We start from the raw sequence: 1133970 nt of genomic DNA on the forward strand, positions 1-1133970 counted from the left end.
CAACTAGCCAAAGACCCAAAAACTAACAGCAAATTTTTTAAAGTACATCAGAAGCAGGAAGCCTGCTAAACAATCAGTGAGGCCACTGGATGATAGAGGTGCCCAAGGAAGATAAGGCCATTGCGGAGAAGCTAAATGAATTCTTTGCATCAGTCTTCATTGCAGGATGTGACAGAGATTTCCACATCTGAGCCATTCTTTTTAGGTGACAAATCTGGGGAACTGTCGAAGATTGAGGTGTCAGTAGAGGAGGTTTTGGAACAAATTGATAAATTAAACAGTAATAAGTCACTCCAAGAGTTCTGAAGGAACTCCAATATTAAATTGCAGAACTACTAACTGATATGTAACCTATTATTTAAATCAGCTTCTGTAGCAGATGACTGGATGATAGCTAATGTGATGACAATTTATTTTAAAAGCAGCAAAGAATCCTGTGGCACCTTATAGACTAACAGAGGTTTTGGAGCATGAGCTTTCGTGGGTGAATACCCACTTCCTCAGATGCATGCAATTTATTTTAAAAGGCTGCAGAAGCAATAATACCAAATACAGGCCAGTAAGCCTAACTTTAGTACCAGGCAAAGTGGTTGAAACTATAATAAAGAACAGAACTATCAGACACATAGATGAACACAATTTATTGGGGAGGAGTCAAAATATGGCTTTTGTAAGGGGAAATCATATTTCACCAATCTATTAAAATACTTTGAAGGGGGTCATGTGGATTAGGGTGATCAAGTGGATATAGTGTACTTAGACTTTCAGGAAGCCTTTGACAAGGTCACTCACCAAAGGCTCTTAAGCAAAGTAAGCAGTCTTGGGATAAGAGGGAAGGTCCTCTCCTGGATCCGTAACTGGTTAGAAGATAGGAAACAAAGGGTAGGAATAAATGGTCATTTTTCAGAATGGAGAGAGATTAATAGTGGTGTCCCCCAGGGGTCTATAGTGGGACCAGTACTGTTCAACATATTCATCAATGATCTGGAAAAAGGGGTAAACAGTGAGGTGGCAAAATTTGCAGATGGTACAAAGTTACTTGACTGTTAAGTCCAAAACAGACTATGAAGAGCTACAAAGGGATCTCACAAAACTGGCTGACTGGGCAACAAAATGGCAGATGAAATTCAATGCTGATAAATGCAAAGTAATGCACATTGGAAAACATAATTCCAACTATACATACAAAATGATGGAATCTAAATTAGCTGTTACCACTCAAGAAAGAGATCTTGGAATCACTGTGGATAGTTCTCTGAAAAAATCCACTCAATGTTCAGCTGCAGACAAAAAAAACTAACAGAATGTTGGGAATTATTAGGAGAGTGATAGATAATAGAACAGAAAATATCATAATGCCTCTATATAAATCCATGGTACACCCATATCTTGAATACTGCATGCGGATTTGGTCATCCCACTTCAAAAAAGACATATTAGAATTGGGAAAGGTACAAAGAAGGGCAACAAAAATGAGTAGGGGTATGGAACAGCTTCCATATGAGGAGAGATTAAAAAGACTGGGACTTTTCATCTTGGAAAAAAGCCGACTAAAAGGGATATGATAGAGATTTATAAAATCTTGACTGGTGCATAGACAGTGAATAAGGAAATTATTTATTCCTTCACATAACACAAGAACTAGGGGTCACCAAATGAAATTAATAAGCAGCATGCTTAAAACAAACAAAAAGAAGTACTTCTTCACACAACACACAGTCAACCTGTGGAATTCACTGCCAGGGGATGTTGTGAAGGCTAAAACTATAACAGGGTTAAAAAAAGAATTAGATAAGTTCCTGGAGGATAGGTCCATCAATGGCTATTAGCCAGGATGGTCAGGTATGCAACCACATGCTCTGAACGTCCCTAGCCTCTGTTTACTAGAAACTGGGAATGGATGACAGGGGATTAATCATTCAGTGATGACCTGTTCTGTTCATTCCCTTTGAAGCACCTGGCTTTGGTCATTGTTGGAAGACAGAATACTGGGCTAGCTGGACCATTGGTCTGATTCAGTATGGCCATTCTTATGTTATGTAAGCATAACTTCCAGTCCATTATCCGAGTCATTAATGAAAATATTGAATGATACTGGAGCCAGGACTGACTCTACTGTGATCTCATGAGATATGCCCTCCCACTGATAACTATTGTGAGTATGACCTTTCAATCAACTGTGCACATACCTTATAGTATTTCATCTAGATACCATTTCCCTAGTTTGCTTATGAGAATGTCATGTGGGACTGTGTCAAAAGCCTCACTAAAATCAAGGTATATCATGTCTACAGCTTCCCCCCATCCACTAAGGCAGTAACCCTCTGAAAGAAGGAAATTAGGTTGGTTTGGCATGAGTTGTTCTTGACAAACCCATGCTGGCTATTCCTTATAACCCTGTTATCCACTAGGTGCTTACAAATTGATTGTTTAACCATTTGTTTCATTATCTTTAAAGGTATTGAAGTTAGGAGGACAAGTCTGTCATTCCCCAGGTCCTCTTTGTTCTTCTTTTAAAGATGGGCTCCCAATCCTGCAAAGACTTAAGGCTGTGCTCTACTTTTCCTGCATGCCAGTTGTTTGCTAATGCTTGCCTTTTTTCAGTGTCACCATATGTCTACTGGATGCTGCTGGCAGACATGGTGCTGCAGCGCTACACAGAAGCATCTCCTTTCCTTCTCTTGCCTTACAGACAGCAGAGGGTACAGTATGACTGATATCTGTCATTGTTGTCCCGTGAGTGCTCCTGGCTGGCCTTGGTGAGGTCGGCCAGGGGCGCCTCGGCAAAAATGGGAATGACTCCCAGGTCATCTTCTTCTTTAAGCTTTATCTAATGGAGATTCACTCCTGCCTGGAATATCATAGCAGCTGGAGGCTGCCCTCCCCTCCCCACTTTGATCTCTGCTTGCAGAGGCAATAAAGTCAGTGTTGTTTTAAATTCATGCATTCTTCATTACTTCATCACACAAATGGGGGGATAACTGCCACGGTAGCCCAGGAGGGGTTGGGGAGGAGGAAAGCAATGGGTGGTGTTGTTGCAGGGGCACCCCTAGAATGGCATGCAGCTTATCATTTCTGTGGGATGTCTGGGGCTCTGACCTGGAGCAGCCGTTTGCCTCTCTGGTTCTTTAGTAGGCTTGCCTCATAGTCTAGGCAGGACTGACTCTCTCTTTAGACAAAACTTAAAGAAAGGAATGACCTGGGGAGTCATTCTCATTTTTGTCCATGCGCCCCCAGCCGACCTCACCGAGGCCAGCCAGGAGCATCTATGACAGCAGCAGACGGTACAGTATAACTAGTAACGGTCACTGTCAACTTGCAAAGCAGCAGACGGTACAGTATGGCTGTTAACCATCTTTGCTAACTCGCAAAAGGCAAGGGGATGCTGCTGTGTAGTGCTGCAGTACCATGTCTGTTAGCAACATCCAGTAGACACACGGTGACAGTGAAAAAAGGCTGAACAGGCTCCAGGGTTGCCATGCTATGGCGTCTGCCCAGGCAATCCAGGGAAAAGGGCGCGAAATGATTGTCTGCCATTGCATTCATGGAGGGAGGATTGAGTGACGACATTTACTCAGAATCACCCACGACACTCTTTTTGCCCCATCATGCATTGGGATCTCAACCCAGAATTCCAAAGGGCAGGGGAGACTGCGGGAACTCTGGGGTAGCTATGGGATAGCTACCCACAGTGCAACGCTCCGGAAATCGACACTAGCCTCAGTACATGGACACACACCACCAAATTAATGTGCTTAGTGTGGCTGCGGGCACTCGACTTTATACAATCTGTTTCCAAAAACCAGTTTCTGTAAAATCAGAATAATCCTGTAGTGTAGACATACCGTAAGTGGTCTCAGTGCCTCTAGATGGGACAGAACACCACACTCAGGAGGTGTGTGGGTTACACTAACCTGAGTTGCCACTTCACTGCTATTTGAACTTGAGTTAGGAAATGTGAGTTAAGAACTCACCTTTTTTTCAATGTGGACATATCCTAAATGAGAATCAGACCCTTTTGCTTAAAGCACCTGTCTCATATTATGATTTTACATCATTTCCATTCCAACCTTTCACTAAGCCTTTTTAAAAACTGCAACTTTCCAAAGTAAATTTAAAAAATGCCCTGAATGAACTTTGCCCTGGTGGTGAGCAGAGAAAGTCAGAACCCATTAATGAACATAAGAACGGCCATACTGGATCAGACCAAAGGTCCACTTAGCTAAGTATCCTGTCTTCCGACAGTGGCCAATGCCAGGTGCCCCAGAGGGAATGAACAGAACAGGTAATGAACAAGTGATCCATCCTCGTTGCCCATTCCCAGTTCCTGGAAAACAGAGGCCAGGGACACCATCCCTGCCCATCCTGGCTAATAGCCATTGATGGACCCATCCTCCATGAATTTATCTAGTTTTTTTTTAACCCTGTTATAGTCCTGGCCTTCACAACATCCTATGGCAAGGAGTTCCACAGGTCGACTGCGTGTTGTGTGACAAAATAATTCCTTTTGTTTGTTTTAAACCCGCTGCCTATTAATTTTGTTTGGTGACCCCTAGTTCTTGTGTTATGAGAAGGAGTAAATAGCACTTTTTTATTTACTTTCTTCACACCAGTCATGATTTTATAGACCTCTATCATAACCCCCTTAATTATCTCTTTTCCAAGCTGAAAAGTGCCAGTCTTATTAATTGCTCCTCATATGGAAGCTGTTCCATACCCCTAATCATTTTTGTTGCCCTTTTCTGAATCTTTTCCAATTCCAATATATCTTTTTTGAGATGCAGTGGCCATGTCTCCATGAAATATTCAAGATTTATATAGAGGCAATATGATATTTTCTGTCTTATTATCTATTCCTTTCTTAATGATTCCCAACATTCTGTTCACTTTTTTGACTGCTGCTGCACATTGAGTGGATGTTTTCAGAGAACTATCCACAATGACTCCAGATCTCTTTCTTGAGTGGTAACAGCTAATTTAGACCCCATCATTTTATATATATAGTTGGGATTATGTTTTCCAATGTGCATTACTTTGCATTTATCAACACTGAATTTCATCTGCCATTGTGTGAAAAAATACTTCCTCTTGATTGTTTTAAACCTGCTGCCTATTCATTTCATTTGATGGTCCCTAGTTTTTGTGTTATGAGAAGGAGTAGATAACACTTCCTTATTTACTTCCTCTACACCAGTCATGATTTTATAGACCTCTATCATATCCCCCCCTTAGTCGTCTCTTTTCCAAACTGAAAAGTCCCAGTCTTATTAATCTCTTCTTATATAGCAGCCTTTCCTTACCTCAATCATTTTTGTTGCCCTGTTCTGAACCTTTTCCAATTCCAATATATCTTTTTTGAGACGGGGTGCCCACATCTGCACACAGTATTCGAGATGTGGGCCTACTGTGGGTTTATATAGAGGCAATATGATACTATCTATCCCTTTCTTAATGATTCCCAGCATTCTGTTCGCTTTGACAGCTGCTGCACATTGAATGGATGAGTTCGGAGAACTATCCACAATGACTCCAAGATCTCTTTCTTGACTGGTAACAGCTAATTTAGACCCCATCATTACAGTGTCATAGCCTGAATGAGGGGCAAAGGAAGAGCAGACCACACCACAGCAGCATTAATATCTGAAAGGGATAGAAGAAGGCCCCATGTCCATTCAAGCAACGCTCCCCTGAGATGCTTCTTAGCCCACGTCCAGACTAACCCGCAGCATCGGCGGGTTAAAATCGATTGCTCGGGGATCGATATGTCGCGTCTAGTCTGGACGCGATGTATCGATCCCCGAGCGCGCTTACATCGATTCCGGAACTCCATCAACCCGAACGGAGTTCCGGAATCGACACGGAGAGCCGCGGACATCGATGCCGCGCAGTCTGGACGGGTGAGTACCTCGATTTTAGAAATTCGATTTCAGCTACGTTATTCACGTAGCTGAAGTTGCGTATCTAAAATCGATTTTAATACCCTAGTCTGGACGTGGCCTTAGAGGCCCTCTAGTTATCCATGTCTGCAGACAATGCTCAGTTACTGACCTAGGTAAATTACACACACATCTGTTGAGCCAGGACTAGCACCTTGTTCCTCCAGCTCCAAAAACACGGGCTTCTCCCATAACTTCTCTAGCTAGCAGGTCCCATACCCTCACAGTGGGCAGCCCTAGCCCTTAGAGGGCATAAACACTCTCCTAGTCTGCCACGGCCCTTCTGCACTTTGTGACAATCCTCTCCCACTTGACTATACTCCTCTCATCACAGCAAAGGATGAGAGGACAGCCAGATATCTGTTGTACCTAAGACAGCATCATACTCCACCCAGCAGTGAGCTTACACTGTTGCTAGCCCTGTTTCCCTTTCATCACAGTTTGGCACTCACAGCTGTCCTTCTGCCAGGGAGTGTCACACAACCTGGTGCACACCCTGAGACGAGCTTTGGCGGTGTGTCTCAGATGGGTCCAGACATCTGGGATCGTATTCCAGTAGGAACAGATTATTGCTGACCACTCTTCCACAAGCCTTACCAGGGGCCTATTCGTGATCACCACCTGGCTCCACCAGGAAGTGAGCCCAGAACTCAAAGTGGTGTTGTCTGCCACTCAGCTACAACACAAATGGCTGCATCCTGCTCTTATTCTGCTGCTATGTTTGTGCTATCAGCCTCATCCAAGGAGCATTAAAGTCAATGAGAATCTTTCCATTGACTTGATCAGGCTTTGCCTCAGGCCATATACCATGATCTGACCTCATGTATGTGAACGAAACTCTACAACCGTGTTTAAAAATGATTATGCCCCCAAAACAACAGATGTGTTACAATATTTTTTTTTGGCTTTCTTGCCATTTCTGGGCAGAAAAACATGTTGTATCCATATGTTAGACTAGGAACCAATTACTATTTGTATAATTGTAGCACTAAGAGGCTCCAAGAGGTACAACAGAAGAGGAAGAGACAGTTCCTGTTACAAAGGTCTTACAGTTGAAATAGACAAGTCACATAAAAATGATTATCCCCACAATGGGGGAACGGAGGCACAGAGAGAGATGAAGTGATTTGCCCAAGGTCACCCAGAATTTGCGTGGTAGAGCCAGAAACAGAACTAGATCTTCTGAGTCACAGTCCAGTGCCCTAACAAGATCATCTCCCAGACTAAGTATCTCCTGCTATTGCCTATGAGTCATGCTGGACAAAACTGATGATGCTATTGTGTGGGCAGTTCTATGTGTATACTATATGAGGTTCTATGTATATACTATATTTTATTAGTATTATCCATTTGTAAAAGTATCCAGAGCACAAGGGCACATACGATAAATTCAAAGTAATCAACAAATGAAAATACATAATACAACAAATTCAGATGTGCTTTCCTAACACACACTAGATCTCTGCCTCTTGTGGAAGACCTGTGGGAAGGGGCTAAAGAGGAGAAATATAGTAGGAGGGACCTCTCTGGTGGACAGGGTTCAGGGCCTGCAACTTTGAGTGGCAGGGCGCCTTCCCAAGCCTGTGAATCTCAGGCGTCCATGGGGAAGGGCAAACTTTTTCATGCAGAGCCTGGAACCATCCCACAGGGGCCACTGAAGCTACAGTGGCTAGGTCCCTCTGTGGTATACCCAGAGGAAGGTAAAACAGGACCAAGCTCTGCTGTCTCCTAAGGGAAGAACAGGGGAACAACGCAGCAAAGAATGGTGCCTCTTGTGCTCTAGCCCATCCTGCCCCTAGAAACCACAGAGACACTTCCAGAGGGAGTACTGTGTGAGGTGGGGAAGGAGATCAGTGTTACTGCAGGGGTGGCCTACATGTGGTGGGGGCCTTTTCCAGGTGCCATATCCAGGAGATGATCTGGGCCATGGACAGAATTATTTTTTTTCTGCTAACACAAGCAAGAATATGATCAGGTCACAAGCTTATTTTCAGCAGTGTTTAAATGGGGGGTGGGGGTGTGGGAATGGGGCATCCTAAACTGGTGTAAAGGGACACAGCTCCACTGATTTCACTAAAGCTGTGCCCATTTACACCAGCAGAGGATCTGGTCTGGTCATTTTTGTAGTGTTAACGAATCCTAACTGAACATAGCAATTGCCATTCTGAATCAGAGCAATGGTTCACCTAGTCCACTATACTGCCTCCTACAGATGTGGGATAGTCCGTCACCCAGGATGGTCTTGTCCTAAACCTCAATAGTTAGAAATTGATTTAAGCCTTGAAGTAAAAGGTTTTAAATGCATGTATATGCATTTAATACCCACGTCTGTGTAGCTGAAACTCTCCATACTTAGCTAGTGACCCACAAAGGGAAAGCCCCTGAAAATGGCTGCTCTGCTACATCCAGTCAAAACGCAATCCGCTTCATAATTTTTTTGGGAGAAAAAAAACTAGCAAAAGTCCCCTGAGTTTTCAAGTTCATGTGTCATTTTGGCTTTGGCAAAAGTAAAATTCATGTGGAAATCAAGGGCTACAATATAGCTCAAACTGAAAAAAGGGAAAAGAAGCATTTCCACGTTCACACAGCAATGACTATTATCCCCTTTTTACAGCTGAGAAAACTGAGGGACAGACTGAGGTGACTTAGCTGCGGTCACACAGCAAGACAGATGCAGAGACAGAAAAAGAACCCATCCCCCCTAACTTTTACTCCTTTCTCTTCCCTCAGTCCTCTGCTACCCTCCAGAATTATTCCACGTTTGCTTCAGCAGCCCTGAAATGCACCCCACTAGCTGGTGTTCTAATCAGGAAGCAAGATGCAGAAACAGGTTTACATAATAAATATTAGTGACCTTGACAGACAAGTGACCTCCGATTATATCAAGAGAGTTATGGGATTAAGAAGATGGGAACCATGATTTAGGAAATGAGGATGGTGACAATTTGTAATTAGGGGGCAGTGGTGTCCAGGGCCTGGAGCAGGAGACTGCTAGTCAGAAGACTAAGGACCAGATTGTCAAAAGAGTTCAACTCCCCGTTGGGCACCTAAGTGAAGTTGTTGGGAGTTTAGCACTTATAAAATTCCGGCCACTTCATTTAGGTGCCTAAATGGAAGCTGTTGAGTGCTTGTGAAGATCTGGTCCCAGGCTCTGATCTTGCAAAGAGCTCTGTGTGGGCAGACCCGTGCGGAGGTTATTGGACGATCAGGGTCCTAGTTTTTGGTTCCCCCTTTGCCATATAATTTGCTGTCACTTAACCTTTCTGTACCTCAGTTTCCTCATTGGTATAATGGGCATATTGTTATTTGCCTTTCTTTGTGAAGTACTGAGGAACCACTGGATGAAAGATGCTTAGAAAATAAAGGTTTTCCCTACAACATATGTCAACATGCCGATAACAAATGATTTTGAGAGGATTGGCATTTCCCCAGCAATAACTGAGGGAAAGAGATGGATCTGTTAAAATGAAAACAGGAGGAGGGTCATTAGCTGTCAGTCTCTATAAGTAAATACCTATTTGATGTGGTTCTTTAAAGTGAATAATTCGGAAAGCAACAATGTAGGTTTCTTTTAAATGCATCCTCTAAATATTTACACTACAAAACTGGACTTAAATGGGAAGAATGGACTTAAAAATCCCCGGAACTTTTGTCAGAGAAACAGATTGTGAAATGCCTAGAGGGAATAGAAGATTTATTTGGGGAAGGGGGGCGAGAGGTAGGAATTTTCCATGCTATTGTAAAACATCAGCTCAAATTATATGATCCCCACAGCCAGTGAATTGCAAAGCTTCAATCAGCTGCCTTTTTTTTTTCTTTTCTGTAAAGAGAGAGAGAGAGGGAGACAGAACTGTTTCACCAACTTCTGTTGACTGTTCCTTTTTTCTCCTGATTGAAATGTGTTGTTAAACAAGATCCCACATAATCTCAGAAGAGGGTTTCTCTCTCGTTCTCTCCCCTTCTGGGAAACCGCGATCAGTGCCATCGGTATTTGATTATTTGCAAACTCCCTTTGCTTTTTTTTTCTCCCTCTCTGTCTCTGTCTCTGTCTCGCTCTCGCTCTCGTCTCCAATGCAACTTTTGCAGAAACCCCCAACACACACAGACATGTTGAGCTGAGAGCTAGGGGGATCGGCCGAGTCCCCCTTCCCCGACCCCAAAGTCCCAAATCTGGGGGGGCCTCTAACCACCCCTCCCCTCACCCTTGACCTGTCCACTGTGCATCGACCCTCCCCACACCTCTTCCACTCCCTGCTCCTTTTTTTGTGGTGTTTTTGTTAGATGGACAGGATCAAGGTTGGATTTTTCTGTCTCTCCCCGATGAAGTGAGGCGGTGATGCAGGAGGCTGGCAGCTTCGACTATACGGAGCGACACAGGCTCAAGATGGCAGATTTGTATTGAGTTTGGGGGGCTGAGATCTCGCTTCATTTTTTAAATGTTTTAAGATTATTTTTTTTTGCCATGAATAACACATTCTTGCACCGATGGCCCCTATGTACGAAGGTAAGGCAGTTCTGGGTCTTTTATTTCCTTCCACCCCTCCCCATCCCTGTCCTTTGGCCATCTCTTGGCACCAGGCACCCCTCACCTCCCACCAAAGAAAGAGAAAGAAAATGACCACAGATCTGAAATCAACATTATAGCACAGCTCATTGTCGCAGCTGTGAGGTTAAATGTATGGCTCTGCCTTTTACAAAAATTAGTATTCTTAGTATTTGAATGGAGGTTGGTTTTAATTTGCTCTCCATTTCTTCCTCCCCTCCACCTATGATTGTCTGTAAAATTCCTCACCCCTCTTTATTTTATTTTATTTTGATCATTTTGGTCCGTAGTCACGAAGGGAATGGATGGAAAAGTCCATTTCAGTGCCGAGCCGAACAATGAAATTGACTAAGATTTCCCTGTAATTGCTGTGTGTGTATGTGTGTGCGTATGTATGAAATGTAGTTTAAATTCAAGGGCTGAACACCCTATTCCTTTAGCCTGTATTCCAGAAAGCATTTGCTCTGGGGTTTTGCTGATCAACTGTATTTTTAGGTTAAAAAATAGCATATCTAGGCACATATGTCAGGAAAAAATTCTAGCAGCAGACCGTCTGTTCTTTCAGTTTCTACTTAAATCCAACCGGGGATTGCAGTGAAAATTGAAAGTGAACTTAGTTTTTCCCAGTTTTTAAATCTCTCTCTTTCTCTCTCTCTCTCTTCCTCTCTCTCCCTCTATTTAGGACTAGCGTTTAAAAATAAATCCGGCTTAATTTAAATCACCTAGAGTTGCATTTATGTCCTTCCTTTCCACTCCCCCTCCCCTTTTTTTTTCTGGTTGAGAATTGGTTAGAGAGCATTTATATAAACTGGATAGAAATCCCCAGTTTATTTTATTTTATACAGAAATGTCTTGACGATCGATTTATAGCTAGGGAGATTTTAATGTCTGGCCGGGGAAGAGGCATGCGGGAAGCAATACTTTATCTGTAGTGTGTCTGATAAAACTTATCTGGGAAGAAAATCTAGTATTAGTTGGAGTGTTCTAAATCAACCAGCTTTCCTGACGGTGTAAAGTTACCGATGTGCTTATTGATGGCTGGGACGCTTCAAGGTGGTTTAAAATTGTATGGTCTGTAAATAGTTTGAACTCCAAAAGAAACAAAGGGGATTGTTTGTAGGCAACAAAAATAAGTATTATTCCAGTCCTTTCTTCCCTGATCCTGAAGAGCATAGGTTTAATGTAGCCATTATTTTTTCCTGCAGTTTGAGCTAATGAAAGGCAAATGCAACAGATCTGCTGAAAAAAGAGAGTTCGCAAAGCAATGAGGGACGTTTATTATTACACTGTATCTGTAAAAAGGGGCTACAGTCAGGGCTGGAACTGTCTGGGGTGTTGAAATGAAATGAAATAATGTTTCTCTTTAAACAAATCCTGAACTCGCCCTCTGCTGGACGTTTAAGGTCTGTTTTAGAAAAGAAACTTGCTACTGAATGAAGAGCTGTTAGGAGCTGGCTTTGCCCTTCCATGGGAAAAGAAGTGTCCCTATTTGGAAAGTCTTTCTTTTGAAATGCCCATGTTCATGGTTGGATGATGTGAGGCTTGTGGCAGCGAGATGCTAACAGAAATTGGTAGAGGCAAGTAGGTGTCCACCCTGCTGTGGCATTTCACTTCCATCCTGACCTGCGTGATTCCCTGCTGTTCCTGTCCTGGGCTCCATACTTCCCAGCTGTGTAAGGGTGTCAAATCTGTACCTGTCTCACTTCCCTGCTAATCTAGATCTGGGATCCCACAGATGGTAGCACGGCCAGTGCATTTTAATCCTGACCAAATCAATTCCCTGCTGTTCCAGCGCTGGACCCCTTACACAGCTAGTCCAATGCACCTTAGGCCTGTCTTGCATCACAGTGCCTGCTGTCCCTGTCCTGAGCCTCTCTGCAACAGAGTCCACTAATCAGGTTGGATTATGCAGTGATTTTGTGATGTGGACTAAAATCCACTGTGGGATAGGATGAATCTACCAAGATCATTTATGATGTTCCCCAGGTCTCCAGAAGAGGGACATTTAGTTTACTGTCCCACTCACCCTCTTGATCTGAGGATAGAATAATGAACAGTGTTCATAGGGTAGAGTGAACATGATTTTTACTTTATCTCCTTTGTGGAAGACTGTGCTTATTTCTGTAAATGTTTCATTAAGCATTCTTTCTGCGAAGGTACATGACACCATCCCCAATTGTGAAATATTATAGGAAGAACGAGTCTAATGGACATCAGCCTGGTGGGAGCCAGCATATGGGATTATTCTCTAGATCTGTGGTGACGCATTGAGGCTTTTAGCTGGAGTTTAGCAGTTACTGCACTCTCACTTCAGCTGCTTCAGGGCACTTGGGTGATTGAAAAAAACCCAACAACCTATAAAGAAGGCCTGTTTGGAGCCATGTATAACAGTCTTGCGCCAGGGAAGGTCCCACAGCAAAACTTTGCAGCCTATTAAGACATCCCAGTCCTTAAAGCTGGCAAATCTGCAACATCCCAACTCTCAGGAGTCAACATAAGGTACAAAGGGGGTTGAATTTTGCATTAAAATAGGTTTGTGGGTTGGACCGTTTTTGCAGGTGAGAGGGTTTAATTGATATTCTGTTCTCCCTAATAGTCATGAAAGTTTTCCAGAGTTCTTGACACATTATAAGGCATGGATGGAAACTTGTATTTACTTGCATGTGGAATGTGAATCTACTCTTAAAAGGAGAGTGTGTGGTTCTGGTCTTCCCTTTCAGAAATGATAGTCTGCATATCACAGGCTCTCTCAGAGCCTTCCTCCGGAGCATCAGGTATATTTAGGCCACTGATGGAAGCACAATAGCAGAGGTGTTGGATCAATGCTGTAGTATGTAACAGCTCCTCTGTTCCTATTGTTTGACTCTTGCGCTATCAACGGATCACTATTATAACACACATACCCTCCCACACCCACCACCACCACCAAAACAGAGGATGGATATGTGGTAAGTTATCTTTCCCAACAGTGTGGGTTTGAAAGCACAGGCTCTTTTACAAAAACATGTTGTTAGAAAATGTGACACCCTAAAGGATTTATTAAACGGTTCCAATACGTCTCTGTTTAAGTGAGTTATGTACAAAGACCTTTCTGAATTCTTCGGTGAGTGCTGTGCATGACAGTACTAAACTGCTAGCCCAAGTAGCAGCTCTTGTGAGCCATACAGTGCATAATAAGTAAATACATAGGATGAAATCCTGGCCCCCGTGACATCGAGGAGAGTTTTGTCATTGACTTCAGTAGGGCCAGGATTTCACCTGCCACATTCCTGTTCTCCAGCCTTTCCTGTTCTTTTTCTATTTTAGAACTGAAAGGGTCAAATGAAGGAAATAAAATAGATTGAGCAGAATAAAAATAAAAAGGCAAGTAAAACTAACGTTCAACATCTGGGTTGGTTTTGAGTTGCTTTAATCTTAATGGAGATTGGAGAACATATTGAGCTAAATGCAGGAGTCACTGGGTGAGGTTCTGTGGCAGGTTCTGTGTGGTTCTGTGGCAGGAGGTCAGGCTAGATGAGCATAACGGTCCTCTCTGGCATTAAAAATCAGTTGTCCAGTTTCAGAGTTGGTGTTAACTGATGTAGTTCCCCTGGCTTCAGCAGAGCTATCCTGAGTCACACCAGTGAAGCATCTGGCCCCATGACTCAGAGATGATGGCATCTCACCCTATATTGACATTACTGCTCAAATCAGTTGTGATATTCTTGGTGGGTGAAATTCTGCCCTGTGCAGAGGTAAAGCACAAAGCCTATGCACCACTGAAGTTCCACTCAAGCCCTATTTTAAGGGTGCATGAGATGGACTTAAGTGGTGCACAGGCTATGTGCAGCCTTCTGCATAGAATTGAATTTCACCTGCCCTTTCCTGGGTGGCTCACCAGCACCTGAGATTGGCAGCCTTCAGAGCACAGCATAAAGGAGTGTTAATTCGCTTTAACCTTTATTTTTAGAATGATTATTGCCTCCTGTTTTGGTGTTATGCTGTTTTGCTTTGCTTATTACTTATCTGTGAAAACTTTGTTGCAATTTGCAGTGTATTAATAGCAGCAATGTCAGTAGTTTTATGTGTGGGTGGCTTATAGAATTAATATCTGTATTTTCTGTAAATTCTACCTAGCCACTACAGGGACATTGATGGAGCTTCATGCTGGCAGAAAGTCTGCCCACAGGGAGCTCCTTACAGGATCAGGTCATTGGAGGCATGAAATTCTGACCCTGAACATGTCTAAGGTCAGATCCTATTTAATTGGCTAGTGTTTTCCCAGAGCTTCTGGGACAGGCACTTTACAGAGGCAACATGTGATCATTTTAAATGGATTAATCGCTGGCACTTTGTGAAGGGCTTTGCCCCAAAAATCTGTGCGCCGAGATAATAACTGAACGGCGCTTCCTGTTTATGAGGTAATAACCATCACCTGAGCTAAATCAGTGCTGGGACCAAAGTCACAGGTTTTTATTAGCTCAAGACATGGTTGTTTCCAAGATAACAGAAACCCCCTCCCCTCCAGTTATAATTATTGTTTTTATCATACTGAAATGTCAATGATTAAATATTATTGAGATCTAATGGGTGAGAGATGCTGTTTTATTTTCTGAAATGGATGAAACCCTGTAAAGGCTAGGATAGTGCAGGCCGATAGACAATGCGTTCTGAGGGGAACAGCCACTCAGAATGCAGGAATGTGCACACTGGCCACACTTCACACTTAGGCCTGGGCTACACTGGAAGGAAAGGGGGGAGGGTTGAATTAAGATACTCAACTTCAGCTACGCTATTTGCGTAGCTGAAGTCGAAGTATCTTAGTTCGACTTACCTGGCCGTCCTCACGGCGAAGAGTCGACTGCTGCGGCTCCCCTGTCGACGCTGCTTACTCTTCCTGCCGAGGAGGAGTACAGGTATCGAGTCGGGGTTCGATTTATCGAATCTAGACGAGACGCGATAAATCGATCCCTGATACATCGAACACTACCCGCCGATGTGGCGGGTAGTATAGATGTACCCTTAGGTTGGCTCCTGCGTGGGCTTATGCATCGGCTTAAGTTAACACAAGTGACAAACCACATTGGCTTCAGGTGGATTCCTAACCTTGCATGTACAGAGTTAAGCACATCCATAAGTGTGTGCAGCATCAGGCCCAAATTTGAAAATCATGGTGAGTTTGCAGAATAGGGGCTTAGGTGCCTAAAGGTCGACCTTGGGCAAGTCACCATCCCTCCCAGTGCCTCAGTTTCCACATCTTTAAAATGGGGATAAAGATAGTGATCTCCTTTGTAAAGCTTTTTGAGATCATGGATAAAACAATACTATATAAGATCTAGGTAGTATTGTTATTCATTATTTTAGGCATCTCAATGATTGCCCTGATTTTCAGAGGTAGTGAGTATCCACAACCCTAATTAACTTCCATGGGTATTTTGAACGCTCATCCCCTCTGCAAATTAGGCCACTTACTTGGAGATTAGGCTTGGATCTAGGTGCCTACTTTTAGTTACCCAAGTTTATAAGTTTGGGCCACCGCACAGCATTGGTTTTCAACCTTTGGCATATGGTAGCTGTGGAAAACCTCTCTGGTGGTCTCCAGAGTGAAGGTTTTTGAGAGCCAAGCCATTGGACGATTGGGGTGTTGGGAGTGGAGGTGAGTCCTTGTGAGAGTCTCTGTGTCTCATGAAGTGGTCCCCCCCATGAGAAAGTTATAGAGCCCCCCGCTCTATGATTACTGAAAACTGTAGTTCAGATGTGAGTACAGCATCCCTGTGTTCAGACCGACAAAGACTATTCCACTTCAGGATGAGGTAGCATGGACCAGTGGTAAGATCAAGTGTCTGGGGAGCTGGTTTGGTGTGTGACCTTGGAGTAGGATTTTCCAAAAGCATTTGGTGTTGGCTTTACTCAGCTCCCATTGAAATCAATAGGTTTCTATGCAGTAGAGTTAGGCCAGGACTGTGTGTTTTGAAAATTAATCTATGGCATTAATTCAGGAAAGTACTTACATATGTGTCTAACTTTAAACACAAGAGCAGTCCCATTGACCTAGGCTCTGTGCCTTAGTTAGTCCATTTGTAAATGGACCCACTCACCTTTACTAAGGAATTTGTATACTGTAAGTTCAGTGTATTACAGTTATTATTGCTGTCTCTTATTTGTTGCTCTAGTGGAAGATTTGTTTACTTTATCCACCTCTTTATTAAGGACCAGTCCAGCTACAAACATTCCTGCATAACAAAAAGAGAGAAGTAAACCCTAATTAGAAAAAAGGGTCTCTTACCTATTTATATAACTAAATATGGATTTAGGAGCCTAACTTTAGGCATCCTCTTTTGAAACTGTTGGCCTAAAAATTATAGAAATTATTTCAGTTTTTTAACCTTTCTAAAAATCTATATTCAGACCCAAATGATAACTTTCCTCCAAGTCAGCAGCTGCTCAGTTTGTGTGTATATAGCGTAGAAAAAGCAAAGGCACTTTATTTCGTGTGAGCATTTACAGCTGACCAGTGGGGAAAATGGGCCTGATTCTCCTCTCACACCAGGGTAAGGCCCCGATTCATGAAAGCTCTTGAGCATGGGTTTAAGCGCCTTTCTGGAATATGGATGCTTTTCTGAATTGGGACCTGAACTAAGAGTCATTCCATTAAGACTAGTGGAGTCACACTGAAGTAAATGAACTCCCTTTGTTCCGACAGCATGGTATGAGGTACATTTCTGGATCCACACTTATAACCTTAGAGAATCAAAAGTCCGGGTTAAAAAGAATAAATAAACCCTACTGTTTATTGGTATAATAATAATAAGTTCCCACTGTGCACTTGTGTAGTTCTTTACATGTTCAAAGTATTTCATAAACTGGCCGATGACTCCAGGTGAATTTCAAGCTAGTGGAGGAATGTCAGCCCTGGAGAATGAAGTCCTCTACTTACCTACAATGTGGGTACAAAAAGGGCAGCAGCACTATGAACTTCCCCACGCCCAAGCCTCTCTAGCCATTTCTGGGCTTGATTCTGATCTCACTGATACCAGGTGTAAATCAGCAGTAATGTTACTGAAACCAATGGAGTCACACAGGTATAACACTGGTGTAAGTGAGTTTAGAATCAGGCCCCATAGACTGAATTCTGAAGTCAGTGGGAGTTTTGCTGAGTTGAGGACTACAGAATTTAGCCCTTTATTTTTAAGGTCTCCCCAGCAGTTTGATAATGTAGCAGTGTCTGTCAACTTCCAATGAATAGGTCATTTGATTAGAAAAGTGGAGTGCTGCTTTGAATCATGCCTCTTTCTCTTCCCTGGTTGGCTTCCAGTGTCTGCATTGACATCTGCCTCGAGAAGGAGAATGGGTAAAGAGATCACTTAAGGCTGCCACATTCAAAATGTGATAAAATAGTCACAGGACAATGTGATGATGTTCTGTCAGACCCAATGATATTCCAGGATGCTTGGCAATCCCAGGAAACTCAAGAGGGCAGCAGTGTTTCCTGTTCATTACAGTCTTTACATTTAAGGGGATTAGCAAGGTTTGATCATCTGGAATAACATTTCCACAATGCAGAGCTCCTCACTGAACTCCTCTAAAGACTGACAGCTTCATCGGGACATAGTGGCTGTGCTTAAAGGGACATGCCCAAATTTCACCCCCCATCAGAATATCAGCTTTGTTTCCCACTGTGCTCTCCTGATTCTGGAAAACTAGGGAAAGGCAAACAGGTTCATGTAAACTAGGAGCCAAACCTGGGTCCAAAACTTGAACAAAGTTAATTTAGCAACTTCCCTGTCCTTTTGTTTTTAATTTTTGTCCTTCCTGGCTCCAGCTGGGAATGGAAGCAAAAGGAATGCTATTGCATGAGAAATTCCATTCCCGGGAGATTCCCAGTTCAGTTCCACATGATCAAGAAATTCATATAATCTGGGTAAACTTTGGTGAAGTATTAACATTTTTGGAGGTTTAATTGCTCTGATTCCTAATACTAAAATTCCCCCATTACTACTATCAGCCACTCCAAATCAAGGGCTCAAACACAGAAGCAATGCAAATAGACCCACTGGAAGACCCCTACAATCTCTGAGGGTTGAATTTTTTTGCAATCTTATGTCCACACATAATGCGGCAAAGGCATGTATGGCTGTCATATAATCTCTCCTTTCCATCTGTCTGCTCCATTCTCAGGCCGGGTGATTGAAATGTATAAAAATCTAGAGGTGCATCCAGTGTATGTGTGTGTGTGTGTGTGTGTGTGAGAGAGAGAGAGAGAGAGTTAGTAAATAGGTGTGTGTGGCATGAAAGCTGGATAGCTTTAGATAGCATTGGTCCCAACATTCTCTTTTCTCTAACATCAGGTCAGCTGTACCAATGTATTTGCCATTGTATCAATGAGGCTCTGCTTTTATCGTTGCCTAGGAGGACAAGAAAGAGTCTTTCTTGCTTATCGTTTTAGGTTAGTGAGTGTATTGCTTTTGGATGTAATCTAATTGTTTTTTTCATAGATTCCAATGCTGGAAGTAACCACTCTGTTCATCTAGTATGATTTCCTGTAAAACACAGGCCACAGAACTCCCCCCAAATAATTCCTGGAGCAGATCTTTTAGAAAAACATCCAATCCTGGTTTAAAAATTGTCAGTGATGGAGAGTCCACCGCATCCCTTGGTAAATTGTTCCAATGCCTAATTACTCTCATTGTTAAAAACGTATGCCTTATTTCCAGTCTGAATTTGTCTAGATTCAACTTCCAGCCATTGGATCACATTACACCTTTTTCTATTAGATTGAAGAGCTCATTATTAAATATTTGTTCCCCGTGTAGATACTTATAGACTGTAATCAAGTCATCCCTTAACCTCTTCTTTGCTAAACTAACTAAATTGAGCTCCTGGAGTATATCATTCTGAGGCATGTTTTCTAATCCTTTAATCCAGTGATACTCAGAGTGAGGCTTACAAGCCATCAGTGGCTCTTTAATGTGTCCCCTGCGGCTCTTTGCAGCACATGATATTAAAACACTGTGTGATTTAATTATTAACCAGTCTAAGTTATTAACCAATCAGATGCTTTTACTATGTTATTAACCAATTGCAGTTGATACACTAATAATACTTGGCCAGTCATTTTGCTGTGAGAATAATATATTTCCCCATCATACTGTTCACATATGAATATGTAGTACTATAGTGAATGAAACAATGCATTCACACTACTGTGGCTCTTTTGTATAATGTTGATTGCTAATTTGGCTTCTGAACCACTGAAGTCTGAGTATCACTGCTTTAATCATTCTTGTGGCTCTTCTCTGAACTGTCTCCAATTTCTCAACATCCTTCTTGAATTGTGGGAGCCAGAACTAGACATTGTATTCCAGCAATGGTTGCACCAGTGCCAACTATAGAGGTGAAATAGCCCCTGTACTTTTATTCAAGATTCTCCTGTTTATATATCCAAGAATTGCATTCACCCTTTTGGCGATCACACTGGGAGCTCATGCTCAGATTATTGTCCCCTGTGATCCCCAGATCTTTTTCAGAGTCACAGCGTCCCAGGATAGAGCCCTCATATCCTTTAAGTATGTCTTACATTCTTTATTCCTCGATATACACATTTATATTTGGCCATAGTAAAATACAGATTGTTAGATTGCATCCAGCTTGCTCCTAGCAATTCAGATTGCTCTGTATCAGTGCCCAGTCATCTTCATTATTTATCACTCCCTCAATTTTTGTGTCATCTGTAAACTTTATCAGTGATGATTTTATGTTTTCTTCCTGGTCATTAATAAAAATGTTAAGTAGCATAGGGTCAAGAACTGATCCCTGCCGCACCCCACTAAAAACACACCCATTTGATGGTGATTACTTATTTACAATTACATTTTGAGACCAATCATTTAGCCAGCTTTTAATCCATGTAATGTGATCCATGTTAATTTTATATCTTTCTAACTTTTCAGTCAAAATGTCATGTGGTACGAAGTCAAATGCCTTACAGACATCTAAGTATATTACATCAACACTATACCATTATCAATCAAACTTGTAATCTCATTAAAAAAAAAAAAGATATCAAGTTAGTTTGACAAGATCTATTTTCCATAAACCCATGTTGATTTGCATTAATTATATTACCCCCCTTTAATTCTTTATTAATCAAGTCTCAGATCAGCCGCTCCATTATCTGGCCCAGGATCAATGTCAGACTGACAGGTCTATAATTATCTGGTCCGTTCTATATTCCCTTTTTAAATATTGGCACAATGTTAGCTTTCATCCAGGCTTCTGGAACTTCCCTGGTGCTTCAAGACTTATTGAAAATCAACGTTAATGATCCAGCGAGCTCCTCAAACATCTTTTTAAAAACAATTTATCTGGACCTGCTGACTTAAAAATGTCTATCTTTAGTAGTTGCTGTTTAAAATCCTCCTGAGATATTAGTGGACTGGAAAGAGTGTTAGCATATATGAGTACATCACTTGTTTCCCGCCCCCAATACAGAACATAAATATTTATTGAACCCTTGCCTTTTTGGTATTATTATTGATAATTCTGCCATTTCTGTACAGTAGAGGACCAATGCCACTGTTAGGATTATTTTTGTTCCTAGTATATTTTTTAAATTCCTTATTGTCCTTAACACTGCTGGATATAGATTTATTCGTGTATCCTTTTGCTTCCTTTATAAATTTTCTGTAATTCCTAGCATTTATACATATATATATATATTTTACAGCTGCCTTCACTTGCTCACTACACCATGTTGATTTTTTAACCAATATGGCTTTCTTCCTCAATTATGGGACTGTGGCTTTTGGGGCATCTAGTAAAGTGAATTTCTTAAACAATTCTCGATTATCATTTACATTTTTTTTCTTTTAAAATTATTCCTCCCAGATGATTGGCTCATCGTTGTTTTCGGCTGAGTGAAATTGACCCTTTTAAAGCACCAAGGATATATATCCCTGGTCTGGACTACATTCTGCTTGCACAAGTCAAGATCACTAGTTGGTTTGAACTAGAGTAAACGGTGGGTTCTCTGGAATTTGAAGTCTTTAAATCAAGATTTGAGGACTCCAGTAACTCAACAAAAGGTTATGGGCCTACTACAGGGGTGGGTGGTTGGATGAAGTTCTGTGACCTGCAATGTGCAGAAGGTCAGACTAGATTATCATGATGGTCCCTTCTTGTCTTAAGTCTATGAGTCACTTTTACCTAAGTTACTATTAATTTCTAGTTCTGTGATCAGTTCCTCTTTATCTGTCAAGACAGGGTCTAGTATAGAATTCCTCTGCGTTGGCTGCAACACTTTTTGAGTAAGGAAATTCTCATCTATAATGTTCAGAAAGGATGTTTTAGTACTGGGTGCATGAGATCTCCAGGATATGTCACTCATATTGAAGTCCCTCAGGACAGAACGTTTTTTCCTACACATTATAGATAGGTGTCAAAGGAGCCGGTCATCCTGTTCCTAGTGTGATTTAGCAGTTGGTAGCAGACACCAATTAATACCCCACCTTGTGCTTTATCTGTTAGGACATTGACCCATAAGTATTCAGGAGCATTTTCTTCTGAGTTATCAGTGTCTTTGAAACAGGTTCGGAGCATCTCTATTTATTTCTGATTAAAGATCAAAAGGACCCATAAGATGGCAGCCAACCAACAAGATCCCTGCCGATCAGTCATATTGTTATAGGGGTATGATGCCAGCACTTTTGATGGGAGTTCTGGAACACACACAGTGTAGTGATGTGAGAGAGACCAAGCCTGAATCAGTCAGGCTGAGAGAATATCCTGCACAAGGAAACTTGCAAAGCATTTCTGAGAAAAACTAGTTTTTGAAAATGCTTAAACAGCTTTGCACAGATGCTTTTTGCTTCTTGGGGCAAAAACTGTAAACACATTTTTATTTTGAAAATGATTGGCCAAATTCTATTCCCAGTTACAGAGACATCAGTGCCACTGGTTTGTTTATTTTCCATTTCACAGTTGTAGTTCCTGGAATGTCTCCTGCTCAGCAGCTGTTTGTAGGCGTCTTTTTCTCTCCCATCATAATGTACCTTTTCTTCCTGTTCAGGGCATCCATAATCCTCTCTTTGTGACATCATAGTTGTTTCCGTAGCAACAGATTATGATACTAGAACAGAGGATAATGTCAAACAGGAGGAGGAAGAGATAAATTATGGTGTGTGTGTAAGAGAGAGAGAGAAAGAGAGAGAGAGAGAAAGAGAGGGAGACAGAGAGTGCATGATTATATATTCCTACATATATTCCAAGGATGCTGTCTGTCTGATTTCTTTTCTGTCTTACTTTCCTTTGAAAGGTAGAACACCTCCCCCCCCACACACACACATACAGTGGATAGCACAATATGTGCACATGTTATGGGTCAGCTCAGGTCTGGTTTGCTGTGCTTTATTCTTGATATCAGCGATAGCCTCTCCTGTGTGTCTCCTGAAGGTGCATCTACACTAGGAAAAATTGGAAGTATAATTCACCACCGATGCAGCTTCACAATCATTATTACTATTTGTTATGTGTATTACAATAGCAGCTAAGAACGTAAATCAAAAGTAATTGTGCTAGGTAATGTACACAAATAAGGCAAGTATCTTTCCCAAATAGCTCACAATCTCATGTCAGAAAGGACACAACAGGTGGCCACATCAGACACACAGACTGTGTGTGGTTGGGAGGATAAGGCAACAGAATGAACAGTCATAGCAGAAATACAGACATCTCACCAGTAGTAGAAATGGTGGATGTTTCAGTGTAGACAGGGCTCAGACCTTGGTACCACCAGCACTTCTGGTCTAACCCACTAGGGCCACAACAGTGGTAAAAATGTCAGAGATCTGTCTATACTTTACTTTCGCCAGAACTATTGTTGGTGGCATTGCACTGGTGGTGAAGTAGGTACCTGATTTTTGGCAGTATTGATGCACTTTTGGTGGCTCAAGAACATTACCTCAGACATCTGCTGGCTTTGCCCACAATGTGATTGAAACTGCTGTAGTAACGTCTGTAGTGTTCTCTATTTCCATGGATAGAAGGGATGATCATGTGTTTAAGGCTTGACGCTGGGAGTGAAGGGCATTTAGCCAGGTACATTATGGACTTTTTTTTTAACTTCCTGTGAGGCATTTTGCACTGATGGATTCCAAATACAGAATGCTGGCAGAGAAGGTCTTAATATTTTTAAGCAGACCTGCAAAATGTTCTCACTTCTCCCTCCAACCGCAGTCAACTGATAGCCACCATTATCAACCTCACTATGCAAAGGACTGGCCTCAGAAGGTGGGGGAAAAGTTGGTAAGAAGCTTCTTGGGACATGTCCCTAGCTTATTGGATACATTTTACATTGAAAGTGTGTGTGAAAGTAGTGAAAGGGGGGATATGATAGAGGTATATAAAATCATGAGTGGTGTGGAGAAAGTGAAAAAGGAAAAGTTATTTACTTGTATACAGAACATAATATAAGAACTAGGGGCCACCAAATGAAATTAATGGGCAGCAGGTTTAAAACGAATAAAAGGAAGTTCTTCTTCACACAGTGCACAGTCAACTTGTGGAACTCCTTGCCTGAGGAGGTTGTGAAGGATAGGACTATAACAGGGTTTAAAAGAGAACTAGATAAAATCATGGAGGTTAAGTCCATTAATGGCTATTAGCCAGGATGAGTAAGGAATGGTGTCCATAGCCTCTGTTTGTCAGAGGAGGGAGATGGATGGCAGGAGAGATATCGCTTGATCATTACCTGTTAGATTCACTCCATCTGGGGCAGTTGGCATTGGTCACTGTCAGAAGACAGGATACTGGGCTGGAAGGACCTTTGGTCTGATCCAGTATGGCCATTCTTATGTTCTTATGTTATGATGTGATCTTTAGATTCCCCTCCTCTCAGTCTAACAGCCACCTCTGAGTACTGAAATAGCCAGACCAGTGGTCTGATTGGACATGGCAAGCCCTGTGTGACACTTTCATTGTCCAAGCAATGGTGTATAGCAGGCATGGCCAAACTGTGGCCAGCAAGCCACATGTGGCTGTTTTACCATTAAAGCGTGGCTCGCAAGCGCCCCCTCCTCCCGCCTCCCCATTCTCCATCTACCAGACCTAGGGGAGGGGATGGGGAGCTCGGTCCCTCTGCCTTGCAGTGGGGTGTGGAGGGGAATAGGAGCTTCTGTCCAGTGGAGAGGGGAGCTTGGGGGTTCAGCCCTGTAGGGCGCACCTGCCAGGGCTCAGGGCTTCAACGGGAGTGGGGCTGAAGCCTCAAGTCCCGGCTCCCGGCAGGTGTTCTCTGGCTCTCGAACTTCTGAGTAAGTTCTGAATAAGTGTGGCCAGCTCTGGTGTATAGGCTCTGTAGGCCAACATGCAGGCACTCAGATACCACAGCGATCAGTGTAAAATAAGAACCTGAATAGGATAGAATGTGGCGACCACTGCTGAATAACCATTCTTAATCTCTCTCATGTAAACTGAATCATTTGGGAGGAAATGGAATTCTTTTCATCTTCAGGCTCTCTGTGTCCACCTCAGGAGCATGATGGTGAGACAATTTACTCAATATTTCAGTCGCCTTTTACAAGCCATAATTAATCCTCACAACACCCTGATGAGGTAGGTCCGTGGGTGGTGGTATTATTTCTATTTTACAGAGACTTTAAATGTTGTTCCCAAGGCCTCATAGAAAGACAGTGGCAGTGCTGGGTTTAGAATTCTGGGATGCCTGGTTCTCAGACTTCTGCTCACTCTACTAGACTACAACATATCTCTGTGACTTCTGAACTTTAGGTCAGGGATCTGGGATGCCCATAACATCTGGGAAGGACAGATTTTGCTACATGTCAAATGGTGGGTTTTACTGAGCTGTTAGGGTGGAGAGGACAGACTGGGAATTGAAGTGTCTCAGTTTGTGTGAAGTGTAGTCAGGGGTTAAAGTAGTTTGGAGTGTACCTGAGTATAGAGCACCTGGCTGGGAATTAGTGGGGAGGACAGCTGGATGGGTCACAGAGAACACAGGTTTACATTGCCAAGTCCTGAAACTTTGACACCCCGCATTTGTAGGCTTCTCCTCATGAGTGGTATTTTAGACCAGCAGGGCCAGTGCTGAATGACTGTGGAGACTGATTTTATTTCAGTCCAATTTTGATGAAAGCACGTAAACAAATTGGCCTAGTGGTGTCAGAGGGCATCATTACGTGGGGTTCAAATTTGGGGATGAAACATGGTCCTTTCTTTCCTGGTGAAGAAGACCAGGCGGGGAATGTGGTGGAAACAGCATGTCATGTCGCTCTCAGGCAGCCTTCTCTGATTGAGGTTGCTGATGAGAGCCCTGGAGGGAGCTCTGTTTCTGTAAATTTCTATTGAAGCACTTCCTATGCTACAAGTGCCTATCCCATAGATTTAAATATGCAATACAATATAATGTGAAGGGCTGCCCATGAATAAATCAGTAACTGCCACACCCAGTCCCTAACCTCGAAGCCCAAGAAAAACCACAGCCTTTTCTTCATGCCTAGTAGGTTAGGAAGACCAGGCTCTGGCAGACCAAGAGGGGAGTTCCAAGCTCCAGGATCCCTCATGGAGAACCCCCCTCCATTTATAGTGAGAGAGTTCTGGCTGGAGCCCCTGTACTGGACTTATTTCAGCTGTGTCAGTAGGACCAGGTCCTATGCAATATTGATTAAACATGTTGAATTCTACTTATTGCTTATTGACCCAGCATACTACCGTAATTTAATGGGCTCCCCCGTGTGCAACCCCATTTAATAAGCAGACTTTGTCGTGCTGCAGTAACCTAAGTGTCTCGGTAGTCTCAAGATGTGGTCGCCTGTAGAATGCATGACATCAATCAAATCTCAAGGCAAATAAGGCAGGTGACAACTGTGGCAACATCTTTGCATAGCAGGAAAGGTTGCACCTTTCTCGCCAGACTTAGCCGAAAACGAGCGCTTTTGGCCACAACCACTACATAGACATCCAGGAGCAGCCCAGGATCTAACAATACACCAGAGTCATGTATCGTGTGAAAAATGGGCCATTGAGCTCACTGAAGCAGGGGTGAAAATCTATGTTCCATCCACTTTCTGGCTGCTTCACCAACCCACCAGAAACCTGCATCCCCATAAAACTCCCTCTCTGTGAACATCAGACTGTGTTTGTGCTCTGCAAAGGGGATGCAGTCGTTTTATACACCTGGTGTAAAGTAGCTGTGCAACATGATGGAGAAGTTTGTAACCCAGACCTGAGATGATCCCATGGTGGTGACCATTTGTTTTCTTGCACTGTCATTTTCTCATTGACTGGAAAGTGAGTTCCTGGAGAATGAAAGCTGGCAGTTTCTTATAGCTTGAATGCTGGAGCAATTGGAAAGCACATGTGAGTATGAAAAGGAAGGAGAGGATGCTCTGTGTGTGTGCAAACACAAGTGACAGTACATATGTAAGGCCATGGCAGGGGCTGCGGGGCACAGGGCATGGAGGGTTCTGTCAGCTATGTATAGGGAGGGCAATGTATGTAATTCTCATTAGGACCTCTTTATACTGCATTGTCAGTAAACTAAATTTGAATCCACATTAAAAAATGCTAAAAAAGGAAGTGCCAGAATGCAGGGCACTGGGAGGCCCAGCATGGGAGCAGGGGGAGCTGAGAAGAAGATAGGGCCAGTGGGGGCACTGGCAGAGGCCCCAGGGAGAAGAGGCTGACTCCTCACAGAGCCTGTCCTTGCTACCTTCTCATTATCTGTGCCTGTCTCCTGCTCTCCATGGGGGAGCTCTGCTATCCAGGCAGCCCTGCTACCTGACTCCAGCTCTGCCCTATCCCAGGCTCCTAGTGGCTCCAGCTCCTATATTCCCCTCTACAATTCCGCCTGCAGCATCCCCAGCTCCTTCCTCGCTCAGCCACCACTGAGGGATGCCCCCGGGTCCAGCACCGTCACCTGCTGGCTCAGGAGACGCTCTGCAGCTGGGGAGGGAAAAGAGCCGCCTAGCCCTGGCCCAGCAAAAGTACTGGAACACTGTTCTGGCCGCCCAAAAAGGTATCGTCATGGCATTCCTGAGCGTTCCAGCATGACTCGAGCACTCACGTGAAGGCCCCCTTAGGCTGTCAGCATGGTGCAAAGAAGCCTCAGTGTGTGTATGTGAGACTCTGTCAGGATGGGAATTTGTGCCCAGAGGATCCTGCGTCAGTGTGTTTGGTGACTTTATAGATGTGTGTACCGGATGTGTGAGGTTGCTTCAGCATTTCTGTGCGTTGGGAACGAGGTCAGTGTGTTTCTGTAGAGGGATGTTGTGACAGCGTGTGTGAGGATAGCTGAGTGTGTCTTACCAGTGAGAGCCTTCTTCAGGAGTGATCTGTAACTCTGGATCTGCCAGTTCACCTGGCCTGCAACTTCAACAGCCATAGGACCACGCCCACTGCTCTGCTGATGCATATCAGCCTTCACCATTGGCATTGCTGTGTTTCCAGTTTTGGGGTTCTTCTACAGCTCTGCTAATGTACCCTTCACGATTTCAGTCCCAGACCAAATCATGCCAGTCACCTGAGTGCAAAAATAGTTCAGCAATATAGACAAATGCAGTATCAGGGGATCAGTATCTATCTATCCACCCATGCCATGCCATACCAATACCAGTCACCATGGTAGCTGAGGTAAACCCATTTCAATAGAGGAGCTGAGTCTTTTCCAGAACACTCCTTAGGCCTCTGAGCCATCGTTATGTTCCAGTTCCAATGTGGATGGTTGCATTGCATGGACAGTGTGTCCTGTCTCTGGAGTTGCCCCCTTTAGGATTGGGTTTGGTCTTATATTCAATCCGATTTAAAAGTTTTTCCTTTTCTTCTGAAATCATTCCAGTTTCCCAGAGGAGCACACGACTCATCATCAAGTTCTACATTTCCTCTCAGCCAATGTTTCCCAAACTTGGGACACCGCTTGTGTAGGGAAAGCCCCTGGTGGGCTGGGACGGGTTGTTTACCTGCCCCGTCTGCAGGTCCAGCCGATCGCGGCTCCCACTGGCCGCGGTTCGCTGTTCTGGGCCAATGGGAGCTGCTGGAAGCGGCATGGGCTGACGGACATACTGGCCATCGCTTCCAGCAGCTCCCATTGTCCTGGAGCAGCGAACTGCGGCCAGTGGGAGCTGCGAGCTGGACCTGCGGATGCGGCAGGTAAACAAACCGGCCCGGCCCGCCAGGGGCTTCCCCTGCACAAGCGGTGTCTCAAGTTTGGGAAACACTGCTCTAAGCTATGAAATACTGAAGAGATTTCAGGCAAAGGATGCTTTACGAGGGGATGTCTGCCTTTTTCCTGCTGTTCTCCATCACACACACAGCCTGGGCTGTCCTTGCCAAAGAGGATCTGAACTTTGAAAATAGTATGGGGAGAGCAAGGGAGGAGACGATGCAGTATGAGTGAACTGCAGGGTAGGGCAAGTTTTCAGGTGAGATCCCTGTGACTTTTGATACCGAGAGTAATAAAACAGATGTTTGTGGTTGCAGTGGGGGTGAGTGGGGAAAATGTGCGTATGTCATTTGGCATTGCTGGAACAAGTCGCAGGTCATCGATTTTCAGTTGCGTTTAATTATGTCCCCGCAGCAGCTGTCAACAGCTGGAAAGTTCTCTTGAATGCTTTGCAGATGCAGTCAGTAGTCCTGGCCGCCTCACTCTCTGTTATTGCATGTGTTTGCAAAGTGGCCTGATCTTTTACTTTCCTTTATTCCCATCATATGTTTTGCAACATTTCTGTGGCTCATTATCACAATATTCTCACTCTCTCTCTTAGGGTATGTTTATGATGCTATAAAAAACCTGTGGCACCGAGTCTCAGAACCCAGTCAGCTGACTCAGGCTTGTGAGTTCAGGCTGCGGGGTTGAAAATTGCCATGTAGACTGGCCTATGTCAGCTGACTCAGGCTTGCAGGGCTTGGGCTGCTGGGCTGTAAAATTGTAGTGTAGACATTTGGGCTCAGACTGGGGACCTCACAATGGTCAGGAGCCCAGACCCTGGGCTTCAGTCCAAGTCTGAATGTCTAAACTGCAATTTTGCAGCCCCATAACCCGAGACTCATGAGTCCTAGTCAGCTAACACATGCCAGCCACAGGTGTTTAATTGCAGTGTAGACATACCCTCAGGCATGGGCTGGAGCCTGGTCTCTGAAAGCCTTCCCTTTTGCAGGCTCTCAGACCTTGGGCTCCTGCCCAAGCCCGAACAGCTACCCTGCAATTTTATAGTCCTTCAGCCTGGGCCCTGCGAACCCCATTCAGCTGACCTGGGCCATTCTCAGCCATGCCATGGGTCTTTTAGTGCAGTGTAGACATAGCTTTTCTCTGCTAGCTTGGTTGAATGCCACTGGCAGCCAGTCACTGTAAAATACATCAGGTGGTGGGAGGAGACAGGAGGAAAGGGGAAGCCTTGTGTCTAGAGATAAGGGAGTGTTAGTAAGTGACATTCTTGTTCCCGGGTGCACTAGCCATTAAAGCAATAGCTGAGAGTCGCCCTGTGCTCAGCATATTTGTGAATTTGTAGGTATGGTACATTGCACAGCAGCTCAGGTGGGGAAGGTCTGCCAGTGCCTTCTCTGTTACTAAACCCCAACTCAAACAGGCCTTTTCAAGTCCGAGCCTGGAAGACACCATTTTAAAAAAGTTGCTGAAACTAAAGTAGCCCATTATTATTATTTATTGTGATTTTATTTATTTATTAAATCGTAGCAAAATAGGCACTCTCAACCAATTCTCCTCCTCCAACTCCACATTCAGCCATTCATGACCGCTGCTCTTCAGGTGCACCCTGTGACAGTTTCTGTAGCACTGTATAACTGGCACAATGCTTATGAAGTGTTTCTGGCATTTGTGGCTGGTAGATGGTAGATGGCTGAGCAAATCTACCCCAGCAGAAGACTCGACACAGAGGAAGCAAACAAGCTTCCAACCCCCAAGGATAGCCAACTGGTAGATGTAAGAGCCACCCCATTCTGCCCCATTGCTCCAGCAGCCACTAGGATTACTGGGGTTTATTTATGGTTTTATTTGATTGCAGAACCAGGGTTTTGCAGATAGAAACCATCTCATCCCTGCCATAAGGGAGTTTTAATGTAAGTGATAAGGACATTGCCAAAGCATTTTAACACATCAAGAGAGAGCTTCTAAAATCCAGGCATAGATTTCTAGCCCATCCAGGGTTTTCATGGCAATGAACCGTGGATAGCATTTGCCAAGGGACATAAAAGACTCAGGCTTTCTAAATCTATTGATGTTCAATGGGAGTTGGGCACCCAGCTCCCATGGGCTCCTGAAAAAAATTCAGCCTGTATGTATAGAATTGAGTGTGTGTGTGTGTGTGTGTATGTGTAAAAACATTCCTGTGAAATAAAGACAGTAATACTGGAAGACTCTAAAGCTACAGGGTTCATGTGAGAGCCTGGGAATGTAATCACTTGGTAAATTTGGCACAAGCAAACAATATGTATTTTAATGTGGCTAAATGTAAATATTTATATCTAGGAACAAAGAATTCAGGGTGACCAGCTGTCCTGATTTGATAGGGACAATATCAATATTCAGGGCTTTTTCTTATATAGGTGTCTATTACCCCCTGTCCCTGGTCCCAATTTTTCACCATGCTATCTGGTCACCCTAGCCATACTTACAGGACAGGGGACCCTATCCTGGGTAGCCATGAAAAGATTTGGAGTTATTGGTGGATAACCAGCTGAACAGGAGTTCCCAGTGTGAAGCTGTGGCCAAAAGGGCTAATGTAATCCTTGCATACATAAACAGAGGAATCTTGAGTAGGAGCAGAGAGCTTATTTTAGCTCTGTATCTGGCATTGATGTGACCATTGCTGAAATACGGTGTGTAGTGCCCACAAATTCAAGCAGGATGTTGATAAATTGGAGAGGGTTCAGAGAAGAGCCAGGAGAATGATTAAAGGATTAGAAAACATGCCTTATAGTGATAAATGCAAGGAGCTCAATTATTTAGCTCAGCAAAGGAAAGGTTAAGGGGTGACTTGATCACAGTCTGTAAGTACCTACACAGGGAACTAATATTTAGTAATGGGCTCTTCAATCTAGCAGAGAAAGGTATAACATGATCCAATGAATGGAAGTTGAAGCTAGACAAATTCAGACTGGTGTAAGTGTTTATCAGTGAGTGTAATTAACTGCTGGACCAACTTAACAAAGGGCTTGGTGGATTCTACATAACTGACAATTTTTAAATCAAGGTCTGTTATGAAGAGGACTGTACTCATTTGTTCTCCATGTCCTCTGAAGGAAGGACAAGAAATAATGGGTTTAATCTGCCGGAAGGGATATTAAGGTCAGATTTTAGGAAATTCTTTCTGTCAGGGTAGTTAAGCTCTGGAATAGGCTTCCAAGGGAGGTTGTGAAACAGGTTGGACAAAGCCCTGTCAGGGATGGTCTTGGTTTATTTGGTTCTGGCTCACTGCAGGGGGCTGGATTTGATGACCTCTCAAGGTCCCTTCCAGACCAACATTTCTATGATTCTATGACTAGCCAATTAGATTGCTCCTATTATCCAGCACATCTGCACAGATTTAGCTATGTATGTTACTATATTTATCGTCACAGTGAACCCTTCTCTCTCTCTCTCTCTCCCTCTCTCCCCGCCCCCCATCCCAATTGCTTCTCTCTTAGCAATGGGCACAGCTAGTTGCTGGTAGCAAATAACACCCCCACAGATTCCCTCCCTGCAAGGAAGCCAGCCTTCTACAGGCAGCTTTGCTGTTGCAAGGGGGCTCAGACAGAAACAGCCCCTCTCTCCCCTCTCAAGCCCACCTCCCCTTCCCTCCCCTCTTCACCCACAGCTGCTCGTTACACAGTCACCCCGTTCATCTGGCACCCGTGCAGTCACAGCTCCTGACCCTGGCCGTGGTGCCAGGGGCTGGAGTTGCTTGTCTGTGAGAATACAAGGCTCGGCCCGTTGCTGGCACCAAGCGCTCTTCAGCTTGTTGATAATCACCCCGGGCTTGGGCTGGTAACTTGTCTCTTTTCATTCTTATTTATTTATTTATTTATTTATTTATTTATTATGACTGTTCTTTGAATTTTTCAGCAAAGGACTTTTATAGACAGCAAAGAAATAACCTTGCTGCAGCATTTAGGCCACATCCTCAGGTCTGGGCCCCAGTGAGCTCTGCACCTTTTTCCACTGGCTGAGGGTCTGGCTCCTCCTGTTCATCTAATTTCCGAGGACTTTTGGGGCCTGTAACAGTCCATTTATTTTACTTTAAAGGCTCTTCACTTAGAGACACTTGTGCTGTTGCTTTAGGAGGAACACATGGAAGAGAAACAAGGCAGGCCTAGTTTTAGAGAATGGAGGCAGGAGGTGTGCTGAATTACTGCTGAGTTGCTTTGGAGGCTGACTTGTAGTTTTAGTAGGGTGACTAAACAGCAAATGTGAAAAATAGGGACAGAGGGTGGGGGGTAATAAGAGCCTATATAAGAAAAAGACCCAAAAATCGGGACTGTCCCTATAAAATCGGGACATCTGGTCACCCTAAGTTTTAGGAATGTGTGTGATGTGGGAGTGCATGTATACATGCCTGTGTATATTTGGACAGGTGTGTACACATGTAGGGGGAGGAGCCTGTAGGCTGCTGAGAGCCTCTTGTGACATCCTGAATCCCCTCAAATCTCATCAAAGTCTGTGAGAATTGAGAGCCGTAAGCATTTTCACAGGATTTTGTACTATGTGTCTAGAACTGGAGAAGGGATCATAGGTGACTGTTGACCTTTGTAGAAAGACAGATGGTTTATTAACCAAGGCTAAGAGAAAAACACAAACTGAAGGCTAGGAGATGGATGTAAATCCTGAATCCTGTTTGCATAAGTGCATTTTGTTCCAGTGTTAAGGAGATTTCTCCTTCCCCCAACTATGCACTGACTTCATAAAAGTGAGAATTTAGTTTGGACTCATTTTGATATAATTTTGCAGTTTGGTCGAGGGAGGCTTTCAGTTTCTATTTTGCACATTATTTTGGGAGTGAAGATGAAGACTTTGGAACCTCCCGGAACTAGAGATCTATGGATTTTTTGTCTTTTATATGTTATCAGAAGAAAAAAGCAGAGGGGATTAGCTGTATCAGGGCCTGAGAATATGGAGTCTAGGTCTACAATTCAAATTCATCCCAGCCTGGGAGTAACCAAAAATTATTACCATTTTGTGGCCTCACCCACAAGCTGGTGGGCAGGAGCCTGCATCACAAGAATCAAGAATACAGTTGGCACTTTTATTGACAATCCCTGCAGAGATGTCTAGGACTGAAGATCCTTTTCACTTCTGAAAGGAGTCCCTCCAGAATGTAACTGCAATGCATTGGCCATGGGGTGTGGAGGAAACTTGCACTGCCCCTGCCTATGCTGTATTTGTTTTGGGAGAAGAGGACTTTCTCTCCAGGGCTGTGAATCATGAATCTTTTGTCTGCACTGATTCACTTGAAAATATTACAACTTAAAAACCAGGGCGAAATCCCATTTGTTATTTTTCATCTCGTTGTCCCAGCATCACACCCCTCCCCTAGATGCTGCTGTACGAAGGGGTGCAGTGTGGGGGAGGAAAAGTTATGTGGTAGATTTATCTCAGCTCCAGTTCTGCAGCCAATGTGCTTGTGATGATTGGGTCTGTGACTTCCTGCCATGCTCTCTTGCCACACTGGTGACTTTCCTGACACCACTTTTAGCACCTGAGGCTGGGTGTGAAGAGATGAGAGGAGGGAGGAGATGGTATCCATTGATACAAGACCCAGTGGGAGGCAGTGACAGCCAGTGTTATTTCAATAGGTTGAGTCAAAACTTCCTCTCTCTGGCTCAGTCTGTCTCTCTTCAAATTGCGTCTTAGTGTCACTAGCATTGGAAAAGAGGAATTTGGGAGCTGTTGTTCATCATCCAATCACTGGTAATGAATATGCTGTTCGGTGCCATAGTCCATAGCCCAGCCACAAAGTGATTCACTCAGTATTTGCAGGGATGACCTGGATGCCGTAAGAATTCTACTGTTAGCATTAGTCAAGCATTAGAGAGAGGATATGAAAATAAATGGTGAGTTGTAGTTTTTTATGATTCATTCCAGGTGTATCGTGCCTTTGCCTATTTTTTTCCCATTGGGGAAGGAGGGGCCTCTACATTCCTTTCACTTTCACAGCCCTTAGATTTCTTTTACTTTCAGCCCCACACCAATGTACAACTGTCATCCTCCCACAGCCTCCATATCTCACACCTTGACCACCAGCTTCCTGGCTGAAGAGGATTGGCTGAAGCCCTCTCAAGGCTGCTCTTTCAGTGGCTGCAGGTCATTGCTGAGTGACATGGTGCCAGAGCTGGCCTGAGCCATTTGTGGTGGGCCTACAAAATAATTTTTTGTCCCCATCCTCACAAAAAGTAACCAGCTCCTGTGAACCGTGATCTTACCACTAGGCACAGGGTCAGCAAGGTGATTCTTTGGGGCACTTCTGAACTTTCAGTGATTCGTGTCACATAAGAAGGGGAGATGGATATTCAGACCACTACCAGTCTTGTGCTGCAGGAGCGAAGCTGAGCTGCTCATGCTTGGGCCTGTTCATAGTTGCCAACATTACAAAAAACTTTTTCAAGAGGTTCTGCAGGCCACTAGGTCCATAGCTGCTAGAGTAGGGTGACCAGGTGTCTGGTTTTTGACTGGTTTTTGACCTGGGAGCTGACCATTGACAGAGCTGACCATTGACTGTCCGGTTGGCAGGCTCCCTGCTAGCCTCCGCTCCACGCTACTCCCAGGAAGCAGCCAGCATGTCTCCCCTCCAGCTCCTACGTGTAGGGCAGGTGTGGGGAACCTAGGGCACACGGGCCGGATAAGGCCCCATGGTTAATTTTATCCAGCCTGTGGCATCACCCCACGGGGCAGGAGCAGCAAGCACTGGCTCGCCCTGTTGCGAGGAGGGGTCTTGGCACCCCCCCCCCAAGGGGCTGGAGCTGGTTTTGTGTATATGCTAGTGGGCTTTTATTAGCACTTCTGTAGAACTTTATACATGTGAACAAGTTAATTATTATAGTGAACAAGGTGGTTAAGTATTATTATCCGTATTTGTTTAGATAGGTAGGGTGACCATTCCTCTTGTTTTGGCCGAGACAGTCCTTTTTTTAGGCCCTGTCCCAGCCATCCTGACTTTTTTGACAAAACTGGGCACTCGCCCCATTTGTTCTTGCCAACTGATCATCAGTTGGGGGAGAGGGGGAGGAGTTGTGATAATGCCAGCCCTGTGCTGAAGGGAGGGCTAGGGAGAGCAGCTCAGGCCAGCTGGCATACCGTGTATGCAGGGGGGTGAGGGTGACCTTAGGTAGCCCCATGCACTAGAGAGGGTGTGGGCGGCTAGGGCTGGCCCCAAGCACCTGGGAGAGAGGGGGACCTCAGCCCAGCTTCACGCAGCAGGAGGCAGGGAGGACTTGGGCCAGCCCCGTGCCGGGGGGAGACGGGTTCTTGGGAAAATATGGACATTCTAAGGGAGAATGATTAAGACCAGCATTTTCAAAAATAACACTGCTCTACAGCCAAAATGCTTCTGAAATAAATGTAGTCCAACTTTACTAATTCTGGGTCACTGAGAATGAAAATGATGCTTCAAATTGTTGATTGGCTCTAGTTTTCAAGATATGCTATTGGGTCAGTATATACGGCCCTTGACTTGGGAATGGTGGAGGATAAGTGAGTTATAAAGAGAAGGGATCTCAATTTAAACCAGAAATGACTAAAATACATCTTTGACTGGATCTATGAATAAATATATGACTGGGTTTGGACAGTACTTGCTTTTTAGGCAGAACAATGAATGATGCAATCTGAAGCTGGTATTGCATCATACATGATATGAATCGCATCATGTTATTCCTAGAAGTCATGGACTATGCAATCATAACGAAGCTTACATCACTCTGCTGAACAAATTGCCCTATATCAGCTCTAGAAATCATACAGTGTCGTGCTCTCTTATTTGTCAGTGTTTGATTTTGCAAAGGGACACATTTCTGTTTAGCCAAAGTGAGCAGAGATGCCTCGTACTTGTGTGAACAGTGCAGATAACTTCTGCTACGTTTGTGGTGAAGTGACTTTTGCATCACAAAAGCGCAGTATAACCACTATGGTTAAGAAAGCCTATCACCTTTCTTTTGGCTGCAAAATTGGAGATCAGGACAAGAGGTGGGCCCCACACATATGCTGCAACACTTGTGCAACAGATCTTCGCCAGTGGTTGAACAGGAAAAGGAAATCTTTGCCTTTTGCAGTGCCAATGATTTGGAGAGAGCCAACAGATCATACCAACAATTGTTACTTCTGCATGGTGCCTCCAGTTGGGAAAGGTGTGTCAAAGAAGAAAAAGTGGACTGTGCATTATTCAAACATTCCATCAGCTATACGCCCAGTACCCCACGGAGAAGGACTGCCGGTTCCTGATGCACCAGAATCATTCTCACTTGAGTCAGATGAGGAAGAGGAAGAGGATGAAACTTCTGGTCCTGAACCATCAATGTCACTGGACCCACATTTTCTTCCATCCTCCTCCTCTGAACCACACCTCATAACACAAGGTGAACTGAATGAGCTTGTCAGGGATTTGGAACTACCCAAGAGTAAGGCAGAGCTGTTGGGCTCCACACTACAGCAGGGGAATCTCCTGGCAGGCTATCAGGGCAAATGGAGCCCATCAATGCTTGCAGATTATTGCTGGACAGTAACAAGAGATGCTCCATTTAATGAATACAAGAGACAAGCCAAAAAGCGCCGAGTAGACACTGAATAGGATTAAACTATGTACATAATAGTTTTTTGCTTTTTGTTTCATAATAAATTTTATTTATATAACTCTTTTGCTGATTTTTAAAGTGTTACATAAACAGGACAGGTGAAATATTATCATGTAAAGCCACCATAAACACATGAAAAGACCTAGGTTTACAATTTATGATTAAAACTCGACACAATATCTACACAATATACATAGACATAAAATGTAAAAACTTAAATATCTTAGAAACAGTAGCCAATCAGTTGTTTTAATTGTCATATTTGAATTCAGCACATCAACATACATAATAAATATCACATTTTATCTCTGAAGCAGACGACTTCTCAAAAATTGTAGACCAGTGTAATCACTGGTTCTGGAAGCCTCAGTGCTTGTGGGGAGACATACAAAAACCCTCAACCTCAAAAACAGTGGTTGCTTCTGAAAACTTTGGTCTAAGGGACTACATTAAATCCAGGAACAGAGCCAGTATCAACACTGGGATTATAACACAGGAGCCCCTTGCTCTTTGTCCCATGCTTAGTCCACTAAACCACAGTTTTTCAACCGATGGGCCATGACCCAGTACTGGGTCACCAGAATATTTCAAAGGGTCGCATGGCAGCTCCAGTCCCGTGGCGCTGGCTGAGCTCAGTTGCCTGCTCTGGGCGTTGTGACCTGGTGTGCAGGATCATAGCACTGGTCAGGTTTGGCCCAGCTGCCCCTCCATCATGACAATTGCAGGGCTGGCCAGGCCAATTTGAGTGAGTGGCGCTGTGACCTTGTGTCAGGTCACAAATTTGGCCCAGATGGTCCCAGATCAGGGGGCCTGGGCCAAACTTGAGCATTGCTGCAACCCCAGAGGTCACAATGCCTGGAGTGAGGAGATTATCCCAGTCAGCCCCGTAGGAGCACAGCTGCAGCAGCTGCTGCTGTGGAGAGGGTTCAGCAAACTCCTACCGCAGGACCCACTCCCCTGGGGCAAGACCCAACCCTCCAGAGGGCCTCCCCCACGTGGGGACAAGGCCCAATTCCCTCAGCCTGATTACTGGACTGTCACGGGTCTTCCCACTGAGAGGGGCTGAACCCGACCACTAGAGCCCTGCAAATCCATGAGTATCCACTTTATGTCCGTGGACCATTTCTGCAGATAGCAGCACAGATGCGGATAAAAATTTTGTATCCACGCAGGGCTCTGATGGTACGAGCCCTGGGCAGAGGGCCTGGCAGGCAGGGACAAGGGTTGACGGTTGTTTGGGCCCCATGCCCAGGGCAGGAGGAGGGTCCTCCGCGGCTCCACACAGCTGCCTGCCCAGCTCTTATCATGGCTGGGCTGCGGCTCTGAGCCACCCTCCTCCCTGGGGAGAGCCGCGCTGGCAGCTGTGGGGAGCCTGCATCACTCCACCTGCCCTGGGTGGGGGGCTGGGACACTGGGCAGGGGGCTACTTGGGCCCCCAGCCGAAGGCAGGTGGAGGGCCCACCGCGGCTCCGCACAGCTGCCAGTGCCTCTCTCCCCTACCGGGCTCCAGAGGGGGCGTGCCTTGGAGCCTCAGTCCAGGCCCCAGTGTAGAGCCTTGCAAATCCGCAGATAATTTTTGTGGCTCGCGAATCGGATGTGGATACATATTTGTGTACCTGAACAGGGCTCTACAACCATCCTCTAAAGCCCCCAACCCCTCTGGGGGCAGGACACGACCCCTTCTCCTCTCTCCTATTTAATGGGTCATGACAGGCCATCAACATTTACAAATGCGTCCGTCCAGAGCCCCAAAAGGTTGAGAACTACTGCACCAGACCAGTCTGTTTCTCATGCTGTTGAGCTGTCCCCTGAGTCCTCCATCCCTTGTAACTATAGGCCACGCTGACTGCTCAGCAGAAGAGTTGGCTCAGCAGCTGTTGATGGCTGGGAAGCAGCTTCTGGTGACCCTGCTGCCATTAAAGACACACTTCTCCTCAGCACTGCAGATTGGTCTGAGGTCCCCTTAAACATCAAGAAACCCATTTCCAAACTCCCACAGGCCAGCCCTGGGTGATTGTAATAGGAGTCATGAATACCCCAATATCTGAAGGGAAAAGGCATGGTGACAGACTTTGGAACGCTAGCCACTAATTATACTCTAAAGGTTCTCTTTGTGGAAGAAGCAGCTGTGGCCTTTGTGGGCCCAGAAAATCAGCTATGCATGAGACGCCCATCCTGGAGGGGCTGTGTGAAGACCATTCCTTTTTTTCCACTGTTTTCCTTGTTCCTTACCCCAAATGGGGATTTATCTAAAATGTCTGTAGGAAAAAGAAGCTTTCTTATTTTTCAGTTCGTTGACCTTGTGAAATCAAAAGGCTCTGGATTCCACCACCTCCCCCAATGTGTGTGCTATGTGACCCTCTCCACACAGCAGGACTAATGCACCTCAGTGGGGAATGACCTATAGCATTTCCTGCCTTTCTAAGTCTGTCCCCGCTCCAGTTCTACCTGTGTGGTTCAGTCCTAACTTGATCCGCAGCACTCCCTGCTATTCTAGTGCTGATCACATAACCAGCCCTCATCAATACACATCAGCGATGCCCTGCAACTCCCAGTGCCGCTCTAGGAAATGGGAACCTTATGTCGCTCTGCCAAAGCACTTCAGTCCTGAGATGCAGCCCTAGTCCTAGCTGGGCTTTCAGGCCCGGGCATCTCTTGAGCCACCGACTGATGGCTGGCTGCTGTGGGTTGTGCTGTGGTTTTGCAAAGTGCACAAATGGGGAATGACACCATCCAGCTCAATTTCTCTTGTGATTCAAGATGGGTTTTTAATTCAGACCTCAAAGGGCAAGCTGTATGATTTACCGTGATGTTACCAGCAGAGGCATATGACGTCATGATATGAATAAGCAAGAGGAATTAGCAAGAGGGAAGTAAGCATCTACTGTACATAAATGTCCACAGAACAAATCACTTAACAGAGGATTTAGCAGTCTGTGTAAAAGAAAGCTGGAAAAAGTGACTGACTTACTCCTTTATCTTACTTTTCTTCTTCCAGTTGATTCCAATTGTTCACTTTTGATCCAGGTTTCCCTCCATCTTGCCATGGCTCTATCTGGTCTTTCAGGGAGAGAGAGGGAAGGAGAGAGAGGGAGGACTCAGCCGTGTAAGAGTTAATGGGATACTCAGTGGGGATTATAAAACAGCCAGGCACTGGGAGATGTTTAAGAAAAGAGAAGGGGCTCTGCCAGGAGGGAGTGTGGAAGTAGAACTGGTGTTTTCTTTTTATGTCTCCCTACCTAGTGCTGCAGAAGGTTCTCCTAGAATGGGCAACAAAGTGAGTAACTAAGAGGGAATGGGGCAGATGGGATTATGGGGGGCTTTAAAAGTGGAATGAGGAATGGACTTCTCAGTATTCCTGCACCCTTTCAACAAAAGTCTCACTGATCCCTTTAGTCTCTCTGGATGTGTGTCATTCCCATCAGCAATTCTAGGAATTAGGGCCCACAGTGAGAGGGGATACTTGTATCCTGAGGATGAGAAATATACTTGTGTATTCGATACAAGAGGCAGGGCAGTGTCCCACTGGTGTCACTAAGCTGTGTTTTGGAAAGGTGTGTGTAGTGAACTCAGTGCTTGTGAGAGTACAGAATGGGTAGCAGTGGCTTATGCCAGGCAAAATGCAGGCAGGTCCATGGAACCTGAGAAAGGGTTATATCATGAGCAGTGAGTGGTGCTAGTGGTTGTCTTTTGTGAGGCCACGTCCAGACTAGGGTATTAAAATCGATTTTAGATACGCAACTTCAGCTACGTGAATAACGTAGCTGAAGTCGAATTTCTAAAATCGAGGTACTCACCTGTCTGGACGGCGCGGCATCGATGTCCGCGGCTCTCCGTGTCGATTCCGGAACTCTGTTCGGGTTGATGGAGTTCCGGAATCGATGTAAGCGCGCTCGGGGATCGATACATCGCGTCCAGACTAGACGCGATATATCGATCCCCGAGCAATCGATTTTAACCCGCCGATGCCGCGGGTTAGTCTGGACGTGGGCTGAGTCTGCCTGGTTGCAGAAATGTTCCAGCATGACCTAATGACATTGTCACATGCTGCTATGACATTGCACTGATTCACATAGTTATTATTTTTATTTATATTACATTAGTGCCTAGATACCCCAACTGAGATTGGGGTCCTGCTACCTTAGGCACTAAACACGGACATAGTGAGAGACAGTCTCTGCCCTGAACAGCTTGCTGTGTAAAGAGACAAGACAGACAAAGGGTGGAGGGGGTAACACAAACTCACAGAGGTGAAGTGCCTTGCTCAAGGTCACAGAGCAGGTCAGTTGCAGAGCCAAGCATAGAATCCAGGTCTCCTGAGTCCCAGTGTGGTGCACTATCCACAGGCTTATGCTGTTGGTGACATTTCACTGCTTCCAAATGTAGTGGCACAATCTTGTGACATAATGCCATGCCTGAACTCTGCTCAGGTGCTTTAATATCCTAAAAGCAAGTCATATGGCTTGCACTGTGATAAGCGGGGCTACCCCCATGAAATCTAGGCTCAGCCTTCACCCTGTTCTTCACCCCTACCACACTGTCACAGACCTTGAACATTGCACTGGTATCATGGAATGACTGGATGCCCAATGTACATCCAGCTGTGCTCTGCTTGTATGTAGCTGGAGTGCATGTCTGCAATCATCCATCTATTGCAAACAGAATCATTTTCCGCAGAGGTAAATCAGATGTAGTGTGAAGGGAGGTGGGTCAGTCACTTTACAAGTGTCAGGGATTCTGAGGAAACAGCAGAAATTTACTGGCTAACATCTGTAACTTAGTCCAACATACCATGGGACCGTGAAAGATAAATACACATGTAAAACTCCTTCTTTGGTTTCTCAATTAAAACAAAATATTAAGCAGAGAAAGGAAGGGGTGTGGAGTCACTAATCAGGCCCCCCCACCCCCAATCTTTGTCCCACAGCCGGGTCATTCCTCGTGAGCCAGCATCCCTAAATTAAATGTTAATATGAAAGAGTGGCCTCTCACCTCTAGGTTACCAGCTCACGCTTGTATGACTCTAAGGGCTGGTCTACACTACGGAGGAAAATCGATCTTAGATACACAACTTCAGCTACGTGAATAACGTAGCTGAAGTCGAAGTATCTAAGATCGAATTACTGTCCTCACGGCGCGGGATCGATGTCCGCAGCTCCCCCTGTCGATTCCGTAACTCCGTTCTGGTTGGTGGAGTTACGGAATCGATATAAGCGCGTTCAGGGATTGATTGCTACCCGCCGATACGGCAGGTAGTGAAGATGTACCCTAAGCTAATACCAGCTGATGACTATTTGGTGGCCTACAGTATGTGCAGTGAATTGTGGTGTGTCTTCAGTCCAGTTTCCTATGGACAGGTAGCCACACAAGCAGTACTAGCTAGTACCTTTCAAGCCAAGAGGGCAAAGGCTGAGTTCTAGGCTGAGGCACACGGGCAGGGCAGCGTGGAGGAAGCTTGCACAGCTATTACAATGCTGTACTTGTTCTGGAGGAAATATATTACTATAACTTGTATTACAGTAGGGCCGCCTAGCCCCCAACCAGGCTGTGGGTTGTGCTAGGGACCCCTGCAACCTGACCCAAAATCTAAGTCATTCAGCTAATGTGCTACATTCATAGTTTTTGTTAGATAAAATGGCAGAGTGAGTCTCCAGCTGTAGCCACTGATACCTTCGTACAGCTCCCAGCTCTTCTCAGTGCCTGCACTCACCCCCACCATAGACCTCCAAATAACCCCATTGCTGCAGCCCCAACCCTCCCCTCCCACAGCTCTCACCTCCTCCCTTCAACCCTCCTCACAACCCCACCCCCAAACCCTCCCCTGCTCACCCTTCCCCCAAACGCCAATCCCCAATAAACGCACTTCTTAAAACCTCCCCTACTCCCCCATTCCCACCTTCACCAAACCACTTCTCTCCCCACAGCCTCTCTCTACCAGGGCCGGCTCCAGGCACCAGTGAAGGAAGCAGGTGCTTGGGGCGGCCAATGGAAAGGGGCGGCACGTCCAGGTCTTTGGCTGCAATTGGCGGCAGGTCCCTCAGTCCCTCTCTTCCTTTCTGAGCTGCCACCAAAGTGCTGCCGAAGAGGAAGAGAGGGAGCGAACGACCTGCCGCTGAATTGCCGCCAAAGAATGAACCGGTGCGACTGAGCTGCCGCCAAAGTGCCACTGATTGGCTTTATCTTTTTTTTTTTCGCTTTGCCGCTTGGGATGGCAAAAAAGCTGGAGCCGGCCCTGCTCTCTACACCCCTGCTCCCTGCCATTCCACCACTCCCAGGATCTTTCTGCTGACCCCAACTCTCAAGTCCATCTACCCTACAGATCAGCCCAAAGGCCCCTAACTCCTGGCTCCCTTCTTCAATTACTGTACTCCAGTCCCTTCTGGCTCACCCACGAACCCCCCACAGGGCCCCTCACTCTTTTAGCCCTGACGTCAGCATCCTAGCTTCAATTTGGAGTGTTTTGCATGGCTGGTGACCTTTCCCCCCCTTCTCTCGTCCCCTATTGCTCCTTGTCTTCTTGGAGTGATCAGATGGCTAGCCCCACCTCATTTAGAGGAGCCCGCTACAGCAATTCTGCAAGTGGCAAGAGCCAACGAGCCAGAGTAGGGAACTGGGCCTAGGCCCAGCCCACGGGCCAAGAGCCATCGCTGTGGGGTGAGTGTGGAGCAGGATCTTTCTCTAGCCTACTCTCCAAGGCCTGTCCTTTGCACCAGGCCAGGACAGAGACAGTGACCCCGCCCTCCCTCCACCCACCCACCCACCCACCCACACACACACACACACACACACACACACACACACACTGGAGAGCGAGGCCTGACAAGTTTATTCAGTCCCCTCCCCGCCAAGAATATTTCCTGTGCCAATGAAGGAGCTGATCCTTGAGATTCCAACAGCTGTATATGGGGGGCGGGGGAAGGGAGGTGGGACTTAGCACTCAAGGGACCATGTTTAGTGCAGCTGGATAATATTTATCAGTTTCCTCCCCTCTTCTTTTTTTATGGGGAGAGAGAATATTTATTTTAATGGACTGGCTACTGACCTGCTATGTGACTTGGGTAAGCCTTTTTATGTCGCTGTACCTCAGTTTCTGCATCTGTAAAATGGGTATAATGAGACTTACCTTTCTTTGAAAAGAGATTTGAGATTTCTGGATAAAAAAATCCTAGATACAAGCTCAGGCTTAAATGTGACTAGTGATTTGGAGTGCCTTAATTTTGGGTGCCCAACTTGAAACCCTTTGAAAGGACCCAATTCCCAGAGAATGTCATGCTCAGCTCTTTCTGAAAATCAGGTTCCTCTAAAGTGTCTCAAGTTGGGTACCCAAAAATTGAGGCAGACAATATCACGCAACACTTTTGAAAATTTAGGCCTAAATATATTATGTAACCTGCTCTATGATCCTTCAAAGCCTGGCTCCCTGACCAGTTTACCAGGAGAACTCAAGTACCACATTCTTCCATCATAAATACATTCCACAAACCTGAACGGGACAGAAGCTGGAGGGAACAGGCTCTCTCATCATGGGCTGATGCTTTCCCAATATTAGCATGTCTCATGCGGCTTGAAAAACTAGGTTATATAGCAGCTTTGATAGGGCTTTTTCCAGACACTGATTGACCTGATTCCTCAGACCAGCTGTTTTATGCATTAAGCAAAACAGGAAAAAAAGCATTTGTCTCTTACAGAAATTTGCTTTATGGGTTTGGATTGCTATTTTTTAATTGATGTACATATCTTACTTTGTGGAGATATTAATTTATACTCTAGGAATGGGGAAGATTTGCATCTTGGTTTAAGTCCATTTCTAGAGAGAGATTTATCTAATGTGCAGTGTTACTTGTGTAATAGGCAACTCTGTATGTAGTGGATACCAAGATCCAGTAGAAACAGCGGGTATAATAAAAGAGAGCATTGTAGTGCACTGCTCTAAATCCCTCTGTAATTAAAAATAATACATTAGTCTATGTTAGTGGAGCCAGGAGACTTAACTGTAGCTGTGAGGCAGGAATATGGAGTGAGGTCTCAGAACAGGAGACAGAAACTAAGCATGTGTTCATCTAGGGTGTGTGTGTGTGTGTGTGTTACAAGTGGTTGGGGTGGCGGAGCAGCGCATAACGTCATTCACCAGGAATATAACTTGGGTGGCAAGAGGAATCATCAGGAATTATTCAAGGGATAGACCTTGCTTATTCATGAAGTGAATTGGCTCCTCTGCCAATTCCCTTGCTAGCACTCTTATCATCTCACTCCATCTCCGAGTCTCGCGCATACTTGATGGACAGTTGCAAGGCTGAATTTTATGCTTCTAATAAAGTAGTACTAAAAGTAATTCATTGTTCTGAAGAATCTCGGATCTTTCTTTCTTTCTTTTCTTTCTTTCTTTCTTTCTTCTTTCTTTCTTTCTTTCTTTCTTTCTTCCTCATCACCATGGCATCCAAAATGCTTTTTATTTAACTTCCTTTCTCTTACAAACAGAACAGGAGGTTAGACAGAGTTAAGACTGTAAGCATAAGCTGCTGTTCAGAAGTGAGTAACAAGACTTTGTTACTGTGTATTAAGATTAGAAATAAATGATTCCTGTTTATCTGAACAGAACCAGGAAATAAAATAGAGCTTTATCTGCAATTTGCATCTCAGTTGGGCTTCATTGTGTCTGTGTAACATCTGGCGTATGTGGTTTCTTCTGTAACTGGATAACACAGTATATGAAGGAAACTTTTACATGTCTATTTATATTATTTATAGGCAGGGCTGGTAATGCTACTTTTTATTAAGGCTGCCCAACACTTCCTATTAAAAGACCTTGTTTTCAGATGCTTATAGCTTTGCCAAACTGTAATCATTTGGGCTCAAATTTTACATGCCGAGTGTCTGCTGCAGGTTGATTTTTCTGGGGAGAGTTCAACGAAAATAATTCAACTGTTTCAGAGAACGAGGCTAGAGAAAAATAAGTTTTCCTCTCATTTAAAAAAATTCTGGCAACCTTTTCTCTGAGAAACTCTAGTGCCTCCATACTTTGGAGCAGGGACATGAAATATGGCAAGAGGGTAGTTTTTATGCCAGGGATTTTCCTTTTGCAGTCCCCATGAAAATCCACCCAAATTTAGCCAAGTTATAAGCCTTAAAATTTTTTGCAGATTGAGTATGCTCAATAGAGACAGCTTAAACTTTAGCAGCTAAATTCCCCCAAAGATTCCATCCTCACAGAGCATGCTCCAGCTAAGGGTGGAGCCAGACTTTCCCTGCAGTTGCAGTTCTGGGCTGCTGCTTACCATGCTGGGTCTGGATCCAGGCACCTGAACTGGAAGAAGCAGGCCTGTCTGTTTTGTTCCCTCAGTGATCCTCCTGCTGGCATCCAGGCAGTATGGAGGAATCTGTCGTCTTCAAATGCAGAGGGGACAAGAGCCAGACCTGCAAGGGTGGTAAGGAAAGTAGATTGGGACAAGAAGTCAGGTGAGGAAAAGAGCCTGTGACTGGAGGTAGGTGGGGGTGGGAGATGGAGACTGGGTAACTGGGCCTGGAAAACTGAGTAGGGAGGAGACTGGGACTGGTTAGGCAAGGAGACTGGGAGTCTGGGGTACTGTGATTAGCTGGACAAAGAGACTAGGTTTGGGAGCCAGGAAGGGAAATAAGGCGGGGGGTGGGGAGGGGTAATGAGATCAGATGAGGACCCGGGGGAAGACTGGGACTGGCTGGACAAGAAAACTGGAACTGAGAACCTGTAGGGCAGGGGGAAGTCGATGAGGGGGGATAGGCGACAGATCTGAGAAGGAGCCAGGGTGCAGAGGGAGAACTGGGACTGGCTGGGCAAAGAGACTGAGACAAGGAGCTGGGGAGGCAGACACTGAATTTGGCCAAGGAATCTGGGGAAGAAGGAGCTGGTGGGAGATGGTACTGGAGGCCAGGGTAGAGGAGAGAAACAGATTGGCTGAGAATACTGGGGGTACTGGGACTGCATAGGTAAGGAGACAAGAGAAAAGGAGCTGGGAGGTTGGGAGGAGAACTGGAAATAGCGGGAAGGAGACTGGGACTGGGGAGGACAGGCACAGGGATGGGGAGTTGAGAGGGTGAGACTCGGACTTGCTGGACAAGGAGACTAGAACTGGGATGAGAAGTCTGAGGAGTGGAGACTGGGACTGGCTAGGGGAGGAGAATGGTGCTGGGATGAGGAGCCACAGGTGGGGAAGAGACAGGATCAGGGCAGGAACACGTTGCAGGGGATGGGGCAGAATAGGACAAGTTTGCTAGGAATGGGAAGAAGAGTCTGTGCCCACTACAGCACACTCCCCTCCAGAGGCTGGAAAGGAAGCCAAGATTCCTGAGTCTCATCATTCCTCTGCTGTCAGCCAATGTCTTTCAAACCCCACTGACAAAATGTCCCATCCCCCTCTATTGCTTGTCCACACAGAGTATAACAACTTTAGATAATGTTTTCACCCCTCAGCCATGAGGCAGAGAATTACTTCATTAACTCAAGTGGCAGAGGTCTCTGTCATTGAACTAAAAGTTCCAACAGTGCTGACAACCTATGTGGGTGTCAGTATGATGCCACTTGTTTTTTTTAATTCGCTTTTTTAAAATTCAAGGAAGTTACACACAAAAATGACATTAAAAGAACCTTATTAGGGTTGCAAAGTCAAGCACTCATATGTCAGGAAATGCCAGAATTAAGGTTGTCTGCGCAGTCACCAATTATTTTTTCCATAGTTCCTCTACCTTATTCAGTGCGTAACATGGACCTGTTCTGTGGATGAATCAGGGTGTAGTGAAGGAAACTGTTGTCTGTAGGACCTATGACTCATTTGTTGCAGAATTTGGAGGGTATGTAGAGAATACAGGGGACTGCAGGGGACTGCAGGAAGAGAAAGGAGATTCTCATGTGATCATGTCATTAAAGACTGTATCATAATACATATGCACAAGGGACTGAATTAAGGTTAGACAGGACATCTTAATTCTGGCATTTCCTAACACGTGAGTGCTTGACTTTCAATCTTAATAAAATTCCTTTAATGTAATTTTTGTGTGTAATAAATGTATATGTAACATGTACAGAAGAATGAGTAAACAGGTGTCACTTTTCGATCAGGAAACAAAAGGGCTATGCTAGGGCCTTCAGCCTCTAGAGCAAAATATTCTTGCTGAAGCTCTGCACCAGGAGATTAAGATTTTGAACACAGGTGCGCCAAAAAATGGGGCAAATTAAAGGATGGAATAAAAAAATGGGATGCTTTTTTTAATTATGGGGACTATTTAGTTTCTGTTGGCTTTCCAAAACTATTCAATAGCATTATACAGTAATGGCTCGGATCACCACATTTGATCATTATTTTAAATCAGGATAAGATCAGAAATGTAACTATTTGGTATGGTTGTTATAGGAATGAAATCTTGAGTTTTATCCAGGGAGTACAGAATTCTGGTTTCTTCCCTCAGCTCCTGCCCTCTTGGGGGCCTGAATGGCACATGAATTAGTGTACTAGACTCTAAACCCTAGAGGTTTTAGCTCAAATTATGATCATGTCACTAATGAAAAGTTAGATGGCTTGATCATACTCTTTTGGAGATGTTTGCCCAGGTCACAGATGCACCACAAAGGCTGGTAAATTTGACTGTGTCTTCTTTGTTGGCTCGGTACTGGAGTAGCAGGTCATTATAAAACTCCGTGCTAGACTAGTAATGGAAGAGCATGGAATGCTACAAGTCAAGATTTAGATGCGTTGCTACAGTTGTACGGATACCCACGCCTTCAAGTGCTGCAGTTCAAGACCAAGGTGCATTGTAGACCTGTATGTGTACAAGAAGGTTGCATAACCTCTTCCTATGTTATGAGTCAAACTGGGATTTATTAGTTCCTCACTTCCATAATCCCTAAAATGCATTCACAGTTTAAAAACTAAACTCAAATAACTACCAGGGCCTCTTCTGATTGTAGTCATTTGGTTATGCCACAGTCACTTTTTCCCATAGAGTTTCTGCATAAACTACATACCTGTTTACTTGTTACCACTGCAGTTTTCAGAAAGCAAAATCACTCAAACTTCATTCTTTTTTAGAAGAAAACACCATCCAGGTAATTTGTATATTTTTCTCTCTCTCTTGTTTGTATTACCAGCTTGTAAATGAAATCCGTTTCCCTACAGAAACCTTTCCTTTTTCCTTTCCATGTGAATTTGCACATAGTTTTGTCATGGCGGTTGTGAGGCTGCAAACAATGGTTTCTTATTGTAGAGATACTTATGAGTATTAGGCTACTGGCTTGGATTTTGCCCTTCAGCCAACAATACCAGTATTTTTTAATGGGAACCCCTTTGCACATCCCCACCCTCACACCCACTAAAAGAATGATATGGAATTTGCAAACATCTAAGGGGATAAAAGCAGGTATAGTTTTGCTAATTGACCGTGAGAATGTCCCATTGTGGCTTCTGAATGTCACTTGATATGTAAGCTTGTTCTGGCAATTGGAAGGAAGGCCCTTTACTAGTGGAATAACAGACTACGGACCCTGCTTTTTACAGGCCTCTCAGTGTACTGGAAACTTCCCATTGGTCTGGATATTTAGAGAGAACACCAAGACACCGCATCACAGTACCTCACTCCCCCTTCAGGGCCTATCACTGAGCCACGTGCATCCCTTGGCAGTCAGTGGACTACTTTACTTCATGGTTTCAGCCTGTGGCCAGAGTGGAAGTCAGGATGCAGCACAATGGTGTTTGGTCCCACCAAGAAATGGTATGGGAAGGACTATGTGGTAGTGGAAACTTGTTGTCTAGTGTCCCACTTCAAGAGAACTCTGGTTGTTCTTCTCTAACAGTGCCCCATCCTTCCCCAACCTTTTGGCTTACAGAAGAGATCTGGGACCGTTTCTCAGCATCGTACAACCACTGGAGATAATGAAAAGGGGAGGAGATAATGAAAAGGGGAGGAGATGTCTGTTGGAATCTTTCTTTCCAGAGAAAGGGTTGACCATAGGTCAGCTCCATGACAAGAGATAGTGAGTGGGCTTGTGTGTATGTGTACTGCTGCCCTCTGCTGGAATGAAATTAGCTTCAGTATCTATCACTTCCTTTGACCACCTAAAGTAGCGAACCACTTCTTTAGCTCACCAGCTGGAAGCTCAGGTTTTTTTACTGTTGAAAGGTGGTGAATTCTACTCCCCATGCTTCAGGTATGTAGTTGGTTGGTGACTCTTATGTGAATGAATCACTCTAAATGCCTGATCTCTATTTGTCTGGGGAGAGGGAAACCCACGGTCATTCTTAAACCTGTTCCTGTTGCAGAGTTAAAGATGCAACGCCATGCTGTATTTTTGGGTTAGGCTGCTGAAGGGACTGGCCTCCTCTGGGGGAAGGGCCAACAGCAAGCCCATCAGCCTGAAGAACTCAGATTTAGAAACAGAGGCCCGCCCAGAACCTCAAAGGTGTTTAGGCATTCAACTCTCATTGATTTAAATTGGAATTAATCTTCTAAACTCCTTTGTGGGTCAGAGTCTATAACAGCAGCCTCTGGAGTCAGTAGGGTATTATCTGTCCTTTGTTGTAACACTCCTGTGTATCACACCATTACTACAGGTCACCATTAGCTTATTGTAAAAATCCTAAGGGATGTTGGGCATCATAAGTGCAGAGGGTGTTTTCCTCCTTTCCTGTTTCCCTCTGAAGAGCTAATAAAATTCCAGAGGCTGAAGACTGAAGTTGGAAGGCAGGGAGAGAGCTTGTTCCCTTTGAAGATCCAAGTCCTAATGCTATATGTTACCTGTCTAGGACTTGGCCTTATGTAGGAGATATCATTTCATTACTGCCTCTTTGAAAATGTCTTGTGAACATCCACTCTCACCTATCTCAGCGTGCTAGTCAGGTGCATTGTCTCTCAGGTCAGAGCTCATGGCTAGGGCTGCAATGTATCTGCTTCCTGTCCTTTTCATAAACATCCAGCAGGCTGGCACCAGTACTTCTTTGGTTTAATTCTGCTTCTGGTTATGATTATAACCTCTGTTTTTCAGTACGTGTCTGGAAGGGGGTTGAGATGGAGGGGGTTGGGTTTTTAAAAAAAGATACATTTAATAAGTGACTTAAATGAAAAAAATCTTGCAGAAACATGGGCAACATTGCCAGCTGCTTATAGATTTATGAAGCATTTGGAAACACACGCTATGTTATTTCCTGAGAGCTGTTTCTTTTGCACAGCAACAGTGTTTGCTCACTCTGGGACAAGGACAAGACACAGAGGTCTTAAAAACCTAATGAAAAAAGGGTAGTAAATATATATTCCAAAGGCTGATGAAGCCAGTTTGCTTTCTTAACACAGTGGAAACAAAATGAAAGATCCTTCCTTGTCTGCTGTAGAACTTCAAAAAACATTCTGTGTAACAAAAAGCGAAAACTCTGTGTATTTTCTGTATTTCTCTTCACATGACTTTTATTTTTGGTTGGTGTTTTTTTGCTACTGTGAGGGTTATTTACATCAAAACAGTATCTTTGTTTCTGAAGAGTTCATCTGGTCCTGCTGCTTATTTTCCAGTTGAAGTCACAATGGTTTGTCTGTGACGTCACAATTGGCTGCAGTGGAAACTATGTGTCATAAAGAGAGGATTTTGACTCCAGGTGGGGAATATGCGGCAGGAGTAGATGAACTTTTCAGAAATCCAAGACCGTGTTTTATACACATTGCTAATGATAAAGAATGAGGGGAGGGAAAAATAATGTCAGAAGATTTATTTTTTACTCAGGAAAAACTACCTGCTGAGTCATTGGGAGTTTTGCCTGAGTAACAAGTGCAGAATTTGCAGCATTTCTATAGACAAAGCATTTCAAAGTTTTCCTGAATAAAGCAATGGCTCTTTAACAGCTTTAGCGGGTCACGTGTTTTACTGTGCATACATAGTCTCTTTCCTCTGTTCCTTAAAGAGGACATTTATCAACTTGAAAACTATTCAATTTCAAAAAGGGAGTTAAAGTTGTTTCAAGTGCTACTCCTGTCCCTGAGCCCCACCTGCCAATTTTTGTGGTAAATGTTTTTCTCTCTCCTGTTGCTGTGTGAAAGACCCACGCACACAACAGGGGAAGCTGACTAATGCTCTGATCCTGCAAATTCTTATGCATGTGGTTAACTCAGCGCGAGTCGTCCTATTGAAGTCAGTAAGACAACTCATGTGCTTAAAGTTAAACACATGTGTAAATGTTTGCAGTATCAGAGTCTGTCTGACTATACAGGGGGAAGAGTCAAACTTAGGATATACAAAATCCTGTCAAATACAAGCACAGTCCCTGACCTGCAGCATTTGCTGTCTAAGGCCCCAGTCCGGCAAATACTTATCCTTTCCCCTTACCCTTGGTCTGTTGGTTTGTTTAATTTCCTACAATTACTGCAATACTGTGCCGTACTGCTACGCATGTCTGTGAGTGTTTGCAGGATGTGGCCTATGAGATTTTGCAAAGTTTTAAAAGAGAAATATACAACTGTCTCCAGTTGCCTCTCCAGCTGGCTATTATTACTTGACTAATTTCTTGTAGGCATCATCACAGAAGTGGATCTTCTGGAGGGATCTGTGCGTGGATAGGGTGGCGGAACAGCTTAAAAAGGGTTTGGGGGACAGCATGGAAACCATTTAAACTGCTATTGTCACGCTGGCTGGCTCAGCTTCACAGCTGCATGAGCAAGTGTAGGAACATGATTAGGAAAAGGTCAGTGCTGCTTCTGCAGTGCTGTTTTCCTGCCTCAGCCTCCACAAATTCAGCAGGAAGAGCAGCACTGGGCAGATACCTCTTAAAGCAGCTAAATAAGCTCCAAGATGTGTTCCGTAGAAACCCCAAGCAATCCCATGATCATCTGTGACAAACAAGTAGCCTGAGACATGAGTGTTCCATCTCTCACAAGCTCCTATGCTGCTCAGGTTTTAACTTGGCAGGTCTTAACATTTTCAGTGGGATGAGTTCAGCTGTTACCCTTACCCCACTCAGCCACTTGTAAAAGTATCCAAGTATCAAAAGTGTCAAAAGTGAGGGATATATATAAAACACATCATTGATAAAACATCTGACTCCTGTGATAGCTGTGGTCAGGGCCACCCAGGGAGGTGGGGGGCAAGTGGGGCAATTTGCCCCAGGCCTTGGGCCTCGCAGGGGCCCCACGAGCCACTCTGGGTTTTCAGTGGCACTTCAGCGGCGGGCCCTTCAGTGCAGCAGAAGACTTGGAGTGAGTGAAGGACCCGCTGCTGAAGTGCTGCTGAAGCCTCGGAGTGCTGCCCGGTGAGTACAAGTGCCGCAAGTGGCAGGGGAAAAAAAAAAGCCGCGATTGGCGTCGCTTAGGTTGCTCTACCTCCGCCGCTTCATTCTTTGGCGGCAGGTCTCTCCCTCCGAGAGGGACCCGCCGCTGAATTGCTGCCGAAGACCTGGCCCTGCCCCAGGCCCCCTGAATCCTCTGGGCGGCCCTGGCTGTGGCAAAAACACAGCCCATGATAAGTTTGTTGTGACAGGGCTGGCCGGGAGCGTGAGGTTGCACATGCTGGTTTGTTGTTGCAGCAATAACATGAGTTAGAGGTTGTACAGTCTGTTATGCTATTGTAACGTTGCTTTTGAGCAGTGAGCTGCATGCTCTGGTTTGCTATTGTAGTTATGATAAGCAAACTCTATGGTCCGGCTTGTGTTATTGTAGGGTTGCTTATGAGAGCTGGGACCTGGATATTGATTCGTGGTAGGGCTGCTATAAAAATGAGATGCCAGCATTGACTTTTTAAAATAGAAAGTGCTTTGAAGCATAGGTTTAAAATTTTTTTTAAAATAACAAAGAATGATATGGACCTTGGAATGGATGGACAAAAGAAAGAAACCACCAATTTTGGGGCCTATTGATCTTGCCAGGCTCCATTTCATATTTATTTACAATGTAGAGGAATACAGTATAAAAAGGGTCAGGCTACTTTCCCTGTCAGGTTTTCACCTCCAGTGTCTGACTTTGAAACATTGTGTTTGGTGGCAGGATGGAGGTGGTATTTGTCACTACAGGTACCAGAAGGATATTGTTATTTCATGTTAACAACTTAAAGACTTTCCTCCACCAAGCCTTTAAAAGTCTAGCTGTCCAGTCACACCTGCTCCTTTTTGATATCTAACTTCCCTAAGGCTTAAACACTATCCTGACAGTTTGGGTCCTTTGGTCACTGAGATGTCTGTGTTTCTTTCTCTCAGAGATCTTTCTTCTTGTAAATAAAACGAGTTTGTCAGGGCATCAGGGAACAAGACAGTACAATGCAGCACATCCTGATTCTTTCCGCTGATGCAGAGAGAGCAGATTGCAGATGGTTGGGCACAGAGAGACGGTGAGAGGGCTGCATCACAGTTCAACTGAAATCTGGAGGTGGGCTGGAGAGACGGACCCACTGAAGTTCCAAAGGGAAGCTGTCATGGAACTAATGACTGGTAAATATGGGGGGATTTGTTAGTGTGGAATATCATTGAGTCCATCATATATTGGGGGGGGCTGTTTTAAAAGAGATAAATGATCTTTTGTTTCAGATTTAAGACTGTCACATGTGGAGGTCAGAAAGGGACTCCACCTGGTCCCTTCATGTGTAGCTGGCCAGTTGCATTATGGGGCACTATGTTTCAAGTATAGTCCACTACAGGATGCAGAATACCAATCTATACTTAATAAACTACTGGTCTGGCCTGGCATGGGAGATTCTTTATTCCTCCTTTCCTAAACTGGGAAGTGGCAACAGTTTTCAGAAAAGACTGTGAAAAGAAGAGATTTTAAATCCCTCAGATCAATCAATGCCACATACAGCAAAGACCCTAGGAATGAAACAGTTATATTAATAGAGACTGTTAGAATCACCAAAAGGGTAAACTGCACACTTGAAGCAATAGATATGCTTGGGACTGAGAGGCAGAACAGTTTAGTGCTCTGAAGACAGATGAGAAATTTCACTTTCACAAGTGAAAATGTCTTTGGAGAGCAGGACTTGCCATAACAGATCTGATCAGTTCTCCTAGCTCAGTATCCTGTCTCTGACAGTGGCCAACACTAGATGCTTCACAGGAAGAAACCCTGCAGTGGGCAGTTATGGGTTAAACTTATCCCCATGGACTGTGTCTTGCTAACCCTCAACAGTTTGATGTTAGCTTATGTCATGAAGTTTGAGGGTTTATATCACTTTCAAAACTTGTTTATTTTTTAATATTTATTATAATATGGGATATTCCCTTATCCATATAAAATCCACTCCTTTTTTGAAATCTGCTGAGCTCTTGGCCTCAATGATATTTTGTGGCAATGAGTTCCACAGGCCAATTGTGTGTTATATGAAAAAGTATTTCCTTTTATTAGTTTTGAATTTTTCTTCAACGAATATCCCCTAATTTTTTTGTTATGACACAGAGAGAACAGACATTCTCTAGAGAGCTACCCTCTCTAAGCATCCATTATTTTATATAGTTTCAGCTTGTCCCCTGTTATTTGCCTCCTCTTTAAGGTAAACAATCGCAATCATTTCAGTCTCTTCATATGAGAGCTTATCCATGGCTCTAAATCATTCTCATCACCTATCTCTGAGTCCCCTTTATTTTTGCTATAAATTCCATGAAGGTAAGGAGTCCTTTACCAAACATGAACAAAGACAAGATCTGTGTCCTGAGGAGCTAACTGTCTAAACCCCAGATTCTGCAAGCACTTATATATGTTTTTCACTTTGCACAGATACGTAAAGATAAGCATGTGAATAAGTGTTTGCAGGATCAAGGCCTAACCCAAATCAATACAATATTTTCATCTTAGTCTATTCAAACCTATTTTAGAATTTGTCATATAGTGTGTCATGATGGGCAGCCTCTGCTCCTAAGGGTGGTGTAGCAGGTCATGATCACGGTATTGTGTTCAGAACTGAAGTGCATTGTTAGACGTATGTGTGGCGTGAATAGAAGCTTGCACAGAATCTGCTCCCAACTTGTCTAGCTCAGGCCAGTTCTAGCCGTCACCCTTTTTCATGAGCACTACACTTGCTTACAAAACTTTTATAATAATCATAAAAGAGTCTGTAAGACAAATACATCTTCTGTGCACAAAAGTAATTGTTCCTGCTCACTTTTGTTCTGAAAACAATAGACTTCTAAATTAAACACAGACCTGTGCTTTCAAAAAGGTGACAATTATCTGTACTCAGAGAGGTTGTATTTTGAACTTGAAACAGGTTTCGTAAAGATTTGATGGCAGTCTGGATAAATGGAATGAATCGGTGCTTTGTCTGTAAAAGTGTGAAGAAAGTGTTAGCAGTTTCCAGAGATCTGGTGGACAGAAGAGGAGACCATTTCCGGAGTGGGGAGCTGTTCTGACTGGTGTGGGGAGACTAGGTGGAAAAGGGCCTTTTGTCAGCTGCAGACCAGGTGGCCAGTGCTTGTTATCTATTCTGTTGGTTTCATCTGAACTCACAGAGTCATAGAGTTTAAGAACAGAAGGGACCACAAGATCAGGTCCTAACTCAGCAGGATGAGGTAATGGCTAGTAGTGATGCCAACCTTCAGCTCCTCCTGGTTAATGTGTGACTGGTTGCTAGGAAGACTGACATCATCCACATTCTAATCGTGCGGATATTTCCAAGCCTTGGCTGGATGACTCAGATAGTCCTGTCATGATTCATCTCAGTCCAGCATGAACCCAGGATAGGTTGAAGAAAGAGTGTGGCTGTTCTACCCAAACCCAAGGAGTGTGTCTGTCCTGGAATAAAATGAATTTGGGATTTTAACCGTGTGCAGACCCTCAGCTCAGTGGAATGTCTTCCTAATTTTCTGAGTTCTGGTTGGACCTGGTTGCTTAGTTCATCTTGATCTGTGTCCACCTGGATTGTCACATTTGGGGAGAGATTTTCAAAAGCACCCATGGCTTTTGACTGCACAAATCTTGTTGAAAGTCAATGGGACTTTAGCTCCCAAATCCCTAAGGGCTCTTTTGAAAATCTCTTCCTTTGTGCATTTACTTGGGTTCTCATGATCACTGTAGCAACAAATATGGGACTACCCCTGATGGTTTCTCTCTCGTGTCATTCTTGTGGTAGGCAAAGGTAGGATGTCCAAGATTCTATTAGATCTGTCAGTATCTTCTGATATATGAAGTGTTGTTAACTTGTCTGTAGGATTTTGTGGAAGTGGACGATGTGGCTTTTCAGTGGGTTTGTTCTTCTCTGTCAGAAAAATCCCACAGAGTGGTGCTGGGTAATGGCTGGTTCTCCCAAAAGGCTTCCCAAAGATGGGAGTGGGGTTCTACGAGGTTCAGTCTTGCCACCCTTCCTGTTTAATGTTTATATGAAGCCATTGTGTGAGACTGTGGGACAGTTTGGGTGCAATGTCACTAATATGCTGATTATATTTAGCTCTCTGTCTGTTCAACAAGCCTAGATACTACAATTTCATTCTTTCAATGTCTGAAAGGGGGATAACTGCCACTCAAGTAGGATAATACTGAAGTGATGCTTGTTGGCAGGGATAACCATTAGAGGAATGGATGGTAGTAAGTGTCTGCCCCATCTACGGATGGTGTATGCCCACCTGTTGTTTAAAAGGGTCACGTTGGATCCATCACCGCTCCTGGTTTCTTAGATGAGAGTGGTGACTTGTTCTGCGTTTCATCATCTATAGCTGGCCTGGGGACTATGGCTAATCCTTTCTAATGTGGATTTTGCAGTGGTCGGTCATCCATGCTTTTATTATAGCTTATGTTGTTAAGGAGGCCAGACTAGATGATCACAGTGGTCCCTTCTGGGCTTATAACCTATGAATCTCTAGGCTTGAGTGCTGTACTTGTGCTCTATCCATGAATACCACACAGAAACTATTAAAGAATGCAGTTGCCCATTGCTTGAGTAGTGCGTAGGTCTCTGCACTGGCTTCTTGTTCCATTCTGAGTGCAGTTTGAGGTGTTGGTGTTGAAGCCCTGATTTATGGGGCCTGTTTATTTGAGAGGTGGTCTCTCACCCTACACCCCATTGAGGCAGTTAAAACGCTTGCAATTGGTCCATAAAGTGTGAATACCCCATGTCTGCCAGCAGGTCTTTCTCAGATGAGGCCTTGCTTTTTGGAATTCACTCCCCTTGGTAGCCCATCAGCGCCTGAGTATTGTAACCTTCAAGGCAAGCTGCAGAAGGTCAGTATTTTGCATAGCACTTGATTTTCTGCTTTTGCTTTCTTCCTTTTCTTTTGTGTAATAGTTTCTTTAATGGAAGTGGTCTAGCTGCCATGGCATTAAGCAGAACAGAAACGAGGAAATAAATATGTCAATAAATATAACTTGCATGAAAGAGAAACCTGGTGTGCAGATTGATGGCACTCAGAGAGTTCAGCTGATCCAGGTGGAGGATTTTACTATTTTCTTTCTCTTAACAACTTCCCTTCCTCTGCTTTCTTTTCCTTCAGAGGTTTGAGTGGTAGTACTTACTAGTCTCCCTGAACAACTTTTACTCAGCTGCTTCGTCACACTCGAGGGTCTTATATCCTTTCTCCTCAAGTCAGTTATCCTTTCTTGATCTTCTGGATGTTTCCTCTTCAGAGCCCTGAAATCCATCCTGTAGTTCATCCCCAGCCCCAACTTGGGTTTTCTTTTAGGGCTAGAAAGAGCTTCCTGGATCATCTAGTTCATCCCCCTCAGTTAGACAGGATCGTCCTCCACACCGAACCCTAAGTGACCGATGTCCTACAGTATCTTATTTCAAACAGAGCAGTGGTGGAGATATTTGGAAACCCATCAGTACATACCAAAGGACTCAGGTCCAGTTTCACTAGGAGTTTACAAGTCGGATGGGGATAGGGGGCTTATATTGGCATGTGACTAGAAGTTAATCTAATTGCTCTGTTTGGCTGAAGAGTCTGACACTTCTTTCTGGAAAAGAGATGTCACTGCATGCAGTGGCACATCCCATGGCCCTGCAAGTATATGGGGAAGAGAGAGAGAGAGCACTTACATTACCTAAAAGAAAATAAACAATTGGGAAGTTCTGTATTACACATTAATAGGGGAACCCAAAGATATTCTCTTTGCCTGTAGCAGTGTGTAATGTTCTCGCGTAGAATGTTTCACCTCACCATCCTTTCAGTCGCCCTTAAACTGCTCAACACACTCTGGTGGGAGAAGGAATTTTGGGGATCGTTTAGTTAAGTGGAATCTTATAGTAGGGCCTTCTTTTCAGCTGCTGCCTCTTAAATGAACAGCTGATTCCATTTTTGTATTTTAAGGAGAAAAGGACCCAAATCAAAATCCTAGTTCATAGGCCCCCAGAATGTTAGGGATGTTTGGATCGGGACTGACTGAATTTTGTTGTTCAGCTCCAGCTCTAGTTCTGAGTTCTCCAGGCCCTCTCCCTTCTCATCTCCAAACCTTTTGGGCCTAACAGTCTTGCAACAGTCACCTAAAAGACAAATCAAAACAAAGAAGATTGCTGAGGGTTTGGTCATAATTTTTAATTGCACAGATTGATTGATTGATTGATTGATTGATTTTGGTAGGATAAAGGCTAAGGAGATAGAAAGAGAGGGAGAAAATCACAGTTTAGACAGGTGTTTCCCTGCGGAGCCAAAGGGCTATCTTGTGTGTGTGTGCATTTATAACATTCTTTTTTTATTACTTAAAATGAAAGCAAGTTGACTAACCTGATGAGTTCTCATCCTTAGCTTCCCAAAGTATCCTGTATTTAGCAGGAGATTCTTTGTGAGGGATTGTAGTAAGCTTTGTATTTAGCAGCACTTATTTAGCCCTGAGGTGTTGATACAGTTAACCCTGATCATGTGACAGTTAAAAGTCTCTCTCTCCCTCTCTCTCAGAATTATCTGAGGTATGCATAGCAGGCTTGAAGTTCTCTTTTCCTCCTGCAGAGTAATCCATGCCCATGTAGCTAGGTTCCTGTTTATCATACTAACCTTACCCAGAGGCTTGTCTCTCTCCACCAGGTCTATTTCCCGATGGAAACAAACTGAAGGGAGGGACTCGCAAATAGGCAGACTGACCTTTTCAGCCCGGCTAGTGGCTGGTATGAGTTTCAGATCTCATAAACAAAATGAAATGCTGAATGTCACGCAATGGCCTCTTTGCAAATGAAACACTTAAAACTCCTGAGCATAAGAGGCTCAGACAGGGACTGCAGAAAACTGCCCACATCTTGCTTTAGAAAGGGTTCCTGCTGGTGACAGTGGCACAGGGGAGGTGCTGTGGTTTCACTACTGTTAGGGGAGGGCTTTATGGGTGGAAAGTCACCAGGTGAGGAGGCTGTGTTGGGGGAAAGTAGCCACAACATCCCTTCCAGTGAGGACTCCAGAAGCACAAAAATGTGTCAGTGCTAGGCAGGGGAGGGGGCATGAATAGGACAGAAGAGGGATGCACTGATGCAGTTCATCCCCTCTGTAGCCTTTGCTGGAGCTCCTGATGGAAACCAAAGGCACTCTTTCCTCCAGATCAATCCCTGCTCACGGGCAAAGAGGGGGACCAGCTGGTGCAGTTTGTATAAATCTAGGCCATAAAATAATTAAGGATCTTAACCTTCCAGTGAGATAGGTTAGTACCGATAATCCTGTTTTGAAGATGGGAAACTGAGGCAGACAGGTTAAGTGACTTGTCCAAGGCTACCTGGAAAGCCAGTGCTATGCAAGGATTCTTCTGTAGGGAATATTGAGCTCCCAACCTATGTACAGGACATATCTCATCTTCAGGATATCAGCAGATTAAATCTGCCAGTCCATCCCCCAGCTGGGTAATGTTTAAACTCCCATGTTCTGCCTTGCCTTTTCATTATGAAACTGAAAGCTGAAACTCTTGAACAAAACACCCTCATTGAGACTTTTTTCAGCACATGCCAATAGATATGACAATAAAGCTTCAAAACAGAGTTTCTGTCTGTCACAATTAAGAGTCTACTTGGATTGGCAATATTCCCCCTTCCCACGCTATCTGTGTTAAACGGAGTCTCTCGTCTCCCTCTTAGGACCTTGCAAATCTCAATGTTTGGTGGCAGCACTGGTTCCTGACTTCACTGAGATATGCTTTTCTAAAATGTCTTTGCACTATGCTGTTTGCTTGGGACTCTCCACACCCTTTTGTAGATCTCAGTTGCTTTCTGCTGCTGTTGTTCCGTCATTCTTTACCATGCTTCATCTTCACCTGATCCTGGGATTCTGCTAAGTGCCTCGCTCCAGAGGTCATCACAAGAGCCGGAGGCTTCCTACCCTGGCTGTAGAGGTTTTTACTTAGCAAGATAAATATGGCAAGACTTTGTCATTGTTAAGTCATCAAGACCCGCCTCAGGCACAACGGACTCCCAGATATCCTCTATTTGTCTGAAGAGCACTTTGACGGCTTGGTGGATTTCCACGATTTTCACAGAGGCGATGGTCTTGCTGCCATTCTTGACAGGTCTGCTGAAGAGGATTAGCTTGCCAGAGTCTAGCTCCATTTTGTCAATGGCATAACCTATCTGATTTATGCACCTGCCGCCATCCTTTACTTCCCTTTCAATAATATTTGAGGCAGACTGAGGAAAGGAAGGTGAGATGGCTTCTTATAAGTTTCCATTATCCACACTGCCCACCTCCTGTCCCTAAGACGGTAGCTTAATAGTTAAGGGATGTCCACAGATCCTGGGAGTGCATCTCTGAATGTTGGGCCCTTGTCAGTTTCCCCTCACCAAGACCTAGAAGTCTCTGGCAGTCAAATGAGGAGAGTCTGCAGAGAAGTAATTAGGTAGCAGAGACTCTAGTGAGGTATATTTTAACCTGCATCCTCAGGTGTTACATTAATAATTAAATAACATGTGAAACAAAAACATAGCCCCATGATTTACTTAAGAAATAGATAAGATCTGTTTCCATTGTGACAATTCAAATATGAAGCGGGGAAACCCCCAAGGAATTCTCAAAACACAATCCTTTGCTAAGTTATACTTAAGCTTCCAAATATAAATATATTGATCTGCCCCTGGGATTCTTTGTTAAGTGGCTAGATCAAGAGGATGTCAAAAAAGCCTGGGGCTTAATACTTTGGATCTTGGGTACCTAGACCACAAGAGGAGGAATACAAATAGTGATATTTCTAGTGTATATAGAGAGTAGATAGGATAGTTTGGGCTTTGTGGCTTATACTGTATTGTTTGTGAATTGTAATTAGATGATAGGATGTGACAGTGTGGTCTCTTGACTCCAGTGGAAAGGTTTGATATGGTAGGGACAGATCTTTGGCATATGTATGGAAAGAAAAATGTGAAACGGTGTAGATGGGACAAAGAAAGGGTGAACTGGAGGAGAGTCTGTGGTTGGGTGGGTGGCTCATAATTAGTAGTTACATGTAAGTATTTAGCAGTAGTTACACCTAAAAGTGGAGGTTTCGTACAGTAGTAAGTCGAGTGTGAGACAGTTTCGGGGTATATATTGCTCATACTGTAAATGCAGGAGAAGTCTGGTGTGTGGCTGTAAGTATGTCACTGATATACAGGTATAGGTCACAGATACTAGGAAGCAGGAAGGGTTACCGTTGTTTTTGGAATCATAAGAGCATTTCCTGACTTTCCTAACTGCAATATCTTAATGAGATTATTTTTGTTCTGGTACAGTGTGTGTGATATATTCATGTCATCAGGGCCTGTTGAAATTCATCCTAGGTACTCTGAAGCAATCTCAGATGCCATAACGATTATCTTTAAGAACTCATGGAGAACAAGTGAGGTCCCTGAGGACTGGAGAAGGGAAAACATAGTACCTATCTTTAGAAAAGGAAACAAAGAGGACCTAGGAAATTATAGACCAATCAGCTGTACTTCAATACCTGGAAAGGTACTGGAACAATCTGTTACTGCACAATCATTTTGTAAGCACTAGAGGATAACAGGATAATAAACAATAGCCAACATGGATTTATCAAGATCGACAAACTAACCTAATTTCCTTCTTTGACAGGGTTACTGGCCTAATGAATGAAGGGAAGCTGTATATGTGATATAGCTTGATATCAGTAAGGCTTCTGACACAGTCCCACATGACATTCTCATAAGCAAACTCGGGAAATGTGGTCTAGATGAAATTACTGTGAGGTGGATGCAAATTACTATAAATAGGGCCCTACCAAATTCCCAGCTGTGAAAAATGTGTCATCTGCTTTTTCGTGTGCTTTTACCCTATACTATACAGATTTCATGGGGGAGACCAGCATTTCTCAAACTGGGGGTCCCAACCCAAAAGCTGGTGGTGGTGGTGGGGGATTGTAAGGTTATTGTAGGAGGGATACAGATTTGCTGCCCTGCTTCTGCGCTGCCTTCAGAGCTGGGGGGCTGGAGAGCTGCGGCTGCTTGCTGGGTGCATAGCTCTGAAGGCAGCACTTCCACCAGCAGCAGTGCAGAAGTAAGGGTGGCAATACTGTGACCCCCCTTCAATAACCTTGTGTCCCCCCACACATCCTCCTTTTGGGTCAGAATCCCTATAGTTACAACCCTGTGAAATTTCAGATTTAAATATCTGAAATCATGAAATTTAGGATTTTTAAAATCCTAAGACAGTGAAATTGACCAAAATGGACCGTGAATTTGGTAGGGCCCTAAATATAAGGTGGGCACGACTGGCTGAAAAACATTCTCAAAGAGTAGTTAGCAACGCTTCACTGTCAAACTGGGGGGCTGTATTTAGTGGGGTCCTGCCAGGGTCTGTCCTGGGTCCAGAACTATTCATATTTTCATTAATGATTTGATAATGGAGTATAGAGTGTGCTTATAAAATTTTCAGAGGACACCAGGCTGTGATGGGGTGTGAGAACTTTGGAGGACAGGATTAGAATTCAAATGACCTTGACAAATTGGAGATTTGTTCTGAAATCAATAAGATGGAAGTCAATAAAGACAAGTGCAAAGTACTACACCTAGCAAGGAAAAATCAAATGCAACTACAAAATGGGTAATAATTGGCTAAGCAGCAGAACTGCTGAAAAGAATCTGCGGGTTACAGTGGATCACAAACTGAATATGAGTCAACAATTCAATGCAGTTGCCAAAAAGGCTGATATTATTCTGGGGTGTATTAACAGGAGTGTCAGAGGGAAGACATGGGGGGTAATTGTACTGCTCTACTCAGTACCGGAAACATGTGTGGACAAATTGGAGAGAGGTCAGAGGAGAGCAATAAAAATGATAAAAGGTTTAGAAAACCTGACCTATGAGGAAAGGTTAAAAAAACCTGGGCATATTTAGTTTTGAGAAAAGAAGACTGTGGGGGAATCTGATAACAATCTTCAGTGATGTGAAGGGCTGTCATAAAGAGGTTGTTGATCAATTGTTTTCCATGTCTACTAAAGGTAGGACAAGAAGTAAAGGGCTTAATTTGCAGCAAGTCAGATTTAGGTTAAATATTAGGAAAAACTTTCTCACTATCAGGGTAGTTCAGCTCTGGAACAGGCTTCCCAGGGAGGTTTTGGAATCCAGTCATCGTAGGTTTTTAAGAACAGGTTGGACAAATGCCCTGTCAGGGATGGTCTATGTTTACTTGGTCTTGCCTCAGTGCAGGGGGCTGGACTGTATGACCTCTCAAGGTCCCTTCCAGCCCTACCTCTTTATGATTCATGAGTCTATATAACTATTTCTGGGTCTGTAAGGTCTAGATCAGACACACAATCCTAAAACTGTGCAACAGCTCATCTGGGAATAGAACTGTGATGGTGCAGCTTATAGACTCTATAGGGTAAATAAACTCTTCTAAAAACTATCTAAACACTAAGAAAACTACCAACACTGTTGCTAACTATTACTGATGACACAGGAAAGCATGATCTAAAAAACCAAATGAAGGATGTGGACATGGAGTGGGGGTCCTGACACCCTCAGCTAGCCAGGGAAAAGGAGCTGAGGCAGCTGAGAACCACACTGCCCTTTGTGTTTGGCTCCAAACATTCCTTGCTTAAGGGCAGGGCGCTCATAGATTCATAGACTCATAGACTTTAAGGTCAGAAGGGACCATTATGATCATCTAGTCTGAGCTCCTGCAAAACGCAGGCCACAGAATCTCACCCACCCACTCCTGTAACAAACCCCTAACCTATGTCTGAGTTCATTGAAGTCCCCAAATTGTGGTTTAAAGACCTCAAGTTGCAGAGAATCCTCCAGCAAGTGACCTGTGCCCCATGCTGCAGAGAAAGGCAAAAAACCTCCAGGGCCTCTGCCAATCTGCCTTGGAGGAAAATTCCTTTCCGAAATAAAAAACTTAGTGATCAGTTAAGCCCTGAGCATGTGGGCAAGACTCACCAGCCAGCACCCAGGAGAGAATTCTCTATAGTAACTCAGATCCCCACCCCATCTAACATCCCATCACAGACCATTGGGCATATTCACCTGCTAATAATCAAAGATCAATTAATTGCCAAAATTAGGCTATCCCATCATACCATCCCCTCCATAAGCTTATCAAGCTTAGTCTTGAAACCAGATATGTCTTTTGTCTCCACTACTCCCCTTGGCAGACAGTTCCAGAACTTCACTCCTCTAATGGTTAGAAACCTTCATCTAATTTCAAGTCTAAACTTCCTAATGTCCAGTTTATATCCATTTGTTCTTGTGTCCACATTGGTAATAAGCTTAAATAATTCCTCTCCCTCCCTGATATTTATCTTTCTGATATATTTTATAAAAAGCAAATATATCTCCCCTCAGCCTTCTTTTGGTTAGGCTAAACAAGCCAAGCTCTTTCAGTCTCCTTTCATATGACAGGTTTTCCATTCCTCGGATCATACTAGTAGCCCTTCTCTGTACCTGTTCCAGTTTGAATTCATCTTTCTTAAACATGGGAGACCAGAACTTTACATAATATTCCAGATGAGGTCTCACCAGTGCCTTGTATAACGGTACTAACACCTCCTTATCTTTACTGGAAATACCTTGCCTGATGCATCCCAAGACCGCATTAGCTTTTTTTAACGGTCATATCACATTGGCAGCTCATAGTCATCCTGTGATCAACCAATATGCCGAGGTCCTTCTCCTCCTCTGTTACTTCCAACTGATGTGTCCCCAGCTTATAACCAAAATTCTTGTTATTAATCCCTAAATGCATGACCTTGCACTTTTCACTATTAAATTTCATCCTCTTCCTATTATTCCAATTTACAAGGTCATCCGGATCTTCTTGTATGATGTCCCGGTCTTTCTCTGTATTAGCAATAGCTCTCAGCTTTGTGTCATCCGTAAACTTTATTAACACATTCCCATTTTTTGTGCCAAGGTCAGTAATAAAAAGATTAAATAAGATTGGTCCCAAAACCGATCCCTGAGGAACTCCACTAGTAACCTCCTTCCAGCCTGACAGTTCACCTTTCAGTATGACCCATTGTAGTCTCCCCTTTAACCAGTTCCTTACCCACCTTTCAGTTTTCACATTGAGCCCCATATTTTCCAATTTAGCTAATATTTCCCCATGTGGAACCGTATCAAATGCCTTACTTAAATCGAGGTAAATTAGATCCACTGCGTTTCCTTTGTCTAAAAAATCTGTTACGTTCTCAAAGAAGGAGATCAGATTGGTTTGGCATGATCTACCTTTTGTAAAAGCATGTTGTATTTTGTCCCAACTGCCATTGACCTCAATGTCCTTAACTACTTTCTCCTTCAAAATTTTTTCCAAGGCCTTGCATAATACAGATGTCAAACTGACAGGCCTATAGTACTTGGATCACTTTTTTTTCCTTTCTTAAAAATAGGAACTGTGTTAGCAATTCTCCAGTTGTATGGTGTAACCCCTGAGTTTACTGATTCATTAAAAATTCTTGCTAATGGGCTTGCAATTTCATGTGCCAGTTCCTTTAATATTCTTGGATGAAGATTATCTGGGCCCCCTGATTTAGTCCCAATAAGTTGTTTGAGTTTGGCTTCTACCTCAGATGTGGTAATATGTACCTCCATATCCTCATTCCCATTTGTCATCCTACCATTATCCCTAAGCTCCTCATTAGCCTCATTAAAGACTGAGGCAAAGTATTTGTTTAAATATTGGGCCAGGCCTAGATTATCCTTAACCTCCACTCCATCCTCAGTGTTTAGCGGTCCCACTTCTTCTTTGTTTTCTTCTTATTTATATGGCTATATAATCTTTTACTGTTAGTTTTAATTCCCTTTGCAAGGTCCAACTCTACATGGCTTTTGGCCTTTCTCACTTTGTCCCTACATGTTTTGACCTCAATAAGGTAGCTTTCCTTGCTAATCCCTCCCATCCTCCACTCCTTGTAGGCTTTCTGCTTTTTCTTAATCACCTGTCTGAGATGCTTGCTCATCCAGGTTGGTCTACAACTCCTGCCTATGAATTTTTCCCTTTCTTGGGATGCAGGCTTCTGATAGTTTCTGCAACTTTGACTTGAAGTAATTCCAGGCCTCCTCTGCCTTTAGATCCACAAGGTCTTCAGTCCAATCTACTTCCCTAACTAATTTCCTTAATTCTTTAAAGTTAGCCCTTTTGAAATAAAAAAACCCTAGTCTCAGATCTATTTTTGTTTATCCTTCCATCTCATGTGAACTGAATTAGCTCATGATCACTCGAACCAAGGCTGTCCCCTACAACTATGTCTTCTATGAGGTCCTCACTACTCACCAAAACCAAATCTAAAATGGCATCCCCCTTGTTGGTTCTTCAACTATTTGGTGAAGAAATCCATCCAGGAAAATCTGAGCCCTATTATTCTTACTAGCACTTGTCCTGCAGTCTATGTCTGGGAAGTTAAAGTCTCCCATGATCACACAATTCCCATTAGTCTTTACTTCATTAAAAACATTAAGAGGTCTCTATCCATATCCAAATCAGATCCCAGCAGTCTGTAGCACACCCCAAGCACTGTCTCAGGGGAGGTTCTACTAACTTTCTTTCCCAATGTGATTTTTTGCCCAGACAGACTCTGTCTTATCTATTCCATCACTTCTTATTTCTTTACAGTCTACTTCATCATTGATACACAATGCTACTCTACCACCTTTGCCTTTATTTCTGTCTTTCCTAAACATCACATAGCCTTCAATACCTGTACTCCAGTCATGACTACTAGTCCACCATGTTTCTGTTATCCCTATAATATTCGGTTTCACTTCCTGCACCAGTAGCTCTAGTTCCTCCATTTTGTTACCTAGGCTCCTCGCATTGGTATACAGACATCTTAATTTTTGCCGTTTGGTTTCACTGACATTCTTTACCCGTTAGGCATAGACATTCTACCACCAGTATCACCAATTAGATTGGTATCTACACTACCCTTCCTCCTTATGTCCATTCTCATGCCTATAGCTGTATCCTTTCTTATTTCGTTTTCTTCCCTCTCAATGTTAAATTCCGGCATGGAGATTACCTGGACATCTCCCAACCCTCTCCCCCAAATTCCTAGTTTAAAGTTCTCTTAATCAGTTGTGCCATCCTAGAAGCCTATTTCCCTCCTTACTCAGGTGAAGTCCACCCCGAGAGAACAGTCCTCTGTCCATGAATGCCTCCCAGTGGCCATACATCCAAAAGCCCTCCTTATAGCACCACTGCCTGAGCCATCTGTGATCGCCATAATCTTGTCACACCTTTGTTGCCCTTCTCTAGGAATAGGCAGAATCCCACTGAAGATCTTCTGAGCCTCAATTTTCTTAAGCATCTTCCCCAGCCTGGCATAGTCTCCCTTGATACATTCCAGTGAGAATCTAGCTGTATCATTTGTTCCCACATGAAGTACAATCTGCAGATTCTTTCCTGCTCCCGTTAGGATCCTCTTCAGCCTCAGGTCCACATCCTGTATCTTAGCACCTGGCAGACAGCACACCCTTCTGTTCTCTGGATCAGCTCTGGTTACAGGCCTGTCTGTTCTTCTCAGTAAGGAGTCCCCAGTCACGTAGACCTGCCTTTTCCTGGTGATGATGCGATTCTCCGGTCTAAGCCCTGTTCCCTCTGGCTGCAAGTCCTCTTGATTTCTATTGTCCCTTGCAATTCTCCGCAACCCATCCCATCTCCTCCTGGGGCTCATATTTGGTGTTTTCTCCATTGACTCTTCCCCTCTTCCTGTAGGACTAGCTGCTCTTCTCTTCTTCCTTGCCCTCTCACCCTCAGCGACCACCTGCTGTGCCCCTTCTTCATTTTCCAACTCCGCAAACCTGTTCCTGAGTTCTATTTCTCCTTCACTGGCCCGTCTTTTCCTCTGCCTGGTTCTCTTAGTCACATGCTTCCACCGTCCACTTTCCTCACCCAGCAGTCTCCGCTCAGAATTCTTTGATCCTGCTTCCATCTGCAAGTCTGAGCTTTTCCCTTCAGCCTCCTCATGTCTTTGCTCCATCATCTACTTTAACCCCCTTCTAAACTCAACCAGAGTTTCCACCTGCATCTCCAATCCTTGGATCTTTTCTTCCATCAGCTCTATCAGGTGGCACTTCTTGCAGATGAAACCCTTATCAGGTACCCCCTCCAGGATCATGTACATGCCGCAGCTTCCACATCCAGTCATCTTCATTGTATCTTCCACTGCTGCCTCTGTATCGGTCATAGCCTTCCCACCTAAAACCTGTTAGTCCAGGAAACACAAACCAAACCACCACCACCCACAGCAAAACAAACCGCCAATGGGCACCAGAACACCACCCACTCCCTTCACTAGTCTGTCTTTTCCTCTGCCTAGCTCTCTTAGTCACCCCCGCAAACTCCCCTTGCAAACTCCCACTGAAACTCCCCTGTTTACAGCTCTGTTTGCTGGCTCCTGTGCTGCTGCAGCTGTCTCATGTGGTCTCATTATGCATAGGTGCTTTTCAAAGCTTAGCAGCACCAGGAGACATATCTCACAAATTAGACCATTCAGAGGCGGGCCACCTTAAAGAAGAACACAGCAGATTCTCCATACCCTGCAGTTCTTTCCTTCTCTGCCTTCTTAACTGAGGCACAGAAAGGAATATTTTAGCTCCTGCTTCCCCTGGGAAACTGGAAGATATTTATTTTCAAGTGTGTCTTGGGTGCATCAGTTATATGCTATACATAAGCCATGCACTTTCTACAGTTTCAGAGTGGTCCACCTTAATTGATTAGTCTCATTAGAGTTGGTATGGCAACACCCATTTTTTCATGTTCTCTGTGTATATATCAGAGGGGTAGCCCTGTTAGTCTGGATCTATAAAAAGCAGCAAAGAGTCCTGTGGCACCTTAAAGACTAACAGATGTATTGGAGCATGAGCTTTCGTGGGTGAATGCCCGCATGTCTCTGACGAAGTGGGTATTCACCCACGAAAGCTTATGCTCCAATACATCTGTTAGTCTTTAAGGTGCCACAGGACTCTCTGTGTATATATATATCTTTCTACTGTATTTTCCACTTCATGCATCGGATGAAGTGGGTTTTAGCCCATGAAAGCTTATGCCCAAATAAATGTGTTAGTCTCTAAGGTGCCACAAGTACTCCTAGTTCTTTTTCTTTCTACAGTATTATTCAAATAGCCACTGTTGTTCTCTCTGCAGTCAGCAGCCTCTGGTTTCAGTGAGTCAACAGCTCTGCAGGTATTGCAGAAAGTCTTATTGCCTGGTTAATACAGGGCAGGGTCTTACTCTCCTGCCACTCCAAAGGACCTGGTTATACATAAGCAGTCAGTGCAACAAATAGAGAGGAAAAACAGCAGTGTCTTTCAAATCATTCCTTGTTTAGCTACCATCTTTAGTTCTTTCAATCTGGGGAGAGGTTTGGGGAGAAGGAGCTGTGATCTTTCCCATGTTTGCTTCTCTGGAACCTATTGGATTTGATATGAACTATTCAGAGGCAGATCTATGATTTGTGTACACATGAAGGAAAATGCTGTCTGAATTAGAAATTACTAGTTAGTGAAGGCTGGGTAAGAAAGGGTGATTGAGACTCAAATCTTTCAACGGAAGCCCTTCAATTAGTTTTAGAATTGTTCCCTTAGTGCACTCTACAAACGTTAACTCCTGTTAATGCTAGGGGGAGTTACACAACTCATATCAAGGACAGAGCAGTCCCCATTAAATCCAGTTACTATCTGTTGTGTGAGAGCCTTAAATGACTACACTAAAACTCATTATTAAAGGAAAGAACTATCAGATTTATTTAATACATCCTATCTGACCCTATTTCTGCATAGGAATAACTAAAACTCTCACAGTCATGACCCAATGTGCACGGGTCTTATGTAAAACCAGATATTGATTTTCCAGGGGTTGTTTTGATATTCCAAACAGGGGCGGCTCTAGGCATTTTGCCGCCCCAAGCACGGCAGGCAGGCTGCCTTTGGCGGCTTGCCTGCGGAGGGTCCACTGGTCCCGCGGCTTCAGCGGACCTCCCGCAGGCGTGCCTGCTGGAGGTCCTCCGAAGCTGCGGGACCAGTGGACCCTCCGCAGGCACGCCTGCGGGAGGTCTGCTGAAGCCACAGGACCAGTGGACCCTCCACAGGCAAGCTGCTGAGGGCAGCCTGCGTGCCGCCCTCGCGGCGCTGGCAGAGCGCCCCCCGCGGCTTGCCGCCCCAAGCACACATTTAGCGTGCTGGGGCCTGGAGCCGCCCCTGATTCCAGAGTCCTGGTTACCTCTTGACCATCTAAATGGAGTGACAGGGAGTTACCCTGCATCTATGCTTGGGAAAAGGCCACGTTTAGGTCAGGCTTAGTTTGTATGTGTTAGGTAAGCCCAACCTAAAGGCGATCACTTTTCCTAGTCAAGACAAAGCCTCTGAGAACTTAGGTGGAGCTCCGGAGGCTAACTTCACGGTAGCCAGAAAGCCCTGTAAACATAGCTGCCAATTCTGTGCTGCGAGAGAATAAGTCTGCTTCTTAACTCTTCCCTTTCCTGTTCCTGACTGGAAAGTGTGAGAAAGGATGCAGCTGGGGACCAGCCTAAGTCCCCTTCAGCAATGAGAGGTGGCACCATATTGGCAGGATCCTTGGCTGAAATGAATTTAGAGGGGAGAGACAAAGGCAGTTCTAGTGGTGCAGCTACTCCCAGGAAGTCTTTGTAGGTCTATAGGCCGCAGTTTTAGAACTCATGTTCTATGAAGTATAATACCCTATTTCCACAATTTTTAGCCTTTCAGTCTCTTGAAGACCCATGGAATGATGGTATTTTTTCAGCAGCTGTATGGGATGTTCAGAGCACATCAATGTCATATCTAGATTGACCGAGTTGGGTCATCACATAGCAGCATAGGTTTGTTGCTTCCTTTACATCCTTGTTGACCCAAGGAACTAATAAGAGGTTAGAACTGTGAATCATAATCAGGTCTCTAACATGGAACTGGAGAGCAATAACGACAGGGCCTGCCCCTATTCATGTTTTGTATTTTTAATATTATAATTGAGCAGAGATCTTAAGGAAAAACCCACCATCATCTCCACAATCATCCTCCAAATACTTTGGGTTTGTGTTTCTCTCAAATTAGACATGCAGACAGCATTACAATAAACATTACTTTTGCTGCAGAAACTCTCTTTCCCACCCCTGGGCTGTCAGTCAGATTATAATTTCTTGGCACAAACTACATTGAGCTGCTAGCCACGCCATTCTCCTATGCCATGTGTCCCCAAAATATCAGCTGTGAAAAAATCATCTCAGCAAAGGGAGGGAGATTTAATATTTCTTTTAAAAGAAAAACTCTTCTAGTGCAGTGGTTCTCAATCAGGGGTATGCATACCCCTGGGGGTATGCAAAGGTCTTCCAGGAGATACAGCAACTCATCGAGATATTTGCCTAGTTTTACAACAAGCTGCATAAAAGCACTAGTGAAGTCAGTACAAACTAAAATTTCATATAATGGCTTGTTCGTACTGCTCTATATACTATACACTGAAATGTGAGTACAATATTTGTATTTCAATTGATTTATTTAATAATTATATGGTAAAACTGAGAAAGTAAGCAATTTGTCAGTAATAGTGTGCTGTGACACTTCTGTATTTTTATATCTGATTTTGCAAGCAAGTAGTTATTAAGTGAGGTGAAACTTGGGAATATGTAACACAAATCAGACTCCTGAAGGGGATACAGTAGTCTCTCAAGCCACTGTTCTAGTGAATGCTGTGCCTCATGGAGAGTGAAAGGTGCTGGACTGACAATGCTAGAGCTCAGAGCCCTCTATTTAGCCAGAAGTCAAGTACAGTGTAGGCAGCCACAGTTCTTTGTCCATAGCCCTTATCTGAGGGATGTGTTCTTGTGGTGACAGAGTAGTTCAGTTTTTATGCTCATTCTGTGTTTGTTCTCTCTGTAGAGATTACCAAGAAGGGTGTCTGGTGCAGAGGGATTTTTAAATGTGGCTCTGTCTCCAGAGAAATGGGACAGAGACCACCAACTTATTTCACTAAGGGGCATATACAGCGATCTGACATCAGCAATTTTTCAGTAACCGCTTACCCTGGTTGGTATCAGGACAGATCCTCAAAGGATGTAAACTGGCATATGCCAATTTACACTAACTGAGGATCTGGCCCTTAATGATGGCTATTAATTACTGTAGCACCTAGATCAGAGTTTTTAACCCCTGGGTCACGACCCAGAATTGGCTCACCAGAATTTGTCAAAGGGTTGCATGAGAGTCCTGGGGATGGGGTATCGGGTCCTGCCCTGGGAGACGGGAGGCCCACGGGCCTTATAGAACACACCCCACACTACTGCAGTGGCGTTCCTGCAGCTCTGGTCTCATGGGGCTCAGCTCCCTGCTTCAGGCGTTGCAACCTGGTGCATGAGATCACAGTGCTGCTCAGGTTTGGTCCAGCTGTCCCTCCATCATGATGATGTGGGGTGGAAGTCCAAATTGGAGAGCAGCTCTGTGACCCCATGTGGCAAGGCAGGTCACAGGACCACTCAGATAAATTTGGCCTGTGACCCCCCATCCACCAGGCCAAACCTGAGTGGCACTGTGACCCTAGTGGTTGCAACGTTTGGAGCAGGAAGCTGAGTCCAGCCAGCCCTGCAGAATAGGGACAGGAGATGCAGGAGATGCCACTTTGGTACACATGGTGTGCTTATTTAGCACTTATTACATCAATGTGTATATTATTTATTGTGGGTAAGAAATATTTAGTAAGCAAATTTTTTTTTTGCACTGAAGTTATTTACTGGGTTATGAGAGGCCATCGAAGTTTACAAATGGTTCCTGAGCCCGAAAAGGTTGAGAACCACTAACCTAGATAATTACAGCTGATGCGTTTTGTATCGGTGGCTTTAATTTTGGGGTGACTAGATCATTTAAAGTTATTTTTAGGGATATCTCTTGTGGCTCTCTCCGCTTTTTTGTGTCAGGTTTTTTAACCTTAGGGATGGTGAGCAAGCAGACTGGAATGAAAGCCATAAAGCTATAAGTTACACCTTTACTAGATCCACAATATGTTACCAATTACCTCTGCTTTATTATTCATGTCCCAGGGGAAAACATGCATGCAACCACCCTACTACCCCTGAAAGGTCAGTACTGGAATGAACACTGTGACTCTTTGTAATTAGTGGGAAAACAAACATTGCCCTTGCCTTACATGTGATATTGGTGTACAGGATGACAAGTTGAGTAATTCTGCTGCACTTCTCTGAGCTCGCTGTGTACCACATCCTAAGTCATTCATAACAACATTGTCACCCTGTGGAAAGTAGGGAGGAAAGCTGGCGCTGTGGGAGAAGGGTTGAAAGAGCCCAGGAGACTGAGTAACAGGGACCTTGAAGGTTTTTTGTTTTTTGTTTATACAAGTGTCAGCAAACAGTGTAGAAAATCACATTAAAGCTAGGGGTCACATCGGTAGATGAGAGCCATGTGTACTGCTTCATCGCTAGAGGTTACAGGAGCTTTACACAGCAGGTTTTGGTGTTGGGGTGGGTGTTCTCCTTGTCCTGATTACATGTTTCTTCGACTTTGCTCTATTTTTAAAAGCTGCTTGGGGCACCAGGGCTGAATATAGGGATTCTGGAGCAAAGTGGAGTGCTCAGCATGCTGGCAGGGGTGAAAGTTACTTAAACGTCTTACCAGTACTGGGGCTTGGCTCTGGGCCCTGGAAAGGATGGGGCTGTGGATCAGCTTCCCCCAGCCAGCCCTTCAGTGCTGCCCAGTCCGTGCTGCCTGAAGCTCCAGCGGTGATTTAAAGGGCCTGGGACTCTGGTTGTGGCAGCAGTGGCCGCCAGACCCTTTTAAATCGTCGGGCCCCGGCCCTCTCGGTGGTCCTGAGGGGGCAAAAGGGGCCGTGACGTTAAAGCATTGCCACGGCAGCACTTTAACGTCAGATGTGTACGAGCCCGTACCAGCGGCCACTTCTTAAAGGTACGCCGTACCGCCCACTTTCACCTCTGCGTGCTGGTCATTTACATGCAATTATACCGAATGCACTTTCAGCTCACCTCAGCTATTTCATAAGAGGTTCCTGGTTTCTGCCTCCTGGGAATTAACTGAAAGATTTGTGTATGTGTTTGCTTAACTGAGTTCTTTTCTCTTTGCTAATCAGCTTTGAAACTAGGAAGTAACTATATATATATATATATATATACACACACACACACACACACACACACACACACACACACACACAAACATAAAAGGATTTTAGAATGTAGCAACACACCCGGGAATGGGCTAGAAGAGAGCTGATTTTTCTCAGCAATTATGAGGAAAAAAAGCTGAGCATTGTGCCCTCTCAATTCCCCTCACCTGGAAGGATGTTTCAGGTCATCTGCGTTTTTGTTGTATTTTTGTTAGTGAAACATTCACCCTTCAAATATTTTCTTTTTAAATTGAAAACAAGTCAAGGTATGTTTGCTCTTAAAAATTCAGTGATGGTGAAAGATCAGCATAGTTTTTTTCCCCTCCCTTGTCATTCTTGGGGTTTATTACAAAACAAAGATTTGCAACACTTGATGAGAAGGGGTTGAGGAGGGGTATGGCTTTCTGCTTTAACTCACTCATAGTGTCGGCTTCTTAAATACATATCCACACTCAGCTTTGTGCAATTCACTAATTCTTCTTGCCAGCCCTATAGTCTCCACACTGGGAGGAGAAACCTGGGAGAAGTTCTGTACTTGGTCTTCCACCTTCTATGGATCTCCGGGGGGTTCCCACATTTGTGCCTTTCTAATCACAAGGTTTAGGTTGTTGTTTTTTTTTAAAGTACCTGGGTAATTAGTTCTGTTACGTTGTTTTTATAAATATCTACAGAATGTTAACATTTTTAGATTCAAAGAAAAAGATTGCAGGAAAATAGATTTATATCTTTTTTTTTTTAATTTTGTGTTAATTTAGAGCTAGATTCTGCTGCTCTCTTATTCATAGCAAATGTTACCTTATTCCAAGAATAGTCCTTTCAACTTTCAGCAGGATCTATTTTCCAGCTATGGTACTACTCATTGTGAATATGAATGGAAAAAATGTGGCCCATTGTTATTTATGAAACCAAGGGAACTGATGGCAGGAGCTAAGGCTAATCTTTGCATAATACCTGTTTTCACTATCCATAAATGCTGAGAAGCATTATGCAAGATTCCCACATACAGTTCTGGCAAGGGACTTCAGTTATGACTTGAAACGTCACCAGCTATTCCAGTCCTGGGTCCACAAACTTCTCTGTCAGCACACCTCAATTCTGACTTTCAACACCTCTTCCTATTCCCATCCTGGACTTCTACTGAGCAGAAAACATGAACTGTGCAGTGGTTTTATGTGTACAGAAAGAGGACTTGAGTGAGACGCCTCCCCCCCGTCCCAAAAAACTATGTCATGTATGACATACATCAGGGGTTGAACTTTGCTCCACAGAAGTAAAAGACTATTTCAGTACCCCACTACACTGTCTCTCTATCAATGCCAAGGCCTTGCCTGCAGTACAGAGGGAGTTCGATCTAAGTTACGCAACTTCAGCGACATGAATAACGTAGCTGAAGTCAGCGTACTTAGATCTTCTTACCACGGGGTCCACACTACGCTATGTCGACAGGAGACACTCTCACGTCGACTCCCCTTTTGCTTCTCGTTCAGGTGGAGTACAGGAGTCGATGGAAGAACAATCTGCGATCAATTTAGTGAGTCTTCACTAGACCCCCTAAATTGACTGCTGATGCATCGATTGCTGCATGTCAATCCCCCGGTAAGTGTAGAAAAGCCCTAAGTTGTTGCTGGAGACAATGGGACGAGAAGGATGCTTAGTCGCAAAAGGTAAACCTAATCCTTAGGTTGTTGTTATTAAAAAAGGAGAGAGAGAGAGACTAATGGTCGCTATTAATATGTATGATTGAGTTAGTACTGACCCTTTGTTTTACTGTACTGCACTTTATTTGCAATGGATACGTCTCCCGGTTTGTAAGAGCCTGATCATTTTCTAGCTGTTGCTGAGGTTTCCCTCCCCATCATCCCATTTTCCCGTATTGAAAGTGAAATGAATAAAAAGCTAGGGAAGGAATCTTGACGTTGTTTCTTTAAATGTTATGTTGCAGGTATGGCCTCGCATGTGCAGGTTTTCTCCCCTCACACCCTTCAGTCAAGTGCCTTCTGTAGTGTGAAGAAACTGAAAGTGGAACCGAGTTCTAACTGGGATATGACTGGGTACGGCACACATAGCAAAGTCTACAGCCAGACCAAGAACGTGCAGTCCTCTCAAGCTGCAGCAGCAGCAGTCAACGCCTCCCTCCAGATTCCCAACCCAAGTATCCCTTACGAACAGACCATCATCTTTCCAGCAAGCACGGGGCACATCGTGGTGACATCTGCCAGCAGCACTTCCGGTGTCGTTGCAGTGTCTGGGCAAGCATTGGGCGGACCTCACAACCTGATGCGTCGAAGCACTGTGAGTCTTTTGGACACCTACCAAAAATGTGGACTTAAGCGCAAGAGCGAGGAAATTGAGAACACAAGCAGTGTGCAGATAATTGAAGAGCATCCACCAATGATTCAGAACAATGCCAGTGGGGCCACGGTAGCCACTGCCACCACATCCACTGCCACATCCAAAAACAGTGGCTCCAACAGTGAAGGGGATTACCAGCTGGTACAACATGAAGTGCTGTGTTCCATGACCAACACGTATGAAGTATTAGAATTTCTTGGCCGGGGAACCTTTGGACAAGTGGTCAAATGCTGGAAACGTGGCACTAACGAGATTGTAGCTATCAAGATCCTTAAGAACCATCCTTCTTATGCCCGACAAGGTCAGATTGAAGTGAGCATCCTGGCCCGGTTGAGTACAGAAAGTGCAGATGACTACAACTTTGTCCGAGCCTATGAGTGCTTCCAGCACAAAAATCACACTTGCTTGGTCTTTGAAATGTTGGAGCAGAACCTCTATGATTTTCTAAAGCAAAATAAATTCAGCCCTTTGCCCCTTAAGTATATCCGGCCAATCCTCCAGCAGGTAGCAACAGCCCTAATGAAGCTGAAAAGCTTGGGACTGATTCATGCAGATCTCAAGCCAGAGAATATCATGTTGGTAGACCCATCCCGACAACCATACAGGGTCAAGGTCATAGACTTTGGTTCAGCTAGCCACGTGTCTAAGGCTGTGTGTTCAACCTACCTTCAATCCAGATATTACAGGTAAGAGAGTTGTGTCAAATAATGTTAAGGAAGATGTTTTTTTTCTGGAAGGTCCTATAAAAACCTCTATGGTCAGCTGTTTTTTCTTGCCATCTTTTGGGTATGTACTGAATGCTGAATTGTGATGGCTGGGCTCTCATGATGAGCTGTATGTTCATTGCCAAAATGAAAGAAAAGTAATTTAACATCTTAGGGTGATGTGGATAAAAACCATTGTTAATTTGCAAATAACTTTCAAAAACTGACTGATTAGAAAAGGAGTTTGTCAGTTAAAACTGACAATATAATTTAGAAAAGCATCCCCCTCACCGCCAATACTCCTGTGTCTGATTCCACAGTGTGAGCCAGATCCTCAGGGTTGTTGAGTTGGTGCATTTCCCTGCAAAGTCAATGCAAGCTACAGCGATTTGGTTTTAGAAAGCTTTTTTTTTAACCCTAAACAATGAATTAGCATTTTAAATATAAATAACCAGATTTACAGGCTTCTTTGTATGGCTGAAATGATGGACTTTATAAAAATGATGTGCAACCATATAAAGAAGTTGTCCAAATCCAACAGTTGCCTTGAAATAGTAGTTTTCCAGGCTGTGGGCCCCATGCAAAGCCCATTGGAGTCCACAGTCAGAGTCTCATCGACTGCAGTGGGCTGTGGGTCAGGCCATACTGGAACACATTTTAGTATATAACTTTGTTTTAGTGGTAATTTATTTTCAGTGTTTGAAATTTACTCAGTGTGATAGTCTGTAGTCTTATGTTCACCCCTTTTACAAGACTATGATAAATTTTGTACAGACTATGCCTTGTTAGGTATCATTTGACAACTCATAATTTGCTGATCATTATTGTCCTGATAAAATATTTGTGGCAACATTGTATGTAAAATTATAAAATTCTACTATATAACATTACTGCGATGTTCCAATTTTGGAAAAGCAGGCACAAACCAGTTATTCAAAGACAAAAGGCAAACTGATGCCTCAGCCAGGTGTCGACAAAATCAAATGGACTATCACCCGATTAAGAGGAAAAGAAACTGCTGGAAGTTCTCATCCCCACAGACTTTCTCTCTCTTGAACTACAGGCTGGAGAACTGAGGGGACACAGCAGTTCATCTATCCAGATTCTACCCTGGGTAATGTCAAAGCCATTAAGAAGGATGAATGAGTATTGTCCATATTTCTGGGTGGGGTTGGGACTGGCGTCCTGGCTAAGGTTTATTCATCTTCATTCATTGTGCTTTTTACCCTTTAACCACAGGCAGGTGCTGTCTTAGGGTGAAATTCAGAATTGTGCAGAGGGCACACACAAGGCATATGTGCCATTTAAGTTCTACTTAAGTCTGTAATATAGGGCTTTCTTAGTACCTAATCCTTGTGCATAGAGAGGAAAGAGGGTTAGGACACTAGCCTTGCACTTTAGAGACCTGGATTCAATTCCCTATTCCAGAACAGACTGCCTGTTTGCCCTTTAGCCTTTTTGTCCCTCAGTTCCCCATCTGTAAAAATGTAGGATAATAGTGTTTCCCTACCTGACAAGGGGGTTAGGAGGATAAAGATTGCTAAAGATTGTGAAGTGCTGTGAGATATACTGATGAAAAGTGCTACATAAGAGTTAGGTATTATTTGTGCAGCCCCACTGGGGTGAATTTTATCCTTGGAGTGTGTCTTAACTCAAGGAAGCAAACCTTCCTGTGCAGATATTCTCTCTCAAGAACCTTCCTGTTGTCCCAGCCGCTTAGACCCAGAGCATTCCAAGGCTTTAGAACTGTGGTGCCTCTGTTATATACAGAGAGAGAATTAGTTTACAGATGACAGCTTCATTTAGACATTTTCAGGAATTCTCTCTGTTGTCATAAGTCTCTGAAGTAGCAGTGAACAGTGATATGGTGACTTCTTGAAATGATGATGACTTCCGTGAAATGATAACTTGATGACTGATTTGATCAAAATCTGGCATGGCAGCATGCCTGGCTCATGAGTTAGATACAATAGCTGTTTCTTATGTAAAAGCAGATCAGTTGCTCCACTTCTAAAGAGGATGTTCATCTTTTATAACAAGAGGACTTTTCAACCCCCTTCTCCCCAAATAACTCAGCTTTCAGACAGTACAGGCAAAACCCAGCAGAGCTGGGAGGTGGGGAAGAGTTAATTTTCCCAGTAACAGGAATTTTGACAGCTGTAGAACTGCAGCAGCTGATTTTTATCTGTTTGTCCTTTCCTCTGAAGGAGGCCAAAAAAAGAGAAGAAAAGCCAGTTTATACCTCAGAAGAGGCTTACTAAATGAAATATTGCACCTGATGACAGTCCCATCTTCCAGGGGAGACATGTTTCTGCTATAAATATGCAAAAGCTTTTGGGGTTGCAATTACCTTGCTGGGTTGAAGAAGAAAAAATATAATGCTAATATGGGCATTTTGTTGTTGAGTTATCTGCATGGGCGGCCCAGGTCCTCAGCTGAAAGACAGAAGGGACAGCTGTAATGAAACGTGAGATAGAAAATAGAAATGAAAGCGAAAAATGGTTAGTTCTCAGTGACAGTCACAACGTGTTTTTGTTATAGTCTCTGGGGAAGAAAAAGCTTAATAACATTCTCTTATTATCCTTTGAAATTTTATTTTATTCAACTAATTCCTCTCCTGCTTTCCATTCCTGATGCGAGGGGGAAAGGACAGTAGTTCATCAAAAAAAGTAATTGAGATGAATTACATCGGCAGGGGGCTTCTGCTGAAGCTAAATTCAAATAATGGACAAAATTCATATGCTTCTTATTTTCTTATTGAGGGTGTGTGTGGGGGGGGAATAGCAGAAAATAAAGGCCTGCTGTATTCCAAAGAGATGCATTTTCATGCTGGGGTAAACATCTTGAATAATAAATCCATTTAATTTACGCTTGATTTTCTTGCGAGGGCTATAAAGAAGTGATGGTATGACAACCCAGGTGCTTGGCTGGCTGGTTCTTGCTCACATACTTATGGCCTAACTGTTTGCCCTAAGAAAGGAATTCTCCCCCGGGACAGATTGGCAGTGACTCAAGGGTTTTCCACCTTCCTCTGCAGCATGTGGGTGTGGGACTCTTGCCAAGATTTTCTGGGTATCTCTCACTTAATCATTTCCTTGCCATTGTGAGGGCCTTGAGCATTGGTGCATCTTGGTCCCCCCTATTCTCTGCTAGGGTTGCCAGGTGTTCGATTTTCGACTGGAATGCCCAGTTGAAAAGGGACCCCGGCAGCTCTGGTTGGCACTGCCAACTGGGCCGTTAAAAATCCAGTCGGCAGCGCAGTGGGGGCCTGGGGCTAAGGCAGGCTCCCTGCCTGCCCTGGCTCCTCATAGTTCCCCAAAGTGGCCACCTGTGAGTGCGAGGGCAGTGCACAGAACCTCTCTGGCCGCCCATGCGCCTAGGGGCTGTAGGGACCTGGTGGCCACTTCCTGGGAGCCTGGTAAGCACTCCCAACCTGGAATCCCCTCCCGCACCCAAACTTCCTCCTGGATCACACACCCTCATACACACCCCAAACTCCTGCCTCAGCTCTGAGCCCCTTCCTGCACTCCAAACTCCTCATCCCTGGCCCCACACCAGAGCCCACATCCCCTGCCAGAGCTCTCACCCCCTCCCGCACCCAACCCCCCTGCCCCAGCTTGGAACTCCCTCCTGCACTCTAAACCCCGCTTCCCCGGCCCCACCCCAGAGCCCACACCTGCAGCTAGAGCCCTCATCCCCCTCCCGCACCCCAACCCCCTGCCCCAGCCTGGTGAAAGTGAGTGAGGGAGGGGGAATGGAATGAGCAGGGGGCGGGGCCCCAGAGAAGGGGTGAGGCAGGAGCAGGGCAGGAGGCGGGAAAGGAGTGTTCGGTTTTGTGCGATTAGAAAGTTGGCAACCCTATTCTCTGCCTGTAGCACATATTAATCTAGTCTCCTGTGGGCTGTGATACTTTGGTCTCATTTTGGTTGTTGGGTTTAGTGAGCGGGTGCTGGCTGGTGTGGTGGCCTGTGATATACAGGAGGTCACACTAGATGATCTGGTGGTGCCTTCTGGCCTTAAACTCTATGACATTAAGAATTGGGAAGTATAAGTTGAGTGTCAAGAAAACGAAAAAACCCGTTAGACTAAGAATAGCATTTCCAGGGAAGTGACAGAAGTCCCCTTGCCTGAAACATTTAAAACCAGGCTAGAAAAAGCACTAGAGAATAGACTGCAGAGGGCACTCCTGAAGTGGCAGGAGGAAGGACTCAGTGACCTAATAGGTATAATTGGGCCCTAAAGACAGTATAAGCAGTTGAGGGACGAGCACCCCAGTGTGAGAATGATCATCTGATGGTGTAGAGCTGACACAGGGGTTCTTACATCATTCTCTCTCCCTGTTGCAGGTGTAGCCATGGAAAAGGGGCATGGCTGGAGGAGAGCAGGTGTGTCCAGGAAGCCCCTAGGCTACTCTGATACTCAGCTGTTTTTTTGGCCCCCTCAGGCTACTGTAGCACAGCACAGGGGAACTGAACTGTGTAGACCTGCACCAGGATCAGGGGGATGAAAAGACGGGCTTTTTAAAACCAGTTTAGCACATCCCAGAATCTGGCCCTTACTGTCCCGATCTTCAGCAACAATAGCTCTGACTGAAGTCGGTGATTGCTGCCTGCTTTGAAAATCAGGCCATATGGCTGTAATGTTTCTGATTTGTGTCAAGTATCAGGGAGTAGCCATGTTCGTCTGTATCCACAAAAACAACAAGGAGTCTGGTAACACCTTAAAGACTAACAGATTTATTTGGGCATAAGCTTTCGTGGGTAAAAAAAACTGACTTCAAATATATCTGTTAGTCTTTAAGTGCCACCGGACTCTTTATTGTTTCTGATTTGTGTGTTACACTACCTCCTTTGGACCTCATTTTCTCTTCTTTTCTGTGGCTTCTTTTATAGTCACCTGGGGTCTCCAAGTTCCCCCTCATCTCACATTTTAACAACTTTTTCCCTTTTCCACTTCACTGTGGTATAACTGTGATTTTCTTTCCATCTGAGGGGAGTTCCTTGGGACTCTGTTAGCTAAGGACAGTCACAGCTAGTGTTGCCAGTGTCTGGTTTTCAACCAGAACACCTGGTTGAAAAGGGATCCTGGTGGCGCTGGTCAACACAACTGACCAGACCGCAAACAATCCGGTTGGCTGCAGCACCAGCAGGGCAGGCAGGCTCCGTGCCCAGCTCTGCATGGCTCCTAGGAAGCAGCCAGCATGGCCCTCCAGCTCCTAGGTGTAGGGGCTGCCAGGGGGACTCTGCGCGCTGCCCCTGTCTGCAGGCACCTCCCCAAGCGCTGACTCTGCAGCTCCCATTGGCTGGGAACCATGGCCAATGGGAGCTGCAAGGGGGGGTGCCTGCAGACTGGGGCAGCATGTGAAGCACCGTGGCCACCCCTCTGCCTAGGAGCCAGAGGGACATGACACTGTTTACTGTGAGCCACTTGAGGTCAGCGCAGCCCGGAACCCGCACCCCAATCGCCCTCCCATGCCCCAACCCCCTGCCCCAGCTCAGAACCCCCTCCCGCACCCAAATTCCTTCCCAGAGCCTGCACCCCACACCCGTTCTGCACCCCAATCTTCTGCCCCAGCTATAAGCCCCGTCCCGCACCCAAACTCCCTCCCATAGCCCATACCCCACACACCTTCCCTCACCCCAACCCCTAGCTCAGAGCCCCTTCCATACTCTGAACTCCTTGGCCCCACCCCCGAGGCCCTTCCTGTACCCCATACCACTCATCCCTGGCCCCAGACCAGAGTCTGCACCCCCAGCTGGAACTCTCAGCCCTCCCATATCTCAATCCTGTGCCCCAGCCTGGTGAAAATGAGCATGTGAGCAAGGGTGGGGGAGAGCGAGTGATGGAGGGAGTAGAGATGGAGTAAATGGGAGTGGGGCCTCAGAGAAGGGGTGCGGAGGGGAGAGGTCTGAGGGGAGGGGTGGGGCAAGTGTGTTGAGTTTTCTGCAGTTAGAAAGTTGGCAATCCTAGTCACTGCTCAGAAACATAAGACACTCTCTACTCCCAGAGACTAAGGGCCTGATTCTGTGTTTCTGTGGCACATGCAAGAAAGGGAAGGGTGGGGCAAAGGTGACATTAAACCTTTGTGCTCTGGGTATTATTAGGCTGTCCAAGGCCTGTCTAGCCCTTAGCGTAAGTTTAAGCAGCCTCAGGGCTGCTATGGCTTGTATTCAGTGGCCCCCTATGGTCTGTATGGCATGGCTGCAGTGTAAAATATTGACCTTGCCTCCTCTCACCCCGGCACATCCTTACAACACGGGCTGCAGGGGGAATCTTTGTAGGCACAAGCTGCTCAAGGTAATCTGCTGCTCTAGGCAAAACTTCAGTATGCCGCCCTCCTCCTATCCTCTTGTCTGCATGGTGCCGCAGACCGGTCTTCGAGAGTGTGAACTGCAGAGTGCTCTAATGTGTAGCGCTCTAACTGCCCCATGCAGACCCTGCCGGCATGAGCTAAAAGGGACCTAATGCACGCTAACGTAGAGTTTGAAACACGGCTACATCAGTGGAAATTGTTAGTTTGTGCCAGCAGGAATTGTTACACTCAGCACACTAGTTCATAGTGCCCCCTTAATTCACACCCCTATAGACTGGTCTGCAGTGCTGTGTAGACAAGCCCCAAAAGCTGCCTCTCCCAGAAATCTGCCATCCTAGGCAGCTGCCTAGTTTGTCTATAGCTAGAGCACCTGCTACGTGTGGGGCTGTTGTGGCACCCCTCAGTGATTTCTCTCCTTTTCTGTCATTCAAGTGGTATTAAGGTGCCAGAGTGCAGCCTCTAGGAATGCAGCGCTGTCTAGCCCTTGCTGTCCCAAATCTGTGTTTCAGTTGCCTGACAGTGCCAGTGTAAAAGTGTGAATGCTGGGAAGTCATCTTGCCTATGTATTGACTCACATCTAAGCAATGGGAAAGCCCCAGTTCCACTGATACCCCTGAGTTTGCTCCAAGTGAAGACTCTAGCAGAATGACCTTTACTGGGAACAAACTCAGATCTTGAATGAAAAGTGAGGGCTCCTGGCTTGGTTGCTCTTTCAAATCTTAAGGGTTGGGTTTAAATATTTGGTTGTGGCTGCTTCCGAAAGAAAGAAAGAAACCACAGGCAAGATGTCCCCTGTCTTTCCCACCCCCAGCCTGTGTGTGGGAAGCTGTATCCAAGCTGCTAACACTACCAGTTCATCAGTGTAAGCCCAGACACCTGATGGTTTCATCACCAAGGAGCAATTACACTTGCATACTTTTTTTCTCTAACTCATTGATCAGCCATTCAGGGACAATCCCACTTAGTTCTAATTTAGTTGTAAGCCTTTAGCCTTTTCACCCCAGGCAGAGATTTTGTCAGTGTTGTGGTCAGAGATGTCGGTGAAAAGGGGAGTGCGGTGTGGTGAGGAGAAGCCTTTTTTCTCCCCCACTTCTTCACTGCGATATAAATCATCCCAGTTTCAATCAGACCAATATGCATCTTATATCACTCTTCTACCCTGCCTGATGCCTAAATGGTAGATAAAATGATACCCGTGCATATGGCTTGGTGCTGCTTTAACTTTCTAGTAGAAATGGTTCCTAACCTGCATCCCAATAACCAGGGGCTCTGTTCTTGCCAAGTATCACAAGCTAAGGCGGTTTGGGTCTGACCAATGAACCTTCAAAGAGAAGGTTAAGTGGTGACTTGATCACAATCTATAAGTACCTACCCTGGGAACAGAAATATGACCAGAGAAAGCTCAGTAGTCTAGCCGACAAAGATATAACAAGACCCAATGGCTGAAAGCTGAAGCTAGCCAAGTTCATACTAGAAATAAGGTGCAAATTTTTAGCAGTAAGGGTCATTGATCATTGGAACAACTTTTCAAGGGATGTGGTGGATCCTCCATCACTGGACATTTTAAAATCAGGATCTGATGGGTTTCTAAAAGATCTGCTCTAGCTCAAACAGGAATTAGTTCAGGGAAGCCCCATGGCCTATGTTATGCAAGAAGTCAGACTAGCTAATCACCACAGTCCCTCCTGACTTCATAATTTATGAATCTATAAACAGGATACTTTCTAGGAAAACAGATTTTTTGTGGAGAGTGGTGACTGTGGTTCAGTAGGTGTCACTGCTCCATCTGAGTCAGCAATTACTCATTGGTGTTAGGGGTCACTGTACTCTTACAAGTACAATCTTTCGGATTACACATAAAACTGAGGTCTTGATTCCAGGCAGTCATTAAAGGTCCCATATCACTTTTCTTATGAATAGAGATGTTCACGCCAGTCAAATTCCAGCTTGGGGAATTACATTCTGTATGCCTAAATTCCCCTGCAGTTTCAACTGGATATATTCTTCTCCATTTCTTGTCTGCCAAATGGTATTGCTGTGCCTTGCTAAAACAGCTGCTGTGTTTCACTGCAGAGGTTGCTATATTTCACTTGTGGGGAAATAATCACTTTATGAAATGTGTGTATATATATATATATATATAATACAACACGTAACATGCTTTGCAATCATTTAGGAGGCAGAATACTACAAATGTAAGATTATGATTATCACCTCTGCCCTATAAACAAAAATAATTGGAATGCTTTGTTTTAAAAGCATTTGGAATGTAGTATAAGTGGCCAGGGCTTTGGATACTTATGCTGAAGGTAAGTGGGAAATACTGAAATATCCAGGCTGTTGAGAATAATATTTGTGAGCAGCTTGGAAAGATTATTTCATTGTTGCCACTATTTCAGATGCTGTAGGGAAATGTATAGATATTGTGTGCAAAGCTTTCCTGCCGTGTCTGGAAATACTAGCCATATGATACTACACACTTATTGGCTGACAAATTTCTAGACTATTTTAGTGAGTAAATGGCTTTCTGGCTATTTTACAAGTTTCTTTTGCCTGAATTTGTTAGATTAGCCAGGTAAACGTTGGTATTTGTGATGGCAAGAACTGGACATAGTATTTCCTGACCCTTAGCTCTGTCAAAACCCCTTATTCCTGTCTTGCCACACCCAGTGCACTCTCCCAGTGCGCTTTAGTCCTTCTCTGCTTTGCCTGTCCTGTGTGTCTCTGAGGTCCAGACGGTCAATTTTGCAAGACTACCTGATGGTTTTGAGAGGTTGTTCCTTCTCTCGACTAGAATGAAACCACCAAGCTCATCACTGGTAATCTAAGGTCACAAAGCCTCCCTGAACTGAACTGAATGCAAAGTGCACAAACTCACTACCTACAGGGCACTTCCTGCTCCTCCACTAAGCTGCCCCTCTCACTGCTGCATCATTGAATTTTCTTTGTGAGTCTTTATTTTCAGGTCCTCACTTTAAAAAGTGAGAAGCCTGAAGAGCTGTTTATCCAGCTCTGAAGGAATTAGGAAGGCCATGCATTCTGCACCCGTTGGCTAACTCCATTGGCTCATTTCAGAGCCGGCCAGCCTGCTTTCCTGCTTTTCAGAGCTGGACAGCCTGGACTTCTTAATTTTTGTTGAACTTGTGAGTATGAAGTGAAGGTCAGTCTAAGTTCTTCCATGAAAAGCATTTCCATAATCCCCTTTACCAGCATCTTATTGCAAGCTGATGGGCACATTAGCCTGCAGATGTGCTCCTAGGTACAAGAGTGTGAACATCTTCCTTTCCCATCTGTATTGACATGAGAGGTCCCCTCATCTTTCCATACTGGTCTCTCACACTCCCTTGTCTCCGTCCCAGTGGGTTGACTGTGATATAAAGGTACTTTGGACTATAGTCTATAGCAGAGACGATACAGACCAATACTGGATTTTATAAGGGGCAGTGACTGGAGTTCCTATTCGCAGTTGGTAAAGTCTGGTCTATTTAATTTCTCCTCCCATTTCAGGGATGCAAAAATTTCAGGTTTCATGCAGTGACTTTTGGCTGCCACAGTGTTGCAGAGTGGCGAGTACATTTTAGAAGGCTTGTGGGGTGGAGAGAAAACAAATATCCCATTTAAAACAATTCTGCATCTATACCAGACATGTACCAAGGAGGCTGGAGTTTGGATTTGCTTTTGCAGAACAAAAGCTAAGTTGACGAAGTTTTGCAAAACCAATGCTGGGGTTAGCTGACTCTTGGTTTCATTTTATCTAAACCACCAAAGTTGGGAGGGAAATTGAGGTTCCAGCTTGAAAGCTTTTGGCTTTCTCACAGCTCTTGATGGCCAAGCCAGTATGGCTTTGGTTTTGCAAAACCAAAACAGGAGTGGTTCTCAACCAGGTTCCATTTTATCTAAATGACCACAGAATGGGGATGAAAAGCCAGTGGAGCTCCCACCCTGCTCTGAACAGAGGTTATGCACTCTGTATATTCTAAATTTACCCTCTTCTTGGGATTCGGTTTTATTGAGAATAACAAAACTTAGACCTCACCCTAAGCTTTCTCTTCAAGCCTGGCTGACCTTAGGGTTTTCCCTGCAAAACCTCCTCTGTTACACCCCTAGTTCCCGCCACTGAGAGAGAGACATTCCAGCTCCTCTTTTGTCCTGTTGGAGTTAACAAGTAACCCCTTTCTCTATCACTGAGCAGTAATTACACTGCATCTCTCAACCTGGGGCAGGCACCTGACATCAGGATAACTCAAAAAAAGGAGCCTGGTATCCGTCCCTATGCAGACCATTAAAGGCTGCTGTTCTGTTCCAGGGAGGCTCAAGAAAGGATTGTTTATGTATTTATTAATTAAATGTATAAAATATGTCCAGTTATGCATATCACAAGATACACAATAATAATAATAATAATAATAAAACACATTATTTGTGTAGAAGAAAATAGAGGGACACTTCCCAGAACATTGCTGATCTGAACAGAGACACTTCTCATCCAAACATCCCCAACCCAAGCCCCTAAAGCCTGAGGAAAGAGAGCGGTCTTGTGCTTTGCTCTAAAGGTTAATCCATGCTTCTGCCTGAGCCGAAGAATAAATGAATTCCAGAACTGAGGGCTCTCTACTTAGAATGCTGTATCTAATGGTCCCTAAGGCAATGGATACACAGAGGTCTTCCAAGGGATACATCAACTCATCTAGATATTTGCCTTGTTTTACAATAGATGGCATAAAAAGCACTAGCGAAGTCAGTACAAACTAAAATTTCATAACAATGACTTGTTTATACTGCTTTGTATACTATACACTGGAATGGAAGTACAATATTTATATTACAAATGATGTATATTCTAATTATATGGTCAAAATGAGAAAGTAAGCGCTTTTTCAGTAATAGTCTGCTGTGACACTTCTGTATTTTTATGTCTGATTTTGTAAGCAGGTAGTTTTTAAGTGAAGTGAAACATGGGTGTAGGCAAGACAAATCAGACTCCTGAAAGGATACAGTAGTCTGTAAAGGTTGAGAGCCACTACTCTAGGTGACTAAGTCTAGGGCCTCTGAGATAAAACACCCCAGCCCATCTCAGCTTCCTGGCAGCTCATGGAGAGAGAGCCAGGCCCCAGACCAGTTACTCTGTAGAGTTTGCTCTATAGAGCAAAGTTAAAAGCTTGAATTGTACCAAGAAGCAAACAAGAAGACAGCATAGTGGTTAGAAGACAGGTCTAATATGTTCCCAATGGCTAACACTGCTGTTCAGGTGAGCCGGCTCATTCTACAGTGGCTGTAGATTCCGAACATTGCAATAATCCAACGAGACACAAAGGCATGGTTCCCAGATCCGAGAGGAAAGGTTGCAGACATCCCATTGCACATACAGGTGAAAAAAGATTTTTGCCCCCAAAGTCACCGTTAAATGGAGGAGCAACCAGAGACCCAAAAGCACTGTACAGTCTGGGCTTTAGCCCATCTGTTATCTATATCCTGTATTTTCTGTATTTCTTTCCCATTGTTCTTTGCTGCTAGGGTTATTTGCATTAAAAAGGATGTTTGTTTCTGAACAGTTGATAATTTCCAGCTGCTTATCTCCCTGACCTGAAGTCACAATCCCTGCACATTAGGGGCATCACAATTGGTTAATGTGGAAATGGACAGAATTTCAAGAATGACAGAGGTGGATTAAGACTTCAGGTGTGGAAATAAGCAGCAGGAGAAGAGGAATTTCTAAGCAAAGATCCTGTTTTTATGCAAATGGCCATTGTTCAAAAGAACAAGAGAAATGCAGAAAATAAGAGAAATGCAAATTTGTTTCTACAAAAAAAAGAATGTTTTCCTAAAGCATCAGCAGCTCTTCAAGTGTGTCAGTGATTCGCCATCATAGCAGGTGTAAAACTCTAAAACAGACAGTGCCTTCTGAAATATACCTTGCCACAGCTTTCAGATGTATCTGTGTATGTCTCCTTTAAATGGTCAGATGTTTTTGTGGTTCAGGCAGTGGACTGGTACTGAGAGTTCAATTCCCAGCTCTGACACAGACTGCCTGTGGGACCTTGGACAAGTCACTTCATCTCTCTATGCCACAGACCCGCAATTGTAAAATGTTGGATAATAACATTTCTATTCTCCCACCCTTTGTCTTGTCTACTTAGATTTTAAACTCTCTGTGCAGGAACTTTCTCTTTCTGTGTGTTTGTACAGTGCCTAGCACAATGGGGCCCCAACCCTGGGCAGGACACTACCATTACACAAATAAATGTAGGGATTATTGGGTGATAAAGAGAGATTCTGTGCCTGGATCAGGGTGACTAATGCAGCAGCCTCTGGTAGTGGTATCATTTCAGCACAGAGGCACTTATCCTGGCAAAGCTACAGGGCCATCTTTGTATTCAGTGGAGTTGCAGAGCCCCAAAATAATTACAGAGTAACATCTTGCCATTATGTTATTACATCTGCATCACTGTGATATAGCGCCATATTCTGAGCCAGTGTCAGGAGACATATACAGATACATTTGACAGCTGGCAAGGTATATTTCACACACATTGCAACGTAACATCAGGATGTAGCATCACAATTGTTTTGTGCATTGGCCTGAGGCAGGGTGAGGATCCACCCTTGTGAATGCCATCTTTGCTGACCTCGAGAACTGGGCAAACACTATAAACAAAAAACCCCATGCATCCCTGTTTTGAAACAAAGGTGCTTCGGCAGTGTCTGTACACCTCTGGTATCCACTGTCCACCGATATCCTAGCGAATGAAGGAATGATTCCAGATTTTAAGGGCTGTTGAGGAGGAACCACGGAAAGCAAGCGTTGACTATGTAGACAATTTTGCATTGGAAGCTTGATTGTAAATTACACTTACCCAGTCAGGGAATAGGACTGTACTGTAGGGTGTCACATCAAATCTAAGCAAGAGCTGACATTTCAAATACCTGCAAGTATTATTCACCAAACCTCAGTGGTGAATAATGTCAAACACCACATAATTCGAGGAAAATTGTGATCTGATCAGTACACTTGTGAACAGAAAAGAAGACAACAGTCAAATAAGCTTTGTTAGCGGTTTGCATAGCTCCATTTACAGTAACCCAGGAGCCAGAGCACTAAGTGAATTACTCAGTGAATCATTCAGCCAGAGTTGCATCGTAGCGTAATACCTATCATCCCTGCTTTTGCTGGAAAACTAGTTTTGGTAAAGCTGTGAGGAATGATCAGGATTTCAAGGTTACATTCCCCATACATTAGACTGAGTCACATTCTTTTCTGATATTCTGTCTCTGATATTACCACAAGAACGAGCAAGTCACGGGATTTCCTGCCTTCTGTTTTCTTTTTTCAAGTTCTATAAGCACAACAAGTCTCTTCCTGGGTTGCAGCCTGATAAGGTGATATAAAATTCAAGGTCACTGTGCTATTTACTGTACCAGGGCAGGCCCTGAAATGGCTGTAAAGAGTTTGTTTTATTTAGCAGCAGAAATCCAAAGCATCCTGTTTCAGCCCTTGGCTGGGGTACTTTAGGGAATGTCTGCACTACATTGTAAACAGACTCGGACTTGTGGAGTTGGTATTTCCAAACCCATGCTCAAGCATTCATATTGCATTGTAAACCTGGACTTACAGTTGCTAGACCAGGTCTCACAGCTGTGCTAACGTGTCCATACTGCACTACTTAGGCCTTCTGACTTGGATCTGTGGCTTGAGCTGCATCCCCATTGCAAAATGACAGGGCTTGGATCTGAGTCAAAGCAGGACTTAGGCTCTGATCCATGCCCCTAGAAAGGTCCTAGGACCCAGGTTCTGAGTTCTTGCTGATCCAAGTCAGACTGATTTGTATATGGACAGAAGGGAGCCGTGGGCTCAGACCTGAGTCAGAGCTTGGCTTAGTATGCAGTGTAGACATACCCTTATATTAGAGTTGCCAACTTCCTGATTGCAGAAAACAGAACACCCTTGTCCCACCCCCCTACCACGTGGCTCTGCCCTGCTCCATCCCTTCTGTGAGGCCCCCCCCCCTTGTCACTCCAGGATCCCTCCCTCCATCGCTCACTGTCCCCCACTCTTGCTCATTCACTGATTTTCATTGGGCTGGCATAGGGGGTTGGGATGTGGGAAGGGGTACAGGCTCTGGGCTGGGGTTTCAGACTCCGAAATGGGGCCAGAAATGTGGGGTTCAGGGTGTGGGAGGGGGGCTCTGGCTGGGGCAGGGTATTGGGGTTTGGGAGGAGGTGCAGGGTGAAGGCTTCGGGAGGGAGTTTGGTGCGGGAGGGGGCTCAGGGTTAGGGCCAGGGTGTTAGGATGCAGGAGGGAGTTCTGGGTGCAGGTTGTGGGCGGCTTCTGGAAGCAACCAGCACGTCTCTGCAGCTCCTAGGCAGAGGCACAGACAGGTGGCTCTATGTGCTGCCCCCATCCACAGGCACTGCCCCTGCAGCTTCCATTGGCTGTGGTTCCCGGCCAATTGAAGCTGCAGAGCCGTTGCTCGAGGTGGAGGCAACATACGGAGCCTCCGTTGCTGCTGCTGTGCCTAGGAGCTGGAGGGACATGTCAGCTACTTCCAGGAAACACGGCTACTTCCAGGAGCTGAGTAGGGAGTCTGCCAGCCCCATGCCAACCAGATTTTTAATGACATGGAGCTGCCAGGGTCCCTTTTTGACTGGGCATTCCGGTCGAAAACTGGACACCTGGCAACACTACCTTAGATTGCTGGTCCCTACTGGTGAGAGGTGTACTGCATGGTAGTAAATATACCCATAATCCTCTGGTGGGAAGGAACACATTAAAATACACTGTGAGGTACTTTCCTATTCATTGTCATTTCCAAGTCACAGCACAATTAGCAGGGCCTAAAGAGGAGCTGAGGTAGGAGTTAGCTCTAAACTGACGTGAGAGAACTTGAGTTTGATTTTCTCTCTTGTTCCCTCAGGCCCAGACCCTGAACAGTATTTAGGTGCCTAACTCTCATTGAAATCAGTGGGAATTAGAGACCTAAATACCTTTCCAGTGCAGTTTTCCATCTCCTCCCTGTCAGGTCACTCCTTAAGCATGAAAAAGGGGGAGAAGGAAGAAAGAACTCATTTTCTCAGGCATTGTAACAGGACGGTGGCAGCTGTTCTTTAGGAACAGCAGAGCATGGCAACCCACAAGCACTGCTCCAGCAAGAGGTGGCTGATGAAGGAGAAAGTGCCAAAATAACATGTCATTTTGTGTGTCATTTGCCACTTATTTCAACACTTGTGCCAGGTCACTGTGCTCGCTAGCGAATGGCCACCGAGAACCGCAATGAGCTGACGAACCATTGGCACTAGATCAGCACCCCAAGTGTGAAAATAAGATTAGTTACTAGGGAGATTTGTCATCCATGCCTACTGAATAAAAAGGCAGCACTAAGGACACCATTTACACAGGACTTCAATGGATGTTTTGCCCAAATTGGGATTTGGTACCAAATGTTTAAATACATCAGCCTGTACCTTAAGTGCCCCCTCTTCCAGCAACATTGCTCTTAGTAATCAAGAGCTGCATGTGTTACACAGAGGCAGGTGTATTAGACAATTCAGTTCTTTGATGAGGTCAATGTGAACTACTCCCCAGTACAGTGCATTCGGGAAACTAAATTACACTAGCCTTATAATATATGGAGATATACCTATCTCATAGAGCTGGAAGGGACCCTGAAAGGTCATCAAGTCCAGCCCCCTGCCTTCACTAGCAGGACCAAGTACTGATTTTGCCCCAGATGGCCCCCTCAGGGATTGAGCTCACAACCCTAAGTTTAGCAGGCTAATACTCAACCCACTGAGCTATCCCTAGAGCATGATGGAGTTGGGGATAGTATCTCCCACCCTATTGCTTAATAGGGGTGTTGCTAGGTAAGTGATTGGAGTTGGTTTATAAAAGGATGCATCAGAACAAGTGGAGGTAAATTACCTGAAGAGACCTTGGTGTGTGTGTGTGTGTGTATATATATATATATATATATATATATATATATATATATATATATATATATATATATATATATATATATATAACAGAGGGTTAGAGAATCACACCCTTCAGACTCCATCCAGACTGACTTTAGTGCCTGAAGTTTCTGCCTCCGTGCCTGCAGACTATTGCTGCACCTGTGATGCTTTAAATTAGTCCCAGCTGGAGGTAAAGGCAGCTGATTGTCAGGAAGTACCTAACACCTGCAGTATCTTTCTCCAGGTCAAACTGGAGGAAAAGAACATTTTCTATCAGGTGAGAGTTTCTGCCTTGTCTGGGTAATACTTGTCTCTCTGCCTCACTTTTAACTGAGCTGTAGCTACTTAGTTAATTGTTTAAATAGGGAAATAAAGACAAAAAGTTTGCTGTGCCCTTTGAGGAAGGGTTGTGAAGAGTGAACTCTGGGGTGCTGTAAAAGAAAAAGGACACACAGGTACCCTATGACAAACATTTGGTGCAAAGAGGGAATTAGAAATCAAAGAGGAATGTCTCTAGGGTCCTGGAGGGGGGAGACACTTGGCAAGCAATTTTCCCCCTAGTTTGTGGGTTCCTGAGAGTCTATCTTCCCTGGGTAAAAAAAAGGTGTGGGGAGGAATGTAAAGCTAGATTTTACCACTCTTATTTACTGTGAGTGGTTCCTCACTCTGTGAATCGTTTCATTGATTTCAGCGGACCTGCTTGTGGATTTACCATAACTCCTGAGTAAAGGACGGTGTATAGTTGTGCTGCCCCAGGAGCAGATCAGGAACAACTTGAGATGAGAGCTAGGCAAAATGTTTCTAAGTAAATGGTAAATTTGCTTTAAAAAAAGCAATTTGTGGACACTGAAACTATTCATGAATTTGGGTTGAATTTGGCTAATAGTTTTGCTGCTCCCTACACTCCCCCCCACCAGAATTTGAAAGCACTGAAATGTTTTGTTTAAACATTTTCAACACAAACTTTCAATATTTCATTTTGAATCAATATTTGAAGCATTTTGTTTGGCTGGCATAACATTTTTTTTTTCCATCTTGGTGAAGCCCCCCTGTAAAAAATCAGTTTCTGTTTGAAACTGACTATTATTTTTTCAGATTTTTTTATTTTTTTTTGGACATCAAAATGAAAAATCAGCTATTCACTCAGCTCTGGTTGGGACTCTGTCACAAATTGGTCCTTGGTCCAGTGACTCTAGGGCAGAAGTAATCTGCATCAGACCCTTACTTGGCACAGCTTTCTGACCCTTTCATGCCAGCTTGGCTATCCTGGCTGGTGTGTTGAGGGTTGAAGTCAATGTTCTGCCACTTCCCATCCCTGTGTGCCCTCCCACCCTCCATCCATTTCCAGGGGAGGGGAAGTAAAAGCTTTCTATGCATTGCTCTGTCCCATAAAACCCTTTACACACCTCAGAGCTGTTTCTCAAAGCAATTTTGTGAGGAGGATAGGAGTGGTCTTGATCTATGAGTATTTACCGTAATCTTACCGAAGCAAACCTGAACCAAAAATTGTATAGTTCACAGAGTCAGGTTAGTTCTTTCTCCTTATTCCTCCTTTTCACATATCTCTGCAGTTCCTAGTTCTGAGTGGAAGCAGAAGTTCCAAAGTACAAGAGAGAATTTTTTGTGCTGCTTCAAGCCTGGAGATCAGAGTTCTCAACAGGTTCAGATGAATTTCACAGGCATATCCAAAATTTGGAGTGCTTATCAGAACCCAGACTCAGGCAGTTGGCTCACAAGGCAGTTTTTACCCTGCCTAAGTATTTAGAAAATAGAGAGAGAGCTGTGTATGCTCCTGTAATTGATTGTAATGACAGTGCAGGTTTTGAGAACAAAAATCAGTAATGTTCCAGCTAAGTCTGATGGTGGTATTGTAATGAGCTGTCTGCTTGCATTTTTACGCTTAATCATTATGCTTAATCTGTTGACAGGTTTTCTCTTCTTGATATATAAGGTGTGGTTCTGTTAATAACATTTCCACTTCTCTCTCACACACATGATTTTTTAAACTTGAGAAACTGTGATGGACTAGGATTGCCAAATTTGTAATATTTAAAAACTGGACACTCCACCATGAATACCAGAACCTCCCCTTCCCTGCTCCTTCCCTCTGAGGGCCTGGTCCTTGTTTGCCCCTTCCCTGCTGAGGCCCCGCGTGGGTCAGGAGGGACTCACCTGCAGAGCCTGGGCTGGGAGCTGCAGCCGCCTGATGCAGGTAGGACGTGGCCCTGGATGAGTATGGGCTCATGCCTTGTAATGACTCAGTGCCTCCCTGCCTTCCCCACCCACAGTAACTGGACTTTGGGTATCTGGTCACTAGATCTGACCAGACACCATCAGGTCCCGCTTTCGACTGGACTTTCTGGTTGAAAACCAGACACCTGGCAGCCCGATGATAGACAAGTGAGGGTGGCCTCTCTTCATTTAGAGGAGAGCAATCAAGGGACTGTCACAGCTATTTATAAACTGTTGCTCCATAAGGAAAAATTACATCTCTGTGTCTCTTCCGCTTGACACAACAATAAACAACATGAAGAAAACACATGTATAGTTGGGTTCTAAATAACTGTGTTTATTAAATATACTATATACAAACATGGCAGGCCTAGCTGCGCACACATTCTGCTCTGACTGGTTTCTAGCATCTTGTAAATACAGAACACAAAGAGTACCATCAGAGTGCTCACAAACTATTTAAAGGGAGTTTACCCTGTTCCTATTTGCTACAATCTTAGGTCTGGTCTACACTGGGCGGAACGATCTAAGTTACGCAACTTCAGTTACATGAATAACGTAGCTGAAGTTGACATACTTAGATCGACTTACCGCGGTGTCTTCACTATGGTGAGTTGACTGCTACCGCTCCCCCCTTGACTCTGCCAGTGCCTCTTGCTGAGCTGGAGTACAGGAGTCAACGGGAGAGCGCTCAAGGGTCAACTAGACGCAATAAATCGATCCCCACTGGCTTGATCACTGCTCGCAGAAGGCATACCCTTAGAGAAAGTTTATCTGAGTTGAGGTTCTGTGTCTGGGGGGTGAATAGGACTGGAGTGGAGTTGTGTGAATGTATCTGGGGGTGATTATGTATGTGATTGTGAGGACTGGTGTGTACTTCTCTGTGTGAAAACTGTTACGAATGGTCTTTTAATCATGTTTAACAGGGTAAGCATTCAGATTTAAACTGGTTGCTGCTGTTTACAACACTGAAGGCTATGGACACAGAGGAAACTTCTGGTGGAAAAGGGGAGTATTTGGTCTCTTAGACATAATAAATTAAACTTCTTAAGAATAGTATTTTGACTGCCGCTGGGGGATTAAAAAACATGGAATCCTCAGTCAAGAGGAAAATGGAGTGTTTCATTTTGAGTGTCACAAATGCTATTAAGAAAGACAGCTGAAATCTAAAAGGTAAACAGATACAGCAGAGATTGGCTGATTTTTCCAAGCTACTACACTAAGATGTGGATGATGAAATATTACAAGTTGATTTCAGCAGGCAAGAGGCTAGGGGGCGAACTCCTCTATTAAAAATAAAAATATTAGCCATGAGATACAGTCCCCCAAGTTACCAAAATATAGCAGTTGTTGTTAGTATTGTAAATCAGTGGACCAGATTCATGAGATTGCCTGAGTACAAACAAACGCAGAATCTGGCCATATAGCAGTTTTACAAAGGTCTCCTGGAGACTCATTTGATACCCTATCTCTTCTGCGCAGATGCAGGAACATGGGTCAGACAGTAATCTCAGTTACACTGACGTACCTCTGGTGAATCTCACTGAAGTCAGTAGAGTTACTCCCAATTTACACCTCTGTCAATGAGGTCAGAAGCTGGCCTCATGTATAATATAATGAAGGAAGACGAAGAAAGGCACTGTTATCTGGGCTGAAAGATAATAAAACTGCATTCAGGAGACATAATGTTATTAGTGCTGATGTCATTTTCAGCAAACAATTATGCTATAATTACAGGAATCTTCTTCCCTGCCTCCCCCCCGCCTTTTGTTTAACTCTTGTTCTCAGTTTTGTTATGGCCGCAAAGGGACATAATACATATCAGTGGTTTTCAAACCGTGAGATGGAATGGAAGGGACTGGGTTGCGGCCGCTCTAGTCAGTGCTGCCGACCGGGCTGTTAAAAGTCCCGTTGGTGGTGCTGCCTGGTTAAGGCAAGCTAGTCCCTACCTGCTCCATGACACCTCACTGTGCCCCGGAAGCAGCCAGCAGCAGGTCCGGCTCCTAGGTGTGGGGGGGCCTACAGGTCTCCACACACTGCCCCTGCCCTGAGCACCAGCTCCGCACTCCCATTGGCTGGTTCCTGGGCAATGGGAGCTAGGGGAGCAGTGCGTGTGGGTGAGAGCTGCATGGAGCTGCTTGTGTGCCTCTGCCTAGGAGCCAGACCTGCTGCTGGCGCTTTCAGGGGACAGCACGATCTGCGGTGCCAGGACAGGTGGGAAGTCAGTCACCGCGCTGCTGATAGGATCCGCCGGAGGTAAGCCTGCACCCCAACCCTGCACCCCAATCTCCTGACCCCCCCAACCCGTCATCCCCACCCCAGAGCCTGCACCCCCAGCCTAGAGCCCTGACTCCTCCTGCACCCCAGCCCCCTGTTGTAGCTCTGAACTCCTCATTCTCAGCCCCACCTCAGAGCCCTCACATCCGCATCCCAACCCTCTGCCCCAGCCCTGAGGCCCTCCCAAACCCCTCATCCCCAGCTCCGCTGAGTCGCGGGCATCAACAATTTTCTTCAGCTGCATCTCCAGAAAAAGAGTTTGAAAACCACTGATATATTTGGACGAGCATCAAATTAGGTTTGCTGTATCATTTAGAAAAAGGTTTGTAGCCCTGTTTTTGGCCCTTGGCAAAATTATAAGGGCTGTTCTTGAGAGTCTAAAAACAAAAAAACCAAAACCCAAAAGAAAACACAGCTTTTTTGACTGGCATAATCAGTAATCCTTCGAGTCTGATCTGTGGTGTTGGAAGTAAGGAGACGCAATATAGATACTAGAAAAGCCATAAAATGTCTGTGTGCATTTTTCTGCAAAGTAATAAAAATCTTTCACTTATTTTGATGTATATATTGATATTCATATAAATACACAATGGGTACGCTTAAAAAGTAATTCTGGTTTTAAAGCATTCCTGGTTCCTGCAATCTTACAAGGCCTTTAAAGGCCCCGATTCAGTGCAGCATTTACACACGTGCTTAACTTTAAGCATGTGAGTAACCCCTTTGGCTTCGAGAGCTGTGAATTAATATTAAACTATGTGTTTAAGTGCTATGTTGGATGGGGGCCAAAATGAGGAATCCTGGTAATACATCTGAAATGTGTTCACTGTACGTACGTATACTGGATGTGCATATCTGCGTACATATAGCTGGGTATTATCTTAAATAAAATTGTTTATTATGTTGTTTTTGCCAGCTGGTGCCCAGACAGTGCACAGTCTTCCTGTCTGCTGCACACACATCTTGCATGTACTGCAGCAGAGACTAGAACCTGCCTAGCGCTTGGAAGCCCCTCTGACAAGGGAACTGACAGCGAGCTTTGCCCTGATTCAGCTGACAGAAGCCATGCGAAGCTGGTCCCAGCTATAAATTGCATTTTGGACATGTTCCTGTTTTTCAACATGATTTTCGTAGAGAAACTGCTTTCTGGGAGATCTGACATGTTGGTCAGGCTTCGAAGGGCAGATTTTAACCTTAAATCAAAACAGAAGTTTGAGAGAGAAGCAGCAGCAGTACAGTGGGGAAGTGATAGAGAGCAGAGGGAAACTATAGAATAGCATGCCCAGGGTTGCTGCGGGGCTGCTGATACGCCTACCAGGAATGGAGTATTCACAGCCCAGGTCTATGGGGTTGTCTTTTATATGGGTTTCTGGAGAGGGTCACATCCAGTTTAAGGGGTGTGCTATTTAACAATCCTGGAGCTCTAGCATGTAGAGACATCTACAGCATTTACATTAGCCTGCGGCTACTGAAACTAGCATTCCCAGAAATGGATCACTGACATAGACATGGGTATTTTAAGTTGTGTAAGGACCCTAAACACTGAAAATAATTGTAATCTTTAATTCTGTGAAGGACGACAGTCTGGCAGTTGGATGGGAGGGGGAGACTGAAGAGGGAGCTGCTTATTTTACTGCAGAAACACGATCTGATTTTCTCTGTTTGCCTCACTCAGGCTGATCAAAATAAATGGCTAGCAGGGGCTGAGTAGCATTGAGTGGTGGCTGGCTTGGGTCTTCTTGCCTGTGGGGGCCATTTGTCATTCCGAGGTGACTTTTCTGGATGCCCACTTCTATTTCATTTCCCCTACTCCCCTTTCAGATCCAGGCAGGTGTCGTGTGTCCCTGCGAATGGATCAGTATTGTCATGCATTCCTTCATCACTTTCAGAGTAATATGTGTTTTATTATCCTGTTGATTTATATGGATTTAAGCCTGTGCAGGACATACAGGCTCATTATACTTTTGTTCCAGCTCTTCTCCCAACAGCCGACAAACTTTTTTTGATGGTATGGCTGGGCTGGGATTATATCACTTGCTGCTTTGTAATGGCTAAAAGCCCTTATTACCAACAAGAAAAACAGGTGCATGTGTCTATGGCGTGTGTACGTTCCTCCCAGGTGAGCCATAGCTTCTGTTGGCTGACCTGTAGGGCAGCAGGGACGTCAGCAGCTAGATTGCCTTAACGAAGGACTGCGCAGACAGCAGGACGTGGGAGAAGAACCGCGTTGGAGTGGAAAGGCCAGGGCAGGGTTTGCTGTGGCTTTACAAGGGACAGCTAGATACATTGGGAATAATGGTGGCACAACGATTGCTGGAAAGGTGATGACACTGGGTCTGATCCTGCTGTCAGTGAAGTCAGCGGGAGTTTTACCGTTAGTTTTGGTGGGAGCAGGATTAGGCCCTTACCCTGTAAATAACGTCTTGTTTATCCTGCAGGCCAGTGGCGCTTTATAAACAACAACAGTGATAAAGACATTCATTATGGATCAGGGAATATTTGACAGAATCTGGGGGGCAGGGAAGACCTCTAATGTAGTTGTTCAGTCACAATAAGTATCTGAAATACTGTGTTGGAACCTGATTATAAAATCCTTACTCATATTGGTATGCTGTTCATACCTAAATAGTCCCATAGAATTCAGTGAGACAACTTGTGAGAGTGATTGCTCTGCAGTGCATGTACAAGTTCACAATCTGACCATCGCATTTAACTGAGATGCAATAACTGCTGTATCAAATGTTATGTGTGTATCTTGTATGCCTAATCTGCCAGGGTCCATGATAAAATGTTGCTTTAATTAAAAATGTCCCCATGAATTGTTAGCTAATATATGAAGATTTTGTGTGTATATAAAACAACTAACATAACATAAACCAAAAGATCAAATGGTACTGCCTGAAAGAAAAAACTCAGAATTGTTGTCCAAAAGCAATTGTTGTCTAATGCAGCCATGAGAGAATAATAATTTTTGTTTGCAGTGCAGCTGCGTCTGCAGATGCAGAAGGAAAGATCTCAGTGATCTGTGCAATGGCTCAGTTTGTTTAATTTGCTAAAACTAAGAGCTGAAAAGCAGACAGGGTCTTTGCAAATAGTCAGAATGATTCTCTCTTTGCTTGTGTTGGGGTCTCTCTGCCTGCCTGCATGTGTACATGCTTCAAATGCAACTAATCTTAATTAAATGCTCTTGAATGCCTTCCGTTCCGCATCTCCTGTCTAAATGCTGGAGCACTCCCCCATCATTGAGTTACTGTTTGGATCTGGAAAATAAAACCAGTAATTTAAAGTCAAACAGCTACATTTTTATAGTGAATTTTTTTAGCTTTCCGTCCTTCGTAACAAGCTCTTAGTAGCTTGAAAATGGCATTACTTTTCTTAGTGACCTTAGTGTTTTTCTATCTACTTAGCAAATATTGCAGAAGCCAATGTCACTTTTAAAAATTGGATTCTCTGTGTCTGCACAAGAAAATCAATGGTGTTATCTGGCATGTGCACAGAGCTGTGAATAGTCCAGAGCCAGCAGGGGTTGCTTTCACACAGGAGTGTGGGGAAAGTCAAACCAAAATGATTGCTTTTTATTTTTACATGTAGTGACAAACTAGAGAGCATCTTGCTGCTTTTAAATTTAAGGTTCAGGAAGCATTCTTCATCTGGATATAAATATTTTTAAACTGGTTAAACTTTGGGCCTACAAATGGGCTAAACTCAGAGCCATTTATCCTGCCACCCTGAACTTTGGGGATTCAAATAAATTGGGATCTGAACCATCCTCTGGCTTTGTATAACTCTGAAATAATAGTGTTTGCCCCACCTTACCCCATTCTCATTGTGGGCCCCTTAAAAGACATAGAAATAGGTATCAGATATAGGCACAGCAGCTGGTAAAAGGATTCCTACTCTGAGAAAGCTGAGTGTTTGTATGCAAACAAGTGAGCTGTGAACTTATCTGCCTGTGTTTATCTTTTGTGGGGGAGTGAACTTACTACTGCAGAACCATCATGAGAAATTATACTACAGCAATTATTCTGTGGCATGGGTGGGGAAAAAACACCTTGTCGAGTGTTTCAGCATTAATCTATAGCTCTGGGGAGAACAGAATTTTATTGAATGGGGTGGGAGGAATTGATTCTTTCAGCATATTTTCTTCAAGACATCAGGATAGTTATTTAATTAAGTGAATGCTGGTGCTGGCCTGACAGCACTAGAGACTGGTCTCCTCTATTTATCCTCGAAGCAGGTCCACCACATGCAGTGCTGCTTTCCCTGCTTCACTGCCAACATGGCCTCGGCTGTTCTGGGGGACCAACTCTAATGCTGCAAAGGACGTTCAGCATTCATTCCATTCTGTCCTTGGCCTGTCCACTAAGAGCTAAACTGAGACGTCTGTCTCAGGCCATCAAACAACCCTCAGTTTACAACCACTTTCAGTCACTACCTGTCGATCAGATTCAAACCAGTGTCATTATTCCATATGAAAGATTCCATAGCTAGAGCTGTGCAAAGAACTGATTTTTTTCAGTCCGGTGGCAATTTCAATAACTGTGGACCCAAGAATCACTGAATTTTTTTTAAAGTGAATTGAAAAAGCAAACTAATTTGGGATCAAACTAAATACTTTGTTCAAATTTCCAGCATTTTAAATCATTGTTTAATGTTTTAAAATTAAAACCAGAGGAAATTTCAAAACAAAAAGTCGTTTTGATCAAAACTTTGAAAAATTTCATTTAAAATATCAAACAAAATGTTAAGATTTTTTTTGGATTTTGTTACGTTTTTCCCCCCAATGTAAACAATTAGGCAAAATGATCAAGAATTTGCAAAATGTTTCTATGCTGCCAAATCTGCATTTTCCTCTGAGAACAGTTTTGGACAAAATTATTTTGCTCAGCTCTATCCAATCTACTTGGCTATTCAGTCACCTTACACAAACACATGTGCCACTGCTGGTTTTAATCATATGATTGTGGGAAGGACATGAAATCAACATTCTGAATGAGAACAGTCATCTCTGACTGTGAAACAGGGAAAGTTTTCAACTTTCCTGCTAACCTGCAGACAACAACCATGCCTTGAGGAGCAGGAATGTCATGAAATGATGGCCTTTGTCCAACAATATTTTTCACAAAATGATGTACTTCTGCTTTGTGGTGTTCCTCTGGTGTTGGTCAAGTGACTTAGTGCCAATTTTCAAAAATGTCTTCTAATTTTCGTTTTCAGTGTCCACCTTTTGACACCCAGGTTCTGATTTTCAGAGATGCTAGCACCCATATCTGCCACTGACTTCAGATGGCGCCGTGGATCCTTGGTCCCTCTGAAAATAAGGCCCTAAAATGGGCATCCAAAGACTGAGACGCCCAAAATTAGAGGCCACTTTCAAAATGTGGGCCTTAATCTCTCTGCCTTGTCAATAAACTAGGAATTTTGAGCCCTGCTGTCAGCTACTGTAATTGGGCAAAGCTCCAAAGACTGGGTCATAATATGTACCTGTTTCACAGGGGCATAATGAGGATTAGTTAGTTCATATTTGTAAAATGCTTTGACTAAGAAGACCTAAGTGTTACTAGTGGTAGTTAAGTCTGCAAAACTGCTTCCATTATAATCCTGTTTTCACTTGTGCACAGCTTTTTATAAATTTAATGCATTTGACTGAAATTTTCCTTGCCTGATCTCTGCCCCCAAGGTGAATTTATGTATTGACTGTTAAAGTTTTGAGTAGAGATCTTTTGGCTGTTTTTTTTCTATTGGGTGATGGTGATTGTTGTGCCCAAAATGGTGTTTAGCAGAATCTAACAGTGTCAAATGTATAGACAAACACACTAATGTAAGTTTACTCTGTAGCATGTACAGTACCTATAAATGATACTGTGTAGGCAAAATTCATCTACATGCTGACAGTTTAAAATAGTATAAATATTTTTTTTGTTCTGTCCATTCAAAAAGCCCATGTAATCAAGTGCATTTCAGTAGGGACTGAACAATGTGTCTTCATTCTTCCCCTCCACACCACACACAAAGAATTTACTTATTAATTGCTTTCCGATGTTGGCGCTGTGGGTTTTTCTGGTATTTACAATTCACATGTAAGAAGCTGCTTTTCGTACAAATGTGTCCAGTTAAGGGCTCACCTAACAGCAGTTTTCATAACCACTTAATTTTCATGTGCAATGCAGTTTTTACTCAATTTAGTGCTGTTTGAAATGTGCCAGAGTGACAGCCTTGGAGACTTATGTGCTGCAAAGAACAGGTACATAATGGACAGGCGCAGTGTAGGCTTCCCTCAAACTGCTTTAATAAGTTCCTAAGATGGATCAGTCATTTCCTGGGGAGACCTCCTTTAAGGATGGTGACAGAAAAGTTTCCATGCTGCTGTGATATTAAGTCTCTGTGCACAGGCTGTCAACAAGCTGGTCTATTGTGAATGCTGGCTTGTGAGGTGTTCAACAGGAGCAAGAATGAAAAGCTTCCAGCTCTTTAAATAGTAGTATTGTGTGTTTAAAAAAAAATCACAAGTCAAGCCCCCCAAAATCATGAGACTGGCTTAAAAATTATGAGAGTTTAAAAATAATAAACAATGGGTTCTTTGTATTTGCCTTCTGTTTTCTCAGCCTTTAAAGTTCATGTTTTCAAGATCTTTGTCATAGCCACAAAGTCTAGAAGCTAGCTTTACATAAGCATTACATTTTTGAAAATCACATGACTCCAGGAGCTGAGGTTTTAAGAAACACTTGATAAAATCAGGAAAGCTGGCAATACAGAAACAGACATCAGATGTTTTGGGGGCTTACTGACCTTTACTAGATGCAGATTAGTGACCTAGAGGTCAAAGATTCCATTTAGAGCTAGTTGGGAAATGACTTTTCCCAAAATTTTGCCCCCGCCCCAATTTTTTTTTATCATTTTTGTTAATTTGTCACCAAAACTTTAGATTTTCATGGAAAAAATGAAAACTGAAAAGTTGTTGGAAAATTGACTTTTTCTGGTTTGGGGGTTTTCAGTGAAAACATTTTATCAAAAATGATGAAATCCCATTTTTGAGGGGGGAAAAAAGCTTTTTGTTTTAAAAAAAAAAAAAAAGAGAGAGAGAGAGAGAGAATTCAACCAGTTCTGATTCCATATCCTATTACCAAAGTCAGCTCCTTCACTCCCCTCCCCATTTGTTAATGAAATAGACGTAAGGGTGAAACTTGGGATACAATCGGATCACTTTTCAGCTTTCCAAAACAGTGAAGGAAAAAATAAGGAGATTTAAAAATCAGCCACTTAGTTGTCTCAGGATATGCAAAACTGTCCTTATTTCAGCAAAAACTGGATTGCAGCATTATAAAAACAGACTGGGAACCAGGTTTACAGTAAGAGAAACAGAATTCATACCAAGCAAAGGATGTGGGAAATCAGTATCACTGTGATGACTGCAAAACCAACCAAACAAAACCCAAACAGATTAAGTAGGGGTTTTCCACCATGCAGAGTAATTACTGAAAATGACTAAAATCCATTTGTTCTGGAACCATGTAGTCTATCAAAAGGTTAAAAGCTTGGGAAACAGCAGATGCAGAGCAAAGACCCTGCCACACTGATAAAGACTCAGTTATCCAGAGTGCAGCAATGCTTGCTTATTACATTTGCAAGAAAATTGAAAGAAAGCAAATTAGCTGGGAGCTTTTCAGAACTCTTCCTCCTTTTGCTGATGTTAATGAGATTTCCCCCCCTACCAAAGCAGCCCTAATAACTTCCACCAAGTAGCTTCTGAAAGCCAATGCTCACAAAATGAAACAAACTTGGTGTGACAGCACCTAAGTGAATGCCAAGGGGGAGGGGTAGAAAAAACAAGGGGGAGGAGAGAGAGCGAAAGAATCATTGGAGTATTTTGCAGTAGGATCTTACTTACAAACTCACATGCTAGGCAAACAGAAGCACACTCATGTGAAGATACATGTGCAAATTATCTGTGTTTGCATTACATGACATAGTCCTTTCATACACATAACACTCCCCTAACATTGTATACTCCGTGCAGGCTTTGATTGGGATGATTCAGGAGGTAAAAGGTTTGCACACAACTGAAAAAACTATCACAAACTATTCCCAAGCTTGGATTCAGCCGTGACGCAGTGGAGACTTCCAGGAAGATGAATTTCCTAAACTGGGGTGGAGGTTGGATCGGAGGGGAAAAAGGAAAGGCCTGCATGAACTGGGCTTCCTTAACAAGAATTCCTACATTAAGCAAGAATCTAATGCTTTCCAGGAAACCGAGCCTTTCAACATCCACTCAAGCGGAAGCAATCCTTCAGAGAAAGGGGAGGAGGGCATAGGAGTGAAATGATCCATGCCTTGGGAGGCCTCACGGTGGGGAAACACAGAGTTGCCAGGTCACTATGAGCAAAAGCAAGGGGATATATGGACTTCTCTGGACTGCCACAGATGGGAATGGCCAAAGCTCCTGTGCTGAAGGTGTCTCTTTAGAACATAAGAACTGCTGTACCAGGTCAGACCAAAGGTCCATCTAGCCCAGTATCTGTCTACTGACAGTGGCCAATGCCAGGTGCCCCAGAGGGAGTGAACCTAACAGGCAATGATCAAGTGATCTCTCTCTCCTGCCATCCACCTCCATCCTCTGACGAACAGAGGCTAGGGACACCATTCTTTACCCATCCTGGCTAATAGCCATTTATGGACTTAACCACCATGAATTTATCCAGTTCTCTTTTAAACCTTGTTAGTCCCAGCCTTCACAACCTCTTCAGGTAAGGAGTTCCACAAGTTGACTGTGCGCTGTGTGAAGAAGAACTTCCTTTTATTTGTTTTAAACTTGCTGCCTATTAATTTCATTTGGTGACTCCTAGTTCTTGTATTATGGGAATAAGTAAATAACTTTTCCTTATCCACTTTCTCCACATCACTCATGATTTTATATACCTCTGTCATATTCCCCCTTAGTCTCCTCTTTTCCAAGCTGAAGAGTCTTAGCCTCTTTGGTATATCTCCAATTATAAGTTTAATCTCCTAGAACTGGAAGGGACCTTGAAAGTCATTGAGTCCAGCCCCCTACCTTCACTAGCAGGACCAATTTTTGCCCCAGATCCCTAAGTGGCTCCCCTTAAGGATTGGGCTCACAACCCTGGGTTTAGCAAGCTAATGCTCAAACCACTGAGCTATCCCTCCCCCCTAAGTTACTCATCTGGTCACCCTAAGTGATTAGGGTGACCAGATGTCCTCATTTTATAGGGAAAGTCCCAATTTTGGGGTCTTTTTCTTATATAGGCTCCTATTACCCCATACCCCCATCCTGATTTTTCATCCGTGTTGTCTGGTCATCCTAGAAGTGATGCACTTGAAAATCTATATGGGTTTGGATTCCAGAGTGCTGCTGCAAAGGTGGTTGAGCAAAAGCTATTGGAATTCCAAGACATTATCGCTTGCTTCATTGTTAGTGTAATAATTCCTCTGAATAGATGGACATATTTGTGCCTGACTGAGAATGGGGAAAAAAAGAAACCTTTGCTTCCCTTAACAGGAGTGCGCTAAAATGTGTGCAGTGGGCATTTATACAGCATCTATAGCTATATATACACAAATACAACATGCTGTGTGGTAATATTAAATTTGAATTTCTGAGGCCGGTGTCCATGAAGTTCTATAAAATATAACTGAAAGCAAAATCACCATGACCTAATAAACAATAGTAGTTTGTGTCTCTACTATATAACAGAATTTCTGTGTATCTTGCACTTCCTGGTAATTATTGCAAGTTACATTTCATGTTAATACTCTTACACTAAGAGTTCTTGGTTAAATTTCACTGAATTCAGAACATTGTTCTAAAATAATTTTTAAAACTAATGGCACAATGCACAAATATAGCAAAGCTATAGAGCAATTACAACTGATTTCCTAGTAAACAATACCTATAGGTGCAGTGACAATGGGGCTGTTTCCCTCAGCTGTTTTTTCTTGGCAAAGAAACCTCCCTTCTGTTGTTCTAATGGTGATATCACAACTTCCAAATTATTAAAAGTTGAGTAGGATTCAGAACATTCTATTCCAACAAATTCTGAACGCTCTCTCTAAATATTTCATGCATGTCATCTAAAGCAGTTTCAGCTCTTCAAAACAGCAGGAGGAAAAAAATATGCATTGTATATGTATAATACATGATGGCTGATCTCGTCTGACATTTATCTTCATTCTAGAGGAGAGACAGGATAACTCTAGTGGCTATGAAGATAAATGTCATACCAAGATCCCATTATATATTCTATTTATTAACCCCTTGGATTATTTTTCAAACCAATTACATTGGTTTAACAAGTGGTCATGTGACCAAAATTATATTTGCATTATTGTCCTCCCAGCTGGAGGCATAAGATTCTTGCTAGGGATCAGGACAGAAATGTGCAGCCGCCATAGCATTGATGTCAAACACTGAGGCTGCTGAAAGATGGGTGAAAATACCAAGTTACCCATGCAGGAAACCAGGACCCCCCTCACTGAGGTCAGATACAGTGTTGCCAGCTCTTGTGATTTTTATCATGAATCTCATATTTAGTGGAATTTTTTTCCTTAAAGTCTCAGCTCCTGGAGTTCTGGGATTATGGGGGAATCTCATATTCCACTTTTTAAACAGAAAAATACATTTCTAGCCCTGTGATTATGGAGAAAAACTTGAAACCATGACTTCTGAGGGCTGAAAAAAAAAAGATGATCAATTAAGACCCCAAATGTATAAAGATTTTTCAGATGTCAGGAGTTTTGGGGGCTTGACTAATGGTTATTGAATAGTTAGGGTTTTGCAATATTGGAAGAGGATATGCCTAGCCAGGTGACTTGTCCACAGATTGTCCTTGCCCTCATCCTCCTCAAAAAGCCTGATTACTTATTGTGATTCTGCCATTCTTGTTCACTGTTCTGAGTGGAAAAGACTGGCATTCCCTCCCCCTCCCCCAGTCTTGATAGATTTGAGAAGAGAGAGCTTTGACTTTCCCTTCTGCTTTCTAACTTTCCCTACAGAAACTCTCTCAGAGGTAGGACACCATCAGAAGAAAGTATTAATTAATACCATAATATAAAAATAATCCATTCAAGCCTCAAAACACAGATCAACATGTTGTCCCCCTGCAGTCTTTAGGTGTTTTGATCCAGTGGTTTCCCTCAGCCCATTATAAGGATAAAAGCCATTTGCAAAGTCCAAATGTGGATCAGGGGAACACCTGCAAAGTTTTTTAGCTAGGGCCAGCCTAGTCCAGGGTTTTGATTTGGACCTTTCTCTATTAACAATGTAATTTATTAAGTGCCTCCTTGCTTAGGGATGTGGACGTACAACATACCATGGATAAAGTACAATGCAACCTAGTAAACCAGCCACATTTTTAAAAAACCAAACAAAGTCAGTGAGGAATTGAGGAAATGGATGGCCAAATATAAGATACCAGCTCAGATCATCCTGTCCCATGGGAAAACCTGTGGGAGGGGATTCTGGGGGAGGAAATATCTGGAAGGCTGTCTGACATTGTTAGACTCAGCCCTGATTCTCCCCTCAGCTAAAACAGTGCAGCTCCATTGACTTCCATGGAGTTGGTCCTGATTTACACTGGTGTAAGTGCAAAGAGGTCTAACTCATAGAGATCTTGGTCCTCCAGTTCCCAGATAGGATCAGGTTGTGTTGACTCCCCCACACCCCTAGACACACACATTATTAATATAGAAAGGGATTTTCAGATTGGAGCTCCTTTGCAGTTATCTGAAAAAGCACATGGATATATTTCTGTTCACAAAGCAATCCCCTCATGGAGATCCCCTTCATGCATTATTGCCTTGTATGTGATAGGAGGGTAGGGCAGTGTTTGTCCCCCATGAAGAAGCCCAGGGGACCCACGCCAAACCTGGGAATCTCAAGTATCTACAGGAGACCAGAATTATACTCTGAAGTCCCGGTGTCTCTGCACTGCGCTCTGGCAGGGTCTAACTCCCTGGCAGTGCAGCTAGGGTTGCCAGCTTTCCACTCACACAAAACCGAACACTCTTGCCCCGCCTCTTGCCCCTTCTCCTAGGCCTCGCCCCTGCTCACTCCATCTGCCACTTCCTTTGTTGCTTGGTCTCCCCACTCTCACTCACTTGCTCATTTTCACTGGGCTGGCTCAAAGGGGTGGGGTGCAGGAGGTGGTGAGGGCTCTGGCTGGGGTGGGACCGAGGATGAGGGATTTGGGGTGTGAGAGGGGGCTTCGGGCTGGGTGGTGGAGCTGAGGGGTTTGGAGTATGGAAGGGAGCTGAGGCAGAGGGTTGAGGTGTGGGACAGGGAATGGGCTCTGGGCCAGGAGTGTGGGCTCTGGACTGGGGCCCGGAATGAGGGGTTTGGAATGAAGGAGGGGGCTCCAGGCTGGGGTGGAGCTGAAGGGTTCAGAATATGGGAGGGGCTCTGGGCTGGGGCAGGGGGTGACTGTTCGGGGTGAGGGTGCAGATTCTGGAATGGGGCTGGGGTTGAGGAGTTTGGGGTGAAGGAGGGTGCTCCGGGCTGAGATCAAGGGGTTTGGAGGGCAGGATGGGGATCAGAGCTGGGGCAAGGGGTTGGGGCACAGGAGAGGGTCAGGGGTGCAGGCTCTAGGCAGCGCTTACCTCAGTGAGCTCCCAGAAGCAGCGGCATGTTCCCCCTCCGGCTCCTACATAGATGCTTGGATGAACGGCTCTGTGCACCGCCCAGTCCACTGGTGCTGGCCCCACAGCTCCCGTCGGTTGCAGTTCCTGGCCAATGGGAGCTGCAGAGCCAGCACTTGTGGCAGGGACAGCGTGCAGAGTGTCCTGGCTGCCTGTACACGTTGGAGCTGGAGGGGGGACATGCTGCTGCCTTTGGGAGCCATGTGGATCCATGGCAGGGAGGGAGCCTGTTTTAGCCCTGCTGCGCCACAAACCAGACTTTTAATGGCCTGGTCAGTGGTGCTGACCTGAGCTGCCAGGGTCTATTTTTGACTGGGTATTGTGGTAGAAACTGGACACTTGCAACTCTTAAGTGCAGCTCCACTGGAGCTATGCCACCATGGCCTTCCCCAGCCATGCTGGCCCCTACTCTTCCTGGTGGGGCTGTATGGAAAGCCTGGGCTGTTTTTATCTTTTTTGGGGGGCTGATTTCCACAGGCCGACCCCCTCCTCCCCAGGCTAACCCAGTCTCTACCTCTTTCCTCAGCACAGGCACTGTGTGGTACAGAGAGGTCTCCATGAGGGATGCCATGGATGTGGCTTTAGCCCTTAGAACTTCCCCCTCAGAGGCAGGGAAATCTGCACATGGATGGTCCTCTCCATGCACAGATCCAGGCAGCACTTTCTGGCCCCTTAAGGTTAGGAACAAACTTTCCAGGAAGTAAACCAATGAAGAAACAAAGGGAGAATGTAATAGTCATGGAGGCGTTACTGGCAAAGTGGCCAAGGGTCAATGCAAAAAGGAGGTGAGGATCAGGAAGGAAGGGAATATATGGCCATTAGATTTGAAAACGAGGAGAATAGATTTGAAAACGAGGAGAATAGAAAGTAAGTCCAACAAAAGGCCACTACATGCTTTGTTGTTTTGTTAGAAATATTTTTATAGGGAAAGAATGTGTAAAAGATCAAAGCCAGAAAATCCAGAACTTGTCAATAACCACTGAGAGGGGCAGAGATGGAGGAGCGCTGATAGTCAGCGAGCCCGACTAAAAGGAAGGATTTTGACAAAGTCCAGCTTTATTTCTTCGCCAACCTGGCCGGTGTCAGGCAATAAATCATTTAAAACTGAGAGGAGAAACACATAATATGATGTAACATCAATGTTACCTTCAATGTAAGGTTAAAATATCAAACTAATCAATAATCAAACTAATCAATAGTCAAATTTTATGAAGGTTTTTCTAGTGGTTACAGGAGATCTGGAATTGGGATCTATTCTCTACCTTCCCTATGAAATGATTACATCTGGCAGCCATCTACCGGCTTATTAAGGCTTTCTAAAACTGCATGTTCTGGGCTGAAGCTTCTCAAACATCTCTACATACATTTTTAAAAGGGTACTGGTGGTGGTTTAAACCCAGAATGCATGTCACCTTATAACTCTTATTGGCTAGTTTACATCCTTCAGATTTTAAATATATATTGGTTTTTTTAAAAAATCCACTCCTTTACATCTTTAGAGGATTTGTTTTTTAAAAATGTAATACTTCATTTAGGACTTAAACAAAAATCTTGTTTTATCCTCTTGGTTTCCTATGTGATGGCAGTTAAATAATAAATAGTGTTTTCACAGAGCTGTTAAAGAAAGAAATGAAAAAGCCGTGTTAATTTCAAACTTCAGTAGAAGAGGGAGGAATTAATGTTTGCCAAATGAAGAAGGGCTGAGTTGGTAGGAAGAGAAATTTTATTTTCAGGATTTTGAGAGGGTGTTACAGAAAATGAAGGGTGAGGAGAGGTGTTTAAATCACAGTAGATTTGTACCCAACAGCAGGTAAATTTTGCACTGATTTATGTTCATGCAATCCCACTGAAATCAATGGAATTTCATGAGGCATAAATCAGTGCAGAATTTGAACCAGTGATCTTATGGATATAGGGACATTTCTGCTCTCAATTATACCATTGCAAATCTGAAGTCACTCCAATGTAGTCAACTGAGTTATGGTGTAACTGACAGAAGAATTTGTCCCACACTACTTATCGTTGTGACTTCTCAGTTCACATTCCTGATTCAGTCAGGAGGAATTCTCAGTACTCAGTTAGTTCATCAGCTGTCTGACCAGATGTCCACATCAACCAAGAGAGAAATGCAGACTGGCCTATGTGATCCATGTGCTTTGAGAGAGATTTCAACACAAACCGATTGATGATGCAGGGCATAGTAAACTGGCCCCACTGAATATATGTCTCATAGCCAGTTCTTTCATTTTAGTCTTTAATATATATATTATACTTGACATGATTTGAAGCCCCAAGGGCCAATCCTGGAGTCCTAACACAGGCAGAACTCAAATTGGAGTTAACTGAAGTTCTGCTGGTGCTAGGAGTGCAGGATCAGGCACCTGGAGACTTTTTGCAGTAGGCTAGGTAGTCTGAGGTGATCCCTGAGGAGTCATGATCATGTCTGGAGGTTTTGCAACCACCTTGCTTTTCTTTATGGTAAGATGGTATGAGGTCCCAAAACTTTTCTCTGTTAAAATATGTTGTTACAGTATGAAAAATATTGAAACCCAAAGATCTAGAGCTGTAAGAACCCTTCTCACCATGGGTATAACTGATAGCATGTGGGTATTTGCTTCCCCGTGCTTATTTAGCCCTGGTCTCTCACTCTAAATTAGCCTACCAGTGGCAATTCTTCATCCCTCCAAGCCCTGGAAGCACCGAGGAGGATGTCAATCTGGAAGGTGCCCTGCCTTGGTTTGCAATAGCTCCCTCATTAGCTGGATGGGCTTTCTACCCCTCGGTGGACAGGCCGTTCAGTGTTCAACCTCAACTTCTCATATGACACTGCCATTGAGTGCAAGGGAAATGTAAGCCCAGCGTCAGTATCATCAGACTTAGTGGATCTACACTGAATGAGGAAGACAAAGTGAGCTCTATTTCTAGGGCAAGGTTTGGAAATCACCTTTTTGCTCACCATTGACATTCGGTGATGGCCAGCAATACAGGGAGGCTTCGCTTTGGTGCTAGGTTTGAGCTCTTAAAGAGAGGAGAGCAATTTATCACCCTCTATCACTGGACTTTGTGGTGCTCACTGAGCAGAGAACACCAAACTTGTTTCACATGGTGCTGAGGGAGGTGAGGAGAGGATGGAGAAACGAGTGAATACTGCATGAAATAATCCAACTATATATTGGACTATGGAAGGATGTACTGAAATCTGCCCCTGACTTTTATCCATTAGAGGAAAGAGGGGAATAAAGCCGGCACTGCAATTACAAAAGGTAATGGAGTCTGATTTACATTTCAGAATGTGTTAGCTCATTTTTAAATGGGAAATAATTTGAATTGCAAGTGAAATAATTAGATTAAAGAAAGCCACTCAGCAATTTACGGCTTGTATTCCCCAGAACTGGACTCCAGATTCATTGAGTAATTGTTAATAGTTTGTCAGCTGTGCCTAAGTCTCCCCTACTCCCTTTGCCCGGTTTCCCAAACGAATTGCTTTCTAGAGGTAAAGGCACGTCTTCATTAACAACTGTATTCTGAATCAGGGCTTCCAGGGGAAGTAGGGGTGAAGTAGGGGTCATAAACGACTGTTTGGCAGTTAATTTTTTTTTTTGAGCTATGAAATTCATGAGAACTTGTCAGGGAGAGTTTGGGGTAGGTGTAGTGGATTTCTCCGAGCCATTAAATCTGTTCCAGAGCTATACTGTAGAAGGGAAAAAATGTTCACGTCGGCCTTGGCATTTGGTCTTGGCAAGCAGTCAGCGGGATTCCAGGGTTGTTGAAAGGAGGGAAAATCTGACCTAGGGTCTTAATAAAAAGAAAAGGAAATAAAGGACCAGATTGACCAAATGGAGGAGGAGATGCCCAGTAGCCCACTGATTAGGACATTACTTGGGATATTTGAGCCCCACTCTGGAACAAGGATTTGAGTCCAAGTCTCCCTGCCCCCCTTGATAAGCACCCTAACCCCCAGGCTATAGGCTGTTTTGGACCGGGTCCCGATCTTGCAATAGTGGGCCATTGGCGGTGCAAGAGAATGTGTGTGTTTGTGAGTGACTCTTCAACCAGGTGTTAGGGCACGCACCTGGGAGGGAGTGCAACTGGGTTTTAGTTTCTGCTCCACTTAATATTTAATTAAGTGGAGCAGTTTCAACAGAAGAGACTGAGAGCAACCCATCCCAGAACAGCCTATAGCCTGGAGGTTAGAGTGCTTATTGAGGAGGAGAGTGACCTAGAGTCAAGTCCTTGCTCTAGAACAGGGATTCAAACCTGGGCCTCCCACAACCCAGTATGTCCTAACCACCGGGCTATTAGTGGGGTGGGATGTGGCACCAGCATCACCCTCACCCTTGGTTTTGTGAATGGTGCTTAAGGCTCCATGTGAATGTAGCCCAAAAAATTGAAATGGCTCATTGCTGATTTATTTGTTTGATCGATACAGTTCACCAAAATTGACATGAGTTTGCTAAATGTTCCAGTCCACACAACTTTGCATTTTTTGGCCAAAAAAAAAAAAGTTTCAATCGAAAAATTTCACCCACCTCTGTTTGTAGGGTCAGATCCTAGCTACCAGTCCTTCATTTTACCTCCCACACTTTCTCTCTCATTATATGTATATAATATAGAAGAGATTCTTTCTGATTTGGGAAGTTACCTAGCAGTGCTCAGGGTTATTAATGTTATAAATCACTGTTTACTGGTTCATAAAAACAATCTATCATAAATTATAGATCTCAAAAAGACAGTAGCTTACAGTGCTCATCCAGAAAGCAATCCATTTACTGTTTACTGATTTCTTTCTCATTGAGGTAGTAGGCTGCTGATTATTTTTCGATTACTTCTCCATTGTATACCATCAGCATGTGGCCATACTGGGTCCCATGACCTCTTTGCCCCCACTCAGACAGGAATCCACTATTGCTCAGAAGAGTAACTGAAAATTGAATCCACTGTTCTTTGGCTTGAAGAGTAACCAGGTGGCATTTTGAAAAATAATCTATTACTGTAATCCATCATATTAGCCACACTAGCAGCAGAGAGTGACCCCTCACCTTTTTAAGTCAGAGTAGAGTTTGCTGATCTTCGATAACAAATATGGCTATTTTTCCCATATAAAGGCCCCTTTTTCATATCGCCTCTTTTCCAGCTTCCTCAGGTTTCCTTAATGACTGAAGCAAAAGCAGATATTGTTAGATATGAAACTATAAATGATTCTGACAGCTTTGTATAAAAGCATGTGATAAATTCTGAGGCAGGTGATTTGTGCCAGGGTAGTCATTACAGCCAAAATTTTGGTGCCAAACTAAAGGGGAAAAGCGTATTCCAGAAACTCATAAGAGAATTACCACTTGAGGCACTGGTTCCCAGCCTTAACCCGGTGGGGCTCCCCCTTGTGGGTGCTAGTGAACACAAACCCATCCTATGTACCCTAGTCTAGTGGTTCTCAACCAGGGGTCCAGGGCCCCTAAGGAGCCACAAGCAGATTTCAGGGGGTCCTTCAAGCAAGATCAGCGTTAGACTCACTAGGGCCCAGGGTAGAAAGCCAAAGCCCCACCATGCAGGACTGCAGTCCGGGGCCCCGAGCCCTATCACCTGGGGCCGAAGCCTGAGCAACTTTGCTTTGTGAGGTCCCCTGTGATGTAAGGCCCCAGACAATTACCCTGCTTGCTACTGCCTAATGTTGGCCCTGGCTTTTATATGCAGAAAAAACAGTTGTTGTGGTACAGCTGGGCCATGGAGTTTTTATAGCATGTTGGCAGGGGGAGCTCAGAAAGAAAAAAGTTGAGAACCTCTACCCTAGTCCATGCCCTGGCATATTTGCCAGCATCATTTTCTGTCGATTTGCTTCTCTCCTGTCATTTTATGCTTCTGTTCTCTCTGTACATTCCTTCTCATTTTTCCCTTTTCTCTGTACTTTTCCCTTTTTGCACCTTGGAGTCCTGATCCTGCAGCTGAATCCATATAAGCTCGCCCTTGTAGGAAGCCCAATTGGCTTTGTCAGTGAGTGCAAAGGTCTGCCCACCTTCAGGATTGGGGGCCTTGGTTTGTGCTTCCTGACTTAGCATAAGACAACATGCCACTTGGTGCGGGCTAGATTGAGCTCAGAGATGTGGGAGCAGAGAGTAGAAGCATGAGCAGCCAGTTGCTGCCTGAGCTTGTGGCTTCATATGTGGGAACTGCTCCTGTGGCTGGCTGTGCTAGGGACCATCACAGGAATAGGGTGGGAAGGCTTCTAACGAGGCACCTGCTGCTCTATACACAGCTGCAGGTTCACATTTGCATTGCTGTGGGCAGATGCAGGGTCCTACAACTTCCTTCACACCCTCTGGTTTCCCCGTCCTATCCCTACCCCCAACAATAAGATATGCTGACTTGGGGGAATCTTTAGCACCGGTTAATTAGTGCATTAGCCCTTCAAATCTGGTGACCTTTGTTCAACTCCTATTTAACCTTACACATGAAGGCAAGTTACATGGTTAAATGTTGATTCCTGTGTGATCTTCACTAAACTAATGACAAGACTTTGATCAGGCAAATCCAGGGTTGGCACAGCAGAGACTGTTGTCGGTTAGAACTGAGGTGCGTTGACAGTGCTGGATAGGGGCCCAGACCTGGAATAAGAAGGGATGTGACAAGTGGCTAGGACTAGGGACCATTGGCAGAGCTGAAGTGAGGGCTGAGAATAGTTTGTACAGTACTTGCCCAAGCAGATGTCTCCCAGTAGTCAGTAATATTAGTCCCCAAATTCACAAACTTCAGATTCCTTCATTTTAAAGAAAAATGATTTGTTTTGTAAGTCTGATATTTATTTTTTCAAATCATGTCATCCCACTTAAAATTGAGACCAAGTGGATGGGACCCTAGTAAAGGAACCCCATCTATGGGGACATTCTATCTGTTAGTTCCAAATGATGTTATCTTTTATTTTTAGATGGAAACATTTGAAAGGCACATGGTGATGAGCTAACCATGTAAGTAATTCGGCTGGGAGTGTAAGCAGAGGGGGCCATCCGCACTCATTATTTAAGAGCCAGCTTCCTTATTTTTGCTGCTTGGATGCTTAGCTTAGCATTGATGACATTTAAAGGGACTCTGCTTTGTAGACTAGAAATGCCTGGCCAGGTTCCTTTCAGAAGGGAGTGCAGAGATTGGACATGATTCTCAGGAAAATGAAAATATAATATTTTGCGTTTACCTAGCACTTTTCCGTGTGAAAGATCCCAAAGGATTTACAAACCACACAGTCTATACAGGAATCCCTTCACCTGCCACTAAAATGCATCCACCTCGGGGGTCAAATATGAAAGTTGCTTAACAGTACATGGTAATTTACCCTGATATTTTAGGGCAGGAAATGAAGAATACTATATCTGTCTGAAACTACAAGGCCCAAAGGAGCTCGATTTTGCAAGGCACTATAAAAACTGCGCACACACAGTCCCTGCCCTGAAGAGCTGACAACCTAATGACTGTGTTTGATTTAAGTATTAACCATGTCTGACCCTGCTCAGCTCTTAGATGTGACGTGATCACAGTCTAAGGTGGACCAAAATATATTGGCTGTCCCTGCTTTTCTTCTTTATGCCTAGGATTATATTTTTTGGTGCACTGTTAGGACTTATACCGATATTCTAAAATGAGTAACCATATTACTGTATCGCAGTTCCCTTGTGCTTCCTAGCCACATTCTCTTCCTTACTGTGTATCACCCTCCCCTGCTGCCTTCTGTGTACACTTTGGCTCTGGCCCTGAAAGCAGCTCTGTGTGGGCAGACCCTTACACTTGCATGGAGCCCCACTGGAATGAGTGGGGAAGCACACAGGCTCAGGGATGTGCCTGCACACTGCAATTTGAAGGCTCAGGGCCTCAGATCATGAACCGTTGGGGACAGGCGTGCCTGGCATGCTTCTAGGCATTGTATAATAAAAATTAATAATCCTGTCTGGTCTCCATTTCTGAGCATTGGTGCTATTTTATTGGAGCCCTTCTCCTGCCATCTAAAATTATCCAGAAAAATTAAAAGGCTCAGCAGCCACCTTGTTGTGGGAGACCAGTTGGTTCTTCAACAAATGACAGTGAATTAACTAAACCATACGTATCTCCAGGCTGCAGCTGAAATGGTCTCACCTTATATGTTCTTTGTTTCCTGGCTATGCTGGCCTTTAGAGCAAACTTGTGCTGAGCTCAGGAGAATTGATTGCTGCAGCTGCCACCCTTGCGTGCAGTGCTGCTTTGTTGCCATGTCAACTGTGCATGTCATTTGTTTACATTTGATTTGGCAGAACATTCCATGATAAGAACCAAGGCCTCCAGTGACTTTGAACTGGGGGGTGGTTAGCAGGGGATCTGAAGGATGGGGAAGGAGGAAGAGGGTACGTGTCTTCTGCTCCTAAGTTTCGTTCTGTGGCTACTTGGCCCTTAACTCACTAGCTCATTTCCTGGGAGGTAGGAGTGTGGGAAACAAACACTAATGCAACATGGTTAACCCAAGAGATAAAGTTTTTCATGGTTGACCCCAGAGGCTATAAGGCCTGTTTTATCTTCAGTTTCCATACCTGTTTATTCCAATTTTTTCCCCAAGTCCTCATCGTTTTCAGCATCAAACCTAGTTAGGTGGGAATTTTTTAAGTGTACTATTGTAACTGGAGCAGCTAAAGATAGTGGGTCAAATTCTGAGGTCATAGCTCCGACCGGCCGCGGCGAGAACTGGACCTGAGTAAGAAGAATATTAGGATTTGACCCAATAACAGAGAGTGGGAAAATTAATTTTTAAAGAAAACATGGGAATGGGAAAACATCATTTTTAAAGAAAACAAAAAAACTCCTAACAGATGTGATGGTCTTGTTATGGGAAGTTGGGGCAAAAAGATTTTCAAAACTGCTGCTGAATTGTTTCTTGCAAGCCTTGTTTCTAAACGGGGAGCCAGCTGAGAAAAGGTGGGTAAGAGGTAAGAAAATACTCCAACGTCCTCTTAGCTGTTTGACAGAGACTTTTTTTTTTTATATATATGCACTGTCCCACTGGGGGTAATAATATCTCCATTTGCTTTTCCATGCTGTTCCCTACCATCCTGACCCTATATGCTGTACTTCTAGAGTCTGTTGGAAATCTGTGCAAAACTCAAATGCAAGGGGAATGAGAGAAGTGGTGATTTCCCCTCCATTCCTTGAAATCAAAGAGATGAATGTAACATATGTTGATAAGGGGAGGGGGGTCCCATAGTAAATGCTCCCTATTCACACCCTGAGTATGGTGTATATGTACATGTTCCTATAAGAGGAGCATCCCTTTGTCAGCCCTTCATCTGAGTGTTGAGTGAGGCCTAGCAAAGACATTGGAGGTTTTTTTAGTATTAGTGAAAATACCCTTCCTGTGTGATTAATAGCCAAAACGGTGAGTACCAGTTAGAAGCTAAGGCTAAGGGAAGGTGGGGGAGAGGGGAGAGAGTTTCTGGGTGGCAACATCTGCCAGTTGGATCTTGGTCTCTCTATTCATTGCATAGTGTGGCTTTAAATATTTACCTTTGACAGCTTGACCCTGTGTTCACTGGGTCAGATTCAGTTATGTGACACCTATGTGAGTCTTGGAGTTTAAGGCCAGATAGGGCCATCAAGGCATCTGGTCTGACCTCTGGTATATATTGCAGGCCACTAACCCCACCCATCTTAGGAGATGTACACCATGGTACTCAATTCTAAGATTGTGCTTTCCTTAGATGTAGGATCTCCTGCTTACCTCAACGGCAGTTTGGCACATGCTGGAGAGCCGGGTACAGAAGATGGGTATTATACTGTGAAGTTCTGATGAGAGAATTTTGCCCGTTATTCATATGTGGGTGAAGTTTCCTTTGTACTTTTCAGTTTTTCATGACCTGGACAGACCACATCTCTAGTTGGAGTGTATCAATCTCCTGACCTATTCAGTTTTTAAGCTCTCTAAGGCTGTCAGAAATGGTGCTAGTTTCTACCAAATGTATTTACTGCTGTAATGCACCTGTCTCCCGGAGGCTGAATTGTAACCATCAATGTATTTCACATAGGTTACCAAACAGCCATTAGAGAGAAACAACTTTCACATACTGTACTACAGACTGGGTAGGATTTAAACTGGCAATCTAAAAGTGAAAGGTTCCATAGTCCATTAATAATCCATCTGGTATTATCTAGTTCCTCCTTGTCAAAATTCCACTTAATGGAAAAGTTAGGTGCTTTCCTAAGGATGTAAGATTTTTTTTTCCAGACTTTGGGTTTGCCAGATCTGCTTTGGGAACTAGGCGTCCTCCATGTTTTTTGGAAAGTTCTTTCATTCTTCTGCATTGGAAATCAGATCTTCTTTTCTATGTGGAAGCCCTTTGCATTTTGCAGGGCTCAGGTGGAGTAGAGAGAGATGGGAAAGAGGGGAGAAAAAGAGGGGGTGACGCTTAAAAACAAAATGGCTAAGAAAGCTGCTTGAGCATCAGAAGAGGATGTGTGAGGGTGGGTAACCCCCACAGTGCCACATAGAAACGACTGTAGGTATATGTTTCCCAGATAAACAAGACGTTGCCAGTGAACAGACATGGACCTATAGAGCTGGCTGCAATAATAATAATAATAAACAGCCTCTCAGATAATGGTGCAGTATGTGATTCACAGAAAAGCAGTGCATCTTGGGCCTGATCCAAAGCTCATTGACGTCAATGGCAGTTGCTCCATTGATTGAGCAGCCTTTGGTTCAGACTCCTTATAAAAACATCAACTGTGCAAGGACTTCAGTTGTTCTCTTGTTTCCCAGGACCCTTTTTTAAAGATATATTTGAATAAAGCTTCAAACACAATGGGTGGAGGAAGCACATCAAGGTCGCCTGTTTGGCCCAGCAGTCCTCTAGAAGGACAGAGAGAAGTTCTTTATATTCATTTTTCCATGGCTGCTTTGTTCTGAAGGATACTTATTTGCTTCCATTTCTGTGCTTGAGTCTCTGCGTAACATCCTCCACCATCCTTCCATCTGACAGGTGGTGCCCCTTTGAAGTCTTGCCAACCCTGCTGCTTAATCCTCTAGAAGTGTCACTGCTGAGTGACGCAAGGTGCATCTTCTCTCCTAAGGGCTTGAATTCTCTCTTATAATCCAGCTCTCTGGAGGTGTGTAGTACCTAACGCAGTAGCAGGGACACTTTGCTTTTGTGTTTTATTGTAGGGTTCCCAACTTTCTAATTCTTGAAAACCGGACCCCCTGCTCCGCCTTTCCCCCCACGTCCCTGCTCCCCATTCACTCCTTTCCCATCCCACTTCCCGTTGCTTCCTGCTCTCCCCCATCCCTTTCCTTTTTGCTCAATCCTCTGCTCCAGGGCTGGGATGGGAGCTGCAGCCTGATGCAGTGCCTGCTGTCTGCCTGCCCACGTGATGCAGACAGGAGGCAGCCCTGACTGAGCAGGGACTGGCATGGGTTAATGACCTGGTGCTTCCCCCGCCCACAGTAACTGGACTTTTGGTGTCGAGTTAGTACATCTGACTGGACACTATCAAGTCCCCTTTTCAACCGCGCTTTCTGGTGGAAAACCGGACACCTGGCAACTCTACTTTATTGGTCCAGGCACATGCCCTAATTCCCTTGTCACTTTCAGCAGGTGAGCTTTCTAGGCGGGAACCTGGCTTCCAAACGGTTCTTCACCAAAGGTGACACATCTTAAACTGTTTGTTCTCAGGAAGTATTCGATATAACCTTACAAATTGCAGTCTCTCTTTAAAGTATCATATTTCTGAATGTGATGTTACAAAATGCAATGATAGCTATTATTAATAAAACTTAGCTCTTTTATATAGGGGTGGTCTTGGGGTTGAGGCACAAGGCTGGGAATCAGGAGATCTGGATTCTATTCTTGTCTGTGTCATACATTTCCTGGGTGACCTTGAGTAAGTCATTTAATCTATACATTCCTAACTTTCGCATCTATACATCAGGGATAATATTTACCTACCTCACATGGCTGTTGCCAGCTTACATTTGTTAATGTTTATAAAGAGCTTCAACTTTATGGATGGAAGATGCTATAGAAATGTAAAACATTAGTATCTTCATAGTGCTTCTCAAACATTAACCCATCCTCACAACACATATCTAAACAAAGCCAATTAATGAAAGTAGTTGGCTGCAACCATAATCAGTATATTTAGCAAACACCCACAGTCAACTTCTGCCCTGGTTTATACCCGATGCAATGCTATCGACTTCAAAGGGGCTGTGCAGAGTGCAAGTCAGGGCAGAATTTGAGCTCTGTTAGCTATCTTTGGATATGCCTAGCTAGATACTTATCTGGTCCTCTTCGCTTTCATGTCTAAGCACACTTGCAACCACACTGATGACCAGTAGCATAAGTGTGGGTAGAATTTGGCCTGCAGAGTCTTTATTACTGGTGATGATGCATGAGAAGAAAAGAAACTGGTTGGCTCTCAGATCCCTGGTTGTATTTGCAGGACTAACTAGCATGTGGGAAAAAGCAAAACAAAGACATATAACCTTTTATCTGGAAACTGATAAAATCTGATATGGAATCAGTGAGACAGTATAAACATAGGATCCCATGATTCCACTTTTACGGAGTCACTTTGCAGAACAGAACCATTTCAGTAAGTTTCACAAGACAGAGCCTTACAGAGGCAAACTCAGGGTGCAGTTCTCACACAGCAGTGTTGCAACCTGTAATTTAAAAGGATTAACTGTTACGTCTTTCGATCACAGCACTTTCCACGATACAATGTATTGCCTCATTGTGATGCCAAAAACCTCCCTCTTTCCTAGTGAAATTCAGTACCTTCGTCCCTAGTGCATGCAGGCGGGTGTGTGCATACGCACACACACATTTCTCCCTATAACCTGAAGCTCTTCAAGACATATTTTCTCCCTCACCCATAGGATTTTTCCTTTAGCTGTTCCCCTGGAATTGCACTAATGTGCTAAAATAAGATCTACTGTCTTTGCTCTGAGCCTTATTTGCATATTTGTTTATGCCCAGTGTACATTATTAAATGGAGAAGGTGGAAGGAGGGAGTGGCATGTTAGGATTTCAGTGCTGTCTAAGCACGGAAATGCAAATATATTTCTTTTTAAGTAAAAATGAATAGGCAATGTCTTAACTGTCCTCAGACTGTCATTTTGCTTGCCCCAGAATGTCAGGATTGTGCAGTACCTCCTGGTTTATTTTTCATGTAACATTACATACAATAGAGCCTGCCCTCTTTACACCTTGCGCCACGTTATTAACAACCGTGCACTGCCAAAATTGTGCCTGACAACTATTTTCCAGCTCTCTTGTTGCTAATATGGTTGTAGCACAGCTTCCCTGTAGACAAGGATTTTTTTGAATAACCATAGAATGTGGGTGAGGTAATCATGAGGCTACGTTCCCAACTTGCCGTGAAGACAGTGGGAGCTGCGTAGCTGCAAGTACAAGAGCATCTGTCCCCATGATGAATGTGGGCACACATCATGCTACAGCTATATGTCCAGCTGTAACTGTGTCTGGAAACCATTTCAGCTCTGATGACAGGTCAGAGCATGGAAAAGGATCGGAGGGAGACAAAGGAGTCAAAAAATCCCCAAAGAAAACTGAGGAAAAAGATAAGGGGAAGAACACAAGCTCTCTACACAAGCCACACCCCTCAACTTGGACCTGAACTGTGCTTATCTGAAAGAACGCATTCAGTGAGCACTAAGCACCCCTAGGGAATGTCAGGCTAAAGAGTGCTGTTACCTACCTTAATTCAGAGTGGCAGGGGTGGTTAAAATTCAGATCATTGGTTATCCTAGGCATTAGCCCGCCTGGTGCATCTGTTTTGTGTTGTGTGTAGAATTCAGTGGCAGCATATGCTAATCAAGCTAATGTTGTTATCACATTATCTTAGGCAGCTATCTGGGGGCTTATCTAATAAATCTGTGACTTTGGGAGTTGGTGGCGAGGGAGGCAGGGTGATAGATTGGTCGCTCGGCAGGTGCATTACAGAAGGCTGGGAGATAGGCAGGAGTGGCGACTTTGGAGTAAGAATGGGGTGGGGATGGGAGGACCTTCCAGAAGGAGGCTCACCATCTTGCACGTAGTTAGCTGTTAGCAACTGTAATCTGATTACTAGACCCTAGGAGCTGAAATACTATGGTTATTGTGGTGGAAGCTGATTATCATGACCCTGGGAAATGGATTGTCTTTACTCTAAGGAATAAATCAGCCACTCCTGAATTCATCCTGAGAACAGGTGGCTGGTCCATGTGCACAGGGCTAAGTGCCAATGGCAGGTTAACTGGCAGAAAGGAGAACTTTTGTAACTTGCTCACCTGCTCTCCATTAAAGGCAGCGCTGAAATGGCTGAGAAAGGAGAGGGAGCTCCTTGCATTTACTTACTGGGTTGTTCTACCACTGATATTAGAGGGAAGAAGGGAGAGAGAATCCCTTCATTAGGAAAACTGTGTGATTTATCCTTTGGAATGTTTGCATTGAGCCATCATTGTGAACACTTTACTTTCACTGTTGTCTTACTGGAGGGCCAGAAATCAATCGAGCTTCTTCTCCCCATTCACGCAAATGGCTCTTGTACTAACTTTGAGGCCTCAACTTTCCCCCGAGTGCTGCATAGATGAACTGAACTCCTCTTTGCGAAGTCTCTGTTTGCACAAGTGCTTTCACCCACCAGGAAAGAACAGGCATGTGGTATCTAATATCTAGTCTGCGTTCTAGGCTTGGCCATGTAAGGGTCTTGGTTAGAACATGATAATCCCAGAACATGGCTAAAAACCGGTTTGGTCTCACACTGTGGATGGGACCAAGTTATATGTGAACCATGTTCCTGATCTGTGTGGCAGCATCATTTGGCAACACAGTTGTTATAACATGGTTTGCTTTTGTCTGCACTGCAAGACTGAACTATTTTACCCAGGTGGTGGGGCTACAGTGGTTGAACTGAGTGCTCCTACCCTTTCCCTGTATAGTTGAATTTATAGACTGGGCAGAACCTAGCAGCTGTGGAGTTCCAGTGCTGCGTTGACAGCATGTGAGGTGAAACAAAGCTCATAGATCAAAGGCCCAGTGTAGAAACCACTAGCCCTAGTCAGTGGGGAGGTGTGTCTGAAGTTGGGCATTCATTATTACTGGTAATACAAATAAAATATTTAGGTTACAGTAGCACCCAACAGTTCAACTTGGACCTAATGTGCTGTAACTTTACCAAAAAAAAAAAAAAAAAAAAAGTGAGTGAACATTGTTGTAAAAATGTGATAAAAGCACTGTTGTGAGGAAGGTATAATGTAGCAGACACCAGGCAAACTTCCTGCCCTTTTCCTCCACAGCCAACATGCTTCAGTCCTAACCTGTGACTGCCCCCCTCCTATTCCTGTCCAAAGCCCCAAACATAGCTCTGCTAATACATTTCAATCCTGATCTGTCTTCCTTTGCAGTCCAGTCCTTTTAGGGCAGGGTCATGCCCGGCACATAAAGGATCCACTTGTAAACTTTGTTTTTTTCCATTGAAGTTGCCAAAGAATTATTGTGCGGCAGTGTAATAGCACAGGTATCTTTTTGTGTTATGTATGGCCTGTTAGAGTGGAACTCCAGTGCAGCATTCAGCCACTCCTGTGACAGAGTGCATGGGAGGTAAACCAAGACTGTGTAACTAAAAGGAATATACTGAAATATCAGCAATTAGATGCCAAGTGTGTAAAAAAGCCCACTTCTGTAATTTCCCACATGCATGGGAAAGCCATCCTCTGCCTCTGAAGAATTCAGAGCTCCACATTCATATTAAAACTGCTTTTTAAAACAAATAGGGGTTTTGCTCTTGACTTGATTGAGGAACTTGAAAATAAAAATAATATTTAGCACTTTCCATCTTCCAAGGGCTCTACAAACATTAACTAATTACTCCACCTTGTAGAGGGGCGCTAGATGATGTGAGCAATGTCAAAGCAGGGATTTCTTAAAAGTAAGTAAAATGAGTTCCCAAATGGCCTATCTGAAAACTGAGCACGGTGCCTCTCGTGCTTTTACCCACATCACACAGCTTTGTACGGTTTGGTTATTTTGTTCTTGCTTTGGGGCGACGGGGGAGTTAAAAAAGAAAAAAAAAAGATTTATAGTTTAGAAAATTAAGATACTTCCTTCCCCCAGCGCACACTTTGCAGCTTAAAGGGACACTGTAAACTTGATTTTTGTTTAAGCTGACTAATTAGACAATACATTCTTAGACAAAAGAATTCAAAAAAATCTTCGGGGGTTACTGGTAACAGCAGTAGGTATAACATTTTCAGATGGAAATTTGGGGGCCAACTCCTCTGCAGGTGCCAATAGAAGTTGCTCCATTGACTTTAATTGAGCTACAGTTGTTTACACCAGCTGGGGATATGGACTGTGATTTGAGGGTACAGTCCTTTAGCATATAGCAAAGCTCAGTACCCTTGACACCATTTTTAGCTGTCAAGAACCACCCCAACAAAGGAGGGGCATGTGATAATGTCAACAAAAAAGGTCAGGCTCAAGAAAGAGTTGTGCAGGGTTTTCTTTTTTTAAAAAAAATGGAAACAAATCCAAATCAGAGCCCCTAGAAGGCTTTGCTTTTGATCTTGGCTGGTTGGCAGACCTGACAGACATATGAGGATCACCTTTAATCAGCAGTGGTCTCTCTAGAACAAATAGAAGTTTTAACAATGGGATCCTCCACTGAGTAAAGCAGGGAGCTACAAAGGTTGTGTGGGGAGGGTCTGATATGGAGATGCCCCTGGTAAGTACTTTATTGCCGCAGTTAGCATGAAAAACGAGAGGTAGCTCTTGTACCTACTCCTGCAGTTCTTACATCTTTAATGCATTTTCAGCTAAAGGCAATCTTCCCTCTTTGTATGTTTCATGTGAATACTGTAGAACTGTACATGCAGTTATAAAAAAAAAAAAGCCTAGGAAAGGAAGGAATTTGGTCAATGAAGGCTTAGGATTTTTCAAGAGGTTGGGAAGGGGAAGATTTTTCAAATTTCCTGAATTGATTTAGGAACCCAAGCCCTGTTGATTTCTAGTGGGACTTGTGCTCTTAAATCCCTTAGGCACATTTGAAATGCTGTCCCCAGACAGACTTCTTGGACAATTTGCTGCCAAAGCTTAACAAAACAAAGCAATACAATAATGCCCCAGTACACTTTAGGCATGCAGTCATACCAGCTACTACTGGGGAGTTTGGGAGGAGAGGCTGAAGATATTTGGATTACAGAATCCTAGCAATTAGAACTGGGGGAAAGCTATGTTTATTCCCATGCCAGTGCAGGACTGTTTCCTGCTCTACACTCTCTAGTGCTTTATTTAGACTAGTGTTACATTTTTCCAGGGATGGGGTTCCAGGGCTTTGTGTGGGAAGTTGTTCCACAATTCAGAGGATCAAGACAGTTTTCCTGACATTCAGTCTATTTTTTTTTCTCTTTTCGTAATGACGCTATTAGTCTTGGTAACATGGTATCCATGCCAGACGGTTCCATGCTGTCCATGGGGGTTACACCCTTTAAGTATTTGTAGGCAGTTCCATCTCCCATCATTTATGCGAAGGCTCAGATATTTAGATCTTTTAATCTTTCATTATAAGTCAGTCCTTCCAGGCCATTAATCATTTCTGTTTGCTGTGTTCTGAATTCCCTCCAATTGCTCTTCATCTTTCTGGAATGGCGCAGTGCTTTAAATTAAGTGTGTGATTACAGGGATTACACACATTTGAAGCTTCCTAGGCAAAGAAAGGAAAATGGGGAAGGGAGAATGGGCATAGAATGGGAGTGGTAACAAATATATCTTAAAGAGGAGAGAGAATATAATATATAGGAAAGGTCAGTTGTGCATAGTAAACTCTCTTTATCTCAAATCTAAAGGATGGAAGGTTGTCTATAAAGAGAGAATGCAGTACTTGGGAAAGGTTGTTTCATTTTCTTGTGTGTTTTTGGTTCACTTATACTTTTCATAATGATTTTCCACAAGCATCACCTTTTTATAGCTTAATGTATGGGAGTGTATGAGTGATATGCCACTTGCCGTGCTTTCCATGTTAAACCTCTACAGGCACTGGTTTTAGAAGAGGAATCACTGTAGTTTGAAAGCAGGGTAATCCCGTCTGGTGCCAAAGAGGCTGTCTGATTAGACTATGTACATGGGAAGATTTATGTACTATGTACTATTGTAAGTTTCCCCTTTTTCTGTTCCCTTAGATGCAAATTTGTGGCATTTTGTATTCCTGCATGTTGTGTATTATCATGGGATTCACTTCACTCAACCACTGGGGCACCTCCTTGCAGTTCATGTGAGGATTAGCTCACTACTGGTTTGATGCCCCCTCTCGTGGTTTCTCAGCCCCTTGTCCTAATCTCTCACTGTGCAGCCTCTCATGCCCCACGAGCTGCAGTGCTTCTTTGGGGCTTGGCCCTCTGGCCAACTCGTTACAGTTTCCATGCCACTTTTGGAGTATCAAAGGAACTGCCTCAGGCAGCCTTCAAAGTCCACTGCCCTGTACATGCCACTCCTCCAGTGGCTGGTAGGGGAACCCAGGCCTGCTCTTTACACTAGGAGCCAGTCTAGGGACCCTACAATCAGCAGCTAAGGTCCATGCCATCTCACCCTTACTGCTGCTTTCCTTAGACGTCTTCCTACTCCTTTCTCTCAACCTGTGAGTGATTGCTGACTCTCTCCCCCCAGCAGTCCTTTCTGCATACCTCTCTCTGACATAAGAATGTAAGAACGGCCATACTGGGTCATACCAATGGTCCATCTAGCCCAATATCCTGTCTTCTGACAGTGGCCAATGCCAGATGCTTCAGAGGGAATGAACAGAACAGGCCATTATTGAGTGATCCATTCTCTGTTGTCCACTCCCAGTTTCTGGCAAACAGAGGCTAGGGACACAAAAAGCATGAGGCTGCATGCCTGCCCAGCTTGACTGACTTCATGCAAGCCCCTCCTCTTCCTGCCCAGCTGGGCTTCAGTTTCAGTTAGGGCTGTATATCCAGCCTACACCTCACCACGTGCAGCACATCCAGTGAAGTAGTTCCTTCTGAGCCATTTTAACCCCTTTGGGGGTGGTGTAGGGTGAACACCACATTATAGTGGTCATGTAATGAAAGATGCTGTTGTAACACATGTAAGGAAAGGGGCAGAGCTAAGGTTACATTTGGAATCGTAATTCTGATTTTCTTGACTTTTTGTGCAATTAAAATTTTTAAGTTTAACTTTGCATTAATGCAGGATTTGCTTCATAAATGTGTTTATTAAAATTAGAACATAATCATGATCCTACATTTAACACTGTTGGAGAACTAATTGAATGCTTTTTTTTCTTCTAATGGGGTAGAAGAAAGAGCAGGTGAGGAAAATACTTTCAGGGTGGTAGAGTGCATACCAGTGTTTCTGTGCATAAGCTTATTTTAAAGATAGAGGGGCTTGAAGTATCTTTGTGTCACTGCTGCACAAGGAAGTTCTCTTATTTTAGATACAAATTTACCTCTGTCCCACTACAGGGAATGTTGGATCCAGAAATATTGCATCATATAGATAAGAATAGAGTATAGATTCTTAAAATAGGTTATTGTGAGCCTTTCCAAAGCAATGGGAAAATTCTTAGGCTGCTTATATCAGAAACACTGAACCATACTTCGAAACAGAAATTTACTGAGTCTCCTCCATCATTGTCATTGAATTATGCCTTGAGTTTCACTTGTCTATAGCCATATAACACTATGTTGCACAGGACTGAGAACATAATTTAGCCTGAATAAAGTTTATTCTTAGTTGAGAATGTGTGAGAAGAAATGAGCCCAGCTTGATTTCAGAGCCCAAGTTGAGTTTGCAGGACTGGCACTGAGAAAAATCATATTTTTCTTTGTAATCTGATTACATCTGTTCAGGCACTAGTGAGGGACATGGTACCATTTTCAGGTGGGCGTTGTTCAGAGTCAAAGTGTACTTTAAGAAGCTGCTGTATGTTCAGCAGTGGTCCCAGTGATTTCATCTTGATGAAAATCTATAGATAACTCTCAAACTTCCAGGAAGGAATTGTCTTTGCCTCACACATCTTGGTTTGCCTTTTTACATTGCATTACAAACATCAAACCCCGTTCTCATGCCTTCTGTATCCCATATATTCCCACGCTGACCTTTCTGAGTGTTTTGAACCTCCAGTGTTGCATGCTGGGGGTGGGTGGGGAGAATCAGACCGCTTTCCACATGTCCCTCTGGAATTAGCAGGAGTTGTGCTGTTTAATCCTTCAGCCACTGGGCCATGCTGCAGGGCAGTAGCAGCAAGTGTAAACAAAATGCATAATTAATAAACCAGTGGTGGGTTGTATTCAATACTTGGCAAGCGGTAGGATGTTGGGGAGAGGAGGGCGGGATGAGACTGTGAGGTAATTATAGATTTGAAAAATGAGTTTGGAACTCACAGTAACCTTTCTAGGTTAGCCGTCTCTGTGATCGATGGCCTGCATTGTTTTCTCTCTGACCTTTTCATGAACTTCCCTTTAGACTGACAGGGGAAATATAGTTATTCCCTTCCTAGTATTGTTTTTCAGTAATGCGCTCAGGTACAGCCTTATTCTTGTGTTCTGAACACTGCTGTTTGTGGGTAGCAAATCATATTGCAGGGAAATAGAAATTATGCCTTTTGAAGAGTCCTTATAGTCATTTCTCCCCCCATGCAAGGAAACAGTTTATTATACTAGAGATTGTTTGCCCATTCAGGTAATAATTGCCAACTCTGCTGAAAATGATATTGACCTGGCAGGGTTGCTGTTAAACCAAATGGAACAATCTGTAGAACTGAAATAGACACAGGTGGGGGGATTTTAACAGAAATGGAGTCGTGTGTTATAGAGTGAGAGAGGTGATGACACCTAAACTGTGCACTAAGATTAGTGGTTCAGGACAGTGGAGTTGCCTAAGCTAAGATGCAGAGGTGACTAACGTATGTGCCTAAGATTTGTGTCATGGGCCTAGAAAAAGATATTGTCATGCGGAAATGGTGCTCCAGTTGTTTCACCTGCTGCTTGACTTTCTCACTATTTGACCTTCCCAGTCTACAGTGTGTCACTTTCTCTGTCTGTCTAACTGATTTGAACCACAGCCCTCAAACAATCCGCCTGGTGAGGATCACCACGGTGTTTTTAAACTCTGAACTCTTTGTAACGACATGGATGCTTCAAATCAGTATACCCAGGATAAAAACAGTGAGTTTGGTTCAGGCACATTAGAGTCAGAAGTTTGTGACTTTCAAACAAAGCTTCCAACATGCCAGAAATTTTGAAGCATGCCTTTGGTAATTCTCCAAATACACAGTGGGTTTGGAAGAAGGGTGTGCAGATACTTGTCTGACATGCAGTCATAGTAATTGCATGACCCAAATGCACACACAAGTGGGTCTCTATCTTATAGAAAGGATGGGCCTTTGTTTCCATGTCCTGGAAACTTCCTTTGATTGTGGCATTTGTATCCCTAAAGTAACTGTGGAATTCCCATCAGCCAAAAGAATTTCTGTTAAAAAGGGAATTTCTTCATCATTTACAAGCACTGTATTGGCTATTTGAAAAACAGTCAAATTTTAAAAATGACATCCTTATTGCAGCGAGAGCCAAAGACAGAAGTTAAAGTAAGTCAGATGGGAATCTTTCCAAACTCTACCATTGTCTGGTTAAGAAAAAGAAAAATTTAACTTGAAAAAAAAACTACTAAGTTTCATATCTCCAGTGATTCTGTATCCTAGTCACCTAAGATTTTAACATGCAGGACATGTTCATATTTTTTACATCAAAGTAAGTTAAAAAATGTGCGTTGGCAAGAAAAAAGGCACCTGGAAAAGGAGACACTTGAAGAGTCCCAGAAACTAATATATGACTATGTGTTGACATGTTATGAAGGTGTTGGTAGCAACTCCATAGTTAAGATTGTGTTAAAATTTGCACTTACAGCAGGACTTAAATCCCTCTGTTTCACACTTGAATGATTGAATTTAACCTCCAGATTTGGCACAGTATCTTTTTGGAGGACAACTGAATTTTCTGTGTATTATTGTGCTTAAAATATTAGCTAACTTTTTCAGAGGAAACATTTAAGAATGTTTTCTTTTTGAAATTTTGCCTGGTTTCTCTCACATTTCTTTGGGTTTTTCATGAAAAGCAGCCAGCGGCCCAACAAACTATATGCACGCAAACTGTTTTTGAACTTACAAAGGTGGTTCTTGAACTTTAGAAATTAAATACATTCCCCTTTTTCCTCACAACCAACTTTACCCCCAAGCCAATAGAACAGCTCTGATCCATCTGCTATGTCTGTTCTTAACAAAAAAAGTGAGAATTTTCAAAAACGTTATTGTCTGACAAAGTGTAGAGAAAATGGGTGGGGGGGAGCTCATGAAGAATATTGTTCTTATTGATAATATTCCACCTGCACTATCTCTGACTTCCCAGCTGTGCTCTGCACACACTGGGGAGTGAGGGAGGCAGGCTGGGCACTGGAAGATATTAGGATGATCTCTAGGGGAGACTGTAAGCAGATGAGCAGTGATGTGGAAGGGGGTAAGCAGCGTGAACAGGGACATGAGGAGTAAAGCAGGGCTTTAGAGAGATGATGTTAGCTGGGATTTGTGGTGGAGTGAAGGGGGAGGACTTTGGTGCAAGGGACCTGATGGAGGATGGGCAGTAGTTATGCACAGGGTCTGCAGTGGAAAGAGGGAGCCCCACATCTCTGCATTTGAGGCTTTGGCTCTTTGAGGGCTCCCCCAGCACCTCACCTCTCCAGTGTCATGGGTGCTCTTAAGCACTGATGCCTAGTTCAGAAAAGATGGTAGATGATAGTTGGTTTCCATATTTTATTGCAAGTTCCAAACACCAGATTCTAAACTGTCTTATTCTGGGCAGCTGTGTGAGCTGAGATTCCAGAGAGGATCCTTGATCTCTTCTGGAGATTTGTCTACCCTTGATTTTGTTATTTGTGTTAATAAGACCTATTTGGGACTATTCAGTGGGTCATAAAGTTACGAATTGCAGCGTATTTGTAGGATCCAGGCCTTAGATTGTAAGATCATTAGGGCAGGGATTGCATCTGCTATGTGTTGTGTAGTCTGACTACATAGTCAGTGCTTAGCAAATAATACTACTTGGTACAGGTAGGTTCCATTTACCCAAGTGAGTGGGATTCTATAATTAGACTGTAAGCTCTTGACTGCAGGGATTGTCTTTTTCCTATGTATTTCTACAGCACGTAGCACAATAGGACCCAGATGGGGGGTTGTAGGTTCTACTGCAGTGCAAATAAACAATAATAATGAAATAAAGAGGTGATTCATAATTAATGTGTTCATTTAATTCGGTAAAGGAGAATAATTTTTCTCAGCACTGTGCCCAGTCATTTGTACTGAGAGCTTTCATCTCTGTTACGTATTCTGCTTTGTGGTATAATTTCATCCTAGTTGGGTATGATTGGAGTTAAGGATATTTAAGTGTTTATTGATGCTATTATTAAAATTTAAAGTTTAAAGAAAAATCCTGTTAGCTAGGTCTTAGTGTTTGTAGACCATCATAAATGGGAGGGGAAATGGTCTAGTGTGAACACAGTAGAGACCATGCCCCACCTTCTTTGTGTTTGTTGTAGTTTACTCCCTCCTACCCCCGGCACCCAGCCAGCAGTCGCCACTCTCCAGCCACCTAGCTCTGGAGGCAGAGCAGAGAGCAGCAGCTGCTGGCCAATCAACCAGCTCTGAAGAGAGTGCTGTTGCTAGCAGCAGCGCAGAAGTAAGGGTGGCATGGTCTGGTATTGCCGCCCTTACTTCTGTGCTGCTGCTGGCAGAGGCGCTGCCTTCAGAGCTGGGTGCCTGGCCAGCAGCTCTCGCTAGCTGGCCACCCAACTCTAAATGTGTACAGTAAAGTTTTTTTTCCCCTAAAGCTTCTCATGCCCCAGTCCCCAGAATAATCCCACTTGCCCCCCAGTTTGAGAACCTCTGGGGTAGAGGACTGGAAGTCAGGAAACCTGGATTCTGTTCTTGGCTTTGCCACTGACCTGCTGTGTGATCTTTGGCAAATCCCTTCACCTCTCTGTGCCTTTGTTTCACCTCCTGCCATATGTCTATTTAGAATGTAAACCCTTCGGGGCAGAGGCTGTCTCTCTCTGTGTGTTGGTTCAGTACCTGGTGCAATGGGGCTGTAATCTTAGTTGGGGTCTGGGTGTGTCACAATAATATAGATAACATTAATATTAAATATGCACAGCTTTCAACAAACAAATACGTAATGGCAAGGTCCCTGCTCCGAAGTGCTTGTAGTATAAATATTTTACTTTCAAAAACAAGCACACATAGATACACCTCTACCCCGATATAATGCAACCCGATATAACACGAATTCAGATATAACGCGGTAAAGCAGTGCTCCAGGGGGGCGGGTCTGCGTGCTCTGGTGGATCAAAGCAAGTTCAATATAACCCGGTTTCACCTGTAACACAGTAAGATTTTTTTGGCTCCTGAGGACAGCGTTATATCGGGGTAGAGGTGTAAATGAAAAAATTAGAAAAACCTGAAATAATTTGACATTTTTAGGTCCACATCCTGCCAACTGGCTTTACTTGGGCACCGGGGTCTGCCGGCGTTAGGTGAGTCACAGGATCGTGGCCTGAATCAGCTTTTTATAAATGTTTCCAAAGTCGAAAGCCTCTGGATTCTCTTTCTATTGGCGATCACCTTGAGAGTCAGTGTAATCCCAGGTTGCCCAGGTCATAAAGCCACCACAGCCTGGTGTGTCTGGCAGTGTCTGCTCTGGATGGGAACAGCATTAAGAGCTACAAGTCCGAGCTGCGAATGTTTGTTGGGCTGATCAGGGTAGGGGCCCAGGACTGGAATAACAAGGGCTGGAGCTAGCTGCCTTTGCAGAGCTGGGAATGGAAGATAGGGAGGGTGTAAGCAACAAGATGTCAGCTCCAGTGACTGAATCTGTTTGTTTGTTTTTTTTAATTTCCCGTCTAAAGAAAAAAAAAGTCTTAAATATTTAACAGTGAAAACAATAGATGAAAAAGAGGGCGGGTGGAGTTAGATCCAAAGCTTGGCACTGGTGGGTGTTTGGCTCTGAGAGAAGCGAGAGTGGCTCAGATTAGCATAAATTGCATAGTGAGGGTCAGAAAGTGGAATCAGAATTGTGCTTTCTTTGCTGTGGCATGAATGGAAGCACATAATTGACATTCTTTCCCTTCTGATCAGATGTCTCCTCCAGGGGAGCTCACCACCCAGTACATTGTCTCTCATCCATTCAGGGCCAGCCTTGGATAGGGCTTTTGTTTTCAAATTATTATTTTTCTATTATGTGATTTCTTCTATCACCTGGGAAAAACCCTGGCATGGCCCGTTCCGCTACTCTGTGCCCCCACCCTTTGTGTCACACAACAAAAGATCACATCGTATTGAATATAGCTGCTGTTTCCCACCTTTCTAAATTTCTGGATCCTCATGCAGCTGAACATGCATTACGGGTAACAACAGTGGTGCTTTCCATTGTGTGTATCCTCATGATCAACTGGGTAAGGCTTTCCTGAGAGATGCACAGGGAAACTCCCAGCTGAGATAAGCTTAGCACAGTTACTGGCTCAGCCAAGGCACAGTTTCCTTTTGGCTCACCTGAGAGAATTGCTTCTTGTGCATCACAAGTTTTGCAGTTCAAGCGTGAGTAGGACATGCCCATAGACTCCAATTCAGAAAGCTTAACTTTTAACCATGTACTTAAATCCTAATGGGACGTAAGTGCTTGCTTATAGGTAAGCACGTACTGAAGTGCTTTGCTGAATCAGGGCCATAGCCAGTCCAGATAGGAATATTCCTAAGGACCGGTCTACATAGGGTGACCAGATGTCCTGATTTTATAGGAATAGTCCCAATATTTGGGGCTTTTTTTTATATAGGCTCCTATTACCCCCCACCCCCGTCACGATTTTTCACACTTGCTATCTGGTCAGCCTAGGTCTACACTACTACTGTAATGCATCAGGGAGGAAGTAAGCAGAGCTGGTGGGCATGGCACAGAGCCAAAACTTGCGTCGAAGGGGGAACAAAGCAGAGGCCGGGACTGGGAGCCAGAGGGACTCCATGCACTGGGTCACAGAGCCACTCAATGGCCCAACCACCTGTCTATCGCTCATACAGGTCTGGGTGCATGTCTGCCAATGGGAAGGCAGTACCTACGGCTGGGTGCTGTAATGGCAGAGCACCTTCCCTGCTGGCAGAGGGAGGTGGCTGGGCCAAATTTGTGTGGCATTGCAACCTGGCACACAGAGTCCTGCTGCTTCTAGTCTCTGCCTCTGCTTTGCTCTGCTCCCCCATAGACACAGGCTTCGCAGAGCCCAGGACTGGGAGCAGGAGCCCATGCGCCAGGTTACAGTGCCCGTGAAATTTAGTCCGGCTGCCCCTCCATCATGCCAATAGGGAAGGGCTCTGCTGTTACGCCACCCAGCCCTGGTTACTGCCTGTCCACTGGCAGAGATGTGCCAGAACCTGCCCATGGTTGGCCACAATCAGATATGCAGTAACATATTATTATATGTAACATAAATGATTTGCTGTGATGTCAGACCTTTGGTCATTGCTTGTCCACCATAAGCTGGGGCCCACCCAGATTTCCACTCCTAGCTATGCCACAGGCCACCAGGCAATAGGCTTGCATCCTTTCAGTTCTGGATATCAGATTTTCCTCCAACCCCCACTTTCAGCCACGTGGGGCCTGTTACCAATCACAATACTTTCTCCCCATTTAAAAAGGGGTGTGTATTGTCTCACTCTATATGTCCAGCCACTGGAATTGCATCAGAACCCTTTGCGGTTCCTGATCTCCTCAGATAACAAGTGTATTGCACCTACAGTGCAACTGAACTATGCTTTGCCATGTGGGAATGGCCAGGGGGAATCTGTGGCCACTAATGCTGAGCCCATCATTCACTATATCTATAGAGGCTCACTTAACTCTGTGGCCCCCTGAAGATCAGGAAGATCAGTGATGATTTTCATAATCACAGGAGTCGCTTTGAGCTTCCAGAGTCTTGGTCTTTCCATAACACCACTCCCGCCCCGCCCCCCCCCCCCCCCCACACACACTGTAAGTTGCTGGAGAGGTCTCTCATTTCCAAGGCACAGGGGAAAATCAGAGTGATGTTTATGAAGTATAAACCAGGTGAATTTTGATTTTCCCCTCTGGCTGTAGAGGGGAGCAGCTGGTGGAGAGTGGATAAAATATGCTTTATCTGCTGTATTTTGGTTACCAGGAGTTGAGTGATAGGTTTAATAATTGATAAAGCAATTTAGCAGTGGTCCATAATCCTGAAAGAAGCCCTTGCTCCCCTCCCTCCAAGACTGACGAGCTGCTATCCGTGGCTTTGCCTGCAAAATTTCAGTCCTTGGTTTCAGTAAACAACATGACAAGGGGAGGGTGGGAGGGAAGCAACTGTTCTGAACCTTTTGTCTTGTTTTTGTGAGCAGCTGTGCTGTTTTCTCCAGCTCAAAGCTTCCACTGTTTGTTTGCATGCTCTTTCTCCGTCTCTTGTTTGAAGTGAGCAGGAGGTTTCCTTTCAGACCCTGTCTCTATTAAAGGCAATTCCCACTGGTGTACGCATGGATGTAGGTCTCCCTGTAAAACCCCTAATGGAGATGTGCAACACGGGCCAAAAACAGGACTTACACCCCTGCAGCTTGCTTGGATAAGTTACAGGATTAACTAGTGCCAATTTCCTTAATGTGAAGAGGCCCTCTTTTAACTCTGGTTCAGCTGTTTTCAGACCGTGAGGATCCCAGTGTAGGTCATATTTTCAGTCAGCTCCTGACTTGTGTGTCCGCTTGTGGTGCTTGTAAATGACTGCATCTGCAAAAGTGGATGTGTATAATCTGCACTTGCGCAGCCCACTGCTTTAGTAGCACATCTATGGTTCTACTTGTACACACATTTTTCTGCATGCATAGGATGATGTACACCCACGTTATGTGTTTAGGGATTAATATTTCCTAGCCATATGTGTTTAAGAGGATGAAAGCATGGGGGTTGCGGGAGGGGAGGAGGGTTAGAGAGTTTGGAGGGAGAAGACATCGAGGAGGAGGTAGAGAACATAATGCAGGAAAAGAGAGAGAGAAAGTGAGGTAAAGAGGTAGAAGAAGAAAGATAAGTTAACGAAGAAACAATCACTGAAGACCAACAGGAAAAGAGTTGTCATTCTCTTTTATAAGGAAAGGAAAAAAAAAAGTGGAGTGAAGCCAAGTAGGGAAAATGAATACAAACAAAGGCATAATAGTAAGTTACACTTTTTCACATGTATTATATAGATATTGGATTGACAATATGTCGCAAGTAAGCACAATATGCAATACTCGGCTGTTTTATTCCATTTAATTGCAGAGGGCTGCGCCTTTGGGGATGAGGCAAGGCAGGTATTTTTCCCCTTACCTATCAGCATGCTGCTAGGTCATTAATAGTCAGTCTCAGACGGAAGTTGTTTTAGTCCCTGATTCTAAGATGTATTTGTTGTTAAATACCCTATAGTAACTACAGGTTCCTGAAGCTTACTTGGTAATTACCCATACTGGGTCCAAAAGTAATTCCCATGTAACATGCCCTCTGTTCTTAAGACAGATTTAACTGTGCATGCACTTGGTAAATACACAGTAAGATCTGCCCCACCCTTCCCTCCAGCACTCCCAGTTGCATGCTACTTAGCACAGAAATATAGGGATTACTGTAACCTTGTCATTGGTGAGTATACATATTCTGCCCATTATATTTATGTGCTGTAACATAAACCCTTACCGAATGCTGACTTGATACAACAGTGGTCCCCAACGCGGTGCCCGTGGGCGCCATGGCATCTATGTGCACCCGCTCGCTGTCCGGCGGATGAGCATCTGCCGAAATGCCACCGAGAAGCAGTGTGATCCAGAGGTGTCATCGCCAAAATGCCACTGATTTTCAGCAGCAACGTCTCTGGATGACGCTGCTTCTTGGCAGCATTTCAGCGGCGACGCCTATTGATGTTACCGGTTCTCGGCGGCATTTTGGCGGATGCTCGTCCGCCGGCCACAGTCCTCGGTGTCTCGTCATCCGGTACCCGCCAGAAGAAAAAGGTTGGGGACCACTGTGATACAACCTTCATTCCTCTTAGTTCATACAGAGTTTGAAGAGCTGAATGTCTGCCTTTTTTTGGGGGAGGGAAGGAATGTCCTGGAAACTAATCTTGTGGGATTCATCATGATGATAGGTGTGTGCATACTATTATGAGTGCTCTCTAGTGATGGATATGATGACAATACTGCGTAACACAGGAAATGATTGCTGGGCTACACCCAGAATCCTTAGCAGGAAGTTGGGTGTGTCTGTATTTGAAGAGTGAAAAATAAAACATGGTGGATTGTTAGTGGTGCCCATCAGAGGCTCTGTCCTCTGTTACAAGCATAAACAAATTAAACATTTTAATGGGTGCCCAATACACTATGTATCTGATAGAATTGGTGGCATCCCTTTCTTGTGTCCTTCTCTGCCACTTCACTGTCCTCTGGCCCAGCTGAAAGCTGTCTATGACTATTGATCATTATAAAAATGCAACATTTTTCTGGCCTAGTGCTTGTGGTAATGCTCTATTGTGCTGTGTGAGAGACTCTGGTCCATAGCAGATCTCTTGTGACTGGAGCTGGGCAACTACAGGGATAGGGTGCTAACTAGAGCTAGGCGCTAATACTGTTTTTTGGTGAAAAATGTCGATTCAGTGGCACTGAATTCGTATTGGTTTTGTCAGATTGTTTCACCTAAACGAAACAAAAAAAATCCCTGAAAAAAATTGAACTCTTTCATTTCAATGTTTTCAACATGAAACATTTTAATTTTTAATTAAAAATTTCTTTCAATTTTAGTAAAAAAACCCAAAACACTTCAGAAACATTACATGCTCAAAACTGAAATGAAATGTTTCGTTCAACTTGCATGCTATTTTTTTTTAAATGTTCATTACAAGTTGAAAAAAATCCATTATTCACCTAGCTGGTGTTAAGCCCTGTTAGGTCTTGAGGAATTTCTGCTTTTTTATAGGAATTCCTCTGGCTGGGTAAGAAGCTGCTTAGACAGACTCTGAATCCAGCCCTCCAGTGCTCACTTCAGTGAGTCCATATCTTGAGAGGGGGCATTTCACCGGTTAAATGGTTATTCCTCAGACTCTACAGCTTCCACTCCGAACTACAGTTCACTTTGCTGTGACCTGAAAAATCTCATAGTGGAAGCTTGGACAAAGAAACAGAGTTATCTGGCTAGTAAATAATTAAAACAATTGCCAACTCACCGAAGAGAATGTTTACTGCCTTTGATGTGCAGGCTGTGAATAGCTGTTGTGTTTCATAGTTTGCCTTTTCTAGAGGACACTGAAAGATATGAGATGCATAGCCCTGGATACCGAAATACTTTATTCATCTACAGAATGGGAAACATCAGTGAAAATTTCCCCTTGCTTCTCACAACCTTCTGGTAGAATGGCCCCCATTGGGGGTGAGAGGGTAGCATAGTCTAGTGAGGGAGCCAGTCAGTGCCAAGGGTGTGGTGATGGCTTTTTGTGATGTGGGTAGTTGTCCGCTAGGAATTGGACTGAGACAACCAATTTCGTGTTCATGTAGGCCACCAAGAGAGGTAAATAATGTCCACCGGGTTTGGCAAGTGTGGGCTGAGCTATGTGATGGGTTGTTAGTAAGTTCCACCTTCAGTTCTGTCTATTCGCTGGTAATTTTGCACGTTATCACGCCTATGTATTATGACTCCCACCGCCTCTTGCCCAGATCTGGTATAAAGGTGTATGGGACCTAGACAGCACCCACCTTTCAAAGGGGGCGTCCCAGGCAAACAAGAATGACTCTCTGAGTCTTCTGATGCCCCGCCCCCCAAGGTCAATTTCCCTTTCCGGGTAACAGAGCAGCAAATATATCAGCATGTTCCTCTGTACACAGGCTTCCCTGGAAGGACCCTCACTGGGATCCCCTGCCCTGAGGAGCCAGCTGCCATGCCTAGCCCTGCATTAGGGACATATTTACTGAGACTTGCAACATCGGCTCCATCTGTCTCCTTCCCTCCATCCCACTTGGGATCTGCCTGATGTCAATCTGAAGGGCACCCTAGAGTGCAGGAGGAGCTGCCCCAGACCAGAGGGGATATTCCTGACATGAAGTGGGAGGAAGAGGAGGGACATACCATATGTGTGTGGAACAATGTTGGGGATAATACAGGTGGGCTGGAGACTAGACACAGGGTGGGGATGGAGGTCAGGACATGTGGGACAGACGGGGTGGGGTCCAGGATTCAGTGGGGAACAAATAGGATGGCAGGGACTACATGCAGGGTAGGTGGTTGTGCGGGAGGCTAGGAAGATGAAACAGATTACAGGGCAGATGGGGTGAGGGGATGGGATACAGAGGCAGGTGGGGCAGGATGCTAGAAAAGGGAGCTGATGGCATGGGTGCAGGACCCTGCTGGGTAGGAAGACTGGAAATGGGGCAGGCCCTTGGGAGCCGAGGGGCAGATGTTGGGGCAGGACGCTGGGTGGCAGATGGGCTAGGACACAGAGGAGTGAAGCGGAGGTGGGGGGTTAGGAAACAGTAGGAAATGGAGGGCAGGCGGGTGGGGGTAGGATGCAGGGGGCAGGGCAGGACCCCAGGGGCAGCTGAGATGGGAGAGGACGTGGGGAGATGGGGGCAGAGGTGGCCACTGCACATCCTAGTCCCTGCCATCCCATTTGTTCTTCTGGTTCCCACCTGCCCTGGGAACCACTTCTGCTCGAGCTCGTCCAGGGAGAGACTGCTGTGGGCCCCCCCCAGGCTGGACTTGATCCATGCAGTGACCTCTATGGGTATGTTAATGATGATGTCCCGTTGCAGAGAGGACTAAATCAAAGCTTGTTAAGAAACCATTAATACAAGTCAGGGTGCACATAGTTAGTCCACACCGCAGCAAGCTCGAGGGATAGAGCACATCCCAGCTTCCTGCAAATCTGCTGCCCTAGCCAGCTGCCAAGCTTGCCTATGCCTAAAGCATCTCTGTGCATAATGTGCTTGAAAAGGTACCACACATGACACCTACAAGTGTGGTCACCCCTCCTCAGGTCCCTGTTAGCTCCACCACTGATCTGAGGGTGGGCACCCTATAGGGCAGTTTTAAAATTCAGGAGGAGTCCAGCTGTCAGAATCCAACTCTGTGGAAACAAAACTCCTTGGCGGTCGCTTTCGACGTCCGGTGATAGGTGGATGAAAAAGCCAGCGAACGAGACTGGTAATTAATTTTCCTGACAGAAACACCAGACAATGAAATTACCCTGCTGCAGAGCAGGGTCACTGAAGTAAATATTCTGCCAGAGGCAGGCCTAAAAGCTGCCACGTGACCCTATGCTGGAGCGAGCAAACAAAAGAAGCCGCATTTCCTCATTTGGAAAATTGTGGGCATCACAAGCAGGTTTAGGATGCTGGCATCCCTGTTGAGTGAACAGAGAGAGGGCCGAGTTCCCATGCCAGCTAAAACCGCTGTCTAGTTCAGCTCCAAGAGAAGGGAGGGAATGGAAGGAGGCAGCACCGAGTTCCCACTAACATTACAGACACTTTAATGCAGCTCACCTGGTGCAGTAATTAAGTTGGGAAGAGAGGTGAGAGTGCCAAGAGGTGGGGGCAAGGCTGGCTGCTGTTATTTCAGAGGCTTAAACCCTTTTTTGACCTCCTCCAGGTTGGCTGCAGAAAGCTTTTACTTTCTATCCCCTAGTCACACTACTCAGATTTTGTGTTCTTTAAACCCAGTTCATTCCTGTGGGTGGGGAGCGGAGGGAGGTGTCTTGTTGGAAAGATGTTTGAGGAGGTGTGTGGAAGAGGAGGGCAGGGAGTGTTTTTTCCCACGTAGCTAATGACTAATGCTGGAGCCACAGACTGTACTGCAGCAGGGCTTTAAATACACAGTCGTGCATTGCCAGGGCAGAGATTATAAACTTGGGACATTCCTGCACATGGTGGGGTGTCCAGTGAGCTCTACTGCCCGTTCCTGAAGAGTGGGATGCTATTGGCAATAAAAGCTTGAAGCTAGTTTTGGTTTTGCTTATCCAAAATACAAAGTTTACTTTTTTCTCTTTTTCCCTTCCCCCCACTCCTGGCCCCTTAGGGCCTGGGATAGAAAATTGTGAGTCATCCAGACCAGGTTTTGTGCTTTTAGACACGGATAGTAGAGAGAGGTGGGAGGGGATGGAGGGGATTAGGGCTGGAGTGTGTGGAGAGGGGTGTGGGAGGGTGAAGTGGGGGAGGAGTAGGGATGGATGTGGAAGGTGCATTTGTATAATCCTGAAAATGAGGAGCTCCAGTTAACCTCACTGCACAGGTGGCTTCAGAAACTCTGCTGGCTGCTTTTGATATGTGATTTGCTACCCATTATCTTCTGCTTGTCTCTGCTGGGCCTTCCTGTGGTATTGAAGAACCTTCCCCATTTCCTCACAAACTCCTGACCTTGGGAGGAGGTTGAACTACTCCGTCAGCAGAGGTTCTAGGTCCTCATTGCCTTAGGCAGGCTGGGAGATACTTCTCCTCACAACGTTTTCCAGCATTGGCAAGCCTAGAGCAGCAGTCACTGCTTAGGAAGTCAGGGAGTCACAGTCCTGTTGGAGCGCAGCATCCACCACGCACACAGCAGGTACCACATGAACCTTACACTGCTGCACTAGCCTGCGCGAGGTCCCCCTGCAACACTGGGTCAACACAACCTCAGCCAGACTTACTTTGAGCAGATTGAATTAACTCTGTGCTTAAAATGGCTGGTAATAGCATGACCAGACAGCAAGTATGAAAAATTGGGACAGAGGATGGGGAATAATAGGAGCCCATATAAAAAAAAAAAAAAGTCCCAAATATCGAGACTGTCCCTATAAAATCAGGACATCTGGTCACCCTACATGGTAGAGCCATGCATGCAAGGGCTCCTAATGTTGCTAGACGCTGGTGCAGCTGACGTGGTGCTTAAGATATGACAAACTTTTCCTTCCTTTGGAATAAAATTATGTCACTCTTTGAGTATCTGAACCAAATTTTAATGATCTAAGAATAGAAGGATAAACAAAGGGCTGACTCACGTTCTCATACTAGAACCAGAATTTATTACATATATTTACTCATCATCTGAAAAAATAGGGAACCGTGGGGTGCTAAAATTTGCAGATGCCACAGAATTATGTAGGTGAGTCAAGACTACCAAAAACAATGAAGAACTTCTCAGGCACCGAACCAGGGAATAGGCAGAATGGTGGCAGATGAAATTCAGTATTAACAAATATAAGGTAGTGCACGCTGAAAGGCGAAAAAAATGGAACTACTCTTAGATACTGTTGAGTTTTAAATTAATTGTAACTGGGGGGAAGGATAGCTCAGTGGTTTGAGCATTGCCCTGCTAAATCTAGGGTTGTGAGTTCAATCCTTGAAGGGGCCATTTAGGGAACTGGGGTAAAAATCTGGGGATTGGTCCTGCTTTGAGCAGGGGGTTAGACTAGATGATCTCCTGAGGTCCTTCCAACCTTGATATTCTGTGATTCTAACCACTCAGGAGAAAGACCTGTGTGGTGGTATACAGGCTAAACATCTGCTGAAATGCAGTGTCAGTCCAAAGCAAACAAAATGCTAGGATCAGAATGGGATGTAAAATAATTTTGCAACTGTTACAATACCATTATGTAAATTGATAATATGCCCCCACTTTGAGTACTATATTCACTTCTGATCACTCTATCTCTAAAAAGTTATAGTAAAAATAGAAGGAATTTAGAATCAGGCACAAAACATGATTGGATGCATGGAAGGACATTCTCGTGACGGAAACTGAAGAAGACTGGAACTGTTTAGTTGAGAGAGACCCACAAATAAGAGGGAAATGAGAGAGGTATAAAAATAATGAATGGCATAGGAGAAGATGAAACCAGTGCTCCCTTTTAACCTTTTGCCCAATATAGTAACAAGGGAACGTGACGTGAAAGGCAACAAACTTATCCTATAAAACCAAATACACTTTCACACAACACATAGCCTATGAAACTCATTGCCACAGTTTATCACTGAGGTCAACGGCTTAGTAAGAATTAAAAAAATGATTATGCCCCTATAGATGGAAAAGAAGAGTATCCCTTGTTAGATTAGATTATATAAAAATTCATAAAGCAAACATATGCCCATACTTCAAGACATAAACCAACGTCTAACAGACAATGGTTAGGAAAAAATTTCTATGGGCAGGTTATTCCTTTACAAGGTTTCTGGCCCCCTCCTCTGAAATACTTGACCAGATGGACCAAGACCTGATCCAGTTTGGCAATTCCTATGCTCCCAAAAATAGATATGAATTTTAGCCCTGTAAAACACAAAGGAGGTATCCAATGGCAGATAATCTGGAAGCACATGTGGAAGCTTGTTCTTTGGGGAAACAGAGGACTGCAGTGTCCAGGGATGTCATTGTATGGTCGAGATGAGGAAGTTGTTGTGGGTAGTGGAAGGGTGATACCTGTGTATGGCAGCAGTGGAGATGATTTTTCATGGGTGGAAAGGCTTCTGGGAAACATTCTATCTCCTGCCTGACGCAGGAAGTTAGTGGATGGGATTTCAAGTTCAGACAGTGCACGATTGAACTCTCATTAGTGACCAGGGAGGCTTCATTCATAACATGCAGGCAGACAGGGAGAGGCAGATGGCTTTGAATGCAGGATTTACATAGTAATGAGATTCAGGTCATTCTAGCTGTCTTCTTTCTCTTTCTGCATTTTCATCTGAGTGTCATACAGTGTGGAAGGAATGAAGAAGCGGACAAGGAAGGGAGGGGAATATAGATGATAGATCTGGAAATTAACCCTTTGCCATTCTCCTGACTGGCGCTGTAATATTGGAATAAAAAGTTGGCAGTGACAGGCATGCTAATGCAAAGGAATGTTGAGAATAAAAGCTTATAGCAATCACAAAAGAAATTAGGAGCACTGATGAGGGATGATTGGTTTTTTTAACTCAGACTTATAGTATACTCTGTGTAGGGATGGCAGAATCAGTCCAGGCTTAAGGTGCCTTAATTTTCAGATTCTGGATTCCTGGGTTTGGAGCCAAGCCCAAACCCCTGTTTTCATCGCTGCAAGTCAGCTCAGTGTTGAAGAGGGTTTTGTGCTGAGATTGGGGTATGGGATCTCATTGCTGTGTCTTTGCTTGATTCTTAAATAAAGAAAACCTCCCCCATTTTCACAGCTCCTCTCTGAAGTTATGTCTCTTCATGAGTAAGCAATGGCGTTTGCTGGAAAACAATATATTTTCAACTGCAATTAGCAGGTCTGAATCTCCTGCTGCTATCTCGATGGAAAATAACATACTTCAGGAGACAGTATAGTGGTTGGAGAAGGGGTTTGGGAGCCAGGACTCCTGGGTTCTAATTCTCACTCTAATATCGACTGAGGCATTTGATCAATATTGCCAACCCAAAGCATTTGAAAACCTTGAGTCACACACACAGACACCCTTCATGAGATTAGTTTAAAAATCATGATACTTTAAAAATAATACATTTGGAGAACTTTATTTTTCTGATGGTGTTTGAGTTTTTAGGGTTCATGTTTTTAAGCTTTTGTCTGCAGGAAAGGGAAGTTGAGAATCTAATATAATCACCTGACTCCAGAAGCTGGGGCTTTAAGGAAACATCAAGTAGTGTGATACTCAGGATAAAATTTTGAGACTCACAATAAAAATCACAAGAGTTGACAACACTATGTCCCCATCTGTAAATGGGGATAATTATACTTATCTACTTCACAAGGGTATTGAGGCATCATAGGGGTGTTGAGTTTTCATTGTTTATAAAGTGCTTTGAAGCTCTTGGACTAAAGTTGCTAGGAAAATGAAAGTATTTTTGGGACACTAGTGGTTTGCGGAAGCATAATGTAAGTTTTTTAAATGGTCTCAATTTTACTGCTGGAGTCTGTGTTTTAAAAACGGAAGAAAAGCATTTCGCCTGTTGCATGGGTGTCTCTGCTTGTGCTGACCTGAATGGACCAAAGCTTTGATGATAGTAGATGGCTTTTGCTCTTAAGCACTTAATTAAGTTAATCATTAAATACAGTATCAAACAGCCTCAGGAGTAAGAGACTTTAGTGCCTTCTTTACATTTCCTAAGCAGAGCTAATGTTAAAATGTGCTGCGCAGAAGTCTGCTTTGCTTCAGTTGGCATCTGTTGGAACAAACGTAGTGTCATATTTGGAGAGACAGATAAGGGGACCCTAAATATCCCTTTTCTCCCTTCTGTAGCTGAAAGCAGATGGAAAATGTGGCCTGTGCCTTCAACACAACCTTGAGAGCCAGGACTCCTGGGTTCTTTTCCTGGCATTGCCCATAACTCCATGTACTGTTCTACAGTACATTCATCTGTAAAATGAAAGCAACAATGCTTTTGTACCTTACAGGACTGTTGTAAAACTTAATTAGTGTATGAATATTTGTAAATCACTTTGAGTTTTGTACATGAACTTCCTTATGTAAAAGAGAATCAGGGTTATGCCATGACTAGGGCACTGGGCAGAGCATCGGGATACGTGGGTGCTATTCCCAGCTGCAGCACTTTGAGCAAGTCACTTCAACACTGTGCCTCAATGTCCCATCTGTAAAATGGGGATAGTGACACTTATCTCTATTGTTAAGGAAATTCAAATCTTTGGATGAAAAGTGAAATATTAGCGCTCAGTATATGGTGTTATAGGAAAAAGAACAGGAGTACTTGTGGCACCTTAGAGACTAGCAAATTTATTTCAGCATGAGCTTTCGTGAGCTACAGCTCACTTCTTCGGATGCTGTAGCTCACGAAAGCTCATGCTGAAATAAATTTGTTAGTCTCTAAGGTGCCACAAGTACTCCTGTTCTTTTTGCGGATACAGACTAACATGACTGCTACTCTGAAACCTGATATTATAGGAGTGTCCTATAAAGGTGATGTCTGTATGTGTGTTAGTAGTTGGTTAACAGATTAGATGCCAGAAGACAGAACTCTGGAATATATACCATGGTTCCTGGGCTTTGTGGGACCAATTCAACTTCTTGTTCTCTGCAGATAGCTTCTTGAGGGTTGCTGATTACATGGAATTCGGAACAAATGCCTATGTGTGTTTTACAATGGTTAATGCTTCCTCATCTGTTCTTCTGCAGAGCCCCTGAAATCATCCTTGGTTTACCATTCTGTGAAGCAATCGACATGTGGTCCCTGGGATGTGTTATTGCAGAGCTGTTCTTGGGTTGGCCTTTATACCCGGGAGCTTCAGAGTACGATCAGGTTGGTATGGATGCTGCACTTGCTTTTAACAAAAACACAGAAACTTTTTTCCTTCTTGTGTCAGAAGGGTCGGATTTTTAACATTCTAGTCTTTGCGAATGGAAGAGGTGTGTGTTTGATTTTTAATATCCTAAGACTACTTTTGCATCCACCTGTAGTGGTCTAGGTAACCAGTAAGATATTTAGTACTGTGCCTTTAAGAACTGACTGCCTAAGTGAACTGTCAATCAAGAGTATAAGTTCCTATTGACTAGAAAGCTCTGTAGATGATCTCTAATCACTGAACAGAGCTGCCATCCTTACTCCACTTAACAGCAAGTATTAAATGAAGATTTATTTGTTATAATATAAGGAATTGTATGAACTCAGCTGCTTTTTATAATCCCCTAATGAGGACGTATATTAAAATCAATGAAAAGAAAGAGAATGGTCTTTGGGGCAGATCCTCAGCTGGTGTCAACTGTGATAGCTCCATTGAATTCAACTGAGCTGTGATAATTAAAGCTAACTGAAGATCAGCCCCATAGACTTTAATGTTCCTGAGCTATCTCTATAACAGGAGATGCAGCAACCTCTACAGTTCAGGTTAGATAGCAGTTTCTGTTCTAACCATCTCTTTTCAGTTGCTCATTCCTTTCTGAAACTGTGGGCTTGGGCTCTGTCTGAAAGTGATCTTTCTGGGGAAAGCCTAAGGGAAAAGAAGAGTGACGAACCGAAATATACTATACTTTTCCCATTATGAAGAATTCCTGAGAGTTTTCTTTTTTTAATAGTATTTCAGCCATGGCTTTAAAAGTGAAATCTGGCATGGAAATAACTCTCACTGAGATTCAGTGCCTTTAGCTGTTCCAGAGGAAATCGGTTGTGTGCCTTTGAAAATCACATACAGAGCATGAGCAGTAGACTCCCCTCCAGAGATAAACTGACAAAGTATATGGTTGAGAAAGGACTCATCACACGCATGTATGCGGTTGACTTATAGTAGTGCAAAGTCTGCTCTAATCAAATATATTGATGGCTCTAGTGGGGCTTGTGAAATGGGCCTATATGGATTTGTAAAGTTGGGAGTGGGCTGAAGAGGGGCTACTGAAGTTTGTAAAGTGCGCAGGAGGGAGCCTTGCTTGGATGTACCTAAGGAGCTCCACAGCAGGAGTGTGCACTTTGTATGGGCGAGGGCCAGCAGCGTTTTGAAGTCCTCAGGACTGCAGCTGCTGCATATGATTTTTTTCTTTTCTTTCCATCTTTTTTCTTTTAAAAATACCTAGTGTTTTGTCTGTGGCATTTCCTGCATTAGAAGAATATTAAGTTTTCAAAGTGAAGCAATCAAGAAGTCAGGAAATGCTGAAGTTAAGGTTTCATATGTCAACATTATGTCAGCCTTTAATTACATGCTCACATACTTTTTCTCTACTAAATGAAAAAAGAATTCTCCACTCTTAGACATATATGCATAACATCCCATGGTTCTGTGTATGCCAGCTAGGCAGAGTCCATGAAAGCCATTGACATGACAAATTCCGTAAGCTATATAAACACTGCGGATTTAGTACATGATACAGAATGCGGATGTAAATTTGCTTCAATACATAGGCCGCTTCAGTTCACCAATATTGGCTTCATCTGCTTTATTGTCTGAGTTGCTCCGAAGAAAATAAAAGAAGTACCAAATTATTTAAATGACATACCTTATAGAGACGAAAACTTACCATGAAAAGCTCTAAGTCAATAAAAACACACCATTAAAATGTGTGGGCATTCTCTTTCACCTTTAAAGTCTGAAGATAAAGGGAGAAATTCCCACAGACTTTAGAAGCTAAAGGAAGAACGTTTTATAGACTTTCAGGGTAAATGTCTTGAGACATTAAAAATAAAGATAGAAATGCCATTAAAGTCTATGGGAATTCTCTTTCTTTCATTCCTTTTAGTATATCCTTGATAAAGCCCAACTTGACATCACCCTTTTCTCTCTTTCCTTGTTCCATTGTTTTAAATGTCTCCTGCCCTCCTGAAATGAAGACCATCACAGATCTTCACAGGATGAACAGTGACCTCTCATCCTTCTCTTACAGATTCGCTATATTTCACAGACACAGGGCTTACCAGCAGAGTATTTGTTAAGTTCAGGGACAAAGACAACAAGATTTTTCAACAGGGATACAGACTCACCGTATCCATTGTGGAGGCTAAAGGTAGGAAGATATTTCCTTGTTTCCTTCATCTTGCAATAGGAGACTGGAAGTAAGACGACATTCTGTTAAGTCGGAGCATGGGTCTTGTCTCTTCGCAATGCATTGAGATGCTTCCAAAAACTGAGATGCTGGGATGGATATGAGCTGAGGTAAAGCTGTTGTAACAAAATTATGCAGCCCTTGGCTGGCCAATGGCTTTGCAATTAGTGCCTGGCACTGCATTGTAGAAGCTTTAAGTTCAAAGTGAACCTTAAAATCTCTCCAATCAGGAGCTGCCCAGACTGGGGATATTGCAGACGGGATTATTTTAGTTTAACTAAGGGCATATCTGCATTGCCAAGTAAAACCCCTGGCAGCAAGTCTCAGATAATGGGTCCACTGACTTGGGCTTGTGTTCCGGTGCTAAAAATACCAGTGTAGATGTTCCCATTTGGACTGGAGACCAGGCTCTGAAACCCGGTGAAGGGTCTCAGAATCTGGGTACACAAGTGCAAACATTTACTCTGCTAGTTTTAGCCCTGTTGCGCAAGCCCCATGCTTCCAAATCAGCTAACCCCAGGCTCTGAGACTCACTGCCACAGGTAGGTTTTTTTGCAGTGTAGACATACCCTTAGAGAGAGAAGTACTATCCCATCAATTTCAGGTTGTTGTTTATGTCTTCCCTATCTGTGGCTGATAGTTGTAGGTGATGAAGTGATGTTTAATTTCACCTGCCCCTGGGTGGAATTTGTTTTTAATACCTGTCTAGTTGAGACACATGTTTCCATTTTAACAATTAAAATAGATAATAGTACAAAAAATGGTTACCAGATCAGTGATAGCAACATGTTCTGCTGCTCTGTGTCTGGTGTTCTCAACACCCTCTAGCTTAGAATGATTGTGACCATCTTAGTCAGTAAAGCACTTTGGGATTCTTTAGGCTATATGAGAGGTGCTATATAAATGTATTCAGCTACTATTCTGGTTATTAGTTCAGGGAAGAGACAAGCGGCTTTGTCCATGGTGCAGTTTTGGGAGGTAGGGCATGGGGAGTGTTGCCCCCCAAACTGCAAGCCTTGGATAGGCGTGGAATTTCCCCCCCATGTGCAGCCCCATTGGCCCAACTGGAGCTCCCCCCACCCCAAATATAAGAGTCAAATGTTGCCTATGGCTTTGTATAGAGGTGGGCTTTGAGGTATCCATCTGAGCTGGCATATCACCCTACATAGATGCAAGGGCAGCCCAGGTAACTGCCTTTCCCCTGTCTTGAGCAGACACCAGATGATCATGAGGCAGAGACGGGGATTAAGTCGAAGGAAGCAAGGAAGTACATTTTCAACTGTTTGGATGATATGGCACAGGTAAGAATGTTGGTGAGTAACTAGCGAGATCTCTCCTAGTGCTTCTGTGCAAGGCAAAGAAATGGAGCACGACATCATTTCTGCATATATGCTGCTTTGGGCAAATCCTGAGAAACACCAGGTCTACACCAATCCAGCCAACTCCCAGTTGTCATGTGTTGCATTGGATCCCTCCAGAAAAGACCAGATATATAAGTGACATAAAGCAGCATGGTTGAGTAACTAGGAGTTTCACAAGTGCTAGGTTCTCTTCCTAGCTCTGCCACTAACTTCCTATGTGACCTCGGATGAGCCACTTAACTTCTCTAGGCCTCAGGTTCCCCAGCCTGTAAAATAAGGAGGATGTTTACCCACTTTGTAAAGCGCTTTGCTACCTGTAAAGGAAAAGTGTTTATTATTATTATCTATTTGTTTTGTTGTTGTAACAGAGGACTTGGTATGGGGTTATTAAAGTTAATGCCAACAAAATGACCCAGGGTATTTTTGGTCCAGAGTTTGTATAAGATAACTCTCGATATTTTAGCTTCATTAGCTAAAATGTAGAAAGCGAGGCTTGGGATCAGGAAAGATTTTAATATAAAGGCTTTTCCTGGCACGTGATATATAAATAGCGATGTTCCCCATAAACTTACTGAGATCTTTTTTTGTTTGTGGTTTTTTTGTTGTTGTCATCGTTGCAGGACACATAATTAAGTAGTCTAATTGTATGGTGCTTTATGTGATACATAATGATTGTCAGAGCTTGTCTATTACCACACAGAAGCTGTTCAAAAGCTGGAAAGGGTGACTAAGATCTTCAGCAGCCATTGACCCAAATGAGCTAGATACTTAACAGCCTGTGTAGAGATTTGTCTTGCACTAGCCTGATGGTGATTTGATTTGCCAGCTCAGATTCTTCCTTGTGACCTCAGCAGCTGTTCTTCCAGAGACAGAAACCTGGTGGAGTCAGGAGAGAGAAAATGATCTGCTGGAGACCTGACTATCTGCATCTCCCGTCTAACTGTTTGTTGTCCCTTCTTTTCCAGGTGAATATGACAACGGATTTAGAAGGAAGCGATATGTTGGTGGAAAAGGCAGACCGGCGGGAGTTTATAGATCTGTTAAAGAAGATGTTGACTATAGATGCGGATAAGCGGATAACTCCGATTGAAACTCTGAACCACCCCTTTGTCACCATGACGCACTTGCTTGATTTCCCCCATAGCACACAGTACGCTTCCTCCTCTCTGCCTTGGGCTGGGTTTTCAGAGAGAAAAAGCAGATCAAGAGGGTGGGAGAGGAGACTGGGCTGTAGGGTGGACATCTGGGTTGATAAAAGGGCCTAGCAACAGTATTTTAAAGGGACACCATTAAGGAGTTTAGGCCCAGAGATTTAATTGTTTAAAAAAAACCCCAAACCTGATATTGAATAAGAAATGTGTTGCTGATGCACAGCATTCAAAAGACTGCAGAAAATATTACATTCATTGTGTAAATGTTTAATAATTACACACATTCATATTAAAATACAGAAAAAATATATGCGTATGATATAGTATCTACTCGACTTATGCATGTGGCAGAGGAAGCATAGTCCAGGGGCTGGTGCTGTGGTTCTCAACATTATCCACAGTGGAATCCACCCTCTCCTCCCAGAAACCCTTTCCCCTCTAGCTGGAGTCCGGTCAGGACCATTCTCTGTTTAACAGTCTGGAGAGAGGGCAGAGTGGTTGTAACCCCAATGCTTGTTTGCAGCCCTCTTGTTAAAAATTCCTGATTTAGAGCAAGAAACTGGAAATAAGAAATCTCAGTTCCATGGCCAGCTCTCTCTCACACTTGCTATGTGACCCTGAACAAGTCACTTGAACCTCAGTTTCCATATCTGTAGAATGGAGAAATACTCTCTTGCCCGACAGGGATGTTATAAGGCATGGTTCATTAGGGCCTGATTCTCATTTATAAGAAGGCCTGAACAGCATTATACACTAGCCTGGGACTTTGGAGACCTGGGTGCAGTTCCCTCACCACTATGGACTTCCTATGTGACCCTGGGCAAGTCACTTAGGGCCAAATTTTTAGAGATATGTAGATGAAGATGGGTGTGCAGTGGGATTTTTAAAAGTGTCTAGCTGCCTAACTCATTGATTTCAAAGTGACCTAGGCACCTGGTTTTGAAATCCCAGTAGGTGCATATCTGCGTCAGTACGTACCTACAAACCTTTAATAATCTAGCCCTTAGACCAGGGATCAGCAACCTTTCAGAAGTGGTGTGCCGAGTTTTCATTTATGCACTCTAATTCAAGGTTCCGCATGCCAGTAATACATTTTAATGTTTTTAGAAGGTCTCTTTCTACAAGTCTATAATACACAACTAAACTATTGTTATATGTAAAGTAAATAAGGTTTTTAAAATGTTTAAGAAGCTTCATTTAAAATTAAATTGAAATGCAGAGCCCCCTGGACTGGTGGCCAGGATCCGAACAGGGTGAGTGCCACTGAAAATCAGCTCGCGTACCACCTATGTGCCATAGGTTGCCTACTCCTGCCTTAGACTGTCTGAGCCTCAGCTCCTTGTCTGTGATTCGGGGATAATAGCGTTGCCGTAACTCACAGGGCTGGTGTGAGAACGAATACGTTGCAAATTGTGAGGTGCTCAGACCCTGTGGACCATATAACTGCATAGATAGATAAATAGATACTGAGGTGATGAATGCAGTATGAACACAGGATAATTGTTATAAACAGAGAGAAAATAAACTCTACTTTCATTCAAAGCTGTTCATAAATAAGTCAGTGTTTTATGAAAATATTGAAATAATATACAAAAATCTACTTTTATATTTGCAATCACATGCTCTCATTTGCAACAGTCCTTTCTACCTGTGCAGTAACTGCTTAAAATTTTAAAGGCTCAGGGCCCAGTCCATTGCCATTCAGAATCGTTCCATGGATCAGGGCCTCATTTCTGAAGTTCTTACCCTTGCCCTTCTTGGGCGAAACTCCTAACAGCTCTTATTCAGGAATAACTCAGTGGACATTTTTGTATGAGTTAGACCTTCAGGATCAGGTCTCTAGATGCTAAACATCCCACCAGCTCAGTGTGTAACCTCATTCTTCCTCCGTTGGAAATGCTGATTGGTCAGAACTGCAACAAGCTCTAAACAATGTGGGTTAGCTGATTTTGAAGTCAGGCCTGTGATTGTCCTGAGAATAGGAACTTCAAAGCCTCCAGGAATGCTGGGGACTGTAATCTATCTTGAAAGTAAATCAGGAAACAGATGCAAATGTAGAGAAGACATAGTTGCTGGAAGCAGTTTTTACTGTGACATGCTTCAGAGAGAGACTACAAGTCCCAAGAACCCTTGAGGTTTTGTACTTGTTAGTCCCAAAGCAGCAGCAAAGTGAGTCCAGTGTCTAGCTTTGCATTTCTGATTGCATGGATATTAAATTGTGGGAAAGGCCAGTCTTTCTGACCTGTTTGGTTGCCTTTCCATGCATGTTTTTGCATACACAGTATATTATTGCACTAACTTACAGGGAACAGGTTATATTTTATAGTACAGATGCCCCCTGACTTACACAATTGTTCCATTCCGGAAAGCCTTGCATAACTCAAATTTTGCATAAATCAGAAACGCATACGCGTACATGGCACAAAAATTTCCGCAACTTGAAAATCCTATTTCTGGCTTATGGAACTTTTTCCGTAAGTGTGAATTTGTGTAACTCTGGTCTTGCATAACCCGGGGAGCATCTGTACTCTTTTTTGTAACGTGCAATGGTAGTATCTTATGAAATATAAGTATGCTGTTTTCAGTGTTTTGCGATAAAGTTTTTTGAAAAATAGTTGTTAATTGCTCAAACTTACAACAACAACAAAATCTATGTAATAGCATTCTACATTTGTCACGTAGATTTTTTACTTTTACACAGATTTCTAAATACTTTACAGATTACTTGTCTTTCATAGATTTAAAAAGTATGTACATAATGAAAGTATATACATCTTCTCTTACATCTAATTCAACATTGAGTAATTATTGAACAGATATAATCATAACCAAATAGCTATTGAGCTTTTGAGAGGAAGCATAGTCTCTTCATTAAGGGACAGGACTGGGTGGTCAAGGGATCTGGATTCTGTTCCTTACCATTCTATAGTCAGGGGCACGTTTCTTTAAATGGACACTATCATCTTAAAAATAAAGTATCATAAGTAAACACTCGGCTTTACTTATATTACTGATAACAGCTGAGATTATTAAAAGTGAAATAATTTTATAAATTCAAACCTGATGCACATTACTTATTTTAAAAAATTTCTCTCAGTTTAGCAAATGAAAATCAAGGAAATCAATTGCATTTTTGTTTTCTTTATAGTCAGTTTCACTGTCAGTTCTTAGTTTCAAGTTTGGGTATCACACTCCGGGAGAAATATTGGATGGAAAATAACCATTTGAATTGGATTTTAAAACCATTGAAAAGTACCTGATTGTGGACAGTGTTCAGCTGGTTGGTAAAGGTCCTGGTCAGGCAGTAGATTTTGCCCATACTTAAATTGATAGTGTCCCTTTAACCTCTCTGTGCCTCAGTTTCCCCAGCTGTAGCAGTGAAATAATAATAGTACTTACCTACCTCACAAGGACTGTATTGTAGTAGGGCAGCCATGTTTTATATACAATATATTGCACTGTCGGTATATTGCTGGATTCTGAGGATGAAAAATATTTTTCAATACTTCCACTGCCATATAATATATATGTGTGTGTATTTAATAAGTAGGGGGTTTTTTTGGTAGTGTGGAAGGATTCTAGGGGAGGGAATTTAAACATTCCCCCACTGTTGGCTCTCAGGTTAGGACAACCTCAAGGCCCGATCATGCAAGGTGTTGAGCATTCTAGCCCTGATTCAGCAAAACCCTTAAGCCATATAACTTCAAAAGGACTACTAATATGCTTAAAGTTAAGCAAATGCTTAAGTACCATGCTGGAGTGGGGCCAATGTGTTGAGTATCTTGCAGGATTGAGCTCAAATGACCAACTTTTTTTAAAGTGCTGAGCAAGATTTCAGATATCTCATTGACCACACACAGCAAAATCTTCCTCCTAAGAGGGAAATACTTTGAAAACTGCCTTAAAAAGAATCCCAAATGAGCCAAGACTAGCCGGCCCTTCTCCCCACCTCACCATTCTCTGTCAGGTTACAAAAGAAGACCCGCTATTTCTTGGTTTGATTTTTCTTCCCATCCTACCTGACTGCTGACAGCTTTGGTTGCTGGCTATGACTTATGCTGCAGGACTGAGGCTGGATGGGACACTCAAGAATCCTAAGCCAAAGCCGTCTTCTATTCACTGCCAGCTAGTTCCCTTTCATTACAAACAGTATGAACCTGGGCTGTGGGGAGAAGGGGACATTCAAACACTGATTAATCTAGCAAGTGCCAAGCATGGCCTGATCTCTTGTCTCGGCCATCAAAGAAATGCTGACCTGAAGCTAGGCTTCTATAGCCGACTGTTAACTATGCTCACTGGGTTTTTTTCCCCTCTCTTTCTCACCCTCTCATCCCTTTTTCTAAACAGTGTCAAGTCCTGTTTCCAGAACATGGAGATTTGCAAGCGGCGGGTGAATATGTATGACACAGTAAACCAGAGCAAGACACCATTCATCACTCATGTGGCCCCGAGCACATCGACCAACCTGACCATGACCTTTAACAACCAGCTGAACAGTGTCCACAACCAGGTATGGGAATTGGCAGCAGCTGGGGCCTGAAAGCTAGGGAGCCCTAGGAACTGGAGAGCAGACCTAGTGCTCCTCTCAGCACACACTCGATAAGATGGTTCCTTTCTGCCTTGTGACTAGAACATGCCACCCTCCTCCTTGAGTCCTGTCTAGTAGCGTGGTATTTGATACAGGAGAACTAATTCCATGGCACTTGTGTGACTGTGAAATATTCTTAGTCTATCTTGTTGAAGATGATTTGCCCTGCCTCCCTGGAAAGTTGGTATGAAAAAAAAAATCTGGTGGTATCCCTTTATGCAACAAGTAGGATTGCGCTCAGCGATAATCAGGCAGACACGAGTGATTTCTTCATATTACTGCTGAGGTAAAACTAAATCCTCGTATCACAGACACAATACTCTGCAGCATCAGCAAAATGAAGTGCTCTCACTTCTTGTCTTAGCATTGGGTGGTGGTATTTCTCCTTGTGTATTATTTGTCTTTACAGTAGTGCCTGCAGGCCCTCATTGCGATGGGGATCCCATTGTGCTAGGCACTGTGTGTACACACAATGAGATACAGTCCCGACCCCGAAGGGCTTGCAGTCAAAGTTAGTAGATTCAGGTCTACTGTCTGCACTTTGATCTCCTGTATCATCATAGGAGAGTTTTTAAAGATTTTAAGAGGGTGCGTGTGCACGAGAGTGGGACCATCACGCGATCTTGATATGTACAATGTTGGCGTATTTTAAACAAACAGTAGCTTAAATTGTTCCCCTTGGAATTGTGTTATAGTAACTAAAGGGAAGGGGAGGTATTCATGGAAAGGACAGTAAAAGACTGAAGCGTGGTGAGCCTGTCATCCTTAGGGTTTTGTAGAGCTCTTTAGTGTGGGAGCCGCCTTGTTTTGATGTTATAACAAGAAGATTTAAGGGTGATGAACATAACTGTAGCATGAGGGACTGGTGCCACAGAAATAGAAGCTCCAAAAGAGTCCATCCAGGTTTGCAAAGTGATCCCATGTATCTTAGAAATCTAGATTTCATGCTGGCTCAGTTTTTTGTCACTTATGGTGAGAAAAGGCCTCTTTACATTATTTATAAAGCAGTGGGCACCACAGTTGTACACAATGATGGGTCATTAGTGTGTCATGGTTAAATGTGGTGGGTTATCAGTTTAAAAATACAGGTATCCATGCTTGCTTTTGGAACTCAGACTGGAGAGTAAGACTGCTTACAAACTCCCCAAATTCCTGCTGCTTAACCTCTTCCAAGCACCAATTGGCAGCATTTACTATAAGCAGATACCATCATCACTACTGGAAGGGCCAGACTCTGTCACCTTTACTCACACTGAGTAGTTCCTTACTCCACCAAAAGTTCCTTCCAATGAGACTGTTAGCACTGCTTAGCTTGAATATGGGTGGAAGAATCTGTCCCTGCGTGTCAAACAGTAGCAAAGATTTGGGTGAGGCTCTGCCAGTATCAGGAAGTTCCAACATTCTTACTGTAAGTCAAAAGCCAGACCTATGGGCCATTTTTCCTATTTCATCTGCCATCCCTAGGTTAGGTTTCCAATCATCTAACGCCTGTGTGTGGGGGGGGTGTTTTGTTGTTGTTATTTGAAGGGGGGAGAGAGAAGAGCTGCCTTGGGTTCTCTTAGCAAAAGAAATGTGTATTTGTGATGGGAGGAAATATTGTGTGGGCATTTCAAATTCTCCTAAAGGGTTTGTGTGGGGGGCAGAACTGATCTTGCCAAGTTTCCCACAGGAAGTGCCAGAAGCATTTACAGGGCAGCCTGACTTTGTGTGACCGGTTCCTTTTGAGCCCCTTTCTCTTCCTGTCTCCTCCCTATTCTCCCAAATCAAACCCATCCTCAGGAGACGTGCTCCATTCTGGAGACTCCTTGGACAACAAACTGGGATGTGGGGTGGTTGGAAGCAGCCCCAGTTGATAGAAGGCCTCACTGATCATGCTCAGTGTGCTCCTTTTGCCCATGTCACCCACCCTTACCTCTGCACTCCTCAATTTCCTGTTTTGCTCCTCCTTTATTTTTTGTTTGCTGGTTTTATTTAGATTCATTTATTTTTAGATTTGCTTCTTCCAACATACCATCTCCCTCATTTTTTTTTGTTTTGTTTTTTGTTTAATTCCCATCATTCCTTTAGGCCACCAACCTGGCTCCCACCTCCACCAGTGCCACTATTTCCTTAGCCAACCCTGAAGTCTCCATACTAAACTACCAATCTGCACTCTACCAGCCTTCAGCAGCATCCATGGCTGCAATGGCCCAGCGGAGCATGCCCCTGCAGACGGGAACGGCGCAGATCTGTGCCCGGCCTGACCCCTTCCAGCAAGCCCTCATTGTATGCCCTCCAGGTTTCCAAGGTAAGAAACAGGCCTTCCCCCTTGCAACCAGCCCTTCTGCTGTTTGATTGGGTTCTCATTTGAAAACTCTCTCCAGTAAATCTTTCTGAAGGAAGAAAATCAGGAAGTGAGGAGAACCTCTGGAGCAGTTGGGTTGCGGCTGATGACTCTGGGGTGGAGGGAGGGAGGTATGATTGTGATGCTCATTGTTCATTGCTCTGATCAGGGTATTTTGAAGAACCTCCACCTAGTTTTGGCAAACATGACAAGAACGGAATATTTTACTGACCAGTCGCGAGGTTGTTTAGTGATCCAGTTTCCACAGAGTGACTCAGCAGGTTAATGAGCTGGAGAATAAGATGTCCAGCCTGGAAATTTGCCCCAGTCAGTGGCCAGTCATCAGTACAGCTGCACCACTGCAACTAGTGTAGACAGGCATAGCTGCTGTTTGCCCCAGTGGACAGTACTCCTGCTTGAAACCAGGGTAAGTACTGCACTGGGGCACATAGCAGCTTTGCCTGTCTATGATGGGGGCTGCTCCTGCATAGTTACACCAATAGCTATATCAGAGGCAAATCCCCAGGCTAGACAAGACTTGAGATTTGGTCCTGGTAGGGCAGGATCTATCAACAATAATCCTTGGCAATACTCTAACCCCTTTTATACCAGGATCTTTCACACCAGTTGAAGCCTAGAGTCCCCCAAAGTAGACAGGGCATTAATGACACCATAGTTTTGGAATGTGTTGACTAATGTGTTCTGATGATATGCCTTTAAATCCTAGTCAAGTCTAGAGTTACAAAGTGAGTTGCTGCAGAGTGGAGTGTAGAACCCTGTATTCTTGATTCCCAATCTCCCACTTTCATCAGCAGGCAGCACTCTCACCCTGCAGTGTATTTTCCTAGCCATCTATGGTGGTTGTCTCTAGCCAGACTGGAGAATAACAAGCTTAATTCGAAAACAAACCATTAACTTCTGCCTTCTTGTAGAATTGCCTCCAAATGTAGGTTACATTATGATGTCTCTGCTAAGTTTAAGACATTCCAAAAGCATGCACAAGGTTTAAAGAGGGGTAATCTCCTGGTGTCCTTGGAAATGTCTTGTCTGCAGCCTCGTGTGTGTCATGTCTGTCAAAATCTGATAGATCTCCTGGGCTGGGATGTAATAAATTTGGCTGGATGTAATAAGTGGCAATTGAGGGCCTGATTTTTCAGAGGTGCTGAGCACCTGCAGTTCCCATTGACTTCAGTTAGAGTAGTGGCAGTAGAACAACCTCTGAAAATCAAGCCCCTCTTCTGGGCGGTGCTGAAGATGATTAACTTTGTCCCTCTCTGTTCACGGAACAGGGTTACAAGCCTCCCCTTCAAAGCATGCTGGGTATTCTGTACGGATGGAGAATGCTGTTCCCATTGTCACTCAGGCTCCCGGGGCCCAGCCTCTGCAGATCCAGCCAGGTCTCCTCGCACAGGTAATTTCCTTAGTCTGGGTAAATGGATTGGGCAAGTACAGATGACACTTGAATAGTCCTATGCAGAGCAAGTCTTTTTCATTTACTTTAACTACGTGGAGTGGGGGCAAGGGTGAAGGGTTTTTTTCCCAGTCCCTCTGTGCCTCAGTTTTAGAGTGGGACACCCAAGTGAGCATCTCCAACTTTCCATGGAGCATCTGTCTTTCCTCAATCTCCCTTTCATCTTGCAGGCCAATTTTAATTTCTGAAAGGCTCTAACAATATAACAGTTACCGGCTTCATTCTCTTTCTCAGTCCTCCTCTTCACAAGGCCTGATGCAACTCCAATTGCAATCAATGGGAGATGGCGATGGGAGTTGTCAGGCCGATGGTGAGAATTAATCATTAATACTTTTCTGAATCCTATTAAGCTCTTGGCCCTATGGCATCTTGTGGCAACGAGTTCCACTGGTAAATTGTGCACTGTTTAAAAAATGTTTTGCTTATTTTAGTTTTAAATTGGTTTCCTTTCAGTTTTATTGAATGTTGCCTTGTTTTTGAGTAGTGGGAAAAGGTGAATAGGCAGAAGGGAGGGCCAGGGCAGCTGAGTCAGGGAATCTCTGAAGCAGCCTCTATTGGCGCAGTGCTTGAGGGGACCCTAGTGGGAGATGCAACTTGTACCTCCTTGTGCCAGCTTCAGTGAATCTGGCCAACTTTTGCTTTATTAAATGGTCTGAGACTTATTTGTTCCGTTGGTATGAGGAATGTCTTTGATGGAGAACAAATATACTTAACATAAGGCACATAGAGCATCACAATACCTCCTGGAAAAGGTGGTCCAGAGGTAAAGTACATGCCTACTGTGCACTCATTCATGCCAGAATGTTCATTTGCATTCAGATCTCAACAGACTTTAAAATCATGCCCGAGCATTGGATTCCCTGGGTTACATGTGCCGTCGAGTGTTGTTGTGATTACTTTCCTTTGCCAGCTGCCAACTGAGCTTATCTGGTGAAGACAGAAAGAAACACAACCTAAAGCCTGTGTGTTTTTACTAGCTATGTGCCCCGCCCATTCCCAATAAAAGAGTCTTTGTTACAGAGCTGACTCTTGGCGTAAGTCTGCCGCAAAATGGAATCCATCTTTGCTGATGACTGTCATAACCTTCAGCACGGCAAGGCTGGGCCTTGTATCCCATTCAGTACAAAGCAGGTATCTGAGAAGCAGAACAGTGGAAACGGAAAGGACAGATTTTCAAAGTTAGGAGCAGGAAGATGTGCAAACTGAAATTAGGTGCATGCAATTGCATTTGCACAAATGCCTGCCCCCTGCAAGAACCTTTCCTTGATGCAGTGACAGTCTCCAGCAGTGGGGAACTGCCAGGCCCTTTCCCCACTGCATCCCACCTGCTAGAGCCTTTCATAGCTGCAGGGAGCTACGCACCATAGTGACAAGTGTGAACGCAGCCTGCCTTCACTGCAGCATGTAGCACATGCAATTGTGGTTGCACAAATGCCTCCCCCTGCCAGAACCTTTCATGGTAATGGGGAACTGCTAGATCCTTTTCTTGCTGCCTCTTCACTGCCAGAGCCATTCACAGCTGCAGAGAGCTACACGCTGCTGTGAGAAGTGTGAATGCAGCCTGCTTTCACTGCATCATGTAGCTACACATGTACTGCCTGTATTCTACATGCTGCTGTGAGTGTGGACAATGCATCCGTCTGGGAGCAGCCATTGGTGCTCATCGCCGCTTCAATATACCCCAGCACTGGTAGTGGCTGAGAGCCAAAATTGGACCCTTCACCACTTATTCTCTATATACTTTCAAATCCAGGAAGCAGGGCCCTGCAAATGACTGCAAGTCCCTCACCCTGAGGCCCTTGGATAAGCTCTGCCGTCACGTCTGGTGATGGATAGTAGTGTATTTTATATATTGTCTCTGTAAGCTGGTTCTTGCAGAAATGAAAAGTTAGACTAAACCACTGACTGCAATCTGCAAAGCAGGTGTTGAAAATAACCCTTACACCCTACCTTACCAGATCCATTTTCACCCACATGAGCAAGTATACCTGCTTGCAGCGGGGAGGCAGGTGAAAGGATGCTCTGATTCCAGTCTTTAACAGTTTGGCAGCTTCACATTTTAAAGGGGCAGGGCACCATGTATTTCAGGGGTGTCTTTGTCCAGCCTGAGACTGATGTTGTCACACACTGAAAAGCCTGATCCAGTGCTTGTCCCTTCCTTCCCTTCTCCCTCAGGAGTGTTCTGCATCCCGCATTTTCTCACTTTCACTCCTTCCCAACAGCACTCCTAGGCAGGAAACCCTGCTCGACTGCCACCAGCCCCTTCCAGGTAAATAGGCCACCTCCATTCGTGCTATGCTCTGATGCAGCTGAAAGGGCTCACTCCCACTTTCCTCATCTGGCCCTAGGATCGAGACACCAGGGGCCAAAGTATGCTCTGTTACACCCGGGCAGTCTTACTCGAAGCAGTGGACATGGCAGCACTGTCCCAATGGACCAGCCCAAGCAATCTTTTCCTGCCGAGGAAATGATTCTGTGGTCCTTACCTGATACGTAGAGAGTTTGTGCCTGGGCCCTGACACTGAATCTAGATTCATGCACTAAAAGAGGTGGAGATCTGAACAAATCCAGGCTACCTCCCCAAGGAGGGAGGAAGTGGCTTTAGCATGTAAACTCCGGTAATCTCTGGCAGGGGAGCAGCAACAGTTTAGTTACCTTTTTTAAACCAAAGCTGTAAAAACAAAAATGTCCCCACCCCCTCATCCACCTGCCTGCCAGTGCTAGTCCTTTGTCATAGCAGAGTGTTGTGAACAGCTCTCCAGGGCCCTGTGACTGAGTACCCTTTCCAGCCCTGGTTCTGCAGCCCACCATAGCAGCCCTTTCATCTGACTCAGCAAGGCAAAAAATTCCAAGGCAATCAACATTTGGAGCTGGGCTGGAAAGCATGTTTTTGGTGTGGTTTTTTTTTTTTTTGGTGGTGGTGGTGGGAACGGGACGGGGGCTGGAGGGGCTACAGGGTGGGGAGAGATTTAGAGTTTTTGTGTTAATCAATCTCTGAATCTGGCTTAGGAAGGAACAAGGTGAAATACCTTCAAGCAGAGACTCTATTTATAGTGTAGCCCCCTCAGTGCTCTGTAGCTACACAATGTGGACCCAGCCAGTGGCACCAATATGACCCTAGAGAGGGATGTCGCTGATGCCCTTGAATTCCATGGCTCAGTCTCTAAGCACGCACGCTCTGTAGGGCAGCATTCGAGAGATTAAGCTGCCTTGCTCTCACGTTGGTGGCATCTGAATGAGACCAGGTTGTAAAAGATTATATAATTCCTAAATTGAGTCATCAGAGCAAGATGACCCTGGGAAATATCTGTAATAGTGTGCCTGGACTGATGCGTATGCAGGGATGTGATTGCTGAGCTTGCAGGGGAGAGAGTTTAGCTCTGGCACTAAAGGGTACCAGTTTAGAAAATACCAGAGAGGGTACGGAGAGGACAAATGTAATTCACAGACTTGTTTGCTAGACTGAAATACTCCTATCTTCTGTTCATATGGAATGGATTTTGGTGTTAAGCAGTGTCTGTCACGCTGCAGCCATTCCCAAAGCAGTGACGTGGGATGCTGTGCCGGGCAGTGACTAGGGCAGGGGTATGCAGACTATGGCACATGTGCCAAAGGCAGCACGCAAGCTGATTTTCAGTGGCACTCACACTGCCCAGGTCCTGGCCACTGGTCTGGGGGGCTCTGCATTTTAATTTAATTTTAAATGAAGCTTCTTAAACATTTTAAAAAACTTATTTACTTTATATACAACAATAGTTTAGTTTTATATTATAGACTTATAGAAAGAGATCTTCTAAAAACATTAAAATGTATTACTGGCATGCAAAATCTTAAATTCGAGTGAGTAAATGAAGACTCGGCACATCGCTTCTGAAAGGTTGCCGACCCCTGTGCTAGGGGCAAGCGCACGAGCCACTTGGCCTGATTCTGCCTTTAGATGCATGCGTGCAACTCTCACATTGAAATTGGTGGGAGATCTGCATATATATATTTGAGGGCAGAATCTAACCCATTATGCTTTAAATACAGCTTTGGACACTAAGGCTGGATTTTCAAAGGAGCCCAACAGAGAATTAGAATAGGATAGTCTAATAGTATAGAATGGAAGGGAATTTCTGTGGGATTTGGACATCTAACTCCCCTAAGGCTCCTTTAAAAATCCCAGTCAAAAACTTGGCTGATTAAGAGGAGGAGTCTGAGGTAGGAAAAATGGCAGGGATTGGTTCACTTGCAGCTCACCTTTAGATTCTCCTCTGAAGTGCTGATCAGAAATGGAGACAGAAGGAGGCAGCACAGAAGAAGAAAACAGCACAATCAGCTGCGCAGTAAATGCCCCACGTGGAAGACCTCCAGCCTCCTGCTATGGAAATTGTCTCCTTGGGTACTGGATGGTTGAGCTAATTGGTAATTGGCAGGGGAACATTTTTATCCTTGTCCCTGTCTTGAATTCAGGCCAAGTAAGTAATCGCTGAAAGTTTGTTCCTACTGGGAGCTGTTAAATGATCTATGTGAAATGGGATAACAGTCTCAGTCCAGTTCCCAGCAGTCAAATGTTCATGTCACAGAAACCAGCATCCCAAGAGACATCAGCTGCCAGCCTTTAGAGGCCTCAACAAAGAAGTTAAGGAAGGAAGGTTTCAAAGACATCCCTTGGGGTGATGGCTCCAGGTCCAGCTGGAGGGAACGTTGGAGGGTCAGGGTGGAGGAAGCTTGTAGTGGCACTGCCTGTGCTACACAGTACCTGTTGTGTGGCTAACCAGAGGAGTTCGCTCCCCAGGGAGGTCAGTCCAACACTAAATTCACTTGATGTTTTGTAAAGGTTATTCGAGGAGGTAAGGAGTGATTTTGTCTGTTTGCAAACCCTTGCCCCTATCATTTCATCTGCCATTTGTTCTCACTTGGTGCCCAGTAGGTCTTGATTTCAAAATATAGGGTTGTTCGGACAGGGCAGGCTCATAATGGACTGAAAGCCCCATTCATGTAGGGATAGGTGATTAAAGAATAAGACTGATAGGGCTCCAAGGCTCTGGTATACAGTGCACCATTGGCTAAGGCTGTTCTCTGTAAAAGTGCTTGTGACTCGTGTGCATCTTTAAGAAGGAAGGATGAACATTAAAGGGGGCACAAGCAGAAACTGTTAGGTTTTAACAAATAAATGATATTCCTTTTATGCGCTATAAAACCACTTTTGTATGTTAATGACTCGCACTAGTGATAATGGCCAATTTCCTCTGCTTATAGAAAGCAGCCCTTCATGAATACCAAGCAGCTACCACTGTCACCTCTGTTCATCAGCCATAGGAATTCTGTGATTATCAATAAAAATTGAAATTAGAAATAAATTTGGAACAGGAAGACAATTACACCAAGAAGCTATTGTGTGCTGTGATCTCACTGAGATCTCACAAGCTAAGCAGGGTTGGATTGGGCCACTGTGGATACATCTACATGGCAGTCAGGGCCGGTGCAACCATTTAGGTGACCTAGGCAGTTGCCTAGGGCACTGAGATTTGGGGGGCGCCATTTTCTTCGGCAGCAATTGCGGCGGCCCGAACTTCAGCCGCCCCGATCGCCGCCGGCATTTAGGCAGAGGGAGCTGGGGCAGGGAATCACGGGGAGGGCCACCTGCAGGAAGTAAAGGGGTGGGGCGGCATGCAGGGGAACTCCCCACCCCAGCTCACCCCTGCCCTGCCTCCTCCCCAAGCACACCATGGCTGTTTCACTTCTCCCACCTCCCAGGCTTGCGGCACCTAATCTGATTGGGGGATGGGGAGCTGCTGCAAGGGGGAGGCCTCAAGGTGGAGGGAGGGAGCTGTCGCGGGGGGAAGGGCGGGTGGGGGCGCCTCAGGGCAGGGGCACGGGGGCACAAGGTGGAAGTTTCGCCTAGGGCGTGAAACATCCTTGCACTGGCCCTGACTGCAGTTAAACACTGCAGCTGCTCTGTATCAGATAACTTGGGCTTGTGGGACTGTAAAATTGCTGTGTAGATATTTGGGCTCAGGCTCCACCCCGAGCTCCAGAAGTCCACGAGGAGGGAGGGGCTCCGACTCCAGCACGAGCCTGAATGTTTGCACTGCAGTTTTACAGCCCCACAGCCTGAGCCCTGTGAGCCCAAGTCAGCTGACACAGGTCAGCTGCAGTGTTTAATTGCAGTGTAGACATAGTGTGGATGGGAGTCCCAAGTGCTGAAGAAAATGGATGTTGGTGATCTGTTAGATGGTATTTTTCCCTCTGAGTTAATGTTGAAACAGGGTTGGAGGGACACTGATTCTGCAGGTGTCACCCTTCAGATGAATTAAAACCAAGATCTTGACCACTTCCAGGCCTTAAAGGTTTTAGAGAACTTTTTAAAGAAAAGATTTGTTAATGCATTTGCTCTGGCAAATATTAACTTAGTGACTCTCACTGAATAATACTTTACCCCACAAATATTCCCCTTGGTTTCAGTGGAACTGCTTGTGGAGTAAAATACAAATATGCAGGAATAGGGATGACAGAATACACCTCTGAGCAACTTGCATTTCGACTCCCTCGGATTCTCTTTGCAGTTTCACGTAGACACAGTATTCTCCTTCGCTTCCTCTCCTGAATTGTTGGGAAATGTTGCTATGTGCTGTTAAACTGCTTCTGTGTTTCACCCCACTGGTGAATGAGCTAATCTTTGTGTATTGTTTGAAAGATGCTACATCAATGTAAATTGCTATTACTAACAACATCTCTTCCTGTTATCCCTTTTCATGGAGTAATCAAGAGCTGATGTGAAATAGTCTTTTGCCAAAGATAAACTATTTGGCCCTGTCAACTCTAGAGCTTGTAACTATGTTTGAAGCCATTTTCAAACACAGTTATAGTTGCAACATGTTTGTGTGTGTTTTGTAACTCAACACAATTACCAAGCGTAGTCCAACCACTTTAAAGAAACTTGCCTGAACTCTGCTAGTGGGCGTAATTTATGCACACTTCTGGCTAGCACTTTTCTCGGAAAAAAATAACCTAGGTGTATCCACGCTGGAGCTGTAATTTCCAGCTCAAGCAGACAAACCTGCACTAGCTCTAATTGAGCTAGCAGGAGGGGCTAGCCACCCAGATTATGTGCCTAGGCTTCCAGATGCGATCATACTTGGAGCAGCTAGCCTGTCCCAGTACTCAGGCGGCTGCCTTTCTAGTTTTAGTGCACTAGCTTGATTAGAGCTAGCATGGGTATGTCTGCTTGAACTGGAAATTGCCCCCCACACCAGCTCCGGGCTGACACTATCTGTCCAGATTGGAGCACCAAAGCCTGCTGGCTGGCAGAACTGTGCTTCCAAACAATTTTCCAGCAAGGTGGCGACTCTCGTGCTTTGTATTCCAGCACAGACAGGGTCCTAGCATATTTCTCATTCCCAAATCCCTCAACTCTCCTTTACTGTCTGAGCAAGTCAGTGAAAATGGGCATTAGTGCTTAGAATCCACTGTTTTGCAATCAGTGTGAAAACATGATGCTCACACCTTTCATGCACCAGAAATTGTTATTTGTATAAAGTAACCAGCTGCTTTACACCTGAGTGACTTGCACATACTAAAGCTCCTTTAGCTGAAGTGAATTCAGGTCAGATTTTGATACTTTTACTCAGGCTGAATAGCACTTTCCTCTGTGGAAAATCCAATTGATGTCAACGAGACAGTTTGGAGAATAAAGTATTACCCATGTCAGTAAGGGGAGCACAATCTGGCCCTTAGTCATCATAAATGTGTTAGGATTAGGGATAAGGGAACTGACTCTTTTTTGCCTCTGGTAATCTATGTTTGAATTTAGTTTTTAAATCTCACATTTTTCCATGTGAACTAACTGGAATTAGTGAAGTAAATTTTGTGTGGATATGCCTAGCTGAATCTCATGAAGTATCTATTTTTTTACCTGACCTGTTCCACATCACATCCTTCATATTCTCTCTCTCCAGTTCAACTAGATCCTTCCTTCATTCTTCTTTGATCTCATCCTCCCATTCCCCTGACTCTCAGTTCCTTCCCTCCAACTATCCCTTTTCTTTCTCTCTGCTTCTCTATTGCAAGAGTCCTAATACATAACTCCCTCTTTGACCCTTAAATCCCTCTTGCTTCTCCCACCAATCCTCCTAGCCCATCCTTTCCCTTTCCTGATCCTCTTGAGTCTCTATATTCTGTTCAGTTCTCTTTGGGGTGGCAAGAAAGAAGATATTTCTGATTTAGCACACTATCTGTTGGCCTTTAGCCAGCTGTTTTGTTTCAGTTTTAGTAGACTAGGATGTCCCTAGCTCAGAGATGACCCAGGTTTTATTGACCAACTCTTAGGAAGCCCTGGAACTAATGAGATTTGAAGACAGCAACCAGCCCAGGAAAATATTCCAGGCCTGCTGAGACCCCAAGATGCATTTCCACAAAGGCAGAGGTCCCAATAGGGGGAGAGGGAGGGAGGGAGTGTGATGGGGCCTCTAAGCCAAACTTATCTGAAAAACAGAAATAAAAAATTCTGGTTCTAGTTGAAGTTTGGGTTGAGATTCGGGTCAGTTCTAATTTTCCTATCCCTAACTGTGACCCAGCTGCAGCCTTGGAATACATTAGCAGGGATTTCTCTACTCATTTGTGTGCTCTGTACTGAAAACTATTTTACTGTAGTTTCCTGAAGGCATTAAAACCTCCCCGCCAGGATGGGCTGACACCAAAGCAATGAATGATGATTCTTTTTAATCACCAGCTTCTCTTCTGTTCAACAGCAGGCCTGGCCTAGTGGGACCCAGCAGATCCTGCTTCCTCCAGCCTGGCAGCAACTGACTGGAGTAGCCACCCACACCTCAGTCCAGCATGCAACTGTCATACCAGAGACCATGGCAGGGACCCAGCCGCTGGCAGAATGGAGGTAAACCTGAACTATTGTGTGTATATCTGTGAGACACCCACTATATGTGAATGTCTGTCTGACAGCCTCTGTGTCTGAGTAGTTTCTAATATCCCAGGCTGTGTGTCTGGGCTAATGCTGAGTGCACAGAGGGTGCAGTCTTTGCCCATTGGACTCCCAGAATCTGACTTGGTCTGTAAGGTGCTTTCAGATATTTTGAGTATGAAGGGAACCATCCATCATAAAACCAAATGCAGGTCTAGTCTCTCTTAAGCTGCTCCATATAGCTCTGTCCTTGTGACAGGATAACATCTTACAAGAAAAAAGACACACGTTCCATTCTTGATCCCAGCATCTTCTCCCACATCCACCTTGGCTTGTTTAAAAAGCTGAATAGCCCTATTGTTTTGTTCCGTGTTGTATCCCAGATTTGGTTTGCAGCACTTTTTGCGCTGGTGAAAACTTCCTGAGAGACGGGATAATTCTGTGAGGGGGCGACATCTGTGAAGAGTTATGCAGGAGAGCTTTGGCCCTTTGCAGTCTCGGTGTGGGCATGGATAGTGGGTCTTTGGCGTTTTCAGGCAGAGTGGGAATGGCATACTGGCAGGTTCCTGTCTGCGCTGCAGCTGTTTGTGAAATCCTGACCCTTGTCAAAGGATTAGGGATGGGGAGGCACTTCTGAGGCCAATTACTTTGAACCCTTTTATCACAGTAGACCCTTCCCGAAATCATTCCATTAGTGGTTTATTTCATCTCTCCTGGAACAAGGGATGTAAAAGGTTAACTGGTAAGCATTAGGTTTACCCTTAACCGTTAACCCTGTACCAGTCGGAGGGACACCAGCCCAGGCAGCCACGCCTGCTGGGGAAGGGGCTCTGGCTGGGCACAGCCGGGCCTGTGGGACTTTAACCGATATTTACATCCCTACCTGGCACGTCTCCAATGATGCTGTCTTGACTGTCTGCCTTTGATAGTCTTTCCACTATCAAGTTGCTCTTACTTCTTCAAAGGGTCAGTGCGAGTAGGCACTGAAAGGAGGCAGTAGTGAGGATGGGAGCAGAAATGCAAGGCCTTGAAAGTAAGAGGATTAAAGTGGCGGGTAAATGGGGAGTCCCTCGAGGCTCTTGTAAGGCCAAATCCTTTACCCCTGAAGCAAATGCATATGAGATGTCAGATTGGCAAGTCCCCGTGTCATTTTCACCCTTTGTACTCTATAAAAACAGGCACCAAAGAGATGGTAACTCTGCTATTGTAGTCTCCAAGACAGTCAGTCACAAGCACAGCATAGTTAAGGAGTTTGAAATCTGTGCGTCATTGTCCATCCCCAAAGGAACCTGGTCAGATTGTCACTTGCTCCATTGCTGTGGTTTATTCCAGAAAATAAAGACATTACTACTGCGTGAAAACATCAGTTTCTTTCCCGGAGGGTTTCTCGGTGAACAGTTGGTGGGTGGAAGATTTTGTTTCAGCAGGCTGTCTCCGCTCCTTTTGCCTGGGGGCTGTGCATATCGTCTCTACTTTGAAACTTAGTTGGAAGAGTGGGCCTGATGATCTAGGTTATATGCCATACCCAGGTGGTCCACAGAACAGCACTGGTGGGAGATTGATACTCCACTGTGAGTTGGCACCTCACTCCAAAGTCCTTGTTCTACTGGGACCTTAGGGAGTGTCGGTTATCGTTGGGACTCAGAAACTTCTTCTGGCTTCCCTGATAGCCTGATGTGACATCTGAGTTGTGGGGAATTGCTTTTGTTAGTCACACCTGAAGGAGCTGGAGGAGGTCTTCCTGAAGGACAGAGGGGGGGTTGGAGCGTGAAGGTGGATACTGTGGGCAGAACAACAAGCGATATAGAAAAAGATACCCAAGTGGTCAAAGTAGGAATATGTTTGTTTGTGTGTTGTTTTTAAGCCTTATCCACAAGCATACTGTTATAGTCTGATGACAGGGCTTATACTGCCACATAGATGGTTTGGTTTGATACTGAGCTGAGTCCTTTGTTCCTCAGGCAGAGGGGAGATAGGAGAACTGCAGAGGCAGTGAGTTCAGCACTAGCGGAAAGGGCAATATGCATCACTCTCAACTGCCCTCTTCTGCCAGCTCAGCCAATGGCCCTGAGTGGCTCCAGTGGGATATGTGTCCTGAATATAAACCTAGGGCATGCTTCCCCCACCCCTGCGAGAGAATGAAGCAAAGGCCTCTGAAAAACAAAGGGAAGCAGCCCTTCATGAGAAAAACACCAACCCAAGCTTGATGCCAGGACTGGCATGCCCAAGGTCACCTTTAACTGGGGGCATTTCTGAGGCTAATGGAAGCCTTTTGAAGAACTGATACACATTTAAAATGCATTTATCTCCAATTTCTCTCCTCTTGCAGAAACACACATGCACACGGCAGCCATTATAATCCCATCATGCAACAGCCTGCGCTTTTAGCTAGTCACGTGACTCTTCCCGCAGCTCAGCCCTTGAATGTGGGTGTGGCTCATGTCATGAGGCAACAGCCAACCAGCACCACTTCCTCCAGGAAGAACAAGCAGCACCAGTCATCTACGAGGTAAGTGGCAAGGAGCATAATGGCAGCCTAAGGACTCCGAGGGCCAAATTCACTGCTGAAGTTGACGGAGCTGCATGCACTTAGGCTAATGGCAATTTTGGTGGAAACTGTATAAAGAGAGGGGAGGAAATCCTTTTTTCCCAACATATGGCCTGATTCTTCTTTCATGTGTACCATGTGTAAATCAGGAGGAACTAGGTGGACTTGAACTAGTTGTAAGTGAGAGGAGGATCAGGCCCATAGTATTCTGATTCTGTGTGTGTGTGTGTGTGTGTGTGTGTGTACACACATATATCCTGTAGTAGGGTTCTGCTCAGCTTTCCATGAGAGAGGCGAAGTCACTCAAACAGAAGGCCATGCAATCGTGCCTGTTTAAATCCATTAAATTGATGTCTTGGCAGAATTAGTGGATATTGAACCACTTAAAAGCCCCGTTGCTTCAACTTCAGTGAATATATATAGAACAGAGTAGGTATAAATATAGACTGTATGATGAAGTGAGGTGGCATACAATTTTAATGCCCTGTGTTTGGGATGACCACCACACTGTGAGTGGGAGAGCCACAAGTCAGTTGTACAGGTCTCCACAAATTAACGCCAATCAAAATTCTTATTACCTCCCTCCCTCCCCCCACAAAAAACTATCTGTGTTCTGTTTATGCAATTCAAATGTACTGATTCAGTGTGCCCCAATCCCAACATATCCACAGACAAAAAGTGTGACTATCTCCCTCTATCTGATCTCAATGACACTCCTAAAAATGGCCACATTTCCTCAACATTGTCATCCCCCCAGAAGGCCAGGGCCGCTGGGGGAGGGAGCGGTGAGCAAGTGGGGCAATTTGCCCTGGGCCCCGCAGGGGACCCGCGAGCCCTGGCCCGGCAGTGGTCTGGGCCTTTGATGGCATTTCGGTGGCAGGGAGCCCTTCAGTGCTGCCAAAGACGTGGAGCGACTGAAGGGCCCCCCGTCACCGCAATGCCACCAAAGACCCAGACCGCCACCAGGTGAGTACAAGTGCCGCAGCTCCCCTGCTTTGCCCCAGGGCCCCTGAATCCTCTGGGCAGCCCTGCAAAGGGCCACATTTTCAGAAACAATGGATGTTAGGTGTGCACCTAGAATATATCCATTCAAGAGCAAATGGGTGATTGCATATATGCAGGGATAGATCCACTGGTCCAACTGTGATGCACTCAACACAAAGTGAAGGGCAAAGATATCCCTAAGCTACCTGTACTCTTCCCTCATTCTAGATGTGTCCCTGGCATACATTAGAGCAATCTTCTGGCTGCCCTAGCTTATGCTCATCTACAGTAGTCCCAGGGGAATCATAGGGGCATAAGGACATCTCCTGTGCCAAGGTCTGGGAGGGGAAGTGGCATAGAGGACACTATGAGAGTTTTGTGCCACCCAAGGATTCTCCTACACGGGAATTTTTGGGGGCTGGATCCATCAGTTTTATGATTGTTTTGTCCTCAGGAGTGGGGCCAGGTTCTGGCCCATAGTATGCAGTTGCATGAACAAAATGCAGGAATGCATGTGCAATAACCCTCCTCACTCCTGTGGTAATCCCTGTGGGTGGGGCACACTGGCAGGGTGGGTATGTAAGTATACTTAGCTGTTGCTTGTGCTGTACCTGGGCTGTGGACAGAGAGCTGAGGTCTTTAGGGCTGTTAAACCAGCACCTTTAGTGAGCACTGAATTTTCCTAAGAAAAGGAAGAGCAAGAGAGAGAGAGATTCAGAAATGGGCCACTCTTACAGAGTAAGTCTACACAGCAAAAAAACACCCGCGACAGCCAGTTTCAGTGCCCGCGTCAACTGACTCAGACTCATGCTACTTGGCTAAAAATAGCAGTGTAAAACGTTCGAGCTCAGGCAGGACCCTGGGCTCTGAAACCCTGGGATGGGGGAGGGTCTCAGATCCCAGGCTCTAGTCCGATCAGGAACATCTAAACTGCTATTTTTAGCCCCATAGCACAAGCCTTGTGAAACCAAGTTAGTTGATCTGGGCTCTGAGACTTGCTGCTGCAGGGTAGCTGGACCTACGGAAGGGGAAAAACAGAGGAGCTCACAGCTCTTAGGTGACCAGATTGGGGCCAAAGAAACTGTACTGAATTCACAACCAGTTCCACTGTATTTAAGATGCCAGTGTTGAAATCCTTCCCGTTTGTCTGCTCTCTAATGTGTAATGTTTCATTTACTTTGGGAGGATTCCAGCCGTCTTACCTCATTTGTAATATAGAACAGAGCCAGTTAAGACCCAACAAGCCAGTAAAACAGGGAATAAATCACAATACATCTGGACATACAAAGTGTCTCCCCCGCCCCCAGTAATCTGCCACCGGGGCACAAGGGCGTCTGCATCAGGAAGGAGTCCGACACTTTCAGAGCAGCTGCTTTCCACAGTCCTCTATTTTACGTTATTTGTGATGCTTTTGTATCCAAATGAGGGATATGCTCCTTTTGAGTAGAGGATATTCCATGTTTCTCTTTGGTATTCAAAAGGCACTGCAAATGCTACTGTGCAGTCATTTGTTATGCAGAGGACCCTGTGTAAGTCAGTGCAGTGTGATATGTCCATAATTTCTTCCCTTTGATACATGCCACCTGTTCCTTTTGTTAGCTTTCGGGCCAAACCAAAAACAGTTAAAACCTGCCTGTAAAATGGAACCAGAACCAGAACTTTGCTGCTTCTTCGAGTGCTTGCTCATGTCCGTGCCGTATTAGCTGTGTGTGCTTGCCACATGCACCGATGCAGGAAGTTTTTCCCTCAGCAGTGTCCGTAGGGGACCAGCTCTGGCGCCCTCTGGAATGGTGCCGCATGGCGTGGTTTTAGGGGCGCTGCCGGCTCCCCACTCCCTCAGTTCCTTGTTGCTGCCAGTGATGGTGCTGGAACGTCTGCTGCTTTGACTAGCATTGATTCCCTCTCTGTTCTTGCAAACTTTGAAATCCTATAAAATGGGTTCCCTGGCTTCTATCATCCCCTCTCTGGATCTGGGAGATTAGTATGCCGCCCTCAACTTGAAGGACGCATACTTCCACATAGCGCCTTTTCAAGGGCACAAACACTTCCTCTAGTTTACAGTGAGACCCCACCGCTACCAGTTTGCGGTTCTCTCATTTGGCCTGGCGACAGCACCGTGATTGTTTAACAAGTGCATGTCAGTGGTAGCGGCTTACCTCAGGCACCAGGGTATTCAGATGTATCCATACCTAGACAACTGGCTCGTCAAGGACAGCTCCAGCTCTCAAGTCCAACGGGATGTTGTGGTGCTTCAGGCCATTTGCCGCTCTCTGAGCCTGCTGGTAAATGACAAAATCTCGACATTAGTGCTAGTGCAGAGGAAGAGTTCATCTGAGCGGTCCTCGACTCGACCTACGCCAGAGTGTTCCTGCTGCTGGAAAGATTCCACACGTTGATGAACCTCATTGCAGAAGTCTCCACATTCCTTCTGACTACAGCCAGGGTCTGTCTGCACCTCCTGGGTCACATGGCAGCATTCACCTACGTGGTCCGCCATACCAGGCATCGGAAGGGGCCCCTGCAACAATGTCTGGGGGTGGTCTATTCCCAGGCCAGAGGGAAAGATCATTACCATTCCCCAGGCGATACTTACCTTGCTGCAATGGTGGACCTACCGCAGAACAGTCCTGGAAGGGGTTCCGTTTGACAACCCCCGTCACTCCATTGAGTTGGTGTCAGATGCCTCAGACCTTGGCTGGGATGTGCATCTTGACAACCTCCAGACACAGTGGATGTGGTCTCCAGAGGAGGCGCAGTTGCACATAACGTCAAAGAGCTCCAAGCAGTCAAACTGGCATGCGGAGTCTTCCTGCCCCAGCTGTCGGGCAAGGTGGTATGAGTCCTGATGGACAACACAGCCTCGATGTTCTACATCAACAGGCAAAGGAGAGCATGCTCATCAGCTCTCTGTCAAGAGGCACTCCGTGTATGGGCCTTCTGCATCAGCCACAAAATCCACCTGGAAGCTTGTCACCTTCCTGGCGTCAAGAATACACTGGCAGATCAGCTTAGCAGGGACTTCTTCTCTCACCGCAAGTGGTTGCTCCATTCAGAGGTAGCCTGCATGATCTTCCAAAGGTGGGGAACTCCCCAAGTGGACCTGTTCGCCACCAGACAGAACAGGAAATGCCACCGATTTTGCTCTCAGCAAGGTCTGAGCAAAGGTTCCCTCTCCGATGCCTTCCTCCTGTCATGGTCAGGGGGCCTGATGTACACGTTCCCTCCAATTCCACTCATCAGCAGGATCCTGGCAAAGATCAAGAGAGACAAAACACAGCTTGTCGTGGTTGCCCTGGCGTGGCCTCACCAACATTGGTTTGGCATGCTCATGAGCTTGTCAGCGGCCCCTCCCTGGCCCCTGTTCAACTGTCCGGACCTGCTGTCACAGGATCACAGCCGGCTCTTACACCCCAACTTCATGTCCCTCCACCTCTCGGTGTGGATACTGCGTGCCTGAACCTGGAGGAGTGGACCTGTTCAAAAGAAGTCCAACAGGTCCTCCTGAGGAGTAGGAAGCCTTCAACTAGACTGACTTATCTGGCCAAGTGGACAAGGTTTTCCCACTAGGCGTCTTGAGCATGGCATCTTTCCCTTGCGTGCTTCCATACAGGCTGTCCTGGACTACCTGCTCCATTTGAGGAGCCGAAGTATGGCACACTCTTCCATTAGAATGCATCTAGCAGCCATCTCTGCTTTTCATCCACCGATCCAAAGACAGGTGGTGTTTTCCCATGACATGATGGTCAGATTGTTGAGAGCGCTCGAGAGACTCTTCCTGCAGGTACAGACTCCTGTCCTGCAGTGGCATTTTAACTTGGTCCTCTCTAGGCTCACCGGCCTACCCTTTGAGCTGCTGGGTTCCTGCTCCCTTTCCCACCTGTCATGGAAGGTCACGTTCCTGGTTGCGGTGACATTGGCAAGTCGGGTCTCTGAAATTAAAGCCATGACCTCAGAACCTCCATACACGGACTTCTACAAAGATAAGATTCAGTTGTGGCCCCACCCGGCCTTCCTGCCAAAGGTGGTCTCCACCTTATGAACCAAGACATCTTCCTCCCAGTGTTCTGTCCCAAACCACACAAGACCAGTGAGGAGAGGTATCTTCGCGCCCTAGACATCCAGAGGGCCTTGGCTTTCTACTTAGAACATACCAAGCCTTTCCGAAAATCGACTCAACTCTTCATCGCTACAGTGGATAGGATGAAGGGTCACCCGGTATCCTCGCAGAGGATTTCCAGTTGGATAACCTCATGCATAAGGACCTGTTACAACCTGGTGGGGGTTCCGCTGCTGCTGATTGTCAGAGCCCACTCAACGAGAGTGCAGGCGTCTTCGGCGGCTTTCCTGGTGCACATCCCTATCCAGGACATCTGTAGAACCGCAATGTGGGCCTTTGTTCATATGTTTACTGCTCATTATGCCATCACTCAGCAGGCCAGGGACGACATTGGGTTTGGCAGAGCTGGGTTCCAATAGACACGTCCATTAACTCCTACCCACCTCCAGGGTTACTGCTTTAGAGTCACCTAATACAGAGTGGACATGAGCAGGCACTCGAAGAAGAAAAGACAGTTACCTTTTCCATATCTGGTGTTCTTCGAGATGTGTTGCTCATGTCCATTTCATGACCCGCCTTCCTTCCTCACTGTCAGAGTTTCCGGCAAGAAGGAACTGAAGTGGGGGGAACTGGTAGCGCCCCTTATACCGCGCCATGCAGATGTCATTACAGAGGGTGCCAAAGCCGGTCCCCTAAGGATACGGCTAATGGAAAAACTTCTGGCACCAGTGCATGTGGCAATCACACACACCTAACATGGAATGGACATGAACAACACATCTCGAAGAACACCTGTTATAGAAAAGGTAACTGTCTTTTTTCCTTTGACTCTGAAAATGTTCTGCTAGGGGGGAGGGAAAAAAGGCTTTTTAGAGAATAATCATGTGAATACTAGAGAATCCTTCTTCAGTCAGGGCTTTTTGTTGCCTCTACCCTCTGATGGGCAGGCACTGTGTTTAGGGTCCTGATGCAAATAAACCCTCATTTTCCTTATTTACTTTTAGTGCCGGGGATTGAACTAGGAAGATAGAAAGGAGGGAGTCGAGAATATTTCTCCTCTAGTGAAGAAAAACCTCTTTACTTCTTCTACCCTGCATCCATTGCCTTTGCCACCTCACATCAGAGCTAAATGAAACTGAGTCTCTCCCCCTCTGGAACATCTCAGTGTTGCTCCGCAATGCTGTTGAGATAAGGAAGGCTGGGCAAAATTTTTCTGTCAAAACTTTTTTGCGTGTGTGTGGTGGGGGAGTGACAGGAAATTGGATTTTTGACTAAACAGGTTTTTTTTTGTTTTTTTTTTTAATGAAAAATGTCTGCTTTCCATGGAAAACTTCAATTGGGGTGGGGGGTAGTGTTAAAAAACTGAAATATTTTGGGTGAAAAACCAAATATTTTGATTTGGAAATGCAGCAGTCGTGCCTCATGGGAGTTGCGGTGCTTCATGCTCCCATTCTCTTCAATATGGTGAGCTGCTTGGCTGGACTACATCTTCCAGAATGCACCATGGCCAGGCATTCCCATGAGGCAGCATTTCCAAATTGAACTATTTTGGTTTTCAGACCGATTTTTATTTTTTGCCAAAAAAATCTAAATTTTCCACAGGAAAGAAACCCAAACGTTTTTCAGCCAGCTCTAGTGATGAGTGATGTGAGGCACTCCCTTCCTCCCTCCCTTGAAGAAGCAAATACACCAGTTTTGTAGTGTGCCCAGCCCTCACCAACAAAGAATGCGAGAGAGGTTGATGCCAGGACTCAAAAGCCAGTAATATCTGAGCAATCCGAGTTTTAACCAACTGATTGTTTTTGTCATTTTCAGAAACGTGTCTACATATGAGGTTTCATCCTCTCAGGCCATCAGCTCCCCTCAGCGATCGAAACGCGTGAAGGAGAATACCCCCCCTCGCTGTGCCATGGTGCACAACAGCCCTGCCTGCAGCACTTCTGTCACATGTGGGTGGGGAGACATGGCTTCCAGCACCACGCGGGAGCGGCAGCGGCAGACGATAATCATTCCCGACACACCCAGCCCTGCAGTCAGTGTCATAACTATCAGCAGTGACACAGATGAAGAAGAAGAACAGAAACATGCACCCACCAGGTGAGCAGTGATTCTGTACTCGGTTGGGGTGCGGGAAACTCCATAGAGTCTTAGGAAATAGGTTGGAACTCAAAGACCACCTAGACAATCTAGTCCATTGGTACATAATCTATGCTGTATGGGCCAACAGTGGCATGGAAAACAATTCCTGCGGTTGCCCTAAAGAAAGTTGGCATGGTTCAGTGATGAGAGTGCTAACCTGGGGCTCAGGAGAGCTGGATTCAGTTCCCTGCTCTACCACAGACTTCCTGTGTGACCATGGGCAATTTACTTGATCTCTTTGTGCCTCAGTTACTCCATCTATAAAATGGACATAATATTTCCTCACCTCACAGGGATGTTGTGAGAAGAAATATATTAAAGATTGTGAGGTGCTCAGATATTAAGGTAATAGGGGCTATATAAATGCCTAAGATAGCTACACAGAACAAAGCAGTGAGGAATTGGGGTTGGGAGAGCAGATAGTTCAGGATCAGATCTCTCTTTCTAGGTGATCCATAGAATGAAAAGGTTGGAGAATATCTTATCTAGTCCAATCCTCAGCCTCTGTGAAGAAGGCTACCACACTATTATGTCCATATACAGTGCTTCTCCTAACTTATTCTTGAAAAACTCTAATGATTGTGTGTCATGAATACCTCATTAGGTGAAATAAATTGTGAGGAGTATCTGTCCAGTTCTCATTGGTGGTCATATCACAAAAAATATCACTACTTTTGGAACTAATTGGCACCCCATTGGTTGCCTCAGCAGGGAGGCAAAAAACAAGTGGACCATGAAGACTGAACATCCCTCTTCTCATAGAATTGATCCACCCAGTCACAGTAGATACAGTGGTACAGGGAAGCTGCCTTTGCTGTTCTTGGTCCATGAATAAAGCGAGGACTTCTTATTCCAAAGCTCTCATTTCAGCACCTTTCCTCACATGCGCACAGTCAAAGCCTGAGTACTCCAGGTTTCCCCATCCTACACCAGTCACAAAATGTCAGTCTGTTTTAGGAGTTGCAGAGAAGCAGCCTTACAAATAGCTGAAGAATTACAGAATCTTTGCGCTACTAACTCAGCTGGGTATTTTCTAACCCTGTCCCTTCGATAATAAAAGATAAAATTAAAGCATCTTTATTTAGAACCTGTTCCACAGCAGATTGGCCTTCAATCATCTGAGATATCTATATCTCTGAATCTCAGTGCTGTGATGATTATTAGTGATGCACCAAAAATGTGTACAGAACAGACGAGATGGTGCCTGCCTCAGTGATCTTACAACCTTGTAGAGAGAAACTAGGAACCACAGGGCTTTATTTTCAGAGGTGCTGAGCACTCCTATGATTTCAGTTGGATTGGTAGAAGCTCAGCGCCTCTCAAAATCAGGCCTGTCATGTACCAGAGGACCGGAAAGATGGAGAGATCAAAGCAGCGCAGGATATTTTACACTTTTTTTGTTGTAAATAATTATTATAACACTTCTTTGGTCGCTTGGTTTCACAGACAAAGTGTATTTCAAGAAAGGATTTGGAAGAGAGGGTGGAAGCCAGGTGCAGTAAGAGAAAGGTATTCTAACTATTGGTGATATCATGGGAGAAGGTATAAAGATGAGGATGGCAGAGGGATACAAAGGGAAGCTGAGAGGCCTGGCTGGGGAAAGAGAGGAAATCAGAGAGGTAAAGAGGTGTGGATTTCTGCAGGGCCTAGAAGTTTAGAACAAAAAGCCCGTGAAAGGATGGTTAAGAGGACAACGATCCACAAAATGAAAAATCTGAGAGAACCCCTCACTTAGTCCAGTCCACAGCATCTATCTAGAAGAATGCTACGGTCTTCCAGGATTATTAGAATGGCAGAGCAGAAAGATTATCTGGATTGGAAGGGAACAAGTTGGAAGCTGGAGGATGAGGGGGAGAGGTGGTTGCAATAGTCAAGGTGAGAGATGACCAAGGCGTGGACAAGGAGTGGAAAGGAAAGGATGGATTTTAGAGATAGTGCTAGGTTTTTTTTGTTTTGTTTTGTTTTGTTTTTTTGGAGGGGGGGTGTTTGCAACAGCTAGTATTGGGAGGACAAGGAAAGAGAAAAGTTGAAAACTAACATTGTGAGGCTTGGTGAACGGGAGGATGGTGGGATCGTCAAGGATGGAAAATGGGGAGCTCAGGAGAAAAAACAGGGATTGAGTTTTCATCATGTTACATTTTGAACTGGAAGCACAGTATCCATTCTAACGTGTGAGGGAGACAGAGGAGAGGCTGGATGAAGAAATCAGAGGTCAGAGGAGGAGAGGTAGTGTTAGAATATGTCAGCATGGAAGAGTGTAGGAAGTTTCCAAGGGATAACTTGTAAAATGAAGATAGGAGTGGGCTGAGGACAGAAGCCTGAAGGGCATTGGCCAGAGAACAGGTAGAGGAGAAGCTCCAAACTAGGGCTAGTTGAATCATCAATTTTTCTGTTTGGCCATTGGAACCCCCACCCCCACCCCCAAAAGTTTTGGATTGGACTGCAACATTTTTTGTTTTTCTCTATTAAAATGAAAAATTGGAAAAAGAACATTTCAGATCAAACTAAACATTTTGTTCAACCCCAAGTTTATTTTTGTTTCATTTTGGTTTTAGAGTTTTAAATTTTTTTTTAATCTTTTTTAATTAAATTAAGGAAAATTCTGAAACAAAATGTCTTTCTCAAATGAAAAATCAAAACATTTTATTTTGGAAATGCTGAAACAAAATATATGGATGCTTCTGATTCAGCCTGAATCTGCATTTTTTGTTGAAAAAACTATTCACGTAAAAAAATTCACCAGCTTTGCTCGGAGCAGAATGACTGGAGAAGCAGAGAAGGGCCAGAGTCTCAGAAGCAGAGGGAGAAGAGAGTACAGGATGAGGGAGTTATCTTTGGTGAAAGCATCAGAGAAATTGAAGTCAGGTTGCTTGGGACCCTTGACATGGCCAAATCGAGGATCTAATCTGTAGTGTCCTATCTGAAGTTTGCTACCTTTAGCTAAGTTTCTCCTCATCATCCTTCTTGTGCCTCTCAAAGAAAGATGGGAATTCAGATTAAGGATATGTGTTTGATGGGAGAGAATGGCCAACTATACAGGACTGTACAACAGGGGCTGCAAATGAGCCTAAAATAAAATTAACAGACGTTTTGGAGCATAAGCTTTCGTGGGTGAATACCCACTTCGTCGGATGCATGAAGTGGAAATTTCCAGAGGCAGGTATAAATATGCAGGCAAGAATCAGTCTAGAGGTAACTAGTTAGTTCAATCAGAGAGGATGAGGCCCTCGTTTAGCAGTTGAGATGTGAACACCAAGGGAGGAGAAACTGCTTTTGTAGTTGGCCACAGGTGATGGTGTCAAATTTGACACCATCAGCCCAGGATTAAACAAAGACTGTGAATGGCTAGCCAACTACAAAAGCAGTTTCTCCTCCCTTGGTGTTCACACCTCAACTGCTAGAAGAGGGCCTCATCCTCCCTGATTGAACTAAGTTCATTTTCTCTAGACTGATTCTTGCCTGCATATTTATACCTGCCTCTGGAAATTTCCACTACATGCCTCCGACGAAGTGCGTATTAACCCACGAAAGTTTATGCTCCAATACGTCTGTTAGTCCATAAGGTACCACAGGACTCTTTGTCGCTTTTTACAGATTCAGACTAACTCAGCTAGCCCTCTGATACTTAAAATAAAATTGTAACATTTGGAAATCATGCAAAGGCTTTACTGGACTCATACGTATTTGTGGAAATTTTAGCCTGTTCAGCAACGATGAGTGCTGGTAGCGTGAAAACCATGGGGGTAACTTGGCACATATTATTTATCAATGTCCTAATATTAGACACTTTTGATCAAATGTTACAGAATTAGTATGGAATTGTAATTTGCTGAGTCAGAACTAACAGTCTGTCCCAAAGCTCACTGATGTCAGTGGAGTCTTTCCACTGTCTTCCCTGATTTTGGATTAAGCCCTAAATTTATTACATGATTTTCCTTGAGTCCCTGGGACTAGAAAGTCGTCTTCCCCCAAATAAATAAATAAAGTACATTTGCAGTTGGCCATGGTTATGCAGAGATTGATCCTTAGCAGATAAAAATATTCTTATGTCGCACTTCCAGTTTTAAAAGACCGGTAATATTGACATGGACAAAATTGTCCCACTTGCATATATTGGGCCTGATTCTCAGTTATGCTAAAGCCCCTTTACAGTGCTCTGGAAGAATAAGCCTTAAAGTGAGAGTTTACTCCTACATTAAGGCGCTTCTGCAATGCCAGGGCAGTACAAAGTGGCTTTCTAATAAAGGAGGGTCAGACCCTTTATCTGTAAGAATAAGGAGAATTCCACATGCTATGGGAAGAATTTCTTTCCTATCTAATGGAAAATACAGGTGTGCACGTGAAAGTTTTGAGAAGTTGCCAAGGTGGTGTAACAGGCAGTCCAGGACTTTGTTTAATTCTTCTGTGTATTTTACATTGTTGATATGTATAGCTTCCTATAACTATTTTAAAATCAACAGATATTTTTAAAAATTGCGAGTCCCCCGTTCTCAGAAGCAGCAGGAAGCTATAAAGTTTCCATGGGAAGTCCTATGGGTCTTTGGAAGCATGTAGTTTCCAATGTAGTATTACAAAAGAGTGCCACCTACTGGAGACTGGTATTATCGTCCTTGCCATAGATTGCAAAGGGGAGAAGAGTAAGGCTTGTACGATGACTTTACCACCAAGAGATCTTTAGACGGCATTCTCAGTTCACTGTCTTTTCCAAAGAAACTCCCCTGAGCTCAGCATCCTTCGGTCAAAAAAAGATGGTTTCTGCTATGCTGAAGAACAACAGTTCTGTGAGTTATTTCTCTGGGGAGAGAAGTTTAGGTCCCACTGGTTTCCCTGGAGGCGTGAGGAAATTCAAAACAAAATTTAGATTTTACAGATTTCTTATAAATTGAGAGACTTGGCATTTTTGTAAGTTTCTGTACTAAAGTCCTCCAATACTATGGCAATGGGAGCCAGCCAGCCAGACTGATTGCTAGCATTCTTCACTCATAGTCGCCTGAGCTATGTAGCCCTTCCATAACTTTTCATTTTGTAGGTTCTTTTTTTAGGTGTACATACTCAGCTGATTAAATACTTCTGAAGTTAACAGGAGAAAAATAAAACAGCTTAAATATAGAACAGAAGCACAAGTGCATCTTGGGATGAATAAATTATGGATATAAGCGAGTGAGAGAATGCGTATGCTGCTCATGAATGAATGACATACAGGACTAGGCTAGTGGTAATAGCAGCAGGAGATATAATTTCACATGCCGCTAACTCTAGCATAGCAGAGCATGGCAGGAAGCAGTGATTGAAAGGAGGGCAGTGAGGAGGTGCCCTTCGTGACTTTATAACAATAAAAACAACAACCCCCACAACAATTTTCTAAAAAGAAAACACTGATGATTCCTTGGCTTAGGAGGAGACTTTTAAAAGAGAAAAGAAGCAGCGGTTGTACCCACAAGGAAGCATGAGATCTTTCACCTCCCAGTTATCATCTATAGCCATGTTGGTGCCCTAAAGCAGTGTGTCCCAAGGTGGGTTTTAACCCACCAGTGGGTTGTGAGAAGGTTGTAGTTGGGTTGTGGGCCCAGTGTGGAGGGGAGGTGGGTTGGAGAGTGAGCCCACCCCAAAATAGTGGCTTCTGTCCTGTGGGGCTCTGCCTGGCTTCCTGTTCCAGGTGATGTGACCTGGTGCACAGAATTGCAGAGCCACTCAGGTTTGACCCAGCTGCCCCTCCATGGCCAAACAATTCTATGCGCCAGGTCCCAACACCTGGAGCGGGGCCCAGACCCATGGGACAGGAGGGACCGTTGCAGAGTGAGGGGCAGGCTCACTCTCCAACCCCTCTTTCCCTGGGGCCTCTCCTTAAAAGTGGGTGGGATTAGGGTTGTGGTGCAAGGATGGAGGAGCTGCTGTGGGTGGTTGGTGCCCCCTCAGTGGGGTGAGGAGGAGGCAGAAGACAAGGAGAAGACACTGGGCTGTGATTTTGGGCCCTCCCTCATGAATTTGGACTCTGAGAGGGTCCCAAAAAAGACAAAATGCAGCTGGTGGGTTGCCTTACTAAAAAGTTTGGACACCACTGCCTTAAGGATCACCCCTCTCCATTTCCTGTTTCTACCTCTCAGACTAAAGGCTCCATACAGGAGCCATTATCCTGCTAGGCGAGGCAGGCAGAGTGTAACCGTGCTCTATAGACCTGTCAGGCATTGGCACACTTCACTATCACAAAATTCACCTGTAGCTTAAAAAAGAACTATATGAGAGCTATCATTTATACAACTGATTATGAGGAGATTAATTTGTTATTCATACTTACTATATTACATGTGTTGGACCAGATTCTTGCTCCTCACACTGCAAAGGCAACGAGCATTTCCTTAGAAGGGCAGCTGGGTTTTCTTCTTACATGGGGGGGGAGTCCTTGGGTGGCATAAATTCAGTGTAACTGAGGATCTACAGCATGGTTTCTTTGTGTGTGTATATGTGTATGCTTGCAGTGCAGTAATGTTCAAAGAGCCCAGTCAGGATCAGGGCCCATTGTGTTGTTTACAAACACGCAGGAAGCATAGAGCATAGTGTATAAAGCAGGGATCGGCAACCTCTGGCACGCGGCCCATCAGGGAAATCCGCTGGCGGGCCAGGCTGGTTTGTTTACCTGCCATGTCCACAGGTTCACCGCTCCCAGCCAATGAGGGCTGTGGGAAGCGGCGCGGGCCAAGGGATGTTGCCGATCCTGGAATAAAGCAAAAAAAGTATTGTCTAATTTATATACACATAAGCACTTGGGATGAAATCATGTCCCCATTAAAGTCAAGGGCAAAACTCGTGTTGACTTTAATGGGGATATGATTTCACCCTTGGTATTTAATATATAATGGCATTATTATTAATGTTCTACATAGCCATCACATTGACTAATCACAGTCATCAGAGAACAAAGTTAGAATTCCTATCCTTTCTCTAAAACAAGTAAACAAATAAACTACCCCAGGCAGCTAGTGCTTGGAATAACAGACAGCAGAAGCTCTCCCACCAGGCCTGCAGTAGCAGAACCGTTAGAAACTGCTAAATGCTTTAGCATGTCTGACTCCCTCCAGTAGAGGACAGTGATGAACACTCATACAGCTCATTCTGTATCAAGTTCAAGTTCCGGGCTGGGTCTCAGACAAGTGAAAACAGATCCAGTGGGCTCAATATAGTTTCTAATGAATATTTCTCATTTTCACAAGCACTGACTGTACAGTTCTGTGTGATGCACAAAGAGAGGTGAAATGAGAATAGTAGGACATGTCAGAGGTCAGGTGAGGAGGTGGAATGGCAAAGATACGTAAGGTCCCAGTACTGAAATAAGTGGCAAGTCATGTTTCAGTGTTAGGGGATTTCAGCCTTCACATGGGATTTCCTTAGTTTTTATGGGTTTATGTGAGTAAACTTTCTTTGCATAGAGTTTATTGTGGTTCATTCTGAAGTGGCAACAATTCAAAAAGCTGCAAGTTATTGGGCCTTGAAAGCCATAGAAGAGAGTGTTATAGGGTTAACCCTGTTCTGTGCTTTGGGCCATGTCAGAATGCACTATGATGTGGTTTCTAGAGAGGTGGTATGGTGTAAATGCCTGTGAACCAAAAGGTCTGTTTGTGAAATGGCTGCCATTTTTGTCAGCCCTGGGACCTGAACCAGGGAGCCTCCGCAGCTGGAAGCATGAGTCGCCACAGTTTGAGCTAAGCAGGCAGACTCTCAAGCTGAGAGCTGTAACAGGCCCTGACACATACTGACCAGTGTGTTACCTTCGCATCTTCTAGGACTTGATATTTTCAGTTAGGAAAAGAAGATCCTGGTCATGAAAAACTGTCAGTCCTAAAAGACTTAGGGCCCAATCAGTGGTGAGCTGGAGCCGGTTCGCGCAAACCGGTTGTTAAATTTTGAAGCAGTTTTAGAACCGCTTATTAACCCGCTTCCCTGCGAGAAGGGGGCACTGCAGCTTTGATGGGCTCTGGCCAGGAAGTGTGTAATTCCTCCTCCGGCCGCTGGGGGCGCTGCACTGCAGGAGCCATGTGGGCTGCTGCCTGGCCCTGGGGCTCCCACTGCTGCCTGGTGGGTCCCCGGCTGCTCTGCTGGGCTTGGGCTGCGTGCTGCTGCTCGGGCTGCTCCGATAAGCTCTCCCCGTGAGTACCCAGCACTTTCTGCCCGCAGCCAGCCCCTCCCGCACCCCATTCCCTGCCTGCAGCCAGCCCCTTCCGTACTCCCTGCCTTGCCCACAGCCAGCCCCTGCTACAGCCCCTGCCTTGCCCACAGCCAGCCCCTGCTACACCCCCTGCCCTGTCCGCAGCCAGCCCCACACCCCCTGCCCTGCCCGCACCAGCCCCGCACCCCCTGCCCTGCCCGCACCAGCCTCACACCTCCTGCCCTGCCCACAGCCAGCCCCTGCCGCACACCCTCCCCTGTCTCCAGCCAACCCCTGCCGCACCTTTCTGCCTAAGCCAGCCAGTCCCGCACTCCTCTGTCTCCAGCCCTGCCAACCCCTGCTGCACCGCCCTGTGGCTCTGCCCGAAGCCAGCCAACCCAACACCCTCTTGCCTCCAGTCAACCACGCACCCTCCTGTCTCCAGCCAGCCCCATGCCCCTGTCTGCAGCCAGCCCCACGTCCACTGGTGCCCTGCAGTTCCCACGGCAGTAACCCTGCCCACCTGCTTCAATGAGGGGGGCAGGGAGCAGCTGGGACCCACACATGTGCACATCCTCCAGGGAGTGGCGGGAACCCACACATGTGAAACAGAACTAATTTCTAATTCAGGCCACGCTTTTTAAAAAAGAACTTTAGAACTTTAAAAATTCCTCCCAGGAAAATACGGACGTGTGGTAACCCTATTGGTACAAAAAATACGTACTGAGGCACATCCCTTCAATCAGAACGTTTATAGGGAACCGGTTGTTAAGATTTTGGCAGCTCATCACAGGGCCCAATCGTCAGTGGGTAGAACTCCGCTTCTATAGAGCGATGTCGATTTACAAAGGCTGCAGTGCCAGACCTTAGTACAGTGTTCCCCAAACTGGGGGCACGCCCCCCTAGGGGGGAGTGGAGGAACATTCAGAGGGGTGCACAGCAGGGCCAGGGAGAGCCTCCATGGGGGATTGGGAGGGAGTGCCACACTTCCAGCCCCGCTCCACCCCCAGACCAGCTCCAACCCCGGCCTCACTCCTCCCCCAACCCCATTCAGTCCCCAGTCCTGCTCTGTTTCCAGTCCAGTGCCAGCCCCCATGGTGGGGCAGGTAGGGAGCACCATGCTTCCAGCCCTGTGCCCCTCTGCCTCAGATCAGCTCCACCCCCAAACCCATTCAGCCCGCAATCCTGCACTGCCTCCAAGCCTGCTCTGCTCCCCAACCCCGCTCTGCCACAACTCCACTCTGCCCCCTGCTCCACCTTCATTCCCTCTCCACCTCCAGCATATCCCAGCTTCACCTGTAGCCCCAGCTCCTTTCTCCTTCATCCCCAGTTCTGCCCCCAGCTCCACCTTCAGCCCAGGTTCCACTGTTGAAGAAGTCATGGCAGTGCAGTAATGGAGAGGGGGAGGTGCAGACAGATTCTGTTACTTGTAAGGGGGTGCACAATTGGAAAAGTTTGCACATCACTGCCCCAGGGCCAGATCACAACACCATTTGGACAGACCGCCCCTCCGTCTGCTTCATACCTTCTCCCATTGCACCAAGCGTCTTCCCTTTCCTCCTTCAAATCCCTTCTGAAACACCACGGGCCTTGCTATGCTGATCTCCTCTTGGAAAAGGGGCCCAGTTCTTTCTCTCAGCTGCACCTAGGCCATTTTGATGGAAATCACCGGAAGCGGTCTGTGCATGTTTGAGAGCACGGACATGCTCAGTGCCTCTATACCTCTTGGACGTGAACTGTTCTGTGGTCTGAGTTTGATCTCAAGCTCAGTAGGGCAGGGCACTTTTCTTTCTATGTACCTGGTAAAAACACTAGGCATACATATAGGGATTTATAATTAATAAAGAATAGTCATCTTAAAAGACATTTTTTGCTGATGCTACTTTAAGAGCAACATAACAGTGCATCTTGGAGTCCTGGCTGTAGAATGGATACTTTGTTATCTGTGAGTGTGGACTGCCTCCCCTCTCGAGACTGCTTGCATGGGCTACTATGACTGCAGCTGGGAGAGCTGCTGTCCAGGCAGCAGCTGTGAATATACGCAGGTGTAATAAGAAGGGTGCAGACCACATCAGTATTTTTAACTATGTGTCTGAATAACCTGAAACTTCCACAGAAAGCTATAGCTGTGCTATAGAAATACAGAAAGCCTGCATAGAAGGCTACCTTAGTGCCGTGTGACAGGATGCAGAGGACCTCTGATTTTCAGTGAGCCGGGAATTAACACCCCTCCCCAGATTCACATAGGTCTGCCAGGCCTAGTACTGTAACACAGCAGGCAATGGACTGAATGCCCATATCAGACTCTCATGGGAAATCAGAAGGGAGAATAACCATTTGCTACTTGGAAGGCTTTGAGAAGGGAAAGCTCCTGTATGGCTTGGTTTCAGGGTGGGATTTTCAAAAGGTCCGTTGAAGTAGATGCCTGACTTTAAGCCCAAGAATAGTCCCACTGAAATCAATTTATTTGCAGTGCAAGCTGAGCAACTAATTCACTTAGATGCTTTTGAAAATCCCATCCTGAATCTCTTTGGCCCCACTTCAGAAAGGTACTTAAGCAGGTACCTAGTTGTAAATATATGAGTTGTCCTATTTGGCTTCTCTGTTCTCTAGGGAGAGATATATGGGTTCCAAAAGTGATTATAGTTATTAACTTTTATAAAGAAAATCAACTTGGATTTTTGGTGGAACTACTCTTTTTCTTAAAGTTAGGCACCATGGTTAGGCCATGATCCTGCAAACGTTTACGTATGTGCTTAACATTACTACCTGGAGTTGGCCCATTAAATACATTGGCACTACTTGTAGTGGAAAAGTTAAGCAGATGCATAAGTGTTGGCAGGATTGGAGCTTTAGTCTCGCTCAGTTCCCCGTCTGTAAAATGAAGATCATAATACTCTTCCCTCTCTTTAGAGGGCTGGGGTTTTGTTCATTTTATATGTTTGATTTCTAGTGCTCTTGCTTTTCTTATTGTAACCAATGCACCTTGAGGAGGAAAACTTTGCTGATGGAAGCACAGTTCTTTCCTTGATGATGCCAGTTTACCTCCTGTAGCAAAAGAAAATAACTAAACATTGTCGTTGTTGTTATTTGTAATAGGAAAAGGCTGGTGGCTCCAGCCCTGTTCTACTAGGCAACGTCCAAACATCTAACAACAAGATGACCCTGCCTTCAAGATCTCTCAATCACAATGGCATAAAATATGAAAAGTCTAGAATAATAAAACACCCAGATTTCATGTCTAGGAAAAAGTGCTCTTCCACTCCCACAGCTGAGCCCTTTGCATACCAAGTATCAGCCAGGAACAAATGTTTACAGCTCAGCCTCTGAGCCCTGTATGTAAGGAAGGGGCTATAAAAGAAATGCAGTCAGATCCTTATCAGTTGTCAGAACACAGTTCAGTAACTTGATTTTTCTTTATTAAAGGTAATAACGCTCAGTGTTAGAGAACATACGTCTCTCCTTCTCAGGCAGCAGAGGGCAGTTGCAAAGGGCAAATATTACAGATACTCGTAAATGTGAAATTACGGCATTTCTATTAGACAAATGGAATATTGATAAGAGTCATTTTTATCAGCTTAACGTTCTTTCTTGCAGCACCATATCAAAACTGTTACATCTTCCTTTGAATAAGGCAGTTGTCATTCTAAGACATGCCATTATTCTCTCCATTTCAAACACAGCACCCTGTCCATCTCTTGATGGAGGAGGGGATTAAATTGAAGAATAGAACAGTCTGTTATTGCAACCCTTTTAAAAGAAGTCCTTTACTCATGGGAGGAGTGGATTCAATTCTGTGCTCTACTCCAGGCTTCCTCTGTGATCACTTAATCTCGCTGCTCCTCAGTTCCCCATCTGTACAATGGAGTCACCATTCCTCCCACCATTTATCTGGCTTGTCTATTTAAATTGTAAGTGCAGAACAGGGACTGTCACTATGTATTTTGTACAGTGCCTAGAACACTGAGGCTCTAATCTAGGTCTGGGCTTCCTATGTGCTCCTGTAATAATCATAAAGCCTTTGAAATCTGTGGAGCTCCTGGAGTAAGGATTACTCGCCTGAGAAAGCATTGCAGAATCAGGCACTGGAGAAGTTGGTTTTTAAAGCAGAACGTTAGTGGACGTTTCATGTGAAGGACAAAAAATTAAATAAAAGCTTTTCAAACCCCAGAAGCAAGGGGAAGCTGGACAGTTGCCACCAAGGAAGGCTGCTGGAAAGACTCTTTATCAGAGAAATGTGAAATCAATAATGCTGCTAAAGAGGTGTAGCTCACTTTTTCTTGCACTGTAAAAATAAATAAACAAATGCACAAATAAATAAAAATTGCTTGTAGTGCAAGCTGGTCTGGAGGTCTGCAACATTTGCCTACATTAACTTGGATAGTTAGTAATGCTGAGCCGAGGACAAAATGCCCACCAGTGGCTGAATCCAGAATAATCAGATCCTCTCTTGAGTTAACAACATGTCGGAGGGAAGGAATTGAACTGAGCCTCAATGGGGAAGGGAATAAAAGGGAAAAAAAAGAGTGGCACTCAAGAGGTTAAGAGATGTGCTGTTATTTCTATATGGTGTTTTTGTTCCTGTTGGGACTGTTTCCACTACTGAGTCTAATTACTTAGCTCTTTATGCGCTATCCATTTCTTTTCATCATTTTAAAAACTTCAGTTGCCATAACAACATAATGCAATCAGTGAAACATAGCAGCTATTTTCTGTAGTCAAGGTCTGCACGCTGTCAAGGATATGAGCCATTTAAGCAAATCTTCCCCCTGTCTCCCATCCCCCACCTCTCTCTCTTTTTTCTCTAAACAAGCTCATAATGGGAAGGATAAACCATCAGGAATAATTAGACACAGTAGTGGAGCGAATCCCAACAGCGCGGGTACAGTCTAGCCTAATGAACTTCTAGCAATAATCTGGAAATGTTGATGTTGATGTTCCTTTTTAATCACTTCTTTGATGCCATAGATAGATTAGGTGCAGCAAGACCTCAGTAATTCACATTAATGTCAGGAGACCTGTTGCGAATTACTGAATGTTGCAAATTAACAAGAGAATAAAACCCAAGGATTCGGCATAGCAAATATACATTGTTGATTTTCTTCAGCTGTCCTTTCATTTCAAGTATTTATGAATATATATGCTCTATAGTGCATTAGTAAATATATTTTGTAAAAATGGAATTTTAATCATATGAAACCTCACTGTAACATCTATTATTAAATCTTTGCTGGGCGAGGGGGGAGATGCTGCATTTTTGTGTGAGTGGTAAGAAATGCAACTTAGTGTAGTGTGCTCTGCTGAGCTTCTCCTGCCAAGAGATAGTAAATAGCTTGGAAATAAGTCTAGCAGTCAGTCTGAGCGCTATTCTAAGCTGTGCATGTAAGGTCAATTATAAGATCCCTGCTCGGGATTTTACTCAGTCCTTGCTCAGACAAAACTCACGTGACTTCAATGAGGGTTTGCCTGAATAGTAAGAAGTGAGTTTAGGAGCACAAAATTTGGCTTGGGTGGCCCTGATCTGGCAAAGCACTGAAGCACATGCTTAACTTTAATCCTGCGAGCACCCCCATTGTTAAGGAGTAGGCTGAGGATGGAATGGAATGTTGGTATTCAGACAGTTCTTGCCTATTCACTATCTTCCATGTTGTTTGATTTTCAGCACCCTGTCCAAGCAAAGAAAAAACGTCATCAGCTGTGTCACAGTGCACGATTCGCCCTACTCTGATTCCTCCAGCAACAACAGCCCCTATTCAGTGCAACACCGTGGGCCACACAATAATGGGAACACCTATGATACAAAAGGGGTACCAGAGACCCACTGCAGCGGGAACCCCCGAACTATAATCGTGCCACCACTGAAAACCCAAGCCAGTGAGGTGTTGGTAGAATGCGATAGCCTGGTACCAGGTAAATTGCACTTCTTCCCTCAAGAAAATAATCATAAGAAATAAACAGCAATCTTGGAAGAATCTCACTCTTCGGGTTCTCTAAAAAATAGATGGTGTGCACCTTCTCTCTCCCAGCACACTTTGCACAGCTGTTCTTGGGAGGCGTAGTGCATTATTAACATGTTGCACAGAGGCACTTCAGTGTAGCTGGGAGTCATAAGGGCTAAGTTTTTTCTCAGTTACATCAGTGATCACCCGAGAGCAGAATTTGGCCCCTACTGCAGACATTGATATCAGGGTCCTTACACCAGTTTGAGCTGCCGTGTAAGGTTATATATTTACTTTGAAATGGGCAAGAGTTACTTAGATTGAAAGCCCTGTTTTTAATCCAAACCTGCTAACGTTTCTAGGGAACAGGCTCCCCTGGACTGGGTGTGTCAGGTTTGCTCACCCACCTTCAGAGCCTCTGCTGTTCTGGAAAACACACCGGATCAAAAAGGGCCCTCTTCTGCAGTTCCCACCTGCAGCGCTGGGTTCTGAGCTGTGTGATTGTCCTTTTGGGTCATACATTGCAGTTGCGAGATTGTGCACCAAGGCTCAGAGCGTGGGCTCTCCCTTGTTCTCCCTCCCTATTCACAGTGAGGTTGGCCAAGCTAAGGGCTTTTCTTGCTCTGCATTCCAGGCCTCTATCTTTTCCTTTCTCTCCTTAGCATCTGCCCACTAGCTTCCTGCCGTTCCCCAAGCAGGACACTTTCTGGCACTTCTGAGGGTTCTGTAAACCAGCCTCCAGACCCAGTTAGCGATTCACATAGTGGAGTTTGTATTGTTGCCTTGGGGGCAACTGGCAGGTCCATATTTGTGAGCTCCCAGAGGTACTGTTAGGTAAGTACCTTCCTATAGCTAGGAGGAGCCATTTCCAATGCACCTTTTCTTATATATCTCCTTCCACAAGCCACCCAGAGGCAATTCAGTGAGGGAAGGGTTGTTTAGATGATGTAAGACATTATTTAAGAACACATGTGTTTTCTTTCCCGTCACAGTCACCACCAGTCATCACTCATCCTCCTACAAGTCCAAGTCCTCCAACATCGTGACCTCCACCAGTGGTCACTCTTCAGGGAGCTCGTCTGGAGCCATTGCCTATAGGCAGCAGCGGCCAGGACCACACTTCCAGCAGCAGCAGCCTCTTAATCTCAGCCAGGTAAGCAACCTGGGAAGGAGGCAGCAAGTAGGTCCCACAAAAATGTGTCATCTAAGGTGTATTTTGACATAGCATCTTCCTTATGTAACCCAAACCCACTCAATGTAGTACTCTCTTGCCCTCTAGTGGTGTGTGGGACAGTTGCAACTTTCAGCACAGAGAAGAGGGGCTCATGCTTTTAGAACTAGAAGTCCCCAGTTCAATTCCCATTGCTAACAAACCATGCAGGGTTGCACGTACATTGCATGTACAAAGTATCTGAATAGTTAAAATGTTTAACCTTGAGAGAAAAGAGAAGTAACTTAGACAGACAGGTCTGTGTGCTGATTATAGGGGAGAATGGAGGGGGAGGGTATAAGAGAGGGGTGGGGATTCATCTCAATGATAGTCAAATGTCAAGACAATGCCTTTCGAGTGAGGTTTGAAGGGAGGGTGTGGCTGGCTGTCGGGGTGGAAGACATTTCCAGTCAGAGGTGACAAGTGGAGTGGGCATACAAATTGTGCCCTGCCAGAGATGTAGTGTAGTCAGAAGTCCATTTCAAGATTGCTTAATCTGGGCCAAGACTTAGCAACCCCAGTTGGGTGACAGCAGGCTGCACCAGATGTGTTTCTGAGTCAGAGCCAGAGAAGCCCAGTTCTGCCCAACAGTTTCAATAAGAATATTCTTTGTGTTTATTTCATCTGAGACCCATCTCTTCTCTATTGTGAGTTAATGGCCTTCAGGAGGGGCCAGCAAAGATGCCAAGATTTCAGGAGTGGGAAGCTCTGAGAACTCAGAGGGCAGTGTTGACTTTGATACAGCTCTGAATAAAAGAGAAGCTGTTCAAAAACTAACAACATTTTCTGGCAAAACCCATGTTTCAAAATTTAACTGAAAATTTGAAAAAAAATTAACCATCTCTAAATTAAAAGTGAGGGAATAAAAGTGAGTGAAACTGGTGAAAGGTGGAGATGATGGGATCCTGCTTCCAAGAATGAGAGTGTAGCTGGTCTGCAACTTTCTGGACCTTAAAGATTACAGGGGGAGGATTTAGGAAAATGATAAAGGGGAGTTGGAAAATAGAAGTAAGAAAAATGGAGCAGTGTCATTCTTGTTTGGTAATTGTTTTCTAGCTCCTGTTTTCTTGGTTATTTAATACTTTGACTATCAGATTGCACAGTAGTCGTAACTGACTGAGGAAACACTTTGGCACCATCATGCAATGTAAGGAACCAGCTTAGAAAATCCCTAGTGTTTGGGAAGAACATATCTTCTCTCTTAAGGCAAGAACAGAAGTTACCTTTGTTCAAGAAGTTACAGCTCTTTACATGAGAGTTCTGAGAGAGGACAGTGTTCAGGATCTGTTGGGGCCTGGGGTTGCTGGGGGAGTATGTTAGGCTTCCAACCTAGGAAGTAAGAGCAGCAAAGACCACCATTATTAAATCAATACAACTGCCTCTGCCCATGTTGGACACCAGGGCTTTCAGTTCAGCAGTTTTCATCAGTGTTAAATTCACTGTCAAATTTTAAAAAGGCTTGTCTGAAACTAGCTGTGGATCTCACAGCAGAAACTCTTACTGCATCACTGCGATGCAAGGTAGTGAGAGTCCTCATGTTAGCTGCCCTTCCAGGCAATGAGTGTAATCTTGTAATGTTCTCTAGAGAGCTGCTGTGGTGGACCCATGGAACATAGGTTTTTGAGGGACCCTGTGCAGCCCCGCTGCTTCCAAGAGACGTTTACTGTGACATTGAGGATTTGAGGAGGAGGGGAAAAACACATGGGAAATTGTGACCCCAAAACCTCTCAGAATCTCCTGATTCAGGTGTGTCCATTCTGGTTTACCAAGGAATGTCATGAGAGATCTTAAAAGAAAGCCAGGATCATGATGGTCATTAATATTGTTGTGAAATGTATGTACAGACACTGTATAAGGGTTATGTCCATATACTGGAAATACGTTCTGAAGTCTGTATCAAGGCAGAGTTGACAGACAGGTTTTCTATCAGACAAAAGATATTTATTGACTTATCTCTCTGCATGTAAATTAAGCATTGTACGCCAACACAAAGGAAGCCCTATTTACATATGAAATCAGTGGGGTGACGGACTGGAGAATAAGTCACATGGGTTTATCTTGCCTTTGGGTAAAGACAATAAACTTTGTGAGGCATTAGGAGAAGGCTAGAAAGGCAGCCCTTTATCTGCACCTAGGAAATAATTGGGCAGTGTGATTGCATTTCTGAAAATGGGATCACAACTAAACTTGATTGGTTGAAAGGCTGCAAAGGTCGTGTGAGGGGAGGTTACATTCTTTAGACAGAAGGTTAGCTTGTTAAGTATAATCTCTAGAAATCTGGTAGCCCGTTTGTTTCCATTAGCCTTACTGTCTCTCGCTCTTGAATCTTTGATGATAACCTTACTGTTGTTTTCTATAAACATATCTCAGTGCTGTGGTATTATACAAGGAGCTGATCCTTAGTTTATGGTTCAAAAAGAACTAGCTAAGTTCATGGAGCATAGGTCGATCAATGGCTAGTAGCCAGGATGGCAGGGATGGTGTCCCTAGCCTCGGTTTTGCCAGAAGCTGGGAATGGGCGACAGGGGATTGATTGCTTGATGATTCCCTGTTCTGTTCATTCCGTCTGAAGAACCTGGCATTGGCCACTGTCGGAAGACAGGATACTGGGCTAGATGGACCTTTGGTCTAACCCAGTGTGGCTGTTCTTATGAGTTGAATCAGTCAAGCTGGTGTGCACTCTGTTCTTTTGGGGACAGCAGACCTGGTATTTCTGTAAGTGTTCAGTGAAGAAGGGGCTGGACTCTACAGGGGAATGCTTCAATGGGGCTCAGAGACTGGGGCACCCTTATTGTTAATCTTCAAGGCAAAGGAAAGGCTGGCATAGCTCAGAGGAGAGTGCATGGATAGTGAACAGGCTGGAGGTGTCAGGGAGCAGAGTCCCACTCGAGCATAAGAAGGTCTCTCCCCTGGAGGCAGGGGGTTAAAAAGGTGACTCATACACCTTGGTGCCCCAAGAACCATCACAGAAATCACCTTGGCTCTGGAAGGAGCTCACTCCAGGAGCTAGAGGAAAAGAAAAACCTATTGTCTTCTAACTGTCCTGTATTGTGCTCTCTTTGTGCAGGCCCAGCAGCACATCACGACTGATCGCACAGGGAGTCACCGGCGACAGCAAGCCTACATCACTCCAACAATAGCTCAGGCTCCGTACTCCTTCCCACACAATAGTCCCAGCCATGGTACGGTCCACCCCCACCTGGCTGCGGCAGCAGCGGCTCACCTCCCCACCCAGCCCCACCTCTACACATACACCGCTCCCGCTGCTCTGGGCTCCACAGGCACCGTTGCTCACCTGGTGGCCTCCCAAGGGTCTGCTCGTCATGCTGTGCAACACACCACATACCCGGCCAGCATTGTCCACCAGGTTCCTGTCAGCATGGGCCCTCGGGTTCTGCCATCACCCACCATCCACCCAAGTCAGTACCAGGCTCAGTTTGCCCATCAGACCTATATCAGTGCTTCACCCGCTTCCACAGTCTACACTGGATACCCGCTGAGCCCCGCCAAGGTCAACCAGTACCCGTACATCTAAACACTGGAATGAGAGAGAGAGAGAGACCTGCAAAGAGGGAGTGAGGTGGCTGTTTTTATATTGAAGAACATGACAAACAATGCAATGGGAGGCTCACCTGAAACTTGAACGAAGGAGATTTTAAGAGAGAAATGAGAAAGGAAAGAAGGAAAGAACTAATTCTACACTTTTTATTTAAAAAAAAAAAGAAAAAAGAAAAAAAAAGTGAGAAAAATAAAACACAAAATACAAAATCATTCTGCACCAAACTGGGGCGGGGGCGGGGGGAACAGATGGACCCAAAGTGGGTCCTGTTTTTGGAGTACTTCACCAATAGACTTTTAAAGATTATTTTAATCTGATAATGAGCTACATTTAGGAATTTGTTGTCCAGAACACCTAAAACAAAATCCATTAGGTTTTTAACCCAGTAAATCTACAGATTAGGGATTTATCCAGAAATTTCAAAGGGATCATGCCCCATTTTTGCACTGGTCTCTGTAACCCAAAGGTGTATGAGGTGTTTTCCATGGGGGAAGGTAAAAGGAGGGGAGCAGACAGGGCTGGAGGAGGGGAAGAGAAGGAATTTTTTCCATCACTCTAAACTTCAGACCTAGCACTGATATGCTTAAAATGTGTACACACAAACAAGAATACGCACCATTTGTCAAGATCAGATGCATTTGGGGCTATTTTTCCCTTTCTGTGAGCACCCTGGATAAATCCCTGAGAAATGTTATTCTTAAAAAATTCTTTAATAGTGTATGTTGGATTTCAGTTTCTTTATTTTGTTTTATTTGGAAATTTTCTTTTTAACCCCCAGCTCTTTTAGTGTAGTAGTAGAAAATTTCTCTGGCCCCTTGGTAGAATGTAGCACTATACAGTACATACACCCTTTTTACTATATTGTGTTGAACTTCAATGATACCAATAGACTATTCCTCAATGTGATTGCACAAAAACAAAAACAAAAAAGAAAAAAAAAAGATATAACATAGGCATGTAACAAATGTGATTGTCCAGGTATGTATGTATATGTGTGTGTGTGTATGTGTGTGTGCGTGCACGCGTGCAGATGCTGCCTTCTCTCTGTGGTGTGTTCCTCAGCACAGCCATTACAACTGTCACAGTCTTAGTTTTACATCATTCCCTCGTAGTGCCTTACCGAACTACAGATGCGGTTTAAGGGTTTACTTCCACTGGTACTCCTAAAAACTGACTGAGGCTAGTCAGAATTTCATCTGAGCTCTTCTTCTTTTGCGGTGGTGTTGATTTTGTGGTGGTGTTGATTTTCTTCTTCTAGATTAATTTTCCACCCCTGTTGTTGCTTTGTAGTCATTTGCCAACATGCAGGTGTCAGGAAGCCTTGTGGGGGCTGGAAGGACATACCCCCAGATATCTGTTTAATAATATACAGGCTAGAAGTGACCAGATTGTCATGAGACCAACATGTAGCTTCCCAAAGGGTCAAAGGTTGTGGGACTGTTTTTTTTTCCTCTTTGGGAATAAAAAATTTCCCCATCAGATGTTTAATTCTCATTCTGCTGTTTGCTAACATTCTTAGAGGATTAGAAGGACAGATTCCTCCTATCCTTGCTTTACAAACATCTAGAGCGTTACATTGTCAGAGTACTATGTCAGAGAGAAGGGAGAGTGGGGATTTGATCCATCAGAAGGGGAATGCTTAAGAACACTTCTAGTAGAATTCCAAAGATGGGGGGAAAAGAAAGCAAGAGAATGAGAGAATTCAGTCTAGAGAGTCAAACTCAGGTTTCCTGAGTGAAAAGAGAAAATTTTGAGACATCAAGGCCCTACCTGTTGTAATGTAGTTATGACCGTGTTCTCCCCCACACATCCCATTTGTATAAAAGCTGTATTAGAATGCTGTTTGAACTTGGTGAAAAAATTCTTGCTCTGGGTCCTCAGCTCCAAAGGAACTCTAAACGGTCTTGTTTTCGGGTAGTTTCCAAAGAGAGATTTTCTTACAGCTGAGAGGGTTAAGAGGGAAAAGGCAATAAAAATAGGTGCACCATCGCATCAATACTTAGAATTTCCTATGTACTTGGGTGTGAGGGGAGAAGAGCCCAATAAAAAAAAGGTTTGGTGGCGTGTGCCCATCAAAGATTAGGTCTGCATGGCCATTCAGTGCCACTATAGCAAGGAGTGTTTCAAGGTTTACTGCAAGATGCTAGAAAATGGCAGGTCAATTGGCAGAGTGAAGAGGGATGGATTCCATGGATGGAGTTAAGGAAAAGGTTGAGAGAGAGAGAGAGAGAGAGAGAGAGAAACTGGCAAGAGACAAGCACGGCTGTAATATCTGATCATGAGCATTTCTCCAGCCTTGAAGAAGGAAGGGATCTCAATGTGCATAGATTGGGCAAGATTATTTTATTTTGGTAAACCATCAAGTATCCCTCATGTTTGCCATTTCAGATTCATGGGCTATCCTTGAACTGTTTTATTTTCCCATCTCTCCCTCGCTCCTACTAAATATAATGTAAATCAGGATCTGATCTCTCAGCAGTCCATGCACCTTACATTCTTCCTTTAGAAAGACCACACTTTCCCATTTATCAAAGCCAGGAAATTCCCTATTCTCCGTGTACATTTCTGTTGCATTCCTCTCATGTCCTATTTGTTCAGGTATGAAAGCGTCTTGCTGCTTGTGTCATTAAAAGGAATAATATTGTTATTTTACTGTATGATTGTTCTGATTATTATTATTTTATTATATTTTACTCTGGGTTTTAATTGCACATGCATTCCTGCATCTTTGTGTTATTTTTCGCTTAGTATTATTATTGATGTTGTTTTGTTAATTTTATTATAAATAGTTTCTCTTCATCAGTGGCATCAGATGGGTCATTGTGTCTGTGAGAACTGCAGGAAGAGAGGAAGAGAGTTTTGTTCTGAGAAGACAAACTGCAGAAAGCTAGAGGGAGCAGGGAAGGGACATGCCGTGAGGACGTGTCCTTTAGGGGTGGACCATTATCCCCGATGGCACCCCTGCATTTCAGCACAATGCCAGAAACTTTCCCTTGGAGGCAGAGAGCAAACAGCAACCTACATCATTTTCTAGCAGCAGGGCTGGATTAAAAGAGCATGAGGGCCTGGGTCCATAAGGTCCGACTCACCATCACATTGTAGCATGTTTGGTGAGGCACTTGTATGAGACCAAGACCAGGCCACGTCCCCGTAAGCCCTTTAATTAACCCAAGCTGGGGCTAAGTATTAGATCTCAGTTTCTCAGAGGGGAAAACAAATGGTTGGCTCCTCAAAAGGTGCCCTATCTACCCTCCACGCTCTGAATGAGAGAATCCGAATGGAGGAAAGAATGTGACTTCCCAGTCCAGTCACTGGATAAACAACACTGGCAGACACTGAAGATATTAGCTTATTAAAACCGAGCAGCAGGAATAGCAAGATACCTGTCCTGTTCTACCATTTCTGAAGACTAAAGGTGTGTCCATATGGCCAAGGTATTTGGCTTGTGTTTCTTCCTTCTTGATATAGCTGGTCTTTTAATTATTACTTATGAAATTTTATTAAGCTTTTTTGTTGTATGGAATTATGTTTTCTGTTACATCTTCTTAGTAAAGCTGTGGGTGTAGAGTCTGTTTAAAGGCCCTAATTCAGCGGCACATTTAATCACATGCTTGAGTGCTTTGCTGAATAAGAATGGACTGTAAGCACATGCTTAAAGTCAAAATATTTGCTTAAGTGCATCACTATCTTGGTGCCAATAAAGCAGGGAAGAGAGGAAGGGTTGGTTTTAATCTCACTTACCAGAATGTTTCATTTATTTATTGTGTTTTGCCTGTACATGGGTCTGTTTCGTTCCTCCACCTCGCACAAATCTGATTTCTGTGGCAATAGGGTGACAGAGCTTACGACGGTGCATTCTGTGGTGCGAAGGAATGCATTGCAAAGTGGAAGGGGCAGTTATTTGTCCTGTTTGTGCTGAGCAGAGCCAAGCTAGCAATGGTTCTGATCCCAGTGCTGTCAGAGTCAGTGTTGCTAGAAGGGGTTGTAATAAGGATTAACAATGTATCCGTAGTTTTGAACTGTGTTTATGTTGCAATGCTAACTGAGGACTGAGTTTTGTGCTCGGTAGGGGGATGCAAAAAAATGCCTTTCCCTCCTTCTCTCTCTCTGAAAATACAGTATGGTAAGTGCAGTACTGTTAGCCACATAGGAGGGCAGATAATGTTAGTAGAGGAGCTAAATTCTTGGCAGGCACACTGTTGGTGCTACACAAGTAATAATAGCTGAATTATTTAGCTTGCAGAGACCTTTGGAGTAGGAAACTGGATTGATGTGTTTTGGAATGAGCTTGGGGTTCTTTGTGTGTGTGGAGCAAACTGCTTGGAAACTTGAGGTAGGAAGTGAATGGTTCAGTACTGGAAGTATTACCAGTGGTTCCTGGTTGGCACAGTATAGAAGGGACCCCTTTCCCCGGCACAGTGTCTTGCTTTCGTCTGATGCTGGAAACGGGAGAGGTGAACAGACATTGCTTCTCTTAGAGCTGGACATTCAAAGTGCTGCTATGAAACCAGCATATACAAAGAGGTGGAAGGACTGGTTACCTTAAGCAGAATGAAACAGCATAAATGGACAAGCTAGAACTTTTCTCAGTGTAAACTGGGCCAAATCCAGCTGTTTGAAGAAGCAACTGCAATTGCATTCCCCTCAGTGGAGTTGCACCTGCTTATACCAGGGTTGCATTTGACCCTCTGGGGAGATTATTACTCCCTCTCTCTCCGTAATAGTTCTGTCAAGAAACATTCCAGGAAAGGGAAGCTTCTGTTTCTGTCATACTTCTTTTTTATATTCTCAAGGGATTATCCCTCCGAATTTGAATTGAAAGAAATTCCATTACCAAACCTGAAAGGAAGATAAAAACCCATGTCTTTCTTTAACCAAAGAAGCTTAATAAATACATTTAAATAAAGAGAGAAAGAGACCCTACCCATTACAGATACAGGATAAAGTCACAGGCCCTGACTGTCAGGCAATAATGACACGCCATGGAATTCTTTCTTTCTTTCTTTTCCTTTTTCTTTTCTCTCTATTTCTGTCACTTGTTTATGTTTATTTAGCTAGCTTATTGAGTGGAGAAATTCAGTCACACTAAAATATTGCTGCTATCCTAAACTTTAGGGGACATCAAAAATGTTATGCTTCTTTCACTGTTGTTGTTGTTTGTTATTATTTATTATTATTCATAGTAATTGCCATGTATATTATCACTGGCAACAAGGCAGTGTTGAAATTGTAAACTGAGTAATGGGAATAAGCTTCCGTAAGTGCCCCGTGCTTCTGTAGCATTTAACTCTCCTGCTTTAGGACTCTGTTTGCAATCTGTGTGTGTCAATGCAATGCTGTAACTCCTGTAAGGACAAAACCTCTGCAAAGTTGGGCAAATGCAGAATTATTGTTTGTGGAAGTTTGAGCAGGTTTGCCATGGGTTGGCAGTCAGCCCAGCAAAGGGGTGTGTAGGGCTGCTTACGGGCCAAATCCAGCTATGAGTGCAGGGTTTGACTAAATATTCTTTGTTTGGGGAGTTCTGCAGGCATTGGGGGAAATAATCCTCTCCTTCCCTGCCAGAGTGCAAAGCACCAGTGTGATCCAGGCCATGAGCTGCAGTAGCATCTGTGCCCACTGTGTTCCCCTTCCCCTGTGTGGATGTTTAGGTCAGTGGATCTGCAGTTGTGGACACTCTGGCCATACCCCTGCTGATCCCCAAATCTCCTCTGCACTACTATAGAGACAGCCTGTGAAGATAACTACTTTGCAATGTGCATGATGTGTGGAGTCCTCCAAATTCTCTCTCTGGAGTCTGGTCCTGTGCACTGGGATCACTTTAGTTCCTCTGCATTTAAGGCCTCAGTTCTTAGAGAAAGGAAAATGGGCCTGAGCCCTGGGCATCCAGTCCTCGAGTCCATATGCTGTCATACTCTGGCAGAGCTCCCTTTGAAGCCAATGGGAATTTTGCCTGAGTGAAGACCAAGTCAAGACTATCAGTCGCGTTGAGCAAATACCCTTTATACACACTCTTTTACAGCAAAGGTCGCCAATGTTGCAGTCACACTACTGTAAGCTATAGTGTCTTGGCTCATTGCTGTAGAATTGTTTTTAAGAAGAGGCATAGCCCATGCTGCCTGCCCTGGGTTCCAGGTACATAGTATGTCACCACGAGATGCCAGCCCTTCAAAGTACACCATTGTGTTCCGATGCCACCCAGCGGCTGCAGCATAGCCCAGTCCTGAGGCTGCTTAATTGCATTAGGCAATGTCACTGCAGGGTTAAGAGTTCAGACCAGATGACTAATTTGGAACTCAGTCCTGCAGGTGCTTATGCCCTTGAATAACTTTACTCCACTTCGGTCCCAGCGTGTTCCTGGACCCACTCATGTGTGTAAAGTTGCTCAAGTATGCAAATGTTTGCAGTATCCAGCGCTAGATAAGCAGACCAAAACTGATCTCAGAAACACAAGATGCTCTCACTGGAGAAGGAAGCACCACATATTGCATCAAGTGTGAAATTTGAATGGGAAATTAGCTTGACTTTACAGGAGTCTTATGAAGCATACTATGAGGCTTTGCTTTCTGCATCTCTAGAATGAGATTGAAATTTACATTTCTCACGTACGGGTTAGCTTGTCCTTCCAGTTTTAGCAGTGCTGCTATAACAGACTCTTCATGTGTGTATGAAGATAAAGTTTTTGTTTTTAATCTTTTGCTTGTCATAGTTAATCCAAGAAAGGCAATACTAAAGGTATATTTTTTCCAAAAATGATATTTTTACTGCACTGATAAATATTGTGACATCTCTGATCTTAACTCTTTAGCTGTAGGGGGAATTATGTGCAGATTCACATAGATCTTGTAAATACTTGTGTGGGTCTGACAGCCAGGGATTTTTTTTTTCTTTCTTAAAAAAAAATTAAAAATAAAAATGGAACCGTTTCCTCTTTGCAATGGACAGCAATGCTGAGAGCAAAAGAAAAGCTTATCCCACTTTCAGAACATAGCCAAGGAGCTTTTGCAGTACTGGCATGGAGTTGATAATGCAGATGTGTTTTGATTTTTTTTTTTCCAGCGAATTGACTGGAAAGGAGAAAGTAAGTTAGAAAAGCTTTGGTCTGGAATTCTGATCAGAAATGTTGTTCATCAGCCAGATGGCGCCTCTTAGGGTTTTGTTATATTTTGTTTCTTAATTCATCTTTATTGACTGGTTAGAGGCTTGTTTGCCTGGGTTCTAGGTTGGCCTATATGTGTTCTACCATTCTAGAACTCATTGACTCCATTGGAAGCAAACCCATCTGATCAGGATTCTGGTTTCTGATTGGTTTAAAGGGTATTCTGGAGCTATAGTGGAATACCTTCCGTTTTTTAAAGAAGGATTTAGATACACTTATATTACACAAACTGTGACCTAATGGCAATAATTACCTCAAATGTGGGCATTCATCCTGGTTTTAGCCTTTTTTGAAAACATGTAGCCAGCTTGAACTTGAGTTTCAAAGACTATAAACTCTGTATGGGCGGAATAATGATAAATGCCCACCCTGGTCATTGTTGCTTGAGTGAATTCTGAAGACCGTGATTCTTTAAAACAAAAACAAAAGAAACCAAGGAATAGATTACACTTTTATGTATTGTAATCAATTGTTAAAATGCACATGTAAGTATATATGTTTATAGCTACTGTAAAATGCTTTGGCCTTCTAGAAGATATTTAATGAGTCACATTTCAAACCAATATGAACTGAATAATAGACTGTGGCTACTTAAACAGTTTTCTGGCTACATTTTATAGTTATTGCAGTGTTTTATAGTTTACATTTAAACTGGTACTTTTTAAGGGAAATTTCTGTTTGTAAATGACACCTTCAAAAACTCAATACAGCTGCCTCTTTTTTAATTTTGCCCTTTTAAAACAGAAAAGTACAGGTGTGTCTTTATTACATATATTCTGTTTTGAGATATAACATAGTATTGGAAAGTGAGTTCAGATGAAAGAATCCATCTTATTCCAAAGTATGGTTAAGAAACCGCTCCACGCCTACTGAAGTATAGTCCAACACATGAGCTATTTATTTTTTAATAACAAACTTTAATGAAAGTCCTTGGGTTGAAGCATGGAGTACAATACGTCCAAATCAACTATCCTCTGTAGGACCATAACCTGGATGAAGATACCTGTATAATGAGAAAGAAGGATATTCAAAGGAAGGGATGTACTGTTTTGTTCATAACTCATTAGCTGAACTATTGATTCCTGAACTAACGAATCTCTATTTTGTTTTGGAATTGTTGTGGGGTTTTTTTGTGTGACAGCCACTCAGAGAGGCAATGCTGTAATTTGGCTTTCATTCTGTTCATCCCTTTATACAAGTGGCTAGAAACATTTTGAACCAGTGAACTAAATACAAAGTCCATTGACCATTTCTCTGTAAATTTTATTAGTGAATGGTGGTACCGTTTGGTGCTGTTTCATTGTTATGGGTTGTCGTATATTTTGCATTTTGATGTAACCTCTTTTTTTCAGTCTCACTACACCATGAGTATTGTCTAGTTTTGTCTTTGTTTTCTTTCAGTTGAGTAAGCAATGAACACAGTGTAAATGTCTTGCTGGGCAAAGTGGTAATTTTAGATAGTAAAAGTACATGAATTGGCATTTTAAAAAAATCTGTCTGAAGTACTGAGCTTCAGTTGTGGAGCTCAGGTAATCTCAACAAAGCTCCTTGCATCTTTCAGTGAGGCCTGACGCAGCTACACTGTTGATCTTGGCAGTTGAATGAAGTTACTAGAAAACAACAGTGACACTTTACAGTTAGACCCCTGTGCTGCTGCTGGTAAAATCAGTGTCAGAACTCCCCATTGACTTCAATGGGAGCAGAATTAGTCCCGAGCCCCTCCAGTAACTGCATTCAGTGCTAGGTACCCTCACTGTAACTCACATTACCAAAGCGATAACTTATCATGACTGAGGTTGCCATTTGGTGAACTAAATAGAGAACTGTTAGCAGCCCTTGGGCAAACTGGAAAATGTCCACCCCCTAACTGGCCACAGTCACAGAATCAACAGCCACTAACCATTTTACTGCCCTCAGCAACAGCCTGTTCTGCCTCTTTATGGCACGAGCCAGTCCTGGAAATACCAGCTCACTTGGCTGACGTTGCTGCAGAGCTTTTTAAATACTTGGAACTTGTAAAGCAAGAAGGGGTTTCTAATACTGGCAATGCACATCCCTTACAATCTGAATGGTTACATATAGCACTTCTGTCCTCCAAAAGGAAATACAATATTCTTCAATGCTTCCACATTTGGTGGTTACATACAACACTTCTGGGGTTTTTTTTGTTTTGTTTTGTTTTTGCTTTATTCCTTATTTGTTTAGTTTTGGTTTTCGTATTCTTAAAATGATACTTCCATGGATATTCCAGGGCACAGCCATTTCAGATGTAGAAAGTATCTGCTCATCCCATGTGTTTTACCAACAAAGTAAACAAGGCATTTTGGGGGTATCGGATTCTACTTGGACAGAATTAGAATGTAGCTTGTATATTCTATACCAAACCAAATTTCTGAAAGGAGAGGAAGTGTAATGAATAGCTTTATTAAAAGGAGAGAGAGAGAGAGAGAAAGAAAGGGGCACCTTGGAAGTTGAAGAGTCTAGACTAGGGTAGCTAACTAAAACTAAGAGGTGAAACAGTTTTTCTAAATAGTGAATCCGCTTATAAAAGGGGGAAAGTAAGAAAATGTTTTATATCTTTTGACTGTCCACAAACCCAATGTACTCTAGATGGAAAGTGGAAGTTAGCATACACTGTGCCAGAATTGTAAAGAGGAAGAGAGGAAAAAAAACCATGAAAATATCAAAAATGCAAGGGAAAAGATGCCCTCTGGCCCCCTCCCAGTATCTTGGATGGTTCTTTCTCTACAGTGTCATCTCAGCCCACTAACCCATGAAAGCCCTGATCTGTTGTGTTCCTCCACTGTATGGTTTCTGTAATATGAGTGTTAATCTTTGTGAAAATTGTATGCAACGGTATTTTCTTGTGTACTGCTTTTTTCCTATGTGAATTGTCTCTCTTTTTTTCTTTTTCCTTTTTGTCTTTTTCTTCCCCCACCCCACCCTTTTTTTTGGTAAATATATATTTCTTCTTTTTAAAAAAAACAAACAAACTGATGTGTTGTAGACCTATATGTAACCTATTCCTTAGGCTCATATTATAGGAATGTTATAAGAATGGATATTTTACTTGGCTTTAGAATGTTTTACAAGAAAACTAATTCTTAACCAATCAAGTTCTTGCTACTAAAAAAAAAAAGCTTGTGTTTTTCATCATGACGTTGTGTGCTTCTAATTAATAATCATTTTCGTTGTAGAAAAATGGAGTGAATTTATATTAGTCTTGGAAACTAATAATAGCATTGTAAATTTATGAGATGATTTTAACAGAAAATACATTATAGAAGAATATAGTTATTTTAATTGTAATATTACTAACCGTAGGGTGAGAAAGGAGGTCCCGTTGTGGTGAACTATGTTATAGCTTGTTATTCACGGTTTCTTTTTGATCATTTTTTCGGTCTCTGAGGTGAAACGAGTTATTAATCAGAATTTGTAAACTCACATATGCATATTGTATATGTGTAGAAATGTAATCACACTTTGTCTTGGAATTACATTAAACTGTTTTAAGTCACTGCAAAGTCCATGTCTGTCTGCCTGTCTTCCCACTGACTAGGATTTGGTGTGAATATTCTAGGGGCGGCGGGGGGTGTTGGTAGGTTGGTTGTTTTTTAACAGCCCATGGAAGTCTTCGGAAAAGACTAACTACAAAGGGAATTTTTTTTTAAGTTTTAGAGTTCTAAAGTTTTTAGATTTGCACGACAAGTTTAGATAAATATGATCTTCAGTAGCAGTGCACTGAGCTCAAGCTTCAGTGTACAGATCTAAGCTTCACCAAAATGTGAGGGGATGGTCACGTCTGAGGTTTGGATTCAAATCCTTCTTTAATTCCCAGGCACTTTATATTATTCTTATTGGTCTGTGTTGGTTAGAATTAGTTACAATTTTGTTTGTTCTCTTTGTTGCCTATGAACTGCACATTATTCCTCTCCCCTCTCTAGGGAGTTCCAGCTTCACATTAAAGAGATCTTCCAGACCATACAATGTTTGCATGATCACCTCTCTCCTAAAGCTGCTTTCCACCAATATCTGACATTTGCGCTGGGTCGGATTTCATCTCTAGCTTCTCTAAGGAACAGCCTGGTGCCAAGATTTATTCCGTAAAAAGTCTTCTATTGCAAAACATCATCCTGGTGGCGATCAATCAGTGTCCCCTCAACAACTTGTTATAGTACAAAATCCATCTGTCGGGGTTGATGCCATTTCCTTGATACAGGGGTTGATTTTTGGAGGCTATTGGTTTCCTTGCCTCTAAATTTGTTTTGTTTTGTCAGGCTACATATTCTAGCTAGTGGCTTCTCTATTTAAATGTTAATGTTGTATATTCTGGCCTCTCCTGAGGGGTGCTTATCTGCCTTGCCATATGCATCTGATCAATGGGTTTAACAAATAATGTCCCTGGAATTGTACAACACCAAAGGTCAGTGGTCTTGAGCTCCTAAATAAATCCTGAGGTGACACAAAAGGTGTTTATCCACAATAAATGTTTTGGGGAAAAGCCAAGACTCATTTTTATGGCTGACCCTGGGACAACATTCTGTCCCAGAGATTTTATTTCTAGAGCACCAAATGAGTGGTGTAGCTTTTGTTATCTTATTGGTAGCTGTTGGAGCAGGTCAGAGACCGGAGCTCACAACAACATTCTACCAGCTGCCTTTTACCTGGTGTAGATTCTCATAGACTCATAGACTTTAAGGTCAGAAGGGACCATTATGATCATCTAGTCTGACCTCCTGCACAATGCAGGCCACACAATCTCACCCACCCACTCCTGTAACAAATCCCTAACCTATGTCTAAGTTACTGAAGTCCTCAAATCGTGGTTTAAAGACTTCAAGGTGCAGAGAATCCTCCAGCAAGTGCCCCATGCTGCAGAGGAAGGCGAAAAACCTCCAGGGCCTCTGCTAATCTGCCTTGGAGGAAAATTCCTTCCCGACCCCAAATATGGTGATCAGTTAAACCCTGAGTATGTGGGCAAGACTCACCAAGCAGCATCCAGGAAAGAATTCTCTGTAGTAACTCAGATCCCATCCCATCACAGACCAGTGGGCATATGTACCTGCTAATAATCAAAGATCAATTGATTGCCAAAATTAGGCTATCCCATCATACCATCCCCTCCATGAACTTATCAAGCTTAGCCCACGTCCACACTACAGGTTAAAATCGATGTTATTAAAATCGATTTTATAAAGCAGACTTTATAAAATCGATTTTGTGCGTCCACACTAGGGCTACTTACATCGATTTTGAGCGTCCATGTTCCCTGGCGTCCATCTTTTCCCTGAGTGTTGCATTCTGGGTACCTATCCCACAGTTCCTGCATGGGTCCCTGGCCTTTGGAATTATGGGATACTACCCCAGTGCATGATGGGGCCAAAATCCCCGTCGTGGGTGGTTCTGGGTACAGCCTCACCCCCCCCCTTCCTGTCAGCGGAACACAGTCACTTCGCGCGGTTTTTACTGGCTGCAGTGAGAAAACGCCATTTTGCAGCAAGCATGGATCCAGGTCTGCTCTTATCCTTGATCGCGAATGCTGTAAATAGTTCACGCATTATCGTGCTATCCATGCTGAACCATGAGTCAGAAATGCAAGAGAGAATGCTTGACTGCGGGGACGACAGTGATGAGGACTTGGAGAACGAGTTTTCCGACACCCCGGGCCCCTGCACTTTGGAGCTCCTGACGGTTATGGGGGAGGTTCTACCCGTTCCGCGCCGCTTTTGGGCACGGGAAACAAGCACTGACTGGTGGGACCGCATAGTCCTGCAGGTGTGGGACGATTCGCAGTGGCTGCGGAACTTTCGCATGCGTAAGAGCACTTTCTTTGAACTTTGTGACTCGCTTTCTCCTGTCCTGAAACGGCATAATACCAGGATGAGACAAGCCCTCACAGTGAAAAAGTGAGTGGCAATAGCCATCTGGAAGCTTGCAATGCCAGACAGCTACCGGTCAGTCGGTAATCAATTTGGAGTGGGAAAATCTACTGTGGGGGCTGCTGTGCTGGAAGTATCCAAAGCAATCATTAAGCTGCTGCTTCGAAAGGTTGTGACTCTGGGAAACGTGCAGGCCATTGTGGATGGCTTTGCTGCAATGGGATTCCCTAACTGTGGGGGGGCCATAGATGGAACCCATATCCCTATCTTGGCACCGGAGCACCAGGGCGCCCAGTACATAAACCGCAAGGGGTACTTTTCGATGGTGCTGCAAGCCCTGGTGGATCACAAGGGACGTTTCACCAACATCCACGTGGGATGGCCAGGAAGGGTTCATGACGCACGTGTCTTCAGAAGCACTACACTGTTTAAACGGCTGCAGCAAGGGACCTACTTCCCTGACCAGAGAATAACAGTTGGTGATGTTGAAATGCCTATAGTTATCCTTGGGGACCCAGCCTACCCCTTGATGCCCTGGCTAATGAAGCCATACACAGGCAGCCTTGACAGTGCTCAGGAGTTGTTTAATTACAGGCTGAGCAAGTGCAGAATGGTGGTAGAATGTGCATTTGGCAGATTGAAGGGAAGATGGTGAACCCTTCTTACTCGCTCAGATCTTAGCCAAACCAATATCCCCTTTGTCATTGCGGCTTGTTGTGTGCTCCACAATCTCTGTGAGAGTAAGGGGGAGACCTTTATAGCGGGGTGGGAGGCCGAGGCAAACCACCTGGCCGCTGATTATGCGCAGCCAGACACCAGGGCAATTAGAAGATCACACCAGGATGCTGTGCGCATCAGAGAAGCCCTGAAAAGTAGCTTCCTCATGGGCCAGGGGACAGTTTGAATGCTGAGTTTCTTTTCCATTGATTACCACCCTCCCCATGTATTCAGTCCTGCTGCTGCAAGCTGCCTTCCCTGCACCCTTCCACAACTGCTTGCTTATGGTAATTAAAATAGCTGTCTGTGTATGTGGAAAACAGTGAATTCTTTATTAAAAGACAGTCACTGTAAGCAGCGCACCCTCCCTCTTGCATTTAGAAGCCTGCGAATAGAATTACATTAATAGGGTTTTTTTGGGAGGAATATAGTAAATGGCTAGGGTTAGGGATGGATGTAGGACGGAAAGACAAAGTCAGTTAAGGGAGCCCAGAAGTGGCTTCATGGACCAGGGAACGGTGTGATTGGTATGTTTATTTCCCTGTTATTACCTACCTCCCCATGTCTTGACTCTGGCTGCTGCAAACGAGCTTCCCTGCACCCTTCCTTAACTGCTTGCTTATTGAAAATAAAGTTTCTGTTGTTTGTTAAAGAAATTGAGTTCTTTATTAAAAATCAGACCCTTTCAGCAATCAATCATCATGCTTGCTGTTACAATCCTGTGCATGAAATTTGATAACTCGGGGTTCTCCGGGGAAGGGAGTGAGGGAGGTTTGGAGGAAGGGGGAGGGAGGTTGGTAAGAAGAAGGCGCATCAGAGAAGACATAACAAGATTTATCATGGACCATGGTACGGTATGACTGCTTTGTTCATTTTCCCTGTATTACCCACCTCCCCATGTGTTAACTCCTGATGCTGCAAACTAGCTTCCCTGAAGCTTTGCAAAGCTGCATGCTTTATTTCTTTAACAACCCACCCTCACACTGACTTTGAATAGCATGTCCTGAGAGTACAGTAAGTAAATGGTGCCAAGGGAGAGGTTTGGGAGGAGTACAGGAGGGAAGAAACATAACAGTAAGGGGTTTTCAATGTAATGACAGCCTTCTGGTTGGACTGTCCACAGGGGTGTAGTTGGCTGGTGCAGATACCCTTCCCCCACGCGTTCTTACACGCCTGGTTCTGGAAGGTGTGGGACAGGGTGAGTACTGAGGGAGGTTATACACGGGCTGCAGAGGCAACCTGAGACCACGCAGCTCTTCCAGCATATCGCGGAGTATGTCAGTCTGATCACGAAGAAGATCCAGCGTTGCTGCCCGCCAGCGCTGATCTTCCTGCCACCTGAAATCATTTTTAGCATCCCTCCTGTCTTCGCGTTGACTGGCAGCCTCCCTGTACTTTGCGACCAATTGTTTCCAGTCCCCCTGCTGAGCTCTCTCAGTACGGGTTACTGCCATAATTTCTGTGAACATCTCCTCACGCGTCCTCTTTTTTCTTAGCCTTCTTATGTGACCTCCCCGTCGGACAGGAGAAGGGAGAGGGAGGCTGGAGAAATGTGCAGCTGTGTGTGTGTGGGGGGGGGGGTGGAAAGAGTGATAGAAGAATCATAAGAGACATATTTCACAGAACAATGGATACAGTCTTTCTGAACTGCGCTATTCACCGTACCTTGAACATGTAACTTTACCACAAGGTCGCCTTAGGATTCTTTTAATACTTATTGCTTGTGGCTGAGGACTGAGATTTCAGCTCAGACGCAGGTCAGGGGAGCACACAGACCGTGTCCAGAGACAATGGTAAGTTATTTGGTAGTGAACCGTGCAGTGGCTTGTAGTACCCAGCACCCCCTGCTATTATCAGGTAGCATGAACAGTATTGAGGCAAAGTGCTTTAAGGAACAACACTGGTTTCTTTTCTTAAGCCATGGAAAAGTGCAGCACAGGGAAATACAAGTTCCCTCCCACAATCATCTGGGCTGCACTTTGGAGTTAGCTGTAATGCCATCTACCTAACCCCATCCCCCCTCTGCCATAGCAATTAATAGGGATGATTCATGCTGGCCAAGTGCTAGGGGACACAGCCCCGTAGGAATGAATAGCTTTCTAACAACCACCACCTGGGTCATTGTTTTAGGAAAGGTTTTTCATTTACTGGCTCAGCACAGAAGAAAGGAATGAATGGTCATCTCTGTTTCCTTACTAAAAGTACATTACTTTCTAACAGGAGACCATGAACGATATCACTCTCCTGAGGATAACAGACAGAGAAAAAGAAATTATGCTTCTTGAATGCCAGCAGTCGCCAGGTCTATTTGCTGCTAGGATTTGTCATGCAATGATACCTGATTACGTGCTGCAGGCATGGCGTGGTAAAGTTTCGTTTTATGGCGGACGGAATAAGGCCGCCCTGCCCAGAAACCTTCTGCAGAGGCTTTTGGGGTACCTCCAGGAGTGCTTCATAGAGATGTCCCTGGAGGATTTTCGCTCCATCCCCAGACATGTTAACAGACTGTTCCAGTAACTTTAATTCCAGCTACTGCATGCAAGCACTCATGAATATCACTCACTAAAAAAGGCTTGCATTTATTCAGCCTACGCTTTTAATAAAAAAAAGTGCACTCACCAGAGGACGATTCCACAGCATCATTTTCTGTGCTACTGGCTTGAGAGGGCTGGCAGGGTACTTCTGTAAGGTTTAGGAAAAGATCCTGGCTGTTAGTGGGAATTGGATGCTCTGTGCTCTCTGCTGTTTCGTCCTCCTCTTGGTCCTCTTGGTCCTCATCGTGATCTTCGCCGTCCTCTAAATCTTCGGCAGGGGCAGAGATCACTACCCCCACCTCTGAATCCACAGACAAGGGGGGGTTGTCGTTGCACAGTTCCCCAATATTGCGTTCAGCTCCTCGTAGAAGCGGCATGTTTTGGGGCCAGATCCTGACCTGCCCTTTGCTGCTTTGGTCTTCTGATATGCCTGTCTGAGCTCCTTCACTTTCACCCTGCACTGCAACAGTCTCTACTGTGTCCTCTCTGCCTCATGGCATTAGAAATCTTTTCAAAGGTTTTCTCATTTCTTCTGCTGGACCTCAGTTCTGAAAGCACTGACTCTTCTCCCCATACAGCTATCAGATCCTGTAACTCCTGTGTGTTCCATGCTGGAGCTCTTTTCCTATTCTCAGGAGATTGCATTGTTATCTCTGCTGCTGAGAGCTCCACGCTGGGCAAACAGGAACTGAAATTTCAAAGTTCCCGGGGCTTTTCCTGTTTACCTGGCCAGCAGTAGAGTTCCTTTCCCTGTGCAGAGCGGCCACTGGTGCACTATGGGATACCTCCCGGAGGCCATTAACTTCTGTTTCCGTCCACACTAGCATAAAATCGATTTTATAAAATCGATTTTAGGGTTACTCCGCTCATTTAGGTGGAGTACAGAAATCGATTTTAGGGACCCTTAAAATCGATTTACTGTACTCTGTAGTGTGGACGGTTACAGCTTTAAATCGATTTAAAGCTGTTTAAATCGATTTAAAGCTCTAGTCTGGACCTGCCCTTAGTCTTGATAAGATGTGTTTTTGCTCCCACTACTCCCCTTGGAAGGCTGTTCCAGAACTTCACTCTTCAAATGGTTAGAAACCTTCGTCTAATTTCAAGTCTAAACTTCCTAATGTCCAGTTTATATCCATTTGTTCTTGTGTCCACATTGGTACTAAGCTTAAATAATTCCTCCCCCTCCCTAATATTGATCCCTCTGATATATTTATAGAGAGCAATCATATCTCCCCTTAGCCTCCTTTTGGTTAAGCTAAACAAGCCAAGCTCTATCAGTCTCCTTTCATATGACAGGTTTTCCATTCCTCAGATCATCTTAGTAGCCCTGTACCTGTTCCAGATAAAAATGGGAGACCAGAACTGCACACTATTCCAGATGAGGTCTCACCAGTGCCTTGTAGAACGGTACTAACATCTCCTTATCTTTACTGGAAATACTTCGCTTGATGCATCCCAAGACTGTATTAGCTTTTTTAACGGCCATATCACATTGGCAGCTCATAGACATCCTGTGATCAACCAATACTCTGAGGTCCTTCTCCTCCTCTGTTACTTCCAACTGATGTGTCCCCAATTTATAACCAAAATTCTTGTTATTAATCCCTAAATGCATGACCTTGCACTTTTCACTATTAAATTTCATCCTCTTACTATTACTCCAGTTTACAAGGTCATCCAGATCTTCCTTATGATATCCCAGTCCTTCTCTGTATTAGTAATACCTCCCAGCTTTGTGTCATCCGCAAAGTTTATTAGCACATTTCAACTTCTTGTGCCAAGGTCAGTAATAAAAAGATGAAATAAGATTAGTCCCAAAACCGATCCCTGAGGAACTCCACTAGTAACCTCCCTCCAACCTGACAGTTCACCTTTCAGTATGACCCGTTGTAGTTTCCCCTTTAACCAGTTCCTTATCCACCTTTCAATTTTCATATTGATCCCCATCTTTTCCAATTTTGCTAATAATTCCCCACGTGGAACCGTATCAAATGCCTTACTGAAATCAAGGTAAATTAGATCCACTGCGTTTCCTTTGTCTAAAAAATCTGTTACCTTCTCAAAGAAGGAGATCAGGTTGGTTTGGCATGATCTACCTTTTGTAAAACCATGTATTTTGTCCCAATTACCATTGACCTCAATGTCCTTAACTACTTTCTCCTTCAAAATTTTTTCCAAGGCCTTGCATACTACAGATGTCAAACTAACAGGCCTATAGTTACTCGGATCACTTTTTTTTCCCTTTCTTAAAAATAGGAACTATGTTAACAATTCTCCAGTTATACAGTACAACCCCCTGAGTTTACTGATTCATTACAAATTCTTGCTAATGGGCAGCTCACCACTGCCTTTGCCTTTATTTCTGTCTTTCCTAAACAGCACATAGCCTTCAGTACCTGTACTCCAGTCATGACTACTATTCCACCATGTTTCTGTTATCCCTATAATATCCGGTTTCACTTCCTGCATCAGCAGCTCTAGTTCCTCCATTTTTTACCTAGGCTCCTCGCATTAGTGTACAAACATCTTCATTTTTGCCATTTGGCTTCACTGACATTCTTTACCCGATTTGGCACAGACATTCTACCACCAGCATCACCTGTTAGACTGGTATCTACACTCCCCTTCCTCCTTATGTCTATTCTCCTACCCACACCTGTATCCTTTCTTACTTCGTTTTCTTCCCTCTCAATGTTAAATTCCAGCCTGGAGATTACCTGGACATCTCGCAACCCTCTCCCCCAAATTCCTAGTTTAAAGCTCTCTTAATCAGTTGTGCCAGCCTCCATCCTAAAAGTCTATTTCCCTCCTTACTCAGGTGAAGTCCATCCCAAGAGAACAGTCCTCTGTCATGAATGCCTCCCAGTGGCCATACATCCCAAAGCCCTCCTTATCACACCACTGCCTGAACCAACTGTTGATCGCCATAATCTTGTCACACCTTTGTTGCCCTTTTCTAGGAACAGGCAAAATCCCACTGAAGATCACCTGAGCCTCAATTTCCTTAAACGTCTTCCCCAGCCTGGCATAGTCTCCCTTGATACATTCCAGCGAGAATCTAGCTGTATCATTTGTTCCCATATGAAGGACAATCTGCAGATTTTTCCCGCTCCCATTAGGATCCGTTTCAGTCTCAGTTCCACATCCCATATCTTAGCACCCAGCAGACAGCACACCCTTCTGTTCTCCGGATCAGCTCTAGTTAGAGGCCTGTCTATCCTTCTCAGTAAGGAGTCCCCAGTCACGTAGACCTGCCTTTTCCTGGTGATGGTACGATTCTCCGGTCTATCCCTTGTTCCCTCTGACTGCAAGTGCTCTCGATTTCTATTGTCCCTTGTAATCCTCCGCAACCCATCCTGTATCCTTGTGGGGCTCATATTTGGTGTTATCTCCATTGACTCTTCCCCTCTTCCTATAGGACTAGTTGCTCTTCTCTTCTTCCTTGCCCTCTCACCTTCAGCGACCACCTGCTGTGCCCCTTCTTCATTTTCCAACTCCACAAACCTGTTCCTGAGCTCTATTTCTCCTTCACTAGCCCGTCTTTTCCTCTGCCTGGTTCTCTTAGTCACATGCTTCCACCGTCCACTTTCCTCACCCAGCAGTCTCCGCTCAGAATTCTTTGATCCTGCTTCCATCTGCAAGTCTGAGCTTTTCCCTTCAGCCTCCTCATGTCTTTGCTCAATCATCTGCTCAAACCCCCTTCTAAACTCAACCAGAGTTTCCACCTGCATCTCCAATCCTCAGATCTTTTCTTCCATCAGCTCTATCAGGCGGCACTTCATGCAGACGAAACTCTTTTCAGGTACCCCCTCCAGGATCACGTACATGCCGCAGCTTCCACATCCAGTCATCCTCATTGTGTCTTTCACTGCTGCCTCTGTATCGGTCATAGCCTTCCCACCTAAAACCTGTTAGTCCAGGAAACAAAACAAAACCACCACCCCCCACAGCAAAACAAACCCCCAACAGGCACCAGAACACCACCCACTCCCTTTACTAGCCTATCTATTCCTCTGCCTAGGTCTCTTAGTCTCCCCCACAAACTCCCACTGAAACTCCCCTGTTTACAGTTCTGTTCACTGGCTCCTGTGCTGCTGGCTGGCTACCTTTATAGGACCCCTAAGCAGAGAAGCCTCGCACCCTAATCAGGGCTCAGCTTCTCTCCCAGCACACTGCCCCTACCAGTGCCCCCTGTTGCAGCAAAGCAATTAAAGCAAGTCTATCTCTACTCCCTTACCTTGAAGCATGTGCTTAAGTCCCATTAAAATCAATGGATTTAAAAGCATGTACTTAAAGTTAAGCATGTACCTAAATGCTTTGTGAATGGGGATGGTTTACTGGATTGGAGTCTTAAAGAAGTGATTTACCGGGGCAGATTCTGATCTCAGTTACATGGGTGTAAATCCAGAGTAACTACATTAACTAACATAAAGTTGCTCCACATTTACATTCATATAACTTTAATATTTGTTTTAATAAAACAGACTTGTGTAATTTCAAAAAATATTTAATTTCATTGTTGGAAACAAATAGTATTAAAATGCATTTGAGTCTAGGTTTCCCTTTGTGTGTGTGTGTCTCTCTCTCTCTCACACACACACACATGGTCTTTCACACTTACCTGCCAACACATACTCGTGGTGGCAGTGTTGTTGTTGTTACTTCTTGATACTTCTTTCAAAGTGTGTTGGTTTAGTTTTTTAACTGGTCTATGCATTTCATAATTTTTATTTCTCTCTTACACTTAAATTTAATTCTTTGAGTAGTGAGTTCTAAAATGCCTAACCTGTCCTGGCTGGAATAATTATCCCTATGGTAACTTTTAAAAAATATATATTATATCTGATTTTTGTTTCTACGGGTGGTGCACATCTGCACATTACTTCAATATGGTGCACATAACAAAATTCATTCCACACATGGATGGAAAAAATTAGAGGGAACACTGGACAAGTCCCTCGACTCCTAGGTATAGGGGTGACCAGGGGGCCTCCACATGCTGCTCCCACCCCATTAGCTGGGAACTACAGCCCATGAGAGCTGTGGGGGTGGTGCCTGCAGCTGGAGGCAGCGTGCAGAGCCCCCTGGCCACTCCTCCACCTTAGGAGCTGGAGGGACATGCCAGTTGCTTCCGGGGAGCCACCCAAGGTAAGTGCTGCCTGGAGCCTGCACCCCACACCCCTTTCTGCACTCCAAACTCCTCAGCCCCAGCCCAGAGGCCCCTCCTGTACCACAAGCCCCTCATCCCCACCCATAGCCAGAGCCCTCACCCCCCCTTGCGTTGCAACCCCCTACCCCAGCTCAGAGCTCCCTCCTGCACCCCAAACCCCTCATTCTGGCCCCACTCTGGAACCCGCACCCCCCAACCAGAGCTCTCACCCTCTCCCGCTCTCCAACCCCCAAGCCAGCCTGGTGAAAATGAATGAGTGAGAGTGGGGGAGAGTGAGCAACGGAGTGGGTGGAGTGAGCGGGGCCTCAGAGAAGGGGTGGAGTAGGGGGCGGGACAAGGATGTTTGGTGTGATTAGAAAGTTGGTAACCCTAGGCCACGTGCACACACACACACGCACACATGAAAGTGACAAAGATTAGCATGAAATGATGCTTTAAAGACAGAAGCCAACATTTTTAAACCTGGGTGTCTAAAGTTAGGCTCCTAAATTCATCTCAATAGAAGTGACCTGATTTTCGTAAGAGCTGAGCACTCTCAGCTCCTACTGGCTTCAAGTGACATTGTAGATCCTCAACACCTTTGAAAACCAGGCTCCTTCCCTTTAGGTTTCCAGTTATGGAGTTAGGAACATCGCTTCAGACACTGAGTTAAAAAACTTTTAAACTCTAATCCCTTGTTTTCTGATTGTACAGCTAGATCTGGGAAGGGCCAAACAGTCTGGCTCTCACCCCCATCTGCTGCCTCCCACTTCCTGCCCCCTGACTGCCCCCCTCAGAACCCTCAACCCATTCAAACCCCCTCCCCGTCCCCTGACAGCCCTCCAGACCCCTATCCACATCCTTGCCCCCTGACAGGCCCCCTGGGACTCCCACTCCCAACCCTCCCTGTTCTCTATCCCCTGACTGCCCCCCCCCGAAACTCCACCCCATCCAACTGCCCCTCCTCCCTGACTGTCCCCCAGAACCCCCCGCTCCCTTACCCAACCCCCACCCCGAATCCCCTTACCAGCAGCAGGAGCTCTCAGCTGCAACACCTGTCCAGAGCCAGCTGCGCTCCCCATGCTGCCCAACGGGAGTGGCGGGCCAGAGCATGGCTGCGGGGTAGGAGGGACAGCAGGGGAGGAGCCAGGGACTAGGCTCCCCAGCCAAGAGCTATGGGGCCAAGCAGGATGGCCCCTTGGGCTGGATGTGGCCCGCGGGCCATAGTTAGCCACGTCTGAGCTAGATCCAGCTTATTATTCTAGTCAGCCCAGGGCCAGTATGCCTAGGTCAGTGTTTTTCTGTAATGCAGCTTGTTTTTCTGTTTTCTGCTGTGAGGTTATTGTATAAATAACATGCAATAACTCTAGAATTTAAGAGCTCCCTGACTGCACTGTACATCAGGGTCTGTGCTATCAGTGCCTGAAACCTTCCTGTGTCAATCCAGTTCAGGAAGTGGGGACCATTCCAAAGCAGTGTCACCCCATTGCCTGCAAATGTCAAGCTGAGTCATGAAGACTACTACAGATCTGGACACCATATTCTTTACTAGTGTGAATTACTAGCCTGACTGCATGTCATGTATTAGTCCAGGAACAAGGCCTAGTAATAATAAATGCCAGATGTTTTAAACATGCTTAACATCAGCTTGTTTTGAAAACAGACATTTGGAACTTACTCAGACACGTACATCCCTGATGCAATCCAGGTCTACCAGACAGTTGTGCAGGGACTATATCCTTCAGTTCCATTAAAACAAGCACAGTTATGCTGCTTTGTGAGCTTGTTAAACACAGAAGGGTCATTTTCTTTTTCCCTTTTATTTACAAGTTTGCAGAAATTACAAAGTGTAATGTCACAGAAAAAATAGAGTTGTAAAAAGCAAACCACTCCCGCAATGTGTATTTCAAAAACACACTGATGAGGCCTTGTCATAAAAATGCAAATCCCCTTTAGACACACCGGACAACTTAAAAACATTGGGAGAGAATTCATAAACAAACAGAAAATAAAACTTCAGTAAGAAAAAGTTAAAAGTGGAAATAGCCCAGCTGACACCAGGAACAACATCCCTGTCTCTTTAGAGGCTCTGGCCTGGGCCTAAGGAATCCTGGATTCTATTCCCAGCTCTGCCACTGACCTTCTGGGTGACCCTGGGACTCCCACTCCCAACCCTCCCTGTTCCCCATCCCTTGACTGCCCCCCCCCACAGAACCTCCACCCTATCCAACCGTCCCCTCCTCCCTGACTGCCCCCCAGAACCCCCCGCTCCCTTACCCAACCCCCCCCATCACCTTACCAGCAGCAGGAGTTCCAACTTCACCACTCTGTGTCTGTGTGACCCCTTCTGCCCTTTGACTGGCCTATCTATTTCAGTTATAAACTCTTCAGGATAGGGTCTGTGTGTGTACAGACCCCATAAGTTCTGGAACTGGGGGGGCTAGTGTGCTGCTGCACCTCCTGGCAGGAAGTGGATTCCATTTTATACAGGGTTTACAGTTTGGTTCAATGGCTCTCAGCACCCTCACTATACAAATTGTTCCAGCACCCTGACAGAACCTGTCATCTTGGTGGTGGCCTCTAGTAGCTACCATAATACAGATGCTCTGAAATGCCTCCAGTTCCACATGCAAGGCTGGTTAGATAAGCAAAACTGTGGGGTCTCAATGTGTGGATGAGACAATGGTGTAGGGAAGAGGGGTTTAGATTTATTAGGAACTGGGGAAACTTTTGGAAAAGGGGAAGCCTATACAGGAAGGATGGGGTCCATCTAAACCAAAATAGAACCAGATTGCTGGCACCTAAAATTAAAAAGGTCGGAGAGCAGTTTTTAAACTAAGGGCTGATGGAAAACTGACAGGTGCAGAGGAGCAGGTGGTTTGGACAGAGACTTCCCTTAGGAAAGAATTTTCTAATGGAGATTCTCTATGTCCTAGTAAGGAGGAGAGGGTGGAAGATGATAAAATATGTGTAAGGGGACTGTTTCCCCCTTACTAACATTCAGTGGAGGTGTTTTGGTTGGCTAGCTCCCAGCACTAAAAGGGAAGGGGTCAATGGGAAATCAGGATCCTGAGACTGACAGTCCCCAGGAGCAATGGGGAGAGGTCAATGCTCCAGGTCAGCCTGACTGACAGGGCAGGCAGGCTAATCAGGGAGACAGGAGGCCAGGGTGGGTCCCGTCTTCCATGTGAGTTGGAATTGCCTGGGTCAGACAGAGTGGGGCGGAGCTAAGGAGAGAGCAGGGGCCCAAGCTGAGCTGGGGAGCAGAGCTGCAGTCACCAGAGTCAGACAAGCAGCCCAGAACTGGGAGCAGAGTCACAGAAGCAGCCCACAGAGCATATCCTGTGTTGGGAGCAAAGTTGCAGTCACAGAGCCCGAGACACAGCCCAGAGAGAGCATATCCTGTGCTGGGAGCAGAGCTGCAGCAACCAGAGCCAGAGAGGCCAGAGAAGCAGCCCAGGGAGCTGAAGGCAGAGCAGCAGCAGCAGTGCTGAGGCAGTCTGGAGCTGGGGCTGGAGCAGTCCGGAGCCAGGTGCGGTGAGCAGCTGGGGAGAGTGAATGGGACCCTGGGCAGTGGGACCAGCACAGGGAAATGCCTCAGCCAAGAGGCCCTGCAGGCCAAACCTAGAGGGGGATCATAACCCTGACAGGGTGGGGGCGATGCTGAGAAGAAGGGTCCTGCCACCTAGAGCCTGAGAGCGTGTGGCCACCGCCAGAGCAAGGGTCCAACCTGCAGTGTCCCTGCAGCACAGCCAGGGCCTGGGCAGGAGGCCTGGGACCTACAGGGAACAGACTGTGAACTGCCTTGATGTCCAGAGACACTCTTTGTAATGTTCCCTGCCACAGAGCAGGGTGATATATTTTCCTTTAACCTTTCCCATTTTTCCTTATTTTTTTTAATTAATTGTTAATTAAACAACTTGTATTTGCTTTAAATTGTATGATGTGATCAGTGGGTCAGGGAGGTCCCCAGTGCAGAGAGTACCCTGGAGTGGGGACACCCTAGCCCCTGTCCCAGTTGACCACAGCAGGGTTAGGGGTCGAGTCCCCCCAGGAATCCTGGGCCCAGCCTTGTTGGGGTTATGAGGACTCTGCCAGACAGGAGAGTGGAAGGGGAGTCCTCAAGGGCAGGGAGGCCTCTGAGTAAAGGAAGTGGGAGTGAGGACTCAGATCCTTTCACTAGCCCACTTCACCAGGGTAGTGCAGAAGCCAGGAAAGTTCCCCAGAACAGCAGAACCATTCCTCTGCTTACATATGGGTAGGATCTGAGGAGAAACAGTTAAATGAAAAAGAGTCCCATTCAATTACATCATGTAATGGCAGACAGCTAAAAAGTAACAAGTATTTAAAGGGCTTGTATACAAATGCTAGAAGTCTAAATAATAACATGGGTGAACTGAAATGCCTCGTATTAAATGAGGATATTGATATAATAGGCATCACAGAAACTTGGAATGAGGATACTCAATGGGACACAGTAATACCAGGGTACAAAATATATCAAAAGGACAGAACAGGTCGTGCTGGTGGGAGAGTGGCACTATATGTGAAAGAAAGCGTAGAGTCAAATGAAGTAAAAATCTTAAATGAACCAAACTGTACCATAGAATCTCTATGGATAGTAATTCCATGCTCTAATAATAAGAATATAGCAGTAGAGAAGATGGTGATAGTGACTGTGAAATGCTCAGGGAGATTAGAGAGGCTATAAAAATAAAAAAAACTCAATACAGACGCTCCCTGACTTACGCAAGCTTTCCGCTCCAGAACACCTTGCCTAAGTCGAATTTTGCGTATGTCGGGAACGTATATACAACAATCACATGCCAAAAAAAAAAGCTTATGGAACTTACAGAACTTTTTCCGTAAGTGCAGATTTGCATAAGTCGGGTTTGCGTAACCCGGGGAGCATCTGTAATAATAATGGGAGATTTCAACTATCCCCATATTGACTGGGTACATATCACCTCAGGACAGGGATGCAGCAATAAAGTTTCTTGACACCTTAAATGATTGCTGTTTGGAGTAGCTAGTCCTGGAACCCACGAGCGGAGAGGTAATTCTTGATTTAGGCCTAAGTGCAGCACAGGATCTGATCCAAGAGGTGACTATAGCTGGACCACTTAGTGACCATAATATAATTAAATTTAACATCTCCGTGGTAGGGAAAACATCACAGCAGCCCAACACTGTAGCATTTAATTTCAGAAATGGGAATGACACAAAAATGAGGAAGTTAGTTAAACAGAAATTAAAAGGTACAGTAACAAAAGTGAAATCTCGGCAAGCTGCTTGGAAAGGTTTAAAAGACACCATAATAGGGGATCAACTTAAATGTGTACCCCAAATTAAAAAATATAGTACGAGAACCAAAAAAGTGCCACCCTGGCTAAACAACCAAGTTAAAAGAAGCAGTGAGACAAAAAGGCATCCTTTAAAAAGTGGAAGTTAGGGCCTAGTGAGGAAAATAGAAAGGAGCATAAACTCTGGCAAACGAAGTGTAAAAATGTAATTAGGAAGGCCAAAAAAGAATTTGAAGAACAGCTAGCCAAAGATTCAAAAAGTCATAGTAAAAAAAAAAAAATTTAAGTACATCAGAAGCAGGAAGCCTGCTAAACAACCAGTGCAGCCACTGGACGATCAAGATGCTAAAGGAGCACTTAAGGATAACAAGGCCATTGCAGAGAAACTAAATGAATTCTTTGTATCGGTCTTCATGGATGAGGATGGGAGGGAAGTTCCCAAACCTGAGCTATTTTTTTTAGGTGACAGATCTGAGAAACTGTAGCAGATTGATGTGTCATTCGAAGAGGTTTTGGAACAAACTGATAAACTAAACAGTAATAAGTCATCAGGAGCAGATGGTATTCACCCAAGAGTTCTGAAGGAACTCAAATGTGAAATTGCAGAACTACTAGCTGTGGTATGTAACCTACCATTTAAATCATCTTCTGTACCAAATGAATGGAGGATAGCTAATGTGATAACCATTTTTTAAAAGGGTTCCAGAGGTGATCCTGGCAATTACAGGCTGGTAAGTGTGACTTCAGTACCGGACAAACTGGTAGAAACTATAGAAAAGAACAAAATTGTCAGACACATAGATGAACATAATTTGTTTGGGAAGAGTCAACATGTAAAGGGAAATCATGACTTGCCAGTTCTTTGAGGGGGTCTACAAGCATGTGGACAAGGGGGATCCAGTGGATATAGTGTACTTAGACTTTCAGAAAGCCTTTGACAAGGTCCCTGTAGCGGGGTGGCCACCTGCTCCTGCCCTGAAGGGCTTAAAACAGCCCTAGGAGAGGGCTGCAGTAGGGGAAAACCTGGGCTGATTGGGGAAATAGCCACAGCTGGGCCACACCCCAATCAGGCCGCAGCTGGCCCTATAAAGAGGCTGTGGGCCGGGAGAACAGGCAGTCTCTCTCTAGGCGCAGAGAGAGAAGGGCCTGGCTGCCTGGGACTTGAATAAAGTACCAGAGTAGAGCAGTGCTGGGGAATAGGGCAAGGGAGCCAGGGAGCTTCTGCCTGGAAAACTCCCAGGCTGCAGGCCTAGCCGAAGGCCTGAAAAGGAACTGGGATTGCAGAGGTGCAGCCTGGGGGCAGGTGGAGGCAGCAGGTTCAAACTCCGCCTTGCCAATGATGAGTCATATGGACTGCACTCTGCCCCAGAGTATGGAGGCTAGATCAGGACTGGTAGTAAACACTGAGGCAAGGTGGGGATAGAGGGTGGGAATTCCCCTGAGAGGGGAGCCCAGAGAGTGGGGGCACTGCCAGGGGGCAGCACCCAAGGGAGAGGGGCACTGGGGTCTGGGAGGGACATGGGGCCAGCAACAGTGGGACTTTGGCCTGCAGAGGGTGCTCCAAGGCTGTACAGCTAATTCCCATGCTGGACCAGCAGGAGGTGCCTCAGGGGTGATTTGCACATTGCTACAGTCCCTCACCAAAGGCTCTTAAGCAAAGTAAGCTATCATGAGATAAGAGGGAAGGCGCTCTCATGGATCAGTAACTAGTTAAAAGACAGGAAACAGAGGATAGAAATAAATGTCCATTTTCAAAATTGAGAGAAAGAAATAGTGGTGTCCCTCAAGGGTCTGTACAGCACCCAGTCCTGTTCAATATATTCATAAATAATCTGGAAAAAGGTGTAAACAGTGAGGTGGCAGAATTTGCAGTTGATACAAAACTACGCAAGATAGTTAAGTCCAAAGCAGACTGCGAAGAGTTACAAAAGGATCTCACAAAACTGGGTGACTTGGCAACAAAATGGCAGATGAAATTCAGTGTTGATAAATGCAAAGCAGTGCACTTTGGAAAACGTAAACCCAACTATACATATAAAACAATGGACTCTAAATTAGCTGTTACTACTCAAGAAAGAGATCTTGGTGTCATTGTGGATAGTTCTCTGAAAACATCCGCTCAATGTGCAGCAGCAGTCAAAAAAGCAAACAGAATGTTGGGAATCATTAAGAAAGGAATAGATAATGAGACAGAAAATATCATGTTGCCTCTATAAAAATCTTGAATATTGCATGGAGAAATGGCTGTCGCATCTCAAAAAAGATATATTGGAATTGGAAAAGATTCAGAAAAGAGCACCAAAGATGATATGGGGTATGGAACAGCTTCCATACGAGGAGCAATTAATAAGACTGGGACTTTTCAGCTTGGAAAAGAGACGACCAAAAGTCCCTACCTCTGTTTGCCAGAAACTGGGAATGGGCGACACGGGGTGGATCACTTGATTACCATAAGAACATAAAAATGGCCATACTGGGTCAGACCAAGGATCCATCCAGCCCAGCATCCTGTCTGCCGACAGTGGCCAATACCAGGTGCCCCAGAGGGAGTGAATCTAACAGACAATGATCAAGTGATCTCTCTCCTGCCATCCGTCTCTAACCTCTGACAAACAGAGGCTATGGACACCATTCCTTACCCATCCTCGCTTATAGCCATGGGTGGACTTAACCTCCATGAATTTATCTAGTTCTCTTTTAAACCCTGTTAGTCCTAGCCTTCACAGCCTCCTTAGGCAAGGAGTTCCACAGGTTGACTGTGCACTGTGTGAAGAACTTCCTTTTATTTGTTTTAAACCTGCTGCCCATTAATTTCATTTGGTGGTCCCTAGTTCTTATATTATGGGAACAAGTAAATGACTTTTCCTTATTCACTTTCTCCACACCACTCATGATTTTATATACCTCTATCATATCTCCTCTTAGTCTTCTCTTTTCCAAGCTGAAAAGTCCTAGCCTCTTTAATCTTTCCTCATATGGGACCTTCTCCAAACCCCTAATCATTTTAGTTGCCCTTCTCTGAACCTTTTCTAAAGCCAGTATATCTTTTTTGAGATGAGATCACATCTGTATGCAGTATTCAAGATGTGGGCGTATCATGGATTTATATAAGAACAATAAGATATTCTCCATCTTATTCTCTATTACATTTTTAATGATTCCTAACATCCTGCTTTCTTTTTTGACTGCCGCTGCACACTACATGGACGTCTTCAAAGAACTATCCGCGATGACTCCAAGATCTCTTTCCTGATTAGCTGTAGCTAAATTATCCCCCATCATGTTGTATGTATAGTTGGGGTTATTTTTCCCAATGTGCATTACTTTACATTTATCCACATTAAATTTCATTTGCCATTTTGTTGCCCAATCACTTAGTTTTGTGAGATCTTTACAGTTCTTCACAGTCTGCTTTGGTCTTAACTATCTTGAGCAGTTTAGTATTGTCTGCAAACTTTGCCACTTCACTGTTTACCCCTTTCTCCAGATCATTTATGAATAAATTGAATAGGACTGGTCCTAGGACTGACCCTTGGGGAACGCCACTAGTTACCCCTCTCCATTCTGAGAATTTACCATTTATTCCTACCCTTTGTTCCCTGTCTTTTAACCAGTTCTCAGTCCATGAAAGGACCTTCCCTCTTATCCCATGACAACTTAATTTATGTAAGAGCCTTTGGTGAGGGACCTTATCAAAGGCTTTCTGGAAATCTAAGTGCACTATGTCCACTGGATCCCCCTGTGCTACCTGTTCTGTTCATTCCCTCTGGGGCTTCTGGCATTGGCCACAATCAGAAGACAGGATACTGGGCTAGACGGACCTGTGTTCTGACCCAGTGTGGCTGTTCTTATGTAAAAAATTTACAAGGGGCCAAGAAAAGTAGAGAGGGGACACTTGAGACAGAGGAAGCAGGTGAAAAGGAAAGAGAAATGCTTGGGAAACAGGCACTGAGTGAATGACAAGTAGACACAGAACAAAACAATGCAGTGAAGGAAGACAGAACCAGAGAGGCAGATTTTCCAAGGGGCTCAGCACCTCCAACGCCAGTTGAAGTGGATTGGTAGCAGTGACCAGGCAGCACCTCAAAAAACCAGGTCCTGGCTGGGCCAAATTTTTCCAACCTGCCTCTAGCTTCACTTGTACCAGTGGCAATACCGGATTTACAATGGCACCACTGGCACCAGGCCCACGGTTGAAAGGGGCCCGGGCCTGGCCCGCTCTCCTCCGCCTCGCGCTCTCTCCTGTGGGGTCAGAGAAGCTTGATGCTGCCGGCAGCAGCCTGGCTCCTCCCTCGCCTCTTTCCCCAGCATGCTACCTTCACTCCCCCCTCCCTGCTGCTAATCAGCTGCTTGCCGGCAGAACGGAGGAGAAGGAGACAGCCGCAGCACGCCGCTCCGGGGAGGAAGAGGAGAAGGTGCAAGGATGAGGCCTTGGGGAAGGGGCATACCTCCTCCTGCCCCCTGTGTGAGCACCCCCATGACTCCAGCCCCCCTGCCCACCCTGACCACTGCATCCCCTCACACACCCCAAACCCTGTGCCCTGACTCCTGCGCCCCCCCAACACATCCAGCCCCCTGCCCTGACCCCTGAACCCCCACACACCCAGCCCTCTGCCCTGACTCCAGCCCCCCCACACCCTCAGCCCCCTGACCACCCTGACCATTGCACCCACACACACACCCAGCCCCCTGCACCACCCACACACATCCAGCCCCTTGTCCTGACCCCTGCAACCCCACACCTCCCCAGACCCATCCTGAGAACCAAACAGGAGCTGCCCCACGTAAGCGCTCCTGCATCCCCTCCTCACACACACACAGCCCCTGCCCTGACTCCTGCACCCCCCCACATCTGCACCCCCATCCTGAGAACCAAACAGGAGCTGCCCCACGTAAGTGTTCCACACCCTACCCTCCTGCCCCAAGCCTGAGCCCCCTCTCTCGCCCTAGTTCCTAGCTAGACCTCGCATCTGTCATAAACAGATAGCTAAGGGTTAATGTCTCTTTCACCTGAAGCACCTGACCAGAGGACCAATCAGGAAACCGGATTTTTTCAACTCTGGGTGGAGGGAAGTTTGTGTCTGGGTCTTTGTTGTCTGTCTGCCTGTTTTTCTCTGAGCTTTGGAGAAGTAGTTTCTGCTTTCTAATCTTCTGTTTCTAAGTGTAAGGACAAAGAGATCAGATAGTAAGTTATATGGTTTCTTTTCTTTGGTATTTGCATGAATATAAGTGCTGGAGTGCTTTGATTTGTATTCTTTTTGAATAAGGCTGTTTATTCAATATTCTTTTAAGCAATTGACCCTGTATTTTGTCACTTTAATACAGAGAGACCATTTGTATGTATTTTTTCTTTCTTTTTTATATAAAGCTTTCTTTTAAGACCTGTTGGAGTTTTCTTTTCTGGGAAATTTCAGGGAAATTGAGTCTGTACTCACCAGGGAATTGGTGGGAGGAAGAAATCAGGGGGAGATCTGTGTGTGTTGGATTTGCTAGCCTGATTTTGCATTCTCTCTGGGTGAAGAGGAAAGTGCTTTTGTTTCCAGGACTGGGAACGGAGAGGGGGAGTCACTCTGTTTGGATTCACAGAGCTTGTGTCTGTGTATCTCTCCAGGAGCACCTGGAGGGGGGAAGGGAAAAAGGATTATTTCCCTTTGTTGTGAGACTCAAGGGATTTGGGTCTTGGGGTCCCCAGGGAAGGTTTTTCAGGGGGACCAGAGTGCCCCAAAACACTCTAATTTTTTGGGTGGTGGCAGCAAGTACCAGGTCCAAGCTGGTAACTAAGCTTGGAGGTTTTCATGCTAACCCCCATATTTTGGACGCTAAGGTCCAAATCTGGGACTAAGGTTTGACAGCATCCGAACACTTTTTTTACAATATTTGGAAAGATCATTAAGTGGTCCATCGAGACCCTCCGTGATTTTCAAGTAGTCTATCGAAAAATAAGTTAGACTACAAGAACAATCAAGGTCCCTCACTTTATTTTCATTTACTTGCTATTACTTATAGGAGAAGGATGAAGACAAAAAGAATGAAAAATGGGGGCAGGGGAAGATAAGAGAGAATGTTCTTTTTCTGACTGGGTCCCAAGAAGGAACCCCAAAAATGAAACTGAGCACAGGGCTGGGGGGCCCCACTAACTCTAAATCCACCACTAGCTGTCACATCACCTGGGCTGGAGATACTGTCAGGGCCAGTATAACCACTAGGTGAACTAGGCGACCTCCTAGGGTGCCAAGATTTAGGGGTGCCAAAAAGTGGTGTCCAAAAAAATTTTTTTACGTTACAGTGGAGTCACAGCTTACATGGGGGTTAGGTTCTAAAGTCACCGCATAAGAGGAAAATCGCATATAGTGAAAATTACTATAAAGTACAGTACACACTAGAACAGGAATCCTCAACCTACGGCATGTATGCCAGAGGTGGCATGCAAGCCAATTTTTTTTTTTAATGGCAGGCTGTGGATCCCAGCTGCTGCTGAGCCTGCTACCGACCTGGAGTTCTGTTCATTCAACTGGCAGTGGGCTGAGCAGGGCCAGCATGGGCCGGCTTCTGCCAGCCAGGGTCCCGGCCACTGGCCCTGCTCAGCCCACTGATAATCTGGGGTTCTGGCTGCAGGCCCCTTGCCAGCCAGGGTCTTGGCCACTGGCCCTGCTCAGCCTCTTGCCGGCCTCAGTGAACAGCAGGAGGCTGAGCGGAGGCGCCAGTTGAGACCCCGGCTGGCAGCTGAGTGAACGGAATCCCAGGCTAGCAGTAGGCTCAGCGGGGGCTGGGATCTGCAGCCTGCCATTAAAAAAAGTAATCAGCTCACGTTGCCACCCTTGGCACATGTGCCGTAGGTTGAGGACCCCTGTTCTAGTGTATACAGTGTATACTATGTATACTGTAGTTTATGGTAATTTCCACTGTATGTGATTTTCCTCTTACGCGCTGATCTTAGAACCTAACCCCCGCCTAAGATGTGACTCCACTGTATTCATTTTTGAAAACTTATAATAAGTGACGCTCTGGGGAAGGGGGGGTGGCGCAAGGTGGAAGTTTTACCTAGGGTGCAAAATATCCTTGCACCGGCCCTGTACGCTGTGTCAGCTGATCCCCACAGTCTCCAACCAGTAGCGTAGCTAGCGGGGTTCAGTGGAAGCAGCCATTTCCCCTCAGGGCGGCAGATGCGGAAGCGGCGCCTGCCAGCTGGCGCTGCCAGCAATTCCTGCTGGCCCAGGAGAGCCCCGACAGTGCGGCCGCAAAGCAGAGGCAGCGGCAGAGCCCGTGCATGGAGAAGGAGCAGACGCCGCGGTTCTGCACTGCTCATGGCAGCCACACCAGGCAGACCCCCGGCCGGTCACTCCCAGCAGGAGCCTTGGTGGAATAAAACTTGCCAGAGACGGCGACTCGCCCACCGTGGCGACTCGCCCACACCCAGGCTCTGCCAGCAGACCCGGGCAGGACAGCGCCCCCCGGCTGAGCAGGTGAGCCGGGCTGCAGCTCGCTCAGACTGCGCCTGGCGAGGCTCGCTGCCTTCTTTCCCCACCCCACAAGGGGTAGGGCTAGCGCTGAGCCTGGGCTGGTGCTGCACACGGCGAGCCCCTCCCTGCTCTCCCGGTCCCGGGGGCAGTTCCAGCCCCCTCTGCACAGAGAGCCCCAGGGACCCCAGCCCACTCCCATCCCTGGTAACCCCTCCCCAAACTCCATACCCCGTGTACCCCTCCCATGTACCCCGTGCCCCTGCCTTTCCCTCCCCTTCACCTCCCCTCATACCTCCATCCTCTGCCAGTCTCCCTGTACAGCCATGAGGGAGGTGGGGGTGGTGTGGCCGGGGGGTGCGCAGCATGGCCACAGTGTGGCCAGAGGAGCCAGCCAAGGGGGGGAGGGGGCACAGCATGGCTGGAGGAGCCGGGAGGCGTGGCCAAAGGAGGAGCCAAGGGGGGGCGCCTTTTTTATGTTTGCTTGCTCCCCCTGCTGGTCAAACCTGGCTACGCCACTGTCTCCAACCTACCTGGGCAGTACAGCACACATGGCCCTGCCCACTAGCTCCTCTCCACTCCCTAGCCCACCCACCACTTCCCCCTCCCCCTTAAGGCTTAGCCCTCTTACTTTTAAAAATGATTGCTTGTCCCTCTTCTCGCCCTCAGGCTTTTCTGGCAGCCCTGTTGCCAGGTATCCAGTTTTAGACTATAAACTCCAGTAGAAAACGGGACCTGAGTGTCCGGTTAGCAGTGCGGACTGGAAAATAAATGTCCAGTTATAGGAGTAACCACATTAGCCTCCGCTCCTCCCACTCCCAACACCCACCCCAGAGGGCTGGAAGAGAACCTGTCCTGCTGCTGCAGGAGGAGGGGCAGCTAAGTGCAGAGAGAGACAAAGAGAATGGGCTAGAACCAGGTAGGTACCTGCTCTATGTGAGCAGGGGTGAGGGGCAGGGCCGGCTTTAGGCCTCTTCCACCAATTCCCCTGAATCGGGCCCTGCACCTAAGAAGGCCCCATGCCCAGTGACAATCCCTTCCCTGGCTAGAGGCTCCTTTTTAATTTTTACTCACCAATTTGGCTTTTCAGCGGCACTTCAGCGGCGGGTCCTTCACTCTCTCCGGAGCTTCGACGGCACTTCAGCGGCGGGTCCTTCACTCTCTCCGGATCTTCGACGGCACTTCAGCGGCGCGTCCTTCGCTTACTGTGAGTCTTCAGCAACACTTCGGCAGCGGGTCCTTCAGTGCTGCTGAAGATCTGGAGCAAGTGAAGGACCCACCACCAGAGTGCCACCAAAGACTCAGAGCACCGCCCGGTGAATACAAGCCCCATGTGTTTTTTTACATATGTTTTTTTTTTAACGTCATCCATGCCAGGGCCCCGTCGAAACTGTTTGAATTGGGCCCCACACTTCCTAACAAACCCTACGAACCCTAACCCTAGGGTGGGAAGCCCTACCCATAGGAACCCTAACCATAGATCAAAGTGCCCTACCCTTAGGAACTCTAACCCTAGCACAAAGCACCCTACCCTTAAGAACCCTAACCCTTAGGGCGAGAAGCCCTACCCATAGTAACCCGAACCCTGGCTCCAAGTGCCCTATCCTTAGGAACCCTGACCCTAAGGGGGGAAGCCCTAGGAATAGGAACCCTAACTCTAAATCCAAGTGCCTTAACAATAGGAACCCTAACCCTAGGGCGGGGTGCCCTACCCATAGAAACCCTAACCATACCACAAAGTGCCCTACCCTTAAGAACCCTAACCCTTAGGGCGAGAAGCCCTACCCATAGTAATCTGAACTCTAGATCCAAGTGCCCAACCCATAGGAACCCTAACACTAGCTCCAAGTGCCCAAACCTTAGGAACCTTAACCCCAGGGCGGGGTGCCCTACCCACAGGAAACCTAACCCTAGCTCCAAGTGCCCTAACCATAGGAACCTAACCTGAGGGACGGAAACCCTACCCATAGGAAGTCTAACTCTAGCTCCAAGTGCCCTATCCATTGGAACACTAACCCTAGCTCCAATTGCCCTACTCTGACGAACCCTAACCCTAGGGATGGAAGCCCTACCCATAGGAACTCTAACTCTAGCTCCAAGTGCCCTACCTTTAGGAACCCTAACCCTAGGGCATGAATCCCTACCCATAGGAACCCTAACCGTAGGGTTGGGCACTCATAGGAACCCTACCCCTAGTTGTAAGTACCGTACCCTTAGGAACCCTAACCCTAGGGTGGGAAGCCCTTCCCATAGGAACTCTAACCCCAGCTCCAAGTGCAATAGCCATAGAAACCATAACCCTAGGGTGGCATGCCCTACCCATAGGAACCCTAACCCTAGCTCCAAGTGCCCAACCTATAGGAATTGTAACCCTAGGGTGAGGCACCCTACTCATAGGAACCCTAGCTCCAAATGCCCTACTCATAGCAACCCTAACCCTAGGGCCAGAAGCCTTATCCATAGAAACCCTAACCATAGCTCCAAGTGCTCTACCGTTAGGAACCCTAACCCTAGGGCGCGATGAACTACTCATAGGAACCCTAACCCTAGCTCCAAGTGCCCTACCCTTAGGAACCCTAACCCTAGGGTGGGGCGCCCTACCCATAGGAACCCTAACTCTAGCTCCAAGTGCCCTACCCATAGGAACCGTAACCCTAGAGTGGGGCACCCTACCCATAGGAATCCTAACTCCAGCTCCAAGTGCCCTACCCATAGGAATCCTAATTCCAGCTCCAAGTGCCCTACTCTTAGGAACTCTAACCCTAGGGCGGGAATTCCTAACCATAGGAACCCTAACCCTAGCTCCATGTGCCCTAGCCTTAGAAACCCTAACACTAAGCGGGAAGCCCTACCCATAGGAACCCTAACCCAGTTCCAAATGTCCGACCCATAGGAACCCTAACCTGAGTTCCAAGTGCCCTGTTCATTGGAACTCTAATCCTAACTCCAAGTGTCCTACTCTTCAGAACCCTAACACTAGGGCTGGAATCCCTAACCATAGGAACCCTAACTCTGGCTCCAATTGCCCTACCTTTAGGCAGGGCCAGCTTTAGGCTTATACCGCCAATTCCCCCATATTTGGCCCCATGCCTAAGAGGTCCCCTCACCCAGTGAGAATCCCTTCCCTGGCTAGAGGCACCTTTTTAATTTTTCTCACCTGGCCGCGCTTTGGGTCTTCAGCGGCACTTCAGTGGTGGATCCTTCACTCTCTCCAGTTCTTCGATGGCACTTCAGCAGCGTGTCCGTCTCAGACTCTGGATCTTCTGTGACACTTTGGCAGCGGATCCTTCAGTGCTGCTGAAGACCTGGAGTGAGTGATGGACCCACCGCTGAAGTGCCGCCAAAGCCTCAGAGCACCGCCCGGTGACTACAAGCCCCATGTGTTTTTTTTCAAGTGTTTTTTTTTAAGTCATCCCTGCCAGGGCCCCGTCGAAACTCTTTGAATTGCGCCCCGCTCTTCCTAAAGCTGGCCCTTGCGGGAGTGATCCTGTTTACCCCCTCCTCAGCTCTGCTGCACTTGCAGTTCATCCCTGACCCCTCCCTTGCTCCAGAGACCAACTCTAGCTCCTGCTCCACTGTGCTTTTACCCTCGGCCCCTTTTACAATCATTCCCCAGGGGGACCCACAAATATGTTTGGCGACAGGCCCACAAAAAGTTAATCCGGCCTTTACTAGTGGATGTTGGGGGGGAGGGGAGGGGAGGCAGGCTAAGGGTTTTGTTTTTATACCTTTCACTAGTGCTAATATTTGGATGAACAGTGACCTTGATACTATGGCCTTTGTGAATGAGCTCCTTACAATTCTTATTGTTCATTGGGGCTGGTAATTTTAATTAGGTTTAAAAAAAAGAGAGAGAGACTTAGATACTTATTTGAATGAGAATAGTATCTGTACTTGCACCAGCTTGGATAAAATTGCAAGGGCTACCAATCTGCATGATTCAGAGTACAAGATAATCACCAGGTGGCAGTAAAAAAGAAATAATTTGCATGCATGACTGTTGTATTTTTAATGTACGATTGACCAGGTGCATTCACTATATGCAGATATATATATAGATATAGATATAGATAGATATATGCACACTGATCTACTCTAGAAGAGCCAGTGACCTGTTCCAGCAAGTCACGTTGCTCAGTTAAAAAAACAAAAACTAAATATCTTCTGATAGAGAATGTTGATTTTGCATAGGGTAAAATGTAAGAGTACATTCTGCCCCTATTTCCACTGTTGTGCACAAGCATACTTCAGGTAGTGGTGTCACTGATGAATGCTGCACACGCTCAGAATAAAGCCTACAGGCACAAAGGATTCCTACACACACAAATAGTGCCCCTTTAACTATACCAGTATAACAAAAGAGGTACAACCCCTGTACTATGGACCTCTCTCTGGGAACCTACTTGGCCCTCAGCACTGCAGTTTTTGAGCTCCTATGGTTGTTGCGTTGAAACACTCGTAGGCCTGGTCTCCACACAGATTTTGTACCAGTGTAACTATTCTGGGTATGTGTGTGTGATTTTCCCCTCCCAACCACTCCCAAAACAGTTGTATAAGTAGAACTCCTTATTGTGGATGCAGTTAGTACAAGGAAGCTTATGCTGCTTGATAGTAAAATACATCATGGTGTGTCTGCCCTCTGGTTGTATGTATTTTAAAGTAAACATTTAAAGGGTTGTTATCAAACCCACTACAAAAGAGCTACTATCAGAGTGGAAAAACAGACAAAGATGTAGTGTGGGATCAAAATCCTGAAGCAGCTGTGTTAAATGTATGTTCGCTCTTTGCGCTGCAATCTCTTCCAATGTCCAGCAGAGGGCTCCCAACTTCTACGTCTTGAAGCAAGGATGAAAGATTGCTATACTGAGATTATTTATTATTCATACACATGCTCACTTTTATTTATCAAACCTTTACTGATGGTGGTATTTTTATTTAAATATCACCTCTCCTCCCTACTTCCTTCAATACACTTCAGGATGCTGTATAAAAAGTGCAGTATCACAGAACCATAACAAAATCCCTACTGCTTAAAAAGATGAGCTCATCAAAACATGAGGTCAGATTTTAAAAAAAGGATTTAAAGGGAAGATAGTAAATATAATCTTTATATTAGCGTTTATGAGTGGTGAGGGAAAGCTCCGAGACTGGAACTGGGTTAGACTTCAAGAGGGAGTGAATAGGTGATGGGAGGTTAATGAGCTAGCCAATTATCTTTAGTTTTCTAATATAATAAAAAATAATTGCCTTCATTGTATTTTATTTATTATCTGTAACCCAGTAGCACGTAAAGACTGCAACTCAGATTTTAGGTGGTAAGTAAACTACACACACAACAAAATACAATCTTCCCCCCTCCGCAAAGAACTTACAATCTAAATATCTGAGATAAGTTTAACTATCATAATAATAGATTAAGACTGATTTGTTATCTTTTCAATCACGAAGATAAGGCAGGAGAATGACAGTGAAATACCACATCCCTTCATTGCCATGTACAATGCAATTTTTGAAACTCAAGCCACTATATATTGGCTTAATCCGCAGTAAAGGAGGTTGAGGTTAATTATTAGGGAAAATTTTCTAATTGTAAGTATAGTTAAGCACTGGAATAAGTTACCAATGAAAATTGTGGAACCCCCATCATTGGTAGTTTTTAAGCACAGGTTAGACAAACACCTTTTAGGGATGATCTAGGTAAACACTGTCCAGTCTGTGTGGGGAGGCTGGACTAGATGACCTCTTGAGGTCCCTTCCAGGTACCCTGTTAGTGATGGAATGGTTAACAGTCTCTTGATTGTAATGTTGTAGCTGTGGGTGTGAACCAATGATTACAGGAAGCAAATGCAGCTGAGGCAGGTATAAATTAGCAGTGTGACCAAAGGGCAGGACACAGCATACAATAGACATTCTCAGGCATTGCCTGCAGAAGATCTGTAAAGGAGAAGCTGAGCGTCTGGACCCTGAACTGTTAGAACAAATGAAGAGTATATTGGTGAAATTCTTTGCATGAGGTTAGGGTGACCAGACAGCAAATGTGAAAAATCAGGATGGGGGTGGGAGATAATAGGAGCCTATATAAGAAAAAGACCCCAAAATCAGAACTGTCCCTATAAAATAGGGAAATCTGGTCACCCTACATAAAGTGGACAAAAAGAATGAAGTGGAAACTTACCAAGGACATATGCCACAGATCACCAGGACTGGCAGAGAGCAAGAATAGGAAGTTCCCAGACCAACTCTAAAATGTGCCCTAAACTGCATGACGTGGTAATCAAGAAGGATTTCAACAATCCAAATTACATTTGTTGTGCAACACCTTTCAAACATACATCACTAAAGAGGTTCCTACATTTGGTAGGTGACAGAAAGCAGAGACTCCAATCAGAGGAAAAGCCATCTTTGCTCATCTTACCTACTGCGCTAATAAATTACTGAAAATTTGAAAGGACATGCTATGAAAAATTAAAACCAGAGATCATGAGTTACCTGAATTTAGCATATGAAAGAATAAATTCAAGAATACAAGAGCATTAGATTTCAGGACAGAAAATTTGAGGCATCACAAAATCTATTATTTGTCTTATGGTAGCACCTAGGAGCCTAAGTCGTGGACCAGGATCTCAGTGTGCCAGACAAACACAAAACAGAAAAACAGCCTCTGCACCAAAGAGCTTACAATCTAAGTGCAGATGCCAGTGAGCTTCAGTAGTGTAGTAGGCAAAGTATAGTGAATTACTACCATCCAAAATATTTGAAGGGAAATACAAAGAGTTTTTACAAATATTCAAGGAAAAAATAAAGAATAGTTAAGGCTGGAAGGATGTTCAGTTCTCTCTCCACAACAATCCCAACAAAAGAACCTTTTAAAAAAAGAACATATGTGGTTCAAAACTTTGACTGTAAAGCTTTTTTTCAGTGGTGTGTGTGTGTGTGTGTGTGTGTGTGTGTGTGTGTGAGAGAGAGAGAGAGAGAGAGAGAGAGAGAGAGAGAGAGAGAGGATTCTTGCCCTTGCTAATTTATACCTAAAGAAATCAACAATCTGACCCCAATGGGCTATGTTAAGAGGAATGAGTTGGAACTCTGGTTGGGACTTTTTTTTTGAGAGAGAGAGAGAGAGAGAGAGAGAGAGAGCTGTCAGAGACTTCCTGCCTAATTCCTAACCCTAGCAAGTTCTAGCCTGCCAATTTCTTCTCTCACTGAGAACAAAGGAATAATTTCTGAGTGCTAAAAAGAAAATTACAATCAAATATGATGTTAAGATTCAGAGTTCATCGGCAAAGTTAGTCCTGAGCCAGAGAAATCCCGGATGGTGCACTGTTGCAGCTCAACAAGACTGGAGACCTGACACCTGAAGTGATTCATGATATTATTTCCAATCAGCCCACAATTAGACTGACATTCAAAATTCTGTGCAGTTAAGTTTTTCCTGTGAGCCTTGTCATTAGATCAACTCATCTCCAGTGTGAATTTGCTTTATAATGAGATCAGAGCTGAGGTTTGTGTGATGTTGCACTTCATAATGTTTTATGGAAATATGCTTATGAGTGTGGATATAATGTAACTGGAATATGCTTTATGCAAAAGGTCTCATGTAAGGTATCATTACAAAGCTTATAATCTACTTAGTGTGTTCATCCTATTTGTATGAATGTATCATTATTGTATCTGAAACTAGGAATATGAAGCGTTACTCTGAGGTCCTATTGTAATTATGCAAAGTGTAGGCCATTAATGGTGGTTTGGAATGGCTCCCATTGACTAGGACAATTGATTGTAAATGGTCTGTTTACTTGAAAATCTTCCTGGGTTCGTGCAGACCACCTTTGGAAGAATGGAAGCTGAGGTCTCACAGGACATGTGACCATGTCACCTGATACTGGAATGCATCTTAAACCTGGTGCTTTTCCATTTAGAAGGAGAGCTGGGGACCCAGAGAGAAAAAAGCTCCCTGCCTTGTGCCAAAGGTATAAAAGCGGGTGGAACAAAGGAGGCTGCCAGTGATTAAAACACACCCGCTTTCCACCTAAGATGCCTGCTGGAACTAACAAGGACTGTACCAGGGGAAACGATTGGGCCCAGACTAGGAAGGTGTCTAATCTGTGAAAGAAGTTTACTGGAACATGTCAGAGGGTGAGATTTAACTGTAATCAATTTCTTAATGTATTAGGTTTAGATTTGCATATTTTGTTTTATTTTGCTTGGTAACTTACTTTGTTCTGTCTGTTATTACTTGGAACCACTTAAATCCTACTTTTTATACTTAATAAAATCACTTTTTTTTATTGATAAACCCGGAGTAAGTAAGTAATACCTGGGGGAACAAACAGCTGTGTATATCTCTCTGTCAGTGTTATAGAAGGTGAACAATTTATAAGTTTATCCTGTATAAGTTTTATACAGAGTAAAATGAATTTATTTGGGGTTTAGATCCCATTGGGAGCTGGGTATCTGGGTGCTGGAGATAGGTGACCTGCTGAGCAGTTTTTGGTTAAATTCTGCAGCTTTGGGAGCATAGACCAGACCTGGGTCTGTGTTGCAGCAGACTACCATGTCTGTCTCAACAAGGCAGGGTTCTGGAGTCCCAACCTGGCAGGAAAAACGGGCTCAGAGGTAAATCAGCACATCAGGTGACAGTCCCAAAGAGGTCTCTGTGACCGAACCCATCACAGTTTGCATCCACTGAAACTGCACATGCTGCAGCTCAGTTGCATCTGCAGCCTCCTAAACATAAGGTGTCCTTTTTAGAGAGAGAGCAGGGAAGAGGATGCAGGAAGCAGAAGTCTGAAACTCAGGCTATGGCTACAGGAGGAGCTGGAGTTGTGATTCCCAGCTCAAGTAGACACACTTGCGCTAGCTCTCAGTGAACTAGAACTCTAAAAATAGCAGTGTAGCATGGGCAGTAGCAAGTGACAGCACGGGCTAGCCACCCCAAGTACAAACCTTCTGGGACCCCATTAGTACATCACTGAGGCAGCTAGCCTGTGCTGCTGCTCATCGCTGCCCATGCTATGTGGACTGGTCTATACAAGTGTTTTTATGGTGCTGGGTCAATGAGAGCTAGTCCAAATATGTCTACACGAGATGGGACTCACACTTCCAGCTCCAAGGGTAGATGTAGCATCAAATTGGTTGGGTTTCCTGAACTTGTGATCCTCTGGCATTTTCTTCTACCTGGATTCCCCAAATACTCAACCTTGGGAAAAGGGAAGGGAAAGAGAAAAAGAAAGGGAAAAATCAAGAAGACTCACAAGGCCCCTACTACCAGCTCTTGACCTAAACCTATAATCAATAGGTTTCATAAATCCATCGACTTCCAGAGCATCTTGGCTGTGGCCTAAAGCTGAAGACTATCACCTATCGGGGGAGAAAAACTGTTTTTCTTTCAAGACTTTTCAAGGCAGCACACAGGTTGCACCTCACAAGGATGAACCTGAGAGGAAAAAAGACCTTCATTTTGACTCTCCAGTCTGACACCCTCAAAGTTTTCAAAGGCAGTAAGGTCTTCACTTTTAAAGACTTAGAAGTGTTGAAATATGCCCAGAGTTTTGAGAGTGGAAGATTTAACCAGGACTACTGCAGGACTAGAGTAACAGTTAACTAAACTCTATGCTTTCCCCTTTCTGGTTTACATAACATCACGATGTTTGAGCCTTTTCATAATGCTGTGTTACTACTTATAATTAGTGCAAGCTCTGAAGACACTTTCCTGTCATCAGTTTTGTCTTTTATGACCTTGCTCTCCTGCCAAGGTTCTAGCTGAAGGGTTTAAAAACTAACTTTTTAGCTGGGCATGTCTTTTCTTGCCATCTAATAAGATCCCGGCAGGGTCATAGTCTTCCATTTGGCAACACCCACATTAGCTCTGCTTTCCATGATTTCCCTCTCTTCTCACTTCTTCCTCCTCTTTTCTTGATCTTTCTTTCTTTTTTCCACCATCATAGTCTTCCAGCTTATATCTGAGCAAGGATAGTAATGGGCTTAATTGGTCTGTGATGACCTCTGTGTTACTTGAGATACACAATTTTCTAGCCTAGGACACTGAATTTACTTTCTCTACTGTGAAGCAGTTGTTTCCTTATCTTTAGCTTATTGCAGCCTCTGTCTCCTTTTACTAATTGGACTCCTCAGCAAAGGGCACAAAGTATGTTATTTAATACAACAGAGACCGTTTGAAACCAGCCCTGCTGTAACACAGTACAACTTGTGTTTCTCTCTACTCGATGTGGCCCGGTGTATGCTCACTGCACAGACTCATACAGTAGGCTACCATCTGTGGTGGACACCCTAGCACTAAAACATCACAGTTTTGATTTGCTTGCTTTCCTGGTAAATTAACACTGATTTCTTTCATGACCTGAAGGAGAATCGCTTTTAATTCCCTGGGCACTACTGCATAAATAGTCTCTCCAACATGCTGCTGAGCAGCACAACCAGTCACTGTGAAATTCTATACATGGAATGTCAAGAGGTTCCATAAAATGTAAAAGAAAATGTAACCCATCTGAACAAAAGGACTTCCTGATACAACTGTCCTACAGGGGAGACATTGGATCACACTGAGTACTCCAAGTTACCAAGAGAATGAATGTATGCTTCTTTACATCTCCTGGGAAGTGCAATCTTAGGATCTGCTCTGAAGCCCACTGGAGTTAGTGGAAAGATTCCCATTGACTCCAGAGCACTTTGGATCAGGCCCATAGTGCACAAAACCTATCCATCCTACTGGAGACATCAATAACTGACCTGGATGTCCATTGTGTGTTCTTCTCAGAGACTGTGCATGTACTTGCACCCAAAGTTCCTAAATGTGGAGGAGATTTATGGTCCTCTGATGTTCATTTTTAATACATCTTGAATACTGGGGAAATTCTGGAGGAGTGCTAATGTTGTGCCAATATTTAGACAGGTCAAGTGGGGTAGCACGAGGACCTATAAGCTAGTTAGCCTGACATCAGTCCAGCTCGAAATAATGGCAAAGCTGATACAAGAGTCAATTGATAAGTAATTAAAGATAGGAATATAATTTAAGTGACAGTCAGCATAGGCCTTGTCAAACTAGCTGGATTTCTTTCCTTAGTGAGATGACAGGTCTGATTGATAAAAGTACCTGTGCAAATGTAGGTTTTTGTAAGGTGTTTGTATAATGCTATTTTTTTAAATCCAATATCAAAAAGCACATGTTCAAGGAATAAAGAACTGGCTAATTGACAGTTCTCAAAAAGTAGTTGTCCTGGGGGAATCCAGTGTTTCCAGTAAGGTTCTGCAAAGAACTAGCCCTGATGCTACTCGACATTTTCATGAATGATCTGGAAGTAAATATAAAATCACAGTAGATAAACTTTGTGGATGGATGGACAGAAAGATTGGCAGAGTGGCTAAATAATTATGAGGACAGGGCAGTCATACACAATGATCTCAATCACTTGGTAAGCTGGACCCATTCAAACAAGATGTTTTTTAATACAGCCAAATGCACAGTTATACATCTAGGAACAAGGAATGCAAGTCATGCCTGCGGAATGGGGGGCTGTATCCTGGAAAGCAGTGACTTTGAAAAGGATTTAGGGATCGTAGTGGACAAGCAACTGAAGATGAGCTCCCAGAGCAATGCTCTGCCTTAAAGGGCTAATGCAATTTTGGATGTAAAAACAGGGTAATAGTGAGTACATGTAGGGAGGTGATTTTACCTCTGTATATGGCATTGGTGGGATTGATACTGGAATACTGCACCCAGTTCTGGTGCCCACATTTTAAAAAGAATGTTGAAAAACTGGAGTGGGTGTGGACAAGAGCCACATAAATCATGCAAAGGCTGAAGAAAATGCCTCAGCGAGAAACTTTAAGAGCTCAATCTGTTTAGTTTATCAAAAAGAAGATTGAAAGGTTTGACATGATTACCGTGCAAGTACGTTCCTGCGGAGAAAATACCAAGTACTAAAGGGCTCTTTGATCTACCAGAGAAAGCCATAACAAGCACCAAATGGCTGGAAGCTGAAGTCAGACAAATTCAAATTGGAAATTAGGCACACATTTTTAATAATGAGGTTGAATAACCATTGGAAAAACTACCAAGGGAAGTGGTGGATTCTTCATCTCTTGAACTTTTCAAATCAAGACCAGGTACCTTTCAGGAAGAGAAGCTTTAGAGAAATACAAGTTGTTGGGTCAATATGGGGGCAAATGGGGGAAATTTAAGGGCCTGTTTATACCAGAGGTCAGTCTAGATAATCTAATAGTCCTTTCTGCACTTAAACTCTGTGAATCTATAACTCAGATATGAGTTTGGCCGTCTCTAATGAGACATTGCAGTTTTGGCCTGAGAAATATCCCCACTTGACAGAGAGTGATTTTTTTAAGTTGTGTGGGTATTTTAATACAGTGTCTGACTTCCTGTTTGACATGTGCCCCAACCTCTGTATACAACAAGCTCATATCCATGCAGTTGAACATGGACCAAGTCCACAAGCTGGGGGTGACCTGGAGTCTTCTGTGCCCCCAGAAGGACTTTCTGTTCTAAAGTTCAGCAAGGCCCTTTCTGAGAAAGAGAAGATTGTTATGAAACCAAAATAACCATTGAATTGTTTGGGATCTAATGTGAGAGCTTATTCTACATCCAACCACTGTAACCGATATTGCAACCACATGCAATGTTGTTGGAGACTGTTATATTAACTTAATTATCATGATAAAAGCTACTAAATTTCCTGGCACATCCTTGCAGTACACTTACTGCTCATTGCTTCAGAACATGCCAGAATTCTCCTTGGAGCAAGAAGATCCTCATTTGACCAGAGGGTGGAGACTGGAGAATGCAAAAGATAAATGACACATTGACATGTTGGGCTCAGCTGAAATAAGTTTCTACATGAGAGACTTCTAGATATTTCTCCAGACTAGAGGTTTGCTATGCCCTATAAGCAATTGACATACTTTTCTTGGGATCAGACCACTTGGAAGAATCCTTGCAGTAATGGCCAGAATCTAAGCATTTCTCAGCCAGGTTATATAACATACTTCTTACCAAACTCTCTCAGATCTCCTCTCTCACGGTGACCATTGCACCTGGGATTTTAGTATTACATTAGATCCTGTTGGCTGTCAAGAATCTCTCAAATATTCTTTTTCAGTCTTGATCTGCCACACATATAAATAAATGTTGCACTACATAGTGCGCAGGCTGTATTATTCTCCTGCTATTTTAAATAAAATCCACCTATTAAAATGTGTGTTGCCTTAAATGTGGCCATAGCTCAGCCTCTGTGACATATCACAGTTGAAGTTGCAGACAATTCCAGGCTGTAGTCATCCATACACCACTGAATAAGCAACAAACTGACTGAACTCCAGCCTAAACCCAGCTACAAGCTGAACCAGACCTAAAAAAAAAAGTTATTCATCCAGAATACCACTTCTTTTGTTGGCAAAAAGTTTACTGTAAACCTATATACTACTATAGTGTTCCTGCTAAGAATTTGGGATTTGAGTTTAAAGCCAATCTTCATTTTGCCCACTGTACACACATTATATTGAATAATGTTTGTAAAATCCTGGGTTCTTTACATCATCACTCTTGAACTGGTCTGAGAGATCCCCTTTACAACAGGCTCCACGTTTCTCCCCATCCCCGTATTTACTTTTGAGATTCCATAGCTAATGAGATTTCAGCCATTTGCAAGATTACTTTACTTATGCCACCATAAAGCTAATTTCACTTTAAATTTTAAATACAGGCACAGTCACCATTACACTATTGTTAGCTATTTCTCTGAGGCTGTGGCATTCCCTGTATATAAGTTTGCTGATGACACAATTTCACTACCTCACCATGGCCTTGCTGTGAAATGCACTGTCTCCATGTCATGTTACATGGTTCCTTGTAGCTCTCTGGCTGACAGCCAATGCAAATAAGTTATTCTAAAAAGAAAAAGGCTTAGTTAAAATGTTATATATAAACACCCTCCCCCAAAATAGGGTATTCAGAGTCAAGGTGAAGAGCAGGTGAACTCTGAGCATCTGAATGACTTGGAGAGGTATCCAAAATATTCAGAGAATCAGAGGTTTGGCTAAGTGAAGTTTGGTTTTTATTTGGGGAGACATAAACAAATTTCATGTCATTGGGATTTATCCATAGTCTTATTTCAATAGGGCTTAAGAACGAGGCATAATTAGCATATGAGCTACAAAACTTAGTAGCAACTGCTTTTTGTCCTCAGGTCCCACAGATGAAAAAGCATCCTTCTCTCTATAACTGACATTTTCAGCATAGTAAGTGACAGGGGTTTTGCTGTACAACAGCCACTGACATCAATTCTATGCTATGAATAGGAGAGGGGTGGGACTGTAGTGAAAGCCCCAGGCAAAGCATTGAATATATAGCTCTTTTGATTCTGCCTTCCAGTTTTGGTTGCTGGATTAATACTCTTACATCTGCTGTAAGTAAAGACTGCATCATTTCTGCACTGAGTGGGATCACTCTGCCACTGCAAACCAAAATGCAATTCCTTACAATAAGCATTGTGCACATGGGCAGAAGCAGTGTAGCAGTTGCCAGGCAACCACTCTGAGCAACCAGAGGAATGAAGAAATACACAGGTCAAGTGACAGTATCACTTTCAGGTTTACCTGATCTTTTCTGAGGGAGCTGCTTTTCTTCTATAGGAAGTAATGAGCTCTCACATTTATATAGCACTTCTGATGCTGTGAATCATAGACATTAGTGATGGAGAAGATCTGTTAGGCCATCTTGTTCATATCCCTGCCAAAGAAGGATTTCTTCCTATAGTGTATTCTGCAGGGCTCTGTAGTCCATCAAAAAATGGGAGACAATTCAAAAGTCCTATAGATCTCACTACTAGGAATTATTTCTTGGTATTCAAGCTAAGTTTTCCTTTGCCCAGTTTCACATGAACAGGTTTAGTGGTAAATTAGACCCCTTTTAGTTCCTCTTGAGTGTACTCTCTGGTGACAAGCTTCACTATCTTCACTGCTCGCTGGGTGAAACCATGTGGTCCTACCAATCTTAGACTGGGTCTCTGTAGAGCCCCACTGTTTACTAACGGTGTTAACCTGAGAGGCCCAACTGTGTTTGACATCTGTAAGCCCTTTTCATTTGGGAGCCTGGAACAGTGGCTGATTAAAGTGACTCAAAACAGCTTCTTCAAAACAAACCATTATTTATTCACCTAAACATACACAGCACACAGAGCAAAGGGATAAAACAACAAAAGGCCTATACACGTAGGGCTTACCTAAGCTTTATTTTTACATTGCAAGTTTTGGGTCTTTTCCACTCAGCCCAGTCATCCCAACTGGTGGCCTGGGACAGAAAGACAGCCCCTGCTGCATTCTCTCAGTGTAGTCCTGGCATAGACTCATTGCCAGCCACCACTGCCTCCTCTTCCTCGCAAGGCTGGGGTCTTTAACAGGTTAGTGCCACTTTTGTTCCTAGGCTCATATCTGGGAAAAATTAACCAGTTGGCTTGATACAAGCCAGGTAGGTGGACATTCCCCAATTAACAGCTGCCTGTTGTTTCCTTAAGGAACCATGATGTTCTTCCTGATGTTATCTTATCTCTGTCCTGCTTTTGTTGCCCCCTATGTGATTTAATTCCATGCAGTCAGGTAGGATGCCTTGAACAGGTAAACTGAGGTGCATATGATATTAAAAAAGAACACAGATATCTCCCTCATTCTCCACACATTGTCCCATTGCATTACTTCTGATTACCTGGACCTGGACCACCCCAAACCCTCAGCTAAATGAACTCAATAGGAGTAATGAGGATCTGGAGATACCTAAAGCATGCAGGACTACCCTTCGGTGTGACACAGTAAAGAGAGAGAGAGAGACTAAAAGCTAACAGGTATAATGGTCAGATTTGGCAAAGCTCAAAGTGGACTGGGCCACACTCTCAACCAAAAAATCCAGAGAGTTCTATGGTGAATCTCAGGAGGTCAGTCACTGGTCAGTAGAGGAAGAAGGAAATGGATCTGAGGTAGCATTCCCTAACTTGGAAACAGGGTTTGCACCATTAATTATCCTCCACCTTATTTCTCTACCCAAGGCCTGGTCTACACTATGCATTTATACCAAGCTTAGCAGCGTTAAACCGAATTAACCCTACACCCATCCACACAACGAAGCCCTTTATATTGATATAAAGGGCTCTTAATACCAGTATCTGTGGGTATGTCTACACTACGAGATTATTCCAATTTTACATAAACTGGTTTTGTAAAACAGATTGTATAAAGTTGAGTGCACACGGCCACACTAAGCACATTAATTCGGCAGTGTGCGTCCATGTACCGAGGCTAGCGATCTCGTAGCTATCCCATAGTTCCGCAGTCTCCCCCGCCCATTGGAATTCTGGGTTGAGATCCCAATGTAAACACAGTGTCGTGGGTGATTCTGGGTAAATGTTGTCACTCAATCCTTCCTCCATGAAAGCAACGGCAGACAATCATTTCGCACCCTTTTCCCCTAGATTGCCCTGGCAGACACCATAGCTTGGTAACCATGGAGCCAGTTTTGCCTTTTGTCTCTGTCACCGTATGTGTACTGGATGCTGCTGACAGACGCGGTACTGCAGTGCTACACAGCAGCATTCATTTGCCTTTGCAAGGTAGCAGAGATGGTTACCATCCCTATTGCACCGTCTGCCATGCCATTGTAAATTGGCGATGAGATGACAGTTATCAGTCGTTCTGTACGGTCTGCTGCTGTCATGGGTGCTCCTGGCTGGCCTTGGTGAGGTCAGCCAGGGGCGCATGGACACAAATGGGAATGACTCCCTGGGTCACTCCCTTCTTTATGTTTTGTCTAAAAATAGAGTCAGTCCTGCCTAGAATATGGGGCAAGTGTACTAGAGAACCAGAGAGCACAGCTGCTCCATGTCAGACCCCCAGAGATCCCGCAGAAATGATGAGTTGCATGCCTTTCTAGGGTGTGCCCCTGCAACAACCCAACCCGTTGCTTCCCTCCTCCCCCAACCCTCCTGGACTACCATGGCAGTGTCCCCCCATTTGTGTGATGAAGTAATAAAGAATATAGGAATAAGAAACACCGAGTTTTTAGTGAGATAAAATGAGGGGGAGGAAGCCTTCAGCTGCTATGATAGTCCAGGCAGGACATTAAAGGGTGGCGGGGGGAGAGGAGCCCAGCCTCCTGCTGCTATGATAGTCCAGGCAGTACAGAATCTTTTCTTTAGACATGAAAGGGGGGTGGGGCTGATGGAGCTCAGCCTCCAGTTGCTATGATGAAGATGGTTACCAGCCGTTCTGTACCATCTGCCGGGAATGACCGGGAGTCATTCCCATTTTTACCCAGGAGCACTCAGGGGCTGATGATGACAATGGATAGCAGTCATATTGAACCATCTGCCGCCGGGAAGGGGATGCCGGTGTTCAGAGCTGCAGCACCCCGTCTACCAGCAGCATGCAGTAGACATAGGGTGACATTGAAAAAAGGCAAGAGAGGTTTTTTTTCCCCTTTCTTTTCGGGGGGGAAGGATGTAAATTGACGACATATACCCTGAAACACCCAGGAAAATGTTTTTGACCCTTCAGGCATTGGGAGCTCAGCCAAGAATGCAAATGCTTTTCGGAGACTGCAGGTACTGTGGGATAGCTCGAGTCCTCAGTACCCCCTCCCTCCCTCCATGAGCATCCATTTAATTCTTTGGCTTTCCGTTACGCTTATCACACAGCACTGTGCTGTGGCCTCTGTCTGTCATAGCCTGGAGATTTTTTTCAAATGCTTTGTCATTTCGTCTTCATAATGGAGCTCTGATAGAACAGATTTGTCTCCCCATACAGCGATCAGATCCAGTATCTCCCCTACGATCCATGCTGGAGCTCTTTTTGGATTTGGGACTGCATTGCCACATGTGCTGATCAGAGCTCCACGCTGGGCAAACAGGAAATGAAATTCAAAAGTTCATGGAGCTTTTCCTGTCTACCTGGCCAATGCATCCGAGTTCAGATTGCTTTCCGGAGCAGTCACAATGGTGCACTGTGGGATACCGCCCGGAGGCCAATACCGTCGATTCGCGGCCACACTAACCCTAATCCGACATGGCAATACCGATTTCAGCACTACTCCTCTTGTCGGGGAAGAGTACAGAAATCGGTTTAAAGAGCTCTTTATATTGATATAAAGGGCCTCGTTGTGTGGATGGATGCAGGGTTAAATTGGTTTAACGCTGCTAAATTCGATTTAAACGCGTAGTGTAGACCAGGGCTGTAATCCTCCCAGACGAGGGGAGTAGCGCTGAAATCGGTATTGCCATGTCGGATTAGGGTTATTGTGGCCGCAATTCAATGGTATTGGCCTCCGGGTGCTATCCCACAGTGCACCATTGTGACCGCTCTGGACAGCAATCTGAACTCAGATGCACTGGCCAGGTAAACAGGAAAAGCTCCGTGAACTTTTGAATTTCATTTCCTGTTTGCCCAGCATGAAGCGCCTATCAGCACGGGTGAACATGCAGTCCCAGAATCCAAAAAGAACTCCAGCATGGAGCATAGGGGAGATACTGGATCTGATCGCTGTATGGGGAGACAAATCTGTTCTATCAGAGCTCTGTTGCAGAAGATGAAATGACAAAGCATTTGAAAAAAATCTCCAAGGCTGTTATAGACAGAGGCCACAGCAGGGACTCAGCACAGTGCTGCTTAACAAGTGTAATGTAAAGCCAAGAATCAAATGGACGCTCATGGAGGAAGGGAGGGGGGACTGAGGACCCGAGCTATCCCACAGTTCCTGCAGTCACCAAAATCTATTTGCATTCTTGGCTGAGCTCCCAGTGCCTGAAGGGTCAAAAACATTGTCGTGGGTATATGTCGTCAATTTCTCTGCCCTCCCTGTCCCGTGAAAGAAAAGGGACAAAAAATTGTTTCTCACCTTTTTTCAATGTCACCATATGTCTACTGGATGCTGCTGGTAGACGGGGTGCTCCAGCGCTAAACAACAGCTTCCCCTCCCCTCCCCAATGGCAGAAAGTGCAATAGGAATGATAACCATTGTCATCAGCCCGTGAGTGCTCCTGGCTGGCCTCAGTGAGATCGGCTGGGGGCGCCTGAGCAAAAATGGGAATGACTCTCAGTCATTCCCTTCTTTAAGCTTTGTCTCCTGGAGATTCAGTCCTGCCTGGAATATCATAGCAGCTGGAGGCTGCGCTCCCCTCCCCCCTTTGATCTCTGCTTGCAGAGGCAATAAAGTCAGTGCTGTTTCAAATTCATGCATTCTTTATTACTTCATCACACAAATGGGGGGATAACTGCCACGGTAGCCCAGGAGGGTTGGGGGAGGAGGGAAGCAATGGGTGGGGTTGTTGCAGGGGTACCCCTTAGAATGGCATGCAGCTCATCATTTCTGTGGGATGTCTGGGGCTCTGACCCAGAGCGTCTGTCCTCTCTAGTTCTTTAGTAGGCTTGCATAATCCAAGGAGCATCTTACCTGCCAGAGGCTGTGCGTGAACAGTCTGGGAATGGGGATACTCACAGCAGAGCAGGGTAAGGCTGGCTCCCAGAGAAGGGCTACTAGGAAGATCTGAGGAATGGAAAACCTGTCATATGAAAGGAGACTCAAAGAGCTTGGTTTGTTTAGCCTAACCAAAAGAAGGCTGAGGGGAGATATGATTGCTCTCTATAAATATATTAGAGGGATAAATATTAGGGAGGGAGAGGAATTATTTAAGCTTAGAGCCAATGTGGACACAAGAACAAATGGATATAAACTGTACACTAGGAAGTTTAAACTTGAAATTAGACAAAGGTTTCTAACCATTAGAGGAGTGAAGTTCTGGAACAGTCTTCCAAGGGGAGTAGTGGGGAGCAAAAGACATATCTGGCTTCAAGACTAAACTTGGTAAGTTTATGGAGGGGATGGTGTGATGGAATAGCCTAATTTTGGCAATTAATTCATCTTTGATTATTAGCGGTAAATATACCCAATGGCCTGTGATGGGATGTTAGATGGGGTGGGATCTGAGTTACGACAGAGAATTCTTTCCTGGGTGTCTGGCTGGGGAGTCTTGCCCACATGCTCAGGGTTTAGCTGATCGCCTTATTTCGGGTCGGGAAGGAATCTTCCTCCAGAGCAGATTGGCAGAGGCCCTGGGAGCATTTTCGCCTTCCTCTGCAGTGTGGGATACAGGTCACTTGCTGAAGGATTCTCTGCACCTTGCTCTAGTTTATATTTTCTCAACCAGGAGTTTATGAACAGGTTCAGGGTGTCTTAACAACTCTCCTTTTTTTTTTGGCTGGAAATGAAGGTATCCTTAAATCTCTGGGAGGGGAGTCCTGATACTTGTTTGCGTTCCAACCTGGGGCTGCTGTTTGGAAAAGGGGGTTGTCCTATGGAAAAGATTGATAGCCATGGCTCTAACTCAAACACAAGTCATTGCGCTTGAAGCAGGAATCACTGGGTAAGGTCCTATGGCCAGCGTTATGCAGGAAGTCAGACTAGATGATCATAATGATCCCTTCTGACCTTACAATCTATGATGTTAAAAGATTATGGGCCAAATCCTCAGGTACTGCCATAATGCACAGAGCACAAGTCAGAGACTGATGTGCAAAGGTAGCTTCAAGCTCTCATTTATGTTGCCCCAATCCTAGGACTGCTTTTTGCACACTGTTCCCCCTGTTCAGTGTTAGGACAGCATTTAACAGCTACAGGGGGCTGAAAATGCAATATTAGACAGATGCAACACAAATGATTCACTAATGACACCCTCTTTTCTATAGCCATGCCTCTTTCCCCCACTATGCCAGGACATAATCAGTCTATCTAAGATCCTTATAATGGTCTCCATTATCATATTATCTAAGTGATTCACAGTCTTTACTCTTGTAAGGTAGGAAAGTAGTAGTATTTTGGCGATGGGAACTGAGCGCCAACTGAGTGTCTTGCACAAGGTTATAGAGGAAGTCTGTTGCAGACTAGGGGACTGGACCCAGATCTCTCACATCTCAAGCTAATGCTCTAACCACTGGATCATCCTTTCTCCCCAGAAGGAACATTTTTCTTGCAGATTGTTTAAAAAAAAAATACGAGGCTCTCTGAAACTGTTCAGGGGTTTGGATATGTGGATTAGTGAGCCGAGGGAAGCTGAAGATTTCAAAGTTTAATGAATGCAATTTATCTGCCCCATTGTTCTTCAATATATGGATATGAGCACCACAAACAGACCCTCCCAATCCTTCACAGGGATCTGCTAGCACAAATCCCATGCCTTATGCAAAGTACCACTGAAGTTAAAGGTTCTCTGTATGAGCCCAGGGTTTCTCTCTATTGGATTTAAATGCAGGATCATGATCATATATATAATTTTTCATATTGTAAAAAAATTCCTAGTCACAAAGCTTGGTTGTAGATCTTTCAAATGCACATAATTAAATGTGATATATAGTCTATGATTTTTAAGGACATTAAGAATGTGTTTTTCTTAATTTTTAATTCACTGTTCAGTGTTTATATAATTCCTTGGAAGCACAAAACTGAAATCTGCTTACTTTCTAAAGCTTTTCTTTCCTTTGTTTTTTTCCTCTCTGTATCCTGCTTTGTTACTGAAGGACTGCTAGGCTGAGAATTCTGGTTTGTTGTCACAGGGTTGGTCTTAAGAAGCTGTTGGTATTGATTTCTGTTCTAAAAATAAAATAATGAAGTATTTGTGTATACATATGCATGATGCGTGTGCGTGCACACACACACACACACACACACACACACACACACACACACGAACTTGGCAAAGGTGAGATAAGAATTAGGACTAATAATCACGACAGTTTCCATTTAAACTTCACTATAACTTTGTGAGGAAATAGATAGATTAAATAAATGGCATTTGATTAGAGCTTACTGCTTTTTGTTGTGTAGTAAGTTAGTCAGGTGGCCTGAAAGGGATCCCAAAACAAGATGCTTTGCATTCCTATTAATACAGTGGAAACCAGAGAGTTTAACAGAGTTCCCAGACTGTAATGTGAGAAAGAAATGCTGCAGCATCAGGACAGCCAACCTGTTTGTTTCTGTCTGATCTTGGTGTTAAATAATTGCTGTGGCCGGTGTGACAATCAGTTAGAGTCTCAGAGCAGTTTTATGACAACCAGCACCACAAATTATCCCCTGAATGACTAAAGGGAAGTATGTAAAAGTTTGTTTCTGGTCCTCAGAAAGAGGTTTGTGGCAGTGTTATAAAGCACTATGGATAAAGGAGGGTTGCAAAAAGAGGAAAATGGAGCAGGATGAACAGTTCCTTGAGTGTAGGCTTCAAGGACCTGCTGAAGAGACCTTCTTCAAATATTGTTTGTTTACTCTGTCTTTTCATTTGCAGTAGTCTGGTACCTTTTATCGCTCTGTGATGGGAGGCTGTAGGAGTCTAATGGTCATCACAATGTCACAGTGCAAGTTTTATGAGCATTGGTGATAAAGATTTACACTCTTTGTGTTCATCTACACTGCAGTTAGACACTCACAGCTGGCCCATGCCAGCTGACTCAGGCTAAGGGGCTGTTTAATTGCGGTGTAGATGTTCAGGTGGCAGTTGCAGCCGGCATTCTGGGACCGTCCCACCTTTCAGAGTTCTAAAGCCCATGCTCCTGTCCAAGCCTGAACATCTACACCGCAATTAAAACAGCCCCTTAGCCCAAGCCCCATGAGCCCGAGTCAGCTGGGGAAGGCCAGCCACGGGTTTTTAACTGTAGTGTAGACACACCCACAAAAACCCATGTCCTGTACTAACAGTAAGTATCCATTACAAAGATATAGCATGCAAGAAAATCACCAATATGAGTATTATCTCCAGTGATGTAAGAAAGAACCACAATAGGCGCACACTCAACAAACTGAGATAGAAGAATTCTACCTTTTTGTCTAAAGTCAGCCTTCAAAGTCACCAGTTGCTGATGCTGTAGAGAAAACATGATTAAGATATATTATTACCATGCTGAAGGTGAAATGCAAAGCAAACACACAGAAGTGAGCTCTCTTTTTTTCCATAGAAAATTTCCATTTTTTAGCAAAAATTCCAGTACTTAAATATTTTGGCCCCAAACTGAAATATTTAGATTCAAAAATACTTCTGTGGTGCCTCTTGAGAGTTGTAGTTCAGGTGTCTCACAGGTGTCCTCATTCTCTTTTCTGAGCTGCCCAGCCAGACTCCATCTGCCATGATGTGCCTTGGCAAGGGATTCCTATGGTGCATTATCTCTGCTCTCCAAGAAGGGAGACCATGCTGCATCACAGGACATATGGTCTGACTAGGGAGCCCAGCCTATAGAGGAAATGGGAGCATGAGGACCCAAACTACAACCTTAGTGGCATTTCTGAAACAAACTATTTCAATTTTTGGCCAAACTATTTTGGTACTCAAATTTTTACCCCCCAAATTGAAATTTTCTACAGAAAAACCCCTCATTTTCTTACCAGCTCTAGGGATTAAGTTTAGTTCTTCTGAGGTCTTCTTCAGAGATACATAATACATTCCTGTCAGCATAATAAAACACAACAGTCCCATTGTTTGTACAGATCATGAGATACGTACAGTTCTTAACTGAAACTCCACAATAGGTAAGGACTTTATCAGGCTCAGCCTGAAGTCAACAGCAAGACTCCCATTAACTTCAACAGGATCTGACTCAGGTCCTTGGGCATCTGAAATCCCAAATGCAGAAGAATTCATCACAGGATGTGTTTGGGAGACTGACTCCTAGATGAGTGATGATTCCTTTGGAACAGCATTCTGATTAGAGATGGGCTGAATCTGAAAAATTTAGATCTGGATTTCAACGCCCTCCTTCTGCAAAGTTTGGGCTTGTTCATGCCTTGGGTTCTTGTGCAGCCATTATCCCTATTCTAAAACTTTAATCCAGGTTTGGATTACAATCACCACTTTGCCCCCAAACAGAGTTTGAGCATACAGCTCCAGGGTTCTGGTTCAGGGTCATCTCTAATTCTGAGTGATGACTCCTGCATTTGTTTAACGTATAGATTCAAGAATTAACCTGTATGAATGGTGCACTTGTGTTTGCACCATGACTATACAGATGAAGAGTGGAGGCTTTCAGACATTAAATATAAAACTGATGGGAAAAATACATGGTTGAGGTCATGCTTGGTATGGTAAACTAGCTTGGCTCAGTAATGTAGAGGTGGCAGGAGGGAGGGATTCTCATAGCTCTTGGAGGATCTTGCCCCACCCAGACTGAAAAGTCACACTCTTCAAAGAATCCTACATGGACTCCTGTAAGCATACATGGGCTAGAAGACCAAAACAGCATTCAAATGGCACACATGGGAAGTCAAATAATAGCTATGTAGGCTATGACAAACAGTTGTAACTAAAGGATTGTGCCCATGGTGGCTGGACTGTCCCTTTCAAGCCCAGCCATGCACTGGGGAAGGGGTGCAGACACAGATGTACTGCAGCGGGAATCAGCCAGGAATCCTCCTGGGGCATCAGGAAAGTGCACATTTTCCCTACCCTTTCAAAAGGCAGCACATATGCCAGGTTGGGACTGCTTCCTCACTTTATTTGGAGGGAAACTAGCACAGTGCTGCCATCTCTCGTGAGTTTTGTGATATTTGCTGTTTTTCTGGAAGTCCCAGATCCTAGAATCATTTGACTCTGAGAGAAGCTGAGCTTTCATTTAAGAAAAATTAAGTTTTTAGCCCTCATGGATTTGGAGAAAAGCTGAAAAACATGAACATTAAAGGCTCAAAAACCAGATGGTAAATGAAAAAGAACCCACGTTTATTATTTTTAAGCACTTCTCAACATTTTTTAAGACTTGGGATTGGAAATACTGCTGGCATCACCACAGTGCTAGCCTTGTGCATCGCTGGCACTCCAAAGCCACACTGGATATGTCTACACTGCAAGGTACACTGTGTCCCAGCACGGTAAACAGACTTGTGCTAGCTCAGCTTCATCTAGCATGCTAAAAATCGCAGGATGGATGCTGCAGCATGGGCGGGGGCTAAGGCTAGCCATCCGAGTACAAGCCTGCCTGACATCCTGGGTCCAAGTTCGGGCAGTTAGCCTGAGTGTGGCAGTGCTATGCTGCAGCTTAGCCATAGCCATTGTCGCTGGCCCCTGCACAGGAGCATAAAAGTGGGGAAATGCTCCCTCTGCCTTTTCTCCTCCCTCCCCTTGTGAACCCATGCAGGGCCAGCCACACTTTGGTCTTACATATGCAGGACAAGAGACATTTATAGATGCAATTATGGTGCAAATGGATTTGGGTCATTACCACAATAATACAACAGAAAGCCTATCTAAAATATATGCACTGCAGGCCTATGATGCTAAATTGGATTTCTTCAGTGTGCCTCTGGCTGCAGACAATAAAAACAGTTTGTATAGTGAAAGATGGTGGAAAAATAACTGGGAAAGAGGTTTCATATTACAACAACAGCATTTTCTCTGATGTGCAGACTTTAGATTATAATCTGAAAGTGAGGCAGCCCAGAGAATTAGGATGTAGGTAATGGGGATTCAATTTAACGTTTTGTATTAGTATAATTACATAAAATTGGGCTATTAGTGTAATTTTTTCAAATTGTAACACCACAAAATGAAGTAAAATACAGTGAATATATTTAAAAGGATGCAGAGTTGGTCTAAGTTTTGAGACCTCTAAACACTAGTTGCATGGAGAACATTTATTACAAATATGGAACTGTGTCCATAGACCATTTTGAGAAATTCTGAACCTCATTGGTGACTCAAATGGAATTTAAAAGTGAAACTTTTTCAGAAACAATAACCATGTGGAATTTAGTGTCTAAAATGTAGTTTTCCTGAGAGGGACATTAATTAACATGCCCTTTACCTGACCTTAATTGTATGTTGTGTAAAATATCACTGAAAAGAATCAGAGGAGGAAAGCTTTTGTGTTCAGAGAATGCAGCTGCTCATTTCAGTAAACTTTCTAGCTGTGACTTTGAATGTCAGCGGAAGTTGCACCTGGTGCCTTCTTAACTATTCATGTGGGACAGGCTTAGTCTCTTTGTGACTCCCCAATGGCCCATCTGAAAAATTGTAATTAGAGACTATACCAGCCCCTCCCTTGCTACCTTGCAGTTGCAAATGTGGCTCAGCAGACTACTCCAGGCAACTCAGAAACAGCAGTTGAAAATATAGATCCCTACTGGATGAGAATTTTAGAGCGGGCCTGTGTGCACACCATTCTAACTTTTAAAACAGATAAGTCTCAAGAGCTTATATCCGCTTACATTAGCTATTAACATGCTTAGGCCCTGATCCTGCAAATGCCTATTTGTGTTGTCCCACACAATCAGGATTGAGAATAGATGCACTTTGTCATGCTTTCATCTTTATTTTAACACTTTAATATAATCAAATGCTCAGGAGGCTATGCCAGACAAATGCTTTACAAAATTGCTTAGGAGAATATGTATGACAGTAGTGTCTCTGAAGGGTTAAATCAATCTTCAGTTTGCTTTTCTCTACTCTCCTATTTTAAGGAAAGAAATTTATTTCCATTATTTCTGTTCCTTTCAGTTTATATACACACAAAGAGAATACTACAATACCTGAATACATATTTCATTTATCTGCAGTCAGTAGTTCTATTCATATACTAATATCCATCAACATAAAATCTATAGGAGAGTAATGATGAAACCACCGTGTCGGTAGCATATTTCAAATGCTTATATAGTTCACAATCTGGTTGTAGATGAGAGGTGATTTAATAACACTATAGGTTTTGGCTCATTTTTATAACTGAGTCATTCACGTTAGAGAGGAAAACCATCTTTAGGTCATCTAGTCTTGCTCCCTATGACACATTTTCTAGTGTTCTATCCAATCTAGTATTAAATGTCCCAAGAGACGACTTTACCATCACTTTCCTTGAGAAAGCTATTCCATTGCTGAATATATCTCACTGAGATTCCCGATATTCAGACTGTATTTTCCATTTCATAGTTTCATTCCATTACTACTTGTTATGCCCCCATGGACTGCTCTAAATAACCCTTCTCCTTCTTCACAATTGACACTTTTCAAATATTTTCTTTATACTGTTACCATGTTTGCTTGTAATGGTGTGTGTGCTGGTCCTTTAAAGATTACTTAGCTTGTAAATTCTTTGAGATAGGGCTGTCTTTTTGTTCTGTGTTTGTACAGAACATAGCACAATGGGGTTCTGCTCCATGACTAGTGCTCCTAGGTGCTACCACAATACAAATAAACAAAAGAAAGAAAGAAACAAGGCTACCTCCAGTCCCAGGTTCAGCCCTGAATAAGGGTATTCTGGGGGATGTTGTTTGGAGGGACTAATAGGAAGGATAATGCAAGAACCATGTGACTGGGCTGGGAAAGACTAGGCTATATAAAGCAAGTTTCTTGCTTAGTCTAGAGAGATGGGGTATAATGTAAGACATGGAGTAGGGCTCTCCGTCAAGAATGCTGGGGAAACAACCCAGGGAGAACCTGTGAGGGAGAGCTTGTAAGGAGATCTAGAGATAAGAAGGATGGAAAGACTCTGGAGAGGGGGAAGTGAGTGATCATGGGCAATGGGAGCATAGATGGTTTGAGATGGGAACTGAGTGCTAATATCTTGTTTTGGGGCACATGGATGGAGCTTCTGGAACACATGGGAGGAAGGGATAGGTCAGTGGTTTGAGCATGGGCCTGCTAAACCTAGGGTTATGAGCTCAATCCTTGAGGGGACCATTGGGGGATTGGTTCTGCTTTGAGCAGGGGGTTGGACTAGATGATCTCCTGAGGTCCCTTTCAACTCTAATAATTTATGATTAAGTCCCACTTGACCAGGATAGACTCTGGAGAAGGCCAAACTACTAATAGTATTGTGCAGCCCTGTGCCAACAGAACTAAAGGTGAAAATTATAGGCCAGATTTTCAAAAGTGCTCTGCTACCAGTGTCTCATATTGAAAGTCTGGCCATAAATATAGTGATTAGATGTGGGCTTTTTTAATTCTAACCTTGAATGCTGGTAGAGAGAAGCCACTGATCCAAGGACCTCCCAGATCTATTGCTTTATCCAGTGAATTATGTGAGTTAACATGGTGTTTGATTAATCTTTGATGTATGCTTTATTTAGGGGAAATCTTGTCTTTTTGTATGAAGTTAAAGTGGATTCAGGAATGGATGATGTACATTGGATTCTGTCATTAAGATTGGAAACAGATGTGAGGAAGGATTCTGCAAGGTTTGGATATTTGCTGCCAATATTTATTGACTTTGAAAAGGCATATAATGTGGCAGGAAGGTTTGTTTACTAAATGTTTTGGGAAGGAGATTAAAGGCAGCATGTATGAATGGCTACAGCACTTTCTCAATGAGCAATCTATCTAGATGAGGATTGAAGGAATTTTTTTTTAGTAAACATGTACCTAAAGCTGATTCCTCTTAAGGGTCACATTCATTATAAACTAGGTCTGGTGGTTTTGCATAAGCTTCCATAGCGCAGGAATTGATTCTAATTCTTATTGAAATCGACTCTCCAGTAGTTTAATCTCTACTCTTTTCCATATAATAGTTGTGACTTCGCTAAATATGTATAGAATTATTTTCAGTTTCTCAGTATACATGGATGATAGGGCAACTTCATGTCCTATAATAATGTATGAATATTATATGTTCTTTCTGTCTACTTGACTGTTGTAAAGGAGGTACTCTATGGATACAAGGCATTAATTCAAGCAAAGGTTGGTTGTATATTGGAAAAAGGACAGTAGCTTCAGATAGCCACCCGTTTACCTACAGCGGAGGGGCAATGCTAGCATTCATTTTAATGTCCTGCTTCTGACCCCCATTGAGCTCAATGGAGCAGTTTGTAAATAAAGAACCAAAGAGCTGGAAACCTAAGACAAAGGTCTGGGGACTAGGGTGAGGGATAAAAGTGACATTCTTGAAGGAGAGGGATTGTGTGGAGTTGCTGGTGAGAAGTGGGTGGAGGGAATTATCATTTCCCAAGTATCAGAGGGTAGCCGTGTTAGTCTGGATCTGTAAAAGCAGCAAAGAATTCTGTGGCACCTTATAGACTAACAGACGTTTTGGAGCATGAGCTTTCGTGGGTGAATACCCACTTCCTCAGATGCATGTAATGGAAATATCCAGGGGCAGGTATATATATGTGTGCTAGCAAGCAAGCTAGAGATAACGAGGTCAGTTCAATCAGGGAGGATGAGGCCCTGTTCTAGCAGTTGAGGTGTGAAAACCAAGAGAGGAGAAACTGGTTCTGTAATTGGCAAGCCATTCACAGTCTTTGTTCAATCCTGAGCTGATGGTGTCAAATTTGCAGATGAACTGAAGCTCAGCAGTTTCTCTTTGAAGTCTGGTCCTGAAGTTTTTTTGCTGCAGGATGGCCACCTTAAGGTCTGCTATAGTGTGGCCAGGGAGGTTGAAGTGCTCTCCTACAGGTTTTTGTATATTGCCATTCCTAATGTCTGATTTGTGTCCATTTATCCTTTTCCGTAGAGACTGTCCAGTTTGGCCGATGTACATAGCAGAGGGGCATTGCTGGCATATGATGGCGTATATTACATTGGTGGATGTGCAGGTGAATGAACCAGTGATGGTGTGGCTGATCTGGTTAGGTCCTGTGATGGTGTCGCTGGTGTAGATATGTGGGCAGAGTTGGCATCGAGGTTTGTTGCATGGATTGGTTCCTGAGCTAGAGTTATTATGGTGTGGTGTGCAGTTACTGGTGAGAATATGTTTCAGGTTGGCAGGTTGTCTGTGGGCAAGGATTGGCCTGCCACCCAAGGCCTGTGAAAGTGTGGGATCATTGTCCAGGATGGGTTGTAGATCCTTGATGATGCGTTGGAGGGGTTTTAGCTGGGGGCTGTATGTGGTGGCCAGTGGAGTCCTGTTGGTTTCTCTCTTGGGTTTGTCTTGCAGTAGGAGGCTTCTGGGTACACGTCTGGCTCTGTTGATCTGTTTCCTTATTTCCTCGTGTGGGTATTGTAGTTTTGAGAATGCTTGGTGGAGATTTTGTAGGTGTTGGTCTCTGTCTGAGGGGTCAGAGCAGATGCGGTTGTACCTCAGTGCTTGGCTGTAGACAATGGATCGTGTGATGTGCCCGGGATGGAAGCTGGAGGCATGAAGGTAGGCATAGCGGTCGGTGGGTTTTCGATATAGGGTGGTGTTAATGTGACCATCACTTATTTGCACCGTGGTGTCAAGAAAGTGGACCTCCCGTGTAGATTGATCCAGGCTGAGGTTGATGGTGGGGTGGAAGCTGTTGAAATCATGGTGGAATTTTTCCAGAGTCTCCTTCCCATGGGTCCAGATGATGAAGATGTCATCAATGTAGCGTAGATAGAGAAGGGGTGTGAGTGGACGAGAGCTGAGGAAGCGTTGTTCCAGGTCGGCCATGAAGATATTGGCATATTGTGGGGCCATGCAGGTGCCCATAGCAGTGCCACTGATCTGGAGATATATATTGTCATCAAATTTGAAATAGTTGTGTGTAAGTATAAAGGCACAGAGCTCAGCAGCCAGTTGTGCTGTGGCATCATCAGGGATAGTGTTCCTGACAGCTTGTATTCCATCTGTGTGTGGGATGTTTGTGTAGAGAGCCTCTACATCCATGGTGGCTAGGATGGTGTTTTCTGGGAGGTCACCAATGCATTGTAGTTTCCTCAGGAAATCAGTGGTGTCGCGGAGATAGCTGGGAGTGCTGGTGGCATAGGGTCTGAGTAGAGAGTCCATATATCCAGACAGTCCTTCAGTGAGAGTGCCAATGCCCGAGATGATGGGGCGTCCAGGATTGCCGGGTTTGTGGATCTTGGGTAGTAGATAGAATAACCCTGGTCGGGGCTCTAGGGGTATGTTGATTTCTTCTGGTGTTAGTGTAGGGAGTGTCCTGAGTAGATGCTGTAGTTTCTTAGTGTATTCCTCAGTGGGATCTGAGGGAAGTGGCCTGTAGAATTTGGTATTGGAGAGTTGTCTGGCTGCCTCCTTTTGATAGTCAGACCTGTTCATGATGACAACGGCACCTCCTTTATCAGCCTCTTTGATGATAATGTCAGGGTGGTTTCTGAGGCTGTGGATGGCATTGTGTTCTGCACGACTTAGGTTGTGAGGCAAGCGATGTTGTTGTTCCACGATTTCTGCCTGTGCACGCCGGCGGAAGCATTCAATGTATAGGTCCAGGCTGTCATTTCGACCCTCAGGAGGAGTCCATGTGGAGTTCTTTTTCTTGTGCTGTTGGTGGGAGGGCACCCGTGTATCAGTGCACTGTTCAGTGTTGTCCTGGAAGTATTCTTTGAGTCGGAGACGGCGAAAGTAGGCTTCCAGATCGCCACAGAACTGTATCATGTTGGTGGGGGTGGCAGGGCAGAAAGTGATAGAGAAAATATACTGCCTGAGAGTATGGCAGTATGTTTCTCTATCACTGAATTCTGGGTGTTTACCCCAAATTCTGAGTTTCCAGGCTTCAAGTGTCTTTGCGGCAGTACCACTTGGGAAATTTCTACCCAAACAGTGTCAACTATTAGAAAATAACATTAGGAAATCCCCCGATATGTTGTTAACCTGTTTAATTGTGGCTGTGCAGCTGGAAACAAGGCGAGGCAGCTTAGTGTTCCAATGTGACCCCTTTCAGCCAGCTGCATTTGCTCCATGACTGTACTGAGTATTGTTGGACTCCTGTTATCAGAAGCTGTGGTGAAATGGCCTTTTTAATTTTGTTAGCGAGGGTAAGATACTTTGTTCTTTGGAGTTCCTTGTGGTTTTCCTTCAGGTTTTGCTTACAAGGGCAGAGTTAAGGTTGTGTGGGTGTCCTGTCAGATAAATGTAACCTTAAAGATGCCCAGTCAGTCTGTGGAACTCCTTGCCAGAGGATGTTGTGAAGGCCAAGACTATTACAGGGTTCAAAAAAGAGCTAGATAAATTCATGGAGGATAGGTCCATAAATGGCTATTAGCCAGGAAGGGAAGGGATGGTGTCCCTAGCCTCTGCCAGAAGCTGGGAATGAGCAACAGGAAATGGATCACTTGATGATAACCTGTTCTGTTCGTTCCCTCTGGGGCACCTGGCACTGGCCACTGTCTGAAGACAGGTTACTGAGCTAGATGAACCTTTGGTCTGACCCAGTATGGCCATGCTTATGATGGTTTTTTTTCTCATGTTTGATGTTTATAATTTCAATTCTAAAACTCTGTACGGGATGTAGATGTGGATGTACATGGCAGTAGAGTGACTTTCATTCAACATTACCTGCTTTTTAACATTTGGGTTGAGGGATTTTAAGCTCTCACTTCTAGGAATAGTATGATGCCTACAAGACATGGTTGTGGGACTGCAATTACTAATTCCACCACCATAAAGTATTTTGTGTTTTCTGAATATGAATCCTTCTGGTGCTGTCAGCCACCATTTAAGGGATGAACAAGGCTTCGCCATTCCTGTCTATCCCACTGTTTCTTGGAATGACTACGGCCACATCTATGCTACAGCTACAACAGTGGCACAACTTTGGTGCTGCAGCTGTGTGGCGCTTTAGTGCAGATGCTTTCTAAATAGACTCATAGACTTTAAGGCCAGAAGGAACCAGCATGATCACCTAATCTGCACGCTGTGGGCAACAGAAACTCACCCACCCACTCCCTAACCTCTGGCTGAGTTACTGAAGTCCTCAAATCATGATTCAAAGACATCAGTGGAGGGCATTCTTCCATCAAGGTCACTGATCCACCTCTCTGAGAGGCAACCGCTAGATTGATGGAAAAACTCTTCCACTGACCTAGCCGTGCCTACACCGGTGGTTTAGGTCACCTAACCACCCCTCAGTAATGCTGTAGCCATAAGTATTTGCATCTGAAGAAGAAGTGGGGGTTTTGCCCACAAAAGCTTACACCCAAATACACTGGTTAGTCAAGGGCCCACTGGACTCCTCGCTGTTTTTGTAGTAGCCAGAGCAACCGAAGTTTCTGGCACAGACCAGCCCCCCTTGTCATGTTTCTGGAAGTTAACTTTTTCTTACGATGACAGGTTGGCAACCCAGCAGCCCACCCCACCCTCGCCTGGAGGGCAGGACGGCTGCTTCTCACCTCCCACCCCTTGGAGCCGGGTGCGAGCTCCACGGGGCCACTGGGGCCACCTGCCTCCTCCCCGCGAAGGGGCAGCAGCGCCCATGCGCTCCCTGCGCAGCGCCCGAACAATTCCAAGGGCTGCAGCAGCCGGAGAGGGAGCCTGGTGACGTCACAGGCCCCTCCCCTGCATCCCCCAGTGTGGGCCTTGCCCCGCCCCCTGCGCGCGCCAAGCTGCCGCGGCCGGCGGTGCGCGGCGTCCCCGCCTGGCTCTGGGTTGTGCCCGCGCGCCGGGCCCGGTGCAGAAAGTGGGCACGCGCGCGCTCCTCCGCTTCCCTTTCACACGCTCACGCAGGTGCCGGGCCGCTCCGCTCCCCGCCGCCGGGATCTCAGCGCGTCTGCGGGAGGAGCTGGGGCCCGCCGCGGCGACGGGGATAGAGCAGCCGCAGCCGCAGCCGCAGCCGCGCCGCCCCGACCCACGTGAGGAGCCGAGACGGGCCATAAGCAGCAGAAGCCAGGCGCCTCCTGCAGCTGCTGGCACCGGGAGCTACGGCCGGCAGGAGGAGCCCCTCTGCCCCCGGGGCTATTGCTGCTCCAGTGCTCGCTGCCTGCGCCCGGGGCTGCAGTGCTACCCCCCTTCTCTCTCGCCGTGTGAGACTCCCCCTTCCCTCCCCCCGCCCCGCCCCTGCGCCCTTCGGTGGGCAGCTGCCCTGGTTATCTTGGGGGGGCTGGGGGCGCTGCAGCCCCCGCCCTATGCACGGGAGCCCTGCGGGGTGGATGTGCGGAGGAGGAGTCGCCGAGCCAGCCCAGCCTTGGCTTGCGGGGGATGCCCAGCGGGGCAGCGATGACTTGAGGCTGCGCTTTGCTATGGATGGGATGACATGCTCCATGGTTGCTTTGGTGACGCTGGTGTTCTGGTGCCCGGGTCAGCCTGGGTGCATCGCCCGCCGCCCGGCCCTGCGAACGGGTCTCCCGGTGCTGCTGCCTCTGCTGCTGTCCGTGCCGGCCTTCCTGGGCTCCCCGATGGCAGGTAAGGAAACAAAAGGGAGCCGAGGCCCCATCCGTGGGCTCCTCTGCCTTGCACAGAGCAATGCTGTGGCAGGTTGCCCTGCCCAGGGTTGCAGGTATGGTCCCTATGGGGAGTGAGGTACTGAGGCTTCTTTGTCCTGAGGACTCATGGCAAAAATATGCCAGGACTCTAATTTGTTCTGTGCCATGTACCAAAGGCCTCTATGAGGTTGTGTTCTAGGCTATTTTGTGACTGATATTTCACTTAAAAAAAACAACACTACCTTATAGAATTATTGCAAGCGCTTTTGGGATACAGGTTTGTCCCCCTCTCCCAGAGATGACAGTGTTTATATTAAAGGTATAAGAGGGGACAGAAACAGTATCTAACTACACTTGAATATCGTCATTCCTGCTCTTCTGTACCAAAACCCTTCTGCTTTGTGTACTGAGAAGACTGAAAGCAAGTCATTGTAACAAATCTCTGCACAGGGAATTTAAAAATATTTTTTGGAGATTTAAAAAGAGAATGTGTGCCCCAAAAGTTTTTTTTGGAAAACATTTTTTTTTTTTAATTTTAAGGCATAATTTTTTAAAATGAGCAGACAGCCTTATATAAAGCAAGGTAGCTGAATGTCTGCCTATTAGCATAGAGTTAAGGATGTAATTCATGTGGAGTGGTGTCAATTTCCCCCCATCCTTCTAAATCTGTCTGGTAATCAGGTGTTTCGGTCTTCTATGATGTCATCTGAAAGCTGATGTGCTCTTGGAGTCCATGCAGCGAATATATTTCCCACAACTTGCATGCTTCTGGAGGGATTGTTGGACAGTCTATGCATGCATGGTGTGGTGTTTATTTTTTTTTTTCACACGAAAGATAACTTGGATATCCTGAATAGCATTGATATTTGGAAATGTCACAACATCAATCTGGAATAGCATTTGCAGGATTCTAGATATATTGTCTTCTGTGTGAAACCACAAAGTGATAAAATTAGAAAACCTTGCCTAGTATGCAACTATTTTAAAAGCAAAGAAAAAATGTAAACATAGCAGTGAGACAACAATTGTCTGAAACTGATTACTTTATATGGAAAGTTAATATTTTGTCAATGCTTAATTTGCCAAGGACTTGAGTTTTTAATCCATTTTTGGCTTTAGCGGTTTAAATGAAACTGTAATGTAGTTAAATTATATTACAAAGATGCGTCATACAAACAAACTCCTTATTGTATCACTTTTATCAGTAGAAACTTGTGCCTGCTTAAATCAAGAGATGACATTTCATAAAACAGACCCCTTGTGTTGATGTATATTTTTGTTGAAATCCAAGTTAAGATTTTTATTTAAACACCTTCTTAAGTGATAATGATAACATAATAAACAGTAAGACTTGCCTTAACCAACCACCCAATGGACCAGCCTAAGCTTGACGTCTAGGAAAGGCTGATTTTCTTTTCATTAAGGGTAAGCAAAATTGAAGTGGCAATGACTGATGTATTTGTAAGTGTTGGATATATTTAAAAAAACTTCTTTACAGATGGGACGGTTACCCATTTTTGGTGATTCTCTGTGCATTTATACAGTGTATATGTTCATTTTATTAATACTTTATCTTCATCTTTGATATTAGTTCTTATTGTGGTATTGCATGTTTAAGGTATGATCCAACTCCTTTTGCAGCTGGTGTGGGATTTTCCACTTATTTTAAACAGTTGGATTGGACTCCTATGAAGGTTAAAAACCTCCAGTGAATTTCAAAGATGCTGTATGTAGAATAGAGTTTAGGTATGATATCTTTAGGGAGGTGTCAAGGCTGTCTTTTTCTAGAGGATAGTAAAAATATTTTTAGCTCCTTATGACTAGACAGTAAGTGGACTGTGACTTTTTGGTTTTAATTAGCAGCCTTTAATTGCAATGTCTCAGGGCCTCTGGACATATTTGTGGTGCTGTTTTTATAATTAAACCAGTGTCTAGCCAGCGGAAGCTAATACTCAGAGGAAATATGGCTCATTCACTGTGATGATTTTAGTGTTAAAAGGGTTGGGGAGTATTCTAAGAACACTGCAATAACAAAAATAAAGTTAGTCTGAAGTGCTTTATATAAGACCAATACAGGAATCTGTCAGTGACGACTTATCCTTGTTCCCTATCCTGATCTTTGCTTTTGGTTTCACTAAAGAAAACAAGAGAGGTGGTCATATGCCCTATTAATAAGCAGTAAACCTTGAGTATTCTCTTAGGATTGCCTGACAGATAACACTGCTTCAGCATCTCTTATTGGCTACAAATTCTTCTAATTGTCAGTGGCATTCATTCTTTAATAGCTGAAGAGTCACTGAAGCAAATGTACCACATAAACTGTACAAGGAGCTTATTACAAGATAATGAAATAACTGTTCTTTACAGCAGTTTACTTCAACTGTAAGCATCAAAGTGTAGATTAATTTTTCTTAATTTACATTCTGAAAACCTCTGACTTTCAGGAAATAGTGTTATGGTAAATGCCCACCCAACCTTAACTCTGCCCTCTTTGAGCAATACCCTATAACGTGCATACTCTCTCTGCCTTTTCACTACAACACACAGATGCTACCTGCACCTGGCTTACGCTCAACCTGTTCCCCCTGACAGAATACCACACTTATAAAAATTAAACTGCCACTTCACACTTTTACAACCCCATCACAACTGCACATAGGATACCACTTAAACCAGTATCATTCTCTAGCTATCATTTAAACCACAAACTGCTTTCAAATCCCACCCAACTAATGACAATATCCATGGCAAGGAAATCCCAGGGCCCTTCTGTTGACCCAGAGTGTACAATTCTGTGTTGACATGATGCAGACTGAAACCTCAAAATACACATGCACCTCTTTTCTTTGATTCCCACACTTTGGGGTCCGCAGACCCAGATCTCTTCATATCACAGTCATAATTTGGCAATCTTCCTCAAATTAATCCCCAGATTTCCTCATATCACAAATGCACTTCCACCAACCTTCCCCAGCTATTACTTCCACCATTCAGTTCAGCTACATTTAACACCCTGAATGCAGCTGGGGGTACGTCTACACTAAGGGATTATTCCGATTTTACATAAACCGGTTTTGTAAAACAGATTGTATAAAGTCGAGTGCACGCGGCCACACTAAGCACATTAATTCGGTGGTGTGCGTCCATGGTCCGAGGCTAGCGTCGATTTCCGGAGCATTGCACTGTGGGTAGCTATTCCGTAGCTATCCCATAGTTCCCACAGTCTCCCCCACCCCTTGGAATTTTGGGTTGAGAGCCAAGTGCCTGATGGGGCAAAAATCATTGTCGCGAGTGGTTCTGAGTAAATGTTGTCAGTCATTCCTTCCTCCGGGAAAGCAACGGCAGACAATCATTTCATGCCCTTTTTCCCTGGATTGCCCTGGCAGATGCCATAGCACGGCAACCATGGAGCCTGTTCAGCTTTTTTTTTTTTTTTTTACTGTCACCGTGTGTCTACTTGATGCTGCTGACAGAGGCGATACTGCAGCGCTACACAGCACCATTCACTTGCTTTTGCATGATAGCAGAGACGGTTATCAGTCGTTCTGTACCGTCTGCTGCCATTGTAAATTGGCAATGAGATGACGGTTATCTGTCGTTCTGTACTGTCTGCTGCTATCATGAGTGCCCCTGAGGTCAGCCGGGGGCGCAAAGGCAAAAATGGGAATGACTCCCCGAGTCAATCCCTCCTTTATGGTATCTAAAAATGGAGTCAGTCCTGCCTAGAATATGGGACAAGTGTACTAGAGAACCAGTGTATCAGAGAGCACAGCTGCTCCATGTCAGATCCTGCAGAAATGACGAGCTGCATGCCATTCACGGGGGTTGCCCCTGCAACAACCCCACCCATTGCTTCCCTCCTCCCCCAACCTTCCTGGGCTACTGTGGCAGTGTCCCCCCCATTTGTGTCATGAAATTATAAAGAATGCAGGAATAAGAAACACTGACTTGTTAGTGAGATAAAATGAGGGAGAGGCAGCCTCCCGCTGCTATGACAGTCCAGGCAGAACATTAAGCGGTGCGGGGGAGAGGAGCCCAGCATCCCGCTGCTATGATAGTCCAGGCAGTACAGAATCTTTTCTTTACACATGAAAGGGAGGGGGCTGATGGAGCTCAGCCCTCAGTTGCTATGATGAGGACGGTTACCAGCTGTTCTGTACCATCTACTGGGAATGACCAGGAATCATTCCTATTTTTACCCAGGCGCCCCTGGCCAGCCTCACCTGAGACCAGCCAGGAGCACTCATGGGCTGATGGTGACGACGGATAGCAGTCATATTGTACCATCTGCCACCAGGGAGGGGAGGGGAGAGGATGCTGCTCTTCACTGCTGCAGCATCGCGTCTACCACCAGCATTCAGTAGACATAGGGTGACATTGAAGAAAGTGAAGAAATGATTTCTTTCCCTTTTCTTTCACGTGGTTGGGGGGGGGGAGTAAATTGACGAGCTATACCCTGAACTACGCTGGACAATGTGTTTGACCTACAGGCACTGGGAGCTCAGCCAAGAATGCAAATAGTTTTCGGAGACTGCTGTGGACTGTGGGATAGCTGGAGTCCTCAGTACCCCCTCCCTCCCTCCGTGAGCGTCCATTTGATTCTTTGGCTTTCCGTTACACTTGTCACGAAGCACTGTGTAGCCTGGAGATTTTTTTCAAACGCTTTGGCATTTCGTCTTCTGTAACGGAGCTCTGATAGAACAGATTTGTCTCCCCATACAGCGATCAGATCCAGTATCTCCTGTACGGTCCATGCTGGAGCTCTTTTTGGATTTGGGACTGCATTGCCACCAATGCTGATCAGAGCTCCACGCTGGGCAAACAGGAAATGTAATTCAAAAGTTCGTGGGGCTTTTCCTGTTTACCTGGCCACTGCATCCGAGTTCAGATTGCTTTCCAGAGCGCTCACAGTGATGCACTGTGGGATACTGCCCGGAGGCCAATACCGTCGATTTGCGGCCACGCTAACCCTAATCTGATACGCTAATACCGATTTTAGCGCTACTCCTCTCGTTGGGGAGGAGTACAGAAACCGATTTAAAGAGCCCTTTATATCAATATAAAGGGCCTCGTAGTGTGGACGGGTGCGCCGTTAAATAGGTTTAACGCTGCTAAAATCGGTTTAAACGTGTAGTGTAGACCAGGCCTGGAGTGCATGCAGGTAATTCCCAGTGGCTATTGCCAGCTCCAGGGGACAGAGTTAATGTGGTTATGTGTACCATAACTCTTCATTTCCAGGTTTTCAGAAGTTTGAGTTTTGCTGAATCAATGTTCTGGAGGGCACGAGCTATCAGTAAGAACCCTTAATTCTGTGTTTTAGTGAGGGTTTTTTGCCATTTAATTATTACAAAAGTTAGAGATTAACTTTTCTCCATGAAGTGGGGAGAAGTCCTAAGGGGTCCTGTGCACTCAGGTAGCAGATTAGCAAAGAAGGAAACTTAGACCGAAACTTTAGTCATCTGTATTTCAGACTTCATTTTCTCTGGAGGCTCCAATATATTTGAGGTGCTAAACAGCAGAAATTGGGACACTTGAATGAAACGTGTTTGAATGCTCACTTTGATTAAAAAAAAAAAAAGGGAGCGAGAGAGAGAAATGAGGGGTCAAGAGGGTCCAAGTTAAGTTTAAAGCTGTCTGGTGCCTATTAACGTACACATGAAAATAATATAAACATGTGCAGGTCATCTCATAGAAGGGCATATTTTAGAAATAATGACACTTTCTATTGCTCATGCTCAGTATGCTGCAATTTTCAAATGCTTCGAGCTTTTTAGAAATCAGACTTTCATGGATGGTGCTCTTGATTGAGGACTGCTTGCTTGCTGAATTAAAAAGGTAAGCTGTTGAGGGGGTGTGTGTTTTGTAGCAGAAAAAGGAGTGGTCCCCCCCCCCCCACAGAAAAGCCTGAAGATAGTTGAGCATTTCAAAACAAACATTTTTTGTATTTTGTAGAACAGCAGACTTAACTTACAGTATAGTAAGTTCTGATCTTACAGTTTAGCACGATGACGTTTTTGGCCTCTATTTACTGGGATGTAAATGTTTCCAAGGAGAATGGGGTGGTTGAAACACTCTCCTTTTGTGTTTCTGACTATGGCTTAAACTTCGATTGTAAATTAAATGAGTTTCATGTGTGCAGCTTCCCATGGGCAGCACTCTAAATCACACAACCATCGCACATGGTTTGGCACAACTTGGCAGTGTCTGGAGACCAAAATTGAGCATTTATTGAGGAGGTCCGTATAGGCTTGAAATAAGAATATTGGTGGGGCAAAAAGGGAAGCTTGTATGTCAGCTGCCCCGTGCTCATACTCATTTTAAATCTGGAATTAATGTTGCATCAGGGAAGCTCATGTTATAGCTGGGATAGAAGTCATGTTGCACAAGAAGATGTAAAAATCCTGATCCATGTCAGAAGTCTGGTTTGAAGATGTTTTCAATTAAAAGCTGACAGTGACCTTATATCCTGTCCTTATGCTGAAAGATGAAACAGATTTGGGCTGCCAGCCATGGACTTCCAATTCTGCAAAGACGTAATATCTTCCATTCTTAAAGAACAAAAAAAAAAGTTTCCTTTGTCTTTCCAGCATGCATGTGCTTTTTATAGTAACACAGTAAAAACTTATTTAAAGGCATATAAACTTAATTGCATTTCTATCAGAAAATGTTTTACCTAAGATGATTATAACTGAAAGAGGCTAGAGAATATTGTGTTTGAAGTTGTCACTGGTCGTAGAGAGGTAATATTCAGTCCTAGGTCATGGGCAATGTGGCTTTTGGGGTGAGGGAGGTGGAGAGTGGAGAAACTCATATGGAGTGAAAGAAGGAAAACATACGAGGATTTCTTTTTAAAACGGCAGTTGTTCAAAGTCTTCTGTGAGTTTGGACTAAATCCTGGTGAAACTCGATTAGTGGACAAAGGGCAGGTGAAAGAAAATCAGAGGTGCCTGTTAAACACAGTTTCTCACACAATCATCAACCACCACAAAAGTGGTGTACATATATTTTAAAATGTTTTTAGCAACCCTATAGTTGTGAACTACTACATTTGTCTGATGGGAGGAAATAAAATTAAGGTAAGGAGCTTCACCTACTAGCTTTTAAGAGATTATAAATGGCTAAAAAATCCAAGAGTTTTGAAGGAACTCCAATGTGAAATTGCTGAACTATTAACTGTGGTATGTAACCTATCTTTTAAATCAGCTACAGTACGTGATGACTGGATGATACTTAATGTGACAACAATTTTTAAAAAAGTCTCCAAAGGTGATCCCGGTAACTACAGGCTGGTGAGCCTAACTTCAGTATAAGGTTGCCAGGTGTCTGGTTTTTGACTAGAATGCTTGGTCGAAAAGGGACCCTGGTGGCTCTGGTCAGCACTGGTGACTGGGCTGTTAAAAGTCCGGTTGGTGGCGCAGCGGGGATAAGGCAAGCTCCTTGCCTGTCGTGGCTCCGTGCGGCTCCCAGAAGCAGTGGCATGTCCTAGGCATAGGGGCAGCCAGGGGGCTTCACGCCCTGCCCCCGCCCCAAGCATCAACGCTGCAGTTCCCATTGCCTGGGAACTGCAGCCAGTGGGAACTGCAGGGGCGGCACCTGTGGATGAGACAACATGCAGAGCTGCCTGGCTGTGCATCCCTGCAGGAGCTAGAGGAGGGACATGCTGCTTCCGGGAGCTGCCTGAGGTAAGTGCTGCCCGGATCCTGCACCCCTGATCCCCCTCCCATGCCCCAACCCCCTTCTCCAGCCCTTATCCCCCTCCCGCCCTCTGAATCCCACAGCTCCAGCCCAGAGCACCCTCCTACACCCTATATCCCCAATCTCCTCATACGCACCCTACCCCAGAGCCCTCATCCCTAGCTGGAGAACTCTCACATCCCCTGCACCCAACCCCCCTGCCACAGCCCCAAACCCTGGTCTCAGCCCTGATCCCCCTTCTGCCCTCCTACACCCCAAACCCCTCATTGCCAGCCTCACCCCAGAGCCTGCACCCCCAGCTGGAGCCCTCCCACACACCAACCCCCTTCCTCAGCCCAGGGCCCCCCTCCCATACTCTGAACCTCTTGGCTTCACTCCCTGGCATGGAGCCCCCTCCTGCAGCCCAAACCCCTCATCCCTGGCCCCACCCCAGAGCCTGCACCCCCAATTGGACCCATCACCCCCTCCTGTACCCCAGCCCCCTTAGCCAGCTGGTGAAAATGAGTGAGGGTGGGGAGAGTGAGCAGTGGGGTGGGATGGAGTGAGAAGGAGTGGGACCTCAGCGAAGGGGTGGGGTAGAGGGCAGGGCAAGGGTGTTTTGGTTTTGTGCGAGTAGAAAGTTGGCAACCCTACTTCAGTACCAGGGCAAATTGGTTGAAACTACAGTAAAGAACAGAATTATCAGACACGGAAATGAACGTGAATTGTTGGGGAAGAGTCAGCATGGTTTTTGTAAAGGGAAATCACACCTCACAGTTTTACTGGAATTCTTTGAAGGGAGTCCACAAGCATGTGGACATACGTGTACTTAGATTTTCAGAAAACCTTTGACAGGATCCCTCACCAAAGGTTCTTAAGCAAAGTAAGCTGTCATGGGATAAGAGGGAAGGTCCTCTCTTGGATTGGTAACGTTAAAAGATAGGAAACAAAGGGTAGGAATTGGCCTAAAATTCTTGTGCGTGGTGCCAACCAGGATTTAGATCCTGCCCTCTCATATGGTGGTATAATTCCAGGTTGCCCTAGGTGGAGACCTTTCTTGGGCTTTAGAGGAGCACAAAATGTTATGTGGTGAGGGAGAAGACGATGTACCGGGGAGGCATGGGGATAGTGGAAGGGATACTTCTGATAAACTCTGCTATGTGGGGAGTGTATTAAAAATGTTCTTATGAGATTAGGAAGAGCAAACACCACTTTTGGAAGGCTGAACAATATTTGGTCAAACAGGTCTCCATACCAAACAAAAGGTCAGGTTATTCCATGTGATTGTACTGAGCATGCTACTATATGGAGAAGAGACCTGGCCAGTGACCAGGGCTCTGGAGCTGCTCTGCGTTCCAGCTCTGGGCTCTGCTGCAAAGCCCTGCCAGTGACAATGGCTAACAAAGAGGTTGGAGGCTTTCCATCATAGATGGCTGAGGATGACATGGAAAGACAAAATAACAAATGGGAGAGTCAGGAACTGACAGAATTGGACTTTTTAGAAAATATGATCCAAGTAAGGCGGCTCAGGTCGCTGAGACATGTACACCAAATAGAAGATGGGAGCCATGTTAAGCAAGCATTATGGGAGAAAAGTGAAAATGAGACAGGCCGAGGAAGAACTTCCAGAAGATCGTGACAGATGATATTGAATGTGTTGTCATCAGCTGGGAAGAACTACTAGAACTAGTGAGTGACCATAATCAGTGGAGGAACTGGACTGATCAATGCATCGGCTGCACAGGCAGAACTAAGGTCTAAGGTAAGGTGTGGGGTGGGAAACCTTCCAGTCAGAGCCATGATTAAAGGAAGAGACACCTACACTTTTCTGAATAATTAAGATATTACCTCAGATTTCTCAGTCCTAGTAAACATCAAGGTAGCTTTGGTGGAGCCTCTGTGACCTGGCATCTCCTACAACAGTAGGTTTGGCAACATCTGAATCAGCCCAGAAAACTTAAAGAATAAACATAGTTTTAAAACTTTTTTTTTAAAAGGTGTAAGGGTGGAATCCTGGTTTTATCGAAGTCAATGGCAAAACCCTCATGACTTTAATGGGGCTATGCAAGAGAGTTTATAGTCCATGTTCACCATCCTCTACCTTCTACTGAAAACATTGGAAAGTTTATTAAAATAAACTTTAGAATAGAAATATCAGTTCAGATTTTAGCACTTATTGATGGTAGTTGTTTCTGGCAAAGGAATATCCAGTACCAGTAAATCCAATGAGGCTGGGTGTGTCTCAGAGTAATAAGTTCATGTATTTTATTTTGTGTGCATTGTGTGATTCATAGTTCCTGTTCACAAGTTTTATTTTGGGAAAGAAACATTTTTGTGATAAGCATGCAGGGATTTTTTTTTAGCATTATTTATATGCAAGTAGAGCAAACGAAACAGTAGTTACCAGATTTTTCATAAAGTGTTTGTTTTCAGTGATTGTTTTAGGTTCAGTGGTAATTCTAGTTTGCCTAGTGTAACCCCCTCTTGTAATGATGTAAGCTCAAATAGTGTTACTTGATAGAAAACAGACTATTCATGTAACTTGCATCATTTTTCTTTTTTAAAAACAAACTCTTCGCACAGTATTCCTTATTGATTTATATTCTGGATAACATATTTTAAGTAAAACTCAGGTCTCTGTATAGCTGGCTCTTAAAAGCAAACAAAGTGGTTACTTCAAACAAGTAAATACTAGAGTTTTGTGTGTGTGCATATTACAGAATGTATTGTTTTCTGACTTAAAAAATGCATGGTATTGGATTTAAAGTTGATATTTTAAGCTCAGTCTCCCTCAAATCAGCGCTTCACACTTTTATTTCTCTGGAGAGTGTGGAATATTAAAATATCTCTACATGTGTGCATATTCAGACATAGGGGAAGATCTAACAAACACAACCTCCACAAACATTGTTTCTCAGCTGTCAGTCTGTGACCTATAATGTAGGAGTAAATTTCTGCTTTGTGTTTCCTCTCCATCTATTTTCTTCCTTTCTATCTTGTGCGTTTTTTTAACGTTTTCATCTCTCTTCCTTCTTTTGTGTGTCTCCTCTGCTCCCCTTTCCTTTCCTTTCTTACATGCTGTTCTCCCCTCTGTCAATCTTCAGCTGCTACACTGGAGTGAAACTGACAGGAGCCTGGTCAATTTCATGCTTCGTCTTCCTGGATCACAGAAAAGCTATGTACACAGGAGGATCGGATTCCAGTTTTGTCAGTTTTACACAATTCACAGCTTTTCCAGGCCTTACATAATAAGAATGAAACTGTCTAGCCTCGGGTCAGTTTCTTTGGGAATACTGTGGTCCCACAGGGGAATTTTTAAAAAGGAGAGGAAGAGCAAATGCAGGATATCTGCAGTCCTTTGCCAAACTTAAACTTTTCCCCTTCTCATCATTAACTGCAAGTTAGTTTAAGGAAAAACTACATATAAATTTGTCTAAATAACCTTTGCTATTGGTAAATTTTATATGAGCAAAACTTATACTGACACTGTATGAAATGACAGTTCTGTGACATCTGATTAACTAAATTGGGTTGTAAAGTAGCCTGTATCAGGTAGTATGAAATGATATTTTGAGTAGTTTTCTGTGACATCTAAAAGATGTTGCCATCCAAACTACGTTTTTTTTGGCACTAAATGGAAATTGAAAGCACTCAGTAACATGTTTGACCTACAGTATCTGGTTGACTGGTTGAAAAATACATTTGTCAGTACTGGGGATGAAATTTTCTCTAGTGAGCAGAGCGCCTAAGCCATCAACTTCTGCAAAATGTAAGATTTCATTTAAAAAGAACTACCACCACCAAACTTTTGGTAACCTTCTATGACACTGAAATAAACCTAAATGTGAAGTTGGTCTATAAAGCTGCTTGTACTTTTGCCATCAGCCAAAGAGTGAAACTGACAATGCTGTCATCTGTTTCATTGTTGTGATTCCAAACCCAGTGGGCACCAACTAAAACTCCAGTGCATTATCAAGCATCTACAACCTATCCTGAAGGATGATCCATCACTCTCACAGATCTTGGGAGACAGGCCAGTCCTTGCTTACAGACAGCCCCCCAACCTGAAGCAAATACTCACCAGCAACCACAGACCACACAACAAAAACCTGTCCTTGCAACAAAGCCCGTTGCCAACTCTGTCCACATATCTATTCAGGGGACACCATCATAGCGCCTAATCACATCAGCCACAACATCAGAGGCTCGTTCACCTGCACATCTACCAATGTGATATATGCCATCATGTGCCAGCAAAGTCCCTCTGCCATGTACATTGGCCAAACTAGATAGTCTGTATGTAAAAGAATAAATGGACACAAATCAGACGTCAAGAATTATAACATTCAAAAACCAGTTGGAGAACACTTCAGTCTCCCTGGCCACTCGATTACAGACCTAAAAGTTGCAATATTACAACAAAAAAACTTCAAAAACAGACTCCAGTGAGAGACTGCTGAATTGGAATTAATTTGCAAACTGAACACCATTAAATTAGGCTTGAATAAAGACTGGGAGTGGATGGGTTATTACACAAAATAAAACTATTTCCCCATGTTTATTTCCCCCCCTCCGTTCCTCACAACTTCTTGTCAACTGCTGCAAATGGACCATTCTGATTACCACTACAAACAGTTTTTTTTTCCCCCTCTTTTGCTGGTAATAGCTCACCTTAACTGATCACTCTCGTTAGAGTGTGTATGGTAACACCCATTGTTTCATGATGTGTGTATATATATAAAAATCTTCCTACTGTATCTTCCACTGTATGCATCTGACGAAGTGAGCTGTAGCCCATGAAAGCTTATGCTCGAAAAAATTTGTTCGTCTCTAAGATGCCACAAAGTACTCCTGTTGTTTTTGCGGATACAGACTAACACGGCTGCTACTCTGAAACCTGACAAATTAGAAACTGCTGAGGTGAATTAACCTGTGATTAGGAAAGCAGAACGGAAGCAGGCAATGGGCTTACTCACCGTGGAGAAAATGTAGGTTTTTCTCAGATTTGATTCCTGTCTGTATGGCTGCCTACAGTAAAGAGTACTATTTTAGTAGGGGGGAAAAGGTGAACAGCTATGTCTCTGTTCATAGAAGGCACAGATCTGTGAAATAAGCAGGTACTATTCTTATGCAGTAACTTCTTGGAGTAGAATGGCACTTACCTCACAGGAGTGCTGGGAATTAGATAAATCTTCTTACCCTATTACTTTAGCTTCGGAAGAATCAGATGGGGAGAGGTAGTCTCCAAAAAAGAGAGAGAGAAACTGCAGAGAGCATGCCAGAAATCCTGAGCTGTGGTAGGTTATGAGACAGTGCACTGTGAACAGTTCCAATTATTATAAGTTGATACAATACTAAGATGCAAAAATAATTCAACAGGTAAGACTTCCCATTTTGTTTGTTCACTCTAATATGACTCTAATTAGACCTCAAATTTGAGAAGCAAAGCCACCCACTCTGAGAAGTAATTCAGTCTCTGGGCTCAGGCCATAGTTTTCTCTTTAAACAAAGATTGTCAAACAGTAATGAATTATGATATGAATATGATGTTGTGTTTATATATATATGGCATTGTTCTACCAAAATCATACTACAGTTGAGTCTTGTTTAAAACTACATAGTAAACTGGGGGAAAATATTCCACTACAGTTCATAGCATCTATCAAGGTGGAACAGTCTCCTTTGTGACTGCTCTAATTATGATTGGACTATCACATGAGTCTAAGACATGTGCTAGTAACATTACCAATTCTAAAGCAACTCTGGGAGTCAGTACAAAAAAAGTGAAGACAATGTCAGTATTGCCAGATTCAGCAGTAGAATACTTACAAGGAAAGAAGAGACCTTGCCAAAACAGGCTTTCACTGAAATGCATGGTCCATCTGTCATGTTTCTTTACTCTGGTTTAAATGAGTCAGGCCACTGCTTTGTGTTTTGGATCATTAACTGATTATTGAGGATTTGTACTGTCATTAACCATATAAACAGGAAAATCTCCAGCAAGTGTGCGCTTCAGTATATAACCTTAGTCATATGTTCCCTTCAAGTTTGGGGTTTTATCCACACCGATATGAGATTAATTAATATCTGTTTTATTAGATATTGAGTTGAAGGTTAATTATTTGTTTGTTACTTTTCTCTCTGGGCTGCTGTTTAGTCATGCAGAGGTGCTAACATAGGGGTTTCGGTGAGGTACTATGATAAGTGATCATGCAAAGATCTTGCCTCACACTGACTTTTTACTCTAATTATGGATGGTTTATGTAAAGCACTTTTGGAGCTGACTGGTCAGGCTTTTAATGCTCTTGTTTCTGTCATTTTAAATGCAGAATCTCTTGTGTTCAAAAAAATAGTGGCTCGACTTTTATTTAAATACAGCACCGTATAAATCTAAACTTGCCGATATACAGAAAATCTGCAAGTTTGGGAAAGCAGCAGTTTTTGGTAGATTTTTTTTATCGTGTATATTTTTTGGCGATCTTATCAGTGTCACTACTGGCAAGAGTAAATTGGTCTCTGTTGTTCATATCTTACTATTAATGTTTTTTCTGAAATCCCTTAAATTTCAAATAATTGTCTAGACATATGTGGAGTGTTACTTAATTTTTATCAGGTATGAATCATGTAAAGGGTTTGAAACCCAACTCCATTAGCCTGAAAATTTATGGAAGTCAGCCATGGGTGGGAGGCAAATATATAGATCATGGTAGCAAGGTCTTGTCTGAGAGGAAAGGGTATAATCAGCTGGCATGCTTGAGGTGGTTGTGACGAGTCCCCCTCCCTGGGTGCAGCCTGGAACTGGGTACCACTGAGCCCTCTGACACACCAGCCTGGTTTTCCTCTCTCACTGTGCTGCTGTGACAAACTGCAGACGGCTCCTGGTCCTATACTTCCCCCAGCATTCACACAGGCAGGGACACATCCAGCTGCAGTTACTGAATGAACCACCAGTAGAGAGGCTACAGCCAAAATACCCCCAGTTCTCCCATCCCAGGACCTCAGAGCTGTACCTCTCTACTCGGGTCAAAAACCTGACGAGTATGAATCATTACCGAGTTTGCCCCCTGCCCCCTGATATGGAGAGGAATATGCACAACAAATTTGTGTTAACTAAGCTGAGATTTTCCCAAACACACTACTCAAATACACATGGGTTAAGATAAAGCATAAAACAAGTTTAACTACAGAAAGATGGATTTTAAGTGATAGTAAACAGATCAAAGCAGATTACCTAGTAAATAAACAAAAACGTAAATTAAGCCTAATATACTAGGTAGAATGGTAGAATACCAGAATTGGAAGGGACCTGAGGAGATCATTTAGTCCAACCCCCTGCTTAGAGCAGGATCAGTCTCCAGTTAAATCATCCAATATATTTTTGCCCCATATCCCTAAATGACCCCCCGCAAGGATTGACTTTACAACCCTGAGTTTAGCAGGGCAATGCTCAAACCACTGAGCTAGATAGGATCTGAATTAGCAATATCTCACCCTGACTGACTGATACAAGCAGGCTTACAGATTCTTGAGGTACAAGCTTCATCTGCTTCGCAGCCTGGGTCCCCCTCCCCTGTTCCAAGTCCTTTGTTTTCCAGAGGTTCTTTCAGGTATTGAGTTTTTGGGGAGTGAAGACAAAGCATGATGTCACTCCCCAACTTATATAGTTTCTCCCTATGGTGGGAACCCTTTGTTCCAAGCTAAGTTCCCAGCCTAGTTTGTAGAAAAATACAGGTACCAAAATGGAGTTCACTGTCACATGGTCTGGTCACATGCCCTTGCATGACTTGCTGAGTCATAGCAGCCATTATTCATAGGCTGGCTGAAGCGCTCTCAGATGAGGACAAACCTATTCCATGGTGGTCCATTGTCTTTGCTGATGGGCCATTAGCACGGTCTAGCTCAGGGGCAGGCAAACTGTTTGGCCTGAGGGTTTCGGAAATTGTATGGAGGGCCGGTTAGGGGAGGGGGTCGTGCCCCAGCCCCCACCCCCTATCTGCTCCCCTCCCCTGGGACACCTGCCCCCTCTCATCCCCCCTGTTCCCTGACGGCCCCCCAGGACTCCAGCCCCATCCACGCTCCACTCCCTGTCCCCTGACTGCCCCCCAGAACCTCCGCCTCTGCCTTCCCCTCCCAACCCCCCTTCTCATTCCTGATCACCACCCCGAACTCCCCTGCCCTCTATCCAACCCCATGCTCCCTGCCCCCTTACTGTGCTGCCTGGAGCACTGGTGGCTGGCGGCACTACAGCTGTGCTGCTCGGCTGGAGCCAGCCATGCCATCGCCACTGCACAGCACAGAGACCAGATCAGACTGGGCTCTGCAGCTGTGCTGCTCCAGAAGCTCGCAGCCCACCGCCCAGAGCATTGCGCCGTCAGCAGTGCGAGCTGAGGCTGCAGGGGAGGGGGAACAGCAGGGAAGGGGCTGGGAGCTAGCCTCCCGGGCCAGGAGCTCAAGGTCTGGTCGGGAGGGTCCCGCAGGCCATAGTTTGCCCAGCTCTGATCTAGCTTCTTCATTGTTGTACCTGAAAGGCTAGTTGTGGGTGTTTCCAACTTTAACATCTTTCAGTAACACATACATAGCAAAACTTTATAACTTCACATACAATTATAGCACCTACAATCCAATGAGATATTAATGATTAGCAGATCAAAACTTTTAGAATGATACATCACCAGGCATACTTTGTACAACCCATATCATAATTATATGACAGTGGTGAATATGGGGGTGCCAGGGTGTTGCTTTGTGGCACAGAGTGTCACAGTGATAAGACTTCTTTCTTGCTATTGGTGCTTCCTGAGAAGCAAGGGACAGGAATGAATTACAAACAGCTGTTATGGCTGGTCTAGGTATACTTGGGCTGCAAGGGACCTCAAAAGATCACCTAATCTAGCCCCCTGCACTGAGGCAGGACCAACACTTCTGTGATTCTGTGAACCTGAAGTAGTACCAGGCCAGGTGTTCTCAACCTGTTTCTCTCTGAGGCCTCCTTCGGCATGCTATAAAAACTCCAGGGGCCAGTATTGGGGAGGCCTTCAGGGCACGGGCCTTGGGCATAGGCGTAGTTTGATTTCTATTTGGCGGGGCAGGGCTCAAGCCACCTCTGCATTGTGAGGTCCAGGGAGAGAGTGCCACCTTCACCCCTTGGCTCACCTCAACAGGCCACCCAGCCTGTGTGGGTTGGGGGCCGGGTGCAACCCAAAACTATAACTCAAACTTGGGGGGCGTAGCTCAGAAAGTTTGAAAACAGCGTAGGATACAGGGAGGGGGTAGCTCAGGGTGCAGGGATGGGGGTGGCTAGGGACTGTGTGTAGGCATAGGGATAGTTCAGGGTGCAGGCAGGGGTTGCTCGTGGTTGTGTGCAGGCAGGGGGTAGCTCAGAGTGTAGGGAGAGGGATATTCGGTGCTGTGTGCTGGTAGGACTCCCCTGTGGTCCCTGTTCCCGGTGGGATCTGCCAGCCATGGAGCCGGGTCTCCCCACCAAGTGGCTCTTACCTGCTGCCTCTGTGGGAGCAATTGGGGCTGGGAGCTGAGGACCAGTTTCCACCTGGAGCACCAGTAGGAGCGGAAGGAATGCTGCCTGCTCCATAGCACCAGCCAGAGCAGCAGCTGCCTCGCACTGCGTGGCTCCGGCTTTCTGCCTCTGACCTGGTCCGGGGTTGGAGAGAAGAGATGGGGAGGGGACTCGGGTGTGTGTGTGGAGATGCTCTCAGGACTGTTATGATCTTGTGGTGCAGTTTGGGGGAGGATAGTGCCCTCCATCATGGGCAACTCTGCTGATGGGCTCAGGGCTTCTGCCCTACAGCGAGCATCAGGGCTCCGACATTCAGCCCCGCACCTCCTGGTTTCAGCCCTGCAGGGGGCCAAGGAACCCTGGTTATGAACCCTGTACCAGATGACAGCATTGTCTTGATAACTGGCAGGCAGATGCCTTTGATGAAGGTTGGGGTCAGTGCCAGGGCTGGCTTCTTGAAGTGTTTGCTCCTTCCTAATAGCATCTCTTCCCTCCTGAATTAAGTCTGAGCCATGTATGTTTTATCTAGGTGCTGGTCTTTCAGGTAGAGTGATATCTATAATTACTGCATTTGGTTATGACATTTAAGGCTAAATGTTGTCATATTGGTGGGATTTGAGCTTGAGGCATCTCATGACTGCTTGTAGAAGCTTAATTTACAAGGGATGTGAATGATACCTGGTTAAATGCATGGATCTAACTCCTATTTACAATACATTTCAGTTCATTATATTAATACTCCAACAAAACAATGTACTACTTGAGTGTTTAAAATCATGCAGACTTAAATGTTTTGCTTTAGCGCACCTTACAAAGTATGCAAGAATTTTGTTCTCCATAGGTGTAAAGACGGAGTGAATTTAGAAAAAAATCTGTTTTCTTATTATTTTTATATGTATCTCTTCTGTCATTTCTTAGAATTACAAACGTAATTTGACTGAGGAACAAAACAAGATACTTTTTTATCAACTTGGATTAGAACTGATTAAATCAGGAGGAAAAAATATCAACCTTAAAATACTAGACTGGCTTAACGTACTAGAAAGTTAGAGGACCACGGTTTTAATCTTGGCATTGTAGCTGGATAAAGAATTGCAAGCATATTTAGTGGTGAGTATTGAGATTTTAACTGTATAATAGCTAGACAAAGGAGTTGTTTTGTAAAATTGCTTCTTGTGAAAGGACAGAAATGGTGATTAATTTACATGAGTTGATAGAGCAAAACTATTTGTGATGATCAGCACTAAAAATCAGTAATGTTTGAGGCTTCAGTATTGGGGTATTTAAATATTAATCTGTTAAATAGTAATTTTTGATAAAAGCCAAATTTTAAAAAAGCAAGCCATGAAATGATTTGCTTGATAAACTTTTTTGAAACAAAATTTTTTGTTGAAAAATGATCTTGTTAAAATAACATGCGTCCGACGAAGTGGATATTCACCCACGAAAGCTCATGCTCCAATACGTCTGTTAGTCTATAAGGTGCCACAGGACACTCTGCTGCTTTTACAGATCCAGACTAACAGGGCTATCCCTCTGATAATTAAAATAACAATTTGTCAAGAAAAACTAACATTATCAAAACTTCTTGTTTTTAATGGAAAAATTGTGACATTTATCGCAATTGTTATAAAAGCTATCAAGGGACTTTTTTTTTTTCCTCTCATTTACTAGAATCTAAGTTTTTATGGAGGAAAAAGCTTGGATTATAAAAAAAAAAAGGCAAAAAACCAAACAGGTTCTGCTTTGAATTCTGAAAAGTGAAAACAACTTCAAATTATTTCATAAAACTGAATTTTCTACCAGTTCTGGAAACCAGCTATTTAATACTTGATGTAAACTATTTTTAATCCTAAAATGATATTAATAGTAGCTTTGAGATATGTAAATGTCCTAGAATACTTTCTTTTGTAAATAAAAATCAATGCAATGAAGCAAACTACATTTTTTTGATAATTTAGCAATACTATGTATGTTCTTGTACTAGTTTTAGTATTTCATAGGTATTTAGTATCTCATATTTTGCGATATACTCTCTGCAGCTTTTGCCATATTAGATGATGCAATAACTTTTTTGTCATAGAATATTTCAATTCACATAGTATATTGCAGGGTACAGTTCGGGGAATTGAAGTGTGCTTCTGAAATTCAAGATGTACTAAATGTGTCACAGATGTTGTTTTGCCTGGCCTTGCAAGTGAGACTTGAACTGACTTTCTCAGCTGCAGGGACATCACTGGGAGTTGGTTACAGTGTGTTTTTATGGGAGCCAAATCATTGAAAGAATACTCTAACAAGGCGCATGCTGTGATTAAGCGTTCACTTTAGATTTAAAAAAAACCAACCCAAACCCTAATTAGACTCAATTAAAAAATTGTATCTCAGTGTAGCCACTAGTACAGCATGCCTGCTCTTTATTTATTCACTAATATGCATAAACAAAGAAGCCAAACATCAGGTTACGTAACTTCTGGATGGTTATCAATAATAGTTACTTGTTAGGAAGCACCAATTAAAAAAAATCAATCATTTGATCCATAGTTGTCTGAAGTTTCCCAAACTGAAATACATGAACTGGGTAAGATACAGCTATCTCCCTGACTCTTATAAAAAAAAATAATAAATATGTTAATATATAGCAGCCTATGGAACTCCTGCCTGGAGGCTGTAGGAAAATGATGACCCAGAATCTAATAATAATGCTCTTTTTGGAACAACCGCTATGCTTCTCTTGAAATAAATGGCAAAACCTCCACTGACTCAAATGGAAGCAGGATTGAGCCCTCTGTCTCTCCTTTTGGCTTGGGAGATTACATATAAATAAAGAGTTTTAGTGATGGAGAATGGTGGTCTGTGTGCTGGCTGGCTTGGAGATAACTTGTGGAAAAATAAATCAAGATAGTAGTTGTTTCTCTATCTCTGCAAAAAGCCACCATGTGGAGTATGACAACTGGAAGAGTAACATCCAGTCTAATAAATCAAGCTTTTGGTTGACATCTCACACTCTTGTAATGTAGTTTTGAGACCTCTGGCTGTGTAGATTTCTGTGGGTGGGAGGGGAAGGCATTATCACTTGCATAAAGGCAGCCTGTCTGAAAGGCAGTTAGGTCTAGTTTAAAACATGAATTTCTGCAGTGGTGAAAACTTTCTAATCAATCAATGTAGTCTGGTATGAATATTAATATATTAGAGATTTAATCCTAACATGTTTCATAAATTTCCGTGCCATGTTTGCCATTTACCAGAACCATTTATGTTCTAAACCTGAGATGAGCTGGGAGGGAACAAATCTCTCAGTAGTTCTGTTAACTCTATTCTGAAATATAATATTTTGATTCTCTGTATTTTGTCAAGTGAAATAATGATGGCACCATCACAAGAAGAGAATCATACTAACATTGTTCTTTCTGTGGTTACATCAACTAAACTACACGTCCATTTTCTTCACGGCTGCAGTTTTCCAGGAGGTGCAGGGATGACTGTGAAAAAACCTGATGGATAGGTAGAGAAGGCCCGCATTAGTGGCAGAGCAAAGTGGATTGTGAATAAGAAGTGAGAGGTCACATAGCAATGAGAAGACCTGAGAAAGACTTGAAGGTGAAGACAAACTTGAATCTGAGCCTGTGGAACAATTCAAAGAGGGGAGGGAGGGATGGCCTATTTCTGGGGCCTTGAATGACCAGCGTTCCACCCCTGACACCAGGTGCAAGTTTTGTCCCAGCATCCCCAGGTTTAAAACAAATAAAAGGACGTTCTTCTTCACACAGCACACAGTCAACTTGTGGAACTCCTTGCCTGAGGAGGTTGTGAAGGCTAGGACTATAAGAGCGTTTAAAAGAGAACTGGATAAATTCATGGAGGTTAAGTCCATTAATGGCTTATTAGCCAGGATGGGTAAGGAATGGTGTCTCTAGCCTCTGTTTGTTTGTCAGAGGGTGGGGATGGATGGCAAGAGAGAGATCACTTGATCATTACCTGTTAGGTTCAATCCCTCTGAGGCACCTGGCATTGTCCACTGTCAGTAGTCAGGATACTGGGCTAGATGGACCTTTGATCTGACCCTGTACGGCTATTCTTATGTTCTTATGTTATGTTCTCATAAGTTGACATTATCTTGGGCAGTTTTACTCTCCATTTTCAATGCTCCAGCTGACAATTCAGCAAACACAAATGGTAGGGAATACCTGTACAGGTGGTTAAATGTAGATGAGATCCTGAATGAAACTAACTGATTCACTGAATTATGAAGAGATCCGTGAGTATTTTCTAAGGTGCTCACAACATATAGGATGCCTTTATGGTTTAATCATGTGAGTCTTCCTTGCTGCTGACATATGACCAACGAGTTGTATTTGCTAACTTTTACTCTCATGGAAAGTGAGGATTTCTCACCAAACATCATTTACAAAAATGATGGATTAGGCAAAATCCTAGGTTTTGGAGACCTAATCACGTAAAACCATAGTGAATTAGGAATGGAATTGAACATCTACAACAGTTTGAATGAAGGCACTGCTGTGTTCCAGTTAGTGCTCTTGACTTGTCCAACTAAATTGTGTTTTGAATAATTAAGTTTCTGACCATTGTCCTTCTGCACAAATAAGTTTTGCTGGTACCCAGACAAAGATTTTTAGTACAATGACCCAAGAGCCTATTTTTCTACCAACCTGGAAGCATATGGGGAGCACTCTTTTCTTTGTGATTCTATTCCTTAGATTTGCAAGATAAGGAGATGGCTTACACTGGGTGTTTTTGCTAAAGGCACCAGTCAATTAAAGTGTATATATTTAGTCGCCTATCTACTGATGTTGTTGTTGTTGTTGTAATATTTAGTTTCTTGATTATCTTGTAATTAAAGTTAGAATGACACAGTTTCATTTTTATTTTTTTAAGAAAGCTGTGACATTTTATAACAAGGCAATAAAATTACAGGTAGAACAGCATGCTCTGAAATAGTTACGTAGTAGACTAACTTCGAGTTCACCTTGCTATAATAGCGAATGTTGACGCTTCGCTAGAAGTCTCTCAAGGGAAGCTTCTAAGTAAATAACTACAAAAACTACTGGGTTGTTTTGTGCCAAAGTCTGCTTGACTACTATGAAGAATGGTCATTTTTATTGAACAGCTGCAGTGTTTATGAGCAGTGCAGGATTTCAGTCCTTCAGCGTTTTGCTATCCTGGTGTTCTAGGATCAGATCAGTTCAACATAAGTAGTCTTGGAGGAAAATATCTCTGTGAAAGCACAATTTTATTTCAGTCTCGATGGAAATTAAAGCAATTGGCTGATGGGGACTGAATGAAAATAATCTTAGCTAAACTAGATGTTATCTTTCAGATTTGGCAGTTATTGTTTTTTAAGTGCCAGACCATAGTTCAAGTGCTAAACCGTCTTTTACATGGTGTTGAACTGCTAAGTCAGAACCTGAGAGCGTACACTTGGAGATTTTGTATCTCAACTAACTACTGCAACTGCAAATTTGCTCAACTGAACAAAATTTTTTGCACAGTAGAAATTTTATAACTTTTAAGATTTTATCAGTTGCGTAAAAACTTTAATTTGATTCATCGAGCTTTTAAAGGTAAAGACAAGTATTTACAAAGGTATTTTTAAAAAATATTTATTTTGTTTAGGTGTGTACTGAAAATTTATAACACTTTTTTAAAAAAGCATTATTTGGCTGATCCTCTCCGTAGCTAAGTGGCAGGGTCCTTCTGCTAGCAGCTGTTGGAAACAGTAATTTAATAGTAATTTAAAAGTAATCAGTAAACCAGCTTACGGGACATGTGAGTAGCTTTTCAGGCAGAGGGAAATGTGTCTGGGACAGAAGCCTCTGCAGGGAAACCCTTGGATCAGCAGAGAGCGCTCAGGCTGAAGTTCACATTTTTGTTTTGAGTTATCAGTAAAGCCAAACCCCAGGAAGGGTGTAAGTTTGCACTAAACCTAGTGTGTGCAGATGTTTATTAAGTGTTACGCCAAGAAATTTGCCATTTTGCTCCTTGAAAAATGGCTGCTTTGATTTGGGAGTGGAGGGGGGAAGTGGTATTCGGCCTTAGTTGCTACTTCAGCTTTGTTTAGGACTAGCAGCCATGTACAGGATCCAAGTGTGGCTTAGTGGATTTTGAACAAGTTCATGGAACAAACTGTTGATTTTTTCAGCAATCTGGAGTCAATTGCACCACTATATTATGTCTGGCTGAAAGGCATTGTTTTTATTCCCTGCACTACATGGAAAAAGTAAGGAAGCCATCACATTTAAGTTTCTTGTTCCCAGTGGGGTGAGTGGCATATTAAGGGATTTAGAAAGCAGCTGAAAACTTAAAAGAAAAAATTAATTGAATCTTATTAAGGTAACACTAAGGCCATGTCGACACTCCTGCCTATGTCAGCAAAACTTACGCTGCTCAAGGGTGTGAATATTCCACCCTCCGAGTGACATAAGTTACACCAACATAAGAGCTAGTGTACACAATGCTATGTTGGTGGGAGAACTTCTCCCACCGACACAGCTTATGCAACTAGTGGGGTGTTTTTTTGTATGCCAACGGGAGAAGTCTCTCCTGTCAGCATATAGCATCTTCAGTACACACAGTGCAGTGGCAGAGCTTTAGCACTGTAAGTGTACACAGGGCCTAATTTCAGACGCAGTCTCTCTATTCCTGAAAATAGTATGTTCTTTAATTGTTTTTTGTGTTGCTCACTCATAATATAAATATATGTATTACAAAATTTGTGAATTGCACAGAAATAAATAGCTCAGTGCATTTTTCTCATACTATTCTTAAGCTGAATATCTCTTGGAAATTGTTGGTGTCCTAGTGTGTGACATTGAAGACAAGGGAGAGGATAAGGCATCCATCAATTAGAACCATGTTTTGAGACCTATGAATGCAAAATCCCACAGAATGAAAAGCTGTCTACTGAAAACTCATTAATTTTAGACATATCCTGACTTCACAGCTTTAAATGAAACTCATAGCATGGTCTGCTTAATATTCCCCATCTCCCTCTCTGCCCTGCTAACCCAGTGCTATTGATCACCTTTTTCTAAAATTGTTGGATATTGGAGTGGGATCATTTCTCTGAAGATAATTTTTGAACATTTTCTGCAGTTGCCAAGTGGAACCCTAGATGTAGGAAAATGTTTAACTATGGCTTGTACAATACGTACATAACCTACAAAAACTCACTAAGTGAAGGTGTAGATCGATAGTTTAAACTTTTTTTTATGGAAAGTGTCTTGAAGGAGTTAAGTCATGATTCTATGCATATTACAGGATTTTGTTTCATTTTTGTAACAATATTGCAACATATTGTAGCATAAATTTTGTGCTATACAGGAATGTCTTATGGCATTGCTGGCTTATTAATGCATAGGGTGAAATAAGATGTGGCAAAAGCTGTGAGGAGATTAGTTTATCATTTTTAAAAGTGCTAATGTTATTTTATCTGAAATTGCTTAATTCTCTGAGAAAGCCAGAAGGCTTGTTGATTAAGGGGGTGAACAGACTTCTTGACTTCAACACCGCTCTTATTTAGGGCTTGGCTACACTGGAAAGTTGCAGCGCTGGTGGTGGGTTTACAGTGCTGCAACTTAGTAACTGTCCACACCTGCAAGGCACATCCAGCGCTGCAACTCCCTGGCTGCAGCGCTGGCTGTACACCTGGTCTGCTTGGGGTGTAACGATTGCAGCGCTGGTGATGCAGCGCTGCTCATCAAGTGTGGCCACCAAAAGCGCTTTTATTGGCCTCCAGGGTATTAAGAGGTATCCCAGAATTCCTATCCACAACAAACTGGAAGAATGGCTGAACTCCGAGCTCCCCGGAGCAACTTATCTAAAAAACAAACACAGCTGCTCTTTGCTCCAGCGAGCAACAAGCGGAGGCAGGGGAATTGCTTTGGAATGTTCACAGCTGTTTGCTTGAGGAGAGAGGGGAGTCCATGTTGAGTAGCTGCTTATGTGGTCTGATGGCTATTTAGGAGTGCATAATTTGCATTTAGTGAATAAGAGAGGGGTGCGGGAAGGGGTCAAAACTTTTAAAATGATTGAAGGTAGGTGCTGTGTATCTTCTAGTCCTTAGAACTTGCAAGGCAGGGAACTGAGAACAGTGTCAGCTCCAAAAATCCACTCTCTCTGACAGGGAGCGTGGGGGAGACACACTCCACCCCACCCCCCTCTTTTGAAAAGCACATTGCAGCCACTTGAACGCTGGGATAGCTGCCCATAATGCACCACTCCCAACAGCGCTGCAAATGCTGCAAATGTGGCCATACTGCAGCGCTTTCCCTACACAGCTGTACGAAGACACAGCTGTACAGTGCTGGGAGTTACAGCTAAGTGTAGCCATACCCCCAGTGGTCCCTTTCTTCTGTTATTATTCACTAGCAGAAAGGCAGTAAGAGTAGTAGCAATCCCATCCCTTCTGCCTCCACCACCCTGTCCAGATTCCCCAGAGAAGGAACCTGTAATTTCCTTTTGACACACACAAAACATCTCTACCAAAGTCACCAAGACTTACAGTAGGCTGATAAGCCATGCAGCTGGCTCACAGAAGGCTTGTATTTTAGTCAGAGCTCTTAAATTATGTCTGACCACGTGATTTGTGGGTTGATACTGCCTAGTGAGCTAAAAATGGGGATCTGTTGTCTTTTTTTAGAGGGACATTTCAAACTGGAAAGCTATCTCTTGCTGTGTTTAATTGACTGACTTCTTTCAGTGTTGTCTAACAGTGGATCTCCCTAAATAGGCCATATTCCCTTCCTCTTGATTTCCCAAACTTCACTCATAGTGTTGAGATGTGACACTACCTGAGAGTTCAAGACTGTAATTGTTAGAGTCAAGGAGCAACTGTATCAAGATGAAAAGAGCTACTTTTGAAATAAATGTCTGAATAGCAAAGGGGACATGTATTTTTTGGAAATATAGTTAATGTTTCACATTATTTTTCCTGCAAGGTGCTAGTTTTCTAAACATTTGCCCTCTGAAAATCAGGCCCATTTAAGTTGTTCCAAGTTGTGATTTTGGGTGCCCTAGTCACTTTTGAAAAGTTCACGTCTTGGTCTTGTGTTGTGATAGAATTCACAGGAACTATCATTTTGGCTGCTGGTGTACAGACTTCTGAAAAATTTGGGCAACCTTCTTTTGTATCATTGCAATATTCATTCAAAGCATGTAACAAATGGAAAGTTTTCACTTGAAATCAATGGCTCTTTTGAGTAAGGAACCCATTCATGGCCACAGCTGACTGTGTGAGACATGCTTTATTTCATGATTTGTATGCTGCACATAGAATCTTATGAGATTTGTAGAGAGCAGCACCAACTGGGAAATGTCCTTTCTTTAAAGGAAAAAAAAAATAGTATCTATCAAGGATTTAGGTAAGTCCTCCATTGAAATGTATTGTGCCTAAATTAAACTGTATATAAGAACTTTTTGTCTCAATGTATTCCAGTTTTGAAAGTGCACACGGACACGAACTGAAGCAGTGACTCTCAGTATCTGTTACATTGTGCATATAGTCTATCCATAGAGTGAGGTTTCCTGGTTTAAGTGGGTAGAAGATTATTTACTATTGTGGGAATTCTGTGCCACTGCGCAGTGCAGAATTTGTGCAGAAATTAATGTTCTGCACAGGATTTCCTTTCTCCCACATATATGGGCTGCAGAACTGCTCGCTGGCAGAGCCCAGCTTGCAAACAGAGGACACTGCCAGTGGGAGGGGGAAGGGAGATGGAGGTTTCCAGCCAGCAGTAGTTCTCAGCTCAACCTGCAGGAAACTCCACACATGCAGGAAATGCCACATAAGCCCCGGATCTAGTATTAGTCTGTTTTTTCCCTATGGATCCCTGGGTTCTGGGGGGGAAGGGGTGCAGATGTATAGGCTGGGGGGTGCCCTGTGGCTGAGCTCTGGGAGGGAGTGGGGTGTGCGTTTCTGGGTTGGTGGAGAGCTGCAGTTGGACTCTGGAGGGCGGGGTAGAAGGTGCGAGTGTCTGTGCTGGCGGGGTGCCTCACAACCAGGCCTGGATTAACCTTTTGTGAGCGCCCATGTGGGCAATGAAGCATGGTGTAGGAAGGTTGGTATCTGGAATGAGGGGCCAGCCAGGGGCAATGGGGCCCTGCCCAGCCCAGTGCAAGGCACTGTTTATGCACTGGCAGTTGCCAGATGCCCACCCAGCCCTGCGCTACCAGCCTACCCCTTCCCCTCTGGGGTGGGCCCATGCCGCGCCACACAGCCGCTCTGCCCAACACCCCTTAACTCCCTATACCCAGTGTCCCGCCCCACAAATGCACAGCACCCTGCACACACCATCCCTGCCCAATGCCCCTGCACCCACAGCCCCACCACAACTGCCCAGCACCTCACACAGTCCCCCCAGTGACCCCAACACGCACAGATCTCCCCCTGCCGTCCACTACCCAGTGCCCTTCCTCACAGCCCCACCACCACAACTACACCACTCCATACTGTCCCCCCACTGCCCAGCACCCTAACACACACAAGTCTTTCCCCAGCACCCCCCAACAACCTGCTCCCTGCTGCCTAGCACTCAAACACACAAACTTCCCGCATAGCCCTGCCCCTGGCCACACTCACCAGCCCTGCTGAACCAGCGCAGAACAGGGATCTCCCCCCTACCCCCCAGCACAGTGCTACAGGGCAGAATAGCTGAAGCTTGGGAGCACAGAGCGGCCCCATCCCCCAGAGTCCCACTCAACCTACCTACTTGACGCTGGTGCCCATAGTGGAAAAGAGGTATTTCCTTGCAGGGATGGGGCAGCCACTGACTTCCCTAGCCTGCCACTTCTGCAGAGCAGCAGGGAGAAGTAGGCCTTGCCCCCAGCGAGCCTGACAGACAGTCACTGGCCTGGAGCGGCAGAGTCTGAGGGCTTCTCTCTACTCTCAGCTGGCTGGCCACCAGCTGACTCAGAGAGGAGTGAGCAGTGGGTGGAGGGAGAGTCCAGGGATGGGAAGCAGCCAGCCGGAAGGCTGTGAGTGCGGAGAGAAGCCCTGGGCTGCCGGCTGGCCGAGAGGAGCAAGCGTGGTGGAGAGGGGCTAGCGTCTCTGGGCACAGCACAAGTGGAGTGGGCTGGGCCGGGCCCCTTTTTGAGCATGGGCGTGACACCACTGGCTCAATTGTAAACCCAGTACGGCCCACGGCTAGGCTCTGGGGGCAGAGGGTGTGGGTGTCTGGCCCCCGGGTGGTGTGGCGGTGGGAGGGAAGGAGAAGAGCAGAGAAACAGGATCTGGGCTATCTGTAAGGCAGTGTTTTTCAAACCTTTTTTTCTGGTGACCCAGTTAAAGAAAATTGTTGATGCCCATGACCCAATGGAGCTGGGGATGAGGAGTGTGGGAGTGGCTCAGGGTTGGGGCAGGGAATTGGGGCATGGGGTAGGGGCACGAGCTTACCTAGGGCAGCTCCTGGTCAGTGGTGCAGCAGGGGCCTAAGGCAGGCTTCCTGCCTATCCTGGCACCGTGGACCACGCTGTGCCCCAGAAGCGGCCAGCAGCAGGTCCAGCTCCTAGGCGGAAGCGCGCAAGCAACTTCGTGTAGCGACTCCATGTGGCTCTTGCCCTCAGGCACCGCCCCTGGCAATGGGAGTGGGGAGTTGGTGCTTGAGGTGGGGGCAGCACGCAGAGACCTTTGCTCCTTCCTCCCCTCCCCCCCGGCCTAGGAGCCAGACCTGCTGCTGTCCACTTCCGGGGTGCAGCGTGGTGTCAGAACAGGTAAGGGCTAGCCTACCTTAGCCGAGCAGCACTGCCGATGGGACTTTTAATGGTCCAGTCGGTGGTGCTGACCATATCCGCTATGACCCAGTGCTTTACATTCCACCACCCTGTACTGGGTTGTGACTCACAGTTTGAAAACCACTGTTATAGGGGTTTCTTTAACACTCTACTCCTGTGGGAATTTTTTTGTGTCTGTATTGTTACAAACATACTTGCTGACAGATATTTTGAAATCAATTGCCAAAATAATTAATACTGATGTGTTTATATAGAGTTGTTTTGACAAAGTATGCAGAATTTTGTGGAATTTTATAATATTGTGTGCAGAATTTTTTATTTTTTGGCACAGAATTCCCCTAGGAGTAATTGTGTGTCATTTTGCATGCTTTTATTCCTTTCATGACTTAAGGTATACATAGTTACCTAAAAGAACAGAAGTTATTCATTTGTGTTTGGGCAGTGGACCAGTCTGCAAAATTCTGATTGATAATTGGGGTAGCTGGGTTGTGGGTGGTAAGAGGATAGTGTTCATAATTAAAACATTTCAATTGTTTTAGCTATGCACCTCTTGACTCAGACTAACAGCTTTAGAAGCCCTAAGAAAGGGGTTCTTTTAATTAGTTGTTTTTTAAAAACAACAACAACAACAACAAAAACCCCTCTCCGTTATCTCTCCTTCAGCAGGAAAATTATGCAGGAAACATTTTAAAATTGCATATAAAGTTTTCTCTCCGTCTTGTAAAGAAGAATTTGTGAATTTCACATGATTTTTCCCCCTATTTCTAAGCTTCTCTGAATAGATGGTTGAAGAGGAGGTTAAATGTAAAACTTCTGATTAGTCACAAGCTTGGTCTAGGGGAATTTTCACCATAGATCTCTCAAAGTATATTATATGTACCAAATATCCTTGATTCATACTGAATTGCCAACCTTTCAAAAATATTTAATTTACATCTTGAATAGTTTTTAAAACAAGCTCAATAGAAAGTGGCCATATTTAAGGTACCATGGCATTCATGTCTTTCAATTTTTAGGTGGCTGGCTAGTAAAACTCAGATCTTTGCTTCTGGCAACTCATCTCGTGCACAGAGCAAGCCGAATGTTGCAGTCAAGGAGTCGTCGAACTTTCAGAAGAATTCTGTTATTCTAATTCAAGACCTCATTAGTTTAGGAATGAATTGTGACAAAGAATTGTACATCTAGTAGAGGAAAGATTAATTCAGCCGTACAACCTGTCATCAGTTTTTTCATCTCCCATACAACAGTCAAATGCTCCCTTCCACTTCTGGGAGGATTATTAGTGTGTGAAAACACAGTGCCTTGAGCTATTTTCCCATCTGTGATCTTACTGGCTTCACGGAATTAAAGATGTACATCAGAATATAGCACTTAGCGTAATCACTCCTTTTATCTATTTAGGTGGTGGGTGGAATCTGGGAGAGAGATGATAGGTCTGCAAGCCATTCATGTCACAATGAATGCTGAAAGGATGGTATGCTCATCTGAAGGACTGATTCTGTTGCAGCCTGTGGAATAGCCAGGAAACACACAGGAATATAGATTTCTTGGAGTGTCAAGTGATCGAAGAAAGCTCTCAGGTTCTTTGGTGCAGTGATAATAAGCAAGCAAGCAAACATTGACATTGATAGTGTTCAACAGAGCTGCAGTATTGTGCATTGGAAGGCACAAAAAAAGAACTTATTCCCAAGAAGCCCTATGCATTTTAGATTGGGTGGAAGGAAGGAAAGTGACAATACTGGCCACTTACATTGAGAAGAAACTAAATCTTGTAGCTCACTGGATCAGGAGGTAGCAGGTGGTTTGCAGAAGAATGGTAACCTTTTCAAACAGTGTCCATCAGAAACTGAAAATCGGAACAGAAACGTCAGCTGTGCAGAACACAACACCATCCACAGCCTCAGGAACAACTCTAACATCATAATTAAGAAGGCTGGCAAAGAAGGTGCTGTCGTCATCGTGAATAGGTCAGAATATGAACGAAAAGCTGCTAGACAGCTCGCTTAACACCTCATTCTACAGGCCATTACCCTCTGATCCCACTGAGGGTTACCAAAAGTAACTATGCCATTTGCTCAAGAAACTCCCTGAAAAAGCACAGGAACAAATCTGCACAGACACACCCCTAGGATCCCGACCAAAAGTATTCTATCTGCTACCTAAGATCCATAAACCTGGAAATCCTGGATGCTCCATCTCAGGCATTGGCACCATAACAGCAGGATTGTCTGGCTATGTAGACTCTCTCCTCAGGCCCTACGCTACCAGCACTCCCAGCTATCTTAGAGACACCACTGACTTCCTGAGGAAACTACGGTCCATTGGTGATCTTCCAGAAAACACCATCCTGGGGACTATGGATGTAGAAGCCCTCTACACCAACATTCCACATAGAAATAGACTACAAGTTGTCACAGCAGACCTGGTGGCTGAACATTAGGACTTTGTCCTCACCCATAGCTATTTCACATTTGGGGACAATGTATACCTTCAAGTCAGTGGTACTGCTATGGGTGCCTGTATGGACCCACACTATGCCAACATTTTTATGGTTGATTTAGGGGACGAGAGCTGAGGAAGCGTTGTTCTAACGCCCCTACTCTACTCGCACTACATTGATGACATCTTCACCATCTGGACCCATGGAAGAGAAGCCCTTGAGGAATTCCACAATGATTTCAACAATTTCCATCCCACCATCAAACTCAGCCTGGACCAGTCCACACAAGAGATCCACTTCTTGGACACTACAGTGCTAATAAGCAGTGATTACATAAACACCACCCTATACTGGAAACCTACTGACCACTATACTTACCTACATGCCTCCAGTTTTCATCCAGACCACATCACACGATCCATTGTCTACAGCCAAGCTCTAAGATACAACCGCATTTGCTCCAGTCCCTCAGACAGAGACAAACACCTACAAGATCTCTATCAAGTGTTCTTACAACTACAGTACCCACCTGCTGAAGTGAAGAAACAGATTGACAGCCAGAAGAGTACCAAGAGGTCACCTACTACAGGATAGGCCCAACAAAGGAAGTAGCAGAATGCCACTAGCCGTCACCTTCCACCCCCAACTAAAACCTCTCCAGCGCATCATCAAGGATTTACAACCTCTCCTGAAGGACAATTCCACAGTCACAGATCTTGGGAGACAGGTCAGTCCTCACTTACAGACAGGCCCCCAACCTGAAGTAAATACTCACCAGCAACCACACAACAAAAACACTAACCCAGGAACCTTATCCTTGCAACAAAGCCTATTGCCAATTCTGTCCACATATCTATTCAAGGGACACCATCATGGGACCTAATCGCATCAGCTACGCCATCAGGGGCTCGTTCACCTGCACATCTACCGAAGTGATCTATGCCAGCAATGTCCCTCTGCCATGTACATTGGCCAAACCGGACAGTTTCTATGCAAAAGAATAAATGGACACTGAGAGGTCAAGAATTATAATATTCACAAACCTGTTGGAGAACACTTCTGCCTCCCTGATTACTCAATTACAGACCTAAAAGTCATAATACTTCAACAAAAAAACTTCAAAAACAGACTCTAATGAGAAACTGCTGAAGTGGAATTAATTTGCAAACTGGATGCCATTAAATTAGTCTTGAATAAAGGCTGAGAGTGAATAGGTCATTACACAAACTAAAACTATTTCCCCATGCTAATTTCCCCCCTACTGTTACTCACACCTTCTTGTCAACGGTTGGAAATGGGCCATCCTGATTATCACTACAATTTTTTTTACTTCTGCTGATGATAGCCCGACTTGATTAGTCTAGTTATAGCTAGTATGATAACACCCATTTTCCATGGTATGTGTGTGCATGTATGTGTCTATATATGTATATGTATGTGTCTATATGTATATTCCTACTGTATTTTCCACTGCATGTGTCCGATGAAGTGGGTTCTAGCCCATGAAAGCTTATGCCCAAATAAATTTGTTAGTCTCTAAGGTGCCGCAAGTACTTCTTGTTCTTTTTTTGAAAAATCTGTGTAACTGTTAACTCTATTCCCTTCAGTACTTCAGGAATTAGACATATTTTTCCTTATTCTGGATTTATTTACACTAAAAGTGTCTCTAACAGTCTTTCCACAAGGTGGGCGAGGTAATATCTTTTATTGGACCAGCTTCTGTTGGTGAGAGAGACAAGCTTTTGAGCTACACAGAGCTCTTCTTCAGGATATTACCTCACCCACCTTGTGTGTCTTGTATCCTGGGACAAACAGCTACAGCAAAACTGAAGAAAGTTAGTTAGTTTAGGGAGTGGGGATTTTGAATGACAAATGTGTTTGTGTTTTTTAAGTAAGAATTTCTTCTCTGTTCTCTTGTGTCCAAGATAGAAAGGAAATTTCCCCTTTGGATTGAGCCATATTAATTCTATTGGTATCATATGGACCTTACAGCTCCTCTTGGAGTAGGGACATTTCCATCAACCTACTTTTGGAAACTTATTCTCAAAAGAAACATACTGAGCCAGGCTCCTATGCATCATCCTGACAAGCAGAGTACACCTCACTGCATGCACATTGAAATAACAAAAAGTTACCTACACATGGATATTCATAAACTTTTGTTGATCTCATCTCTAGGTGAGTTCTCTAACTTTATATCCTATGTTATCAGGTTTCTTATTGCTGAGACTGACACTTTTTTTTTCATCAGGCAACAGTGGAATTTTAATTCGTTACTTAAAACATTAGCCTTCAGTAGCTCTCCTTTTAAACCTTTGGCTGATTATAGCCTTTGACTTTCTCTCAAAATGGCATTATCACAGTGACACCAGGGAGAAGAATTAGCACTTCATGTCAAATAATAATTTTTTTTTTAATTTGGCCTGACAATGTTTGTACTGTGAATAGCCACAGAATTAGTTTTAAAAAAAACAACAACCAAAAAACAAAAAAAAATTTATTTTGTTTCATTACCCATCTTTTGCTACAGACTGTGCCATCCTAGGGGAATGAAGCTTCAATTCGTTAGAGTACGTCCACGCTACCCGCCTGGTTGGCGGGTAGCGATCAATCTATCGGGGATTGATATATCGCGTCTCATCTAGACGCAATAAATTGATCCCCTAATGTGCTCTCATTGACTCCGGAACTCCACCAAGACGAGAGGCAAAAGCAGAGTCGACGGAGGAGCCGCAGCCGTCGATCTCGTGCCATGAGGACGAGAGGTAAGTTGAAATAAGATACATTGACTTCAGCTATGCTATTCCTGTAGCTGAAGTTGCGTATCTTACATCAAACCCCCTTCCCCCCCCTCCAAGTGTAGACCAGCCTTAATGTTACAACAGCAATTAAATATCTGAGCAGAGTCTCAGCACTTACACCACAAATAGAACTTTTTACGGCAAAATAAACAGGGACAACAATATCTTTAAACAGGGCAGAATGCCAGTTGCATTAGAAAAGCGGGTAAGAAGTGAAGAAAAGAAATTACAGATCTTGTGGCACAATCTTGGATCTTTCTGGGTGGAGAGCATACCATGTCTTCCACAGTTCAAGAACCTTTTCTAAGCAGCCTAGTTCTCTTCTGGAGAGGCTCCCATTGGTCTCAACGGGAGCATTGCATGAGTAAAGACTTCAGGATTAGGGATTTAAGTGAATATACATTCATGACAGAAATCTGTTTGACCATAGACTTTTAATTTTGTTCATGTTAATCAAATCCCGCCACCATGCCCTCATTCACTTCGTCTTCCTCTACTGCATTCTTGAGAATAAGATTCTGGACTGATGCCAAGCCCATGAGAGTGAGTGGCTATTTTCTCTTTTTATAGGGATTTCTCATACCCCCATAGCCTCTACTGTTACACATTTACTTATAAATGTCTCCTCCAATATGCATCTGTCCATCAGTTTGGTTGCACGCCTTCTCCATGAAAATGGCAATTGCGTATATGTATTCAGTTTGTGTGAATGTTTTGATCTTCTACTTGGAGAAGACAAGTGATTGGTGCTAGAGTGTGCTGCTAGTTTTGTCAGTCAGAGATATGTGCTATTTTGTAGATGGACGAAAATTCTCCGTATTGATGAAAGTGAAAGACATGAGTAAGCCAGTTGCCTAAGCATTAATATCAAAACCAGAACATCCAGAGTTACAGTAGTAGATCCAAACCCCCAAAAGTCTTGGAGATGCAAGTCTTCATTGAATAAGACACATTCTACCTAATGGAGGCTCAAACTTACCATGTGGGCCAGAACTGCCTGCTGCAGTTTCTTGCACCTTCCTCCAAAGCTCTCAGCTGTCAGAGATAGAGCACCGGACTGGATGTATTACGAGTCTGTTTGAGCCAGGAAGACAATTTCTCTGTTCTTAAAAATTACTCACTTTCAAGTTTAGCCTTGAAAAAAGGGAGCTGGAAGATATTGTTTGCTCCTTTTATTTTGCTGAGTTTGCTTGCCTGCTTGTTGACTACACACTGGATCTTGCAGTATTAACATGCTACAGTTTTGTGATATATGAAAGCCTAAAGATCAAACGTATGTGTTCTATTTAATGAGGTCTTTGCCTTTTGGGAGCACCTTTGCCTATAAAATTCTTAAATATTTCATGGTTCCTCCTTCTGATCTTACTTTTGTTAAAATATAAAGTTAGATGAGCTTTGCGCCTGTCTTTAGCGGTAATTGAGTATTAGTGTTTTACATCTGGGGAACCTAGGACAGAAGGGGGTTATGAACCAGGAATAGCACACCTGAATTCTAGTTTTCATTTTCCACATCTCTTGCTCATGAAGAGAATCAGATTTTAATTCTGCTCTGCAGGTCTCCCTACTGAGAAGGAAGCGGGCTGAAGATAAAAATATATTGCACATAAACGTGTGTGCATGTATGGGGAGAAACCTTTTCTTTGTTTTATACTGTTATAAAAAATAACTTCCTGGGGTCTTGGAGATTCTTGATCAGTAAAATAAGCAGTTGCCTAGGGAAAGTGTCGGAATGTGACTACATTGACTAGAACAGAAGTCCTCAAACTCTGGTCCGTGGACCACCAGTGGTCTGTGAGCTCCATTCATGTGATCCACAATAGTTCCCACTAAGGTGTGCTCCTGGGCGGCTGCACACGAGAGAATGAAGGGCCACCCACTTAATTAGTGGAGCCATGCAGGTGTGGCTCCACTAATTAGGTGCCTGGACCCTGGAGAAGACACACATGTAAGGTGAGGTGGTGGCCTTGAGGGTAATAGGGGGTTGGTGAGAGGGGGCAGTGGGATGAGAAGAGGGGGTGGGGCACTTTGGGCTGTGTAGGGCTGCGGCAGCCGAGAAAAAGGCGACTTTCCCTAGCTCCAGGGCTGTAGCTGCCAGGGAGAGATGGCCCTCCTTCCCAGCCTCAGCAATGTGGCTGCTGTAGTGGGGGAGAGAGGGAGAGACCCCGCCCCTCCTTCCTAGCCCCAGCTCGAGGATTGCCATGGTGGGGTAGAGAGGGCACATCCATCACGTTAGAAAGGTAAGACTGCTGATATTAAAATATGAGTTGTGTGCTTTCATTTATGGAACAAAAATGTGAATTGCTGTTAAGGCTTTTTCTATAGCGCTTTTATCCAAAGCACTTTATGATAGCTAGCTAATGATACAAACAACATTTGGAAAGTAGTCTGCCGAGACCCTCAGCAGTTTTCAAGTGGTCTGCAAGAAAGAACCTCTGGACTAGAGAGCTTATAGCAGCGCAGCTGCATTGGTACACCTCTCCCACCAACATAGCGCTGTCCACACCAGCGCTTATGTCAGTGTAACTTATGTCACTTAGGGGGTTAGTTTTATTCACACCCCTGAGCAACATAAATTATGCCGACATAAGCTGTAGTGTAGACATAGCCTAGGACTGTTCTAGAGATTCTAAAGACTTCAGCACCTGCCCTCCAGCCAAGTTAAATCTGCAAAGAGTAATTCTGCATTGCAAAAATTCAACTTGGATTTAATACTATGTCATTTTAAATGAGTCATCTGCCTAAATCTAACTTGTTGTTTTTAGTCTGCAGAGTGTTGATACTGCAAGGGCTTTCGTTTTAGCATTTCATGGAGTTTTTACAAAGGAGCAATTCAAAACTGAGTGCTGGCTGTCTGCGTTAATGGAATGCGTCAGTTAAGTCAATTTCCTGTTGCGTGGGGAGAAGACTCAAGCAGACTTACTGAATAAGACAGGAGAGGTACAAAAAAAAGCAATTTTGTGGTTTGCAAGAAGATAATTATGCTTCTTTGGAAGGTTTGACTGAATGACATGTTACATAACAAGTAATTCTGTAAGGTATTAAATATATCAATTATAGGCAAATTGTATACACAACAGTTCCAGTGGTTTAAAAATACAAAGTTTAACTGTTACACAAATCAGAGGCAATTCTGACACTTCATTTTCTTTGTTTCTTCCCAATCACGCTCCTACTTCTAAAATAAAATTATTGTGGATATGGAGGAGCACAATAATGCTATATGGAGACTAACACCTCTCTAAGTAGCCACTGAAATCCAGTTCTTCCCCTTTTTAGTACCTTGGCTACAATAGTAATCTTCTTGTGAAAGCAGGTACTTGCCCACTGTAGTTTGATTGCCTGCTGCTGCAAAAGTGCATTAACTCTTGAGGTTGCTTCTGAGTCTGGTTTTGCTTTGGAAAGTGATTTTTTTCCCCTCGTGATTATCATAACCTTAGTCCCAGATTTGGACCTTAGCATCCAAAATATGGGGGTTAGCATGAAAACCTCCAAGCTTAGTTACCAGCTTGGACCTGGTACTTGCTGCCACCACCCAAAAAATTAGAGTGTTTTGGGGCACTCTGGTCCCCCTGAAAAACCTTCCCTGGGGACCCCAAGACCCAAATCCCTTGAGTCTCAAAACAGAGGGAAATAATCCTTTTTCCCTTCCCCCCTCCAGGTGCTCCTGGAGAGATACACAGACACAAGCTCTGTGAATCCAAACAGAGGGATTCCCCCTCTCTGTTCCCAATCCTGGAAACAAAAAGTACTTTCCTATTCCCCCAGAGGAAATGCAAAATCAGGCTAGCAAATCCAACACACAGATCTCCCCGATTTCTTCCTCCCACCAATTCCCTGGTGAGTACAGACTCAATTTCCCTGAAGTAAAGAAAAACTCCAACCGGTCTTAAAAGAGAGCTTTATATAAAAAGAAAGAAAATACATACAAATGGGCTCTCTGTATTAAGATGATACAATACAGGGTCAATTGCTTAAAAGAATATTGAATAAACAGCCTTATTTAAAAAGAATACAAATCAAAGCACTCCAGCACTTATATTCATGCAAATATCAAAGAAAAGAAACCATATAACTTACTAGCTGATCTCTTTGTCCTTACACTTAGAAACAGAAGACTAGAAAGTAGAAACTACTTCTCCAAAGCTCAGAGAAAGCAGGCAGGCAGACAAAAGACTCAGACACTCAATTTCCTCCACCCAAAGTTGAAAAAATCCGGTTTCCTGATTGGTCCTCTGGTCAGGTGCTTCAGGTGAAAGAGACATTAACCCTTAGCTATCTGTTTATGACAGTGATGCCACCTTGGATATATGATGTTTTCTTTCTAGACTCAGAAGATATTGTATGGCATTATTTATTCTAGTGCAAGGGGTTGTAGGGATTAGTTTATGAAGAAACATGGAGATAAATATGCATAGCTTGTCTAAGCAGCAGCTAAGGAAGGAATGTTAGTTGTCTGCAAGAATTGGAAGGGTTTAAACACCAAAGGAGGGTGAAGAATGCGTTAGCATATTTGTGTGTGTGTAAGTAGGAGTAATTGTTTGAGACAAAGGGTTTGTCTACACTTACAACACTGAAGTAGCACACTGGTAGAGTTGTGCCTCAGTAGCACTTAGTGAAGATGCTACCTCTGCTGACAAGAGAGTTTCTCCTGTTGGTGTGGGTACGCCACTTCCCCAAGAACTGGTACTTTACGTTGATGGGAGAAGCCCTCCTGTTGATATAGCGCTGTCTAGGCTTGGCCTGCACTACCAGTTTATGTTGATATAACTACATTACTTAGGGGTATGGAGAATCCACACTCCTGGGTGACCTAGTTATTCTGACCTAACCCCTGGTGTAGACAGTGCTATGTTGTCAGGAAGATGTCTCCCATTGACATAGATGCCGCCTCTCTGGAAGGTGGATTTAACTACACTAATGGGAGATGCTCTTCTGTTGGCCTAGGCAGTGTCTTCACTAAGTGCAACCAGTGGGCAGCTGCACCAGTGCAGCACTGTAAGTGTAGATAAGCCGCTACAGCTGGGGTTAGTTTGGAATAACTGCGTTCCTCTGCAATGTGGATTTTACTCCTAGGGAAAATTCTGCTCCACTGCGGAATGCAACATTTTGCTGAAATTAACGTTGTGCATGCAGAATTTCTCCCTGCCCCCCCGGAAATGGGCTGCAGAGATGTTGGGAACCACTACGGGCCACTGGACCTGGCAGAGCCCACCTTGCAAATAAAAAACATTGCCAGATGGAGGTGGAGGGAGTTAGAGGGTTCTCAGCAGCTGTAGTTCCCAGCATGCCTTGAAGGAAAGAGTGGGGGTGACATGCAAGAAACTCTGTGCAAGCCCGGGACCCAGTATCAGACTGTTTTTCTTTCTTTCTCTCTCTCTCTCTCTCTCTCTCTCTCTCTCTCTGGACTCTAGGAGGGTAGGGTCTGTGAGTGTCTGAGGAGTAGAGGGTCTGGGCTGGGGGGGCCTTACAGCTGGCCTCTGTGGGTAGGGATATCGAGTGTGAGTGTTTGAGCTGGGGGGACATGGCTGGGCTCTGGAGGGGAGGGGGTGAGAGTGTTTGGGCCGAGGGAGGGCACAGCTGGGCTCTGGAGGTAAGGGGCCCGCGGCTGGCGTCTGAGAGGGGGAGGGGGTGAGAGGCTGGGCTCTGCGGGGAAGGTGATGTGAGTGTCTGGCCCCCTAGCTGGTGTCTTGGAGGGGTGGAAGGAGCAGAGAACAGGAACCGGGCTATTGTATGGGTTTCTTTAACACTCTACTCTTGTGGGAATTTGTGTCTGTATTGTTACAGACATATTTGCTGACAGATATTTTGAAATAAATTACCAAATTAATTGAAACTGGTATGATTATATAGTGTTTTGACAAATAACATTTTCAGAATTTCACAGAATTTTAAAATATTGTGCGCAGAATATTTTATTTTTGGTGCAGAATTCCCCCGGGAATAGGATTTTCCACACCCCAGACAAATGATTACATCGACATCAATTGGTTGTGTAGACTGAGCCAAAGTGATAAGTGGAGGGGGCGGAACGACCCTGGATGAATAGCAGGAAATACATTCCAACAATGAGATGTATTAAGCTGTAGAGTAGCCTCCCAAGTGAATTAGTCACAACACCATTGTCTGGCTTATTTTAAAATCAGAATGAACAAATGAGTAAAAGACTTTCTGTAGGGATCAGAGCAATACACTGACCCATGGAGTAATGGAATAGATGTCACTACAGAAATACATTGGGCTTTAAGACCTTGTTTACAGTTTCATTTAATCAAAATTTTAGTGAAAGAAGGGAAAATTTTACTATGGTATAGATGGAAATTCTTGAATGTGAGTGACATTTTGATGACAGATGGAATAACTTGATTTTTATGAAGGATTGTTAAATGGTGCTCTCTCTTTTTGTTCATTTTTAAAAAAAATAGAAAACATGACTTGAGGGGTAAACACAGTGCTATTTGTTATGTACATTTTTATAAAGATTTACAGCAATGTGACAGCTCAGAGGTAACTTTCGGGGCATCCATTATACATTAGTTCTGTCTGGGTGCTTCTGGCATAGTTTTGGTAGATCAGTTTTTTTAAAAAATCCAATTCCTTGTATAACTTTAAACACTGCCATCATAAATCTAGGCATTTATAAGTCATTATGGTATCTTGGCATTATGTAATTTTAATATAGTTTCCTTCTTTTTAAGGTCGCCCTGTATCTTGGCACTCTGTCAGCAGACATTATTCTGCCTTCATAATTACTATTGTTTGTATGCATAGCACCCAGGAGCCCTAGTTATCATAGGACTGGAAGAACCTCGAGAGGTCATCTAGTCCAGTCCCCTGCGCTCATGGCAGGACTGAGTATTATCTAGACCTGGAGGGCTGGGCCGGTTTGTTTACCAGCCACGTCTGCAGGTTCGGCCTATCGTGGCTCCCACTGGCCGCGGTTCGCTGCTCTAGGCCAATGGTGGCCGCAGGAAGCAGTGTGGGCCGAGGGACATGCTGGCCGCCCTTCCTGCAGCCCCCATTGGCCTGGAGTGGTGAACTGCAGCCAGTGGGAGCCTTGATTGGCCGAACCTGCGGATGCAGCAGGTAAACAAACTGGCCTGGCTCGCAAGAGGCTATCCCTGAACAAGCGGCGACCCTAGTTTGAGAACCACTGATCTAGACCATCCCTGACAGGTGTTTGGAGATTTTTAAGAGCAGGTTAGACGATGGAAATTCCACAACCTCCCCAGGCAATTTATTCAAGATTAATCAATTAAGGTGGTTAATTTGTTAGAGTTCATATGGCAACACCCATTTTTTCATGTTCTGTGTGTATATATATATATCTTCCTACTGTATTTTCCACTCCATGCATCTGATGAAGTGGGTTTTAGCCCATGAAAGCTTATGCCCAAATAAATGTGTTAGTCTCTAAGGTGCCACAAGGACTTCTCGTTCTTTTTGCTGATACAGACTAACACGGCGTCCACTCTGAAATTTGTGGGAAGTAGCAGTGCCCTGAGCCAGGGAGAGCAGAGTGAACAGTCCTTCCCCCTCAGCCTCATCCTCCTCTTACTTTAACCCTTGAAAGCTTTACAAGCATATGGTCAAACCTGGCCTGTGCCAACATGAAATATGACCAAAGGGGGTTCCAAATGTTTTTGTTTTTAGTGGTAATTTTCCTTCACAGTGTGACTTCACTGTGGAGAAGTGGATCAGCCTCTGAAGTGAGGGCTGCCTCAGACTGAAAACTAAATTATTGAAGATAAGAACAAAATAAAACTAGGAGTATAAACTTCAAACATGTACAATGCACACTCTGTACCCTGTCAGTGGGAGAGGGTCTTGCCTACTGAAACTTTTGGGAGAGTGATTTTGTTTAGGTAATTTTTTTTTCTCTAAAATTTGTAAAATTTTTGCAACCCTTGTTTTTGTGACTATGGGCCTTTGTGAGGGACAGATTTAAAGAAAAGCTGTCCTTTCAAGTGCTGGTGGATAAGGAATTATTACTGTTTGGGGCTAACAGCCCAGGGTCTTATTTGAACAGCCCTCTCTGGGAGCGGAATGGGCAAGTGAGTTTGTATTTCATTTGTTGCAGAGTTGTTGTAGCTGTATTGTTCCCAGATATATGAGAGACTAGGTGGGTGAGATAATACAGTTTACTGGACTGACTTCTGTCGGTGACTGTGAGAAGCTTTTGAGCTATGCAAAGTACTACTACTACTACTCCTCTTTTTCCCAGACCTGAAGAGGAGCTCTGTCTAGCTCAAAAGCTTGTCACTTTCACTGACAGAAGTTAGCCCAGTAAAAGATATTACCTTACCCACCATGTCTCTTTTTAATTTGTTGCTCAGTTTTGTAGTTCTTTGTGAGGAATAGAAAGACTTATGGTGTTAGTAACTTTGTCTTGCCCTTTACATAATATGAGGGCTAAAGGAAGAGAGACTTTCACAGATTGTGAGGTGAATAAAGTAGGAGTGTACTTAGAGAAGATTACTTTTCCATGGCAGTCTAGAACAATATCTTGATTTGTGGTGAGGGCTGATCCCTGTTTGTGTTTTGAGTAAAGAAATACAAACTGTATTGAGATTTAAAGGAGCCCAGTGAGCAGTATCACCAGGAGGCGCTCTCAGGGAAACATCTGACAGGGTCATATCTCCTCTGTGTGGGGCAATGGAGCCTGCATTTCCTGTGACAAATGTTAGACATTTCGACATAGTGATTCCCCCCCTTTTGAGGGGACCTAGATCTGTGTATCATTTTACCTGAAGACCAGTGATTCTCTCTCTCTCTCTCTCTCTCTCTCTCCCATAGTGCCCCTCCTCTCCTTTTAGCAGTATGGGAAGGGCAGGCTAGTTGTGACCCTGTGACACCAGTTGAATACCTCTCTGGAGGTCACAATGCCCAGACTGAGAACCCCATGCTACAAACTGAAACAGACATCCCTTAAAATGTATGTAAGAATGTATGAAGCCTAGTAAGCTGTAGCTATTCCAAGATTCACTCATGACCATACTTTAGCGTTAATCTTGCTGTGTCTGTCTGGTCTCTTAATGTGGGGAGAAGGGATGTAAATTATCTTGCTACTTCATGTGGAAGCCAAAAATTTAGACCTGTAATTCACTATGGTTCTGATACTGCTTGAAATACTTTATACCTAAACACAGGAATGTATTAGCCCCTCTGATGTCCAATTATAATTCTGTTACTTCATACTTTTGTGGCTATCCCAGTGTAACTTAGGATCAAACTTCATCTACACAGAACATGCAGTTTCTTTTCTTTATAAATGTACGTTATAGCAATGGTAACTGGTACAATAATTTTACCAGGTTGTTTTGAGACATGTGCCCTCTGGATTTTTTTTTTAATGGAATGATAGAGTTTTTCCCTCTTCTCATAATAATTCCATTACATGGTCATAGTTTACGGCTAACTTAAATAGCAGGGAAGAAGAATGCTGTTGTTGAATGAGTAAGACTTAGATGACGCATGTGTCCCAGCAGTTCATTTTGTAAACACTGAAGAGCATTGCAAAATATTTTTTTAAGATGCTTGGAAAGTTGATTCACTGAAACCAATCTGCTCTGTATCTTTTTGAACATTCAGAATAAAGGATTTGCTGTTTGTGAATTTATCAAAATAACTTATTAGTGTCAGTCTGCTTTTTGTGCTGGTGTAGATATTCCCATTGCTTGTATTGCCTTAGTTATGTGACTCAGGTAACCTTAGCTCCTTTCCTGGGCAGCCTGCACCAAATGTCTACACCATAGAATCATTGCTGGCCCTTCCCACAACTCTCAATCTGAGTTTAGAATTCTCCTGTGAATCAAAGTGGTGCGTAGAGGTTTCAGAAATGCAGCCACCTCTACCTCTGAGCTTCTACTCCTTTCAGCCCTGAATTGGTGTTCTGGTGGTAGTGGTTCTTAAATTTCCTTTTTTTCCCCTGTCTTTCTCTTTCATTCATTTCTGTCTCATTCAGTATGCTGCTTTCTCATGATACGTATTTCATATGTGACTTGTTCTTGCAGATAACATGCTATTTAAAAAAAAAAAACAATCTAAAACCATCAATAAATTCTAAGCTCCTTGAGTCAGGGACTATATTGCCTAGCACAGTAGAGCTCTGATTGTGATTGCATTTTGGCAGCATCCCGAAGCCTCTAATAATTAATAAAAATTCCATATCTTAATCATTGGTCTTAACTCTAAAGTCCACTGTCCAAACAACAGTTACAGCACAGTAGTGACAAAACGCACTCTCTCCTCAGTGCACTGTTAACCTGGATTTGACGTCACCTGAAGGTGAGAGGAGGAAGTTGAAATGTATGCCTATGTTTTCGTCTGCTTTTCTGCTCAGGCTGCCAACTGAGGTGATACAGCAAAAATATCTTGGCTAGTGGGCACCAGTTTGCTAGGAATTGGATTGAACCTCCCGATGTGTTCTGGATTGATAGCTACTTAGTGGCCTATCTAGTCACTACCAACTTGCTCATGAATCACAGCAGTGACCCAAATGGGTGAGGCTCCTGAACCCGTGTAGCAGGATGCTACTGAGTAAGACTCCAGTTCGTATAGTATAGGAAGGTGGAATGAACTAATAAGGCATATGATATGGTACCACCACAAATATAGTCTTGGGTTTATTCCAAATTGCAGCAAGCTCTTAAAAATACTTTATTCTCAGCAGCTTTCATGCTTAAACTTGCTATATTATAAAATGGTGATTTGAAATAAAGATGAAAATTTATAACTATCTCTTGTAAACTCAGCTCACCAGATAGCTCTTCTTAGATCTTGAGCCATTATTTTATGCTCGAGCTAGTAAGAGTCTGATCTATTTCAAGGTCAAGGTGCAGAAGTCAGAGCATCTTTGAACAATCTGTTGAAAGATGGAAACATTATTCCTTTATTCATTGCTGCATCAGAAATGTTCTCTAATGTTAAACGAAGTCCTTAATCAGAAGGGTAGCCGTGTTAGTCTGGATCCGTAAAAGTGGCAGAGTTCTATGGCACCTTATAGACTAACAAACTCATCCGAAGAAGTGGATATTCACCCACGAAAGCTCATGCTCCAATACGTTTGTTAGTCTATAAAGTGCCACAGAATGCTTTGTCGCTTTTACAGAGTCCTTAAATGCACTTAGAATTGCCTGGTGCCTGAAGTACCAACAGTGCAACTCAGAAACAATCTATCATCATAGTTAAAACAGAGGTAGGCTGAAGACATGCTTTACCTTTTCCCATGTCCTTTTGAAAGGCAGCTTTGGCCTCTCAGAAGCACATCTACAGTGCTTTTAGGCATGTTGACCATCTGTTCTTGTAGCCTCTCTGCTTCTCTCAGAAGATTTTATACAGATAGTAAGTTGAATGGGCTTTAGATTTGTTTTGGCAGAAGTAGGCCGTCCAGTTCCTGGCTCAGAGATTCATCAGATGGTTGCAAGCTCTCTGAGAGCTAGAATTCCTCTAGTAGAAGATATAATTTAAGGGAAGAAGGATGGAAATTGGGAGTTGGCTAATCCCATCTGAGAATGCAAGGCTATGCTCTTTCAGCCTGCAATATGAGGACATCTTTGAGTATGGTAATGGGGTCAGATTGACTTGTTTGTTCTCTCAGGCCAGGCAGAGACTAGACAGTAGTTTCCAGATGTGAACTGATAATGCTGAGGAAGATCTGGTTTTCCTGAGCTGCCAGAAAACATATACTCCTTACCCTCCTCCTCTTCCCTAATCAGTGAGCCTAAGGCACATGACGTGATGTCCATTGTCCTGGCAGATGGCCTAAGTGAGAAAACATTGCCTGACCATCCTGTCGTCAGTTCCTCAGTGTCTTCCTGTGGGAGAGACCTGATGGAAAATTTTCTGCTCCTGACAAGTGTTACAATCTCTACAACATCCCCAGAAATAGCAGCCCTCCTTGAAGGGCTTTTCCTAAAGTGGAGTGTTGGATTGTGTCTTGATCTAGTAAAGGTAAAATCCGCTTTGGGAAGGCAACAGCTCTCTAGCAATGCATACAACAAGCAGAATCTGTCAAACCATACTAAGAAGGAGGTAGAGTTAGTACTGCTAGAACTGTTCTGCACAGCCCAGCTGACAAGTCCCAAAGAGCGGGTCTGTCATCACAAGACAGGCACCTAAACAAGGTGGTGCACCCAGTGATGAACAACTTGGGGGAGGGGAAAGAACAGGGTGGTAAAACTGGACTACTGAATCGGTACTTGTCCAGGAAAGACAGGGCACAGGGTGTCCACATCATGGCTCGTTGGTGAAGGGACATTGAGGCATATAAAGTTGGCCATCTCTGCCTTTCATATTAATCAAGAGGTTTCAGTTCTGACCTTTGAGCCCATACTGAACAAAGATTTGTGCATTCCTCGGTAAAACTCTAATATCGTATCCAACTAAGAAGACTGAAGATTTTCAGAAAACAAGTAGGCTGAGTCTTAAGATCCATAAGAAGGTTGCACAGTTCCTAAGGTACTTTAGCTGGATGTATGAGGCAGTGCATTATAGAAGCTTACGCAGACTGTGTTTAGTGGCTCCAGTGCCATTTCCGAGCTAAAGGTAGCAGCTTGGTCATCCCTTCATGAATATCCCAAACAGACTTGTTTATGCTCCAGTTCTGCTTATAGATAGAAACGCTAGAGTAGACCTCCATTAAACTTCCAACCTTGTCCTTTCCTTTCTGCGGGAATAAGGGGATCCCAGATATCTCAAACTGGTGTCCCTGGGGAGAGAAAAAGAACTTTTACCTATTTAATTTCTTTCTAGCATTAGGGGACCCCAATTTACAACTGTGACTGGCTGGAGAACATGAAATTCCATTTCATGTAAAATTTTAAGGCTTTGAGATTTGTTTTCTTTCGCATTAGGAGGAAAATGAGACTTAGACAGTAAGCTGGTGGTTAGGGCACTGCCTTCTCTGCCTTCAGGGCTAGGACCTGATTCTGAGTCTCCCATATTCAAGGTGAGTGGCATAAGCACCTGACTATTGATTATTATGGGGTTGTGTTTCTCCCTCTCCTCCTCCTCCTCCTCCCCTCATGACCAAAAATTGCATCCTGGACATTCCTGATGAGTGTTGTTGTTTCTCCCAAAAGTTTCAGTTTTGACAAAATGGCATTGTCTGAACAAATGAAGCCCACCCCCCACTGGGGTTGCTCTAAAAACAATCAAAACTATAAATGCAAAATTGTCTTCATAGAGTCCTGAAAAGGAAGATTCTCATATCTAACTTTCTAACACTTGTTTCCCCTCCTTTGTTCCTTTAGCACAGCGGTTGCCAAATTGGAGTTCACGAAATGTTACAGGGGGTTCTCGGGAAAGAATTACCTAATGCTGGACAGAGCTGTCCCTAGGGACCCCGGGCAGCATGGGGCCAGAAGCCCGGAGCTAAGCAGATCAAAGCAAGCATATCTATCACACTGAGGAGATTTAAACTTCAAGGCTTCTTAAAAGAAATGGAAAGGGACATGGATATTTTTTGCTGTTTTTAAAATTAAATAGGCAGCTAGTATTGTTTTTAAAATTATTATGAAGAACAAGTTTAAGCTTTGTTGTAACATGTGGTCTTTGCCTGGACTGCTCAAGACCTGAATGCTTGTGTAGGAGGAACTCTTTGAGTTGGTTTCTTAGATACCTTTATGCTGTTTCACATCTGATACTCCTTGATGAAACATAGGAGCCTTGTCTTATAACAGGCTTATTCAAAGTGATACAAGCTATGAAAGTGAGATCTTGGAACAGTGTTGCCATTTTCATAATGTAATAAAAATACTGTCATGATAAATAATAATAGTGTGTAATAAGCATGTCATAAAAACAAATTTTATATTTTCAAGATCACTGCTTTTTATAATTTATACTCCAGTAAAGGAGAAAATCCCCGGAAATATTCATCTTTAGGAGAGGGGTCACGGGACTTGTCATTTAGTGAAAGGGGTTCACAGGTTGTTAAAGTTTGGGAACCACAGCTTTAGCACTTTCAGATTTGGAGAGGACACTGATGAACAGATTAAGAGAGGAAGAGTTATGGACTGCTTCAGTAATCAGTCAGAAAACTGGAATTTTGGGAAAGCCTTCAAAAGCAACAAGATATTTTTTTTTAATTGAACCTGCATCTGTTGAACTTTACAAGCCTTTGAACTGCACAGAGCTCCATCAGGTCTGGGAAAAGTCACAGCAAAATGCAAGATGGAACAGATTGTTTATCATAAGTAGTTAGCACACATTCTAAGGGAACATTCAAGGTAGAGAGGCCATTAACAATTCTGCAGTTGTAAGACAAAAATAAGGGGTTTAGAGGGTTACAGATTGTTGTAATAAGCCATAAATCTGCCTTAAAACCACCTTCACCGAACAAGGGCACTCCACCCGAGAAATAGATCACATCCTGGAGTAGGTCACTCAAATACCCAGAGAAAACCTGCTTCAGTACAGAAATAACTCTACTGCACAGACCTAGTTGTCACCTGCTACCCCACCCTGGAACCTATAAAGGGTGTCATCAAAGAACTACAACCCATACGCCATGGGGACTGCATCCTGAAAGAGATCTTTCCTGAACCCTCTCTTCTGGCCATCAAACAACTCTCCAAGGTCATCATCAGAAGCAAGCTCCCCACAGTCCAGGACACACCAACTCAAATTGTCACCAGACCCTGCCAGAACAACAGATGCAAAACTGGTAGATCAACATTCCGCACAACAAACCTTTCAAGATTCATAGATCCTAGTCATGCCTATCACAACATGTGGTGTACCTCATCCAGTGCACTCAATACCCAATAAGAATTATATGGGTGAAACCAATCACTCTACACTTGAATGAACTCGCATAGAATGTTTTCATCTTTTATCATTTTCCTATACCTGTGAGGGAAAACTTTTTGCAAGTGAACACTCTCCATTTGACCTCAGAGTCCTCATCCTCTAAGGAAATCTGTACCACACTTTCAAAATATGAGCCTAAGAGCTTAAAGTCATAACTCTGCTATACACCAAAAATTATGGACTGAACAGGGACACTGGATTTATGGCTTATTAGAACAATCCATAACTCACTAACCCCTTCTTTGTCCTATAATTGCAGAATGAAGGGTCCCTTAGAATATGCGCTAACTACTTAAGATAAACAATTTGTTCTGCTTTGCATTTTGCTATGAAACTGGGAATTCCTTTCCCAGACCTGAAGAAGATCTCTGTGTGGTTCGAAAGTTTGTCTCTCTCACCAATAGAAGGTGGTCCAATAAAAGATATTACCATGCCCACCTTCTGAGACTGATCAGGCTACAACTACACTGCATACGACAATTAAGGAGCAACAGTCAGCAGAGCCCTAATTTTGAAATGGAATAAGGTTTTTTCAATTGCAAATAAAAAGCCTGTCACTTCACTGAATACTCAAGGTCAAAAGAAGAACCCCCCCCCTAAAACTATTGATAGGCAGCCCAAGTAAAGAAGACTGCTGCTTTCATTATGCTGCAGTATTCTTGGGCTATGTCTACACTACTGTAGTAGTGTACACTACTGTGATGGTGTGCACTACACAACTCCAGCTCCATGAATAACAATGCTGGAGTCGACAAACCTTAGGTCGAGTTACCACGGGGGGGGGGGTGTCAACAGGAGAAACTTTCCCATCGACTTACCTTACCTTACTCTACTCGTTGGGGGTAGAGTACGGTGGTTGACTGGAGAGTGACCTGCTGTCGATTTTTGGCAAGTCTTCACAAGACTCGGTAAATTGACTGCCGGTGGATCGATCTTAAAGCATCGATCCCGGCTGTAGTGTAGATGTAGCCTTGTTGACACAAAACACTCAATGATTTGAGTTCATTCATATGGAAGGGTAAATTAGGTGGCTGTACTGAAAGTTATTACTTGTATTCCACTAGCAATCTCATTCATTTCCTTGTTTTCGATTTATATAACTAGCATTCACCCTTTTAGAAAATGCTGATGTCCTTTTCCACGTCACCTGGGGATTTTTTCCATTCTCTTAAAATCTTTTTTTTTTTTTTTTTCCCTAGCTGGCAGGAATGGAATCATTCACTTGGAGTGACAGCCGTTCAGAGCTGTTAAACATTTGAAACTGGTGAAGTTTTAACTAGGCTCAGCTTGGTCTTTAGCCAAGTCAACTATAATGCAAAGTAATGATTTATATAGAAATGTTTACTGTACTATTATATTTATAGCCGTTTTTTATGTAAAGTAGTCTTTGACACTTGAAATACCCAACGAGCTTAGAGCTTGAGCTTGTTTTCAATGTAGCAAGAATACAAACACTGCTGATTTTTTTTTAAAAATATTTCTGCCTAGTAGGAAAAGAGGACACAGAGGAGAGGTTCTGGGGAATTTAATTGTTAACAATGACACTGCTCCAATGCAGCTATAGAGAGAGGACATATAAAAAACTCAAATCTCTTAGTCCTCAGTGAATACTTTCTGCTTTCCTACAGGTCTTAAACCACTTCAGCTCTGTCTAATGTACCAGCAGTGCTGACTTGTAGCTGGTGTGTGTTTATGGTGGAATACCACCTACTGTAATCGTGTAGCTACTGGAATAAGAAACTTTCTGGCTCTTATCCCTTCCAGAACCATAGGTGCCAACTCCGGGGGTGCTCCAGGGCTGGAGTACCCACGGAAAAAAATAAGTGGGTGCTTAGCCCCCACCAGCAGCCAATTCTGCCATTTCCCCCCCTCCCCACCCCAGTGCCTCCTGCCCACTGGCAGCCTCACTGATCAACTCCTCCCACTTCCTCCTAGCTGTTCTATGGTGTGCAGGAGGCGCTGTGGGGGAGGGGAAGGAGTAGGGACAGGGCATGCCTGGGGAAGTGGGTGGGAAGGGGCCGGTGTGGGAAGAAGGTGTGGCCTTGGGGCAGGGCTGGCAGTGGGGTGGGAAGGGGGAGGTGGCAAGTACACCCCAGATAGAGAGAAAGTCGATGCCTATGTCCAGAACCACCTACTGCTGCAAGCCAGGGCAAGATCTCTGCTACTTTACCACGTTACTGTGTTCTGGCTGCTGTGAGGGTAGGGTGTGGGGTCAAAGGAGGAAGAGGTCTCTGCTATTCTACACTTCTCCTTACATGTGTTGTCTGGTTCTTACTCTCATGTCTTCTTTGGGTTACTGAGTATTTACACTGCCACTTGGGAAGCTGATACATTTCTTGTCCATTTTGCACTGTTGAAAGTCTTTGAATTGCATCCCAAAAATGGAGGCTCTTTTTAACTTCACTTTGGCTGCTGCTTTGCAAATACATAAGCAGCAGCAAAGGCCCTGGAGCTTCAGGCACACTCAGGAAGATGTCATGTCACTAGCTTATATTGAGATGGTTATCTTTGCAGCCATAAGGGATATAAAAACTGAAACTGATTTTTTTAAAGGCTCTTAAATTCTCCAAAGCTTGTGGCTTAGACCTGAATGCTCTTGAGGGAAATCTTTCCACTCATCACAAGTGAGTGAACAAGTAACTTCAGTCCTAGTGACTTAAAAGTGATTTTTTTTTAAATAATTTCATTTGTGAGTAATGCAGGAATTCGAATGCAGATTTCTGGAGTCTGAAAATCAGAATGACTTTGTTACATTTTCATTGTTTTTATTCATAAAAACTAAAAATTCACACACCTAGTTAATCTGTCTTGTTTGTTCTGTGTTCTCTCAGTGGCACAGGCACACAGCGGGAAGTGAATCAGGGCAACAATAGGTCAGCAGCATGCCCCAGATATTAATGAGAAATTAGCATGAGTAGCACAACCTATTGCAAACAGATGTAGTCCATTGACTTACTAGCTACAAAACCTTCCATTAGAGACATTTCTGTTTGGAGGGGACCACCATAGTACAGTGGCAGTTCCTGTATAAAGATGACCCAAAGATTGACTTGATATAGAAGAAAGCATTGTTCTTTTACTGTCAATGGTGATTTAATAAGAATCTAGGGGTCTAACATGGCTAGAAAAATTGGGGAGTGATCAACTGTTTAAATAGTAGATTGTGTAGGACTTTGAAGGATTTGATCTCAGGAATCCTGATTTCTGTATTATTCTCTACTAAATGTTGTTGAGTAGAGATTATGGAAATGTAACCTTTTTCTTCCCTGCCGCTTCTGTTGCTTATTCTCCTCCTGATGTGTGATATCTGAATCTTTTCCACCTGAAGCAGTTTTGGTGTTGAAATCAGAGGGTTGTGCTGGTGAAATAGTCTGTCAGAAGCAGTAGAAACAAACAGCCTCTTAAAATAGAAGTCCTCAATTTTCTGCAGTTGCCCTTTGGGATTAAAGAAATACAGAAAATACTGATGAAGTATTTTTTATACTGAAGTGTGAAGTAAGAATAATGAAACTGGTTATTTAGAGTATGTCTACACTGCAATATAAACCCAGGGTTAGTGGGACTTGAGTCAGCTGACCCATGGTAGGGAACCCTGGGCTTGACCATCTACATTGTATTTCAATCCTAGGTTTAAAACTTCTATAACCTGTTCTCAAACCTAGGACTCTGGTGTCCATGCAGCAGTGCGCAGACCCAAGTCATATTAACTATATCCCAGTGTCCCTAGCATGCACACTCCCCTCCTCCGAAATGAATCTACTTTCATCCGTGTTGCACTGAGGGGAAAACTTTACTGCTTGCCCTTCACTCAGGAAGCAGCTTGCTTTGCAAAAGGCTTGATTGGTTTCCTCTCCATTGCAACCCAGGAGGCTCTCTGATAGTGTTGCTTGCGGAGCAGTGATGAGAAGAGAATGGGTTCACACTGACCTGAGTTGGTGCCGTTTGAAAATGGAAGCCACCTTCCCTTTGTAATAGAGTGGATTGCCGATTGTTAGGATAGAGAGGACTAAGGAAATTGTCCCATGGAATTGTGGGATATTTCCAGTTTACTCCTGGGACCCAAGTCAAGCGAGGCTGTGTCTACACTGCAGAGCAATAGGGCTCTGACTCTGGGTCCCAGCTTAATTCAAGCTCAGACCCTCTAGCCTTGCAGAGTCCTGGAAACCTGGGTCAGCGCAGTTGCAGTGTAGGCGCAAGTAGGGGTTAGGCTTAACCCCAATCTCAATTACAGATTTACGCTGCAGTGCAGACATACCCTCTGACTACCTGTTTCTGTATGATGTGTTGTCTGAATCCTCAAGGAAAAAATGTAGGGTCTTAGCTTTTTAAAATCCTTTGCAGTTCTACAGACAGTGCTTCTCCTCCTCCTTCCTCACTCCCCCCAAAAAGCTGAAGAGCTGCCTTGTGATCACTCATGAAATCAGTGTGGGATTTTCTCTCCCCCACCCCCTTTTAGTAATTTCATACTTCAGCTAGGCAGCTCTAGTAAGTAAGTGGGTGGTTAAAACCTCCAAAGGAATCTAGTGATGTGGGGTAATGTTTCCACTGATTACAGTCTTGCAAGGTGATGAACTTGCAAGGTTGGAGGAGATGTTCAGCATCTTGCAAGAATGAATGCTGAGGAAGGGAAATGTTGCAGAAATATGGGTCGGATAATAGTAATGTTACTTGCAAATACAGTAACTCCTCACCTAACGTTGTAGTTATGTTCTTGAAAAAGTGACGTTAAGCGAATCCAATTTCCCCATAAGAATTAATGTAAATTAGGGGGTTAGGTTCCAGGGAAATTTTTTTTCACCAGAAAAAAGACACAAAAAAACAACACAATAATACACACATATATACAGTATAAGTTTTAAACAAACAATTTAATACTGGTACCCAGTGATGATGATTGTGAAGCTTGGTTAAGGGGGAGGAGTCAAAGTGGGATTTCCCTTATTGCTAAATGATGACCTAGCAATTGGCTGAGCCCTCAAGGGTTAACTCTCTCTCTGCACAAGGCAGCAGGAGTGGAGGGAGATATGCACATTTCCCTTAAGTACACTGCCTTGTTAATTAGATCAGCTTTCTGAGACAGCTGCTGCTTCAAGCTCCCTGAGTCCTGGGGTATGGCTACACTTACATTTGTGCAGCGCTGGGAGTTACAGCTGTGTTTGTACAGCTGTGTAGGGACAGCGCTGCAGTGTGGCCACACTGACAGCTGACAGCGCTGCAGTGTGGCCACATTTGCAGCATTTGTGGGAAGGGGACGGAAGGGTGCGGGTCATTCCGCTTCCTGTCCCAGTGCCCCGTGGTGCATCGCTACACATCCCAGCAGTTTGGCGCCATTGTGAGTCTGCAGCGCAATTTCTGTTAGAAATGGAGCCCGAGCTGCTGAGGACCTTGCTGATGAATGTTGCCAGCACATCACATTTGGCAGTTGAGCTATTCCTTCAGCTCCAAAGTGACAGTGAGGAGTCGGATGATGATATTGATTCGTCTGATGCGCAGGACACTATATTGCTTGTGGCAATAACGGATGTGCTTAGCACCGTGAACGCCACCTTTGGGCTTGGGAAACAAGCACTGAGTGGTGGGATCACATCGTCCTGCAAGTCTGGGATGACGAGCAGTGGCTGCAGAACTTTTGGATGAGAAAAGCCACTTTCATGGGACTGTGTGAGGAGCTTGCCCCCACCCTGCGGTGCAAGGAAGCGAGATTGAGAGCTTCCCTGTCAGTGGAGAAGCGGGAGGCTATTGCAATCTAGAAGATGGCAACTCCAGACAGCTGCCGATCGGTCGCGAACCAGTTTGGAGTGGGAAAGTCGACCGTTGGAATAGTGTTGATGCAGGTTTGCAGGGCCATTAATCGTATCCTGCTAAGAAGAACCGTGACTCTGGGGAACATACAGGACATTGTGGATGGCTTTGCACAAATGGGTTTCCCTAACTGTGGAGACGTGATAGATGGGACACATTCCTATTCTGGCGCCACCCCACCTGGCATCCGAGTATATTAATCGGAAGGGGTATTTCTCTGTGGTTCTCCAAGCGCTTGTGGATCGCCGTGGGCGTTTCACTGACATTTACACAGGATGACCTGGAAAGGTGCATGATGCACGCATCTTTTGGAACAGTGGCCTGTTCAGGAAGCTGCAGGCCGGGACTTTTTTCCCAGACTGCAGGATCACAGTAGGGGACGTCAAAATGCCCATTGTGATCCTTGAAGATCCCGCTTACCCCTTAATGCCATGGCTCATGAAACCATATACAGGGAAGCTTGACAGGAGCAAGAACCGGTTCAGCTACAGGCTGAGCCGTTGCAGAATGACTGTGGAGTGTGCTTTCGGCTGTTTAAAGGGACGCTGGAGATGTCTTTATGGGAAGCTAGACTTGGGGGAAAGCAGCAACCCCGCTGTTATATCTGCGTGCTGTACCCTCCATAATATTTGTGAAAGGAAGGGTGAAACATTCAGTGAGGAATGGACCTCCGAGGTTCAACGCCTATAGGCTGAATTTGCACAGCCAGAGAGCAGGGCTACTAGAGAGGCCCAGCACAGGGCTTCAAGGATTAGGGATGCCTTGAGGGAGCAATTTGAGGCTGAAAGCCAACAGTAATGTTTGGTGCCTTGCACGGGTGTGAAGTGCAGCAGTTACAATGATTTGCAGTGCCTGTTTTTCCCTTGGGGTACAGTATTTTTCACTTTCTGCAATAATAAAAAATGTGTTAAAAGCCAAGAAATCATTTATTCAAAATACAGTACATAAAAGGGCAGGGGGGTAGGGTGCTGAACTGTACATTCAGAGGTTTGAATATGTCCTGCCCGGATTGCTGTGCAATGCCTGCTGCACTTCAGGATTAATATGCTGCATGGTGATGGGGGTTGAATGCATAGGGTAAGGGTCATAGTTCTCAGGGCTGGTAGGTGAACGTACAGGTGTTGGGGGCAGCTGGTGGTGGTAAGAACCAGGCTGCTGGAGAAAGGGGTTTTGAGCAAACACTGGGGCACAAGGGAGAGAGCTTTGGAGGGGGGGGAGATAGCACGGTACTGATCTGCCTGCATGGCTATGAGAGACTGCATACAGTCCGTTTGGCGCTCCAAGAGGCTTATCAGCTGCTTTGTGCTTTTCTTGGTAGCCAATTCCTTTCTCCTGCTTCGTGTTTCCCTCCACTGATGCATTTTCTCTCTCCAGTCCTGCAGCCTCTTATTCTCTCTGGCATACTGATTCATAACTGCTTTCACCAAATCTTCTTTGCTTTTTCTTGGTTTCCTCCTCAAGTTCTGTAGACTTTCAGCAGGCTGTGATAGGGCCGGAGGATTCAAGGACACTTAAAAAAAACAGAAATAGAAGCATTTATTACAGAGGCTGCATTGTTTATAATCACAGTGAAGGAGTTTGTAGACTATTTGTAGCATCATTTACACATAGCAAACATAGCACAGAGAGGTCACAGCAGCGAAGACATGGTGAGTAATGAGGTGAGTGTTTCTGCCGTGACTCACCTGGGAAGGGGAGCTGCTTGAGTCAGGGCTCACTGGGGTTTCTGTGCATTGGAGAAAGCAGAGAGCAGCTGGGGGGGACCTGCACTGAACACTATCCCGACATTTTCAACAGGATTTTCTACTGCCAGATATATCACTGTTGCGTGTTACCTGGGAAGAGAGGGAGGGTCTTCTACAGCAATGTGGATTCCGCCCTGATCCCTATGCAGCTTGCCTGTGTGCAGCAGTGGTCCCCCCCACCCCTCGCGGCACAGTGGCGTGGACGTGTTAGCCTGACTGGGACAAGGAGCACGGTGTCTCTCCCTATAAACTTGCGCAAGCACATTGCCCACGGTCTGGCTGAAACTTTTGAAGAGATTACCGAGGCCGATTACTGAGACGTGATAGACCAAATCAATGGGTTATTCCACATCTAGGCATGCATGCAGGCAGCCATAACCCCCCCCCTCCTCTCCCAAAACATTTCCATCCTTAAAATAAAAGCTGCTTACCAGGAACCCGCTCCTCTGCTGCTTCTTCACCAACAAGTTCCAGCTGCTGTGACTGGCTAGCTTCCTCCTGGCTGCATGCCTCCTGGGACTCCGGGGGGTCTCCCTCCACCCCAGTAGCCTGACTCTCGGTTTCCTCTACACCCTCCCCCTCTTCTCCCTGCTCTGAACTCTCCATCGTGCTCCTCGGATTGGCAGTGGGGTCACACCCAAGTATCGCATCCAGCTCCTTCTAAAAATGGCAGGTCGTGGGGGAAACTCCTGAGCGGCGGTTTCCCTCACGGGCTTTACAATAGGCACTGCGCAGCTCCTTTACTTCTACCCTGCACTGCAGCGCGTCCCGTTCATGGCCCCTTTGCAGCATGGACTTTGATATCTGCCCATAGGTATCATAATTTCTCCGGCTGGAGCGCAGCTGTGACTGCACAGCTTCCTCACCCCAAACACTGATGAGGTCCTGCAGCTCGGAAGTGTTCCATGCTGGGGCTCGTTTGGGGCATGGAGGCATGGTCACTGATTGATTGATTGATTGCACTCCACACCTGGCTGAGCAAACAGGAAGGGGATTTTTAAAATTCCCGGGGCATTTAAAGGCCGGTCACCTGAGCCCAGGGCAGTGGAGTGTGAAACGATGAGCAGAGTGGCTGTAAAGGTATGCTGGGATACCTCCTAATACCCTGGAGGCCAATAAAAGTGCTTTTGCTGGCCACACTTGATGAGCAGCGCTGCGTCACCAGCGCTGGAATCGCTACACCCCAAGCAGACCGGGTGTACAGCCAGCGCTGCAGCCAGGGAGTTGCAGCGCTGGCCGTGCTTTGCAAGTGTGGACACAGAGTGAGTTGCAGCGCTGTAACCCCATCACCAGCGCTGCAACTCTCCAGTGTAGCCAAGCCCTTGATCTGTCCCCCCTGCTCTATGGAAGATAGGGTAAGTGGGGTGCAGGAGCAGGGGGGCAGGGAGACACCCTGACATTAGCTGCCCTTCTTCCTTCCCTCGCCGCCCCCCCCCCCCCAGCAAGCAGGAGTCTCCGGAAGCAGCTCCCAAGGCAGAGGGTAGGAGCAGCACTTGGCGGGGGTGGGGGAGGGGAACACAGCTGAACTGCAGGCAGCTGCTGCACAGGGAACTTAGGGGAGCGGGGAGCTGATAGGGGCTGCCAGTCCACCCTGGTTCCAAGCCCCCACCAGCTAGCTGCAAGGGGCTGCTCTTCCTGCAAGCAGTAGACAAAGCAGGCAGTTGCCAAATGACTTTAGAAGGGAACATTAAACAACTTTAAACGAGCATATTCCCTAATTGATCAGCACAACGTAACAATAAGAACAGGAGTACTTGTAGCACCTTAGAGACTAACAAATTTATTTGAGCATAAGCTTTTGTGGGCTACAGCCCACTTCATCGGATGCATAGAATGGAACACACAGACAGGCGATATTTATACATACAGAGAACGTGAAAAGGGGGAAGTACCATGCCAACTGTAAGAGGCCAATCAGTTGAGATGAGCTGTCATCAGCAGGAGAAAAAAACCCTTTGAACTGATAATCGAGATGACCCATAGAAGGTGTGAGGGGAACTTAACATGGGGAAATAGATTCAATTAGTGTAATGACTCAACCATTCCCAGTCTCTGTTTAAACCTAAGTTAATTGTATCTAAATTGCATATTAATTCAAGTTCAGCAGTCTCACTTTGGAGTCTGTTTTTGAAGTTTTTTTTCCAAAATTACCACCTTCAAGTCTGTCACTGAGTGGTTAGAGAGGTTGAAGTGTTCTCCCACTGGTTTTTGAATGTCATGATTCCTTGGTGTCAGATTTGTGTCCATTTATTCTTTTGCGTATAGATTGGCCAAACCGGACAATGTATGTGGCAGAGGGGCATTGCTGGCAGTTGGCATGGCTAGTTCCACCTTTTCATGTTCTCTGTATGTATAAATATCTTCTTTCTGTGTGTTCCATTCTTTGCATCTGAAGAAGTGAGCTGTAGCTCTCGAAAGCTTGTGCTCAAATAAATGTTAGTCTCTAAAGTGCCACAAGTACTCCTGTTCTTTTTGTGGATACAGACTAACACGGCTGCTACTCTGAAACAGTGTAACAGTGTTATCCAGGATGACTTTAAGTGAGGCGTTACTGTAGCTTTTGTTTGAAAAGAATGTGAGGTGTTATATTTGTTCGTGGCTACTTAAGCTATGTTCTTAAGAGTTGGTACTGTGTAGTCAACAACATGGTGAGTTTTTTTTTTCTTTTTTTTAAAAACGGAATAGATATGAAATCCTGTTTTTCCTAGGTATATCTTAAAACAAATCGCAGTTTGGTAACTGCATTCTGCTGTGCTAAAATCACCTGAAGTTATCTCTTTGTGTCCCCAAACTGGTAGATCTGATAAAATTAGAGCTGGGGAAAAATTAGAGCTAGTTGTAAAATTTTTTGATGCGCCTTTGAAAATGCCAGTTCATCAAAATGAAAACATTCTGCGGGTATGTGTCGATTTTGACCAGATGTTTGTCAGAAAGCAGGCAGGTTCTCGAGCCTCTTCCCCCGGGTTCCCAACAGTCTGCTGGTCGCGTGCTTGGACACAAGGGTTTCCTGGGCTTCTTGGCAGCCTGCCAGTCTCGCAGGAGTCCTCACTGCCTGGGGAGTAAGCTCAAAAATTCACTATCTGGGACAATTAGTACCTCTCTTTCAAAAATTCAGTTGTTTTTTTTTTTACAGGCGGGAAAGACTGTTTCTCGATCAATTCCAGGAAAAATGCAACCAGCCAGATTTCTGTTGTAAATATAAGTATATAGTGCAAATGCAGTGGTATTGAGATACTGATTTGTTCGTAGTATAGTTTCACTGTTCCGCATAGGTGCTGGGGGGTGCTGCAGCACCCCCTGGCTTGAAGTGGTTTCCATCATATACAGGGTTTACAGTTTGGTTCAATGGCTCTCAGCACACTGGCTGTTCTGTAATACTACTTTATTGAGGTAACTTGCATATTAGGGGGCAGGATCTTAGGCTGGAGTAGAATGTACCTTGACCTGCTTTTGGCTCTTGACCAATGTAGAGATCTATAGGAAAGCTTTTGTGTTTTGGAAGTGACACTGGGATATGCCTTAGTGGTATTTTGCATTCTTCTGCCATAGAATCATAGACTGTCAGGGTTAGAAGGGACCTCAGGAGGTCATCTAGTCCAACCCCCTGCTCAAAGCAGGACCAATTCCCAATTAAATCATCCCAGCCAGAGCTTTGTCAAGCCTGACCTTAAAAATCTCTAAGGAAGGAGATTCCACCACCTCCCTAGGTAACCCATTGCAGTGCTTCACCACCCTCCTAGTGAAAAAGTTTTTCCTAATATCCAACCTAAACCTCCCCCGCTTCAACCTGAGACCATTACTCCTTGTTCTGTCATCTGCTACCACTGAGAACAGTCTAGATCCATTCTTTTTGGAACCTCCTTTCAGGTAGTTGAAAGCAGCTATCAAATCCCCCCTCATTCTTCTCTTCTGCAGACTAAACAATCCCAGTTCCCTCAGCCTCTCCTCATAAGTCATGTGCTCCAGCCCCCTAATCTTCCCCCCCCCTCCACTGGACTCTTTCCAGTTTTTCCACATCCTCCTTGTAGTATAGGGGCCAAAACTGGACAGAGTACTCCAGATGAGGCCTCACCAATGTCGAATAGAGGGAAATGATCAGGTCCCTCGATCTGCTGGCAGTGCCCCTACTTATACAACCCAAAATGCCATTAGCTGCCTTGGCAACAAGGGCACACTGGTGACTCATATCCAGCTTCTCATCCACTGTAACCCCTAGGTCTTTTTCTGCAGAACTGCTGCATAGCCATTCGGTCCCTAGTCTATAGTAGTGCATGGGATTCTTCCATCCTAAGTGCAGGATTCTGCACTTGTTGATGAACCTCATCAGGTTTCTTTTGGCCCAATCCTCTAATTTGTCTAAGTCCCTCTGTATTTTATCCCTATCTTCCAGCGTATCAACCACTCCTCCCATTTTAGTGTCATCTGCAAACTTGCTGAGAGTGCAGTCCATGCCATCCTCCAGATCATTAATGAAGATGTTACACAAAATCGGCCCCAGGACCGACCCTTGGGGCACTCTGCTTGAAACCGACTGCCAACTAGACATGGAGCCATTGATCACTACCTGTTGAGCCTGACGATCTAGCCAGTTTTCTATCCACCTTATAGTCCATTCATCAAGCCCATACTTCTTTAACTTGCTGGCAAGAGTACTATGAGAGACCGTATCAAAAACTTTGCTAAAGTCAAGGAATAACACGTCCACTGCTTTCTCCTCATCCACAGAGCCAGTTATCTCCTCATAGAAGTCAATTAGGTTAGTCAGGGATGACTTACCCTTGGTGAATCCATGCTGACTGTTCCTGATCACTTTCCTCTCTGCTAAATGCTTCAGAATTGATTCCTTGAGGACCTGCTCCATGATTTTTCCAGGCACTGATGGCCTGTAGTTCCCCTGATCATTCTCCTTCCCTTTGTTAAAGATGGGCACTACATTAGCCTTTTTCCAGTCATCCGGGACCTCCCTCGATCGCCATGAGTTTTCGAAGGTAATGGCCAATGGCTCTGCAGTCACATCCACCAACTCCTTTACCACCCTCAAATGCAATGCATCCAGCCCCATGGACTTGTGCTCGTCCAGTTTTTCTAAATAGTCTCAAACCACTTCTTTCTCCACAGAGGGCTGGTCGCTTCCTCCCCATGCTGTGCTGTCCAGTGCAGCAGTCTGGGAGCTGACCTTCTTTGTGAAGAAAAAGGCAAAAAAATGATTGAGTACATTACCTTTTTCCACATCCTCTGTCACTAGATTGCCTCCCTCATTCAGTAAGGGGCCCACACTTTCCTTGACTTTCTTCTTGTTGCTAACATACCTAAAGAAACCCTTCTTGTTACTCTTAACATCTCTTGCTAGCTGCAACTCCAAGTGTGATTTGGCCTTCCTGATTTCACTCCTGCATGCCTGAGCAATATTTTTATACTCCTCCCTGGTCATTTGTCCAACCTTCCACTTTTTGTAAGCTTCTTTTTTGTGTTTAAGATCAGCAAGGATTTCACTGTTAAGCCAAGCTGGTTGCCTGCCATATTTACTATTCTTTCTACACCTCAAGATGGTTTGTTCCTGCAACCTCAATAAGGATTCTTTAAAATACAGCCAGCTCTCCTGGACTCATTTTCCCCCTCATGTTGTTCTCCCGGGGATCCTGCCAATCACTTCCCTGGGGGAGTCAGTCTGCTTTTCTGAAGTCTAGGCTCCATATTCTGCTGCTTTCCTTTCTTCCTTGTATCAGGATCCTGAACTCGACCATCTCATGGTCACTACCTTCCAGGTTCCCATCCACTTTTGCTTCCCCTACTAATTCTTCCAGGTTTGTGAGCAGCAGGTCAAGAAGAAAGAGCTCTGTCCCTAGTTGGTTCCTCCAGCACTTGCACCAGGAAATTGTCCCCTACACTTTCCAAAACTTCCTGGGTTGTCTGTGCACTGCTGTATTGCTCTCCCAGCAGATATCAGGATGATTAAAGTCTCCCATGAGAATCGGGGCCTGCAATCTAGTAACTTCTGCTAGTTGCCGGAAGAAAACCTCGTCCCCGCGGTCTCTTGGTATATAGCAGACTCCCACCACGACATCCCCCTTGTTGCTCGCACTTCTAAACTTTAATCCAGCAACTCTCAGGTTTTTCTGCAGTTTCGTCCTGGAGCTCTGAGCAGTCATACTCCTCTCTTACATACGATGCAACTCCCCAACCTTTTCTGCCCTGCCTGTCCTTCCTGAACAGTTTATATCCATCCGTGACAACTCACATGACTGGAGTACTATCCCACCAAGTCTCTGTTGTTCCAATCACATCATAGTTCCTTAACTGTGCCGGGACTTCCAGTTCTCCCTGCTTGTTTCCCAGGCTTCTTACATTTGTGTATAGGCACTTAAGATAACTTGCTGATTGTCCCACTTTCTTGGTCTGAGACAGGAGTCCTCCCCTCTTGCACTCTCCTGCTCGTGCTTCCTCCCGGTATCCCATTTCCCCACTTACCTCAGGGCTTTGGTCTCCTTCCCCCGGTGAACCTAGTTTAAAGGCCTCCTCATGGGTTAGCCAGTCTGCTTGTGAAGATGCTCTTCCCTCTCTTTGTTAGGTGGAGTCCATCTCCTTCCTGAAACACCATCCCATGGTCGAAGAATCCAAAGCCTTCTCTCCGACACCACCTGCATAGCCATTTGTTGACTTCCACAATTCCACATCTAGCACTTGTAGGTACTTTGGTTTTTAAAATACTTTTTTTGAGTTTGTTTTAAGGGAGTGCTTAAAACGTATGTCTTTAAAGGTCCAGTTAATATCAACAACAAAAAAGGGAGAACTTTTAAAAATCCTTCATCTCTGGATGCTACTGGAAACTGATTTGAATTTGTGCAACAAATGATGTTTGATGTCCATACATATTTGATTTGGTTTACCGTCCTCCTCGCTCATATATTAGTGCTTTAAGAATGTGTCACTCCATGATAAGACGACATAAATCATCAATGCATTCTTTCACTAATGGATGTTGATGCAGTATAACTATACTCCATATCAACATTCCAACAGAGATCTGCAACTGGGAACACGCCTCCCAGCCCTGGTAGAAAGATGTGTTAGATCTGTTTGAGTTAGTATGCTAAAAATAGTAGTGAGGATGTTGCGGCACAGGCTGGCAGTCTGTGTGGACCCAGGGAGTGGGGTTGAGTGGGCTTATAGTCACAGGGGCTAGCCTGTGTCACAGCATCCATGCTGCTAGTTCTAGCATACTAGCTCAAGCCGAACTAGCATGTCTTTTTACCCTGGCTGGGAATCACACCTCTCAACTGTAGATGTATCCTTCAGATCTGAGAACCTGACATGTGGCACGCTAGAGGTCTTCATTCTACTCTTTGGAAAGGAGGAGTATTGCTAAGCAAACACTCTTTAAAATGAGCATATATTTGCTCCACATACAGCCAGTGAAGTGATCTCATCCTGATCTCTAGGTAGCAGAGGTAAAGCAAAAGAAGTACATTCTATGTCAAGACCCTCTGGTATTCCACAGCAAATCAGACTTCAATTCTGTGGTCAGACCTCTGAAGTGCTGCAGCACTCCCATACAGAGACTGGAAATCTTTTGGGTACCTCGAATACATTTTACCTTTCATTACATTAAATATGAAAATAAAAAAAGATTATTATACTATCTGTCTTTAATTTGATATGCATAACCAATGCATAATTGGTTATGCATTTTTAATTTTCAGAGTGCTGTAAATATGTTGTAAATGTTGTGAAGGTGGAATCTGCAGACATTGACAACTGGGTAGGCACCAGTTGGATCTGTTGGCACTTGGCAATGTGTGGGATGCAGTTAAAGGTTGTGGGGTTACAGTTGTTAGCTGGTTGTTAGCCTAAGTGTTCAGCAGAGAAATAGTTGACTCTGAAACCTAATTCTGACCTTTTTAACCGCTCACTGATATCAATGGGAGCCGTTGACGCTGTTCTTGCACCTATTTTAGAAAGCTTGCAGATTCAGGAAGACAGCACTTGATTGGCTTACACTTGGTTTATGGTAGACTGTTCTTTTTTTTTTCTACCAAACTGGCTACAAATCTGACTTATTTTTAAAAAAACTGAAGGCTTAGATTTTTGGAACACAGTTACAGAGCGTGGCGGGATTCTATAGCAAATCTTTGTGGCTGCAGAATTGTCTGATATCTTAAGAGAATATACCTAGCACTGCTTCTAACTTTTTCCCCTTAGGTTGAAGGTATCCTTGGAATACTGCTTTGGATATCTGTGGACCTATTTCATTTTTCTTCCCCACCTCACTATAGAGGCTGTCACTAGTGGAGGAAGGTAAAAATGCAACTGTCAGTCATTATTATCCAAGGAGGTTTTCACAAAACATAAGCTGCTGGCTGCCTCTTGCTGTCCCAGGATACAGCATCACACTGTTCTCCTGCGCCCCCCAGTTTTAAATATATGTCTCAAAAATTTTAGACCATTGCATTGATATCAAAATGCACTGTTTGTAAGCTGTATTATATGTTTACTATATACAGTAGTAGGAAAATTCAGATGCAAACTTCCCAACAATACACTTTTTCAATTGAAATGGGTTGGATCTCAGTCTAGACTGACTGAGTTGCAGAGACTTGTCAATAAAACGTTAATGACTTACAACCCAACCCCATCTTAACGAAATATTTAAATTAAACTTCTCTATGCTGCCGTTTACATATATGTTGTAGAAACAGACCCCGGACGTTTTAAGTTGTTCTTAACTCAGATTGGCTACGGTCTCATTAATCTTATTTTACAGCCTGGCTTTAAGAAGCTTTTTTTGTTCCTGTAATTCTTTAATGATGTAAACTGATTTGACTGAAGAAAACAAAATGAAACCCCTTTAAGCACAAGAACTTCTTGTTTTGTTGTGAAAAGCTGCTTACCCACATTGAGAAAACAGTGTGAAATAACCTCGGTAAAAATCTGTTCAGTATCATCTAGTGCAGATTTGAGTAGGGTTAAGTTTTACTGAAATAAATGATTACATCTGATGTAATAAGGAAAGACCTGTTGGTTTCAGCTAGTTATTACTTAAGTTTAGAAGCTTTTTCTTTTGAGAAACCTTATGTACCGGATTTGGTGGAAAAAAGTTAGTTTTCATTTAACAAAGTAAATGTTCCCTTTTCATTTGTGGAGATAAGATGGAGGTGCAGGGATCGTTGTTTGTTCTTCATTTGCACACAATGGAGTCCTGGTCCATGAGTTGTGATCCTAGGTGCTACAGTAATACCAGTAATTGGTAACTGAATCTCAGGAGTTGTAGTCTGATATGAATTTAGTTATTTTCTGTTAATGGGAGAGTGAATCTAGAAGGAAATGTCTTCCGTGAGTAAGGTCCACTGTTGACCAGTTTGTAGGCATAGTAAATCCAATAACTGACTGGGTATCCTTGGGATAAGAGGTGGGCATATTTTGTTTTTTCTTCCCATAGTAAAATAGTCTGACATATGAAAATATTTCCTTATTTAATATCCACCATGGCTTTCAACAGGTGGCTTGATTTTATAGTGTTGCTCCTGATTTGGTAATACAGCTGCCTGTCATTTATTCCCTAAACAAGGGGAAAATGATGTGGAAAAAGCAAACACAGATGACGTTCAATCCCCCCAAACGGGTAGAAGATACAAAGAAGCTTAGTATGATCTGGGATTAATGTCCTCAGCCTGTAAAACATTGTTACAACCCAAGTTTTGAGGTTCATCATTTGATACCCCATTGATGTGAGTGAGAGAGAAGTGTATTTTGTCCCTTGCAAGGAGGCACTTGGCTAAACTGTTTGAAAACCAGTCATTTCTCTAAATCAAAAGTGAGCAAACTGCAGGTCCTGGTGGGATAGAGATTAATGTTTGGATTCAGAGTAAATTTGACGTGCCTCTTAATCGGGTTCATTTGAGAAAGATGTTAAGTGTATTATTGGCTGGAAATAATACGCTGGAAAACTTCAATGGTATAAAGTTACTCAGTTTCCAACTTGGTTTTCTTCCTGATCTTTGCTTAGGTCTCTGTAGTTATTGCTGCAAATCCACATGGAGCTGCTCTGAAGTGCAGTACATAAAAACATCTAGTTGCTTAAAATCCTGATGGAAAAAGGGGAAAATAATGGAAGTAAACTTAGTGTAGTGCAAGACTTAAAAAAAAACACCTTATGTTTGCAGTGTTTAAAAGTAGCATGAATTACTTCCATTTAATTTTTTTAACCTTTTAAAAATGTATTTTCTCAAACATATATTCCAATAACAAGTACTCTTTTCTTTGTGTGAGTCTTGAGTGTTTTGCTCTTCAGAGAGAGAAAAATTACTTCTCCCCTTGTGTTCCCCACACCTCCCGGCCCTTACCTCACAGCTTTGAAGTTTTCAGTTCTTCCTGTGCGTGCAGGAGCATGCAGCGTACACTGGGCTGGTGAGTCTGTGAACATGCAATGGCAGAAACTATAAATCGAACCATCTGTGGAAGCAAAGTCCTTTAGACTATATTAATATCAAATTATTATTGTGGAACCATTAAACTGGTTGTGTGGGTGGAGAAAGGCAGACAGTTTTCTCTTGGTTAACTCATCAGGAAATGATATCATTCTCTGGGCAGTCATTTGTATGTCTCCCAAGAGGCAAAGCCACAGTGGTACTTGCTCAGTCTCTGACCTATTAGTAACTGGATCCTGGTAACCAAAGCTTATCGCAACTTTTTGAGTGTAGTAACAAGGCTTGATGTGTGTGTATGCACTGCTCTGAAGAAAAGACCATAGAAAAAACTTTTTTATTCAAGACAATATTTTCATGACTACTCAACAATATCCAGTTAATAGCAGAAGTGTACAGGTTATGAAAATTGTACTGAATGGTTTTTAGCTAAATGTGACTAATGGTAATTCATTTAAGTAACCGTGTGTTTCAGGAAATTATTAATGTGATTAAAAGCACATGGAATATGCTAGAATCTTTATTTGTATGGATGGGCTCTGTCAGTGAAAGGGAAGCATATTGTAATATCTTAAATGAAACAAACCTTATCACAGAATCTCTGTGAATAGAAATTCCATACTTGAATAATAAGAATATAGCAGTAGGAATAGATTGTTGACCAGCTGATGAGGATGGTGATTATGAAATACACTATTGGAAATGTGCCATCCTGATTATCACTACAAAAGTGTTTTTTCTCCTGCTGATAATAGCTCACCTTAACTGATTACTCTTGTTATAGTTAATATGGCAACACCCATTTTTTCATGTCCTCTGTGTAGATATCTTCCTGCTGTATTTTCCACTGCATGCATCCAATGAAGTGGGTTTTAGCCCATGAAAGCTTATGCTCAAATAAATTTGTTAGTCTCTAAGGTGCCACAATACCCCTCATTCTTTTTGCTGATACAGACTAACATGGTTACCACTCTGAAACTTGTCAGGGAGATTAGAGAGGCTACAAAAAAACAGAAAATCCAATAATAATGGGGGATTTGAACTATCCATTGATTGATTGATTGATTTATATGTCACCTCGTGACAGGATGGAGAGAGAAAATTTCTCCACACCATTAATGACAGCTACTTGGAGCAGCTAGTCCTGGAACCCACAAGAGGAGAGGCAGTTCTTGATTTTAGTCCTAAATGGTGCGCAGGATATAATCCAAGAGGTGAATATAGCTAAACAGCTTGTTAATGGCGACCATAATGTAATTAAATTTTATATCCTTAGGGGGGAGAGGGAAGGGAAATACCAAAACACCCCACCACAGTAGTATTTAACTTTGAAAAGAGGAGCTACACAAAAATGAGGAAGCTAGTTAAATGGAAATGAAAAGGCCCAGTCACAAGAGGGAAATGCCTGCAAGCTGCATGGGAACTATTTAAAAACACCGTAATAGAGGATCTAACTAAACGTATATTCCCAAATAAAAATAAAGGACAAAAAATGAAGAGGCAAAAAAGCATTCTTTAAAAACTGAAAGTCAGATCCTACTGAAGAAAATAGAAAGGAGCATAAACTCCAGCAAGTCAAGTGTAAAAGTATAATTAGGCAGGCCAAGAAAGAATTTGAAGAGCAACTAGCAAAAGACACGTAAACTGACAGCAATTTTTTTTCAAGTAGATCAAGCAGGAAGCCTGCCAAACAATTAGTGGGGCCACTGTACAATCAGTGTGCTAAAGGAGCACTCAAGGAAGAGAGGGCCATTGAGGAGAAGCTAAATGCATTCTTTGCACTGGTTTTCGCAGCAGAGGATGAGGAAGATTCCCACACGAGCCACTTTTTAAGGTGTCAAATCTGATCAACTGTCTCAGATTAAGGTGTCACTAGAGGTGGTTTTGGAACAAATTGATAAATTAAACAATAAGTAGTAACCATGATCACAGGGTATTCGCCTAAGAATTCTGAAGGAACTCAAATATGAAATTACAGAACTACTAACTGTGATATTTAACCTATTGCTTAAATCAGATTGTGTACCAGATGACTGGCAGATAGCTAATGTAATTCTGATTATTTTTTTTAAATAAAAAGCTCCAGAGACAATTATTGTCAAGTAAGGCTAACTTCAGTATCAGGCAAATTGACTGCAACTACAGCAAAGACAACAATTTATCAGACACGTAGATGAACACAATATGTTGACGAAGAGTCAAAACAGCTTTTGTAAAGAGAAACCATGCTTAACTAATCTATGAGAATTCTTGAGGGTGTCAACAAGTATGTGGACAAGGGTGATCCAATTTATACAGTGGGCTTGGACTTTCAGAAAGCCTTTGACAAGGTCCCACATGAAAGGCTCTTAAGCAAAGTAAGCTATTGCGGGATAAGAGGGAAGATCCCCTCCTGGATCGGTAACTGGTTAAAAAGATAGGAAACAAAGGTTAAGAATAAATAGTTAGTTTGCATGGTGGAGTAAGATAAATAGAGAGGTCCCTCACGGATTTGTACTGGGACTTGTGATGTTCATAAATTATCTGGAAAAAGGGGTAAACAGTGAGGTGAAAAAATTTGCAGATGATACAAAGCTATTCAAGATAGTTAAGTCCAAAGCAGATTGTGAAGAGTTACAAAGAGGTCTCACAAAACTGGATGGGTGGGCAACAAAATGGCAGATGAAATTCAGTGTCAAGTGCAAAGTAATGCACATTCTTGGAGTCATCGTGGATAGTTCTCTGATTGCCACTGCACGTGAGCAGATGTTATCAAAAAAGCTAACAGTGTTAGGAACCATTAGCAAAGAGAGAGATCGTAAAACGGAAAATATCATCATGCCACTCTATAAATCCATGGTACACCTATGCCTTGAATACTGCATGCAGTTCTAGTCACCCCATCTCAAAAAGATACATTAGAATTAGAAAAGGCACAGAGAAGGTCAACAAAAATTATTAGGGATATGGAACGGCTTCCGTATGAAGAGAGATTTTAAAAAGTGTGACTAAGGAGTTGTGATAGAGGGCTATAAAATCAGGAATGATGTGGAGAAAATGAATAAGGATATATTATTTACCCTTTCAGATAACACAGAAACCAGTGTCACCCAATGAAATTAATAGGCAGCAGTTCTAAAGGAAACCTAAGGAAGTACTACTTTGCACAGCGTACAGTAAACCTGTGCAACTCATTGCCAGGGGATGTTGTGAAGGCGAAATATATAATTGGATTAAAGAAAGAATTAGATGAAATCATGGAAGAGAGATGTATCAGTGGCTCTTAGGATGGCCAGGGATGAAACCCCATCCTCTGGGTGTCCCTAAAGCTGTGACCGCTAGAAGCTGGGCCTGTACAACAGAGGATGGATCACTTGATAATTGTACTATTTTGTTCATTGCCACTGAAGCTTTTGGCACTGGACACTATCAGATGACAAGATTCTGGGCTAGCTGGACCATTGGCGTGACCATTATGTCCATTCTTATGTAATAACACATTTTAATAAGATAATCCTATTTAAACCCTGCTCTGTTTTAAAACTGAATAATTGTAAATGGTAGGAGTGTCATACTGATAAATATTCAGATGGAACCCAGGTGAATCAATCCGAATTTGTGTATGTCATGACTAGAGTTGGCTGACATTATTGATGTATATTTTTGGATTTTTTTTCCTCTGAAAAAATCTGTTTTGCTCGGGTTTTTGAAAGTTAGAAATTTTGATGAAAAATTTGAACCACTTTTTGTGAAACAATTTTTCTACATATTTTTATTTTTAAACCAGCGGTGGTTTTGAACCCTAATCTTATGATGGGATGGGAGAAAGAAAGGAAGAGGGCACAAGGCACTGGGAGCATGTGGTCTGTGTTTTGGGTAGAAGGTGAAAATCCCACAGGTAGCAAGTCCAAATCTCTGTTAATGTTGACCTCTGTACATTAATAAAATAGTGACACTAGAAATTTGTGCATTAAGTCTAACATTCTGATTCCATCTAATGCTTTCATTAATTTCTATAGCAAATTTGCTTAGTTTACAAGTAGAATAGTATTTTTTCCTAATTGCCATCTTTGCAAACTAACTCTGGGATCTGAAAATCAAGGTGTTCTCTTTCTGGCTTCTGCATACTCAGAGTAAGGGATTGTCTACACAGTGTGGTTGTTGAAGTGTTTGGACTAGAAGTGTTTGAACTGTACAGCAGAGTGTTTGAACTGTACAGTTCTTAAACAGTGGTTCACAAGCTCTATTCAAGTGGTCTGCGGATAGTTCCCTCTAAGGTGCGCATCTGGGCAGCCATACATGAGAATGAAGGGCCACTCACTTAATTTGTGGAGCCGTGCAGGCGTGGCTCCACTAATTAGGTACCTGGACCTTGGAGAAGATAACACATTTAAGGTGAGGTGATGGCCTTGGGGAGAATAGGAGGTAGGTGGGAGGGGGTGGTGGGGTGAGAAGAGGGGGTGGGGGGAATTTGGGACATGCAAGGCTGTGGCGGTCAGAGAAATAGGCAACTTTCCCCATCTCTAGGGCTGCAGCTGCTGGGGCGAGATGGTCTTTCTTCCCAGCCTCAGCTCTGTGACTGGGGAGAAACCCTCCTCTTCTCCAGCCCCAGCTCGGGCTGCTGCGACAGGGGAGTGAGGGCACATCCATCGCATTAGAAAATTAAGACTACTGATACTAAAATATGAGTTGTATGCTTTTATTTGTAGAACAAAAAAAGGTTGTTTATTATTAAGCGTTTTTTTATATAACGCTTTTATCCAGAGCACTTTACAATAGTTTGCTAACGGTACAAAGAACATTTGGAAAGATCATTAAATGGTCCGCTGAGACCCTCAGCAATTTTCAAGTAGTCCATGGGGGGCGGGGAATTTGAGAACCACTACTGTAGAGAACTCTAGTGCATGGAGCTCTAGCTGCCCTCCCCCATAAACCCTGATGGTGTGCTCTAAAGGTACCTAGTTTGCATTGATGTAGTCAGTCATGTTTCAGACAAAACTAGCTAACGTGCGCTAGGTGCCTTTCAGAGTGCACCAGCTGAGTCTACGTGGGGTAGTTAGTACTGTACAGCTGAAACCCTTTTGATTCGTACTGCACCATGTAGACAAGCCTTAAAGAGTATGTAGTAGCAACTTCGTTAAAACTTGCACTCGACATTCCATCTTATTGTCCTAGAGCTTTGACTCTGCCTGGCTAACAGGACTAAAATGTAGAAAAAGCTTATCGTTCTTTGAAAAGTAATCAACTGTGCTTCAAGTGAAGCATATTGGAGATAAAAGGTGCTTATTTTTTTCAAAATATAGTCACTCCTCTCCTCTGAATGTAGCCATACTTGAAGAATAAGCAAGAAGTAAACAAACCCTCTACTTTCCCCACGTATCCAAAAGGGTTGGAGAGAAAAGAGGATCTAGAGTTTTGAGTGCCTCTCAAGGTGTTCTGTAAGGCCCTCCTCTTTTGAAAGTTCTATCTCACCGCAGCTGGGATGATACTAAAACACTTTTAATGTTTAAATGCGACTGTTACCTGACACAAAACTGGGACATAATAATCCATGTAACAGTAAATACCCTCTACTCCTCCATCCTCTTAAGGCAGTGCTCACCAATCTGGCGATCGTGATTGACGACTGGTCGATCCTGGAGCCTCTGCCAGTGGATCATGATCTCCAGGCCGCTAAAAGTCCAGTGTCGCATTGGCTGGGATGTGCAGGGGCGGTGCTTGCGGGCGTGGGCAATGTACGAAGACCCTCTCCCCTTCCCCCGCCCGGGGCTGCAGAGACGTGCCAGCAGCCAGCCGCTTCCAGGAGTGGTGAGGGGCCACGACAGGTAGGCAGGCAGCCTGCCTGAGCTCCACTGCGCTGTGGACGGGGTGCCACCTGTGTTAAGCACCTCCCGGCTGGAGCCTGGACCTCACAATCACTCTTACACCCTTGCCCGAGCCTAGAGCCCCCTCCTGCACCCAAACTCCTTCCCAGAGCCCACACCTCTCACCCCCTCCTGCACCCCTGCCCCAGGCTCAGCCAATGCACACCCCACAGTTGAAAATGTTACACTAATTTGTAACAATCCCTGATGGATTTTGGATCTATAAACCACAAATGACACCAATAAAAAGTAAAACTCGTGAAATATCTGGTGGACTCTGAGATTAGGTGCAGTGTGACCACATGATCCCATGCCCAAACTCCCTCCAAACTTACACCTGTCACTCCTGCACCCCAACCCCCTGTCCCAGGCTCAGCCCGGAGCCCCCTTGCACCTGGTTTATATATTTTCATTCATGATCAATTTTGTTTGAAAAATTAGGTTGACTTTCTTCTTTTGACTTCTTAAAGTGTCAGACAAATGCAGTATCAAGATGTTCAGGTGGTAATAATGCATCTCTCGCCATTTCTGACAGTCCCCTGATGAGTTAGTGAAGATAACATGTGGCAGCTCTTTGCAGATGTCCTGTGGTGTGCAAAATAATGTTCAGATGCCTCGCTGTATTGTCATAGTTCAGTGGCATTTCTTCCAAAGCTGCTTTTCGAGGCAGTGGAAAGTATTCTTCTAATATCTGGTCAAACAATGTCAAATAGCCTAAATATACTAACTTAGAAAGTAAAAACGCACTAATTTGTAGCAGTTTTCAAATTAGTGTTAATACCTTTAACACAGTGGTTCTTAACCTGGGGTGCAGGATGCCCTTTCTGGGGGTGCAAGACGTGCCATATTTTTTTAGAAGGTAAATCATCAAAACGGAAATTAAGCACAGGCACGTAAGTACAACTACTTTGTTTCATAAAAACTATATATTATACATTTTTAATGATTACTGTAATATACAAACAAAAAATGTATATAGGTTTAAGGGGTGCGAGAACATATTTTGATTTTTGATAAGGGGTGCAAGAGCATATTTTGAGAACCAACGAGGTGCAGGCTGCAGTAAAGGTTACGAACCATCTCAGTTAACCTCACCTTTAAGGTTCAAGCACAGACCACAGGGTACAATAAATATAAACATGCGTCATTTTTTCAGACTCTTAATGTGTAACAAACCAGAGTGAGGCATAAAACATAGTTTACTAGATTTAAAGCCAATGAAATTTCTTCTTAAAATTGAAACTAATGCTATTGGCACCAAATTGCTCTGTTATTAGGCTCACCAAATCCCCATGTGAACAACAGGGCAACAGCAGTGGAGAATTCCTGTTCTCTGGTAGTATAAGTTACTTCTTTTTTCTAATAAAGGTTTTGAAATTGCAGTGGACATGAGACCACTATAGATCTGTGTTAAAATGCAGTATGTAATTGTTCATGAGCATGGCATACAATCTTGTTTATGTTCAGGGGTTCTTTTAACTGTATGCTAAATGCTGGAAAGAAAGAGGCACTTCAGTAGTTCCCACGAAGTGTAAATTCACAGATGTGTTTTTTTGCCCAAGAACATAATATAAGTCTTATGAAGTGTCTCATTGTTACCAAATTAACTATGTTAGTGACATAATTGCCAAGAAGAATACTGTATAATGTTTTTAATCATAGAAATACTATAAAAAAGATACCAAAAGAATTTACTTGTTAACTTGTAGGAAAACATTACAAAAAAGAGGAAGGATGGTTCACTGATTAGGGCACAATCCTAGAATTTGGGAGACCTGGATTCAATTCCATGCTTTGCCACATATTTCCTGTGTGACCTTGGGCAAGTCATTTAGCCTCTGTGCCTCAATTCCCCATCTGTAAAATGGGGATAATATACTTCCATACCTCACAGGTGTGTTGTGAGGATAAATACATTGAAGACCTGTAAAGTACTTTAATCAAGTGATGAAAAGTGCTATGAGAGTTAGGTATTATTATCTTGGATGTTAAGAATAAAAGATTCTTTCCATAGCCCTTTTCCTCAAGAAACATTACAATAGCTGTACCAAACGGATGCATGTCTGAAACTCCGAGATGTTCTCAACCCTTTATGGAGGCGAGGGGAGAGAAGACTGAAATTTCTTGAAGGATACTGTCATGGTGTTCCTAGTCTTTTAAAAACATACTTATTTTCCTGTTACTGCCACATGGATATTTCAAAGCTGAAATCTGTTTCCTTAACTGTTCCTTTCTCTCTCTGATGATGTACAGACACACACTGTTTTATTATCCATAGGGTGCTACTGAATGCTGAGCTGCTGTCATTGATTCTTTTTAAAACAAAACCTTTTTTATTTAAAGGGGAAAAAACAGCACACTCACAAGCTCACAGGATGATTTTAACTTTGTAAACATAGAGGAGAAGAGAAAAGTAGATCAGATTTAAGGACTAGTCTGTCTGGAAAGCATTCTTTCAGCATCATAAATTCAAAATGATATTGGCATTGGGATTATATATCTTGACATCTCCCTGCAGGGTGAGTGTAAGCCAAATAGATTTTGATTGATTGCTTTATTAAAGGATACAGGCTTCAGTTTAACTGTTGTCTTTTTCTATTTTTCTATTACAACTTTGCTTTTTTATTTGTCCTGCATTACTGGTTGCATCTTACTCTAACACACTCAAACCAATACCCAAAAGTTGGCCCTTAGGGCTTTTCTACGTGAACATAGTCGGCAGTAGGCATGGGCGTGAATCTAGCCTGCCATGCAGTAACTCTCTCTGTGAACCCTGCTGCTGCACACTAACAGTTCTTTAGTGTCCTTTGATTTAGTTCAGTGGCTTATAACCTCTTTTCATTTGTGAACCCCTAAAAAAAATTTTGAATGGAGGTACGGACCCCTTTGGAAATCTTTAAGGTGGTCTGTGGACCCCCAGGGGTCTATGGACCACTCATTGAAAATCACTGATCTAGTCCTATTTCAAAGTGTGGTTCTCTAAGTAATATGATCAAATCACAGAGATTCATGGAACTTAACGTTTTGCAAGGTTTCATGATTTAAGGGTGATTTTATCCCATGGATTGTTGATCGCCTTCCAGGTGAGAGATTATGATTCCACCTTCTTGTATAGGTTGTAGAATATAATACTCTGAAGTTGCAATATTCTTCATTTATTACACTCCCAACATTCCAGTTTCAGTATTTGACTTTGACATCCTGTGACAGGGTTGAGGCAAAACACCGTCCAGTGCAGGGCAAGTGCACCCTGTCACATCGAGTCAATATACTTGCCCTTCTTAGCAGGGTAATGAGGTCTAATGGCTAGAGTCAATGTACTCGCCCCTAATAACTGGGCAGTGTGGCCTAATGGCCAAACTCAATAGGTTCGCCCCCCTTAGCAGGGCATTAAGGTCTAGTGGTCACAGTATATAGATTTGCCCCTCTTAGGGGGGCAGTAAGGCCAGCAGTTATAGTTAGTAAATCCACCTCAGGGTGACAGGGCAGTAAGGCCTGGCAGCCAGAGTCCATAGATTCGCCCTTCTCAGCAGGACAGTAATGCCTAGCAGCCAAAGTCAGTAAATTCACCGTGGTTAACAAGGCAGTGTCACTCAATGGTCAGTGTAAATAGATTTTATTCGTGGGGGAATTTTGCGCCACTGCGCATGCACAGAATTTATGTCCCCCACAGATTTCTTTATTTCCTGGCAGAAAAATGACTAACAGGGAAGCTGCAAGAGCAATCACACACCACTTCCTAGCTGTTCAGGTACGTTTTTTTTTCAGGCACCTGGAGCAGCCGGCAGAGAGGTAAATCACCACAGGACTGGGGACACTCCAGCCATTAGCTCCTGTGCTGCACCAGGATCAGCTGCTAGTCTCTGCTGGGCTGAAGGCAGGAGAGAATGCGACTTCCTCTCCCCCTGCAAGGAGTGGCTGAACTATGTCAGACCCAGCCCCAGAAATCTCCCCCACCTGCCGGAAGCTCAGCATCCTCTCCTGCTTCCTGCCCTCATTGCGCATCAGCTGCGGGGAGAGGTCACTGTACAGGGAGCTGCTCCTCTATCTGCCCAGTCCCTGTGCATCTGGACCTCCCATATCTAAACACCCCTGCCAAGCCTTACCCCATACACCCAGAACCCCCCTAGCCCTTCATACCTGAAGCCCACCCCATTGAACCTCAGCTCCCTGCATCTGGAGCACCCTGGACCCAGATCTCCTTCCTCTGGACTTCCATCCCTATCCCAGATCACCCCTCAGTGAGCTCCCTGCTCTCAAACCCCCACCCTGACAAGCCCTACCCTAAGCCCCCCTATCCAGACCCTCACCCTACTGACCCCGAACTAGCTGCACCCAGACCCCCCATGCTGAGACTCCAACACCCAGATCCTCTGCTGAGCCCCAACCACTTTCACCTGGAAGCCCCTGCCGAGTCCCATTGCCCCTGCACCTGTCACCTCCCCAGCAAGCCTATGTGCATCCAGATCCTTCCACACCTAGACCCCCCACTGAGCTGCCTGCACCCAGATTGTCTCACACAGAATCCTCTCACCCCATGTCTGGATCCCCCCACTCTCAGAGCCTGCCTGGTTGAGCCTGCCTGCTCCACATGTGGTGCAAAGGGGCAGGGCCCTAAGGTATTTCTGGGGCAGGTGCAGGTCTTGTGCTGTATCAGGGTCAGGTGCAGCCTCACCAATAAGTCTGTGTCCTGGGATGGGGAGGCTGCAGGGTGATCTATCATGTTCGTGTAGCTAGTGACCTGTGCTTCCCACTGCCATACTGGAGCCTCTGCATTTATTTATTCACAAATAAAACTTGCAGAATTTTAAAATACTGTGCGCAGAATTTAATTTTTTGGTGCAGAATGCCCAGGAGTAAGATTCGCCTTCAGCAGGGCTGTAAGTCCTAGCAGCCAGAGTCCATAGATTTGCCTTCAGCAGGGCAGTAAGACTGAGTGGCCAGAGTCAGTCAGGAAGGGGGTTGCCACACACAAAGATGGGGGTCGCGGCCCAGGTAGGGTGATCAGGCCCTCCATCTCCATTGGACCCCAGCCCAGGGCCCTGGTAGTGGCAAGAGTGTGTGCTACTGAGTCAGTATTGGGGGTCCTGACCGAAACACGCTGACTCAAAAGTCCAGTTCACTAACCGGGCTATTATCTAATTCCCCTGGGCTGCTTCCTACTGTAGTTCCCATTGCTGTGGTCTGAGCGTCTCTGCTGTCTCTGGGTTCTCAGGTCTGCGCTGGCTCCAGCGATTCCTGATGCAGCGACATCTTCGTAGGTACCTTGGCGTCTGCCTGGGTTATGGTGTCTCTGGCTCCCACGGCCTCAGGCTTTGGCTGGAGCTTGCTGGGAGGGAAGGATGTACTCCACTGTCAGCCCCAGCTGAGCCGAGCTGCTCCTGTTTATACCAGTGCACCTGGAGCATGGCCAGTAAAGTGAAGAGGCCGTGGTTTTCTCAACCCACAATGTAGGGTTAACCCTTCCCTGTCCAGTGCAGGGTGAGTGTGCCCTGTCACACACCCATAATATTTTTGTGGCAGCCTTTCCTTTCCCCCTCATCTCAGATGTTTGCTAGTCATCCTCAGTGTGTAAGGGATTAGATGAATAGTACATAACCTCTTGAATATATTTTCTGTTGTGAATTACCTGATAAATATTGGGAAAGAGTCAGCAGATCCTGGTCCTATTTGCTCAATGTGAAATTTAAACGTGCTCTGGGCGAGAAGGATGAGTATATTTTAAGGGCAGAGGTCTTTGGGCTGTTACCATAAATGTAGGGATAGTGCTAATGCAGGCTGTCACCTCTGTGTTACTTTACAATAGTTGTTTGCATCGTTATACAGACCAAAAAATGTTAGAGGATCTTGTGAGACCAAAGGGTTTAATTTAGTGAAAGAGACAAGTAGCGTTCTTGAGGTTTCTAACCCAACTTGCTTACTTGAAAGATTAAACCAGTTCTTTGCATTTCTTTTATGGGATTTATGAAGAAATAAGCAAACAGATAAAATTAAATGAATATATTTTCAAATCAAGGTGACAATTGGAATTAAATCAATAGGTTAATGGCTTAACACTTGGTTTAAGTCTGTCAATTGGTCAGATCATCAAATAAATATAACGGGTAACCAGATCATGGGCTGACACAACAAATAATTACTCTTACTCTCGCAGCAGAAGACTGAAGGAGGTGACTATTTTGGTTTAGTCTAATGCACCACACCTCTACAAAGAGATTCTGCACATGGTTGTGAAACTGCTCTAGTTGGTATAGGTCGTAGCTGTCCATTTCAGTTTTAAGAGATTTGCCTGCAGTGGCCAAATCAGCTAGTCTTAATGAAACATATAGGCCGAAGTGGTTTCTTAAGGTACGTCTCTATGCTACTTCATGCTTCCTCCATAACTAATATTCTCCTCCTCTTATTCCCCTGCCCACAGAGCTTGCAAGTTATTTCAGAACAGAAGTAGGTATTAAGATTAATACCCATCTCTTTTAGATAGGTCTTTTCGTGAGTAGATCTCAAAGTGCTTAACAATCATTAATGCTTAGCGTTTGTACTACAGCAACTGAATTTGCAATTTAGTCAAGGAGGTCACGGAAGTCATGGAATCTGTGACTTCCAAAGACCACCATGACTTCAGCCAGCACTGGCTGGGAGCTGCAGGGTCCTCTGCCAGCTGCGGGGTCCCCCCGCCGTCCCAGGTGGTGGGAGCCCCCTGCAGCTCCTGGCCACCAGTGGTAGCAGGCAGACTCTCCACAGTTCCTGGCTGCCGCCAGCAGTGGGGGACCCTGAAGCTCCAAGCCCCCATGGGGGAGCCCTGGAGCTCCCAGCCCTCCTGCAGCTGCCCAGGATTCCCATTTTGTCATGGATATTTTTAGTAAGAGTCAGGGACAGATCAGGGGCGTCTATGAATTTTTCATTATTGCCCATGACCTGTCCCTGACTTTTAATAAAAATATCTGTGACAAAATCTTAGCCTTAATAATGGGCTATGTCTCCCCTCCACTCCCGCCCCCCTCATAATAAAATAGGAAAAAGAGAACAAGATAATTAAGGTAAAAAGAGATGGAACTTCAGCTTAGCTGTCTTGTGAGCTTTGTCTCACGTATTACTGGGTTGTAGCTAGTATTACTAGAAACAGGTGATGGCGTAGCTTGTTGGTAGAGCTGGATGCCAGCAGGGGTCTCTTAAACAGTAGCAGACAGGTCTGTCTGGCTTAGACAGTGAAAAGCCTTTATTATGTCTTCTCTTAGGTAGCCTTCCAAAGGAGAGGTATTCCTTTCAGATGTGGGACAGAGAGAATGTAGTGCCTTCTTCATGGTTTTGACCCTTTATGAGGCAACTCCCATTTTGTTTTAGGCACTACCTTTGTATCTTCAGTGCTAGTTGGGTGGTCCGTGTGCTCTGGATACAGTCAACATGGCCCAGTCCTTATTGAGGTGGGCAGGCTCCAGCTTGAGGTCACTGTGGAGCGGCCTGGTCAGGAGGCTGCTGTCTGGAAAGCTCTGCTGTTGCAACTGCATTCCATGTATTCTTTCAAAATACAAAAATAGGAATTGTATGGGCCCCGCCCTAAGGAATCCTTTTCTAGCCTTCTAGTGAGGCATAATGGGTATGTGGCCTATTCTTGGCACCTCCATACGTTTATAGGCCTAAGCTGTTTCTTAAAAATATCCATGTTCTCATACATTCTTTCATTGGACTGGAAATAAGTTTAACTAGTCCATGACCATTGCCACATCCTTGCATCAAGCAAGAAATTTAGGGAAGTATAATGGTTGGACCACAACTGGCTACAAATTTGATTTATACTCTGTAACTTTTGATCTGAAAACAAAAGAGCTGATTTTACATCTTAGTAATATAAATTCTGTTTTAGTATAAAACAACTGAAGTGTTTATGCCAACCCAAAATCTTCAGTAGGACTCCTTTTTTCACATTTTCCATCTGTGTATGTCTGTTGTGTTATTTTTTTTAATTTTCACACTAAAAACTGAATTTTAGGCCAAAAATATGTTTGCCAGCCCAATATTTTACTTTTGAAAATCTATTTTCTGATATAGTAGAATTATAAATACTGTATTGTCTTGCCCTGCTTTTCCCCCTCACCCCCAGATCTGCCTTTGTTCTGTGCTGGGTTTGATCCTTTTTTTTTATTTCTATGATATGCAAAATATGATATAAACCCATCTTCATATAATTTCACTAGTTTAAACTAAAACTAGTATATAACAAATAGAGCCATTGTGGTTTTCCACTTTTTTTCTTCCTCTTGGCCACTAAAAAGGTCCTCAGAAGAATAGAGAGAGATGCACACACTCAGGATCCAGAAATTAACTGTATCCAGCTGTTTGTTACTCTCAGACTTCATAATCTGCTCTGGGAATCGAAGCAGAGCTGTAGGGCTGAAAGATCACCACCCTGGCATTGTTGATGTAGTGCTAATAAAAAGCCACTTTCAGCTGGCATGAAGTTGATTATTACTGGGTTGTGCATTAGGGAGACAGAAAAATTCACTGTCCTGCTTAGTCTTGAAAGAATATGTATACAGAGTCCCAACTTTGTGAGTAACTGGATATATTATCAATTATTAAAGCTATAGTATCACTTTTCCTGTTACGGGCCTTGTTCTGTATTAAATCATTTTTAGAACAGATGGCTAACAGAAGTTTAGTGTGTTGTTTTTTCTTTCTCCTTTGTCATAGCACATTCTCTGCAGGGATTAGTTTAATTTTGCTTCTGAAAGTGTTGACAGCTCAGCCTCTGATACTGCAAAGTTAAAATGAATGGCTCTTTTAAAAATGAAAACCAACTATCTACTATATGCTTTGCACACTCTAAATGACTTTGACTAAGCTTACAATTTTAGACATTTTCACCCAAATGTTTTGTCATAGGACCTCTCTTGGAGTCTGTGTGATCTGAATATGTGTAATTCTTAGAGGAGCAAAACATATTATGGCAAGAGTGCCAAATATCCAGTTTTCAGGCCAACTCTGGCCTGCTTGGTGTGTTTATCTGGCTTCCATGACAGATTCAGATTCTGCAAAATTTTAAGTTTAGTGTCAAATAGAAATACGTTTCTAGTCCTAGAGGCTACTAAGATAACTTTTCAAATGTAAATTAATGCAGCACTGTCTTAGTTATCCTTTCAGGGTGCTTATCTGTATGAACTGTCCACAGTCATCTCAATAAGTTCTTGGCTGTTAAGCCTAATGATGATACTGTATAGGCCACATTTTATCTTAAATGAACAATTTTGTGCCTAATTTATTTACACAGTTATTGCAGTTGTGTACATAAATTGGGTAATTGGATAAACAAATAGACAACAGGCCGCAATAGTGGTGGTACTAGAAGTGCCCTCCATCACTACTTTTCCACTGAGTGGTGCTGAATGCAGCAGTGAATTTTGCTAAAGGTTGAGTTATTTCACCAGGCACATGTTCTGTCCACAGTCTTTATGCAAACAATCCACTGTTGTCAGTGAGAGAGCTGCAGAAGATTGAGTGTAAGATGGCTCTGGCTCAGTAACCCCAGTTTGCAGCCCATTATCAAAAATGTAATTCCATCATTCCCATATAATCAGTTTCATACCCCTGTACATGAACTCTGTACCCTTCCTGAAAACACTGACAGTGCAAATACTATTCCCTCCCCCACCACTAACTGCTTCACCTGTACACAGGATGACACATCTGCTGCTGCCAGATGTACCTAGATCAGGACTGGGCAAACTTTTTGGCCTGAGGGCCACATCTTGGTATGCAAGTTGTGTGGTGGGCCATAAATGCTCATGAAATTGGGGGTAGGGGTGCGGGAAGGGGTGAGGGCTCTGGCTGGGGATGCGGGTTATGGGGTGGGGCCAGAAATGAGGAGTTCAGGATCCAGGAGGGGGCTCCAGACGGGGGGGGGGAGGGAAGGCTCTGGCTGGGGGTGTGGGCTCTGGGGTAGGGCTGGGGATGAGGGGTTGAGGGTGCAGGAGGTTGCTGTGGGCTGGGGTGGAGGAGTTTGGAGGGTGGGAGGGGAATAAGGGCTGTGTCAGGGTGTTGGGGCATGGTAGGGGATCAGCGCTGCCTGAGCCTGCACCCCTTACCTCAAGCAGCTACCAGAAGCTGCCCCTCTGGCTCCCATTGACTGCGGCTCCTGGCCAATGGGAGCTGCGCAAGTAGCACTTGGGATGGGAGCAGTGTGCAGAGCCCCTTGGCTGCTCCTGCATGTAGGAGCTGGAGTGGGGGGTTATGCCACTGCTTTTGGCAGCTGCGCGGAGCGGGCAAGCCCCAGACTCCGCTCCCCGGCAGGAGTTTGAGGGCTGGATTAAAACATCTGGAGGGTTGGATGTAGCCCCGAGGCCGTAGTTTGCCCACCCCTGACGTAAGTAGTTACTGACAGTCTGTCATTTCAATGAAAAAAGTGATTTGTGAAGCTCTCACAAGGGGCAGAAAGCAATCTGAAATGATTTGAAGTGGCACACAAAGGTACCTAATGCTACAGTTAACAATGCAGTGATAATACAAATAGTAAAAATATTGAAAGCAGCAAACTGTATTTGCTGGCTGGGAAGCTTGTTTAATGTTTCCAGCCAGGGAGCAGAATTTAGGGGCGGGGGTTGGGGGGGGCAATGGATTCCTGCAAAGGGACTGAAGTCTATCAAAAGAACCTCAGCACAGATATGAGATTAGAGTCTTAGTGCAGAGATAGGGTAATGTTTTGGTCCTGGCTGTAAAATTGCCTTACTGTTCCTACTGTTTTCTTGTTCCCAGCAGCACTGCCAGATTTGCATGTATCCATTGTGGTCAGCAAGATGACTGCTATCATTACTGGGTGAGGGTCAGGAATGACAACTGTAATTAGAAACCTCCCTTTCAAATATTGCAGTTTACATATGTACGGTTAAGGAGGTTGCCATCTTTTTGGTAAAACTCCGTGTAGGACACATAGTTGAAGCAAAATTTAACAGGCTTGATAATCCTAGGGTGTGCATACACTGCTGTCTGAGGTGTGATTATGGCTCAGATGGACGTAGCCACGCTAGCACAGCTAAAAATAGCAGTGTAGCTGTCGTAGCCTGGGCTTCAGTGTGGGCTGTACAAACAGACTAGGGACCCCGGATACATGCCTGTGTTGCTAGCTCCTGCTGAAGCCCATGGCCCCATGTCTTCATTGCTATTTTTAGCTGAGCTAGTGCAGGTATGTCTACCTGTGCTGCAATCACACCTTGGTTTGCAGTGTAGACACTCTTTTAGGACCACCATGGTCCCCCAGTACATTTCAGGGTTTTGTGCTTTGTGTACCTTGCAGCCCAGCTGTGTGTTTAAAACAAAAATTCAGAATTTGCTGCTCTGGTCTGGCAGGGGGTGGAGCTGACTGAGGGGGACACAGCGTCTTGCAGCTTGCACCAGTGCTCCTCCCAGCAGGGGGCTGGTGAGTGCCACAGGAGATGGGAGAGTGGGTCTGCAGGTAGGTTTGGGGCGGGGGAGGGGCTCTGCTCCTGACCCCCCTTTTCAGGTCCTGGCTGTTGGTCTGCCAGCCACTTTGCTCTTGGCCCGGTGCTGGGAGTCCCGGCTGCTGCCCGGTCCTGTGTGGTGGCGGGATCCAGGGGCGGGTCCCAGCTGCTGTCTGGCCCCGCACGGCAGCAGGGGCGGATTCTGGATACTGCCCCGCCCCCACGCGGAGGAATTTGGGATCCGGCTGCCCATCCCACGCCCAGTGGCTCCACTCCTGGTCCCGCTCTGGGCGGGGGCGCTGGGCATAGGGGACTGTGGACGGTTTTAGGGTGGTAGGTGCTGCGGCCCACAATGATAAAGAGGTGAGAACCACTGAGTTAGAGTAACAGCTCTACTTGCCTGATAAAGCAGTATTTTATTTGGGAAGCATTTTTACAAAATCTCAACCTGCTCCTCCCAATTTTAGTCCATATTTACCATACTACTACTGAAAAATTGTCAAGCCTGTGCATGTGCTGGAACTATTAATTGGCTCACTGTAACAGCTTTGCACTTTCAAACTACTAGGGTGGGTGGGTGTCAAAAGTAGAGATCAGGATCAAAGACCATTGATGAAACTCATGCAGCTTTCAGAGCAGTTGGACATCTTCAGAGAACTGCTGCAGTCATTGGGTGAGTTTCTGGATTGCAGCACAGAAAAAATTTTAGGCAAGTGGAGAGGTTCATCTTTCTTTTAGGGTTTTAAATTCAATGGTATGGGGGAAAACTCTGCATTGAGCTCTCCCTGGCCATTTACAGATGATTAGTTGGTGGAAATGTAATGTAAAAGAGACTTGCAGTAATTTAGCTGCTAATAAAGATGACTGTTTCCTGCTGTTATGAGAATAGTTATGCAGTTATGTCTTTTTATTTCTAGAAGGCTGTGGTCTGCTTGTAGTGCACACTAGAACTGAATATTTTAAAATTTAAATTAAAAAAAAAATCTTGGATCGATACACTTACCCTCACATCCTCTGGACAGGCATACTCACTACTGAATAACGCATTTCAGCCTCTTTAAATGCTTCATTTGAAAATGTAATAAGCAAATTTACTTTAGTGACATGCTAAATGATTGTGTGATATGAGACTTCCTAATAGAGCAGAATGAAAAATATATCTTGAAACAAATTAATACTCAATATTATTCACAGTGCTGCAAAAAGATAAGATGCTTAGGTTTTTGCGCATCCTAAGTGGTATGTAATGTGTAAAGTTATATTTGTTTACTTTTTTTAAATGACTATAACCTAGGATTGTATACCTGTCCTAAAGCAAATGAGAACTGCCTGGTGGTGGGGTTTTGAGGAGGGGAAAAGGAAGTGGTGATGGAGAATAAGGTGGTAGACATAAATTGTTGAAACCACAGATAGGTTTTTTAAAATGACAAATGCAAACCAGAATCTTTGACTTGCATAAAACTATATATACCGTCCCCTACTGTATTATCTTATAGGCAGAGTTTCGGGGGAGGGACTGTCTCATTATTTCATATGTGTGCAGTGCCTAGCCCAGTGGTCCCTGATTGGGGCCTGTATACGAAGCAGTGATTAATAAAGCAATATTGAACTAAGGTGACTAGAAGCATCAGCTAGAGTGTCCACTTCCGGTATTCTCTCCACTGGCATCAGCATACAATGCAAAAAGGATGGACATAACCCTTCTCAACAACAGCCAGGTTCTTTTAAATAACCCCAGCTCTATACGGGGCAGACACTCGGGTGGACAACAATTGTCATTCCTTCTAGTTTCTCTTTAGTTGGCACACTAAAAGTAGAACTGGTAGGTGGTTTTGGTGCCAGGTACTCATTGGGCCCCAGTCTCAACTATTCCTGCATCTTGTGCAGTCATTTATGCCTGTGCAGGGGTGTACAATACTATCAAATCAGAATATTAACATTTAGGACTCTCTTTGCACAGGGGTAAATAGCTACATAAGGTTCAAAGCAGTGGAGGATCAGGTTCAATTGCCTTTGGGGGTAGCTGTGTCCTTCATATTCCTTTGAACTCCTTTTAGCCCGAAGGCAAATACTACAGCAATATGTGGATGCATAGGGAGACTCAGAAGTTCATTAGCATCTCTTCCCTTGTGGTTCCTTCTGTTTTTACAACAGGCCAAAAAGGAGCTCTTTCCAAATTTCTCATGCTTCTCTCAACAAGATTGAAATCTTTCATGAAAGTTAAAAACCTAGGTTAAGAAACCTGAATCCAAGCTAATTCAGAGAGAGGATTCCAAATGTAAGAGATCTCTAAAATAGGAGGTCTCTAAGGGAATGTCTAAACTACGAAATTAGGTCAAATTTATAGAAGTCGATTTTTTTAGAAATCGATTTTATACAGTCGATTGTGTGTGTCCCCACTTAAGACCATTAACTCGGCAGAGTGCGTCCACAGTACCGAGGCTAGTGTCGACTTCCAGAGCATTGCACTGTGGCAGCTGTGGGTAGCTATCCCACAGTTCTCGCAGTCTCTGCCGCCCATTGGAAATCCGGGTTGAGATCCCAATGCCTGATGGGTCAAAAACATTGTCGCGGTGGTTCTAAGTACATGTCGTCGGGCCCCCCCTTTCTCCCTCCGTGAAAGCAACAGCAGACAGTCGTTTTGGGCCTTTTTTCCTGGGTTACCTGTGCAGACGCCATACCATGGCAAGCATGGAGCCGCTCAGCTCACCGTTACCGTACGTCTCTGGAGTGTTGGCAGACGTGGGACTGGATTGCTACACAGCAGCAGCTCATTGTCTTTTGGCAGCAGACAGTGCGTTACGACTGGTAGCCATCATTGTCGTCTCCTGGGTGCTCTTTTAGCCAACCTCAGTGAGGTCGGTCGGGGTGCCTGGGAAGACATGGGTGCTTCTGGCAGACCTAGGTGAGTTCTGTCAGGGGCGCCTGGACATAAATGGGAGTGACTCCAGGTCATTCTCTTTTTAAGTTTCGTCTCATGGAGATTCAGTCCTGCCTGCAGTCATACTGGACCGTCTTCTGGCGAGCACCCAGGAGACAACAATGGCTAGCAGTCGTACTGCACCGTCTGAGGAAAAGAGAGTGTGAGCTGGTGGAGAGAAAAAAAAAAAAGGAGAGTGGTAGTTAAATAGACACATTTTAGAGAACAATGGGTAGACTCTTTCACGGTAAACCTTGCTGTTAATATTACATAGCATATGTGCTTTCGGTACGAGGTCGCATTTTGCTTCTTATTGAGGGTATGCCGGTTTGTTGTGAGAGAGCACTCATGCAGGGCCAGGCAACAGAATTTGACTTGCAGGCAGCCATGGTAAGAGACAGTCTTTTGGCTTCTTTAACCTTCATAACATGTGGGAATGGTTTCAAACAGCAGTGCCCTCATTTCCCATACCAAGCAGCTGTTGGGTTGACCACTTAAAAGGGGTTGGCAATTTAAAAGGAGGGGCTGTGGTTTTCGGGTTAACGTGCAGCACAAACCCAACTAACCCTCCACCCCCACCCAATTCTCTTGGATGATCGCTTCACCCTGCCCCCCACCACGTGGCTAACAGCGGGGAACATTTCTGTTCAGCCACAGACAAACAGCCCAGCAGGAACAGGCACCTCTGAATGTCCCCTTAATAAAATCACCCTATTTCAGCCAGATTGCTATGAATGATATCGCTCTCCTGAGGATAACACAGAGAGAGAAAGAACGGATGTTGTTTGAATGCCAGCAGACACCGGCACCATGCACTGTTATGCAATGATTCCAGGCTCCGTGATAAAGTGTCCTACCATGGAGGACAGAATAAGGCTGCCCTCCCACAAACCTTTTGCTGCATTTGTATTTTCACCAAAACAATACTGTAAAACTCTTCGGTGAAATAAATTAGTTCCTGTTAAACAGAGTCTGGAAACTTCCCTGTGCTTCCAAAATTGATCGTTATTAGCCAGGGACATCCTTCCCAACATGATTTTATTTCTGACAAATGAAGCAGGCGCTCTCAAGGTCTTTAGCAGATACTTATTTACTTATCCTCACACGCAACTATTTAAAATTTGATGACAATATATATCTCCAGATCAGTGGCACCGCTAGGGGCACCTGCATGGCCCCACAATATGCCAATATTTTTATGGCCGACGTGGAACAACGCTTCCTCAGCTCTCGTCCACTCACACCCCTTCTCTACCTACGCTACATTGATGACATCTTCATCATCTGGACCCCCATGGGAAGGAGACTCTGGAAAAATTCCACCACGATTTCAACAGCTTCCACCCCACCATCAGCCTCAGCCTGAACCAATCTACATGGGAAGTCCACTTTTTCTAGACACCAGGGTGCAAATAAGTGACTGTCACATTAACACCACCCTATTCCGAAAACCTACCGACCGCTGTGCCTGCCTTCATGCCTCCAGCTTCCATCCCGGGCACACCACACGATCCATTGTCTACAGCCAAGCACTGAGGTACAGCCGGATCTGCTCTAACCCCTCAGACAGAGACCAACACCTACAAGATCTCCACCAAGCATTCTCAAAACTACAATACCCGCATGAGGAAATAAGGAAACAGATCAACAGAGCCAGACGTATACCCAGAAGCCTCCTACTGCAAGACAAACCCAAGAAAGAAACCAACAGAATTCCACTGGCCATCACATACAGTCCCCAGCTAAAACCCCTCCAATGCATCATCAGGGATCTACAACCCATCCTGGACAATGATCCCACACTTTCACAGGCCTTGGGTGGCAGGCCAGTCCTTGCCCACAGACAACCCGCCAACCTGAAGCATATTCTCACCAGTAACTGCACACCGCACCATAGTAACTCTAGCTCAGGAACCAATCCACGCAACAAGCCTCGATGCCAACTCTGCCCACATATCTACACCAGTGACACCATCACAGGACCTAACCAGATCAGCCACACCATCACCGGTTCATTCACCTGCACGTCCACCAATGTAATATATGCCAGCAATGCCCCTCTGCTATGTACATCGGCCAAACTGGACAGTCTCTATGGAAAAGGATAAATGGGGACAAATCAGATATTAGGAATGGCAATATATGAAAACCTGTAGGAGAACACTTCAATCTCCCTAGACACACAATAGCAGATGTTAAAGTGGCCATCCTGCCGCAAAAAACTTCAGGACGAGACTTCAAAGAGAAACTACTGAGCTTCAGTTCATCTGCAAATTTGACACCATCAGCTCAGGATTAAACGAAGACTGTGAATGGCTTGCCAACTACAAAACCAGTTTCTCCTCCCTTGGTTTTCACACCTCAGCTGCTAGAAGAGGGCCTCATCCTCCCTGATTGTACTAACCTCGTTATCTCTAGCTTGGTTCTTGCTTGCATATATATATATCTGCCCCTGGAAATTTCCACTACGTGCATCCAACGAAGTGGGTATTCACCCACGAAAGCTCATGCTCCAGAACGTCTGTTGGTCTATACGGTGCCACAGGATTCTTTGCTGCTTTTACAGAATACTGAGGTTTTCCTTAAAAATTATTAAAAGTTTTTAAAATTTCTTTTATAGTCAAGTTGCCATTTGTAGCCAATGTCCTGGATACCCTCATTGTGGTCCAGTTCAGTTGCCCATCTTACAAATGGAAAGATTGAGGGTGAGTGGAAGGAGAAGGGACCTCAGTGTATGCATTTCAGATGTCCTAAGACTCAGAAGTGATGTTATTCAATGGAAATATGCTATTAGGGGATTTCTGCAAGGAAAGCTGTCAAGGTTGCATCCATATTTAACCTGGTTCCTCTGTTCAGCTCTTCTATCAAGGAGAGGAAGAATCCCAATATATAGGAACAAGATGAGCTCCTAAAACATGTACCTAACTTGCAGGCCTCTGATCATATCTTCATTTGGAGCCAAGAATTAATTTTCCAACTTCACAGGATAGAATCAAAGAACTTATATAAAAGGTAATGTAAATCTGCCATCTCAAGAGTCCTTAAGCCTAATGGAGAAATTAAACATTTTTCTTTCTCTTTTTCCTTTGTACCAGTTCAACTTTAGATGGGTGGGTTGTCGGTAGAAATGTAATGGAAAAAAGAAGCAATTTTGTGGAATTGTAAAATGCTTTACTTATTTACATTCTATTCTCTATCCCAAGTGATACAGATTAAAATAAATATAATTTCTGAATAGAGAAATGATAATCCAGATGTCATTCCCTTTAAAAGGAGCATATTGGAGCCTTTAAGATTTGTTTTGTAAACAATGAATTTCTAATCGATACATGGACAGTGCAGCCAAGAGTATCTGAGCGCCATCATTGCCAGGAGGCGTTGGAGATGGATCAGTCATGTGCTTCCATCACCAGAGTAGCAATAAGATGGACACCTGAAGACGAGCGAAAATGAGGCTGCCTGAAAACAACATGGCAAAGAGCTGTGGAAGCTGAGCTGAAAAACCTGGGACACAGCTGGGGAACCACTGAAAGACTTGCCAGAAACAGACAGGAGTGGAGGAGCTTTGCTACTACCCTAAACACCAGCAGCGTAATAGGAAGATCATGATGATGATGACATACAACGTGGTTTTTGTGTAATTTTACTGTTTAGGAAGATCATCAGGAGACTCTAGCCCGGCATTGGATTACTTCAAGATTTAGATTTACTGAGCATAAGTGGTAGACGGGTGGTTTTATTTATTTATTTTAAGATTATTGGGTAGAAAGAGTTTTAAGACTAATTTGATCTTTATTTTAGAAAAAAATTACCCATTTAGTTATTTGGATTTACACACGCACGCACACACGTGCACACGCGCGCACACAGAGTGAGGACCCAAACACACACACATTAGAAGAATAAAACAGATAATTAGTAACTAATACCACAACACCCACTAAAATTTCACTTCCTACATCACACCCACCATTCCCCCCGCCCCCATCCCCATGCAGATATAATTTCCATCAACCCATTCTCTCTGCTCAAGCAAATTGCGCCTTGCGTAGGACATTGAAGGACAATGGGCTATTTCAGACATGGTAGGGAGATGGTTCCAAATCTGATGATCCCTCATGGAAAGCATTACTTCCAGCCCTCCTCCCCCTTTTAAATTGAGGGGGAGCCAGACCAAGGCCCTCTTCTGTTTGCAGTTGTGATAAGGCATAAAGTGAGAAGCTGTCTTTCATGTAGGAAGGTCTTAAGCCATTTATGATTGTCCAGTATAGATCAAAACCAAACACTTTAAATTCATCCTGGAAAGGAATAGGCAGGCAGTGCAGGTCACAGAACATAGCTATCACGTGCTCTTGCTGAGAAGTATGATTTAGCAGATGAATTAATGCATACTGCAAAAGATTAAGTTTCTGGATTGATTAAGGTGTAGTTGTGGCAGTGTGTATCCCAATGTTCACCCCTTTTACAGGATTATGATACATTTTGTACAAATATCCCTTGTGAGGTATCCATTAATTATGAATTTCCAAATGATAATTATTGTCTTGGTAAAATGTGTTCCAAATCTGGAATCAGCCACAAACCAGTTCCCCTGAGACAAAAGGCTAGCTAATGCCTCAGCCAAGTGTCAGCAAAGTCAAATGGACTGTCACCTGTTTAAGTGGCCATTCTTTATCAGGAAAGAGGAGAGGGGCAAAAATCTACATGAAGAACAAAAGAAACAGTTGGGGGTTCCCATCAACCCAAACTTTGTCTCCTGAGCCTCAGCTTTAGATGATTCTCAAAGAAGAGAAATGCTATAAGAAAGGAGAGCAAATGCCCCAAGATTCTCTCTCCCCTTCCTCTCTATCCATGGCATCAACACTTGAAGAGCAAAGGAAACAGCACTGGACTGGGAGAAGGATCCTGACCAAAAGAGTTCAGCCAGTAAGATTGCTGAGATGTGGTGAGAGAGACATTTGTTTTGTATCTGCTTAGCTTGTTAAGTTAGGAATTAGTTGCAATTTACTTTTGTTTTCTTGTACCCAATTCTCACTTTTATGCTTCATTACTTGTAATCACTTAAAATCTGTCTTTCTGTAGTATAATACATTTCTTTTAGTGTTTTTATCTAAACCGGCGTGTTTGTATTGAAGTGTTTGGGAAGCTCCCGTTGGGACACAGGATTTGTGCATATAATTTTCTGTTAATAAAATGACAGATTTTCTAATGAGCTTGTATTGTCCAGGAGAGTGCTGGAAGTACAAGACATACATTTCTGGGGGAAAGTCAGGGACTGGAAATTTGCTGGTGTTGCTCTGCAGTGTAATTCAAGAGTGGCTGCCCATTCCACCCATACAGTAAAACTGGGAGTATTTTAAAGGCTGGAGGCTGTCTGTGAGCAGACCGACAGTGGTTGCTGTCACAGCTAAGCAGTGTAAAAGGCACCCCAGGTTTGAGAACTGAGGGGACACAGCTGTTCATCTGTCCAGATTGTACCCTGGGTAATGTGATAGTAGTACTATACAAGGTTCATTGCCGTTCTCTAGCTTTGACATTACAGAGACCTAGATCATGGTAGCAAGGTCTGAATCCAAACGAAACAGTTGTATTCTCATAGCCAGAACTGTTCCCTGACATTGCTATAATTGCAGTCACAAATGGAGAGTAAACACCTTTGATACATCCTGGCCATGTCTTTTGGTGGCTTTCCCCGGCCTACTGGTTTATCCAGAATGAGATACAGCCAGCTAGTTTTTAGACATGCCCTAAGCTCACCAGACGCTGGAGAAGGAGTTTAACAGCTCCAGTTGGGTGAGGTGTTGTCAGCATACTGAACAAGTTGCAGCCTATATCCCCATACCAGCATTTCGACTCTCCCCATAGATCCATTGAATATTGAGAGAGACCATTTGGAACCCTGTGGAATGTCAAATGATAGCAGCCTTAGAGAAGAGGGACAGCACATCCTGAGAATATCAACCCAGGAAACAGAACAGCAGCAGAAACAACAGCAGCAGTCCTCAGCAGAGTCGTCAATACCTCATGGTCTGTGGTACTGAAGGGTTACTGAAACATCTATCATCAGCATCCTTAACATATCTTCATGGCCAGGAGGCTATCGTCCAGCAGCCTTACCAGTGCAGTTTCTGTTCCATGTCCATCTGGGTACCAACTTGGATAAAAATCAAGAATAGCTGAGGTGGTTAGTCACTCAGTTGTCCTGACACAACCTTCTCTAAAATCTTTACCAGAAATGGAAGATGTGATATTGAGGGATAGCTGGGTTGTTGGCATCAAATATGGGTTTCTTTAGCAAAGACCTCACAATAGCTTCTTTAAGAGAAGCCAGCACCCTGCAGTCCTTAATGTAAGCGTTAACAGTTTTTCAGCAATAGATCCAATATTCCCTCACTAGTGTCCATCAGCCAGAAGGGATGCAGATCCTGAGAATAGATTGTGGGATGGTATGTGTCCAGTACCTCTAGCACATCAGTGAGCATTGCTCATCCAGAAGAGACCTAGCGTTTTGTCCCTTCAAGATTCCTTTCTGTAAAGATAGAGGCAGACAGACTGTTGCTTCTTCAGGAATGGTCCCATGCCCTCAACTTGAAGTATACCTTGATCACATCTCTAGATTTCCCAGGCTGATAGCTAAAGTTTAATCTGTTGTGAACAGAGAATAAAGAAATCTATCCCCCTCGCTTCTTTTTCCTTCCACTTAGACCAGTTCAGCCTGGCAAAGGGGCTAGTACTCTATGGGTTTGTAGAGAGAGAATAATTTCCAGTATCACTTAATTCTTCTACACGGCAGATAAATAATTAAAATGCTGCTGCAGGAAACCCTAAACGCAAGGTCACACAGAGCATGGCATATGCAGTGCAATGTAAAGGTTAGACAACAGCTAGAGAAGAGTGTGAAAGGATGATTCCTGAATGTTTCAGTGTGGTTGTTGTCAAAAGCATTTACGTGATATCTTGCCCACCCTCTTTGCTCCTTATTGTCCTGAAGAAGAGGCTATTTTGTTTCACCCTTCCAATAACCATCTGTCACAACAGAACATCTTTCCCAAGGATAACAAGGCAAAAATGAGGCACTTCAGTCTCTTTAATACTTACTGTCCTGACGCCTTTTTCAATGAGGCTACATTAGCATTCCTTTAGGAAATTTGTGTAGACTGATCCATTTCCTAATAGACCCCTTCTCTTCCTCCTCTTACATATTAACTTTTGGTGAGACTGAATGTTCTGCTCCTCTCCACTCTTGTTTTTCAGCCTTGGAAGTACTTGTTGATATAATAAACTATTGGAAATTCCCTCTTTGTAATATTCGTAAAGCTCTACTCTTTCAAACTTGAGGCAGTCAAGAATTTTGCAGCCAGAGTGTTGTGTAAAGAAGAACCATGCAATGCTTTCTAGTCCTACTCCCACATCCCCCACACAAATCCTTTGTTGGTTTTTTCTCAATCTCTGAATCAAGTTAAAAAACAGCCTTTCTGACTTTTCCCCAAGTATGGACTCATCCGTCTTGCCTCTCTGACTTTATATCCACTGAGTCCTAATTTATTCACACCACTGATGTTGGCCTCTTCTTTATCCCTCTCCCTTTTATTTCCATCACTAGCAGATTGATTGCCTTTGCAAAGATACTGTGGACCATTCAGAGCTGTCACTTGGAATCTTGGGCTGAATTCTTGTCCAGTCCTGTTCCCACCAGGCAAGATAATGAAGGCAGGAGTTGGGGATGCTCCTGCTTTCTTACAATTTATTGGTAAACTATGAGAAGTGCATTCACTTTTAGCTATTAAAAAGACCAAGAGATGTATTAGGATGGATAACATGTTAGTACCTTGCATAGCAGTAGCTCTATGGAAAGTGAACTTCTGGACTCTGAGGACCAAGTTCAGTGCTGAAATAATCGGGTGCATTCTATTGAAGTCCACTGAATTGAACTTTCTTAGCCAAGCAATGGATTCTGCTCAGCTCAGACTCATCCAGAATAAGCTGTTTCCAGGAGAATACTCTGGCCTTGTTTTCACTACCTCGCTAAATCAGCACCACTACCATGGATGGGAGAGTGTCTCCTGTCAACATAGCACAGTGTAGGCACCGCTTTAAGTCTATGTAAGTTACGTCAACTTAAGTTACATAACTTACTTACCTTAACTAGCATAATTTAGGTCAATTTTCAAGGTTAGTGTAGAGAAGGCTTCTGACAGAAGTGATCAAGCCCATTGTAATGCATTAGGTATACAGGAGGAATAAGAAGAGAGAGCTTCAGGCAAGTTTCTTTGCTCTGAGATAATAAATATTATTTTTATGTGTCACCTTTGAGGATGCAATCAAAGGAGAATGAGAATTTTGATAAAAAGACTAGAATTAATTGCTGAATGTTGTGACTTTGCTGCAACATTTGCACAGTTTGATTGTCCAATCCATCCTTAAAGTGAATGCACTTCTAGTGTCTCTAGAAAAGGTGATGGTTATGTCATCCTTTGGAACAAAACAATCATCCTGTTGAAGAAACATTAGGAAAACCTTTTGAAGCAGTATCTTATCTCTGGTTTTTTGTTATATGTTTACTACGGGGAGATGACATTGATGTAAAAAAAAATTTTGCTCTTTGGTATTAAGACTAGCTCTTTGAGTATCTACTGTAGTATTTTGAGGTATTTCTCTTTCCAGTTAAGGTCCACACTAGGCATGCAAAAAACAGATTTAAAAGAAAAAAAAATTAGCTAAACTTATTTGCTACTCAAATATTTGAGTTTCATTTAACTTTTGGGCTAAGTTTTGGGTGTACTGTATTTTGTCTGAACCAGTTTTCACAGTATGGTTGGCTAGAGGTGCTGCCAAGCAGCCTTCTTTCCTGTGGGACGAACTCAGCTTTGTAGTGTTGTTAAAACCAGTTACAGTATACTCGTGAGTGAAGTTAAGCATTGTGATAGGTTCCCCCCCCGGGGTGCTACCTGCAACTGGGGTACCACTGAGCCCCCCGACCCACCAGCCTGGGCTTCCTCTCACATGGTACTGCTGTGATAAGTTGCCAAGCTCTCCAAGCTTGTCCTTTCACCAGCACACACACAGGTAGGGACACATCCAGATGCAATACATACAGGTCACTGTGATCAGCTCTGCCTGGGGAGGCTACAGCTAAGGAACTGGCCAGCTGCTCAAGAGCACACCCTCTCTGGAGTATAAACCCCAAATTATACCGTTTTGCACTTTACAGAGATCTGTACAGCGTAAGCTCATGAAATTTGCCCCCTCCCTCAATGTGGAGAGAGACTATACAACAGCTTTTTGCCCCACGTTATAACTCGCACAGACTGGTTTGTGATAAAGCAAATGTATTAACTACAAAAGATAGATTTTAAGTAATTATAAGAGATGGCAAACAGACCAAAGCAGGCTACCTAGCAAATAAACAAAAATGTAATCTAAGCTTAATATACTAAAGAGATTGGATATAAGTAGCAAATTCTCACCCTAAGTGATGATTTAAGCTGACCGCAGAGATTCCTAAGAGGCCAGCTGCCCTTGCTTGCAGTTTAAAACCCCTGGGTATTCTTTTCATAGCCTAGAAATCCCTCTAGCCTGGGTCCAGCACTTCCTCCCAGTTCAATCCTTGTTCCTCAGGTGTTTCCAAGGTGTTCCCACAGTCCAGCTCAACGCCTTCTGTTGCTAGGTGTTGTGGGAAGGCGGAGTAGATCAGGGCACATCTTGGGACTGGGCTCAGTGTCCCATGATTCCTTGCTTTTTGTCCCAGCACTCCCTGGGCTTCCAGCTTCCTTTCACAGCATTTTTCAACGGCCCTTCTTTGCTGTACACCCCGGCATCTTTCTGAGAAGGAGTGGGTCCCGCACTGCTCTCCTATGCTCTGTTAACTGTCATGAAGACATCATGGATGGCAGTGGAGTTAATTGTGAAGTTCCTATCTGAAGAAGACTCCCAGGTGCCTGACATGCTGAGTGATATGAATAGGAGCAACTTTAGATTGCTTTTGGCATTCACAGAACAGCTGTATCGGGTAGACTGTCACTTTTATGCTCGGAAAACAAACACTGAATGGTGGGATCGTATCATCATACGATGATATGGGATGATGAGCAGTGACTACAGAACTGTCGGATGTGGAAAGCCACCTTCCTGGAACTGTGTGCAGAGCTCACCCCTGCTCTGTGGTGCAAGGACACCAGAGTGAGAGCTGCCCTATCGGTAGAGAAGCATGTGGCAACCGATGTGTGGAAGCTGGTGACTCCAGACTGCTACCAGTCAGTCACAAATCAATTTGGAGTGGAGAAGTCGACCCTTGGGGCGGCATTAATGCAAGTATGCAGGGTGATAAATCGCATCCTGCTACGAAGGACCATGAGTCTGGGAAATGTGTGTGAAATAGTGAATGGGTTTTGCAGAAATAGGTTTCCCTAACTGTGGAGGGGTGATAGATTGCGTACATATGGTGACATATGGGGCCTTACATTCCAGTAAGCAAATGATTTAAAATGTATTGGTGGTGCCTGCTATCTCAGGTTGTAGGAAACAAATAAAGATGAGTTACCATTTAAAAACTTTGCTTTTATTGCACAAGAAACAACACACGCGCACACACACACAAACACACGCACACATGTATGCACACACACACACGGTTGGTGGGAAAGGAGGTACCCGGTAAGGGCAGACTCTCAGAGCTGTGTGAGGTCCAGCTATCATTGTGAAAGTTGTCCGAGGGGGTGGAGTGAAGGGGAAACTGAGAAGTCCCGGAAAGCGGAAAGGACTGTGTGGGTGGAGTTTTGGGGGGGCACAGAAAAGATTTCTGAATATGCTGCAGGGGTGGGCAAGCATGGATCTGCTCAGTCTGCAGCAGTACTAAGGACTGTAGCATCTGCATTTGCTCCTCCATTATTTTAATCATCCACTCAGTTATGTCCTTAACAAACTCTTGATTGTCTTTTCTGTCCTGACGTTGGGCTTCCCAGCACTCCTTGTGTTGCCTTTTCTCTGCATTGGAGCAGTGAAGTATCTCCCGGAACATGTCGTCTTCGCTCCGTCTTGGGCACTTTCTTATCTGGTGGAGATGCTTGGCCGGGGTGTGTGGAGTGTTCTTGAAGGCCACATCTGCCAAAGCCCAAGGGACAATGCACAGAAGCAGGATTGTTAAATTCACACACAGCATTGAAACATTTCAGTTAAATGTACCTTTGGCACCATAATAATCACTTTCTCACTGACCCTTGGCAGGCACACGTCTTGGCAAACACTCAAAGCATGGTGAGTGTTGGCTGGCTCAGGGGCGGAGGGCAGGGGCAGGGAGACACTCCACATGGGGAAAATACCATACACTCTGCAAGGGTCATGGTGCAGCCGACTAGGAAAAAAAATAAAAAATTCGCTCCCACTTTTCCACAGGCGGGGGTCATTCTAGCAGACGTCTCACTGCTAAGGGTAAGTAGGGAAACAAGGGTACATCTAGTCCATGCTTGTGGCTTCCGCCCTGTTCCCAATGCTGCTCGCCTGTGTGCCACTTTGGTCATTGCATAAGTGATTGCCCATTAGTGCGGGAAAGTTTCCTACAATGGGAGTGTCATAAACAGATAAGTAAGAGTTAATAGAACAGAAGTACTTCATATCTCTTTTGCCTGTAAAGGGTTAACAAGATCAGTGAGCCTGGCTTTCACCTGACCAGAGGACCAGTCGGGGACAGGATACTTTCAAATCTTTGAGGGAGGGAAGTTTTTGTGTGTGCTGTTAGTTTTTGGTTGTTGTTCACTCTGGGGGCTCAGAGGGACCAGACGTGCAACCAGGTTTCTCTCCAATCTCTTTGATACAGTCTCTTATATGTCCAGAATAGTGAGTACTAGGTAGATAAGGCGAGTTAGGCTTGTGTTTGTTTTCTTTATTTGCAAATGTGTATTTGGCTGGAAGGAGTTCAAATTTGTATTTTGCTGAAAGGATTTTAATTTGTACTTGTATACTTAGGCTGGGAGGGTATTCCCAGTGTCTATAGCTGAAAGACCCTGTAACATATTCCATCTTAAAATTACAAAGATAATTTTTACTGTTTTTCCCTCTTTAATTAAAAGCTTTTCTTGTTTAAGAACTTGATTGTTTTTTTATTCTGGTGAGACCCCAGGGAACTGGGTCTGGATCCACCAGGGAATTGGTGGGGAGAAAGGAGGGAAGGGGGCAAGAAAGGTTAATTTCTCTCTGTGTCAGGATTACTTTCTCTCTCAGGGAGAGTCTGGGAGGGGGAGAGAGAAGAAGGGAGGAAGGTGGATTTTCCTCTCTGTTTCAAGATTCAAGGAGTTTGAATCACCGTGATCTTCTAGGGTAACCCAGGGAGGGGAAGCCTGGGAGAGGCAACGGTGAGGGAAAGGGTTTACTTTCCTTATGTTAAGATCCAGAGGGACTGGGTCTTGAGGGTTCCCGGGCCAGGTTTTGGGGGCACCAGAGTGTACCAGGCACTGGAATTCCTAGTTGGTGGCAGCGCTACAAGTACTAAGCTGGTAATTGAACTTAGAGGAATTCATGCTGGTACCCCATCTTTTGGACGCTAAGGTTCAGAGTGGGGGATTATCATGACAGGGGGAAGGAAGAAAGCTGTTCTGCCATGGAACTTTTGGCAGAGGATTACCGAGTACCTCCAAAAAACTTTTTTTTCTGGAGATCTCTCTGGAGGATTCCCGTGAAAACTCGGTGTGCAGCAACACCCTGTTCAGCCGTAACAACTAGCTACACTGGAAAATGTCCACCTCACAGAAACAGCCAGCCTTCCACATTTCTATACCCTGAACCCACCTCCGCACTACACAAACCACAGCCACTTACCAGGAGTCTCCTTTCCTGCTTCTTGCTCATCAGAGAGCAAGTGCTGAGACTGGCTAGACACCTCTGGAGTGGAGAACAGTTCCTGGCTGCCTGCCCTACCTGCTGGGAGCTCCACATCATCGTCTAACTCCATATCTTCATCAGTAACTTTATCCTCCGGGTTAGGTCCTCTTTCTGTGACCTCCAGGCCCTCCAAAGTATCCATGGGGCTTTTGGCGATGGAGGTGGCGTCACCACCAAGGATAGCATCCAGCTCTTTATAGAACCAGCAGATCTTAGGTGTAGCATCGGAGTGTCAGTTTGCCTCCCTCACCTTATGGTACACCTGCCTCAGCTCCTTTATCTTCGCTCTGCACTGCAGCATGTCCCAATCATAGTCCTTTTGCGCAAACCTCGAGAAATGTGCCCATAGGTAACCCAATTCCTATGGCTCAAGTATCCGGCTTTCTTTTTCCATATACTGATCAGATCCAACAGCTCTTCAGTGGTCCAGGCGGGAGAGCGTTTGCTGTGATAACCCGCCATGGTCACCCGGGATGATGTGGTGAGACCTTTCCATGCTGAGCCAGCAGGAAATGGAATTTCAAAAATTCCAGAGGCTTCTGAGGAGGAGTGGTGGATGGTTGTTTGTTTGGCTGCAGGGAAGTGAAGCTCAAACTGCTGACTAGAGCGGTCAGGTTGAGCATTGTGGGACACCAATTAAAGCAATAAAATCAAGCCTGGTGTCTACGCTGACACTTTGTCGAGAAAAATTTAGAGGAAGAAGATGTATTTCTCTAGTTGGCGTTGTTATATTTTGTTGCCAAAACTGGGCATTTTTCCCAGTGACAAAAGTCACATCGCAGTGTGTATGCATTCACTCTTTTGTCAACAAAACTTGGTAGTGTAGACAAGGCCGAATAGTACTTAGCAGAATCAAAAAGTACTCCTCTGTCTTCTAAAACTTTAATCTTGCCTTGCCTAACAACTATCTTTTAAATTAAGCTCAAAAGAGGATGACTGAGGCCCTGAATGTTTGGGTCACTTGTATACTCTTATGAGTACTAAAATTAAATCTTAGAATGCTGCTCAGAAGCAAAAAAACAAGTTGGCCAAACAGTTTAAAGCTCAGTGAAGGTTATTTATTTTCTTTTTGTCAGCATAGTTAAGGATCTGTATCAGTGAGAAGTGTCCCTATGGATAATGGGGTTACTAAGATACAGAATAAGCTTAATTTTAATTAGGCAGTTACGTTTGTCTTTTGAGTTGCATGTTACCTTACCTCTAGAGTTTTTTTTACAGCTTCAACACAGTTTTTACAAAGTGCATCTTTATTTTAAAAAAGGATGTGTTAAATCTGAACAAAGGGATCTAAAACACTTGTATCTGATCTAGGTAATCTCTGTCAAAGAGGAGTTAATATAAATTCAGTTGCTGTTTTCAGTGCTTTTAGTATCTGCATTTTAGAGGAGGCCAGATTGTGGAACATAATCAGAAAGCATGGCAATTGTATTTTGGTTGGATATCAACTGACACGAGGTCTTCAGAGAACAGAACTCAAATCACAATGCAGGCTGTCTTTTAATTTGTTAAGAAAAAAAAGCATTTTATATTTTTCTTTAAAAGTGTGATCTAGTTATCACGATGAGCAAATATAACTAGAATTTTTCTTAGAATTAACTTTTGTAAGTCCAGTTCAAGTTGTGTGCACTTTTCTCTCACATGTGGCTTCCCATGCAATGATGTCATGTACAGCTAAATGCCAAAAAAAGTGTGAATGTTCTCAGCAAGAGCCACACTTTGAACTGTGACTTGCAGTTCTATGTGTGTTCACGTAAGCTTATAAGGTGTAGTTACCTTTATTTTTCTTAGCACTGTGGGTTTTCTTTTATGTATCTGCAGTATTCTCAGGGGAATGTGATTAGTTCCTTAGTTCAGTCTTCTCTCCTGACTTCTCCCGCAAATGCTCCACAATACCCTGATTTTGAATAATCACTGTTATCTTCTTTTCACATCTGGATCATGGCAAGTTTGTTAGGAGGAGTTACGGAATGTGAATATCCGCTCAGGGCATCCATTGGTGTGAATGTTTTGTGGACTGCCGTAAAAGAGGATTTCTCTTATAATCAGATCCATGGGTGTTCTGTCTTCATGGTTCAAACCTCCCCATCCCCCTCCAAAAAAAAGAACAACCCTGTGTAACGTGCATCTATTTTGTTCACTCAAGGGTCCTTAATATGCAAAATATCCAAAGTCAATAATGTTGCACAGTACAACATGTTTACTGTTGTTTTTTAAATCCCTGCCCTCTTTCCCTACTTCCTGACTCATTATTCTGTCATTATTTTTGCTGTATTAAAAATTTAACTGAGATCACAAGTTTCTCAAAGCAATGATTATTTTTTTGTTTTGTTTTTTGGGTGTTTTAACTTGTTTATAAAGCAGCATGTACAACAATGGTGCTAAATAAATAAAAGCTACATTTTTCTTTATCTGCCAAGGACTCAGCAGAGGGTCTTAGTTCCGCTCCAGCAAAGGATGTCATTACACCAAATTCCTGAATCAAAGTAGTGACTGCAAGTATTTCTACCTGCTCCTGCAGAGGAAATACAGAAGCCTGAACTAAGTCAGAAGCTTTTCTCCCTTAAATGAGTGGGACCCTGTTTGTCAATTGCTGCAGGAAATTGTTTTCATGCTGGAGGAGGAGAAAAATGGCGAATTTAATCATTTTGCGGTGATAAGTGGTAAAAGTAGAGCTTGTTATGGGCCTGATCGTGTCTTACAGGATTTTGGCCCATTTTGAGGGCAGTGTGCAGGTGCAATACCCCCTAAGCATCACCGTGAAACAGGGGTGCCCAACCTGAGCCTGAGAAGGAGCCAGAATTTACCAAAGAACATTGCCAAAGAGCCACAGTAATATGTCAAAAACAACAAGGCGTACTTGTGGCACCTTTAGTCTATAAGGTGCCACAGGTACGCCTTGTTGTTTTTGCTGATACAGACTGACATGGCTACCACTCTGAAACCTGTCACCATGTAAGGCAGCACCCATCAGCTCCCCCCACTCCTAGTGCTTCCCGTTCAACAGCAGCCCTGTCAATCAGTGCCTCCCCATCCCACCCCTCACCTCCTGATCAGCTGTTTCATGGTGTGCAGGAGGCTTGGTGGGGGAGGCAGAGGAGCGAGGGCATAGCAGGCTCAGAGGAGGGGGTGGGAAGGGGTGGAATGGGGGCAGAGCCAGGGGTTGAGCAGTGAGCCCCGCCCCGCCCGCACATTGGAAAGTTGGCGCCTGTAGCTCCAGCCCTGGATTCGGTTCCTATACAAGGATCCGCATATTAACTTCCGAAGAGCTGCATGTGACTCCGGAGCCACAGGTTGGCCACCCTTGCATGAAAGATTGTGCTCAGAGAGGCAGGATTTCTGCCTAGGCTCTCCAGCGTGCAGTGCGAATTCATCTGCTGCTACACCTCTGGTGTGAGCCTGGCCATCTCTGCTGACAAACATGAAGCGAGAGCCTTGCCCCGCTATCTCCTTTGTTATATGGAGCTTGCTCCCGGGAAGTCTGCAGTTGTGTCTAGCTGCTGCGCAGATGTGCAGACTACCAGATGGGTAGCTTCTTGTACTGTCTGCACCTATGGAGCAGCTGGGCACACTCTGACCCTACATGGATAAAGAGACACTTCAGGATGTCCTCCTTTTGGAAATCTATAGAAATGTAAAGGGCACTGAGTGTGAATGTTATATACCTTGTCACGCACTTTAGTGCAAGTATAAAGTTTTGAAATATAACCATGTATGCTTGGCCTGGTATTTTATCTCCAGCTTTGTATAATGCTGAAACTTAGCGTAGGTTTCTGGATTTCTGCCTTCTTGAAGGTAGACTAAGCAACTTAATTCATCGCAATTAAATTTCACAAGCACATATGTTAAATAATGTAGACATTTTGGATCTTTTGGAATAAAAAAAATTTCTCAGAGAAATAGCTATTGAGCATGGCCTGTGTGCTTTTCAAAAGTGTGCACTGGTGTTGTAAATATAGTAACCTGTTATGACTGGGATTCCGGGAGCAGGGTGCTGGGGGGTGTCACTCTCTGAGATTGCTCAGTTAGGGCAAACTGCAAAGAATGGGGCAGACAATCCCCAAAACAGGTGGTTATTCTAATACTTAGAGTCTCCAAGCCAGCAGTAAAATGCTTCTGCAATACCTTACTGGTTACCCAGAAGCCAGAAATACAGTTCCCTTAAAACAACCCAGCCTTGGGCTTCCAGGCAGCCAAGTCAAATATGATGATGATTACTGAAAATCTTGTTCATCATATAAAAAGTTGTACCAATCTCAAAATATCGGACACATTACCCTCCAGATTAATGAATATTTCAGATCTTACACAAATACATGGTTACAGCCAACTCTTATTAACTAAACTAAAATTTATTTTAAAAAAGAAGAGAGTGAGTATTGGTTAAAAGGCAGGGTAGGAATAGAGTTCTTAAGTCAGTTTCATAGTAGAGATGGTGAGCCTTAGAGTTGACGAGCCTTTTTCAGAATCAGTTCATCAGGTTATAGTCTAATATTCAAATATTCAATATCAGGGCAGTCCAGATGGGACTGGAGACCTCAGTCTTGTGACCTAAACTTCCCTTGCATGAAGCTTAAGCAGGTCTGAGACAAAAAGGATCAGGGCATAAGATTTCTTTATATAGATCACTGGCAGTTGTAATAACCTCTTGACTGCAGATATTCCTTTGGTGAGGAATAGCAGCTTTGAAGTAGAACTACCTGTTTCCCATGTACACACAAGTAACTAGTTGCATTCATCAGCATAAGGTAATTATCCATTAAACAGTTCATAGACCATTTACTACAGACTTCAAAGAGAAATATAGACAATGACATTACACCCAAGTTTCATCTAAATGTTAATATTTCCTTTTGATCTCTGAATCAATAGCTATAATAATAGCCAGGAACCATTTGTTTACATGGTTAGCATCTAACAAGATATAAGTAACTCATACAATTAGTATTACCTCTAATTTTCTAAAAATATATTTCAAAACTCTAGTCTATCTAACATGAAATGGTCCTAATTACTATTTATATACTTTTCTAACACGTCTCTAAAGGTTGAATCTGGATCAATTAGCCTGCAGTTGTGTAACCCTTTCTGGCCCTGTCACACCTGCGTATTATACTGGTCTACTATGACATTCTATATGTCCCCAAGCAAAGTAATATTCTATCAGTATGCATGCCACTATATAGAGATCAAAAACTTCAAAAAGGCCTCGATCCACTCTCCTGGTTAGTACGTGCTCTCTAAATTAGTGGGTGCATTTAAAAAGTTGTTCCGTATTCTGTCTTGATATAACTGCTGTAGTACTTCATGATTTATAAGAGAAAGAAGCAAAGCAAGCTCCCTTCTCAGTCATTCCTTTACTATTTTTGTACGCCTCTCTTCAAAAAGTCCCAGGCATCCTGCTTTTCAAGTGCAAATGCCACTATAACTTGGTATTTTCTCGTGAGCCAGGCATCTAAGTAAATTTGCCCACAGACTTGATAGGAGAACTGTGTAAATGGTTTTTGAGGACACAGCATACACAGACCTGCTTGACCACAGCTAATCCAGAAAGGACAATGTTAAATGATTAAACAGTCATAGAGTCTTTGAGTTTTTGACCCTTTGAGGAAGACTTGATGATTCTTCAAATGCATTTGCCACTCTCATTGTGGTGAGGATTTCTCTGCACCCAGGCACACAGATGGTCCCCTCCTGAGCTGCATTCAGGCATTTCTGTCTCCTTTTGCTCCCTGTGGCAAGTGGGGAAAATGTTGGCAAATGTCTTTTTGAAATCAGAGGCACGCTATCTCTCAAACATACTGACATTTAAGTAATCGTGTGACTTGTACATTGCACGCAGAGCACTTTACCATGTCATAATTTAGAATCTATTGTTATGTAATGCATTAATCATAATAATTTCCCGTATTGGTCTAAGTACTATCATGTGGTTGTCTCTGTTTAATGTTATTGAGCATGGTAACAGGAGGGAGCTTTGTTCCTTATCTACAGAATAAGAGCATTAAAACAGGAATGTACTGTTACAAATAAACTTCTATTACGTGTAGGTCACTGAGTCCATGCACATTCAAAAGATCATTCATGAAGTAACTTTTGTTTTGAGTAGTTTGCAGGTCCTGGTTGAGGCTTACAGACCTCTAACCCACTTCCAAGGGTTGTTCTGGCTTCTCTAAGAGAGAACATTTTTATTTCCCTCAAAATGTAGTTTTCAAAAAAAGTATAGGCTCTTCTGTTGCATTCATCACTGTAATGTCTGAGCACCTCAAATCCATTAATGAATTCAGCTTTGCAACATTCCTCTAAGGCAGGAAATTAATAGCCCATATTACAGATGGAGAACTTAGAAACAGATGAGTGAAATGACTTTCCAAAGGTGACAGAGGACGTCTGTGGCAGAGCTGGGACTAGAAATCGGATCTCTGGAGTCCCAGTCCAGTGCTTTTTACCACAAGATCATTCTTCCTTTCCTTGGAGGACAGTTTATAGATGACATTGGGCATATGATGCGGGAGTGCCGCAAGATCTTAGAAATATATATCTCCTGTGACTTCCATGAAAAGTTGGCTATCCCACTGCTGGCTTATGACACACACTTGGCTGGATAGCATTGTGTAGCTTGTCACAGAATGCATCTATATTATGGAACAATATCTCTGATTTGGTTATAGGAAGGTACAACACAGATGTTTCTTGTCTGCCAGAGGTTGTGTTGGTGTATCCACCATGGTGTATGGCCATAATCCTGTTCGTACTTGAAATCTCCAAAGGTAGATTGACTAGTTTGAATGAGCATCATGTTTTCATGCTCAGAGTCCTTAATGACATACTTGAATTACTGGTGGGTTATGTTCTAACTCCAGTCATTACTTTTGGGTAGTTTGGAAGTTAATGTTAAAGATGGTTTATCAGCATGGCTTCACTGGCAAATCCTTATGTCTGCACCGACTAAAGAGTAGTCTGCAACCTAAGCCATTGCACTTGTGCCATCTGTGACTCATCTGCTCATAGCCACAAGTGTTCTCCTTTTACTTTTTCAAGCTGTAGCTCAGAATCATAATTCTGTTTTCTGAGCCATCTAATTCTTTTTTAATGTTATCAGCTTTGTGGATTTTGGCTTGTTAGATTGTTGCCTGTCATCATTGCCTGGCTCAGTAACAGTATAGTTGTCCAAAGGTAACAGCTTTGCTGGCAAACAAGCCAGTACTGATATTAATCAATAACTTTGTGCAGTTCATAACATTAAAATATACCAGAGCACAGGTGGTCAGTATGTTTTTGTCTCAGAGAATAGCTGGATTGGCTGCTTTGCAGTAATGAGGGGTTTGTCTGTCGTGCAGTATGCTTTACCTGAGGCTTGCCTCCTTCCATGAACTTAACTTTATTTTTATGCTTCCTCTTCTGTCTGTCTGCTCTTTGGAGCCCCTGCTACAAGTCCTATCTATTCTTGATGAGTAGCGCGCACCATTTTGATATGTAGCAGTCTAATAATGCACTGTTGTCCTGGAGATGGTAGAAAACAATAATTTGTATTATTAATTACATGCCATTGGTACTCCCTTGTTTCTGAAAAGCCCAGCAGTGTATACAGTATGTAGAACTTTGGCTTGCAAACTTACTATCTGGTTGTTTCAAACTCAATAATGAACAAATAATCATCACAGGCCACCATCACTAGCTACTGCCTTTGTTCTGTTGACTTTCATCCCATATCTCTTACTCCAGTCTCTTGAAGTTCACTTCTTATATAATAATCTGATCCTCTCCTGTATTGAAGGCGCCTCCCAACTTTGTAGCATCAGCAGATTTCATTAACATGCTCCTTTTTGTGCCAAGGTTGTTAAAATATTGAATAAGTTTGGTCCCAAGTCTGATCCTTGAGGAACTCCACTACTAACATCCTTTCAGTCCGATAACTCATCTTTCAGCACCCATTGCCTTCTTCCCTTTGGCTAGTTCCTTACCCACCTTACAATTATTGAACTAATTCCCATATTTTCTAATTTAACTAATGATTTCCCATGTAGTACTCTGTCAAATGCTTTAGTCTAGTCCAAATATATTAGATCTACTGAATTTCCCTTGTTTAAAAAATCAGTTATATTAGCAAATAAGAAAATCAGGTTAATCTGGCACAATCTACCTTTGGTAAATGTATGTTGCATTACATTCCCTTTTCTGTTCACCTCCATGAAGGTACTTATTTTTTCCTGCAAGATTTGTTGTAAAGTTTTGCAAGCTATTGAAGTGAGACTATTAGACATTCCATTTGTCTAAGCATCCAGCACTTTCATACTTTCTCTGTTAGTAACTTCTCCAAGGCATTTGCATCAGTAAAACTTCAGTATCCTTCACAGCATCTTGCAGAAGCTTGCTCACTTTCACGACATCTGTCAGATGGCTCTCAAGCCATTAAAGTCATCAGAGCATAGCAAAGGTCTTGCTTGCTTTTACTGTATTGTTAATCCTTTTGTTTTGGGTTGAATAAGAACTAATGGAAATCTCCTCACAAGAAATGCCTATTACAAAGTCACAGCCTGGATTCAGAGCAACATTCCCCACCTTCTTATATTTGTATATATAAGCTTATATTGCCAGCCTGCATGCTCATTAGGTTTCTTGCAGTACTGCAACTGTTTTTACAACACAATGTCCCGCAACAACTCTCGATTGCTTCCAGCAGAATTTGCTTAGTTTTCATTCTTCTATCACTATCATAATGCCAAAAATCAACAGAGTTCTCAGTATGAATCTCTGGATGATGCACAGAGGTAGTGCAAGCACCATTGAAAGTGATTCCAGTGTCTCTGGAATGGGCATAAATATCAGCAGATATAGATTTGGACCAGTGTTCCCAGGACATTTGACGAGATCAGCTCATAATTGCACACAGTAAGTAGATTGTAGTAGTAATTGCATTTCATAATAGATATTAATAGTGTATACATTTTTATAGTTGGTGTGATTGTTGTGGTAACAAAGCCTAATACATGTGTCTTGCTGATGCAGATGAACATATAAGTCACAAACAAAAAACAAAGAACTGCCTCCCCTAAAGTCTTTGGGTGTTCAAGATAAGTTTGGCATTGCCATAAGCAAGTGCACAGAGAACAAAGTATGAGAAAGGAGGACAGTGTTATAGAAACACTAGGTAAATCTTAGTGTGCATGTGTGTATACTACATATAGAACTTATATAAGTTTACAATGTTCAGTCAATAGTTTGTCACTTTATTCTTTAGTCATTGTCTGCACACTCAAGAGGTGATTAAGAAGAAGCACAAAAACCAGGTCAAAAGATGGATCAATGTCAAGGAGGCTTCTTCTGATGGAGCGATGCGCCCTGGAGTTTGTTAACCTGAACTGTATCCAAAGCTCCTGCTGAAGCTTTGTGTCTGGGGAGCAATTAGCAGACTAGGTGCTGGCCTTCATATTGGAAGGCACTTTTTCACAATCATTCCAATTACTATGCAAGTGAATCTAAATCTTTTGTAAGATTCATAATGATATGGTACACTGCACTGTATACTGGGTTCACAGAGATAATGGAATGAAAACTATTTGAGTAGAAAATCATCATGGATACAATTGTGATTATGTATGGGTATTAGTCTTGCACAGATTTTTTTCCCCAAGGAAGGTACAATCCAAAGATTGTTTACCGTAATGCAGTGATTTTATACTTGGTCCATGCTTTATGGTCACTCTGTTTTCTGTTCATATAGTGACCCAAGGCCACATAACTGCTTCTGCCTGTATTGAGGCTCAGGGGATAAACTTTGTTCAGATTTTACCTGAGTGACTAATGCATATGCTGCAAGATACTGTGTATGAGTTTCATAAAATAAAATTTTACCATAGCACACATCCTTTATTAGTAGTGTCCTGCATACTAATTCTAATCTGTTGGCATTTTTCTGATCACCAGATATGAAACTAATCACATTAAGGGGTCAGCCCAGTTGAAAAATTATATTGGGGCATTTGCCAGACTGACCAAAAAGGAGCAGCTTGTCACAGCATCATTTTTGGAAGGTGATGGTGTTGGTAGTCTGAAAGTATAACAAACAGACATTTGAGCTACCTTTGCAAAGACTTGCTACAGGTTATTGAATGAAAGGGATTCTCTAGCAGGATGTAAACACAACTCCAGCTGCGCAACTTACTGTACCTCTATAGAGCACATTTTGTTTTATATCACCGCATTGTGTATGATGATACGTAATCATATTTCTTAACTGTTTAATTCATTTTCTGTGACTAAACTGCCTTGTGTATATTTTCTTTTGTCACATGCACCAATGCAGTGGTGTGCCAGTAGCATCCCACGAACACTACCATGACAGCAGTGGGGTTGGGTGGGATAGCAGGGTAATCAGATGGCTTATTTTATATGTGAAATGTCCTGAGGTAGCTCTCTTGTGTTTGGCTGCAGGGTCAGTACTTGGATACTGAAACTCACATGGAGTATTCAAGACACAGTCTGCCTTCCTGATTCACACAAGCACACACGTTTCTGAAACAGCTGCCATATAGGTCTCCATCTCACCCCAGGAACACCACCATGCAAGGGGAAAGTGACATGCGAAGAATAAGCAAGTAATGTTCAGATGAGGGTATATTCTAACAGTTGGCTTTCAGCTTTTCTCATGGATGCTCAAATCCAGCCATTACCAGTTGGATCCTGGTAGATGGGAACAGTAAAACTGTATTCCAAATGAAGTAATAGAGTAATACTTACTCTACCAGTGGCTTGTGAGTGCAGAGTAATGATCAAATGAAATGGTCACAGTATAGTGCTCAGAGACTAGGAGAGGATCACATGGCAGCATTAACATAGGTTCATATCTTGTTAAAAGCAATTAATTAGCTCTACTGTAGCTTTGACATTGAGTGCAGACATACCCCTTGATCCATCATAATTAACATGAATGTAAGTCCTTTAAAATATTTTCAGGTATCAGTTGTTTAAATAGCAGAACACACATCAGCTTTACACATGACCTCATGAAACGGCCCTACTCCCAGAGAAAGGACTCACAGTTATTGTCATGCCAAGGAGCCATGAGCAGGGCATCTCTTAGCAGTGCCTATCGGCATTCACATGAATGTTAACCTTGACAGCAACGTTACCAAGTCTTTTCAGGTTTCTGTGCTTTGGACAAGATCCCCAGCATCATCCCTGGGTCCCTAAAATGAGGACAATGTGAAAGTATAGTAGGTTTTGTACAATAGTGCACCAGACAGGTTGGTGTGCTCGCTAGCGTGCTACACCATAAAGGGAATTACCGGATTTTCTACTCGTGGGCAGTAATATCTGTGTCTGTGCTGACTGCTGACACTTACCACTGCATCAAGTTCCTGTAATGTAACAGGGAGACATGTACAATAGTGAATAAAAGCAGTATTGGGCTATATATATAGATCAACACTTACCGATATAGGAAATTGCCTCATCACATAAAGGTCTCATGGACTATTCGTTGCTGTAGTCCAGGCTCCACAGGCAGAAAAATGTTTTTAAAGAACCCATGGCTAATTTAGGAATTCTATACATTTTTTTGTGAATAAAATTGGATCCTTTTGAGAGATTCCATTTTACAAGATTGCTTCAGCAGCCTGATTGTGAAGAGATGAGAAAACTTGGCTGCTCTCTGCCATGCACAGTTCTTCTGAATAACCAAATGAAGTGCTCTGCATAGGACAGCTATAATAATTTTCTGTGGGTGGTGCAGGCAGAGGGACTGTGATTGCCACCTACTGTTCATGGGTGGCCAGGTGGGGAGAGCTGACTGAAAAAAAAGTTATATCCAGCGAATAGATGACCTCTTGAGGTCCCTTTCAGCCCTTCTTTTCTATGATCCTATGACCAAAGAACTCAATGTGTTTTGCATGTGTCAATTTGCTAGTCAACAAACATAACACACCTGTATTGGGCTATTGAGCTTCATATTTCCATGCCTAAACAGCAATGTGCTTGCAAATTCAGTATTATTCTTGGATGTCTACCCAAGTATGCATGTCCAGATGGCAGTAGGCATAACTTTAAAGTCTGTTTTTGAAAACTTGGCCCATTATATCTTGATTGGTGTGGTATCATTCTCCTGCATGTACTACATAACTATTTCACTGTGCACTATGTGTTCACTTTACTCGTGAGCATAAGAAGAACTCAAGGAAATTCAGTAGTACTAATTTAAAAAACCAAAACAAAATTAAGTCCACAAAGATGCTCATAATTTTTCTCTGTATTATGTATCAGAGGTGTAGCTGTGTTAATCTGGATCTGTAAAAGCAGCAAAGAGTCCTGTGGCACCTTATAGACTAACAGACGTATTGGAGCATGAGCTTTCCTAGGTGAATACCCACTACATCGGATGAATGTAGTGGAAATTTCCAGAGGCAGGTATAAATATGCAGGCAAGAATCAGTCTAAAGATAACAAGGTTAGTTCAATCAGGGAGGATGAGGCCCTCTTTTAGCAGTTGAGGTGTGAACACCAAGGGAGGAGAAATTGCTTTTGTAGTTGGCTAGCCATTCACAGTCTTTGTTTAATCTTGAGCTGATGTTGTCAAATTTTCAGATAAACTTTGAAGCTCAGCAGTTTCTCTTTGAAGTCTGGTCCTGAAGTTTTTTTGCTGCAGTATGGCTACCTTTAGATCTGCTATTGTGTGTCCAGGGAGATTGAAGTGTTCTCCTACAGGTTTTTGTATATTGCCATTCCTAATATCTGATTTGTCCCCATTTATCCTTTTACGTAGGGACTGTCCAGTATGGCCGATGTACATAGCAGAGGGGCATTGCTGGCATATGATGGCATATATTACATTGGTGGACGTGCAGGTGAATGAACCGTTGATGGTGTGGCTGATCTGGTTAGGTCCTGTGATGGTGTCGCTGGTGTAGATATGTGGGCAGAGTTGGCATCGAGGTTTGTTGCATGGATTGGTTCCTGAGTTAGTTACTATGGTGTGGTGTGTAGTTACTGGTGAGAATATGCTTCAGGTTGGCGGGTTATCTGTGGGCAAGGACTGGTCTGCCACCCAAGGCCTGTGAAAGTGAGGGATCATTGTCTAGGATGGGTTGTAGATCCCTGATGATGCATTGGAGAGGTTTTAGCTGGGGACTGTATGTGATGGCCAGTGGAATTCTGTTGGTTTCTTTCTTGGGTTTGTCTTGCAGTAGGAGGCTTCTGAGTACACGTCTGGCTCTGTTGATCTTTTTCCTTATTTCCTCGTGCAGGTATCATAGTTTTGAGAGTGCTTGGTGAAGATTTTGTAGGTGTTGGTCTCGGGGGGGTTGGAACAGATGCGGTTGTACCTCAGTTCTTGGCTGTAGACAATGGATTGTGTGGTGTATCCGGGATGGAAGCTGGAGGCATGAAGGTAGGCATAGTGGTTGATGGGTTTTCGGTATAGGGTGGTGTTAATGTGGCCGTCACTTATTTGCACCGTGGTGTCTAGGAAGTGGACTTCCCTTGTAGATTGGTCCAGGCTGAGGTTGATGGTGGGGTGGAAGCTGTTGAAATCGTGGTGGAATTTTTCCAGAGTCTCCTTCCCATGGGTCCAGATAATGAAGTTGTCATCAAGATAGCATACGTAGAGAAGAGGAGTGAGTGAACGAGAGCTCAGGAAGTATTGTTCCAGGTCAGCCATAAAAATGTTGGCATATTGTGGGGCCATGCGGGTGCCCATAGCGGTGCCACTGGTCTGGAGGCATATATTGTCATCAAATTCACTCTGTATTGTGCCTTTTTATTCACTTTATATACTTAGAATGTTAGCTGGCGCATGTTATAGTATATGAAAAAGACAGTTGAAAATAAAGTTACTGCCTTTCAAGATCCTGTTTGCAGTGTTTTTGTAGCCCTGTTGGTCCCCAGTTATTAGACAGACAAGGTGGGTGATAATATCTTTTATTGAACCACCTTCTGTCAGTGAGAGAGACAAGCTTTCAAGTTACAGAGACCTGAAGAAGAGCTAAGTGCAGGACCAGTGCTTCCATTTAGGCGACCTAGGCAGTCGCCTAGGGTGCTAGGATTTGGGGGGACGGCATTTTGCCACCCTCAGTGGCAATTCGGTGGCCGGGGTCCTTCCGCGCTCCGGGTCTTCAGCGGCAATTCTGCGGCAGGTCCTTCACTCGCTCCGGGACTCGCCGCCAAAGTGCCCCGAAGACCGGGAGCTGCGGACGGACCCCCCACTGCAGAATTGCCGCCAACAATCAGGAGTGCGGAATTACTCCCGCCTAGAGCGCCAAAAACCCTGGCGCCGCTCCTGGCTAAGTGTTGCTCAAAAACTTATCTCTTTCACCAACAGAAGTTTGTCCAATAACAGATATTACCTCACCCACCCTGTCTCTTTAAAAATGCTATCAGTTTGGTGGGTTTAGCTGGACCAGGGATCGGCAACTTCTGGCATGCGGCTCACCAGGGTAAGCACCCTAGTGGGCCGGGCCAGTTTGTTTACCTGCTGCGTCCACTGGTTGGGCCGATTGTGGCTCCCACTGGCCGTGGTTCGCCACTCCAGGCCAATGGGGGCGTCGGGAAGTGGTGCGGGCTGAAAGATGTGCTGGCCGCAGTTTAGCGCAGCCCCCATTGGCCTGGAGCAGCAAACCGCAGCCACTAGAAGCTGCGATCGGCCAAACCTGCGTACACGGACGGTAAAACAAACTGGCCCATCCTGCCAGAGTGCTTACCCTGGCAAGCCGCGTGCCAAAGGTTGCCAATCACTGAGCTAGATCATTGTTATGCTGAGTCAGATGTGGATTGGGAAGAGCTTAACGTTAAGCTACTCTCCCCTTATGGAATGTATTACTGTAATAAAACTTTTGTCTTTTATTTTTCAGATGGTGTATCCTTGGAGCAGCAAAATCTTTCCTTACTCTCAGTGGGATCTAAACTACATCAAAGTACAGTAGGCAGCATAGCACACATGGCCTTAACACAAAGCACAGTAGAAGCCCAGGAAAATAATTTTCTTCATGTGGTTTTATCGTCACTTACCACTCCCTTTGATGTGACTTCATTTGACCAAGAAATAATGAGCAGAAGTTCAGAAGAAAGAACTATGCCAGTGGGAGATGTCACAGTAACTAGCAATGAAGCATATTTAAGTGACGATGGATTGATTAGCTCCTTTCTGAATGAACAGTGGACTCCTTCACTAAAGTCTATTACAGTGGAGTATCCTTCAGATAATTCAGTAGAGCCACCAAGAGAAACCTTAGAAGCTGTGTTGCTAACACCTTCGTTATCTGTCCTTTTGTTGCCATATGATGAAATGAAAACAGCACAACAAATGACAACATCACGTGCTGCCTCTGGTCACAGTCGTGCTTTCACACAATTGAAGCCTTTTGCTCCAGATGGTATAATTCCGACTACAAGCAGAGACTTGCTATTGTACCCCACAAATACAGATATTTATTTAAGTTCCACTACATCAGAAGTGGTGGTTGGACTGGTGGGAAATGGAGATGGAAGCTATGCATCTAGTTCAGATTCCTCACTGTTTTTGCCTTTTGATACTACTTCAGAAGGGTCCTCTCTTCTTACGAGACAGCTGAATGAGAATAGCCAAGTTATGCCAGATGCCTTGGCAAAAAGTACTGATCAATACACTGAAGCTTACCCTGATGTGAATAGCGATGCAACAGAAACTTTGGATCTAAGGACCTATTCTGTTGCAAGCATTTCTAGGGCAGCACCTGTTTTGGTAACCAGCATGGAGCCTGCGTTGTTTTCAATTAGTCTTCCATATGTGTCTTTCCCAGTTCACTCAGCTGCTGGTTCCACTGACTCTGATACTTTTGTTACTGATGACTTGTTTACACAGGTGTTTTCCCATAAATCCTCCAGTACAACACCAAATTTGCCTGGCAATTTAGAAATACCAAGTCAAGTTGAGCTCTTCAGTGAGTTCATAAGCCCAGTGCCTTTCACTAGACCATATGCTTCATGTTCGTACTGTGACTTTGCCTCAGTTCCACCAGAACAAGTCTTATCAGCAGGACACACACAACATGATGTGGGTTCAGGTGATTATATTGAAACATTATCATTCACAGCCTCTGGGGAAAAAGGCATTACTCCACTTACAACTGTAGTTACTGACTTGTATGAACTGGAGGAGTCAACTCCTGAAATCTTTGATACTACTTTTCCATCAAGACCTGTTGTTTCATTTTCTTCAAGACTTATAGAAGTCTCTGAATCAAACTTATTTTTTTCAAACGGTGTGGACATTGGTCTTAACATAATGAGTACAACAATATTTCCTTCCTACAGACAGCCCTCTGAGGGAATATCATTGGATATCACTTCTGTTCAATTCCCCGTCCCTATTACTGAAACCGTTATTTTAACATCTGGTATTAGAGCAAAACCTTCTGATATCACCAGTGTTCTCCTTGAATCCGTGTTTACCACAAGTGAGAATGTACCATCAGTTACAATCAAACATACAGGCCTGCTGGAATCACCTGAATTTATGCCCTCAGAATCTGTACTTTTGCTTGACAAAACACCTGCAAGTGTTTCAACAGACAAATCATCTATAAATATTTCAGATTTTTCATCCAACCTTTTATCAACACCATTTCTCTCTGAACCTAGCAGCTGGTCATCTTTATCCACCTTTTATTCAAGAATGCCAAGTGATTTATCAACACTATTACCTCAGGTCTTCCCTACACTGCTGGGGCCATCGGTAGTTTTTGATGATTCCTCTAGTTGGGATTCAACTGAGTTTCCTGCAGCTGACAGCACAAGCATAGAGGTTTCTCATCTCTCTCCCTGGCAGACTTCATACCTTTATTCAAATACATTTTCTGTTCCAAACACACACAATCCTGAAGTAATATCATCAAGTTTTTACTCTTACTCTTCCATGTTACTAGAAGGAACGTCAGTCTTGCTAATGGATTCTGAAGTTTCATTTACCTCAATTTTCACAGAAGCTACCTCTCAGTTAGAGTCTTCACTCTTCTCCCTTGAATCAGCAGTTCCTACACTGGTGCTGTCCATTTCTGACTCAGAATCTATTCTCACCAGCAATATCTTGGTGGTTGAAACACAATTGACCTCATGGTTTACCACCTTTCAGACAACTCCTGTCTTAAGCGTATCTTCATCCCTTCTCTCAACTGTTACAGCTTCAGATGAGGATACTGGTGCTACTGCTAACCACACATTGCTTTTGACATCTCTTTCCAAGGCAACTGCTAGTACAGCACATTTTGCAACAAATCCATATACGCTGTTGTTGCATACAGATGTGAACAGCATTACCGCTTCACCTGCAGAGTCAGTTTCTGTGGTCACATCATTTGTACCTACACAGCTGCCTCCATCCATAAACACTTCCGCTGAATTTGGCACACAAACAAAAGCTAGTGTAACTGAAGTTACCAATAGAACAAGTGCTACTACTGCTACTACTACCAGCATTAGTAGCATAGTTGGCCATCGTACAACTACTGAGAGCAACTCAAGTACTTCCTCATTCCCTTCTACTGCTGTAGTGGCCACGACTCCATCTGAAGCTATTATTGTCTCCTCTGCCATGACCACAACCCGACAACCATATGTTTGTGACATCACTGTTCCCGATACTTACTTAATCATGGCTGGTAAGATATTGCTAACTTTATTTCAATTTTTTTCTTTAAAATTATTTCAAAACTACTCCCCATTCTCTTCCCGTCCCCCACAAAAAAAATCACAAATGAACATCACCTTCTAATGCTAATCTTATCCTTTAAATTACACCTATGTGGGCGCCCAATGAACATTTGAAAGGAGCACAGCATGGAATGTAGATTACTAAATGTTAACCTACAGACTTGTTTACATGTAGTTGTTATGAAGGGCCAGATGTTCAAAACTCAGCCTATATTTCCATGCATACAGCTTGGTTTGTATCCCTTGCTCATACAAATTATAAAATTTAGCTGTGCAAAACCTGCCCCTTGTGCACAAGTGGAGTGCAAATGGTGCTTTAAAATTGATCATGCATACATGTAGGCTTAATTGCAGCTCCTTTATAATTTTGGTGTTAAATTTATAGTATTCTTACAAAACTGTTTTGCAGAGTCTTTTAATAGCATGGTGGAATAAGTTTCTCTTTGAAGATATTGGGACTGTTTATAAATGCCATAATTTAAAATAAACTTTAGAACATGTGAAGCCTAAGTCAGTTTTTCTAAATATCTTTAACATTTTATTTTGCCATGTGAAAATGAGCTACATACCTGTATTTGGATTATTTTAGTTGGACTTGGTGTGGTTATGATCAGAAAAGTAACTTTGTATGCTTAAAAAGAAAGTTTCCTTGTTACTGCCTAGCTAATATACTACAGTTGTGAAGGAGCCATATTTAATGACAATCAAGAAAAAATGTCCATTTAAGTTTTATGGTCAGAATGTGTGCGTTTGATGTACAAAACAGAAAGAACTGAGTTTAATTTTTTTTCCAGATACGAGGGTGAGTTGGCTGTGCTAATGTTAATTAAGAAAAATTGTGGGGGGAAGGGACTAGGGGGAAGGACTTGTAAACAGAGCAGTTTTACTATGCAAATATTTAATAGAGAATAAATACAAAACACCAAGATGCCATTTTACAGTTGCTTTCAGTAATCACTGTCATAATTTGAAGTGTGGTTATGGTTAGCAATGCACCTGTGAGTGTTTTTAAAGTACCTTCGTATTCAACAGTCTGCCTCCATGTGTAATCAGTGAAGTGTTTGCTTGCTTTTTTTTTTTTTTTAAACAAAAATAACATTGGGGTTTTTTTTAAATGCCTATTTGTAGTGTATATCCAACATGATTATTGGACAGTGATTTGCATTCTATTCTGGCTTATGCATCATCTACAGGATTGTTAACTGTATTACAACAGCAGAATCTTTATTACAAGTGCTCAGATAAAAAAGAATGCAGTTTGCCTTTCAGATCCAGTTTGAATTTCTAGTCCATCTGTTACAAAGGTAATTGTTTTTACTAGCAGATGAACAAATTTGACGTGGAAAAAGTTGAGAGAAAATAACCACAGAATCCATGAAGCTATTTATAAAGTCACCTTTTCAGGGTATAATTGCACTTCTGTCTGCATCTTATCCCTCTGTCTTATGCCTTCAACACACTTCACCTCATTACCTCCTTTGTCATGCATCAAACAACTGAAAATGCAACATTGAACCAAAGCACCATAGATGAAGCTAAAATGTACTTACTGACTCTCGTTAATTTCCAGTGCTGGCCCGCAGAGCTGTGCTAGAAAATGTCAGTGATTCCATCAAAGAAGTGCTGAGAGTTCAGTTCAGGCGATCAGTAGAACTGGAGGTAAGTGGTACCAAATGTGTATGTTCTTTGCTTAGTATAATGCTATAGCATGGTGTGCTTTTGTTTTTGTTTGTAATTTTCCTATATAAAATAATTAAAAATACAAAAACCTGGTGATTCTAAAGCACAGAGGAATTTTGTTTGAGGTTAAACAGGAATACCATATACATAAAACATCTTTTCTTGCATTTTTAGTGCAAGTGTAACATGAATTGTTACTTACATTTTTATAATGTGACAGATTTAGGGAAGCGCGCCTTCCTTTCTGGCTGGAATAAGCAGTGCTCCCCCACAGCTCACCCTCTTTATTGGCTGCTGTGTTGAGAGCTCCCCCACCTGTTTAAATTCACTTGAACCCCTGCATAGATTAATATCGAAAGGTGAACTGAAAAGCTTATACTGTCTAAAATATCAGTTCAGGGCTCTGTCTTTCTCCAGTGCCAGCTGATGATATCCCAAGCACTTAAAACAAGGCAGGGAGCCTTCTCCATAGCTTGTGCTCATTTATGTTTTAGTGATATCAGTGCTTGCAGGAAAATGTGGAATCCTGAACTCAAGACTTGGTAGGCTGAAGAGCCTAGGAAATAATTTTAAGTTGTTAAATGTCATATTTAAGTCTACAGATAGGTAAGTCTGGGATATTCAGTAGTGTTTTTCCCTCTCTCCTCTGTGATGTTGAAGTTTGTGTTTTTGTTTTTTGTTTGTTTTAAAGGCTTAGACCTCCTCCAGGTTGGGGCGCAAATCAAGTTTGGGAATCATAGGACCTTGAGAGGTTATCTTGTCCAGTAGTCCCCTGCACCCATGGCAGGACTAAGTATTATTTAGACAATCCCTGACAGGTGTTTGGAGATTTTTAAGAGCAGGTTAGACCATGATGGAGATTCCACACCTTCCCTTGGCAATTTATTTCAGTTCTTAACTACCCTCACAGAAAATTTTTCCTAAAGTCCTTCTAAACCTCCCTTGCTGCAATTTAAGCCTGTTGTTCTTGTCCTATCCTCAGAGATTAAGAAAAACAATTCTTCTCCCTCTTCCTTGTAATAACTTTTTCTGTACTTGAAAACTGTTATCGTGTCCCCCCTCAGTCATCTCTTCTCCAGACTAAACAAACCCAATTTTTTCAATCTTCCCTCATAGTTCATGTTTTCTAGACCTTTAATCATTTTTGTTGCTCTTGTCTGGACTTTCTCCAATTTTCCACATTTTTCCTGAAATGTGGTGCCCAGAACTGGACACAATACTCCAGTTGAGGCCTAAGCGCCAGAGTAGAGCAGAAGAATTACTACTTGTCATCTTTATATAACGTTTCAACATGGTTCCCAAGACTAAAAAATGAGTGTAAATTGGGACTTATATTAAAGGCTGCATTAAGCAAAAAGTGCCCCCTTTTAAAAAAATTCTTTGACAGACCCTAGAAGTAGTTTTTTGGGTGGCAGACACAGTGCTGACTTTAGTCTCTGCACAATCAGATACTCTAAAATTTGAAATAATTACCATTGTTATGTAATGGTGGAAGAATCTGGCCCCTAAAGACTGAGTAAAGTTTAATTTACAGTTTATTACATAGGGTTCAATTGTATCTTTGTTCTGGGATGTTACATTTTGAGACTAATGGTAATTAACATAGTAATGCTAACAGTAACTCTTTGGGGCCAGCTCAGCTTAGCATTTTGGGTGTATTTCTGTTTACCTTAAGAATTACTGGCTTAGCTTTCTTTCATTCTTAACTATTATTGTTGACTCTACTGAATATTTTGAAGAATATTCAAAACATCTGCTGTTTATACTCAGTGTTGTCCATTCAGCAAACCAAGTTTTATAAACAAAGAGTTTTTCTCCAGCTTTCTGTTAATTTGACCATAATAGCTCAGCACAGATGCAACATCTCATTCTGTGCAAGATTTCTTTTTTAATTTTCCCAGTTTTCCTGGGTGGCTGAAGGCTTGTCTTAACTGCCTAGTTAACTTGAGTTATAGTAACTTGATTCCTGTCCACGTACACAAACCCTTAACTTGAGTGTAGTGGTGCTTGTAACTTGATGTTCCTGACCTGTTGCGGAGGGGGTAAGCTAAAGCTCAAGTTAACACAACCCTGTGTTAATCTGAGTGTATATATCAATTTAACTTGCAATGAAGACATAGCTTGAGGCACAAGAAGATCCAGCAGCTTGCCCCAAGGTCACAAAGGGAGTTAGTTACTCAGTTATCATTTGAATCTGGGATAATATTAACTCCTCAAGCCTTCATGCTTTCCTTATAATCATTGTTTAAAGAGAAACTGGCCCTACAACTGTACAGTTTTATACAGTCTAGCAAAGCCTCCCTTGATTGGATAAATCTCAGATGTGTTGACCATCAAGTTGTGTTGCAAGTGCAACCCATATGAAAGGTTTGTCTTTGCTGCAAAGTTATCTTGAGTTATAACTCAAGTTTTGTTTCTGTCTGCTCTCACAAATTTCTAGCTCGTGCACAGTGATGTTTTAAACTCAAGATAGCTGGACTTGTCAGGGTATTGGTTGAAGAATGAGTGCTGCTGATGCTCAAGCTACTGCATGCTGCCTGGATGCAGCTAGAGTCTGCTTGAGTGCTGACAGGTCTCTAATGCTGTCCTAGAATTCCCCTTGGGACCTTTGTTGTGTTTACCTACCTGCTCCCTGGTTCAGGACTGAAAGTTACCTCCAGCCAGTATAAATAGCCTGCTTTGCTTTTCAGACACTGCCTTAGAACGCAGCTTTCTGCACTTCTTCAGATCAGATGGCATCTGGTAAAGCACCCTAAGCATGCATCTAGCTGGCATTGTGGACCCTGTGGTGTGAAGCCAGTCAGAATGGCTTCAGATCCAGGACCAGACATCAAAAGTCTTATAATGCTACCTCCTCTAGTCCGTCTAGGGCTTCACGGGACTAGAGAAGATAAAATTCATGAAGAACCTGTACTGCCAGGCAAAGAACCACAAGTCCTAGCCTGATGATTCCCCTAGAATGTCCCCATTCTCTGAGGAGCTGCACTGGGTGTTCAGCAGTGTCCCAACCATGGAGCCTGAGTACACCCGACACCTCAAGGGCCCCCTGGAATGTGCGTGGGCTCAGAGGAGGAACGGGAGCCAGAGTTAGCACCAGCCACAGCAATCTCAGTTGAGGCAGAGCAGATGTTTGCCACATCCACTCACAGCCAGTCTGACCTCATTCAGTACTTCTAGGACCTGTTTGGGGAGGAGATGGAGAAAAGGACTGGGGAGAATGCTGCAGAGGAACCAGCATCACCTCAGTTGGGTAAGGGAGTGAGTGACTTGCCCTGGTTATGGCTGGGGGGGGATATGATAACATAAAGGGGCTGTTGTTGCCTGTTTAGGACCAATCGCTATTATTGTATGGGGGGTGTTGGGTGCTAGAGGGTAGGCTTTTATGTTATACTGGTTTCAGGTTCACTTGAGGGGTAAGGGGAGAAATATCATCCAACTGGACATGTTCCCCCATGCAGTATTCATCTTGGACTGTACAAGATTTTAAACATGCAAGCAGTGATTTTTTTTTGTGGTGCATACCCCTGCAGGTGTGCCAGACCGTGGCTATTAATACAAGCCAAGCAATGGTTGCAGACACAGCAATGGGTGTGAGACGAGCATGTCTGCAGAATGCGTGTACGGCGATGTGTTTTTTCTCACACTACCCTAGTATTATGTTTTTGGAGGCAGCCAAAGCTTTAAAAAACAAAACACTAGCCTAGGAAATAAGTCTATTGCATGGTCTTTGTCAGTATTAAATCCAGAGCACTTGCAAAGTCTCTTGGAAATATTGGTCTGTGGTCTGGCTGCCAGAGTGGAAGGGGGTAGATTGCAAAGCCACATCTGTGATAGTTCTGTTTTACTGCCTCTAGTTCAGCATCCTGTTTATGTTGTCCCAGATTAGTTCACTAGTCCCCAGTCCCCAGTCATCAGTCTGCCCATCACTCGCCAGATGATGAAACAGCTTCCTGGCATAGATAGGTGGTTATCTTCCAGAGTCCTGGAACACCTGATCAGTGATCTCAGACAGGTTCACCTCTTCCATTGCCAGCACAGTTTGCAATAACAGTACTGTCATGGGGTTAATGTTCTGTCGTCCCAGGCCTGTCCCTAACCCCCCTTTTAAAAAATGAAAAAAAAAATTGTGTGACTGTATAAAGCGTTTGCCATTGTCGGGGGACAGGGGACGGAACGCTGGAACTGAGCAGCTTCAGAGTAGAGAAATGCAAAGATGGAGGACAGGGCTGGCTTTAGGAAGTGTGGGGCCCAATTCAAACATTTTTGGCGGGGCCCCGGCAGGGATGACTTTAAAAAAAAAAAACATAAAAAAAAGCCTTTCATTTCTTAGCAACTGGTTTCCTATAAAAAGTTCTGATTTAAGGGATGTATGTATTTTTTGTATCAATCGGGTTACCATACGTCTGTATCTTCCTGCCGGATGGCGATTTAAGAACCAAAAAGCCTGACATGTCCAGGAAAATACGGCTGTATGTTAACCCTACCTAAAGTTCTTTTTAAAAAAGATGGGCCTGAACTAGAAATGAGCTCTGTTTCATATGTGTGGGTCCCCACTACTCCCTGGGGGTGTGCTAGAGTGACCAGATGTCCCGATTTTATAGGGACAGTCCCCAATTTTTGGGTCTTTTTCTTATATAGGATCCTATTACTGCCCACCCCTGTCCCGAGTTTTCACACTTGCTGTCTGGTCACCCTAGGATGTGCACATGTGTGGGTCCCAGCTGCTCCCTGCCCCCCTCATTGAAGCAGGTGTGCAGGGTTACTGCCCTGGGAACTGCAGGGCACCAGTGGACATGGGGCTGGCTGGAGGCAGGACAGGGGCTGACTGGAGGTAGGATCTGGCTGCAGGCAGGGCAAGGGGTGCGGGGCTGGCTGGAGACAAGGGTTTGTGGGGTGGGCTGGCTGGCTTCAGGCAGGGCCACAGGGGGGTGCAGCGTGGGTTGGCATGGCTGGAGACAAAGGAGTGCAGGACTGGCTGGCTTCAGGCAGGGGGATGCGGCAGGGGTTGGCTGGAGACAGGGCAGGGGGTGTATGGCTGGTGCGGGCAGGGCAGGGGGTCCAGGGCTGACTGCAGACAGGAACTGGTGCGGGCAGGGCAGGGGGTGCAGGGCTGGCTGCAGACAGGAACTGGTGCGGGCAGGGCAGGGGGTGCAGGGCTGGCTGCAGACAGGAACTGGTGCGGGCAGGGCAGGGGGTGCAGGGCTGGCTGGAGGCAGGGCAGGGGGTGCAGGGCTGGCTAGAGATGGGCTGGCTGCAGGCAGCGGGTGCAGGGCTGGCTGCTGATGAACTAGTGCAGGCAGGGCAGGGGTGCAGGGCTGGTGCGGGCAGAGAGTGCAGCAGGGGCTGGCTGCAGGTGAGGGTGCAGGTACAGCTCACCCTGTACGGTGAGTGCCCCCTCCTCCTCCCTCCCCCCAGGGTAGCAGCAGCAGCCCGGGGCTCAGGGGCTATTTAAAGGGCCTGAGGCTCCCCTGCTTCTACCACCCCGGCCCTTTAAATAGCCACAGGAGCCCTGGGGAAGCGGCGGGGCTCCAGCAGCTACTTGAAGGGCCGGGGCGGTAGAAGCAAGCGAAGCTCCGGACTTTCTAAATAGCCCCCAGAGCCCCGCAGCCCTACCCCAGGGCTCCAGTAGTGGGGCTCTGGTGGCAATTTAAAGGGCCTGGGGCTCCAGCCCCTGCTGGGAGCCCCAGGCCCTTTAAATTGCCCCCTGGGAAAGCCAGGCCACCCCAGTACAGCACACCGGCCCGTACGCCGTACTGGGGCCTGGGCGCAGGGCCCTCTTAGGGGCAGGGCTCGATTCAGGGGAATTGGTTGAATTGGCCTAAAGCCTGCCCTGATGGAGGACAGTGAATGCCAAGGAGGTAAAAGTTGTGACTTTTCCCTCGCTGTGAAGTTAAAGGGGAGAAACTTTTCTTTTTTTCCCCCTCTGGGCAGAAAAATAATGTATTGTTTTTTAGGACCATCTGCCCCAGTGCAGGTGAGACATCCACCTAGGAGACCACTGACTGTGAACACCAGGGTCCAGAACCTCTGAAACAGAAGAAAAAGGATAAAGGACAACCTGCTGCACAGGGACTTTGTCCGTAGATGAGACTGCCTTTTTGAGCTCCTAGGGAGATGATAGAACAGGATTGGCAGAACCAGGCTGCAGCTGAGGGGTGCTGGAGAGGAAGAAGGTGGCTGCAGACAACATCACCCATGATTATACCATGAGGGAGCAGGACCATGAGGAGTAGAGGGATCTGTCAGAGCACCTGCTGGAACTGGTGGTCAGCAGGTTTCAGTACAACTTGGGTCTGGATCCTGTCCAGGTCAGCCTCCTGCTATTGCCTCCCCTCCACACTAACATATCCTGCAGCCAGTGACCTCTGCATAAGGGATAACCCAGTCCATAGATGAGAGGGAGGGCACATGGTCAGCTGTACCCTGCGCACACTGCCCTGTGCAGACACAGCAGAGTGACAGCAAGTACTCTGACGATGTGCAATTTCATTACACGGGATGTGGTACTGCACCTCCTGTGCACTGGACTGCCTTCTGACAGCTGCACTGGCACTGTTAGTCTTTCAATAAAATCTTTTGCTGTACAGTCCCTTGATGTGTAAGTACTTTGAGAACAAGACAGAGCGGAACCGTATTGAACTGCCTTGAGTGCAGGGGACTGGACTAAATGGCCTAGTGAGGTCCCTTCCAGTCCTACACTTCTATGATTTTAATACTCTCATAGCTTGACAATACATATACAAGCACGTGATTCTCATATAAGTGCAGTCCATTACAGTAAATGCTTACCTATCTTATTTTCACCTTCCAAACCAAGGAGTCCATTACTTCCCTATCTCTTCCAGGCCCAACCTTAGCTGATGCACATTGTATCTGTGCATCAGATGCCTGTGCCAGACTTGTAAAGCAGTGTGTTCATTGCCCCAGTCTTGCCCAAAGTATTCCCTCTTAACCTCACATATGTTGTGCAGAACACAACATACCCCAATGACATGAATGGTTTTATAGAAGCTGCAGTCTAAATGGTTTGTAAGCAACATTATCTGACCGTCAGTCAGCCAAATATACCACCATCCTGCAGCTGCACATGGTATAAATGAACCTTCCGCCAGATGTCCTCACATCTGGGCAGGGCTTCATGAGCCAGGGCAATAGAGGATAAGCTGGTTTGTCAAAGTAACAGAGGACACAGACATCCTATTGATATCCCACTGGGTGGGAATAAAGTCCCCGCTTGTCAAATTTCAAAAAGGCAGAATGTCCGAAATGCACTGGCATCATGCTCCCTGGCTGTGAATCCCATGAAATTGCATGTGAACCTCCCTCTGCAGTCAGCCAAGGACGACTGAACAATGGAGTAGTATGCTTTCTGGTTTAGGTAATCATGCAGTCCTTGTGGAGCATGCAGATAATGGGCACACTTGTACCACCAATGATGCCAGCACTGTTCAGGTAGCCAATTTGTTTGAAGACTGCTATTATTTCATGAACATTTCCAGTCTTCACCAAACTATAATTCACTAAAGCTATAATTGCTTTGCAAACCTCCATCACCACAGCACTAATGATTGACCTCCTGTTGCCAAACTGATTAGCCACTGACCTGCATCAGTCTGTGGTCGCCAGCTTCCAGAGAGCAATAACAACACACTTCCATACTAGTACGGCCTGTCTCATCTGCTTATCCTGCCTTTAAAGTGCTGGGAAAAGCTCTTCATACACCTCCAGGAAGGTGGTAAAAGTTCTGTGTCCACTGCTGGTCATCCCAGGTCTGCGTTACATTGCAGTACTGCCTCTTGGTGCTTTGGAGCAGCTGGTCAGCATAAAGAGTTTTCTCAGGTATGACAGTCTGCATGAGCTGCTCCCCAGAAGACCTAACACCTCACTTGGCTCATTACAGCACCTGCGTAGGGTGACCTGATGCCCCATTTTTAAAGGGAAAGTCCCGTTTTTTGGGGCTCTTTGGGTTAATAGGTTCCTATTCACCACCACCACCCCCCCGTCCTGTTTTTTGCCACAGTTGCTATCTGGTAACCTTACACCTGTGTGCATGCAGTAATTTTAGTATAGCTAGAGTTACCTTTGCAGTGTGGTTACCGTCACCCAAGGTAGGCTAGCTCAAGTGGAGAAATTCAAATGTTGTAACTTGAGTTAACTCTGAAGTGAAGACCTATCTTAAGAATGTGGATCTTTGTCGCCATCTGGTAGCTGGTCCACATAAGAGGTTTATGAGTTTCTGCAACATTATTTAGTCCTATGGTTTAAATGGTAGAAGTTCATCATTTTAACTGTCTAGGTCCTGGATTCAAATCCCTCTGTTAGCCTAAGCAATTGGTTTTAGAAGGCTCCTCTATCTTCCTGGGCTTTTTCAAGGAGGATAGTGATGTGGATTAAGGTGATATGGTATGGTGTGTTAATGGTGGCTGTCTAGGTTTCTGGTAAACTCTTTAATCGGATTATTTATTTTTGCTAATTGTGAGTAGTTATGACTGGCAACTACTATTATTTGTTTATATACTTTACATTGTATGTATATTAATAGTTGGTGTAGCTTGGAATAGGCATTTCTGCAGTAGATCTGCAGAATAAATCATTTTGAAATTAAATGTCCTTTCTCTTCTCCATTTAGATGAATCCAGTGATTCCAAACTATGGGCCATATCCTCACCTGCTGTAAGTCTGTATGGCTGAATTGAAGTCAAAGGTTCACTTCAGTGGACCTACACTGATTTACACTAGCTGAGAACTGGCCCTGTATGTTTCAGTAATATGAGAAACTTCTGCTGGTATGATGTCAACTGCAATAAAACCAAACATATTGCTAAATATTTGTAAGATGACTGGAGTAAACATTTGATATCCTGTCCTTTTATGATTTTTCTCTTTGAAATTCATTCCTTTCATGTCCACTATTGCCTTGCAGAGCTCCTGATAGGATATATTGGCCCTAAGGCTGCTACGAGTCAGCTCTTCTTATAAATAATGCAGCTAGTCTTCCGAGCCTTGGTTCATCATTTGCAAATTCTTTCTAATCAAAGGCAGAGAATATCTCTGTAGAATAAGTCATGCTTACGTTGCCCTAGAAGAGTATTATCGTATGTGTTTTCTCTTAGGCCTGGTCTACACTACGCATTTAAACCGATTTTGGCAGCGTTAAACCGATTTAACGCTGTACCCGTCCACACGACGAGGCCCTTTATATCGATATAAAGGGCTCTTTAAATCGGTTTCTGTACTTCTCCCCGACAAGAGGAGTAGCGCTAAAATCGGTATTGCCATATCGGATTAGGGTTAGTGTGGCCGCAAATCGACGATATTGGCCTCCGGGCAGTATCCCACAGTGCACCACTGTGACCGCTCTGGACAGCAGTCTGAACTCGGATGCACTGGCCAGGTATACAGGAAAAGCCCCGCGAACTTTTGAATTTCATTACCTGTTTGGCCAGCGTGGAGCTCTGATCAGCACAGGTGACCACGCAGAGCTCATCAGCACAGGTAGCAATGCAGTCTCCTGAGAATCGAAAAAGAACTCCAGCATGGACCGCACAGGAGGAACTGGATCTGATCGCTATATGGGGAGAGGATTCAGTGCTAACAGAACTCCGTTCCAAAAGACGAAATGAAAAAATATTTGAAAAAATTTCCAAGGCTATGATGGCCAAAGGCCACACCAGGGACTCAGGGCAGTGCAGAGTGAAAGTTAAGGAGCTCAGACAAGCCTACCAGGAAACCAAAGCAGCAAACGGAAGGTCCGGGGCAGGGCCGAAAACATGCCGCTTCTACGCTGAGCTGCATGCAATTTTAGGGGGCTGCACCACCACTACCCCACCCCTGTCCATGGATTCCGAGGTGGGGGTTGTAATCTCAATCATGGCTGAGGATTCTGCAGAGGGGGAAGAGGAGGAGGAGGAGGAGGACGACCTTGCAGCGAGCACACAGCACTCTGTTAGCCCCTACAGCCAGGAGCTTTTTGTAACTCAGACAGAATTACCCTCCCAGCCCTCCCAAGCCACTAGCCCAGACAGTGAAGCCATGGAAGCGACCTCTGGTGAGTGTACCTTTGTAAATATACAACATGGTTTAAAAGCAAGAGTTTTTTAATGATTGATTTGCCATGAGGGCTTGGGATGCATTCGCGGCCAGTAAAGTTACTGGAAAAGTTTGTTAAAATGTCTGGGGATGGAGTGGAAATCCTCCAGGGACATCTCCATGAAGCGCTCCTGGAGGTACTCCAAAAGCCTTTGCAAAAGGTTTCTGGGCAAGGCAGCCTTGTTCCTTCCACCGTGGTAGGACACTTTACCACGCCATGCATGTAGCAAGTAATCGGGTATCATTGCATGACAAAGCATAGCTGCGTATGGTCCCAGTGATTGCTGGCATTCAAGAAACATCAGTTCTTTATCTCACTCTGTTATCCTCAGCAAAGTGATATCGTTCATGGTAACCTGGTTGAAAGTCAGGAATTTAATTAAGGGGACAGAGATGGACATTTTCCTACTGGGCTGTTGCTTAAAAGAAATCCTTCCTTGCACGTAGCCAAGCAGGGGGAGGGGAGGAAGGATAGCGCTAAGCTTTTTTGCATTTGGCTAGCAGGAATCGTCCCAGCTACCAGCCAAGCCGTGGGGGGAGGGGTAAAGCAATCATCCTAGAGAATTGGATGGGGGGCTTGGCTTCTGCTGCTGCATGTTAACAGGAAGAAGCATCAGAGGGCACTGTGTATATGAAGGCTGGAGAAGCCAAAGACAATGTCTTACCATGTCCGCATGCAAGCTGAATTGTGATGCCCAGACCTGCGTCTGTGAGATCTGTAACACCAGAGCCGCAGGCACTCAATATTAAGATGCAAAATGCGACCTTGTAGTGAAATCACATGTGCTATGTAAGGTGAATAGTGTTGTTCACTGTGAAACAGTTTAACCATTGTTCTGTAAAATGTATCTTTTTAAATACTTCTCTCCCTTTTTTCCCTCCCTCATGCAGCTGCACATTTTTCAAGCCTCCCTACTCCATCCCGAAGGCTCTGTCAGATAAGGTGGAGGAAAAAGAAGAGGCAAGACGAAATGTTCTTGGAAATCATGGAAGCAACCCGCAATGAAAGAGCTCATCTGAATGACTGAAAGGACGTGGTAGCAAAGTACAGGAAAGATGCCAGTGAACATGAGGATAGGAGGGACCAACATGAGGATAGGAGGGACCAACATGAGGATAGGAGAGACGCTCGAGATGAGAGGTGGTGGCAGGAAGATCAGCGGTGGCGGGATGCAACGCTGGAGCTGCTGCATGATCAAACTGATATCCTCCGACGTCTGGTGGATCTTCAGGAAGAGCAGCGAGGTCACAGAGTGCCCCTGCAGCCCCTGTGTAACCACCTTCACCACTCACCATGTTCCATGTCTTCCTCACCCAGATGTGTAAGAATGCGTGGGGGAAGGCTTCGTGCACCCGCCCACTCCACCCCAGTGGACAGTCCAACCAAAAGGCTGTCATTACATTGAAATGTATTTAATGGCCTTTTCCTTCCCTCCTATGCTCCTCCCAAACCACACCCGGGATACCTTGTCAGTTCTCTGCTTCTTTTTATAATTACTTTTTAATAATGAATACATGATTTTTAAACGATAGTGACTTTATTTCCTTAAGCAAGCTGTAATCGAAGGGGGAGGGTGGGTTGCTTACAGGGAAGGAGTCAATAAAGGGGGGGCGTTCATGAAGGGGAAACAAACACAGCAGTCACACCGTACCCTGGCCCGTGATGAAACTCGTTTTCAAAGCTTCCATGATGCGCACCTCTTCCTGGTGTGCTCTTCTAATCGCCCTGGTGTCTGGCTGCGCGTAATCAGTGGCCAGGTGATTTGCCTCAGCCTCCCACCCTGCCATGAAGGTCTCCCCCTTACTCTGACAGAGATTGTGGAGCACACAGCAAGCAGCAATAACAAAGGGGACATTGGTTTGGCTGAGGTCTGAGCGAGTCAGTAATGTGCGCCAGCGCGCCTTTAAACGGCCAAATGCACATTCTACCACCATCCTGCACTTGCTCAGCCTGTAGTTGAACAGCTCCTGACCACTGTCCAGGCTGCCTGTGTATGGTTTCATGAGCCATAGCATCAAGGGGTAGGCTGGGTCCCCCAGGATAAGTATAGGCATTTCAACATCCCCAACTGTTGTTTTCTGATCTGGGAAGTAATTCTCTTGCTGCAGCAGTTTAAACAGAGCAGTGCTTCTGAAGATGCGAGCGTCATGAACCCTTCCTGGCCATCCCACGTGGATGTTGGTGAAACGTCCCTTGTGATCCACCAGTGCTTGCAGCACCATTGAAAAGTACCCCTTGCGGTTTATGTACTGGGTGCCCTGGTGCTCCGGTGCCAAGATAGGGATATGGGTTCCATCTATCGCCCCCACACTGTTAGGGAATCCCATTGCAGCAAAGCCATCCACTATGACCTGCACGTTTCCCAGAGTCACAACCTTTCATAGCAGCAGCTTAATGATTGCTTTGGCTACTTGCAGCACAGCAGCCCCCACAGTAGATTTTCCCACTCCAAATTGATTCCCGACTGACCGGTAGCTATCTGGCGTTGCAAGCTTCCAGAGGGCTATTGCCACTCGCTTCTCCACTGTGAGGGCTGCTCTCATCTTGGTATTATGGCGTTTCAGGGCAGGGGAAAGCAAGTCACAAAGTTCAAAGAAAGGGCTCTTATGCATGCGAAAGTTTCACAGCCACTGGGCATCATCCCAAACCCGCAAAACTATGCGGTCCCACCAGTCTGTGCTTGCTTCCCGGGCCCAAAATCAGCGTTCAGTGGCCAGAACCTGCCCCATTAGCAGCAGGATCTCCAAAGCACAGGGGCCCGCGGTTTGAGATAATTGTGTCCATGTCCTCATCACTCTCGTCTCCGCTCTGCCGTAGCCGCCGCCGCCTCCTCACCTGGCTTTGCACGCAGGGCCGTAGCAACAAAGAACGTGGCCCCCTCCGAACATATGTCTGGGGCCCCTTACAATGCAGAAACTGGAATGCAGTATTTATTTTATACAATATACAGGGTTCATATTGTGTATACATAGGCCTACAGTGTACATGTATTCCGTATTTATGCAAAGCGCTTCTTTCGAGCCTTGTTCTCTGCAAATTGGTTAATCAATGCGTCATAGTCCAGAGATCTGGCAATCTTGTTTTCGATTGAGATAACTGCAAGCGCAGAAAGCCTGTCATCTGTCATGATTGAGTGCAGGATGTTCTTGATCAGTTTCATTCTGCTGAAGCTCCTTTCAGCACCAGTGACAGTAACTGGTGTGGTCAGAAGAATTCTGATGCGAATGCAAAGATTCGGATATATCTCCTGAAGGCTGTTCTTGTATATGTACGTTAAAAAATTGTTTGCCGTGACAAGTCCTCTCTCTTTCTCGATGACATAAATAAAACGATTCAATTCCATTATGAGTTCGTTGGCATCAATGTCTCCCATTTTTCTTTCAAAATTTTTGCTGTGATTCTCCAGTTCATTTTCTCTGTAACACTGCTTCAGGCTGTTAGCGTTGTACAGAAATCCAAACAACTTATATCACTCCATGAGATGGTCAGATCTCAACAAAACAGAAGATATGGCCTGATCAGTGAGAACAACAAAGAACTGCAATTTGAATTTTTCTTTGGCAGAAAGACGACTCGAATCATCAGCACATTCGTAATCAAACATTCTCTTCTTACGTCGCACCTTGGTTTCTGGAAGCACCTGCTCAATACCCATATGCTCTGCTATTTCACGTGCATTTGTGAGTACAGAGTTATATCCTGTATTTCGATAGTCTTCCAAAAACTTCATTGTAGCACCGACTTCTGCCTGCAGTACGTCAATTGACACATCTGGTGACTGAATTAATTTGCTGGTTTTATTGACGTGAAATAGTATATCGTACCACGTGTACACAGTCAGAACAAAAGGCCACGTATTAACATGGTCTAAAAGCGCACTGGCTTCTGTTGCTGTATTGCCATCTTTCTTTTCGAGCACATATTCTCGCAAAGATGACAAAGCATTGCACAATTCTTCAAGGTGATAATGCAATGGCTTCACAGCATCAATTCTCGACTCCCCAACGAGTGTCCGATAACCCTTTAACAGATATTGGCATATGTTCTTGAAGTATATCCCGACGTGAAGGTGAAGAAGAAAAGATAATGTATATTCTGTTAATCATATTTCGATGACTTTGCCGCGTCTGAGATCACAAGATTCCAAGTGTGAGCTCCACATGGTACATACAAGGTACGGTCATTTATTTCTAGCATGCGGGCTTGAACTCCTTTATTCTTTCCTCTCATATTTGCGCCGTTATCATAAGCTTGGCCTCTCATGTCAGCAATGTCTATTCCTAAGTTGTTTGCCTTTTCAAGAAACGCTTCCAATAAGCCCTCGCCAGTTGTATCATGAACATTAAGAAAACCAACAAACGCTTCACGAATATTGACACCATCTTCACCGTTGCATTCAACAAAGCATAACACCACAGACATCTATTCTTCATGTGACACGTCGGGAGTACAGTCCAAAATAACTGAATAATATTTTGCTTTTTTAAACTGCGCTATGTTGGCCTCTTGAATGTTACTGGCAACAAGTTGAATCAGCTCGTTTTGGATCTGTGGACTGAGGTACTGAACATGTGTCTCTGCCTTCTTAATCCTCTGTAAAAGTCGCTGAGGACAGTAGCATACTTTGCAAGCAATTCAAACAGTCCCAAAAAGTTGCCATTCGAAGGATCGCCGAGCTTTTCATTACTTCCTCGAAATGCCAAGTTTCTTTCGGACAAGAAAATAACGACATCAACCATGCGTTTGACAACATTTCTCCAGAAATCTTTATTTCAGAAAAGCCTGCAATTCGAGTTGGTCAATAGATGTACGGTTTACTATGCCTGACGGAAGGTCAAACCATTTCACCATACAGTCTTGATGACCTTTGCCTGTTTCATGCTGCTGAAGTCTTTTTGACAGTGCTTTCCAAGCAGATGTTCCACGACGTAGCGATATGTCGCCAGTGCCAAATAATTTACAACAAAAACAAAAAATGGCATCTTTCTGAACTGAGTACATTAACCATGAACGTCTTATTTTCTCGCCATTTGCCATGGTTCGATAGAAATGAGTACTTGTGAACCTCCGTCTTTCCTCGTTAAATGGAAATTCATAACTTTCATTCTGCTGCGGTGGGCCACGTGCAACAATGTCACACACTTGCCTGTCCGATATTATAGACCGCCAATCTCCTGGATCATCAGTCAGTGGTTCAGATTCAGATACTTCTTTCCCAGCAGCAGCTGGAATATCTGTCACAGTTTGTTTGGTAGAACAACTGGCTTCACCTTCGACCTCACTTGAAGCACTTCTGGATACTTCTGGATACGATTCGTCGCTGCTAGCGCTGTCCGTTTCATGTGCCTGTACTTGTACGTTGGATTGCAGCACAAAATACGTTGACAACTTTGGAATTTTCTCAAGTTCCTTCTTGGCATCTTTTGCTGCCTGTCGTTTACTAGCTCCGCTCTTATACATTCTCTTAGACATCACAAAGCACCCTTCTGCGTTGGAAATGATAAACTAAACTACTAAATTAATAACATTTATCCACCGACCGCCATTATGAACGCAAATACACATTCTTTGAATGAGTCCAACTAAAATTCGAAACTGACCGACAGACAACTGATATAGCCAATAGCATTATGATGTATCATAATAACTTCATGGTTTTGTCAGTAAAACCGACATGGATTGTGCAATAGCGTCAATAAATGTCACTTACCTAGTTATACCTTACATTTTTTTTGCCACTTTTAGGGGCCCCCTTCCTTGCAGGGCCCCCTCCGGTCGGAGGGTACGGAGGGCGCTCACTACACCTCTGTTTGCAGGTCCCGGTTCAGCATAGACTGCACGAGAATGCGCGAGGTGTTTACAACGTCCACTATTGCGGTATTGATCTGAGCAGGGTCCATGCTTGCTGTGCTATGGCGTTTGCACAGTTCACCCAGGAAAAAAGGCGTGAAATGATTGTCTGCTGCTTTCACAAAGGGAGGGGTGAGGCTGTACCCAGAACCACCCGCGACAATGATGTTTGCCCCATCAGGCACTGGGCTCTCAACCCAGAATTCCAAGGGGCGGGAGAGACTGCGGGAACTATGGGGTAGCTATGGGATAGCTTCCCACAGTGCAACGCTCCAGAAATCGACGCTAGCCTCGGACTATGGACGCACACTGTCGAATTAATGTGCTTAGTGTGGCTGCGTGCACTCGACTTTATACAATCTGTTTTATAAAACCGGTTTATGTAAAATCGGAATAATCCCGTAGTGTAGACGTACCCTAAATGACGCATTGGGGGTGGCTGTTTTTAACTGCTTAAAGCTGAAGCATTCTTGCTTCCCTAGTCTACCAGAATAAAATTTCATGTTAGTAATGGAATAATGCCAAGGATGTTAGGCTTTAAAATTAACAGCTGTCCAATATAGTAACATATATTAATGACTACAATCATGCAGCTTTCTGAACAGATTCTTCCTTGGTGCTTAACTTAACCAAACAAACAAATCTGACTTTTTATTTTTTTTTTGGCAACAGTGTCATGAACTGGTTTATGTATAGTACAATTTGAGGTAAATTAGTGCATTTTGTTATTAATATTTCTTTTTTTACATCTCCTATTATAGCTTACAGATGTTTGATTTTTACAGGGTGATGCACAGTAAAATAGGAGGTGGCTTTGTTAAATTTAGTGTGGTAGCAAGGTATCCTTTACAAAAATAAAATGTTTGGCCTCAATTTGATGTAACTGCTGCTCAGCTGAAATATGAACAAATGTTAAACAGGAATTGAAAATGCTTTCTTTCAGCATTTGCAATCTGAATTCAGAAGAATCTGTCAACTCTGTGCTGCATAGGGCTTATGAGACTAGTTGATCAGTTCTGATTCCATCCTATGAAAGGCATATACAAATACACATTAGTCAGGTTATTATAGTATTTATTTATGTTTTAAGACTTCTTCTTATCCTGTTAGTGATTTAGGCCAAAATTTTCAAACTTGGCTATCTAAAGCTAGTCACTTAAATGATAGGTATCTGAATAAAAGTGGCCTTGTTTTCGGAAGTACTCTTGTGCCTCCCATTAATTTAAAAGCAGCAAAGAATCCTGTGGCACCTTATAGACTAACAGACGTTTTGGAGCATGAGCTTTTGTGGGTGAATACCCACTTCTTCAGATGCATGTGGTGGAAATTTCCAGGGGCAGGTATATATATGCTAGCAAGCAAGCTAGAGATAACGAGGTCAGTTCAATCAGGGAGGATGAGGCCCTGTTCTAGCAGTTGAGGTGTGAAAACCAAGAGAGGAGAAACTGGTTCTGTAGTTAGCAAGCCATTCACAGTCTTTGTTCAATCCTGAGCTGATGGTGTCAAATTTGCAGATGAACTGAAGCTCAGCAGTTTCTCTTTGAAGTCTGGTCCTGAAGTTTTTTTGCTGCAGGATGGCCACTTTAAGGTCTGCAATAGTGTGGCCAGGGAGGTTGAAGTGCTCTCCTACAGGTTTTTGTATATTGCCATTCCTAATGTCTGATTTGTGTCCATTTATCCTATTCCGTGGAGACTGTCCAGTTTGACCGATGTACATAGCAGAGGGGCATTGCTGGCATATGATGGCGTATATTACATTGGTGGATGTGCAGGTGAATGAACCAGTGATGGTGTGGCTGATCTGGTTAGGTCCTGTGATGGTGTCGCTGGTGTAGATATGTGGGCAGAGTTGGCATGGAGGTTTGTTGCATGGATTGGTTCCTGAGCTAGAGTTATTATGGTGCGGTGTGCAGTTACTGGTGAGAATATGTTTCAGGTTGGCAGGTTGTCTGTGGGCAAGGACTGGCCTGCCACCCAAGGCCTGTGAAAGTGTGGGATCATTGTCCAGGATGGGTTGTAGATCCTTGATGATGCATTGGAGGGGTTTTAGCTGGGGGCTGTATGTGATGGCCAGTGGAGTCCTGTTGGTTTCTTTCTTGGGTTTGTCTTGCAGTAGGAGGCTTCTGGGTACACGTCTGGCTCTGTTGATCTGTTTCCTTATTTCCTCGTGCGGGTATTGTAGTTTTGAGAATGCTTGGTGGAGATTTTGTAGGTGTTGGTCTCTGTCTGAGGGGTTAGAGCAGATGCGGTTGTACCTCAGTGCTTGGCTGTAGACAATGGATCGTGTGATGTGCCCGGGATGGAAGCTGGAGGCATGAAGGTAGGCATAGCGGTCGGTAGGTTTTCAGCAAGAAAGTTTTCCTACCGACCGCTATGCCTACCTTCATGCCTCCAGCTTCCATCCCGGACACATCACACGATGCTTTTACAGATCCAGACTAACACGGCTACCCCTCTGATACTTGACACCATTAATTTAAGTAAGATCTGTGCTTGTCACTTCTGAAATTTAGGCTGTTTTTGTTTAGGTGCCTAAATATGGTTTGAAAATATCACCTTTAGGATGTTAAGCTGTACATCCTTGCACACACAATAATTCGAAACATAAAAAGCTTTGCATTTCACTTTTAACACCTACTCGCCTTAGTAAGAGATCTTTGGGAAATAAATTTGCTTTCTAGGGATACTTTTTATTATCGGACACTTGGTCCAGTGGTGGTGGTGGTGAAGCATACTACTTAGACTTTTGTCTTGGGCCTGTAATGGTTCTCCTCTCACTACCTTCCTCCATCTCACACCCCTCAAAATCTTTCAAATTATTTTTCTTTTGGATTTATTGTCCACCTCCTACTATGATGAAGCACAAAAATGGACTCATTTGGTGTGTATTGACTGTTCAGACTAAATACTTTATGAAAAATTTGGGGGAGTTTGGGGGATAACAATTTTTTCTTCTCTGACCACTGAAGTGTCAGACTAGAGTACATCAGTATCAGTGCGAGCTGTGCTGGGCTGTTCTCCTTCTGCATGTTTTACTTTAGAATATGCCAAATAATTGCAGCTGCAGGATTGAAAATTCTGTTTCCTCTTTTTTTCTTGCTGCCTTCTTTTATAGGTAATAGACAACATTTCTCTGGCATTTCTTCCCTATTTCACAAACTGAAGCTGCTGAAAACATTTCTTCTTGAGATAAAAGAGTAAACTTCAGGCAAAATGGGTTGAAGTATCTGTTTATATTGAAATAATTTGAATGCTACAGATCTGGATCCATTTACAATAAAACCTGATGGCAGCACACTTTTTTGGCATCTAATTACAAGGAATATAGGGAGATCTGTATGTATCTGTCTTGAGACTGTATTTTTTCCCTTGATACTTGAGGTTGTTTCTTGCTGGGTTTTTTTTAAATCTTTTTTTAATAAATCTTGTTCATTTTGTTTATCAAAAAGAAGAAAAAGCTGTCTATTGTGTCGTTTGAAAATTATTTCTATTTATTTATGCTTCCATAGAGATCTCAATAAGAGACATATAAGCTAGGATTTGGTAGCACTGTGTGCTCTTCCACAAAGCTAATCCTCAGCTTCAAATTCTTCAGGGTAGCTCATCATTTGGGTAAGGTCTGGAGGGAGCTGGTGTCTCCCTCTGTCATAAACAGATAAGGAAGAGTTAATAGAACAGAAGTACTTCATATTCTTTTGTCTGTAAAGGGTTAACAAAATCAGCGAGCCTGGCTGTCACCTGACCAGAGGACCAATCAGGGGACAGGATACTTTCAAATCTTGAAGGAGGGAAGTTTTTGTGTGTGCTGTTAGTTTTTGGTGGTGGTTCTCTCTGGGTTCTCAGAGGGGCCAGACGTGCAACCAGGTTTCTCTCCATTCTCTCCGATACAGGCTCTTATAAATTCAGAATAGTGAGTACTAGGTAGCTAAAATGAGTTAGGCTTATGTTTGTTTTCTTTATTTGCAAATGTGTATTTGGCTGGAAGGAGTTCAAATTTGTATTTTGCTGAAAGGATTTTAATTTGTACTTGTATACTTAGGCTGGGAGGGTATTCCCAGTGTCTATAGCTGAAAGACCCTGTAACATATTCCATCTTAAATTTACAAAGAAAATTTTTACTGTTTTTCTTTCCTTAATTAAAAGCTTTTCTTGTTTAAGAACCTGATTGTTTTTTTTATTCTGGTGAGACCCCAGGGGACTGGGTCTGGATCCACCAGGGAATTGGTGGAGAGAAAGGAGGGAAGGGGGCGAGAGAGATTAATTTCTCTCTGTGTTAGGATTACTTTCTCTCTCAGGGAGAGTCTGGGAGGGGGAAAGAGAAGGAGGGGGGAAGGTGAATTTTCCTATCTGTTTTAAGATTCAAGGAGTTTGAATCACAGTGATCTTCCGGGGTAACCCAGGGAGGGGAAGCCTGGGAGAGGCAACGGTGAGGGAAAGGGTTTACTTTCCTTGTGTTAAGATCCAGAGGGTCTGGGTCTTGGGGGTCCCCGGGCCAGGTTTTGGGGTGAGCAGAGTGTACCAAGCACTGGAATTCCTGGTTGGTGGCAGCCCTACAAGTACTAAACTGGTAATTGAGCTTAGAGGAATTCATGCTGGTACCCCATCTTTTGGACGCTAAGGTTCAGAGTGGGGAATTATACCATGACACCCTCTGTAAAGATGTGGAAGTGTATCTGAAGTCTTAGGGCTCTGGTCTTGGCTTTTTGTGTAGAAACTGTGTCACAGTGTGATCATGTGTGGTAGATGGAGGGAACTGGGAGTGTGAAGAAGCAGCCGGGAAGTAGGTGTGTTGATTGGGTTAGAGGACACTTCCTCTTGGAGAAAGAAACACTGTAAAATACTCAAATTAAATCCTTCACCTTGTTTTTGTTTTAGATAATGTTGTTTGGATATACAAAAGTGCCTGATTTGAAACTTGCACTTGGTTTTATAGTAAATCCTCTATTTAGATCCTTATCTGTTATGTGATGGCTAGAGATCTTCAGAATAGACGGCTTAACTCTAGAATTATCTTCTGAAAGGAATAGCAGGAGATATATGAATTGTGGGAAGCTCCTATTGGTGATAGCTGTGCTGAAATAAGGGAGAGGAGTGTCTTCTGGGAAAAAAAGTGTACATATATATACACACACAAAATTGTATTATATCTATAAACTATATTGTGTGTATATTGCTTCCTGCATAAAACACACACACACACAGAGTCAATGGAATGTATACACTACCGTATGTGTGTCCAGTATGCAAGAAGCCATGCTGGTGATTCGGTAAGTAGCCAGTTATTGGAGGGCACTATAGATTCCATACCAACATCGTATAGAGGGCGAGATATTGTTCTGCCAGAGATGCTACATAAAACTGAAGTCCAGACCGCTTTGTGGCCATTTAAATTCCCACAGTACTTTTTGCAAAAGCAAAGATGAATGTACAGAACCAGTGGCTCTCAACCTTTCCAGACTACTGTACCCCTTTCATGAGTCTGATTTATCTTGCGTACCCCCAAGTTTCACCTCACTTAAAAACTACTTCCTTACAAAATCAAACCTAAAATACAAGTGTCACAGCACACTATTAATGACAAATTGCTTACTTTCTCAGTTTTACCATATAATTATTAAACAAATCAATTGGAATATAAATTTGTACTTACATTTCAATGGACAATATATAGAGCAGTATGAACAAGTCATTGTCTGTATGAAATTTTAGTTTTGTAATGACTTTGTTAATAGGTAGCTTATTGTAAAACTGGGCAAATATCTAGATGAGTTGATGTACTCCCTGGAAGATCTCTGGGTATCCCTAGGGGTACACATAACCCTGGTTGAGAACAACTGTACTGTACAACTTCTAACTGAGTCAGCTTAACAAAAGGGAAGATTCTCTTGTGATTACTCCACTGAAGTAGGAGTCTCTAGATAAAGGTTGTCAAGTATCAGAGGGTAGCCGTGTTAGTCTGGATCTGTAAAAGCAGCAAAGAGTCCTGTGGCACCTTATAGACTAACAGACGTTTTGGAGCATGAGCTTTCGTGGGTGAATACCCACTTCCTCAGATGCATGTAATGGAAATATCCAGGGGCAGTTGTATATATGTGTGCTAGCAAGCAAGCTAGAGATAACGAGGTCAGTTCAATCAGGGAGGATGAGGCCCTGTTCTAGCAGTTGAGGTGTGAAAACCAAGAGAGGAGAAACCAGTTTCTCCTCTCTTGGTTTTCACACCTCAACTGCTAGAACAGGGCCTCATCCTCCCTGATTGAACTGACCTCGTTATCTCTAGCTTGCTTGCTAGCACACATATATACAACTGCCCCTGGATATTTCCATTACATGCATCTGAGGAAGTGGGTATTCACCCACGAAAGCTCATGCTCCAAAACGTCTGTTAGTCTATAAGGTGCCACAGGACTCTTTGCTGCTTTTATAGATAAAGGTTCTATTCCCAGCTGTCTGACTTTGTATACTTCTCTTTCCTCAGCTGTAAAATTACAATATTTTCCTACCTGTTAGGGATCCGTTGCTTAATTTATCCATGTTGGTAAAGTGCTTCGGGATCATTAGATGGACTGTGAAATAGAGGTGTGAGGTATAGTTGCTAATATTGATGCTGATAATTTTATTTAATTTCTTTTCCATAGGTTTATAAAATTTCCCCCAAATTCTCTTTCTTGGTGACATCAGGTCCTTTTGTTTACACAGCAATAGCTGTCATAAATGTGCTTATGAACAGCAGCCTTCTACGTGGTCAGGCCCCTGTCATCTTGTCACTACAGCCTTCTTTCACCATGCCAGATCCCAGGTTCCAAGTTCACACAGGTGAGTTCTTGTTACTGTGCTTCACACTGTAGAGAGGGGGGAAAATAACTTAGTATTGAAACAGACTTTGATCTGGGAAGAAGGATGGTCTTGTGATTAATATACAAGATTGGGAATCAGAAGATCTAGACTTTACTCTTGTGAGGCTTAATTCATGCATATTAACAAAGTGCTTTGAGATTTTTGGATGGAAAATGCTGTATACATTCAAAATATTGCTATTACTGTTGCTTATTTAATTAGTTGAAAAACTTTTATTTGGCAAGAGGTGAACGCAATGTTCTGTTCTATTCCCTACTTATGTTATAGCTGATGATGTCTCTAACAAAGTCAGTGTAGGGAGTTTTCATTTTTTTCTTTTTTTACCATGCTTTAAGAGTTAACAGTTTTATCATGATGCAGAACTCCAGATCTTTCTTCATCCTCACTGGCCACTTACCATTTGTAAACCATTGCAGGGGAAATACAGAACCCTGAATAAGGGTCTACGTATTTTGTTCTCCAGTATTTTGCTTTTAATATTAAGGCATATTTAATTATGTATTCGTGTATGTCTGAAAAAAAATTTTAATTTAAAGTTTATTTTGTTTAGAATGTTTAATTATTTTGCTTATAATTTAATTTTAAAAACTCATTTTAAAAAGACCTTTTTGTATTCACATGGATTTAAATTTATGCTTTGCGAGACTGGTACTATCAATCTGACACCTTTCTCTAGCAATGTGCATGCTAATTAAGCACTGGTGAAAGATGCCAGAATGACAGCACCAGAGAGTAAAGTTATAATAAGAACTTCGCTTTCTAGTGCTGTCATTCTGGCACCTTTCACCAGTGCTTAATTAGTGTGTGCACATGTATACACATGCATGCACACATTATATATAATGTATGCATGCTTATTAAGTGCAAAAGTTGAAAGGTGCCAGACTGGTATCAATGGATGCCTGGTAGACCAAAGTTGGAGTCTTTCAACCTAACTGAATACTAGACTTCACTATCAGCCTACAGAGAAGAAGGCTGTTGATCTTCTTTTTAAAGATTTTTCATAAAGAAATCTTGGATAATTCAGGGATTCCAGAGCTTCGAATGACTGACTCAGTATTAGAGACAGTTTGTGTACAGCTGGGGATCTTTCAGAAGCCTGTAATAGGAAGTGGATTTTTGTTTTTGGCTGCAGAATCTCTTGACAGCAAGTGAGCCTTATTGTCACATCAGATTTTATTGACAAGAAAACCTTCTGCATTGATACAGAACGGTTTCTGCTGTAATTAATTTCTTGAGCTGCACTGTTTGGACTTTCAGCTTCCATGAGTGCAGTCAAGATTTAATGGAAAACTGATTCATTTATGGAGGGGGAGGGTTCCCTGCTTCCCCACCTTCTCCTTTCAGTGCAAATACTGCACTCAGTAGGAATAACACATATCCTTTACCTCCAGTGCTTCAGTTTGTGCCTCGAAACGTTGACACTGGCTTCTGTAACTTCAGCCAGCGCATTGAAAAAGGGCTGACGATGGCATTCCTTGAGGTGAGAAAACATCACCAGGATATCTACAACTTCACAGTGCAGGTAAGAATACTAGCATGCTCTGAGAAAAAAGAAGTTCGCTGTACTCTGCATCACACATTTTGAATGGGTAATCTAATGGTGGGTTTATATTGAGGATAACTAATAGATTTTAAGGTTTTTGGGTTCCATGGTTCATCAGTGTTTACACCTGTGCCATGTGCCCTGAGTAGCCATTATCTGAACTTTAGATCTGGAAAGTGAGGAGTCTTTATTGGATATTTTACCCAATAAAGGGGCCTAAAACTCACTGGATATTAACTCTAAATCTAATTAATAAGACATGCTGCCTTTTTTTTCCTGAAAGTTTGTTTATTCTAGCTTTTGTTCTAAAACTAAAATCAATAGAAATTGTGCTGTATAAACTCGTAAAAAATGTAAATAGTATCGAATCACCATAAAAATAAAATAACTTATTTGTGTTTAAGTACAATATGTCTTTAAAGTGAAGAATATATGCAAAATATTATATAATATAGCTACTAGGTGAAGTTCCAGGGAAAGAGCTATGGAAGCACATTTTGAGGTCTGATTGCACTTTGTTTCCACCTGTCTTTGGCTCTGGTAGTACAGGGCATAGTGAATTTTGACAGGACAGCTCTCTTTCCACAGTGTTCATTTACCTTACATTGAGAGTCTCTTCCTGTCTGTTCCACATAGGTAAGGTATCCACACAGGCTTTTTTTGTTGATAGCTTTTGTTTAGCTGCATTTGATTTTTCTCTGGACATCATCTTCATTCGTTTTCTGGATGGCACCTTTCACATCAGCATGGATTGTAATCCAATTTAAAGAATAAATCTCGGCAGGGAAACAGTGTAAGGTAACTCTATGTCCTTGCTGAGAAGAGTGTGGCTGAATCAGTCTGAAATGGATGTTACTTAACAATCTTGTAAAGCATCCCACTTTATATTGTTGTTTTAAAAAAAAAAAAAAAAAAGCAGGATAGGGAGGGAACAGAAATGCTGATGTTTTTGCTGTTCCTGACCTGTTCTAGTTTTGTCTTTTCAGATACTGAATATAACTCTGAGCAAGCCTCGTGTGGCATTTCGGCAGGGCCCTGTGAACATTGTCTTTGCCATTCAGGATACATATGGATTCTTGAATGGATCTGAAATCAGTGAGCTGCTGAGGAACCTGTCTGTGGTGGAGTTCAGTTTTTACTTGGGCTTTCCTGTGCAGCAAATTGCCGAACGTGAGTACTTCATGTCACTAAGCCTGCAAAAGATTGCTTTTGTGTGGTGTTCTCTACAGTTTCATAGTAATGTTCCATATAAGTGTTAATATTAGTTAATTTCCTTAGCTTCTAATTTGGCCTTTTTATGCAAATCTGTACAACAGTGCCTCTGGTCACATAAGCTATCCATGTGCAACAGTAGCTGAGCTTGATCACTAACTCTAGTATTGGTTCAATCTGTAATTTGCAAGGGGAGGAGGAGACAAAATCAGAACACTTGTCCACAGGCAGGTAAGACTTCTGTTTTGTTTGTGAGACAATACAATGAGATTCTCTCATATTCTGGGCTTGTGGTCTCAATCTCTCAAATAAATTAAAATGAATTATTGTTGCTGCCTTAATTGTCTGAAAGCATTTCTCTTCACTCAGTTGCTTGGTTTTAGTATGTCTTACTCTCACTTTATCCTATAGTTGTTAGTTTTGTATGCCCTTTAACCCAAATTTTAAAATGCTAGTACCCCAACAAGTCTGTGATTGTGAAGAAGGTCAGAGACTACGTCATAGTTTATTTCAGATTGAGCTACGTAATATACATAATATGGACTATGTCTTTCTAGCTTGAAAACTGTATCTGATCACACAGAATAATGCTAGATTAGTTCTCCATCAGTCCGGTCTGCTGTTACATGCTCATTGTCACTGTGTCCGTGAATATGTTTTGTTTCTGGCCCTGCATCAAGCTTGTAGAGAAGAGGGGCTGGTAAGCTTCTATACTTGGGCCGTTGGTTTATATTTGCATTAAATCCTTTACAATATATTAGTGGGCTGGTTTGTTTTTATTAATTTCTTCACTGGAAACCCATGTCCTTTTGCTTCAGTGCTACAGGACAATGAAATGAGAACAGAATTTCTACTTAGAGCAATACATCCTGAAAGGCACAGTGCCTGGTGGTTAAAAACCTTATAAAACATCCAACTGTGCTATCTTTTGTTTTGGATTTTGTGGTATGTATGTATAATTTTAAAGACAGCCTTGTCAGCTCTGTGGGGCAAGGTCTGCCTGATCGGGTACGTCTACCCAGGAAACATACCCTGCAACAGAGAGTTTCAGAACCCAAGTCAGTTGCCCTGGGCTCTGAGACTCTCTGCTGGGAGTCGTTTTTGCTGTATAGATGTACCCTTTGTGCATGCGTTCATGTGTGTATGTACAATGCCTAGCACAATGAGACTGCTTCCTGATTGGGGCCGCTAGGTACTACTGTAATTCAAATAAAAAATAATAATGTGAATGTAGCAGGGCAATGGTTCTTGACCTGGGGTTTGTGGAAGGATTTTAGGGTGAGTCTCAAGCAGGGCCAGCATTAGGGGGTAGGAAGCAGGGCAGTTGCCTGGGGCCCCACGAAGCTAATTTACATGTTTCAGCCCCACATTGGATGAAGCCCCGAACCTCAGGCAGGGCTGCTGAAGCTTTGAGCCCCGTGCTTAAGGTTGGGGAGAGACCAAAGCAAAAAGGTTGAGAAACACTGATTTAGGGCATTCTCCGTTTCCTCCTCACTGAGTACCTGTGGAAAGTGGTCCAGTAGATTGTTCTGTTTTTTTCACCAGGTCACTGTGTAGAGTCAGAACAACAAAACCATCTGCATGATCATTGCTTTAGCCTGTTGAATCCGTTATCCCTACATACAATGGCAGATTCAAGCCTACAGATCAGATTTTTCTGCAGCTTTGTCTCAGATCCAGAAGAATTTACCCCTGCACATTTGCCATCCCTAAGGATTTGTCACCCAAGGGCCAACATACCTTCCATTGCTGTGAATTCCAGCATTGAATTCTGTAGGCTGTGCAAAGGCTCAGACACCAAGAGATTTTTTTCCCGTCTTGCACAGGAAGAGAGACTTAGTCACGGTGCTAAGTAAATCATAAAATTCAACGTGATCACAAATTTGCCTGTCTTGAGCTCTTTAAAAGTGGCGCTAACTTGAGCTGCATCAGCCCTTGACTCCATTTGTGGAGTGTGTTCCAAGCGTGGGACAGCCAATTGATATTTTTATATCACTGCCTTCAGTTATCTGGCCTAACTAGCAATTCACTGTGTTTGATGTCTACTGCTAAATATCACATTTGCCTCAAAGGCCTCAGTACGGGGTTGGATTTGCCAGTGTCTTTGGGGGACTGGAGTAGTCAAATTTGAAGATGTCTTCAAAAATAAATTCAGACTTTTAAAAATAGACATAATCAGCTTTGAGTCCAGAATATAACAGGATCAAGGATGTGGGTGATGCTGTGCACAGCAACATGAGGAAGATCTTGTCTAAACTTGGCTGGTCCAGGATTTGAATAGCTCATATTCACCACAGTTCTGTCCAAACAGCAACCAGTTTTGATTTGAACTTTTCAGCTTTGATCCCCATGGCTCCTGAAGCTGTTATTCTTTGTGTGATATCATTAACTATCCCATGTTCCAAGTCTGCTGTGTCAGCAAAGAGACTGCACACATCTGATGCCCTCTGATTCTTTCTCAGCTATGGGTCTGGCAGTGGATCCCTCAGCAAGCACAATAATAAACCTAGCTTGCGTGCATTTCTGAACAATCTCCCTCAGCGTATGTCTACACTGCAATTAAAAATCTGTTTGACTGGGTACATGTCACCTCAGGACGGGATGCAGAGATAAAGTTTCCTGACACCTTAAATGACTTGGAGCAACTAGTCCTGGAACCCACAAGAGGAGAGGCAATTCTAGATTTAGTCCTGAGTGTAGCACAGGATCTGATCCAAGAGTTGACTATAGCTGGACTGCTTGGTAATAGTGACCATAGCACAATAAAATTTAACATCCCTGTCGGGGAGAGGGGGAGGGGAGGAAGAGACCAAAGCAGCCCACCACAGTAACATTTAATTTCAGAAAAGGAGACTGCACTAAAATGAGGAAGTTAGTTAAACAGAAATTAAAAGTGAAATCCCTGCAAGCTGCATGGGAACTTTTTAATGACACCATAATAGAGGCTCAATTTAAATATATACCCCGAATTAAAAAAACAGTAAGAGGATCAAAAAAGTGCCAATGTGGCTAAACAACAAAGTAAAAGAAGCAGTTAGAGGCAAAAAGGCATTGTTTAAAAAGTGGAAGTTAATTCCTAGTGAGGAAAATAGAAAGGAGTAGAAACTCTAGCAAGTGAAGTGTAAAAATATAATTTGGAAGGCCAAAAAATAATTTAAAGAATAGCTAGCCAAAGGCTCAAAAAGTAACAGCAAGAAGTGTTTAAGTATTTCAGAATCAGGAAGTCTGCTAAACAACCAGTGGGGCCACTAGATAATCGAGATGCTAAAGGAGCACTCAAGGATGATAAGGCCATTGCAGAGAAACTGAGTTAATTCTTTGCATTGGTCTTCATGGCTGAGGATGTGAGGGAGCTTCCCAAATCTGAGGAATTGTCCCAGATTGAAGTGTCATTAGAGGAGGTTTTGAAACAAACTGATAGGTTAAACAGTAGTAAATCACCTGGACCAGATAGTATTCACCCAAGAGTTCTGAAGGAACTCAAATATGAAATTGCAGAATTGCTAACTGTGTTGTGTAAAGTGTTACTTAAATTTTGCCTTGGTATCAGATGACTGGTGGATAGCTAATCATAGAATATCAGGATTGGAAGGGACCTCAGGAGGTCATCTAGTCCAACCCTCTGCTCAAAACAGGACTGATCCCCAGACAGATTTTTACCCCAGTTCCCTAAATGCCCCCCCCCTCAACGATTGAGCTCACAACCCTGGGTTTAAGCAGGCCAGTACCCATACCACTGAGCTATCCCTCCCCCCCCCCCCCCAGTGTAACACCAATTTTTTAAAAAAGTCTCTAGAGTCAATTTCAGGCCAGTAAGTCTAACTCCAATACCAGACAAATTGGTTAAAATCATAGCAAAGAACAGAATTATCAGACACATAGATGAACATGGTATATCGGGGAAGAGTCAACATGGTTTTTGTAAAGGGAAATTGTGCCTCATCAATCTACTAGAATTCTTAGAGGGAGTCAACAGGCATGTGGACAAGGGGGATCCAGTGCATATAGTGTACTTTGACTTTCAGAAAGCCTTTGACAAGGTCCCTTACCAGAGGCTCTTAAGCAAAGTAAGCTGTCATGGGATAAGAAGGAAGGTCCTCTCATGGATCAGCTGTTGGTTGAAAGACAGGAAACAAAGGGTAGAAATCAATGGTCCATTTTCAGAATGGAGAGAGATAAATAGTGGTGTCCCCCAGGGGTCTGTACTGGGCCCAGTATTGTTCAACATATTCATAAATGATTTGGAAAAATGGGAAATAATGAGGTGGCAAAATTTGCAAATGGTACAAAACTGTTCAAGATAGGTAAGTCCAAAGCAGACTGTGAAGAGTTACAAAGGGATCGTACAAAACTGGATAACTAGGCAAGAAAATGGCAGATGAAATACAGTGTTGATAAATGCAAAGTAATGCACATTGGAAAACATAATCCCAACTATAGTTACAAAATGATGGGGTCTAAATTAGCTGTTACTACTCAAGAAAGAGATCTTGAAGTCATTGTGGCTAGTTCTCTGAAAACATCCACTCAATGTGCCGCGGCAGTCAAAAAAGTTAACAGAACGTTGGGAATAACTAAGAAAGGGATAGATACTATGATATATAGAGTCAATATGATATTTTCTGAATCCCTGGTATGTCCACATGTTGAATACTACATGCAGATGTGGTCACCCCATCTTTAAAAAATATATATATTGGAATTGGAAAAGGTACAGAAAAGGGCAACAAAAATTATTACGGTATGGAACAGCGTCCGTATGAGAAGAGATTAATAAGACTGGGACTTTTCTGCTTGGAAAAGAGATGGCTAAGGGGGGATATGATAGAGGTCTATAAAATCATAACTGATGGGGGAAAGTAAATAAGGAAGTGTTATTTACTCCTTCTCATGACACAAGAACTAGGGGTCACCAAATTAAATGAATAGGCAGTAGGTTAAAAAGAAACAAAAGAAAGTATTTCTTCACACTGGAACTCTTTGCCAGAGGATGATGTGAAGGCCACGATTGTAACAGGGTTAAAAAAAGAACTAGATAAGTTCATGGAGGATAGGTCCATCAATGGCTATTAACCAGGATGGGAAGGGAAACAAAACCCTGCTTTGAAGTGTCCCTAGCCTCTGTTTGCCAGAAGATGTTGGAAATGGGCGACAGAGGATAGATCACTTGATGATTACCTGTTCTGTTCATTCCCTCTGAAACACCTAGTAATGGCCCCTGTCAGAAGACACGATACTGGGCTAGATGGGCTATTGGTCTGACCCAAGATAGCCGTTCTTATTAGAGGTCCACCCTTGTCAGAAATCCACTTATGCGTTCAGCAAATTATACGGAATCCTTCATCTTTGATGCAAAATCCATGAATATTTAGCTTTTCATTAATTCTGGAAAGTGCATTTACATCTCAGTTTCTCATATTGCCTAGCATACTTTTCTGTGCCATTTGCTTCTTAGTTACTTGGCCCACCACTTTCAGTATTACACTATGAAGGGTTGTTTGATGCAGTCCAAAGATTTTTTCCTGCTGTTTTTTTTCCCCAATGAGTCTTGTCTGTGTATATGTTTTTTAATATGTAAATGTGTTTGAAATAGTGTGCAAGTAAAGTATTGATTTGCAAATTCCAGGTGAGTTTAGTTGCAAGCAAGTTGACATTGATTTAAACTAAGGAATATCTATTATAACTTAAACTGTTGGGCGTGATTAAATTAAACTTTTGACAGCCTGAATATGAGTGTGTGTGTCTGGAAAAAGAAATGTATGTCCAGTCTTTGTCTATTTTAGATCATCTTCTGTATAAAAACTTTTTATTGGAGACAGTTCATAAAGCTTAAACAGAATGCAAATGCTTGCGGGGTAGTCCTAATGCAGTACATGGTTAGGTTATAAGGTGCCTTTAGGGATGTTTTGCCAATCTTAACTTTCTTATTTTTAATAAAGGTACTGTATGCACAGTGGAGGGAGGACTCTGTGCAAGAATAATGGCAGTGGGAATGGCTAAGGGTGGGAGATGCCAGCTTTTTTCTTTTTTTCTTCTTTCAAGGTACTAAAGAGTGCTAGGCAATTTTAATGTCTTAGCTCTATTAAAATATCCTGTCTGTTATTTCATCTTCCCTCCTTTCTGTCCATTTGTTTTTCCTTGCCCATGTGTTTACATTTAGTTTCTCAGGTTAGAATCTGATTTGGGCAGAGATTTTACTACATGTTTGCACAGTGCCTCGCACAAAGAGAACCCAACTTAATCAAGGCTTCTAGGGTGCTACTGAAATACAAATAACAAGAAAGTATGTTTTATAATCTGGACTGACAAGGATCTTGTGCATGGTGGACTGCAATGAAGACAATTATAGTGTTACCATAGTGTGCTCTTGCCGGTCCCAGGCATCCCAAAATCATGAATCAAGCCACCCCCCCCCCCCCCAAATCATGAGTTTCTTTTTAAAATAATAAACTCTGGGCTCTTTTTCTTTGGTCTGTGGCTTCTGAACCTTTAGGGATCACTCCCTCCAATTTTCAGGCTTTATTCTGCAGGAATGTACTTCTTGTTTTGAATGCAAGCGCTGAGATTCTCATGCATTCACATGATTCCAGCAGCTGGGACTCTGAACAACAAATATCACGAGACTTACTATAAAATCATGAAAGTGGGCAACACTGATAGTGCTGTATGTTCCATAAAAGGTACACTGTGTCAAATGAAAGGCTCTGTGTTCCAAAGAGTGCAGTCTTAAAGGCAGGAAAGGATACAGGACAATATGATACAATACAGTACGAGATCAAACGACATGGCTGGTAGGTTTCAGTGAACAGGTTGGCTTTTGAATTTAAGTGAGTCGATTATTCCAACCCCTCCTCTCCAGTACAGAAAAGTTCAGGAAAAGCCTGTTTTGATTAAAGAATTGTTCTTAATTTCCCCTTTCCAGTTCAGTTCTGGTTTGTAAACTTGCTGGACTCCTCATAAATAGCCCAGTGGTGCACTATATGGATCTATGAGATGTCAGGTCACTTCTTTGAATTCTCCACATTTTGTCCATTTTTGATTATTTAATCCTCCACATTTCTGCAGAACAGTGGACGTTTTAGTAAGACTATTGGTTTCTCTGCCTATTTTCATAAAGAGCACAGCTGATAACTTCCAGAACTTCGTATATTGAGCGATTTATTTTGTTTGGAGACAGATCACTCTACTGGATGGCTTAAGGGAGAAGTTAAAGAGTGAAGAATCGTTTTAGGAATAGTTTGAAAATGGTCTACATAACGTATGGTTTGACTTCAGTTCTTTCTATGTAAATGTTCCCCAAATCGTGGTACCTAACCTGAGAAATTTCTTGCTCAGTAACATGTTGCTAATCGATACGAAGTATCATTAAAAACTGAAGGAAAGTGAAAAGGCAATGGAGCAAAGTTTTTCAGGGGCTCTTTAACAAATCTCTCATGGGAAACTATTAAAATCACAATGGTTATTGGATTGTAAAGGAAATACAATTTTTAATTAGAATAGTAGAATCCAGTGCTGACTAGAGAGGGGAAAGAGTGGATGGAGGTGCACTTCTCCCACTGTACCATCAAGATCAACTGCTTAGGGATTTTTTTTTTTAAGTTTCTAGTTCATGAAGTTTCTTAGGCATACAGGAATTTGCATACATTAAATAATTTTCAAACACTAATTAGAAAGAACGGGTATATCATATTGAGTGTCAAAGCACAACTGTTACCTTGTTTAAAAAAAGAAAGTAATTAAACACTCTAACAGTTCAAAATTTTATTGCCATTGGCGGATGGTTAATTATCTTGTGATCTTGCTTTTCCTGGGCTTTGGAAAACACCAGTGCAGCGGCAGTTTACACATTTTTTTGCAGGATGATATTTTTAGATTGAGATAAGAGTGGTTTACTATGGTAATACAATCTCCAACCTTCTACCTATACTGAGCCATGTCCACTCATCCTTTGGTTTAGAAGAACCCTGCAGCAATATATATTTTTATATAATATATAAATGTAAAAAGTGGGGCGCTTCCTGTTTGTATATTGCAAGTAGAATTTTTAGAAATTTGTTATGTAATATCTCATTCAAATACATAAATGGCCATATTCTGATACCCTTACGCACATTGACCACTACTGTACTTCACAGTATTGGCCCTATTGAAGTCTCAATAGCACTGTTTGTGATGCAAGATACTCTTATTCCAGTTTAGTAGCATCAGAAAATATTGAATTTTAAGTCAGTTTTTGGGCATAGTGCCATTTAATTTAAACAAGAAGAGAATAAAGAATAAATTATTTCGGTCTAGAGAATGAAAGTGCAGTGTCAAAAAGCGAGGTTTAAAAAAAAGGTGCTATATATCTAGAGGCTCTTCTGCTTTTGCGTTAGGGGAGAAAAGAGTGATCAGGTTTTTAATAGTAAAAATCACCAGATTCTGGAAGGTAACATATTTATGGAAACAACCTTAGTACACCTAGAAAGAGATCTTAGCTAGCTAGTCTGCAAATAAGACACACTAAATAAATTAGAAAATTAATAATTGCTTTGTTTCTTTGACTGCCTACAATAGCAGGAGTTGAACTAATTATAGTGTAGTGGTTAAAACACAGAACTGGAAGTCAGGATATCTTGATTTTTGGTTTTGACTCACTTTGTGACCTTAGGCCAAATCTGTTTAATTTTGTGTGTCTCACTCTCCCCAACCTTAAAATGGGTTTTAAAAAAATTATCTTTGTTAAGCGCTTTAAGAACTTCAGATGATTCAGGGAAAACTTTGATGAAACTGCCTTCTTTCCTCCCTCTCCCCCTTTACTTTCATGAAGTTTCAATCTCTTTTCAGGAAAACTAGTCCCAGCCAGTGTCTTTATCTATTCACCAGTGCCTCTTTACTTTACTCCAGTGGGAATCTGGGGTGAAATCCTGGCCCCACTGACTTTAATGGGAGTTTTTTCATTAACCTCAATGAGGCCAGGTTTTCACTCCTGAAGCTTAGCGTTTCCAGGAGACTAGTCATTTTAACAACTTGGGCTATTGAACAAAATAGAACCAAAATGCCATGGGATTTTTCATGGAATTCATTTATGATTTTCGTAAATCCAATTTGATCTTCACAATGTTTAATGTATATTTTATTTTATTATGGCTTGGAATACAAAATAGGTACATTCAATTTTCTCCTTTATAGTTAAGTCTTAACTTTTCTACTTGGTTACAGTCACAAAGAATTAGATGCTTTCTTCCTCCGAAAAGCCATGAATGACTCACCCAGAGCAGCGGTTCTCAAACTGTGAGTCGGGACCCCTAAGTGGGTCACGACCCCATTTTAATGGGGTCGCTAGGGCTGGCTTTAGACGTGTTGGGGCCAGGGCTGAAGCCAAAGTCTGAGCCCCACCACCCAGGGCTGAAGCTGAAGCCCAAGGGCTTCATCCTTGGGTGGCAGGGGTCAGGCTTCAGCTTCAGCCCCAGGTGGCAGGGCTCAGGTTACCAACTCCTCAGCCCAGGGCAAAGCCCTCAAGCCCTCAGAGTGGCGGGGATTGAGCTTTGACCCCATCGTTCGGGGCAGTGGGGCTCAGGCTTTGGTCCCCCTTCCCGGGGTCATTTAGTGGTTTTTGTTGTCAGAAGGGGGGGTCACAGTGCAATGAAGTTTGAGAAACCATGAGTCATCCAGTGCACAACCTGATCTTAGCATGCAAAAATCTCATTTTACATTAAAGACAAATTAGCCAAACAGACTTTGCTTACTATTTCTGGAAGCAAAGCTGTCAGGGTGGTATGTTAAATATTTCAGGTAATTAATCTGATCACTTTAGTCAGCTGTTTTTCATTCAGACATATGAACCAGAAAATAGGTATCGAGCAATGTCTTTCTGTCTCTTATATATAACACTAAGAGTAATATCAGCAAATAGGATGTTCACTGAGTTAATGTGAATTATGAAATAGCCTCTTTTCTTGATTCTGTGCTATTAAGTATACAGTTCTTACAGATGTTTTTTCCCTCAACCTATTTTTTTCTCCCCCAGCCTTTCATTACCCTCAACTCAATGTGTCTCAATTGATGAAATCTTCCTGGGTGAGAACAGGTATGTAGACTATATAAGGATAGATAACCATGAGACCATTTTTTTTCAGCCAGGACCTAGATAACACATTAATAAATTTTTGAGATTGCTTACCGTTTGAGGTAATAACTATATCCAGAACTGAATAAGCTCCAAAGCAAAAGAATGAATAACCTGGAACTGCTGGTAAAGGCACTTGTGGAGAATGAACTATTGCAATTCCTTGTTTTATTGACTCAAAAATTGTTTTATGTTTAGAATGCAGGTTATTCAAAGTGTAGGAACACAGCTCTGGTATACAGAGGGTGCTGTATACACTAACTGCCATTTAAGTTGGACATTGCTTTTTTTTTAATATATATATTTTTTAAATTTTTAATATTTGATTTATTCATGGCACCTTACACCAAAGCACACAAGGCTACAAGTAGATGCCAAACAATTTTAGGGACCGTAATGATGCAGCTCCATTCCATTTCTTTTTTTTCCTCAATTAGTTTCCAGAAAATTTCTCTAGTCCAAGTCATCTTATCTAATTTGCTCTGAATATAATCCTAAAACAGTAAGAGTTAGTGCTTTCTGTAACTCTGCCCTTCTGGTATGGCATACACTCCCTGCTATTATTTGTAATTCTCACTCTATATGAATTTAAAAGAAGGTGAAAAAATTATCTTGTCAAGTTTCCTGCATTTAATTGTTCTTGATCACTGATAGTTTATTTTGCTATTTAATTCTGAGATACTTCATTTGTGACTAGAGCCAGTATAAAGATACCTCTTATTTTTTGTGGGAAATTTCTTTGGGGGAAGGAGGGAATCTAAAATTTCCTGTGATTTTTTTTTTGTTATTTTTCAATTGAAAAACTAAAACAAAAAGCTAAAAATATTTGAGTATTTGAAAATTGCTTTGGCTTAAAAATAATTCAAAACTGAAACACGAGCATTGTGATGAAAACCAAATGAAAAAATGAAAATTTTAGCCAAAAATACAAAATCTTTTCTGAAAACTGAATTTTTTGTCAAACTCTTCTGAGCTTTTGATCTGTGTTTTCAACCAAAAAAAGAAGAAAAATTGGACCAAAATGAAAATTTTGCATGAAAATTTTCTGTATTTTCATCAAAAAAATGTTTCAACCAGCTCTGTTTGTGAGGGATATTTTTGATATATTAATTTCTGTTGCTGAGAGTGTCAGTCTAGCATCCTTCTTCACTAGAAATTTCATAAGCAGGTAAATCCTTTTCCATGCATCTGTGATTGAGAAGTACAGTAGGCTAGTGCTAGTCACAGAGTCAGCTGCTTTTCCGTACATTAATGGACCCCTAAAGGGTCAGGCTGCTATTGTCTCACCCGCCAGGGGAAGAACTGCTCCAGCTTTGGAACGGATCAAAAACTAACACTCTTATGTGGCTGAGTCAGTTTCTATTAGTTAGTCAAATCATGGGGGTGGAACAAGTGATGGGAGCCATCTTAGAAAGCGAGAGAGTGAAGCAATGGTCCCTCTGGCCCTGAAGGGAGCAAGAGATGCTCCTGTAATCTGGCCCACACCAAGAAAGGAGCTTTTCTGTAGAGAGGCAGAAACAGAGGTGATAGATGAGAGAAGAAGGGGCGAAGGGGAGACTGAGTTAAGGAACCTCTCATCTTTGTGTGTGAGAGATCAGGAGGTGGCGGTATTCAGTAAGAAAAGGCCAAGGAAAAGCAGCCTGAAATGGTAATGCTGTGAGGAAGTCTCTGGGGAACACAGTTGTGGCTAGATGCTGCCACAGAGATGGCTCAGGGCCTGGGAAAGGAGGCCTTAGCTGAAGGACTGTAGCAGGTGCAGGCTTGGAATTCAAAAGGGCAAGGTCCAAAGTATAAAGGCAGCAGCCCAGCGTGGACCAGCCCTAAAAACTTTAGAACCTGTGGGTTCCTTCTAGGGGAGTGCTTGGGCCCATGGAGACTGGGCGTTGTTGAACCAAAAAGGGCTGCTGTGCCCAGTAATTACTTCATGTGGTATGCCTTAATGATAATGTTTAGTGTAACCTCTTTAACTGAACTGCTGTGGTGGCTCTAATAGTTAGAGTGCCTATAGCACTTGCCTCCCGGGTTTTGCAAGCCACTCATGCTGATCAGTTTCTGTGCACTACTGCTCTCATAGGCTTAGGCTCAGTGCTGTCTGAAACAGGTGACAATATACTTTTCTACTTTCTGTTTCCTACCTGTTCTGCTATTTCTATCCTATTTTTATATTCCCTACCCCTGACTCTGTGACTGGTGAACTCAAAGTATGGTTAACACTGAAAGCAGGTAAATCGGAATTGGTTATAACGTTGAATTCTTGACTCTCTGCTGCTTGTGTTTTGATATATATAATATTTTCATATATTCAGCTTTTTTGGAGGCAGGGCTGCCCCAGGACTGCATTTGTTCTGGACCAGGCTAGCCCCCATGATGATCCAGGAATCACCTCAGCGGTTTTTTCTTTTAATTCCCCTTCTTCCAAAGTCTTGCATTGCAGCTTGCAATCTCCAGCTGAGCTGGGAGGGATTCCTGTGTGAATATTTCAATGCTATGCTTAAATAGTCCAGCAGAGGGCTTTAGAGAATGATTCAAGGCCTGCAATTGAAGTTGCATAAAAGACACTGAATACTAATACTTCTTACTAATTTGTTTGTTCTTGGGTTGGTTTTTTGTTTTTTGTTTTTCTTTTTAAATGTAGTTCTCTTGGGTGTTGTCGACCAGCGAATTCACGAAGAAGTATTTCAGGCTGGGATGGAGCGGAAACTGGCTCAGCTGTTAAATGAGGCTTTGACCGGAGGGCGAATATGGAAACGAGCCACATTTGCAGGCAACAACGTTGTGCAGGTACTAATAGATCAGAGGCTGGACGTGTGCTTGTGTGAACTCACGTGTGTGTGTAAAGGGGAATAAACTATTCAAACAATAAATATTACCTAGCACTTGAAGGAAGGAGAGATGAAATGAAAGCCTCTAGTCCAGCTGCTCTGTGTGACTGATACATAAATCATGTTTTGCAACTAACATTCTTTTCGCTGCCCTGCTGCCTTTTGAACTGATGACTGTGATAACAGTGAAAACAACAGGAGTGTTAAATGTTTGTAAAGTAAGTATTGTGATTTTAAAAACAATCCTTAGAAACAGCTCTTAAAAGCAGCCTATTTTAAGAACTGAGTTCTTGATTTAGTTGAGGTGTCTTGCAAAGAGGGACAATGCTCTTATGGATCAAAGTCTGCCTCCCCCCCTTTTTTGCAGGGGCCACACAGCTCTTAAAATGCTTCTAGGTACTCTGTCATATTTTGTAACAGTATATAAATATGAAATAGGATAATGCGCCTGAGTGCTGGCTGGCACTTATGCTATGCAGCTAAGGGATCTTGTCAAATAAAATAACATATTACACTTTTTAACTGCCTGTTTGGTATGATATTCTCGGTCATAGAAGTTGCAGTGAAAGAAGAACTAACTGCACCAGCACCACATTTGGCATCCATGATAGCCCCTCCCATGCTATGATATATGGGTGTTGGTGGTTCTCAATCTGTACCTTCATTGTGGCTGGTGGTGTTCACTTAGGTGAAAGCCACCTTCTGGCTGCAAAGATTTGAAAACTTAACCTTTTCCTTAGATTTCTGGCTGTCACAGATGGTCCTTTATCAGCCAGATCAACAAACTGAAACCCAGTCTACCTTGTTAATGGGAAAGTTGTTTAAAAATAACTTTGCCAGCTAATCCATCAACAGTTGACCTCAGAATTGCCATGCCTGCAGTTCAGACCTATCATCTTCCTTCAGTATAACCCTGCAGTTTCCCTCCTGTTTTAATTTCCAGATGTTTAAAGGGCTGGGGCTCAAAGAAGCATCTGTTCTAGAGTAGTTTATATTTTATTTCTTTTGCACTGCTGTGATTCACTGTGAATAAGGTGCCCTGTTTCAGATTTTTCATTCTCCCCATTGCACATGTTTATCCCTCTGTCTCTTGATATAAAATAAACCTCATGTCTTACCCGCAAAGATGAGATCATATTGAAAATACATACAGCTAGGCTGCATGTAAAAAGTAACTCTTTTATCTTTTACTGTGATTAACTGCCAGTTCTGTGTTGTTTACATGCACAGGTTTCAAGAGAGGTTTCTTTCTAGCTATAGCATTGTATTTCACTGGGAGAGAACACAGAGTTTTACTCACGGAGGTGGATGTATTTCTGCTATATTCTGTGTGCCGGGTCTTAGGCCTGATCTACACTTAAAAATTAGATCAGCCTAACTACCTTGCTTAGGGCCAGCGGCACCGAAATAATTTGTATATTGGGGATGCTGAGAACCATTGAATCAAGCTGTAAACCCTCTATATGAAGGAAACCACTTCAAGCCACGGGGTGCAACTGCAGTGCCCCTAGGTCCAGCACCTGTGCATAGGGCTGTGGAAAATGTTGTGCCCTGAGCGCTGTAAGTTAGGTTGACCTAATCCTGGTGTAGGTGTAGCTAGGTCAATGGGAGAATTCCTGCGTTGACCTAGCTACCACCTCTTGGAGAGGTGGATTATCTACATTGATGGAAAAACTCCTCCACTGATGTAGAAAGCATCTGCACTAAGGCATTACAGCAGCACAGCTGCAGCAGCTGTATTGCAGACATGGCCCTAGTTACCAATAACTGTTCCTTTTTACTGCTTCATTGGTACAAAGTAGCTATCGAGCTTCCTTAACTGGGCAGCAGCTGAGGATTCCCCCAGTGGTGAGGAAGTACAATCTGCCACTGCACGCCACACCCTTTGCTTAGTTCCCTAAGGATACCAGCCTTTCATCACTCCTTTTTACCAGACTACACCATACCCCCCCAGCACAACACAGCGCTGCACCAAACCGCCATAGCTAACTGTGTTATGTGAGGGTACTTTGGTGAATGGGTATGTGGAGAATAGAAGGTTGAAGGGGGAAGAGTTCAGGTTGTGGTGTATGGTAGTTGTGATAATGCTGACACATGCCTGCAGGTGAAGGAGGAGAGGGTATATATTGCCAAGTGGCTTAACTCTCATATCCTTGCTTTTGTGGGCTAGTGTCAGGTATGCAGGGTATGTAGCAACCCTGTCTTCTTCACAGGGAAGTTTTGTATACTTTATATATAATGCTTCCAACAGCCCTTTTGGCACATAAGTGACACCTGTGATCTGATAACTGTAGTCCCTTGTGTGTGTTGGCTGACAATTACCTGCTTGATCTCCTGGATCAAGTTATTAACTATCAGAAAGTGACTACACTTCCATAATTTTTCTTTTTTACACTCTGTTGTTTGCCAGTACCCATTTAGAAGATACACAGGGAAGAATCCCACAAACACAACCCTTCATGTGTCTTCACCCAAATTTGGATTTACAAGCCTAGAGTGAGCATGGAGTTGTATAGTCTCTGCGCTATGTGATTGGGAATTCTGGAGCACATACTTTTAGCCTGCGTGTAACTGAGTGTACACATGAACATAAACATTTCTCTCCCTACCTGCAGTATTTTTTCTTCTATAGGCAAAAGAGTATCTAGTGCAGTGCACTATTTAAATAATGTGACTTGTCATTTAAGCAGGACTTGTGGTGTTCCCTCCCCAGCCCTCAGAACCACATATTAGACTGTGAAACTTTGCAGTGTTCCCACCAAAAATGAAGAAGTTCTTTTAAGTTGGGCTGCCCTTTGCAGATAGGTAGTTAATGTAGTAATAGGGTAACCTTGACTTTTGGGGGATCAGCAGCTGTTTTATTAAGGGAGTAACCATCTTTTCATAAGAATTGTTACTCTGTGTTCGGAACATAGAACTACTGCACATACTCCTTACCCTGCCTCTTGCAGCCACTCACTAACAGGCTCTCCTAGAGCGGCAGAGTTTTAGTGTGTATAGTGGTGCTATAGGTTTGGCCTGTAATTATTGAAGGTGAGGTAACAAAAATGTAAGTGTGAGCCCAGATTCCTGACCCCCATAAAGCTACTCTGCACATTACATGAGGATTGTTTTGGTGTAAGGGACTCTTGGTGGTGCAGAGCTGGTTCTGTGCCATCATGCCCAGCCCTGACATAGTGTGACACATGCCTGAGACCAGGGTGGGTGGCTAGAGTGTTGTGGCATTCCAGTGGTCCATTGGCTGCACAATGGCCCCTGGGGGCCTGTTGCAAATTGTTGTAATGTAGAACGTCACCTCTCCCACCTCAGGTGAGGATACGAGGCATAGCAATCAATTCTCAACCGCAATAAACCTTTTAATTTTGCAGCAGCGGGTTCTGCAGGTTTCCCTGGACGAGACTGTCAACTGCTTTGGAGAAGCATGCGTGTGCATGTGTATGTGTGCGTCCAGAGGATACCATGGCACAAATAACAAAATTTCCAGTCTATTCATGTTCTTTATTTTCAACCTTTCTCTTACACCGTAGGATAGCAGCATGTGTTGCATAATGTCATGCATTGTTCTGATAGCTCTTTTATAATACCAACCCACAATGGAGTGAAATAAGGGCAAAGACTGCCAGTTGTACCAAACTGGTTGTCATTTTAGTCAGGAGAACATTTGTCCACTGGAGACTAAACTGAGACCACACATTCATTTCACCTGTGATAAGCCAGTTTAGAGCTGAGTTTTCCTGAGGTGAAAGGCACTTTGCATTAAAACGCAGCACCACTGAGTGCTGTGGAAATTGAAGAGCTTGTGCTGAAAATGAGACAATTGTTGATAAATGCTATCACAATAATTGTTTTCCTTTCCTATGCTGTGAAAGTAGAACTGGCACCATTGGGGGTGCATTTTTTCTTAATAAATATATTTATTGGAAAACATAACCAGGTAAAATCACTTATTTAAATCTAAACACTTTCGAACCTTTCATAAAAAAATGAAATTTGGACTGACAGTACCCAAATGCTCATCTTTTCTTTTCCCTTTCTCTCATCTGCATTGCTCATATGGTGGCACTCTGTTAGATAGACACCTAAAGCCATAGCTACACACACAGTTTACAGCCTTACAACGGCTCATTATACACAACACAATCCCATCTATGTTTATATGTAAATGTTTCACAGAGAATTTCACTTTTTATAGCTTCTTCTTGCAAATGCAAGGCATGCTCTGTAGGTTATATTACATCATGCAGACTTAGAAACACTTGACATTTTTATGAGTAGTCTGTCTTGTCAGCTCTCATGCACTTTGATGAGGAATGAGGCTATTAAGTATTGTTTTTAAAAAAAAATCCCACCAGAAGCTCATATTAAAATAATACTTACTTTATTTTAGATTGAAATTATCTATGTTTCTTTTGAATGCTGTAGAGACCAAAAAGGTGAATCCTAGAAAAGAATGGCAATTAAGGTTGTGGATCAAAGAGACAAAAGCAGTGAAGTTCTCAGTTAAAGGAAAACTACAGAAATTAAATAACTAAATATTAGCCATGTGAGCTATCTAAGAATCTGTATGAGAAAATAATTATTATATAGCAACCTTAATATCAAAGGTGGGTTCCTTTTTTCACTGAGAGCAGTGCCTTCTTTTGTATGACCACTGTACCCTTCCCAAATTGACAGCACATAATCTGAGAGTAAAGATTGAGGTTATTTGGGATTTTTATTATTTTTAAATGGAAAATTTAAGAATTTCCACTGTCTGACCTTTTTGTTGGAATCATTTTGTTAACTTTTGCTACTCCAGCACCTGCCCTAGCTGGTGAACCACCTATTATTTTGCTGTCTGGGGGCATGTCTACACTTACTGAGGATCGAAGCTGCTGTGATTGATGCACCAGGGGTCGATTTAGCCGGTCTAGTGAAGACCCGCAAAATCGACCGCAGATTGCTCTCCTGTCGACTCCGGTACTGCACCAGAATGAGAAGTGTAAGGTAAGTCGACCAGAGAGCATCTCCCTTTGACACAGCGCAGTGTAGACACCGCAATAAGTCGACCTGAGCTACCGTGACTCCATCTACATTATTCACGTAGCTGGAGTTGCATAATTTAGGTCGAATTACCCGTGCAGTGTAGACAAGGCCTGGTTTGATGAACCAGAGGTAGTTCACCAGACCTGTACTGGCAGCAGAGAGCCTGAGGGACCCATCCAGCACATGAGGGTTTTCCTGGCAGTAGTGTTTGGAGTGGATTTTGGAGTGGCGTTGGACAAACTTGTTCTGTTGTGGCAAACCAGATTTCCAGCCGGCAAAATAGAGGTGGTTTGCTGGCTGGGATAGCTGCTACAGGAACAGACCTTGTAGCTGTCTCCTCATACAGATTTATTTACTAGTCCCTCCCAACATGACACTTGCAGAATCAGAGCCTAAATGCCAAACTGGATGAATACTTGTTATTAGTCACAAATACTGCGACATGGAGACTCAGCAAAATTACTTAAGGACACAGCTGCCATCATTTAAGCTGCACCTGTGTATTTCCTGGCTTTGCAGGTTTCTGGAACAACTTATTCAAACCTAAGGTAGACTTTGTGTGTGTTGCTCATTTAACGTATGCTTCATGCAGTAATGTCTGTAAGTAATCCAGACCCTGGACTTAATTGCATTGATGTTTAAATCCTATTTTTGATAAAGCAGAATCTTTTTGTTCTTTTTTACTGTGGGATGTACATGTTTCAAAAAAAAACATAATCCCAAGGCCGCCCAGAAGGTGAGGGCCAGTGGGACAGTTTGCCCCGGGCTCTGCAAGGGCCTCCAAGAGAACGGCTGAAGCTCCTGCCCCAGCCCGACCCGACCCGACCCGACCCCATGTCCGCCCCTCTCCCGGAGCCTCAGCGCATCCAGGGCTGTCCCTGAACAGCTGCAGCCTCACTCTGGTGGGGCCTGAGCTCCGCCCTGCTCAGAACCGCCTGGTAAGGGGGCGGGGCTGCGAGCTCTGGGCTGAGTGGAGGAAACTCGCAGCCCCGCACCCTTACCATGTGGCTCTGAACGAGGTGAAGCTCAGGCCCCGCCGGAGCCATGCTGCACCTCTCTTCAGAGACAGCCCTGGTTGCGACGCGCTGAGGCTCCGGGTGAGGGGGGAGCCGGAGGTAGGAAGCTGGGGCTGACGTTGCTAAGGGGCAGAGAGTCGCGGGGACAGTCAGGGCACAGGAAGGGGGCAGGGAACGGGGGGGGTTGGATTGTGGGCATTCCGGGGGTCTGTCAGGACTCAGCGGGGTGTGGAGGGTGGGTAGGGGTTGAGGCAATCGGGACAGGAAGGAGGGATGGGGTCCCGGGGTGGTGGTGGTGGTGTCTCTGGGGGATGGTGAGGGGACAAGGAGCAGGATGGGTCGGGGATTCTGAGGGGGGGCAGTCAGGGAGCAGAAGTGGGTGGAGGTCAGATAGGGGGCAGGGCCAGGCTGTTTGGGAGGCACAGCCTTCCCTCCCCTGAAGCTCATTCAGCAGCTTGAGGCTTGCAGAAGAGCCAAACTGTTAGCTTTTCCATTAGGGCTACCATCCCTTTCACTTCTCAAATGCGAGTTTATAGTCTGTATTTAATTTCAGTGCCATAGGGAGATTCATGTCGGGAGGGTAGCTTCATTTAAAATTAGCCGCTGGGGAAGGGATCACATGAAAAGAGCAATATCCTTCCCAATCCTACGAAGGGAGACCCCCCTCCCCTGCATTCTGTAAGACTCCAGAGGGGTTAATTCAGTGGTTCTCAAACTTTCGTCCTGGTGACCCCTTTCACATAGCAAACTTCTAAGTGCGACACCGCCCCCCTTAAATATATTAAAAAGTGTTTTCAATTTATAACACTATTATAAATGCTGGAGGCAAAGCGGGGTTTGAGTTGGAGGCTGACAGCTCGCGACCTCCAGTAATAACCTTGTGACCCCCTGTTGGGTCCTGACCTCCAGTTTGAGAACCCCTGGGTTAATTTAATTTTAGCACCCTGTGTCCATTCACATGCATGTACTATTTTGAACATTTCAGTTTTTGCAACATAGGCTCATCCCAGATTCTGGACCAAGCTCAAATGCTCAGTTCATGGAGTTTGTACATAGTCTATACTAAAGACAAACCCACAGTAACCATCTCCAGTTTGTGAAGGACCCCATGGAGCCAGTCTCTAGGAAACAGATAAATGGCTGGAGGTTAAGTCCATTAATGGCTATTAGTCAGGATGGGTAAGGAATGGTGTCCCTAGCCTCTGTTTGTCAGAGAGTGAAGATGGATTGCAGGAGATCACTTGACCATTACCTGTTAGGTTCACTCCCTCTGGGGCACTTGGCATTGGCCTCTGTCGGTAGACAGGTTACTGGGCTGGATGGACCTTTGGTTTGACTCAGTATGGCTGTTCTTATGTTCTAACATAACAGAACCCAAAGTTATGGAGACAGATATGAGTCAAGGAAGCCAGCAGAATATCAGAAACCTGGAAAACTCTCTGACTGGATGGGCTCAGGCGTTTGGTCACAAGCTGAGGTGGTTCAAAAGTTTTGGATTTTTTTTAAGCAGAATTTTTTTATTGTTTCTTTAAACAATCAAACACAGCAAGCAGCAAATATTTGGCCACACACTTCTGAAACCCCAAACCATATTCAGGTTTTGGCAGACTAATTTCAGCTTTTTAATTAAAAAGACCACAACATATTTTGAAGGAAAGCAGACATTGTCCGTGATTTTTTTCTGCTTTTTAAAAACCCCTAGTTTTCGAACTAAAAGAAGTTTTGATGGAAAATATTTGTCCAACCCTTTTAATGAGCTTTAATGCCTTTTAGCTGATGCTGAGAACCAATGATACCTTGTAAAGAAGTTTTCTCAGAACTAGGTTTGTGCTGAGATGTGGAAGGTTTATTTTTCCCAGGGCCGCCCGTGAGGGGGTGCAAGTGGGGCAATTTACCCTGGGCCCCACAGGGGCCCCCATGAGAATATAATAATGCAATTTTTTTATGGAAGGGGCCCCTGAAATTGCTTTGCCCCAGGACCCCTGAATCCTCCGGGTGGCCCTGCGTAATGCTGCTGTTTATAATCAGATGCCAATTTGTTAGTAGATCTTTTGGCTTGCTGACACAGCGCAAATGCTTTCTGAGTTCCTCCACTACCTAGATTTTCCTACTGTAATTTATGTACTGGAATTGGTTACCAAGGCAACACTATTCACTGACCTATGGTACTCCTTTGGAAACATTTTTTTTTACATTAATTTTTACTGGCACTGGAACACAGTTAAGCTTTTAGTCTGTAAAGGTTAAAGCACATGTCTAATATTAACCGAAAAGGTGTGACTTATGCCAGCAGAAACAGAGTGAATTGCACTGACGAGGTTTTTTTTATTTTTAGTTTTTATTTTAATGATTGAAATTCTTGCTTTTTTTTCATATGCTTCCTCTCCCTTCTCCACCCTCAAAGTATAGATATAAAATGCTGGCTCTTGCTTCTTAACACATGGAAGGCATCTCCATTTGTCTGGAAAACTGGATTTCTATGCATTTGTGCTGTCTTTAGGACCTTAAAGGACAGACCTTTACAAATTATAAAACAAAAATAATTTGAAAATGTACCGAAGACCACACTGCGAAAATAATATGAGAGTCCTGCCATGGGTTGCAGTGAGCCCTGAGCTGACTGCAGTAGACAACGCCTGCCTGCCCACCCCCAGCTGACCATGTTCGGACCTGGAGCTCACAGCCAGGGCAGCAGGCTGTCTTGTAAATCATTATATTAAAATTTGTACCATTATTTGCAAGCAACAGCTGGTGCGGGGTGGAAATTTGTCCTGTGGGGGACTTCCCAGCTAAGGTGCCCCATGGCTCAGTGGGTGGGATCACCCCTGTCTGTCTGGGAGCAGGCACGGAGAGACATGTTCCCGATTGGGCAGCCACAGCAGGCCAGGCGGGAAGTGCAATCTCTGCTACAGGGCTCTTGTGCCCTCCACAGCAATGACCCTCTCTGACCTGGACAGCATCCCAGTGTTGAGCCCCACATGGGGCTCCTGCTTCCTACTGCACTGAGCTGGACTTGGAGGAACCCTCTCTGTCACAGCTGCACTCCCTCCAGAGTCACTGCAGCACGGCGACCCAGAGGAGGATATAATGCTGACCCTGCAACTGTTTCGTGGGCCCAGCTCAGGCAAGGCTTAAAGTAGGCAGAGTCACGAGCGGTCACAGTCCTGGCAAAAAAGAATTAAAAGTGGAGTTGGATCAGAAAGGGGTGTGCTTGAAGTGCTTCCTTACCAAGTGCATGTACATTTATTTCAGCTGGAATTATTGAAGAGCCCCCTCCCCCCATACATGCTTTTTCCAGATTAATCCCTCCTCCATATTATATATCATGGGCAGTGGTATTGTATATTGTGTGGATGCAGCCCACATAACACAGAGAGAACTGCATATGCGGCCCACAGTGGTCAATAGGTTGAAAACTACTGAGTTATAGACTGCTCCTCAGCTGGCAGAAGGGCTGGGGGACAATGGGAAGGGTATATTTCTTATGGGTTTCTTTTTCCAAGCTTTTTACTGAAAAGAAATCTGTCTCGTTTGTGTGTTAAGAGCGTGAAATCTAAAGCATATATTCATGAAAGTGATCATGAAATCATAGAGTTTGCAATTCTAAGGGAGGGTAGAAGGGAGTACAGCAAAATAGAGACAATGGATTTCAGGAAGGCGGATTTTGGTAAGCTCAGAGAGCTGATAGATAAGGTCCCATGGGAATCAAGACTGAGGGGAAAAACAACTGAGGAGAGTTGGCAGTTTTTCAAAGGGACACTATTAAGGGCCCAAAAGCAAGCTATTCTGATGGGTAGAAAAGATAGAAAATGTGGCAAAAGGTCACCTTGGCTTAACCACGAGATCTTGCATGACCTACAAAATAAAAAGGAGTCATATAAAAAATGGAAACTAGGTCAGATTACAAAGGATGAATATAGGCAAACAACACAGGAATGCAAGGGCAAGATTAGAAAGGCAAAGGCACAAAATGAGCTCAAACTAGCTATGGGAATAAAGGGAAACAAGAAGACTCTTTATCAATACATTAGAAGCAAGAGGAAGACCAAGGACAGGGTAGGCCCACTGCTCAGTGAGGAGGGAGAAACAGTAACAGGAAACTTGGAAATGGCAGAGATGCTTAATAACTTCTTTGTTTCGGTCTTCACTGAGAAGTCTGAAGGAATGTCTAACAAAGTGAATGCTTATGGGAAGGGGGTAGGTTTAGAAGATAAAATTAAAAAAAAGAGCAAGTTAAAAATCACTTAGAAAAGTTAGATGCCTGCAAATCACCAGGGCCTGATGAAATGCATCCTAGAATACTCAAGGAGTTAATAGAGGAGGTATCTGAGCCTCTAGCTATTATCTTTGGAAAGTCATGGGAGACGGGAGAGATTCCAGAAGACTGGAAAAGGGCAAATATAGTGCCCATCTATAAAAAGGGAAATAAAAACAACCCAGGAAACTACAGACCAGTTAGTTTAACTTCTGTGCCAGGGAAGATAATGGAGCAAGTAATTAAAGAAATCATCTGCAAACACTTGGAAGGTGGTAAGATGATAGGGAATAGCCAGCATGGATTTGTAAAAAACAAATCGTGTCAAACCAATCTGATAGCTTTCTTTGATAGGATAACGAGCCTTGTGGATAAGGGAGAAGCGGTGGACGTGGTATACCTAGACTTTAGTAAGGTATTTGATAAGGTCTCGCATGATATCCTTATCGATAAACTAGGCAAATACAATTTAGATGGGGCTACTATAAGGTGGGTGCATAACTGGCTGGATAACCGTACTCAGAGAGTAATTATTAATGGCTCCCAATCCTGCTGGAAAGGTATAGCAAGTGGGGTTCCGCAGGGGTCTGTTTTGGGACCGGCTCTGTTCAATATCTTCATCAACGACTTAGATGTTGGCATAGAAAGTACGCTTATTAAGTTTGCAGACGATTCCAAACTGGATGGGATTGCAACTGCTTTGGAGGACAGGGTCAAAATTCAAAATGATCTGGACAAATTGGAGAAATGATCTGAGGTAAACTGGATGAAGTTCAATAAAGACAAATGCAAAGTGCTCCACTTAGGAAGGAACAATCAGTTTCACACATACAGAATGGGAAGAGACTGTCTAGGGAGGAGTATGGCAGAAAGAGATCTAGGAGTCATAGTGGACCACAAGCTAAATATGAGTCAACAGTGTGATACTGTTGCAAAAAAAGCAAACGTGATTCTGGGATGCATTAACAGGTGTGTTGTAAACAAGACATGGGAAGTCATTCTTCCGCTCTACTCTGCTCTGATTAGGCCTCAACTGGAGTATTATGTCCAGTTCTGGGCACTGCATTTCAAGAAAGATGTGGAGAAATTGGAGAGGGTCCAGAGAAGAGCAGCAAGAATGATTAAAGGTCTTGAGAACATGACCTATGAAGGAAGGCTGAAAGAATTGGGTTTATTTAGTTTGGAAAAGAGAAGACTGAGAGGGGAGATGATAGCAGTTTTCAGGTATCTAAAAGGGTGTCATCAGGAGGAGGGAGAAAACTTGTTCACCTTAGCCTCTAATGATAGAACAAGAAGCAATGGGCTTAAACTGCAGCAAGGAAGATTTAGGTTGGACATTAGGAAAAAGTTCCTAACTGTCAGGGTAGTTAAACACTGGAATAAATTGCCTAGGGAGGTTGTGGAATCTCCATATCTGGATATATTTAAGAGTAGGTTAGATAAACGTCTATCAGGAATGGTCTAAACAGTATTTGGTCCTGCCATGAGGGCAGGGAACTGGACTCGATGACCTCTCCAGGTCCCTTCCAGTCCTAGAGTCTATGAATCTATGATACAGTTGCATCAGAGCCCAGTAACACTGTTATGATAAAGGATCTCTCAATGATTTTATCATAAACTTTATGATCTGAGATGGAATGTTACAGCTGATACAACTGGTATGAACTGGAATGTTACACTGCATTCCTTAGTAACAATTTGAGTGTTGGAAACCAGAGAGAGGAGAGTAGTTGGCTTTGCTTTCATAAGTCCTGATCCTGCAAACACTGATGCATGTTTTTAACTGTAAACATGTGCGCAAATGGTTGGATGAATTTCTCATTAAAAGATAATTCTGTGAGAGAACAATACTAATGCCCTACTCTTATGATTCTTTCCATATCGCATAACTTTGGTTCAGCCTTCCATGGAATCATTCCCAGCATTTATTTCACCTACTTCTAAATTGAACGCACCATATAAATGGTTAATCTAAAGGTGGTTAAAATGTATTAGATTTAATTTTGCAAGAACAGACTATTGAGGTTCTCATCTGCAATTTAAATGTTCATTGGTTAGAAGGTATCTACAGGGCTGCCTCAGAGAACACATATTTTTGATTAATGGCATTAAAGCTGCTCTGAAGGAATGGCGGCTTCATGTGTTGTGTAAATTCTTGGCTTCCTGCAGGAAGATTCGGTACTCTAGATGTGGACAAGCAAAATGATTTATTTGAAGCAAATAGAAAGCCTGCCTGTGCATATGGGTAACATCCACACAATTTGGGTCTAAATCAGGTAAATGAAGTCAAAAACAATAAAATGAAGCCAAAATAGGTGCTTTGGGAAGGGCAAGTGAAATCAAACCATAAGTGAAATCAAAGCCACAGACCCTTAGAGTATTACAAATTCCTGACATCACACTCCAACTGCGTTGTAAAATTTAGCTGGGAATTAACTTTTTTGTTTGGCACAAATCTGAGTCACTAGAAGTCATTCCTATTCCCATTCCCATGCCCAGAAATCTATGTTATAGTGAGACCAAAGTTTGTTCAAGCCAAGAACTTCAGATGTGTGCTTGAACTGTTGTGTTATGCAAAGGATTAGTTCATCGTAAATAATTGCCTCCTCAGTCACCAGGCAGTCATTTCTGTAGATTTCTCCCTTTCCTGCAGCACTTGAATGTTGACTTATGTCAGTGGTCCCCAACCTTTTTATGGCCAGTAGCACATTAATGTTTTCAGAAAAGTGTGGCGGGCGCCAACATTTTTTCAAGGCTTATTTTGTATTTGCACATTAAATAATACAAAAAAATCATATTTAATATTACATAATATATGAATCCATAAGATAAAAAGGGTAATTTTACATGTAAAAGGTATTAATTAAATTATTCGGCAATTACTCTTTCACCTTACCATGTGAATTTGCTCTTTTTTAATCTACCTTTAGGAAAAATTAAGGACAAAATAAATATCAAAGTTTGCATCTTATTTTAAAAAAGTAAAACATTGTTGAACTGCTGGTCCAAATATATTTATTATTCTTACTTTAACATAGAATGAAGCCTGCAGCCCCGTAGTTCTCTGTCCTCGGCAGGTGTGGGGCCGTGGTTTCTCTCCGGCTTAAGCTGTGACCCCGCACCTGCCGGGGACCGAGAACACTGGCGCCTGCAGCCCTGGAGTTCTCTGTCCTTGGCAGATGCGGGGGTGTGGCTTCTCTCCCCTGCTGGGCACTAGGTGGGCCCCGCGTCTGCCAGGGACAGAGAGCACTGGCTCCTGCAGCCTGAAGCCCTGGAGAAGCCAGAGAAAAGCCGTAGCCCTGCGCCTGCCAGAGACAGAGAACACTGGTGCCTGCAGCCCCGGAGTTCTCTGTCCCCAGCAGGCATGGGGCTGCAGCTTCTCCCCTCTGCTGGGCACTAGGTGGGCGCACATAAATGCCCAAGCAGGCGCCCACGGGCACCGCATTGGGGACCACTGGCTTATGTAATTAGGGCACTGATTTAACATTGCATTGTTGTAATCATCCACTGGAATAGATGGAGTTTTCTCTTAATAATTAATTGTGATTATTATTCCATTATTTTAACTTCTAAGATGATGTCTTGCATTGTGCTTTGGGAGCAAATTATTATGGATTAATGATAAACGCCTAACAATCAGTTTATGATGTCCGTGCTTGCTCAGTATTAACTAGTGCTGCTAAAATCAGGGATATTTGCATCCTTAGAAATAGTGTAGAATTAGGTCTTATATTGTCTCTTTTACTCTCGCAATCTTGGAGTTGTTTATACAACACTGTAATTTCCAGGTTTCACAGTGAGCATTTAGTGAGATACCATGTTTTCTGGTGTGCCTGGTCTTAATGGATAATAAGATTTCACCTTAGTGTTTTCTCACCATGATCTAATCTGGGACTTTTTGCTCTTGCGTCACCAGGGGTTAGTGACAGTGACTGTTCAAAGAGACGCACTGATTCTCTCTAGGTAAAGCTGTTCTCATTGCCTTTCTTTCTGAGAGGAAACCCTTAAGCATAGTAGTGTGCGAGGAAAGGGTTAAAAGATTAAATATGAGAGGACCTTGGAGGAAAAAATATTTTTATTTGAAGTTTAAAACGTTCCTGTATCTCTTCAGATTGTCAACATGTCACGGCTAGTGGGTGCTGATAACCCTGTAGAACTGATCTATTTTGTGGAGGATCAAACTGGAGAGAGGCTCAGCGCTCTAAAGTCTTCAGATCTGATTAACAGAGTTGACATCCAGAGAGCCGCCATCATTCTTGGATACCGCATTCAAGGCGCAGTTGCACAACGTAAGTCCCACCAACTCTGCATCACTGTACCACTGAAGAGAAAGGGGAAACATGACCCTAGTTATGGAAATCTGGGGACTTCTCCAAGCAAACTGTATTATGTATTATGTCATCTCCGTAATGCATTAGAACTGTCTGTGCGGTGCCTGCTCTGAAAGAATTGTCCGCCAGCCAGAAATGGGACTTTAGAGACCCTTTGTGCTGCTCCAGCCCCTTTAAGCACCATGAAGGAGCTGGAGCAGGGGTGAGGATCTCACTGGTGAATTTGCAAACGAGTATATTCATGGGATGGAATATTCCATCTATGTGAAATATGCAAGCCTATGCAATTTAAACATTAGTCTTTTTACAAACTCCCCCCCAAGCAAAAAAAAAAAAAAAGCCACTTCTTGTTTGTGAGTGAAAGATGCAGTTACTGTGGGAAGGGGTTGTTTGGATCGTATCAGCTGGGAGGCATAACTTGTGGCTTCTTTTCCTTGATTGAATGTCATAGATATCATTTTTATTTACTGATCTACTAGTGATATGTCTGCAGTTTGACCTTGTCATCACCTGTTAATAAGGTTTCATTAACTAGATGTACATGAGCATTTGTATAGGAGTTCCTAACACAACAACTCAATGAGAGTTGTGAGATGGGAAAGTGAAATGGAAAATATTTACAGCCAAATGAAGCTAAGGGGCCATACATAAGAATTACTCTAAACTGTACACTCTGGTAAGGAAAAGACTTAAAATCTATAACATTTGTAATATAAACAATATAATATCTCTGACTAGATTTAAATCCATGATTCTTTTTTTTTTTTCCAGTGTAGGCAACACATAGAAACATAGGACACAGGACTGGAAGGGGTCTCCTGGATCATTCAGTCCAGTCACTACCTGTCTCAGGCAACCACGTCTCATAATCCAGTTCATAAATTTACCAAACTCCATTTAAAACTAGTTAGATTGTTTGTCCTCAATACTCCTATTGGGATGCAAGACTTTGCTGTATATAGATGAGAAGTGAGTGACACGATAGCACAAAGTCTTTTTGCTTTGGTAGCAATAGCTAGAATAGCCAGATATAATACAGCATGTGTCTGATCTACAAAGTCACTTGCAGAAAAATTTTATGGAAAAAAAATTGTGCCCAGTAAAGTAGTCATTATGAAAATATTAATGATTGGGTCACGTATGATTTAAAAATATTACTTACCCTAAACTACTAAACTAAAGGGTAACTCAGTTACGTTTTAAGCTTATATTCTAGATTTATTAATGTAGTGTAATATTTGTTTGGGAAATATTCACGAATTTGAAAGGATAAACCAGTACTGGGATGTTATTTAAGAACATAAGAATGGCCATATAGGGTCAAACCAAAGTTCCATCTAGTCCCATATCCTGTCTTTTGAAAGTGGCCAATGCCAGGTGCCCCAGAGGGAATGAATGAACAGAACAGGTAATCATCAAGTGATCCATCCCCTCTCACCCATTCCCAGTTTCTGGCAAACAGAGGCTAGAGATACGATCCCTTTCCATCCTGGCTAATAGTCATTGATGGAACTATCCTCAATGAACTTACCTAGTTCTTTTTTGAATCCTTTTATAGTCTTGGCCTTCACAACATCCTCTGGCAAGAAATTCTACAGATTAACTGTGCGTTGTGTGAAAAAGTACTTCCTTTTATTTCTTTTCAACCTGCTGCCTATTCATTTCATTTGGTGACCTCTAGTTCTTGTGTTACGAGAAGGAGTAAATGCCACTTCCTTATTTATTTTCTCCACATCAATCATGATTTTTATAGACCTCTATCATATCCCCACCTTAGTCGTCTCTTTTACAAGCTGAAAAGTCCCAGTCTAATTAATCTCTCCTCATATGGAAGCCGTTCCATCCCCCTAATCATTTTGTTGCCCTTTTCTGAACCTTTTCCAGTTCCAATATATCTTTTTTTGAGATGGGGCAACCACATCTGCACACAGTATTCAAGATGAGGATGTACCATGGATTTATATAGAGGCAATATGATATTTTCTATCATATTATCTATCCCTTTCTTAATTATTCCCAACATTCTGTTCACTTTTTTGACTCCTGCTGTACATTTGAGTGGATGGTCTAAAAAAAAACTGTCCACAATGACTCCAAGATCTTTCTTGAGTGGTAACAGCTAATTTGGACCCCATCATTTTATATGTATAGTTGGGATTATGTTTTCTAATGTGCATTTCTTTGCATTTATCAACATTGTATTTCATCTGCCATTTTCTTGCCCACTCAGCCAGTTTTGTGAGATCCTTTTGTAGTTCTTCGCAGTCTGCTTGGGATTTAACTATCTTAAGTAGTTTTGTATCATCTGCAGATTTTGCCACCTCACTGTTTATCCCTTTTTCCAGATAATTTATGAATATGTTGAACAGGACTGGGCCCAGTACTGACCACTGACGGACTCCATTATTTACCCCTCCCCATTCTAAAAACTGACCATTCATTCCTAACCTTTGTTTCCTATCTTTTAACCAGTTACCGATCCATGAGAGGATCTTTCCTCTTATCCCATGACAGCTTACTATCCTTAAGAGCCTTTGGTGAGGGACCTTGTCAAAGGCTTTCTGAAAATATAAGTACACTATATCCACTGGATCCCCCTTGTCCACATGCCTGTTGACCTCCTCGAAGAATTCTAGTAGATTGGCAAGCTATGATTTCCCTTTACAAAAAACATGTTGACTCTTCTCCAACAAATTTGTTCTTTACTGTAGTTTCAACCACTTTGTCCTATACCAAAGTCAGGTTTACTGGGCTGTAATTGCCGGGATCACCTCTGGAGCCCTTTTTAAAAATTGGTGTCACATTAGCTATCATCCAGTCATTTGGTACAGAAGCTGATTTAAATGATAGGTTACAGACTACAGTTAGTAGTTCTGCAATTTCACATTTGAGTTCCTTCAGAACTCTTGGGTGAATACCATCAGGTCCTGGTGACTTATTACTTTTTAGTTTATCAGTTTGTTCCAAAACTTCCTCTAATGACACCTCAACAGTTCCTCAGATTTGTCATCTAAAAAGAATGGCTCAGGTTTGGGAATCTACCTCACATCCTCAGCCTTGAAGACCGATGCAAAGAATTAATTTAGCTTCTCCGCAATGGCCTTATCATCCTTGAGTGCTCCTTTAGCATCTCAGACAACCGCTGGCCCCACTGGTTGTTTAGCAGGCTTCCTGCTTCTGATGTACTTAAAAACAAATTTGCTATTACTTTTTGAATCTTTGGCTAGCTGTTCTTCAAATTCTTTTTTGGGCTTCTATGCTCCTTACTGTTTTCCTCACTAGCGTTTAACTTCCACTTTTTAAAAGATGCCTTTTTGTGTCTCACCCCTTCTTTTACTTTGTTTTTTTTAGCCATGGGGGCATTTTTTTGATTCTGTTATTATGTTTTTTAATTTGCGGTATACATTTAAACTGAGCCTCTATTATGGTGTCTTTAAAAAGTTTCTATGCAGCTTGCAGAGATTTCACTTTTGACACTGTACCTTTTCCTTTCTGTTTCACTAACTTCCTCATTTTTGTGTAGTCCCCCTGCCTGAAGTTAAATGTGATGGTGTTGGGCTGCTGTGATGTTTTCCCGCCACAGGGAAAATGCTAATGGCTGTACAAGCTCAACTATGATTTTGAGTTTGTTCTCATTTATTTTATTGTTTAAATGAAATTTCAGTTGCAACGAATTAATTAAAAACAATTTGAAGATCAAAAATCACAAATAAAAAGCGTATGTTATTTTTATGCATTTATCTCTCCTGTTGCTGTCAAAAGCCCACAGAAACCAAAGGAAAACTTAATATATTGATAGAAACAGTCAAGCTGACTATACTCCTAGTGATATCAGATGTGGAAAGTAAACATCAGGGAAAAATTGTAATAATTATTTTCCTCTAATCTCTTGCAGTTGTACCAACTGGAGTTGTTACTTGTAAGAATAATACACAAAAATAAATTCACACAGAAATAATACTTTTAGTTTGAAGGGTCCCTTTAAAATTTACAATTCTGACTGAAAACGTTTTACCTGCTGTTGTTTCAAGTAGCATCTACAATTACGAAGATGAAATTGACTAGAATTATTTTTCTCTATTTCCAGTTTGTTTACTTTGTGCATAGTCAGTTTCCTTGTGTCCCCTTGTATAATTAGTTTCCTCTTTTGTTAGTAGGGACTTGCAAATAATAACTGGAAAGAAAAACATTTAGTAAATAAATTGGGAAAATGTGATTGCAGAACTCAAGGGTAGGTGTAATACTGTACGTGAAAATACTGTTTAGCCTAGTTTTTGTAGGTGACTGGATTTCAAATTGACTGTGTTCCTTTTACAAAATCACGGTACAGGCAAGAATGCTAGAAGTTCTCCCACACTGTTCCATGTCAACTCAATTTATGGCTTCTCCTGAGCAGAGAGGACTAATGTCAAAGGGTGTGATGGAAACCCATTTTCACTTGCAACTTAAGTACAGGTCGCCAGAATTGAAAGTAGGCTTTAAGACAATTGATCATTTGCTCTACACTTGTGTTTCCTGGACAAGATGTACATTAAGTAATAAATTTATCACCTTGCCTATACTGCACAGTCAGTTTCCTATAAATGTAGTTCTTTACTAACAATGATGAGAGTGTAGAAATGAATATCCCCTGAAGTGTCAACAGATTAAAAAAATATATAACTGTATAAAATTCTTGTCTCCCCCCTACCTCCTTCTAACTCTGCAGCTGTGGATAAAGTGAAAGAGTCATCATCTGAGTCTCAGAATAACAATCTGTGGATTATTGTTGGTGTGGCAGTTCCAGTGGCTGTGGTGCTGCTTATCATTATTATTTTATACTGGAAGCTCTGCCGAACAGACAAGTTGGAGTTTCAGCCAGACACCATGAGCAATATTCAGCAGCGACAGAAGGTAAAAGGAGATTGGAAGATGTGTTGGGAATAGTTAAGATAACCTGAGCACTTGTGAATGCAACAGTCTAGGAAATATATGGTGTCGTTAGATAGGAAGGTGAGACGTACCAGGGCAGAGGCTTCCTGCAATCTGGAAAAAAAGGTGGAATTGTTATGAATCACACAATAATATAAATCCAAAAAACTCAGTGGTTCCCATTGATTTTCCTTTGCATGTTGTATTATCTAATGCTGCGTCACACCCCTAGGGGAAACCTTTGGGGAAACCTAGATGACAAGGTTGACAGAAACTTGCTTGCATCGTTTAATCCATCTTCTTACCTCTGTTCCTTGTGAGAAAGATGCTGTATTATTCCTTCTAGATGCAAGAAATTCTCTAACTTTGTCTGGACCATCTCTGTGTCTTATGAGTGCCTCATAAGCCAAATTGTTCCATTGCCCAATTGTCCCATTAATTCCTGGAAGTCCAGACTTATCTTAAGGCCCCTTCGACATAGGCTATTACAAATGTATTAACTGTTTTGCAGGTATATTGCAAAAAGCAAGTATTTTGTCCTCTTAACTTTCTAACTTTACAAGTAATTTAGCTTCCTGAAATGGCAGCTAAAACCTCTTATCCCTCCCACCAATCATGTACAATTTATCTTATCACAAATAACATAGTATATGCATATAATGAAATCTTATAACCTGGGCTGTGTAATGGGTCTGTTTTCGTTGCTGTGCAGTTCTGTATGGCTTTGTGTGCATATGTATACAGAGATATATGTGTGTGCCCTACTGAGTAGAATATATCAGACTTTAGTCATATCAGTTCTCTGTGCCTGCAGGGCTGCTGCTTTAACTTCCTAGATAGAGAATCTTTGCTTTTTGGAGCTGATATATTGAGCCCACTCAATATTGATGCAAGTATGCCTTTGGTTAAAGCTCTGTCTACATTGCAACCAGGAGTTTAAAGTGTAGCTTTTGTAGATGTACCTGTACTATCTTTAATCTAGCTAGTTAACTAAAAATAACAGTGATGCCTGGTGGCACAATCTTTAGTGCAGGTTATATAATCCCACCCGGTCCTGCTGGTACATACATGCATTGGTAGGCATGATGAAGCCTGGGCAGCAGTGTCCTCATAGCTATTTTTAGTGAACTACCTAGATTAAAGATGGCATGGGTGCATCTACATGTTCTGAAGATTACACTCCTATTTGCATTGTAGATGTAGCCTGAGTATTCAGCCATAAATTTTTATGTGGTATGTGCAGCGTTTCCTTCCACAAATTCATGTGGGGCAAGGCATTGTCTGGCCTTGCTGTGTTTCCCAGAAGTGGAGAAAGGTTTGGAAATGTAAAAAAACAAACAAAGAAAAGAATCCCCCCTCCCCCCCTCAAACCAACCTCTCTGCTTTGACTCAGTACTGATTCACAGGGAAGCGTGCTGCCTGGTGAATCACAAACCTTGCTTTCCCCAGAAACCCAAAGTGGTTTTTGGAGTTCTTTCACCCAAGCAAACCATATGTCTACCCTAGTCCTGCACTGGGATCTGCTGGAGCAAAACCTTCCATCTGTGTGCTGCCCCTGCAAGTGAGCAGGTCTCAGCATGGGCTCTGGGGTTCGTGCTTATTAGGTCCTGATGCGGGCCTGGGGCTTTAAGCTTGTGAGATTGAACAAGATCAGAACTTCTGGTATTATAGCTAAAGTCATGGAGGGGCAGGCCATGGATGGTGAGGAATTTGATAGTATATTTTTTATGCTAAACTGCCTAAAAGTGTATTTTCGTAAAAGACACGTTAGTACAAAGACAAAACTAGTATGGCATCCTCTTTTTTCTATGTACTTACTGAACAAAAGTGAGAAGGACAGGGCAGTGTCTGAAGTACTTGTTAGTGGCTAAACTCTTGCTTTCTCTTGCCATGGACATTTAGTACATTATTAATACAGTTATGTTCAGCGTACTGTCACCTCATGTTCAGTCAAACAGTTTCCTCTGTAAAAGTCGTCCTTGAACATAGTTACTTAAAGAAGGGAAAGGTGAGAGAAGTAGAAAGTGGCTGCACTTCTAAAGGAACAAGAACAGATCAATAGCAGCTCTCACCTATCTTACCATTGTAGATTCAGGTGCAGAATCAAGGACAACAAGAAGTGAAACCTTACGTGAACTTTCATTTACCCAGGCTGTGGTAGTAATTAATTCAGAGTTTGATTGGAATAATACTTAATCCCGAATAAGAGTTGAAAATTAATTTGGGATTTGGCATGTAGTGAAGGGTAATACTTTGATAGAGTTGGGTTTGAGTTTTTTTTCTGTTTGGAGGAAGTGTTTAAAAATAAACTTAACAGTGATAAATAGTATTATTATTTATTTGTTAAGAACTGATAACATGCAAAGGTCTGTGCTATATAATAAACAAAGGAAGACACATTTCCTTCCTCAAGAGGATTAAAATTGAAGTAGGTAGGCAATGATAAGCTAAGAAGGCACTTGAGAGACTTAAAGGATGGTTGCTAATTTAGGGTTAAATTAACCCCAATTTTGTTGTCTTTGTGCAAGTCAACTCTGCAGTGAGGTGACTTTCACCACTAACATATATGAAAAGTGCTTAACAGCTCATAATTTTTTCCTGAAATTTCAGAGAAAGATGGTGACTGATTACATGAAATCTTGCAATATAATATATTACAATAGCTTCAACACTTTTTATTTATTTGCAATGAAATGACAACATTCATTTCCGTTTTATCAAAGTGTCTAATAAATCTGTGTCCCAACAGGGGAATCTATAACCTCAGTGTACTCTTGTATCCTCCAAATCCTCAATTTTCTATTGTCTCACACAGAGATAAGAGAAGCAGTCTCTTTGACCCACAGACCAGAAACAGCTTAAGCAGTATCTACTTTGTTTTGGAAATATCTGGACTCTATACTCAGTTTGTCCTTGCCTTTGCTGTTTCCATTGTACTTTCCATTTTAATCACTAGAGAGTCAAAAATCTTGAATTTTTTGTTCAAGTCTTGCTCCAGGTGTCTAGAGAGCCTGCAACATTACTTTTTTAGGGAAGTATCTGTAAGCACAACAGTATCATAGAAATGGAAAAGGACCTGTAAGGTCACCTAGTCCAACCCTCAGGTGCCAGTGGAAAATTATCCCTGTAATACATTTTCTAATGCTTTGCTGAGCCTATGAACAATGTTGCAAGTGATCAGTCTTTAACTACTTACAGAATTCATTCCCAGAAGAGCTTCTCAGTAGCAATTTGCTCCTTTTCCCCCAGTGCTGAGCTATGGATAAAGGAAATGATCCTATCCCTTTGCTGATAGTGAATCTTCTTTGGGTTTTTCTTGGTATTATGTCACAAGCTAGTTGTAGCAAGTTAGTATAGGGAATTCCCCAGTCTATTGTTCAGCAAAAACACAGTATTTATTACTACAAAATTGTGGAAAGTTTACTGAGCACTAAAGGGTGGTGAACAGCCAAATCAGCACTCAAACAATGACACCACTTTGCTCGGGCCCTGCTCTTTAAATTTTATATATGTATACAGTCAGTTTTATTGCATTAAATAAAAAGAAGAAATACAAATGGAGTGAAATAATGTAACAAAAGGCTTGGGTCTGAAAATCATCCAAACTTCATATAAAAATGTATTTTTTTCTCCTTCCTTTTCAGTGAGATTAAGACAGTAGTACCAATGGAAAATGAGGTCATCCATTTTATCTGTAAATTGAAAGATATAAGTAGTGGTGGCCTGTTTTGTGAGACATGAAATGTGTCTATACGGAGTATTTCGTATCTGCAGGGAGCAAGATCCTTATCAAACTCTCATAGACCTAGTCTGCACTTGAAAGTTTTATCTGTATAACTGTTTCAGGTAGAAGGGTGATTTTTTTTTATTGTTAATTAAAGCTGTGATGTGGATGCACTTATAGTAGTGTAAAAGTCACTTAGGCTAGTATATGAGAGACACAAGATAAGTGAGGAAATATCTTTTATTGAACCAACTTCTGTTAGTATCGTTATATAAGGCTCTGGTGAGACCTCATCTGGAATACTGTGTGCAGTTCTGGTCTCCCATGTTTAAGAAGGATGAATTCAAACTGGAACAGGTTCAGAGACGGGCTACTAGGATGATCCGAGGAATGGGAAACCTGCCTTATGAAAGGAGACTCAAAGAGCTTGGCTTGTTTAGCCTAGTCAAAAGAAGGCTGAGGGGGGATATGCTTGCTCTTTATAAATATATCAGAGGGATTAATATTAGGGAGGGAGAGGAATTATTTAAGCTTAGTACCAATGTAGACACAAGAACAAATGGGTATAAACTGGACACTACGAAGTTTAGACTTGAAATTAGGCGAAGGTTTCTAACCATTAGAGGAGTGAAGTTCTGGAACAGCCTTCCAAGGGGAGTAGTGGGGGCAAAAGACATATCTGGCTTTAAGACTAAGCTTGATAAGTTTATGGAACGGATGGTATGATGGGATAGCTTAATTTTGGCAATTGATCTTTGATTATCAGCAGATAAGTATGCCCAGTGGTCTGTGATGGGATGAGTCTGAGTTAATGCAGAGAATTCTTTCTTGAGTGCTGGCTGGTGAGTCTTGCCCACATGCTCAGGGTTTAGCTGATCGCCATATTTGGGGTTGGGAAGGAATTTTCCTCCGAGGCAGATTGGCAGAGGCCCTGGAGGTTTTTCGCCTTCCTTTGCAGCATGGGGCATGGGTCACATGCAGGTGGATTCTCTGCAGCTTGAGGTCTTCAAACCACAATTTGAAGACTTCAATAACTCGGACATAGGTTAGGGGTTTGTTATAGAAGTGGATGGGTAGGGTTCTGTGGCCTGCTTTGTGCAGGAGGTCAGACTAGACGATCATATTGGTCCCTTCTGACCCTAAATTCTATGAGTCTATGAGTTGGTGGAAGGGACAAGCTTTTGATCTTCAGAGTTCTTCAGGTCTGGGGAAGGTAACCAGAGCATCTGACCTTAAGGTGGCCATCCTACAGCAAAAAAACTTCAGGACCAGACTTCAAAGAGAAACTGCTGAGCTTCAGTTCATCTGCAAATTTTATACCATCAGCTCAGGATTGAACAAAGACTGTGAATGGCTAGCCAATTACAGAACCAGTTTCTCCTCTCTTGGTTTTCACACCTCAACTGCTAGAACAGGGCCTCATCCTCCCTGATTGAACTGACCTCGTTATCTCTAGCTTGCTTGCTAGCATATATATACTGCCCCTGGAAATTTCCACCACATGCATCTGAAGAAGTGGGTATTCACCCACGAAAGCTCATGCTCCAAAACGTCTGTTAGTCTATAAGGTGCCACAGGATTCTTTGCTGCTTTTACAGAGCATCTGAGTTAAATACAAGTTGGGAGAGATTATTAGATGTAAAGGAGTCTCGCAAGCTGTAGGCGACCATTTAAGATTAAGTGGGCAATGTAGAGTTAGATTCTTAAGCATGAGGGCTTCACACATGCTGTATCAGACTACTTTAAATTAAGTGACCTATTAAGGGTTAGCAAGCCGTAGGGTGTGTTACAAATTGTTGTAATGAGCCATAAAACCACTGTCTCTGTTTAGTCCATGATTTTTACTGTCTAGCAGAGTTGTAAATTTATGTTCCCAGGCTCATCTGTTAAAGTTTGTGTGCAGGTTTCCTTTGAGGATAAGAACTCTGAGGTCAAATATGGTTTGTGATAAGTGTTCACCCAGAGGTGATACAGTGTTTTTATCTATTATAATTTTTCTGTGTGAGCTCATTTGAGAGCGTATCGATTGTCTGGTTTCACCCACATAAGTTTTGTTGTGGCATGTGATGCACTGGATGAGATGCACCATGTTGGGATAGGCATGTGTAAGACCCAGTGAATCTTGAAAGGGGAGGGAGGAGGGGTGATTTGAGCATTATAGCCATGGAGCTATGTCTGTAGGTTTTTTTCTGTTATTCTGGAAGGGACTGGTGCCACTTTGAGTTGGTGTGTCCTCGTCTGTGAGGAGCTTGTTTCTGATGATCAGCCCCTACTGCTTAACAATCAGTCCTAACTTGTATTTATCTCAGACACCCTGGATTACCTTACCCAGACCTGAAGAAGAGCTCTGTGAAGCTTGAAAGCTTGTCCCTTTCACCAACAGAAATTGGTCCAATAAAAGATAGTACTTCACCTACCTTATCTCTCTCATATACTTGGAGACCAAGATAACTACAACAAAACTGCAAACTTTACCAGTATAGTTATACTCCTTTTTACACATGAATAGTGTCATGGCATAATTCCCCACTCTGAACCTTAGCATCCAAAAGATAGGGTACCAGCATGAATTCCTCTAAGCTCAATTACCAGTTTAGTACTTGTAGCGCTGCCACCAACCAGGAATTCCAGTGCCTGGTACACTCTGGTCCCCCCAAAACCTTGCCTGGGGACCCCCAAGACCCAGTCCCTCTGGATCTTAACACAAGGAAAGTAAACCCTTTCCCTCACCGTTGCCTCTCTCAGGCTTCCCCTCCCTGGGTTACCCTGGAAGATCACTGTGATTCAAACTCCTTGAATCTTAAAACAAAGAGGAAAATCCACCTTCCCCCCTTCTTCTCTCTTCCCCTCCCTGACTCTCCCTGAGAGAGAAAGTAATCCTAACACAGAGAGAAAATTAATCTTTCTCTCCCCCTTCCCTCCTTTCTCCCCACCAATTTCCTGGTGAATCCAGACCCAGTCCCCTGGAGTCTCACCAGAATAAAAAAAAAAAAATCAGGTTCTTAAACAAGAAAAGCTTTTAATTAAAGAAAGAAAAAACAGTAAAAATTATCTTTGTAAATTTAAGATGGAATATGTTACAGGGTCTTTCAACTATAGACACTGGGAATACCTTCCCAGCCTAAGTATTCAAGTACAAATTAAAATCCTTTCAGCAAAATACAAATTTGAACTCCTTCCAGCCAAATACACATTTGCAAATAAAGAAAACGAACATAAGCCTAACTCGCCTTATCACCTACTACTTACTATTTTGAATCTATAAGAATCTGTATCAGGGAGATTGGAGAGAAACCTGGTTGCACGTCTGGTCACTCTCAGAACCCAGAGAGAACAACAACCAAAAACTAACAGCACACACAAAGGCTTCCCTGCCTCAAGATTTGAAAGTATCCTGTCCCCTGATTGGTCCTCTGGTCAGGTGACAGCCAGGCTCACTGATCTTGTTAACCCTTTACAGGCAAAAGAGATATGAAGTACTTCTGTTCTATTAACTCTTAACTATCCGTTTATGACAAATAGCAATATTGCTATGAAGCATTCTTGTACCAGTGTAACTGTGTCCACACTAGGAGGATTGTATCTCTTTATCTATGCTGGTATAGTTGAGTGATAAACGTTTTTAATGTAGGCAAGGTGATTCTTCTTCAGTAGTATTTAGAAGCGCAGAAGGATTAGAATTTTTAATTATGGAAGTAATATTTTTCCAAATACTAGGAGACTCCATTAACAATGTTTGTGTTTCTAAAAATCTTTAAAAGAAAAAATGTAATGTGAAGAAATAGATGGTATTCATTAAAATATCCAAGGCACCGTTCGCAGGAAGGAAGGATATAATGTTGAAGCACAATATATTGTAGACTACATATTGCATGGTTGAGAAGATGAATTGAGGGTTTTTTTATAGCATGTGATGTATGCAGGTGGCATGAAACCCAAAGATTGGGGAGGGTGACATGAATCACTGAAAAGAAGCTTTCAAAAAAAGGTGCTTAGGAATGGATGTCTGAGAGTTTCAGGATTAAAAAAATACCTTGAGGCAGAGCTCTGAAGTGATACTTACTGAAGGAGGAATCTCTCAAAAAGCATTTGCACAATATGAATTTAGGGTGGCCAGATGTCCCAATATTTGGAGCTTTGTCTTATATAGGAACCTATCTGGTTACCTATGTGAATTAGACATTCCAAGGTCAAATTTTTCAAATTATGTGCCTGCAGTAAATTACAGATGATACAATCTTACTTCTAATTACCTATTTTTTAGCACAGCCAAGTTGTTAAACATTTAAATTCTATTATTTGTGTTTGCAGTTGATTGTACCCGTCAGGACTTTTTGCTCCAAAACCATAAACCTCTCCTACTTGTGCTCAGGGAGAATTGCCATTAACTGATGTGTTAGGGCTTGTATTCTCTGTAATCACAGGAAGATGATGGCATTCTCACATACACAAAACATGTGAGATATCCCAACTAGTAGAGAACAGTGTTGCATAGACACATTGTGGTCGTTCATTACATTTGTATTACATTTAGCACTTTGCCACCCTTGTTGCCATTCTTGTTTCAGATAAAATTGTTTCCTGGTCCAGCAGCTATGAGTGATTCCTATGCTATTCACAATGGTTAATCAAAATTAAAAAACAGTACAAACTGTTCTGTGGCCTGTTATGACAAGAATTGTTAGCATCATTCATGTTCCATTTCTTGTGCTAGTCATGTCCACAAGTACAAGTAATTCCCTTTTTGGTAATTTCAGAGAGGCCATGAATTGACAAAGCATGATTCTGGCTCTTGTCTTTTGAAGTGGTCCTTTTGATAAACAGAAGACTTCAGTTTCTTATACTTTCAGTATAGCACCTGTTATCGTTATTGAATTCAAATATTGTATGCATTTATTACTTGTATATGCATTTTACAGGCAGGTGTTGTCAGATGCTACCGGTGTGGTGCTCTGCTCTGTTCAATGTTGATATCAATCGACTGCGTGCGTGTGTTCCCTCTGTGTGCTGTCCCAGCTCTGCACAGATAGCTGACACAGCAGACCCCAAGAGAACTCTCAGTGATCACAAACTCTAGTAAGGTACGAAGGCACGTCAGCCAGGTTTATTGTCGAAGAGAAACAGTCTCCAGCTCCCTGGCAAACAAAGTCCAAGGTGCTGCTAAGGTGCAGCTAGCCAATGCTTATGTGCTCCCTGGCAATGGACTCAGCTCAGTCAGCAGCGGGACTTTCCACTGCCCCCTAGGCTGGACAAAAACACCGCCCCAGGGATGCATTCTTATACACAGGTACAAACAAGTTACACATCACTCCTGATGTACTGAGATGCAACCCTTCCATGTAGCAAGGTACAACCCCTCTACGCAGTAAGGTGCTGCTTCTTACCTTGTACAAGTTGGTTCAAACAAAACAACTCTATCCATCATATTACCCTTTTGGCCCTGTCATTGGGATGGGTCAGCCTGTTCTTTGTTATCTGTGTGGAGTGTACAAGTATGCGAATGTTCTGCTATCTGGTGTCCAGTACCTTTTAGGTATTTCTCTTTTTTGCAGCATCAGCCCTTTCCTTGCCAGCTTCTGTGAGCAGGGCTTGCCTCTGGCTCCCAGCTTAACTTTGCTTTATGTTAGCAAAGTCTTGACTATTACCTTAGTTCAGGCCTTAGGCCTCAAACCAGGCCTCTGATACCAAGGGTATGGCTACATTTGGAATTTCAAAGCGCTGCCCTGGCAGCGCTGCGGGAGTGCTGCCGCAGCAGCGCTTTGAAGTGTGAGTGTAGTCAAAGCGGCAGCGCTGGGAGAGAGCGGAAACATTTGGAAACATTTACCATTAACTTAAGTTTTGGAACTACCAAGAGCTCTCTCCCAGCGCTGCATGTAAACCACCTCCCTTACAGGTGTAGCGTGCAGCGCTGGGAGCCGCACTCCCAGCATTGCTGCCCTGATTACACTGACGCTTTACAGCGCTGTATCTTGCAGCGCTCAGGGGGGTGTTTTTTCACACCCCAGTTGCAGCGCTGTAAAGTGTGAGTGTAGCCAAGGCCCAAGGTTTATATCTCAGGGCCTCCTCTTACTACAGCAGGTAAGTAGAAAAGGACCCTGCTCCTGTCCCAAAGAGCTTTACAATCTAGATAAGCAATGTAAAAACAAACCTGGAGTAGGTGAGGAGGAGTGATAACCTACAAACACAGTGAGATTAAATGGTAAAATGTAATGTGTGTCTTGGTAGTTCCAAAACTTAAGTTAATGGTAAATGTTTCCAAATGTCTCTCTTAATACTGTGCTGAGGGGGGCGAGAATTGGCTAATAGGTCACTTGGAAAAAATATAATTTTAAAAATAACTTGGAGAATTGGATAGAGAAATGGTAAACCAAATAAAGTGCAATTGAATGTACTCCTTTGTATGCACGGCCATTGCTAGAAATAGTTTTGCATTACTGGTGCATTCTGAGAGTAGTACAATGAATTCACACTTGACCATGCTATGTTATCTTCGGAATACATACAAGAACTTAATGCTGTAAATCTGAAATAGTGGAATTCTGTGATCATTGTATAACTTTTAGCTGTCAGACCACTGAAATAGATCTTCAGTGTCTGCTAGTGCTATGCTTATTGGCTTTAATATCCTCCCCAGATTTAAATTAGTAGATATCAAAATATCTTTCCTGGGAAGTTTTTTTAAAGTAAGTGTTCACTATTTTATCCTGTTGGTTTTCCAGAATTGTGTGCACTAGCATTTTAGCTACGTCATAATTCAGCAAGACATTTTTACAGGGTTTCCAGTGCTGTTCACAGATTAGCTGCCAGAGCTGAAATATTATTCTTGGATGAAACTTAGTTGCTTTGTTTCATTAGCAATATGTTTTGGCAACTTCTGTTCAGTACATTTGTCTCTTCAAAGAACAAGGCAATACTGTTCATATACAAATAAATAGAAAAAACAATGTCTCAAATATAATATGTAGACTAATATATCAATAGTAGCTGTAAGCGTAGGAGATGCATGATGAATGCTTTACAAAATGAGTACGTTATTTTTAAAAAGTCAATTTCCTCCATATTGTTTTCCATTCTAACCATCCACAGATGTGTGTCCAAACAGTATTATTGGAAAACAAATTGGTCTCATGCATGTTATGCCTTTACCTAGGAAAACAGTGTATTGGCAAACACATGGCTTATGTTAAAAGCGTCAAGTGATTTTCAGCCAGTCTCATCCCCCTTGATTGGATGAACATTATTGAATGTCTTGGCCAAGATTTTCAGAAATGGAATCCTCATGCTAGTCTCCTTAAATCCATATTTAGGCACCTGAATAAATGGTCTGATTTTTCAAAAGTGTCTGTCACCTAAGAGCTCCCATTGAATTTAGTATCTAAATTCAGACTTCAGAGGCTAACCCAAGGCACCAATTTTTTAAAAATCTTGACTCTCGATTTCAATAGATATTACCTTGTGCTGAACAGCAGCTGCCTTAACAATGGGTTAGCTCATTCTCTTTATTGAAGATGTGACGATACTTTTCACTAAATTTTGTAACTGCTTTTTGTTTTGCCATTTAGAAACTTAGTTTTAAAAATTGAGTTTTTTACAACGTAAAATTAAACATCCCCCCAAGGTAACTGAACCTGAGATTTTCAAAGTACTGATTTTGTGCAGTCTTAAGCATGGGCTGAGAAGGCAATAAAATGAAGCTGGGAGGTTTTATTTCAGTGCCTGGACAGACAGATGTACCAGCAAAAATGTGTTTTCTTCAGATAGGTGTAATAGTTTGGTCTCTTCCATTCCTACCCCCACAATTTTCCTCCCTGGTGTATGAGGAATAAAATGACTGATTTACCCATGGGATTATGGTTACCTCTATTCAGAGAGGAATATTGATCATGTAATCAGGTCAGCCTGCTACAGCTTATCACTTTTTATTACAAAAGAAAAAGATGAAAGTAGTCTGTGTAGCACATGAAAACAAATACAGGAATGCCTCAAAGCCTTTTCCGTCTTGAACTAAACTGACGTTATTTATTTCACTGCATCTCAGTGTTATGACCATCTTGCTTTGCTGAATATGGACTTGTGTTGCAATGTCCTTTTGACATGTCACCAAGAATGTGATTTTGGCCAATATCATTTTTAATAAGAATAATGAGGTCAAAAGAATGAAGATCATAGAAATGTTGAGGGTTTGGTTTTTTACACAAAATTGGAGTCTATGGGCATTGTATCTGTATCCAAAAATATATTAATTTTTCTATTTTTAATAAAAATATTGAGCAGTGAGTATGTTTTGAGAACAGCTTAGGTCAAATGGTAGGAGTTGCATGAAGGGCCACCTTTAGTAAACCCAAACTAACTTCAGATTTTATAGATAGATACAGATATATAGTAGGCGGAGCCGGTAGCTCCTGTCGACCTGTATTAAAGGTTGCCTGACATGTCCTGTTTTCAGTTGCTTATACTTTTGCTAAACTTTTGGCTGAAATTTCCCATGTTGGGTCTCTGTTTCAGGCTTAATCATTTTGGGAAGCTTTGACAAAAAGGGTTCTGCTATTTTAAAAGAATGAGATTAAGGAAACATACATTGTTTTGTACATATTACTAAAACAGTCTTAGAACTGTTTTGCTGAGGAGATCTAGAGCCTGTGTGCTTTGGAGCAAGGGCTCAAAATTTGGCAGGAGGGTGGAATTTCTGCCAGGGATATGTCTTTTGTTGAAAAATGTAACCAAGTTATAAACCTTAGAAAAATTGCAGTTTGTACATTAGGCTTTTTAGTAGTTTGGGTGCGAAATTTTCAGAAGATTCCATCTGTGCTGAACATGTTCTATACCAGGGTTGCAGAGGCTGAGCCCACAGCCTTAGCCATTGCAGGGAGATTTGTGGTCAGGCACCAGAAGTGAGATCAGGGATCCCATCTCTCCTGTGCTCTCAGTGCTCCCTCTACTGGCACCAAGGCAGCATGGACGAGAAACCTGCTGCCTGGGAATGCAGAAGGGATAAAAAGATGGACCTCGGAGGACAGCAGAGGGAATAGACTTGAACTGGGAACCCCAAGAAGGGGAGACAGGGAGTGACTGGGCAGGAAGATTGGGACTGAGAGCAGGGAGGAAGACTGAGGTCTGATGAGGAACCAGAGTGGTCAGACATTGAGGAAACAGAGTAGAGTGGTGTGTGGCCAGTAGACCACATGCCCCTCCAAAACCTGGAGTGGTGACCTGAGTCACCATACCTCTACTGTCAGCAAGTGAGTCTGAAATCGCTGGCAAAGTGCATGTCTCATTCTCCTCTAGTGGCAGATCAACGTGGAAGATAACAGCCTCCCTCTCTCTGCATTCCCCTAACTCATTCACTAGACACCTTCCATTCTCTACAACAGTGGAGGCAGATAACAGCCTCTTGCACCACACAGTTCTAGTTCATTCTTGCAGAACAGTCCATCCTGTGTACTGAATGAGGCAAGGGTCCTGGGGGGAAATAGTATGTGATCATATAATTAAATATGTTATATGTACAAAGGGTCTGAATTAAATTTTCATGGGCAACCTTAATTCTGACATTTCCTAATCATTGGTAATTTTTAAGTAATTGGCAATTGCTAGTTGAAGCCACTTGAGTGGATAAGATCATCCAAGGTATAAAGGGAGAAGATTTGCTTTCCCCCCACTACCACCACCACCAAAAGAGACACTGAAAGAATGATCACAAAGGACTGAAGAGAACTAGAAAAGGACGGGATTGTGAAAACCAAGGGAGGAGAAGAGTTTAAGAAGGATGGTGTGGTCTCTGCTGTTTTTGATATTATTGAAGTCAAGGAGGATGGAGATGGAGTAGAATATCTGAGATTTAGGAAGAGGCTGCAAGAGATCTCAGGTGAGAGGGGTTTTGATGGAGTGAAGGAGGTAGGATGGAGTTGGAGGGGAGAAACTTGAGATAGCAATTACAAATGTCACACTGAATAAATGTAAAGAGAAAGGGCAGAAGGAAGATGGGGCAGGGTGAGTGTTCTGCTCATGGGGGAGCAGACCAGAAGAAAGTGAGAGGTTGTGGAGGAGGGATAGGGAGTGGGTGAGAGTAGGGATTTGGGGGAGCAGATAGTTGCCAGGAGTAGATGGGGTCGAGTGAGCAAGTGAATGGGTTGGAGGAGAGGGTGTTGAAGAAGATGACGGGAAGGGAAGTAGAGGAGAAAGGGATAAGAGGAAGGTCTTTTTATATTTTTGTTTCAGACATTGGTCTTTTAGATATATATTTTTAAAGTCAATAAGATTATGTGCAGAAGAGGGGGATGTAGTGTGGGGGAGCTAAGTTTCAGGAAAGGTTCAGATAAATGGCTGGGATTGTGGGTGTGAAAGTCAATAAAGGTGGAGAAACAGTGCTAGATCCTCGGGTGGTATAAATCAACATAGCTCAGTTGAAGTCAATAGATCTATGATTTATTCATGTCAAGATCTGGCCCATAATGCTGAATGCTGCCCTCTTTCACCTTGCAGGAGAGAAGGGGGGATGGGGGGAGGGAGAAAAAGTTGAGGAAATCCAAAATATCTAGTAAACTAATATGTTTGCTCCTCTTGTGCAAAATGTACCCCAAAAAAGACACCATTAGGCATGTGTCATATATGCCCTTATGAAGGAATCTTTTCAACTGAAGGGCTTCTATCACCATCTGCTGGATCAAGCAGATAGTGCACGCTTCTTTAACATGCTCTTCTAGAACCTTTGGAAAATATTTTGATGATCTCAATGTTCCATGAGCAGACTTGTTTTGGCTTTTTATCAGCCTGTTTGTAGTTGGAAATTGCATACCAGGCTTAATGAAAGGGAGCTCATTTAAACATTTAGAACTAGATGAACCCGTCAGCATACCCAGACACACCTTTCCATTTATGGGAAACCTGTTTTGGGAGCAAACAGAGTGGTGGCTGTGTTTGTTATGCAGCCCTCATATGTGTGTGTTTACTGTGCAAACCAGAATTGTCAAAGGTTTTTCCTACTTTCAGCTTCCGGACTTTTTAATTAAATGTGACCTAAAGAAAAGCAATTTAAAAAAAAATGTGTAAAATATTAGAATGGCACAGTTTCCGATTATTTCAAGGTCTGAAAAATTAGCAGGTGAACTTCTCATTCTCATAATTTGATTAAGTTGAAAGAGCCAATAACAAATATTATTAAAATAAGAAGTTAGCTATTTTATAAATGTTGTTTAGACTATTAAGGCCCAATTTTGAACTCCTTACTCAGCTAAAACTCCCATTAAATCCAGTAGGAGTGTTACCTAAATAATGATGTGAGGGCCTTAACTTCTTTACATTAGCAGAACTTGACAAACTATTTTCCCCGCATCCAAATTGAAGCCTAGTACAGATAGTTAAAGAGTTTTTAATCTTGTGGTTTCCTGAGGCCCTGTAACTCCTTTCCTGCTTTTCCACAGGGATTGCTGTTGCTTAAAGCACAGAACCATCCCATTAGTAACAGTGATCCGATTGCACCTGCACTTTGACTTTGTGGTCCTGGTGAGGATTGGTCCTTCAGAGCACTGCTTCCCAGCCAAAACAGTCAGAGTCATCTATTGTAATTTAGCAATACCGTGCGGATGGGATAAGGAAGGATAGTCTTGGATCTGATCTGGTATGGCAGCTTCTACAGTCCTCTGTATCTCTATGCCTCAGTCTCATCTGCAAAATGGGAACAATAATCCTTCCATATCTCATCGATACTGAGGCACATTTGTAAAGTTTATGCAGTGCTTTGAGATCCTCAGATGAAAACCCCAATAAAAATGACAAATATTATTGTAATTATTAAATCTAAGGAATTAGTTGTCTGTGTGATAGCAACATAATACCTTCCTTCCCCGGGAGCGTGTTGCCTTTGTATCTTAAAATATATAATCTGAAAATATGTTTGCAGAGAGAGTTTTTCTTTTTATAGCCCTTTCCCACTCTCCCTTGGAACCTGTTATCTGGTTACCATCCTAAAGATCATTGGTTACAACTCTGAACAACAGCCTGACATTAAGCTTTTACACTTACTGTCTTTCAGTGTTTTTTGTTTTGTCTTTATTCTTTCATAACAGCTACAAGCCCCTAGTGTGAAGGGGTTTGATTTTGCTAAGCAGCACCTGGGCCAGCACAACAAAGATGATATCCTGATCATTCATGAGCCAGCTCCTCTTCCAGGACCTATTAAGGACTCTACCCCTTCTGAAAATGGAGATGTGCCAAGCCCCAAATCAAAGATCATTTCAAAGCCTTCAAAGAATGTTCGACACAGAGGGAGGTTAGTTCAGCTGAAGAGAAGTAGCATTGGATGGATTACGGTTAATTAAATGCAAAATATTATTGTACACTGCAAAGCATTTTCAGTGAAGGATCCTTGGCTTTGGAACTTGCTTTTTCTACTAATTCATCAGAGCTTTTGTCTAGCTACCTTATAGGCACCACTGCAAGACTACTTTTTTTTTTTTTTTTTTTTTTTTTTTTTTTTTGGCTTTTAATTGCAGTGTTTTCAGTTAAATGGGATATCTTGGGCAGGGTGTAGGCTGGGCAGACTCAGAGCATTACCTATTATGGGGTAACGTTAAGTGTATGCTTTTAATGCATTGAATTTTGTAATTACTTCTGGTTAGTAGGGGAATGGGTGATTAAGAAATCCTATTAGTGATACTAATTGCAATTATTATACATAAGTCAGACTAATATTCCCACAAGTCAACAAGAGCTGCAAAACTCAAAGATAACACTCTCTTCTGTGCCCCTCACTGTGTTACCTATCTGCTAAATGTCCAACACTCTCCTCAAACTAATGTCAGACAAAAAGGTCCACAGCTAAGCAAGTTGAGAACAACATATCACCCTTCACTTAGAATTTCCTGACCATCAGCAAGGGCTGAATGACATCATCATTCATCCGCTACTCATTGCACTACTATGAGGCCTGTGGGAAGAAAGAGTGTGTAGCTGAGACAGTGAGTTAAAGATATTAGTGCTGTGGCATTTGTGATGACTGAAGCCATCCATCTTCCTCTCTCATAGAGCTATTAATTATCTTGAGTATTGTGATGAGGAAGGTTTCCTACCAGCCCAGTTCTCTCTGTCTTGTGCAGCACACCGAGGAAGGAATGTGGTACTCTGATATTCTCCTGAATATGTGTGTGTCACATAGCTAAACTTCACCAGAGCTGCTGTCGAAATTGTTCTCACCAAAGCAGGACACTGGGATATGCTGCAGCTTTGCAGAAGAGACTGGATATTGGTTTGTGGAAGATGGGTGACTTCCTCGCTCAATTTAATATATAATAAGACAGAAAAATGTCATCATGCCACCCTATAAATTCATCCTTGAATACTGCATACAGTTCTAGTCATCCCATCTCAAAAAAGATTTATTAGAATTGGGAAAAGTACAGAGAAGGGCAGCAAAAATGATTAAGGGTATGGAACAGCTTCCATACAAAGAGAGATGAAAGAGTGAGACTGTTCATCTTTGAAAAGAGACAAGAGGGATATGATAGATGTCTATAAAATCATAAATGGTGTGTAGAGAGCAAATAAGGAAGTGTTATTTACCCTTTCACATACTACAAGAACCGTGAGTCTCCCAATGAATTAATAGGCAGCAGATTTAAAACAAATGTAAGGAAGTACTTCTTCACACAACACACAATCAACCTGTGGAATTTGTTGCCAGGGGATGTTTTGAAGGCCAAAAGTATAACTGGGTTCAAAAAAGAATTAGATAAATTCTTAACCAAGATGGTCAGGGTTGCAACCCTATGCTCTGGGCATACCTAAGCCTCTGCCTGCCCTAAGCTGGGAATGGACAACAGGGGATGGATCACTCGATAAATACCCTGTTATGTTCATTCCCTCCCTAGCATCTGGCCCCAGCCACTATTGGAAGACAGGATCCTGGGCTAAATGAACCATTGGTGTTGACTCAGCAAGGGCATTCTTATGTTCTGACAAAGAGGTGTTCAAACAGAAAGAGATCAGCTTTCATTTTCCTGTTTGTGGGGCTCTTCTGTCTATAAAAAAGATTATGTAGTGAGGAACATTTGTACCTACTATAGTAATTCTCTTTTTTTCCCGGAGTATTTTGTATTGGGATTTGAATAACCAATATAGTACTTTTGCAGGAAGAGAATTTGTATGGATTTCTTTAGATAGACTGGCAGTATGCATAGGGGGAGAGGGAAGTTGTGTTAGGAGCACTAACAAGTGCACGTGGTGGGTTGAACTTTTGATGAACTCACCTGCCTGAGCAGCACTTATTTTAGTGTGCACTCTCTAGGGAATGCAGAGGCCTGATCTACACTGGGGGAAGGGAGTGCGAGTCGATCTAAGATGCGCAACTTCAGCTACGAGAATAACATAGCTGAAGTCGACTTAGATTGACTTACTTCTCATCCTTGCTGCACGGGATCAATGGCTGCCACTCCCCCATCAACTCCACTTCCGCCTCTTGCCCTAGTGGAGTTCCGGAGTCGACGGGGAGCGCGTTTGGGGATCGATGTATCGCGTCTAGATGAGACGCGATACATCGATCCCCGATAGATTGATCACTACCTTAGCTGAAGGCTTTAGTAACTGGGTCAAATATCTACTAGCAGTAACAAATCTGTCACTTAGCAAGGTTGGTGGACCACTTCATGAAACCATTTCATCAGTGCACAGACAGACTATGAATGTTTGCAAGATTATATGTCCAATATGCATACTATCGCATCAGCTAATCATCTGCTGAAGTACTGAGTTTAGAATCAGTTGCATGTAGTGTATTCTGGCCTGTTATTATTTTGTATTCTGTTTTTTGAATAGCTTTCAGCTGAAATATACATGCAATTCAGAGCCTGATGGGGGAAAAACACAAGATTGCCTTTAATTGTTCTGTATATACCTACAATGAGCTAATTAAATTGAATGATAAAAGAAATTGTAGGTTATTAGTATTCCTGCAGCTCCTGAATGCCCAAATAGATGGAGGACCCATTGTACTAGATGCTTAGTAAACATGTGGATGACACAATCCCTGCCCCAGTTGGTTTACAATCTAAATCTAAGACAGACAAGTAAAGAGAGGTGCTGAGGAGGAAGGATGAAATAACAATAATGCTAATGTGTTTTCACATAGACAAGCTGTGCCCACAATTTGTAGGAAGCAAGGGATTATATCTTTCTTTTGTTTGGTACTGCATGGAGTAAATAAAATATTCATAGTCCTGGCTGATTGTAGGCTTAAATAGTCAGCAAAACTATCAGTGTGGACTTACTTTCAGAGTTACTTTAATAGCTGGACTTGGTAACTTCATATGCTGATACTAACTCCACATTTAGTCATATTACTTTTGAAGTAACAGATGACTTTTCTGCCTGAAAAGTAATCCTGCTAGTTGCTAAGGTGAAGGACTTTCTGTTACAATTAAGATTACCTTTTAAAAAGTAAAAACAGCTTACTTAACAATCCTGTCATGTATATCAGTGAAGTGACAGGGCACAGCATTGCCACAGCCTAATTTTACAATTCCCACACTCATGACAAAGGTAATTAGTTATTTATTATAAGCCAAAATTCTTTCTCAAAAGAACTTTGACAGTCCTACCGACATATGTTCTTATGAAATCTCCTTGTATCTGCTGGCCACAGCCCTTTATAAACCTGTCTAACATTTCATTCATCTTCTTTTATATCTTCTTTTTTTATGTCTGCAGAGTTTCCCCTTCAGATGCTGACTCCACAGCGAGTGAACAGTCCAGTGGGAGAGAAACAGAGGAAGAAACTGCAAGACCATCAACCACTGCCAATGAGGGGAAAACACGCAGAGCTCCAAAGAGTGGTTTGTTACCTTTTTTTTCTTCAGTCTCTTGCTGCAGTGTTTTGGTAGGGCACACCTCAGATACGTTTCAGTGCTGCTACTTTCTGAAAAGTAATTTTTGTCTATTGGATCTTCTTGTTTTGGTTCTCCAGCATTTTTTTTCCCTCTGTTTATTTTCGCTTTTCATACATTGCAGTTGGAGAGCAGCATGTTTCTTTCGTTCAGGCATGCATCTGATCCAAGTGAAATAACACCAATCACCCTCCCGTCTCTCATCCAGCAAATATGTTTCTAATGGCTCTGTTGGTAGCAATTTTGCAGGAAATTAGAGGTGCAGGAAGATCACAACAGGACTTGACACCATGGGGGCATATGTCTTTAACTGTGATTTTGAAAAACAAAGATTTAAAAATAGTTTGGAGAGCTAAGAGTTTAAAAATCAGTATGGTGCTTGTGCATGTTATAATTTAGAAGCCAAGATGCCTTATTGTTAGCACGAAAAGTTTGGTAAAGACTTGTTGGCATCTCATGGGAAATACTGCATGCTATTCAGCTCACCCTTGTCATGTTTTTATTCCCTTTTACCCTATTTTAAAATATTTAAAATGTTTGCATGAGCCACAGGATTTTGATTAAGAGCTCACACTTCTATTCATATTGCTTACTTCTCATTGGAGATTTTAGGACCAGATCCTCAGCTCGTCAATCACGGTAACTCCAGTGTGGAGGTCCAGATACATTACAATCCTGTTTTGTGCAAATGTCCTTAATAGTAGTGAAACGAGAGAGAAGGGATTACTAGAAATACCACAGGCAAATCCCTCTATAAAGTTGAAAGGTGTTCAGAGTTTTCCGTGAGGTGCCTACTGAGGAATGCAATGCCAGTATACTTGAGCTAATAGCATACATTTCCCAGTGTACCATTGTGTCAGAGAAGAGATGATAATGAGTAAGATGCAAGAGGTCTTTATTATAATATCAATCACTAGTTCCCTTCCAAAGCATCTGTTTTTCCCTAGTGTGTGCTTCTACTTATGCAGTGCTCAGAACACTGAATGATCCTGAAAAGACTGCTTTGGTGAGGTTAGTTTACCTCCTGGATGAACATTCTGTTGTAGCATGTAAGCAAACAAAACACAAAGTAGGCAAACGCTGCCAGAAAATCAAAAAGTGTGCTTCCTAATAAACTAGTGTGCAATACGGGCCCCTTGCATATACCTTTCACGAGGTGACCTTTTATTTTATAAGAAATCATCCTAGTGGCCTAGGGTATATGTTTTAATGTCTTATGTTTGCTATAAGGACCAGAATTAGTGCCTGAATAAATAGGTATAATATTAGTGTTTTATGAGGAGTTAATGTTGTGAAAGACTGTTGGACTACTACTTGTTCCAGTCTATGTGAATCCAACCCTATTCAATACTATCCCATTGCCTCCTGCTGGGAAACTCCCTGTTTGTCACTTTGTTTCACATCTTCTTCTGAGTTTCCATGTTAGGCTTTAGGGAGTGTTAGACGTTGTTACATCAAGAGCTAATTGTAGCTGTGTCTTAATTATCCGGAAAGATTTGCTGGAGAGCTGTGCAAAATGTGTCCTCTTTTTCCCTTCTGCCATTCGGGGGCTGAAGAAGCCATTTCTCAGTAATTGATCCTCCTTTTATTTATCCTATCAAGGGATAAAGGGGGCTATTTTTAATGTTTAAGACCAGACCCCACTGTAATGGTGTATTTTACTGCTGCTAAACTCCGGTGTCAGCCTCCTTTTCCTGCAGCTAAGGCTTGGCAATCATGTATCTCAGCACCTGAGCACCCTTTTTATCATATATTTTTCTAAATACCATTTCTGCTGAATTATTCATAACTACGGTGTCATCTTTCTTTGCTTTCTCCTTTATGCTGTCAGGAGCAAACAGAGTGGGTAAGTATCCAGACTACTGTTTGACAGCCCTTCTTTTACTCCAGTTTTGTGGTACAAATGTAAATAAAGGTCTTGAGAAAGTTTAACTAATTGTATCTGAAGTTTGAGTCAACTTGTCCTCAGAGTCTAAAAACCAAGATTGATTTTGAGCAATTTACTCTCAGAAAGAATACTCAACAACACAAATTATATTAAAGGGTCATTTGTTTATCCAATAGCAAGTGCATTTTTTCTAATTGAGGCTATTTTTTTTAATGATGTGATTTGTGATGTTTTGGCTAAAGTATTGCACGCTAAAGTGATCTCTGTTATTCTTCGCCTCTTAGTTTCCTTCCTTGAACAGAATGTGAATAATTAATAATGTCTTTTAAATAGCCAATATTTATGCTGCTGTGGACTCTGTCAGTTGTTCAGTTTAATGTAGGATATATTATTAGATAGCTCCTAGCCCTGAGTGGTATCATTGTGACTCATAAATTTAAGTCTTTACTTCCGAGGGACTGGATGGCTCAAGGGGTTGATAATGGAATAATGAGCCTTCACTTGTTCACAATTATTACTCTGCCCAGGTCTGTTGGGACTAAAACTGATCAGTTGGCTATTCAGTGTCATATGTGAAAATAGGTTGGTGGCTTTATTACTGTACCTACAACTGCCCATTGACTACAGTGGACTTTGGACGATGCCCGTTGAAGGGAAATAGCTGCACTTGGACTTGCTTTGTGTTAAATTACAGGAACAGAATTAAAGAGGTTAGATCACATTTGTACAAGAAACTTCGGTTTTGTAAAGACAAGTTTTTGCAGAATTCTTAAAAACAATACAAATGTTCCATGTCTTTTGTTTATGTTCTAGTGGAAATAATTATTTTAACAAAGTAGCATTCCCCTTTGCACTTGGAACCCAAGCATTGTGTTAATTACTGAGAAGCTGAAAGTGAAAGTAACTAGAATTGACAGTGAACAAGAAAAACTGACTAGTGTGTTTAAATTGTTCAAGAGGAAAGGAAACAAACACCATAGATAGCAAAAAGTAAATTAGGTGATTAAAATTATTTATTTTTAATTATCTGAGTTGTTGTGAGTAGCAAAGATAAACTCAATGAGATATCCATAGGAGATTTGTTATCCATTTTAATATTATTTAAATAAAATGTTTAATTCTCTTAATTGTAGGTTAGCAAATTACGGATGTGATTAATTGAAATAATATTACAATCATTTCAGAGACTTTTTCCACTTTTAGTATATACAGAAGGAATTAGTTTTTGTCTTTCATTTTTCTGTTTAAAAGGACACAATCATCTTAAAATATGCTACTTTCTGCATTTGTATTAAAAATAATATTTATGATTGATGCTTAAAAAAAAAAGGCAAGATAAAATTTCTTGTTTTTTCCATGTGTTCCTTTAATGCTTTTGACAGCACTCTTTTGTATAGTCTGTTTCTCTCGTTCTTTTTTATATCAGTCCTTTAGGTCTCAGTCCTGCAAATTATTCCACATGGGCAGTCTCCAGGACCTATGCAGTTTTTCTGACTCACCTCTTAGGGCTTCCACAAGCATAGAAATGCTTTCACATGCAGTTTGTTGTAGGAATAGTGAGTTTCTTCCTTTGCTTTCAGTCTTTCATGCAGAAGCAGTGGGGAGAGGAACATATTTTTTTCAAAAAAAAAATATTATTGTAGAACCACAAAAACTGGCAGAAGGGACATATAGGGGCAGGTGTAGTACTTGAAAGTACTTTTAATTAATTTTGTTAAATTGACCATATTTCAGATTGACATTGTCTCTGTAGCTTTCGTTAATAGTATAGGCACTGTGAACAGAAAGTTATGGATAAGATTAAGGTTCTGACTAAGTAGTATAGTTGCATATTTTGAAACTCATTAACCGACTAGTACAAAAACGTAATAAGATATTTGATGAGCTCATTATCAAGCAAATGCCCATTTGTTCCCTAGAATGACTCTTGTAGGTATATTTGAATTGTAGGTGTAGAAATTAATTTTCCCAACAAATCACAGCAAAGCACTATTTATACAGCTAAACATCTAATGCTAGACTGTTTACCATCTGTTGGTAAGAAAAAACAAACCTTTAAAAAAGTTAAATTTGTAAAAATTGACTGTGAAACTATATTTTGGACAGATTTTTAAATTTGTTTAGTTGAGAAATTGCCCTCGCTGTCACTTAGCATTTTGCAGTTCAAAGTTTTTATTGGCTTTTAAAACTCATTTGTGGAATCTGAGCCTTCTTGAGTAATGTTATCAATAGCAATTTGTAGTATGTACTAGAGCATTCTAAATAGCTTTTGATGGGATAAAACTGGTTTGAACTTTTTATCTTTGTAAAATATCAAATACTTGATTTAAAGAAATAAAGAATGATCGTTCACCCTCAGGAAGAAAAATGAAAAACTTTTTTATAATCTGCAAACTACTGAGTAAACTTCCTGCAATAAATCTGCAGCGGATGGAAGACATCCAGTGCAAATTAAGTGCAGCGGCAAAGATGGCATAATGTTGTAGTACACCATTTCATGTTATCTTGTGTGGCCAGACATTTGACTGAGTTGATCCTAGCTATGACACTGTCTTTTATTTTATTTGTTCTGGTAATTCAGGACCTCCGCAGCCCAGTAGTGGAAACGAGCAGCACTCCTCAGCCTCTATCTTTGAGCATGTGGACAGGATGTCTCGTTCCTCAGATGCAAGTAGACGGGTCCCCAGCAAGATCCAGTTGATTGCCATGCAGCCAATTGCAGCCCCTCCAGCTCAGAACCCAGCACTGTCTGACCGAGTAGCAGAGTCCAACAAAATTAACAAAGAGGTATTTTTCAGATAGTGTTTGTGTGCATGATTATAACAGGGTTCAAAAAAGAACTAGATGAGTTCATAGAGGATAGGTCCATCAATGGCTCTTATCCAGGATGGGCAGGGATGGTGTCCCTAGCCTCTGCTTGCCACAAGCTGGGAATGTGCAACGGGATGGATCACTTGATGATTACCTGTTCTGTTCATTCCCTCTGTGGCACCTGGCATTGGCCACTGTCGGAAAACAGGATATTGGGCTAGATGGTCCTTTGGTCTGACCCAGTATGGCCGTTCTTATGTTCATGCAATGGTGTATATACAGTGGAATACACTTTGCTAATTGAGAAGGAGAGCAAAAAGGTTCGCATTTCCCTTATATGTTGAGAGGCACACTTCAGATGCTGTGAATGTTTTTTTCTAAGTATGTAGTCTTGAGTTGCCTGTTGTTTTGGGTCATAGAGAAAAACCTGACCTTTTGTTTAAGCTCTGATTTAGGTATATCTTAAAACTAGAGGAGTGACACACTGTTTACCATGCAACCTTGAGTTACTATGCAGGTACTAATAAACACTCTGTGGTGCGTGGTGGCTCTGTAAATTGTGTCACACCTAAATGGTTGGGTTATCTGGGTCTAATTCTGCATGCTTCTCCCAGCTGCTGCTCTGTTTCTCATTTTGTACTTGATTGAAGATAGTCTCCTCCCCCTGCTCCTAGGTTAAAAGCTCAATTCGTCCTTTGTGTTCAGTGCCTTACATAATATGTTGAAAAGTAAATTAATACATCTAATACCTGTAGACAGGGAAGTCCAGGAAAGGTAAATTTAACTACTAGGAAAAATCCTGCTATGTGCATTTGTCTATGACCTTTTTATACTTTTGTAAAAGATTATAGTGGGTTTTATTTTTTGTGCTTTTTGTGCACCTCAACACAGTTCCACAAGCACAGTGGTCATTAAGGGCCTGATCCAGTACCTACTATAATCAATGGAAAGAGTCCATTGACTTTGGTAGGTGTTGGACCAGCTCTAAAGGCAGTGGTCTATGTTTAAACTGGTGACCTGAAGAACCTATTGCAGGCCATGGACCATTCCACTCCGTCTTCCCTCTTCCAACTCCGCTCCTCAATCAGCTCCTTAAGTTCTTGTCCCTTGTATTATGAGGGTTTTTTTGTAAAGGGAATCAGAGACAGACTTTGGCTATAGCTATCAAATCTCTCTTATGATGGGCGCAGGCAGACATGTGCCACATACACCCTTGGTTGCAATCTAATTTCAGTGGAGCAATGTTTCTCACAGCAACTGGCAGGACTTCTTGTTATTCATCATGCCTTTTATTAACACTCTGCCATTTCTCTCTAATTTCACTTGCTGTGTTATTGATTATACCATGTCTGATAGCATATCTGCCTGGGGAGATTATGGGTCTGTTACTTGCAAAAGGACAAGATAACTGAGGAAGGACATGTGTGCCAGTTTCAAGTTGCTTGCTTTAGCTCTGGCTGTCCTTTTTATTGCACAGCAGTACTAGGCTCTATTTGCAAAAGTGTATCTCATGGTTTTCTCTTTTTCTGCCTTTAAGATACAAACCGCTTTGAGGCATAAGTCTGAGATTGAGCATCACCGCAATAAGATCCGTCTTCGAGCCAAGCGTAAAGGCCACTATGAATTTCCAGTTGTGGATGATGTGATTGTTGTTGATGCGAAAGAGCAGCACAGAATATACCGCAAAGCACAGATGCAGATTGACAAGATCTTGGACCCTGGGGGCAACGTGCCTACTGTTTTTATAGAACCCAGGAAGAGGTACAGACTGAGAGCCAGAGGAAGATTCATTCTCTTTTAGAATTAGTGTCAAGACTTGCAAACTACATCAGGCCTGTATTTCTGCACTTGGAGAGCTTAGAATCATTTTGTTCCCAAAAGAATGTTTGAATTGGAGAGATGAAAGAGTTGGGGTTATTTGGGGTGTTTTGGTCTAGTCAATACATGCCAGAGGTTTTTTGGGTGGTTGTTGGGTTTTTTTAGCAGCATTCAGAAGGCCATGTGGTTTTTTTTTTTTTACAGGTTCTCATGGACAGTTTCTCAATAGCAGACCCAAACATACCAAAGGCATTTTTAAGGAGATGTTTATTGTGTGTGCTGCTACTTTTGCATACTCTTTCGTTTAGTAACTGCATAGGATCACATGGAAACTGTCTAATTCCTCTAGTGTAATTGTTAAATGTAATGTAATTTTGGGAGCAGACTGAAGCAGAACTACTCCGTCACACACTAACCCCACACCACCACCACAATTTTTACTAAGTACACCTTTACCCCGATATAACGCTGTCCTCGGGAGCCAAACAATCTTACCATATTGTAGGTGAAACCGCATTGTATCGAACTTGCTTTCATCTGCCGGAGTGCACATCTCTGCCCCCGTGGAGTGCTGCTTTACCGTGTTATATCCGAATTCGTGTTATATTGGGGTAGAGGTGTATCACAGTAACAAACTCAGAGTGCAACAAAATTCGAATTTACCTAAGAGCACTAACAGAGACTAAGGAATAAGGAAAGAAGTAAATGGCAAAGAATACTTTTTTCATATCAAAACCAAGAAAAACATGTAGTCAAGAGAACATGAAAACTAATTATAAAATATATAAAAGTTCAAATTTATCTTTAAAACTCTGCAAATACCAGACAATAAAATCTTCTTCCATATTTCTTCATGGTAACCAGATGCACACAGCACTTACCCATCTCACAGACCTTCCCTCCTTGTCTTATATTTCACGACAGTGTCTGCTCTGGGTCTTCTGTGTGGTATATGGACACAGAGGCTTTTTCTCTTGAGTTCTTGGTTCCCTAAAAACAGTCCTGCCTGGACCACTTTCACACTGAGAACAAACAGAACTTTTCCTCCACTGTGTCTTTCCTTCAACTAACCTACATACATCATTTTAAAGCTCAGCATAATCTCCAACCTGCAATCTGATGGTTACTTTGTCAGCCCCATGCTGCCATCATTTAGAATGCTGCAGCTCTGGAATGAGGAATGTCAGGGGTTAGGGAAACTGAGCTGGGATGGGAGGAACTGGGTCTGGCTTGGCAAGAAGAATGGGAATGGACTGGGTGAGACTGGGACAGGGTGACTGAGTATTTGTGAGGCAAGGAGATGGACTGGAATAAGAAGCCTACCTGGAGCCTGCTAGTTGAGGAAAACAGAACAGAAACAAGGAGCCAGAGTGGGAAGATATAAGACTGGGATGGTGACAGGACAAAAGATGTCAAGACTGGTGGGAAATGGCAGTAGAGTCTGTGTCCAACAGAGCACAGAATTCCTATGTGATGATTGACGAGTCGGTTAAACCAAACTTTTCACGGGTGGTCGGTTCCTCATTTTCTGGGCGATCACCTTAAGGCCCTGGGGTCTGATTTGCAGAATTGCAGAACAATTGCAACTTCAACTGAAGTCAGTGGTGAGACTGCTCTGAAAATACAGAATGCTATATAATGGTAGGAACTCTAAACAATCAGATCCTAGGTGTCTCAAATTGGGCACCCAACGTTCCATTCCATCATACAGGCACTGTAATAGGATTGGCTGCTTATCAGATTCTGCCATTCAATTGCATTAGGGAGTATCGATTTATGTTTTATGTAGTTCTGTTTCTGAAACATCCTAAAAATATGAAATGTAAATCAGTACTCTCTAATGTGATTGAAGGAGTCTGGAAGAATATATGAACTAATTAAATATTCTAGGTGCCAGCCAACGTAGAAAAATTGTCTTCCAAAGCAAAACTAGCAGTTTTCATGTAGAATTACGTGTGACTGAGCTATTGCACTATACTTTACAAGAGATGACCCCTGCCTGAGGACTGTCTGAAATGTTCATGGCAACAGCGGGTCATACCTGAAAGGGTGCACAGAAGAACTGAGGACAATCCATAACCAGCTATCAAAACCATTTGTATTTCCATAGAGGCAAACTGCCGAGAACCTGTCTGTGATTCAAATGTGCAAGTTAATCTTTGAATATTGGTTCTTTTTAAAGTAATAATAAAGGTAGTTCCATAGCGCTGCCTTGAATGGAAAGTGAGGAGAGAAGTATTTTGAACATTATAGAGAAGTGATGGCATAGCTGAGAATTTGCTGTTAAACTATGCCATAGGTGAGATTGATGTTAGTGGTTTAAACTAGAATTTCTTTCACTTCATTAGCCTTTTGTCAAGAGTATCACACCATTTTGACTCAATTGGTTGCATACTTGCCTGTGGGTCAGAAAATTCTAGGTTGAAATCCTGCATCAGGACCCAATCCTGATTCTACAGCCCAGTATTAAGGGCCTGATCCTTCTCCCATTAAAATGTTTGGCAAAATTCCCAGTAACTTTAGGAAAGCAGGTTTGTGTCCTTGCATAAATGAGAACTATTACTAAGCACCTAACGGATGCAGGATTTGCCTGAACAGTCACTGCATCTTACTCACTACTTTGTGAGGCACTTTGGGGCTTGGTATTTCTTGCTCAGTGTTTCCCATTATGCTTTCCCATGAGCCATCAAAGTGTGGAATCAGGAAAACAGGACTTGTGGCTGGGAGAGAACTCTGACTTAGTGGGGTCCTGAAGCACAATATATAAAAGCAGAAATATGTTAAGGAGTGTTGGAATACCTTCTAGCACATAGATCTTGAGATAACAAACAGTAGAATCTCCAACTTTTAAAAAGTTCTAGTAAGACAGAAGTCGCTGAACTTTCTCTTGGTTTTTATTTCTCTTCATTCCTTTTTTTTAGCTCACGTGCAAAACGTTCTCCCAAGCAGCGTCGGAGACATCAGATAAATGGCAGCCCTATTGATGCTGAGAAGGACAGGCTAATCACCACTGACAGTGATGGGACATACAAAAGACCACCAGGAGTCAATAATTCTGCATATATTGTATGTTTGTCTCTTAGATGACAGGAATACACTGATAGTTCTTATGATAACTGTGGCTTAGGCAAATCTCCTATTTTCCTGGCATGTTCTGAGTGGCTACTTTTTATGTTAATTCCATTTGGTTGAAAATGAGTGAGTTAAGAGCCTCCTGTGCAAAATGCTTGGGTAAAATAGTGAAAGCCTGTAACTTTCCACTCATGCTGACATTGCTTGGCCTTCAGAACAGAAGCACTGAAAAGCATTTTTATCAGTCCCAATAAACTATATAATGAGAATTGAAAATGGAGCCATAAGGAACAGTAATCATAGGAAATGCTATGAAATGGAAAAAGGATTCTCCAATGAGCAACATTAGAAACAAAAATATAAATTCTGGAAAAGACCCATCACATGAAGACGTGTGTATGCTACAGGATCCTTTGAGCATGGTCAGTTCAGTACATTCTAGTCCACATTGCTGGTGATTAAATAATCCCAAATGTTATAGGAAATTTTCAGGTAATGAAAAACTGAAGTCCCTCAATGACAGATTTTCTTTTCTTTAAATTTAGATATCAGTGCAGAAATAACTGAAATCATTCTCAGACAGTATCTAGCAAATTAGCTTTATTTCCATGTTAAAAATAGTAACTAAGAACTTTTAAGTTTAATAATATCATGTAATAAACTGCCCTTAGTGTGCTTCCTGGACCGGTCCACCCGCACTCTGACCACTGATCAGTCTTCACTCAGACTGCTGCTAACATTTAAAACCTCTGGACAGTTTCAAACAGTTTCCATTTTTAAAAATGTAGTGAAGGACCATAATGTTTCTTTCTGTGATCTTCATCGGCGTTCAGACATGCACAGTGATCATTTTAATGTCACCTGTATCTGAATGAATTCTAGTCTGCAGCTATTTAATTGAGACTTTTCACATAACAAGCTCAACCCTTTTGGCACCTGTGGAGAGTTGGCCCTCAGTATTCTAAACTCCCAGTGAAGTAGAGGGGTGTGGCTTGATAGTTGACACTGCAGCCGGCATGCAATGGCAAGAAGGAGCTGACGCAATAAGTCTGCTACTGCAAAGCTGCGTAACTTCCTGTTACTGAGGAACAATATGCTCCCGAGATAAGACCCTATGTAGTAGTTGTGCTGGCTACATCAGGCTGCTGTCAGGTAATTGCTGCCCCCGGGCACTATTGTGAATCCCTTTAACATGATGCACTTCAACTCAGCTTCCTCACAGCTAACCGCTTAGCTGTTGAGTAGCTCCTGTCCTGTGTTGCTCAGAATACCCGGAATTGTTTCATATTTTGGCTAACGTGGTCAGTTGTTACACAAAGACTCAACTCACTCTGTAGAGCTGCAAAGATTCAGAAAGACTTTATTTAGAGCAGGGGTGGGCATACTACGGGCCAGGGGCCGCATCAGGCCTTTCAGACGTTTTAATCCAGCCCTTGAGCTCCTGACTGGGAGCAGGAGCCGGGGCTTGCCCTGCTCCGCACGTGCTGGGGCTCTGTGTGTCTCCCGGAAGCAGCGGCATGTCCCTCTCCAGCTTCTATGTGTGGGGCAGCCAGAGGTCTCCAGATGCTGCCACTGCCCCCGCAGCTCCCATTGGCCGGAACCATGAGCATTCATGGCCCGCCATACAATTTCTATACCCAGATGTGGCTCTTGGGCCAAAAAGTTTGCCCACCCCTGATTTAGAGAGAGAGCTCAGACTGTCATCTTCTAGCTAAGTCAGCATTCACTATGTGATTTCAGATACACATTCATTTACAAGCCACGTCATTCTAGTGCAGCTAGGTCTCTGTCGGGTGGTACGCTGCTCCCCACCTAGTATCATAGTGAGGGAGCTTAAATTGGCTGAAACATTTGAACTAAAATGACTCTCTGGTAGAAGAATTGAGCAGGTTTTGTCTGGCACTCACACAGATGCGTTAAATCTCAACTTGATTTTGGTGGTCACAGGATTTAAGGCTAGAAGGCACCACCAGAACATCTAGTCTGACCACCTGTATGTCACAGGCCACCGACATCACCCCGCACACTAAACCCAACAACCGAATGGAGACAGAAGTGTTTCAACCCCCAGGAGATTAGATTGTTATGCTGCAGGGAGAGAATAGGAGGGACTGAGGTTCACCAGTGCCTGAGGCCCCTGCAATGGTAGGGAAATGATTAAGTGAGATGTACCCAGATAATCCTGGCAAGTGACCCACGCCCACATGCTGCAAAGGAAGGCAAAAAAACTCCAAGGTCACTGCCAATCTGATCTAGGGGGAAATTCCTTCTTGACCACATGTATGGCGATCAGTTAGACCCTGAACAGGTGAGCAAGAACTAGCCAGCAAGCGCCTGAGAGACAGAATGCTCGATGGTATCTCAGAGCACTGGCCCGCCCCGTCCAGGGTCTCATCTACAGGTATGGCCACCCCTGATGATGCTTCGGAGGAAGGAGACCACCCCCCCACCAAATTGTTGGGGGGCGGAGGGAGGAAATCCCTTCCTGATTCCTGCAGGTGGCTGGCGGAAGCTCTGAAGTATGAGCTTTTAGGAACATAGGACATAAACCAGAAATGAGTCCTGCCGCCTACCATCACCAGCAACGCTATCATAGTCGCATCGATCAGTTTGTGCTGTTCTCTCGTGTTGTTTGCCTGCAGAACTCCTATTGGGAGGCAGTTCTAGAACCTCTCCCCTCTGATAGTTTGAAGCCTTCTTCTGATTTCCAGCCTGAATTTGTTCAGTCAGTTCAACCCATTTGTTGTTCTGCTAACACTGTCCTGTAGCTTAAATAGCTCCTCACCCTCCCTGATATTTACCCCTCCCCCAATGTATTTATAGAAAGCAATCATATCCCCCATCAGCCTTCTTTTTGCTAGGATAAACAAGCCAAGCTCTTCTGCTCTCCTCTCATAAGATAGGCTGTCCATTCTCTCCTGATCATACTAGTAGCCCTTCTCCACATCTGCTCCAGTTTGAGTTCATCTTTCTTGAACCTGGGTGACCAAAATTGTACACAGTATTCCAGATGAGGTCTCACTAGTGCCTTGTACAGTGGCATTAATACTTCTCTATCTCTACTGGAAATGCCTCGCCTTTTTCACAGCTGCTTCCCACTGGTGGCTTATAGTCATCCTGTGATCAATCCAAACACCCTGGTCTCTCTCCTCTGTTACTTCCAACTTGTTCTAATCCTTGTTCAGAAGTTAAATGTCACTATGACTTAAAACTGTGTATGTAAAAATCTGTCTGACTCCTGCTTCCATTCTCTGTCTTCTCTGTAGTCCGATCCTGACCTGCCTGCAGAACCACAGACACCTTCTTCTCTTGATCTCGGGAAGTACCCAGGCTTGCCTCCCCATCCAGCCTCTCAGTACATCCCTCCACAGCCATCCATTGAAGAGGCCCGGCAGACCATGCACTCTCTCTTGGATGATGCCTTTGCTCTGGTGGCTCCCAGTAGCCAAGCAGCCAGTTCCACTGCCATCACATCACCTGGGGTCTCTGCGGGACAGCCGGTAAACAACACTCCTGCTCGAGCAGGGAGGGGAACCACATGCCCCCAGTGGGGATCACCATATGGTCCAGCCCAGGCAGTAAACAACCCATTTAGTGTGAGTGATACATCTTGAAAGGCTTTTCTGGGCAGGGTGTTAGGACCAGTTGAGCCGTGGTCACTATTGTTATACCTTTTAGATCAGGGTTCATTACGGATATTGAGCAATTATGGGAATCGGGGTTGTCCGTGATGTGAAGTTACAAAATGGAGGACTCACTATTTATACCACCCTGTGAACCCTTTATTTCTACTTCAGAGGCAGGTGGGAGTTCTCTTTTAAGAGAACGCTTTCTTGGTCCATTCAGGTGTGATCTTTCACAGATCAGTCTTGGTATTTAAATGAATAATGTTTCTTTTCTGAAGTCTGTTTTAGCTTAGCACCTATTTAGAGCCCGTAAAGATAAAGTTCCAAGTATTTAGCCAGAGTTTTCCACTAGAACATTTGAGACCAGGACATCCTGATTCCACCTCCCCTGCTCTAACCATTAGACTATGCTCCTTATGAAACTGTAAATAGAGCTGGAAGTCTATTGTACAAAATACATCATTTTAGACAGGGATAAATTAAAATCTATCACTACCTGTGTGCCATTGGCTCCCCTCGCTCACACAAGGTAAAATAAAAGCACAGTTTTCCATAAAATTTATATTTAAATACACATTGAAGGGTGCCTTGAGCTGCAAGTCAGAGAACATATTTTCAAAAGATGGGTAAGCCACATAAAGAGCATGGGCAAACATAGAAGAGCTAGTTATCCTGTTGGAGCTGCACTTCCCAGGTCGTCTTGTGCCACTTAACAAAAAAATATTTGTAAATCTTTGTCTGTAAACTTGCAGTCAGACCACACATAGGCCTGGCAATTGGGTCTCATTCAAACTGTAAAAGACTGACTGACTGAAATTTCCAGTTTATTGATTTTATTTTTATTCATTTATTTCCAACAGAGATATGTGGAATTTGGAATGACTCCTCCAACAGCGCCGGGTCTGCTGCAGAGGTACCTTTTTGTTCATGGAATTATAATTACTATTAATATTTCATTAGCTCCAAGAGGCCCTACTGAGATTGAGACCCTACTCTATTAGGTACTGTGCAAACTCAGGGTGTCAAACAGATGGCCCACATGTCAGATGCAGCCTGCATTAAGTATTTATATGGCCAACATGACATACTCAGATTATGTAGATTCCAAGTTTTAATTAAAAGACAATAAATTTCCAGCCTTCATGGCTGCAAAGATAACCTTCCAAATGTGAATGGAGCATACCATTGAGTGCCAGAGTCTGCAGAGAGCCTGAAACAATGACTCAAGCATGTGTACCCTGTTAATCTCATTGGAATAACGTTTGTAAAGCCCAGTGATGAAGTGTCATTGTCAACAATAACTGTTCCATTGCTGATCATTTTAATAGATGGAACAGGAAAGAGGATGGGAGTTGAAAGTTCCAGGGAGGAAAGTGCAGAGGGAAGAATGGAAGAGACTTAAAAGAGGGAGAGAGGGAGGGGAAGGAAGAAAAACACAGGGCAGGAGTAGCCTCGTCCCAAAGGGAAGCTGAGTATCTCAATGAACAATGCTGAATATTTCAAAAAGTTGCTGAGTAAATAACTAATAAATAAAAGTTTAGTTACTACATAGGAGCTGTCTGTATCTTTCCCTTAATCTTTATGCAAACCTCTCTCACTGGTGTCAATGAGAGATGCACTGTGGATTGAGGAGAACATGAAGTCCTGAATTTATATCCTGGCCATGGACCATAAATAAACATGTAATTAAACTCCTCTGAGTAGATTTGACACTTTTGGTATAAACACGTATTAAGAAACAGTCTCTGTCCCAATGAGCTTACATTCTAAACAGACAAAGGGTGGTGTGAGGGCAAACGGAGCACAAAGAGGTGGAGCCCAGAATAGAGCTCAAGTGTCCTGCATAGCAGTCTAGTGCACTCTCCTTTGCACCAAGTTGCTTCTCCTGTCTTTGTTTCATACATATAAAATGTGTAAGCCGTATGCCAATGAGAGAACGCTTTCTCTGTTGGTGGGCAGCCACTTTTGCAATGGCTAAACATATGGAAACTCCATGCTTGTTAACTCTTTATTTTATTGGGCAAATGGAGATACAAGCCCCAGTCCTTTGAGAACTTCATGGATACATCCCTGCAATTCTCATGCCAGAGTTGGGAAGTTAGCTGTATTCTGAGGACACGTGCTGGAAGAGGTATGAAAGGAACTGTATAATCCCTTCCGTATCTCTCAGTGCTCTGCTCATGGTGCAGCAGCGGGCTACAGGAAGCTCATACTTTGCAGTCTCTGCCTGATGGAAAAGCACTGTGGTAGTTATGGGTGATTAAGGTTTGTGCCAGATGCTGAATGAATAGTGGAATACTGCCCATGCTCAAATCTCAGATGTTAATAATAAAAGAAATTAAATTAACTAACAGTAAATCAGTGCAACCAAATGTACTTCACTCCACCCAAAGACTCCCTCTTGCCCGTTCCCTCTGCCCTCTTGAAAAGCCCTATAAATAAATGCTCTTCCCTTCATGCCCTATAGATTAAGAGATTCAACTTATTTTGGGCCAAGTAGAAGTAAATTCCAGAGCAAATGGGACCTCTCAGAGAAGGCCTGGTAGCAGGCCCACATCTATAACTCAGTGGGGATCTAGCTCTCTTGGCCCTGCTGTGGTAAGCTCTCTTGGCCCTGCTGTGGTAGTCTCATACGAAGAAGGAGGTGAGAACATCCCAATCTATGTAGATAAATAAGGGAAACATTCCTTGTAGTTTACAACTGATAAATGCCTCCCTTCCCTCCCACCTCCAGATTTACTATTTGGCTTTCCCTTTAATTCCCATATAATCACAAATTGTCAATATACAATATCAAATGGGAGCAAGTTACAGTCCCAAAAGCTTACCCCAGTAAAGGGAAGATCACCTGCTAACCTAGGAGACAGACATGTCAGAGCACAAATTCTCATCAGGACAAAGCTCCAAGAGAAAGTCAGGGTCTGATGTATACATAATGTATTACTTCATTATTTTATTTCTTTTAAAATGAATGTAGTTCTTGGAGAAGAACTGTGCTGACAGTCCTAGGCACTGAAGTCTGCTATCTGCAGAATGGAGATGGACGGCTTTTGCCTGCCCATGGGACTGAGACTGAAAGGATCACCTCTAGAAGAGGAGAGGGGAATAAAGTCTCCATGCACATGTGCTCTTTGAGATCTTAGCTGATACGGCCAGTCATGACATGAGAAGATGATTTTGTGATTGGGACACTAGCATGTTAGAAACTGTACTGAGATCACCAACTCACTGTATGTAGGTCACCACTAGGCATCAATTATTAACAACTGCATTCACTCTCAACCTGTCTCAGATTTAGAGAAGCTGCCTAATAGTAGAAGGCTCTGTAGCTAGTTATCAAATCCTTGAACAAGGCAGTACTTTCACTGTGTATTACTTTTTCAAAAGGCTATGAGCCCCTTGACACAGGCAGTTTGAATTTCCTTAAGTTAAACATTAATACCACCATTGTTATTGGTGGAAACTCAGGACCTGCTAGTGCCAGAGGGCTAAAGTAACAACCTGCAAGTTCATTGACCTGCACAGGTTTCTTTGAAGACAGTATAAAATACCATGGGTGCTTCAGTTTAGATTGTGTTGGATCAGGGAAGCAATGTGTTATATTCAAGTAAAGAAGGTTACACTCATTTTCTGAAGACAAAGGTAATGAAACTGCTAGAAACGATGCAGAAAGCTATAGAAATAGGAAGGGGAGTGTTTCGAAGTCACTGCAGTAGGCAGACATTACTAACGTCACAATCCAGTGGCTTAAATAGCCAATGCATGGAACAGTGATTGGGAAACCAGATTGTTCCTTTTTCTCTGTACTAATGCAATCAACATATTTAATGGGCTGGAACCAACCTAGGCAGAGAGGCAAAACATATAAAGTTAGGTCACTTACCTACTGTGCTGATACTGGGGCTTAGCAGCCATTATCATGGTATGAATGTTGCATCGTGCAATAGCCGTACACTGAGCTTGAGCATACTGAGAATGTCTAAATCTAAAAATTGATTTGCAAAGGGATTTTTTCCAATTAAATTCGCTAGAAGTGAAACCTTTCCATTGAAACTAGAGAGGCCAGGTGGAATGCTGGTCTGGAAGATAGAAGCCAAGACTGGAAAGTCAGTCTGATCCAAATTTGGACCAGCAATAGCTAGGAAATGACACAGATATCCATTTTGCATCATCTGTCATGGACCTCTGACTAGTGGTAAAGAGTAGCTAAAACCATCATTTATTATAATGAGAGGCTTGAGGAGAGCTGTTAAGCATGAACTCCTTTCATCTACAAAAAGAGCAACAATAATGGAAATACTTGTGCCCCCCACTCAAAAAATAATGTTGCACAAAAATAACACCCTCAGCCTTAATATTGGGAGGATATTTCCTTTGAAAAGAAACATCTAAAATTATTCTAATAGATTATTGATTATAAGGTTGCAATTTGGTGCTGTAGGCATGAAATACCGTATGAGTGCTTCTCTCACTATTGCATTCTTACTGGTCCCCAGATAACAACCCCAAATAGGCATAGTTAAACCCCATTCATTTTAACGTCCCGTGATGCTTGGAAAGCTGGTTCCAAATCACTTCTGTGGAGCTGCTGAGTAGATAATTGGGAACAAGTCCATGGGAGATAGGGAGAGTGTGGCTGTTCCAAACTAAAAATGTTACTCTTGAACCCTTCCGAACTCTTTCCTTTAGGCTGTATCCTAAATGACTAATATAGTGTATTTTAAATTACTGGTTTCTCTGTATTAGGTTCCACATCCCATTTCTGAGTCATGCAGTCCTCTGAGCCTTTCGTATGTAGGTCACTGGTACAAATGCCCCCCAGGTCAGCAGTGGCTTGAGTGAGATACAATCAGATGACTGTTTAGTGGTCCATGTTAATGAGTGGAATAAAAACCTAGGGAGAGTAAATAGCCCAATTCCTAGGGAAAAGCTGCTCAGACACCAGGGTGATGAGCATAGTATAGGAACTTGGGCCCCAGTCCTGTAAAATGCTCAGTCTGGGCACTGTGTTCCTGCAAAGCTCATTGCAGGATCGAGGGTGTAGTTAAATGTGAGTCACAGAGAGCACTTTCACAGTGAGCACTGGTTGGCACCATGTTGAAACATTCAGCAGAGAAACTGAGAGTTTGATAGACAGTGGAGATCAAGGTAATCCTTAAATGTGATCTCTCCAGCTCAGGGTGAGGCACATTGGTATAACAGTTCCTCTCCAGTGCTGTCAATCTGACACATTTTATTAATGCTAAGTCATCTTAGACTACCCTTGGTAAGAAAACATTTGTGGAATTATGATTATCACCATTGGTGGAGACTGCCTTTGAATAATTGCACTGCAAGAAATAGGGATGTTAACATACCTCCTCTGGAACTGTGTCACGACACAACATGACATGGTGTGATGTATCATATATAATCACAGGATGCTTGAAAATGTCTAGAGCTCAACACAACAAATATTCATGACACTTGGGGAAGTACCCATAAACCAAATGGTATTTCTGTTTGCCAAATACACGTTACATTTTGCACTTTCTCCCTGTTGATTTAGATCCAAGCCCCTGACTCAGCAACATTTGTCAGAGCAGTTTTTGGGTCCCTAAATTAAGCAGGTGCATTTCTACTGAAGTCAATGAATTTAGATGAACCTGCTTACATTAGTAGTGAATTTGACTATCTCCTGTTCCGAGGTCGCTTTGAGGTAGTAGTGATGATGGTTTTCCTCAGCGGAAAAGTAAATCTTTCTTTTTTTCAAACCCTTCTCAGTGCATTGAAGCCACCCCAATCTATGAAAATACTTGGTTTTAAACTCCTATGTTAGTCTTTGTACAAGCCTGTTCTTATGAAGTGCATGTTATGAAAGAGGATTGTGGTAATGTAGTTGAATTCTTTTTGTAGCAGCTATGGTAAAACTATGAATGAGTGATTATAATAGGGTTAAGTATAAGGGACAAATGTAAATGTTTTCACAGTGGAAAGGTCAGTTAGTGTAATCTTATGTTGCTCTACCAACAGGCAAAGTTTTGGCCCGGGTTTCCTTCAGTCTGTAGAGTTAATGCACCCAGACCAGCAACAAGCCGATGTTCAGTATTCCTCTAGAGGGCTATACCCAGAAGAAATGCCATCGGTGGCACGGCCACGACCAGTTGGAAGCACTGCAGGTAATTTTGGTTTATACTGAACATGCACTGGAATATTACACCTTTTTCAGATATGTTCCGTATATAGTCGTCCCTATTAAAAGTCATCCTTTGCCATCAAGTGGTATTATGGTGACCAGATAGCAAGTGTGCAAAATTGGGGTGGGGGATAATAGGGTCTGGTGTAAGAGAGAGACTCTAATATCGGGACAGTCCTTATAAAATTGGGACAACATCTGGTCACCGTCCATGGTACACTCCAAACTTAGGCTTTGTTTTCACTGCCAACTAACTATTACTAGCTGTCCTCCTATAAAATTCTAGTGGAGACAGGGCACTGAAGTTTTTACTGCTAGCTCGCAAGGCAAGGTCATCACTACACCCAGGCCTGAGCCTCGCTGCCTCATGGTAAAAAAAACTACAGTGCCACTAGGCTTTTTCAGTGGGATAGCTAATGTGTATTAGTTATCCTGTGGTTAAAACCCCCCTTTTTTGGGTAGTGAAAAGACAGCCTTAGCATAGGAAATAACTTCAGCATTTCAAAAAGAGTTCAGTGAATGTTGACTTTTCACAGGTGACCGCAGTATTTCCTTTGTGGTAAATTAAATAGTAACTGGTGCCTTCTGGAGAAAACATTCCATTCAGAAAAATTTTGCCTATTTATCTTGCATTTTTTTTCTTTTTTCTTACTAGGGATGTTTGCATAAAAACAGTATCTGAAGAGTCTATCTATTTTCTGCCGTACCACATGAAATCATCTTCCCTGACTGTGAGACAATTTCCATAGCAAACAAGGTTCTAACTTCACATTGGGTTTAAATGGCAGGAGATGATGAACTCTTAAGACATAAAGATTCTGTTCTCATGTAAATTTCTCTATTAACTTTCTTCCAAAAGAGAGAGAATTAAAATACTGAAAATATAGGTGTGCTCAAGAATTTCTAAATTAGACACGTCCATGTTGTAGTCCAGAGAATTAACTTGGGCCTGCAGCTGTCCTCTCCCTATAATTGTGCAAAGTGATGGTGGTGAAAGGGATCACTATTTCATAGATGATTTAATATATTATGTATACTGTTCCTTAAGTGTCTATGGTTGGTCAGCTGTGGGTTTTTGGTTCTGGTGAACTCAAATAACCAGTTTTTATCCTTCAATTAAGGAAGATACAATAACTAAATATCAGTTTTATAATTTTTTTAAAATTTATTTTAAGGAAAGAAGAGTAAAGTAAATATTACATGTAAGTTAGGCAACTTGTGTATGTGCCTCCCCCACTACACACACACACACACACACACACACACACACACGCACACAAAACACAGTCACTGAGTATCGACAACTCCTGTTTTTCAAAGTTTTCAGTGAGGCATCTGCAGATCTTTAAAGTTATTTCGCTCCTACTGTATTTACAGAAAAATTTTGTCCCATCATAAGAGAAAATTTGTTGAAAAGTAAAGTTGGTATGTTGCTAAATGTGTCTCTTGTAATTAATGATAGTGGCTCTCCTGGCATTCAGTAGAAAGCAGTGGGAAAGGAGTGGATTTAGGTTCCAGGCTTAGTTAATAAAGGAAGTAAGCTGTGTACTGGCCTTCCCGTTGATTAATGTCGGTACTGTTTAATCTTTAAGCACAAACTAAAGCAGGAAAAACCATATACAGGGATAGCCATTCATGTTGTGGCTCTGAGGGATGAAACAGAGAACAGTGTGCAGACTTAGGGTCTTTCGGGTTTGTTGGTGCAATAGCGAATGTCTCCTCTTTGCTGCCAGATCACTAGCATTTAAAATTGTAAGGGCTTTCTATAGCCTTTGTTTTAATGACTGGCATACACCTGAGGTGTACATTCTGTGTCTGATGGGCATGTACGTGCAATGTTTGTTATCAGTTAAAGGTAATGAAAAAGACCGAATTTCGAGTGAGCTGCACCAGAGTAAAATGGTTTTCTCGTTCTCCAATCTGCATTGGTATTCTTCTCTCTGCTGATCCTGATTAGTGTGTTAAACAAAAACTAAGCTTCTTTTTCTTCCTGCCTCCCAACCCCGCCCAAAATTTATGTGTTAGCTTTTTGTCATTTGTCTGCCCTGCAAGCTTACTGTATATAAAGATGAAAAACCAATATTTGCTTTTAAGGTTCTCAGATACAGCACCTCACTCAGGTGGGAATTGCTAGCAGAACCGGAGCGCAGCAAGTGGAGATTGCCTCAGTCAGAGCAGGGCATGGCCAGCCGGGGGGACCAGGGTGGCCCCAGTATCGTGGAGAGGATGAATATGCTAGGAGAGATGCAGTGAGTACTGTGTTTCACATTTAAATAGTTTCTGAAGCAGTGATATGTTCAGTTTTTACCTTTGTTGCTGTTTGGAATTTCTTCCGATGATTCTTTCACTTGCTTTTTCTGACGACCTCCACTTATTCTTCCAACCTTCACTAGTTCTTCTAACCTGTCCTGCTTGCTATTCTTTCACCTCCGCTTCTCTAACCTCTCACTCATTCTTCCCTAACCGCTTCCTCACTCAAGGCCTTTAACCACTGTGTTCTGGTTATAGTTCACCACTTCTACCCTGGAGCTCCAGCAGAGGTCGAGTCTGCTTTCCATGCACTTCTTTAATTTGAGATAATTGCAGTTAGAAAGCATTGAAGTAAATGGCCCAGGTTCTCTGGTGGCATGCATTGGCACAGCTCAATTACTTCTAGGGAGCTGTGCTAGTTCATATGGACAGAGAATCTGGGTACTGAATGTAGCATTAGACGCATCGTGTACTGCAGTAGAGATATTTCTGGACAAGGGGTTTTCCTTTCGCCTGTCAGCAACATATCTATTCGTTTACTTATACTACCAGACAGACACCATGATTTGACAGAATACTGCTTCCAGAAGATGGAATTTCCAATTAAACCATAAGTGTTGTGATGTTTCGGCTACTGTATTATTTTTCTCAGAAAAGATGTGGATACCTGTCACCAGCGTTTCATGCACTTGGTCTTTAAACTATCCCTACCCATACTGGCCTATGCCAGCTTCCTCGTAATACCCTTTTGGAGATAACCCCTTTATGCTCTGGCTTTCCTCCGCACGCTTAAGTTGTCACATCTGTTCAAATTCGTCCCCTCCCTGAGGAAGAGAATTTCCTCCCTTTGTGTACTTCCAGCAGCATTTATCCCTACTAGCAATCACCACTATCCATATTCCATGTGTATTTAATAAAAATATTGAGAGGCTCAACAAAAACAAAATTAAGCAGGATCGGGCCCTGATTTCTCAGAGCTGTGGAGCACTTCCTCTTAACGTCAGTTGGAATTATGGGCACTCAGTACCTCTGAAAATCAGACAGGGTATAAATATGACTCTCCTCATACTATACAACACATAGCTAATGAGGCCAAAATGGTCTGTCTGCCTAATATAGCTAGATATCTGTATCCCTGTTCCATGCTTAGGAATGTGGTATCCAAGTAACTCATTCTATTCTTGTCAGCATAAGCATCCTAATGCTCTTTTACACCTAGACCAGCACTCAGCGGAGAGATCTTACAGGCTCTGTTGCATGCCTCTTCGAGTGGCATCTCGGGGGTCAGTGTTGGTTGTCAGCTCTCATAATTCGTCCTTCAGCCCTTTCCTCAGGCAGCTCAAGTGACTTTAGTTTTATAGGGCTTTAGGGCTTTTTTCTCAAGTGCATATGGAATATTATATCATTATTACTATTTTATTACTTGTATTACAGTATTTCTCAAACTCTGGTTAGGATCAGAGCCCCATTTTGCAAGATGCCAAGTAAACAGTTTTTTTTTTCAGACATCAATACCTATCATACACACTCTTCCAATGTTATCTCTGTGTTATCATACATTTCATTAAATTATTTTTTCCTTGATAGATGGTCTCTTCATTTTTGCCCATCAGTCTGGGTGGTTAGCGAGCATTTCAAGGCTTCTAGACCCATTTCAAAGGATTTTATTGCCCTTATTTTAAGTTAGCAGCTCTTGTTACCATTTCAAATAGGCATGCATCGCTCTAATGTGGTTTCAGCAAACATCGTCTCCTTTAGTCAACTGTAGTAGCAATTTACTTATGTTCTCTGCTCTTTTTCCTTTCTGATTGCTACAGTTTGTATGCAGATGCTAATGAGTTTTTCTCAGTTTGCTAAAAAAAAAAATTGTGCAGATTATAACATTGACTAAAATCCTACAGAACATAGGTTCTGTTGCTTGTCACAGAGCCCACCAGAATGCCTATTCTGCCTCTCCAGTGGGACAATCGTTCTTTCCCTCCTTCTTACAAAAGGTAATTAAATGGAAAAAGAGAAAAAAAATGCTGAATCCGTGCCCTAATCTGACAGTTTCCTGTAACAGAAAGGAAGTTTTTTCTATTGCATTTTCACAGACTAATGTCTTTCACTAGTTCAGATCTTTGCAATTCTACTCTTGGGAAAGATGACACCTGGACATGTTAAAAAGTTTTATTTGTTATGATCACGTTCCTCAGGTGTAATGTTTCTTGGATGCTTGGGACCCTTTCACCAACATTCTTCCGGCTCTCTCACTCGCTCGCTCACTCTCTCTCATATGAACACATTTCTGACATTATCTGCCCCAGTAAGGAAGGTTAGAACTAGAATATTTTCTTCCCTAGTTGACACAGATGGTTTCTGATTTTTTCATGTTCCTGTGATGGACTCTATTACCTTGCAGGATTCTTACCTCTGCTTCCCACAGTCTGCACTCTCAGATTTTCTCTGGAATATGCTAAGATATGAGTCTTCAGTTTTGCTTCCTGACCCAAAATCAACAAGCAGGTCACTACACTTCCCCCTACCCTTCCACTAAACTAATCCAAGAAGGCTTGATCCAGACTCCTTTGAAGTCAGTGGGAGGCTTTCCATTGACTGACTTTAGAGGGATTTGGATAGCTAGAACAAGTTATAATATTTCTTTTAGGAAACAGTAAAATACTACACTCAAAAATACAGCCATCACTGTCACTCTTTCTGTGTCAAAATAGAGCGTATTATGAAGGAAGAAAGAATTCTCACTGAGAAAGCATCAGTGAAGTAGGGTAAACACTTTTTAGCAGTATATGTTATTTTGATATGTATCTGCAAGGTAGAAAACATCTTTGTTTTGATAAGAAAGGGAAAAAATAATAGACTAAAACGACTTTCATAAATCCTTGTGCCTTTTTACGGGTGGACCATCTTCAGCTGGTTGTCATAATCCATCTTATTGGTGGCATTGTGAGCTAGTATGTGTCAGTTTTTATAGCCTCAGATTTGTTTACCAATCTGATATCTGCTATGAGAGCCCTAAAGTAGCTTCTTGTGCCTTTAATAAGATATTAAAAACCATTGAGGCAACTTTTAAACCAAAACAATCAACAGCCACAGTCAGCAAACATTCTCTTTTACTTCCACCAAGAAACCATTCCTGCCATACTGATTGACTGTGTTTTACTAGAGAAGAAGCTGAATCGTATAGTGACTTCTAATGTCAATATACTCTGAAAATAGCTCAATTTTCTAGTAAAACCTCAGTGTCAAACGGAGTTTGTTTGCTTTTTTCTATTGGGACCATAGAACCCTGTTCCTCTTCAATATAGAATTAGACTACCTGTCAGGTCTGCTAACCAAAGACTGCAGGTAAGAATTATTTGAGTGCATTTGGCCAGAATGCCTCTATTTTGAAAAATCAGAGCAGCAATTCATTTCTTTCTAATAACTGAAATTGTTTCTTTCTCACAAGCAAGATGGGATACCACTTATAACAAAAGAAAGGAAAAAAAAGAGCCCTACTTTATCCAGCATAAATCCTTTCATTTTCCTATCAAAGCTCCTTTTCCAAAAAACCCCAGCTGCACTGTACATGAGCTATGCAAGAGAGCATCCTACATATTATGGGGATGACTGTGATTTCAAGATTGTCATTTTAACAAAAATCCCAAGCCTGTTCCTTAGTTGTCATCCATTACTAGTTTCAACTACTTTGCCAGATTTCCCCATTCACAGTATGAGAGCTGTTAAGAGACTACAGAGAATTCATTATTTTGCTTAGTGAATACAGTTTTCTTCACTAGGATCCCCTCTTTTCCTCCCCCACTTAAACTAAGACCCTCTTTTGCTTCTTAAGCAAATAGAACTAGGGAACAAAAACAGAGTGTATTCCTTGTTAATTTGGGACAACTGGGCCCTACACCAAGGCAATGTTTCTGAAACTGTGTAGCTCAAACAACTCTAGAGAGCGGAAAAATGAAATTTTTCATGTTGAGTCTTTCTTCTAGTTCTGCTTTTACTAATTTGGGACCCTATTGGTCTCAGTACTGTCCAAACACATGGTGACAGTTCCTGCCCTGGAGAGTGCACAATCTGAATAGACAAGACAGAAATGAGTGGGGAAGGGGAAGTAGTGGCATTCCCCTTTTACAGATAATATCGGGAACTGAAGTGCAGAGAGATTAAGTGACTTGCCTAAGGGCCAAGAGGAAGTTGATGGCAGAGTGAGGAATTAAATCAAGTCCAGTTCAGTGCCTTATCTACAAGACAGTCCTTCGTGACTTTCTCCCATCTTTCCTGTATTTAAACATCAGACATTAGAGAATGGCCAGTTTTTGTAAACCTTAGAAGAGAATATGAAAATTCCTGAACTTGGGACAGGCCAGCAACTTATTTGTTTTGTGCCTCACAAGCGCAATCATCCATTCACGCTGTAGGGAACTAGCAGGGGTTAGACATATCTCCATGCTGCTTTTTCACTCTTCTCTGCCTTTTGTCTTTCTCCTTTCTTAAGCTCATCTTATTTTGAATAGGAAGAACAATAACTTTCTTTTCTTTTTCTTTTTTTTTGCATTTTGCAGACACATATGCATGGACATCAAGAATATTCCTCTTCACCAGTATTCCAGATGCAGAGGACTTCAGCCAGACAGCCCTCAGCACCACCTGCTCATCTTCCACACAGCAGCCTTCAGGGACAGGGGCTCTGCTACACCACCAGTTCCAATGAGGACCTCCAAACTGGTCATTCCTCAGCATCTCTCATAAAAGCAATTAGAGAGGAGCTTCTGCGACTCTCACAGAAACAGACAACAGTGCAGAACTTTCACAGCTGATTTGTCATGCTCTTGCAAATCTGCCAGGTATCTGCTTCCTATGGAAGCAAGAATCAAAGGAAATCAGCAACGTTTTTCTTCTGTCATCAGAGTGAACTTCCACAGCGCCAGAGATTACACATCAGAAAAGACCAGCAACAAAAGAAGAGCGAGAGATTTGTATAGAGGCAGGGATAGAGAGGCCAAAGTGGTAATGTCAGAGCTGGCTATTGGGCTTAATCTGTTAGCATTTACTGTGTCCCTCTTTGGTTTGATCTAATGAACAAAACAAAACTTCCCGTCAAAAGCTAACCCTAAAAAAACCACATGCGCGCACACAACCCTCCAACCAAGCATAGTAGATGGTGAGATGCCTGGCTTAAAGAAAAAGGCAAAGCTTTCCTGTTACCAGCAAGATGGACTGAATTAACATTTGATGAGCAATTACAAGAATTCTAACCTCTCCAGTGTTTTTAGTGAAGTGGCTCGTGTTACTGCTTTGCAGGATTACAAATGATATAAGGTCAGAGAAATTGAAGATGTGATCCAGCATAGGAAATCACCTTAATGACAATAGCAGTAAGACTTCGTAGAAAACAGAAAAAAAAAAAGGATTTCTGAGCTACTTGTCTCAAACCAGAACAATAGTTGTTATAGCTCAAATGGAGCTACTCTCTGCACTCCTCTCTGTTTTTCTTCTGGTGCTGAAGCTTGAAGTGTCCCTTCATCTTCATGTTTGCAAAGTAAAATCATGGCCTTTTTAAATTGAAGAATATATATGGAAATTCATTCAGAGTGGGAAAGCAAAATGTCCAAAAAGAAAAGGCTGGATATTTATTTTGTTAAAAATACATTGAAATCTAGATGAGAATGCTTAGTCATAATTGAATTTTTGAGCATAAGTATGTGTGTTTGTCTTCTAAACATAAATACTCTCATACTATATGCTTTCACAAGACCAGGGATAAAATATAGTAACCTGTAGTTTGTGGTGTGGCCAGAAAGCAAGCCAGCCTGGGTGATGCAGGATCACCAGCTCTAGTTATAAATTACCATAAACAACAGTGTACGTTGGGATCTCAGTCACATCTAGTGAAACTGAATCTCACAAAAGATAAAACTTGGGGCAAAGACATTTAGAATATTAACCATAAGCTTAGATTTGTTGTTTGAGACAGTTATTTTATTTTTATCTGTTCCTACTGTCCCCCTGGATGAAGGGGCAAGGTAATGGTGGTACATTTCTTGGAGTATCTGTCATTATTTTTCCAGAGTTTAATTTACATTTAGCTATGAGTTTACTAATATTTGGCCATTGCACAATTGTAAGCTGCATAATACAAGTGAAAATTCTAATTAAGTTTTGATTTGTTGGAATATTTTTATTTTTAACTTGCATCGAATTAAAACTAAAACGGTGGCATAGAAAAAGTGTAAGTTAATATTGGTCAGTGTGTAACTAAGCTTAGCAGTCTCACACTGAGACAGTGATGTTCTTGACTACTTGATACTAGGAGTTGGGATTTTCAAACACAGAACCCAACGGTATTAATGAATTGTCTGAACTATGGACCACGAAAGGGTCATCAGGCAGGTGGCTTTGGGGTATGTCTGAGTCTGCCTCATATAGATACCGTACTTGGCTGATTCTTGAATCAGCGTTGGTGTAATATGCACAGATAGCATTGTTATGGTAGGGTAACTATGAGGCTACGCACTCGTATTACAAGACAGAGTTCAACTACTAGAGTGGGAATTGATTCACAATGTGGTGGAAGTGAAAGTAAAAGAAAAGAAACTCTGCATCCTACTTCCTGACACCTGTATGTTAATTTCTCTTATTGTCACAATCACCAAAATTTGGCAGCTGCGGACTGAGCAACTGGTTGCTCATTAGCATTGAAAAGGAATTCATATTGCCTCAGATATCAGGAAGAAGGTTACACCTTTATTGACCCAACTTCATCAATAGGGCATATGAGACACAGTGAGACACTTAACATACCAGGACAGTCTAAGTGAAATTCTGAGGTTTATAATCAATCCCCCAGCCAGTGCACCAAGCCTTCATGAGCCCAGACTGAGATACTGAATTTAATCCTGATGCTGGTTGTGACCAGCAGAGCCATCAGGTCACTGAATTTTTATATTTTTTAAATATTTTAATATGATATTCTTCAAGATTTACCTTTTGACTTAGTAAAAAGAACAGGAGTACTTTTGGCACCTTAGAGACTAACAGATTTATTTGAGCATCTTTTGTTAGTCTCTAAGGTGCCACAAGTACTCCTGTTCTTTTTGCTGATACAGGCTAACACAGCTGCTACTCTGAAACCTTTTGACTTAGTGTGTAACATGTCATCCTTGGTACAAACATAATGGATGAAACATTGGTTTTATACAAAGGTTTGTAAAAGCAAACCCTGTGGATGCTTTAAAGAGAGACTTTCACACTGAAGCAAATTTGAAAAACGAGCATTAGCAGGGTGAGAAATGTACTTGGGTCAGTATTTGTATGTTTTGATATTACTGAAGACGATTTATCGGGTGTTTCATTAAAAATTTCCTCCCTCACAGCCCAGATTCTCTTACTAGAACCTGAAGTGAAGTCTGATTACTGTGCTTCTGATATCACTCCACTTATGGTATCATTAATACATTGTGCTATTAATACATAATCATTGATACATTGTGCAATCGTGAAAATAGTGTTATGAGTTCACTCCAGGAGAACATGGGCTGTTGGGTGTAAAATCTTTATTAAATACAAATACTGTAACCAGCCAACTTAGGTAAGAATTATGGAAGAATAGCACTGCAATGAATGGGAGGGTAGGTGATTTATGCCATACTCTCACGGCAGTATGTGGAGAGAACGCTGGAGTGTATGATCACTTTTAGGGGTGGGGAAATAAGCACTTTTTCTTCCCAGTTTAAACACTGTGAACAACTTGAGAAAGGTAAAGGATTTAAGTTAGTCTGATAAGTTTTCTCTAGTATGAAAGTTCCTCTTTAAGACCTGAAGCGTTCATAGAGAAGTACAATCAATGTAAACTCATTTAACCGTTTTGTGCCCGAGTACCGCTCTCAGACCTGCCTGAGACCTTATTTGCTATTCACCATCTGTGTATGGTCCTCTGTCTCTCAATGCCATTTAAAACCCTTCATGTAAGATGCGCAATGCTTCAATCAAGAGAGTGGCTGTAACACAGAGGGGTTGTGTGCAGATTTTCTGCAACTGCTGAATTGTTGAAGATTTAGGTGGTTCGTGTGCTGCAAGAAAAGAGCACTGTCTGAAACATATGGGCCAAGATGTGTATTGCCTCTTTAGAATCCAGGCAAATGATCCAGTACTAATTTACCAGCAAATTTTAATGTTTTTAGTCACCTTTAAAAAGGAAACCAAACCATGTTAATTTTTTTCTGAAAAGGAAAACAGAGTGAGTTTCAGGATGAGAGAAATTGGTTACTTTGGCCAGCTAGGTATCTGATTTGGTCAATTGTCCTTTTTATTGTACTGTTGTATTACAGCTTTATGGAAGAACAAAGAGTTCATTAAAAAGTATAAGTTAATGAATCTCGTCAATCCCATTGATCACTTGGCTAGTATGTACATGCACAAAAAGCAGTGTTACCAATATTTATATTTTAATTCCATGGTTATACCATTCCACTTTGTAGAAACCTACAAGCTCTCATGACCGTTCACAATTTTCTGTGAATTATTATTTGTGTAGTCAGTGGTCAATGTGGAATATACAGGTGAAAGAAAGAAGCTTACAGAATGAAAGCTAGGTATTTTTTATCATAGTCAATGTGCTGACCTCTAGCCTATTTGATATTTAGTTGTTGGAACTAATTGAAATATTTTAGACCTACGCTTTATGTAATTGATCACATGGAAGATGTCGTGTGTCCCATGCTTCCCTGTGATAAAACATAATTCACAAGGAGATTATACTAATAGTCCAGTGATAGTTTCAAAGATAGTTTCGCTTAGGAAACACTGCATAGCTTCTGTGACCATGTGATTCAGAAAAGGGAACGTTGGTGGACAGATAGGCTTAATAGCAGGAAGTGTTTAAAATCTGAACTTCAGGTCAGAGGAGATATTTTAAAGACCAATCCTCTTGCTCCAGACTCAGGGCAGTTTGCAGCAAGGCTTCATATCCAGCTTTTGGAGGGTGGCAGCTTCACCCAGGGTGCTCATTTTTTTAATTCTACATTCGGACCAAGACTTATTTGAAAATAAGCCCCAGAAGTTGTGCTCCTATGTCCATATTTAGGTGTCTTAAGTATGGACAGAAGAACATAACTTTAGGCTCCCATTTTTGAAAGTCTTGTCAGCCCTGTGTCTTTGGCATCTTTTGCCTCTTTCTAGTACTTTTTATACTAAAAGTAAAGCGAAAAAGGAGATTATGTATGTCACTATCACCAGCCTCTTGATATTCACATGTTCCAATGTGGCTAGAGATTAAAGCTTGAGGGAAGAAGGGGAAACCTAAATTAAAAAAAGAAAATTCTCAAAGCAGTTCTATTGTTTGGAAGCATGGAGATGATTTGGCTGCTGTCTCCTGTGCCTGATCTCCCCTGTCCATGCAGAACATTCTTTGAAATGCAGTTTATGTCAGAAAAATGACTAAAAATTCATGCTCAGCAAATCTGGTCCTCATGTACATTCAGTCAGATCTTGCTTCAGTGTCAGAAGTAAGGGTGTGTTTTATTTTTGTGTTACTTTTTTCTCCTTGTAACACTGTAGAACCAATACAGCTCTGCTAGAGTGAAGTGGATTCTGCTGCTGCTCACATGTCAATAGAATAATTGAGTATAGCTATGTTACAAACAGAAAAGGTTTTCAATCAATGTATTTAATCCACTTCTCCGAGAGGCAGTATCTAGGTCAATGGAAGAACTCCATCTACACCGGGAGTTAGGGTGACCTAACTACATTGCATAGGGCACAAAATTTTCCACAGCCCAGAGTGACATAGCTAGGTTGATCTAATTGTTGAGTGTAGATCAGGCTTGAGTTCCAGTAGTTGATCCATTTTCTATCCCCCTTACACCAGTGCAACTCCTCTGAAAACCATCGTATTGCAGAGATGTGAATGAGGTTTGAATTTGGCCCACAGATCTTTCGTTGCTGCTGTTGATAATGTGCTAGCTAGAGAACATCCATTCTGACTTTCAGATCCCAGGGTGAGTTTACAGATATATGGAATTGACTGAGGAACAGAAAACATGGAACCCGACAATGCCTCTTTAAAGAGTCACTCCCCAGAACAGAACGGAGAGAAAAGTGACTTTAGGGCACTTACTCTAGAACAGCATGCTAACGGTCTCTGCCTATGTAGCTTGCAGGGCTGCAGTATTTAGTTTTGGTTTTGTATGTTGGTTACTGATGCCTTATTTCACATTTAAAGCAATTATTTTTCTTGGAATGGCTAAGCCTATTCAGTTTTCAGTTCTTCTTGTTCCATAACTGGAGGTTAATGTTCACACTACTCCTCCCTTTTGCCTTGATCATTATGTTTGAATTGATGAAGTGAAGATTTTCTTCAGCTTATGTATGCTAAACCTTTATGAAAATTTAATGTGGGTTTTTTGGTTTCGTGTTGTTTTAGTCTTGTGGCTGCTGTTGGTAGTTACATAGCAAAGTTTCAGTGAAATGAGAATCAAGAGAGGATGGAAAAGAGACTGAGGACCTTGTCAAGTTTCCTGTGGAGCTCTATTTGTGGCACTCCTGTGTCATGTTCCACTGGCCATTTCCTTACGGTTTTTCTCTGTCAGGCTGTTTATTTTTGAGTGTCTGTGATGTGTATAATTTGAGAGCAATAACTAGTTTTACCATAGAATACGATCTTGTTTTTCCTTCTATTGGTATACAAAACAAAGTATCATTATATACAGCAATACATTAACCTTGTTCTGGATTTAAAAGACAGACCTAGATGAAGTGTGGTTCTGTAGTTAAAAGAAAACATTGAAATAGTAATAAAGCGGGAAATTATTGAGCATTGGAAACAGGAAAACAGCAGATGGAGTTGTGAATTAAGCCAACATCTGTGGCAGTTTAAAAGATGCAGCTTTGTTGTCAAACTTTAAAACAATTAAAGGGTTATCAGCTATGGATGATTCCGACACTTACAATAGTGAAATAGCAAACAAACTTATGGGTTGATTGGTAGCGGAGGTATTAAACTGTGTGACCCTTATTAAAGTGATACCAGATAACTTGGTAACGAATATTTATAGAGGACATTTTATCAAACATTCCCAAAGTGTGTAACATTCATAAAACCATTTACAAACATTTACTTGTTGCAACATTTCCACTTCTGCAGTCGAAGAAACGCATTGCAACCATTCAGGATACAAAGTGAAGAATCTCCTATTGAGTGCAAACTACTGGGGAGGGGGGGAGGGTTCACCTAATTGGAATTTATCCAGGATGCTGGTGCCAACCATTTTGCTCTGGTGAAAAGTGTAGTAGGATTTTTAGTGACCACAAGTGTTCAAGGATATTTGTCCCTTCAGAAAGAGAGCATCTCCAGCAACACAGTGCCCCCTAATGCTACTCAAAGGTGTTGGTTCAGAATAGATGGGGAGAGAAGAACATCACTTCCCAAAATCACCATTACTACTTCCTGCTGCATTCTGAGGTAGGATTTCAGAAGCATTCAGCACTGAAGCCAATGGAAGTTTTAATATTGACTTCAATGGGAACAGAGTTTAGGCTAGTGTGCAGAGGACATTAGAAAATCCCACTTTTATTTGCCCATGAACATCTCTCATTCTTAGCATAGGTCCAGGCTCAGGCCTGCTTAGCTTTTGAGATATGACAGAATGGCAGCCTCAGTGGTAAGGCTAACTTGAAATATTATAGTTACTAGAGCATTGGAGAATCAACTGAATATTAAAACTTACTCTTAAGTCTTTATTCCTATACACTTAATATAATGGGTGTTTTCATTATGCTACCCTGTCAGAGAAGATGAATCTCTGCTGATTGGCTCTGTTAGTTGATACCGTATGCATGAACTTCGGTAAGGAGTTAAGTGAAAAATGGGGGAAAGTGAGGTGATACAGTGAAGAATATAGTAGGTGTTAGGGCTGATGTGTAGTAACTACCATTAGTCAGCATTTTCAGCTGATTGCAGAACAACTAGAACTGAATGAATATGACAAATGGTTCCAAACTAATCATCATGGGATTTGTAATTTAACTCCTTTGGCTCAAACTGGGGGCCGTCCCAGTGCTGTAAGTACTCTTGTATCTTCCCTATGGCCCTCATCCATCAGAAGACTTCAGTGGGCTTTGGGTCAGGCCTTGTGGGTGCTGAAGTGTCTCATAGCAGCAAATGAGAGTTATGTAGTGAACAGCATTTGAGTCTCTGCCATTGGGTTCTTGATTTTGAATTAGAACCTTGGTGATGGTGGGAATAGGGCACCACTGCAAGTTCCGACACCGTACAATGAAACTGCAGCCCTCTGCAACAAAATTGTCAAATGCAAGTCTCTTCAGTCAGGCACCTAAATAAATGGTCTGGTTTTCAGAGTTGAAGATCCCTGAAAAGTCACTTCTGTTTAGCTACCTAAATGTGGATTTAGGTGTAAATGTTATAAACCACTGTAGGAAAATTTTGGCTCTGTTGCTTAGAACGAAGGCATGGGAGTAGTACCACCCTGTCTGTGCTGGTGGTTCTTCACTACATGACCTAGTGATGCCCCAGTCAGCTTACTGTGAACACTGACTAATAACTAAGTGCCCGATTTGCCATTGCTCTGTGCCTCGTGTTGTCATTTATACCAGTGCAAGTGAGTTTACGATGCTACTAGATCAGAGTGGTTGAGTTTTACACTTGCTTTTCACTGGTGTAAATAACTACACAAAGCAATACAGAATCAGGCCCTAAACGCTGAGTGATGGCTCACTTTTGCAAGGTAAATAAGTACATTATAATCCCTGATTATTAGGAAGATACTGGGGCAAAAATGTAGCTGAGTTCCTATTCCGTCAGTTCTAGAAAGGCTTCAGAGGAGGAAGGCACTACTGATGTGAGAGACATGTAAGTCTTATTTCATACTAAAAGCTTAATTCTTACCATTCAATCTACTACGAATTCCCAGCTGTAGAGAAAAGCCCCGGAAGGCTCCGATGCCAGCATTTTGTGTGTCTGCCAGCAATAAAATAACAACACTTAGCATTTTTAAAGTGCTTTATATCTGCAGAGAGTTTACAAACATTAACAAAGGAAAATGAAATTTACTAGCTTTGGTATTGATTTGAGCTAAGGCACTCTGTGCATGCTGATGAAGAGAATATTTTCCTAACATCCTGGGAACTGTTAAGTACAATGTATTATGCTAGTGATACCTCATGAGTCAGGGGTCCTCAACTGATGTCTTTTTGTGTGGACCACAACTTGACAGAGTGCCTCATGCACACCTCCTTTCCCATTCACCAGCATGTGGACCCCTCCACTTCCCATTCATAACTGCCTGACATCCCTGTGTAATGTAGAAGTGTAATATTAAGTATTTGGCTGAATATTTAGCTGTTACTAATTTGATCTAATAGCTAGAGATTAGGAGAGGCCAGCACCATGTGACCAACCAACTCTTCATACAATACCAATGGTCCATGGACCAAAGGTTGAGAATCAAATAATGTAGTGTGCAATGTGGTTTATTTTAGACAGGAAATTGAAAATGCCGCTGACACAAGTATTTTATAGTAAAAAGCCAGTGGAGGGCAAAGAACTGTCATGTAAAGTGCACTCATCAGAGAAGAAAGATTAGTTTATGGCAAGATAAACTAGGGAGTGATTAAAATGGCATGTTTTCCTCTAGGAAGCCAGGAGGGGAGGTTCACAGGACTTTTGGATTATCACAACAAATACTGAATGCACCTATGGGTTGGAGAACTGGATAAAAGAGTATAGAGCTTTGAAGTTTCAAAAAACACTACAGGATATGGAGAAGACTAAAGGGTTTGGAGGCTGAGGTGGTCATGGAGCATAAAAGCAGAAGGAAAGAGTTCTTATGGGGACACAAGATTTGAAGGTAGGAAGAGGCACGTCTGTCTCTAAAATACATATCACCAATACTTAGGAATTATAGAGTTTTTATGTGGTTAAAGTGCTGTGCAAATCATATGTAGTGAATATGAAAGTGTTAAAGGGAAACCAAGATGAGGAGAGAGAGAGAGAAACAAGAGTGGTGACCAGAATCAGAGGAAAAAGAGAAAGTCGTTGAGTGTTTATGTAATCTATCCACTGTTTCCAAAAGGTTAACTTCAAAATGCCCAGTCTAACTGCTTAAATAGTTCTATTCTGTTTTTGAAAAGAACCATATTGCAGTAGCATGTGAAAAGCCCATGCACTCTCTAGCACCAGATTTAAATTATGTTGGACGTGCCCCTGGTTTCTGTGGTTCTCTGGTGTGGCAAACTCAAGCTTCTATGGCACCTTTTGGTAAGTATAAAAATGGAGGCTTCTGACTAACTAATACAATGCGTAGTGTGTGTTGATTTACTTGACACTGGCCTTAAATTTTTAACGTACTGCAGACATTTGTATGCCAAAAATCTAATTGTATAGCTGATGTTGGCAGAGAGGGAAATTAGAGGTTTCCACAGTTGAGTAAGGGCCAGTTGGAGCTTTCAGAATGTGAGACAGCGTAGGGGACACTGAGTTTTGGCACTCTGGAACCATTTTACCGTTGGTGACATGTGGATGCATCTCTCCTTTCCCTCCCTCTTTGAGTCACCATATGTCTATGCTATAAATACTGCAGCACTGTCAACTCTGGGGCTTAGGTTGGCTTAACTACATCTCTCAGAGGAATTGAATTTTTCACACCACTATGTGATGTAGCTAGGGTGACCTAAGTTTTAGATGTCGACCAAACCTCAGAGATGACTTTATGTTCTGAGGCAGATGTTGAATTTTTTTTTTCATGCCAGCAACATTTAGCAGTTCCTGCCCCAATATTTGCCATTGCATCCAACACAAATGAGTTAGCTGGATGCTTCTTTTACAGTGATCGGCAGTGAAATGCTGATACTTAATTGCGAACAACTAAACCGACCTCCTTAGGATTCAGAGTTGACATCCCACTTAGATGAAGGGGCAGTTCTACGGCTATTGTTTCAAGCTGTTTGCAGACTCAGGAAGACAGTACTGCATTATTTACACTCAGTCACATTTGGAAGGCTATTGTCATGACATTAGGGCGAAACTTATTCTTTTTAAAGTGAACATTTAGATACCTGTTCACATGTGCAGCAAGGAATGAATTCTATGGCAGGCGCTGAAACCTCTGAATCACAAAATATTGAGATCTTGAGCATATAATTCTGAGCATAATTGTTGTGGCTTCCCATGAATGCCTGCTACTGTCCTTGGTTATAATGGGAGTAATTAAATATACTTCTTTAATGAACTCTTAACTTCAGTGGCTTAAAAAAGACAGCTCTTAAAGTCCCAGTACAGACCATCTTTTCTTATGAAGTTAGCCTCTGTCTTCACTCAACATTAGGTGCATGTAGGAAGCTCTGGTGTTTTGCCAGTTTTCATCCCTCTGGTGATCTTGTAAAGTGCAATTGATTAATGTGTAGCTTATCCAGTAAAACCCCAAAGAACAGCCCCTTGATAGAAACAGTGAGTAGTGTGAGTAATTACCAGAACAGTGGTATCGAGAAAGATGAAGAGTCACACATGAAATGCTAATCAGATTAGCCTTGAGTTAAGGAATAAGGAAAAACCCTAGTAAGATATAGTTGAATTTATTGTATTTCAGAGCAAGTTAATGTATTTACACTAGAATCGTGTTGCAACTAATGCTCATTTATTTCAATGGCACCTGTTGGTATTAGAAAAGCTGATCAGCTGCAAGCCTCCTGCTGCTCTATTCATCTTATTAGGCTGCACAGAACACTCATTCTGTTTAAGCTAATGGCAACTTTACTGGATATTCCTTCCCTCTTAATAGGTACTACATCTAATGCCTGGAATTGGGAATCTTTGTTACTCTTGTCAAAAGCAAATATAAGTTTTCTGGTTTGACCAACAACGATAAGATTCACACTGGGGTTATTCAATGATACTTATTTGTCTTACCATCCAAATTCAACTCTTTTTGCCTTTTCTCTGTTCTGGTGGCCAGGACTGAATTACTTGGGTTAGAGACGGGAAGAGCATTTAGTCCATCTTCCTGCTGGTGCAAAGTGGTTCTGTGCAGTGCACACTCTGGTGCTTTGACTAGTCAAGATCTAAATGATTTGAGCATTGCAGTTTCCATCGGCACCTGTGAGAGGTTATTTCACAGTTTAATAGATCACATGGTCAGTCCATCTTCATTTCAGCATGCTTTGTCTTAGGCCTGGACTACGCTAGGGGTGGGATTCAAACTAAGATACGCAACTTCAGCTACGCTATGTGTGTAGCTGAAGTTGAAGTATCTTAGTTCAACTTACCTGGCCGTCCTCATGGCGGCGAGTTGGCTGCCACAGCTCCCCCGTTGACTCCACTTACTCCTCCTGCCAAGGTGGAGTATGGGCATCGATTTGTGGATCGATTTATCGCGTCCAGACAACACGATAAATTGATCCCTGATGCATCGAATGCTACCCGCTGATCCAGCAGGTAGTATAGACGTACCCTTAGACATGTGGGTACCTAAAACATCTTAAACAATCTGATAACACCCGTACAGTATGTAATAGCTTAAGAGTTGTGAGGTTTATCGCAGATGAAAATGAAGCTTGCACAAAAGTTAGTCGGGCTTGACGTGCTGTACTGTGAAAGATTGGTTGGCTTTGCCAATTTGTAATGCCAAAACTAAAAGTTGGGACAAGTGGGATATTTTGGTATAGCTCCATTGAGGTCAATAAAACTATGCAGATTTACACCAGCTGAGGTTCTGGTCGGATGTATTTATTATTAGCGTAACTGTAGCAGACTAAATGCTTCATGGTTTTGCATAAAGAACACAGTTGTAAAAGGTGCTGCACTACTGAATCATCTTTGACTTACAAATGAAAACTGGACATCTTATTTGTTGTGTATCTTCATATTGAAAAACCTTCTGTTGTGATTTCATCAGTCAGAAAGAAACTATTTAGCAGCTCCACAACATAAATCCTACAGGGAGGTGTTTTTCATCTCCCAAATACGCTAACAAATGTAGCTGCATATCACAAATAAACGTTTGGTTGTACTTGGGTACTGTGAACTGTTGTGCACCAGCTATGAGGTACCCTGCTGTGTATATGATAGCCCGTTTAGTTATTTTTCTGTTTATCTTTATAAAGGCCATTTCCAGAGTCTTTTGGATACAACCTTTTATTTTGCACTTTCTGCAATTGCTGTCTGATTCTTGAAATCCTGTACTGGAAGACCAGTTGGCTATTTGCCGTGTGTGTGTATTTTACATTGTGCTTGTCTCTCACAACACGTGTCATCATTGCAAAAATATAATACATGCCTCGTTGACCATCTCTGTTTTTAGAAGAGTTTTAATTACATCATAACTTACTGTGTACAAATGGGACTGTTAAATTGTTTGCACTGGTAGCCTGGGAGCTTTTTGGATACTGCCACTTCTTCTAAGGACCTCAAAGCATATTGATGATGGTAGTATTATACTCTTGACATTCACAAACAGGGCTACATTTTCCTTAAGGGCCTGATGCAAAGCTCGCGGTAGTCAATGGAGTGATTCCAACTGAAAGGCTATGGATCCAGCCCCAAATAGATATTTAAAATCATATGCTGTACTGTGTAGTTGTCTCTTGGTAATGTCAAATGCAAGGGGTTTATGCAGCTTGCAAACAAGGCCCTTGTACTACATAAGAAATTTACACAGGAGTGGGGATCTGGGATACATCCATTTTACAACGAAAATTCTAAATAACTAATTTAGTAAATATAATTCAGACCGGCCTCTTGCTGAGAATGGGAGGCTGTTGCCCCAAGACTCTGGTGTATAAAGTATGTTTTGTGGTGGAATTGCACGGTATCAAGAGCCATGATTTTTTTCCGAATTTAGCCAAGGTAATGAAAAAAAATATAGAAATCGTAGCTAATCCCACTTCCAGCAGCCACTGATCTATTTCTGATCTGGAAAACAATCTCCTAAAACTGGCAAAGAATAGGAAGGGTTCTGCAGCAGGTGGACACTAGGCAATATGTGGTGTTTTTGACATCATACATCATGTTGCAGTCAGACCAATATACAACTTTCCACTATTAAAATAATAAATCAGAACAAAACCATTGTGTGTATATATATATATATATATAGCTATAAGATTTGTGATTCATCCGTAATTTACAGTGTTTAACTGTCACTCACTGTTCTTTCAATCAATGACGACAAAATACAAATCCTTTGTTTCTGTAAGTTTGTAAATATACAAGTTTATATATATATTTTTTGTGAAAAGGAGTAGTTGGCAGGTCCAACACCAATATTTGTTAGGTGAATGTTGCTTTTGTTTAATTTTTGCATGTTGAAATGGTGAGGTTTTCTTGATGAGCGATGTTTTGTGATTGTTTCCTACTGGTATTTCTGTGCATGTTTAAAAAAAATTCACAATAAAAAAGCCACAAAAGAATAAAATTCTTCCTTTTTAATGCTTCATTTCCTGATTTTAAAATTTCAGCTCAGCGTTTCTCTCCACAGAGGAGTTCCCTTGTATTAAATGGTGTCTTGTTAGGGTATATACCCTACCCAGCTCTCTGCACATCCAAGCAGTGCCTCACAGGTCCCACTGCCTCCCTACTTCTCACTGCATTGTGGAGCTACATGTGCCTACATGCCACCACCACAGGTGTAGACAAGGTCTGAAAGGTGGGTTTTTAAATTGACTTGAGCCTTGTCTAGACTGGAAAGTTGCACAGTTGGAACCTAAGGTATGAATTTAAGCTGATTTAGTTAAAAGGGTGCAAATCCGTGTGTGGACACTTACTTTGGTTTAACGGTGGCTTTTTTGGGTTTAGTTTAAGTTGATCATGAATAGGTTTATTAAAACAAAATGAGGCTCTCTTAAACCAAAGTGAGTCCAGATGGGTTCACAGCTGTGTAAATATATAATTAAAAAACTGTTTTAAATTAAGATGGTGCAATTTTGAACTGATTCAAGAAAATCCATACACAGAAGTTGCACTAGCTGAACTGAATCAGTTCTAAATTCTAGTGTGTAGACAAGCCTTGAGTGTCCACACAGAAGTCTGCACTAGTTTAAATAAGTCAGTTTTAATGCACTTTTAGTTTAACCAGTGCAACTTTTGTGTGAAGACAACTCTATAAAAGCAGTGGAGTTACATCAATTCAGACCAGCTGAGGATTTGGTCCAGGTTACAGACTCTTAACTATGGAGCTGCTAATGGGGCATCTGTTGGCTTCACTAACCTGTTGTCTGTTTGACAGTCAAAAGCTATGTACTGAACTGTCCTCTGTGAGCATTATGTGGGCCAAAGATAGGTGGTTTGCAGGTGGCAAGCTCACAGCAGAGTACAGGTATCCAGGAAAGAGGGGGCATTCTGCATGATAGGACTAAGTGTAAATTACTACAAGGGACTGGCATCCACTCCAGGACTTGGCTGGCTCGAGCGGATCAGCTATAAAACTTCCCAGGGAAGGCACTTCCATGCCTCACTTGGATCTGAACCCATTTTTGGTATAAGATGCCCAACTATCCTTTTCTTTCTTCAGCAAAGCAGTTAATTGCTTCTTAACCCATTTGCTCCTCCCTGGATGACCGTGGTGGATGCTGGTGCTTGCTGGCTTGCCAACTCTCATGCTTGCAAATACTTGGGTTCGTCGGGACTGAGTTTCATGATCTTAGCCACACAGAGCAGGATGAGAGTCAGAAACCAGAGGCTCCAGCCAACAGCAGCTGCAATCCAGCCATATTCGTCTACCCCAAGCTGGCAGCAATTGGCGACATCTGAGCAGAATTGCACATCTGATGGCAGAGAAAGCAAAACAAGCCATCCAGGTCATTTTACACATAACAGGCTTCTCTTTGCCAGAGGGAAGGTGGGGGAATGACTTTTGCATGTACCTGATCCTGGCCTCTACATTCTGCTCTCTCTAACTCCTCATGCCCCAGTTTTACACTCTCTCGCCAACTGCCTTCATTTAGCTGAATGCATAGAGTGATGGGGCACGGTATTAACTCTCCCATTCAAGAGCTGCTGCTCCCCAAGTGGGGCATCCTTTGAAAACACCTAGTTCAGCATCTGTCCGCTGATTGATTCCAGGGATGGGTTAAGGTAAAAGTAGCTGGTCCCAAGAAAAAAAGTACGGGGGGAGGGAAGGCAAATTTCCTTCAAGGGGGGGTCATTCTGAAGCAGAGAAAAGTCCGGTGAAGGTGCATGGCTCACAGGACTGTTTGGGACCTGGGAAAGAGGACAAGACTGGAACCGCTGCAGCAGCTAGCAGCCGGAAGGAGGCTCTTGGATTAGTTAAACTCAGCGCATTAGGCAGTTTGGGGAGGGATTGGCAATGGGGGCTGTGGGGAGGGGACAATGGGCTCTTTAAGAAGGGGTTTCACACCCTACAGAGCTGGCTGGTCTGGCTAGGAGGGAAGGGGCTCAAAACACTGGTGCCTGACAAAACAAAGGTCTGGTTTGTGTGGAAAGGGATGTGGAACCAAAGGCTGTGCAAACTGAGTTAGTCCAGGCCCATGAAAGTTGTGAACCTGGGCTGAATGGTCCCAGGAAGCACTAGGCCTCAAAAGCCACCCATATCAGGTGAACTTAGGATTCTAGTAAAATGTTTCACCAAACTTTACCCATAACCTGAGCTTTTGGTTAAGTGTATCATAGCACACAAATCCTACCCCATATCTGCCTTTCTATGCCTTTTTGTGTAATCTCACCACTAGGCTTAGGAGCTGTAGTAATGAATCAAAGAAGTCTTACCAGGGCATGGCCATTGGCTCCCATTGTCCCCATGGTCTGTCAAGGAGACTCTGGAGCTCATTTTGGCCTCTGAAAGGAAAAAACACAGGAGAAAAGGTACCGTAGACAGGAAAAGCAAAGACAGGAAATGGAGAAATGTCTTGGCCCGACTGGAGTCTGCTGACCACAGGCAATCTGATGATGATCATCTTCTGGGAGAAGAACTGGGGTAGAGAGAGTTTTCCTGTGGCACAGGTAAAATGTCAGACCATGGTGTTTTCTGCCAGGGTAGGTGCTGTCTCTCACAGTGCACGTTGTTCAGCTGATCTACAGCTATTGCTAGTGTGGGAGAAGATTGCCCCTTGTCCGGCTTTTGTACATTGCCAGTGCTGCAACAGTCTTCTACTGTTAAAGCCCACAGTTCCCAAATGTGTGCTCTAGAATACTGCCTCCTCTGGCTTCCCTTCCCCTCAGACCACCATTGTCAGCACTAGCTTAGAAAGAGGTGTCTCTTGTAACGAAAGGCATAAAGAATGCTTAATTTTTTTATCATGGCTCTGTTGTGCCGAGGCACTCTACAAACATAGGAAAAGTCAGTCCTTGCCCCCAGAAGTTTACAGTTTAAATAGACAAGACAGCCAAATAGTGAGAGGTAAGGAGATACTATCTCATTTGTACAACTGGGGGAACTGATGCACAAAAAGATTAAAGCTGGGATTTCTAAAGGGGCATAGGAGTTGTCTTCCTTCCTTCGGCCCCTTTGAAAATCCCCACCTGAATGAATTGTCCGACGTCACACAGGAAGGCTGACAGAGCTAAGAATTGAACCAGGTCTCCTACGTCCCAGTCTAGTGTCTTAACCACAAGACCATCCTTCCTCTTTTGGTTTGGTTTTGCTTTGTTTTTCAGAAATGTTTGTCCTTGTTTTTTGAAATATAGAGCCACGAAACTTGAAGTTACAGGAAACACTAAAGACATTTTCTCACTCAGAATAATGTTCTTGTGTCCCACCTTTGACTTTAGGTCAGTTCGCCTCAGGGAGTTGCGAATCCTGTCCTTTCCCGCCGCACAGCTATATTAAGAGCAGTTTAGAAAAGGGCAGGAGCAGTCCGGACTTCCAGTTCCTTTTCCTGCTTCTGCTACAACTTGCTGCCTGACTTTGGACAACTCACTTCATCAGTCTGTGTTTAGCTTTTCCATCCATAAAACAGGGTTAATAACTAACTCAGAGGAGTGTTGTGAAGCTTGTAAAATAATGCGCGATCTTTGGAAAAAGGCACCACAGAAGTACAAAGCAGCCTAGTGGTTATAATCTCTACTTTTACAGTCTAGCTGAAAAAGAGATACTGTGAAAGCAAACTAAGAGTACATCTACACAGCAATAAAAAGCCCATGGCACTGAGTCTCAGAGCCTGGGTCAGCCAATTTGGGCTCTTGAGGCTTGTGCTGCGGGGCTAAAAATAGCAGGCTGAATGTTCAGGCTCAGGCTGGGGTCCGGCCTCTGAGACCCTCCCTCCTCGTGGGCTTTCAGGGCAGTGTAGACGTACCCTAAGTAGCCCATCTTTAAAAATCTGCTGAAAGAGTTACAGAAATTCTGACACCTAAATGGATGCAATATCCTGAAAGGAAAATACCTGCCCTGTTTTAAGCAGCCACTCCTCTCAAGGCAGCAGTGAGAATAGGTTGTCTGGAATAATTAGCAGTTAAAGATTGAACCAAATTGTACTGAAAAATGCTGGATACTTTAAAGTGGTCATTTAACCCAGCAGGTTGAGTATGGAAGCCATGCGTCTCTTCTGTAGCTGCCTCCAGTACTTAACATCCTACAGAGCAAACTATAGCTGAATCAGCAGACTCAGTCTGTGGCATTGTTAAAGTAAGTACCTGGCAACATCAAATCTCTTCCAAAAGATACTGTGGCACCTTACAGACTAACAAATTTATTTATATTGGAGTAGGCAACCTATGGCATGTGTGCCGAAGATGGCATGCAAGCTGATTTTTCAGTGGCACTCAAACTGCCCGGGTCCTGGCCACCAGTCCGGGGGGGCTCTGCATTTTAATTTAATTTTAAATGGAGCTTCTTAAACATTTTGATACAGTATTTACATTACATACAACAATAGTTTAGTTATATATTATAGACTTATAGAAAAAGACCTTCTAAAAAGGTTAAAATGTATTACTGGCACGTGAAACCTTAAATTAGAGTGAATAAATGAAGACTTGGCACAGCACTTCTGAAAGGTTGCCGACTCCTGATTTATATAAATTTATTTATATAACAAAGTTAGTCTCTAGGGTGCCACAAGTTCTCCTGTTCTTTTTGCTGATACAGACTAACACGGCTGCTACTCTGAAAATTGTCAAAAAATACTGTGCGTGCTCCTCTCAAGTAATCCTTTTGCAGCAACTATCACTAATTTTAACCAGCACCAGTTCTTTACACTTCTTAGATAAGGGACAGAGGCTTGTTACTTGCATAAATTAAGAACAAAAATCTTTGTTTAGTCCATCAATCATTTGCCTGCTAAGGTGCAAGGCACTTGAATACCTAGGTGACGACTGCAGTATAAGAACCTAAATAGAATAGAATTACCTGCTAAGTAAGAACTCCGAAGAATGATGGAGAGGAAGATGAGGGTGATGGTAGTACAAGGCACGATGGTAAAGTGCTTCATGCTGGAACCCTGGCCGAATAGCTGTGCTAATCGATATGCAGTCAATGGCAGCTCTTTGAAGGTGATTTTGCAGGTCCTCGATAAAATTCAAGCCTAATGTTCGGGGAAAGGGTGGAGCAAAGGAAATTCCTGTTACCAGTACACCTTGAACTTTTCTGTACAGTGAAAGAGAAGGGCTGTAACCAAAACAAAAATCTGCGTCTTGGCAGCCTTCAGGGTAAGTTGATTACAAACAGTGCAGCTGGTAAAGGTTCCCTGAAGGTCAAGCCTCAGTTCGTTACAGGATCACTGTAGTAAGATATAGGAAAGACCTATTGGAATCAATCCTTCTTGCAAAGGCCCCTGATCTGCTTATATATATGTCTTTTGATATAAAAGTTGTATTAAAGCTAATGTTAAAACAATTTAATACACAAGTTAAGGAAAGAAAATACACATAGTATATAATCTGCAATATCCCAAATTAAGGTTAATCAATTTAACAATATAGTTAAAATATTAGCATCCAAATATCCGGGTACATCACTCATAAAAAGTTATATTAAGAATAGCTTGTGGAAAGAAAATATAGCAATGAGTTGTAGAAAGAAAATATAGCAATGAGTGTAGATTGTTCTTCAGTAATTGAGAATTTTGGCTAGGTTGTCCCTCAGTAAATACAATCCATCAGAGAAGTATTTCAGTTACTTTCCTGTCTTCATTTCTCAATGGCATTCCAGCTCCTGGTATTGCCGACGTCCGGTGATGTGTTCTAAATAAATGTCCCTTAACCACTTAATGGCATCCGACACCATGAGTTGCCGCATCAGCCGAGCGTAGCGCTGACCATTTCCTCATTCTTGCAATGCTCACTTGTTATTGGGATCCCATGCACCCAGTGCTCCGATGATTAGTGTGTGTGGTTGAACCTCATAACCCTTAGCTCTCAAGGCGTCTACTAGAGAAGTGTATTTCTCCACCTTTCAAGCTCAGGTGTTGCAGAAGGCCGGGGTCCTGTTTTCAAAGGGAACTGTGATGTTCACCATGACGATCTTCTTCCGTTCCTCGTTAGCGATGACAATGTCCTGTTGCAGTTGACTGTCCATTCCAGGGATAGGCTAGTTCACGGGTGGCAGGGCGGCTTTGACTAGGTGATCTTGGATAGCATTGTGGCTTAGCTGCAGACTCTGGAATGGGGCTTGCAGCTACATAAGACATGATTTTTTAATCTTAGCAAGATAGCTTAAGAACTGAAAAAGATGATGATCAGTGAGGGAACCTGTCTTACATTTTGGATCTAATACCCAAAGATTTCTGTATGCTTGTCATCTTTCCCACACTGCATAGCAGTTGTGCCTTAACTCTCTTCTGCAGGTGGTACTTCTAGGCATAAGAGAGTAATTCAGACTTTAGGTTCACACAATCTTTGGCAGCTTCAGTGCAGAGGGCAATTGGTGTGTGTCAGTTGAGATTAGTACTTGTCTATTAAGAAAAGAGCTGAGACCAGTCCTTTTATGTAGGCCATTCACAGCTGTTAGATGATAATGACTGGCTGTCACTAGTGATCTGGATTCTACCCATGAATTAGAACTGGTTACCTAAGGTACAGCTATGAGAGACTCTGTATGCTATTACAGCTCCCATGAGCCATTATCTCTGCCTATTCCTGTCTTCTACCCACCATGATGTCCTTATGGAAAAAAACGTCAGAAGTTAAATCAGACAGGAAACCACCTGGATTCCAGCAGCACACAAATCACTGGCATTGTTTGCGATAATTACAAATAATTTCAGGTGCACACGTAAAATAAAACCTATGCTGGGCCTGCGCAGTCAGCACAGAGATCGGTTGTGACTATTTGTTCACTAAGCTTGTGTTGCATGGAAACAGCTGTTGGAACAGCAAATTTAATAGGATAGGCAATTTCATCCTGGTAAAATCAAAAGGTGCCAAGCTGAACAAGTCTTTGATTGATTCTTATAGGTGCAGCACAGACAATGGCAGGGAAAGCATCCTCGGCCTTGTCCTCAGCTATCTGGTCTCCACTCTGACTCCAGCTGGTTGGAGAATTGTCGGCATCAACTAAATTTATTTCTGTCAAAAAATACCCATTTCATCAAAACTGAAATGTTTCACTGACATCTGCCAGAGTGGGGAGTTGAAGCTGGGTGTCCCACATTTCAGGTGAGTGCTCCACGCACTGAGCTGTTCACTATTCTGGGGGAGTGTGTTCTCATGTCTTTTGTGAAAATTTCACAAGACTTCAGTTTCATTCTGAGGCCAAACAAAAACAAATGTCAAACCCTGTCTTTTGTGAAACAGAATTGTTTTCCAGCCAGGCCTAACTTTGACCTAGAGAGCTGAATGGGTAGTTCACTGTTCATACCATAGTTCTTTGCCACTCAGCTGAGACTAGCAACAAGACATCCAATTCACGCCAATTGTGATGCAGCCACCAGTTCACTAAGAATGGACGGAGAGCACTGCCACCAGTTTGATACTGGCAGTGAAAAGTTCCATATCACTTTACTGATCCCCTTCAGAAGACCCAGTCCTTATAATAATTGGAGATATACCTATCTCCTAGAACTGGAAGGGACCTTGAATTGAGTCCAGCCCTCTGCCTTCACTAGCAGGGCCAAGTACTGATTTTTTCCCCAGATCCCTAAGTGGCCCCCTCAAGGATTGAGCTTACAACCCTGGGTTTAGCAGGTCAATGCTCAAACCACTGAGTTATCCCTCCATGACATAATACAGCTTATCCCACTTGAGATTTCCCATGAGAAAAGACTTGTCAAGCTGTAAATGAATACAAAGGCAAGACAGCTGAAATGGGAAAACTGACAGTTAGTCACCAGGCCCTGCCATTCCAGATCTGCTTTGTTTTATGTTTTTTTTTTAATTGTCCACCACAGCAGATGAAGTTACAACTGCCTCTAGCCAGTCTGCAATGGCTTGTTCTTGTCAGAGCCTTCTGTGCACACTGTAAATACCTTCTGTTGACAGTGGAGCAATTATGGGTGGAATTTCTTGCTTGTGTGACAACAGAACTGTGTGTTTGATCAAACCATCAGATAGTGATCCTGAAAAAAATAAGCCTTTCCATAACAGACGGTGCTTTAAAAAGTATCTGAGTGCCCAGATACAGAATGCCTTTGGAACTCATTGTAGAAGATCTTCTTAGCTTCTGGCTAACTACAGTGTCCAGAGCTTTCATTAATACATGTTTTTTTCATTTTCATTTTCACCTAAGAATGAGCTTACCTGAAAAACAGAAATTGCTTACTGGGAAGAAAGCCCAGTGCTCTCTCTTCCATTCCACCCTTCCCTCCTTGTATTTCTTATCTCTGGGTTTTGCTGGGGGCTGATACAGAAATTCATTTCACAGATATGATCAAAATCAAAACCCACTTCACCCTACAAAATGTTTGAGAAAGAAAGAAACTTCGTTGTTTAGTGAATAATCTGTGATGAAGCATCTTTTCAATTGTAGCCATTATTCACACAGCCTTTGTCAGGTTGTATGTAAATACTTCCCACCTCTGAGAGAGACTGATACTGCTTTCACTGCATTGGCACAGCTCTAGAGAATTTTACAAGCATGATGATCTGTTTCTTTACCTTTTAAAAAAACAACAACAACTGGTAGCTGGATACTTTGTGAAGACGCGGAGCCAAAATCCACTGAAATGAATGGAAAGACTCCCAATGACGACAATGGATTTTGGATTGGGCTTGAAATGAGGGGCTTCTTGATGAGCTCAGATAAACTCTGTTAAAGGTTCTCCATGCTGTTAAAGGTTCTCTGTTAAAGGTTCTCTCTGGCTTTATCTCAGTTCTGATCTGTAACACTTGAATGTTTCAGTGCTGCACCTCCCTTCAGCAGAAGCTGCTAATCATGCTAAATTGTGTGAGGAGACCCATCAAACCTTTTCTTAGCTGTTGATCTATTGCAATATTTGAACTCCAGTCTCCAGAGGAGAAAGGGTAATACATGAATCACAAACATTAAAAATGGAAAAGATATAGGTCATTTTGGTCCTTCCTCTGGCAGGGATTCTTCTTTTATGGATTTTGCTGAATGCCTTGCCCAGTCAATTTTCAAATGACTCAAGTAAGGGGGCTTTCCCCACTCCCCCTGGGAGGCTATTCCATAGTCTAATAGATTCGTTAGGCAGTTTTTTGTCATAATCTCAACTGTGGGACTAGTTACCATTGGAGTGTATTTTTTGGTTTATAATGACTGCTGCTAAGGTTTCTGTGCTTAACTAAATGTACTTTGCACGCTGCCTGCAACTGTGTGACCTCAGACTGCTACCTATGATCACTGTTTGCATTCTAAACAAAAGCTGATCTTTGCATCAGTGCAACTGTGCTGAAGTACATCAGAGAGTAGCAAAGAGTACTGTGTGTTGCATTCTAGAGCACAAAATACCTAAATCAATACAGCACACGCTGTACTAGAGCAAAGAAAATTAAGTACATGGCACACCACTGTCCAGTAAAAAGAGAGCAAATCTTTTTCAAATGAAGCATTTTGTAGTCAGTTATATCTTTGTTCCCTACTCTATACCTGCCTATGGTTGTTTTCACTATTGCTGTGGAGCAGGGCAGCTTTGATGTAAAGAAAAGGTATCTGTTCACATTTGATGTAGCCATACAGAATATATTTGTATAGGGTGACTAGACGTCCTAATTTTTATAGGGACAGTCCTGATATTTGGGTTTGTTTTTTTTTATATGGGCTCCTATTACCCCCCAACCCTGTGTCCCGATTTTTCATACCTGCTGTCTGGTCACCCTATGTTTGTATGATAGAGCTGAGTACAAATGGAATCAGAGGCCCTAATCCTGCAAACTTGACTCAGGTCAGTGGGATGACTCTCAAGAGTAATATGCATGCGCTTGAGTGTTGATGTGATTGAGTCCTGGCTTAGTTTTGTTTATTGCGGTTCCCGGATTCTAACAGTCAGAGTGTTATGTACAAAGATCCTGCTCATATGGCAAAAGAGGACTGCAGAGTGAGATGCTCAATAAAATGTCTTAAAGTCCCTGATAGCCGTGAGCCAGTCTTGATATCGATCATATAAGCCTCTATCTCTTTGCTGTAACTAAACCTCCAGGTCCATGTTTAGAAAAGAGATTTGCTAGGGGGAGAGAAGGGGAGGCATTCAGTGGCTCCAAACCCCCTTAGCATCCCCTCCCCTTTAGTTTGTCATATTTACGTTTGGGGACTCGGTGCTTTTGGCGATGGCCCTCTCGCAGCTCCAAAACAAGAAGGTGTTTATACATGTGCCTAACTTTCAGCATGTGAATAGCTGATTGTCTTTCATGGGTTTTTTGGATATTTTTGTTGTTGACATTATAAAGCAAAAATGTCAATGTGGTTATCAAAATGAACATTGGCTAACTTTTCTCAATAACATTTTTGATGCTGTGTTTGAGAACAAAAAAAATTGGGGGGAATTTGCAAAAGATATTATGAGAATCTCTTAGCAAATGCAATGTAGTTCTGTGTTCAACGCTTTGGAACAAAATCAAGTTTGAGGTTTTGAAATGGTTTGCAAAACTTTTGGGTTTGCCAGCCAGTGCTAGGTTTGCTACTTCAACTGGACCACGATAGTGTGACCTTAATGTGCCTTCCTTTCTCTTCCCTTTGTCCTTCCAGCACCCTAGAAATTGCATAAGTCATTGCTGCATGGGTCCTTCTGGCTGAGTTAGAAAGAGGCTTCCTTTAATTCCACCTGTCACAGCTGCTGCATACAGACAATGGGGCTCCTGATTCAAGGCCCAGATACAGTACTAACTAGAAAACACACACACGTTCTGCTAACCTAGGCACTGCATATGGGGGAGGGACTCTTTTGAATAGAATTTGCTCTTGTATCTGGTCACCACCAGTGACGATCTGATCTTTAATAATATTCTTTTTAATAATGTTCTGCATTCAAATTGCCAGTGGTATCAACTGGATTATCCTTTCAGCTTCTATCATGAGTCTGCGAAGGTAATAAAAATGGGGATTCAGCTTTATTCCTCTTCTCTATATTGACTCAGTGTCAACTAATTAGATTTAGTCTCCAACATAGAAGAGATCTTAGCAGTGGTCAGCTTGTGATGTTTGCATGTCTGGAAATACCAGGCCCGTCTCCCAGCTACGTTCTAGGACAGTATTTGAATGTAATGCTGGTCCTGCCACTGAAATGTTATGAATAAAAATGGGAAGAGTTTGATTGTTTGTACTAAATGGTTAGGAACAAAACTAGGTTAGCATTAAAATAATATGATCTTGTTGGGAGGGAAGGTGAACTTGTGGTTAAGATACTAGACTGAGTAGCCAGTTTATTTTATTGCATCAGTACACCTCAGCCAATGAATGAATGATGATTTCTGTTCTCTTAGCATTATAACCAAGCTTAGTATCCCCTTTGTTTGGCAATGCCCACTCTGACCTGTGCTGGCTCCTTCACAGCACTATTTGGGTGGTGAAATGCAACTCTCCCTGTCTGTGGCCCCAGAAAAACATAAGAATGGCCCTACTGGATCAGACCAAAGGTCCATCCAGCCCAGTATCCTCTCTACCAACAGTGGCCAATGCCAGGTGCACCAGAGGGAGTGAACCTAACAGGTAATGATCAAGTGATCTCTCTCTTGCCATTCATCTCCACCCTTTGACAAACAGAGGCTAGGGACACCATTCCTTACCCATCCTGGCTAATAGCAAAGTCAGGGGACCTCCTGGTCAACCTCCTCCTGGCCCTGGCTAAAATGGCCATCTACAAAACCAGGGAGAGGAGGTTGGCTGATGGGGTCTCCTGTGACTGTGGGGCCTATTTCTGATCCTCTGTCTGCTCACACATCAGGGTAGAGTTCCTTTGGATGGCGTCTGCTGGATCCCTTGATGCCTTTGAGGACCAGTGGACGCTGTCCGGGGTTCTCTGCTCAGTGTCCCCCTCCGGTTCCCTTCGTTTGGCCCTTTGACCTCACTCCTGTCCCTGTTATCTCATTAGTTGTCCCCTGGAATCACTTGGTTTCCAGGTCCTGTGGATCCTCCCCTTAGGCTGCGGGGAGGTCCTTTACCAGTGGGTGGGCTTCCGCCCACCCACTTCCTGGATCCCAATAGGACCAAGTACTGAAGCCAGTTACTTCACTTCTGTCTCCATCCCCTTGAAGGTCAGAAATGAAGTTTCTTCTCGTGACAGTAAGTACCTCAGTTCAACAGCCATCACTTCCAGTTCTGGCTAGTTTAAATGAAAAGCAGAGTTCACTGACACAGGGTAGAACACAAGGAGCAAATCACAACCAAAACAGGCACAAAGCAGGCAATCTCTGGACCAAGCAGAGTTTCTAGGCTCTAAAGTCACTTGGAGAATGCCAGTTGAGCAAGATGAAAACCTTAGGCCTAAATTTCCAAGGTAACTCCTGGTTTTAGATGCCTCAGCTTTCTGGGCACCCCAATTGGAGAAGGAGGTGTTTCAGAAAGTGCAGAGCACCCTCCCTCTCAAGCTGAGCAACCAAAAACAGAGGCACCCAGAATCACTGGTACTTGTTTGAAAATGTAGGCCTTACGTATTCGCAAGCTCTTTGTTTCTGCCAGTGTGGCTGTCTACCCCACCTGGTCAAACTGTAGCTTTCTGCATGTGAGCTCAGTGTTGTGTGTCCAGGAAAGTCTGGGTCTCAGAAAGTCTGTCGTTGTCTCTCTTAACAGTCCAAAGCCTGCAGGTATTAGATAATACCCTATTTTACATAGTCACGTGCATTATCATTAGCCTTCATGATTTGCTTTGAGACAGGCTTTTGTCCCTTCAGTGGATCCCAGTCCCCAGCTGTAGAAGGGTATATATCTGTAGCTAGGCCAACCTTGAGAGCTGTTCATACAATCACACACGTACAATTTATTCATATAGTGCTTGATTGTGCCTTTGAGGGTATGTCTACATTACAGCTGGGAGTGTGCTTCCCAGCATGGGTACACAGATTGCACTAATTCTGGCTCGAGCTATCATGCTAGAAATAGCAGTGTCACCAAGAGTAGCACAGACTGCAGCTTGGGCTAACCGCCTGAGTACAAACGCATCCAGACCCCTGGGTGGATAGTTAGGTGGCTAGGGTGAGTTGATGCCCATGTTACCCCCAGCAAGGGCCATCCCAAAGGGGGTGTGGGGCCTGGGACATGACGCCGGGTTTCTAATCTGCTGAGGGGTGATTCCCCTTCCCCCCGCAGCTCAGCCCAGGCCCTGCCCCCATTCTATCTCTTCTCCCAAGGCCCAGCCCCATTCTTCCCCACCTAGTTCTGCCCCTTCCCCCGAGCGTGCTGTGCCCTCACTCCTCTCCCCTCCCCCCAGTGCCTCCTGTCGCCGTGAAACGTCTGATCCGCGGCAGGACGTAGGCACTGAGAGGGAGTGGGAGGTGCTGATTGGGGCCTGCCAGTGGGCAGGAGGTGCTGGGTGGAGAGGGAAGTTCTCATAGGGGGGCTGCCAGTAGCCACCACTCACCTCCTCACCCCCACAGCCCGACCGACTGCTGCTGTCCTTCTCACTGCTTGCCCACCTGCCACTTGCCTCCCTGTTTGCTTCCTCACCCCATTTAGTGTGACCAGGCAGCAAGTGTGAAAAATCAGGACAGGGTTGAAGGGTAATAAAGAACCTATATAAGAAAAAGACCCAAAAATCAAGACTGTCCCTATAAAATCAAGACATCTGGTCACCCTAATCCCATTCACCCACCTGCCTCACCTCCCTGCCCGCCACCTCATGATTTTATCCAAATGTGGGGCCTCCCAAAGTGCGTGGCCCAGGGCGGTCACCCAGATTCGCCATACCCAAGGGATGGCTCTGCCCACAGCTAACTTGAGCAGAGCTAGCACATCTGTCTACCTGCACTAGGAGGATTCTCCCAGCTGCAGCGTAGAAGTACCCTTAGTCCACAGCCCTGAGCAAGGGGTAATGCATAAGATTTCCTACCTCAGGAGGGACCGTCCCTCTGAGACACTGTTCCCTCCCTGCTTCCCCTTTGCTTGGCATGTTGAGGAGTAAAGCACTTCAAGTCTCTGGGGCTCACAGTGTAGTAGCTTTCATGAGTACTAACGTTCACTTTAATAGTACAGTTTTCAAAGAGAAAAAAATCATGTGGTTAAATCCTGACTCCCTTGAAATCAAAGAGAGTTTTGCCATTGACTTCACTGGAGCCAGAATTTCACTGAGTCTTTTTTCTTTAGCATTTGAGGGGAAGGACTGTAAAGGATCCATTTCCCATCACATAAACCAATAAAAATAAAGGTCCATAAAATCAGCATTCATGATCACTAACATAATACTCCTGATAGAACCTCTTTTTGGGGTGTGAACATTCCACGTTAACCTCATACCAATGTTTGGCTGGAAGAAAGTCATAAATTTCTCCTTGTTCCTATTTGATCTCCAGTATTGTGTCTTTGCCTTAAAGCTGATAAAAAGAGATGTGTGAGAAACAGCTTGAAAGTTTTCTCTGTTTCCTGGCAGTTGCTATTTCTTTAACCAATATTTGAATGAGCTTTCATTGGTTTATACTCCTCGGAGTACGGCACTTTACAAAAGTTCATTTTCATTCGAGAGCACCTTGGAGGTGCAAGGAGGCATGGCCGATTTGTTATTAATCACAACACTGCATGCTGACAAAACAGCCAAATCTTGTCACAGATCTGACATGAAAAATTTAGAATGAGTCAGACAGCTCCTGATCCATTTCACTCTGTGATTGTTTTAGGACAAAAAAGGTCTCTCTTCTCCAGTCTAGACTAGTTCAGCCCTTAAAAGAACTAGTTTCTAAAGATATGTTAAAGAAAGAAAAGTTTACTTCAGTCCTTCATTTGCTGCTCTGTAGAGTTGGAAGTAGTTCCAGAATTCTTCAAGCTCCATAAAGAGCAGGTGATCAAGGTAAGAGCAGGCATTCATATTACCTAACGCAAGAATTCTAGCTAGCTAAGCCAAAATGCAACATTTTCATTGTCGTAGAACTACCATTAGAATTGTTAAGACTTGATGGGCTGTTCTCCTCCCAGCCCCGCTAAGGAAGCAGCCTACATAAAGTTTTTTGATCATTGACCTGATGACACACATTAATATTCTTTTTAAATCAACAACTAACTCTTCCAGCTATATCTAAATGTGTGAACATTCTAACTATAACTTAGGAGATCACAAATGGAGTAACTGTGGATGATTGTTTAGCTATCCCTTTGTGAAACTGAAGAATTTTGAGGAAGAGAAAACTGACAGCAGCTATTGGGACTATACTCCATATTAACTAAATAGTGACTAAAGTAAATGAGAAACGTCTACTCTGGTCATTAGAGCTGGGAAGGAAATAATTTTCTTGAAAATTTTCACAAATCAAAAATCTGATTTAAAAAAAATACCCTCACTTTGGATTGGGCCAATCAAAATGTTTCATTTTGAAGAAATGTTAATTTGAGAACTGATTTCAATCTTGACTTTTTTTAAATAAATTACCTACAATTTCAAAATGAAGGATGAAAATTTTGGTTCATAAATGTTGAAATGGGCTGTTTCAACAAATTGGAAACTTTTCTTTTCAAATCTTTTTAAATGGGGAGATTTCTTGAAACTGAACAATTTAGGTTTTGATGATCTGTATTTTCTGATGGAAAAAATATTTTATTGTGAAATTCCTAACCAGCTGTATTGCTTGCATCCTATGTCAGCCATGTGAAACTGACAGGCGATATATATATATTTTTAGCAAGTTATTAGTTAACAAATGTTCTGTTTTTCTATACCTTAAACTACTTAGTGAACAGGTGCAGTGAGTGATGCAATGAAAGCTCAGAGGAAAAAAGATATGCATTGACTCTCTATAGGAATCATTGACTTCACTGGATCTCCATAAATCAGGCCATTTAACACATTTTGTAAAACTCATCTATTATTTTTAGGGTGGTTTTTTTTATTGGCCATGGTGCTTTAAAAAAAGAGGTGATTTGAAAACCTGCAGATCTACTAGGAATAAGCATTGCAAGATTGGGTTGAAAAAGAGGGAAGGTTAGGGACAGTTCCCTTCCCACCTTTGTTATTAGGTGGAAGAAATTCATAAAGGGATGCAGTTAGTAGTCGAGGTATAAAAATACAGGTTTGGGTCTGATTTTTATTTTTAAATGCATGGAAATAATGTAATCAATTGCATCTTTCTTCTGGCCAAGTGACTGCTATGTTTGTGCATTGAAATTAGCTGATTACATGCATGAATGATTAGTGACATGATTATCTGCAGTTTGCATGTGCAGTTACCTAATGGAAATAGTGATAATAGCATGCACAAAGCAAATGAAAAATTGCATGTACATTTTGCCTATGTCATCACAGGTGTCTTATTTTGAAAACAGGCCCTTTGTGAAAGCAAGCAAGCAGGAAAGCATTTTATAAAACCAAATATTAGTATGAAACATTCCAAGAAATGTTGATTTAAATTGAAATGAAAATAGAGTTCTCTTTTATGCTGTAAATAGTCCCTTGCTGTGTTTGCAACCCAAACACCACATTGTGTTAGGAGTAAAACTGACACGAAACAGATCAGTCTCCCTTACCTATCTGTATTCAAGATGTGTTTAATGGAACAAGATGTCAGGCCTGTTGGCTCATCACTTTCGTGGACTTTACTGTGAATTTCAGTTTCAGCATCCAAACATGTTAATCACCAATGTTTGGGTGGTCTGAAGTGTCCAGATCTTACACTGGGCCCAGGGAGAGGAGGAGGGGGCAGGATTCACTCACCTGTTTGATGAAGACGACCTGTGAGACTCACCTCCCATGACAAGCATGCACCCCTCCCCACCCCACAGCTAAATTTCCACCCTGCCATGATGATGACTCTGTGGAGGACATGGCTACTGCCCTCAAGAGAGGAAGAAACACTGTTGTGTTTGTTGTGCTGCAGCACTTCTTCCTCCCCTGCAGGTTGTGCTGTGTAGAGAGCCCTCTCTGTGCTCCTCTCCTCCCCAGGCCCATTCCTCACGCATCTAGCAGGAGGAGGAGAACTGGAGGGGCTGTGAAGAGACAGAAGACTAAAGGTGGGAGAGGTGGACCGGGCTCCCTTTCTGAATTCTCTCTTTTTCCCTGATTTTCTCTCTGGAGAGTTGTGAGGTGTAAATAGGGAGAAGCAAACTAGATGCCTAAAATTCATCCAGTCTCCCTAATACGTTAGTAACTCGGACTAAGACCATATATTTTTACATATGAGGTACTGGCCTTTGGCTGCATTCTGCCCCCTTTTATGCCACAGGAGGGCCATTAAAGTGATGGGGGAAGCAATTGGATCCTCACCATAAAGGGGAGAGGGATTTCTCCTTCTGTCATAACGGTCCTACACCCCTTGCCCCCAAGCTGAGGGCTTTGTCTGGGTGGGCAGAAGGGTGCATGGCTGAATGACTCTTTGTTCTGACCGCAGAATGGCCTGGAGGTAGCTGTGGAAAGTGGCTGGCTGGTTGGGATTTGGTCAGTGCCCTCTGCAACTGGGCAGTGGCTGACAGGCTTTATAACCCCTCATAGCTAAACCCAGTTCCATTGTTGTCCTTACCCAGGTCATATCAAAACACCTCAGCGCTCTGTACCTGTCACACTTTTACTAGGGCTGTCAATTAATCACAGTTAACTCAAGCGATTAACTTCAAACAAATTAACTTGATTAAAAAGAATGAATCGCAATGAATCGCAATTTCTTGCCATTAATCACAATTAATTTTTTTAATCATTTGACAGCCCTAAGTTTTACCGAAAGTGCAGATGGTTTTCTGGGTGCCCCGCAATTAGCTTTCATTGTATTGGCTTAATAAGCCAGCATCTGTACAGACCTTTACATTTTAAGGTTTCTCAAAAGGTAAACGAGGCAGCGCCACCACCTTAATTCTCCCATCAACTCTGGTGCAGAACAAGAGCGAACGAGATGGCATCGATGTTCCGGAGCGAAGAGATGTGTCTGACGCAGCTGTTTCTCCAGGTGGAGGCTGCCTATTGCTGTGTTGCAGAGCTTGGCGAGCTGGGCCTGGTCCAATTCAGAGATGTAAGTAGTTACAAGAGGTTCTCGGGTAAGAATGGTGGGATATCAGCTATTAAAGGGCCACTGTAAATGTGGTTGGGTCCTAAAAGATGGACCTGCTGAGACAGTGGATTAATTTGGAAGACAGGGGCACTGCAACAATTTTTATAGTGGAGGTTCTGAGAACTCTTGAACCAAACCATAAACTCTGTCTATAATGGAAACCATGTCATGCCAGGGGGTGTGGCAGACTCTCCCTGCATCTCAAATTCCAGCATCTATGCTGGAAGGGCTTGGCATAAAGACTGTAAATACCTGCCTTGCTCTAGAAAGGAAGGATGGCCTTGGAGTTAAGGCAGTGGACTGGGAGATGTGGGTTCAATTCCCAGCTTTGCCATAGACTGCCTGCAGGACTGGGCCAGTTGCTTATATTCATTGCACTTCAGTTCCCCATCTGTAAAATGAGGATATAAATATTTCCATTTGTCTGTCTTGTCTATTTAGATTGTCAACTTGTGGAGGCAGAGACAGTCTGTGTATATACAGAGCACACTGGGACTCTGATCTTACTTGGGCCTCTAGGCACTACTCAAATACAAATACAGTAGAACCTCAGAGTTACGAACACCTCGGGAGCAGAGTTTGTTCGTAACTCTGAACAAAACATTATGGTTGTTCTTTCAAAAGTTTACAACTGAACATTGACTTAATGCAGCTTTGAAACTTTACTGTGCAAAAGAAAAATGCTGCTTTTCACTTTATTTTTTTAGTAGTTTACATTTAACACAGTACTGTACTGTATTTGCCTTTTTTTTTTTTTTTGGTCTCTGTTGCTTGCGTCCTGATTGCGTACTCCGGTTCCAAATGAGCTGTGTGGTTGACTGGTCAGTTTGTAACGTTGGTGTTCGTAACTCTGAGGTTCTACTGTAAAAATAATTACTCTGAGTTTACTGTTACACATGATACTCTTCCTTTCATTGACTTTCCAGTTGGACCCCCTGTCATGGCAGGACAATCATTTGATCGGATTACCTGAACAGTGTCACTGTCTGAAAATTGAAAGCAAAGGTTTATTTAAATGTCTGTTTAAGGCCAGATACAGTATGGGAAACAGAGCCACAGTCTGAATTATCTACAGTAAAGGGGGTTTCTTCTGAGAGAATTATAGTATCTTGTAAGGGGAGGCATTTGGAATTGCTGGAGTCCAAGAGTGTCTACTATCCTACAATGCAGTCCGTGGCCACCATCACCCATAACTTAATATGGAGATATGATCCATAGAGATCACATCCACAGAGCTCCATCGTAATCAGAGCAGAGACATCTTGGCTCCGGATAGAGCATTGCTTGCTGGGAATTGTAGTCTCTATAGTAAAGATGAGCAAGGATGCAATATCTCCATGTGATGCCAATTATGCATGATTGAAGTATATGCACAGCGTGGTGCTTCTGCAAAAATCTAAGCCCATCAAGGAAGATGCTGCTCCTTCAGTTCATCAGCTAAATCTGAGCCTGATGCCAGAAGTTAGATTCAGTTAAGAAAATATGAACCATTTCTCTGCATGTCAATTAGGCATTATTTGCATATCCTTAAAGTCAGTCCCTCTCACCCACCTAAATCACCTGGTTACCTTTGTTTTCCAAAGTGGGCATCTACAAGAATGTTGTTATAGGAGAGCAAAAACTGCAGCATGAGATTTATCTGTACAAGGAAGAGACTATGAAGCATTTATACATGCTTGACACCGATTTATTGGTAATTGCCAATACTAAATGGCATAGCAACTGAAATATCCTTGGTGAATTAGCAGACCAGAAGGGTCTGCTATGGGACATGGAAAATTCATCAGTTTTTTTTTCTGCAGTGGTTCTGTTGGAAGCAATGGTGGAAACTGTACTGCAGACAGGGGGCAGTGGTTAATGTCTTCCACTGGTGGAGCTGCATCTGTACAGATAAATGTTTAGTAATTTGCTTAGTGTAAACAAGGTATATGGAATGTGCCTCACAAAACTACACCCCAAATAGTTTCACCTGTGACATTGGCATGTACATACCCAGAGGTTTGGTTATTTAAAGAAATGAGAGGAAAGAGGATTCAGAGTTTTGTTCAGGAGAATATCAAGTCTCCCATTGCTAGGACACTAGTTCATATCTAAGTGAGATCGGAAGTGGTGGAGAATAATTGTCTGATGCCTGTTCAGTGGCACTGGTGACACTAGATCAGGGATCTTGGTTCAGTTCCTCAGCGGCAAGTGGCCCATTGCACTATAGGGAAGAACTCTCCTTTGTCAGGATAATGGGCAGGCTGTCTTGAGTGAATCACTGGCTGAATTCTGTGGTCCTTGTTATGCAGGAGGTCAGACCAGATGGTCCCAATGGTTCCTTCAGGCCTTAAAATCTATAAAATCCAAGAAGCCTCTTCTACCCCAGCTCAGACCTTTGACAGCCAGAGAAGTCATGACTGAATGGACCAAGGATACGAGTCACGGTTGAGGCACAGTGATTGTCAGAAGAAGTTTTGTATTCCCATTGTTTGTGTGGTGCCTGTTGTGTGGCTAGGAGGCTACAAGGTTCAGTAATATGCAAAGGCAGCATCTTTCACCAATGCTAATATACAGTTAAACTAGAAGTCACCCAACTGGCAATCTACATTCAGCCCTGGGTTTATTTGGTTTTTTGTTTTGTTTTTTAATTTCTAGTTGAATGTGAATGTGAACAGCTTCCAGAGAAAGTTTGTGAATGAAGTCAGAAGATGTGAATCCTTGGAGAGGATCCTCCGTAAGTAGATGTTTCTACAACACTACTGGCTCTAGAACAATCGTAATCTAGTATTTCAGAAAACAAAGTGTTCTAACTAGCAAAATTTAATGCAATTTGTTCTAAAGATGCCAAAGATTTCATTAGAAAGTCTTTGTACTTTTCATCTGAAGGCATTGATGTGTTTGCATGCACCAATTAAGTGCCACTATACTACTGAGAGTGGGGACGGATGACAACGGGACTGTATATATCACACCTATTTGGCATATGAGTAAAATCAGGAGAAGAGAGATTAAGTGTCCTGCATAAAATCATATAACAAGAGGGCTGGAAATGGAACCCGGGATCCTGACTCCTAGTCCTGTGTTCTAACCATTAGAACATACTTTCTGCAGCAAAGCACGCCGTCTCAATGAGAGATTTCTTTAAAAAGCCGGCAGGCAATGAAAATGGGTTTTTTTTAAAGCTGTTTTTTCTTAAAATCATCATTTTTGTGGGGCTTGCTAGGAAATGGTATCGATTGAAGTGTCCATAGAATCCTTAAAATTTCTACTTTTTTACTGTGTGAGGGGGAAATAATTACACTCAGTTAGCATTTATAGTGCTAATCACCCATTGATCCCCACGCACCTTGCAAAGCTGGGTAAGCACTATTCTCCGCATTTTACAGGTGGCTATATTGAGGGCCAGAGAGGTTAAATTTCATGTCCAGTGTCTCACAGTGGGTCAGTGGCACAGCTGGGGATAGACTGTAGGTCTCCTACCTTCCAGCCTGCAGCCCTATCCCTTTCGGAAGAGGGCCCTGGATACTTAAGACAAGTGCTGCTTGCTGGGGAGAGGAGAGTGAAAGCTGTAGTTGGCTGGGGTAGTTTTTCAGCTGGTGTTAGCTGTAAGTAGGGTACATAAACAGGAACAGGACAGTATGGGGAATGGGTGTTAGGACTTGCTGTTCCTTTGAGCTGTTTAAGTCAGCGGAACTGAAGGCATTCAGCACATTGCAGGGTCTGGATTTTGAAGGGCATGCAAACAAAAAGTCAGTGGCCAAGGATATAGGGCTAGATTCACAAAAAGACATAGATACCATAACTGCTATTTTAGGCACCTAAATCCCAGAATCAGGCCCCACTGGGATTCACAAACCCCCGGTCAGCTGCCACTGAACGCTGCAGGCAATGAAACTCTTTTGGTGCCTACATTTTTGCATTAGAAGTTACCTCTGCCCCTGTGTTTCTGTCTCTGAGCTCATGCACTGCTGCCTCACTCTAGACATCCAGATGCCCAAGCCCCAGTGTGATACCTGAACTGGGGGAAGATCAGCCTTCCTCTGCCTAACTCACTTGCGGGGCCCAGTCTGGTAAGCAGGCCCAGAGATCACTTACCAGACTGGGCCCCTGCAGGTGAGCTCACACAAAACAACTGGAGGGGAGGAGGAAGAGTTCCCTCATAACTTTTAGCCCAGTGGCTAGGTTGGTCACCTGGAATGTAGGAGACCCCTGGTTCAAGTTTCGCTCCAGCTGAGAGGAGATGGGATTTGAACAGGGATCTGCTAGCTCTTCAGGTGAGTGCCCTAACCACTGGGCTACAGGACAGTCTGATATGAGGGTCCCTCTGTTTCTCCTGTTAAAGCTGTTCCACTTGGCCCCTGGCACCAAGAGACAATTCCAAGAGAGGGTGGCACCTCCCTCCATCTTGGATTTAGGTGGTGAACTCCCTGAAAGGGGTGGGACAAGAACACACCCTGTGCTTTTGCATCTCCCGTTGGCTAGCTCAGGTGAGGAGCTGCCTAGAATGACAGCTTTTGTCAACCCCATTCTCAGGTGCCTGTCTCATTCGTTGTCAAGAGTGTGGGCACCAAACTCAGGATTTGTGATATCAAAGCAAGAAGGTGCAAGGTTCAAGGTGTCTAAATAAATCTATTGTATAAAATGAAACACAGGGAAAATGTAGGCTGGATAGCAGGGAACGTTTGCTACCAGTGGGCTCTATTCTATTGCAGTGTATTCTCCTGAGGTGCTCCTGGGGGAATTCTGCACTACTGCACATGCGCATAATTAATAAGCCCTTCAGATTTCTAATTTTTTGTGCAGAAAAAAGCTTCTGCCAAAATGTTGCTACAGTTCCACATTTTGTGCACCAGCGGGCGCTGTGGCAATAGAACAAAGCTGCAGCTTCCCTCCATCATAGGAAGAAGAGAGAGAGAGAGCTGCCTTCTTCACAGCAGGCCAGGTCAGGCGACAGGCTATGAGGAGACAGACAGCATGGGGTGTTGGGGGGTCAGACAGGGATTCATAAGGGCTAATGGGGAAGGACAGACTGGGACAGGGTGGAGGTGCAGGGGCCACATGGGGACAGGGGGAGGGAGTGCAGAGCTACATAGGGACGGGGAGTGGCTGGGTGGGGGCACAGAAACACATGGGGACAGGAGGAGGGAGAACAGGGACAGGGGAGCAGCTGGGTGAGGGCACAGAGACAAATGGTGATGAGAGATGCAGAACTACACAGGGAAAGGGGAGTGGCTCGGTGAAGGCACAGAGGCACATGGGGAGGGGGTACAGGGACAGAGAATGGCTGGGTGGGGGCACAGAGGCATATAGGGACAGGGGGAGGGGGTACAGGAAGACATAGGGACAGGGGAATGGCTGAGTGAGGGCACAGAGACACATGGGGATGGGCAGATGTGCCTGACTGAATGGGAGAGGCTAGGGGTCAGCCAGGGTCTGCATGGGAGAAGCTCCCTGACAATGCTCCTCCCCTCCCCAAAAAAACCTGTTCCATACTTTTCCCACCCATACACAACAACCCTCCAAGTTCACACCCAGGTTCCTTCCCAGCAATGTACTTCCCTCTCCCTCAGTGCCTCTGTTACCCCTGACTCCCCCAAACCTCCTCAAACCTTTGCACTGCTTCTGAGGGGTGTGGGAAATACGGTTCTGTATTGTAGTTTAAATGAATTATTACTCAGAGTTCTGTATTAATATGCCTAGTAAGGAATCTATTTGCCAAAAAACATTTCCTGAATCTTTTTTGTTGTTTGTATTGTTACAGACATACTTGCTGATAGGTAATGTGAAATAAATTACCAAAAATAATTGCAACTGGTGTGATTACATTGTGTTATTTTGACAAATAAAATATGTAGAATTTTTGTGGAATTTTGAAATATTGTACCCAGAATTTTTAATTTTTTGGCGCAGAATTCTACCAGGAGTACTGAGGGAGGTTGGAGTAGCCCTGCCCCTTGAGGATTTGAAACTGTTCTGGAGAAACCACCAGATACTATATTGTAAGGAACAACAGGCTGGAGAGCAGGCACAATGAACTAATGATCATTTTCCACTGCCATGTCTATGATTCGGTTAGCTTCGTACTACAGTCAGGATTCCAAGGTGTATACAATTATCTTCTCTGGAGAAGGAGCAGCTTCCTTGCTGCTGAGGGAGGCTCCAGGGAGCCAGATGCTTGGGTGTCGAAGAGTTCCACAAATATTTGGTGAATCTCCTAGAACAAGTGTCGAATGACATTTGAATACTGTGATCATGTGTCATGATGTCACATTCGGGTCACCACCGCAGGCCGTGTCAGTGACTCCATGGAAAGCCTAACAGTGCCTTTTCCTTGCAGGCTTTATGGAAAATGAAATGGAAAATGAAATTGTGATCTTCAAACCTGAAAAGTATCCTGAGACCCCCCTGCCTCGAGAAATGATTGATTTGGAGGTACAAAATTCTGCCCTGCCTTGGGGGCATATGGAGCAAGATTGGGCAGGGGAAGAGTGAAATTACATATAAACCCACATATTAAACATCTCAGGAAAACCATGTGGGTCCCAGAAATGGAGGAAAGTGACTCACCAGTGTCAAATTCTCATGAAAAAACGACGAGGAGTACTTGTGGCACCTTAGAGACTAATATATTTATTTGGCATAAGCTTTCATGGGCTAAAACCCACTTCATCAGATGCACAGAGTGGAAAAAAACAGTAGGCAGATGTATATACATAGTACATGAAAAGATGGGAGGGTACAGTAACGCCTCGCTTAACGTTGTGGTTATGTTCCTGAAAAATGTGAAATGATGTTAAGCGAATCCAGAGGGTGGAAGAGAGTGGGTTATTTCCCAGGGAATGCCTTACTGCTAAATGATGAACTAGCAATTGGCTGAGCCCTCAAGGGTTAATCTGTTGTTGTTAATGTAGCCTCACACTCTACAAGGCAACAATCCTAGAGTCTATGAAAACATGAATGGAGGGAGGGGAGACAGTATGGCAGACAGAGACACACCATGTGTGAGAGAGAGAGATGCACATTTCCCCTTTAAGCACGCTGGCCCCACTCTAAGTACATTGCCTTTTTAAATAGACAAGCAAGTTGAGAGGGCAGCTGCTGCCAGGATGCTCCCTCTGTCCTGAGCCCCGTTGTGTGTCCCCCCACACACACCCTGGCTCTATGGAAGATGGGGTAAGTGGGGTGCAAGAATAGAGGGGAGGGGGACACCTTGGCATTAGCCTCCTCTTCCCCCACCTGCACAGCAAGCAGGAGGCTCCTGGGAGCAGCGCCAGACCAGAGGGCAGGAGCAGCACATGGCAATGGGGGGAGGGATAGCTGAACTGCCAGCAATTGGTAGCCTGCTGGGCGGCTGCCTCACAGAGGACTTAGGGGAGCGGGGAGCTGATGGGGGGCTGCTGTACCACCCTCTTCCAAGCCCCCACCAGCTAGCCTCAAAGGGCTGCTCTTCCTGCAAGCAGTGGACAAAGCAGGCAGCTGCCAAATGATGTTCTCAGGGAGCATTGCACAACTTTAAACAAGCATGTTCTCTAAATGATCAGCAACGTAACAACGAAACAACGTTAACTGGGACAACTTTAAGTGAGGAGTTACTGTATATATACTTGCCTACTGTTTTTTTCCGCTCCATGCATCTGATTAAGTGGGTTTTAGCCCATAAAGCTTATGCCCAAATAAATTTGTTAGTCTCTAAGGTGCCACAAGGACTCCTTGTTTTTGCTGATACGGCTACCACTCTGAAAATTCTCATGGGTTAGCCATGTTATTCTGTAGTTGGGCACAACACTGTGTAATAGATTAATAATACTGCATTTATATGTCACTTCCCAGACATAGATATTGGAGTGCTTTAGAACAAAGGGGAGTTTGCATAATGATCTCCATTGTTACAAGGGAGAACTTAGGAACAGAGAGGTTAAATAACTTGCTCTCTCACATACCCAATTAGCAGCAGAAAATCAGACTCCTGACTTCCAGTCACGTATTTTCTCCACAGAGTTGATCAGAGACAAAATTTATTTATTCCAGGCCTCCTGGTGTACTGGGAGGGTCTTCTGAGGTTTAATCCACTTGCTCTTCTTTTTTAAAATGTTTTGTGTCTATAGACTTCCCCTTTTATACCATTTGTTCTCTACCCTGTTTTAACTGCCAGCCATGTCAGTAGAAGCCTTTACCAGACTACCAGGGCTGTTTGCACTGAAGTGAAACCTGGTGCTGTGACCACTACGTTCAGAGCTGGATTATCTCTTCTTGAAGAGTTAACGGCTAGGTTGAAACATCTGACTGTTTCAGCACATTGGCTACGGCTGGGGTTTTCAAAGAGCCTAAGGGAGGCAGGCAGTTCTTTTAGACCCCTTTGAAAATCCCAGCAAAGGCCTATTCATGACCTATTCCCCGTCATGAAAACCGCCATGGTTTCATAGGAAAGAATAGCCTTTTGCTATGTTAATTTTGCCTGTGGAGATTAGCAGTGATGATTGGAGGAAACTTGATTTGTTGAATATTGGTAAATGGGTACCTCAAAGTTTTAGATCTTATTCTGTAAGGGTGCCATGAGCCCTCTATCCCCATTGAAGTCCGTTGGGAAATCTGGGAGCTGAAGCTGCTCTGAACTTCAGAAGTTGCATTCAGCACCTTGCTGGTTTGGGCTATGATGTGTCCTAAAAGAACCTATTGACTCAGAAGCACAGAGTTTGTTTGCTTTTAATCCAACTGGAAATGAAGTTTAGAAACTGATTGGTTTTAATCAAGATTGATTGTCAGTGTCTGAGAAGAGACCATGATCTATCTTCACGTAGAATGATGGTCTGCTGGCTTGCCTAATTTAGTGCCTAAATATAACTTTGAGTCACTGCATGTAACAGAGAGGGTGGCAGGGGGAAGGTTAGTGGTTTGATAGCTTTGTGCATATACCTAAACAGCCGATGAATATTTTTAAGTGTTCATTGCACAATCAGACATGTCTGCCCATATTATTTTACAATCCTTTTGACAGGGATGTGGCAACCTGTAAAAGAATAACTGGGCCTGTCTTGCATCTTTCCTGTTTTGTTTTGGTTGTAAACAGACAGTTCTGGAGAAACTGGAGGGTGAGCTGCAGGAAGCCAATCAGAATCAGCAAACCTTGAAACAGAACTTTCTAGAACTGACTGAACTAAAACATCTCCTGAAGAAAACTCAGGACTTCTTTGAGGTGAGAGTTCTTCAGTTCTGTCCGCTTTGTCCTTCTTTCTTGTTCGCAGAGGGGTTGATGAATTTTTAAGTTGTTTATGCTTTTGGCTTTATTTTTGAGGGGGGTTAAAAAGACTCCAGATTTCCTTTATTGCAGATTTGAGGTCAAATTTTCCAAAATGTCTTGGTGAACCTAAGTCTCTTTGGGTCTCAGGCTTCTCAGTGCCTATCTCATGGGCTCCTAAGTCACTTAAACTCTTGAAAATTTGACACTTGGTCTAGCTCTCTGTAGAAAACTGTCTTCAGACAAACAGTAGCAACAGTAAAGATGTGACAACAGTTAAATACATTGGAATATGTTAGTGTTTTTTAAATAATTTCAAAAGAAAATGTTGATTTCTGCTTTCAGACAGAAACCAATCTACCAGATGATTTCTTCAACGAAGACACTTCTGGTCTGTTGGAATTAAGAAGTACTCCTGCCTCAGTGGCTGCAAAGTTGGGGTCAGTGTGACTATAGGCTTATAGCTTTAATAAAGCCAGTGCAAATATACCCTTCCCTTTTACTTCCACCAGCATTAATAAGCTGGTTTCGGCACCGTGACCCAGTCTTAGAGGCTTGCTGAATTCAGTTCCTATCTTCAAATAGCTTAGTACAGGCTGCTTTTCCGTCTCTTAATTGTAACTCATTGATTAAAATGAAAGCAACATTAGTGTTTTGAAGGAGACAATAGATGATTAAAAAACTGATCTTTATGGCTCAGAGTATTGCTAAATGGGATGGACAGCCTTTCAGCTCCAGGTCACTGGTTCAAATGTGCCTAGTGACTGAAAATCACTGCCATCTGACAGCTGTTGAGTGGCCTCTGGGAAACTTAGTGAAGAAAATGGAAAGGAGCATCTAGTCTGACAAGTCAAGTGTTAAAGTGCAATTAGGCAGGGCAAAAAAGAATTTGAAGAGCTACTATCAAAAGACACAAAAAGGAATAGCAACATTTATTTTAAGTACATCAGAAGCAGGTAGCCTACCAAACAATCAGTGGGGTCACTGGATGATCAAGGTGCTAAAAGAGCACTCGAGAAAGTCAAGGCCATTGCAGAGAAGCTAAATGAATTCTTTGCATCAGCCTTTACTGTAGGGGAGGTGAGGGAGATTCCTGCACCGGAGCCATTCTTTTTATGAGACACATTTGAGGAACCGTCTCAGATTAAGGTGTCATTAGAGGAGTTTTTGGAACAAATTGATAAATTAAACAGTAATAAGTCACCAGGACCAGATGATATTCACCCAAGAGTTCTGAAGGGACTAAATATGAAATTGCCGAACTACTAATTGTCATCTGTAACCTATCATTTAAACCAGCTTCTGTACCAGATGACTGAAGGATAGCTAATGTAACACCAATTTTTAAAAAAGGCTCCAGAGGTGATCCCAGTAATTACAGGCCAGTAAGTCTAACTCCAATACAGGCACATTGGTTGAAACTATAGTAAAGAACAGAAGTATCAGACACATAGATGAACATGATATATTAGGGAGGAGTCCAACAGGGCTTTTGTAAAGGGAAATCATGTCTCACCAACCTATTAGAATTTTTTGAGGGGGTCAACAAGCATGTGGACAAGGCTGATCCACTGGATATAGCGTACTTGGACTTTGAGAAAACCTTTTACAAGATCCCTTACCAAAGGCTCTTAAGGAAACTAAGTAGTCATGAGATAAGAGGGAAGGCCTTCTCATGGATCAGTAACTGATTAAAAGAAAGGAAACAAAGGGTAGGAATACATGGTCAGTTTTCACAGAGGAAAAAGGTAAATTGTGGGGCCTCTCAAGGATCTGTACTGGGATCAGTGCTGTTCAACATATTCATAAATGTTCTGGAAAAAGGGGTAAACAGCGAAGTGGCAAAGTTTACAGACAAAATTATTCAAGATAGTTAAGTCCAAAGCAGACTGCAAAGAGTTTACTAAGGCATCTCACAAAACTGGGCAACAAAATGGCAGATGAAATTCAATGTTAATAATGCAAGTAATGCACACTGACAAGGCACACATAATCCAACTATACGGACATAATGATGGGACCTACATTAGCTGTTACCACTCAAGAAAGAGATCTTGGAGTCATTTTGGATAGTTCTCTGAAAATATCTGCTCAGTATGCAATGGCAGTCAAAAAAGCGAACAGAATGTTAGGAACCATTAGGAAAGGGATCAATAAGACAGAAAATATCATAATGCCACTCTGTAAATCCATGGTACACCCACACCTTGAACAATGACTTCACTTCTGACTGCCCCATCTCCAAAAAGATATATTAGAATTGGAAAAAGTACAGAGTAGGGCAACAAAAATGATTAAGGGTATGGAACAGCTTCGGTATGAGGAGAGATTAATAAGAATAGGATTGTTCATCTTAGAAAAGTGACAACTAAGGGGGGATATGATAGAGGTCTATAAAATCATGACTGGTGTGGAGAAAGTGAATAAGGAAGTGCTGTTTACCCTTTCACATAATACAAGAACCATGGGTCTCCCAATGAAACAATAGCCAGCAGGTTTAAAACAAACAAAAGGAAGCATTTCTTCACACAATGCACACTCAACCTTTGGAACTCGTTGCTAGGAGATGTTGTGAAGACCCAAATTTAACTGGGTTCCAAAAAGAATTAGATCAGTCATGGAGGATAGGTCCATCACTGGCTATTAGGCAAAATGGTCAGGGATGTAACCCCATACTCTGGGTGTCCCAAAACCTCCAGCTGCCAAAAGCTGGGACTGGACAACAGGGGATGGATCTACAATAAATTGCTCTGTTTTGTTCATTCCTTCTGTCATAAACAGATAAGAAAAGTTAATAGCACAGAAGTACTTTATATCTCTTTGACTATAAAGGGTTAACAAGTTCAGTAAGCCTGGCTGTCACCTGACCCGAGGACCAATCAGAGGACAGGATACTTTCAAATCTTGAGGGAGGGAAGTTTTTGTGCTGCGCTGTTAGTTTTGGTGGTTGTTCACTCTGGGGGCTCAGAGGGAGCAGATGTGCAACCAGGTTTCTCTCCAATCTCTCCAATCCAGGCTCTTATAAATTCAGACTAGTGAGTTCTAGGTAGATAAAGCGAGTTAGGCTTATGTTTGTTTTCTTTATTTGCAAATATGTATTTGGCTGGAAGAAGTTCAAATGTGTATTTGGCTGAAAGGAGTTCAAATTGGTATTTTGCTGAAAAGATTTTACTTTGTACTTGTATACTTAGGCTGGGAGGGTGTTCCCAGTGTCTACAGCTGAAAGACCCTGTACCTATTCCATTTGAAATTTACAAAGATAGTTTTTACTGTTTTTTCTCTCTTAATTAAAAGCTTTTCTTGTTTAAGAACCTGATTGTTTTTTTATTCTGGTGAGATCCCAGGGGACTTCACCAGGGAATTGGTGGGGAGAAAGGAGGGAAGAGGGAGAGAGAGGCTGATTTCTATCTGTGCCAGGATTACTTTCTCTCAGGAAGAATCTGGGAGGGGAAGAGAGAAGGAGGGGGGAAGATGCATTTTCCTCTCTGTTTCAGGATTCAAGGGGTTTGAATCACAGTGGTCTTCCAGGGTAACCCAGGGAGGGGAAGTCTGGGAGAGGCAACTTTGAAGGAAAGGGTTTACTTTCCTTGTGTTAAGATCCAGAGGGTCTGGGTCTTGGGGGTCCCCAGGCAAGGTTTTGTGGGGACCAGAGTGTACCAGGCACTGGAATTCCTGGTTGGTGGCAGCGCTACAGGTTCTAAGCTAGTAATTAAGCTTAGAGGAATTCATGCTGGTACCCCATCTTTTTGGACGCTAAGGTTCAGAGTGGGGATTATACCATGACACCTTCCAAAGTGTCTGACACCAGCCACTGTTAGAATTTAGGATACTGCATTAGATGGACCATTGTTCTGTCCCAGTATGGCCGTTATGTTCTTATGACAGATGTGCACGTCACAGAAACCACCATTGCAGTTTACGCTCAGGGCTCGCCTACAGTAGAAAGCTGCACTGAGTTTGAATGAAGTCGAGGCAGATGGCATGATGCTGATTGTGACTTTGCAGCAATGTTGGCTAAGACAAGTCATGTTTGGTACTATGCAGCTAGTCATGGTTAAATCCCCATACAGTGGTGTTTTGTAATGTAGGCAGTTCCAAGGCAATCTTGCTATCATGAAGGCCATTAAGGGTCAGGGCTTAGTTACTCCAGCCTTGGGCTAGATTAAGAGGGAGAGAAAGTCAGGAAACTGAGCTCTGCTCTAAACTTTTGACCTCGTCAGGTTGAGGATGAGGTACATTGGTCGGTCAGTGTGGTGAAACTCACGAGCCCTGCTTGTGCTGTACCGGCTGTGTGTATAGAGAGTGTTTCAGTTTCCAGTCCTGTCAGCCAGGTGCCTTTCACCATCACTATATCCGCTTCACATATTTAAGAAGAGAATGAACCTGTTTCTCTCCCTGCTCCTCTCCCTCCCTCCCCTAATCATGAAACAGAGAGGTGGGCTTATAGCTCCCTAAAAAGTTAGAGAAAAGTGAATGGATTAAGAAGTAAGATCCGTGCTTGATCGTCTCTTAATATAGAGGCCTCACCTAACTACAGGCACACTTGTAGCCAGGGTCCCAGGTCGGATTTGAATGTAAATACATAGACTATGGAGCCTCAATGATTATAAAACCCAGTGTGGCACGTGTTCAAAAATATGCCTGCCATTTATCTGTCTTGTTCACGCTGCCTAGATTCACAGCAGGCGTAATAAAAAGGGAAAGGATGGTGCCTTTTGAGCGTTTACTGTGGAGAGCCTGCAGAGGAAACATCTATTTGAGATACACTGAAATGGACACTGCCCTGGAGGACCCTATTACGGTAGGTATACTCCTGCTTCACCTCCTTCCCACTTTATATGCGCGCACACACACCTTTAGAGACACTCAAACTGCCATGATAATCCTCTGCCATTCTACTGTACCTGCTACCTGAGTTAAAACTGGGCAGGTTGGACAAGTATGGGGCTGGGAGGCCCTTTTTAAAACACAACAGATCTTTGTTTTCCCCATTTTCAGTTGTTATGATTACTGTTGCCCATTTGGCCTGAGCAGTTTGCCAATAATCAGGGCCTTGTAGAGTTGTTTTCAATAGGATGAGGACTCATTGTCAGGTACATTCTTGGTGTATTCTTGTTTATTTATGAAAGTGTACACAAAGTTCTGTGTCCCTGAACACAGTAGAAACAAACAACAGTTTTCTTGCTCAGAAATTTCCAGATCTGTCCCTCCAGCAAGCTCTGTGCCTAAGAAGCCCTGTCCTTTGCTTCCTCTGAGGGTCACACTTATGACTCCTGCTGGCATTCTGTCTCCAGTATACACAGCCTGCAACAGATATCCTAGCCCTTGTGTTTGCAACCAGGGGAACCCCTCTAAACAGCATTTTGTGTTTTAACTGATGTTCCTGGAAAACTATTTAAAAAAATGCTATTGAAAAAAAGTGACTAAAAATCTTCCCTTTTCAGTACTGTGCTGTACTTTATGAGCATTTTAAAATCTGCTTGCATTGCTTTTCAGAAGGAACAGATGAAAAAGAATGTGTTCATTATCTTCTATCAAGGAGAGCAGCTCAGCCAAAAAATCAAGAAGATTTGTGATGGGTAAGGCAGGCGGCTGAGAAAGTAGCAATGACTCTTTTGGGGATGTTTACTTGGCAGGACTGGCTAAAGGAGAATGGGAGTAGAGATTATTTCTCAGCGCTCCGCTGTTAGCTCTACCAATTTGCTCCGTCCTGCTTTTTATTTCTGCTGTGTCTAATAATAAAAATATGTATCACCTTGGCATTTTAAAATTAAGGCCCTCAGTTTTCCAAAGTGACTAGCGATTTCAGGAGCCTCAATTTCTCAATTTCTAAGCAGATACCTTAATGGGCCTGGATTTCAGAAGGTCTCAGCACCCACCCTATGAAAATCAGACCCTTATTAGGGTGTCAGAAGAGGGGCATTTCAAAACTGAGGATCCCTAAAATCTCTAATCATGTTTGAAAATTTAGGACAATTTTATTAAGCTTCTGTTTAAAGGATCTAGAGCTATATTTTTAAACAACCTTTCTATATTGAATTAACTGCTGGCTTCTGTGCTAGTCTCTTTAACTGGTGTCAAAAGGAAGCAGTAAAGAATAAAAATTAAAATCTTAATCTTTCCATCTCATTCCCAGTTAAACAAACTTTAAAAAAACTAATCAGGTCTGAATACTGCGTTACTGTTTTATAGCACTCAGTACTGATGGGCTTTGTATTGTGTAAGTCAGATTTGATTAACTGTCACTGAATCCATTTTCATACATAACCCCCCCATTTGGCATAGTTAGCCGAAGTCTTAAGGCTAGCAGATTTTTGCAAGGATGACTCCAAGAAAGAACCCTATGTGAGAACCAGAACTGACCATACCTGACACAGCCATCTGGTGGGGGGGTCTTTTCCTTGGTCCCTAGGCTCAGTTAGGACTGGATCAGGAAGGGGAATTTTTCCAGTAAAGGTCTTTGTCTGAGGAGCTCCAGCTTGACAATCTGACCTTTAAGATCTGCTCCTGCATAATTGAAATCCATGGGAGTTTTACCCTTCACTTCAATGGGAGTGGGATCAGTCCCATACTGGCTGCCTTTACAGCATGCTGCAATAAGCAACAACAAACATTTCTCATGTATGTAACATGGCAATGACTATGCCTGAAGGCTTGTCTACGCCAGGGCTCTCACCGGTGCTGCCACCCAACCCGTTGTAGAGCCAGCGGGAATTTTTCAGAAAACAATTTTAGTAGATATAAGAACCATCATCATTTTGGTTGTCAGTGCGGATTGAGCTCAGGTCCCCAGAGCTAAAAGCGTGAACCTCTGTCCTTTGAATAAAAGGGCTGCAGCTGGGAGCCTAAGGGGGTTAGGTACTCATATCCCATTGGAATTCAAAGGGAGTTAGGCACCAACACCTATACCCTCTACCTCAGAGCTGAAGCAGACTCCTCCTTTATGGGAAGCAGACACTGAGCAGTGGCTCTGTGGACATGCCTGTAGGTTCTCCTAATCCTGTTTAATTTAAAAGTAGAAATGAAGTTGATGGTGCCATTGTAGTCCCTAAAAAAGCAGTTGCTCACATCAGAAAGCCAGCATCATCAGTGCACAGTTAAGCACAACCGTAACAGTTAATATTCTGCAGAAACCCTGGATTGGAATAGCAGGATTTTTACAGGTCCAAATAAGCTTTGATTGGGGGAACAGTATATGGAATGCTTGCACATCCCTCACTTGCAATATGCTTTGCTCTAACTGATAACATTAGTCTGCCAATTTCATGAGCATTAATCCCATGCACAAATTTATTAAAGAGATGGAGGGGTGGGAGCGAGGAGATTTTCCCCTTCCTCTTAAACTGGTGGCTGCCTAGATGCTAATGTGAATGCTAAAATGGATTTATCAGTGTACGGGTTCCTAGCTGAATTCTGCTTCAGCTTTCATAGATGTCTGTCATTACAGCAAAGGGGATATTTAATATGCAAAGGGGCTGTTAAACGATCAAAATAGCATTGCTGGGATAATGTGCAAAATGTAGGAACTCTACAGCATGGTGGAATAAGCTTTCAAGTTGGATTAAAAATACCAATTAAAAGGTGGGCTAAGAGCTCTGAAGCATAAGAAGCTGGAGATAATTAAGCAGGGCTAGTAACCCTGGGATTCTTTTGCAGGATGGTTTGTGGTTAGAGCTCCTGTTCAGAGTGGGTGGCTAGGTAAAGATATATTGTTGTGATTATAGAGCAGTGGCACTCAAACTTTTGCACTGGTGACCCCTTTCACATAGCAAGCCTCTGAGGGCGACCCCCCCCAATAAATTAAAAACACGTTTTTATATATTTAACACCATTATAAATGCTGGAGGCAAAGCTGGGTTTGGGATGGAGGTCAACAGCTTGCAAACCCCTATGTAATAACCTTGCAACCCCCAGAGGGGTCCCAACCCCGGTTTGAGAACAACAAAATTTGTACAGGGGTCAAATATACTGCTGTGTGTTTTGTTAAATTTGCCACAGTTCTTCCTCACGTATGGGCAAGAACTGATTCTGGGAAACATACTGTGACATGCCTTGAGACCATGATGTGATGCACGTTTCTAAATGTCACATGCTGTCTTTTAAAACCAATGGAATGGTCGCTTTACACCATCTGATAATCTGATTATGTATCTTTGTGTAAAAAAGAAGCATTCTCTTCAAGGCATTCTTTTTCAACTGTTTGATTCATGGAGTTATATCTCAATATAACCTTTGTGACATCACCTGAAGTGACAGTGATGGCATGAGCACTAGACATTATGCCATCGCTACATGAATCAAACAGCTAATGACTAAGAAATCTGTGTATAAGTGGAAGCTATCATGTTACCTGACACTCACTCATTTTATGTAGTTGCAAATGTTATCCACTGAGAGAGCGTCGTGAGATGTGTGTCTTGTTTTGTGAGGGTCCCAGTGGACAGCAGGCCAGAAAATCTGTCAGCATACACTACATGAGTTCAACACAAACTATAGCCTGCTCTATGTGTAATTTTTGTATTGGTATAACTGTTGGTGTGATTTTTTTTAACTGCTATCATTATACCAGTACAACTCCTATTGTGGTTACAGTTATTCTGGAATAAAGGTGTTCTATGCCAATATCGCTTATTCCCCTTCCTGTACAGGAATAAAGCCAAGTCTACACTATGCTCTACAGTGACACAGCTGCAGCCTAGCACTGTAATGTAGACCCTTCCTACATCAGTGGAAGGAGTTTTTCAGTCTTTGTAGGTAATCTATCTCCCTGAGTTGCTGTAGGTAGGTTGATGGAAGAATTCTTCAATCTACCTGCTGTGTCTACACCTGGGGTTAGGTTGGCTTAACTGCAGCACTCGGGGGCTTTTCACACCCTTGAGCGATGTAGCTAGATCAGTCTAAGTGTAGACCAGGCCTCAACTATATTGATATAAGCACATTTACACTGGTACGGCTGAATCCAGATTAGGGGAGGTATAGACTTTTGTGTGTGGACAAGGCCTTAGTAATGCAGACCGTGCATTAACTGTAACTATCCCTGTACAGTTAAATCAGCAAAACCCTCTCAGAGTGAACATAGGTTTATCGGTATAAAAGTACTTCTACTGGTGTCAACGCTTAGACTGACATAACTGAGTCCATGCCCCAGGCCAGGTCTACTCTACAGACTTCTGGTGGCACAGCTGTGTCAGCCAGAAGTGTGAAGAAGTGTGGTTCCTGACTAACACAGCTGTGCCATCGAAACTCCCTGTGTAGATGCAATTGTGTAGTGTCAAAATGGCTTTCACCAGTATAGGTTGTTTCACTTGGGGGGTGGCTGCATTCATGAAAGGAGTGCTTTGTTGATATGGTATACAACTATAGCTAGTGCTGCTAGTGTAGGCCTGACCTCAGTCTACAATAACACACAGTACTGTACATTCTCAGTTTTAGTTGTTTACACTAGCAAATAAATATAGAAAACATGTTCTAGACTAACTGGGTTTTATTAACATTTTCCTCAGTGATGGCTCTTTCTTAAGTGGGTCGTGTAACAGCTCACTGCCTGGGGATGTGCTGATTTTGTAATTGTGCTGCAAAGATAAAGGTGAATGACTACCATAAAGTCTTGGTGCCACAGGGACATCTATTGGCTGCTCTGTTACACGATTGACTTTTCAGAAACTGCATTAAATGCCCCAATAACAGCTAAACGGGTAAAATGAGACCATCACTATGCTCTTGAATGAACTCACATAACAAAATGATACCCCCGAAAAAGACAAAAACACCCGATTGCCTGTCGGTGAACAGTTTTTTCACAAAGCGAAACCTCTATATCTGGCCTCTCAGTCCTCAGCCTCAAAGGGAGCCCACATCATTTTCAAAAGATGAGCCTGGAAGCTTAAATTCATGGCTTTGCTAGACACTAAAAATCATGGCCCAAATAGAGACACAGGGTTTATGGCCTATTACAGAGCTGTAACTAGGGATTTTTGCACCCGAGGCAAGGGACAGGCTCTTTGGTGGCAGGTTCCTCTCGAAGGGAAGGACCCGCCACCGCATTTCCACCAAAGAGCTGAATGTGCCGCCCCTCTCCCTTGCCGACGACTAGCAGCAATTCGGCAACGTGTCCCTCAGTCCCTTTCGGAGGGAAGGACTTGCTGCGGAATTGCCTCTGAAGGAGAGACTTTCTGCTCCTGAGGCAAGTGCCTCACTCGCTTTGCCCTCGTTGTGGCACTGGCCTATTACCACAATCTGTAACCCACTAGTGTTAATCAGCCTCTTCACCTGGAATGTTAACTACTTATGCTAAATAACTTATTCCACTTTGCATTTAGCTGTGATACTCTTGAGTACGTTTCCCAGACCTGAAGCAGAGCTCTGTGTAAGCTCGAAAGTCTGTCTCTCTCAGAAATTGGCCTAATGAAAGATATTACCTCACTCACTTTGGCTTTGCAGAAAATGTTATTTTTGTTGCTCTTTAAAATCCTTTCCACTAAGGCTAGGTTTACATGCCAGCCTATGTCGGCAAAACATATGTTGCTCAGGAGTATGAATATTCTACATGAGTTACCCCAGTGTAAGTGTTTCTGTGCATGCTGCTATGCTGGCGCGAGAGCTTCTCCTGCCAACATAGCTTATGCCACTTGTGGAGGTGTGTTCGATATGCTGACTGGAGAGGGCTCTGCTGTTGGTATAGTGTCTTCACCAGACATGCTTCAGCAACACAGCTGTATCCATTCAGTTGCACTGCTGCAGAGCTGCACATATAGACTTGGCCTAAGGAAAATCAAGTACCTTAACTCGCAGCACAGAATGAGAGTCCCGTTTATTGTCGGGTTGAGGGAGGTTCCTATGTATAACTGCGCCTCAGCTACAGTGCTGGTGTATCTCAATGCATGAAGTGGAGATGGGGACCAGTTTTCAAGTAAAAAGAGTGTGCAAATAGTCTTACAAATAACTGTGCATAGTGACGGTAAGTATGACTGGGTCTTTTCCTCCTTCTTCATACTAGGTTTCGTGCTACAGTATATACCTGTCCAGAGTCTGCTGCTGAACGTCGAGAAATGGCCGATGGTGTGAACGCAAGGATTGAGGATTTAAATGCAGTAAGTGACACTAGCTTTATTTAGACCCTGATCCTGTGACTGACTGTGTGCAGACAGACTGGCTTCTGTGATCATGGGAAGCCCAGTTGACAGATGTAGAGATCCACACACAAGTAGGAGTCTGGCCACGTACAGTCACTTCAGAATCAGGGCCCTGGTGGTGAGCGGGGGATCCAGGAATAGCTAATCATGGAATCATAGAACTGTAGGCTGGAAGGGACCTTGAGAAGTCACCTAGTCCAGCCCCTTGCATTGAGGCAGGACCAAGTAAACTTAGACCATCCCTGACAGGGGTTTGTCCGACCTTTGCTGCTGGTAAAATATATGTACCACATTGCATCATCATGTATGTGCCACATACATGACAGAAATTTTTTTTACAAATGTTTTAGAGAGTTTTACACATTTTTATTGGAACTATTTTTTGTGTGCAATAGCATTAGCAGAGGATGGCGATCTCAGCTGCCATATACAAACACTTCACTCCCTGGTCCAACTGTATAGGGATCAGAGGGCACCATAAAAACCTTTAAAAATACCTGAAATAGCTTTTCTGTACCTAAAATGGCTGATCTCTCAGGCCCTTGTTGTAGTAACGAGTCCTGAACCACACTGGAAAGCCAGGGATCTCCCTTTTCCAGTCATATCCACCTCCTGTTTCTAACTTTGAAATTTCAACCCTTAAATCTATGACAGCGACAGAACTGAAAATTACCCATCTTGGGCCTTGGGGGTGTAATTTTGTGAGGAAAATTCCACATTTGAGGGGAAATAAGGAAAAGCTTCTTTCGAAGGTTCCTTTGGGGGGGAAAAAATCCCAGTGGCATTTGACTGATGAGGCTCAGAGGCTGGGAATGTTAGCAGTCATCCTAGTGAAACTGGCTAAGCAGCTGAGTTGGCTAAAGGCACGTGATAAATTGCATAACCGTGTGATATATTAAAAATCCATGCGTTTGTGAGATAAATTTATCCTACACATGACCTTTGCTGATTGAACTCACACTGTGGTCTGTGGAAAGACACCCATCGGTTTGGATTGGGCCTTTAATCTATTTATTTGACTGGTTAGCTGGCACTGGTAATGTCCTAAATAGTCTATGAATTGCGTTGTCTTTGAATCATGCTGAACTTTCCAAAACTCATTTGCTTGGATTGCTTTGACTTTTGTCACCCAGCCCCTATTTAGAACCATGTTAACCTGTAAGGCAGGCGAGTGGCATAGTCAGGATGCCGGGTAAGAACTAGGGGCCTGGTGCTGTGGCTTATGCTCCACTTTGCTGAAGTCCGGATGGGGCCCTGGAAGAGTGCTGTAGTTAAACTAAAACACTCTCCCTCGCCATTTATAAAAACATAGATTTTCCTCTATTTGAAAAGGAGACCGATGCATTGGGTGTTGAGCTTTGGCTTGTTATGTTGTGCAAACTTTCTGTACTGCTGCTCCGTGCAGCACAATGGGCAGCCCTCATTCTCTGTCCTTGTTCCAGACCGTCCCATCTAGCAGTTGGAGATGCAGACATTTATTTGATGTGATATCATCCCCTTTCTAAATGCTCATGTCAGACTGACCCCGTGAGGGTCTCGCTGCTGACTAGGCAGCTGGTCCAGATTTTGCTTTTAATTCTGCTTGCCTCAGCCAGCCAGACTCCTCTTGGTGCTTGTGAGCTGTGGAGGCCTTCTTGAGAGAGACCGAACTAGGGCCTGATCCCACATCCTACAGTTGGTGCCCAGGAACTCCTGAAGGTGTCATTGAGCGTTGAAGGTGCTCAGTGTTTGCAGGAAATATCTCAGCCCCTTTTAGGACCAAGCTCCCAATGAGCAGAGCTTTACATTTCAGGGGTCAGGAAAATGTGCCTTGCAGTATCAGCTACTGAGCTGGAATTAACAGGAATGAAGCTGCGATAAATCCCTCCCCCTCACCCTCCCACAGTATTTCAGCTTTCCAGAGATTGGCATATTGTGTCCATGTTCAGATATCTTGGAATGCCATTATCGGGTGTTTGGCTGACTCATACTAAACACCTGCAATCCTTCCCCAGGCTTCCCTAAAATGTAGCTGGAGGGCACCACACCAAATACGTCCCCATTGCTTCACTATTGCTCCTGCATTGTTTGCAGGTGATCACCCAAACAGAATCGCACCGCCAGCGGCTGCTGCACGAGGCAGCTGCGAACATGTGGACTTGGGGGATCAAGGTGAAGAAAATCAAGGCCATCTACCACATCCTGAATTGCTGTAACATTGACGTCACCCAGCAGTGCGTCATCGCCGAGATCTGGTTCCCAGTGGCTGACTCTAGCAGGATAAAAAGGGCTCTCCAGCAGGGAATGGTGAGGGGCTAAGCGCTGCTTCCCAGCCACTTTGTATCTGAGCCCCCTTCTTGCTTCAGATGGACTCCCAGGACCCACCATAACTTCTTTTTCTTCAGCTAGTTTTTTGGTTTGTCCCTCTCTTTTCTCTTTCTCCTGTCCTTTCCCTCGTCTGTTCTTATTTTTGGCTCTCTAGGCTCTCATGGCTGCTGTCCTCATTACCTGACAGAGATGCTTGCGGCTCAGGCTGGGTGGGAACATCCACAGGTGTGTCTGGACTTGGGCCACATGTGCTGTCATGGCTGAGCTGAGCTCTGCGTTGAGTTGCGCCTAGCACCCAGCAGCATTAGACCCACTCAGAGAAAGGAGGAGAGGGGGGCGGCTGTCATGGAGCTGCTTGCCCCTTCACTTGCGGCTGTGGGAGCACATTTGCCTCCGGGAAGTGAGCAAGGTGTAGGAATGTGCGATTCTGCCCAACACCACTGTGCCCTGAGTCTGCTGGGGCTAGTCGGTCTAGCCCATCTCCTCAGGGGACCTGCTTCCAAGGTTGGGAGACAGTGGGATAAAGGAGTGTATAATGCACACCTGTTGGGGAGGTTTCACTAGCCAAATACTATTCCATGGGCGAGGTTTCTTGGCAAAACAGTATGACGTGACTAGTAAGAACAGGCTAACATTCACCCCCACCATTTCACGTCGGTCCTTGTTGCCTGTTTGCAGGAACGTAGCGGCTCTACCATCTCTCCTATCCTAACTGCAGTACAGTCTAAGATGGCCCCACCCACCTTCAACAGAACCAACAAGTTCACTGCAGGCTTTCAGAACATTGTGGATGCTTATGGTGTGGGAAGCTACAGGGAGATGAATCCAGGTGAAAAGCCACGTGGTTTGCTGCAGCCTGAAAATGAGATCCTGCCAAGCACATGGGTCAGAGGGGAGGGCCTCTGGTCTCTGACCACACTTTGTGATCCAAAACCACGTATGTCACAGCTCAACCAAATTCTCTGCTGGTGCAAATTAGTTGAGCTCCATTAACTTCAGTGAAACTGCACCCCTTTACGCATGGCATAGAATCTGGCCTTCTGACCCTAGTGGTTGATTTAAAAAGCTGATTCCTGTCTAGGTCCTTCAGTGGAACTGAGCTCCTGTTTGTCTCCTTCCATCAGCTCCATACACTATAATTACCTTCCCCTTCTTGTTCGCGGTGATGTTTGGAGATTGTGGCCACGGTGCTGTTATGCTGGCCTTCGCCCTCTGGATGGTCACTAATGAGAAGACACTTTTGGCCCAGAAAAGCAATAATGAGGTGAGTTTCCTAGGACTGAATGCATCCTGCCGGCCTTGCAATGGGTTCCAAAACTCTTACTCAACACTGAAAACATCTAAACCCCAAAATGTTAAATGAGTTTTCTTCTGTAAAACTCAGAGGAGCTAAGAGGCCTAGCTGTTTGGCAAGTAGTTCCTCTGCCTAATAATAACACAGAGGGCCAGATCACCCCAAATACGCTCTAACTTTGCACCTGCAGTTTCACACACCCACATACATGTCTGTACAAAACTGCAGCTGGCATTTGTATGTGCAAATTGGGGGTAAGTTTTCAAAAGTCGGACTGTAAAGTCAGGCTCCTACATCCACCTTTAGGGGTCTAAGTAAATGGCCTGATTTTCAAAAATGTTGAGCAACCAGCAGCTCCCATTAAAATCACTGGGTGTTCAGCACTTCTGAAATTAGGTGATGGTCATTTCTGTAGGAACATCTTATCCAAGCATGAACATCTGGAAATACAGAAGTGAGTGAGTGAATGACTCTGTAAAAGAATTCCTCTCCCGGGGCATGCTGCACAGTGCGAGCATTGTTTAGTTGTGTGGTTGCTTACTTTCCCTGAATTCTTCCCTTACAGATTTGGAACACCTTCTTTGGTGGGCGCTACCTGATCCTGCTCATGGGCATATTCTCCATTTATACTGGCTTCATCTACAATGACTGCTTCTCCAAATCTTTCAACATCTTTGGTTCTTCCTGGCATACCCGCCCCATGTTTAGGAACAACACATGGAAGTAAGTGGTAAATGATCTAAAAACAAAAAGGAAGATGACACATAATGGAACAATATTTTATTCCATGTGAATTAGAAGAGAGACCTGCTGAGGATGAATCTGGGGCTGGGCTGAATCCCTGGGGTGAATTCATGTGTGAATGAACCAGGCTGTATGACTGAATTCACATTTGGACAAATCTCATCTCAAAATCCAGGTTTTAACAGATACTTAAAATAGCTGCTGACTTGGGGAGGGGCTATCATAGGCATAGTGGACTCCATCACCCCGGCACATGGAAGTATGACCTGGCTTTCCCATTCCTCACCTCTCTCACTCCTCCACTTGCCTCCCACTGCACCTTTCTCAGCTCCCTTTTATTCCCAGAGCTTGCCCTGCCCCCTTCCTCTCCTCCTGTCTGTACACATTCCCATGGGCCACATCACTATAACAGGGTTCAAAAAAGAACTAGATAAATTCAAGGAGGATAGGTCCATCAATTGCTACTAGCCAGGATGGGCAGGGATGGTGTCCCTAGTCTCTGTGTGCCAGAGGTTGGGAGTGGGCGACAGGGAATGGATCATTTGATGATTAACTGTTCTGTTCATTCCCTCTGGGACACCTGGCATTGGCCGTTGTCAGAGGTTGTTTACTTATTCCCATCATACAAAAACTAGGGGCCACCAAATGAAATTAATGGGCAGCAGGTTTAAAACAAATAAAAGGAAGTTCTTCTTCACACCGCACACAATCAACTTGTGGAACTCCTTGCCTGAGGAGGTTGTGAAGGCTAGGACTATAACAGGGTTGAAAAGAGAACCAGATAAATTCATGGAGGTTAAGTCCATTAATGGCTATTAGCCAGGTTGGGTAAGGAATGGTGTCTCTAGCCTCTGTTTGTCAGAGGGTGGAGATAGATGGCAGGAGAGAGATCACCATATTACCTGTTACCTCTCTGGGGCACCTGGCATTGGCCACTGTCGGTAGACAGGATACTGGGCTAGATGTACCTTTGGTCTCACCCAGTACGGCCATTCTTATATTATGACAGGATACTGGGCTAGATGGACTTCTGGTCTGACCCAGTATGACCATTCGTATGTTCACTATTAGGCTTCATGGTCAGTATCCAAGAGATACCAAGGCCAATAAATTCCTGGGCTGAGATTCTTTGATGTACCAGAAGTCTCATGCTCCGGGAGCTTGGGAAGCTCTTAAACAGTGCTGGGGGTCTGTCTAAATTATGGCAGCCTCCCCTGGGCTGCCCTGTGGGCCGCAGTACTGCCTGGAACCTCTGCAGAACTGTGTGCTAAGGCTCCAGTCCCACCCCAGTCCTGCCACCAACATGGTCCTTATGATGCTAGCAATTGGGATCCTGAAGGCAGCTTTATGGCAGTTTTTCTCAGTTCCTGTTCTGGGGGACCCCCACTCCTGTTCTGTAAAGCTCCTTTAACTGCTCCCTCCAGCCCTTTTACCTGGTGTGAAGGGGCTGGAATGAGCATGAGGATCTTGCCCCTAGTATCCAACACATCAGGTATAAGTGGATTTGTGACGTTTCTTTTCCATTTCAATGACCATGTGAGCAATCAAAGTGCTGGTATGTTCCCAAATCGTTCAGATGTTACCTGGATGTGTTTCCTCCCAGACTCATTGTAGCTGGAATAGGAGTGTCAGGCCTTTTATATCCAGCATATACATGTATGTGCGTGCGCGCGCGCACGCGCACACACACACACACACACGCACACACACACACACACACACACACACACCCCTTGGGTAAATGAAATGTTTAATTTTGTAGTACTTAGCACTCTTGATAGAGAAACGCCTCAGGCTGAGGCAGTAAGAAACTGCCTCTTCTCTTTCCTTTTGTAGTCTTCATGTTCTTGAAGAAAATCAAGTATTGCAGTTGGATCCAGCAGTTCCTGGAGTCTACTCAGGAAATCCATATCCGTTTGGGATTGATCCGGTAATCAAATCTATTCCCTTCCTGCTTCTACAGATCTAGTTCATCAGCAGCTTGTGTATAGCCTTCAAATATGCAAGCAATCACTCCCGAAGCCACATTGGCCACTTCCTGCTCTTTGCAAGTCTGTTATACCTTAGTTATGGAGTCTTTTATGATGCTCATCTTCAGCATTCAAGATTTTAGTATGATATTTCTTCCCTTCATGCCATGACCAATAGATGGAGGCCCTGTGGTCTGCAGGTATGTGCATAGATTTGGGACTTGGGAAATTCTGAGTCTAGTCCTTGCTCTTCCTGTGAGTCAGTGGATTTAATTTACCCATCTGCATAAGGATGATGATAATGTGTACCTATCTAGCTCATCATTTTGCTTTGAGGATTAACTCCTTGATGTGTGTACAGTGATTTGAACATTTAAAGCACTAAAATGTAAGGATTATTAATGTCTCCAAATTTGAGATATTGAAATCTAATACCCCATCATTACAATTTTGTGTGAACCGGTTTCCTTCATGCTGTGTATGAAATGCAGTTAGCACCAAGTGGTCACTAGCACCAATCTCCCAACTTCCCTTTCAGTCTCATCCAGCCTGTCCCTGTTGGTAAAAGAGCTAGATGTGATTTCATTTTCAAAAAACAAGGCAAAGAAACCCTCAGTTAGTTTATAGCTGCACAGTAACATATGAATGTCCTAAGCCCAGACCTGGAAGTGTAGCTGAGAAGCATTCACTGCAGTTCAAGAAGTGGCATTAAAGTGGGTTTAAGCCACCTGCATGTTCCCTCCCCCACTCCAGGGACCATTTGTGTCCACTTGCTGGTGTAAGTTAGAACAGTCATATGCTTTTATTTACTCTGGCTGCTCATTCTCCCAATGGGCTATACTGGCATCCAAGGATGTGGGGGAAGGAGGGCATAAGTAGACCATGGGCATATTCCACTGGCTGGGCATAGAAGATATTACAGTGGCTTTATATATGCCATCTGAGGATTCCCCTGCCTTCTGGTAACCCACCAGTGGCTGGGTCAGCTAGCATTAGGGCAGGACCTGGGCTTTGCTGCATAATTATTTTTTGTTAATTGGATTTTATTGAAACAAAGCAATTATCCCAGCTACGTCATTTAACTGGAATGTAGATGTGCAGCATACAGCAACACGAAAGCAGACAAGAATAACTGTGATAAGCCCATCAGGCCACTAGATGGCAGCTTTTCTCTCCAATACTGTACAGGTTTAGCTGAAAGTTCTAACAATAATCCTACAGTGAAGAAAGGGACAGTGCCACACATTTCTTAGTGTGTGTGCAGGGTTGTTGTAGTCGTGTCAGTCCCAAGAAGTGAGAAATACAAGGTGGGTGAGGTAATACATTTTACCGGACCAACTTCTGTTGGTGAGCTTGAAAGTTTCTCTCACCTCAGCAACAGAAGTTGGTCCAATAAAAGATATTACCTCACCCATCTTTTGTGTCTACTTTTTTAATATGAACATTTCTATGAGATTTAACCAGTTCACTCATTATAAAGGCCTGGCTTGTTTCTTTTGTTGAGAATACTTTTGTGCAGGGTTAGTAGGATGGTATGATGCCTTTATACCTTGAAGAGAAATACTCATCTTAGATTATGAGATCTGACTATACTGGGGTCTCCTTCAAAATGATAGTATCTCCTAGTCTAAAGCGTGTGTAGCAGCTACTCTGTTACTAGCTAAATAAGTAAATAACTAGTATGTTACTTTCCCAGCAAACCTCCCTTCTCCCCCACTCCCCTCCCCGCTCCTTTTTATACTGTATCTCACATGTGTTGCCTGAAGAGAAAAGTTCCAGAGGAGGTATCTACTCAACATCCTCCACCGTGAAAAATGAGGCAAATAAATTATTTGAATTACATGCAAGGTACTTTTCATCCTTAATTTCTCCCTCGGCTTCAGGGAGTCCAGTGAACCCTCTGATTCTCTTACAGGCTTTCCTGCCTTCGGATCTGTTTCAATGGTTTCCATGACCATAATGGTTCAGCTGCTCCTTTAATGGTGACCAGAGCTGTCTCTCAGTTTCATGCATGAGAATAGTCTTTCTTGAGTTGAAATGAGCACATGTTCTACAGATCACTGTTTCCTCCAGCGAACATGGAGACCTTTTTTAAAGTGGCTGAAGGCAGAAAGGAGATTCTCGTTGTTATCCACCTCTGCTGTCAAGAGAGCCATCACAGTCCAGTGGTGCTGGAACATTTTTATAATGGAGGTGCTGAAGGTGGAAACTATGTATTTGGGTTGTTATTACTACTTCAAGCCAGGGGCTGTGGCAGCACCCCTTGTTCCAGCATCTATGGCACAGTCTAGTAGCTAGTGCATGACACTGGAGAGATCGGGGTTATAACAACACTGGCTTTTCCACTGGCCTGCCATGTGCATGATCTTAGGTCACTTCAGCACTCTGCCTCAGTTTCCTCATCTGTTTAAAAACAGGATAATTATTATCTTGGAAATCTTTGGGCGAAAAGCTTTATATAAGTCCAATGTATTATGAGTCAGAGTTAGATTTCAGGCATTTGGGATTGTTCAAAGTAGAACTAGCAAAAGGAGTTTGATGGCATTTGAAATTAATGGTCTAATGATTTTTCACCTGTCATTATCAAACGAATTCCCAAAAATCCTGCTGTTTTTATCTGTTTATCCCTTCGCTTTTCTGAAGATCTGGAACATTGCTTCAAACAAGCTGACGTTCTTAAACTCCTACAAAATGAAGATGTCTGTCGTCATGGGGATTACGCAGATGGTCTTTGGGGTCATACTCAGTCTTTTCAACCACATGTAAGTGTAACGGTTTCACATGTGCCTTTTAAAGAGTTGCATATGTTGCTGCTGTGGGTTACTCGGCACGGACTCTAGGCCTGTTGCTGCTGCTCATGAATAGGTTCATGTCTTTAACTCCTTCTGAAGCCTGGGCACCGCACCCTAGCCTGGTACAGAGGAAAACCCTGATAAGGATCAAGTGGCCAGAATATTTTATCCTTATCAGCAAGTGATTTTATGTACTTATGTTTTATGTATTTTCCATGGCCTTAGCTTCCACTGAAAGAGATTTGCATTCCTGGCCTTCAGCCTTGCAGAAAATTCTCCCCAGCCCAACATTCCTGTACTGTTCATTTTTATACCACAGCTATTGCTGAGTCAGGGGTCCCAGTAACCGCACACTTGTCCCTCAGCCTAGTTGCAACATGTTTTAGTGCAGCTGGGACCTTGCGATGTCCCTGTAAGTAGGAGAAAGCCTTGGACTATTGTTTGTATCACATCCTCCACTTAGTGTAGACAGCGCTTGTGAGAAAATAAGGCCCAGAAGCCTGTAGGATAACAGGTGGGAAGTAAGGTACATCTGCACTTCACAGCTGAGTCAGAGGACCCGTGTACAACATGGTTACAGTCTGCAGTGCCAATGGGACCTTAGCTGGTGCTCAGATATCATGACAAACACAGTATGAAAACCTAGCTAGGTGAGGAGGTAGAACTGTGTCCCATCACAGGTCTAAGGCTCATAAATTAGGGTAGTAGCCACAGGAGGGCTATGCATAAGGTGACCATAGGTCCCATTTTGGCTGGGACAGTCCCCTTTTTAAACTCTGTCCCGACTGTCCCAACTTTTTTGACAAAAACAGTCATTTGTCCTGTTTGCTCTTCCCAGCTGACCAGGTGGCAAGAGCAAGTGAACAAATGCCCAGTTTACAGAGGAATGTTGGGGGCAGGCGGTGATGCGAGGTGCTGGGCAGCCGGGCTTACAGGGATAGCCCCAGCAGGCATGGGGTTTGGGTGCTCAGCCCCAGCTGCGAGTGGCATGGGGTATGGAGTTCTGGTTGGGGGGAGGTTAGCTCCAGCCCCAGGCAGTGCGGAGCTCAGGGAGTGAGCCCCAGCACTGGGTGGCATGGGGCACGGAGCTTGGGGGAAGGGAGGGTCAGCCCTGGGCAGCGGGGCTGTGGTCAGCTCTGGCGAACCCCATGGGGAGGGGGGAGGGGGGCTCTGGCGAGCCCCATGGGGAGGGGGAGGACAGCTTGGGCGAGTGCCATGCCATCCCATTTTTGCTTTGGGAAATATGGTCGCTACCTGCTGACCATAACTTTCACCTGTTGTCAACCGGCTATTACCTCCCTCAGATAGCTACCGATTAAAGGAAATGTGGTTTAGTGGCAGACCTACTTCTATCCCTCTGCCCAGCTAGAGGTGTTTGTTTCACATTGCATAACACTGATAGAGAGATATGCACAGCTGCAGCAACCCTGATGACCATGCTGGTGCCCCACACCTGCACGTCACCCGCATAGAGACTGATTCTTGGGTTTAGTGCAGGCGAAGTGAATTTTGCCTCTAATGCAGATGGGCAGGCCCTGTGCACTGATGCACGTCACCGCTCCAATTCATTGCTGCAGCTGAACCAAGTGCAACAGTAAAAGCAGCAAAGAGTCCTGTGGCACCTTATAGACTAACAGACGTATTGGAGCATGAGCGTTTGTGGGTGAATACATCCGAAGAAGTGGGTATTCACCCACGAACGCTCATGCTCCAAAACGTCTGTTAGTCTATAAGGTGCCACAGGACTCTTTGCTGCTTTTACAGATCCAGACTAACAGGGCTACCCCTCTGATACCAGTGCAGCAGGTCACCAGTTTTCACGATCTCTTCTTTGTTAGGGTTGTGGCTTTTCTGCTGAGTGATCTGTGTGTGCGTGTGTGTGCTTGATTTCACAAAATATTTTCAGAGATACAGAAGTGCAGTTAATTTTAAATGTAGAATCTATGGCTTTTTTTGCTAAAATTTCTCTCTCTGGGCCTGATCCAGAACCCATTATAGTTATTGGAAGTCTTTCCATTGACTTCAGTGGGCTTTGGATCAGGCCCTATATGCATAATACATCCACAAAACCCAGACGGTGTTCTGGGAATGAATGGAGGTTGTGTAGTGGACGAGGATGCCTGTAGGACCCTCACTTGTTGAAAAGTTGGAAGGTTCATAGTGAACGAAGCAGGGAACTGCAGGAAGAGGGAGGCTTGTCCCATAGTTAAGGCCGTTGAATGTTCCCCTGGAGAACTGGATTCTATCCCTGCCTCTGCCACAGAGTTCCTGTGTGATGCTGGGCAAGTCCCTTACACCAAACTGTTCCCAGGTGACCCCTAACTGTGTATTCCTCATGTTGGTGCGCCCAGCTTGAGACCCTGGGTCTGATCTGCAGAAGTGCTTAGTGCTCATGTCTGTAACTGCAGTCAGTAGGAGCTGTGCTTTGAATACAAAGTGTTATATAAAGCTGAGTGCCGTGAAAAGTCAGGCCCTGTATGCCTCAAATTGGGTACCCAAAATTACTGGGGACTTGTGACTTTAATCTGTATGCCTCAGTTCCCCATCTTACAATGGGGCTACAGACTTCTCGCCTCCGAGGGGTGCTGTGAAGATAAATTCACCAATGCTTGTTAGGAACTAATGTAATATGATGAGTGCATCATAGAAAAGCCCATAAGGAAATTAATATTTCTGCATTCAGTGCAGGGTGTGGATGGTATGCAATAAATAAGGCCTGGGGTCACACGGGGAGGAGAAAACAAAACATTGGGTAACGCTCATTCAGTGACCACCACCCATCCTGTGCACTGAACAAGGCAGAGATCCTACAGAAAAATAGTGTGTGAACATGTAACTAAAGACTATATCATGCATACACACAAGGGGGGTGAATTAGGGCTGCACGGGTAACCTTAATATTGGCATTTCCTATTATTTGCTACTTTAGCATTCTTTTAATGTACTTTTTTAATGTAATAATCTGTAGAGATGCTCAGATACCAGAGTAATGGGCAAAGTGTAGGACCTGAATAGAATATGTGTAAAATAATATTTATATCTAAATAATCCCTAATGATGCCCAAGTCACACATTTCCCCCTTGTCCATCCGTAGCTGTATGATGCCAGTTTCATTTTTCGGAGACCAAATTATGTGCTCCACAGTCCTAACCCAGTGATCTTGTCCTGTGTGTGCCATACCAATCCGTTTGGTGGGATTCTGTTTTTCCAGCTACTTCAAGAAAACCATAAACATCGTCCTGCAGTTCATTCCAGAAATGATCTTTATCCTCTGCCTGTTTGGTTACCTGGTCTTCATGGTTATTTTCAAATGGTGCCACTTTGACGTCCATGTATCCCAGAAAGCACCGAGCATTCTCATCCACTTCATCAACATGTTTCTGTTTAATTACAATGATCCTACAAATGGCCCCTTATATCCGCACCAGGTATGGACTTGAGTATTTTTACACCTAGCTACTTACTCTGAGTTTAGAGAGCCATGTCAGCCCAGCTTCATTAACTGAGCCTCAAGCTATGTTAGTTTGAAAATTAGACAGGCAGATTAGACCCCCAGACTGGTCCTATCCTTCAAACAGTTCAAGTTGATTGAGAAAATTTCTGTGGGTCAAATTGTGCCCTCTGTCACATCTCCGTGTGTGGTGGGTTGTGTAGAGTTGAATTTGGTTCTGGTGAAAGCAATATCTCCTCTTAATGTCTAACCCTGCCTACATTTTGTTCCATGAGAGGCAAATCCTGTTTCCAGGCAGCGAAATCAATGTTGTTATTGGGGAGGTGCCCAGGGACTCAACTGTCAGGTGCCAGGCTGGCTGAGGAGGGTTGTTTTCCTGGAATTCAGGTTGCTCCAGTAGTAAAGAAATGGCCTAATTGCTTACCCTAGTGATGACACACTCAAGGCTGGGAAAGTGACTGTGGAAGCGAAGCGCAGTGGTGCTCTGTTGTCTCGTGGTGACTCTGTTTTTAGGGCTGCTCATAAAATTTTTTGATGAAACAATTTTTGACATAAAACCAGGTTTTGACAAAGCAGACATTTTTCCAAAAATGTCTACTTTCCTCTAGAATTTCTGATTTTTTTCCACTGGAAAAGCTGAAAACTCGACATTTTTGGCTGAAAACTGAAATGTATTTGTTTCAGGCAATTTTTGATCAAAAATTGTTTGTTTGGTTTGGAGGTTCTCTACTTTTAATGAAAAGTCAAAATCTTACACCAAGATAAAACTGTTTTCCTACCAGCTCTGTCCATTTGGTCAGATAATACAGGAAAAGTTGTATTTTCTAACTGCCAGCCCTGCAAACTCATGCTGGTTTCAGAAAATCCAACTGTGTTCTTTCTGGCTCGTACATACTTCATCTCTAATAAGGAAGGCTCTGCAGGAAAAATTCTGCCCTTAGTTACATCTGTGCAACCCTACAGCATTCTGAGGTCAGATTTCTGTCCTGCAGTTCCAGTTCAGTTACCAAGACCGTTGATGATGCCTGAGATGGAACAGACTCGCTCTCCAATAGCTGTGTGTGGGTCTGCAGTGTTAACAGGAGTGCAAAGGAGAGTATGTGCTTATTTCTGTGACTAAGCAAGCAGACGACACTCTGGAGGCACACAGCAGATTGGTTGAGTGAGAAGGAGCCGTTTTTATTTAATAACTTTTCTGACCATAATTGTACTTGAAAAACTTCATTTAAAAAAAAAAAAGGTTTTGTGATGTCCCTTTAACAGATCCACCTTTGGTCTCTTGTAGGAAGAAGTCCAGAGCTTTCTGGTCATATTTGCCCTGATAGCTGTTCCCTGGATGCTTCTATTTAAACCTTTCGTCCTCCGAGCCAATCACCGGAAAGCTCGGCGTATGGTAAGTGCACAAGCCTGTGGCTGCATTCTGAAGTTGCGGTAGGATGGGGGCAGAGCTGAAGATTAGAGGTGGGATTTTCCAAAGCACTCAACATAGGACCCAACTCTGCTCCCCTTGAAGTTAACGGGAGTTATTTACCGGTGACTTTGATTGGAGCAGAGTTAGGCCAACATGAGCATTTTATAGAAACTATATCCTAGGTCAGAAGAAGTTAGAAACAAGTAATTATGAAGCCAGTGGTCTGGTGATTGCCTCAGTTCCCTGCTGTGCTCAGTTCCCAATCACTGTTATGACTGATTGCTTGCTCCATATCAACTGGGAGCAGGGCAGAAATGGTGCTCTCGGGGAATGTATACAGTGCCTGGGGAAATGCCTGATTTAAAAGTGATTGACCACTTTTAAATAACACTTTCCTCCTTAAACGATAGAGCTTATCTCATAAAGCCTCTGGTCCTACTCTGTTGCACATAACAGTCAAAGCTGCTTGTGAATTCTGTTCTTTATCGCGTTTGTTTCTAATGAGTTACTTTTCTTAGTAGTTAGATGTAGTGACTAAAGTATCTTTTATATGGCCCAGATGTTTTCATTTAAAAAGAGATCAGCTGGTTATGCTAAGTGATCTTTTCAAATTCAGTAACTCAGAACCTATCGTTTGTCCTGTAACTTCTTACTTTGTAACTCTTCGTGGACTTTCAGGCAGGTTTTACATTGTTGACTCCAGCTTTTGCTTTACACCAATAACATTTGATATCTTTCCTCCTCTTTCTCCCCATTCCAACCAATGATTTTCATATGTCAGCTGCCTGATCCAATCTTAGATTTTGCCAGATTCATACAGCTCCAACAAAAGGCGCTCTTTGTATGACATTCAAGACAACTCTGAGATAAGCAGGTATAACAGAGATTACTGGTGCAACAGAACAAAGCACATTATTATGAGACCTTTCCTGCAAAACCTGTTGGAAGCATTAAAGAATGCCAGGCTACGTCCTAAAAAGTTGCTGCATCCGTACTAGAATGAGACTTTTATTGTGCCATATATTAAGTTTGCTATAGAATTCTTCACATGCTCTTTTGTGGTTTTTAGAGGCATGGATCAGGTCATCCTGTGTGTATTATAATGCTATGCACTTTAATGATGCGCTGCAAACTCATGCTGGTTTCAGAAAATCCAACTGTGTTCTTTCTGGCTCGTACATACTTCATCTCTAATAAGGAAGACTCTGCAGGAAAAATTCTGCCCTTAGTTACATCTGTGCAACCCTACAGCATTCTGAGGTCAGATTTCTGACCTGCAGTTCCAGTTCAGTTACCAAGACCGTTGATGATGCCTGAGATGGAACAGACTCGCTCTCCAATAGCTGTGTGTGGGTCTGCAGTGTTAACAGGAGTGCAAAGGAGAGTATGTGAGAGAAAGAGTGGATAGTCTTGAGATTTTGTCACTGGATATAGGTCAGAAGATCTCGATTCTATTCCCAGATCTCACTCTCAGGCTTTCTGTGTGACCTTGAGCAAATCACTCAGTCTCCGTGGGCCTGATTCTTTCCTCTTGCTTATAACCGCATGACTCCATTGGCTACAACTATTCTTGATTTGCATCGGTGTGATTGCAAGGAGCAAATCAGGCTTTCAGTGTCGCAGTGTCCTCATCTGCCCAATGCAGATGGTATCCCCCTGCCTCACAGAGGAGTTGCAAGGCTGAAGCTAGTGCATGTAAATTATGTTGCAATCTTTGGCTGGAAGATGCTCTAGAAATTAAAGTATGTATTTATTCCTAGTGAGGGAGGCAGAAATACACTCTTTCTCTAGTCTAATAAATGTCTGATTGTTGCTGAAATCACTATTACGTCACATATAGTCTGTGCTATAACTATATAGGGGAGTTATGTACCGCATATGTATAGATATAGTTATATAGTGCATCTATTGACCTGTAGGACCATTAAGACAATTAGAATAAAACAAACCTCGCTACTCTCTTTTCCTTTTCGAAAGCTCCAGACACCAGCCATTTCAGAAAACCCTGCTGGTGACATTGAAGTGGAGATCATTGACTCCAATCACGCCAAGAAAGCTGGTCAGGAAGACCATAGTGGTGGCCATGGAGGACATGATGACCATGATGAAGAGGTAGGGAAATCAGAACGTGGGAAAAGGAGGAGGAGCCACCTTCCTGAATCCTAATTAATTGAATTAATAATTGGAGATATGCCTATCTCCTGGAACTGGAAGGGACCTTGAAAGGTCATCAAGTCCACCCCCTGGCCTTCACTAACAGGACCAAGTACTGATTTTTGCCCTAGATCCCTAAGTGGCCCCCTCCAGGATTGAACTCAAAACCCTGGGTTTAGCAGGCCAATGCTCAAACCACTGAGCTATCCCCCTACCTGCAAGTAGGTCAGACTGGAATGTGGATGATCTTCTGTAAGGCCAGACTGAGGTCTTGGAATTTGCCTGCAGCGTTTTTGATTGTTTCAGGGAAAGCTCTTGAACCATTTCCTTCTAAGAGAAGATCCCGCTGAACCTTAACCCAATGCTCTGACCAGACCTGAACCTAACTTTGTTGAGATTCAGACAGGTATAACTCCCCACCCCCTTCCGCTCCCCATCTAATATTGTTCAATTTCATGCCTCATTCAGTTTATAGCTGGAAAAATATCATATCATATATATCATATAACATGCTTCCTGTGGGAGAACCTGTTCTTTTGTATCTTCCCACCCAGTTCAGTGAATCCATGAAGTTCAGATTTTGAGGCTAAGCATCAGAGGTTTTGGGTGTAAATCTAACTATAGGAACTTCCAGACTAGATCAGACTTGAGGCCCATCCAGTCCCATACCCAGGGCTGGCTCCAGACACCAGCTAAAGAAGCAGATGCTTGGGGCGGCCAATACCAAGGGGTGGCATTCCGGCCGTTATTGAGGCTGCACGTCTGGGTCTGCAGCAGCAATTGGGCAGCGGGTCCCTCACTCTCTCTTGGAGCAAAGGACCTGCCACCGAATTGCCGCCGAAGGGTGGAGCGGCGCAATCACGCTGCTGCGACTTTTTTTTTTTTTGCCACTGGGGTGGCAGAAAACCTGGAGCCAGCCCTGCCCATACCCTGTTTCTGATATTGGCTGGTACAGCTGCTTCAGAGCAAGGCATAAAGACCTTGCAGAAGGCAGATGTGGAACAATCTGTTCCCCATATAAGTCTCATCCTGCTCTCTAATTATTAGAGTTGGCTTAAGCCCTGAAGCACAAGGTTTAACATCTCCCTCTGCCTTCTGAGGTTTTGCCCATCACAAAGGTCTGGTTTACACTACAAACTTATATCGGTATAACTATGTCGCACAGGGGTGAAAAAAATCCACACCCCTCAGTGACGTAGTTATACCGACCTAACCCCTGTGTAGACAGCGCTATGTCAGCAGGAATGCTTCTCACGCCGACAAAGCTACCGCTCTTGGGGAGTTGGAATAAGCACACCGATGGAGAGCTCTCTTTAGAGCATCTGCGTTAAAGTGCTACAGTGGAGCAGCTGCATTGCTGCGATGTTTTAAGTGTAGACTTGCCCAAAGAAAAAGCAGTTGTCCTGGCGGAAAAAGCGCAGGAGTGTTCTGCATTAAAAGAACCTGAAATCTGGAGAGAAAGGTGAGAGCAACTAAGAAGTTAGGCGTTATTCTCACCTGAATAGACTGATCCTACACCCACTTAAGACAATAGAAAGACTCTCATTGATTTCAGTAGTGGTAGATCAGCCCCTTTGTGCTTCACATTTATTTCAGGGTTGCACCCTTGCAGCCTGTAAAATGCGTGTGTGGGTCATTAGGCCTGATTCATTTGAACTGGGGGAACCCAGGATGTGTGCCTCTGGCAGCAGACTCTTTGCCTGGAGTGGAGTTCACAGCAGTCCCAGATACTTCAGGGGGATGGGGTTCATAATCAGCTGGAGTTCGGGAAGTGGGATTGGCTGGCTGAGGAGGGAACTGATTCAGTTAGGAGATTCACTGATTCAGTATATGTCCCCAGAAGCATCTGCCAGCAGGTTTCCTGTGCAGTTCCACCCATAAATTAAAGCCTCAGTCCTTAGGGGAGCCCAAGGAGGACGGTGGTAATCTCACTGTCACTCCCTGTAGGGGTTAAATTTTAGGGTTGGCAAAATATGGGGGAGTTCTTTAGCAGTTGCCTCAAGTTGCCTTTCTTTTGGGAATGGTGGTCTGAGAAAATAAAGGGGGAGGAACAATTTTCAAACCTGTCCTTTTGACCTGTGAAGTACCCATGTGTTGCTCCCATTGTAGTGAAGGGGAGAGAGGAGACCAATGTGCAGCAAGTTAATAGGCAGCACTGCTCTGTTAACAAGCAGCACTAAAGGAGCATAAGTGAAGCAGCTTCATTTTTACATCATTTCAGTTCAATTTTGGTGATACGTTTGTCCACCAAGCTATCCACACTATTGAATACTGCCTGGGCTGCATCTCCAACACAGCATCCTACCTCCGGCTCTGGGCGCTCAGCTTGGCTCATGCACGTAAGTTATCGCTCGATGTTCGTCGTTATTCAGGTAGTGACCGTGAAGGGCTGCTACAAAAAGGATTTTATTAGAGCTGGTTGGGAAATTTTTGTCAAAAAGTTTTTGGTGGAAAATTTTGGTTTCCACAAAAATCAACATTTGCCCACAAAAAAATTGATTTTTGTCAAAAATTTTCAATTTTCCATCAGGAAAACCAAACCTGTCAACCCAAATAAACATATTTTGGTTTGTCGAACAAAATCAAAATGTTTTGTGGCAGTTCAATCTGTGTTCACCTAAGCTGCCACAGTACAGGGCATGGGGCACCTGTAGGTTTAAACTAGTGTAAATGGTGGATTCTCTATAACTTAAAGTCTTTAAACCATGATTTGAGGACTTCAGTCACTCAGCCAGACATTATGGGCTACTACTGGAATGGGTGGATGTGGTTCCGTGGCCTGCAATGTGCAGGAGTTCAGACTAGATGATCATGATGGTCCTTTCTGGCCTTAAAGTCTGAGTCCCTCTGGTGTCTTCTAATTGTGGTGCCTCATGTCCCCACTGTGGCCTTGGCTCTCTGGCTGAACTACTTTTCCCATGATGCACTGAGGTTTCCTTTCTGACTGAACCCTCATGGTCCATCATAGGAAGATGTAGCACATCCGGGGAACCCAGCCCATAAAGGAGAATGAGCGCATGAGGCACCAGAATTACAACTCCCCATGAGGCAGCTCAGGCAGACACAGATTAATGTCAAACTGATGTGAAAAGAAATACTTTGATTCCGTGCAGCAAATAAAAATGAAACATTTTGATGTGGGAATAGCTAAACATTTCATTTTGATCTGAAATTTTCTAATAAAAAATTTTTAGCACTCTCCATTTCATGAAAAAATTTGATAGGTCAACTTTTCATCCTGATTCAGGATGAAACAAGTGTTAAAATATCAGAATTCCCTGCAGGACAGAATTTCTGGGTTTTTTTGACCAACTCTTAAGTATTATTATATATTTATTATTTATATTTTTGTGGCACCCAGGAGTCCTAGTCATGGACTGGGGACCCTACTGTGCTAAATGCTGTCCAACACAGCACCAGACAGACAGTCCCTGCCCCCAAAGAGCTTATAATCTAGAAATAGGCAGCTACAGAAGGAAACCTCTGAGTGCAGAGATCCCTGGATTGAGAGGAGTGAGTTGCACTTCCCTTATAACATCGTTGTTGGCACATAAGTGAGTCTAATAGGACCTAATTAGAAGCCAAGTCACACTAGCCTTTATACTAGAGATAAAGTGATAAAAAGTATAAGAAGCTTGAGTAAAAGGGTGACATGCACTTCAATATACAGGTAGCCCTTTTATGAACATCTGAAAACCTGTTTTTCTTGGGAGGTTTAGCAGAGGTGTTCATCACAACTATTGGCACCTAAGATGATACCCCATTCATCTGAACTCTTACATCAAAATATAGTTTAAGGATCTGGCTGTGCTGTCCAAGGAGACAGAAGAAGGATGATCCAATGGTTAGGATGCCAGCATGGACTGTAGGACAGCTCGAGTCAATTCCTTGCTTTGCCACAGACTTCCTGTGTGACCTTGGGCAAGTCACTTAGCCTCAGTTTCCCATCTGTAAAATGGGTATAATAGCACACAGGTGTTGTGGGGAGAAATACAATGAAGATTATTAGGTGCTTAGATACTACAGTCAAGAGAGACATGTGAAAACTAGGACTGTTGATTAATGGCAGTTAACTCACGATTAACTCAAAAAAATTAATTGTGATTAAAAAGATTAATCACACTATTAAACATGGCATAGCAATTGAAAGTTATTAAATATTTTGGGGCGTTTTTCTACATTTTCAAAAATATTGATTTCAGTTACAACACAGAACACAAACACACTTTATATTATTATTTTTTATTACAAATATTTTCACTGTAAAAATGATAAACATAAAAATGTTGTGCAATCTCTTTATTGTGAAAATGCAACTTACAAATGTAGATTTTTTTTTTTGGCTACATAACTGCACTCAAAACCAAAACAGTGTAAAACTTTAGAGCCTACAAGTCCATTTAGTCCTGCTTCTCGTTCAGCCAATCGCTCAGACAAACAAGTTTGTTTACATTTACGGGAGATACTGCTGCCTGCTTCTTATTTACAATGTCACCTGAAAGTGAGAACTGGCGTTAGCAAGAGACTTTTGTAGCCAGCGTTGCAAGGGACTTTTGTAACTGGCATCCCAAAATCATAAGATAGAATGGTCAGAGAAATAATGCTGAACCCCAAGAGAACCCACCTTTTACATAGGTACCTATTGCCACAGGGATCACAGATCTTAACATTAGCTGGAGATCAGGTAGACACTCAGTACTAAGAAAGAGAACTGATTTTGACAGTAAGGATGAAATGCAAAACCGTCAAGGACACTCCTGGCATTCCACTGACTGGGGGACCAGAACTACTACAATGGCACAAACTATTATAACTCTGGTAAAAACAAATGGGAGATCTCAGGAGGAAGCAGCCCGGATTTCTCTAAAGATCTCTGGCAGGTGCAGCCACACACACAACTCCGCAAAGGGACATAGAGACAGATCCTCAGCTAGTGTAAACTGGCAGTGCTCCACTGGAGTAAATGGGGCTCTACAGAGGACCAGGACATTACACCTCAGCTGCACTATATACCCACTTCCCATTACTTCTACATACAGCTTCCCTTTAGAAAAGGCATTGAGAATGATGGAGCACAGAACAAATGGATTGGTTCCATCCACCAAATGAGATGGGCGAATGGATTTTACCACTGTGATGGTTGAACTGTTCTTGCTCTTCCCCCCTGCTTGCTTTGCAGAGTTATCAGAGGTCCTCTGGACCATGGTGATGAACATCGGACTTAAGAACAGTGGCTGGGGAGGACTTATTGGGGTCTTCATCATCTTTGCCATCTTTGCAGTTCTGACTGTAGCTATTCTGCTTGTCATGGAGGGCCTCTCTGCCTTCCTGCACGCACTGCGCCTTCACTGGTACGTATTCTACCAGAGGATTCTTCAAACTATGGAAGCCTTTTCTAGTGCACTTTCTGGGAGATGAGGGCACACATTTTACTGCAGAGACTCCATGATGACGGGTGTGAGGAGAGGCCTGGGGTGAGGGCATGTAAATACCTAATTAGAGAGTGAGACTATATGCCTGGGTAGATGCTCATATTTGTTACAGGATGTTTTCTATTCACAGCCATATTATTGTACCTCAGGCTCGTGCCATAACACTGCTCACTGTTGCACTTACCCATTTGAAGACAGGCAGGCATGCAAGAATATGTAAACAGTCAGGTGAAGTGGCCTAACTGAGACCTCCAAACTCATGTCTGTTGGGGAGTAGCTCATGTATCTTCTTCGAGTGCTTGCTCATGTCCGTTCAACTTAGATGTGTGTGCTCACCACGTGCACTGGTGCCAGAAGTTTTTCCCTCACCACTATCCGTAGGGGACCAGCTCCGGCGCCCCCTGGAGCGGCGCGCACATGCCACAGTATATGGGGTGACGCCGGTTCCCCCCCACCCTCAGTTCCTTCTTGCCACCAGTGATGGTGCTGGAACTGTTACTACTTCAGCTAGTGCTGTTGCTGCCAGGGCCAGCTTCAGGCACCAGCTCAGCAAGCAGGTGCTTGGGGCGACCAAGGGGAAGGGGCGGCACATCGGATTCTTTGGTGGCAATTCAGCGGCTGGTCCCTCAGTCCCTCGGAGGGAAGGACCTGCTGCCAAATTGCCGCTGAAGAAGAAAGTGGCGCGGTGGAGCTGCTGCGGATTGCTGCTGCTTTTTTTTTTTTTTTTTTTTTTTTTTTTTGCTGCTTGAGGTGGCAAAAACCCTGGAGCCGGCCCTGGTTGCTGCTCATTCATACGAACTAGTTATCTCTTGTATTATAGTGTATATAGTTTTCTGTTAGTGTTTATAAATCGCTTAGCTAGAGTTAGAGACTTTATAGGTCCTGAACAGGACTTTGCCTTGGGATGTGACATGCCCCGATCCTCGGGCTTTAAGCCCTGTGATCGCTGCAAGAGACCCATGACCGTTAGTGATCCACACAGCAGTTGTCTCCGTTGCTTGGGCAAAGGACACATTAGTGAGAAGTGCAAAATTTGCAAGTCCTTCAAGCCAAGGAGTAAGAAGGAGTGTGATGTTTGTTTAGGAGCGCTCCTTATGGAGTCGGCCCTCACCCCAGCACTGGAGCAACTCTCCAACTCAGCACTGAGTATCATCACCTCAGTGCCCCACCAGGACCATCCACTAACCGGCACTGGTCCCCATCCGTGTCTTCAACTATGAAGTCCAAGAAGGTGGTGTGAGGCCGGTCTCCAACCTTCTGCAAGGAAAAGGATAAGACTGGGTGTGAGCAAGGTCCCGTGCTGGGCAACTCTTCACCCATGTCAGGATCTCGGGCCCAAGCTCCTGTGGAGCGATGTAGCCCAACCCATTCCCCACCAGCTACCCCGAATAGCGGCAGAGGTCTCTGTCAGCTCCGGGTGCCATCCATGCCAGAAGCCCTGCAGGTGGTGCAGGAGATCATGTCCCTCCCAGTGCCGCCCACACTGGCTCCTGCGGCTCCCCGGTCACAGGGTAAACCCACGTTCAGACCACCATGGTCCCCACCTCAGCAGGCACCGTTCCCCATCGTGGGGGACATCTCTCCAACATTCGCCCTCCTGTAGCCGCCATGCATCTGACCACAAGAGGCAGACACCTCGCAGCCCCATTTGGTCACCAGACGCAGACCTTTGGAGGCACGCACTCCCTTGCAGGAGTACCGATCCCGTCACCCGTGTCTCCAAGACTGCAGTACCACTACAGGGACCCATCGAAGGATCGATGTCACCATTCCTTGGGCTGTGACCGATACCCTAGGAGGGCATCACCATGTGCAGGTGCTTCCTGGCATCAGGCCCAGTCCGACTCCTGGTCCCACTCCTTTCATTGGAGTGGTGCTCAACTCTACCTGCGCCAGGGTGTTCCTGGCACTGGAAAGATTCAAGGCACTGATGGACCTCATTGCGGAAGTCTCCGCATTTCCCCTGACCGCAGCCAGGGTTTGCCTGTGCCTATTAGGTCACATGGCAGTGTGTGCACATGTGGTGTGCCATGCCAGGCTCCAGATGTGACTCCTGCAGCTACGGCTGGTGAGAGTCTACTCCCAGTCCAGAGACCAACTAGAAAAGGTTCTTACCATTCCTGTGACGGTACTTACCTTGCTGTGATGATGGACCTACCCTGAGAAAGTCCTGAAAGGAGCCTCCTTCAAAAGCACTCCTCACACATTTGAGTTGGTTTCAGATGCCTCGGACCTCAGCTGGGGGGTGCACCTTGGCACCCTCCAGACCAAAGGTATGTGGTCTCAAGAGGAAACGACACTACACGTAAATGTCAAAGAGCTCAGGGCAGTGAGTGGAGCGTGCGCAGTCTTCCTACCTCACCTGTTGGGCAAAGTGGTCAGAGTCTTGATGGACAACACAGACTCAATGTTCTACATCAACAGACAATGAGGAGTCCAATCCTCTGCCAAGAGGCACTCTGTCTTTGGACTTCTGCCTCAACCATGGAATCCATCTAGAAGCGTATCACCTGGGTGCCAAGAACATGCTAGTAGATCACCTAAGCAGGGACTTCTCCTCTCACCATGAGTGGGTGCTCCACCTGGAGCCAGCCAGAGGTGGGGAACTCCCCAAGTGGATTTGTTCACCACCAGGCAGAACAAGAGGTGCCACAAGTTTTGCTCCAGATGGGGTCTGGGCAAGGGCTCCCTCTCCGATGTCTTCCTCCTGCCATGCGGGAAGCCTGATGTACACGTTCCCTCTGATTCTGCTCATCAGCAAAGTTCTAGCAAAAATCGAGAGACAAGGCTCAGGTTATCATGATCGTCCCAGCGTGGCCTCACCCGCACTGGTTTGGGATGCTTTTGAGCCTGGTGGCCATCCCTCTGTGGCCCCTGCCAAACTGACCGGACCTGCTGTCACAGGATTGCAGCCAACTCTTGCACTCCAACCTCGCTTCCCTCCACCTGATGGCGTGGAGGTTGTGTGGCTGAACCCTGAGGAACAGGTTTGTTTGGAAGGGTTCACAAAGTCCTCAAGAGTAGAAAGCCCTCGACTAGACAGACTTACCCGGCAAAGTGGATGAGGTTTTCCCACTGTGCGGCCAAATGGGGGCATCTCCCCTTCTCATTCTTCAGTGCAGTCAATCTTAGCCTACCTGCTGCAGTTGAGGAACCAGGAGCTGGTGCACTCTTCTATCAGGGTGAATCTGGTGGCCATTTCTGCCTTTCATCCGCCCACCTAGGGACAAATGGTGTTCTCCCATGACATTACAATCAGGTTCCTCAGAGGTCTCGAGAGACTTTTTCCTCGAGTTTGGTCCCCGGTCCCTCGATGGCATCTCAGTTTGGTTCTGTCCATGCTCACGGGCCCACCCTTTGAGTGCACATGTTCACGGCCCACTACGCCATCATGCAGCAGGCTAGGAAAGACGCTGGGTTCAGCAGAGCGGTCTTGCAATCGTGAACTCCTACCTGCTTCCAAGGGTACTGCTGGGAGTCACCTAAGGTGAATGGACATGAGCAAGCTCTCAGAGAAGAAAAGATAGTTACCTTTTCCGTTAACTGGTGTTCTTCGAGATGTGCTGCTCATGTCCATTCCATGACCCCTCCTTCCTCACTGTCAGAGTCTCTGGCAAGAAGGAACAAAGGGTGGGGGGAACCAGCGGCGCCCTATATACTGCAGCATGTGTGCCCCACTCCAGGGGGCACCAGAGCCGGTCCTCTATGGATAGTGGTGAGGGAAAAACTTCCAGCACTGGTGCATGCGGCGAGCACACTAAGTTGAATGAGCAACACATCTCAAAGAACACCAGTTACTGAAAAGGTAAGTGTCTTCTGTCAGCTGCTTCCTGATGGTGGAAGATATAGTGTTAACTCACTGTTCCGCCTGCACTTAGGGGTTCAGACACTTTTCTAAGATCTTATAAGAACCCAGACTAATGTGTAAAACAAATCCAATGCAAGAAAAAAAGAAACTCATCGGCCCTGGAGTTCTCTTGGCGGGCTTGTGTTGTGTACTTTCCATCACGTGACATTCCATCCCTGACCACACAATACAATCAGCAAAAACCAGCTTGTGAAGCTTGGAATCATCTGATATGGGGCTGGAGGGCCTGGTAAGTTTGCTAGCTCAGATTCCATTGTACTGAATGAAGGAGTGAACTTGGCTGCCCCTGGTGGTTATCAGAGCTCTCTCGGATATTAGGTTTAGTGTAGGAACAAGGGCCTAGTTTTCCTTGCTTCCAAGATACTGGTGATTGTCCCCTCACTGACAGTGTTTTCAGACTGATGTACGAAAGGGGGTGTAAAGGTCAGTGACTCTTCTGAATTCCTTTTGCAGCCACAGCCATTACTCTCTTTCAAATGCTTTACTTTCCTCCTTGTACCCCCAACCAGGGGCCGTCCTTGGGAATACGCAGAATACACAGTTGCGTATGACACCATGAAATTTGGGGCACCAAATTGCCCCAAATTTCATGGTGCCCTAGGCAACTGCGTGCTGCATATATGGCAGCACCAGCCCTGGCGACCAGCCCTATCCCTCAGCCGGCCCACCTGCAAGGGGCAGGGCCATCCCTAGGGGGGTTTGGGGCCCCAGACAACTCCATCAGCTCCCACCTCTTACCCTTCCCCCCTACTCTACCCCCAGCCCTCCCCCATTCCTCCTCTTCCCCCCGTGACCCTGCACTCACCGATGGTGGCGGGAAGCAAAGCAACCTGGCCCCAGTCCGCTCCACTCCGCCAGCTCCCAGCCGTGGAGCTCCGCTTCCTGCCACCGGTGAGTGCGGAGAGGTTGGGGAAAGGACGCCTCCTGCACTCACTGGTAGTGGGAAGTGGACTGACGTGGCCCCAACCGTGTTGCTGGGGGAGGGAGGGGGTTGGGGAAAGGTCCCCCCGACTGCACTCACTAGTGACAGGAAGCGGAGCGCTGCGGCTGGGAGCTGGTGGAGTAGAGCTAGATGAGGCCGGGTTGCTCCGCTTCCTGCCACTTCCAGTGGTGGGGGATCCCTTCCCCAAGCCTCATCCCCCGAGTGACATGGCTGGTGTTGGGGTGAAGGAAGTGGAGCAGGCTGCTCCCAGCCCCCTGCTAATCCCCTGGGCCACTCTGGGCTTGTGGGGCCCCAAAAGTGCCCCCCCAGCTCCTGCCTCCCAGACACTGGGGGGGAGGTCTGGGGCCCCACATAGCCCCTCCATGGGGGGTGGGGGGATGCATAGGGCACCCAAATGGCTAGGGATGGCCCTGTCACCAACCCAAGGAAGGTGGGAACCAAACACGTCAAGGGCGGTTCTTCTTCTTTTGAAATGTAGTTGTCAGTGGTGCTGCTGCTGATCCTGCCCCTTTCCATTATATCAGAGGGGCCCTCAGGAAACCCTGCCTCAGCCACCAGTCCAGCCCATATGCACATCACAAAGCTGTAGAGATTCCTGAAACTTGTCCATGTTTCTGACACCCACCCTCCACTGTTAGTTAAGCTCCTGGTTTCTTTCTTCCTGGAGCTGCTATTTTTCTACCTCACTACTTGACTTTTAAATGTTCCTTTCTTCCCTCTCTCCCCATGCCCCGTTGTCTCGTGCAAGCTCACGTAACACATTGTGGTGCCTCTTTTAACTTCTCTTTGTGTTTATTTTTCCCCTATCAGGGTGGAGTTCCAGAACAAGTTCTACGTGGGGACAGGTTATAAGTTTTCTCCATTCTGCTTTAAGTCTATCATAGATGGAACTGCAGAAGGCTAAAGACAACTAATTGCAAAAACCCTTTACTCCCTGGGCCAAATTTTTCATTCCTTGAGACAGATTACACTCTGGGGTACAGAAACCTCTTCAAGTGAGCGTCATATTCTATATAGTTAAATGGAATTGTTGCCCTGGCCTAGCACTAGGTACGAACCAGACACTACTCTCATTAAAGGGTTAACCGTGTCATACTTTAGCAAAAATGTTAATCTAAAAGGTGACCATTTTTGCTTCTAGAATGCTAAACTGTAAATCAGCAGAGCAACAGAACAGAGAGACAACACCCAGCGTGTTGGCCAGATCCTCAGCTGGTGTACACATGCATCTCTCCATTGATGTCAATGCTGAGGATCTGGCCCTATTTGTAGGAGTCATCTGTCTGCTCTTTGAGTTAAAAACAGAGGATATGTGCTGTTTTGAAATAAATTGTTAATAATCAACTCACGTGCTTTCCTCCCTTTGCTGTCCTGCTTTGTGGTTTTTGTTTTTTAAGAAAACATTTAAGTATTGATTTAGATGAATTCCTTAGGTGATCTGATGACAAGTGCATGTGATGAATCCCTGTACAAGGTTACATTTCTTAGTATAGCACACAAATACAATTCAAAGTAACTGAGAAAAATGCTTGCTTTTAAAGACTTTACTCCGACAAAGCACTTATTATCTTATTTGTTCTAGAGATTAACATCGCTGGATTATAGGTTTTCTCACACATTGTCACTTTAGAAAAGTGTATTTGAATCACACAAATACAAGGACACACCAGCTGCGGATCAGCAATGCGGGCCTTTGGGGTTTCTAGTTTATGGTGTGTCCCTGTCATGGCTGAACTCTGTAAAGCTGATAATTATTTACTAGCAGGTCTTAGCACCAAATCCTGAAATCCTTGCTCATTCTTTACTCACTGCTGACCACAGGCACAACTTCCATGGGAGTCACTGAGTAAGGCCTTCACAGGATATATATACATCTGGGAATAAGTTCTCAAAAGCCTGAGGCTCCACAGGTATCTGGGTGCCTCTTGGGATGAGATAACAAAGACCTCTTGTGATGCACAAACAGGCACAGTAATAGCTACTATTGCACAAGTTCAAACTATCATACCGAGGTGAGTTACTGGAGACTGGTGAGGTTGAAGGGTAGGGTATGTGTGGCTTTACTTGGGTGGTATGTGGGGTCTTTGGCTGTCCTCGCTTGTAGGGTTTATGGTCTGTGTGCCCCCTGGGGTAATCGTTCCCCTTGACAGTAGCTTTCTTGCTTTCTGCCAGTTCCATCCATTTGGCTCCAATCTCCCCCGCCTCAACGATATCTTTGGGATTTCCATCTTGTATGTACCGTGTGATGTCTTCAGGAACACCATCCAAGAACTGCTCCATTTGTATGAGGAGGTGCAGTTCTTCCAAGGTTTGAACGTTGTTTCCTGTTATCCAGGCCTCATAGTTTTTTGCAATGTAGTAGGCGTGTTTGGGAAATGACACCTCTGGTTTCCACTTTTGGGTTCTGAAGCGCCGACGGGCATGATCTGGGGTTATCCCCATTCTGTATCTGGCCTTGGTTTGAAAAAGTTTATAGTCATTCATTTGCTGCTTAGGCATTTCAGCTGCCACCTCTGCTAAAGGTCCACTGAGCTGTGACCTCAATTCTACCATGTACTGGTCTTCGGGAATGCTGTACCCAAGACAGGCTCTTTCAAAATTTTCCAAGAAGGCCTCGGTGTCATCACCTGCCTTGTAGGTGGGAAATTTCCTGTGCTGTGGAGCAATAATTGGCGCCGGGTTGTTAGGGTTGGCTGGCACAGGCAGCCCAGCTTTTGCCAACTCCAGTTCATGTTTTCTCTGTTTTTCCTTCTCTTCATTCTCTTTTTGTTGTTTTTCCATGTCTCGGCGGTGGGCCAACTCTTCTTCTGCTTGTTTCCTTCGGTAGGCCACCTCTTCTTCTTCTAGTTTTCTTTTGTGTGCTGCCTCTTGGGCTGCCTGTTCTCTTTGGAAGGCTGCCAGTTTGATGCTTTCTTCCTTTTCTTTCATCTCCATCTCTTGTTGTTTTATTTCCAGTTGTCGCCTGTGTTCAGCTTCTTTGATTTGTTCTTCGGCCTCAATTTTTGCCTTAGAAGTCATGGTTCCTGTTTTCTTGGGTTGGGGTGCCCTCCGGTGTTTATCTTCTGCACTGCAGGCTCTGTTGCCTCCTGAAGTCTGCCTAGCAACAGTGCCTTTAGCTAATCTTCAATGTTAAGTAAACCTGAAAAACCACTTTATTTGCATGCATATAGTGCTGGAACTTGCCTCCTAATGGGAGGGCTATTGCATGACAAAAGACCCTTAACAGTCTGGTAATGGCTTCTTGTTTAACATGCAAGCCACAAACTGCCAGAGAGAGCAGAAAAAAAAAATTCTCTCTGGTTCCCTTTTAAAACCAAACTGTTTCTCTCTGCTAAAAAGCCCCTAGCAGAGAAAAGAAAAATAAAATATTTCCACTGGCTTCTGGATTCTGTCTATCCCGTAACCGCTGCACACCATATCATAACCTTAGTCCCAGATTTGGACCTTAGCGTCCAAAATATGGGGGTTAGCATGAAAACCTCCAAGCTTAGTTACCAGCTTGGACCTGGTACCTGCTGCCACCACCCAAAAAATTAGAGTGTTTTGGGGCACTCTGGTCCCCCTGAAAAACCTTCCCTGGGGACCCCAAGACCCAAATCCCTTGAGTCTCACAACAAAGGGAAATAATCCTTTTTCCCTTCCCCCCTCTCTGTTCCCAGTCCTGGAAACAAAAGTACTTTCCTATTCCCCCAGAGGGAATGCAAAATCAGGCTAGCAATCCAACACACAGATCTCCCCTTGATTTCTTCCTCCCACCAATTCCCTGGTGAGTACAGACTCAATTTCCCTGAAGTAAAGAAAAACTCCAACAGGTCTTAAAAGAAAGCTTTATATAAAAAAGAAAGAAAAATACATACCAATGGTCTCTCTGTATTAAGATGATACAATACAGGGTCAATTGCTTAAAAGAATATTGAATAAACAGCCTTATTCAAAAAGAATACAAATCAAAGCACTCCAGCACTTATATTCATGCAAATATCAAAGAAAAGAAACCATATAACTTACTAGCTGATCTCTTTGTCCTTACACTTAGAAACAGAAGACTAGAAAGTAGAAACTACTTCTCCAAAGCTCAGAGAAAGCAGGCAGACAGACAAAAGACTCAGACACAAACTTCCCTCCACCCCGAGTTGAAAAAATCCGGTTTTCTGATTGGTCCTCTGGTCAGGTGCTTCAGGTGAAAGAGACATTAACCCTTAGCTATCTGTTTATGACACAAACCTTGTTAAAACAGTAAAGAGAGGTCATTTCTCTGAGATCATGGTCACTAATAATTGCTGGATCCAAGACTAGCAGCCTACAAAACAATCCTCACCTAGTACGTGGGGGTTAGCACTGCACAATCAGAGCTTGGCAAGAAATTGTTGCCTGTGTATCCAGGGCTACATACATCCCATTACTTTGGATGGTGTTTGTTTGAGATAGCGAGGTGATATGAGCTACACAATATCATGAGGTGGTTAACAAAAAAAAAAAATCTTTAGCACCTCATGACATTTTCCATGGTAACTGTTGTTATCTCCTGTCAACGCTGCAGCGCACATTTCCTGAGATCCACCCAGAGCAGAGGAAATGCCAAGCCTCAGGAAGTCTGGTTCAAATTAGCCTCCCAAAGCTGAGACAGTTAAAACCTCTTTCCTCCCCAGAAGTGATCCCGCTAGCACGAAGTGAAAACACATTGATGGCAAATCTGGATGTGCTGCTGCTCATAGCGTACCTCTCATGTGAGGAAACAGGCTGGAACATTGGCAATCTAGCACCCCCCAGCTTGGAAAAACCACTTTAAAAAACCAATGCTAGAAAATACCTTCAACAATTCCACTGGAACCACAGACTGCCAGCTGCCCTTGTTCCTTTCCATTGCTGAAAAAAGCCTTGTGGCTGACACATCATTGCTAACCTCCCCATCTTCTCTTTCCAGAGTACACTCAAACAGCGTGGCACGATGCAGACCACGCACCGACACAGTGCCCCTTTTTGTTACCACATTCCTTAACATCGGTTTGTTATACTGAAGCCTTGATTACATTAATGGATGAGCCTGTAGCCATCCAGACCACTGCCATCCAAGTGTTCATTCTCGAATCACTGACACAATCATGCACATCACTGGCTTGAATTTGTTCAGTCTTTAAGGCAGCTGCCCAGTTCAACAAAGGCATTGAGGTCTATTATTTTCATTCGCTTTATGTAAAATCTTCATTGTTTCGCACTTCCATTCTTGTTTATGTACAAGTGCCGTGCCAGATGCAGCTTCCCCCTTCTGCCTGACACAGGCATTACCGGGGCCAGGGATGAGAGGAATGTGTCTCCCACCAGGTTATTATAATGGCACTATTGTGATCTCCCTTATATTGCCCTCATCACCATCGTATTTAATACCTTCCAGTCATGTATCCTGTCAATGTCCCTCTCAGTGCAGCTGCAGGATTCATACTTTTTTACTCCTGCTCGCTCTGCCCCACTAGAATTTTGTGTGTGTGTTTGCACCTCTATTTCTTGGATGGCTGAAGTTCCCAGGAAGTGACATCCACATGTCTCATTGGACATAGTCTGGCTCCACTTCATTCTGAATATTAATAGGCAGCACTGCTGCTTCATCTACTCCTTCCCACTGCCATGCACACATTCTATTAGCCAGTTTATTCCCAGTTTCCCTGGGCAGTTGAATAATAATAATAATAATGCACAATGTCTCTGAACTTCTTCACATATATTTATATAAACATGCTGCTAAGTGGGTCATCAGTGGAGAGCTCTGGATCTAAATGCACAAGCCTCTACTGCTTGAGCTAAAGAATTAGCTGTATTAGTTTGGAGGCAGTTTAGACCCACAAATCTCTCTACATAGCCTAGCCACTAGAGGGAACAAAGTCAACCACGTTAGTGTAGGTTATACACTCTCACTGGTCAGGAAAGCTCATCCCATGCATTAGAGATCCACAAAAGTTCAGTTGTCCAATAGAACATTATTTGTCATGATTCTCCTGGATGTATCATTGGTAGGGATTGAACATTGGATCTCTGGGCCTAAAATTACAAGTCTCTGCTGGTTGGGAATTTCACAGAACAGTGGCCAGTATTGTTCACATTAACACGGGGAAGTTGGCATTGTGAAATTTCTACAAAATGCTATGATTTTATGTGAAGCATTTCAATTTTGCTGAAACCAGTCTACAAAGTGGGTATAGGATCATGGATCTGGCACACCAAATCTTGCTACTAGTTCAGCATGGGCCAATGCAGGACATTTAAAAGGAGGATGTAAAATAATGTTATGGAATGTTATATGTTGGGCTGGAGCAAATTCCTTCCTGACCCCCAGAGGCCATGCGGCATGAGGTTAAAATGCTTTGGTAAGACTACTACTGTAGCACTGTGTTCAGTTCTGGTGTTCACATTTTAAACAGGGATGTTAATAAAATGAGTATTAACAGAAGAGGCACAGGAAAGACGCAAGGTCTGAAAAACATGCCTTATAATGAGAGACTTAAGGAGTTTAGTCTATTTAGCTATTGCAGAGACAGTTAATAAGTGCTTGTCACAGTTCAGGGCAACTGCACCTATATTCTCTTTCTGTAGTCCCTTAAGGCACCCGCCCTAGTGTCCTTCACCTCTCTTGGGAGCAACCCACATTTCCCTCCTGACCAGGGGTTTTCAGGCTGCAGAGTTCCCTGCCTACACTGTGATATCCCCAGCAAGCCAGCCCAGTGTCAGTGCTCTGTCACCAAAGTTTTGAACAGTGTAATTGTCAACAGTTACAAGTTAGCACACAACTCTTTCTAAGCAAGCACATTTATTCATAAGGTGAAACCATTATAGAAAAAAAAAACATAGTAACAATCTACATTCTTGCTAAAAAATCTCACCAGAGGTCAGCCCCCCACTTCATGCTCGGGCTCTGGTGACAGCCCTTCAAAACGCACACTGGGTTTTCCCTGTGGTTACACATTCATAACTGTCTCAGAATCAGAGCACCCGCCTCCACCCCCATGGATAGTTCAGACTTTCCTTCATGCAGCCTGGGCCTTTGATCTTGGCCTCGTGTAATGGATGATCAACAGACAGTGGCCCGCTCCTAAAGGTGTAGCTTCAAAAGGTCGGGGGGTTGCACAACCAGAGGTGGGGAATTTGCATTCACCTTCTTCTAGATAGTCCCAAAGAAAATCCATTAACACTTTTGCTTCCAAAGTCTATTCTTGTCTGGCACATTATTCAATAATGTCCTTTGAGTCCTGGGTCTCATGGCCCCTCCTCCCACCCCCCACCCCGAGGTTACCTACAATCCCAGCCCACAATAATACATACATCATTCATTTAATACATTGGCCCCCTAAAATACTTTAACTTAATTCAATGACATCACCCAAGGATGTTTCAGGAAATTGCAGAGGTGAAAGTAAGCTGGTACGGGCCGGTACGGAGGACCGGTAAGAGAAGGAGACTGACGGAGGGAGGGAGAGAGAAGCCTGCTTGCTGCACAGGGGCGGCTTCAGGCCCCAGCACGCCAAGAGCATGCTTGGGGCGGCATGCTGCGGGAGGGCGCTCTGATGGTCGCCAGGAGGGCAGCAGGCAGGTAGCCTTTGGCGCCATGCCTGCGGAAGGTCCACTGGTCCTGTGGCTCTGGTGGACTTCCCGCAGGTGTGCCTGCGGAGGGTCCGCTGGTCCTAAGGCTTCGGTGGAGCCGCGGGACCAGCAGATCCTCCGCAGGCACGCCTGCGAGAGGTCCATCTAAGCCGCGGGACCAGTGGACTCTCTGCAGGCACGTCTGCGGGAGGTCCACCGAAGCCCCCAGCGACCAGCAGAGCGCCCCCCACAGCATGCCGCTGTGCTTGGGGCGGCGAAATGTCTAGAGCCACCCCTGTCCCTGCATAAGAATAGTTTAAACTCAGCTGTTCCCTGAAGATTCAGCCCCCAGGGCTAGGTTTCTGGCATCCTTGTTAATTTCACTCACAGTAGCTGGGGAGATGGGGTCGAGAGGAGGGTGTGTTTGACCATGAGAGGGGCAGTCCTTTTCTGCCCTCGAGGATACAGGCATCTCTCCAATACTAATATACACAACAAATACAAGCATTTGGCTGCACAGCTTAAATCCAGAGCTAATAAAAGCAAGTGGAAGGGGAAAACACTGTCACATTGGTTTCTCGTCTCCTCTCTCCCTCTCCTCCAGCCAGGCTGCAGACATGGCTCTGCATTCCTCCCCCCATACCTCCAGCAGGGGTTCTCCTCTAGGCTCTAGATTGCAGTAGGGACACTGGCTGAGATGCCTGCTGCTGCCTGCAAAAGAACAGTATAAACTCAGCTGTTCCCTGTGCAGTTCAGTGCCTAGAGTTAGGAGCTGTTTCTGGCATCTTTGTTAATTTCACTCCCAGTTGTTGTTGGGGGTGTGTGATGGGGGCAGGCGCAGTTCTTTTCTGCCCCAGGATGAGGGGATCTCCTGAATACAATCAAAATCAAGACCATTTCCAAGTTCAAATCTATCCCATTCCCTCCCCAGCAAAGGACCATGGTTGTGTTGTCCAAACTGCTTGCAGATCCTCTTTGAAATGTTACTGTTTAAAAAAAAAACAAAAACAGAAAAACAGAAAAAACATAGATAACATGGTGGAAAGATGTGTCATGATGATTAGGGTTTATTTTGGGCAAAGCAAAAGATTCACAGGGAAAGCAAATAGCCCCCATAGACAAAAACACAAAGGGATTGGAGGGGAAAACTGAATATTCAGGGAAATTATTATGCCTCTTTTGAAAGAAATAGTAGTTTTCATTCCAGTCCACCCTCTTTATATATTGATTTAAATACCTGAAATGTCCTTAGAACATCAGGTGCAATCTCAGATCTCTTTTTGTTTTGTCCTGCCTGCAGAGTGCAGAGGCTGAAATTGACAAAACTTTCTCTAAATATCTTATATATTTCATGAAGGCTATTCCAGTTGTCCTTCATTCACCCCTGACTTCCCTTCTCCCCCTCCGGCCCCCGGCTCCCTCCCTGGCTGGCGGGCTGTGGTTTTTGCCTTGGTTACGTACTCCTTGGCAGACCCAGCCCAGCAGCACCTGCTGGCTCTCTGCAGGCAGCTGCCCAGAGAGGCTGGTTGCTGGGGTCGCTGCTGGTCGATGGCAGGCTGCAGCTGCATTGTTTGTGACACATTCATACACATACATACAGTCAGAGGTGAAAGTAAGCCAGTCCAGTTCGGTATGGGGTACCGGCAAGAGCCAGTACACCATGCTGGACCACATTGACTTCCACAGTGGGGATTGAAAGGGCTCTAGGCTGCCCCCGGCTGCTGGCAGCCCGGAACCCTTTAAATCCCAGCTGCGGCTGAGATTTAAAGGGCTCAGAGCTCCCCACTGCTACCTGCAGCCCAGAGCCCTTAGAATCCCTGCCACAGCTGGGATTTAAAGGGCTCAGAGCTCCCTGCGGCTGTGGGCAGCCCAGAGCCCTTTGAATCCTGACCACGGCTCTGGCGGCCGGCTGGGGCCAGGATTTAAGGGCTCCGGGCTTCTCTCATCGGCTGGAGCTCTGAGCCCTTTAAATCCCTGCCTCAGCCCAGCAAAGCTTGGGGTTCCCCTGGCAGCCAGAGCCCTGGGCCCTTTAATTTGCCCCTGAGCCCCGGGGGGCTCCCAGCCACCTCTGCAGCTGGGAGCCCATGGTTGATTTAACTGCTCTGGGTCTCCCAGCCACAGCTGGTTCCCCAGGGCCTTTAAATCTTGCGAGGCCACGCCTCTTCCGGATGAGGCCATGCCCCCCTCAGGACTCCCGCAGTACTGGTAAGTCCTGTAAGTTACTTTCACCCTGGAAAATTGCCACGTCAGTGACGTGATCACAGCCCACAAGTACTTACATAAAGAGATGATACTGGATAGTAGGTTAAAAATGTAACATGATCCAATGGCTGGGAACTGCAGTTTAAAAAAAATTCAACTGGAAATGAGGCACAAGTGGTGATGGTTACTATTTGGACAAGCACACTCAGGGATGAGGTGCAGTCTCCATCAGTTGGACTCTTTCAACCAAGCTCAGCCGTCTTTCTAAAATAGATGTTCTTATTCAACCATAAGTTGTTGTGCTAGACGCTGCAGGAATCCCTGAGTGAAATTCTGTGGCCTGCATTAACCAGGAGGTCAGACTAAGGGTCCATAAAGGTCCTGACTGGCTTTAATATTGATGAAGCTATTCCCATAGTTCAGTGTCCTTCTAATGGCAAGGAACCCTACAGTCTGATTACGTCCTGTGTAAAGAAGTGTTACCATCTACTTCCTCAGCCATAGTTGCCTTTCCACCATCTTCTGGACCTGTGCCTCTGACACTATCATGTGTCAGTTGCTCTCCCATTCAGCCACTGACATAACTGTAAGAAGCAGAAATCCTAATCTGCAGCACTCTTACCAAACGCATCCCCATTTGCCTGGCATAGTTTGCCCTCACTTACTTTGCTTGTTCCTTATTTTGGTAATTTCCTCTTATTTTATTTTGTGGATAAGGCACTGGATGGGGACTCGGGCGATGTGGGTTTGAGCCTTGACTCTACCTCTCACTGTATGACCCTGGGCAAGTCACTTAATTGCTCTATGCATCAGTTTTCAACCTGTAAAATGGGAATAACAATACTTCTTTCTCCTACCCTTAGTTTGTCTTGTCTATTTTTTATTGTAAGCTCTTTAAGAGCTCTGTCCTAGCACACTGGGGCCCTGATCTTGGCTAGTGTGTCTAGGCACTATTTTAATAATAATAAATAACTTTTGAAAGGGCTACCATTCTGTGCTAATCTTTAACAGGGTGTCAGGGGTTCTCTATTTCATTCCTTGTTTAGTTACTCTTGTTGGAGAAAGTTGGAAGAAGATGGTACCTAAAGAAAACTGCCCTCCTTTACTTAACTCATAAGTCCTTATTGTGAAACATAGTGCTGGTATTAAACTGGAAATATATGGGAATAGACTTCAGGCCATCATGCCAGCATCAGAAGAGCCCATTTGGAATCTCACACTCCCAATCATTATGTTAAGGGCCTCTCTCTTTTAACAAAGGATGTCTTCCCATCAGTTTCTGTTTGTCAGTGTTTGAGGTGAGTCTGTAAATCTCGGACTTCTCCCATTCATTCCCTTCCTTCATTGGAGAGAACAGGAAGCGTTGCATTACCCACAACATGCTCATGCCACTTGCAGCTTTGCATTGTGATGATGACTATAATCACATCTCATGCTTCAGGGCTTTAGTTGGTCACCTGCAGGGTCAGGAAGAATTTTTCCCCCGATGAACAATTGCACAGAAGTAGGTTGGGGCAGGGGGTGGGGGCATGGGAAGGGAGTTAGGTTGGGTTGGGATTTTTTTTTTTTGCCTTCCTCGGACGCACCAGGGATTGGCCAGAGGACGAGACAGGACAACAGACTGGATGGATCAGTGCTCTGAGGTGGTATATGGAGGCCTTTTTCTCTACATGTGGCTGGTGCTCCTTGTTCACATGTTTAGGGTCAAACTGATTGCCATTTTCAGGATCAGCAAGGAATTTTCTCCCAGGGCAACTGTCAGGAACCTTGTGAGTTTTCATCTTCTTCTGTAGCATGGGGCCTGGTTTGCCTGCTGGGATCATCTGGGCAGATCTCACCAAATCAATTACCTGCCACTGCAGGGACCTTGGGCATAGGTGACACCTTGGTCTCTCCTGTTCTCTGTCTGTGGAACACAACAGTTTAGTTTTCTGAGGAGTTAAAATTGCTTTAATCTAACCCAAATTATTAAACTCAATATAGGGGTAACTGTGTGAAATGTAATGGCCTGTGATATGCAGGTAGTCAGATTAGATGATCTAATGATCTCTTCTGGTGTTAGATGCTATGAAATTATGGGTTGGTGTTGCCCTTTTAAGAGGGGACAGGTGAAATATTGTCATGGAGGAGGCGTAGCTTAAGGACGTTAACCTGCATATTTTAGTGTAAATTCCTTAAAACCATTTTCTGGAAGCACAGAGTGAATTGACCTATTAAGATACGGTAAATGCAGCAACTTACTTTGGAAAGGAATGAGGAAGTTTTGAAGCCCTTCATTTAAAACCCAGACAAGCCAGAGTTGAAAGATTTAAAGGGGGAAGTGTTTACCTCTGGCTAGGAAGAAAAGTAATTTATGGAAGCTGGCCCCAAAAGCAGCTATGCATCTCGCGCAATAAAATGAAAAGAGCGGAATATTTAAAACTGTAAACGAGGAAAGAGACATTTTCCCAAGTTTGAGATCCTTCCAAGGTAAGAAACTTTCACTCAACGATCAAAAACAAGTCCTGTCTAGGTGTGGTGGGGTTGTTTGAATGTTTGTGCTTCAGAGTTGTGTGTTTTTCTATGATGGAGACTAACTTATCCAAAGGCCGGGTGAGCAGTGATGTATTTCCTATACCTGCCACCTATGCCCCTCGCTCCACTGCTGAGAGAGCCTGCCAGGGTTCTCGTTGTGGGGCATTTAATCTTTCTGTGTTATCTCTGTACCACTGAACGTATCACTTAGACTGCTCCCTTTAGCTAATGCATTGTTGTGGTGGTGCTGGTTATTAACGTATCACTTATACAGCACTTAATGGTTTCAAAGTGACTTACAATTATTAATCAATTAACCCTTGTGACAGCCTCAGGAAGGACAGAAGAGACTAGCTCTTGTACCAGGGCAAAAAAGTTTGGAAATGTTTAGGGTGAGCAAGTCTGCACTATTAATAAGAGGTATAGGAAGATTTCTTGGAATTATTCACATATGGATAAAGATTTCACACTCAGCTCACCCAAACTTGGGACGCCACTTGTGCAGGGAAAGCCCCTGGGGGGCTGGGCTGGTTTGTTTACTTGCCCTATCTGCAGATCCGGCTGATCGCGGCTCCTGGCCAACGGGGGGCTGCTGGAAGCGGCACAAGCCCAGGGATGTGCTGGCTGCCCTTTCCAGCAGCTCCCATTGGCTTGGAGCAGTGAACCACGGCCGGTGGGAGCCGCGATCGGCCAGACCTGCGGACCCGGCAGGCAAACCAACCAGCTGAGCCCAAAAGGGGCTTTTCTGACACAAGCAACATCCCAAGTTTGGGAACCACTGCTCTAGACATAAAAGCTGTTGTAAGGCACATAGTACTATAGACGTTTGCAGTATATAGTGTCTTTCATGATGCATCCAGTACAAGACACCATATGGAGAGAGAGATGAACATACAGGGCATGTTTCTGTGCTGCTGCTCCTTTGTAGATGTGAGGCCGGGGGCTTTCTCTTGACCACACAGTGGCACTGCAAAGGATCTATCAGCGTATTTATCTGTCAGCATATTTATCTGTGAAGCATGCAGCCAGTGTGGGAGCACTAGCGAGTGACTAAAAAAAGGTAGAGCCTTCTGTTAACATTGATTTGACAAATGTTTTCTCTGTGCTACCCTCGATTTAGGGTCCTGGTGGGCACCTAACTATCAAACTGTCTGAATCAGCATATGCAGTGTGGTTGTAGCCATGTCGGTCCCAGAATATTAGACAGGTGAGGTGGGTGAGATAATCTTGTTTATTGGACCAACTTCTGCTGGTGAGAGAGAAGCTTTCGAAGCACATGGAACTCTTCTGCAGATCTGGGGAAGGCATGCCAGGCCTCACTGGGAGTACGTTTCCCAGCCCTGAGGCAGAGCTCAGTGTAGCTCCAAAGCTTGTCTCTCTCATCAGCAGAAGTTGGTCCGGCAAACGATATTACCTCACCCTTCTCTGATTTTCCTTTCACTTCTGCAGGCTTTGGATCAGGACCTTACCAGCTAAGAGACCTCTCATCTCTCTCTCCTTTCATCTGATCTAGTTAGCTGCCTTCCAACCCCTGCCCTCCACCAGAAACACTGTAATAATAATCATCACTTCACTGCATCAAAGCCAGCTCTGGTTTGGCATACAGCAGCTTTTCAGCAGTGCACAGCAATATTAGGGCAGGAAGTATCGACAGAGTTGTTTAGGATAAATGAGTCTCTAGCATTTATAGTTGTGAAGAAGACCATTCAAACCTGGCACAAAGCATTTTCTCTTTCCAAAGGCTCTTCTAGATAAGCCATTTTAGTCACAATTTATATTGTTTCTACTTATAAATGGTTAAGAATTGGGAATCGACGGTATAAGCATATTACAGATGTGAGTAACGTGTTGTGGACAGTTATAAACACCTCAAAGGGAGATGTTATAAGCTATACAATAAGCAGCCTATTGACCCGTTGGACTCTAACAATCTATAACAAAGATTCTGTAATCTAAAACATCTATTAATCGATGATTAACCCTTTCAAAATACACCTCAGTGTAAAGTGTTGACCTAATTTTGAATGTTTCCAGAATTCAATCTTTGTTCAGTGTTTGTGTTTCCCAATGTTGACATTTTACATCTTTTTTAAAATGTTGCAGTTCATTTTTTCATCTCAAACTCTGACTCTCTTCAAACTATTTTCTTTTCTGATTTGGCCTTTTGGTCTCCATCTATTTTTGCCTTCTGTGTTCAACCCTCTCTGTCAACATTTCTCTCCTCCATTGCCTCTCTCCCTTTGCTAGGCCTACTGGGATGGGAAACAGCACATTGGTCCTGCGCCTGGAAGTGGAATGTGTTTGAGGGTGACTGAGTGTCACCTTCCTGGGGCCCAACCGAACTCCCACTGACGTAAAAAAGAGAGCCTTCCATTGACTTCACTGGGAGTTGGACCCACATCCCAAATGCAGGCGAGCTCACAGCCCAGCAGCATTAGTGAAAACACCAAGCTTCAACTCCCCAGCCAGCGGAGGAGATCTGTGATTGCCTCTGTTACAATCCAGACCTTTTGGATCTGTTTCCCTACTCCTGAGACAGCAGAATGTGAGATGGGGGTTAAAACTGTTTGAGGAAGCTGGGTAAAAGAACCTCCTGATGTTGTTGTCATTGAGGAGCGACATCAACAACGGGCAGTGTTTTGCTGGTTATATAATAGGGGTTTAGGTTGCACAGAATACACTGGCACTATTGTTCTCAGGCAGCATACGAAGGGTTTAAGAAAGAGTGCTTAGGAGCACAGATGCGCGATCCCCTTTGATATGTGTGCAGGGTGTTCCAACCTGCTTGGCTTAATTTCAAAACATGATATAACAATGATTAGCAATTAGAGAGCTCATTATGTCTTTAAAAGAGCTTAGCCAGCAGGAAGTAATCCCCACAACATTCCTGTGAGGTAGGCATTGTCCCCTTTTTACAGACACATGGAAGATTTAAGGCCTAACTCCCTTAGGCGTCTTTGCAAATCCCAGCCTCAACAGCTGTCTTCACCCCAAGAAGTCCTTTCAGTGCAAGGTCAAGGGTGCCGCTGGTGGCTGGAGGGGGACAGTGTTAAGGTAGCTTGCATTGCTGCTGCCCATGCTAATCCCCATTGCGTGCAGAGAAAGAGGATGGCAATCCCTAATGTTGTCCGTCTGGGCCTTTCCCCAACACTGCTGGTACCTCAAGTGAAACCCAATGTGGATCTGTTTCTGAGGAAACAGGAAACGCAGGCAGAATTCCAAGTCAAAGGAGTCCCACACAACAGCACAACCTTCTTTCCTACATTCTCAGTGCATGTGTGTAATGAGGAACCTGCCCCTACTGGGACTTGGTCTGGAGCTGTGCTCTCATTTGTGTCACCCGAGAGTCTCCCCTAAGCAGGAGGTGGTTCTTTTGCCAGCCAGGGTGGAAAATGTTTTTGTTGCATCCTCACTCCTCTTCCAAACAGCCAAGGAAAAAAACCAAAAACACCTGAGCATCACAGTGGCACAGCATTCCCTGGAAGTTGGCGCCTAAGGCAACTGCCCTTCTTACCGCCCCCAGAACCAGACCTGCGGCTAAGAGTGAGTAGCAGAACTGCGCAGCAGAGGGAAATTTCACTTTGTGAAGGATTTGGGGTTTTCTAAATTGGGCTTTGTTCTGCAGCAGAGCAAAACCAGAAAATTTCAAAATTCTCCATGAAGGAAAATTCTGAAACATTTTTTTTTTTGTTTTCAAGTCAGTTTTTGACACTTTAAATGTTTTGTATGCATCATAACATGTACCATAATACAAAATTCAAATGAAAAGTCCTTTTGTAATGAAAAATGTAAATGTTCCATTACAAAAACATGAAAACAGGTTGTTTAAATGTTGTTGGAATTTTTTCCAGTTTTCTTCCAAAACAAAGTTCTGGTGAAATCAACCTGATTCAGTGAAGCATTTAGATTTTGGTGCAAACACACTCCGTCTCTCCATGAAGAGAGAGGCTATTACTACTCTAAGGAAAATGTTGGAAAGTCAACATTCATACAGTCTCCCATTTAAGTTACCTGAGTCCTTCCTTGCCTTCTTTTCCTTGAGTGAACACAAACCCACAGCACGCTAGGCACCCTGCAGACAATGACTTCTGCTCATATAGCACCTTTCACTTGAGGATCTGAGATCTCTTTACAAATGTTCATTAAAAAGCCTCCACAATACCCCACGAAGGTATATGAGTGTTAGCCAACCTGTTTTAGTAGCTTCATTGGACTTTTCATGGCTAGACCAGGGTGGAGATTGACCAATTTGAATCAATTGTCCTGTGACAACCTTTCTAATTTTTTATCTAAACACATACCAAGAGGAGGGAGGTGGGAACCCTTAACATTTCCTGTTAGCATTCTCTGACACTAAGAGAGTTTAAACTGCCCTTACTTCCACCAGTCTTGCATTAGAAATTGCTTGACGGCTCATTATTAAGACAGGGTTGTGACTATCTTGTAGGTTGGAAAGTGAAATCAAAGAAATCTCCATTGTCATCTTTGGGAACCCAACGAGAGCTGAAGATGGCCACCCAGCAAAAAGAAGTATCAAATGCCTTTGGCCTGGAGGAAATAGGCACTGAGGCGCAAGAACCCAGGAAAGGTTGGTTCACATAAGCTGGACTGAGGGTGGTGCTTGTCACCTCTCAGTAAGGTGGGGCAGTCTGGCCCTGGGTTGGGGTTGGCTGTGGCTTCCCCAGCCCGCCCTGCACTTCTCCCACATAGAGCCCTACCACTTGCATACGTGATGAGCAAGTGTCTGCTGGGATAAATAGCCAGCCCTCTGGATGCTACTCTGTGATAGCAACTAAGCAAGATAATTTTACCCTAATATAGTTTAAAGGTAGATTTTAGCACTTTCTATTAAGCTTATTTTAAAGCAATTTATGCAAGGAAAGCTTGGGCCCACTCCTCAGCTGTGCCATGCTTATGCTGAAGATTGAAAAGTAAAGTTGGCACTAAGCTCTTCAGCAGCTGACCTGACCTACAGCACAGGTTAGAGCAGTCGGCTTGTAACAGTCATCTGGGGCCCTTAAAATACCAAGGATTACTGAGCTGCAGTGAGCTCTGGCTTCCTCCCATTCTGAAATGCCAGCTGTGCTGGGGAAAGTACTATTATCCCAGCTATTACAGTTGGGAAACAGAGGCCCACAGAGCGTAAGTGACTTGCCCACAGTCACACCGGAAATCTGTGGTAGAGATGGGAAATGAGCCCAGGGCTCCAGCATCCCAGTACAGTTCTCTAACCCTAAACCATTCATTCTTCCTTGGTCTATCCAACACATACAATAGCTCAGAATACTATATGAAAAGCACTGGATGATAGACCTCTTTCTTCCTTCCATGCACGTTCTGTATCATCACTGGTTATCCATCATGTTTTGATTTTATCTCTCTCTCTTATTTTGTTGAATCTCTAAAGTGCCCAGCTTCTAGGGGCTCTAGTGCTGCTTAGTTGAAATAACATCTTGGGCACAGATGGAGTTTCCAACAGCTTTCCTGCCATTACACAATAACAAAAAGTGGTTCTGTTTTGCAAGGACGTACTTAGGGGGTGATCTCAGTTCTAACACTCTCTTTCTCTTTGGTGTTTAGAGCAGAAGACATTTACAGTGGAAGAGGCTGTGGAAACCATCGGGTTTGGGCGGTTTCATATAGCGCTTTTCCTGATCATGGGCAGTACTGGTGTAGGTTTTCATTGTCTACTAACTTGAGCCTAAAAATCCTATTACAGGATCCATATTAATGTGAAGCAGAATTCATAGATTCTAGGCTCACTTCTCACCCCACCTATCACTCACTATTGACTTAACTGGGGTTGCATGGGTGTACATGGGTCAGCATTTGCCATTCTTCATTCCCTTTCCTTTCTTCTTTGTGTAACAAGTCATCCTGAAAAACACGGAAACACCACAGTCGTCACCTAGGCTCAGACCTGAGAGTGACTGCACCGAAAGTGTTATAATTTGAGCTAAAAGAGTGGCTCCCTTAGCTATGAGTAAATAGCAGGCTCTTATCTTTCCTGCTGCCAGCCACTAGTGGGCGACATGGTCACATGCATTAAACCAACATAGTACAATTGCACTTCCCAGCCAAGATTTTCAAAAGTAGGTACCTCGAGTTAAAACTCTTAAATTCATAGTTAGACGCTGAGAGAAGTAGCTTGATTTTTTCAAGAGTCTGAAGGACAAAGCAGCCTCCACCAATACACGTGGGGAGGGAGAGAGGACCCTGAGAAGCTTCCCCCTGAACTCTTCCCCCATGTTTCCAAGAGTTCCCAACTTTCTGGTCAAGACAAAGACTGGGTCCTCCAGCAGGCCTTGTAAATGGTTATATTCTCTGAGTCCAGTACCACACTAACTGTTCTTTGAAGGACCGAGATTCCAGCCGATGTGGGAGGGAGGTACATTGCAGAGGTACTGGGTATACTCCATATCAGGGGCTGAGGGAGATGCCAGTTCCATGATTCCTTTGTTTCTGCCTGCAGAATACTCCAGGTTGGTTCTGGAAAGTGTGCGTGTACTGTTCCAAATGCATGGCCTGAATTTTGGTCACCAGGATTTCAATCCCTAGCATGACTGGGATTCTTTTCCCCAACATGCAAAGGAATTGTTCACTGTGGTGACGCTGGAACCAGACTTTGCTAATGTGCATGTTTGTTCTTGAAGGTAGTAGAAGCCATGGAGATCATGCTAATAGCTGTTGTTTCTCCACTCATCCGTTGTGAGTGGCAACTTAATGACTGGCAGGTGGCTTTAGTAACAACGGTACGTGGCATTTATAACCCCTTAAGCTTGTACTCTGTTAACATTGCCAGGGGAAGGAGCTGTTTGGTTTAGTTTAAATGCACATTTGACCAGACCAGAAGATGCTCAAATGCTATGGGGAAAAGGGACAAGATGCTCAAGCTATGGAGAAAAGGGACATATGAGTACTCAGAAAATTGTCACCTAATATATACTAATTTTAGTTATTTATAGACTCTTCCCCAGGGCAGTATCTGAACCCATCACAGATGTTAATGAATTTAATCTCCCAACAGCCCTTTGAGGGAGGCACATGTTATCTTCATTTTACAACTGTGGAAACTGAGGCAAAAAGAATAACTGAATATCCCAAAGTCACACAACAAGCATGTGGCACAGTCAAGGTTAGAATCCAGATCATCTGAGTTCAGTGCCTTCATCACAAGACCATCCTCTCCCTCTTAAAGATTTGCTGTAGTTTATCCGAAGTATCAGTCCCAGGACTGAAATAGAAGAGGATGCTACAGCTCTGGATTAAGACAGTTTGGGCAAGCTGTGAATGGGAAACCTGACCATGTACATGGCTCAAGTCAGTTATTAATCCCTCTGTTTCAGGTGTATTAAGTTCAACCATGCATTTAAGAGCAGTGTCACATAATAGGTACAAGGTGTGGAAAAACCCTTGCTCATTAACCAAGGCAATGTTTTAATCCCTTTTAGATGGTGTTTTTTGGCTATATGATATTCAGTATACTCTTTGGACTCTTAGCTGACAGATATGGTCGCTGGAAGGTAAGTGAAAGTTCTGGAGCATTCCATTTGAGGTGCTTTTGACAACAGAGCCAGGCCTGATGGCAGAACATAATAACAACAAGGTTAGCACTGACACAGATGTTACACCTTTAACCACATCACCGAATCAATCTTTGTGAGGGGGCTATTGTTGTTGATGTCCCCCTTTACACACACACTTGTCCAGGGCTGCACAGTGAATCAATGGCAGGGCTGGGATAAGAATTTAGGAAATTTTCAAACATGGGTTCCTACAGGTAAGCCTCTGAAAGGTAATCGCAGAACATGGTGGGTGCCATTAGATGGCTCGCAAACTATTTAAAGGGATACTATCCTATTCCTAAGCACTCCACATCCCAGTGTTAGAACTGGTTCAGAAAGCAGAGCCCTTGTGTCTCTCGCAATGGGCAGCCAGACTATATGACAATGAGTGCTTGTGACAGAGAGTATAGTATTTGCACTGCAGTTGGTTGTTGGAAGGGTTCAGAAACTTTCAAAGGTTTATGGATCCTTGGTCCCTTTCATTTGCCCTTGAGCTTGATCTAAAGCCCTTCAAAAGCCTGCTCTTGGATCAGGGTCTTTCAAGAGGTCAGTGTGGAAGAATGGGGCCAACTGAGCTGTAGGTGGCGCTAACTAAGGAGGAACCCTGGCCCACCTCTATTTATTTAAAGAGTCTCTTGGGCTACATCTTTGCTACAGCACTTGCAGCTGCACTGCTGGTTGTGATGATGCTCCTATCAGCTTGATAACTCCTGCCTCTAAAGTAACCTGTAGTGTAGACAAAGTCTCAGAGACTGATGCTTTGAATTTCCATTTGGGGTCAGCTGATCTGTGCTTTATTTATGCCCCAAGTCCACAAAATATTCAATCCTATGCTTGAAGTGCTGTCCTGAACAGGGATGTTTTCTAATCTTCCCTTCCAGATTCTGCTGATCTCTTTCTTATGGGGGGCCTATTTCTCCTTGCTGACATCATTTTCCCCATCGTACATCTGGTTCGTTTTCCTCCGGGCTATGGTAGGATGCGGTGTGTCAGGCCACGCACAAGGGTAACGTACTTTGAGCACTGTAGCACTGGAAGCAATAGGCAAATAGAAATCAAGAACTCCTTTTAAGGGGAGGAGATAAGCTGAAGTCTCCCCATGTCTCATGTGATTAAGTGTCACATTTAGTAAGTAGTAGAGCTGGTTGCATGAGGAGTGTGTGTGGAAAAAATAAATTCTCATTTTATGCCAAAGAAGAGGTCATTGAAATTTTCCAGCCAGTGTAAGCAAGTGAAAAACTTACTGGCAAGCTGGCTAATGTGCCCTTTTTCTCAAGGGCAAAGAGGAAAAGCCCTATAGTACTTGGTTAGTCCTCGTAGCCAGACTAGAATGCACTTTGAATTGATATAATTTTATTAGACTCAGTCTGTTAAAAGTGATAACACAGTTCTATTAAACTGTAGTGCTCTGCAGATTACGAGTTCAATCCACAGCATCCTGGGGCTAGTAGAGGCTGGATGCTTCATAAAGTTTAAGGCCAGAAGGGACCATTACATCATCAAGTCTGACTTCCTGTGTATATCAGGAGATAGAATTTCCCCCATTTCCCCCTGTATTTAGCCCATGGAGTGATGTGGAAGCAGTTTATTTCACCTCAGGCAGGCAGGGGCAATCATGAGGAGTAGACAGTCAACCAGGGACTTCTTGAGAGGGCTGAGAATAAAGGGGAAATGAGGGAAAATTCCCCCATCCACTTTACCAGAATTTCAAGGAACCCTTCTGAACATAGCTTTAAGTTACATTCCCAAAGTTCTAAACAGTCTAGATTAGAGTGGGGCAGCTAGTTTACACTAAATGAATGACAATGGCTTATCAAATGGTATATGTGGAGTAATTGTAGCTGTGTCAGTGCCAGGATATTAGAGAGATAAGGTGGGTGAGATAATTCTTTTTTTTGGACTAACTACTGGTGGTGAGAGAGACAAGTTTTTGAGCTACACAAAGCTCTTCCTCAGGACTTTGGTTATGGCTACACTACAGTTTAAGTGAGAATAAGCTATCCCCCATGAGTGATGTAAGTTACTCTGACCTAAGTGCCGGTGTGGACAGTGCTACGTCAGCATAAGAGCTTCTCCCTCATAGCTAGCACTGCTCATGGGGGCCGGAGTAATTAAGTCAACGGGAGAGCCGCCTTCTTCTGTTGGCATAGAGCATGTGCACTACAGCTGGCCCGCTGTAAGCTCTGTAATGTAGCCTTAACTTTTCTCACGTCTATCTCAGGCCCAGACCTGAAGTCTGGTCCAAGAAAAGAGATTGTCTCACCCATCTTGTCTCTCTCATGGCTTATTAAACCCATTTGATAAGGGACAAATAAACAGGTAATAAATGTGCAAATGTTACTTTGCAGTAAACAAAAAAAAATCAACACAATTCTGTTTTAATAATGGAATGTTTTACGAGCATAGTACCTTTGTATTGAAATGTAAATGCAGTGCGTACTTGGAAACCGCAACATTAAGTGTTACATAGTCTGTGTTGTAGCGAACACTTTCAGTACTTCCTCTTCAAAAAAAGCCTTTACGCTGTAACACTGACACTCACAACACTGACAGCCCTTCTACTCCTAACCCCCAACCAACCAAGAACAACAAAAGAAGAAAAAGAGGGAAAACTAACTAAATCTTAAAAATGTAAACAAAAATTCTACCGCAAGTACAGTTTTTACTCAGAAAAGGTAGAAGTACTAGAGATTACATGAAATCCACAGTGGAATTTGCTGTTGCTATTCTTTTTTGTGGAAGGCGCTCAGATGTTGTGGAGATGAGATGCGGTGTAAAACCTGAGAGCGAGAGAGACACTTTACATATTTCAGTCTTTCCCCACTAAATGGATATTAGATACCCACCCTGTGCTTTCCTTCATGAAAATCTCAGCATGGAAAGTGAGATTAAAGGCTCATGAATTCTACAAGGATTAAACACATGGGAGTCAATGCAAATAAAAAAGCTAAAGACAAGAGCTGTCCAGGTCACCTATTGTGGTGTGTTCTGTTGTTGGAAGCCTGGATTCACTCCCAGTTCCCAGGCAGGGGTTGGAAGCGGAGCTGGTCAATATTTTTTCAGCCCAACCATTTTCCCACTAAAAAATGAAGTTTTGTCAAAAATGAAAATTTTCATAGGATAATGTAATTTTTGATTATTTCTTTAATTGTTTTGACAGGAAATTTTGAAACAAAGCAAAACATTTGATTTCAAATTGAAATTCTTATTTGGTTGGGTTTTTCAAAAACTGAAACATTTTCAAAAATTTAAAATTTCAGATTTTGGGGTTTTTTTCTTCCCCTTCCCCATCCTTTTTCACCACTGAATGTAACAGCTGAATGATGTATGGCGGGTTTTTTTTCCATCACTTTTTCTGGCTTGGTTTGGTTTGGTTTGGGTTTTTTTCTCCCTCCATTTTCTCCCACTGGAACTTTCTGCAACATATTCAATTCTGGAAAAGTTAGAGTGGCAAAAGGAAAAATAAAACTCTGTGACTTTTTCAAAGGGGGGAGGGATAGCTCAGTGGTTTGAGCATTGGCCTGCTGAACCCATTCTTGTGAGTTCAATCCTTGAGGGGGCCACTCAGGGATCTGGGGCAAAATCAGTACTTGGTCCTGCTAGTGAAGGCAGGGGTTAGACTCAATGACCTTTCAAGGTCCCTTGCAGTTCTAGGAGATTGGTATAGCTCCAATTATTTTTTTTCCCTAAAAGTTATGGTGGGAAGAAAAAAAAGTGAAGAACCCCTTCCCACACACATATTATTCCTTTTTCTGCACTCAGTGGCAAAAGGGAAAAAAAGGAAAGAAGGGAAGGAATGTAAATTAAAAATATTGAAAATTCAAAATTTTTTGAAAAAAAAATTCACTACAGATTTTATGGAAAAGCTATTTCATTTCAAACCCTGCAACATGGAAAAAATTTGTCATTATTTCCCCTCTCCCTCCCTCCCTTTTTCCACCATCTCTCTCTGGTAGTGCTAGGCTGCAGGGCACTTGGACCTTGGGAAAGAAACAGTGCCCTGCAGAGGTAGCTATTCTCAACCAGGGACACTGCTGGCTGGGTAGTGAACAGATTGATGAATTGCAAAGCGGCTTCAATCCAATGTGAAAGGTTTTGACTCACCTCCAGGCTCTGGGTATAGGCAGGGAAAGAGAGAAGCCCCTTGGGATACCTAACCAAAACCAGCCTTTCTTTAACTTCACATCACACAGAGTACATAGCATTTAAACATGGAGTTCAAACAGCCCCACAGATCCTTCCCTTAGAGGTGTGAATGATGCAAAGTGCCAGCACTCAGATTCTTGTATCCTGAGATTATGTCCTCAAGTGTACTACTGGATTGACATTACATAGCCTCCTTGTCCCTGTGGGCAGATATTTGTGCAGCATGTCATGTTAAACTAGGTTGATATTTGGCAGCAATCTTTGCTGCAGGAGCAATAACATTACAGGATCGCTGATATGGAGGAGAGGACACACTCTGTCAAAGGATCAGGGCCTCTTCACTGAATTACAAGCTTAGGGTCAAACCCTCATCAGCTGTAAATGGACACAGTTCCAGTGAAGTCAGTTGAGTTACACCCATTTACTTCAGCTGAGGATCTGGCTCTATGAATGCAATGAGTCATGCTCACAAATGCTATGCACATTTACTTGTTCGGCACCCGATTTTCAATTGCTAGCAGTGAAAGAGCTACTATAATTCTATTGACTGACAGTGGAGTCTAAGATTGACTGAGCTGGCATTTCAGCTGCATGCAAAATCTCACTCTCTGCATTTTTTTTTCAGACTTATCATAAAAACTGAATTCTTGCCTACAAAATACCGAGGGTATATGTTGCCCTTATCGCAGGTAAGATAAAATTCATTACAGCCCAGAGTTCCAGATTTCCTGTGTCTGGCTCAGAAAGCAGAATTCTAGCCAGTTTTTATGTGGTCCACTATATCTGAATATGTATTACACGCAGTGAGGGTATCTCATTCTCAGCGTGTGTCACAGTGAACACTGCCTTATTAAACATGTGCACGGATGTGCAGAAGAAAAGCAATTTCTTTTCTGATAATTGGCTGCTCTGTACATGGCATTGAGACATTGATTGACAGTTGACATCCAGCCTTTTGGTTGCCATGTTGATAAATGCGTCCATTGCCTGTTCTAACAGTATCACCCCTGACAGGCTGTCAGTCAGGAGCTGGGTCAGTCGCTCAATCTCATTTCAAGATAATAGCACATACAGCAGCTAAAAATTGAAACAGAAATGTGCTCCACGCCAGTAGACTGGACTCCGTCTGTCTGGAAGCAATTTTCAGTACTCAAACTGGGGCTGGCCCAGGACAAATAAATCAGCACATGCGCCATATACCTTTGCAGATGAATTCCTAATTTGAGTTAGGGCATAATAAGAGATTCATTAGGTGGTCCCATGTGAGTCCTCAATTTTTGCACATCAAAAACTCATCATCTCATGTGGCATGATGGGCAGTTTCTGTCCAGGAATGGGCATTTGGCTCAGAGCTGGACAAGCTAAAGGTGCCATAGGTCAGGTCTTAGCTCCATTAAGGAAACTGTGCGGGTGGCCAGGAATGGAGGAATATAGATTGTTCCGAGTTAGGACTGAGGTGCACTGGGACAGGTTGTACTGCCTAGCAAGGGCTGATTAAATCTGGAGCTGCTTGAATTATTTCTTGTGAATGATTTGGCCAGTGAATTTAGCACTTTTCCCATGGGTTTCTGGAATTAGCTGCAAAGGTATACACAGGAATTTGTCCAATGGCTCAACCAGCAGGGGGTGCCAGATCCTTCCGAAAAGTGAGGGCCCCAGAGCCCCTGAGGCCAGCCACTTCCCCTCCTCTCCCCCTGGAGGCCCCACCCCTTACCCCACCAGAAGCTGGAGTGGGGCTGTAGAACCCGTGCCCCCCTGCCCATGTTCTCATCCCCCAGGCATCCTGGCCAGGGCAGCTGGAGGGACCCAGGCTCCCCACAGCTGCCTGTGTGGGCTCTTCCTGACCTGGCTCTGGCTGGGGGAGGGTGGGGCTCGGAGCTGCAGCCTAGCCATGATAAGATCTATGTGGGCAGCTCTGGAGATCCTGCTCCTTCCACCTGCCCAGTGGGCTGAGGGGGTGCTGAGAGTAGTCGCTGGCTGTGTCCCCACCCCTCAGGCCCTCCTCCCATGGCAGATGGAGGGGCTGCAGCTCCCTGCCCACACCAGGCTGGGACTCTGAGCCCCCCTGGCTGGAGCTGGGTCAGGGAGAGCCGCGTGGGGAGCCAGCATGGAGTCACAGATCCTCAGCTTCCACTTGTCCTGGGCCAGGTGGGGAGCCTGCGGGGGGCGAGGACATGGACCAGGGGCTGCTCTCAGCCCCCCCTCACCACGGGCAGGTGGAGAATCCACACACGTGGCTCCTGTAACTGCCCAGACTCCCCTCCCTGGCCGGGCTCCATGCTGGCCTGGACAGGGGATGGGGCCTTGGGGGAAGAGGAGGGGATGGGGGTAGGGTCCACCCTGGCAGGCCTGTCCACTTTCAGAAAGTGAAAGGGCCCTGGCCCCCCTCCTCCTTCCAGCACCCCTGTCAACTAAGAGCTGTGCAAACATATATTGGCCTTTGGCTTATTCATGGCCTTGCAGCAACGAGTATTTGCTTTTCATTATTCTCTGTTTGAGCCATTGGCTTGATCACTTAAGCCATTGTTTCTGTTCTCGCCTAAGATTTATAAGCAGGAGAAATCCTTTGATTATTATTTACTATTTATTTTCCCTTGCCTCTAGATTACTCAAAGGGCAGGTTGTGGCTTTTATGAATTTGTTTGCTGTTTGTTGTCACTTACCTTATTTGTGTAAGTAAATAAAGCATTTTTCCTAACTGCTACAAGAGAACTTCAAGGACACACATGCTTGCAGGTATTGGGCCAGACTCTCCTCTGGTGTAAAATCAGTGGAAAGTATGGCTCACTATTTGCACTAGTGTTCATAGCACTATTGCCTTCCACAAACCTTTTTATAAGAAAAAAAAAAAAGCTCATTCATATGAATAATGAAGCAAATTAAAAGGCTCATGAATACCAGGGAAGCAGATTAAAGGGTTTCATTTGCCACACATGGCTTTCTGTGTTAACCACAGCTAACTGAAACCATCCTGGGCCCAGTCACACCAACACTTTGGCCCAGCTCTCTCCAAAAATTCAACTCCTCTGACTGTGTCTTGGTCAAATCTCTACTGCATTTTATGGTTTGAATAGGGAAGGTTGCTGAGACAAGAATGAGATCACCAGGGGTTAAAATATACAAACAATAGCCATTGTCTCCTTTATTGTAACCGCTCACTTTCCATTTGAAAGGTCTTTTGGTTGGCAGGCTCCTTATTAATTATTGGATTGGCATCAGTGGTTAACCCGACCATAGGCTGGCGCTGGCTGATCAGAATCGCCTCTATTCCAGGCATCATTCTCATCCTGGCATTTAAGGTGAGAACACCACTTCCTCCCCACAAAAGAACACACTAGGTCTGGAATCTCTAGGTATATTTTGCCATCAGAGACATAGACATCAGAACTTGGTAGCCTGCCCCAGTGGTCCTGTTTCACCATAACCCACAGCAGCCCTCCCATGGAGACAAACTTTGAAGAGCCCCCACCAGCAATCAGGGACCTGCAGGAGACAGTCTCTTTCTACAGATTGGCTGCTTCTTCATAGCATCCCAAGACTAGGGCATCACTGTTCTGATATTGTGGTGGTGGGGAAGAGAAGATAGATGAGATTAGATTACATAAAAGCTTGCAATTCATACACTGGCAAATTTAGGAATTTGTTGCTGTCATCGCTATATATACCCCATCCTTGTAACTCTTACCATTTTGTAGAACTAAGTGAATAATTCACAACAAACAATGTACCCAACAAAGTTAACCTTTAATTTTCATATTTATTCAGGGCAGAGCGTATTTTCTCTCTCTGGACTGATGTGAACAATTGTCTGTGAATATCGCTCTTTGAGCTATGTTGATTAGCTGTGATTGGTCAGATAAATCACATAGACATTAAAATCCATTCCCTGATCGTATGAGTGCCTGAGCATGTCTAAGGATGTGTATACACTGCAGTCAAAAATGTGATTTGCAGCTTAGGTAGACATCATCGCTCTAGTTTTAATTGATTTAGTACAGCTAAAAATAGCAGTGAAGGCATGCCGTACAAAACTGCCTGGTCCCCTGGAATATGGATTCACTTTCCAAATCCATGCTAAAGCCTGTGCTCCTGCATCTTCACTGCTATATTTAGGCCTATATTATGCCTAGCCAAGCTGCAATCACAACTTCGATTGCAGTGTTGATATGGCCTGAGATAAATAATTATGCTTGCAAATATAAACTAGGCTCTCTAAATACCTGTATCTTGAAATTTGACTTCTCTGAACATCTCTTCTAGTAAAACTGTGCTGCATGATTTGTTAATGGAAATAACAAAACAAGAGGCACAAGCATGGCCAAGCAAATGCCTTTAAAAATTCAAGCACTTCTTTCTGTAATGGTGACCCAGTTCTACTTATTTTGTGATCAATACGAGGGATGAGTGAAACAGTCTGGTTAAACTAATGCCCCCCAATTCTGTCCATCCCTTGAAATGAACCCAAAATCTGTTTGAAGTCTGGGAAGCTTTTATTAAGAGGAAGTGGTTTGTTGTTAGTCTCAACTTACAATGTCAGATTCGAGTTAGGTTTTGTTTAATTATTATTTTTATTTCACTGTTTTGTTTGGTTTCCCCACAGTTTTAAACAAGACATTTTCTTTCTATTGCTTGGCTGTCCCAGAATGCTGTATAACAGAGTTCAATAGTTACGTTGGTTCTCTGAGAGCTCACTGAATATGTGCAAGGAATTGCTGTTATTCAGAGCACTTATCTAGCACTGTTTATATACTGGACCAGATCCTCAGGTTGGGTAAAACAACATAGCTCCACTGATGTTGATGGAGTTACACCAATTTACACCAGCTAAGGGTCTGGCTTAATATTTACAAATGTGCATTCTCAGTGAATTGGAAAACTGAACCATGCAGATGGGAAACAGCAAAAAGAAGGGAGAAATCCAATAACTGTTGGGTCTGTGTATTGTCCCGACACTTAAGTAAAGCTCTTTCTTGCTGCCTAAAGCTGTAAAACCTGTTCCTAACCAACCTGTATTTGAAGTTCATTCCAGAGTCTGCTCGGTACAATGTATCTACTGGAAATAACAAAGCCGCCATTGCAACACTGGAGAGGATTGCCAAGATGAACCGCTCAGTAATGCCAGAAGGGATCTTGGTGGAGCCTGTTCATGTGAGAGTTAAAGTATCTTCTCTCATCATGCTAAAGGGGGATTGGATAGGTCCTGAGGCACAAGACGCAGGGTTACTGGGATTCTAGGAGATGGGGCTATCTTGCTTAAGCTTTTCATGTTGTAAGCTTTTCTACTATATCTAGCATCATTCCAAAGGAATATTGAATGCCACGATAGAGGCTGTCATTTCTCTACTGAAAAGAGAGTAATCTTAGCCCTTTCATTTTAATAGGCTTGTTTACTATATTCTTCTTCTCATTCATATGAACATAATGCTGGGAGAACGTTTGCTTTTGCTACCATAAAAAAGGCTCCAGTAGAGAGCTCCCCCTTTGGTGTGGTGAGATCCCTTAGCAGTCTTGTCCGAGTTGCTGAGAGATTTGGCAGCAGCTCTCTGGATGCAGGAAATTCATGCTCTCCCTTCCTGGAAGAGCTGTTCATCCAAACTCCTTTTTGAGGTAAATGGCCCTACAGGACACAGAAACAACCATCACCTGCCTGCAAGAGCATAGCTTATCAGTGACCATGGAGAAGAATCATCTGGTTCTGAGTCAGAGACCACAGCACCTCAGAGAGATGCTAGCCCACCCAAAGAGAAGGTCTTCATCTTTGACATGAGACAATTGCAGGTTGTTGGCCTGACTGAACGATTGACAACTGCACCCTGGTATCAGTAAGGTTCCTCATACAGCTCCAGGACATGCTAGTATCACGTGTGGAAATTCTCCAGGTGGCACATTTCCAGATGAAGAGCTACAAAGATTCCTCCTCCCCCTCCTTGTGCCACGGCTGGACAGAACATGGCTTGTTGCCCCAGGTATGCAGTCCAACTCCTCCAGTGGGGGGCCATAGAAACAGACTCAGGGAGAACAGACAGACCAATAGGGAAAAAGAATCATAAACTGCATGAACTGTGGGAAACTAGGCTTATGCTCCTTCCCTTCCAGACAGAACTGCAAGATAAGCATGCACTAGTCATGACCAGCAACACCCTGGCAGTGGCAGATGTAGGAGAATGGAGCTGGAGCATTTGAAGGTGCTGGAGCACTGGAGAAGTCATTATTGGTTACATATGACTCAGGCCCTACATATCAACAGAAAGGGAACATCATGGTGTGAGTGGCTGAAGAGGCCGCAGTTAGATCTAAGGAACATAGCCTGAACCAAGGGAATCTTCAACAGTATCATCCAGCTCAGAGGGGTCCCTCTTCTAGACCTCTTTGCTGCTTATCTGATCCCACAGGCACTTAGCATTGGTCTTGGCAACTCATGTAATGTGGAACTATTGAATTGGCATTTGTTAGGATTAAATGAGAAGGGCCTTCTCTATACACTTTGTAGAATTTCTGTAAAGAGATCTCACTGGCTCTGGGATGTTTTTGTTAAAGTTATGCACACTGCCATGTTAAACAAAGAGGAAAAAAATCAACTCGAAACATTCATGTGAACTCTTTCCCCCTCACCCCTAGACAAGTGATGATTAATTGACTCTCTTCACATTCAGGGCAGCGAGAATCTTGCCTTAGACGTACCAGTCCTCTAACTGTTACTACATATCTTTGCTTTCATATCTGCTAGACCAATGTTTGACAACTGGTTAGGTGCATAATACAAAAGCAAGCATACAGCCTCTGATTTCTGACTCTGTTTCTCATTACTGCATTTATGTCTTGTTACATAAAATGGAACAACACAAGTGGTAACTGCTGTCAGTTCAGACCACGGTACTCAAACAAGAAACAAATAAGTAACCAGCACCTTTACCAGCTTAGGCCAGAATCCAGCAAGTTTTTCCATGCAAGTAGAGCCTGGGAACATTCAGAGCCCTATGGAAGTCAGTGTGGCTGCACATGGACTTACAGGATCATAGCAACTTCCCCACACATTCTCTCCACAGCCTTTCCCTTTTGGTACTCTTTAATCCCCAAATTTATCTGTGTGCAGCTGAAGTGTTACATGTCTGCCTTTCAGCTCAGCAAACATATTAGTGTGTAGAAATACATGGCAGCACCAGAAAATTAGTCCATAGAGAAAAGATACTTTTCTAATCTTGTGTTTTCTATTAAATAATTTGCAGGAAAGAAGAGGTAGATTCAGGGATCTATTGGACTCCAAATACTTACGAACCACTTTGCAAATATGGATCATATGGTAAATATGTTATTTGGTTTTGGTTATCGTTTATAGCATAATTCTTTCATTTGAACGGGGATAGGAGCCTGATTAAAAGTCTCCCATTGACTCGCAAGCGAGTTGGATCAAACTCTGAGTGACCTACAGAGACATCCAGTATAGCTGGAACAGGAGGAAACATCTGAACTGGTTTTAAGATTGCTTCCTCATCCTGGTCTTTCCCAAAATGAGAACTGGTGCTCCACCAGCTGCCTCGGTAGCACAGCCAGAGTACCAGTGAAATAGGTTTCAGACAGAATGTTGTTAGCTCTTATTGAGTCCATTGGCTTTGGAAAATTAAATGTGAACAGAAGATGAATATCATGTGAAGTCTCATAAGTGGGCCTCATGTAGATCAATACATATTTTACTGGCACCATTGTCTAGAATTATAATAAGACAAGGTGGGTGAGGTCATATCTTTTATTGGACCAACTTCTGTGTAGTTCAAATCAACAGGAGTTGGTCAAATAAAAGATAGTACCTCATCCACCCTGTGTCTCTCAGATCCTGGGATCAATGCAGCTATGACACCACTGCAAACTAGAATTGTAACGTGCAGATAATGGGTGTGTGAAAGTTCAGCAACCCAGAATCTTTGTATATCAGTCCCTGAATCTTGTATGATTTTTCTATTTTTGTAAAATACAGTTTTCCACACGTATAAATCAGCTTATAGGCTCCCGTCCTCTGTGTACTTAGCATTCTCCCTGCATTCAGTATGCAGGTCTTTGGATAGCTTGTAATTCTTCAACTGCTGGGGGCGGGTGGGGGTGGGGGAGAATGAAAATCACTTCTTAGCTTGTTTATGATGTGGGACATGCCGAATAAGTTGATGATGTTGCAATGAGGCTGCCATCATTAATATTCTGCTCATGACAGAGAAGCATGACACTATATGAGCTTCCTCAATCAGACGGTGCCTAAAATTGATTTAAAAAGTCACTGCACAGAATGGAAAATGAAGCTCTGATGGTCCTAGGCTTTGGTAAAAGAAGCATCAGGGATTTGTTTTAAATATTGAATGGACAGATTCCCCCAGGAGTGAATGTTTCAAAAATGTCCCTGCACAAACATGTATTGCTACACATTTTTAGGGCCCACTCCCGCAGTCTGTATATAGTACCATGGCTCCTTTCATCAATGAGTCTCAAATATTTGGCAAATATTATAAGGTAGGTAAGAAACATAAAATGATAACTTCCACCCACCATGCACCCACCTCTGGTATAGAACATGGCAGCTGTTTAGCAGTGCACCGCAATACTTCACAATACAAGTGGGGGAAAATTGCCTTAACTGAAATGGCAGGGAGAGAGAATGTAATTATACAGACTGGTATTTGGCCAGGGCTTCAGGGTTAACCCTCCTGTTCATATGAAAAATATCATGGGAATTTTAATGGCCACAAGGGATCAGGATCTTGGCTTTACATTTTTAAACGAAAGCTTGTAAACTACAGTATATAGAGCACTGCATAAAAAATTTTTAAGAACGCTATGGGCCCAGTGCTGCCACACTTCCTCAAGCTGAGCAGTATGCTATTCTGTGGCCTTAACATGAAATAAGCTCATATTCAGTGGTGGTAATTTCACCACATGCAGAAAGTATGAACAAAAGCCTATGTACTTCTTAAGTTCTACTTCTTAAGTTCTCAAAAGAGGGTGTAAGTGAAACATTGACCTCATGCTGGCTTTCTGTACCAAGGTGAATTTCACCCCGTGAGATAGATTTATACCCATTTTACGGATGGGAAAACTGACACACACAGATATCAGCATTATTTGGACTGTAAGCTTCTTTGGACAGGAACTGTCTTTTCATATCTGTTTGTACAGCACCTAGCACAATGGGGTCTTGGTTCATGACAGGGACTTCTAGGTGCTACCATGTTACAAATATATAATAATAGTATAACAGTCCAGTTAAGAACTGGGCTTTTTCTTTTAATAAAGAGGAGCACCTATATGGTAGCTTCAATTGTGTAATACGTTTGTGACAACCAGTTTGCTGCTGGTTGCACAAATAACTGCTGGACTTAAGATTTCCAAACATTAACTGTTGTTTACCTGTCTTGCTTTGTAATTGTCCTTGGGCATTTAATATCTGCTGAATTTTACTCCTCTATGGTTCCATGAGTCTGCGATTATTTTCTGCTTGTCAATGTTGGTTTTCTTTCTCCCAGGCTTGGAATATCTTTTGCTTATTATGGCGTCATCCTGGCCAGCGCTGAGTTACTGGAGCGTGACATGGTCTGTAGTTTGCAGACAGCAGCAGCAGCGAAGGAGTTGGGGGATGATTCAGAGGAAAGCCGCAGCCCATGTCACTGTCGCTTATTTGCCCCTTCGGATTACCGGATCATGATCATCAGCACAATTGGAGAGATTGCATGTAACAGAAGCATCTCCAATTTGTCTATTTAATCTGTTATGCAATGTGTTTAACTCGGCAGATTTACATGCACGTGCACAAAACACTATGTAGGGTTTGGGTGAAATTCACCCTGTGCACAGAGCCAGCCAAGGGTAATGCACTACTTCAGTGAGATTTTCAGTAGAACCTCAGAGTTACAAACACCCTGGGAATGGAGATTGATTGTAACTCTGAACAAAACATTATGGCTGTTCTTTCAAAAGTTTACACCTGAACATTGACTTAATACAGCTTTGAAACTTTACTATGCAGAAGAAAAATGCTGCTTTTAATCATCTTAATTTAAATGAAACAAACCCTGATAGTTTCCTTGCCTTGTCAAGTTGTTTTTTTAAACTTTCCCTTTATTCTTTTAGTAGTTTACATTTAATACAGTACTGTACTGTATTTGCTTTTTTGGGAGTTTGGGGGTGGGAGGGAAGGGCTCTGCTGCCTGATTGCGTACTTACGATTCCAAATGAGGTGTGTGGTTGCCTGGACAGTTCATAACTCTGGTGCTCATAACTCTGAGATTCTGCTGTAGCTGCATATGCTTTGTGCTGGCGTCACAGGGAGGAATTTCACCCTACATGATTAATTCATTTTTAAGGACAGTTGTGAAAATTTAACTGGCAAAGCCGAATAGCCCCTATGCAGAGGATAATGACTTTTTTTTTTAAATGACCATAGGAAACTACCTGAACAGTAAAGTCCAGATCCTCAAAGATACTTAGGTGCCTATCTTGCACTGAAATCAGTGAAGGCTAGGCAGCTAAACACCTTTGAAGATCAGGTTCTAAGTAACCAGAGAGCCAGGATTGGCTTGAAGGCAAATTTTCAGACAACTAGAACAGTGACTTCTGGAAACCCATATGCTAGCAAGAATTGCAGTCAGTCACTGATATGTAGGCAACTGAACGCAGCAAAGGTGTGCTTTAGTTTAGAAAGGGTATTATTTCAGTACCAGCACCCTGTACTGTGCAGCAGAGACCTGCTCACAGTAGGGTAGAATGGAATACAGCAGAAAGTACACAATGCATCCATAGAAACACAAACCAACATGTTTCCTGGTATATCTCCTCTGCTTCAGTATTAGGCGGTAACAGTATCACGTGATAGCATGTTTCCATAGCACCTTCCATCTAAGGTGCTCTAAGTACTTGACAAACATTACTGGATTTAGCTTCATGGCACCCCCATGAGGTAAGCTTTATCCCCATTTACATCTAGGGCAATGAGATAAAAAGCGATTAAAAGTTTGATCTTGTAAGGTGCCAAACTCTCTGACCTCAGTCCAACAAACGGCATAAACACATGCTTAGGCTAGAAGTTAACCATGTGTTTTGCTGGACTGGGGCCACATTGCTTAGCATCTTGGAGCCCTGAGTGACTTGCCTGACTCATACGGGAAGTCTTGAGGAGAGTAGGGGATAGAACCCAGGCGTTTAGAGTTCAAATGCAATGCTTAACCACATGACCCCACCTTTCCTCCCAGCAGCTTGCTATTACTAAGAAGTGATCAAGTACATAATGCTAGTGTGACACCACTGTAGTTGTGACACAATAGTAGTGACAGTCTATAGAGGGAACTAAAGTGGCTCAAGTGAGGCCGGTTCGGAAACTCCAGACATAAAAAAAAGGAAAAATAAGCAAGAGGAAGATCATGGTGTTTGGGTATTGGAGGGTGAAATTTTTCTACTGGGAACGGTGGGATGGAATTTCTGGTTTATAGTGTTAAGAAATGATGACAGCTAAACATGGGCTTAGACATCATTAGATAATTTAACCCTGAAGTCTGACATTTATGTTTTCTTTTGTTTTCCAGTAAATCCCTTAAACATTCTAAGCATCAATTTCCTAGGAAGACGACTGAGCTTGTCTATAACAATGGGATGCACTGCACTTTTTTTTCTCTTCCTTAATATCTGCACTACAAGGTAGCGTATTAGATCGGTATGCTAGTACTATTGTGGTGGTTTGTAATACAATAGGCAAATGTCAGGACCTTTTAAATTCTCAATTTGCTAATCAGCAGTCCTGATAATTTGCTCTCGCTCTCTCTCTCTCAAAAAAAAAAATCTCCTGCAGTTTCCTGTCACCTCCTGGCAAAAAATGTAATAGCAGAAGCTGTAGTAAGGTCTTGTATTGCTGAGACTACGGGGATTTCACAAAATATATGACAGGACATTTACTAGCATGCTATAAATAATTACAGCTAAAACACACATCGAGATAAGAAAACAAAGTACATTTTGTGGTACAGACCTCATATTTTTTTTCATTGTTTGCTTACTTAAGAAAACAGGGTAGGTCTCTACAGAGAACAGAAAAACCCATGGCTGGCCCGAGTCAGCTGCCTCGGATTACAGGGCTTTTTCATTATGGTGTAGACTTCCAGGCTTCAGCTGGAGTCCAGGCTCTAGGACCCTGTGAGGTGGGAGGGTCTCAGAGCCCAGGCTCCGGCCTGAGTCCATGAGCCCAAGTTGGTTGGCATGGGCCAGCTGCAGGTTTTTCTTTGCTGTGTAGACATCCCCTTAGACCAGCAGTGGGCAAAATTATTGGCCTGAGGACCACATCTGGGCTGCCAAACTGTATAGAGGGCCAGGTAGGGAAGGTTGTGCCTCCCCAAACAGCCTGGCCCCTCCCCCTATCCGCCTGCCCCCCAATTCCCGCCCCCTGACTGCTCCCCTCAGAACTCCCCACCCATCCAACCCTCCCTGCTCTTTGTCCTCTGACCGCCCCCTCCTGGGACCTCCCCCAACTATTCCCCCTAGGACCCTACGCCCATCCAACCCCCCCGCTCCCTGTCCCCTACCTGACTCCTGGGATCCTCTGCCCCTTATCCAACCCCCTCTGCTCCCCACCCTCTTACCATGGTGCTCAAGAGCACCAAGACTGGCAGCCATGCAGCCCGGCTGGAGCTGGTCACGCAGCCATGCAGTCTAGGGCACCAGCAGCTCTCGCAGCCGCGCTGCCTGGCAGGAGCTTGCAGGCCCGCTGCCCAGAGTGCTGGCAGCATGGTGAGCTGGGCTGTGGGGGAGGAGCAGCAGGGAAAGGGCTGGGGGCTAGTGTCCCCAGCCAGGAGCTCAAGGGCCAAGCAGGACGGTCCTGAGGGCTGGATGTGGCCCGCAGGCTATAGTTTTCCCACCTCTGCCTTAGACGAATAATCCATCATGGGGTTTGTGTGCGTCTCCCCTAATCAGGATGAATTAGCACCGTTTGACTATATTCACTAAATACTGAGTTTAAGGGATTTACAGGCTCCCCCCATGAAGCTGGCAGAGCTTGACAATTTTTTGAAGTGGACCAGGACTGCAGGTAGGGCTCTGAAATGACCCTTCAGCTTAAAGGTTCCATTAAACTGACCTTTCAGCTGTGAGGGACTGCCCTGAAGCACAGTAGCTAATGGTCTGCTTTACTGGTGCCTGAAAAACGGCATAGGGAAATTTTATGTTCATGTTTGAGATGGGGACTTTAAAACTACTAGTATCACAGGTGCTAGAACTAGTGGTGCCGCATGCCCTGGCTTGAAGTGGTTTCCATTATATACAGGGTTTACAGTTTGGTTCAACGGCTCTCAGCACCCCCACTATTAAAATTGTTCCAGCGGCCCTGACTAGTATAATTTTCTTCAAACTTGGCTTCTTGCATGGACGGCAGGGAAATTTAGAAATCAAGCCAAATTCAAAGTTTCTAGCCAAATCTATGCAATAGTTACTTGAATGCAACATTCCGATTGGAGTATCTGGGTAAAGTACTTTTCCAGTGGTCCGATAAATCAAACACCTGCAACAATTATGCTCAGTCTTCACCTTTGGGCTGAGACTAAGCACAGAATTTGTGACAGCTGATAAGCAACTGAGAAAGAGGGATATGACTGCAAGTTAGAACCCAGTCTTAACTCTAGCAGATGAAACCTGACATGCTATAATGAATATAGATGTCCTCTCTCCCTTGGCTTGTAAGCTTGGTCAGTGCATTTTCCAAGCATTTCCTCAAGAAGAAAATCCCTCAATGTGAATCATCCACCTTTCCTTGCCAATTGAATGGATAAAGGTTACCTTTGTCATTTACTTATGTCTTTTATTATATTCTTATTTTGGAGGCAAGTTCCTTAGTGCAGTGAGTAACCACTTGCTTTGCCTGTGTTTAATAACCATTCACTGATGCTGGTTCCATATTCTCCACCCCATTCTCCCTAGTACGGGTCTGATCGGTTTTCTCTTTATGCTGCGTGCCTTGGTAGCAGCAAACTTCAACACCATCTACATTTACACAGCAGAGGTAGGTCCTTCTGAAAGTTCCTCATTAAGCTGCTCTTGCAAGAAGCTGGGAATGGGCAATGGGAATTACCTGTTTTGTTCATTTCCTCTGAAGCACCTTGCATCGGCCTCTGTCAGAAGACAGGATACTGGGCTAGATGAACTACTGATCTGATCCAGTGTGGCTGTTCTTATGGAGTGTATTAAATGAATAAAAGCACATTTGCCACAGCTGAGTAACATGGAAAAATTCCTGAGAATAGGCAGTTCCTGTAACTATATGATTATCTAGGAGTCCGCTTTACTATCTCTGTACCATTAATAATTCTGTATATCACAATTATGCTCGTAAAAATGAACCTGCAGTGCATACATATATTAACCTTTTGGTGGTTTAGAATTGTGGAGTCCATTATTGGATATGGATGTGTCAAAAACCACTAACCTAAGAGCGTTTAACAGAAAAGGACACTGAAGCTCACCCACTGCCTGGAAAATGCTTCTTGAGACTGCTCCCCTCGCAGAAGGAAAGCAGTTGGGGAATCCTTCTCTTGAAGTGGCTTAGTGAGATTGAAACCCCTTTTGGTCCTTCCATAAACGTATTTCTAACAGATAATAAACTACACAGCCCTGCCACGTTATGCTTTAACATGTGCTTATGTGCTTTGTTGAAACAGGGCTTAGGCCTGGCAAAAAGCATAATCCTTGAAGTCTTGGAGGTTCTTCTTAGGTTGCTTTTTGTCTAACACAGGAGTGAACTTAGGTCTTGCCTAAGGATTGAAAGCCCCAGACACTACTTTTCCCTTTCCACCAGAGATGGAGCATGACCATGCAAGCATCCCCTAGATCACTGTTCTGCAACCCTGACCTTGAGCAGCCACCTCGAAGACTAAGGGATTTAGTGTCTGCTCCAGCTTTAACTGGACTAACCCGGTGGTTCTCAACCTATTTACCATTGTGAGCTGCATCCAATACTGTCACATGGGCTGCAAGTGGCTCATGGGCCACGGGTTGAGAACTACTGGACTAACCTAAACTGATTCAACAGGGGGGAGAGTTGGGAGCCTTACTGCCCTTTGAAAATCTCCCCCTACAGCTGTCCTTTCTTGTGCAGTGAGCATCCATGAACCAGTGGCATGCCATAGTTCTTTTTGATACCGCACTAAGCCCTCTTTGTCCTGCTATAGGTTTACCCTACCACAATGCGAGCTCTGGGAATGGGGACAAGTGGTTCACTATGTCGGATTGGAGCTATGGTGGCACCATTTATAGCACAAGTAAGATGCTTTTCCTGTTATCATCCCGGTATGAGGTGGTGGGTGTCAGTGATGGGGAATGAAAAGAAAGAAAAGAAAAAAAGCCCTAGGCTGGTATTTCTTCAGCTACCTTGGAAGAGCTTTCAGCACTGGCCTTTGTTTTTGTGGGCACAGTTCTGGTTTTTGGTAAACTCTATGCCCAGTGTTGCCCTCAGCTGCAATCACAGATCTTCTGGAAGCTCATGGGTGCATGTACACACATGTATGTACTGACCTTTGTTTTTGCCAAGACATTGGGTGTTTGATATTTATGTGGAAACTAGGATTAGTTATGTGGTCATTGCCAACAATAGACCCGCATCAGTGATGATTCATGACTTTGACAGATGAGACACAAATCACAAAATGGATACATTCCCCTCACTGTATAATTTAATGTAGCAGCAGGAGGACTTACTTGGGAGCTGGAGCTGCTGCTGCTACTCAGGCCACAACGCGGGGGTGGAGCATGAGGCAGGCCTGGGAGTTGACAACAGTTCTTCGTATACATGCACAGGCCCCCAACCCTGCCCCCGCAACCCCCCTTGAGCCTGGCCTCAACTGCTATCATTCCCCAGGTGTGGCCTCTCCAAGAAGTGGTTACCACAGCAATTCTGATAAAATGACTCCTGCACTCGGTAAATTGTCATGGTAACAAGGCAGCTTCCTGAAGTACTGTTCACTATCCCAACACGTGAGCCTCATGCAGCACCATGTTCGTTAAACTTTGTGTTTCGCTATGAGTGGACTGTGACATTTATAGCAAATCATAATTTGTCCTTAAAGCTGTATATATTTATGTTACATAAAGAACATGCAAAATGTATTGTGTAGCTTTTGGGAATTCTTGGATAGCCTATGGCTCATGTTTCTGGGCTGGCAAGCTGCTCCTGACCTGTATAAAGCTCTCTGTACAGAATGTAATTGGTTAGCATGTGTTGCACTTTTTGGAAGCTGTTAGAACAGCCTGTTTTCTTGGCTATCATTGAATCTTTTAGGCTCTTGTCAATTTCAGGTCTTGATGCCTAACATGCTCCCTCACACTAATCTTGTACTGCAGCATCAAGCTGATGCTTGAATTGTTTGTTTGTAGGTTCTCATGAGTGCTTCATTCCTCGGGGCCCTGTGCCTTTTCTCAAGCATGTGCGCAGTGTGTGCCATCTCTGCCTTCACGCTGCCCATAGAGACCAAAGGAAGGGCACTCCAGGTTTGTAATAGCTCATTTCTGACACAGCTACAGCTTTGTCCACATGAGAAAATGATACTGACTTAACTAAATCAGTTTTGAGGTTCCTAAAATCATCACTCTCTCCCAAATCCATGTAAAACCAAAATAAGTGTCTTTACACACACAGATTAGACTGCTCTAGCTAAGCCCTTGTCTCTACTACAAATGCGGTGCCATTATAGCTGTACTGGCATAGCTAGGCTGCCAGAGCATTGTTGCCATAGTTCATGCCACCTGAAGGGGTTTTTCTGTTGGCATAATACCACCACCATCTCAAAAAATCCTTAGTTTCAGACAAGGACTTAAGGTTGTTTGTTTAATCTGCCTCTGTGGGTAAAAGCCAGCCCTGTGCAGAAGGCTAGCATATGCTTTAAACTCTCAGATGGTTGATATTGCAATAATCAAACAAAAACACTCCAATAAATTGAATTACATGTAAGAGAAAAGCTTTGATCTATCTGTAATTGACTTGACCTTCTAGATAAAAGGGAGTTTAAATGACTGTTTAATGGAGTGGGCTCTCTTCCTTGATACTGGGCTGCATTCTTGTGAGGTAATATCACTGCTGAAGTTTCTGCAGACATCCTTCTTGCAGATAATGGCCCTGATTCTGCTACCAGTTATGCTGTTCACAAAGGATTAGTCCCATGCAGGTTAAGTGGAATAATCAACTATGCAAAGTTACTCAGATTAGGGCCACAGCATTCAGGTTCAGCAGGGAGGACGGTAATGCTTATGCACGTGTAACTTTGATGGTAATAGGAGTAATCACGTATGCAAGGGGACTACTTCTGTTACTCATGGCTGCAGAATCTGGACTAATGAATGCATTGGCCCTCACTCCCTGAAAGCAGCGAATAGGGGGCCATATAAGAACCAACGTTGTAAGTACACAGATGTCTGTATTCTTTAACACAAAGACATTTAAGCCCAAGAGTTAAGTTTTTGGGTGGCAATGTCTACATTGTGCCTCTCAAATCTGCTTTGTAGTGGTGGGGCACTACAGGCAGCTATATTTCAAGAGCAATTTTAAAAGCCAGCTCAACGTTATTTGAAAGAGACACAGGCTGAAGATATCCAGCCTCTGCATCCAATTCTAATCGTATATGCTATTTTGAGATTGCTCTGATGCTTGCAGATACAAGGCAGGATTTTTGGTCACACAAATGTATCTGAGAGCAGAACCTGCTCCTGGTCCATAAGCCCCAGTTCTTTCAGTTTGACTCTGAATTTTTATCCTTTTGTATCTTTCCATTTTTTTTAGCAAATGAAATGAAGACACTCAAAGCTGGTTCGGGGGGGGGAGAGAAAAATAAACCTTTTGGCAGTTGCAGTTGAGCTGCCTTATGTTGATTGCTTCTTAATGCCATTGCTGGAAAGAGGAGGTATAAATAATCACCGATGAAGAGCATACAAGCTACATGCTTTCTACAGGATGCATTTGGAAAAGCTATTGTGCGCATAGTCTTTCCTGTGATTCAATAAATAGATTTCTCCTTAACCCCTGAAACAAGATGAAGCCTCTTCACTATTCTCAGTATTAGTCCTGTGCCACATGATAGCCACTAAAATACCAGGGTCCTAGTCCCCTCTTGGATTAACTGGGGTTGGGCAAGTTGGGATGGTGTTGTTACAGTTGGACTAAATGGTGAGGGTGTTTCTCCTTCATGAGTGGAATATGGTTTTTGCCATGACAATATGGCTTACAGTATGTACATACTACTGAAATACAACAGCCCTTCCTAGAGGAACAAATACCCCCATCACTGAGACTGACAAAGGCACATTTCACCTACCTCACACCTTGCCCTCAGGAGGCAGCTTTCAAGTGATTGCTCTGGCCCTTACACTGTTCTCAGGACTAGAGCTGGCTGCAATTTTTCCATTAGGAGAGAGAGAAACTGGCAGCTTTCCATCAGCAAGCAGGGATACTTGCACAAAGCTAGGTCTCCCCACTTAATTTTTTTTAAAGTACATCTTCCACTAATGGCTATTTCTCTAAGACTGGAAATTTGTAGAGAAACTAATTAGAATAGCAAATACAAAATAGGGTTCTATACAGGACCTGGGTGAAGGGGGCAGCTTTCCAGATCAGGACCCCATAGGTGTGGTGTATTTGTATGCTGGCTCTCTGAAAACTACAGTGGTTTTTAAAAATTCCAAAAATCATTCATCTTTTCAAAACACCTGCATTTCATTACTGTGGAAAACTGAAGCCTCCATTAGGCTGCCAGAGTCTATGGTAGACTGAGGCTAATGGCCACATTCTTTGTAACAGCAACAATTTAGAATTATTTTAATCGTTAGTGTGTATGAGGGTATTCTTTTTCCTATGTAAATGCAGTGTTTATCAAAGGGATAGGCTAGGGTTTAGTTAACGGAACACTGGGCTCGGGCAGGAGTCCTGGTTTCTAATACTGCCTCCGGCACAGAGCTGCTGACTCCCTGGGGGAGTTACTTCACCTCTTATCCCTCTCATGGTCCATCTCACCTCTTATCCCTCTCATGGTCCATCTCAAAGTGGAGAGAGGAGACTGACACTTAGGTGTTACAGATGAGTAAACTACTATTACATTGCCAGTGGATACTGGCCCCACTATGGGAATACAACCTTGAGCTGACGCATCATGATATGAGGAAAGTACTCCTTACCTCAGCAGTGCTACTGCACATGCAGAATTTGGGCAGACGGACATTAACTTTTTTTGCATAGAATCTCCTTTTCCTCCACAGAAATGGGCTGGTGGCCACCACAGGGGCTGCTGGACCTGACAGAGCATAGCTTGCAACTAGAAGACACTGGCAGGGGAAGGGACTGGGAGCTGGCAGGTTCCCTGCAGCTGCAATTCTCAGAATGCCCTGAGGAAAGGACAGACTAATGCCCAGAGCCCAGGTTCTCTATTTTGTGCCTGTATAGTGCTGTCTTTGCCTTCCAGCATAGCCTCTCTCCTGAGACAGGTTGTGTTTTGCAACCACTTGACCATGGCCACAAACACTAATTGTTTCAATACAGCTGCATATAAGTGTGTACATCTAGGAACAAAGAACATACTTACATGATGGGGAACTTAATCCTAGGAAACAGACTCTGAAAATGATTTGGGGTTGGTGATGAATAGTCAGCTGAGTATCCATGAATTCTCAGTGCAACACTGTAGCCAAAAGAGCTAATGTGATGCTAGCTCCATAAACAGGGGAATAGAGAGTCTATTTTACCTCTATATTTAACACTGGTGCAACCATTGCTGGAATACAGTGTCCAATTCTGGTGCCTACAATTCAAGAAGGATGTTGATCGTTGGAGAGGGTTTAAAGAGTCAAGCAAATGATTAAAGGCTTAGAAAACAGACTTAAGGAACTCACTGTAAGTAAAATAGATATGACTTAGGGATGACTTGATTACAGTCTCTGCCTGGGGAACAAATATAGTAATGGGCTGTTTAGCCCAGCAGAGAAAGGTACAACACTCTAATAGCTGGACGTTGGACCTAGACAAAGCCTGGAAGTGTGTACATTTTTAAACAGTGGGTAATCTATCAAGGGTCATAGTAGAGTCTCCATCACTGACCATTTTAAATTTAACATTGGCTGTTTCTCTAAAAGATCTGGACTATGAATTAATTTAAGGAAGTTCTATGGCCTGTGTTATACTGGAGGTCTGACTGGATGGTCTCTTCTGACCTTGAACATTAATAATCTCCTCCCTGCTTCCCTAGTCCATCCTGTGCTCTCCATGGTCATACCAATTTTCAGTGAAATTAACAAGGGCATGGAGGGTGAGTTGACTGATATAGTCATGAAACCTCCATGCATCTGAAGAAGTGGGCTTTTTACCCACAAAAGCTTATGTCCAAATAAATCTGTTAGTCTTTAAAGGTGCCACCGGACTACTTGTTGTTTTTGTGGATACAGACTAATACGGCTATGCCTCTGATACTTGTAAATTTAAAATCATTGATAATTCACTCAACTCAGCACTCGCTGGACTCCCTTGTGATTGCAGCAGCTCTACACTCCACTCCAGAGAACCAAAATAAAGTAACAAAACAGGCAACTGTTAATCTAAAACCTAAACTACATTTTATGACAGTTTTTCTGTAGGTAATTCCCTAAACTTTTAAAAATAGTTAATGTTTACTTTTAGCAACCCCCCTCGTGTATTAGGAGGGTTTAGAACCCCCAGCAATAGAATACAGACTGCTACTACTACTTGGGCTCTAGGGTATCTCAGGTGGCAACAGCAGAAGGCTCTTATTCCAGAGGGGAGGTGACCCTGTCTCTGCTCCTGCCCTTTTTCCTTCTCACTTCATCCCTGCTGCATATCAGGGGCCTGCTATAAACTTCCTAATATTTTATAATGAAAAATGGCAGGTAACCTACAGAGAAAGGGGCACTACCAGCCACCCTTCTACTAAGGCAAATACTACTTAGCTTGCTATAATGCCCACCTTCAGTCGGATTGTTCCCCTTGCTCCAAAGCTCTGCCACCACATAGTCATCAATGTTTGTGGCCAGCCTCTAAACTTCTGTGGTAACAACTATCTTGTACACTGGAGCAGCAACCTATCTGTGCTATACAGAATATAAAATCTGTTGGCTTACCTGGAGTATTGGTGTAGACAGCTAGCATAGTGCTCCACAAATGGGAATAGTTTGGATAAGGATGCACTTCCGAAGTTCAGTTTCCACATAAGACCAACCTGAATTAGGGCTTCTAACTGGCCTGTGAAGCACTCACAGACAGGTGCCTTTGAAAGAAAATTGTACTTAGGTAGATGGAGCTTCGAAAATAACTGCTTGTGAAGGGAGCATGGGTTGACATATTTCACAAACAGCGCAACAAGAGGACTAGTGAGGTCAATGGTATGGAGAAGGAGGAGAGCTGAACAACAGTGTCTCATGCTTTCCAACTTGGAGAAGTGCTGCTATAGTGATGACTCAATCTTCCAGGAGGGATCACAACTACCTCTAGGAAAGGAATGAGAAATGCAAGATTGCATTCCAAAGATGACATTTTCAGAAGTTCAATAAATTGTCTAATCAACCCTAGGTACAAGTAATCATTCCTTCCTTGCAACTATGCCATTAACTTCCATTAGCACATGTACACTGATTCTGTCTTATCTTGTTTAGAGGACATTTCAGAGACATTTTAGTGCATCTCATTGCAGTAATACATACTGACCAAGAGAAATCCACCTTCCTCACCTATAAAAACACCCCAAACAAATCCCTGATTTTTTAAGTTTATTTTGATACAGCCCTCCCTTTACATTTTAAATCACCAGTAACTTCTTTAGGGGGCAACTACACTTCCATTGCACCAATCATTCTCCTAGGACAACAAAATTACACCACGCGCTTTCATGGCTTGGGGTTAAGTACAGTACAAAACTCAAATTCTGGCTAGTCACATGCCTTTGGTAAAATTAATGTCTGGTGATAATACATTTTCTTGAAACTGAGAAAGTCACACATTGAATTCATGTAACATTTTAAAGTTTAATTCTGTACAAATTCTTTTCTTTAAATGCATTTGGGCAGCTGTTATTCCAGATTGCTGTTTTAATGACGTTCCACAAGTAGGATATAAGGACTGAACTTCAAAGAACAGTCTCTCCAAATGCCTTGATCCCTGGTAGATTTCTGTTTTAGGGGAAGGGTATAAAGTCTAGTAAACATCCACAAATGTACAGGTCAAAGTGGTCATGACTTTTCCTCTTGACAACTGACAGTTGATAAATATTTGTCTAGTTTTAAAAAATTCATTCCAGTACATGCGACCCATTCATTTAAGCAACTGGCGCTCCTCTCCTTTGAGGCATTTTTTCCGGGGCTGTACAAAATCATCATCAGAGTCATCACTAAATTCTGGATTCTCTCTCTCACTCCGACAGTAGGGTTGTATAGGGAATTCTCTCTCCGGATAAAGGGTCTTTAGGAGTTCTTCAAAGTAGGCTTCAAGTTTCATGCCAGCATCAGCCACTTCTGAATCAGGCTGTTGGGTGAGTTTACAATAATCAGTGCATCATAAAATAGTTCGACACTTATAGCACCCAAAGAATCTCAAAGTGCAAACTGCTCAAATCAACTAGCAATAAGACACAGACATCTCTGGGACATGGTTGGCAAACAACCAGCACACAGAACTCTGCAAAAATCAGTGGTAGAGGGGAAATTTTGGCCAAGAATACCACAACTTTAAATCCTTCTCTTACAAAACTGGCATAAAAATCTAATGTTCAAGAATGGACAGGATCATTGGTTTAACATCTCCACTGAAAGACTCACTTAAGAGATCATACATGATATAAAGTTTAGCTGCTTCAGAAATGGAAGGGTTTGGTCAACCGTGCCACTAAGACGACACAGTATTTTGTACCAGATGCTTTGACTACTATGCCATTTTTCTGGCCAGTGGAATTTTTTTCCTGCCTCTCTCACACACAGCAGAATATAAAATGTTACTAACATAGATGATTATACTTTAGCACACTAACCAGCCCCAAGGTGTTTCACATCAGCAGCCCTGGCCAGTTTCCTGGTTTAAGCAGAGGCTAATAGCTAAAGCCAGTTCTAGTCAGGTCTTATCTCCTTCCTGCTGAAACTACCCTTCCTTCCTGCTCTACATGGGACATTTGTCCCTTCCCCAGAGTTCCACCCCTCACTTCAAAGGAGGAATCAGCAGATGGCTAAGAAAGCCAGCAGTGGCCAAGGAGATCTTGGTATGGCAGTCAGAAGCCACAATGTACTTAAGAGGTTGACTGAAGGGCAGGACATAGTGGGTGGGGAATGAAAGGCTCACTACTCATTGAGGGGTCAGGGAAGGGAGGAAGGGCAGTGAGCCTAAGACAGGTGGAGAGAGAGATGTAAAGGAATACATAGTAACTGCTAGCTACGTGTGCATAATAATGTTCTAAGAAATGTAAAAAGGAATTTTTCTGTTTTCTGTACATGTCAAGATGACAGCTCTCAAAACTCTGCTAAAACAACTTTCAAGGTTGTAAAAAATCAGAAAGCTGGTTTGTCTCTTATTTACAGTGGATTCTTGGTTCGTGTAGATAACAGGGCAAAGCAAACCAGACAAGGTGTGAGATTTACTAGCCATGTGAAGATCTTGGACTAGAGAGGATGGATACTAACTAGACAGAACTAGCGAAGTCCAAGGTCACAAGATGAAGATAAGAATAAGACACATGAAAGCAATGAAAAGACAGCTAGATTGAGTAAGGAGTACAGTAGCAATGGTTAAAAAGACAAGAGATACCAATTAGCGTTTTTGAAGGATAAGTAAAAGATGTACTAGAGTTACGATGGTGCACATATGAAAGTGTTTAGAATAGAATGTTTACAGATACGGAATTTTAAATAAATCAGTGCCTGTATGATGTTATGAGACAAGGTATAAAGGACATGTGGAGCAATGCAGGACCCCTACCAGATTGGACCAGAATGGCTCTGATGAGAACAGAAATAGACTACCTGTGCCCCAGGACTGGGCAACTGATCGTTGCTGTATCCTGCTCTAATCTGTTTTACTTATGCTCTATACTTAGTCAAGGTAGTAATACAGTGTTCTAAAATTTTCTTAAAGTTTTCAACTAATTAAGCTTAAGTAACTGGTGCGGATTGTGCCTTTCACCAAACAGAGAGAAGCCATATTAAATCTGCTCCTATCCATTTCCACAGAAGAAATGGTTACTGACTGTAACTGCGCTTTGAGATGTGATGCAAATGTGTATTCCAAGTAGGTTTGTGCACATGCTGGAGCCAGAGACTTTTGCCTAGCAGCACCCATAGAGAAGCGGCGCTCATGCTTTGTGCTTGTAGCCCCTTCCTTGGCTATATGAAGCAACAAAGACCCGAGCCCCCTCAGCTCCTTTGCATCCAACGTTCAGGGGAAGACTGATGCAGAGGGGATGGTGGGTGGATTGTGGTATAAACATCTGCATCATATCTAGAAGAACCACAGTTACAGTAAGTAATTGTTTACTCTTCTTTGAGTAGATGCAGACATATATTCCAAGTAGATGACTAGCAAACTCCATCTGGAAAGGGGGCTTAGCATCCACCTGAGCAAGGATTGCAGGCTGCTCTTCTGACATTAGTGTCTGCTCTGGAAGAAGCAGTGATTGCATAATGATCTGTCAAAGTATACACAGACCACCCTGTGACCACCCTACAAATGTCCAATACTGAAATGTCATTGAAGAATGCTACCAAAGTTGCCTGTGCTCTCATCAAATGCGCCCATATCTGCTGAGGGTGCGTAACTGATGCTATCTCATATGCTGTATTGAAACAGATGTTATCCATCTAGAGATGGTCTGCACAGAGACCACTTGACCCTTCATATGTTCTGCATATGATATGAACAGGGCAAGGTGAAGCACAAAACTGTTCCATCTTGTTCAGACAGAAGGCTAGACAGCATCTAACAACTAGTGTATGGAGGCATTGCTCCTCTGTGGAGGAATGCAGCTTGGGGAAAAATACAGGTAAATAGACTGCTGGTTCAAGTGAAACTGAGACCAACTTGGATACAAAACTTCAGATGTGGCCGAAGCATAATCTTGTTCCTGGAAAACTGTGTAAGGAAGACCAGTCATCAGGGCCTGCAACTTTCACACCTCCTGGCACAGGTAATGGCTATCAAGAATGCAGTTTTCTGGGACAGGAGGCAGGAAGCAAGAGGCTTACATGGAGGCCCCATTAGACCCACTAAAACCATGTTCAGGACTCACAGGGGGACAGCTCTCTGACTGGAGAATGCAGGTGGAGTATTCCTTTCAGAAATCTCATCACCATGGCATTGGAGAAAACAATTTCCCTTGGACAGGAAGATGAAATGTGGATCTTGCTGCCAAGTACATTCTCACATAACTGAGTACTAGGTCCAATTCCTGAAGATGCAAAAGGTACTCCACGATGTCCTGGATGGAAGCCTCTGCCCAGTGGGTCACACGAGTCAAGGACCACACAGAAAACCTCTTCCTCTTTGACAAGTAGGCTGTTCTAGTGGAAGGCTTCCTACTGTTAAGACAGACCTACTGGACAGCCTCCAAGCAAAACACTTCCTCCTCATTCAGCCATGCAGGAGCCACACCTTGAGGTGCAGGGAGCTGGTCGCTGGATGTGGCCATGGTCCTGTGCGAGCAAGGAGATCAGAGAACCAGTGCTATCTCAGCTACTCTGGGGCAATGAGAACAAGTCTAGCTCAATCTGCCTTGAGTTTGGCCATGAGCTAGGGAAGGATGGTGTACAGCAGAATTGACTTCCAGCTGCAGTGGAAAGCGTCGGAGAGGGAGTCCAGGCTGAGCCTCTCCAGAGAGCAAAATAGGCAACACTTCGTGTTTCCCTTTGGCACAGAGGTCGATAATGGGGACACCCATGTTGCAAATATCATCCTAAAGATTTCTGTCTTCAGGGACCATTCATGGCTCAGGAGAAAACACAGTTGAGATGATTCATGAGATGGTTCTGGACCCTTGGTAAGTGGATAGCTACTGGGGTGGTTTCATCTGATACAGAACTGTCACAGGTTGATTGCCTCCAGGCAGAGTGCTCTGTTGTGGGCTCCTCCTTGTTTGTTCACATAGTGCATCACGGTAATATTATCTCTGAATATGTGAACCACTGAATGCCTATTTCGGTCCCAGAAGGCACAACGTGTTGTGGATGGCCCAGAGCTCCAACACGTTGATAGGAAGCAAGGTCTCCTGTTCCAGCTACAGACCATGCACCTCCAGCAAGTGCAGATGTGCTCCCCAAACTAGAAGGGATGTGGTGGTAACCACTGATTTGGTGAGAGACGGTGGAGTGAAGGAGACCTGTTGGCAAGACTGCATGGGGACTCCCACCAGTGCAAGGACTCCAGGACTGATGAAGGAAGATGAACCAACCTGTTTAGTGAATACAGAGCAGAGCTGTAAACTGTCCTGAGCCCCATCTGAAGAGGACAAAGGTGTAACTGGGCAAGATGGACCACCTGGGTGCTGCTGGCAGGGGTCCAGCTCTTTCCATGTGGCCCAGTAGGCTCAGGCACACGTGGACTATTGTGGACAGCTGTGATTGCAAACTGAGGCACAGCTGTGGAATCATCTGGAAGTGGTTGCTCAGCAGGAACGCCCTTGACTTCGTGGACTTTAATAGGGTCCCAGTGAACTCTATTTGCTAAGTGGGGGCCAAAGTTGACTTGATGTTTAGAATGAGTACCAAACAGTCAAGAAAGTATAGCATTGTGTCAACGTGGGCAAGAACCTACTCTCTGGAGCCTATAGTAACCAGTCATCGAGGTAAGGGAAAATATGGATTTCCTTCTTCCTCAGATATGCCATGACTACCACCACGCATTTGGTGAAGATTTGGGGGGCAGAAGAGAGGCCGAATGGGAGAATCATGTATTGAAAGTGGCAGTCTCTTACCATGAAGCAAAGATACTTCCTGTGACTCGGCAGAATGGCCACGTGGAAGTAGGTGTCTTGAAGGACAAGAGCAGCAAGCAAGCCATTTTGAGACAAAGAAGGGAGGATAGATATATACAACAAACTAGGCTAAGATATAAACTTGTGAGGTTGTGAAGCAATAACTGCATAGAGGTCCAACTCCAGCAAATGGGCAGTATGTAGGAACCAAGAGGGTTTGGGGCGCTGCCACCTCATGAATCCAGGGGAGGAGCTACAGGCACGAATGCCACCCCTCTATGGGTACTGCTAGGCAAAAGGCTCTGGAACGTGGGGCACGCACACACCTAATTAGAATACACATCAGCATCTACTCAAAGAATTAAAGCATATTTAATCCTGGTGTAATAACAGTTAAACCAACTGTTTGCAACTGCCTTCTTTCCCGTCTTCCTTCTATGGAACTGTCTTTACTACATACTAATCTAATACAAAAGTAATTTCAAGTGAAATCTATAACTTCATTGAATAGGTCTCATAACCAATGCAAGATTAATTCACAAAGTTGTTATGTCATTTGCATCAAGAAATTCTACCGCCTGCCACAAATTCTGCTTTCCTGGAAATATGTAAGCTTGTAAAACTATATGGTTTTACTTTTCTGACCTCATTAAACTCAGCACAATTTTGGAAAATCAGTCTGAAATCAGCCACAAAATCTTCTGGTTTCATATACAGTGGATGGTTCACTTGCAGTCTTTTTTTGATTGTTGACAAGTCCATAGGCTTCTTTATTATTTTGTAGTATTCAGGCACCTAAAAGGAAAAAAAAAATCACCAATTCAATCAGATATTTCACTCTGTCTCTCTCTCTCAGGCACACACACAGATTTTTAATCGTAATCTCCAGGCAAAATACTATTCAGTTTAACTCTTAAAGTATAGTTCTAAGATGTAAACATAGTGCCTTCTTACTTGAGACAGGCTCCCTGTGAGTAGTGAGAGACAACTCTGCTTACCTTTATGATACGATAAAGGATGTATTTGGATTTATTTCTACACCACTAAGGCCTGGTCTGCACTACAGGGGTTAGGTCGACATAAGACAGCTTACGTCGACCTAGCTGTGTAAGTGTCTATACTACAATTTTCCTCACGCTGATTTAACTTGCCTGCAATGCTGACCTAAACTCCACCTCAGAGCTGTAGTGCTAAGGTCGATGTAGTTAGGTCGATGACACTGCATTGCTTACACTGCCTGTTGCTGCCTTTCACAGCCCGTTGGCACCCCAAAATGCCCCACGTGAGTTGGTGCAAGTGCTCCTGGTGAGGATGTGCACCGCCGACGGAAGGAGTGTAGTGTGGACACAAAGAACAGATGTAATTACCATGGCGGCTGTAGGTCAAGTGAACTTAAGTCAATTAAATTTTGTAGTATAGACATGCCCTAAGTGTTTTCCACACTCCATTAAATCAAAATGGCAAGACTAGTTAAAGATGCATTTGAGGTATAAACAGCTATATATTTAAATGTTAGTATTTAAACTATTACTTCAATCCTTTCACCTGGGAAGTCAGGCTGTTGTCATAATACAGCGGTGCCCAAACTTCTCCTGTTCTCCCCCCGCCCTTACCAGTAATGGAATCTGTCTGCGCCCCCACCTCCATTATGTCACAGTTGGCTCAGCAGAGGAGCTTGTGCTGAAGGCAGAGCTGGGGGTAGAACTGGGGTTGGGGGAGGAGCTGGGTCTAGATGTGGAGCTGGCCTGGAGATGGTGAAGGAATGAGGGCAGAGCTGGGCTGTTGGTGGAGTGGGAGGGAGCTGGGTTCAGTGAGGAGTGGAGATGGGGGAGACTGGGGCTGGGTGGTGCTGCTCCTTCCCCACCCCACCCCCTGTGGGGGCTGACCTAGGCCCTGCCAATGTGCACCTGTGAATGTTCCTCTGTGCCTCCCAACAGGGTACAACCCACAGTTTGGGGACAACTGTCTTCATATATGGAGTCCAACTATACAGGCTATTTACAAATTTAAGATAGCTTTTCTCAAACTCATGTCATGGTTTTGAACTCCCATATCTGACAACCTGTTCAGGCAAGAACTAAAATGCTCTCAAGGTGGGTGGAGTGATTTCCCTGCTATCCAATAGAATAGAACCTATAGTTCAACTTCTGATGGTTCACAAGATATTGGACCTAAAAACCTGTGACTGATCTACGTTGAGTACTGTAAGGACTCTGCCTCAGGAGGAAGAGAAAATATTTTTGAGGCAGAGGTTTTTTTTCAATTTTTTAATACAGTAACTGACAGAAAGCAGCTCAAAGTGTTGAAATGTTAGAAGCAGTCTGGAGTGAAATCAGTGGGCAAAATGCAGGTGAGGCTCTCAAAAATAAAGAAACGTAATGTATCTTATCGCTACTGCCACATATGCAGGGCATATTTTTGTTTAAAAGAATGAGTTTTCAAAACTATTTTTCAAAGAGATTTAAACCTTGATGTTCTACAGTAGAAATACTCAGTAATATGTAAAGTAATATTTTACATCTTTATGTATCTCTTCATCTCCTCCTTTTTAAATATTGATTTTATATAAATTGGAAATTAAATACAAAAAATTTGTCATTGTTTCAATATCTCCACAATAAAAGGGGCAGTTTTCTTTCACTTAGATCCACCATTTTACTGATACACCAGTGCTTAGATATAACAGCAACAGGCACCATTGATGAACCAGAGACAGATAGTCTTATTTTTAGAACAGAGGAAATACAGCACAATATTTGACTAGATGAAAAAGTGGTTCATGTAACTTCACTTTAAAAAAAGTTAACGTGCCTTACAGCAATATGAAGTGTTCCAAAGATGTATTTCCTTTGTCAGACTGAAATAAACTACCAGAATAGCAGCTTCCTGCGTGTGTTAAACAAACATATGATACTTTAAAAAGAGGATAGAGGGTATTTAAGGCACGAAGGAGCAAATTTTAAAAGATGTAATTTTGCATGCTCCTGCCTGACTCCCATGCACAAACAATGAGCACAGCCTGACTTGCATGTCAGCAGGAGATATGAAAAAAATTCTGTCTTTAAAAATGTAGTCTTTAATTTGTGTGCAATTTTTCTCTCTGCAGTTAGATGCAACAATTAGAACATATAATTCATTTCACATTCCAGATTCTTATTTATGAACCAGAAGCCATTCTTTTCTCCTCACCCACCAACAATCTAGGCAGATTTGTGAAGAATTTTAAGATGTAGTCCAAGTTGTGGAATTAAAGTATGCGCTTCTACTACTGACATTACAGAAATAGAGACTTCCCTTAAGGCTCGACTACACTTACAGCAGTGCAGCTGTAGTGTTTAACTAAGGGCTTGTCTACATCAGAAAGTTGCAGCGCTGGTGAGGGAGTTACAGCGCTGCAACTTAGGAGGTGTACACATCTGCAGGGCACCACCAGCGCTGCAACTCCCTGTTTGCAGCGCTGGCCGTATTCCCGTTTTGTCTCGGGTGTAGAGGATCCAGCGCTGGTGATCCAGCGCTGGTAATCAAGTATAGTCACTTACCAGCGCTTTTCTTGACCTCCGTGGAATAAGCAGGTATCCCAGCATACCTGAGGAAGCCTCTGGTAATCAAGCTGGTCTCCTTCCCCGGCTTGCTCTCGCGTTCCCCGAACCCCGAGCAAGCAGGTCTCCTTCCCTGAGGTTTGCTGGGTGGTTCCGGGAAGGCGAGAGCAAACCGGGGAAGGAGACCAGCTTCGCCGCGGTTTGCTCTCGCGTTCCGCGAACCACCCTGCAAACCGCAGGGAAGGAGACCTGCTTGCTCGGGGGTTCGGCGAACGCGAGAGCAAACCGGGGAAGGAGACCAGCTTCGCCGCGGTTTGCTCTCGCGTTCCGCGGACCACCCTGCAAACCGCAGGAAAGGAGACCTGCTTGCTCAGGGGTTCGGGGAACGCGAGAGCAAACCGCGGCGAAGCTGGTCTCCTTCCCCGGTTTGCTCTCGCGTTCGCCGAACCCCCGAGCAAGCAGGTCTCCTTCCCTGCGGTTTGCAGGGTGGTCCGCGGAACGCGAGAGCAAACCGGGGAAGGAGACCAGCTTCGCCGCGGTTTGCTCTCGCGTTCCCTGAACAAGCAGGTCTCCTTCCCTGCGGTTTGCAGGGTGGTTCGCGGAACGCGAGAGCAAACCGCGGCGAAGCTGGTCTCCTTCCCCGGTTTGCTCTCGCCTTCCCCAAAACCCCTTGAAGCCGCCCAACAGCGCTGCAGTGTGGCCACATCTAACACCACTTGCAGCGCTGGTTGCTGTAAGTGTGGCCACTCTGCAGCGCTGGCCCTATACAGCTGTACTAATACAGCTGTAACAACCAGCGCTGCAAAATTTTAGATGTAGACATGGCCTAAGACTCTACCTACACTGATGGGAGAGCTTCTCCTATTGGTGTCGGTACTCCACCTTCCCACGAGGTGGTAGTTATGTCAATGGTAGCTGCTTTCCTGTCCACGTAGCACTGTCTATACTGGGGATTAGGTCAGTATAACTACATCACTCAGGGGTGTGGAAAATCCATGCTCCTGAATGACTTAGTAATACTGACATACATTGGTAGTGTAGACTAAGCCTCTCCTTCCATTTTGAGTTCACACAAATAAGAGCTAGTTTACACTGGCAGTGCCTTGCGTGGTCACGGCGCACCTCAATGAGGGGCACAGCTCTCAGTGCTGGGGCACTGTTTACACTGGCACTTTACAGCACTGCAACTTGCTGCACTCGGGGGGTGTTTTTTCACACCCCTGAGCGAGAAAGTTGCAGCACTGTTAATTGTCAGTGTAGACAAGCCCTAAATGCTTCATTGCTGTTAAATGTAAATAGCACCATTCATTGTGCAATTCAATGATGTGCCAACTACCATTCATTTCAAAAGAATGCAGCAACACTCAAGATGAAGTGGGAAAACCAGAACTTAAGGGTTAAGTCATGTTTCATGCATAAGACACACGATTTTAAGATGTAGTGTACACTTTATAGTAAAGTTTGTTAATTTACTGCAATTGGGAAATAAGTTTCACCTTAATCTGTGCTTGGATTCAATGAGCATGAAAATTCTATGCATCTAGTATCAACCTTTTTACCTCTATCCTACATTTAGATATTTGTTACATTAAATATCTGGAGTAGATTACTCTTCTGATGTTGGATTTATTTCTGAGAACACTAACGCCCACAGAAGTGCTAGTGCCAAGTGCTCTGACTCTTTTATAAGGTAAAAATGACAATGTACATACTGTAGGAGGAACTGGATCTTGAAAAGCCAGGCTCATTTCATGGCAGTAGAGGTACAGCAGTAGCCTTTCACACTTCTGTATATACGGAAAGACAGAATGCCTGTGCATTAGAGAATGCTGTGATTTTACCTTTAATAGTATATTGTGCTAAAAAATTCAGGCAGATGTTTAATACTTCCCCAGCCCCCAAAAGATCATCAAGCACATTTGAAAATATCAGACATTCAGAGAAAGCAAGTTCAGCATCATTACCAAGAAGCCCAATTCTTTTTTTTCCCCCACACAGTGCCATCCAAGAGAGTGCCCCCCGGCTGCAGTTTTGCCTAGAGCTCCCCTCTTCCCCCATCAGGCTCAGGCCAAATCAGTAACACATTACTTTCAATGTATACACAGGTGTTACTAACTGGATTTTAGTCAACAACTCTGTTGATGAACTATAAGGAGACAAAACAAATTTAGCTCACACTTTCTCAGCCATGTTATGCAGAAGTCAACAGCAAAACATTTTGTCACTGAAGCTCGCAAGACCATTAAGACACTGCATCTACATTAAAATAACATTTTTACTGTCTTTTTCAGTGTCAAGCCACCTGTTAAGCATGGCAGAGTATAGAGTTTGTGATCTAGACTTCAGTTCAAAACCTTTTTGCTTTGCTTAAGGGGATAATTTTGAATGAGGCTTGCTCAAAAGAGGGTATGTCTATGATGAACAAAAAAAAAAAAAAAAATCAAAAAACCCCACAACACCGAGCCGCAAAGCTCAGGTCAACTGACTCAGGCTTGTGCTGAAGGGCTAGAAGTAGCAGTGTAGACATTCCCTCTTAGACTAAAGGCCAGGCTCTGGAGTCTATATGAAGCGTGAGTGTCTGGTGATGCAAAGACCGCAGGGTGAGAAGCACACCTCAGACCTAGTTCTCCTTATGGTAGGAGCCTCCAACTTTATACCCATAGACTAAAGCTAGAGTGCAAAAAGCCCCTTAGGACTCAAAATTAAATAAAAATTACCAAACTAATCTACTAATACTGGGTAAAATACAAAAACCAAGAGGCTCAGGGAAACAATTTTTCCAGGACATTAGGTCAAAGAGACTGAGCCCAGGTTTCTGTTCTGCACACTGCCACAGCTGGAAGGAACAGAGGTGGCTGACGTACCCCACCCCCTTTTATAGCTTCACCTCTAATATTCAGAGCCATAAGGGGAGAACACAACACACAGGCCCTGCTCCAGAGGCTTCTACTAGTCCAACTGCGACACCAGAGCATCTCTCAGTATTGAGGCTATGCAGCATCCCACAAGAAAAATAATATTTAAGACTTCATAGTGCTCTACGAATGAAAAACAGCCTTCAGAATAGGCCTGTTCCAGGTGGGAGAAACAGAGGCAAAGATATTTAACATATTACTCAAGACAACCAAAGAGCACTTGGTGATTCTTGGCTTCCAATCTTGGGCATATTTTAAATGTACGGCCAAGTTCTCAGAGCTTATTTAGAAATCCTCCAGTGAACTCTTATTACTACCACCAAATATATAAAAAGCAGCATTTACAAAACAACTGGACAAGCAGACTGGTTGAATGAACAATGTATCCTCACCCGCCGATCTATTGGTGCCAATCCCATATAACCTTCCAGTTTTCTTTTTTCAGAGCTCTGATTGGGATTATCACAATCATATTCTACTTCCGGCTTGGACAAGTCCCGACAGAATGTGCAAATCCACTCTCCTCTAAACAAGGGGGAAAACAGATGTATTACTCTGGGCACCAGATAAAGTTACATGGTCTTAATTAGAGGGTTTCCAAATACTTTTGGACAATTTGTTCATTTCTATTTTCTTTTTGCCCTGTTTCAATTTTTCTGCAACCACCAAAAGGAGGGATAAGGATGGCAAAGGGACATCTCTTTGAAAGAAAAACTCACTCATTCCTGGACTTAATTTTTTGGAATAATTTTACATCAAAAATAGCATCTATTTCCACTAGTTTTGAAACCATTCATATGGGTTTACAAATTAAATTCAAATTTTAACAGTAGGTGCAGTTGCTGGTTAGGAGGCAATCTGAAGAAAAAAGTATTAGAGAAAATGAGAAAAACAATTAAAAATTAGGGATGAAAAATGGAACAGTATAGGCACAATACAAAATAATTCAGAAACACCATGAAAATAGAGCAACGGAGAGGTTGGAACCTGTGGGAAGTATATTTTCTCATTAGAAGTTAGCCTATAGGCTAATTTTTCTATTCTTAACCAAAATAACTTCTCGGCTTTTTTTTTCATCTAAGTTATTCTTGGGGGGAAACTCTAAATTGCAGGAGAATAACGGTTCACAAACTACTTTTGCTAACTGCCCTTCCCCCCATACCATTAGTGATGCCCTCAAATCCTTGGGCAAACTTAATGAATGGGATTCAGTAAAATTCTTTAGAGACACCTGAATCTTCATGAATAACCACAACACAGCTGAATTGTATTGACTTGCTTACAAGAATGAATAAAGACAGAATTCAACTACGATTATGAAAAGTACAGTATTAACATGCATGTATTGTACCACATATCTGATCTAATAATATAAACATGACCTCTGGTATTGGGGTTAGTTTCAGGAGCAAGTTAAAATTACTTTTGACAGTGAAACTTGTTAAAGCCTACAGCAGAACTACAAGTCCTCCAAAAGACAGACATATATCCTATTAGGATAATTAAAAGTTTTCTAGTTTCTCTTAAGTTAGCCTGAACCAAGCACTTTGAGATCTGTGAAGGGTCCTGACCAGAGCATCTGGCTAGCCATGCTGGAAAAGAGACTTTGTGAACAAGACAGTCTAATTTGTTAAATAAGGCTTTAGCCTAAAAAGCATATGTTTACTTTTATTTGCTTGAAACCCTTTCTACCTTTATTTCTTACACTGGGTATCACTTAATCCTATGGTTTTTTGTTAAATATAACTTGTTTTATTTTTACTACAAGCCAATTCAGTGCTGTTTGAAGGGAAGAGTGTGTTAACCCCAGTTAGGCTACCTGCCTGCAGTATAATGTCTCTTTAAAGGCGCAACAAATGTAACTTCTCTAAGTATTCATTGAGAGGGTGACAATGTAGGGCAGTGGCTCTCAACATATTTACGATTATGAGCCACATACGTGACCCACAATGTATTAAGTGGGCCGCATCCAATAATACCTGTATGGCCCTGAGGATGTCACATTGGCCACAGCTGTGTGTTGACTGGGCTGCAAGCTGAGAACCACTGCTGTAGGGAGACATCTCTGGGTAAGTTGGGGTTCACTCTCTTACTCACAAGGCAAGGTTTGGACTGGCAGAGTCTTGAAGAGTTTGCTAGCAAGGCAGAGAAGCTTTTGTGTCAGGGAGCTGTCACATAGCTTAGCAGCAGCAAACCTCACTCGGTGAAGCTAAGATGGGTAACACAGCAACTCACAATTCTTTGAATCCTAGCAGCTTTTCACACACATCTAGCCATGAAAAGACTACTTTAGGGACTTGGTATGACAGCAGTTTTGGTGGAGTGAAGAGAACAGATGTCAGGTGGAAAGGGATTCAAGCTGAAGTACAAGGAGAGCAATTCAAGACAATGGCTGTAACAGCATGTTCAGAGTGAAGGACTGCAAGTAGAAGAGGCAGATGGAGTCCAGGGCAACTATTTAGGAGGGAATGGGCCAGAAGACAGTAAGGGGTGAAAGGGGGAGTGAGGGAAGGTTGACAGGATGGGATGGGGCTGAGGGGCAGGTTTAGAGATGGAGTTCACGTGTGAAATCTCCGTATCTGTGATGGTGCTGCTCAGGGTTAAGAATACTGGCCACGAGTACTACTATGGACTTTACAGATTTGAGCCCCACTTAGAAACTTATTTTTTTTCTCTTTGCCCTATTGAATAAGCTCAGCAAAAACCACGGCCAAAGAAAAGTTGAAACTTTAGAAAGGTATTTCTGGAATGTTTAGAAAACCCAATACCTGTAGAATGTGACATGAAAACAGTGATATTTTCCTTTACACGGAGGGGACAACATTTAATTAATAAAAAACAGTTTGCTATCCATCATATTCATACAGTCTTAGCTTATGCACAGAGGAAACAATTGTAGAAAACTTTTATGGTAAGCAAAATAATAGCACTGTATTTAAAGGGAAACAGCCCCTGGTTTGGAGATTCAAAAGGCATATAGTCGATGTGCATGGATTAAGTACAGTACTTGAATAAAGCCCGATGTGTTACTAGCAGTCGTTCTCCTCAAAGCACATAAGCAGAGCTGACCAGTGTAAGAAACTGTAAACTAAACCAATATTTAACATTTATATCAAATCACTGAACACTGACCATCTTATGGCAAATATAGCTGTATGCTTGTTCAATACTAGCTTAAGTCTTTTATCCAGTGCTCCTATACCAGAGTGTCACAAAATGTCATTTTTACTTTGGCAAAGTAGCTGACACCAGTAGTAAGCTTTAGAAATACTAAGGATAAGTATCTATTTTCAAACAACATTTATATGTAATAGAAAAATGGATTTTTAACCTTCTGATGGTTCCAACTGAGCTGAGCAAATTGCTTAGTTGCCTTCCAACAAACCAATTAAGGCCTATAAAGATTAGTCTTGCTTCTTCTCAGTGCTGACTGAGGTAGTTTTTTAAATATTATCAGCAGACAGCAAGAACTGTGCCCTAGGGCCGGCGTGGCCCCTGTTTAATACTGTATCAGTAGAGCTTTTTCTTTAAAAGAATTTTAAAAACAGTTTCTGTTGTCCTTAAAGGATTCTGTTTAGAAAGGTGATTCTATGGCCCAATTTTGTGGCTACAGGTAATAGATGGCCCAGATATAAGCGATCTTGCCAAGAAACTGCAGCATTTTATAATAGCTTTTCCAGCAGCAATAATAGTTCAGGTTACACAACTCAAATTTAATTAAATCCTGGATTTCTCAGACTCAAAATTTCTTAGGGTTCGTTTACACATACAGTGCTGCAGGGTGCAGCGGCACTGCTGAAGTGTGTCTGGTGAAGAGGCTGTATGCCAATAGGAAAGAGCTCTGTCATTGGCATAATAAAACCACCTCCACGAGGTGGTGCTGTCCACACCAATGCTTATGTTGGTGTAACCTGAGTTGCTCAGGGAGGTGGTTTAATCACTTCCCTGAGTGATATGAATTATGTCAACATAAGCTGTAGTGTAGAGATAGCCCTAGAGTTGTCTTTTGGGGCAGAAACGTCCTGCACTTGGCCTCACAACCCAAAGGTGATTTCTTTTGAGCAAAGTTTGGACAAAATTCATTTGGTCATTTTTACCTTGGAAAGTTCATCAGTGAAGGGACATGACAAGAAAGATGGAACACTTTAGGGCATTTCTCACAACACAGGAGCTCCCCTCCATTCTGACACACTGCACACCAGTCCTCATTGGGGTCATCCTCTTTTCTGATGTCTCCAATGTGGGGGGTACCCATCCATCCTGTCTTCCCACTGGATCTGTTCTCCTGAAGTATCCCTGGTCGGTCACCTGTGCTATCTGGAGCATCTGTTCTTAAGACTGTTTTGTCAGAAGTGGTATTATGACGGCTATCCAATAGCAGAGAGGTGAGTATGCTTCTTGAAAAGTTGGTCTGTAGGAAAACGCAAAGATACATCTAGATGCCAAGCTGTCAGGTATAGTTATCAACACAAACACATTAAAAATAAAAATATTACTATTTCGCATGTATTGTGAGTCATGCTCCTTAGAACCTCTACACAGGAGTTATCACTGTTATGGCTTCAGCCAATTTAATACAGCAAATTAGTATAACAGGACCCAAGGAGGTTAGCTCTGACATTTAAGAAACTGCTTCCAATAGAAAAATATAATAATCCTCCAGCAGCAAATTGGTCTAGCACTCCTAAAGTTGAGCATACGCATTAGTAGTAGCAAAATCTCCAAACACCATGTGAAAGAACTTACAGTATTTAGACTCATAGACTTTAAGGTAAGAAGGGACTATTATGATCATCTAGTCTGACCTCTTGCACAAAGCAGGCCACAGAATCCTACCCATCCACTTCTATAACAAACCTCTAACCTATGTCTGAGTTATTGAAGTCTTCAAATTGTGGTTTGAAGACCTCAAGCTGCAGAGAATCCTCCAGCAAGTGACCCATGCCCCATGCTGCAGAGGAAGGCGAAAAACCTCCAGGGCCTCTGCCAATCTGCCCCGGAGGAAAATTCCTTCCCGACCCCAAATATGGCGATCAGCTAAACCCTGAGCATGTGGGCAAGACTAACCAGCCAGCACCCAGGAAAGAATTCTCTGCAGTAACTCAGATCCCATCCCATCTAACATCCCATCACAGACCACTGGGCATATTTACCTGCTGATAATCAAAGATCAACTGCAAAAATTAATTGCCAAAATTAGGTTATCCCATCATACCATCCCTTCCATAACCGTATCGAGCTTAGTCTTAAAGCCAGATATGTCTTTTGCCCCCACTACTCCCCTTGGAAGGCTGTTCCAGAACTTTACTCCTCTAATGGTTAGAAACCTTCGTCTAATTTTGAGTCTAAACTTCCTAGTGTCCAGTTTATACCCATTTGTTCTTGTGTCCACATTGGTACTAAACTTAAATAATTCATCTCCCTCCCTAATATTAATCCGTCTGATATATTTATAAAGAGCAAGCATATCCCCCCTCAACCTTCTTTTGGTTAGGCTAAACAAGTCAAGCTCTTTGAGTCTCCTTTCATAGGACAGATTTTCCATTCCTTGGATCATCCTAGTAGCCCATTTTTGAACCTGTTCCAGTTTGAATTCATCCTTCTTAAACATGGGAGACCAGAACTGCACCCAGTATTTCAGATGGGGTCTCACCAGTGCCATATATAACGGTACTAACACCTCCTTATCTTTGCTGGAAATACCTCGCCTGATGCATCCTAAAACTGCATTAGCTTTTTTAATGGCCATATCACATTGGCGGCTCATAGTCATCCTGTGATCAACCAATACTCCAAGGTCCTTTTCCTCCTCTGTTACTTCCAACTGATGTGTCCCCAATTTATAACTAAAATTCTTATTATTAATCGCTAAATGCATGACCTTGCACTTTTCACTATTAAATTTCATCCTATTACTATTATTCCAGTTTACAAGGTCATCCAGATCTTCCTGTATGATATCCCGGTCCTTCTCTGTGTTAGCAATACCTCCCAGCTTTGCATCATCTGCAAACTTTCTTAGCACATTCTCGCTTTTTGTGCCAAGGTCAGTAATAAAAAGGTTAAATAAGATTGGTCCCAAAACTTATCCCTGAGGAACTCCACTAGTAACCTCCTTCCAGCCTGACAGTTCAGCCTTCAGTACGACCCGTTGTAGTCTCCCTTTTAACCAGTTTCTAATCCACCTTTCAATTTTCATATTGATCCCCATCTTTTCCAATTTAACTAACAATTCTTCATGTGGAACCGTGTCAAATGCCTTACTGAAATCGAGGTAAATTAGATCTACTGCATTTCCTTTGTCTAAATAATCTGTCACCTTCTCAAAGAAGGAGATCAAGTTGGTTTGGCACGATCTACCTTTTGTAAAACCATGTCGTAATTTGTCCCAATTACCATTGACCTCAATGTCCTTAACTACTTTCTCCTTCAAATTTTTTTCCAAGACCTTACATACTACAGACATCAAACTAACAGGCCTATAGTTACTCGGATCACTTTTTTTCCCTTTCTTAAAGATAGGAACTATGTTAGCAATTCTCCAGTCGTACAGTACAACCCCTGAGTTTACCGATTCACTAAAAATTCTTGCTAATGGGCTTGCAATTTCATGTGCCAGTTCCTTTAATATTCTTGGATGAAGATTATCTGGGTCCTCTGATTTTGTCCCATTAAGCTGTTCAAGTTTGGTTTCTACTTCAGATGTGGTAATATCTGCCTCCATAGCCTCATTCCCATTTGTCATACGTCCATTATCTCTAAGCTCCTCATTAGCCTCATTAAAGACTGAGGCAACGTATTTATTTAGATATTGGGCCATGCCTAGGTTATCCTTAACATCCATTCCATCCTCAGTGTTTAGCGGTCCCACTTCTTCTTTCTTTGTTTTCTTCTTATTTATATGGCTATAGTACCTTTTACTATCGGTTTTAATTCCCTTTGCAAGGTCCAACTCTACATGGCTTTTAGCCTTTCTCACTTTATCCCTACATGTTCTGACCTCACTAAGGTAGCTTTCCTTGCTAATCCCGCCCATCTTCCACTCCTTGTAGGCTTTCTGTTTTTTCTTAATCACCTGAGATGCTTCTTCATCCAGCTTGGTCTGCAACTCCTGCCTATGGTTTTTTCCCCCCTTTCTTGGGATGCAGGCATCTGATAGTTTCTGCAACTTCGACTTAAAGTAATTCCAGGCCTCCCCTGCCTTTAGATCCACAAGTTCTTCAGTCCAATCCACTTCCCTAACTAAATTTCCTTAATTCTTTAAAGTTATCCCTTTTGAAGTCAAAAACCTTAGTCCCAGATCTATTTTTGTTTATCCTTCCATCTAGTGTGAACTGAATCAGCTCATGATCACTCGAACCAAGGTTGTCCCCTACAACCATTTCTTCCATGAGGTCCTCACTACTCACCAAAACCAAATCTAAAATGGCATCCCCTCTTGTTGGTTTTTCAACTACTTGGTGAAGAAATCCATCAGCTATCACATCCAGAAAAATCTGAGCCCTATTATTCTTACTAGCACTTGACCTCCAGTCTATATCTGGGAAGTTAAAGTCTCCCATGATCACACAATTCCCGTTAGTGTTAACTTCATTAAAAACATTAAAGAGGTGTCTATCCACACCCAAATCACATCCTGGCGGTCTGTAGCACACTCCAAGCACTATCTCAGGGGAGGCTCTAGTAGCTTTCTTTCCCAGTGTGATTTTTGCCCAGACAGACTCTGTCTTATCTATTCCATCACTTCTTATTTCTTTACAGTCTACTTCATCATTGATATATAATGCTACTCTACCATCTTTGCCTTTATTTCTGTCTTTCCTAAACATCATATAGCCTTCAATACCTGTACTCCAGTCATGACTACTATTCCACCATGTTTCTGTTATCCCTATAATATCTGGTTTCACTTCTTGCACCAGTAGCTCTAGTTCTTCCATTTTGTTACCTAGGCTCCTCACATTAGTGTACAAACATCTTAATTTTTGACGTTTGGCTTCACTGACATTCTTTACCCGGTTAGGCACAGACATTCTACCACCAGCATCACCTATTAGACTGGTATCTACACTACCCTTCCTCCTTATGTCAATCCTTCTGTCCATGGCTGTATCCTCTCTTACTTTGTTTTCTTCCCTCTCAAGGTTAAATTCTGGTGTGGAGATTACCTGGACATCTCCCCCAAATTCCTAGTTTAAAGCTCTCTTAATCAGTTGGGCGAGCCTCCATCCTAGAAGTCTATTTCCCTCCTTACTCAGGTGAAGTCTATCCCGAGAGAGCAGTCTTCTGTCCATAAATGCTTCCCAGTGGCCATATATGCCAAAGCCCTCCTTATAGCACCACTGCCTGAGCCATCTGTTGATCGCCATAATCTTGTCACATCTTTGTTGCCCTTCTCTAGGAACTGGCAGAATCCCACTGAAGATCTTCTGAGCCTCAATTTCCTTAAGCGTCTTCCCCAGTCTGGCATAGTCTCCCTTGATACATTCCAGCGAGAATCTAGCCGTATCATTCGTTCCCATAGGAAGGACAATCAATGGATTCTTCCCTGCTCCTGTTAGGATCCTTTTCAGCCTCAGGTCCACATCCCGTATCTTAGCACCCGGCAGACAGCACATCCTTTTGTTCTCTGGATCAGCTCTAGTTATAGGCCTGTCTGTTCTTCTCAGTAAGGAATCCCCAACCACGTAGACCTGCCTTTTGCTGGTGACAGTGTGATTCTCTGGTCTATCCCCTGCTCCCACTGGCTGCAAGTCCTCTTGATTCCTATTCTCCCTTGCAATCCTCCGCAACCCTTCCCGTATCCTCCTGGGGCTCATATTTGGTGTTGTCTTCATTGACTCCTCGCCTCTTCCTGTAGGACTAGCAGCTGTTCTCTTTTTCCTTGCCCTCTCTCCTTCAACGACCACCTGCTGTGCCCCTTCTTCATCTTCCAACTCTGCAAACCTGTTCCTGAGTTCTATTTCTCCTTCAGTGGCCCGTCTTTTCCTCTGCCTGGTTCTCTTAGTCACATGCTTCCACCGTCCACTTTCCTCACCCAGCAGTCTCTCCTCAGAATTCTTTGGTCCTGCTTCCATCTGCAAGTCTGAGCTTATCCCTTCAGCCTCCTCATGTTTTTGCTCCACCATCTGCTCGAACCCCCTTTTAAACTCGACCAGAGTTTCCACCTGCATCTCCAGTCCTCGGATCTTTTCTTCCATCAGCTCTATCGGGCGGTATTTCATGCAGACAAAACTCTTTTCAGGTACCCCCTCCAGGATCATGTACATGCCGCAGCTTCCACATCCAGTCATCCTCATTGTGTCTTTCACTGCTGCCTCTGTATCGGTCATAGCCTTCCCACTTAAAACCTGTTAGTCCAAGAAACAAACCAAACCAAACCCCCAACAGGCACCCAAACGCTGGCAGACCACCACCCACTCCCTTCACTAGCCTGTCAGTTCCTCTGCCTAGGTCTCTTAGTCTCCCCCGCAACCTCCCCCTGTAAACTCCCTCTGAAACTCCCCTGTTTACAGCTCTGTTTGCTGGCTGCTGTGCTTCCTCCCATCTCCCAGGTCCCCACAGACTATGGCAGTCTGATCATGTCAGTTATTCAGTCATCTCAGTTTACTAAGAAATATAACTTGGTTTGGAATCTCATTTCATCCCTACAAAAACAAAAAACACCACACACCCACTAACACATTATGTACTTCCCTTAAAGACAACACCTATGAGTAACGCTCTAACAGAATACTTGTAATTTATTCTATTTCCAATAAATGCAAAACACCCTCCTCACAACCCAAACTCAGAAGAAATTCTTTATTATCGTTAATATTACATTCCGGGGCCGGGATTCTTCATCTGTTTCTTGCTTCACTATAACAATTGGGAAATCATAGTTCTCATGGGATGTACCAGACTCCTGTTTAATCCTGATTGGCTCCAACATGACAACAGGAATTCTGTGTGTAGAATCAGCTCCTGGTGGCCTGCTGGAGGAGCCAGAGCTAGAGAGGATGAGAAGAGGCAGAAAGAAAAAAAATGGAGAACAGTGAGTTGTTGGATGTCATCTGCACCATTCAAGAGAGCACAGTGCTTTCAGAAAAATCACACCTCTTGTAGTGATTAAGAATCATGACCCTGGAATACTACAGTATTTTCCATTCTCTACATTTTGAGGCTACAGCACTATCCACCATAGAACAAAATCTGAGATTTAGAGTTCATATCTTTCTTCAGGTTCTTTAAAATAGAATAATAAAAATGGGGAAGAATGATAATCTAATCCCAGGACTGCAGAACTGCTCAGAGTTTTATTTTCTATAGGTTAGAAGTTTGGAATACAGCATTGTTTTTGGGTTTTTTCGGTCCCATGGTGAATGCACTTATTAAAAACTCCACCCAATACAAATTTTAACAAAACCTTTAAAATAGCAGTATTTTGGGAAGTTTTTGAGAGGAGAAAAGACGGTTACTCACCTTTGTAACTGTTGTTCTTCGAGATGTGTTGCTCACATCCATTCCAGTTAGGTGTGCGCGCCGCGCGTGCACGTTCGTCGGAAACTTTTTACCCTAGCAACTCCAGTGGGCCGGCAGGTCGCCCCCTGGAGTGGCGCCGCCATGGCGCCCAATATATATCCCTGCCGGCCCACCCGCTCCTCGGTTCCTTCTTGCCGGCGACTCCGACAGTGGGGAAGGAGGGCGGGTGTGGAATGGATGTGAGCAACACATCTCGAAGAACAACAGTTACAAAGGTGAGTAACCGTCTTTTCTTCTTCGAGTGATTGCTCACATCCATTCCAGTTAGGTGAATCCCAAGCCATACCTAGGCGGTGGGGTCGGAGTGAGAAGTCGCGGCATGGAGCACTGCAGATCCGAAGGCCGCGTCGTCTCTTGACTGCTGGACCAGGGCGTAGTGGGAAGCAAAGGTGTGGACCGATGACCAGGTCGCTGCCCGACAGATTTCCTGGATGGGCACACGGGCGAGGAAAGCCAGCGACGACGCCTGCGCCCTGGTAGAATGCGCAGTCACACGGCCCGTAGGGACATGGGCCAAGTCATAGCAGGTCCTGATGCAGGACGTTACCCAAGAGGATAACCTCTGGGAGGAGATAGGAAGCCCTTTCATGCGGTCCGCTAGTGCCACGAAAAGCTGGGGGGATCTGCGGAAGGGCTTGGTCCTCTCCACGTAGAACGCGAGAGCCCTACGGACATCAAGCGAGTGGAGCTGCTGCTCCCTGCCTGAGGAGTGAGGTTTCGGGAAAAAAACCGGGAGGAATATCTCTTGGTTGACGTGGAAGGCTGAGACCACCTTGGGGAGAAAAGCGGGGTGTGGTCTCAGCTGCACCTTGTCTTTGTGGAAGACCGTATATGGGGGGTCTACCACAAGAGCCCGGAGTTCCGACACCCTTCTAGCTGAGGTGATAGCTACTAGAAAGGCCGTCTTCCAAGAGAGGTACAGCAGGGAGCAAGTAGCTAACGGCTCAAAGGGGGGCCCCATGAGCCGGGACAACACCAGGTTAAGATCCCAGGTTGGAGCAGGGGGACGGACGTTAGGGTATAAACGTTCCAGCCCCTTAAGGAATCTAGACACCATCGGGTGAGAAAAAACAGAGCGACCATCCGCACCCGGGTGAAAGGTGGAGATAGCTGCTAGGTGGACTCGCAACGACGATATGGCCAGACCTTGCCCTTTGAGGGACCAAATGTAGTCTAAGATGTCGGCTACCGAAACTTCCAAAGGGCGGAGATTTCTCTCCACGCACCAACAGGAGAAGTGTTTCCATTTGGCCAAATATGTCGCTCTTGTGGACGGCTTCCTGCTGCCCAAGAGCACCTCCCTCACCGGCGTGGAGCAGCGCAGCTCAGAGCCAGTCAGCCACGCAGGAGCCACGCCGCTAGGTGCAGCGACTGCAGGTCCGGGTGACAGAGGGTCCCGTGCTCCTGGGTAATCAGGTCCGGATGAAGGGGCAGGGGAACTGGGTCGGCTATGGTCAGGTCCAGCAGCATGGGGTACCAGTGCTGTCTGGGCCATGCCGGGGCTACCATGATCACGTGAGCCCTGTCCCTGCGCACCTTCAGAAGGACCCTGTGGACCAGAGGGAATGGGGGAAACGCATAGTACAGGTGGGTCGACCACTGGATGAGGAAGGCATCCGCTATCGACCCGGGTTCCCTGCCCTGAAAGGAGCAGAACGCTTGGCACTTCCTGTTCCCCTTGGACGCGAAGAGGTCCACCCGGGGATAACCCCACCTCCGGAAGATGGAGAGGGCGACGTCTGGGCGAAGGGACCACTCGTGTGACAGGAAGGATCTGCTCAATCGATCCGCCAGCGTGTTCCGTACTCCGGGGAGGAAGGAAGCCATGAGGTGAATGGAGTGGGCTACACAAAAGTCCCAGAGTCGTATCGCCTCGTGGCACAGGGAGGAGGATCTGGTGCCGCCTTGCTTGTTGATATAATACATGGTCGTCGTGTTGTCGGTGAACACCGCGACACAGTGACCCTGAAGCTGATGACAGAACGTTTGACAAGCAAGACGGACCGCTCTCAACTCCCGCATGTTGATGTGTAGCCCCACCTCCTCCTGGGACCACAGGCCCTGCGTCCTCAGGGTCCCTAGGTGGGCCCCCCAGCCGAGATCCGAGGCATCCGTTGTTAGGGACACCGAGGGCTGAGGTGGGTGGAAGGGGAGACCCGCACATAACACTGACTGGTCTAGCCACCAGCCGAGGGAATCTAATACCCTCTGGGGGATTGTGATTAACATATCTATCGGCTGTCTTGTCGGTCTGTAATGACTGATGAGCCACAACTGGAGGGGCCTCATGCGGAGCCGAGCGTAATCGGTCACAAAGGTACAAGCCGCCATGTGGCCTAATAGGGTTAGACATGTCCGCACTGACGTTAAGGGGGCTGTCCGCAGCCGTTGCACGATCGCCGACAAGGCCTGGAACCGCTGCAATGGCAGCAAGGCCCTGCCCACAGTGGCGTCCAGGACGGCCCCGATGAATTCCACCCTTTGTGTGGGAACCAGGGTGGACTTGTCCGTGTTTACCAAGAGGCCCAGAGTGGCGAACATGTCGGTGATCACGCGGACATGGCTGCAGACTTGTTGTTCCGACGTGCCCCGAATCAACCAATCGTCCAGATACGGAAACACGTGGATATGACTGCGCCGAAGCTGCGCCACAACAACTGCCATGCATTTCGTAAACACCCTCGGGGCCGTGGACAGGCCAAATGGGAGGACTGCAAATTGATAATGAAGAGGCCCCACAACGAAGCGAAGGAAATGTCTGTGACGTGGCCAGATGGCAATGTGAAAATACGCGTCCTGCATGTCGAGGGCGGCGTACCAGTCTCCCGGATCCAGGGATGGGATAATGGTCCCCAGGGATACCATGCGGAACTTCAACTTCACCAGGTACTTGTTGAGCTCTCGCAGGTCGAGGATAGGCCTGAGGCCCCCCTTGGCCTTGGGGATCAGAAAGTAGCGGGAATAAAACCCCTTGCCCTTCTCGTTCTCCGGCACCGCCTCTATAGCTCCTTTGCCGAGGAGCGTCTGCACCTCCTGTCGAAGGAATTGCTCGTGAGAGGGGTCCCTGAAGAGGGACGAGGAAGGGGGGCGGGAAGGAGGAAATGAAACAAACTGCAGGCGGTATCCCGACTGCACCGTGCTTAAGACCCAGCGGTCTGATGTTATTAGGGACCACGCTGGGAGGAAAAACGAAAGGCGGTTGGAAAACGGGGGGGAAGGATCCATTGGGGAAACTGTTACTGCGCCCTCGGGCGCACCTTCAAAATGAAGGCTTAGGTCCAGGCGGGGGCTTAGAGGAGCCTTGGTTCTGCCCCCCTTGGTTCCCCGAGTGCCTGCGCCTTCCGTTCCTGCCGCGGCGCCTGTTAAGGTCCTGCCGCTGGCGGAACTGGGGATACGGCCTGCGCTGTTGTTGCTGCGGCCAGAAGGGTCTGCGTTGCGTCACGGGTGTGTGCATCCCGAGTGACCGCATGATGACTCGGTTGTCTTTCAGACTCTTGAGTCTGGGGTCTGTCTTTTCCGAGAACAAGCCCTGGCCTTCGAAAGGAAGGTCCTGTATAGTGTGCTGGAGCTCCGGGGGAAGGCCAGAAACCTGCAGCCAGGAGATGCGACGCATTGTTACACCCGACGCGAGGGTACGGGCAGCCGAGTCTGCAGCGTCCAAAGAGGCTTGCAAGGACGTGCGTGCGACCTTCTTGCCTTCCTCCAAGATGGCCGTAAACTCTTGGCGAGCATCTTGTGGCAGCAGCTCCTTGAATTTGTCTGCTGCCACCCAGGAGTTGAAGGCGTATCTGCTCAGCAGGGCTTGCTGGTTGGAGACCCTGAGCTGCAGCGCCCCAGCCGAGTACACCTTACGGCCGAGGAGGTCCATCCGCCTGGCCTCCCTGGATTTGGGGGCTGGAGCCTCCTGGCCGTGACGCTCCTTATCGTTCACTGATTGAACCACCAGGGAACACGGAGTCGGGTGCACATGGAGGTACTCGTAGCCCTTAGAAGGAGCCATGTACTTCCTCTCGACGCCCTTCGCAGTAGGAGGAATGGAGGCCGGAGACTGCCAGATGGTGTTGGCGTTGGCCTGGATGGTTCGTATGAATGGTAGGGCGACTCTGGTGGGAGCGTCTGCAGAGAGGATGGTAACGATTGGATCCTCTATCTCCGAGACCTCCTCGGCTTGCAGACTCAGATTTTGAGCTACTCGCCTGAGGAGGTCTTGGTGCGCCCTGAGGTCCAGCGGGGGGGGGGCTGTTGGAGGAGGTACCAGCCACCGCTTCATCCGGGGAGGAGGATGAGGAGACCCCCGGCAAGAGAGTGTCTAACGGCGGGTCTCCTTCGGCCCTCGCCTCCGCCTCAGGAGCCAACGCGGAGTCTTGATGCTTGGACCCTTCCTCCCCATCCGGGGAGGGAGGGGGGCGAGACAACGAGGCTTCAGGTGCCCTGCGCTCCGCAGTCGCCGGCCTAGCAGGGAGCTGTTGGGGGCCCTGGGCCTGATGGTATGCCCAGGGTGTCCAGAAACCCCATTGTTGCGGGCCTTGGTCCTGCTGTGGCGGATCGCTGAACAGCGCCGCCTGCCGGTCGGTGCCCAGCGCATACCCGCTGTCCGTTTGCGAAGATACGGACGGCTGTCTAGAGGGCCATGGCGGGGCGGACCCTGGATGGCAAGGGTCTGCGCGGGCCGGCACGGACGATCTTCTCGGTGCCGGAGACCGGTGCCGGGAGTCATATCGGTGCCGGGACCGGGACCGGGTTCTATCACGGTGCCGGGATCTGGACCGGTACCGGGCGCCGCTTCGGTGCCGGGATCGGGACCTGCCACCAGCTCGGTGCCGGGAGGTCGACCGGGACCGGGACCTGCCACCAGCTCGGTGCCGGGAGGTCGACCGGTGCGGCGAGTAATGTCTGGATCGGCTCCTGGAATCGCGGTGCCGGTATCGGCGGCTGGAGTCCGACCGCGATCGTCTGGATGTCGACCGGCGCCGCGAGTGCGACCGGTACCGCTGAGGGGAGCGGTGCCGGGACTGTGAGCGGCGGCGGGATCTGGAGCGGCCGTGACGTCGGGACCTGGATCGTGAACGTGAGTCCCGAGACGGTGCCGACATCATAGGCTTGCCTCTGGACACGACCCGCACCGGAGGTACCGGGGGTGGCAGCTGAGTGGGCTCAGTCATGGCTATGAGGTCCCGTGCCGAGGCGAAGGTCTCCGGTGTGGATGGCACCACTATCTCAACCCCAGATGTCATGGGGGAGCTTGGCGGCACCGGACTCGACGGACCCGCCGGGCCCGGAGTCGACGGTGCCGGCGGCGCCGCGGCCGACGTTGAGGCCGGGCGCTCCAGTCGGGTCTGCCTGGCCGGAGTGATAGACTTCGACGGCCTAGGCTCTGTCCCCAGCGCCGGAGAAGGTCGGTGCCGGGGAGTCTTCTCGGTGCCGGTGCGATCCGGTGCCGGCGCCGAGATCACGGCCTGCGAAGCCGCCGGGTCAAGTGCCGCCTCCATAAGGAGAGTCCGGAGCCTTTGATCCCTCTCCTTCTTTGTCCTTGGCTTAAAAGCCTTGCAGATGCGGCACTTGTCGGATCTGTGCGATTCCCCCAGGCACTTCAGGCACGCGTCGTGGGGATCGCTGGTAGGCATGGGCTTCTTGCAGGCCGCACACTGCTTGAAGCCCGGCGAACCAGGCATGAGCCTGGTGCCGGGTGCCGGGAAGGGCTAAGCCCCCGGCGAAGAACTATTTACAACTACTTAACTTAACTACTACTATCTACACTTAATAATCTAATTAACAACTACAATAGTGCTAGAGATAAACGATAGATAACAAGGAGAGCTAGGGACGTGGAGGACAGCTATGCCGCGCTCCACAGTTCCAACGACCGACACGGCGGTAAGAAGGAACTGAGAAGCGGGTGGGCCGGCAGGGATATATATTGGGCGCCATGGCGGCGCCACTCCAGGGGGCGACCTGCCGGCCCACTGGAGTTGCTAGGGTAAAAAGTTTCCGACGAACGTGCACGCGCGGCGCGCACAACTAACTGGAATGGATGTGAGCAATCACTCGAAGAAGAACAGTTACATTTTTGGAGAAAGTAAGTATCATTAATGTCCACTCAAACACCACACACTGGACTATATCCAGTCAGGGGAAGCACATCTATGTAGGACTTTCCTAGCAGAGCAGCAGGTGACTTTACGTGATGGTCCTTTCCTCAGAATCAGGTTCCATGACACTGCTTTTGTGCATAATCATAACAAAAAGAGAAAAGACATCTTAACCTTAAGTTACGATGGAATTTCAATTTAATTCAAAACATAGGAGACTGCACCCAAAAGGAGAAGTTACTTACTGTATACAGTAACTGGAATTTTGAGATGTTTTGTCCCTATGGATGCTCCACACAAGGATGTGCATAAGCCCATGCACTCATGACCGGAGATTTTTCAGTTAGCAGTGGCTACAAGTCTGCACCTGGGCTGTATGCCTCATCGTGCCCCAGTATGACAGCCTGTGGGGAAGAGTGGACCCGTGCTACTCCAGTTCCTTCTCCACTTTTGAGAATGGTAGGACTCCAATGCAGAGGGGAAAGGCGAGTGGATGATGGAGCACCCCTAGGGATCTAACACCTTGAAGAATTCCAGGTCCTGCCCAAAACAAGTAAACTCTCCTTCTTTGAGTTACTGTCCCTAAGGGTGCTCCATGTGAAGACACTCCCAAGCAGTACCTCAGTATGGAAGAGAGGATGCTAAGGAGGTGGATTCAGTACAGTGTAGAACTGCTTCAAGTGCCACGTTAACTCTGGAGCTAGATACTAAAGCATAGTGTATTAATTTAGATAAAATATATGGGCCAAAAGTGTTAACATAACCCAATCATTGTCCAACTTTAAACAATTATAAACAGTGTTGGAGGTTTCTGCTGTTAAAGTCTGATCCCATTCCCTAAAAGAAGAACAGGACAAGCACACAATAGGGGAGAGAAAAGAACAGCAAAAATAAAAAAAATGCAGGTTCTGTCTCCGGAGTTGCCTCTTACTTGCATCCTCGCTGCTGGAAAAAACAAAAGGTACAGCACCGTCTTATCAGCTACTTCGAACTGGCAACTGGCTCACAAGGAGATGCTGCCCAGTTATTTCCTTGCCTCCATTTTAGTGTGGCACTGAATTTAAATGATCTCTCCTCCACAGATAAAGATAGAGACAATAAAAAAAGATACCCACATGGGTCGAAGAGGCAAATCTATGCCTGAATATCAAAAGAAAATCAGTGCGTAGAAATTTGCAAGAAAAGTAAAAGATGGGAGTGAAGAGGATGCATTGCGCTGCAAGTACTGCAGCACTGAGGTCAAGGTCAATGCTCACGCTGACAGAAGAAAGCATGTCAAAAGCAAGCAACATAAGTAGCTTAAAGAAGAAAGTGAGCTTTGGGATAAAAACAGTCAATATCTGGAGCTTTCACCAGACTTTTAATGAAAGAGGACACTGCATGATCGTGTGCATGCTCTGTTTTGCTGGATAACCCCTATTAGTTGCAGAGGGGCATATTGGTGACTTAGTGTAACAATATTGCCAGCAGCAAAAACCTTTCCTAATGCAGACAACCTCACTCCTAAATATCTGAAAGAAAATGATGCCTTAGTATCTAAACTGATGGAATGAATTGACAGAAATGGTCTGATTTTTGACAAGTCTCCTGACGCTTGGACCGTCTGATTCTTGGTCTCCTGTTTCTTTAATTTCAAAGTGAATAAACCCGCATCATTTTGTGCTGATGGGACATTTATCCCCTCTGTTGACAGCCACTTTGTTGATGTAGCAATAACTGACATGTTTGACATGTACCAACTGACTTGGGAAAACATGGTCACAACTAACAGATTCTGCTTCCTACATGGCTAAGTTTGCATGAAACACTAAACTCAATCAGAAACCAGAGCTGCTATGTATTACCTGTCCTGCTCATCTGACTAACATTGAGCTGCCAGCAGCTACTGCTACAGAAGAAATGAAAGACATGAAATCTTGCATCAATGCATGCGGGGCCATTTTCAAGCATGGGAACAAGTTGAAGGCTTTGTTTTACACAGTGTGAGACAAGTGCAGAGCCTACTGCTGATTACCTACCCATTTTGTGCCACATTGGTGTATGAATTTGTACTTTGCTGCCTGTCATATAAATAACATGGATTGTGCTAATGCATCTCCTAGATCATCCTCAGTTTGTTGGTTTTAAAGCAGAAACTCTGAAGAGACTGGTAAATAACCAAAATAACTGTGTACCAAGAGGACATTCCTTGTTGAAAACCTGGAATCACTGTGTAACACAGAAAACTCGAGTTTTCTCCAACTACTGACAACACATTTGTTGATACAGACATTTTCTGGATCCTGATAGCCAAAATCTCAGCTGAACTGAGCACAAAAGCTGCAGAAGAAACATACAGAGTAAAAACCCAGATGTTTCTGGAAATCTTTGCAACATGAGATCATCAAAAAAGCATTCAAAACCTTTAACACAATGCTCAGCCAGGAATGGGAAACCCCGAAGTGTTTAGTGCCAAAGATTCTTTTTTGAATGTCATCCAGGTGTTGCACCTCCTTCCTCAAGGTGAATTTTGCAGCAGATTACGGCCATTATGCCAGACTGTTTCCACCATTTTCCACTAAAGATGAAATTTCAAATCTGAAAGGGGAAATTTGCAATTACATGAGCATACCTAACCCTGGCAATCTGAAACTGGATGTGCTGGCTCTTTGGAACAGTCATTAAGACACAATTCCCAACATCAGCAAAGTGGCATGGCAAGCTTTGAGTGCACCCCCTGGATCTATCTACTGGTTCAGAGCGCTCATTTTCAAAAGTTCGACTACCTCAAAGACAGCACAAGGTACTTTGAAGAAAGTTACGCACGCATACGCAAACCAAGATTTCTGGAAAAGCTACTAGCTCTGACAAAGACCAAAAAATACCTTTGTACATAATTTTTTCAATGATACTGTAGTAAAATGTGTATATTATGAACTTATGTTTTTCTTTTTTCTTGCTTTTTATTATTTTTTAACCTGATTTCATTCCAGTTTTAATGTCCCGATCCTAACACAGTTCTTAATTCGGAATCTCACTTTTGTACCTTTTCCCTTCAACATTTGTTGTTATTGTGACACCTTATGAACTTAAGCTCCCTTTTTCCTATTTGAGCTCACATTTAGGGTAAGTTTGTAGGTCCAAACATCATACTCTGAGAATGTGTGAACAGAGGACCGGGTGGCTGTTTTACAAATGTTCTTGATGGGTACCTTTCTAAGGAATACTATGGAAATGGATTGAGCCCTAGTGGAATGAGCAGTGCCTTTAGGAGGGCGTGTATCCCAGAGGACTTGCAGCACGTCAAAATACACCCCAAAACCCATTTAGATATTCTGAATAGAAATAAAATGATCCCTCAGCCTCTCGGCAAAAGAAACAAATCTAAGGAAACCCCTAAAGGGCTTAATCTGGTGAAGGTAGAAGGCCAGCATTGTTCTTATGTATAGACTATAGAGACTGGATTAGTCCCTGGAAGGGTGAAATTTGGGGTAAAATAACTGGCAATTGAATATCCTGACTGATTTGGACTTCTGACACTGTAGGGTAGAAACAAGAATGGGGATGCAATGTAGCTTTATCTGGATAAAACACTGTATACAGTGGGTCAGCCATGAGGGCTTCCAGTTCCCCAGCCATTCTGGGCAAAGTGATTGCCACAAAAAATGAAAACTTGAAGGACAGATGCAGGAGCAAGCAAGAGGCCTTGGGCTCAAAAGTGGGTCCTCTTAATGAATTAAATTGCAAATTGAGGTCCTATGGTAGAGCAGGGCCCTGCACTGGAGGAAACTGATTAAGAAAGCCCTTAAGAAATTTCACAGACTCAGATTCCAAGGCCAGAAGGGACCTTTGTGTTAATTTAGTTAGAACTCCTCCTGAATAACACAGACCACTGAACTTTTCCAAAATAATTCCTAAAGCAGATCTTTTAGGAAAAAAATCCTTGATTTTAGGTTAAAGTGAAGGAAAAGCCACCACAAACCTCGGTAAAAGTTTCCAATGCTAAATTACTATTAAAAATTTATGCCTTAATTCCAGTTTGAATTTCTCTAGCTTCAACTTCCAGATATTGGATTCTGTTATTCTCTTCTCTACTAGATTGAATGTTATTAAATATCTGTTCCCCATGTAGGTACTTGTAGATTATAAATCAACTCACACCATAACTGTCTCTTTGGTAAGCTAAATAGATTGAGCTCCTTGAGTCTATCACTACCAACCATGTTTTCTAACCCCATAATCATTCTTGTATCTTTTCTCTGAACCCTCTCCAATTTATCAACATCCTTCTTGAATTGTGAACATCAGAAGTGGACAATATTCCAGCAGTGGGTACACCAGTGCTAAACAAACCTCTGTTCCTACTTGAGATGCCTCTGTTTATACATCCAAAGATTGCATTAGCTCTATAGGTCACAGAATCACACAGGGAGCTCATGTTCAACTGACTATCCACCACAACCAGTGTTCCCTCTAATTTTTTATGTCCATGTGCAGAATGAAATTTGTTATATGCACCAATATGGAGGTCATGTGTGACACATCACCTTCATATATGTGCACATAACAAAAATCATGTGGTGGGGATGGGGCTGAGGGGTTCAGTGTGCGGGAGGGGGCTCAGTTATGGCAGAGGGTAGGGTGCAGGGGATGAGCTCCAGCTAAGGGTAAAGGCTCTGGGATGGAGTCAGGGATGAGGAGTTCAGGATGTGGGAGGGGGCTCAGGGCTGGGGCAGAGGGTTGGGGTGCAGGGTCTGGGGTGGGGCCAGGGATGAAAGGCTTGGGGTGCAGGCTTCCCAGGGGCTGAAGTGGGGGAGGAAGGGAGGAGAGAGAGAGAGAGAAAAAACACAGACTCCCCTCCCCCTCCCCCCCCCGCCCTCTCTCTCGCTGCAGCAGCTCAGGGCCAGGTGAGATGTACCTGTCTCCAGCCGCTCCAGTGGGGCTGGGCAGAGGAAGGGGCTCCTCTCCCTGGCAGCTCCAGTGGGCCTGGGCTGGGGAAGGCACCTCTCTCCGCCGCGACAGGTCTGGGGTTGGGGGAGAAGCATCTCTCACTGCTGCAGCCCTGAACCCCTATGTGGGGCTTAATAGACAATTGTGCAGCCGCGCAGCTTAGAGGGAACTTGGACCACAACCTCCAAATCTTTCAGTGTTATGGCTCCCTAGAACAGCATTCCTCATCCTCATCCAGAATGATATTCTCTGTTCCAAGATGTATACATCTATATTTAGCCATATTAAAAACACATTGTTTGCTTGCATCCAGTTTACCAAGAAATCCAAATTCCTCTGAATCAGTGACCTGTCCTCTTCATAAATTAACCACCTCCTCAATTATTGGGCCATCTGCAAACTTTATCAGTGATGATTTTATGTTTTCTTCCATAACATTGATAAAATTGCTAAATAGCATAGTACCAAGAACCAATCCCTGTGGAACCCCACTGCAAACACATCCGCTCAATGATGATTCCCCATTTACAATTACATTCAGACTTATCAATTAGTCAGTTTTTAATCCAGTTAATGTGTGCCATGTTAAGTTTATATTGTTCTAGTTTTTTTAATCAAAATGTCATGGTTGTAGAATGTACGAAGACTTAGGCCTTGTCTACACTACAAGGGAAATTCGATCTAAGCTACGCAATTTGAGTTACCTGGATAGTGTTACTCAAATCGACATAGCTTAGATCTACTTACCGCGGGGGTCCACATTATGCAATGTTGTTGACTCCCTCCACTCTTCTCTATCCAGTGGAGTACAGGAGTCGACAGGAGAGTGATCTGCAGTCGATATAGCGGGTCTTCACTAAACAAGCACTGAGAATCCATTTGGCAATTGGAATGCTGTGATAGCAGCTAAGTGACCATTGACAGAGCTCTGCGACAAACCCAGCAGGTTTTAGATTCCGAAGGTAATAGAGAATGAACATAAGGGAAGAGTTGGCAGGAGATATGGGGGTTTGGGCACATCAAATCTGGCAATATTTCCACTTCTGCAGGTGATAGGCCTGCTCACTCCGGAGAGATCTAGTGATGTCAGACTGTGCCAGGAGAGATGGTTTCTTCAACAACTCTATTCTTTGAGGCGTTCCTCCATTTGGGGGAGTCCAACAACAGTACTAACATCTCAGCTCCATGCCCAGTGGGAGACCCAGTGATACCTACACTGGGACATGAAGTCTCCCTAATCCCAAGTCCAAGTGAAGATTTTTCTCTCTACTCTTAGTCTATCAGGGGAGTGGGAGTCTCTTATGTTTGGCAGTCTTCTGAGAGACCAAATCCAGCCCTTGGTTTCTGGAATTCAGAGCCAGAACAGATAATGTCTCTGGAGTACTCGGTGTGTCTGAATCTGATGTACCAAATGGGAAGTTGGATCCCATAAGTCTAAGGGAGCGCTCCATGAGAAGCGGTTTTAAACCGTCTTCCCTCAGTTTACAAGATCTGCTCTGGAATCCTGCATTTGGACAAGATCTGGGCTTCTGCAAGGGAGTGGAGGCAGCTAGCATTTCCATCACTGAGGGGAAAGACCTGTGGCAGGTCTAGCAAGGCTTGAATCCTAGGACCTTCTGGCATAAACTGCTAAAGCAAGCCATGGTCAAGAAGGCCTGAGGAAAAAAGGAAGGACCTGACCTTGAAGAAAAAAGGAGGAATGTGACACAAGAAGGGGAGGGACACAATCGAAGCACAAACCCTGCTAAGAACTAAAAATTTAAATAAGCTACTAAGAAAAGATTTTTAAGAGAGTATAAAGAAGCAACTGCCTCAGCTAGATAGCAGACACTACATAACTCCGTGTTGAGCTATGGGCAACTGAGAAGGTATTGGAGTGGTGCAGCTCTGCTCCCTCCTACATGCCCTCATGTCTGAGTATGTAGAGGCATACTATAAAGGCACAGACCTGCAGACACTGCTAACAGAAAAGTCTCTGGTCAAGAGTATACAGGGGCATGCAAATCACATGGAGCTCCGACAGAGACAATCATTTGAACTAAAAATTTATTTATTTTGTGCAAGTAGATTTTGCAGACATCTAATGTATTTCAAAATTTATGTATAAATAAAACATTGAACTTTGACATCATAAGAAGATACAGTGCCTTCATGACTTTTACTATATAAATACAAAAGAACAAGAAATATTCTGTTAAAAGTATCTGAATTTCCTCTTCCAGTAACACAAACACATTCTCTGCTTTTTCTCAACATGAAAACTTAACTCTATATTAATTGTATGCCTTGATCTATTGGAACACATTAACAGACCTGCTCTTCAGACAGCATTGTCTAGCTATTTGTTCATGAATATTCCATCATTTCTAGGGCGGTCAAGCAATTTAAAAAAATAACAGTTTGATTAATTGTAATTAAACAATAGAATGCCATTTATTTAAATATTTTTGTATATTTTCTACATTTTAAAATATATTGATTTCAATTACAACACAGAATACAGAGAGTACAGTGCTCACTTTTTATTACAAGTATTTTCACTGTAAGAAAAACAAGAAATAGTATTTTTCAATTCACCCAATACAAGTACTGTAGTGCAATCTCTATCATGAAAGTTGAATTTACAAATGTAGAATTATGTACAAAAAACCTGCATTCAAAAATAAAACAATGTAAAATTTTAGCGCCTGCAAGTCCATGCAGTCCTACTTCCTGTTCAGCCAATCACTCAGACAAACAAGTGTGTTTACATTTGCAGGAGGTAATGCTGCCCGCTTCTTGTTTACAATGTCACTTGAAAGTGAGAACAGGCGTTCCCATGGGACTGTTGCAGCCGGCACGACAAGATATTTACATGCCAGATGTGCTAAAGATTCATTTCTTTTCATGCTTCAACCACATTACAGGGGACATGCGTCCATGCTGATGACAGGTTTTGCTCGATAACAATCCAAAACAGTGCAAACCGATATATGTTCATTTTCATTATCTGGAGTCAAGATGCCACCAGCAGAAGATTGATTTTCTTTGTTGGTAGTTCAGGTTCTGTAGTTTTCTCATTGGAGTATCACTCTTTTAAAACTTTTTAAAAGCATGCTCCACACCTCGTCCCTCTCAGATTTTGGAAGGTACTTTGGATTCTCAAACCTTGGGCTGAGTGCTGTAGCCATCTTTCAAAATCTCACACTGGTACCTTCTTTACATTTTGTTAAATCTGCATTGAAAGTATTCTTACAATGAACAATGTGCTGGGTCATCATCTGAGACTGCTATAACATGAAATATATGGCAGAATGTGGGTAAAACAGAGCAGGGGACACGCAATTCTCCCCCAGGAAGTTCAGTCAGAAATTTAATTAGTTTTTTTTTTTTTTTTTTTTTTTTTTTTTAAACCAAGTGTCATCAACATGGAAGTATGTGCTCTGGAATGGTAACCGAAGCACAAAGGGGCATACACTTCTCAGCTCTATGAGCTAAGATCACCGTCGGGTCCAGGCACGTCAGGAGGCGGAAGGTGAGGAGCATCGCGCAGGAGGCTGTACTGGGTGTGGTCAGGAAACACATCGCCAGGGCCCCCTCCAAGCAGGATGTTGCCACCTAGCTCAGCAGCTCCCTGGAGGTTGAGTTCAGGAGAGAGCTGTCCTCTCTCTGGTCCCGCACCCACAACACCTCGAGATGCCTGGGTAAGAGGATCGGCTGCTGCTGGAAGTGATGCGAGGAGCACTGGGAGCTGGGAATACTGGTGCCACGTGTAAAGATCCCGGACCACACCATCGTCACCCTGACCGCCAGAGCCATGCTGGAAAGGTCCCTGAAAGACGCCATCCGCTGCCACTATGCCGAGAACCTCAAGTGGAAGCCAGACCAGGGCAAGGTGTTTGAGGTGTCCAGCAAGTAACCACTTCCTCTCCGGGGGAGCTTCACTAGGTTTGCCAACTGGCGGTTCGTCCACAGGGCCCGACTCAACTGCGTTCCCCTCAATGGAGCCATCCGCCACAACAACCAGGACAAGCGCTGCAGAAAGTGCGGCTTCGCGAATGAGACCCTGCCGCACGTCCTGTGTGGATACAAGCAGCACACTGGAGCTTGGCGGCACCGCCACACCACTATCCAGAACCGGCTGGCGAAAGCCATCCCGCCATCCCTGGGGAAGATCACCCTTGACTCTGCCATCCCCAGGACAGACAGCTGACTGCGGCCCGACATTGCCATGACAGACGCAGAAAAGAAGGTGGTCTTCCTGGTAGACATCACTGTGCCTTTCGAAAACCGATCGGCTTTCCACGAGGCCCGAGCACGGAAGGAGTCGAAGTACGCCCCACTGGCCAAGACCCTGAGAGCCCAGCGCTACGAGATCCAGATACACACCCTGATCATAGTAGCCATGGGCTCGTGGGACCCTCACAATGAGCCGTTTCTGAGAGCATGCGGAGTCGGTCGACGCTACGTCCGGCTCATGAGACAAATGTAAACAAACTTGCTTGTCTTAGTGATTGGCAGAACAAGAAGTAGGACTGAGTGGATTTGTAGGCTCTGAAGTTTTACACAGTTCTGTTTTTGAATGCAGTTATGTAACAAAAAAGGAACCTACATTTGTAACTTGCACTTTCAGGACAAAGATTGCACTATAGTACTTGTGAGGTGAACTGAAAAATACTATTTCTTTTGTTTATAATTTTTACAGTGCAAATATCTATAATAAAATTATATACAATTTGATTTCAGTTACAACACAGAACACAATATGTATGAAAAAATGTAGAAAAACATCCAAAATATTTAATACATTTCAATTGGCATTCTATTGTTTAACGGTGCAATTAAACTGCAATTAATTGCAATTAATTTTTTTGAGTTAATTGCATGAGTTAACTGCGATTAATCACCCTAATAATTTCTTTATTTTTGTAGTATCAAAATATCTAGTACTCACTTAACTGACCGTATTATGGTTAAAGCTTCTTATTTATAATCCTCTCTGTAAAGCTGATTCCTCAAATCTGAAGTTACTTATGGTTCAGTGAGGATTTTCTGGTCCAGAATTTAAAAAAAACACAGTTGTATAACTGTCATGAACTTTACACCATTATTTACAGTACATGGTTATCAAAACATCTGATCAAGCTGTCAATCTCACAGCTACCACAAGTTTTACATATTACAAGTCTTTAATGAGCCATTAATAAATTAGACATGAAATTAGCACTTTTAGGCCTTGAAGAATATTACAATAAAGCCATCGGAAATGGTCTCTCCAACGAAGTGACATGGCAAACCTTGACAGATTACTGGTGAAAGGTTCTATCAACTGCAGTTGCATGCATATAGTGTCCTTTGAGATTGAAGCTATGTTTTTTTCAATTGGTCTGCTTACCTTCCTCTGCTTCCAACACTGGAGGCACTGGGTGAGCGAATTGGAGGGTGGACACTGGTCATAGTTACTGGTCCTAAAAAGCAGATAATTAGGGGGACAAAGAAAAAAGCCAGGTTTGTTCATGCAAGAAATCTTGCATTTAATTTTCTCACAGAGAAGAACAGAGATTTGTGTGTAAGTATTCATTTTGATCTCTTGATATTGATTGTTCAGACCATCCTACACATTCTATTTGTAAAACAGACCAGAATATGTTTCTTCCTCTCCTCTACTGTGACTTTGGTCATTCTTTACTCATTTAACCCAAGGCTAGAAAAGAATGAGACATCTTATCCTGCACATTTCCAATCCAGAGTATTTGTTCACTCTTTTTATTTAAAAAGTATTAAGAGAGGGCAAAATAATGAAATTCAGAGACAGTGAGTACGCACTTACTGACAGATGGAAAAATCACCACCCGCTAAGTGGAAAAAAGAATGATTTCACTGCTGTAGGTATGTTCATTGGAAAGATATGCTTCACAACAAGCAAATACATAGCTGTAATACAGGAATTTATAAAGTGCTAAAATAACTTTAGCTACTGGAACTAGGAAAGGCGTAACCACAGAAAGTCTGACATTTTGTGATGTTCACAGCTTCTGCAATGTATTTGTGTTCTTTCAACCCACAACTAAACATTTCTCCATCTGATCTCACAATAGCAGAGTGTCATCTCTAACCACAACCTCATCTTCTTCAGCATCTTCCATCTGTCCTCTGCTCTTATACCTCTGACCTCCAAGCCAACATCCATGACTTCAGCATTCCCAGACCACGCTGCTGTAGGACTCAGCTGTCAGTGGCTCAACTCAATTCTCTCCATCATACTGGACTCCTTCACCTGTCTCTCTCACAGTAAAATCCATTCCACTAACCCCAATTTCCTCTTCCTCCACTCATGAGCACACCGAAGAAAGTCCCAGAGGCAAGAACCTCTTCTGTTACAAACTTATTCTTCCCTCCTGCAATTTCCTCACCTTTTTCCTTAACTTCAATCCCATTAGATATCTTTTCCACACAATATAACACTAGGATATTCCTCATCCTAGATCAGGGGTCGGCAACCTTTCAGAAGTGCTGTGCCGAGTCTTCATTTATTCACTCTAAGTTAAAGTTTTGCATGCCGATAATACATTTTAATGTTTTTAGAAGGTCTATTTCTATAAGTCTATAATATATAACTAAACTATTGCTGTCTGTAAAGTAAATAAGGTTTTTAAAATGTTTAAGAAGTTTCACCTAAAATTAAATTAAAATGCAGAGCCCCCCAGACTGGCAGCCAGGACCCAGGCAGTGTGAGTGCCACTGAAAATCAGTTTGTGTGCCACCTTCGGCATGTGTGCCTCAGGTTACCTACCCCTGTCCTAGATCCTACCTTGTACAACTGTCACCTCACATCCCTCTCTCTGACTTGGATCTTAACCCTCCCCGCCACCACAACTCAGGTTTCCAGCTTCCCCACTCTACTGTAATTGCTTTAACTTAATTGTCTTTAACTACCTCTTCATGGTCAAACCTTGGTGTTTCTACTCCATCCTCATCCTCCTCAGTCTTTCAGCCATCTCAGATAGCTGATCATACTCCATCTTCTTAAAATATTGCCTTCCTGTTGTTTTCACAACTCCATACTGTCTTAGTTTTTCTACCTCTGTGGTCATTCATTCAGCCTTTCAGTGGCTGAACCACCTTCTCTTTCCCTCCACTAGTTTCCAGGCCACTAATGGCGCACTTTTATTTTCCCTCTCTACATCTTTTCCCTATGTAACTTCATCTAGTCGTATGCTGCAACTATTTTCTCTGTACACTGACTATGAAATCTAACTCTCTACTCCTGAGTTCTCTCTCTCCAAGCAATTCTTGATTAGTTCATTGCTCCGACTTTTCTGGTTCCCTTGCCATCAACAAAAGAAAAACCAAATTTTGTCTTCCCTTACAAGCCTTCCATGCTTCTTAACTCTCTCCGTCACAGTAGACATCATCACCATTATACCTATCACTCACGCTTGTAACTTGGACATCAACTTTGACTCCATTCTCTGTCTAGAGCTTCACATCACAGCTATCTAAATCTTGTGGCTCACATGCTCAGGGTCTAACTGATTTCTATATGTGGAGTTGGGAGGGAATTTTCTTCTCAATCAAATTGGCAGTGACTGTGAAAGGGTGAGGGGTTCACCTACCTCTGCAGTGTATGGGTAGAGGTCACTGACAAAGATTATCTGGGTTTATCTGTTCCCTATCATTATGGGGAGCCTGGGGTACTGATGTACTTCAGTCCCTCCTAGTCTCTCCTTGTAGCACTTAATAGTGTTGTCGCCTGTGGGTTGTAATATTTTGGTATAATTTCAGTTGTTGGGTTTAGTGTGCGAGGGCTGAGTGGTCATGGTGGCCTGTGATATACAGGGGGTCAGACTAGATCTGATCTTTTTATCTCTGACCACAATGCTAAAACTCTTAGTCAGGCCCTCATCTCCCTTTTGATCAATGCCAGCCTTCTCCCTTGTCTTGAACTTATCAGTATGGTGTAATAAGATAGATAATAATACATTAAGTTGATAAATGGGAACTCTGAGATCAGGGAGTAAAGTGCTAGATTCCCACTATACCATTTAAATCAGGTTAATCACCATACCCAAGAGGCCTGGAGATGGCACTGATGAATTTGGTGACTGGACGGTTCTGTTTGAAGGGGGTTTTGGCTGGCTCTGCTCCACGATACCATCTTTCCTTACAATGTTATCCAGGGTAATGTTTCCCGTACACTCAATCTAAAAGATGAAAGAAAGGAGATTACTGTTAAGACAAAAATAACACAATCAATATAGCCATCTTATCAGACTTTATCTTAGTTTGCACTTCCACACCCTCTTTCAACATGCTCATTTATTTTATTTAATTAAAAAAAAACATGCAAATATATACAATTCAAAGAATTAATTCAGGAATCACCTAATGAGCAACCCAACATGTTCCACATGTGCGGAGCACACCCTGGCCAGAGGACATGCATATTCAGTAGAAAAGTAGAAAGTGTCAGCTAATTGGTTATGCCTTTTCAGCCATGACACATGAGGTCAGAACAATGAGACACCCGTTTTAGAGGAAAACCAGCCTCAATTTATCATCCCAGCCCACTGAAATTGTCACACATGCTGCAGGATTAGAGAAATGGTCTTTGAAACACTAATACTCTAAATAAGAGTGTCTAGAAAACACAAATCACTTTAGGATTATACTTTTCTAAAGCATTGACATGGCAAGCTGCATCTTGCAAATCCATGTATAGCAGCTGCACTGACCTTTGACACTTACTATACATTAGTGTGATGATGTTACTACTGAAGTGTTTGGAAACAGCACATTATATTGTTCTTAATCACTACTAATATAGTGAGGTACCTAATAGCATGTACTCAATGATATACAAGTTAAACAGAGCTGCTGATAGTATTATGCATGCAGAACAATGGCAAAGTACTTGTCATGGATTCAAATTACATGTTTATGATTGCAGTGTGATGTGTTTTGTGTGTATTAACTAAGTATCTTAAAACAATTTTAAATGATGGGGTATCCAGTTCTCATTACATTGTGCTATCACAATGCCTCTGCCAATGTTTTCAATTAAAAAATAAAAGATAAAAAGGTTATCAAAGATCTGAGAGCAACTCACAAGGACCAGGAGACAGGACGAAGAAACAGAGATGAATAGCAAACTACTACTATAAAGCATGAAATTTCAGTTATTCATAAACTGTTGAGAGCTGTTTAAGTGCAATTTTATTATTTTTGACACAATGAAGTAGATTGCTTAAAGCTCAAAATCTCTATTTGGCCCTCCGATACGGATATAGTAATCTGAAGAGACTTTTACTGTATTCCAGTTCAAAGTCTATTAGATAAAACACAGCAAGATTATGACATTCCTTCCCCTCCTACCACACAAAAAAATTGTGGGAGATGAGCTAACCCCCATTCCCATCCATAGGAAAAAAAATACTGAATGCACTGATGAAGAAAAATTACTTCAGCCTAGCACTGTACATTAATATCTACATGGGACAGACTTTCAATTATACAGAAACCTCAGTAATATAGTACCGAGACACTAGATTTACAGCATGTACTATTACATGTCATGGGTCTTGATGACCAAAGCTGAGGAAACTCATTTTTTATTAGCAGCAACTGAAGAAGATGACAGATGAAGGCTAGTAAGTGTCTACATAAGAAGAGTACAATTGCATTCTTCATTCTTACTCTTCCTGCCAGCCCTAAATCCCTTAAAAGCAGTGCCTCCAGAACAGTGCAGGAGCATGAAGTAAAACCTGAACTGTTGCTTTCTATATTGTACCAGTTTGGTAGGTAGGTAGGTAAAGAATTTCAGTGTCAAAGACCTTTCCATTGATCACCTTTTGCAAACAGTAAATTCACGTTAAAATAAAAGCTGTAAACCATTGCTTGTGTTACTCTTACATCAGGAAGAGAAGGTAGGGTATAAGAACTACCCACTGGAGAACTCAGATCTACCATGGGTGGACCAAATGTCTTCCCATCATACCCTGCAGCACTAGTAACAGTGGGACTGGAAGGGGTGGATGTAGTGCTGCTTGCAGTTGACGAGGCAGCTGAAGCTTGTCCACTGCTTATCTGCCACTAAACAAAACAAAAAACAAACAAACAAAACAAACAACCAGAATTCATCCATTGTTCCTTTGCATGGTAGAATACATTTATTACATAATCTGACTCTAATATGTTTGAACCAAGCAAGTGGCAACACAAAAGCAGAATGAGCTGAAATTAGAACTGAAATTCATATTTGCTTTGTAGTCTCACTAGAAATGGAAAAAAAGAAATGGAAAAAAAAAAAAGGTAGGACAAATGTATGAGATTTTAAAAAATCTTAAAATGTAATTTCCTGCTGATAACATGTACTAGTAGTTACATGTGTGAACATGCACAATGTTGCAGAGAGACAGAATAGTTTTAGTGGAATAAACGCACTACCGACAATGGGCTGAGCGTCAAAAGCTGCTCCGGTATTTTTAGTACTGTAAACTAGGTACTGTTATTTAAGTGGACAGTGGAACGATGTTGGGGTGGGTTTTTTTAATGTTTTAAAAGGACTTATAAAGCAAATCAATCTTCTCTTTGATTCAATTCAAATGACTGTGATAGCCATGGCACTATTATTCCATTTCTTAGGTCACAGACCGGTGTTTCATTCCTTCATTCCTATGGTGGCAAGATACTCTACTCTTTTTAAGTGTACAACAAACCTCAAATTATGCATTGGTTCACTGGTATTTGCCTCACTGAGCAGCTAGAAAGTATCTGAAGTATTCACTCTTATCCTCACGTAACTGCTGATCAGCTGGGGATTGATCACTTGCAGCAGAAGGTCCACAACTGTGGAATTTCTTTCCTCTAAGAGTCCAGGTTTGGGAAGCTCCAGAGCCTAGTGGCAACTACAGCTTTTTAAATCAGGCTTTTGCCTGCTTGCTGGTGCAGTAGCCAGGAGGGAAGTTAGAGGGCAGGGTTTTCTACTCTATTTGTTCATGGAAGGCAATGAACAGAACTTGTGTTTGTGTTAAGTTTTGAAGGCTGCCCAGAAGTCAGCGAAGATACAAAATAAATATAGCAATAAATTAAAGCAAACATTTAAACCATAAATCACTCAGGCAACAGTTACATTACAGCACTTACTGTGACACAGCTGCAACTGTGCTGCTGTAGTGCTTGTGGTGAAGATGTTCTAAGCCAGTGGTGAGCAACCTGCAGCCCATCAGGGTAATCTGCTGGTGGGCTGTAACAGTTTGTTTACATTGATCGTCCGCAGGCACGGCCGCCCGCAGCTCCCAGCACATCCCTGTGGCCCACGGTGCTTCCTGCAGCTCCCATTGGCTGGAAATGGCGAACCACACACTGGGAGCTGCAGGCAGCCGTGCCTGCAGACGATCAGTGTAAAGGAACCGTCTAGCTACCCACCGGTGGATTACCCTAGGGGCCGCTGGTTGCCCACCGCTACTCTAAGCCGACGAGAGAGAACTCTCCCATTGGCTTAGTAACTCCTGCCTCTGCTAGTGGCGGTAGCTATACTAACGACAGAGATAGTACTGTCTACACCAGTGCTTACGTCAGTATAACTTACATCACTCAGAGGTATGGTTTATTTACACTCCTGATGACGTAAATTATACTGAAGTAACATGCTGTGTAGACAAAGTTAACTCTTCCACTAGTCAAAGTAGTTGGAATGGATTGGACTTGACAATTAACTCATTTCAAAATCATCAGGTATCTTGTCATGGACTAGAACAGTGGTTCTCAACTTGCGGGCCACTTGCGGCTCTATCAACATACAGCTGTATGGTCCAGAGACTATATATATTGTGTGGATGCAGCCCACATAATAGAGAGAGCTGCATATGCAGCCCACAATGGTAAATAGGTTGAGAATCACTGGACTAGATAGTAGTCTATTCACTGCAAATCCACCCTGGAAAAGTAAGGCATGTAAGTTATAAAATGAATATTCATATTATTCCATTTTTATTTTTAGGTGGGTGAGTGGAAAAAGTTTACCTGTTTAATAGCTTGCTGTGCCAAGAACGCCATCTGCAATGGGTTGGGCTTTATTGTTAGTCTCGGTACATTCTGGTTCTGGGGACCCCTCATTTGTTGAGCAGGAAGAATTGACCCATTAGAGTTGGGATTGTGATTCTGAAAGTTAATCAAGCGTGGAGGTGGCTGCTGGAAGAGATAGACAATCCCCTCAGTTAACTGTCTGAAGACTAACACCAAACACTCCAGAAAAAACTCCATCCTGAACCTCCCATTTTAAGCTTTAAAATACATGACTAATATAGTACTGAATCATTCACTCAAACACAAGATGAAATCAGATATCAGAATTGATGCATCTTGACAATTAAGAGTAAAATATAACAGATTAGTTCAGGTAGAATAATTAATTGTAATCACTGGGGCAAATTGTGTAATGATTTGAAAGAGGACATTACGTACCTCTAACTGGCAGTTCTTCTGTATTCCACTGTGGGTTACGCCTGGGCACCATGTGCCTGGAGCTAGAGAATTTGAAAGCATTGTCCATTGGTCCGCAGATGTGCCCTGGCTCCCTTTGTGCCTCTGACCGAGGGGATGAAGGGTGGGGCAGACCGATCACCTCTCCAGGTCCTTCTCTACCACGAATCAGGTAAGATCAGAGGCAGAGGGGAAGGATGACATATAGTGGAAGCCAGGTAAGGACCATGCATCTGAAAGAACCTCCAGCTAGATAAGTAACCACCTCCTCTTCTTGGAGTGATGGTTCCTATTGCATTGCACTGTGGGTGACGGACAGGCAGTACCTAAGCAGGAGGAGGGTTTGAGGATGTAGATGGTAGGGCTGAGCAGAGTATCACCATCCCAAAGGAGGTATCTGCAGAAGAATCCTAAAATCATAGAATATCAGGGTTGGAAGGGACCTCAGGATGTTATCTAGTCCAACCCCTGCTCAAGGCAGGACCAATTCCCAACTTTTTTTTTTTTTTTTGCCTCAGATCCCTAAATGGCCCTTCAAGGATTGAACGCACAGCCTTAGGTGTAGCAGACCAATGCTCAAACCACTGAGCTATCCCTCCCCCCAGTGTATGCTGTCTTGCAAATGTGTGAATCGAGCCCCATGTGGTTGCTTTATAGATGTTTAGGAAGGGTCCCTCTTGAAGAAATGCTATGGTTGTTGCTAATGCTCTGGTGGAACAAGGTTAGAAAGCTGAGAGTAGAATGCAATTAGAAATCTATTTGGAGATTCTCAGGGTGGAGATGACATGCCCTCTGATTCTTTTTTCTATAGCGACAAACAGTCTGATTGGTTGATTGGTTTTGTTCTCTATAGGTAAAAAGCCAAGGCTTGCCAAATATTGAGAGAGTGGAGTCTTTATTCGTCTGTGGAAGCATGTAGTTTTGGGAAGATCACAGGGAACTGAATGGATTGGTTAAGGTTAAATTCCTAAGCTACTTCAGGGGGTATTTGGGATATAAACACAAATAAACCTTATCCTTATGGAATTTGTGTATGTATGATCTGTCATCACCACTCCAAGTTCATCAACCCTTCTCGCTGAGGTGATGGTTACAAGGAAAGCAAAACCCTTTATGGAAAGAAGGGACATGGAGCAAGTAGCTAAAGGTACAAAGCTGAGTACAGAGAGAACAAGGTTTAGGTCCCACTGGGGAGCAGAATTCTGAATAGATAGGAAGGTTCTTATTAGGCCTTTCCAGAATCTACTGGTCAGTGAATGTGGGAAGATCAAGTAGCCCTGCGAAGGTGGATGGTATGTGCTGATCGTTGTCAAATAAATCCGCAAGGAGCTGACAGACAAATCTGATGTTTTCAAAGATAGAATACAGTCCAAGATGACTGGGAGAAAATAGTCTCTGGGAGGATGCCTCTTTTGTGTGCTCAAGAAAAGCAGCGCTTCCATTTAGCTAGCTGGAATTTTCTAGTAGACTCCTATCTGCTATTAGAGAGGATGATTCGTACGGTTGTGAGGTATGAACATTCTAGGGATGATGCCCAGCCAAATACCAAACATTCTCAGGATAATACCCATTCAAATACTGAGGACTCATGGGGGGCGGACGTGGATCAAAATGCTTGCTCTTGCCCTGCCACTGGGTCAGGTGCTTGGGGAACATTGGGAGGACGAGTGGTGGTTGGAATGATATGAAGGAGGTTGGGAAATCAGAACTGTCTAGGCCAGAAGTGAAAAATCAAGATGAGCTGTGCACTGTCCTCCTGGATTTTGTGTAGAACTCGTAGCAGGAACGGTAGCTGAAGGAAGATATAGCTGTACTGGTCCAACCAGGGAAGAAGCAGACTGTCACTCTAGGAGTGGCGACCCAGGGCTCCTCTGAAGCAATATGTAGTGCATTTCCTGTTTGTTTCAGGAGGCGAACAAATCCCTGGTTGGGGTTCCACATAGAAGGAAAATATAATGCAGTACCAAGTGGTGGAGCTCCTGCTTGTGGTCGATGATGAAATGTCTGCTGAGGGAATCTGCAAATAAATTTTGCTTCCCCAGAAGGTAAGCTTCCAATAGGGTGATTTGATTGCTGATACTCCAGTTCCAAGGGCTGATCACTTTTGCACACAGGGAGACTGATCTTGCTCCTCCCTGTTTTGTTGACGTAGAAGACCGTCGTAACGTTGTTTGACATATGGACACAGTGAATACAGATGAAGGAAACAAAGGAGACTTAAGCCTTCAAGATTGCTTGCCACTCCAGGATTTTGACATGCATTCTGGGCTCCTGAGAAGTCCAAGCACCTTGTACTGTGTCACTGTCCATGTGGCCCTCCCAACCTAATAGGGATGCACCTGTAATAATGGTCCTGTCCAAAGAGGAAGGGAGAAAGGGGATGCCCATGCATACCTGATGAGGATCTGTCCACCATAGCAGAGAAGACACTATCTTGGGTTGGAACTGTCACCATGAGGTTCATGGAATGGTGCCTTGAGGAGTACACCAACTGCAGCCATGTTTGAAGCCAACAAAGGTGGTCTAGTGAAGGGTGGTCCCCTAAGGGGTGGTGAGGGTTTTGGAGGAGGTAGGGATGCAAACTCAATTGGATAGCCAGAATGGATTACATTTAGCACCCATTTGTCTGTTATCACACTCCAGGGGTTGAAAAAGTGTTTCATGGCTCTCGAGCTCCCATCAAAAATAACGTTAAGGCAGTGGCTGAGATGCAAAACTTGTTGCAGAGAGTGTAGGGAAGCAGGACTTTCGAAACCTCTGTCTCTTATGTGGTGGTTCATAGACCCACTGAAGGAAAAAATGCTGAGAAGTGTCTAGATTTAACCAACGGGCAGTGAAACTTCTTCTTAAGGGCAGGTGTGTATATCTTCAGAGAGCAAAGAGTAGCCCTGGAATCCTTCGGGTATGGAGGGACTTGTCCATCTTCTGATTAAAGTGGTGTGATTCATCAAAGGGGAAGTCCTCAATAGTATTCTGGACCTCCCTAGGGAACCCTGACACATGGGAACCATGATTCCCTGTGCAGGACAAAGGCAGTAGCCATAGATCCAGAGCAGGGGTGGCCAACCTGTGGCTCTGGAGCAACATGCGGCTCTTCAGAAGTTAATATATGGCTCCTTGTATAGGCAGCGACTCCGGGGCTGGAGCTACAGACACCAGCTTTCCAATGTGCCAGTGGGGCGCTCACTGCTCAACCTCTAGCTCTGCTACAGACCCTGCCCTCACTCCACCCCTTCCTGCCTCCTCCCCTGAGCCTGCCACTCTCTTGCTCCTCTCCCTGCCCCTCAGAGCCTCCTGCACACCACAAAACAGCTGATCAGGAGATGAAGGATGGGCAGGGAGGCACTGATTGGTGGGGCTGCCGGTGTGGGCAGGAGGCGCTGGGAGGCAGAGGGAGTGGAAGCTGATTGGGGGCTGCTGATGTATTATTGTCTCTCTTTGGCAATGTACACTGGTAAATTCTGGCTCCTTCTCAGGCTCAGGTTGGCCACCCCTGCTCTAGAGGAAGCATCAGCGGCATCGACTGCAGACTGGAGTGCAGTCCCGGCTATCAGTCTGCCTTCATCTATCAGAGCTTGAAAATGTGCTCTGTCCTGTTGTGGAGGGCTGTCAGTACGCTCTGCAAACTTGGCATTGTTCAGGAAATCGTATTTAGCCAATAACGCCTGGTAACTGGCTATCTCGACCTGGAGGATAAATGATGAGACCTTTCTTCCCAGCAGATCCAGGCATTTCCCTGTACCAGCAGGAGTAGATCAGGGATGTTGTTGTCTAGCCCTTTCAGAAACAGCATGGACCATCAGAGAGTTGGGAGAGGGGTGAGAAAACAAAAAGTCTGTACCTTTGGCCAGCACATAATAATACTTCTCTACCCTATTGGTAGGAGTACAGCTGGTGGAGTGTGCCTAACTGTCTTAAGAAGGCCCTACTGGAGCTAGCTAACAGGTAGAGCTATTCTGTTGGGCCCAAAGTGTGCAGAATGTTTAAGAGTTTAGAGTCTTGGATCTCCTCAAGAGGAATTTGAAGCTCTCCAACAACTCTGAGGAGAAAGTCCTGGAATTGCCCAGTCACTGTTTTGTCTGGGATGACAACGTCAGTCTTGCTGGTTCTGAAGCATAATGTTCCTCCTCCTCCGATGGATGCAGGTGCAGATCGGAGTGTCTCCTCAGACGGGAGGCAAGGGATGGCTCCCTAGCAAATCAGATCAACTCTGCAAATGGATACTGTCCAAAGGCCCCCCAGTATGGCCAATAGGAGGGGGAGATAGGTGGTCGTGGGGGCCCCCATGGCATGAGGTACCAGCAGCTCAGAGTTAGATGAGGCGGAGGTTGGGCCCAAACCAATATGGGTCTTTTAGGTGGTGGAGGACATGCAGGGCCAGTGAAAAGCAGTTTATCGGAGGGTTCAGAATCTCCCAAGGAGAAGGCTGATTCTGGTTCCAGTGGCAGAACCATTGATGCTGTTGGAAGGGAGATTTATTCTGCATATGGGACGGGTGATAAGCTCCTTCTAGCAGTTGATTCTCCCAGAGGCAATATCCCCCTGGAAGGGAAGGGCCCGGTGGAGGAGGGGATTCCAGATCTGGGAAAGCAAAAATGTCCTGTGAGGTGGCAACAGATCCTTATCTCCCCAGTGTTAGAGGAGTTCTGCTTGTCCAGGCCATTGAAAGTGGTGAGAAGGGCGGTATCTGAAGTTGGCAGTGATCAGAATTCATTGGTGCCAATGGATCCCAGGTTTTGGGACATGCCAGGGATGATGGTACTGATGGAACACAGTCTGGTACCGATGGATCCCAATGCTTACAGGGTTTCTTGTTGTGCCACTGGGACTTAATACATCTTCAGTCCTCATGGGCCAAGCTAGTGGGCTTATTTACAGCCAAATCAGACTTCTTTGAAGTGGACTTAGAGGAAGACTCAGTCTCATGCTTATGAGTGTGCGTCCTGACAAGATCCCGCCATGGGGACTATGAGGGTAGATTCGCCCAAAGCAGAGTCAGACTTTGCAGCAGGAGGTACACTCCTTGCTGAGTCTGGCCTACATATGGGAGGAAGTTCCCCAGTCTGGGTCTGATAGTCATGCCCTTTTCCATGAGGTATTTGTGGAGATAAAAGTTCCTGTCTTTCTTGGGTATGGCCGGGGAACGATCAGCAGATACATTGCGGCAAGGTGCAGTGAGCTGACCCAAGGCAGTACAGGCAGCACTGGTTGTTGCTGCTGACTGAGAAGGACCAGGGGCAGGAAGCAGAGTTTGAAGCCTGGAGTCCCGGGCATAGCCTGGTGCCCTGGGGTTTTTAGACTAATTAAAAGCTAAAACAGTAAAAACTATTTAAACTGTTAATACTATTTACAAACTACATGATTTTTGTTTTGTAGAACTAAGCTGAAGCTGTGGAAATGTAAAGGTTCCGTTTGGACCATGCAGCGGCAAGAAGGAACTGGAAAGGCAGCTGGTTCACGCCATCCTTTATCCTCTTGGAGGCACAAGGCGAGCCAGGGTGCATGTGCAGACCAATGGACACTGCTTTCAAATTCTCTGGCTCCAGGTGCATGTGCAATCCATAGCAGAATAGAACAGGGACCATCACTCGAAGAATAAGATTTCTTTACAATGCTTAGAGATTATCAGAAAGTTCCTGAGATATGGGCACTGAGATCTTGAAAAAATGCTGTAAATACACACAATACGGGCTTCCTTATAACTATATGTGCTAAAGACAGCTGTGCCAATGAAATGTCACTAGAAGTCACCCGGTTATCATTCTGTCAGAACAAGTACAATCAGACATGTCTTCTCTCTGGAACAATGATAGTTTACCTGATGAGAAGCAGGAGTGTGCTGCATGGGACCTAGAATTCTTGGGTTTGGTAGACCCACTGGGCCTGCCCTGCGTTGAGCCTGCTGCCTTTGAGCCATGACCTGCTGCTGCATGTGCTGGAGTCGTAGTTGAGCTAAACTGATCTGTGTTGGAAACTTAGACAGTTGGTTTGAAGGTAAGCCACTTTGTGGCTGCAAATTTGGTTCCATCACAGGGCTCTTGGGCATGTGTGGTGGGGTTTCTTTATCTTCAATTACCAGAGAACCTGGTAAAAAATAAAAATATAAGTTTTAACGTTCACCTTACTCTTTGGAGAGATGCAGGTTTTCATAATTTCCCTCTTTTTATGCCATCAGACCACCATTCCTAATTGCAGTTTAAAGGATGAGTAAACAATTTTTTCCAGAATCAGTGTCAGTGGCAGCAGAACTGCGTGAATTATTGTGCTATCAACAACAATGAGGGCCCTTCCATTATACTGAAAATCATAGGTTATTTAACTTAAACTGAGATACTTTAAAATGCTGCTATTTCATTTTCTTAGATATATTCTAAACAGCACCCAATCACTAAGCTATTTAGTAACACCCAGTTAGCCTTTAGATATTATCACACCATCAGTAAAGAGTCTAGCTAGTATTCTAGTCAACACAACTTAAGGCCTGAGTTTCTTCAACATACAAAAACTATTACAAGACATGGTCTATGGGGAAAAAAATGTTCCCTGATCAACCTTGACTCTGAAGCTTTAACCCCTGGTGGCTTCAACTTCTGAAACTGTGTAATAAACCATTGAGACACTCCAAAAGGGGCCAGTACTAAATCACTATTATTCATGAAATCATTCTAACAGCCTGAAACACACAGGCTCCCACATGGAATTCCTGTTTCCATTTCAGTATCTCTCAGACTTTAAGGGAGCAGAACCCAACAATTCAAAGGCATATCAGAAGGAAGGAAAGAAAGGCTTCCTGGAAATAAAGAAAAAGAGAGTTTCTTTTATACCTATTCACACACACACACACACATTACTCACATGGCTGGAGGGTTCACACCTGAGGAAAAATACAGATACACCCCTTTTGCGATCTCTTTCCCAAAGATAGGTACAGGCAGAGAAAGAAAAAACAGTTACTAACTTGTTCCGTAATGAGACTTCTTCAAAATGTGTTGCACACATCCGTGCCACTTCAGGTGGATGGGTGTCCAGTGCATTAGCTGTGTGATGGTATAAAGGGTGGAGCTGCTGTCCTGTTGACCCCCAAGTCATGGAATGGACATGTCCAACAAGTCTCAAACAGTTATAGAACAAATTAATAACTGTTTTCTTTGAGTGATTACACATGGCCATTCCACTTCAGGTGACAAGCAGTTCAATCTGGAGATGCACAGGAGTCGACTTGAATTATTGTAGGATACGTCCAAATCTGGCATCATCTCTAGACTGTTGGGAGATGGTGTAATGAGAAACAGAAGTATGTACTGATGACCAAGCTGCAGCACTACAAATGTCCAGTATAGAAACACTGCATAGGCCATGTGAGATCGCGCTGAACGTGCCAGCACCCTATCTGGCAGAGTTACATTGGCCAAGATATCACACAAATGTATGCAGGAGGAAATCCATGGAAAGGTTCTGAAAGGAGACTCTCCATGAGTGCCACAAACAGCTGTGAGCACAACCTAAGCAATTTAGTTCTGTCTAACTAGAATGCTAATACTCTCCTAACATCCAATAGGTAGAGTCTCTCCTCCTCCTTAGCATGAGACTTAGCAGCTTCCCAACTTCCTTGCCTAAGTGACTGATACGGATGTGAGAAACCACTTCGGATGAAGGGATAGGTCTATTTTGTCCTTGTAGAGGACTGTATGCAGTGGATCAAATACTAGAACTCTCAGTTCACCTACTCGCCAGTTACCTCACTGAGGTAATTATGACCAAAAAGGCTACCTTCATTGAGAGATGGAGCAACAAACAGGTAGCCATTAGTTTTGCTAACATTAGGTTAAGTCCCAAGGAGGAATAGGATCCTTTACTTGGGTATAAAACCTTTCCAGACTCTTTGAAAGCCTGATTGACATGATGCTGGAGAAAAGAATGATTACCAGTCAGAGGACAGAAAGCCAAGATAACTGCTAGGTGAACCCTCATGGAACCAACAGCAAGACCTTGCTGTTTCAGATATAACAAACAGTCTGGTGTATGTTATATTGGAGAAACCCCTTTTTGCTGAGAACAAATGGAGAATCTCATGCATTTTGATAGATAAACATCTTTAGCAGAAAGCCTTCTCCTATTCAAGAGGATGTTTTGTACTTCCTTTGAACAGATCTCCTCTTGAGGGGTTACCCAGGGAGTTTCAATGCTGTAAGGTGAAGGATTTCCACACTGGGATGGAAGAAGCAACCATTGCCTGGTGAAATCAAGTCTAGGTCTGGTGGTAATGTCAGTGGAGACCTGCCTGAGATGCTCAGCGAAGCGGAAAAAACAAGACTGGACAGGCCACATCAGTGCTGTGAGTTTCACGCGAGCATGGTTCAGTTTGATTTTTAAACACCATCCTGGGCAAGAGCAGAACCTGAAAATATGAATACATGAGATTGTCTGTCCAGGGTAACAGAATAGAGTGCGTCAGATCCTAGACTGTGACCTGCCTGTGAACAAAACAGATGGCACTTTCTATTGGTGCATGTTGCAAACAGGTCTATATGGGGAACTTCCACACTTGGAAAATGAACCTGACAATACCTGGCAGGAGACACCACTCAGTGACTGGTGAAATGCCTGCTTAGTTGGTCCACCAGATGGTTCTGGACACCCGGAAGGAGGGAAGTGGATGGAGATGTTGACACAAAAGTCCCAAAGCAGCACTGGCTCTTGGCAAAGAAGTGCCAATCAAATCCCTTCCTGTCTGTTCACATAGAACTTGACCACTGTATTGTCCGTAAGTCCTAGTAAATTTCTTCCTTTGATATAGGGAAGAAAAGTCTGGTAAGCTAGATGAATGGCTCTCAATGGCTTACATTTATGTAGTGAACAAACCCTGGCCAGGCCATAGCCCTTGAGTTTTCAGAGAACCCAGGTGGACTGTCAAAACCTAGGGCGGAAGTGTCCATAACCAAAGTTAAAATAGGTTCTGGGGGAACAAAAGTAACAAGCACACACTCATTCAGTCCACCAGTCCAAAGAGGCTAAGATCCAGGTGGCCATTCAAACCACCATGCTCACTGGATGACGAATTAGAGAACACATCAAGCTCAGACAGTTCTGCAGCTTCCTGAGATGAAGCCTGGCCAACTAAACCATGTAAATACATGAGGCCATACACCCCAGAAGTCTGAGGCAATTTTGAACTGTTGTGGTAAGATAGGCCTTCACGTCTAACAAAATGGCCAGCATCGTCTGGAATCTTGTTTGCATGAGAACACCCTGTTTTCCGTAGAATCTAAGACTGTTCCTATAAACTCTATCCTATGAACAGGGAGAGGACTAATTTTTCCTCTTTGATCAGTAATCCTCTGCTGAAGGTGCTTTGTATCATGGTCATGCTAGACATTACCTGGCTCTTGGATTGGCCTCTCACCCACCAGTCATCCAGGTATAGACACACTTGAACTTCATTATATAATGCCTGCATCTGTAATTTTCATTTCATGCATCTGAAGAAGTGAGATTTTTTTTAACCCATGAAAGCTTATGCCCAAATAAATCCGTTAGCCTTTAAAGTGCCACCGAAGTCCTTGTTGTTTACTGGAACTTCTGATTTCCTCAGAAGTGCTGCCACCACTGCCATCCACTTTGTAAAAACATGTGGGGTCACAGATAGTCTGTAGACCTGACATTTAGCCTGACAGTGGTATTGGCTAACCATAAATCTGAGGAATTTATTGTGGCTTTGATTTATTGCGACATGGAAACGTGTGTCCTTTAAGGTGAGCACAGCACATCAGTTGCCAGGATCCAGGGAGGGCATAAAGGAAGCCAGAGTGAACATGCAAAACTTTATTTTCTTTAGATATTTATTGAGCTCCTGAATGTGTAGTACAGTTCTGAGAGCTCCTTTTGCTTTTGGGATTAGGAAGTGGCGAGAATAAAACCCTTTTATCTTTGTCTAGAAGAGGAACTTCTTTTATGGCTCCCAACAAGAGGAGAGACTGTACCTTGGAGATGACCTTTGTGAGAAATGTCCCTGAAAAGGGATGAAGGACAGAGGTGGTGGTGGTGTAGAAATAAACTGAAGAGTGTATCACAATTCCATCATGCGTAAAACCCACTGAGCTATAGAAATATGGGTCCAAGCACTTTGGAAGTGGGATAGTCTGTTGGAAGAAAACAGGGGTAGTAGAAGCTGGCAAACTGAAAACTGGTAAGCCATCCTCAACCAGAATGTCAAAATGACTGTACGGTGTTCTTATCCTGTCTGGACAAACGTATAGCAGAAGAAAGATAGAAAGAAAGGAGTAGGCAGAGGTATTCTCCTGTAACGTCTCTATTTCTTTATAGGCCAGGTCCTGATGGTGAGGCACACAGAAAGCATAATGATGAGGCTACTGTGGACAGAACCACTGCTTCTTTGGGAGAAGAGTCTAAATAGCCATAGACTTGTGCATAGCCCTAGAGTCTGTTTCAGGCTATGAAGCCTGTCATCGATCTGCTGTGCAAATAGTTATAGTTCCTCAAAGGGGAGATCTTGAATGGTTTGTTGGCCCTTTTGAGGAGGACCTGATGCCTGGAGCCACAATAATTTAATTATTGTAACAGCCAATGCCCTGGCTCAGTCATCAGAATCCACAGCATCCAATATGGCCTGAAGCAAGGTCTTGGCCATCATCTTTCCCTCATTAACCATAGCGGGAAACTCTTGCCCGGTTTCCCCTTGCAACTTGTCCATTAATTTTAAAATATTGTCCCAGAGGGAGAAGTTATAACATCCCAGCAATACATGCTGATTAGCAATCCGGAGATGTAATCCTGCTGTCAAATGTATTTTACACACACACACACACACACACACACACACACACACACACACACACACACAATTTTGCAACTTTTAATTTTCAAGTAGATGCCTGCTGACCTTGGTGTGTGCTCTCATTAGAAACTGAAGCCACCAAAGACTCCAGGTATGGAAAGAAATAAAAAAATGTACAAACCTCTATGAGGGCACATGATCCTTCTCTGTCCTTTTAGCTGCAGGAGGCATGGAAGATGGAGTTTGCCATAACACTTTAGTGAACTCCAGAATAGCCTTGTTTATGCAAACTGCCACTTAAGAAGGCTCCACAGATCCCACAGTATCAACCAATCTGTGTGAGTACTCCTGAACTACCTCCACCTGCATGTCTAGGGAGGAAGTCACACTTTTTAGAAGATTCTGTTGAGATGTTTCCTAAACTGCCGGTGACACTGGTACTGAGAGACTCAGCAGATCATGTGCCACATCATATACCTGAAGTATTGTTGGCACTGGGACAGTCTCTTGATATTGCTGAGTCAAAGATGTATTTATCTCAACAAGGCTGCAATCAGCATCAGTCAATGACCCTGCCTGATGCACTATTTGCTGCGGGGAGTGCCTCTGCATCAAGCACACTCTACTCTCCTTCCCAGATTGTTTGCTGGACTTCAGTGCCAAAGATCTTAATCTCCTGGGCGCTGAGTCCCTCGATGCCAGCTTACGGTGTGCCTCCTCTCCAGTACCAGAGAAGATCTGTGTTGAGACTCTGAGAAGACAGGCAACCACTCCTAACTGAAGGAGACTCGCTTGGTGCATGCTCTGAATGGGGATACTCCCAGGGTGGGTGGAGGGCTGCCTCCATAACATGCTTTAGTCTGACCTCCCTGTACTTCTTAATTCTGAGCTTAAAGTCCCTGAACATTTGGCACCATTCTCTGATGTGTGGCACCTGAAGTGAGAGTCACTGCCTGGCACTGATTTCTTGCATGCATCACAAGGCCTGAAGCCCAGGGACTGAGGCATGCCTCAACACCAGGCACTAATACCCCAGTGGTGGGAACCGAAGAGCATACTAATAAGTATCCCAGGACAAGGAAACTTAATAGTAAAAAACTCTGCTAAGGCAAACTATTAAACAAGTACTCACTATATACAAGATTAAGGAAGGGAAACACTTGCAGCTACAAGATAAAGTACTCCAACAATCGTCACAGCACTAAGAAGGAACTTAGGGAGGTCAGCAACAGCTTTGCTCTTTACATCATCACATAGCAGTATGAGACAGAAGAAGGTGTATGCACCGCCCCAACAAGTACCACTAAGGGAAAAATCCCAGATGCTAATACATTGGGTGCCCACATACCTGAAGTGGAATGGACATATGCAATCACTTAAAGAATCAAGTATTTATCCAGTACCTGTGAGAAAGTGCTGTCATGACAAGATCCTCTTATGCCAACATTTCCCCACCTTTTTGTTATAACTAGGGTCTGACCAAATTCACAGTCTATTCTCATTAATTTCATGGCCAGAGGGTTTTAAAATTGGTCAATTTCATGATTTCATATGTTTACATCTGAAATTGCAGGGTGTTATAATCCAAATGGTATTGTAGGGGGGTTGCAAAATTGTTGTGCCAGAGGAGGGCGGGAGGAGAGGAAGGGTCCCAAGACTGCCACTCCCACTTCTGTGCTGCCTAGACAGCAGCCTCCGAGCTTCCTGCAGTTAGAGGAGGTTCTCAGAGGTGGAGAGGCTCTCCCGCATGCTGCTAGGAGCACCCCAGCAGGGGCTCCTAGCTGCCGGTCCAGGACAGTGACAGATTAAGGAAGGGGCCCCTGGTCAATTTGAGCCTCTCACCTCGGAAAAATGGGTGCCCCAGAAGAAGCCCCAGGGCAGAAGCCCTGATCTAGCAACCCTGAGCCCCAGCAGGAGCCCTGAGGGATGGAAATCCTGAGCCTGGGCTGCCCCGGCTGCAGCCAGCAGGAGTGGAAGCCCCCAGCCCCAGGAGTTGCTGGGGGTGCAAGCCCCAAGCTTGGTGCCCAGAGCTTGGGGAGGGTGGGGGGGAAGAGGGGAAGAAGGTGGAAGAAAAGCCAGGAGCCCAGCTCCCGGGCTGCTGCGGCCACCCTCATTTCTGCACTGCCTCTGGGAGGTGAGTCTCATCTCCCCACGAAGAGCAGCCATGCAGGGGAAGGACAACTCCTGTCCCTCCTCAGCGTGTCTGGACACAGCCATGAAATTGGTCAGGCCCTAATGCAAAGCTGGTTGCACTTTTTGACCAAAGGCCAAAATGCCGGATAGGTACATCCAAAATCACTCTCCAACAGAAAGATGGAGACACTGACAAAAAAAACCCTGCAGGTATTGAAAACAAGGGAGGCTTGACAATTATCAAATTCCTCAAGAGAGAGACTTTTTAGTCTCTAATTCCCACTCCTAGCAGGGAAGTTCCTATGCTGCATTTCTTCATTAGACTGAGTACATATACTTAGTCAATCATACTGAACAGGCTATTCACAAAACTCCTTATTATAGGATGTACCAAGCAGAAACCCAGCCTCTGGCAGATAGAAAAAAAAATGCAAATACCAGTCTGAAGGTATGAATCCAGCCTGCCTAGAGAGCACGGTACAGTGGGGATGGTCAATCTTTGCTTGCTCTATGAGCTCACATCTGTTAACAGTACACCAAGAAGGACAGTAAGCAAAATCTACAGAGCTAGGAAAAAAGCACCCAACTCCAACAGAAAACTATTGCTCAAAAGACTGCCCTCTGTAGTATTTTCCTTCTCATCTCCCCACCTCAGTTAGCTAAAAACTAGTTAGGCACTGCCTATCTAGCTTTACTACCTGGAACAGCATCCAATATGGAGTCAGATCAGACACACGCTTTAGAGTAATTTTTGTCCACTGGTAGAAGATATATTAAAGAACACATGAGAAATACGCTCAATTATATATCTTGGAGGCCACTGAGCTGATAAAAACTATTTTTAGTGATACCGCCAGTTTACAAAGAAGTTGATAAAAGAAGCAGGAGCCACATCATACCTAGATTGAAAATATTTTGAGCCCAGAAGCTAGGATCACAGTGAAACTGGACAGTGGTGTTAGTCACTGGTGAAGCATCACACCTTGCTCGAAGGAGATACCGTAGACGATATGTAATCTAGAACAGGAAAACACCTTGTACAAAACATTTTTTTCTTCTAGGAAAAAAGCCTGATTAACTTGTACTATTTTCCCACAAGACAACAACAGGGTTTATATTTATTATCTGAGCAAAATGCCTTGGATTGGAGTGAAAAGAACATAAGTTTGTGCAAGGGCTGATGCATTAATCCAAGTACTAATTATACCATAATACAGAATTTCAGACAGGCAAAAGCTAGCCAGCTCAACACACCTATTCTTTTTGGATTCCTCCTAATCCCAATTCCTCTCAAAACTTTTCTCCAAAAATCTACTGAAGATGCCTCTTAATCTCATACCATTTGGTTAAATTAACTTTCCTACTTGTATTGACATGAATTACCCACTATATAAATGTTTTCATAGAGTTCCTTATTTACTTGTAGTTTTCCTAATCTTTAGGTAGGTCAGTTCTAGAATACCTAACCAGTGTGAAGTGCATGACAAAATATATACTTTAAAAGGGGATGTGGGAATGTTTAAAGCTGTAATCACTACCAATTTGAATGTAGGCAATGCAGGATTTCTGGGGACACCAGTAGTAGCTGGGGTACTAAAATCCCAGGATTGCTTCAATTTCAGTTCATGTTCACTTCAGAGTTTTTAAACTGCCTATGGCATACCTGGCTCTACCTATGGTTTTTATCTATTCATTAAGTGACTAAAACTGTTAGCTACTGCAATTATTCACAGTAGCTAACAGTGTGTTGCTCATGCCAGAAGTCTAGGTTGGCACATGGATGTCCTCCTGCAAACTGCTCAGCCTATTCCTTTTTCTGCAGTGTGAATAGGGCTTCCAAGCAGTAATCCGTGTAATTTATCAGAGGGATAGGCTGCTGGTCTGGATCTGTAAAAAGATCCACGTCAGAAGAAGTGGGTATTCACCCACGAAAGCTTATGCTCCAATACATCGGTTAGTCTTTAAGGTGCCATAGGACTCTTGTTGCTGTGTAATTTAGCTGGCTAGATTATGCTCCTTCCGAGCTCTATGCGGTAAGATATCCCACAGTGCACAGCCTCACAGGTGGCTCTGTACAGGTGTATGCCCTCTGGAGCAGATTTCAAAGAGCACAGAACAGCCAGGCATCCAACTTCCAAATGTCTTTGCCTTTGGCAGGAGCTAGGCACTTAACTCCCTTTGTGTTTTGAAAGTCTCCCTCTGTGTCTTTCTGAGGCACGATGGGATAGTTGCCCAGAATGCACTGATATAATCATGGTTAGGAAGCCTGGCAGGTGTGGATGAGCAAACAATTGTGATAGCAGAAAAGACAGTGTGTGGCTATAACAATTTCATTTATCTGCAATTGCATACATGCCCATGTCTCTAATTTTTTTTTTAAATCACAATTGTACTTGTAATGTAGCAGGACCTTTGTATCTTTAGGCCTTGGTTTCTGTTTTAAAATGAAAACGTCTGGCTTTAGTATATCCCAACCTATAGCATCACTACTTCAGACCATGAGGTACATAATGCATACTTGCAAGTCTGAAGACAAGGTCTTAGAACCTTTCAATGGAAGGTTATACTGACTGTGGGGGAGCCAACATGTTAATTTTACATTAAAAAGATATATCTACATTATCCATTATGTTTGGATCACCTCAGCCTTGAGCTGAAAAAGTTGTTATAATAGAATGAGCATGTATATACACAAACATGCTTCATCCTAAAAAGGTTAACATTAGTGATTTATACACTTCCACAGAAGTGGGACAATCTCTATCTCAGTAGCAAACTTGCAACAATTCAAATTTTCAAGAATATCTAGGCGGGATCAGAAGTCAAAGTTTCAAACATCCTCCTCAACTTGTGCTGTTGTAGGGAAAAAAATTGTATATTACACACTTGTGCTGCAATATACTGATGTAATTAACAAGGTTAATTCCTTGACTTTACTTAAGACACAGAAAATTCACTTGTTTGACTTAACTATGGCCCCTTAGCAACTAAGGAATACGGTCTTTCCTAGCCTTACCAGGCGTTTGCTGTACAACAATGCTGTGCTGCTGCCACTGGAAACTGCCCACTTGGAAAAATTCATGACATGTTCCAGCTGTTTAGAAAGACTTGCCACTTCCTGTTGTTGCTGCAGAAGCTTAATCCGATGGTCTTTTGATAGACTCTGAAAGGAGCAAAGCACTTCCAGTGAAATTTTCAATTTACAGCAGAAAATGTATTAGCTCTCACTTGCTAATCAATAAACATGATAATCCTCAAAAATATCAAATGGTTTCACCTTATTTTTCAGAAGAGATTTTAGAGTGATTATATACTCTGAAATGTGACTAAATTTGGTACATTCTTACTCAAGAGATCAGCCCACTGTGTGTATTCAGATTTCCATCTTCTTCCTTTAGTGACAGAAAGAAGTTTCTATGGGTTTTTACTCTATAGTAGTGTTTAGATAGGTTTCCCTCACAGACTATCCTCTCCTACTTGTTATTACAATGAAGTTGGTCAGCTGAATTTGTGGTACATCAACCGCAGTTTTCCTGCATCATACATAGATCTGTGACTTCACTGCACAGCCCAGCTTTTTTTGCTTGATTATGAGGGAGGGCAGCCCTGATTCACGAAAACTAAATGCAAACAGGAATTCAAAGTTATTAGCAAAGGAAACTGCTATTGTATGAAATATTTCTCTGTTTAGCCCCATTTGAAATTTCCTCGTTAAGGGGTACCAACATGTAACTCATGCTGAAAGACAGTTTTTGCTGGGTTTGAATTTTGATGGATCATCATTTAAAGCCCCTGTAAAAGCTCTTACAAGATGACTTATTTATAATCTTAGAAGTGAATTTACCTCTAACTGATGTAGCAAAGCTTTCCCCTTTTTATTTATTTCTACCATCAGTGTAAATATGGCAACTTTAATATCCTGTTCCACCTGCTTTTGATTCTGATTCGCTTCAAGGATTCTGTAAGTAAAAAATAAATATTTAGAAATTTTTAGCACAGTGTCCTTAAGAAACTGCCACCAAAGCTCATCCTGACTCAACAAATGAAATGACTTATTTGTTGCACAGAATGCAATGGATTCCTGCTCACATGCATCCAGTAGTATATACTGGATAAGATGCTGCCATTAGCCAGGAAAATTATCAGGCTGAGTTAGTTTTAAAAAACAAAACAAAACACAGATTTAGGAATGCATCTGACCTTGGTGTAAATCTGAGAAATTCTAATTATATGATCTAGAAAAGTAGGACACTTATATAAGCAAGGGAATTTTATTGATAAAAATGAATGGTTGAAAGAGTCTTGATTTTAATATTCTCCTAAGCCTTTCTGGCAGGGAATACAAAAAAGTCTCCATATGTCACAGGAATTCAAGATCTCATTTTTTCCCCAATACAGAAAGTTTCTCCAGAAAGAAGATATCCAGCAATGTAGCAGCCTTTGCATTTGTGTTTATTGTTTTTAATGCACAGCTTGAAACAATATACTTGCCAATGGTGAGTCGTATTACTGCTTGAGCACTGCTTGTAGGCCTATCTAGCGATGTGAATATTGCTACTACACTGCTGACACAATCAATATGCTGCTCATTCTACCCTCTCTTTGGTGGGGTGAATGAGAGAGAGCAGGGAATGCTTTTCACTACCTTATGCATGTGTATTAGGCAGCGCTGAGTACCTGGTACAGGTGCTTAAAAACACCAGGTAGAAGAAGTTAGGAAGGAGAGAAAGGCATTTGAATTCCATGTGGGAGGAGAAGAGTATTACTTTTCTCTTGTCATTCAGGAGCAAGGGGATGGATGGAGGAAGGGAGACAGACTGTGGTTTGCATCCAAGAGGTGGTAAAAGAGAAGGGGGAGAGAACAAGCATACCAGTAAAGCTTCTCCATCTCTCAACAGCTAAAACCAGGGGGAAGATTGGACTTACATTCCTAGGGTACTGCATCTGAATAGTGCTGTGGAGGTACTTGCTAGGACCCACTTTGATATGTACTGTTGCAACCATGGTTATGCCTTTGGCTTGCAAGTGTCAGGTATGAACCCTGATCATATTGTTTTTCCACAAATGATCTTCAAGTAAATCTGTCACATGCATTTATTTTCAAAAACCTGAACCATAACATCTCATTTATAGGAGAGATATATATCATGAAAAACTAAAAATGGGGGTGGGCAGGGAAGAGATACTGCAATTGCCTTCTAAACATTTCCTAACAGCCTGCTTGGCTGAGCTTGCCCCTCCTGTTCTCCTGGAAGTTTACAGGCTAAAGAGAATAGTTATGTAACCAACATCAAGTTTAAGTTAACAAATACCACAAGGATTACTATAACCAACTGAAAACTTAATTTCATATTTCACTACTGAAAACATTTTGGAAATTATTTCTTTTTGGAAGTATCAAACAATGAAGACACGATGTACAAAATCCATTTAGGAATACTTTAATTTGAAAGCCTTGGTGAGTTAGGTAATATTCTTACGTTCACTGTTTGTCAATATTATTTAGTAACACGATACATACCTGTTTTGGATCTGCTTCCCTGTATATTTTATGTACTTAGTCTTCTCCATTAGCTTGGTGATAAGTGTATCAATGATCACTTTCTGGTTCTGAAAAGCTTCTTCTATAAACTGGTACCTGCAATAATAAGTGACTTAATGAACTATTTAAACATGAGAAAGAGGTTTGAACTATACTTACTAAAAAATAGACTGCACTCCAACAGAATCATCACTCCAGTTAAAAACACTGCTAAAAGACGGAGTTTAACACCAAGGAAGCCCATAAAAGGCAAATATGTCTGATTAAGGTATTTTTCTTGTGTAATTATTTTCTTCATAGAAATGAAGAGTATTAGTTTTTGTGAGAGTCATTCAAATGACATTTTAGATTTCCTCTGATAAATGCTGTTCAGAGAGAAATGAACATTTCCCCTTTAAGAGGACCTTACCAAACCATTCAGAAACAACCATCCTGTTCAACAGCAAACTGAGAGTTATGTTTGACCATATAGTTACATAATATAGCCCCGGGGCTTTTAAGCGCTCTCAGTTTGAAAAACTACATAGCAAAGATTTCCATCTATAGTAGAACCTCAGAGTTATGAGCACCAGAGTTACAAACTGACCAGTCAACCACACACCTCATTTGGAACCAAAAGTATGCAATCAGGCAGCAGTAGAGACAAAAAAAAGCAAATACAGTACAGTACCATGTTAAACGTAAACTACTAAAAAAATAAAGGGAAAGCAGCATTTTTCTTCTGCACAATAAAGTTTCAAAGTTGCATTAAGTCAATGTTCAGTTGTAAACGTTTGAAAGAACAGCCATAACGTTTTGTTCAGAGTTATGAACAACCACCATTCCTGAGGTTTTCGTAAATCTGAGATTCTACTGCAATTATACTGCCAATAATGGAAGGCTTACACAGGGTCAGAAGCTGGAAGATCAAGAGATTCTATTTTCAACTTTACCACAGACTTTCTTTCGCAAGACCTTTCAGTCAGTTAACTTCAGTTTCTTCACGGGTCTTTTTGTTAAAAAATAATTTGCATTTTAGCAGGAGCCCTGCTCAACAATATAACCTAGGCTAGTACTGCAACCAATTCAGAATTAGTTCAACATCTTTCATAAGGCATCAGCAACTAGTTGTATAAAAATACGTAATTTACTTTGGTACCTGTGCTCTTTGTGTTCCAGTAACTGGCAATCCCGGCATGTAAGTTTGTCACAGGTCTCGCAATAGAGCTTCAACTGTTCCTTTTTGTGGTAAGGGCAGAAAACAGGCCGCTGACTGTTCACACCAACTGCCTCTGTAGAATAAAGGAGGATTAAAATTTCTATTAGCAAGTTGAAACAATCTTTATTTGCTTGGGTTAGAATGAGAAGTTGGTTAGTTTCCATATCTCCAATCTGGTTTTTTTGGACTAGAATCCATTGCTTCATCTTGGAACTGTTGGACTTTTCTGCTTTCTTCGGGTCTTGGAGGCAGACAAGAGATCTTCTCCTCCTCCAGTGCAATAGCACTCCCCTCCAACAGTTGGAGCGCAAACATATGAGGTGCTAAAGTGATGACATTTCAAGCCAAACAGGTTGAAAATGTATACTTTGGCTTTGTTGTATCAAGTGTTTTCATGGGAGACCGTCCATGAAAGCCTTGGATTCTGTTCACCCAGTGAGGCCTTTGAATATAAAGCATGTATGCTTTGTCTTGTGAATGGGACCCTTGAGTAGCTACCCTGCAAGTTCTGTCCATTAAGTAGTTGTATCCCTAGTGAACACTTATTTCAGAAAGATCTTGATTAGAAACTTGGAAGATAGTGGCCTTAATCCACCTGCATGAAGAAAGAGGTGCAGAAGTTAAGTACCACCAATAAAGCACTGGGCTTCCCCCACACTATAATTCTATATATGCTGAATTCTACATTCTACAAAAGCGTTAGCTTCAGGATGAGAGAGGGTTTAAGAACAAAGAGGACAAGGAAACTGACTCGCTTAAATGGAAGGTTAAATTTCTCTTACAAATGAAATGGAAAGCTTGCCTTTCAACCACCTTATCTGAAAAAAGTTTTTCTTTAAACTACTTGTTGCAAAGAAACCACAAAATATGCTAATCCTCTGATGGCCAAAAGGAAGACAAACATTTGAGTTAGAAAAAAGATAAGAATATTTTCCTGGTGACTTGAAGGGTTATTTAGTATGAGTGTGTAACACTTAATTGAGGCTCCATGGGGGTCTTTGAGGTGATGCTGCTTTCAGAAAATAGGAACATCACAAGTCCAGTCAAATGCCCCCTTTTGGCCACTCACTGTGTGGCGATCCAGTTTCTGAATCCTTAGATGTTTTGAGCATCCAAAGTTTTAACAGAGAGTCTAGGCACTGCCTGTGTCTTGGGGTCCGTAGGCACACTCTCAGGATGCAGATCCTCTGTCTTGCAAACTGTGCTGAGACCTCCACAGTCAAACAGTCTAGCCCATTACCAATGCTGACTCCTTAGAATCCCTCTTCCTCTGTTCCTCTCTTCCAGAACTCCAAATGAGATCCTTCCAGTTTACCCCCTCATGGGGACATGTGGTAGATGTAACACTTCACATAGACTTTGTACAAGATTCTAGACCACCACTGCTCTTTACTTAAGAGATAAAACAGAATATATATCAAGAAAACAGACATCCTGAACACAATATCCTCTGCTTTACTTCACCCTTCCGTTGGGAGTCCTTTGCAGACTGAGTTTAGATAAACAAGGTTCCTCCCACCTATATAGACTCCTGCAGTAACTTCTCTGCTTTCGCTGGTGAAAATGGTCAAAAGACCCCAAACAGATCAGCTCCTACACTATGGATCATAAAGCATTTTGTAAAGAAATTTCTTAGATTAGAAAAGCTACAGCCTCATTCTGAAGTAAATTTTGCACCTGAGACAATTGAGGCTGGACAGCTCCAGAATTGGATGAACATCTATGGGATCTTTTAATTAACACAAAGAACCCAGAGAATAAACCTTTCTTATGACGGAACCAAGACTATTGCTCTAAGGGAAAGAAAATGCACTACACAGTCTAGAAACCCTCATCTTTTCACATATAGTCTTCAATTAGAAGAGGCAAAAGACAAGTTAGAGAGGATGGCTCCTGAAAGTCTACAAGAAGACCTTGTCTGAGAATCTTGACAGTGTGTGGTATCAGCCCAGGTTAAGAAGATATTTTTAGGCTTTCCTGCCACAGGTAGGTGGGCGCAAATCAGCAGAGCTTATCTTGTAGAGAATCCTCTTCTGGAGAGGCCCCTCTGACTGACTTGGGGAAGAATTCTTGGCCCTGGTGTTTTGAAAGGGATGAAAAGATTGGTGGTTTTGTGAAGACTAGAAATTGCAGCTGAGGAAGTGACCTGAACTCCAGCAAATGTCTTGACATTGGACCCAAATTAAATTATATCCAGATAGCCAAAGTATTCTTAAGGACATTGCGAGGGACTTCTCGAGCATTTTTGCCCTTTGAAAGGGCAACTGAACAGATTGCTGGTGGAATAGTGACCCTACCTACAGGTGTAGTGTTCCAGGTTCTTCGGCCAGGTTTTATGGGGAAAAAAAAAGATTTGGAGAAGAATCTGGTGATGTCACACGAAGCACTGAAGAGGAAAGATGGTGTCATTTTGCTAGTATCCAGTTCGGTGGAGTTTTTCGGTTTCCCCCTTTTGATCTTTATGGTACTTCTTTTTCTGAAAGTACTAGAGAGAATGGGTGATATTGAGTGGCATTTGAGCAGACACCATACATATTGTGGTACCACAAAAGCCATGGAAGACAATTCAAAGTCCCTCTTTAAAAGTTCTCAGTCGTCTGCTCTACAAAGTCCTTTGGAGAATTAGCCCAATTAAATTGGGTTCAAAACCCTTTTTTACCTGAGAAGAATCCTAAGATGAAAAAGCAATCTATCTTCATAATGGAAGAAAAGGTGATCTTATCAGACTGAATTTTCATAGCGGTGTAATTAATGGATTTATTTTTGCCAAGGTAGGAGTACTTAGAGTCAATTTTCTCAAAAGATTCCAGTACAGGGAGACAGATCTTTTTACCACTTCATCTTAAGGCGTCCTGGTTAGGAGAAGAAATTGGAGGAAAATGGGTTGCTGGTTCAGCTATCTTAAAAGTGGAACTTATCAATTCCTCTGAAACTTCCAAGAGTTCCTCAGATGGTGGGTGACCTAAATTACTAAATGGGAGGAAAGTTCCTCTTTGTCAGCAAGGATTATAGTGAATATTTCTGATGTCTCAGGAAACCCTTGAAAACAATGGAGGGAAAATGGTGAAAGAAGCAAGGCAGGAAAAAGGTATTGGTGGGAGAGCTCTTCCTAGAGCACTATAGACAATAGAAGCTGGTTGGCACAACAGCTTGGGAACTCCCACAGAGGTCTCACTAGTTCCCCCACTGATTGAACTGCGGCTTGTTGGCTGTCACGGTCCTGGAGCAGAGAAAGACCTATGCTGGGAAAAATGGTATGGGGTCAGGATGAAAATGAAGGCATAGAAGCTAAGGGACATGCGAGTGGTCTGCCACTCGCACATGGAGCAGAATGTAAGAATGGGAAACTTAAGCTTTGCTGACAGGGCCCAAGCCAAACATGATGTGGTAAAACTAAAGGTACAGTGGAGTTCCTAGCCTTCCTCGAAGCATTCACCTGAAGACCCTCCTCTTGCCACTTGGAGATGAAGGTGAAGAGATGGTGAAAAATTAGTTAATCTTGAGGGAAAAGAGCCCTCAGTAAAAGCTTCTGCACACAGCTCTGTGACTGAGCATGGAGTAGAAGATGGGGGAATATCAGCAGGATACCTGTAGAGGAAGTTGAAGGCAGATTTGCATTGGAAACAAAACAATTACTTGCCTGACTCTGGGACCCAGGAAAGTCAGAAAAACCCAATAGTCTAAGCCTCACAAGGCAGTGAATTCTTATGACAAAGAACCAACTATAAACTGGCAGTACTTCATAATATCTTGATAATAAAAGAACAGTCATTCACATTTTATTGTGCTCAAGTCACTCAGACCATGGCGTCAGACAACTCAGGGGATTGATAATGGGAAACAATCTCTGACTTCTTACTCACTTGTTAAAACTAGACAAGAACAGTAGTAACCAGAAGTTACTATCTAACAGCTGATCAGTAACCAATTCTAAATGAATTGGCAGTCTCTGTCTAGCTTCAGTGGAGAAGTGTTAACAATGTAAGAAAGAATACCACACCATACAGTGAGAACTGCACGTGCTCAGTACCTTTGAAAACTCAGATAATTTGTTAAGCATCTAAATCTGATGGCTGACAGTTAAACTTGGAACTCTAGTTACTTAGCTAAAACAAGTTAGAGCAAGGAAAGTTGAGAGCTAAACAGTACAGGAGGCAGTCAGTAGGAACTGGAAGAAAAAAATACAGTTTTACTGCTTTTATCATCTCCCTGTGAGTTCAGCTGCCTACTACTTTTGACTCACCTTGTATCCTTAAAAACAAACAAACAAAAAACAAGAATATTAAATACAGCAGCTTTCAGCTTAGTTTTGAAGGTAAGCAGCTGGTTTGAAAGCCACCATTTAGCTATGTACAAGAATAAGGGTAGTCAAGCTCATCTGTGTGCGCGAGACATGGGGGGCGAGAGGAGACAAAGAGAGAATGAGTGCAGTCGGAACAGGCCAAATGTGTAAAACAAACCTATTAAAATTTTAGAAAAATAACTTTGCAATAAATATTTTTAAAGAAGCAAAAAAGTATTTACAACCTTTTCCCCAATGTTTTCTCAGCCTTCTAACAAGTACTTTTCACAGTGTTTTAACATACTGCCTCAAAAACAGTTTTAAAATCTTCTTTAAACACAGTGAAATTATAAACTGAAGCTACACACTTTACAAGCTGTCATAAACAGATAGCTAAGGATTAATGTCTCTTTCACCTGAAGCACCTGACCAGAGGACCAATCAGGAAACCAGATTTTTTCAACTCTGGGTGGAGGGAAGTTTGTGTCTGAGTCTTTGTCTGCCTGCCTGCTTTCTCTGAGCTTTGGAAAAGTAGTTTCTGTTTTCTAATCTTTTGTTTCTAAGTGTATGGACAAAGAGATCAGATAGTAAGTTATATGGTTTCTTTTCTTTGGTATTTGCATGAATATAAGTGCTGGAGTGCTTTGATTTGTATTCTTTTTGAATAAGGCTGTTTATTCAATATTCTTTTAAGCAATTGACCCTGTATTTCGTCACCTTAATACAGAGAGACCATTTGTATGTATTTTTTCTTTCTTTTTTACATAAAGCTTTCTTTTAAGACCTGTTGGAGTTTTTCTTTACTTCAGGGAAATTGAGTCTATACTCACCAGGGAATTGGTGGGAGGAAGAAATCAGGGGGAGATATGTGTGTGTTGAATTTGCTAGCCTGATTTTGCATTTCCTCTGGGTGAAGAGGAAAGTGCTTTTTGTTTCCAGGACTGGGAACGGAGAGGGGGAGTCACTCTGTTTGGATTCACAGAGCTTGTGTCTGTGTATCTCTCCAGGAGCACCTGGAGGGGGGGAAGGGAAAAAGGATCATTTCCCTTTGTTGTGAGACTCAAGGGATTTGGGTCTTGGGGTCCCCAGGGAAGGTTTTTCAGGGGGACCAGAGTGCCCCAAAACACTCTAATTTTTTGGGTGGTGGCAGCAAGTACCAGGTCCAAGCTGGTAGCTAAGCTTGGAGGTTTTCATGCTAACCCCCATATTTTGGACGCTAAGGTCCAAATCTGGGACTAAGGTTATGATATGGTGTTAGCGGTGGGATAGACAAAATCCAGAAGCCAGTACGAATATTATTTTTTTCTCTTCTCTGCTAAGGGCTTTTTAGCAGAGAGAAACAGTTTGGGTTTAAGAGAGAATTTTTTTTTCTGCTCTCTCTGGCAGTTTGTGGCTTGCATGTTAAGCAAGAAGCCATTAAGGAGCTGTTACAGGTCTTTTGTCATGCAATAGCACTCCCATTAGGAGTCATTACCAGCACTATATACATGCAAATAAAGTGGTTTTTCAGGTTTACTTAACATTGAAGATTAGCTAAAAGCATTGTTGCTAGGCAGACCCAGGAGGCAACAGAGCCTGCAGTTCAGAAGAGAAACACCGGAGGGCACCCCAACACAAGAAAACAGGAATCATGACTTCTAAGGCAAAAATTGAGGTCGAAGAGCAAATCAAAGAAGCTGAACACAGGCGACAACTGGAAATAAAACAAAAAGAGATGGAGATGAAAGAAAGAGAAGAACAAATCAAACAGGCAGCACACAAAAGAAAACTAGAAGAAGAAGAGGCGGCCCACCGCCGAGAAATGGAAAAACAACAAAAAGAAAATGAAGAGAAGGAAAAACAGAGAAAACATGAACTGGACTTGGCAAAAGCTGGGCTGCATGTGCCAGCCAACCCTAACAACCCGGCGCCAATTATTGCTCCACAGCACAGGAAATTTCCCACCTACAAGGCAGGTGATGACACAGAGGCCTTCTTCGAAAATTTTGAAAGAGCCTGTCTTGGGTACAGCATCCCCGAAGACCAGTACATGGTAGAATTGAGGTCACAGCTCAGTGGACCTTTAGCAGAGGTGGCAGCTGAAATGCCTAAGCAGCAAATGAATAACTATAAACTTTTTCAAACCAAGGCCAGATACAGAATGGGGATAACCCCAGATCATGCCCATCGGCGCTTCAGAACCCAAAAGTGGAAACCAGATGTGCCATTTCCCAAACACGCCTACTACGTTGCAAAAAATTATGAGGCCTGGATATCAGGACACAATGTTAAAACCTTGGAAGAACTGCACCTCCTCATACAAATGGAGCAGTTCTTGGATGGTGTTCCTGAAGACATCACACGGTACATACAAGATGGAAAACCCAAAGATCTCGCTGAGGCGGGGGAGATTGGAGCCAAATGGATGGAAGTGGCAGAAAGCAAGAAAGCTACTGTCAAGGGGAACGATTACCCCAGGGAGCGCACAGACCATAAACCCTACAACCGAGGACAGCCAAAGACCCCACATACCACCCAAGTAAAGCCACAGACACCCTACTCTTCCACCTCACCAGTCTCCAGTAACTCACCTCGGCCCAGTGACCCATCAGATGGAAGATGCTTTAAGTGTAATGAACTGGGACATATCAAGGCCAACTGTCCAAAGAACACCATGCGAGTGCAATTCATTACACCACCATCACACCAAAGATCCCCAGGCCCGGATGCCTCTCAAATACCCTTGGAGCGAAGGGAAAATTTGAGAGTGGGCGGAAAGAAGGTTACCACATGGAGAGACACGGGGGCACAAGTGTCAGCTATCCACCAATCCTTCGTTGACCCCAAATTCATCAACCCAAAGGCCAAAGTTACAATTTACCCCTTTATGTCACAGGCTGCAGACTTGCCTACAGCTCAACTGCCTGTCCAGTACAAAGGCTGGTCAGGAATGTGGACTTTTGCAGTCTATGACAATTATCCTATCCCCATGCTACTGGGGGAAGACTTGGCCAACCAGGTGAGGCGGGCCAAGAGAGTGGGAATGGTTACACGTAGCCAAACCAGGCAAGCTTCCAGACCCATTCCTGTTCCTGAGCCGTCCACAGAGGCCCCGTCTGTGTTACCAGAGACCCAGACAGAGGTAGTGGATCCAGATTCCATGCCAACCACTGAAACAGCCACAGCACCTCCAGTCCCAGGCCCAGAACTGGAACAGCAACCAGCACCAGCAAGTGCAAGCACATCTTCAAACTCAAAGCCAGAGGGCGCCAGCGAGCCAAAACTGGCAGAAGCAACAGACAGCCATACCCAAAAGGCTCAGCCAGAGCCTGAAATACCCTCAGGTGCACCAGCGGAGAGCGGTTCACCAGCAACGGAAACAACCCCATCACCTACATCGCTTCCAGAGGGACCAAGCCCAAGTCCACAGTCTGAGGAAGAACTGGTGACCCCAGCCTCAAAGGAACAGTTCCAGACTGAGCAGGAAGCAGATGACAGCCTTCAGAAAGCTTGGGCGGCGGCACGGAGCACCCCACCGCCTCTCAGCTCTTCTAATCGATCCCGGTTTGTTACAGACCATGGACTTTTATACAAGGAAATTCTTTCTGGTGGACACCGGGAAGAATGGCAGCCGCAAAAACAGTTGGTGGTTCCAACTAAGTACCGGGGGAAGCTCTTAAGCTTAGCCCATGATCATCCCAGTGGCCATGCTGGGGTGAACAGAACCAAGGACCGGTTGGGGAAGTCCTTCCACTGGGAGGGGATGGGCAAGGACGTTGCCAAGTATGTCCGGTCTTGTGAGGTATGCCAAAGAGTGGGAAAGCCTCAAGACCAGGTCAAGGCCCCTCTCCAGCCACTCCCCATAATTGAGGTCCCATTTCAGCGAGTAGCTGTGGATATTCTGGGCCCTTTCCCAAAAAAGACGCCCAGAGGAAAGCAGTACGTACTGACTTTAGTGGACTTTGCTACCCGATGGCCAGAAGCAGTCGCTCTAGGCAACACCAGGGCTAACACTGTGTGCCTGGCCCTAACAGACATCTTTGCCAGGGTAGGTTGGCCCTCCGACATCCTTACAGATTCAGGGTCTAATTTCCCGGCAGGGACCATGGAAAAACTGTGGGAAACTCATGAGGTGAATCACTTGGTTGCCACCCCGTACCACCACCAAACCAATGGCCTGGTGGAAAGGTTCAATGGAACTTTGGGGGCCATGATACGAAAATTCATCAACGAATTCTCCAATAATTGGGACCTAGTGTTGCAGCAGTTGCTGTTTGCCTACAGGGCTGTACCACATCCCAGTTTAGGGTTTTCACCATGTGAACTTGTGTATGGTCACGAGGTTAAGGGACCATTACAGTTGGTGAAGCAGCAATGGGAGGGGTTTACGCCTTCTCCAGGAACTAACATTCTGGACTTTGTAAGCAACCTACAAAGCACCCTCCGACACTCTTTAGCCTTTGCTAGAGAGAACCTAAAGGATGCTCAAGAAGAGCAAAAGGCCTGGTATGACAGACATGCCAGAGAACGTTCCTTCAAGGTAGGAGACCAGGTTATGGTCTTGAAGGCGCAACAGGCCCATAAGATGGAAGCATCATGGGAAGGGCCATTCACGGTCCAAGAGCGCCTGGGAACTGTAAACTACCTCATAGCATTTCCCAATTCCTCACTAAAGCCTAAAGTGTACCATGTTAATTCTCTCAAGCCTTTCTATTCCAGAGACTTACAGGTTTGTCAGTTTACAGTCCAGGGAGATGAGGCTGAGTGGCCTGACGGTGTCTACTACGACGGGAAAAAAGACGGTGGCGTGGAAGAGGTGAACCTCTCAACCACCCTGGAACGTCTGCAGCGGTGACAAATCAAGGAGCTGTGCACTAGCTTCGCCCCATTGTTCTCAGCCACCCCAGGACGGACTGAACGGGCATACCACTCCATTGATACAGGTAATGCTCACCCAATCAGAACCCCACCCTACCGGGTGTCTCCTCATGCCCAAGCTGCTATAGAACGGGAGATCCAGAACATGCTACAGATGGGTATAATCCGCTCATCTACCAGTGCATGGGCATCTCCAGTGGTTCTGGTACCCAAACCAGATGGGGAAATACGCTTTTGCGTGGACTACCGTAAGCTAAATGCTGTAACTCGTCCGGACAACTATTCAATGCCACGTACCGATGAGCTATTGGAGAAGTTGGGACGTGCCCAGTTCATCTCTACAATAGACTTAACCAAGGGGTACTGGCAAGTACCGCTAGATGAACCTGCCAAGGAGAGGTCAGCATTCGTCACCCATGCGGGGGTGTATGAATTCAATGTCCTTCCTTTCGGTCTTCGAAATGCACCCGCCACCTTCCAGAGGCTGGTAGATGGTCTACTAGCTGGACTGGGAGAATTTGCAGTTGCTTACCTCGATGATGTGGCCATTTTTTCAGACTCCTGGCCCGAACACCTACTACACCTGGAAAAGGTCTTTGAGGGCATCAGGCAGGCCGGACTAACTGTTAAGGCCAAAAAGTGTCAAATAGGCCAAAACAGAGTGACTTACCTGGGGCACCAGGTGGGTCGAGGAACCATAAACCCCCTACAGGCCAAGGTGGATGCTATCCAAAAGTGGCCTGTCCCACGGTCCAAAAAGCAGGTCCAATCCTTCTTAGGCTTGGCCGGATACTACAGGCGATTTGTTCCACACTACAGCCAAATCGCTGCCCCACTGACCGACCTGACCAAAAAGACCCAGCCAAATGCAGTTAAGTGGACTGATGAGTGTCAAAAGGCCTTTACCCAACTTAAGACAACGCTCATGTCTGACCCTGTGCTCAGGGCCCCGGATTTTGACAAACCATTCCTAGTAACCACAGATGCATCTGAGCGTGGTATAGGAGCAGTGCTCATGCAGGAAGCAACAGATCACAACTTCCATCCTGTCGTGTTTCTCAGCAAGAAACTGTCTGAGAGGGAAAGTCACTGGTCAGTCAGTGAAAAGGAATGCTATGCCATTGTGTACGCCCTGGAAAAGCTACGCCCATATGTTTGGGGACGGCGGTTCCAACTACAAACTGACCATGCTGCACTAAAGTGGCTTCATACTGCCAAGGGGAACAACAAGAAACTTCTTCGTTGGAGTTTAGCTCTCCAAGATTTTGATTTTGAAATTCAACACATCACAGGAGCTTCTAACAAAGTAGCTGATGCACTCTCCCGTGAGAGTTTCCCAGAATCCAGTAGGTAAAAAGTGTTCTTAAAATGTAAAAGTCTGTTAGTTATATACTTAGTAGTATATGTAAAGGTGCATGTGTTGTAGTAATCTGTTTATTTTAAAGTTCTAGAAGGAAATCGCCGCCAGTGAGCTTCCCCACTGTCTGCAATTTGGGGGGCGTGTCATAAACAGATAGCTAAGGGTTAATGTCTCTTTCACCTGAAGCACCTGACCAGAGGACCAATCAGGAAACCGGATTTTTTCAACTCTGGGTGGAGGGAAGTTTGTGTCTGAGTCTTTGTCTGTCTGCCTGCTTTCTCTGAGCTTTGGAAAAGTAGTTTCTGTTTTCTAATCTTTTGTTTCTAAGTGTATGGACAAAGAGATCAGATAGTAAGTTATATGGTTTCTTTTCTTTGGTATTTGCATGAATATAAGTGCTGGAGTGCTTTGATTTGTATTCTTTTTGAATAAGGCTGTTTATTCAATATTCTTTTAAGCAATTGACCCTGTATTTCATCACCTTAATACAGAGAGACCATTTGTATGTATTTTTTCTTTCTTTTTTATATAAAGCTTTCTTTTAAGACCTGTTGGAGTTTTTCTTTACTTCAGGGAAATTGAGTCTGTACTCACCAGGGAATTGGTGGGAGGAAGAAATCAGGGGGAGATATGTGTGTGTTGAATTTGCTAGCCTGATTTTGCATTTCCTCTGGGTGAAGAGGAAAGTGCTTTTTGTTTCCAGGACTGGGAATGGAGAGGGGGAGTCACTCTGTTTGGATTCACAGAACTTGTGTCTGTGGGACTCTCCAGGAGCACCTGGAGGGGGGGAAGGGAAAAAGGATCATTTCCCTTTGTTGTGAGACTCAAGGGATTTGGGTCTTGGGGTCCCCAGGGAAGGTTTTTCAGGGGGACCAGAGTGCCCCAAAACACTCTAATTTTTTGGGTGGTGGCAGCAAGTACCAGGTCCAAGCTGGTAGCTAAGCTTGGAGGTTTTCATGCTAACCCCCATATTTTGGACGCTAAGGTCCAAATCTGGGACTAAGGTTATGATACAAGCAATAACCCATGCCAAGATGTGAATTAGTAGCTAGAGGTGCAATTCTTCAGCACCTGAAAGCCAAAGGAAAGCACCAAGAACCTACTGCTGCGCTTCCTGTGATGGCTTATTGCAGTAAAGTAATGTTAATAGTTGGTAGAGATCTACAGTGTGGGAGCTGACTGTTCGAAAGACTCTTTTGTGCAATTAATTTGGGAAAGGCTAGAAAATAGTTTAATACCATTTAGTGTGGAACAATATCTTAAGCATGCATTTGCCTCATTTTTCCCTGATTCAAGTCTTTCTGGACCAAGCTCACACCTAACATAATCCCTTGATTTCAGTAGAGTTACACGAGTGATGAATTTATCCCTTCATGTTTAACAGGGTGGAGGGGGTTCTTAAATTTACAGTAAGGTGCATATCCTCCTAAAGAAGTATACTGGCTTAAATAAAATTTTTCAAGACAGATTTTGCACCCAAAGTGAAGAAGAAAGCAAAATGTATTACCTGGTGATACTTCTTCTTTCTGTCTGACTGTATGGTCCTTTGTGAATTTAACCCTCTGGTGAGCTCTGATACAGGTCTTGCATAACCATTCTACACACTCCACACAAAAACCATTGGCTTCTGCATTGTCTTCACAGCTTGTGCAGACCTGACAAGAAGGGGGAATACAAAACAGTTATTAAAATAAAACTGACAGATAACCTCAAGTTGTAAATGCATATTGTGCATTATTTCTGGTAAGTGAGTTAAAAGGAAGAAATATACTGTCTGACGTACAGAACATATTACAGCTCTGTCCATTAGATACCCTCTTAACTATACAGAATTTAAAATGATTTTTCAAGAAAATACACCTCTACCCCGATATAATGCGACCCGATAGAACACAAATTTGGATATAATGTGGTAAAGCAGTGCTCTGGCGGGGGCAGGGCTGAGCACGCCAGTGGATCAAAGCAAGTTTGATATAACGCGGTTTCACCTATAACGCAGAAAGATTTTTTGGCTCCCGAGGACAGTGTTATATTAGGGTAGAGGTGTACTCATATAGCCAATAAAACACTTTTTAAAAAATAAATTAGCTAAAAATCAAATCAGTTCCTTCTATCTTGTACTATATATTTAGTAAACTGCTCTTGAGAAGTATTTAACCAAAGTAAGGCTGACTTTGAGAGCTGTTCAATGCATTTAGGAGCATTCATTGGACTGGTTCGGCTTCCTAGAAATACGCTCATTAATCAGCAAGAGTTTCTCTTCTATTCGATTCAAGAAACTAGAAACTGCCTAAATTGGAAATAAAACTAAATGGACTGAAGATAACACTTAGCTCCTAGATAACACTTGACATCTTTATAGCATTGTAGCAGTATTAACTAATCCTTACAACACCTCTGTGTCTGTACCTATAATGGGATTTTTGGTATAATTTACCACTGGTGGTAACAATTATGGGTGTGCTAGTATGGATAGGTCTCCATGTAGCCATCATACTATTTAACCCTATTCCAAGCAATAGCCTCAAGTTGTCTGGAAATCTATATTCACTAGAGCCCTCACTGGTGGTGCGGAACTGGTAGGAGCAAGGAGAAAATGTTAGCAACGATCACTATTGTAGACAAGGGTTAAGAGGAAGTAAGCATTTATATATCATGGTGAAGGCATGCTTTATATATGCTTAGAACTATCCCCATTTTACAGGAGGAGAAAACTGGGGCAAAGAGATACCTTAAGACCATACAGCAAGTCAACGACACAACAAGGATTTGAACTCAGGAGTTCCACATTCCCAAAGTTATGATTGCTCTCCTAGATCATGTTGCCTCTCAAGATGAGAATCTTCGAGAAGGAAGTCAAGGCAGGGATTGTGGATACCTCTTGCTTTCACTTGTTGATTTTCAGTAAATGTGTCATGCAAAGAAAAAAAAAACTGGGCTCATGCCCTTTTTATGATTCTTTGTAATAAAGGAGGCCAGAAAGGCTTTAAAAAACAATCAATTTTCTGCTAAATATTCAGGTCCTATTCTAGGCTTCAAGACTATGGAGACCTAAAAAAATAACAGCGATATCACAAACGCCTAGAAAATGAAAGGAACAATGGAGAAGGAAAGGAGTTTTAGTCTGACTGTTTAAAACTTTCTATTTGTTCTCCTTGACTCATACATAACTTCAATGACATTTTACATAAAGGAAGCATTGTTAAAGATTCAGTACCTTTAACTAAGGTGTTAGAAAAGGATATTTACTCACCCCTTCTAACACCTTGTTAAAGGGGAGGGAAGAGAAGAGGGGAGATTTGACATTCCTTTTATTTCTAAAGTGAAAAACAAGTGGATATAAGGGAAAAAAAACCTTAAAATTTGTTCAGGTATTCTTTATGTGTCAAAGAAGCAAAAAGGATAGAAGCCTCTTTTTTTAATTATTATTATTATTATTAAATAAAAAAAACACAGAACACACCTTTCCCAGGTCACCTTTAACAGTCTTAGCATGTAAACTTGTTACAAGCCAGAACATTTAAAATGAGTTCAAAGGATTTCATAAATGAAATATCTTTCCCAGGATTCCAAGATCTTTGTCTACTCTTTTCTGACATACTTCAGTTTTCTCAGTTGGTAAAAGTTGTTAGGACTTGAAAGACCTATCAGTCTCTTCAGATGCTGAAGATGCTGTTCAATAAACTGCCAAGCAGGCGCTGCCAAATGAACTAAAGCTTGACCTCTTCTCCATGAGACAAAGCACATACTATCCTTTATTTGTGCAATGTCCTAAAACACCAAGCAAAAGTCAGAGTTCTCAATTATATTTAATTAAAAAACAAGAATCAGAAGTAGTAATTCACATCCTCAAACAACTTTTAAGTGGTAACCAAGTTTTGTTTCAATCCATTTTCTGTTTGAAAGAGACAAAAATGGGACTTTGTTAAAACTGTACAATACTCACAGAAATTCCTCTACAGGAGAAAAAACATATCCTTAATGTTATTCAAAATGTCCTCTATTTTAGTAATTGGGAAAAATGCTTCACCACCTCTTAAATGCTCTTGTCTTTTTCCTCTTGCTCAAGATTAGAAGGTAGTTCTGTATTATTAACAATTATACTTACAGGAAAAGCGTACAGCTACTCTACTTCCTCCTTACTAGTTATAATATTTGTAGTAGCACAAGGGGCTCATTCAGCTCTCACGGGAGCTTCAGTAAAATCTGAAGATACTCATCACATCACAGAAAGGTCCATAAATATATTTATATTTGTACATGATTGTTTCTATTAATAAAGAAATTAAATTTACTTTTGAAAATCCAGGTAAGGCAACATCCTCTTAGAGACTTCGAAAGCATTCACTGCAATCAGCTAACTATATTTTAGGCAGCAAAGGTGTACAGCAAGCAAAAGTTTCCAGTTTAGGAAGAATGCCAAAGAGCAGGTAAAGCTGGAGGACTATTCAGTCACCCAGTGTTCCAAAATTTGCCAATCTTAATTGGTTGCATCTAATTGCCCACACCAGAAGATGAGAAAAAAATATGAAACTAAGTATTCCAAACAGTTCAGAAATGCCACTTCTTCACATTAAATCAACACACAATACAAATGCTAAGAAATGAATGAAAATCACCAAGGACATCCATTTATTAGAACTCTTCTCCCTTTCTCTGGGCACCCTCAACCACACATGGTTCCAACTATGAGCTATGTGCTGAGTATTCCAAACCCCACATATCGAAATTCCACCACTTCCCTTCTTGAACAGTATTTCATCAGTTCCCCCTCTCACGAACACATGACAAAAACACAAACACTGATTTTTCCTCGTGACCCTTCTACCCCCTTCACTATCATTAACAGCCCCACTCTACTTCCATCACAGACACTAGCATAGCAAGCCTGTGTCAGACTTCTCCCTCCACTTTTTCCACTCCCAAGCTCTAATCCTGTTGCTTCTTTTTTGAAGTCTCAAACAAATTCCATCTTCTCTTCTCCATTCCTACAACGAAACCCTTTATATTTCATTTGCAACTCAATCATATTAAGCAAAGCAACATACCTTGTTATGTCCAACCTACACAAAAATACTTCTAAATTAAAATGTCCTTTTCCTGTTCTGGTGCTGGACACTGCCAATAGGATACAGGACTAAGCACAACGTGGGTCTGATCCAGCATGGCAATTCCTACATTGTTAATAGCTTCCTCTCCTTTTTCCAAATCAAAATAAAACTTCATTCTCACAAGGCCTTGCACAGCTCTACCCCACCTTTTATTTCTTTTCATCTCTAATTTTTCCTGTCTGTGCTCTTAATCTTAAAATAGTCTATTTCAAAGCTGTCCTGTAGTTGTGGAACTCCGTCTCTCTTTGTACACAACCCAGTCGCCCTATTTATTTTCAAAACCTCAACCTTCAATTATTTTCCAAGTCTTTCAGTAAGTGAAAGTGTCAAAAAAACCCAAAGTATTTGCACCTTGCTCTGCTCATCCAGCATATTTACATTAGGGTTAGCCAGAGACTGTGTGCAGGTAATACTAGCAATTGTTTATGGCACTCAAGAGACTCTTCTCCTCTCCCTCTGATATGACCTCCATGCTGGGCCCTTAATCCAGCCATGCAACAGCCAGGAAGACCCACTACACTGGATATATTCCCCAGGAACTTTCATTTATGCCTCACTTCTTTTACTGAAGCTTGAAGGCACCGCATAGGGTAATAAGTCAAAGCCAGCTCTGAACACAGTGCTGTTTTTTGTTTTTTTTTGTTTTTTTGAGGGGGAGGGCGGAGGGAGGATGTTGACATTTTGATTGCTTCCCACTTCCCTTGTAATAAATGTATTGTTCAGCAAGTCAAGAAAAGAATGCTCTTATCTTCCCAAGTTAAATTTTAAATTATGTTTCCAGAAGATGAGATTCTCTGCATTGTAAATGTTTCAAATAAGTCTTTTATTCAAGGAATGGCTAGATATAATAAGTTATCTGTAACAAGTAGTTCTTTGGAGGATTTTATTAACATGACCCATGACCACTCTTATGTCTGGAATTGTTCTGTGAAGATCAGGCTCCCCGATCCCTTATGTATCTGATGAAACGCAGCAGGCATAAACAGTGGACTACTTAACACATATTATGATTTCTACTGCCTTCACTGTACAACTTAAAACAAACGCTGCTCTTATTTGAAAGTTGTATTTTTTGAAAAGTCTCTCTAAACTAGAATAAACTGCTCCTCCTTTTTGATGTCTTAGGTGTAAAAGCCAGTTACTGAAAAGAATCACTGAGCCAAGCCACATCCTCTTGTATAGCAGCCCTGGCTTGTGCTTGCTAATGGAAGTTTCTTAAAGAATATCTGATCAACTGTTAAATACAAACTTAACTAAGCAATGGGGTGGATATCTATATAGGCAGGAAATATTTCCAGAAATCCAACTTTCATATAACAAAGTTTGTGATCCTTTTCCTTTATGATCACATTCCAGCACTTATCCATTCAAACAGAACTGTGCATAAAGGCTGGACTAATTTAAATCTAAGTGACATAAATCAGCAAACAGGAAACTGATCTAAATCACTGATTTTAATCATGATTTCCATTTCTATTTTTTAGTTCTTTTCCTACAGAAAGGTTGGTTCTCATTAGTTGGTAACCATTAAAACACGTCATTTGCAACTAAAGATAAACCTTTACACTAATTACAGACTTTTACTAAATTTGGTGGTTCTTTATACTAAACCAGGAGGATACACTATATCTATACACGTGTATTAAAGCAATTATCTAGCTTAATTTACCTTAATTCAGATTCTAATGTAAAAAAAAAAAATCTAAAACTCAAAGGGTGAATGATATTTCTGGCTAGTATCTGATTAATATTTTATATGGGTTTGTGTAAAGCTCCATTTAGACAAATTCAAATTCAACTAAAAATACATGAATAATATTTTAATTTTTCTTATTAAATAAAACTACCTTCAAAGTACTGGAACATAAGAAAAAACTTTATCAAAATATGTGTGTCATTTAAAACTGGTTTATTAAACAAAGGAAGTATTATCTGCAGTTAATGAATACAAATCATTATTTCCAGTCACCATGTCCCTCAAGATTTTGGAACAAGTAGACCATCCTTTTACACCTAGTTCTTATTCATGGGGGTGGGGGGGGGGGTGAACGTTGCGGGGGAGAAAGACACGACAAACAAGCTTTTCTGCCTTTTCAATTTCATATTGGTTTCCTAACTTTGAATCAACTCTCATTGAACTAGTTGAATAAACAAAGAAAATATCCCCTTTGAACCTGCAGAAAAGGCTACTGCTGTCAAAAGTTGGCTTAGCATGTCAGACCCTGATTCAGGTACTTAGCTAAAGAACTCCACCGGTTCAGTGGTTTGACTTTCTTCAAAACTTGGGAGCAAACATACCGATTAATTTTTTTAATTAATTTAAATAGTTTAATAAACCATACTAAGTTTAGGCCTTAACATAGGCTGACATTTAAAATTTAATTTCAAGTAGGTTTATTTTAAAAAAAAATCTATATTTGACTGACTTTTTTTTAAAAATCCATTTTAAATTAAAAAACTAAATTTTTATCCACATTGTGATGCATAGTTTCTTTCTAACACAAAGGAAGGTGAAAAGACAGTTACCTTTTCCATACCAGGTGTTCTTTGAGATGTGTTGCTCATGTCCATTCCATGTTAGGCATGTGTGCTCGCCACATGCACCGGTGCTGGAAGTTTTTCCCTCAGTGGTACACATAGGGTACCGGCTCTGGTGTTCTTTGGAATGGTGTGCACATGTCACGGGTATAAGGAGTGCTGCCAACTCCCCCTACCTTCAGTTCCTTCTTGCCAGAAACTCCGACAGTGGGGAAGGCGGGCAGGTCATGGAATGGATATGAGCAATACATCTCGAAGAACACCAGTTACAGAAAAGGTAACTGTCTTTTCTTCTTCGAGTACTTGCTCATGTCCATTCCATGTTAGGTGCCTCTCAAAGAGTACCATCAGAAGTGGGTAGGAGTTCATGGGTGTGCAGATCGCAACAGTGCTCTGCTGAACCCAGCGTCGTCTCTAGCTTGCTGTGTGATGGCGTAGTGTGCCATGAACATGTGCACTGAAAACCACATCACAGCCCTGCAAATGTCCTGGATGGGGATGTGTGCCAGGAAGGCCGCCGAGGGCGTTTCAGCTCTCGTCCAGTGGCCCTTCACAATAGGCAGCGGTTGGACCAGTGATAGCTCGTAGCAGGCCCAGATACAGGAGGTAATCCAATTAGAGATCCTCTGAGAGGACACCAGAAGGCCCTTCAACGTATCCACTGTTGCGATGAAGAGCTGGGTCGACCTGCAGAGGGTTTGGTATGCTCTAGGTAGAATGCCAAGACATGCCAAACATCCAAAGCGTGCAGCCACTTCTCCTCAGCAGTCTTGTGTGGCTTAGGGCAGAATACTGGGAGGAAGATATTGGTTGACATGGAAGGTGGACATCACCTTGAGCAAAACTGATGACACTTCCTGTTCTGTCTGGTGGCAAACAGATCCACTCAGGGAGTTCCCCACTTCTGGAAGAGCATCTGGACCACTTCTGAGTTGAGCGACCACAAGTGGTGAGAGCAGAAGGACCTGCTGAAGTGATCCGCCCAGCATGTTACCTATGCAGGGGAGGTGACAGGCCTCCAGATGGATGGCATGATGGATGCGGAAATCTCACAAGTGGAGTGTTCCCCTTGCCTGTTGATGTAGAGCATCGAGGCCGTGTTGTCCGTCAGCACTTGCACCACTTGACTGGCAAATTGTGGCAGAAAGACTGCACAGGCTAAGTGAACTGCCCTGAGCTCCTTGATGTTTATATGCAACACCAGCTCCTCCTGGGACCATGTCCTTTGGGTCTGCATTGTGCAGAGATAACATTCCCCAGCTGAGGTCCAAGGCATCAGATATCAATGAGACTGAGGACTGTAGGTTGTCAAATGGCACTCCTTCAAAGACTGCCCCTGGGTCAGTCCACCACTGTAGAGAGGCAAGTACTCTTGGTGGGATGGTGATGATCCTTGTCCAGGTGATCTCTGGATGGGTTATGGATCATCAACAGCTACTGTTGGAGAGGCTGCATCCTGAACCTTGCATGGCAGACAGCATAGGTACATGTTGCCATGTGGCCTAGTAGCCCAAGGCAGGCAGGCTCTGGCTGTGGTGAGGGGAAACAGAGACTCCAGTGATGAGCTCTCTCATCATCTGGAATTTGTTCTGCAGGAGGAATGCTCGGGCCCTTGTGGAGTCAGGTACCATGCCGATGAACTCTATGAGGCTCCAGACACCAATTTGTACCCTTGGGATTTCTGCAGGAACCCCCATGGATTCCAAGGATGCTATGGCATTGGACGCCCCTGGCAGTACTGCAGGGAGAGCTGAAACTCTGAAGGGAGGGCGTTGTCCTGCTGGTAGGGACTCCTGGCTTGACTCAGAGCCTGATGAGGATGGGCTGTGTTCCAGAGATCATGACTACAATGAGGCCTACCAGGCATCTCGACTCCAGTGGTGTCCCCCTCCATGTTCTGAGTGGGATCTGTACGAAGGCGAACGATCCTCCTCATCAAGATCCCGGAGACCAGCATTGGTGTTTGGTGGATCCACGACAATATTCCAGCAATGGATGTCAAACGCTTTGCGAGCAGTGTCAGTCTGTCGAGCAGGAGTAGGAGCAGGAGCGACACCGAGACGAGGAGCGTCGACCCATATTGGCGCGCTGGGGACCGATACTGAGAGTCCTGAGACTGACTACGACCCTTGCTGGAGCGGTGCCGATCACTCGGAGACTGACTGCAACGCTCTCAGTACCGAGGCCGCAGGGTTGGGCGCGCCTCCAAAGGTCTACGCCATGCCACTGGCAACCTGCGTTTCGAGCCCGAAGAGTGATGCCCTGAGTCCAGGGACTGAGACCAGGGGCTCTTTCCGGTAGACAGACCTGTGCACAAGGCGTGGTGACTCTGGGTGGCCAAGCGTTGATGGGACACTCCCTGCAGTGCCGAGCAGTGCCGCACTGAAGGGGACTGATGGAACAGCCCCAGGACAGGCTTACCTCTGGATTTGGAAGCTGCTGTCTCCGGTGTAGGAGGCTCTGGGAGGGACATGATCTCCTGTGTCGCCTGCAGGGCTTCCGGGGTCGACAGTACCACCACATGCCAGTGTCACTATCTGGGGTAGCAGGCACGTCCCAGGATGGGCTAGCCCACTCAACCACAGATGGGACCCCACTCCCTCTTGGAGGTGATAAGCTGCTCCTCATATGTCTCTGCTCTCTTCTGGCCTTCTTGTCCTTGCAGAAAGCAGAATGACTTCTTCCCATCTTATTCCTCTTCCCTGTCTGTACTGGGGTGAGGGATCGACGCCAGTCTGACAACGGCACCAGCGGCGCAATCCACACCGAGGCTGCAGTGCTAGGCGCAGAGTCTGACCTAGATTGTTCTGGTGTTAAAGCAGACTCCATAAGGCATGCCCAGAGTCGAATGTCCCGCTCCTTCTTCGTCCGAGGTTTAAAACTTCTACAGATGAAACACTTGTAACTGATGTGGGTTTCCCCCCAAGCACCTTAGACAACTACTGTGTGGGTCGCTGACTAGCATAGGCTTGTTGCAGCTGTCACAGGGTTTGAAGACCAGGGCATGCCCCGTCCCTGGGCTAAATCCCATCCGGGACTACTAACTAGTTTAACTAACAACACTAAGGGAACTATTTATAAAAATTATCTATTTACAGGAAAAATTCACAGTGAACAATTCTGAACGGAAGAATCTGCCAAAGTAACGAACAGCATCGTCACTGGCAGTAAGAAGGAACTGAGGGTGGAGGAGCTGGCAGCGCCCCTTACACTGCAGCATGTGCACGCCACTCCAGAGGGCACCAGAGCCAATCCCCTACAGATACCACTGAGGGAAAGACTTCCGGCACCAGTGCATGTGGCGAGCACACACACCTAACATGGACATGAGCAAGCACTCGAAGAAGAATATTTACATAGGGCTTTCCCTGCAGCCCACTCAGACTGTCCAGCTTCCAATGGAAGACTCTGAAGCACTGTATCTTTGTATCCTCCCCAGCAGAGCAAGACCAGCAGGCAATCCGAAAGACTTAAAATCCAGGGAAGAATGGGGATCTGTTTTCTAATCCACAAGGGTGTACAGTATTACTGAGTTTCAGAAATGCTCAGATGCTAAGCCATGACTCCTGAAGAAAATCCGTAATTTTTAGAGACTCAAGACCTTGAGAATGATAAAAGTCCTGCTACACAGATTTTGTGATCTACGCCCCAGTCAAAAAAGCCTCAATGCTTGAGATACCAGGGATAGAAAGCTGAAAGGAAATTACAAATAAAACACCCTTGATCTTGTCAATAAGATTAACTCAACTAGTTCCGTCATAGGTCTCTGAACTAAGGTTCTGGGAAGCTTATAGAATCATACAAATGTAGGGTTGGAAGGGACCTCCAGATGTCATCTAATCCAGCCCCCTGTGCTGACACAGGACAAAATAAACCCAGACCGCCCCTGGCAGATGTTTGTCCAACCTGTCTTTAAAAACCTCCAATGATTGGGATTCTAAAACCTTCCTTGGAAGACTATCCCAGAACTTAACTCCCTTATAGTTGGAAAGTTCTTCCTCATATCTAACCTAAATCTCCCTTGCTGCGATACTCCAGCTGCCAAGCAGAGTGGGACAATTGTCTCCCATGTCTTCCATATGATACTCCTAATACAACCCAGAATATTAGCTTTTCTTGCAATTGCCTCACATTGTTGACTCGTTCAATTTGTGATCCATTATAACCCCCTAGTGCTCATTACATAAATTGGAGAAAAGACAGTAATAAGAAAATTTGGAATTACTTCTGAATGGTATCAAATTCTTTATAACACTTCTAGAACTTGATACCTTTCTTGCCTCTCCTCCTAAATTGACAAACTCACTAGAAAAGTTAACTGACTAAAGATAAGGTGAACACTTCTCCAATTCAAGCAGAGATCAATCACTACATAATTAAAGATCAGAGGTCGCTTTGGGGACTTTTTGGGTGACACATGCAAAATATGCAAGATCAAAAATGCTCCCCATTTAAAAAGATTTTAATCCTACACAAAAGGTACACAGATGTTGTCCAAGCTTCTGGAGAGCTTCAAATCTCACTTTCCAGTCCAGGTTCAGAAAACTTTATATCATCATAACTTGGAGCTCCAGGTCCCAAGCTGGCTGAGAAACTGAAGGGAGCCAACAAAAGCTTCAGATGGCCATAAGTTTAAATATCTCCACGTACCTGGGGGTAGGGGAAGGAGATTTACAAGATATATTTCCCCTCCCTCTACTAGAAGTTTTGAAACAAAAGATTGGGTGGTCTAATTAAATAAGCCCTAAAGACTGCCAGAATACAAAATAGATCAAGACTCGTGTTGCACTCCTTATACAAGATGAAGGGATATAAAAGGCACTTTCAAAATAATCTTTATTTTAAAAGAGAATAGTATCGACCAAAGTGTCTCTGCAATTAGGGCCTTGTCTTCTTGCTGCCATTATAAAGAAAGCATCTACGTAGTGTGACAGACCCAGACCAGTGGGGTAAAGGAGTCTGGTAGAGGGCAAATATACTGGTCACTGGACGAGTAGTTTTCTGTTCCCTGAGTGACCAGAGCAGCGGCTGCACTAGAGTAATCAGGAACCTGCTAGAACCAATTAAGGTAGACAGGCTGATTAGAACACCTGCAGCCAATCAAGGCAGACTAATCAGGGCACCTGGGTTTAAAAAGGAGCTAACTGCAGTTTGTGGTGTGCGTGTGAGGAGCTGGGAGCAAGAGGCACAAGGAGCTGAGAGTGACAGGGTGTGCTGCCGGAGGACTGAGGAGTACAAGCATTATCAGACACCAGGAGGAAGGTCCTGTGGTGAGGATAAAGAAGGTGTTTGGAGAAGACCATGGGCAAGTAGCCCAGGGAGTTGTAGCTGTCATGTAGCTGTTACAGGAGGCACTATAGACAGCTGCAATCCACAGGGCCATGGGCTGGAACCCGGAGTAGAGGGCAGGCCCAGGTTCCCCCTAAACCTCTCAACTCCTGATCAGACACAGGAGGAGTTGATCCAGACTGTGGGTTTCACCAGAGGGGAAGATCTCTGAGGTGAGTAAATCTGCCAAATAAGCGCAAGACCCACCAAGGGAGAGGAGGAACTTTGTCACAGTAGAAAGAGGTTAAATGAGTTTAGTTTATAAAGCACATGGACTTTCATTTTGGCACTGGCCCAAAATGAAGGATGGCAAATTCTAAATCAGGAGGTTCCTAAACTGTGGCCATATGCTTCACTGGCTATTTATTTGGTGCTACCTCTTCTTGTATCTTGCTGCTAAAATGCATAAAAAGAAACTAAAAGTACATTAAAACTCATTATGCAATTGTGAATGGAAAGGGCAGTGGACAATAGACACACAAGAAAGATATGGTCTCCACAACAACATTTGAGAACTTCTTGTTTAATGAACCCAGCTATTTAAAACTGGCAAAATATGACACTAATTAGGTTCTATTTTCCCAGTCCTGACCACACCAAGTTGAGTTTTACACTAAAGGCAGAACAAGTAGTAATCAGCTGAGGCCTTGGCTACACTCACACTTTACAGCGCTGCAACTGGGGTGTGAAAAAACACCCCCCTGGGCGCTGCAAGATACAGCGCTGTAAAGTGTCAGTGTAATCAGGGCAGCAGCGCTGGGAGCGCGGCTCCCAGCGCTGCACGCTACACCCGTAAGGGATGTGGTTTACATGCAGCGCTGGGAGAGCTCTCTCCCAGCGCTGCTGCTCTGACTACACTTACACACTTCAAAGCGCTGCCGCGGCAGCGGTCCCGCAGCGCTGCCGGGGCAGCGCTTTGAAATTCCAGATGTAGCCATACCCTGAGTCTGCAGCAAGGGGCATTTAGGTTAGACATTAGGAAAAGCTTTCTAACTATAAGGGTAGTCAATTTCTGGAATAGGCTTGCAAGAGGTTGTGAAATCCCCATCACTGGAAGTATTTACGAACAGACCAACATCCGTCAGAGATGTCTATAGTTGGTTCTGCCTCAGCAGAGGCGGCTGGGCTTGATAATCTCTAAAGGTCCATTCCAGCCCTACTTTTTTATGATTCTATTATTCCAATGTCATTGTGGTCTCTTGTGCTGGGAGTTCTCCCATTTCAGAGTCCTCCACAGGAAATGTTCTGTCTTGGGTTCAAGAAATTTCACTGTAGTAAGATAATACATAATTTTATTTCTCTCACTTTGGCGTCACCATGTGGTTACATCATCTCAGAAATTTAAACCCATTATTTTTTAAAATCAGAAGTTATCATCACCAGCACTCCCAACACACTACCTGATTTTCGATGGCAGTCATAAAATACAATGAATAGCTATCTGAATGCTCTTTCTACCTTCCTCCCCACCCCCACCCCGCCCCAAACCCAATACAAAATAAGCAATGAAGGCCACATAGCTAGCAGCTCAGGACATACCTAGGCACCCAAAGGATGCGGGGTGGGGGGGGTGGGGGGGGGGTTTACATTTTAATGCACTCACCTGATTTGACTTTTCCACTGTACTGCTGGGAACTTCTGTGGTGTCCTTCACAAAAAAGTTATCTATGATGTGTCTTTCTGCACATTCCTGGCTGCAAACTGGACAGCGGATAACACCAACTGGAGAGAAAAATAAAGAGCAAGTTCAACTGGTAAGAAATCTTTAATATTTGTAAGCTTATCAATTTATCAAATGACTTCCAAATAATTTTTAGAGAGATATACTTTTCTGAAAACTTTCAGTTAGTATTTCTAGAGTCCAAGGGATAAATGCCAATTCTTATCCACTGCCAACCCACAGACTCTGGGTCTCTGCCTGAAAGTAACTGAGTATCTCAGCTCTTACTGGGATTCAAACACTTTAGTTTCAATAATCAGTTTTACTGTGAATCTTCCACTGATTTCACCCCTTTGCTACTCAAAAGGTTCATGCCGTCCCATGACCAGTTTGTTGCAAAATGACTAGAGAGTCAATTTGTGAGGTACCAGATACATTCAGCAGGACTACAGGTACATAACTGCAATAGTGATGTGATGGGCATGGAATTGTTGTGTAATAATCTCAGAGTATTGAGATGTAATAATTTCATGAATACAATATATTGTCTGGTCAATGAGGAGAAGTTACTGTATATTGGTTATAAGACTTTCCTGTTATAATTAATAGGGGGCTTCAGGAAAAGCAAGCAGGACAGCAACACGATAGCTATAGATAAACAAAACTCCCAGGATAAATTACAAGACAATGGCGTACTTCCAGGTTCCCGCCCAAAGTGAGACAGACATTTTACCAGTCTGGAAACTCATAGATCAAAGGGTTATAAACACTTAGAGCTGTCAACTGTCAAGGGGCCAGGTTAACAAAGGTCCCGCCTACACTGACAAGTTTCTATGCAGTAAAGCAGCTTTCTGCATGGTAACTCCTGAGGTGTACACATTGCCAAGCCATTTAATGCACAGAAACTGTGCAGCTCCAGCACTGCAAAAAAAACAACAAAAAAAAACCACACCCCCACGCCAACGAGATGCATACAGCTTTCTGCCCCAGGGTTACAGCGCTGTGGTGCCAGCACAGACACTGTGGTCAAATACAGCGCTGTGATTGGCCTCCAGTAGGTGTCCCACAATGCCTGTTCTCACCTCTCTGGTCATCAGTTTGAAGTTACTGCCCTGCCCTCAGGTGACCAACTGTCATCCCTACCCTGTAAATTCCTTTGGAATTTTGAAAGTCCCCTTCCTGTTTGCTTGGTAATGAGCGCAGCGTGCATCTTTCCAGGTGGCCATGCCTGCTCCACGCACCACGTGATCCCCCACTGGGAGCAATGCTGAATTGCTGGGCCTCATCATCATTTGGGGAGAGGAGGCTGTCCAGTCCTGGCTACGCTCCAGGCACAGGAATTATGATACCTACAGACAGATTTCATGATGCGTGACAGAAAGGGGCCATGACTTGGACTCACTGTAGTGTAGGGTTGAAGTGAAGGAGCTGCGCCCATGAGGTACAGGGGGCAAACCGTCACTCCAGAGCTGCGTCCACAAGGTGCCGGTTCTACAAATAGCTGGACGCGATACACGGCAGTGACCCCACCTCCACTGCGAAGACCACTATGGATACTTCAGTGGCTTGCGTGCCAGTCAAGAGTGGACCGAGCCAGGAGAAGGAAACCTTGGACAAGGATGTGGAGGGGGAGGAGAACCCAGAGGCAGAGGATGACTCGGAGGTCAGAGATGAATGCAGCTAGGAGCTCTTTTCTATTCCGAAGGAGGGTAGCCAATCACAGATATCAGATGTTGGCGAAGCGCAAATAGGAGAGGAGGCCCCTGGTAAGAGGATCTGATTTTGGGAAACGCTGAAGCGAGTTGTTGGGGGCAGAAGAGTTCCAGAAACCAGGCTGGTCTCCCACTGAATGCCTAGTCTGAACTGCTGAACAGGCTGTTGATTGACTCTCTCACTTCACGGGAATCTGCCTCAGATCTCCAGGAAACTCTCATGGAGATAGTGGGCAATCCACTGCCGCAGGTTCCTTGGCAGAGCTGCTTTGTTTCTTGCCCCATTAACAGTAACTTCCCTGCGCCACTGTGCCATCACAGGGATGTGTGGGGGTGGGGTATTGCTGCACACAGGTGAGACACATAGGGGGCAAGGTGGAAGCCACAGACTTGGAGACAACCCACCCTTGATTCCCTGCTTACCCTCAGCAGCAAGGTATCTTCCACAATGATCGCATTCTGTGGAAAGTGTGGGGACAGGAATGATTATCAGTGTGCCCCTCCCCCCCCCCCCCCCCCCCCCAGTGCTGGCTCTCCCCAAGAGCTACATGCCCAGTGTACAGCAGAGTCTGGGAACAGTGATTTACCCTGCCCCTATGGCTACTCACCATTTTGAGGGGCTTCTGGCTCATGTGTGCTTGCCTGAAGTCAGAAAGTTAGTGACAGGTGCATGACTACTGGTTGCATTTTAAAGCACTGAATCAGTATGGTCTGTGTTTCAAACAATACTGCTTCTGTAAAATGTCGCATTTAAACTTCACAGAAATGACCTTGAGAGCCCAACCTCCCTCTTTGTTATCGGTGGCTAAACGGCTGCGCAGAATTAGAAAGCGGCCAAGAAGAACTAAGGAGGACTTTCTGTGTGAGGTTATGATGCACTCCGTGGCTGAGAAACAAGAACTGAAGGAGTGGGGGGACAGCGAGAAGAAGGGCCGAAAGGAGAATACGGCATGCCAGAATGAAGCCACGGAGTGGCTCTCAAAGGTTATACAACACCAAATAGACATGCTGCAGGTGATACTAGCTCTTCAAACTGAGCAGCTCCACACCCACCCTCCTCTGCAGCTGTTGTTGCAAAACTCTTTCCCATGCTCCCACCAGACACCACCACCACACTTATCAACCTCCTGGCTTCGGTCTATACCCGCGGCATTCCACTCCTCCGCCCTCACAGTCCAGCAACGCGGACTCCCACTACCCACTGCACTGAACACCCATCCCTCTGCAGTTTGGCCGTGCTGAAGTACAGTACTTGCTGCATTGTACTCCAAAAGAAGGTTGGCTATGATCCCTGGACATACACAAATCTTTAGCTCCTCCTGGGACTCTCCCTTTCTCCATCTCCTTCACTGCTGATGGGCTTTTTGTTTGACTCTCTCCTCTGGTTGTTGTTTTTTAATAAAAAAATTGTGTTGGTTTGAAAGCAATCTTTATTCTATTAATTGAAAGCAAACAGAGCCCTGCAAAACAGAAAATTATGTTAAACCTTCATATTGCATTGCCTGCAATCACAATCACCTCCTAGCATTACAAGCACTGCACTTCCAAGTATAGTAACAGATATTGGCAGCTTTCAGCTTCAAATTGCTGCCTCAAGACATCCCTGATTCTTATGGCCCTGCGCTACGCCCATCTAACAGCCCTAGTCTCTGGCTGTTCAAACTCAGCCTCCAGGAGCTGAGCCTCTGTGGCCCAGCCCTGAGTGAAGCTTTCACCCTTTTCTTCACAAATATTATGGAGCGTACAGCACATGGCTATAAGCATAAGAATATTGTCTTTGGTCAGGTCCAGCTTCCCACATAGGCCAAAAGCACACTCAACAGTCATGCTGCACTTGGATCAAAATGGGCATTTCGACTAACCCTACGGTGATCTTCTGGTCAGGGAAGAAAGACCCTGCTTGCAGCTTCCTGAACAGCCCAGTGTTCCAAAAGATTCGTGCATCATGCACCTTTCTGGACCAGCCTGCGTTAATGTCTGTGAAACGCCCACAGCGATTCACAAGCCCCTGGAGAACCATTGAGAAATACCCTTTGCAATTAATGGACTCGGTAGCTAGGTAGTCTGGTGCCATAATTGGAACATGCATGCCATGTATCGCCCCTCCACAGTTAGGAAAGCCCATATGTGGAATGCTATCTACAATGTCACGCATGTTGCCCAAAGTCACAATCTTTCGGAGCAGGATGCGATTAATGGCCCTGCACACTTCCGTCAACTTGAGTCCAATGATCGACTTTCCCACTTCGAACTGGTTAGTGACTAATCAGTAGCAGTCTGGAGTAGCCAGCTTCCACAGTGTTACGGCCACGCGCTTCTCCAACAGCAAGGCAGCTCTCATTTTCGTGTCCTTGTGCCGCAGAGCTGGGGCGAGCTCACACAGTCACATGAATGTGGCTTTCCTCATCCGAAAGTTCTTCAGCCACTGCTCATCATCCCAGAGGTGCATGACAATGTGATTTCACCACTCAGTGCTCATTTCCCGAGCCCAAAAAGCAGAGTTCCACTGTGGTCAGCACCTCCATGAATGCCACAAGCAATCTCATGTCGTAGCTAATACACATGGCGAGATCAATGTCACATTTCTCTTGCCTTTATAGTTTAAGGAGTAACTCCATTGCCACCCGTGATGTGTTAGTCAGAGCGAGCAGCATACAGGTCAACAGTTTGGGATCCATTCCTGCATCCCAAAGAAGCTGGGCACGCAGTACACAAACCGTTGAAAGATGGCATCAAATGCAGACAGAAGGACAGGGACTGCTGGGATGCAAAACAATGTATCAAGGGGCATTGAGACAGGACCCAGGATGCCCCGTGACCCTCTCTGTCTTCCTACAACTCTTAGTGGCAGAAGAGGAAGAAATGCTCTGTGGGATAGCTTCCCAGAGTGCACCATTCTGAATACCACTGCAAGTGTGAACACGCTATTGCACAGGCAACTGACAGTGTGAACACACAACTGTGGTTTCCCTTCAGTGCTCTCTGAGCAGTGCTGTAACTCCTGGAGCTGTAACTCTGCCAGCACAGACATGCCCACAGAGAGGCTCGGTGGAGTTGACTGAGTTGGAACCTTCCCCAGATCCAGGGAACAGTAAGCCTTAGAGAAATGTAGACACGAATACAGACTGGTGTGTTTTCTTAAGATCTATTTTCTCTTAATTGCTTTGGTTATGATTTAAGAAAACTGTCTCCCCAATATAAGTGACAGCTAGAGACCTGAGAGAAGGTGTGCTGAAAACAGGAGGGGTCAGAGGGGCAGTTAACCTGGTAACTGTGACATCTGATACACTACTTCATAGTTAAGTCTTTTAAACTAACAAAAGAAGATGTAGAAGTAGAGAGTTAAAATAATATATATTTACTACATAATCAACTATGTTTCACATTGTCAGTGCTCTGAACTCACCTTTTACACAAGCCTCCCCATAAAATTCTGCCAGTGTATCTTAATGGGTATTAGTAACCTCCCTCCTATACAAGAATTAGGCCTTTTCTGATACAAGCCCATTGATTTTCTCAGAGTGACTTTGTGATCTAGACATTCATTTAACACAGATTATACAGAGTTCAGACTTGTGCACTGCTTCTTGCTTCCACCTCATCACATTTAAAATTGAGTTTGACAAAATACATTTACTTCTATGCATGTGACCATAGATATGCTAAGCTCTTATTTCAGGCCCCAAATCTTTAGCAAAGAGGAAAGATGAACAGCTTACTTATCTCAAAGACAGTTGTGCTGTATCACTAGACGCACGTGTGATAGCTGCCCTCTTGGCCGACGGACCAACCTGAGGCCCTCTGTAACTGAAAGCATGAGATGCTACGCCTTGAGCTAAATAGCCAACACTTTATAGCTGCAGGCTGTAACAACTCTTTCACTGTGGAACAGCATTTAGAAGGATCTTCTACACACACATTCACCAATGGATTGCGCGCACACTTTCTACATCCTAGTCTAGGGGTTGGCAACCTATGGCACACGGGCCAAAGACGGCATGCAAGCCTATTTTTAATGGCACACTGCTGCCTGCTGAGGTCCTGGCTGCTGGCCCTGCTCAGCCCGCTGCCAAACCCAGGCCGGCAGTGGGCTGAACGGGGTCAGCGGGCTGGGACCCCAGCAGGCAGCAGCATACCATTAAAAATGCTGCCCGGCCCACTCTTCTCCACCCCTCCCGCCAGCATTTCCACATGCTTTCCTGACCTCTGTCACTTCCAGAGTGAGGTTGTGTTTCCGGGTTAGCACGTCCATACTGCTACCTGGTGTCTGCGTAGTCTGAGCAGCCCCGCCAGCGAGGGCAGGAAGAGACATCTGGCCCCACAGGAGTCGTGCACCCGCCCACCCAGCCTCGCTCCCTGGACTCAGGCAGGCTGCCCCCAGGGTTGGTGCCCCGGTGCTGGGATGAGCTCGGCTCTGTACTGGGGCAGGCCACGTCCCACAGCCCGAACCCAAGCCAAGGAGTTGCGATTCGCGGCCTGCTAGACCCTGGGAAGAGCTAGGTCGCGCTTCTTTCCCCACCTCAGCTCACTGGACCCCACTCTGCCCTGACCCCTGCACCCTCCTCACATGCCCCCAACCCTCTGCCCTGACTCCTGCACCCTCACACATACTCAGCCCCCACACACTCCCTGCCCTGACTCTTGCACCCCCCACATCCCCTTCCTCACCCTGAGCAACAAATGGGAGCTCCTGCACCCCCCCCCCCACATTCCAACCTGCACCCCTAGCACCAAATGGGAGCTGCCAAGGTAAGCACTCCACACCCAAACCTTCTGCCCCAACACTGAGCCCCTGCCTTCATTCTAGCTCCTGGCCAGACCCTACACTCCAACCTGCTCCTTGACTCCCAGTCCTGTGCACTCCCACCCTCAGCTCAGTGCAGAGAGGGGAAGAGAATGGGCTCAAGCCAGGCAGAAGGCAGGTACTCACTCTATGAGGGCAGGGCTGGGACCCCAGATTGGCAGCAGGCTGAGCCGCTCAGCCCACTGCTGGTCTGGGGTCCTGGCTGCCGGTTCCACTCAGCCTGCTGCCACCCTAGGTGAACAGAACCCCGGGCCAGCAGCGGACTGAGCAGGCCGGAGGCATAAGATCAGCATTTTAATTTAATTTTAAATGAAGTTTCTTAAACATTTTGAAAACCTTGTTTACTTTACAATAGTTTAGTTATATAATATAAACAGAGAGAGACCCTCTAAAAAACGTTAAAAAGTATTACTGGCACGCCAAAACTTAAATTAGGGTGAATAAATGAAGACTCAGCACACCACTTCTGAAAGGTTGCCGACTCCTGTCCTAGTCAAAACTGCAGTAGAACTCTATTACTATCATTCTGGATATAACTCAGAAACTCTGTTTTCAAGAAGTGTGATAACTCTAGAGCTAAATTCAAACAGTGCCGAAACACAGATCTCTACTACAAAGTTCAGTTGATGACTCAAGACAACTTATAAGCTCTTTTTGCACGTCTACACTCAAATTTGTCTCTGGCCAATGTAAGTGTTGCTTTTGGTGATTGCCCACCTTGGCAAGCATGCCTAGAAACTCTCCCTTGTTGTGTGCGTTGTCCAATGTTTAAAATTTAAAGATGGTGACTGGCCCACCCCCAAAAGACACAGGTACTGACTTCCCATTATTTTACTCATATAAAAAAGTAGTACAACAGACAGAGGTAGAGTTGGCATCTGCTTTTCGTTCCTCTCATGGGATAAGTAAAGGGGAGGGGTGGGTTGGGAGGGGGCACCATGCAGAACATCTCAAGGAAACTTTCATGGCAATACTCAAATTCTCTCCTGAAGGTTTTCATGGACAGCTGCCTTATTTCTTCCTCTGTGGTAGGACATTTTCCCATGCCACTATGTGATGAGCTCAGGTGGCACCACTGCATTAAACAGGCTAGTAAAATAAGGGCCAGTCAACTTCAGGATGCTAGTAGCAGCTGGACTTTCTGTGTCTTTATTACCCTCAGTAGTGAGAGATCAGCTAAAACCACCATTGCCTGTGGGAAATAGTGTCAATATTAAGAGCTACAGCCCTGTGGAATAGGGACTGAAATTTTAGTGCATCATGCAACCAAAATTCCTTCTCCTCCCTACTGCCCCACCTCACTGGGCCACACTCACCTTGGCTGGGACTGGAGAGCAATGCTGAGTAGAGGCTCTCCAAAGGTGAAGTGTTAATAAGCATGTCTTATTAGAAGTTGTTATGGGAATATGGCAAGAGAGTTTTGCCTTATTCTCTTTCTGTTGTGACTGTAAATCCAATGATACAACTACTGTTTTTAAACAGCCACTGCTGCAGCTTTGAGGGATCCCCCTTCCATAGCCGCAGAATGCCTGACCCTGATGAGGAAAAAGAAGACGACTAGTGATGGCATGTTCAGAGAGATCCTGCAAGCCAGTGCCGTGTTAGACACTGAACAAAGGGCCTGAAGGGCCAACATGGCAGACAGCATGGAGAACTCCATGGTAGCAGCTCCCTAAGCCCCTCGACGTAACACGTGGCATCATGTGCTGCACCCTTACCCTTACCACTGCATGCCAGGGGACAGAAAGGAAGACTACAGCTTCACGCATACCAACTGTGATTCCTGTTGGACGGTGCATGTGTAGCCACAACAGACTACATTTGTGCACTGAAATGGGCATTGCTGCTCTTCCAATTTTGAAGTCCTAATCCGTTAATTTAAATTTTGTATTGCATTGCCTGTTCACACATCGTTTTTCTGCACTGTTTTTGATAATAAATTTATATTTTTTAAAATAAAATTATCTTCATTAGTTCACAATACATATTTGGAAACACTGATTTAGGCATCTGAGTTTTAAATTGCTGAAGTGACTTATTATCACATTTTACAGTTAGAGAATAAGTAGAAGTAATGGTCTAAATACAGGGGACAGAAGCAGACAGTATTTGTCACTGTGTACTGATAAAGCACTTTAAAGAAGAGAAACTATGTATACCCATTTTAGATGAGGAAGAGTGAAAAACCTCTCTAAAACAAGTGTCTAACAAATCAAACTAAGAATGTTCTAGAAAAAGGAGGATTTAATCCATCACTCTCGTGATGCCAGCTTTTATTGCTCATTACACAATTCTCTCACAAAACATTTCCCGACTTCCTTCTAACTTGTTCCTTAAGCATGTAATGGTATCACAGGGATTAATCCATGAGGCAATTCAGCTCTCCTCCCTCAAATCCCTCTTCAAGACGCACTTCTAGGATGCCTACAAGTCTGCCAGTCAATGATGATTAGGCTGTGCAGTAGTGAGGGCAAACTGATTTTTTTTTAAATCTAAGATTTGGAAACATCAGGTTGTACAATGCTTATGTACAACTGTATTATCTTGTTTTCATTAACCTCATCCTTCCTTGTTTGGTCACCGTCACTGCCTGTGTTTTGCCTGAAGTTACCGTAATCTTTTCAATGTGGGGACAATATCAACTTGTTTTTTTGCAAAGCCTAACTACATGAACATATGCTCCAATTGGGTAAGTCCTGGAAAACCCAAATACAGATAGTATAGTACTCTTTACTTTATTTCATTGTTTGCTTTTATTGCCCTTACCAAGGGAGTCTTCCCTAAATGAAGGAAACTATGGGAGAGGCAGAAATTACATTTGTTGCTGTTGTGACAGCAAAGCTTCTTACAACTTCAATGCACAGGGCTAACTCTGCATTTCAATCACTCAAAAAGCACCTACTGACTTTCATAGGAAACCCCATGAGCAGACTTGAAGGAAAGTTACAGTATATGGTCAAAATTTCAGCCACACTGAATATGATGTGGAGGGAAATGTCAAACTGGTGTCACAATAGTCCTTAAATTCCACAAGTAAGATCTAATACACAACTCAACCCTAACATTATTATATTTGTAAAGGGCTTTGAGACACTGAGTGGCTCAAACTGTACATTAAAAGAAAACATGGACAAAGAAACATTTGGAACTTTCCTCAGGGTAAGTGCCCACTCCACGATAAGGTACTGACCTATAAGAGGTAAGCTAAGTTGCCGTCTGGCATTTTGAGCAAGTCATTCTCTCTCTTCTCTAGTGCCTACAGCTGCATCACGTTGCACTGCCAACAATGAAAAAAACACGAGAAAGTCAGATATCTACAATCACATTGTGAAATACTAGTTATCGGTGAAGATCATTAGGTGACACTTGCCTCTGGGCCAGAAGATTGTGCATTCAACTCAGCATGTAAATACCAGGCTCAAACTTGTTGTTGATATTGCAATGCACAGTGCTCTTGCAATATTTGAATGAACATTTTTCAACTGTTAAATTTGTACAGACAGCTGTTATATTCCACTGTGAGTCTATTTTGGGCTTGACTGCACAGAAATGTAGTGTAAATGCAAGGAGTGTGGATTTGGAGTTGTGGTGGGCATACAAAAACCAGCACCTATTGTTAAGGATGGGTAGGGTTCTATTATATTCCCACAGTTCTATTATATTCACAGTGCTTATTGAAATCTTCACAGGGGCAGAGTTAAGGTTGTGTGGGAGTAAGGTATGGCAGGTATTACCTTAACCCTGCACTTTCTGGTTTTATAATGTTGGTGTTTTGTTCTGATGTATTTCCAGCTTCCCAGGAGGTTTCAGTTTTCAACTGCCAACTTCTGTGTTCTAAAAGGTATAAAGGCACTGCTAGCCAAATTTAGCTCCCTTTTAATTAAAAACATTTATTTAATTAGTTTCTTTGCTCAGATGTACTGAATAAAATGGATCTATGAAAGAGAGAGAAGGTTGAGACTGGTTTCTGCTCTTACTGTCCTTTGTGAAGCAAAGGACAAAAACTAGAGTACATTTTAGCGGAAGGAAGCTAGTGAAAAGGGATGAAAAAACCACACAGCCGTGACTGGTTCTGGCCCGGTTCTGGCCCGGTTCTGGCCCTTGCTGGTTTTTAAGAAGGAAGAGCAATTAGATTACAAGTTGACATACTGAAGGTGCAGAACTGAAGACTTAGAAGCTAAGAAGTTCATTTAGCAATTTCATGGTCTAAGCAAATATATACCAGTTTACTCTTTGGTCAGAAGAAGGGAGGCTTTTTGTCCTAAGGGCATGCAAGGGTAGAATGTTCTCAACAGTGACATCCACCAGGTTTTTTTTAATATAACAGCCATATCCAATTCACAAGACAGTTTTGTAGTTTTCCTGGAACAAGTGTTTGTGGAGTGGTGAGACTAGCAAGTTAATCCGTAATCAGTTAATTCAGGTTAAAAACTCTAGCGTAGACATATCCCTGGAGTACCAACAGAAAGTACAGTAAGTCTTCTAGTTAGTGACCTAATTTTTCTCATCTCCTGTACTTTGAGGTTAGTCTCAGAAGTGTTAAGTGAAAAGGCCTTGTCTACTCTAGAAAACTGAACAGTTTGTAATTGAATTGATTTAAGTACAAATAGCTCAGTGTGTCCACTTCAATCAAGCTGAACCAGTCTGTCCTTGTCTTTGCTATGAACGAGTTGCGTTCTTAATTAACAAGGCCCTTAAGAATTTTGCCTGGCATCCACACTAGCACTATTTTAAACCACTCAGTTTCAATTACCTTTGGATATCTATTCCACAGTTTCCAACTCAGCTCCCAGAAGCAATATGGAAAGATTTTTCAAGGCACTCTGTGACAGTAGTGGGAAGACCAGCTGAATTAGTTATATCTAGTGTGCACTAGCACTGCACTAAACTGGTTAAACTTGCTGAAAAATAGTCCATTCCAAATGGTAATTGGACCAGTTGAAAGCCATTTGGAGATTTGGGGTGGTTTTGCTTGAGGAGAGGAAATGTCCTATAAACATTCTAGGGGTATAATGGTTAAATAGTACCAAGATAAGCCAAAAGCTTAACTGTTAACTGTTTTAAAGGGCATTTCCCCCTTGGGAGCAACTGGGGACTTTTGTTTTCCCTAAGTATATCTATGGTTAAGCAGATTAATTAGCATTGTAAAAGGTGGTAAAATGACAACTTCAGCAAGACAGGATTTTCCAACTTCACAAAAAATCAGGGCATGAAAAGTCTTACTTGATGCAAGATCTTTATAGCTGATTAATTAAAAAAGTAAAGTTAGCATTATAAATACTGAAGAAGAGTTATAAGTACAGAAACCAGGATTTAAAGACGGACATGGTAGTTTTAAAATACCTGGTTTTTTTTCTGTTAAGTCTTAAAAAACATTGCCAACCCATAACTGTTTCTAACTCAAGAATAAGGAAGTTTCACTTGTACCAACCAACTTCCTCTCCTCAATATGTGCACATAACTCCCATTAATATTACACAAATATTTTTAAACATATATATGGGGTGGGGGAAAACTGGTAATAGTCCTCATAAAAGTCACATTTTTGTTGAAAACGTTACACAAAATGTTATTAAAAGACAACATTGGAAGATAATATTATTCGCAATAAGCCTAAATCCATTAAAAAAAAAAAGATATCTTTTTCCTCAGTAAGTCAATCCTGTGCTGGCAAAATAAACAACTTCTTCAAACTGGTTTCCTCCAGAAAAACTGCTTCTATCTAGTTCTAGCAGTCTGCTGCTTGTAGTGGAGTTCAAATAGGTTAAACCAACAAGCACATGTCTCTAGAGGAAATCTGCCTCTAACTGCCAAACTATAAATCAAGCAAATTAGTTTATTAAAATCTGAATGGTGTATTTAAACATCATATAAAATGGATTAATATATTAAAGATAAAACAGACTACCTGATTGCAATTTTCCCCTCTGAAAAAGTGTTACAGACCAGTTTTGATGCTGCAGTGCATTGACTTTCTTGGAATTGAAAGCACTGCAAAGCAGAATTAAAAATACTTCAGCTGCTCTGCAAAGTGGCTTATTGTTTTTACCACATATGCCAACCTTTAAATATTTCACTTAACCAACCTACAGATTTTGCAACTGTTGTATTGCACTGAAACTTATCATAACATTATGAATGCAAAATGTATGGCTGCAAGCAAGAGTATTTCTTCTCCAATTTATTTTCTTTAAAAGACAATGTCAGTGGCATGAGAAGTGCCACAATGCCAGAACAGCATTAACGTGTACAATTCCTCTCACCTCCCTGTCGTCAACTAAACCTTGACCTAAGGACTACTAACAATTACACCATTTGCGATGACTGTATAAAAATGACTACTAAAGAAACATCTTTTCGTGTCCTGAAATCTACAAGTGCTCCGATTCTTATATTTATCAGATATGTAATTAATCCAATTTCACAAGACAAAATAGGCTTCAAAGAGACTTTAGTTAAATTGTTTGATATAATTTGTTGTTCTAAAAAGAAATTTCTAACTTTGAAAACTCCAGTTCCCTGCAAAAAGGTGCTATAATCTGAACGTTGGCAATAAGTGAAAGGCAGGCTTGCGGGGCTGCAGCGAAGGAAGCAAGCACTGGGATGTGTCAAGCCCAGGCCTCTGGTGCCATGGAAGGGCACAGAGAGAGGTAACATGTAGCCCTGTGGCCCCCAGAGTCTTCCCTTACAGGGTAACAGGTCCCCAACTGTGGGCAGGTTTTCAGGGCTGCAGCCAGGGAAGGAATGTCCAAGCGTTTCCTTCCCTGGATGCAGTCTGCAAATCTCCCTAAGGCCAGGGCTTTTCTTCCAAAAGATATTCTCAATACGCGGTATGGCTCTTGCCAATACTCGAACCCCATTAACATTAAAAGTCAATGGCTCCCAGCAAAATCTTGCTATGAACTGAGTTGTTAATATTTGGATTGCTAAGACAGACATCCACTGTAGTTTTAATACTGCCTAGGCTTATAGCTTCTGTTAGGAACTCTACATAAATGCCACTGAAATAAGATTTTGCATATCTAAATTTTATATACACCTCTACCCCAATATAACGCTGTCCTCGGGAGCCAAAAAAATCTTACCACGTTATAGATGAAACTACGTTATATCGAACTTGCTTTGATCCGCCAGAGTGTGCAGCCCTGCCTCCCCCTGGAGCGCTGCTTTACCGCATTATATCTGACTTCGTGTTACATCAGGTCGCATTATAGCGAGGTAGAGGAGTATTCCCGGGTCTTATATTGGTGGTCAAGGATACAGTGCCCCAGTGCTTCTCCAGAGTATGGAAAACAATAGCTCCCCTTTCTTCTCTGCTTGCCGGGGAGGGGCGTGGAGTTTATGGTTATTACTAAATACATTTCAGTGGGAGAGAGTTGCTGTAAAAGAACACTTACCAAAAAACTGGCATAGAGGTGGGTCTTACATTTAGCTCTGAAGATGGCAAGGTTAGTAATAATTTTTATTTCTTTTGGTACTGAGGTCTATAATTCTAGATTCTGTGAAATTTTAGTCTCCCACCACTAATTAACATCTTTGGTGTTGCAGTGGAAGCTGTGATTATGGAGAAGTAGAAAGACACTGTCTTTTAGGAAGCTAGAGCCAATCCCATGCAGGATGCCACACGCGCACACACACACACACACAAAATTCAGGAAGACTTCTGAGCAGTGAGACCTTGCTGTCTTTATAGCAGATGAAACGGTACGTTTTCTGATAAGCGATATTCTTTCCTGTTGCTACAGTCAAGATCCTCTGGTAGACACTAAAATTATGAAACTGATTGATTACTGGTTTAGACACAGCTATCACAAGTATTGGGATCGGGGCCCTGTGAGCACTTTCTATCTTGATTTTCCCAATCCACTCTGCAGGTAACCTGTATCAAAGCTCAGGGCAACTGCACTTGTATTTCTCCTTAGTGGTTCAGCAAGGGCATCCACTGTCAGGCTCCTGGCTCCCTACTAGTTGCCCATCTTTGGTGGATGCCCTGGTCAGAAAGGAGACACACAGGTATTTCAAGTCCGACTAGTTCCCTACCTTCAGTGTCATTCCCACCAAAAGACAACCTACTTAAATAGGCTCTCTCTTCAGAGACTAACAACACAGTAATGGCCAAAAGTTATAAATTACCACACAGTATTTCCTATGTAACCCTATTTTATTTTTTAAAAAAATCACTACAGAGAAAACTTTAAAAAAGTGAAAAACTACACCCCTGCTAATAAGCTTACCAGAGATCCCCTCAACTGTCTCCAACATGGACTCTAGAAAGGTGATTCCTAACACCCTGTAAAGAGGTCTCTCTTGTGGTGACAAGCTCATAACAGCTTCAGCTCAAAACTCCAGGTCTGGCTTGACATGAGTAATTGGACATGAGGGAGACTCATTTCTTGGGAGAGAGGATTAGAGAGGTAAATAGATTAGCAGACTGGAAACAGTGTCTGTGCCAAGACAGGTAAATGGGTCACTAAGCTAAGAGACAAACCATCTGAACTAGCTAACAAAAGGGGAAACATCCTGGGAACCATTTACGATGGACAACATAATGGACAAGATAAGCCTAGGACACAGGATGAGGTAAAAAGTAAGTCATGCATGGACAGGACAATGTGTGGACAGAGCATGTTATATGCGAATTGGTTTCTGCACAGTAACCAAGCAAAACTCCAAAATGTGTGACGCAATGTAATGGGCGAATATATATAAAGGAAGAGGTCTCTCTGTGCAACTTAGTTTTGTGATGTATCCTTGCATTTGAGTCTGATCAACTCAGCATAGCTTTTGCTCTAAGCAAAATAAAGATACCTAACTGTCAAAATCTGGAGTTGAACTGAGTTCTTAGGAAGCCAAGTGAAAGAGCGATGTTAGCAGGAATCCCAACAAGAACTAGAACCCTCAAGAAAAGTTAATTCTCAACTTTTATAGAGTTTGGTGGTTTTTGAACCGGAGTTTACAGAAGCAGATAATTAATAGACAGTCAGTTTCTCTCCCTAGGATGTAACTTCAAAAGGATGGCTCCAAAGTGGGTCATCTGCATTCACTTCACTCCCCGGTAGTTCCTAGGAAATACATTTCACATGTTGTTCCCAAAAGTTCTTAATATCACCCAGAGATTGCATTAATAACGTCCCCTGTTAAAGAAGTTCCATACAATCCCACAATAGTACATAAGCATTTGCGTTTTTCAATGAACCTCAAAGATATTATTTCACAAAGGTTTATCCAGGATATTTCAGGATACTGTCATATCTGACACAAATCGATCTAATAAAGACTGCAGAGAGAACTCAAAGAATTTTGCATTCATAATGGTGGTCAGATTGAAAGCGATCCTGTGAATAACTTTAGGTACCAGACTTCAATGTAATGTAACCACATGCTGGTATGCCATCCTATATAAAGATCTCACTTGATTTAGGGCCTAGGTAGAAGATCACGGGGTGCCCGCTATGAAACAGTCCAGACACAAGATTGCCACTAGAAGACCTCCAGGAGTACAGTATTTTCAATTCAAGTACTGTAACATGTTCAAGCCACAGCACAGCACTTGGAAACCTTAAAAAATGTGTTAAGGAAGGTTTTGCAATTAATATGTTGCAAATGTTCGTATAACAGTGAGGTAGTACTCAGGATTCTCACAGCAAAATTAACACCCATTGCTAAATTTTAATCCATTTCCTCACTTGTGTGTTTACATTAGACACCTTAATGTTACAAAACAGCTTACAAAAAAGGAAAACTTCTTTTCAATCCTTAATCCGCATCCCACATTTTTTCTTCATGACATTTTCTCCCTTTCCCATAAAGTTCACACTTCTTTCCACTCTACTCTGTTTCCTCATCCCTCTTTGTCTGAGGGCTTTGATCCCTCTCACCACCACTAGGTAAGTGGGCAACAGAAGAGTGGCATCTTCTTTCCTCAACCCCTTCCAACACCCAGGCTGATCACAACTGACGCTGTTTTAGGTATAGTCTACAATAGAACATTAAGTTGACTTAATTACGTTACTCAGGGTCGTGGAGTCTTCAGCATAAACCATGCTAAATCAAAGGAAGAATTATTCCATTGATTTAGCTACTGCCTCTCAGGGAAGTGGATTACCTATTTCAAAGGGAGAACTCCTAAAACAGCTGTGCTACTGTAGCATTTCAAGTGTAGACAAGCCATTTTTTTTTTAAAACCAGATTTGAGGGGAAAAAACCTATCTAAAGATAGTTTTAGATAAGATAAATTATAACTCAAAGATATCTCATCATGGAATAAGGATTGTAAATTCTAATTCTACATTATCTCACAATAAATTCATGTAATGTTTAAAAAAAGTTTTATAAATGAATTCCAATAGTTCGTGGACTAAGGACCCATTCTTACAGGGTTCCAGGGGCTTCTGTATAGATTATTTAGATTAATCTTTCTATCTAACCAATAAGACTCAGTGCTCAGTCTAGAAGATACTATCAGAGATGCTTAGTTTTGCTGTTCTCAAACTGTGGATTTGTGTCTCCAGAGATAACATGCTTGTTAACAGCAAAAATGTTTTAAAATAAATATAGAGAGGTAAGAAATAACAGACCTCAACCCTATTGTTCTGTTGAAAATTTGTGTACACAGAGTCAATTCCTTACCTCTCTCTAAACGTGCAAAGTTTCAAAAAGTTCAATGAATACAAGATTGTTGGAGATGGAATAGATATGGACAAGGAGAAAAAGTCTGGACACAAGTGTGAGAAGGGAGACACAGGCAGTAAAAACAGAAGTGAAACTGTTTGAGCAGCATATTCCAGAAGTCTTGAGATCTTCCTGAGTGTAGCCTTCATTGATTTGAGACCTACCATACCATTCTCTCACTAGAAGGGAAAACCTATAATGGCAGCAGGCCATAAAAGAGACTCAGTTTGGGAATATTTTAATGAAGTTCCTCTACCTGTGGGTAAGACAGGCATGCACACAAAATGCAAGGCCTGGTTGTCTGAACGAAACAAAATCATGAGAAGTGTTCGCTCTCAGGGGGAAGCTGTGTTGAAGATGATAAAAGGAACATGTCTGAACATGCAGGATCTTCAGGTTGGTAAACATTTTTATTTCATACTTCTTTCTTAAGGACTGCCTGTCTTCCTTCTGGACTAGTCTTGAATTCTCATGTTTGAGCAAAAAATATAGTTGTTACCCTTCAATGGTACTATTATTTTAGATGCAGTTGTGATAAAAAATAAATAGCTGAAATAGGTAGATCTTCCTTTTACAATTTCACCTTTAAAGTAGTACTGAGTGTCAGTGAATGCAATGAGTAATACTAAATAAGCAGTATGGTAAATAATAAATAACTGCTGTGACAAAGTTCCTCCTCTACCTTGGTGGGTACTGCCCTTATTAGCAGATTTGCTCACCTCAGTGATTGTCCCCACAGTCTGGATCAACTCCTCTTGTGTCTGATCAGAAGTTGGGAGGTTTGGGGGAAATCTGGGCCTGCAGTCTACTCCAGGTTCCAGCCCAGGGCCCTGTGGATTGCAGCTGTCTATAGTGCCTCCTGTAACAGCTGCATGACGGCTACAACTCCCTAGGCTACTTCCCCATGGCCTCCTCCAAACACCTCTTTATCCTCATCACAGGACCTTCCTCCTGGTGTCTGATAACGCTTTTACTCCTTAGTCCTCCAGCAGCACACCCTCTCACTCTCAGCTCCTTGTGCCTCTTGCTCCCAGCTCCTCACACATACCTCCTCTCCTCTAGCTCCTTCCTCGCCTGACTGGAGGGAGCTCCTTTTTAAACCCAGGTGCCCTGATTAGCCTGCCTTGATTGGCTGCAGGTGATCTAGTCAGTTTGTCTGCCTTAATTGGTTCTAGCAGGTTCCTGAGTACTCTATTGCAGCCCCTGCTTTGGTCACTCAGGGAACAGAAAACTATTCAGCCAGTGACCAGTATATTGCCCTCTACCAGACTTCTGTACCTCACTGGCCTGGGTCTGTCACACTGCATGGACTTATTGTGATTAGAAGAATCCATCCTCCAACATAAAGAATTCAGAAGACTATCCACCTACAAGATCACCATCATTTTCTATAGTTTCAGAGTTATCTGCCAATGATAGTGTTTCAGTCACATTATGTATGTCACACAGCCACAGTATATCACCTGTAACAAAAAAAAAAAAAAAATCCATCATCCAGAAACAACCATAGATTAGTCTGTGATAAGACCCAGCAGATTACAAAAAGAGGTAATTGATGAAAAATTGCCCAGTTTGTTTATGCAACAAACTCTCCTTTCCCTATGATTAAGAACCCACACTTCATTAACATGGTTCAGTCATTAAGACCAGGATACAGTCCACCCAATACAGAAGATGTTGCAGGCAAATTGCTGGATAAAGTGTATGAAAGAGAAATTGAGCAGTGTGCAAAAGGTCTAGAAGGTAAAATTGTTAACCTGAGTCTTGATGGATGGTGCAATGTCCACAATGATCCTATTGTATGTGCTTGTGTGACAACAGAAGGGAACGTCTTCCTTACAGAAACAATTGATACATCAGGAAACGCACACACAGCAGAACACTTACAAGAAGTAGCAGTAAAAGCTATAACAAACCGTGAAAAAAAATTCAAATGTCTAGTACACAGCTTGTTCACAGACAATGCTGCAAATGTATCCAAGTTGAGAAGAAATTATTTAAGAAGAGAGTCCCAAGCTAATAACATACGCTTGCAGCGCTTATTTGATGCACTTTCTAGCCAAAGACTTCACTGTTCCAGAAATAAAGGCTAATGTTGTTGAAATTGCAAAATACTACCGTAACAACCACTTTGCAGCAGCTGCTCTGAAAAAAGTGGGAGGAACCAAGCTAACTGTCCCACAGGACGTGCGAAGGAACTCAGTAGTGGCCTGTTTTGAGCACTATATCAAGAGCTGGCCTAAACTGATAAAGTTTGTGAACAAAATGATGAAAAAAAAATAGATGGCACCATCACAGTCAAAGTTCTCAACCTTTCTCTTAAGCCCAATGTTGAACACATGCTGAGTACCCCAAAGCCTATTGCCTTGAACAAAATGCAGGGAAATAGCTGTTTTATTGCCTACGCTTTTGAAATTTGGAAGGAACTGAGTGAGATCTTAGAAAGAAAAATATGTAACGAGTTAAATTACAAGCATTAAAAAAAATGAATGGGACAAGCACTATCTCCAGCTCATTTTCTTGCAAATCTTCTCAATACTTGGTACCAGGGTCAAACCTTGACTGCTGAAGAAGAGGAGTTGGCTATGACATGGATATCCAGCAATCATCCCTCCATAATGCCAACTATAATAAACATCAGAGCTAACGGTGAACCATTCAAGAAATCTATGTTTGCTGATGATGTTTTAAAGAAAGTCACACCAGTGAACTGGAAGAAGTCACTTAAGGACTTGGATTCAGAGACTGTTGAAGTGAGAATCTCACTTAACAGCAGTAGCTTCTTCTGCCAGTGTAGAAAGAATATTTTCTTTCTTTGGACTAATTCATTCCAAACTGAATTTGGGACCTGAAAAAGCAGGAAAGCTTGTTTTTCTTTTCCAGATTATGAACAAACAGGAAAATGAAGGTGAAGACAACTGATTTACTGGCAGAAACCAATATGTTACGTTTCTCATGTTGACCTGGCTGACACAGCCAATTTAATTTGTTTTTGTTTTTTTTAAATATTTCATTTAACCATTTTAGTTAAAAACAATTTTAACAAAAACAAACCTGATTTTAAAAAACTTGAATGTTTAACTAAATTCAAAAATTCATATGCTTGTTTTATTAAAATATTATGTTTGCTGCTGAAGAAAAAATCCAGAATCAATAACATTGTTGTTTTAGTTACATAAAACAATTTAAAAATGTCTGTCTGGGGATGTTCTCCTCCTAATACAGCATGGCAAGGACAGGATAGGCCCAGTGAGGAGAGAGAACCCATAACAGGAAACTTAGAAATGGAAGAGATGCTTAATGACTTTTGTTTTGGTCTTCACTGAGAAGTCTGAAGGAATGCCTAATACAGTGAATGCTAATGGGAAGAGGGTAGGTTTAGAAGAGAAAATAAAAAAAGAACAAGTTAAAAATATTAGAAAAGTCAGATGCCTGCAAGTCACCATGACAAAATGCATCCTAGAATACTCCAGGAGCTAACAGAGGAGGTATCTGAGCCTCTAGCTATTATATTTCGAAAATCATGAGACACGGAGATTCCAGAAGACTGGAAAAGGGCAAATATAGTGCCCATCTATAAAAAGGGAAATAAAAACAACCCAGGAAACTACAGACCAGTTAGTTTAACCTCTGTGCCAGGGAAGAGAATGCAGCAAGTAATTAAGGAAATCACCTGCAAACACTTGGAAGGTGATAAGGAAAGCCAGCATGGATTTGTAAAGAACAAATCATGTCAAAACAATCTGATAGCTTTCTTTGATAGGATAACATGTCCTGTGGATTAGGGAGAAGCAGTGGATGTGGTATACCTAGACTTTAGTAAGGAATTTGATATGGTCTTGCATGATATTCTTATCAATAAACTAGGCATATACAACTTAGATGGGGCTACTGTAAAGTGGGTGCATGACTGACTGGATAACCATACTCAGAGAGTAGTTATTAATGGTTCCCATTCCTGCTAGAAAGAGATAACAAGTAGGGTTTCACAGGGGTCTGTTTTGGGACTGGCTCTGCTCAATACTTTCATCAAAGACTTGGATATTAGCATAGAAAGGACACTTAAGTTTGCAGATGATACCAAACCAGGAGGGATTGCAACTGCTTTGGAGGATAGGGTCATAATTCAACATGATCTGGACAAATTCGAGAAATGGTCTGAGATAAAAACACGATGAAGTTTAATAAAGACAAATGCAAAGTGCTCCACTTAGGAAGGAACAATCAGGCCTGGTCCACACTACGCTGTTAAACCAATTTTAACCGCGTTAAACTGATTTAACGCTGTACCCGTCCACACTACAATGCACTTTAAATTGATTTAAAGGGCTCTTTAAATTGATTTCTGTACTCCTCCCCAACAAGAGTAACACTAAAATCGATATTAACATATCGATTTAGGGTTAGTGTGGCTGCAAATCGAAGTTATTAGCCTCCGGGCGGTATCCCACAGTGCATCACTGGCCGCTCTGGACAGGTAACTGAACTCTAATGCACTGGCCAGGTATACAGGAAAAGCCCCGCGAACTTTTGAATTGCATTTCCTGTTTTGCCAGCATGGAGCTCTCATCAACACAGGTGACCACGCAGAGCTCACCAGCACAAGTAACAATGCAGTCTCCTGAGAACAGAAAAAGAGCACCAGCATGGACCGCACGAGAGGTACTGGATCTTATCGCTATATGGGGAGAGGATTCAGTGCTAACAGAACCACGTTCCAAAAGACGAAATGAAAACACTTTTGAAAAAATTTCCAATACCATGAGGGAGAGAGGCCACACCAGGGACTCAGTGAAGTGCAGAGTGAAAGTGAAAGCGCTCAGACAAGCCTACCAGAAAACCAAAGCAGCAAACGGAAGATCCGGATCAGGGCCAAAAACATGCCACTTCTACGCTGAGCTTCATGCAATTTTAGGGGGACGCGTCACCACTACCCCTCCCCCCCTTGTCCGTGGATTCCGAGGTGGGGGTTATAATCTCAACCATGGATGAGGATTCAGCGGAGGGGGAAGATGACGAGGAGGAAGAGCTTGCAGAGAGCACACAGCACTCCATTCTCCCTAACAGCCAAGAGCTTTTTGTGACCCAGACGGAATTACCCTCCCAGCCCTCCCAAGCCACTAGCCCAGACAGTGAAGCCATGGAAGCGACCTCTGGTGAGTGTACCTTTGTAAATATAAAACATAGTTTAAAAAAAAGCGTTTTTTAATGATTGATTTGCCATGAGGGCTTGGCATGCATTAGCAGGCATTAAAGTTACTGGAAAAGTTTGTTAACATGTCTGGGGATGGAGCGGAAATCCTCCAGGGACATCTCCATGAAGGGCTCCTGGAGGTACTCCAAAAGCCTTTGCAGAAGGTTTCTGGGCAAGGCAGCCTTGTTCCGTCCACCATGGTAGGACACTTTATCACACCATGCATGCAGCAAGTAATCGGGTATCATTGCATGACAAAGCCTAGCTGCGTATGGTCCCGGTGATTGCAGGCATTCAAGAAACATCCGTTCTTTATCTCTCCCTGTTATCCTCAGCAGAGTGATATCGTTCATGGTAACCTGGTTGAAATTAAGGAATTTAAGTAAGGGGACAGAGAGATGGGGGAGGGGAGAAAGGATAGCGCTGAGCTTTTTAGCATTTGGCCAGCAGGAATCTTCCCAGCTACCAGCCATGCGGTGGGGGGGGGGAGGGGGGAGGAGAAAGGGGGGTGATTAGCAGTGATCTTCCATTATACCAGCCATGCGGTGGGGGGAGGGGTAAAGCAATTCTAGAGAATTGGATTGGGGATGGGAGGGTTTGGCGTCTGCTGCTCCTTGTTAAGAGGAAAGAAGCAGCACAGGGAGAAGCTTTCTGCCATATATGCCTTACCATGACAGCATGCAAGCTGAATTGTGATGCCCGGACCTGCGTCTGTGTTGATCTGTTACACCAGAGCCGCAGGCACTCAATACTAAAAGAATCCAAATGCGACCTTGTAGTGAAATCACATGTGCTATGTAAGGTGAATAGTGTTGTTCACTGTGAAAGAGTATAACCATTGTTCTATGAAACGTATCTTTTATAATCCTTCTATCACTATTTTCCCCCACTCATGCAGCTGATATTTTTCAAACCTCTCTACTCCATCCTGAAGGCTAGCTCAGATAAGGCAGAGGAAGAAGAGGACACGAGATGAAATGTTCTCAGAAATCATGGAAGTAACCCGCAATGAAAGAGCTCATCTGAGGGAGTGGAAGGACGTGGTAGCAAAGTACAGGAAAGATGCCAGTGAACGTGAGGATAGGAGGGACGAACGTGAGGATAGGAGGGACGCTCAAGATGAGAGGTGTAGGCAGGAAGATAAGCGGTGGTGGGATGCAACGCTGGAGCTGCTGCGTGATCAAACTGACATCCTCCGACGTCTGGTGGATCTTCAGGAGGAGCAGCGGGGTCATAGAGTGCCGCTGCAGCCCATGTTTAACCACCCTCACCACTCACCATGTTCCATGTCTTCCTCACCCAGACGTGTAAGAAGGCATGGGGGAAGGTTTTGTGCACTAGCCCACTCCACTCCCGTGGACAGTCCAACCAAAAGGCTGTCATTACATTGAAATGTGCTTAATGGCCTTTTCCTTCCCTCCTATCCTCCTCTCAAACCACTCCTGGGATACCTTGTTATTTCTCTTCCTCTTTTTATAATTACATGCTTTTTAAACAAAGGGGGAGGGTGGGTTGCTTACAGGGAATGACTTTTAATAAAGAATACATGCTTTTTAAACTATAGTGACTTTATTTCCATAAGCAAGCTGTAATCGAAGGGGGAGGGTGGGTTGCTTACAGGAGGAGTCAATAAAGGGAGGGAGGTTCATGAAGGGGAAACAAACACAGCAGTCACACTGTACTATGGCCCGTGATGAAACTTGTTTTCAAGGCTTCTCTGATGCGCACCTCTTCCTGGTGAGCTCTTCTAATCGCCCTGGTGTCTGGCTGCGCGTAATCAGCGGCCAGGCGATTTGCCTCAGCCTCCCACCCCACCATAAAGGTCTCCCTCTTACTTTCACAGAGATTGTGGAGCACACAGCAAGCAGCAATAACAAAGGGGACATTGGTTTGGCTGAGGTCTGAGCGAGTGAGTAAAGTTCGCCAGCGGGCTTTTAAACGGCCAAATGCACATTCTACCACTATCCTGCACTTGCTCAGCCTGTAGTTGAACAGCTCCTGACCACTGTCCAGGCTGCCTGTGTATGGCTTCACGAGCCATGGCATCAAGGGGTAGGCTGGGTCACCCAGGATAACGACAGGCATTTCAACATCCCCAACGGTTATTTTCTGATCCGGGAAGTAAGTCCCTTGCTGCAGCCGTTTAAACAGAACAGTGCTTCTGAAGACGCGAGCGTCATGAACCCTTCCTGGCCATCCCACGTGGATGTTGGTGAAACGTCCCTTGTGATCCACCAGTGCTTGCAGCACCATTGAAAAGTACCCCTTGTGGTTTATGTACTGGGTTCCCTGGTGCTCTGGTGCCAAGATAGGGATATGGGTTCCATCTATTGCCCCCCTCCACCCCCGTTAGGGAATCCCATTGCAGCAAAGCCATCCACTATGACCTGCACGTTTCCCAGAGTCACAACCTTTTGTAGCAGAAGCTTAATGATTGCTTTGGCTACTTGCAACACAGCAGCCCCCACAGTAGATTTTCCCACTCCAAATTGATTCCCGACTGACCGGTAGCTGTCTGGCGTTGCAAGCTTCCAGAGGGCTATTGCCACTCACTTCTCTACTGTGAGGGCTGCTCTCATCTTGGTATTATGGCGTTTCAGGGCAGGGGAAAGCAAGTCACAAAGTTCAAAGAAAGTGCTCTTACGCATGCGAAAGTTTTGCAGCTACTGAGAATTGTCCCACACCTGCAAAACTATGCGGTCCCACCAGTCTGTGCTTGTTTCCCGGGCCCAAAATCGGCATTCAATGCGTAAAGCCTCCCCCATTACCAGCAGGAGCTCCAAAGCGCGGGGGCCCGCGGTTAGGGAGAAATCAGTGTCCATGTCCTCATCACTCTCGTCGCCGCGCTGCCATAGCTGCCTCCTCCTCGCCTGCCTTTGCAGTTCATGGTTCACCATAGACTGCATGAGAACGCGCGAGGTGTTTACAACGTCCACGATTGCGCTATTGATCTGAGCAGGGTCCATGCTTGCTGTGCTATGGCGTTTGCTTTCAGTTCACCCAGGGAAAAAAGGCGCGAAATGGTTGTCTGCTGCTTTCACGAAGGGAGGGGTGAGGCTGTACCCAGAACCACCCACGACAATGATTTTTGCCCCATCAGGCACTGGGATCTCAACCCAGAATTCCAAGGGGCAGGGGAGACTGCAGGAACTGTGGGATAGCTACAGAATAGCTATCCACAGTGCAACGCTCCGGAAATTGATGCTAGCCTCGGACCATGGATGCACACCGCCGAATTTATGTGCCTAGTGTGGACGCGTGCAATCGATTTTATTATATCTGTTTTATAAAACCGGTTTAAGTTAATTCGAAATTACTCTGTAGTGTAGACGTACCCTCAGTTTCACACATACAGAATGGGAAGAGACTGTCTAGAAAGGAGTACAGCAGAAAGGGATCTAGGGGTTATAGTGGACCACAAGCTAAATATGAGTCAATAGTGTGATGCTGTTACAAAAAAAGCAAAACATGATTCTGGGATGCATTAATACGTGTGTTGTGAGCAAGACACGAGAAGTCATTCTTCAACTCTAGCCTGCGCTGGTTAGGCCTCAACTGGAGTAGTGTGTTCAGTTCTGGGCACCGCATTTCAAAAGAAAAATGTGGACCAATAAGAGAGGGTCCAGAGAAGAGCAACAAGAATGATTAAAGGTCTAGAGAACATGACCTATGAAGGCAGGCTGAAAGAACTGGGTTTGTTTAGTTTGGAAAAGAGAAGACTGAGAGGGGACATGATAACAGTTTTTAAGTATCTAAAAGGGTGCCATAAGGAGGAGGGAGAAAACTTGTTCATCATAGCCTCTAAGGATAGAGCAAGTAGTAATGGGCTTAAACTGCAACAAGGGAGGTTTAGGTTGGACAGTACAAATCTGTGTGTATATATGCTGTGCAGATAACAGGGGTTAGCTGGTATTTACTAGCCAAAAGTGTACCATATAGATTTTTGTTTGCTTTATCCTGCTTCTCAGTTTCATTTTGAGTGTAAGTGCCATGAACTTAAACACTGTTGTGCTGGTGGCTGAGTGAATCATCATGAAACTGGTGGACATAATAGCTGTCCTTCACTCAAGCTAGGTGTAAGAAGCAGTTAAGCTTCTTTTAGAATGAGATAGCTAAAAAACGCAAAACCAAGCCCACATGCAACTCTGAGGGCTTGGCTACACTTGTGAGTTACAGCGCATTAAAATGAGCCCCAGTCGCACTAACTCACTATCTGTCCACACTGGCAAGACATGTAGAGTGCTCTCACTCCATGGCTACAGCGCTTCTGGTACTCCACCTCAGCGAGTAAAATAATGTTTGATGCACTCCCGCTACAGCGCCCCAGCGTCAGTGTGAACGAGATGTTGCATTACTGTGCTCTGATCAGCCTCCGGAAACATCCCATAATCCCCTTAAGTCAAGTGGCCACTCTTGTCATTGTTTTGGATATGCCCTTTAGAAGCTGGCATGCTTATCTGCTCCGAGATAAAACAACCATTACTGTGGAATGCTGTCTGTGAGAGGGGCAAGGGGAAGGGGGATGTCTGCTGCTGTCTAAACTTACAAGACAGCATGCTGACATGCTCTCAGTGCCCCAGAAACCCACAGTCTCTCCCTTAACATACACACAACACACTCCCTGTCACATTCCACCCTCCCCCCACCCATCTGAAAAAGCATGTTGCAGCCACTTGCATGCTGGGATTGTTACCACAATGCCCTGCTCTCTGTGGTCATTACAAGAGCTGCTAATATGGCCACGCTAGTGTGCTGGCAGCTGGCAGTGTGGACAGACAACAGCACTTTCTCTACTGCGCACTACGAAGGCTGGTTTAACTCAAAGTGCTCTACATCTGCAAGTGTAGCCATGCCCTGATAAAAGCTTACCCATTCAGGTGTAGGAGTTTCTCTGGGGGCTGAATGCAAATAGAGGGCTGAGTATTGGTTTGGTGGAGATAAGACAGAGAACACCAATGCAGTCAGAAATGCCACAGAAAGCCAAGGACAGCTAGACCTGATGCCAGGTCTACCCCACAAAGTTTTGCTGGCATAGCTACAGTGTTAGGAATGGGGAGGGGGGAAGAGAAAGAGAAAGAATCACACAACTAACAGTTATGCCAGCAAAAAAAAAAAAACAAAGCCATCTTATACTGGCAAAAAAGAGTCCTTTTGCTGATATAGATAGTCAGTTGGACAGTCTACTAAAGTGGTTCTCATCCAGGGTTATGTGTACCCTGTGGTACACAGAGGTCTTTCAAGGGGTACATCAACTCATCCAGTTATTTGCCTAATTTTACAATAGGCTACATAAAAAAAACTGGTGAAGTCAGTACAAACGAAAATTTCATAGTCAGTGACTTGTTTATACTGCTCTATATACTGAAAAATGTAAGTACAATAATTATATTTGAATTGATTTATTTTATAATATGTTAAAAAGAGAAAGTAAGCAATTTTTCAGTAATGGTGTGCTGTGACACTTCTGTATTTTTATGTCTGATTTGTAAACAAGTAGTTTTTAGGGGAGGTGAAACTTGGGGTATGGAATACATATCATACTCCTGAAAGGCATTCAGTAGTCTGGAAAGGTTAAAAGCCACTGGTATAGACTAACCCTGAGAGAAAGCGAAGAGAAAAGCTTTATTGGGTCAAATGCTTGCTGAGAAAAAAAGGCTTGGAATACTGAGCAGGGAAACAAACAGTCTCCTGTTTGATTCCTGTAGCATTCAGGACTTTGGGTACTTTCTTTCTTTATAATGAAACAGGATTGCATCAAAGAAATCAATTTCTTCTCCTAATGAAAACAACCACCAAGACCCCAAATATTGGCTAACCATATAAATCAATAAGATATTTTAAAAAAATTAAAGGCTCATTTTAAGCAGCTTGTGAAATCAAACCAAATATACACTAGCATAATATACTTTCATAAATCTGATAAGTGGAATAACTGAATAATTAGCATATTTCTGCTGGAGAAGACGTTCGAAAGGATCTACTATACAAGTCTGTAAAGATGTATAATGGATTAAGATTAAAGGAAAACTGCAAGAAAAGCTTGTTTTGTTATTTTTTACAAGAAGGCCTGAAAGTTGCTTCCCACCATACAAACTAGTTCTGCCTGTCTTTACATTAAGAGTATCAGCTCTTGTCCAGTAAAAACCAAGAGAGAACTTAAAGGATGAGAAAATTTGTAGGATGCCCTCATGAGAGAGGAACCTCAACTGAATGTATTCTTTGTATTTGTTAAACTATTAACTGCAATTTTAACACTGTCTTGTGTTTTGTTTTTAACTCAAACACATGAGGAAAAAGCAGTTTGGGGGTTCTATTTTGTTTTTTCAATAATTCTCAGAGTGATAGCTGTGTTACTCTATCAAATCTGCCCAAATAAATTTGTTAGTCTCCAAGGTGCCACAAGGACTCCTCGTTTTTAATAATTCTGACATCCCACTCCTTCTATTCAAAGCTGTCTTATTTGCCACAACTTTCTAGACTTCTGAGGAGTCCTCCAGCAAAAACAAGACAGACAAGATTTGATGTTGCTGATACTTCTCAGATTATTTTCAGGTCTTCATATATCAAAAAGAAGCAAAACAACCACCTGTATTTTGCTACATAAATATCAATTTTTTAAATTTCCTCAAGGCCATTGCACAGGGCACGTAATTGTCCATATTTTCACTTTCCACAGTACTTAAATTGCAAAAGATTAAAACGGATGCAATTGTACTGAGCATTACCAGTTTTATTAAGAAATTACATAAGTGCAGAGGGGAAAAACCTGTACATATACACACCCCAGAAGGAGAGCATATACAGAGAACAGACAGATGCAAGTTTGTTAACCTATGGATCTGATACTTCAGGTTTGGATATTAGGGGGATAGAGACACATGGTTTGTTTTGGGTTTTTTAAGAGAGTGAATTGCTGGACAAAGAATATCCCTGTCAAATAGAAAAATTAATCTATAGCTCTGACTTGTCCCACAGACATTGATGAGATTCAAATATTTGTAGCCAAATCCAGATTAGCTGTGTTACCAAGTAGCAAACCTAGCTTCCTTAGGCCTGGTCTACAGTGGTGGGGGGGGGGAGGGGAGGTCGAGGAGATCGACCTAAGATATGCAACTTCAAACCACAAGAATAACATACCTGAAGTTGACATATATTAGGTCGACTTTCCTTGTGTCCTCACGGCACAGGGTCGACTGCCGCCGCTCCCTCGATCGACTCTGCTTCCGCCTCTCACCGCGGTGGAGTACAGGAGTCGACGGCAGAGCGATCAGGGATCGATTTATCACGTCTACACTGGTCATGATAAATCAATCCCCAATAAATCGATCACTACCTGCCGATCTGGAGGGTAGTGTAGACGTACCCTTAGTATCATTTCTGTTTCATCCACAGCTAAGTAATTTATTCCAACTAAAGAAACTACAGAGGGGAATCAGTATTTAGATTAACTTCGCTTCTAGAAATATCATCTATCTATTCTTACTGTTCTGTAGTGTAACTCCAGCTTGTGTTGATGTAAAATAAACTAGTAGGTATCACATTTACAAGGAACATTTTTTTTTAAAATGAAGTTTTAGACTCCAACCCAAAATTATAATTCATGCTAATTATAGTGTCCTTGCAATAAGATATTCACTGATGACATAACTGTATACTCACCATAAAGTACAATGTCCAGCACACTTGTATCTCTAATGACAACAAAAAACCCCACAACTTTCTAACTTGTCTTTATCAACAATTTCGAAGTATTTTATAAAGGTAACGTTTTCACTTTGTTACTAATCTGTTGCCATTAAGGTTGCCATGTTAGAGCTGAGATTTGTTTTCACAACAAAACTGGGATTTTTTAAAATCGTGTGCAATAGTATTTGCCCCAGAATGAGAGAGAAGAAAGCACAAACACTTTGGAAAATCCTTATTTCAATACGCTTGCTCATTAAGAAAAGTGATCATGCTTTTGGCAATTTCCATCAGTAGATTTGAGAGTTTTTCAAGACTACCCTTAAAATATTGGGTTTTATTTAAGACAGCTTTTCAAATTTTTAAAAGCTGAGCCCCCTTCAGAAAATTTAAACCAAATCCACCCCTTACTATTCTCACTGTGTTGCTAAAGCCTCCCCAACTTAATTTATATATCTTCATCCTTTCAGGTATTTCTTCATGCCCAATATTTTTAGGAACACCGATGTGGATCTGCTTAATGTGCTATTCGTACCTGCTACGACCTGATCTATTCTTAAAAGTTACATACTAGTGTAAATATTTTGATGGGGTGGAGGAGGCGATTCTTTAAAATCAAAATAGTTATACCAGTAAAAGTTCTAGTGTAGATGCAATACACTGTTATACAGGTGCTTTATATCCTCGCAAAAGTCATCAGGCTGTGAAGTGAACACTGACACAAGTGCCGGGTCCAGAGAAGAAGATGGAAACTGGTCAGGGGTTTGTTACAGGAGTGGGTGCGCGAGATTCTCTGGCCTGCATTGTGCAGGTCAGACTAGAAGATCATAATGGCCTCTTCACTTTATAGTCCGAGTCTATGAATCTCCTGCTCCATCAGCACCATTGGAACATGGTTGAGTGGCTCTTCTTCTACCACTGGGTGCAAGCACTTGCTGGAAAGCGCATGGGATGGGGAAATTGGAGAAATCTCATTTGCTGATCACATGGGTTCCAATAGCGGGTATTGGGGCCAAGATCTCCAATAGGCAACAGGAAAAATCTGGAGGGGGTTGAGGAAGACCCCATGGCATGGAAAACCAATGGCTCCATGGCAGCTGCAGCAGAGGATACTGTCATGGTGTAGGCAGCTTCCTGCAGTAGTCCTGGTGGTGGTGCCATGTGATGGATGGACCCTGCCCATCATCCGACTCATCTGAAGACGGGAACCTGGAGAACGGTTCCATAGGAGGTACCATCAGAACAGGTGGAAGTATGCGGACCGCCAGAGTGGGAGGTGAGCCGTGAGCCAAATGTGGCATGTCTGTATGGGGAGGTACAATCTCCCTAGAAATGAAGGGTCTGGACAAGTGTAGAGACGTTGAGTCTCCCAACTAGGCCCGGGCATAGGGTCCATAGTGCTGGACTCTGACTCTGTTGCCAGATGGGCACTCCTGGCTCTCTTAAGCTGACGTACAGGGGGTCGCTGGCCAGTATCTGAATGAAGCCTCATGGCAACTTCCATGAGATGCTTCCTGAGGCACAGAGCCCGACCTTCTCGGGTACATCTGGCAGATACTGCATTTGGATGCAATGTGGCCCTCTCCCAATCAGCAGAGGCAGCGTTCATGTTCATCACTGACCAACCAGGAATGCAGACAGGAGGCAGAGATTTTAAAGCCTGGGGTCTTCAGCATAGTCCATTACCCACATGTGGGTGGGGCATGGGGGAGAGGGAGTAAGAGACAAAAATCAGGCCCCCAAACTAGCTATTCTATTCAAACTATTAGAAACTACCTAAAAACAATAAAAACAGTAAAAATCTCAAAAAATTAAACTATATACAAGTTTGAGAAAGCATGTCATAAGCAAACAAGAGACCGGATAGTCTCTACGTAAAAGAATAAATAGATACAAATCAGACATCAGGAATAGTAACATACAAAATCCAGTAGGAGAACACTTCAATTTCCCTGGACATTCAATAACAGATTTAAAAGTAACCATCCTTCAACAAAAAAAACTTCAAAAAGAAATGGCAAAGCAAAAATTAATTTGTGAACTTAACATCATTAATTTGAGCTTGTATAGGGACTGGGAGTGGCTGGCTCACTACAAAAGCAATTTTCCCTCTCTTGGTATTGATACCTTCTCATCAATTATTGGGAGTGGACCACATCCACCCTAACTGAATTGGCCTTGTCAACACTGGTTCTCCACTTGTAAGATAACTCCCTTCTCTTCATGTGCCAGTATATTTATGCCTCTATCTGTAATTTCCACTCCATGCATCTGAAGAAGTGGATTTTTTACCCATGAAAGCTTATGCCCAAATAAATCTGTCAGTCTTTAAGGTGCCAACAGACTCCTCATTGTTTTTGTGGATAAAGACTAACAGGACTACCTCTGATACTTGACAACTATTTTTAAATTTTCTGGCTCCAGACACCTGAGGCACATGCGTTAACCCTCAATGGGGTGCAGCTAGGACCATCACTCAAAGAAGAACTTCCTCTTCTCATACAGGAACAAGTTATACTGGTATATATGTGCTTTATACCAGTATAACTGCATCCACAGTAGGTTGGCGGTGTTGTATTGGTAACTATTCTGTTTTAGTTGTACTGGTTTAACTTGTGCTTTGGTTTAGTCTGCACTACATAATTTTTCCACCATAGCTATGTCTGCTAAGAACATGGGGGAGGTGAGGGGGTAAATCACACTACCAGCCCACTTGCAGCTATACTGACAGAAAAATCTTTGGGCTCATATACAAGCGATAAGCACATATTTAATGCTAAGGGCCAAAACTTCACTTGGGGCATGGCTACACTGGAGAGTTGCAGCGCTGGTGATGGGGTTACAATGCTGCAACTCACTCTGTGTCCACACTTGCAAAGCACGGCCAGCGCTGCAACTCCCTGGTATTAGGAGGTATCCCAGAATTCCTGTCCACAACAAACTGGAAGAATGGCTGAACTCCGATCTCCCTGTAGCTACTTAGCTAAAAAACAAACACAGCTGCTCTTTGCTCCAGCGAGCGGAGGCAGGGGAATTGCTTTGGAATGTTCACAGCTGTTTGCTTGAGGAGAGAGGGGAGGGGTAGTGTTGAGCAGCTGCTTATATGGTCTAAAGACTATTTTGGAGTGCATAATTTGCATTTAGTGAATAAGAGACAGGTGGGGGAAAGGTCAAAATGATTGAAGGTAGGCACTGCGTATCTTCCAGTCCTTAGAACTTGCAAGGCAGGAAGCTGACACAATGTCACCTCCAAAAATCCACTCACTCTGTCTCCCCCACGCTCCCTGTCACACTCCACCCCACCCCCCCCTTTTGAAAAGCACATTGCAGCCACTTGAACGCTGGCATAGCTGCCCACAATGCACCACTCCCAACAGCGCTGCAAATGCTGCAAATGTGGCCACACTGCAGCGCTGGTAGATGTCAGTTTGGCTACACTGCAGCGCTTTCCCTACCCAGCTGTACGAACACAGCTGTAACTCCCAGCGCTGCACATCTCCAAGTGTAGCCATACCCTTGAATATCTATTGCACAGATAAATGATTTACAAACAAGAACAGTAGTTCTGCACTGGAAGGCCATCAGTAGATACCCACATACTTCAGTTTCAATTGCCTTCCAGAAAATGCTGTGAAAATGGAAAATAATAAAAAGATGACTGGAGTAAAGTGTGTGCCCCACCCCCCACATACACACAAAGCCTTTGATCATAGACATTTACAGTTTGGGCTGTCTCGTGCACACCATATAGTTTAAATACAAACCATTAAAATACTGTGAGCTTCTTCACAATAAACCAATTATACTCCCAAATACTCGCTAATTTCCTTTCTGTGGCTAGGCTGAGAATGTAGATGTTGTGGTTCCTCCTCATTTGCACTAACATGTAGTTTTACCAGTCGTCATCCAGGATAGTGTTCCCACTTCTGCTTTTCCAGCTTGACCTCTTCCAGCCTGAAATAAGACCATTAGTCTGCTCTACTTCTTGAACTAAGGAGAGTCTCATCTCCTTAGTCTGAAGAGCCTGGACAGTATTGGACACTCACTTTTCATGGCTTGATTGAGTCAGTGAATTAGCAGGTAATCAGGAAAATAATTTGACCATCTGTGGTGTGGTCTGCATCAGCACAAACACTGGATTTGAATCCCAGTCTCTCTCTGGCCGCTGGAAGCAAAAAGAAACACACTCACTCATCCTCTCACGTCGATGGGGGTTTATTCTCAGTTTCTCTAATTCTTCGCCTGGGCACAGGCATAAAGCTGTAGGGGACTTGAGGTAGTACCTGGGCATCTCACCAGTTGATGCCCTTCCATAACAACTCATATTGGCCCCTCCTGCTAGAAGATTCAATCCCCTGTTTTACTAGGTTCTGGTAATTTAAGCTTTGGCTACACTAGTGTGAAAAAAACACCCCCCTCAGCGCAGCAAGTTACAGCACTGTAAAGCGCCAGTGTAAACAGTGCCCCAGCGCTGGGAGCGCGGCTCCCAGAACTGTAAGCTAATCCCCTCGGGGAGGTGGGGTACCTGCAGCGCTGGGAGAGCTCTCTCCCAGCGCTGGTGCCGCGACCACGCTCACACTTCAAAGCGCTGCCGCGGAAGCGCTCCCGCAGAAGCGCTTTGGAGTTTCAAGTGTAGCCAAGCCCTTAGTGTTGCATGGCTTCTCTTTGCCTACTAGAACCATTAGAAACTAGATAATAGCATGAACCAACCCTGCATCCCTGTTGTGTTACCACTCGTATATAACCACAGAAGTTCTTGACAATGTCAGTTTATTTCAGCTACAATGAATCAGAACAAAGATAAAGATAGGCTTGTGCACTGAAAGAATGGTTAATTTTTTTTAGCTCATATGCCAACCTTTATTGTGCCAAAAGAGTCACTCAATGAAGTAAGCTAAAAAAAATGACAGTAGCTATGATGGCAAATAAAAGAGTAAAAATCTGTTAACTATTAAAGAAACAAACGTGGGAAATATCTGTAGAGCTATTGGGACATTACGGAGGAATAACAATACAGAGATTCCCCAACTGCCACCAATATAGAGCCGTCATGTCAGAGAAAGAAGCTTTCCAAGTTTGAAGATGCTGTTGAATTGTGCGACAGCACAACTGTCAATCTGCCAAATATTGCTGGTCGCTTAGAAGTAATTTCTTCTAGTTCTATTAAGCAGCATTTCCTCTGGGAGACTGTTCAGCACTGTCGAGGGTATCTGTGCTGATTGCTGCCCAACTCATCCTCAAGTTGCATGACACTGAAGTGCAATTTGGTATTTTTAATGTATTAGTGTTTGGAAGGAGTTCTTTCTAATCTGAACGAGCTGGGAACTGGGTCTCCTACATTCTTTTCAGGCTCTGCCACTGACTCATTGGTTTTGTTCACACTAGAAGATTTCCTACCCATTTTACTGCAACATTGGATAACAGTATAGTAGAAACCTCTGCACCCTATATACCCAGTTGATAACACTAATTCTCTACTTCATAGAAGTGTTGAAACTTAGTTGTTTATGAAGCACTTAGCCTCTGATGAAAGAGCACAACTGAACTGTCAAGTAATTTATGTTTGTATTACAACACAGTAAAATCACTATGACCTTGAGGTCACATTCAAAATGTAAGTAGTTAAGATTTTTTTTACTGGGGTCATCTTTATATGCGTGATAGCTTTAAAATACTATTATAGTCACATAATTGTGTATTTCGGTATCACAGAACTCCAAGTCATGTTTCAATGCTGCTCATTACTACTGTCTAGTAAAAGTAACGACATAAAAATCTGTTTAAATGCACGTAATAGTAGCAATACAATTGTTACTACTATATATAAGCAGCAAAACATTTTATTAATGCTACTTTTAATATGCTGTTGAAGTTAAAAGATTTGTACAATTTGTCTAATGGCATTTGAGAAATACACACAGGCACCAGCGCACGGGTTCTCAAACTTCACCACACTGCGACCCCCTTCTGACAACAAAAATTGCTACATGACCCCAGGAAGGGGGGGGGGGGCGCGGAACCGAAGCCTGAGCCCCACTGCCCTGGATGGGGGAGGCCAGAGCTGAAACCCCAGCCGAGGGGCCTGTAACCAGAGCCCCTCCACCCAGGGCTAATGCCCTTAGGCTTCGGCTTCAGCTCCCAGCGGTGGGGCTCCACTTTGGACCCAAGCCTCAGCAAGTGTAATGCCAGCCCTGGCAACCTCACTAAAATGAGGTTCTAACCCCCAGTTTGAGAACTGCTACACTAGAGGGTGTTCTGTCAAACAGTGAGAATTTCTAAACCTTCCCTGTTTTGAGAAAGTGTTTGTCCAAGATTAGTGAAATGGACCATTTTCATTTTTTTTAAAAGATGCAAATTAAAAAGATTTCATATGACTATTTTGGATCAACCAAAGTATTTTTAATTGAGAAGTTATATGACCATTTCTCTCAAGATCACTTCATTGAACAGTGAGACAAGGAAACTGCTTTGTGTGCACGTGCAGGAACGATGAGATTTCTTTTAGGTTGAATGGTGATACCATTCATCCATCTTCTATTAAAGAGAGATGAGGACACAACAATGCCCATTTTTAGTGGTGTCTTTTAAGAAGGTTTTTGTCGGTATGCACGCACTTTAGAAAACAGGGGAGACAAGAACATCACAATCCCTTCATATGAAAAGAGGGCAGAGAGTACAGCACCCCCAGAGGAGGAATATCAGGCTCTTTATAGGAAATCTGGCTGAACAGACTTGTCACCCTCACTGCGGTGCATGGGGGTACCAAGTACCTCTACAAGTAATGGTTGTGATCAAGTGTCAAAAGAGAGGGAGTCAGCACAAGGAGGAAGGAATGTCCAAAGAGCAGTGTCCTGTAACTCAAGTTGAACAATGTTCTACAAAGAAAGCCAACAGGGGAGGAAAGCTGCAATTATAGGCAGGTCAAGAACAGAGCCAGCAGCTCCATCTGAGTCAACTTCTCCCTCAGACAAAAATTCTAAATTTTGACAGAGGGAGCACTGCTCCCACAGCAATCTTCTCTCTGTCAATGATGCTGAAGAAGGAGGGAACATCTTGTCTCTGGCCAAGGAGATGGTGTTAATATGGAGCATTAATTGACAGCAGATACCCCCAAGATGCCTGATCATCCCCGAGTCAACTACTTATTCCTGCCATACCTCCACTCTCCCACAGCTGTGTGTTATTTCCAATCCCATCCTGCTGAGACAGTTGCTTACTAACTGGGCCTCCATACAGCACTACCCTCCTCTCTACCCACAAACAGGTTAAAAATCAGAGGTATTGGGGGTACCCCCTATACATGTGGGTCCCAACATAGAGTGATTCAAGGTTTGATGGGATCCACAGCCTGTCAAGCATAGAATTCATCTCTCTAATTTGTTGGACTAACAGGGAAAATTTCTCCTATCTTGTCTCCCAATAGCCAATTAAAAAAAAATGTCAAGTCTCCAGAATCCAGGTTCTGCTCTCTTAGTCACATGCTTTTTCTTTTTTAAAAAAAGATCAGGTACTGGTCAGGTTTAGGGCACAGTTTTTCAAATCTAAGGCTATGTCTACACTAGAGACCTTACAGCTGCACAGCTGTACTGATGCAGCTGCACCTCTGTAAGGTCTCCCATGTAGGTGCATAATTAAACAACCCCAAGCAAGTGGTGGTAGCTATGTTCACAGGAGAGCATCTTCCACCGACATAGTGCTGTCCACACCGGTGCTTCGGTCATGTAACTTCTGTCCATCAAGGGGGGTGGTTTTTCACACTCTGCCCAACAAAAGTTTTACTGACAAAAGTGCTAGTGTAGACATAGCCCTCGTCAGCGTTAATTTCTCCCTCTTCAAACTGCAGAAGAGGAGCATAAGTACAAAAGCACGAGGCTGAAGACACAGCCTGCCTGAGGAAGCAGGAAGGGAGTTTGAGAGCACATTATGGTAGTAGTTATTTGTATGACTGTAATGCCTAGGAACTCCAGTCATGGACAAGGATCCCACTGTGCTAGGCACTGTACAAACTGCTCTTGCCCCAAAGAACTTACAATCTAAGGCCTTGGCTACACTTACAGGTGTGCAGCGCTGGGAGTTACAGCTGTCTTCGTACAGCTGTGTAGTGAAAGCGCTGCAGTGTGGCCACACTGACAGCTACCAGCACTGCAGTGTGGCCACATTTGCAGCGCTGTTGGGAGTGGTGCATTATGGGCAGCTATCCCAGCGTTCAAGTGGCTGCAACGTGCTTTTCAAAAGAGGGGGTGGGGTGGAGTGTGACAGGGAGCGTGGGGGAGACAGAGAGAGTGGATTTTTGGAGGTGACACTGTTCTCAGTTCCCTGCCTTGCAAGTTCTAAGGACTGGAAGATGCACAGCACCAACCTTCAATCATTTTAAAAGTTTCGACCACTTCCCCCACCCCTCTCTTATTCACTAAATGCAAACAGCCTTCAGACTAGCAGCTGCTCCAAAACGGACTCCCCCCTCCCACCCCCCACTCCCCGCCGTGTTGCTTCTCTCCTCAAGCAAACACTATCAAGCTGTGAACATTCCAAAGAAATTCCCCTGCCTGCCTCTGCTCGAGCAAACGAGCTGTGTTTGTTTTTTAGATAAGCAGCTCCGGGAGCCCGGAGTTCACAACAAAACAGCAGAGTGGCTGAACAGGCATTCTGGGATACCTCCGAATACCTCGGAGGCCAATTACAGCGCTTTTGGTGGCCACACTTGCGGAGCAGCGCTGCATTACCAGCGCTGCAATCCTTATACCCGAGGCAGAGCAGGAGTACAACCAGCTCTGCAGCCAGGGAGATGCAGCGCTGTATGTGCCTTGCAAGTGTGGATGGTGAGTAAGTTGCAGCGCTGGTGATGGGTTTACAGAGCTGCAACTCTCCAGTGTAGCCAAGCCCTAAGTATAAGACAAGGGACAACAGACTGATAGACAGACAGACTGTGGAGTACAAGGAAATAATATTGCCTAAATAGACAAGACACACAGGGTCAGAGAAGGGTAAGTAATTTTGGTTAAGTCATTAAGATTAACCAGTTACCTATATCACGTTTCTTGCAAATTTGTTGGACTTCTAGTTTGGCAAAGTAACCTGAATCTCAAGACTTCTTGTACCTGGGTTTTACTAATCAAAAACACAACTTCAAAAAGCTAAAAGGGTGGACTTATAGAGGAGAGCTGGCCAAACTTACCGACCCTCTGAGCTGCACAGGACAATCTTCAGAAGTTCAAGAGGCGGGGTGCATCCCGAGACCCACCCTCTCCGCAGGCAGAAGCCCCTACTCCACCACCCTGCTGCAAGACAGAAGTCCTGAGCTCTCCCCACACCCACCCTCAGTTTGGTAGGTGGAGAATGGGAGGGCAGGTGTGTAGGGCTCTGTGAGCTGCACTTTAATGGTAAAAGAGCCACTGTTTGGTCATCCTTGTTATAGAGCATTTAGTATTGGCCCAAGTCTGTTTCCATTGAAGTCAACTGGAAGCAGAGTTAGGCCAACAGAGTGTCTCTGAAAATCCCTTCCAAAGTAAGTTACAGAAAGTAAATAAAAAAGGTACTCAGTGCTAATACTTGCAGACTTAAGAGAACTTAACATGAGAATTTACTAAAGTATATCCAATCACACCACATTCAAATCTCATCAAAAGTCTTATCGCAATGATAAACCTATTCAAAATTCTATATTCATGAGTGGGTGATTTTAAAATTCAATATTCAAATAGAGCCTTAATAGATTTGCCAAAAGTTATAGAATTGTTGGTGTGAATTTAAACAAAATTTACATACTACAAATTTGAACAGTTACTTAACTACTGAAGCTTCAAATCAAAACTGTGCTCCCAGATTTTCTGTGGGGTTGTGGGTTTGGGTTTTTTTGAACCACACAATCACCATCTAATAGAAATAACTTTAAATTACTACCTAAGTCCTCTTGAACTTGACCAGTACAGATTATTACAGGTAACCTGCAATCCTAATTCTGGTTTACTATGAACTCTGAAATTTCTCTTTCAATTGTTTTATCACTTGGTTAACTGAGTTATAAAATTAATTCAAGCTTTTGTCTGAGAGATTAAAAAAAAATCAATGGCATCACAAGTCATGAACTAGGCATGCAAGTTCTCCAATATCTTTACAATGCATATATAAAGCTCCAGTTAAACTAATGCTGTGGTGAACTAACAATGTACTTCCCATCTGGACATTTTAATTACTGATTGGCTTAAAGTTTCTAGATACTGATGGTGAAGATTGTTAGTAAACAAAAAAAGTCTAGATTATATATTTAAGACTGATATGCTTTTTAATTCAGGTACATACTTTGTGAAAAATATTTAAATAATTAAGTCACTTGGGTAAAAAGAAAGCATGTGGTTTCTTTATAACATAGAGCTGGAGTACAGACTGATCTAATACGACAATTCACAACTGCTTGATATTTCAGTTCAGTTTCAGGTGGTATTTCAGCTATAGTCTTGTTTTATTCTGCTACTGCTGCACTCTTCTGTTAGGAACTGCAAAGTAGAAAGACAAGCACCTTAATTAACTATCTGTGGCAATTTTATTTTTTTTTCCCGTTATGACCATGGGTAGGAATCCCTCCATGGTAACCAGCGAGTACAGCACTCAAACCATGTCTACACTACCATTGTCTCAGAGGTGTGAAAAAACATCCCCTTGCGCAACATAAGTTATGCAGGCATTGTACACCTCTATCTCGATATAAATGCTGTCCTTGGGAGCCAAAAAAATCTTACCAGATTATAGTGAAACCGTGTTATACCAAACTTGTTTTGATCTGCCAGAGTGCGCAGCCCCGCCCCCCTGGAGCACTGCTTTACTGTGTTATATCTGAATTCGTGTTATATCGGGTCACATTACATTGGGATAGAGGTGTATCAGATTGCTTTCCTTATTACAGTTAAGGAACTAATCACCTGTGTATTTCCGAGCTATTCATGACTCATTTACGGCTTGCTTATATAAGGGTATTATTTCATACTAACCGAAGAGGTTTTTCCCATTAAAATGTCCTGCATCCACTCATCACAATTCTTCTTCTGAATTAACTGGCCAATTAGCATCAATTGGATAATTCACTTTGAACATACGGGCTGAATCAGTGGGTGCTCCAGGGCTGGAGAGCACACAGAGAAAAACTGGCAGGAGCTTAGCACCAACCAGCAGCCAGCTCTCCCCCTCCTGCCAGCACCTCTCATCCACCAGTGGCCCGACCAATCAACTCCTCCTCCTCCCTCCCAGTATATCCTGAACACTGCAGAACAGCTGTTTCGTGGCATGCAGGTGGTGCTGCTTCTATTCCACACTGCATTGCTTCACACCAAGACTTACCTATCTGTTTACCTATGTGCCCTCTACTGGAGTAATGCTGACCGGATGTCACCTCCCTGTTTACAAGATGGTGCACAGCCAGGCATGCCCTATTTGCCGTAACACACTTCTGGAGTAACATACCCTTATCAGCATCATCACAGCCATGCTTCATGCATCTGCATGGAGACATGCATAGGTCATGGATTTCACTGTGATCTAGGGAGAGAAAACTGTTCAGTCCTGCCTTAACAGCAGCCACTGTAATAAGAAAATATATGTGCATATAGCAAAGCATATGATCAAGAGGGGTCACTACCAGGACAACACTCAATATCACAAGCAGCTCCGACAGAATTATTAATTTAAAAACACACACACACAGGACTTCTGACAGTGTTCAAATACCTGCCCAACTTTGAAAGCTGACTGGATTTTTCCCACGGAGGCAACTGAGCCCTGGTATGCTGTGGATAGCACCAAAGGAGAATCTCTACTCCCCTGCCAGGATTCTGATGAGATTTCCCCTGAAAGACATGATCTCTTCCCCACACAAGAGCCCAAGGCAGCCCTACAAGAACAGACAACTCCCAAAACCCAGGCATGATGGTACTAAGCAGAAGGTACTGTTTTGGGGAGGTGGGAAGTGATGCACATAAAAACAAACATATCAATGATACGTTGTATCGACACATTGTATAATGTACCACAGTGTTTAGAGCAAACAAGATATTTTAGCTTGCCATGTGTCATGAGTGCTACTGTAAAGCAGAACACAATTCTACAGTACTGTATAAAGAAAGAGCTTTAAAAACCCGACAAAGCAAACTTATAAAAAACTTACGGTATACTGTCTCTGTATGCTAAACAGTACTATACTTATAGTTAAGGATCCTTACGGGAAACACAAATTAAAGCCACACAAGATTTTACAACATTAAAAAAAATATTTAAGAACAAAATTTGTCCAATGTTATCTGCTTTCTATATTTTGCCACCTTCACCTGTAAATCCTGCTCAGTGTTGCATGTAGCCTTTCAAAGCAATGACTCTGGCAAAAAATATCCACCACATGTAGCTGCACTATGAAGGAAAGCTCTTCAGTTTCATCATCAGATGCACTATCCTCTTGTGCCTCAGCCTGTTGGTGCTTTCCAGGTGCTACTGTCAGCAGAAGCAGAAAGCTCACTTTTCATCCGAAATAAATGGGAAACTCAACAATGGCCTCAAAGTCCCCCTGCAGTTAGATCTTCGGGAACGGAAACATCAGCCAACACATCAGTGTCCACCAGGCCATCATTTTCTGTTGTTGATGAAAGCTTTCCCTTTCTGAAGGAGTTTAGAAGAGTTTGTATGAGAACGAAGGCCCATGACTTCTTAGTAAGATGAAGTGCAATCAGCCAGCCTTTCTGGAAACATTCACCATTTGTAGACACGGTCAGCATCCAGAGAGGCAAAAATGTGCACGTTAAGATAAGCATGGTAGTGACCTCTGAAGTTTTTAATGACTCCCATGCCCATTGGCTACTTGACAGAGGTTATATTTGGGGACAAGAATTTTAACACGATGTGTGATAGCTCTACATTAGCTGAATGAGCTGGGCAATTGTCATATAAGAGGCACAGTTTGATCTTGTAGCCACAGCTCCCTGCTCCAGTTCTTAAGCCAACAGCAAACTTGTCATTCATGCATTGGCTGAATTCCACTGGAACACAGGCATCTTTGACTGGACCTCAGAGAAACAATGAGGGCACTTGATCTTTCTGATCACCAGAAAAAGCTACTTCTCCATCCCATTCATGTTTACACCACAAAGCAATGTGATGAGTTCCACAGCGTTTTTCCCTCCTGCAAACCCTTCTTAGAATCATAGAATATCAGGGTTGGAAGGGATGTCAGGAAGTCATCTAGGCAATCCCCTGTTCAAAGCAGGACCAATCCCCAATATAATCATCCCAGTCAGGGCTTTGTCAAGCCTGACCTTGAAAACCTCTAAGGAAGAAGATTCCACTACCTCCCCAGGTAAACCATTCCAGTGCTTCACCACTCTCCTAGTGAAAAAGTTTTTCCTAATAACCAACCTAAACCTCCCCCACCACAACTTGAGACCATTACTCCCTGTTCTGCCATCTGGTACCACTGAGAACAGTCTAGATCCATCCTCTTTGGAACCGCCTTTCAGGTAGTTGAAAGCAGCTATCAAATCCCCTCTCATTCTTCTCTTCTGCAGACTAAGTAATCCCAGTTCCCTCAGTCTCTCCTCATAAATCATGTGCTCCAGCCCCCTAATCATTTTTGTTTGCTCTCTGCTGGACTCTTTCCAATTTTTCCACATCCTTCCTGTAGCGTGGGGCCCAAAACTGGACACAGAACTCAGGATGAGGCCTCACCAATGTTGAAGAAAGGGGAATGATCATGTCCCTCAATCTGCTGGCAATGCTCTTACTTATACAGCCCAAAATGCAGTTAGCCTTATTGGCAACAAGGACACACTGTTGACTCACATCCAGCTTCTCATCCACTGCAACCCCTAGGGCCTTTTCTGCAGAACTGCTGCCAAGCCATTCAGTCCCTAGTCTGTAGCAGTGCATGGGATTCTTCCGTCCTAAGTGCAGGACTCTGCACTTGTCCTCGTTGAACCTCATTGGATTTCTTTTGGCCCAATCCTCTACTTTGTCTAGGTCCCTCTGTATCCTATCCCTACCCTCCAGTTTATCTACTACTCCTCCAAGTTTAGGTCATCTACAAACTTCTGAGAGTGCAGTCCATGCCATCCTCCAGATCATTAATGAAGATATTGAACAAAACCTGCCCCAGGACCAACCCTTGGGGCACTGCACTTGATACCGGCTGCCAACTAGACATGGAGCCATTGATCACTACCCGCTGAGCCCGACAATCTAGCCACCTTTCTATCCACCTTACAGTCCATTCATCCAGCTCATACTACTTTAACCTGACAGCAAGAATACTGTGGGAGACCGTATCAAAAACTTTGCTAAAGTCAAGGAATAACATGTCCACTGTTTTCCACTCATCTACACAGCCAGTGATCTCCTCATAGAAGGTAATTAGGTTAGTCAGGGATGACTTCCCCTTGGTGAATCCATGCTGACTGTTCCTGATCACTTTCCTCTCCTCTAAGTGCTTCAGAATTGATTCCTTGAGGACCTGCTCCATGATTTTTCCAGGGACCTAGATGAGGCTGATTGGCTTGTAATTTCCCAGATCCTCCTCCTCCTCTTTTTTAAAGATGGCAACTACATTAGCCTTTAGACAGGCTTCTGCTTGTTCAGCTTCTCTAAATGGTCCTGAACCACTTTTCTCCACAGAGGCTGGTCACCTCCTCCCCATGCTGTGCTGCTCAGTGCAGCAGTCTGGGAGCTGATCTTGTTCATGAAGACAGAGGCAAAAAAAGCATTGAGTACATTAGCTTTTTCCACATCCTGTCACTAGGTTGCCTCCCTCATTCGACCTCTCATGGTCACTTCCTTCGAGGTTCCCATCCACTTTTGCTTCCCCTACTAATTATTCCCCGTTTGTGAGCAGCAGCTCAAGAAGAATCATAGACTTTAAGGTCAGAAGGGACCATTATGATCATCTAGTCTGATCTCCTGCACAATGCAGGCCACAGAATATCACCCACCCACTCCTGTATCAAATCTGTGTCTGAGCCTTTGAAGTCCTCAAGTCATGGTTTAAAGACTCCAAGGTGCAGAGAACCTTCCAGCAAGTCACCCATGCCCCACATTCCAGAGGAAGGTGAAACCCCCTCAAGGGATTCTGCCGATCTGCCCTGGAGGAAAATTCTGTCCCGACCCCAAATATGGCGATCAGCTAACCCTGAGCACATGGGCAAGATTCACCAGCCAGACATGCAGGAAAGAATTCTCTGTAGTAACTCAGATCCCACCCCATTTAACATCCCATTGGGCATATTTACCACTAGTAGTTAAAGATGAACTAATTGCCAAAATAAGGCTATCCCATTATACCATCCCCTCCATACACTTATCAAGCTTAGTCTTGAAGCCAGATATGTCTTTTTCCTCCACTACTTCCCTTGGAAGGCTGTTCCAGAACTTCACTCCTCTGATGGTTACAAACCTTTGTCTAATTTCAAGTCTAAACTTCCTGATAGCCAGTTTATATCCATTTGTTCTTGTATCTACTTTGGTACTGAGCTTAAATAATTCCTCTCCCTCCCTGGTATTTATTCCTCTTATATATTTATAGAGAGCAATCAGATCTCCCCTCAGCTTTCTTTTGGTTAGGCTAAACAAGCCAAGCTCTTTGAGTCTCCTTTCATAGGACAGGTTTTTCATTCCTCGGATCATCCTAGTAGCCCGTCTCTGAATCTCTTCCAGTTTGAATTCATCCTTCTTAAACATGAGAAACCAGAACTGCACACAGTATTCCAGATGAGGTCTCACCAGTATCCTGCAGAATGATACTAACACCTCCTTATCTCCACTGGAAATACCTCACCTGATACATCAAGACTGCATTAGCTTTTTTCAAAGCCATATATCACATTGGCGGCTCATGGTCATCCTGTGATCAACCAATACTCCGAGGTCCTTCTCCTCCTCTGTTACTTCCAACTGATGCCTCCCCAGCTTATAACAATAGTTCTTGTTATTAATCCCTAAATGCATGACCTTGCAATTTTCACTATTAAATTTCATTCTGTTACTATTACTCCAGTTTACAAAGTCATCCAGATCTTCCTGTATGATATCCCAGTCCTTCTCTGTATTGGCAATGCCTCCCAGCTTTGTGTCATCTGCAAACTTTACTAGCACGTTCTCACTTTTTGTGCCAAGGTCAGTAATAAAAAGATGAAATAAGATTGGTCCCAAAACCGATCCCTGGGGAACTCCACTAGCAATCTCCCTCCAACCTGACAATTTACCTTTCAGTATGGCCCGTTGTCTCCCCTTTAACCAGTTCCTTATCTACCTTTCAATTTTCATACCAATCCCCATCTTTTTCAAATTAAGAAATAATTCCACATGTGAAACTGTATCAAATGCCTTACTGAAATCGAGATAAATTAGATCCACTGCATTTCCTTTGTCTAAAAAAATGTCATCTTCTCAAAGAAGGAGATCAAGTTGGTTTGGCATGATCTAACTTTTGTAAAACTATGTTGTATTTTGTCCCAATTACCATTGACCTCAATGTCCTTGTCTACTTTTTCCTTCAAAATTTTTTCCAAGACCTTGCATACTACAGATGTCAAACTGACAGGCCTGTAGTTGCCCGGATCACGTTTATTCCCCTTTCTTAAAGATTGGAACTATGTTAGCAATTCTCCAGTCATACGGTACAACCCCTACGTTTACAGATTCATTAAAAATTCTTGCTAATAGGCTTGCAATTTCATGTGCCAGTTCCTTTAATATTCTTGGGTGAAGATTATCTGGGCCCCCTGATTTCATCTCATTAAGCTGTTCAAGTTTGGCTTCTACCTCAGATGTGGTAATATCTACCTCCATATCCTCATTCCTATTTGTCATCCTACCATTATCCCTAAGCTCCTCATTAAAGACTGAGGCAAAGTATTTCTTTAGATATTGGGCCATGCCTAGATTATCCTTAACCTCGACTCCATCCTCCATGTTTAGCGGTCCCACTTCTTCTTTCTTTGTTTTCTTTTTATATGGCTATAAAACCTTTTACTATTGGTTTTAATTCTCTTTGCAAGGGCCAACTCTACATGGCTTTTGGCCTTTCTAACTTTATCCCTTCACATTCTGACCTCAATAAGATAGCTTTCCTTACTGATCACTCCCATCTTCCATTCCTTGTAGGCTTTCTGCTTTTTCTTAATCACTTCTCTGAGATGCTTGCTCATCCAGCTTTGTCTACGATTCCTGCCTATGAATTTTTTTCCCCTTTCTTGGGATGCAGGCTTCTGATAGTTTCAGCAACTTTGACTTGAAGTAATTCCAGGCTTCCTCCACCTTTAGATCCCCAAGTTCTTCAGTCCAATCCACTTCCCTAACTAATTTCCTTAATTATTTAAAGTTAGTCCTTTTGGAATCAAAAACCCTAGCCAGAGATCTATTTTTGTTTATCCTTCCTTTTAGTTTAAGCTGAATTAGCTCATGATCGTTCAAACCAAGGCTGTCCCCTATAACCATTTCTTCTATGAGGTCCTCGCTACTCACCAAAACCAAATCTAAAATGGCATTCCCTCTTGTTGGTCCTTGGTGAAGGAATCCATCAGCTATCTTATCTAGGAAAATCTAAGCCCTGTTGTTATTACTAGAAGAGCTCTGCCCCTAGTTGGTTCCTTCAGCACTTGCACCAGGAAATTGTCCCCTACACTTTCCAAAAGCTTCCTGGATTGTCTGTGCACTGCTGTATTGCTCTCCCAGCAGATATCAGGGTGATTGAAGTCTTCCATGAGAACCAGGGCCTGTGATCTAGTAACTTCTGTTAGTTGCTGGAAGAAAGCCTCGTCCACCTCATCACCCTGGTCTGGTGGTCTACAGTAGAGGCCCACCATGACATCACCCTTGTTGCTCACACTTCTAAACTTAATCCAGAGACTCTCAGGTTTTTCTACAGTTTCATAATGGAGCTCTGAGCAGTTATACTGTTCTCTTACACACAATGCAACTCCTCCACCTTTTCTGCCCTGCCTGTGCTTCCTGAACAGTTTATATCTATCCGTGACAGTACTCCAGTCATGTGATTTATCTCACCAGGTCACTGTTATTCCAAATCACATCATAATTCCTTGACTGTTCCAGGACTTCCAATTCTCCCCGCTTGTTTTCCAGGCCAAGGCCTCTGTCAGGAAAACCCCGGTAGGATACACCAGTCTGGTCAGTCCTAAAGATGTCATGTGGCTGGTACTGCTCTGGAATGGTGGGTAAGATGACTGCCCACAATTCAGTAGCTGCCATAAGGTCAGGGTCTTGCTTCTCACTATAGTCCTTATGCTGAACCATGTTGTACTGGGCTTTCCACCACCTGAACCAGCCATCTGGAGGGTTAAAGTCCTTCCCCTGTTCTGCCGCCAGCTGCCTCGCTTTCTGTTTCAGCACTGGCCCAAGAGTCCAGCATCTTGTTCAAGCTAATGCTGAAACCAGAGCCTCAGGGCGTCACTAACACCTGCTTTCTTCCCCTTACGTTGGCACTTGTGGCCTCAGTTTATATAGTTCCTGTACTCCTGTAAAATGTCATGGCTGTTCTTCTGAATGCACAAAACAAATGTTGAGATACCACACCACAAAGTTACTCTCACTTGCTTAGCACTGTTAGGATTCCCTCCAAGACCTTTCCACTCAGTTTAACCACAGCACCTCCTCCAGTTCTGGATGAATACTTCATCCAATTCTCGGAAACCCAAAAAAACCTCAGTTTGACTCCAGCTTGTTACTCAGGTTATATTAGGCATGTAGCAGCTCTTTGCCAACACTGGCCATGCCCAGACACTGAGGATTTAGGTACAAAGTGATATCACAATCTCAATTCATTTCTCTCACACACACACACACACACACACACACACACACAAAATCTTTACATACATCTTTCCTACCTACTAACATCTATACTGCGAGCACATAAGAATCAGTTATCTGCAGATTGTGTAGGTAAGCTTATCAGGTGTGGGTGTTCCTGCCTACTTTATTTACTATGGACATTCACAATTACTTATTCAGGCTTGTCTTAACTTGGGCCTGCTCACATCAGCGAAGTTAGTCCCACAAGAACTGGGCTCACATAGGGTCTACAGGACCTGAACTTTATCAGCAAGAGATAGGTCCACACATATAGAAGCCATAGGCAGAGGCAGGAAACGGATTACACATAGAACCTCCCCTCTAAAAAAGGTGCTATTAAGCAACACGTCTGTTGCTAATATCTAAATCCCATTAACACTGATGTTAATGAGACAGGACTAGTTCCTGGCAATATGCTGCCATTAATGAGAAGTTGCTATTATCAGGATTGCTACTAAGCAGAATCTACTGTAAGCCATATAAACCAAGTGCCCTCTCCAAAAATCATTGAACACAGCATTTCAAAAGCAAAATACACTTCTATGTCACTTAGCCCTCGTCCAGACTAACCCGCGGCATCGGCGGGTTAAAATCGATTGCTCGGGGATCGATATATCGCGTCTAGTCTGGACGCGGTGTATCGATCCCCGAGCGCGCTTACATCGATTCCGGAACTCCATCAATCCGAACGGAGTTCCGGAATCGACGCGGAGAGCCGCGGACATCGATGCCGCCCCGTCCAGACTGGTGAGTACCTCGATTTTAGAAATTCGACTTCAGCTACGTTATTCTCGTAGCTGAAGTTGCGTATCTAAAATCGATTTTAATTCCTAGTCTGGACGTGGCCTTAATCTATACAACTAGTAATGAAAGCTTGGTATACTAGAGCATAATAAAATTACATTGCAATCTTTCAGCTCTCTACCTTAAAGGAGGAGTACAGGGCAGGGCATTCCTGACCCTGAGGCCCCGATGATTTGCTTCAGTTTGCAGAGAAAGCCTCTCAAAAAGTTCCTAGTGTCCTGAACGTCTCTGCAACTCTGCCTCCCACCAATCAGTGAGATTCCTTTGCTCTCACAGATGCTGTGCAAAATACAGCAAGCAGTTACAATTCAGTAACCTTCAGCCTTGTCATGAGATGCCATCTACCCTTCAAATGCACACTCCACTGTCATTCTTCAGCTACTCAGGGTATAGTTGAACAGGCTATCCAAGTGTCCAGTAAAATGTTTCATAAGCTAGAGAAGCAAAAGCAAGCTGGGAATTCCAGAATGATGGGGAGAGCCACACCAGCACTAATATCCACAGTGGTCTGGGCAGCAAATTTTCCATTTGTCACTAAACAAAAGAGGAGTGAGTTCTTAAAGATCTTAGCATCATGGACCATTCAAGATCACCCAGTACTAATACTCGTGATAGTCAGGCCTTAGAGCACCAGGGAGAAGTACCCCTTTTTGTTGATGGACTTTGAAGCCTTGTACGGGGGGGAGGGAGCAAAATAATAGGGACTTGGGCTCCATTAAACTGCTGTAATACAATTAAGAAATTCTAGCTGTGTAATCCATCAATAGCCTCCTGGTCATTGCTAGCCTCATGACTTATGTCATCAGCATCTTAAAGCAGCACAAACCAGCACAACAGCCCTGACCACTGATCTACCAATACCCAAAATGACTAGCTGCTGACCGGCAGTAATCAGCAGTGGTGAACTTCTAGATGGAGATGGCCACACATTTCTCCACACCAGGGGAAACTCTCATGTTGGTGTGATGCCACTGGAGCTCCAAGGCAAGCTCCACACAGACCTCTAGCAAAGTCATGCAGAAATTATTCCTCCCCTTCTGGTCATCCCAAGAATGCAACACTATCACTTCCTACCTGGCACTGGTTTCCCAAAAGCAGTAATGGTAATCAATAGTGTAAAGCTACTCCAGGAAAACTTTTCCCAGTTAGCGAATTGATTCCTTCCTCCTCTGAAATCAGCTCAGCAATACAGTGGCTGGCTTCCAAAGCCAAAGTCACTTGGCTGTGACTGCAAATACATGCACAGAAGCTTCTGTGTATTAGTCAGGGTGGATAAAAATCACTTATTTTTTAAATAAAATCAATAAACTCCGATTTTTTGGATAAAATGCTTTTTGAAGAAAAAACCTATCCAAAGATTGTTTCTTAATTAAAACTTTCTCGCTCAAAGATCTCATCATGAAATAGGGATTATAAATTCTAATTCTATAGTATGAGACAATATATTCCTGTAATGTTTAAGAAAAGTTTTGTAAATGAGTTGCAATAGTTCATGGATTAAAGACCCAATTTTATGGGGTTCCAGGGGCTTCTGTATAGATTATTTAGGTTAATCTTTCTATCTACCCAATAAGACTCAGTGCTCAGTCTAGAAGATACCATCAGAAATGCTTAGTTTTGCAATTCTCAAACTGTGGATTTGTCTCCCCAGAGATCACTTTTACTGTTAACAAGCATGTTTTTTTTAAATAAATAAAATATATAGAGGTGAGAAACAACAGACCTCAACCCTACTGTCTCGCTGAAAATCTGTGTGCACAGAATCAATCCCTTACCTCTCTAAAAGTGCAAAGTTTCAAAAAGTTCAATGAATAGAAGATTGGTGGGAGCAGAATAGATCTCGAGAAGAAGTCTGGAGATAAGTGTGAGAATGGAGGGACAGGCAGCAGAAACAGAAGTGAAACTATTTGAACTGCATATTCCAAAATCTTGAGGTCTTTCTGAGTGTAGCCTTCATTGATTTGAGATCTACCATACCATTCTCTCACTAGAAGGGAAAACCTATAATGGCAGCAGGCCGTAAAAGAGACTCAGTTTGGGAATATTTTAATGAAGTTCCTCTATCTGTGAGTAAGACAGGCATGCGTGCAAAATGCAAACAGTGCAACAAAGAAATGCAAGGCCTGGTTGCCCAAATAAAACAAAATTATGAGAAGTGTTCGCTCTCAGGAGGAAGCTACATTGAAGATGATAAAAGGAACATGTCTGAACATGCAGGATCTTCAGGTTGGTAAACATTTTTATTTCATACTTCTTTCTTAAGGACTGCCCGTCTTCCTTCTGGACTAGTCTTGAATTCTCATGTTTGAGCAAAAAATATATAGTTGTTACTCTTCTATGGTACTATTATTTTAGATGCAGTTGTGATAAAATATAAATAGCTGAAATAGGCAGATCTTCCTTTTACAATTTCACCTTTAAAGTAGTACTGAGTGTCAGTGAATGCAATGAGTAATACTAAATAAGCAGTATGGTAAATAATAATTAAATAACTGCATGGACTTATTGTGATTAGGAGAATCCATCCTCAACGTACAGGATTCAGAAGACTATCCACCTACAAGATCACCATCATTTTCTATAGTTTCAGAGTTATCTGCCAATGATAGTGTTTTAGTCACATCATGTATGTCACATAGCCACAGTATATCGCCTTTAGCAAAAAGAAAAAGAAAATCTCCACTATCCAGGAAAAACCATAAATAAGTTTGTGATAAGACTCAGCAGATTACAAAAAGAGGTAATGATGAAAAAATTGCCCAGTTTGTTTATGCAACAAACTCTCCTTTCCCTATGATTAAAAACCCACACTTCATTAACATGGTTCAGTCATTAAGACCAGGATACAGTCCACTCAGAGCAGATGTCGCAGGCAAATTGCTGGATAAAGTGTATGAAAGAGAAATTGAGCAGTGTGCAAAAGGTCTAGAGGGTAAAATTGTTAACCTGAGTCTTGATGGATGGTGCAATGTTCACAATGATCCTATTGTATGTGCTTGTGTGACAACAGAAGGGAACGTCTTCCTTACAGAAACAACTGATATATTAGGAAACGCACACACAGCAGAACACTTACAAGAAGTAGCAGTAAAAGCTATAACAAACTGCAAAAAAAAAAAAATTCAAATGTCTAGTACGCAGTTTGTTCACAGACAATGCTGCAAATGTATCCAAGATGAGAAGAAATTATTTAAAAGAGAGAGTCCCAAGCTAATAACATACGCTTGCAGTGCTCATTTGATGCACCTCCTAGCCAAATACTTCACTGTTCCAGAAATAAAGGCTAATGTTGTTGAAATTGCAAAATACTACCGTAAGAACCACTTTGCAGCACCTGCTCTGAAAAAAGTGGGAGGAACCAAGCTAACTGTCCCACAGGACGTGCGAAGGAACTCAGTAGTGGCCTGTTTTGAGCACTATATCAAGAGCTGGCCTAAACTGATAAAGTTTGTGAACAAAATGATGAAAAAAAAATAGATGGCACCATCACAGTCAAAGTTCTCAACCTTTCTCTTAAGCCCAATGTTGAACACATGCTGAGTACCCCAAAGCCTATTGCCTTGAACAAAATGCAGGGAAATAGCTGTTTTATTGCCTACGCTTTTGAAATTTGGAAGGAACTGAGTGAGATCTTAGAAAGAAAAATATGTAACGAGTTAAATTACAAGCATTAAAAAAAATGAATGGGACAAGCACTATCTCCAGCTCATTTTCTTGCAAATATTCTCAATACTTGGTACCAGGGTCAAACCTTGACTGCTGAAGAAGAGGAGTTGGCTATGACATGGATATCCAGCAATCATCCCTCCATAATGCCAACTATAATAAACATCAGAGCTAACGGTGAACCATTCAAGAAATATATGTTTGCTGATGATGTTTTAAAGAGAGAGTCACACCAGTGAACTGGAAGAAGTCACTTAAGGACTTGGATTCAGAGACTGTTGAAGTGAGAATCTCACTTTTAACTGCAGTAGCTTCTTCTGCCAGTGTAGAAAGAATAATTTTCTTCCTTCGGACTAATTCATTCCAAACTGAATTTGGGACCTGAAAAGCTTGTTTTTCTTTTCCAGATTATGAACAAACAGGAAAATGAAGGTGAAGACAACTGGTTTACCTGCAGAAACCAATATGTTATGTTTCTCATGTTGACGTGGCTGACAGTCAATTTAATTTTGGTTTGTTTTTTTTCCATTTAAATATTTTAATTAAAAATAATTTTAACAAAAAAGCCTGATTTTAAAAAAAAAAGTTCAACTAAATCCAAAAATGCATATGCTTGTTAAAATATTATATGTTTTCTGGTGAAGAAAATAAATCCAGAATACATAACGTTGTTGTTTTAGTTAAATAAAACAATTTAAATGTCTATCTGGTGATGTTCTCCTCCTAATACAGCATGGCAAGAAAATTCTGCAAATATTAATGATTAACCTGTTGAATTGGAGATATTTATTAAGTCATTGGGAGGTGAACTATCTGCTTCAATTGCCTTTGGTAAATGAAATAACCAACCATTCATTTTCTGATATAGCTGTAAAACTATATTCTGAAAAGTTTTCAAAATAAATCACTTTAAAAATATACAGTGTACCTTCTAAAAATGAAACCTACATCTGAGTTGTGACGAACATATATTAAAATTATAACAACCAACACAAATGCACTTTTATGTAGAAATTCATGATTAAATCAAGTCTTCCTGACTAGTGATTTAAATCATGATTCAAAATCACCCTGGTATTAATGAGCGCTTTGACTAAAACACACAACAATGTGCCCTCCATGCCAGCGCACCAAAGTTTGAAAGCGGTGTTAACTTACAAAAGACATGCTGGAATGAAAGGAGAGGAATCATGGGAATTTGTTACTGTGACCCCAAGTCCCAGAATTCCAACAGCTTCTGGCAGATATCCCACAATATGCCATCAGAAAAATCCCAGAATGTATAGCATTCAGCAGCAGGACAGAGCACCTGTCTGGAATGCTGTGTGGTTAGAAAAAAAAAAAATATTGCCATGTATATGCACTGATTTGGAGGCACGTAAGTAAAAGTCAGCCATGTGGATGAAATTATCGCAGGATAGTTATTCCACAAGTTAGCATGCACAAATCTAAATCTACAGAAAACCTGTGTAGACAAGGCATTAGCAATAAAAATAGCATAGTGTCACCTATCAATATAACTTCCTCTGACATTAAACATTTCAGGGGATCTCTGCCCAATATTTATTAAAAATCATTGAAATTAAATACAAAAAAAGTTAAGCAGTACATGCTTACTGTCAAGTTTTAAAGAAAGTTAAACTGGTTCATTGATTTGAACCTCTTCTGTGGGTGTAGGGAATATTTCTTTCATTTCAGTTTATTTGACTACTTCAGTTCAATGACTAGTTCATTTGAAGTTAAGAAACCAACTGGGGCTTTGAAAAAGCAGGAAAAAAGGTGTTTTCCTCTTTCAAATTATGAATAAAAACTAGATGCTCTGCTAGTTCTAAAGTCTTGAAAGACACGGTGACAGAAACAAAATCAATTCAATATACTAACTACAAAAAATAGTTCCTTTGTTCACTAAATGAGTTTTTTAAATGCAAAACATTAATTTTGATAAATATCTCTTTGTCTTCTGAATCCAGCACATTTAAGATTAGCTTTATTAATAAAAAGTTAAAGTGACATTTTTGTGCATTTAATTTAAATTGAATTTTCATTAAAATGGAGCTGGACAAAAAAAAATCATCTAGTAAATAAGAAATGCATTGTTTGTCATTTTCTAAGATAAAAATGTAAATTAAGCTATGTAATTGCTTATATATATATATATATATATATATATATATATATATATATATATATATATATATATATATATATATATATATATATATATATATATATATATATGTGTGTGTGTGTGTGTGTGTGTGTGTGTGTATAGATATAAAACAACTTCCTGATTAGCAAAAAGAAGCACCAAATTTAATGTAAAGGCTATATTCAGTTGCAAATCAACATGTCCTAGTGGTTACCAAACATCGAGAACCTACCTTTTAATTATTTTCCCACAGAAAAGCACAAATGCAAAACGTGATTAACATTGATTTAAACAATCCACCCCGGTGCATGTCTCAAGGGAAACAATACTGCAATGTGATTGGCCTGCCTCTATGACCAATGAAATGGTGATAACGACACCACCGGAGCCAGTGGTCTACCAGAAAATCAGGCCACAGGAGGGAAAGAAATACCATCTCTCACTGAAGGAGATGAAAGCATTTAATATAAAGGCCCACGATACCCATACAAGATAAATATTAAGAGTAAAAACAATCTGACATGTCAGAATTTTGCCTTTTTTCTTCAAATATTACAAGAAGTCTCTCTTTTTTAAATCAGAAGTTATTCACAACTTTCTTCCTCTGCAAAACATTTGTACAATTCAGTTGAACACTGCCCAACTGAGCAATGCAATGTAAGTTTCAAATAGCATATTTGATTGAAATATTTGCCATTCATAGTGTGTTGGTTAGTTATATAAAGACATCCTACCAGGGAAAAGCAAAAATACAGTATATTCCACTTCTTACCAGCCTCTCAGTTCCCAGCAAAAAGTTGCCATTATCCAGCAGCTGACATTAAGCAATAAGGCGCTATTTTTGAGCCCATGTATGCCTCAATGGGTGTGGAAGAACAATCCACTGAAACTGTAGAAGCTTAGCTACTGTATACGTTTCACTTAGCTACAATATAGAAAAAAAATTAAAAAGTATAAACAAAGGTGCCGTAAGCATTACACTGTAAGATGTAGAGCAAACTTAAATCTTGGTATACCGTGTAGTACTTAGGTGAGTCATGGGGATGAAGCAGCACACAATTTTAGGAGCAACTCAAATAGTCAAATTTAAAATAAAAACAAAAAATAATTTAAAATGTTGCCTGCTTTTTATGATCTGCGACCTCTAGCTGTAAATCCTTCTCAATTTTGCATGCAGCCTTGTAGTCACTGTCAAAGTCGCACTACTGGAATATCCTGCGGAAAATGTCCACTGCACATATTTGTTCTGGAAGCGAAGTTTGTTACATGACACATTACTCTCTTGTGGCTTTTCAGCCTGTGAGTACTAAACAGACACGAGAGTTTGGCATCTGTGAGTCATGTCCTGTCTCCAGGTGACTGTCAAACTCAATAATGGCTTCAAATTCCTCTGTTAGATTACTGGGACAACACATTGTCCACCAGGCCAATATTTGCTGTGGATGATTCAAACCCTCTCTTTCTGAAGCAGTTGTAAACAGTCTTGGGAAGAACAGCATCAATGACTCCTTTGCGATATGTGCTGCATCAATTAAATGATATTTCGTTTTGTTTTGCAACATCCACCACTTGTAGGTGTGGGTCAGCATCAAGAGAGGCAACAATACACACATTCAGATGAGTGTGATAGTGACTTCTGACGTTCTTTATTACACACCATGTCCATCAATTGCATGCCTGATGTGGTGTTGGGAGGCAAAAATTTTAAATACAATGTGTGACAGCTGTAACTAAGTGACCACGCTAGCTGTTAATCAACAGGCACATGTGACTATTTGTAGGCGCAGCTCTCTGTTTAAAGTCTTCAACCACTCTTCAAATAAACTAGCCATCCAGGCATTGGCAGAGTTTCTGTAGCTCATGGGCAGTTCTGAATGATCTTTAAGGAAACAAAATGGGTGCTTGCTCTTTCCAGTCCCCATATGAAGCCGTTTTCTCTGTCCCAGCCATGTATGCACAACATAGCAATGTAATGAAGCCCATGGCGTTTTTCCTCCCCTCCTGCAAACTCTTTTTTCACCAAACCAAGGCCTCTGTCTAGAAAGCCAGATAAAAGAGAGCATATTTAACAATGAAGAGGTCACATGGCTGGAATCAGACTAGAAAGCTAGCCAGGGTGTCCGCTCTCCAATGAGAGCTGCTGGAAGCTGAGTGTCTTGTTTCCTACCGTGCTCCTTACACTGAAGAACACAGGGTTGGCCTTTCCAGCAACTAAGCCAGCCATTAGAAGGCCTGAACTTCTTTCCCTGAGCTGCTGCCAGGTGAGCTGCTTTCTGTTTCAATATCAGCCTGGAAAAAATCAAGCACTTTGGCCAAGCATATGCTGAAACCAGAGCCACAACACTTCACTAATGGCACTAACGTCCACCTCATTGCCATTGTGTTGCTACTTGAAGCCTTAGTTTGTGCTGCTCTCATGCATCTATTAAAATGTCACTGCTATTCTTACCAATGCACAAAATAGATTCACTCATGCATAGAACTGGGTTCACATAGGCCTCCAGAACCTTAGCTCAGTCAGTCAGTGAGAGAGGTCCACATGTTTGGAAGCCATGACATTGCAGTCCAAGTTGAGAGCCAGAAAAAATTGATTACAGGTAGGACTTCTCTTCTAAAAAGTTAATTAGTGTTATTCCTGTTGCCAATATCTAAATCCCATTAATATCAAAGTCAATGGGATGGGATCACTTTCTGGCAAATTGTTGCTATTAAGGGGAAGTTGTTAAAATTGTGATTGCTATTAAGCAGAATCCACCATAAAATGTTATTTGACTAAATCACACAGCATAAATGGCAAATTTTACAATCAAGTGTACTATTAGAATTGAGTTTTCATAGTATTTACCATCATGAAGTCTGAGTGTTCAGTTATGCATTAGAGGTTGTTCATACAATTAAGTGAAAATTCACTTCTGACTTGGGAAAATCCAGAAATATTTAATCTGACCCCATAAAGGGCTCAGCTATAGTAAACAATACCAACTTTATAGATGAACCCTAACTGGGAAATTCCACCCATGTTACAGGGAAATTCCATCCACAGCAGGTGGATGCAAACTCCTGTATCCCCTTGGCTTTGAAAGAATTTTTCTAGTGTCCAACTCTAGCTTTTTAGCACATTGTATTAGGAAAACACTGCTCTAAACACCATCGCCTTGTTTTCACTGAGGAGGTGGAAAGGGGAAGGTGTGTTCTTAACTCAAGTTAGCTAATTTAAGGTAAAATCCTAATGAGGATTAGGTAATTTGTAATCTTCACATAAATTAACTTGTGTTAAGACTACCAATGGTCTTGTCTTCTATCTTCACTAGGATTTTATCTCAAGTTAGTTAATTCACCTCTCCCTCTCATCCCCAGTGAAGACAAGGCCCGTAAGGTAAGATATATTTCCTTTGTCTATGGTGTAAAGAAGCATCACTACCAAGAGTGTAAAAACAAACCTGAAACTCATGACCAGATACCCCTCCATTTAATATGCATCCCTTACCTGAACAGATACAATGGCATATGCTTTTCTTTTAATTTTAAAAATAGCCTTGTCAATTATCCTGAGCTGCAAAGCTTTCGATATTTCTTTAACGTTACTAATTGGTTAATTCTTAATTCTGAAACAATACAAATTAAGGTTCTACAAAATTGACTTTCCATGCCATAGGAGACAAGGTCTCCACACAAGGGGTACGATATCTAAAACTTTTAGGACAGAGACACCTCACTCCCCCCCCACGCCAAAATGTTTAGTGTCTGATTAAGCTATGTAAATTGTTCCCAATTTTATTCGTGGTTATTCGACCAACTACAGCTGAAGACTCAGCACCACAATGAATAGGGCATAGGTTACTTTTCAATCAAAACATCAGTGCTGTGGAGTGTGAAACACCAGATGGGCTTCCGAGTTAAACAGTCTGAGCACCAACAGGAACAGGAGTCAAAACTTAGGGCAGGGCAAGCATTACCATCCTCATCTGGAGGATGAGGCTCCTAGGTAGATTAGGCTTTGTGAACTTCCCAGATTGGAAGCACAGAATTTAAAATACCTTTCAACATCTGTGGTGATCAAGACTGACTGAGGCATGAATGCAGTTACACATGGAGGTCAGTGGGAAAAAAGGGCAATCTACTCTCAGAAATATACAGAGGCTTCTTGATGACACTTCCCTCCTCCTTTCAAAATGTCAACTCAAATGCTGTTCTAATAATCACTTTCTTGTGAACTTAACTTTTTGAAAAGGAAGACAAGTACAAAAGTACTAACATTGTGTTTGTGTCTCTTTAAATTTAAGAAAGACAATCTATATCTAGACTATTTCACAAGTAACATGACTCTCTCGATCAGAATTGACCACAGTGTGCGTAGACAGTGCCCACAGTGTGCGAGGCATTATTAGGATAGAAATAATAATGTTATGTAATACTTTTACTCTAGCTGTGTCGACCGTGTGCTAGGCACACACGTGCAAACACAATCCCTACCCCAGTGAGTTCACAGTTTAAGACAACAAGCAGCATATGAAAGGTGGGGGAGAGAAACAGAATCAAACATTTTCTTTTTTAATAGAAACCAGCAACTTCCAACTGCCCCAAACCTGGCCCAAGTCAGGCGACCAAGAGCTGATCTACACATAAAAGCTTAAAATCCACACCCCTGACCGTCATAACTATGCTGACCTAACCCCAGATATAGATGGAGCTAGGTCAATGGAAGAGTGTTTCCTTCAACCTAGCTACTGTCATTTAGCAATAGAAAAACCGATTCATCACTTTAGTCTGCATCTATGTTACAGGGTTATGTTGGCATAGCTATGGCACCATAGATATGCTGTTATAGTACCCATAGTGTAGATATGGCCTAAGTTTTTCAGGAATCATGGCATCAAGAACTGGGTCCTGAGGAGGAATATGGAAGAGAGAATAATGGACTTTCAGATCAGCCCAGACGAGTAAAGTGTAATGTGCAAGGTGATATGAAACAGTTGTGTAGCAGACAGGCTGTTAAGGCTGGAATCACTGATGGACTGGAGAGGCCTGGGAGAGAAGTGGGAGGAAAAATAAGGCAAGAGCTGATAAACAGGGAGGGGCAAAGTCACAAACAGCTTTGATGGCAATGATAAGACGCTCAATCACTCTGATGAAAACGAGAAGAATTACATGCAGCAATATGCAAGTAAAGCCTGGTCTGCACTTAAAAGTTAGGTTGGCATTCCTACATCTGTCAGGGGTATGTCCATATCCCCGAATGACATACCTACGCTGACCTAGCATCCAATATAACCACAGCTATTTTGATGGAATAATACTTCTGTCAAGGTAGCTACCATCATCATTCACAGAGGTGGGGTGTTCCTATACAGACAGAAAAATCTCTTCCATTGGTGTAGGCTGCGTCTACACTACAGGATTATGCCAACACAGCTACAGCAACATAGCTATGCTGGCACAGTCTCTGTAGCTTCAACATATCCTAAGATTATTTTAGCTGTTGCATTTTGAACATGTAAGGCAGTCTAGAGAGGATGTGACTGTAGCAATCAACATAGGAAATGAGGGCTTGGACAAAAGTCTTAGCTGGGTGGATAAAGAAAAGAGTTAGGATGGTAAAGATTATGAAAAAAAGTGACAAAATTTGGACATGGCCTGTTTGCATGAGGAAGGGAGATGGAATAGTTCTTGGATCTGTCTTGTAAAGCCTAAATAGTCACGGTTAGCAATTACTTCTGGACAGCTTTCCAATGAAACATCAATTAGCATATCACAAATACTGAAACCCTTATTGTGTCACGTTTTCACTTAATCCAGCTCAAGGAACTTAGCACATCTGTAAAAGTCACTCTGGAGATACGTGGACATTTGTACTCTTAGGAGTGTCCAAACTAGTCTTTACAAAAATATGAAAAGCTTTTGAAATTCTAACAGACAAGCCAACTGACAATAAAGGCCAAATCCTGCCCTCAGTTACATCTGAGAATACTGATATTAATAGTACTTCAAAGATACAGGTGAAGCCAAAGTTTTGCCATGTATTTCAAATCACATCCACAACATACAGACCCATTACCTAGAACAGCAGTTCTCAAACTGTGGATTAGGTCCATTTTAGTAGGGTGGCCAGAGCCAGGATTAGACTCTTTGAGGCACAGGACTGAAGCCAAAGCCTGTGCCCTGCCACCATGGACGGAAGCTAAAGCCTGAGGGTTTCAGCCTGGAGCAGCGGGGCTTGGGCTCCACCCCCATTCTCCAGCCCGGGGTCATGCAGTAATTTTTGTTGTCAGAAGGAAGTCACGTTGTAATGAATTTTGAGAACTGCTGGCCTAGGAAGAGTATTAATTTACAAAATTTATTCAGTTTCCAAATTGGCAATAATGGAAAATTCAAGAGTGAAACAAAGATGTTTCATGCTTATAAGGCAAGAAATAAACGGTTTTGAAATTTTGTTGTGAAAAAAGTAGCCACATGAGTGAACATATTAGATGTCTCACTTTAAAAAAATGCACAAAAGCAGATAAATGCTCATCCATTCCTTCCACCATGAAAGTTCTTCTTGAATTAAACAAAGGTTATTGCTCAATTGGCCTTTGCGGCATCACCCAAAATACACATTCATGCAAAAAGTAAAATTTCTAAAAAATCATCATCGTATACTCAGTGATAAAACTTCAGTTTGCAAGCATACACTCAGTGTTCAAAAAAGAATAAATTAAGGTAACTGAAATTTTAGAAAATGAAAATCTGGCCCAGATGTCCAAGAGCAATGATACCTAGTCATATACTAAACTCAGTTTTGGAAGCACTAAAACCTGAGTTTTAGAAGCATGCTTATGCACCAATATTCATAACCTGTATTACTCTATGCTGTGTCACTTGACAACTGGCAGCCAGATAAGACTATCAGGAAACTTTCCGGACACGGTGAATTGCCTTTGCTATTGACAAATTAAACTGACCTAATGATCTTGTCCTATGGTTTATACACAGGCATGCATTCTAAGACTTCCTCTTCAACAGTCTAAACTTTAGGAACAAAATATAAGATATCACAGACTCTAATTTTGTTAAAAAAAAAACAGACTTGAACGGTGTGAAGTGGCTTACAGCACAACATAAATCTTTTTGAATCCTAACAAGCTCTTGAGCTTAAGGAAAATTTCAGTAATGAGTGCCACTGGCTAAATATGTGTTGTGTACAACTGTACTACCACTTAAAGTTTTTTCATATTCACAGATTCATATAGTTTAAGAACAGGACCACTGTGATCATCTAGTCCGACTTCCTGTGTAACACAGGCCATAGAAATTCCCCCAAAATAATTACTAGAGGATATTAATGCATACTGTCTTTCACTTTCATTTAACGTTCTTTTGTTTTTGTACCAATGCTATGCAAACAACCAATGCTGATTATGACTAAGGCTACGTTTTAGTCACGGGTATTTTCAGTAAAAGTAATGGATGAGTCATGGGTCATAAACAAAAATTTAAGGTCTGTGACCTGTCCATAACTTTTACTGTATACCCTTAACTAAAAATTGGGCTGGGAGGGGCCGCAGGTACTCTTGAGAGGGCCTGGGACCCCTGCTGGTGCAGGGGGAGTGTCCAAACCGCAGTGCACAGCCCAGGGAACCCTGCTGGGGAGGGAGGGTGGGCCATGGTGTGCGGCCTGGGATCAAGGACCCCGCAAGTGCTGGGTAGGGGGTTGGTGAGGCTTGTAGGCTCCCTACCCAGCTCCGTGTCCCTGCAGCTTCTAGGGAGAGCGGTGGCCATGGGGGGTCTGGTCTGCATGCTGCTCCCGCCACAAGCACCAGCTCCGCAGATACAGCTCCCATTGGCCAGGAACTGCTGCCAATGGGAGCTGCAAGAGCAGCGCCTGCAGGGCAGGGGTGGCGCACGGAGCCCCCCTGGCTCCTGCACCTAGGAGCTGCAGGGATATGCCGGTGGGAGCCAGGCACACCCCCCAGCACTCTCACACATACCTCAACCCCCTCCCACAGCCAAACTTCTGCTGCTGGCCCAGGGGCTGCCTGGTTTAGGCTGGCCCAAAGCCAGCACCTGCCACTGCAGAAGTCACGGAGTACATGGAATCCATGACCTCTGTGACAGACACACAGCCTTAATTATGACATCTTTGAGGTCTTAGATTAGATTAAAAACAAACAAACAATTTCCCACACCAACCTCCTTGGCATCAATAGAGGATGCAATAAAGGCTGTTTGGGTGTCATTTCCATACCTTAAAATGTTTGATTTCCTTTAATCAAACACTAAATCTGAATTCATTAGGTTTCCAATGCTGGTGGGATAATTCCCCAGCATTTGCCCCAGGCCCCACAAGCCCTGGCCAAGAATCCCTTCCCTGGCTAGAGGCACCTTTTTAATTTTTACTCACCTGGCAGCAGTCCTGGTCTTCAGCGGCACTTCGGCAGCGGGCCTTTCACTCGCTCTGGGTCTTCGGCAGCAGCTTCTTCAGTGCTGCCAAAGACGCGGAGCGAGTGAAGGACCTGCTGCCGCCGAAAACTCAGAGCGCTGCCCGATGAGTACAAGTGCCACAGGGGGTGGCAACTTTTTTATGTCCACTCCCCCACTTTGCCCCAGGCCCCCTTTGATCTTTTATTTATTTGTAACCAATTCTGACTTTTATGCCTCATTACTTGTAAACACTTAAAATCTTTCTGTAGTTAATAAATTTGTTTTATTGTTTTATCTAAACCAGTGTGTGTTTGGGAAACTTTATTTGAGACAACAGGATTTGTGCATATCATTTTCTATTAGTGAAATTACAGACTTTATATGAGCTTGTATTGTTCAGGAGGGTGCTGATAGTACAAGAGACATTTCTGGGGGGAAGTCGGGGACGGGAAACTTGCTAGTGTTGCCCTGCAGTGTAGTTCTTGAGTGGTTGGCTATAAACACTCTCACAGTATATCTGGAAGGGATTTACATGCTGGAGGCGGTGTGGGAGCAGACCAGGAGTGGTTGCTCTTACAGTGAAGCAGCGTAAAAGGCACCCCAGCTTGGAGAATTGAGGGGACACGCTATCTATCAGTCCAGATTGTACCCTGGGTAATGTCCAGTCATACATACATTGCCCTCTTCAGGAAACAAAGAGTCTTGCAATATCATACCTTGCACTGTAAGCCTGCTCAAAGGTATGCATTCAAACTCACCCATATTTATGCCATACTTGTTTATGACTGATAGAAAACTCCACAAATTCCTCTGCGTTACCAGACAGAGACCTTTTTACCTAGCTCCATACAAGGTTTGCAAGACACAGAAGCATCTGTAAACCATACAGACCTAATATAGGTTATCAGGTATGAAATTACAGATGGTTGACTGCAAACTTCATAAACCTCAAATTTATTTTCTGACAGACTGTACACAAAGAACAGAAGTTACAATAATTTGACTAGTAAGTTTCCACAGTAAAACTTAACATGAAGAGAAAGCATTTTGAAAATCTGATATACCATGACTGCTTCTAGCTACATCTGTACCTTGATATAAGGCTGTCCTTGGGAGCCAAAAAAATCTTACCGCATTATAGGTGAAACCATGTTATATTGAACTTGCTTTGATCCACTGGAGTGCGCAGCCCCACCCCCCCAGAGCACTGCTTTACCGCTTTATATCCAAACTCGTGTTATATCAGGTGGCATTATACTGAGGTAGCGGTGTACTTTCTTAAACATGCTGCACAACATACCTTATTCAATCACACTTACAGTTAGAACAATAAAGCAATTTACATTTTTGCTTAATACAGCCATTCGCCAGAACCAAGACTCCTAGTCATTGTTGGGAATGTCATTGGACAGGCCAGGGTAATACTTATGCTAAAGTAGCTGGCTTCTGCCTAGTCTTTGGTTGCTAATATGTCCTTATGTGGACTTGCTTTATAATGGTTATTGCTGTTGTACAGGACAAAGGTGATTTTATTTTTTTATTTTTTTTTTTTTAAACAGAACGTACTGAGCCGAAGGACATTACATAGATAAGAGGAAGTTATCAGTACAATGAACACACAAAATGTACTGCCAAGAAGTTCCTACATTGGTAAGAGGTGAAAGGCCTGGCCAGCATGCATGATTAGTGGTAATAAGAAAAGAAACATGACAGAGAAATAGCATGGGCAGAAAAATGTATGTAAACTGAAGCTTGCAAATGATATTGTATTTACTATGTAAAACAATGCTTAATGTTGACTAGATGGTCATATAATGGTATATGATGTTAGAATGTAAAGGTAAATTTCTTGTGACCCATCTATGCCCCAGGAGAAGGTAACTGATCAATTTATTTTTCTGTGTAGCTGTCATTCATTGCTTTTATAGTAATTGCAACTGCAAGGGCATGTTTTTGGTTCACACAAAACGTCTGAATTAATAAACCTGAGTGTCTTGGCACCAAGTGTGTGGTAAAACTCACCCAACATTAGTACAGTTTCATTCCATATGTGGTATAACCACCACTGTAGCACCAGCATTACATATAACTAGCTTCATAAGCAGTAGTTTTCAACTTCATCCTAGGTGTAGGCATAATGCATTATGCGGCTCTGGTTCAGTTTGGTCAAGAGTTCTTTCACATCACAATAGACCTGAACTATAATGCGGTAAATGTTGAAAGGGGATACACTGTATTCTCAATAAGTTAAGCAGGGATTCAACTTCTTTGTGAAGTGGGTGTGATGAGTCATCCCTGAGCCAGTGAGTGTTCTGAGGTAATTACCTGCAAGTCCTCTGATAGGCCCATGCTAATGAACCAGAGCTCAGACAATCGATAAGCAAGGGCCTAACCATGGGGGGCCCCAAAACAAGGTATATAGGCTCCTTAGGAAACAAGCCATTTCAGCCTGCACAACATTGCTACCTTGTGTGATAGGATCCCTGGGGTACAACCATGCCCCCTTAACTCTCCAGTATGGGCTGTCTCTCACAATACTATACTAGCAGCAAACCCCTCCAGGTACTGTGATCATTCAGCATAACAGCATGTGGAGTCCCACCAGATAAGATTGCCAGACACTCACGAATCACACCAGCCAACTTCCCCCAGCTTTCCAGCCTTGCACCCCAGAGCTGTACCATCTTGCCCTGGTCCGAAGCCTAACCAGTGTAAGTTTATTACCTAGTCCACCCCCCCTCAATGTGGAGAGGACATATGGAAACCTTTGTAAACTGAGCTGAGACTTCCCAAGCACTTCAGCCAAAACACACTGTTTTAGGTAAATATATAACAGATTTATTAACTACAAAAAGTTACATTTTCAGTTATTATAAGTGGCAGGCATAAAAGGTCAGAGATAGTTACCAAGAAAAACAGTCTAAATCTTAAACCTTATTAGATCAAGCAGTTTTCTCACCGCACTAGAAGTTACGGTACTTAATACAAAGGCTTCTCTCTCTCTATCCTGGGGCCAGTCTCCTCAGTTGAGGTCTGTCTTTTCAGCATTCTTGTTGCTTTAAGCGTAGGTGGGGGAGGAGAAAGGCCATGGCATGATGCCCCTGTCCCTTATTTTATATCCTCAGTTCATATGCTTGGAAAATACTAGCCCAGACATGTCCTGGTGGGCTTTGCTGAGTCATAGGGTTGAACAATCCCCCTGGTATGGTCTTGTGCAACTGAGTCCTAGAGTTGAGCAGTCTCCATTGTGTGGTGCTTGTGCATTGTCATTGAATAGTAAATCCCTTGATTACAACTCCCCTGCTGATTAATGGTCACTGAATACCCTCCTACTAGCGGTTTGCCTTCTTTGTCTGTCACTAGCAAACTTATATTTCAATAACAACCATATATCAAAATCTCATAACTTAATACATACTAATGATATACTTTTTTTTCGACATAACAATGGGTTTCAGCAGATCATGACTCTTCATACGACATCTTACATGGCATGCTTTGTATGAAATATATCACAATTACATGACAGGAGTGAATATGGGGGTTCCAAGGTGCTGTTTTGATGTGAAGAGTGCCACACTTTGCGAGGATTCCCAGCTGCCTGGTAGTTCCGACAGACTGCTCCTCAGACTGTGCCTGTTCCTGCCCCAGTCTGTGCTGGCATCCCAGCTAGCCTTACAGTGGAGGGAAAAAGCAACCTTAACCAAATCTTTAAACTATAGTTGCAGCCATCACTTCCACAATCATAAAAAAGGGTAAAGACAGAAGTGTTCAATCTACGCTTTCCATTTTATGTACTTCTACCATACATCCCTTCTTATTCAAGTAATCTCTGAACAGTCTGAATCTTTTCACTCTTTCCCTACATCTTATCTGCCTCCTGACTATGGACCTCTTCCATATTTAACTTGTCAGTTTGGATTCACGTTTCATTTGGGCTGTGTTTGCTCATGACCTCAAAACTCAAGAGAATACACCAACAAAAGATGATTATATGGCCTAACCCCACTGTCATGGTTACAGGGCTGGCTGCAACCCTATCCCCTTTCTAGTCTCTGAGTGCACCACCTCATGTGTCACCACATGCCTTTACCTCTCCTGGGTGGAACTCTGCAATCCTTCCACCCCTAGACCAGGCCCTGGGCTAGAACAACCTATCTATCAACAATGCTTACCCAATAAGTTTGACTGGGTTCCGCTCATGTCAAAATCTAATACCTTTAGAGTATGTAGTGACCAAACCATCTTCTTAAAACCAAAGTGTTTATTACACAGTAGAAAAAATTTACAGAGAAAAATAATTTTAAAACAAGTTTACATGCAAGTCTATCTTACCTAAAGGCTCATTATCCTCTTATGGGTTCAAATGTTAATAATATAAGATGTCAGGTAATCATTTGTGAGAAAGAAAGCACACTGACCCACAGAGCTCTTTTCACCATATCTGGTTTATCTAATTGATAAGCTAAAGACACATGTAACCAAGTCACTGACAGAAAACATCTGTAAGTAGTAGTTCCTGATAATGAGCTATTGGGAGAGGAGTTTAACTTATCACAGAGAACATCTCCCCTCAGTAACAAGCAGTCCCTTTCTTGTGGTTCCACCTAGTTTTGTGGGTAGGCTAGGAGGAAGTAAAATATTCAGAGCTAGTAGTTCTGACCTTGCCCCTTAACAATCCTGTTTGCAGAGGGATGGCTTATGTTGAGCTATTCTATTCCCTTCCTGCTTCCCTCTACCCACACTTTAGTGTCTTCTATTGCAGTGGTTTTCAAACTGCGGGTCACGACCAAGTACTGGGTTGCAGAATGTAAGGCACTGGGTCGCAGTGGCTCTGGTCAGCACTGTTGACTGGGCTGTTAAGAGTCCCATCAGCAGTGCTTCCTGGCTAAAGCAGGCTAATCTCTACCTGTTCTGACACCACACTGCGCCCCAGAAGTGACCAGTAGCAGGTCCAGCTCCTAGACAGGGAGGAGGAGGGCAGGGTTCCCGGCCAATGGGAGCTGGGGGGGGTGGTTTCCTGCGGGTGAGAGCTATCCGGAGGCACTTGTTCGCCTCTGACTAGGAGCCAGACCTGTTGCTGGCTGCTTTCGGGGCATAGCACAGTCCATGGTGCCAGGACAGGCAAGAAGCCTGCCTTAGCACCCCCTCTGCACCGCTGACCAGGAGCCGCCTGAGGTAAACCCATGCCACAATCCCCTGCCCCAGCCCTAGCCCTGAGCCCACTCCCCCAAACCCAGAGTCCCTTCCTGCAGCCCAAGCCCCTCATTCCCAACCCCACCCCACAGCCCGCACCCTCAGACCCCAACCCTCTGCCCCAGCCCTGAGCCCCTCCCACACCCCAAACCTCTCATCTCCAGCTCCACTGGGTCGTGGGCATCAACAATTTTCTTCAACTGGGGTGCCAAAAAACTTTGAAAACCACTGTCCTATTGAACTAAGCAATGAAGAGTCCTGTGGCACCTTACAGACGTATTGGAGCATGCATCGGACGAAGTGGGTATTCACCCAGGAAAGCTATGTGCCAAAAGCTTGTGCTCCAATATCTCCGTTTATAAGGTGCCACAGGACTCTGTCACTTTTTACAGATCCAGACTAACACAGCTACCCCTCTGATACTATTGAACTAAGTTTATTCATGGAATTTATTCATCCCAATAACACTGGTCTACAATTTTTAAGAAGTCATCTGCTTCAGAGATAAAATGTGATATTTATTATGTATTTTGATGTGCTGAATTCAAATATGACAATTAAAACAACTGATTGGCTACTGTTTCTGAGATATTTAAGTTTTTACAATTTATGTCTATGTATATTGTGTAGATAAGAGTTTTAATCATAAATTGTAAACCTAGGTCTTTTCATGTGTTTATGGTGGCTTTACATGATAACATTTCACCTGTCCTGTTTATGTAACACTTTAAAAATCAGCAAAAGGGTTATATAAATAAAATTTATTATGAAACAAAAGGCAAAAAACTATTATGTACATAGTTTAGTCCTATTCAGTGTCTACTCGGCGCTTCTTGGCTTGTCTCTTGTATTCATTAAATGGAGCATCTCTTGTCACTGTCCAGCAATAGTCTGCAAGCATTGATGGGCTCCATTTGCCCTGACAGCCTGCCAGGAGATTCCACTGCTGTAGTCTGAAGCCCAACAGCTCTGCCTTACTCTTGGGTAGTTCCAAATCCCTGACAAGCTCATTCAGTTCACCTTGTGTTATGAGGTGTGGTTCAGAGGAGGAGGATGGAAGAAAATGTGGGTCCAGTGACATTGATGGTTCAGGACCAGAAGTTTCATCCTCTTCCTCTTCTTCGTCTGACTCAAGTGAGAATGATTTTGGTGCATCAGGAACCGGCAGTCCTTCTCCGTGGGGTACTGGGCGTATAGCTGATGGAATATTTGGATAATGCACAGTCCACTTTTTCTTCTTTGACACACCTTTCCCAACTGGAGGCACCATGCAGAAGGAACAATTGCTGGTATGATCTGTTGGCTCTCTCCAAATCATTGGCACTGCAAAAGGGATAGATTTCCTTTTCCTGCTCAACCACTGGCGAAGATTTGTTGCACAAGTGTTGCAGCATATGTGTGGGGCCCACCTCTTGTCTTGATCTCCAATTTTGCAGCCAAAAAAAGGTGATAGGCTTTCTTAACCATAGTGGTTATACTGCGCTTTTGTGATGCAAAAGTCACTTCACTACAAACATAGCAGAAGTTATCTGCACTGTTCACACAAGTACGAGGCATCTCTGCTCACTTTGGCTAAACAGAAATGTGTCCCTCTGCAAAATCAAACACTGACAAATAAGAGAGCACGACACTGTATGATTTCTAGAGCTGATATAGGGCAATTTGTTCAGCAGAGTGATGTAAGCTTCATTATGATTGCATCATCCATGACTTCTAGGAATAACATGATGCAATTCATATCATGTATGACGCAATACCAGCTTCAGATTGCATCATTCATTGTTTTGCCTAAAAAGCAAGTACTGTCCAAACCCAGTCACAGATTTATTCATAGATCCAGTCAAAGATGTATTTTAGTCATTTCTGGTTTAAATTGAGATCCCTTCCCTTTATAACTCACTTATCCTCCGCCATTCCCAAGTCAAGGGTCGTATATACTGACCCAATAGCATATCTTGAAAACTAGAGCTAATCAACAATTTGAAGCATCATTTTCATTCTCAGTGACTCAGAATTAGTAAAGTCCGACTACATTTATTTCAGAAGCATTTTGGCTGTAGAGCAGTGTAATAGGTCTACCTACATTATTACAGAGCAGCTCTAATTTTGTTACACCACTTTTTCCCCCCCAATAAATATATCAACTTCACTCATTTCCATCCCAAGCTGCTTGTTTGAGCTTTTCTTCAGGATGAATTTATGCATAAGAAAGGAGATCAGGAAATTTTTTAACTGCTTCCCCCATTTTTGATAAATTACTGGCATAGTGCTAGATTTCTGCTACTACCTATCTATTTCCTAGAAATATACCAGAGACCAAACAGAGCTTTACAATCTTCACATTCCCTTACAGACAACTCCATCTTGGTGCAAACAAGGTCACACCTAAAAAAGGTGTAAAAAAAAATTCATCTGGGGATGCTTAAAAGCTTGCTCTTAAACAGGATTAAAATAGTTAAACTTCGGAACACAAACAACTTTCTCACCACCAAATGACAGGTCTTTTACGCTACCATACTTCTTTTCTACCTACCACAAGCCCTTCTCAGCTATCTTTTGCAGCACGGAGCACATCAGATCTCTTCAACGTGCAAAAGTGATCAGTAAGAAGATGCAAAACCACCAACACATCCACATCACAAACTTCACTGCACTGTTCGGCTTTCTCGCCTTCTGTTTAGGACATGCAACCTGTTACAGACGATTATGGGTGTGGCTCCAAAAGGAAATAATAGAAGCTCCTTCCAAGAACCAGAGCTAGATGGAGAGTCAAGTGCCGGAGAACGTAGTGCAGAGAACCCAGCAGCGTAACGGGGGTGGAAGATGTACAGGGTATCAGAGGGCTTTCCCGACTCTCGTTTCTAACAAACACAAGATGCACCGCACAAACAGCGGCAATTATGAGGTCCCCGACAGAAGAGTGGTAGTTAAAAAAAAAAAAAATCACAAGCCCCCATTTGCTGCTGGAAGTTGCCTGCAGAGCAGAGGGGCCGAGCTCCCTTTCAATATCCCCCCCGTATGGCGACATGCCCCAGGCACGCACTCACCACCGTGGCCAATTCATCCCCGCACAACAGCCACGGTGGGAGCGGCCAGAGACCCACAGGCCTCTCCCCCTGCCCGCCAAGGGGCGGCGACCCACGCGAGCACCTGCCCTCCCCTTGCAAAGGGGGCCGCCGCGGCGCCTCCCGGCTTCCAGCGGGTTCCTCGCCCCCCAGCTCTGTGGCGACGCGGCAGCCCCCTGGGCGAGGAGCCCGGCCCGGGGTGGGGGCACTTACCCGGCGTGCAGTGCAGGGGCGAGGTCGGCGAAGGGACGGGTGAGGAGGGGGACGCCGGCGGCTGCAGCTCTTTGGGGGTGCCCGGGCCGGGGGACGGGGCCGGGGCGGCGGGGGGCAGCATGAGGTAGCGGTCGGGCTGCGGCAGGCAGCGCAGGCAGAACGAGTGCAGGCAGGGCAGCAGCTTGGGCCGCCGGCTCTGGATGTGCTGCCCGCACACGGCGCAGGTGTCCAACAGGTTCAGCTGGGCCGCCTCCCCGCCGCGCTCCGCAGGGCCCTGCCGGCTCTCGGCCTCGTTCTCCCCGCTCAGCGCCGCGGCCCCGGCTCGATCCGCCGGCCAGGCCCCCGCCGCCACCGAGACCGCCGCCTCCATTGTCCTTGCGCCGCCCGGCGCCTCGCGCCCTGGGGGGGACGCGACTCCGCCAGCCGATCCCCACCCGAGACCCCGGGCCGCGCCGCCCGCGAGCGGACCCTGTCCCCTCCGCGGTGTTTGTTATCCTCGGAGGTTGCAACTGCACCCGCGCGACACGGCCAACGGCTACCCAGGCCCCGCCCCCTCCTAGGAGATGAGTCTCGCCGTAACCCCGCCCCGCTCCTCCCACGGGCTCATCCCTTTCCCCTTCGCCGCACACTAGAGACCCCGCCCACGCCCGCATAGCTCCACCCCCAACACCGCCCCCTCTGCACACGGATACCCGCCCTCCCCCCGGTTCCACTCACACAAGCTGTTTCCTGCCTCCTCCCCTCCCCTTCCATAGCTCCACCCCCCAACCCTCTGATGGTTGCTTTGGACTGGGAGTGCTGGTTCTGTAGTCCTCCTGGCTGGCTTCCTCATCACACCACACTCCTTCCTAAAGTGAAACTCTGCTCCTTCTCAGGACAATACACCTGGCCTGGGGGCAGTAGCAGTAGGGGGATTATCCCTCCCCTTTCTTCTTCCCTACCCTTTCTAGGCTTACCACCTTTGAAAAGCAAAAAAACTGGCACCCATCCCCCAGAAGGCCAGCCCACTCCCCCCCACCAACCGTAAGGCAACTCTGCAACCCCTACCCCTTCAACAGTCACTTATAGTATCCACAGAGAGAACACACATAGAAAAGATTGATACTATTGCACATATCACTCTCACCAGACTCAAACCCTCTCACACACATGCAGGGTGTGCTGACAGTGTTGGTGGTCAGACAGCTGCTGTATTTTTAACAGTTTTGATCTATTATCGCTTAAACTGCAGAAGTGAGAACACTGCAGCATTTTTAACAGGACATAGAAACTTTTAACCAGGGCTGTCAAGCAATTAAAAAAAATTAACTGTGATTGTGTGATACAAAAATTAATTGTGATTAATTATGCAATTAATTGTGCTGTTAAACAATAGAATACCATTTATTTTAAATATTTTTGGATGTTTACTATATTTTCAAATATATTAATTTCAATTACAACACAGAATACAAAGTGTACAGTGCTCACTTTATATTTATTTTTACTACAAATATTTGCACTGTACAAAACAAAATAAATAGTATTTTTCAATTCACTGAATACAAGTACTGTAGTGCAATCTCTTTATTGTGAAAGTTGAACTTACAAATGTAGAATTATATACAGAAAAAACTGCATTCAAAAATAAAACAAAGTAAAACTTTAGAGCCTATAAATCCAATCAGTCCTATTTCTTGGTCAGACAATCACTCAGACAAACAAGGTTGGTTGCAATTTGCAGGAGATAATGCTGCCTGCTTCTTTTTTACTATGTTACCTGAAAGTGAGAACAGGCGTTCACATGGCACTGTTGTAGCTGGCGTTGCAAGGTATTTACATGCCAGATGCACTAAAGATTCATATGTCCCTTCATGCTTCAACCACCATTCCAGAGGACATGCTTCCTTGCTGATGATGCGTTCTGCTTGATAATGATCCAAAGCAGTGCGATTGATGCATGTTCATTTTCATCATCTGAGTCAGAGGCCACCAGGAGAAGGTTGATATTCTTTTTTGGTGGTTTGGGTTCTGTAGTTTCCGCACAGAGTGTTGCTTTTTTAAAGACTTCTAAAAGCATTCTCTGCACCTTGTCCCTCTCAAATTTTGGATGGCACTTCAGATTCTTAAACCTCGGGGGCCAGTGCTGTAGCTATTTTTAGAACTCTCACATTGTACCTTCTTTGCGTTTTGTCAAATCTGTGAAAGTGCCCTTAAAATGAACATGTGCTGGGTCATCATCCGAGACTGCTATAACATGAAGTATATGAAGAATGTGGGTAAAACAGAGCAGGAGACATACAATTCTACCCCAAGGAGTACAGTGACAAATTTAATTGACACATTATTTTTTTAACAAGCATCATCAGCATGGAAGCAGGTCCTCTGGAATGGTGGCCGAAGCACAAAGAGGCATACAAATGTTTAGCACATCTGGCATGTAAATACCTTGCAACGCCAGCTACAAAAGTGCCATGCGAACCCCTGTTCTCACTTTTAGGTGATATTGTAAATAAGAAGCAGGCAGCAGTATCTTCCATAAATGTAAACAAACTTGTTTGTCTTAGTGATTGGCAGAATAAGAAGTAGGACTGAATGGACTTGTAGGCACTAAAGTTTTACAGTGTTTTGTTCTTGAGTGCAGTTATGCAACCAAAAAGATCTGCATTTCTAAGTTACACTTTCACGATAAAGAGATTGCACTTCAGTACTTGTATGAGGTGAATTGAAAAATACTAATTCTTTTATCATTTTTACAGTGCATATATTGTAATAAAAATAATAATATAAAGTGAGCACTGATCACTTTGTATTCTGTGTTGTAATTCACAACAATATTGAAAATGTAGAAAAACATCCAAAAATATTTAATAAATTCAACTGGTATTCTATTGTTATAAGTGCGATAAATCACAATTAATTTTTTTGACCACCCTACTTTGAACATTAGCTATCCCAGTGTATTATGGTAATAATGCAAATCTTTAAACCCCCGCAAAAAAAAAAAAACCAGCAGCTTTTTTTTTTTTTCTGACAATTTACAAATCCATACAAAAATCATCCAGGCCAGTCAAATACAGGGTAGGTAGTAATCCTAATGCCCTACTAACCTCGCACTTTTTTCAACTAGCTGTTTCCTCCATCTGTCCTAGGGACACTTGCTGGCTCTCCCTTCCCTAGCCTTTGGCCAGAATAAGTGAGATGCAGAGATTTGGGCATAGGGTGACCAGACAGCAAGCATGAAAAATTAGGGCAGGGTGGTGCATAATAGGTGCCTCTATAAAACAAAGCCTTGAATATCAGGACAATCCCTATAAAATCAGGACATGTGGTCACCCTATTTGGGCATTGTGCTGTGTAGCAACCTGCCAACTCATCAGGGATGAGAACTGTTCACAGATACAGGGGATCAAACCCCAAACAGTTTAGAAGGATCCCACCTAACTCCAGCACCTAGCCACAGTGGCGCTCTCTCTCTCTCTCTCTCTTTATTCTTTTTTTAAAAAAAACACTCAGTTTTGTAGAGCTTGTCCTGCCAATAAAAAATCTTAAGGCTCCTCTTCATGACTTTTACCCTAAGGCTCAAACTAGGTTGAACCACAAACATTTTACACTCTGGAACAAGCATGTGGTGCGTGTCCAGACTAGCCTTTACAGATGTGCCAACTACTTGAAGTTAATTAGAAATCAATTAACTCAAAGTGGAAGGAAAAAAACTTCCACTGTAATGCAGCCATACTATTACTGAACTGAGCGCTAACCTAATTATCTGTCTCCTCCCCACCCACAAAAGACACTGCCTCCGCATAGGGACATAATTAATCAGCCGAATGGGCACACGAAGAGTATTAATGTAAAAAGCTTTTAACGATGTAAGACTATTTTTTTTTTACCACACAGAACAATGCTTAGTAGAGCAGCTCATCTTCACCATCCAGCCTCAGCAATTACAGTAATAAGCTCATGATCCCACCAAGTTGTTTCAGGACAGAAGCAATTTTGGATTTAAAAAGAGGGACAGTTAAGAGATAAAGCTCACTCTCTTCCTGGGAATAACACCACACGGACAGGTTACTCTTTCTTAACTCTTCTGTCTTATTTATGTTAATAAGAACAATGCCAGCCAGCTCGCCTATCTATCTTCTGCATGTCTTCTTTTCTCCAGTCCTGCGGCATCTCCCTGCCTTGCTTAGAGCAATCAACAGAAGTGTGGGGTCTTCAGTTTCAGTCATTAATATTAATATACACTAGCTTTCACTAACGCTCTCCTCTCTCCTCCTTCCTCTTTTCTTCCCATTTAAGGTGGAATTGTTGTGGGATATCCAGAACAAGGCAAAAAGCCATTTAAGGGGGAACTGGAATAGCCATTGCAAGATAAGTAGCTATTGAGTATGCAATTGCAATAGAGTGAGACAAAAAGCCATTCAAGGTGGAATTGCAGCAGCTGAGTACTGAAAAAAAACTAATTAATGCAGTTTAGTTTTTTTCTGCCTGTAAAAAAAAAACCCAGCAGTTTCTTTTTCAATACACCTTTCATTTACATGGTAGAGAAGGGATTGGAAACACCAGGTCTGTTAATGACGTCCACAAATACATACATTTTTAAACTAGCCTTCACTGAAATTCATATAAAAAATTTTACCTCAAAAGCATGCCAATATATGAAACAGGAAAATATTCTACAATACAATAAAAATAGAAAATTCATTCTATTGCAAACTGATTTCAAAGGCAATTGCTGTATTTCAAGAAATAAAAAAAAATTTAGGTTTGCAGACTGGAGCAGTCACAGTAGTAAGCAGTTCAGATAATTTACAGTGTACACTAAAAATTATATTGCCCTTTTTACAGGTATGGATACTGAAAGTACAAAGGTTACTACTCTCTTGTCACGTATTTTTCTTCTTTTTATTATTAAATGTTTTAACTGGTCTCCTACAGAAACAAAGTGGGTAAGATAATATTGTTTACTAGACCAATTTCTGTTGGTGAAAGAGACATGCTTTCAAGCTTATGCAGAGCTCTTCTTCAGGTCATTTTAAAATGTTTGTTTCCTCAGTGGTCACAAAGAAATATCAGGGCTGGATTAAGGCAATCCCATGCCCTATGTACACCACAACACAGTCCCTCCATATCTCTATCTCCACATATGACCCCACCCCTATCAGTAGCAGGGCCCTCTCTCACAAAAGTTGGCTGCTGGATGAGGATTCTCCCACCACTCCTTTTTGGAAAAACTGGGATCCCTAATCCTCAAACAGGCAAAAATAGCAGCAAGCCCCGCCTCTTTCTTGTGGGCACAGTGGTAGGCATGGTGGTAGGACCCCTGCAAGAAAGGCAGAGGCAGTAATATGAAGTCGTTTTACTCTCCCAAGCATTGCATCAAAGGTCCTCCTTCCTCTCAGAAACAGCACAGAAAGCAGCGGGGGCATCTAGTGCTAGAGATTGTTAGCAGGGGTCATAAGAACGGCCATACTGGGTCAGACCAAAGGTCCATCTAGCCCAGTATTCTGTATACCAACAGTGGCCAATGCCAGGTGCTCCAGAGGGAGTGAACTTAACAGGTAATGATCAAGTGATCTCTCTCCTGCCATCCATCACCACCCTCTGACAAACAGAGTCTAAGGACGCCATTCCTTACCCCATCCTGGCTAATAGCCATTAATGGACTTAACCTCCATGAATGTATCCAGTTCACTTTTAAACACTGTTATAGTCCCAGCCTTCACAACCTCCTCAGGCAAGGAGTTCCACAAGTTGATTGTGCGCTGTGTGAAGAAGAACTTCCTTTTATTTGTCCCCTCATTACTTTCCCAGTAATCATGGTGTATCAGTTTGGGTGTGTGGGTGGGCTAGTCAGGCCCCCTGCGCTGTTCTCCTTCTGCCTCCCAGTGTTCTCGGATGGGATGGTGTTGACAAGGCCCCCAGAGCAGTGGCTCCAATGAAACGTAGTTTTCTCCCAGTTAGAGCTATTGTTTTAATGTGTCTGCTGACTCAGACAGACATATCTGTATTTCTCAATTATAGAGACAAGATGAGTCTGGTAATATCTTTTATTGGACCAACTTCCATTGGTGAGAGACAAGCTTTTGAGCCACACAGAGCTCTTCTTTCGGTAACCGACATGGCTTCAGCTACACTGCATGCCTCACTCAATTATACCCATTTCAGATTCTCCATAACCACAAAGACAAGAAACTTACTTGTATTGTAATGGAAGGTGAGATTTTGATGTAATCTCATCGCTAGAGGAGCTGGTACTCTGGACAAGGATTTAGAATGCCTGGGCCTTAATTTTGCATATGGAGCATAAACCAGAATAGGAAACGTTTTTCCCAATCTCACTTTTAAATCAAACTCAGTCTACTTCTCAAGCCCTGAATACACTTGTATCCATTAGAAATTGAAAAGGGAATAACATGCTGTTACCCCTTTTGATCCAAGTGGCTAGTCAAGTTCAAGGTCCTGCAGGTTGTTTCCACTAAGAAAAGAAACTGATGATAGAGCCAGCCAGGTATTTTCTTTGATGCAATCTTATTTACAATATTGTACATGCAGTCCAGTTTCCCAGAACACAGTAATCAAACAGCAGGAAACAGTTCCTCTGTTTGCTGTTTCAAACCTACCTTTCCAGCCAGCACTCTTTGCCCAAAGAGCTTCCTCTCGTAGCCTTCTCCCAGGGCCATATTACCGGTGCTTCTGTTACCACTTCCTTGGCTTTCTGGTCAAGATTATGTCTCTCTCTCACACAGATAAAAACAGTTTTTCCAGTCAAAGCCCTTGCCCATGCATTTGAAATCCCTTAGCCATATAGTTCTGCTTCTATTTAAGCTTTGCTATGCACCTGTGTTTTGGGTGTTACTGCTATTGTTTCAGCCACTTCTTCACAAGTGTTCTGAATGAAAGATGGTGGTTACATCCAATCCATAAAAACAAAGTTTAACCCAACCTATAACAATACAGTACTTCCAAAACACACTTCTTGAAATGTAGCACAGAGGCATTAGGTCCTTTTTTTGGAGGGAACTGCCAATGCCTCCCTTAGGTCTTGTCTACCTGGAAAGTTTTAACAGTTATGCAGAGATAATATAACATTATAGTAAAACCACTATAGTTCATTGATATAAGCTCCCAGGTGGACTCTTGGAATAAGTGGGATTATTTTTGTTTGTTTATCTTAAACCCCTCCCAAAGTGACAAACTAAATTGAAAAAAGGCACTCATATCAAAAATAGCGTGTGAATATGGGGAGTTATACTGGTACAACTGTAGCACTTTAAATGCACACCCAACCTTATGGTGGTATAACTTTCCCATGTAGACAAGACTTTAGAGAAGGTGAGGGCCAGTTCCTCCTAAAATGGTGATAATTAGATCTTTGCTTAAGAAATAATCTTTTTACGTTGGGAAACCTGTTAATTATCACCCAATCTCTAATCTCCCTTCTTTGGAAAAATGTGTGGAGAAAGTGGTAGCAAAACAACCCTGACAATGACAATATCTGAAGTCCATAGAGTTCCTTGTCCCTGATCAATCCAGTTTTAGACCTGCCTATGGCATCAATACTGTACTGATTTTGTTGATCAATCATCTCCTTCTGGTGATGGATGAGGATTGAGTGAGCATGTTGATTTTTTTTCTCCTTTTTAAGATCTGTTTGATGGCTTTGTTGCCAGATTGCCAGTGGTCACAGAGAGTCATTGACATAATTGCAAATCCAGTGCAAGAAAGAATGGGTACAAAACAAAATTGATTAACCATAGCACCTTTCTCAGGGTTCTTTGAATTTTGATTGCTTAAATAAAGAAAAAAAGACTCCAGAGTTTAATTTAATTTTATTGAGTTTTATTAACTATCCTTAACAGCAACTAGTCATCTAGTCTATAAGAAGGCAAAAATTATACTGGACTATAATTTTACTAACATAAACTAGAAAATTGGTTGATGCAATAACTATCCAGGTTTTCAGACTCAAATAAACACAATCACAATAGAAAATTACACTTAACCACTATCCTGGGAAGGTGACTTTCTTTAGTTTTTTTACTAGGTCGCTCAGAATAGGTCCTCATTTGTGTCAATTGGTTATCAATTCCATGGTTGCTAACACATCAGAGAAAAACAATTAAAAACTAAAGCATACAACAATTTGGTCAATTACTTATATGCCCTTTCATTAAGGTCTCCTTCCCAATGAATCTATAGTAGTCAACCCTTAATCTACTTCATTATGAATTATATTAGCTAGATGATCAGATTAACTCTCCTAACTACCTAACATGAACTGGTACATTTATAACAAGTTGCACAGACTGAGAAGAGTTCAAGAGTCTTGCACACTTGGTCGTTTTATGTCTAGAATTTGAAAGACAGTATGAAACCATTAACTATGGTAGACACATAGTGTTTCACAATGTTAGTTAACCATGGTAACTAGTTCACATTCAAAGATACTTTACAACAATCTGTTACCAAAAAAAAAAAGAAAAAGAAAAAAAAGAAGACACATACTGTAACTCTGTGACAATCTTTAAAGAACTTTCACAAGTATGTACATTTCCTTACTAATTAGCTACCCAATTTCCAGATGTAGTCAACTGACTGATTTATCATCCAGGAGAAAGTCTCTGTGTTACTTATGATCAGATCTGTGTTCAGCATCAACTTTCAGCTCAGCTACCATTCACAGAAGGGATTGACATTGCAACACATTTGGAGTGAAGGATGGACATGACTAGTCTTTTCCTGGTATGCTAGCAGACAACCCAAATTGCTGGAAAATAGAAAGAGACAGTTAAAGGTGCCTATATAAGATAGGTACTGGATACCACCAGGAAGACTCCCAGATGGGTGGCCCAGGACCTCAGTCTTTTCCCTTCCAGGTGTCTTCTGCTTTCAGGAAACAATGTGCTGAAGCAGCTGGAAACAATGTGCTGAAGCAGCTGGGCCCTTTTATCCCATTTCTATAGGTGGTCCAACATGGTTCCTCTTCTTAGAGATGCTGGTGTGGACTAATCAGATAATGACTCACACTCCTTCCAAAGGTTTGAAATGTCCAATCAAAATGAGAATTATCCTGTCTCATCATCCAATCAGGGAATGAGGCATCCAGGGCCGGCTCCAGGCACCAGCCCAGCAAACAGCTGCTTGGGGCAGCCAAGGCGAATGGGCAGCACGTCTGGGTCTTCAGCAGCAATTCGGCGGCGGGTCCCTCACTCCTTCTCGGAGCGAGGGACCAGCTGCCAAATTGCCACCAAAGATTGAAGCGGCAGCAGTAGAGCTGCAGATCGCGATCACGACTTTTTTTTTTTTCTTCCTGCTTGGGGCAGCAAAAACCCTGGAGCAGGCCCTGGAGGCATCACACTTGAGTTCTTCCAAGTGAGACTGGAATTGTCCAGTCTTATTGTATCGGCTTGTATAAGACAAGATAGGCCATAGCTATTGATACAATCATCTTGGGACACACGCTGAACCCTGGCTGGTTTGCTCTGGTTAGGAACTTACCTCCCTAAATCACTTTATGACCCTCTGTGGTGCATCCCTTGGCCAACTTTGCATGCCATGCTTGCTCAAGTTGCAGTTTCTCCACTAAAAGAACAGAAGTAATTGTGGCACCTTAGGCCTGGTCCACACTACACTGTTAAACCGATTTTAACAGCGTTAAATCGATTTAACGCTGCACCCGTCCACACTACATTGCTCTTTATATTGATTTAAAGGGCTCTTTAAATCAATTTCTGTACTCCTACAAAACGAGGAGTAACGCTAAAATCGATATTACTATATCGATTTAGGGTTAGTGTGGACGCAAGTCGACGTTATTGGCCTCATTCTTTTACTGTAGCTACCCACAGTGCACCGCTCCAGAAATTGACGCTAGCCTCGGACCACGGACGCACACCACCAAATTAATGTGCCTAGTGTGGACGCGCACAATCGACTTTATAATACCTGTTTTATAAAATCAGTTTAAGCTAATTCGAATTTATCCTGTAGTGTAGACGTACCCTTAGAGACTAACAAATTTATTTCAGCATAAGCTTTCGTGACTACAGCTCACTTCTTTGGATGCATAGAATGGAATACACAGACAGAAGATATTTATACATACAGAGAAGATGAAAAAGTGGAAGTACCCATACCAACGGTAAGAGGCCAATCAATTGAGATGAGCTAACATCAGCAGGAGAAAAAAAGCCTTTGAAGTGATAATCGAGATGACCCATAGAAGGTGTGAGGAGAACTTATCATGGGGAAATAGATTCAGTTAGAGTAATGACCCAACCATTCCCAGTCTCTGTTTAAACCTAGGTTAATTGTATCTCATTTGCATATTAATTCAAGTTCAGCAGTCTCTCTTTGGAGTTTGTTTTTGAAGTTTTTTTGTTGCAAAATTGCCACCTTCAAGTCTGTCACTAAGCGCTTAGAGAGGTTGAAGTATTCTCCCACTGGTTTTTGAATGTTATGATTCCTGATGTCAGATTTGTGTCCATTTATTCTCTTGCGTACAGACTGTCCAGTTTGGCCAATGTACATGGCAGAGGGGCATTGCTGGCACATGATGGCATATATCACATTGGTAGATGTGCAGGTGAACGAGCCCCTGATGGCATGGCTGATGTGATTAGGTCCTATGATGGTATTACTTGAATAGATATGTGGACAGAGCTGGCGTCAGGCTTTGTTGCAAGGATAGGTTCCTGGGTTAGTGTTTATGTTGTATGGTGTGCAGTTGCTGGTGAGTATTTGCTTCAGGTTGGGAGGTTGTCTGTAAGCGAGGACTGGCCTGTCTCCCAAGATCTGTGAGAGTGAGGGATCATCTTTCAGGATAGGTTGTAGATCTTTGATGATGCGCTGAAGAGGTTTTAGTTGGGGGCTGAAGGTGACGGCTAGTGGCGTTCTGTTATTTTCTTTGTTGGGCCTGTCCTGTAGTAGGTGGCTTCTGGGTACTCTTCTGGCTCTGTCAATCTGTTTTTTCACTTCAGCAGCTGGTTATTGTAGTTTTAAGAATGCTTGACAGAGATCTTGTAGGTGTTTATCTCTGTATGAGGGATTGGAGCAAATGCGGTTGTATCTTAGAGCTTGGCTGTAGACAATGGATTGTGTGGTGTGTCCTGGATAGAAGCTGGAGGCATGTAGGTAAGTATACTGGTCCGTGGGTTTCCGGTATAGGGAGGTGTTTATGTGACCATTGCTTATTAGCACAGTAGTGTCTAGGAAATGGACCGCTTGTGTGGATTGGTCTAGACTGAAGTTGAGGGTGGGATGGAAATTGTTAAAATCATGGTGGAATTCCTTGAGGGCTTCTTTTCCATGGGTCCAGATGATGAAGACGTCATCAATGTAGCGCAAGTAGAGTAGGAGTGTTAGGGGATGAGAGCTAAGGAAGTGTTGTTCTAAGTCAGCCATAAAGATGTTGGCATACTGAGGGGCCATGCGGGTACCCATAGCAGTGCCGCTGACTTGAAGGTATATATTGTCCCCAAATGTGAAAAGTTGTGGATGAGGATAAAGTCACAAAGTTCAGCCACCAGGCTAGCCGTGATATTATCGGGGATACTATTCCTGATGGCTTGTAGTCCATCTTTGTGTGGAATGTTGGTGTAGAGGGCTTCTACATCAATAGTGGCCACGATGGTGTTTTCTGGAAGATCACCAATGGATTGTAGTTTCCTCAGGAAGTCAGTGGTGTCTCGAAGACAGCTGGGAGTGCTGGTAGCATAGGGCCTGAGGAGAGAGGCCACATAGCCAGACAATCCTGCTGTTAAGGTACCAATGCTTGAGATGATGGGGCGTCCAGGATTTCCAGGTTTATGGATCTTGAGTAGCAAATAGAATATACCTGGTCAGGGTTCTAGGCATGTGTCTGTACAGATCTGTTCCTGTGCTTTCTCAGGTTGTTTCTCAAGCAGATGGTGTAGTTTCTTTTGGTAATCATCAGTGGGATCAGAGGATAAGGGCCTGTAGAATGTGGAGTAGAGAGCTGCCTAGCAGCCTCTTGTTCATATTCCAATTTATTCATGATGATGACAGCACCTCCTTTGTCAGCCTTTTTGATTATGATGTCAGAGTTGTCCTTGAGGCTGTTGATGGCATGTGTTCAGCACGGCTTAGGTTATGGGACAAGTGATGCTGCTTTTCCACAATTTCAGCCCATGCACGTTGACGGAAGCAATCTATGTAGAAGTCCAGTCTGTTGTTTCGACCTTCAGGAGAAGTCCATGCAGAATCCTTCTTATTGTAGTGTTGGTAGGAAGGATTCTGTGGGTTAGTAAGTTGTTCAGAGGTGTGTTGGAAGTATTCTTTGAATCGGAGATGGTGAAAGTAGGATTCTAGGTCACCGCAGGACTGTATCAAGTTCGTGAGTCTGGAAGGACAAAAGGACAGGCCCCGAGATAGGACAGATTCTTCTGCTGGGCTAAGAGAATAGCTGGAAAGATGAACAATATTGTTGGGTGGGTTAAGGGCGCTACTGTTGTGGCTCCTTGTGACATGTAGCAGTTTAGTTCTCCACTGCAACTCTGCTTGTTGCTGACATGTCCAGATTAAAGTTAATAAGTTTATACAAAATCCTGACACATTCTTTTATGCTCTTTAAGCTTGTTTTAACAGTTCATTATAGAAAGTCACTTTTAGAACTGTTGTTCTCCAGCAGGCCAAAACAGCAGTATAAATCTTCCATTTCTGTTCTCCTTGTTTTAACAATAGTCAGACCTTGGAATGTACGGCTGAGCTGAGTCTGTTCATTATTGATCAAACAGCTAAAGTTCTGTTTATTCCACTCTGCAATGAAGTGTCCTTATAAAACACTATTTGGTTTCAGTCCCTTTTATTTACTGCCTCTTTCAGCTCAAGTGTATTTTACTCACTCAATAGCATAATCATATTTGATTGCAAATGTTAGCCTTACGTCTTTATTTTATCACTAAACTAAAAGAAATCAATATGAGCGTATGCCCCTTCTTCACCTAACATGATTGCCCAGGAAATAAACCCTGTCTTTAAAGTATTTGCCCAAAGCCGTATTACTTATTAGTCAACTTCACTTTACATATATACATTTATTTAATCACAATAGTGTATTCAATCTGGTTCCCTCTTCCCCTCCCCCCACTGTGGGAACTTAATATAGCATCTTAATATTTGATTGTGAATTCTTGATTCATTTAATTCATTAATTCACAGATAGAGACAAAGGGAAATCTTTTCAGCTGGACCAGTGGTACACTCTTGTGAAAAGCTGCAGAAATTCTGAGTTTCCTCAGATTGTTTGGATGGTCTGAAGAATCTTACTATTAGACTTTGATTTTTTTTATTCTCTCAGACCTCTGTCCTATCATTTCTAAAAAAGACCAATGACTGGGCAATTCTTAAATAGTAATAACTCATAATTTTGGGACTTAGTCATTATACCTGTTTGGGGCAAATGGAATTACTTCTGAGTTGCTCCATTCTTTGTTCTCTCAAAGGACCCAGAAGGTAGCCCTGGGAGATTGTTCACCTGCCGCAAGGCCATTTTCATGTGGAATGCCACAGGATTCTATTTGGTCATCTCAGTTTGTCAACACGTTTGTGATATTGTTAAAATATGGGAGAGCTCAGCTTCGCCTCCTCTGGTAAAGAAGAGGAAGAGTTTGCCCCTCCTTTCACTAACTTGAAGTAGCCGTGCACCTCTCCTCTTTGTCTGGCATGATGAGAGCTCCTCTTCCTGTTTCAATCTACTGTAACCGCAGCTGTTTGGGGAGTTGGTGAGGCAGTATGGCATGCGCTATCTTCAATAGCCAAATGACAGCTAATTCAATGTCTTTTTTTCATCAGAGTCAGAGAATACAGTTTAATGTTTTCTCCAATATCTAGCTGTGAATGGGACAAGTTGATAGTGGTGGCTAAAGATGAGAGCAAGCTGATATTCAGCACAGATAATGTGGAGGTTATGCTTACTGGCTGCAGAAAAGAAGAAGAGGAAATAGTGAGATCAGCTCCATCAGTTCAGGGGCTTGCCTGCCATTTTTTACTCATGTTCACAAATGATAAGTTTTGTTCAATCCTCAACTGCTTCTAGGGATCCAGATAACAGCACTTTCCAAGAGTGGCATTTTTCCATCTGCAGTTGGCCTGGTATTTTGGATGTAGACCCTGTCACAGTAATCCATGTAATCAGTTGTTAGCTGCACGTGTGTTTTCTCTCTGTGTGCTGTCTAGGGTGACGAAATGTCCCGATTTTATAGGGACAGTCCTGATTTTGGGGCCTTTTTCTTATATAGGCACCTATTACTCCCTAGTCCCTGTTCTGATTTTTTACACTTGCTGTCTGGTCACCCTAGTGCTGTCCCAGCTCTGAGCAGATAGGGAACACAGCAGACTTAGATTTAACTGCCCAATAGGACCACAGACTCGGTTCCATAGTGAAGGCGCTCGGCTGGATTTATTGACAATGAAGCATGGACCTAATGCCCTGGCTCAGTGGTTACAGGTACACTAACACTTGTATGCTCATTGAAATGGACTCTGTTCAGTGAATGGTGGGACTTTTCATTCCCCCTTAGGTCACACAAAGACATGCCCTCTGCGATGCCTCTTTTATACACTGGTATAGCCAAGTTACTTATTGCCCCTTTGACATAGTTAATTACCACCCTTTACTTTGTACATGTTGGTTTGATTGAAACATCTTTATCCATCATGCTGTCATCCTGACCTTATCTTTAGGAGAGGAGAGTCCCTATTATCTTCAGGGAGTGTGTTTATACCATGCTTGGTATTGGTGTGTTCTGGTACTACCCTTCTGTAAGGTGTTTACATGAGTGTCCTATGCCTAGCACTTCTTTGGAGTGTTCGTGTTTTTGCAACACCAGCTTTGATCTTGACAAGTTCACGTATTGGGCAGTGAACCTGCAGGCAGGCATCTGCTTTTTTGAAGAGCTTGACTCTGTTTGGGCTTTAGACCTTATGTCTCACGCTTTCTCTTGCTACTACAATCCATATTTTTGTCACCTTCAGACTGGATTACTGCAGCGTATACATGGAGTTACAATCATAAGCGGTGCATGGCTCCAGCATTTAGGGAGGCTAGCATGAGTATCAGAAGCTCCCCTGGTGCCCAGACCATGGCTCTGCCCCCAGGCCCACCCCCCACTCAGTTTCCTCCTCCCGAGATCCTAAGCACACTCCACCCCCACTCTGCCCCAGGCCCTGCCAATGCTCCACCCCTGCTTTGCCCCAGGCCCCACCCAAGCTCGGCCCCAGGCCCCACACCCACTCGCCTCACCTCTCTGCTTGGCTCCCCCGTCCATTGAGCTACTCCCCTCTGCTGTGGGGACCTCAGGAGAAGGGAGGTGAAAGAGAGAAGCAACTCAGCAGTGGGGGCCTTTGGGGGATGGGGTGGAGGAGAGGAGTGACTCAGTGAGCAGCAGGGGCCTCAGGATAGGGGGATAGAGGAGAGGAGTGACTCAGCAAGTGGTGGGTGGTGGCAACCTTGGGGGAAGGAGCGGAAAAGGATGGGAAGGGGCAGAATGAGGGCAGGCCTCAGGGGAACAGACAGAGTGGGGAAGGGCAGAGGAACAGTGCAGGCAGGGCCACGGGGGAAGAGCAGTAGTATGGCCTTGGGGTGGAGTGCAGGTGGGACCATAACCCAGGCATCCACACTCTCAAAGGCAGCACGGACTGTTTGGGAGGCTGAGCCTATTATACCCACTGCCCATGGTTACAATTAAAAAACTTTAACTATTATAAAATATATTGGCTCACTTGTTCAGCAGTGCTTCTCATAGACAGTATACAGTAGAACCTTAGAGTTACAAACACCTTGGGAATGGAGGTAAACTAGAGAATATAGCTTTTAGAAAAACTCAGTGCTGATTTAAATACTGACAGTGATGGATAAACGATCATCATACCTCTTGGTAAGCTGTTCCAATGGTTAGTTACCCTCACTGTTAAAAATTTGCACTGTATTTCCAGTCTGAATTTATCTAGTTTCAACTTCCAGCCATTAGATTGTGTTATATCTTTGTCTGCTAGACTGAAGAGCCCATTATTAAATATTTGTTCCCCATGGAGGTACTCATAGCTGGTAATCAAAACACCGCTTCACCTTTGTTAAACTAAAGAGTTGGCTGAAGTTACTGTGATTCTCCTCAACAAGCAGGTATGACTGAGTCCAGCAGCTGTGCTTTGCTTTCTTTCCAAGGGCAATGAAAGGTGTATGCCAGCAGTTATAAGTTCCAACACAGCTCTTTTCTAAGCAGCACATTTATTCATGATAAAAACATACAGAGAAAACACACAAAAGCCAGTTAAAAGGTTTTCCACACAGGGGGATGTGCAAGAGGTTAGGGCTATCTGTGCAGAAGCTCTGTACCTCAGCACTGGATCTGTGCCCCTGGAGGACCCTCAGATCCACGGCAGAGCAGCATGGAAGTGTGGAATTCCAGTGTGATGAATTTGGAGCTGCCCTGTGATAATGTATGAATGCAATATGTTGGCCTGGTTAAAGGGATGTTTTCTGTTTGAATATCTGTGTTTTAACTCACTACGGGTTTGGTCAGGCAGGCAGGAAGGGGGAGATGGCTCCAGATAGCCATCCATCAACAGACACTTTAGAGTCATTACTGGACAATGCCAAGCCAATGGCTCTGAGGACTCTGGTCTGATTACCTTCTTCCTGCCTGTGCTCCAGACCAACACTAGTTAGTTAACCCCGTACTCAGACCAACATAACATATTCATCAATTATCACAAGGCAGCTCCAAATCCATCACACCAATTTCTCTTCTGACACATAAAAGGCCAGAAATAGCTTTTCCTAGCAGGGCAAGTAACACTGTTAGTGTACCAGATTCACTTTAAGAAACTCAGGAATTATCTGGGCAGGATGGAAGAGAGGGGAGCACAGCTTTTGCTGTTATATATCTGTAATCTCATAGGGTTACCATACGTCCGGGGTTCCTGGACAGAGACTCTTTTTTTAAGCCTGCTTTCTCTGTCGGGGTGGGGTTTTCAAATAACATGAAATGTCTGGGGTGACAAAGGATTCTTTTGTAGAGCAGACAAGAGGCAGCTCAGAAAGAACCCCTATTTGGTTGCTTCGCGATTGGTCCTGCCTTGCATCTGCAGCTGATTGGTCCATTCTCCTGCAAGATACATCCTTCTCCCCCCTCGCACCCCCCCCCCCCCGGCTCTGGGGAAGTGATCCTGCAGGGAGGTGCTGAGTGACAGCTGTCACTGCATCTTGGGCTTGTGCCAGCCGCTCTGCCACCATGACAGGGAGCAACACTTCCCCCCATCTCCAATGAGTACCCTCACCACAGCTACCCCCTCTGGCACCCCAACTGTATCCTTCCCAGCTCCCCCTTCTCCCTCCAGTTCCTTCAACTGTAACCCCCCTGCCCAGTTTCCCTTCCAGTCCCCACCTCCACTCCCAAGTGCCCTCTTTTTGAGAACCTGAATTATGCGAACCCAAGGAATTACATAGAAAGGGGTATAAACGCTGCTTCTGTGGATGCTAAATTCAGTAATAGTTGAATGCTTAATTCCCCACCTGCCTATGTATCTCTCTTGCCCTTCTCTCTTCCTCTGGTAGGGAATCCTAATTAGTTTCCTTTTAGAACCAGCTCTGTGTTTAAAGAGACTGAAGTAGAGCCATGCTCCTGTTGTTACATATTTCTGAAGAGGTGCAACAGCAACAACTTGGCGGGCACCATTTTCTTCAGGCCATCAGAAGTCTCCCATCCAATGCACTGAGACTCCATCAACTCTTAGGTCAACTTAATTTTGTAGTCTAGACTTGCCCTAAGTTATCTCAACATACAGCCACCACAATAATCGAACTGGTTTTAAACATCCACACTACAGTCCTTGTATCAGCAGTGCGTGTCCTCACCAGGAGCTCTTACATTGATTTAACTGCCATTATTGGGCACTGCAGAAAAGGTTTCTGAGAGGGAGCAACAGCTGATGTAAGTCAGTGGCTCTCAACCTTTCCAGACTACTGTACTCCTTTCTGGAGTCCAATTGGTCTTGTGTACTCCCACCTTTCATCTCACTTAAAAACTACTTGCTTGCAAAATCAGACAAAAATACAAATTACTGACAAATTGCTTATTTTCTCATTTTTACCATATAATTACAAAATCAGTGTATAGTATACAGAGCAGTATAAACAAGTCATTGTCCGTACGAAATTTTAGTTTGTACTGACTTTGCTAGTGCTTTTTATGTAGCCCATTGTAAAACTAGGCAAGTACCTAGATGAGTTGATGTACCCTCGGAAGACCTCTTCCTACCCCCAGAGATATGCTTAGGTGCTGGAACTAGGAGTGCTACCACATCCCCTGGCTTGAAGTGGTTTCCATTATATACAGGATTTCCAGTTTGGTTCAATGGTTCTCAGCATCCCCACTATAAAAATTGTTCCAGCACCTCTGGGGGTATGCGGACCCCTGGTTGAGAACCACTGATGTAAGCAATCCAGTGTCTACACTAACACTGACTTGACCTAACTACATTGACTTAAGCACAGTGGATCTCACAGAGGTGGAGTTATTAAGTCAGTGTAGTGGGCGAGTTATATCATTTTAGTGTAGATGCTTACAGTTAGGTCGAAGTACTGCAGTGCAGGCCAGGCCTTATTCCTTCTATCCACCTCCTATTGGGAAGCCTAGGGTTGGGTGGGCTCTGAAGCCCTAGCAGTAATGTCTATAAAACTATTTTTAGCACTGTAGTGTGAATCGGTCTGTCATCTTGAGCTCTGTGGATATGTCTACACTGCAATTATAAACCCAAAGCTTGCCTGTATCTGCTGGCTCAGTCTCGCGGGGCTTGGGCTGCAGGGCTGTTGCACTGCACTGCAGACTTCTGGCTTTGGGCTGCAGCCTGAGCTCTGGGACCCTCCAACCTGCAGAGTCCTAGAGCCTGCGCTACAGCCTGAGACTGAAAGTCTACACTGCAATTAAACTGTTCCACTGCCTGAGCCCCACAAGCACAAGTCAGCTGGCACAGGCCAGTCATGGGTGTCTAACTGCAGTGTAGACGTACCCTGAGACCACTGCCATAGGCTGCCACTTGCTGTGTGAACATACCCTAAGTGTATCGCTACACTTGCGAGTTATAGTGCAATAAAGGAGCCCCGGGTGCCCTCGCTCACATCTCATCCACACTGGCAAGGCATGTAGAATGCTCTGACTCTGCAGCTACAGCACTCCTGGTACTCCACCTCAGCAAGAGGTATAACGTTTGATGCGCCTTGGCTACAACACACGGGCGTCAGTGTGAACGAGGTGTTGGGTTACTTGCTCTGATCGGCCTCTGGAAACGTCCCATAATCCCCTTAAGTCAAGTGGCCACTCTTGTCATTGTTTTGAACCCCTGTAGGAATGCAGAAATGCTCTTTCAAAACTCCGTTTCTGACAATCAGCATGCAGGCCGTTACTGTGGAATGCTGTCTGTGAGAGAGAGAGGTGTGGGGGAGGAGGGGGTCTGCTGCTGTCTGAACTTACAAGACAGAATGCTGACATGCTCTCAGACCCTCAAAACCTCACTCTCTCTCCTCCCACATACACACAACACATTTTCTGTCCGACACCACTATCACCACTCCCATTTGAAAAGCACGTTGCAGTCACTTGCATGCTGGGATAGCTGCCCATAATGCACCCACTCCCAATGCTGCTGCAAGTGCTGCAAATGTGGCCATGTCAGTGCGCAAGCAGCTGTCAGTGTGGACAGACAGCAGTGCTTTCCCTATTGTGCTCTCTGAAGGTGGGTTTAACTCACAGCGCTCTACATTTGCAAGTGTAGCCATGCCCTAAGACGCTGGTTTAGGGAAGAAGGGATGAATAGGTTCTCAGCTTACAGTGCTGCAGCAACACAGTTGCACTGGTGCAGCTGCACTGCTGTAGCATTTATTGAAGACACTACCTACACCAACAGGAGAGCTTCTCCCGAGAGGCAGTCACTGTGTTGACAGGAGAAGCCCTCAGGTCGAGATAGTGCTGTCTCTGCCTGGAGTTCTCTCAGTATAATAGCACATCCCAGATTTTCCACACCCAAGTGACATAGTTATACTGACATATGTTGGTAGTATAGACCAAGCCTTGGAAACTGCAGCAAGCAGTGTGTCTCTCCCAGTCCAGATGTAACTGAGTTGAATGGAACTTACAAAAGCTTGCAAGGAAAAAATAAAGTTTTTAGGAGAGGACAAATATTATTCATCAATTTTCCTGAACATAAAAACTGTTTCCTTCTGTAATAAGGGTACATGAGGGACCAGACCTCAGCTAGTGTAATAGACATAGCCCACTGAAGTAAATAGAGCTACACCAATTTACTCCATTAGAGGATCTAGTCAAATGTTCCTATTTATAGTTTTTTATAGCTATTGTTTTGTTTCCTTAGTTTGCAGTGAAGAATGTTTGAAATAGTATGAAATGTATCATTTCATTTCTGAACTTCTCTCTGATTATTCACAGACAAGACTGATAAGGTATTTGATATGGTTCCACATGGGGAATTATTAGCTAAGTTGGAAAAGATGGGGATCAATATGAAAATTGAAAGGTGGATAAGGAACTGGTTAAAGGGAAGACTATAACGAGTCATACTGAAAGGTGACTTGTCAGGCTGGAGGGAGGTTACTAGTGGAGTTCCTCAAAGATCGGTTTTGGGACCAATCTTATTTAATTTTCTTATTACTGACCTTGGCACAAAAAGTGGGAATGTGCTAATAAAGTATGTGGATGACACAAAGCTGGGAGGTATTGCCAATACAGAGAAGGACCGGGATATCATACAGGAAGATCTGGATAACCTTGTAAACTGGAGTAATAGTAATAGGATGAAATTTAATAGTGAAAAGTGCAAGGTCATGCATTTAGGGATTAATAACAAGAACTATTGTTATAAGCTGGGGAGGCATCAGTTGGAAGTAACGGAGGAGAAGGACCTCGGAGTATTGGTTGATCACAGGATGACTATGAGCAGCCAAAGTGATATGATTCCTCCAGGGCAGATTGGCAGAGGCCCTGGAGGTTTTTCCCCTTCCTCTGCAGAGTGGGGCATGGGTCACTTGCTGGAGGATTCTCTGCAGCTTGAGGTCTTCAAACCACAATTTGAAGACTTCAATAACTCAGACGTAGGTTAAGGATTTGTTATAGAAGTGGATGGGTAGGATTCTGTGGCCTGCTTTGTGCAGGAGGTCAGACTAGATGATCATAATGGTCCCTTCTGACCTTAAAGTCTATGAGTCTATGGCCGTTAAAAAAGCTAATGCGGTCTTGGGATGCATCAGGCGAGGTATTTCCAGTAGAGATAAGGAAGTGTTAGTACCGTTCTACAAGGTAGTGGTGAGACCTCATCTGGAATATTGTGTGCAGTTCTGGTCTCCCATGTTTAAGAAGGATGAATTCAAACTGGAACAGGTTCAGAGAAGGGCTACTAGGATGATCCGAGAAATGGAAAACCTGTCATATGAAAGGAGACTCAAAGAGCTTGGCTTGTTTAGCCTAACCAAAAGAGCTTGGCTTGTTTAGCCTAACCAAAAGAAAGCTGAGGGGAGATCTGATTGCTCTCTATAAATATATCAGAGGAGTAAATACCAAGGAGGGAGAGGAATCATTTAAGCTCAGTACCAATGTAGATACAAGAACAAATGGATATAAACTGGCTATCAGGAAGTTTAGACTTGAAATTAGGCGAAGGTTTCTAACCATCAGAGGAGTGAAGTTCTGCCTTTCAAGGGGAGTAGTGGGGGCAAAAGACATATCTGGCTTCAAGACTAAGCTTGATAAATTTATGGAAGGGATGGTATAATGAGATAGCCTAATTTTGGCAATTAATTTGTCTTCGACTACTAATGGCTTGTGATGGGATGTTAGATGGGGTGGGATCCGAGTTATTACAGAGAATTCTTTCCTGAGTGCTGGCTGGGAGTCTTGCCCACATGCTCAGAGTTTAGCTGATCGCCATATTTGGGATCGGGAAGGAATTTTCCTCCAGGGCAGATTGGCAGAAGCCCTGGGGGGGTTTCGCCTTCCTCTGCAGCATGGGGCATGGGTCACTTGCTGGAAGATTCTCTGCACCTTGAAGTCTTTAAACCATGATTTGAGGACTTCAATGGCTCAGGCACAGATTTGATACAGAAGTGGGTGGGTGAGATTCTACGGCCTGCATTGTGCAGGAGGTCAGACTAGATGATCATAATGATCCCTTTTGACCTTAAAGTCTATGATTCTATGATTCTATGATAACCCAGGATGGATTAATGTAAAAACTAACCTGTGATAATATGGTACTTTCTTACAACTGATATAGATGTGTCAGGGAGACAACCCCTTGACCTGAGGGAATAATATAAACACAACAGGAGTGTAGTAAAAGCACTCTTAAATTATCTCCTAGAAAAAAAAGCCAATACATTTTTCAACTAGAACAAGCCAGCTATGACAAAATTATGTAAATATATACAGTCAGTTGCCTATAAGATTCTAGAAGACAAAAATAGAAAGGGACTATTAAATCATTGACTGTAGCCCATCCTTTAGACACAGCCAGAGCAGAATTATTTTGTATAATAAATTTTCTAGTAATTTGTCTAGATGACCATGTTAAGTATCTCTCAAGCTAAGGGAAGATTTCACCATAGTTTAAGGAAAGTTTCTGAGGAGTTTGGGGGAAGAAAAATCACATGGTGCCAAAGAGAGACAATCCTTAAAACGAAGAGAAAATGTCTCTACACATCAACTGTTGTCAGGAAAAATGTGACAGACAGAGACAAGGAAAGAGAAATTCCTTAGTGACATTACAATCTACTAAAATCTTAGTTATTCAAAGTTCTGTACAAACAGCCACCACAAATATCTCAAGCTAGATGTCAGTGATATTACAGTAATTCCCTAGTCAAACCTCAGTCCTGTGACAATCATGTTGTGGTACATTATACATAAAAGAAATGATGTTAACAAGCAGCATTCCAGTTGCATCAGAAAAATAGTAGTGAATCAGGCAGCCTTTATAAAAAATAAGTTCCTGAGTTCTAAAAATTAAAAACACTTAGAAATATATTAGCATTACTAAAAGATTAGAATAATAGTAAAAGGGGAATGAATGATATACTTTTTATCAGACACAATGGCTTTGGGTTGCTGCCCATCCTAATTTTTTCAGGAGAGTCTTAATTTTGAAGGAATTATCCCATGACCTGCATTCTGATTAAAATATTCTGACATTTACTATTAGCTGGTGTAACATAATGTTTATCTGTAGTTTTGTTGCAATGTAACAACAGAATGTTATCTTGCAACAACCTTGTTCTACAGGACAAACAAACACATAATCTGATTTGCTGACTTCAAAAAGTCAATTTAACCTTGTGGATTCAACATTTAATTCTAGAATACCACCTTTTACAAGTGTGATGCTGACAGACCACTCAGTTTGGAGCCAGACCATTTCACTTGTGTATGAATATGAAAGAAATGGTAAGTGTATTAGTATGCATGGACCAATTCATTTGTTTTAGTTTAGTTCAAAGGGTATATTAATAGCATTGTCTTCACTTATCTATAAACCTGTTGACTGCTATCGCATTGCATTAAGTATATCCCTGTAATTAAATAATTCTAGATCAAAGTGTGTATAAATTAAGGCATTACAACTTCATGAATATTTCATGGGGCCTAATTGGGAGAGGAGACAGAGGCACAAATAGGCAAAGTGACTTGCCCAAGGTCACATACCAGGTCAATGGTAGAACTGGAAAGAGAACCCACATATCCTGCATCCCAGTCTAGTACCACAATCACTGGACTGTGCAGCCTCTAATACCCCAGTTCTTTTATCAGTTTGAAATAGCTCAAACTCAACTGTGGTTTAGAGTGAACAGAACTGAACAGGAAGTGGCCAATCACATCCAGTGCCGAGTTTATAATGGCGCCAATGTTGCCATGGAGCCGGGCTCATGCTCAGAAGAGGCCCGAACCTGCTCTGCTTGCACAGTGCCCAGAGACCCTCCCAGCCTGCTGGCTCCTCCCACACACATCACTTACTCCTCTTGGCCTGCCTGCTGGCCAGCCAAGAACTCCTTTCCAGCCCTTGGCCAGACCCCAGTGCATCTCCGGCTCTAGGCAGTTTCTGCTTCCCACCACCTGTGGGGCCCTACCTGTCTCCCCAGAGCTGACCCATCTGGAACTGGTGCAGAAGCCTGGCCAGTCTTGGCACTCGAGGCAGGGTGGGGGAGGGACAGGTAGGGGCTGGGCCCCTCCAGGCAAGCGGGTCCTGAGAAAGGCTGGCTAGGGCAGGCCCAGGCCTGGTTGATTGTGCCACTCCCAAGGGGCGGGAGCAATTCCCCATCCCGGGACCAGCCCTAGCTATGATGCCAGCTCAGCCTGGCAGACATCGTCACCTCCCAGCAAGACGAGTAAGTGCATCCAGGAGGCAGGGAGTGGGGGAGTGGGTCTCTGGGTGGTCTGGGGCAGGGGTGCTGGGTTGTGAAGGGGTGGGAAGAATCTGTGTGTGTTGAGGCACTAGGGAGTGGGGGCTCTGTGGGGGATGCTGGGCAGTTGTGGTGGGGCTATGGGCAGCGGTGGTGTTGTGCAGGGTGCTGTGCATTTGTGGGAGGGTCTCGGGGATGACGCTGGCCATAGGGAGTCGGGCGGGGGTGTTGGGTGGGGTGGCTGTGTGGCACGGCATAGGCCCACTCCTGACAGGAAGGGGCATACTGGCAGCACAGGGCCGAGCAGGACACTGTGCGTCTGGCAAAAAATAGTGCCCTTGCACTGAGCTTGGCGGAGCAGGGCCGCCCCTGCCATACCATGTCCTTGGCCAGCCCCTCGTTCCGGGGACCGATTTCCCCATGCCATGCTCTATTGCCCCCTTGGGGGCCCACACATATATTTGGCGCCAGGCCCACAAAAGGTTCACATCACAGAAGAGAGAATCTCATCAAATTCAGAATGGCCTGAAATATGTACACTGGTAATAGATCCCACAGATTGGGAGCCACTGATATAACTTCATGCACTAATTAGGGTGACCAGATGTCCTTATTTTATAGGGACAGTCCCAATTTTTGGGTCTTTTTCTTATATAGTCTCCTATTACTCCCCCACCCCCCGTCCCGATTTTCAGCACTTGCAGTCTGGTCACCCTAGCACTAATGGAGATATTTGGGTGAAGGGGAACAAGTTCAGTGGTGGAACCTAAATTCTACAATTGTGCTGTGAACCCCAGGCACAACTGAGAGTCACAACAAGAGTGCAATTCACCCCTATACAGAGGGCCAACGCATGTGCGATACACCACTTAAGTCCCACTTGATTTCACCTAATAGGGAATAGAGGACAATTTAAAAAATCATTACCATTCATATCTATGTGATCCAAAAAAACTTCACATATTAAAAACAAAGGTAAGCTAAAAAATAAATCCAGCTGTCCTAGGAAAAAGTTAGCTATTTAAATTGCCAGACTGGATCATACCTGAGGTCCAACTAGTTCATTATGCAGTCACTGACAGGGGCCAGCACTAGATGCTCCAGAGGAAATAGCAAGCGACCTGGGAGTAGGTAGTTATGGGAAAATCTGACCCCAAGGAAAGTTTTCTTCTCCAGTGGTCACAGGTTGGCTTATGCCCTGATACTGACTTCCTTACCCTCATTCAAGATTCCCATGTGAGCAGATTGAAAAAATATTTTGGCTTTGTGGAAAAAATAATTTTTTGGCAAAATATTTTTTCAACAACTTTTTGCGTAAACTTTCCACTAAAAAATAAAATGCAATAACAAAACCCTCTTTGGACCAGCCCTGGTTCTTATATGTGGCTTTCTCCACTCTAGGAGAGAAGAGAAACCAGTTAGCACAAACAGGGCCTTTTTCATACTCTGACCTTGTAAACTAACTCTTTTCTATTGTGGCTGTTTTTGTAGCGATCACATCCTTGTATGGCTGAACTGTCTTTTTTCTTATTTGATATTTTTATGTTAAAAATATTTTGGCACTGACACAATATATCACACAAGTATTATCTGCACATGATATAGGGCAAATGTGCCAGAATAAATTGAGTTGCAGAGTGTAATAACTGTGTTCATGTGTGTGTGGGGGCATTGTATTAATTTAGATGGAAAAAATGGAGCAAAGATGTTAACCTAACCCACTCTCTGTCCAACATTAAACAGTGTTAAACAAGGTTCAGGGTTTGGTATAGAGACCTCAGCCTACCTAGTACCATGGCAAACACAGCATTAAACATCCTTTTAACTTTTTCTTAAAGATACAGAAAAGAAGAAAAAACAGTGTAAGTATTTGAAATGTAAAGCACTCAATAAGGCTTTCATTTTAACAACATCCCTTGGTTCCTTTCCCTTTAGCTGGAGAGAGTTTTAGAAGGAAAAACCCCTTGTTTGACAGTCTCTTAGATGATAACAAAGATGGTAATAACTGTCCTTTTGGGAAAAAGAGAGGAAGTTAGTTGACATGGGCTGGAGCTGCTGTTGTTACTCTGGTTGTTAAAATCCATTCTCATTTCATTTCTGGTAGTGTTTGGGATTCAGCTGTAGCTGATTATGGTGGCAATGTTATTTGAGTCCCTCCCTCTCTAGTTTAGTCTGGTCAGGTCTTCTCTCAGGATGAGGGTGATGAAGGCCTGGAGTCCAGGAACCAAGGGTGGTAGCCAGGATGGTAAAGCTCACTCCAGTTGTGTACATCTGTTCTTCTCCATTTCCCACCCCCACCCCCTCTTTTTTTTTTAAAAGGACCCACAAAGGACCTGGTCAGTGGACTAGCCCATCCCCTCATTATTTTGTCCACCAATTAGGACTAGTGTCAGACACACCAATTTTGGTTCATTAATTTCTGGTTCCATATCTTCTGTTTTTAACCAAGCATAATTTTAACATAGTCCTTGAGTTATATGAGTAGGCCTTTTCGTTTAAACTAATTCAATTTTTCTCTCCCCCTTCAAAATGTATTGTTATAGGTTATTGTGACATTTTATGAATTTTTACATACTTTTTACAGTTGAGCTTACAGTGGGTAATTTTATAGGCCCAATTACTACAAGAGGGACCCCATCAAACGTAGGACTGATCTCTATTTTCTAATAATTCTGTATAGGATATTTTGTTTCCAGGTTCCTCATTATAGACTAATCTCTCAAACATCAGATTAGATGCAGGTTGAAAGAATGTCCACAGCATCTCATATGTTAGAGTTTCACTTCCTAATATGATACTGAGTCACCATTTCCTTACAAAAAAATTACTAGGCTGGGGGAAAATATTTTAGTATGTATAAGAGTTAGTAATGAGCATTCCTTAGGAATAAAATACATTTCTATAAAGTAAATTCTCTCCTATTTAACTGTACCAATGCTAGATAATAACATAAGTCAGGCCCATACTAGAGCAGAGAATGATGGGAGTCACACAGAGTGAGTCTGTATCATGGCATGAAGTGAGTCATCTTCCAGCATGTCATAAAGGTGATTCAGATCATAATCTTTCTTTCTTGCAAGGCCATACTTTATGCATGTACAAGTAATGAGGGTTAGTAGGGTGATTAAAGATGCTATGACACTTTTTACAGGAATAAAGGTGTTAACCCTAATGTCTTGATTATACTCCATATTCTTTCTTCCTAAACATTATGTGATCATGTAATTAAAGAGTGTAACATGACACATATTCATCACGGGAAGAATTAAAGAGTGCGTAACAGGGTCGGAACTGCACAGGCAACTGTGATTCAGGTGATTCCTAACTTTTAAGGGCTTTCCTTTGTAACCTTAAAAATGTCTTTTAATGCAGTTTTTTATATTATAAGCTGTGATGGTAGCATCACCTATTATTAAGTTTGCCTGAGGCTTCCCATTATAAGACCTTGTTGTCAGTTGCTTATAACTTTGCCAAACTTTAACCGTTCAGGTTGAAATTTTTGCATGCCAGATCTCAGCTTCAAGCTGATTTTTTTCCCCCTAAAGTTTCATCCAAAATGATTTTGCCATCTCCAAAAGAATGGCTAGAGAAAAATGTGTTGTTTTTGACCATGTCAATAAACTCTGACCACCTTTGTTTGAAAATCTCTGAAAAACTCTCCATGCTTTGGAGAAGAGACTTGACATTTGGCAGCCGGCGGTCTCTGAGTCAGAATATACCTGTTACTGTCTCTATAAAAATCTGTCTAAATTTGACCAAGGGATAAGCCTTTGAAAAAAAGTCACAGTTTTACATGGTCCCTAGGTTTTAGCAGCTTAATCCCCAGAAGAGTCTGTCTATACAGGGCATGCTCCAGCCTGGGTCTCTGAAGGATTTTCCATGCTATTGCAGATCTGAGCTGCTGTGATCCACGCCAAGGCCAGGCATGCATAATGAGAGCAGGAAGCTTGTCTCGCCTAGGCTCTCAGTAACACCACTGCTGGGCCCAGGTGGCATGGAGGAGGGAGCTGCTTGATTCAAATGCAGAGGGTACAAGAGCTGGACTTGGGGGCAGGGGGATATGGGGAATAGATTGGGACAATGAGCTGGGGAAGGAGGTAACTAGGTATTTGAGGTGAGTGGGGAGGAAAACTGGGACTAGGAGTTGGGGTGGAGGGAGAAACTGGAACTAGCTGAGCTAAAAAAGTGGGATTAGGAATGAGTGAGGCAAATAGGGGTTGGGTGGAGACTGGGAGACAGTAGATGAGAGGAGGACTGAGATTGGATGAGGGAGTCAGGGGGAGACTGGAACTGGATGGACAAGACTAGGACTGAGAACCAGTGGGGCTGCAGGATGGAGGTTAAAAGGCAGGGGTGACAGAGCTGACAAGGAGCCAAGGTGTAGTGGGAAAACAGACTGGCTGGGCAAAAATTGGGACAAGTTGCTGGGGGAGGGGGGTGGCAGAGAGACATTAAAATTGGACAAGGATCCCAGGGAGGGAGATTGGAGCTGGAAACTAGTGGGGACAGGGAACTTGGGTGAGGAAGGGCAACTGGCGGCTAGAGGGGGGAAAAGAGATAGATCAGATGAGGAGCCAGGAGGGGTGGAACTGGAGCTGGCTGGGCAATGAGACTGGGACTAAGTTAAGAAAGCTGAGGAATGGAGACTGGGACTAGCTAGGTTAGGACTGGGACAAGGAACTAGAGGTTTTGTAAGCATAGATAGGACCACTGTGGTCATTATGACTTCCTGTGTAACATAGGCCATGGAACTTCCCTGAATACGTTCCTATTTGAACTAGAGAATATAGCTTTTAGAAAAACTCAATGCTGATTTAAATATTGACAGTGATGGATAAACGATCATCATACCTCTTGGTAAGTTGTTCCAATGGTTAGTTACCCTCACTGTTAAAAATTTGCACTGTATTTCCAGTCTGAATTTATCTAGCTTCAACTTCCAGCCATTGGATCTTATTACATCTTTCTCTGCTAGATTAAAGAGCCCACTATTCAATTTTTGTTTCCCATCTAAGAATGTGATCAAGTCACCCCTTAACCTTCTCTTTGTTAAGTTCAGTAGACTGAGCTCTTTGAGTCTATCACTACACAGCACACTTTCCAATCCTTTAATTATTCTTGTGGCTCTTCTCTGAACCCTCTCCAACTTATCAACATCCTTCTTGAATTGTGGGCACCAGAACTGGACACAGTATTCCAGTAGCAGTCACATCAGTGCTAAATATAGAGGGAACATAACTGCATATAATAAACTTATAACTGTGTACAATAAAAATACATTGTTACTAACAAGTCACTTGCCAGCTGCCACCATGATCACTTGTCTTGTACATTGTAGATTGTAAACTCTTTGGGACAGCCACCGTCTTCCTGAATGTCTGTATAGCATCTAGAACATTTTCTAAGCTACTTATAAAATAAGACCAATTTCTGGGGGCTGGCCAGGAATAAGTTGAAGATCTCATGATGCTTTTCAAAAGAAAAAGGGGATCAACTTTTGGTGTCCTGGCCAAAATTCCCTCTCTCAATGAAACCATGTACTAACGTCCCAGATTGTGTGGGACATGCTGAGCATGTAAAGGCTGATACATATGCCTATATGCACTTATGAGTAAAGTGACCAGATGACCCAATTTTATAGGGACAGTCCTGATATTTGGGGCTTTGTCTTACATAGGCACCTATAACCCTGTCCCGATTTTTCATCTGGTCATCTTACTTATGAGGAAGTGTCATCTCAGATATTTGTTTCAATTAAGTCATTGATTTCATAGGTCTACGGCTTGTGCTACAATATTATTCCCAAGAAATGACTGATAGGACACAAGCAAGAGTATGGAAATGTCACACAGGACTATTAAAAGATACCTTGTTCATGCTATGCATATAAAACCTCATTCCTCTTTAAAATTTTATCAAGCTCCAGATATAGCTAAGAACACAATAAGGGAGATGATAAAATCTGTAGTCACAGATCTTCTTATTTCCTTTGTGGCTTGTCACCAACCAACCTCTCTAGTCCTACAGACTTTCCCCTTTGCTCCACTGTGACTGTAGCAAGCACTTGGCAACATACACTTCGCAGCATCTTTTGGCAACCCGGCTCCCTCAAGTATTTGACAGAATGCTCCGGACTGAATACATTTAACTCCATTCTACTTCACTGAGGTAAGAGCTTAATTTTCCTTCTCTTCAGAAAGGCTCACAACAACTCACTCCCATAATAGCTGGTAAACCAAATTGTCTTAAATAAAGCACATTTTCTTTAACAAAGAAAGCAGAGAGCTAATTGAAGTATATACAGGTTGATTTTCTAGTAACTATAAGCAAAGAAACATTGATTCTCATAACTTATCCACATTGTACATACATAATATTTTCAATTAGCTAGACTGTTCAAACTTAATATACTGTGGGTAGAATTCTCCTCTCATTTATTCCTTTGCAATGAAGGTGTGTGAACAACAGTATATTATGGCACTGATCTTCCACAGTGGGAATGCGTTATAGCATCAGGTGGTTACAAATCAAACAAAAGTCCATTTACTTCATAGTTTAACTAGAACACTATTGCTGTTCAAAGCCAACCGATGATCAGTTCTCTCAGGTGAGGAGCAAACAATCACAGCCCATACAGCATATCATATGACGCAGCAGTTTTTGTACTGTACTAGTGGTGGTAATATTAAGTAAGAACTGGGTGGCCTAGCTGCTGGTGAAGTGTGCTCAGACTGAGCTGATATGCACACATCTTGTAGTTTCTTCTTCTCTGAATTCTGTCATCTGCCCCATAGGTGGCTGGAACATCTGCTGTCCATTCACATTCTCTCTCCTTTCTAATACTTGCTCCTGTTGTGTCTTCTACATTTAGCCTCTGCAAGTCCTTGACTCAGTTTAGTTGATGACTGTCTGACTTGTTCACCCAGCATTCCCCATAGTCATCAGAGTGAGGGATGTACGTGTTTGAAGTGAACACAGTGGTGGCTGGCAGCTAGAGTAAACTGTAGACTCAAGAATGTGAGTGGCAAGGTCAGTCAAGCAGGATTAATATTGTGGATTCTGGCTCCTGTCCTAAAATATCAAAACCAACCCTGCTCTCAGTCTGGCTTTGAGCAGAGTACAAGAGTTGGGTTGGTGTTGAGATTTCCACACATTTCTCAACATCCACAAATGTGTGCTTTGAAGGGCACAGAAAATCTACTCTATATCCAGAGTAAGATGAAGCCATCTGTGGAACTTGTAGGAGTGTGGTCTGAAAAAGCATCAGTAGTGAGGGGAAAAAAAGGAAAAAAAAGGTTGTTTTTAAAAGTTAGCAAGTTCTATATAAGGTTAAAAACATTCTTTTAAAAAGTTAGGGGTAGGTAGGAAGCGGGAAGCTTTGGGCTGAGATGAGCAAGAGATGAAAGTGAGGGGAACAGCAATAAGAAGCAACTTTGCTCGTGCTCTCACATTTTATCCTGGTTCCAGATAGAAATGGGTGAGCTCAAAGGAGGGGAAGAGGTCAGCTGTGAACCTAAACAGGAGGAACAAAAGAATTTTCAAGGAGATTGTGGCCCTGCTGTGGGGGAGGAAGGATAAGCATACCAGCCCTTTAATTTTTGTAGTGTGAGCAGCTAGTAATTGGACCAACAAATGCCTGGCAGCTCAACAACAGCTGGTGATCTGCCTGGCAACAGGGCTGGCAATTTGCTAGCACCCGGTGATCTGCCCAGCAACAGGCTTGAGAGCTTCATGTACATCAGCTGATCAATGCATATCTGTTATCTTACTAATCAGATCAGTGTTAAATGTAAAATAAATAAATAAAAAAGTGTTATTAGGCAAGACACACAGTGGAATGTGAACCTGGAACATAATTATGGACCTGATTTGGCAAAACACTTAACTGTAAGTTAAAGTTTCATAGACGCCAATGGGAATTAAATTCCTGTTTAAAGCTAAGCGCATGTTTAAGTGCTTTGCTGAATCATGGTCTGTATACCTGGTATAATGCATAATGCTATCTGTGATAACAAACACTATAGTTAAGGTTGCGTAGAAACTTCCCTGTTTTCTCTTGCTTATATTTATAAAAAATTCTCTCTTAGGGCTGAAACTTTCCAAATTTAGGCTGAACCCAAGGATGAGTTTTCTTTTCCAATTTAAGGAAAATCTAAGGTCATTACTGAGTTATTGAGAAAGGAAAAAATGTATACAGCTTTTCAGAATGAAAAAAAGAATAGTTTTGTTTTGTTGTTGTTTCTTTCCCCTCTTTCTTCCCACCACTAATTTAAGAACAGCTAAGTTATAGCACCTAACATGTGGCTAATCCTCTTTGAGGGATAGTATAATAAAGGATATTACTCTATTCTACAGCGATGGTCCAAAACACTAACTCTTACAATAATAATGCTATAGTGTCTGTGGTGATGACTGTAGGATAATGTATTTATTTGTTTAAAACAAGCTACATTTGAAAACAAAGTTATTAGTTTTCAGAACATGTTCAATAGGCAACTACTAAGATATTTATAGGGTTGGCAGAATATGTTTTTTAAAATCTTTTTGATCAATATTATTTTTTTACAGCATTTTTTCCTATTTTTACTGATTTTCACGGTTGATTATGAGTTTTAAACTTTTTTGAAATTTTATCTATTTAAATGATCACAGTTTTGGGAAATGATGAAGGGTCAGAGAATAATAATATAATGACAATAGGTGATGAGATTCCAACAGTCTAAGTTTTATTATAATTAAAACACAAATTGTCAACATCATATGTCAAAATATACAAAGTAAATACCCTTAAATCAAACTTTAATAATTTCTCAAACAGCATTTTACTTACCTTGCCTATCTGTAAATTTTGATTATTTATCAATGGAAATATTTTGTAGTCAGTTTTTCAATGTACAGTGAAATAGATATTTATTGACATTTACCTATACAAATCTAATCCTTCCAAACCTAGATATATGGCAGAGTTTAAAGAAGCCCTGAGTACAGAGTGACAGCAATAAGGGAAGAGAGAGATACACATTTTCTAGACAAGAAGAGAAATCTCCTCTTAGACTGCTGAGGCAATTTGCATTAGGGAACCTGAAAATGTCTTACTGTGTATATCTACACTGCAATTAGACACAGGTGGCTGGCCTGTACCAGCTGACTTGGGCTCGTTGGGCTTGGGTTTCAGGGCTCGTTAATTGTGGTGTAGGCATTCCAACTGGGGCTGCAGACAACCTCTGGGACCCTCCCACCTCCCTGCAGCCCAAGCCTGGACATCTACACCACACTTAGACTGTAAGCCCGAGCCTCTTAGCCAGAGTCAACTGACATGGCCACCCATGGGTTGTTAATTGCAGTGTAGACATACTCACTGAAAATCACAGCAAAGCTCTCCCTCAAAACTATGTGACATCAGGGACAGAAGAAAATCACACAGATCATGTGATTTTAAGGTCTATGTGATTTTTGCAACATACCACAACTTTCTGCAAATCCTAAACTTCTATAGTTTCTATATTTTCTATTGTAGAAAGTCTGATTTGGGGAATTTGTCATACACAATTTATGAATTCTGTTTGAGATTATGAACTGTCTGTATCAGATTGCAAACTCCATTTTAATTGTAAGACTGGTCTTTGCCTTTCTGCTGTCTTTTTACCTCCATCTTGCACTAAAATTACAAGGGCTAACAATAGACTGTTGTTAAATGTTTATGATTGTCCATTCAAATGGAGCATTCTTGGATAAATTGATGGCTTCCACCCATGGCACAAGAGTTTTTCTGGTCTGAACGCTAGGGGACTAGTAACTGAGCTACAGATTGCGTGGTGGAAGACTTTAATCATCTGAGGAGATTGTTCATAAGTCTCTTGACAAAGGGGGATGGAGCATATAAAAGAGAGGGTCTCTCATTGACCACTTGAGAAGAAGTGACAGAAAGAAAAAAAGAAGAAAAAGGGGGGGAATACAACAGACAGACTCACTCTTTCCATTTTTCAGAGGGGAAGTCAAGTGTGGGAGGGCAAGGAGGAGAGAAAAAGCTCCTTAGAAAATGGATTTAAGGCCAAGGGAATACTCAAGAGTGGTGAAGAAATTGTTGACAGGGAAATGCATATAGGTGTGTTGATTATTTTGTCTAGAACTGTATATTCCTTGTGTTAACTACAGTCAAAAGTGGCTGTTTATAAACTTTTGCAGAGCCTATCTCTGTATCTGTTTTCTTCCCCTATCCTGTGTCCCTGAAGAGTTAAACTAGAAACCCAGAGTGTCCACAATGTTGGAGTTCAAGAAGCGGGTGTGCTTAAGCTACTGAAGTATCTGGGACCAGCAAGTAGTTCTCCTGGGGCTGGAGGGCAGCCAAGGGGGTAACAAAGAGAGTCTACCAACGTAGTGTTTCAGAGAGTATGTCTACACTGCACATTGAGCTTAGGATCTGACCTGGGTGTGTGCCTAAGCCACCCTTCCATCCACATTGCAAATCAGCCTGAATCAGGACAACAAGTACTCAGGACTCTGGTCCTAGTACTGTGCTAGGGAACCTGAGTCCCACTGCAACACAGATGCAAGCCCTCTCATTTTGCAGTGTGGACACAGCTGCACACCTGAGTCAGAAGGTCTGTGTCATGCAGTATGGATGTGTTAGCATGGCTGTGAGACCTGGGTCCAGCAAGTGCAAACTCAGGTTTACAATGCAGTATGGACGCTCAAGCACTGGCTTGTAAACACCAAGTCCACAAGCTGGGTCCCACAGACCTTGGGTTAGTGCGCAGTGTAGACATACCCAGAGAGGCCAAGGGGAGAGACAGTGCTGCAGCCAGCTGAGACCCAGGAAAGCTTAAGAGCCCTTGCGTCTAGAGATTCAACTATGGAGTCAGGTGAGTGTCTGTTCAGCAGAGGGAACTTTATCAGGGCTGTGTGTGACAATCTGAAGAGAGTGGTTTCCCAAGGTAGCTGTATATGCTGCTGCCTGTTTAACCCACTGTCATAAACAGATAGCGGAGTCAGGTGAGTGTCTGTTCAGCAGAGGGAACTTTATCAGGGCTGTGTGTGACAGTCTGAAGAGAGTGGTTTCCCAATGTAGCTGTATATGCTGCTGCCTGTTTAACCCACCCTTGCAGAAAACTGTCTGCGCTGCAGACAAACAGTCGCAGAAAAGGTTTCAACTCATCCTCCATTACTCCATTCACAAAAGAGAGGATATAACTAATGTGCTTAGAAGGGCCATTTAAAATGATTCAAAACTAGTAACTAGTATTTACCCCCCACTCACCCACATCTTTTCTTAGAAGACCAAAAATAACATCTATTTCCCCAAAAAATTAAATGGAAAAACATACATTTATATCAGGTTAAAGCTATACATTCAAATAAAGAAGACAAGACATGCAAAATAACATACCTCATAGTATCAATAGCTACTACATTGCATATGCAAAATATTTTTGGTGATTAGCTATTCTGTTATTTTTATATCTAAATATTTGGTATCTGCAATGTGGATGAAATATGTCTGAGATGCCCTCAATATTGCATTTCCTGGCTTGTTTATTTAAGTCTGAGATCTTAATATTGCATTAATATAATATTTGGAGTGTCACATGCTTAAGAAAAAATTCCCCAAAACTTTCTTCAATTTCAATTGTGTCACAAAATATTTGAATGGAACAGGGTCCTCATATTCCCACAAAATTAGATAAGGATTATTTGGGCCAATGAAGGCCTACGGTAAACAGAAGTAGTGGAGCTACACTGCTGTTGAGGGAGTTGCACCAACTTAGGGTTTAATCTGCTCTTTGTATGGAGCCCAAGTTCCCCAGAATTTGGCCCCTCAATTTGTCCTGATCTGCTCTGCAGGCATGAATGGTATAATAGCATCTGCTTTAGCAGTGCACTGATGTGTGCCAGCAGGTCCCACGTACTGTATATAGCTTAAGAAAAATGAACAGGACTTGTGTTTTCCTCTGCCATAATTTTCAGATGGGCCCCAACTCAGAAGCCACAAAGACTTGCCTAGCAACTAGCAAGTTGTTTCAACTCCAGCAGCAGAGCTGTGCATAAGTGTACTAGGGAGCAGACCTGCATACATGAGCTAGGCAAAAAGCCTAAGAAAAATTTCCATATAAATATATATGCAAATTTACACGTACTCTCATAAAGTAGGCACCTCATGGCACAACTCTCCCCAAACCAATCTCTACCACCCATATTCTTCAGTCTTCTCACACTATGTTTCATCTATACATCCTCTCTATCAAGTATCTTTTCTTCTTCTTCTTTTTCTTCCCCACCAAATATCCACTATTGTTCCCCCATTCATTCTCTCTTCTCCTCCTTCCCTATCCATTATGTCACACACAGGCTTCTCTTTTTGTTCCAAGTCGACTTCTTAGAATTTGCTGCTGCTGTTGCAATGCTACCTCTTACCTTACCCAACCTGCTGCTTAGCTTTCTCTCCCTGGACTTCCTCTGTGTTTCTCTCGTTGGAGGATAGGGGCAAGAAGCTAAGGATAGGAACAACATTAATTAAATGACAAGGGACGAGAGAGGAAGGGAGTCGGAGCCACTGTCCTCATCCTTCTTGGTAGTCAGCCAAAACCTAGAGACTCCACCAGGGAGGCTGGCGAGCTGTAGCCAGTGTCAGAAGGACAGGGGTTAGGCAAGTCTGTAGTGGGACCTACAGCAGTGCATAACTGAGGGAAACATACTCAACACACGTGCCTAAACACATTACTTGGTGTCATGGCGGCAATCACCACACTGCTTCTATGGGTCAGAAACACACATGACAATTGGTAATGGGACTTCAGGATGGCAATGCCCATCAACACAATAATGAGTCACTCAATTGTACTTAACTGTCTAATTTCTAAATTGTGTAAACTCTCTTGGGCATGGACTAGGCCTTCTTGTGTGTTTGTACAGCACTGACTAAATCTGGGGCACTACCAGAAACACACACCTAGTTTTCCAACAAAGCAGCCAGCCGTTTCCCTGGATTATTATTATTACTACTAATTATTTGTATTAGTATAGCACCTAGAGCCCTCATCATAGATCAGGACCCAAGTGTGCTAGGTGCTGCAAAAACACAAGACAAAAAGATGGTTTCTGCACCAAGAGGTAACAGTCCAGCTCTCCACCTTCTCTCAATAATGCCTCCTTCCTGAGCCCACAACCTGCATCAAAGGGCTTGTCTGGAACCAGAGGAAACCTGGGCTTGTCTACACAGCACCAACAGTGCACAGCAAGGATGTGTGATTTATAGAATGCTCAAACGTACAGCGCTTCAACTGCCTAATGTAGGTTCTGCTATCATGGTGTAAGAGGTAGCTAGTTCGCGAGACTCTGTTAGCATGAACTAGGTATCTCCTGGAGCATGTCAGCAGAGTCTACACGGGGCAGTAGGAGCACAGTACATTTGAGCACTCCATAAATCACACGCCCCTGGTGTGCACAGCAGGTACCATGTAGACAAGGCCTTTGATGCAGGTTGTGAATACCACATTCCTTCCCCCGAAGTCTAGCTCCAATTCCTCATCCAGTATACTGTGTAATCCACAAACAGAGGGTTCTGATTGGTTGCCACTGGTCCTTTCTAGCTGTATGTCTAGGATATGCTAGTTGCTTTTGTCGGCTCATGCTCTTCTTGACATGGAGGTTCTAAAATTACATGAATCTGTGGTGGGTATGGAGAATTGCCCCTTGGTGGCCTGGGTCTGCTGCAGGGGAAGACTAGCTCAAAGCCTGGTTGCTTCACAAGGGAACATCACTGTAGTGGAATCATTTTAGTGATCTCTTAGAAAAGAACTCATTGAAGAGGAAACACACACTGAAAGAGACTGAATAAAGGAGACGCCCAAACTGAAGAAAAGGGAATGGGGGGAACGTAAGTAGCCTTGGAAGAGAAAGAAGGAGGGGAAAAAAATCCCAGGAGATAGAGTAAGTTGTCAATTATTATTTTAAAGAACATTTTTGTCAAAATATGACAAAGCTCTGTTATTATTTATATATTTGTACACAAATGGCTGAATCCTCAGCCTCAGTGGAGCTATACTGATTTATACCAGGTGAGGATCTGGCTCATCGTGGCAAGTACAGTTGAGATGTGGTATCTTGCCTTCGGTGACCCAACTGGTGAGTAGCACCAAAGATGGTTCCTCTGTACTCCCTCTCTGGTAGGGAAGTGGCAGCAGCACTCCTTCATTCAAATGCACAGGGCCAGCTCCCTTCACTCATCCAGTGGAGGAGCACGGGCCATCTTTAAGTCCTAGAGTGGCATAAGCAGCTTACACTCCTTTATAAGCTTTAAGTGCCCAAGTCTTCAAAGCTGCTTAAAGCCATTAAAGCTGTTTAAGCAGCTTAAGACACTTGAGACTGTTGGCATGTTGTTTGGGGTTGTAGAATAATGTCCTAGCCTGTGAACCAGCCAGTCCACCCCTGAGTTAATAGGTTTGAACAGAGAAATTGCTACGCTGGATCTGACCTTTGTAAACTCAACCTGGCTAAGTTTTGTTTGTTTATTTTTTAACTTCTCTTTTCACTCTATGGAATTACAGCTGTCCCTGAGAACCAGACAGGTTTGGCTGTTTGCCATGGAGTTCCTGCAGCCCTTTAGTCATCTATGAATGCCAGGGAGTAACTTTGCAGACTTCAGTGAATCTGAACTCATAGCTATTACTGTCTGTCACAGGTCCAGATGACCATCCCAATTTCTGGTCACTCATTGGATTGCTGTTTGGGGACCCAGCCATTGAGTCCCCGCGTGTTTTAAGATCCCAGAATCTGAATGCAGTTGAGGCACTGTTGCTGCCTTTGGGCCCCTGGGAACACTCTCTGGCATCCCCTCCTGAAAGCTGCAACCACGTGTCCCCTTGCCCAGCCAGCCTCTTGAACCCATGCTGACCCTTCCTACTCTCCCCACAGCTTAAACACATCTCTCCCAGATTTCTACCTCAAGATATGAGCCTTCCGGTTTACCACTTGAAAGGAGCACGATAGGAGTAACATATAACACACAGACACTTAGCACAGGATTCTACAGCACTTTTGCTCTTTCTTTAATAGCACAAGAATTACACAGGTCTATACAAAAATAATGAACTCGCCATGCATTTCCCTGCCTTGGTTTCCTCACCACTTCAGAACATTCTTTGAGGTGGAATCATGGTTGTCTGGGGCCATCCAGTTTCCTCTGCTGCAGTGCATGCCTTGAGTTCTGAAATGTGGTACCTTCTCCACCCCTCTCCCCAAGCTTGCCTCCTTTGACGTTGGCTTGTCTGTCCCCTTCCCCCTTCTGCCCAAACTTCGTGCATGTCTGAGTCTTCCCCTTGTGAGTCTTTTTTATAACCTTCTCTTTGGTCACCTCTCTCTCTTTGTCCTGCTTGGGAGATTTCCACTCACTCTACTTCCTCCTCCCTTCAGACCACTGGAGGAAGTATCTTCTCCTAGGGTCCAGCAAACTCACTGTCCAGAAGTGCTTCACCCGAAACAGGTGGTCTTTGAGTTCTAAAGACCCACCATTGTACCTGGTCTGGGAGATGCATACTTAAGGCTCGTCAGCAATAGTGGACGTAGAGATAGAGGTTAATCCCAGGAAGAAGAGCTCTGTATAGCTTGAAAGCTTGTCTCTCTCACCAATAGAAGTTAGTCCAGTAAAAGATATGACCTCACCTACCTTGTCTCACACAGATAAAGGCACATTCACGATACAGCAATTTTCATAGCAACGACTTCATAACATCAATGAGAATTCATAAGTTGTATTCATAAGTTCCCCAAATCGCCACACTATCACATTCATCCACTTGCATAAAACGTCAAACAAGTAATCCATCTAGTTGAAAAGATATTATTAGTACACCTCTCATTTGATATTTAAAAGTCATGGATATCTTTAAAAGAACATGAAAACTATGAAAGTCATGGCCAAATTTAGAAGGCACTTTTAGATAACGGATTAAAACCAGAGCTTTGCATTTGAATACATGAATTTTGGGCAAGTTCTTCATGTATTTTAGATATCGTAATCTGGAATCACTGTGCTTCCTGCATGTTAACTAGTGAAAGTAAAGGCATCAAGTAGATGGTCTGCTATCTCTCTTCAAGTCTCTGCTTTGCATAAGCTTGGAAAATTGGTCTTATATTTCTGAGGCCTGGTCTACACTAGGTGTGCATTGCTGGTATAGTGATACCAGTATGGTATACCAGCAAAGCAGTCCTAGTATGGATGCATCTTATATTGTGCTTTATATTCCAGCCCCACTGTGGGAAATGAGTTATACCTGCAGAAGTGTAGTGTCACAGACCTGAGTGAACTCCCCCTTGCTGGACTCTCACCAGGCTGCTAGGCTTGGATCCAAAGCTAGGATCTGATGTGTTTCTGAGCTCCCCTGGGTTCAGCAGGCCTCATCCACTCTCTCTTTCTTTGGCCTTTAGGCTTACTTCCTGGACACAGACTCTCTGTCTGGTATCACTTCTCAGGAGCGAGACCCCAAAGTACAGCTGCCTTATGCTCCAGGATCAGTGTTGATTCCCCAAGATGCCCCAGTAGCTCAAGCACATTGTCCCAGAACTTTGTCCTTGTGAGTACTCCGGTTTATAGTTTAACCCTTTGGGAACACGTGATAGTTGAAGCAAGAAAACATAGACCTTGCCAGAGGATTTCTAAACCTATCACACTTTACTCATAGACAACACAAGAGATATTCAGATCTATGCAAAATAAGAAACACCTGCATGCAATTCCCTGCTTCACTTTACTCACCATTCTAAGAGTCCTTTGGGATTCAGTCAGTGTTTGTTCAGGAAGTCCAGGATTCTGCTGTATCCCCTCTCCTTTCTTCCTTACTCCAACTCAGTTTTGCCTTATTTTTCTGGTCATTGAGAGACAGCTACTCAGGGCAGACCATGACATTTTATAACTTCCAATGGTGTCTGTCAGGTGACCTCTCTGATCTGCTTCAAGTGCCCATCAGGTGACCAAAATCTCCCATCAGGTGATTTGTTGTTTGGTTACCAGCCCCGCTGGGAGAAGTGGATTTCCTTCAGTGGTAGTCAGCCCTTTATCTGAGGGCACTTCCATTTGAATGGAAGGTCACCAAGGTTTAATAACCCTCCATTGTTAGCCCTCTGCTAGGAGCAAGAATTTCTCTTGATACCTCCAATGTGTTTCAAGCTCAATATGAAGGCTACAGAGCCAACGTGAAAGCACAGAACAGATTTACAATCAAAATGGTTTTCAAAAAAAATGGAGGTTGCAGACTGATACAGATAATATGCAGACATATATTAATTAGGGCTGTCAAATGATTAAAAAAATGAATCGCGATTAACCACGCTGTTAATAGTATACCATTTATTTAAATATTTTTCAATGTTTTCTACATTTTCAAATATATTGATTTCAGTTACAATGCAGAATAGAATGTGTACAATGCTTACTTTCTACTTATTTTTATTACAAGTATTTGCACTGTAAAAAACAAAATAAATTGTATTTTTCAATTCACCTAATACAAGTACTGTAGTCCAATCTCTTTATCATGAAAGTTGAACTTACAAATGTAGAATTACGTACAAAACCCCCCTGCATTCAAAAATAAAACAATGTAAAACTTTAGAGCCTACAAGCCCAATCAGTCCTACTTCTTGTTCAGCCAATCGCTCAGACAAACAAGTTTGTTTACATTTGCAGAAGATAATGCTGCTTGCTTCCTGTTTACAATGTCATCAGAAAGTGAAAACAAGCATTTGCATGGCACTGTTGTAGCTGGCATGACAAGATATTTACATGCCAGATGTGCTAAAGATTCATATGTCCCTTGATGCTTCAACCACTATTCCAGAGGACATGTGACCATGCTGATGACGGGTTCTGCTCAATAATGATCCAAAGAAGTGCAGACCAACACATTTTCATTTTCATTATCTTAGTCTGATGCCACCAGCAGAAGGTTGATTTTCTTTTTTGGTGGTGTAGGTTCTGTAGTTTCCTCATCAGAGTGTTGCTCTTTTAAGACATCTGAAAATATGCTCCACACCTCATTCCTCTCAGATTTTGAAAGGCACTTCAGAGTCTTAAACCCTGGGTTGAGTGCTGTAGCTATCTTTAAAAAAATTCACATTGATATCTTCTTTGCATTTTGTCAAATTTGCAGTGAAAGCATTCTTAAAACTAACAATATGCTGGGTCATCATCCAAGACTGCTATAATATGAAATATATGACAGAACGTGGGTGAAACAGAGCAGGAGACATACAATTCTCCCCCAAGGAGTTCAGTCACAAATTTAATTAAAGAATTATTTTTTTGATGAGCGTCATCAGCCTGGAAGCATATCCTCTGGAAAGATGGCTGAAGCATGAAGAGGCATATGAATCTTTAGTGCATCTGGAATGTAAATATTTTGCAACACCAGCTACAACAGTGCCCTTAGAACGCCTATTCTCACTTTCAGGTGCATTGTAATTAAGACGTGAGCAGCATTATCTCCCATAAATGTTTTGCCAGTATATCTGTGTCAACACTAGGTGCTCTTGCTGGAACATCTATGTTGGTCAGGGATCACAGCTCTTCATCATCCTGATTGACATAGCTATGATGGCATAAGTTTGTAATGTAAACCTGGATGTAATTTCAACACTTCACTGAAATAAATTTGATCTTGCTGCAGCAGATCCCCTCTGATGCACTTGTTGTTCTCTTGGAGTCCCTTATTAGGAGTACAATACTCTAATCTGGGGTCCAAATCTTTGTTTCAGTTAAGTTTGCTGGTTTCATTGCTCTCTGAGTTCTGGTGGTAGGGGACAACTAAGCAGCACATAACAACATGAAGAAAGCCCTAGCAAAGTCAGTTTTGCTGGATATACTATAAGGCAGTGTTTTATTAGGGAAAAAGGTGTGTTCTCAACTCGAAGTAAAATCAAGTGAAGACAAGGCAGACTGTAGTTGTCAAATGAATTTGCAGATCAAGTTAAAGACTAGGGTTTTAATATGACCTACTAACTCATGTGACAACTACAATCTGCCTTTTCTTCACTAGGATTTTATTTTGAGTTAGCTAAAGCGAGTTAAGAGACACGCCTTTTTTCTTAGTGAAGACAAGGCCTAAGAGTTAAATGTTAAATTGAAATAATTGCTCCTGAACACAGAGATTTAATAGCATTTCTTCTGCCTTATTCAACCTTGTACTTGTTTTAGTAGCTGTGCCTTCAATTTGTTACAAATGGCACTGTTCCCTATCATGTTGTATACTTCAGTCCCCACATGGAGAGCCCATTTATTGAATCCACTGTTTTCAACCACAAAGCTCTTTTCATCTATGATACAGATACTTTGCCAGGGCAGAGACCTGACTCCTTGCTGTCTTGAAAGATCTACTTTCTTTAGTCATTACAAAGTAATAAGTCAGAGATTCTCAACCTTTTTCTTTCTGACAGCAGCCCCCACTCCCCCAACATGCTAGAAAACATCCAAGGCCCACCTATGCCACATAACTGGTTTTCTGCATATAAAAGCTAGGGCTCGCGTTAGGGAGTAGCAAGCAGGGCAATTGCCTGGGGCCCCATGCCACAGGGGCCCCCACAAAGCTACATTGCTCAGGCTTCAGCTTCAATCCCAGGTAACGGGGCTCAGGGGCTGGGCTTCAGCCCCATGCGGTGGGGCTTCGGCTTTCTGCCTTGGGCCCCAGTGAGTCTAACGCTGGCCCTGCTTGGAGGTCCCCCTGAAACCTGCTTGAGTCCCCTAGGGAGCTCCAGACCCCTGGCTGAGAACTACTATAATGAGTGATCCAAGTCTGTTGATCACATCCTGGTCCCTGCTGGATAAGAGTCTGCATCACAAACACTAATTACAATTGTGTACAATTAGGAGTTTTAGATAGAGGTTCAGAAATGGAATAGTAAAGGGTGTTACAGTTTAAAATGGAGGTGCATAGGCAAGTCGTGTGAGGGGGCTTACACATTGTTTTCTGCACTATGCCCAGTTGCTTTCATGAGCTATACATTCACCCCACACATTAGACTATACTGAAATAACACAAAAGGAAGTATTTCTTAACAGTGAGACTTCTTAGACTGTGGAATTATCTTATTATGGAAATGTTGGAAGCCCCATTGCTTTAATCATTTAAACTAAAGAAGGCAAAGCACTAGAAAACAGGGAACAACTCTCCATGGTAAGAAGGATGAATAAGATGAGCTAATAGATTTTTTACATGTCTAAAATGTCTGTGAACAAAATAATGCAGTAAAAATTGCAAATATCAATAGGCAGCTCTAAGTTAGCTCAAGTTTCTACATCCTGGGATTCCCAGGACATAACATTACCATTTAAACTAGGGCTAGGTCTACACTACAAACATTTGTCAGCATAGCTAGGTTGGTTAGGGATGTGTAAGAGGTGTGATCTCTGATTGACATAACTGTGCCTAGTGTAGGCAGAGTTATACCAGCAAAAATTCACTGGGATAGCTTATTTTGCTTGGGGAGGCTAGAATAAGCTTTACCTGCAAAAGCTCAATTTTGTCAGTATAAACTGCAGTCACCCCAGGAGCACTTTGCTGGTAAGTATTAAAAGGGGCTTACCATCAAACAAATGTTGTCCCCCGACCTGTCAGGCCCTGCCCATCTGTCACCCTAAGACCTGCCATGTGGGGTATTACTTCCAGGGTAAAGACAGATACATGACTCAAAGCAAGGGGTGGCCTATGACCCCTCTAAAAACTCCTCCCATCGTCCTCTACCAATAGGGATGGGTTTTGCCCCCACAGACCACCCCAAGAGGAGATTTGACCAATTGGGAGAAGTTCTGGGGTGGGGTGAGCCATGTGACCCCTCTAAGAACTCCTCCCATCTCCCTCTACCAATTGGGGTGGGTTTCAGCCTCCTTAGGCTGTCCCAGAAGGGAAATGTGTACCAATCAGAATAGGAGTAAGGCATAGGTCTAAGCTGGAATCCCCCGATCTGTGGACCTTACTGGTTGGCCGGCTGACAGAACCAGGCCCCTAAGTCCCAGTGATGCACAGAAGAGGCCATCTTATTGCAAGATGGCGTGTTTCAGAAATCGTGGAAACATTGAGAGGAAACATGGACTCTTTCACCACCTCTGTGAAAACTTCAGAATTTGTTTTAGCTCCAAGGGACTTCAACTGCCTGCAAAGAAAGCACTACATCAGTGATAGACAGTTCCAAGGAGGACGAGAGAGCGGCTGAGGGGAGCCCTTTGGCCCAGCTGTTGATGGATATGCTGGCACCCGACCCCAAAACCCAACTGTTTGTGAGGCAGACCGATGAGCTGCATGGAACCAGTAGGAACTGAGCCGGGGTTGTGTTAATCTTAAAAAAAAATAGGTGGGGCTTACAGTTGTTTCTTTTCTGAAAATCTCTTGACAGCTCAATGGTACCTTTCTAGAGGCTGTGGAGACCGTTGCATCAGACAGTGAAGATGAATTGAGCCCATCTTATTTTTGCTCAATGCCAGTACAAATTGCTGATGAGGACGCTGAGGATGACAGCTATATGGATTTAAGGAGAACCCTTGGCATAGAACTAACAGAGCCAGTGGCATGTCATGAGCATAAAAAAATCATGCAATCTATTGTATATGTTGCTGTTTATACTGTCTTTAATCACTGCCTTAGGGAGAAGCTTTTCAAAGAATGTGAGGGCTGTGTCATAGATGCACCAGACCAATGGCACCATGACTGTGTGACTTGGACTTCAGAGGATATAAACTGCAAGCTCTGGGACCTGTGTGCTCAGGGGCGGCTCCAGGCCCCAGCACGCCAAGCGCGTGCTTGGGGCGGCAAGCTGCAGGGGGTGCTCTGCCGGTGCTGCGAGGGCAGCAGGGAGGCTGCCTTTGGCGGCTTGCCTGCGGAGGGTCCGCTGGTCCCACGGCTTTGGTGGACCAGCGGACCCTCCGCAGGCAAACCGCCGGAGGCAGCCTGTCTGCCATGCTTGGGACGGCAAAATCCCTAGAGCCGCCCCTGTGTGCGCTGACCTGTGTTTGGAAAGCTTATTAAACGCTTTTGTTGCCATAGGTTATGTTTTGCAATGTCTGTTCCTAACCCAAGAAAATTTAGTGCAAGGGGTGAGCTTGGTAAATGCTGTGCAAAGTGCTTGACACCCGACAGTGTTTTAAAGAAAATGACCAAACCAGAGGATACCCGATTAGCGTGTTATACTGATCATCTGGTCTGCACAAACAATTACTAAACCCTGCTTAAGAAAAAGGCTATTTGTAAGAAATCTAATAGGATTAAGTTAGAGAATGGTGAGGGGACAATCATGTAATATAAAACTTGGTTGCTGTAAATAAAAGTATCTATTGAAAAAGGCTTTGGGACTATCTGTGTTTCTGTTAGGTCTGTGTGGCCCTTAAGATAAAAGTTTGGATAGAGCATTTTCGTTTCTTTTTCAGGGGCTGTATGTCTTTTAAATAATAATAATAATAAAAAACCCAATAGTTTGTGAGAACCCAGCTGAATTCGTGTCTTTGTGTAAACTCCTGAGGTTTTATTTAAACTGTCCAATAGCGTCTATGAACTCCTAGGGTTATGTTTAAACTGTCCAATAGCATTCCACAAACTCCTGAGGCTTTATTTTATTTAATATTAATCAGAGCTCACCATCCCCACCTACCCACCTTCCCTACTGTGCGTGTACACCCATCAAACTGAATTACTGATCACTAATATGTTTAACTCTGATGGAAACAAGGGTGGATAATCATATCTAGACCTACACCTACAGACTCAAGGCAATAGAGTCAGAAGGGGTATGGTTAAACCATTCAGTTCAACAGGGTGAGTCAGCTCTATTGTACTCAAACACTTGCTTCAAACATCCCTGTTTTATACACAATATAGGAGCTTTTTTGGCTTTAAACACGTTTTTGTTTTTCTCAGGATTCTACTACACACATTTCAGGTTTTTACTGTAAATAGGCTCTTTACACAAAGACATGAGAGCTGGGTTCTCAAAAACTATTTCTTTGTTTGTTTAAAAGACATACAACTCCTTGAAAACAAACCAAGATGAAAAAAAACCAAGATGCTCCATCAAAACATTTATCTTATTTAAGGGCCACACAGACCTATACTCTGGTATAATATACTGGAAAAACCAACAGTGTAGTACATAAAATATGTTAAGTAGAAATTAGGCTTGGGCCTAAACTTAGCCTAAGTGCAGAGGAGTATGGGAAATTGAGATTGCTAATGTGGAAGTTACAGATAAGTGGGAGACAGTAAGCTGGGAAAATTGAAGTTAACAAGGACATGACCCAAGCTTATGTTGCCATTACAGTATGGTTATAACTGGTTTAAGCAAGGTTTTTAAAGAGTGTTTTTGAGAATTGTGAATGTTTAATTAAATGCTATCTATATTGATAGTATGTGAAGGACATTGGTGTACATGTCAATTTAAATACAGTAATGTGTAATGTAAAGAGGCAATAAGGAGTTATTAGAAATATAATTATGGTAAGGGGTACTTTAATGTTAATTAGCATGATAATGGGTTATAAAAGGAGTAGTTTTGTTAATTTGGGGAGAGCTCCAACTAACATCAGCAGGGTACCATTAGGTTTCAGGATTATAAGGCTGTACTTCACTCTGTTGTCAATGGCTTTATCATCCATTGATACATTACTTCATCTTTCAGTGTAAGTAGAATTGCAGTATTGGGTAAGTGGTCATGGCACGCCTGTTTGCGTAACTAATCATTTTCCTTTTAAATAATGTTTCATTTTATAATTCAAAGTGTCACCTAGTGGTCCTCTACTAAATAATTTTTCTGTAACCAACCTAGAGGCTCAAATCTGTAAACTAAAGCTTTGTCTACACTAGTACTTTCGTTGGCAAAACTTTTGTCAGTCAAGGGTGTGAATGCCCCCCTCCCCCAGCAACATACGTTTCACTGACAAAAGCACCGGTGTGGACAGCGCTATGTTGGTGGCAGATGCTCTCTTGCCAAGATAGCTACTGCCACTAGTTAGGGATGGTTTTATTAGGCTAGTAGGTGAGCTCTCTCCTGCTGGCATACAGTGGCTACATAGGAGACTTTACTGCAGCACAGCTGCAGTGGTACAGCTGTGCCACTGTATGGTCCATAGTGTAAACATAGCCTTAGTTAGGTTTTTATTGCACCCTAATCTTTAACAATGTAATATCAGTTAAGTGCATTTCAACATAATGGTCACAAAATGTAACAACTGGCAAAGTATTCCTTTGCCCTGGCCTAGTTCTCACCTTTGTAACATATATACTAGCTTTAAAACAGTGTCATCAGGAGGAGAGGGATAACCTTATTCAAAGCTTATAAAATCTGCTATGAGAAATGTCTGTTGCTGGAGGAAAAACAATGAGTCCAGTGTTACAGGGGCAAATCCAGTGTTTAAATAAACAATTGTTTACAGATAATTCCAGGACACAGTAGAGAAAACATGGATAAGAGTAAAAAGGTTAAAGGTATATTACTGGAGCTGTTTTTGTGATAGTGACTAGGAACTGATTTTGGACTTGTCTGAGAGCACTAGACTATTATGTTTTCCCTCTCTGAGACCATATATGCAACCTAAGCAAGAAGGAGAAGGCTTCTTCATCAACAGATATGGAATCCATGTAAACACAGCTGTCAACTCAACCTAAATTTGCAAGCATCCCTTTCAAAATAAACTCCTGATCTCTGTATGTGGAGTTGGAGTTTCCTCATCCAGATTTTGGTTGCAGGTCAGTACAACCACTGAGCAGCATTTAGAGTTTGGATGCAGCCCAGTGTTTTAATTGGCCAGCAGCCAAGAAAGTACTTAGATAAAGGCTGGGGAGAGAGTTGGGATAGTGCATGGTAAAGGTGACCTGAGTGGGAGCATGAGGCCTTGCGGATCTCACACCCAGGTCTACAGGCAGTGCTCAGATTGCAGCCACACCCCAGTAGCTCACTAGTACGAGTAGGGAGCGTGGGCTGTGGACTCTAAATCACCATAGGCACGGCCCATGCGGCTCCCAAATGGAGGAGATGTCCAGTCTCTCCAACTGGCTCAGACTCACCAGAAGAAGGCACTAGGTGGGTTGTTGGCTGGATGCTACATTTTGCAATTTGTTCAAACAGGAACAAGAGTTTGGATAATTCTCGAAGTTATTCAAGTTATTTTTTATTTTCCAGATATGTCTTTGAACAATGCCACTCAGATGAGAGAGAAAATATCTGAAAAATTTCCTGGCCATTGGCCTGAGATGTGTCATCCAGTTTCAGGTCCTTACACCTTTGGGACACGACATCCAATAACTGGAAAGTTCACAAGTGAGTTTAAAATTTGGATTTGGTTTCAGCATATTTATGTTTTCTTTGGCCATGTCTACATCTAAAATTTTGCAGCGCTGGTTGTTACAGCTGTATTAGTACAGCTGTATAGGGCCAGCGCTGCAGAGTGGCCACACTTACAGCAACCAGCGCTGCAAGTGGTGTTAGATGTGGCCACACTGCAGCGCTGTTGGGCGGCTTCAAGGGGTTTCGGGGAACGCGAGAGCAAACCGGGAAAGGAGACCAGCTTCCCCGCGGTTTGCTCTCGCGTTCCGCGAACCACCGTGCAAACCGCAGGGAAGGAGACCTGCTTGTTCGGGGAACGCGAGAGCAAACCGCGGCGAAGCTGGTCTCCTTTCCCGGTTTGCTCTCGCGTTCCGCGAACCACCCTGCAAACCGCAGGGAAGGAGACCTGCTTGCTCGGGGGTTCGGGGAACGCGAGAGCAAACCGGGGAAGGAGACCAGCTTCCCCGCGGTTTGCTCTCGCGTTCCGCGAACCACCCAGCAAACCGCAGGGAAGGAGACCTGCTTGCTCGGGGCTCCGGGAACGAGAGAGCAAACCGGGAAAGGAGACCCGCTTCGCCGCGGTTTGCTCTCTCGTTCCCGGAGCCACCCAGCAAACCGCAGGGAAGGAGACCTGCTTGCTCGGGGCTCCGGGAACGAGAGAGCAAACCGGGAAAGGAGACCCGCTTCGCCGCGGTTTGCTCTCTCGTTCCCGGAGCCACCCAGCAAACCGCAGGGAAGGAGACCTGCTTGCTCGGGGCTCCGGGAACGAGAGAGCAAACCGGGAAAGGAGACCCGCTTCGCCGCGGTTTGCTCTCTCGTTCCCGGAGCCACCCAGCAAACCGCAGGGAAGGAGACCTGCTTGCTCGGGGCTCCGGGAACGAGAGAGCAAACCGGGAAAGGAGACCCGCTTCGCCGCGGTTTGCTCTCTCGTTCCCGGAGCCACCCAGCAAACCGCAGGGAAGGAGATCTGCTTGCTCTGGGCTCCGGGAACGAGAGAGCAAACCGGGAAAGGAGACCCGCTTCGCCGCGGTTTGCTCTCTCGTTCCCGGAGCCACCCAGCAAACCGCAGGGAAGGAGACCTGCTTGCTCTGGGCTCCGGGAACGAGAGAGCAAACCGGGAAAGGAGACCAGCTTGATTACCAGAGGCTTCCTCCTTCCACGGAGGTCAAGAAAAGCGCTGGTAAGTGTCTACATTGGATTACCAGCGCTGGATCACCAGCGCTGGATCCTCTACACCCGAGACAAAACGGGAGTACGGCCAGCGCTGCAAACAGGGAGTTGCAGCGCTGGTGGTGCCCTGCAGATGTGTACACCTTCAAAGTTGCAGCGCTGTAACTCTCTCACCAGCGCTGCAACTTTCTGATGTAGACAAGCCCTTTGATGTGGACCAACTCTAAGAATTTAACCAAATCTTATTTATTTTTAGAGCTAAATTCTACAGACAGACAAGAGCTATAAGGTTTGAGCCTGATCAATGCATCTTGAAATGTCAACAGTGTCTTTATTGTATTCTAGGCATAGGTTAAGCAGGTGCTGATCTGGAAATCAGACAGTAGTGTTGGAACTCACTTCTCCATTAATGCGCCTGCCGGAATGGCATTTGCAACATAGGAATTGCCATAATGGATCAGACCCAATGTCCATCTAGTCCAGTATCCTGTCTTGGACAGTGGCCAGTTTCAGATGCCTCACAGAAAGATGTAAGAACCTCACAGTAGTCAGACATTGATTATGTTTTAGCGTTTCTTTCTAAAGTTCTTAGCCAGGACATAATTAAGAATTTTAAATATTTCAGTACTTAAGTACTTTGTTTAACATTAATGGGTCAGATTATCTTTTCAGCTGCAGCAGCTCAATTCTGTTATTTCATTGGAATTCCACTTTTTTATTAAATACATATCTAACCACTATGGCTATTAATGGCTTATTGATAGCAAGCTGAAATATTGGCTAGATATAAAACTAATGCTCTATTTGCTCTTTAAACCCTTCTCAGATTATGCTAAATTAGAAAGGTAAAAGCACTGAGCTGCCTGAATGCCATCTTCTTTGATCCTTTGCATTTGTTTTCTTCTTTCTCTGGAGAAGTGGATGCAGACATATAATTTAAATCACTGCACCACTAATCCGTTTATATTATATTCTGATATAATATAATCAGTTGGATTCTGCTAAGAATATAAAATTCTACGTGGAAGATGTGTAAGTATGAGGAAGTGTTATGATTTTTGTTTCAATGTATATATAGTAATTGGGTGCTTTTTAATTTCATTCAGGTCAAAACCCAATTTTTGCTTCTGATATGTGAAAAAGGAAAACATTTATTAAAATACAGACATTGAAATTAAAGCGCCACAATTAGTCTCCCATTTTTCTTCTGCACGTGTTTTATTTGTCCATTTGTGGACTTGAAAGAATGCTTGTTTTACAGCAGTGTCAATATACAAATTTTATCTCGAGTTAATTGGTGTCATTTTCCAAGCCCTGCTCCTTTTTGAGATCTCTTCATTCCTCCTCTTGCCATAGTCTGCCTTTGCACAGCCTGTTCCCTCATCAAAATGCTTTTGTGTCTGCTCATAGCCCTGTACCTACAGCATATTCCCTCTCAGATCATGGTATTGTGTATTGCCTCAGCTACCTCTTCTGTATGCACTGCCCATCTCTACACAAAGGCCTATGCTCTCTCTGTACCCCTTTCTCTCTCATCTTTTGTTGAAGGCTGCATTCATAGCCAAAGTATCCTTTACCCAGCCTTTTATGTGATATGCTTTAAACCCTTTCATTCCTTTGATGAACATTCTCAGCTACCCATTCTTTCCCTTACAGGGAGCTGGATCTTCTTCAAAGTTATTATGCAGCAAGAAGACACTAGGCCTCATTATTTGAATGTCTTTTTGATTTCACATGTCATTTAAATGAACTGAATATATGTGTAACCAATGACTGCCCATTAAAGTAGCTACACTGATCAGTGCTTTTCAGTGGGGAAGAGAAATTAAAACCACTATGAGTAAAGAAGCAAGAATCAGGCTTTGTGCTGCTTTCTTTGAATTAATATTAGATGACAAATCCCATACTAATACCGCATAGATACTTCTATAGCTACCAAGAGTTCATCATGATTTACAATATTACAATAAAAGGAAAAGAAATGAATGATTCAATTACAATTTTAAAGCTTTCTTGTTTTTATGAAAATCATTATATTATTTGCAGAGGAATGTACCAGAAAAAGTGGTTCAGTGACAGATTTTTTAGTATTATAAAGTCCCTTTTAGAATTATTATTGGGGATAGAGAAAGTAAGGCACAGGGTGCCTTTAGTTAAAAACATTTTTTTGAGTGGTCTAAAAACTAGCCCTTACACAATATTTTTTGCATTACAAAACCACTACAACAATTTGTCTCCACTGAGGGTGAGAGGTGGTGGTGGTGTTGAATATTTGAACAGCAGGGTATCTGGCTGGGATAGAAACAACAGCAATAAAGCTAGTAAGGGGAAGTTTACACAACATCTGCTTAGGCCTTGGCTACACTGGCACTTTACAGCGCTGCAACTTTCGCGCTCAGGGGTGTGAAAAAACACCCCCCTGAGCGCTGCAAGATACAGCACTGTAAAGTCTCAGTGTGATCAGTGTCGCAGCGCTGGGAGCGCGGCTCCCAGTGCTGCAAGCTACACCCGTAGAGGATGTGGTTTACGTGCAGCGCTGGGAGAGCTCTCTCCCAGCGCTGGCACTCCGACCACACACACACTTCAAAGCGCTGCCGCGGCAGCGCTTTGAAATTTCAAGTGTAGCCATAGCCTCAGTCTATGCCTAGCTACAGCCCACTATAATTAATCTTGCACTTTATAGAGCAAAAATATGTGTGGGGGGGGTTTATAGATTTTCTACTATAAACTTATTTTCTGCAAAATAAATGACAGCCTTACAGATTACCAGCCCATTAAAACAGCACTAAGAAACGTTAAATGGGTCTGATTTAAACACACACAGGCAAACTCTGATCACAGTTACTTTGGGTGTAGCTCCCATTGACCTTAGTGGGAGCTGCACTTCCACCCACTTAACTAAGTGCAAAATTTGGCCCATAAATAAGGAAAAAATTCAGAGTAAGGCTGAAACTCACTTCAGCTAAGCCTGTTAGAATTAAAACTTCTAGAAATACATTTGAGATTCATTCCACTAAATTCTCCTAGCCTTCCAGAGGCAACAACAGATCCCAAGGTACCGTTTGAAGACTTTGTTTAGACATCTTAACATATTAATTAATAACAGCATTTTATTCTTACTTTTGAATTGCCGTGAGGCTTCAGAATTTGACGTAGGCCTTTACGCCCAAATCCTGCCCCAAAGCAATGCTCCCTTTACACAGCTCAGGCAGAGCAAAGGGAGCAGTAACTCTCAGCCTCCTTCTGGCAGGGGAATCTCTCAGCATGAGAGACTTTCAGTGGGCTTAGAGGCAGAGTAAAGCATGCTTCTTTGCTACATCCTTGCAGGTAGGGTAGGGTGACCAGATGTCCTGATTTTATTGGGACTGTCCTGATATTTGCTTGTTTGTCCCACTTGCTTGCTGTTTTTATGAAAATCATTACATTATTTGCAGAGGAATGTACCAGAAAAAGTGGTTCAGTGACAGATTTTTTAGTATTATAAAGCCCCTTTTAGAATTATTATTGGGGATAGAGAAAGTAAGGCACAGGGTGCCTTTAATTAAAAAAATATTTTTTGGGGTGGTCTAAAAACTAGCCCTTACACAACGTGTGTGCGTGTGTGTGTGCACGTATGTATAAGGAATATGTAGTAATAGGAATTAGTCAAACAATGTTGTTTACTTTTGTCTTTTGATTTATTATTATATTTACAATAAATGTGGCATCTTTGCCTTATCCCTCTTAATAAGATCCTGCTGGTTTTTATTATATTGGTATAACATTATGATGGGTTTGGGGTACAAGAGGGGGCTCTGGGCTGGGGGTTTGGAGTGCGGGAGGGGGTGTGGGCTCCATCTGAGGGTGCAGGCTCTGGGGTGGAGTTGAGGATGAAGGGTTTTGGCTGCGGGAGGGGACTCCGGGCTGGGGCGGAGGGGGGGAGTGTGGGGTCCCTGCGGCGCTTACTGCGTCTCCAAGGAAGCGGCTGCCAGGTCCCTGTGGCCTCTAGGCGCAGATGCACCCAGGCAGCTCTGCAGAGTGCATGTTGCCTTCATGCCCCCCCCCCCAGCTCCCATTGATTGCGGTTCCTGGCCAATGGGAGCTGCGGAACTGGTGCTGGGGGTGGGGGCACTGCACAGAGCCTCCCTGGTGGCTGTTTCCAGGAGCAGCATGGAGCCAGGGTAGGTAGGGAGACTGCCTTAGCTCCACATCCCCACTGTGCCGCTGACCAGACTTTTAACGGTCTGGTCGGTGATGCCAACCAGAGTTGCCACGGTCCCTTTTTGACCAGGTGTTGCAGTCGAAAACCAGACACCTAGTAACCCTACTTGCAGCCCCAAGAATAGGGTGTGTGTCTGAAGCAATCTGTGCTATGGCAATCCCTGGCTGGCAGATGACCTGTGGGGCTGTAGTCAGCTGCTGTATCATAGTCTAAGGACAATTTACAACTGGTCCAGGGTTAGGGTGCCATAAACAGCTCTTTTTTACCTGTGCAGATGCAGTCAGCAGAAACTGGGTGAAGCTGAGGATCTGCCCCTTAGTGTTTAATCCTTTGAATATTCTTTGTGTGTAACAATTACTTTTTTTAGGGTGGTGTTATGAGCTGGGTGAAACTTTGTTATTGGCTGATTTAAACCTCAGTGAGGTTGATGGGTGTGATTATATCCTTCAATTAGCATAACTAAGGATGAGTTAATCACAACCTCTTACCTAAAACAAAAGAGGTAGGTGAATCGGGCCTGGAGTTTTAGACTGGGCAGGGCCGCCCAAGGGATTCAGGGGACCTGCAGTCTTCGGCAGCGGGGGGCCCCTGCCGCTGAAGACCCAGCACTTCGGCAGAGGGTCCTGGGGTGGAAGGACCTCACGCCTCAGGTCTTTGGGGCACTTCGGCGGCGGGTCCCTGAGTGGAAGGACCCCCCATCGCTGAATTGCCACCGAAGACCTAGAGCGGAAGAAGCTCCAGGGGCCTGGGCTCTGCACAAGTTTTCCGAGGCCCCCAGAGCAAGTGAAGGACCCTGCTCCAGAGGCCCCGAAAAACTCTCATGGGGGCCCTTGCAGGGCCCAGGGCAAATTGCCCCACTTGCCCCCTCTCTGTGCGGCCCTCAGACTGGGTGGATACAGGGGCTTTTGTTGAGCATGATTTTGGGTAAAGCATATGTGCAGTGGAGCCCACAGCTGTGCAGCCTCTCCATCATGATGGGTGCAGCCAAAATTGAGTCAGTGACATTGTGAGCGTGGGGATCGCAGTGCCACTTACATTTGGCCTCTTGTAACAATTGGTCTGTATAATTTTTGCCTACGTGCAAATTAACCATAAAAATAGGTCAAATTGTTTTTAATAATGAGTGTTATAAATAGGTGCAAGAAAACTACACCAGGAGACTAAATTAGTCCAGACAAAAAGGCCAACCTGACATAATTCAAGGACTATTTTGAAATCATGCATAGTAAAAACAGAAGATGTGGAACTGTAAATTAATTAAACAAAATTGGTGTGTTGGAAATTAGGCCTAACTGGTGAACAAAATAATGGGGGGATAGGTTGTTCCACCCATCACTCCCTTGTTGGGTCCTTAAAGAAAGCGATTTCTGGCAGAAAATATAGAAGAAATGGAGGGGGGGAGAACAGATGGAGGCTACTTTAGCACGCTCCACCATCATACCTGCCACCCTCACCATCTCCTGAGAGTCAGGACCTCTGGCCTTCACCATCCAAATCCTGAGAGATGTCCTGACCAGACTGTGCCAGAGAGAGGGACCTCAGATAACACTGTCACCCCTATCAGCTGCCGCTAAATCCCAACCAACATCAGGGATGAAATAGGATCAGACTTTAATAGCAGCAATGGATCCAGGTCATCTCAACTAACTTCTTCTCTTTCCCCTCCAAAAGACAGTTCATCTTTAATGCCATCTAAGAAACTGTCAAACAAAGGGTTTTTTTCCTTCTAAAACTGTCTCCAGATAAAGGGAAAGGGACCATGGGACGAACACCTTCTTAATCCTTTACATTGCAAATACTTTACCTATTTTTCCTTCTTTTCTGTATCTTTACTAAAAAGTTAAAAATGGTTTTTAATGATGTGTGCACCATGGTACTAAGCAGGCTAAAGTCTCTGTATACCAAACCCCACACCTAGTTTAACACTGTTTAATATTAAACAGCAACTGTTAGCACCTTTAGTCCATGTATTCCATTGAAATTAATACAAGACCCACCACACCCCTACACGGCGGGGCTGCAATCACTGTACACCATGCAAAGCCACTTAGTTTTGGTCCTGCCACTCTCCATCATGATAGGAAGGATCCAGGGGTCAAACCTAAGTGGGTGGTGGGGTGGCCAGCACTGTTCCTTCTCACTATGGGGCCAGCTCTTGAACCCGGCACTGACTGGCCTCACCCCACTTTCAGCAGCCTGTGTCCCCTCTGCTCTGAATGCAGGACTTGCTCAGCGACAGCATCAAAACCTGCTACGAGTATGGAGAGCTGCGGTGAGTGCCTGCAGGGAGGATCTGATCAGAAGAGAGGCTGTGGGAAGAACTGGTGGGGCAGACACAAAGGGAGTTGTCCCGGGTGTAGACGCCATGCTAAGTTAAAGTGAAAGAGGTTCAGTTGTGCATACCATCCGAAAAATTTCTGGAGGAGCCCCAGAAAGTGTGTGTGAGGGAAGGGAGATCAAGAAAGCCACGCAGCAGTCTGCGAGCATGGTGTATGACCCTGGAAAATGAGAGAGAGAGATTTGGGTCTGGTGTTGGCTACAGAGGATTGGGGCTGTAAGCTATTATTCTTTTGTTTCTGGTTCCTTCTGCATTTGGAGAAGCAGGACCTTGTACATCCCTTGTAAGTAAACAAGACTGCATCAAAGGAAATACCAGACCCAATCATCAGTTTCTACTCCCTTACTGGGACATCTTCAGGGCCTTGAACTTTGACTAGCTGCTTGGGTCGAAAAGGGTATTGATAATTAATTATTTGAAGGGCTGTTGATTAATTGCAGTTCACTCACGCAATTAACTCAAGAAAATTAATCGTGGTTAAAAAAATTAATCGGGATTAATCGCATTTTTAATCACACTGTTAAACAATAGAGTACCAATTGGCAGGTGGTAGTGAGGTGCCTCACAGCGGTGGGCACCCTGGGAAGCATCACACCACCCCCTTGTTATATTTTCTATCATATTATCTTGTTTCTTAAGTTCCCTGATCCCACTTTCAAACTGCCTCAACACCTTATGGGTAGTCATTGTTTGTCCTTTTTTGGACAATGCACACATCTTGCAGTTAATATTACTAAGATATCTGCTACAGCAATTTCAAAATAAGCTAAACCTAAATACTGCTCAGTAAAATTCCACCTTCTATACTTAGCTTAACTGTAAAGCATCATGGAAGTCTTGCTTTCAGGCAAGCCTTAAAAATCTTGCTTGGCCTATCTTAAGTGTCAACAAGGGGCAACAGTAGTGTTTGAGATAAGGTGATCAGACAGCAAGTGTGAAAAATTGGGATGGGGGTGGGGGGTAATAGGACCTTATATAAGAAAAAGGCCCCAAAATTGAGACGGTCCCTATAAAATCGGGACATCTGGTCACCCTAGTTTGAGATGCCACTTCCTTATGAAGACTGAGGAACTCCTGAAATCTGCATGTCACTGAAACCAATTATGCTAAGACTCAGTATGGCTGATAGCATCCTCCCCTGTGGGCTAGAAAATTATGAGTTCAGGTGTCAGACCAAGCCCAGTGCTGTAGCCACTGCAGTAGTGGAAGGAGTCAGATGTTTAACTGAAATTCTTTCTGCTTATTTTGGCTACAGGCCCCTTGGCACTTTCTAAAATGACCTGTGAGTACCTCCTCCCCAGCAGCTCCCATTGGCTGGCAACGGGGAACCACAGGGACATGGTGCTGGCTGCTTCCGGGAGTGGTGTGGCACCAGGGCAGGCAGGCAGGGAGCCTGCCCTGGCACATGCCGCTACCACTCCAGAGCCACTCCAGGTAAGCGGGGCCAGGTCGGAGCCCACACCCCAAACTCCTCCTACACCCCAACTCCCTCCCCTGAGCTCCCCTGCTGCCCCCTGCCTGCACCCCGCACCTCTCCTGCCCAACTCTCTGCCCTGAGCCCCTGCTGCACCTTGCACCCCTCCTGCACCCTGACCCCCTGCCCTGAGCCCCCTCCTGCACTCCACACCTCCTCCTGCAACCCCAACCCCTTTTCCTGAGCCCCCTTGTACACCTCACACCCCTCCTGCACCCCAACCCCTTTTCCTGAGCCCCTTCATACACCTCACACCCCTCCTGCACCCCAACCCCCTTCCCCGAGCCCTCTCATACACTCCATACCCCTCCTGCACCCCAACCCCCTTCTCTGAGCCCCTTTCTGCACACTGCACCCTTTCCCACACCCCGCACTCCCTCCTGCACCCCAACCTCCTGCCCCAGCCCTACATTCATGGCCCTGCATGCAATTTCTCCACCCAGACGTGGCCCTCGGGCCAAAAAGTTTGCCCATCCCCAACGTAGGGTCTGATACTCCTAAGCGTGCTCCCTGGGTCACTTCTTACCCTTGTTGCAGTCTCTCTGATGACATCATGGGTTGGACTAGGGATCCCTCCTGTGTTCCCCTCTGATCTGTCTCTGGAGTCTCTTCTGCTGGAAACAGTGAGTTTTCAACTTTGGCTTCTGCGGTCGAAGGCTTTCTAGTGGCTTGGCTATGGGGTTCAGTCCCGGCAGCTTGCAGGCCTGGCAGTTTCTTGGCAGGAGGCTGCTGCACTCAACTGCTCTCCTCCTCTATCACCCCAGACTGAGCTAAGCTGCTCCCTTTTGAATGCTCCCGCCACTGGGAGTATGCCCAGCAGAGAGAGGGCATGGTTTAATGCATCCAGAGAAGCTCCTTAACCCTCGCCTTGCCAGTGTGGGGTTGATATATCCTGTCACATTTGGTTAGATGTGAGCTGCATCTCTGATCATAGGGTGACTGTTTGCTTACAATATCAGCACACCACCAGTGTTTCATTCAGCAGTACTTTGGGATGTTTGGTGTATAGAAGGAGCTATACAAAACCATGTTCTATTATAAAAGTGTATGGAGATATTCTTTCATACCTTGTATTACTCATGCTTTCGACTGTGCCAATTCTCCAAGCCAGAACACGATCATTTCACATTAACTCTCTGTGGAAGTATATGCTCTTCACCCTAGAAAATAATCACTTTTCTACAGTTTCAGCCAATGTTCTGCCATTTCTGTCTTCACATGAGATGAAGGATAATCACTGGTGCCATCGTAAGATAATAGACTGTAAGTAGGTCTCTGTTTCAGGCATAAAAGAATGAATTTTAAACGTTTGGATTAATAAAGAAATTGGAACTCAGGGGCAGGAGGCAGTGTTATAGATTTTAAAACATCAGGAGCATGATTAGCATTGTGGCATCAAAATGAAAGAATGCAATAAAATAAATAATTGTATTCTCTAATTCTCGGAGCAATGAAAATGATTTTGTCAGCAGGGGAGGTTTGTTTTTTTTCTTTGAAGCTTAAATGTGTATATTCTCTCATTATTGCTTTATTTTAAAAGCGTTGCCATAAGGGTGCACATACCATACAATTTAGTTCACGTGGTGTTGTATGAATGATTGTCTTGCTTCTGCACTAAGATGTTCATACCAACATTAGAAGAGTTGGGAATCAATTTAAAATTTCAGCAGGGATAACTAGTTGCTATATGAGTTTCAAGGAAAACAGAAGGATATAAAAATGTGACCAGTGATCTTTGTAAAGGTGCAGGGGCATGGGGTACATTTGCATTACTGCAAAAAAAATTACTAAAAGCAAGTAAAAAATCATGCAATTTGCAATTTGAGAATATGTGAAAAAACAAATTTAACACTCCTCCCCTTTTCTCCCTGGGTTACTCAGGAGCAGGCAGCACTCCTCTGTGTGCCCGGGGCACCTGGTGCGGTTAGCTGACAGTAAAGGAAATCCTGAGTATCCCAGGGGCGATGGTGGAAAGGTGGGAATCCTCTATCCACCCCTCTGCTGCAGTCCTTTTACTTGTAAAGGAAATTAAAATTGGCTGTGCCTCCACCTTGTACACCTTCAATGGCATCCCCTAGGAGCCTCTAGAAATAAATCTAAACTAATCTGTGCAATGGGTCTAACTCAAAAATACCATTTATAAACAATCTACGTTTAGATTAAAGTTAACGCACCTTTACTTAACATTTTAAGAAAACATGATATAACAGCCGGATTAAATGTCACCAATAATTTAAACCAGCAGGGGGCAGTCCAATAAATCAATTAACAAATGTAGTTTACTGTAATAAATGAAACTTATGTAACTTGCATTTACACTGCCACCATTTACCTCCCCCTGGAATGTACATTCCTCTGGATTTCAGAGTTCTAAATGCTTGCATGGGTGCATTTGAAGATCTTGAAGCTGGAGGCAGCACTCTGTTGATCTAGTGAATCAGTCCAGCCAAGCTGCACAACCCTCTGAAGACTGGAGTTGTCTTAACCAAATGTCAGCAGCCCTAGGATCTGGTTCAATGAGAAGACCACTCTGCCTCTTCTCAGGCCATGGCTACACTAGAGAGTTGCAGCGCTGGTGAGGGGGTTACAGCGCTGCAACTTAGGATGTGGCCACACTTGCAAAGCACGGCCAGCGCTGCAACTCCCTGGTTGCAGCTCTGGCTGTACACCCAGTCGAGCCTCGGGTGTAGCGATTCCAGCGCTGGTGATCCAGCGCTGGTCAGCAAGTGTGGACCCCACCAGCGCTTTTATTGACCTCCGGGGTATGAGGAGGTATCCCAGAATTCCTGTCCACAACAAACCGGAAGAAAGGGAGAGCTCGGAGTTCAGCCAAACTGCTTATTTAAAAAACAAACACAGCTCCTGTTTGCTGAGTGAGCGGAGGCAGGCAGGGGAATTACTTTGGAATGTTCACAGCTGTTTGCTTGAAGAGAGAAACAGCACGCTCACACGGCAGAGGGGGAGGGGGAAGTCCATGCTGAGCAGATGCTTATCTGGTCTGATGGCTATTTAGGAGTACATAATTTGCATTTAGTGAATGAGAGAGGGGTGGGGGAAGGGGGTCAGAACTTTTAAAATGATTGAAGGTAGGCACTGTGTGTCTTCCAGTCCTTAGAACTTGCAAGGCAGGGAGCTGAGAACAGTGTCAACTCCAAAAATCCATTCTGTCTGTCTCCTCCACGCTCCCTGTCACATTCCACCCCACCCCCCTCTTTTGAAAAGCACGTTGCAGCCACTTGAATGCTAGGATAGCTGCCCACAATGCACCACTCCCAACAGCGCTGCAAATGTAGCCACACTGCAGCGCTGGTCCTACACAGCTGTACGAACACAGCTGTAACTCCCAGCGCTGCAGAACCGTAAGTATAGCCATGGCCTCAGACTCAGACAACCCCTGAAAGTCTCTTTGCTTCCCCCGTCCCTTGGAAGTACTTTCCCAAACAAGGGTGATGGTTACTCACGCTGCCTTCTACCAGCCCCAGCTCAGTCAATCCTACATACAGCAACAGTCTCAGCCCTGGCTCCAGTGAAGTCACCACAGAGGCTCCCTGCTTGATCAAAGCCCCAACAGGCTCACAGTGGCAGCTGCTGGCTTCCTAGCAGCAGTTAACAGCAACTCCTGCTATGGAGAGAACTCCACACAAGCAAGCTCAGCTCCTCTCCCAAAATATAGCCCTCTGCATGCTCTCCCTGGAAGAGGAAGTCTCTCTGTCTCTTCCCCCAAGGCATCATGGGAGTTGTGGTCTCTAATGCATTCAGCAGCATCTAGGGACACCCCTTTCTGCATCAATTTCGCATGGGACATGTGACCCTGTATGGAATATGGGAGACACTTTATGATATTGCTGATACCAATATTATAGAATTGCAAGGAATTGGATTAGCTATGCCATGTAAGGTGTCAGTGAAAATGGTAAATCATAGCAAGTATGATAATCTTGTTTATAGGTTTGTATCACCTTTTTATTGTGAGTTATAGATAAGTATGGTATATCTGTATTTCAAAACTTGTGCTGTGTTTCTGGGTGATACCCCCAGACAGAATGTCATCAGCACTAAGCCTGCTTGATGGCCCATCAAGGGAAATCAGCTATACAATTAACCCACTGAAAGCAGGCTGGGGCTCCATCTTATGAGTCAGTAAGGCATGTAGGGGCATGCCTATGGACAGAACTCTAAGGCTTTTCCATGCCATGTGCTGTGAAGCTTGTGTCTGGGACGAAAGAAGTAGAGTCCACATGGCAAAGGATATGAAAAGGCAGCTGCATCATCTCCATTTTGTCTTCATTCCTGTTTCTGGCCTCTGGAGTAACTTTTCTACAAATTAAGCTCTGAACAAATGACTGAATGACTCATCCAAGCTGTGGATGTATTCCAGAGGGACTTTCAAGCCAGCAAACTCACCAATACTGCTAAGAACCTGATATATGAACTTTGAAGTCTCTGTATGTATCTGGTAGCTTTACCATTTAAGAACTCTCTTGTGTGTGGGTTTTTAAAAAAAATAATAAACCATTAGTTTTAGACACTAAAGGATTAGCTGGTAGCGTGGTATTTTGAGTAAGATCCAAACCAATATTGATCTGGTAACATGCCTGACCCTTTTGGGTTGGAAGAAAATTTTGTATACTGAGCAGAGTTTTTAAATAACTTCTCACTATACTGGATCTATGTGCTGATTGAGAGCCAGAGAATTGGAATGCAATAAAGGGGAGGAGGGTGTGATTTCTTTTTTCAGTTTCTTGATAACCAGTGTGGTGTCAGAAGCATAGTTTATGACTGGTTGGTGAGTTTAACCTCAGTGTTAATCACCAGTTTGGGAAGTGCTCTCCCTTTTGCAGACTGCCCTGACTATGGCATTTTCAGTGAGGACTGCCCCAGGCACCCCAGGTCACATTCTCTAAGGCTTGATTGCAGCACACAAAATCCTCCCAGCTGGAACACACCCAGTTAAGTTCAGAGGCCCCTCTAGTAAAGGGTGCTTATACCAACCAACCAACAAAACCTGCCCCCCATCACACACTATACATGCATAAAGAGTAGCAAGATCTTGGGGTTATTAAACTTTGCAAAAAAACCAACCATCACCAGAAGCACTGACAAAGAAAGTAGTCAGGGAAAATAGAAACAACTGGAACAACTAGGATAAAATAACAAATTTGTAGAAGGAGCAGAAGGCAAAAAGAACAAATAAGAGAACATTCGTAACAGATATCTAGAAGTTATAACCAAAACAGAGCCAAAGGCTCAGTTCTGCTGTCTTTAAAGTCAACACCAAAACTCCCATTGCACTTTTAAAATACATTTGACATTTCTCCTATGCATAAACAATGAATATTTAAAATATTATTTAATAGTCAATGAAGAGTCAGTTGAAGAGCCCCTTGTGTTGTAGCTTTATTCCAACCCCCGCATTTCTCAGTCACAACACAATAGGCCAAATTCACTTGGTGAATAGTAAACAAAGACCAGCCCACTGAAGTCAAGGAGTTGTGTCTGCTATGCTAGCACTGGATTTAACCCTACAACAGTTTTACTATCTCTGAAATTGTGATGTACTGTGTACTGATCACGTTACACGCTTGTCACTGCAAATTAAAAAAAGAAGAGGTGATTTTTTTTTTCTGTCTTGAATTGTAATTTGATTGCAATTTAGATTTTCTCCTGGTTTTTCTCTTTAATAGCTCCCAGAGGCTTCTAAACTCAGCAACTCAGATTTCGTTGGAAAGAGAACAAGCAATTTGAGTTTCCATATATAGTAAGTCACTCCGCTGGTATTACATTAAAGCCTAATTTAGACTGAACTTATCCTTCTCTCAGTTGACTAATTGCGCTTATATGGTCTTTTATGCCGGAATACTACAGAATATTAAATTACAGATGGTTACATCTTATATTGGCAAACGTAAGTTATTTTGTAGTGGTTATTATACATCTTAAAGATCTTATCTGGACAGGGTGTGAGAAGACCCAGGGAAGAATGAAGCAGAGGCCAAGAATTAAGGGAGAAGTCTAAAGGAAACTAGACTGCTCAAGAAATGGGATTTAGTTCTTTTATTATAAAGAGGGCTAGGAGTTATAGGCCAGGGAGAGAAAATGGACCTGAAGAGTCAGGAAGCCAATTAGGCACAGAGAAGCAGTTCCAGATGGTGAGGGCAGCACAGGAGAAGAATCTAACTGCCAGCAGTGGAGAGACAGGCAGGAGAAACACGATATTTTAATGATTTCTATTGAATTACATACACAAAACTACATTAAAAGATTGCAAAGTCAAGTATGCAAAACGTAGGAAAATGCCTATAGTGGCAACCTTAATTTGTCCCCCTTGTGTGTATGTATTATAACAGTTTTTAATGACAGGATCACATTCCGTTATTCCCCACCCCACCCCATTTTCTCACACTGTCTCATTCAGTGCATAGGATGCACAGTGCTCATTTGATGAGCAGCTATTCAATATTTAGTTTTATCATAATCCATATGTAGCTGCATGCATCATTTACTGAACACTATTAAAACCCTGCTCTGAATACAGAATTATTAATTTACTCATAGGATATTCTATGGAGCTCATCGCTGTAGCATCTCATTGCTTCATGAACATTAATGAATTTATATTCACAAAATCCTGTAAGAAAAGGTGGTATTACTTCCATTTTACAGATGGGAAACTGAGATATGGAGACATTAATATCAAAAGTGTACATTAATTTGGGTGCCTAATGTGAGATGCCCTGGATGTGGTTTTTCAGCGTACTTAGCATTATATAGCACTTTATTAGTTCAGAGTACAGCTCTTATTGACTTCAGCTGCAGCGGTCAGTGCTCAGCACTTCTAAAAATCAGGCCCCAGGTATCTCAAGTTGGGCACCTAGAAAGCGATGAACACAAAGTCAGCGACCCCCATTTGGTTTAAATGACATGCCTACTCTAGCATAGGAACTCTGTGGCAGAAGCTGTGATCATCTGGGAATGTGTCTGTACAGTTTATGAATTCTTGTTGATATTGTCAAGTTGTATCATGAACGCCTATATATGTGCAAGAGACAAGGTGGGTGAGGTAATATCTGTTATTGGACCAACTTCTGTTGGTGAGAGAGACAAGCTTTCAAGCTTACACAGAAGAACAGCCTTTGTAAATTCAAAAGTTTGTCTCTCTCACCAATAGGAGTTGGTCCAATAAAAATATATTACCTCACCCACCTTCTCTCTCTAATATCCTGGGACCCACATGGCTTCGACTACACTGTGTGTATGTATCTATATATGTGGGTCCACCATTGCTGATAGGTCCTGTAGCAGGGACTCACCAGACAGAGATGATAGGAAATACTTAGGATTAATGATGGTTCTTAGCCCTCATAAGGACTATAGCTCAAGCCTTGGAAATTCAGTCTATCTTACAGGGGAGGGGGTAAGGTAGGAGCAGTGGAAACTTACCAGGAGTAGGACAAAAGAGACCAGGAGTGGTTTAAATAAAAAAACACACAGAAACAGGAAGAGCCAGACAAGAAGACGAAGTGTGGGGTGGTTGGGTAAGGGGCTTCATAAGCGAGAAAGTGAAATGAGACATCATGTAATAGCCTGCACAAGCCAGGGGACATAAGAACATGAGAACAGGCTTAGTGGGTCAAACCAATGGTCCATCTAGCCCAGTATCCTGTTTTCCAACAGTGGGCAACACCAAGTGCTTCAGAGGGAATGAATAGAACAGGTAATCATCAAGTGATCCATCCCGTTACCCATTCCCAGCTTCTGGCAGAGGCTAGGGACTCTTCAGAGCATGGTTTCACATCCCTGCCCATCCTGGACAATAGCCATTGATGGATTTATCCTCCATGGATTTATCTAGTTCTTTTTTGAACTTTGTTATAATCTTGGCCTTCACAACCTCCTCCGGCAAAGAGTTCCAGAGGTCGACTGTGTGTTGTGTGAAGAAATATTTCCTTTTGTCAATTTTAAACCTGCTGCCTATTAATTTAATTTGGTGACCCCTAGTTCTTGTGTTATGAGAAGGAGTAATTAACACTTCCTTATTTATTTTCTCCATGCCAGTCATGATTTTATAGATCTCTCTCACATCCCCCATTAGTCTTTTTCAAGTGGAAAAGTCCCAGTTCTATTAATCTCTCCTCATACGGAAGCTGTTCCATACCCCTCATCATTTTTATTGCCCTTTTCTGTACCTTTTCCAATTCCAATATCTTTTTTGAGATAGGGCGACCACATCTGCACACAATATTCAAGTTATGGACTTACCATGAATTTATATAGAGGGAATATGATATTTTTTGTCTTATTACCTATCCCTTTCCTAAGGATTCCCAACATTCTGGTAGCTTTTTTGTCTGCCACTGCATACTGAGTGGATGTTTTCAGAGAATTATCCACAACTCCAGGATCTCTTTCTTGAGTGGTAACAGCTTATTTAGACCGTATCATTTTATATGTATAGCTGGGATTATGATTTCCAATATACATTACTTTGCATTTATCAACATTGAATTTCATCTCCCACTTTGTTGCTCAGCCACCCAGTTTTGTGAGATCCCTTCGTAACTCTTCACAGTTTGCTTTGGACTTAACTATCTTGAGTAGTTTTTGTGTCATCTGCAAATTTTACCACCTCTTTTTTTATCCCCTTTTAAGATCATTTATGAATATGTTGAATAGTACTGGTCCCAGTACAGACCTCTGGGAGACACCACCATTTACTTCTTTCCATGTTGAAGACTGAGCATTTATTCCTACCCGTTTAACCAGTTACCAATCCATGAGAGCACCTTCCCTCTTATCCCATAACAGTTTACTTAGCTTAAGAGTCTTTGGTGAGGGACTTTGTCAAAGGCTTTCTGAAAATCTAAGTACACTATATCCACTGGATCACCCTTGTCCATATGCCTGTTGACCCATCAAAGAATTCTAGTAGATTGGTGAGTCATGGTTTCCCTTTAAGAAACCATGTTGACTCTTCCCCAACAAATCGTGTTCATCTATGTGTCTGATAATTCTGTTCTTTACTATAGTTTCAACCAATTTGCCTGATACTGAAGTTAGGCTTATCAGCCTTTAGTTGCCAGGATCTCCTCTGGAGCCTTTTTTTAAAAATTGCACATTAGCTATCCTCTAGTTGTCTGGTACAGAAGCTGATTTAAATGGTAGGTTACATACCACAGTTAGTAGTTCTACAATTTCCCATTTGAGTTCCTTTACAACTCTTTGGTGAATACTATCTGTTCCTAGTGACTTATTACTGTTTAATTTATCAATTTGTTTCAAAACTTCCTCTAATGACACACTGCCTCCCTGCACCCAGATGGTTCCACAAGGATTTACAAGCAAAGAATGAGCTAGAAAGTGAGGGATATTGCAGTGTCATGTGGTTATTGTTTTGTATTATCTGCATTCTCCCATGCTCTACAAGATTTAATAAAAAAAGAGCTGTGCAAAGTGTGTGTGTGTGTTTTGACTGCTTCACAACTGCAGCATCCCCTGAAAGACTGTAAGCCTACCCAGGAAAATGAAAGAGCATATTGTCTGACCATGACTTCTATCCTTTCATAGGGGCTGCATCATAACAAGGTCACAGAACGATAAAAAGTATCATTTAGTTTTATTTATTATTTTGCTGGCCTGTTCAGAAGCTCTAGCAAGCTACAGCCCAAGCGAAGAGACATTATGGTAAGATTAACATCAGAAAATCAAATAATTATTTGTAAATTTCAGTAATTTTTCCCCATGGTAGAGGGTGGGTTTCCTATGAAGGAACCTGTTACTTGCTTCAGTTTCACTATCCTTTCAGGCAGGACAAGCCTTCAAAGACACTAACCTCCTAGGAGTCTGAGTGGAAGCAAAAACTTCATTTCCATGCTAGTGGAGGAAAGTCATCCATCTATGCTAAGGAGATTTTTCCACATCTGGTGACTGACCAACACACCTACAAATGGAAGGGTACTCACACCTACAGAGGCAACCATAATAATTTTGCACTGCCCTGGAATTTAACCAGCTGCCTAGAGTTCCTACTCCATGTGAAGTCAACATGCATTACTAGCCAGGTGTGACAGGGTATTATAATAAATAATAATAAGTGGAGATATACCTATCTCCTAGAACTGGAAGGGACCTTGAAAGGTCATTGAGTCCAACCCCCTGCCTTCAGTAGCAGGACCAAGTACTGATTTTTGCCCCAGATCCTTAAGTGGCCCCCTCAAAGATTGAGCTCACAACCCTGGGTTTAGCAGGCCAATGCTCAAACCACCAAGCTCTCCCTGGTCACTGTGGCTGCTGCAGCACTGGGAAGGTTACAGGCTTAATTGAAATTAGTTAACTGGTTTCTGTTGGGGATTACTGGGTGAGAGTTGCTGGGCTAATGAAGCAATTGCTCAGTAATTGGGAGGATATATTTGGGAGCAACTGGGAGAAAAGCAAGGCTCGGGGGACGGAGCCAGGGAGCAGAGAAAAAGCTGTGTAGAAGTCTCTTCTTGCTGTATATCTGTAGTTCCTTCTGTTATGCTTGGAAACTGAAGATTAGAAGCACACATGGTGAAAGGGAAATTGCCTCTGTGTGTTTGCAGCTAGGACACCACAAGAACAAGCCAGGCAGCAGTACTCGGGGGAGGGGGGGGAAGGGACACTCTGCGACACCAGGAATGAAGGAAAATTTGTGGCAAAATCAGTAAGACGCTGATGTAGGATGGAGTGCATTACAGCCCCTTTACAACCAGCCTGCAATCCTGTGCAGACCAGACTGGCACTGACATCCTGGCACTAAATGCATCTACACTGCAATTTGGACTGGTAAAATAGGCAGCCCACAACACATCAGCAGTGTTCAGAGAACATTCTGGTGTGGACAAGTTATCAACAGAATTGTACATGCACAAATAGGAATCAAAGCTTGATAAAGCAAATACCTTTGTTAGAGGGACTGGGGTAAGTGTTTAATTAGTCAAAAGTTAATGCTGACTGCTTGTTTATTCCCCTCCCCCTTGTCCTGGAATCCATACTGATCCCACATGGTGTTGGGCCTGGTGGTGGCCAAGGGGATGACATGGCTTTCATCTTCAATGGAAGCCCCTTGCATGTAATAATAATTGTATTGGTCATAATCTGGAAAATCCTCCCATTCTTAATACCAACCACCAAAAAGAAATAAATACATATATGGAAGTTTTAACAAACCGGGCTCTGGAGCTTGTTGTGCTTCTGTCTCATCTGTGAGCCACTCCCCAAGGCCATCCCCAGACAGATCCACTGAATATGGACCCAGAATATGCTGTAGTTGGTCCAGTCACATAGCCTGATCCGGGCCCTGTGATAGCAACAGGGTCTGCTCTGGTAATTGCAGGCTCTTCTCAGGGCTGTCTCTGGGATTACTAATATGCCACCCCTGCTCAGGAGACTGTCATGCTGCATTGTGAGTCTTGTGCTTGGTGTACTTCTCAGCATCTGCTCAAATTTCTGGTAGCAAGGGTAGGTAGCTGAGGAGTTCCCTGCTGTATGATTTTCATTCCTCACGTGCAGTAGGCAGTCTTGAGGTGCTTGACTCACTCTCAGAACTGACTTCTGGTCTGGTGGATCACCGATACCACCAGCCTCTTGGATACATCTATGTACTATTGCTAAAGTCATGGATCTTGCTCTTCGCACACCCATGTTAACCAGAATCTTGGTTTGTCCTTCTAGCCAGCTAGCAGCGTGTCAGCTGCAGGGCATTTTCTCAGTCAAAATTTTCCAGGAAGCTAGGCTTGACTGTGCTTACAATCGAGCAGCCCCTGTGGAAAAGGAAGCATTTAACACTGAGCAGCTGCATTTGAACCAGGAGGTTGCTTCTGATTCCTAGGAGTGGGGAGTTTGGAGAAAAGTCAGGCTACACAGATCCAGGGGACTATGGGATAGCACAGGCAGACTCTCTGAAAAGGAGCCTGGCAACCTTGCTTTCTCCTATGTCCATACTGCAAAGGAAGTGGGCCTGGATGTGCCTTACAGCAAAATGCAGGCTCAGATCCAGGCCCCTGGACAAGTCAGCAGGCCAGGGTTCTGAGAGAGTTCTGGTGCATGTCAGATGGCTTTGGGTATGAACAGTGTGTGTGTGTGTGTGTGTGTGTGTGTGTGTGTGTGTGTGTGGCTTTTGGTCTTAAACATGAGACAGAACCTGGGTTTATTATGCAGTGTAGACATACCCATGGAGCGCACATATCAGACTTGACATTTTTGTCTCCTCCCAGTAAGGGGCACAAAATGTCTGTCATGGTTGTGCATCAATATATGAAGCCCTTCTGGGTAGGGACTGTCTCTGTTCTGTGTTTGTACAGTTACACAGTGGGGTCAATTCAAATAATTGTCTGGCACCACAGACCTCTCATTTGAGCAAAGCTCACACAAAGTATCAGAAATAAACGCCAGGCTCACCAAGCAGTTCATTCTACGCCAAAATGTGTTCAGAACAGGCCTCCGGTATGGTTTACCTACACATTTAATCCACTTTAAAGCAGGTTAACCCAACTCTTCTTCCATTGTAAACCATATGTAAGTAAATCACGTCTTTGCGGGCTGTTTAATATTAAAAATGTTGCATGGAATCATCAGGCTGGTGACCCTGAAGCTTCAAGCACTGAGAAAGGTGAGCCTCTGCATCTGAATTGCTCTTGGAAGCAAAGAGGGAGGGAATTCTGAGACATTTAGCTGCCAAGTTTAGGAACTGGAAAGATGTCAGACCTGATCTTATAATCCTGACTCAAACCAAGCCCCCTTTTGAAGTCACTGTGACTTTGGCCTGAGTAGGGACTGCAGCAACACATCCTAAGAATTATTAACTTTATTGCTGCATTATAGACATGGTTTTTGAGGTCTTTTGTGATTGATTTAACAATATCAAGTCAGAACCTAATATAAACTGATGCAACCCCCCATTTGAATGCAGTTATAGAGATATAAAAGTTTTAAATATATTATTTAACTATATCTGATACAGTTTAATGGGAGCAAAACCTGTGTAGCCAAGCCCTTAGACCAGGATTTTTCTGACTCTTGCATTCTGGGCACCATTTCACTAAGACTGGGAGTTTCTCATGGACCCATTTCCCCAATGTCCTAACTGCTACATTCTAAAAATATTTCTTTCTAAAGGCCATTAGGAAGGAATCTGCAGACTACAGAACACAGTTTGAGCACCATTGCCGTAAACTTTATGCCACCATGATGTAATGACTTAGGCCATGATTCTCAGTTACACTAAAACAGAGCTGGCTGAAATTTGAATATTTCAAAAGTTTTTGTTCCTATTTGGAACAAAAATTAGATATTTCAAAATCTCCCACAAAAGGGAAATTATGATTAATTATTTGTTTTGGGGAAAAATGGTTTTGGTTAGATTTCCACTCCCCCTCCCAGCCTCCCCCCAAATGAAACAGCTCTCTGCCCCTGACTTCTGGCCACTCCCAGGGCTGCCCCCCACTCCTGGGGAGTCAGGAGTCCCTCCCCCACTGCAGAGTGGGGAGCCTAGTAGAAATGCTGAAAGCTCCAGCTTGAGCCAGGGTTCACAGGGCTTCCAGGCTCCCCTCTGAGTCCCAGCTAGAGCATGGTATGGTTCCCACAGACCCTGGAAACCCAGCATCCCTGACAAAGGGAAATATTACAGGGAAGGTAAGATGAATACTAGATACAAGAAAAAAAGTACTTCAACATATGTTATTCATATACCAAAAACCAAGGTTTACCAAAGCTAGTGTAGAAGGCTGTAATTCAGTCTCAGATTTTTAGTGACACACAGTAATTAAATCATTTGAATTTCTTTTTTTGTGGTTACTTACCTCAAAGGACCTTGCGTGAACTGAATAATTCATGTTTGTGAAGTGCTCTGAAGATTAAAAATACTTTAAGTGCTAAGTATAATAATGATGTTGTCACAAGAATTACAGCTCTACTATGCAATGGAATTAAAGCCTCATTTCCCACTGAAATCCATATCCCTTATTTAACCCTTCCTAGTAATTTGATCAAATGATCTGTAAAACATTTTACTAACCTGTAACAAATGACTACTAGGCGACATCGGTGCATCATAAAATATTTAAAACAATGCACTGTGATTATTACTGTTTGCAGAGCCATTAATAATCAAGCATATGGAGATTTATTTATAAAGGTTGTAGACATGTTCTTTAAGGCCCATGCAATGAAATGTGAAATGATCAAATAAAGTAGACGAACCTTTAGTAGTTGATGGTGTAATTGGACTGTTGAAATAACTATGCATATGTGAGAGAGGGCATGGATACTGTCTTGTCCCCAGCTCATCAGATTAGCTGTAGCTCATATTCCTCCCCTGTTTGCACAGGTACACAGGATTACAGAGCGAGGCAGGATGAATTTACAGGCTAGTGAGGTTCCCTGGCAGGAAACTCAATGAGAAGTGCCTACTTGGGAGTGATGTTGGGGATGCTTCGGAATAACTCCACACCCAGGTTCAGATCATGTACACCTACAGGCCAGAGGAAGGTAATATAATATGGGGGTTTCTGGCTTTGTTTTCCTGCAACATATAGCCAATTTTCTTGGCTTCGCTTGTAACTCGGCATTATGAGACCCTCAGGCCATTTATTTTATGAGGCTGTTGGATAAATCCATTGTTAATATTTGTGTACTGGCTACAGCAAGTCCTAACTTTTATAGGTGGTGCTGGCTTTAATTAAGGTTTCTGACAATTCGCATTATAAGACCCTGTTTTCAGTTGCTTATAGTTTTACCAGACATTAACCACTTGGGCTGAAATCTTCCAGGCAAGGGTGTCTGCCTCAGACTCCCCCACACTCCACAGCTAAGATGCCATTTCTCAGAATGAAGTTGGGGGAAATATGATATTTTCCCCATGTTACAAAAATCTTACAAAAGTTTGAGAAGCTCTAGTACTTCCATACTTAGGAGCAGGGGCTTCATATTTGCCAGGGATGAGAGTGCTGCAGGAGCTAAGCAGAACTTTCCCTGCAATTTCCAGCAGCCAGCTCTCAACACTCCTGTCAGCAAGTATTATCATAGAATATCAGGGTTGGAAGGGACCTCAGGAGGTCATCTAGTCCAACCCCCTGCTCAAAGCAGGACCAATCCCCACACAGATTTTTACCCCAGTTCCCTAAATGGCCCCTTCAAGGATTGAACTCATAACCCTCGGTTTAGCAAGCCAGTGCTCAAACCACTGAGCTATAGTTTTGAAACCCACTAGCAAAATGGGACCCACATGGAAGATGACAAGTAAACCTTCTATTGCTGTCAATTATTCCATTATTTCAAGTGGCAGAATTCTGTGCTGTGCGTTTAAAGATTCTAACTCTGCTGATGAAGCACATGGGAGTCAATATGGTTCCACATTATGGAATTTCTATTATTTTTAGTGCGCTTTAAAAAAAAATCCCCCAAAACCTTGAAAGCTATATTTAAACAAATTAATTACAAGAACTTTAGGGTTGCAAAAATCAAGCACTGAAAAGCTAGGAATGTCTATACACCCTTAATTAAGCCCCCTTGCATGCATGCATTTATGATACAGTATTTAATTACATGATAACATACTATTTTCTCCCCCACAGGCCTCACTCAGTGCACAAGGTGAACTTTATGCTCTGGAAATTAATTGGGGTAGGGTACTGAATGAGGCTGTGTCTTGCTTCTGCCTCATTTGTTGCAGAAGTTGAAGAGTGTGTTTAGTGAATGAAGCAGGGGACTGCAGAAAGAGAAATTATGGTCTTCCTGCTTAGGAAGTTGCGTGCCATCCATAGAACCTTGTTCTATCCTTGCCTCTGACTCAGATCCTACTGAGTGCCCCTGTCCTGGCCACCTACTGGGGTTGCTATGAGGGGAATCCAAGTCTCTGTGCTCTGGATCCCTTTGGGTATGTTAAGCTTGTAGAACCTCAGCAAGATGCAGCACTGGATCCTTTCTTGGCCTCTCTGGCACATTTCCTGGGCACTGACTTTCAGTCTGCTACCCCATCAGCTCTTCATGACACCTGTTCTAGGCCTCCAGGACCACTGCTGACCCCTGAGATACCCCAGTAATTTAAACACACCTCTAATCCAGAACTCCACCCCAAAGGTAGAGACTAGGAAACTGAGGAAATGGACACTCAACCGACACGGGAAAAGGAAAAGAATCAGGGACAAAATGCAGCAGGACATTTTGGCCAAGGCAGATGAACAGCTGGATTTTCACACAGAGAGAGAGAGTTGCAGAGGGAGGAGGATGCAACCTAGCATGAGGAAAGAATGGGTGCACACAGTTCCAGGAACATGACCAGAAGTTAAGTGAAGAGGACAGAGAGCAGAAGAAACACTGAGAAGCTGCTCACACTCATGACCCCCATGTTAAAGGCTCTAATACCATCTCTACTGCCAGCTGAAGCTCCAGCTACTGTCCAACCTTCATGTTCTCAGTTCCCGTCACAGTACCATGTCTTGCAGCCTATGCAAGCAGTGGACAGTTCTGGGATTGCTTGACCCATGACCCAAGCAATGAACTGTTCATGGAATAGTCAAAATTTACCCAGTGCAACAGTCCAATGAGGCCCACACATGCAAATGCTTCAGAAGGAAGAAGAAAAGTAGAGGGGACACACAGTTCCACTACCCATAAGATTGTAGTATTTGCACTATATAGAGTTTGGCAGTTTTGCACTTTTGTTGCTTGGGTTGTTTATTCTGCGTTTTTTATTTTTGCTTGAATGTCTTTTGCCCTATTCTGGCAGCTGGTCTGCCTATACATTTGGTTAGTTGTTATTTAGATAAACACTTTATTTGAAACATGTTTTTTCCAAACAAGAACAAGTCCTAAGGTTAATTCAGGCTTTATTAAATTAATTAAAAAATAAAACTCCATTACAGCACTATAATAATCTGTATATAGAGCTACATGAAACAGTTCTATTAAATTCTAAAGCTGCATTGGCCCCAGAAATTGTGGGATAATTTAAGTGTGAGAAAACTATACTACTTCATTTCCCCATATCTATAGCACCCTGCAAATCCATTACATGGGTTCACAAGGCATCCTGATTTCCCTTGTGCGTGGGATGCTGCCCTAGTAACAATAGATGCACTTTCTAGTTGCATGTAACCATCTTGCCATGCAGCAGTGTCTTGAGTCCGCTCTTGGCAAAATGACTTTGCTTTTCTCCAAATGTTGTGCATGGCACAGCAGGCCACAGTAATATGGATGGCACTGGCAACATTGGCATCCAAATGGTTCTGAAGGCAGCACAATCTTGACTTCAAGCTGCCAAACATGCATTCCACTACCATGCTACAGCTCCTGAGCGTGTAGCTGAACATCGTTTTCCAGAGTACGGTTTCATAAGCCACAGCAGAAGGGGGTGCGGAAGGCTCCCTAGAACTGAGGGGCAGAGACTCCATTTATACCAATCTCCTTTGGATGCAATAACATTCCCGTTTGTCCATGAAGTTAAAATCCTGATCTCCGAACCACCCTGACTCCCTGCATTCTGCCAGTATATCCCACATTGGTGTCTACGAGTTACCTGCTTCTGTGGTCCCCCAAGGTAATAAAGTAGCAGTACTCTTTTTCCCTTTATGTACTCATTTACTCCTTGTGCAGGACAAGTTCTGGGCACAAGAGTCCCATCCCAGTTTAGGAAGCCCATTGTCTGAAAGTGGCAATTATTTCAGCAACATTGCTAGGCCAGCCACCTTTGGATAAGCAACAGTCCTGATGGCCTCACAAAACCACCACCATCACAACACCCACAGTTGAGTTATGAACACCAAACTGGTTAGCCACAGATCTCTAGCAGTCTAGGGTAGCCAGCTTCCTGGTGGCTAGAATGACTCACTTCTGGACTGGTATGATTTCCCTCCTGCATGTGTCCTGGCACTGGAAAGTCAGTGCAAGCTATTTGCACAGGTCCAGGAATATCTGTTTCCTCATGTGTTACCTCTGGACCCACCACTGGTCATTCTGGTCTCCATGATGATATGATCCCACCAGTTTGTGCTTGTGGCCCTGCTCCAGAAGTGACAGTCTACATATGGGTAATCTGCTGTGGTGGTCGCAAGGAGCATCTCTATCAGTTAGGCTGCAGATGAAATATTTCTGCCTCTCCCTGAGAGCTGATTTCTATATGACAGATACTACCACCAAAATGTCCACCAATTCTCTGCATGAATTCGAAAACAGCTGTGAAACTGCAAGCGGGAGAAGGTCTTCCATTGGAGCTGGCTCCATAGCCTGTCTCCAGTAACTGGGAGCATGCAGACCCAAAATGACTCTTCTGAATGTGTCGGGTGGGCTAAGGGCACATCAGGTGAAGTGCTGCAGGATGGATAAACAAGTTTTCCCACACACACCATGAACCAAGCCTTAGACTGGCTACAGCTACTGAGGGCCCTAAGAGCCCTGGGATATGCCCTCCAGAAGTCAGTCAGTCTGACTCGTGTCCTGCACATCCAAGTATGAGTGTGCTGGTACAGGTATGAGGAATGCATATCAATGTAGTGTGGATGCTCAAGCACAAGCTTGGGGGAAAAAAAAACAGTTTTGCAAGCATGGGTCACACAGACCAGGGTTTACTGTGCAGTGGAGATACAGTAATGAGACACATATAGGACTCCAGATCTGCAGAGTTTTATATTCATGATCTGTCACAGTCGATCAGGCTTGGGGAGAGTGCTGCAGGGCCTGGTGGACTAATTCACACAGTAATATTAATTTTTTTTGTATAGGGGATGGAGTTTCTCAAAGGCCGATGGGCCAAAGGCTTGAGCACTGAGGCAGTTTATCAAATGACCAAGGACAAGACAGGATACTGCACCTTTTGCAAATAGAACTGCACAATTACATGCAAATGAAAGTTGTGGGAGTGTGATGAGAGGAAACTGAGTGTGAAGTCTGTGTACAATCTATAATAATAAATGTAGCTTCTATCTTGCAGTCTCTCTCTCAGTGAGGAACCCACATTTTAAAAATCCGAGATCGACATAAATAGCCAAATATAATGCTCCCTTGCACCAAAACCCCCTTCAAATGTAAAGCTCTGAGCCATAATTGTAAGATTTTTAAAATACAATAATAAGGAACTCATTTTTACAGAAGCCTGTGAACTTGAAAATCTAACAAAGAAGGGACACAGGCTGGTGATTTTCTCAGAGTACAAGGATGTGGTGGAAGAGAAGGCTAAATTCAACAGAGCAAGAGCCCTAGTCAAATGATTGGTTTAGACTATTTCATTTCCTTCCCTGCTCAAGAGGAAGGCAAGAAAGATCTTCTCTCTGATTAAATTTTGACCCTCCTGGCCCTATCTCCAGACTCAGAAAGCAGCTTTGGGATTTGGCTGCCACTGCTGTTAGCAGGTTGCAGTATGGACACACCTGCTTTGCTTGCATTTAGCACTCCCATCCTGCTCCTATGATTCCAGTGCACAGAGATCCTGACTCCAAGCAAATCACTTCACTGGACCTGAGGATTCCTTACTTAAACCCATGAATCGTCAACATTCAGCAGAGAAGTGTGATTTTGTTTTCTATCTGAGGCACTATCCCGCCTGACTCCTGTTACAACCCCACTCCTTCTGAGCTGATTGTACTTCGTTTCATCCCCATCCAATTTCCTAGAGTCTGAGTTTATAGTTGTCATAAACAGATAAGAAAAGTTAATAGCACAGAAGTACTTTATATCTCTTTTGCCTGTAAAGGGTTAACAAGTTCAGTAAGCCTGGCTGTCACCTGATCAGAGGACCAATCAGAGGACAGGATACTTTCAAATCTTGAGGGAGGGAAGTTTTTGTGCTGTGCTGTTAGTTTTGGTGGTTGTTCACTCTGGGGGCTCAGAGGGACCAGACGTGCAACCAGGTTTCTCTCCAATCTCTCCAATCCAGGCTCTTATAAGTTCAGACTAGTGAGTTCTAGGTAGATAAAGCGAGTTAGGCTTATGGTTGTTTTCTTTATTTGCAAATGTGTATTTGGCTGGGAGGAGTTCAAATTGGTATTTTGCTGAAAGGATTTTAATTTGTACTTGTATACTTAGGCTGGGAGGGTGTTCCCAGTGTCTATCGCTGAAAAACCCTGTACCTATTCCATTTTTTTTTTAAATTTACAAAGATAATTTTTACTGTTTTTTCTTTCTTTAATTAAAAGCTTTTCTTGTTTAAGAACCTGATTGTTTTTTTATTCTGGTGAGACCCCAGGGGACTGGGTCTGGATTCACCAGGGAATTGGTGGGGAGAAAGGAGGGAAGAGGGAGAGAGAGGCTGATTTCTCTCTGTGCCAGGATTACTTTCTCTCAGGAAGAGTCTGGGAGGGGGAGAGAGAAGGAGGGGGGAAGGTGGATTTTCCTCTCTGTTTCAAGATACAAGGAGTTTGAATCACAGTGATCTTCCAGGGTAACCCATGGAGAGGAAGTCTGGGAGAGGCAACGGTGAGGGAAAGGGTTTACTTTCCTTGTGTTAAGATCCAGAGGGTCTGGGTCTTGGGGTTCCCCGGGCAAGGTTTTGTGGGGACCAGAGTGTACCAGGCACTGGAATTCCTGGTTGGTGGCAGCGCTACAGGTTCTAAGCTGGTAATTGAGCTTAGAGGAATTCATGCTGGTACCCCATCTTTTGGATGCTAAGGTTCAGAGTGGGGGATTGTACCATGACAATAGTAAATCCAGAAATAGGCAATTCAATTGCCCTAAATATAAACTGTCGGGGAAAAGACCACCACCCAGTTGATTTGATCAGACAGCCTGAGACGCCTTTATTTCATACAAGCATATATGCAGGGAGAGACAGCATAGACCAAACGCAAGAGGCTGGCTGCTGCTCTACATGTTACAAATTTTACCAGGCTTATAAAGGTTAAAACCGCAAAACGTAGCACGCTGGTTACACGTTATTTGCCTTATTTGGAATATAATGATAACAAGCAAGCTGACCAATTAATTTTCCACCTATGGCAAAACCCCAATCTTCCATCTATGTCTTTTCCTGTTATTGTTTTTGCCAGTCAAGTCTGCGGTTTGACCGTTCTATTACTTTTTCTTATAACTCAGCTGTTATAACTTAACAGATCTCCTGGTTCCCCTTTATCCAATTCTAGTTCCTCTTTTTGGGGCCCTGACCACATCTTTTTGCCTCAGCGTGCCCTTTGTACAGAAAAACAAGTTTAGCAGGAGTTAAAACTCTTGCTTCTAGCTAAGGGCCTACTCTTACTTTATTTTCAGCAAAAAAGCCTGGGGCCTTTGGTAAGGTGGGGTTGGGGGGTTTCCCTATCAAAACTCATAAGAGATATGAGATTGTCAAGGTTCCTTCCCCATTCTGAACTTTAGGGTACAGATGTGGGGACCTGCATGGACACTTCTAAGCTTAATTACTAGCTTAGATCTGGTATCACTGCCACCATCCAGAATTTTCAGTGTTTGGATCACTCCCTGTCCCCCTAAAACTTTCCCCTCCCTGGGGAGCCTTGAGGGACTTCACCAATTCCCTGGTGAACACAGATCCAAACCCCTTGGATCTTAAAACAAGGAGAAATTAACCACCCCCCTTCCTTCCCCCCCCCCAATCCCTGGTGAGTCCAGATCCAATTCCTTTGGATCTAAAAACAAGGAAAAATCAATCAGGTCTTAAGAAAAAAAGTCTTTTAATTAAAGAAAAGAAAGGTAAAAATCATCTCTGTAAATCAAGATGGAAAATACTTTACAGGGTAATCAGATTCATATAGCCCAGAGGAACCCCTCTAGCCTTAGGTTCAAAGTTACAGCAAACAGAGGTAAAATTCTCTCAGCAAAAAGGAACATTTACAAGTTGAGAAAACAAAAATAAGACTAACACGCCTTACCTGGCTGTTACTTACAAGTTTGAAACATGAGAGACTGGTTCAGAAAGATTTGGAGAGCCTGGATTGACGTCTGGTCCCTCTTAGTCCCAAGAGCGAACAGCACCCAAAACAAAGAGCACAAACAAAAGACTACCCCTCACCAAGATTTGAAAGTATCTTGTCCCCTTATTGGTCCTCTGGTCAGGTGTCAGCCAGGTTTACTGAGCTTCTTAACCGTTTACAGGTAAAAGAGGCATTAACCCTTAACTATCTGTTTATGACAGAGATCTAAACAACATAGTGAAGATTTCAGTTTAATGATGAATCTTTTCAATTCCCCAACTGTAAAGAAATCTGATCTCCTAAAATGCTATCCAAGAAATAATTATTATTGCTGGTGATGATTCACCAAGTCACTGAGACTGTGTTAGTATGAGACGATCCGTTGCTTTTTCAATAATATTAATTCAGGTTTTTTCTTTAGTTTTTACTTTTTAAATGAATTGAAATAAATGTTATACTAGCAATGTAAATGGGCATAACTATTAGGCAATGGCGTTCACACTGTAACCAGCACGGACAAGGCTCTAGCGGGCAAAATGTAAGCAGAACAATTCTGCCAAAAAACCCTTCTTTGAAAATGGTCCAGTTATGTTAGCCATATCTTATTCTTTCTTCTCTATCCATCATGGATTTGTTCCTAAGTTTAGATACTAGTCTCCTTCCTCCCACACCCCATTTTGTTGTTGTGAATAGTGCATGCCCTCCGGTGATAATAGACTATTTTCTGTGTACAGTTAAAGGGAATCCAGTCATACCCCACACGAGTGTTTTGGGTGTGGGGGAAGTGAATGAAAAGGCCATCCCCTTGTAAGCCTCCTGCACTTAGGTCCTATTTCTGTTTGGATAAGTGTTATGTATTTTTTTAACTGATCCTTGGTCAATTTTGACCCCTTCATTTCTTTTTCTATCTTTTACCTTTCATGGTCTGCCTTAACTGCTCCCTTTTTCCCTCCTTCCCTGAGGGTGGTGAGGGGGTACCCAGATATGCCATTCCTAGATTTGGAACTAACAATGGCCCAAGCAATGACACTGTCTAGGTGCCTGATAAAGAGATATTTGGCCTAAATACTCTTTATGGTTAATATTATAAGTTGTTCTTATCATAAACAGATTGTTAAGGGTTAATGTCTCTCCTACCTGTAAAGGGTTACAAGCAGGGAACTGGACACCTGACCAGAAGACCAATCAGAAGACAAGATACTTTTAAATTTGGGTGGAGGGAAGCTTTTGTGTGTGTTCTTTGTCCGTTGTGTGTTCTTCTCTTGGAGGGTCTGAGATAGACCAGACATTACTACAGGCTCTCTAAGTTTCTTTTCAAATAGTAAGTAAAAACAGGTGGTTTAGGCTTTTTGATTGTTTTACTCTATTTGCAATTGTGGATCTGGCTGGTTAACTTTTATATGTGTAGTTGCTGGGAATATTTTGATTTGTATTGGTACTGGGGGGAAAGTCTCTTTCTGGTGTCTGTAAGCTATAGGACCCTGTAATATTTACATCTTGAAGTTACAGAGATAATTCTTTACTTTTTCCTTTCTTTTATTAAAAGATTTCTTTTTAGACAACCTGATTGATTTTTTTTTCTTGTTTCCCTTGTTTTATTCCAGGGGATTGGGATAACTCACCAGGACGGGTGGGGGAGACGGGAAGGGGGAGAGATAGAATCTCTCTCTGTTTTCCTTGAATCTGTTTGCCTCTTTGTGGAAGGGAAGGGAGATGCTTCTCTGTATGGTGATTTAAGAGGTTGGATCAGTATCTCTCAGGATAGCCCAGGGAGGGAAATTCTGGGAGGGGGAAAGGCGGGGGAATGGTTTATTTCTCCTTGTTTTAAGAACCCAAGGGATCTGGGTTCTTGGGGTCCCCAGGAAGGTTGAGGAGGTCAGAGTGCCCCAAAACACTATATTTTTGGGTGGTGGCAGTGCTATCAGATCTAAGCTGGTAATTAAGCTTAGAGGATTCAGGTGCTAGTATCTCATTTTCTGAACTCTAAGGTTCAAATCTGAGATGGAATGCTATGACATGAGGGGGTACCCAGATATGCCATTCCTAGATTTGGAACTAACAATGGCCCAAGCAATGACGCTGTCTAGGTGCCTGATAAAGAGATATTTGGCCTAAATACTCTTTATGGTTAATATTATAAGTTGTATTTCCTAGAACATAAAAGAGGTGAATCAAAAAGAACGATCATCCATCTAAAAAACAAAGAAACCCATCTTAATGACTTGGAGGCAGAGAAATTTAGGAGAGCGTGGATGGGGAAGGAGAGTTTAACAATTTCTCCTCCGCAGCCAAAGGTGTAGCAATATTGTATCACAAAAGATTCAATTTACAAGTTCTAGCTACAAATAAAGATAAGGCAGTTAGATTTTTGCTGATGAAAGCTAAGATCTCCAACTCTATTTATACCCTACTTAATATATATGGACTCAATAAAGATTGTCCAAGTTTTTTTAAATAAGCTTTTCTCCCACTAGAATCAATTGTCATAGAAGGAGATTTTAATGAGGCACTGGATCCTTTTTTAGACAAGTCAGGCTGGCCTGAGTGTACACCATTACATGTTAGCAACATTATACCAGATTATAGGGAAGAATTAGGGTTAAAAAATGTATGGCAATCGCAGATCCCTACAATAAAGGATTTTACTTTTCTTCTCCTCCCTACATTCCACATATTTATGAAGAGATTTCTACAAATCTGGTGGACTCTGTGCTTAATAATGAAATCAAATCTATCGTGAGCTTTGATCATGTACTAGTGATACAACAATTTTCCCCTCCTGAGAGGAATTTGACTGGTAAATGATGGAGACTGAACTCCTCTCCTTTGAAAGATAAACACTTTCAGAACTATGTCACAGAAGAAATTCATTTTTTCTTCTAAATCAGTGACACACCAGGGACATCCCAATCCATCCTATGTGATAAACTAAAGGTTTTATTAGGAGCAGGATCATTTCCCACTCAAGGGACAGAAAAAGAGCTAGTGAGGCCTCTATCTCAAGCAGGGCCGGCTTCAGGGTTTTTGCCGCCCCAAGCAGCAAAAAGAGAAAAGAAAAAAAAAGCCACGAACACAATCTGCGGCACCACCACTGCCGCTTCAGTCTTCGGTGGCAATTCGTCGGCTGGTCCTACGCTCTGAGAGGGACTGAGGGACCCGCCGCCGAATTGCCGCCGAAGAGCTGGATGTGCTGCCCCTCTCCGTTGTCCACCCAAAGCAACTGCTTGCTGGGCTGATGCCTGGAGCCAGCCTTGATCTCAAGGATAACTTGAAACTCTGTATAGCATGCAACCCTATCATGTGGCCAGGCTGTATTAGGAAAGGGATTTTGACCATCAGTCAAGTTATTGAAAAGGATAATTTCCTCCTTTTTACAATGTTAAAAGAACGTTTTAGTCTCTAGATTGAACCGGAGTGGTAATATATCCAACATAAGCATGCTATCTCCCATCTGTTTGGTTGATGCCTATGCTACCCCTGACAAGGGTGACCAGATAGCAAGTGTGAAAAATCAGGACACTTTTTTTCCCCAGGGCCGGGGTGAGGGTATAGTTGCATATATCAGACAAAGACCCTAATATCAGGATGGTCCCAATAATATCAGGATGTCTTATCACCCTACCCTTGATCCATCTGAAGTGCTTTCATTTCTCCAAATATTACCCAGATTGCCAAGACCTATGGCAACACTATATGCATACTTGGCCAGCAAATTTGAATTAAACCTGAGTTTCCTAAAAAAGAGAAGGAAGGAGGAACTAAGCCAATTATTCTCTTCTAACCAATGGAAACAAACTTTAGACAGTGCAATGAACTGTTCCTTGGACTTCCATTTAGGATTAATCCAGCAGGAAGTCATGTGGAGGATGCATCGGACCCCTCTCCAACTGTTCCAGACAGGTGCTGCTAATCAGACAAATGTTGGTGCTGTGATTCAGCAGGTGCTAACTTAACTCATGCTCTGGTACTGCTCCTATACCCATATGTTTTGGGCAGAACTTAAATTGAAGAATTAATTTTTTCCTATCAAATAAAATTGCGTTATACACTAAACCATATCATTTTAAATCTAATGGATGTTAATTGGAAGCTGAATAAATCTGAAAAACTTTCGCTAAGCAGAGAACTAAATAATTATTAAAAGACTAGTACTTCAAAAAATGGAAAGCCAAAAAGTGACCAACAATTGAAGTCTGGAGCATACCTATTATAAGTTTGGCCACCGTGGAAAGAATAGTATACTGTTATACCCAAGAAAAATTCTCAGAGATATGGGATATTTTCCTGAAAGTATCTGAATGACCTTATTAAATGCATGTGCCCCCCTGCTTGCCTCTTTCTCCTCTCTATCCACCTCATTCCCTCCCCATTTCTATCCCTTCCTCCAAATTTTGCTTCTTTATCTAAATTTTTCTTTAAACTAGTTAGATTTTTATAAACAAATTTTGTTTGTAAATTGTGCAATTCAAATTGATTTAGTATTTTAACCATTCATATTAAATATTTCAACTATAGCTAAAGTTAGGTAGCAAATGGTTAATGTATTAAGAGATGTTTATGTATTAGGAAAAGTTTATGTATAGTTTGTTATTTTATATATATATTTAAAAAATAAAAAGTTAATAGAAAAAGATGTTTTCTTTAACCATAAATTCTGGTAAAGATTTGCAGTCTATTAAAGGTAGTACTTGTCTGGTAGCTGCAAGGATGCAGAGTTGTGTTTTGAACTTAGTTGCATATTATCAAAGGTTTGATTTGATTCAATAACAAGAGATGTCATAGCTAAACTGAGTCAACTTTTTAAATCAAAGATTATTAGTCAAAGCTTAAATACTGCATAGTACAGAAAGGAAGGCTAATATATTACCAACTCATCTGGGATGCAGCAGTGCAGCTGGTTAACTGCCTCAAAACCAGAGCTTCACTCTATTCCAACAGAACTAGGGATGTTTACATTATTTCAAAACATACCCAGCATATGATTCTTATTTTCTTTACTATGTTTTTAAAGACTTTTTGCTAGACTTGCACAGATCCTTGCACATAAACAGGACAGAGATTGCAATCAGTTTCTAATTTTGTGTTGACCATAGTATTCAAGAAATCAGCACAACTTTAGACACATACTGCATCAGCTACAGCTTGGTACAGAAGGCAAATTAGTTAAGCACCAACAAAATTGTTCATCTTGTCCTGTCCCTCTGGAACGTCTTAGTACCTAGCACTGAAATTACTACTCTTTACATTTCCCACCTGGTTAAATAGTTAAACATAAGTAAAAAGCATTTTGAGATGAGCTTAACGTGAATTAAATTCACAGTTATACAAAATCCATATGTGATACTATATATAATATTGATATTATGTATATTAATACAGTATTGTATGGATGTTGGCTAACACTATAAAGTTTATAGACTCTCTCCTATCTGGCTCCATATATATATATCTGAAAAGCGGATGGTCTGTAGTAGCCAGGCATAGCACAAATATCTTGAGACTTGAGTGTATTTTGCAAGCTTTGTTGTACCCTCCAACAGTATAAAGAGCTAGTATTATGCAAAAGTTACAGTATGTAACTATAGGATCATTCTAGAGTTATACAATTCAGCATGAATATAAAGAATTCTAAATATAATGTACTTTACTATTGGCTACATTCTCATTTTGGTTACATAACACCTTTTCCAATCACACTTATAGCTACAGCAACAAACCGCTCCCATGTTTTGATCAATACATTTTTCTTGTGAGAGCTGAATGCATCTGTTTTCTCATAAATTGCTTAATTGCTAATTACATTTCTGGTTAATAGTTCTGTTTGTGAGAGCTAGTTTCCCAGTGTAACTGTTTACAAGAATCGGCTTCACAAACCTGGAACAAGTTTGATTGCTTATCTGGTAATTGCCCTGCAGCATTCAGCAGTGTATGACTTGCTTTGGTCAACAATATTAATATGATATCCAGTAGCAGACTTTAGGGCAACATGCTAATACTAATGCACTATCTGGATTGCCTTGGGGGCAGGCCAATGCTGCTCCACACAGCCCCGCCCAACACGCCCCAACTCCCTATGCCCAGCACCTCCCGGACCCACTATGCTCAGTGTCACCCCCACAATCCCCCCATCACAAATGCACAGCGCTCTGCACACAACCACCCCAGACCAGCACCCCCACCCACATCCCCACCACAACTGCCCAGCACCCCCATACAGAATCCTCACTCCCTAGCACCCCAGCATACACAGATCTCCCCCACCACCCAGCTGCTGACTTCTCCACAGCCCTCCCACCACAATTACAGTGTCCCACAACCAGGGCCGGCGCTACCATTTAGGCAGCCTAGGTGATCGCCTAGGGCGCCAGAATAAATGGTGGGCGCTGTTTTGCCGGAGGGGGTGGCTGGCTGGCAGCTCTACCGGAGCTGCCGCAGTGGTGCCTGCGGAGGGTCCGGTGCTCCGCGGCTCCGGTGGAGCTGCCGCAGTCATGCCTGCGGACGGTCGCCTGCTCGCGCTGCTCTGGTGGACCGCCCGCAGCCACCACTGTGGCAGCTCCACTGGAGCCACGGAGCACCGGACCCTCCGCAGGCACCACTGCGGCACCTCCACCGGAGCCGCGGGACCAGCGGTGGCGGCAAAATTGCCGTCCGCCTAGGGCGTTCAAATCCCTAGCTCCGGTCCTGCCCACAACCCTGACCCCCCCACCCCAGTGCCCAGCGCCCAGCACCTGAAACACAGACCTCCCCCACTGCCTAGCACTCCAAAACACACAGACTTCCCCACAGTGCCTCCCGGCCCCTCTCAGCCCAGCACCGCACTCTGCACTCACTGGCCCTGCTGAGCAGGCACAGAGCAGGGATCTCCTCTCCCAGCACACAGTGCTAGGGGGCAGAATCACTGAAGCTCAGGTGCACAGAGCGATTCCATCTCCGGGGCCCCAGCCAGCCCTGCCCATTTGGCGCTGGTGCCTGGGGTGGAGAGGAGGCTTTTCCTTGTGGGGGGACAACTGCTGACTTCCCCAGCCCACTGCTTCAGCAGAGTGTCAGGGAGAGCTGGGCAGGGCCGTCCTTATGCATACGCAGCATAGACGGCTGCGTAGGGCACCCAAAAATTTGGAGCACTCCTGAGTCTTAGTGTCCACCCTTCCTCCTCTTTCTATCCCTGTTCTGACCCTTTCTGCAGGCTCCCACTGCAGCCAGCTGCTGCAGCCTAGTGAGTCTTCCTCTGGAGGGGATCTAGTACTTAAAAGTGAAAAAGGCTTTTAGCCTGCCAGACCTATTACCACAACACTGAAACTGTTAAAGAGCCATTGAAATGGCAATTATGCCATTTTACAGGCATTTGCCAACCTCAAGGTATATACTGTCAGTTTCTGAATTTACTGAGTGCTAGTCTACACTGGCAATGTTAAAGTGTTGCTGCGGCACTGCTGCCACGGCAGCGTTTTAACTTGGCTTGTGTAGTTGCAGCGCAGTGCTGGGATAGAGCTCGCCCAGTGCTCTAAAAAATACCACCTCCACTAGGGGCGCAGCTCCCACGGCTCGTGCACTGTCTACACTGACACTTGACAGCGCTGAAACTTGCTGTGCTCAGGGGTGTGGTTTTTCACACCCCTGAGCGAAAAAGTTGCAGCGCTGTAAAGTGCCAGTGTAGACAAGCCCTGCCAAAACCAGTTGTGCATTACTGTAATATTTACTCAGAACATGTTAGTCTACAGGACCTTAATTTAAAATTTGCTTTAAAAATATTTCATTCGTGTGTTGCTGAAGATTATAAAATCACACCTCTAAAAAAACTTGCATAGATTTTTAGATGCACAGTCTGAGTATTCATCCTTAGTCTTCTATGTTTCAGTCTTCAGACATATAGTTTTTTAAATAAATCCTTCAAAAGACCACCCTTTTCTAAAATACACATGCGAGCCCGGGCTGCCAACTGGCATAGGGGCACCAGTTTAATAATACTGCATAGGGCCCCATAAATCCTAAGGATGGCCCTGGAGGCGGGCCCTGCTCCCAGGGAGCCCGAAGTGGACTGTCACTGGCCCAGAGCAGCAGTGGCTGAGGGCTCCTTTCCGCCCCCGACACTGGCATGTAGTCAGTAGCTGCACGGAGAGGAGCCCTCAAACAGCTGGCCAGCCATTGGCCAAGAGGAGCGAGCAGTGGACAGAGGGGAGGGGCAGGGATGGAAATAAGCCATGGGCCAGCTGGCCGAGAGGATCGAGCAGTAGTGGGGATGGACCAGGGGAAGGAAAGGAGCCAGTGGCTTGAGGCGCAGTGCAAGAGGAGCAGGCCGGGCTCCCTTTTGTGTGTGGGCCCGGCGCTATGCTGCCACTGGCACCATTGCAAACCCGGTACTGTTTGGCACAAGGAACAAACAGCAGCGTAAATGATTCAGGGAGGGAAGGACTCTTGCCTTAAAGATTCTTGGCTGTACTGGCAGAGCCAACAACCCTCAAGGCAAGATGTGTTTCTAGAGCACCCACCATGCCAAATCTCAGTAGAAAACTTCTTACTGTGCAATTTGCCCTTGTACTTTAATTGAAGTTTGAGGAATGAAAAATAATTTTTTTAAAGGAGCCAACATTTCTGAGGAACTAAATCAAAGCACAAACAAGTCAGACTTCCCGGGAATGGAACCCATGCCAAACCAACAGAGAGCTAGCTATGTCTGTCACTAGTCTTCAGCTCTAGCGCTGAAGAAGCAGGTGAGGTGGCAGACACCCAGTGACACTCTCACTTTTGGAATTCGGTAAACATGCCCAGGATGCAAAGATCATGGGACCTTCACTCTCTCTGTTGACTGCCATTTTCATAGGCCTCTGGCCACACATACCAATGGCAAACTATTACACGGATGTACTGTTGCCTCCAAAAGTTTAGAAACCGTACACGGAAATAAAAAATGGTTGCTGTATTTTTAGTACTATCTGCTATATTGGCCTTTCTGGGTTATTTATTGCCATAACTCATTTTGAGGGACATTTCCCCAATTTGGTTCTAAAGTTACCCAAGTGCCTCCCAAGTTTGGTGTCCCTTTACTTTTAATGTTGAAAATGATGCACACCAGAAATAAAGTATCATAAAGGAAGGTTATAGAAAGAGTTGTTTACACTACAGGAAGCACGACACTCCAACAGCATTTTAAGCTACTTGCATGAATAATCTTTGTCTCTCTCATTTTGGGTCTTTGTCACACATTGATTTCCACATTTGAGCCTTGGCAGGTTGAGGGGAATGTTTATTGGTACTCGTGCCAGGTTGCGCAGGTGACAAAGAAGGGTTTCTTTGCCTCCACCAGAGTATCTGCAATGTTTCAATGAGTGGCCTGTCCTTACTTGTTTTCAAAAGAGGACAGATCTTTGAGAAATGGAAGCCTTTCAAAACTGTCTGCTAAGTGGCTCATGGAAATTGCAGTAAAGCAATAGACTGTGTGGTTAAAGCAAAATATTGAAGAGAGACACCAGTAAACAAAAAAATGGAAAGAGTGATAATGGAACCGATTAAACAGGATGTAGAGTTTTGACAGATGTAAAAGAGCTTAAGGGACTTAATTTTAATATTATGGCATTAGTGAGGTTTTGAATGGAAGATTATCCTGTCAGAAGCCACACCCAAAGCACCAGATGCTGCAATTAAAACTTGTTCAAGACTATTTGGAAAAGGGTGAAGTGTTTTGGAACAGAGCTTTATGGCTTGATTAAGCTCAAATTAACATAGAGCACTCTACCACAAACTGATAAGAGTGGAGGAGAAAACAAGTCTAGTAGAAGGATGTCTGGCTCCTACAGCTTAGATTCTTAACAAGATAATTTCTGGGGAGCTGGGTTGGCTGTATACCTTCTAAAGTCATTGTTAAGCTATGATTCATCATCAAAATCATGTGTGGTACACTGTAAGAACAGATATTAGCAGGGCCAGCTTTAGGAAGTGCGGGGCCCAATTCAAACACTTTCGGCGGGGCCCTGGCAGGGATGACTTAAAAAGAAAAAAGTGTAAAAAAAAAGCCTTCCATTTCTTCCATGTATTATTTACTTTCCATAACTATATAAATAATAAAATTGTATATTATGCACATTGCATCATATATGCTGTTGATTGGTTATTAATGACCGCCGTTTCACATGTGTGGGCCCCCTCCACTCCCTGGGGGTGTGCACATGTGTGGGTCCCCGCTGCTTCCTGTCCCCCTCATTGAAGCAGGTGTGCAGGGTACTGGCCTGGGAACTGCAGGGCAGCAGTGGACATGGGGCTGGTTTGAGGCAGGACAGGAGCTGAGTGGAGGTAGGGTCTGGCTGCAGGCAGGGCAAGGGGTGCAGGGCTGGCTGGAGATAGGGGAGTGTGGGGCGGGCTGGCTTCAGGCAGGGCCACAGGGGGGTGCAGCAGGGGTTGGCAGGGCTGGAGACAGGAGTATGGGACTGGCTGGCTTCAGGCAGAGGGGTGCAGCAGGGGTTGGCTGGAGACAGGGCAGGGTGGGCAGTGCAGGGCTGGTGCGGGCAGAGGTTGGCTGGAGACAGGGCAGGGGGTTTGGTAGGGGCTGGCTGTGGGCAGGGGGTGCAGAGCTGGCTGCAGGCAGGGGGAGCGGGGCTGGTGCGGGCAGGGCAGAGGGTGCAGCAGAGGCAGCTGGAGCCCTGGCCCTTTAAAAAGCCCCCAAGCCCCCTGCTATCCCAGGGTTCTGGGGGCTATTTAAAGGGCCTGGGGCTCCCCTGCTTCTACCCCACCCCGGACCTTTTAAATAGCCGTGGGAGCCCTGGGGAATGCATGGGGGCGGTGGGGCTCCAGCGGCTATTTAAAGGACTGGGGTGGCAGAGGCAGCTGGAGCCCTGGCCCCTTAAATAGACCCCAGAGCCCCCTGCTACCCCCGGGCTCTGGGGGCTATTTAAAGGGCCCAGAGCTCCAGCCAGGGGCATGGGGCTTGTTGCGCTCTGGCCGGAGCTCCAGCTAGGAAAGCGGGGCCGCAGGGCTTGCGGCGCTCCGGCCAGAGCTCCAGCCGGGGCCGCGGGGCTTGTCACACTCCGGCCAGAGCTCCAACCGGGGCCGCGGGGCTTGTCGCGCTCCGGCCAGAGCTCCAGCCAGGAGAGCGGGGCCGCAGGGCTTGCGGCGCTCTGGTCAGAGCTCCAGCTGAGAGAGCGGGGCTGTGGGGCAGCCGCGCTCCCGCCGGCGCTTTGGTCAGGGGAGCGGGGCCATGGAAGACCCCGGAGCAGACCGCAGCCGGGGTAAGTAAAAAAATTTAAAAGGTGCCTAAAGCGCGGGGCCCTCTTAGGCGCTGGGCCCGATTCCCAGGAATAGGGCGAATCGGCCTAAAGCCGGCCCTGGATATTAGCATATAAAAGCATTCCTATTGTGAAGCATAGTTATGACTTTGTATTATTCAATTACATGAATAAAATACTAATCAAAATATGCGTTGGCCATAGCTGGGCTTCAGCAATGGGTGGCTGGCATTGAGCACAACAGCACCAGTGCTCCCAATCAGAGACAAGCAGAGCCATGATTGCATCGGTTGCACTTACCGCCACTTGAAACCAGGAAGTTACCATTTACTGAGCACAGACAGTGAACCTAGTGCTGCACAGGGAGAGGATAACACTATCCCTTGGCTAAGGAACTTTAAATGCAAGTTCTCACTCCTGTAAACACTTGCTCGTGTGCTTAGGGTTATGTGCATGGATAGTCCCACAACACAACTATCCATGCTCATAAAAGTAAGCATGTTAGCAACTGTTTTCAGGAGTGAGGACTTGCATTTAAAGTTCCTTGGCCAAGGTATAGTGCCTTCCTCTCTCTGTACGGCACTAGATGTGCTCAGTAAATAAGTTCTGAAAGATTCTATAACTGTTGGAATTATTGTTATTAATACAGGTTACCACCACACCACCAGTTTAACCAGACATTCCTTTACTAAATCCAAAAGGCCAAATGGTATTTAAACAGCTGCTTCAAAAGTGCCTTAAATCAATCACACCCATACTGTAAAATGCAGTTATGAGCTTTGATCAGATACATACAACAGGACTAGACCCAAGATGCTCAAACCCATGTTGACACTGGCTCCAACTGTACAGGCGAGTCCTAGCAAGAAACCCTTTAATATTTCACCCTTTTATACCTTATCCATCGGGTTCTACATGACTATAGTCACTGCTGCTTGAGTACATTACTTTGCTAAAAAAAACCTTGGAACCATTTTTGATATTGGGGCTTTTTCTTCAAAGATTTTCCTCCTATCTTATCAGCCGCACTTCAGGTCTACTGTTCCAATTAAGCCACATTCCAAGCCTAGTATTTCAATTAAGCATACCTTCTTTCAAGGCCTTCCCATGACTGTTAAACGCCTGCACTTTATACAATTTGTAAAAGCATATATATTCTTTAACCAAGCTAATTTAACCCTTTATATACTCATCTAATCCTACAACAACAAATCCTCCATTAACTTCCTCTACAAAGTCTTACAGGTGAAACAAAGGAAGGATAATTTCACAGTTAAGGAATTGGACTAGAACTGAGAAGATCTGGATTTAATTCCTGGCTCTAATCACCAGACTTCCCATGTGACCTTTGGTAAGCCTGTCTCTGCAATGTACATAATATTTCCTTTTCGCCATCCATTGCCTTGCCTATAGTCCCCAGTCCTGCAAAGGTGTATGTTCATGCTTAAGTTTCTGTACTGCGAATAGTGCTAGTCACTTTAAACTATATAATTGACTTCAATTACTCAATGCAGAAAAATCAGTTTTATAGTCTGAAGTGAATGGTAATACTCACAATGCATAAAGTTAAGCACAAGCCTACATCTTCGGAGGACTGGGGCCTTTGATGATAGGCTCTTCCAGACAAGCACTGTCTATTACTATATATCTTACACGCACACTTCTTAGAACAATTGGACCTTGATTGCCGTAGAAGTCTCTTGGTTCAAATCATGTAGAAAATGTTACATAAAATGTTTCAAAAAATAAGAGGAAATAAAGTCATTTAAAAGCAGCAAAGAATCCTGTGGCACCTTATAGACTAACAGACGTTTTGGAGCATGAGCTTTCGTGGGTGAATACCCACTTCCTCAGATGCATGTAATGGAAATATCCAGGGGCAGGTATATATATGTGTGCTAGCAAGCAAGCTAGAGATAACGAGGTCAGTTCAATCAGGGAGGATGAGGCCCTGTTCTAGCAGTTGAGGTGTGAAAACCAAGAGAGGAGAAACTGGTTCTGTAATTGGCAAGCCATTCACAGTCTTTGTTCAATCCTGAGCTGATGGTGTCAAATTTGCAGATGAACTGAAGCTCAGCAGTTTCTCTTTGAAGTCTGGTCCTGAAGTTTTTTTGCTGCAGGATGGCCACCTTAAGGTCTGCTATAGTGTGGCCAGGGAGGTTGAAGTGCTCTCCTACAGGTTTTTGTATATTGCCATTCCTAATGTCTGATTTGTGTCCATTTATCCTTTTCCGTAGAGACTGTCCAGTTTGGCCGATGTACATAGCAGAGGGGCATTGCTGGCATATGATGGCGTATATTACATTGGTGGATGTGCAGGTGAATGAACCAGTGATGGTGTGGCTGACCTGGTTAGGTCCTGTGATGGTGTCGCTGGTGTAGATATGTGGGCAGAGTTGGCATCGAGGTTTGTTGCATGGATTGGTTCCTGAGCTAGAGTTATTATGGTGTGGTGTGCAGTCACTGGTGAGAATATGTTTCAGGTTGGCAGGTTGTCTGTGGGCAAGGATTGGCCTGCCACCCAAGGCCTGTGAAAGTGTGGGATCATTGTCCAGGATGGGTTGTAGATCCTTGATGATGCGTTGGAGGGGTTTTAGCTGGGGGCTGTATGTGATGGCCAGTGGAGTCCTGTTGGTTTCTCTCTTGGGTTTGTCTTGCAGTAGGAGGCTTCTGGGTACACGTCTGGCTCTGTTGATCTGTTTCCTTATTTCCTCGTGCGGGTATTGTAGTTTTGAGAATGCTTGGTGGAGATTTTGTAGGTGTTGGTCTCTGTCTGAGGGGTCAGAGCAGATGCGGTTGTACCTCAGTGCTTGGCTGTAGACAATGGATCGTGTGATGTGCCCGGGATGGAAGCTGGAGGCAAGAAGGTAGGCATAGCGGTCGGTGGGTTTTCGATATAGGGTGGTGTTAATGTGACCATCACTTATTTGCACCGTGGTGTCAAGAAAGTGGACCTCCCGTGTAGATTGGTCCAGGCTGAGGTTGATGGTGGGGTGGAAGCTGTTGAAATCATGGTGGAATTTTTCCAGAGTCTCCTTCCCATGGGTCCAGATGATGAAGATGTCATCAATGTAGCATAGATAGAGAAGGGGTGTGAGTGGACGAGAGCTGAGGAAGCGTTGTTCCAGGTCGGCCATGAAGATATTGGCATATTGTGGGGCCATGCGGGTGCCCATAGCAGTGCCACTGATCTGGAGATATATATTGTCATCAAATTTGAAATAGTTGTGTGTAAGTATAAAGGCACAGAGCTCAGCAGCCAGTTGTGCTGTGGCATCATCAGGGATAGTGTTCCTGACAGCTTGTATTCCATCTGTGTGTGGGATGTTTGTGTAGAGAGCCTCTACATCCATGGTGGCTAGGATGGTGTTTTCTGGGAGGTCACCAATGCATTGTAGTTTCCTCAGGAAATCAGTGGTGTCGCGGAGATAGCTGGGAGTGCTGGTGGCATAGGGTCTGAGTAGAGAGTCCATATATCCAGATAGTCCTTCAGTGAGAGTGCCAATGCCCGAGATGATGGGGCGTCCAGGATTTCCGGGTTTGTGGATCTTGGGTAGTAGATAGAATAACCCTGGTCGGGGCTCTAGGGGTATGTTGATTTCTTCTGGTGTTAGTGTAGGGAGTGTCCTGAGTAGATGCTGTAGTTTCTTAGTGTATTCCTCAGTGGGATCTGAGGGAAGTGGCCTGTAGAATTTGGTATTGGAGAGTTGTCTGGCTGCCTCCTTTTGATAGTCAGACCTGTTCATGATGACAACGGCACCTCCTTTATCAGCCTCTTTGATGATAATGTCAGGGTGGTTTCTGAGGCTGTGGATGGCATTGCGTTCTGCACGACTTAGGTTGTGAGGCAAGCGATGTTGTTGTTCCACGATTTCTGCCTGTGCACGCCGGCGGAAGCATTCAATGTATAGGTCCAGGCTGTCATTTCGACCCTCAGGAGGAGTCCATGTGGAGTTCTTTTTCTTGTGCTGTTGGTGGGAGGGCACCCGTGTATCAGTGCCCTGTTCAGTGTTGTCCTGGAAGTATTCTTTGAGTCGGAGACGGCGAAAGTAGGCTTCCAGATCGCCACAGAACTGTATCATGTTGGTGGGGGTGGCAGGGCAGAAAGAGAGTCCCCGAGATAGGACAGATTTTTCTTCTGGGCTGAGTGTGTAGTTGGATAGATTGACGATATTGCTGGGTGGGTTAGGCGTACCACTGTTGTGGCCCCATGTGGCAGGTAGGAGTTTAGACAGCTTACAGTCCTTTTTCCTTTGAAGAGAGGTGAAGTGAGTAATGTAAATCTCCTGTCTTATTCTAGTGAAGTCCGTTTGTATAGAAGTTTGGTTATTAATGAGAGTCTCCAGGTTGGAGAGCTCTTTTTTGATGTTTTCCTGTTTGCTGTATAGGATGCTGATCAGGTGGTTCCTCAGTTTTTTTGATAGAGTATGACATAATGTCTCACTGTGGTCTGTGTAGTATGTAGATAGCAGTGGATTTTTTACCTTTAGTCCATTTGGTATGATGTCCATCCGTTTGCAATGTATCCGTTCTATACAAACGGACTTCACTAGAATAAGACAGGAGATTTACATTACTCACTTCACCTCTCTTCAAAGGAAAAAGGACTGTAAGCTGTCTAAACTCCTACCTGCCACATGGGGCCACAACAGTGGTACGCCTAACCCACCCAGCAATATCGTCAATCTATCCAACTACACACTCAGCCCAGAAGAAAAATCTGTCCTATCTCGGGGACTCTCTTTCTGCCCTGCCACCCCCACCAACATGATACAGTTCTGTGGCGATCTGGAAGCCTACTTTCGCCGTCTCCGACTCAAAGAATACTTCCAGGACAACACTGAACAGGGCACTGATACACGGGTGCCCTCCCACCAACAGCACAAGAAAAAGAACTCCACATGGACTCCTCCTGAGGGTCGAAATGACAGCCTGGACCTATACATTGAATGCTTCCGCCGGCGTGCACAGGCAGAAATCGTGGAACAACAACATCGCTTGCCTCACAACCTAAGTCGTGCAGAACGCAATGCCATCCACAGCCTCAGAAACCACCCTGACATTATCATCAAAGAGGCTGATAAAGGAGGTGCCGTTGTCATCATGAACAGGTCTGACTATCAAAAGGAGGCAGCCAGACAACTCTCCAATACCAAATTCTACAGGCCACTTCCCTCAGATCCCACTGAGGAATACACTAAGAAACTACAGCATCTACTCAGGACACTCCCTACACTAACACCAGAAGAAATCAACATACCCCTAGAGCCCCGACCAGGGTTATTCTATCTACTACCCAAGATCCACAAACCCGGAAATCCTGGACGCCCCATCATCTCGGGCATTGGCACTCTCACTGAAGGACTATCTGGATATATGGACTCTCTACTCAGACCCTATGCCACCAGCACTCCCAGCTATCTCCGCGACACCACTGATTTCCTGAGGAAACTACAATGCATTGGTGACCTCCCAGAAAACACCATCCTAGCCACCATGGATGTAGAGGCTCTCTACACAAACATCCCACACACAGATGGAATACAAGCTGTCAGGAACACTATCCCTGATGATGCCACAGCACAACTGGCTGCTGAGCTCTGTGCCTTTATACTTACACACAACTATTTCAAATTTGATGACAATATATATCTCCAGATCAGTGGCACTGCTATGGGCACCCGCATGGCCCCACAATATGCCAATATCTTCATGGCCGACCTGGAACAACGCTTCCTCAGCTCTCGTCCACTCACACCCCTTCTCTATCTATGCTACATTGATGACATCTTCATCATCTGGACCCATGGGAAGGAGACTCTGGAAAAATTCCACCATGATTTCAACAGCTTCCACCCCACCATCAACCTCAGCCTGGACCAATCTACACGGGAGGTCCACTTTCTTGACACCACGGTGCAAATAAGTGATGGTCACATTAACACCACCCTATATCGAAAACCCACCGACCGCTATGCCTACCTTCTTGCCTCCAGCTTCCATCCCGGGCACATCACACGATCCATTGTCTACAGCCAAGCACTGAGGTACAACCGCATCTGCTCTGACCCCTCAGACAGAGACCAACACCTACAAAATCTCCACCAAGCATTCTCAAAACTACAATACCCGCACGAGGAAATAAGGAAACAGATCAACAGAGCCAGACGTGTACCCAGAAGCCTCCTACTGCAAGACAAACCCAAGAGAGAAACCAACAGGACTCCACTGGCCATCACATACAGCCCCCAGCTAAAACCCCTCCAACGCATCATCAAGGATCTACAACCCATCCTGGACAATGATCCCACACTTTCACAGGCCTTGGGTGGCAGGCCAATCCTTGCCCACAGACAACCTGCCAACCTGAAACATATTCTCACCAGTGACTGCACACCACACCATAATAACTCTAGCTCAGGAACCAATCCATGCAACAAACCTCGATGCCAACTCTGCCCACATATCTACACCAGCGACACCATCACAGGACCTAACCAGGTCAGCCACACCATCACTGGTTCATTCACCTGCACATCCACCAATGTAATATACGCCATCATATGCCAGCAATGCCCCTCTGCTATGTACATCGGCCAAACTGGACAGTCTCTACGGAAAAGGATAAATGGACACAAATCAGACATTAGGAATGGCAATATACAAAAACCTGTAGGAGAGCACTTCAACCTCCCTGGCCACACTATAGCAGACCTTAAGGTGGCCATCCTGCAGCAAAAAAACTTCAGGACCAGACTTCAAAGAGAAACTGCTGAGCTTCAGTTCATCTGCAAATTTGACACCATCAGCTCAGGATTGAACAAAGACTGTGAATGGCTTGCCAATTACAGAACCAGTTTCTCCTCTCTTGGTTTTCACACCTCAACTGCTAGAACAGGGCCTCATCCTCCCTGATTGAACTGACCTCGTTATCTCTAGCTTGCTTGCTAGCACACATATATATACCTGCCCCTGGATATTTCCATTACATGCATCTGAGGAAGTGGGTATTCACCCACGAAAGCTCATGCTCCAAAACGTCTGTTAGTCTATAAGGTGCCACAGGATTCTTTGCTGCTTTTACAGATCCAGACTAATACGGCTACCCTCTGATACTTAAAGTCATTTAAATGTCTCAAGAACAATATCAAAGAATTGAAATATTAAAAATTATGCTTCAAAATGACAAACCTAAGCACATATGTGTTTTACAGGAGTGGAGCGCAATTCAATGAGTTTTGGGGGATTTTTTTGCTTCTTTTAGATGACATCAACAGTTTGTGGATTTAAAAAAAGACAAATTGCATCAAAAAGTTGGCATTAAAATATATATATATAAAAAAAATGCAATGTAATTAAAGAATATCTCTGTTACTTAAATACTTTCTAAATGTACAGTTCCTAAGAACAGCAGAACTCCCTGAGATTAATAGCGGCTACTGCAGCAGACCTATTATAAGAATAGCTTTAGTTCTAGAAGGCTCTGCATTTACCAGGTTTCTACCTTATCATACAATAGGCTTTAACATTCAGTCACTCTTTCTGGAATGATATTAAGATTCAGATGCTAAGTGTGGCAATTGACTGAGGAGGTTCACTGTATTCCAAGCAGCTCTCTGCACCTGTTCACAGCTGATTGCCTCATTATCATTTTGCACACCAGGAGAGAAGCTAGATAAATTCTATTTAGAAGAACATTGAAAATTCACTGGCTTATTAAAGCCCCTCTCATCTGCAGTCCAGCATGCTGTTTTATGGAGGCTATGGTGCTGTGCCTTGTTAGAGGGGAGCTTTATTGCTGTGTACAGCATTGTATCTGCAACGAATAGTATGCTGTGATGCAGCTAGTAGTAGCGTGGCATCCCAGATACAGCAGGGAAAGAAGAAGCCAGGCTGATGATAAATATTTGTCAGATGGGTAGAGTGATGGAGTGAAACCATGGAATATAATATGTGGATAGGAGGGAGCAGACAGAGCCACCTATACATTGTATGAGGAGAACACACTATTTGTCATGTTCAGATAAATAATAAAATGCCTATGCCAGGTGGACTACATGCTTCTGGTGCAGTGAACTGTGGCCAGTGGGAGCTGTGATCAGCCGAACCTGCGGAGGTGGCAGGTAAACAAACCGGCCCGGCCCACCAGGGGCTTTCCTTGCACAAGCGGCGGAACAAGTTTGGGAACCACTGATCTAGTCCAACTTCCTGTATAACGCAAGCCAGAGAACCTGATTTCCATACACAAACTATCTTCTGTCAAACAAACTGAATATATTATCTGTAGAATATTCTTGAGTTGAAAGATCATCTGTGCATGCTAACAAGCTGCTCCATTTTACAATGGAGGTTTTAAATTTTAAGCTGGTGCAACTTTTTATGTGTACCAGTTAGGCTCTGGAGCAAATTCTAATTTGTTACTTTCCCTGCAGAAGCGGCAGAACAAGTTTGGGAACCACTGGACTAGGTGATCACAATGGTTCCTTTTGGTTTCTAAATCTAAAATACCTCAATTTCCTGGCAAGCAAGGGCTAGAAACACTGTAAAGGCAGGGTGAATGTAGCACAGAAGGGGTGGGGCCTCGCGTGGAAAGGGAGGGGCTGGGAGTCAGTCTCCATCCATACTGCCCGGTCCATGCTGCCTGGGGCTCTGGCAGCAATTTAAAAGGGCCGGGAGCCCTGGGCCCTTTTAAATCACTGAACCCCAGATCAGCTGCCCCCTTTACCTCCGCAGCCCTGCTGATAGGGTCCCTACTGGCAGCACCATCGATGGGGAGCAGCACAAAAGGGGCAGCAACATTAAAGCGCTGCCATGGGCAGTGTTTTAACATCAGCTGCATACGGGCCAGTACTGGCAGCCACTTCTTACTGGTACACCATACTGGCCTGCTTTCACCCCTATGTAAAAGCAAACTGCTCAGACCCTCATGGGCTGGAGGGAGTTCCTTACACTGTTCTTGAGGACTCCCTCTAGTTAACAGAGGGAGTAACTTTGAGCTATGTCTGGCTAGCCTCCCTGGAAGTAAACCTGTTGCAGTCAGAGCTAGGTGAATGCAAAAACTACTGAGCAGCTATTCAAGTACTGCAGATTATCTCTGCCAGTATTTGAAACTCTTTAATTTACGATTATTTTCCCATAAACATCCTTCCAGGCCAAATCTGTTCAAGAGAATATTTGCAGAGAGGTAAAGTTTTGCAAATAGTTATTCAAATACATCTTTTCCTGACTATACTCACCTGAAGTGTCTGTATAATGGGAATGGGACTCATCCACTCACAGACTGGTAACATGACATGCGTGACCAATCATATCCTGTGAGTAGCAAGTTATGAACAGCAAATACTCAGTGCAATGGATGTGATGAATAATTTGCAAGGGTTCCATGAGCTGGAATATATTTGCATAAACATGCAAAGAATAATTTTGAATAACAAATTTGCACAATATTAAGTCAGCTCACAGATAATTTGCAAATATGCCACCCTTTCTTTACACAGAGCCACCTTCTCCTACTAGTTTCACTGCTCCACAATCACTTACTTCTCTCACACACACACATTGCCCCCACCAACAAGCATGTAGCTGAAACTCCTCTCCTTCTAATACCAAGCCAGATGCTCCAGGCACAACTTCCCTTTCCCCACCAGCCACGAATACTGAGAACAACAGTCAACATGAATAAAGGGGATAGAATCCAGGTTCTTCCCTTACAACAGCTTCCCAATAGTTTTTAGAGCTCTTCTGTCAGGTGTATTTGATCTTGAGACTATGAAAAATGAGTGCCAAGACCTTTCTGGCTCCATTCTCTGTCAATATGGCAGCATACTTTGGACCTCTAGGCACTACTGTGAGCGGTATCACACACGTGTTTAACAACAAATCTTTCTCACAGGTATTCCTCAGGTCCTGCACTAGGTATTTGAAGGATGATAGATGGAAAGTTTACAGTGAGGGCAGAAGTTCTCTAGTCTTACTAAGAATGTTGAAAAGGTCAAAGAGGTGGCTGGTTTGGGAAGCACAATCACTAGATTTCTACTGACTGTAGTAGACTGGGCTTCTGTGCAGTCAAGAGTAGTAGTGGACTAATAAACTGGACTAACTGCAGTAGACTGTAGTAGTGGACTTCTACTGTGCAAATGGTGAGTAGTGCTTAAACTGTTCCCTTTTTAAGTTAGAGGTTTCACCAAAGATGCAACAAAAACTTATGTTCTTCTCTGAGAACCTTACCAGTGAAGTCTAAGATTTCTACTGAAACAAAAAAACCAACCAAACCAACAGCAAAAACCCAAAGGGAGATCCTGTTTATTCAGGGTAGACATGAAATATGCTCTGCGCTGAGTTTATAGAGGTAGTGACCACACATAATCCTTAACTTCTGATTTCCTGTTCCTCATCACAGTGAGAGCCTTATTTAAACATAATTGGTTTGCTTATTTTTAACTGAATTCCTCATTTCACAGAAGGTTATAAAATGTGAATTGCTACTTGGCAGGCGACTTTTGTGTGGCTTTAAATCTCGCCTAAATAAGGGCCTGATCCAAAGCTCCCTGAAAGCAATGGGAGTCTTTCTATTGACTGGAATGGGCGTTGAATCAGGCCCTGAATAAGTTAAATCTTGTACAAATATATATTTAGATACTTTTTACTATGCACTCAGTGAACTGAAAAGGCTCCTATCTGCAGCAACTGCTTTGTGAAGGTGAATATCTTAGCTGCTTTGAAAAGCAGCTGATGCTTTCTGGAAAAGCTTTGAAAGACATTCTATTTAGAAACAATTGCATCAATGTGTCATATATAGAGTGTATTTCTCTCTTCTCTCTATTTTAATAGTTACTCGTATCATTACAATTAATGCCATTACAATGGGTTTCTATGGAGATTATAAGAATTCTGCAAACAGAAGATTATGATTGACTTCATGTGGCATATAAGCTGCAGGAACTAACAGAGACCTTGTTTTCATGCAAATGTCTCATAATTAGAAGAAAAGGGAAGAGAAAAGGAAAAAAGCAACATTGTTGCTAAATAGAATGTTTTCTGGTATATTGCAGGAGAGGATATTTTGTCTGGATTTTTTTTCAAGATATCAAAAGTTATAGGCCTCATTCCTTATCAAATGTAAGTTTCTGAAATCAGCCCTTGATTTGGGAAACTATAATGTTTTTTCCACCTGCGTAATTTAAAAGTTGCCAGGGAGATTGAGTGGTTCAGAGAATTGTTCAGGGGATGTACTACAGAGCATCTGTCCTCAACAAGCTTGACTAAGCACTATCACAATCAGAACCTCACCTAGCATTACCTAAGATACAGTACCAGCTACCCTAAATAAAAACTGATTTTACTGGCACATAAAGGAGACAGAAAAGAAATCACAGAAAAGGAATAAGTAAAGGAGACTTTTGGCTAGTGAGATACTATAAAAAGCTCTCAAAGCGAGGCTGACATCTTCAAATTATCATGGTTGAAGATTGCTGAAAAGCTTACCAGGCAAGGTCTGGTCAGTTTCACAGGTTTGAAGCAAAGCATCTGTGTAACCACAGTGCTTGCCTGCCTTCCTTCATAGCCCTGCCTGGCTTGTCAGCTCAAGCTAAAGAATATGATTAACCTCCCACTCCAAATATACATGGATATGTATACAATATGGGCCTGACTGATGAGCCAGACGTGTACCCAGAAGCCTCCTACTGCAAGACAAACCCAAGAAAGAAACCAACAGGACTCCACTGGCCATCACATACAGCCCCCAGCTAAAACCCCTCCAACGCATCATCAAGGATCTACAACCCATCCTGGACAATGATCCCACACTTTCACAGGCCTTGGGTGGCAGGCCAGTCCTTGCCCACAGACAACCTGCCAACCTGAAACATATTCTCACCAGTAACTGCACACCGCACCATAATAACTAGCTCAGGAACCAATCCATGCAACAAACCTCGATGCCAACTCTGCCCACATATCTACACCAGCGACACCATCACAGGACCTAACCAGATCAGCCACACCATCACTGGTTCATTCACCTGCACATCCACCAATGTAATATACGCCATCATATGCCAGCAATGCCCTTCTGCTATGTACATCGGCCAAACTGGACAGTCTCTACGGAAAAGGATAAATGGACACAAATCAGACATTAGGAATGGCAATATACAAAAACCTGTAGGAGAGCACTTCAACCTCCCTGGCCACACTATAGCAGACCTTAAGGTGGCCATCCTGCAGCAAAAAAACTTCCGGACCAGACTTCAAAGAGAAACTGCTGAGCTTCAGTTCATCTGCAAATTTGACACCATCAGCTCAGGATTGAACAAAGACTGTGAATGGCTTGCCAACTATAGAACCAGTTTCTCCTCTCTTGGTTTTCACACCTCAACTGCTAGAACAGGGCCTTATCCTCCCTGATTGAACTGACCTCGTTATCTCTAGCTTGCTTGCTAGCATATATATACCTGCCCCTGGAAATTTCCACCACATGCATCTGAAGAAGTGGGTATTCACCCACGAAAGCTCATGCTCCAAAACATCTGTTAGTCTATAAGGTGCCACAGGATTCTTTGCTGCTTTTACAGATCCAGACTAACACGGCTACCCCTCTGAAACTCAGTAGGAAGTTCCCAACTACTTCAATCCACATCCACATTGGTTTAAATAAAACAATAAAGCACGTATATTAACTATAGAAAGGTAGATTTTAAGTGATTATAAATAATGAGGCATAAAGAATCAGAAATGGCTACAAAGAAAATGAAAGATAAGACGCAAACTAATACCTAACTGAACAAAGTAAACATACTTAAAACCCAAAGGTTTTTCTCACCATAAGCTTACAGCAGACTGATTGGATCGCTTCAGCCAGGACCTCCCGCCAGTTCAATGATGCTTCCTTTGATTTCCAAACGTTACTGATGTCATGAGTAGAGATGAGGGGGGAGAGAGGTGATTTGGGATCCTCTGTTTCTCAGTCTTATACTCCTCTCTCATCTTTCAGGATTATCTCCAGCTGGGGTTCAGGTGATGGTTAGTCTGTTCTCTTGGAAAACCCCCAGCTGTTCCATTGCCAATATATAAAGTTCTCACTTACGCTCTTTCTCCTGCCAAAAAATGGCAGCTTAACCAGGGGATATTCCACGATAGTCCATTTGATTAGGCTGATACCTAGCCGGGACATCAGTGTGTTCTTTGTCTCTGAAAAACTGGTTTGGGCCTGCTTTTCTCACTTTGGAACATGTCACAGCAATGTTATACAGTAGCTTATAATTTACATACAATATTGCCACACATATTTTACTACAACAATAATGTTCAGCGAATTATGAGTTTTCAAATGATACTTCACAAGGCATACTTTGTATAAAATTTATCATAGTTTTGTAAAAAGGATGAAAATAGGAGTACAGTCTGTCAAACTGCGCTATTCTCATGAATGTTGAAAATGCAGGATGCATGATTATCCTGTATTTGCAAATCTTCTGGAAGTACAACTAGAGGGGACATGAGAATTTCTTCAAGGTCAATTTACTGAGTGACATAGCAAAAAACACTTCAAGGGTTTTGGTGGTCTTCATGTGGCAGTTGCAGACAGTAGAGTGGTGCTTTTGGACCCTAGAAATGAGTACTGACTGGTGAGCTTTCATCATAATGCAGGTTTGGGATGAGGAGCAGTGGCTGCAGAACTTTCAGATGTGAAAGGTCACATTCCTGGATCTGTGCGCTGAGCTCACTTCTGCCATCCCATGCAAGGACACCAGAATGAGAGCTGATGGAGATAGTAGAGTATCAGTGGCAATCATATTCTGGAAGCTTGCAACTCCAGATCACTACAGTCAGTGGAAAATCATTTTGGAGTTGGAAGATCTACAAAGGGGGCTGATGTCATTCAAATATGTAGGGATATCAGTCATTTGCTACTTAAGATTTTGAATCTTGGCAACGTGCAGGACAGAGTGGATGGGGCACTAGAACTGCAGTGGGATGAGAAAGAGCATGTATTTCCCTATTTTGGCATCAGCCTACCTTGCCCCAGAGTCCATCTACAGAAAGGGCTATTTTTCTATGGTTATGTACATGGGCAGCAGTTATAATAGGCAAGGGGAGGCTTTGCGTCCTCTAGTGTAGCTGTCCCTGCTGCCCGACACCTTGGCTGTAATGCCCCCTCCCCCTCAACTCTTCCCCTCCTTGCTCTGACCCTACCCCGAGGTTCCCATGGCTTCTGTCTGGGGCAAGTCTTCCTCCTCTCCTCTCCTCCACTCCACCCCACCCCTTTCAGAGGTCCCTGCAGCTGCCAGCTGGGCCCCTCCTCCTCATCCCCTATCCATGTGGGCACAGGGTGTGTGTGGATGTGAGCAGGGAGTCAGACTCAGTGGCAGATGGGGGGAGGTAAGCAGAGGGGATCCCAGAGTAACTTCACACAGTGAAAAACCCTCCCAGAGACCTAGTAGCAGAGATCACGGACACTGTTAATGAGCCATTGCAATGGGTAATAAAGCCATTTAACAGACATTTGCCAACACCCAGCAAGCCCTTGGGCTCATTCAGCTGGATTTTATATTGTAGGAAAATGTGTTACTGGGGTTAAAAACAGTTTCCAAATGATGCCCCTTCAGTTATCCTCTGTACCCAGCAGAAGGAACTGCTAACCTGGCTCAAGGAGGAGCTGACACAGCGAGTGAGTTTATTTCTTGATCTAGCCATTTTATTCAAACCCAATTTAAGTAAAGGAGCCTGGCAGGGAATTCTGTGTAAGAAATATTATTAAACTACTGCCTTAATGCAGGCTGCCAATGACAAATACTTTTCACACGAAGCGACTAGGCTTCAGTTTGGCAGAGAGAGCCTGGCTTTTTGTCTCTCTCTATACAGTATACACCAAACTCCCTGCCATGCAGAGGATAATCCAGCTGGCAGTTGAGCTACACCCGTTGCCTATTCAGTACCCTGGGGGAATATTATTAGCGCTTTAAGGTGAAAAGGGGAGGTGGTGTTACAGGGCGCGGAGGGAGATGGGCAGCAGCAGGGAGAGGAGGCAAGCAGTGAGCCAGATGCACAGCCGGTGTGTGTGTGGGGTGGGAGGGTGAGGAGGCAAGCAGCAGGTGGGTAAGCAGCAGGTGAGTGGAGGGGAGGTGGTAAGCAGAGGAGAGAACCTCACAGGGGTGAAGAGGTGTGTGGCAAGTCAGCAGTGGGTGGGGGTGAGGCCTGGGGCAGAGCAGGGGTGCAGTGTGGGCAGGGCTGTGAGCTAGCCTCCCCAAGGGGAAGTTACATAACCGTGGGCAATGGATAAAAGCATTGGAGGATCACTCGAGACACTTCACTGATCTCAGTGTGGGCTGGCCATGGAACGTGCATGATGCTTGCATCTTTAAGAACACAGGACTGTTCAGCAAGCTGCAAGCAGGGACATTATTTCCCAAGGGGTCGCTTACAACTGGTGAAACGCCAATACTGATTCTGGGGGACCCAGCCTACCCCTTACTACCTTAGCTCATGAAGCCACACATTGGCTATCTAGACAGCACCAAAGAAAGATTCAACTTGAAGCTCAGTAGCTGCAGCATGACTTTTGAATGTGAAGAGACACTGGAGTTATTTTCTCATTGAGATCCAGTCTAGTGAGTTAAATATCCCCATGGTTATAGGTGCCTATTGTGCCCTGCATAATACCTGTGAGGCAAAAAGTGGACACTGGTAGGGAAGGCAGAAGTGGAGTGAACATCTGCTGACTTTGAACAGCCAGACAGAAGGGCCATTAGAAGAAGGCAGCGTGGAGCTATGCAGTTGAGGGAGGCTTTGCAAGAGCACTTTACCAGTCAGCCACGTGAGTGTTCTATGCTGGACGGTTCTCTAGGCCTTGTACAACAAGAACTACACACTTTTTAAGTATGACTAGGTGTTTTGCTGTACATTTACAAGTACTGTGCCTTGAGCAGCAAAAACAGTGAAGAAAACTAACTTGCAAAGCAACACACAGATGAATGGAACAGAACTTTAAAATTGGAAAGGCAGCAAATGTTTTTGTCTGTTTCAGTGTAGTCTGTTCAAATGTAGTCCATTGTAGCTACACATACACTAACCACAGTCAGTGAAAATCACAGTTGCTGTACGTGAAGTGGTGGTTTTCCTTGCTGAAAATTGGTGTGGAGTAGTAGTGAAAAGAATGTGGCCCCTGATGCCAGCTGGTATGCTGGGGACTGCTACTATTGAGTTCTCCGAGGACTGCAAAGGGTGGGGAGTCAAGGATTTTTGGAGTTGTAGGTCAAACATGGTCTGCAGCATTTGGGTTTGCAGCCTGAGAAGATCCATTATGAGCTGGGGCATTTCCCTCTCCTTTTCTCCTGTCTGCTCTTTGCTTCTCCAGGCTGTCAGCCATGTTGGCTCTCCAGGCCCTTTGTTCATGGTCTGATGCAGTACTGCATATGTCCTTCCTCCCCACCCCTGCCCAAGTCCTCTTCTTTCTCCTCATCAGGGGCAGGCATTCTGTGGCTGTAGAGGGGGGAGGGGGGAACCTCAAGGCCACGACAGCAGCAGCTGATGATAAAAACAGACAGATGTATCACTGGCTTTACAGGCACCATGGAAAGGGAAAGAAGTTTCAAAACTCCCTTTCCTTAGTCCTATAACAACTTTTAATAAGTGCTCACTGACACTTCAGCTTGGGAGCACCTCTTCACAGTCTGTTGTAATGTTCCTTTTTTACCTCCAAGTGGTTTTGATTGTTTGCAGTTGTCTTTGATGGTTTTCCATTGACTGTTCTGTGATGGGATAATGGTAGACAATTGAGCCTTGTATTACATCAGCAGCTAGCCAGGGAGGGGAGGCAACTCCTTCCTGCATGAATAAGCCATCACCGAGATATGTTATCTACTGGTGACTCCTTTTAATCTTAAGGGCATAAACTTCAGTATAGTTACATTATATCTTAAATATTACCCCCACACACATCATGCCCTGGTTATGAATTTCAATAAATTGCAAGCTTTCAAACGAGACCTTACCCGTTACCCTTTATGGACAAATATCCTCTAAGCAATTTATTTGTGTAGTGAATTTGTCATGCTGAGAGAAAAGAGTTGTTTGTAAAGAATAGGGAACCCTTTGACAAGAGGCCTATGCATCATAGAGGGGAAAGATTTACTGTTGCATGAAGCTATAAATCTTCAGTCCCTATTCCATAGTGTCAAGGGTTTCACTCACCACTGAGGCACCTCCTTCTGGCCATCACAGGGATTAGCTCTGCTAGCACGTGCACCCTCTCCTGGTGGTGCCTCGCCCATCGACACCGTCACCTGCAGACCCGCCTCAGCGTGCTCTTCATGACTCCGGCTGTGTTACCATTTGAGTTTTCCCCCTTCTGGGGGAGAGGGGCATATCTCAGTTCTAGAGTCTAGCTACTTCTCTAGGGGCAAGGGGGTGGGGGAAGAGACCTGGAACCACCCTTACTCCAGGTTCCAGCCCAGGGACCCTGTAGCTGGTGCCTCATCTTAACTTCTCACTAGTGCTGCTTCAATTGCCTGGGCCACTTCTCAGGGCCTTGAGCCTACAAGTCCCAGCTGCCAGCCAGGAGCTCTCACCCTAGCTCCCCTGGTCCCTGCTAGCAGTTGCCCTGTCCAAGGTGCTACCTTCCTGCAGCCCTCTAGGAACCCAGTGCTCTCCCTTGGGCTCCCTGCAGCAAATGATAGTGTCTGACCCTAAAACTCTTTTTATATGGGTCTAATGGGCCCTGACTGGCTGCTCCTTGCAGCTCGTCACCTATATTGACACTATTTTCCACAGGAGGTGCTGGTTTTAGCTGATATCTCATAGAAATTAAGGTCAACCCAAAAAAAAAATATTTTGTTGCAAATTTCCCAAAGGAAAATTCCACCGAAATTTGTCTTTCTCACAGAAAATTTCAACTTTGTCAAAACCCCCATTTTCTGACAGGGAAATTTCATTTCAATTGTTTCAGCCAGCTTTACTTCTGATACAAACAATACTTTTTGGCCTTTGTTTTCCACAGCTCTTAGAATAATTTGCAAAAAACCCCTCCAATATACCAAATTAAAATTTAAAACTATCAAGTAAACTGAAGCTGAACATCTAAACGAGAATTCTATCAATCATCAACTGAATCCCTGTAGCCAGAAAGTTATTGTTTTTATTATAGAGAATGTCCATGCCTACCAGCTAGTGATATTTTTAGTCGGGAACAGTAATGTTACTATTATTAAGACTAGCCATCTTTACTTTCAAAGGTGACAATTTTCCCTAGTCCCTCTTCCTTATTGAGGACAGAGTGATACCAAGCATTTGGCTCTAATTCTAGCCATAACATGAATGTATTGCATGGTATGAAATGTATCTGTGAAGTTCCTCCATGTTACAATACCGTTCTGTCCAGAATGACAAAAATCCAGGCCCAATCTCCAAAACCCTTACTATCATTCATAGTTCCTTCTCATCTCAGAAGGATATTTGAAACATTTTACAAAAAACAAATAAGAGACTTGAAACATTCCACAGAAGAATACTTAGCTAATATAAACTTAACTCAATCTTTCTTCCACTGTAAGGGTGGGTAAGTAAAATTTATAATACATAGTTTACAAAGCTACAATTTCCACAACCTCTTTTTCACTTGAGTTGTTCCCATTCATGTGAGTGACCCGCAATATAGAAGTGTCATAGCATTCCTTCTCAGATCTGAACCTTAAAGTTCAGAAAATGAGATACTAGCACCTGAATCCTCTAAGTTAATTACCAACTTAGATCTGATAGCACTGCCACCACCCAAAAATATAGTGTTTTGGGGCACTCTGACCTCCCCAACCTTCCCTGGGGACCCCAAGACCCCAGATCCCTTGGGTTCTTAAAACAAGGAGAAATAAACCATTCCCCCCACCTTTCCCCCTCTCCCTGGGCTATCCTGAGAGATACTGATCCAACCTCTTAAATCACCATACAGAGAAGCATCTCCCTTCCCTTCCACAAAGAGGCAAACAGATTCAAGGAAAACAGAGAGAGATTCTGTCTCTCCTCCCTCTCGTCTCCCCCACCCGTCCTGGTGAGTTATCCCAATCCCCTGGAATAAAACAAGGGAAACAAGGGGAAAAAAATCAATCAGGTTCTCTAAAAAAGAAATCTTTTAGTAAAAGAAAGGAAAAAGTAAAGAATTATCTCTGTAACTTCAAGATGTAAATTTTACAGGGTCCTACAGCTTACAGACCCCCTAAAGAGACTTTCCCCCCAGTACCAATACAAATCAAAATATTCCCAGCAACTACACATATAAAAGTTAACCAGCCAGATCCACAATTGCAAATAGAGTAAAACAATCAAAAAGCCTAAACCGCCTGTTTTTACTTACTATTTGAAAAGAAACTTAGAGAGCCTGTAGTAATGTCTGGTCTCTCTCAGACCCTACGAGAGAAGAACACACAACGGACAAAGAACACACACAAAAGCTTCCCTCCACCCAAATTTAAAAGTATCTTGTCTTCTGATTGGTCTTCTAGTCAGGTGTCCAGTTCCCTGCTTGTAACCCTTTACAGGTAGAAGGGACATTAACCCTTAACAATCTGTTTATGACACGCCCCCCAAATCGCAGACAGTGGGGAACCTCGCTGGCAGCGATTTCTTCCTAGAACTCTAAAATAAACAGATTAATACAACACATGCACCTTTACATATACTACTAAGTATATAACTAACAGACTTCTACATTTTAAGAACACTTTTTAATTACTGGATTCCGGGAAACTTTCATGAGAGAGTGAATCAGCTACTTTGTTAGAAGCTCCTGAAATGTGTTGGATTTCAAAATCAAAATCTTGGAGAGCTAAACTCCATTGAAGCAGTTTTTTATTGTTTCCCTTGGCAGTATGAAGCCACTTTAGCGCAGCATGGTCAGTTTGTAGCTGGAACCGCCATCCCCAAATGTATGGGTGTAGCTTTTCCAGGGCATATATAATGGCATAGCATTCCTTTTCACTGACTGACCAGTGACTTTCCCTCTTAGACAGTTTCTTGCTGAGAAACACGACAGGATGGAAGTTGAGATCCGGTCCCTCCTGCATGAGAACTGCTCCTATACCATGCTCAGATGCATCTAGGAATGGCTTGTCAAAGTGCAGGGCCCTGAGCACAGGGTCAGACATGAGTGTCGCCTTAAGCTGGGTAAAGGCCTTCTGACACTCATTAGTCCACTTGACTGCATTCGGCTGGGTCTTTTTGGTCAGGTCGGTCAGTGGGGCAGTGATTTGGCTGTAGTGTGGTACAAATCGTCTGTAGTACCCGGCCAAGCCTAAGAAGGATTGGACCTGTTTCTTTGACTTTGGGACAGGCCACTTTTGGATAGGATCCACCTTGGCCTGTAGGGGGTTTATGGTTCCTCGACCCACCTGGTGTCCCAGGTAAGTCACTCTGTTTTGGCCTATTTGACACTTTTTGGCCTTAACAGTTAGTCCGGCCTGCCTGATGCGCTCAAAGACCTTTTCCAGGTGTGCTAGGTGTTCGGGCCAGGAGTCAGAAAAGATGGCCACATCATTGAGGTAGGCAACTGCATATTTGCCCAGTCCTGTTAATAGACCATCTACCAGCCTCTGGAAGGTGGCAGGTGCATTTCACAGCCCCAAAGGAAGTACATTAAATTCATACACCCCTGCATGGGTGATGAATGCTGACCTTTCCTTGGCAAGTTCATCTAGCGGTACTTGCCAGTACCCCTTGGTTAAGTCTATTGTAGATATGAATTGGGCACATCCCAACTTCTCCAATAGCTCATCGGTGAGTGGCATTGGATAGTTGTCTGGACGAGTTACCGCACTTAGCTTACGGTAGTCCAAACAAAAGTGTATTTCCTCATCTGGTTTGGGTACCAGAACCACTGGAGATGCCCATGCACTGGTAGATGAGTGGATTATACCCATTTGTAATATGTTCTGGATCTCCCGTTCTATAGCAGCTTGGGCATGAGGAGACACCCGGTAGGATGGGGTTCTAATGGGGTGAGCATTACCTGTGTCAATGGAGTGGTATGCCCGTTCAGTCCATCCTGGGGTGGCTGAGAACAATGGGGCGAAGCTAGTGCACAGCTCCTTGATTTGTTGCTGCTGCAGACGTTTCAGGATGGTTGAGAGGTTCACCTCTTCCACGCCACCGTCTTTTTTCCCTTCGTAGTAGACATCGTCAGGCCACTCAGCGTCATCTCCTCCCTGGACTGTAAACTGACAAACCTGTAAGTCTCTGGAATAAAAGGGCTTGAGAGAATTAACATGGTACACTCTGGGCTTTAGGGAGGAATTGGGAAAGGCTATGAGGTAGCTAACAGCTCCCAGGCGCTCTTGGACCGTGAATGGCCCTTCCCATGATGCTTCCATCTTATAGGCCTGTTGCGCCTTCAAGACCATAACCTGGTCTCCTACCATGAAGGAACGCTCTCTGGTATGTCTGTCATACCAGGCCTTTTGCTCTTTTTGAGCATCCTTTAGGTTTTCTTTAGCAAGGGCTAAAGAGTGTCGGAGGGTGTTTTGTAGGTTGCTTACAAAGTCCAGAATGTTAGTCCCTGGAGATGGCGTAAACCCCTCCCTTGCTGCTTCACCAACTATAATGGCCCCTTAACCTCGTGACCATACACAAGTTCAAACGGTGAAAAGGCTAAACTGGGATGTGGTACAGCCCTGTAGGCAAAAAGCAACTGCTGCAACACTAAGTCCCAATTATTGGAGTGTTCATTGAGGAATTTACGTATCATGGCCCCCAAAGCTCCATTAAACCTTTCGACCAGGCCATTGGTTTGATGGTGGTAAGGGGTGGCAACCAAGTGATTCACCCCATGAGTTTCCCACAGTTCTTTCATGGTTCCTGCCAGGAAATTAGATCCTGAATTTGTAAGGATGCCGGAGGGCCAACCTACCCTGGCAAAAATGTCTGTTAGGGCCTGGCACACAGCGTTAGCCCTGGTGTTGCCTAGAGCTACTGCTTCCGGCCATCGGGTAGCAAAGTCCACGAAAGTCAGTATGTACTGCTTTCCTCTGGGTGTCTTTTTTGGGAAAGAACCCAGAATATCCACAGCTACTCACTGAAATGGGACCTCAATTATGGGGAGTGGCTGGAGAGAAGCCTTGACCTGGTCTTGGGGCTTTCTCACTCTTTGGCACACCCCACAAGACCGGACATACTTGGCAACGTCCTTGCCCATCCCCTCCCAGTGGAAGGACGTCCCCAACCGGTCTTTGGTTCTGTTTACCCCAGCATGGCCACTGGGATGATCATGGGCTAAGCTTAAGAGCTTTTCCCGGTACTTAGTTGGAACCACCAACTGTTTTTGCGGATGCCAGTCTTCCTGGTGTCCACCAGAAAGAGTTTCCTTGTACAGAAGTCCTTGTTCTACAACAAACCGGGATCGATTAGAAGAGCTGAGAGGCGGTGGGGTGCTCTGTGCCACCGCCCAAGCTTTCTGAAGGCTGTCATCTGCTTCCTGCTCAGTCTGGAACTGTTCCCTTGAAGCTGGAGACACTAGTTCTTCCTTAGACGGTGGACTTGGGCTTGGTCCCTCTGGAAGCGATGTAGGTGATGGGGTTGTTTCCGTTGCTGGTGAACCACTCTCCGCTGGTGCACCTGGGGGTATTTCAGGCTCTGGCTGAGCCTCTTGGGTGTGGCTGTCTGCTGCTTCTGCCAGTTCAGGCTCGCTGATGCCCTCTGGCGTTGGAGTTGAAGATGGATTTGCAAGCACTGTCGTCAGTGCTGGCAACGGTTCTGGTGCTGGCTGCTTTTCCAGTTCCTGGTCTGGGACTGGAAGCACTGTGGCTGTTTCCGTTGTTGGCATGGGATCCAGGTCCACTACCTCTGTCTGGGTCTCTTGTAACACAGACGGGGCCTCTGTGGACGGCTCATGAACAGGAATGGGTCTGGAAGCTTGCCTGGTTTGGCTGCGGGTAACCATTGCCACTCTCTTGGCCCGCTTCACCTGGTTGGCCAAGTCTTCCCCTAGTAGCATGGGGATGGAATAATTGTCATAGACTGCAAAAGTCCACATTCCTGACCAGCCTTTGTACTGGACAGGCAGTTCAGCTGTATGCAAGTCTACAGCTTGTGACATGAAGGGGTAAATTGTCACTTGGGCCTTTGGATTGATGAATTTGGGGTCGACGAAGGATTGGTGGATAGCTGACACTTGTGCCCCCGTGTCTCTCCATGTGGTAACCTTCTTTCCGCCCACTCTCAAAATTTCCCTTCGCTCCAAGGGTATTTGAGAGGCATCTGGGCGTGAGGATTTTTGGTGTGATGGTGGTGTAATGAACTGCACTCGGTTGGGGTTCTTTGGGCAGTTGGCCTTGATATGTCCCAGTTCATTAGACTTAAAGCATCTTCCAGCTGACTGGTCACTGGGTCGAGGTAGGTTACTGGAGACTGGTGAGGTGGAAGAATAGGGCGTTTGTGGCTTTCCTTGGGTTGTAGGTGGGGTCTTTGGCTGCCCTCGGTTGTAGGGTTTATTGTCGGTGTGCCCTCTGGGGTATTCGTTCCCCTTGACAGTAGCTTTTTTCTTTTCTGCCACTTCCATCCATTTGGCTCCAATCTCCCCCGCCTCGATTACCGTTTTGGGTTTCCTATCTAGGATGTACCTCTCTATTTCCTCAGGAATACCATGCCAGAACTGCTCCATTTGGATCAGGATATGCAGCTCGTCCATATTTTTAACCTTTGTTCCTGATATCCAGGCTTCATAATTCTTTGCAATGTGGTAGGCGTGTCGGGGGAATGACACATCTGGTTTCCATTTTTGGTTTCTGAACAGCCGACGGGCATGTTCAGGTTTTATCCCCATTCTGTATCTGGCCTTGGTTTGAAAAAGTTTATAATCATTCATTTTCTCCTTAGGCATTTCAGCCGCCACCTCTGCTAAGGGTCCACTGAGCAGTGGCCTCAATTCTACCAAGTACTGGTCTTCAGAGATGCTGTACCCAAGGCAGGCTCTTTCAAAATTTTCTAAGAAGGCCTCAGTGTCATCACCTGCCTTGTTGGTGGGAAATTTCTTGTGCTGTGGAAAAATTATTGGCGAAGGGTTGTTAGGATTGGCTGTGTTCTGGTGCTTAGCCTTTTCTAATTCCAGGGCCTGCTGGTAGGTCTCCCTCTGGAGTTCCAGCTTCTTTGGTGGTCTGCATCTTTGGCTGCTTGCTCTCTTTTGTAGGCTGCCTCTCTCTCTCTTTCTCTCAGCTCCATCTCTTGTAGTTTTTTTCCATGTCTCGCCTGTGGTCTGCCTCTTTGATTTGTGCCTCTGCGTCCATTTTTGTCCTGGAAGTCATGTTTCCTGCTTTCTTGTGCTGAGGCACCCTCTGGTGTTTACTGCCTGAATTGCTGGTTCTCTGTTGGCTTCCTGCGGTTGCTTAGCAACAGAGTCCTTTTTAACTTACTAGCCTCTCCCGAAAGAGTTAAAAAGCAAAAGAAAACTCTCTTTCATTTACAAATGTGTCCTGGCTGGAGAGTGTTGCTGACCACTTAAGGCTGCTTTGTTTAACAAACAACTGTCGTTAAACCTTAATAGCCCTCCCTATGCACGGAGCTAGAATGGAGCAAGGGAGAAAAAAAATTCTCCGGCTGCAGTTTAAAAAAAATAAACCCCTTCCCTCTGCTTATAACCAGCTATCAGAGAAGCAAATTAATAATCTTACTGGCTTTTGGATTCTTATCTACCCCACCACTGCCACCATGTCATAGCATTGCTTCTCAGATCTGAACCTTAGAGTTCAGAAAATGAGATACTAGCACCTGAATCCTCTAAGCTTAATTACCAGCTTAGATCTGATAGCACTGCCACCACCCAAAAATATAGTGTTTTGGGGCACTCTGACCTCCCCAACCTTCCCTGGGGACCCCAAGACCCCAGATCCCTTGGGTTCTTAAAACAAGGAGAAATAAACCATTCCCCCCACCTTTCCCCCTCTCAGAATTTCCCTCCCTGGGCTATCCTGAGAGATACTGATCCAACCTCTTAAATCACCATACAGAGAAGTATCTCCCTTCCCTTCCACAAAGAGGCAAACAGATTCAAGGAAAACAGAGAGAGATTCTGTCTCACCCCCCTCCCGTCTCCCCCACCCATCCTGGTGAGTTATCCCAATCCCCTGGAATAAAACAAGGGAAACAAGGGAAAAAAATCAATCAGGTTCTCTAAAAAAGAAATCTTTTAATAAAAGAAAGGAAAAAGTAAAGAATTATCTCTGTAACTTCAAGATGTAAATATTACAGGGTCCTATAGCTTACAGACACCAGAAAGAGACTTTCCCCCCAATACCAATACAAATCAAAATATTCCCAGCAACTACACATATAAAAGTTAACCAGCCAGATTCACAATTGCAAATAGAGTAAAACAATCAAAAAAGCCTAAACCGCCTGTTTTTACTTACTATTTGAAAAGAAACTTAGAGAGCCTGTAGTAATGTCTGGTCTCTCTCAGACTCTCCGAGAGAAGAACACACAACGGACAAAGAACACACACAAAAGCTTCCCTCCACCCAAATTTAAAAGTATCTTGTCTTCTGATTGGTCTTCTGGTCAGGTGTCCAGTTCCCTGCTTGTAATCCTTTACAGGTAGAAGGGACATTAACCCTTAACAATCTGTTTCTGACAAGAAGAGTCACATCTTATTGTATCCATGTTCCCCTTAATATAGGGACTGCAGCTAAACTCAATTGCTCAGATGTGTTTTCTTTTATGTGTGTGTAAAATGATCTCATAAGCAAAGGGGTGATTTTGTTTTAACACACATATGCCATTCTCATATATAACCATCCAGTTCAGGTGCTTACCTTTAGATTAGAGGAAACATAACTTTAGAAATTTCTACACATGTTATAAGTTTTACCTAGCCCTGACTTCTCTTCCACTGTAAGTTTATATAAGCTAAATATTCTTCTGCTTCTGTCATAAATACTTGATGGAAGTGTCAGATGTCGACAGTGAAAAGTTTCAAGATTTGTATTTATTTATTTTTTGGTTAGACTATTAAGTTTCCCTTCTTCATCCAACTAGCTCAGTGGTTCTCAAACTTTTGTACTGGTGACCCCTTTCATATAGCAAGCCTCTGAGTGCGAACCCCCTTATAAATTAAAAACACTTTTTAATATATTTAACACCATTATAAATGCTGGAGGCAAAGCGGGGTTTTAGGGTGGAGGCTGACAGTTCGCAACCCCCCCATGTAATAACCTCACAACCCTCTGGGGGGTCCCAACCCACAGTTTGAGAATCCCTGAACTAGGCATTAATTCTAGTCCAAGCATAGAAATTATCTGCTTTGTTCTCCTATTCACACACTCTTGTTTTATGAATCTGTAATGCTTTCACTGCCATTTTAAGTACTAACTGTCTCTACCATTCACCAGTCTTATTTGAAATAATGACTTCAAGGGCACTACATACCATGTCTAGACCATGCACAAGCCTCTGTAGGATTGGGCCCTTTGGCCAGAAACCACTGAGAATTTTTACATTTCTTCACATATTAACCATTTTTAGTAAATTTTTACAGGACTGAAATTAAATTTTTAATAAGCTACTATAGATATTACTGAGGTATTAGTGGATCCTTCTGATGAGAAGACACCACTAATCAGTTTTCCTTTTTGACCATCAGCTGACTTCCCCCCTCACTTATATATGTCTCCTTTGGAAAAAAAATAGTATCAAAAGCCTTTCTGTGTCATTGGTTCATCCTGGCTCTTTTTTTCCTGGTTGATTTTTTCTTCTTAGGTTTCATGACCAATTTTTTTAGGACTGTGTGTTACCCAGTTTCAGATTTCTCCACTCTGAAATTATACTTAGTTTAAGTATAATTTTATAGTATTTTGATATAAATTAAACTTTTGATTCCTACCTATGAATGCTCTCTTTGTATTACAATATTTTCCTTTGTTTAAAAAAAATAAATATTTACCCTCTTCTTCACTCTGCTTTTTCTTAAGTTATCCTTTTTCTGTAACTTATTGTTTCTTCCTTTGCCTATCTAGTTATGCAAACTAGTTTTGCAACCCAGAACCACCATTAAGTCTCTTTTTAACCTTTTAATCTGTGTCTTACAGTAAAGCTATCAAACTAGTGTTTTACTCTATTTGAGTTTACCCCTGTTATCTGAGAAATCAATGGGAGATTTTATCTTTCCCTGGTAGCAAAATCAGGCCCTGTATATTGTAACAGGGCTAGCCCCTTTTCTGTCCTGAGATCCCTCACAAACAGCCTTGGATGCATTTTGGGTGGTTATCACCTCTATGAGTTTTATTTATTACCTTCATCAAAACACTATCACAATCCTAGGCAGCAAGTCTATTTACAGCTTTTCCTAATCCTCAAACCTGTCTCTATAGACTGTCTCTCACCACCTGAGACCTGTCTTCTTCTGGGCTCTGATAATCTTCCCTCCTTTACACTTCTTTCCTGTGCTTTTTAACTAGCCTCTCCATGGTGGGATAATTAACTCCTTAGCTTATCAGCCCCCACTCTGCGTAGGCAATTAAATACTTCCCTCCCCATCAGGCCTTTCCTGGTGGAGTTAATTAATGCTTAAATGATCAGAGTGCTGGGTCGACAGCACTCTGTCACACATGTTTATCAGAAGCAAACTACTGTGTTTATTGCACTGAATTGGGTACTTCTTTCAGAAGAGAGTTTAAGCACAGGAGATTTCTTAATAGTGACTCACTATATTTTACCCTCCTTTTGTATACTAATCCATTATGTCCCAGCATTAGTCATTCATTGTTGCAAAAGATCTACATCCAGAAGAATAAAGTTTAAATGAGTTAGCTTTTATCCTCTAGGCAGAACAGGATCCTACATGAAGAATTTTAACAAACAGAACTTTTCCCCAGCTCCCTCTGGATCCTCCAGTCCTGCTGCCTGATTCTAAGGAGTGTGAAGTGATCAATTCTGCATCCCCCTAATCTGCTCCCATTGTGCAGGCAGGGAGGGGAAGGAGGAAAATAGAGGGGGAAATAGGTCCCATTTCAGCAAAGCACTTCAGCTCAATCATAGAATCATAGAATATCAGGGTTGGAAGAGACTGCAGGAGGTCATCTAGTCCAACCCCCTGCTCAAAGCAGGACCAACACCAACTAAGTCAAGCTTAATTTTAAACACATGCCTAAAGTTAAGCATGTGAGTGGTCCCACTGAAGTCAAAGGACTACTCACATGCTTCAAGGAAAGCATGGGCTGAAATGCTTTGCTCGACTGGGCCAAAGTGGTTTGTTTTCACCAGTGAGAAATATCACAAATGAAGCTTCACAGAACATGGCAGCTCTGAGTGTCAATATTTATTATCAAATGTAAGTAAGAGAGGAAGTCTGGTCCAGTGGTTGGGGCATCAGCCTGGGACTCAGGAGACACAGAGCTTCAGTTCCCTGCTGTGACACAGGCTTTCTGGGTGACCTTGGAGATGTCACAAAATCTCTCTCTGGGCCTTGGGTCACCATCTCCAAGTTAGGGGTAATAACACTGTCCTATGGCACAGGGTATTGTGAGGATAAATGCCATTCAGATTGTGAAGTGCTCAGATATGATGCTAAGGAAGTAGGGGCACATAATGACTGAGAACATATGGTAGTGTTCAGCATCCTCCATCATTCTGAAATTTTGATGACATCTGTGCTTAATTGGAAGTAAAAGAGTAGCTTGAATCTCTTTCAGGATATTTGCCACTTCTCTGAATCACTTCCTTCTCTTACTAATCTCTTTGAGAATATGTAGAAGGAATTTTGCCCCCTTGGGTGAATTTTCCATGATTCCTACCTTGTGCTAAAAAGTTATCTTTGTTTCTGATAACTCACCATTTTCATGACGACAGTATGTGGTCTGTTTTCAGAGAAAGGTGTTTATGTGCTCCTGCCACCTTCCATATGTACATAAAGGCATTTCCCCCCATTATCTTAGTAATTACCATGGTTACAAATCCAGTCGTCCTTTGGAAAGCCTGTTTTACAGTGAGAAATCAAAGAAGTTCAGGGTATGTCTACCAAGCAAAAAAAAACAAGACCTGTGGCAGCAAGTCTCAGAGCCTGGGGCAACTGACTCAGGCCCTGGCTCACATGCTCACATTACAGGGCTAAGAATAGCAGCATCGACATTCAGGTTTGGGCTGAAGCATGGGTTGTGTAACCTGGAGAGGGGGCAGGGTCTCAGATCCTGGCCTGCAGGCCAAGCCCATGTGTCTACACTGCTATTTTTAGCCTTCCAAGCCTGAATCAGTTGACCCAAGCTCTGAGACTCTTTGCTGCGGGTCTTTCCTGTCCCCCCCACAGTTTAGACATACCCTCAGTCTATTTGACATAACAAGAGAAAATTAAGAGGCGATTGATAAGGGTTTATACGTACCTCCACAAGAAGAAGATTTCTGATAGTAGAAGGGTCTTTATCCAAAAGAAAAAAAAAAGGCACAATGGGATCTAATGGTTGAAAGCTGCAACTAGACAAATTTAGATTAGAAATAAGGCACATATTTTTAACTCTGAGGATAATTAGTAGAGCTCGTTTATCAGTGTCAGACAAGTTACCTAGTGATATGGTGGATTCCCCATCACTTGCTGTCTTTAATTGAAGAAGAATATTGTTATAAGATGTGCCCTGGCTCAACCAGTCTTGTTGTAGGAACCACTAGGTAAAATTCTACAGCCTGTGTTATGCAGGAAGCAAGACTCGTTCCTTTTGGCTTAAATAGGTAGGATTTTTTGCCTTAATGTTCCTCTGTAGCACCTATGATTTTTAAGCTGAAGCATTTTCAAGATTTAAAATATTATTATCTGCTTATTTTAATCTTTTCCACGTCACTTGATGGGCTCCTCAATCTCTGTCATTTTAGAAGTGCAGTTTTCTAATTTAGAGCCTTACATTTTAACAGACTGCTGCAGCTCTGGCCTGATCTGTAGCGTTCTCACATAGATTACTACGAACAACATCTGAGTCCCTGGAGATCTCTCTGAGGTCAAGTCAGCAGCAGTCATTACTGACTGCTGTATGCTCAGAGGGGAGTTCATAGCCTTGTGGAAATAAATTATTTTCTGTCTTGGAGTCATGTTTGTCGTTTCTTCCTTTCCTGGCAAATTCTCTGGTCTTCCTTATGGACATTTAAATGAAACATCTTCGAGGTCTGGAGATGTTTTAGTTTTTCTAAAGCATAAATGAAAAAGTGTGAAGTGAGGCCCTGACAGCACATCTCTTGACATGACAAGGGGCCCTCTATCTCCCTTACAGTCCTGCCCCCAGAAAAACAGATTTTTGAATGTGAATCACAATAGACAATAACAGCTGCAGTTAAGTTATTCCACTTTATAGACAGATGTTAACAATGAATGCCGTGGAGCAACCCTATTAAAAATGTGTGGTGTTGGGGACAGGGGACCAGGAGTGAAAAATTATTAGTCTTATAGCCACATTCTTTAGGACATAAAAGTTGGTGTGCGTATGTGTGTGTGGAGATGGGGGGAGATACCAGGAAACGTTCCCCAGTCTCCCTTGGTAGCTCCCCCTTCACATTAATGGCATTATTTCCACTATTTAGAATCCAGGTCAGTGCAATGGGACGCTCACAGAGAGCTCTTTGACATTTCTAGCACTGCTTTAAAATAGTTTGTAGTATTTGCAGTGTTGACCAAACTGAATCAGAGTCCCATAATGCTCTATAGCTTGGCCAAGTTTTACTGTAGAGAAACTATTGTAATCTTTGTGTAACCTCTGTTCTATGTACATGGGGAATCTGTCAGGGGTAAGGCCCAGTTGAGGTTTGCAAAAGTAGTACACCATCATCATGTTCCTATTACGCCTCTGGTGGTTAGGGCAGTGACTAAGTCCCTCCTCCACTCCCGTGTTTCTGGCAAATATTTCAATGGTTCCCCAGCTGTGCTCCAGGGTTTTCAGCTCGGCTTCCACAGCTCTTCACTGTGTTGTTTTTGGGTGGCCTCGTTTTCACTTGCCTTCAGGTGTCCATCTTATTGCTACTCTGGTGATGGAATCAGTTTCCATCCAAAGACATGACTGATCCATCTCCAGCGCCTCCTGGCAATGATGGTGCTCAGATCCTCTTGGCTGCACTGTGTCAATAGATCTTGGTTTGGATTGTTCTGGGCCAAAAGATACAGAGGATTTTTCTGAGGTAGGTTGTATGGAATGAAGACAGTTTGGACATGTCATACTTTCTCATTCTGCAGCATTCTGCACTATAAAGTAGTGTTGAAAGTACACAGCTCTGATAAATCTTGAGTTTGGTTTTTGTGTTGTATTTTGATGATTTCCAGACTGTATTTAAGCTCCTGAAGGTCTTCCTGGCTTTACTGATTTTGTTCCGGATGTCCTGGTTTGTTCCACCATCCTGGCTGATGGTGCTGCCCAAGTATGTGAATGTTTCTACATTGGTGAGACCATAATCCTCTATCCGTACAGGTGAGGGCGCGGCGATACACCGGCGCAAGATAATTATTTTTGACTGAACTTGATACAAAATGCTTCTGTGTCTTGTAATACATGTATGGAAAAAATCTGTAAGGTCTGTGTTAGTCAATATCACATACAATATTAATATTATACACAAATATCAATATTGTTTATAATATCACATATGTTTTTATAACTTGTGACAGACTCAGGCCAGTGTGGTACAGGAGTCTGGTAGAGGGCAAATATACAGGTCACTGGATGAGTAGTTTTCTGTTTCCTGAGTGACCAGAGCAGGGGCTGCACTAGAGTAACCAGGAACCTGCTAGAACCAATTAAGGCACACAGGCTGATTAGAACACCTGCAGCCAATCAAGGCAGACTAATCAGGGCACCTGGGTTTAAAAAAGAGCTCACTCCGGTCAGGGAGGAGGAGCCAGAGGAGAGGAAGCGTGTGAGAGGAGCTGGGAGCAAGAGGCGCAAGGAGCTGAGAGTGAGAGGCTGTGCTGCTGGAGGACTAAGGAGTACAAGCGTTATCAGACACCAGGAGGATAAAGAAGGTGTTTGGAGGAGGCCATGGGGAAGTAGCCCAGGGAGGTGTAGCTGTCATGCAGCTGTTACAGGAGGCACTATAGACAGCAGCAATCCACAGGGTCCTGGGCTGGAACCCAGAGTAGAGGGCGGGCCTGGGTTCCCCTCACTCCTCCCAACTCCTGATCAGACACAGGAGGAGTTGTCCCAGATTGTGGGGAAGATCACTGAGGTGAGCAAATCTGCCAATAAGTGCAGGACCCACCAAGGTAGAGGAGGAACTTTGTCACAAACTATAAATTGTGTTCATGCTAAGGTCTTCTCCAGGTGCCTTTTACTTATGTTAAGCTGTTTAACCAGAGGGAAAAGTGAAGTGTTGTAATATCAGTGTTAGTTACCAACATACCAAAAAGACCAGATAAGATAAATGATCTTGTTGATGCTTAACCCACATACGCTCTGTGCCAAGCTCCCTTGAGAAGATGTCTCTAAGTTTGCTAACTTCTGGAACGTTATATTCAAAACAAGACAAGACACGTAAAATTACTGTGTAAATCTTGGGTAATGCATGGAGTGTCCTATTTTGTTGTAAACAACTAGGATATATAAACAGGTGTTTTTTGCAATCACTTTGGAACAGAAGTGAAGATGCAAATCTGCTCCCCAGACAGTGACCTTTACCTTTCTATGTGACTAATAAAACTGATTGAGCCTGGGTTATCTGATGTCTCATCAATAAAATATGACGCCTAACAGCAGTTTAGGCATTATCTGCCATTTTCACATGGATGGCAGGAAATTTCAGCATCTAATGACGCCTCTGTCCTCCTCCTGACCTGCACTTAAAATCCTGTACATCTTTTCCTGAGACAACATAAAGACCCTACCACAGAAAAAGTTGTGTGACTATATCTTGATACAAGAAGTCATTCCTACTTTTTTTTGCTTCAGCTAGTAGTTCTAATGACAAACTAAATAGTAATGGACACATCAAGTATCTCTGCTTGTTCCTCAAGCAATTTGTTTGTGCTACAGCCTCTGGACAACTATAGATTATGGATGTAGATTTTTTATAACTAGAACATATTAAACATGGGTGTGGGTTATGGACTGTATAGAGACATTTCACACCATCAGACACCTTTTCTGACTCAAATGCTATAGCTGTACAGTTCCAACTTCTGTCTTGGATTGCCATCACTTATGCAACAATTGCCTCAAGTTTATCAGAAGCTGATCTCTGTGGGAGAGTCTAACCTAGTCCTTATTACTTAAATTTCCAGAGGGAGATTTTCAGTTAGGTGTCTAAATGACTTTAAACATTTTATTTAGCTTGTTAAGGAAACATTTTCATAACAATCCAAGTTCAATAATGAAACTGGTTAATAATTCTGACACAAGGAAGACTCTTTCTTGAGCTTCTACATAAAAGAGATAATAAATTGTTCTTATTTTACAGTGTGACAGACACAGACCGATTGGGTGCAGGAGTCTGGTAGAAGGAAAATGCACTGGACATGGGATGAATAAAAACAATGAGAAGTCCTTGTGGCACTGTGGAGACTAACAAATGTATTTGGGCATAAGCTTTCTTGGGCTAAACCCCCCGTCATCATATGCACAGAGTGAAAAATACAGTAAGCAGTATATATATACACAGCAAATGAAAAGATAGGAGTTGCCTTACCAAGTGGGGGGTCAGTGCTAACGAGGCCAATTAAATTAAGGTTGAGGTGGCCTATTCTCAACAGTTGACAAGAAGGGGTGAAAATCAGGAGAGGAAACATTACTTTTGTAGTGCTAACGAGGCCAATACAATCAAGGCAGATGTCGGCCATTTCCAATGGTTGACAAGAAGGTCTGAGTATCAGCAGAGGGAAAATTACTTTTTGTAGTGACCCAGCCACTCCCAGTCTTTATTCAGGCCTAATTTGATGGTGTCCAGTTTGCAAATTAATTCCAGTTCTGCAGTTTCTCATTGAAGTCTGTTTTTGAAGTTTTTTTGTTGAAGAATTGCCACTTATAGGTCTGTTATTGAGTGTTCAGGGACATTGAAGTGCTCTCCTAGTGGTTTTTGAATGTTACAATTCTTGATGGCTGTTTTGTGTCCATTTATTCTTTTGTGTAGAGGCTGTCCGGTTTGGTCAATGTACATGGCAAAGGGGCATTGCTGGCACATGATGGCATATATCACATTGGTAGATGTGCAGGTGAATGAGCCCCTGATGGTGTGGCTGATGTGTTGGGTCCTGTGATGTTTTCGCTAGAGTAGATATTGGGAAAGAGTAGGTAACAGGGTTTGTTACAGGGATTGGTTGCTGGGTTAGTGTTTCTGTGGTGTGGTGTGTAGTTTCTGGTGAGTATTTGCTTCAGGTTGGGATGCTGTCTGTAAGCGAGGACTGGCCTGCCTCCCAAGGTCTGTAAGAGTGAGGGATCCTCTTCCAGGATAGTTTGTAAATAGTTGATGATGTGTTGGAAAGGTTTTAGCTGGGGGCTGTACTTGATGGGCCAGTGGTGTTCTATTACTTTCCTTGTTGGGACTATCCTTTAGTAGGTGACTTCTGGGTACCTTTCTGGCTCTGTCAATCTGTTTCCTCACTTCTCCAGGTGAGTACTGTAGTTTTAAGAATTCTTGATAAAGATATTGTAGGTGTTTGTCTGTCTGAGGGATTGGAGCAAATGCAGTTGTATCTTAGGGCTTGGCTGTAGACAATGGATTGTGTGTTGTGTCCTGGATGGAAGCTGGAGGCATGTAGGTAAGCCTAGCAGGCAGTAGGTTTCTGGTATAGGGTGGTGTTTATGTAACCATCACTTATTTGCACTGTAGTGTCCAGGAAGTGGTTCTCTTTTGTGGACGGATTCAGGCTGAGTTTATGGTAGAGTAGAAATTGTTGGAAATCCTAGTGGAATTCCTCAAGGGCCTCCTTCCCATGGGTCCAGATGATGAAGATATCATCAATGTAGTGCAAGCAGAGTAGGGGTACTAGTGGACAAGAGCTGAGGAATCGTTGTTCTAAGTCAGCCATAAAAATGTTGGCATACTGTGGGGCCATGCAGGTATCCATAGCAGTGTCACTGACTAGTTTTCTGTTTCCTGAGTGACCAGGGCAGGAGCTACCCCGGAGCAGTCAGGAAGGTGCTAGAAGCAATTAAATCAGGCAGACTTCATAAGACACCTGGAACCAATTAAGAACTGATTAGAAGCAATCAAAGGAAACAGGCTAATCAAATCACCGGAAGCCAATTTAGAACCAGCTGGAAATAGTTTAAAAGGCAGCCCCTTCAGAGAGGCCACCTGGTAGGAGCTGGGAGTAGGAAGGTGTTGTCATAAACAGATAGCTAAGGGTTAATGTCTCTTTCACCTGAAGCACCTGACCAGAGGACCAATCAGGAAACCGGATTTTTTCAACTTTGGGTGGAGGGAATTTAGTGTCTGAGTCTTTTGTCTGTCTGCCTGCTTTCTCTGAGCTTTGGAGAAGTAGTTTCTACTTTCTAGTCTTCTGTTTTCTCTGAGCTTTGGAGAAGTAGTTTCTACTTTCTAGTCTTCTGTTTCTAAGTGTAAGGACAAAGAGATCAGATAGTAAGTTATATGGTTTCTTTTCTTTGGTATTTGCATGAATATAAGTGCTGGAGTGCTTTAATTTGTATTCTTTTTGAATAAGGCTGTTTATTCAATATTCTTTTAAGCAATTGACCCTGTATTGTATCATCTTAATACAGAGAGCCCATTTGTATGTATTTTTCTTTCTTTTTATATAAAGCTTTCTTTTAAGACCTGTTGGAGTTTTTCTTTACTTCAGGGAAATTGAGTCTGTACTCACCAGGGAATTGGTGGGAGGAAGAAATAGGGGAGATCTGTGTGTTGGATTGCTAGCCTGATTTTGCATTCCCTCTGGGGGAATAGGAAAGTACTTTTTGTTTCCAGGATTGGAAACAGAGAGGGGGAGTCACTCTGTGTAGTTTCACAGAGCTTGTGTCTGTGTATCTCTCCACGAGCACCTGGAGGGGGGAAGGGAAAAAGGATTATTTCCCTCTGTTTTGAGACTCAAGGGATTTGGGTCTTGGGGTCCCCAGGGAAGGTTTTTCAGGGGGACCAGAGTGCCCCAAAACACTCTAATTTTTTGGGTGGTGGCAGCAAGTACCAGGTCCAAGCTGGTAACTAAGCTTGGAGGTTTTCATGCTAACCCCCATATTTTGGACGCTAAGGTCCAAATCTGGGACTAAGGTTATGACAGGTGTGTTGTGGAAAGACTGGGAGAAGGAAGGTGTGCAGTAAAAGGGCAGGGAGAACAAGCATCCTCAGGTCCCAAGGAGGGTGCTAGGAGGGGCTGTTTGGGAAAAGAGCTCAGGGAAGGGTTATAGCTCTGGTAGTATAGGAAAACTACCTGTTGCTGCTGCCAGTTAGGGTCCCTGGGCTGGAACCCAGAGAAGAGGGTGGGCCTGGGTTCCCCTCAACCTTCCCCACACCCCAAATGCTCCCTGAGTAGGAAGACAGAGACTAAAGAGGGTTCTTACACCAAACCTGTTGACTGGCTGCTGATGAAGGTGACTCAGTAAGCTGTAACTCTTGCCTCTAGGAGGGAAGAAAGGCTACAGTGAATGTCACGGCAAACCTCTGAGGCAAACTCTAACCGCCTAGAGGTGCTGGACCCCCCGAGGCAATGCCGGTGCTCTGCCACACCAGCAAAACATCAGTATTCATAATTATTTGGTTAAATGAACCCAGTAATTAAGGGGAAATGATATCATTAGATTCCATATATAGTTCTTCTGAGAAGTCATCCTCTCCAATGAATATTTCCATTCTAATTTTTAATAATCACTAATATCTCCTTAGCAGAAAAAAATAAAAATTATTTCTCTCTACTTCAAAAAGTTTTGGAAGCTTCAAAGCAGGAATGAAGATATTAAAGAGACACTTCTCTCCTGCTCGTCTCAGAGATAAAACAGATGGATGTATGCTGATTTTTGTAGAATTGAAAAATTCCACATCAGAGTTAATAAAATATTGTATTAAAAATTGCAACCCAAGGCCCTAATCCATTCAACAGCTAAGCAGGTTTGTAAAGTGACCCACCTGAGTGGTCCTATTGAAGTGGATCTCTCAGATGAATCAAGTTACACACCAATGTAAGTCTCTTTGATTTCTGATGTCTTTGAGCTAAAATCAACCAGTGCAGTGCCCATGTTTTCAATGGTGTTATATTCGTGTAACACAGCAAAAGGTATCACTTCATTTGTCATTTTTATCATGTGGCTCAGCACTTTTTAAAATCAAATCACTTATTTAGGTGCCTAAATATGGACTTCAAAGCTGGGTGCTTAACATGAGGCTCTTATGTTCTTGGCCTTGATTTCTCCCTTATTCATCTCATGCCCAGCCAAACTCACTTTGTTCTTAAAAAAGCAGCAATATTTAAAAAAAACTGCCATATCACAATATCTAGACTGACTTGTAATACAAAAACAAAGCGGGCAAAAAGTGATTGAATAATGTAATTCCCTTTCACTAGGCTTCAAATAGTATTACCATTTCCTTCAACACAGTCTGCTTTTTTGCACATTAGCTAGGCAGCATGGTATGTTTCTTTATCTATACTCCTTAGAATATTCTAATGAATCAGTTTGCTGGCAAGAATGGTTAGGAAGCAGAGAAGGTTAGCAAATATTGGAAAATATTTGTGGAATGTGAATTTTTAATTTGTAAATGTGATAATTTGCATCAGAAATCTGCTCCAGGAATTATTAGTAAGGCTTTTGTCACAATCAGGGTCACAGTCAGGGAACAAAAACACATCCTGTGGGTTGTTTGTACAATCCAAACTCAGATTTTGAATGTTCAGTACAAACTGCTTGGGAAAGAAAAACCGTAGTTGAAGAACAACAATTAAATTCAAGAATATTATGATCTCACAGACAATTCAGTAACAGAGAAAACAAGGCAAAATCAGTTAAAGAAGTTATTCTTATGCATTATTCATGCATCTCTGTTTGACAGTATATGAATATAGCTGCATTCAGAGCCAAGATGTTTTTATATAGCTCTTTCCCTATGATATTCTAGGTAACACGCATTATGTTGTGAACAGACACTCGTACTCTCTGAAATAGAGAATGGAATGGGATCAGAAGGGTGCATAGTTTTAAACTATTCTTATCCAGGTTGACTGAAGCTTCTTGATGTCTTATGTAGAATTTCTTCTTTGTAGGTAGAAGCAAAGGCATATGAGGAGGCGCTGTTGTGTAAATATGAGCGTAAGATTTAGTGAACAAGGCAGATTTCTGTATTATGTTGTATGAAAATTGTGTACCTCAGTTTACCTGTTTAATATTATTCTGGCTCACGGTATGGAATTAAATCAAAGAACACTGTAAGGGGTGGGGATAAGAGAATAAGCAAGAAATGAAAAGCAAACTGGAGAAAAGTATCTTCAGGGAGCATATCAAGCATCCTTAAGTGAACAATGGGTGAGCTAGTCATTGGGAAATACCTACCTGCCTATCACCAGTCAGGTTAAAAGGCCTATTTTTCCAAGGCCAGAACCTAAGATCAAAAGAACACAAATCCATTAAAAAAAACCCCAGTCTAGAAAGGGAAAGGGGTGGGGAGCGACGGCCACAGTAGCATAGGGGCAGATGCTGTGACAGAGAGAGAGAGAAGGAACCGGCAAGAGCAGAGAGTCAGTCTCTTTCTGCCCAGATATAGACAAAGCCCGCAGCAAGCTGTGGAACAAAGGCAGGGCCTCTGTGGGATGTGCCTGAGGCAGCTGGGTTCATTGGTCGTATTAATTTAGATGGATAAATGGGTCAAAGGTGTTAACAGAACCCAATCACTGGCCACAGGATTTGGTATGCAGAGACCTCAGCCTGCTTAGTACCAGGGCAAACCCACCATTAAACATTCTTTTAACCTTTTCTTGGAGAAGGAAAAACAGTTAAAGCTTTTGAACTGTGAAGAATTAAATAAGGCTTTCATTGTAACAACATTCCTTGTTCCCTTTCCCAGGGCAGAGTTTTTAAAAGGAACCCCCTTCCCCTGTTGTTTGACAGTCACTTAGATTGCCATCTTTGATACTATGGCTGTCCTTTTTGGGGAAAAGAGATGTTAGTTGAGCTGGGCTGGAGCTGTTCTTATTGCTGCTGTTAAAGTCATTTCATGCAGGTGGTGTTTGAGATTCAGCTGGAGCTAACAGAGGTGGTGGTGTTATTTGGGCCTCTCTCTCTCTCTGGCCCAATCTGGTCAGGGCATCTCTCATAAGGATGACAAAGGCCTGGGGCTACAGGATATAGTGGGGGTAACAGCCATGATGGTGAAGCTCGCTCCAGTAGTCCATTTTGGTTCTCTGTCTCCTTCTGTAGGGACCCACAAAGGGAATGGTGGGCAGAATAGATCTTATTTTGTCCACCAATTAGGCCTAGTTTCTGACATACCAATTTGGGTTCACTGATTTCTAATTCCACACTCTTCTTGTTTATCAGGCATTATTTTAAACATATTCTTTGAATTATATCAGTGGGCCTTTTTGTTTGGACTCTAATTCATTCCTTCGGCCTTTCTTTTGTACCTTTTCCCATCAGTGTTTCTCATTATAGATCAGGGGTCGGCAAGCTATGGCATGCGTGCCAAAGGTGGCACACAAGCTGATTTTTTATGGCATGCGGGGTGGGCTGAGCTGCTCAGCCTGCCACCGCTCTGGGGGTTCCCACTGCTGGCCCCTTGCCAGCTGAGGTCCCGCTGCTGGTCCCACTCAGCGCCCGCTGCCAGCCTGGGGCAACCCCAGGCTGGCAGCGGGCTGAGACCCCAGCTGGCAGGAGCCAGTGGCTGAAACCCCACAGCGAGGAGGCTGAGTCGCTCAGCCTGCCCCCCCTCTGGGGTTCCTGCTGCTGGCCCCTTGCCAGCTGGGGTCCCCCACACCGCAGCCCCACTCAGCACCCACTGCTGGCCTGGGGGATGGAACCCCAGGCTGGCAGCGGGCTGAGACCCCAGATGGCAGGAGCCAGTAGCGGAAACTCCAGAGCGAGGCGGCTGAGCCGCTCAGCCTGCCCCCCCTCTGGGGTTCCTGCTGCTGGCCCCTTGCCAGCTGGGGTCCCGCCACCGGTCCCACTCAGCGTCTGCTGCTGGCCTGGGTGAAGGAATCCCAGGCTGGCAGTGGGCTGAGACCCCAGCTGGCAGGAGCCTGCTGCTGAAACCCCAGAGGGGGGCTGGCGGAGATGCTCAGCCCACCCCTGAAACCTCAGAGCTGGGCGGGCTGACCTGCTCAGCCCGCTGCTGCTCTGGGGTTCCGGCTGCTGGCCCCTTGCCAGCCAGGATCCCCACAGCCCCACTCACCTTGCTTCCGGCTGGAGTTCCAGGGCAGGCCCCCTGCCAGACAGGGTCCAGACTTCCAGCCCTGCTCAGCCGCCAGCTCCACTCACCTCAGCTGCTGATCTGGGGTTCCAGACGCTGACCTCCTGCCAGCCAGTTATCAGCTGATAACTCAGAAGCCTGTGTGCATCTTAAAGTATCCAAATACATGCCACCAGACATTGGAAAACTCAGGAAAAGCAAGGGCAGGGATCACACCAAACTAATAAGATCAGCATTTTAATTTAATTTTAAATAAAGCTTCTGAAACATTTTGAAAACCTTGTTTACTTTACATATAACAGTAGTTTGGTTATATATTATAGACTTATAGAGAGACCTTCTAAAAAACGTTAAAATTTATTACCAGCACGCAAAGCCTTAAATTAGAGTGTAAACATGAAGACTCAGCACACCACTGCTGAAAGGTTGCTGACCACTGTTATAGATTATTGTAACCTCTTATGAACTTTCACATCCTTTTTGTAGTTGACTTCACAATTACAGTACATTTGTAGGCCCAATTATTACAACACACCTAAGCTTTGAGAAAGATTACAATTAGCAGTAGGCAAGACCCAGATGTACAGATTTTGGGTGTTTTTTAACCCTTTATTCTGCTTTGGACCAATGGATGTGTCTATGTAGAAGGCACTGGTTTGTGTCATTTAACCAGCCACTGGTCACAAGCACCCAGAGGGGAGTGTCTCGATGGTACCAGTTGCAGTTGGATCTCTTTCGTAGGGGGGCTGCCATCCCAGGGGTTCAGTCTAAGACTGCGAGAGATATGGGGTTCACCTGGAAGAGGGGGGGAGGTAACATAATCTGTCACCCGAGGGGAGCACTCATGAGGGACTGCAAGGAGATATAATGCACCGCTCAAATCTGTAACTAGGAGGGCATGATGGGAACAGGTATAGCCTAGTGATCCAGTCTAAAGTGGAGTGAACCATGCAGTTCCAGACTATAGAAAGAATGTAGGTAGAGGCCTGTCATTGGAAAGAGAGGCTGAGAGAGAGAGATCACAGATGCAGCTCCCCCCCGAGCCATCACATAAGAAATAATGAACGATGTGCAACTTACTAACTGCATGGAATCTTTATGAGCCCATGAGGCACTGTTCTCATGGGAAACAAGCTGGTTGAACAGTATATACCATATTTCATTCATGTTCAGGGTGTTAAATGAAGGCTGGATATTTGAAGTGAAAGGCATAAGTTGATAACATGATTTATTTTGTCTGTGAGAAGGACATGAATTTCTTTTAAAAAATGCACGTGAGGTGAGAAATTAATCTCAGTTGACTTTGGTTTCTGCTATCATGAGAATTAAGAAATTGGGTGTGGGAGAAAAGAAGTTAGGGATTAAGAGGAGCTATTCCAAAGAGCGGATAGTTTCTCTGACATAGGAAAGAGCATGAAAAGAAGATGGATCACTGAAGATGGCGAATAGTGAGGAGGCAATGGCAAATGTGTATATATGTGGGGGGCTGAGGGGAGGATCCATGAGATGATTTGTGAAAACGTGAAGAGAATAGGAAGAAAGAAGAATGCAAATCCTGCTGAGGATACCTCCTAAATTCATGTCTAGAGATTATTTCTCATGGATGATTGACTGGATAACAGCTAATGTGGAAAACACGTGGGGGACAAGAGACTGTAGCATAGAATGTGACAAGTGAAGATATTGTTGCCTGGAGTGGTAGGAGATTTTTTGGGGAGTTATAGGGCAATTTCCCATTTGGAGCAGAAAAGAGTGACATTCAGCTAGGTATTTTCTCAAGGTAGTCTGTTTTTTTTTTACAAAATGGTCATTAGTCCTGTGTTTTGAAGCAGGGATTGTAACAAATGGGAATCAGGCAAACCCCCCAGGGAGAAACAATGGCCCCAGCATCACTGCCTTTCCCTAAGAGTCAGCCTGTCCCTGGGACCCATCCAGACCCAAGTGGCATAAGTCTTCTGCATAGGAATGAATTTTACTCTGTCCTTGTATCTCAGTAGGAGAACTAATATTTTCATCAGGAACTTTTTGGCCGCACACTTTATGTACCAGAATAATTATTTTGGGCATGGATGTGATTTTCTACCAAAGTACTGTAGTTAAATCAGTACAGCTGCCTTAGTGTGGACACAGCTACACTGGTATCAAGGTGCCTTAGAGCATATAACTTATTCCCAAAAATTTACAGGAATAAACTATGCCAGAATAAGCCCATCTGTACTGGCATAACTTCATCCATACAAAGGGAGTTGCACTGCTTTAACTCTACTGGTATTGTTAGAGGTGTACAATTTTTGTGTGTAGGCAAGCCTGAGTGTAGGAGTAGGTACTGACACATTTCTTAAGGTATTTGCCCTGGCACTTCTGGTGCAGATCTGAATTGGGGAGGCACAAGAACATGCTAAAAGCAGCTTTCAAAGGAACAGGAACATTGTTCTGTGAGATTCACAGATTGTACTGACAAGTATCCAACTTCCCTGCTGTTAGGGCCATGTCCAGTGACATTATCAAGCAAAAATTGGCATGCAAAGCTCAGCTCAAGGATAGAAAAGATGCTAACATGGACATTTGAAACCTGCAGGAAACTATTTTACTCTGGGGGGAAATGAGAAGCCATGTTAATATTTTCCAGCATTTCAAATGTGCAAATTAATTGAAAATTTGTTTCCTCAAGGTGAAAAATCTCAGGATGGCATTTATTTGACCAGACATTGTGGGGACTCTTATAAGTAAAGGGCCTCTGGGATATAGTCTGAATAATACCTATTCTGACATTAAATCATTTAATCAAGGAAACAAAAACATCACAAACAATAATTGAGATGGTGACTGATTATTACTTTAATGAACCGATTTGGAACTAAAATCCCTGACAGAGTTTGCTCAGTCTTTACAGGGTGGAAGAGACCTCAGGAGGTCATCTAGTCCAATCCCCTGCTTAAGGCAGGACCAACACTAACTAAATCATCCCAGCCAAGGCTTTGTTGAGCCGGGCCTTAAAAACCTCTAAGGATGGAGATTCCCCAACCACAATGGGAACAAACAGCAGGCAGTTTTCTTGTTCAGAAGTCCCCAAGTTTGCCACTCCAGCAAACTCTGTGCCCAAGAATCTGTCTCTGCTTCTTCTCAATTCATCTCTCATAATTCATATCTCCCTTTCTGCTTCTAACACCCACAGCCTATAAACCCAAACCGGTTTTCACTCAGTGAATCCCTCAACCCACACAATTTAGCTCTGATCAGGCCTTGCCTTGTGGCCCAATACCTTAGGCAAGAGTCTTTATTGTCTCCAAGGGACTCACTACAAAGGAGTTGAATTGTTCCTTCCATTGAGCATGAAAGAGTGCATGGGATATCCATTAGCTTTAAAATGATATGCGTTTGTCTTTCGATCGGACTCATTTGATGGTGAACATAACACCTTCTAGCATAACAATATATTAAATATATTATTTTCTAATGAACCTCTCTTTATAAATCTGATTTGTACCATTTTACATCAATACAATTACAAAAAAAATTCCCCAGCAGGTGGGTTTCTACTGGACACTTCATCCATATGTGGGGCAAATTGAAGATAAATGGGGCTAGGATGAGACTAAACTCATTTTCTTAATGACTTAACACCAGCCATTGACCCCAAGACTCCAGAGGTCAAAGGCCAACATAATAATCCACCCAGCCTCTCAATAATGGAGGGATTTCTAGATCTGTTCCAATTAATAACCTCAAAAAGAAGAGAATGAGCCCCATTCTAATTACTATAAGCATAGAACCTTGGCAGACAACTGTGCCAACAACTCTAAACCCTCTTTGTGCAAAAGGGGCTTAAGTATCTGGCTGTGGGTATTCTAATGGCTAAGCACTCAGTTTCCTCTCATCACACTCCCACAACTTTCATTTGCATGTAATTGTGCAGTTCTATTTGCGAAAGGTGCAGTATCCTGTCTTGTCCTTGGTCATTTGATAAACTGCCTCAGTGCCAAGTCTTTGGCCCATCGGCCTTTGAGAAACTCCATCCCCATCTGTTGCATACTATAGTGGTCTCGGTTCTCTTCCCAGTGGACAAGTGCCCATATTTCAAAGACCACTGCAACAGATGGTATTAGTTGGACACCATGTTAGCAGTCTTAGCCACAAGGCCAAGGGTGTACGAGGGCACGAAAAATTAACTACCCTTTCAAGCCTAGAGTGGTGGTCCCTCCAGGTCAGGGTTGAGCCATACTCGCTGGACTGTATCAAGGAGGATTATGCCAGACTGGAGAAGACGCTCGAAGAAATCGAGGCTCAGGTGATTTTCAGTGGGATTCTGCCAGTTCCTAGAGCGGGGCGACGAAGGAGTGACAAGATTATGGTGATCAACAGATGGCTCAGGGAGTGGTGTTATAAGGAGGGCTTTGGGATGTACAGTCACTGGGAAGCGTTTATGGATAGACGACTGTTCGCTCGGGATGGACTTCATCTAAGCAAGGAGGGAAATAGAATTCTAGGATGGAGGCTCGCTGACCTCATCAAGAGAGCTTTAAACTAGGAAGTTGGGGGAGATGTTTGGGAGATGTTCGGGAGATCTCCAGGCCGGAATATAACCTGGAGAGGGAAGTAAACAAAGTGAGAGAGGATACCCTTGCGGTCCAAAGAATTGATCCAAGGAGGAATAATGGAGTAGAAACCAGAGTAATGGGTGATGCTGGTGGTAGAAGGTCTGTGCACGACGGGGGAAAGAATGTCATTGATGCCAAACGCCAAAAATTAAATTGTCTGTACACTAATGCGAGGAGCCTAGGTAACAAGATGGAGGAACTGGAGCTACTGGTGCAGAAAGTGAAACCGGATATTATAGGGATAACCGAAACCTGGTGGAATAGGACTCATGACTGGAGCACGGGTATTGAAGGCTATGTGCTGTTTAGAAAAGACAGGAAGAATGGCAAAGGTGGTGGAGTAGCCTTGTACATCAATGATGAAATTAACTGTAGCGAAATAAGAAGCGATGGAATGGATAAGACAGAGTCTGTCTGGGCAAAAATCACACTGGGTAAAAAAGCAACTAGAGCTTCCCCTGAGATAGTGCTTGGGGTGTGCTATAGACCGCCAGGATCTGATTGGGATATGGATAGAGACCTCTTTAATGTCTTTAATGAAGTAAACACAAAGGGGAAATGTGTGATTATGGGGGATTTCAACTTTCTGGATATAGACTGGAGGACGAGTACTTGCAAGAATAATAGGGGTCAGATTTTTCTGGATGTGATAGCGGATGGATTTCTTCATCAAGTAGTTGAAGTACCTACCAGAGGGGATGCCATTTTAGATTTGGTGTTGGTGAGCAGTGAGGACCTCGTAGAAGAAATGGTGGTAGGGGACAACCTCGGTTCGAGTGATCATGAACTGATTCAGTTCAAACTAGATGGAAGGATAAACAAATGTAGATCTGGGATTAGGGTTTTCGACTTCTCGAGGGCTAATTTTAAAGAGTTAAGGAAATTAGTTAGGGAAGTGGATTGGACGGAGGAACTAGTGGATTTAAATGTGGAGGAGGCCTGGAATTACTTTAAGTCGCAGCTGCGGAGACTGTCAGAAGCCTGCATCCCAAGAAAGGGGAAAAAAACCACGGGCAGGAGTTGTAGGCCAAACTGGATGAGCAAGCAACTCAGAGAGGGGATTAGACAAAAGCAGAAAGCTTACAGGGAGTGGAAGAAAGGCAGGATCAGTAAGGAAAGCTACCTTGGTGAGGTCAGAACATGTAGGGATAAAGTGAGGAAGGCTAAAAGCCGCATTGAACTGGACCTTGCAAAGGGAATCAAAACCAATAGTAAAAGGTTCTACAGCCACATAAATAAGAAGAAAACAAAGAAAGAAGAAGTGGGGCCGCTATACACTGAGGATGGAATGGAGGTTAAGGATAACCTAGGCATGGCCCAACATCTAAACAAGTACTTTGCCTCAGTTTTTAATAAGACTAGTGAGGAGTCTAGCGATGATGGAGGGATGACAAACGGGAATGTGGATATGGAAGTGGATATTACCGCAACTGAGGTAGAGGCCGTACTTGAACAGCTCAATGGGACGAAGTTGGAGGGCCCGGACAATCTCCATCCGAGGATATTAAAGGAACTGGCGCGTGAAATTGCGAGCCCGTTAGCGAGAATTTTTAAGCAATCGATAAACTCGGGGGTTGTGCCGTATGACTGGAGGATTGCTAATGTAGTTCCTATTTTTAAGAAAGGGAATAAAAGTAATCTGGGTAATTATAGGCCTGTTAGCTTGACGTCTGTAGTATGTAAGGTCTTGGAAAAAATTTAAGGGAGAAAGTAGTTAAGGACATAGATGTCAATGGTAATTGGGACGAATTGCAACACGGATTTACTAAAGGTAGATCGTGTCAAACCAATCTGATCTCCTTCTTTGAGAAGGAGACGGATTACTTAGATAAAGGAAATGTGGTAGATATAATTTACCTAGATTTCAGTAAGGCATTTGACACGGTTCCGCATGGGGAACTGCTAGTTAAATTGGAAAAGATGGGGATGAATATGAAAGTTGTAAGGTGGATAAGGAACTGGTTAAAGGGGAGACTCCAGCGGGTCGTATTGAAAGGTGAACTGTCAGGCTGGAAGGAGGTCACTAGTGGAGTCCCTCAAGGATCGGTTTTGGGACCGATCTTATTTAACCTTTTTATTACTGACCTTGGCACAAAGAGCGGGAATGTGCTAATAAAGTTTGCAGATGACACAAAGCTGGGGGGTATTGCTAACACGGAGAAGGACAGGGATACTATTCAGGAAGATCTGAACCACCTTGTAAACTGGAGTAATAGAAATAGGATGAAATACAATAGTGAAAAGTGCAAGGTCATGCACTTAGGAATTAATAACAAGAATTTTAGCTATACGTTGGGGGCGCATCAGTTGGAAGCGACGGAGGAGGAGAAGGACCTTGGGGTATTGGTTGATAGCAGGATGACTATGAGTCACCAATGTGATACGGCTGTTAAAAAAGCAAATGCAATTTTGGGATGCATCAGGCGGGGTATTTCCAGCAAGGATAAGGAGGTGTTAGTACCGTTATATAAGGCATTGGTGAGACCCCATCTGGAATACTGTGTGCAGTTCTGGTGTCCCATGTTCAAGAAGGATGAATTCAAACTGGAACAGGTTCAGAGACGGGCTACTAGGATGATCCGAGGAATGGAAAAACTGCCTTATGAAAGGAGACTCAAAGAGCTTGGCTTGTTTAGCCTGGCCAAAAGAAGGCTGCGGGGGGATATGCTTGCTCTATATAAATATATCAGCGGGGTTAACGTTAGGGAGGGAGAGGAATTATTTAAGTTTAGTACTAATGTAGGCACGAGGACGAATGGGTATAAACTGGATATTAGGAAGTTTAGACTTGAAATTAGATGAAGGTTTCTAACCATTAGGGGAGTGAAGTTCTGGAACAGCCTTCCGAGGGAAGTAGTGGGGGCAAAAGACTTTTCTGGCTTTAAGACAAAGCTTGATAAGTATATGGAGGGGTGTTATGATAGGATCGTTAATTTGGGCAATTGATCTTGGATTACCACCAGATAGGTCTGCTCAATGGTCTGCGGGGAGATGTTGGATGGGATGGGAACTGAGTTACTGCAGAGAATTCCTTCTTGGGTGCTGGCTGGTGAGTCTTGCCCACATGCTCAGGGTTTAGCTGATCGCCATATTTGGGGTCGGGAAGGAATTTTCCTCCAGGGCGGATTGGCAGGGGCCCTGGAGGTTTTTCACCTTCCCCTGCAGCGTGGGGCACGGGTCGCTTGCTGGTGGATTCTCTGCAGCTTGAGGTCTTCAAACCAATTTTGAGGATTTCAATAACTCAGTCCTGGGTTAGGGGTTGTCATAAAATTGGATGGGTGGGGTTCTGTGGCCTGCCTTGTGCAGGAGGTCAGACTAGATGATCATATTGGTCCCTTCTGACCTATGAGTCTATGAGTCTATGATATTGTGAAGCACTGCCACTGGCTAACCTTCAAATAGATGCAGCATAAAGAAAGGGCTTAAGTCTCCAGGCCCCTCCATCCAGCACACCAGAATGAAATTCATGTGAAGACTAATGGCCTGATGTTCAGAGGGGCTGTGGGTGCTCAGCACTTCTGAATATCAGCCCTTAGGGCATTGCGAACAATGGACAGAACCGTGTTTGCCAGTCACTTTCCATCTATGAGAAGATGATGAGAGGAGCCATTCAGCAACAAAATCATAGATAAATTTCTGCAGTGCGCAGTATTACGGGAGTGTCACTCAGCTTGGAATACTCCTATCTTACCTGTCCAGAAACCTGACGGCAGTTATCGATTGGTGCAGGACTTAAAAGCAGTCAACGAGCGGGTTAAGACTCTATACCCCCTTGTCCCCAACCCGTACACGCTGCTAGCCTCTGAGGGGGGACAGTATTCATGTTTCTCAGTTCTTGATTTAAAGGACGCCTTCTTCACGATTCCGGTGGACCCCCAGTTCCAGGAAATTTTCTCCTTCGAATGGGAAGACGCAAACAGGAATAAAAGGCAGCTGTGTTGGACGGTGCTGGCACAAGGATTTAAGAACTCCCCCACTCTCTTCGGCCAAGCTTTATCTCAGCACTTGGAAGAATGGGAAAATGAGAACAAAGTCCTTCTCCTGCAGTACGTTGATGATTTATTAATAGCAGCAGTGGGACTAGAAGTATGTCTCAAGGCAACCGTAAGTCTTTTAAACTTTCTCGGGCTGCGGGGGTATCGCGTGTCAAGAAATAAAGCCCAAATTGCCCTCCCTGAAGTATGTTACCTAGGCTTCCAGATCAGACAAGGGGAACGCCAGCTCTCAAGGGAGAGACTTGAGGCCATCTGTCAGGTCTCTACTCCCCGAAATCGCAAGCAGCTTAGAGCATTCCTGGGAATGGCAGGATTTTGCCGAATGTGGATTCCAGATTTTGGACTGCTAGCTAAGCCCCTGTACGAATGTGTTAAGGGGACCGATCAGGAACCATTTTAGTGGACAACAGAGGCAAATAATGCCTTTACCTTAATAAAAAGAAAACTGATGGAAGCCCCAGCTCTGGGTCTGCCCAATCTTTCTAAGCCGTTTCAATTGTATGCACATGAAAGAAAAGGGGTGGCCCTGGGACTACTTACACAGTTATTGGGCTCTTGGAAATGTCCAGTGGCTTATTTCTCCAAACAATTGGATCAGGTTGCTAAGGGGTGGTCGGCATGCTTACGGGCAGTTGCAGCTACAGCTCTGGTGTTAGAGGAAGCAGAAAAACTGACTTTGGGGGGCGCTGTGCGAGTGTACACTCCTCATATGGTCCAACCCCTACTGGAAACAAAGGGAGGTCTCTGGCTCACCGAAGCTCGGGAAGCCCGGTATCAGGCTAAGCTCTTAGATAACCCCGAAGTTACCCTGCAGGCTTGTCCCTCCCTTAACCCTGCCACCCTGCTGCCAGAAACAGAGGGCCAAGAACATGACTTATTGGAGGTTATAGATGCCCAGTATTCCAGCTGTCAGGATTTAAAGGATCAACCTCTCCGTAACGCAGACTATGAGTGGTACACGAACGGCAGTAGCACTGTTGTAAATGGACTAAGAAGGGTGGGCTATGCTGTTGTGTCTCTCCATGAAACTGTGGAGGCAAAAAGCCTGCCCCTGGGACCTCAGCCCAGCTAGCTGAATTAGTGGCTTTAACTCGTGCGCTTGAATTGTCAAAAGGAAAAAGAGTTAATATCTTCACGGACTCTAAATATGCTTTTGGTGTGCTGCATGCCCACACAGGTCTGTGGAAAGAAAGGGGCTTACTGACGGCTCAGGGTTCTCCGGTCAAGCACGGGTTACAAATTCTTCGGCTTTTGGAAGCCGTACAGCTCCCCTTAGAGGTAGCAGTAATGCACTGCAAGGCTCATCAAAAGGAGGATCACAGTATTAACCGAGGCAACACTGCAGCGGATAGAGAAGCCAAGCGGGCGGCCACTTTAGAACCGGGACTAGCCAAGGGTGTCCATCTCCATGCCTTGATTCCATCACTAGGGGACCTCCCTACCCCGCAGTATACGAGTGAGGAGTTAGAGTGGGCTGAATCTCTTGGGCTTCAGGAGGAAAAAGGATGGTTCCATTCTACGGAGGGAAAGGTCCTGTTACCAAGGTGTATGATGCGACCAGTATTACAAAAACTACACCAGACCTCTCATGTGGGCAGGGAAGCCTTGACCCAGCTCACACAAAAGTACTTCATCACCTCAGGACTTTGGCCCCTAGTGTCCCAGATATCTGCGGAGTGCCTTACTTGCCAGAAAAATAATCCTCAACCAGGGAATCCAGTTATACCAGCTACCCTAGAACCCACTCCAGGCCCCAGGCTAGTGTGGCAAATTGACTTCACCAAACTTCCTCGAGCCCAGGGGTATAGATACCTCCTTGTCCTGGTGGATCGTTTCAGTGGGTGGCCTGAAGCTTTTCCCTGCCGAAATAACACTGCTAAGACTTGGTTCTTAAACTTGTTAAAGAGATTTTTCCTAGATTTGGCCTGCCTCGATGGATGGAGTCTGACCAGGGAACACACTTCACCTCAAAGATTGTCCAGAATGTCTCGGATATCCTCCAGCTCAACTGGAAACTTCACATCCCTTGGAGGCCACAGGCCAGTGGAGTGGTAGGACTGGTCTGAGCCCCTTTGAGATTATGTTTGGAAGGGCATGGCCTATGAATGGTACCCCGATCCTGCTAGGGGAATGGGAGGTTGAGTGTGAATATTTGTCTCAGTATATGTGTTCTCTATCTGCTGTTTTATGTTCTCTTCACAGGTAAGTTAGGGACTCTCAGCCACTCCCTTTAGATGCACCTGTCCATTCCCTACAGCCTGGTGACTTTGTCCTCGTCCGTACCTGGAAGGACGAACCCCTTCAGGAAAAGTGGAAAGGACCCTATCTCGTCTTACTGGTTTCCCACACAGCGGCTAAAGTAGGGGAACACAAGAGCTGGATTCACTACTCCCGACTAAAAGCTGTACCTCCACCGCAGACTCCGGACCCCAAGCAGTGGACTGTTCAGCCTATCAGAATCAGAACATCGAAAAATTTGAGACTCAAATTATTATTTAAACGCAAATAACTCTAATTTGGCCATGTTTTTAATACTCATATGGGTATTTATTATTTCTGGACAGCTGGCCCCTTCACCCTTTCGCTCCCCGGAAAATAACTGGTGGGCCCTTTTAGCTGTCACAGCCTCTAATTCCTCCCACTTTTGTGTAGCGAGCAGTTACACTTTAGGGTTTGTATTTACTACTTGTTTTGTGGGAGTGGCTATGCCTTTGCAAGATATTCGTAACTATACTGAGCTTGCTGGTTTCAATGTCAAGCTGACAGCCCAGCAGCTGTCTCAGTTTGGCTCTATCTCAAACCCTAAGCCCTATACAAACCAGCATCGCCTTCAAATTAGGCTAATGGCCGTGTCCTCAAATGTTACTTCCTGTTTTACTATTGTAGGAGTGCAAAAGGTTGGTACTAATTTAACCAATCATGAGATGAATTGTTCTGTTTCTCCAACCCCGACTTCTTATTTTTATGCACACTTATACCTTCCCCGTGGGTGGTTTTTGATCTGCAGACTAACTGCATTTACCTATGTCCCAGCTAACAGTTCGGGGAGCCCCTGCTCTTTAGGACGATTAACCATGGGGGTTGTCCCTGGCCATGCTCTAGTTTTAGAAACGCCTGGACCTACCCGAGCCCGGAGGGCTCGACGTGGCCTGCCTCTGGACGAAACATGTAATTCTAAGGTAAGTCTGGTGTCTAAATCTCAGGCCATAGCCCTTGCTACTTCATTGGTCAGAGTCCCAGGCCTGGCCTTAGATGCAGAGCTCCAGCTTGCTAAAGTGGCCTGTGCCCTCGCCAAGTCCATTAACCTAACTTCCACTTTAATCTCTGACTTGGCCTCGGAACTCTCGAGGGTCCGAGAAGGGGTGCTCCAAAATCGCGCTGCAATAGACTACCTCCTCTGTGAGGAATTTAAGGGCCTCTGTTGCTTTAACCTTTCTGATCACAGCCAAAGTATAGAAAATAGACTGGTTAAGTTGCGTGACATTGTCACTCACATAACGCAAAATAGTAACTATGATTGGTGGGGTTTCTGGGGTTTTGGTAATTGCTTTGGGTGGCTTAAAAGCATTTTTACCTCCCTGCTAGTGGTGCTAGTGATTGGTTTGCTCTTCTGCTGTGGTCTGCAGATAGGGGTGCCTTGCTGTAAAAGTTGTCTTTCTGCCCTCTGCCAGCCAACAGAAATGTACCCCCTTAGGGCGGTCTCGCTGCCAGCATCGGGTGGCCTACCTTTCAACCTTATTCTAAGCAACGCGTATGAGAAAACTCAACAAAAGACATTTGAGTATTCTCAAAGGGGAGATTGTTGGGGGGGGGGAAAGCTCCAAGTAACTGGCAATATGGAGTAGGGTCAAAAGTTTACATTCTCAGGCCTGCTATCACCCTCGGATTGCCCCTCAGACTAATCAATGTGTTCCTTTGAAGCCAGCATGAGTACATGTAATCATTTATCATTTTCTTTTGTTCTTTTGTTTATCGTATAAGATGTAATTGATCAAAAGGAGGGGTCGGTAGTGTGGGTAGAGGATACAGTTAATTAAAGGATCCGGTAGTTAATGAATTGTAAATGATGAATTGTAGCACCTGTAAGCATCTCTGTAAACAAGTAGTGTATATAAGACATGGCAAAGGATAACGGTGTGTGCAGGATTTGAGATTGGTATCTCCCTGTGCCTTATTTGATTTCAAATAAAGAGACTTGCTTCTCCACTCCCGTGTGGTCATTGGGGATACGCACACCGGGCAAACGAACCCCAACTGTTGCCCCCTGCAACATAATGATATAATTTCCCCTTAATTACTGGGTTCATTTAACCAAATAATTATGAATACTGATGTTTTGCTGGTGTGGCAGAGCACCGGCATTGCCTCGGGGGGTCCAGCACCTCTAGGCGGTTAGAGTTTGCCTCAGAGGTTTGCCGTGACATTCACTGTAGCCTTTCTTCCCTCCTAGAGGCAAGAGTTACAGCTTACTGAGTCACCTTCATCAGCAGCCAGTCAACAGGTTTGGTGTAAGAACCCTCTTTAGTCTCTGTCTTCCTACTCAGGGAGCATTTGGGGTGTGGGGAAGGTTGAGGGGAACCCAGGCCCACCCTCTTCTCTGGGTTCCAGCCCAGGGACCATAATTGGCAGCAGCAACAGGTAATTTTCCTATACTACCGGAGCTATAGCCCTTCCCTGGGCTCTTTTCCCAAACAGCCCCTCCTAGGGACCTGAGGATGCTTGTTCTCCCGGCCCTTTTACTGCACACCTTCTTTCTCTCAGTCTTTCCACAACACACCTTCCTACTCCCAACTCCTACCAGGTGGCCTCTCTGAAGGGGCTGCCTTTTAAACTATTTCCAGCTGGTTCTAAATTGGCTTCCGGTGATTTGATTAGCCTGTTTCCTTTGATTGCTTCTAATCAGTTCTTAATTGGTTCCAGGTGTCTTATGAAGTCTGCCTGATTTAATTGCTTCTAGTACCTTCCTGACTGCTCCGAGGTAGCCCCTGCCCTGATCACTCAGGAAACAGAAAACTAGTCAGTGACACTGCTATGGATACCTGCATGGCCCCACAGTATGCCAACATTTTTATGGCTGACTTAGAACAACGATTCCTCAGCTCTTGTCCACTAGTACCCCTACTCTGCTTGCACTACATTGATGATATCTTCATCATCTGGACCCATGGGAAGGAGGCCCTTGAGGAATTCCACTAGGATTTCCAACAATTTCTACTCTACCATAAACTCGGCCTGAATCAGTCCACAAAAGAGATCCACTTCCTGGACACTACAGTGCAAATAAGTGATGGTTACATAAACACCACCCTATACCAGAAACCTACTGCCTGCTATGCTTACCTATATGCCTCCAGCTTCCATCCAGGACACAACACACAATCCATTGTCTACAGCCAAGCCCTAAGATACAACTGCATTTGCTCCAATCCCTCAGACAGACAAACACCTACAATATCTTTATCAAGAATTCTTAAAACTACAGTACTCACCTGGAGAAGTGAGGAAACAGATTGACAGAGCCAGAAAGGTACCCAGAAGTCACCTACTAAAGGACAGTCCCAACAAGGAAAGTAATAGAACACCACTGGCCCATCAAGTACAGCCCCCAGCTAAAACCTTTCCAACACATCATCAACTATTTACAACCTATCCTGGAAGAGGATCCCTCACTCTCACAGACCTTGGGAGGCAGGCCAGTCCTCGCTTACAGACAGCATCCCAACCTGAAGCAAATACTCACCAGAAACTACACACCACACCACAGAAACACTAACCCAGCAACCAATCCCTGTAACAAAACCTGTTACCTACTCTTTCCCAATATCTACTCTAGCGAAACCATCACAGGACCCAACACATCAGCCACACCATCAGGGGCTCATTCACCTGCACATCTACCAATGTGATATATGCCATCATGTGCCAGCAATGCCCCTTTGCCATGTACATTGACCAAACCGGACAGTCTCTACACAAAAGAATAAATGGACACAAAACAGCCATCAAGAATTGTAACATTCAAAAACCACTAGGAGAGCACTTCAATGTCCCTGAACACTCAATAACAGACTTATAAGCGGCAATTCTTCAACAAAAAAACTTCAAAAACAGACTTCAATGAGAAACTGCAGAACTGGAATTAATTTGCAAACTGGACACTATCAAATTAGGCCTGAATAAAGACTATTCTAATGGCTAAGCAACATTTTCCTTGTGCCAGAGCACCACTTTGCTACAAGGAGGTACCCTGAATTCAGTTGGTGACCTCAAGAGCAAAACATTTGGGGGATGGGGGGAAAGCAAGTGGCAAATACAAATGGCGTGAGGAAGTCATTTTTGCATTAAAATCAAAACATTTTTTGCTCTTCTCTGAGTTGCTTTGCAAAGCCTCATTTTAGCAGGGAGAAAGCAAAAACATTTGACCCTGGTTCACAGACCTTGACTATTGCTGGAGTAGATATTTGCTTTATTTCACAATTCTAACCTGCATACCACAACAAACAGAGCTATCTATCTTGGTGATACTTTAGGTACTACCTGATTGGTGCTGTGGAAAAATAGTTATAAAGCAACTTTTGACCCAGGTCAAACTTCATTACAGCAGGAAATCATTGGAGCACAAATGATCAGATTATTCACAAATGCTTAGATTTCAGCTTTTCAGAAGTTTATGGAGATGGATTTAATTTGCACCATGCAAATTATACAATGGGTTTCCATTTGTACTTTCCCTGAACCTCCACACCCATAATCTTTCTATTTCTTCCTAGAAATGCTGATCCAAAAAGAATCCTTTCAATAAACAAAGGACCTGTTGTCAGAAGATCTGGCTTCTTGTTCCGTAGACTGTGCCATAGACTTCCTGAGTGATTTTAGGCAAGTGACTTAACTTCATTATTTGTAATGGAAATATTAATACTAGTTTACCTCACAGAAATGAGGCTAAATCAATTAATGCTTAAAGGTTAGAACTGGTGAAAGTTGTAATGTCTTTTTAAAGTGAAAAAATAAAAAATGATATTTTTGTAAAATGTCATGACTTTTTAATCAACATTTTATTGATCTCATCAACACTTTTCCAAATGAAGATCAAAATGTTTCACTGAAACAACAATCTTTGGTAGATAAAAAGTGAAATTTTTCAAGGGAAAAAAGGGCCAAATTTGAATCCCACCAAATGGAAACAATTACAATATTTGTGATTTTTTTTATAAAGAATTTTTAGATACTCTGATGAAATGGACTTATGTAATAAAAGGTATTAACTCAAAATAATCACCTTTTTCCTTAGTAATTTTTTAAAACTTGTCTCAAACACATTAAATCTTGAAATAGAAGTGGGTGGCTCTGGAGATTATACTGAGATTACTTTCAACTGTAAATTATTGGTTTGAATATATATGAGATTATAGGCAAGGATGGTAGCCCCACCTATTATTAGGGTTGCCCAATATGTCCTTTTATAAAACCTTGTTTTCAATTGCTTATAACTTTGCCAAACGTTAACCTTTCAGGCTGAAGTTTTCCATCCTAGGTGTCTGCCTCACAAGTTCTTTAATTTCAGCCACAATAGTTCAGTCATTTCCAAGAACAAGGCTTGGAAAGAACACATTGTTTTGCCCATATTAAACAATTCTAGTGCACTTTTCTAGCACCCACATGCTTTAAAGTAGGGAGCTGAAATTTGGCAGGGAGGTGGTCTTTGTGTCAGGCATGTGCCTTTTGCTTTCCCCATGAAAACCTGCCCAAATTTGGCTGTTGTAAGTCTGAAAAATTTAATTTGTATATGTTCAATAGAGACTTCTTTGATTTTAGCAACTAAAATCTCCAAAGATTCTTTCCTTACTGTGCATGCTCCATCCACTCACAGCTGCAATGTATAACCAGACTGCACATGCCATCTCCACAGAGCAACTTAACATGCTTGAGCCAGGGCTACAGCGTTAACCCAGATTTTCCCTGTAATGGCTGCTCTGGACTGGGGTGGGCCAACGTCCTGAATCTCCTGTGCTCTCAGTGACCCTCTCCCACTCCTCCTGGCATTCAGGAGCATGGACGAGGAAGCCATATGATTTGAATGCAGAGGGGAGTAGATTGGGATAAGCAGTCTGGAACTGCATGGGCAAGGAGGCTGTGAGTTGAAAGATGGGAAGGAAGGAAGGTTGGGACTGGAAGTGAGAGGGGAATTGGATGCTGGGACTGCTTTGGCAAGGAGACTGGGAGCAGGTGAGGAAAACAGGGGTAGTGGATTCAGAACAAGTTGCTGGTGGGGGGGAACACTAAGGCTTTGTCAAAAAAAACAAAACACAAACAACTGTGGTATAGACAAAACAGTGCAGGTATAGGCACTGGAATGCAACTTCTGGTGACAAAACTGTCCTGTTCTGCTGACAAAATAAAACCAAACTCAGTGAGAGACATAGGGCTTTTTAAGGCAAAGGTTTATTGTCAGTATAGACACTGAGCTTGGTTTTGTCACTGTAAATGGCCTCCAGGTGATGTCCCACAAGGCCCATCCTGACTGCTCTCATCAGCAGTTTGAACTCTGCTGCCCTGCAGCCAGATCAGCCGCCATACACCTGTCCCCCTTTCAAGGCTCAGACATTTTTGAAATTTCACTTATTTGCTTGGTGTGGAGAGCTCACATTGCATCCTCCCAGATGACCATGGCAGTTTCACACAGCAAACACTCTCCCACTTGGACCAATGCGGAGCTGTTTGATCTGCTCAGTATACGGAGAGAGGAGGCTGTCTAGTTCCAGCTGCACTCAAGCATAGGAATTTTGATACCTATGGACAGGTTTCTTGTGGATTGTGTGAAAAGGGCTGCAATCAGGATATGGTGTAGTGTAGAGAGAAGATAAAAGAGCTGAGGTAGGCATACCAGCATGTAAGGGAGGCAAACCATCACTCTGGTGCTGCATCAAAGACACGCCACTTCTATAAGGCGCTGGATGCTATCCTCAGCAGACACTCCACCACCACCAAGAGCCCTGTGGATAGTTCAATGGGAATGGAGGCAGCAGGAAGTGGACTAAACTCAGAGGATGAAGTTGTGGACGAGAAGGTTGAGTGGGAGGACAATGGGAAGCCCATGGCTGGGTCACCAGGTGGGGTGGCAAGTTAGGAATTCTCCACTCTGGAGGTGTCTAGCCAGTCCTAGCAGTCCCTCTCTGCTGAGCAAGAAGCAGGAGAGGAGACCCCCGATAAGTGATTTTTTTGAGTTGATGCTGCTCAGTTATATGATGTCCAGCTTTCCTTTGCTTTGTGGAGTGCAGAAGTGGGTGAAGGGATAGAAATGTACAAGGCTAGCTGTGTTTCTGTGCACATTCCCCTGTGTGCTGCATATTCTCCACAGAGATCTCTAGGAAACTTTCCTGGAGGTACTTGGCAACCACTTGTGCTGGGACCAAAGCAGCATACAGGTGAGCAGCGTAGGGATTGGGTCTGAAGGTGCACTCATGCAGTAGATGCATCCTTGCTTACCCTCAGGAGTGAGCTTTCTGCTTAAATGACCCCCGCCTGTGGAGTATGGTGGGAGAATTTACAGTATTGTTCCTAATTGCCTGCACTGCAACCCTTGAATCAGCACCAACACTCTTTACCCCAGCTTGAATGTCCTCCTCCCTGAGCCTGGGCTGAATGCACCATGCTTAGGGTGTTCACCAAAATGTGTGCATGCCAAGGGTCAATGAGGAAGTGCTTGGTATGTGTCATGGGGTGACAACTCACTGGTGCGGCGCCTCCTGCTGGTCGTTCTGGGAATTAGCTCTTCCACCTGGAGCATCTTCTGTAGGCCGGTGTCTCGCCTGTCACTGGCCCCCATGTCCCTCCCAGACCCCAGTACCCCTCTATGTCAGGGTTCTGCCCCAGCAGTAACCCACAATCCAGGTCTCCCCACCCAGGGGAACCCCCAACCCTCTATCCCCACCTTGCCTCAGTGGCTACTGCCAGTCACCATCTAGCCCCCACTCACTGGGGTAGACTGAAGTCTGTCATGGCCACTCATCATTGGCAAGGGGGGTTGGATCAGCTGCCTCTGCCTATCTCTGGGCTACCCCTCTGCAGCCTCAGCACCTTTTGTCGGCCTTTGACAAGGCCTGCAGCCTGGGGTTTTACTAGGCTGGAGCTGCCCAGCTCCCTCTGCCCTTCCTTAGCGCTGCTCCACCCTAGGTACCCTTCTCAGCTCCCAGGCAGCCAGGTCCTCCTCTCTCCAGCAAGAGAGAAGCTCTTCTATAGGGCCAGCTGTGGCCTGATTGAGGCATGGCCCCAGCTGTGGCTGTTTCCCCAATCAGCCCAGCTCACAGCTCTTTTATAGGGCCAGCTGTGGCCTGATTGAGGCATGGCCCCAGCTGTGGCTGTTTCCCCAATCAGCCCAGCTTTTCCCCACCACAGCCCTCTCCCAGGGCTGTTTTAAGCCCTTCAGGGCAGGAGCCGGGTGACCACCCCGCTACAGTATGCTACAAGAGGTGTATTTTACTGTAATGATTCTGTGTGATGCATGAACTCACAATCATGCTTCTGTTGTTTCTTGTGCTTCTGCAGATGTGGTCTTCAGGGGAACCCTCTACACGCTGGAGGAGCACCTCTGCTAGATAAATGACCAAAATGGAGCAAGGAGGACAAGCTCTAGGAGGTGCTGCAATCCCCTGATGCAGAAAAAAGGAAACTCAGGGAGTGGACAGAAAGGGAAAGGTGGGACAGTAAAGGAAAATCAGGAGATTGTTCAAAAGGGCACAGAGTGGATGATAAAAGTAATGAAGGAAACAGAGATGCTGAAATCCCTAATCACTCTGCAACAGAATAGGTGTGTGCTCACACCCCTGCCCCTCCACAGCCCATGCAGAACAGTTTTCCGAGCCTTCCCCAAACTCCTCCCACGCATTCCCTTCAACTTTCCAGAACTTCTTGGTTTCCTGTTCACTCCATGCCTTTGGACAGCTTCCAAAAAGATAGCTGGACTTACGCACAGCTATGACAATCTGCCCTTCACTGGTACCTTCCTTCCCACCAAGCCTTTGCTTGTGTGTTAATTGGTGTTTAATAAAACCAAAGTAACTGAAAGATAGCTAGTCTTTATTTGTGTCCTACAAATTGTGAAAGCAGCTGGCAGTAAAAATATACAGACAGTTTAATCATTTGATTACTGAAAACCTAGTCCAGGAATCATCACAAGTGCTTCCAAACAAAACTTGATTTAATGAAGCTTGGCAGATTGCTGCATAGAAATATATATCACTGGTTCTCATTCTCAAAATGTTGCCTCAAGCTCCCTGATTCACATTGCTCCCCATTGTGACCCTCTAAATAGCCTTGGTATCAGGATGCTCAACATCAGCAGCCAGGCAATCTGCCTCAGCACTCCACCCCTGAGCAAATTTCACCCTTAGCTTCACAAACATTATGCAATGAACAACACTCTGCTATGACCGTGGGAATATTTTCCTCATTGAAGTCTAACCTGCTATAAAGGCATCAGCAGTGCACCTTTAATCTGCCAAATGCATATTCAACAGTCATCCTGCACGTACTCAGCCTATTGTTGAACTGCTCCTTACTGCTGTCCAGGTTTCCTCTGGCAGGTTTCATGAGTCATGGGAGTAAGGGGTACACTGGGTCTCCCAAGATCACTTCCTGGGATTTCAACATCCCCCACTGGAATCTTTTGGTCTGGAAAGGAAGTCCCCACTTGCAGCTTTCTGTACAGGCCGGTGTTCCTGAAGATGTGTGCATCATGCACCTTCCCAGACCACCCCACGTTGATGTCAGTGAAACACCTTCAATGATCCACTAGTGCCTGCAACACGATGCAGAAGTACTCCTTCCTATTGATGTACTCCATCGCAAGGTGGTCTGATGCCAAAATTGGGATATGGGTGCCATCTATTGCTCCTCTGCAGTTAGGGAAATCCATTTCCGCAAAGCTATCCACACATTGCCAAAGAGTCACAGTCCTTCACAGCAGGATGCGAATAATGGGCCTGCACACTTGTGTTAATGCAGCCCCAACAATCAACTTCCTGACTCTGAACTGATCTGTGGCTGACCAGTACCAGCCAGAAGTTTCCAGCTTCCACACTGTGATTGCCACACGCTTCTCCACCAAGAGGGCAGCTCTCATTTTGATGTCCATATGCCGCAAAGCAGGAGCGAGCCTCACACAAAATTCCACGAAGGTGGCTTTACGCATCCGAAAGTTCTGAAGCCACTGGTCATCATCTCAGATGTGCATAAAGATGCAATTCCACCACTCTGTTTGTGTTGTCAGATGCTACTGGTGTGGTGCTCTGCTCTGTTCAATGTTAATATCAATTGGCTGCGTGCGTGTGTTCCCTCTGTGGGCTGCCCCAGCTCTGAGCAGATAGCTGACACTGCAGACCCCAGGAGAACCCTCAGTAACCACAGACTCCTCTAGAAAGGTACGAAGGCACGTCAGCCAGGTTTATTGTCAAATGAAGCACATTAATAGTTCCCTCTAGACTTTACTCTACAGGACATACTACGAATATGTGCCCCCTGGCAATGGGACTCAGCTCAGTCTGTGGCGGGACTTTCCACTGCCCCCTAGGCTGGACAAAGACATCCACTCAGAAGTGCATTCTTATACAGAGGTACAAACAAGTTTCACATCACTCCTGACGTATAGAGGTGCAACCCCTCTACATAGCAAGGTACAACCCCTCTACGTAGTAAGGTGCTGCCTCTCACCTTGTATGTGTTGGTTCAAATTAAACAACTCTATCCATCATTATTACCCTTTTGGCCCTGTCATTGGGATGGGTCAGCTTGTTCCTTGTTATCTGTGTGGAGTGTACAAGTATGCAAATGTGCCGATATCTGGTGTCCAGTACCTTTTAGATATGTCTCTTTTTGCAGCATCAGCCCTTTCCTTGCCAGCTTCTGAGAGCAGGGCCTGCCTCTGGCTCCCAGCTTAACAGCTTTATGTCAGCAAAGTCTTGACCATTACTTTAGTTCAGGGCTCAGGCCTCATACCAGGCCTCTGATACCAAGGTTTATATCTCAGGGCCTCCTCTTATTACAATGAGCCCAAAAGCAATGGTTCACTGTTGTGCAGCTGCTCTGTGAATGCCAAAGATAATCTGGTGTTGCTTCTATCCAAGGCACACAGCTGGTCCAGCAACTCTGACTCCTGTTCAGATAGGAACCTTGTAATTAACAGCACTGCCATCTGCAATTTGTAAATGACAGTTAACAGAACAGTAGAGAGCAGTGCAGGATCCATCCTTTCACACAGAGATGGCACACAGTAAACAAGGGCTGTTGAAAAATGCCACAAACTGCAGTTGGAAGCCCGTAGAATGCTGGGACTGGAAAACAATGCATAATGGGATGTTGAGCCTGCACCCATGATGTGCTGCGATCCACTCTGCCAACCCACAAGTCCTAGTGGCAGAAGGTGGCAAGTAACACTGTGGGATAGCTACCCACAGCGCACTGCTCTAACTGTTAATACTAGAGCACCAAGTGTGGACATGCTTTGCCGACAGAAGGAGTATATTGTGAACATGCAATAGTGATGTTATTATAGCGATTTTTGGTCACTGACATAACGTTTATTGACAAAACTCTGTAGCGTAGACAAGGCCTAAGATCAGTTGAAGAGGAGTGGGAGACTGTTGTCTGTAGGACCTCTGTCTCATCTGTTGCAGTACACTGTAGACCACAGGCAACCTTAATTCCAGGCATTTCCTAACTTGCGAGTGCCTGAATTTGTAACCTTAATAACATTCTTTTAATATATAGTTGTTGTTTTGTTTGTTGTGAATAATATAAAATAATGAACTAACATTATTTCATTTAAGGTTGTCTGGTGCCCTGTACGAAATGCATTGGCTGTCTCAATCTACTCCTTATGGGACAGATGACCACTTCACAGAAGCGACAAGCACAAATGGTAGTAACCCATCCGTCTAAGGTACTTATGTGGGTCCCATCACCAGAGCATCTGAGCACCTCACAATCTGTAACATATGTATTCTCACAGCACCTCTGTAAGATAGGGCAGTGCTATTATTCTCAATTTACAGATGATGACCAAGACCCAGAGAGACTAAGAGCTTGTCTACACTTAAAAGCTACTGTAGCGAAGAGCTACCTACTGCGATGGGAGAGGTTCCCCTGTCTGCGTTAGGTAATCCCCTCTCTGAAAGGTAGCAGCTAGGCTATGGAGGAATTCTCCCATCGACACATCTCTATCTATACTGAGCTTAGTTTGCTTTAACTGCAGCATTCAGGATTGTAGATTTTTCACACCCCTGAGTGATGTAGTTAAATAAACTTAATTTTCTAGTGTTGACCAGGCCACTGTGACTTGGATGTTTGTGGCAGAGCAGGTAATTGAACTACAGTCTCCCAAGTCCCAGGCTAGCCCTCTAACAACCAGACCATCCTTCATCACTGTAACTGGCACCCTTGTGGCCAGTCTAAGCTTAGAGGCCAATGATAGATGGGTATAGAGACAAAACTATCGTCCTTTCCCTTAAAGATGAAAGGAGAGGAATGAAGCACAATGTGGGGACATAAACTGTGCAGCCCTGTTCTGTAGGTAACCAGAGGGCTTTTTCACTCTCTGAGGCTTCTTTTATGGACAATAATTTCACTTAAAAAAGTTAAATCATGACAGACACTGGCTGCCTCCTGAGATGTCACCATATCCCAGAATAAAATACTGTTATCCTTTTTGGCCTGAGCAGTTAGCTAATATTGTAGGGTTCTTTCTGTTAGAGAAATCGCTGGTAGGAGGCAAGTATATTCTCTGAGGTTTTTTACACAAACTATACACAAAAGCTGATTCCCTGAACACAGTAGAAATCAATAGCAGGTGGTTTCCTCACTCAGAAATCACCAAGTCTGCCCCTCCAGCGAGCTCTGTGTCCAAGAGGTCCTCTTTCTTCCTTTCAGGGTTTGTCTATACTATGAAGACTATACCAGCATAGCTATGTCAGCATAGCCCCATAGTACAGATGCATTCTACACTAACAGAAGGTGTTCTAATATCAGTTTAGGAACACCACCTCTCCCAATGACATTAAAGGCCTGTCTACACTTGAAATGCTATAGTGGCACAGCCATAGGTGCCGACACCATGGGTGCTCTAGAGGCAGAACAGAAGCGAAAAATTAACAGGTGCTCAGCACCCACCGGCAGCCAAGCTCCCCCTGCCCCTGCCTCGCCTCCTTCCCCACTCCCAAGTGCACTGTATCCCCACTCCTTCCCCTCCCTCTCAACGCTTCCTGCCCCCTTGCTGCCTAACAGCTGTTTGGCGGCGCTTAGGACTTTCCCGGAGGAAGGGGGAGGAGTGGGGACATGGTGCGCTCAGGGGAGGAGATGGAGAAAGGGTGGGGACTTGGAGGAAGCAGGTGGAATGGGGTGGGGCGAGGGCGGTGCAGGGGTGGGAAGAGGTGGGACAGGGCGGGGACAGGGGCAGGGTAGGGAGTCAAACACTCTCTGGGCAGAGGAGAAGTCAGCGCCTATGGGCACAGCTGCAGCTATACTGCTGTAGCACTTAAGTGTAGACATTACCTATGCCAATTAGGGTTGCCAGGTGCCCTGATTTCAACCAGAAAGTCAAAAAGGGGACCTGGCAATGTCGGGTCAGCTGTACTGACTGGACACCAAAAGACTGGTTACCATGGGTGTGCTGCGGGGAGGTGAGGTGCCAGGTCATCAACCTCGCACCAGCCCCTGCCTCCTACCTGCATCACATGGGCAGGCAGGCAGCAGGCACCACGTCAGGCTGCTGCTCCAGAGCAGAAGGAGCCGAGTAGGAATAGGGAAGGAAATGGAGAGGATCCATCTATGAGGAAGGGGGAGGGGAGAGATCAGAGAGTGACAGGAGAAGGGCAGGGAGAGGAGCAAGTGTGGGGTGGGGCCAGAGGTGAAAGTAAGCCGGTCCGGTCCGGTGTACCGGCAAGAGCCAGTACGCTGTACTGGACCGCACCGGCTTCTATGACGAGGATTGAAAGGGCTCTGGGCTGCCCGTGGCTGTGAGCAGCCCAGAGCCCTTTGAATCCTGGCTGCAGCTGGGATTTAAAGGGCTCAGAGCTCCCCGCCAGTGCAGGCAGCCCAGAGCCCTTTAAATTCCAGCCGTGGCTCCGGCAGCTGGGCTGGGGCCAGGTTTTAAAGGGCTCAGGGCTCCCCTCAGTGGCAGGAGCTCTGAACCCTTTAAATCCCTGCTCCAGCCCCGCAAAGCTTGGGATTCCCCCCCGGGCAGCTGGAGCCCCAGGCCCTTTAATTTGCCCCTGAGCCCCGGGGGGCTCCCAGCCACCTCTTCAGCTGGGAGCCGCTGGTTGATTTAAAGGCCCTGGGTCTCCCAGCCACAGCTGGTGCCCAGGGCCTTTAAATCTTGAGAGGCCACGCCTCTTCTGGATGAGGCCACGCCTCCTCAGGACTCCGGCAGTACCGGTAAGTCCTGTAAGTTACTTTCACCCCTGGATTCTCCTATCGGTGTAGGTAATCCTTCTCCCTGAGATGCAGTAGCTAGGCTGACGAAAGAATTCTTCTGTTGACTTAGCACTGTCTATACTGGGGGGTTAGGTCAGCTTAACTACATTGCTCAGGGGTGTGGATGTAGATGTGTCAACCTAACTTTTTAGTGTAGACCAGGCCTAACTACATCAATCAAAGCATTCTTCCATCAATATAGTTGTGTCTACACTTGGGATTATGTTGGCATAGCTACACTGGTCAGGGATGTAGTTTTTTCACATCCCTGATATAACTTTCAAGTGAAAACCAAGCCTTAAGGTCTCACTCATAAGTGCTTCTTCAGGATTTCTAATGCCTTCTGTTCTGCCTCTAGAGCACACAGACTGCAAAACCAATAGCCTAGAATCTAGCCCCTGCATTTGCAGTCAGGGAAACCCCTCAGCCCAGAGGGCTTATCTCTGACTTGCCATCTGCCTTGGGGACTTCCTCCTTTTTTGTAGCAGTTGTTTTCTATGTAAAGCAGCTTGATTGCCCCTTCTGTTGAGCTTGAAGAAGAATGCCTGGCACACCCATAGGCTTTCATTTGGTCTAAGATTGTCTTTAGATCAAAGACTCACATGAATGCAACCATTAGCACCTGTCATCATAACAATTCTGAGAGACAACAAAATAAAGCCAGGAATCCAGGTTACAGTGTCCCAACTGTAGAATATTTTTGAAAGCAGAGTCAAGTACAGAAATGTTAAAAAATTATGGAAATTGCAGGCTGTATTCAAGCAGGATGGATGTGTTCTGAATATTAAAAACAAAATAAAACCTCAAACTAATTTTGAAGTATTATGGCTAGTGCAAATCTCCAAAGAGATTAATTTAAGTATCTACAGATAAAAACATTCCTTATAACGAGGGAAACAGAACAGCCCCTGCTCTTTAGATATGGGGAAAAAATTCAGGGCCTGATCCCTGCATCCATTAGAGTCAATGGAAAGATTAGGAGGGTGAAGCAGTATCTTTTATTGGACCAAATTTTCTTGGTGAAAAAGAGGTGCTTTTGAGCTTACACAGAGCTCTTCAGACCTGAAGATCCAATCAAAGATATTATCTTACCCATCTTGTCTCTCTAATATCCTGGGACCAACATGGCTACAACGCTGCATAGAATAATGAACTGAGATGCTTGCTAGCTAACAAGGTGCCAACATATATAAATCGGCTATTAAGAATTAAATCACAAGTGGAAATACTACCTGAATTAAACATAAATGAGGTTAGGAACGACTTGATTTGGAGGTCATAGTAGTCCCTTCTGGCTTTAAAAATCTATGACTTGTTGGATTTATAAACGATTGACCTACACGCAGAGAAATCATGTGTATAATCACCAGATTCCCATCCTGGAGAGAAACTGATTGGAGATTAGTGAGAGTCTTTCAGGTATTGTTCTTAAGAATATGACAGGCCATGAAGACATAAAGGTGGCCCACACTGTGGCCAAATGCCATGCTCCTGTAATTAGGCACAGCCAGGGGCGACTCTAGGCATTTCGCCGCCCCAAGCACGGCAGACAGGTTGTGTTCGGCGGCTTGCCTGTGGGAGGTCCGCTGGTCCCGCGGCTTCAGCAGACCTCCCGCAGCCGTGCCTGCGGGAGGTCCAGAACCTGGGGGACCAGCGGACCTCCCGCATGCATGCTGCCGAAGGCACCCTGTCTGCCGCCCCCGCGGCGCCGGCAGAGTGCCCCATGCGGCTTGCTGCCCCAAGCACGCGCTTGGCATGCTGGGGCCTGGAGCCGCCCCTGGGCACAGCTATATAGAAGGCAATGGAGCTGCACTCACTTACACCATCAAGAATTTGTCCCTCTGATTTTTTAACTTTTCCAGGATCCTTGTAAGTAGGCATAATCAGCAAATTAAGATTACTACTGCCTACACAATGTGTCGAAGTACATTTCAGTTTAAGGTAGAAGAATATGCTATAAGAAATATCAGATTTTATATCCTTGATTTCTTTATTAGATAATTCTATATTATTGAAACTATAAATTAACATCTAAGAACACTATTCATACTGAGGATTCAAGACTCAGAGGGTGACAGACTCAAATTATGCACTTAAAATTTCTATTTTCTTTTCTAATTTCTTCGTTTAAGGGGAGAACTTCTCCTCCATCCCTGTGCACGTCATCTTCAAACAATATTACAATCAAAGATTCTCTAAATTATTCTTCTCTAACAGGTGTGGCCAAGAATTTCAAGAATGACTAATGATTTTGGGTGCTCATGACTCTGAAAAAGCTTGATTTTCAAAGGGCAAGTGTGCTGCTCTTTGAAAATCAGTCACCTTTCTGGAGTCTCAAGTTGGGCCTCTCCTCCAAAATAGATGCTCCTAAAATCACTAGCTGCTTTTGAAACTCCTGGATGGGGTTTTCAGAAGTGCCTAAGGCCCACATCCTTAAAGGTATTTAGATACCTATCTCCCAAAATGGGAACTAGGTAACTAAAATACCTTTGAGTGATTTAGGAGCACAAGTCAATGTGTGCTCCTAAATCATATAAGCACTCTTGAAAATTCCACTTTCTGACTTGTCATGCCTGGTGACTTGTGAGGCCTCCATTACCCTGTCTGTTCTAGTGACATTCAAGTCAGCCTACTGATCTATCTGATTTGTCCTAAACAGAGTATATTCAATAAAAAATGCAAATGCATAAAATAGTTAACATATAATTATGCATTTTCCCTAAGGAATTAGCATTGAGAAAGCAAACAGTTGTCTTGTGAAACACATTCAAAGCATACTATGCATATTTATAGCAAACAACAAAATAACTTACCTGTAATGTTGTTCTCTGAAGATACATCTCCAGGGATCATTACTCCTGGATCCAGGCTCTTAGCACAGCACCAGGAGGAAAGGCTTCTCAATCTAATGCTGAGCCATTACATGCCACACAGGAGTCTTGAATGACCCTTTTGCACAATGTCTGGACTCCACTTCAAGGTTCTACAGTCAGCGGCTTTATATGCAGGAAGAGAATGTTCCCAAATAAAAAGTCAATCAAAATAAATGCAGAAGTTACAGAATCCTCCAAATGTGGGTCCCTCTCCAGCAAAGTACTTAAGCACATGCCCAACTTCAGCCATATGTTTAGTCCCATTGACATTCTCCCTGTATTAGGGTTGCCAATTCTCTCCAGCCAGAGTCAATGAGACAACTCATGTGCACAATGTTAAACATAGACCTAGATGCTTTCCTGCATCGGGTGGGAGATGAGGGAAAAGTGAGTAACTGGTAATTCACTGAGAAGCATATTGTCAGTAATCAATGAGGTTTAGGTGCCTAACATGCTTAGATGCTCCCCACAGACCAGGACACACCAACTCAAAGTGACATCAAACCCTGCCAGAACCACAAATACAAAACCTGCGGACATATCTCAACTGCTGCAATCATCGACACCTCCCACAACACACCTTGCAACATCCATGGATCCTACACATGCCGATCACAACATGTGGTGTACCTCATCTAGTGCACTAAATGCTCCAATAACAACTCTGTCTGGTTTCATCCACAATCACTATGCTCTTGAATTCACTCTCACAGGAAAATGATAAAACAGAAAAACACTATAAACAGTGAAGCTGCAGAACTGGAATTAATTTGCAAACTAGATACCATCAAATTAGACCTGAATAAAGACTGGGAGCGGTTGGGTCATTACGAAACCTAAACTTAATTTCCCCAATACTAATTTCTCCCTATTATTACTCACACTTTTTTGCCAACTGTCTGTAATGAGCCACTCTCTTACCACTTCAAAAGTTATTTTTCCTCTCTTGGTATCCTGCTGTTAATTGATTTATCTTGTTAGACCTCCCTAACACTTGGTAAAGCACCCCCATCCTTTCATGTATTTATACCTGCTCCTGATTTTTTTACTTCATACACCTGATGAAGTGATTTCTAGCCCACAAAAGCTTATGGCCAAATAAATTTGTTAGTCTAAGATGCCACAAGGACTCCTAATTTTTTTTGCTGATACAGACTAGCATGGCTACCACTGAAACTTTTCACAAAGTGATCACTCTGTAGCTGACCTATCAGAGCTCATCCTGAAAAAAATCTGTGACAAGTACCCCCACAAGTGCCACCTGGAACTAGGGTACAGCTGAGCCCTCTGTCTCACCAGTCTGGGTTCCCTCTTGCACTGTGACTTTGTGACAAGCTGCAAAGCCCTCCAAGTTTGTACTCACACCAAAAGCCACACGCAGGGACCACACCCAGCTGTATTCATGAATGCTCTGATCAACCACTCATGAACCCACAATAGAGAGGCTACAAAATACTCCCAGCTCCCCAGCCTAAAATCCCAGAGCTGTACTGTCCTGCCCTGGTCAAAACCCAACCAGTATGTCTTTATTACCCAGTTTGTCACTTCTACAAAGGAAAGTGGACATGCACCAATTCTTGTTCATGAGTTGAGATTTGTCACCTTTGCACTTCAAACACAGTGTTTTAGGTACAATATAAAATAGATTGATTAACTATACAAATATAGCTTTTAAGTGCTTATAAGTGATAGCTAACAGAGCAAAGTACATTACCATAAGAAATAACAAAACAAAACCGTAATCTAGGTTTAACATATTAGTTAGGATTTGAGTCAAGCCATGTCTCACCCAGTTAGATATTACAAGCTGTATGGGGAGATGTCAGCAAACCAGTAAAGTGCCTGAAACCACTATGGCTTATTGCTAAAAGCAGACAAGGCAGCAAGCTGTAAATTGGCCATGTCACAGCCTCAGCTTGACCAAGGCAGGAGGGAAGGGGGTTTTGGGTGACACAGAAAGGGAAGCTTGACCCACGTCCTTCCTGATAAGAATTGTGTTGAAGTTGCTGATACATGCATTTTAGAAGTGCAGCATGTGCCTCAGGAATGTCTATTGGGGCCTCAAGTCTGCAAACTCTGGAAAAATCCACACTTGGTTAATCAATAATCAGAAGGAACCTCTTGCTTGACCATTGAAACTGCTTGCTTGACAAGTTTTCTTTAAGGGACATGTCATTCTATTACTAATGTATAAATAAGGGGAAAAAGTTTGAGGTAGTTGGACTCTTCTGGACTCTCCCTCTGGATACATCTTGTGGTCCCCACCGGCAGATGGAAGATTTGGCCACTGGAAGCCCGCTGCTGTGCCACTCGAGAGCCACACTCAGCTTTGGTAATTACCAAGGGTTGGAGGTGTTTCACTACCTGTTGTGGAAGTGTGGAAGTGCTTGAGACTAAGTAGTTTAGCATTAAATGAAAGCACTCTTGTGTTGTCCTGTTTGCGCCAGCCATCTATCAGTCAGATGGCCGTGTCTCCCTTGATTTACTTCCTGACACCACCTCGCACAGAGTAAAAGTTACCAAGAACTTTGAGTTGAAAGAACCCCGGGTAACATAAGCAGGTTATCTTTTCATACACAGGTAGGCTTCCTTGTTTCCTGCCTGGGACTAGCACTCCACCCCCTCTCCCATCTCCCCACCCCAAGTTCAGTCTTTTTCCTCTGGTACTTTTCAGGTGTGTTGTTATAGGGAGAGTGAGGTCCAGTCATGATGTCATTTCTCTCTTATATCTTCTTCCAACTTTCTGGAAAGCTCTTTTGCTGTGACCTGGATCAAACAGTTCCCATTGTGTAGTGCTATATCTGAGAGGTTTCTATTGTACACACTTCCTGGGATAATCCTTGAGCTTGTGTGCATTTCCTCAATAAGACATTAACATTGTTTGGCCTTTTTATTGTCAACCCTGAAAGGCTGCTTGTGGGGGTTCTCAACCTCACAACATATTTCAGTAGCACATACACAGCCAAACTTCATAACTTCACATACTATGATAGCACATACAATCCAACAAGATTATTTAGTCAATCAAGACTTTTAGAATGCTACATCACAAGGCATACTTTGTACAAATCACATCCTAATTATGTGACAGTGGTGAATATAGGGATGTCAGGATGTCACAGAAACCTCCACAACACTTTCAAAAGATGAGCCTGCGAACTTAAATTCTTAACTTTGCTAGACTCTAAAAATCACGGCTGAACAGACACACTGGGTTTATAGTTTATTACAATAATCTGTAACCCACTACACCTTGAATGGTCCCTTAGAATATGTGTTAACTACTTATGCTAAACAATCTGTTCCACCTTGTATTTAGCTGTGACCCTCTGAGCCCTGGTCTACACTACAGAGCTAGGTTGAGGTAAGTTAGTTTATGTCAACCTAACTCTGTAAGTGCCTACACTAAAATATAGCTCCCACCGATGTAACTCATCCACTACACCAACATAATAACTTCACCTCCATGAGAGGCATGGCACTTCAGCTGATGTAGTTATATCGACACAGTGTCAGTGTAGACACTGCATTGCTTACATCACCTGTTGCTGCCTTTCAGAAATGGTCCCACAATCATCAGAGTGGTAGCCATGTTAGTCTGTATCCACAAAAATAATGAGGAGTCCGGTGGCACCTTAAGGACTAACAGATTTATTTGGGCATAAGCTTTCGTGGGTAAAAAACCCACTTCTTCAGATGCATGGTGTGAAAATTACAGATACAGGCATAAATATACTGGCACATGAAGAGAAGGGAGTTACCTCACAAGTGGAGAACCAGTGTTGACAAGGCCAATTCAGTCAGGGTGGATCTGGTCCACTCCCAATAACTGATGAGGAGGTGTCAATACCAAGAGAGGGAAAATTGCTTTTGTAGCGAGCCAGCCACTCCCAGTCCTTATTCAAGCCCAAATTAATGGTGTTAAGTTTGCAAATGAATTGTAGCTCTGCAGTTTCTCTTTGAAGTCTATTTTTTGGAAGTTTTTTTTTGTCGAAGGATGGCTACTTTTAAATCTGTTATTGAATGTTCAGGGAGATTGAAGTGTTCTCCTACTGGCTTTTGTATGTTACCATTCCTCATGTCTGATTTGTGTCCATTTATTCTTTTACATAGAGACTGTCCGGTTTGGCCAATGTACATAGCAGAGGGGCATTGCTGGCACATGATGACATATTATCACATTGATAGATATGCCTGTATCTGTAATTTTCACTCCATGCATCTGAAGATGTGGGGGTTTTTTACCCGTGAAAGTTTATGCCCAAATAAATCTGTTAGTCTTTAAGGTGTCACCAAACTCCTTGTCATCCCACAATGTTCCACACTGGCAGTTAAATTGGTGTAAGAGCTCCTGGTAAGAACATGCATTGCCAACATAAAGACTGTTGCGTGGATGTGTAAAAAACCAATTCAATTACTGCAGTGGCTGTATAGCAACGTAACTTAGGTCAACTTAATTTTGTAATGTAGACTTGCCCTGAGTATCTTTCCCAGGAAGAGCTCTGTGTAGCTCAAAAGCTTGTCTATCTCACCAACAGAAGTTGGTCCAAGAAAAGATATTGCCTCATCCACCATGTCTCTCTCATATCTTGGGACCAACTTGACTTAAGAAAGCATTTGAGTCTGAGCTTCTGTACCAGCCACAGGGCTGTCTACTGCCCATTGAGTGGGTCAGAACGAATCAATGATTGCATTTCATAGGAATACTATGGAGTTTTTTGTGGCATTATATTTTGTGAAAATTCAATGGGTAACTTGGAAGTTAACTTATGTCACCATAGTAATGAAATTGGCCATCGTATTCAGAAAACGTATGTGGTACTATGGTACGTGTAAGCAACTTTTCAGTTCACAGCGTACTATCATTTATTCTCTGGCTATCTCACAGCTGTGGACTCTTAGAATTAACATGCTTAGCACAGCCTACTGGAATATAAATTGGGCTGCCACTCCACTGGGAATGGTAGCGTCACAGATTGTATGATTTCCTATTTACATTAAGAGGTTGCAAAGGCAGCTAACATTTTCCCATCCCTTCCTATCCTCAAGCCTGAAACATTCAGTTGCTGATTGGGTTTCTCATAATAGGAGGTAGAGACAATCATTAAGGAAAGGATCCAATGCAGTGTTCCCAATTTGGCAAGCAGGAAATGCAACATTCAGGAATTTATACTCAGTGTTGGAAAACCCTTTTAGAACATTACTTACATGGAGGCCCCATCCCCTGAATCCTGTTACAGGCTCAGCATTTCATTTATCAGAAAAGCAGCTCTACCGATCAATGCAAAATCTAGCTGACTTCCAAAAGACATGAACTTTGATCATCAAATCTCTCTAGGACAACCTCACCATACATGTCAGCCAGGTCCACTCCTGACTATGTATGCCACTAAAACCTCCACAAAAATTATCCTGAGAGATGAGATGGGATGGTAACACCAGAGTCCTGGCCAAATTCCATTAAGGTAATTATATTCTACCTCTCTAAATTTGTCCTGTTATTTCAACTTTGTATGGTATTCTTTTGTCTCTTCCTTCCAGTTCTAAACTGTGTCTTTTTAAAACAGCTGTAAAGTTTCAACTCTGGGTAGCTCATTCTCAGTTGTGAGAGAAATGATTCCTTCATATTCCTTACCTACTTTAGAGATATGGTATAAAATGTAATTACAGTAGCTAACGTTAGAGCCTATTAGAAAAGATTAAAGTATACAGCAAGAGTACCAAGTATTATTATTGTTTAAAATATGGATGGACTGTGACTCTGAACATATTAAAGAAATATTGCCATATCCTGTTCCTACTTTCTCTGTTCCTATATGTTCTTACACACTTTCCTACTCATAATATGTACGTAAAAGCTTGAAAATATTTCCTTCTCAAGGTGATTTTTTTTCCATTTGACATTCCCCATCATCACAAACATTTCTTATGAAGCACAACCTAGTATACATTTTCCAGTTGATGTCCTCCTGGCTTTCACAAGCATTGGCCTTTAGGCATTACTGTAATATAAATATTTTTGTTTGGTTTGTACAGTGTATAGCATAATGGGTTTCTGTCCATGACAGTACCTCTCAAGTGCTACAGAAACACAAATAATAAATATGCTAAATACAGCCAGCTGAAATTTTGTCAACAAAATATTGTTGACAAAAAACAGCTTCCTCTCCAAAATTGAAATGTGTCCCTTTCTCAGTAACATAATGGAAACCAGAGCCAAAATTATTTTTACAGAATAATATTGTTTTCTGTCAATGTTTTCAGTTTTCTGTTTTAAAAAAAAAAAGTTGTTTGGGGGATTTTGAAAACTAACTTCCTAAAAACCTTAATGTTTTTTAAAATTGAGAACTGTTTTTGAAAAACTGAAAAAGAAATCTGTTGTTTTTTTTTAAACAAACCAACCAAAATTGTGGTGAATTTTGACAAAACGCTACTTTTTCCAAAATTGTCCATGCAAAGGATTGGCATTTTTTGCCCACTTAAATAAATAAATGAATAAATAATATTGGCGAAATGTTCAATGTCAGTGCGGGCCTCTGCTCTTCAGAAGCCACTCAAAACATGCATGCAGTAAGTTAATTTTTCCTTAAACAAAAATATTTGGTGACACTAAAATGACTATTTTTTGGTCACTAGCAATCAGCAGGATAATGTCGACTAAATTATAACAGTCTATGAGCCAGTCATATTTTGGCCCTAGACTAGTTGAGATTCTCACTTCAGAACTGTTATCATTCAGTTTTTGTAGCTTTGGAGCCTAGTTTTTCTGAACCAAGACAAAGCAATTCCTTCCAGTGGAACAGAATATTCAGATTATTCTCCTCTTCGCTGAGAGAAGTGAAAGGGCATCATTGTGGATCATGAAGAAAATAGTACTCTGTTAGCACTGACAACAATAATACTGAGAAGGAATTTGGGAGTTCTGTTTATGCATATTAAATTTCAAACAAATGGTTCTTTGGGAGCTTGAGTGTTTTGTGTGGAGCTGAGCTAACTTTCCTGAGTCTAACAGTTGCCATCCAGAAAAAAAAAATCCTATCTCCATGGAAACACTTGAGGTGGACCAAGCACGGATTAATCAAAATACAATGAATCCTTTTTTGCAAGGTAGTGGGGAAAAAATATTCCAGTTTAAAGTGAGCACTGCATTGCCTTCCCCCCATTCACACTGGAAAGCATGGGAAATTCACCATACATGTGACACACACTTTAATTAGTATGGTAGTAAGTTAGGTTCTTTTTTAAATCTATAATTAACATGCGGTTATGAACTTACATTCTGTCAAGGGTATTTTTTAAAGTTAAAGAAAGAGAGGAGACCAAATTAAAACTCTCACGGTGTCTCTTTTATTCACCACTGACTTTCCTATCAAATTAGCTCAGTTTCAGCTGATAATTGATAAAAGGATGCTTGTGAATTGTTAGCATTGCAAGCTAATTCTGGGTCTACAACGTTAACTGTGGTTTCTTAGTTTCACATGATAAAATATCATTCCCAGCTATCACATCACCAGAAGAGAAGGTTCTATAATCAGAACGTACTTGGTAGTTCTGCTGATGCCCGAAGACGTAATCTGTTCAAAAAAGAACCCCTATTAGACAATGTTCTGTGTAAAGGGCCCATCCAAACAGACTACAGTTCTGCTCCAGCTTTGTAAGACCACTTCTGTTAAGACATTTTTTTTTGGTCCCTCAAGTTACCACTATAGACAGATTTTACTGTAATTCAGCTCACATTTTTGTGACAACATCAATGTCACTGCACTATGTTAATGAAAATCCATTTTTAAATCAGTAAACTGAAAAGAAAATTCTCTGAAGCCATGACCCAGAAGGGCAGCAACATGTTGATTGCAGTGTAAACAGTTAGGCCATTGTTAATTTTTTTATGAAAATCCTACTCAGTCAACAACACAGTGCTAATTTCATGAAGGTGAGGCTCTATTCTGAAAAATGACTGAAAATGATATTAGAGAGACAGGGTGGGTGAAGTAATATCTTTTACTGGAACAACTATTGTTGGGGAGAGAGAGGAGCTTAGGAGCCACACACAGAGCTCTTCTTCAGCTCTGGGAAAGGTACTCTCAGCATCACAGCTAAATGTAAGGTGGAACAGATTGTTTAGCATAAATAGTTAGTACATATTGTAAGGGACCATTCAAGGTAGAGTGGCCCATTAACACTAATGCATATAACAATGGTGTTGGGAGGGTTCCATGTTTGTGTTTTAGGAAAGCTCAGTATCAAATATGCTTAGCTAAGTACTTTTTTTTCTTAATGACATTCAGCCTGGGATCTGAGAATCAAGCTGGGTTTTCCTTCTCATGCATCATGACCAATAATAAAGATTCCGATGATGTCAAATTGCCATGCCAGTAATGCCTGTGCAAACCCGCTGTCTGCAGTAGATTTGCACCAATGTTACTTTGTAAAGAATTCTTAGGGCTTGTCAACACTGGCAATGCTACAGTGGCACAGCTGCAGCTGCGTTGTTGTGGAACTTCAGTGTAGACACTATCTATGCCAATGAGAGGTGTTCTTCCACTGGAGTAGATAATCCAGCTCCCAAAGAGGCAATATCTAGGTGGATGGAAGAATTCTTCTGTTGACCTCACACTCTCCACACCAGGCGTTAGGTTGGCTGTGGATTTTTTACACCCTTGAGTGACATATTGGGGTCAACCTAATTTTTTAGTGCAGACCAGGCCTTAGATTGGAATGTGGAATGCAATTCTGTTGCTGGACAAGAAGGAATAGAATCCTAGTCACACCCTTAGTCATTGGCACCTGTAATTTTAACAGGATTAAAATGCAGCAAAACCTCATTTTTGTCATTCAAGCTAGCAGACATAACTCTGAATACACAAAGACCTGTTGAGTAAGATAATGCTATTGTTTTACACAGTCACTTACCATAACAGAAACACAGTGAGCAACAGGATACACAAGTTCAATTATGATTTGTATTATAGTAACACCCACAATATGCTAGGTGTTGTCCCAACAGGGAAGACATGGTCCCTTCCAAGCCAGCTTGCAGACTAAGGCAGTCACATCATGCAAAGAGTGGGAATAAGGGACAAAGTTTTAGTAGAAGTAAAGCAAAAAAAGTCACTTTATTATTTCTGTCTGTGCTCTTTTGTTATTAACTGTTAGCAAGTTCTGGAAAAATAGGCCACAGGCTTTTCAATTTTCCACTGCAGATCCACCGGCCACAGAATCTGGCTGAGGTATGAGAGAATCTTATGAGCTACAGTAATTATTAATGATGTGGACACATAGAAACATATTCACTGTATGGGGATAGCAAAGGGGTTTCCTCCTTCACTAGAAAGTTAGATGAAAATTACTCATCGCTACACAAGAAATTTCCCTACACTTTAAAATCAAAATATACAGAATTTTTCCCTACAGCAATTCTTCTAAATCTAAAGGTTGATTTCTACTCTGTTTTTTTTATGCTACTCAGTATATTGTTGACTATTGTTTGAGGGCTACATTATATAGTCCTAAAATACCATATTAAGAGGCTGGAGAAAAAAAATCTGCCAAAACCAAAAACGTTTACATCCTTTGGGTTAGAAGTGCCATCTAGTGGTTCTTTTAGTCTCTGCACCACAACAGGGCAGATTTCACTAATCCTAAACCAACCCAACAGATTCAATAAATGTAATTCGACATCCTCTTGAACTATTGGTTTAGCCAGCAAGATTTTCCTCATGGTCAAGTTAAGTTTACACAGTATCAGGGAGGACTTATTACTTCTTGTTCAGTCCTCACTGAAGACTGAAATAATGTCTTACCCCGCTCTTTATTAGGCCCAGGCCTGTATCCAGATAGCTATGTCTCCTCTTCTCTTTTTCTTGAGATTGGAAATGCTCAACTTTATTAACCCGTCCTCACAGTTAATAAAACCATCCACACAGTAAAGGAATGATTGGTATCTTAGTGCCATTAATAGTAATGGACAATGAAGCCTTTTATTCAGAGAAATACGTACATTAGGAATTCACATGTGACACATACAGAAGTAAACAATCAGAATCTAGTCTGCCTAAAAATATGCTTGATATTACACTGGCCTGCAAAAATTCTTTAAAACTGCTAGATGAGCCACTGGTACCTAGCCTGCTCCCAAGTCCCAACCGTGAGGATTCCTACCCTCCCCCCCTCCGACATCATTGTAGACTAGGCCTTAAATTGGACACTGAAAAGTTGAGTTTTCCACCAAAAGGGATGCTTTACCAAAAAAAAAGTGACTTTAAGCTGCACAGGGACCAAATCTTGCCCCATGTTTAGGGCCCTACCAAATTCACGGCCATGAAAAACATATCATGGACTATGAAATCTGGTCTTTTGTATGCTTATACCCTATACTCTACAGATTTCATGGGGGTGTGTGCGGGGAGGAGACCAACATATCTCAAATTCGGGGTCCTGACCAAAAAGGGAGTTTCAGGGGGGTCACAAGGTTATTTTAGGCGGTCATAGCATTGCCACTCTTACTTCCATGCTGCCTTTAGAGCTGGGCGGCCAGAAAGTGGCGGTTGTTGGCCAGCCAACCAGCTCTGAAGGCAGCGCCCCGCCAACAGAAGTGCAGAAGTAAGGATGGCAATACCACACCATGCCATCCTTTACTTCTCGGCTGCTGCCTTCAGAGCTGGGCGGTCGGAGAGTGGCAGCTGCTGACTGAGGGCCCAGTTCTGCAGGCACCAGCGCAGAAGTAAGGGTGGCAATACCATACCAGGTCATCCTTACTTCTGTGCTGCTTCTGGCAGCGGCTGTGCCTGCAGAGCTGGGATCCTGGCAAGTAGCCGCTGCTCTCTAGCTGCTCAGTTCTGAAGTCAGCGCTATCACCAGCAGCAGTGCAGAAGTAAGGATAGCAGTGCCACAACCCCCCCTACAATAACCTTCGACCCCTCCCACTCCAACACTCCTTTTTGAGTCAGGACCCCTACAATTAAAACACCTTGACATTTCAGATTTAAATAGCTGGAATCATGAAATTTACAAATTTTAAATGTCTATGACTATGTAATTGATCAAAATGGACCCTGAATTTAGTAGGGCCCTACCTATGTTGCTCAAATGTACTAGAGAAAGAGGAAGAGAGAGCATTTTCACCCCCTCATCCACAGCGCGCACATGCAGCAACGAGGCAAGATTCCTTGTTAGATCTCTTCTGCTCATTCCTCCTCAATAAGTACTGTAGTTTGGACCTGTAGCCCTTTTCCCATTCACCCTGCATGCTGATGTTGAAGAACAGGAAACCAACGTTACCTGTCCTAGACAAGCTCAGCTTTTTATACAGGTCTGTCCCATCTTACGCACATTTGACATGCGCGATTTCAGCTTTACGAGGTAGGCAAAAAAAAAAAAAAAAGGAGAGAGAAAAATAACAATTTTAATACTGTACTTGTAGTGCAGGCGATTCCGCCCACCATTACACTCAATGTAATTTTGACTATACATGTTTTTCATTTTACGCACTGACTGCGGAACGTAACCCCAGCATAAGATGCAACAGACCTGTAATTCAGAGTTCCTGAAGCCCAGAAGGTTGTGCATATGATTAATCTAGTAAAGATGACAGCACATGAGCAAAGCTATTTAAGATGTGAAATGGACACACAACTCTGAAGTGTCCCTCGTTTTTAGGGATTTCACTCATTTTAGTCCCAAAGTTACCTGCATTCCACACAAATCTGGTGTTTTCTCACTTCTCCTCTTGAATGTTATTTACTAGAGCTGGTCACAAATGCCAATTATTTTTCCACTGGAAATGTTGTCAAATATTTGTTTTTTCCCCCCAAAGTTCCCACATGCATTTTTCATTTTTTTTTCAACTGAAGAAAGATTCAGTTTTCAAAAAACAATTTCAGTAAAATATTTTAGTTGTTGGTAAGCATTTTTTGTTTTCAGAAAACAAAGACATAAGGCTTTTATTGAAAAGCAAAACAAAACGTTTTTTCTTAAATACCAACACTGAAAATTGCAATGAAATTCTCTGCAGATATGTACATTCTGGTAAAAAAAAATGTTTTGACAATTTTTTTTAAACAGCTCTATTAGTTACATCAGAAACAAAGAATCAGGATACTGAGGTTATAGAGAGATTATAGCTGAGGGTATCAGTCTCACAACATTTCATATTCCTCTGTGTATAATATTTATAACTTTGTCACACACTATGTCCCAAATCTGGACCTTGGCATATTGAAAAATACGGGCCTCGCCCTGGCTCACCAGCAGCTGGCAAAGAAAGGACAACGTAGTGAGACTTCTGTGCTCCAAGGCTGGGTGGCTGTTGAGATGGGGTATAATAATAATAATAATACATAGCTGTAATCTTAATTATATCATATAATACTTACACCTATCTCTTCATAAGTAGATTTCAAAGAGCTTTACAAAAGGTCAGCATCATTACCTCTATTTTTAGGTGGGGAAACACAGGCACAGAGGAGAGATGTGACTTGCCCACAGTCACAAAACAGATAAGGGGTTGAGACAGAGAAAGAACCCTAGTATCCCCAGTCCTAAGGTATGTCTACACTACGGGATTATTCCGATTTTACATAAACCGGTTTTGTAAAACAGATTGTATAAAGTCGAGTGCACGCGGCCACACTAAGCACATTAATTCGGCGGTCTGTGTCCAGGTACCAAGTCTAGTGTCAATTTCCAGAGCGTTGCACTGTGGGTAGCTATCCCATAGCTATCCCATAGTTCCCGCAATCTCCCCCGCCCATTGGAATTCTGGGTTGAGATCCCAATGCATGATGGTGCAAAAACAGCATCGTGGGTGATTCTGAGTAAATGTCGTCACTCATTCCTTCCTCCGTGAAAGCAACGGCAGACAATCATTTCGCGCCCTTTTCCCCTGGATTGCCCTGGCAGATGCCATAGCATGGCAACCATGGATCCCGTTTTGCCTTTTGTCACTGTATGTATACTGGATGCCGCTGACAGAGGCAGTACTGCAGTGCTACACAGCAGCATTCATTTGCCATTGCAAGGTAGCAGAGATGGTTATCAGTTGTTCTGTACCGTCTGCTGCTGTCATGGGTGCTCCTGGCTGGCCTTAGCTGAGGTCGGCCAGGGGCGCAAAGACAAAAATGAGAATGACACCCTGAGTCAATCCCTCCTTTATGGTTTATCTAAAAATAGAGTCAGCCCTGCCTAGAATATGGGGCAAGTGTACTAGAGAACCAGTGTATCAGAGAACCAAAGAGCACAGCCGCTCCGTGTCAGATCCCGCAGAAATGATGAGCTGCATACCATTCTAGGGGATGCCCCTGCAACAACCCCACCCGTTGATTCCCTTCTCCCCCAACCTTTCTGGGCTACCATGGCAGTGTCCCCCATTTGTGTGATGAAGTAATAAAGAATGCAAGAATAAGAAACACTGACTTTTTAGTGAGATAAAATGAGGGGGAGGCAGCCTGCAGCTGCTATGATAGTCCAGGCAGGACATTAAACGGTGGGGGGGAGAGGAGCCCAGCATCCCGCTGCTACGATAGTCCAGGCAGTACAGAATCATTTCTTTAGACATGAAGGGGGGGGGCTGATGGAGCTCAGCCCCCAGTTGCTATGATGAGGACGGTTACCAGACGTTCTGTACCATCTACCTGGAATGACTGGGAGTCATTCCTATTTTACCCATGCGCGCCCGGCCGACCTCACCTGAGGCCAGCCAGGAGCACTCACGGGTGATGATGATGATGGATAACAGTCATATTGTACCATCTGCCACCGGGGAGGGGAGAGGAGAGGATGCTGCTATTCATTGCCGCAGCATCGCGTCTACCAGCAGCATGCAGTAGACATAGGGTGCCATATAAAAAAGTCAATAATTGATTTTTTCCCCTTTTCTTTCACGGGGGTGGTGGTGGTGGTGGTGGTAAATCGACGACATATACCCTGAAACACCCCGGACAACGTGTTTGACCCTACAGGCATTGGGAGCTCAGCCAAGAATGCAAATGCTTTTCGGAGACTGCGGGGGCTGTGGGATAGCTGGAGTCCTCAGTACCCCCTCCCTCCCTCCATCCATGAGCGTCCATTTGATTCTTTGGCTTTCCGTTACACTTGTCACACAGCACTGTGCTGTGGCCTCTGTCTATCATAGCCTGGAAATTTTTTCAAATGCTTGCTCATTTCGTCTTCTGTAACGGAGCTGTGATAGAACAGTTTTGTCTCCCCATACAGCAGTCAGATCCAGTACCTCCCGTACAGCCCATGCTGGAGCTTTTTTTGGATTTGGGACTGCATCGCCACCCGTGCTGATCAGAACTCCATGCTGGGCAAACAGGAAATGAAATTCAAAAGTTCGCGGGGCTTTTCCAGTTTACCTGGCCAGTGCATCCGAGTTCGGATTGCTGTCCAGAGCAGTCACAATGGTGCACTGTGGGATACCGCCCAGAGGCCAATACCGTCGATTTGCAGCCACACTAACCCTAATCTGATATGGTAATACCAATTTCAGCGCTACTCCTCTCGTCGGGGAGAAGTACAGAAACCGGTTTAAAGAGCCTTTTATATCGATATAAAGGGCCTCGTGTGTGGACAGGTGCAGCGTTAAATCAGTTTAACGCTGCTAAAATCGGTTTCAAAGCATAATGTAGACCAGGCCCTAGTCTAGTGCTCTATCCACTAGATCACATTGCCTCTTAAGGGGCTTTTCTCAGATATTGGCAAGGCAAGAAATCCAAATTGGAGCAGTTAGGCTGTAAGGAAAGGGGAGAGGGTGACAGAGACATGCACAGCAAAAAATCTAGAAAAGGGCAACTAAAATGATAAGAGGTTTGGAGAGGGTCCCATACGAGGAAAGATTAAAGAGGCTAGGCCTCTTCAGCTTGGAAAAGGGGAGACTAAGGGGGGATATGATAGAGGTATATAAAATCATGAGTGATGTGGAGAAACTGGATAAGGAAAAATTATTTACTTATTCCCATAATATAAGAACTAGGGGTCACCAAATGAAATTAATAGGCAGCAAGTTTAAAACAAATAAAAGGACGTTCTTCTTCACACAGCGCACAGTCAACTTGTGGAACTCCTTACCGGAAGAGGTTGTGAAGGCTAGGACTATAACAGCGTTTAAAAGAGAATTGGGTAAATTCACGGTGGTTAAGTCCATTAAGGGCTATTATCCAGGATGGGTAAGGAATGGTGTCCCTAGCCTCTGTTTGTCAGAGGGTGGAGATGGATGGCAGGAGAGAGATCACTTGATCATTGCCTGTTAGGTTCACTCCTCCTGGGGCATCTGGCATTGGCCACTGTCGGTAGACAGATACTGGACTAGATGGACCTTTGGTCTGACCCGGTACCGTCATTCTTATGTTCTTATAAAACTTTGTTAAAAACTTTTAACAAAATTTGCAAAAACAAAACAGATGAAACAAATACATTTTTAGAACTTGTTCTTTTAAGCACACAGATTCTGGAGGCCAGGTAAATGTTTTACCAGTAAAACCAGTGCAGTCAGCAAGATATTTTCTTCAGGATTTATGCCTGGTTCCCCACACAAACATACATCATTTTAATTAAAAGGTGGTATTTTTTTTAAACTAATTGGGTTAATGTGGGTTAATGTGATGCAAGTTTGTGGGTTAATGTGATGCAATTTGTGGGCTTGTCTACACACAAGAGTTGCACTAGTGGAATTTAGCTTAGTTTAAAAACAAATTTAGGGCAGGTCTTCATATACAATGCTACAGTGGCACGGCTGCACCACTGTAGCGCTTTAGTGAAGACGCTGACTGGAAAGCTTCTTACTGGTGTAGTTAATCCATCTCTCTGAGAGGTGGTAGCTATGTCAACGTAGCACTGTCTACATATAGCTGTCTATGTATAACTGTGTCGCTCAGGGGTGTGGATTATTCACACCCCTGAGCAATGCAGTTATACCGCTATAGGTCTGTAGTGTATACCTGGCCATTGCTTGGGATCTGAGCTTCAACCTTTATGTTTTACTTGTTTATTGTGTTGAAAGGAAGCATGGCACAGATATTTCTTGTCGTCAACTGTCTGTAATGGGCCACTTTCTTACCACTTCAAAAAGTTATTTCTCCTCCCTTGGTATCATAGGCGTGTGCAGCACATTTCATTAGGGTGTGCAACCAGGGAATTTTATTTATTTATTTATTTTAAAGGCAAACATCATAAAGGTTCAGGTGCGGGAGGGAGTGTGGGGTGTGGGAGGGGATGTGGTGTGCAGGAAGGGGCTCAGGGCAAGGGACTGGGGCAGAAGAGGGGTGCAGAGTGCAGGAAGGAGCTCAGGGCAGGAGGTTGCAGGGTGCAGCAGGGGGCTCAGGGCAGGGGCTTGGAGTGCAGGGGGGTGCAGGGTGCAGCAGGGGGCTCAGGGCAGGGAGTTGGGGTGCAGGGTGTGGCAGGGGGCTCAGGGCAGGGGATTGGGGTGCAAGGTGCAGGCAGGGGGCTTAGAGCACAGGGTTGGGGTACAGGAAGGGTGCGACAGGGGGCTCAGGGCAGGGAATTGGAGTGCATGGGAGTGCAAGGTGCAGCAGGGGGCTCAGGGCAGGGAGTTGGGGTACAGGGTGCAGGCAGGGGGCTCAGGGCAGGGGGCTGGGGTGTGAGATGCAGGCAGGGGGCTCAGGGCAGGGGGTTGGGGTGCAGGAGGGGTGCAGGGTGCGTCAGGGGGCTCAGGGCAGGGGGTTGGGGTGCAAGGTGCAGGTAGGGGGCTTAGGGCAGGGGGTTGGGGTGCAAGAAGGGTGAAGGGTGCGACAGGGGGGCTCAGGACAGGAAGTTGGAGTGCATGGGGTGCAAGGTGCAGCAGGGAGCTCAGGGCAGGGAGCTGGGGTGAGAGGTGCAGGCAGGGGGGGTAGGACAGGGGGTTGCAGTACAGGAAAGGTGAAGGATGTGACAGGGGCTCAGGGCAGGTAGTTGGAGTGCATGGGGTGCCAGGTGCAGCAGGGGGCTCAGGGCAGGTGGTTGGGGTGCAGGAGGAATGAGGAGTGCAGGCAAGGGGCTTAGAGCAGGGGTTGGGGTGCAGGAGGGGTGCAGCAGGGGCTCTGGACAAGGAGTTGGGGTGTAGGAGAGGTGCGAGGTGCAGGCAGGGGGCTCAGGTCAGGGAGTTGGGGGGCAGGGTGCAGAAGGGGGTTCAGGGCAGGGGGTTGTGGTGCAAGAGGGGTGCAGCAGGGACTCAGGACAGGGAGTTGGGGTGCAGGAGGGGTGTGAGGTGCAGGCAGGAAGCTCAGGACAGGGAGTTGGGGGGCAGGGTGCAGGAGGGGGCTCAGAACAGGGAGTTGGGGTGCAGGAGGGCTGCGAGGTGCAGGCAGGGGGCTCAGGTCAGGGAGTTGGGGGCAGGGTACGGGGGGGTTCAGGGCAGGGGTGTGTGGTGTAGGAGGGGTGCAGCAAGAGACTCCGGACAGGGAGCTGGGGTGCAAGGTGCAGGCAGGGGGCTCAGGTCAGGAAGTTGGGGTGCAGGAGGAGTGTGACAGGGGCTCAGGACAGGGAGTTGGGGGTGCACGAGGGGTGTGAAGTGCAGGCAGCGGGCTCGGAGCAGGGTGCAGGAGGGGTTCAGGCTCTGACCTGGCACCACTTACCTGTAGCAGCGCGCTCGCTCCCTGCCTCCTGGCCCCGACCCCGACCCCGACCCCACACCGTGCTTCTCAGCACGTCCCTGCCTGGCCCATGGGGGTGGGACAGAGCTCCGCGCACTGCCCTTGCCACGCCCCCAGGTACTTCCCGTGACGCTCCCATTAGCTGCGGTTCCCGTTTCTGGCCAATGGGAGCTGCGGGGGGCGGTGCCTGGAGCAATGTACCGAGTCCTCTACCCTCCCCCGCTCCCCCTATCGGCCTCAAGTATGTGGTGCCAGCTGCTTCTGAGAGTGGTGTGAGGCCTGTGGCACCACAGGGGGCAAATCCCGTGGGCCGAACCCAAAGCCCTGAGAGGCTGAGGCTGGTCCACAGGCATTAGGGTGTGCCTGGGCACACCCCATACACACGCCTATGCTTGGTATCCTGCTGTTAATTGATTTATCTCCTTACACTGACCTCACACTTGGTGAAGCACCCCACATCCTCTTATGTATTTATACCTGCTGCTGTATCTTTTACTTCATACATCCAGTGAAGAGGGTTCTAGCCCACGAAAGCTTATGCCCAATAAATTTGTTAGTTTATAAGGTGCCACAAGTACTCCTCGTTTTTTGGTTTGGTGGTTTTTTTTTTTTTAACAGATATTAGAGCACTGAAGTAGGAGTTAGGACTCCTGAATTGGGTTCCTGAATCTGACAGAGGGAAAGTCACCTCCTCTCTTTGTGTCTGTTTCCCCATCTGTAAATTGTGCGTATTTAACTACCCCATAGGGAGCTGTGGAGGTTCATTAGCATTTGCAAAATTACACTGAGATCTTCAGATGGAAGGTGCTTAGAAGTAGTAAATAACAGCTTGATTCAGATGATTCACGTCATTGTATTTCAGACCCAGCTATTAACATTAGAAAGGTTGGTGGGTGCAATTGTCCTCTGAAAAGGGACATGCTGCTTTGCATAGCTCCCATTGTTCCTGTGCTTTGCTCTGGGGCTTTCCAAACAAACCTGTTTTCCCTCCCCGCAGGTTGTGAAAGGCTACTTTACTGCTTCAGATAAATTCAGGCTAAACTGTGCTCCCTTAAGCACTGCAGAACTAATTAGATCTAAGGAGGAGGAAGCAGTTTTTTTCTTCTGGCTCATCCATCACCAGCAAAATTGCTATCAGAGTATCAATGCAGTAGCATAATTTCCCTGGGCCATTGACTGCCAGCCACCACTGTGGAGCCCTCTTTGTGTTCTACTTTCTACCTTCCTCTGAGCATCTGTGTGAGAGGAGGGAGAAGCTCAGCTGGAGCTTACCCCTTGCTCCCTGGGCCCAGAGCGTGTGCCTGTGCCTTTTCCCAAGCCTGATTTCTGTCTCCAGCAGCAGCTTCTTTCTTTTTTCTCTCCCACTTTCCTGATTCTATCTTCCCCTTTCTTGGGAGACAATTGAGATTCATCATTCACCTACAGCAGAAGTTGGTTTCGGCCCCATCATACATAACACAGCAGAGAGAGAGAGATGTTTAAACCAACCACCTTCTTTTCCTTTCCATTAAGTATCATGAACACACCTGGAACTATATTATCACAGCTTCCCCAGCTCAATGGCCCATGTCTCATCTATGTGTGCCCCCGCACCCATCCCCCATGTTACCAAGCTTCTGCGGTTACACAGTATTACAGTGGAATCTTCCCTGCAGCTTCCTGGTGCAAGCCTAAACTCACTGGGGACTTATTGCTCACATTCATCTTCCTGTCCCTGAACATATGATATCACAAGGCGGGGATGGGTCAGCTCTAGTGTGCTACCAGAGATCATAAGGCTGCTAGATTCTGTAAAGGGATTAGCAGGCACTGTTTCCATCTTCTGGTGCTTTGTGAAAGCTGAGTGCAACTTGTAGAGGTAGAGTGGGATGGATCTGTCATAGCTTTATTTGACTGCACACAGCAGTAGCGCTCTAACAACTAAGTCTCCCAGAGGGGCTCTGACAGATGAGAATTTTCAACAGAGTTTACTAAGAAATCTGGATGCCAAACCTTCCCCATGCAACTGCACTGCAGGCCTCTGGATTCAGGGCAGCTGTACTGGTATTCTGTTTAGGCAGCAGAATTTGGGGCAAAAGCCAGTTAGTTTCAGCAAGAAATAGCTTTAGCCCAAAGTCCCATGAAGGTGCTTATATAGCCACCATCAGCATAGGAGCTGAACACCTCCCAAGTATTCAAAAATAGAAACAACTGCTTCTCTCTTCCATCCCTGCTTCCCAGTCTCTTGGAGAAGTACGGTTGTTGGGTCTAAACTTTTGGTGAACTTTGGGGAGCCAAAACACACCCAGACTGGCCGTCTCTGCATAATCCTTTCTGAACCCTTTATCGAACAAAGCACTGACCTGCAAACTACTCATGACACCCCCTTTCTCAAGTAGCCATTAGCCTTTATCTCTATGCATTTACTTGTTAAACTTGCTTTTCCTGTAAAATCTTGATTGATTATGCATGACCATTATCTTTTGTTAATCACTTTGTTTACTTCTGTGTATAAATATTGATGCTCACCCCTAATAAAGGGGCCACACTTAATCTAAAGCTTTGAGAGCTAAGGATAGTGTGAGCCCGTTGATCAACGCATTGGTGTCTGGTCTCTGACAGAATTGTGTGCCCCATACCAACTCCGCACGAACTCGGGTGCTGGAGAGGTGAGTGAGGACTTGCTTTATTACCTAACAATTTGGGGGCTCGTCCGGGATTCCTTCTGGTGCGGTACCTCTGTCCAGTGGTCAGACCACTCATATATGAATTGGCAAGGCGCCACAGGAGATTTCTCCCAGCCAATTCAATATTGAGGGGTCGTGTACTGGACAGCAGGGTAAACGCCAGTTGGAGGGCTCCTGTCAGACACCATGGGTCAAGGGACTAGCGTGCCTCTTGAGAGTCCGTTGGGGATTGTAAATAAGTTATGGAACGAAGGGAAACTCCCAGTACAGACAGGAATGTCTAGGAAGAAGTTGTACACACTATGTGTAAGGAATTGGACTGGGTATACCGCGGTATTGGCCGACCCGGAGATGAGGTGGCCTTCGTATGGCTCTTTCGAACAGGCTGCCTTAAGAGGAGTAAAGAGCCAGATCGAAAAAGACCATCCGGGACAGTTATGTTACTGGTTTTGTTGGGACACAGCAGCAGAGCTGTGGAAATCTTTAAAAATTATGGCAGTCAGGTACTCTCCCGAGAGTGAACCCCCTCCAGGTTATTTCGATGAAGGGTGTAGACCACGGCGTGTTTTGACTCGTCAGCTGGTCCCCTCTGCACCTGCCCCTATTCCTCCGCAGGGGGACTCTCTCCTTGTAGCAGAGGGGAATCTGCAGGATACCAGATTGGAATTTCTGCAGAAGGATGAGGAGGAAATGGAGGGGCAAACCTCGGGAGGAGTGGTTACTAGGCTAATGTCCAAGCAGGTACGGCAGGGTGCATGCCCCCCCCTGAGGATAGCCCAGAGGATGTCCCCGTCAAATCTCTTGCGAGTAATAAAAGTATAGTTAGAGAGATGCCTTTACAGGTGCACGATCAACCTTATATGGGCAATGATGGACGGTTACAACATGCTAATATTGTGGAATATAAAGGATGGCTAGAATGGGACTTGAAAGAGTGGGGACAGTTGTCAGGGTCTTTTGGGGAAAATCCCCGAAAGATCATAGAACTTCTAGAAAGATTGTTTTTAAGTTATAATCCTACTTATACGGATGTGGATCAGTTGTTAAGTAGAGTTTTGACCGGAGAGGAACGTAGTAGATTGTGGATGGCAGAAAGGACATGGGGAGATAGCAATGCAGCTAATCATACTTGGATGGATAGGCGGGATCTGGCCGCTGGCTGGAATCCCCTAGACTGGACTCAGCCAAGGCTGACTCAGCTGCGAACAGATCGAGAGCGATTGTTAGAGAGACTCAAGGAAATGGCTCGCCGCTCGCCTAATCAGGCTAAGTTCATGCAGATTCGGCAGGAATCTGATGAGCCGCCCAGAAAGTTCTGGTCGAGGCTATTGGAGGGGGCCCGAATGTTCACTCAGATGGATCCTGAGAGAGAAGCAGACCACCCTACTCTTATTTCATTTTTTGTGAATCAGTCGGTGCCCCCTGTAAGGGATTACTTCTTAAAGTTTCGCCCTGGTTGGGGAGGTGAGTCAGTCACTTCAGTGTTGGACGTAGCTGATTTTGCCTGGGAAAAAGAAAGGGAAAGTAGTAAAAAGAAAGAGAAAAAGGAAGAATATAAGCTGATGGCTTTAGCTTTTCACGGCGGTGTTTGAGGCAAAGGCCGTGGCCGTGGCAGGGGATTCCAGGGTGCTCGGGGAAGAGGGTCCTGGCGACCCCAGCCATCAGGAAATTGTTTTCAGTGCGGACAGCCCGGTCACTTTAAACGTGAATGCCCCTGGGGACGCCCAGAGGGTCTGGTTGCATCCGCAGATGCTTACACAAGTGAGGAATACACCCCTGCACCACCAGCTCAGCCCATTCCCCAGGCCTGGATCAACTACGGGAAACAGCAGCAGCCGCAGCAAACTCAGCCTCCTCAATGACGGTACCCCGGGGGCGAAGGCAAACAATGTGATGGTCTTATTTCCTTAATGTCTTTAGCCGGCTCCTTTCTCACTTTCTCCCCTCCCAGCAAAGAGCCTCGTTTAACCCTTTCAGTCCAGGGACTGCCTGTCTCTTTCCTCATTGATACTGGGGCTACTTTCTCTCTTTTAAATCATGCCCCCTCTCCCTGGCTATCCTCTGAGGTTAAAACTGCGACTGGGGTGGAGGGCAACCCACAGTCTCTGGAACTCACTTTGCCTTTGAATGTTGTTTATGCTGATAAATGTTTTCCTCACCGTTTTCTTTTTTCCCCAGCTTGTCCGATCCCTTTGATGGGCCGGGATTTACTCTGTAAGCTTGAGGCTACTTTAACCTGCACTCCTGAAGGGGTAGGATTATTGATGACAGTGTTAGGAGATTCGGCCCCTACTCAGGGTAATTGGGAAACACCCCCCTCTCTCTCCCCTGACCTCACTGACTTGCCTTCAACCCTCTGGGGAATTTCTGACACTGATGTTGGCCTGCTCCTTTCGGCAGAGCCCGTAAGGATTCAGGTGAAGCCTTCCTTAACCCCCCCGTCAGTCCCTCAATACCCCCTGTCACTGGAAGCCCGGGAGGGCATCCGCCCCATTATCGAGGGATTCATTGCACAAAAGCTAGTCCGCCCTCAGCGCACTCCCTGTAACACCCCTATACTGCCTGTCAAAAAGCCTCCTAAAAAGGACGGAGACCCTGTTCGTTGGCGCTTTGTACAGGATCTACGAGTTGTTAATCAGTATGTGGTCCCTCTTCATGCAGTAGTTCCTGACCCAGCTACTATCATCAGCCAAATCCCCTGGGATGCTGAGTGGTTCACTGTTATTGACTTAAAATCAGCTTTTTTCAGCATTCCTGTGCACCCAGACTCTCAGTATCTCTTTGGTTTCACCTGGGAGGGACAAAGTTATGTCTGGCAACGACTTCCTCAAGGCTACAGAGACAGCCCCACGATTTTCAGCCAGTGCCTCCGCCACGACTTGGAAGGTTTCACCAGTCCGCAGGGATCCACACTGGTCCTATACGTAGATGACATCCTATTAGGTAATCGCGAAGAAGCTGCCCTCCGCATCGATGGTAAGGCACTTTTATTATACCTACACACCAGAGGCCACAAGGTAGACCCTAAAAAGATTCAGTGGGTCTCACAGAAGGTCCGATATCTGGGCTTCATGTTAACCCCAGAGGGAAGACAGATGGACCCAGCCCGCATAAAGACTATTCAAAACTGCCCTCTACCGAACACCAAGAAACAACTTCGAGGTTTCTTAGGATTAATTGGCTTCTGTCGCCCCTGGTTGCCGTCCTGCGGGGAGTTAAGCAAACCGCTCCACCGACTCACTGCTAACCTTGCTCCTGACCCTTTGCAGTGGTCCCCGGACACTATTCAAGCCTTTCAGTTACTGAAGGACAGTGTGGCCTCCTCCATGTCTCTCCGCCCCCCCAATTACAGCAAACCCTTTCACCTTTTTGTCCATGAGAGGGGCGGAATTGCTAGTGGTGTCCTTACCCAGCTGAGCGGGCCCCACCATTTCCCGCTTGCTTTTTACTCTCAGCAAATCGACCCTGTCGCTCAGGGAACCCCATCCTGCACCCGGACTCTGGCAGCAGCTGCCCTGCTGATCACAAAGGCAAAGAGCCTAACCCTGGGTCATTTTACCACGGTTTGGACCTCTCATGCCTTGTCAGCCCTTCTGCGTAGGGGCACAACCCAAGTCTTTTCGGCCCATCGTCAGCAACAGCTAGAGGCCGAACTCTTAGAAGACACTAACCTAATTTTTGAAAGGTGTGGACCCCTTAATCCAGCTACCTTGCTTCCTGACCTGCCAGTCCTCCAGGATCAGCACGACTGTGTGGAAGTAGTTTACAGCATCTTACAGATAAGAGACAACCTGTTTGACGTGCCACTGGACAACCCCGATTGCATCCTCTTCTCGGACGGAAGCTCCTTCTATGTTGATGGCAAGCGTTTCACTGGTTATGCTGTCACCTCTGAATGGGACATTCAAGAGGCCGCCTCACTACCAGGCAACTGGGGAGCCCAAGCCGCTGAACTCTATGCCCTGGCCCGAGCTTGCCAGTTGGCCGCTGGTAAGACCATTACCATTTTTACTGATAGCAAATATGCTTTTGGAGTTGTGCATTGTCATATCCACCTCTGGAAGTTTCGAGGTTTCCAGACAGCTGCCGGTAAACCCATTCAGCACCTCCCCCTCATCCACAAGCTTTTGGACGCCCTCCAAAAACCCTCTGTCCTGGCTGTAGTTCACTGCCGGGCCCATACTAAAGATAGTAGCCCCGTTACCCGTGGGAATGCCCTGGCTGACGCCTCCGCCAAGAAGGCTGCCACCTTACCTTTAGCCATGCCCACATTGGCTATTGCAACCTCCTCCTTTACTCCACCGCACCCCGTACCAGTACCCGCTGCTGAACTACAATCGTGGGAAAGCCTCGGGGCCACTCTGGTCAAAGGGACCTGGCTTATGCCAGATGGCCGAGCCTGCCTCCCTCGCTCCACATACCCCGTGGCAGTTCGCTGGCACCATGATAAAGGGGGTCACTACGGCACGCACGCCCTCGTGGACACTATCGCTCGCTTTTGGTATGCTCCAGGCATTCAACCCTATTGCCTATCAATAGTGAAAGCATGCAGCACATGTCAGCGTAATGGACCTGCTCCGCCTCTTAACAAAATTAAGGGTGGAAGACCTCCGCCTGCTGCTCCATTTCAACATCTTCAAATTGACTTTGCAGATATGCCAAAGGCTTTTGGGAAAAAGCACCTCCTTGTTTTGGTTTGCCCTCTGACTTCCTGGGTCGAAGCTTTTCCTACTGCTAATTGTACTGCTGCCACAGTGGCGAAGATTCTCCTTAGAGATATTGTACCCCGTTTTGGCATCCCTCTTGTGCTCGACTCAGATCGCGGACCTCACTTTACTGGTCATGTCCTTGGCCGTTTAGAACAAGGACTGGGCATTTCACACTCCTTTCATACACCCTACCACCCCCAGTCTAGTGGGAAAGTTGAGCGTATGAATAGGGAACTTAAGTTTACATTGGCTAAATACTGTCAGGAAACAGGATTAAAGTGGCCTCAGGTACTTCCCTTGGTCCTGTTTCACCTTCGCACTCGCCCAACCCGCGCATTGGGATTATCCCCCTTTGAACTGCTCTATGGACACCCCCCTTTCAAAGGCGGGGCGCTACCACGTGCTGATGTTTCACTATTGGGAGGGGATCATATGACCGCGTGTCAGTTTCTCTCCCTACAGGCTCGCCTTCGTACCCTTTGGAAAGCCTCGCAGTTTTCCCAGACCGTGCCGCTGGAGGAACAAATCCACCCGTTCCAACCAGGGGACTTCGTCTGGGCCAAAAAGTTCGTTCGTGACGACACCCTCCAGCCAAGGTTTACTGGACCCCACCAGGTTCTTTTGACAACCCAGACTGCAGTGTTCCTGGAAGGACGCAAATCTTGGATCCACCACTCCCACGTCAAGCCAGCCGTAGTGGACCACAGTGATGGACCAGCAGCTCTTGTCACCACTGAGGACACTGCCTTCGACCAGTGGACCAGCTTACCTCTCTCAGACATTAGACTTAAATTGACTCGAAAAAAATGAGAGGACCCTTTATTCTGACAACTGTATGGTTTTTTTTATGCTTTTTTAGTTTATTTTCTGCTTATGAAGATAATGCTTTTATTAGATATTCCCACGAGGTTAAAACTCGTATTTTAGGAAATAGAAGTGATTGCTGGGTATGTACTCAATTTCCAGTAAATGCAGCACAGGGACTCCCCTTCACACCCATTCCCCTAACCACTGCTAATATGACTTGGATGCCACCGACTAGAATAAAAGATCCAGTCCAACCCAATCTTACATGGGACAAAACAGGAGTGCCAATTAACAAATATCTCAGGGTAACCAATCAAACAGGATCACTGTGTTTTGTTAAAGAAAAAGGGTCAACTTTTGTGGGAACAAGTAAATGCAACATATATTTTAATGGCACCGCCTTTAGTAAAAATCTTGGCTTCAAGCCTTGCGCATCCCACTTATCCCATATGTGGATCCCTCACCCCGATCCAACCTTTTCAACTTTTTCATGGAGGGGCAGGTTTTCAGAGTCAGTTTTTAAAAAGCCCTGCTCAGATCTCGAGGGTGTCCAACTAATTGTTAAAGGATACACAATTGCCTTCTACAACTGCTCAAGCAGTACTACACTGCCCTTTGAGGACAACACTACCAAATTGTGCCTCTGCAGTTCACACAACGACCCCTCTGCGTTACCAGGGGAACAGTGGTACAACGGGTGGTGGGTTACCTCCTACTTTGAGAAATGGAATACCCAAAACGCATTATATGGAACATACTGGGTGTGCGGGCCCAAGGCTTATTATTTTCTCTCCCCTGATTGGGCAGGGTCATGTTATTTGGCATGGCTAGCACCGCCTTCTCGCATCTCCCTCACTCCCCCTCATTTTCCCCACGTTCGTAACATCCGTGAAACTGACAGAGATATTAATCTCCGTGATGGTTTGTCCTGGCAGCGGTGGGCTGGTCACACTAGCTTGAAGGGTGCTATCATCCGCCTACAGGGACTATTAGAATCTTTGACAAATGAAACTGCAACCCTATTTGAAAATCAGGCCGGGGAAATGTCCCAGCTGCGCCAGTTAGCTTTGCAAAACAGAATGGCTTTAGATATGATGTTAGCAGCCCAGGGAGGAACTTGCGCCCTCATAAATGAAGAATGCTGTGTTTTTGTAAATGACACCTACTCTGACACTTTTCAACGTACCAAACACCTAAGGGAAATGGCTAAAAACTACTCCTCTGGCCAGCCACCTTATGATTGGTGGGGAGCCTTATGGAATTGGCTGCCCGGACTTGGGTGGGTTAAAAACCTCTTGGTGGGTGTTGTTGGGGCCATAGTAGTCCTTATAATACTGTGTTGCTGTATTCAGTGTGTCCCCTCCCTCATAAACTCATGTAAGTCAGTTTATTCTTTTCCCACTTCAGCTAAAAGCCTTACTCTCTTCGAATTGGCCCAGGCTGAAATTGCCAAGCGGCCCTTGAGATCTTGAAATAGGGTGTAGCTTTTTGATTAATAGTTATCTCAAAGCTACAAATGGAGGAATGTTGGGTCTAAACTTTTGGTGAACTTTGGGGAGCCAAAACACACCCAGACTGGCCGTCTCTGCATAATCCTTTCTGAACCCTTTATCGAACAAAGCACTGACCTGCAAACTACTCATGACACCCCCTTTCTCAAGTAGCCATTAGCCTTTATCTCTATGCATTTACTTGTTAAACTTGCTTTTCCTGTAAAATCTTGATTGATTATGCATGACCATTATCTTTTGTTAATCACTTTGTTTACTTCTGTGTATAAATATTGATGCTCACCCCTAATAAAGGGGCCACACTTAATCTAAAGCTTTGAGAGCTAAGGATAGTGTGAGCCCGTTGATCAACGCATTGGTGTCTGGTCTCTGACAGAATTGTGTGCCCCATACCAACTCCGCACGAACTCGGGTGCTGGAGAGGTGAGTGAGGACTTGCTTTATTACCTAACACGGTATCTTGGATTAGTTTATGTGGTGGAGTTGGGTGAGCGTGTTATATATCACTGTGTATGTTTATACCTAGGGAATTGGAGGGTATGATCAGAGTTACAATATTGTCAACCTGAGGCATTCAAACATCATGAGATTTGCTTAAAAAAAAAAATCAAAAGATTTATAAACAAAAACATAGATTCTCTTTTGATTTGCCTTCTAATTTCTGAACCTTTAGGGTGCATCTGGGTCACATTTTCAAGCTTTTCTCTGAAACCGTGAGCCCCCATGCCCCAGTGAGTCACAGCTGGGGATGCCAAATTCAGGACAGACTACCGAGAAACGGGGCAGACTTGCCCCAAATCAGTGGCTATTCTCTCATTAGACTCTACTAAGCCAGTAATAAAGTGAACTTCTGTAGCACTGCACTGGTTACCAAGAAGCCAAACCAATGATCTCTTTAGGCATTCCAGCCCTTGGCTCACCATCCAGACACTGAATTTTACAATGAGTGGTTACTGAAAACCAATTTCATCATATATGAAGTCCTTCCAAACCCAAGAGACCAGCCACTTAGCCAGGTCATTATATAACTCAGATCTTACCCAATAATCATGCTGATGCCAATCCTTTAGTAACTAAACACTAACGGTTTAATAATAAAAGAAAAGAAGACAGTTATAAATGGTTAATAGATCCTATGCATACAAGTGATTGCAAAGTCCTTATACCAGGTGTGAAGCAGTTATGGAAGAAACTGAAACCTTGCAAAAGTCTCTCTGGAATTACCCAGATTGGGAGTCATCAGTCCTGGTTCAAAGCTTCCTTGTTAGAAATGCAGTCCGGAGAAAAGAAGCAGGAAATGCAGAAAAAATATAATTGTCTCAGGTGCCTTTTTATAGCCTCTCCCTATGTGCATGGAATTTTACTGTCTCAAAGCCCACAGCCCAGGTTCATAGAAAATTACTGGCCCAAGATGGAGTCTAGGGTCACGAGAGCATATCACACGCCTTTATATGCTTTGATGACTCATAGAGGCAGCCATTGCACATATTCTTTCTGAGGCATCCACAGGAAAGGCTTACTGGCTGGGATAGATAATTTCAATGGCCAGTTGTGAGTTGAGAGGCCTTAATGGGCCATCAACACATAGCTATCTGGCCCTAATGTAAATTCTATCCAGTGAGTGTTACCCAGGAATACAACACATGTGTAAAATACCAGTATATAGCCAATATTCATAACTTCAGATACAAAGATGATACATGCATATAAAAAAAATAAACACACTTAGCAATTTAGAACTTTCCATTGACACCTTCCATTACATACTTAGTACAAGATTTGTTGCAATTATGTAACAGTGGCACTGTAAATTATATAAATGGTCATATTCAATCATACAGCATCACACCATGTGGGCTAGAATTTAAAAGAAAAGAAAGAAAGAAAGAAAAATTCACAAAACCACTTGACTTCAAGGGGTGGGAGTTAAAAAAACCACCAACAACAATTTATCTCAAGACTCATGATAACATTGTGAGAATTTGCAACACTGCGTTTACCACATTGCTTGAAATCTTTTCAGGTAATAATCAGTGGGCTGCCTATCCTGATTCTGTCTATACAAACACCATCTTGTGGCTGCCAGATAAAGTTGCAGTGCTGATCTATGGAAAGACTGTTTGGGATATATATTTTTTCCATCATGGGTGTTTCACTTGTCAAAACAGTCCTTGAAGTTTGAGGTTTCAGTTTCATGGAATGAGTTTGATGCTCCTGAGCCTAATAAAATACAAGTTCTGCTGCAACTTCAAACTGCCTGCTTTAGATTTCACTCTGAAAGCCTTAGGGGAAGAAACCACATGAGTAAGAGTGTGACACCTGATCAGACTCCTTTGATAAACTCCAACTTGCTAGGTGGCCAAAGTTTTTTTACTTTGATTTACAGTACAGACTGCACATGACTGCAATCCACCTGTGATACGGTGTGGACTGGTTAGATGTTGTTAGCGCAACTATTTTCAATTGAATTGGATGGGCTAGCCAGTGGCTGGCAACCTGCAGTTTATTTGCACTGATCATCTGCAGGCACGGCTGCCCGCGGCTCCCAGTGGCCATGGTTTGCCATTCCTAGGGTGACCAGATGTCCTGGTTGGAGCACCCATAGTGAAAAATTTCAGCCAAGCTCCTTCCTCCTCACCTCCTTCTCCCCTTCTCCCCTGAGTGCGCCACATCCCCGCTCCTCCCCCCCCCCAGCGCTTCCCACCACCTAACAGCTGTTTGGCGGCACTTAGCGGTTTCCAGGAGGGAGAGGGAGGAGCAGGTATGTGGCGCGCTCAGGGGAGGAGGAGGAGAAGAGGCAGGGCAGTGGTAGGGACTTGGGGGAAAGAGGTGGAATGGGGGCAGAGTGAGGTTATCATAACCTTAGTCCCAGATTTGGACCTTAGCGTCCAAAATATGGGGGTTAGCATGAAAACCTCCAAGCTTAGCTACCAGCTTGGACCTGGTACTTGCTGCCACCACCCAAAAATTTAGAGTGTTTTGGGGCACTCTGGTCCCCCTGAAAAGCCTTCCCTGGGGACCCCAAGACCCAAATCCCTTGAGTCTCACAACAAAGGGAAATAATCCTTTTTCCCTTTCCCCCTCCAGGTGCTCCTGGAGAGATACACAGACACAAGCTCTGTGAATCCAAACAGAGTGACTCCCCCTCTCCGTTCCCAGTCCTGGAAACAAAAAGCACTTTCCTCTTCACCCAGAGGAAATGCAAAATCAGGCTAGCAAATTCAACACACACAGATCTCCCCCTGATTTCTTCCTCCCACCAATTCCCTGGTGAGTACAGACTCAATTTCCCTGAAGTAAAGAAAACTCCAACAGGTCTTAAAAGAAAGCTTTATATAAAAAAGAAAGAAAAAATACATACAAATGGTCTCTCTGTATTAAGGTGACGAAATACAGGGTCAATTGCTTAAAAGAATATTGAATAAACAGCCTTATTCAAAAAGAATACAAATCAAAGCACTCTAGCACTTATATTCATGCAAATACCAAAGAAAAGAAACCATATAACTTACTATCTGATCTCTTTGTTCTTACCCTTAGAAACAGAAGACTAGAAAGTAGAAACTGCTTCTCCAAAGCTCAGAGAAAGCAGGCAGGCAGACAAAAGACTCAGAGACACAAACTCCCTCCACCCAGAGTTGAAAAAATCCGGTTTCCTGATTGGTCCTCTGGTCAGGTGCTTCAGGTGAAAGAGACATTAACCCTTAGCTATCTGTTTATGACAGAGGTGGATGTTTGGGTGGGAAGAGGCAGAGGGTGGGAGAGCACCCACCCCAAAGAGAGGAAGTCGGCACATTAGAGGTGAGTGGTGGGCAGGGAGAGTGAAGAAGTGAGCAAGCGAGCGGACGGCGGGTGGGGGTGGTGAGGAGGCGAGCGATGGGTGGAGGACTGAGAAGGGACGCAGCAAGCCAGCAGGGGACTGAGGAATGAGGAAGGGCATGGTGAGGGGGAGGCGAACGGGGAGGGGGCAGGACCTGGGCCAGAGTGGGGGCAGAGCCTGGGAGGAGTAGGGGTGGACTGTGGGTGGAACTGAAAGCATCCCAATGTGTACCGATATTTTAGTGTTGTGGTCTAGTCACCCTAGCTGTTCCTGGCCAATGGAAGCTGGGGGAAGCAGCAGCCAGCATGGCCCTGTGGTCCGCGCTGCTTCCTGCAGCTCTCCTTGGCTGGGAACAGCGAACTGCTGTCACTGGGAACTGTGGACGGCCATGCCTGTGGATGATCAATGTAAACAAACTGTCTCGTGGCCCACCAGTGGATTACCCTGACAGGCCGCGTGCGGCTCATGGGCTGCAGGTTGCCCACCACTAGGCTAGACACTGCAAGGACTACAGGTCCATGATGTTTGGCACCCTCTGGAGGAGGACACTTTGAACTTTGCTCCAGGATCCTGTATCTGGGCTGAAGTGGAAAATCAGGAGATCCTATAGGGGTTGCATTGACAGGCTGGGAGGCGGAAGGGCAGGGTTGGCTAAGGGAAACTGGAGGAGAGAAAGGAAGCTGAGCCTAGAGCTCTGTGGTGCTGCCTTGACAAGACTGAGTATCTAGTGGGACTGGAGCTAGAGGCAGTTGCCCTTGTTGGGAGCTGGAGAGGCACTGCTGTCAAGCTGCCCTTACTGAGGCCACATGATTTGTGCAGGCCAGGCTGCACTTGCAGGCCTGCTAATCCCAAGCTTCAGCACATTGACTCCTTCTCAGCAGCCAGCCACTGAAAGCTGCAGCCAGAATGTGCTGGTTGCACCTGCACTGGTGGATTCTGAGCTGTGCCCATAGACAGCTGTGGAAAGTGCGAGCACCCAGTGATTGTTCTCCTTGCTTGGGGTGACCCTGTCTGTCCCCTTGGTGGGCTGGTGGGCAAGTCTTGGGCTAGTCATCGCGGGCTAGCCAAGGTGAAGGACCATCAAGCTTGTAAGAAAACCTTAGTGCTGGTGGCTTTCTTTGATAATGAGGATTGTTACCAGCTACCGCAGTGTCAGTCTGAACCTGCTATATATATGCCATCATGCACCAGCAATGCCCCTCTGCCATGTACATTGGCCAGACTGGACAGTCTGTACGCAAAAGAATAAATGGACACAAATCAGCCACCAAGAATTGTAACATTCAAAAACCACTAGGAGAACACTTCAACCTCCCTGGACACTCAGTAACAGACTTAATAGTGGCAATTCTTCAACAAAAAAACTTCAAAAAGAGACTTCAATGAGAAACTGCAGAACTGGAATTAATTTGCAAACTGAACACCATCAAATTAAGCCTGAATAGAGACTGGGAGTGGCTGGGCCACTACAAAGAGCAATTTTCCCTCTGCTGATACTTAGACCTCCTGTTGGGAATTGGCGACGTCCACCTTGATTGAATTGGCCTCCTTAGCACTACAAAAAGTAATTTTCCCTCTGTTGATATTCACCTCTTCTAGTCAACTGTTGAGACTAGGCCACTTCCACCTTGATTGAATTGGCCTCGTTAGCACTGACCCCAGCTTGGTGAGGCAACTCTCCCTTATTCCTGGCCTGATGACTCATGGTTGCTCAGAGTGGGGAAAACTCCCACCTTTGTAATTTTCCAAACTTGGGACTTTCTTTTCAGAGCCAATGTCTTTCATTAACTTTAATAGTCCACCATTGTCTCTTTTTGGCTGGACTGATGGGTCCTTACTGGAGCGAATGTCATGTAAACAGCTCGCTTGGGAGAAGCCCCTTCCTGCCTTCTTGCTTCACCCACCCCATTTTGAGATGATTCTGCAGTTGCACCACAGCTGCAATTACAATATTTTATGTATACCCACATACATTCATAACCATAACCTGGATATACATCTCCTAATGACCAGTATATTCAGGACATTACATGCGTTCATAAAAGACCTTACTAGACATATTTTCATACACAGTAACGTATACAAACAGTTGATTCAAATGCTTATTCTTTGGGGTGCAGGTCCCCTATTCTCCTTTGAGGGGTTTGGACCCTGTTTGTCCCAAAGTTCCCTAGCACAGAGGAGGAAGCCATTGTAATGTTTATAGTGCAGGAGAGCTTATCTGCAGTGAAACCTAAAGGCTCAGAAACCAGAAAGCAAATAAAAGGAAACCAAAATGCATTTTTTTAAACCCTCATAATTTTGGGGGGTCCTTTTCAAACCACTCTGTGCAACCAAGACTGCTAAAGACTTACTTTTTTTTAAATGAAAGCTAAGAGTCTCTTGCAATCTCTTGATTCCAGGAGCTGGAGCTTTAAGTAATGCACCAAAAATCACAAGAATTGGCAACACTGAAGTCTTAGGTCTCAGACTGTCTATTCAGTTCTACAGAGTTCGCCAAATCTAGAAAAGTATGTACCCCCTTCACCTGCAACCTCTTAAATCCATTACCTAATCAGAGTAGCCTACTGGAGACTGGGGCCCTAGTATACTAGGCACAGTACAAACGCATAAGAGATGATGCCAACTCCAAATAGCTCATTATCTCATTATTTACTGTTTATACTGTATGTAGCACCCAAAGCCACAACCAGTGTGGGTCCCATTGTGCTAGGCCCTGTACAAACAAATAGCAAATGGCAGTCACTGTCCAAGAGCTGACAATCTGAAAGTCAAGATGTAACAGGTAGATGAGACAAACAAGTATGCTAAGTTGTTGTGTAGAAAAAACAGGGTAACAGACAAACCCGGAAATCCACAAACCCAGAAATCCTGGACGCTCCATCATCTCAGGCACTGGCACTCTCACTGAAGGACTGTCTGGATATGTGGACAATCTACTCAGACCCTATGCCACTAGCACTCCCAGCTATCTCCGTGACACCACTGATTTCCTGAGGAAACTACAATGCATTGGTGACCTTCCAGAAAACACCATCCTAGCCACCATGGATGTAGAGGCTCTCTACACAAACATCCCACACACAGATGGAATACAAGCTGTCAGGAACAGTATCCCTGATGATGCCACAGCACAACTGGTTGCTGAGCTCTGTGCCTTTATCCTCACACACAACTATTTCAAATTTGATGACAATATATATCTCCAGATCAGTGGCACCGCTATGGGCACCTGCATGGGGGCCCCACAATATGCCAATATTTTTATGGCCGACTTGGAACAACGCTTCCTCAGCTCTCGTCCACTCACGCCCCTTCTCTACCTAAGCTACATTGATGACATCTTCATCATCTGGACCCACGGGAAGGAGACTCTGAAACAATTCCACCACGATTTCAACAGCTTCCACTCCACCATCAACCTCAGCCTGGACCAATCTACACGGGAGGTCCACTTCCTAGACACCACTGTGCAAATAAGTAATGGTCACATTAACACCACCCTATACCAAAAACCTACCGACCGCTATGCCTACCTTCATGCCTCCAGCTTCCATCCCGGGCACACCATATGATCCATTGTCTACAGCCAAGCACTGAAGTACAACCGCATCTGCTCTAACCCCTCAGACAGAGACCAACACCTACAAAATCTCCACCAAGCATTCTCAAAACTACAATACCCGCATGAGGAAATAAGGAAACAGATCAACAGAGCCAGACGTGTACCCAGAAGCCTCCTACTGCAACACAAACCCAAGAAAGAAACCAACAGGACTCCACTGGCCATCACATACAGTCCCCAGCTAAAACCCCTCCAATGCATCATCAGGGATCTACAACCCATCCTGGACAATGATCCCACACTTTCACAGGCTTTGAGTGGCAGGCCAGTCCTCGCCCACAGACAACCCGCCAACCTGAAGCATATTCTCACCAGTAACTGCACACCGCACCATAGTAACTCTAGCTCAGGAACCAATCCACGCAACAAACCTTGATGCCAACTCTGCCCACATATCTACACCAGCGACACCATCACAGGACCTAACCAGATCAGCCACACCATCACCGGTTCATTCACCTGCACATCCACCGATGCAATATACGCCATCATATGCCAGCAATGCCCCTCTGCTATGTACATCTGCCAAACTGGACAGTCTCTACGGAAAAGGATAAATGGACACAAATCAGACATTAGGAATGGCAATATACAAAAACCTGTAGGAGAACACCTCAACCTCCCTGGCCACACAATAGCAGATCTTAAGGTGGCCATCCTGCAGCAAAAAAACTTCAGGACCAGACTTCAAAGAGAAACTGCTGAGCTTCAGTTCATCTGCAAATTTGACACCATCAGCTCAGGATTAAACAAAGACTGTGACTGGCTTGCCAACTACAAAACCAGTTTCTCCTCCCTTGGTTTTCACACCTCAGCTGCTAGAAGAGGGCCTCATCCTCCCTGATTGAACTAACCTCGTTATCTCTAGCTTGCTTCTTGCTTGCATATATATATATATATATATATATATATATATATATATATATATATATATATATATATATATATGCCCCTGGAAATTTCCACTACATGCATCCAACGAAGTGGGTATTCACCCACGAAAGCTCATGCTCCAAAACGTCTGTTAGTTTATAAGGTGCCACAGGATTCTTTGCTGCTTTTACAGATGTAATAAGGTCTGCATGATTCTCAGCTATTCAAGAGTAGGCACCACAACATGCTAGCTGCTAAACCATTCCCATATTTCAATTTCCTATATGCATTACAGCAGAGATGGGTTTTGAGGCAGGACTTGAGGAGAACAAGATGGTGGCTTTGCAGATTTTTACTGTGTGCTTTCCCCATTTTTTGGTAGGAAAAAAGAAAGAGGAGTGGGGAACTAAAGAAAACCTAAGTAATGATTTTGACTTGAAAAATTAAAAAAAATTTTTAATTTATTTTGGAAAATTAAAATTTCACAAAAAATCATAAATGAGAAAATGTTTTGCATCATTAAAACAATTCCATAGGAAATAATTCTCATTTTTTTATCAGCCCTTCTCTACTTTTGTTTTTTGTTTGTGATTCAAATTATTTGGCTAATAATAACAGGTGATGTACCTATCTGACCAAGTACTGATTTTTGCCCCAGATCCCTAAGTGGCTCCCCTCAAGGGCTGAGCTCACAATCTTGGGTTCAGCAGGCCAATGCTCAAACCACTGAGCTAGCCCTCCCTGGGGTTTGGAGGGGGAGGTTGGAAAGGAGGAGTTAATTAGGAGCAAGGGAGTACAAAAGGCAAAAGAAGGAAGAGAGGGACCTTGCACAGGAAGGAAAGGAAAGGGAAGGGAAGGTGAGAGAGAAGAGGAGTGTGAAGCTGGAGAAGAGCATGAAGAGCAAAGAGCATGGGTGAGGCACATTGGGAGAAAGGGAAGGAACTCAGAGGAACCAGACAATCAACAAATCGAAAGCCAGTCTGACATCACCAGAACACAAGAGCTCAGGTAAACTACCTAGTTTCTGGAGCTTTTTACACCCCTGGAAGTACTTATTTTTCCCTCCTCTGAGTCCACATGGCTGGATGAGGGAGCCACATGGAGTTTGGTATCTCAGAAACTCCTCTAAATTCAGCAGCTGTGGAACAAGAACTAAAGAGGGTGAATAAATCCATAGTTATTGTAACTCTCTCTTCTCTCCAGATGACCTAGGTGCAGGCAACTGTTCACCTCCTGACTGGGTGCCTGATGTTCTTGAGGATAATGAAGATCCTGGGGAGGTCCCAGCAGTGGTGTTGGATAGGTGGGAATCTTCTATCCACCCATCTGCAGCAGCTCTCTTCTCATGGGAAGAATGACAGTTGGCAGTGCCTCCACCAGTTATGCCCTGTTTACCTCTGTTAGGGTACCTTGGTAGCTTCCAGGAACAACTCTGGCCTAAACCATGCAATAGGCCTAGCAGATAAGAATAAATGATAATCATTGTGAGGAAAATATTCTTCTGCTGCTGCTTTCATGTGGAAAGAGCAACATTTTACAAGTGAATAAAAAAGGTTTGAAATCTGTTTGAGGACATCAGGAGATGCAGAATGGACCTTTGCTATGCTTCCTGGAAATGAAAAGATGGGGCACTTATTCACAATGTGTTTGATGGTTTGGAGGTCTCTGCATTTACACATGGTGGAGAATCCTTGATTTTCCATTTGTTCATCAGGTGCACGCATCTTCCATGTAAGATCTTAATACTGGTAATGGTTGTCCACTGTCTTCGGTGGAGAAAGAAACCAGATGGTTTGACAAAGGGCTCATCAGGGAAAGCATTAAACTACTTTTGGTATTTGCAGCTCAGACTCATGAAAAACTGTCAACAGCTTTCCATCGTAGCAATTTTGAGGCTAAGAGGATGTTGAATGTAAACTTCTGTAGTGATGATCCTAACCCCTCCAACTAGGAGTCACCATCGATTTCAAGCCTTACCTACCAACAACATCTGAAGCAGGTGAGCTATAAAACAAAGAGTCACATTGTCACATTCTGGCCGGGGCAGTCCAGACCAGTGAGGGGTTGTGTCATTGCCTCCCCTGTAACTTTGAGCGCCTCACAATGCTTTACTGCTGTAGCTCCCAACCTGGGCTGCTCACAAATAGCCTAACGGTATGCAGGCACACCCTGAGTGTCTAGTGTGCTAGATAGCTCTGGTTCAGCAACTCTGACCCCAGCAGCCAGTGTACAGCCCTGCAGCCCCCCTCTGGTTTCCACCAGACTCAGTTACTGATTGCCGGGTGACCCCAGCACATTTCCAGTCTGGAATTTTCCCCAAACACTGTGCTCTGCAATGTCCAGCTTTCTCTGGGCCAGTTCAGATAAATAAAAAGGCTCATTTGCTCCTTTAAAGATACAAAAACACTTCACAGCTTATTAACTTAATGGGAAGCAAATACAAAAACCCCAGCACTGAGCTGGTTTGTGGTAAAAATGAAATAAATTTATTAACAAAAGATACATCAGATTAAGTGAGTTCAGGTATAAGGAATGAAGGTAGAAAGAGTCACAAGTAAAACAAAACAAAACACGCTTCTAAACATCTAAAACTTAATCTAGCAAGATACAAGCTTTGTTCAAGATCATTTCTCTCACCATCATTCTTTCCAGCAGTAGCTGACTTTCTTTCAGTCAGGATTTTCCACAAAAGCACAAGGTGCTGCCTTCCCTTTTCTTCTCAGATGGAAGATCCTTGCTGAAGCAGGTTTCTCACCTATATTCAGTTTCAGACACTTCAAACCCCCAACTTAGTTGAAGGACCCTCTTTCTCAGCTTGCAGGGGCTCTGTTCTGTTGTATCTGTCTAGAAATGGATGCCAAGGATGGCTTCTGTCCTAGCGTATATCTCCCAAAGTCCAATGAACTTGGGTGACCTCATGCTGTTTTCCTCTTCCTGTGAGCTTTCATAATACAGTAATATTGTATACAACAGTTGTTTCAATTGCTTCTCACTTGAGGTTCAGCCCCGTCTTTATAGACCAGTAAACCTTTGAAATGGATTCGTCTGAAAAGTAAAACCCAAACCAAGCTTCTCTCTTCTGCTGGGTGTAGATGCTAAGCTGTCTTCTCTCCCACTTGTCAGTGTGAGATTTGCCTTCAATGCAGAGTTTTGTGCCATTGGAGTCACTCCCATGCCATCCAACAGCCACTTTCCTTTTCAGCTGGGGGTTATACCCAGAGTCACTTTCCCCTCTCTTCGAGACAGCAGTAGGCTAGAAAAGGAGGAGACTTTCTTGCCTCCAAGCAAGTGTTGAGAGAGGGAGGGCAGAGGAGTCATTTCAGCAAATGGAGGCTGAAAGCCATGAAATAACCAGTACCAGGTGTTACAATACATTGTGAAATCTGCCCAGGAAAGGGGCTTAACTTTTCTTAGGGAATGAGTGGCTAATCCCACCCGCTGTCCAAAAAGAGAAGCAGCTTCTAAAAACCAAGGTCACTGTCCAGCAAGTATCAGGGTATTTTGTTACCCCATTCCAAGTTTGCCCAGGCAATGCAAGAGTCCTTGCATTTTCATGAGTGTGTCATTGGGGCTGGATTTTTACACTGCTTTCACACTCAACTAAGCAGACACTAGTTGGCATTGTTGCTTCATTGAAAACGCTGATGAAAAGAGCTGTGTGATGAACAGCAGCAGCAACAGTGCCCCAAAGCCCGACCATCAACAAAACAGAAGGAACTGGTTTTAAGAGAGCATATATATTAAGTAACTAATATATTAACTAGTAATTAACTGTACCCAGACAGTGATGCTGGCTAACTGTATTGGTCCAGCTACATTTAATCAAGGACTATCCTGGGCCAGGAGCATTGCCTTCAATAGTGTGTGCAGCCTATGTGCTCTTTGTTATGCCCAGCCTAAATTTTATAATTATCACCAGGTCATTGACAGTCGTGATCAGGGCCGGCTACAGGTACCAGGATTCCAAGCTGGTGCTTGGGGCGGCAATTATCAAGGGGTGGCAGTCCCTGTTGTTTTGCCTCAAGCAGTGCACTGAATTGCCGCCGCGGGGGCGAGGGCAGTCTGTGTGCCCTTAGGGCGGCACATGCGTTTCCGCGGTGGCAGCATTTCGGCAGCAGCTTCTATATTTAGCTGTCCGTGATGGCTTCAGCTAAACATAGAAGCTGCCACCTAAACGCACCTGCCGCCCTAAGGGCACACGGATTGACTCTGCAGCGGCAGCAATTCAATGCACTGCTTCGGGGGGCGAAAACTGTAGAGCCGGTCCTGGTCGTGATCCATCTGAGCTCCAGCAATAAGATGTGCTTCCTTCTTCATTGTCTGCAACGCTGCCCTGAGAGAATTAAAATGATCATGGCCCAAATATTCAAAACAGCAAGATTACTTAAAACTGCCTAAAAGGGAATCCAAAATGAGGTGTTTTCTTCTACACTAGTGAGACTTGGGAGGATTGCTTTTTCACTACTTTCTGAAGCAGTGATAATTGTTGTGCATGAGAGAGGCTGAGAACAGATGCTGGGAGACTATAATGGAAATGCAGCCCAGGCAGAACTTGTGACATGGAAACAAAGACATTTGATTTTGGAAATATTACAGTGAGGCAAGAGGAAAACTAAAACCCTGTGACTTTGCCACTCTGTAGCTTTTCAAAAGTTGAGGAAGTTTTGAAAAATTAGGGTGGAAAAAGGAAAAGCCCCCCTCTGCCCCCACAAAATAATCCAACAAAGTACCCACACAACCCTGGATAATATTCAGAGTATCACACTCACTGGCAAAAAGTGAAAAAGTGGGGTAGGGGATGGAAGAAATATAGAATTTGAAATATTGAAACTATTTTAAAAATAGTTTGCAAAAAAATAGAAAAAAAATTCATGATTGTTCCACTTTGAACCCTGTGAAATGGGAACAACTTCAAAACTTCACATTTTTTGAGCCAGCATTGCTTAGGGGCTTTTACGACAGCAGTAAGCAAACCTGCTCTCACCCAGAGATCTCCACTAGTGCCATAGCACTGGCATGGTTGCCCTGCTGCAGGTTGTGGCTGTAGGACAGGTAGTGATTGTTCTAATGCAGATGTCCCTGAGAAGAGCTGAGGGAAGCTTGGGTTGAACAGAAACAATGGTGAGCGGGCTTTTCTGGGTGGTTGCTTGTTTTGTGGAGAAAACTCTTTCTAGAAAAGAAGAACGATTGAGAAATAGCGAAGTCATTCATTGGAGGAGATGGCTCAGTTGAGTGGGGCTCTGAAGAGAAAACTGGCAAAGCAGTCAAAGCAGAAGCTATCTCTTTTATTAAAAAAAGCAAGAACAAGAGAGAGCTTTGTCTAAATATTGTGCCACAGAAAATATGGCAACAGATTTAGCAGCAGCAAAATACTTTCCTGCTGTGTTTGCAGCAGCAACAACTAGAGAACATACTAGGGGGTCATCTACACATTGCACAGGGGTTAATAGCCTGAAAAATAAGCAATTAGTTCCTTTATATTGAGGGAATATGATAAATTCCTTGCAATGGATTGGGGGAGGGGTGTGGGATGGAGTTCTCATTTCTGACTCTTCTCATGAACTCCAAAGTGGGAAGGGAAAACCGTTCCCTTCTGCAGTCCGATAAGAGAGTTTCTCCACCAATTGTTAGCTAATCCTAGAAGAACATCACGCTAGAGATTTTTCCTGCGTGCATGTATTCACTCAGACTAAACCCACCACTAATATGAAGGCAGTCAGTGATTGTAAAATATTTACCAAGGAAAATCCTTGCACATCTTAAAACGAAACAGAAAGATACTAAATATTCATTTCCCCCTCTTTCTGATATTTATTTACTGTACTGATTATATTACTCTATCTAGTTATGTACAAAGACCCCCTCACAGTGGTGTATAGGCATGGGGATTACAGGCTTAAGGGTCCCACCTACGCACCATGGAGAGATGGCATATGGCTGGAACAGGCCAGACAGAGCATGGCTTTAGACAATCTAGGACAAAAATCTGTGAGTCCAAATTGTACACTGAAGTCTCTTTAATACACTGTCTAAACTGAGGATGTAAAACACACGGTGAAGTATAAATTACTTCAAATATGGTTTATGGGCAAGATCTACAAAGTTAGGGCTACTCACTACTCTTTAGTCCACAACAGATCTTCCACTGACATTAATGGGACATTCATGCAGTGACTGAGGGCTGAATTTGGCTCCTTGTGGTAACTAAAGTTTTAGTTAGTAATGTCACTTTGATTACTTCAGTGGGAAAAAGTGACAAGGAACTTTTAGGCCCACTGTTATCTCTGTTCTTGGTTTGCTAGATGATTTTCACATGCCGTTGCAGTAACAGTGGAAATTACGTGCACCTAATTATTTGAAAGTCAAGTTCATAAGGTGCCATCACTAGACTTAAGGGTTAATATACCACTGAAAACAATGTGGGCAGATCACATCACAACTTGGAATAGCTTTGTTTGCAGACTCTGGAAGGTCACATCAGGTTTTACACTGATTGCTCTTCATTTATATTTGGAACGTTTTCTTCACTCTCCTCCTGGCTAGAAACTGATGGCCAGATCCTCAACTGGTGTTAGGGAGTATAGCTCCATAGATTTCAATGGAGCTATGCCAATTTACACCAACTGGAAAGCTGGCCCTTACTTTTAAAAGACAAAAACTTGCATTCTGCAGAACCTGGATTTGCGCTGCGGGTTAGATAAATACCATTAGACAGCAAGATCTGACCCCACTGGCTTAGATATTTCTTTGCAAAATTGCTCTTTTCAGGTCTGTGAAATGCTTCTTCAGTTTTATTCAGGTCACTCTTATTTCATTCATTGCAGTCCACCTCTTATTGCATTCAAAGCAGATGACTGATGGATGCTGTGCTAAACATTTGGTGCAGGGGGTAGAAGTTGATCCCAACCCCCACACACCATTGACTTCACTGGTAGGTCTTCTGTAAAACAATTACCACTGTCTGCTTTAATGTGGAATTCAGACTGCTTAGGTACTCAAAGGTGTTAGCCTGTTTTTCTGAAAGCCATCCCTTTTTGAAAAACAGAATCCGGCTTCTGAGATCACAGCTCAGGTCTTTTCTCATGGCTCTCAAGAGAAGTGATAGAAACCTAGTCACTTGCATCATTTAAATCTAGTCACTTGCATCATTTAAATCTAGAGTGGATAAATTAGTGGAGATATTTACAGTAGAGAACAATTCTGCTGTAGTAAAATGTCCAGCGAATGGATGAAATGACCTAATACAATATTTTTTCATGCTCTCTAATTTCTGTGATTAAAGTAGTTGACATTAACCTCTTTACTATTTAGCCTTCTAATTAACATTACCATGCTATTCCCTCTACTAATAGGGAATCTCGTGAATAACCTGCTAATTACTTTGAAATAATTGTACATATTTTAATGACTAACAATGTAGGACAATCCGATATGCTGCTATTATCAGATATTCCATTCTTCAGTTTCATGCATGCTCATGTCTGTTCACCCTAAACTAAGAGGTGGCAGACTCACTGCTGTTCCTTACTTCTGCAGGATGTCGGACTGTTCCAAAGTCCAAACAAATGCTGTGAGAACAAGGTCCTTTCCACCACCATATCTGGACTAACTCCTTCCTTCCACAGCTAGCTTTCGAACACCATCATGCATTAAGGTCTGGCTTGTTGATAGAACAAGAAACACCCGGGACACTAGTATGTCCCTTTTAGGTGCCTGAAAACTATAATGGGATCACTTCAGTCTTCTATCTTCCAGTCTTTCCTCTGCTTAACCTATCCTAAGCCAGAGCTTTCTAAACCATGAATTAACTTTGTTTTTCATCTCTTTACTCTCTCCACAATCTGAATATTGTATTTTAAAGCCAGGCAAGATGTACACAATATAATAGGCGGGGTACGCTTAGTCCTCTGATTTGAAATGTTTTACTTTGTTTTTCTTATTACTATACTTTACAGCAGTCATACTCAGACCTCAGTGGTTCAGGAGCCAAATCAGCAATCAACATTACCCAAAAGAGCCACAGTAGCATGAATGCATTGTTTAATTTACTATAGTACTACATATTCATATTTAAACAATATGACAGGGGAAATATTTAGTTTATCTATTATTCTCAGAGCAAAATGACTGACCAAGTATTATTATTTTATCAACTACAATTGGTTAATATAGTAAAATCATTCTGATTTAATTATTAACCAATCTAAGTTATTAACCAATCACACCGTGTTTTAATATCATGTGCTGCAAGGAGCCGCAGGAGACACATTAAAGAGCCACTTGCAGTTTGAGATCCACAGTCTGAGTATTACTCCTTTACAGGAACAAACAATGAGACACTGAAACACTCCCCACTGTGTCCATTATGCTGCATTAACAAATGCATAATGCACAGTAAACGTTTCTTCTGCTTCCCTCAGCTTGGGTCACGTTAATAGAAGAATGTTCAGAATTGATAAGTAAACAATTCACTGCCAATTTCACCACTCATGTGACTTGCAATGAGTAGATGCCAGGCTTCCCTTACTGGACTTGAGACTTTGTGCTCGAATTAGAAGGGGATCCAAAAGGTACCAGATAAGAAGATGGACAAAACAAAATAATCAAACAAAACCTGAAGGACTTTGAAAATGAACATATGCAGGGGTGATACTTTAATAAGGGGTTTGTTTGTTTCAGCATTTAGTAATGAGATTCTCTTAGAAGAAAGAATTACATTCTCTCTTAGAAGGAAGCTAGTCAGCAACAGTTAAATGCTGAGGTTTTTAAAACAGTGCAGGAAATTTAGTCACACATTTTTCATTATAATGAATATGAGATGTGTGTCTAAATCTCCTGTGCTACTTTGATACTCAAAGATTGGGGGTGGGGCAGGCAGAACAGATGTGGGGTTTGCAAGGGGCAGGCAGATTTGATGTCACTTTCATTTCTGCAGAATATGATAGACCTCCCACTTTTTTTCAGCCCACTGGAAGCACTGACCATTATACCATCTAATCTGATGTCTTGATAATCACAGGCGTTATATTTCACCCAGTTACCGCTGTAGCCTAGGTAAAAAAGTGGTAGAAAAAATAACCATTGTATTGACAGGTAAACATAACAAGGGTCTGGAAGTTGAGAAGAAAAACTGACCAAGTTACATTCCAGGTAAAAGTCTAATGCAGAAAGACCAGAGAAGATACCCTCTTTAAATCTCTCCTTTGCTGTGTTGCCTGCAAATACTGTTAGGCTGCTGGTCTGCTAACACTACTGTCTATCATGCTGACCAATATTATCTCTTTGTTTCTGTGTATTGCCACATTGGTCTCTCTCTCTCTCTTTCCACCTGTTGTCTTTTGTCCTGTCCTTAGATTGTAAGCAATTTAGGACAGACATTGTCTTTTTACTATGTACATACAGCATCTAGCAAAATGGGGTTCTGCTGAAGGATGGTGACTCACAGGTGCTACACAATACAATACAAATATTGTCAGGGCAGGTGCAACCATTTAGGTGACCTAGGCGGTTGCCTAGGGCACTGGGATTTGGGGGGCGCCATTTTCTTCAGCAGAAACCGCGGTGGCTGGATCTTCAGCCGCCCCGGTTGCCTCCAGCATTTAGAAGGAGGGAGCTGGGCAGGGGAGCGCGGGGAGGGCCACCTGCAGCAAGTAAGGGGAGGGCAGCACGCAGGGGAACTCCCCGCCCCAGCTCACCCCTGCCCCGCCCCCTCCCTGAGCATGCCGCGGCTGCTTCACTTCTCCCACCTCCCAGACTTGTGGCTCCAATCAGCTTAGGCGTTGCAAGCCTGGTAGGTGGGAGAAGTGAAGCAGCGATGGGGTGCTTGTGCTTGTGCTCGTGCTCGTGTTCGTGCGTGGAGTAGAGGTGAGCTGGAGTGGGGGGTGGAGAGCTGCCGTGGGGGGGTGCCTCAGGGCCGAAATGGGGAGCTGCCATGGGGGAGGGAGCCTCAAGGCAGTGGTGCAGAGAGGGGCTCAAGGTGGAAGTTTCGCCTAGGGCATGAAACATCCTTGCACTGGCCCTGAATACTGTCATAAGAGAAGCAGAACAATGGAGAACTTCACCAGACTATGCTCACCAGGAAAAACCTGGCCATCTCTCCAGAAAGATACTGGTGAGCACCTAATATGAACAGATTTTACCTGATCTCCGTGGCCAGAGGGCAACATAATTTTAGCTAAAGTACAAGACTGTTCATGGTATAAAATATGAACTTCATCAACATGATAGAGGGAAATATCTTTAGGAAAATTGGGCTTGTCTACATGCAGAGTTGCACTGGATTAACTAAAGGAAGTGATTTTAAACCAATTTAGTCAAGGCAGTGTTTGGTTTAAATATACTGAACTTAGAGCAGTTTAAAGAAGCTTATTTCGGTTTAGCTTAAATCAAGCAGGAACAGGTTACGGTAACCGAAAATAAACTACTCCAACTAAAGTAAGTGTCCACACTAAATCACTTTAAAAAAAAAACAACCATACCAGAGTCAAACTGGTGCAAGTTTCTCATGCACACAAGCCCTTAAATTGAATGTGATCATTATCACACATAACACACGCACTCTCAGTTGCTTCCACACCCTCTGAAACAGTCATGATGCATGCAATTTTATCTTTTATCTTTTGATGACCTAGTTTTTTCCAGCAGCTATCAGGGTAAACTCCCCTCACTGCTCCACAATTATCCCTGTTCCTTAAGATTTAGATACTTGATAAGAGCTCCCTCTTCCTACCTGGACAGGAGCAAAGATTAGAAGTTTCACTTTTACTCCAGTAAGTTATAGTTCATTGAACTTGCACTTTGGAAACCTCCGGTTGCATTTTGATTGTACCACTAACACGTAGGTCAGGATATGGAGGTTTAAACCAAAGGTCCTTTCGCGTTCAGTGTCAAAGAGTAACTCTGCTTACCACGTGGCCGGGATTCATGAAAGGAATTTGTACCATTCGCCCCCTCCAACTTGTACCACTTTGAAGCCTGAATCAATTTTCAGTATTTGAGCAGCAGCTCATGAAAGTTTGAGGGCATCGTAATGCCTCGGGAAGAGTTCCTTGGTACAGAAAGAAGTGGGTTTTATAAAGCCCTACCATCTCCTTAAGCCTTCCAGCAGAAAACTCCTAGAGCAGAGTCACAGAATAATAGTAGAATATTCTGTCTTTGTTAAGGAGTGGGGGGAGAGGAAATATGAAGGCTTAACCTTAAACACTGACCCGAGTGTTTTCCTGAATAGGGATGGACTTGAAGTTAAGCACATACTTAAGTGCTTTGCTGAACTGGGGCCAAAGAGGGGTAGAAGTACACAGAAAGAAATACAGCTTGCAAAGAGCTTCTTAAAATAAGTGACATCAGCTGGTAAATATAATAAGAGATCCTTTCAATTGCTCCAGATTAGTGGAATCTCAATGATTGTTTCAAATTCCATTTTAATACCATAAAATAATTAGCAAACGAGCCTAAATTCTAGGGGAGTGAAATCCTTATCCAAATCTGGATCTGATTCTGAAAAGAATCCCTACATTTATAAATAACTGGCCAAGGCAAAACCTCAGTATCGGAACTTCTCCCCCCACCAGTCTTGGGTATTAGACGTATGAATCCAAAAGTAGATTGTGTAGCTTGAGCCCATTTCTAATATTAGTTAACAATAAATATCAAGCAATTCAGGTTTTACTGCAGCTTCAATTTAAATACATTACAAAAATCTTAATAAAAAACATTTTTAAGCCTTTGTAGACCTATATCAACACAGGAGCTTTCTGGAGGGAAAATGAGGGCACCGTAATATGCCTCAGGGCTTTAGCACACTTCCTATGGCTCCTCTGAGAGCTCTGTCCTGGGATAATGAACAGCTGGGCCTGACAGCTGGGATATGTAGTATGCTGAAATAACTCATAAGGGAACTACTAGCATGCAAAGCTCTGCTGTTTGACTACTTCAGTTGAATGATGCTAGCTAATCAATAGTGGTGATCAGCAAATACAGGGAGTTGCAGTGCTTTGATTTATTCAGTTCAGTGACACAGTAGATGATGTTGTACACTTCTCAGAAAGTAGACTCTGCCTCCCAAAGTTCTCTAGTACAGAGGAGGAAGCCATTGTAATGTCTACAGTGCAGGCGAGCTTATCTGCAGGGAAATTTCTAGAAGGTTCTTTAGGGTATCACTTGCCCTTATCATACACTGCAATGTATGTGCAGAAAGTTTAGGGTATGTTTACATTAGAAACACTACAGCGACACAGCTGCAGAGCTGTGGATACACTGATGTAATGCAGACATGTACTACAGCAAAGGGAAGGGTTCTTCTATTGCTGTAGTAACTCGACCCAGTGCCGGATTAATCTTAGGGCCTCACAATATGAGGGGTCTCTAAAGAAGAAAAAAAAACTGACTCCATTTCAAATTTTATCAAAATCAGTTAATAAATAAAGAAGATATGGGAAAAAGAAGGTTCTCTCTAAATATAGACATTTTCGTTCAAATACAACAAAAATATATACATCTGGCTACACAAATACCCTTATCCTACCCTTGCCCTTCACTAATTGTTCATTATTGACAGGCGGGAGGCCAGGGCCGAGAAAAAAAATGATAATTGCACTTGTAAAATTAGTGTTTCTAGAAGTATGTCTGCTATCAGCTGTTACTGGTAAAATTCTGACCATGCCTTCGTAACGTATTAAATAAATAAACAAATAAATAAATAAATAATCTGACTGATGATAAAATTGGGAAAATCGTGAGGTTGGAGACGGCTGTGTTGTGAAGCAATCCAGCCAAGCTCATACTCGTATGTTAGTGTGTTTTGTCTTCTTTTGATCTGTACATACCTACAATTAGGTATTTCAGTGTGCATGCCACTTTCTGCTTCATGCAGGGCCAGCGCTTCCATTGAGGCGAACTAGGCAATCGCCTAGGGTGCCAGGATTTTCGGGGGACGGCATTTTGCCGGGGGGGGGGAGGCGGCAGACGGCTCCGGTGGACCTACCGCAGTCGTGCCTGCAGAGGGTCCATTGGTCCACGGCTCCTGTGGATCTGCCGCAGGCATGCCTGCGGACGGTCTGCTGGTCCCGCGTGGCTCTGGTGGACCTCCCGCAGGCATGGCTGCAGCAGCTCCACTGGAGCCGTGGACCAACGGACCCTCTGCAGAAATGGCTGTGGCAGGTCCACCGGAGTCGCTGGAGCGGTGCGTGGGGCGGCGAAGTGGCCGTGCGCCTACGGCGCGAAAAACTCTAGTGCCGGTCCTGGCTTCATGCAGTATCCATGCTTCACATGATTGAGTTTGCAGGGGATCATCTTATGTACTTGCATTGAGTGGATCTTGACAAGCATAAATTTGTGTTGCCTTCCCTCTGTCAGTTTCGAGAACCTTCTTAGTAAATATCAGAGAGTGCTGATGAAAGGATAAATAGAGGGTTTTGGGAGAAGTGAAGGAAGAGACACATTTATATATCAAAATATTCTGAATACCTGGTGACCAAGTTATTTCAAACTACGTGCATATATGATTTATAGGCTATTAAAGCCTATAATATTCATTATATTTGCTTGAGTATAGTGAGAAAAACTAGCCTCTCTGAATGCCTGTCTGGAGATTACAAGTCTTTTTTCTGGTAAATTCTCTCTCTTTCTTTTGCACATATAACTTGTTGTCACTCTGTGTCCAAGGTGTTTACTCAAGATTAATTAATGGTCCTGGGGGAGTGCTGTGGGTCGGGCACCCCCAGCAGTCATCGGACAGGGATGGGAGCTTACAGTCCTAGGCGCTCATGTGGGAGGGGAGGGGGGAAGACTCGCTCAGAAGGTTGACCTGAGTCTCTGTGGGCCTCAGACCTTCTACCTCTCACCTCCAACCCTTCAGCAGCCAGGTAGTCTTCCATGAGGGTGGCAGACTCTGAGAGCAAGGTTGGGCAATGATGTTTCACCCACTCCCTCCCTCCGGAGGGGAGGATCTGTGCGAATTGCTTCACCACTACCACTTCAGCCACCTGAGCCCCTGTATCTTCTCTGATCCTGTTAGCACTAACAGTAGTCCCGTAGCTTCTGAGCCATGGCCCTGGGACAAGCTCCCTGTGGGTATCGCTCCCAACGGAAACGTCTGTAAGTTCCAGGGGACATGTCTGTCTGATCCAGGACAGCTGCTTTGACCTTCTGGTAATCTAAAGCATCCTGCAGGTCTAGACTGTGATCGACAGCCTGCACGAAGCCAGACGAATATGGCACCAGGAAGCTGGCCCAGTGTTCCCCGATCAGTGCGCCACACTGGCAACCCTTTCAAATGTAACCTGAAATGCCTCTGGATCATCACCAGGCCCCATCTTGTTCAGGCATAGGGGTAGTCCCATCAGGTCTCCTGAGGCTTCCACCCCGCCGGCATGGACATCTGGTGGCGTCGGTGGCCTCCATAATGTTGCCACCTATTGCACCAGGTGCTCCTGTTGGGCCTGGTGCCAGGCAGACACCTCTTGCAGTAGCTGTTGCTGCTGTTCCTGATGCTGGGCCAATTGCTGCTGCTGGTGAACTGCCATCTGTTGCAAAGGCTGCACTTGATGCTGCTGGGCTGCCTGCTGTTGCTGGCTCTCCAGCAGCCATTTTAGGGCCTTCTCGGCCTCCATTCACATAGGTCACTAGAGGGCCCTCATGGCCAAAAGAAAGAATGGCCACAGAAAAAAAAAACAGGGGAAAGAAGAGGGGTGGCTGTAGCAGGCCTCTCTTTCAGTGGGCCTCCCCCAGGCCCAAACTGTTACCTGCATTCTGCACCAAGTTGTCATGAGTCAGGCCCATGGTTGTGCCTGCTGTCATAAACAGATAGCTAAGGGTTAATGTCTCTTACACCTGGAAAGAAGAAACCTGAAACACCTGACCAGAGGACCAATCAGGAAACAAGACTTTTTCAAATCTGGGTGGAGGGAAGTTTGTGTCTGAGTCCTTTGTTCTTTGATCTTCTGCCTGTCTCTCTCTTGGCTATGAGAGGATTTCTGTTTTCTGCTTTCTAATCTTCTGTTTCCAAGTTGTGAGTACAGAGATCATAAAACAATAAGGGTTATTGTTTTTTTTTTCTTTTGTATTTACATGGTATAGTTGCTGGAATGTGTTAAATTGTATTCTTTTGAATAAGGCTGTTTATTCATATTTCTTTTAAGCAATTGACCCTGTATTTGTCACCTTAATACAGAGAGACCATTTTTATGTATTTTTCTTTCTTTTTATATAAAGCTTTCTTTTTAAGACCTGTTGGAGTTTTTCTTTAGTGGGGAACTCCAGGGAATTGAGTCTGTACTCACCAGGGAATTGGTGGGAGGAAGAAGTCAGGGGGAAATCTGTGTGTGTTAGATTTACTAGCCTGACTTTGCATTCCCTCTGGGTGAAGAGGGAAGTACTTCTGTTTCCAGGACTGGAAATAGGGAGGGAACACCTGGAAGGGGGGAAGGGAAAAGGTTTATTTCCCTTTGTTGTAAGACTCAAGGGATTTGGGTCTTGGGGTTCCCAGGGAAGGTTTGGGGGGACCAGAGTGTCCCAAAACACTCTAATTTTTTGGGTGGTGGCAGCTTTACCAGGTCCAAGCTGGTAACTAAGCTTGGAGGTTTTCATGCTAACCCCCATATTTTGGACGCTAAGGTCCAAATCTGGGACTAGGTTATGATATGGTGGCAGCGGTGGGAAAGATAGAATCCAGAAGCCAGTAGGAATATTATATGTTTCTTTTCTCTGCTAGGGGCTTTTAAGCAGAGACAGTTTGATTTTAAAAGGAACCAGAGAGAATTTTTTTTTCTCTGCTCTCGCTTGCAGTTGTGGCTTGCATATTAAGCAAGGAACCATTAAGGAGCTATTACAGGTCTTTTGTCAGACAATAGCACTCCCATTAGGGGGCAATTACCAGCACTATACACATGCAAATAAAGTGGTTTTTCTGGTTTACTTTACATTTAAAAGATTAGCTAGAGGAAGAAAGGGAAAAAGGCACTGTTGCTAGGCAGACCCCAGGAGGCAACAGAGAACCTGCAGTTCAGACAACAAACACCAGAGGGCACCCCAAAACAAGAAAACAGGAACCATGACTTCCAAGGAAAAAAGGGAGGCAGAAGCAACACACAGCCATACCCAAAAGGCTCAGCCAGAGCCTGAAATACCCTCAGGTGCACTAGCGGAGAGCGGTTCACCAGCAACGGAAACAACCCCATCACCTACATCGCTTCCAGAGGGACCAAACCCAAGTCCCCAGTCTGAGGAAGAACTGGTGACTCCAGCCTCAAGGGAACAGTTCCAGACTGAGCAGGAAGCAGATGACAGCCTTCAGAAAGCTTGGGCGGTGGCACGAAGCACCCCACCGCCTCTCAGCTCTTCTAATCGATCCCGGTTTGTTATAGACCAAGGACTTTTATACAAGGAGATTCTTTTTGGTGGACACCGGGAAGAATGGCAGCCGCAAAAACAGTTGGTGGTTCCAACTAAGTACCGGGGGAAGCTCTTAAGCTTAGCCCATGATCGTCCCAGTGGCCATGCTGGGGTGAACAGAACCAAGGACCGGTTGGGGAAGTCCTTCCACTGGGAGGGGATGGACAAGGACGTTGCCAAGTATGTCCGGTCTTGTGAGGTATGCCAAAGAGTGGGAAAACCCCAAGACCAGGTCAAGGCCCCTCTCCAGACACTCCCCATAATTGAGATCCCATTTCAGCGAGTAGCTGTGGATATTCTGGGTCCTTTCCCAAAAAAGACGCCCAGAGGAAAGCAGTACGTACTGACTTTCGTGGACTTTGCTACCCGATGGCCGGAAGCAGTAGCTCTAGGCAACACCAGGGCTAACACTGTGTGCCTGGCCCTAACAGACATTTTTGCCAGGGTAGGTTGGCCCTCCGACATCCTTACAGATTCAGGATCTAATTTCCTGGCAGGGACCATGCAAAAACTGTGGGAAACTCATGGGGTGAACCACTTGGTTGCCACCCCATACCACCATCAAACCAATGCATGCCCTGTCACAGGGAGACAAAGAATAGAGAAACAAATCTGAAGAGAGATGTCTGCCTAGAAAAAAGACTAGGATTTTCTGCTTGACGGGTTTCGAGCGCCCAAGATATTTTATTATAGGTAGTATGCTAAGTAAAAATTCTTATATAGACTTATAAATCACATACCATATGCATAATATATTGCATTTTTATAGTATGGCAAAAGAAAACCCCCAACAATTCATTGTTTTGTAGCAAAAATTAAATCAGAATAAACATTTGTAAATATATTTTATGTATTGTCTGGATAAATTTTGTATTTCCTTAAGAAAATTTATCAATTTTTTTTTCATTTATTCATATGAAAAGAAGGATAATTTTCCTTATTCATGGTGTAAAAAAAATTATATATCCTCTCTTGTTTTCCTATGAGAATACAGACAAAAACCACTACCTTTCAAAGAAATATCCTAGTAAAATAACAGAGGTTTAATAAAATATTATTTGTTGTATAGATATATAAATCTCAATATTTATAATATAAAATTAAATTTTTACTGGTTTCATTAAAAGCTTTCTGCTACTAATTTTAGTACCAATAATAGGTAATTCAGCATAACCTTCGATAAAAACAAAACAAATCAATTTATTAGAAAAATACAACTTGCATACAATTTTCTGATGATTTGCTTATTACCTGGGTGTAATTCATATCTATACAAGTAATAGCTGGGCTTTAAGCTTGTGGGTTATCTGCATCCTATATCCTCTATTGCCTCTTGTATCCTCTATTGCCATTTTATATCCTCTAAGAATCTCATTGCGTATTTAGACAAGGAATTCCACAATTTAAATGCCCCAGTAGAGAAGAAAAATTGCCTCAGCACTCTTCTAATAAATTGTATTATTTACTTTATTTTTAATTTTTTTTATATTGTATTGTTTACTTCTACTTTACTTACGTATGCAATTAGTTCAAAGAATTTGTCTGAAATGTATTTCTGTCATGATGTCATCATTATAGAGAGGGCTGCTGAAAATGAAGATTATTATTCTATTTTTACAACTTCGCCTTTGTATATATGCAGATATAAAGCTTTTATATATATATATATCCAATGTCCTTTCTGAGAAAATAATAAATTCATTTTTTTTAATGCTATGGGGCCTCTTACACTTGACATATTTAGGGCCTCAGAAAGTCATAATCCGGCCCTTACTCCACCTCTCTGAGAGGTGGTAGCTAGATTGACAAAAGAATTATTCCATCAGCCTAGCACCATCTATACTGTGGCTTATTCAGCTTAACTACATCTCTCAGAGGTGTGACTTTTTATTAGGGGATAATCACTGGTCCCCAGCATTGCACTCAAGAGTTATGGAAAGTGTGCCTAGTTTGGTTCACATGAACCAAATCAAATAGGTGTACTGACTTCTACCTACCTGTGAGGCAGAAGAGATGAACAGACCTGGGTACAGTTTTTCAGGTGAACAGTTTATTTGACAAAAAATGAAGTTTCTGATCCACTGAAACTGTAAATTTGACATAAATCTGCCAAATAGCTTCAGAGAAAAATTTGGGGGAGGTGGGGCATGGCTTCACAAGGGGACTTAGGGTATGTCTGCCCTGCAAAGAAAAGCCTGTAGCACCAAGTCTCAGAGGCCTGGGTCAATTGACTCAGAATTGCAGGGGTCAGGTTGCAGAGCTAAAAATAGTAGTGTAGACCTTCTCACTCAGGCTGTAGCTCAGGGTCTATAACCCAGCGAGTGGGGAGGGTTTCAGAGCCCAAGCAGGGAACATCTATGCTGCTATTTTTAGCTCTGCAGCCTGGGCCCTGAGGGCCTGAGTTAACTGAGATGGGTTCTAAGACTCTCTGCTGTGGGTTTTTCTTTACATTATAGATGTGACCATAGGTGCTATTCACAAAACCACTGGAAGTGGTGGTAGGTGTCTTATTGGGCCAGAGAGAGTTAGAATAACTCTAAAGCAGGAGTACGCAACCTATGGCACACGTGCCGAAGGTGGCACGTGAGCTGATTTTCATTGGAACTCACATTGCCTGGGTCCTGGCCCAGGAGGCTCTGCATTTTAATTTAAGTTTAAATGAAGCTTCTTAAACATTTTAAAAACCTTATTTACTTTACAGACACCAATATTTTAGTTATATATTATAGACTTATAGAAAGAGACCTTCTAAAAACATTAAAATGTATTACTGGCACGCGAAACCTTAAATTAGAGTGAATAAATGAAGACTCAGAGTATGTCTGCTCTACGGGATTATTCCGATTTTATATAAGCCGTTTTTTAAAAACAGATTGTATAAAGTCTAGTGCACGCGGCCACACTAATCACATTAATTTGGCGGTGTGCGTACATGTACCGAGGCTAGCGTCGATTTCCGGAGCGTTGCACTGTGGGTAGCTATCCCATAGTTCCCGCAGTCTCCCCGGCCCATTGGAATTCTGGGTTGAGATCCCAATGCAAAAACAGTATCGTGGGTGATTCTGGGTAAATGTCATCACACAATCCTTCCTCTGTAAAAGCAACGGCAGACAATCATTTCACACCCTTTTCCCCTGGATTGCCCGGCAGACGCCATAGCATGGCAACCATGCAGCCCGTCTAGCCTTTTGTCACTGTCAGTGTATGTCTACTGAATGCTGCTGACAGACACGGTACTTCAGTGCTACACAGCAGCATTCATTTGCCTTTGCAAGGTTAAAGAGACGGTTACCAGCTATAGCACCGTCTGCAATTGGAAATTGGTGATGACGTTTATCAGTCATTTTGCACCGTTTGCAACTGGAAATTGGCGATGACAGTTATCAGTCCTTTTGTACTGTCTGCTGCTGTCATAGGTGCTCCTGGCTGGCCTCGCTGAGGTCGGCCAGGGGCGCATGGACAAAAATAGGAATGACTCCCCGGGTCATTACCTTCTTTGTGTTTTGTCTAAAAATAGAGTCAGTCCTGCCTAGAATATGGGGCAAGTCTACTAGAGAAACAGAGAGCACAGCCACTCCAGATCAGAGCCCCAGAGATCCCGCAGAAATGATGATGCCATTCTACGGGGTGCCCTTGCAACAACCCCACCCATTGCTATCCTCCTTCCCCAACCCTCCTGGGCTACCATGGAAGTGTCCCCCGTGTTTGTGTGATGAAGTAATAAAGAATGCAGGAATAAGAAACACTGAGTTTTTAGTGAGATAAAATGAGGGGCGGGGCAGCCTCCCGCTGCTATGATTCATAGATTCATAGACTCTAGCACTGGAAGGGACCTCGAGAGGTCATCGAGTCCAGTCCCCTGCCCTCAGGGCAGGACCAAATACCGTCTAGACCATCCCTGATAGACAGTTATCTAACCTACTCTTAAATATCTCCAGAGATGGAGATTCCACAACCTCCCTAGGCAATTTATTCCAGTGTTTAACTACCCTGACAGTTAGGAACTTTTTCCTAATGTCCAACCTAAATCTCCCTTGCTGCAGTTTAAGCCCATTGCTTCTTGTTCTATCATTAGAGGCTAAGATGAACAAGTTTTCTCCCTCCTCCCGATGACACCCTTTTAGATACCTGAAAACTTCTATCATGTCCCCCCTCAGTCTTCTCTTTTCCAAACTAAATAAACCCAATTCTTCAGCCTTCCTTCATAGGTCATGTTCTCAAGACCTTTAATCATTCTTGTTGCTCTTCTCTGGACCCTCTCCAATTTCTCCACATCTTTCTTGAAATGCAGTGCCCAGAACTGGACACAATACTCCAGTTGAGGCCTAACCAGCACAGAGTAGAGCAGAAGAATGACTTCTCGTGTCTTGTTTACAACACACCTGTTAATGCATCCCAGAATCACGTTTGCTTTTTTTGCAACAGTATCACACTGTTCACTCATATTTAGCTTGTGGTCCACTATGACTCCTAGATCTCTTTCTGCCATACTCCTTCCTAGACAGTCTCTTCCCATTCTGTATGTGTGAAACTGATTGTTCCTTCCTAAGTGGAGCACTTTGCATTTGTCTTTATTGAACTTCATCCGCTTTACCTCAGACCATTTCTCCAATTTGTCCAGATCATTTTGAATTTTGACCCTGTCCTCCAAAGCAGTTGCAATCCCTCCCAGTTTGGTATCGTCTGCAAACTTAATAAGCGTACTTTGTATGCCAACATCTAAGTCGTTGATGAAGATATTGAACAGAGCCGGTCCCAAAACAGACCCCTGCGGAACCCCACTTGCTATACCTTTCCAGCAGGATTGGGAGCCATTAATAACTACTCTCTGAGTATGGTTATCCAGCCAGTTATGCACCCACCTTATAGTAGCCCTATCTAAATTGTATTTGCCTAGTTTATCGATAAGGATATCATGCGAGACCGTATCAAATGCCTTACTAAAGTCTAGGTATACCACATCCACAGCTTCTCTCTTATCCACAAGACTCGTTATCCTATCAAAAAAAGCTATCAGATCGGTTTGACACGATTTGTTCTTTACAAATCCATGCTGGCTATTCCCTATCACCTTACCACCTTCCAAGTGTTTGCAGATGATTTCTTTAATTACTTGCTCCATTATCTTCCCTGGCACAGAAGTTAAACTAACTGGTCTGTAGTTTCCTGGGTTGTTTTTATTTCCCTTTTTATAGGTGGGCACTATATTTGCCCTTTTCCAGTCTTCTGGAATCTCTCCCGTCTCCCGTGACTTTCCAAAGATAATAGCCAGAGGCTCAGATACCTCCTCTATTAACTCCTTGAGTATTCTAGGATACATTTTAACAGGCCCTGGTGACTTGCAGGCATCTAACTTTTCTAAGTGATTTTTAACTTGCTCTTTTTTAATTTTATCTTCTAAACCTACCCCCTTCCCATAAGCATTCACTTTGTTAGACATTCCTTCAGGCTTCTCAGTGAAGACCGAAACAAAGAAGTAATTAAGTTTCCTGTTACTGTTTCTCCCTCCTCACTGAGCAGTGGGCCTACCCTGTCCTTGGTCTTCCTCTTGCTTCTAATGTATTGATAAAAAGTCTTCTTGTTTCCCTTTATTCCCATAGCTAGTTTGAGCTCATTTTGTGCCTTTGCCTTTCTAATCTTGCCCCTGCATTCCTGTGTTGTTTGCCTATATTCATCCTTTGTAATCTGACCTAGTTTCCATTTTTTATGACTCCTTTTTATTTTGTAGGTCATGCAAGATCTCGTGGTTAAGCCAAGGTGGTCTTTTGCCACATTTTCTATCTTTCCTACCCATCAGAATAGCTTGCTTTTGGGCCCTTAATAGTGTCCCTTTGAAAAACTGCCAACTCTCCTCAGTTGTTTTTCCCCTCAGTCTTGATTCCCATGGGACCTTACCTATCAGCTCTCTGAGCTTACCAAAATCCGCCTTCCTGAAATCCATTGTCTCTATTTTGCTGTACTCCCTTCTACCCTCCCTTAGAATTGCAAACTCTATGATTTCATGATCACTTTCACCCAAGCTTCCTTCTACTTTCAAACTCTCAACGAGTTCCTCCCTATTTGTTAAAATCAAGTCTAGAACAGCTTCCCCCCAGTAGCTTTTTCAACCTTCTGAAATAAAAAGTTGTCTGCAATGCAGTCCAGGAACTTATTGGATAGTCTGTGCCTCGTGGTGTTATTTTCCCAACATATGTCTGGATAGTTGAAGTCCCCCATCACCACCAAATCTGGGCTTTGGATGATTTTGTTAGTTGTTTAAAAAAAAGCCTTATCCACCTCCTCCACCTGGTTAGATGGCCTGTAGTAGACTCCTAGCACGACACCACCCTTGTTTTTTACCGCTTTTATCCTGAACCAGAGACTCTCAACACTTCCGTCTCCTATGTCCATCTCCACCTCAGTTCAAGTGTGTACATTTTTAATATATAAGGCAACACCTCCTCCCTTTTTCTCCTGTCTATCCTTCCTGAGCAAACTATACCCATCCACACCAACATTCCAATCATGTGTATTATCCCACCAAGTTTCAGTGATGCCAACAATGTCATAGTTGTATTTATTTATTAGCACTTTCAGTTCTTCCTGCTTATTACCCATACTTCTCGCATTTGTGTATAGACATCTAAGATACTGGTTTGATCTTGCCTCCCAGTTTTGCCCTGACCCTCCTTTCTCTCTGCCATTATAGCCCACGCTCCCTCTTGTTTCCGACCCATCTCCCAGGTCTTCATGTTCCCCACTTACCTGTGGGCTTTGCTCACCTGACCCCGTCGAACCTAGTTTAAAGCCCTCCTCATTAGATTAGCCAGTCTGTGTGCAAATAGGGTTTTTCCCCTCCTCGAAAGGTGAACGCCATCTCTGCCTAGCAGTCCTTCCTCGAATAGCATTCCGTGGTCGAGGAAGCCAAAGCCCTCCTGGCGACACCATCTTCGCAGCCAGGCATTCACCTCCATGATGCATCTGTCTCTGCCCGGGCTTCTACCTTTGACAGGAAGAATCGAAGAGAATACCACCTGCACTCCAAACCCCTTCACCCGTACTCCCAGAGCCCTGTAGTCACTCTTGATCTGCTCAGCGTCACACCTTGCAGTATCATTTGTGCCCACATGGATGAGTAGCATGGGGTAGTAGTCAGAAGGCCGGATAATCCTCGACAATGCCTCTGTAACATTTTGGATACGGGCCCCCGGCAGGCAGCATACCTCCCGAGATGAAATGTCAGGGCACCAGATGGCCGCCTCTGTCCCCCTCAGCAGAGAGTCTCCGATCACCACTACCCTACGTTTCCTATTTTCAGTGGGGGCAGCAGACCTCCCAGCCTTAGGGGTACGAGGCTGCTCCTCCTTTACTGTAGGGGGTGATTCCTACTCTCCTGTATCAGGAAGAGCATAACGGTTACCTATTACCACAGTGGGAGGGTTCGCAGCAGGGGTGGAGCACTGCCCACTGCCAGAAGTAACCAGCTGCCAGTGTCCACCCTGAGCCATCTCCTCCTCCACCAGTGGTGTGTCAGCAGTCCTGTGAACTGGGACAGCTACCTCAGCTGTCTCCACATGGACACGGTCCAGGAATTGCTCGTGGATGTGGATGCTCCTCAACCTAGCCACCTCCTCCTGTAGCTCTCCCACCTGCTGCCTGAGAGATTCCACCAGTAGGCACCTTTCACATTGGATGCCCCCACCCCCAGCCTGGCTATCAGTAAGTGGAAATTGCAAGTTACAGTCTTTGCAAAACCACACCAGAATCTGGGTAGAAGCATCCATGCTCTGGTGCTCTGTCTGGCTACAGGAGCAGCTGGAGGAGACAGAAGCAGTGCTGCCACAGGTGTTGCGGGTCTTCCTAACCATTGTAAGCCTCCCTCCGTCAAACTCCCTCTCAAACTCCTCTGTCTGCAGCTCCCTGTCCGCTCTGCTCTGCTTTAAAGAGAAAGGTTTTGGATGTAGTTTGGTTTATAGGTTTTCAAGGGACTAACGGGTCATGGATAGGACTGACAAGGGACCTCCGCTCCCTTCCTACTCTCCTTCCAAACTCCCTTGCGAAACTCCCTGTTAGCAGCCCCTGTTCGGAAAGCTCCCTGGTCACTTGTGCGCGGCTTTATAAAGCCCTGGCCTGAATCTGGGTACAGAATCTTCATTAGACATGAAAGGGGGGCTGCTGATGGAGCTCAGCCCCCAGTTGCTATGATGAGGACAGTTTTCAATCCTTTTGCACTGTCTGCCGGGAATGACCAGGAGTCATTCCCATTGTTGCCCAGGCGCCCCTGGCCAACCTCATCGAGGCCAGCCAAGAGCACTCATGGGATGATGAGGACGGTTTTCCACCATTTTGCACTGCCTGCCATCAGGAAAGGAAGGGGAGGGGATGCTGCTGCTCAGCGCCGCAGCACCGCGTCTACCAGCAGCATGCAGTAGACATACGGTGACATTGAAAAAAGGCGAGAAAAGATTTTTTCCCCTTTTCTTTCACGGGGGGAAGGGGGTAAATTGATGAGATATACCCTGAACCACCTGGGACAAGGTTTTTGACCCTTCAGGCATTGGGAGCTCAGCCAAGAATGCAAATGCTTTTCGGAGACTGCTGCAGACTATGGGATAGCTGGAGTCCTCAGTCCCCCCTCCCTCCCTCCATGAGGGTCCATTTGATTCTTTGGCTTTCCATTACACTTGTCACGCAGCACTGTGCTGAGTCCTGCTGTGGACTCTGTATCATAGCCTGGAGATTTTTTCAAATGCTTTGGCATTTCATCTTCTGTAATGGAACTCTGATAGAACAGATTTGTCTCCTCATACAGCCATCAGATCCAGTATCTCCCGTTTGGTCCATGCTGGAGCTCTTTTTGGATTCTGGGACTGCATGGCCACCCGTGCTGATCAGAGCTCCATGCTGGACAAACAGGAAATGAAATTCAAAAGTTCGCAGAGTTTTTCCTGTCTACCTGGCCAGTGCATCCAAGTTCAGATTGTTTTCCGGAGCAGTCACAATGGTGCACTGTGGGATACTGCCCGGAGGCCAATACTGTCGAATTGCGGCCACACTAACCCTAATCTGACATGGCAATACCGATTTCAGCACTAATCCTCTCGTCGGGTAGGAGTACAGAAATAGGTTTTAAGAGCCCTTTATATCGATATAAAGGGCTTCGTTGTGTGGACAGGTGCAGGGTTAATTCAGTTTAATGCTGCTAAATTCAGTTTAAACGCGTAGTGTAGACCAGGCCTCAGCACACCGCTTCTGAAAGGTTGATGACCCCTGCTCTAGAGCCTGGTAGTTAAGGGTACTCATCTGGCAGAGTGGACACTTGAGTTCCAGCTCTTGCTCCAGTGACTATTTATGTATGTTATATACAAAGTGGAACAAGTTCTACAGGAAACACTGAGAAAGACCTACCCCAGATTACTGTATAACCCACTGGTTAGGTGCTCACCACATTATTGGAGATGCATGTTAAAAACTCTACTCCAAATCAGGGAGAGCAGGGACTTGAACCTAGGTGGCAAACATCCTAGATGAGTGTGCTAACTACAGGTCTATAGGGAGAGATATACCCACCTCATCTTCCTCTTCTTTTGTCAATGTTATTTCCAAATTTCCTTTCCTTTGTTTAAGAATGCGTAAAATGTTTTGCCAAGAAAATGAAACAATTTTTGTGTTGGGTCATTTCAAAATGAAGGGTTTTTTGTATTTTTTTTCCTTCCAATTTTTCACTTCAGCCAGCAAACTGAAAAAAAAATCTATTTGCAAAACTCTTTGATAAATCTGCTCATGACCAATAAAATTTGGACCTGAACTCTCCAGAAGGTTCATAAACCTTTCAGAAAGCTACCCTGAATTTTAATTTGTAATAAAGTATCAGAACTCAACTTGTCTGGTTTCAGATTTCACGGGGAGAGTTTTACTCTAACACCAATATAAAAAGGAACTTTTGAAATAGCTTTTTGGCAAGTGTTTGTTTTCTAATAAAATGAAATTCAACAGGGTTTTTAAAGACCTACTGCACCAGCACCCAGTCACAGGGAGACATTTTAAAAAGTCATGGGAGCTGTTGTTTAACATTAGGCTCAGACAAATGGAACCAAACTTTTTTTAAAAAAAGCAACTTAAAAAAAAATGAAATCCAGGAAAGCTTACTTATTCCCCTAAGGCAGACACCATCTATGGGGGAAGACAGTCAACTTGAGCACTTTTAGGTAAGTTCCAACCTATATTTAAGTGTGTATGAGGAGAAGATGGTCTTTCGTTCTAAGGAAGTGGCTGGTTGAGTGTTAATATGCTAGATCCTGTTCCCCCTGAAGTTAGCAGTTAAATCCTCACTGACTTCAATGAGAGCAGTAGCAAGCCAGTAAGTAGCAATCAAAATCTTCTGTTTTTCCTGTTGTTTTTTTTAAAATCAGCCTTTTCACATAAACATGGCCACCTTCATGGAGTAGCTGCAGCCTTCCATCTCCCTAGAAATACTGCAATTTTTGCAGATGCCTCTTACAATTCTTGTTTTGATCTGACTAGAAATAAAGTGTAAATTTTTACCCATGTGGGTAATCAATCATTGGGACAATTGACAAAGGGTTGTGGTGGCAATTTTTAAATCAAAATTGGATGTTTGTCTAAATCATATGCTCTAGTTCAGAGGTTCCCAAACTGTGGCATGTGCACCATTGCAGGTACATGGGTTTGTTGGAAGTAGCATGCCAGACGCTGTGAAAAAACAAAACCAAACATTTCAGTTTCACTCATTGCACTTACTGAGCATGCCAGGAAATGCCCCAGAAGTACGATGCTCTTTCCTGGCTTCTTCCAGCCATAACAGTGAACATTCACTGACCATGCTGGCACAGTAGTTTTATTTAGCAGTGTGTTGTGTGCTATAGCTGTGCAGCTAGGCACTCAATTGCACAGTGTAAAATACTGAGGCGAACTTGCGAAGTCCATATCGCACTGCCAGAGCTCCTCTCATTCCAGAAGATATGTGCATACAATAGGAGTGACCAACCTGAGCCTGAGAAGGAGCCAGAATTTACCAATGTACATTGCCAAAGAGCCACAGTAATACATCAGCCGCCCCCTCGTCAGCTCCCCCGGCCCCAGCACCACCCCCGCACCGGCAGCCCCACTGATCAGCACCTTCCCCTCCTTCCCTGCATCTCCTGATCAGCTGTTTTATGGCATGCAGGAGGCTCGGGGGGATGGGGAGGAGAAGTGGGAGGAACAAGGGCATGGCAGGCTCAGGGGAGAGGGCGGGAAGGGGTGGAGTGGAGGCAGGGCCTATAGCAGAGCCAGGGGTTGAGGAATGAGCACCTCCCGGCAAATTGGAAAGTTGGCGCCTGTAGCTCCAGGCCCAGAGTCAGTGCCTATACAAGGAGCCATATATTAACTTCTGAAGAGCAACATGTGGCTCCGGAGCCACAGGTTGGCCACTCCAGCATACAAGGCTGGTTCAGAACTGCTGCAAAACCTGCAGCCGCAAGGAGTCCCAAGATCAAAGGCCCATGTCCAGGATTGCTTTTACCTGCAGATGGCCACTAAAGCTGAGTGAGTGTTATGGCGCCTCAGTTTTCTTTTCATTCAGCCAATCATCAACTAGTGCCTTGTCTGGTAGTTGCTCACTATGACTCCAACTTGCTGGATGGATTGTTAAAAGTTTTTTCCCTTTCAGGGCAGTAAAGAGTCTAGCGAGTCTCTTTATACCAAAAGCAGCTGTGCAAGTTAATGGGGTTACAGTTCCTCCTGTTTGAGTTACATAGAGGGACTAGGCAGCAGTGTTCATTGTCTCATTTACATTTTACATTGTGCAAAAGGCTCCATGGCCAGACGATAAGAAACAATGAAACTGAAAGAATAAACCTTGGAGGAACACATCAGAAAACAACTTTATAGGATGATCACCTAATATTTTTATTTAACGCAAACATTTTCCTAAAATTAATAACAAAAGAAATCCATGACTTTGGGAAAACATCTTGATTCACAGTAAATTATGCCAAATTTGAAATGCGAGCTATATATTAAATATAAGCAGAAGGTCAAACTAGGATCACAGTGGTCCCTTCTGGCCCTAGAATCTATTAATCTACTGTATATGGTTATCTACATACACACTTGTTTCTTCTATACAAGTGTTCTTGATACTCTGGCTTCTGTTAAACCAGAGCAGACAGAAACATAAATCCATTATTACATCAGAGTGCAATTTAGCACCCGTGATATTAATTACAATACACGTATTTATTATTAATGTTTTTTGATTTACCCAAGTATGATTGCTTATGCAGTGCACACCTTCAGTTTCATAAAGTTGTATTTTTGAATGTTATTTCTGGAACTAATTATTTTCACAACCACACAAAGTATATTCACTACATCACCCCTCCTTTTGGAGAACTACCCAGTTCTTTGCTATAGCTCATCAACTTTTCAGCTCCTGGATATATTAGTCAACCATATTATAGAAATGCTAGAAACGAGATGAAAAATAGGGACTATTGACACTGCGATGGTCGTTATTTTACAAATACAGAGAAAATGGCTGCATGTGGTTTTTTGAGAAACCATTCAAAATTGAGACCATAAATTATGCTAAGGAATTTTTTAAATCACTTATTGCTTTCAGTGTATTCATCCATCTGTTTTTCATTATATTTGCTATTGATGTTTCTCTGAGAAAGTAGTAGTGGGAAAAAAAGAAGAATTCTGTGGTCAGTGAAAAGTAGAGCATACCAGAATGACACGATGAGAGAAGCAAAGCTGTTAATATAGAATGAATTTAGAAGATCTTAGCTCTCTATTGAAGGATTAAAGTAATGCAGGGTGGATCCAGTTTTAAATATTTTCTGCTATAATGCAGAGCTCCACAGTTGTTGGCATTAGTTTCCTTGGGAGTTCCATGCCATCATAAGAGGAATTTCTCTGTGTCTCCAATGATATTCGTTACTCCAGTATTATGCAATAAGATGCACCTGTGTATAAAAAAAAAAACAGTTCACATTTTTGTAATCCAATTGAGGAAAAAAGTCACTGATCTTCATTCATAATTATTTACGTGCATGGATCATAAGCTATATACAGTATGTGGATTATTACATATGCCTCTAATGCATTTAAAACATACATATATATTATTGAAAATATTGAATAGTACTAGACCCAGAACTGACCCCTGCAGGACTCACTAGATATGCTCTCCAGTTCAACAGCAAACCACTGATAAATACTCTGAGTACAGTCTTTCAGGCATCTGCTCACTAACCATATAATAATTTCACGTACACCACATTTTCCTAGTTTGGGTATTAGAATGTCATGTGGGACTGTGTCAAAAGCCATATTAAAAATCACAAATACTAACTCTCTCCTATCGCCAGTAACCCTCTCAAAGAAGGAAATTAGGTTGGGTTGGCATGATTTGTTCTTGACAAATCTATGCTGGTTATTTCTTGTAACCCTATTATCCCCCAGATGCTTACAAATTGATTAATAATTTGTTCCAATATCCTTCCAGGTATCAAAGTTCGGCTGACTATAATTCCCCAGGTCCTCTTTTTCATTAAGCATTAAACACCTCTGTTTTCTTGGTGTCATTAGTTATTAGAATCAGAGGGGTAGCCGTGTTAGTCTGGATCTGTAAAAGCAGCAAAGAGTCCTGTGGCACCTTATAGACTAACAGATGTTTTGGAGCATGAGCTTTCGTGGGTGAATACCCCCTTCATCGGATGCATCAGTGACTACTGCCCCTGCTATTAGTTATTAGCTCTCTATTTAACTCTGTAGATTTCCCTAGGAAGTTGTCTGGGCAACCACACAGACTTTGGCCTGCTGAGAGTCCAGACTTCACCTTATCTACTGATTTCTGGTCTCTGATCCCAACCTGATTCCATCCCTGACTCTTGCCTCCTGATTCCAGCCTGGTACTACCTCGGACCTCCGGTCTCTGACCATAGCCTGACTCAGACTCTTGCTTACTGAACTTGGCTCTTGTGATTCCTCCAACTCCTGCCCAGTGACTACTGCCCCTGACGTGCAGACCTCAGCCATCTATGACTGTTAGTCAGACTATCTATGCTCCGTCCCTTATACCAGCCGTGCTTAGGGCCCAGGCTTTACAAAACATGCAGGCTCTGAGTGGCTGGTGAGACGAAGGCAGCTAGGAGATAAGGGAGTTAGCCGGTAGAGAAAGGCAGAGTTATGTTCTTTCCCCCACTTTCCTTAACTTGCAGGTACCCAACAAAGAAGAACCCACACTGGGAGGAAAACAACATGTTGCCAGCGCCACTTCCTCTGCCTGCTCCTGTGGTATGCCCATCAAACAGGCATCCTGACTCTGAAGGCTTCCACCCAGGCCCTGGTCTTGACTTACTGGGAATACAGATTGCATGTTCTCACTCATGAAAGTCAGGCAGGGAGAACCACACAGAGTTAGAAGTGTCTGTTGGAGGAGTTCCTCAGGCAACAGGCAAGAGAGCTGCAGGAGGAGGGGGCTCATCTGTATAACATGCAGGAGCATGAGGACTTCAATAAGATGCACATGGAAACATCTGGGTTGAAGGATGCTAGCTCATTACAGAGCATTACATTGGCATGAGAAGACAAAGTAAAATCTTCTGCTCTATGGGGAGAAGACTAGTTGCTAGTCATCTTGGCCAGTAGAGAGTGCTCCACCCATCACCCAGGTCCCCCTTCCATCTCTGTCAAGGACCAGTAGGCTGTACTGGCAACAGGAGGTGAAGAACAAACTCCAGTTGCAGAGAAAGAGGGGTCACCTGTTTCCAAGACTTGGAGCCTCATGATCACTGCACACAAGAGGAGGAGACCTAGGATGCTTGTGCTTGGGGACTCCCTTTTGAAGAGCAATCGAGGCATCTGTCTGTCAACTTGATATGATGTCCCAGGAGATGTGCTGCCTACCTTGAGCCTGCATCCAAGAGGTCACAGAAAGGTTGCTGGGGCTCATCAGTCTGTCTGACCACTACTCCATCCTGCTCATCCACATGGGCACTAATGATACTGCCAGATATGACCTTGAGCAGCTCAATAGTGACTACAGGGCTCTGGGAAAGAGGGCGAAGGAGTCAGGGGCTCAGGTGGTGTTCTAGTCTGTTCTCCAGGTTGAAGGTAAGGGTCCAAGCAGGGACATGCACATCCTGGAGATTAATGCATGGCTGTGCAAACAGTATTGATGGAAGGGCTTCAGCTTCCTCAACCATGGGATGCTGGTCCAGGAAGGATGTGTTTTGAAAAGACATAGGGTCCACCTGACTACTTCTCATTGACCTCTTCTCACTGACTTAGGAACCTAGTGAGGAGGGCTTTAAACTAGGTTCAAAGGGGGCAGGGGACAAAAAGCACACAGTTAAGCCTAACAAGAGACAACCTTAACAGAAGGTTAGATTTTGGGAGGTGCTGGTGAGAGAAGGCAACATGGAAAATTACAATAGGTTCAAAAGAACAGCAAGAGGGAAATCAGCAGGGGAGTCTGCTCAGCATCGTAGATGTCTGTACACAGATGCAAGGGGTATGAGGAATAAACAGGAAGAAATTGAACTTAACTGTCATCACAGAGACTTGGTGGGACAAATCTCATGACTGGAATATTGGCATAGAGGAGCATAGCTTGTTCAGAAGGGCAGGCAGGAAAAAACGGAAGAAGGGGTTGCATTATATATCAACAATATATATACTTGTTCTGAGGTCCAGAAGAAGGTGAAAGGCAGACCAGTTCAGAATCTCTGGATAAAGATAAAAGGGGAAAAAATAGGGGTGACATTTAGTAGGGAACTACTGTAGACCACTAAATCAGAAAGACGCGCTGGATGAGGCATTTCTAGAACAAACAACAGAAATATCCAAAACACAAGATGCGGTTGTAATGGGAGACTTTAATTACCCAGACAGACATCTGTTAGAAAAGTTGTATGACAACACACCACCACGTTTCAAATAAGTTCTTGGAATGCATTGGGGATAACTTTTTGTTCCAGAAAGGGAATGAAGCAACAAGGGAAACAGCCATTTTAGACTTGATTCTGACCAACAGCAAGTTTTTGGTTGCGAATTTGAAAGTGGAAGGCAATTTGGGTGAAAGTGACCATGAAATGTTAGATTTCATTATTCTAAGGAAAGGAAGAAAAGAGAGCAGCAGAATAAGGACAATGGATTTAAAAAAAAAAGCAGACTTTGAAAAATTCAAAACTGGCAGGTAAGGTGTGTTGGAAAAAGAAATCTAAGGGATAAAGAAGTTCAGGAGAGCTGGCTGTTTCTCAAAGAGACAATATTAAAGGCAACATTGGCAAACTATCCTGATGCAAAGACAAGATAGGAAGAATAATAAGGGGCCAATATAGCTTTATCAGGAAGTCTTTAATGACCTGAAAATCAAAAAGGAATCCTATAAAAAGTGGAGACGGACAAATTGCTAAGGAGGAGTACAAAAGGATAGCACATGTACATTGGGACAAAATCAGAAAGGTGAAGGCACAAAAAAGATACATCTAACATGAGACAAAAGGGCAATAAGAACATGTTCTTTAAACACATTAGGAACAATGGGAAGGAAAGGGAAAGATGAAGGAAAGTGTAGGTCCTTTACTCAGCATGGAAGGCAAACTTGTAACCAATGATATCAAGAAGGCTGAAGTGTTTTAATGCCTAGTTTGCTTCAGTCTTCACTAAAAGGGATCATGGTGACTAGATACTCAACACAATTAATAACAACAAGGGGGAAGGAATGAAAACCAAAATAGGGAAAGAACAGATTAAATATTTAGATAAGTTAGATGTATTCAAGTTGGCAGGGCCTGATGAAATTAATCCTAGATACTTAATGAACTAGCTGAAGCAATCTCAGAATCATTATCTTTGAGAACTCCTGGAGCATGGGTGAGGTTCCAGAAGACTAGAGAAGGGCAAACATAGTACCTATGTTTAAAAGGGAGTGGGAAAGAGGACCTAGGGAATTATAGACTAACTTTGATACCTGGAAAGATACTGGAAGAAATTATTAAATCAATTTGTAAACACCTAGAGGATAATAGAGTTATAAGAAATAGTTAGCGTGGATTTGTCAAAAACAAACCATGCCAAACCAACCTAATTTCCTTCTTGTTAGGATTACTGGTGTAGGGGCTAGAGGGATGCAGTAGATGTATCTTGGTTTTAGTAAAGCTTTTTGACACAGTTCTACATGACATTCTAATATGCAAACTAGGGAAATGTGGTCTAGATGAAATTACTATAAGATCAATGCATAACTCATTGAAAGACTATATTCAAAGAGTAGTTACCAATGGTTTGCTGTTGAACTGGGAGGATGTATCTAGTGAGGTCTAACATTGGTCAATACTGGGTCCAGTACTATTCAATATTTTTACTAATGACTTGAATAATGGAGTGGGGAGTATGCTTACAAAATGTATGGATGACACCAAACTGGGAGTGGTTGTAAGCACTTTTGGAGGACAGGATTAGAATTCAAAACAAACTTGAGAAATTGGAGAATTGGTCTGAAATCAACAAAATAAAATTCAAGCTAGATAAGTGCAAAGTACTACAATTTGGAAGGAAAAATCAAATGTACAACTCCAAAATGGGAATAGCTGGCTAGGTGGTAGTACTTCTGAAAAAGATCTGGGGATTTTAGTGGATCACAAATTGAATACGAGTCAACAATGTGATGCAATTGGTAAAAGGCTAATATCATTCTGGGATGTATTAACAGGAGTGTCGTACGTAAGACATGGGAAGTAACTGTCCTGATCTACTTGGCACTAGTAAGGCTGGCCTCAGCTAGAATAGCGTGTCCAAGTCTGGGTGCCATGGACAATCTGGAGAGTCCAGAGGAGAGCAACCAAAGTGCTAAATGGTTTAGAAAACCTGACCAATGAAGAAAAATTAAAAACTGGACATGTTTAATCTTAAGAAAAGAAGACTGAGAAGGAACCTGATTACAGTCTTCAAAATGTTAGAGGTTGTTATAAAGAGGATAGTGATCAATTGTTCTCCATGTCCACTGAAGGTAGGACAAAAAATAACGGGCTTAATCTACAGTAAGGGAGATGTAGGTTAGATATTAGAAAAAACTCTTACTGTCAGGGTAGTTAAGCTCTGGAACAGGCTTCTAAGGGAGGTTGTGGAATCTCCATCGTTGGAAGTATTTAAGAACAAATTAAACAAACACCTGTTAGGGACGATCTAAGTTTACTTGGTCTTGCCTCAGCACAGGGGGCTGGTCTTTGTGAGTTTGAGGTCCCTTCAAGGTCTACATTTCTGTGATCCATGAATTAAGATCCATTTAACTGTTGGTGGATAAGAGGACCATGTCACAGTAGGCATAGCCAGAAGTTGCCCTACCCAGGCCATCTGGGTTGAGATTGGTCCCACTTCAAGATGTTGTTACAGATTGTGATGGGGTGTCCACTCCACATAGGACTGGAAGGAGTTAAGGAGTTCAGGTAGGCCTGTTAACTCCACAGGCTGCACCTGAAGGGAGAGCCAGGGAACTAATTGCAAGCAGGTTCAGCTGGGCAGTATAGGTGGGGCCTACACAACCAGGTAGCTGGCACTAGAGAAGGGCTGCTGCTGGGAAACAACAGTCACTCCGTGGGAAGAGGGAGGAGTGTTTGGAGGCTGCAGAGACTTGTAAGCTGCAATCACTCTCTGGGAGGAGGACTGGAGCTGGTATGCTAGAGAAATCAGGGAAACTAGAAGTGTAGGAAGCAGTCCACGGAAGGAGCAGTGAAGGCTAAGAGAGGAAAGCCCAGAACGGCTGGGTGTAGGGTCCCTGGACTGGAATCCAAAGTAGTGGGCAGACTGGGGTTCCCCTACCAGCCACCAAGGGTGTGGCATAGACCAGCAGGGCTGTGAACAGGAAGACTGCCTGGGTCACCGTGGGAGTGACAGAGAATTGAAGGACTGTACCCCCGACAGTCCTTGTAACAGGTTACCAACCTTTGAGAGCTAATCTCCTGAGTGACAGAGAGGAGGCAGCAGCCAAGCAGTGTGTGGAGCATCCCATGATACAGACTTTGTTGATGGGGTGACAAAGGGGCTGAGGACAAAGACCTGTTCCTGCTCTAGACAAAGACCCGATGAACCAAATGGTCAAAGCATGCAACAGGACATGAGGGGCAAGACTTTGCAAGAGGAACTGAGACAGTTGTGTGGGTGAATTGGAAAAGCCACAGTGACCTACATCACCAGAGTTTCACCTCCCCAACTAAGTCCAACTGATAGTGGGAAACCATTGGGGTCCTCTAATTTATGTCTTGAACAACAAAATGAGTATGCCTTCTAGAGCATTTATGAAGAAAGGGATAGCTATTGTAGACTGAGAGGTAATAAGAACAGAATTGTCTACCCGACTGCCATACTTTGAACTATGAGACTTCCAGCAGGGGCTGGAAGGTATACCCAGCTACCCATACCCTGCATATTCAGAAAAGAGTTACTGAGGCTGTCCCATGAGATACCAGTGGTGGGACACCTGGCCATGAAAAAATGCTCACTTGTCTGTTGCCTTACTACTTTTGATGAGGATCCATAAGGATGTAAGAGGCTACTGTGCATTCTGTCTAACCACCAATTAGTGGCCCCTAGCTGGGTAAAACCAGCCCCAGCTGCTTCCCTTCTGTTGGTTTGAATGATACTTCCATGAGTAGGAATAGACCTAAGAGGCCCAACAGAAAAATGTTCTGCCGCATATTAATACATTCTGGTCATGATAGACTATGCCACTCATTACCTAGAAGCCATTTCCCTTCAAACCACAGTCAGGGTGATAGCATTGGAATTTAAGATATATGTGAAGGTAGGACTACCTTGGGAGATTTTAGTTGACCAGGGTGTGAATTTTACCTTCAAACTGATGCAAAAAGTATGCAACTTACTGTGAACTAAGAACTTACACATCTCTGTGTGTCACCCCAGACCAATGGCCTAGATGAGAGGTTCAATCAGACCCTAAAAGGAATGATCAAGCACTTCATTAAGGCTGGCTAGGTATTGAGTTAAGATTGAATTCTGTTTGTTTGTTAACCTTTGTTATAAAAATAAACCTCTTTGACTGACACTGGGTGTGTCAGCAGATGATTGGAGCTAGGGAGAAGCAGCAGCCCTTGGTGACATGGATCAATACCATTGTCAAGATTATTTTGGGTCTTAAAAAATCCTCTTCTTGTCCTTATCTCTGTGGAGAATAGATTTCACCTTGTGTCCCTTTGCTTCCCTTATCAATTTTCCAGAATTTTTAGCTTCTGATTTACATTAATTACTATCAACTTCCCTTTTCTTGCATTTTTCTCAAGTCTTGCTACTGCTAGGGCCACAAAAAGTCTATCTCCTGTCCTAGTTGCAAGACTTGATAGCTTCCAGCTAGAGCTATTTGAAGAAACAGCATAAAGCTCGGGGGGGAAAAATATCAAATTTCTATCTTAAATGTCACCCCAGCTATGGTTACAGCTAGTAACAATTAAAACTACTATAACTGAAGTAAACTAGCAAAAACATATCCCTATTTAGTCTTATTTGTGCTGTGTGTATTTGACAGCACTGTGCCTAGTCAGCTTTTCTGTTTTTCCTTTCTAAACAGCTAGGCCTTTGATCCTATGAGAGTGTACAACTTTAAGCACAAAGATTCCTATTAAATTAAGTGGAACTACTCATATTTGCATGATCAGGACATTAATTAGACAGTTTCCCACGTTCTGAAGAGGCTCTTAGAGACATCAACATGGCAACAGCAAGAAAGCAGGTATATGTATTTTTTTAAGATTTTTTTAGAAATTTCAGGACTTAGTAGTTAAACGGTGCCCAACAAAAGCTGAACATTTTTATTTAAAAAAAAAAAGTCACACTGACAATGTCTAAGTAATTCTGAAATTTTAAATAAAGGTTTAATATCTACCCTGAGGCCACCGTCTTCCAATCCACTGCGATCTCTGAAAGATATTAAATTAACAAACTAAACTGGAAGAGTGAATTTTGTTCTTCCTTCTTCAAACAGACCCTCTATAAATGTTTATTAACCTAATTACACAAAATCTAATGAATTATCTTAGAAAAATAACTCACTTCAGCTCCCCTTTGTTATGTGACCTTAGGGAAATCACTTAATTTTGCCTCAGTTTCCTCATCTAAAATGGGAATACTACTACTTGATTGATAGAGGCATTGTGCAGGTTAATTCATTAACATGTGTGGAGTCTTCTAAAACTCTTGGATGGAAGGCATTTTTTAAGCCCCAACTACAATTCTACATCACAGCATAAGATAAGAGGACAGCTCTTCTCTACAGAGACAAGGTGGGAACGACATGGCTGCAAATAGGCTACAGTTCTTTACGAGGACAGTGGCACAGGAGAAGCAACTACACCAGCTAGAAGCTACGTTTATTCAGGAGGAAGGCAGAATATGGGCACTTCAGTTCAAAACACAGATATTTCATAAAACATTTTGAGGTTTCCCAATTTTTTAATATATGGACCCCTCTCCCCCAGGTCAGTGGCATTAGGGGAAAAGAAAAATGGTGGGGAAAGGAAGAGGAGAGAGATGTTTGGATTCGTGAGTGTTTCAGTGAAAAATCAGGAAAGCCATGTTCAATCAATCAATCAATCAATCAAAAAAAAAAAAAAGTCTGAGTGAAAAAATTTGACCAGCTTTGGATAGTAGATCCTGCCCCCACCTACAGCATATGGTCATAAAGCTTGCCAGTTTGAATAGACCTTTAAAGGCCCCTCCTTTGATGTCCCTGATGTTGAATACACTTCCCTGTGCTAAGGATTCCTTCTCTGGTCACTGAACCAGAAGTAGCACCCACCAAAGAAAGGAAGAGGCCATTAAGCGATGCACCTCCATCTGAACTGTTACACCAAAAGTTGTGTTGCCTGGTACATTAAAGCATGTGTGGGCACACTTTAATAATCCACTGATAAGACTATTAAGTCTGCTTATGGGTACTCAACTTTGAAGACTGCTCTTTTGCATTGCCATTTTCTCTTTGCTGAGAGCATTTCCTGTGTGGACTTCAACGGCAGGGGGCACCAGTGAAACCTGCCTTTGAAATCTTTGAAGTAGCCACAGGAAATGCTTTTAGTAAGAGAAACCAGCAGGTTTTTAAAGTTTTCCCTTGGAGCTTACCTGCAAGGCTGTCTTTACAAGTCAGCAGATTTCCTCCACTGAGGCTGGCATTAGCCCAACTCATACGTACTTCAAAGGCAAGACTCTGGGGTGGTGGCTGAAGCTGAAAGCATAAGTGCTGGGATCAGTAGAAACTGGAGGCTTTAGGAACTTCATGATCTCAGAACCACCAGTGCTTTTAGAATTATAATATGCATGAATAGTACTAAGCAAAAGAGGGAGAACATTGCAAGTATTGTTTCTCTAGTATTTTTGCTGGGTATCTTGTGCTAGGCATTCTCCTTGTTGTTAGCTAACAAGTTCTGATGTACACCTACTGTGCTAATAAAAGGACAGGTGGGAACTTGGGTTTACCCATTGAGTTAGGTTTTTGGTATGTTTGGTTTCTTGCTGGCGATAAGGAAGAGAAACAAGCCTGTTATCTGCCCCCTCAACATGCTAGGAAAAATCTTGAGGCAGGGAAAAATTGAAAACATCAATTTATTCAGTGCAGGGATGTTGGGAATAATATATTAGAAATTAACTGAGAAGGCTAAAAAGCATAAGATACAATCAAGAGAATTATGTGATGGGATAGATATAGGGTGAACATAGGGTCGTGACTCATGAAAAAGGAGTAGTGTAGTAAGCCAAGCCGGATCAAAGCTTCACACTGCCAGAGGAATTATCTTGCCACCTTAACTGAGGCAAGTCCAGATCAGATGATGCGTTTCACTCTCTCCTAGGAATTCATGTTTGTAAAGGAGACTGATACACAGGAGTGCTGCTAAGAGTAGACCAGTCTATCTGATCAGGCACAGGGTGACAGAAGTAATTACCTTAGTCACATGACAGACAGTGTCCACAGTCAACAATCCAGAAGATACTCATTTGATTTTTTTTTTTCAGACAACAGCAAGGAAGCATAATCAACTCAAGTTACTACAAGTTACTGTGTCTAAACTGTAATGGCTCTGAGCACCTAGTCACTTAGGCCATGGCTACACTTACAGTTTTGCAGCGCTGGTAGTTACAGCTGTGTTTGTACAGCTGTGTAGGGCCAGCGCTGCAGTGTGGCCACACTGACAGCTACCAGCGCTGCAGTGTGGCCACATTTGCAGCACTTGCAGCGCTGTTGGGAGTGGTGCATTGTGGTCAGCTATCCCACAGAGCACCTCGTCCCATTTTGGCGCTGTGGCTTGTGGGAAGGGGAAGGAAGTGTGCGGGTCTTTCCGCTTCCTGTTCCAACGCCCCGTGGTGCTTTGCTACACATTCCGAGCAGTCTGGCGGCATTGTGAGTCTGCAGCGCGATTTCTGAGATTTCTGTTACAAATGGAGCCTGAGCTGCTGAGGGCCTTGCTGATGAATGTTGCCAGCACATCACACATGGCAGTGGAGCTATTCCTTCAGCTGCAAAGTGACAGTGAGGAGTCAGACGATGATATTGAAACGCCTGATGCTCAAGACACTCAATTGCTTGTGGCAGTAACAGACGTGCTTAGCACCGTGGAACGGCACCTTTGGGCTCGGGAAACCAGCACTCAGTGGTGGGATCACATCGTCCTGCAAGCCTGGGATGACGAGCAGTGGCTGCAGAACTTTCAGATGAGAAAAGTCACTTTCATGGGACTGTGTGCTGAGCTCGCCCCGACCCTGCGGCGCAGGGACACGAGATTGAGAGCTGCCCTGCCAGTGGAGAAGTGGGTGGCTATTGCAATCTGGAAGCTGGCAACTCCAGACAGCTACCGATCGGTGGCGAACCAGTTTGGAGTGGGAAAGTCGACCGTTGGAATGGTGCTGATGCAAGTTTGCAGGGCTATTAATTGCACCCTGCTAAGAAGAATGGTGACTCTGGGGAACGTGCAGGACATTGTGGATGGCTTTGCACAAATGGGTTTCCCTAACTGTGGAGGGGCAATAGATGGGACGCATATTCCTATTCTGTCCCCACCCCACCTGGCATCAGAGTACGTTAATCGCAAGGGGTATTTCTCTGTGGTTCTGCAAGCGCTTGTGGATCACCGTGGGCGTTTCACTGACATTTAATCAGGATGGCCTGGAAAGGTGCATGATGCACGCATCTTTCGAAACAGTGCCCTGTTCAGGAAGCTGAGGGCCGGGACTTTTTTCCCAGACCACAAGATCACAGTAGGGGACGTCGAAATGCCCACTGTGATCCTTGGAGACCCCGCTTACCCCTTAATGCCTTGGCTCATGAAACCGTATACAGGGAAGCTTTACAGGAGCAAGGACTGGTTCAACTACAGGCTGAGCCGGTGCAGAATGACTGTGGAGTGTGCTTTTGGCCGTTTGAAAGGCCGCTGGAGGTGTCTTTATGGGAAGCTAGATTTGGGGGAAAGCAGCATCTCCGCTATTATATCCGCGTGCTGTACCCTCCATAATATTTGTGAAGGGAAGGGTGAAAGATTCAGTGAAGAATGGACCTCCGAGGTTCGACGCCTAGAGGATGAATTTGCACAGCCAGAGAGCAGGGCTACTAGAGAGGCCTAGGAAAGGGCTTCAAGGATTAGGGATGCCTTAAGGGAGCAATTTGATGCTGAGAGCCAACAGTAATGTTTGGTGCCTTTGCTGTGCTCCTTTCTACCTTGGGGTACAATATTTACCACTTCCTGCAATAATAAAACGTATTGTAAAAGCCATAAAATCCTTTATTCAAAGTACAGTACATAAAAGGCCAGGGGGGTTAGGGTGGTGGACTGTACATTCAGAGGTTTGAATATGTCCTGTTTGGATTACTGTTCAATGTCTGCTGCACTTCAGGATTACTATGCTGCAGAGTAATGGGGGTGGAGTGCACAGGGTAAGAATTGTAGTTATCAGGGCTGGTAGGTGATCGTACAGGTGTTGGGGGCAGCTGGAGGTAATAAGAAACTGGCTGCTGGAGATTGGTGTTTTGTGCAAATACTGGGGAACAAGAAAGAGAGCTTTGGGAGGGGTGTGGGTTACCACGGTACAGATCTGCCTGCATGGCTACGAGAGACTCGAAAGAGTCAGTTTGGAGAGCCAGGAGGCTTATCATGTGCTTTGAGGTTTTTTTGGTAGCCAATTCCTTTCTCCTGCTTTCTGTTTGCCTTCACTCATACATTTTCTCTCTCCATTCCTGCGTCTTCCTACTTTCTCTGTTGTAGTGATTCATAACTGCTTTGATCAACTCCTCTTTTGATTTTCGTGGATTTTTTCTCAAGTTCTGCAAGCGACGTGAGGCCGGTGATCCGGCTGCATTAGTCAAGGTCACTAAAAAAAACATAGATAGAAACATGTAATACACAGAGGCTACATTGTTTATTATCACACAGTGAAGGAGTTTGTAGACTTTTTGTAGCATCATTCCCACATACCTAACATAACACAGAGAGGCCAGGGAAGCGAAGGCATGGCGAGCAATGAGGTGAGTGTTTCTGCCCCGACTTCACCTGGGAGGGGGAACTGACTGATGGCTCACTGGGGTTTATCTGCACTGGGTACAGGAGGTAGCTGGTGGCCTGCACAGGGGACAGTAGGGAACATGAAGGTGGTGAGCTGCTGGCGGGGGGGGCGGTCCGCGGAACTGCAGGCCTGCTGATGGGGGGGGGAACGCACCGCGGGGCTGGCTGCCTGCTGGAAAGGGGGGTGGGGAGACCGGAGCGCACCGCGGGGCTGCCTGCCTGCTGGAAAGCGGGGGTGGGGGGGGAGACCGGAGTGCACCGCGGTGCTGGCTACGTGCTGGAAGGGGGTGGGGAGACCGGAGCGCACCGTGGGGCTGGCTACCTGCTGGAAAGGGGTGGGGGGAGACCGGAGCACACCACGGTGCTGGCTACGTGCTGAAAGGGGGTGGGGAGACCGGAACGCACCGCGGGGCTGGGGGGGGGACTGCGAACCTGGCGCCCTGCACTCAAGTATCCCTAAATTCTCAACAGGGTTTCCTACTGCCAGATATATCACTGCTGCGTGTTACCTGGGAAGAGAGGGAGGGTCTTCTACAGCAATGTAGATTCCGCCCTGGCCCCTATGCAGCTTGCCTGTGTGCAGCCATGGTCCCCCCACCCCTCGCTGCACAGTGGATCGGACGAGTTAGCCTGACCGGGACAAGGACCACGGTGGCTCTCCCTATAAACTTGCGAAAGCACATTGCCCACGCTCTGGCTGCAACTTTTCAAGAGATTACCGAGGCAGATTACAGAGACGTGATAGAGCAAATCAATGGGCTATTCCACGTTTAGGCATGCATGCAGGCAGCCATAACCCAAACCGTCCTCTCCCAAAACATAAAAATCTGCTTACCCCGAGCATGCTCCTCAGCTTCTTCCTCACCAGCAACTTCCAGCTGCTGCGACTGGCTAGCCTCCTCCTGGCTTGAGAAGAGCTCCTGGCTGCATGCCTCCTGGGACTCCGGGGTGTCTCCCTCCACCCCAGTAGCCTGACTCTCGGCTTCCTCTACACCCTCCCCCATTTCTCCCTGCTGTGAACTCTCCATCGTGCTCCTAGGATTGGCAGTGGGGTCACACCCAAGTATGGCATCCAGCTCCTTGTAAAAATGGCAGGTTGTGGGGGCAGCTCCTGAGCGGCGAGTTCCCTCACGGGCTTTGCAATAGGCAGGGCGCAGCTCCTTAATTTTTACCCTGCACTGCAACGCGTCCCGTTCATGGCCCCTTAGCAGCAAGGACTGTGATATCTGCCCATAGGTATCATAATTTCTCCGGCTGGAGTGCAGCTGTGCTTGCACAGCTTCCTCACCCCAAACACTGATGAGGTCCTGCAGCTCGGAACTGTTCCATGCTGGGGCTCGTCTGGGGCATGGAGGCATGGTCACTGATTGATTGATTGATTGATTGCACTCCACACCTGGCTGAGCAAACAGGAAGGGGATTTTTAAAATTCCCGGGGCATTTAAAGGTGGGGTCAGCTGAGCCCAGGGCAGTGGAGTGTGCATGATTACCAGAGAGGCTTATAAGGTATGCTGGGATACCTCCTTATACCCCGGAGGTCAATAAAAGCGCTGGTGGGCGTCCACACTTGCTGACCAGCTCTGGAATCCCTACAGCCGAGGCTCAACCGGGTGTACAGCCAGCGCTGCAACCAGGGAGTTGCAGCGCTGGCCGTGCTTTGCAAGCGTGGCCACATCCTAAGTTGCAGCACTGTAACCCCCTCACCAGCGATGCAACTCTCTAGTGTAGCCATGGCCTCATTCTCAAACAGTTCCATCTGCAGGGGCTTGTTTAGCCATTGAGGTGAATCTGAAACCTGGAGTTACACATGATAGTCCTGCTACTTTTCCGTTGACAGTGTCTGGTGGGACATGTGTTATTGATGTCAGCACAGGGGCACTGACAGTTGCATTATGGAGGTCCCGAAGAAAGACAGTGGCTAGTTGCCTTCTGTTTTATATGTAGGAAACTTATGACCTTGTAACAGGTTACCAACTACTTTGTTTAAAATCTTGTAATTTCTCTGTGACAGAGGCCCCATTGGTGGTTCATTATTGTATTTCAGCAACTCCTATCAGGCCTGACAAACTCACTATACCTGACACATAGCTGTCATAGTATTTATATATAACAAATATCATGTGTGGTATCAAATGAAAGCTGGTGACATGCTAGTCATGAATACCATTGTGAAATGTATGTATTAATGCTATCTGAGGTCTTATGACTATTTACTGATATTATGCTTTCAAGTCTGAAAACAATCAGGGAGAAATGTGGTTTCTTCCCGCGAGGAGTGGAGATAGTTATCTCCCTCACCTTTAATGTAAATTTGGCATTGTGTGTCAAATATAATGGGAATTATCTTTTCAAGTAAATTAAGCAGGAAAAACAAATTAACTAGGGGGACATGAAAGCAGCATGGTGCTGGCATATTGGAGAAGTTAGCCCTGTGTTTGCTTCCCTCCGAAAGGTCAGTTACAGAGTTCCCTCTCTGTGTTTGAGCCACAGACTGCTTTCCTGGGCAGACAGATGCTGAATGAGCCCCTTTATCCTGGGCATTCTCTCCCAAGAGATCAGCATGGGGACATTCATGTGTTAACATTACTTTCCATTTTCCTTCTCTGGAGCCCCACTCAGACACATCTCTCTCTGCTCTCTAGCATGGGGTCTGTGTGACCTCGCTCAACTGCAAAACTCTGGCAGTTAGTAACTGAACAGCCTTTCCAATAACTGGCACCCTCCCCCCGGCCATTAGCTTTGTGGTGCTGGAGCCAGTCTCAAACACCCCTCCACACACACACCCTTCCTGGAAGCCTGCTGCTTCTCCTTGCTGCAGTGAAGTCAGAGAGACCTTTACTCACTTCCTCAGCAGATTCTAAGGTTTTATGATCTTTCTCCGGGATTTTAACACCATCATTCCTTTTGCTGCGAATTACTACAGAGACAGCTTTAGCACAATGGAGAAAAATCATTTCCAACAAGCATGTCAGCAGGGAGACCTATTACCTCCACAACCAAGTGCTTTCCAGGCCCTCCCACCCTGCATGAATTTTAGCACAAGGCACAGGAACCCTGGATCCACCCACTACTATAAGCTCTGCTGAGTCATCAGGTAACACATCAGCTTCTTGAATTACACTCTGTTTAAGCAAAGAAACGTGTTCCCATGTATTCCTGGTCATTCATTTTAACAGTCTCAACATGTACCTTATCTGGCTCTAGAGTGTCAACCCCTACAAAACCAATATTGTTAATTTCAGGTGCAGAACCAACTTCTACAAAACTCGCCAGGTAAACTGTAGGTGCCTCAGAGGCTCCTGCACCAGAGGTGTGTGGGCTAATAATTACTGAATTTACATGAGCAGGTTGGAGCTTGTTTTCCTTTAATTTAGGGCAGTGATTTTTCAGATGTTCAGTGGAGTTACACTTATAACACCTTTTAGTCTCCTCACCCCTTTCAGGAGAGAAACTACCCACGGAAGAGGATTTTGGAAAGGCGAGTGTCTAGTATCCCAGCTTCGTACCTTCTTCCCAGGGGAAAACTGAGGACCCTCCTTCCCCTCAGGTTTAAAGGCCTCTTTCTGTGATTTATTCTCAATAGATAACTGGGTCTGCTCAGAGCAGCCATTTCTTCCACAGATGTCACAGTTTTAGCCCAGAGACACTGTTTTACATAATCTTGACATATACTCAATAAATGTTCCTGACCAATGAGATAAATCATTTGGCCCAAATTTTCAATATCTTTCCCCTTAACCCACTTCCATGTCAGGGAATTCATCCTCAAAGCTGTCCCTAGAGAATGGCGAAATGGGACAACCGCTCCAGGCCCCACACTTTGGGGACCCCATGGGCTGGCGCAATTGGCTAGTGCCGCTTGGCTGGTAGGTGAACTGCTTGCTGGGGGAAGCTACTCCCAGTCCCACCCCTTCCACTCAAGGGAGAGCACACTGGGAGGGAGAGCACGCTGCGACACTGCTGCAGCCTCCTCAGCCCCAGAGCATCGGGAGAAAGTGTGTGCGGCACTGCCACAAACTCCCCAGCCCTGGGAAGGTAGGCAGCGTGGCCCCAGCCCCAAAGAGCCCAGCAGTGCTGCCAAAGCAGGGCCCTGGGCACTGCCTCCCCCAGCCTCCCCTACCTCTGCCCCCAGTGCAGTCGGTCCTGGAAGTGACATCACTTCTGCCCCGGGCCCTGCACCCACCTAGGGATGGCCCTGTTCATCCTGTATTCATATTCACCATTACTCATACCCACATTTCTCTTGAGATTTCTAAATTTTACCTTGTACGCATTAGGAGTAATTTGGAGCCTTTTCAAAACAGTTTCTTTAAATTTAGTATATTCTAAATCAGCCTGAATTGGCATTCCATTAAATATATTTTGAACTTTACCAGTCAGTTTTGCAGCCAGGGTGGGGACCTTCTTGTTATCAGGAATTTCATGGACTTCACATAGCCTCTCAACAGTGATGAAATATTCCACGATATAGTCTGACGCTCGGTATGCAGGACACAGTTGTTCCCAGTTAGAAACTTTTGGCATGATGGGAATTGTTGGGGGGCTCTGCTTTTCTATCAGACCCAGTTGACATTTGTATTTTTTCTCCTCCTCTTCATCCTCTTTGGTTTTCAGCTCCATGGCCCTCCTGAGTGCAGCTTCTTCCCTGGCAGCCCCCCTCCTTTTCCCTTCATCTCCAGATCTTTCATTTTTATTCTAATTAATGCTTCTTCCATCTGGTGTTGGTGATTTTTCCTCTGCTTCTAATCTGAAGATGTCTAACTATGTAACTGTGTTGCTCTCACTCATAACTATGCTTTTTCTGCTGCTTTCTCAAAATAAAGAAACAGAAAGTAACAAAAGCGTAACCTTTTCCTCACTGTTTCCAGCCACCACACTTAAAATCACTAGACCCGTGTATGAAGTGCAAGTCTCACTCAACACAACAAGCTGTGCATTTCACCCTGCTTGCTGCACCATTGTAACATCCCCCAGGATACAGTCTGGACTGTACAACTCTTGTGCCTCCTAACTCTCCAGTCCAGGCCGTCTCCTTCACTGCTACACTAGTGAACAGCAAACCCCTCCAGACTCTGTTCACTCAGGGCTGGTCCACACGAGGGGGGGAAAATCGATCTTAGATACACAACTTCAGCTACGTGAATAACGTAGCTGAAGTCGAATATCTAAGATCGGATTACTTCCCCGTCCAGACGGCGCGGGATCGATGTTCGCGGCTCTCCGTGTCGATTCCGGAACTCCGTTGGGGTTGATGGAGTTCCGGAATCGATATAAGCGCGCTCGGGGATCGATATATCGCGTCTAGATTAGACACGATATATCGATCCCCGAGCAATCGATTTTAACCCGCCGATACGGCGGGTAGTCTGGACGTACCCTCAGTCATCAGCATGCAAAGGCACAGCCAGAAAAGTACATGAATGCTCTCCCCAGCCACTCATGAACTGTATATAGGGAGACACCAACAATTCCCCCTCCCTCAGCCTTTCACCCCAGAAGTGTGCATCTTACACTGCTCAAGATTTTCTGGAGCAACATACGGTCATTAATTAGTTTGCCCTCCAACAAAGGGTATCAGGAGTAGCCATGTTAGTCTGTATCCACAAAAAACAACAAGGAGTCCGGTGGCACCTTAAAGACTAACAGATTTATTTGGGCATAAGTTTTCATGGGTAAAAAACCTCATTTCTTCAGATGCATGGAATGAAAGTTACAGATGCAGGCATTATATAATGACACATGAAGAGAAGAGAGTTACCTCACAATGGAGAACCAGTGTGGACAGGGCCAATTTGATCAGGATGGATGTAGTTCACTCCTAATAATAGATGAGGTGTCAATTCCCAGAGAGGCAAAGCTGCTTCTAATGAGCCAGGACACTCCCAGTCCCTATTCAAGCCCAAATTAATGGTGTCTGTTTCTGAAGTTTTTTTGTTTAAGGATAGCTACTTTTAAATCTGTTATAGAATGTCTAGGGAGATTGAAGTGTTCTCTTACTGGCTTTTGTATGTTTTGTAAGGGTAGTGGACATGCACCCGCCTTTGTAACCTGGGTATATTCCCCAAACTTCAAAAACACATTGGCTTAGATAAAACATTAGAATACATTTATTAGTTACAGAAACATAGGTTAAGTGATTTATAAGTGATATAGGCATAAAAGTTCAGAATTGGTTACATAAAGAAATAAAAGATAAAAATCAGTCTAATTCCTAAACTTTATCAAGCTAAGTCAAATATGAAGTGAAAAGGTTTCTCTTACCCAAAAACTTACAGCAGTTTGTGCTAAATGGAAAGCTTTTCCAGTTCGGGTCACTCCTCTCAGTTCAAATGTTTCTTTGTCTTCCAAGAGACCTTGTTGCCTTCAGTGTAGATAGGGAGGAGGGTCAGCTGGTAATGTCACTGTCCCTTATATTATACTCTTCCAAGTGCTGAAAAAATTCTTGCTGTGTCAGGTGGGATAGGCACCACCAGGGTGTATGTGCTCAAGCAAGTGTCTTTCATGTAAATTGTAAATATCTTGTTTATGACTCCCCTGCTGGCGATTGGCCGGTGATGGTTGCTTGATACCTGCCTAGGTGTTGGTCCCTTACCCCTTTGTTGCCACTGAAGAGCCAGTCTGTTGGCATTTCCCGGACTCACAACAGGTTTCAGTAACAAACATAGCGAAATCTCATAACTTCATATACAATGATACATATTTTTCAACAGGACAGTAATCTGTTGACTTTTGACTTTTCCAATGATACCTCACAAGGCATACGTTGTGCAAAACATAACAGTGGTGAATATGGGAGTTTTAGGGTTTTATTATGAGGTACAGTGAATCGGCAAGGAAAGAATGGCAGAGCTTCTGAGGAGATTGTTTTCGTGGCTAACAGATTGGAGCAAGAGGGAGCTGACACCCAGGTTAGCACCAGCAAGTCTCTCTCTCACTGAGCAAGGCAGGGTGTGTGTGTGTGGGGGGTAACAAGGTGACTCACAGTCCTGCATACCCTGAGGAAGTGTCACACTCTCCCAATGGAAATGGAGTTAGCAACTCATAATTGTTATAATATTTCCTCTGTTCTAATTTCTGGTGGTGTAGTTCTTTGGTAACCAGTTTAGGGGACCTTCAACTTTGCTTTTGGTAGATTCTTTTAAGGGATTGCCCCACCACCTGAGGAGTATCAAAGCACTATGTCCTTTACCTTTAAAGTTCTGGACGGTGCAGATCTGCTGATTCTGGGGAAGTCAATAGTACCCCAGAGGGAGATTGCACAATGCCCTACAGTGTGCCTAAGGAAAGAACCTTACATTGTACAGGCCCAAGTAGCAGAAAGGGCTGCCTGATATGAGAGAAGAAGGACACATTCGGTGACAAAGATTAATACTTCCATCACATGGCAAGGTTCCCTATGCATGGTCTCCAGTAGCTAGTTAAAAATTTGACCTCAGCTGGGGTTCAGAGGAAAAGTGCATGCCAACTTCAGAGTTTCAGCAGCCAGGGCAATACCTGTGCAATAGCAAAAGGAGATCTGGAGTAGAAACTGAAGGCATGGCTGGCAAAAGGGAGCGCTAACAGCAGGTGGAAGTCTTGGAGAAGACAGCTGGTTTGACTACTAGCAAGCTCTGCTAACCCTGAACTGGATTGTGCAGACAGGGCACAAAAGAGACATAGTGAAGTGGGAGGTACAGAAAGAAGCCACCTTCATTTCAGACACTTGGTAGGATAATAAAAGGGCTACTGCTGTTCAAAAGAGCCTTGATGTTTATAGGCATTAGGAGTACCACCTCCCCGCTTTCTGTAACTAAAAGCCCTTCAAAGGCTGTTCATGCCCCTTTCCAGGCCTGAGTGATGATCTCTATAGGTACCTGAAGAAGTTAGAGCACAGCAGACCAGATAATCCTATTTAGAGAGTAGCATAGCCCAATAGATATAGAACTATAGTGGGAATCAAAACACCCGAGTTCTATTCCCAGCTCTCCCACTGACCTACTGTATGACATTGAGCAAGTGTTGTAGAGCGGAACATAGATGGTCTGGTCTAGTGGTCACAGCAGGAGCCAAGACCTTGAGCTCAGAAATTAAGACAGACTTGGGAGTCAAGCTTAGGGTGAGAGTCAGAAACAGGCATCAAGCCAAGAGTTGAAGCCAGGAATGGGGTGTGGAAGCAGAAATCTGCAACTAAGCAGGAGAGCAGGAACAAGGCAGCGTTCATGAGTCAGGCGAGAAGGCAGAGTCCAATGCAGCAGCCAACCAAGAACTCACCTAGTTTCTCACACAACTGTGTGTGCCTTCTTCAGGCTCAGACTCACTATTTATGCCAATCAGAGCAGCCAGAGCGGCCAGACGTCTCCAACTGGGAGCTTTGTGGGCAATGCCTATGGTGAAGTAGGGTTCACCAGCCCACACTCCCTGCTGGTACCAGTGAGCTGCCAGCTGATGGATGCAGTCTGAAGATTGCCTACTGACCCAGGCTCAAGACCCATGATTCCTCACACCAAGGGCAAGTCACTTTGTTTCTTCCCCCCTCTTCCTCCCTTCTATTTTTTATTGGTGTTATAAGCTCTGCAGGGTGGAGACTGTCTTAGATGGTATGAGTACCTAGTATAATGTAGTGCTTCTGTTATTGCAATACAAATAAGCCAACAAGGAGATGAAAATGAAACTATGTGGTAAACACCTCCCATTAGGACAAGACTTTCCTACTCATGCTGCAGCAGAACTAAGCTGTGACACTACTAGATCTGCAGTAACCCCTCTTCAGGCAGCATTGCCAAGCCTGCAGTCCCAGGGGGACCCTGGCTCCTATCATACTAGGCACAGTGTTACATTTACTGCTCATGATCTCGTACTGTGTGGCATGAGGTGGTAACTGCTTTGCAAGGAAGCAGGATGGTCATTTCTACATGCAGGATTTCTGTGAAATTCCTCCAATGTTGCTTTAGTGCAATGGTGCTCAAACTTTTGTACTGGTGACCCCTTTCACATAGCAAGCCTCTGAGTGCGACTCCCCTTATAAATTAAAATATGTTTTAAAATATTTAACACTATTATAAATGCTGGAGACAAAGAGGGGTTTGGATGGAGGCTGACAGCTCACAACCCCCCATTTAATAATCTCGCAACACCCTGAGGGGTCCTGACCCCCAGTTTGAGAACCCCTGCTTCAGTGCAACTCCCCTTCACTGCTAGCAACAGTGGGAGTGCAGCATGCACCATCAGCTAGTGTTTTTCAATGCTGCCTAAACCTGCTCAGAACAGGCTGGTCCATACTAGCGCTTCAGTGCTACGAACAGCAAAGAAAGAATTTCAATGACACCCTTTCCTCATAACCCTGGGTGGGGCACATTTCTGTTATGCAGGAGAAAGGAGGAGCAAACAAACTTTAATCCACTATTTCTCTAATTCCCTGCCTTCCCCCCGACACTAGTTGTGGACACATTTCCTATTTTCCCCTTCTATTTTGCCTGGATATCCAACAGAGACACTGCTCCATAGCTGAAAAAGTTGGGTCAGAGAAGATGGGCCTAAGAAGCGATCCAGGGTATGACTATACAGCGATCCAGGGGATGCCCATGCCCCGGGGACCCAGCTTGTGGGCTTTGTTACCAGTGCTTGAATGTCCACACTGCATTGTAAGCCTGGGCTTAATTGCTCGACCAGGGTGCCTCAGCTGTGCTAATGCATTCATATTGCACACATTCTGACTCAGGTCTGTGCTTGACCTCCATCTCCACTGCAAAAAATGACGGCTGGGACTAGAGTCTTCCCAAGACCTGGGTCCTGAGTATCTACTGACCGAGTGTCTGAACAGAAGGGGGGCCTGAGACTGAAACCCAAGTCAGATCTTGGGCTTACTGTGCATGTAATTGTGACGGTCCTCAGGGCACCCAGGGTAGCAAGGCTCCTTCTTGGCACCTGCCTCCAGCATGAGGAAGTCTTGCCTGTGTCAGCTGGGTGTTGGCTCCCTGACACAAGCAGTTAATCAGCCATGTAAGCACTCTCCTCTGGGCTATATCAGCCCTGCTGGTTGCAATGGATGCATCCCAGCCCCCAAGTCCCTTTAAAGTGTCCCCTTGTAATATCCAACCCTGGTCGAGGGATATCTAGAGAAATCCTAGATTTGCTATTCCGAAAGGAGGAGTGTACCCCACTTCACCAGTTTTACCTTAGTCCACTGCTGCTGTATCCTATACACCACTTGAGTTCAACTGTAATAAAACAAAAGGAAGTTTATTTAAAAAAGAACAGATTCAGATAGAAACAAGGGTGAGTGATGGAAACAAATGGTTACATACAAAACAAAATCATAACATATGAACTAGGACCTACACTTAAGTTACCTTTCCTGTCTACTAAAGCAGATTCTCACCCCAAAGTTCAGTCTTTTGCAATGTTTGCTAGCCCCAAGGAGTCAGCACCCACACTTTTATAAAGCCCTCTTGCTGTTTGAAGGTACTTCCTCACTGAATGGAACCACAATGTCTCCCCCCTGTACTATACTGATGGAGTCTTGTCTTTATTCACATATAGCGCAAGCCCCTCACTGTCAGGGTTCCTTTTCACTCTCAGATGGTTTTGATGTTTAGAGTTTGTCCTTGACGATTTTCCATTGACTTTTTTGGCTTGTTACAATGATAGACAACTGAGCAACACCACACTTAATCAATCAGCCACAAAGGGGTGAAACTGCCTCCCAGTGGAATGGGCCATCACCCAGACACAGGATTCCTGGTACCTCACTTTCACTCCGGAACCATACAGGAATGATTTTCAATATAGTTACATTACTCCTTAAGCATTACTCATATACACTTCTCACAGTGATTATGACTATCAATAAGTTACATGTTTTCAGTAGAGACCTCACATGTTACCCTACGGTTAAATACCAGGAAAGCAGTGTTAAGTGTTGTGAGTTTCTCAGGTCTGAATCAAGATTTGCTTGTAATGAATGGTGAACCCTTTGCTAGTTGGCACCAATAGGCCTCTGACTAATGCAGTGTGCAGAGTAGACAGTTTTGACTGAAGTCTTGCAGACAGATGGCCAAATTAAAAGGCTTTGCAGGAGTCCCCAGAGTTACTAGAACCACCACTGATAGCAGCAGTCAGAAGCCAGGAGTGTAACAATTGCCCAGGACAGATTTGGGAGCCTTATGATTAGTCCCTAATCTTACTTTGGTTTAAAAGGAGATTTGAGCAGAATGGTGTGAAGTTTGGTAGTTTTGTTTCACGGGGGTTCAGAGCACATAGGTAGGTTGATCTTTCCACGTTGGTTCACCTGGTTGTGTCTCAGGCATGCAAGATTAATTTTGCAAGACTTATATATAGAACCATAAGTCAGCCCAGGTTCACTTAAAACTGGGCCTGTGTGCATTGTGGCTGGGTTTGGGAACCTTAACAGACCCTTCAACAGGCCTGGTCTGTGATTTTGATTGGTTACAAAACCAGAATTCACGCATGATATGTAGGCAAGTAATTTACATTGGTCTAGAGCGAAATGCCTGGTCTATGCTTAGAAGTTTTGGCAACATAGCGTCAGTTAGGTATGCAAAGGGGGGAAAAAGTCACAACCTTAACTGACAGCTATGCCAGCAAAGCCCTAGTGTAGACACAGTTATAACCAGCAAATTTTGCCAGTTATAGCCTAAAAACACACACACACACAACCAGGAAACTGGCATAAGCCATACCACCTGCAAGATGACTCTTGCTGGTATAATATCTTCACTATGCTGGCAAACTATCTGCAGCATAGATCAGGCCAAAGACTGGGGTTATTCTCCCCATTTCTCAGGGGGCATTTGACACTGTGACTCTGGATAGTCAATACGGATAATGGGGGAATGTGGAGGAAGAGTGCAATGGATCAGGGAAGGTAACTCTTTCTTCTCAATTTGTTTCCAATTTTATTCATATGACAGTAGCTGGAGGCTCCAGTCAGAACCAAGAGGGCTCCCCTGTGCTAGCTATTGTACAGACATGGTGCCTGATTCCACCCTCACACCAGTTTTACTCCGAAGTAACTCCACTGAGGTCAGTGGCATTGCCCGCAGTTTATACTGGTATAAGTAAAAGCAGGACAGTTCTTCAGGGCCTTCAGACAGTGGTACAAACAGGAAGGATGAGGATAAGGGAACGGAGCAATGCAAACAAGATTAAATGTGTTAAGATTAAAGATAAATAGGTTCCTTGAATGAAGAGTCAGAACCTTTACAGGAAGGGATTTAGGTCGCTGTAACATCCCTCCAATGAAAGCTGAGTGACAATTAATCTCTGGTCTCAGTTTGATGGTGCTTCGATGCTGCTGAGGACCCAGTGAAATTTCATTATGGAGTGATTTCTAACGAGGGAGTGGTCAGTTTCCTTCATGGCACATCCACTGTTTGAAATCCAGGTCCGGTCATGGTTGTTCAGGCACCTAAATCAGAAGCCCATAATAGACAAGCCCTCAGCAGCACACAATGAGCATTGAATAAGCATGCAGAGATGAGGTTCCATGTGGTTAAAGTCTGTGCTAGAGGCTGTCTAACAAGACCACACCTGAAGTTCAGTGTGGACCACCAATGTGAAGGAAGGTTGCTCCTTCCACAGTAACTTGATCGCTTTGTGGCAATGAGCCTCTGATGCTGGCAATCATGACTGTATGAGTGAATTCTTTAAAAAGACCTTAGACTCATGGTCACTCAGGTCTCACTGCATTTTCCAACTCCTTGCAAGACAGACATCCACCAACAGTACAATGTCCAGCGTTTATCAGAGGATCCTTTGGAAGCTGTGAAATACACAGGCAATCAAAGATCACAGACATAACCTTGGTAACCTCTTAGATGACATGGAGATCACCTGGAGTGAAATACACAATGCTATATCATATGACGCTGCTGGAACAAATGGTCTTCAGATGATTGCACAAGAAACATTGGCTTTCTGAAGAGGCCTTTGCTATACTAGCAAAAAGAGGCAGACACACACAAGCAAGGAGATAGCCAAAACATAGATGGTGGAGAGGCATTCTCTGGGCCATTGAAAAACGTGACAGAGATTTACATCAACTTCCTGGCTGATGAAGCGGAGGACAGGCCAAAGTAAAACAACTTGCATCCTGCCTACAGTGCCATTATGTGCCAGGCTGGCAGCCATAAACAGCTTTCTAACATCCCCATCATGAAACTAGACAGATGTCCCTACTCACAGAGGGACAGAAAACATGTTATGAAAGTGTGCTGAACCATGCACCCTCTCACATGGCTGCAGACCCAGGGACAACATTGATCCTCCATTACTCAGGAAAGTACAAAAGGCTTGACAAAAGTTACTGACCAGACATGCTGCTAGACCCGATGGTATTCCACCCAAGCTGCTCAAAGGTGACTTGGAACCAGTGAGGATTAGCCTGCATCATCTTAAAAGTGTGGGTGTCAAGCAGAATGGAAAGACTGCATCATAGGGACCCTGAATGAGGGCAAAGGATCTCTCTTTGGGTGTGGCAACTACAGGCCAATCTCATTGTTATCAGTCCCTGGAAAGGTCTTCACCAATGTTCTGCTTGGTAGGATGCAGCCACTTCTTAAAAGACATCCACAGCAATCAGGTTGGGCAGTTGATAATGGATGCTGTCTTTACCCTCCAGCTTCTGACTGAGCTGTACTGAGAATTTAACTGCCCACTTCACATTGCATATATCAGCATCAAACCAGCCTTTGATTTGGTCAACAGGTCAGCACTTTGGCTTGCACTGAAAGAAGTTGGAGTTCCAGATGTTTTGCTAAATCTGGTATGCAATCACTGGAACCAGTGAGAGAATGCATATTGGTTCATAGCTTTTGCTACATTTCTATACAACCTCAGGCCTGCAGCAGGGATGCATTCTCACCCTAGCACTATTCTGTTGAGCTATCAATTGGATATTAGGACTTGTTGATCAAGAAGCATTCACTGACCAAGACTATGCATATGACGGTCTTGCTTTAGAATTTCTGCCCTGCCTTCCAAGGTCTCCAAGATGCTGCCCACACTATGGGATTAAATATCTCATTGCAAAAGACTGGGGTCCAGAACTTCAGAGCCAGGCCACCAGAACCTCTGGTGCAGGTGGGATTGAGTACTGTGGAGAGCGTTGATGAGTTCATCTACTTATGCTGCCAGCAGAGTTGAAACAATCACAGCACATTGGATATTCTTTGACAAAGAGGTCTTGCTGCCTGTTGCATGTAGTCCATATCTAGCTTATGGATGCAAATAGGTCTTCGTCCTGCGACAAAGTACAGGATCTATCAAACCTATATTGCTATATGGATCAGAAACCTTGACCCTCTTACAGTCAGACTTGGACTGGCTAGAGGCCATATGCACTGGCCCTGCCAAACTCTGAGTGGTTTGACTGTGTGAACTGATATAACATTGCAGAGATCTGGCCTTCCTTCAGTCACTCATTATATTCAAAAGCAACATTGCATGCTCTTCAGCCCAGTCACCAGGATGAACAAACACACTCCAGCACACCATGTTCTCAAACTCTTCATTGACTCACAAAGAGGTGAGCACCCTGACTGTACCTGGCACCACCTGTGGAGCTACCCTAGACATGCATGGATTCTCAGAATTGAGCCAGATCTAGGAATTTTACTACATGATGCCACGTGCGACACCATCAAGCACGGTCACTCTGGCTATCACAACTATTCTCTGTGTGTTTGATGATGACGCCCTCCAGAGGTTCGAAGGCCCTGTCTTTGGTATAACGGTATCAGTACAAACCCCTCACAGGCAGGGGAAGCTGCTGTAAATCACAACTCCAGGGACTTTGCCTGTCTATGCGAGGGGTTTGTTCTGGTGCAGCTACACTGATACTGTAATTAGGACACATCTCCAGTACAGCAATGGGATATTTTTAAATAAAATAATGATTGCAATAAAACAAAGAGCAAGCTATTTAGATGTTTCTCTCAAAACAATATTCATTACTTTCACCACACAAATAACTGATCTATCTACTATACGGTTTTCACATAACAGTGGGAAGTTTGCAAAAAGGCTTGTTAGGAGGCCTATTGATATCATACTTCCTATGAAACTCTAGGCTGTTATCCCCCAGGGCAAGTGTCCTCACTGTGTAACAAACAATATGATCAAAGGGAGAAGAATGTATGCGCTCTCACATGAGTAAATCCTTAGCCATTAATTAAAGTATTAACATGTACAACGTAATAAATTGTTTGTCTCATCAAGTCTCCTTGTGAGCTAGACTATTATATACAATGGTGATAACTAGATTCTGGGTGGTAAGAATTACAGCAGATAAACATCAAGTAAATAGGAAATATAAATCCTCCCAAAGGGGGGGAAAAGCCACCCAGAATGTTTAATGACTCTATATTCAGTTTGTTTCTACACTGAAGACGGGCTGTAAGAAAATCCTCCTTCAATTAAAGATTTGCTGCATTCATAGTGCAGACATTGCTTCACAAAGATAGATGGTGGGTTAGAGGATTTTTTTTTTAAAGAAATGCATATTATATTTTTGTCATCATGTACAATTGATTTTTGCATTTATATGCTAGAATAAGCATATAAATAAGAATAAGCTAGTGAATATTAAGGCATACACAGAGGTGGCGTAGGCCGGCAGGGCCATCCCGCTGCATCTGAGGGAGGTCACGCATCCTCACAATTTGGGTCTGCTAAAGCCTTTTCCAAGCAGGGAAAACGGGGGAATTAGCAGTTCTCAAGGTCCCATCCCTCAAGTGGGGCTGGCCACACACATTCTGGGCTGTGGCCTGTAACCAGGGTGGGAGAGCGGTAGTGGACTATCCGCCTAGCTGTTATGCAGGGCAGGATAGCCAACAACAGTCAAGGGTCTGGTCTGCAACCAGGCAGAGCAGCAGCTGTTTATTCACCCTGTCAGTAGGTAGGGTGGGGCAGCAACCAGCCAAGGATCTGGCTTACAATCAGGCAGAGCTGCCGCTGTCTATTCACTCTGCCTTTAAACAGGCCAAGGCCACATGCAGTCTATGGGGCTCAGGTTTGGAGTGAGCGTGACCCAGTCTATGGGGCTCAGGTCTCCTAGCCTATGGAGGGAAAGTACTGCCACACCAGGGGTGGAGATGCAGGGTGAGGGGGGCACAGGCCCGCCGAACTCCACCATGTCCCAACCCAGAGTCCTAACAACGGCAGAGCAGTCCGCCGCTGGGTCATCAGGGATAAGACGGTTACTCACCTTTGTAACTGTTGTTCTTCGAGATGTGTTGCTCACATCCATTCCAGTAGGTGTGCGTACACCGCGTGCACGTTCGTCGGAGACTTTTACCCTAGCAACACTCGGTGGGCCGGCAGGGCGCCCCCTGGAGTGGCGCCGCCATGGCGTCGGTTATATACCCCTGCCGGCCCACCCGCTCCTCAGTTCCTTCTTGCCGGCTACTCTGACAGTGGGGAAGGAGGGCGGGTGTGGAATGGATATAAGCAACACATCTCGAAGAACAACAGTTACAAAGGTGAGTAACCGTCTTTTCTTCTTCGAGTGCTTGCTCATATCCATTCCAGTAGGTGATTCCCAAGCCTTACCTAGGCAGTGGGGTCGCAGTGAGACGTTGCGGAGTGCAAGATCGCTGAGCCAAAGGTGGCATCGTCTCTTGATTGCACAACGAGCGCATAGTGAGAAGTGAACGTATGCACTGACGACCAGATAGCTGCGGGGCATATCTCCTGGATGGGAATATGTGCCAGAAAGGCGGTCGACGAGGCTTGAGCCCGAGTAGAGTGGGCGGTGAGACGGCCAATCGGGACATGGGCCAAGTCATAGCACGTCCGGATACAGGACGTTACCCATGATGAGAGCCTCTGAGAAGATATAGGCATACCTTTCATACGCTCTGCCACCACTATAAATAACTGGGGCGAGCGCCTGAAGGGTTTTGTCCTCTGGATGTAAAAGGCGAGGGCTCGGCAGACATCCAGGGTGTGAAGCTGTTGGTCCTTGCTTGATGCGTGCGGCTTCGGGAAGAAGACCGGTAGAAAGATATCCTGATTAATGTGGAAGGCTGAGTCCACCTTGGGGAGAAAAGCCGGGTGCGAGCATAGCTGCACCTTGTCTTTGTGGAATATCGTATACGGAGGGTCTGCCATTAAAGCACGGAGCTCCGAAACCCGCCTGGCCGATGTGATAGCTACCAGGAAGGCCGTCTTCCAGGACAGGTACAGCAACGAGCAAGTGGCTAAGGGCTCAAAGGGTGGGGCTGTGAGCCAAGTCAGAACAAGGTTGAGATCCCAGGTAGGGGAAGGAGGCTTAACCGGTGGGTAGAGGTGCTCCAAGCCCTTAAGGAATCTCAAAACTATCGGGTGAGAGAAGGTGGAACTGTTTGCCTCCCTTTGATGGAAGGTGGAGATGGCGGCTAAATGCACCCTTATTGATGAGAGTGCCAAACCTTGTTCCTTGAGGTACCACAAGTAGTCCAGGATAATAGGGATCGAAACGGCCTCTGGAACTAGGGAACGTTGTGTACACAAAGAGAAAACCGCTTCCACTTGGCGACATATGTCGTCCTCGTGGAGGGTTTCCTGCTTCCCAAAAGGACCTGTTGAACCTGGGCAGAGCAGCGGAGCTCGGATTGGTTCAACCAGACAGTAGCCACGCTGTCAGGTGCAGGGACTGCAGGTCTGGGTGGTGAAGCCTGCCGAAGTCCTGTGTTATAAGATCCGGGCAGAGTGGCAGTGGTATTGGGGTCGTTAGGGATAGGTCAAGTAGCATGGGATACCAGTGCTGCCTCGGCCATGCCGGAGCTATCAGTATCAGTCTGGCCCTGTCCCTGCGGAGCTTGAGGACTCTGTGGACTAGGGGAAAGGCATAGAGAAGATGTCCCTTCCAGGGGATCAGGAACGCGTCTGAGAGAGAGCCCCGGGAGCGGCCCTGAAGGGAGCAGAAGACCTGGCATTTCCTGTTCTCCCTGGAGGCAAATAGGTCTATTTGGGGAAAGCCCCACTTCTGGAATACAGAAAGAAGGATGTCCGGACGGATGGACCATTCGTGGGACAGAAAGGATCTGCTCAGGAGATCTGCGAGAGAGTTCTGGACTCCCGGAAGAAAGGAGGCTACGAGGTCTATAGAGTGGGTGTCATAACCTATTCCCAGATTTGGACCTTAGCGTCCAAAATAGGCCACTGGCGTTGAGTTTGAAGATGTGGTTGCAATTGCTGGTGCTGGTTGCTGTTCCAGTTCCGGGCCTGGGACTGGAGGTGCTATGGCTGTTTCAGTGGTTGGCATGGAATCTGTGTCCACCACCTCTGTATGGGTCTCTGGTAACACAGACGGGGCGTCTGTGGACGGCTCAGGAACAGGAATGGGTCTGGAAGCTTGCCTGGTTTGGCTATGTGTAACCATTCCCACTCTCTTGGCCCGCTTCACCTGGTTGGCCAAGTCTTCCCCCAGTAGCATGGGGATGGGATAGTTGTCATAAACTGCAAAAGTCCACATTCCTGACCAGCCTTTGTACTGGACAGGCAGTTCAGCTGTAGGCAAGTCTACAGCTTGTGACATGAAGGGGTAAATTGTTACTTGGGCCTTTGGGTTGATGAATTTGGGGTCTACGAAGGATTGGTGGATAGCTGACACTTGTGCCCCTGTGTCTCTCCACGCTGTAACCTTCTTTTCGCCCACTCTCAAATTTTCCCTTCGTTCCAAGGGTATTTGAGAGGCATCTGGGCCTGGGGATCTTTGGTGTGATGGTGGTGTAATGAACTGCACTCGGTTGGTGGTCTTTGGGCAGTTGGCCTTGATATGTCCCAGTTCATTACACTTAAAGCATCTTCCATCTGACTGGTCACTGGGTCGAGGTGAGTTACTGCAGACTGGTGAGGTGGAAGAATAGGGCGTCTGTGGCTTTACTTGGGTTGTATGTGGGGTCTTTGGCTGTCCTCAGTTGTAGGGTTTATGGTCGGTGTGACCTCTGGGGTATTTGTTCCCCTTGACAGTAGCTTTCTGCCACTTCCATCCATCTGGCTCCAATCTCCCCCGCCTCGGTGAGATTTTGGGGTTTTCCATCTTGTATGTACCGTGTTATGTCCTCAGGAACACCATTCAAGAACTGCTCCATTTGTATGAGGAGGTGCAGTTCATCCAAGGATTTAACATTGTGTCCTGATATCCAGGCCTCATAATTTTTCCCAACGTAGTAGCCGTGTTTGGGAAATGACACATCTGGTTTCCACTTTTGGGTTCTGAAACGCCGACGGGCATGATCCGGGGTTATCCCCATTCTGTATCTGGCCTTGGTTTGAAAAAGTTTATAGTCGTTTATTTGCTTCTTAGGCATTTCAGCCACCACCTCTGCTAAAGGTCCACTGAGCTGTGGTCTCAATTCTACCATGTACTGGTCTTTAGAGATGCTGTACCCAAGACAGGCTCTTTCAAAATTTTCCAAGAAGGCCTCGGTGTCATCACCTGCCTTGTAGGTGGGAAATTTCCTGTGCTGTGGAACAAGTACTGGCGAAGGGTTGTTAGGATTGGCTGGGTTTTGTTGCTTAGCCTTTTCTAATTCCATGGCCTGTCAGTGGGCTTCCCTCTGAAGTTCCATCTCTTTTTGTTGTTTTTCCATGTCTCGGCGGTGGGCCACCTCTTCTTCTTCTAGTTTTCTGTGGTGGGCTGCATTTTTGGCTTCTTGTTCTCTTTTATGGGCTGCCTGTTTGATCTGTTCTTCTCTTTCTTTCAGCTCCACCTCTTTTTCTCTTTGTTCCAGTTGTCGCCTGTGTTTTGCTTCTTTGATCTGTGCTTCGGCCTCCATTTTTGTCTTGGAAGGCATGGTTCCTGTTTTCTTGTGTTGGGGTGCCCTCCGGTGTTTATTATCTGAACTGCTGGCTCTGTTGCCTCCTGGGGTCTGCCTAGCAACAGTGCCTTTTTCCCTTTCCTCCTCTAGCTAATCTTTTCAATGTAAAGTAAACCAGAAAAACCACTTTATTTGCATGTGTATTGTGCTGGTAATTGCCTCCTAATGGGAGTGCTATTGTCTGACAAAAGACCTGTTTGTCACAGCTTAATGGTTCCTTGCTTAATATGCAAGCCAGAAACTGCAAGAGAGAGCAGAGAAAAAAAAATTCTCTCTGGTTCCTTTTAAAACCAAACTGTTTCTCTCTGCTTAAAAGCCCCTAGCAGAGAAAAGAAAAATATAATATTCCTACTGGCTTCTGGATTCTATCTATCTCACCACTGCACACCATGTCATAACCTATTCCCAGATTTGGACCTTAGCGTCCAAAATATGGGGGTTAGCATGAAAACCTCCAAGCTTAGTTACCAGCTTGGACCTGGTAAAGCTGCCACCACCCAAAAAATTAGAGTGTTTTGGGGCACTTTGGTCCCCCCAAAAACCTTCCCTGGGGACCCCAAGACCCAAATTCCTTGAGTCTCACAACAAAGGGGAATAAACCATTTCCCTTCTCCCCTCCAGGTGTTCCCTCCCTGGGTTCCTGGAGAGATACACAGAAGCAAGCTCCGTGAATCTAAACAGAGGAATTCCACCCTCCCTATTTCCAGTCCTGGAAACAGAAGTACTTCCCTCTTCACCCAGAGGGAATGCAAAGTCAGGCTAGTAAATCTAACACACACAGATTTCCCCCTGACTTCTTCCTCCCACCAATTCCCTGGTGAGCACAGACTCAATTCCCTGGAGTTCCCCACTAAAGAAAAACTCCAACAGGTCTTAAAAGAAAGCTTTATGTAAAAAGAAAGAAAAATACATAAAAATGGTCTCTCTGTATTAAGGTGACAAATACAGGGTCAATTGCTTAAAAGAAATATGAATAAACAGCCTTATTCAAAAGAATACAATTTAACACATTCCAGCAACTACACACATGTAAATACAAAAGAAAACAATATAAACCTTACTGCCTTACTATATTTGTACTTACAACTTGGAAACAGAAGATTAGAAAGCAAGAGACAGAAATCCTCTCATAGCCGAGAGAGAGACAGGCACAAGACAAGAACAAAGGACTCACACACAAACTTCCCTCCACTCAGATTTGGAAAAGTCTTGTTTCCTGATTGGTCCTCTGGTCAGGTGTTTCAGGTTACTCCTTTCCAGGTAAAAGAACATTAACCCTTAGCTATCTGTTTATGACAGTGGGCTATACAGAAGTCCCACAGTCGCATCACCTCTTGGCAAAGGGGAGAAGACCGTGCGCCCCCGTTTGTTTATGTAATACATGGCCGTTGTGTTGTCCGTGAAAATCGCAACACAACGGCCCTGTAGATGGTATTGAAAGGCCTGGCATGCCAAGCGGACCGCTCTCCGTTCGCGAACATTGATATGAAGAGTCAGCTCTTGCAAGGACCAAAAGGCCCTGGGTGTGAAGGTGCCCTAAGTGTGCACCCCAGCCCAGGGATGAAGCGTCCGTCGTTAGCAATACCGAAGGCTGTGGTGGGTGGAACGGGCAACTGGCACACACCAGGGAAGGTGTCAGTCACCAGTTGAGGGAGTCCAGGGTTTTTGTTGGGATTGTGACTATCATGTCCAGGGCATCCCTGCGGAGACGATAAACTGAAGCAAGCCAAGTCTGGAGAGGGCGCATGCGTACTCTTGCGTGCTTTGTCACGAAAGTGCATGCAGCCATGTGGCCGAGTAGGGTGAGGGTGGTACGGACAGAGGTTGTTGGGAAGGCTTGTAGCCTCTGGATGAGAGAGACTATAGCCTGGAACCTCTGTGGAGGTAGACTGGCCGTTGCAAGATTCGAGTCCAGCATGGCCCTGATGAATTCTATTCTCTGCGTAGGAAGCAGAATGGATTTGTCTAGGTTGAGGATCAGACCTAGATGAGAAAATAGGTCCTTGATGACGCTTACGTGTGCGGTAACCTGAGCCTCGGAGGTCCCTTGAATAAGCCAGTCGTCGAGAAATGGGAAAACGTGAACTCGACAGCAACGGAGGTAGGCGGCGACTACTCCCATACACTTTGTGAATACTCGAGGGGCCGAGGAGAGCCCAAAGGGAAGGATCGTAAATTAGTAGTGATGACGGTTTATCATGAAGCGAAGGAACCTTCTGTGTGGGGGGTAAATCGCAATATGAAAATATGCGTCCCTCATGTCGAGAGCAGCGTACCAATCTCCGGGATCCAAGGAGGGTATAATGTTTCCCAGGGATACCATGCAGAACTTGAACTTCGTGATGAACTTGTTCAGAGCTCGCAGGTCCAGGATGGGCCGGAGGCCGCCTTTCGCCTTGGGAATTAGGAAGTATCTGGAATAGAACCCTCTTCCCCTTAGGTCCTCTGGAACCTCCTCTATAGCTCCCAATGCAAGGAGCTTCGAAACTTCCTGCAGAAGGAAATGCTCGTGAGAGGGGTCCCTGAAGAGGGACGGGGAGGGAGGATGGGAAGGAGGGGACGAAAGAAACTGAAGACGGTAGCCACACTCCACCGTGCTGAGAACCCATCGGTCTGATGTTATCTGGGACCATGCAGGGAAGAATGCGGCAAGGCGGTTGCTGAACTGAAAAGGATCCTGGGAGGTAATTGGTACAGTGCTTCCGAGCGCACCCTCAAAAGTTTGGCTTCGGTCCCGCCGGTGGTTTGGTGGGGCCGGAGTTATTACCCCCTTGCGGGCCAGATTGGCGTCTGCGGGAGTTACGGCCTCTCCTTCTGGAGAAGTCCTGTCTTGGCTGAGGCAGGGGATAGTGGTGCTGAGGTTGAGGGCGGAAAGGTAGCCTCTGGGTCTGCGGCGTATGCATGCCTAGGGAATGCATGATCACGCAGTTGTCCTTTAAACTTTGGAGGTGAGGATCTGTCTTTTGGGAAAAAAGGCCCTGACCATCAAATGGTAGGTCCTGTATAGTATATTGCAGCTCGGGTGGTAGATCGGATGCTTGTAACCACGATATGCGCCTCATAGCAATCCCTGAGGCGACCGTTCGAGCTGCCGAATCAGCGGCATCTAACGAAGCCTGGAAGGAGGTTCGTGCCACTTTTTTCCCTTCCTCCAGGAGAGCCGAGAACTCCTGGCGGGAATCCTGCGGGACTAGTTCGACAAACTTCCCAACCGACTCCCATGTATTATAATTGTATCTACTCAAGAGGGCTTGCTGATTCGCCACTCTGAGCGGGAGGCCCCCCACGGAGTAGATCTTCCTTCCCAACAAGTCCATGCGTCTGGCTTCCCTCGATTTAGGCGCAGGGGCTTGTTGGCCATGGCGCTCTCGTTCGTTAACGGATTCGACCACTAACGAACAAGGGGGAGGGTGTATGTACAGGTACTCGTACCCCTTGGATGGAACCATATATTTGCGCTCTACCCCTTTGGCTGTAGGTGGAACGGATGTCGGGGTTTGCCAGATTGTATCTGCTCGAGCCTGTATGGTGCGAATAAAGGGGAGGGCCACCCTTGTCGGAGCCTCCGCTGACAGGATGGTGACCACTGGGTCTTCCACCTCAGGAACTTCTTCCACGGGTAGATTTATATTAAGAGCGACCCGGCGGAGGAGGTCCTGGTGCAACCGAAGGTCAATTGGGGGCGGTCCAGATGTGGTCGTCCCTGCCACTGCCTCGTCTGGTGACGAAGAGGAAGAGACCCCGGGGACCACTGGGTCTTGAAGCGAGTCGTGGTCCTGTGGAACGTCCTGGGGTGGGTCTTGCATGTCCGAGCCCAGCGCCGGGAGATTTTCTGTATCCGCTGGAGGGGGTCTGCTCACCGTGGCCTCTGGCTCCCTATGTTCGGAGGGCCTCGAGCGCGGCGGTGGATGTGGGGCACCTTGGCTCTGATGGTAGGCCCAAGGAGTCCAAAAGGACCACTGCTGAGGGTCCTGCTGATTGTCCGAGTCCCCATACGATGCCGATCCGGCATGGGAGGAGACTGATGGTTGACGAGATGGCCATGGCAGGGCGGAGACCGTGAAGTGATGGTCCCTGCGTCCACTGGAACCATCCGTACACGGTGCCGAGGAGTGGTGTCGCGAGCCTCGACGGTGCCGGGATTGCGACTGGGACCTGAGACCAGCGCGGTGCCGGGAGGTCGACCGGTGCCGGGAGCCGTGGTGCTGAGATCGGCTGTGGGAAGCCCGGTGCCGTGAATGATGACGGGACCTGGAACGGTGCCGGTAGTGTCCAGACAGCGACCGGGACCTCGAGCGGTACCGCGAGTACGACCGGTACAGGGACGGGGAACGGTACTGGGACTGCAAACGGCCGCGGAATCGAGAACGATGGTGGGACCGTGAGCGTCTGCGGGACCTGAACCAGGACCGAGAGTGACGAAGTCCCATGGTACTGGGTGAAGAAGGTCTTACAAGGGCCGGCTTGCCTGTGGATTGAGGGACCCGCACCGACGGTGCCGGGGGTCGAGGCAGCTCAGGCTCCGTTAATACGATCAGGTCCCGTGCCGCGGAGAACGCCTCCGGAGTGGAGGGCACGACAAGCTCAACCGCGGCCCGCGCCAGGGAGCTGGTAGGCACCGGACTCGACAGCTCGTCCGAGGCCGGAGTCAATGGTGCGACAGAAGTCGACGCCGCGGCAGACGGCAGTGCCGGGCGGTCTGGCCTGGCTAAGCGCTCTGACTGCGGTGCAGGCACGGCAGCCGCAGGAGGCTTGCGCTTCTTGCTCGGAGGTGATTTTGAGCGGTGTCGGGTAGAAGCAGATGCCAGAGAAGGCCGGTGACTCAGAGTCTTCGCTAAGGTATGCTCTGGTGCCGATGAAGCGGTTGATCTCGGTGCCGATGCCGGTGCCGAGGAGTGGGGAGTCAGCGCTGCCTCCATCAGCAACTGCTTGATACGAATGTCCCGCTCTTTTTTCGTTCGGGGCTTAAAGGCCTTACAGATCCGACACTTATCTGTCAAATGGGCCTCGCCCAAGCACTTAAGGCAGGCTTCGTGCGGGTCACCAGTGGGCATCAGCCGACGACAGACCGCGCATGGTTTGAAGCCCAGTGAGCAGGGCATGGGCCCGGTACCGGGGTCGGGGAAGGGGCTAACCCCCAATCCCGTCAAACTGTCTGCACTACACAAACTTAACTACTAAATAACACTAACTAACTACAATTAATCGAACTATATATAATCTAAGACAAAGACGAGTGAATCGCTAGGGAGGTGGAGAACAGCAAGCTGCGCTCCACAGTTCCAACGACCGACACGGGTGGTAAGAAGGAACTAAGGAGCGGCCGGCCGGCAGAGGTATATAACCGACGCCATGGCGGCGCCACTCCAGGGGGCGCCCTGCCTGCCCACCGAGTGTTGCTAGGGTAAAAGTCTCCGACGAACGTGCACGCGGCGCGCGCACACCTACTGGAATGGATATGAGCAAGCACTCGAAGAAGAACTGTCCCCAGCACACTGGCCTAATTTCGGGCTCACTCTCCACCAGACTATTGCCTGGTTCCCTTGACTAGCTTCCTTCTCTCCCCCTTGGCCGTACCTGGATCCAGGGTTCATCCTCAATCTTCCCAGGGTACACTGCCAAGGATAGTGGTAGCCATTCCTCCACGTTGAGAGCATCAGGGTTCCCTGGAAGCGCACCCGGGGGCAACAGCGGTTCTTCTTGGGACTCCACTCCTACAGTGAGGAAGAAGCATCTATCTCCTCCAGCAACTTCCCCCCAACTGAGCTGCTGTGCCCGCATTTTATCTTTCCCTTTCCTGTCCCGCTCCTCTGCTTCCGGCATGTGGGACATGGCCCTCCTAGCTCCACCCACCAGGTGGCTGGCAGTGTTCCCACTGCGTCCACATCTGAGGGGGGCCATGCCTCTTTGCTAAAGGTGGATTAAGATTTATTGGGGCCCTGGGCACAAAGAACATTCCCTCCCCCCATTTAAAAGTGGGAGGCCATGCCCACCCACTTTTTAACAGGGACGTAGTCACCTCGGGCAGGCGCAGAGTGGCAGCGGCATGGGAGTAGTTTAGGAAATTGTAGTGGAGCTTTGCTGCTCCTCCCCCAAACTGCAAGCTTCAGGCCAGAGGCAAAAAGAAGAGTGGTGCCATATGTGATTTCTGCCTCAGGCCCAAAGCCCAAGTGGCAATGTGGGGAGCCTGTCACCAGGAGCAGGAGGGACCCAGCAAGGTTAGCTTGGCAGCAGCAGGACCCTGTGGGGGGGATTCCTGACAGCAGGAGCCAGGTGCAGGCACTGAGCAAGCCTTAGTGGAGTGTGACAGGTGCTGAGGCCAGGCCAGTAGAAATGGGAGCTGCACTGGAGGAGCACTCCCTGCACTGCTCCTCACTGCCTCTGACCTTCCTGGGGTTCCCCACCACCTCCCAGACCAGGGCAGCTGTTGGCTAACAACTATAGTAGCCGATCAAGAGCTTACTATCCAGAAGCTCTCCTTGTTCTTAATAGAAGCTGCTAGATACTGTGCTTCCTCAACACATGGACAACTTATTTAGATCCCCAACTGGCAAATGAGTTCCCTTGAAAAATCTAGCCTCATATGGCTACTTATCTGAGCTGTAGGTGAGAGGCTCCAGATCACATTACTAAACTTATCCAGAGTCCCTTTTTTCTAAATCATATTTCATAGGGTATTTATGTCATCTTAAAACACACTAGTAATTCTAGCTTCCAAGGAGTAAATGTACTATCAGATTTTTGTTTGTTTTTAAACTATTTTAATAGTTTAGCTTTAGATTAAAAAACTGTAACTTTCAATCTGATTGCTGATCAGAGGTGGAGGTTGAGATCACTCTGTGAAGACATAGGAAAAGTAGAGGAGAGAGGCAGTATACAAGCATACAATACTGTGTGTAATACAAACACGTTCTACTCCACGTATAAGAAACCCTTCTATGTGTTTTTGGCCCTACATGTGAGACCCCACTTGAATACCTGTTTCAGACCTGACAAACTCACCACACCTAACACTGATTTTTCTGATATCTATCCATAGGGCAGCTTGCGAGGTCTGTACTGAAAGTGTATAACTTATCAATACATACATCTCTGTGACTGAGTATGAGTAATATTTAAGGAATAATGCACCTATATATTGAGAATCATGCCCTTATTGTTTTGGCATGAAAGTGATTCACTGGGAAATCATGTCTGGGTGCCGGCCCATTTAAGCAGCAGGCAGTTGTCACTCGTCACAGACTAACAGATTATGTAATGTATTGCCCAGTTATTCACCATCGACCAATCCAGGAAAGCTCCATGGAAAACCACCAAAGACGGACAATAAATCCTTGAAAGCAGTTGGGAGTGAAAAGAAACAGTGACAGCAAGAGGCTTGACAGCAAGAGCCTTGCCCTGTCTGAATAAAGACAAGACTCCATCAGGATATCACAGGGTGGAGAAAGACTCTCTGGCTGCATTCACTGAGGAGATACCTTGATGAGTGGGGATGCTTCATGAAAGACTGGGGCCTGGCTCCTTGGGGCCAGCAAACACTGCAAAAGACTGAATTTTGGTGTGAGAATCTGCTGTAGTAGATAGGAAAGGCAACTGTTAGTGTAGGCTCTACTTCACATTTTTTGTATGTATCATTTTTTTCTCTCTCCCTTGTTTCTATTTGAATCTCTATTCTTCCTTAAAGTTTCCTTATTGTTTTACTATAATTGATCTCATGTGCTACAGGAATGGTAGTCTAAGGTACAACTGGTAAAGTGGGCTACATCTCTTCCCCTGGGAATGGAGCATCTGAGAGTTCTGTGCTAGATATCAGAGGGACATTTTGAAGGAACTTGGAGGCCAGAGAACATCTGTTCTCAGTCAGCAGGGCTGGCATAGTGAACAGGAGAGTGCTTGAGTGACTGCATCCCTGGGAGCTAACACCCAGCTAGCACTGGCAAGAGTCCCTCATGCTGGAGTAAGGTAACAAAAAGGTGACTCTTAGCCTTAGGTGCCCTGATGGATGGATATCTGGGATATATCCATAAGCATTAACACTAAACTGTTCTCTTAGTTGTCTGTCACTTCTCCAGTGTTTTAAGACTTGTGTTAAACAGACCAGAGCTCCTTGGCCACCTCTTTTAAAACTCTTAGATTCAAGTTATCTGGACCTGCTATTACTATTAGTCAAGCTTTAGTAACTGCTATTGAAAAAACATCCATTGACACTGTTGGAGTGAGATTATTTTGTCACATAATATTTCTGTTCTCTAGTTTGGAAAAAGATGTAAACATTTTCCTTTTCTGTGTTACTAATGACAATTCTACTATGTCCATCTATTAATGGAAAATACAATTGTTAGGATTCCTCTGGTTCTGGATATCTTCAATAAAAAGGAGTCTGGCTTTAACAGTGTTGGCTATAGATGTCACTTTGTGCCCTCTTGCTTCCCACATCAAACTTCTACATTTCCTAGCTTCTGATTTACGTTTACTAATGTCAACTTCCCCTTCTTTCTATTTGTTATATAGGTTTATCAGTTTTTGCTTCCCTTCTCACCCAGCCAATTTTTTAACCCTTTTAAATCTTCTTCACCTAACCTTCTTTCTCATCTCTTAGATTGTGCCTTTTGGGGCATTTAGCAGAATGTTTTTAAAAACCTTGCTGTTATTCTTCACATTATCTTCTTTCTCCCATTAATCTAGCTCAATTGTTTTCAGTTTTATGAAATTAGAGCCCTTTTCAAGCATCAGGTACATCTCACTGGTATGGACTTTATTCTGTTTGTTACATTTTGTTATATGCGTTCATGATCTCTTGCACTCAAAAACCCACCAGTTTTTAGTTGAAATCAATTACTTGATCTGTCACAACACTGTCTAATATAAAATAACCCCCACCTGTATACAACACTCTAAGTTAGGATATTGTCATCTAGATTTTTGTTTTTTTAGGTTGTAAGAATGTTTTGTTACAGGCAGCCTGAGAATCACCAGCATATGGTACAGTTTTCCTTACACACTATAGAGAAATGTCTTAAGGACTCCTGTTCTCTAATGTGATTTAGTGGCTTGTAGCTGACACTAACTAGCATCCCCATCTTATGCCTTCTCTGCTAGAACAGGGGCTCGCTAACTGTGATAGGTATATCAGCTTGCTGAAAGAGGTATGCCAAAAACTCTTAAACCTTCAAACACATAGTGGTCTCGTGCACTGCAGCACACAAAAATACACCCTAGAAGCAAAATGCGCTCACCTGGCTTTATGCCATAATACTGGAGTGAAAATAAAGCTTTCCCACCATGCTAGCATAGTTTTATATATCAGTGTTCTGTGCTGTGGCTGTGCAGATGGGCACTGTACTCATTTAGCCCACTGCTGGCTTTCTGCTAGGCCTAATATTCAGTTTGCGTTGAGTTACACAGCTCAACCTACCGAGGTGAAGTTCCAGGTCCTGCCTTGCAAGCTCCCTTCAGCTGAAGAGATGAATGCATACATAGCTATTTGAGAGTGGCTCCAAACCTGCAGCCACGAGGGATATAGCTACACTGCAGGTGAGACTCCTTTGATATGAGGGCTCCTGGAGTATGTCTAACCTGCAGCTGGTAGTGAACCTCTAGCACTGAGAGGCACAGCTTGCAAAGGCTATTGCCTACTATCTCTGCCCCCTTCAACTTTCCTGCAATCTAAAGTCCTGGCTACAGGACTAAGGGGCCTGTGGGTCCTCCCCTTAGGCTGGGGGGGGGGATCCTTTAGCAGTGGGCAGGCTTCCGCCCACCCTCTTCCCAGAAACCCAATAGATACAGGACTAAGGGGAGTTGCCCGGCTCCTCAGCAGAGGAGCAGCCAGCTGTCTGCAATTTGAGCCTCCTCCCAGCACAGCTAGCCCCTGTGCAGTATACCCAGAAACACAGGCATCAAGAGGGCCAGAGATGCCAAGGAGAAGAGGCTCCTGGAGCTGAAGTAGCCTGGTGCCCAGATAAAGCTCCCCACTTCCATTCCCTGCTTCCCTTTCCAGCCAAGACTAGCTTGTGATCAGCAATAATCCAGATACAAACTACCAGGAACTTTGAACTTAAAAGACAAGTAAAAGAGTCAAACCATTGACTATATCTCAGCTGCACTCCCCAAAATGGGATCACAATGCTATTTATGAGAAATGTATTGCTTCTTGTAAATGGAGTAATGCACAGGACATAATAGTAATGGCTGCTTCCTTGTTTGTTTTTGATGCATGTCCAGAAGCATGAAAGGTTTAAAAAGGATGTTATAAGTGAACCTTTCATTTTAGGCTTCCTGATAGTAAAACAAATGACTCATGTAGTCTGAAAAAATGTAAATTAGGCTTGTCAGGACCTGAAAGAAATGTGCACAAAAAGGAGAAGTTTGCATGTGGTACTACAAATATCAATTCTTTAAGAAGGTGGTAGGTACGTAGACTAATAATGGTTAGAAACGCCTGTGCTAGGATACTGATACAAATGATCTTGAATGCTTATGGATCAGAGTTGTCTGTGATTTGGAAACAGATAATGCCATATTTGACAGTGCCATTCTCCCCTCTGTGCACTCCTAAATAGGTTCAGCCAGTGACACTCGTATATGCTGCTTCAAATTGAACACCTGCTACAAAGCAAAGAAGTGCGGTGCTAGGATGTATTAACAGTGAAATAACCTACACCACAAAGATGGGGGTTGAGGAATAGTTCTGCTGGGTCTCCATTTCATTTGGATATTAGGCAAGACCCATAAAATGTTTCTACATGTGCAGATTTAAAAGTGGAGCGAAAACATCACGACGTTAATTATAGGATAGAAAATAACTAGATGACGCACAAATGGAGCTGGGAAATCTATTTACACTGAGGGATAAGGGCATAACCTAGGAGCATGGTATGAGATTAGAAAAGGAGAGATTTACATTGGATTTCAGAAAGGGATTGTCCCCTCGGGCACATCATTGGTATGTGGGATAGCTTATTGCAATAGAGCAGGAACTATTTGTGGGGGGGGGGGGAGCAGGATGGGTTAAAATTCAGAATAAATAAATGAAGAAAATCATCATGAGATAAAGTTAGAGAAGTTAGGACTTATTCCCACAGTGGATGGACCATTCATCGATTCCCTGTGCTCTAAACTTTCTCCATTGCTATCAAAATGCATTAGTAGCATTTTTCCTTATTTCATGCCTCTAAAGCTATTTTGGGGTGGATAGCTGCAGTCATTTGTGATTGCAATATACTAACTCAAGCACCTAGAGTGCCTAAAGTTAAGCTCTCAAATCTGTGTTTAGCCACCTAAATAAATTGGCCTGTTTCTCTTCTCCTCTCCCTCTTCCCTAAAGTATCCAGCAGCTCTTATTGAAGTCAATGGAAGAGGTTGGATGCTCTGTCTCCCTTTGAAAAATCAGGCTCTTTAGGCAGCTAATCATAGATTTAAAGGCCTACTTAAACAAATAAATAAATAAATCTGTGCTATAATGTCTGGTGAGAAGGGTGTAATACTCTTCTGTGCTGAGAAGAAAGACTGAACCTTATTTCCATCCTGGTCCCAGCACTCGCTCCTTTTGTATTTAATCTATAGATTGGTGGATTGCAACTAAATGAGTCTAACACTTTTTTGCTTGATGCATGGACAGAACTGTGAAAAGGTGCTTAAATGAGTGTAATCAGGAGAAAGTTGTTGGGTTGTTTTTTTTTTTAATGCCTGAATCAGGGAGGACAAAAAGCTTGTGTGAAGATTAGGTACAGAAAAAGGCACATGCTGAATGCATTTGAAATGGAAACTAAAATGATCAAGGGATCACCTGAGGGTTTTGATGCATATGTAATTCCAATTGCCTTCAAGAGTGCATACATGCAGCAGCTGAAGAAGTAAACCCTAAATGTGGAGTTTCTGAACAGCATTAATAGCAAGTAAGATTCAAAAGGAAATTCAATGTGTCTGTTTACCAATACAGGTTTAGCACAGACAGAAGTGATGGGAATGACTGAGGCTTCATGCTAGTAACTGGGGTATTAATAATCAAAGGGATAATCTCTACTACTGCTATATAAAACAATGAACAGCTGGTGCTATTGATTGAAATGCTAACCTGAATGTTGCTCTTGTGAGTCTTTCACATGGGTGGGAGTTGCCCTTTCATTACTGGAAGAATAATGTAAAGACTGAAAAGCTCCCTCTTCCCCTCCCCCTCCCCCTCCCCCCCAAAAAAGACGACCTATGACTTTGGCCAGGGGAATAAATTAGCCAAGTCTGATCTAGAGGCAAACAATGACAAGGGGGGATGGGTACTGGATTTCCTCTCTTGAAAGGAAAGGAATGGACTGATGTAAACAAGGGCTTTTAAACAAGTCTTCCATTAATAAAATAATGGGCCACAGTCCTGAAAGTGAAAGGACTAGCATAATCTGAACCCATCTGCTTAGAGCGGCAATAGAAAGAGGGAGGGAGAGCAAAAGAGACTGAAGGCAAATTCAGGAGAACAGCTCCTGCTCTAAATGGTTTGGGACACACAAGCCGCTGGGGTGGTGAAGTCTGAGATAAAGGCTGATGGGTTTCTCCTGGTTTGACAGGACCAATGTCTTGTTCCCCAAACCCTTATCTCCTCCTGGGACGAGCCCTGAAATGATTTGAGGAGTCAGCAGACACATCTTGTTTTGCAATGGCAGACCGTTGCAAGCATAGCCACACAGACCCCCTCCATACCACCTCCTCCTTTCAATCTCCTCTCTCTGCTCCTTAACGCCGAGCACACCCTTGCTTTTAGCAGGTACTTAAAGCCACCTACAAAAGAAAAGTCGCCTGCTTCTGATGAAGATTAACTGGGACCATCTCTCAAATCTCTAATGCGCTTAATTGCTCCCCGCTGCCTAACGAGAGCCGGCAGTTAATATTTCACCCTCCTGTAAATTTGCTTTCGGAAGAATGGAAGGGTAACCCTGAGTTGGCCTGTCAGTCATGTCTTAGCCGATCGCACGCGTGTTGCTGGAACAGAGCAGATTAAGAAACAGAAGTTTTCGCGTTCTCTCTCTCTCGCCCTCTAGTGCCATAGCCTGGAGCACGCGACACACACAAAGTGGGCTCTTCTTGCTGCTTTCATTCAGTCTGTTAGAAAGTTGCAGTCAAGTGTTTTATCATCTGCATCATGAATCTAACGGCTGCAAACCACCGCATACTTCTGAGCGATGGGAACAGCATTCCCGTGATTGGCCTTGGCACCTATGCTGATCCCAGAAAAGTAAGTATCCGCTACCTTTCCTTTTTATAAACACGCTTACTGCGCAGAGCAGGCTGCCAGACTTCGTTCTGAGCACAAAGATCCAGGAGGACTGTTAAGTTGATACTTTCCTTTCAGAGGCACTACTGACGTACGCACGTGCCTTACAATGCCTTTCTGCAGCCATCCTGGAGGGTTCTTTAAATTTAAGATTGTTAGCAGTTCAGGCAAAGTGTGCCCAATCTACAAACATCTTCTGTGGTCCTCTCATTCAATTTACTGTGCAGACTTTAAAACCTCCAGTTACCAATGGTGCTTTCACCTCCTGACAACAGGAAGGACTAACAATATTATAGCAAAGTTTGGACTCTTTGTTGCTAACTTCCAAATATTCATAACTCAGTATTTTACAGTAGGCAACCAGTGATTGAAATGCTAACTAAAGCAGTGGCTAACTCCTACCTCAAGTAATCTGTTCTCTTTAGGAATACTGAATAATCACTAGTATTGATACAGCATTTTACATCCTCAATACTTTACAGAGGTTCACTTGTTATCTGGGTTGACAACTAGCTACACACCATGATACAGGCATATTTAATTGAAACTTGATAGGGCACGCTGGTTGAGCTGGCATTTGTCTTACTGTAGTTCAGTGCTGTATTGTTATAAGATATATATTTATCTTTAGATATTTAGATAATGTTTTCACCTCTTAGCTTTGAGATAGGTGTGTACTTGGCAAACAGTGCTTGGTCCTCCTACATATGTATTGTTGACAAATTCTGCCACATACAACTCTGACTTCATTAAGGTTGCATAAGCTGCTAATCAGGAAAGTTTTAAATTTATTGCTAGTCATCTTAGCAGCTGCAAACTGGCTTTAGCTTAGTCTTGAGTGACCAGAAACTCTGATTCCAGCTGAATCTGTTGAGGGACAGATGCTGGAGAGCAACCTATGCTTGCTGCACAGTCACTGGGAGACCATCTGCCTTTCCTAAACTGAGTAGCCTTCGAGTGCCAGCAATTTCAGAGGCTGTGAGCTGGTCAGCAGACCTGCTGTGCTGAGCAAAAAGACAAACTCAGTTTTCTTGTAGACCATCTTACAGCTGGCTTGGACACTTTCAAAGACGTATTCCTATGACTAAGACTGATTCCTACATAGTGATTCCTGTGGCTCCCTAAAGCTTTAAAAGTTCCAAAATAGTCTGTGTTCCTTGATGTGATGTCCTGGGTATACAGCCCATAGACCCTTTCCCACCTTTGCTGCATCACTGCCATGGAAGCATATGTGATATCTCTTCTGTTTCCACGCTGGGCAGTGCAATATGAACAAATTGGCTGCCTCCCTCTCAAACTACAGATTTTTTTTTTAATGTGCTCTATGTGTCATTGTCCTGTGTGAAGCGAGATAAAAATTGTGGGCAGAACCTTGTGCCCTGTAGTAAAGTATTGGAGTCAAAATGAACAACTAAGTGTGAGCCAAAACACACCTGCTGTGAAGGTGATTACTTGGCCAACAATGATCTTTTGTACGTTAGCATACACCAACAAATTAATACACCAAGGTAAGTATGATCAAAGAGAAAATCCCTTATGAATGAACATAGCATTGTTGCAGGCAGTACAAGAGTGATCTTCACTGAAGGCTTCAGATTGTCTGAGTTAAGACACTTACTGCTGTTGCAGAAGAATGGACACAGCAGTGCAGGGTTCTCACACCCAGATACTAGCCCTAGAAATGGGGGCAGTGAGGCCCAAAGTCCTCCAGCAGCTTTACAATTCCATCAGATGAATATTCAGAAGGTAATTGATGGGTGGCTAATAGAAAGTTAAAGCTGGATTATTTTTGGCAAGTGAAACACGTTGTAGGAAAGCAGAATTACGCCCCCTAGTCTCCCAGTTTATGCAACAATCTGCCAAATATAACACCTTACTTCAGCCACTTCACACTATGCTTGGCACCAGTTGCTCTGGGCACCTAAAGTTCAGGGCTAGGACATCAGCCTTAGAACATCCTCCAGGTGCCTCACACTCTGTAAACTGGATAGGAGTCGGGTGTGGGTGGCAAGGGGCGGTTGGACTCATGACGGGCTAGGCATTTGAGAAGGGTCAGGTCACTTCTCCAGGGAGAGGTGGAGAAACTAGGCAGTGGAGAAGGGGGTGGTGCAAATGAGGGGCTAGGGGCCATGGCCACAACACTTTGTTTTTTTAACATCCTATTATTCGCCATAAAGGTAAGCAAAGGGGGAAGGGGCACCGTGGGGTCAGAGACCACGGTTTGGGCACTGGTGCCCCGATACACACACACACTTGTAGGGAGCTTCTGCTGCTCCTGGGTGGATGTTAATGAACACGCTAGGGAGAATTGCAGGAGTGTTTTGCATTGGTGACTGGCTACACTACAGAGCTTACCGCAGCACCAATGCAGCTGCAGCGCTGCTAGTGCAGAGGCTCGAAGCTGATGAGAGAGCTCTCTCCCACTATCACTGCTCACAGGGGCTGGAGTAAATATGTCAGGGAGTAGGGTAGAGGGCAGGACACCTGAGTGGGTAGTGGTTAAAGGTTTAGCAGTTTGGAGATGGGCAGCTCACTTGCTGGGAGAGTCTGGCATTTATCAGTTGGCAGGTGATATCCTGACTAACTTGCACTACAGACAAGCTGATTTGCCTGAAAGGTCTAGCTATCCTGCCTTCAGGACCTGAGGAAGAGCTCTGTGTAGCTCGAAAGCTGTCTCTCAACAGAAGTTGGTCCAATAAAAACTACTACCTCACCCATCTTTTCACTAATCTTCTGGGACCAACATAGCTACAACTACAACATGTACTACGCACATTTTACCAGGAACAGAGCTGGACAGTTAAGTAATCTGATAGTCTTATTGAAACCCTTTTCTAAGTAAAGGGGGATTTTCTCATCAACTGGATACAGACCAGGAGTACAAAAATAATTATTTTTATCCCTCCAGCAATGGCTTTGTGCCTTATCCTCCATAACCCATGGTCTGAAAATTCAGTATTGATTCAATATCAGCAGCCACACGTGCGGTGAAAGAATTCTTTTTCACTGGAGTATAGTCCTCTATGCCTTCATCTACACTACAGAATTACTTCAGTTTAACAACATCACACAGGGGTGGAAATAAACCACAACTGAGTGCTGTAGTTCAGTGATTTTCAAACTGTGGGGCGTGACCCAGTACTGGGTTACAGAATGCGTCATGGTGGCTCTGGTCAGTACCACTGACCAGGCCATTAAAAGTCCCATTGGCAGTGCTGCCTGGCTAAGGCAGGCACGCCCTTACCTGTTCTGACGTCGCGCTGCACCCTGGAAGCAGCACGTGGAGCTCCCAGGTATGTGTGTGTGTGGGGGGGCAGTACGGGGCTCTGCTTGCTGCCCCTGCTCCGAGCACTGGCTCCACACTCCCATTGGCCGGTTCCCAGCCAATAGGAGCTGGGGGGGGCAGTGCCTGTAGGCAAGAGCTCTGCAGAGCCACTTGCGTGCCTCCGCCTAGGAGCCGGACCTGCTGCTGGCTGCTTCTGGGGCGCAGAGTGGTCTGTGGTGCCAGGACAGGCAGGAAGCCTGCCTCTGCACCCCTACTGCACTGCTGACTGGGAGTCACCCAAGGTAAGCCTGCACTCCAATCCCCTGCTCCAGCCCTGAACCCCCCCTGCACCCCAAATCCCTCATCCCTGGCCCTAGACCAGAACCTGCACCCCCAGCCCAGAGTCTTGACCCCCTCCTGCATCCCAACCCCCTACCCCAGCTCAGACCCCCCTCCCATACGCTGAACCCCTCATTCCCACCCAACAGCCCTCATCCCTGCACCCCAACCCTCTTCCCCAGCCCTGAGCCTTTTCCATACCCCAAACCCCCTCATCCCCAGCTCCATTGGGTCACTGTCATGAACAATTTTCTTCAATTGGGTTGCCAGAAAAAAAGTTTGAAAACCACTGCAGTTATACCAACCTAAGCACCAGTATAAACATCACTCTGTTGGCAGAAGAGCTTCTCCCACTGACATAGCTACTGCCTCTTGCAGAGATGGAGTAACTAAAGGCTATGTCTACACTACACAGCTTTTAGCAACATGGCTTTGTCGCTACAACCATGCTACTAAAAGTCACACAGTGTAGCCGCTGTTTGTCGGCTCACCTGCTGACAAAAAACTTCCACCCCCAATGAGCAGCGTTTGCATTGTTGGCTGGAGAGCGCTGTTCTCACTGGCACTTGTTGTCACCAAAACTTTATCTTTCAGGTTTGTGTTTTTTAACACCTCTGAAAGACAAACCTTTTTGTCATTCAATTGCCAGTGTAGACATAGCCTAAGAATAGGAAGAAAAGGTTTTCTTGTTAATGCTTTACTACTTTAATTGGTCCTCCTAGTCACTTTAGAGATGTGACCTGAGTGCAAGGGCCAGTGTTTACAGGTGACTTTGGCCATGTTAGTCTTAATTCATCTGTGGCTCAACCTTGATAATTACTGACATGAGGTAAAGAACAAGGTAACTGTTGGGTATTAAAAAGGTTAGTGTACTGGAGATTCCTAACAATTTTGAGGTCTCCTTGGAAACAATCAAGGTTGGGCCCTTGAAGTCAAGAGGCCCTTTTGTAGGGAGGAGAAGGGAAACTCTGCAGGGGTCACTAGTCAACTTCAGTCCTTTTCCCTTCAGAATAGGACAACTGTCTTTTTGCCACAATACCTCACATCCAGCATAATGAAAACCTCAGATGAGCTATCCCACTTCCAGATGCTTCTGGAAGCTGCCAAAGTGCAGCACACTTTTCTGCAAGGCTGGGTTAACAGGACAGCAGCCTATTGGCTCATAGAGGATATATTCACAATGCTTCAAAGAGTTTGTGTTCTATGGCAAGTTGCAGAGACTACAAATTGCAGATTCTGCAATCTTTTATTTGCTCTGGTAAAATAACTGGGGCAGACTATGCCAGCTACAATAGTCCTTAGCACAGCTTTGGCTAAATCCTAGAACAACCTAACAGGAATTTTAGAAATGCTAAATCTAATTATACATGCTAAGTTGCTATTGCAAGGAGAAATCCAACCTGGCGCTTCAGAGTATAAATTGATGGCCTGTTGCAGTAGAGAAGAAATCCACCCCATTTTCTCCTAATCATATCATGGCACAAGAGGTAAGATGCATTATGGATTTTCCCCTACTTTCTTCAGAAGCATCTGGTACCAACCTCTGCCAGAAGCAGGATACCAGACTAGATGGAATAGCAGTCTGGTCCAGTGTGTGGCAATTCCCCAGATGGCTTCCCCATCAGAATGAATAGTGTACAGTACATGGGCTGCCAGCAGTGCTCTTCAGCCATCATTTCTGAGCTCTGTCAGCTTTTTGCAGGGATAATTTATCTGGATTTTGCTTCCTCGTTGATAGTTGCTAATGTTTCCTGGGGATAGCTGCCAGATTTTTCTGTATAGAAGCTGGTTATGTTCTGGTGATTGGTATTTTCCAAGAAAGAGGCACAGTCCAGTTTCTCGTCTGTAAGAGTAAGCAATTCTAAGAATGTTCCCTTGTGCTGTTTGCATCCTTAGTCCACAAAGTATATCTGGCTTTTCCTGTAACATCTCAATTACTTAAACCAAGTGTTTTTCTACAGTAAATTTCCAATTTTGGACACTTGTTCTCTTGCTACTTAATTCAAAAAACAGGCAAAGGGAAGTAGGCTCTGTTAGATAATAAGGCTTCCAGAAACTTTAATATGAAAATCTGTTTGCAACTTCTGGGCTTTTGCAAGGTACATCCCAACACTCAGTGTCCCTAAGATTCCTAAACAGCAACTTGAAATCTTTAAATATACCAGTTCCAATCATAACTTATCCACAGCTTGCCTCTTCAGCATGCTGTAGTTAAAATGGAGTGCTTCTGGAGGATGGCCCTATTCTTCCCAGTACCCCAGTCCTCTCTTCATGGCAATCCGTCCTCTAGTTTGAGGTGGGCTGGATACCACTGGCCAGATCAATTGCTCAAGACCATTGCACACTGCTCCTTCCCTTCAGGTGTTGCCTCTGCAGCTCCCAGTCTCTGCCAGTCTGGGAACAGACAGGAAGACTGACACACCTACATAATTGTATTGAAGTGAGAGACATGGAAGACATGTACTAATTCTTATTGGTTTTCTGCCATTAGTCCATATTTATTAACCTAGTAATCACAAAGTAAAATAACCCTGTAAAGGAATAGCACAATAGCACTGCCTATAATAGCCTAACTTTTTCCCCTGTGCATGTGCTCCTGCAAAAAAGCAATCTGGCACAGTCAGCAAAAAAATATTTCACTAGCTTAGGGGTTAGAGTAACAGAACCTTCCCCACCCCCTCCATCAGCTGGAAAGCTGAAGAGGTGGATTGCAGAATTACCTTCATATCACCAGCTAGGAAGCTCTTCAGTGAGAAAGAATGGAACAGGGTGAGAATTCTCCCCATTCCTGCAGCCGTAGGGGGCTGCAGTGGCACCACAGATTGTAGATAACCAATAGCTGGAGGCCGTTATGAAAGACTGATACATTTGGTGTCAAGGGACAGGGCTCTGCGAAGAATCCAGAACTTTCCCTGAGTAGTACTCTCCCTCAGATCTCCATCTTCAGTTTGTCTCTGGTTAGTAGGATTAGCCCTCTGGTTACTGAGTGGTTAAAATGTCCAAGCTAGCATTGAGAAGGGGAGAGATATGGGATACATTAGAAGTATTCTGTGTAAGGACATCACTGAGAGAGAACACAATAGAGAGAAGGAAGGGATGCTAACATGACAGGGAAAACAGACTGTCTGACAGGAAAGAAAGGAAAATAAAAGCAAGAAGCAGAAGTGGTAACAAGTGAGAACTATAGTAAGAAGGGCTATTTGAATACATTGGATGAGTACCAGTGGTGTTTGCCTTTTATGCACTATATATTATTCAAACAGCTTCTCAAATGCGGCTCAGCAAATACTTAGGCTAGAAAAAGGCTAGTGAATTTCATCTGTGCAACAATATATCCTTCTGTCTGGTTCTGAAAGCCTAGTATTAAGCAAACTTTTAAGACTGAACATTCTCTGGGCCAGGGAAGAGCTGTTTTAGACAAGTCACTGGGACTGGAGGATACACACCCAAGAGTTCTGAAGAAACTCCAGAATGAAGTGACTGAGGTGCTAGCAATGTGCAAACTTCTTAAAATCTGTCCTGTTGGAGGAATGGAAAGCAGCAAATATTGTACAGATGTAAGTGCTTGGGTGAATCAGGTAATTAGGTGAGAAAATCCCTCAGCGAACTCAATAATCAGGGGGTAAGAGGTGGAGTATTGATCAATTAGCTAAACCCAGATTGGATGTGGTGAGTTATCAGCTTTTTGCCATGTCATAAAGACTTGTGCTACGTTAAATATGGGGCCTACTACTGATATGGAAAATGGGATGCATGGAGGATAGAAGGACCAAAACTAAACTAGGTTAATGGGTAGCATGATTACTTGGCAATTCATCTGTTACCTACACTGGGAGGCATAACCTGAACTACTCATAATGAGTTCTAAATTAGCTTCTGATAGGGAAGGAGATCCTTTCATTGAGTTGCCTACTCTTTGTATAGTAGGGATCAAAAAAGGCAAACCTCTGTTTCAGGAGGCAAAGAGTGATATTATACAGCTTTCATCAGCTGCCACTGTCAGCTATGGATTCTGATTGCTGTATCTCCACAACTATAGTAATTCAGAGACTAAGGCTATGACTATACTAGTGATCTTACAGTGATCTTGCTGTAAGCTCTGTGCAGCCACTCTAAACTGACGAGAGAGAGCTCTCCTGTTGGCTTAATTACTCCAGCCCCCTGTGAGAGGCAATAGCTATGTCAGTGGGAGAAGCTCTCCTGCCAGCATAGCACTGTCCACACCAGTGCTTAAGTCGATATAAGTGATGTTGCTGGGGGAGGGAAGAATTTGCTAATTCACACTTCTGGGCGACATAATTTATGTTGATTTAGGCTATTGCTACACTACATCTTAACTGTTCTTCTAGGGACATTACTTCCATGACAGGAGATATTGAAAAGATTAGGAATGCTTTCTTTAGAGACAAGACATGGTAGATATGTCTAAAACAAGACATGTTATTGAGTGGAGCTGTTTGAAAAAGAAAATTTCATTAGGGGAAAATCTCAACTATTTTCTGATCTAGAACAAAATTAAAATGTCTGATTGTTTTTTGTTTCAAGCATAAACTGGATTTTTCTTCATTTCTACCAGTCAAAAAAACCCTTCACGTGACACTTTCCTGTGTGGGGAAAATCTGAAACTTGGCAAAACCACACTTTTTCTGAAAGTAACTTTCCTTGTGATACTTTGCCCAGCTCTAGTATAAAGTAGACGTTATCAGTTATGCTTATAAAAAGTCAACATAAGCTCACAAAAGGGGGGAGGCGTCACCAAACAAAACTGAAAGGCAACATAATTAAAAATTATAAATACTACTTGCCACAAGTGTCCTGTGGAACTCATGGACACAATGTGCCAAAGCCATAAAGCTTGATATTGCAGGATCCAAAAAAGGATTAGTCACATGGATAAGCTATACACCTCCACAGCTGTACTAGAATAAAAAACATAGTGGGGTTAGTAATTCACCTCTTTGGGGCTAAGACAACCTGTCTGGAAGCATGGTTGGCAGCAAAGCCTGTCTATGGACAACCTAACAAGCACAGCTGGCCTGTAGTATGCTGCCTGATTAGTGGGAAGTCAATGGACCAGCTCTTAAGATCAGCAACAGCAGGAGTTCAGTGATGGTTCAAAGCATTTACCCATCACTGTATAGCTCCTGCTCCTAACTTGTTCCAGCCCAGCTCCTGTCTTAGACCCTCACAATACACATTTCAAGATCTAGTGGTCCTACATGTGTCTATCACAACATGTGGTTTACCTCATCCAATGCATAAATGTCTCAACAACAACTATGTGCTTGAAACCAGACAGACAATCACTACGCTCTCAAACTCACACGGGAAAATGATAAAAGACAAAAACCTTATCACCTTTGGGTGAATACTTTTCATAAAGCAATTATGCTATATCTGTCCCCTCAGTTCTCATCCTCAAAGGAAACCTGCACAACATTTTCAAAAGATGAGCCTGGGAGCTTAAATTCATAACTTTGCTAGCCACTAATCACGGTTTTAATAAGGACACTGGTTTATAGATGATGATAATGTGTAACCCACTATCCCTCCCCTTTTTGTCCTCTGGCTACAAGAGTGTTAACAGGCCACTTCACATTGAATGGCCCCTTAGAATATATGCTATCTGTTCCACCTTGTATTTAGCTGTGACATTGGAAGTACCTTTCCCAAGCCTGAAGAAGAGCTCTGTGTGGGGCTCAAATAATTGTCTCGCTCACCAACAGAAACTGGTCCCATAAAAATTTACCTAATCCACCTTATCACTCTAGGAAACTCTCCATGTTAGGACTACTTGCACCTTCAACTGAAGCATCTAGCACTGACAGCTATTCCAGCTAGGACACCATGCTGGCTGGAACATTGTTTCCTGGCCTCACCTGTCTCCTAGAGACTCGGTCTCCAGGGGTAGCAATCAAAATGGAGATTGTCATCCAAGCAAAGATGCATCTCTGACTCCATCCAAAAATTCCATAGCTGTTCCCAGTGCTTCCTGAAACCTACAGTGCCAGATTCAATCTGAAGAAATACTAATGGTTTGATGCAGGAATACATTGAATTTCCTGAAACTTAATCATCACTCCAATTCACTAGGGCACCAGGAGCGGCATTCCGAAGTTGGCCCCTGAGGTGTCAAGGCCTCTGGATGTGCTGAAACTTGTCCCAGGCACTGACGCCAACCTGGTGTGTACTTGATAGAGCTGAAGGCCACCATCCGGCCAAAGAGTGCAAAGATGCCTGTTATGTTAGCAATATTAGACAAATATTGTCTAACAGTGTTGGGGAGCCTGAAAAATCAAACTCTAAAAAAGAGATGGAAACTTAAATACTTCCCCAGAAAACATACCAAGCTGATAGGACTGAGATGCTTGAGCAACAAATGGAAATTTTAACTCTTAAGTAGATAAGATGCCTTCAAAGGACAACAATTACAGATATGCAGTCTTCACTTTATGGTTTCCTTAAAGCTTGGCCCTGCAGGTTTAGGTACCACACAAAGTACAGTATGTGTTTGAGTTTGCCATTGTTCCATGCTTGATGCACCTAAAACTTTTAAACGATCATAAACAGATCAAAATGTGGCAGGACAGTGACTTGGTCTCTTCAGCTTTGATGTCTTAGTCGATAGGATCTTCTTTACACTATGGCATGGCCCATGCTGCCAACTTGGAAAAGGCCTTGACAGGGCCTAAAAGTCCCTCTAGAAAGAAGGAAAGCATTTGAACAAGTGTTTGTCTCCTTGTTGGTGTACTTACTAAGTGAATGAAATTGCACTCCATTTGCCCCAACGTGGGGTGGGTGGCTACCCAAAGAAATAAATTTGGCCTTTCAAGTTTCCCTCAGACTTTTAACCAACAAGGGTAAATTTAAGTCTCACTTCCGCATTTAAAAAAAACTTGAAGTTTTAATACTTCTGCTGAATCACGAAGTTACCTTTTTCTTGTACCTTCCTAGATATTCATGTGAGTCTTGGCATGTCGAGAGCCCTGGATAAGGATATAAATAGGATAATGTACAGACATGGCATCAGTACCTTCCAAAAGGTGAAGTTAAACCATGTCACCACAAGGACTTATGAGTAGGGTTCCCTGGCAGTGTCCTCTATTTGGGAACTTGAAATATGATATCCATACCTGCTGCGAGTCCTTTGAGCCACCCTCCAATAAGCAAAGACCCTGGCAAGAGTGAGTCATAGCATCAAGCTATTTGCAGTGACCATCTTAGATGTGGTGACTGTGGTTGTATTTCTGCTTTCCATCCTGTACTCTCCCCCTAAGTGAACTTTTTGTTTGTCTTGGCTGATGTGCATCTTGAACTCCAAGCTGGTACATGGCAAAGAGCCGAGTTGCTCTGAAACAAACCCAAATTTACTGACACTTTTTTTTTTTTAAAGGGTGAGTCAGCATGGCTGCTGACAGGCAACATGCGGCCCAAAGTACAGCCAAGGTTTAGCATGTTCTTCATTTGGAGATCTCAATCCCGTACAGTCTTTCCCTCCATTTTAATTTCTAGATTGCAGCAGTCAGGACTTTTGTTTTTTAATTAATCTAATGTAATATACATGTTCTTAGGCAGACTGTGAAGCCCCTGCCTCCTTGTGATATGCTAATCCAACAGGGCCCAATTCTACTCTCACCTTGCCCCCCAACCCTAGTGTAAAATGTAGCAACTCCAGTGGTGTTGAGCTGGTGAAAGTGAGGAGGATCAAGGTAATGTCTGAATTCCTCTTCCCCCTGCCTCAGTAAGTTGTCACGGGCAATTTGTGTCACAGATGTGCATTGCTGTGCAGGCAATTTCTGATCTGTTTCAATAGAGCAATGTTTCAACCAAAAACTTGCCCATGGGGTCCTGTCAAATGGGAGAGCTTTGATTTGACAGGACACTTCACAATGAGGTCACCTCAATCTAAAATGTTTAGTTTTGCTTTTTGGAAAAAAAAACACGACTTTTCAATTTCTCCTTTTATTATTTTGTTATTTTTGTTTTTTTTGCCACGGAGTGCTTTAAAATAAACCACGTCCAAGGGCTTTTCTACTTTCTACCCCTCTTCTATTTTCTGCTCTAACTCTTCAAAACGTGTCCAAAGTTGGCAAAGTAGTAGCAAAAGGAAAAACTAAATTCTGTCTCTGTCGCTTTCCAACTCTTGGAAAAATTAGGGTGGCAGAGGGGTGCACATGGAGAACTTTAGCATAAATCTATTACATTCAGTGGTGAAAAGGAGACCTTAAAGTCTCTCCATAAATCTACATTAATTTCTATTAGGGAGCACAGCAGTTCCGTCCTCGCCCTTTCCCAGGAGCCTAGCATGTGAACAGAGTTGTGGGAGTTGTAGACTAGGAGGTGAAATGTTGACTGGTGCTTCCCACTCCACTCCTTCAGATTTAGCACCGTCCCACTGCTGCGCAGATGAGCACAAACAAAGTTGTTTCCATGTTTCCCTTTCTCTTGTCTCCATTAGACTCCCAAAGGTACCTGTGCCGAATCAGTGAAGATTGCCATTGATGCTGGTTACCGCCATTTTGATGGGGCCTTTGTGTACTACAACGAGCATGAAGTGGGACAGGCCATCTGGGAGAAGATTGCAGAAGGAAAAGTAAAACGAGAAGAAATCTTCTATTGTGGCAAAGTGAGAAGTTACATCAGACTACTTACTCTTAATCCTGTGATTTATTTTTGTGGGTGTTCTGGTGGGCTGAACATGCAGTACATTTCCTTAATTTCAAGTTAAATCATCCAAATATTTCAGTACTTTTTCAAACCCAACCTCCTGAGGTTTTGCCCATCGTTTGCCTCTTGGAACTTGTACAGTGAGTCTTTCTTTGCATTGCACATGCACATTTTCCATTGCAGGCCTTTTCAAACACCACGGCTTGCATGAATTGTTTTAAAGAGACTTAATGAATTTACAGGGAAGGGAGGGAGTGGGAAAGGAGAGGAGAGGAAAATCTGGCAACTACATGGAGGCTTCCAAAAAGAAAAACGCTACCTATAATTTTAGGCTTAACTTTGACAGTCGTCTCATACAGCTGGATTTCCGAGAAACACTTCATATAAAAGCTAACTTTCATTGTGGGATTTATATCTGAAATTCAGTGATCAATGCAGAAAACTGTCTTGTGATGTAGTCTTGTGCTTAATTTCAAGAGGGGGAAGTCTCCTGAGAATGAGTCATGAGCTAGTCAAAGTTTAAAATCTTAAATCTGACACTTTTTTTTTTCTTTTTTTTTTCAAATCATCCAAAGAAATGAAATGGAGAACTTCAGTTCAAAGTATTGATAAAGGGATTCAACTTTAACTTTAGGTCATTGGTACAAAAGTGGTACCAGTTCAGTTATGCGTGAAATAAGCTAGCAGGCTCAGGTCAGTTTCCTACAGGCAGATGTGCATGTTATAAAATCCCCCACCACACTTAACACAGTGCTCATGACATCTTCCTTTCTCTGTACAGTGAATCTTAAATGTGCACCACAAAACACTGGTTTAATAAATATTTCAGACATATAAAAAGTATGCATTCAGTGTTTTGTACTGAAGAATTGTAGCTGTTTACTTCCATAGCACCTTCCATTCTAGGAGCTAAGTACTCTGCAAACTAGCCCCTCATTGGGGAGGATTACAGATATCGGTATTAAGAGCCCTTTATATAGATATTAAGAGCTTCGTTGTGTGGACAGGTGCAGGGTTAATTCGGTTTAACTCTGCTAAATTTGGTATAAACATGTAGTGTAGACCAGGCCTAGGAGTCTAAGCCACAGCTTCAGATGGTTTTAAGGCTTAAGTGAGTTCTCAAAGGTTAGAGAGCAAGTCAGTGGCAAAGCTGTGAACAGATTTCCAATCCAGTGCTTCAGCTATACCATGCTAGCTGCTTTCTGTCACAGATACAACTGGGTGGGAAACTGTTTTCCTGTCTTCGGGGGGTGGGGGAGATTTAAAACTTCCTCAAACTGGGGCAAAGTCAGTCACAAGTTTTTTACTAATCAAAAATCTAAACTTTGGATCAGGTCAATCAAAGTAGTTTGTACTGCGCACTCAATTTTTCAAGTGACTTGACATTTTTGAAATGAGAAGTTGTTTGAAAACAGGACCTGACAATTTTGAAATGTCTCCATTTTTTAAAATGGGAATTCAGCAAAACTGACCCTTTCTTGCAAGAAGATTTTGATTTCAACAAATTTGTTTTTCCAGCAAGAAATGCCATTTTGAAAATTTCCTACCCAAATCTAGAAGCAAAGTCTTCTAACACCCCGTCACCTGATCTCACCCCTAGACAGCCTTTCTACTAAATGCACTTTGTCAAACCATTGGCAAAACATCTTGTATTTATCCTTGAGTCAACATTCAGTTGGACAGAGCTTTTCATTAGGGAGGGTGGAACATGTGTTTCCCAGAAATGAGGTTGTGATCCTGATCCCATTTAGACTGTAGCTTTTGTTGAGAGAGAGGCATTCTGGTTCCAACCTTGGCTGCAGTAACATGCAATATGTGGGAATTCCTCTACTGCAGCTATCTTTCTATTCTCTTGTCTGGTCACTACTTAACAAGATAAAGATTTAACCTGAACCTTTGGGGTTAAATATATATTTCAGCTGATTTTTCCTTCCCTCTCCTTCCTGAACTCTGATCCTTTTTTTTTTCTTCCCTAAAGCACAAACTGAGTTAACACCAAATCTCTAGCATTTAGGGTTGATCAGCCATTAATTCTTTGCATTATTAGAGACGCAGTGGTAAGCTCACCACTTATTACTGCAACATGAGAAAAAGCTATGCTTCTTTCTGACCTGACCCCCAAAACAGCAAGCACTAGAAATTTCACAGGAGAACCTGGCTTTATTATGCAATTTCTCAACTGAAGGAGTTCAGGTAAGTCTTCAAACTATTTGATGATACAAATGTCACAGCACTCCATCAACCGTGATTAACAGCACTAAGCTCAGTTGTACCGGAATAATGACTTTGTAAAGTCATACACCATCTGCCAGCTGAAATCAGCATTCATGCTTGGGTCCTGCTGTTAAGATGTTGATCGCAGACAAAGCATCCAAAGATTTCAGAGGCTTTCCATCAATTGCCAACAATCTTTGGCTTATGTACTAAGGCTTTCATGGTCATCTTTCACCCTAGAGATTTTTCTTTTATTAAAGTGACAAAGTAATATTTCCAGGGGATATGGTGTTCTAGAATGCTACAGCTGCTTGGCAGCTTTCTGATAGGCTGAATGTTGACCCATAGATGCAGATGATAACTTTTACGAATTGTGAAAACCAGTTAGGAAACTCACCGAATATTTTTTGGCACTAGTAAAACTAAGGTAACAGGTTTCAGAGTAGCAGCCGTGTTAGTCTGTATTGGCAAAAATAATGAAGTGTCCCTGTGGCACCTTAGAGACTAAGAAATTTATTTGGACATAAGCTTTTGTGGGCTAGAACCCACTTCATCCATGCATCTGATAAGGTAACAGGTTTCACAGACACTGCTGCAGCGCCTTTCTTTGAAGCCTCTGCAGCTTTTTAAAACTGCTGTATTCATGGCACTCAGTGATAGAGGGAGCCCTGTGCAAATACCTATGATAGAAGAGCATTTGGAAAAAGTACATAGCTAGAACTAGCATTTTGTTTAATCTTGAAAATCCAATTTAAAAATAAGGGGATGGCTCTCCTTGGTCATTATCCTTTTAAAAGGTAAACTGTTTTCACATGTAAAACAATGAAGAGGATTCCCTACCCCCTACTGAAAGTGTTTTGTGCCTCAGTCGCTCTCTTCTACATCTAGGGCCATCTTAAATGGTAATTCCTGGAAGCTGGCTCAAGTAAGCAATGACTAAAGCCATGGACCTCTGAATTGTTCAACAGGTCAGCATGGCTCACGTTAGATAATGCAAATTATAAAATGCCTCCTGATATTTTAGGTTCTTATCTTGTGTTCAATGCACATTCTATTATGTGCAAGCGAAAGATGCCTTCTTGGTGTGTTGTGTGTGCACGGATATTGGCATGGGCATGCTCTTAACACTCAATCAGCAAATGGTCCTTAAAAGTCTTTGCAAAGGCATGTGGATCTTTTGCAAGATAAAACACATTACCATTACCCTATAAGTAACTGTGTCTGCTAAAAATGACTTTAGCCTGAGCTCACTCACATAGCAACTGCAGGTTTTCCATTAAACATCCTGCAACCTAAAAATGGCCAGCTACATATTAAGAAGAAAGTTCCAAAATCAAGGCGCTCTACCAAAAAAATGCCCTGCTGCCTATGTTCAAAAATTCCATATCTCGTTTTGGATTGAGGAAACACCTTGAATTTCCCCCCAAAGCAGATTTAAGGCTATATGCTGCGCAAAGCATAGATACTCTGCTCAACTCAAGCTGCCCCTGTTAAGACAGGTGGCTACATTGGCAGGTGGCAGCTGAAATTTTGGTGTAGGCTTCAAGAATAGCCCTAAATAGAGCAAATTTCAGTTCTCCCAGATGGGAGAAGACGAAGGCCTGGAATACTGCATCAGAAAGGTCCGTCTTCAAGCTAATCAAATGATGGGTATCTTGGGTCACCACTGACACATGGGAATCTAAGAACACTGATGTTTTTAAAATCGTTGACATCTGGGAATAATCCCTCAATGGAGGAAGCAGACGTAATTAGGGACTATATAAATCATGTGGGTGGTTTTTAGAAAATTCATGACCGTGTAAATGACAAAGTATTGAATTTCACAGTTTGCACAGAATGAACTTAACCAACAAACTTTAGTCAATTTCATTTGTGCCTGCGACTTTTTTTTCTAAGACGCATCCATTCTGTTTTACAGCTAGATGTTTTTCATATGCACGTACATAGCATTCAATTCCTCTGCATGTGCACAGCACAGTAAGATAAGGTAATATTTAAAAGATCTTAGTATAGGGGCATTTTCATGATTTGTGCCCCCTATGAAATTATTTACACAAGGCCCTAGTTCAGTTTTCACTCGAACCACATCTGCTTCACGCCTACGGAACATCAATGCAGCATTTATCTTTCAGTGAGGTTCTGAGCTTAAACAAAAAAAATTTCTCTAGATCATGCAGAGACTTAGTGGCTTTGGCCACATCAGAAAGCCAAAGATTCCACTCAAACCTACCTAGTCCTTTCTTCATAATATCATTTGATCACATGACATAGCCTCAGCGTGATAAAACTGACCACAGACATTGGAAATCTTCAACAAAAAAATCAGTATACGCTAGGGCTGTCAAGCTGTTAAAAATAATTGCAGGATTAATCGCACTGTTAATAATAGAATACCATTTATTTAAATATTTTTGGATGTTTTCTACATTTTCAAATATATTGATTTCAGTTACAACACACAATACAAAGTGTACAGTGCTCACTTTATATTTATTTTTGATTAAAAGTATTTGCACTGTAAAAACAAAAGAAATAGTATTTTTCAATTCACCTAATACAAGTACTGTAGTGCAATCTCTTTGTTGTGAAAGTTGAACTTACAAATGTAGAATTATGTTCAAAAAAACCTGCATTCAAAAACTAAACAATGTAAAATTTAAGAGCCTGCAAGTCCACTCAGTCCTGCTTCTTGTTCAGCCAATTGCTCAAAGAAGTTTGTTTACATTTGCAGGAGTTAATGCTGCCAGCTTCTTGTTTACGATGTCACCTGAAAGTGAGAACAGGTGTTCCTATGGCACTGTTGTAGCTAGCATCGCAAGATGCACTAAGATTCATATGTCCCTTCATACTTCAACCACCGTTTCAGGGGACATGCGTCCATGCTGCTCACGGGTTCTGCTTGATAACAATCCAAAGCAGTGAGGACTGATGCATGTTCACTTTTGTTATCCGAGTCAGATGCCATCAGCAAAAGGTTGGTTTTCTTTTTTGGTGGTTTGGGTTCTGTAGTTTTTGCATTGGAATGTTGCTCTTCCAAGACTTCTGAAAGCTTGCGCCACACCTCATCCCTCTCAGATTTTGGAGGGCACTTCATATTCTTAAACCTGGGGTCAAGTGCTGTAGCTATCTTTAGAATTCTCATATTGGTACCTTCTTTGCTTTTTGTCAAATCTGCAGTGAGTGTTCTTAAAATGAACAACATGTGCTGGGTCATCGTCCAAGACTGCTAGAACATGAAATACGTGGCACAATGCAGATAAAACAGCAGGGGACATAACGTTCTCCCCCAAGGAGTTCAGTCACAAATTTAATTAATGCTTTTTTTTACAAGTGTCATCATCCGCATGGAACCATGTCCTCTGGAATGGTGGCCAAAGCATGAAGGGACATACGAATCTTTAGCACATCTGGCACGTAAATACCTTGCAATGCCAACTACGAAAGTGCCATGTGAACATCTGTTCTCACTTTCAGGTGATGTAAATAAGAAGCGGGCAGCATTATCTCCTGTAACTGTAAACACAGTTGCTTGTCTTAGTGATTGGCTGAACAAGTAGGACTGAGTGGATTTGTAGACTCTGAAGTTTTACATTTTGTTTTTGAGTGCAGTTATAACAAAAATAATCTACATTTGTAAGTTTCACTTTCACAACAAAGTTTGCACTACAGTACTTTGTTTCGTTTATCATTTTTGTAGTGCAAATATTTGTAATAAAAATAATATACACTTTGATTTCAATTACAATACAGAGTACGGTGTATATGAAAATGTAGAAAGACACCCAACATATTTAATACATTTCAGTGGTACTCTGTTTAATATGTGATTAAAACGGCAATTAATCACAATTAATTTTTTGAGTTAATCGTGTGAGATAACTGCGATTAATCGACAGCCCTAGTCTTTACCAAACTTGATCAGTTTGGAGAGTTCATTTTTGTTTCCAAAGTCACTTAGTGACCTCTACTTGAAGCCACAAATCTCTGCAATTTTGTCCATGTACAGACTTCAGAGCATGAATCCAAGTGCACAGCTCAAAAAAATGTGGGTTTTTTGTAGATCCTTTTGCTAGAGAGGGAAAGGGGAGTCCTCCGGTGAGAATAAGCAAAGTTCAGAAGGTTCAGAGTCTAGCTGTGGCTTAGATAAGTATTTGAACTATTCTAACCATATGAGACCTCTCTGAAGCCTTCCCTCCCTTTAGCCAATCCTTTCCGATCACAGGACCCTTGCCAAACATCCAGCCAGATTCAGGAAGTAGAAAGTTGTTGTCTACATTTTAAGTATGTGGGTGTGTTTAAAATCTACTAGTTCAGGTCAGGACAGGTTTGAGTTATAGATAAAGGTTCAGGTCAGTTCTCTATGCTGATCCATCCTAAGGGGGAAAAACAAGGATTCTCCTTTGTGTACATAAGTAATCCAATAATGCACTGATTTACATCCTGTGCTAAGCCAATGTAGTCTGTAGTGCTGTCTAAAGGGGAGAAAGGTGGGGAAATCAAGTAAATGAATTTCTCTTTATCTCACTAGAACCAAGAGTGTTTTTTTTGTTTTGTTTTGTTCTCTTCCCCTAGTTGTGGAATACATGTCACCCCCCGGAGCTGGTGCGTCCAACTTTAGAGAAGACACTGAAGATTCTGCAGCTGGATTATGTTGATCTCTATATTATTGAGCTGCCAATGGCATTCAAGGTAAAGAGAAAAGTAGCCCTAATGCTTATCACAGTATCTGTCTGTGTGAACCAAGTCCTCTGACTCAGGTAATTCTTCAAACTTACAGACCATTGTTTGTTTAAAAAAATGGTTCTTTGGTGGCAATGTAATGCTTGACATTCTTTGGATGTGCATATTGCTCTTCATTGAAGAAGACAAAGCACAATAACATCAACTTTGTGAAGTGAAGAATCCTGGCCAAATCAAATAAGCATAACTTGTCAAGTGGAAAAAAGTGGGCCTTCAGCACTGGTGCTAGGAGAGCTCCTTTAGCTGGGGTGAGAGTGGGGGATATTAGTCCTGAGGGCACTCTGTGCACAGAATTTTAATTTTTTGGTGCAATATTTTAAATTTCTGCAAAATTCTGGAAATTTTATTTGTCAAATAAATGTGGAGGCTCCAGCATGGCATTGGGGAGCACAGGCCACTGGCTGCAGAGAGGTGGGAGATCACTGTGCAGCTATGCCCGCCAGTCTCTTGGGAGATGGACTCAGTAGTGAGGCTGCACCTAAACCTGACACAGTGCAATGACTGGGCCTGCCCCAGAAACACCCCAGGGCCCTGTCCCTCCATGCCAGATGTGGGCAAGCAGGCTCAACAAGGCAGGAACAAAGTGTGGAGGGACTTAGTGTAGAGGGATCCAGGTGTGGTCTGAGAGGGTTCTGTATGGGGCAATCTGGGGGTGGATGGCTCAGTGGGGGATTCGGGTGCAGAAGGGATCTGGTGCAGGGGGAGTGGGGCTCATTAGTGGGGTTCTGAGTGTGGCTTGGTGGGATGGTCTGAGTCTGAGGAGGTCAGGATGCATGGGGGTTGGGCAGATGGGGGAGCAGCTCCTTATACAGGGATCCTGCAGCTGAGGAGCGATGGATGCAGGAAGCAGGGGAGTTTGCAGAGCTTCCTGTAGCCAGGGGAGAAATATGGAGGTGGGTCTGACCTGGCCCCAGATGCCATGCAGGGGAAGAGGAAGTCCCATCCTCCCCAGCCCAGACTGCCAGCTGAGCCAGGCACAGGATAGGATCCACCAGACAGGTTGTCTTCTGCTCCACAGTGATTTACCTCTCTGTCAGCTGCAGTGGCCACCCGAAACATATTGCTGGGGAGAGTCACATGACCATTCTTGTGGCTTCCCTTTACTTCTCCATCAGAAAGTAATTTTTCTGCAGGGAAGCAAAGAAATTTGTGGGGGACATACATTTTGTGCATGTACAGTGATGCAGAATTCCCCCAGAAGTAGGATATAGAAGTCTGTAATAGCCTCTGAAGCCATCTATGAACCTAGTGTACTATCCTCATTTTTGAGATAGAGCTTTGGCTGGGTCATAGAGTCCAGTCTCTGGCAATTAAAGGCAACCATGTTGTTTAACCCCTTTTGTAAGCTCCATCTTAAAACCACTTAAGTTTCTTGTCCTCTATTAGAAGGTTGTTCTAGAACCAAACTCCTCTGATGGTTAGAAACCTTTTCATTTCCAATCTAAATTCACTTATGGTCAGATGGGAAGATTAACAGGAGTTAAGTGACTTACAAGGAAGCACTGAGTTAGTGGTAGACTTAGGGAATAAAACCGCTCTGACTCCCAGCCTTTTTTCCAACCACCAGACGGTCTCCATAGTATTTAAAGATATTGTGGCAAACCATTTTCACAAAATCTTGCATATCTGCTCGTTTGTGGCAGTCAGCTAGACAGATCGCTTTAGGAGGACAGATCTAGCATCTAAATATGGCTTCTCTGAGGCAGAAATTTAAACAGTCATGACTTCTTGTTCCCTCATTCTGTGGATCACTGGTGTTTGGGGAACTGGTATCATTTCTCGCAGTGTTGCCAATTCTTGTAATTTTATGACCACTCTCATAAGATTTGGTGCTTTTTCTTGAAGCCCCAGCTCTTAAACAATCTCGGGGGCTGGAAGGATTATAAAAGGAAGTAACTAGCCTTCATGGTTTCAGAGAAAAGGTTGAAAACACAATGCAAGTGCTTCCCAGAGCCTTAAACCAGAAGGCAAATATAAAAAACCCAAAGAGAACTAAGCCATTCATAATTTCTTTTGAGGGGGGAGAGGAAGGCTGGCTCACTTTTAAATGTTCTGAGTGGACAACACTGCTTCCACCAAGAAAATAATCTACCTGAGTCTTTTGTTTCCTGACAACTCTCACAGCTCATACCTTTCTGTGACTGGTGCATTCAAATGCCAGTACCTCTAGAGATCAAAAACCAGCACATGAAACTCACTCAGTTAGAGGCCCTACATTCCCTTCTCTCCTATGGAAGTGGCATCCTGTTCCTTACACAAGAGTAATTGGCCTCAGATGTTAAGGATTATATAAATAAAGCTCTAGTATGGAACCCTTTTAGGTGAACTTTAGAAAATAGTTCCCACCATCTGGAATTTCCGGTTTCCTTTTACTTCTGTTGCTTTCCTCCCCTAGTTCATTCTCCCATATGGTGAAGGTCAGTGTCTCACAAAATAAAGATATTGACAGCCGACTTTTAATAAATCTACTTTTGATTCCCTAAATCTTGCTGCATCAAGACACTTCCATTTGCTATTACAGTTGCAGTCCTGGAGCTCCACTCATGCTTCCCTTTGGGAGGGGAAAATCCTTTTCTTTCTAACACAATATGCAGTGCAGTATGGAGCAATGTCTGGACCAAATCTGGGAAGAATATCTTGGAACTGGAACAGTTGTTTTTACAAAAACCACACACGAGGCGGGATTTCTTGGGATAGCTTTCCGGCTCTCCACGTGTGCAACATCTCGTTGGTCTAGGTGGTGGTTAATCTCCCCAAAGCATCTTCAACTTTAACTTTATATTTGTGTGTTAATAGTACTCTATCAACTGGTACACAGATTTGTGTATTTTGTATAGCAACAATTGTGCCAGCACCCATTTGCCACAGAAAGTGGCACCACATTACAAAAAAACTCATATTGTGCCCCAGACAGAGGCTTGCTAGTTGAAGGAGACTTCCTTTCTAGCAGCCAAAAATCTCACCTGCAAAATTAGCCTTTCATTAATATGTGAACATATTGACGCTTGAGGCAAAATTCACCATCCTGCCTTTTGTTTTAAAATTGTAAACTCATCTCTTCGCTGATTTTACTGATGCAAACTTTTTTCATATAGCTCTTTGGGAGGACTTTTGCTCTGAGAGCAAAACAAAAAATTCACTCTGGAAGAGTTCTGAATATATCCAGAAAGGCTTGATATCTGGGTTCTTCTAGTGTCTCCGTCACCATAGTATCTGAGAAAATAAATAGATCCCAAGAGAAAATAGATACATTGGCTTATTTTGATTAACTTTCTGCCTTCTTCCCTAGATGCAGTAGTGGCTCGGAGTTGTTAAATAGGCATTTTTTCTCTTCCTTTGTTTTTGATTGCCAAGTCAAAGTGGGTTTGACACTTGGTTCTGAAGGCAGTGAGATCTAGAAACCTTATTTCTTCTGGAAACAAGTGTGCGGGTCTATTTAAGATGGACCAGTTGTAGATGGAAAAGAGCATTTATTGTAGTCATTGCTACCTATCCTGCAGCCATAAGAAGTCTAGGAGGACCCCACTCTATGGACTAACTTGACAAGCTGCGGGACTTGTAAGATCTAGTAACCACAATTGCTTCATTTTCCAAACTGTCTGCCTTTTCCCATCAGCATTGCCTCCATCTTGTCTGGTTCATATTCAGCCAGATCTTTCATCCAGGTGCTTTCTCTGGAATGCAGGTAGCTGTGAGATAGCCCTATTTGCAGCAGTGATAAAGGGAATGTAGAGATGGGTACCATCTGCCTACTATGGATTTTTTTAGACACTGGCATCTCAACTTCTCACAGCAGCTCCATGTAGTCCTTGTTATAAAGGATTGGAGAAGGGATTAAGCCTTGTGTAAATCCACAGGCGGGAACTCTAGATCTTGCTGTTTCTTTGCGCCTTTCTTTTTCTTTGCTGTCTAGAATACTAACACTAGGAGAAAAGGAATTTGGAGGTGGTCTCAAGTTAAACATTCTCTTTCTATTTAATGAGAGATGGCCCTACAACTAAACTCCTGGATCCAGATCCAACCCAGTTGGCTAGAAGTCCATACCTGCTTTGCAATGACCCTTACATTCATAATGACCCCTTACAGAAGATGCCAAACTTTGGAGTACGATGTTCCAGAATCCTGAAACGTTTTGGCTAGGATCTCATCTTCATAAAGAACTCCAAAGTCCCCTCTACTCTTCTCTTGCTATCATGCAATTTGAGATGGAAAAGACCTAAAAGCCATCTTTCTTTTTCCTGACAATGCCAGGTTCTTCCAATAAGACATAGTAAGAAGTAATAATCATAACAGGCCTGTCTCTTGGGACTTGCTTTAAGGAATGCTCTAATTTTTGAGGTGAGAAACCTACACTTAATTCCACATCATATTCCAGTCTCTGAAATGTGAGGAGGCTTTGTTGTACTAGGGTTCATTTTCACCCTAAAATGCCTTGCAGCTGCATGTGTTGAATGTGGTGGCGCCAGTCACTGAACACATTAGTCACAGCTGCATATTCCTGAGGAATTACGCTGTCGACACGTTACCCCGCACTTTTTGAGCTATGGCCATCTGTGGTGTCTGGTAGATGATCTGACTTCAAAAAGCAGTTAAAGAAACAAAGTGAAATTAATATTAGATGAATGATTTGGCATTTTAAAATATACTGCCTGTAGTAGCAACAAATTAATCAGCAAATGAGAGAAAGTGGTGCACTTATGTACTAGGCCTACAGATGCTTGCAGGCATCCTTAAAGTTCTCTCTGGGGTATCAAGGGGGATAGGAGACCTTGGGGCATGATCCTGAAAGATTCTTGGCACATCCTGCCAGATGTCCAATGCACATAACTCTCATTAGCATCACTGGGAGTTGGTCCCTCAAGATTATCTTGCAATATCAGATGTTTAACTTGCATTGTTCTTCAGTGTCCCTGAATGGTAAATAGCACAAGCAAGCAGCCTTGGAGGGGAATTTGGACTTTTGCAGTAGTCTAGCCATGTGAAAAAGTTTGGCTGCCACAATGGAATATCTGGGAAATAGGGGATTAGTCTCTTGAAAGCCATATCCCCTTGCAACCTCCACGATCACATGGCATAACTCAAAATGGAACTTTTTAGTGCATAGCCATATGAGGGGAATATTTCAGGAAGTGCACTTAATGACTATAGCATTAAAGTGCTGGTAGATGAAGGGAGGATGTGGCAAACGCAACATGAATAACCTCTTAAACTTGGTGTGTTTAGAAAGCCTCTGAATTGTTGTCCACTGATTAAATGTAGAGAGAGAGAGAGTGTGTGTGTGTGTGTGTGTGTGTGTGTGTGTAAACCTCTGTTCTGAGTAGTGAAAGCTGAAAACTGTGACTTTTTTTGTTCTTTCAGCCTGGAGATGCACTCTACCCTAGAGATGAAAATGGAAAATATATCTACCATGAGACAAACTTATGTGCCACTTGGGAGGTAGGAATGTTACAGCTGCATATGTATTTAAATGCTGTCACATCTGGAAAAGTGGTTCTTCTGCACTCTGGCCTTGACAAGGCAATGTAGGTAAACTTGCTTTTCCATTGACCATGCACTGACTCCCTGGATAAACAGGACTTCTGTGTGCAGGGGTGTCTCATTCCACCAGCATTAAACTGAGGGTAAATCTATGCAACAAATGAAGGCGTGACTAGCGCGGACAGGCATACCTGTGCTAGCTCATGCAGGTAACAAAAGTGAAGATGTCAGCTTGGGCTAGCAGCCCAGTGTGAGCTTGCTGAGGACTGTGGGTGGCTGTCTCGTCCATGCCAACATGTCTCTACTACCAGCGAAAATAAAGCTAGCGCACATGTCAACACATGCTACAATCACTTTTTATTTGTCATGCAGATGTACCCCAAAAATGTTTTTAGAAACACCCTTTCATGCTCCCTGATCCAGACATTGCACTGGGGCTTCTGGAACTGTTCAACGAGTTTGTAGTGGGCTGTCAGAGATCACCACATTCACAGCAGTTGTAGCTTTTGAAGTCTTACTACTTGCAAAGAGATGGAGGAGAGAGTGGCCTTAGTGACATATCACTAGCGCCTTCCTGGTAACAAAAGATGTCTAGTTTCAAGGTAGGATAAAAAATTATGTTGCCTCACAAAAAATAACTCTCCCTCTGTTCTGGGGTATAAGTTACCAGAAGGGAATTCAACATTTATTTTCATTACCAGAACTTTAGAGCAGTGGCTCTCAACCTTTCCCAACTACGGTACACCTTTCAGGAGCCAAGTTTCACCTCACTTAAAATTGTATTTTCGGCTGATTTTTGTAAGAAAGTAGAAGTGTCACAGCAAACTATTACAGAAAAATTACTTACTTTCTCATTTTACCATATAATAAATCAATTGGAATATAAATATTGTACTTGCAATTCAATGTATAGTATATAGAGCAGTATGAACAAGTCATTGTATGTATGAAATTTTAGTTTGTACTGACTTTGCTAGTGCTTTTAATGTAGCTATGCTGTAAAACTAGGCAAATATGTAGATGAGTCCCTGCACCCCCTGGAAGACCTCTGATACCCTCTGGGGTATGCATATCCCTGGTTGAGAAGCACTGCTTTAGAGGGTAGTAGAACTACAAAGGGGTGCTGACTCTTAAATTGTCAATGGGCTGTGCCTTTCAAGGTTCCCACCTTTTTAAATTTCTCAAACCTGCCCTTACGTAGAAGTAGAAACTTTTGGTTCAAGTAAAGGGGGCAGGGCTATGCACAACCCCTCCTTAGTCACTTCTAGATACCTAGGGTGACCAGACATCAAGTATGAAAAGTTAAGATGGGGGTAGGAGGTAATAGGAGCCTATATATGAAAAAGACCCAAAAATCAGGACTGTCCCTATAAAATAGAGACATCTGGTCACCCTATAGACACCACACTTTTTTTTTCTTACACCACAGGTAAAAGGGAGTCTGGATCTCAGTCTAGTCCTCACTTTTGCACATCCTAAGCCATGTGGCTTTTAACAACTTACTCAGCACAAGCAGCCATCTCTCCTCAAGAGATAGAATAGCCCAAGGTGCTACATGTCTGGATTAAACCTGCACTGGCAAAAGTGGTGTAGCGATGCCCTGTACTGGCTTAGCACAAGGTGCTGTTGGTCAGGGTTTGGACACAATGGCAACATTCTGACGTGGGCTCCCAGGACTGAAATAAGAGAGGGGTGTCTTCTAGGCAACTGAGCCATGCACATAACTTCCAGAGTAGCTGCTCACAGTATGCTTGGCCCGAGCCAGTGTTGTTAGTTCCTCAGATTCACAAGTCAAATTCACTTAAACATGAAAAGAAAAACATCTGTCAAACATTGTCTGTTCAGTCACTGCAGCTTGTTACCCTCAATCTGTTTCTTATTGTAAGGCTATAGTGTTACATGACAGCCCCAGTAACAATAGGCAGGAAAAACTCAACTGCTGCCGCCGAGAAGGGGGTCATTGCTGCCCGTGAATATTAGGATCAGTCTATATACAGCCAGCTAAACTCTTCCCTGGAGTAATTTAATTGTTTCAGTGTGGCTTTAGCAGCCAGTATTGTGGCTATTCTTGTTACCTCACCATTGAATGATGAAAATCATATGACAAGAAGAGGCCAGCCAGAGGCCATAAAATAAATGGAGTCTTTTGCTTCCCTAATTCCCCTATTCATTTAAATCAGAAAAGAATAATAAAACTGACAAGCAGGACATCCAGTACCCAGATGTTGGAGGCAAGAGTAGGGTCTACTGTAACTCTGCTTCATTGCATCACTGAACAGCCACTGCATTCATCGAAGGGGTTTGGGGAGAGAGGAGAAGACTCTCTCTAAGCAAAGATACTCTTCTCCCGTTAATGAAGCATGGCATCAACTAAAAGCAGAGTCTTAAAGTATGCATAATGAAGAAATTATTGTATGTTTACCTTGTTCTTATAAGCTTCCTTCGCTGCATGGCTATATTTGTTTGAAATGCAAATCCTGTAATCCCCTCAGACCCACCTTCTCCTCCCCCTTCATTTTGCAATGAAGTCTTAATGCTGATTTTTGTGATGCACAATTTCATGGAAACATTTTGGTGTTACAGGCATAAAATTATGACTTAACTGTAGACTCTGGTGGCAGGAGAGCCTGGACTAACACTGGCACAGTAATTCAAAAAGTGACAGGGAAGGGAAGCTGTCTCTTTTTCAGATGTTGTCTCCCTTTCCCCACCCCTAAGCTGGAGCAGTGTGGAAGTCCCTCTAAAATTTGAAATAAAACTCTGGAAGCGAACATGTGAAATTTATAAGTGCTGTATCTGAAATGTTTCTTCTGATTTGTTCCATTTTCTGGGAAAATTCTACCCTAGTATGAAGTAACATTGAAATCCGAGGTGCCTTGGTTTGGTCTTCTGAAAATCTATGGCTGCATGAGAATTGGGTTTAGAATGTGAAGAAAGCGTCAATAGGAGTGCTAGTCCCTCCAAAGTAAAGGCCTTTCCTATAAGGCATGCACACTTAGCTTTCTAGACAGAGTCCTGAGTAGGGTCTATTTCACCTGGCTAATAATGCTGACTTTCCTTCCCTGGCAGGTTTCTATTGAGGCTTTCTTTCTCATGCTCTCTGTTGCTATCTTTGTAGGCTTTGGAAGCATGTAAAGATGCTGGCTTGGCAAAATCTATTGGCGTGTCCAACTTCAACCGCAGACAGCTGGAAATGATTCTGAACAAGCCAGGGCTCAAGCACAAACCTGTCAGCAATCAGGTATGATCCCAAGCAGAACCCTAATTCTACCTGAAACTGGCACTGCGGTACAGTGCTCAGAGAGACCACAAATACTTCTGCACATATGAGGACTTGTGTGCAGGTACAGATGACCTACTGCAGGTAGTAAGCTACCCACTATACCGCCAAATACTGAAGGCCAAACTTTCCTCCTTAGCGTGACTGATTTTTTTCATTCTACATTCAATATATACATTTGCTGGGAACATTCATTTCCTTCTGGATCCCTCTCCGGTGCTTGAAAACCTGAGTTTGTCCCATGCTGAGTTTTAAGGGCTGCATGAACTCTTGTCACTGCAGACATGATCAAAAAGATTCAGCCATGTACCTCAAGTGATCCAAGAAAGTTCCCAACAGCCTGAGACATGCATGCCACTATCCAGAGGCTAACCAGCCATCAGTGAAGCAAGATGGCTACCTCATTTTAAACCATTAAAGCCCAACCCTATAGCATATGGGATATTGTGCTATTCTAAGCTTTGTATCTGCTGTAAGGAACTATCTTTAAGAAACTACAACAAGCCAAAAAAGTTCTAAGGCACTCTTTTTTCTATGTCCTTTCCACAGGTCGTTCTGTGGAGGTACTAGACCAAAGAACTAACTTAGCAATAAGACTATGTCATGTCCTCAGCTGAAGCTAAACTTGCCACTGAAGTCAATGGTCAAGTCTAAGTAAAACCATGACAATAGGGCCCATAACCATTTATATCTAAGTAGCTGGTCTGGATACAAGTCATTAGCATCGAGTGGTGGTTGGGGTGGCTTCTGATTTGGACTTGGAGAGATGTCCAGTGACTGATATCATGACTAGTGCTAATGGATATCCTTGTTAGCAGCATCAGAAGAGAGGCCAAAGATTGCATGGGAAAGAGGAAATATCCTTTCACCCTCTGAAGTTGGCCTTGAGATGCTGGCAAGGTAGTGTTGGGGAAGTCTGCCACTGTCCTTGTACTTGTTCTTTGGCTACGCAAGAATTTCCTTGTCTCTACGGCTGTCTTTCTAATCCCTTTTTTCCCCCCACTAGGATTAAAGTTCAAGTTAAAAACAAGTTATCAAACAAGCACCAAACACTGTAACTGCTTCTGGCTGAATTGTCTGACTCTATTCCCTCACACCTCTGCCCCCAAGACTACATCAATACGACCCTCTGTTGGCCTAATAAAGATGAAAGGAAGAAGGTTATAATTTTTTTTTTTAAAAAGGGGGCAATTTTTATAGTTTGTGTTTAACTTCAGGAACTTATTATAAGAGCAAGCTGCTTTATAACTCAGGAGAAGTTGAGCACATTGCCCGTAGTGAGTTTTTCTGGCTATGGTACACAATAGCTGCAGCCTGGAAAGGTAGAGGTTTGGAGAAGTCCATACCAAAATAAATAAAACCCCTCTTTTTTGTTTCCCTCAATTTTCTGTTGACGGCATAAGCTGTCACCAACTTTCTGGAGGCAAACTAAGACAGTGATCATTTTGGATACAAAGGGAAGAGACAAATACAGTCAGCAGGTAGTCAAGATGCTCCTGCCTCCTAGGATAGATCTCTATTCAGATGGCTATACATAAATGTTGGGCAGAACATAAAGGTTGGTGAGTCAGGTCAACAGATACCGTCATGCTCTCAATCTCTCTTCCATATCTCATTTGCCATCTATCCATTGGGGAGGAGGCAAATCTCCCCCCATGTAATTACAATCTTGAATTGCAAAGGTGTTAAACTGTCTGAATTGCTTCCCAAAAAGGAGGTCCACATTCCTCTTAGACTACTGTATACATTGATTTCCCCCACACACACCTTGCGTGGACACGCTCAAGGTCTGTCATCATTGGAGCTGGGTGAAACTTTTCAGCTGATATATCTTTAGCTGAAAAATGCAAATTTGGGGTCAACCAAAATATTAGAATTCATGTTGAATTTGCAGAATTGTTTAAATCAAACCTAAAAATTCCAATAATCTGAACATCTTTTTGACACATTTGAAATGAAACATTTTTTCCCCAAATCAAAACTATTTTTCATTTAAAAACTCTAAAAGCTTAGAAAAAAGAAGTGTTTTGTTTTGGGTCAACTTCTCAGTGAATCAAAAGTTTCAAAGTTTCTTTTGGGTTGATCTGGAACACACTCTCTTTGGTATGGCCAGTGAAGTGAAAAATCAATTATTTCTACAACATCTGTCACAGTCTCTCCCCTGGGAAGGTCAGGATAGCCTTCCACCAGCAGCCTGGCCTGGATTTGAATGATTAATCCAGAGGCTAGAAGGTTCCATTTTCTTAAAATATCTTCCCCCACAATCTCTAATTCATGAGATTATGGTTGGTCAAACATGCAGAAAGAGATGTCAAGACGTTATTCAGTATCTGTCATTTAATTTAATTGCTCCTTCTGTTTCATTCATGTAGGTTGAATGCCACCCATATTTCACCCAGCCCAAGCTCTTAGAATTCTGTAGACAACATGACATTGTCATTGTTGGGTACAGTCCACTAGGAACCTCAAGGGATGAAACGTGGTAAGTCTTCATACTAGCCTCACTTGTGGGGTGAACACTGCTACTAGAGGGTTGCATGTCTCCCCACAGAGATCCAGCAAAAAGTAATGGCTTTTCCCAAACCCTTGCTGTCCTCCAGTGGGGCAAGTATGAGCATTTGGATCTGGGCTTTTCCTCTTTTTGGAAACATGCTTCAGAGAAGCCAAAGTTTTTAATTTGGGATTTGGCTAAATCTACCCCACCATCCCTTTTTACTAAGCTGTAGCTTCTCAGCTCTAACTTGGGAATTCAAAATGTGATTCCCAGTATTCCTCAGGCCAGCAGGCTATACAGGGTATGTCTACACTACAGCTGAGAGCAATCCTCACAGCCTGGGTAGACGGACTGAAGTTAGCGCACTAAAATTAGCGTTGTGGATATTCCAGCTCTGTCTCAAGATCACCCAACCTCCTGGGTCTGATCTCAAGTGGCTTGCCCTAGTCTCCACTGGAGCGGCACTGTTTTTAGTGTGCTGGCTTGCTCCCAGCTGCAGTGTAGACATAGGCAGCACTGACTGACCCTCTGAACTAATCTCCTTGCCTTGCTCTGTCAATAAGGAATGCCAGTGAGTCAGCCCCATACAGTTGGCCAGAAGAGTGGTAACTGTAATATGGAGCTCTGAGGCTGAAATGAGTAGCTGCAAGGTGAGCAAACACTAGATCATTCAGAGCATCAAACAGAGCAGAGGACCTACCCAGTGGAAAACACATAGGACTCTTTCTAGAAGTCATGAGGAACATCTCTCCTCTCTTCACATCACTGATCCAATGATAATCCTGATCTGCTTCTGAGTCAGGTATTGAACAGCCCAGATCAAGTTATCTGGAAACAAAGGTACAATATCAGGCTTCCCGAAGGCTAGAGGATGCCTGTATGCTCTGAACCTGGTTAGAGGTGTACAACGTGTTAGATCACCCAGTCCATCTCTCTGCTCATGTAGGACTAATTCCCTTGGTACGCTTTCTAGAGTCCTGTCCTGTTTACTAGTAAAAATTCCAAGTGATGTTGCTTCTTGTGAGAAATTAACTGCCTTCCAAATCTTATTGCATTATTTAGTGTTTGGTTCATGTCCTACTGTAATATATTTGACAATCAAATTTCCAAACACTTTTTCCATATTGAATAGGATGAGTGCTGGCTCATGATCTGTAAACTGCAGATCGAGAGTGGGCAGATGAACTTGCGTGTGTTACTTCCACAAATCTTATTAATTGACAGAGGCAGTGGGAAACAGTGCAAACATGGTGATAACTGATGCATTTAAAATTAATCTTCATTTCATAATAGATTGTCCGAATCAGTTTTTTCTTTGGATTTCTGCTTTCTGCCACTTTCTTTAAATACTCCAGATTCAAAATAAACCCACCTTTTTTTTTTTTTAATTCAAGGGTAAATGTGTCTTCCCCTCCTTTACTGAAGGACCCTGTGCTGAATGCCATTGGGGAAAAATACAACAAGACGGCAGCACAGGTTGCTCTGCGTTTCAGCATTCAACGAGGGGTGGTGGTCATTCCCAAAAGCTTCCATCCACAGCGGATCAAAGAAAACTTCCAGGCAAGTTATAGATTAATCTCTGCTCCACTGATATTGCTGACCCCTGCTTAGAGTGTCTTCCCCTTCTCTCCTGAGGCAGAGAGGAGGCTTAACAACCCCATCAATGTTTTCTGTGTTGACTCTTACTCACCATCATTTCTACTACCTGGTAATGGTGCAATAGAGGGGAAGCTAGTATGGACAGGATACTGGACTTTTCTTCAGTATCATCTAGACCTATTCTGAGTAGACTAAAACTCTAGCAGCCAGTCTATACTAGTGCTCCCACCTATAGTAGTGCAACAATGAGAGATCAAGTAAACACTGAATATAGATCAGTAGTTATTAGTTTTAGCTGTTTGAATGACACTAAACATGTGTACAACTTGTGTCCTCTATTCCCAGCCATGGCTTGTAGTTCCTTGACAGCCAGACCCAGAAGAGGAGGTGTTGTGTACCCTTCTGCCTACATGGTAGGAAGGTTTGCAACTTTTCCTAAATGTGTGTCTCCCTTATTGCGCTCCCTTTTCTAGGCATTGTCTCTCCCTTAAGAAACCAATGGTCCAAAAGAGTTAGCAGAATTGCCATTCTGTTCTTGAGACTGAGGAATCTAATAAACCCTCCCCAGAATTCGGCTTTCATATTTAGTTAAAATGTGCAAAGACTTTTGCATTTGTTTCTGCAAACATAGAGAGATAGGGCTGGAAGGGATCTCAAGAGGTCAAGTCCAGCCCTCTGTGCTAAGGCAGGACCAACTAAACCTGGACCATCCCTGACAAGTGTTTTGTCCAACCTGTTTTTAAAAACCTCCAGTGGTGGGGATTCCACAACCTCCCTTGGCAGCCTATTCCAGAGCTTAACTACCCATATGGTTAAGTTTTCCCTAATATCTAACTTAAATCTCCCTTGCTGCAGATTAATCCTAATATCTTTTTTTCCCTAGATTTTTGACTTCTCACTCACTGATAAAGAAATGAAGGACATTGAAGCCCTGAATAAAAACACTCGTTACGTGGAGTTGCTGATGTAAGTCCAAGCTGAATCCCAGCCCTATAGCAAGTGAATGGAGGCTCTTGAACAGTGCTGGGTTCTTAATGTAAACCATGCCATGCCAACACTTCCATTCACAATCACGTCTACCTTACTTCAAGAGATTATCTCAAGGTGACAGAAAAGCATCTGAATTTCAAACACCAAAGCAAAAGAGGGTTCAAGTCTAGTGGTTCAGTACATAAGATGACTTGTAAAACTTCAAAACATGCAAGATTTGCATATGGTTCAGAGTCTGAACAGCCTCCTGGGTCAAGGGGCTTGTAGGTGGTGTTTGGCTCAGTTCCATCTCTGTTTTAAAACACTTTCCTCAAGTGGTGGTAGCTGTCCCAAACAGCTAAGGAGCGCGCTATGGAGCTCACTCAGTAAAAGGAATTGCTCAGCAATTGTCACTGTCTCACCACTCCTAGGAGTGGAGTACTGTCTCTGGACTCTGCTGCTCCGCCATTGCTTTCCTCATATGAGCGGTGTCACAGTTCAAGGCAACAGCATCTGTATTTCCCCTCAGTGGTGCAGTAAGGGCATCCATTCTTAGGCTTCTAGCTCCCCACATGTTGTCTCTCTAGGGTGGAAACGTGTCTTTGTCTCTCCCTTCTGACTGGGATATTTCTACCCTGAATAGTCCCCTGCCTTTTTTGTGATTATCCCCAACAAAATGCAGGCTGCCTAAGCAAGCTGTTTTGCCTTCTGTTCAGAGATGGTACACGGTGCAGTTGCCCCAGTTCAGCTACCACCTAGCTATTTCTAAGAAGCACACTTAATTCTTACGCTAGTCAGCATGTACATCATTTCTTTACCTTATCAGCGGTCACCCCAACTTCACCATGGGCTCTGGTTGGTGATTTAGTCATTCAAACCCTACACAGGTTTTTCCTGTGGTCACAAATTCATCACAGCTTCAGCTCAGAACAAACACCCTCATGACATGGAATCATTCATTTAGGCCTTTCAGGACACTGTGATTACCTAATCAGCCAGACAATGGTTTTCTGCCCAAGCCAAAACTTCAAAAGGGGCGCGAGTCACTGTCATTCCCTTCACTTGAAGTATATTTTCTAGGAAATCTTCTTAACATATGTTCTCCCAAGAAGTCCTGTTGACATTCCTAATGCTTCTCAGAGATTGCATTAATCACATCTCCTAGAGAAGTTGCATACAATTCCGCAATAACACATAAATAAGGCATTTTTAATACAATGGACCCCAAAGGCATTAATTTAATTCAATAAGATTTATCTTAATTCCATAAATCATCCACGATAGTGTTATCTGCCACAAGTGAACGCTGGAGCTGAATCTCAAATTCCTATCATGTGCACAGTACTATCACTTGATATTTGCATAGTGCCTTTGATCCTGAAGCATCCTAAAGCACTTGACAGTGTCCACTTCTGAAGTGCTCTCACCTCTGAGGTGCAACACTATAGTGGCTTAACTGCATAGGGCGGCACAATACACCTGTTTAGCACCACAGGTAAAAAGGAACAATGTTTTAATCTGAAACTACCCAAGAAATGTAGGAAGGCTGAATATAATTATTCAAACTAGAATTTGTCCAGGACACTAAAATTCACCCAACTCTTGCAAAGTGTTTTATCTTAATGAGAGGCGGCCAGGAGTTTAGTTTTTAAGGCTGAAGTTTACTAACTCAGGAACCACCATCATCACCCATACAGCCATCCGAAGTCACACTTTCCTCTGAATCCAAGCAGAAAGAAAGAATGTAGCTGTCTGAACCCCCCAAAAAAACACTTCCTGCAGTTCCCATCCAACTGCTGACCAGGCCTGACCGTGTTTATCTTGAGAGCTCAAACTCACCACCCAAGGCGGTATTGCTGCAGCTGCATGGTACACTTCTTTTAGGGCTCCAAGTGGGCTGAGCATGAGACTATCCACCTTCTAGTACAAAACCATGTCCAGCCTATGGCTGTACTGTATGTTGGCCCCTTTTCTGAACACTCACTGTGTAACCTAAAGCAACAAAGGCATTCATTTTGGTGTATCCTTCTTTACCTTTTTGGATTAGTTCTTTTGTCTCCTGATGACAGTGCTGGGACAAAAGCTTTGAAAATTCTAGGATTGCAGCATCTCTAGAACATTAATAGCTTTTTTTCATGCCTTTATCTATGATTAGAAAAGTCCACCAGGAACAAATGTACCAGTTTACCTAGCTACCTAAAAGGTGATGGACTATACACAATAGGAAAGGTGAATTAGGTTGAAGATGCACTAAAATCTCAGCAAGGTGCTTGTAATCTATAATTATTGTTTGTTTGTTTGTTTTTTATTCATTCAGTGAATCTGGGGAGATAGCCAAGTCATCAACTTGCAATATGTTTTTAATGATTGTCTTTCTCTATTTAAAAATTATCTAAAAGTATCATGTACTTGATACTAGAAATTGTTCGGATTTCTTAGCTAAAATTCCTAACCTGCAGATATTTCGAATTTATAATTCAGACTCTGCTTGTAAAAAGTGAATCTTGGCTGGAATTCATAAATATCTTCATGTAGGGAAGTTCAATGCCCATGGAGAAGGGGGAGAATGTTGAGAAGAGGGAGGACATTCAATTAAGTTTAAAGGTGGTAAATACAAAACTAATAAAGGAAATAGTCTTTCACATAACACATCATTAGCCTGTGGGCATTCATTGCCACAAGAAATCAATGAGGCCAAAAACTTAGCAAGACTCAAAAAGGGAGTGGACACTTTATATGGATAACTAAAATATAGAGATCTGTCATAATTATCAGCTTTTGGGTGGAGATGTTAGGCTTCACTGTTTAAGTCAAAGGCTTATCTCAAATTTTTAGAACACAATTTTGCCTAATTTGTGTGGGGCAGATGACGCCAGGTCTGCTTAAGAAGGTGTTAGAATGCTCTATTAAGCATCTGGACCAGCCCCCGTCAGGTGGGACGTTGTCTGCTCTGATCCAGCCTGTCAATTTCTGTGGGAAAAGGTCAAACAGTAACATGAAAATATACTTTTTACTTAATGTATTTGTGGGGAAATATTCCATTATTGCAGGTATGAATGAATGTTTTTGACCTTCCTGTGGTTTTTCCAGCTATAAACTAGAATGGAGTTGTGTACAAGTACATTTCATTTTGATAACATGAATAAGCCTTGGTAACTAATAAGATAATGCTAACTGCAGTAGAATTTTACACCAACATGTGTGACAAACAATGCAGTGTCTGAAATCTAAGCTCTCTTCAGGAAAACTCCTGATTTTGTTTGTTTGTTTGTTTTTTCCAGTGGAAAAGCTAAATATTTCAGGTCAGCTGATCTATGTCAGCGTGATGTACCATAGTGCCTCATGGGAGCTGAAGTTCAAGTGCCTCATCCTGCCACATTCTCCTCTGTGAGCTTGGCTTCTTGGCTGGACTACATCTCCCATGATGCACTGTCTCCACTTTCATTGAACCAGTAGCAGTGCAGCATGACCACAGTATATCATGAGATGTGGGGAGCCCAGCCTAGAAAAAAATGGAAACATGAGGCACTATGGCTTCTTGGGGACACAGATTAATGCAACCCAAGCTGTACCAAAACATCTTGATTTGGTTCAACAAACTAGTTTTTTCAATCTGGGAATGTCAATGTTTCATTTTGGTTGAAAATGTCCAAACAAAATGTCTGGAACTTTCCATTCTGCAAATGTCATCCTTTTTTCAGAAGGAAAAAAGTCAATTATCACTTCCCATGGGACAAATTCCAGTTTTTATCCAGCTTTACTGGTAATACACTAATGGTGCCAGTAAATAACACAGCTCCCATGATGCACTCAACCAGTTGTTTTTACTGACAGGAGGTGCCGGCCTACATCTTCATTATAAACTACTTTATTTTAGAAACCACCTATAATATCTGGTTAGTTAGCCAGAAGACTGGAAGTGTAATGTAACCTCCAGGTTTTCTGGGACTAAAGAGGGAAATGTGGAAGACCTTTGTACTTGCCTGCATTTGGCTCTGGGCAGATGTCTGCATTTTATGGCATTCCTAGATCTTCTTTACTTTTCCTAGACATTCAGAACTTTTATATGGAGTGTGAAGTCTTGCAATTGAGTCTGCAGTCAGATGGACATAAAACAATTGCACTAACAAACATGAACTTCCCCTTCACCTTAATTAGGTTATTCAAAGGCTTCTTGTGACCACTCAAAAATGAATGCTTTTAAATAACTAACCAGGGTATCCACACCCGTGTTGAGTCACTGTAATTTAATTAAAGGGGACAGCCAGAAGTCGCTCTGATGCAAAAGACTCATGGAAAAAAGGCCAAGCCAGAGCAGACCCATCCATGCCAGCTCAAACAACTTGAGCTAAAGAAATGCATCTTTTTTCAGAGCTGCTGTTTCTGACCTTCCTCCAAGTTTAGCCAGTACTGGGACTCCAGCTGAGGAGCATTCTAGCCATATGACATCCATCAAACAGTGGCATTTTTTTACCCTGCAGAAGTAGGAAAACCTGCAAATTTACCCCTATTTTCTGAAACCTGTGTAGCATGTTTTGCATGAAGAGGATTTAACGTAGGTCTGAAGTCTCTAGCAACAAGACAGGGAAAGCTTGCCCTAATATGCCCTACATTAATGTGCCTCGTATCTGACCTTTTTTTTCCATTCCTGGTAAGTCTCTGGCTTCCTGAGTCTACCCACAAAGCTGTCACAGTGCCAGTGCTGACTTGTGTGGTATGAATACAAGTCCACACGGAACTTAACTAACACACACATCCTGCCTCATAACTCTTCATGTAGGTCAATGAACAGCTTTTGATCACTTTCACTTAGTAAGCTTCAAATGTTAGCTGAAGTCTTTACTAACTATTTTCTTTTCTTAATCCTATTTGGGTTACCTCTAGTAGCACATTATTACAGTAACAGGCAGAAACCTCAACCAGGTCTGGAGTCTGTTGTGCTAGGCACTGTATAAATAGTACAGGTGCCCAGTGTTGCCGTATGTAATAGCTTTTGTAATGAAGACTTTTTATCTGAATTCTCTTCGCAGGTGGCGTGACCATCCGGAGTATCCCTTCAATGATGAATATTGAAAATTAAACCATTGTGGCGTCTATTCAACTCAGTATTGTGGGGCTGGGTCCAAACACACCTAGTACTAAAGGCGGGGCTTTCACTGTAATGGAGACTTTCCAGAATATCAGAATTAAAATATGAATGAAGTTACATTTCATTTGTCTCTCCAAACTTTCCTTGTCACCCTTGCCAACAGTTGAAGGATAGTTTTGTTTAAGTTACTGATAGGCCCAAACCATGTGAGCTGAACACCTTAATTTTTTATTTGGGGCAGGGTGGAAGGGAAGAAGAGCAGGCAGGATCCAAAATGAATCCTGTTTCTGAATTTTAATGTGCAGTCTATATAAAACAAAGATCAGAACATTCCTGAATTGTAGAGTTCTTAAAAACTGGGTTGAAACTGCAGTGCAGGCCCATTGCTACCTCAAATTGAACACTGCATGTCAGCTCATCATCATGTTTGATCTTGCAATGAAGCCTTAGCATTGAATTTGTGACATCAGAGGAATTTCCACAGCAATAGACTGGTAGCACAAACACAGCATTATCAAGATCTAGTGAAAAGGTCTAAAGGAGGTTTTACTTTTTGCATATGGTCTCTGCTGCTTGAGTGTAATGTAGAAACCACCACTTTAAAGAGCTGAAAGTGAGTATGTGTGTGTCTCTCGCTTTTTCTTTCTTTACATCAAGCTGAGCACATGCTGCTTCAGCCTTCTTGCAAATCCCAAAAATGATTATTCACCCAAGAAACTACTCATTTCAAAGCCCTGAAAAAACTCTTATTTGTAGTGTGCTTAATGGTGAATACAAATTCCTGACCCAGCCTTTCCTGCTCTAGTAAATGTGACTTTAGAAGAGATATTTTGTTAAATGTGTTGCCGACACAGAAGTGCCAGAGGCAAGCAACAGCAGTTCGTTGCCCAGAGTGCTTAGCGCCAATGAACACACCAGGGTGGAGAAGCAAACAGCCAAGTTTATTTGAGCTCAAATAAGGTGCAAGGGAGAAATAACAATCTCAAATCCTGCACCCTGAAAACAAGCAGTTTCTTCCTTTTATATCCCAGTTGTTTACTACACAACTTTTTCTTGCTGACTAGCTAATCTCTTACTCCCCCCTCCTTTCCCATCCAGCTGCAGTATCTTTTCTCATTCAATCTTTTGTCTTCCCCCTTTCTCCCCCCTCTTTGCTGCTGAGACATGTATACAGTATCTTAAAACGGCCTTGAGCATGCGTTAGCCTAGCTTCAATGTATTACAGCAGAGAACTGGCTGTTACAACCGAAAACTAACGCTAACACTACATTTTTGCAGCTATTAGTACATTAGGTTACACAAAGTGTTTAACATGGAGGTACTTTGGTTCACATAGGCCTTAAGCAAGGGAGATTTCTACCTAGTGACACCAACAACTGTAATTGTCTTTTGTATTGTGCTTGGTGTGAGGCAGTACAAGATTTGTAATTTCAACAGTAGCAAACAGATGGACGAAAGGAATCTGGCTGGACATGGCATACTTGTAGAAACTTCCTTGTATTTCCTCCAGAAGCAGAAAACATCTCAATTTGTGGAAGTTTGACTGGATAAACAGGCCTGCAGTAAGGGAAGGCCCCAGCCTCTTTTGACTGGAGTTTTCAGGTTAAGTATTAGAAAAGCCACTCTCCACCTCATACCCAAATACACCAAGAAGGAAAAGTTGTCTTGGGGTAGCCCAGACAATCGAAGTCCATTGTTGAAGGGGAGTGGGGGATTTTTTTTAGGCTTGTATTTTTCTCAGATAGGAATATGGTCAGACAGGAGATAAGACCATTATGTCCTTTCCAAAAATTATTTATGTTGGCTTCCATGTACACAGCATATGTGGAACCTGAACAGTGCTGCTAATGCAGAATATCCCTCTATTGATTAGACTGGAATCACTCTGAAGTCTAGTGTGTGCAGGCACAGAAATGTTTCAGTGGAAACAGAATCTGTTCAACCCCTTCCCTAGTTCTTGTAATGTTGTCTTTAAAAGGAGATACAGTGGTGATCTTTCAAAACTGACAGTGTAAGCAAGCCATTTTAAAATGGATGTGATGGTGCTAGAGTAATTTTGGATAGACTAGAGTGGTGAGAAGTGTTGCAAACAAACAAATTCATTGGTGAAGAAGAAGCTTTAAGCTGAATTATCAGCCACAACTGAACCTCCTAATGTTACTATGTCCATATGGGAGTGTCACAATTGGCACACTAATTCACTGTAGATACTAAAGACCAAGGACAATTCAGATCTCCTTCAATTGTCCATTTAGGTCAACAGATGCAAGCTAGGAAACGAATGTTCACCATTGTCAGTCTAAAGTGCCTCCTCCTCCTTCCAACTCCTTGGCTGCTGAAATGGTACTATGCTGATTCACAGCAGCTGAGGATATTACTGACGTTTTTTATATCTTAAATTCCAGGTTCAGAGAAATAGGCCTATTGCCATACAAGACAAACTGGGAGTTAGAGGGGTAAAACACAACTACCTCTGCTCTGGTTAATAAACTCAAGCCTTGAATGGACATATGTCCTGTGCTGAATTGCTAACTGTAGCACTGTGCACTACTTTCATCCTGTAACCTGACCAAACTCAGGTTGCACACCTAGCATTCAGGCCAGGTTTGGCACTATTGTTTAGTAAATTAGAAGTTGATTTCTCAAATCTTGTCCTTTAAACCATTCTCTGCAAAACCTGGATTCCAAACACCCCTCTGCATCTAGACAGTGCCTGAAGTTCTAAGAAATAAGCATCCCTTCACTTTCCCTTGTAAAGAGGATATGCAGAAGCCTCTCCCCTCAGCAAGCCGTAATGATGTACCTATACTCATGCCATCTCTCAGTATGGAGGCAAAGAAATGGCTAGGACTGACTGAAAGCCTCTCCACTCTATACTCTGCCATCAGAAGACTATCCCTTCATAGACTTCTCCTGGCCCATGTGTTTTGCCTAGCTGAAATGGGTGATGGAAAAAGATTCCACTACTTCCCAGGGGGAGATTCTTCCATGGAGATTTTTGCTAATTATGAAACTATTCCTGACATCGAGCCTAGATAATCCCTTTGCTCAGTTTGACTATTTGTTCCCATTGTTCTACATGTTGCCCTAAGTCTATGAGATCTAGAGAAGGCAAAACAAACAGCCTTGGAGATGCGATCCTGAGCCATGCATTCCAGCTGCTGCTGCATAAAGGAAAAAACAACAGAACATGGAATTCATTTGCCTGTAACCCATTTAAAAGTGCAGTTTAATTCCCTGCCTGGTGTGAAATATGTTCCTCCTGAGCACTTCATGCAGCTCTGCTCCAAGTGGAAGGGCCAGCCCTGGCCCAGGGGCTTAAGTGCCTGCTGTTCTAATAATAATTACAGGTGAAAAGAACAGACCTAAAAACAGTAAAACTTGTTCATTTTTACTGCACTCCATAAACTGACCCCTGCCAAAAACTCTTCCAGACTCAAACACAAAATGAAACCCAGACCAAAGATGTCCACTTTACACTTCCATGTGTTTGAAAGGGGTTTTATTGCCAATAGCACACAAAGGACTGCCAGTCCAACAGTATAAATCACTCTCTGCCTCTCAGCTACCTGAACTGCATGATCAACTCTTCGCATTCAAAGTGAGCCATACAGCTGAGGTAAGGTGGCTCAGGGGATTCGTAAGGGAACGTGAAGTTCTGCACCTCCAAGCATGTTAATACAGCAAAATCTAGTGGTGAGCAAGGCCAGCTCATCACTACAAAAATTTTATGTCTGAACATGTCAGCAATGGCATTAGCTGAAGATGACTTAACAGGTGTCAGAGGCCATGCCAAAGAGTCAGTAACTAACATGATGCTGAATATTAACAAGTGTGTTCAGCCAAGGTATAACTTATGTAGATCAGATACATGCAGTGGCCAGCATGAAAAAGGCCATTTTAGTGGACAAGTGTCCACATTAGAAAAATAGTCCCCACTGCTGGATTGGTATACCTGAGTATCAGCATAGGACACAACTTCCTGCTGCTGCTGCTATAAAGAGAATTTCGGGCTGTGAAGCTGAACCCTTTCATGAGTGTTGAAAACAAGCAAGCATATTAGAAAGGTCCTAAAAACAAAAATCTTATCAGTCCAGGAACAAGATCCATGAGTAGCTGAATGATACGTATGGGATCTGATGTCCAGCTTCATCTCCTGCCAGACATCCACCAGATCCTCTTTTTCTAAGTGATGCAACAACTTCGCACTTGCTCCTTCCAAATACTCTGTGTATATTTGATCAGTCCAAAGTAGGATTAAGCACCTCGTTAAAATTCCCCCCTAGAATAATATCCCCTTCCCTAAAACATTTTAAACTGCCCCTCCCCCCCCAAAAAAAACCTGATCAAAAACAGGTTGCCCTTGATTGAGGGTATAGACATTGGGTAAGGTCGCAGGAGTGGCAGAAGTATGCTAAAAGTAGAGGGGCCAGAGGGGCCTGAACTGTGTCTCCTCCTCCCCTGCTATGCCACACTGCCATCTAGGCCTCCCCACACCACCCCTTCTCTCTAAACCTCTGCCCTCACACCGCCCCTTCTCCGCGAGCACCCAGCTTGTTGCACTGCCTCTCCCCCCGACACTGCCCCCGCTTGCTCCTCTCTGTCCCCCACCCTCCCATTGCTCACTCTTTATGGCCCAGTAAAAAGTAGGAGGGCCATGACCCCCTATGCTCCCCCCCACCTTATTCTGGCCCCTCTGGTAAGGTGAGAAGTTTACCATTCAAGGACATATATCTGCCTTCTAATTATGAGTTTGCTGAGACAATAAAAGGGATGTGTTTAGCAAACAGTATTGCCACTTCTCTTCTATTAGAGTCCTTCCAGAGTGACATTGATAACCAAGAAGATTCAGGTATTCATCATCATCATTTTTCTTTGAGTGTGTTTCTTGTAAATAGATTATACTACAACAATCCTTTTTCAGTGAGCAGAATACCCCCTCCCTTTTTGTTAGATCATCCATCCCCTTAACATTCGCAGTCATGACATTAATAGACTCTCCCATGAGTATTAAGTCTGCTCTAACCCAGTATATTACCATTTGTTAAAAGCAGAAAGCCTCTGCTCCCTGCCCCAGCCAAATGCGAGCTCTCCATTACATTTGTGCCTCTTTAAATAAGACATCTGGGAGTTATAATTTAGTCTGCTCATGCCCCTGCATATATTAGATTAAAAGATTGGAGTTCAGTGGAAAAACAAAGGGCCTGGCCGTTGAATGGAGCTTTGTTGTACGGTCCCCTTAGAATTCAAGACCAGGAAGAAATTTTCCAGAAGTGTATATAGAAGAAAATGATACAGAAGGGAACAATAGAAGTGTTCTCTGGTATTCTGGAGACGCAGTAATGAGGCGGATCCCTGTAAAACATCATTCCACAAAAAGATGAGAGCTCTTTAAGAAGAGAGGGGTTGGTTAAAGTACGTTCTGCTTTGGAAGGGAGACATAAATCTTCTGGTATATAAGTAAATAACTGAGAGGAGAAAGAAGATAAAACTGTTACAAACAAGTAAGGCTGAGCTAACACTTAATGCTTAGATATAGTAAACAAAAATATTATGAAAAGGGCAATGAAGCTGATAGGCTTTATAGCCAGAAAGTTAAACAAGAAATAGGACAAATCAGCCATCTCTCTTGTTAGAAATAAAAAGGGACATTTAGTAACTGATTCACCAAACAGATCTCTGAAACATTTCTAACTTTTTCCATAGTTTATATGCTGCAGAACATCCAAATCCTGACCCCATAAACAGCTATTTGAGAAGTGTGAAACTACCTCAGCTCTCAGAGGATGATGTGGCAGCTCTTGAGGGGCAAAATTTCTGCAGAGGAAGTTGAAGATGTAATCAAGAAGTTAAAATCCAATCCAGCTCCATGTTTTCTAGCGTATATTATATAAAGCTCTAAAGCGAGTGTTGGTCCCTATTTCACCGGAATAGTTTAATGGTGTATTGCAGGGCAACGAGTTTCCAGATTCATGCAAAAGGGCAAAAAATGTGGTCATTGCATCATTTAAGACCTACTTCTTGATCAGTGTGGATGCTAAAATTTACGCCAAGGTGCTAACAAACAGATTGAGTGTTATCTTTCCCAAATATGTTCACTGTGACCAGTATGGGTTCATTGCTGGTAGGCATCTATTTGATAATACCAGAAGAACTCTGAATTTGATTCATAATCTTTATTTCTGGCAATTCGTTCTGTGCACTACTGTGTTTGGATGCTCAGAAAACCTTCAAACAGCTGGAGTGGGAGTACCTCAGACAGATTTTGGTAAGGTTTGCTTTTGGAAATCAGTTTTATAGGGGAATAATGACTTTATGTACTCATTCTCAAGCATCTGCTTTGGTCTTCAATCCCCTCCTCCTAATATGTCAAGGGGTATGAGACAGGGTTGCCCATTATCCCCCTGTTGTTTGCTTTGGCAACGCAGCCATCTGCAATAAATGAGAGAAGCAGTCCCTCGGTAAAGGGCATCAGAATGTCTTCTGGCTTGAACACCAAATAGCTTTGTATGCTGACATTGTCTTGTTATATTTCCATGAGCCAGAAGCCTCATTAAAAATTATAGAACAATTGACTCTCACATTTGGACAGGTATCAGGCTTCAAAATAAACTACTATAAATCTGCAATTTTAGGAAATAATATTCCCCAAAGGGTCAGAACAAACTAAAATAAATGTAAATGGGTACAGGAGTCTTTAAAATATTTAAGAATAAATATTGTAAAGAAACATAGGCATATTTTTAAGGCAAATTACCCTCTACTACAGAATAAAATAATAAAAAGACTCGGAGGAATGGAATAAATATGAGCTTTCTTGGCATGTCACGGTAGCCTTGGTAAAGATGAATGTCTCCTCAAAGTTGTTATTTTTGTTTCAGTGCACCCCAGTTAGTAACCCCGACATGACCATAAAAACACGGCAGAATGCACTTTTAAAATTCATATGGAAATATAGAAGACAAATGGTGAATTCTGAAGGTCCATCTAAGCCAGGACTAGCTTTCCCCAATTTGGCTTATTATTATGCATCACAATTAAAAGATGTGATCTGATGGGTTAACAAGAGACCATCCAAAGAGTAGCTAAAACTCAAACAAGTCTGGAGGCCAAATATTCATAGTACTTGTTGGATTAAAATGAAATTTAGGCCATCAAAAATAAAGAAAAGATCACCCCTTCATCCAGACGACCTAAGCAGCTTTGAACAAGTTTTCTAAATTCCTGTAGCCAAGGCGCTCTCCCTTAGCTATGTTCATTAATAAGCAGCAATTTATCCCTAGAAAATATCAAAGCGACTATTTTTTGTGGGTAAGAGGTGAAATTACTCAATTAGCACAGCTGTTGGTGGGCCCCGATTTGAAATCCTACAAGGAGATGAGTAATAATGGAAATAATATAAAGATCCCATATTTTCAGTATTTACAAGTCAAACGTTTTACTGTGAAATCTGGATACGAGGCAGCTCTAGCTCGACCTTTGCCCACATTTGAGGAGTTGACCCGTGAGCAAGCTGGAACAGAAGGTTTACTTTCTAAGATATATTATACAATTTTGATCAAAAAGAGTTGTTGATAGAAAAAAACAGCTGAAAAGATGGGAGAGGGTTTTGGACAAAGAAATGGATCTGGGTGAGTAGATCTCTATGTAGGAAAGGGACATACAACTTCAATTTGCATAGCTCATAAGGAAAGTGTTTATATATTACTGTATGGGTGGCTTTTGATTCCAGTTAAGATCATATTTTTGCTAATAGGGAGGTGATCTGTTGGAGGGGTGCAGAGAAAAGGGAACATACTTACACATGCAGTAGTTGTGCCTGGGAATTAGACAAGTCTGGGAGAAAATTATTAAAGAGATTCATCTTATGATAAAATGCCAGCTTCCCAGAGATCCCCAGACCTGCTTACTGAATGCTCCAGTAAAGGAGCTACCTTTTAAAAAAATTAATTTGTCATTTTGTTTATTAGCATCTAGACTTTGTATTGCAAATTACTGGAAAAATGTAATCCCTCCTCCTGTGGAATTGTTGTATAGTAAAATACCTTGCAATGGAAAAGCTTTCACACCAAATACATACACAAAAGCAGCACCAAAAAGAGGACAGGTATTTAGATATTTGTTTACCTTTTTTTAGCGTACTCAGAGGAGGAGTGCTCCCCAGCTAATAAGCCAGCATCGTTAGCCAGGTTCTTTGAATATTACCCTGATCCTGAATAAGTAATGTACAATGAAATACATTATTATTTTATTGTAACTTGCCCTAATGAAAAGGTTTTAAAAAAAAGCAAGCATTGTTTCTAAAGCAGTTCATGAAACTCTCTAATATTGTCACTGCAAAGCAAACACTTGTGAGCTGCTCATTTAGCTGAAATCAATTCAAACCACAGGAGCCTAACTTTGAGAAGGATTTCCATTACAAATTCCACCTTAAGTTTTATGCATATACACAAAGCATCGGATAGATGGGAACTGTGTGTGTGAGGATAGTTATAAATTAGGACATTAGCAAAAGACTTATAAACAGAATAGCCTTTCATTTAATATTAGTATTAACTGATGATACCAAAGCGACCTTAAAAGACTTTGCAAATGCATGAAATAGATGCTGTTCATGCAGTGAGTATAGTCATTGTACATTCAGTAGTTATTAGTATACAATCTTTGAAATTAGAACGGATACCTTTTAGAACCTATAACCTACTAGAACCTAAACCTCTCAACCTCTAGACTCTGAAATGAGGGAGACTAATCCTCAAAATGAGGGACAACAATTTTTTTTACTGAACACTTCCTGTATTTAAAAAAAATGTAAAAACATGCAAATAACCTGGACAATAACTTATTATCATGAAACTAAACAGGGATTCTGTGTACTCAACGCATACTGTATGTGGATTTCTCTGATTGCTCCTTTTTCCATTTTGGTGAAAGCTCTACAGTTTCCCCTTGCCCTTTCTGTCAGCGAGCCTCAAGGACCACACGACAACTTTAACAAATTGGGCCAGGTATAGGATGCCCGCACAATGTCGGACACATGAGAGGTATGCTACGTTATTATGAAAGGAAGGGCAGTCAACACACCAGTTACCATATTTTTCACTGTGATAAAGGCTGTACCTGCTGTTAGGATCAGGACTCCATTGTCCTGGATGCTATACAAATACCTGAAAACATGGACATCTTACAAATTAACTCAAACCAAGTGATGGAAGCACATGTGACAAACAACAGGAGGGGAAGGAGGAAGATGGTAACAAAAATGTGATCATTTGGCTACCTGGGCAGGTATAGGCACAATTGGATGACTCCAAATCACTTGAAAGGTGGTGGTTGTTTTTTTAAAAATTAATGGATAAAATCAGCAATCTCTGACTGCTGTTCAGTCCAGATAGTGTTTGAATGATTTCTTGTAGGCATCACAGCAAAAGCGTGTAGAAGAGGAATTTGATGGATGAGAGAGTAGTGGCCTCACTACTTCAATTAACGGTTAAAAAATGTCTGAAGGCTATTTTCTCCTTTTCATTGCCCCATTCCTGCAGCATCTATGGCCCTTTATTTTCCCTTAGACTGCTAATTAATTGCATCTTTTGTTCTTTTTCCAGTCATTTGAAAGGGCAGGTTCCGTTATCTATGAAACGCTGGTTAAGATGTCACGCTGCGTCCTTCCTTCCCTGAAATACTTTTAAAATATATTCAGCGCTCCTATTCATACAACTATGCTTTTGTCATGGTATAATTCCCCACTCTGAACCTTAGCATCCAAAAGATGGGGTACCAGCATGAATTCCTCTAAGCTCAATTACTAGCTTAGTACTTGTAGCGCTGCCACCAACCAGGAATTCCAGTGCCTGGTACACTCTGGTCCCCGTAAAACCTTGGCCGGGGACCCCCAAGACCCAATCTCTCTGGATCTTAACACAAGGAAAGTAAACCCTTTCCCTCACCATTGTCTCTCCCCCAGGCTTCCCCTCCCTGGGTTACCCTGGAAGATCACGGTGATTCAAACTCCTTGAATCTTAAAACAGAGAGGAAAATTCATCTTCCCCCATCCTTCTCTCTCCCCCTCCCAGACTCTCCCTGAGAGAGAAAGTAATCCTAACACGGAGAGAAAATTAACCTTTCTCTCCCCCTTCCCTCCTTTCTCACCAATTCCCTGGTGGATCCAGACCCAGTCCCCTGGGGTCTTACCAGAATAAAAAAACAATTAGGTTCTTAAACAAGAAAAGCTTTTAATTAAAGAAAGAAAAAACAGTAAAAATTATCTTTGTAAATTTAAGATGGAATGTGTTACAAGGTCTTTCAGCTATAGACACTGGGAATACCCTCCCAGCCTAAGTATACAAGTACAAAGTAAAATCCTTTCAGCAAAATACAAATTTGAACTCCTTCCAGCCAAATACACATTTGCAAATAAAGAAAACAAACATAAGCCTAACTCGTCTTATCACCTAGTACTTACTATTTTGAATCTATAAGAACCTGTATCAGGGAGATTGGAGAGAAACCTGGTTGCATGTCTGGTCACTCTCAGAACCCAGAGAGAACAACCACCAAAATCTAACAGCACACACAAAAACTTCCCTCCCTCAAGATTTGAAAGTATCCTGTCTCCTGATTGGTCCTCTGGTCAGGTGACAGCCAGGCTCACTGATCTTGTTAACCCTTTACAGGCAAAAGAGATATGAAATACTTTTGTTCTATTAACTCTTACTTATCTGTTTATGACAGCTTTGAAGGGAAATCTCCTCTCCCTGCCAGAAACAAAACTGGGGAGTGGAGAAAACTATGATTTTGAATGTCATGGATGGACCTACGCAAGCGCTGAACTCTCCAAATGTTTGGGTGTTCAGAACCAGGGAGCTGGAATCGGCTTGTTTCCCAAGAGCACCTTTAAGCAGGCTATCCTGTGTCTATGTTTGTTTGTTTTTTTACTGGGTTATTTCCACACACTGGGTTTTGAAAAAGCAGAGATAGTTATGGACAACTGCTTGTATACTAAGTGATTAGTCAGCAAACCCCCAGGCCACCATTGGAACCTTCCCAAAAAAGCCAGAGCCTGGTGTGAGCAGCAGTACACAAAGGGGAAAACCTCGAAGAATACTTGTAGCAAGGAGACCAACAAAGGGGTTAAATCCTATTAGAAACAAAGCCTAATGTGATTCCTCACAGGACAAAACATGGGATTCAAATCCTAGCAGGCTATCCTTACAGGAAAAAGCTTGAGCTTGTCCCTGCCTGCAGGTATATGGGATCTTGGGAAGCAATTACCACACAGGTGAGGTGCCAATTAATTTCTTTATTAAAGGAAAAAGGAAGTGGTGGGAATTTAACAATGAAATACAATGGGATGGGGTGTATAGGGTGTTTACAATAGACAATGATGGGGGGGTTCTTATTGAACAGTGTAGGGAGTTCTAACAGTGGGGTACAGTAAGTGGGGTTCAGCACAATGGGGTACAGTACTGTTGGTGTCACTAGGCATAACCCTAGGTAGCTCAGGAGGGTGGTAGACCACAAGTGTCAATGAAGCCCTCCTGTTGTAGGCCTCAATGAACCAATGTTCCTCCATGTTAAACACTTTGTGTAACCTAGTGTAACCTAATATGTTAAGAGCTGTAAAATGTAATGTCAGCAGGTAGTTTTCTAGTTGTAACAGCCAGTTCTCTGCTGTAACACACTGGACTCAAGGCCGCTTTTAGATACTGTATACATGTCTCAGCAGCGGAGAGGGGGGAAGACAAAAGACTGAGTGAGAAAAGATACTGCAGCTGGATGGGAAAGAATGGGGGAGTGAGAGATCAGCTAGACACCAAGAAATAGTTCTCAGAAAGCAACTGGGATATAAAAGGAGGAAGCCGCTTGTGTAGGTGTGCTGGATCCGAGGCATGCTAAGTCTCCCAGCACCGCTTTGAGACCTCAAATAAACTTTGCTTGCTTCTCCACCCTGGTGTGTTTATTGGCGCTACTCACTCTGGGCAACGAACCACTGTTGCTTGCCTCCGGCACCCTCTGTCCCTGCAACAGTACAGTCAATAAGCGTATCAAAAAGAAATGCAAAATAAAATGGTAGCTTCTATATAAAATGGTCAACAATCTTAGACAGAATGTATTAAGTGGTTGGTGGCCTTATACACAATGTAACACAATGGTATCAATGCAAATACAAAGTATATTAGAAAAGTGGAAGCAACCAATGGGGCGTTATAATTACAAGCAAAATGTGAATATAAGTGAATTTATGCAATGTAACGGTATAAAAGAAAAGTAATGACTTAATTTGTGAGGCTAGGATAGCAGATAATCTCTCAAGGAACAGGAGGGGGGAGGGGAGTGAATGATTAGTGGCAACTGATGAGAGGAGAGTGCGGCTGGAAGCAGGGAGGGACTCTGAAGCCCTGCAGGGTAAGGACAACGGAGCAGTGTGATGGTGATCTTCGGTAGGGGAGGGGCAGTGGAGGAGTGTAAAGAAGGGCTGGAGAGAGGTTTAAGCAACAAGCGGACACCAAAAACAAAGGAAAAAAAAGCGGTAAAGGGTTTGGGAAGTTTCACAGGGGGAGAAGCAGCAAGGGGTTAGGGGAATTCGGAGGGTGATGCAGACGCGGGGTGGGGGGGAAGCAGCAAGGAGTTGGGAGGTTCGGAGAGAGTGCAGATGCAGGGAAAAAAGCAGCAAAGGGTTTGGGAAGTTTATACAGAGGGAGAAGCAGCAAGGAGTTTGGGAGGTTCGGAGGGTGATGCAGACGTGGGGTGGGGGCAGCAAGGAGTTATAACAGGGAGACACGGAGAAGTACACAGAGGGGGAGATTGGAGCGGGGGAAAAACAGACACGGGAAAGTTCAAGGAGAGATCGGGACAGCGGGGAGACGAATTCAAGCAGCAAAAACCTTATCTATCTTAACCAACGACTAGGCAAAACAACAAATATCATAATTCTAAGCAAAACTATAACAAGTAACTATACGGAGCAACAAAACAGTAAACTATAACAAGGCAGGTGAACTTACAAGCTCTACAATCTTAACAAACTATGACTTATTAAACTAAAAAAACCAAAACCTATGGTGCACCTTATGCTATGGGGAAGTCACAGAGGGCAGAGTGGTATGTGCCCAGGATCCAGCTCCCAAGGAAGCCAAGGGATGGTGGCTGAAGCCAAGGGAGACAGCTGAAAGCAGGGAGCCCTGAGGCAAAGCCCACAGGAGCAGAGCTTAGCAGCAGCACAAACTTATTTTTAGTAGCAAAGCCCTGCGGAGTTTGAGAGAGGTTTTAAGACAGAGACCAAGGTTTAGCTTGAGTCTGTGTGCTGGGGAAACAGAGCCAGCAGCTAAAGTAATAAAATAAAAGTAGGGAAAGTTTCACAGAGGGATTCTTACCAGTCCCCAAGGCAGCAGCAAAGGGAGAAGCAGCAGCAACATCAGAAGAAGCAAGGAGGGCTCGGTACAGTCTCAATAATCAGGAGATCTCTCAGGCAGCAATTCGTTCTTCGTGGGGGAGTTTAAAAAACTGGGGTACGCTCAAAAAATAAAACAAGAGCGGAGAAAGGACCCTCCAGAACCCCTGGCTGATCAGACCAGGCAGCAATGCAGGAACCTTTCTGATGTTTGTTCCAAAAATGTCTGTTTTTAAAGGCAAACTTAGGCAGTTTCCCGCCAGTAATCCTGATAGGCTCCCTCTGTCACAGGGGAGGAGGCACAGGGAAAAAACTGCAGGTTAAGCACAGAAACATGTCTGGGCATAGCCCTGTGCAATAGGTGACTCAAAAGCACATGAGGCCTATGACTCATGCCCAGGATCTTAAAAACACAATAGGTCTTGCAGCTCTGGACATTGCCTGCCCTACACCAAGCCCAGGTTCAACGAGGTGATAACAGGACTAACCCTTTGAACAGGGTAGTGGTCCCATTTAGCACAGCACAAGTGGCCATCCCTTTGAGAAGGGCAATAGCTCTTGTTAAACAACTCAAGGGGCCCTCCCTTTGAGAAGGGCAGTGGCCCTGGTAAGCAACTTAACAGCCAGGGAAGGGCGGCCACAGGAGGAGAACAAAAACAAAATGGAGTATGGGGACAGCTGTAAGAAACAAAATGGAACAGACAGAGCTGAATTCCTATGAGGACAAACTGATCTATTCCTGACAGGACAAACTATTGTAGTTTGTTCCAGGACACCCTAGAAGAATCCTGGAAAGACAAACAAATAGGATGGAATCCCTCTGGACAAATCAAGGGGGTCAGGAATTTTGCTAATTGCCTTTTCTGTTATTCTCCCACTGCTATTATCAGCAGCTGTGTAACCCTTAAAATAGCCCTATCACTTCAAATTAAAACCTCAAGCTCAAACAGTAATTGCATAATAACTTTTCCTGAACTCCCATACAAAAAGTAGGGAGGTTGAAATGTAAACACATTTGATTTCCCAAATCTGTGTACACAAAAACTTACATTTATGAAAGTGACAGGTAAATAGCACTGGTTTAAATCAGGGATAGTGTGGACAGGCACAGTGTCCCCTACACAACTGTCAGTGCACCATGAGCATGACATGAGACTCACTATTACCTAAGTCCTAGCCCCATACACATTCTGCCAATGCATTCAGCTCTGCTCAGCAGTCCAGTCCTAAGGTCTTCCGGAGCAGAGATGCATAATTGTGCAGTGAATTGGTAATGAGTAGTGTGAGAGCCAACATACTCATTTCACTTATGATCTAAACCAGGATTGGCAGGTTGGCCTCTAGGAACAATACTGCAGCTACCACAGCCTCTATGCTAAGCTGATTCTCAGCAGTGCTTTGTTTCAGCTCTTCCCAATATTCTGTCAACCCCTGGAGCAGAATTCTAGTTCAACAGAAAGGGCTTTCAAATGTGCAAAAAAGAATCATTTTTAATTTTTCGGTGCCCGATGCCTAAAATTCCATGGGAGCCTTAACCAAAAATAACTCTGAGCAACACTCACAACGGGACAACACACCTCCCAAAGAGAAAACAGAGCTGAGAAGAGCAGAAAAGAGATGCCCAGAGGGAATGCACATACTGCTTGACAAGACAGCTCAGTTTTGCTCCGCAGACTTCAAAGCTAACAGAACATCAAACCAATCAGAGACCATTGACCAAAGAGGATGCAAATCCTGCCTTGGGGCAAGTACACAACCCTTTACAAAGGATATGAAGTCTCTCATAAACCTAAAACCTCTCTCATACTGGCCACATGCATGAAGCAAGGGGGGTTGTGCAAATACAGCATTTCTATGACATGGGATAGAATTTTGCTCTCTGTTATACTCCCCTAATTCAGAGTAACGCTATTGATTTCAGCAGAATTACTCAAGTTTACGCCAGCGTAACAAAGCAGAATCAGGCCCATGTTTCCTGCCCCAAGGAATATACAGTTCAAGAATTCCCTCTCCCCAATTTAAAGCACTAGAGCTGTTGCAATGTGGTGCAATGTCATAATCCTAATTTTGGATAAATCATATTTAGAGTTTACATGCAGCAAGCTTTACATCTTCAAAGGGTTTTATTGGGGAGTTTGCACTCGAGCCGTATTGCCTCAGCTGCAAGAAAGAACACCAAAGCTGGTGTCCCCTCAGTTTAAAACAAAGGAGGCTACTGGCAAGGCGTCCTCGATAATAAAATAAAATAAAATAAAATAAAATAAAATAAATAATGTTAATTATGGTACTGCCTTAAGACCAACCAAGACTGTGCTAGGAGCCCATGACTTTGGAGTTCACGTTTCCACTTAACTCAAAATAAACCCAATCTGCTGATCATCAACACATGTTGTACGACCCTTCTCCACTTGGGCAGGTTTGGAGCAGTGACTGAAGATAGGGCTGGGCATACTTGGGGCTGGAGGGAGGGGGGGAGGTGGGAGAGGATCCATATCTCCTTTCCTAGGATGCTCTTCAACTTATTTTCATTGTGTAAAATTGGCATTTTTAATTCACATCCAAGGTGCCTGGAGCTTTTGGATAAAGTGCTTCTTAATATAGTTAAGAAATCTAAATAAAAATGCAGCATTCTCCACAACGCCCCACTGAGGTATTATCATCCCCGTTATACAGAACCAGAGAGGTTAGAGGTCGGATTTCCAGACACAATTTGGGAATTTAGGAGCACAAGTCCCATTCACTTTCTATGGCAAATGTGTACCTAAGTCACTTAGGTGCTTTTGAAATCCCATCCTGACTGACTTGCCTAACACCATGGAGGGAATCTGTGCCAGTGCTGGGATTAGAATCCAGGATTTTCTGGCTCCCATGCTTTGGCTTAGACCAGATCTCTCTTAGGCCCTGTCTACATGGAGAGAATTTGCAACAGTGTATCTAGATGGTGTAACTCAGGGGCTCTCAAACTTCATTGCACTGCAACCCCCTTCTGTTAACAAAAATTACTGCATCACCCCAGGATGGGGGACTGAAACCGAAGTCTGCCCGAGCCCTACTGCCCCAGATAGGAGGCCCAAAGCCCCAAGCCAGGGGCCTATAACCTGAGCCCTACCACCCAGCCCCAGATGGTGGGGTTTTGGCTTCAGCCCCCAGCGGTGGGGCTTGGTGTTCGGACCCGGGCCCAGGCATGTCTAACTCCAGCCTTGGCAACCCCATTAAAATGAGGTCGTGACCCACTTTGGGGTCCCGACACACAGTTTGAGAACCACTGGACTTAATCCAGTAACATACAGGGTAAAATGCACCAGCATAAACCCTACTTATTAATGGAACTACATATCTATATTAAAGGTTTGCAGCAATGTGATTACATTGATGTAGCTAGCTAAGATTTTGTGCCAGCTTGTAATGCAGATACTCCAATCAATGTAGTAACATGGTGTGAATTTCCTCAGTGCACGTAGGGACTTAAACAGGGCTGAAAATTGCTGAACACGTTGCAAACAGGTGCCTCATATCTTGGCAAGCCACAACTGTTACATGATCCCTTCATTGGGCCTTCAAAGTTTTCCTCTGCTGTGGCACTTGCCTTTCCATCCCAGGGGCCATGTTTTCATTCTAGAATAGTCTGACGTCTCTGTACGTGTTAGAAATGTTTGATTTGTTTCATTTCAGAACCACAAGCAAGCCACAGCTGAGCCCTCTCTGGTTACCGCTCTCTAATTGTCACCAGTTACAGCAGCCAGTTTGCAAGTAACAAACTATTTTTAAAAATGGCCGATTAACGGCATGTGGAGCAAATGAGCCAGACTGTGCCTGCAGATGTTTCTGCTGGATGTGCCATCATTGGCAAGCTGGTAATTGCACACAAAATCTCAGCAAATGTGTGTATGTGTTCCAAATGTTCTGGAAACACAGTGTTTGCCCTGAAACTTTCATCCACCATTTCTTGTGTAATATTTTATATATTGCAAGTGACCGTGTAAATAGTCATTACATCACAGGCTTAGCATTATCAAGTGGTGCAAAATACTAATATGTGGATTTGCATTTTGTTTCTTTGAGGTTTTAGGTTTTATTATTGTGAGAACATTAACCCTTAAAATACTGCTTAGCAGAATGCTTTTTCCCAACAAGTTACACTGAGATAGTACACAAACCTTACATATTCATCTGCAATTACCACTACTTCTCACAAACACCCCTCCCCCCAACAGTCAACTGCTCAATCCTCCCACAATCCTCAGTGAGTGACCCAATACACTTGAAAATGAACTATGCAAACCCTGGATTTGCCCCACAACTGGACTCCCTTAAGCCTCATTCTGATTCAACCCCAAGCCAGAAAACCACTTCCATCCATCCTACTTAAATTTTCTTGTGCCTTTTATGTTGCCATGGACCTGGATATCCACCCAATCAATCAATCTCTCTCTCTCTCTCTCTGGGCTGGTACACACTAGGGGGGGGAAATCGATCTTAGATACGCAACTTCAGCTACGTGAATAACGTAGCTGAAGTCGAATATCTAAGATCGGATTACTCACCCGTCCACACGGCGCGGGATCGATGTTCGCTGCTCTCCGTGTCGATTCTGGAACTCCATTGGGGTTGATGGAGTTCCGGAATCGATATAAGCGCGCTTGGGGATCGATATATCACGTCTAGATTAGACGCGATATATCGATCCCCGAGCAATCCATTTTAACCCACCGATACGGCGGGTAGTCTGGACGTGGCCTCTCTCTCACACACACACACACAGGCCCATTCCCTGCTATAGTGCATCTGCCAACTGTCTCCAACCTTTTGGTTTCCTCCCCATGACAAAGGACAATAAGTGCTTGACCTGACCTGACCTGACTCCCAGAACATCTATCCCCACCAGAGCTACTTCCCAGCTCTTACAAAATCTAAGGGCTTGTCTACATCAGAAAGTTGCAGCGCTGGTGAGGGAGTTACAGCGCTGCAACTTAGGAGGTGTACACATCTGCAGGGCACCACCAGCGCTGCAACTCCCTGTTTGCAGCGCTGGCCGTACTCCCGTTTTGTCTCGGGTGTAGAGGATCCAGCGCTGGTGATCCAGCGCTGGTAATCAAATATAGACACTTACCAGCGCTTTTCTTGACCTCCGTGGAATAAGCAGGTATCCCAGCATACCTGAGGAAGCCTCTGGTAATCAAGCTGGTCTCCTTCCCCGGTTTGCTCTCGCGTTCCCCGAACCCCGAGCAAGCAGGTCTCCTTCCCTGAGGTTTGCTGGGTGGTTCCGGGAACGCGAGAGCAAACCGGGAAAGGAGACCAGCTTCGCCGCGGTTTGCTCTCGCGTTTCCCGGAACCACCCTGCAAACCGCAGGGAAGGAGACCTGCTTGTTCGGGGAACGCGAGAGCAAACCGCGGCGAAGCTGGTCTCCTTTCCCGGGTTTGCTCTCGCGTTCCCCGAACCACCCAGCAAACCGCAGGGAAGGAGACCTGCTTGTTCGGGGGTTCGGGGAACGCGAGAGCAAACCGGGAAAGGAGACCAGCTTCGCCGCGGTTTGCTCTCGCGTTCCCCGAACCTCCCTTGAAGCCGCCCAACAGCGCTGCAGTGTGGCCACATCTAACACCACTTGCAGCGCTGGTTGCTGTAAGTGTGGCCACTCTGCAGCGCTGGCCCTATACAGCTGTACTAATACAGCTGTAACAACCAGCGCTGCAAAATTTTAGATGTAGACATGGCCTAAGATCAGTTAAAAGAGGTTGTTTGGACTAAAATTTCTCTCCCTGTAGCGTTTGTACCTCAGATATTGCTAGCGCAAGAGAGCTAGAAAGCTATGCTAATTATAGGCTATTGTGATACCATTTCTTTAAAATTAATCATGCATAATCACCAATGTAAGGGGCCTCTCACATGATGCAGATGCAGTCAGGGCCTGTGCTTAGAGTCTGCAGGACTTGTTATGCATCTAATAAAAGGAATGTTGTGGTTTCAACTTTATATCCCTGGTCTTTGTACTTCAAGAACTCGGAGTGAGGCTGCAACAGACTCACCAGGAAGAGATTCTTGGTTGCCTGGTTGTGTTAGAAAGCACAACACTAACTGGAAAGGAGAGACAACATAAGAAGGTGCCTTTTTAAAGTAAAACCACACCTTGAAGATGGAATCTCAGCCTGAAAGAGACACTGATAAGCTGGCCATTGGGCATAGGTCCAGTTTACCCCAGAGCACCCAAGGCCTGGGACATAGCTGAGAGAGAGAAGGCTCACATAAGGGTGACAAGAGTGGTGATAGGGAATGGGAGAGTACAAATTGCAGAGCTGTTTAGAACAGAAAGGAGAAAAACACAGATGGGAATTGATTGAAGTGATTCAAATTATGATACAGGGAGAACTGATTCATCTCTCCTGTGTAACCTATTGCATGAGACAAGAACAAAGGAGCACTCCCACAACCTAATGGACAGTGAAAGCAGAACAAAGCCATAAAAATGTTACTTTATGTTAAGGCGCCATCTGGAATTCATTGTTACAGAATGGCAGAGTGCCAAATGCTGTGACTGCAATTTTCAAAGTAGTGGATAAAGGTCACTAGTAACATTTGAGGCTCAGATAATATGGAAAATGTATGGAGCTAAGGAATTTTCTCCCATGCTAACCTCATGCATAGCATTATTCAATTACATTGGTGGACAAATGAAGGGAGTTGGTCCCTCTTCTAAAGGAGCAAGTATTGCTGGGCACTTGATGAGGGCCCAGTGAAACCGGTGTGCGATGTTTTTAAAGTCAAAATACCATTTTAAAAGAAAAAAATTCTCAAAAATCTCTGTTTCTCCAAAACAAGAGCTGAAATATAAAAACATCGCTTTTCACCTGAGTGACCTAACATATATACATACTCATGTATGTTCAGATCATCTCTTCAATCTTCTGTGCTCTCATAGCTGGCAAGGTATTACACATTCCAAGAATGCGGCTCTCTTTACAGAACAGTGCTCTGCAAAGTGTTCCTAGAAAGATGTTGAAGTTCAGAACTCATTCCCAAAGGAGACCCACTGCATCCCACTCGCATAACCAGGTGCAGCAAAATCTGCCATATAACTCTGTCTGTTTGCAATTTACAGATGCCCAAGAATCACATCAGTACTCAGAAAATTACTGTTCAAGCCGCTCAGCACTCAAGTTTGTAAAATTGTTATAACATGGTAGAAAACATCACCTGGCTCAAAAAATCTAAGAGAACAGGCATAAGAGTTTGGATTCTAAGTCAATATTAGCCACTGTTTTAATTACGTTGCTTGGCTGTGGATTGGGTAAGTGTTTTATGGCTTTATGCTTTTTCTACTCAGAAAGAAAAACCAAGGAGTGGATCAAAACAAAACAATGGCCATGATCTGTGCTTGTAAACACCCCTAGCCACAGTGAACTACTACACTATGGCTAAGTCTCATTAAGCTATAGCCTGTTCAAACTACACTCCTAATGAACGTCAGCCTTGTTACATCCTCAATCACAACTCCTGCTCCTACAAGCTGCTCCATGCAGACTGAGCCCTGTGGTCCTGTACGGGCCCATTGATTTAAATGGGACTGTACTCTGTGGATCCACTCATTCAAGACAGTTGGCTGGACCAAGAGCGGAGCATATTCATCAGTCACGGCCCCTGCTCACCCAAAAGACTACTTTTCCAATTGTTTGGATGCTCTAGAAATAAATTCCAAATATGTCTACATTTTTTTAAAACCTACAGCTTCAGAGCCCAAGCCTGAGCATTTGCACTGCTGTTTTAGTGCCGCAGTGCAAGCCCAAGTCGGTAGCACTGGTCTCTGAGATTCGCTTCCACAAGTTTTAAAACACAGTGTGGGAGAACGCTTAGGGAACTGCACAGCTGGGACCAAGGGTTTTATCATGTAGAGAAGAAAGATGATCCAGCAGTTAGGGTGCTACCCTTGGAATTGGAGGTCTGGGTTTCAGGCCCTGCTTGGCCACAAGCTTCTTGCGTGACCTTGGACAAATCATTTAGGCCCAGAGCCATATCAATGGAAATTAGCTCTGGATCTTTGTGGATCTGGACCTTATTCTTTCTGTGCCTCAGTTCCCTGACTTTAAAATGAGGATAGTTGTACTGCCCTACCTCCCAGGGCATTGTGAGGGTAAGTACATTAAAGATTGGGAGGTGCCTGGATACTACAGTAATGGGGGCCATATAAGTACCATAGCTAGATATGCCCTTTAGCTTTTTCTATTAAGAAATCCCATAGAAGTAAAATCCTAAAAGTCACTGGAGGAAATGCCCCTCCCTCTGCTCTCCAAACTCTGGGGCTGTTCTCTTCTCACATTTCAGTCTCTCTTGGCACTGAAAATCTCTTATCTTGTGCTGTGTGAAGCAAGGACCATGAAATGGATGGTGTGTGGAAGGCATTCACCTATCGCCTTTCCTCTTCTATTTAAATCTCTGCAGCATTATCTTTCCAGCCCTACCTCAGAGCAGAAAGGGACTCATTTCCCTTGTCCCTTGATCATCCAAGGTGAGGAGCTAACTGAAAAGGGGCATTGTGGTTGTATTTCTACACCTTCCCCCTCCCTAGCTCCAGAGATAGAGGCTCTTACCTGATAGAGTCAGGGTGAAATAATAATAGGGTCCTCACCAACTTGAGCCAAGGAGAAAGGCTGAATGGGTGAGTTAGTTCCTGATAATCTGCTACCCTTAGGCCAGAGCCAGCCCAGCTGCTGCTAATTTAAGCTGTCCCAGGTGCAGCTGTCATCAATTAGTGAGGAAATGAGGCTGTAAGGGTAACTGCTGCAGGAAACAGTCAGACATTTCTAAGAAGGGCTAAAGTGATAGCATGGTGGAGATAAGGCGGAGGAAAGCCTTGGAACTTTGTGAAACTACAACACGTGTATTTCGTTTTCCTTTTCTTTACTATAACTTTTTGATGTATGTATTTTCTGCCACTAGCTCTGAGTTTTCAGTTATTTTTGTCATTTGGCTGGTGATGATGACAACGGAAGTAAATAAATTAGCATGTTATTGTCAAGCTCCATTTGAAAGCAAATTCCACAACACCTTACTTTGCCATTCCATGTTTTCCAAATTGAAAAGATCCAAATGAACGGCACCCACAAAAGAGTCATATTTAGACATGTAAGGTGGCACAAACAATGAAGTGAAGTGAAATTAGTTTGAAAGCAAGAAACGGACACTTTTTTGCTAGTAACCTTGCAGTTTGTGAATATTAAGGGCTCCCTCTAGTGGGTTGCTCTGGCTTTGTTATAGATCTTTTTTTCCTTTTGATTTTACTGGCCAACTGCCTGAACTGGAGAGAATTTAGTGTTCTTACAAAGTAAAATTTTGCAAGTGAAAGCAAGAATCCAAATTGCAAAAGAAAACTTCTGCTACATAAAGAGTAGTGCACATTCTAAGTCCTCACTGGTGAAGGCCATAGGACAGAGTGGCAGACTTGAATCTATGATATATGTCATACTGCTTAATTACTGAAGCCATCCTATTTACAAATAGCTGAACATAAGGTGGAAGGAGACAGAAACACATTAGTTTTCATAGAATCATGGAATATCAGGGTTGGAAGGGACCTCAGGAGGTCATCTAGTCCAACGCCCTGCTCAAAGCAGGACCAATCCCCAACTAAATCATCCCAGCCAGGGCTTTGTCAAGCAGGGCCTTAAAAACCTCTAAGAAAGGAGATTCCACCACCTCCCCAGATAACCCACTCCAGTGCTCCACCACCCTCCTAGTGAAAAAGTTTTTCCTAATATCCAGCCTAAACCTCCCCCACTGCAGCTTGAGACCTTTACTCCTTGTTCTGTCATCTGCTACCACTGAAAACAACCTAAATCCATCCTCTTTGGAACCCCCTTTCAGGTAGTTGAAAGCAGCTATCAAATCCCCTCTCATTCTTCTCTTCTGCAGACTAAATAATCCCAGTTCCCTCAGCCTCTCTTCATAAGTTATGTGCTCCAGCCCCCTAATCATTTTTGTTGCCATACGCTGGACTCTTTCCAATTTTTCCACATCTTTCTTGTAGTGTGAGGCCCAAAACTGACAGAATACTCCAGATGAGGCCTCACCAATGCCGAATAGAGGGGAATGATCACATCCCTCAATCTGCTGACAACGCTCCTACTCATATAGCCCAAAATGCTGTTAGCCTTCTTGGCAACAAGGGCACACTGTTGACTCATATCCAGCTTCTCATCCACTGTAACCCATAGGTCCTTTTCTGCAGAACTGCTGCCTAGCCACTCGGTCCCTAGACTGTAGCAATGCATGGGATTTTTCCATTCTAAGTGCAGGAGTCTGCATTTGTCCTTGTTAAACCTCATCAGATTTCTTTTGGCCCAATCCTCTAATTAGTCCAGGTCCCTCTGTATCCTATCCCTACCCTCCATCTTATTTACCACTCCTCCCAGTTCAGTGTCATCTGCAAACTTGCTGAGGGTGCAATCCACCCCATCCTCCAGATCATTAACGAAGATATTGAACAAAACCAGCCCCAGGACCGACCCTCGGGGCACTCCACTTGAAACCAGCTCCCAACTAGACATGGAGCCACTGATCATTACCCTTTGAGCCCAATGATCTAGCCAGCTTTCTATCTACCTTATAGATCATACTTCTTTAACTTGTTGGCAAGAATACCATGGGAGACCATATCAAAGCTTTGCTAAAGTCAAGGAATAACACGTCCACTGCTTTCCGCTCATCCCTAGAGCCAGTTTTCTCATCATAGAAGGCAATTAGGTTAGTCAGGCATGATTTGCCTTTGGTGAATCCATGCTGACTGTTCCTGATCACTTTCTTCTCCTCAAAGTGCTTCAAAATTGATTCCTTGAGGACCTGCTCCATGATTTTTCCAGGGACTGAGGTGAGGCTGACTGGCCTGTAGTTCCCCAGATCCTCCTTCTTCCCTTTTTTAAAGATGGGCACTACATTAGCCTTTTTCCAATCATCCGGGACCTCCCCCAGTAGCCATGAGTTTTCAAAGATAATGGCCAATGGCTCTGCAATCACATCCACAAACTCCTTTAGTACCCTTGGATTCAGTGCTTCCGGCCCCATGTGCTCGTCCAGCTTTTCTAAATAGTCCTGAACCACTTCTTTCTCCACAGAGGGGGCTGGTCACCTCCTTCCCATGCTGTGCTGCCCAGTGCAGTAGTCTGGGAGCTGACCTTGTTCGTGAAGACAGAGGCAAAAAAAAAAGCATTGAGTACATTAGTTTTTTCCACATCCTCTGTTACTAGGTTGCCTTCCCATTCAGTAAGGCTCTCACACTTTCCCAGACCTTCTTCTTGTTGCTAACATACCTGTAGAAATCCTTCTTATTACTCTTAACATCTCTTGCTAGCTGCAACTCCAGTTGTGATTTGGCCTTCCTGATTTCACTCCTGCATGCCTGTGCAATATTTTTATACTCCTCCCTGGTCATTTGTCCAACCTTCCACTTGTAAGCTTCTTTTTTGTGTTTAAGATCAGCAAGGATTTCACTGTTAAGCCAAGCTGGTTGCCTGCCATATTTACTATTCTTTCTACACATCGGGATGGTTTGTTCCTGCAACCTCAACAAGGATTCTTTAAAATACAGCCAGCTCCCCTGGACTCCTTTCTCCCTCATGTTATTCTCCCAGGGGATCCTGCCCATCAGTTCCCTGAGGGAGACAAAGTCTGCTTTTCTGAAGTCCAGGGTCCGTATTCTGCTGCTGTCCTTTCTTCCTTTTGTCAGGATCCTGAACTCGACCATCTCATGGTCACTGCCTCCCAGGTTCCCATCCACTTTTGCTTCCCCTACTAATTCTTCCTCATTTGTGAGCAGCAGATCAAGAAGAGCTCTTTCCCTAGTTGGTTCCTCCAGCACTTGCAACAGGAAATTTTTCCTTATACTTTCCAAAAACTTCCTGGTTTGCTCATTTGTATTACAGAAGCACTTAGAGGCTCCAATCTGGACTGCATCTCTGTGCTAGACCCAGTTATGTTCATCCTAGGCTCTATGGCCTGGTCTACAGTACAGAGTTAGGTTGACATAAGGCAGCTTACGGTGACCTAATAATGTCAGCATCTGCACTACAGTATTCCTCCCACTACCATACCTCGCCTGCTACATCAACTTAATAACTACACCTCCACGAGAGGTGTAGCACTTGAATCAATGTAGTTAAGTCAATGCAGTGACAATGTAGACACTGCATTGCTTACGTGGCCTACAGGAGGTGTCCCAAAATACCCCATGACCACTCTGGTAATCATTTTAAACTCCACTGCCCAGCAGCCAGGTACACAGGAACTAGTCCCTCCTCTGTTAAAGGACCACAAATTTTTGAATTTTCATTTTCTGTTTGGTTGGTGTGGAGAGCTCACCTGGCAACTGCCCAGCTGAGAATGTTGGCTACACACTCCAAACATGTTTCTGCCTGGCATACAGAGGAGGTGGTAGATCTCCTGGGTCTTTGGGGAGCAGGTAGAAATGTGAACATCTATGAGAGATCATTCAGGGCGTGGGGGAGAAGGGCTACAAGAGGGACCTGCAGCAGTTTCGCGTGAAAACAAAGGAACTGCGACAAGGCGTACCAGAAGGCAAGGGAGTTAAGTAGTCATAGACTTTAAGGTCAGAAGGGACCATTATGATCACCTAGTCTGACCTCCTGCACAACGAAGGCCACAGAATATCACCCACCCACTCCTGTATCAAACCTCTGTCTGAGCCATTGAAGTCCTCAAATCATGGTTTAAAGACTTCAAGGTGCAGAGAATCTTCCAGCAAGTGATCAGTGCCCCACACTGCAGAGGAAGGCAAAAACCCCCCAGGGCCTCTGCCAATCTGCTCTGGAGGAAAATTCCTTCCCGACCCCAAATATTGCGATCAGTTAAACCTTGAGATGTGGGCAAGACTCATCAGCCAGCACCCAGGAAATAATTCTCTGTAGTAACTCAGATCCCACCCCATCTAACATCACATTGGGCATATTTACCACTAATAGTCAAAGACCAATTAATTGCCAAAATTAGGCTATCCCATCATACTGTCCCCTCCATAAACTTACCAAGCTTAGTCTTGAAGCCAGATAGGTCTTTTGCCCCCACTGCTCCCCTTGGAAGGCTGTTGCAGAACTTCACTGCTCTGATGGTTAGAAACCTTTGTTTAATTTCAAATCTAAACTTCCTGATGGCCAGTTTATATCCAGTCATTCTGGTTTGGCACCACAGTCATACTGCTGTTAGAAGGAGCTGCATGCTATCCTCTGCAGTGACACCTCTCCCTCCCCCACCCCGCCCCAGCCAAAGGCCTTGTGACTACACTGGAGGAGGAGTCACCTGCCACAGCAGTATGGTGACCACATGTCTCGATTTTATAGAGACAGTCCCGATTTTTGGGTCTTTTTCTTATATAGGCTCCTATTACCCCACCCCATCCCGATTTTTTATATTTGCTGTCTGGTCACCCTACACAGCAGGCAGTCCTGAAGACGAGGTGTTGGACAACAAGAAGGAAGATGAGAATGGGGGATAGATGATGGGGGATCCATAGCTGCAGCGACCCAGGAGCTGTTTGTAACCGCAGTGCAGTCCAGCCAGTTGCAGCACTCCAGCACAATTGCACGAGTGAGCATGATGCCAGGAAAGGATCCTCTGGTAAGTATGCAGTTCGCGTTGATTTTGCAGGGCCACAGCTTCTCATTTACTGTGTTTTATTCGTGTTACAAAAAGTAGTGAAATAACCAGCGGGAGGTAGAGGGCCTATCTGCTTCTTATTGCCCGGCACTACCAGGCAGAGGGAGCCCTGCGAAACAGTTTATGTGCCGGACCGGGATGTCACGTGACTCCTCCACAGAGATCTCAAGGAAACTTTCCTGTATGTACTCTGCAATCTGTTGCTGAAGGGAGGGCAGCCTTATTTCTTCCACTGTGGTAGGACACTTTCTTTCACCACTCATCTATTAATTCAGTAGGCATCATTGCAGCACACAGACTAGCAGCATACAGACCCAGTCTGCAGCCGGATACATGAGGCAGCTGTTCCCTTTCTGTCTTCGTTACCCTAAGGAGTGAAATATCAGCTAAAGTCACCACTGCCTGTGGAAAATGGTGCCAGTATTCAGTTCAATTGCCCGAACAGCAAACCCTAGTGTCTGTGTGTCATCCCCCACCACACCAAGACTGTACTCACTGTGGATGGGACAACCAACACACTCAAAGAATACCTGGCCAAAAAGCAAATGCATCAGTAAAGGGCAGTGATTTCAATATAGCAAGTTTTCCATACAGCTTTTCTATGCACTCACAATAGCACCTCTGTGCACTGTAGCTTTTGCAGCTGCAAATATGGCCTTCACCTTACCCTCCACACCAACAAGGAGGCTCAACCAGCTGGGAGTAGAAGCAAGCAAATGTGGGATGGCATGTTTTCAGACATCATGCAAGCCTCTGGATCAGCAGACACAGAGCAGAGCACGTGGAGGATCTCACTCTTGCACAAAATGGACATGGACATTCAGGACAGGAGAAAAACTCAAGAGGAAGGGCATGATGTGCATCAGGAGATGATAGCACTTCTGTTGGAGCAACAGACATGCTGAGGTGTCCGGTTGACTATCAGGTGCAGCGCCTTTGAGGTCTCCTCCCTTTGCAGCTCGTCCAGAACTGCATTCCAGCCCCATCCTACTGCCCCCTCCCACACACACATATCACGTGGCATCAGGGGACGGTGCCCTATCCCGATCGCTCAACCCCCGGGGGAAGGTTCAGGCAATCCCAGCAGCACCTACACTGATGTGTGGCAAGCAAGGTCAGTGCATGTGATTTTAAATAAAAAAAGAATGTGCTTTTCTCCCTCCCAAGTTTATTCCTCGGCATTTCTAAAGTTTACATGCATGGATTTGTTTGTGCATGCGTGTGCAATTAAAGTCCATTTTTGGAAACTTAATTCATCTTTATTAGTTCAAAGCATAGCAGGGAAGAAGGGGATAGGGCAATTGAGGCATTGAGAGGGGGAGGGATGTGAATGAGGTCACACAAGGAGTCAGAGTCAGAGCTGGGGATAGAACCTGGGAGCCCTGGATCTCAGCCCCTCTCTCCTCTAACCAATAGCCCCCACTCCCCTCACATACAGCAGCCTGTGGGGTGGCCCCTGTGTGGCATGAGTTGCTGGGTCTGAGCCCTGTCCCTGGGGGGACCGTCACATCAAGCTGTCAATCCTTACCAGCAGTCCCAGTGGAGGGGCCAGGAGCTAAATGGTGTGTGGGGACCCCCCTTCTCACCTAGGGGAAAGTAGTTGGAGGCAGGTAGCTCCTGCTAGCTGCCTCACTGTGGGGGTGTGATATGCCCCTGGGTACAACCTAGACTGCAAAACCACTGAGTCCCCTTAAACTCTTGAGCCTGGGCTGTCTCTCCCAGTGCTTTGCTAGTGATAAGTGGCAAACCCCTCTAGGTGCTGTGATCACTCAGCCATCAACAGATGGAGGCACACACCAGCTGAGTTGCATGAATGCTCTCTAAGCCACATGAATTATACATAGGGAAGCTTCAACCTATTTCCCCAGCCCCCAAGCCTTGCACTGCAGGGTTAGCCCATCTTACACTGCACAAGACCTTCTCTTGCACAGTGCAAGCACATTAATTAGTTCACCACTTCATCAAAGGAAAGTGGACATGCACCAGCCTTTGTAATCTGAGCAGTTTCCCCCCAGGTAGGTGTTGAAATGGGGGAGGAGAGATGCCAAATGATGATGTAATCAACCTTCATTTATACTTTATCTCCAGGTGCTAGAAAGATCCATGCCGTGATATGGAGGTTAGGTAGCCCATTGTGTACATGCTCTGTCTCAGGAGACGCTGGGATAGTGGATTCTTCTTGATGGATCATCAATGCTTGTCTAGTCAAATTAGATGTAAATCTGTCTTGTCAGTCGCTCCTTTGTTGCCACTGGAAGGCTAGCTGTGGGCATTTCCCACTTAACACATATTTCAGTAACAAACATGTATTAATACCTTATAACTTCACATACAATGACAGTACCTATAATCCAACAGGATAGTAGTGTTCAACAGGGCAAGACTTTTTAACTGATACCTCACAAGGCATGCATTGTACAAAACATATCATATCACTGTGGTGATGGAAGTTCCAGGGTGCTATTTTGACATACAGAGTGTTACGCGGGTGCCTGGGAAGGTGGGATCCTGGGGCTGCTGCCTCCAACCCAGCAGGAGGAGACAAGCACTGAGTACCCAGAGGCAACAACTCAGCAACACTGAGTATCCTCAGTGTACACCCTCCCCCCAGCTCATGCTGCGTCTGGGCAGAGACTTGGCCAGCTTTGGGAAGGGTGCGGGGTCTGGGGGGGGGAATCTGGGAGTTATGACTCTTGAGTTATTGTCCCAGCTCTGGGAGAGGAGTGGGATGTAGGGACTAGCGTGGGGGTGCGTGTGATATTTTGAGATCACAGCACAAGGTGCATTTGCAAGGTTACATTACTACACACACAGCACTTACTGCAGAGTGTCAAAAACACATTGGCTGGCACAACACAACACACATTTCTGAGGGTCATTTTTAAAACCATCTTTGAAAGTCTTCCTGAGCTATATAGCATCCCATTAAGTGCTTATTATAGCCCTGGTATCTGGCTGCTCAAAATCAGCAGCCAGCTGATCCCCCGTCACACTGGCGGAAACTTCTCTCCCTTTGCTTCACAGATATTATGATGCACACATCAGGCAGCTATAACCATGGGGATATTTTTTTCACTAAGGTCTAACCTAGTGAATAAACTGCACCAGTGCCCTTTGAGATGGCCAAAGGCACATTCAACAGTCATTCTGCCCTGTTCAGCCTATTGTTGAAGCGCCCCCTGTTGCTGTCCAGGTATCCAGCTTCATGAGCCCCAGGAGTAAAGGGTAGCCTGGGTCTCCCAGGCTGACTATGGGCATTTCAACATCTCCAATGGTAATTTTGTGGTCTGGAAACAAAGTCCCTGCCTGCAGCTTTCTGAACAGGAATGTGTTTTTAATGATGCATGTGCATGCACCTTCCTGCATTGGTGTCGATAAAACATCCCTGGTGATACACCAGTGCTTGCAACACCATAGAAAAGTAGCCCTTTCTGTTTATGTACTCTGTGGCAAGGTAGGCTGGGACCAAGATAAGGATGTGCATGTCATCTACGACCCCACCGCAGTTAGGGAACCCCATTGCAGTAAAACCATCCAGTAGCTCCTGCACATTGCCCAGAGTCACAGTCCTTCTTAGCCCTAATGTTCCTGCATACAGAGATCACAGCAGCGCCCATGGTGAATTTCCCGACTCCTAATTGATTCCTGACTGATCAGTAGTAGTCAGGCATTTCAAGCTGCCAAACAGCAATTGCCACTCACTTCTCCAATGTCAACACAGCTCTTATTCCAGTGTCGCTGCGCTGCAGGGCTAGGGAGCTCTGTACAAAATTCTAGGAAAGTGGCCTTGTGCATATGAATGTTTTGCAGCCACTGTTTGTCATCCCATACTTGCATAATGCTGTGATCCCACCAGTCACTGCTTGTTTCTTGGGACTAGAACCGGTGCTCCACTGTGTTCAGCTGCTCCACAACTGCCAGCAGCAACTGGGATTTTTTTTTCTTTCCATGGCTTCCAACAGAGCTTTATAAAAGGAATTGCCATATTCTGCCTGGCAGCTCCTCTGGTAGCTGTGGAACTACTGCAGGATCAGGCGCATGGTGTTCACAACGCTCACCACAATAATGCAGAGCTGTGCCAAATCCATGCTTCTCTACAGGTGGCGGACATGTGGGTGATGTTAGGCTTTTGAAAACAGGCATGAAATATTATGAGCTGTAGCTGAAATTAGGGGAGGGAGAAAACTGCATCATGGGTTATTCACACCATGTTCCCAGTCATCCCTGCAAGAATGTTTTGTTCCCATGGGGCATTGCAAACCCTTCTCATAACACCTTGCACTAGATGGGGATGAGTTGCACTGTGGGATAGCTACCCACAGTGCACTGCTCTCTGGGTCAATGCAAACACTGCTACTGAGGAAGCACTCCACCAACACAAGTCACATAGTCACAACTGACTCAGGGTCAGTGCAAGGATGTTTCGCGCTCTAGGCAAAGCTTCCTCCTTGCTCCCTCCCTGTCCCTGAGCCCCTCCCCTGAAGCACACCCTCTCCATGGCAGCTCCCCCATCTGTGCTGAGGGTCCCGCCCTGTGGCAGCTCCCCACCCCTCACCTTCCACCCTGAGACACCCCCCGTCGCCCCAGCTCACCCCTGCTTTGCCTCCACCCCGAGCACGCCGTCGCTGCTTCACTTCTCCTGCCTCCCAGGCTTGCGGTGCCAATCAGCTTAGGTGCCGCAAGCCTAGGAGGCGGGAGAAGTGAAGCAGCCATGGCGTGCTCGGGGAGGAGGCGAGGCAGGGGTGAGCTGAGGCAGGGAGTTCCCGTGCACGCCCCTCCCCTTACTTGCTGCAGGTGGCCCTCCCCAAGCCCCTCTGCCCCAGCTCCCTCCGCCTAAATGCCGGCAGCAACTGGGGAGGCCGAAGATCCAGCCACCACGGTCACTGCCGAAGAAAATGGTGCCCCCCAAATACCAGCACCCTAGGCGACCACCTAGGTCACCTAAATGGTTGCACCCGCTCTGAACTGACTGACTTACTGCGGTGGCTGCATGTCAACTTAAGTCGATTGAATTGTGTAGCATAGACATGCCCTATATCATTTAGGCCCTGAGGTTGTGCTCTGTAGGAGTAGTGTGGTTCCATGAAAGACATCCTCCATCCCAGCTCCAACTCCAATCAAGCGGGGTGGTGGGTAATGGGCTCGGTTAGTGCAGTCGTTAGGGTTTCTCAAGTCTCAGGACAGCACCCAGGTATATAGACTCTACTATAGAGACATCCTGTATGACCTTACATAAGTTACTAGGTCACTGTCTGTGCCTCAGTTCCCCATCTGTAAAACAGGGACAATACTATTTCACGACCTCACAGGGACATTGTGAGGATAAACATGTTAAAGATTGGAAGGGGGGCCATATAAATGTCATAGTGCTCACAGCCTCCACATTTGCATACGCCTAATGGCCAGGAATTCCCACCTCTAACAGGGGTGGAACAGTACTATAATTATAATACATACACTGCACCAAAGAGACTGTACGTGCAACCCCTTATTCAGTTGGTCAAGTTAATCTCCTCTAGCCCTTGCTCAGTCCTCATCCAAAAACCATTAACTTAGGCTTTGTGTAAAGGGATGAATCTCACTGTATAGCATAGAGGGACTCATGATATTTAGACATTAATTTTGTCCGTCTGGAATGGCTATTTTGACTGTTCTTTACTTGGTCAGGTTTTGAAAACAATTCTGAGTAATTTTATCTTCTTTCCTTTTAATGTCCAGGGGTTGTTTAATGACAGATTGGAGCCATTTAAATGAAGGCAATTCAAAATCACTTGATTTTACACAAAATAACTCATTTTAAAATCAGATTGAGGCTTTGTAAAACTATTTAAAAATTTGTGCTATTGCCATTTTATATTCTATTTATAACGAATTAAATTATAAAAGCTTTTTTAAAAGTATGCTGCTAATGGTAAAGGAACACTGAATTTTACAAAAACACTATAAGGCAAAAGACAGTGAAAATTAAGGTCCAGATCCAGCAAACAAGCAGGTACATCACTTTACTCACAGGAACAGTTCCATTGACTATTTAGACTTTCAATAAAGATGGTGAATATTTTATATAGGTGGGCCAAAACTTTCAAAAGGAGCAGCTTAATCTTAAAATCCTAAACCCATATGTAGGCACCTAAGGGAGGGATTTTCAAAAGCAGCTAAGTGATTGAGAAGCACAAGAGCCCATTGACTTCAAATTGCAAATGCTGATGGAGCAGTAGAGCCTGACCAACTATTTCAGCTTTCTTAACTCGTGGAAGTTCAATCTACTGGAGGGTGATATTGGTTGCAAATATATCATGGGCTCTTTATCGGTTTTGTGGCTGATTTCACTGTTGTTTTCACAGTAAAGATACTGATGAGACCTTGCACTTGTCTTTCACAATACAGAAGAGCTTTCTAAGCATGAAACTTCTAAGTAGATTAAAAAAAAATCTATGTAAAATCTGAAATTCTACTAATAATTAGGAATCGAATGGAAGGACTCTAAATTCAGCAAACTGGGGAAATGTGGTCTAAATTAAATTATTATGAAGTGGGTGCACAACTGGTTGAAAGACTGTACTCAGAGTACTTATCAGTGGTTCATAGTCAAATTGGGAAGAAATATCTAATAGTACCACAAGGGTCACTCCTATGAATAGCAAGGAATATAATTTTTAGAACCAGTTTATCAGAGTCCCCATAGTGAAGGTTCTGGATTCAACATCTGAGATTCCATAGGAGCACTCATAGGAGGTAGGGGAGTCAATCTTATGACAAAGAGGAGGAAGCCCCTTTAGATTCTCTTTTTGATGCTTTTCCCAACCATTTATAAGCCTTAATATACCTAAGAGGGGAGTCTGAGGAGGACAGGGACAACTTGGCAGGGGACTTCTGGTGTGTAATGGCGGGTTTATCGCCTGGGCTTTGGGACAGAAAAGGGCGGGGGGGGGTCAATGAATGTGGAGCAATAGCAACTGGATCCCTCCTGGTAAAATCCCTGGGAGGGGAGAGCACGCTAAGATGAGTTGCGTTGGGTTGGGTTGATCTTTTATTGTAACTGAAAGTAATTGTACCTGAAAAATCTGCCCCTTTTATTACAAGAAATAATGGAAGTTCTTGGTAAGGAATCGGGATACAGATTAAAGTGCTGTAAGTCAGAGATACTATACCTTGTTTCCAAAAGATATTTGAACCATGACAAATGCCCGCTGAAAAAACAATAGATAACTTAATTAGCTAGTTAGGCATTAATGTATCAGGGGAACTGTTTAAATTAAATATTGATCAATTAATAACAATTATTTACAATTACTTAGACAGACATTACCACCATTGACACTTATTGGTAAAATTCAAGTATTTAAAGCGAATATCCTCCTGCCCAGGGTCCTGTATCCTTTTTCTATGAATCCTTTTATACACCGAAAAATGTCTTCAAGAAATTTTTAAAAGTTATCCGAAGATGCCTATGGTCAAATTAGAAACCAAGAATCCAAATGGAATGGCTGGAATGGCCCACTGAAATGGGAGGCCTAGTGCTACCAGATTTTAAGATATATTATAAAGTGGCACAAATCAGCCTGCTAGTGGAATGGATCTCTGCTGGAAAGAATCCATCGTAGATATAGACAGAAAGAAACTGGTAAACCTAATCTCATTTAATTGTGTGCTAGATCCAGAATCTAAAATTCTGGCACCCATAAAACATAACCTTTTACCTAAAAGTGCACTTACTAACTAGGCATATTGGAGGCACTTGACTGAAGAAATATTGGAGATCACCATAATTATCAAAAATAAAAAATAGTGTTTTCATACCCATACTGAATAAGAAAGTATTTAGATGTTGGGGCAATAGTCACTGTGATAAGTGGAAGAATTTCTTTAGAGATGGACAACCCTTAAAAGAAATGGATGAAAGTGATACACCTCTACCCCGCTATAACGTGACCCATTACAACACAGATTTGCATATAGCGTGGTAGCAGCGGGGCTCCAGATGTGCTATAAAGGGTCCAGGGCTCTGGCTGTTGTGGGGAGCCCTGGGCCCTTTAAATCACCACTGGACCCCTGCCTCCCCTACCCCGGGGTTGTGGCAGCAGGGCTCCACCAGTGATTTAAAGGGCCTGGGGCTCCCTGCAGCGGCTGGAGCCCAGAGCTCTTCAAATCACCGCTGGAGCCCTTCTGCCCCTACCCCAATATAATGGGGTTTCATCTATAACGCGGTAGGGATTTTTGGCTCCCCACGACCTCATTATAGCAGGGTAGAGGTGTATATGAAAAAATGCACAATACAGGTTGATACAGATTACTTATTTTATTGAAAATCACTTTCAGAGAAGAAGCAGGGTGACCATATTTTTCCAAAGAGAAAATGGGTCACCCCATGGGGCTGGCTCAAGGCCCCCCTCCCTCCCTAGGCAGGGACAGCCCAAACCTGCCCTTCCTCCTACCCGCACGGGCTGGTCTGAGGCCCCTCTTTCTCCCCCACAAGTGGGGCTGGCCCAAGGTCCGCCTCCCCCATGCCATGTATGGGGTTGGCCCAAGGCCCACTACTGCCTGCCTCCACAGGGCCAGCCTGAGCCACTCTCCCAAGCCCTCCGTCCCATGCGAGACTGGCATTGCTGCTTCCCCCTGCACTTTCCTCTGCACCCCACTAGGGGTCGCACCCCACTTTTTAGGCAAAACTCCATTTGTCCAGTTTGCCAAAAAAGTCAGAACGCCTGGGACAGGGCTTAGAAAAGGGAATGTCCCAGCCAAAATGGGATGTAGGGTCACCCTAAGCAGAAGGGAACGAATAAAGCATTAGAAAATTTCATACAATGGTTGATGGCCTCTTGAGGTCCCTTCCAGCTCTATCCTTTCTATGATTCTGTGATGAAATAATGAATTTAACACACAATCTTTCAATGAAGTAAAAACTAAAGCAATGCAAACCATAATCTCATTACTAAACATAAGTAATATGGTGAATTTACATCTCCCACAGGGAATGTGCAAGGAAATCCAGTTTTATGTTATTTTCAATTGATTTGAAATGAAATGTTCCAGGTGAATTCGAGAAAATGAAACATTCCAGTTCAGCTTTGACACACACACAACTCAAAAAAAGAAAATATATCATTTTGATTTCCCCAACAGAAAGAGAGGGTTTTTTTTTTTTGGTTGTTTGTTTTTTGTCTAAACTGACATTTTCCCATGGCTGATTTTGATTTTGCATTTTCTGATCGAGAATTCCCGACCAGCTCTATCTTAGAATTTGTGGAGATAAAGAATATTAAAAAAATCTGAAATTCAATAACAAAATATAACCACAACCAAAAAGAAATATAAATGCCACAGTTTAGGAACACAAAATTGCTGTTCATTACAGAATCACACAATCTGACTCTTCTATACATTGTATTATATATTCTGGATAAATCCAATGTTTCTTAAAGATGACAAAAAATAGAGACATCAGATACATTGTTCACATACTTGTCACAAAACTATTTGGATTGTTAGCTTTAGCAGAAGGATGAAGATAGCTGGAGTCTCCAGAAGTAATGCCTCCCACTAGAACTCTAACTACCAGCATGAGCTCGAATTTGGAGTCAGCCGGACAATAGCGACTGGAATAACTGGCATCTCTGGCAAAATAAATTCCTAGGAATAACAAAAAAACCCTACAAAACAATTAAGAATTAAACCACTCTTATTTTAGATGCTAGTCCAACATTAAGGTTAAGAAACCAACCTCTGAGAGGTTAGGGAACATCTATTAGATAAAAAGCAACAAAGAGTCCTGTGGCACCTTATAGATTAACAGATGTACTGGAATTCACCCACGAAAGCTCAAGCTCCAATACATCTGTTAGTCTATAAGGTGCCACAGGACTCTTTGTTGCTTTTTACAGATCCAGACTAACACAGTTACCCCTCTGACACTTGACTCTGTTAGATAAGGTTGCCCTGACAATACTTCAGCTAATTTGCACATCATAAATTTTATGGTATATCTTATCAATAATACAATAAGCTTGTTAAGGAAAATGGAAAAAGCAAATAATTATTTCCAATTTGGCCAAGTTAGCATTGTCAGAGGGACCTTAACAAGGGTAGAATGACAAGGATACCTGGCAAATGGCCCATAATTTTGCTCGGTCCAAGGGCAAGCAATGATTATTTTAAGATATTTTAGCTCAAGAAACAGCAAAGAACATTATAAGCTATTAGTAAGTTAGAAAGCGTAGGTGATAGCATGCATACCGTCTAGACTGACTTCTCCCTTCTTGTCTCCCCCTTCCCATTCTATGAGCCCTGTTATTTAATATTCATCTTGAAGGCTGGTCCTGGTGCTTCTTGGGAGCAGTGTTAGTGTGGGTGGCTTGTGTGTAGGCAAGAAGTGCCAGTGAGTGATCCTACTGAACTTGCTACTTTGACCTAATTGGTAGGACCACTATTGAGAAAAGTTTACTCGTACAAAAACGTAAGTACAGGTTTGCAAAGTGTTTCCTAGCCCTGAGATGACACACAACATTGAACTTATCAGCATGAGTGTCCTCATTTTTATTTTTTACATGTTTTATTACTAGCTGTTAGTTACATAAGATTCCAATAATTTAATAAAAAACGTAATTTGTGCCTCAGTTGCAATTCACCCTTCCAGAACAGTGTGAGATGCTGCTGCTGTCATCAAAAGCAGTTCCTAATTCCACATTCAAGAACTACCACCACAGTCCTATTGGGTTTTAAATGTCCAATATGTTCTGAGCTAACTTCATTAGGCAGTTGTAGCTTCTTTTGACCATGAAAACAAGAAAAGTTTACAGTGTCATAATAGGAGAGGTGAATTGAGGTACCTGAACAGAGGAGGGGAGAACTGTGGGTCAAGGGGTGCATGGTGGAGCTTTCTAGAGAAAGTGAGACATTTCAGTTTCTGGCTGATTTTCATGGAAACTGCTGATTTGACAGGAAAATGGCTGTTCCTTCATTAGCTCTCTGAAAACTATATTAAAAAGAGGGAATGTCAGTGAGATTTTTTTTTCTGGCTATATTGTAAATTAGAGTGAGAAGGTCTTTACAACAGCAAAGAACAAAATTATCAGACACATAGATACACATGATATGCTGGAGAAGAATCAGAACAGCTTTTGTGAAGTAAAATAACGCCTCACTAATCTTTCAGAATTCTTTGAGGGTATCAACATGCATGTTTGCAAGGGGGGCGGGGGAGGTGCTGTCCTTCAGAAACCCTCCTCAGAAAGCTGAAGGAAAACATTGATGGTTAAAGCAGTTTTGAGGAGAAAACCCTTGAGGCCAAACAAACAACTGGAGACATTTAGTTAAAGAAAATCTTTTAGAACCCCTTGAAAGCTCTGCTACAAAGGAAGCCCTGCAGGAGTGCAAGTAGAGTGGTAAGCTCCAGTACCGCAGTACCGGCAAGAGATTTTTGGCAGGTACGAGGTACTGGAAAGACTTGTAGAGGCTAGCCCTCCCCTCCTCCTTCCCAGACGGGGAGGATGTAGCTACACTCTGCTTGTTAAAGGAGTAGAACACAGCTAGGGAGAGCATTAATTCTTTATATGGGTTTGATAGCACAATACATACACTAACAAACTTAAACAAAGACTTTGTTTAAATTTGTTAGCATATGTATTGTGCTGTTAAGTTAGTCAGGAGTCCTCAAGAGGGGAGGGGTTGGGTGGACTGAAGGTGTTTAAACAGTGGTTTTGATTTCTGCTCCAGACTCTGGACTATGAACATATACTAATGGGAGCATTCTACCCAAGGGACTGAGGACTTCAAGGTAGTCTGAAGCCTTCATATTTCCTTGATCCTTTGCAGATGGACTTATGAGTTGGATATGGTAAAAAGACCATTCTAGCCTCATTGACTGCTGATTTCTCCCTTGCAATGGACAAAGATCAGATGTCTGCTGACTTTCCCACACGAGTCAGCAGCCTTTGATAACTGTGGTATAAGCAACATAGCCCTTGCTTGAGTGGTTTTGTTCTTTACTCTCCAAATGTCAAAGCCTGTTCCCATTTAACTCAATAGCAAAACTTCTTTTGATTTCAATGGGAACAGAATTTGGCACCAAGAAATCAGAGAATGCGATGTTGATCAATTGCTTATCTGTGCAGAGACAGTTCTCACGCACATTCTGCTAGGCTGATTTTGATTGCCCATCCTGTATGTCATGCTGAGGAAAATAATAAAAAAGTTGGGGCTGCAGTTTTATCAAGATGCACATGGCACACACAGTTCTATGCCTCTTTTCTATCAAACCCAAATGGCACAGCATCTTTGCTTTCCTAGTGCCTGGTGGACAGCAATACTTAGGCCTTGTCTACACTGCCACTATACAGCACTGAAACGTTCTTGCTCAGGGGTGTGAAAAAACACACACACACACCCGAGCGATGCAAGTTTCAGAGCTGTATAGTGGAAGTGTAGACAGTGCACCAGCACTGGAAGCTGCATTCCCAACACTGGTAGCTACTCCTCTCGGGGGTGGGTGGTTAACAGCCACTTTAAAGCTCTACCACGGTATCAGGAGACATAAGGGAGGCACTGGTAGTGTGTTAAGGGAAAGTGGGGTGATTGTCCTTCCTATCCTTTCATTTCAGAAGTTTTCAGTTTGGGGTGCTGCTGGATCCTCAATGACACCTGGAAGTACAGGTGGCACCAGGGGCCCAAAGCATCATTTTACAACTGCATCTGTTTAACAGATGCAGTTATAAAATTTTAGACAAGTAAGGGGAGTGTCGGAGGGGATGGGGAGAGCGTGGGGGGCCGGGCTGGATGGGGAGGAATCACATGGAAGGTCATGTGAGGTCACATCCCCCCCTCCCCATGTCCCTCCCATGAGTGCAATACCAGCAAGAAATGATTTCTACATGCACCACTGGAGCCCCACCATGGGTGCACACTTGGAGGCAGAGAGTTCTGGGCGGAGTTCTGCCTGAGGGACAGGGCAAAGGTCAGGCTCCAAGCAAAGATCTAGTCTGCTTCTAGTCACCAAGGAGATGGGAAACACCCCACTGTGGAGGTTGCCTGACATGGAGGGGACTGAGAGTGAGGTAAAATGCAACTAGCCTATTCCATACCCCCCCCAGTGCACCCCTCCCCCCCTCAAATCCTAAGATCTATGTGAATCTTTCTTTTTCTGTCCGGTACAAGACTGCTATACACAAGACATTTTCATGTTCAAACTGTTAGGAAAAGTCACATGCGGAAATTATGATATTTTTTCATTTATGGCCTCTAGTCTCACTTCTAGTTCCAGTGAGCCAGGACAAACCATTTTAACCACACAATTCAATTATGAAAAAGTTCTATATGTCTTCAAACTGCAGAGTTCGATAAACCATGTAAACTGTTTCTCTCACACACACAATTACATGAACCCACGTGAAACCAAACAGGCAAGGGGTTGCAAAGCTTTAGTAAAACCCCTCACAAATCGATAGACCTGATAAAGGAAGCCAGAGCTACACATTCATAAAATAGGAAATGTAATCTTTACACATCACAGTTTATATTTAGCACTCAGGAGACATTTATCATTTGTAAAAAGCAACAAAGAGTCCTGTAGCACCGTATAGACTAACAGACGTATTGGAGCATAAGCTTTCATGGGTGAATACCCACTTTGTCAGATGCAGGTGACATCATTCATCATTTGGTGACTCACATTAACAATTATCAACACATATGGAGGTAACATATGGAGCCTCCAGCATTTATTTTGACCATGCAAATAAAAATAAAAATTAAAATAAAATAAAATTATTTACAAACCACTGAAAAATTTGCCAAAGGGATGGGTTATGAATCCTCTGTAATCTGTAGATCTTAGAGTCTCATTGTCTGCCAAAAAAGTCTATGTTTTTTGCATATTCACTGATCTGCATGAATTAAAAATTATAAAACACAACAGAAATCATGGGTGTCAAAAAAAATTTGTTTGAATTAATAGAACACCCAACCTCATCATATCAGACAGTGCCACTCTGCAAAGGTAGGATCTGAATTCAAAGTTTCCCCAAGTTTGTGGGGGAGATGGAGTCAGATAAGAGATTACGGTTTGGAGATAAACCAGATGTGAAGTTTGGATCTGGGAAAGTTTGGATCCTTAGTCAGGTGTTTTCAGATCCAGGAGTTTGTTTTAAACCCATCACTACATAGGCCAAGTACAATAGTTGTGATAGTTTTGTTAAGAGGCTATTTACCAGTAACTAAGGTTCTCTGACAGTTGCCTCTATATATTGACATTCATGGGTGTTGCCCCAGTACTTCATAGATTTCAAGCCAAGAAGGATCCATTATGATCTTCTAGCCTGACCTCCTGTATACCATAGTCTGTAGAACATCTCCAAAATAATTTCTAGAGCAGCTGTTTTAGAAAAATATATCCAGTCTTGATTTTAAAATGGTCAGTGATGGAGACCACCACAACCCTTGGTAAATTGTTCAAAGAGTTAATTACCCTCACTGTTATAAGTACACACCTTATTTGTAGTCTGAATTTGTCTAGCTTCAACTTCCAGCCATTGGATCATGTTACATCATTTCTCTGCTAGATTGAAGAGCCCATTATTAAATATTTGTTCCTAAGGTAGATATTTATAGACTGTCACTCCTTAGCCTTCTCTTTGTTAAAATAAATATATTGAGCTCCTTGAGTCTAGTTCTATAAAGCATATTTTCTAATCCTTAAATCATTTTCATGGCTCTTCTCTGAACTCCCTCCAATATTTCAACATCTTTCTTGAATTGTGGGCATCAGAACTGGACACAGTATTCCAGCAGCTGTCACACCAGTGCCAAATACAGAGGTGAAATAACCTCTCTATTCCTACTCGAGATTCCTCTGTTTATGCATCCCAAAATTTCATTAAATCTTTTGGCCACAGTGTCACATTGGGAGCTCACGTTCAGCTGATTATTCACCACCCCCAAATCTTTTTCAGAGTCATTGCTTCCCAGGAGTGAGTCTCCCATCCTGTAAGTATAGTCTATATTCTTTGTTCCTATACATATATGTTTACATTTAGCCATGTAAAAATGCATGTTTGCTTGCTCCCAGTTGACCTAATTGCTCTGAATCAGTGACCTGTCATTTTCATTATTTACCGCTCCCCTAATTTTTATGTTGTCATCTGCAAACTATCAGTGATGATTTTATGTTTCCTTCCAGGTCATTGATAAAAATGTTAAATAGCACAGGGTCAAGAGCCAATTCCTGCAGGACTTCACTGGAAACACACCCACTTGATGATGATTCTCCATTTACAAGTACTTTTTGAGACCAGTTGCCAGTTTTTAATCAATTTAATGTGTGCCACATTATTTTTATATTGGTCTAGATTTTTAATCAAATGTTATGTGGTACCAAGTCAAAAGCCTTGCAGAAGTCTAAGTCTGTTACATCAAACACATTACCTTTATCAGCCAAACTTGTAATCCCGTCTAAAAAAGGTATCAAGTTAGTCTGATAGGATCTATTTTCCATAAATTCATGTTGATTTGTATCAATTACTTTATCCTTCTCTAATTCTTTATTCATGGAGTGGCTAACATGGGACTCAATTATCTTGCATGGGATCTATGTCAGGCTGATCAGCCTAAGATTACCTGGGTCATCCCACTTACCCATTTTAAAAATTAGCACAATATTAGCTTTCTTCCAGTCTTCTGGAACTTCCCCAGTACTCCAAGACGTATTGAAAATCAACATTGACGGTCCAGCAAGCTCGTCACCCAGCTCTTTTAAAACTCTTGGATGCTGATTTAAAACTGTCTGATTTAGTAGTTTCTGCTTAACGTACAGAAACAGAAGTATTTGCTAAACACTTTTGCCTTTTCTACATTATTATTGATAATTCTACCATTTCCTCCTAGCCAAGGAGAATGGGGCATGTTAGCCAAAGTACACTTGCACCATGTTCAGAAAAGATTGTAAGTACTGGCCTCCCTGAATGAAAAATTGTGTGAGTTTAAAACATAGAATTTCCATAAGCTACAAAGGAAAACAAATATGAAAGGATATGGGAGAAGGCAAAATATTTTTTGAATGCAGCAAACATACCTGGGGCTCTAAATAGTGGAGGTGTCATAGAAAAATCACCTAGAAATAGCCCCATGTTTTTTTAGCCTTACTAATGAAACCCTGAGGGAAGACTAAGAACATAGCATATGGGTACATTTGGGAGGACTGAATGAATACCCGTGTGACATCTAAAGTGCTCTGTCTCCAAAAACAGACAGCTGCAGAGGGAGCTGCCTGGCTCAAAGTGTTGTAAGATCATTTCTTTCCTATATTTAATCCATTGGCTGGCGTCATACAACCAACATCAGTATACACTATTGTCATGATAGAATACATGTGCTGAGTGACAGAAACCGAAGTGGTGCAGAAGTACAGGTAATCTTCTGGTGGCTTCCTAAACACTAGTATTAAGAACAAAAAATTCAGAGTTAATATTCAGAACTAGAGCTAGAACTATATCTGCTTTAAACTTTAGGAGACTGGTCAGTTGCCTGGGGATTAATTTCTAAAATTTTTAGAGAAACCACTGTTTGGTGGGTGAGGGCACGGCCGCTGCTGAAGGATCAGGATCATCTGTGCCACTGGGAGGCAGTACCAGATCAGAGTTTCTGCACTGAGTGAGTCCCAACTTCCCTCTTCCTCCTGTGCAAGAAACCAAATCCCCACTGTAAACTATCACACTAATGCATGACCAACTTGAGTATCCAGCAGCCAAACACACTCACGCTATTAGGCAAATGTGTTCCTGCCTTGCCCATTCCAAGTTATGACTCCAAGCAACTAATATTCTTTCCCTTTTTCTTACTACTTTAGTACATTGCAATCTCTTGTTTAACACTCTCAAGAGAGATGCTTTCTAGTTATAGTATACATTTATAATTGGTTTTGTATTCAGAGGATATTATTTCATTATCTACTACTGTGTCTAAAAAAATTCCAAGAATGATTTTCAAGACTGGTCCCTAGTATCCAATCAACAACAAGGAGAGAAACCTTTCAATGTTATAGACCTTAAAATATTCTAATCTAAATTACAGGATAAAAATTGAAGTGCAAAAATATTCCAGTCTGATTAATTCTGTGAACAAAAAGACTTACAGAATGATTGAAGATTTTTTTTAGTTTCATGAGTTGACAAAATTCACTATTTCAATTCTTTTTTCCTTATTGTTTCTACTGTATCTGCGTCTGCATGTTCCACTCCTCAGAAGAGTTAATCTAGGCAGACCATAACATATAAATTTTACTAACATCCGTGGCACTCAGATGAATTCCCGTGACCAAGTGTTAATTAGCCTTGACATTTGATTTTTGGCTCTCAGGCTAACCTCCTGATCTTCTCCCTTCCAGGCACCAGACTATGACATTTCTTATGAGCTTCCATTCTTTTAGCAGAGCCAGCAGCTGTTATTTCCCAGGACAGCTACTAACCCCGTGGAGTCATTAGTTACACACTCTATGCATTTCCCATACTAAAATAAAATATTGATATATAATTACTACATTTCACAGGAGGCTTTCACTGGAGTTGAAAGTGATTTTACCTATTGACAGTCTCCTCTCCCTCTTCTGGATTTTTGGATTCGTCATCTTCAGATACCTCCTCTTCAAACCAATAAAAAGCTATTGTCAGTAATTATAGTATCAGCTTCAATTTCAGTGTCATTTAAGTTTTGTCAATGTGCTGCTTCATTATCTCCCCCTGAGCCACTAAGCATTTGGGTCACTGGGCCTGATGTTAGCCTGTGAATATTGTTCTCATGTCCCTTTTTCACAGAAAGCAACTGACTTTAAATTCAAAGGGTTAATTTATAAAAGGCTCAGTAGCACTCCAAGCAGTACCCTCCCTTCATGATCAGATCACTCAATGAGAGTCTGTTCTGATGAGAACTTCCACAGAGCTGGGGCTTCTATGGACACTAACAAAAGGGAACTCTCTCTTTTTGCTTTGTGCAGAATCCCTTAAATCCAATGCCATTATATGCTTCATAAATGAAAGTGTTATTTTTCTAATGCTTGCAGGCTAAGTACTCAGACTAATGCCATTTAAGAAATAAAAGACTATAGACATTCCCTGGAGAGGAAAAAAGGCAAAAGGATAGCCTACTTGGGAAAATGAGGCTAGATTATACTTTAATAAGAGAGTTTTAGGACATATGAGAAAAATCTAAGGTAGCCCACTTAGTGCAGAGCAAGGACATGAAGGGCTGTGTTCCCCTCCATGGCTCAGCCCAGCGATGTTTGCTTTGTTAAAGGCCTTGTGA

The 1133970-nt window shown here is 43.8% G+C and overlaps 9 protein-coding genes across 17 annotated transcripts; 5 read left to right on the plus strand and 4 right to left on the minus strand.

Annotated features, from left to right (window-relative positions):
* Nucleotides 1-9974: 9974 nt before the first annotated feature.
* Nucleotides 9975-211748, plus strand: HIPK2 (homeodomain interacting protein kinase 2). 3 transcript variants are annotated; one of them, XM_050945478.1, is made up of 15 exons: nucleotides 9975-10440; nucleotides 77638-78733; nucleotides 150348-150471; nucleotides 152541-152660; nucleotides 153914-154000; nucleotides 155026-155210; nucleotides 159559-159721; nucleotides 161867-162086; nucleotides 163412-163533; nucleotides 172326-172468; nucleotides 174822-175001; nucleotides 181897-182178; nucleotides 196023-196270; nucleotides 197292-197452; nucleotides 200577-211748. In XM_050945478.1, exons 1-15 carry the CDS (start codon nucleotides 10422-10424, stop codon nucleotides 201042-201044), a joined length of 3618 nt encoding a protein of 1205 aa, XP_050801435.1. In that variant the 5' UTR covers nucleotides 9975-10421; the 3' UTR covers nucleotides 201045-211748. The 3 variants fall into 3 exon arrangements, with proteins under 3 accessions (XP_050801435.1, XP_050801446.1, XP_050801441.1); XM_050945489.1 differs by having other exon boundaries at nucleotides 161960-162086; XM_050945484.1 differs by lacking the exon at nucleotides 9975-10440 and adding an exon at nucleotides 58572-58585.
* Nucleotides 211749-215653: 3905 nt separating this feature from the next.
* On the minus strand, nucleotides 215654-217790 carry LOC127047684 (uncharacterized). Its single transcript, XM_050946198.1, has 2 exons — nucleotides 217440-217790; nucleotides 215654-216378 (listed from the first exon to the last, which is right to left on the minus strand). The coding sequence occupies exons 1-2, from the start codon at nucleotides 217729-217731 to the stop codon at nucleotides 215906-215908; spliced, it is 765 nt and encodes a 254-aa protein (XP_050802155.1). The 5' UTR covers nucleotides 217732-217790; the 3' UTR covers nucleotides 215654-215905.
* Nucleotides 217791-268795: 51005 nt separating this feature from the next.
* Nucleotides 268796-496019, plus strand: KIAA1549 (KIAA1549 ortholog). Of its 4 annotated transcripts, none has more exons than XM_050945445.1 (20): nucleotides 268796-269331; nucleotides 384210-386993; nucleotides 388616-388704; nucleotides 411301-411478; nucleotides 412915-413045; nucleotides 414053-414236; nucleotides 424288-424347; nucleotides 427022-427167; nucleotides 441616-441793; nucleotides 446544-446728; nucleotides 462536-462738; nucleotides 466170-466294; nucleotides 470815-471020; nucleotides 472582-472805; nucleotides 475784-475928; nucleotides 479201-479530; nucleotides 480421-480473; nucleotides 485573-485718; nucleotides 487830-487984; nucleotides 492542-496019. In XM_050945445.1, the coding sequence occupies exons 1-20, from the start codon at nucleotides 269055-269057 to the stop codon at nucleotides 492794-492796; spliced, it is 6054 nt and encodes a 2017-aa protein (XP_050801402.1). In that variant the 5' UTR covers nucleotides 268796-269054; the 3' UTR covers nucleotides 492797-496019. The 4 variants fall into 4 exon arrangements, with proteins under 4 accessions (XP_050801402.1, XP_050801408.1, XP_050801416.1 ...); XM_050945451.1 differs by having other exon boundaries at nucleotides 479201-479434; XM_050945459.1 differs by lacking the exon at nucleotides 384210-386993.
* An 11165-nt stretch (nucleotides 496020-507184) lies between these two features.
* On the minus strand, nucleotides 507185-511520 carry TMEM213 (transmembrane protein 213). Its single transcript, XM_050946392.1, has 3 exons — nucleotides 511289-511520; nucleotides 508711-508779; nucleotides 507185-507749 (listed from the first exon to the last, which is right to left on the minus strand). The coding sequence occupies exons 1-3, from the start codon at nucleotides 511368-511370 to the stop codon at nucleotides 507580-507582; spliced, it is 321 nt and encodes a 106-aa protein (XP_050802349.1). The 5' UTR covers nucleotides 511371-511520; the 3' UTR covers nucleotides 507185-507579.
* A 9690-nt stretch (nucleotides 511521-521210) lies between these two features.
* On the plus strand, nucleotides 521211-572419 carry ATP6V0A4 (ATPase H+ transporting V0 subunit a4). Its single transcript, XM_050945601.1, has 21 exons — nucleotides 521211-521264; nucleotides 524271-524403; nucleotides 527080-527158; nucleotides 530762-530856; nucleotides 533492-533617; nucleotides 534005-534099; nucleotides 538334-538460; nucleotides 539156-539238; nucleotides 544656-544749; nucleotides 546865-547077; nucleotides 547777-547927; nucleotides 548223-548362; nucleotides 548958-549115; nucleotides 550973-551066; nucleotides 553750-553868; nucleotides 557111-557327; nucleotides 558636-558743; nucleotides 560739-560873; nucleotides 563137-563254; nucleotides 566095-566266; nucleotides 571969-572419. Exons 2-21 carry the CDS (start codon nucleotides 524287-524289, stop codon nucleotides 572060-572062), a joined length of 2535 nt encoding a protein of 844 aa, XP_050801558.1. The 5' UTR covers nucleotides 521211-521264; nucleotides 524271-524286; the 3' UTR covers nucleotides 572063-572419.
* A 10689-nt stretch (nucleotides 572420-583108) lies between these two features.
* On the plus strand, nucleotides 583109-613173 carry SVOPL (SVOP like). 2 transcript variants are annotated; one of them, XM_050945834.1, is made up of 16 exons: nucleotides 583109-583398; nucleotides 587891-588031; nucleotides 589024-589115; nucleotides 590097-590195; nucleotides 590895-590966; nucleotides 591890-592014; nucleotides 595780-595843; nucleotides 598328-598453; nucleotides 600174-600302; nucleotides 602381-602454; nucleotides 604661-604866; nucleotides 606713-606824; nucleotides 609090-609171; nucleotides 610337-610426; nucleotides 611538-611651; nucleotides 612937-613173. In XM_050945834.1, exons 2-16 carry the CDS (start codon nucleotides 587953-587955, stop codon nucleotides 612946-612948), a joined length of 1476 nt encoding a protein of 491 aa, XP_050801791.1. In that variant the 5' UTR covers nucleotides 583109-583398; nucleotides 587891-587952; the 3' UTR covers nucleotides 612949-613173. The 2 variants fall into 2 exon arrangements, with proteins under 2 accessions (XP_050801791.1, XP_050801801.1); XM_050945844.1 differs by lacking the exons at nucleotides 583109-583398; nucleotides 589024-589115 and having other exon boundaries at nucleotides 587947-588031.
* A 3733-nt stretch (nucleotides 613174-616906) lies between these two features.
* Nucleotides 616907-780248, minus strand: TRIM24 (tripartite motif containing 24). 2 transcript variants are annotated; one of them, XM_050945558.1, is made up of 19 exons: nucleotides 779750-780248; nucleotides 707302-707420; nucleotides 694229-694376; nucleotides 682163-682295; nucleotides 681004-681120; nucleotides 679327-679441; nucleotides 678499-678645; nucleotides 676382-676499; nucleotides 668373-668638; nucleotides 662096-662260; nucleotides 659984-660163; nucleotides 658140-658275; nucleotides 655467-655539; nucleotides 638374-638542; nucleotides 632648-632961; nucleotides 628943-629075; nucleotides 627348-627422; nucleotides 622742-622891; nucleotides 616907-617670 (listed from the first exon to the last, which is right to left on the minus strand). In XM_050945558.1, exons 1-19 carry the CDS (start codon nucleotides 780117-780119, stop codon nucleotides 617461-617463), a joined length of 3138 nt encoding a protein of 1045 aa, XP_050801515.1. In that variant the 5' UTR covers nucleotides 780120-780248; the 3' UTR covers nucleotides 616907-617460. The 2 variants fall into 2 exon arrangements, with proteins under 2 accessions (XP_050801515.1, XP_050801505.1); XM_050945548.1 differs by having other exon boundaries at nucleotides 662096-662263; nucleotides 779750-780247.
* A 236270-nt stretch (nucleotides 780249-1016518) lies between these two features.
* Nucleotides 1016519-1019049, minus strand: LOC127047678 (zinc finger and SCAN domain-containing protein 20-like). The gene is made up of 2 exons (XM_050946183.1): nucleotides 1018280-1019049; nucleotides 1016519-1017253 (listed from the first exon to the last, which is right to left on the minus strand). Exons 1-2 carry the CDS (start codon nucleotides 1018926-1018928, stop codon nucleotides 1017093-1017095), a joined length of 810 nt encoding a protein of 269 aa, XP_050802140.1. The 5' UTR covers nucleotides 1018929-1019049; the 3' UTR covers nucleotides 1016519-1017092.
* Nucleotides 1019050-1050372: 31323 nt separating this feature from the next.
* On the plus strand, nucleotides 1050373-1088693 carry AKR1D1 (aldo-keto reductase family 1 member D1). 2 transcript variants are annotated; one of them, XM_050946089.1, is made up of 9 exons: nucleotides 1050373-1050465; nucleotides 1062567-1062734; nucleotides 1069565-1069681; nucleotides 1075091-1075168; nucleotides 1078329-1078451; nucleotides 1080863-1080972; nucleotides 1082379-1082544; nucleotides 1083467-1083549; nucleotides 1088583-1088693. In XM_050946089.1, the coding sequence occupies exons 1-9, from the start codon at nucleotides 1050373-1050375 to the stop codon at nucleotides 1088623-1088625; spliced, it is 981 nt and encodes a 326-aa protein (XP_050802046.1). In that variant the 3' UTR covers nucleotides 1088626-1088693. The 2 variants fall into 2 exon arrangements, with proteins under 2 accessions (XP_050802046.1, XP_050802055.1); XM_050946098.1 differs by lacking the exon at nucleotides 1050373-1050465 and adding an exon at nucleotides 1055522-1055595.
* Nucleotides 1088694-1133970: the final 45277 nt, after the last annotated feature.

Source organism: Gopherus flavomarginatus, chromosome 1 (genome assembly GCF_025201925.1).
Source record: "Gopherus flavomarginatus isolate rGopFla2 chromosome 1, rGopFla2.mat.asm, whole genome shotgun sequence".
NCBI classification, from domain to species: domain Eukaryota; kingdom Metazoa; phylum Chordata; order Testudines; family Testudinidae; genus Gopherus; species Gopherus flavomarginatus.

Bases quoted from the DNA above. Each gene is read 5' to 3' on its own strand.
- LOC127047684 (XM_050946198.1), bottom strand. From the start codon at position 217,731: ATGCCGCTTCTACGAGGAGCTGAACGCAATATTGGGGAACTGTGCAAC. The intron at 216,379-217,439 runs GTGAGTGCACTT...ACACACACACAG, and splicing joins TGCTGTGGAATCGTCCTCTG to CTGCACATTTCTCCAGCCTC.
- SVOPL (XM_050945834.1), top strand. From the start codon at position 587,953: ATGGCCACCCAGCAAAAAGAAGTATCAAATGCCTTTGGCCTGGAGGAA. The intron at 604,867-606,712 runs GTAACAGAAGCA...TTTGTTTTCCAG, and splicing joins CACAATTGGAGAGATTGCAT to TAAATCCCTTAAACATTCTA. The intron at 606,825-609,089 runs GTAGCGTATTAG...CATTCTCCCTAG, and splicing joins CTTAATATCTGCACTACAAG to TACGGGTCTGATCGGTTTTC.
- AKR1D1 (XM_050946089.1), top strand. From the start codon at position 1,050,373: ATGAATCTAACGGCTGCAAACCACCGCATACTTCTGAGCGATGGGAAC. The intron at 1,069,682-1,075,090 runs GTAAAGAGAAAA...TTGTTCTTTCAG, and splicing joins AGCTGCCAATGGCATTCAAG to CCTGGAGATGCACTCTACCC. The intron at 1,075,169-1,078,328 runs GTAGGAATGTTA...CTATCTTTGTAG, and splicing joins ACTTATGTGCCACTTGGGAG to GCTTTGGAAGCATGTAAAGA.
- HIPK2 (XM_050945478.1), top strand. The intron at 159,722-161,866 runs GTATGGGAATTG...TCATTCCTTTAG, and splicing joins TGAACAGTGTCCACAACCAG to GCCACCAACCTGGCTCCCAC. The intron at 172,469-174,821 runs GTAAACCTGAAC...CTCCTCTTGCAG, and splicing joins CAGCCGCTGGCAGAATGGAG to AAACACACATGCACACGGCA.
- ATP6V0A4 (XM_050945601.1), top strand. From the start codon at position 524,287: ATGGCATCGATGTTCCGGAGCGAAGAGATGTGTCTGACGCAGCTGTTT. The intron at 560,874-563,136 runs GTAGGGAAATCA...ACATCATTTCAG, and splicing joins ATGATGACCATGATGAAGAG to TTCAATTTTGGTGATACGTT. The intron at 566,267-571,968 runs GTACGTATTCTA...TTCCCCTATCAG, and splicing joins CACGCACTGCGCCTTCACTG to GGTGGAGTTCCAGAACAAGT.
- TRIM24 (XM_050945548.1), bottom strand. From the start codon at position 780,119: ATGGAGGCGGCGGTCTCGGTGGCGGCGGGGGCCTGGCCGGCGGATCGA. The intron at 694,377-707,301 runs GTGAGTGCATTA...CCTTCTTGTCAG, and splicing joins CAGTGGAAAAGTCAAATCAG to GTCTGCACAAGCTGTGAAGA. The intron at 617,671-622,741 runs GTCAGAAAAGTA...CTCACCCAACAG, and splicing joins ATTGTGCTGAGTTTAATGAG to CCTGATTCAGAAGTGGCTGA.
- KIAA1549 (XM_050945445.1), top strand. From the start codon at position 269,055: ATGCACGGGAGCCCTGCGGGGTGGATGTGCGGAGGAGGAGTCGCCGAG. The intron at 386,994-388,615 runs GTAAGATATTGC...GTTAATTTCCAG, and splicing joins TACTTACTTAATCATGGCTG to TGCTGGCCCGCAGAGCTGTG. The intron at 388,705-411,300 runs GTAAGTGGTACC...TCTTTTCCATAG, and splicing joins GGCGATCAGTAGAACTGGAG to GTTTATAAAATTTCCCCCAA.
- TMEM213 (XM_050946392.1), bottom strand. From the start codon at position 511,370: ATGAAGCACTTTACCATCGTGCCTTGTACTACCATCACCCTCATCTTC. The intron at 508,780-511,288 runs GTAATTCTATTC...TTTTCCTTTCAG, and splicing joins TCGGAGTTCTTACTTAGCAG to AGGCCAAAATGAGCTCCAGA. The intron at 507,750-508,710 runs GTAAGACTTCTT...CTCTGCCATCAG, and splicing joins GAGCCAATGGCCATGCCCTG to ATGTGCAATTCTGCTCAGAT.
- LOC127047678 (XM_050946183.1), bottom strand. From the start codon at position 1,018,928: ATGCACACTCCACTGCCCTGGGCTCAGCTGACCCCACCTTTAAATGCC. The intron at 1,017,254-1,018,279 runs GTAAGCAGATTT...TGTTTTTTTTAG, and splicing joins AGCTGAGGAGCATGCTCGGG to TGACCTTGACTAATGCAGCC.